Source organism: Balaenoptera borealis, assembly GCF_965194805.1.
Source record: "Balaenoptera borealis genome assembly, chromosome: 13".
NCBI classification, from domain to species: domain Eukaryota; kingdom Metazoa; phylum Chordata; class Mammalia; order Artiodactyla; family Balaenopteridae; genus Balaenoptera; species Balaenoptera borealis.
In genome coordinates, this window is record NC_138870.1 from 17,903,734 (window position 1) to 19,057,166 (window position 1,153,433).

The 1,153,433-nt window shown below is 37.4% G+C and overlaps 15 protein-coding genes, 5 long non-coding RNA genes and 2 pseudogenes across 47 annotated transcripts; 12 read left to right on the forward strand and 10 right to left on the reverse strand.

The window, feature by feature from the left end:
• Positions 1-7,962: 7,962 nt before the first annotated feature.
• Positions 7,963-70,407, forward strand: SLCO1C1 (solute carrier organic anion transporter family member 1C1). Of its 6 annotated transcripts, none has more exons than XM_082351976.1 (15): positions 7,963-12,761; positions 22,593-22,741; positions 23,870-24,011; positions 34,588-34,720; positions 39,315-39,439; positions 42,763-42,909; positions 44,461-44,559; positions 46,399-46,644; positions 47,659-47,823; positions 53,506-53,701; positions 56,698-56,863; positions 59,115-59,299; positions 60,867-60,931; positions 66,188-66,402; positions 67,834-70,407. In XM_082351976.1, exons 2-15 carry the CDS (start codon positions 22,613-22,615, stop codon positions 68,005-68,007), a joined length of 2,187 nt encoding a protein of 728 aa, XP_082208102.1. In that variant the 5' UTR covers positions 7,963-12,761; positions 22,593-22,612; the 3' UTR covers positions 68,008-70,407. The 6 variants fall into 6 exon arrangements, with proteins under 6 accessions (XP_082208102.1, XP_082208097.1, XP_082208098.1 ...); XM_082351971.1 differs by having other exon boundaries at positions 66,188-66,305; XM_082351972.1 differs by having other exon boundaries at positions 66,191-66,305.
• Positions 70,408-96,529: 26,122 nt separating this feature from the next.
• LOC309609876 (solute carrier organic anion transporter family member 1B3-like) lies at positions 96,530-167,405 on the forward strand. Its single transcript, XM_082351979.1, has 15 exons — positions 96,530-97,222; positions 101,374-101,525; positions 127,808-127,949; positions 130,999-131,131; positions 140,671-140,792; positions 141,844-141,990; positions 142,181-142,279; positions 144,635-144,871; positions 147,853-148,017; positions 149,355-149,550; positions 152,678-152,843; positions 155,028-155,212; positions 160,448-160,512; positions 164,501-164,618; positions 165,679-167,405. The coding sequence occupies exons 2-15, from the start codon at positions 101,436-101,438 to the stop codon at positions 165,872-165,874; spliced, it is 2,061 nt and encodes a 686-aa protein (XP_082208105.1). The 5' UTR covers positions 96,530-97,222; positions 101,374-101,435; the 3' UTR covers positions 165,875-167,405.
• A 3,449-nt stretch (positions 167,406-170,854) lies between these two features.
• On the reverse strand, positions 170,855-289,346 carry SLCO1A2 (solute carrier organic anion transporter family member 1A2). Of its 6 annotated transcripts, none has more exons than XM_082351981.1 (16): positions 287,028-289,339; positions 233,249-233,438; positions 232,773-232,894; positions 228,000-228,141; positions 225,943-226,075; positions 221,841-221,947; positions 218,983-219,129; positions 215,500-215,598; positions 214,711-214,929; positions 212,135-212,299; positions 210,602-210,797; positions 206,186-206,351; positions 198,391-198,563; positions 192,560-192,624; positions 191,871-191,988; positions 170,855-186,092 (listed from the first exon to the last, which is right to left on the reverse strand). In XM_082351981.1, exons 3-16 carry the CDS (start codon positions 232,830-232,832, stop codon positions 185,876-185,878), a joined length of 2,007 nt encoding a protein of 668 aa, XP_082208107.1. In that variant the 5' UTR covers positions 232,833-232,894; positions 233,249-233,438; positions 287,028-289,339; the 3' UTR covers positions 170,855-185,875. The 6 variants fall into 6 exon arrangements, with proteins under 6 accessions (XP_082208107.1, XP_082208106.1, XP_082208108.1 ...); XM_082351980.1 differs by having other exon boundaries at positions 171,105-186,092; positions 232,773-232,889; XM_082351982.1 differs by lacking the exon at positions 287,028-289,339 and adding an exon at positions 235,836-239,742 and having other exon boundaries at positions 171,105-186,092.
• LOC309609907 (SNRPN upstream reading frame protein pseudogene) lies at positions 256,577-261,350 on the forward strand (annotated as a pseudogene). The gene has a single exon. The product of its transcript is annotated as an SNRPN upstream reading frame protein pseudogene (transcript).
• On the forward strand, positions 261,399-262,209 carry LOC309609891 (small nuclear ribonucleoprotein-associated protein B' pseudogene; annotated as a pseudogene). Its single transcript has one exon. The product of its transcript is annotated as a small nuclear ribonucleoprotein-associated protein B' pseudogene (transcript).
• IAPP (islet amyloid polypeptide) lies at positions 265,585-282,612 on the forward strand. The gene is made up of 2 exons (XM_082352039.1): positions 265,585-265,677; positions 270,671-282,612. The coding sequence occupies exons 1-2, from the start codon at positions 265,594-265,596 to the stop codon at positions 270,926-270,928; spliced, it is 342 nt and encodes a 113-aa protein (XP_082208165.1). The 5' UTR covers positions 265,585-265,593; the 3' UTR covers positions 270,929-282,612.
• A 15,449-nt stretch (positions 289,347-304,795) lies between the features above and the next one.
• On the forward strand, positions 304,796-327,848 carry PYROXD1 (pyridine nucleotide-disulphide oxidoreductase domain 1). Of its 4 annotated transcripts, XM_082351993.1 has the most exons (13): positions 304,852-304,999; positions 305,145-305,436; positions 307,646-307,726; positions 312,948-313,067; positions 315,607-315,735; positions 317,720-317,793; positions 320,832-320,992; positions 321,761-321,861; positions 322,847-322,982; positions 323,887-323,999; positions 324,638-324,760; positions 326,515-326,652; positions 327,444-327,848. In XM_082351993.1, exons 4-13 carry the CDS (start codon positions 312,996-312,998, stop codon positions 327,690-327,692), a joined length of 1,296 nt encoding a protein of 431 aa, XP_082208119.1. In that variant the 5' UTR covers positions 304,852-304,999; positions 305,145-305,436; positions 307,646-307,726; positions 312,948-312,995; the 3' UTR covers positions 327,693-327,848. The 4 variants fall into 4 exon arrangements, with proteins under 4 accessions (XP_082208118.1, XP_082208119.1, XP_082208121.1 ...); XM_082351992.1 differs by lacking the exon at positions 305,145-305,436 and having other exon boundaries at positions 304,796-304,999; XM_082351995.1 differs by lacking the exons at positions 304,852-304,999; positions 305,145-305,436; positions 307,646-307,726 and adding an exon at positions 309,941-310,001.
• RECQL (RecQ like helicase) lies at positions 327,849-363,831 on the reverse strand. The gene is made up of 15 exons (XM_082351986.1): positions 363,722-363,831; positions 361,349-361,396; positions 352,709-352,906; positions 351,315-351,494; positions 347,908-348,014; positions 344,140-344,338; positions 337,802-337,968; positions 336,971-337,052; positions 335,774-335,922; positions 335,564-335,681; positions 334,650-334,788; positions 331,029-331,120; positions 329,731-329,950; positions 329,275-329,404; positions 327,849-328,695 (listed from the first exon to the last, which is right to left on the reverse strand). The coding sequence occupies exons 2-15, from the start codon at positions 361,362-361,364 to the stop codon at positions 328,543-328,545; spliced, it is 1,950 nt and encodes a 649-aa protein (XP_082208112.1). The 5' UTR covers positions 361,365-361,396; positions 363,722-363,831; the 3' UTR covers positions 327,849-328,542.
• Positions 363,832-363,917: 86 nt separating this feature from the next.
• On the forward strand, positions 363,918-376,527 carry GOLT1B (golgi transport 1B). Its single transcript, XM_082352020.1, has 5 exons — positions 363,918-364,104; positions 369,211-369,302; positions 370,694-370,872; positions 371,696-371,777; positions 373,996-376,527. Exons 1-5 carry the CDS (start codon positions 363,924-363,926, stop codon positions 374,032-374,034), a joined length of 573 nt encoding a protein of 190 aa, XP_082208146.1. The 5' UTR covers positions 363,918-363,923; the 3' UTR covers positions 374,035-376,527.
• Positions 374,518-384,871, reverse strand: LOC309609918. Its single transcript, XR_014233654.1, has 3 exons — positions 384,305-384,871; positions 380,724-380,997; positions 374,518-378,026 (listed from the first exon to the last, which is right to left on the reverse strand). It is a non-coding gene; the product is annotated as an uncharacterized lncRNA (long non-coding RNA).
• Positions 381,013-392,353, forward strand: SPX (spexin hormone). Its single transcript, XM_082352035.1, has 6 exons — positions 381,013-383,513; positions 383,926-384,006; positions 384,260-384,317; positions 384,812-384,874; positions 386,121-386,204; positions 391,005-392,353. Exons 1-6 carry the CDS (start codon positions 383,508-383,510, stop codon positions 391,061-391,063), a joined length of 351 nt encoding a protein of 116 aa, XP_082208161.1. The 5' UTR covers positions 381,013-383,507; the 3' UTR covers positions 391,064-392,353.
• Positions 392,354-395,273: 2,920 nt separating this feature from the next.
• On the reverse strand, positions 395,274-453,289 carry GYS2 (glycogen synthase 2). 2 transcript variants are annotated; one of them, XM_082351977.1, is made up of 16 exons: positions 452,426-453,289; positions 441,470-441,651; positions 440,413-440,604; positions 437,450-437,632; positions 434,052-434,196; positions 419,845-419,962; positions 419,542-419,662; positions 416,848-416,954; positions 416,126-416,185; positions 414,795-414,873; positions 413,909-414,022; positions 404,054-404,180; positions 400,558-400,653; positions 399,501-399,664; positions 398,330-398,410; positions 395,274-396,241 (listed from the first exon to the last, which is right to left on the reverse strand). In XM_082351977.1, the coding sequence occupies exons 1-16, from the start codon at positions 452,541-452,543 to the stop codon at positions 396,020-396,022; spliced, it is 2,109 nt and encodes a 702-aa protein (XP_082208103.1). In that variant the 5' UTR covers positions 452,544-453,289; the 3' UTR covers positions 395,274-396,019. The 2 variants fall into 2 exon arrangements, with proteins under 2 accessions (XP_082208103.1, XP_082208104.1); XM_082351978.1 differs by lacking the exon at positions 437,450-437,632.
• Positions 453,290-453,311: 22 nt separating this feature from the next.
• LOC309609923 lies at positions 453,312-931,254 on the forward strand. The gene is made up of 2 exons (XR_014233659.1): positions 453,312-466,663; positions 930,961-931,254. It is a non-coding gene; the product is annotated as an uncharacterized lncRNA (long non-coding RNA).
• On the reverse strand, positions 480,534-502,265 carry LDHB (lactate dehydrogenase B). The gene is made up of 8 exons (XM_082352012.1): positions 502,109-502,265; positions 496,385-496,519; positions 489,920-490,037; positions 488,526-488,699; positions 486,446-486,619; positions 484,302-484,419; positions 482,228-482,351; positions 480,534-480,901 (listed from the first exon to the last, which is right to left on the reverse strand). The coding sequence occupies exons 2-8, from the start codon at positions 496,511-496,513 to the stop codon at positions 480,734-480,736; spliced, it is 1,005 nt and encodes a 334-aa protein (XP_082208138.1). The 5' UTR covers positions 496,514-496,519; positions 502,109-502,265; the 3' UTR covers positions 480,534-480,733.
• LOC309609913 lies at positions 517,859-521,477 on the reverse strand. Its single transcript, XR_014233648.1, has 2 exons — positions 521,403-521,477; positions 517,859-520,139 (listed from the first exon to the last, which is right to left on the reverse strand). It is a non-coding gene; the product is annotated as an uncharacterized lncRNA (long non-coding RNA).
• LOC309609921 lies at positions 575,047-599,686 on the forward strand. The gene is made up of 2 exons (XR_014233657.1): positions 575,047-586,966; positions 587,295-599,686. It is a non-coding gene; the product is annotated as an uncharacterized lncRNA (long non-coding RNA).
• KCNJ8 (potassium inwardly rectifying channel subfamily J member 8) lies at positions 599,966-607,706 on the reverse strand. The gene is made up of 3 exons (XM_082352006.1): positions 607,355-607,706; positions 606,081-606,521; positions 599,966-601,036 (listed from the first exon to the last, which is right to left on the reverse strand). The coding sequence occupies exons 2-3, from the start codon at positions 606,452-606,454 to the stop codon at positions 600,136-600,138; spliced, it is 1,275 nt and encodes a 424-aa protein (XP_082208132.1). The 5' UTR covers positions 606,455-606,521; positions 607,355-607,706; the 3' UTR covers positions 599,966-600,135.
• ABCC9 (ATP binding cassette subfamily C member 9) lies at positions 614,197-766,093 on the reverse strand. 10 transcript variants are annotated; one of them, XM_082351870.1, is made up of 42 exons: positions 765,297-766,093; positions 764,832-764,946; positions 762,302-762,362; positions 760,796-760,957; positions 758,107-758,248; positions 753,147-753,268; positions 745,753-745,919; positions 744,166-744,381; positions 742,095-742,289; positions 739,937-740,089; positions 739,268-739,423; positions 737,960-738,094; positions 735,305-735,467; positions 730,478-730,518; positions 729,406-729,548; positions 721,602-721,710; positions 717,201-717,308; positions 705,462-705,534; positions 704,472-704,577; positions 695,057-695,095; positions 693,498-693,599; positions 691,243-691,327; positions 689,867-689,947; positions 681,665-681,802; positions 681,411-681,536; positions 677,301-677,397; positions 667,144-667,373; positions 666,143-666,291; positions 665,855-665,924; positions 663,333-663,490; positions 659,503-659,595; positions 649,216-649,318; positions 641,145-641,246; positions 640,435-640,555; positions 639,036-639,166; positions 638,209-638,287; positions 636,232-636,340; positions 634,767-634,870; positions 632,387-632,520; positions 630,294-630,356; positions 629,412-629,586; positions 625,726-625,862 (listed from the first exon to the last, which is right to left on the reverse strand). In XM_082351870.1, the coding sequence occupies exons 4-41, from the start codon at positions 760,935-760,937 to the stop codon at positions 629,449-629,451; spliced, it is 4,623 nt and encodes a 1,540-aa protein (XP_082207996.1). In that variant the 5' UTR covers positions 760,938-760,957; positions 762,302-762,362; positions 764,832-764,946; positions 765,297-766,093; the 3' UTR covers positions 625,726-625,862; positions 629,412-629,448. The 10 variants fall into 10 exon arrangements, with proteins under 10 accessions (XP_082208000.1, XP_082207991.1, XP_082207993.1 ...); XM_082351868.1 differs by having other exon boundaries at positions 744,166-744,408; XM_082351874.1 differs by lacking the exon at positions 629,412-629,586 and having other exon boundaries at positions 614,197-625,862.
• CMAS (cytidine monophosphate N-acetylneuraminic acid synthetase) lies at positions 854,876-871,087 on the forward strand. Of its 2 annotated transcripts, XM_082352004.1 has the most exons (8): positions 854,876-855,244; positions 861,948-862,090; positions 862,250-862,405; positions 864,155-864,288; positions 866,038-866,132; positions 866,514-866,685; positions 867,452-867,605; positions 870,478-871,087. In XM_082352004.1, the coding sequence occupies exons 1-8, from the start codon at positions 854,985-854,987 to the stop codon at positions 870,666-870,668; spliced, it is 1,305 nt and encodes a 434-aa protein (XP_082208130.1). In that variant the 5' UTR covers positions 854,876-854,984; the 3' UTR covers positions 870,669-871,087. The 2 variants fall into 2 exon arrangements, with proteins under 2 accessions (XP_082208130.1, XP_082208131.1); XM_082352005.1 differs by lacking the exon at positions 861,948-862,090 and having other exon boundaries at positions 855,107-855,244.
• Positions 855,270-858,025, forward strand: LOC309609924. Its single transcript, XR_014233660.1, has 2 exons — positions 855,270-855,772; positions 857,789-858,025. It is a non-coding gene; the product is annotated as an uncharacterized lncRNA (long non-coding RNA).
• Positions 871,223-921,974, reverse strand: LOC309609909 (sulfotransferase 6B1-like). Its single transcript, XM_082352038.1, is given in 8 exon segments — positions 871,223-891,123; positions 903,724-903,910; positions 904,114-904,208; positions 913,791-913,917; positions 917,584-917,647; positions 917,649-917,716; positions 917,718-917,767; positions 919,295-921,974. Coding segments are annotated over 8 exon segments (855 nt in total). The 5' UTR covers positions 919,440-921,974; the 3' UTR covers positions 871,223-891,004.
• A 23,888-nt stretch (positions 931,255-955,142) lies between the features above and the next one.
• ST8SIA1 (ST8 alpha-N-acetyl-neuraminide alpha-2,8-sialyltransferase 1) lies at positions 955,143-1,111,530 on the reverse strand. Of its 2 annotated transcripts, XM_082352008.1 has the most exons (5): positions 1,110,720-1,111,530; positions 1,058,519-1,058,663; positions 1,023,291-1,023,400; positions 1,017,191-1,017,283; positions 955,143-963,652 (listed from the first exon to the last, which is right to left on the reverse strand). In XM_082352008.1, the coding sequence occupies exons 1-5, from the start codon at positions 1,110,953-1,110,955 to the stop codon at positions 963,166-963,168; spliced, it is 1,071 nt and encodes a 356-aa protein (XP_082208134.1). In that variant the 5' UTR covers positions 1,110,956-1,111,530; the 3' UTR covers positions 955,143-963,165. The 2 variants fall into 2 exon arrangements, with proteins under 2 accessions (XP_082208134.1, XP_082208135.1); XM_082352009.1 differs by lacking the exon at positions 1,023,291-1,023,400 and having other exon boundaries at positions 1,110,720-1,110,853.
• Positions 1,111,531-1,153,433: the final 41,903 nt, after the last annotated feature.

Here is a 1,153,433-nt window from a genome sequence, read left to right on the forward strand (position 1 = left end):
GATTTAATGCAATTCTATTTTAAAAAACAATGACATTTTTCACAAAACTAGAACAAATCATCCTAAAATTCATACGGAACCACAAAAGATCCCGATTTGCCAAAGCAATCTTGAGAAAAAAGAATAAAACTGGAGAGATCACCCTCCCAGACATCAAAATATACTACAGAGTTACAATCAAATTAGCACGGTACTACCACAAGAAAAGACACATAGATCAATGGAACAGAATAGAGAGCATAAAAATAAACCCACATGCCTAAGATTAATTAATCTATGACAAAGGAGGCAAGAATATACAACGGAGGGAAAACAGTCTCTTCAAAACCTCGTGCTGGGAAAACTGGACAGCTACATGTGAAAAAGTGAGATTAGAACATTTCCCCACACCATACAAAAAAATAAACTCAAGATGAATTAAAGACTTAACCATAAGAACAGAAACCATAATACTCCTAGAAGAGAACATAGGCAGAACACGCTTTGACATAAATTGTAGCAATCTTTTTTTGGATCTGTCTCCTTAGGCAACGGAAACAAAAGAAAAGAAAAAAAAAGAAAAAGCAAGTGGGACTTAATTAAACTTAAAAACGTTTGTACAGCAAAGGAAACCATCAACAAAACGAAAAGACAACACCTACAGAATGGGAGAAACTATTTACAAGTGATATGGCTGACAAGGGGTTAATATCTGAAATGTATAAACAGCTCATACAACTCAATATCAAAAAAAAACCGCCAAACAACTCAATCAAAAAATAGGCAGAAGACCTGAATAGATATTTTCCCAAAGAAGACATACAGATGGCTAATAAGCACGTGAAAAGATGCTCAATATCACTATTTATTAGAGAAATGCAAAACAACAATGTGATATCACCTCACACTGATCAGAATGGCTATCATCAAAAAGTTTACAAATAGAGATTGGAGACTAGATGGTGAAGTAGAAGGACCTTGAGCTCACTTCCTTTTACAAGCACACCAAAATCACAACTAACTGCTGAACAGTCATTGATAAAAAAAAAATGGAACCTACCAAAAAAGATATTCTACATCCAAAGGCATAAAGAAGAAACCACAATGAGACCGTGGCGGGGGGTGGGGGGCACACTCATGATATAATCAAATCCATCCCCCCTCCCCAGGTGGGTGACCCACAAACTGGAGAATTATTATTGGGTGAGCCAAAAAGTGTCTTTGGTTTTTTTAAGTAAAAATAAAAGACACATTTTTTATTTTCACCAAGACCTTTATTGAACAATGTATTCACCTTTTTGTTCCACTACCTTCTGCCATTTTTCAGGCAACTTCATAATTCCATCTTCCCAAAACTTTTTATCTTTTTGAGAAAAGAACTGTTCCAGGTGCCTTTTACAGTCTTCCAGGGAATTGAAATTTTTTCCATTAAGAGAATTTTGTGAAGACTGAAATAAATGGAAATCCAAGGATGCAATGTCTGGTGAACACAGTGGATGAATCAGCACTTCCCAGCCAAGCTGGAACAGTTTTTGCCTGGTCATCAAAGAAACATGCGGTCTTGCATTATCCTGATGGAAGATTGTGCATTTCCTATTGACTATTTCTGGACGCTTTTTGTTAAGTACCACTTTCAGTTGGTCTAATTGGGACCAGTACTTGTTGGAATTAATTGTTTGGTTTTCCGGAAGTAGCTCATAATAGAGGACTCCCTTCCAATCCCACCATATACACAACATCAACTTCTTTGGATGAAGACTGGCCTTTGGTGTGGTTGGTCATGTTTCATTTTGCTTGCCGCATGATCTCTTCCATTCCCATTGTCGTACAGTATCCACTTTTCATAGCCCTTCACAATTTGGTTTAAAAACGGAGCATTTCATTATGTTTCAGTAGAGAATTGCATGCGGAAATACGGTCAAGAAGGTTTTTTTGGCTTAACTTATGTGGAACCCAAACATAAAAGCGATTCATATAACCACACTGGTGTAAATGATTTTCAATACTTGATTTGGATATTTTGATTATATTGGCTATCTCCCACGTGGTATAATGTTGATCGTTCTCAATTATTGCTTTGATTTGATCACTATCAACTTCAATTGGTCTACCAGATCATGGAGCAACATCCAGCAAGAAATCCCCGGCACGAAACTTCGCAAACCACTTTTGACAAGTTCGATCTTCTCCATACACTGCACATATCTTTTTGTGTGTTTCAGTTACGTTTTACCCTTCTTAAAATAATAAAGCATAGTATGCCAAAAATGTTGCTTTTTTTCTTCTATATTCAATATTAAAATGGCTACATAAAAATTCACCAATTTTGATAAGTCTTTTTTTAAATGCATGCTGGTATGACAGCTGTCACATACAATCTAAAAAAATTGTTTCAAATGAAGTTAAAGACAACTAAGTGCTACTAAATCCATCTTATGGAAAAGACTGAATGAACCTTTTGGCCTACACGATACATCCCAGAAGTTCTTCTACAGAGGTGAGAGTTCTGAGCCTTACATCAGGCTCCGTAGTCTGGGGATCTGGCATCGGGAGGAGGTACTCCCAGAGCATTTGGCTTTGAAGGCCAATGGGGCTTGATTGCAGGGACTCCACAGGACTCGGGGAAACAGAGACTCCACTCTTGGAGGGTGCACACAAGGTCTCACACACACTGAGACCTAGAGCAAAAGCAGTGACTTTACAGGAGCTGGGCCAGACCTACATGCTGGTCTTGGACAGTCTCTTGGGAAGGAGGGGGGCAGCTGTGACTCATCCTGGGGACATGGACACTGGTGGCAGAGGTATAGGGGAATGTTCATCTGCATGGACTCTCACTGGGGGCTGATATCTTACTTGGGTCATTAGCACCAAGACTTGGCCCCACGCAACAGCCTGTAGGCTCCAGTGTTGAGAGGCCAAACAACCATCAGTGTGGGAACATAGTACAACCCATCAGCACACAAGCTGCCTAAAGACTTCTTGAACCCACGGATGCCTCTAGACATGCCTCTTGACCCGGCCCTGCCCACCAGAGGGTCAAGACCCAGTTCCACACAATAGTGGGCAAACACAGGCCCCTCCCACCAGGAAGCTTGTGTATGGCTCTAGAACAGCCTTACCCACTAGGGCGGCAGAAACAGAAGCAAGAAAACTATGATCAAGCAGCCTGCAGAACTGAGTCTGCAAACACAGGTCAGAACCTACCCTGGGACCAGCTGGTCCCTGGCCCTTGAGTGATGAGAGGGGAGTGTAATTCTGTGGTATATAGGACATCCCCTACAGAGGACCACTTCTCCAAGGTCGAGAAAATGACTAACCTACCACATACATAAAAATACAAATAGAAATTTAGACAACATGAAATGGCAGAGGGTTAAGTTCCAGAAAAGGAACAAGATAAAACCCCAGAAGAACAACTAAATGAAGTGGAGATAGGCAGTATTCCCAAGAAAGAGTTCAGAGAGTAATGAACATAAAGAGGATTCAAGAACTCTGGAAAACAATGGATGCACAGAGCGAGAAATTACAAGAAATCTTTAACAAAGAGTTAGAAAATATAAAGAACAACCAAACAGAGTTGAACAATACAATAACTGAAATGAAAAATACACTAGAAGGAATAAATAGCAGAATAAATGAGGCAAAAGAATGTATCAGTGAGCTGGAAGATGGGTTGGTGGAAATCACTACTGCAGAACAGAAAAAAGAATGAAAAGAAATGTGGACAGTTTAAGAGACCTCTGGGACAACATCAAACACACTAACATTTGCATAATAGGGGTCCCAGAAGGAGAAGAGAGAGAAAAGGGCCTGAGAAAATATTTGAAGAGATAATAGCCCCAAATCTCCCTAACATGGGAAAGGGAAGAGTCACCCATATCAAGGAAGTGCAGAGTCCCATATAGGATTAACCCAAAGAGGAACATGTCAAGACAGAGAGTAATCAAGTTGACAAAAATTAAAGGTAAAGAGAAAATATTAAAAACAACAAGGGAAGAGCAACAAATAACATACACGGGAACTCCCATAAGGCTATCTGCTGATTTTTCAGCAGAAACTCTGCAGGCCAGGAGGGAGTGGCACAATATATTTAAAGTGATGAAAAGGAAAAACCTACAACCAAGAATGCTCTGCCCAGCAAGGCATGCATTCAGATTTGATGGAGAAATCAAAAGCTTTACAGATAAGCAAAAGCTTAAAGATTTCAACCACCAAACCAGCTTTACAAAAAATGCTAAAGGAACTTCTCTAGGAGGAAAAGAAAAGGCCACAACTAGAAACAAGAATATTACAAAATAGGAAAGCTCACCAGTAAAGGCAAACATACAGTAAAGGTAGGAAATCATCCACACAAAACTAATAAGAAGATTAAAAGACAAAAATAATGAAATCATCTGTATGCTCAATAAGCAGTTAAGGGATATGCAAAACAATTAGATGTAAAATATGATAGCAAAATCAGTTATTGTGAGAAGAGGAGAGTACTAATGCAAGATATTTAAAATGCATTTGAAATTAAAAGATCAGCAACTTCAAACAATAATGTGTGTGTAAACATATACATATACATATATATATGGACTGCTATACAAAAACCTCATGGTAACAGCAAACCAAAAATCTAAAATAGATATACACACAAAAAAGAAAAAGGAATACAAACACAACACGAAAGACAGTCATCAAATCACAAGAAATGAGAACAAAAGAGGAAAGGAAATAAAAGACCTACAGAAACAAATCCAAAACAATTTAAAAAATGGGAATAAAAACATACATATCGATAATAACCTTAAACAGATTAAATGCTCCAACCAAAAGACATAGATTGAATGGATAAACAAAAAAGTTCCTACTGTATAGGGAACTATAGTCAATATCCTGTGATAAAACATAATGGAAAAGAATATAAAAAATAATATATATATGTAACTGAATCACTTTGCTGTACAGCCAAAATTAACATAACACTGTAAATCAACTATACTTCAATTTTAAATTTTTTCTTAAATAAAATAAAATAAAAACCCCCCAAGGGAGAAAAAAAGACAGACTGGCTGAATGGATACAAAAACAATACCCATATATATGCTGTGAACAAGGACTCACTTCATATCTAGGGACATGTACAGACTGAAAGTGAGGGGATGGAAAAAGGTATTCCATGCAAATGGAAATCAAAAGAAAACTGGAGTAGCAATACTCATAGGACACACAATATAGACTTTAAAATAAAGACTGTGACAAGAGACAAAGAAGGACACTATATAATGATCAAGAGCTCAATCCAAGAAGAAGATATAACAATTGTAAATATATACGTACCCAACACAGGAGCACTTCAATATATAAGGCAAACGTTAATAGACATAAAAGGAGAAATTGACAGTAACACAATAATAGTGGGGAACTTTAACACCTCACTTTTGTCAATGGACAGATCATTCAGACAGAAAATCAATAAGGAAACACAGGCCTTAAATGACCATTAGACCAGATGTACTTAATTGATATTTATAGAGCATTCAATCTGAAAGCAGCAGAATACACATTCTTTTCATGTGCATGTGGAACATTCTCTAGGATAGATTACATGCTGGGCTGCAAAGTAAGCCCTGGCAAATTTAAGAAAACTGAAGTTCTATCAAGCATCTTTTCCTTCCAGAATGCTATGAGGCTAGAAATCAACTGCAAGAAAAAAAACTGCAAAAAAAATGAACACGTGGAGGCTAAACAATATATGCTACTAAACAAAGGATCACTGAAGAAACCAAACAGGAAATAAAAAAAATACCTAGAGACAAATGAAAATGAAAACACAATGATCCAAAACCTATGGGATGCAGCAAAAGCAGTTCTAAGAGGGAAGTTTATAGCAATACAAGATTGCCACAGGAAACAAAAAATCCAAATAAGCAACCTGATCTTACACCTAAAGCAACTAGAGAAAGAAGAACAAACCAAACCCAAAGTCAGCAGAAGGAAATAAATCATAAAGATGAGAGTAGAAATAAATGAAATAGAGACTAATAAAATAATAGAAAAGATCAATGAAACTAAAAGCTTGTTCTTTGAAAAGATAAATGAAATTGATAAACTTTTAGCCAGATTCACCAAGAAAAAAACGGAGAGGGCCCAAAACACTAAATTCAGAAATGAAAAATGAGAATTTAAAACCAACACCAAAGAAATACAAAGGACCATAATACATAGACCATAAGACTACTACAAGCAAATATACACCAATAAAATGGACAACCTAGAAGAAATGGAAAATTCTTAGAAAGGTATAATCTCCCAAGACTGAACCAGGAAGAAACACAAAATGTAAACAGACCAATTACAAGCACTGAAATTGAATCTGTGATTTAAAAACTCCCAAAAAACAAAAGTCTAGGATCAGAAGGTTTATAGGTAAATTCTACCAAACATGTATAGAAGAGTAACACTTACTATTCTGAAACTACTCCAAAAAACTGCAAAGGAAGGAAAACTTCTGAACTCATTCTATGAGGCCACCATCACCCTGATACCAAAACCATACAAAAAATACCACAAAAAAAGAAAATTACAGGCCAATATCACTGATGAAGTAGATGCAAAATTCCTCAAAAAAATACTAGCAAACCAAATCCAACAATACATTAAACAGATCATATGCCATGATCAAGTGGGATCATATGCCATGATAATATGCAAGGATTCTTCAATATCTGCAGATCAATCAATGTGATACACCACATTAACAAACTGAAGAATAAAAACCATATGATCATCTCAATGGATGAAGAAAAAGCGTTTCAAAAAATCAATATCCATTTATGATAAAACTCTTCAGAAAGTTGGCATAGAGGGAACATACCTCAAAAGGCCATAAATGACAAAAACACAGCCAACATCATACTCAACAGAGTAAAGCTGAAAGCATTTACTCTAAGATCAGGAACAAGACAGGGATGTCCACTCTCACCACTTTTATTCAACACTGTTTTGCAAGTCCTAGCCATAGCAATCACAGAAGAAGAAAGAAAAGGAATAGACATTGGAAAAGAACAAGTAAAACAGTCATCATTTGCAGATGACATAATACTCTACATAGAAAATCCTAAAGTCACCACAAGAAAACTACTAAAGCTCATCAATGAATTTGGTAAATTTGCAGGATACAAAATTAATGCCCAGAAATCTCTTGCATTCCTATACACTAACAACAAAAGATCAGAAAGAGAAATTAAGGAAACAATCCCATTTACCATCAAAATAAAAAGAATAAAATAACTAGGAATAAGCCTACCTAAGGAGGCAAAAGACCTGTACTCTGTAAACTGTAAGACACTGATGAAAGAAATTGAAGATGAAAAACAAATGCTTGAGAGGGTTTGGAGAAAAGGGAACCTTCCTACACTGTTGGTGGGAGTGTAAATTGGGGAAGCCACTATGGAAAACAGTATGTATGTCTCAAAAAACTAAAAATAGAGTTAGCATATGATACAGCAATCCCACTCCTGGGCATATATCCAGACAAAATTATAATTTGAAAAGATACATGCACCCTTATGTTCATAGCAACACTATTTACAATAGCCAAGACATGGAAACAACCTAAATGTCCATCGACATGAATGGATAAAAATGTGGTACATATATACAGTGGAATACTACTCAGCCATAAAAAAGAACAAAATAATGCCATTTGCAGCAGCATGGATGGACCCAGAGATTATCATACTAAGTGAAGTAAGTCAGAAAGAGAAAGACAAATACCGTATAATATCACTTACATGTGGAATCTAAAATATGACACAAATGCACTTATCTATGAAACTGACTCACAGACATAGAGAACAGACGTGTGGTTGCCAAAGGGAGGGGGGGACATGGGGGAGGGATGGAATGGGAGTTTGGGATTTGCAGATATAATCTATTATGCATAGAATGGATAAACAACAAAATCCTATATAGATCCTGTGTGTATAGCAATATCCTGTGATAAACCATAATGGAAAAGAATGTGAAAAAGAATATATATATATAAAACTGAATCATTTTGCTGTACAGCAGAAATTTTTTTGTTGTTAGAATTAATCTAATGATTGTTTATATGCCCATACAGTACCTGATACCTAGGTAAGCACTTGATGAATTTTAAATCTCTTCTCTCTTAGGGTTTCCAAAGGGGAAGGGAGCAGGGAGGGATAAATTCAGAGTTTGGGATTAACAGATACACACTACTACATATTAATATAAAATAGATAAACAACAGGATTTACTGTATAACACAGGGAACTATATTCAATATCTTATAATAACCTATAATGGAAAAGAATCTGAAAAAGAATATATATGCGTATACAAATAACTGACTCACTCTGCTGTACACCTGAAACCAATACAACACTGTAAGTCAACTGTACCCCAACGAAAAATGTCTTCTCTTTTTAAGTGGCAGTATGTGGTAATTACAGAAAGTGCTTAAGAAGGGAAAGGTTTGTGTGTAATGAAGTAGTGAGAAAAGATTTTGCAAAGATATGGGACTTTAAGAAGGGAAAGATGAGCTCAATATCAATGCACTTTTAAAATAGATCTTTAAAATAAGTGAGGACCCCAGTTGCTAGACATTGACACTCTCTCAATGTGTCAATGTAGCTTTGTGAAGGAAAAAGGCAGGTCTGGAGAGTGTAGTGTAGAGCCTAAAAGCCTGTGCTTTGAATCTACAGATTCATTTCAATCCCTACCAAATTACCAATGGTATTTTTTACAAAACTAGAACAAAAAATTTTAAATTTGTATGGAAACACAAAAGACCCCGAAGAGCCAAAGCAATCTTGATAAAAAGAAAAATGGAGCTGGAGGAATCAGGTGCCCTGACTTCAGACTATACTACAAAGCTACAGTCATCAGAACAGTATGGTACTGGCACAAAAACAGACATATAGATCAATGGAACAGGATAGGAAGTCCAGAAGTAAACTCATGCACCTATGGTCAATTAATCTATGATGAAGGAGACAAGAATATACAATGGAGAAAAGATAGTCTCTTCAACAGGTGGTGCTGGAAAACTGGACAGCTACATATAAAAGAATAAAGTTAGAACATTCTCTAAGACGATACACAAAAATAAACTCAAAATAGAATAAAGACTTAAGTGTAAGACCAGATACTATAAAACTCCTAGAGGAAAACAGGCAGAACACTCTTTGACATAAATCACAGCAATATCTTTTTGGATCCATCTTCTAGAGTAATGTCAATAAAAACAAAAATAAACAAATGGCACCTAATTAAACTTAAAATCTTTTGCACAGCAAAGGAAACCATAAACAAAATGAAAAGGCAACCCATAGAATGGGAGAAAATATTTGCAAACAATGAGACCAACGAGAGATTAATTTCCAAAATGTACAAAGAGCTCATACAGCTCAATATCAAAAAAAACAAACAACCCAATCAAAAAATGTGTAGAAGATGTAAACAGTCTCCAAAGAACACATACAGATGGACAACAGACACATGAAAGAATGCTCAACATCACTAATTATTAGAGAAATGCAATCAAGACTACAATGAGGTATCACCTCATACCAGTCAGAATGGTCATCTCCAAAAAGTCTACAAATAACAAATGCTGGAGAGGGTGTGGAGAAAAAGGAACCCTCCTACATCCTTGGTGGGAATGTAAATTCGTATAGCCACTGTGGAGAACAGTATGCGGGTTCCTTAAAAAACTAAAAATGGAGTTACCATATGATCCAGTGATCCCACTCCTGGGCATATATCCAGACAAAACTATAATTAGAGAAGATACGTGCACCCCTATGTTCATAGCAGCACTATTTACAATAGCCAAGACATGGAAACAACCTAAATGTCCATCAACAGATGAATGGATAAAGATGTAGTACATATGTACAATGGAATACTACTCAGCCATAAAAAAAAGAACAAAATAATGTCATTTGCAGCAACATGGGGGGACCTAGAGATTATACTAAGTGAAGTAAGTCAGACAGAGAAAGACAAATATTATATGATATCACTTATATGTGGAATCTAAAAAATAGTCCAAGTAAACTTACTTACAAAATGAAACAGACACACAGGCATAGGAAACAAACTTATGGTTACCAAAGGGGGAAGGGGGGAGGGATAAACTGGGAATATGGGATTAATAGATACACACTACCGTATATAAAATAGATAAACAATAAGGATTTACTGTACAGCACAGGGAACTATATTCAATATATTTTAATAAACTATAATGGAAAGAATCCAAAAAGTATGTGTCTGTGTATATGTATATATCTATATATCTATATATCTATATATATATAGATATATATATATACACACACACACATATAGTTATAGTTATTTGGTTATATATATAACCAAATAACTATACGTATAACCAAATAACTATGCTTCAATAAAACTAAATAAATAAATAAGGTGATTGTGTGATCCTTACCTCAGATAAGGAAGCAAATGAGAATGAGTGCTATGGGTTGAATTGTATCCCCCCAAAAGCATATACTGAAATCCTAGGCCCCTGTATCAATGGATGTGCCCTTATTTGGAACCAAAGACTTTGCAGTTGTAATCAAGTTAAGATGAGGTTCTTACAGTAGACCCTAATTCAATATGACTGGTTTCCTTTTAAAAACAGGAGAAGACAGAGACACACAAGGAGAAGATGACCATGTGGCAATGGAGGCAGAGACTGAAGTGATGAACCTATAAGCCAAGGAATGCCAACAATTGGCAGCAAACGCCAGAAGACAGAATAGCCAAGGAAGGATTCTCTGCAGGTTTCAGAGAGAGCACGGCTCTGCCCACACTTTGATTTTGGACTTCTCCCCTCCAGAACTGAGATAATAAAATTCTGTTGTTTTAAGCCAGCCAGTTTGTGGTACTTTGTTACACAACCCTAGAAAACTCATTCATTCATGGTTAACTCATTTACGGTTGATTTTACACCACAGTGGCAGAGTTGAGTGACTGTGACAGATATCGGCCTTCAAAACCTAAGCTATTTATTATTTGACCTTTTACGGGAAGTTTGCTGAACCCTGGTCTATAGTATGAAAGTAGGATATAATCCACTGCAAGGCTGTTTATGAGAAACTCTGAATATCATGTATAAAATAAGTATGATGTGCATTCAAAATAGAAACATGAGCCGTGGACTGAAGAGGTCAGAAAAGGAATCATGATAGAGAGTGAATTTGAGCAAGTTAGGAACAGACCAAATTACACTCTCGGGGTAAAATTGCATTTCGTGTTGAGAAAAAGTAGGCCTTTTGTGCTTTTTGGCTGGTAAACAGTGTCTCCCCTTCAATGCACCAATGGCCACCTGTCAGACACATTGAAAAGTCTAGACCTGTTATGATGTTTGCTCACTATTTCTGATGGCAAAGGTTGGCTGTTGGCTAAAATAAAGTATTTGGTCTTTTAGACTCCAGATACACAGTTGCTTCACTAAAAGATTTCTTATTTCTTTATTTTCCTTATATCTTTCTTTTTTCTTTTATAGTAAAATGTCTTATAATAATATTTGACTATTAATTAATGATCCTGACCATTATGTGAACTGAAATTATATGTGTAATGATGATAACTTTGTCATTTAGTACTTTGTTATTTGAAATGTATGTTTGAGTACATAATATAATTCTTAAACCACCTTGTGAATGTTTTTTTTTTTTTTTTAATAAAAATTCTGCTCACCAAGGAAGAAGTTGAGATTGTAAAGTGACCAGGCCATAGTCACAGCCATGTAAGAAAATGGTGGACCTTGGATGATTCTGGAAGCAAACTCATTTATTAGTATAAACCACATGCAAGCTAGTACTGCTCAAAATCCTCTCAAATGGCAGTCTCGAAAAAAGAATTTAATTGAATTGTAGAATGTCTTAGTGCAAGGAGTTCTCTTTTCTTAGAATTTATGTAGAATGAGCAACTGAATGCCAAAATTTCAATGTTTTTCTTTCTTTTTCTACTTTTAAGATTCACAGAAATTGTGGGTGTGAGCAACTGATCATGTCTCTTTGAGAATTAACCATTTCTGGAAAGAACTCTGCAGAGCCTTGGTCCTCACCAGATCTGTGGTCCCGGCAGATTCTAGAAAGAATCCCAACGGGAAAAGAAACCATACAGAGATTTTAGTCCATGAGCTTTTTTTTTTTTTTTTTTTTTTTTTTTTTAAAGAATTCCAGTGATGTCCTCAAGGAGCGGCTGGCTTAAAAACTTCTTGGAAGGAGAAGGAGAGATCTTTGTTACAAACTTCCGTCCCTCCTCCTGCTTCTGTTCCCTTACCCTCTGCCCCCTGCAGAGTTGTGTTTTCTGGGAATCAGCAAGTAAGATCACAAGTGGTCTTTTCTTTCTTCACTCTCTCCCATAAAGAAAGCTTTATCACGTGCGGCCTTAAACTTGCAGCAAATTGCAAAGAAATGGCTCAAAGGCATCAGCTCTTTCTGTGCCCTGGGAGCTGAGATGCACGTCAGTGGCTTTGCCAGCGTGGCCTGTTCCCTGCAGACTGCCAGAGAAAAGAGGCCAGGAGGAAAGAGAAAACAGAAGAGATTGGCCACGGGTGAGACCATGCCCTACATCTTTTCTTTCCGCTGATCTGCTCTGTGTCCAACCAGGCTCTCCCCACCTGACAAAACTGCTCAAAGCTGCTGTAGGATCCACCTGCTTCCTCTTTCAGTCTGTGGAGTGTGGTCCAGCCTCTTGCTGGGCACACTGAGAGGAACTGGCTGCGTGATCTCCACCTCCAGGTAAGATCTGGTTCTCTGCTTTCGTATTTTGTGATGATCACATCAGAGTCTCACAGGAGAGAAGTCAAAGAACCCTTATGTTCTGCACTGCACGTGTCTTATCCATAACACTTCTCATGAAACTTGTAGGGGCCCTTGTAAGGATGGTGGAAATGGGAGAGGATACTGGTTAAAGAAGTCAGATAAACTCAGATCTGGGTTCAAATTGTGATTCTGATGCTTGTTTGATGGGTTGTTTTGGACAAGTCACTTAACTGCTCTGAGTCATATGATTGTCTATAAAATGAGAATTATAATGCCAACCTTGTTGAGTTGTTTTAAGGATTAGCACAAAGTATATAAATCACCTGGTACATAAACAGTACTTACTAAATCTGCATCTGACACAATTACTTGCAGTGAGGCAATCAGCTTCCTACCAACACATACTCCTTAGAAAGGACCATGAGGTTATTTTCCCTCCTGAAGGGAGAGATCCTGGGATCCACAAGACAAGCTAGTGCAGAGGTTTTCCTCATGTGAGATGACCAAGACAAGACAGTGATGGGAGTCGCTGCCTTTCTGACTTTGTCTTTGGGGTCCGTGGAGGCTGAGTGCTGGATGGAGTCTGTTACAGGATCAGGGCATGGAGGTCATGCTATTTGCACGATCCAACGACAACCTTCCTAGTGCACCTGTACTCTTTAAAGACTGGAGGACTGCCTTCCAAACCCCTGTGAACAGAGAATTCCATTTTTTGGAACTGAAGTGAAGAGAAACTGGCTGATTTTTCTCTGGCCTCCAGAGTAAGTAAAACTCCAACCCAGGGTGTTGGAGGAAAACTTTGTGGAAATCTGTTCAAGTGGTGGGAGAACAAGTAAGGATTTGACAAATGCAAATCCTGCTAAATAACTGCGTTCACTCTACTTCTGCAATTGTTAATGGGGGGGGGGGGGAGAGAGAGAGAGCGCCCGCAAGCCCGGAGGCTCTCTCCATTCATGTCACTGAGCGTCGCCTTTCCCCTTCTTTTCACAGATGGATGAATAGCTCAGTGCTCAAAAACGTAGCCTAGCCTCCTTGAAACATACTATACTTGAGAGGATATGCAAATTAGCCATCAAGATGAAACTGTATTTTCAGTAAAACAATGTAGTGTCAGTATTTTAATCTGGATGTTATTTTGCCCTAACACAACATCAGCTAGGTGTTCTCTTGTTTTTATTATCACTTCTGGATTCGAGTTAGAGTGATTTTTGTGACAATACCTGTAAATATAAGAAGACATTGTGTTTTGATGTCCCAAGCTTTTAATATTATTTTCAACATTTTTTTCCCTCTTTAGCATTAGTATTCTAGATATGACCCTTTGAATTTTTAAAGATATTTTTAGTATAACTGATACTGTATTTTTTTAATAGTGTTGCATTTATTAAAGAACACTCATCAATATACACATATTTTTATTTTCTTTTTCAATTCAGAGAGGGTCCTTAAGGTACTCTGGATTATCTTAATCCATTCTTCCTACTGCAGCCAAAGAGAGATTTTTTTTTAAAAACCTATTTATTTTACTTAATTTTTTAAAACATCTTTATTGGAGTATAATTGCTTTACAATGGTGTGTTAGTTTCTGCTGTATAACAAAGTGAATCAGCTATATGTAATATATATATATATATCTCCATATCCACTTCCTCTTGCGTCTCCCTCCCACCCTCCCTATCCCACCCCTCTAGGTGGTCACAAAGCCCTGAGCTGATCTCCCTGTACTATGTGGCTGCTTCCCACTAGCTATCTATTTTACATTTGGTAGTGTATATATGTACATGCCACTCTCTCACTTCGTCCCAGCTTACCTAACCCCCTCCTCCTGTCCTCAAGTCCATTCTCTACATCTGCGAATTTGTTCCTGCCCTGCCCCTAGGTTCTTCAGAACAATTTTTTTTTTTTTTTTTTAGATTCCATATATATGAGTTAGCATACGGTATTTGTTTTTCTTTTTCTGACTTACTTCACTCTGTATGACAGTCTCCAGGTCCATCCTCCTTGCTACAAATGACTCAATTTCATTTCTTTTTATGGCTGAGTAATATTCCAATGTATATATGTGCCACATCTTCTTTATCCATTTATCTGTTGATGGACACTTAGGCTGCTTCCATGTCCTGGCTACTGTAAATAGAGCTGCAGTGAACACTGTGGTACATGACTCTTTTGGAATTACGGTTTTCTCAGGGTATATGCCCAGTAGTGGGATTACTGGGTCATATGGTAGTTCTATTTTTAGTTTTTTAAGGATCCTCCATACTGTTCTCCATAGTGGCTGTATCAATTTACATTCCCACCAACAGTGCAAGAGGGTTCTCTTTTCTCCACACCCTCTCCAACATTTATGGTTTGTAGATTTTTTGATGATGGCCATTCTGACTGGTGTGAGGTGATACCTCATTGTAGTTTTGATTTGCATTTCTCTAATGATTAGTGATGTTGAGCAACCTTTCATGTGTTTGTTGGCAATCCGTATATCTTCTTTGGAGAAATGTCTGTTTAGGTCTTCTGCTCAGCTTTGGATTGGGTTTTTTGTTTTTTTGATATTGAGCTGCAGGAGCTGCTTGTATATTTTGGAGATTAATCCTTTGTCAGTTGCTTCATTTGTAAATATTTTCTCCCATTCTGAGGGTGGTCTTTTCATCTTGTTTATGGTTTTCTTTGCTCTGCGGAAGCTTTTAAGTTTCATTAGGTCCCATTTGCTTATTTTTGTTTTTATTTCCATTTTTCAAGGAGGTGGGTCAAAAAGGATCTTGCTGTGATTTATGTCATAGAGTGTTCTGCCTACGTTTTCCTCTAAGAGTTTTATAGTGTCTGGCCTTACATTTAGGTGTTTAATCCATTTTGAGTTTTTGTGTATGGTGTTAGGGAGTGTTCTAATTTCATTCTTTTACATGTAGTTGCCCATTTTTCATAGCACCACTTATTGAAGAGGCTGTCTTTTCTCCATTGTATGTTCTTGCCTCCTTTATCAAAGATAAGATGGCCATATGTGCATGGTTTATCTCTGGGCTTTCTATCCTGTTCCATTGATTTATATTTCTGTTTCTGTGCCAGTACCATACTCTCTTGATTACAGTAACTTTGTAGTATAGTCTGAAGTCAGGGAGCCTGATTCCACCAGCTCCGTTTTTCTTCCTCAAGATTGCTTTGGCTATTCGGGGTCTTTTGTGTTTCCATAAAAATTGTGAAATGTTTTGTTCTAGTTCTGTGAAAAATGCCATTGGTAGTTTGATAGTGATTGAATTGAATCTGTAGATTGCTTTGGGTAGTACAGTCATTTTCACAATGTTGATTCTTCCACTCCACGAACATGGTATATCTCTCCATTTGTTTGTATCATCTTTAATTTCTTTCATCAGTGTCTTATAGTTTTCTGCATACAGGTATTTTCTCTCCTTAGGTGGGTTTATCCCTAGGTATTTTATTCTTTTTGTTGCAATGGTAAATGGGAGTGTTTCCTTAATTTCTCTTTCAGATTGTTCATCATTAGTATACAGGAATGCAAGAGATTTCTGTGCATTAATTTTGTATCCTGCTACTTTACCAAATTCATTGATTAGTCCTAGTAGTTTTCTGGTAGCATCCTTAGGATTCTCTATGTATAGCATCATGTCATCTGCAAACAGTGACAGCTTTACTTTTTCTTTTCCAGTGTGGACTCCTTTTATTTCTTTTTCTTCTTTGATTGCTGTGGCTAAAACTTCCAAAACTATGTTGAATAATAGTGGTGAGAGTGAGCAACCTTGTCTTATTCCTGAACTTAGTGGAAATGGTTTCAGTTTTTCACCACTGAGAATGATGTTGGCTGTGGGTTTGTCATATATGGCCTTTATTATGTTGAGGAAAGTTCCCTCTATGCCTACTTTCTGGAGGGTTTTTATCATAAATGGATGTTGAATTTTGTCAAAAGCTTTTTCTGCATCTATTGAGATTATCATATGGTTTTTATCCTTCAATTTGTTAATATGGTGTATCACATTGATTGATTTGCATATATTGAAGAGTCCTTGCATTCCTGGGATAAACCCCACTTGATCATGGTGTATGATCCTTTTAATGTGCTGTTGGATTCTATTTGCTAGTATTTTGTTGAGGATTTTTGCATCTATGTTCATCAGTGATATTGGCCTGTAGTTTTCTTTCTTTGTGACATCTTTGTCTGCTTTTGGTCTCAGGGTGATGGTAGCCTCTTAGAATGAGTTTGGGAGTGTTCCTCCCTCTGCTATATTTTGGAAGAGTTTGAGAAGGCTGAGAATGTCCTCAATTCTTTTCATTCTTTTTTCTTTATTCTGCTCTGCAGTAGTTACTTCCACTATTTTATCTTCCAGGTCACTTACCTGTTCTTCTGCCTCAGTTATTCTACTATTGATTCCTTCTAGAGAAGTTTTAATTTCATTTATTATGTTGTTCATCATTGTTTGCTCTTTAGTTCTTCTAGGTCCTTGTTAAATGTTTCTTGTATTTTCTCCATTCTATTTCCAAGATTTTGGATATCTTTACTATCATTACTCTGAATTCTTTTTCAGGTAGACTGCCTATTTCCTCTTCATTTGTTTGGTCTGGTGGGTTTCTACCTTGCTCCTTCATCTGCTGTGTGTTTCTCTGTCTTCTCATTTTGCTTAACTTACTGTCTTTGGGGTCTCCTTTTCGCAGGCTGCAGGTTCATATTTCCCATTGTTTTTGGTGTCTGCCCCCAGTGGCTAAGGTTGGTTCAGTGGGTTGTGTCGGCTTCTTGGTGGAGGGAACTGGTGCCTGTGTTCTGGTGGATGAGGCTGGATCTAGTCTTTCTAGTGGGCAGGACCACGTCCGGTGGTGTGTTTTGGGGTGTCTGTGAACTTATTATGATTTTAGGCAGCCTCTCTGCTAATGGGTGGGGTTGTGTTCCTGTCTTGCTAGTTTTTGGCATGGGGTGTCCAGCACTGGAGTTTGCTGGTTGTTGAGTGGAGCTGGGTCTTAGCATTGAGACGGAGATCTCTAGGAGAGATCTTGCTGATTGATATTACATGGGGCCAGGAGGTCTCTGGTGGACCAATGTCCTGAACTCAGCTCTCCCACCTCAGAGGCTCAGGCCTGACACCTGGCCAGAGCACCAAGACCCTGTCAGCCACATGGCTCAGAAGAAAAGGGAGAAAAAAGAAAAAGAAAGAAAGAAAAAAATAATAAAATATATAAAGTTATTAGAATAAAAAAGTAAAAAAGTAATTAAAAAGAGGAATAGAGCAACCAAATCAACAAACAAATCTACCAATGATAATAAGCTCTAAATACTAAACTAAGATAAACATAAAACCAGAAACAAATTAGATGCAGAAAGCAAATCCCAAGTCTACAGTTGCTCCCAAAGTCCACCGTCAATTTTGGGATGATTTGTTGTCTATTCAGATATTCCACAGATGCAGGGTACATCAAGTTGTTTGTGGAGCTTTAATCCGCTGCTTCTGAGGCTGCTGGGAGAGATTTCCCTTTCTCTTCTTTGTTTGCACAGCTCCTGGGGTTCAGCTTTGGATTTGGCCCCGCCTCCGCATGTAAGTCACCTGAGGGCGTGTGTTCTCCACCCAGACAGGACGGGGTTAAAGGAGCAGCTGCTTAGGGGGCTCTGGCTCACTCAGGCCGGGGTGGGGAGAGTGGGGAGGGGTACTGAATACGGGATGAGTCTGCGGCGGCAGAGGCCGGCGTGACGTTGCAACAGCATAAGGCGTGCCATGTGTTCTCCTGGGGAAGTTGTCCCTGGATCACGGGACCCTGGCAGTGGTGGGCTGCACAGGCTCCCGGGAGGGGCGGTGTGGAGAGTGACCTGTGCTTGCACACAGGCTTCTTGGTGGCTGCAGCAGCAGCCTTAGCCTCTCATGCCCGTCTCTGTGGTCCGTGCTGATAGCTGCGGCTCGTGCCCATCTCTGGAGCTCGTTTAGGCTGTGCTCTGAATCCCCTCTCCTCACGCACCCCGAAACAATGGTCTCTTGCCTCTTTGGCAGGTCCAGACATTTTCCCAGACTCCCTCCTGGCTAGCTGTGGCACACTAGCCCCCTTCAGGCTGTGTTCACGCAGCCAACCCCAGTCCTCTCCCTGGTGTCTGACCTCCGAAGCCCGAGCCTCAGCTCCCAGCCCCCACCAGCCTTCGTGGGTGAGCAGACAAGCCTCTCGGGCTGGTGAGCGCTGGTTGGCACTGATCCTCCATGTGGGAATCTCTCCGCTTTGCCCTCTGCACCCGTTGCTGCATTCTCCTTGGTGGCTCCAAAGCTTCCCCCCTCCCCCACCCCATCTCCACCAGTAAAGGGCCTTCCTAGTGTGTGGAAGCTTTTCCTCCTTCACAGCTCCCTACCACTGGTGCAGGTCCCGTCCCTATTCTTTTGTCTCTGTTTTTTCTTTTTTCTCCTTGTCCTACCCAGGTATGTGGGGAGTTTCTTGCCTTTTGGGAAGTCTGAGGTCTTCTGCAAGCATTCAGTAGGTGTTCTGTAGGAGTTGTTCCACATGTAGATGTACTTTTGATGTATTTGTAGGGAGGAAGGTGATCTCCACGTCTTACTCCTCTGCCATCTTGAAGGTCCCCTCCCCGATAGTGTATTTTATTATTAAACAATTTATTTGCATTTTCTGTTCACTGGGTTTAATATTATGACTGAACAGAAATAATATATCTGATTTCCTAAAACAGTAGGCCAGCTTGTATTACATAGTTTAATTTGTGGAAGAGAATTGCATTTTACACTATAAATTTGATGTTATTTATTTTGTATTTTAAAAATCTTTCTGGTATGTATTTCTTGCTTTGTGATATTTCTATATCTTTTATATTTAAAATATTTTTTCGTATAAGAAATGTACATTCATTATAGAAAAATTAGAAAATATGGATACACAAAACATTAAAAAAAAATCATCTGCAGTGTCACCAGCCAGAAATAATGTGTTAACCTATTCTTTATAAACTTTCTGAAGCTTTGCTTCTATGTATACACACCTGTGAATGTATGTGTGTTTCTATTATAAAATAGAGTGTTATATATATATTGCTTTGAAGTCTTGTATTTTTAAAATCAACTCTGTAATAAAAATAGTTCTATATGACTATATTTACTTCTTTACACTAATTTCTAATGGTTTCAAAGATTTCATTGTGTGAGTATACCATAATTTGTTGGACATTTAGGTCTTTTTGTTGTTTTGATTTTTTTTAAATTTTTTATAAGCAATGAGTCTCTACAGGATTTTAATTAAAGGTACTCAGTATTTTTGTAGTAAAGAGACCTATTCAATCCATTGCTTCCCAAATACCCTTTCACTGTTCTGGCAAAATATTTTTCTGAAAACCTAGTTTTAGTGATTCAGTGGATATAGGAAGTTGGCTGTTGGTATCAATATCTATATACTGAATTTCTTAGTTTTTTTTTTTTTTGAGTCATGAATGGCTGTTGACTTTTATCACCTGATGTATTGCATCTACTGAAATTTTATTATTTTTCATTTTGAATTTCTTCTAGCTTTATTGAAATGTGACTGACAATAAAAATTGTATATATTTAAGGTATACAATGTGATGTTTTGATATACATATGTAACATTTTGAATTTTTTTTGAATTTATTTATTTTATTTATTTATTTTTGGCTGCATTGGGTCCTCACTGCTGTGCACCGGCTCTCTCCAGTTGCAGCAAGCGGGGGCCACTCCTCGCCACAGTGCACGGGTCTCTCACCGCAGTGGCCTCTCCCGTTGCAGAGCACGGGCTCCAGAGCGCAGGCTCAGGAGCTGCGGCATATGGGCCCAGCCGCTCTGTGGCATGTGGGATCCTCCCGGACCAGGGCCTGAACCCACGTCCCCTGCATTGGCAGGCGGATTCCCAACCACTGCACCACCAGGGAAGCCCCAACATTTTGAATTTTTAATGTGATGATTTAGGTGAACAGACTTCCTAATTAATCAATTGTTATATTTTTTAAAAATCTTAATTATAGAATTTTAATTAATTTGTATTTGCTAGTATTTTATTTAGGATTTTAGCATCTTTAGGTTGGCTCTGCAGTTTTCCTTTTTGTGTTGTCTTAATGAGATTTTGTTATCAAGATAATTCTGGCTTGGTCAAATGAATGGAGACTATTAGCATCTGTTTCCATTATCTGCTATTTTTCCTTGAAGGGTATTCCTTGATAAAGCACTCCAGTTACATCATCTATCCTTACTATTTTTATTTAGGGAATAGTTTTAGAGTATTTTTGTTAATGTCTTCCCTAGCTATGTTTCTCTCCTGGTTTGTATCAATACAGGTAATTTATATTTGCTAGAAAGTTATCCATTTTGTCAAGACTTTATAGTTATTTCTATATATTTTGCATAATTTTTATTTTGTATTCTCCTAAACATCTGTGTTTAGATCTTACTAATACTGTATTCCTGTATCTTTGTCTTTTGCTCTTGTTTAGAATTCTTTGCTCTTTGTTTAGTTTTTTGGCTTTAAAATTTTTTCTGTTTTCCTCACTTTCCTTTGTCCATTTTTAAAAAGTAAATTTATGCATGTTTATGAAATTGAATAATCTAAAAGTCTAATAACAAGTTTAAAAACAAAAAACCAAAACAGGTCCTTGCCCTATGCTTCTCAACCCATTTCTCACTCCCTCCACTTTTAAATCTTTCAGGTCTTTCTTCTGATATTTAGCTCCATATTTCAAAATAAATTGTGTATACTGCTATTTCTTGATTTTTCAGTTTGAGACATTATCTATGAATTCAAACTATGAAAGACGAGGTTGAGTAAACACAGAACATGCATTATATAAAGTCAAGATAATAAACACACAGACAGAATAACTCTAAACTTCTACCACAGTACATTAAGTTTTACCCTGATGTTATTCTTTCAGTTAGTGTGATGGGAATACAGAAGATCTCTATAAATGTACAAATGCATCATCTGGTAAACATTAGGGTGATCCAGAAGTTATTTTACTTTTAAATCCCTTCACTTAGATTACTTTATCAGGAAGGCACTGAGCTATATGGAATCCTAAAGAAATGGGTGCATAGGATATGTAAATATTGATATGAACAAAAAGAAAATAGGTTCAGATTATGTGAACTTGTCCAGGGCTTGGTAAGGACAAGGGAAGGTGGGAAATTAAACATAGGAAGGAAGGCATCTTTCTTACTTTAAGGCAGGCCAAAGACTACTTTTGGCTGAATGAAATCTAAGCCTGAGGCATAAATCATGCTGCTTCCCTACTTGTCAAGCTAAAATGATACACAGATTGGTCTTTTTTTTTTTTTTTGCCTTATTTTAAGCCTTACTTTGGATGCTACAAACGTATAAGAATCACAGTGTGATATAGGCATCTACCAGGGGCATCAATCTTTTCTATTCATTCTGCTAAGATAATAGATTTAAAGGCTTTAAAGACTTAATTCTAATGAATCAATATTCAAATGGCTGAATTCCTCTTCTTCCTTTCCTGCTTGCTTCTAGTTTAAGCTGGCAAGACCACAAAGTTAGCAAAATTCTTCCTCGTTATTTATTCCAAAGGCAACATTTAAATTTATTCTTTGCTATAATGAGGCTTAAACTGGAGGGATTGAGAAAGAATGCTGGCTACAGAGTCCCAAGAGCAGGATTGCTTAATCAGATATCCTGGTCGATTTTAATTGAAAAACTTTGCCAACTTACTGTGGTAAAATGAGGGAACTTCACATCAAGTTATGTCTACAGAATTGTGATCTATTGTGAAATAAAAACATTATCTAATCAACTGCATGGGTTTGAATTAATTTTTTTTTTTTTTTTTTTTTACTTTAAAAATCAACTTTGACAGATCAGAGTCAAGGAATGTTTTCATAATGGACACTTCATCCAAAGAAAATATCCAGTTATTCAGCAAAAATTCAATGCAACCTGTTGGGAGGCCTTCCTTTAAAACAGAATATCCCTCCTCAGAGGAGAAACAACCCTGCTGTGGTGAACTAAAGGTAACAAACAATTAAATGATAAACAACCATAAGTGCTTAACTAAAGAGGTCAGAGAATTTGCTGGAGTCCATGCTCTCAGTTCTTGATCCAGTTATTTTCTACACACTATAGCTAGAAGGGAGAAATTTTTTCCACTTTAAAAAGTGATCTTAGATGCAATTTATGAAAACCACACTTTGCTGGGCAGTGAAAGCAATCTTTGCCTGACTATGTAGGTTAAATTACTAAATATTACTTTCCTGGCTCACTTGAATGCCCCTCCGAAACAGAAAGGAGAGAGGTAATGATATTTATTAAATATTTACCATGTACCAGATGTTATGCTATGCACAGTTGTAACATTTAATCTATGAAACATCCATATTATTCCCATCCTATAAATGAAAAATTTGACTTTCCTGGCCACACAGTAAGGGACAGGGTTCCCTTTTAAATGGTGCTCAACGTGACTCCAAGCTCCTATACTTTCCTTGCATCAAATATTCACTCAACAAATACATATGTGTTTTTTTTTTTTTTCATATAATCTGCCTTATGGATACTCCATCACAGACCCAGGTCTAGCAAAACACACAAGCCAGATATCAAAAAAAAATTTTTTTTCATTGAATAAGAATTTGAGTATGAATTTAACTTGAATATGAACTTAAACACAAAGAACAGTAGTTCTACTTTTTCAGTCTGTTATGTTCCCTGCTAGGACATTAACCATTGCTGTGAAATACACAATAATGAGTATTAGACTTGTGATAAGATGTTAAGTATTTGGTTTATGGTTTTTGTTTTATTTTCTTACCTTTCAATGGCTCCTTCCTCTCTCTGCTTCCCCATGCAATGAATCTTCTTTTCAAAGCCAAGACACCTTTGAATGTCCTTTGGGGGAGAGGGGGAGAAAAGGGGAAAAAAAGGAGTTCAACATACATTATGAATGAAAATCTATTTGAATTTTGAGAACTCTACAGGAGCTTGAGGTGGGAAGAAGCCTATTACTTTGCTTGAATGAAATCTTCAATGGTAACAGGCTTGTTACCTGGTTCGTGGTTTGTGTTTTTGTCTCTCTGTTTAGTAAATTTCCAGTCATGCGTCAGGCTGGAGTTAGACTAAGTGTGACCTGTCATATTTTTCAGGTGTTCTTGGGTGCCCTGTCTTTTGTTTACTTTGCCAAAGCACTGGCAGAAGGCTACCTGAAGAGTACCATCACTCAGATAGAGAGAAGGTTTGATATCTCTTCTTCACTGGTGGGAGTTATTGATGGTAGTTTTGAAATTGGTAGGTATTGCAGATGCCTGACTTTACTTTTAAGTACAAGGTGTCTAGGCATGACTAAATGACATCCTCACTGCATTCTGTTGTCTGCTAAGATCAGACTCTATCTGTAAAATCTTATTCGGACAGAATTTGCCATGGCCTTGTGCTACAGTACAGGCAATTTGTTCTCGCCCAGCAAACAGCAATTAACTGCCTGCCCCAGGTGTTCACTATTATATGACTCACACAAGTTTTCAGAGTGAGACTTTTCTAGGAGAGAGCATGAGATGCCGCTGGTATTTTGAGTTAAAAGTATGTAGGAAATGTCCTTACAAAAGAGTTATACATCCTGGAAGCTCTGTGATTCAAAATTTGGAAGAATCCAAAGAAGCTCTAGAAAAATATCCTGTAATGATTTAAGAAGAAGTTAAACTATAAAATGGGTTTTTCTGCCCAGTGGCCTAGAAAGAAGATAAAGGGATTCTACTAACAAGAACACTAGAGCAAAGCAGGCAATAAAAATTCTACTCTCCGAGGTCTTTGGTTAGCCATTGACTGTACACTTTGAACTTGAAAAGACCAAGTGATTTTCGTCACTGTTTTGGAAGTACTTTAAAGAGTGTAATCCCGCTTAGCTTCCTGAGTTGATAAACTAAGGGGCTTTGATTCCTTCTTGAAGTAAACAAAATTAATAGTCTCTGTGGTCCTTTCTGCCTGTTGAGACTCAAATATATGCTATAGTAAAATCTCTAATGGCTCCAGGTTCACCTTCACTTAAACCTTCAGAAGAGTGAAGGAATATATCTCAGCTCTTCAACAATTACTTTTTTAGCTCTGTTGGGCTGCACCCGCAGGCCAGCAAGCCCTGTGCTTGTCCAGCTTCAACACCGAAGAAAGAACTCAGAGTTAGCGACAGAAACATCAATGGTTTAACGGATAGGAGGAACTTACACGTCTGAAGCAAGGTCCTGGAGCAACACGCCACCGTGTACGGCTGAGGGCAGGCAGGACATGGCGGCAGTCTTCGCTCCCAGGGAGGAGGGGGAGATTACCAGTTATAGGGGGAATTGACTTCAGGTTGGCTCATTGGTTACCAGGGAAACCAGTAGGTGGCACGCCCCCTCACTGCCGCTTTGACAAGCTATCCTAGTGGAGATGTTCTGATCTAAATTTAGAACAATCACTAGCTGAAGGGGCAAGTATACAGGAAGGTCGGTAGTGTGAGTAGGGTGTAGATGAAGCAGGCACTGATTGAGCAGGGAATGTACAGAGAGCAAAAGAAGAGCCATCTTGGGTGGCCTGATGATACAAGTTCATACTGTATATATCAGTTCTTACCCTAAATATCAGAGAAAGAATTAAAAGAGTGAATAGGTAACCTTTTACCTTCAGGCTTTTGCTTCCCAAATCCATCTTTCATCACCCTACCAGAAAAAGATTTCTTGGTTCAGTGTTAGTCAAACATTAATGTTCACGCAAATGACTGGACAATTGTGTTAAAATGCATAGACTGATTCTGTAGGAAGGGAAATAAGATCCTGCATATCTAACAAGCGCCAATACCATGTTGATGCTATTCATCAATGGGCTGCACTTTGTGTAACAAGTTTCTAAAACACCTGATCATATCACTACCTTGTATAAAGTAATTAGAGAGGCCTGGAGAGTTGATTTATTCCTTGATGACTGCCCTGCCTACAACCCTAAATGGAATGAAAGTCCATGGAGAGTCAAGGTAAGGGTAACACTGCATCAGGAGAAGAAACAAGTATGAAGAGGAAGCTGGGTGCAGATCAAAAGAGTAAATCAGACTTACAGAAAGAAGAAGAAATGAGCAGATAGAAAATTACATATGAAGTGATTCATTGATTATTGCTCACTCTAGATTATAGTATAAAAACATTTTGTAGCTGAAGAGACTTGGGAAGAATCTGGTCCAAATTTTTCTTAGATTCCCAGACCCCAATGCAAAACTTGAGAGGATCTATATTTAATAGAGAGTACTAATGTTGCACAGGAAGTAAAAAAGGGCCCTGAGTCTAAATTCATATTAATTCTTCCAGACCATTCTAAGGATAGAAATTGTTTATTGGATTAGATGCAATAAAAGTCCTCTGACTTCCACTGCAAAACTTTACCCCAAACATCACAGGTTTGTTCTAGTTATTTGCAATCCCTAGTTTTCCAGAAAAGCGGGTTTCCTGACCATAATTTTAATTTACTCCTTTTGCCTCTCTTCACATTCCTTCCTTCCAAAGTTCTGGACCCATTCCCACCCTCTGTCTCTAGCTTTAAATTCTTCTATTTTTTTGCAGAACAATTTCATTTATCCTTTGACATCAATTGGCATTATCATCTAACATCTGCCTACTGGACACTCAATTTCTTCCCAAGTAAAGTATTTTCTTGTAACAAGGACTCCTTCTCCAAAAATGACAGAGTTTCCAAGAAAATAAAATGTTTTCTTATCAAGACCTACTAATATTTGCAGATATTAATTCTGTTTCAAATATTTTTCCATGTAATTTCTTCTAAATATTTAAAACTTTTGCTTTTTACATTTTAGCATTTAGTCAACTTGACATAGATGTTTTCAGATACACTTTGTTTTTTAAGGCAGTTTGGGGTTCACGGCAAAAGTGAGCAGAAGTACAAAGATTTCCCATAACCCCCCTGTCCCCACACATACACGGCCTCCCCCATTATCAACATCCCCCACCAGAGTGGTACATTCATTACAGTTGATGACTTACAGTGATACCTCATTATCATCCACAGTCCAGAGTTGACGTTAAGGCTCACTCTTGGTGTTGTATACTCTGTGGGATTGAACAAATGTATAATGACATGTATCCACTATTATAGTATCATACAGAGCACTTTTAATGCCCTAAAAATCCTCTGTGCTCTGCCTATTTATCCATCCCTACCCCCTACCCCTTGGCAACCACTGATCTTTTTACTGTCTCCATAGTTTTGCCTGCTTCAGAATGTTATATAATTGGAATCATACAGTATGTAGCCTTTTCAGATTGGCTTCTTTCACATGGCAATAAGCATTTAAGGTTCTTCCATGTCTTTTCATGACTGGATAACTCATTTCTTTTTAGCACTGAATAATAATCTATTTCTGAATGGACCTTAGTTTATTTATCTATTCATCGAGTGAAGAACTTCTTGATTGCTTCCAAGTTTTGGCAATTATAAAGAAAGCTACTATAAACATCTGTGTGTGCAGATTTTTGTGGGGACATAAATTTTCAAGTCTTTTGGGTAAATACCAAGGAGCATAGTTGCTGGGTCTTATGGGAAGAATATGTTTAGTTTTGTACGGTACCACCAAATTGTCTTCCAAAGTGGCTGTACCATTTGGAATGAGAGTTCAACAATAAATGAGAGTTCTTGTTTCTCCACACCCTCAGCAGCATTTAATGTTTTGGATTTTGACCATTCTAATAGATATGTAGTGGTGTTTCATTGTTTCTTAATTTGCAGTTTCCTGATGACATACGATGCTGAACATCTTTTTGTGTGTTTATTTGCCATCTGTGTATCTTCTTTGGTGATCTGTCCATCAAGGTATTTGGTCCATGTTTTAAACAGGTTGTTTGTATTCTTATTGTTGGGTTTTAAGAGTTCTTTGTGTATTTTGGATAACAGTCCTTTATCTGATATGGTTTTTGCAAATATTTTCTCTTGGTATGTGGTTTGTCTTTTAAGTCTCTTAACATCATCTTTCATAGAGCAGAAATTTTTAATTTTAATAAAGTCCAGCTTATCAATTTTTTCTTTCATGGATTCGGCTTTTGGTGTTGCATCTAAAACGTCATCACCAAACCCACGGTCTTCTAGGTTTTCTCTTATGTTATCTTCTGGAAGTTTTATAGTTTTGCATTTTACATTTAGGTCTGTGATCCCTTTTGAGTTTTTGTGAAGACTGTAAAGTCTGTGTCTAGATTCAGTTTTTTTGTTTTTTTGTTTTTTTTTTTGCATGTGGATGTCAAGTTCTTCCAGCACCATTTATTGAAAAGACTATCTTTGCTCTATTGTATTGCCTTTATTCCTTTCTCAAAGACCAGTTAACTGTATTTATGTAGTCTGTTTCTGGGCTATCTATTCTGTTCCATGTATCTATTTATCTATTCTTTCACCAGTGTCACACTGTCTTGATTACTGTGGCTTTAGAGTATGTCTTGAAATTGGGTAGTGTCAGTCTTCCAACTTTGTTTTTCTGCAATATCTTGTTGGTTATTCTGGGTATTTTATTTGTCCACAAAAACTTTAGAATCAGTTTGTCACTATCCACAAATAACTTGCTGTGATTTTGATTAAGATTGTATTGAATGCATAGATCAAGTAGGAAAGAAATGACATCTTGACAATACTGAGTCTTCCTATCCATGAACATAGGATATCTCTCCATTTATTGAGTTATTTGATTTCTTTAGTCAGAGTTTTACAGTTCTCTTCATACAGATCTTGTACATATTTTGTTAAATTTGTACTTATTTCATTTTAGGGGGTGCTAATGTAAATGGTATCATGTTTTTAAATTCCTGTTTTTCACTGCTGACATATAGGAAAGTGATTGACTTCTGTGTATTAACCCTGTATCTTGCAACCCTGCTATAATCATGTATTAGTTCCAGGAGTTCTTTTGTTAATTCTTTCAGATTTTCTACAAAGATGATCATGTCTTATGGGAACAAAGCTAGTTTTATTTCTTCCTTCCCAGTCTGTATACCTTTATTTCCTTTTCTTGTCCTATTGCATTAAGTAGGACTCCCTGTACAATATTGAAAAGCAATGGTGAGAGGAGATAGCCTTGCCATGTGCCTGATCTTAGTGGAAAAGCTTTGAATTTCTTACCATTAAGTATGATATTAGCTGTATTTTTTGGTAGTTTTTTTTTTTTTTTTTTTATCAAGTTGAGGACATTCCTCCCTCTTCCAAGTTTATGGAGGTTCTTTTTTTTTTTTTTTTTTTTAATCATGATTGGTTGTAGAGTTTTGTCAAATGCTTTTTCTGCATATATTGATATGATCATGTGATTTTTCTTCTTTAGCCTGTTGATATGATGGATTACATTAATTGATTTTCTAATGCTGAACCAGCCCTGCCAACCTGGGATAAATCCCGCTTGGTCTTAATGTACAATTATTTCTACATATTGTTGGATTTGATTTGCTAATATGTTGTTGAGGATTTTTGCACCTATGTTCAGGAGAGATATTAGTTTGTTGTTTTCTTTTCTTGTAATGCCTTTTCTGGTTTTTGTATTAGGGCGATGTTGCACTTGTAGAATTAGGAAGTGTTCCCTCTCTATCTTCTGAAAGAGACTGTAGAGAATTACTATAATTTCTTCATTAACTGTTTGGAAAAATTCACCAGTGAATCTACATGGACCTGGTACTTTCTGTTTTGGAAGGATATTAATTATTGGTTCAATTTCTTTAACAGATATAGGTACAGATTATCTATATCTCCCTATGTGAGTGTTGGCAGATTGTGTCTTTCAATTTGAATTCCTTCCTCCCATCCTTTGTATCACTGTTATTATTCATTTTATTTCACTAATACATAAGCAAACATACATACATAAGAATACATCATTGAACACATTTTTGATATTATTATTTTGAACAAACTGTTATCTGCTAGATCAATTAAGAAAAATAAGTTTTAAATTTACCATCACTTATTTCTTCTCTGATGCTCATCCTTTCTTTATGTGGATCTGAGTTTCTGAGTTTTATTATTATTTTTTTCTCTGAAGCGCTTCTTTTAACATTTCATGAAAGGCAGGTCTACTGGAAACACATTTCCTCAATATTTGTCTGTCTGAGAAAGTATTTCTTCCTTGCTTTTGAAGGATAACTTCACAGGGTACAGAACTTTAGGTTGGTGGGGTTTTTTTCTCTCAACATTTCAAAAATTTTTTCTACACTCTTTTCTTGTTTGCATGGTTTCTGAAGAGAAATAAGATGTAATTCTTATTTTCCTCCTCTATAAGTAAGGTGAGATTTTTTATAGAAATTATCTCTTATATTTGATTTTCTGTAGTTTGAAAATGATATGTCTAGTTTAGATTTTTTTGGCATTTATCCTGCTCATTGTTCTCTTAGGTTCCTGGATCTGTGGTTTGGTGTGTGTTATTAATTTGGTAGAAATTCTCAGTCGTTATTATTTTAAATATTTCTTCTATTCCTTTGACTCTTGCTTCTCTTTCTGGAATTCCCATTACCTGTATGTTACACCTTTTATAGTTCCACGTCCTTGGATATTCTGTTCTGTTTTTTTTTTTTTTTTCAGTCTTATTTTCTCTTTGCCTTTAAGTTTTGGTGTTTTCTATTGATATATCCTCAAGCTCAGAGATTCTTTCCTCAACTGTGTCCAGTCTACCAACAAGCCTATCAAAGGCATTCTTTATTTCTGTTACCATGTTTTTGTTCTCTAGCATTTTTTGGGGGGGGATCTTTCTCAGAATTTCCATCTCTCTGATTTACATTACCCATTTGTTCTTGCATGCTCTTTAGTTTTTCCATTAGAGCTCTTGGCATCTTAATCATAGTTGTCTTAAATTTCTAGTCAGACAACTCCAAAATCTCTGCCATGTCTGGTTCTGATTCTTGCTGTCTCTTCAAAAACTTTTTCTTTTTACTTTCAGTATGTCTTATAATTTTTTTCCTTCATAGCCAGAAATGATGTACTGGGTAAAAGGAACTGCTATAAATAGGCCTTTAGTAATATGATGGTATTGTGTGAGGGAGAGGAAGTATTCTATAGTCCTATGGGTCTCAGGCTCTTAGTGAGCCTATGCCTCTGGACTGTGAACTTCAGACGTGCTTCTCAGTCCCCCTATCCCTCATTGATGGGACAGGATAGCTAGAACAGCTGAAGTTGGGTATTTCCCTTCCCCCAGGTCAGTTGGGCTCTGATAATGCCCCAGCAGTTTAGACTCTGGTTACTAGTTTCCCCTTAAAGCAGACTTTCTTAAGAAAAACAGAGGGCTCTGGTGTATTTCAAAATGGTTCCCTTTCCCCTCCCCATGCTGCAAGCACAAGTTTTATTCTCCAATATTCACTGTGAGAACCTAATTGAGCTCCTGAAGTAAAACTCACAAGAGAGTGTGTGCCCTCAATCACTGGGTCCCTCTGGAGTTTTTATCTCTCAGAATTGCTGATGCTGAGCCTCCTGTCACTTATAGTTCAGGTTTTTCTTACCATAACACTTGTTCCCAAGGAGATTTATTGCTGTGGATTTCTATTCCAGCTGGCCACAATTCTCTGCATTTGCCTATTGGTCTCTCCAATTTTGGGGACAGCAGTCTGCCCTATGACCCCATCTTTCTGACAGATCTAAGAAGAGTTGTTGATTTTTCAACTTCTTACTTGGTGTTAGGATGAAGTGGATACTTCTAGCTTCTTACATGCTGGACCAGAAAAGGCATATCCTTAAAATACAATTTTTTAAAATACAAGGTCAGGTAGCAATCTCTTTATATTATTATAATGAATTGTCCAGTCAGCACTAATTCAATATATACTTAACCCAGTTATTTGTAATACCCTGTTTATCATATATTAACTTATCACTTAGGTGTAAATCTTTCCATAAGTCTGTTGATCCCTGACTCAATACAAGACTGTCTTCTTGATTATAGTTTTATAATTAGCTCTGTTACTAGGTAGGAAAATTTCCAACTTTTCCATCAAATTTTTTCTTGGCTCTACTTAGAATAGTTTCCTGAAACATCCAATTTTGGTTTGACTGAAATTGCATAGAATTTATATATCAAATCAGATAACTGAAATTTTGTTAGTGAGTCTTTCCATCCAAGAACATGGTATATATCTCAATTTAGTTAGGCCTCTTTTATATAGCTTTCAGTATTATATTTATAATCTATATATATACTACTTATCTTTTGTTAGACTTATTCCTAGATATTTAAAGTATTTGTTGCTATTGTGAAAAGAATTTTTGTTACATTTCTTATTTAGTAATTCCTGGAATACTGGAAGAGTATTAACATCTAATGTTATACATATACAGCAGTCTTGCTGAATTTATGTTAATTTTAATGGATTGTCTATAGATGCTGTAGAGTTTCCTGAATAATCATATTGTCTGAAACAGAAGACAACTGTATATCATTCTTTCCAATTATTAGATTTGTTATTTCTTGTTCTTGCCTTATTGCATTGGGCTCAGCACTATGTCCAATAGAAGTAGTGACAGGGGGCATCCTTCTCTTGTATCTTAACTTAATGAAAATACTTTTAAAATTTCACCATTAAACAATATCTGTGCTGTGCAGTTTTGATAGATACAGTTTAAAAGTTAATTTGCTCAGATTTTTTATTATAAATGATTAATTATATTAATGTTTTACATCTCTCAAGATAACCATGGAATTTTTCCTCTTCCATTATTTAATATAGAGCTTTAATGAACAGATTTGTTTCTTATTTGCTGGTACCCTTGCACTCCTAGAATAAACTGCATTTGGTCTCTTCTTTCATTGTCCTTGTCTAGTTTGAATTGCAAGGGTATATTGGTCTTATAGCATGAGTTGGGTAGCTTTCTTTTCTGTTATCTGAAGTACTGTGTGTGGGTGTGGGGAGAGAAAGAGAGAGAAAAAGAGGAAGAGAGAAAGAGAGAAAATCTAGTACTTGAAAATTTGATAAAATGTATTTGTAAACCTCTCTGGACCTGTTGTCTTTTTCAGAAGTTAGTGGTAGTAGATGTGAAAGAATATTGATATCCAACTTGATTTTTTAAAGATTATACATCACTATTTATTTTCTAAGTATATCTTCTGAGAACTCAGAAAAGATACTAAATAAAGGAAGCAAAAATTTCTATAGACATCACAGAAGCTCAAATGGTATTATGTAGTGTTTGGCATACCCACTAATGTAACATAGAAACAGCCTGTAAACATGAATCCTTTATTGTGACATGTTGGTGGTATGGGAGCTGGGGAGGGAGATAATGGTGGTGGTGGTGGGGACACATTACCTATAAACTGAAAGTCAACTTTCACTTTAGTTTGGTTTATTTACTGTGACACATTAGCAAAACTATAGACATAATTATCAATATGGTACAAAATTTCTTCTACTAAATACTTAAATGTCAAACGAGAAATTTCATACTCAAGTTTTTTTGATATGAAAATTCAAAAGAGCTTAATTCTTCCTGGAGCCATAAAGCCTGGAGCCACTGTAGACTAGAGCAAGCTTTTTTCACTATTGTTATTGCCCTCAAGGCTATAAAAATTGCTGCTCTTTTTGCACTTGACTAAAGCTGGCAATGTGAATAAACAGTAGTACATTAGATGATTGCTTACAGATGTAAGGAAACTACTCTTTCTGGAAAATTGAAAACATTGAGAACATCAAAGCAAGGCCACCCAACAGCCATCACAATCAATAGCTGGATAATTGCTAAGTTTTACTTTATCTAACACCACAGTCCTTAAAAACTAAATATTCCAAATGCAAATAGCTAAAACTTTAAAGCCCCTTGAAATCTAAGACCCTAAGCAATGTTTATCAAAGCGTGTTCCAGGAACCATCTCCATCAACACATTTGAACTAGTATTAAAAATGCAGATTTCTTGGCCTGCATCCCCCTCCCCCATCCATGAAATCAGAAACTGTTTAGAGCTGTCAAGATTCTGCATTTTTAACGTTTCTACTTCCCTCACCACTTCTTTCCAGTAATTTTTGTGCACAGCAAGGCATTAGAAAATCTTCCTTAAAGGATGTTTAATCAGTTAACACCATCATCAACTAAAAGTAATTTATCACATCCTTCACTAGAGATATTTTAGAAAGGCTTAAGTCCCACCTTCAAAAAATGTATTCTTTAATTATTTTTTTAAAAAAGAGATGGGTATAATTTATGGAGACTTTCTATTTTATAAAATTTGTATTATGAGCATACATTGAGTTTATCTAACTGATGTATTTCTGAAGTTATGTGGAGTAATTTTTATTTGTATTCTGAATCTTATATTTTTATAAAAATTATATAAATATGCGTTTCATAATTTGATTTCATTTAAAGTGAGGTACAGTTGTGTTTGTTTTTTATTTCGGGAATATCAGCTAAAGCAATACTATATGATGTATGTTTCAAGAGCGAATGGGAAACCAATAGAAGTTTTAATAGAAAATGTGAACAAATGAAGAAAGAATAATAAAGTTTACTTCAAAATCACCAAGGAAAATTTAAGAGAACAACTAAAGGAAGCCTTCTACAATTTGATTTATTGATAAAACACTTTAAATGGACAAATAATTAAGGTGGATGAAAACAAGGTAGAAGGGTTGTTTATAAAAATATCAATATTTTGATAAAAGGATGAGATGATTGAAATAATGAATCTGAAGATAGTTCAACAGTCATCTCAGATTAAAGGAAAGAAAGACAAATGATGGGGAAGATAGTGGGAGATGGTTTAGTCAAAACAAAACATTGCCAAACCTGCTATAGACATTCATTCATTTAGTTATAGTCATTTAGTTATGTTGATGACTTTTTCTAAGTTGTCTAACTTATGAACATTTTATTCTTTTCCCCAAAGGAAATCTCTTAGTTATAACATTTGTTAGCTACTTTGGAGCCAAACTTCACAGGCCAAAAATAATTGGAGCAGGGTGCCTAATCATGGGCGTTGGAACATTGCTCATTGCAATGCCTCAGTTCTTCATGGAGCAGTAAGTCTAAAGCAAACATCTTTTTCTTGCCTTAACAAACAACTGTATGATGATTACAATTAATTATTTAAATTTAAGAAAATAACTCCTGTCTTAAACCATGATAATTTATATCTTATTTTTATTACACCCACTTTGGGCAAAATTTCAAAATACTTACAATTTTACTTATGATTTAATAATCTGTAAAAAATTTTTTCAATATACTACTATGTATTTATGTCAACAAAACTTAAAGGGAAATTTTCACGATTATGCCTTCTTTCAAATGCTTTAACTTAGGTGTGGAGGCAAAATATATAAGTAAAGAGAAAGTAATAAATTATGTGGTAAATGTCAAATGAGTGTCAAAGGGGTAATAAATGAATGCTACAGACAGTATGCTGGATCATGGTACAATTGACTGGCAGATCATTGACTTAGGGATACATGACCAACTGAAATAACTATACGATGTTCAAATATTATCTCATAGAACTTTCTCAGTAGAAGTGGGGTGCTTATATTCTTTAACACTGAAGTTTACTGTTGATACTTTTGTTAGTAATTTGTTAGTTCTTGCATACAACTTTAGTATTTCCAAAGATTTTGTCGTATCATTTCACCTTTATAACAACCTGTGAGGCAGGAGAGCATATTTTATCTTTTTTTAATTTTAGAGCTAAGGACCATAACCTAGAGAGTCTGGTGACCTTCTCGGGGTTAGGTGTCTTCTAATTATAGAACTGGATTCTTAAAACCAGCATTATATATATCAAGTAATTCTTTGATGACTGTCCACTCTAGACCATCATACCATGACATTTTAGATCTGGAGAGACTTAGAAATGATCTGGTTCAAACTTTTTCTTGGATTCCCAGGTCACTTATATAAATATAATTTGATTTTGACTTCTGTGTCCAATCTGTAAAGATAGTTCACAGAATCCTCCGTGTGGGATCTTTCCTATCTATTTGGGTGGTTTCTCTGGCCCCTTTGTCTTTACATGAAGAGGGATCTGTGGCTTCAAGACTTCTGCCTACTCTTTGGACACCTATCTGGCTATCTTTCCACAGGGCAGAAATTTCCTTAGATCACTGAGGTTATGCAAAGGTGTTATATGTGGCCAGTGGGTAAGGAGGAGACAAAGGAGAAGGCTGAGGAAAAGGGTCTCCAATCCACCTAACTCCTGATTGATCCATAGCTGTGTTATCTGTTCTAATCATTGAACTTCCATGAAACAGTTCGCTCAGAGTGGGGGAAAAGAGTTCCACTACTAAAAATATTGAAATTTGAAGTAGGTTCAGAGGCTAGATAAAACCTTGATCCTTGACCTCACTCATTCTGCAGTGCATCAGTAGCTCTTCTACATGACCTTGGGCATGTCATCTAACCTTCCTAGGCCTCAGTTTATAATACCTTAAAATAGGTATTATAGGTATTAAAAATAATAGTTAGCTTGTAATGTTGCAAATATTAAATGGAATGACACAGGTAAAATGCTTACCAAGTTTCCTGACATAACTAGGAGCTGTGTCATTCTTGTTGTGTATTGTTTTCAACCCTCCTCAGATAATTAAGCCAGCTGGTTTTAACCAGAGATAGCAATGATTTGTCTCAAAGGTGTTGCATTGAGATTAATAATAGTGTTACTTCAAGTTGATGACAAATATAACATACTAATACAAGAAAACCAGAAGGAGAAGTATAGCTAAGAGAAGCCAGACAGGCTAGTGCTGACAAAGGGTGAAAAACACAGATTCGTATCAACCACCTTTTATATGTTGAAAGATATATTTGTTCAATTATTTAGTGTCTGCCATTTGCCTGGTACTGTGCCAGGTAATGGGGAAAACACAAAATGAAATAAAAATACCCCCATACACAGTTCTTTCCTTCATGAAGTTTGCTGTCTACTGAGGATTTCTACAATTACTTCTTTCCAAACTTTCACAGCATTAGTTACTAATTGGGTACTTGTCCAAAATGTAATTTTTGTTCTGTCAACGAGGAGTGTACTCTGTCTGCCTAGCAGATATACCCTCAGTGTGCAACTAAACATAATATTAATTATAGATATCAATTATTGAGGGACTACCCCCAACAGACTGTGTTCAGCCTTATGTGTGTTAGTTCATCTAACTCATGAATTTTTTTTAACATCTTTATTGGAGTATAATTGCTTTACAACGGTGTGTTAGTTTCTGCTTTATGACAAAGTGGATCAGTTATACATACACATATGTCCCCATATCTCTTCCCTCTTGCGTCTCCCTCCCTCCCACCCTCCCTATCCCACCCCTCTAGGTGGTCACAAAGCACTGAGCTGATCTCCCTGTGCTATGCGGCTGCTTCCCACTAGCTATCTATTTTACGCATCTAACTCATGAATTTAATAAATATGTATTGATCATTGTTCTAGGTAACGGGGATAGAATAGTGACAAAAATCTCTGCTCTCACGGATCTTACTAGGAAGAGATAGATAATAAATAAACAGACAAATAATGAGATATGCCAGAAATGTTAAGTGCTACAGAGAAAAATAACCCAGGGAGACACATAAGTGTGTGCAGAGTGTTGCAGTTTAAAGTAGGGTTTTCAGGGGATGGCTCACTGAGATGGTGACCTTTGTGAAGGGCTGAAAGAGATGAGGAGAGAGCCATACAGACATCTGGAAAAGAAGATTCCAGGCTAAATGAACAGTGAATGAGACATTCCTGCAGGAGGAGGGAGTCAGGCATGTGGTCTACTGCAGGGATGAGCAAGGGGAAAGTGAGAGGGGGTACAGAGGAGATGTCAAGGTTGTTTCTCAAACTCTGATGGACATTGGAATCACCGGAGGCTCTTGGTAAAATGTAGATTCTGATTCAGTAGCTCTGGGGTTGGGGTTGAGATTCAGCTGATGCTGCTGGTCTGCAGACCACACCTCGGGTAGTGAGGACACAGATCATTGCAAAGACTTCACCTCCTCAGAATGGGATGGGAAGACAGACGAGAGTTTTGAGCAGAATGGCACAATCTGACATATTTTTAAAGGGACACAGTGACTACAGATTGGGAAAATAACTCAGGAAGGGCAAATGTGAAAGCAGAGAGACTATTTAGGAGGCTACTGTAGAACTTCACGCGTCAAGATTGTGTCAGTCGGGGTTGGAAGCTAGGTCAGAACTAATATCCCTGATTTAAAATCATTTATAACATTGGTCCCCTGTTCAATCATTTGTCTCATCCAATAGAGCCTAAATAGGCACAGACCGTACCTATAGTCCCCATTTTACAACTAAGAAAACCGAAATTTGGAAAGGTTAATTGATTTTTCTCAGTGTCATATATAGTAATTAGTGACAAAGGCGGCACTTACATAAAATTCTATTTATTCAAAATCTAAATAATTATGTGTGCAGTGACTGCCTTTTGATAGATTAAACTGAAAGCTCAAGTAATTAAAAATTTTCAAAATACTACATAATTGCTATTGACAGTCATCTTAAAGAGTCTTTAGGCATTATAATAGTCTCTGGTATCTCTGGAATTATATTAAAGAAAGAAAATTACATTTACCATGATTTTAATACTAAATGCTCTCCTCTGTAGCTAGAAATTTAAAAAGTTATCCTCATTAAGTGGTTCTTAACCAATTTTGGTCAAGGACCCATTTTGATAAAAGTGACAAAAACTATGAACCTCTTCCCTTAAATACTCACATACATACAAAATGTTCTTACTTTTCCAGTGGGGTTCATAGACCCATTGAGGTGTATGTTATGCAACACTGATAATAAGGTAACCGATTTATCAATCTGAATATGTTAATAACTCAATACATCTTGTCCCTATCATGCTGAATAGGTTTTTACTATTGATATTTCAAACATCACTATGATTATTAGCCTTTAGTCACATAGTGCCTGAACAAAATGAGAATCAAGGTGATGTGATGTCCTTTTATCAGTTACCTCTACTCTGAAGGGTGCATGTAGAGCAAAGAAATTGGCCCCTAAAGGATAATTTGAGGGGGAGTATGGCACTGTGGGGCCGTAGATAGAATGATCGCAGCCCTACCATTCGGCACTGGCTCTTCAATCCAGCTGCTATGGTAACCTTATAACAGAGGAAAGGGTGAAATTACAAATAACTTAGAGCCAGATTAATAAACTGAAGAGGAAAAGGATACTGTCTGGAAAAATGGTTCAAAAAGCCCATGTATCATTATCAGTCCTCTAGAAACCACATTTCAGGTGTTCTACTAGATTTACAACTCTAAGTACAGTGTGCCAATGGCCATGGTTGTTAAATTATTGCTTTTAGAGATAATCATGATTTTACGGAGTGTTGGATATTTTTTCACCAATCGAGTAGGTGATTACAGTCATTATTTTATATTAAAATGAGCCTCTCTAAATAATTCTTTTATTTTCTTTCATGACACTGGGTAATTGGTTCAGATATGGTGTAATATCTGTGAACTAAATGCTGGTTTGGTTTAGTGATTCAGATTCTGCGAAAGCTGTAAACTCAACCAGGTCCCCTAATGGGTCAAGTAGTACACATATAATATTTTTAGCATGATGTTAAATGAGCTCGTAGTAAAGAAAATGCTTTTTTTATACAGGTACAGATATGAAAGGTATCCTCCTTTCTCCAATTCCACTTTCAGCATCTCTCCATGTTTCCTGGGGTCAAACAGTCCATTACCAATCTCAGTTATGGAAAAATCACAATCCAAAATAAATAATGGTAAGATGATTATTTTTTACTTGACTAAACAAGCTCTTTTTAAAGACGTTATAGGTGCTTTAATATGAACAAAAAGTATCTATGTGATTTTTTGCTGTCAGAAGCTTTACTACTTAAGTTGAGATATTATAGTGCCATAAAAATTCCTAGAATATAAAGCAGAGATGAGATCCTAAGAAAATATGCAGACAATCAAATATTATGGAAAGATGGGGCATTAATTGCTGGTGACTGAGCAAAGCTTCCAGTGGTTCCAAACAAGGCAAGCTGTGAAACAGGGTAAAACTAGTTTAGCATGTACAAATCTCAGCCCATTGCTCAGATATAAAAGAAATATATTTTTCCCCCAAACTCAACTTGATTTCTGTGTTCAGCCCTTTTTCATCAGAATGGCAAAAACATAATCTCAGTCAATTTGTCCCTAACCTCTATCCATGTTCCCAGGGGTTGCTTACATTCCAGGGAGCTTTACATTATAGTAAAGGAGAAAATTATGGGAGGGGATGTCTTAGTGTTATCAGTAGTCCTGTCAGCCTAAATATCTAAAATCCCTCTGGCCACAGTGTTTGTTCATACATGTCATCTTGGGGTCACCTTATGTCCATGTTCGTGTCCTTTTTAGCACAGTGGCTCTCTCTGATGCAAAAGTGACCGTCATGGAAACATGGAAATAATTCTACTTTCCACACAAGAGAGGATTTGGGGAATTTCGTTAGCAAATCCGGAGTTCCACATGGCTCACCCATACTGCAAAGCAAGGCTATGTGCGGGCCCCCCTTGGGAGCATGGGAACCATCTCTTCTGTGTTACTCTAGGCATTGGAAACCCTGTGAAGAGGCAGGGGCAGGGATACCTAGCTATACTGTGCAGCCATCTGATCTTCGGGATCTTGCTATCTCCCTGAGTTCTTCCTGGCCACAGTGGCACAGGTTCTCTTCACTCATGGAGTCCATGAATCTACCCACAGGTGTCTGCCATGTCTCTGGGATGCTGCACTGGCAGGTGGTCAAATCCTCTCTCCATAGCCTTTTAGCATAAATATGCTCAATACCTCCTCCCCGCCACCCTCATCTTACTCACTACCCCTAGGCTGGGGAATCCATTTCTACAGAGGCAGTGTGGAAGTCCTTCTTTATATACCTGCTCCTCATCTAAATCTTTTATCTACACCATAAAACCTTTTCACTCCCCTAACATCCTCATTAATGCTTTCTTCTGAGATGTCCTTTTTCTGAGAAGTCTGGCTGTTTGAATGAAGGGAAGGACCAAAAGATTAAAAGAAATATTGAAATATGAGGGGTGAAAATGGGGTGATCATAAACATGTCAACAGATTTACCCTGTCATGCTATATGAAAAGAAAGCATTCCAGAAGAAAAAGCAAATGTGAAAGAAGGTAATAGATAAACTCAGGAGGGCATATAAAAATCAATGGATGAGAACAGAGGGCTTGTTTATATAAGAACATAATGGATAGTAAGTTTAATTCAGGTCCATATAAAGAGGCAAGGAGATGAGCTAAAGAATTTGGACTTTCACCTGTACACAATGTACAGTCATTGAAGATATTTTATTTTGTTCTTGGTTTTGACAGTCAGGGGAGAGACATGGTATCAATGACAATACAACTAATTAGGAAATATTTAAGCCTTTAATGTTAAAAAGAGGGATATAGGGTTTAGGGTGGAGAATGAAAATTTTTTAATGTAAAGAGATCAGTTATTAGTCAGGTACAGAGTATAAGACTCACAACTCGATCCTGTTCTTTCCTTTAGATGAGATCCTGCTCCCTTAAAGTCATAGATTTATGCGGATGTTAGACATAGCGGACACAAGGCTTATCCTAAAGGGGTTAGTGGGGTAAATAGAGGACTCTTCTCAAAAATGCTTTGTGCACAAACCCCATTTCACCCAAATACTCTAGAGCAGAGCTCTCCACAGGAACTTCTGTGATGATGGAAATGTTCTGTATCTATACTGTCCAGTACAATAGCTATTAGTTGCACAAGACCATTGAGTACTTGAAATATAGCCAGTGTGACTGAGAAATGGAATTTTAATTTCATGTAATTTTTATTAATTTAAATTTCAATAGCCACATGTGGCTTGTAGCCGCTGTACTGGAAAGCACAAAGCTAAGGTGTCTACACTTATCTACAAGACTCCTCTACCAACAAGCAAAGAACCCCACAAATGTCAGGGCTGGAACTGACATTGGAATCAATTTCTAAAAAGGAGTCCCCATTATATTTTGGGAAGTAGAATAGAAATCCAGAGAAGATAAGTGAAAAATCCCTGGTCACTTGGCTACATTTCTAGAAGAGGCAGAATCAGAACTAAAAGCAACACGACTACATAGTAATCTTTTCTGTCACAGAGTCTGACTCATCTATACAAAAGCGTTCACCCCAGTTCTTCATAACCCATACTTTACCTTCAAAAATTACTTTCAAGGTTACTAGAGGAGAAGATATCTCCTGCCTCATAGGATTATTAGGAGAATTCAATTTGAAAATGTCTGCAAACCACTTAGCCCAGTGCCTTGCAGAAAGGGAGCATCCAGAAGTGGTGATTTTTAGAGATGGTTAATATTATTGCTTTTATTAAAGTCACCAAACTCTTCAAAGTATATTTAATTTATTACATGGGAGTAATTATTCTACTTCACATGTTCATATTAAGACATGACTTTTATGAAAGCATTTTAAAATTGTTTGCTTTGAATTTCCCTCTGAAAGTACTGTCAAAAGGTTCTTTTTGTTGGAATAGTTATACAACTAAGGCATATAAGGTTTTAAATTTTTATATGAATTTGTTTCTGAAACGTGAGCCCTTAACATGGCCATTCACTATCGAACAGTTATAACTGTAGGCAATGCTGTTCAAATTTGAAGTATCACCCATATAAAATTTTGAATTTCAGATAAAACTTGTTCAGCAATAAAATTACAAGTGACTTCTGTTGCAAAATAGAAAAGTTTGAAGATTAAGGTGAGAAAAGCCTTCTTCAAATTTTTGTATTTTGTCCCAGACAGGATATTGAATGTTATTGGAGTGTAGGAATTCAAAGAATTCATTCTAAATATGAAATAAAAAGAAAGAAAATAAGAAATAAGGGGACAGGAACAAGAAACAATAGATTTCCTTGGTCTCTGGGGGATTTACACTGCCTAAAATATCTTGCTCAAACTCCTATCAACTTAGGTTTATGGCAAATTTCACTTCTGCATTCTAATGCAACTTTAGGACAACTTGTAGACATGCAGAATAAATGTTTAACTTCGATAGCGATCGAATTTCAACCTCATTTGCTTTCCTTCCAAGAATGTGAAATTGATGCCAGCTCCTCCATGTGGGCTTATGTCTTCCTGGGGAACCTTCTTCGTGGCATTGGAGAAACTCCCATTCAGCCTCTGGGCATCGCCTACCTTGATGATTTTGCTAATGAGGACAATGCGGCTTTCTATATTGGTAATGCCCACCTCATTCATCTTCTTGGGATACAGGGTACCTGGTTTTCTCAGCTTCATTCTCAACTAAATAGAGTGTGGAAGGTTTTATACTTCATATCCAACTCCTTTATTCAGTTCACATTTTTCTGAAGTCCACACTGAGGATTTGGATAGCGAAGAAACTTCAGTTAGAAGGACCTATTGCATTAGGGAAAGAATATCAGATTAAAAGAAAATATCTGTGAGCTCAACTGCTGTGATATATGACTTGTGCAAGTATCTTCATGGATACAGAAGAAGGACAAGAGCAAGGCCTGAGCCAACCATATGTCTGGACAGACCCCAGCAGATAAACCAGCAGCTAAAATCACAAAACCCAAAAGATAGCAAACTCCAAAGGTAAACGAATGGAAGCAGCATTTATTGAGTGCCTCTTATGTCTCGGAAGTTAAGTTTGTTCTGTTTCATACATTAGTCTTGATTTTGGGGTTTCTGACCTTTTGAGAGTCTCACCCTCAGAGACAGAAGGACAAGATTTAAATTCATTGAGGGGGCTGTAGGTAGGTCCATGGAATAGTGCTGCCCTGACTACTCACACAGAACTCCAGAGGTCTCTGATGATATCCAAGCATGCTGTAGTTAAAAACAGGGCACCAGTTCTAATGGAAAACTGCAGCATAGATTAGGACCTAGAACTGGAACAGAAGCTCCATGGCACATGCTAGGCAATTACTCTGGGGACCAGAGGAAAGACTGCAGCCAATAAATGCACACAGGTGTCAGGGTGTCCCCGTCCGGTCCAGGAGCTCAGAGCTTGCTCACTCTCCTTTGCCCTCTCTTCTATTCTGAAAAGGATCTGGTAACTGCTATTTACTCCTCCAGTTAATTTAAATCACTCTCCCAGGGATATGTGCATAAGCTCAGTGATGAAATGAAAGGCAGATGGGAGATATTTTGCAAGGAAGACCAATCTTTCTGGTTACTAGAAATGGTGTCATTTGGGAGATCTGCTTCCCCTACCTGTGAAAGCTGCCCAGGTGCGCCGTGAGCGTTCCAGAGGACACCTCTCCTCTCTCCCAAGTCTAGCTCCTTTGCTGGCTGCATAGTTACTGCACTTGCTGATGGTCCCACCAGAAGCTCTGAATGCAAGCACATTTCATTAACGTGGAAGAAATCAATTTTAATGTCAAAACAAGTTTTATGCTTAACTGACCATAAAAGGTTTTTGAAAGATTGTCAAAATAGTATAATTCTGATTTTTATCACTAGGGGGAATCTAATCCTAGGGAGTAAAATTTGCTCCATTTGGGGAAATTAACTTCTTCAGAGTCTTAGTGTTATTTTCTTACTAAGACATAATTAATGCCTTAAAAAATGTTCATTCTTCTTCCAACACCGAGGAGGATTTATTTCCGATTCAATGAGGTTGAAAAATTGACAAATCAAGCACACTTAAGGGAAGAGCTGAGGAAACATTTTCAGTGACTAACTGGATCTTATGCACATTTCTTGTTTAAAAATTAATTTACAAGAGCAAAGAAATTGCTTTTTTTTTTTTTTTTTGGTGCAGGGTGTGTGCAGACGGTTGCAATTATAGGACCAATCTTTGGCTTCCTGTTAGGCTCATTATGTGCCAAACTGTATGTTGACGTTGGCTTTGTAAATCTAGGTAAGGGAGTTTATTTCTATTTATTCATTTACTTTGTTTAGTTACTGTAATTTTTTAATAGGAATAGTATAGAAAATACCAAATTGCCTTTTTATAAAATGACAGGATGGTAGTCTTTCATAAAATGGAAATAATCCATGGAAAACTTATTCCTGATACAATCATCACACGTGATTGTATGTGTATGGAATATGAAAAATAGGTGGTGATTAGAACCGGATGTCCCATAGTTTGTTATTTGGATGTATCAGTTTCCACTTCTGGTTTCCCAGTTCAAAGGCATTCCAGCTTAGTTAAGACTAACAGCTGTGGCTACTTGTTGGCTCTTGTTGGTTTCAGGTGAATCAACATTTACTCCATCACATCAATTGATAACATATTTCTGGACTTGTCAGAAAGGCCAAAGATTGAAAGTCTTCTGGCAACTAAAATTTCCTTAGTTAATGTACAAGTCTTTTTTAGTAGAAGGCATATTCTAGTGAGACTAACTTTCCTTCTGGGCGAATGCTTGTGGAGGGAATAAATGGAGGCCTCATCTTTCCATAGTTATTAATTTGTTTCTTTCCTTATATAAGATGTAGTCCCTTGACATAGATAAAATTCATCTGTTTTTTTTAAAGACACCCTAGAAAGCAGTTAAAAAACAAGAAAACAAGTTTCATTTTTATAAATTCTGGAATTGCATTGTCATTAGTGTGTATTATAAATGATTATTGTGTGTTAAAAAAGAATGCAAAACTCTTGGGCTAGTTGTCCTTTTTTAATCAAATAAACTGGAATATACATTCCAAAAATTTTATTTATTCGTTATTACTACCAAATTTATTTCACATCTACTCTATCTCAAGTGATATTCTACCACAGTGAACAAAATATTGGGCTGGCCAAAAAGTTCGCTCGGCTTTTTCTGTAAGATGTTATGGAAAAACCAGAGCGAACTTTTTGGCCAACCCAATAGTTGCGTTCCTTTACTTCATGAAGTTTAAAATCTGGTCGTGGAGACTGATATAGATAAGAAAGTGTTGGTGTGATGAGTGGTACAGAGAAATATTGTGAAAGGGAAGAAATGCACATGCAGTGGTAAACTAGTTAAGACACTGTAGTGAGTATAACGTAGTACCAATTGAGCCTAGTTGTCAAAGGATTCTCATAGAATATTGTAGAGTATAATAATATGTTTCATAGGTTCTTATATAGAAAAAAAAACTTGATTTGGTTAAAAAACTTTGTCAATGCTTACTTTTTAGCTAAATAAGAAATAGTATCAAAAATTTTATGATGATTAGATATTGATGTTTTAATTACATATACAAATCTTGCTTTGGACCTAGAATAGCTCTGAAGTATTCTCAATCATCATTTAATAAATAACATTCTGAGTGGCTCAGACTAGATTTGGGCCAGAGGGCATAGGGCATAACTTTTTCTTCCAGTAAAGTCTTAGACAAACATTCAATATGTAAATCAGATGAAAGTGGTACTCATGTGGGGTAGCTGGCAGAAGGTTTTAAGCCCTCATAATTCTTTCTCACATGTTGATTTTTTCCTGTCATGGGTCCAGACAGAAGCCCAGAGCAGAGTGAGACCCCTTCCAGTATGTAGACTCTATACTTTTAATCAAAGAAACAAAAGGAGAAATATTCATGCTCTGAAAACACCCTCTTTCCTTCAAAAAGCAAGATAACAATAATGTTCAGATTAGAAAAGGTTATGTATGAATTATTAGGTATTTTTATGATGTGATAGAGGTAACGTTTGGATTTTTTTTTTAAAAAAGAGGACTCTTCAACACACTAGCTTTGCTGTATATGCTCTTTGGCCACCCTCCCTCTTTTTCAGATCATATAACCATCACCCCAAAGGATCCACAGTGGGTGGGTGCCTGGTGGCTTGGTTATCTAATAGCAGGAAGCATAAGTCTTCTGGCAGCTGTGCCTTTCTGGTATTTACCAAAGAGTCTACCAAGACCCCGGCGCAGAGAGGATTCCAATTCCTCCTCTGAGAAATCTAAGTTTATTATGGATGATCACACGGACTACCAAACACCTCTTGGAGAAAAAGCAAAAATCATGGAAATGGCAAGAGGTGAGCCAGATTCTCCTTGATTTTGAAACACTTTCCATTTTCCTGTTGAAACTTTATAGGCGATCTATAAATAATACCCCTCTCTCCACTTCATGTGTTCAGAAAAAACAGAAACTGTACAGGAAGCAGAAATGAAGATTATTAAAAAGTCAGCTTTATTACTGGAAAACTGATTGAAGAACTTGACCCAAAGCCTTGGTAACCTTCTTTGCTGCTGTCCCCACCTTTACACCTCCTCAGTGTAGACGTTGCAACTGCCCCTCCCTGGGAGGGCTGTTTCACATTCACCTGGGTGGACGGAAAAGAGTGAATCTTCAGGGCTTGTGGCCTTTTAACAGATGACATCCACCCACTTGAAAATGTGCACCAGTGCATGTGTCCCACTAGTGATCAAAGGAGTGAGTGTAGCATGGGGCCAAAGGTCAGACGTGTTCTAGTGAATTCCCTCCACGTGGAAATGGGTGGCCATGAGAAAGATTGGTCCCCCTCAACTGGCCCAGCAATATTAACATTTATAGAAAATTTTCACATTTCTGTTTCGCTGCATAAAAGAAGAAGGGAGAATGCCAAAGCTCATTTCTAACAATAATTAACTGGAGATAACTTTCATATTCCCTTCTCTGCACCCATGACCCAAGTTGGAAGGAGAGAGACCAGAAAACTCAAGTTCTTAATATCCTGTCCATGACTCCCAGCTCAGTGGTGAGGGACTATTCTTATCCCTCGTGTCTTCTACCGACATCAGAGGAATCTGTTCCTGTCTGACACTCTAATTTATAATCTAGATTTTATGCCTGTAGAAGTGAGTGCCTATGTCTGGATCTGAGCCTGGCCGGAACTCAGCCTTGACTTGTGCCAATGTCTTAATATCTAGAGTGCATGTGTGTACAATGCTATAAATGCTCCTCAGAACCATGACAATGACACTCAGCCTCTAAGCCCTGATGCCATGGCTGTATCTTCTGCCAAGTGTGACACTGTCTTTAATTACTCCATGCTATTTTTGTCTCACAGATTTTCTGCCATCACTGAAGAGTCTTTTTGGAAATCCAGTGTACTTCTTATATTTGTGTGCAAGCACTGTTCAGTTCAATTCCTTATTTGGCATGGTGACTTATAAACCGAAGTACATTGAGCAACAGTATGGGCAGTCATCCTCTAAGGCCAACTTTGTTATCGGTATGCTTCTCTGTCCTTCCTGCTTTCCAATAGGCAATCTCAGCTGTGCCTTGTTAATCCTTAGTAACTTTAGAGAAATTGTTCCAATATTTAGATTGAAGGTAATTTATGGCATTTCAAAAAGTAAGCGAAAAAATCTAGCAGAGTAAAATATTTAGTCTGTGGTACGACTTTGTAGCAAAAATTGTTCAGAACTATGTATGAATGACCACGAGAATACCACATAGACCAAATATGCATCTTATTAGGAGATTGTTAGTACTGGATATTTGTCTTTCAAGTGTAGTTGAAACCTCATAACAGTGGCCATTTTACCTGAACAGTTTCTAGGATTACAAAAGGTAAGTATTCAGACAGGTTAAAAGGTGTGCATTGCAAAACAAAGTTTGTGTTTGCTCAGGGTTGAAAGACTTCTCTGATTCCTGGCATTTGGGTTATTTAAAAGGACTGTGTTTCTAGCACAGCAGGACAGCCAATAAGAGACATATTCAAGGGCAAAAAAAAAAAAAAAAAAAGAGAAGTTGAATGAAGAAGAACCAGAATCTCCAAATATAAAACCACCATCCTATAAGCAATTGGATACTTTAAAACCTGGATTAGCTCCTTTAGTCCACAAAGGTGTTATTTAATGCTACTGTTTCAAAGTATAAAACATATTCTATTCCTTTGGACATGTTCCTTTATGATAGGAGACTCCAATGGCTTAAAACCATTTCTTCTTCATAAAATATTTTAAAACTTGCTCTATTCATCTATCTCTGAAAGAGATCAGGGTGGGGGTGTGTGTGAGGAAACAGCTGAGCATATTTTGGGATGTATAAATTTCTTATAATAATCCTGGATAATGGGCACTTAGCAGATGCAATTCTAATTGACTCTGAACTGCTGTCCTTCCCCTAAATTCTAAATGTGAAGGCTATAATCATTGTTGAATTTTACTTTCAACATTAATTGGTTCAAATTAATTTAATTTTATTATTTAATGGTTGACCTGAAGAAATATTGATATTTTAGGGCTTTTTTTTTAACCCCACACCTCATCCATGCCAATCAAAGCTTTACATTGACATTAAGAAGACTAGGGCTTCCCTGGTGGCGCAGTGGTTGAGAATCTGCCTGCCAATGCAGGGAACACGGGTTCGAGCCCTGGTCTGGGAGGATCCCACATGCTGCGGAGCAACTAGGCCCGTGAGCCACAATTACTGAGCCTGCGCGTCTGGAGCCTGTGCTCCGCAACAAGAGAGGCCGCGATAGTGAGAGGCCCGCGCACCGCGATGAAGAGTGGCCCCCACTTGCCGCAACTAGAAAAAAAAGCCCTCGCACAGAAACAAAGACCCAACACAGCCATAAATAAATAAATTAATTAATTAATTAATTAATTAAAAAAAAAGAAGACTAGAAGAGGAATGAAATTTTGACATTCTTTTTATTTTAACATTTCTTTTGTGTTTAGAGACATAACTTATAAGCAACAGTTAGGTCTACGGACCTTAAATGTATAGCTCAGCTGGATAAATGTTTACATGTATATATCTGTGTGGTGATCATTATCCAGAACACGTAGCACAATTCAGTTCCCCAGAAGGCTCCCTCAAAACTTCTTCTACCCAATGTTCTTCTCCAAGTTAATAACTATTCTGAACTCCATCATTATCGATCAGTCTTGCCTGTTTTTGAACTTTATATAAATGGAATGTTATGTACTCTTTTGTATCTTTTTTCAATGGAAGTGAAATCTACAAGATTCATTCATGTTATTGTGTGTAGTGGTGGTTTGTTCTTCTCATTGCTGTGTAATATCCCATTACATAAATATACCACAGTTTGTTTTCTTTTTTTTTTTTTTTCTTTTTGTTTGTTTTCTTGTTGATGGACATTCGGGTTGTTTACTGCTTTGGGCTATCATAAGTTACACTGCGTGAACATTCCACACGTATTTTGGTAGGCAGATTCACTCATTTGTCTTGGCTATATCCTGGAGTAGAACTGCTGGATCATAGGGAATATGTTTCGATCTGGCAGATATTGCCAAAACATTTCATAAAAGAGTCGTGCAAATGTTTACTCCCATTAGAAGTGTAAGAATGCTCCAATTGCTCCATATCCTTCTAATGTTTGGTATTGTCAGTCTTTTTCATTGTAACCATTCTTATGGCGTGTGATGGTATCTTATTGTGGCTTAATTTGCATTTATCTGCTGACTAACTATGTTGAGCATTTTTTCCCAGGCTTTTCGGTCATTTCATTATCTTTTGCTAATTCTGTTTGAGTCATTTGCCCATTTTAATTGGATTGTCAATCTTTTTCTTATTGGTTTGTAGGCATACTGTATTTTTTCTTGATACAAGTTCTTTATTGAATATATGTTTTGCAAACATTTTCTCACAGACTTCAATTTGCCTTTTCACTCTTCTTAATTTTAATCATGTCCAATTTTAATCTTTTCCTCTTTCATCAGTGCTATTTTGAGCCTGTTTTAAGAAATCTTTGTCAAACCCTAAGGTTATGAAAATGTTTTCTTAATATTGCTCCTAGTAGATTGTTTTAACTTTCACATTTAGGTTATAATCCATTTCAAAGTATTTTTTTCAAAGTATTTTCACATAATACAAAGTATTTTTGTGTTATGTGAAGGAGGTCAAGATTCATTTATCAAAATGAAGAGACCATCTTCTCCCCATGAATTGTAGTGAAGAACATACCTTTAAGTATATGTTTATTTCTTATTATTCAACATGTACATAACACTTAGAGATTTGGGGGCCTTTGATTTTGCTCCCACTAGAATGATGGGAAATTTCTTTAAAATTTTCCAGTTGAAAAGTTCATTTCATAAAGGAAAATTAAGGGCCTTTTGGGGGGAAGTTACTTAGAAAAGAAATGAAGTTACATGTAATCTCATTCCTTTATTAAGTAGATAATAAATGAAATATGTTTTGCCTGTAAAATTATCTTTAAGAGTAATTAGCACAGATGAAAGAATGTGAGATTCTGAGAGATTCAATGGCCTGCCCAATATCATGCATATGTATCTTACATACATACATACATACATGATATAGCCAGGAATAAAATTATTTCCCCTGAGCTTCTGAGTTGTATTTCTTCACTGGGCATAATTATTTTTGGAAAACTGTCAGGAAGAATATGATTAATAATTATCTTTTGAATTGTGGCTGATTGATTTCTTTTAATCCATGACCCTACTCTGTATACTGAAATGGACTCTGAGATCCAAACAAACTCATCATCAGAATTTTTTGAGCCATCTATCAAAGGTTGCCTGGAATTCTAATTCCTCATAGTTTCTGGCATATCTGTAGATAATTCAAGTACTTTTGTGAGAGCTAAGTAAAAATGTTTAGTAATTCCACGTCATTATAACAGGATACTTTCCTGAGTGCATTGTAATTTTACATTTTTAAGTATGGGATACAGCAGAGTAAGGGAAGTGGGTAAATTATTCAACATCCCTAACACTTGTTTTGATTTTCTGTAGATGGTGAAAAGAAATGCATCACTGGGTTAAAATAAAGATGAAAAAAAGACATAAAATGGATTGTAAATGCACATAGCTCTCATTCAACAAATATGTTTTCTCCCTTTCTTTGCTTTTTCTTTCCTACCCTTCTCTCTTTTCTCCTTCAGCTTTTTTCTTTGGATTATGGGAGAATGACCCTTTCTGTAATAAAATATGGGAAAGGCACAAAAAAGACACATTTCCCTTCTACTCTCAGAGAAAGCATTTGATATGACATGGAGGAAAGAATAAACAGAAATTTCCCTAAAGTGTTCAAGGGCCGACCGATCCAATGAAAATTTATTTTACCGTACATGTTTTTATATGTTGGTCACATTCTTTCTAAAGTTTAGAAATAGCATTTTCTTGTGTTAATTTTGCAAATAAAACGAAAGAAAAATAAACAACAAAAAATTTTCAAAGTCAGGGACTAGAAAGTATGAGATGAAATGGTTTTTTTTTTTTTTTTAAGGGTATGGGCTTTTAAAATATTTCCATTCCAATTTCTACTGAAAGAAATTTGATTAGACAGATGAACCTTTCATTTAGGCTTTTCCTATCACTATGAAGTTACATGGACATTTAGGCTTTTCCTATCACTATGAAGTTACATGAACTTCTCTCATGAAGTTACATGGACATCTTTCTTTTTCCTTCTTAATACACAGATTGCAATTATTTATTTTTGCTTAATTTCTTGAAATTTTTTGATTAAATAAGATAGGAAGTAGACAAGATACATCAACACTATCATTGACAATGATTATCATTCTCAATTTTTGGAGATGTTACACAGACAAATAAGGAATAATTAAGAGAACTGTTTGAGAAAATATGATCATAAGAGAAAGCATTATTATTTTTGTGGCTAAGCTAGCATAGTAAATTTGGAATTGTATTATGATGTGTTATAGAATCAAGTAAAGTTACATTAAAAATCTGTGAGGTGATGGAAAACTATCTTAATTTGTGAGGGGAAAAAAACCCTCTTATTATGCCCAAGAAGGATGGCTAATTTTACTTCTTTGTCTGCATCCAACTGGTTATATGAATATGTAAATTTTTCTTGCATTTCTTTCTCTCTGTAAAATAAAAATCTTAATACTTATTTCTTCTAACATTAGAGTAATATTGTGAGGGTCCATGATATAACCAGGACTTTTACTTCACTGGGAAAAAAGCTTTAAAAACATCCTAAAGTACTATTATTACTATAACTCATTACTGTTTCATCCTAATGGCTAAGGCTTTCATGCACCTGTATGGGAATCAAAGTTTCCAGTTTATATCGTAATTCTGCTGAGCATCTCGAAACAGTTTACACATTCCTCATAACTCTTGTTTGGGATAGTAACAAAGAATAGGGTCTTTAACTTGAACAAGTGTGCTGAAATAATAATAGTAATTAATAATACTAAAATATATAATAATAAACTAGCTTGTAGCTTTCCTGATATTTGGATAAACATAAATATTAAATTCAAGAGAAATCATATAAAATAAACTGAAACAAATTGTAGTTGCTAGGATAAATTACAGCTAATGTTTCCAGTTGGAATATTTAGATGATAAACATTTTATTGGGTTGGCCAAAAAGTTTGTTCGGTTACTGAATATGTTGTTCAATAAAGTTCTTGGTGAAAATGAAAAATGTCTTATTTTTACTTTAAACTGAATGAACTTTTTGACCAACACAGTAAGAGCAACACATTTTATGGTGTGAGTGGAAAAAGTGTGCAATGAAGAAATCAATGTGATATTTCTACCTCATTAAATGACTCAAAAATACCTAAGATGAAAGAAAAGAAGCTTTGGGAGGCAAGAAGCACATCTCATATGCTGTTCAGGAACTTCGCCGTCACGCTGGCCCTTCATGGACAGCTTATAGATCCTAGGGAACTTGAAAGGGAGAATCACGTTGACAGTATATTTGAAATGTGCTACTAATCTTTTTTGAAATCATGTTATAATTTAGTCATCTTGAAATAGGAGAGTAACTATTAACTAATTATTAAATATTTCTATATTTCTATAACTTAAATTAACCAAGTAGTTAATAATAAGTCAGAAACTATTGTATAATTTTGTATAATCCCTTAGAAAGTTTGTGTGAGTGTACTCATATTTCTTTTAGAGATTCACAAAATTTTCTTTTTCCTCAGGGCTCATCAATATACCTGCAGTGGCCTTTGGAATATTCTCTGGGGGGATAGTCATGAAAAAATTCAGAATCAGTGTGTGTGGAGCCGCAAAGCTCTACTTGGGATCATCTGTCCTTGGGTACCTCCTATTCCTTTCCCTTTTTGCGTTGGGCTGTGAAAATTCTGATGTGGCAGGACTAACAGTCTCCTACCAAGGGTATGTTCACTCATTAAGTAATCTGAGGAGATTGCCTTGTTTAATCAAGTTATTGATAGAGTTTCAAAATAAGATAATTTAATTTTTAAGCATTGTAACTAAGAAAAGAAGTTAATGTTTTATTATGGGATAGTGGATATTATGGAATAGTGGACAATGCTTATGACATGTAAGCTGTTATTGTCACCAAAATCTGTCATTTCCTTTGAATCTGAATGTGTTAGAGAAATATAAAGAATGCTAAATCCACATCTTACTTTAGGGCAGCAACCTGATAGTGGAAAATACAGACCTTGAATTTTGCCTCTGCCCATTCTTAGTGAAGTGACATTGTATGAGTTATTTAACGTAGCCTCAATTTTTGCATTTTAAAAATAGAAATAATAACTGCCTTTTAAGGTTTTGTAAGGCGAGATGATATACATGAAAGTGATTAGTACTTACCTGGCACAAAATAGATGTGCCACTCATGGAAACAATTGTATTTTTTTTTCTTTGAACACCTAGATAGCTGGAATGGTCTCTGTGCCATGCTTTATAGTCTCTGCTACTCAAATCAAGGGAAATTTCAGGAGAAAATGGCTATCCCTCAACCCAGTGACCCACATTCCAGCTCTCTTTAGCTCTTTGCAGCTGATCATAAGAATATTTATTGATGTTTTCAGACTTATGCCATCCTGCCTGGGGTGGGTGATTAGTTTCCAGAGTCTAAAGGCTGGGTCTTAAAACTACTTCACCCTTCCCCTTCAAGAGTCCTTGCTATCACTCTACCCTGAACCTGAGTTCCCAGAGGCAGTTCTCTTCATCCTTCCACCTATCTATACATTATTTGTTTTAAAAAAAATTATTGAGCTGCTACTAGTTGCCAGGCCAGCCTCCCTGATTGTATCTGCCTGACTGCCTAAAATTCCGCCTGTGGTTCAAAGGCCAACACTCCTGACATTATGTTCTGTTTTCTGATGGTTCAGTTGCTTCTTGCTCACTGCTTGCTCTCCAGCTTCCTTCCACATTTATCTATCTGTCTTGTGTTCATGTTCCATCCTCTTCATTATCTTGGTTTCCCCTGCTGTTAAGTGAACATCAATTATACTTTTGCCATCTAAAATGTTCAGGAAAATTAATGAATGCAAAGTTCATATATCGTTGCTTCTAGGAGTTATCACAGCAACAGTTAGACTTAATGGAGTATAGTGTTGCCTTGGTAACAGTGAGCAATGTAGATTAAGAATGTTAGTTGTATCTGCAAGAAGATTCTGGAGCGAGTAGAAGCCCTGTGCCATCTTTTACTATCCCTAAGATCTTCATGGTGGATGGACAGTGGTAAAGTACTTTATATTTTGCAGTTTAGAAAACACCTTAGTTTTATTTTCTCACTTCTACCTTCAGATGCCCTTATGAAGTTTTTTTACCCTCGTTTAAAGGGAACTGAGATTAGAAAGGTCAAGTAACTTCCTCAAAGTATAATGTTCTTTCTATGACATTATGCTATCTTTAAGCCAAAGCAAATATGTAAGTAGACAACAACAGAAAAATTTTGAGACTTACATTAAAAGGATACTCAGATGATAATAAAAGATTAAATATTTTTAAACAAAACAAAATAATTATTCATTGAGTACTAGCCACTGAAAGCAATTCACCTCAAAAGACTATAACTATACTGCAATAATGCTATCATTGTTTAAAACTCCTCTTTTGAAATTGCTTTCCATGTCTTTTTAGAATATTCTCAACAGTGGCAAAGATTTAACCTTTAAGAGCAGCTTTGTTATTGGAAGGAGCCAAAGAAAAGGCAACATCACTGGGGAAATCTCTCCCCTCCCAACATGGCTATTTTGAAAGAAAAATCTCATTTGAGCATAAACATTCTGGCATATTTGATAAAACTCATAACTAAAAATTTAAATAACTCTACTGTCAACACATCTTACATAAAACATATACGCAATTAATTTCTGCTTCAAGATTGCCCTAAGTGATAAATTTAATGTACCTTCAGTAATATAAAAGAATTGGCTTTATAAAATAAACGTGCTCTCCAGGGGTTATCCAGAGTTTCTTTGTTCCACAAGGCTGTTTTGATTCTGGACATTACAGGAACACTATAGATAAGCTTTAGATATGATAGTGGGAGAAATTTTTCTTCTGCAATGATGAGAATAAGTCTGATGCAAAACAAAAATGCAGAATCCAGAGGCCTGGAAGGGTTCTAATTCTGGGTTTGTCATTAACAAACGTGAATTTGAGCAAATTATCTGCCTACTTTGGACCTGACTTTCCTGATTTGCCCAATGAGAAGTTGGCCTAGATCACACCCACAGTTCTTTCAGCTCTAACCTTCTAAAATCTCAGCCCTACAGTGTCCATAGTGGCCTGATTCTAGGCTTTCAAAGACACATTTATACTTTCAGATACTACAACACAGTCTCAGTTAAAGCTTAATGCCTTAGAGAAGAGAATAAGATGACATATTCCTGGATGACTTCTTAGGAGGCCTAGTTAAATACCCTTTCATTCTGCTAGAAGACATCTCAAAGGTCTTTTGCTTTTACATTTGAGGTGACAAAATCCATAGTAGTTCTATGAGATGGAATATTATATAAGTTTGTTATTATACTGATACACAATAAGAGCAATGTCATAAATTGCTCTTAAGGTTTACTTTACTTTTCTATCTTGTTAGTCATTTTCATACATCACTGCATAGAAAAATATTAGAAGATTCTAGAGTCAGTAGATGTTAGTAAAAGCCATCAGCCAAGAACTGGATATCATGTGAAGTTGTAAACCTAGAAAGATAACTTTCAAGAGAAAGCTATTTAATAGTGGATTCACATTTAATGATCAGAAGCTGGCATTTCTGATGACAATTGTGTTCCCCCAAAGCAAACGTTGTTGGCAGTGCCATTTATATCACCCAAGAACATTGATTTTTGAAAGTATTAGGGTGCTGCCTACTAAGAGGTAATATTTTATACCATTACATTTCTTTTCAGAACCAAACCTGTCTCTTATCATGAACGAGCTCTCTTTTCAGATTGCAACTCAAGATGCAAATGTTCAGAGACAAAATGGGAACCCATGTGTGGTGCAAATGGAATTACATATGCATCGGCTTGTCTTGCTGGTTGTCAAACCTCCACCGGGAGTGGAAAGACTACTGTAAGACATCTTCTCTAAAGTGTGTGCCCACAGGCCTGCGACAATGCTTAACTATACAATCCTATCAGGGCTCAGGGACCAACCTAGGAGCAGACCACACCGGTCAAATCCCTGGCTTTGACTCTGCCCTTGTTCTTTTGTGTGGAGACAGGAAATATAAGCATCGCTAGTAGAACTAGAGTTGTTGGAAGAATTAGCGTCAGAATTAGAATAATGAAATAGGCTGGAGGAACTTTGTAATTATATAATCTACTTCTCTCATTTTGCTTCTAAGGAATGTTAGCTTCAAATGAGAAAGTCTCAGTCACAAGATCATAAAATAACATCTGCATTGGGATCCATCTCTCCTGACCCTTGGTCCTTGCAGGATTTAGAGGACAGGGCAAATAGAGGCCAGTATTAGGAAGTCTAGTCCAAAAGGTCTAGACCCAGGGGTCAGGGATCCAATTGTGAGGAGGTTGATGGTTCTGGGACAGCTCTGCCCGAGATATCAAGCCAATGTGCGTAATGATTAAAAGAGTAGGTGGCTGGAATGGAGGGTTCCTGTAGGGTGTAAGAGGAAGATGAGGTTGGAACTATAGGTAGGAAACCAGTTGTGCAGAGTATTATGTACTTCAATCATTAATAGATTCATCCCTCTAATCACACCTTTACATCCCTGTCCCAAACAGAGACTCTTCCTTACACTCGTTGTGTATATGGCACAGTGATTGGATGGCTTTATACTTGTGGCTGATGAAATCTGCCTGTATTTGACAGCCCTAGAGGGCTGAAAATTAAACCACACATATATTTACGTATTTTTATCAACTAGATAAGAATGCTTAGGCAAACACTTCTGTAGACAAATTCATCCTTGTTGATTTTCTCTCTGTTTATTGTTACTTTTGACATTTTATTCAGAGCAGAAAGGATTGGTCTCTAGCAACAGTGATATAAGACCACCCACCCATCTGAAATCTGAGTTTTCACCTTCCCTTCCTTTTCTTCCTTCTTTCCTTTCCTCCCCCTAAGCCCGATCTTTGGCCACTACTCTTTGGCCCAAACTGCTTGAAGGTTTTTCTTTCCTTTTTCTCTTTTACTTTGGATTTACTTTTTTTTTTTTAATTGAAGTACAGTTATTTACAATGTTGTGTTCATTACTGCTGTATAGCAAGGTGATTCAGTTATACATATATATATTCTTTTTTAAAAAAATATTCTTTTCCTTTATTGTTTATCATAGAATATTGAATATAGTTCTCTGTGCTATACAGTAGGACCTTGTTGTTTATCCATTCTATATTATAATAGCTTATATATGCTAACCCCAACCTCCCACTCCATCCCTCCCCTAAACCCTTCCCCCTTGGCAACCACCAGTCTGTTCTCTACGTCCGTGATTCTGTTTCTGCTTCATAGATAGGTTCATTTGTGTCATATTTTGGTTCCACATATAAGTGATATCATATGGCATTTCTCTTTCTCTTTCTGACTTACTTCACTTAATATGATAATCTCTAGTTGTACTGGAAGATTTTTCTTAACCAGAGTTTCCATTTATTGAAAACACTGCATGCCAGAGACCTGAAGTGTGTGTGCTGGCCATGTAACTCCCTAGAAGAATTGCCCAGCAGAGAAAATAGGAAGGCCATGAGGCCTGGGTAGACTCACCATGTTTGAGGGTTGGCCAAGGCCCCATAGGCACCCATGTGTGTGGCTGAAGTAGAGGGAGAGGAGGAAGATCATTGGGCGATGAGATCAGAGTGGGATTCAGGAGCTGCATCATGGATAGTGTGGAAGCCACTATGAGGATTTGGGATTTTATCCAAGTACAATGAGAAGTCATTGGAAGGTTGAGAATAGTGATGCAATCTGACTGCTATTTTTAAAGGCTCACTTGGGTTATTGTGGAAAAGAGAGTAGAAACATGTTGAGCATTGAGAGACCACTGCGATAATCAAAGCAAGCAAAAATGATGGCTTAGACTTAGAAGTAGTAGAGAAGAACATAAGGTACTGTTGGATTTGGTGGGATTTGCTTGGAGATGGTTCTATAGGTTCAATAGTTTGTAGACCATCTGCTCTTTGGATAATGAAATGTTGTCTCTCTAGATTTTGCTTTGCTTGATATATTCTAACGCAGAAAAATAAAAATTTCCCCATTGTTTATGTAATAAATGTATACAATAAATTCTTTTAAAATAAATACTTGTCTTTAATTTTATATACAAGTTACCTCAATAATTGGATTTTTCCCTATTGTGTTACAGATATTTAATAACTGCACCTGTGTGGGAATTGCCGCCTCAAAATCAGGAAACTCCTCAGGCATGGTGGGCAGATGTCAAAAAGATAACGGATGTCCCAAAATGTTTCTGTATTTCCTTGTAATTTCAGTCATCACGTCCTATACTTTGTCTCTAGGCGGGATACCTGGATACATATTGCTTCTGAGGTGAACACTGATTCTCCCTGCCCCAATTTTAATATGACATACTGTGATCATCTACAGCAGTGATTTCAAACTCTGCTCTGTGGAATCATTATGATTCCTTACAGCTCTCTCAGGAAACTTGTTCTACTTTTATGCTTTTCCCACTTTAGGTTTTTATATAGATAATGTGGTTGAATAGAAGTTTTTCTATTATAATTTATGCTTGAACATTTTTTATTGGCTCTCCTATCCTAGATCTCGATAAAATATATAAGTAAATTCAAATTTTAAAATATTAGTTTTGTAACAAGTATTTTCAGTGATAAAATTTTCCTCCTCATTGAATTAGTGTTGCAAGTATTACTGTTAAACAACTGATCGAAATCACCTAAAGATATTACAAATTTCGATAAAATTGTTAAATATGAAAAGTCAAATTTTATTGTAAATCAATCTTTTATGAGATGGATTAGGTGATTTTGAAATTAGTTCATATATCAAAGGATGAATATTAAGTTTTTCTAAAATGAAACTAATCAAAATATTGTTTATAGCTTTAATTTCCCACAACTTATATTATAGAAATTGATTAGGAAAGATCTACAGAAGATAGGATCTAACATCCACAAATCTGTTTTTGTAAAAGGGTTTAAGGAGAACATGAGATACTGATGCTTTCAAATGGAAACATGGGTTTGATGGGAAAGCACTGCCCCCGAATTCTCAGACCAGGATCATTCTTCATGGGTACCTATTTCTCCAACATTTGCTTACCTTGTGCCAAGTAGTCACCTGGGCCAAGTGAATAAACAGGCCAATAGAGGAAGAATTTTCCTCACCACCAATCCCTCAAATGAACCACACTTTATTTTGATGTCAGAAGGAAATGTCATTTGCTTCAAGGAGAAGAGTTGTAATTTTTGACTCTTTTAAAGCAGAGACTAAATATTATACATATGAAGAACTTAACTACCATGGTTAACACTCAGTAGTTATTATATATCCTCATGATTATTACATTTAAAATCTATACGCCAATCCATCAGTTAAAGTTATACAGTCATATTAAGGATGGTCTTGTTATTTTAGGTACTCTTGTACTTGACTGGTAAATTCAGGCCCCCACTATTTAGCAAAAACACTAAGCATGTCACAATGATTCTGATTCAACTTGAGTCAATAGGGTCCTGTGCTTTTAGACCAAAACCCACAAAAACTAGTTATAGGTTATTAATCTTTTACTGTGCCTCAAATTCTTATAATTTCTTAGAATTTTTTTCCCTGTGAGTCCTTGTTATTTTACTGATTAAATTTGATTTTACTTTACCCAACGCCATTTGAATATGTCATGTAAGAGTGATTTACATTTTAGAAATATTAACTATAAATTCCTCGATACACTGCATATAATGGAACAAGGTTTTTATATAATTTGCTTTCCCTATGCTAGAATACTAGTGGGTTCTCCATAAATGCTACTTGAATCCTAACATCATTTCATGTGTGTTCAGTAGATTATCACTGACATTACTATTTGCTTTAATGTACTATTATATTATTTGTCATAATGCTTTTGTTGATTTTTTAGGTGCATTAAGCCACAACTTAAGTCTTTTGCCCTGGGTATCTACACCTTAGCAGTAAGAGTTCTTGGTAAGTATAATCTATGCTTTAATTATGGTAGCCATTACAAGTGTATTTTGAATAATTTTCTAAATATTTTACGGAATTATGACACATAACTAAATGATGTCGGTAGTAGATTCCTGTTCTTTTAATCTTCTTCTTTCCTTCATATCTTTCTTCCCTTCCTCTTTTCATTGACTACTCTCTTCCTTTTTTTCAGAAATATTGAGAACCAATGCTATACCCATGATAAAGTGATCTTATAAGAGTAATGACATTTTTAAACAATCTTGTCTCTTCTAGCATGGGTCTAGTGTCAAAAAATCCATTGCTGTTATAAAAGAGCCCTCTGAGAGGAAAGCAAAAATTGAATCAGTAAGAAAAACTGAAGTCTAAATATAATTTTTTAAGTTATTAGATGGAAGGAATTCTTTTGAGCTACTCTCAATGCTAGGATATATCATTGGTAGAAAGATCATTCAAACAATCAAAGCAGTGTGGATTTGAATTCACAATTTGTTAAATGTAATAGGAATGGTTTCTTCTGACTACCAGATTTTTCAATATTCATTAGTTAAAACCCATAAAAAACAGAGTGATTTAGATAGGTTTTTGTCCTTAAAGAGTTTATATTCTAAAGAAGATAGAAAAAACCATTGTAAATGTTCCTCTGTAACTTGACAGAGAGGCACTACCTGGAAGAAAAACAAATTCAGAGCTTTAGATAAATGTGGTTTACATAAATCTTGACATAAAAATGGATATATGTGAAGATAGAATATAATCCTGATAAAATTGGGAAAACAACAAAAATGGAGGTTTATGCCATCATGGCTGGCTCTAATTCTACAATATAAAAACAGAGGTTATCTAGAAAAAAGGCTATTGAGCCTGAAGTACATCCCTGGCTGTAATAAGTCTATCTACCTCCCGTTGAGAACATAGATATAACCTACAGTGTGAAAAAGATCTCAAGTAAAAGAAATAATTCATAAAGTTGATTCCATAAAAATGAAAATATAATCAACACTGTATGATACCATTTATATGTGGAATCTAAAAAATACAGCAACCTAGTGAATATAACCCAAAAAAAGCAGACTCACAGATATAGAGAACAAACTAGTGGTTACCAGTGGTCGTGGGGCAATATAGGGGTGCGGGAGTGGTAGATACAAACTACAGGGTATAAGATAGGCTCAAGGATATATTATACAACATGGGGAACATAGCCAATATTTTATAAATGGAAAGTAACCTTCAAAATTGTATAAAAAATAAAAAATATATATACTTGAAAATGGCAAAAATATAAAGCAAACGACAAACTACATACAATTTTTTTCAATTTATATAACAGACAGGTGGCTAATATCCCTATTATAAGGAGAACACCTAAGTCCTGAGAACAAAAAGATCAACACTCTAAGAGAAAATGGGGTAAAAGGTATAAACAACCATTTCATGGAAAAATAAGTATAAATACTTCTTAATATATAAAAAGATAGTCAAGGACCCTCATAATAAGAAGAGTACAAATTAAAACTACACTGATACTAATTCTTACTTATCAGATAGGCAAATTACCAAATGTTGTTTGTCCTGTATTACAGTACAAATAGAAAATCGATACATTTATACACTGCTGGTGTGAAAATTACACTATTTCTGGAGAGGGATATTTGGCAATAACTAACAAAATTACATATAGACTTATCTTTTGACCTAGCAATCCCACTTCTAGGAATTGATGTCAAAAATGTGCTCGCAAAAGTATGAAGTAAGTCTAATCTTATGGATGTTCAATCACTGTGGCATTAGTTATAATAGTAAAAGACTACAAGCAGTGTAAATGTACATCAGTATGAGACTGGTTAAATAAACTATAGTAAACCCACATAATGGAATACTATGCAGCTGTATGGACAAATGGGGAAAATCTCTCTCTAATGTTACCAAGTATATTAGTCAGTACTGGCTGTCATAACAAAACATCCTGGACTGAGGGGCTTAAACAACAGGAATTTATTTTCTCATAGTTCTGAAAGCTGTAAAGTCCAAGATCAATGTGCCAATAGGGTTGGTGTCTGGTGAGACCTCTCTTCCTGATTTGCAGATGGCCATTTTCCCACAGTTCATTCCCTGGATCTTTTCTCAGTGCACAGAGAGAGAGAGAGAGACTTTTGGTGTCTCTTCTTCTTCTTATAAGGACACCATTCCTATCAGATTGGGGCCCCACCCTTATGACCTCATTTAACCTTAATTATCTTCTTAATTACTTTTTCCACATACAATCACATTGTGGGTTAGGGCTACAACATATGAATTTTGGAGGGACACAATTCATATCAAGTGATCTCCAGGATATGCTTTTAAGCGAAAGAAAGCAAAATGTGGAACAACGTATATAGTATGATGCATTTGGTGTAAGTATAGAAAGGTGGAAATATTATACACACACACAGAGGTATTTGCTCTTGTTAACAAAAAGAAACAATGGAAGCATAAACTAAAAACTAATACTAATTTTTAAAAAACTTTACCTGTTAGGGAAGAAAGGAAAAAGGGGAGAGAGAACAGGATGGAAATGAGACTTTGTAAATGTAACTGTTGTATAATTTGAAAGCATGCAAAAATTTTATATAATTTAAAATAATTAAATTAACAGAACCAAAGAAATTCTTAAAACAAACCAAAACTAACTCTATATTATATGGGTGACATAACCATACAGAAAAAAACTTTAAACTACATGGAAAGTAGAATTATTACCAAATCCCCATTGCTTCAGTACATTTTATGGTCTTGTCAGTAATACTAACTTTGGCATTGTTATGTTAAAACTATTGTATATTTTAAGATTAAAGTAAATAAGATATTATGTTAATATCATTAGGAATCAATATTTTCAGCATAATAGAAAAGCGATAAAAGCATAAAATAAAAAATTTAAGTAAAACTCATTCTTAATTTAAACTTAAAATGTTAATATGAACTCATATAGCTTTATTTTAAAATAATGTGTATCTTATAACTCTGTCTCCTGAAAAATCTAGAATCTATTTAACCCAGGAGAAATGAGCACCCATAGCAATGAATCTGTGCTATCTAAATATCATTCCTCAATAAAGAAACCACAGCACCTTGGAGAACTGACCAAGGTCTAGGGTAGAAAATGCACAAGATGATTGTGGGACAACTTTTGTGCCAGAAAGTGAGAAAGCTATCAAAGGGATATGTCAAAAGGACACAGGACCAATTTGAGGAGCTTGGCCTAAGGTGAGATAATTTGAAAATAAAATATGTAATATAAACAATATTATATTAATTAATATATAACATAACTAATCATTATAATATCTGCCGTGTCTTGAAATACATTGAATATATAAAAAGACGTAAATCTGTAATGATACCTAAATAATTTTGGAGAATACTAGGGCACCAATTCATTATTTTTGAAACTGATAAATGGAAAGAACTGAGCATTTATCCTGCCTTCCTTCTATGAACTATATTTCGAAGTAATCAAATAAACAGTCATGAAGGAAAATTCTCTTTTATAGAAAAATCCTAAATAATTTTACACAAGGAATAATATAATTTTTAACAATCTGTTTTGCAACCTCCTCAATAGTTGCTGAAAGCTATAGGTGAAAATGGATGAAAAACTTCATAATGGAGGGCATAGCCTGAGTCTCAGATCCACTTTAACATTACAAAGAGTGGCAAGTAGACAGCATGTGACTTCTGCCAGAACACACAGAACCACCTGTGCCTTGTTCCTGCCTGAGTCTATGCAGGAGCTAACTACCAGGTTATTGGAAAAATGAAGGATAGGAGAACAAAGTAAACGACGCTGTGAAGAAGCAATCAGTCAAATCTGGACTGTGGCATATTCTATAGGACAAATGTCTTTCTTCAAAAATCATTAGTATGAAAAAAAAAAAGTTGGGGAAAAAGCTGATATAAAGAGCCACCAACTAAATTTTCTAAAAAAGATCTTTACTGGAGTATAATTGCTTCACAATACTGTGTTAGTTTCTGTTGCACAACAAAGCCAATCAGCCATATGCATACACATGGGCCCATATCCCCTCCCTTTTGAGCCTCCCTCCCGTCCTCCCTATCCCACCCCTCTAGGTCATCTCAAAGCACAGAGCTGATCTCCCTGTGCTATGCTGCTGCTTCCCACCAGCCAACTATTTTACATTCGGTAGTGTACATATGTCCATGCTACTCTCACTTCGCCCCAGCTTTTCCCTCCCACCCCATGTCAAGTCCATTCTTTATGTCTACCTCTTTATTCCTGCCTACCTGGTTTGAATCCTGATTAGAATGAGCCAACTCTAAAACACTGCTTTGAAGACATTCAGAAAAGTTTGAATATGGGTTTTTGATAGGATTAAAGAAATTATAAAATGTGTCATGTGTTAAATGGCAGAGTGATATATTTTTAAAAAATGTCAGAGATGTGTTCTGAAATACATATAAGGAGAATGATGTGATATCTGAGGTATCTCTTAAAATATTAAAAAAAAATAGTTTCTGGATGCACGTTGGGTTGTGGGACTGGAGAGAGATAACACAGGAGTGGCAAAATATTGATATTAATAATTGTTAAAGTTAGTGACGGTACATGAGATTGTATTACATCATCCTCTCTAATTCTGTGAATGTTTGAATTTGCCATTATGAAAATTTTAAAACATACAGAAGATGGCAAGCATTTGAATCTTGAGGAACATCTTCACGTTATTAAGAGCAATGTAAAGTTAGTTATCACCTAAATGTTTTTCAGTGGCAAATAATCTATTTAGATGGACAATGTATATAAAGAGAATTTTTATTTAAGATACCAAATAATCTAAACTGACTGTTAGATATCTTTATCTATGTGATCTTCTTGCTTACAGGATTTTATGCAAAATAGGGTCAGTTAGCTCTTTTTTGAATCTGGAATTCTTCTCATCCTGGTACAGAAAGGGAAAGACCCTTGCAAATATTTTCCCTTGTAAATGTACATTTTCCTTACAAAAAGGAAGCTTATGCTGTGTCTTTGGAGCTTCTCCTATGACTTCTGTTTCTCAAAATTGTCAGCTCAAAATAATCTTTATACCAGAGGCATATTTTGGGGTGACACATTCTGGTTTTCTACAGATGCCCTGTCATCTCCAAAGCAGTGAATTTTGGACTGACTGTGGTTTCTGAGAATCATTAATTATAGGCTAACCAAAAAGATATGCATATATTTTTAGCAGCAATTATTTGTTTTTCTCACAGCAGGAATCCCAGCTCCCGTATATTTTGGAGTTTTGATTGATACTTCATGCCTCAAATGGGGATTTAAAAGATGTGGAAGTAGAGGATCCTGCAGATTATATGATTCAAATGCTTTTAGGTACCGTATCAAACTCATTCCCACATCTCACGGCTACCACATCCCAGGTTTGCACAATGCAATTGGCACTAATAATCCTCATGTAGTTTCATTGCTTGTAAGGAAAAGGAGAGTCTAATCAAGAAGTTTGTTCTGTTTTATAGAATAATTCTATTATTATCTGATTATTTGGCTAGATCTTTCATTTTCCCCCCATTCTTAATCTTGACTCCCATTTTAAATGAGTAATCATTTTAAAAAAATATGACATAAGATTTCAGAATAGAGTAGAATTTTCAAAGTTTGTGCACACAAGTGAGTTAATTCCCTGAAACTCAGAAGCATTTAAATCTAGGTCACATTTGGGGTTTAATTCTATTCTTTTTCAAACTGAGCCAAACTGTCCCATTTACGTCAGATATAATCCCTCTGGGCAAGAGTTGGATTTGGCTGTAAATCTGTCCGGCTTTTATTGCCAAACTGATGTTCAATTATTCCAGTACTTGAAATGCATAAAAGTAAAAGGTTTTCTCTGTGTGTGTGAGTGTGTATGGGGTTGAGGGCATGGTTTTTTTCACTATGGTATCATTCAGTTCAATTCATCAAACATTTAGTTTCCTTATTGCTTAAAGCAATACTTCAATGGCTTAAAAGCAAGAAGGATTTTTTTTTTTTCAATTTACAAGCTGAGTATTCTCTAGAGAAATAAACTTGGTGCTGAACTGTGTAAGTTGGAAGCTGGATGTGAATTTAGCCGACCATCTCAAATAAATTTGCTTGACTTAATAGGCTTTGATGTTATGTGAGAAATTTATTTTGGTCTTTGAAAGGGACCTGATCTGTGAGGAGAATTGGCACTTTATTCACATTTACTAAGGCTGTATTTTAGTGCAAAGACAATGTAATTCAATCAGAGACTATGAATGTACATACAAGGTAACCAGCATGAATCATTTAACCTGTCCTTTCAAACCTTTGTGTCTTATAATCTAATGTAGAACTAAAGGCTACTCATGGAAGAAATGGATTGAAACCTCTGATTTGTTCTTAAGTCAGTCTATTCTACTGAGAGCTCTGATTTCCCCTTAATGTTCCTTCTTGCAGTTTTTCCGTAGAAGTGAATTTGGGCAAGCTTCGAGGGAAGGGTAACCACATAATTTATCATGCAAACCTGGGTACTTTTGAGAGTGAAAGGGGGCACTATTAAAAACTACACTGGGACAACACTAGCATAATCTGGGACTTTTCTGGGCAAACAGGGATATAGTTACCTGGTCTAAGGAAATAATTTACAGAGAGGATGGGACAGATTATATAATTATCAGTGACTGAAAATGATGGTACTACTAAAATTGCTTTATATTAGCTTACTGCCTTCAATAGTCTGTCAAATGTTCATAGAAAGGTCTTTTATAGCCACTGAATCTGCATTCTTAAAACCATCCTCATGATAGTTTTATTGATATTGATATTTTTGGATGATATTATTACATTTTATTTAAAGTTGGATAGTTGCAATAATTAAGATGGAAATTCTCTCTTCTTCTAGACACATGTATCTGGGACTAACCATGATTCTTGGCACCATGTCCATTTTCCTAAGTACTGCAGTACTTTTCACTTTAAAGAAAAAGTATGTTTCAAAACACAGAAGCTTCAGAACCAAGAGAGAAAGAACAATGGTGTCTACAAGAATCAGGAAGGAAAACTGTACGACGAGTGATCATTTGCTACAACCCAGCTATTGGCCAGGCAAAGAAACGCAGCTTTAGACAAATGATGACCTGAAGCCATGTTTTCCAATGTCTGGAAATTCTGCAAACAAATTTTAATCAAAAGGGTTTTAAATGTGTAAATTCTTTCTCCTTTCAAAAAGATGTCTACTTTGTTTTTGATCCTAAGTATTAGATAATGTACCTGATAATATAATTAATCATGTTACAGAAGGTGTAGATGGTAAAGTTAATCTTAAATATTTTAATTTATAAACAAATTCCTTATATTATTTACTCATTCTGCTTAATTTTGCCTGTGCCCATTGATATATTAGCTGTACTCCTAACAGAACAATTGTCGCTGTAGTTTAATGGCTATGTGTAAAGTAATTTCTAAACTGAGATACTTGCCTAGGATAAGAGAACACTTTAAAAAAATTAAACGACATCTTGGTCTCCTTCAAATACACCTTAATGATGATGTTAGGATGGAGTCAGAACACGTAGAGGAAGATTTCGTTTTAAGCTCCTTCTTTCTTTTGAAATACAATAATTGATATAGAAATGTATATTTGCAAATGATCTTGGAGGATTCAAATTTTGAATTACTAACTCTTCTACCATTACTAACTCTTCTGCATGTATTTTATGTGTGAGATTTTTAAGTGACCATAGTTGTAAAGTAATAAAATTAATATTAATATGCTTTCCTGTCTTTCTATGAATTCAATGGAGTAAAAAATATTGTTAAATACTGCCCATATTTTAATGTATATAAGCAGCTCCAGACTTATGATTGTGATGTGGTCCTAAAATATATTTGAAAGTGAATTTCTGAAAGTCAACAATAAACTTAGATGTTATAACAGGAACACAGAGTGATGGGGTGAGTGATGGTGTGGTCCCTTTTGGTGCTCTCCCTGGCATCTGTCACAAGGCTTCTGGGCAGGGTGGTGCCACTGGTACAGTCTGCCAGATAGCTCTCTGTTTCTCTGTAACTGAAAAAGCCATGCCAGGCATTTCCTGTTCACTGGCTTCCTGGTCCTGCTCTCACTGGAACTAGTAGATTCAGCAGTCCACCATCTTTAATCTTCAGCTCTACTGTGTGTTATGTCTTTCTTCCTCTACCACTGCTGCACCCTAGAAGGGGCCTGACCTTCCCAAGAAAAGCAAACTTAGGTAGATCCACCCCTCCCCTGCAGTGGAATCTTGGAATCATGCCACAATTCTTAGCAGCCTTTAGAACACACAAACAGGGCACTCCCAACAAGGAGTCTCTTTGAGGTATTTCTTGGGAGCCTGAGTCCAACAAAAAAGTCCAGTTCAGAAATGCAGTCACGGTACTTCCCTGGTGGTGCAGTGGTTGAGAATCCGCCTGCCAATGCAGGGGACACGGGTTCGAGCCCCTGAGGGAGGATCCCACATGCCGCAGAGCAACTAAGCCCATGTGTCACAACTACTGAGCCTGCGCTCTTAGCCCATGAGCCACAACTACTGAGCCTGCGTGCCACAACTACTGAAGCCTGTGTGCTGCAACTGCTGAAGCCTGTGCGCCTGGAGCCCGTGCTCCACAACAGGAGAGGCCACCGCAATGAGTAACCTGTGCACCACAGTGAAGAGTGGCCCCCACTTGCCGCAACTGGAGAAAGCCCGCGCACAGCAACGAAGACCCAATGCAGCCAAAAATGAATAAATAAATAAATAAATAAATAAGAAATGCAGTCGCCTTACTCACACAGTGGAAGGATCAAATAAATTTTCCCCTTACGTACCAGTCCTGAGAATATGATGAATGGAAAAAACTAGAGATGAAAAGTGTGGGGATGAAGAGCAGGGAAAATTTCCTTTAAATACATATTAATTTTGCCATTTTATTTGAATTGGTGGTGCCAGATTATTTCATATTTTACTATTTTTAAAAATGAAAATAGACTTGGTTTGTTTCCAGCAGGCCTACTTCAGACCTGCTGCTGCTGTACTAACTTGTGAGCAGGAATCCTTTTTGTCATCTCAGTATCAGTCTTACCCATAGCGGATATTTACTGAACGGGTGAGTGGGTACACTTGTCAAGAGTTTTCTTTGTAGAGATATAATTGAAATTCAAGTTCCTCATCCTGTCTCCCACATCCTCTTTATTTTTCAAAGCTTTTGTAGCAACATCCTGAAAAGTAACTTCTTTGCAAGTAAATTTCTAAACAGGATCCTATCCAATGTACTCTCGAATGACTTGAAAAGTAAAAATTAGCATAAAGCATATTTAAAATGATTTTTTTCATAAAAGCACCAACTGTTAATGAAAAGCATATTTTTATGCATAACTGTTAATTCAACAGTGGAATTATACATACTAAACTCATTTGTATGGCATATGAGGGTATCATCTAGTGGCAAAGTGAATTTACTAAAAGGAACCTTGACGTTTTAAATGAGTAAATTCAGCTGACAGCAGTAAGCAGGCTTTTCATGCCTCAGAAAGCACATGAGGTTTTTTTTTTTTTTGAGAAACCAAACCCCATTTCAGAGGTCAAAACATTCCCTCAGCCCCAAACATTAGAGGTAAGGCCTTGATGGACATGTGGGATCCCACAGTTGCACCACTTTATTCATTTATTATACAGTCATGACCCCTGGAGGTGACCAGCACCTCAAATGAACATATGATTCACTCTAACCTTCAGACAGGAAACACTCCAGCAATATCATTTTATAAGTGGAGTGACTTCAATTGGATTAAAAGACTTGCCCAAGGTGGAGGCAGTCAAACTAATGCTGGGTTCTTCCATTACATCATGATGCTTCTAAAGCAGGTAATAAAAACAAACAATCTGAAACCTCTAAAAACAGCTGGAAGAATTTTTGTGACCATGAGCAGTTAAGAAATCTCCACTTATTATAAATTCATAGACTCAGACATAAAAGATTGAAAGAATAAGTTGACTGTAACATGTACAGTTATAATTGTTATAATAACTATTAAATATAACAAATATTAAGCACTCTCTTTATGTGTGCTGAGTGCTTTAGACACATTATCTCAATTTCAAAGGTCAAAATAACCTTATGTATTAGGTATAAGTACTGGTATGTTCAGAGGAAGCTTACAGAGTTTTAGTTACTTGTGCAAAGCCAATATTTTCTCGCAGCTGGTAAAGCCAAGATTTAAACTGAGGTTTATCAAATTCAAACAGCAACGTTATCCCCATACTGATCTAGATCCTGAATTGTTGTCTTCCACTAACTTCGCTGAAAGTCAAATTTTGTACATAGACATTAGAGAAGTTTTAGCATGCTAAACCACGCACATGGTTAAAAAAAAAATCAAATGGTACAAAATGATTTAAAATGAGAAGTAACAGTCCTTCACACCACCTTCACTTCTATTCCTCAAAGGGAATTACTTCTAACCAGTTTGGTTTGTTGGTTTTTCTGATGGTCACTTCCAGTATCTTTAAATAATATGCACATACCACTTTCTTGATTTATTAACGTGGGCAATGTTTACTGACTCTCTATTCTGATAGATTAGAACTAATGTCACTTACTCATGCCCTGTTGTTCTTCCCCCTGTAATCTGTACATGCTGGGGTCACTATTCTGAGTTCCTCAAATGTCACACCAAAACCTCCATTTCTTGTTCAATAAACATCGAGTATCATATGTTTCCCCATTTCGCAAAATGAAGACCTTAGAGGTTCCCTCCCTTCCCTCCATGTCTCCAAACTCTGGCCCATCTCCCTCTTTCTGTTAGCTGTACCTTTACTTTTACATTGTTAAGAATGATGACAATTATAGTCAACTCTGCAACCATTAAATCTAGGAAAGACCTGAGTGGTTATTATGATCATGACCAATGCCATCTACTGTTGAAGTCATGAAACCTACCGTTAGAGAAAAATGAAAAAGACGGAAAAACATATTTAATGAGGCATTAGGGGCACATTAGCATATTTAAATATTAATAAGTGTGATGTTTAAAAGTGTTTTATGTTTGAATAATTTGGGAATATAATGAGTTAATGATAGCTCTCATATGATTGCCGAATCTCTCAGATTCTTTAATGTGATGCGGTACATTGCCAGTCTACTAAAGGGGATGTGTATCTCAAACTTATTTGGCATTGAATCCACTGTTTTATCAACAAGTCTTGGTCCTAACTAATTTTCAGTACAATATATTTGGAAAACACAAGTTTATCCTTCTCTTTGTAAAATCTTTTGCTATCTTTATCAGCTTCTGTCAAGATTATGCAGTTTTATAAAATTAACTAGAAAACTATTTTGTTTTTAAATGTCTGGAAAAGATTTTACAACAGGAATTTTGTGTTCCTTTTACATTTGAAAAAATGTTTTTAGCCTTTTTGAGAAATAATCCTTGAAAAGTTGTTGACTGGTTATTCTAGCTTTAAAAAAAAAAGCAGCTTACTGATTCAACTTTCAACATTTGTATTTTTTCTATAAAAATCTTCCAGATTTTTAAAAGACATTTTTAATACTATAAACTTAGAGCAATTAAGATAATTATTATACCCTTTTCCCATTCTTAATTTTGTGTATTTGGGTTTGTCTTTTTTGCATATTATGCTTGCCAGGAACTTATTCCATTGGACTTTTCAGAGAAATGGCATTTGTGATTTGCTATTTGTTTAACTTTTGTATTTTACTTTACTTTTTTTCCTTCTGCTTTCTTTAGGCATGCTTTTCAAAAAACTCTTTACCTAAATACTTAATTCGTAGTCTTACAACTGTATGCTCTAACTTAGTAATAAAAATTTTAATATGTCAATGTTCAGCTTTGTTCGTAACACAAAGGTTTGCCATGCTGTAGTACCAATGATGTTTTCCTGTTTACAAATACATTCTTGATTTTCTATTTGATTCAAAATTCCTATTTGCTCTAAAAGGAGAATGATTTAAAATTTCCCTGTGTTCAGATATTTCTGTTTAAACTTTTAATTTTTAGATTAATTACATTTATAATTAGGGAATGTAGCCTATTCAATTTATTATTTTGGAAATTTGAGGGTTTAAGCCAAATCATCATCAATTTGTGAAAATGTTCAGATTTTAAAAATAAAGTATGTTCATTGATTATAGATGATAATACTAGGTATATATTTACCAAACCAAACCAATTAAATTTTATACCATTCACATCTTTTGATAGTTATTTTCTTTCCTGTTTTCTCTTCAAGGCTTGAGAGTCAAGATCTTCCGATTACAATTGAATGATTTTTTGTGAATTGCTTCCACTTTTAAAAAAAGGTTTATTTGTAGAATTGAATGTTGTGTTTCATAAATATTGTATCCTTATAATGCATATATTTGATTTTTAAAACTTTGCCATAGTTAATAATTTTTCTTTGAATTGTATTTTAAATAAATTCTCTTAATTAATTAACATTGCCATTTCTGCTTTCTTTATTGATTGTGTTTACTTGATATATCTTTGGTCCTAGCTTTATTTTTAAAAATTTCCTGTGTTTTGTTTAAGGTTCAATATTTGTTAACAGTACAGAATTGAATTTTATTTTTACTTTATCAAAAATTTTGTCTATTAATAAGATACTTAATTATCACGTGTAATGTTTGGCTTTATTTTTGCTATATTGTTCATTAAATTTTTTCCCTTATGTTTTCCTTTCATTCTTCCATATGCTATATGTACTATATTTTTGCTTTTATTTCTCAGAATTATAGAAGTCATAGCCTCTTCTTCCGCACTCTGAAAAATATTCTGCCATTGGTTATCCCAAAATTATAAAAATATACTTTGATATTCTCTTTTAAAAATTCCAAGAATAAGGTAATAAATACTGTCTGTTGACTCTCTTTATGTAAGATTAGGCATTTAAAACGTTAAATTTAAAAGACTTAAATGTAAGACCTGAAACCATAAAGCTCCTAGAAGAAAACATTGGGATAAGCTCCTTGACATTAGTCATGGCATGGTTTTTTAGATTTGCACCCAAAGCAAGCACAACAATAGCAAAAATAAATAAGTGGGACTACATCAAACTAAAAAGCTTCTGCACAGGAAAGGAAACCCTCAACAAAATGAAAAGGCAACCTATGGCATGGAAGAAAATCATATAAGTGGTGAATATCCAAAATATATAAAGAACTCATACAACTCGATAGTAGAACACAAACAATATGATTAAAAAATGGGCACAGGATCTGAACAGACATTTTCCAAAGAAGATATACAAATAGCTAACAGATACATGAAAAGGTGCTCAACATTACTAACCATCAGGGAAACCATCAAATCAAAACCACAATGAGATACCACTTCACACCTGTTAAAATGGCTATCATCAAAAAAAGGCAAGACCTAACAAGTGTTGGTAAAGATGTGGAGAAAAGAGAACCCTTGTACACTGCTGGTAGGAATGTACAAATTTTTCAGCCACTATGGAAAACAGTATGGAGATTCCTCAAAAAATTAAAAATAGAACTACCATATGATCCAGGAATTTCATTTCTGGGAATATATCCAAAGGAAATGAAAACAGTATCTCAAAGAGATATCTACCCTCCCACGTTCATTGCAGGATTATTCACAATAGACAAGATATGAAAACAACTACGTGTCTGTCACACATGAATGGATATACATCAATTACAGATCGATAAAGCTAAACTTTTAAAAAAATTTTAACTAAAAAGAAGTTTTTACTTCCTATCTCATCTCTTACCCACAAGTCCAAGATTTTTTTTACTAATGTAATTAAGGATTTAAGACTTAAGTTATTAATAAATTATTTTTACTTTCTAAATCTTTTTGCTATATAGACAAATTTACAAGGAAAATTTCATGCATGCATCCTTTCCTTATCTTTATTTATTTATTTAAAATAGACTCCTAGGGATAGAATGTTTCAAACATATTAACCAACAGCATTCCAAAAGGCAAAGACAGTAGAGCCTTACACAAACAGCATTTGAAAGATTAGCTCTCCTCAAACTTCACTAATCTATCAATTTTATAAATTAAAAATGGCATCTCAGTGTTTTGATTTTCATGTCTTTGCCAGTGAGTTAAACCTTTTATATGTGTACTGGTCATATCTCTTCTTTTAGAGATTGTGTTCACAGCCTTGCTTATATGTTTGTTTTGGTAGTTATCTTATTAATGATAAGATAACACATTACTGTGTCCCATGTAAAATAATTATTTTTCTAATTTGGGAGCTGTATTAGTTTGCTATAGCTGCCATAACAAAATACCATACTGGGTGGCTCAAACAACAGAAATTTATTTTCTCACAGTCTGGAGGCTAGAAGCCCAAGGTCAAGGTTTGGCAGGGTTTGTTTCTTTTGAGGGCTCTGGGCTTGCAGACAGCTGCCTTCTCACTGTGCTCACAAGGTCTTTTCTCTGTGCATATGCATCCCTGATGTCTCTTTTTCTGTCCTAACCTCCTCGTTATAAGAACCAGACAAATTGTGTTCAGGCCTATTCTAATGGCCTCATTTTAACTTAACCACACCTTTAAAGACCCTATCACCAAATACACTCATGTTCTAAGGTACTGTTTCTGTCTAGGGTCACTCTATATAAGAATTATATCTGTAAAATGTAAAAATACATTTGAATTTCTGACAACTCATGTCTTCCTTCGTATGATTCTTTTCTAAAATTTCTTAAATATGTTCATTCTTTTTTCTGAATAAGTTTACGATTATTTTGTCAGGTTCCAAAAATATCCAATTGAGACTATTAATCTAAAAGAGAGAAAAAAACTACTTGTTTCTTCTCTGTACTATATACAACATTTAAACTAAAAGAAAAACCTCATTTTTCTCAAGCAGGGTTTTTTTTTTTTTTCCTGCACACCGACCAATTCTCCAGCACCAGCTGGATGTCCTACAATTTAACTCAATTTTATCTACCTGGAGTAATTGTCAGATCCCACAGATTAAGAGCTCATCCGACAAGACTGGGCCCCCCCTTCAGAGGACAATCACCTGTGCTTCTGACCATCTGGCTATAAATCAAAGCTGACCACAACCACCGCTTCAGGTTCAATACAGGCAAACCTCGGAGATATTGCATGTTCGGTTCCAGACCACAGCCATAAAGTGAATATAGTCTACTAAGTGTGCCATCGCAGTAGGTCTAAAAAAACAATGTACATACTTTAATTTAAAAATATTTTATATTGCTAGAAAAATGCTAACCAGCACCCTTCAGCAAGTCATGCATAGTAGTAACATCAACGATCATTGATCACAGCTGACCAAAACAAATAATGAAAACATTTGAAATATTTTAAGAATTACCAAAATGTGACACAGAGACATATGTGAGCAAATGCTGTTGGAAAAACAGAGCCAATAGACTTGACACAGGGTTGCCACAAACCCTCAATTTGTAAAAGACGCAATTATCTGTGAAGCATAAGTTGGGCTGCACCCCCGCAGGCCTCCAAGACCTGTACTTGCCCAGCTTCAAGACTGAAGAAAGAGCCCGAAGTCAGGGGCAGAGACATCAATGGTTTAACGGATGTGGGGGAGCTTACCTCTCTGAAGCAAGGTCCTGACACAACACCCCAACCAGTGAAACAGACGGAGGGCATGACATGGCGGCAGTCTTGTTTCCGGGGCGGGGAGGGGGAGGTCGCCAGTTATAGGGGGAATTGATGTCCGGTTGGCTCATCAGTTACCAGGGGAACTAGCAGAGGGGCACGCCCCTTACTGCCCCTTTGATAAGAACAATCACTGGCTGAAACCTGTGGCAAGTATATAGGAAAGTCAGTCAAGTGAGTAGGGTGTAGGTGAAGCAGGCGCTTACTGCTCGAGCCCAGGATGTACAGAGAGCAAGAGAACAGCCACCGTGAGTGGCCTGACCATACACACAATAAAACGAGGTATGCCCTAGACAGCTCACAGAACTCAGGAAGACTTACTAGATTACTGATTTATTATGAGAGGATACCACTCAAGAACAGCCAAATGGAAGAAATGCATGGGGCAAGGTATGTGGGAAGGAGTATATAGCTTTCATGTTCTTTCCAGGTACACCATCCTCCCAGCTCTTTCAAGGGTTTACCAACCTGGAAGTTCTCTGAAACCGCGCATCGTTTGGGGTTTTTTTTATGGAAGTTTCATAAGTAAGCAAGATTGATTAAGTCATTGACCATTAGTGATTAACTCAACCCCCTGCCTCTCTCCCATCCCTGGTGGTGGTGGGGAGGCAGGGCTGAAAGTTGCAGTGGTTCAAGTATTTGGTTCCCCTGGCAACCAGCCTCACTTCCTTAGGGACTTTCCTAAAATTACCTCATTAACATAAACTCAGGTGGTTGAAAGGGGCTTGTTATGAAGAACAAAAATGCCCCTTTCAACTTTATCACTTTTATCACTTAGGAAATTCCAAAGGTTTTAGGAGCTCTGTTCTTATTATAAATCACAGTGTCACATAATCTCGTAGCACCAACCCTAGAAACCGATATTTTTATAACATTGAGTCTGCCCATTAGCAACATAATTTATGTTTCTCAATAAAATTTTATACTTTAAAAAAATATATACACACCAAATATTTCTTACTAAGTTTACTTATAGTCTTCAATATTTATGTTGTTAATATAATTTGGAGTGTTTTATTCTCTTCTATTTTCTTTTTTTTATTTAACATCTTTATTACAGCATAATTGCTTTACAGTGTTGCCTATTTTATTTTCTAAAAGATTATTTAGGATCTTTTATTCTACTTTCTGTGTAACAGATTTAGCAAAGCTATTAGGAGCTTCATGTTAATATTTTAACTGGCCTTCTTTACCAAAGTCCATTATTTGTTTAGTTTGCTCAATTGATTCTCTAGGTGTTTCTTGGGAGGCGATCAGAGTATCTATGAAAGAGTGTTATTTTGACTCCTTTTCAAAGTCGATACTTCTTATGTCATTTTTTTCTTGTCTGATAGAAAAGCCATTGATATATATGTCATACATCTAAAATTTAAATCTGCTTATGATTTAAATCTGCTATTCAAAATCATCTGGTAAGGACTTCCCTGGTGGCGCAGTGGTTAAGAATCCGCCTGCCAATGCCGGGGACATGGGTTCCAGCCCTGGTCTGGGAAGATCCCACATGCTGCAGAGCAACAAAGCCCATGCGCCACAACTGCTGAGCCCGCGTGCCACAACTACTGAAGCCTGTGTGCCTAGAGTCCGTGCTCTGCAACGAGAAGCCACCGCCATGAGAAGCCCAAGCACTGCAACGAAGATTAGTCCCCGCTCGCTACAACTAGAGAAAGCCCGCGCACAGCAACGAAGACCCAATGCAGCCAAAACTAAAATACATTAATTAATTAATTTAAAAAAATCATCCGGTAGCCTTCCAACATTTTCAGGAAACCTCAGACATCCTTGGTAAAATGTGGCCTTTCAGGATCTGGTCCCTGACAACCTCTTCACTCCATCTCCCACAAAAAGCCTCACTCAAATTCTTCACTAGATCCCATGGCCCATTGTATTATACTACGTGTAGTTTCCTAAATGTGCTGTTCAGACCTGCTATTTTTTTTTTTGCCTAGAAAACACTTTCTCCTTTTTTTCACCTTTTCACCCAGCTCAGGGCTTCTCAAACTTTATTATGTCTATGAATCACCTGGAGATCTTGTTTGAAAAACAGATGTGATTCAGTGGTTCTGGGGTGAGGCCTGAGATTCTGCACTTCTAACTAGCCCCACAGACCAGCAGCATCACATCCTGAGCAAGGACCTTGTTCATTCCTCCTCCTCCTCCATGACGATTTAGTTCAGTCACCTCTAGTCAGCTTTCCCTGGCCCTCAGCCTCACTGCACCCCCAAAGTACCAGGTAGTGGCCCAGTACAGACTGATGGTAGAGATTCTTTTATTAATCTATACCGTCTTGTATATTACTGGACACACGTTACAAACTCAGTGTTAAATAAATGAATGAACTAATGATATAGGAAAAATAAACTTCCTTTAGGAATTGTGAACAAGATTAATAAAATCACACCTTACATAATTCTTCCTGAAATTTCTATATTCTTTATTGAATTCACTGCAGGAAGAATTTGGCAAGAATAGACTAGAATGAAATAGAATATGGAAATCGAAATAGGTTAAGTGCTCTAAAGTTTTTCTGGATCTTTGAAATTTTGACCACACTGAAAAAACATAACAAATAAGGAAACACTATTTTCTATTACCTAAGCAGCTAGATATTTTATGAACTCTACCAATCACTTTTCAAAAAAAACCTCAATTTTAATTTAGATATGTATTTTATCTTGCAGCATTTCTATCATTTCTATATAATTCTTTTTTTTTTTTTTTTTGGCTGCGCAGCGTGCGGGATCTTAGTTCCCCGACCAGGGAATGAACCTGTGCCCCCTGCAGTGGAAGCGCAGTGTCTTAACCACTGAACTGTCAGGAAGTCCCTCTATATAATTCTTTTTTTTGCCCATTTCTTTAAAGTCTATAAAACATTTTACCATATATTTTTTCTCTTAATTTCACATAAAGATTGATAATATTTTTTCCCATTATACATGAAAAGCCTGACTATAAGAGGATTACACAAGTTAACCTTACTTGCTAAGGTCGTAGAATCAGGTATTGGTAGAGCAAGAGCCAAACCCTGCATCTTCTGATGCCTAGTCCAGTGTTCTAGACACTTACCAAACCTGATTGAAACTTTTTTAAAGTCCCAAACCAGCAGAGACCATGATATGATGCCATATTCATGATATTCAATTTTGATTGTGATAAAATCAAATTTTACCTCCATTCCACAATTTTTTTCCTGTACTTAAATAACAAAATTAGTTTTCCTCTTCTGTTGTTTTCTTTTCTCCTTTTTCTTTCTAGCTGAGATTTCTGGGCTGGCTAAAACGGTTGATTTGTGGGTAAAGAAGAATGTTTGGTAGCTCACACCCTGCAAAAAACCCTGTAACAGCAGTAGGGCTGGCTAATGAACACAGAGCACCTATCACCATGGTAATTAGAGTATCAGCAATGGAGGGCATCTCAGAAATTGTTAGTGAACAGATAGGAGGATGAGGGCCCCGGTAGTGAAAGGTCTCATAGTCCAAAAACATCCAGTTACTTACTGACTGTGCTGAGCTCGCTGGCTGGGCACCTGACGTCCTGTAATCTCTCACCCAGGCCCGCCATTGATCAACCTGAGTTGAAAATCAAAGACTTTGAAATTCAAGGTGGACGAGGCTGGGATAAAAACTGAGAAACTCTGATAACTTTGTAAATAGAGCACTCACACTAATATAGCATATAATTGTTGATTCTATATATTTAATGTTTTCATGGGCCTTCCATCAACTAAGCACAGCTGCCTCTCAAATCTCATTTCCTCTCATTCTACCCATACTCTGTTCCACTTGGGCCCCCTCTCTGTTCCCTCAACACATCAAGCGGCCCCTAAGTCATGGGTCTTTGCACCTCCTGAGTCTTCTGCCTGCAATATTTTTTCCCCCTAGGACTTGATCCCTCACTCCTTCTTTGTTCCAACATCAGCTTTTTGGCGGCCTTCCCTGACCACCTTCTCTAAAATAGTATGCACTGGCCCTCTTTATCCCCTTAACCTTACTCATTTCTCTTTACAGCAGTTATCACTCCTCAATATAGATCTTTTTGATAATTTGTTTATTGTCTGCAAGCTCCACAAAGTGTCAAGGAATAGTTGTTATTCTCCACTGTAATGAACTTGGAACAGAGTAAGTACCCAAAGATTGAATGAATAAAACATCCCAGACTTGAAAGAGGTAGGAAGGACAATGCAGAAAAATCTAGAGATGTAGAAGACTTCTTCTCCATTAAAAAAGAATCAATTTGTCCCTGAAAAATATGTAAATAGATGTCACATACTGGAAGCTAACAAACATTTTACCCAAAGTTTTACATGAGTTACTCTTTACAGAAAGGCTTTATTAAGGTATAATTTACAATTAATTGGACTTTACAACTGAGGTTACTCAGGTGCATCTACACATAAGACCCTTTAATAGATTGCATGTTCTAGCATTCAGCCTCCAACATCAGTACAACTAAATCTTAGGTTATACAGTGCTTTAGGCCAGGTCTGGCTTGGGTTAAATCCACATTTAAAAAATCCAGGCATTGATTTATTTCATGCCTAAGGCCACTGTGATTGGAACATACTCCATGCTTCATAAGCAAAATCCAAAGTAGTGAAAGATTCCAATTCCAAGACAGAAAAGTATTCAGGAGGTGAACAAGTGCATCTGTTTTTGCCTTATTCAGAAACACATATTAAAAAAAAAAAAAAAAAAAAACACCCTGCCAGAACCCTGGCCGTTTTGAAAGTATATAGTTTACTGCAACTCTGAAATGGAGTCTTTGCCATTCTAAATCTGGGCCATGATCACCTAGGAGTTGGGCAAGTGCTGTATCGGTACTTAGACATCACCTACCCTCCTCCCCACTTCACTGTACCTCAGGGAATCCAGTCACCCTCAACACAGGGGCACTCATTCTTTGCCTTCATCAAAACGTTCTACAGTCCTCAGGAATTTCCCAAATAGCCAGGGACATCCATTGCTGTTAATGAGTCCCTGGACCTGTATTCTTCCTTTTTCCTGCTATTTCCATGTTTCCTGCTCCTCCAACTTGTAGACTGCTCAAGAAATTGACACAGGAAATTTATAAAAGCTCTGGGTGTGAAATAAAGTACTGCTCCAGCTTTCAGCTTTTCTCCTCCATTATATTCCCACTAGAAGGTAAGTTCCTTTCTCTCCAGCTATTAAATATTAAAAAAATAAATAAAGACAAGAGAAAGTAAAATAAGTCTCTAGTTCCGACAGCTCCCTTTAGTTTCTGTTTCATCCCTCTTCTTATACTGTAGCTAGGTTTCCAAAAATATTTCTGTAGAATATTAATGAGTATTTATTAATCACTATGAATAGGCATTGTGCTAACTGATGTAAATATAGCACCTCATTTACTGATCAGGACAGTCCAGATGTGTGTACAACTCTTATCCCTGTGTTCGAAATGAGGAGGACACTGAGGCCTAGTGAGGTTAACAGATTTCGACAAAGTTGCACAGAGAGTACACAGCAGACCTGGGATTCAAATCTACACTCTTGCTACAATGCTGACATGTTCTAACATGGCCAAGATATGCTCAAGCTCAATACGTAATCATCCTACCATACACTATAACCCAATTTCCAGATAACAAAGTTTCCAACTCAATATATGAATTTTAGCCATTTTTTCTTTCTTTTTTTTTTTAAGATTTATTTTTTATTTATTTTATTTATTGTTGGTTGCATCGGATCTTAGTTGTGGCACGTGGGATCTTCGTTGAGGCAGGCAGAATCTTTCGTTGTGGCATACAGACTCCTCTCTAGTTGTGGCATGTGGGTTTTCTCATCTCCAGTTGTGGTGCATGGGCTCCAGACCACGTGGGCTCTGTAGCTTGTGGCACGCAGGCTCTCTCGTTAAGGCATGCGAGCTCAGTAGTTGTGGCGTGTGGGCTTAGCTGCCCCACGGCATGTGGGATCTTAGTTCCTTGACCAGGGATCAAACCTACGGCCCCTGCATTGTAAGGCAGATTCTTTACTACTGGACCATGAGGGAAGTCCCTTAGCCATTTTTTCAATCTTTCTTCAGCACTCGATACCTTTAACTCGTTTTACTTGATGACGTCAGCTCTCTAGGCTTCCCTGACTACATTCTCTTTTGGACCCTCTCCTACTTCTCTGACTGCTTGCTCTCAGCTTCTCCTTCATTTCTATCTCTTCTGAATTTACGTTTTTTATACTCATACTTGCACCCTCCCCTAAGTGATTTCTTTTGTATTCAAAGATTTTTTTCTACCATGTCTCCTAAAAGTGACATCTCTAATCTAGAGCTGTCTGTTGGACACATTTCTATTTAACCATAGATGTCTCAAACTTAATTTGCCTGTGAGGAAATTACCCCGACATTACTATGTGTATGTGCCTTTTGCAAGTGGGAAGACCTATAAGGAAAATACTTCCATGCTTGTTATTATATTGGGTCATGGAAGGATAAGGTAGGTTTTAATGTCATTAACCTGGGAAAGACGGAGTCCTTAGACAGAAAATTTGACTAAGAGAGTGGAATGTAGGTCAGTCTCAGGCTCCACTCTGAGTCTAGTCACCAAATAATTGATGTTATAGGTTTTTACTCATTATAGGTTTTGATACAGAGCCCAACATAGAGAGTAACACCAATAGCTAGAAAGGGACAAAAATTCACAAAGGCGGGGGTTAGCAAACTTTTTCTAAAAAGAGGGCAGACAGTATATATTTGAGGTAGGCCACATGATCTCTGTTACAACCACTTAACTCTGCCATCGTAGCATGAAAGCAGCCAAAGACAATACATAAATGAATGAGCATGGCTGTGTTCCAATAAAACATTTTTTTGAGAAAACCATCAAGGGGTTATTTTGGTCCTCAGTATGTAATTTGCTGACTACTGATCTAGAGGAACAGAAAGTAATGATTAATAAGCTATTACTATAAGACCACCCCCAGCCCCTGCTATTCTTAATCCTCTAGCATTTAGTTTGAACGTTTTACTGACTCTTGAACTGCATTCAATGAAATCTAAGAATTTGATAGTTTGTCCATGCATGATCAAGAGTATTACTTAGGGAGCAGCACAACCCAAGGTCATTCATTTTATCTACCATCAGTCTGTGAGCTTCTTGAGGATGTCAATATAACTTATTTGTTTGTGTAGATGCCCAGCTCTGCGTACATTGGTTAGCACATTAGTACTACTCAATAAACTTGTGTCAGTTGAATGAGTTGAGTCTTCAGCACTAGTAGGTTGTATTCAGTCTCCAGTATTCAGCTACGTTCCATAATCCCAAGACTGATGTAAAAGTTCCTAACGTATAAAGATGACACAAATAATCAGAGATCAGCTCAAGCCTATATTTCTCAACATATAGAAATAAAGTTGACTTTCCCCAGCCTTTAAGTTACTAATGTATTTGTAATCGTGTTCCAAAATTTAGTTATGTGTTAAAGGACTCTACTCCTTTACCCTGAGGCTGACCTGGCTGGGACTCCAATATCAGAGTTTTTTCTCTGACATTGCCTATCCCACTGGCTGTGTCTTTCCTTCTAAGACAGATGATGTTGACTAGATGGCCTTGACTTCATATTCCATTGGTTATATCCAACCTTGGAGGCCAGCGGAGGAAGAGAGATGAGGGATGAAGATGACAGTTACCACCTGTATTATTTTCCTATTACTGCAATACAAAATATCACAAACTTAGTGGTTTAGCACAACACAAATGTATTCTCTTACAGCTCTGAAGTCACAAGTCTGAAATTAGTTTCACTGGGCTGATGTCAAGGTGTCAGCAGGGCTGGTTTCTTCTGGAATCTCAGAAGAGAGAGAATCTGTTTCCTTGCTTTTTCAGGTCCTAGTGACCTCTTGTATTCCTTGACTCGTGACCTTTTTCCTCCATGTTCAAATCTCCCTCTACCTGCCTCTTAAATGACACTTTTGATTACATTTAGGACCCATCCAGATTATCCAGGATACCCTCCTCACATTAAGATCCTTAATTATATTTGTAAAGTGACTTTTGCCATATAAGTTAACATTCACAGGGTCCAGGGATTAAGATGTGGATATCCTTTGGGATCATTCTTCAGCCTCCCACATCATCTTTCTCCATTGCCCTTCAACTTCTTATTACCTACATTTTACAAGGGATACTGCTGAGCTTATCAAATCCTGAGAAGAGACACCATTCAAACTTCTATTTAATTATTCACAATTTTATTAACAAATATTTAACTGGTATCCACTAGGTATCTGGAACTGTATCTTAGCCTTTGAAGCAAACATTGTAGATATATCCCTGCCCTCATGGAGCTCATAGGTCACACTGAGACAGGCTGGGACCTGGGACCTGGGACCCTTTGCTGCAGTGCTTCCACCTGGACAAAAGTCTCCTCAAACAACAGAATACAAAGAAACTATAAGGGACTAAAAACTGTGTGAATTCACAGTTGGGGTAAATTATGGACAGCAAGATACAAAAAGACCAAAAACAACCAACTGCCACTTCTGAAGAGCCAGGAGCAAAAGCAGGGTACTGCCCATGCCCCCTGCACAGAACACCACCTAAGGGGTGGGCAAACCACCTAAGCAACCCCTTCAACCTGACCCCTGGACACACCCCTACCCTCACCCCATGTAATGAACCAGCTCTCCCCTCTAGGGGAGAGAGCAAGGGAAACTGTTACTGGTTTTTTATTCACCCCTGCCACTGCAGGAGCCCCAATAAAGCCTTACCTGAATTTCTTGTCTGGCCTCTTATCAATATCTATTGCTTGGGGAAGGCCAAGAACCCTGATAGGTATCAGCATCATCCTCATTACTAAATCACATTTGCCCTCCCACTTACCTCCTTCTCTGTGGATTTGCCCTTCCTAGTCCAATCTTGCCTTCCAGACCCTAAGTCAAATAGCACTGTCTTTTTAGGAGAATGAAGTAAGGATAGAATTCATTTACCAGGTAAATGATTAACTTATTAACATTAAAAACCTACTCAGATGATGTTTTAGTCTTTTGTTATGTTTACTTCACCTAACCTGAAGTTGCATAGGAAATACTGTAATATCCTAGGCATGGGTTAAACTTGTGAAGGCTCCTAATCTCCTTTGAATAGGGATTAGTGGCTGCATAAATATTGCCCAAGAAAGAGCAGATTCCTGGAGAATGAAAGCTGCTTTTACTGCAAAGTGCTAAATAACTACTCAGATATGTGAGCTGTTTAATAGTTTCCCTCTTTACAGACAGGAGTCTGCTTCCACCTACTGGCTGAAGAATTTCACAATCATCAGTACTATACAGGTAATTTCCATTTGGGTCTTGGGATGTGCTTCTGATTTGTAGCCATAAAGTCAGCTCCCATCTACTTAGGACTTCTTTACTCCCAAACCTACCACCTCTTCTCGTCCTCACTTCTGGAATGATTGATTAAACTAGCCAGTGTGTTGTGTTATGAAAATTGTTAGGCAGCTACAGATATCCAAGAGAACATCTGAAGCCATGAAGTCCATGGGACACGACACACTTAGAGAAGCCTGAGGAAAATGGACAAGATGATTCAAGGAAGTCAGGTCATAACTGGAATTTCAGGGGCTTCTTGATTAGCAGTAGTTGAGAACAGGAGAATTCTGTAATTCTGTTGCTCCAAAGACAATGTTGGGGATTGTGACTGGTCTTTGTTATATCACGTGAGAGCAAATAACTTGAGAATTATCCAGTAAAGTTAGAATTTCCAGAAAAACAATGTTTATTGTGTGGCCTGTAGTATTAAGAATATACCAGAAAATAGGGCTAATCAGGATTCCTATTACAGAAAACCAAATGCTATACTGGTGCTGTTCAAGAGGACACACATTTTTGCCATTTGAGGATGATAAAACATTATTCTGAGTTTGAGCCAAAGAAAACTAGAAAGAGATGAAGGAAATAATACCTGGGTCATATGAAATATATTAGAGGACTTTATCATAAGGTCTTATGGAATTAGCATAAATATGTTCTATAATCAAATAAGTGAAAAATGAAACAACAGTGAGTTTCCATTTTGCAACTAATAATCTAAGATTGAAAAAAAGATATGACAGATATAAATTGAGAAGTGCAATATATGTGGAGGGACTGTTACTGATAGAACCCTTCTGGAAAGCTATTTAAAAAGTGAGTTTTTAAAAGCTTACACTCTTTGAATCAGTAATTTTGGTGCTAGAATAGTACACCATAGAAGTAATCATAGATGTTTTCAAATATTTACATTAAAAGATGTTCATTATGGTATTGTTTATAATTAGAAAAGTCTATTATAATAGCTACCACATATTGAGTGATTATAATATCTGACATTGTGCTTGATCCTTGATCCTGAGAGACAGCAGGAAATTGAAGGGAGAAAATAGAGGAGAAAGAAGGAAATCATATATGAAAATAGAAGTAATAGAGCATTTCCTATCCCCTCTGTGTCTTAACAGCCTAATGATTTGGTATTTTGGTCCTTGGAAAGAGTTAGGTTCAAGGTAAAAGGCTTAAGAATTGTTTAAGTGAGATTTTGTGACAGTCTTCGGAAAAGGCCATTCTTCACTCCACCAGGGTACAGATTGACACCCTGAAGTTATGCCATCCAATAAGGTAGCCACTAGATACATGTGGTGACTTAAATCTGAATTAAATAAAGTTAAAAATTCAGTTTCTAATAGCCATGTGTAGCTACTTGCTACTGCATTTGAGAATGCACTTATAGAACATTTTCATCATCACAGAAGGTGTATTTGTACAACACTGCCCTGAAGGCTCAACACAGACAGCCTCGAGTAGAATTTCTATGCCTCTTTGAGCAGTGGGAAAATGCACACCTCTATTCAACTAGAGTCACCCCATCCTGTAGCCATATTCTGGTATTTTTCATCACCTGGAACTGCTCCAAAATAATGTATTTAAATTTCCACTTTTTTCCTTCATCTCATTCCCTCAATTTCTCTCAAATACCCTTTCTCCTAACTCATTGGACTGCCAATTTATTGGACCCTCTATTTTCTCCCTATCCATCAATACCTTGATGTCCAATAAAAATATAATGAAGTATGATAATTATATAGGTATTCTGGTAGAAACTCTGTATTACCTTAAGGAAGTTCTAGTCATAGTTTGCTAAGTGTTTTTATCATAAGTGAATGAAGAATTTCATCAAATGCTTTTTCTTCATCTTTTGAGATGACATAAGTTTAAGGAATTTTTTCTCTTTATCCTACTGATGGAGTGAATTACCTTGATTGACTCTTGAATGTTAAGTCATTTGTTAATGATTTAAAAAAACTCAGAAAAAATAGAAATAGCAGGCAAGTTTTTTAACCTACATCTACAAAAACGTACAGGTAGCATCATGCTTAATTGTGAAATACTGAAAATTCTATCCCCTAACATTGGGAACAAAGCAAGGATGCCTGCTCTCACCACTTTTATTTTGTGATATGAGAGCCCAGAGAGGGCACTGGAAGTCCTAGTCAGTACACTAAGGCAGGGGTTGAAAACATCCAAATTGGAAAGGAAGAAAGAAGTACAAGTGTCTTTATTTGCACAGAACATGGTAACATATATTAAAAATCCTAAGAAACGTATTTTTAAAAATCCACTAGAACTACAAAGTGAGTTTAGCAGGATTGTAGGATATAAGTCCAATATACAGAAATCAATTTTATTTCTATATACTGGCACTGAACAGTCAGAAATTGAAATTAAAATAAAACAATAATAGTATAAAAATATGAAATGCTTAACAAATTTGACAAAAGATATGAAAGACTTGTACACTGAAAACTACAAACTGTGCTGAGAGAAATTAAACAAGACTTAAACAAAAGAGAGATATACCATGTTCGTGAATTATATGTTTCGATATTGCTAAGATGCCAATTATACCAAAACTGATCTATACAGTGACTGCAATCCTGAGCAAAATTCCAGCAGAGGTTTTTTTCAGAAATTGACAAGCAGATCAAAAAATTTACATGGAAGTGCCAAGGACCTAAAATAGCCACAACATCCTTGAAAAAGAAGAACAAATTAGGAAGACTTAACACTATCTCATTTCAAGACTTTTTTTGAAGCTATAATAATCAAAATACTATGGTATTGATGTATAGATAGACATATTGATCAATGGAATAGAATAAAGAGTCTGGAAATAGACCAACACATTTATGTTTCACTGATATTTTACAAAAATTCTAAGTCAAGTTAATAGGGAAAGAATAATCTTTTTAACAAACGATGCTAAATAAATTAGATAACAATGGACAAATTAATGACCCTTGACTTTGCCTCACACCTTATACTAAAATTAATTCAAAATAGAATATAGACCTAAATGTAATAGCTAAAAATATAAAATCTCTAGAACAAAATGTGAAAATCTCATTGACCTTGATTTTGGTAAAGATTTCTCACATAGAACACAAAAAGCACAAACTGTAAAGAAAAAATAAATTAGACTCTATCAAAATTTTAAACTTTTGCTCTTGAAAATGTTTGCAAACATTTATCCAAGAAAGGCCTTGTTTGAAGACATCTAAAGAACTCTTACTATTCAATAATGAGGACAAACATTCCAGTAAAAACTGGGCAAAGGATTTGAGCAGACATTTCACAAGGAAAAACAACTCAAAATGAAAATTATATTTAGAGAGATGGACAACAAATAAACACATGACAAAATGCTCAACATCATTTGTTATTAGGGAAATGCAAATTAAAACCACAATTAGATACCACTACACATCTACTAAAAGGACTAAAATTAAAAAGACTATTTATACCAATTGTTGGTGAGGATGTGGAGGAACTGAAACTCATACACTATTGATGGGAATGAAAAATGATACAACTGTGTTAGAAAACAGTTTAGCAATTTCTTAAAAACTTAAACACACACCTCCTGTGTAAGCCAGGCATTCCACTACCAGGTATTTTTTAAGGGAAATGAAAGCATATGTACACAAAAATACTTATAAACCAATGTTCACAAGACTTTTATTTGTAGTAGCCCAGAACTGAAAACAACTTAAATTTCTATAAACAGGTAAATAGATAGTGACATATTCATATTTGGAATACTAATCAGCATAGAAAGAAATGAAACTATCGATATACACAACATGATTGAATTTCAAAATAATTATTTTGAATTAAAGAAGTCAGACAAAAAGCAGTATGTACAATTTGATTACATTGGTATAAAATTCTATAAAATGTAAATTAATCCATAGTGCTGGAAGCAGATCAATGGCTTGGTCTAGGATGGGGAATAGTAGAGAAGGCAGGAGAAAACTTCTGGGAGTGACTTTTATTTCACTATTTTGGTCTCATCGGTGAATACATATGTCAAAACATTAAGTTGTGTTTGCATTAAATTGTATTGTAGTAAGTTAAGAGGAAAACCACAGAAGATGGTATCCTGAGGAGAAAGTAAGTAATCAGCTCTGAAAAAATGCTGCTAATAGGTCAAGTCAGCTGAAGACCATTACATGTAACGTTTAGGTAATTTATGACTTAGGCAAGAGTAGTTTGAGTGAGGAGTTGGGGGCAAAACTTGATTGAAGTGTCCGCAAGGGAGAATATGAGGAAAGGAATGGAAAACATTAATTATACATAAGCATTTTGAGAAGACTTTTTTTTAATGTAAAAAACACAGAAATAAAGTTAATACCAGGAAAGGGAATGGGATCAAAAGGGATTTTTGAAGATGGGAAAGTGATGGCATGATGATATGCTGAGGGGAACATTTCTCTAGAAAGGAAAAACTGCTATCCTTGGGAATGCCAGAGGAAGTAATCTGGTGCACAAGTGGAGGCTGGCCTTAGCTAAAGCATAGACAGTTCATCAAAGCAGAGTATGTGGTACTGATGCTATAGGTAGACAGATGTGGTGAAAGAAGATTTGGGAAATTTTGATCTTCATTTTTGTTAGTGAAATCATCATCAGCTGAAGGTGGAGATAGGAAAAGATATGTTAGAGTTTTGAGGAGAGAGATGAAGGCAAAAGATAGTCACTGAGAAAGCAAGACGACATGGATTGGGAAATGCAACACGATACCTAAGCCCAAGAAAGACCCATTTGAACTTCATGATCCTAAATTTAAAGTCAACACGGCTGAGGGTTTTTCTTCAATCACGTTCAGCAGCATGGATGAATTGACAGAGTAGTCTGAGAGTTGTATTTAATCCAGGTTGTGTTTTGTCAAGCAATTAAAATGATGCCAGGGTCACAAATGACTTGAAGATATATGGAAGAAAATGATTACCATGACCATTAAATTTAAAGATATGGAGGGAAATGACAACATGAAATAAGGCACAGTGAAACCTCTGGTAAAATCAATCAATGGTCAGATAGATCCTGGTCAGTGGAAGCATTCGGGGTACTACAGTGTGTGAGCTGGCAAGATAGATAGTGGCACTCCAATTCTTGAAACTTGTATTATGGAGAAGTTGCAGTTTTGATGTGACAAAGTCTAGGATATGTCCATTGGAGTGAGTAGAAGCAAGACTATTGAAGAAGAGAAAGTTGAAAAGCTAAGAAGTCAGGGAATTAGAAGGATTCTCTTCATGGTCATTAAAATTACCAATAATTATGACAGCAGGAATATTTTGAAAGATTGGCTTTGAACCAAGAGCTAAAACTCATGGAAGAAGTGGGAGTGACTCAAGGACTGGTAGATGATTCCACCAAGAAGAAGTGATAGAGTCTTTAGATATGAGATTCATAACGATGGATTCTGAGAGAAGAGGGTGTGAAAACAGAAAGGAAGTAGCACAGTAAGGGAAATTGGAGACCAAGGCATCTGGTATGGAGCAAAATGGAGAACAATGTAGCCCTCATTGATCACAGCAGCTTTGAAAGGCAATGTCATCAGAGAAGGGCCAGGTTTAAGTTAAAGCAAGAAGGTGAAGCAAAACGTGTCAGGGAAGAGGCTGAAGGTAGAGGGAATTCTACTTGTGATTAACCATGAGTTCCAAACATCTCAAGAGAAGTATCTCAGTTCAGGATTGGGAGAGGGATAGGAGATGAGGGCAAATACGGGAGGGCGCAGAGCCATATGGGGATTAGACAGGAGCTGAAGAGAGTGATCAGGGAATCCCTCCCTTCTCATTGTGGTGACCAACACAAGAGAAATGATGGCCACAATAAGATCAATCATGACAATGCCAGGGCTCTAGTGGGTAGAAAGATGTGAGGTTCTTTCCAGGAGTTGTCTGCAGCCTCCCAGAGCTGCCTCTTTTTTTAAAGTTAATTTTATCAGAGTATAGTTGATTTACAATGTTGTGTTACGGGGCTGCCTCTTGACCATTACTAAGAGAAGTATGGCAGGAAGCAGCAGCAGGTTGTCCTTGAGCCTGAAGTCTCCCCCTTCAAGAATGCCTGCGGACCCCTCTGAGTACTCTGGAAATAAAAACTGCTGGGTACATGTCATGGAGATTTTATTTTTACTCATTTCATATGAATTAATTGCTTTGAGTATTTATAATACACTAATGTCATACAATGAATCTTATTAGGTATCAAATCTGTAACTTGTCAGGTACTATGCAAAGCACTTTGCATACATTATTTAATCCTTACCCCAAGTATTGTCTTCCTACTTTACAGATACGGATATTCATGTTCAGAAAAGTTTAGATAACCTACTTAGGTTCATACTGCTAGCAAGTAGCGGAGACAAATTGGCATCAAAATCTATCAGATTTCAAAGACCATGATATATCATCAGAACTGGTATGATTATCTCTGAAGTAAATACCAATAAGATTATTTTTAGCAAATTTTGCAATTCTATTGACTCATGGATGTTAGCATAATATTGATCTTGAAAGAGCTGTTGCAACGTCTTTCCTGACCACTTTTATTCTTCCACAAGTCACACAAGAAGAACAGTTCAAGTACTTAAAACAGTCACGTAAGAAAAAGAGCAAATGCTCTTTGACCTCTGGAAACACTCCAGAGTTTCAACAGAAAACTTTAGTTTAGGGATTAAAAAAGGCCTACTAATTTGTACTGTTTTACCTTCATTCTTTCAACACAGCTGTCTCAAAACAAAGTGATATGACTTGGGTAGAACAGAAATTTAAAGAGAAAATCAATAGCATGGGAACCCCTAGACTATATCCCTACTCTGAATGAAAAGGAAGTTCACAAAATTAACTGAAAATGTTCTCTAGCTCTGCTACAGTGGTTCACAAAATCTGGCATAACATAAAAGTTCACTGAAGTGCTTATTAAAACATCATAATCTTTGGTCAACTGAATCAGAATCTCCTGAGTGTGGGCCCCAGTCTGCTATAGATGACTGGATCCTAATCTTCCCAGGCCCAGGTCTTCATTCCTCAGTTCCCTTTAATTGAGAAATTAACTATTTCCTAACCTTTCCCCTCCACAGTCTCTGATTCTTCCCATGATTCCAACATTTCCAAGGATTGAACCAATTTATCAAATAAATGAGATATAGGACTTAAATAAACATTGTTGGCAGCTGTATCAAGGATTGTCCTGCAGGAGTGATAAGGGGTAACTGTGTTTTCATATGCATCTTCACATTGCTATATATGTATGTACGTATATATATTCATATGTGTATGTGCATATCTATGTACATGTATATACATTCACATTGCTATCTATATATAATAGCCGTATATATATATACACACACATCTCTCTCTACATACATATATAGTATATATACTATATATAACTATAATGAATAAATAACATATATGTATAAAACATATATAATATACATTATTCATGTGAGAGAAGAAGAGTATGAATTTTATTTGCATTAGTACACCTCCAGAACAGAGCCCAATATCTGAAGTAGAGAGGTATGGCAGGGATTCAAAAATGTTTGAGTTACTGAATGAACAAATGAGGGCATGAGACTTCAAGAACCCCAAGAAAATGTTCAATTGTGTCAAGCTCTCCCCATCTCTAAAAACCAAGTGAATAGAAAGAAATAATGTGACCTACTTTCTGTATACCTTGATATAAGACATCTATTATGTAAAGTAGTCTTGACTTTCATCATCTTTAAAAGTGTTGTCACTTAGAAGACCTGTCTTGTAATGAATTGGCACTTTACTATTCCATATGGGACATCTGGTATCCAGACACATCATATTAGAATTGCACCCACATTTAGAGAAGAGCTAACACCTATCCTTCTCAAACTCTTCCAAAATATAAAAGAGGGAGGAACACTCCCAAACTCATTCTAAGAGGCCACCATCACCCTGATACCAAAACCAGACAAAGATGTCACAAAGAAAGAAAACTACAGGCCAATATCACTGATGAACATAGATGCAAAAATCCTCAACAAAATACTAGCAAACAGAATCCAACAGCACATTAAAAGGATCATACACCATGATCAAGTGGGGTTTATCCCAGGAATGCACGGATTCTTCAATATACGCAAATCAATCAATGTGATACACCATATTAACAAATTGAAGGAGAAAAACCATATGATCATCTCAATAGATGCAGAGAAAGCTTTCGACAAAATTCAACACCCATTTATGATAAAAGCCCTGCAGAAAGTAGGCATAGAGGGAACTTTCCTCAACATAATAAAGGCCATATATGACAAACCCACAGCCAACATTGTCCTCAATGGTGAAAAACTGAAACCATTTCCACTAAGATCAGGAACAAGACAAGGTTGCCCACTCTCACCACTATTATTCAACATAGTTTTGGAAGTGTTAGCCACAGCAATCAGAGAAGACAAAGAAATAAAAGGAATCCAAATCGGAAAAGAAGAAGTAAAGCTGTCACTATTTGCAGATGACATGATACTATACATAGAGAATCCTAAAGATGCTACCAGAAAACTCCTAGAGCTAATCAATGAATTTGGTACAGTAGCAGGATACAAAATTAATGCACAGAAATCTCTTGCATTTCTATACACTAATGACGAAAAATCTGAAAGTGAAATTAAGAAAACACTCCCGTTTACCATTGCAACAAAAAGAATAAAATATCTAGGAATAAACCTACCTAAGGAGACAAAAGACCTGTATGCAGAAAATTATAAGACACTGATGAAAGAAATTAAAGATGATACAAATAGATGGAGAGATATACCATGTTCCTGGATTGGAAGAATCAACATTGTGAAAATGACTCTACTACCCAAAGCAATCTACAGATTCAATGCAATCCCTATCAAACTACCACTGGCATTTTTCACAGAGCTAGAACAAAAAATTTCACAATTTGTATGGAAACACAAAAGACCCCGAATAGCCAAAGCAATCTTGAGAACGAAAAATGGAGCTGGGGGAATCATGCTCCCTGACTTCAGACTATATTACAAAGCTTCAGTAATCAAGACAGTTTGGTACTGGCACAAAAACAGAAATATAGATCAATGGAACAGGATAGAAAGCCCAGAGATAAACCCACACACATATGGTCACCTTATCTTTGATAAAGGAGGCAAGCATATACAGTGGAGAAAAGACAGCCTCTTCAATAAGTGGTGCTGGGAAAATTGGACAGGTACATGTAAAAGTATGAAATTAGAACACTCCCTGACACCATGCACAAAAATAAACTCAAAATGGATTAAAGACCTAAGTGTAAGGGCAGACACTATCAAACTCTTAGAGGAAAACATAGACAGAACACTCTATGACATACATCACAGCAAAATTCTTTTTGACCCAGCTCCCAGAGAAATGGAAATAAGAACACAAATAAACAAATGGGACCTAATGAAACTTAAAAGCTTTTGCACAGCAAAGGAAACCATAAACAAGACCAAAAGACAACCATCAGAATGGGAGAAAATATTTGCAAATGAAGCAACTGACAAAGGATTAATCTCCAAGACTTACAAGCAGCTCATGCAGCTCAATAACAAAAAAACGAACAACCCAATCCAAAAATGGGCAGAAGACCTAAATAGACATTTCTCCAAAGAAGATATACAGATGGCCTACAGACACATGAAAGAATGCTCAACATCATGAATCATTAGAGAAATGCAAATCAAAACTACAATGAGATATCATCTCACACCGGTCAGAATGGCCATCATCAAAAAATCTAGAAACAATAAATGCTGGAGAGGGTGTGGAGAAAAGGGAACCCTCTTGCACTGTTGGTGGGAATGTAAATTGATACAGCCACTATGGAGAACAGTATGGAGGTTCCTTAAAAAACTACAAATAGAACTACCATACGACCCAGCAATCCCACTACTGGGCATATACCCTGAGAAAACCATAGGTCAAAAAGAGTCATGTACCACAATGTTCATTGCAGCTCTATTTACAATAGCCAGGACATGGAAGCAACCTAAATGTCCATCAACAGATGAATGGATAAAGAAGATGTGGCACATATATACAATGGAATATTACTCAGCCATAAAAAGAAATGAAATGGAGGTATTTGTAATGAGGTGGATGGAGTTAGAGTCTGTCATACAGAGTGAAGTAAGTCAGAAAGAGAAAAACAAATACAGTATGCTAACACATATATACGGAATCTAAGGAAAAAAAAAAAAAAAGGCCATGAAGAACCTAGTGGCAAGACGGGAATAAAGACACAGACCTACTAGAGAATGGACTTGAGGATATGGGGAGGGGGTGGGGTGAGATGTGACAGGGTAAGAGAGTGTCATGGACATATATACACTACCAAATGTAAAATAGATAGCTAGTGGGAAGCAGCCGCATAGCACAGGAAGATCAGCTCGGTGCTTTGTGACCACCTAGAGGGGTGGGATGGAGAGGGTGGGAGGGAGGGAGATGCAAGAGGGAAGAGAAATGGGAACATATTGTATATGTATAACTGATTCACTTTGTTATAAAGCAGAAGCTAACACACCATTGTAAGGCAATTATACTTCAATAAAGATGTTTAAAAAAAAAAAAAAAAAAAAAAAGAATTGCACCCAAATATCAAACAAAAGAGTATATTTGACTTTTTTGAATGCTAAAGGAACCTGTAGACAGATTTTTATTTTTTAAATTTTTTCCCCATTTTTATTTTTTATTTTATTTATTTATTTTTAAACTTTTTATGTTATATTGGAGTATATCAATTAACCACGTTGTAACCGTTTCAGGAGCATAGCAAAGCCACTCAGCCACACATATACATGTATCCATTCTCCCCCAGACTCCCCTCCCAACCAGGCTGCCACATAACATTGAGCAGAGTTTCCTGTACTATACAGTAGGTCCTTGTGTAGACAAATTTTAAAAATTGCCTTGCAGTCTTTTCTATGTGGAATTGTTTTATCACTTTGGATAATCTGTTGTATTTGTATTTTTAAAGAAAAATATGCAAACAACTTAATTGAGTAAGCAAATGTAAATTATTCTCAGAAGTAAAGCTTAATTTTTGAACTTTTACATACAAGTAATTTGTAAATTCTGAGAAATTATTAACATAATCTTTAAACTACAGCATGCAGAGGAGATTCTTAGGATAAGTAGTTAATTTTCTTCTATTTGCCTGGGACAATGACCTAAGAAGGTAGTTAATCATCATTGGACTGTTAAAAAAAAGTAACCAGCTAACTATTTAACAAGAGACTATAACAACAGATAAAGGGATGGACCTGTGGCCATTGCTGTAGGATCCTAAGTCCAGGTAAGAACCTTTGAGATTCTCGAATTTCAATGTTTCCTATATGTGAGAAACTTCCAGAAATTTCAAGGGAAAAAATTGTTTTGATGGACATGATAAATATTACATATTTTATGTTATGTGTCTTCTACACCCTTATGTTCTAAACCTTTAAAACTTATTAACTATCCCTTCTAGAGGTAGCTCTAGAAGCTCTAGAGCCTCAGGTTGATGTTTTTAAAAATGAAAATCAGACATTTATAATTTAAAAATAAAGACTGAAATCCCGTTCCTATTACTTTCTATTCAAGTGGAACTGCAAGTCTGAAAAAATAATGTGGGTTGGAGAGTTAGTTGGCAAACATCAAGAAATGGGATGTGCCTCATAGCCACTTACCTCAATTTTCCTTGTTTCAACTCATGGGGAGGTCAAAAGAAGAGGTTTTCTAGATGATTTTATCTCTGATTAAATGAGAAAAAAATTCTGCTCAGCACAGTTTCTTGCACAAACTAAGGACTCAAAAATATTAGTTCCCTTCTCCAACTCAGGAAGGTGGCTACCCTTATAATTATTATTAATATTATTTAATTAAAAATTATTAAATTATTTACAGACCCATAAAAGGTTTAAGAAGTTGGTAAATACTGTTTTCCCTTTTTCCCTCCTTAGTACCACAGGTATTGTACATGGTAGAACCTGGGTCACTTGGATTGCACTGCTTTTCTATGATCACGCAAATAGAAAAAGCTTGCACAGATAAGCAGAGGCTGGTGAGATTCTTCCCTCTGCTCCACGCCAATCAAAAGGGAGCAGAACTGGACTGTACTATTATTCAAGGAAGAGTTGCAATACTACATCTGAATGCCTGTCTTACAGAGCATCGTGGTTTATGTTATAAACTTATTGCATCCCCAAAATTCATTTACATGTTAGCTGTTTAGAACTCTGAGAAAAAAAATATGTCCAGAGAAAAAATTGTTAAATGTCTTCAAGTCAGGCTTAAAATGCCATGGTGATGTGGAAAATATGGTGTTTAGAGTCAACCCTGAAATGATATTTCAACCTTTTAATTACTATGTAGTGATTTGTTATAATTTAATCTTTTTCAGCAATAAGGTAAAAGTGCCTACATTTCCAACTTTTTATCTGGATACTTTTCCCCAATATGTAGGAGAGAGGTGTGGTCTAGCAGTCTGTTTGGGAAAGTAGTAGAAATACAGGGAAAAGGAATGACTACATTACAAGGGATATTGTCCAATGCAGCAGCAGTGTGGGAAAGGTTATTTCAACTGGGAGTAACAACGGGAAAATATCTAAGAGGGGTGAGTTGGGGCAGAATTACAAACAAGAGATGAAGAACATTACAGGTTAAGAAGAAACATACAGGTGGGCAGAGACCTTTCTTCTGGGGACAGTGGTTCCATAGGGTGGAAAATGTTTATGGGTGTATTGAGACTAAAAACAAAGGCTGGTTTTAGTTTGGGAAGAATATCAAATACTATATGTGAGTTTTATTTTGTGTGGTACAAGAGACCTCTGAAAGATTCTAAGGATGGATGTGATATGCATAGGAAAGGGAGAAGACTGGGAGACAGGACAATAATTTCATCAATTGCAATCAACACAGATAGGAGTGGTGAGATCATAGCATTCAGGAATGTCTGTTGAGTAGCCAAACCAACCAAACAAACAAAAAACTAAAGCTAAGGGGTGAAAGGTATCCACCTTTCAAATAATTCAGAGGATTAAGTGGTAAAAATGATTTCCTAACATTTAAGTCCTGAACAAAGATACAGAAAGAGGTGTTCATGTAAAAATGACATAAAATTTATCAAAAGGCTGCCTGTGACTTTGGGACCAAACTACTGATTCCCTCCTCACTCCACTTCACTCAGTAACTGAACAGGTCCGGGTATATATGGACCACGTGCCAGAAGTATAGAATAACTAGGATTCACTTACATGTACATGGGTGTGGGTTTCTGCATTCATGTGTATGTTTATATACATTCATATACACACAAGTGATAATATCTTCAGATATTTATCATTTCTGTATTTGTACATTAGCCATTTAATATGCATTATGTATATTGATGGACTTTATATATAAATTCTTGTTGCATGAATTAATGAATAGAATATACAGTTGATCCTCATCATTTGTGGATTCTGTATTTGTGAATTTTCCTACTCACTAAAATGGATTTGTAACCCTCAAATCAATACTGCTGCTCTTTCATGGTCATTCACATACCTGCAGAGTGGTAAAAAATTTGAGTTCTCCCACATGAATGTTCCCAGCTGAGGTTGGACAAGATATAAGATATGGCTCTGCTTTCTTGTTTTTGCTCTCGTAATATAAACAAGTGACCTTTTCACAGTCTACTTAGAGCCATTTTTTGCATTTGTGTGCTTTTGCTATTAAAATGACTCTCAAGCATAATGCTGAAGTGCTGTCTAGTGTTCCTAAGTTCAAGAAAGCTGTGATGTGCCTGATGGAAAAGATACATGAATTACATAAGCTTCCTTCAGGCTTGAGCTGCAAAGTGCTATTGTCCACAGATTCAATGTTTGTGATCAATAATACAAATTAAATAAGGTGTCTAACAGGAAGGAGACATAAAACAAGGTTATGTATTGATTGGTTGACAAAAATGTTGTGACCACAGATAAACAGGAACCAAACCCTGTATTTCCCCTAGGAGCAATGTTTAGTAATTGCTAATTCAGCATTTGCAAGAACGTTATAGAACACAACTACTGCAAATAATGACAATCAACTGTATATAGAACATGTATTAAATATACTGTATAATTAGTGCCCTATTAGTAATCATATAGCTATGCTTATGCTTGTTTCTATACATAAATAGGTATTTTTGCTACATAAATATGTATTATGCACATATGAATAAATAAGAATACATTTTCTAAACCTCAGTGAAGAACACACTATTCTACAAAAAAGAGCAAATCTAAGAAATAAGTTGATTCATTTTACTAGTCTTTAAGACAGGGGCTTAATAACTCTCAAAATTTTAATCCCTCTTACATTTGACCTCAAAACTCCACTTGTAGGAATTTTATCCTACAGAAATGATCACACATAAATCAAAAGACATACTAAGAAATTTTTCTAATATGAAATAATTAGATCCTACCTAACCATAAAACTAGGTAGATAAACTATAGACAATGGAATACCCTACAACCATAAGAAAACTGAGTAAGCCATATTAATATAAAGTTAAGTATATAAAGCAGAGCAAAAAGGCAGATAACTGTAGTAATGGTATGCTGCTATTTGTGTTAAAAAAGGAAAATATTGTGTATTTAATTAAAAATGCATATCATATTTCTGGAGAAGATTCATTGAAAGCTAATAATACTCTTCCTCAGAAAGAGAAACTGGATGAGGGTTAGAGGAAGAGGTTTTCCTATATGTCATTTTTGATGTTTTGTGCTTTCAACTTCAAATATACTCTCTCTTCAAAAATAAATAAACAAAATTAAAATAAAGTGGAATCATGGTGATGGTAAGTTCAAGCACGGCCACAGTCCCTCTACCAGTTACTCAGAGTACACTAAGCTCTTTTTAACAAATCCAAACTTTCTCTGCTTTTTGAGCCCGGTTCCAGAGGTATTAATATTTTCTCTCTGAAACCTTTTTAGGCCACTCTAATTATAATTAATTACATTATTTTTCTATTCATTTTGACTATCTACTATATGCAAGGTACTGTTTGGCATTTTGTAAAACCAGAAAGATGAATTAAACACTTATTTGCCTTCCTAAATCTTATAATGTAGATATACAGAAAATATAACAAAATTTTATTTCTAATAGGTAATTTTTAATAATTTATTTAATCTAATCTAGTGTGTGATTCTATATTACCTTATTTATTTGTTGTTTCAAGTTCCCCTCCATAAATTTATCTTCCTAAATTACAATCTCGCTAAAGCTAGAAATTTGTATATGTGTGAGTGTGTGTGTGTGTCTGTGAGTGTGTGTGTGAGTGTGTGTTTCCTTTTGTGTCCCAGTGCTCAGGACATGGTAGGTCCTGAATGAATATTAGTGGAATTATTGATTGATTGATGTTGACCTTGAGGATTTTCTCATTTCTGAATTGTTAAAGTGAAATAAATTATACCTTTCCTCCCCAAAAAGGTGATCATTTTGAACGAAACATCGACAAAAATTGAAAACATTCACATGATATCTGCAGTTCAATGATGGACCAAAATCAACATTTGAGTAAGACAGCAGAGGCACAACATTCTGAGAAAAGGAAAACTAGAAACTACTGCAATGGATTCAAGGTGGAATGCGTTTCATGTTTTCAAACTAAAATAAGTAAAGGGAGAATTTTGATTTAAAGAAAAAGCAGCCAGCTTTTTAAAAGAACATTATATTTCAAATTAGAGTTTTCGACTGAAGCATACATTAAAATATTAACACAATGATATACATCTTAATATAAATCAATCTTTAAATCTGAAAAAAAGGTCTTTGGTGACATTTCTAGTTAAGAATTTATTAATGTTGAAAATTTAGAAAGATTTTGATATCTTCTCTTTGATTCTTGATGGACAAAAAGATACTTATAAATGTGACTAAAATAAAAGCAGTCTCTGTGTAATGGATAGTATGTAAAAAAAAAATATTCTTACATTTGACCTATAAACAGAGAAGATTTATCAGTCTTGTGAATCACTTTGTGGTCTTGACCTATTTAATTTTTTTTTTTTAAAGAACAGCATTTGTTATTCTATTAACTTAAATAATATAGTCTGAAGGGAACTAAAAGACCTGGCCCAAAGACCTAGTTGATGACTTAGGAAAGTCATTTAATTTTTCCATATGCAAGTGGGTAAAAGTGATAATCCTGTCTCTTGCTTTTGTCACAAAATGGTGAGACACTGAATGATATAGACTGTATTGCGATTTTCACGGACAGGAGAAAGCAATCCTTGAGCACAGAGTCAAGGAAACCAAGACTCAAGGAAGTTGAGAAGTTTGTGTGAAGTCATCTAGGTTGTAAATGGAAAACTCTTAAAACTAAATCAAAGCCTTTAAACCCCCATAGAGAAGACTAGAGGAAATTAAAAAATCAATCAGGGCTGACTTTGATCAATATTTAAAATGTTTTCCTCAAAGTTATAGTCTTATCTAGCTGAATAAAGACCAGAGATCAGATTCAATTGCAATCATGTTATATAAAGTCTGTTTTAACTTTGTCCAGGGAACATGAAGTCTGTTTGTTTTTCAGAGATTATTGGTAAAATCAGTTCTGATGAAATATTTAAGTAATATTTAAACAGAAAAGCAGTCACCAGGAGAAAGAACTGGCTAATGCAACTGGACCACATGCGATTGCCTAGGGGTAGTAGGTTGTGTTGGTTTATTTCGCTTTTAAACATGGAGGGTTACAGTGATTCATTTGCACATGCATTCAAGGTGACAACAAACTAGCTGAAGCAAATAAAATTGCCCGGGTAGTCACTTGCAGCATATTTGGAGAAAATCTTCGAGTTAGCAAGTTGTCAGTGTGTATAAAGTATGTTAATTGCAGCCCAATAATAAAGAACAGAGAAGCAATAACAGTAATAGTATATTGAGCACTTACTAAATGCAAGACACTGCTCTAGTATTTTAGTTCTACTAATGGATTTATTCCTTACCACAATTCAGTCAGCCATATGCTATTATCTCCCTTTTACACATGAAAAAAAAACTTAGAGGGTGAATGACTTTCTCTAGGTCCCTAGGCTGGAAAGTGGTAGAGCCAAGGTCTGAAATTAAGCAGTCTGATTGCAAGTCCCATGAGCTCAATTGTACTCCATGTTGCTAAGGTACCTGTGGGTTTCCATAATATTAGTACCCTCAAGATGTTCTGGTAAGCACAGATTTGTAAGTGGGCTATCTTCCTCATGCTGTACTTCTAAGAATTCCCCTTTATACTGAATAATTGAGTTTCAAGCAAGCATATTTGCCTGCACACACACAAATACACGTTGTTACTGATGTGGGTATACAGACTCAGCAGGTAAAAATGTGTAAAAGTGCAAATAGATAATAATTTAGAATAGCAACAGTGTAGTTTGATTATTTCTTACCCCTTTCCCTCAATTTTTGAACTGAATCAAGTAGGTTATATAAACCCTGCCAGTACATTGTTCATCTTTACACTTGTCATTTCTGTGCTTCAGATTTCTTGTACCACTGCATTGTAATGAAAATTCTTTAAAAACACAAAAGTAGTGCATCATTATCAAAAAACATAAATAATAGGGCAAAAGTAAAAGGTCTCCCATTCTACCTTCACTCCTACTCCCCTTCTGGAAATCATTAGGATAACCATCCCATTTGTAACCACCAACAGTATCCCTACCCCACAGTTTTCCTCTGGCTAACCTTCTTCTGGCCTATTAGACTTTTTGCTGTTTCTCAAGATGTGAAGTGCACTTCTGACTTGGAGAAGCTTGCACTTGCTCTTTCCTCATCTGAAATGTTTGACTCCCAGATATCTCGCTCTTTCATCTCATTCAAATCTCTATTTAAACATTACCTCATCCCTGACCACCCCATATAAAATAGCATTTCCTATCCATAACTCTTGAACCAAATTTTATTTTTCTTCATAGCATTTATCACCTCCTGACACTGACATTCAAATGCACACATATGTATAGGTGTGTATGTGTATGTATGTCTTTAATAAAATAAAACAAAACAAATTTATCACAGTCCTGTAATAATCATACAATTCTGAAGTTGAGAAGTCTGAAATAGGTCTCAGTGAGCTAAAATCAAGACCTTGGCTGAGCTGTGTCCTTTCTGGAGACTCTAAAAGACAATTCATTTCCTTGCCTTTTCCAACTTCTGGAAATTGCCCTAAGTTCTTGACTAATAATTCTCTTCCATATTCAAAGCTAGTGATGGTCAGTGATGGTCATTGACATTGACTTTTCTGCTCCCTTTTCCACATTTAAAGGACCCTTAGGATTACATTGAGTTAACCAGGATAATATAGGATAACCTCTTCAAGGTCATCTGATTAGCAGTCTTAACTCCATTTGCAACCTTAAGACCCCCTTGCCATGCTACCTAATATATTCATAGGTAGGCAGAGTAATGGCATGCAAAGATGTCCAGGTCCTAATCTCCAAAACCTGTAAATATATATTTTTCCTAGAGGAAGTCATTTGCCCTCTTTGTATCTAAGTTTTTTCATCTGTGAAAGGGAAATAATAGCATCTGGCTGATAGAATTATGGTAAGGAATAAATCCACTAACAGAAGTAAAACACGAGAACAATGTCTGGTATATAGTAAGTGCTCAATAAATGCTAGCTACTACTATTTTTATTGCTTCTCTGGTCTTTATTATTGGGCAGCAATTAACATACTTTATACACACTGCCAGCTTGTTAACTCGAAACTTCTCCACATATGCTGCAAGGGACCATGCAGGCAATCTTACTTGTTTTGGCCAGATTGTATTCATCTTGCTGTACATGTGAGAATGAAATCACTGTCCAGCACATTGAGATGTAAAGTTGGGTGGCTGATTTGAGATCGTTCTTCTTTTTTTATGTAGCTGTTTATCACTATGGAATTCCTTCTTAATACTGTATTTGTACATCCCATATGTTTTGGTATTTTGTGATTTCATTTTTGTTTGTCTTGAGATATTTTCTAAATTCCTTTTTGAGTTCTTGGACCTATTGTTATTCAAAAGGGTGTTGCCTAATTTTTACATATTTGTGAATTCTCCAGTTTTTCTTCTGCTATTGATTTCTAGTTTCATTCCATTGTGGGTAGAAAAGATACTTGGGATGATATCAATCTTCTTAGATTTGTTAAAACTTATTTTGTGGCCTAACACGTGATATATCTTGGAGAAAGGTATGTGTACATTTAAAAAGAATGTGTATTTCACTGTCATTGGGTGGAACGTTTTTTGCATGTCTTTTAGGTCAATTTGGTCTATAGTGGTGTTTGAGTTATCCATTTCCTTATTATTTCTATCCACTATTTAAAATAAGGTATTAAAATCTTCCACTATTATGGTATTGCTCTTTATTTCTCCCTTCTGTTGTGTCAATGTTTGCTTTATATATTTAGGTACTCTAATGTTGGGGATAGAAAGATAGGTAGATAGATACATAGACAGATAGGGATAGAGATACTTATTAAATCTTCCTGGTCAATGGACCCTTTTATCATTATATAATGTCCTTTTTGTTTCTTGTGACATTTTTTACTTAAAGTCTATTTTGTTTGATATAAATACAACCACCCCTGCTCTCTTTTGGTTACCAATTGAGTGGAATATCTTTTCCCATCACTTCACTTTCAGTCTTTGTGTGTCTTTAGATCTAAAGTGAGTTTCTTATACATAAGTCATAGTTGAGTCTTGTTTCTTTTCAATTTTTATTTTTTTAATTGAAGTATAGTTGACTTACAATACTATATTAGTTTTAGGTATATAGTCTCTATATATCTGAGACTCAGTAGTTTTACAGATTATACTATACTAGAACTTATTACAAGATAATAGCCGTAATTCTCTGCGTTATACCTTATATCTTTGGTGCCTATCTATTTTATGCATAGCAGTTTGTATCTCTTAATCCCATACCCCTAATGTGCCTCTCCTCCTTTCCCCCTCCCTACTGGTAACCACTAATTTGTTTTCTGTATCTGTAAGTCTGTTTCTGTTTTGCTATATACATTTGTTTGTATTATTTTTTAGATTCCACATATAAGTGATATCATATGGTATTTGTCTTTCTCTATCTGACTTGTTTCACTAAGCGTATTTTCTAGGTCCATCCACATTGCTCTAAATGGCAGATTTTCACTCTGTTTTATGGCTGAGTAATATTCGTATGTGTGTGTGTGTATACCCACTACATCTTCTTTATCTGTTCATCTGTTGATGGACTCTTGGGTGGCTTCAATATCTTGGCTATTGTAAATAGCACTACTATGAACATTGGGTGTATATATCTTTTCGAATTAGTGTTTTTGAGGTTTCCAGATATGTACTCAGGAGTGGAATTGCTGGATCATATGTTAGTTCTATTTTTAGTTTTTTGAGGAACCTCCATACTGTTTAGTTTTTGAGGAACCTCCATACTGCAAGTGGCTGCACCAATTTACATTCCCACTGACAGTGTACAGTGTTCCCTTTTCTCCACATCTTCATTGACATTTATTACTTGTAGACCTTTTGATGATGGCCATTCTGACAGGTGTGAGGTGATATCTCATTGTTGTTTGGATTTGCATTTATCTAATAGTTAGTGATGTTAAGTATCTTTTCATGTGTCTGTTGGCCATCTGTATGTCTTCTTTAGAAAAATGTCTATACAGGTCTTCTGCCAATTATTTAATTATTTTCTATATTGAGTTGCATGGGCTGTTTATATATTTTGGATATTAACCCCTTGCCAGTCATATTATTTGCAAATATTAACTCCAACTACAAAGGTTGTCTTTTTCTTTTAATCCATGGTTTCCTTTATGTACAGAAACATTTAAGTTTAATTAGGGCTCATTTGTTTATTTTTGCTTTAATTTTTTTGCCTTAGGAGACAGAAACAAACAAAAAAATGTTGCTACAATTTATAATTGTCAAACAGTGTTCTGCCTATGTTCTCTTCTGGGTGTTTTATGGTTTCAAGTCTTACACTCAGCTCTTTAATCCATTTTAATTTTTTTTGTGTATGGTGTGAGGAAGTGTTCTCATCTCATTGTTTTGCACGTAACTGTACATTTTTCCCAGCACCACTTGTTAAAGAGACTGTCTTTCCTCTATTGTGTATTCTTACCTCCTTTGTTGAAGATTAATTGACCATAGATGTGTGGGTTTATTTCTGGACTCTCCATTCTGTTTCATTGATATATATGTCTGTTTTTGTGCCAGAACCAGGTTGTTTTGGTTACTGTAGCTTTGTAGTATTGTCTAAAATCTGGGAGAGTGAAACCTTCAGCTTTGTTCTTTTTTCTCTAGATTGCTTTGGCAAATCAGGGTCTTTTGTGGTTCCATATGAATTTTAGGATTACCTGTTCTAGTTCTATAAAAGTGTCATGGGTATTTTGATAAAGATTACATTAAATCTGCAGATTCTTTGGGTAGTATGGAAATTTTAAGAATATCAGTTCTTCTAATCCAAGAGCACAAGATATCTTTTCATTTCTTTGTATCATCTTCAATTTTATCAGTGTTTTAAAGTTTTCAAAGTATAGTTGTTTCACCTCCTTGGTTAAGTTTATTCTTGGGTATTTTATTCTTTTTGATGGAATTTTTTAAACTTTCTCTTTCTGATAGTTCGTTATTAGATATAGAAAAACAACAGATTTCTGTATGTTAATCTTGTATCCTGACACTTTGCTGAATTCATTTATTAGTTCTAACAGTTTTTGGGTGAAGGCTTTAGGGTTTTCTATATAAAGAATCATGCAAATAGTGACAGTTTTAATTTTCCCTTCCAATTTGGATGGCTTTGGTTTCTTTTTCTTGTCTAATTGCTGTGGCTAGGACTTCCAATACTATGTTAAATAGAAGTGGCAAGAGTAGGCATCCTTGTCCTTCTCCCGAATTTAGAGGAAAAGCTTTCACCTTTTCACCATTAAGTATGATGTTAACTGTGGGTTTGTCATAGATGGACTTTATTATGTTGAGATATGGTCCCTTTATACCCATTTTAATGAGAGTTTTTATCATGAATGGATTTCAAATTAAACTGCAAGGGAAGAAACAAAAAGAAGAAAAAATGTATAGAGAAGAACTACAAAAACAACTGGAAAACAAGTAATAAAGTGGCAATAAGTACATACCTATCAATAATTACTTTAAATGTTCATGAACTAAATGTTCCAATCAAAAGACATAGGGTGGCTTACTGGATGAAAAAAAAAAAAGACCCTTCTATATGCTGCTTACAAGCAACTCACTTCAAAGCTAAAGACACACACAGACTGAAAAGTGAGGGGAAGGAAAAAGATATTTCATGCAAACAAAAACAACAAGAAAGCAGGGGTAGCAATACAAAATAGACTTTAAAAGAAAGACTATAACAAAGGCAAACAAGGGCATTATGTAATGATAAAGGGATCAATACAAGAAGAGGATTTTATACTCATTAACATATATGCACTCAATTCAGGAACATCTAAATATATAAAGCAAATATTAACAGACATAAAGGTAGAAATTGGCAATAATACAATAGTAATAGGGGATTTTAACACCCCACTTACATCAATGAACAGATCATTCAGACATAAAATCAATAAGGCAACAGTGGTCTTAAATGACACTATAGACCAGTTAGACTTTATAGATATTTATAGGACATTACATCTCAAAACAACAGGATTCACATTCTTTTCAAGTGCACATAGAATGTTCTCCAGAATAGATCACATGCTAGGACACAAAATAATTCTGAACAAATTTAAGAGGACAGAAATTATATGAAGCCTTTCTTCTGACCATAATGGTATGAAACTAGAAATCAATTACAGAAAGAAAAATGGGAAAGGAACAAACATGTGGAAACTAAATAACATGCTACTATAAAACCAATGGATCAATGAAGAAATCAAAGAGGAAATCAGAAAATACCTCAAGACAAATGAAAATGGAAACACAACACTCCCAAATCTATGGAATGTATTGATAGCAAAAGCAGTTCCAAGAGGGAAGTTCACAGCAATACAGGCTTTCCTTAAGAAACAAGGAAGATCTCAAATAAGCAACCTAACCTATCATCTAAAAAAATTAGAAAAAGAAAATCAAACAAATCCCAAAGTCAGCAGAAGGAAGGAAATAATAAAGATCAAGGAGGAAAAATGGGGATCAAAAAACAATAGAAAAGATCAATGAAACCAAGAGCTGTTTTTGTAGAAAAGATAAAATTGATAAACCTTTAGCCAGGATCATCAAGAAGAAGAGAGGGAGTACCCAAATAAACAAAACCAGAAATAAAAGAGGAGAAATAACAATCAATACAACAAAGATACAAGAAATCATAAGAGAATACTATGAATAGTTACATGCCAATGAATTGGATAACTTAGAAAAAATGGACAAATTACTAGAAACATACAACCTGCCAAGACTGAATCAAGAAGAAATAGACAATTTGAACAGACCAATCAGTAGTAGTGAAATTGAGTTTGTAATAATAATAATAATAATAAACTCCCAGCAAACAAAAGTCCAGAACCGAATGGCTTCATCAGGGAATTTTACCAAACATACAAACAAGATTTAGTAACTATCCTTCTCAGACTATTCCAAAAAACTGAAGGAATGGAACACTCTCAGATTCATTCTATGAGGCCCCTATTACTCTGATACCAAAACCGAAGACACTACAAAAAAAGAAAATTACTGGTCAATATCTTTGATGATTATAGGTGCAAAAATCCTAAACAAAATATAAGCAAACTGAATCCAACAGTATATAAAAAGGGTCATAACACCATGATCCAGTTGTATTTATTCCAGGGATGCAAGGATGATTCAATATTTGCAAATCGATCAATGTGATACATCATATTAACAAAGGAAGAATAAAAATCGCATGTTGATCTCAATAAACACAGAAAAAACATTTTTTTAAAAAACAACATACATTCAGCCCCTTTATAGTTTTTGACTGGGGGGGGGGGTTTGAACCATTTATATTTGAAGTAATTATTGATAAGAAAGGATTTAGTATTGCCACACTGTTAATTGTTTTCTGAGAGCCTTGTAGTTCTTTTGTCTTTTCCTCTCTTATTTCCTTCCCTTGTGTTTTGTTAATTTTTTTTTTTTTTTGTGCTGATACGTTTTGATTCCTTTTTTATTTTTCTTTTGTGTATATTTTGTAAATTTTTTGTGTGTAGTTACCTTGGGGCATATATAAAATATTTATAGTCATAACAGTCTTTTAAAGCTGATAACAACTTAAATTCAATAGCACATAAAAACTCTACATTTTAACTTCTCCCCCTCCACATATTTTACGTTATTGCTGTCATAGCTTACATCTACTTATCTATCTTTTAAAATATTTTCTTGTAGTTATTTAAAAAAATTTTTGTCTTTTAGTTTTATGCTAGAATTATAAGTGATTTACCCACTACTATTATAGTAATACAGTATTTTGTATTTGTCTCTATATATACCTTGCCAACAAGTTTTATGCTTTCTTATGGTATCATGTTGCTGTCTAGTATTCTTTTATTTCAACTTGGAGAACTCCCTTTAGCGTTTCTTGTAAGGGAGGTCTAGTGTTGAGGATCTCCCTCAGCTTTTGTTTGTCTGGGAAAGTCTTTATCTCTCTTTCACTTTCAAAGGTTTCTTTTGCTCAATGTAGTATTCTTGGCTGGTAGGGTTTTTTTTTTTTTTTTTTTTTTCTAATACTTTGAATATATCATCCCATTTCCCCTGGTCTGCAAGGTTTCTGCTGAAAAACTTGCTGATAGTCTTCTGGGGGTTCTTTTCTATGTGAAAAGTTGCTTTCCTCTTGATTCTTAAAAAATTCTCTCTTTGTCTTTGACTTTTAATAATTTAATTATAATATGCATTGGTGTGGCACATTCATATAGATATTCTTAAATTATCTATTTATCATTTTTCTCCCAGAATTCATATATATTTAAATGATTAAGGAAACATTTTATGCCAAAAGAAGTTAGTTTTTTATAAAGCACTTTAAAATTTGTAAGCACTAAAGCTAATCGCATAGGCAACTACCAGGATATCACCAAAAGCTAGGGATTATGTCAGTGAATACACAGAATTTGGCTGAAATGAATCAAATAAAAATGCATGGAAATAAACAGAAAATAAAAATGATAAACTCTGTAAAAATGCAAAAGGAATTAACCATAAGATGTTTATTTGCCCACAGTGAATTTTAAGGGAATATAATTGCCTGTAATTAGTAAATAATAGAAAAGAGAAGAAAGATATCAAATATCAAAAATTTTTAAAAAGTGGTTGTCTCAATGTATTAAAAGTATATAAAGCAAAATTAAATAAAAGAGATGTAGATTTACAAAGACAAGGAAATATTTTTAAGGTATAAGGTTAATATTTAATAAAAATTAAATCTTTGGGCTGGGTATTAGACAAGGGCTTTATAATTTTTTCACTCTATAATATACTTGCTTCTAACTCAGTTATGATATGTCTTATAGAGGTGGTAGGAAGGGCTTTGGCACTCAACACTCTTCCTGTTCTTCCACTAGTGCAAAGAACAATATAGTAATTGAAGAGTGTAAATGGAGCAAAGTTTCAGAAACAAGTCTTACATTAATAAGAAGAAAAAGAGAGGATAAATCTATAGTAGCCTTCCAAATTCCAAACATGTTTGGTACATTGACAGACATTCAAAACCATATCCATGAACTCATGAACATGATTTCCTTTGAACTTTACAGTGACCCTATTAAATAAATAAGGTAACTATTTATATATTATCTTGTAATGGATTAGGAACCTGAAGTTCAGTGAATTGTGTAACTTTTTCATCTTTGTTAGGTTAGTAAGTTAAGAAAAAGACAACTGGATCTAGACCTTCTGATTGCAAAATACATTATTTTTTCTTGCATCACATGCACACCAGATAATCCATGAATAATTTTCTACTTTTGCTAAGAAGAAAACAGTGCAGTGGGTGGGAGGTATCAGAAGAAAGAAGGGGAAAAATATGAGATATGAAATCCAGGTATGAAATAAAGCCAGGTTTAAAAAAAAGAGGTACAATGTATCTATAACCTAGTTTTTCTGAAACATACAATAAATTGTATTCCAATCTTGTTTGGAAGTAGTATAGTAACTCTATAATACTTACCTTCATTTCAAAATTAAACTAAACCTTATGGAAGTTGAGATCTAATAGTAATGACATTCACAAAGCATTCTAGCTAGGAATTCTTGTAAGCAATTTTACAATTTAAAGATGAGAAGAAAACAATCAATTTATCTCAGGAATGCAAATAGCACAGTAATTTTAGATTACAAATATTCTGAAATTAAGACTAATTAGTGGGTGACATCAGAATCATGGTAAAGTGAGATTCTCCCTTTTTCTGTCCCCTTCAATCTACAACCAGTAAAACATCCACAGCCTAACAAAGGTGACTCTGCCCAACACACCAGGACTCCAGAGAATTCCACACATCTGTACATCCAAAGTTGAGTGGACTGGAATACACAGAGGAGGTGGAATTGGGGCACAACAGAGGCGGCTCCTATGATCCCAGATCCCCATTCATGGCTGCCCAGCCTGCTGTCTCAGAGAACCTAACAGCATCAGGGGAGGCAGTACATACAGCTCCAGCCTCCCAGGCATAGCCGTGCCCACAGCCATAGGAAATAGGACAGCAGTGGCAACAGAACCTGCGATGCTTTCCTCTAGTCTGGGAGGTGCCCATAACTCTGGGACACACCTCCCAACCACAGCAGGTGCACCCATGAATCTGACAAATCTGGATACAGCAGAGGCACCTGGCTTCCAAGCCACCCTTTCCCTCCCTCTGTGGTGGAGGAGCCTGTGACTCATGAGATCTTGGAACGTGGAGGCATCGCCATTCCAGTGACCCAGGTGGTGACACTGGCAGCAGCAAGGCACCAACAACCCCAGAGTCACAAGCAGTGACAGTGAAAGTACCAGGCTACACCTCTGACAGAGGTGTTGGAGGGTGGAAAATGCTCATTCTCAAATATACCAGAGGCACCTCAGGTAAGAGTAACCAAAACTTGTGCTATACTGTCACCTACTGAAAAACAAAAGAAAGTCCTCTAATTTCTAACCTGTTAAATCATTAGAATCAAGTTTTTTATTAAAAAAAAAAAAAAAAGGTTTACCTAAAGAAGAAAGTTGTTCTCTGTTTCAAATGTGATCACAGAGGAAAACTCATTAAGCACCATGAAGAACCACAGTTACACTGAACCACAAAAAGGTAACAATTCTCCAGAAACCAAACTTAAAGTCATGGAGTATTGTGATCTGACTGATAGTGAATTCAAAATAGCTGTCATGAAGAAACTCAGTGAGCTACAAGAAAACTCAGAAAGGCAGTTCAATAGGCTCAGGAATAAAATTAATGAATGGAAGGAATACTTTACCAAAAATATTGAAACTCTAAAAAAAAAGAGAGAGAAATTCTGGAGGTGAAAAACTCAATAAACCAGATAAGGAATGCATTAGTAAGCATTGAAAATAGAGCAGACTATATGGAAGAGAGAATTAGTAAGCTCAAAGGTAGAAATCTAGAAATGATACAGGTAAAAGAGGAGAAAGAATTAAGATCTAAAATGAGGAAATTCTTTGAGAACTATCTGACTCTTTTATGAAGGGAAATATTAAGATAATGGATATCCCAGAAGAAGAAAAGAGGAAGAAGGGAACAGAGTTTATTTAAAGAAATAATACCTGAGAACTCCACAAACCTGGGCAGAAATTGGAAATGCAAGTTCATGAAGCTAAGAGAATACTTAATTACTTCAACACAAAAAGACCTTCTCCAAGACACATTATATTAAAACTATCAAAAGTCAGTGACAAAAAAGGCTTTTAAAGGCAGCCAGGGGAAAGTGGATGGTAACCTATAAAGGAACAAATATTTTCAGCAGAAACTCTACAGGCCAGGACAGAGTGGAATGACATTTTAAAAATACTGAAAGAAAAAACCTGTCAGCCTAAAATACCCTATCCAACGAAGTTATTCAGATATGAAGGAGAAATTAAGACTTTTCCAGACAAACAAAACTTGAGGGAGTTCATCAATACTAGACCTGCTTTATGAGAAATGTTGAAAGGAGGTATTTTACCAGAAACAAAAAGGCAAAAATACACAAAACTTTGAGTAAGGTGATAAATAGAATCAGAAAATTGCAACTACATATCAGAATAGGTTTTATAGCATAAAGGTTAAAGAAAAAAAAGTAATAAAAATAACTATAGCTACTTCAAGTTGGTAACAAACTCACAATATAAAAAGTGGTAATTTGAGACAACAAAAACATAAAAATTGAAGAGGAAAAGGACAGACTCTTACAGGCAAATGAAGATAAGGTGGTATCAGCAGAGAAAGGATTATTTTATCTATGAGATATGTTCAACGAACCTCATGGTAACCATGAAACATAAATCTAAAACAGAGATGCAAAACATAAAAAAGACGAAACAAAAAATGAATTCTCCCCAAAATTCAAAAAAGATATAATACCTATCCTCAAATTCTTCCAAAAATATGAAGAGGAGAGAACACTTCTTGACTAATTTTATGAGGCCAATATTACCCTGATACCAAAACCAGACAAGGATGACACAAAAAGGAACACAGACCAATATCCCATATGGTCACAGATGCAAAAACCCTCAACAAAATATTAGCAAACTGAATATAACAATACACTAAAAGGATCCTATACTCTGATCAAGTGGTTTTTATTCCAGGGATGCAAGGATGGTACAACCTCTGCAAATCAATCAATGTGATACACCACATTAAGAAAATGAAGGATAAAAATTTTATGACTATCTCAATAGATGCAGAAAAAGCATTTGACAGGATTCAACACCCATTTATGATAAAAAATAATCCTCAATAAAATGGGTATTGAAGGAATGTACTTCATCATAATAAAGGCCATAAGTGACAAACCCACAACTAACATCATAATCATCAGTAAAAAACTGAGAGTTATCCTTCTAAGGTCAGGAACAATACAAGAGTGACCACTTTTACCACTCTTATTTGACATAGTATTGAAAGTCCTAGCCAGAACAATTAGGCAAGAAAAAAGGGGTATCCAAACTGAAAAGGAAAAAGTGAAACTGCCACTATTTGTGGATGACATAATTTTTTATAGAGAAAACCCTAAAGACGCCTCCAAAATGCTATTATAAATAATAAATAAATATAGTAAAGTTGTAGGATACAAATCAATACACAAAAATCTGTTGTGTTTCGGGCTTCCCTGGTGGCGCAGTGGTTGAGAATCTGCCTGCCAATGCAGGGGACATGGGTTTGAGCCCTGGTCTGGGAGGATCCCACATGCCGTGGAGCAACTAGGCCTGTGAGCCACAACTACTGAGCCTGCACGTCTGGAGCCTGTGCTCCACAACAAGAGAGGCTGCAATAATGAGAGGCCCGCACACCGCGATGAAGAGTGGCCCCCGCTTGCCACAACTAGAGAAAGCCCTCACACAGAAACAAAGACCCAACACAGCCAAAAATAAATAAATAAGTAAATAAATAAATAAAGGAGTTCCTTTAAAAAAAAAAAACTGTTGTGTTTCTATATGCTAACAAATGAGCTAGCTGAAAGAGAAACAAGAAAACAATCCCATTTACAATGTCAACAAAAAGAAGAAAATACCTAGGAATAAATTTAAGCAAGGAGGCTAAAGACCTGTACATTGAAAACTCTAAAACATTGATGAATGGAATTGAAGACAACATACAAAAAAATGGAAAAATATTTTGTGCTGATGAATTGGAAGAATTAACATTGTTAAAATGTCCATATTACCTAAAACAATCTATAGATTCAATGCAATCCCTATCAAACTCCCAATGATATCTTTCACAGAAATAGAACCAAAAAAATCCTAAAGTTTGTATGGAACCACAAAAAACCCCAAATAGCTAAAGCAATCCTGAGAAAAAAGAACAAAGCTTGAGGTATCACACTCCCTGATTTCAAAGTATATTACAAAACTATAGTATGTAAAACAGTATGGTATTTTTTAAAAAAAACACATAGATCAATGTAACAGAATTGAGAGCCCAGAAATAAACCCACATATATACAAACAATTGACTTATAACAAAGGAGCAAAGAACATACTGAAGAAAGGATAGTCTCTTAAGTAAATGGTTTTGGAAAAACTGGAAAGCCACATGTAATGACACTAGACCACTACCTCACACTATACCCAAAAATCAACTCAAAATGGATCAGAATTAAATGTAAGAACGGAAATCATAAAACTCCTAGAAGAAAAGATAAGCAATACACTCTTTGGCATTGGCCTTAGCAATAACTTTCTGGATATGTCTCCTCAGGCAAGGGAAACAAAAGCAAAAATAAACAAATAGGACTATATCAAACTAAAGATCTGCACAACAAAGCACACCTTCAACAAAATGAAAAGGCAACCTACTGAATGGGAGAAGATATTTGCAACTCATATGTCTGATAAGGGGCTAATATCCAAAATATATAAAGAACTCATAGAACTTAACAACAACAACAACAACAAACCTGATTAAAAAATGGGCAGAGGAGCTGAATACACATTTATCCAAAGAAGACATACAGATGGCCAACAGGCACACTGAAAGATGGTCAACACCACTAATTATTTGGGAAATGCAAATCAAAAGCACAATGAGATATCACCTTACACCTGTCAGAATGTCTATTGTTAAAAAAAATAAAAAATAAAAAATGTTGGCAAAGATGTGGAGAAGAAGGAACCCTTGGGCACTGTTGGTGAGAATGTAATACTTGGAAAACAGGATGGAGCTTCTTTAAAAAGTTAAATATAAAACTATCGTATGATCCAGCAATTCCACTCCTGGGTATTTATCCAAAGAAAACAAAAACACTGGTTCAAAAAGATATATCACCCCTATGTTCATTGCAGCATTATTTATGATTGCCAAGATATGGAGCAACCTAAGTGCTCATGGATAGAGGAGTAGATAAAGAAGGTGTTGTATGAATATAGAATGGAATACTACTCAGCCATTAAAAAGATGAAATCTTGCCCTTTGCAACAACATAGATGGACCTTGAGGGTATTATACTAAGTGAAATAAGTCAGATGGAGAAAGACAAATACCATATAATTTCACTCATATGCTGACTATGAAATACAAATAAACTAAACACAAAATAAATGAACAAACCAAACAAAACAAAAGCAAACACTATGGATACAGAGAACAAAGTAGTGGTTACCAAAGGAAAATGGGTGCAAGGTGGTGCAAAATGGGTTAAAGGGGACACTAAATTTTTAGTGGTTGGCATGCTGTAGTATATAGTAGAAATATAATGTTGTACACATGAAACTTACATAATGTTATAAAATATAATATTATAAACCAGTTACCTCAAAAAGAAGATTAATTAAAAGACGGTAAAACTTATACTTGAAAGGCAGAAAAGATGTTAGAGGTAGTTTTCAACAGGTTGTTGAAAACAAAGAAAGATCAAATGCAATTTATAGTATTCAGTCAAAAAATAATTTTGCATCCCAGTTAAACAAGCTAAAAGAATGTCCTTATAACACCAAATTGACATGAAAAATAAACACGTTTTAAAAAGTAAGAGCTCTGAGAATAGTAATGTGAAAATAACGAAGGATTAAATAAATTTCCACACATTAATTAGTGTATACACTCATCCTATGTTTGCCTGACTTCTTACCATTCCTAAGAATACTAACTTATTAAAGATGTTTCAAATAGAAAATCAGTTAATCTATAATAGTTTGATTTTGTTTTTAACTCAATTCATAGAATCAAAGTAAAGTTTTTGAAAGGTCTTCCTTCAAAGGTGAAATTTCTAATATTATTGTAAGCACTATTATATATTTAATTTAAAATTTCAACATTAATAATAAAATATGTTTTCTTGTGGTGCTCATACAAATACAAATTTTACTGGACGATGAGAGTAACAATAAAAAACAATTTACTAAAACAAAAAAATAATGGAGCAGAATGTTTTTAGAACTGATTAAAATGAATTTATAATCCATAATTGTGTCCGGCCTGAGATATTCTACCAGTTGAATTGAAGCTGTCATCAACAGTTACATACATATGTGAGTAATTGAATATAAAAGTTTTGGGAAGAAACTGATCTTTGTTATAAAAATAAGTATCCTTCAATGACATTGGACATATTCATAAATGAATTCTGTAAATTATCATTGCACTTTCCTCAAAATAGATTTGAATTCTTTGATAAAAATATTTAATGAAGAGTCAAAAACTTCCATTTAAAAAATTTTTTGTATATTGCTATTATTGAAATCACAATTTTTGCAAACAGAATGTTAAGAGCTGAACAAATTAATTGGTTAGAGATCATATAATGTACAAAATGTAATTTTGTAATTCTAAAATTGTATTTTAGAATATCTTGACATGTGGAAAAATTATTTTAATACATGTACTATTTGAATTGGATAAACGTATATTCTTTATCTGAATAAAAAGTAGCTGAATATATCTATAATTTTCCAGTGACAAAAATTGGCAAATGTTAAAAAAAACATAAATTTTTCTTATTAAAATATTTTTCAAGAAAGATACACTAAAGAGAGGCAAAAATGATAGCACCTGTGATATTTAGAATAAAAAATGTACATAGGTAAATATTTTAAAAAAGGAATTGAGAATATTTCCACTTAGCACAATTTGCTGTGGGCTTATTAAGGGAATATTTTCTTCATTAAAAATATTATGATCTACAGAGAAGAGTCAATTGAAATGTTGACAATTTCAAATTCAGTAATCATAAAATGCAATTTTGATGAAGATTTCAGATAATTTTTTAATAAACTAAAATGTCTAATTTGAAAATTATCCTTCAGAAAAATAATAGTGACATAGTAATGGAGATACTCATAAGAAACTGAATAAAATACATGGATATACATGGATACATATTGGCATACATAAAAATATACTAATATATCCACCAAGAATAATTATACTGTGTATTATTTTTAAATATTAAAGTAAGCAATGAAAGGAAAAAAAATTTAATGTTTCCTTCAATTTACTTGGATATGTGTTTTTTATTTGAAAAATTTAGAACAATAGTAACAAGAAATTTATTCATCAATAAAATTTCAAAAACTGTTCTAAGCTTATTTATTTTTTACCACTCATTTTGCTCTAAAAATTATTCCAGTTTATATGATAAATTATATATTTACACTAGATATAAGAGAGATAAAAACCAAATTCCTATTAGTCAATATATAGCTTCACTAAAGAGGTGTCACTGAGGTGGGTATTAAAAAGTTGAATTCATGGAAACAGCATAGAATGGTGGTTGCTAGAACCAGAGGGTGTGGGAAATTGGGTGATGTTGGTCAAAGGGTATGAACTTTCTGTTATAAGATACATAAGTTCTGGGGATCTAGTGTACAGCATGATGCCTCTAGTTAACAATATTGTATTATATACTTGAAATTTCCTAAGAGAGTATATCTAAATGTTCTCACTACAAAAATAAAACATAGGTAACTATGTGAGGTGATGAATGTGCTAACTAATTTTATTGTTCTAATCGTTTCACAATTTATGCATATGTCAATTGCAATGTTATACACATTAAATTTATACAATTTTATTTGTCAATCATACTTCAATAAAGTTGGAAAAATAAAATTACATGCAGTATTCCCATTGCTGCAAATGAAGGAAAGCAGGCAGAATACTACAAATAAACCAAGTGAGACGTAACAAGGATCTGATTTAGGAAAATAAAGAGATGAAGGAAAAGTGCGTTAGTATATTAGATCCAAGAACTGTTTTGCTTTTCGTGTGTGAAATACTTGTGTTCAAATCACAGTTCTGCTACAGTTTTAGTCTTATTCCCCTAGTTAAATAACTTTGCATCTCTAAACTTTATTATTCTTACTTGTAAAATGAAGAGAGTAATGCATACCATGCAAGGATTTTGTGAGCATTAGAAATAATACTTCTAGAATACCTGGAACAGTCCTAGCAAATATTAGCTTCCACATAACAGAATTCACATTCATATCCTTCCTGTATTAATTGGAAAGAGAAATATCCAGTGGATGGGGAGACATTAAGTTTTCTGTAGGATGTCTGATGCAAACCTTCATCTTTATCTCTGCTATCACATATTTTTGAAAGCTATATTGACTATTGATAGTTTCTGTTTAGGAAAGTTTGGAGACTTACTAAGATCTACATCATAGGAAAGCATAGGTTACAAAGAGAGAACACACACAACACCTATCAGAAGATGTGGCATAAATTAACATCTTGATTATGCATATTATTTCAGATACTGTATCTTTTCTCATTCTTATAACTTCTTTTTACAGTTTTTTTGTGTGTGAAATTTTCTATTTTCATTCATTGTGAGATAACTTTCCTTTACATCAAAGAGCTCAGTTAGATTAGTTGCTCTAAAATTCTTGTCCAGTAACACTAACATATGTGTAATCTAAGGGTTAGTCTTGGTTGACTGTTATCTTTCTTGAGAAATGGTCACATTTTCTTGGCTCTTCATATGTTGGTAATTTTGAACATTGTTACATTCTTCCAAAGGATGTTGATATTTTTTGTTTGTTTTACAAGGCAATTAAATTTGTTGACCTGAAACTGCAAACTCTCTCTCTTAGGAAATAGTTCAAATTTCAATTAAATTACTTTATCTATAGGGCTAACTTGAGTTGCCCTGTTCATGAAGAGTTCAGAGGTCAAAAATTTGGACAGTTTATATGCAGAATTTGGGGCTCCCCATTCTCTGGATCTCTCCTTTATGAGATTCTCCCCTATATTTTAACCTAAACTTTTCTTCCTCATTCTTCAGGCCACAAGGACTGTGATTTTTCTAAAAGAATTTTAGCTTTTGTGAATAATGCTAACTGTGACCTTACCTTAAAGCCATAAGAATGAGAAATTAACCTTAGGCATTTCCTTCTTTTAAGGGTCAACCCCTGTCCAGAATCTGACTGCTTTTGTTTGCTCTCCCATGCCTTTGAGTGTCTTTTGTTTTCCCCTCAGACTTTACAATGGTTATTTGCTGCAGGATCAGTCCAGTGGGAACTTATTCAGCTACATTGGAAGTGGAAATAGTTATAAGTATTTAAAAATCATGCTGGGTGTGGTGTGAAAAAGAGTTGACAGTGAGGAAAGAGACACCAGTTAGAAACAGTAGTATTCTGGGTGAAAGATGATGGTCATTTGAGGTAGGAATATAAAGTGAAGCATATTAAAAAGAGAGATGTTTATAAGAGTAAATATTTAGCTTTGGGGGACTGATTGGATGTGATATATAAGAGAGTAGATTCTAAGTGGTGACACAGGAAAGGAGGTGAAAGGGGAGGAAGAAAAGGATGCAATCTGGACATTAAAACCAAAATGGAGCTCTAATGCAGGCATATTGGAACAGCAGCTTAAACCTCAGCAAAAGCAAGCTTGGCTTAAAATATACATTTGGCATCAGCAGCATTTAGGTGGCAATAAAAACAATGACAATTTATGAGTTTTTCCAGAAAGAGTATGTAGAATAAAAAGAGAAAAGAGTTTGAAACAAAACCCTGAAATAAAGTTTGGAATAGCCAAAGTATCCTAGGCCTGCTGAGGATAGTTTAAAAAATGATGCAAAAAATAAGATCTGATTCATGCAACCATAAACAACTCTCAGTTTTGACTGGAAAAAATGAGAGAGAGATGGAAAAGCGAGGATGCAGTGGGGCAGGAGGAGTTTTTTTAATGGAATAAGCCTGAATATGGATTAATTGTACAGTTATCCCCTGGTAAATCTCAAAACTACTTCCAGACAAAACTCTCTTGAACACAAACCTTGCCTTAGTTGTGTCTATTTGGTAGATGTTTATTTTTAGACATCTCAAATTTGAGTATTGAAGAGATGATTTCATTGTCTTTAACCCTAAGACTTCTCTTTTTCTCATCCCAAATAATAGTATTACTACATACAATTATACAAACTATAAAACAAAATCAGAATACTTACTTTCCATTATTCCCACGTCTTATTGGTTCTCCTCTTAAACTTCTTCCAAGTGTGTCTGTAACCTTTTAGTCCCCTCTTCCCATCTCTGCTCATCTTTTTTTCTGAAATCAGCTTTCTAATTAATTTATCTGCCATAAATTCATTTTCCTCATGGCTACCAGAATTAGCCCTCTAAAATTTAATCTTACATCACATTTAAAAATGCAGATTGATCTCCCAATGGTTGGCATACTTCTATCCTTATATTCCACCCACAGATATTCTTTCTGTTTTTCAAATGATCTGTGTTCTTTCACTACTCTGGGGCTTTTCATGTGTTTCCTATTTTGTTTTAAATGTTTATTTCTTCTTTGGTTTCTAAGCTTCTATTAACCCCTAAAGACTTAGTTTAAATGTTAGCAATCTATAGAACCTTTGACCTGTGTAGACAGAATTAATCACTTTTTTCTGTGTACTCATAAATTTAAAACTGTATAGCAATTACAGTACTCATTACATTATTATACTGGCATTAATTGTTTATTGGCCCAGGGAAATATTAGTTCTTTGGGGGCATTTATTATATCTTAATTGTTTTTACTTCCCTCCTTACTCTGTGCCTGTCTCAACTCCTAGGTTTAGTGGAGGAACTGCCATATTGTAGTTGCTCAATAAATGTTTGCTGAGTAAATTTGTTTGAGGTTCCTATGAGTTAACTGAGTTAATCATGGTTGTACATATGGCAATGCAGAAACTTGGAACTGTCTTCTGACCTTAATTCTAAGACTCTTGCCATCATAAACAAAGGACTGACCTGCCACGATTGCCGGTAAATATAGACTTTACCTCTTATCTCAATGCTAGCTGTGTCTTTCTGCCTGTGATATTTTAAAATCTATTTGATTGTGAACATTCGTATCTCTGTTTTGAAATCTCTCAATCTTAAATTTGCTATCCTTATGCTTTGGTCTTTTAATATTTTTCATTGCAGATTTCAGTTTTATTATTATTTAATTTTTTATGTTCTGAGAAAATCATCATATCACTCTTTCTCTGAACTTCAGCCTCACATTAGGAACATGGTTAAAAATGCCCATCTCTCAGGGTTATAGTTAGAGAAAAAGAAAGCACATTTATAAATCTGTCTATATTAACTCATTTCATATCCTTCTAAAATCCTAACTTATTGGAGGAATCCTACTGTAGCCATTGTGTTTGCATCTGTTACCCTTTTCTTCTTTGAAAAACCAATTTAGGATTATACTGTACGAATTTTGACTTTATTGAGTCTCTCTTTTGTCTTGAGCTAATCTTCCTTTTAAGATTGAAGACATGGACATTACAAAATCTTTCTCTGAACTTTTAGGAAGCTGCTCTTATATAGGACAGGTTTTACATCTGGTTATGCTTGTATCTGCTTACTGAGATGTTCTGTTACTTTATGAAACTCCCTCCTCTTTGATTTTACCAATTAGTGTTTTGATGATAAGGATTTAGATAAAAGTTTGCCTCAGTATTTCTTTAATAATCAATAAATCATTTTGCCAGTATGCTCATTACTGATTCTGCAGCACCTGAAATATTGCCTGACAAAAAATGTGTTTGGCTAAATGATCAGAGTCCTATTTTTATTTGACCGAACTTACAGCCAAAAGCTGAATGATGATAGCTCAGAGTGGTAATAAAAACAGACATTTCTCAATACTATGTGCCAAAAATTTTACGTATATTATTTTAATTAATCTTCATAACAATTTTACTGTAATTATCTCCATCTAAAAGCCGAGGAAACTAGGAAATGAGAGGTTTCACTACATGTAAGTTCTGTACCAGATTTATAACCTAAATTTGGGGAACAACAATTTATTCAACAACCAAAAAACATTTATTGAATACTTACTCATCACGTGTCAGGCATCTGAGTTTGATAGGGAGCCTTATAACATTTTTTTTCTATTTATTAGAGAAGGAAAGGCAGAACTTGACTTCTAGTTCAATACGGCAGACAGAATAAGGTTGAAGCCATCTCCTCCCCCCTCCAATTTTAATAAATAATGTAAAAGGTATCAAAGGCAACTTGTAGACGTGCTAGAAAACAAGAAGAGATACATTCTGTAAATCAGAAACTATGAGAGTTTTCTAAAAAGTAAGAAGTAGAAAGAATTAGGCTAAAGAAAGAAATCACAGCCCAAGACAAGTGCAGGAAAAGAAACCTGAAAAAAAATGGACATGGCTCCAAGCGTGTTTCAAAGGCAAAAGCCACTGATAATGGGATCAAGAGAGGTCCCAGGGACCACCGACAGGTTGTTGTATAGGGTATTCCACTCAATCAGAGAAAACAGGCTTCTTTCCTTGTTTAACATCTCCCTTGATCATCAAATTACCCTCCCCCACTTAGTCCAAGCAGCAAACTGCAGAGACATCTACCCTGGGCAGGAGGTAGTGAGCGTGGGCGGATGCCCTCCCGGGCATATGGCGCAGAACCGTGTCTCAAGTGGCTGGCAACACCCATGAAGAAGTGAGGTGCACATATGCAGATTAACTATTAACTACCCTACTGCTAAAGATTGCTGCCTCTCCATCCCAGATAGGCTTCACAAAGACTGAATATTCAGAGACAAGGAAACGGGAGCTTCCATATGTAAAACAAAGCAGACAGGCAAGAATCACCAGAAATTTTCATTCACCACTCTTGAAAGGAGGCAACAAACTCAATAAATTAAAAAATTCTCCCATGGCTGTACACACACACACACACACACACACACACACACACATATATATAATATATATGTTTATATATATATGATTTATTTATATATATATATATATTTATATAAAAGAACAGAACTTTAAAATAAGTAAAGGGTGGGGAGAGAAATGGAGGAGGGAAGGTTTACCAAGAAGTTCTACATCTGTATAAAACTTCACAGATCAGCGGACAACAGCACAGTGAAGTTATGAGAAAAAAATGAAATTATGTAGTAATGTACCATTATCCTTCAGCCAGTAACACTTTGAACATATCCAGTGGGACATGTTACTTCTCTCAGCAAAAGACCACCCACATTTTTTTCAATGGGAAAATGCATTTTTATTGTGGTAAAACATATAATATTAAATTTACCATCTTAACCAATTTTTGAAGGTACAGTTCAGTGGTATTAGGTATATTTATATTGTCGTACAACAGATCTCTAGACTTTTTCATCCTGCAACACTGAAATTCTATACTAACTAAATACTAATACTCTCTCTTGTCTTCTTCCAGTTTTGGGGAACTGAATTTTTATTTTCTGCTTCTATGATTTTGTCTCCTTTAAATACTTCATATGGGTGGAATCATACAATATTTGTCCTTTTGTGACTGGTTTATTTCACTAAGCATAATGTTTTTGAGGCTCAGCCATGTTGTAGCATGTGATAAGATTTCCTTCCTTTTAAGGCTGCATAATATTCCATTATATGTATATACCATATTTTCCTCATCCATTCATCTGTTGATGGACATTTGGATTGCTTCTACCTCCTGGATATTTTGAATAATGCTGTGATAAACATGGATGTGCAAACATCTCTTTGAGATCCTTTTTTAAAGTCTTTTGGATATATACCCAGAAGTGGGATTGCTAAATCTTACGATAATACTGTGACTCTGGGTAAAAGCTTTACATGCAGAAAGAAAAGCAAAAACAAAGGAACAATATAATAAGCATGGAATGCTTGAGGTACAGCAAGAAGACTAGGGTTGCTGTAGGGGAATGACCTAGGACTAGAGTCACAGAAAATGAGATTCAAAGGTAAAATGGAGCAGGGGAGAGGAAAGACCATTTTGTGCCTTGGAGGACTTTGGGAAGACTAGATAGATGAGTGAGATGAAGAACAGGGAATGCTGTCATGATCTACTTTTCACTTTGAAAGACCTTTCCTACCTAATGTGTTGAGAAGAGACTGTAGGGGACCAAGAGCGGAAGCAGAAAGGTCTATTAGGAAACTAATGCAATGACCCATTCTAAACATGATGGTGCCTAACACTTTGTAGAGTAGGAGGTAATGAGACGGGCCTGTCTTAACCAGCTTGGGCTGCTATAACAAAATACCACAGACTAGGTGGTTTAAAAAACAGAAATTTATTTCTCACAGTTCTGGGGGCTGGACATCTGAGATCAGGGTACCAGCATGGTTGGGGGTTCTGGCAAGAACCCTCTTCCTTGTTTTCAGATGGCTATCTTCTTGCTATGTTCGCACGGCGGCAGAGGGAGAGACAATAATCCTACCATGAGGACGCCACCCTCATGGCCTAATTATAGGTGTACCCTGCTTTCCAAAAGTTCGCTTTACATCATTCACATTTACTAAAGACCTACATTAGTACTTGTTTTTGCTAACTGAAAGAATTCCAAAGAGAAGTTTTGCTTTTACAAAAAAATGGTGAAAAGCAAAAGTAGCATTTAGCCTTTGTTTTGCAGCGGGCCATTAAAGAGGCAGTGGGCACCTCGAGCAATGACAGCAGCACCTCTAATCTCCTTCCCTGGGAACTGCATTCAGGATCTCAGCATCAAGCTGCCATAGATTTGAACTGTGTCTGTGAGCATCTCTGCTTTATCTCAGTTTATCTTGTGCATTTGTTAGCAAGGTGTGTCCTAAGGTAATTGCTTCTTCGCCATTTTGGCTTATGAAAATTTCAAAGGAACGCTCTACTTTTGGATAGTGGGGGAAACCTATACACCCAAAGGACCCATCTCCAAATATCATGACTTTGGGGATTAGAGTGTCAACATATGAATTTGGTGGAGACACTAATATGCAGTTCATAACAGGATGATATATATTTTTAAACTTTTTATCAATATTTTATATTGGAGTATTGGTGATTAACAATGTTGTGTTAGTTTCTGGTGTACAGCAAAGTGATTCATTTATGCGTATACATGTATCTATTCTTTTTCAAATTCTTTTCCCATTTAGGTTGTTACATAACATTGAGCAGATTTCCCTGTGCTATACAGTAGGTCCCTGTTGGTCATCCATTTCAAATATAGCAGTGTGTTTAATACTGGATGTAAAAGGAATTTACTTATGGATATAAATGTGGGCTGTAAGAAAGATGAATAAATAAATTTTGTTAAAATTAAATTGAAAATAAAACATCTATAACCAGTGGGCTTGAAAGTCTTCTATTTTTTTTAGAACACTGACTATATTGTTTTGTTGTCTTCATTTTAATTTGGTTTTCTCCAATATTAGCGAGGTTTTATAAATGAAAATTTTTTCAGCTGACTTCCTGGAAATACTACCTTTGAGAATGTCTAGCTACTCCCCTCACAGTTCTCCTTTGCTATTCATTTGGGACTAAAGAATAGCTTGTTACCATGGCCATCTCACATCATTATCTAGCTTCTTAGAAATCAGCTAATGACATTAATTAAAAAATAACAACTTTGACTGTCCTGCTCTAATAATCTGATGTTGTAACCAAGTTAGAAAATGAGGGACTTCCCTGGCAGTCCAGTGGTTAAGGCTCCGTGCTCCCAATGCAGAGGGTGCAGGTTCCATCCCTGGTTGAGGACTAAGATCCCACATACTGTGCAGCACGGTCGGAATAACTAACTAAATTGGCTTTAAAAAGAAAGGAAGAAAGAAAATGGTGCTTTACTGGTACAGTGATGTTAATGTTAAAAGGACTAGGAAGTACCAACTGGAATAGAAGAAAGGTGGGTATGCTTTTTACGATAAAAATATTACTAAGTAAAGAAGAAAAGCTATTTTAATTCTATGCAGATATAAACATTATGTGATCTTATGATTAATTATTTTTCCCTTTCCTTCTGCTTTCTCTTAGATGTTCTTGGCAGCCCTCTCACTCAGCTTTATTTCTAAGGCACTAAGTGCAATCATTATGAAAAGTTCCATCACTCAAATAGAAAGGAGATTTGACATATCATCTTCTACTGTTGGCTTAATTGATGGAAGCTTTGAAATGGGTAATTTTTGTTTCTGTTTTGATTATTACTTAGTAACGAGATTTGCAGAGGTAAAAAAAGTGTTCACATATGCTCTACACCACTGATCCTTAACCAGGGGTAAATTGCCCCCATCCCCACCCCCTGCCCAGGGGCAATTTGGCAATATCTGGTGATATTTTTGGTTGTCATCACTGAGGATTAGGGAATGCCACCGGCATCTAGTGGTAGAGGCCAGGGATGCCTTGAAACATCCCACAATGCACAAGACAGCCTCCAAAACAAAGAATTACCTAGTCCAGAATGTCAAAAGTATAGAGGTTAAAAAACTCTGATTTACACAAACTCATTGCCTGCAAACTAATATTTTGCAGGGCTAAAACTTCTCTTTCTCAAGATGCCCTAGTGCAAAAAAAAGTTGGCGAGAGGATTATGATTCTGATGATTTGAGGAGAGGATACCAATTTTGAAGCAATCTTTGTTAGGGTCTACTGTTGAACTGGGTATAAAATTTGGGGTTAAAAGTCTTTTTTTTTTTAGAACATTGAGTATATTGTTTTGTTGTCTTCATTTTAATTTGGATTTCTCTAATAGTAGTGAGGTTTTATATAATTATTTAACATTCTTTTCTCTTATTTTATGAAGTGGTCGCTGATTACCTCCGCCCATTTTCCTTTTCCCCCCACTTTTTAATGATTTGAAGGGATTCAAAAATTATGTCTGTTGTATAGATTACACATATTTTTTACAAGTTTGCTCTTTATCTTTTAACCTTTTAAAAATATACTTGTTTATTGAATATTTAAAAACTAATTGTATAAAGGAAGACCCATCTATCTTTTTGTCATGAATTCTGCCTTTTCATGATTCAGAGACTATTACACCATATATATCCTTCACTTTTCCACCTTCTAGGTTTAATGAAACCATCTAGAACTTTAGTATTAGACTGTGATTAGCTTTCAATTCTAATTCATTGTATATCTCTTTATATTGAGGAATTGATTCTTATTATCTTTGTTAAACTTTGTAGTTATTTAAAAGCAATTATTTGGACATGGTTATACTTTTTATTCGTTTCCTTCTTAACACTATTTCTTGAACCTTATGACTTCAAGTCTCATCTTTAGTTTTTCTGGAGTATATCTTCAAGTAGTTTTTTTTTTCCAGAAATAATTGAACATAAGACATACTTTCTGAGCTCTTGCATGTTGGAAAATGTATTTATTTTACTATCATAGTCAACTGATAATTTGAGTATGAAATTAAAACTTCAGAATCTTTCTTTCTCAGAACGTTTAAAACATTTATCTACTGTGTTATAACACAATATTATACATAAGAAATCATTACCAGTATCATTGTCATGCACTGATAGGACCTCTTCTTTATGCCTGAATTTCAGAAATTTTACCAACATATACCTAGGACAGTCTCTTTTACATTATTTATGCTGTAGAAATGTAGAAATTTTTATCTGATGCCTTAAGCCTTCCTTTAGCTCAGGAAATTTATTTTCTATATTTAAATTTGTTCCTTCCCCTCTATTTTCTTCTGAAACATATATGAATATTAAATCTTCTGGCTATTTTTTCACTTTAAGTTTTTCTTTCTAAAATTCGACCTTTTTTTTTTCTTGAAACTCCATCAGTCTTTGCTGATGCCATCTTTCATCTTATTGTATCAGGTCCCAATATGTACATTTCTGTATAGTATTTTAAATTTGCAACAATACTTTATTGTTCTCATTATTTTTAGTCTGCCAGTTCTTATTTTATGGATGCAACATACCTTTGTACCTCTAGAGATACTAACTGGATTTTTTCAAAATGTCTTCTCTTCTTAGTTTCCTCATTTAACTGTTTTCTTCATGGGTTACTTTATCTGCTGGTTCAGTTTGGTGCTTTTATTTCGTGTTATTTTTTTCCATCAAATGTTCAGTAATTCTTGGTTGTTGTCTGTTCGTTATTATACCTGTAGCTCCAGATGGACTGGAATTGGTCATGACCCCCTCCTCTTAGATTGCTCTTCTTCCTCTTCTTAATCTAAATAACTTATAGCTAACATTAAATCTCAAGTGACCTATCCTCCAGGAAACTTTCCTGAAACCTCTAATTAATTTAAGCTTCCCCTTTCTGTGGTCTAAGAGTACTTCTTTCCATTTATCTATTTTTGTCACTGGTAGGTAAGTTCTTTTAGAGCAGATACCATGCACTGTTTATTCTTTTCCTCTATTTCTGGCTTCTAACCCCATGACAGGTACTTAATAAGAATTTAAAGATTTCTAGGAGTGAATGAAAAATGCATGAATAAATACCTTCCCTCAGGTATTTTTGTCCATTTTTCTCCATTCCAGTACAACCCACTCAACTCCAAATTCTTCATAAAATTTTGCTTCACTAATATCGCCAAGTAATTCAAGTACTTTAGTTCTTATCTAAAGTCAATTCTGCTTATTATTAACACAATACAACTTTATAGTGAGTGGCTTAAGGTAAGTGAGTTTCATCTTAATTAAATTACCCAGGGACTTCCCTGGTGGTGCAGTGGTTAAGAATGCACCTGCCAATGCAGGGGACACGGGTTCAATCCCTGGTCTGGGAAGATCCCACATGACACAGAGCAACTAAGCCCATGAGCCAAAACTACTGAGCCCACGTGCCACAAGTACTGATCCCACGTGCCACACTACAGAGCTCGTGTGCTGCAACTACTGAAGCCCGCGTGCCTAGAGACCGTGCTCCACAACAAGAGAAGCCACCACAACGAGAGGCCTGCACATCACAACAGAGTAGCCCCAGCTCGCCACAACTAGAGAAAGCCCATGCACAGCAACAAAGACCCAACACAGCCAAAATAAATAAATAATAAATGAATGAATGAATAAATAAATAAATAAAAGGCAGAGTCTATTTAAAAAAAAAAATTACCCGATCTTTGAGGCATAGTACCATGTCTTATGCTCTATTTGTATCCATTCTGTGGCCTTCCATTCTACTGAACACAAAATTGGACTCAGTCACTGTTTGCTATAATCAATTATATCAAAATAATTTTGTTTTCTTTCTAGGAAATTTGCTTGTGATTGTATTTGTGAGTTACTTTGGAGCCAAATTACACAGACCAAAACTAATCGGAATTGGTTGCTTCACTATGGGAATTGGAAGTATTTTGACTGCTTTACCTCATTTCTTCATGGGATAGTAAGTGACTCTATGCCATCAATGATCATTTCCTTGTAAATTAAAGGTAGAATTTCATTTTTTTCCTTTTAAATAAGCAGTCCCCTTTTGAGAAGAATATCCACTAAGTGTGTGTAGAAATGGAGTATATTTTCTATGTAATAATTAAATTGTTTTATCTACCATGACTCTCATTCATATTAAAATATGAATAGCAATAAATGAGTAGTTTCACAGAAAATAAATAAGCTTTTTGTGACTTTTTAATATGATATGTATTTCACGTCTTTGCCTACAAGATTTTGATAATATTTAATAAGTCTTTGTTACCAAACTCAGGTCCAGCTGCTCACCACTCGAAAATCAATACCTGAGAGGCAATTGTTGGTAGAAAGGCAAGTTGCTTCTAATCAGAATGCCAACAATCTGGGGAGAAGGTGCACTCATGTCCCCCCAACCAACTCCCATGATTCTGTTTGGCTATAAAAGTTTTTAAAGGGAAAAGGGAAGTAATGTCAGTTAATCATTGAGATAGAGGGTCAAAGTTGTCACCATCCCCCACTGTGTGCAGGCTTGTTGACTTCCTGTGATGTTTTTTTAGATGTTATCTTGTTTACATAGTTTGTTCATGAGATTACTGAAGGGAAAGCTAGGGAAGAGATCTGGTCATCTGTTAATTACTCATTCTTCATTTCTACTTCTTTGATCTACAGAAAGAACCAACAGGTTAGGCAAGTTATTGTGTGATCAAAAGATTTGAAAGGTGTGCTTGGGTTGGTGATGAGTAGAGTATGGGGCGCCTGATTTAAATGTTAGTTACAATGTAGTTTTGCTAAAGTGACAAGACAAAGGGGCCTCCTGCAGAAACCTCTTTCCTGCCAAAAGCTGCTTACAACTTCACCACTCAACTCACTGCAGTATGGGTTTTCCCGCTACCATCTCCACTGAGACTTCTTTCTAAGTCACTGTGTAGTTTTAATTAGAGTCAGATACTAATGACAGAAAACCAAAAATAGTGATGGCTTAAATAAGATAAGAGCTTATTTTTTACACAAAAAAATGTAGCCAACCCAGCTTTGACTGGCCTTGACTTCACGGTCTAAATTGTGGCAATGTTGTTCCTTGCAACAGGATAGAAGGGAAGAAGAATAAGAAGAAACAGAATGCACACAGGCTGAGACTTAAGAAATATTTTCAGAAGCATTAACACTTCTACTGACTTCACATTAGCCAGAACTTTGCTACACCTCACATTCAGATTGAAAGTCATTGGGAAAAATAGACTTTACTTCAGGCATCCCCTTCCCAGCTAAAGATCCCAGGTTCTGTTACCATAGAAGGAGAGAAGAATGGATATTGAGAGCCAATGAGCAGTTTCTGCTAAAGATATCAATTACTTACTCATTATCAATGCCAACAGCCATGCCTTTTGGTTACTATATTAATTACTCTATTTGACCCTCATAAGTTCTTTCTTCTTCCTGGTGCTGTTCCTTCTTATTTTCATCATCTTACTCTCTCTTGATTTATTTTCTCCTTTTGGCTTCTCCATCATGCCCATCTTTTCCTTCTGCTACTGACACCATAAGGTCAGTATTGTCTAAGCTCCCTCTTCAATCTTCTTCACTTTTCATTCTACATGATTTGTGTGGAGTACATGCATTAAATGTAACTATCACTGTACACAGTGAGTTTATCTTATACTCAAGATCTATATAACCAACCACCTCGTGGGTATCTCCAACCTAACATCCTACAAACATTTTGCATCCATATATTCAGAACAGAATTCATCCCTGTGCCAAAACCAGCTCAGATTTTTCACATTCACTTTTTCAGCAATGATTCATTTAGCCACAGAGGAACTCAAACTAAAGTCAAGGGTCTCATCCTAGACTTATTTTTTACTTCAATACACATGACCAGTGCTCACCAAATCTTGCTTATTCTGCCTGCTATCTGTCATAGTTGTTGCCCTTAACCTGATAGAGGATTCTATCATCTCTGGCCTGGACTTTTTGCCTCCCAACTCAACTTCATTCTAACTCATATTCTATACTACAGTATTGATTTAAAAAATAAGAATCTAATTATTTTACTCCCACTTAAAACTCCCAATATCCTAGAGCAGTATTTTTCTTTATTTTTTGGTATTTATTTATTTATTTTGGCTGCACCGGGTCTTACTTGCGGCATGTGGACTTCTTAGCTGCAGCATGCAGGATCCAGTTCCCCAACCAGGGATCAAACCCGGGCTGTCTGCACTGGGAGTTCAGACTCTTACCCACTGGACCACCAGGGAAGTCCCATATCCTAGAGCAGGGGGAAGTCCCATATCCTAGAGCAGGATTTTTCAAACTTCAGATCCTGAACCACTCATGGACCAATAAATCAATTATGATTATTAAGACCAACAATTTTTTAATAGGATAGGATAGGATAGAATAGAATAGAATAGAAGAAAACGCAATGAGAGCGGGGATAAATATTATTCTGTGAAACTTTTGTTTTGGTTGTACATAAATTTGTGAGTGTGTCTGTGGATATCCATGTATTGTGATTGTGATGCAAAATGTATTTCTCATTGTTAGTAACAGTCAAAGTATTGAAAGCCTTTTGCCTATGAATTACTATCTAGGCTCATTTGCATATCTAAGCTCATTTGCATATACAGGTCACTCACTGATTTGGTCCTTGACTATCTTCCTAGCTTCATTTTACACTGCTTCCCATGACTGAGGACCACACTCTAGGCCTACAGTTTGCCAAATGTGCCATAATATGTCATAGCTTTGTTCATAGTGTTTCTACAGCTTTGAATGATTTTCCTTCTTTGTCTGTCTATTAAACCCCTATCCATCTTCAAGACACATCTCATATGGAATCCTCACTGTGAAGTCTTCTCTAATCCACACCTTTCCCAACCTGCAAGCCAAGCTGATAATCCCTTTTTCCTTTACGACAACTCAGGGTTTATCTCTGGGCTTTCTATCCTGTTCCTTTGATCTATATTTCTGATTTTGTGCCAGTACCATACCGTCTTGATTACTGTAGTTTGTAGTATAGTCTGAAGTATGGGAGCCTGATTCCTCCAGCTCCGTTTTTCTTTCTCAAGATTGCTTTGGCTATTCAGGGTCTTTTGTGTTTCCATACAAAGTGTGAAATTTTTTGTTCTAGTTCTGTGAAAAATGCCATTGGTAGTTTGATAGGGATTACATTGTATCTGTAGATTGCTTTGTGTAGTATACTCATTTTCACAATGTTGATTCTTCCAATCCAACAACAAGGTATATCTCTCCATCTGTATCATCTTTAATTTCTTTCATCAGTGTCTTATAGTTTTCTGCATGCACATCTTTTGTCTCCTTAGGTAGGTTTATTGCTAGGTATTTTATTCTTTTTGTTGCAATGGTAAATGGGAGTGTTTCCTTAATTTCTCTTTCTGATTTTTCATCATTAGTGTATAGGAATGCAAGAGATTTCTGTGCATTAATTTTGTATCCTGGTACTTTACCAAATTCATTGATTAGCTCTAGTAGTTTTCTGGTAGCATCTTTAGGATTCTCTATGTATAGTATCATGTCATCTGCAAGCAGTGACAACTTTACTTCTTCTTTTCTGATTTGGATTCCTTTTATTTGTTTTTCTTCTCTGATTGCCGTGGCTAAAACTTCCAAAATTATGCTGAATAATAGTGGTGAGGGTGGACAACCTTGTCTTGTTCCTGATCTTAGTGGAAATGGTTTCAATTTTTCACCATTGAGAACGATGTTGGCTGTGTGTTTGTCATACATGGCCTTTATTATGTTGAGGTAAGTTCCCTCTATGCCAACTTTCTGGAGGGTTTTTATCATAAATGGATGTTGAATTTTGTCAAAAGCTTTTTCTACATCTATTGAGTTGATCATATGGTTTTTCTCCTTCAGTTAGTTAATATGGTGTATCACATTGATTGATTTGCATATATTGAAGAGTCCTTGCATTCCTGGGATAAACCCCACTTGATCATGGTGTATGATCCTTTTAATGTGCTATTGAATTCTGTTTGCTAGTATTTTTGCATCTATGTTCATCAGTGATATTGGCCTGTAGTTTTCTTTCTTTGTGACATCTTTGTCTGGTTTTGGTATCATGGTGATGGTGGCCTCGTAGAATGAGTTTGGGAGTATTCCTCTCTCTGCTATATTTTGGAAGAGTTTGAGAAGGATAGGTGTTAGCTCTTTGCTAAATATTTGATAGAATTCGCATGTGAAGCCATCTGCACCTGGGCTTTTGTTTGTTGGAAGATTTTTAATCACAGTTTCAATTTCAGTGTTTGTGATTGGTCTGTTTATATTTTCTATTTCTTCCTGGTTCAGTCTCGGAAGGTTGTGCTTTCCTAAGAATTTGTCCATTTCTTCCAGGTTGTCCGTTTTATTGGCATGTAGTTGCTTGTAGTAATCTCTCATGATCCTTTGTATTTCTGCAGTGTCAGTTGTTACTTCTCCTTTTTCATTTCTAATTCTATTGATTTGAGTCTTCTCCCTGTTTTACTTGATGAGTCTTGCTAATGGTTTATCAATTTTGTTTATCTTCTCAAAGAACCAGCTTTTAGTTTTATTGATCTTTGCTATCGTTTCCTTCATTTCTTTTTCATTTATTTCTGATCTGATCTTTATGATTTCTTTCCTTCTGCTATCTTTGGGGTTTTTTTGTTCTTCTTTCTCTAATTGCTTTAGGTGTAGGGTTAGGTTGTTTATTTGAGATGTTTCTTGTTTCTTAAGGTAGGATTGTATTGCTATAAACTTCCCTCTTAGAACTGCTTTTGCTGCATCCCATGGGTTTTGGGTCGTTGTGTTTTCATTGTCATTTGTTTCTATGTATTTTTTGACTTCCACTTTGATTTCTTCAGTGATCTCTTGGTTATTAAGTAGTGTATTGTTTAGCCTCCATGTGTTTGTATTTTTTACAGATTTTTTCCTGTAATTGATATCTAGTCTCATTGCATTGTGGTCGGAAAAGATACTTGATACGATTTCAATTTTCTTAAATTTACCAAGGCTTGATTTGTGACCCAAGATATGATCTATCCTGGAGAATGTTCCATGAGCACTTGAAAAGAAAGTGTATTCTGTTGGTTTTGGATCGAATGTCCTATAAATATCAATTAAGTCCATCTTGTTTAATGTATCATGTAAAGCTGTGTTTCCTTATTTGTTTTCATTTTGGATGATCTGTCCATTGGTGAAAGTGGGGTGTTAAAGTCCTCTGCTATGTTTGTGTTACTTTGATTTCCCCTTTTATGACTGTTAGCATTTGCCTTATGTATTGAGGTGCTCCTATGTTGGGTGCATAAATATTTACAATTGTTACATCTTCTTCTTGTATTGATCCCTTGATCATTATGTAGTGTCGTTCTTTGTCTCTTGTAATAGTCTTTATTTTAAAGTCTATTTTGACTGATATGAGAATTGCTACTCCAGCTTTCTTTTGATTTCCATTTGCATGGAATATCTTTTAACATCCCTTCACTTTTAGTCTGTATGTGTCCCTAGGTCTGAAGTGGGTGTCTTTTAGACAGCATATATACAGGTCTTGTTTTTGTATCCATTCAGCCAGTCTGTGTCTTTTGGTTGGAGCATTTAATCCATTTACATTTAAGGTAATTATCGATATGTATGTTTCTATTACCATTTTCTTAATTGTTTTGGGTTTGTTATTGTAGGTCTTTTCATTCTCTTGTGTTTCCTACTTAGAGAAATTCCTTTAGCATTTGTTGTAAGCTGGTTTGGTGGTGCTGAATTCTCTTAGCTTTTCCTTCTCTGTAAATGTTTTAATTTCTCCATCAAATCTGAATGAAATCCTTGCTGGGTAGATTAATCTTGGTTGTAGGTTTTTCTCTTTCATCAGTTTAAAAATGTCTTGCCACTCCCTTCTGGCTTGCAGAGTTTCTGCTGAAAGATCAGCTGTTAACCTTATGGGGATTCCCTTGTATGTTATTTGTTGTTTTTCCCTCGCTTCTTTTAATATTTTTTCTTTGTATTTAATTTTTGATAGTTTGATTAATATGTGTCTTGGCATGTTTCTCCTTGGATTTATCCTGTATGGAACTCTGCACTTCCTGGACTTGATTGAGTATTTCCTTTCCCATATTAAGGAAGTTTTCAACTATAATCTCTTCAAATATTTTCTGAGTCACTTTCTTTTTCTCTTCTTCTTCCGGGACCCCTATTATTCAAATGCTGCTGCGTTTAATGTTGTCCCAGAAGTCTCTAAGACTGTCCTCAATTTTTTTTCATTCTTTTTTCTTTATTCTGCTCTGCAGCAGTTATTTCCACTTTTTTGTCTTCCAGGTCACTTATCCATTCTTCTGCCTCAGTTATTCTGCTATTGATCCCTTCTAGAGAATTTTTAATTCCATTTATTGTGTTGTTCATCTCTGTTTGTCTGCTCTTTAGTTCTTCTAGGTCCTTGCTAAACGTTTCTTGTATTTTCTCTATTCTATTTCTAAGATTTTGGATCAACTTTACTGTCATTATTTTGAATTCTTTTTCAGGTAGACTGCCTATTTCCTCTTCATTTGTTAGGTCTGGTGGGTTTTTGCCTTGCTCCTTCATCTGCTGTGTGTTTTTCTGTCTTCTCATTTTGCTTAACTTACTGTGTCTGGGGTCTCCTTTTCACAGGCTGCAGGTTCATAGTTCCCGTTGTTTTTGGTGTCTGTCCCCAGTGGCTAAGGTTGGTTCAGTGGGTTGTGTATGCTTCCTGATGAAGGGGACTAGTGCCTGTGTTCTGGTGGTGAGGCTGGATCTTGTCTTTCTGATGGGCAGGTCCACGTCTGGTGGTGTGTTTTGGGGTGTCTGTGACCTAATTATGATTTTAGGCAGCCTCTCTGCTAGTGGGTGGGGTTTTGTTCCTGTCTTGCTAGTTGTTTGGCATAAGGTGTCCAGCACTGTAGCTTGCTCGTCGTTGAGTGGAGCTGGGTCTTAGCATTGAGTTGGAGATCTCTGAGAGAGCCTTTGCCATTTGATATTATGTGCAGCCAGGAGGTCTCTGTGGACAAATTTCCTGAACTTGGCTCTCCCACCTCAGAAGCACAGGCCTGACACCCGGCTGGAGCACCAAACCCTGTCAGCCACACAGCCCAGAAGAAAAGAGAGTGAGAAAGAAAGAACGAACAAAAGAAAGAACGAAAGAAAGAAAGAAAGAAAGAAGTTAAAATAAACTTATTAAAATAAAAAATAATTATTAAAAATTAAAAAATTTAAAAGTAATTTTAAAATGAGAAAAAAAAAAGAAAGAGAAAGAAGAGAGCAACCAAACCAAAAAACAAATCCACCAGTTATAGCAAGCGCTAAAAACTATACTAAAAAAAAAAAAACACAAAATAAACAGACAGACAGAACTCAGGACAAATGGTAAAAGCAAAGCTATACAGACAAAATCATACAAAGCATACATATACACACTCACAAAAAGAGAAAAAGGAAAAAAATATATATATCTGTATATAAAAAAAAAAGGAGGAAGAGAGCAACCAGATCAATAAACAAAGCTACCAATGATAATAAACTCTAAATACTAAACTAAGATAAACATAAAACCAGGAACAAATTAGATGCAGAAAGCAACCCCAAGTCTACAGTTGATCCCAAAGTCCACCACCTCAATTTTGGGATGATTCATTGTCTAGTCCAGTATTCGACAGATGCAGGTACATCAAGTTGATTGTGGAGATTTAATCCGTTGCTCCTGAGGCTGCTGGGAGAGATTTCCCTTTCTCTTCTTTGTTCGCACAGCTCCTGGGGTTCAGCTTTGGATTTGGCCCCGCCTCTGTGTGTAGGTCGCCTGAGGGCGTTTGTTCCCTGCCCAGATAGGAGGGGGTTAAAGGAGAAGCTGATTAGGGGGCTCTGGCTACTCAGGCTGGGGGAGGATGGGTATGGAATGTAGGGCAAGCCTGCAGCGGCAGAGGCTAACGTAATGTTGCAACAGCGTGAGGCACCATGTGTTCTCCCAGGGAAGTTGTCCCTGGATCACGGGACCCTGGCAGTGGCGGGCTGTACAGGCTCCAGGAGGGGAGGTGTGGATAGTGACCTGTGCCTGCACACAGGCTTCTTGGTGGCTGCAGCAGCCTCAGTGCTTCATGCCCATCTCTGGTGTCTGCGCAGATAGCCGCAGCTCATGCCCATCTCTGGAGCTCGTTTAGGCTGTGCTCTGAATCCCCTCTCCTCACGCACCCCGAAACAATGGTCTCTTGCCTCTTAGGCAGGTCCAGACTTTTTCCCGGTCTCCCTCCCGGCTAGCCGTGGGGCACTAGCCCCCTTCAGGCTGTGTTCACACAGCCAAACCCAGGCCTCTCCCTGGGATCTGACCTCCAAAATCCGAGTCTCAGCTCCCAGCCCACGCCTGCCCCAGCGGGTGAGCAGACAAGCCTCTCGGGCTGGTGAGCGCTGGTCGGCACTGATCCTCTGCGCGGGAATCTCTCAGCTTTCCCTTCTGCACCCTTGTTGCTGCGCTCTCTTCCGTGGCTCCGAAGCCCCCTCCCACCCTCCGTCTCTGCCAGTGAAGGGGCTTGCTAGTGTGTGGAAACTTTTCCTCCCTCACAGCTCTTTCCCAGAGGTGCATGTCCTGTCCCTATTCTTTTGTCTCTGTTTTTTCTTTTTTCTTTTGCCCTACCCAGGTACTTGGGGAGTTTCTTGCCTTTTGGGAAGTCTGAGGTCTTCTGCCAGTGTTCAGTAGGTGTTCTGTAGGAGTTGTTCCACATGTAGTTATATTTCTGATGTATCTGTGGGGAGGAAGTTGATCTCCACATCTTACTCCTCCGCCATCTTGAAGGTCTCCTTCTTTATTTTATACCTAGTAGTCTGTACCTCTTAACTGCCCCTACCCTATATTCCCCCCTTCCCCCACTCCTCTTCCCACTGGTAACCACTAGTTTGTTCTCTGTACCTGTGAGTCTGTTTTTGTTTTGTTATATTTGTTTTTTTTTTTTTTTTTTTAGATTCCACATGTAAGTGAAAATATACAGTATTTGTGTTTCTCTGCCTGACTTATTTTATTAAGCATAATACCTTTCGGTCCATTCACGTATTTTTAAATATCAGCATTTGTCCCTATTCTAGGTCCATTCTATTGTTCCTATTAAGTGCTTCCTTATCAAATTGAGATGTATTAGAACTTTTTAAACTAAGTTTTGAAGAATCAGGCATATGACTGTGTGTGATTATAAATTGATTTTGAAATTTTAGATTGTAACCATCTTTGAAGATAATTCAAAAGATTGATAAATACAGTTAGCAGTTTTTTAAAAGCATGAAACCAAGATATTTCATATGTTGACCAGAATATAAGCACTCCTAGGATGAGAGCAACATGGTACTCCACCTTGCCTGGGGAGTATTGCATATTTCTTAGTGAACACTCCCATTTCACTGTTACCCATCACCACTCCTAGAATATAAGCTGAGAAACTGACAGAGTATCCTGATAATTTGGAGAAGAGAATGGTGCAAATAAAGGGGAAAATTCCTCTGTATTTCTGGGAAAAGTGAAAATGCTCAGTAAATATAGTGATGTTCTTACAGTTACAGGTATTCTAAAGACACCCCTATTAATCCATCAGAGAATTCAACATCAAGCTTATCAACTTGTTTGATTAATCAAAATTTGTCACTCAATAGAACATCACTGGAGATAGTGGGAAAAGGTAAGAATTGAACTGGCACTAGTGAATATTAGTGTCACTAATAAATATTATAAAATTTAACAATTTAATTACATCGTTAAAAAACGATTGTGATATCCATTAGCAAAATTGATTTAAAAGACAAATAGGAAAAACATTTGCATCTTATGTATGTAAGACAAAAATCATAGTGTTAATATATATTATATATAAAGACCTTCTAGAAGTAATAAGAAAAGAGGAATATTTTGATACAAAATTGGCAAAGAATATATGCAATTAATATAAAGAGAAGGAAGTGGTATAAATATGTTAAAACAACTTTACTCTTTAAGAAAAATTCAAATTATTACACCAATTAAAGATTTTTTACCTATTATAACACAAATCATGAGTTTTAATTATAAATTATAGTACTAGTTAAAGATTTTCCTACCTACTAGATAGGAAAGATTAAAAATAAAAAGAAATGAGGTAGAGGATAAAGACACATTTTATGTATTATGGGGAGTGTATAAATTTCTCTTTTGGAGGTTAATTTTCAATATGGTAAAGAACAAAAATATGCACATCTGCTTAAATCAGCAATTCTACTTTTATTGCTTTATCTTAAGGAAATAATCAGGAATGTGCAGAAGGATTTATTTACCGTTATAGCCATGGCATCCCTGTTTAACAGAATGAAAAATTAGAAATATTGTGTGAGTACATAGAAAAAATTGATTAAATAAATGATGAAACTTATTCAGCACACTATTATGCAGTCATTAAAATTCTGATATGAGAACATAAAGAATATTACGCATATTTTTATGTTCACTAAAAATGTGAAAGATATAAACAAACATTAGAAGTGGTACTCTGTGTGTGGAGGGATGGCAGATAATTTTTACTTGTTTTCTTTGTGATTTTCTGTATTGTCAAATTTTGTAACGTGACTATAAATCATTTTATAATTAGAAAAAAAGCAAAAAAAATCTTAAATGAAATAATTAAAGGGTTAAGTTAGTTGACTTTTCAACAGGAATGCTAAAATTAATGTTTAAGATAAAACACTCTCTTGTCTATGTAGGTTGGGAAAAGGAATCTGGGTCACATATGTGGATATATATTCTATTGGGTAATATGCTTCGTGGAATTGGGGAAACGCCCATAACACCCTTGGGGATTTCTTACATCGATGATTTTGCTAAAGAAGGACATTCTTCTTTTTATTTAGGTAATGTACAGAAAATATTAGATTTTATGGTTAATTTTCCTGGGTGTACCTTGAAATAACAGTGCTCCTAAACTCATTCTTTTACTTAAAAATTTATTTAGAGAAATATATTGTACTGTTTTACTGTAAAAAATTGAATAAGAACCATGTATTATTGTCATTTGATAAAAATGTTTTGTGATATTTTTAGGTAATTTGTTTGCAGTAACAATGATTGGTCCAATTGTTGGCTTTTTACTGGTATCTCTGTTTTCTAAAATGTATGTGGATATTGGATACGTAGATCTGAGTAAGTACAATCAGAACAAGGTAACATGATAATGCTTTTCAAGTACATGACACCATTCTTTCAAATAACTGAATTCACTCTTTCAGTGGCCCTTTGCTGACTAATTGTCAAAAGTTACAAATAGGTAATGTGTTAATAACTAGAATAAAAATAAAATTCAGCTCCTATCTGCATCAGGCTTTTACAACTAAGCACAAAATAAGAAAATTTAACAAACTTAAGATTACTTCACCCAAAATAATTGCAAACTAATTGCAGGTCTCTCAATGTGCCTACTAATGTCACTTCCCCACATTTACCCTTTCTCCCATCTCTATTTGCATAGTTCTTAAAGTCTTTTCCAATATGTGGCTCCTCTTCAGAGACGTCTTACTTCACCACCTCCTACTGGCCCCAAGTTAAGTGTCCCTATTAATCACCAAGAGCATGCCTTTATTGTAGCCCTTGTCACAATGAGCCATAAATATTTGTGCCACTTATCTTCCATCTCTTTTAGAACATAACTGTATGATGTCTGTCTTAACGTATGATAAGTAATTAGTGTTTAGAAATAAACAAATCTGATTTTCTATTTCACCAGGACTACATAGAGTAGACATCACAGCAGACCAACAATAACCACAATCTGAAAGTATTTTAATATAAAGCTAAAACGTGGACCTGATGGAATGTGTTATGTCTTCTATTTTGGATGTGTGAATTAGAGTAGGTTCACATTCCAAGTGTTTCTACTCGTTCATTTCCAGGTTCATCCTTGTTTTTATCACTAAGCACCCAGAAATAAATGGTTAAAGTCTTTAGAATGATAGATTTGTAACCTCTTTTCTATAGTCAGAAATCACTACTCACAGTATTTAGGTCCATGGTGATCCCATTTCTAGCACTGAACGTCTAGACCTTATTATATCTTCTCTTATTCAGTTATGGGTATGATGTAAACATATTGTGAAGTACATTTTGGCAAACTCCAATGCCAAAGGAGCCAACGAGATAACATAAGTGAATAAAGAGTGTTCGCTGTGGTGGTTAAACTTGGAAGAACTGGTGGTGGTGAACTGCCCTCTGCACACACCTGAAAGTGCATATACTGCTCAGCTTCAACCTATTCTTTTCATGAAGAAATTTGGATCCAGCATTGACAAAATCTTCTGATTGGTTTTCAAGAAAATCCTGGAATCCAGATTTTCATGTGGAAGTTTTCAATTTTTAAAACAATGTGTGAACAAAAGAAAACACTTTGGCAGGCTGTGTCTAGCCAGGTTATGACCTCTAGTTCTTATGTGTACACCAGGGATAGAACACACAAAAATGTTATCAAAATGACATTTCTGACGGATGATGAATAAGTACTTAGCATGTAGATGGAGTCACTGATTTTATCAATCATTTCTGCAGTCTGTCAGAGTTGCTGATTACGGAATAATATGAACATGTAAATCAATTTTAAACTCAGAGTTGTGCATATTTGAAAACCACTTCAGTACATATAATTAATAATTTATTTCTATATATCAAGTCAATGTTTTCTCACGTTAAAGAGTTTTCTTATAGATCAAAGAGTAACAACACCATTATTCTGCTTCAAACATCTATGGGGTGTGTGTGTGTGTGTGTGTGTGTGTGTGTGGTGCTTTCTTATTAGAATGTTTATATTTATAAATTTAAATATATACTGAAACTTTATATTTACTAAAACAGCTCATTTATACTTGTTTAGATATAGCACATACATGGCACTCACACAGTTTTAAAGGGAAATATTATTGAAATAAAATGGTTAAATTATCCCTAAAATTTCGAGTCTAAATTTTAAACTCAGATTTTCATTATACGTATATCTTCACCATTATCATCCTCTGTGCTGCCAAGGAGTTGGAAATGCAGGTTCTAGGGAGAAAAAACCCCACTATTGGCTCTGAGAATTTCTTGCAAAGTGCTGTAAATTTCATTGCTAGTGCTTTCTTGACCTCAGGAGATGGTGCCAATAGAAGTTTTCAGACAATGAGTATCATGCTTTCCATAAATGGCCCTTAAATAGTTTGCAGGCTTCAACTGTTCAATGGTGGCCTCTGTTGTCATGTCACCAGAAAAGCCACCAAGTTCACACAGGCTCAGGCAATGACAGCAATGTCATGACTGACTCCTGGACAAGAGCAATTGTAGGATGTCATTAAATGTTAGACTTACCCTTATTTCAAAGATAAATGTGTGAGAAAAAGAAAAGAGTGTCTCAGAATTGATGAAACATCATGTACTTTCTTCATCTATGGAGGACAGCAATTATTACAGTTATTACCAGAAATTCTTGCATTTCAAAATGATTTTTGACTGGCTTCTTCTAATTCTTTATTCTAGGCACTATCAGAATAACTCCTAAGGACTCTCGTTGGGTTGGTGCATGGTGGCTTGGTTTCCTTGTGGCTGGACTAATATCCATTATTTCTTCTATACCATTCTTTTTCTTGCCCAAAAATTTGGATAAACCAAAGAAAGAAAAAAAAGCTTCAGTATCTTTGCCTGTGCAAAATGAGGAAAAGAGTCAAATGGCTCATTTGACCAAGCAGGGGCAAAATGTTAGTGGAACTGTAGCTGGTAAGTATTTCACATTTACAGTCAATTTGGAATTGTTAATCCCAGTGAAAGGGAGGGGTGAATATTCCAAAATAATAAGTCATACTCAAGTCATCTAAATAAAGTTCGCTTTCTTCTTTACTAAATTTGGCTAAATTATTCTTCTAAGATTCCTACTAAAATTTGTAAATATTTTCTGAACACATATCAACTCTGAAGAGAAGGGGATTAGGCTTGTGGCAGGGAGAAACCAATCAAAGGCTAAAAATATCTGTTATTTGTAAACCAAAGAGTATATATTCATTTCCAAATTACATAGTACAAACTATGGGGATTAAAAGGTCTTTCTTTCTTTTTCTTTCTTTCTTCTCTTTCCTTTCACAAATAGTACCAGGAAGCATCCTATGCCCTGGTAATAGAATATTGCCTCTGTTTTCCAGGTATTTACAATATAATGGGGTTGTACTGAAAAATATGTAGACAATTGCCATATAGTGCCTATATAAACAACTATGAGTGCCTATAAATTGGGCAACTTAACTATTCCTAGGTGGAGACATGGAGTATGGAGAAGGAAATCAGAGGAAGTTTCTCTCTAGATAGAGTAAGATTATTTTCTTTGTAATTATATAGAAAAAAAATTGCTTACCTAAATATTAAAAAATGAAGTACAAGCAACAGTAGTAGTTAAGGTTATTGTAATCAGTCATGTGAATAAGAGCCCTCCACCATTTGATAGTGCCCTTCCTTTCAAACATAAGCCCCGAGGGCTAATGGAGAACAATTTAGGAGCAGTAATTTGGGGAACGATCCAGCAGCAGTCAGAGCAAGATAGTTGAAACAATGTTAATAGTGCAGTTTTCAGATTGCACAGAGATGGTGGAATAGTAAGAGTCAAAGCAAAGCAATGGCTGAACCTTGACAAACTTTTCAAGTTGAAGTGACATTAGAGCTTGTCAGGTGGAGCCCAATTTCTCCCTCTCATCAGTTCTTCCCCTCACTCCTTTTATTGTTACTTTCTCCTCTCCATCACTCTAATCCGAACGCAATGGTGTGACTTGTATTGACTCATGAGAGAAGACTTAAATTTTCAGTCACATTGGTAGCTTGAAATTGGCCATGATGGGAGAAGTTACCACCATTTATTACCGAACTTGGGAAATACTCAAATCAACGTTGTTTTCCCAAGAATCAGTTGTTAAACATTTACCAGCACACCACTGATTTAGGAGTCTTTGAAATTTAATATGCACACTAAAAATACCATTCCAATAAATTTTCATTTGGTCTATGCTATTTTCACACTGCAGCAAATTAAATCCATAAAAAGTAGCGGATTATCTAAAAATAAGGAACGTGGGTGACTGTGAGCCCCCCAAAATGGAGAGGATAATGAAGATGCAAAAATAGGGCGATTGTAAACATCATCTGTGTTATCAACTGTGTTTGTAAGATAGTGACCGAAATAAGATAGTAAAGAGGTTCTTAATTATGTGCTATTAGGAATGGATGAAATAACTAAGAACATTTCGTGAGAAAATAAAATATCTAATTTGAGTAGAAACAAGACTAGTTGGTTAGAAAGAAATAAAGATATCAGTTCATTACAAAACAATTTGTAAACAAGGAGAATTGTCCAAAAATGAGCAATTTCTTTCTGAGATAGTCAACTTAATGAGTTGTTTATTGATCCGATTATTGAGGATATATAGTGGATCATGATTGTGTAGAAGTTCAGATGACATCCAAGTTCTCACTCACCTCAAAAATTCAATGATTTGGTGAGCCCATATACCCCATTTCTTTTGATCAAACATCACAACTCACTTAGAATGCCTCACAAGTCAATCGTCCTTCCTGACTGGGGAGTCCCATGGAGAGAAGTTTAGCATTTTGACCTAACAATTTAAAATGTTATTTATTCCTGCTATACATTTCCCTACATCTTCTTTTTTCTCCTTCTATGCCCTTTGCTCTAATCTTTTTTCTTGTTATTATAAGCAGATGAAACTATTTCTTAGTTACCATTGGATAGAAGGTTTGGCTCTGATCATATCTAATGGAAACCTTTAGAGATCTACAGCACAAGATCTTTCAAAGTCCACACCATCCATATCTCAGTAACCATATCTGGTTCTGTCTTGCTAGACTCTGATACTTCCCACTGTTTTTCTAAGTGGTTTCTACCACTTTGAACTCTCATTACAGCTAGTTAACCTGGTGATCATAGACCCAGATCACATAATTCTTGCTAGGTACAGACGTTACGGATTTGTTACACACTTGTTTGTAGGCATGGGTTTTTTGCCCTACTGTTGTCATAATGTCACTTGAGACACAATATGTCTTTAAGAAAGCTGATGGATAATACTGCCAGATTTACTGAGGCAGGATTTTATGGTAGAAAAGCTATATACCAGGAAACAAGAGATCTGAATCCTGGTACTAAATTGAACTTTATGATTTTTGAACCTTAGTCTTCTTATTTCTGTGAGCTTTGGATTATACTATCTTTAAGATAAATTTCCAGTTAATAATTATATTATTAATATAATGATTATATTATTAAGTGCTAATAAAAAAGAGACATGGCATTTCATTCACTTTTGTTTCTTGAGTGCCTAGCATATTGCCTAGTACCCAATTAAAAACCAAACGTTTGCTAAATGAATGAATAAATGAACTAATGATGTATGCAGTTGTATGGTAGAATGCTAAGAATAACCAAATACGAGGTGAACAAAGCACTTACTAAAACAGCATGTATGTTTGATCCCATTTTGGAGTAAAATGAACTAACTAAATAAATATTAATGCACATATGGAAAAAATTGAAAGAATATTTTTTAAAAAAAACTGTTAGTAGGATTGCAGGGTATTCTGACTTTCTGTGCTATATATTTATGGAATTTTAAATCTTATATAAATTATATTTACAAGTAAGATATTAATATATATGTATGCTGCATTATAATATTTTCTTTCTTTTTATGTTTTTATAGGTTTTTTCCAGTCCTTGAAAAACATCCTTACCAATCCCCTGTATGTTATAACATTATTTTTGACACTGCTACAAGCCAGCAGCCATATTGGAATTATTACTTATGTCTTCAAATATGTAGAACAGCAGTATGGCCAGTCAGCATCTGAGACTAGCATTTTGTTTGGTAAGACCTGTTTATGTTTGCTTGATAAATGCTATGCTACTAAGTCACTGAGCTCCAAGTGACATTTTGTTGTGAAGGCAATTTCACATTTTATTAAATATAATTTTCATTTATTTTTTCAAATTTTATCAAATCGATGGGTCTTGTGATATCATCATTGCTCTGCATTTGAAGTTACAGCTCATGTTATTTTTGAAGAGATGAATTCCTGAAGGAAAAGTGACATGTGAATGGAACATGTAGATATGATATCTGCATAACTGGATCTTATAATCTAGTGCTGAGATTCTGAGGCAAATCCTTTTGTAATGTAATTATTATACTTCTATCCTTCATGGACTTTGAATCAGGACCCAGATACTTACAAAAAATAGGACATTGATGTTTCCAGGAGAAAAATCAATTTAAACACATCATTGGTATCTATATAATTCAATACAAATCTCGTATTTTAGAGAGGTTTTTTGCTGCAATATCTGTTTCCAATGACACATGGAGACTTCTTTATGAAGGAAAGGTTTTCTCATATTATTCTTTCCCTACCCCCTGTATAATATAAGATTCTTAAGAGCAGTAGAATACCCAGTACAGGGCCCAGCACATTGTAGAAACCCAATATTTGATAAGTTAAGCTGAATTTATCAAGTGATATATGAATAGGTCATAAGTAAACAAGAAAAAAATAATTCTGTAGGATGTGCTTGTTGAACTTAAGATAAATGTTAAAACTGTAAATTTAACTCCTAATAAAGTTCTCAGCCTAATTTTTTTGTTAGAGGGATCTTCATCTTTAATCAATCTTGGAAGACAATGAAATGGAAAAGTTATAACTATTTTTAACATCATGTATAGATCTGTTTATCATCTTAGGGTATGTGTGTGTTTAGATGAATAAAGAAGAGATATTAATTTAAGTGTTCAATTCTAAACTACTGGGCAAATTTGTAGTAAGTTTTTAAGGATGGGAACTCTTCATTTTAAGGAAATGTAAAGGATTTTAGATGGTGGGATAAAAGTCTCAGAGTCAGGAAGATGATATTTTGTTGTTGTTTTCCGGGAGGGGACAAAAAGCACCTTATAAAAACCATATGTTCAGACATACAGATATTCTCAGTCACTGACTTTTGCTACTGAGGAAACTAAACCTTCAGCATTGGCAGGAAGAAATTATTTTTATCTCCCCCACATGGTGCACTGACCCTCTACCTCCATCCTGGACTGCCAGCCTTCTATTTAAGAAATAATAAGATAGGATGATTTTGGTTGATATACAGCGTTTCATGTGTAAAGACATTCAGAATAACCATATTTATATAATTACATTTTTTCTCTTCTAGGATTCATAACCATACCAACTTTTGCATCTGGAATGTTTACAGGAGGATATATCATTAAAAAATTCAAATTTACCTTGGTTGGAATTGCGAAATTTTCATTTTGTAGCCATATGTTGTCCTTCCTATTTCACCTATTAAATTTTGCGCTAATCTGTGAAAACAAATCAGTTGCTGGACTAACCTTGACCTATGATGGGTTTGTATATATATCAATATACCAATTGCACAATATATAAACCATCCAATGTAAAAGAAAGTAAGGCAAACAAGGCAGTGGCAATTTAACTAAACTTTTAACTGAGAGAAATTTCAATTTTATAAATTCTTAAAACGTTCATTTCTTAAGATCTCAAAAAGTTCTTTTTTTTCCTTCCTTAAAGAAAAGCCATATAGTTTGTAATAGTAATAGTTATTATTTATGGGGTGCTTACAATGAGTGATGGGTACTTTTATCCCCATTTTATAGATAAGGAAAGCAAGGCTTAGAAAGATACACAGATTACATGGCTAACAATGTTAAGATTCTGACTCAGATTTGAAGGTTCTGACTCCAAAACTCTTAATCCTAACCACTATGATCTTGGATGAATCATGAGAGAAATACAAATGACATTTCCAAGAGTGACTGAACAATCTTTATCTGCAGTTAATTTTGATGTTTAACAATTATCTTTATAAGAAAACCAGTAAATTCTACTGAATTCTCCTTTTTTGCAAGCTAATTCTGTTTTTTCTGGTATTGTCTTCATTAGCAGTAGAATTGATAAATACTCTATACATAATGGTATATTAGACCTAGAAAACTGTTACTTTTCATTATTATCACGCATTGTGCAGTATACCTAGTACTACAGTCTCTACCCCAAATCAAGGGCAAGATCCCTGTGCAGATTTCTCATCATCTCCTGAATATAGCCAACAATTTAAGTTTAGGAAGGTTCACGTTCAAGCAACAAGCAAAGATCCTTGGATCACAGTTTAGTAACCATACTCCTTAGCACTGCTTATTGTTGGCTTTGAGCTTTTAAACTCTGGGTCTTACGAGGTGTCAACTTGAACCTGTCTAATCTTCCCACATTTGCTTACCTAAACATCATCCTATTCTTGGAGGCTTGCCAACTTAATCTTGAATTATCTCCCCACTCCCTCCTAATCCTGTTTGTTGTTGAATATTCCTATTGACCACCACTCACTCTGGTATATCAAAATACAGAGTACCTAGAACATTGAACTTTAGAGGGAAGAGAATCCTGGAGATTATGCAGCCCGACCCTCCTTTATCCTCTTCCTTTGTTAGTTGAGACCTGGAGAAACTGTGACTTGTTTGAAGTCATACAGTGAACGATTCTACTTCACAGCACAAGCATACAGGCTTTAACCTAAAGCCAGTTCCCTGAAACAAGCACAGTAACTGTGCTATCTATTCAAAAGAAAGCAGCTAGAGTTCTATGGGCTTTTTTCATTCAATAAAATTTCACTGAGTGCCTCCTTAAAGGTCAAAAAATGTATAGGATACCTCAGTGCCCTCATGGAACTCATAGTCTAAGTGATGGCTATTAACAGAATCAATATATTTAGCATTTATGAAATGCTGGTCACTGGGGTAAGTTTGTAGAGTATGAATTACTGTAGAGGTTGTCAGAATGTGGTCTGAGAATCTACAGGGGTCCCTGAGACTTTTGTAGATGGTCAACAAATTCTAAACTATTTTTATATTAATACCAAGATAGTATTTTTCTTTTTCATTCTCATTTTCTAATGAGTATATCGTGATATTTTCTTTTTTTTTCATTTTTATTTTATATTGGAGCATAGTTGAGTAACAATGTCATGTTAGTTTCAGGTGTACAGCAAAGTGATTTAGTTATACATATACATGTATTTATTCTTTTTTAAATTCTTTTCCCATTTAGGTTATTACAGGGTATTGAACAGACTTCCCTGTGCTTGTATAGAGATATTTTCTAAGGCTACAAGATATGTGATGATAATATCAGTCTGTTGGCTAAAGATATGTGTGCTTGTGCATTCTCATGTACTAAATTTTTCTTATTATTAATCTCTAGTAGAGTATGTATATCAATAAGTAGAACCCACTTGAACAAAAAACCTTTAGGGTCCTCAGTACTTTTCAAGAATGGACAGGCTGCTGGGAACAGAAAGTTTGAGAACAACTAAATTAACTTTTTTCCAAAAAAATTCTATGAGGATTTATGACTTACAAATGGCAAATCTAATTTTAGAAAGAGTAGTCACATTGCTGTTAAGTGGCAGACCTAATGTGAACACAGGACTGTCTGATTGCAATGTCTGGACTGAGTCATTAATCATTATGCTAAATCACTCCCTGTCCATCGTGTGTCCCCAAGCAGGATTAGGTATTAGATGCTTTTAGTAAAATCATTGATTATAGAATTTCTGAATCTACCTTCTTCTTTCTTCATGAAAATTACTTTCTCATTCAAAGATAATTTATCAAGATTTTTACCCAAAAACAAAAGAATAATTTTTAAAAATCTATAAGCAGAAAATTAATTACATGAATAATCCATTTAATAATTTTAGCCATATTATAAGATTATGTTTTATAAATACAACGATGTTTTACAGTAAATCATTATAAAATTTGTTATGGTTTCATTTTAAAAGCATATGAAGTTTTTCTAGTCTTTCTCAACTGATTCTATTATTCTTGATTTTTAAAAACTGATCCTTAAGGATTGTGCTTTGACCACGTTGAATTCTTTCCTTGTGTAGTTAAAATATAGATTTAAAAATTCAAACTAGTTAATTAACATTCACAGATTCATGAGACTTTACAGTGAGCTGGGAAGACCCTTAGTCTAACGGCATTACCCTACTGAACAGAAACCGATTCTCAGAAAAATGAAGTGATTTTTGAGTAATTTTTTGATAGAATCACAAAGACCTGTTGTCTATGTCTTACCTATCCTCTTTGGTTTCTTTTATATGTTTTACTTTTTCTACATCATAAATCTTGTCTGGGTAAAGATAAAGGGTGAAAAAGTTAATAAGCACTAAAAATAAACTTTGCTATTTTGGACAAGCAAAATATCTCTATTTAATTTAAAGACAACCCTTTCCCTTATTTCTCATCTCCTTTTCGTCTCTCCTCCTTCTTTTCCTTTCCCTTCCCTTCTCTTTTCTTCCTCCTCCTTCCTCCCCTTCCCCTTCCCCCTCCCTCCCCTCCTCCTCCTCCTCTTCTTCTCCTTCTTCTCCTTCTCCTTCTTCTCCTTTCTTCTTCTTTCTTTTTCTTCTTCTTTTCTCTCTCTTTCTGATATATGTCTATCATATATTTCCAGAAATAATCCAGTGGCATCTCATATAAATGTACCACTTTCTTACTGCAACTCTGACTGCAATTGTGATCAAAGTCAATGGGAACCACTCTGCGGGGACAATGGAATAACTTACATATCACCTTGTTTAGCAGGATGCAAATCTTCAAGTGGCAGTAAAAAGTCTGTTGTGAGTATTACTTTTTACTTTCTTCTCCTTAATCAAAACTGCAGATTTGATTTAACTTACTTAAACTTTGATAATTACTTGCCAAATGTTTCTACAACTAAGGTCACCAGTAAAAAGATAGAAAAATATTCCTATTATTGCCTGTCATTGTGATGGCTGTGGTGTGTAAACAAAGCCTCACATAAAATCCTGATTGAGACACAAACAGGTTTTTCTGTTGCTTGAATTCTCATGAGATTACTCCCACCTTTTCTTCTTGCATTTATAATACCATGACCTTTTGAAATTTAAAAACATTTATGATTTCTAGGAAGCACCTCATTTGACTAAAGGATATGATTTCCATTAGGTTGGAAGTACTTTACCCTTCAGATGCTAGGGGAAAATCCTGAGCCAACCCTTTGTTAATCTAGGTGCCTTTCCAGGACAACCATCTATATGCAATCTTGCATATAGATTCTGGAGAGTTTATCTTGAGGCTCAATACCCTTTTGACTTTTCAAGAAATTAATCAAGGCTTCATGCTCACTTGACTGTCCAATTTTTGGCTTCCAATTTTGATTTTTTTCAAGGTTGGCACTTCTCCTACACAGGATAACTTAATATTCTGCTTACCTATTGCTAAAATCTCCCATAGAAGTGCCACTGTCTTCTTCACTCAAAATATCCCCTTCCATGCAAATTATGAGTTCTCCCCAATCCCCCAAGTAACTTCCAATAGCTGGGCATCAGATATGGTGTTCTCTATTCTACTTCCAATCCACTGAATATCTCACAAAGTTGGGGACCCATTTCCTGGGCTCTTTTCCTATCACCAATATTAGCAATATTATCAGCTATGATCATTGCTCTCTACCACAACCTCCTGTCTTTGATTTTCAAACTTTACCACTATTTTCTTGCCCATAGTCCTACTAACTGCATTAATGAAGGTCACTGAGAACTTTGAAGAACCTAGATTCTTTGAAGCTGCGTCATAAATTTGCACAAAAATGGCCCAAAGACTATACTTAAAAACCCATATCTCATATGCATGGCTATAGTGCCTTTCATTGAGAGTGCCCCATTCAACCTATGGTCCCACCTTGTCCACGAGTGAAGGGCTGGAAGAGACATGACGTTAGAATCCTAAAGAGAGCTCTGTCTACTATGGAGACATCATCTTCTTAATACTTTACCATTTAGGGACCACTGCGGAGTTCTTTTACCAAATTCTTAGTAATAAGTCATCCCTTCTTAATCACTCAAAATAATGCCCTTTGTACTTAAGTTTGGTTTTATTGGCTGATAGGGTTGCTACATAAAGAATTTCTCCATACAATTCTTAGTAAAAAAAAAAGTAAAGCTTGGTCATCAGATAAGTATGAATTCAAATTCTTCCCCAGTTCCTCCTTCAGTAATTGGTCTTTAGCATTAATGGGTTCAAACTTCCCTTAAACCTTAGTTTAGCCTAGACTCAGAACAGAATTTATTAAAGCCATCTAGCTACATAAATTTCCTGCCAAATTAAATTTCTAAAATCATTTGTTCCTAAATTTTCTCTAGCTGTGTTCTAACCTTTAGGGTATTCTGTTGTGTTGAACCTCTCTGGTAATGGCATCATCTATCCTATAATCTGTCATTATGCAATCGGATGTTGTATTTGCTGGCCAAAGTGGAATTCTAGCATCCGTGCCTGGCCCATTTTGCCCTGGACTTTGCCCCCATTCGAATGGGTGGCTCTAGACCCAGGTTTGACCCCTCCAAATCGACTATATTTTCTGGATTCCCTAGGCAATCCTACCCAGGGAGTGTCACTAACACTCTGTAGAGATTGTTAAAGAGAGTAAGTAGGTGTGCTATAGAAAATAAAAGTGAGTGGTAGAGAAATATTTAAACATTTTATATTGATGAGAAAATAATTTACAGAGTTTCAGACATTACTTTTTTCTATTCTTTCCTAATTTTTAATTTAGGGATGTATGAAAAGTTAATAGTAAATTACATTATCTTGTCTAGAAAGGAATCCAGGAAACTATTTTGCCTTTCAATTCTTAAACAGCTGTATTGTTAGAATGTTTTCTTTAAAAACTGTAAATATTTTAGCTTAGAAGAGTGAGATGTCTTTAAATATAATAGAATATATTTATAGCCCAGTCATATTTTGTAAATATATTCTGTCATATTTCAAAAACTATTTTTCAGATGTTTCATAACTGTAGTTGTGTGGAAGTAAATGGTTTCCAGAGCAGAAATAACTCAATGAAGTTGGGTGAATGCCCCAAAAATGATCAATGTACAAGAAAATTTTACGTTTATATAGTAGTGCAAATATTTATCTTTTTTTCTTCTGCATTGGGAAGCACCTCAAATATCATGCTGGTTTTTAAGTGAGTATGACTTTTTAAAAGCAGTTTTACATATATTAGACTATAAACACACCTAATAATGTGCATATTTTTCCATAATATATTTGGAACCCAAATTCATATTTTGTTACATTTAAATTTTCTAAGAGTGCATTTTCTTAGGATTACTGTGATACTTCACTGCCATAATTAATAATAATTTTGCCTTGACCTTTGCCACTACAAAATCTAGATTCTGTACTTTCTCCTCTTAATGAGAATTTTAAGACAGAGACTGATCGACAACTGCCTCAATGTGAAAGAATCCCTGTTGTGATTCTAAAAGAACTTCTCATTTCGAGATGCCTTATACCCTGTTGGGCCTGTCAGAGTGAATCACCTATTGATTCCATGGAAGAAAAAAAATTGGGGAACCAGATCACATAATATAAACAGCCTGTGATATTCCAAACTTTTTAATCCTAGCTAAAAGAATGGCTTTTGACCTAGTCTCTCAAATACCCTCGTAGACAAAAGAAAAATGCATGAACAATATTCATTCTTTTCTTCACTGATTAGACAAATATTTAGACCACACTTGGTGAAGAATACTCCATGGTGAATAAAACAGATAAAGTACCTGTTCTCATACAGTTTAGAGTATAACAGGAAAGACCTATGTAAGACAAATAAACTTAAAAATAAACACGTAATTACAAACTGTCGTTAGTACTACTAAGAAAAAAAGAGTGCTATTAAAGGGAATAAAAAGGAAAAACAAATTTAGGATTGAGGTGAGGAGCTGTGAGGAAGAGGACTCAGAAAATACTTCTCAAAAAAAGTGACACAATCTAAAGGTCTAGAGGGTATGTTAAAGTTAGCAGTGAAGAACTTTACAGGGAGAGGGGTTATATGCCAATGTCTCAAGGCAGGAAAAAACTGATGTGTTTGAGGAGTGAACAGAAGCCAGTTGGTTGGAACATACTGAGTGAAACAGATGGCACAAGGTAAGACTGCAGGGTTAGGAAGGGAGTAGGTAATACAAGGCCTGTTGGTGAAGTTAATCTTTCAATCACCTAAAAGTGAAAGCATATAAAGACTTGCATTTAGGTATTAAAATATATATGTGTAAATATGGTGATCTGGCTTAACCTCTAGTTATACTTTTAAGACATAAGTAGTTAGCAACAGGTTCACGGTCAGCCAACAGCATGACATAGAAGGGAAAGAAAACAAATGTATTAATGTTTTTTAAAATAAGTATAAAGCTATAAACTGAGACTACAGTTGTTTAAATTCCACAGTGACCCTTAAAACTTGTCAAATTATTTATACTAATTTATTCCACAGATAAAACTCTACCTTAACATAAAATACTGTCTACTCAAAAGGAGAAGCTTTCCATATTTGCCAAATTACAGATTAATTAAATTACAGGAAGTTGTCTCAAAACTCCAAATTAGCTTGCATCTCAAAAAGTCTTGGCTTCTTAATTTAAATTTTTTTACGAGGAGAACGAGAATGTTAGAGATAACTGTTACAACATTGATGATAATTTTATCTTAATAAGAAAGTGATAAGATCAACATTACCATTTATCAAAAACATTTATTGATTTCTCACCAACCTTTGATTTTATTGAAAGAGAACTTTTGTGAGGTAGACTGTGGAATAAAAATATAAATTTCAGTCTATTAATGATTTCCCGATGCTTACATCATAAGGCTATTATTAAAACTAGACTAAGCAGGAGTGTTGATATTTACACATTCAGTATATATGTTAGGCATGGTTCTAGGGGCCAAGGATGGAACTCTGAACACAAGTGTTAAGGGCCCTCCTTCTATTAGATTTCAGTGGGGGTGAGGGATGGGAAAGTGGATGGGTGTAGGAGAAGAAACAATAAATAAATAAGCATGTAAATACGTAAAAAAAAAAGTGTTAAGCATTAGGAAGAAAAAATCAGAGTAAAAATATAGAAAAGGTAATAAAATTTTAATGCTTGGAAATACAGGTGACAGGAATGAGGAAGGAATTCTTTGTACTATTCTTACAACTTTTCTGTAAGAATAATTAATTTCAAAAACTTTTTTCAAAATAATTTCAAAAACATTTTTTTACAACACTGTTTTAAAGAGATGGTAGTTTCAGACTGTTCCCTCCCAAGAATTTGAAAGCTCAACCAACCCTGTGAATCTTTAAAAATTGGACAGGAGTTATAGAAGACGACTCATCATAAGAGCCCGTTTCCTCTTAGTAAAAGCTACCCTCCCTGCAAGAATAGTTAAGTTGTGAAGAAATCCACATATTATAGAATAATTGAGGCTAAAGCTTGTCAAAGCTTGTCGGATGTGCATGATAAACATCCTACTTCACTTCTACAAAGTGTGGTTAGTCTACCAAGTGCTTTTCTGGGGCTTTTATTCAATCACCTGTCTGAGCCTTTGAAAGAGATGGATCACCAAACTAGACCACAACATTCCATGAGCATCTGAACCTCCAGCCTCACCAGGTCAAGGGCCTGCATCTCCAGTAAAATGCAATTAGCTAATCACCATGCATCCAAAAAAATTAAACATTAAGAAGCCTAACAGCCAAGTCTTTAGTACATTGCTCAGGACCTCGACAGAGCCCTCCATCACTAACTTCTGGTGAGGAAGGAGGCGCACTTCATCTTCATTAACTAGGGTTTTAATTACCCTCTGTCTCTGTAAATTGCGATGGCAGGGTCTGCTTTAGGATCCCCATTCCACTGTCACAACCTGACTTGATGTGCTCCTAGTGTGGGAAAGGGGAGACCATAGATGAGAATAACCTGATGAGGAAAAAAAAAAGGAAAAAAGAAAAGCAAAGAAAGAAGAGGGGGTGGAGAAGCAGTACTAATTCAGATACCTTCCATTGGAAGTCATTTGATGAGACCTGAATAAAGATTGAGGGTACAAATCATGCAGAAATGAACAGGTGAAGAGCAATCCAGGGAAGGTAGCAGTGGAGGTAAAAGTCCTGAGGTGGAACATACTTGACATGTACAAGATCAGGAGGACTGTATGAAGAAGAAAGAGGTAACAAGTACAATGAGAGAGCAAGCACGGTCCAGATAACACAGACCCTGTGGATCACAGTAAAGACTTTGGAGTTTACTCTCATTGTATTAAGAAGCCAGCAGAGAGATTTGAGCAGTAGAATTATACAACTATCTTATCCAATTAGAAGATCACTCTGGCTGTTGTGTGGAAAATATGTCTTTGGGAGGCAAGAACAGAATCAGGGAAAACAGAAGGCTATGATAGGAGGTGCTTTTTGTGGAGAATCCATCCTGAGAAATGTTGATCAAAATACAGAGCTGATCAATATCAGATTGAGGTAGGACTCATGCTGCAGTGACCAATATTTTACATGATAAAAATGTGTGTGTGTGTGTGTGTGTGTGTGTGTTGAGAGTGTGCATGTAAGTATGAGCGTGAGGGTCTGTAAGTGTGCATGCATGTGAATGTAGGAGTGTGTGTGATTGTCATTGTATATGTGTGTATATGTGTGTATGTATGTATGTGTGTTGTGTGTCATTATATCACATAAGTCTATCATTTCCACTGAGTTGTCTAAGATTTCAAGTTCCCTTTCAGGAAGATATTATCACTATCCCCAAGTCCACTCAATTCTCCTACACACTAGCCCTCTCCCTGGGTAAAAATACAAGTTGATAACAAACACCTCAATTTTGCCTCTATTGCATCTGGCTTGTAAGCCAAATGCATCCTTTAAAAAATCAACTGCAATGAAAAGTGACACTTCAGGCACTTGTCACAGAGAATTCAACCAGGAACAAACTGCATTCTCTCTCGTCCCAAAAGCCCTTGTAAGAAATCTGATATTTGAGAGAGACAGCTAACTGGACTAGTTAACTGTCATGGCTGATTCCCTCATGACAATTTCCTCAGGGAAGAAACCACCTCTTTGAATAACATGACCTCATCTACTTACTGGCATGGCTTCACTGCCCTCAAGGATAGTGTTTTGTGTCCTCAGCTCGGCTAGTGCAAGTGTCCCTGTCTTTTGCAAAAGCAGAGAAAAAACCCTTTCCATTCATTTTCTCTCTTAATACATAACTCTGCTGTGTTTAATTTTTATTATGCTATGTTTAATTTAATTTTTTATCCTGTTTACTTTTATAAGCTTTCTTGAATACTTTTGAGAATCTCACTCAAGGGTAGCTCTCCTACAAGGGTTAAGGGGCAATTTTGTGTAAAGAAAATTGAGGTTTAGCAGGCTAGCTTATTACATTGTACCCTCACAACACACAAGATAAGACTACTTAGCAGATAAGGAAACTGAGGCTAAGAGAGGTTGAATGACTTATCTAAGGCATTTAGTTCCTATGAAACATGACTTATCTCTTTATATCAATAACAAAGACTAGCATAGAGTCTCCTAGGAGGCACATGGCAAATCTTTGTTGAATGACTAAATTTATTTATCTCTGAACACATACAGTCATTCAAGAAAAAAAATAAACCTTCGTATCAGTTAATTCAATATTTCGGTAAAAACAGAACTTCTGAGCCTCAGTCACCCTCCCCCATCTTGCCACTGCAGTCAGGTAATTTATTTTGCTTGATATGTATTAGGTTATTACAGAGTTGGTTGTATCATCAGCTCATTGAACATAGAAATATGGAATTGTGGAAATAACTTTCTAAATGCAAAAGTGAGTTAAATTTTAAGAGAGGATACAAGTGTATTTGCTACCTTTAAAATGACATTTAAATACACTAGACAGTAGAATACAGATACCTTTTTTGACCTTCCTGGTTATATTATGTAGTTTATGAATCATATTAGTCAACTTTTCTGTTAACAGCAATGATAGAAATAAAGTAGTAAAAAGAGTTCTGCTCAGACCAAGACCTACATAAAAGTATTTGCTCTCTCATATGGCAGGTGTCAACTAAACAGATCACACGAAATCACTGTCTTCATAGATATCATAAAGTCTATTCCAACCACTATCTCAGGATTTCCTAAGGATCAAATGGGGAAATGTTTGTAAAACTGTCTTGAAATTGTAACACATTGAATAAGTAAAGAAATAAGAACTGTTAATATCATTCAGATGTTTGCCTTCTAAGACAACTGAAAATATAACTTTAAATAATATCCGCTCTTCACTTGAGGATTTTCATTAGATCATGAAGAGCAACACTGAGAAATCCTTTAATATTTAGCTCAATCTGGTATTTTAGAGATGCTTAATGTTGCTTTGCGTTTATCTTATTTCAGAAATGTTGAACCTGAACTGAAATCACTTGCCATGGGTTTCCATTCACTAACTATTCGAACACTAGGTATGATAAATACGTAGATGATAAATTCCAGGTATAAATTTTCATGTCAAAGCTCAAAGACTGAATGTAATTGATTTCCAATTATCAGAAAGTTTCTTTAAATAGGTATAAGTAAAATATCATTTTTATGTTTGTGGTAAATGAAAAATAATGAGATAAAGGAGAACTAAATGACCTAAAAGAGAATTTCGTTGTCAGTTCTATTTAGAATCAATCTGTAAGAACAAGGCGTCATCATATTTGTATTATATCCTTTCTAAAACAAAGATCAGTGGTCTCCAAGAATTTAATTTAAGACTTAGGAATATTTCTTCCCATATGCAGAGTGCAGGACCTTCCTTCTATGCTGAGGTGGGTAATGCCCAAAACAGCTCAGGAGGCCTGGGAGATTGTGTAAAACAACAGATGAGGACTTTCACAGTCCCTCAGACTAGTTCTCTAAGGCTGGGGCAGATAACCTTTAATAGAAATTTAAAATGCAAAAGGGAATGGGTGTTACTGAACTCAGGTTTGGCTGTTCCCTGTTCAAAAGCCAATATTTGAGAGGCAAGTGTTGGTAGAAAGGAAAGTTGCTTTAATCAGAAAAGCCAGCAATCTAGGGAGAAGGCAGACTCATCCCAAAACCATCTCTGAAGATTCTGCTCAGCCATGATAATTTTTAAAGGGAAAAAGGGGAAATAATCTCAGTTAATTATTAAGGTAGGAGGTCAGATTCATCATTTTTTCACTTCATGCAGACCTGCTGACTACTCCTGATCTTCCTTTGGATGCTATCTTGCCCATGTGGTCTGCTTGCAAGTTTGCTAAGGGGGCACTGGGGATAGAGAGTCAATCATTTTTTAATTACTTAATTCTTCATTCCTACTTCTTTTAATCTAGGAAAAGAATCAACAGGTTAGGCAAGGCATGGTGTGCATTAAGTAGAGCACAAGTCAGGAGTTAGGTTAAATGTTACCTAGTGATCTGATTTTTATAATTAAGGTTTAAGGGGAACAGAAATAGACAAACAGAAAAGGAGCAAAAGAGCTGCTTGGCAGACATCATTCCATTCCATGGGATTAGGGATGAAAGTCCATCTTCTGTAATTTCATGCCGACATAGGGCACTGTATTCTTAAAGTGGAAGATGTCGACATGGATCTGAAGTATCTTTTTGCTGATAATTTTAGTTGCCCACTTACATATACAGGCAGAGTAAACTACAATTATTTTGATGCCCACAAAATATAGATTATCATGAGCAATAATGTTAATCCCATTATCTGAAGCCAGTTCTTAGAATTGTGCTAGCCATAGATGGAGCAGCTTATGGCATGGCTATAGTCTGGTCATTAGGCGGTTAGCTTTTTTTCTTTGGTGGCAGTTATAGTATCTGTAAAACAAATCAGGGATGTACATCAGACACTGGAAAGATTCTGTGACTCTGTTGTCCTAATCATTTACTGCTTGAGCTTGCTCTTTTGTGACTCAGGAAGGCCTGGGAGATTTCATCTTTTCTACAAACAAGAGGCAGGGGACATGGAGGGACCTTTGTACTTGCAGAGGCCCACAGGGTTCTGCTTGGTTTCATGGGAACTAAAATTCTAGAACTGAGCATCTTGGAATGGGGAGTGCTCTGAATGAAAGAAAGCTCAGGAAGTTGTGCTTTTTTTGTTGTTGCTGTCAAATAGTAATACTATAGAATCTAGAGGCTAAAGGCCTATTTCTAAATATTCAGATGAGGTGATTAGTACAAGATTTAGAAAATTATCCTTTTCCCCTTGTTGCCATTTGCCATTCATACCATACAGTTTCCTGTTGTTAGCTTAACAACTTCTAACCTAACCCCTGTGATACCTCTTTTTAAGACCTGTTAACATCATATGCTTATTCCTGGGAAGTAGGAAAAGGACATGATTGCTCTAGGAACTAGGGTAGGCAACTGATCATGGCATGGAGGCAACCACTGATGGCTGAAAGAAAAGGAAATGGGAGGGCGTCAACCCTTGGGACTCTTGCAAGCAAAAGAAAGAAGCATAACTATAGCCAAATTACAATGGAGCAGTTGTCCAAGAAGTATATTTGGGAGAAAATCACAGATCCTCAAAGGTAAAAGGAGAAAATATAAAAGGTATGGGTGAGAAGGAGAAGATGGAGGTACTGCAGCATGATAAGGGCTGTGAGTGAGCTACAAAGTGCTAAGAGTTCTAAAGAGGATAGTTATTTCCAGCTGGCAGGAATAGTGCAAACTTTATGCAAGAGGATCATATAGTTGCAATCATACAGTAAGTAGTTTTTCAGACTGCCTTCTTTCAGTTAGCTATGGGCATTAAAGTTTCTACCTTGTCTTTTGTAGTTCTCTGTCCAATCCTGGCAGTTCCTCTAGATCCAATGGAGATGCCTCACTCCTAGAATCTAAGCCATAGAAGTTAGCAGATAGAAAGAGAATTTGGGGAGCCAGTACTCCTTCTGATATGCTGAAATGAGATTGAGAATAGAAGAAGGTCCTCTAGAGACGTAAAATAGAAAAAAAGGAATTCTGCTATTCTGATTGTGAGCATCCTATTTTGATACGTCCAGTATGTGGCCCAATGGAATCTAACTCTTCTAGGGGAAAAATACACACTGAGGACCAAATGTCCAGTCACAAACAACTGTCTGAATACAATGTAAATTGTAGAAGGTATATTAAACTGAAATATGTATTTGGAAAACAAGTTATCTGAAGTTTTAAAATTTCAATAATATAAGACCAAGTTTGTTACCTGAAACATTTAATTCATTAAGTTTGATCAAACCAGTGCTATTTTTATATAAGAAAAATAAATTGTTGGCACATATTTTTCATTTTTCAAAGGAATGGCTTAGATTTGTAGAAACCTGTGAATTCCTAATCCAGTTTCTCTGTACCAGTTTTCCTCAGATATATTCATCTCAGACACCAGTTCCTTGACATTCTAACATTTCTCACTCTCAGAAAATTGAGACTGATTAAAAGTAAATGGAATTGGCAAAACTGTAAACTATGAACCATTATCATTTTTATGTAACAAAATAAAACTTGAAAATTAGCATATCTCTAAAATTTGGTCAAGTTACCAATGCTTAGAACTAGGAGTCAATGTCAGAGTTTATTAAAATAACAGTAAAAGCAGATGGGCACTTCTGCTCTAAGACAACATGTGTGTTCCTGAAAATCCTCAAATTCTACAAAATCATACACTACAAATAAACACTGGGTTAGGTACAGGCCACTGGAGAGACCTAGGCATCATTATGATCAGAACATCAACAGAAGCAAAATTCAGCACCACAGGCCCTTGGACAGCCCAGGCTGCTTCAGGAGGTATTAATAATGAACACAATCAATGGAGAGAAAATGTTTCAAGACTCCAAGAAGGTGGGAGTGGAGCCCTGAGGCAAAAAAAAAAAAAAAAAAAAAAAAGCACAGCCTACCAGGAGCCTAGCACTCAGTGAAGCTGGGCCTGTGCTTCTCTGAGGGGGAGGTCCTAGTGTTGGCATTCACCTTTTAATTTACTTAAAAATCGAGTTGAAAAATCTCTTGCCTTTGCAGCAATTGAGCTGAGAGATTTTCCCTTTCCCTGTGAAGTTATAACTCTACTCCTGCTATTCTAGCTGTCCTTGCCTAAGAAAAATTACATATGAACCAATATAACTTCTATGTTTTACTGACAACATTCTCCTTTTTACCAACCAGGCTTAAGTTAATTGGCATTATACAAAGAACAATGTACAGGCATATAATCTTCCTTCTTCCCTATGTGTGTTGGCATGGTGAGGGTAGATAAAAGATATCTATGCTATTGTATGTGATTTGAGCTTCGGAGATTCCTCATAATCTTGATTCTTGAGTAGAGTTAGACCAAATCAATGGACAAGTCCTCCAAAATTTTTAATTTCTACATAATCCAAAATGTATCAGTGTGGAATATCACTGTTTCCTTTGAAACATGTTCCTTGGGTTGACATCTTCTCATCTCATGTTTCAGGAGGAATTCCAGCTCCTATATATTTTGGGGCTCTGATTGATAGAGCTTGTATGAAGTGGTCTGTCAACAACTATGGGAAGCAAGGGTCTTGTCGGATATACAATTCCACATTATATGGGTAAGTTGTCATAAATACATTTCATTAATTGATTTTTTCCTTTGACTATGTTAATTACTAAAGAATGAGATATTTTCAGTGTAATAATAATATTAGGAATTATAGCTACCATTTAAAAAACTTTGTAAACAACTCAAAGTTATAGAATTAATTCCATTCAGTTAAACCTAATAATTGTTCAAAGTATCTTTTGCATAAAGCTTCTCAACATTTAGTTAATAATGTTATGAGGTGAGTGCTTCCCAACCTACCAGGTCAGTGGTCATCAATCTTTCCTGCTCATTATAATCACCTGAGGAGCTTTAAAAAATATTAATTTCTTTTTTCTTTCTTTTTTTTTTTTTTGGCTGTGCCATGCAGCTTGCAGGATCTTAGTTCCCCAACCAGGGATTGAACCCACACCCTTAGCAGTAAAAGCATGGAGTCCTAACCACTGGACCACCAGGGAATTCCCAAAAATTGCTAATTTCTATTTTGAAGTACTTATTTCAATTTTGATGTAATTGGTCAGGGGATGTGGCCTGGGGAATGGGAGTTTTAAGATCTCCTTAGGTGATTCTAATGTTCAATCAAAGTTGAGAATCCCTGGAATAGACCACGTGTACTAGGTAATTGTATGTGACTTTGTGAAAAATTTTCAGTAGACCACAGGGCAGGGCTTCGTAGACAGCAAGCCTATAAGGTAAACATTGGCTCCTGGTTCAATATAAATGGATTCAATCTGATTATCTCACAGGCAGTTCATTTCCTTTATAATCTGTTCTCATTACACATGAACTAACCTGTCTCTGAGAAAGTTGAACATTCCAAATATACGTTATTTTACGGATAGCACTTGCGCAGATCATGAACCATCCTTAGTTTCTGTGGGTTAATAGTCCTTTAAAAATAATCACAAACTTCTTATGCTCCAATCAAAAGAATCACTGAAATTGCTACTTCAATATTTTTATGTAAGATTTCAAACATTTTTTTAAAGCCTTCTGCATACTGAAGAACAACACTGTAAAGTGTTTTACCCAATTCCAAGTAAAAACTGACTTTTTTTCTCTTTTCACAGAAATACTTTCTTTGGCTTGACTACAAGCTTAAAACTCCCAGCCCTTGTTTTATATGTTGTATTAATTTCTGTTATGAAGAAAAAATATCAAGGAAAAGATATCAAGGCATCAGAAAATGAAAGAAAATCCGTGAACGAAGCGAACTTAGAACCGTTAAGTAGTGATGCCGGAGTGGACCGTGAAACACATATTTAAGGGGAGAAAAAAATTCTTCTGCCGCTGTGTTTTCAACTAACATTGTATTAATTGAGTAGGATGTTATTTTTGAGCAGTTCCTGGTCCTTTCACTGACAATTTTCACATTCTATACTAATGATGGAACAATGAATCACCTATGAATTTATGACAATGGAACAAACTATAAATGGGAAAAAAATGGGAGTACTCACTCACTGTTAAGGTGTGGCTATGCATTTGTGGTTAAGATTAGAATATATGATCCATACAAATTTAAAGTGAAAGGTATGGTTAATATGTAATAGAAGAAAAAGTATTTGCTCAGGTAATTGTAATGCAATAAAACCAGTGACTAGAAAATAGGTAGAGGTGAAAAAGGAAGAGAGAAATTAATAGTCTAAATAAGAAGAAAAGCTTAATACCTTTCTTTTTAAAACAAGAACCAAAACCAATTCGGACCATGTTACTCAAGCCTAAAGTCTAGTATGATGGAGAGCTTATGCTGTCATGACATCTGTCATTCATGTATTAAGTCATATATTTCCCAGACCTTATTAATTTCTAATTTGACTATCAGCACTTGATACATCTTCCAACCTCTCATTAAAATACTGCTGAAGAAATAGAACTAATCGAAAATTTCCAAGCTGCAATTGTCAGACAACATATTACAGAATGTGTTAAGTTTCTTTCAAGCCCATGGAAATGGATTAAGAAACGCTGACATTAACTTGAGAAAGCAAAGCCCATTTAAAAGATGTCTTCATTTTGTTTGCCTGCTCTCTGGCAGAAATGGAGTCTGCACCAAATTTACCAACTGTCTCTCAATTGCATGGCTTTTTGTGTGTTTGTGTTTGGTGCACAGAGATCTTTCACACCCTCACAAGTAGGACAAGAAGTAGAGTGAATGAGAACAAATATTTGAATACTGAATTCGCTAGTGATGGCAGCTTTATTATAGTGAATGCTAGAAGTTGTAGTTTTTATTCTGAATAGCAAAAAAAAAAAAAAAAAAAAAAAAAATGCGGGTCATCAGAATCACCTGTGAAACATTCTTTAAAAAGAAACCACAATCATACACCCACATGAGATTCTGATTCAAAACATTTGTGATACAGCCAGGACATCGCCTTTAAAAAAAAAAAATTCACATAGAGCCCTTGATAAAGAGATACAAAAAACAAGCCACGTGACAGGAGAAGATGTTCCTGAGTATACCAAAGTCACACAACATGAATGCTTGCTAGAATCTCGGAATTACACGGAATATATATTAACCTATTCTCAAACAGTAAACCTGAGAAAAGATTCATTAATCACAAAAGCAGAAATTTGAAAAATCACCCACAGCTGGTTACTATGTGACAGGTCTGATGGGATCTTGTATCATTAAAAAAAGAGACAGAAAATTACAGAGTTGTGTTTTAAAACATTGCAAAGAAAATAAAGGCACTATCTTGAATATTTATTTCTTTACCAATTATCGAATGTCAAAAATCTGACAGGTAAAATGAAATATAACAGTAAACAAAAACAAAGAATTACACTATTTCATGGAGCTTACACTTTTTTTTTTAAACATCTTTATTGCAGTATGATTGCTTTACAATGGTGTGTTAGTTTCTGTTTTATAACAAAGGGAATCAATTATACATATACGTATGTCCCCATATCTCTTCCCTCTTGCATCTCCCTCCCTCCCACCCTCCTTATCCCACCCCTCTAGACGGTCACAAAGCACTGAGCTGATCTCCCTGTGCTATGCGGCTGCTTCCCACTAGCTATCTATTTTACGTTTGGTAGTGTATATATGTCCATGCCACTCTCTCACTTTGTCCCAGCTTACCCTTCCCCCTCCCCCTATCCTCAAGTCCATTCTCTAGTAGGTCTGTGTCTTTATTCCCGTCTTACCCCTAGGTTCTTCAGGACCTTTTTTTTTTAGATTCCATATATATGTGTTAGCATACAGCATTTGTTTTTCTCTTTCTGACTTACTTCACTCTGTATGACAGACTCTAGGTCCATCAACCTCACTACAAATAACTCAATTTCATTTCTTTTTATGGCTGAGTAATATTCCATTGTACATATGTGCCACATCTTCTTTATCCATTCATCTGTTGATGGACACTTAGGTTGCTTCCATGTCCTGGTTATTGTAAATAGAGCTGCAATGAACATTGTGGTACATGACTCTTTTTGAATTATGGTTTTCTCAGGGTATATGCCCAGTAGTGGGATTGCTGGGTCATATGGTAGTTCTATTTTTAGTTTTTTGAGGAACCTCCATACTGTTCTCCATAGTGGCTGTATCAATTTACATTCCCACCAACAGTGCAAGAGGGTTCCCTTTCCTCCACCCTCTCCAGCATATATACGGGTCTTGTTTTTGTATGCATTCAGCCACTCTATGTCTTTTGGTTGGAGCATTTAATCCATTTACATTTAAGGTAATTATCGATATGTATGTTCCTACTCCCAGTTTCTTAATTGTTTTGGCTTTGTTATTGCAGGTCTTTTCCTTCTCTTGTGTTTCCTGCCTAGAGAAGTTCCTTTAGCATTTGTTGTAAAGCTGGTTTGGTGGTGCTGAATTCTCTTAGCCTTTGCTTGTCTGTAAAGGTTTTAATTTCTCCATGAAATCTGAATGAGATCCTTGCTGTGTAGAGTAATCTTGGTTGTAGGTTTTTCTCCTTCATCACTTTAAATATGTCCTGCCACTCCCTTCTGGCTTGCAGAGTGTCTGCTGAAAGATCAGATGTTAAGCTTATGGGGATTCCCTTGTGTGTTATTTGTTGTTTTTCCCTTGTTGCTTTTAATATTTTTTCTTTGTATTTAATTTTTGATAGTTTGATTAATATGTGTCTTGGCATTTTCTCCTTGGATTTATCCTGTATGGGACTCTCTGTGCCTCCTGGACTTGTTTGACTATTTCCTTTCCCATATTAGGGAAGTTTTCAACTATAATCTCTTCAAATATTTTCTCATCCCCTTTCTTTTTCTCTTCTTCTTCTGGGACCCCTATAATTCAAATGTTGGTGCGTTTAATGTTGTCCCAGAAGTCTCTGAGACTGTCCTCAATTCTTTTCACTCTTTTTTCTTTATTCTGCTCTGCAGTAGTTATTTCCACTATTTTATCTTCCAGGTCACTTATCCGTTCTTCTGCCTCAGTTATTCTCCTATTGATCCCTTCTAGAGAATTTTAAACTTCATTTATTGTGTTGTTCATCATTGTTTGTTTGCTCTTTAGTTCTAGATCCTTGTTAAACGTTTCTTATATTTTATCTATTCTATTTGCAAGATTTTGGATCATCTTTACTATCATTACTCTGAACTCTTTTTCAGGTAGACTGCCTATTTCCTCTTCATTTGTTAAGTCTGCTGGGTTTTTACCTTGCTCCTTCATCTGCTGTGTGTTTCACTGTCTTCTCATTTTGCTTAACTTACTGTCTTTGGGGTCTCCTTTTTGCAGACTGCAGGTTCGTGGTTCCCATTGTTTTTTGTGTCTGTCCCCAGCAGCTAAGGTTTGTTCAGTGGGTTGTGTAGGGTTCCTGGTGGAGGGGAATAGTGCCTGTGTTCCGGTGGATGAGGCTGGATCTTGTCTTTCTGATGGGCAGGACCACGTCTGGTGGTGTGTTTTGGGGTGTCTGTGGCCTTATATGATTTTAGGCAGCCTCTCTGCTAATGGATGGGGCTGTGTTCCTGTCTTGCTAGTTGTTTGGCATAGGGTGTCCAGCACTGTAGCTTGCTGGTTGTTGAGTGAAGCTGGGTCTTGGCATTGAGATGGAGATCTCTGGGAGATTTTCACCATTTGATATTACGTGGAGCTGGGAGGTCTCTTGTGGACCAGTGTCCTGAAGTTGGCTCTCCCACCTCAGAAGCACAGCCCTGATGCCTGGCTGGAGCACCAAGAGCCTGTCATCCACACGGCTCAGAATAAAAGGGAGAAAAAATAGAAAGAAAGAAAGAGGATAAAATAAAATAAAGTGAAATAAAATAAAATAAAGTTATTAAAATAAAAAATAAATATTAAGAAAAAAATTTTTAAAGTAAAAAAAAACAAAAAAATAACAGATGGACAGAATCCTAGGACAAATGATAAAAGCAAAGCTATATAGACAGAAGCATACACATACACACTCACAAAAAGAGGAAAAGGGGAAAAAATAATATATCTTGCTCCCAAAGTCCACCTCCTCAATTTGGGATGATTCGTTGTCTATTCAGGTATTCCACAGATGCAGGTACATCAAGTTGTTTGTGGAGCTTTAATCCGCTGCTTCTGAGGCTGCTGGGAGAAATTTCCCTTTCTCTTCTTTGTTCGCACAGCTCCCGGGGTTCAGCTTTGGATTTAGCCCCGCCTCTGCGTGTAGGTCGCCTGAGGGCGTCTGTTCCTGCCCAGACAGGACGGGGTTAAAGGAGCAGCTGCTTCGGGGGCTCTGGCTCACTCAGGCCGGGGGGAGGGAGGGGTACAGAGGAGGCGGGGCGAGCCTGCAGCAGCAGAGGCCGGCGTGACGTTGCACCAGCCTGAGGCGCACCGTGTGTTCTCCCGGGGAAGTTGTCCCCGGCTCACGGGAGGCTGGCAGTGGCGGGCTGCACGGGCTCCCGGGAGGGGCGGTGTGGAGAGTGACCTGTGCTCGCACACAGGCTTCTTGGTGGCGGCAGCAGCAGCCTTAGCGTCTCATGTCCGTCTCTGGGGTCCGCGCTGTTAGCCGCGGCTCGCGCCCATCTCTGGGGCTCCTTTAAGCGGCGCTCTGAATCCCCTCTCCTCGTGCACCAGGAAACAAAGAGGCAAGAGAAAGTCTCTTGTCTCTTCAGCAGCTCCAGACCTTTTCCCAGACTCCCTCCCAGCTAGCTGTGGTGCAATAACCCCTTCAGGCTGTGTTCAAGCCGCCAACCCCAGTCCTCTCCCTGCGATCCGACCGAAGCCCGAGCCTCAGCTCCCAGCCCCGCCCGCCCCGGCGGGTGAGCAGACAAGCCTCTCGGGCTGGTGAGTGCTGGTCGGCGCCGCTCCTCCGTGCGGGAACCTCTCCGCTTTGCCCTCCGCACCCCTGTGGCTGCGCTCTCCTCCGTGGCCCCGAAGCTTCCCACCTCCGCCACCCACAGTCTCTGCCCACGAAGGGGCTCCTAGTGTGTGGACACCTTTCCTCCTTCACAGCTCCCTCCCCGAGGTGCAGTCCCGTCCCTATTCTTTTGTCTCTGTTATTTCTTTTTTCTTTTGCCCTACCCAGGTATGTGGGGAGTTTCTTACCTTTTGGGAGGTCTGAGGTCTTCTGCCAGCGTTCAGTAGGTGTTTTGTAGGAGCTGTTCCACATGTAGATGTATTTCTAATGTATTTGTGGAGAGGAAGGTGATCTCAGCGTCTTACTCTTCCACCATCTTGAAGCTCCTCCCCGTTTGTAGATTTTTTGATGATGGCCATTCTGACAGGTGTGAGATGATATCTCATTGTAGTTTTGATTTGCATTTCTCTAATGATTAATGATGTTAAGCATTCTTTCATGTGTTTGTTGACAATCTGTATATCTTCTTTGGAGAAATGTCTATTTAGGTCTTCTGCCCATTTTTGATTTGGGTTGTTTGTTTCTTTGATATTGAGCTGCATGAGCTGCTTGTAAATTTTGGAGATTAATCCTTTGTCAGTTGCTTCATTTGCAAATATTTTCTCCCATTCTGAGGGTTGTCTTTTGTCTTGTTTATGGTTTCCTTTGCTGTGCTAAAGGTTTTAAATTTCATTAGGTCCCATTTGTTTATTTTGTTTTTATTTCCATTTCTGTAAGAGGTGGGTCAAAAAGGATCTTCCTGTGATTTATGTCATAGAGTGTTCTGCCTATGTTTTCCTCTAAGAGTTTTATAGTGTCTGGCCTTACATTTAGGTCTTTAATCCATTTTGAGTTTATTTTTGTGTATGGTGTTAGGGAGTGTTCTAATTTCATTCTTTTATATGTGGCTGTCCGGTTATCCCAGCACCACTTATTGAAGAGGCTGTCTTTCTCCATTGTATATTCTTGCCTCCTTTATCAAAGATAAGGTGACCATATGTGTGTGGGTTTATCTCTGGGCTTTCTATCCTGCTCCACTGATCTATATTTCTGTTTTTGTGCCAGTTCCATACTGTCTTGACTACTTTCGCTTTGTAGTATAGATTCCTCCAGCTCCCTTTTTCTTTCTCAAGATTGCTTTGGCTATTGGGGTCTTTTGTGTTTCCATACAAATTGTGAAATTTTTTGTTCTAGTTCTGTGAAAAATGCCATTGGTAGCTTGATAGGGATTGCATTGTATCTGTAGATTGTTTTGTGTAGTATAGTCATTTTCACAATGTAGATTCTTCCAATCCAAGAACATGGTATATCTCTCCATCTATTTGTATCATCTTTAATTTCTTTCTTCAGTGTCTTATAATTTTCTGCATACAGGTCTTTTGTCTCCTTAGGTAGGTTTATTCCTAGATTTTTTATTCTTTTTGTTGCAATGGTAAATGGGAGTGTTTTCTTAATTTCACTTGCAGATTTTTTGTCATTAGTGTATAGGAATGCAAGAGATTTCTGTGCATTAATTTTGTATCCTGCTACTGTACCAAATTCATTGATTAGCTCTAGTAGTTTTCTGGTAGCATCTTTAGGATTCTCTATGTATAGTATCATGTCATCTGCAAACAGTGACAGCTTTACTTCCTCTTTTCCGATTTGGATTCCTTTTATTTCTTTTTCTTCTCTGATTACTGTGGCTAAAACTTCCAAAACTATGTTGAATAATAGTGGTGAGAGTGGCAACCTTGTCTTGTTCTTGATCTTAGTGGAAATGATTTCAGTTTTTCACCATTGAGGATGATGTTGGCTGTGGGTTTGTCATATATGGCCTTTATTATGTTGAGGAAAGTTCCCTCTATGCCTACTTTCTGGAGGGTTTTTATCATAAATGAGTGTTGAATTTTGTCAAAAGCTTTCTCTGCATCTATTGAGATGACCATATGGTTTTTCTACTTCAGTTTGTTAATATGGTGTATCACATTGATTGATTTGCATATATTGAAGAGTCCTTGCATTCCTGGGATAAACCCCACTTGATCATGGTGTATGATCCTTTTAATGTGCTGTTGGATTCTGTTTGCTGGTATTTTGTTGAGGATTTTTGCATCTGTGTTCATCAGTGATATTGGCCTGTAGTTTTCTTTCTTTGTGACATCTTTGTCTGGTTTTGGTATCAGGGTGACGGTGGCCTCATAGAATGAGTTTGGGAGTGTTCCTCCCTCTGCTATATTTTGGAAGAGTTTGAGAAGAATAGGTGTTAACTTTTCTCTAAATGTGTGATAGAATTCGCCTGTGAAGCCATCTGGTCCTTGGCTTTTGTTTGTTGGAAGAATTTTAATCACAGTTTCAATTTCAGTGCTTGTGATTGGTCTGTTCATATTTCCAATTCTTCCTGGTTCAGTCTCAGAAGGTTGTGCATTTCTAAGAATTTGTCCATTTCTTCCAGATTGTCCATTTTATTGGCATAGAGTTGCTTGTAGTAATCTCTCATAATCATTTGTATTTCTGCAGTGTCAGTTGTTACTTCTCCTTTTTCATTTCTAATTCTATTGATTTGAGTCTTCTCCGTTTTTTTTCTTGATGAGCTTACACTTTAAAGGGGAAGAAGAACATTAACAAGATTAAAGTATAAAATGTTATAAAGTTATATAAATTAAAAGAATAAATTTATATTTATATTTGATATGTACAGTGAAGGAAAGGAACATTAACACATATACAGTAGATTATTTGATCTACTTCAGAACCAGCAATCCAGAATAAATATTAATATTTAATTCAATGGCATTTATTAAACATGAATACAGATCCTAGGGGAAAAAATTCAACAGAGATAAGAATATGATAAGTAAGATTTTCAAGGAAGCAAAATAATGCAAGAGTGTAGTTAAAATATGCATTGGATAAAATTGAAAGAAAACAATGGCCAAAAACCCAAATCCATGTTAAAGAAGATACTTTTGAAAAATCTATGAAAATGTGGAAGAAAAAGGTGAAGAAGCAATTTGTGAAAGAAAGGTAGGTGACCTAGAGGACAAACTAAAACATCAACCTAAGAAATCTATTTTTGAGGAAGAAATCAGAGTAGGAAGCATTAATCAGAGATTAATGCTTAATTAATCAGAGTTGGAAGCATTAGTCAGAGATTTAGTGGAAGAATGCCTTCCTGCTCTGAAGAAAGACTTGAGTATCCAGACTGAGGTCTCCTTATTTACACCATGTCTTCACACTCCCTTCCATTTTCATGAAATGGGGTCTTTGATCATGATGTTTCTCTCTCCTGAAATACTCTTTTTTTCCATGTAACTGCTTCTCAGCATTCAGATCTAAGCTTAATCACCATTCCTTCAATGTCTCAGACTTCTTCATTGGTGAGAATTTTTCCAATATATTTGTAGTAATGCAGCACTTATCAAAATGGTAATTTTACATTTATTATGATTATTTAATAACTGTCTGTCTCCCCCACTAGTCATAAGCTCTAGGAAGGTAGGAAGTGAACTCATTTTACCTACTTATTTTATTCCCAGGATCTAGCTTGGCGCCAGACAAATAGGTGCTTTATCAATTATTTTTGAAAGAATGAATGAATGAATGAATAAATGAACTCCAAAAATGCCAGTCACATGAATGTTATAAATAAGAACTAAAAACAATGTGCAAAAATAAAAATAGCTGTATTAAGTCATTGGATAGGGAGTGATGATTTCTGATGTTTTGAAGATTTTCTTTAATATCTTTCAACAAAAAAAAATTTTTGTAATGTCAAAAAAGTGGTTTTTGACTGCCATCTACATGCTAAGCACAGAGATAAAAACATTTATGAAATAGAATCTTGGCCCTTTGGGAGCCCACAACTGAGGTGGAGAATAGGCATATAAATGTAGGATAATATACACTGTAATCAATACTATAATAGAATAAAAAATGTTCATGTGTCTTATTCATAGGGACCATGCTAGTCTCTCTGTTTCAATTTCAACATATATATTTCTGGAGATTTTACCCCCTCCAAAAAAAAGTATTGAGAATTTATCACAACAAATTTGGCAGTGGCCATTGTCACTTTCCTCTTGTGTGCCTTCTACCCTTCCTAAGTAGACTTCCTCACCACCTGGAAACCAAGAACTAACCTGATGAGAAGATGATTAGACAAGCAGTGTGATTTCCCCAACACCAACTCCAAACCTGACTGCCATAGTTTATAAGACTAAAATGTTTTGTAAAAGGAGTGTCGGTAGAAGTAGTTGAAAGGTAGAAATTTAAAAATTATCACTAAAAAACAACAACAACAAAAACCCACAGACATACCTCTGACTCCCAACCAGTCTCCATTGTTAAGTTCGAGGCTGTTTCAAGTTCTATCCTTAGAAGCTTATACCTTTGAATTGAGACTTTGTTTAAATTGGAAGAGATCATATATTTATTAGGTGCTTCACAGTAGAAGTGAGATTCCAATCATTTTAAAGCAATAGGTTTTTGAAAGGAGTGGAAATGGAAAACAATGAACATATTCAGAAAGCAAAAGCAAAGGTAACAGAAAAGTGAGATGATTAGCACCAAAAATCTTTTGTCTATTCCCCATTTTGTTTAAGACTGATCTTACCAATAATGATTCTATACATTTAAACCCTCTGTAAAAATGTTCCTTTGAGTCACATTCATCTTTAAAAAGCCTTCATTTGTTTAATAATTCTAATAATATGTCTATACTCTGTTTTATATCTGAGTTTGGTTCGGATGATTGCTTTGCCTATTCAGATTGTGTTTTTTATTACCTTTTTATGTCATAATTTTTTGTTGAAGGTCATAAATGTAGTATAGGACAGGTGATACGGAGGTAAATATTTTTCCTACTTGGAGATGAGCACATCTTTCCTTCTACTAGGCCTGTAGCATGGGGCTTCTATCAGGAGTGGGGCTGGGTTTGAAGTTTGTTGTTGCTATGGTTACCCTCAATGCATCAAGGGCTTCAAATTCCTCTAGGGAAACCTTGTATTTAGGGTCTACTCCCCATGTGGATTTGGTTCTCCCTTTGCCCTGTTACCCACAAACAATCTGTCTCTTGCCACTCTCCCCAATATATACAACTTTTATTTTTACTGTATGCTTGGTTTTTTTTAATATATATATATATTTTAAATTTATTTATTTAGTTTTGGCTGTGTTGGGTCTTCATTGCTGCTCGCAGGCTTTCTCTAGTTGTGGCGAGCAGGGGCTACTCTTCATTGAGGTGCACCGGCTTCTCATTGAGGTGGTTTCTCGTTGCAGAGCACGGGCTCCAGGCGCGTGGGCTTCAGTAGTTGCTGTACGTGGGCTCAGTAGTTGTGGCGCACGGGCTTAGTTGCTCTGCGGCATGTGGGATCTTCCCGGACAAGGGCTCAAACCCGTGTCCCCTGCCTTGGCAGGCGGATTCTTAACCACTGTGCCACCAGGGAAGTCCCTGTATGCTTGTTACCATGGGTGGACGTGGGTATGGAGGAGGGAGACAGGCAGACTGGGTAAACCAGGGTCTAGGGGTGACGTGCCCCTCTCTCAGGAGTGGAGCTTTTCTTCCTGCTTCCATTCCCAGCTGTAGGAGTTTTCACCAGCACCCTCAAGCTACAGTTTTTGTTGACCATCCCCACTGAAGAGAAAAGCTTCCATTCCTTAGAGGAGAAAGGGGAGACTGGTCTGAGCAGAATGGGAAAAGGAGCTGCTGTTCTGCCCCAGCTGGCACCCCTGGTGTCCTCTCTAACCTCCCCCGAATGGCTGGTTGAGGTTCTGGAGGAATCAGCTGCAAGAGGTGTGACCCACCTTCTGTTGGCCACCTTCAGGGGCTTCACTTTCTCATGCCAACCTACACTTGGTCTTTAGCAACTCATTAAAAATTTCTATCTGAATCTTGTAGTGACTTATTTGGTATTAAGTGGTTTCTGCCCCAAGTCAGTAAATGTTCAAATCCTGCTTCTCCCTGCGGGATCCTGACTCTAGCTATCCAGTTAGCTGTTTATCCACTGACCTCAGCTCACTGATGGGTTCAAGAAAAGTTGTAATTTACATTTTTTCCAGCTTTCTCTTATTATAGGAGTATGGAGGCAATACTGCTTCCTGCTCTCTGAATGTCTGAGCTGAAACCAGAAGTCTCACTTTCATTCCCTTGATGTAAAGGAAAGTGTGTTTCAGTTAACTTTAGGAATTTTCAAGACCTATTTGAATTATATGAGAGTACCTCTCTTCCTTTCCCTCACCTGATGCTAGTCAATAGATTCTCCAATAACTAGGAAATTATCTATTTGGTAAACAATTCTAAGTACAGCTATCATTCTGAAATAGACCTTTCCTAAACTCACTCATTCCACAGGGCCAAGTCATCAGGCAAGACGGCTTTTATTTTGTTTCTATTGAGTTCCTTCTATCTTCTCAGTTGAATTTTTTTAAGACTGACTGGAAATTTTTTTAAAATAGTGAGTCTGGTTTTGTTACGCTGGATTTTTTACCCAAAGATTTATCCCTAGCACCTGTGCATAAAGAGTTCTAGCGATGTTCACCCAGCAATATCTCCCATATTCTTATGATCTGTCCATTAATATAAAGTCTCTAGACAACTGATAAGAAAATAACAAATAATGCCATTAAGAATAAAGGTGGAAGAAAAGGTATAATCTTGCAAATACATCTGGTATTTGGGATGACTACAAGAATATTTCCAATGTGGCGAATTTGCTAGACGTTATTAGGTGTATACTATGCTGGGTCTGCAAGGGATTTTTCTCCCAGGTCATAAGGAAACATGCAGAGTTATGAAAAGAATGAGGTTTTCCACACATATTAAAGCCACTTAAATATGTCTTCCCCCATACTAACCATTCTAAGAAACTCAGCACAGTATATCTTTACTGATGGGAAGAATCTCTCTCTCTTCCCCTCCTTTCATAATTTCTATTGCTGTCATTTCGTTTAGTTATCAGAAATGATATTGGTGAAGGATGTATTTTTTTATTGAAGTATAGTTGACTTACAATATTATATTACTTTCAGGTGTACAACATAGTGATTTGATATTTTTATAGATTACACACCATACAAAGTTATTATAAAATATTTATTATATTCCCTGTACTCTACATCCTCGTGACTTATTTATTTTATAACTGGCAGTTTGTACCTCTTAATCCCCTTCCCCTATTTTGCTCCTCCCCCCACCTCTCTCTCCTGTGGTAACCACCAGTTTGTTCTCTGTATCTGTGAGCTTGTTTCTGTTTTGTTATATTCATTCACTTGTTTTATTTTTAGATTCCTCACATAAGGAAAAACATACAATATTTATCTCTCTCTATCTGAGTTATTTCACTAAGCATAATATACCTTCCAGACCCATCCATGTTGTCACAAATGGCAAGATTTCATTCTTTTTTTATGGTCGAAAAATATTCCATTGTGTATATGTGTGTGTGTGTGTGTATATATATATATACCACCTCTTCTTTATTCATTCATAAACACTTAGGTTGTTTCCATATTCTGGCTATTGTGAATAATGCTGCTCTGGATGTTGGGGTGCATGTATCTTTCTGAATGCGTGAAGGATGTCTTTTGAATCTACCAAGCTTGATATATCATTAGGATATGTTAAGTTATTATTTTATTTAGAAATTGACTTCAACAGTGTTGGAGGATGGAAGGAATGAAAAATGCCCACTGAACTGAGAAGGCATCTTGAAACTGAAAAACAAGGCAGGCAGATCCATATAATCAATGGATCAGTTTATTATAGGGTGACATTCACACGATGGGATTGGGCAGACAATGATCCAGAAGCATTCACAGCTGCACTCACACTGCCAAGGGGCCACTGGGATGATTTTAGTTAATTAGGGAATGGGGTAGTTGCTTGGAAGAGGACGGGCGTTCCTAAGTCAAGATTTATGAATGGGTAACTAGTCTTGTGAATGCTGAGAATATGTCAGGGAAGGTTTTCATCACTGGGGACTAACAGAGCATACAGGCTACCTGTTCCTAATGATTATTAAACAGTATCTATTCACCGTGAATCCCCTCATGACAGAGAAGTGATTTACTGTACAGTCCACTCCTGGGTAGAGTCAGCAGAAGGACAGGAGAAACTATTAGTGCTCAAGATGGTATCAGTTATGCTAACAGCCATACAGATAGGAGTTACAGACATCTGAGGGCTTGAAGAGGCTTGTGATTTCCTTTTTATTTTATTCCATTTTATTTTAAAGTAACATTTGCTTGAATTTTTCTTAGGGCTGATTGCAAGAAAAGTTTCATATTTTGTTTTGCCAGGCTTTACTTCAATAGCTTTGTTTATAATAAAGCTCTGAGTACTGCTTGGGCCATTTCTATAATTTGTGTCCTGTATGAGTCACATATATAAGTCATATACATATATATCAGGCTATAAATTTGAGAACAGTTAAAAGGAAAGTAAGTGCTTTGTTTAAAAACATAAAAATAATCTACTCAGGCAGTTGTTTGTTGGATCCACAAATCTGTTGAGTAATAAATTTAAAAATTAGATACATCGTTCATAAATTTTAAAATCACTTCCAAGATTTCTTATGCCTGCTATGTGGTTGAACAAATGCAAAAGCATTTTAAATATACAATCAATAAAAGAAGCTCTTTGTTTCTATTCATCCTAGAGCAGGAGGTAATAGGAAATCAACATAAATTTCAAGGCTACAATGCTGTGTAATAGCACTTATTAATCTCGACCTAGACATAGGTGAGCTTAGTGTAAAATACACTTGGCAATATGCATCTACTCTCTGGATACATAACATCCAACATAATACTCACTTTCTAAAATTTATCAAATATTCAATTGTTTTCTTCCCCTTCATCCTTTCCTGGTCTTCTCTTTTCTTTCCCTTCCTTTCTCTTGTCCTTTTCCTTCCAGAATAATTCAATCCTGAGCCATTAGATGGGGCCAAGAAAGTAGGTATGTAGGTAGGTGCGGGTGGAGGAAAGCTGTTTAAGGGGAACTACAGGGACCTGAGTGGGTGTAAGAGCCCAAGAGTCCAAACAGTGTTAGGAGAGTGTCCATAAGAGGGATAGTCCAGCATAGGTGTCAGAATCCAAGGAAGGGTCTATTAGTCGGGTTTTCCAGAGAAACAAAACCAAGAGGAGATAGATGATAGATAGATAGATAGATAGGTAGTAGGGGGTAGCCTAGAGACCCAGGGAAGGGTTGATGATGCAGTTTGAGTCCAGAGGCAGTCTGCTGGGAGAATTTCTTCTTCCTCAGGGGAAGTCAGTCTTTTTTTATTAAGGCTTTCGACTGATTGGGTGAGGCCCACCCACACTATGGAAGGTAATCTGCTTTACTCAAAGTCTACTGATTTAAATGTTAATTTCATCTAAAAAAGACCTTCACAGAAACATCTAGAATAATGTTTGACCAAATATCTGGATACTGTGTCCCAGCCAAGTTGACACATAGCACCAACCATCACAGGAGTATAAGGGGGACATCACACATGGGGCACCCTGCCATGGGTGTCAGACCTGAATAGGGTGAAGAAGACATCACTGTGGGGGAGAGCAGAATGAAGGCCGGATGTGAGGTGTTGGGACCTGAATAGGGTGAGAAGGGTTTCCAGGTAGGAAAAAAGCAACCCAGCACCGCATGGTGTTGGACTCTGCGTGGGGTGAAGAAGGTCTCTGCAAGGAAGAGAGTGGCACCAGGGATGGGAGACTGGCGTCAATATCACACTGGCTTAATTCCTTTAGCTTTACAGGTCTTAATATCTGATGCTGGGCTTCTCCAACTTTAGCCTTCAAGATTGCTTTGATTTCTCCTTGGCCCTTTACATTTCCACGTAAAGGCCAAATTAATCTTGTCAATATCCACATTTCAGAAAGTACTGGGATTTTGTTTGAGATTTCACTGAACTTATAGATAAAATTTGGGAGAACCGACATCCTTAAAATATTAAATCTTTCAATAAATGAACATGATGTAGGTCTTAGTTTCTCTGAATACTGCTTTGTAGTATTGGGGATAGAGGTCTTAGACACCAGTTATAAGATTTATTGCTAGGATTTCAATGTGGTTTTATTTTTTGTTTTTTGTGTTTTTTTTGATGCTACACTAAATAATATGCTTTACTAATATCATTTCCTAATTGCTATTGATATATGAACAACTGCATTTGATTTTGTGGATTGCCCTTGTAACCAGTGAACTTTGTTAAAATTCACTTAATCACGTTCATAGCTCATCTATAGTAACTTGTGGATTTTCTGCAATACAAACATGTCAATGATAGTTTTATTTTTTGTTTCTTTTCTTATCCTTACAAATTTTCTTTTTCTTCCCATTTCCATGGCTAGGACATAATGTTGAATAGAAATGGCAACAGTAGCCATTTCCTTCTCACTCCCAACATCAGCAGGAAAGCTTTATGAAAATTAAATTTCCCATTAAACTCTAATGTTTGCAGTAGGGCTTTTTTTAAAAAAAAATCATGATCATGTCTGGAAGCATATCACATGGAACCTGTTGTGATTTTTTGTTCTCATTCTAAGTAAATTATCACTTTTAATTTTATTTTGTGTTCATCATTTTGAAATTTTTTATAGGCCTTCCTCTCAAATTTGGTAAACTTAAAAGCCCGCAAAACTCAGCCCTGCCCCTGCTGGTAGCCGGGCTCTCCCTGTCTTCCTGCAACACCATGTTTCATCATCTTTCATCCCTATGCTTTTGCCTCTTGGTGGCAAGATGGCTTCTTGCTCCTCCTTGAGGCCTAATATCTTCAGTTCCAGAAGGAAGAAGGAAAAAGGGCAAAATGTCTTCCTAGAAAGATTTGTCTTCTTCTTTTGGAAAGAAATCTCTTACCAATTAGCATGCTTCTGCAGTGTTTCCCAAAAACAGAATGGGAAGTTTTTGCAAAAAACTCTGATTACTTAGTGACTCACCATATGTCCATAGGGTTTGAAATTACCTTGTGCTGTTATTTGTCGTTCTGTCATTGTTTTCTGTGTATATTTATTCACCCTAATAAAATGACACCCACTTGAATTTTACAGCCTACAACTTAGCTCATCACCACCTTCCTTACATACACACACCAAGACACATATCCTCTAGAACCAAGGACAGAAATGAGAAAAAAATTGTTCAATAAACATCCATTGGACAAAGTGAGAGAGTGGCATGGACATATATACACTACCAAACGTAAAATAGATAGCTAGTGAGAAGCAGCCGCATAGCACAGGGAGATCAGCTCGGTGCTTTGTGACCACCTAGAGGGGTGGGATAGGGAGGGTGGGAGGGAGACTCAAGAGGGAGGAGATATGGAGATATATGTATACATGTAGCTGATTCACTTTGTGATACAGCAGCAACTAACACAACATTGTAAAGCAATTATACTCCCATAAAGATGTTTAAAAATAATAAACTAAAAAAATAAGTAAATAAATAAACACCCATTGGAGAACCTTTGAAAATCTCACAATTGGAGGACTCAGTTCTTCCCTTTCTGTAAAATGCCCTATATTGTTTCTTTTATTATTTATTGTTTTTGCTGATGTGTATTCTTTATGAAATTTTTTTCATTGTATTTTACATGCACAAGAGAAAAGAAATCAGAGTACAAAAGGGACAAAAATGAAAGGCAAATGCATTGTTCTTTGCTTCTCTTCCTGCTTCCAATGCTACAGAGATAACCACTTCTCAGCAGTTCTGATAAGATGTGTTTGCCAATTTTATCTGAATTTATTAAGCTTAAAATATATTTTAACTCCATGCTATAAAATATGAAGAATTCCTCTCCTTCCCTTTATGCTTTTTCCCAATTTCTGTGGTTTTTCTATGTACTTATTTTTAAAGTTCCCATAAATATCGGTTATATTTAGAATTATAAATAATATATTAAACCATTTCTAATTCCATAAACTTAGACTCCTCACAATATTAAATAAGACAATGAACGATCCTAGACTTCCCACTACCAGTTTTCCTGTTGTTTCTCTCCTCTACTTCCGTCTGCTATGCCTTTACTTCTACCCTATCCTGAGGGAGGACAAATGCTCAGAAAAATAACTGACTTCCCCAGGCCTCATGGACTTGAACAACAGAGGTCAGGAGAGGTCACAGAGCACTTCAATACTCACTTTCTCTGATTTTCTTTCCTCCACCAAGAAGTGTCAAAAGAGAACCCTAGAGTAAAATGCCATCATTCCCAGCAGGGGATAAGAGTGAGCCCAAGACACTGGGTCCAAAATCATGTCTCTCTGGGCCTACCCTGCTCCACTGAGGGTATTCAAGTGGTTGAACTGTGCACAGAGTTAAGACTCAGCTTTCTCTGATCAACTTAAACCCATCAATAGAAGTCAAGAAAGAGCCACAGGTACTCAGGTAAGATTTTGATTCTCCAGTTTGCCTCCATGACAAGGGGTCATGAGTCATGACACCTCCTAATTTTGACACTCACAGTGTCACCAACACTATCTGCCTTGAAATCTATCAGGACTAACCTCATTATGTCAGTTACCTAAAAAGTCCCAGAATTCCAGATGATCTCTCGTTCCCCTTCTTCTAATTTTCATTCTCTAATTTCCATATACCTCTAATTATCAACTTTTTCTCTCAGACTCCAATTTTGAAATCTGCCCCCTTTCAGTTTGTCCCCTGGAACTCCAAAACTGTCCATATTCTCAAACTCATAAACCAGCATTCTCTTCACGGCTGCAGCCTCACCAAAATCTGGGTTTCTCCTGAGGACAATGCTTCCCCCAAAAGCATCTCATGTGGTAGCTGTTGACTTTTTCTCACAACTCTCTGGATATAGGGTGAGTCCTTGCTCCTCTTTTAGCTTCCAGAGCATTCTCCCCATTTCCTCCCTTCCCAAATAAAGCAGCTCTGAGTTTCATGTCATCTGATCCTAACACGCAACTGTCCCTCATCTGCCACACTTCCCCTGAGTTGGAACTCCTCACTTCCAATGGTTTTAGCTCCTCTCTCCAGTGTCAACACTGTTCCTGTCTTGAATCACGGTCTTGATGAAGTCTCAGACTTTGTGAGCAGAGAACTTAACTCTTAAATCTTCCCCCTGAACCTGTTCTACCCAGTCCTCTCTGTTGCTTTCTTCTTAAATGATGCATCCAATTCTCAGGAAATCATACTGGTCTGCAAAGTATATGTAGACAGTCCTTCAATTAACTGGACTACTTCCTGTCTAGCTTGTGGTCTATTTTCTGTCTAACTTGTATTCTTTGAACTTTCAACTCAGAGGTTCCTACCTACATCCCAGGTTCCTTCTAAGTGCATCCTGAATGACAGCCCCTGCCACCCTGTTCTATCCCTGGAGACACTCCCATTCCCTTTATATGACACATAAATCATCAGAGTATATTGACACCCACTTCTCCAATCCTCCCTCTCCACATCCTCCTCACCCTTAAGGGAGTTCTATCATTACATCTATACTGACTGTCCTTTCAGTGGGAGGGAGAATAAGAAGTAGATAAACATGGCTGTTCATTCTATTCTCTTGAACCAGAAACTCCATATCATCCATAAGGCCTCTTGTGTCTCTAAAATCCTTTCATACTTTTACTGTATCCCTAAGCTACAAAATAATAATAAGGGTAGATTTACTTTTAAATGTACATCTTGAATTTTATTAACCTCAGTTCCATAACAGAAGCTACTTTTTAAACACTTCATTCTCTAAGAGGATGTAAAGAAAATTCGTGTTTGTGTTCTAACTTAGGACACCTTGGGTGACATAAACATTAGACTAAGGAGGCCTCCTGAATCTGGGAAACTGATTTTTTGGATAATATCTGGCAATACAAACAGCCTTTAAGGACTAGTGTTTTTCGGGACTTCCCTGGTGGCACAGTGGTTAAGAATCCGCCTGCCAATGCAAGGGATACGGGTTCGAGCCCTGGTCCCGGAAGATCCCACATGCCGCGGAGCAACTAAGCCCATGCACCACAGCTACTGAGCCTGCGCTTTAGAGCCCGCCAGCCATAATTACTGAGCCCACGTGCCACTGTTACTGAAGCCCACGCACCTAGAGCCCATGCTCTGCAGCAAGAGAAGCCACCACACTGAAAAGCCCGCGCACCGCAACCAAGAGTAGCCCCTGCTCGATGCAATTAGAGAAAGCCCATGCACAGCAACGAAGACCCAACGCAACCAAAAATTAATTAATTAATTAATTTAAAAATACTGGGGAAAAAAAGGACTAGTGTTTTTCTAATATTAACCTTTCATACTTTGACTTAGATATTTGTTTTTAAGAGAGAGTTCAGTTGCCAGGTTTGAATTGCTGAAAAAAAAAATCCAACAATCTTTGCTACATGACTTTTAATTACCTGATTAAGTTTGTCAGTACTCTGAACAAAATGAGCAAATATATGACATGAGTCAAAAAGCAGGGAATGAATTGAAATCAAGTGATGGCATATTAGTGAGTAATCTATTTTAAAAGAATCATGTCTGGAATGAATAGGAAGAGGTAAAGAACAATTCCAAAATAGATTAAAAAGATTTACTCTCCTTTCACATGAAGTGATAAATTTGAATAAAATACTTAAATATTCACATAAGAAGATAAGAATTTCAGTCTCTAAATAATCCTGATATCAAAGCAGAAATTCAATGGAATTAAATAGATTTTCCTAATAGGAAATTTTTAGAATCATTTGGAAAGGATGTGGGAAATATGCCCTTATTTTGCATGAGTGAAAAGAGAAATTGCTGTTTTAGCAATTTAACATAAAAATAAAGCTGGTTCTAATATCCTATTTTGAAGGTTGTTTATAAATGTCCCTCTGAGGAAGATCTCAAATGCCATTGTTGCCTCAGAAATACCATCAGTGAACATTTTTTTACCTTGAGTAAAGAAAAATGTTGAGGTTCTTAAAGACAAGGAAAAATTACCTGCAGTAAGTACCTCTATTGATTTTAAAAACAATTAAGTTGTAGTGTGTTCTCCAATTCTGCGAAGCATGATATAAAAGAGCATTATAGTTTAGTTTTCAATTCATCATCATTCAAAACTTTGGAATTTTGATCCATCTCTTTGCCCTCATTTTCCTTCCCTGTAAACTTGGCCTCAAGCATAGTTTCTGAAGAGGCATTTTTCTCTGGTAGACGATGCTTCCTCAAAATAAGGAGGATTAAAAAGGCTGGAATATAGCTTGATCCTCTTAGCGCTGCTGGCAATCCAAGGTAGATGTATCTATCAAAAAGAGTTAAAACATATTAAAACTTACAAAGATATTTTTGCATATTGTTAATTATTAATATTTTACTCTCATAAGGAGAGCAGCAGCTAATTGTTTTGCATGTCAACCTTATGAATGAACCTCATGAACTCACTTATGAATTCTAATGTTTGTTAAAATGAGTTTTGGGATTTTTTATCCAGAAGATCGAAAGTTATTTCCCTCTTCACTAACCTTTTGTTACTGTTTTTATTTTATCTTTTTACATTGAACAGACTCCTCAACTTAAATTTAATACTGACAGGGATAGCAGTTTTATTTCAATATTTAGTAAGAATGCTTCCAAAGAATCACCACTAATTATAATATTTACTCCTGTGTTTTCTTAGATGATCTTAATCGGGTTAAGGAAGTTTCTTTCTCCTCTTCTGAGTTTGCTCAGAGTTTTAGTTGTGAATTTGTAAAATATCACTAAATCATTTTTCTGTATGTAATTAGCAGAATATCCAAGATTATTATTATAATTCTATAACAAACTCTATTTGTTAGTTTTTATACCTTATTGGATTCAATTTGTTAATTTTTTGCATGTATATTTACAAGTAAAATCAGCTTATACTTTTTTCCTTATAGTGAACTTGTCTAATGTCAATATCGAGGTTGCACTAGCTTTGTAAAATGAATTGGGAAATTTTCCCTCTTTTTCCGTTTCTAGGAATAACTTGTATAATGCAGGAATCATCAGTTCATTGAAGGTTTGTAATACTTGCCTTAAAACTTCTGGACTTGATGCCTTTGGAAGATGAGAATTTTTGACTGATTCAAATATTTTAAATGGCTATGAAAATATTCATGTTTTCTATATATTTACAATAAAATTTGGTAATACATATTTACCTAGAAAACTCTTATTTAACATGTTTCCAAATTATTATGTATAAAATTCCTAAGTATCTGTACTTATATTTCCTTTGTAGTTCCTAATAGTGTTTATTTGTGCCTCTTCTCTTTCTTTATTTGCCTTTCCAGATTATTGTTATTATTATATTTCAATCTTTTAGAAAGCACAGCTTTTTGGGGGTTACCTCTATGGTGTGTAGCCTATTTATTAATTTCTGCTCCTTATATTCATTTTCTACTTCTAAAATTTTCTTTTATTAGGAAACATTTCAAGAATGCAGGAAAAAAAGAGTTAAGCATATTTGTACTCACCATCCAGGTTTTTTAAATGATTAAATTTTGCCACTTTTGTTTCAGACCAGGTTAAAGGAAAATATTTAATTCCTGTGATCCTACTACATTCTAACCTGTCCCAGGTGTAACACTATGTTGAATTTTATAGATTTTGTTCCTAGTTTATTTTTATAGCTTTACAAAGTATGCATGTATCCATTCGTAATTTATACAATTATTGTATATATTTTTACATTTTAAATAATTGGCATAATACTATTTTTTTATTTTGAAAGTTTTTCTATCAGCCCACCATTTTAAAACTAGGCTCATACATGTAGTTCTACATCATTTATTTTTAACTGTTGAACAACATTGTGATGTATGAACATGAAAGCAACTCTTCTGCCTCTTTCCTGTTTACCCATTTCTGTCTCCCTCTAACTTTAAAACCCTAATTATAGGAACGAAATCACTAAACAATTGAAACTAACTCTTGACCTAACGCTTTCTTTAACGCACACCATGCTTTGCCTAGCCTGTTGATTCTTTTCCTAGTTAAAAAGAAGTAAGAGTGAAGAATTAAATAGTTAAAGAATGTTTAGCTCTCTGCTCCCAACAGCTCCCTTAGCAATCCTGCAGGCAGATCATTCAGGCAAGATAACATCCGAAGAGAGAGTCAGCCAGTCTGCACTCGGAGGGAATGATGCAGAACCCAACCTCCTGCCTCCATGATTCACTGAGATTCTTCCCACCCTCCCCACCCACCCACCCCCCACATTTTTTCCTTTAAAAACTGTCATGGCTAAGCAGAATCTTCGGAGTTGGTCTCTGGACACGAGTCCACGTTCTCCCCCGATTGGCAGATTTTCTGACTAAAGCACCTTTCCTTTCTACTGACACTGCCTCTCAGTGTGTTGACTTTTGAGTGGTGAGCGGACGAACCTGAGTTCGGTAACAAACACACCACGGCTTATTATCCATTTTCCTGTGGGACGCTTTTGTTCAAATTTTTTTTAAATATCAACAAAACTGCAACATACCTTTGTTGCCATGTCTCCTTGTGCATGTGAGCAAGAGTTTCTTTAAAATATGTGTAAGCATCTTAGAGGATTCAGCTTGGTAAATATTGCCCAAATGTTCTTTTCAATAGTTTTTATTCACCACCAGCAGTGTATGAGAGCTCCAGATGCTTCCAATTTGTGTTCTATCATTCTTCACTGTCTATGGAGTTTTCTGTTGCAAAAACTTTTTAAAATTTTATATGTAGTCACATTTGCCAATTTTTTGCTCTCTGGTTTGTGTTTTTGTTTCAACCCAAACCCAAAGCAATAAGGATCATAAAGATATTAGGATCTACGGTTGTTGATAACCTATCTGCTATTGGTCTAATTGTTATTTCTTTATAAGCCACATGTTTATTTCTCTGGGTAGTGTTTATGTTTTTTCTTTCTCTTGAGCATTTGTAATTTCACTCTGACATGTCTATTTAATTTATTCCATTAGGCATTTGAAGTGCACTTTTGATCTGAAAATGTATGTCTCTATTAAATTCTAACGAATTCTAAGCCATTAATTCTTTAATTTATCTCTGCCATTTCCTCTATTCTCTGTTCTAGAAAATTTCTGAGATATAGCCTTTAATTGCTAATTGGTCTTTAACATTACTTATGTAGTTCATTTTCGTTTAATCAGTTCAAATCATTGATTTACATTCTAGATAAATTCTTCTGTACTCTCTTCCATTTCACCAATTCTTATGTTGACTTGAAATTTATTATGTATTTAGGATTCTTTTTATTTCAGTGCTATCCATTTAATCTCTAATATTTCCAAGAGTTCTTTTTGATATTCTTATTTCTGCTAGAATTTTTTCATAATTTCTTATTCATTTTTAACGGGTATTATGCCATCAATTTATTATTTTTAAACCTATCAAGCTGGTTAAACATACTTATTTTAAAGTCTTTGTCAGATACTTACATTAGATTAAATTTAATCTGGAATAAAGTAATGTTTCAATTGGTAGTTTATGTGCTTGTCTTTCTTACTGTTGGATTTATTTATGTATTTTAACATTTCAGTTTACAAGCTCTTCTTGAGTATTTTGTTGTTGTTCTTTGTTTATTTTGGTTTTCTTTGCTGTTCTGTTTCTCTGTATTTACTCCTCCAAATTTGATCATTTTCCCTTTGCTTTTCCCAGTCCCCCAGGTTCTTAGGCCTTTCCTAGTTCTTTTCATAGTGATACTGGGAATAATCACAGAGGGAACAGATCACTTGGTCTAGTTCTTGGGTGTATCTGTATCTTATTCCCTCCTTAGTATCACAGCAATAACGTGCAAAAGGGTTTCTTTTTAAATCTCTTTTCCAATGAGGTTTGCATCATTTTCCTATGGTTGCTGTTAGTTGGGTTAAAAAAAATCACTATATATCTACTAATAGATAATTTTTGCACAATTGGATGGTTCAATCTTCTATATTCTCACTAATTTTTCATCTGTATTTTATATTCACTTGTAGAAGTGTGTTGAAATTTTCCACTCTAATTGTAGATTTCTTCTTGTAATTTTGTGAATTTTTGTTTTATATATTTGAGTTTATGTTGACAGATTTATATGGGTTCATGATTGTTATATATTTTTGGTGAAGTGCTTTTTTTATTATTAAGTAATATCCTTCTTTAATTCTATTAATTCTTTTCACTTTAAATTCTACTTTGTCTTACAGTCATTAATATAACCACAGAAGGTTGATTTAATATTTGTCTGGTATACATTTTCTGACCTTTATCTTCAACCTTTCTTTGCATTATATTTTTAGGCTGTCTCTTGTAAACAACATGTAGCTGGAATTTGGAAAACGTCAATATGAAAGGCATTATCTTTTAAGAAGCAAGTTCAATTGGTTTACATTTACTGCGAAACCTGGTATATTTAGGCTTTATTTTCAATTATTTTTTGTGTTTTTATTTTCCTATGCCTTACTTCCATCAAATTTTCCTTAATCCTTTCCCCACTTTTCATTAGATGGTAATAAATGTAAGTGATCATCCTTACATTTTTGGCCAATTTTTAAGTTAATCAGTATTTCTGTTCTCAAGAACTGTAAAAGAGTCCTAGATCTTACCTGGATTTTAAGCTAACAAGTTAGCCTGCCACAGCTGCATGGAAACTGGCAGAAGATACAAGACTCCTTGGTCAGAGACAAAGGACTTTTACAGCAATCAGCACAAGCTTCGTGTTCAGGTTAGTTTTCACCCCCCAAGTCCCGAAGTGGGGACATAGGAGACCCAGGTTGTGCACACACTGGGTTCGGGTCACAGCTAAGCAATCCTGAGTTTAGGAAATCCCTATCATTTAAATGGGTTGCAAGCAAATCTGTCAACATTTGCCCCAGAGGGAGATGTTACCTTTATCATCCTGGACAGAAAACTCTGCTCCAGAGGGAAAGACCATTTTTATCTTCCAAGGTCACTTACTGTTCAAACATCTTTGAAAAGATAGTTCAGAACAAAAGCGTCTGCTGACAAGATATGCCAGAATTCAAGGAACCCATGAAGAATTGTCCATCAACATGTAACTCTTGTTTCTGCATTGTATTAGTTTCTGATGAATTTTCTCATGAGTACACTTCATTGGTCACTCTAATTCACCTGACTGACAGGGGATGGTACCAAATATAATAATTTTGTCTGAAATAGCATTTAATCAAAGCTACTATCAACAGGAATCAAAGCAGCAGGATGAGGCCAACCTACACTAGGGATTCTTGGCTTTCCTCAATTGTGATGCAAACCCACTGCATGCACAGTATGTATCTGTGCCCACCTCCATATTACCCCTGTGGAACTTTAGGGGAAAGGGGAACTGATGAAAACATGAATCTCATTCTGTCTGCTCTCTTCACAGTTCTTGACATACATCCTTTTACTGATCAAGAGAAGACCTTAGACTATTTTAGATAATGCTAAATCATTTTTAGAAAATGAGTTTTCTTACTGCCCCATAAGGAGAAATTAATATAAATTTAAACAAAATCCAGGTCTCCAAATGGAAAAGAATGTGAAAACAAAAAGAGAAAAATGGAAGAGTTTTGTTAAAAAACAGGTTAATGTTATCATACGAGGTTTGTTCAAAATCAGGTCTGTTATTAAAAAAATAAATAAAGCTTTAAGAGACATGAAGAATATTGTGTCAGTGAAATTTAATAAGGGAGAAAAAATACCATTTTAGAGATCAGAAGTGGATAGTGAAAGGAAGTAAGGATTTAACCTAGTAAGATGTTGAAATGATGTAGGATTAAATGGGGATACTTGAGAGTAATATAATTTAGATAGGTAGCTTCTGTACAGCCATGACCTTCAACAATATATTGATTGCTACCAATTTAAGGAACAAGCTTTTGAAAGCCACCTATGCTTATATTTATCAAGTACTTTGAAAATATTGAGGAAATAAAATTCTACTATATAAATAAGAATTGGAGACACAGTACCACTATCTATTCTGGAAACAAAGGCAAAAGTAATCTAGTCCCTTGACAAAGAAAATGTTAGATATGAATGGTACCGTTTTACACACTGTCTATGCTTAGAAAGCAATTAAAAAAATTATCTTTACCTGAAGTTGGTGGAATCATATATCCTACATGCCCCTGACTCACCACATTTCAAAGTACCCCAGTGTAAACATGTGGAGTCCACTAAAGCTCCAAAATATATAGGTGCGGGAATTCCAGCTACAATTAAAAGGGAGAAAGAAGAATCCATTAGCAAGGTAAGAGGATATATTGTTTTGTTTGGAAACATTTTAACTTTATTCGCAGAACAAATAAAGTTTAACAAAATATACATCTATTGCTTTAAATTTTACTTTTAGAAACTGGAAGTTACTTTTACTGTAAAGTTTTTAGATTATAAAAAATAAGTAATCTGAAGGATAAATGCAAAATAAATATCATCAGTAGAGAAAAACACTAAATTAATGATTCTTTACATTTTTTTTCTACAATGTTTTGGGCCAATCACATGCACATTATACTTTAACAAAGCATTTCCTGTTCCTTTGCTTTTCAAATTGCATTGATGAAAAGCAATTGATGAAAAGTAGAATTAAGGTCATGTAGGTCTTTTTCAAATAAAAAAGAGAAGTTCTCTATTTCTTTTTGTTCTTCATTCTCACACTAATTACAAAGTGCTGTTTACAAGCAGAAGGGATATTTGCCAGACTGTTACTCTGAGGGAGTGATTTCATCTACTTAGTATTTAATAGTGGTCTGATGTGATGTTGGGAAAAATAACTATTTTTACCTAATACCCTTGTGCAAAATGCATGTAATCCCACACCAAGAGACTTCTCTTCAGGCTTGATACACCTAAAAAATCAATGAATTCATAAATTTAAAAAATAGACATTTAAAATCTACCACAGTTTCTTAAAAGAACTGTTTGTGAGCTAGTAACACACTGAGCCTTAGAAAATTTTCCTGCCTGCTCAGGTCTTGGTTATTCAAGGCCTGATTATCCAGTTCATAACCTTCACAGGAGCCCCACCTCTGGTCCTTGGCATTTTATCCATCACTTTTTGTTCATTCATTTCTATCATAAAGTTATCAAGGAAGAAAATGTTTCATATCAGTTGATTTCAACCCCAGTATCCTCTTCTTGAATAGTATTTCTTGATTCTAATGGTTAAAACTTTAGCCTAAAACAAGAACAATGCAACCCTAGGTGTATTTAAATTATTTGTATTAACAAAATACAGAAAAGCCAAGAATTTTAAAAAATAAATGTAAGGAGAAAAGAAAGCCAGAATAAAAATTTTCAAAGGAAAGTGATGTAAAAAATCCAAAGCAAACATATTTTAAGTAACTTGGTATCTTTTCAAGAGTGGCACAGATTCCTCCATTCTCTCCAGAAATTCCCTGATGTTTTCACTGTTGCCTGAAATTCCTATGAGTAGAAATGAAGACTATAATTCCCCAATGGCACTTTTTGTGCTCCACTCACTTCAACATCAGCATGGCTACCTGCTCCAAGAATTCACTTGCAGAGTTCCTCTGTATTCCCTTCCCTTTTTGATTAACTCAAAGCTGAGAAAATGAAAGCAGCTTTCTTCACAAAAGCACGTAGTACATTTTTAGCAAAAACATCATATTATTGGCATTTTCTTGGCATAAGTATTTTACCAATTCAAGTAACTCTTCAGTGTCATAGACTGAGATACAGTTGATGTGGTCATTATCTATCTAACACGTAGGTTATTTAGACAGCATCAAAGATTTTACTGAGAAGGAAGTAAGAAAAGCCAGGAGACCTAGCATGACCCTCTTGCTCCCATAGTTACCATTTAATACAGAAAATAGGCATTTAAATTTTACTGAAGAATTTTTCTTTCTCCTCTATTTCTAATATACCACCTTATGATCTCACAAAAGCATGCAGTCCTTATAGCTAAGAAACTGTAAACAGTTTAAACTGTTCTCCAAATGCTGTCACTATTTGACATTGATAACAACATTAATTTCTAGAATCCAGAAATATGAAAGAAAAATTAAAATGCAAATTATGGGAAAATGCTGAGAGAAATTAAAATAGTTCTTAAAAACTGGCAGAGTAGCATAGCTGTTGCATCCCTCTACTATCATGGTAGGAGATCCATGAAGATTCCACAAAAATAGAGAAAAGCATAAGTATATCCATAAAAATCCAGGTGTTAAATTCAACAATGTGATCTTGGCAAGAGCTGGAGGAAGAGAGTAAAGATATGAAGAGAGCTGAGAGCATGATTAAGTATTCATCTTAATGGAAAGTAGATATTATTACTGAAAAGTTTTGAAATTGATAACTAAAACAGAAATGTAGCTAAGAATTTCAATAATCAGGTTAGCCATTGGAAAGATATGACTTTTAAAGCAGCAGAAGAAAATCCAATAAATACAATGGAAAGCAAAAAAAGAAGAAAAAATTCAAATAAATAGAATATATGAAATAAAGTGGCAAAAGAGCCCGATCACATTAATTACAATAAATATAAGTGGGTTAAACTCACCAATCTGAAATTACAAAATCAAATCTAGCATATTGTCTATAAAGTGAAATAGAAGATTGAAGATTGAAAAGAAAGGGAAGGAAAAAGGTGTAACAGGAAGCAGTGAACCAAAAGAAAGCCAGTACTGCAATTTTAATATGAAACAAAATAGAATTGCCTGAAAGAAATGACTAAAAGATAAAGAAGAAAATTAAGTGCTGCTAATAATAGAAGTATAATGATCAAAGACACATTTACATCCTACAATATAGCCTCCAAATATATAAATTAAAAAACTGACAGAATTATAGGAAGAAATACATCAGCAATTGTTAAAGATTTTAACATCCATCTCCAAAAAACTGTTGAATTAAGCAGACAAAAAACAAGCATAGATTTACAAAATTTAGATAACACAGTGATTAACTTCAATCCAAGAAATATGGAAACTGTATATCCAAAATGCAGAAGTTACACTTTCTTTTCAGAAACACATGAAACACTCAAAAATTGAACATGCATTATGCCCCAAAGAAAGCCTCAATATTTCCCCCCCAAACCCCACATCTGTCATTATATTCTCTGAACATGAAAATGAAATAACAATAATAAAGGATACCTATAGAAATTTCTCATAAATATGGAAATTATATAACACATAAATAAATTTTGGTTTGGTGGAGCAAACATAAAAGATATTACAAAAGATTTAGAAGTAAACTTCATGGAAAATACTAGTTCAGATATAACTAAAGCAATACTTGCAAGGAAATGTATGATTTTATTTACATTAATCAAAATGAGCAAATTATCTGAGTGTTAAACTCAAATAGTTGGATAAAGAAAAACAGAGCAAGCCCAAAAGGAAAAATATTTTAAAATAAATAAAATAAAGAGCAGAAATAGATGAAATAAAGATTATCAAAAGCAAAAACTGGTTCTTTAAAAAAGAAAAATAAAACAACCTCTGGCAACAATAATCAAGAAAAAAACTAAAGAAGATGCAATAAACAAAATACAGAAAAAAATGGAAAATCCTTCAGATATATCAGAGAATATCAGAATGATAAAAGAATATTATAAACACCATACACTAACAAGTATACAACTGGTGTAAGCAGATATGGAAAATGTGAATAGACACTAACATTAAATAAATGAAAATAATAACCAAGTATCACTGACAAAATAATCCCAAAGTACAAATAGTTTTACAGGTGAATTCATAAAACTTTCAACAAACAGATATTTAATGCAAGTTGTTCCAGAAGTTTTAAAATAGAAAATGTATGAATTCATTTTTGTGGACCTAGAAAGATTCAAAAAAACAAACAAAAAAGAATAGAAAATAAAAGGTATGTTTTACTTATCAACACAGATACAATAATTTTAAATAAATTATTATTTAAATCAAATCATATATAAAAATATATTGTGATTAAGTATGGTTTTTCTTATATATGCAAGCAATTCAATGTAGAAAAAAATCTATCACTTTTTTCCACTACACTAAAAGCACTGAGTTGGAAGATTATATGTAAATTTTTTCCTAGATGAAGAAAAATATATTTGATAGTTTAATACTGATTCTATTATTAAAAACTCAGAAACTAGATGAAAACTCATACTAAAAATCTATAGCAAGCATCATATTTAATGGAAAAATTTTACATGGTTTCCATTAAAATTAGAAAAGAACAAGAATACTCACTATCACCAAATAGTTTAACACAGTTTTGGAGGTCCAAGCTGATTCTGTAAGAAAATTTTTAAAACCTACGATGTGTAAGGTTTGGAAGTGAAGAGATAAAATTCTCCATATGTGCACATATTTCTACATAGAAAACCTAACAAAATCAACAAGTTATTAGAACAAATAAGAAAAGTTGCTGGATAAAAAGTAAACTTTAAAAGATCAACAGCATTCCTCTAAACCAACAATAACCAACTAGAAAATATAAAAGAAAATAACACCATGTTAAATTACAAATAAGTACATGTCCATATATGTATATTTGGATATATATGGGTACATATATATTTGCAATTGTACATGGTACCATTTTGTGTGTGTGTGTGTATATATATATATATATATATATATATATATATATATATAATATATATTATATGTGTGTGTGTGTAGTATCTATAAAGGAAATTTTAAATAAATGGAAAAATATTCCATGTTCACAAATATTTGATGTCAGAGTTTCTCCAATTAATATATAGAATCCATACAATCAAAATTCATATGTGAGTATAAAGATCCATGCATTGATAGCTAAATCAATTTTGGGAGAAAAGAATAAAGGAAGAGTGAAGGTGAAAGTGGTGGGTGGGTGAGGAAGAGCTACTGTATGAGACATTAACATATGCAATGTCACTGGTATGGGAACAAATAAACTGTGGAACAGAATAAGAATGAAAATGGCCCATGTTATATAAAAACTTTAAATATGATAAAGATGGCACCACAAATCAATGGAAAAAAGACCTCTTACTTGTGCTATGATGCTGGGAAAACTACTTTATTTTTTGGAGAAAAATAACACTGAATATCTCTCTCCCTTGAGCCACACATAAAGATAGACTTGTGATGACTTAAAGAACTAGCTGAAGCTGTATAGCTAGTAGGATAAAATTTAGGGGGATACTTTTATAAATTAGGAATATGGAAACCCTTTTGAAATGTGACTCCCCAGTACACAAACCCTAAAGCAAGAAAATTGTTAGATTTCAGTACAACAAAATTTAGGATTTAATTTCATAAAAAATACTATGAAAAAATTCAAAGGAAAGATGAGAGACCAGGAAAAGATAATTGTATCAAGTAAACAATATTACATTAATGTCTATAATTCACCAAGAAAAGTATAGGAATTATAATGAAAATGGGCAAAAATAATGAATAAGCATCTTGAAGCAGAAGCATTAATAGCTAGAAAAAAGTTTGAAGAAATTCTTAAACTCATTGAATTAGGAAATCACATATTAAAACATCAGTGAGCTACCATTTTACACCCATTGGAAGAGTCAAAGTCAGAAAGTTCAATAATTCTAAGTGTTGGTGAGGCTATAAGGAAGTAGAAATTCCCATGCATTGATGGTACGAGAATAACTCATAAGTACTAGCAGTACTTGGTGAATTTATGTATCTGTGTGCCTTTTGAACCAAAACAAATTTATGGCACAACACTATTTGTGTGAATATAAAACACAATACACAAAAAACTTAATATTTTACAAAGGAAAATACGTATTTAAGAACATATGTCTATAATATTTATATAGATGCCGGTGGTGATAGGAAGTGGGGAATGGAATGAAAAAAATTAAAATAAAGTGAAATAAAACAAGAGGGAAACCTTACCTCACCTAGGATAAACTATGAACTGAGAATTATGATCAACTTAACTCTGCTTCAAGATGAAGAAAAGAGAAAACAATGCACTTTGTTTACTAGGCATGTTTAGAATTGTTTGCAAGGCATGAAGCTGCTGTAATTGGAAAAATACATGTAATAAACCTAAGTCTGAATCCTAGCTCTGCAGTTTCCTAGTTTCAGTAAGCCCTTCAATGTTTGTGTCTCACAGTAGCCTTATAAGACAGTTGAGCATTCATTATATATCCATTTTTTAATTAAAGATAAAAGGAGCTCAGAAAGATCAATTGACCTGCCTTTTGCCCTGTGGGTAGTAATTGGTGAAACTGAGACTTCCGACAGCTTTAAACTCTGCTGTCCTATAGGTTGAACTGTAAGAAATGACAGCTAGGCAACCACTCTGTACCTAGGAAAATGATCATTTCATATGGTTTACCCTAGAATATAAATGTGTCTCTTCTTGTGTTAAACAATGAGAGGTTCGCTAATTTAACTCTAAGAAATAAGGTAGGAAAGATAGGGAGGCAAAAACCAACAGATGAACATTTTTATTGCTAACTTTAAAATTTGGTAAAATTCAACAATGTTTAATGGGAAAATCTTAATAAATGGTATATATAGAGTACCACATTCTTAGATACTGTGGACTTCAAGTGGCTTTCTTAGAAAAAGCTCCCTTACTAAATAACCAGAAATAAATCTAAATAAAGAAAATAATTCTTGTACCTCAGGAGAACCATATATCCAGGGATGGCAGATAAAGAATAGATGAAACTGCTGACCACCGACAAGATTAAAAAGTACTGGAGCATCATGGAACAGTCCTGTCCCTTGTCACATAGCCCAAGAACTGCAGATGAATTTCCTGGTGTTTGAATGCAGCTACAATTTTGGAACACCTGTCAAAAATAATATATTATCCTATTTAAGGAAGGAAACTTTTGAATACAAATCTCAAATATTTTCTGCATTCCTAATGAGGTCAAGATAGACAGTTTGTTCCCTTTGTTCTCATATCCTTTATAGTGTCTCAGGATTATCTCGTGAAACAAAACATAGAAGGGTGGTTTCCGAAAAAGCGTATTTCTTTCTAAATTTGAGTAAATTTGCAAAAGCTCTGTTGCCTTAAAGTCATGCTTTTTAGAAACACGTGCTGTTTTGCCACATGCTAAATATGACAAATAAAATTTGTTTCAGAATGCTCAGTTGAAATATTTACTTACCAATAAACAAAGTTTTGTTTCAAAAAATATAGTTTATTTCACAAACAGAACAAAGTCAACCCTTTTTGAAATCTTATGTTCCCAGGTTTCAATAAGAATCAAAATTTGGAAGGCGTAGCTTCAAAATGGCGGAAGAGTAAGACGCAGAGATCACCTTCCTCTCCACAAATACATCAGAAATACATCTACACGTGGAACTGCTCCTACAGAACACCCACTGAACGCTGGCAGAAGACCTCAGACCTCCCAAAAGGTAAGAAACTCCCCACATACCTGGGTAGGGCAAAAGAAAAAAGAAAAAACAGAGACAAAGAATAGGGATGGGACCTGCACCAGTGGGAGGGAGCTGTGAAGGAGGAAAGGTTTCCACACACTAGGAAGACCCTTCGTGGGCAGAGACTGCGGGTGGCAGAGGGGGGAAGCTTCGGAGCCACGGAGGAGAGCACAGCCACAGGGGTGCGGAGGGCAAAGCGGAGAGACTCCCGCATAGAGGAGCGGCGCCGAGCAGCACTCACCAGCCCGAGAGGCTTGTCTGCTCACCCGCCAGGGCGGGCGGGGCTAGGAGCTGAGGCTCGGGCTTCGGTCGGATAGCAGGGAGAGGACTGGGGTTGGCGGCGTGAACACAGCCTGAAGGGGCTAGTCGCCACAGCTAGCCGGAAGGGAGTCCGGGAAAAAGTCTGCAGCTGCCGAAGAGGCAAGAGACTTTTTCTTGCCTCTTTGTTTCCTGGTGCGCGAAGAGAGGGGGTTAAGACCGCCTCTTAAAGGAGCTCCAGAGACGGGCGCGAGCCACGGCTATCAGCGCAGACCCCAGAGACAGGCATGAGACACTAAGGCCACTGCTGCCGCCACCAAGAAGCCTGTGTGCGAGCACAGGTCACTCTCCACACCTCCCTTCCCAGGAGCCTATGCAGCCTGCCACTGCCAGTGTTCTGTGATCCAGGGACAACTTCGCTGGGAGAACGCACGGCGCGCCTCAGGCTGCTGCAACGTCACGCCGGCCTCTGCCGCCGCAGGCTGGCCCCACCTCCTCCGTACCGCTCCCTCCCCACTGCCTGAGTGAGCCAGAGCCCCCGAAGCAGCGGCTCCTTTAACCCCGTCCTGTCTGGGCAGGAACAGACGCCCTCAGGCGACCTACACGCAGAGGCGGGTCCAAATCCAAAGCTGAACCCCCGGAGCTGTGCGAACAAAGAAGAGAAAGGGAAATTTCTCCCAGCAGCCTCAGGAGTGGAGGATTAAATCTCCACAAACAACTTGACGTACCCTGCATCTGTGGAATACCTGAATAGACAACAAAACGTCCCAATATTGAGGAGGTGGACTTTGGGAGCAACGATATATATATATATTTTTTTTTTTTTCCCCTTTTTCTCTTTTTGTGAGTGTGTATGTGTATGCTTCTGTGTGTGATTTTGTCTGTAATCTTTGCTTTTACCATTTGTCCTAGGGTTCTGTCTGGCCTTTTTTTTTTTTTTAAGTATAGTTTTTGGCACTTGTTATCATTGGTGGATTTGTTCTTTGGTTTGGTTGCTCTCTTCTTTCTTTCTTTTTTTTTTACTTTTTATTTTTCTTTATGACTTAAAAATTTTTTTAATAATTATTTTTCATTTAAATTATTTTATTTTATATTACTTTATTTATTTTATCTTCTTCTTTCTTTCTTTCTATTTTTTCTCCCATTTATTCTGAGCCGTGTGGATGACAGGCTCTTGGTACTCCAGCCAGGGGTCAGGGCTGTGCCTCTGAGGTGGGAGTGCCAATTTCAGGACATTGGTCCACAAGAGACCTCCCAGCTCCACGTAATATCAAATGGCGAAAATCTCCCAGAGATCTCCATCTCAATGCCAAGACCCAGCTTCACTCAACGACCAGCAAGCTACAGTGCTGGACACTCTATGCCAAGCAACTAGCAGGACAGGAACACAACCTCATCCATTAGCAGCGAGGCTGCCTAAAATCATAATAAGGCCACAGACACCCCAAAACACACCACCAGACGTGTACCTGCCCATCAGAAAGACAAGATCCAGCCTCATCCACCAGAACACAGGCACTAGTCCCCTCCACCAGGAACCCTACACAACCCACTGAACAAACCTTAGCCGCTGGGGCCAGACACAAAAGACCTACAATAACAAACCCAAAACAATTAAGAAAATGGGAATAGGAACATACATATCGATAATTACCTTAAATGTAAATGGATTAAATGCTCCAACCAAAAGACATAGGCTGGCTGAATGGATACAAAAACCAGACCCGAATATATGCTGTCTACAAGAGACCCCTTCAGACCTACAGACACATACAGACTGAAAGTGAGGGGATGGGAAAAGATATTCCATGCAAATGGAAATCAAAAGAAAGCTGGAGTAGCAATTCTCATATCAGACAAAATAAACTTTAAAATAAAGACTATTACAAGAGACAAAGAAGGACACTACATAATGATCAAGGGATCAATCCAAGAAGAAAATATAACAATTGTAAATATCTATGCACCCAACATAAGAGCACCTCAATACAAAAGGCAAATACTAACAGCCATAAAAGGGGAAATCAACAGTAACACAATCATAGTAGACTTTAACACCCCACTTTCACCAATGGACAGATCATCCAAAATGAAAATAAATAAGGAAACACAAGCTTTACATGATACATTAAACAAGACGCAAATAATTGATATTTATAGGACATTCCATCCAAAAACAACAGAATACACATTCTTCCCAAGTGCTCATGGAACGCTCTCCAGGATAGATCATATCTTAGGTCACAAATCAAGCCTCGGTAAATTTAAGAAAATTGAAATCGTATCAAGTATCTTTTCTGACCACAACGCTATGAGACTAGATATCAATTACAAGAAAAAATCTGTAAAAACACAAACACATGGAGGCTAAACAATACACTACTTAATAACCAAGAGATCACTGAATAAATCAAAGAGGAAATCAAAAAATACCTAGAAACAAATGACAATGAAAACATTAATGACTCAAAACCTATGGGATGCAGCAAAAGCAGTTCTAAGAGGGAAGTTTATAGCAATACAATCCTACCTTAAGAAACAAGAAACATCTCAAATAAACAACCTAACCTTACACCTAAAGCAATTAGAGAAACAAGAACAAAAAAACCCCAAAGATAGCAGAAGGAACGAAATCATAAAGATCAGATCAGAAATAAATGAAAAAGAAATGAAGGAAATGATAGCAAAGATCAATAAAACGAAAAGCTGGTTCTTTGAGAAGATAAACAAAATTGATAAACCATTAGCAAGACTCATCAAGAAGAAAAGGAAGAAGGCTCAATAGAATTAGAAATGAAAAGGGAGAAGTAACAACTGACACTGCAGAAATACAAAGGATCATGAGAGATTACTACAAGCAACTATATGCCAATACAATGGACAACCTGGAAGAAATGGACAAATTCTTAGAAATGCACAACCTTCCGAGACTGAACCAGGAAGAAATAGAAAATATAAACAGACAAATCACAAGCACTGAAATTGAAACTGTGATTAAAATTCTTCCAACAAACAAAAGCCCACGATCAGATGGTTTCACAGGCGAATTCTATCAAACATTTAGAGAAGAGCTAACACCAATCCTTCTCAAACTCTTCCAAAATATAGCAGAGGGAGGAACACTCCCAAACTCATTCTACAAGGCCATCATCACCCTGATACCAAAACCAGACAAAGGTGTCACAAAGAAAGAAAACTATAGGCCAATATCACTGATGAACATAGATGCAAAAATCCTCAACAAAATACTAGCAAACAGAATCCAACAGTACATTAAAAGGATCATACACCATGATCAAGTGGGGTTTATCCCAGGAATGCAAGGATTCTTCAATATATGCAAATCAATCAATGTGATACACCATATTAAGAAATTGAAGGATAAAAACCATATGATGGGGCTTCCCTGGTGGCGCAGTGGTTGAGAATATGCCTGCCAATGCAGGCGACACGGGTTCGAGCCCTGGTCTGGGAAGATCCCACATGCCACGGAGCAACTAGGCCCGTGAGCCACAATTACTGAGCCTGCGCGTCTGGAGCCTGTGCTCCGCAACAAGAGAGGCCGCGATAGTGAGAGGCCCGCGCACCGCGATGAAGAGTGGTCCCCGCTTGCCGCAACTAGAGAAAGCCCTTGCACAGAAACGAAGACCCAACACAGCCATAAATAAATAAATAAATAAATAAATAAATAAATAAATAAATAAATAAATAAATAAATAAAAGAAAATAGTCACTTAAAGGACAAAATTAAAATTATAAAAAAAAAAAAACCATTTGATCATCTCTATAGATGCAGAAAAAGCTTTTGACAAAATTAGACACCCATTTATGATAAAAACTTTCCAGAAAGCAGGCATAGAGGAAACCTACCTCAACATAATAAAGGCCATATATGACAAACCCACAGCCAACATCATCCTCAATGGTGAAAAACTGAAACCATTTCCACTAAGATCAGGAGCAAGACAAGATTGCCCACTCTCACCACTATTATTCACATAGTTTTGGAAATTTTAGCCACAACAATCACAGAAGAAAAAGAAATAAAAGGAATCCAAATTGGAAAAGATGAAGTAAAGCTGTCACTGTTTGCAGATGACATGATACTATACATAGAGATTCCTAAAGATGCTACCGGAAAATTACTAGAGCTAATCAATGAATTTGGTAAAGTAGCAGGATACAAAATTAATGCACAGAAATCTCTTGCATTCCTATACACTAATGATGAGAAATCTGAAAATGAAATTAAGAAAACACTCCCATTTACCATTGCAACAAAAAGAATAAAATACCTAGCAATAAACCTACCTAAGGAGACAAAAGACCTGTATGCAGAAAATTATAAGACACTGGTGAAAGAAATTAAAGATGATACAAATAGATGGAGAGATATACCATGTTCTTGGATTGGAAGAATCTACATTGTGAAAATGACTATACTACACAAAGCAATCTACAGATTCAATGCAATCCCTATCAAACTACCACTGGCATTTTTCACAGAACTAGAACAAAAAATTACACAATTTGTATGGAAACACAAAAGACCCCAATAGCCAAAGCAATCTTGAGAAAGAAAAAGGGAGCTGGAGGAATCAGGCTCCCTGACTTCAGACTATACTACAAAGCAACAGTAATCAAGACAGTATGGTACCAGGACAAAAACAGAAATATAGATCAATAGAACAGGATAGAGAACCCAGAGATAAACCCACATACATATGGTCACCTTATCTTTGATAAAGGACGCAAGAATATACAATGGAGAAAAGACAGCCTCTTCAATAAGTGGTGCTGGGATAACTGGACAGCTACATATAAAAAATGAAATTAGAACACTCCCTAACACCATACACAAAAATAAACTCAAAATGCATTAAAGACCTAAATATAAGGCCAGACATTATCAAACTCTTAGAGGAAAACATAGAACACTCTATGACATAAATCACAGCAAGATCCTTTTTGACCCACCTCCTACAGAAATGGAAATAAAAACAAAAATTAAAAAATGAGACCTAATGAAACTTAAAAGCTTTACACAGCAAAGGAAACCATAAACAAGACTAAAAGACAACCCTCAGAATGGGAGAAAATATTTGCAAATGAAGCAACTGACAAAGGATTAAGCTCCAAAATTTACAAGCAGCCCATGCAGCTCAATTTCAAAAAAACAAACAACCCAATCCAAAAATGGGCAGAAGACCTAAATAGACATTTCTCCAAAGAAGATATACAGATTGCCACAAACACATGAAAGAATGCTCAATATCATTAATCATTAGAGAAATGCAAATCAAAACTACAATGAGATATCATCTCACACTGGTCAGAATGGCCATCATCAAAAAATCTACAAACAATAAATGCTGGAAAAGGTGTGGAGAAAAGGGAACCCTCTTGTACTGTTGGTGGGAATGTAAATTGATACAGCCACTATGGAGAACAGTATGGAGGTTCCTTTAAATACTAAAAATAGAACTACCAGACGACCCAGCAATCCCACTACTGGGCATATACCCTGAGAAAACCATAATTCAAAAAGAGTCATGTACCAAAATGTTCATTGCAGCTCTATTTACAATAGCCAGGACATGGAAGCAACCTAAGTGTCCATCAACAGATGAATGGATAAAGAAGATGTAGCACATATATACAATGGAATATTACTCAGCCATAAAAAGGAATGAAACTGAGTTACTTGCAGTGAGGTGGATGGACTTAGAGTCTGTCATACAAAGTGAATTAAGTCAGAAAGAGAAAAACAAATACCGTATGCTATCACATATATATGGAATCTAAGAGAAAAAAAAAGATTCTGAAGAACCTAGGGGCAAGACAGGAATAAAGACACAGACCTACTAGAGAATGGACTTGAGGATAGGGGTAGGGGGAAGGGTAAGCTGGAACAAAGTGAGAGAGTGGCCTGGACATATATACACTACCAAACACAAAATAGATAGCTAGTGAGAAGCAGCCGCATAGCACAGGGAGATCAGCTTGGTGCTTTGTGACCACCTAGAGGGGTGGGATAGGGAGGGTGGGAAGGAAGGAGACGCAAGAGGGAAGAGATATGGGGACATATGTATATGTATAACTGACTCACTTTGTTATAAAGCAGAAACTAACACACCATTGTAAAGCAATTATACTCCAATAAAGATGTTTTAAATAAATAAATAAATAACCATTAAAAACGTTAGAATTTTGTATATGTTTTGACCCAGCAATAAAAAAAAAGAAAAATTCAAAATTTGTATTTTATTTTGATTACCAACCAACATTATAAGTGACATTTTTGAGGCAAGAAAACATGCTCAATTCTATCTTCTTAAAAACCTGTCAGGATGTAAAAATACAGAAAGTGCATGTGTACATATACACAGGAAAAAAGGAAAAACACCCAGCAAAGAGATTGACTGGTTAACTGAGAGCACAACTGCCTACTTTATCTCAGTCTAGAGTGTTTTTTTTTTCAGTCTAGAGTATTTTTAAATGAAATTAAGTAATAATGTCAACTGTTATGAAATTAAAGATCAGGGCTCAGACATGCAGAAGATTTCAAATAAGATCTAGGAAGTAAAAGATAAGTTTAGTGAGCACATAGAAAGTAACTTATTTTTTCCATAAAAAATTTTAATTTGGTTTTGAGGAAAGACTTTAATTTTACTTTTGTCAAATATGGACCCGGTTCATCGTTGGAATGTGCCAATGCAGTGCATAAAATAAAAGTTCTGTATAAAAGGCCAATAAGATGTGTTACCATGTTTATTCCTGTTCCAGAGGATGTCTCACAACCTGCAAGACAAGCTGACATGTATGACAAACCATCGTTTCCACATACAGGGTCCCATATTTTAGTTGGACAGTTACAATCCATGTTGCAGTCAGCAAGGATGACATTTCCCACATGTAAATCTTGTTGCACTCTGAAATGATTTAAAATAATGCCATGGATATTGAAAGAATATTAGAGCATTTTCTTTTTCTTTTCATCTCAGTTCCCAATTATATTTCTTCTACTCCCCAAAATAGAAGCAGAAATCTGTCAACTGTCAATGTATGGCCTGGATACTATAACTCTGTAAGAAAATATACCTTACTTTGGTGACCACAGCCAGTTTTTCAATGATCTCTTTCAGGTAAACAAAAGCCAATAAACAAGCATTAACTGAGCACCTAATATACAGAAAGTATTTTTCCAGGTATTAATTAGAACTCAAAAATGAAGATGAACAAATCCCAGTGTTGGTCCACATGGTGGAAAATAACAAGAGAGATCATATTTTATAAAAACAATCTCAAGGGCTCAAAATCTGTAAGAGCAAAGTCTGTAAGTGCAATTTATAATGTATATAATACATTTAGCTCCAGAAACATAACTACTTGAGTAAACAAATACATTCTTCTAGTATAAAACGTGTTCAGTGATCATCAAGAAGACCAATTAGCAGCTATCTATAAACAAGACACCACTGTGAAAATCCCAGAACACAGTTGTGAGGCTGGAGCACCTCCTGAGCCCCAGAGACCAAGAAGGATGACCTTAGAAGGATAACAGGAGCAGTAACACTCTGAGCAGATTGCCCCTCCCCCAGGCTAGTACAACACCACATCAAGACAGCCCCCCTAAGCCTATGGTTTCTCCAGTGGGAAAAGAAAGCCCAGTGCCCCCAGGTTGTGGAATGCTTTCCAGGAGGCCCACTCAGATCTTTCTACAAGGGGATCACTGGGAGAATCTGTGGGGTTTGACCACTGGAGAAGGAGAGGGGGGCAGGACTTACAGCAACCAGCAGTCAGATCTTGGTAAACTGCATTCCTGCTTGCAGCAGTGCCCAAGCAGGGATCCCAGCTAGTGCCTCTGCCCATCTGCAGAGCTGAGTGGTGACCCCATCTGGCCAGAGAGCTCGGTTGGCAGTTCTGCCTGATTTGGGTTCCCAGTCAATGGGCCACCCTGGCCATGGAGCTCCACCCAACTGCTAAGTATAGCCTCCAGTCCTACCCATCCAGAAAGCCTGGCCAGAGAGCCTGGGCAGCCACAGAGCCCATCCTACAGCCACAAAGACCCTGAATAGTCAAAGGAATCTTGAGAAAGAAGCATAAAGGTGTAAATATCACACTTCCTGGTTTCAAACCATATTACAAAGCTATTGTAATTAAAACAGTATGGTATTGGCATAAAAACAGTCACATAGATCAATGGAACAGAATAGAAAGCCCAGAAAAAAACCTATGCATGTATGTCAATTAATTTACAACAAAGGAGCCAGGAATATATACAATAGGGTTGGGAAAGTCTTTTCATAAATGGTGGCAGGAAAACCAGACATCCACATGCAGAAGAATGAAACTGGATCCTTATCTTACACCATACACAAAAATCAACTCAAATTGATTAAGATTTAAATTTAAGATCAGAAACCATGAAACTCCTAGAAGAAAACATAAAGGGTAAGCTCTTTGACTCCAGTATTGGCAATGATTTTTTTGGATTTGACAACAAAAACACAAGTAACAAAAGGAAAAATAAACGAGGGGGATGACGTCAAACTAAAAAGCTGCTGCACAGAAAGTGAAACCATCAATGAAATGAAAAGGCAACCTATGAAATGGGAGAAAATAGTTGCAAATCATATATCTGATAAGAGGTTAATTTCCAAAATATAAAGAACTCCTACAACTCAATAACAAAAACCAAATGATCTAATTTAGAAATGGGCAGAGGAACTGAATAGACATTTTTTCCAAAGAAGACATACAAACAGCCAAACCGGTAAATGAAAAGATGCTCAACATCACTAATTATCAGGGAAATGCAGATCAAAACCACAATGAGATATCACCTCATACCTATTAGGATGTTTAAGGGGATGTCTATTATCAAAAGGAAAGAGGTAACAAATGCTGGTGAGAATGTAGAGAAAAGGGAAACCTTGTGCACTTTTGGTGGGAATGTAAATTGATAGACCCACTGTGGAAAACAGTATGGAGTGTCCTCAAGAAATTAAAAATAGAACTACCATATGATCCAGCAATTCCACTTCTGGGTATTTATCCGAAGGAATGAAAATAGACGATGGAAGAGATATCTCTATTCCCGTGTTCATTGAAGCATTATTCACAATAATAAGACATGGAAATAACCTATGTGTGCATTGACAGATGAATGGGTAAAGAAAATGTGGTATATGTATATATATATACACACACACACACACACACACACACACACAATGGAATATCAACCACCATAGAAAAGAAGGAAATCCTGACATTTGCGACAATATGGATGAGCCTTGAGGGCTTTATGCAAAGTGAAGTAAGTCAGAAAGAGAAAGAAAAATGCTATATGATCTCACTTATTTGTGGAATCTAAAAAAACTGAACTCACGGAAACAGTAGATTGGTGGTTGCTGGGAGGTAGGAAAAGGAATGGGGAAACATGGTCAAAGGGACAAGCTTGCAGAGACGGGGTGAATAAGTTCTGGGGATACGATGTACATCCTAGTGACTATGGTTAACAATGCTGTATGTTTTAAAGTTCCCAAGAGAGTAGATCTTAAAAGTTACCACACACACACACACACATGCAAAATTGTAAATATGTGAGGTGATGGATGTGTTAACTAACCTTATTGTGATAATCATTTTGCAATATATAATGTATCAAATCATCAGATTATACACCTTAAACCTAAATGATTTTTTTGTCAATTATATCTCAATAAAACCAGGGGAAAAAAGTTTTTTAAAAAGGGTCTAACTCAGAGAAAGACAAATATCATATGATATCACTTAGGTGGAATCTAAACAAAATGATACAAATGAACTTATTTACAAAACAGAAACAGGCTCACAGATGCAGAAAACAAATTTATGGTTACCAAAGTGGAAAGAAGGGAGGGATAAATTAGGAGTTTGAGATTAACAGATATACACTATAAAAAATAAATAGAATTATATAAAAAATGAATAGTTGATATAAAATAAACGACAAGAACTACTGTATAGCACAGGGAACTATATTCAATATCTTGTAATAACCTATAATGGAAAAGAATCTGAAAAGAATATATATATATTTATATATATGTGTGTGTGTAACTGAATCACTTTGCTGTACACCTGAAACTAACACATTGTAAATCAACTATACTTCAATTTAAAAACAGATCTAAAGGTCTAACAAGATTACTTTCCTTATGTTCAATGTAATATGATGAAAAGAACGCTAGCATGGGAGTCTAGAAACTGAATTAAAGTCCTGACTCATGACTAGATTATGCCTTTTTACATATTTGCTCTGGGAATCAGGATAATTGGAGATGGAGATAATCTTTAAGATTTTACTAATTTTAAATTCTATTCTTATATATTGATGGAGTTGAAGAGGTTTTCCATGACCTCCCTTTGTCATTTAATCTCTCTGAATCTAAATTCTTCATCTGTAAAATGAAAATAACAACAGCTATCTTAAATGGAATTTGCAAGACTCAAATAAGATAATATATAAAATTACTTTTATGATTATATATTTAATATTATTCCAATCGTATAGTCCTTGGTAATTTTAAAGGGACCATTTTAGGATGCTCTTCATTTCAACTCATCACTCCATTATCTAGATATGTCCTACAAATGACTTTTAGAAACTCATATCACTATGCAAAACCTTCCTGTGAACCCAGGTAACCCTCAAAATGCAATCTAAAACCATTCAACAACATAGATATACCTATACAAATAAAATATATAAATTTATATAAGCATCGATATATCACGTATTAGGATTCAGTTACGTTAAATTTAAGCCCATCCTGGAACCATATAAAGGTGATTGAGACTGTATAGTCAACTCTTAATTTTACCTGTTTATGGTTGTATAAAATATATGGATAACACATCCTAATACAACCTAAAACCATAACTAGTTTCTGTGATATTCATTTTACTATCTACTAGGATATCACAAAGACAAACACACACACACACACACACACACGCAATCATAAGCTCACTAACTCTGTGATATATTCCCAACCTCTTTAATAAGATGGAGAAAGACCACAAATTCCTGCCATTAACTCCAATTAGCAAATAATCTGGTCATGAGTAATCACTGTAGAAAATATATTATTAACTTTTGAAAGAGTATGACATTCATTAGAAAACAACATACCCTTCGTAAGAGGTGGTTATGCCAGCAACTGAAGAATTATCACAGATCATGAGAAAACACAAAAAATAGAGAAGATACTCAATTAAGGATAACCAACATCCTATGTGGGCAGCTTGTATGACAGTAATCTTGAACTTCTTCATAATTAAACCACCAACTATATATCCAATGCATATTGGAGGTAAGTTATAAATACCTATAAATACAAGTAAAATATTATGTACAAAGTGACTTAGCAAAGGAAAAAATATGATAACACATTTATCTAATATGTCTCACATAAAAAACCATTTAGGTCCCACTCATAGTGAAGAAGGCTAATTTAAATTTATCCCCACTTAGTTATGCATTACATACAGAGAGATTTTTAAATGCCCCACAACATCGAAATATATTTTAGAAGACTGTTATCATTGTCATTCATTTAATTAATAGCAGTAAGTTGTAAATTTCTTGTATGCAGGGATCATGATCTATATCTCTTTTCTTAGGATCAAGGTAGAAGTGAGAAGTCAAAGTCGACCAGTCATTTATTGCTTTCCGTTCTTTCGGGTGGGATTATATATATAATGATTTGTATATAACATATACAGTATTACATAATCATACAGAGAATGATTTGTATGATTCTGCAGCTTTTTATTCCCACTCTGATTGTTAAGAATTTGACTCAGCTCAAGGTATTTTAGAGGTACTTTGCTGAGCCTGTGATTGTCAAGTGTCTTTACATTTAATGTCTTGCTGCTACTGACTAGCACTCTCCCTCCCCCGATCCTCCCCCCAAAAAAGGAAAAAGAAAGGGAAAAGACAGCCCTAGGTTTCATCTTTACAGTGCCAGGGTCTGTTCACTGAATCACACTCTTGGGAGAGCTTGTTTAATATCCATTCTCAAGTCCCATTCCAGAGAGTCTAATTTAGTATATTTGAGATGGGTCCCAGGTATCTGAACTTTTAACAAACACTCTAGGTGATGTGGGTACATGTAATCTGGAACTTCTCTTTTCAAAACAGTAAGAAAGATCCCAGGAGAAACTCAGGGTGGAGTAGAACCACCGAGGTTAGTGTGGCTGCAGGAAAATCAGAATGTATGGGTGGCAGAGACATCCCAAAACACCAGCGGAGCCAGGGAACTAAGTTAGAAACCACAGAATTCATGAATTGGAGCCCAAAAAGTAAAACCTGGATGTGAAACAAAATTCCTGATGAGTTAACTCTGTCTTCCTTTTTACATAAATGAATTACCAATCTGAAAATTGGATCTAACTTGTACGTTCCCTAAACTTTCCACAAATATTTCAAATTTGCATTCTGACTACAAAAAGAGCCAAAGAAAGAAGAAAACCAGGATTTTCTGGCTTCTTCCCTTCCTTACCCTCTCTTGATTTCCCTGGAGAGCAGACGGGGGGAGATTACCAGAGGCAAAAAAATATCCTAACAGATTTCAACTGAGGAGTTTCCTAGACCCATCATCACACTGTTCACCATTTCATGGGAAAAAAAGTGGGCTACAATTGCAGAGAAGAACAAACATACCAATGAGAAAGATTGCATCTGAAGCTGATTTTCCATAGTGCTGTTCCAGATATTTAGGCATGAAGGAGATCATATTGACAAACGCATTGAATTGCAGCACACTTATTAGTATGAAAAGCATGTAAACTGGGTTGCACAAAAGGCTTTTCATGAATGGTAAAAAATCTGAAAGGAAAGGATGACAGCAGTGTCATACAAACTTGGCTTTGCATTTTATGACTGACTTTTTCTGAAACATCAACCTCCCCTCTAAAGTATGTTTTTCTGTTTTATAATGCACATGTGTTTCTTGATTCTTTTTGCCCCTTGAAAGCTAAAGTTGTATCGCTGTTTTGGTAGCTTCTGCAAGACAGTGAGGCAGCTGAGCGGGAAGGGATCAGAACACAGTCGTTTTGCCTTCACTAAGTTACTAACATGTCTTAAGGAAAAAGTATAACTATTGCATGACAAAAATATTGTCCGAGTTCACACCATTTCTTTCTTATCCTTCTCTTTTACTTGTACTAATATCCTCTCTTCTCTAGAGATCATCTAGAATGAAAGATTCTTGCTCTCCTGTTCTGTCCTCTAAAGTCAGGAAGGAAATCAATTTCATAAAGAAGTTCACACTCAAATATTGATTAATCATTCCTGAACATTTAAAATGTAGTTAGATGTGGAAATTCATGACATATAAATTTTCTCAAGTACTAGGCATTTCTTTGCTTCTAACGGTTCACAGTCTTTTAAAATACCAACCCCCAGGTCTCGCTCCCTGAAATCCTGATTCATTTGCTATATACTAAAGACCATGTAAATGAGTTAACTGAAATGTTTTCCTGTTTGTGTGGACAGACAAAGCTCAGAGCCAAATTTGCGGCCAGCTCTAGCACATGTTCTAGGTCACACTGTCTCCATTTTGGGTCAAAGTCTCACTTATAGTTTCTTTTCACTTTTCCTATCTTCATGTTCTCTGTCTTGATTTCCTTACTTATTGTGTATTATCCTGGTTTGCTTAATAAACAGCCTAAAATCCAATCTAGCAAAGTATCAATCAGTAAACAACTTGGAAGAGGAGGAAGCATAGTTTAATGCAAAGAAATGAATTCTAGTTGTAGAATTCATATGTATGAATAAAGTACATGGCAGAGAAGTGACTTGTGTTCACAGCTCTTTGGAGATTTTGAAGTCACGCATGTTTGTTGACATACTGTCCTAATAGATGAGTCTCAGTAGTTTCAATTTCTTTTCTAGATGTCATATACTGAGTTAAGCCCTTTCCTAGTTTATTTTGCAGACTATAAATGATATTCTGTGTTAAAATTCCCTACCGGTCCATACCGGCCCTTTGAGAAGAGTTGTGAATATAATCGTAAGGACTCTGAGAGTTTGTAAGATTCTGAATTGGCTCCTAATGATATGAGAAGTATTAAATCATGTTAAATTGTGGTTTAAGTGAATTTGTAACTGCTAAAAATTCTGTGCAAATTGATATTATAATTTACGGGTGGTGGTTGAAGTGGCAACATCAACAATAATAATAATACTAATACTAGTAAGCAGTAATAATAGTAATATGTGTCAGAACTCCTTTTACCTTCGCCCAACAACTTTATAATAATAAATACTATTTTATCCCCATCTTTGAGGTAAGGAAACTAAGCCCCCCACCACCTTCCAAATGGCCACTCTTTAAGAATTCCAAGGCCCAGGCCATACCTTATACTAATTAAATCAGACCTCTGGGTAATACTGCAAAATTTCCATGCATCAGTAATTTAAAAAATTCCCTAGGTGATTCCAATATATGGCCAAGTTTGAGAACGAGTATTCTTGAATACTATACATAGATTACCTTACTTAGTTTCCCATAGATACACCTTCTGTAAATTATGCTTTGAGATTTATTGAGGATCTATACCAAACAAAAACCTGTTACATGAAATATGCTCCTGAATTTGCTAGAAAACAACTATGTGACTCAATATTACTTGTATTGTAAATCATATAATTTTTTTCTTTTTTTTACAACTTGTTACTTGGGCAACAATTTCTCTTTAAGAATTGTTATCCTTTCCACTCTCAAATATAGATAATTATATGACCTATAATTGAGGTGCCTTTTTTCTTTTCTGCCTTAACTTCCAAGAAGCTCACAGCTCAGCTAATACTTTTGGTTTCAGACCTATATGGTACTTATTTGGATTAGCGTATATTTTTTCCTCCTTTTGTTCTTGGTTTGAGTTTCTTTTTTAATTAGGCCTATGCTCTCTGTAAAATAGATTTTTTAAGGCAGATGGGACCTAATTTATTTATTTATTTATTTATTTATTTATTGAGTACCCAGATTGACATAAAATTTCATATAAATGCTGATCTAAGTCAGGTTCTAAACTATATCATTCACTCCCATGTGGTAGCATGGGAAAACATTATTGTAGTAGCACAGCTAGACGTTACTGACTGCTGACTGCCAGTGACAAATTGTTTTAACTCAGCCTAGCATATTGTAGTAGACTAAGATACAGACACGACTACAGAAAATAAAAAGTAAATTGTAAAATATAAATTGTAAAACATAAAATGTTTATATTTGCCTTTAGTGATTCCAACCCTTTTCTTCCTGACTTTGCTTTGTTTCTCTTCTTTGTCATTTTTAACGGTCTCAGCAATATCCTCTAGTCCTTCCTTTGGAAGCGTTTTGGGCAAAACGAAAAAAGGAATGGCAGTAAGCACATTCACTCCTGCACAAACCAAAAAGCCAAACCACCATGCACCAACCCAACGAGTATCAGTGGGAGTTATGGTCAGATCATCTGTAAAGAGATATACACATTTTTTATTAGTTTGAGTCATTATTTCCTTTCTGAACTATAGAAAATTATTACAATTATAATTGTCAGGTTCTATCCAAGTACAGAATTTGCATATAATTCAGACATTGATAAAACTTGTCTGACAATATGTGGTGTTACAATACTATCTAGCAATAAGCTAGTTTGACTATCTGTCCTATCATGTAAGGAATTTATAAATAGGTACATATTAAAGAGCTACAAGTTCTATTTCATTATCCTCAAATGATTGCTTGATTTAAAAAAAAATTTAAACCTATATGCTTAAATCTTTTGAAAACAAGAAATATGATTAGTGCAGTAGAAAGAGCACTGGATTTTGAGTCAGAAGATCAGCACTGTATCTTGCTCTCCTGCTCACTGGTTTGAAATATTGAAAATTATTTAAACTCCTCAACTTCAATTTGGTCACCTGGAAAGTGGAGACTCTATCTAACTGAGGGTCAGGTAAAGCAACAATTAAATGTGATAACCTACCCAATGATGCTTTGTGTACTCTGGACACTGTATAAATAGATTTTATCGAGTTACCTGTGTTCACCGATCCAGTGTCAACATAAACATTTGCACAGAATGACGCTAACGAAAGTCCAATCAAAGGACCAATGATAGCTCCTGTTTCTATAAACCCTAAAAATAAAGGAAAATATAAAGTTATACACGCACATAAAGAGTTCTAATCCCATGAAGAGTCTGAAGATTGAATTGTTTTTACCTTAGATATTTTTGCCTTATGTGTTCAATCTGTAGGAAAATTAAACTTGGTGTACGTATAAGTAACAAGGGTGTTTGTTTAAATGTTGAAAAAGCCTCCAAATTCTCTTTCACACTCGGTTACAGATAAAGATCTGCAGTTAGAAGCAACTGGCTGCAGCAGGGTGACCATATTGTGTGCAAACGCCCTTCTCCAAGATGAAAATATTCCTTTTCTCTTATGAAAGACTAACTTACTTAAAATTATCAGTGTGTATGTATGACTTCATTCCTTAATAATAATTTTGAAATAAAACTAAGGAAATGGGAATCTTTAAATTCTATGACAGCATATCTCCACAATCTCAACTTGACCTGATAAATTGCTAAGACAAAGGTGAGATTAGTGGGACTGTCCCCATTATGATTCAAAGCCAGTTTCTCTTGTGGTATTAGAGACTGGTTAAAGTGATGGCCTTTTTTGGTGAGTTTTGTTGTGTCTTGTGAGTAAACTATTACTGTGTCTGATATTGGAATAGAATTATCACTACTGTATCATGGGTGGATATTTTGATTCTATGGTTCCTTCAGTATTACAGCTGGGATCTTTCTATTGAGAAAGTCACAGTATAGAGCAAAATTATTTTGTTGCCTTCCACAGTCATATTTTTGGAGGATTTTAAAAGAAATACTATGTTATGATAAATATCTTGTGGCATATTCTTCAGAAAAGCTTCACTCCCAAATCTACCACTTGAAACTTCCTTTGGCTCTGTCCTCACTTTTATTGATACTTCTCTTCCCCGTTACCGTCGTCTCCTTTCTTACCCTCCACCTTCTTATCTTGCATTTCCATCAGTCCCCTCCATCCTCACTTGACTTTTTACTCCTCTGGACCATTATCATCAGCTATCTCATGATTTGTCTACAATTCTGAGTCTATGCTGAGCCCTCCCTGCTTACTGAAAATCCAGGCTCGAGCTTCTTCAACTTTCTTCCTCTTTACTTCAAAATATGTCTTCACGGATTGCCTCTGCCTTCTCCACGGTTTATGGGCTAGTCCACCTTGTACACACCTGACTGCTTGACACTAATCCTTTCAAAACTTTTGTTTAATTTCATTGAAGTATAGTTGATTTACAATGTTGTGTTAATTTCTTCTGTACAGCAAAGTGTTATATATATATATATATATATATATATATATATATATATATATATTCTTTTCCACGATGGTTTGTCACAGGATATTGAATATGGTTCCCTGTGCTACACAGTAGGACCTTGTTGTTTATCCATTCTGTATAAATAGTTTGCCTCTGCTCATTTCAAACTCCCAATCCATCCCTCCCCTACACCTCCTCCCCCTTGGCCACCACGAGTCTGTTCTCTATGTCTGTGAGACACTAACCCTTTCTATTTTCTCTGAGGTCTTGCTCAACCAAACACTCCCTCTTGTGTATTTGTTCATTCTCCCCCACATCCAGTGATTGGTACAATTTCTCAAATTCACCCTGATTTCTTTCCTGTCATTATACTCTGCCTCTACTTTACTCAAATCCTTTCACGTTCTACTCAAAATACTCGCAGGTAGCCTCAGTGATCTCTTGGCCACTTACCAGTGTTCTTCATCTTCTTAATTGGTCAGCTTTCTTTGGACATTTTCCTCTGAAGACTTACAAAACTATACAGTCATTTATTGTCTTAGTCTTGTCCCTTATGACTACCCCTTCTTTGAGTTTTCTTCCTCTTACTCTATTCACTTAAGTAGAAGCATTCCCTAGTATTTTATCCTAGGGCCCCTCACTATGTAGCATCTGACCTCCTACGGCAACCTCATTTCTCCCTCTTGATTTTATTTTTTGTCTCTGTATAAGTGATTCTCAAATTTTATGTCTAGCTTTTATGTTCCCTCCTAAACTCCAGAGCCATACATGGAACTGTTTTCTTGATATATAGCTAATTTACTTATAATTATTTAATTATACATGGATTATTAATTATTAATAATTATTACTGCAATTTTCAAATTTAATTATACACATATTTATCAGATTTTATTGATTTATAATTATGTAGTTATTTACATACTAAACTTTATATGGACAATGTCTTATTCATCTTAATACATGTAGAGATTATCCATTGCTTCTGCGTTATACACCCTAATATTTGTTGAAAAAAGAAATACCTATTTTAACAAGGTGTTTGTTAATTTATTGCAGGTGAGCATTCTGTAATCTTTCAATATAAGTATGTGAATGGATTTCAAAGACTGAATAGAAAAACACTGAAAAAGATTATTGCAAAATCAGTGAGTCATCAAAATCACCCAAAGTTGCTTGGGATAATCGTTCCTAAATATTTTAATCTCCTCATTACATGTAGCTCTGTTACTATCTTCTCTCACCCACTTTGACTTTTCTGGTTTTAAAAAGATATTTCTACTTTAACAGAAAAAATGTCCCTGTACTCAAAGTTATGATTTTATAACCAACAACAGATGGAGTAACTAAGGAATATAAGCAAGTTATGCATAATAAATTAAGAATATTCAGGAGATTGTAAGACAATATACAAGGTGGATCTTAAGTTGCCTATTGTGGGAGATACTGATAGATGTTAGAAAATGAATTTTCAGGAAACATAACCAAAATTATGAAGACAGATATTTGCAAAAAATATGAAACAGCCTGGCTATTATAAAGAAATTGTGATAAAGAGAAACTATATAGGAAACTAAATAGATAAACTGAGTGCAGAGCTAGTAATAAGTGGAGAGCTCATATTTAATAGATAGTCAGTATGTTTCATCAACATGAAAGAGAAGACATTTAAAATAGTTAAGAAAAATTATACTGCAAGAATTTTTATAAGAAATTGATTATAAATACTACAGATAAAATGACCAATATAGAAGTTATAATAACCTATACATGAAGTGATGAAGACCTGAACAAAAATAGAAGTAATGAAAATAGTGAGAAAGGTTTTGAATATGAGACATTTTGGATAAAACATTGCTAAATCTCTTAACAGATTGGGTATAGAGTGGTGCCCAGCAAATGGAGGAGTCAAATAGAACTCCAGGGGCACTAGATTAATGGCATTTTCAATAGTAAAAAAGCAGATTTAGCAAAGTGGCTTATTTGGAGTTAGCCCATAATTGCTCCATTCATCAAACTTTAAATGATGGCCAGTTGTGCCAAAGCACTCTGCTCATCATTCTGGAAATCACTAAGCACCCAAATAAATAACTAATATCCATGCTCAAGGAGCTTACTGTCCTGAAAAGAGGCTAAGGCAGATTTTCCAACTCACCAATATATAAAGGAGAGTTTTCAGATTTGGCAAAATCCTCTATGTAGGAAATACCCAAAGGCATGATGGGAGTTTCACCAATTCCACGTATAATATTTCCAACTAGTACATACACCCACATTAATGATTTAACTTCCTTCACACACTCTGCATTAAAAGAAAAAAAGACATTACATTAGTGTTTTGGTAGTGAAATATTAGCAATACTTAATTCTAAGTTTTTGGTAAGTAAGCATTTCACAGTTCTTATGTGACCATGGCACCTTGCCAACAATTTACTATGCCAGCGATGACTCATGGGCCATCCCTCTTGCACTTTCTGACAGAGTGCTTAGGTATGGCCAACAATAAGTGGTACGCTGGAGCCAGTTCCTACTGGCTGGGGAGAGATGAGAATATACATCTCTTCCCAATTCAGTATTTAGTGATAACATGCCGGTAGTTTGATGAGAGTATTTACACCACAGAAATTGACAAACACTAAAAATCAAGGCTATTTTTTTCCCTCTAGAGAGTTAGTTTACCAGCAACTACTAAACTTAGTTAGCTGTTATAAGTGCTACCCAATATATATACTAACTTTGAGGAGAGGAAAAAACACAAATATCTCTCCCTAGAATTGAGACTATATTTATAAGATTTACGTAAGAGGCTCACTGAGTTTTGAATTCTCTACAGTTCTAATTACTTTATAGAAATGAAAAATATTTAACTGAGTAGTAATCACATTTTCTCTATAGAGCCCACTGTATACTGTGATCACCAAATAACTTCTTTTTAAATTGAAGTACAGTGACTTAACAATACTATATTAGTTTCAGGTGTACAACATAGTAATTTGATATTTTTATAGATTATACTCCATATAAAGTTATGATAAAACATTGGCAACATTCTCTGCGTTGTACATTACATCCTTTTACTTATTTTATACCTAGTAGTATGTACCTCTTAATCCCCTCCTCCTATTTTCCCCATCCTCCCACCCTTCTCCCCACTGGCAATTACTAGTTTGTTCTCTGCATGTATGAATCTGTGTCTGTTCTGTTATATTCATTCGTTTCATTTTTTAGATTCAGCATATAAGTCAAAACATACAGTATTTCTCTTTTTCTCACTTATTTCACTAAACATAATACCCTCCAGGTCCATCCATGTTGTTGCAAATGGCAAAATTTCATTCTTTTTTGTGGCTGAGTAGTATATTCCACTGTGTATGTATTCACCACGTCTTCTTTATCCATTCATCTGTTGATGCACACTTAGGTTGCTTCCATATCTTGGCTATTGTAGATAATGCTACTATGAACATTGGGGTGCATGTATCTTTTTGAATTAGTGTTTTTGTTTTTTTCAGATATGTATATATATATCCAGGAGGAGAATTGCTAGATCCTATGGTAGTTCTATTTTTAATCTTTTGAGGAGCCTCCATACTGCTTTTCATAGTGGCTGCACCAATTTAGATTCCCATCAGCAGCGTACAAGTGTTCCCTTTTCTCCACATCCTCACCAATATTTGTTATTTGTTACCTTTTTAAGGCCAGCCATTCTGGCAGGTGTAAGAAAATATCTCATTGTGGTTTTTGATTTGCATTTTCCCGATGATTAGTAAACTGTGCCACCCACAGATGTGAGGGTCCTGAACACAGCTGAGTCTCAAAATTTCTTGTGAGCCTATCTCTCAGTCATTCCCAGTCCAGAAAATCATAGTCTCCGTTGCTGGGTATTCATATTTTTATCTATGATGAGCACAATGTTTATGTCTATAGATCACAGGCAAACTCCAGGTTTCCTCTAGGGCAAAACTGAGAATATCAGGTGGTTGAGGAATCAACACACTTCCCTGGAGATACACCCAACTGGGAAGGTTTTGTTTATCTACTACAATGCACATTAGGAAAAATAGGAAACAGGACCTGAGTCATTCTTTGGCAAAAGCCAACTCAAGGAGAGAACGTGGGCTATTGCTGATGTCACTGTTTTCTTTTGTTTCCCCAGGGGGTTCCTTTGATTTAGAGTTTCTGAGACAACTATTCTTATACTCATTTGAACTGTTTTGATTCTCTCTTATTCCATGCTGGCAGTGAAATTCCCAGCCTAAGGAACCACTGTAACTTCCACTGATATGAATACAGCCTGAAAATGTGCCCATCACAGGGAAAGAAGTTCTGGTCTGAGGTAAATTAACAGGGTCACCTATAGACTAAGTATCACCAGATTACACAGGTCCTTTAGCACAGGAAGGGGCAGAGGCAGGTATGTTGGTGCCTGGGACTGCAAGAACCTGGAAGAAACACCATTATTGTACACTATCGCGCTGGATTAGGAAGTAGTCTCTGGAAAAGAGGGACAACTGGGCAAAAAAGACAAGTTCCTAGTTCAGTAGAAAGAGACTAGAGTATTCAGAACTATAGCATACTCGCCTGCTTTCTCTGCTATAGAATATCAATAATATAACACAAATCTTTTGAACTTTGTTTCTACCTCTGTTTCCTATTTAGATAATTGTATAGACCAAATCATCATTATAAACCCATCCTTCTAAGATATTTTCCTCTAAGGAATTAATTTTACAGTGGCCCTTGGGTGGATGTCTTTGACTGATTTTTAAATAACCATTTTAAAGAACAGACAAGGCAGTCTTAATAGGTCTATTCAAATATAAGAGGCATAACATTTTCTATTATTAGCCATTCCTATTCTCCTCCGTGATCCCCTCTAAAATCCTTTAGAGGGGAAAAAATATCTTTTTGTTCCTCTACCTTACTTAACCAAACCCAATAACTCATTCAAAGACTCTCCACAGAAAGTGTTCAGTTACAAATTAACTAAAGTAATAAAATGAAGCAGACAACCTGATGGATCTTCTGTTGGTTTGAAAATCTGGGTTCCGTTTTCCATACACAAGAAACTGTTTGAGGACAAATTACCAGACACTGAAACTGTAGATTCATATTCGTATCTGTATGAACGCAGGGAAAACACATTTGTGTTAAGGAGCCAATGAGGACAATGTGAGCATTGTGAAGATGCTCCTGCTTCACTTAAGATACAACATCCAAACCCAGGAAAGCAGATGTCTTTTCATCTTTGCCACCCAATCATCATAGATTGCTATCATCAAAAAGAACTTGCCACTCACAAAAATGTGCAATTCATTGACAGCCAGCTTTCAATTATCTGCATATGTATGGTCTATCCTTTAGATTACCTAACATCAATGTTTGTGGTTTTTAGGTGATCATTGCCTGGAAATAATTACTGTGGATAAGGAACAAAAAGGAAGAAAAATAATAGACTCTATGAAGTATAATAAAGAAGATAAAGCTTTGGGAGGAAAAACAACACAACAAACAAGTTTCCAACTTTGGATTCTCTGAGGTTTGCTCATAAAAAATATACCCCACTTTCTGAGAATCAAACAATAATCCCTTCATGCATTCATCAATCCCCAAGAAAAACAAAACATTTTCCCATCATAATGAGAGAACTTTGGAGATTCAAACACTGTGACAGTGCAATGTAATGAGTTTTTCTCTTCTCATAAGAACAAAAGGGTTAATACACTGTGACTATATTATCTTAGGCAAATTACCACAAGATCCCATGCCCTTTCTCAGAAAGTAAATTGTAAGCTGCAATAATGGAAGAAAATATGTCCAGCTAAGTCTCTCTTTGTTAGAAATTATGCTGGACTGGTTTCTATATTTCTAGTAGATAAGAGAAATCCAAAAACAAAATACACACACACACACACACACACACACACACACACAAACAACATTGCCCTTCTGAGTTCCAAATGAGCTAAAGAGTGCTATGCTTGGATGTCACTGATAGTTCTGATTTCTATGCTATAGAACATAATAAAAAGGGTCAAAATGCCTTCTCCTTTGAACAATTGTCCAGTCATGGTCACAGAGAGTCTGTGAACTGTGGACAAGGGCTTCTGTCTCCATACCAATGACCCCATGAGATTTGCCAGCTTCAGACAAAAAAAAATAACACCTTTGGCAGAGCGTGGAAAGAAATGTAAATAATAGCTGAATATTACTTGATGTTGTCTTGGACAGGATAGGAACTAAAAGGACGGTAAAAAACTCTTTGCCTGAAAACGTCTGATCCCTTCAGAAATACCTGAGAAGATAACATATCATTTTCATTTAATTTATCCACTAAAACCTAATAATTCATTCAAAGTTCATTCATCCCCAAAACTTCAGCAAAATGACAGTTGATGGATTATAAAATAGTAAAGGAAAAGGCATAATGCCGCAAGGATAAAGAAAATGGAAGATTTGACAAGGAGAAAGAGATTTTGGAAATTCGACAAGAAGATAAAGATTTTGAAAATGGGAAAGCAGATGAGTGGTCACTGAACTAGAAAATATGAGAAACACAAGCCTAAGTAAGTGCCTGCAGGGGAGCAACCAAACATGTGCCACATATCCCTGGAAAGTTTCAGGCAGGATACAAGATACTTCTAAAGGCAGGAGTGGGTATGATCCAAAAAATCAGAGGATTGGTTTAAAGTGTGTATAAGGAGCAGTTAAACCCTTATAATAGACACCCTCCACCATCCCAATGAACATGGCCTTAGACTGCAGAGAGTCAAAACAAGCACATTGAGGATAGGAGGCCATACTAAAAACTGGGGATATTAAGTAAAAGAAAAATCTACACACTGATAAAAGAGACTCCCATCTGGCTGGTAGCCAAGCTGCCATGTCTCAGGCAACAGATTGGAGCATCCCTGCCTGAGTTAACTGACAGGTTATGGACAGTTCTGAGCCATCTCTAAAACATCCAGTCCCTGTGCTGTGAAGAAGTCCTCCAACAACCAAGTCCTACACATGTACCACAGAACTTCTGGTTAGCTTGTTGTTGCTATTCCTCTCTCTCAAATATGAGTAGCTAACCAAGGACCACCAGATATATGAAGGAAGCCTATAACATAAAGACAAAGACAAAACAAATAAAAAACTGTACACTTGAAAGAGAGACATGAAGACAGATGAAGAAAATGTAGATGGAAAAGACATTGCATTCTTAAAACAAGAGCAAGATGTTCCTTAAAAAGATACATTCAAAGAACAAGAGTCCTTAAAACTTAAAAATATGATAGCAAAAGTTAGAAATCCATTCAAAGGTTTGGAAGATAAAGAAATCTCCCCCAGGGACTTTCCTAGCAGTCCAGTGGTTAAGACTTCGCCTTCCAATGCAGGGGGTGCGGGTTCGATTCCTGGTTGGGGAGCTAAGATCCCACATGCCCCACAGCCAAAGAAACAGAAAACTAAAACAGAAGCAATACTGTAACAACTTCAATAAAAGACTTTAAAAATGGTCCACATCAATAAAAAAAATCTTTAAAAATCTCCCCTAAAAGTAACAAGAAGGTAAAGAGATAGAAAATTGGAGAGGAAAGATGAGAAAACTATAAGCTTAACTCAGGATGTAACAATATTCAAGAACAAGTAGAAGTTCTAGAAAGAGAAAGTAGAGGGGTGGAAGAAGGGAGGATATTATCAAAGAAACAATACAAGCAACTTTTACAAATGTCCAGATTGAAGGCACCTAGCACGATAAAGGAAAATCATTTATACCAACATGATTATCATGAATTCAAATTCTGGAGTTTAAAGGAAAATCCCAACAGCTCCTAGAGAAAAGAAACTGGTCGCAGGGGTTAGAATGGTATAGGATTCTCAAGAGTTAACACTGGAAACTAGAAAGTATTGGAAATGATGTCTTCAAAATCCCTAGGGAAAAAACTTCAAACCAGAATTTTATACCAGCCAAACTGTCACCAAGTATGGGAGTAGAATAGGAATATTTCCCGATGTTTAAGGTCTTAAAATTATTACTTTCCTTGCACACTTTCTCAGAAACCTATTAGATGACATTTTCCACAAAAAGAGTAAGAATGAAAAGGAAAGGAGAAGATATTACTACCCTGGAAGTGAGTAACTGAATGGAAGAAAGAGGCAGGACAAATTCCCAAGGAGAATGGTGAGTGAAAATTTCAAGGAAGCAGCCATGCGGCTGGCCTGGAGAGTTCCCAGTTCAGATTGCAGATGGAAAATTGATGATGACAGGAGAGGTATCTCAAAGACAAAAATGAAACCCTCTGATATGTATGAATATATTGAGAAGACGTTGTCCTACCGGTAAAGAGTTTGGTGATGATTCGTGAGAAATAAAAAGAAAATGAATCAAACATAAAATGAGGCAATTATTAAATCCAGGGAAAATAAAAAGTGATATAAGAAAGGGAAAATAACAGCATGGTTCAGCTGAAATATGAAAAATATTTACATAGTCACACACATGGAATAGTGAGCATGATTTTATAGTAGGAAGTCAATATGTATATTACATAACATTAAAGTATCAAAAACTAAAAGGATAAACATTTACTTAGAAATATGGAAGCAAATAGAAGAAGAAAGAGCTAAAAGAGTTGGGAGTGGTTGCCTCTGGAGAGGAGTAACATGAGCAATGTTGAAGGGGTGGGGGACAATGCTTTTTTCAACATAATTTTACTTTTCACAATTTTGCATACATATTACTTTGGTAAAAATTTAAAATGAAAATCAACCTTCAGACTGGTCTATCCTTTGGTGACCCATAATTAAACAGAAACTCAACTGTAATTAGAAGTGTCTAAATAGTCCCTAGAAAAGAGTAATCCCAAATCTTGCCAGGTCCTAAGAATCTTTTCATCAGACTCAACTCCATAAAAGAGTTGTCCCAAATCTCTGTTTCATAAATGGACATGTAAGTGGAAGCCAGGCAGCCAAGAGCACAAAACAGGCGGGTGGAACAGAATCTGAACCTTGCAGTTTCTATTACAGTGCTCTGAGTCTTTAGGGGCATTGTTCCTAGAAAGAAATCCAAGCTTATTTCCTGCAGCTGAAAGTTGCCCCTGAAAAAGTCATCAGAGACTGCAGTACTTACCGGTCCATGAGGAAATGAGGTAGTGATTGTAAGAAACACCCTAGGCCCATAACCACACATCCGACACCAATCATTATAGGTCTGTGCAGTTTAGTTCCAAAATAACTCACAAATATAATCAACAAAAGATTTCCTAGAAAAAATTGATGTGAAAAATGAATATTTCAATTAGTATGAACAAAGTCTAAATTAACAGCCTCACCCAATCATTGACTATCCAGCATTTATTGTATAATAAATACCTGAAATACTGGGATTGGTGCTAGGGATGCATGAAATAATAAATGAATAAGACACAACCCCTGCCCTGAGGGAAGGCTCTGTTTCACAATGTCTTTTAACAGAGGTTCTTGACCTGCTGTCTATAAACCCCAAAGGAGTCCATGGATAGAAATCAGGTGTTCCATGAACTTGAGTGAGAAAAAAAATTACATCTTTATTTTCAGTAACTTAATATTAGTATTTCCTTTGACTGTGAAAGTAGACACAAACTACATTAGTATTAACACTATGTATGATTTTGTCATCAATTATCACCAACAGAAGTTACAGGTATTTGCATATGACATTACAGTTGTTGCAGATACTTCAAAATATTATTGACACCAATGATTGCTTCAAAATTAGTGTAGATTTGTTATTTAACGTGATGGTAAGAAGTACAAGTATTATTACATAAGCTGCTTTTAATATTTTGATAATTTTATTTCAGTATAGTTGACTTCCTTTGTACCCTTATGGTTTTTATTTTACACAATTACATTATTCTGAGATTATAGGGCATCAGATTGCCAAAGAGGTCCTTGACACAGAAATGTTAATAACCTCTGCCAATCTCTTAGTGACTCTCCATTACCTAGAGGATAAAAGGTAAGTTCCATAGCACACGCACACGAAGCTCTCCAATAGTCCATTTCTCACCCCTGCCCATTTCTCCAGACCTATATTCTAGGAATTGCCACCTGAAGCGTGGCCAGTCCATAACACTGGGCTGAACGTTGCTCCCTACACAAGCTACCATGCTCTTTCAACATTACACTGCTTCTTCTATTGGAATTCTCTTCACACTTATCTAACCCTGTTTCGTCACCCGGAAAACTTTTACTTCAAGAGCCTATCTTCCTTAAGTGAGGTTTTGTCTCTCCTCTGTGTTCCTATAGGACATTGCATATACCTATGTCACCAAACTTACTGCATTCAGTTAAATTATTTTGCACCTATGCCCTCCATTAGACTGTGAGCTGAGTTTACACAAGGACTGTACGAGGAGTGACTTCTGACTCCGTAGCCAGGATCTCCATAGCCAGCAAACGGGTAGCACAGAATGAGGTCTGAGAGAGCCGGGCACTAGGAGACAAGATCAAGCATCACCTGCTTCAGTTTTGCCTCTATCCCATCCTAATTTTTCTTTCAGATACTGATTAAAAATATTAAAGGCAACTTGCATCTTGAAGGAAGTAAAAGCCATTACAAAAGGAGTGACATTTGTATTTCTATGCGGGTTTGTTCACAGAAGAATTCTTTCCCTTCCTCATTCTTTCTCTCTGTCCTCACATCTTCCCAGTCAGCCACAAAAATCAGAGCCTAAGAATAGGCTCTGCACTTAGAAAGGAGAATTGTCAACCTCCCAGAAACAGTAGGAGAAGAAAAATATTTGCTTTTTTTTTTAAACAGATTCCTTTGTTTCCCATGATATCTTCTAAACATGAAAATAAAGCCCTAAGGGTTATCAAATAATAGATTAAATATTAGTACTCTAAACACTATGCTACTCATGCTAGCTAACCAAAGAACTATTAGAGTGAAAAAATTTTAACTATTAGAATAAAAAGTCCCATGATGGGATATGTGACAATGTTTAAGTGTTATTCAGGGATAATATTGAAATGAATTGTTTCTCAACATATTCGAAAGTGAGCTAGGCTATTTAAGTCATTTTAGAAAATACATTCAGTCAGCTAAATGGTACAAAGCGGAAAATAAGGAGAGTAAAATTCAGACTAGCTCCCTGGATAAAATAATGTATAAAAAGAAGTAATGGAAAAATAATTCATTACCAATCTCAAAGCTTCCATTAATAAATCCAACTAGAGACGTTGGGATGTTGAATTGTCTCTCTATTTGTGTGAGCATGGAATTCATATAAGATCCGGATAGTGTTTTGGATACATACGCACATGTTATTGCCAACAGAAACATCTAGGGAGAAAAAAAGTGCAAGAAAACATATGAAAAATTTATTTTTAAATTGTACATTTGCCACCCGTTGACAAAATATCTTCTACCAAAAGACTGATTGTCTCCACCTCAAGTAACTCTTGTATTTGGAAGAAGCTTTTAAAGTGATCTCTTCTTCTGGTCTTCCATACTATGTTCTCTCTTTGAAAATCCAAAGTGGGACTAATTGATTAGTGATACTGAATTGTGTAGGTCATTTGTAGCCTCATTATTTTATGGGCACGTCTTATACATACACAGAAGCAAGTAATCATTCTAAATAACATGTAGCAAATGATTTAAATTGATCTTCAGCATTGCAACACTCTCTGTAGTACAAAAGAATACGTGTATGTTAATTTTTAAAAAGGAATGTGACGTTACACAAAGACATTATTTCTGTAGCAAACTTGCTTAAGTTCTCTCTTGAACAAAGTAATATGCAATTTATACAACATTCTATTGCTACTCATTGCCAGTTAATTTATTTAAAGCAATATTTTAATTATAAACCGTACAAAACGTTTCTAAACTTGCTATGATAAACAGGTACTTCCTATGATAAACAAATATGAATACAGTACAATAAATTTCCACATATTGAATCACACTTCCTAGGTATTGATATAATTCCAGACAGCAGTCAGGCTGACACCATCTGTAACAAAAAACTCAAGGACAATTTAACAGATAGAACCATTGTGATCAGCAGAAACTAGTATGGTTTTACTAAAAAGTTAAATTTTTGATAGTTTTATTAAATTGGAAGTGAAAAGATTTAGGTCTTAGTAAGGGATTTGAAAAAGGAGCAAAGTCAGGTAGATTAATGCTTCAAAATCAACAAATTATAGATAAATATATTTATATCAACCTGAATGGTAGTCTCCAATCCTATGCCATAGGGCTTTTCCATTTCCTGATGCCACTTCCATCCTGAGAGACCATTCGATTTACTCTCCAGCCAGTACACTCATATCCCTAAAATCCTCACCCCTCCATCTTCCAATTTCTCAATCTTGAACCAACCCCACAATTTATACTGGACTTTGTACACTCCCTTCAAGATTATTTACAATCTTTTCTTTTTGTCAGTCTCCAACTCAGCCCCATGCTCTTCTCGACCAGCAAATGATCTCAGCAACTTCACCTTCAAATTTACCCCTCCCTACCCCTCCAATTTCCTTCCCATCTTAAAAGGATGTATCCTTCCTCCTGTATAAGAAACTCCCTCCAGCCATGCTCTGGAATCCATTCTTCCCATTGCTGAGATCCTGATTCATCAATTGTTGACCCCCTCCTCTATTTTCATCCCCATACACTTTACTGCCTCTCTCCCCACTAACTTATAACTATATCCAAGACATTTCTGTCCTAAAAATCTTCCCTCATCCCTGATGGTAGCTCCAGCTACCATCAAGCTGTTTGGAAGAATAGTCTAGATTCATTGCCTACACGAACCTTCCACTCACCCTTCGGTCTATTACAGTCTAGCCTCTCTTGAAGCTACTCTATAAAAGGTCATAAACAACTTCCTGATTTCCAAATCCAATAGGTACTTCTCAGTCCTCAGCTAAGTTGATATCTCGGAGTCATTTAAGATCATTAATCATTCATTTCTTCCTGAAATTCCCTCCCCTCCCCCCATGTATACCTGTATCTCCACCTATCTCTAGACTCTTTCTATCCAGTCTTCTCCTCTCAGGCTTTTGTCTCATACCCTCCACTTTTTGCTACATACGCTCTCTCTAGGAAATCTCACTTATTTCCATGGCTTTAACTACCACCCAGATGCTGAAATCTCTCAAATGTTTACACAGTTTATCTTAGACAACTGCAATCATTTTTTAGTCTCCTTTAGTCTTTCCCACCTCAATCTCCCTTCCACCTCCTGCCACCATTAATTTGGAGCTTAATAAATATTTGTCAAACAAATGAATAAAATGCATATTTAGCATGTGATTCCACTTCTTGAAACTTTTTAGTGGCTTCCCATAAACAAAAATCCCTACTTCTTAGATGGCAAATAAAACCTCGTATATACCTTGTTATGATCTCTTGCTGCATGTCCCTAAACATAATGTTCTATTTATAGTTCTTTTAATTCACCATGCCACTTTACATCTCTTTTACAGGTGGTCCTCCACTTGCAATGATTTTCTTCACCTTGTGAATCTGATAAATATATGCTCAATATTTAAAACTCAACTCTATCATTATTTCTATTGTGGAGTCTTCCTTGTCTTTCTACTTCCGAGGTAGCCTTGACCACTCACTCCCTATCTCCCCACCCTGCTGTGTGCCTGCCTCTATTACAGCCCTCAGCACAGCGCCCTTTATTTTTTTTAAAGGACTTTATTTATTTATCTGTTTGGCCGTGCCATGTGACATGCGGGATCTTAGTTCCCTGACCAGGGATTGAACCCTTGCCCCTGAAGTAGAAGCCCAGAGTCCTAATCACTGGACTGCCAGGGAATTCCCCACAGTGCACGTTATTTATGTGTTTGGATGCCTATAACCTCCTCCCTCACTATACTGTGAGCAAGTCAATGATAGGATCCATATATTATTTACCTTCGTATCTTCGGGGTCTAGTAAATGCCTCACAAACAGTAGGCATCCAGTACAAGTTTATTGAATGAATGACAGAATCAGTATTCAAAAACATCTTGAAGAAGTAGTCACTGCTGAAAGTAAGCTGAATATAAGATGAAATTCAATAGGATTAAATACACCTAAACCAAAAGTTATCTGCACCAATTAGTTTGGGGAAATCTGAATAGAAATGTATGTGAAAAAGACCTGGGAAATTTAAATATCAAGCTCAATATGAGTCAAAATTCATATCGTTATATAGCTGCCAAGATAGTATAGCTATATCTCTAGCTATTTATCCTTTTATATTAAATACCAGTTGTAGAAATTCTGTCTCTCATCACACTGTAAATCTTTTCAGAGCACATTGTTGAGAGTAAACAATTTTCACATGGTTTTATAATTCAGATTTTATATTTAAAAGCAAGCAAGGCCTATCAAATAAAGTACAAATCATGTTTGAGAGAATAATTTCTTTTATTTAACATTTTAAGAGAGGAAACTAGGTAAATCATGACCCCAGTGCTCTTCCTGAAACATTTAGATGGGCTTCCTAACCTGTATGGTTTTCTTCATAGAGTGAAAGCAACCAGTGGCCATTTTGACTCATGTCTAGCGCAAAATAACTTCTATATTTATAAAGCTAGTCCTACCAGCTTTTAATAATGCCCCAGAGTTTGAAGCAAATTTGTTGAAGACAGTCCTTTGATATCTTCTAAAAATGTTGCTTAATGAGCATATGTCTAAGGTCAGAGAAACAGAGAAACCCGGCTAATTATGAAGTGATTGTCTCTTACTTTTACCTGATAAACTTGTGCTTGCAGTATTTTGCTATCTCATTTCAGATCAATATCTAGTCCTGCCAAACTCCAGTCAGAAAAAATTAAGGACCAATTGTTTATAAATAATACTTGACCTTTATCCACAAATGCTATTAATAATAATAGCTAATATTTATTGAATGTTTACAATATTCCAGTCATTGTTTGAAGGATGTCAAAAGAAAAACATTCTATGAGATGAGTGCTGTTGTTACCCCTTTCAGATGAGAATACTGAGTCACAAGGACGTTAAGGAACCTCTCCGAGGTCACACAGCGAGTCAGTAGTTGAACTCGACATAAACCTAGATAGCCTGGGCCTCAGTCCTTATTTTTAACCCCTCAATGTTTGGAGATGGACATGAGAATTAGGAAAAATTTAAGGGGATTTTTAAAATATATAATTAACAGAGCATTTCAGGCAAAAGTAATTTTCTAGCTCTATATCATGATTCTCCCCTTTCCCGTACATGTGTAGATCTTTCCTACACATGTATAAAGAGAAAACAAACTTTTGATAGGAAGGAAACTGGTGGCAGTGTCATAGTTTGGAAATCACTTGCAGGCACTAGCTGTGGAATCAAGACAATTATCCAGATTCCTTGGTTTAAAATAAATTTAAATTTTGTTTGAAGGCAAAATAGCTTTGAGGCTATGCAAAAAGAATTTGCTCTGAAATAGTCAAGAATACCAGAAACAGCTAACAAAATGGGCATTTTTCTTATAGAGAATGATTGGTATGATGCCAAAGCTTGAAGTAAACATTTGTTTTAGTGGGTCATTGTGAGGGCATCACTGAATACAGATCAACAAAGCATTTCTGTGCAATGAACCATTTTCCAGGAGAGACCTCCATACTCCTCTGACTTAGAAGCCCCAGAAGGGTGAACATTAAATTGGCCTTTGATCCAGGAAATTAAATCCTACTGTAATATAATGTGTGCTTGAAAGTGTTTAAGATCCTGTCTTCCATTTAAATCCCTCAAAACTATTTCTGATTAAATTGCCTGAATCAATAATCCTATTTAGACACACCCTCAGTTACAAACCAACTTCATTAAAGCAAGAACTTATCAATATATCAGGTAGTATGACATTATTATTAGATTAATACACGAAGATATAAGCAACTTTACAAGGTCTCAGTTTAAAAATATATATATGGTACATATACATATATCCACACAAAGCAAGTCCATACCTTCAACTTGGAAAGACATCTTATTCTATGAGTTTCAATTCTTTTCTCAGTTTCTCCCATGTTGCTCTTCTGAGTGTTCCAAGGTATTTATGCTTTAAATCTTGATATTTCTTAGTTCTATTCTTTTAAGAAGACAAAAATCTATTAAATTGCTGACAAAGTCATAAAGCGTCATTCTTTTGAAGAAAGCACTGAATCTGAATAACAGAATCAGAATGCATTGTGTTACAAATGTTACAAAAATACCTAGGAAGCTTCTGATTCATGTCTAGAGAACAATGACGTTAGAAAAGATTTAGTTGTTAATTTTCCATTGAAAAAGTTACATCAAATCACTGTAGTAACTCTTTAGTGAAATTAAAGATTAGAACAATTTGTTATGATCCCCTTGCAAAATAATGCCCACGTGGTTAAAACAAAGCTTTTCATTTCTTTAGCCAAAGCAAATAAAACTAAAGTGAGCTCCTTGGACTTACATGAAAATGCTGCTTTTAGGAACACACAGACTTTGATTTTGTTTGTACTAATAATCTGCTTTAGCAAGCTTACAAAGGCTCAAAAATCTCTATTTGGCCAGGCTCCCTCTTCAAGTTCTTTGTGTTCCAAGACTTCCCTGGAGTCTCAGGAAGGGAAACGCTTTCTGGGGCACTGCTGATTCACAGAAACCTGGGGAGACATGGAATTTTAATCGTGGAAATCGCCTAAGTAAAAATAACAAATAATTCTATGATCTGGAAAAGAATCCCGCAAGTTAAGAAGTGAGGTTTCAGAGAAGATCAAAGATAGAAGTGGAAACCTATATGTATACATATATAATAAACACAGATATATGTGTGTCTATGTGTATATATAATATATAGGTACACAATTTTATATCTAAAATGTTTTATATGTAAAACAAAAGGATGATTTAAACTCTATTAAATTCTACTAACCGTTTGTCAAAGATTTTGTCTATTTCGTTTCTTGAAATTGGGGCAATATTTTGTACAAAAACCAAAACATTTCACTCTGACTATATTTAATCTAGTAAATCTACTTCAAGTTTCCAGATGCTATCTTAACAGTATCCCCAGGGTTAATTGATTAAAATCCTCTGAACAATATCCATTTAACAATATCCCAAATGGCACTAATTTTTAAAACCTGAATCCTACTCCCCTATACACATTAAGGCAATAGCCACTGAACAATTATGTATGAGCTTAATTCTCTTTACTCATTCTTTTATGAAGACAACAAATATCTATCAGAAGTCTACTATATGCCAGTCATTGTGCTAAGCCCAGGATTTCAGCGGTGAACAAGACAGACAAGTTGTCCTAAAGACAATATAAACTAGGTAGAGAAGTGTAAGGCTCTGTGAAAGGTACTTGGACCCAGATCCCAAGGAAATTATACTTTTATTGGGAAAGGTAAAACTTCTCAATAAAACACATTGGAATAGAACTGGACAGTGTATGATCAAATACAAATTGTTTGGTATGTAAGTGGTGAAAACATCCATAGGTCATAAGTGAAAATTATGAGAGACCACTCTTGGCAATTCTGAATGACAATACAAATGAACTCAAGCTGAAATCCCTCCCATAAAATTTCAAGTCACCTTAAGTGTAGTGCAAGTACATAACACTAGTTTTAGAAGAACCCATAGAATGGGATAATTTTTCAAAAGAGTGGAAACTGCTATTTTTTGGTCTTCATCTATAATACCTCTGGTTTTATCATAAACCTCTCAACTGCTCTCAGTTTTTCCTTCTCGTACATTTAGAACTCAATCTCTCTCCCTTATGTTTTTTCTTCCCCCGCTACAGCTTGCTTAAATTTCAATATATTAGAGCTCAATATAGCTACCCAGTCAAATGATAAGAGAGGGAGAGAATACATTCCTCTTGGTATCAAAGTTGTCTTCACTCATCTTAGTGGCTAAAAACATGCCTATTCTACATGCCTATTTTTCCTATATACCTGAGGAGGCATAGAAGTTGTAGTTGGTAACACAGAAAATCACCACATCAGGGAATTCTGTTTTTCCTTCTATGCATTGTGATATTGTGCCGGTTTTATCATCATGCCCCAAAGGTTTGTTTCAAAATGTGTTTCCAGCCCTGAAAGAAGTTTTTAAACAGTTGTCTTTTCACTGTAGTGTTTAAAGCTAAGCACTTGGAAAGAATTAAATGCGATTCAATTAACATTAAACTTTCCTTAATTTGCCAACTTATACAGTGAAAACATTTTAGCTTTTCAGATACTTTTGAAAAATTTTAGCGGAGGAAAATAAATAAATGAATGAATAAGATTTATTCTTTTTACTTAAAATTTGTAAATTCCAATAGTTAACGTCACAATCATTATTGAGCACTTTGGCCCCAAATCAGAGAATGCACACGTTGTTTCTTCATATTCTTAACGCCGCGCTAGTGTCAGCTTTGTGAACAGTCCCCTTTTGTCAGCACAGCTTTGTTTACACGGTGACTTCTGCTCCTGGGATCACAGCATCACCGACAATCTCCATCAGTCATCACTGCTAATGAAAACGCCTTGCTGCAGTTTTATGAAGTAAAGAATCAGTTTATTTCTCTAATTCCTTCTCGACATTCAAATGAGAGCAGGTAATTCTTCAACACAAATGTAGTTGGGTTTCTTCCATGTCTACTGGTCACGACTCTGCTTTTTGTGTTTGTTTTTATTGTTGTTTTAATTGTGGTAAAAGCACATTACAGAATTGTTCACTCCCTGCACACTTTGGTTAGTGGATTTCTAGAACTTTTTCATCTTGCATGACTGAAACTCTACACCCATGGAACAGCAACCTCTGGGGTTTTTAACACCCCTTGGTTTCCAGCCCTTAATGACATGTCTCAACGACAAGAGAATACAATGTTTTATCAAACAAATAAACGGTCTTACTGTGTTCTTTCCCCAGTATTAAATACATAGACATAGCTTTTATTATTATAAATCACCTGGGAAAATGCCTACATTTAATTTTATATTAATCTCTCCTATTGAATTAACAAAATAAAGGCTTTACTTTATCATGGCAAAACTAGTAGTACATACATGAAGAAGATTTAGGAGAACATCCTTTCCCTGGGAAAAAAGACAGGGTCACGCCAGCAAAGACCTTATGAAAATTGTTTATTTCCAGAATCTTCAAATGGCTCCTAGCTCTGCAAGAAGAGAACAGACTCTTGGTGGTATCCAGCTGAAATAATTTCAACCAATACCAAACCAAGCAAGTATGTGCCAAAGAAGCACGTGGAGAATTAACAATGACTCTTTGTATGACGCTTACCAAATTATTTTGCTTCTATTAGTTACTTTTCATCAGAAATCAAAGAATAAGACATGGATTCTGCAAATCAGCCTTACAAATATAGATATTATTTTAAGTCCAAGCTCAGAGGAGTTACTAGAAATGCATCACTCTGGTAAAACTAAGGGAGAAAATTAACTGGGCCATAGACTCATGCATATGATTTTACCATGCAAAGCAAAGTATGGAACACACAGAAACACAAGTGAAAACCATCATCAGCAATCCAGCAATAAAAATACCTACCCCGTTACTTTGGAAAACTTACTACCTTGTGCCGGATAATAAACCCAGACATGGAAAAGTAAAGCTAAAACCTGACTTCTAAGTCTTTAGGAGAGCTAGTTGTGAATATCATCAGGGTTACATCTCATGCCAAGTAACTCTAGAGAATGATTAGGTAATTATGGGAATAGCCAATGTTTTCCACATTGGCAATTTAAACCACTTCATATTTCAGATTATTATCCCAATTTCTCTTCCTTTTGCCTGCATAGGCATAGTTTGAGATACAAAAACTTGTTTCTTCATTTAATTATGGCAAGAAAATACTGAACTCCTCTTTTTTCTCATAGAGATAAGACTTCATCTGTTTATGAAGTTCCTCTAATAACTGGAAATCCAATAAGATGTTAGATTTTTTTTCCAACCCAATTATTTATATATTTGTTCCTTCATACTAATAGAAGCAGCTAGATATAGTCAAAAGGTCAGACTTTAAAGCCCTGTTAGCTAGGGTTTAATTCTAGTTTAGTTGTGAATTGTTTAAACTCTGAGCCTATTTTCCCTTACCTATGATGTTGGAATATTTATGCCTACCTTGCAAGATTGTTATGAAGACTGAGTTATAAATTTTACATAAGACCCCTAGCATGCTTGCTGGAATGAAATAGTCACTCTGTAAATGGCAGTGATTATTATTCATTCATTCCACAAATATTTATTAAGGCTCTACTACATTCCAAGCACAGTAGTTGGTGCTAGGAATACAAAGATGAATAACATATGTGCTTGCTCTCAAGCAGTCTCACAAGCTAATGGGAGAGATAGACAATTAAAGGATAATAATAGCTGCTTCGTGCCATCATGCAAACAATTTGAACTAAGTAATAAAAATAAGCAATTCATGAAAACTATTTATTTGGACAGTCACTTGGAATATCATTTTGATACAGCCTAGTAGTTTAAGGACTTGGGCTTCAAAAGGAGGCCCTACTGGTTTGAAAGCCTGTTTTTAAACTAGCTGTGTGATTCTGTACAAGTCACTTAATCTACCCATACAATGAAGATAATCTCTATCTTTACATAAGTCAAGGTTCAGACAAGAAGATAGAACCCATGACAGGTAGTTCAATAGAGGATTTAATTATGGGAAACTAGTTCTAAAGGCATCGGAAAAGTTAAAAAGCCAAACTGGGCAGACGGTGAGCAACCCAGAGCTTTATGTCAGTGGCAAGTCTCTCTCACTCCTGAGAATGTATCAGAAAGGGAAAAGGGCTGAGTTGCAGGACCTCGAGCCCTTAGGGACACACAGCCACTGCCAGAGGCACCACTTAATGCATGGAGCTGGAGAAATGACTTTTCCCCTCTACAACCCTAGTCTCACACCAATACCTCTCATTGACAACCTAACTGGAAATCAGATGCAAGGGAACCTGGACATTTTAATTTTCTGAAGTCAGTCCCATGGAGGACAGAAAGGATCAGAGGATGGGAGGGCCCAATACAAGTGACCACGACAACAACGAGGAGTTGCAATAAAATTAAATAAGATAATACATGAGAAGTATGTAATATGATGCTAGCACACAATCAACATTCAGTGAAGGGTACCTATTGATGTTATTGATATTATACCTTCAATCCTTAATGCTCTTTTTATTCTCAGTAATAGAAGATTCAGGAGATTTAACTAGTTTGCATAATTGGCCAGCTCTTGACATTACATATGCAGATCCTGCAATCTCTATGTGATACCAAATGAGATTTTGTCATCAAATCAACTGATTTTTAACTGGTCAGATATATTAACCAACTACTTTCGCATCAGGTAAATACAGCCATTGTCACCAAATCTTCACTTACCAAGGTATATCCAGCTTTCTTATTTAAGTTATATGTGGGGAAAATGTCCAACGAAATTCGAGATACATAGTCTCAATTACCACTAAGTGCTTTGTTAAAATGCTTCAACAAGCAGAGTAAAAACAGTACATTAAAATCAGAAGGAAAACTTTTCCATGGTGGAAGGAGAAAAAGGGAAAAGGATAATATTATTATTCCTCATTCTTATTATTTCCTTCTATATAGATGGAATTCCATGAGCATGACATGTCCTTCCTCTCCATACCCTCACTCACTCCATGTGGAGAAGGCTGACGTGGGGAGGTTGATCTATTTGGAGGTTAACTGTAAGAAAGCCTGCTTGCCAGCAGAAATAAGCCGCATGCCCTCACATCAGCTTGTCAGTGCTAGAAGTGATGTTATGGAATCTGTGTGTCATACGTGTCTCTTATTTTTCAATTGATTCACAGTTAGGATGGGGGGGCCACTGGTACTTATTGGTATTTATTGATTGGACACTCTCAAAGACTCCAACATACAAGAAGAGCAGGTAGAAGCAGATTGTCCTAAAGGGCTATGACCAGATTAGAAAAACACAAACCCTAATATATTACATTCAATGTGATACCATTTTTGTAAAACTATATATAATTGGAGATAATAATAAAACATACACACATTATATACTACTTGCTATAGTCCAGACACAGTTTTAGAAGCTTTAGAGTTGCCAATTCATTTAGTTATCATAAAACCTTATGACAACATTTCTCCAAAGAAGATATACAGATTGCCAACAAACACATGAAAGAATGCTCAACATCATTAATCATTAGAGAAATGCAAATCAAAACTACAATGAGATATCATCTCACACTGGTCAGAATGGCCATCATCAAAAAGTCTACAAACAATAAATGCTGGAGAGGGTGTGGAGAAAAGGGAACCCTCTTGCACTGTTGGTGGGAATGTAAATTGATACAGCCACTATGGAGAACAGTATGGAGGTTCCTTAAAAAACTAAAAATAGAACTACCAGACGACCCAGCAATCCCACTACTGGGCATATACCCTGAGAAAACCGTAATTCAAAAAGAGTCATGTAGCAAAATGTTCATTGCAGCTCTATTTACAATAGTCAGGACATGGAAGCAACCTAAGTGTCCATCAACAGATGAATGGATAAAGAAAATGTGGCACATATATACAATAGAATATTACTCAGCCATAAAAAGAAACGAAATTGAGTTATTTGTAGTGAGGTGGATGGATCTAGAGTCTGTCATACAGACTGAAGTAAGTCAGAAAGAGAAAAACAAATGCTGTATGCTAACACATGTATATGGAATCTAAAAAAAAAAAAAAAATGGTCATGAAGAACCTAGGGGCAAGACGGGAATAAAGACAGACTTACTAGAGAATGGACTTGAGGAAAACTTACGGGGAGGGGGGAGGGTAAGCTGGGACAAAGTGAGAGAGTGGCCTGGACATATATACACTACCAAACATAAAATAGATAGTTAGTGGGAAGCAGCCGCATAGCACAGGGAGATCAGCTCGGTGCTTTGTGACCACCTAGAGGGGTGGGATAGGGAGGGTGGGAGGGAGGGAGACGCAAGAGGGAAGAGAGATGCGGACATATATATATGTATAGCTGAATCACTTTGTTATAAAGCAGAAACTAACACACCATTGTGGGGCAATTGTACTCCAATAAAGATGTTAAAAAAAATAAATAAATAAAATAAAATAAAATAATAAAATGAAGAGAATGAATGGTAAAAAAAAAACCTTATGACCTAAATAATATTATCCCAACTTTGAAGATGTGGGCATTAAAGCACAGAGAGGTCAAGTAGCTTGTGCAAGGTCACACAGCTTGTATGTGTCAGAGCCAGGATTCAGATACAGGCAGTCTGGCCCTAGAGACTATTATCCAGTACCCTAAGCTGCCTCTCCACTGGTGTGGTGTGTATGTTCACTGTTGTATTCACTTAGATAAAATATTGAAGGACCAAAACTAGAATCTTAATAGTGGTTACCTCTGGGTAGGATTATGATTGATTTTGTCTTGTTTTTCCATTGGAAAGTTATGTACTGTTTTCCACAAGGATCATTACATATATTTTCAATTACAAAAATATAGGGGAAAAGAACAAACGTCACTGGAATTGATTCTTTAAAAACGTAATAAGAAGGTAGCACATTTCTAATCTATGTTAATGCTGTGTTCTTAACAACTTTCTTAACTTTTTTTTCCTTGGTTCTCGAATTATTTTGCTTTCCTTAAGAACCTTTGTCAGTCTCCTCTTTCTTTCCCTTCTCTTTGATTATTTGGACTTTAATTCAGCAGAACAGCCTGAGGCATCTGTAACTTTCCTGACCAGAGCCACTGACTGTTAGAGCCCAGAAGCATCCAGAGTTGCTACTCAGAACTTCCCCACTGGCTCCATGTGCTTCCAGCCATAAGGGTATCAATTCTCATTTCTACTTCGGTATTAGTAAATAAAACACTTGTTTAAATTATATAAAGGGAAGAGTTTGGAGCTCTGAATAAATATCAAGCGAGATGCTCAGGACTAGTGTTAATCAGATGAGTGTGAGCAGGACTAGCCTCTCCGCCGTTTACCACTCAGCTGAGTACCATTTGTCAGCATGTTGGTTTCGAATATTAGACAATTTTAAACTATATTTGTGGTCATACACGGTTTTATTTATACCTCTAATAGACCATTGGATAAAGACAGAAAGCATGAAAAGCACTGATGTTAAAATATAACCTAATGAGGAGCATAAAGAAAATATTTGGCCCCATGGCATGTAGGATCTTAGTTCCCCAAACAGGGATCAAACCCATGACCCCTGCATTGAGAGTGTGGAGTCTTAACCCCTGGACTGCCAGGGAAGTCCCTAAAATTTGCCTGTGTAAGGCTGTTAGAATAACTGACACCATCTTGAGCCCTCAGAGTTTCTTCTCTCTTTCCACTGACCCTACCCAGGACTGTACTGTTCTGTAAACCACTTCTCTGTGGTCAAGGGATTTGTTGTTAATAGATACTGTTTAATAATCATTAGGACCAGGTGGCCTCTATGCTCTGTTAGTCTCTCCAAAACGATGAAAACCTTCCCTGACGTATTCTCCAGCACCCATGAGACTAGTTACCCATTCACAAATCTTTTTTGTTTTTTAATGAATTTTTTTATTTATTTATTTTTGTCTGCACTGGGTCTTCATTGCTGCGCGCGGGCTTTCTCTAGTTGCAGCGAGCGGGAGCTACTCTTCCCTGCGGTGCACAGGCTTCTCATTGCAGTGGCTTCTCTTGTTGCGGAGCACGGGCTCTAGGCACATGGGCTTCATTAGTTGTGGTGCGTGGGCTCAGTAGTTGTGGCACACGGGTTCTAGAGCGCAGGCTCAGTAGTTATGGCGCACAGGCTTAGTTGGTTCACGGCATGTGGGATCTTCCTGGACCAGGTATTGAACCCGTGTCCCCTGCATTGGCAGGCGGATTCTTAACCACGGTGCCACCAGGGAAGTCCCCCCATTCACAAATCTTGACTTAGGAATGTACACCCTTTTTCCAAGCACTCACCCCATTCCCTTGGTTAACTATAAAACTGCCCCAACGGCTCCTCGGTGGTGCAGAGTGCAGGTGTGAATGCCTCGGGATTGTTGTCGCCTGATCCCAATAGATCCTGTCTTGTGAGTAAGTCGCCCTATAATAAATGGATCCGTTGATTATATGGAGCTGCCTGCCTTGTTTTTCGGTCTCAAGACGCCTTCTCAGTTCAGTGGGCACTTTTCGTCCCCTCCATCCTCCAACAGCATAGTACCTCATTTTATGATTCCATTGTATCAAAACCAATTCTTGGAAAGAAAGAATAAAATGAAGAATGGTATCTAGATGCTCTTTTTTCATCTAGTTAGAAATATCTGCAAATAGTGACATAAAATCTATTATCTTATTTCTTCAGTTCTAAAGAAAATACAAACAGTATAATACTAAGTTTATTGATTTTTAAGATTTTTTAAACTCCAAACATTTTTAAACTCCAAAGTGTAAAACTTCCAAACATTATATCAGCTTTTTTCTTATTTTAACACTTTAACACATACAATAATTAAACACCAATCTACATTTTAATGTATGACTCTCTGAAGCCAAATACAACAGAATGTCATCTTTGAATTTATTTTTTAACAGGTCATGCTTTTTTCTCAGTATTAATTTAAAATAAGGAGTGTATATCACATGACAAATAACATGATATATATGACAAAAATTTGCCTTCCTACTTAATACTACCAAATATAAAGTGTATAATTTGTCTACAAACATATTGATCTAAAATAAAACATTTTAGGTAGAATCATCTATTTTTAAATAAACTTTTTTAATTTATAAAACTTTTCAAACGAGATTGATAGCAGAGTAAGTGGACACTGGTCTCACCTCCCATCACAAGCACATCAAAACAACAACTACATACAGAGCAACTCTCACTCAAATCGACCTAGGGACTAACAGGACGGCTAAAACACCTATACACACTGTGAGAAACCCACATGCACGTGTGCACCCACGTGACCTACACCTGTCATCTCCAGAGAGTCAAATTGCCCTTGTCACCTTTTTTCTCCTTAATCAATATGAGAGATGACAGGATAAATCAAAGACTAACTTCTATGAAAACATATTTTTCAGCCCCTTTTTTCTCTTCTCCCTTTCTCCTAACTCTTTATATATGTTCCTTGACTGCTTCATTTTGCTGCTTTCCAGTGTAACACCTGCTTACCTAAGACACCATTCTGATTAGGAAGTAGCTTATCCTTTTCCTCTTTCCCAGAGTGGAAAAAAAATGCATATGTTTGTAAAATGCAGGAGAAAGATTTCACCTTGGTTATCTCATGCGTTGGAGAAATGTCGATAATGGACATTTCCATCGGCAGGGACATGGGATAGAATAGCACAAAATTTTGCAATACCTTTCAAATCACATCCATTTCCTGGCCACTTACTCTGTCTACACATAGGCAACTTCATACAGATAAGGTGTGAGAACTGACAGAAGAAAAAAAGCAAAGGGATAATATGGGTCAAACTTTTTTCTTTCACCAGCTGGGTAAATCTGATAAAAGGACCGCTGAGCAGTGAAAACTGGCATTTCCGTAACTGAATTTATGTATCTTCAAAAATCAGATAACTCTCACTTACTGAGTGACTATTTGTATGTAGCATTAATGTTAGGGGTTAAACAGTTCCATGTGCTGCCTTTCAGAACTCCTAGAATGAGAGAGCTGCACAGTTTTAGCATTATAGGAAGCCTGAGAGAAGATGTAATCCAAGGAATACCTCCCTCCCCTTACCCACCATACCATAAACCCACAGTGTACCCCATACTTGGCCTCACAGAAGTATGAATTATAGTGCTTCACCTGACTCACTTTCCACAGTGTTTTATGTCTTGGTTCTACTATTTTCTAGTTGCTATGAAACTAATCTAGTTAATACATTCATACTGATATATTACCACCTTTTAATTTTGAATTTAATATGCTCCTCCCAGGCAGATTCATATTTTAATAGGGGCCCTTTGTTAAGTTTTTTAATTAAAAGGACTAGCTCACATGTTAGGAATTTTAGTACACAAGAAACCGAAGAGGCAAATACATTTGGTGTGGAAAATGTTTTAAGATCCTTCCTACTATATAGTAACTTATCTGAATGAATGTTGCAGAAAATTATATGCCTAAGAGAAAGACAAGAGAAAATGAACAGATTAATTAAAGTCCTACTCAATGCAAAATTAACAATGCATTTGACTCAAGCTATATACAAATAAGGATTTTCTTTTTTAAAGGAAAGGTAACAGTTTGAGCTTTTAGATTTAGAGTGAGTCTTCTTGTATACTGAATTCAGACGTTAGTAAACGCTATTCCTTATTTCTTTAACAACTAACTGCAATATGACTTCCCCCTTTTCTTGGTAAAATCAGTGTTGACAATAAAGATTCTTTCTTCAAAATCCCTAGCTCATATGTGCAGAACAATTTTCCTAATCCATATTCATATAAACACAGAGTAATCACTCCATAGGAGACAGTGAGTAAATGAGCTAAATGGTACTTCTCATTACCCCAAAAAGTTATTGTAAAAACATTAACGGCACATTCAAAGAAGCAGGTTAATTTTTAACCTTCAGTTATTTGAAGCTGTTTTGGTTTTGATCTGTTTTGGTTTTGTGTTTGGTCTTGTTAAGTACAACCATAGAATTTTCTAGGAACGTGACTTTTCATGGTTCAAATTCAATTCATTCTTCACCTAAATCTCAGAAAATCCAGGCTAAATGTCTGTTGAAAGTAGCATATTTGTATGGAATCTACCTCCTCCTTGCAGTAGGAAAACTAAATTATTACAATTTGGTGGACCAATGCTTATGACGTAAACATATTGGTCTACAGACTGAGAACAGTCCAGCCTTTTCTAAAATTTTAGAACCAGAGAAGCAGTAACATCTTTGCAAGCAGGACCACAACATCTTTTTTTCCGTTGAGCACAGACAATAAAGAACTCTGCTCATTCATTTTAGGTAAACAGCTAATCCTGAACAATTCAGGATCATTATCACTTGTGAGAATGGGTTCATAGTATCCTGTTAAAAATTATAATTGATTTTAAATTAGTTTTCACTATATCATCCTAGAAGCCAAGTAAGCAAGACTGAATGAACAATATAAAGCTAAGATGTATTTTTCTATTCCAAGTCATGAAAGATAATCACAAATTATGCTTTCTTAAGTAAATGAACTGATAAGAGAATTAAACCTGAGGTCAGTCACAATGTCAATTTACCAAACACCAAACTTGTCAAATTTACTAAAACTTTTTATAAGGAATATTGTTTTTAAATATGCATATACTTTCATTAAATACATTTTAAGGAATGTTCAATTTGTCAAAAGCTGAGTCCTAGGCTTATTTGGTGATTTTATGACTATTTTCGAATAAATTTTCTAATAAATATTAATATAAATATATTAAGAATAAGTTCTAATAAGGTAGTATTTTTTTAACATCTTTATTGGCGTATAATTGCTTTACAATGGTGTGTTAGTTTCTGCTGTATAACAAAGCGAATCAGCTGTATGTATACATATATCCCCATATGCCCTCACTCTTGTGTCTCCCTCCCACCCTAAGTTAGTATTAAAAGCATAATAAAGATGAATAAATTCACTGAAAATATTCTTAGTTGTGAAAAATATATTCATGAAGAATATAATTAGGGAGAATGCATTTATGAAGAATATATTTATGTAAAATGTTTTTCATTGGGTACTTGAATGTATTCAAAAAGAAAATATTCATATTCACTTAATCTAGTCAATAAATTATGTTTATAGGAAAGCATATACAGAACCATTTAATATGCTTATGCTGATTAATCTTTAAAACAATATATCTGGTAAACTAGTAAATTTAGAAATAAGCTATTCCACAAATGAACTTCAGTGCCTTGATCTTTGAAGAATTCACCTACTTCCGTGAAATGATGGCGAGAGGGGAGTATGTATTGAAGGGCCATCAAACACGGACACATTTTTGCTGAGCACAGGATGTAGATCAAGGATGAATTATTATGTTTAAGAGAATTTGCATTGATAGTCCGTACGGTCAAATCAAATTGTAACTGCCAACTATGTGACTTTGTATTGAGAAGATATGACCCCCAAAGAAAACATATGTGGAACATATGTGACAATTTATTTAATTTATTTTATTGAAGTATAGTTGATTTAAAATGTTGTATTAATTTCTGCTGTACAGAAAAGTGATTCAAATTTGGTAATTTGAATTGGAAAGAAGTTGACTGCTAAAAGGGAAACGACTTTGAAGAAAACTTGTATATATCTATATTCTTCTTCATATTCTTTTCCTTTATGGTTTATTATAAGATATTGAATATAGTTCCCTGTGCTATACGGTAGGACCTTGTTGTTTATCCATTCTATATAATAGTTTGCATCTGCTAACCCCAAACTCTCAATCCATCCCTCCTCCACCGCACCCCTTCTTCTTGGCAACCACAAGTGTGTTCTCTATGTCTGTGAGTCTGTTCCTTTTTCGTAGATAAGTTCATTTGTGTCATATTTTAGATTCCACATATAAGTGATATCATATGGTATTTGCATATATGACTATTTTTTAACCCAGTTTCAGCAAAACCTTTGGTATTGACATCTTCCCAGCAGTGATAAATACCTAGTTATTTTAAAAAACAAAGCAAAAAACTAGTTATAGATTCCAAAGCAGTTTCCCTTTGCCTGGAATTTGGCCTGTTGTGTGACCCAAACTCCAGTATCATCAGATACTGTATATTCTGAATCTGCAAAGATATAACCAAGGCTGTCTGCTCCACTCCACTGGAAAAGAAACACCCACATTTTCCAATACACTTCATTTGGAAACAAGATGAGCTAGCAAGCCATACACATGCCATTGTGACATTAATAGTAGGTTCATTGTATTTTATGGTAATTGCAATGTAAATCCACCTACGTAAGGTAGAGCATTTCCTTCACTCCTTGTGGGAAGCTCTTAGTAATATGACTGATTCCAAGTTCAGACTTATTTTGAACTACAGGGGGAAAAGCCACTATTTATAGCCCATCTGTTAAGACTGTATCATTTTGAAAGGTGAAGAGTGTTTTAAGGTACAGAGGAATTGTCATTCTTTTGGTAATTTGAATTGGAAAAAAGTTGATTGTTAAAAAGGAAACAACTTTGAAGAAAACTTGCTTAAAACTTCATTGTTGGTACATAAGTTAGCCCAAATTGATCTGTTTCCTCAAGTGCAATTTATTTGGTACAAAGGGTGCAAAGCAGTGGGTTGGGTATTGAAGTGAATCAGTAACCTCAGACCATTTCATGAGCTTTTCTACCTGCATTTGCAATAATTGTCTGTACTTCACCATAAGAATGTAAGTACCATTCTTACTGATCAGAAACGTTTCTTGTTTCATGTCTCAGCTGTTGCCCAGCCTATGGTTTTACCATATTTTTATACCCACAATTCCCAGTTGGTGCTGAGTTTGGAACGTGTACTACCTACCTACTACTAGGCAGTTCAAAAATATGGATTCAAGAAATCTCAACCAAATCAAAGATGACTAAATGAATGGTTGGTCTCGCGTTAGTGTAACATGTCTTCAGACTGCCAGAATAAGTAGGAATTTACATATATCATTCCTTGTCCTCAGGCCCAATATTCACTGAGTCTTGTATCAAGCCACAAATGATCAAGCCATATGACTCTTTATCTCTTTATTTTTATTATCCATTCAACTCAATTATTTATTAGTGTTATTACTTTTATTTGAGATAGTTGATTACTATAAGAAAAAAATTAAATTCTCCCTTCATTCCATATCCCAAATGAAATGCACAAAGAACCTCTAGCAGGAATTTTTTATGACCATTTATAGGCTATGATGGAGAAAAAGTTATTTCTAAACATAAAACTCGAGGCAAAATACCTATATTTAAAAAATTAAAGTTTAGAGCAACAACCACAAACAAAAAAAAATAAAGGCTATTAATAGCAAACAAGAATCTGGGAAAAACTGAAACACATATGACATCACACTAAAATAACAAGGTGACTAAATGTGTCCGAGGCACTCTGCTAAGAGGCATTGGGTAATGAGAAGTTAGCAATCAGTACCCCTCACTTTGAAGCACCTTAGAAGCCAGTAGATAAGAGATGTAGACAATTACATGACACAGTGAACCGTGCTCCATCCATAACATGAGAGGTACAAGCCCGGAGGTCACAGAGTTCAGGGTGTGGTGACGATGAAAAGCAAGTTGTCTTGTTTCATTTGTGCAGTTTCTCAAAGTGTGGTCTCTAGTTCACTTACAACATATTCCTGGGCCTCAGACCTAAAGAAAACTCTCACCCAGCTCAGGAGAGTTCAAAGTGTCTCCACAAACAACACACATTTGGTGTCTTGCACCTTCTAAAATGCCTTACAATACTTATAAACATTACTGGAAAATGTTAAAAGCTTTGGAAGGAACCGTGAATCAAGGGACTATTTGAAATGCACCAACACCAGGCTTTCTTATGTCCCCAAATAACTGAGATCAGACAAATGCCCTGGAAGCCCACCAACATGCCCTTGGCCTTTGGGTCTTAGTTTGTACTGATTTGAACTTGGCCTTAGGAGCTTTTCTCCTGGGTTTCAAAGAAGTCTTGACAGTCTGTGACTTAAAATCTTGGGACAAAATCTGTAGGACAGATTGAGAGGGATTCAAGATGCCCTCAGATCCGTATATTGTTACGGAAAATGGCAGGTCTCCAATTGCCATCGGCCTCTTAATCGCTTGCTGGGGTTTTTGTTTGATTTGGTTTTATCTTGGTTTTAACAGTCCACATTTCATTTTTGTTTTATTTTATTTCTGTTTTGCTTTGTTTTGTTTTTATTGTGGTAAGAACAATTGACATGAGATCTACCCTCTTAAATGTCTAAGGACGCAATACAGTATTGTTAATATAAGCACAATGTTACACAACAGATCTCTAGAACTTATTCACCTTGTGTAACTGGAACTTTATACTTGTTGAATAGTAGCTCTCCATTTCCCCCTGCTCCCAGCCCCAGGAAACCACCATTCTGCTCTGTTTCTAGGAGTTAAACTATCTTAGGTACCCCATATAAGTAGAATCACACCTTATTTGTCCTTCCGTGACTGGTTGATTATTTCCTGTAGCATAACGTCCTCCATTGCATGCGGAGCTACCAGACTAAAGCTCCTTAGGGCTTTAATGACAAACCCCTTAGAATTTTGTCTAATTGGTATCATCCAGCCCTCCTGTCCTTTCCTCCCTTTGCATTTCAGGATAGTCTTTAAAAGGAAGGTTTGCTGTTTTATTTCAAAGATTGACAGCTTAGAATTGTACTTCACCAAGCACTTCAGTCTAGACCTACATCGCCAAAACTGAATTTATCTCTGGAAATGCAAAGAGAGGAAGGATTAGGAGGGGTGCATGGTAGCAATTAGATGAAATTCTAAGCCCTAAGGGGCTTTAGTCTGGTGGCTCCATTTCTGTAGTGTCAGTAAAATCCCAACTAATCCTATCCTATTTTCCCAGTAACTGGATCATTACCCTACATCTCTCCCTTCATCTGATTTCAATTAGGTCATCTGACTGAGGGCATCTCTAAATTGAACATTTTGAGTCTTCCTATTAAGGGTGATCTTATGGCTGAGTGTGTGTCCAAAAACATCACTCACTCTCAATGAGCCCTTCATGGCTGCCCACAGGTAAACACTCCTTTTTGTTTGTCATCTGCTGTTTACACATAACACTTTGTTGTGGTGGGACTCTGAAACTCACCGTATATTTTCAGAATACATAGATGTTGGCTTTTCCACCCACAGCCAAAAGTCTAGTGCAACAAATAGCTTCAATCCATTTATGCTGAAACACATTAAAATAAAAATACTCTTTCCCTGTTCCTCTACTATTTGGTTGGTTCATTGGTTGTTTGACTGTTTCCGTGGGAGTGGGGATGGGAGGAGTATGAGTGGATGTAGGTAAAAATATCTCAGTGAACTTGGCAATTTTGTCAACCAATCAATTTACACTTAGAGGGAAACCACTAATCTTTAAAGGAATTTTTGGCATAGGTTATTCAACGTTTTTAACAGTGAATATAAAATAGCTAGATTTCAACCTTAATCATATGCCACTTCTCTGAGCAGTGTTACAACTTAATCACAGGGTATCACTCAAATTATTATCAGATCTGCTTAAATAATCAAATCTAAACCAGAGTTCTTTTGACTATACACATTACCCCTTAAAACTCATCTCTATAATTATATCCAACCACAGTATTCACAACAGCAACAAAAAATGACTATTTGGAACCAGTTAATTACTATCACATATCAACTTAGTTTGGAAGTTACTTAGCTTTAGATCAAATTATAATAAAACTCAAATACAAACAACAAAAGTAATGTTATTTGTGAAGTGTCCTGAATATAAAACAAAACAAAAAATGTAAATAAGATTTCAAAGAGCTAATAATCTGCTGAACCAAGATAGACGGTAATATTGTACAGAGGGGGAAAAAAGTTAGTCCTAAGGCTTCTACACCATGGACAATTCCACAGCTTCTTTCTGTACTCACTGGGTGGTCTTAGGAAAAAATAAACTAACAACAAAAATAAAATCAAAGCTGGGTGGCTTTGGTAAGAAATAATACATGATCCCTCTGATGGTTCTTTTATGTTCTTTTTGTTCTCCCTTTTCATTTAGCTCATATTTGAAAATCTCCTGTGAACAACTTGGCTCTTTCCCAGAGGTTTGCGTCAATCCCAGCTTCCAATGCTGTCAGACCTGGAGGGGGGCAGGATGCAGGGCCCAGGGGCTGCAGGACTGTGTGACAGCCATCCAGGCATAAGGGACAGTGCTGACAAGTCAGTAGAGAGGAGTAGGCCAGGCTAATGGTCATTCTCAGTGGATCATTCTGCCGTTTTGTAAGCAGCCCTTTGCAGGAAGCAGCTCTTTGCAGGAGGCCCTTTTTGTTGTCACTTTAGCAAAAGCTGTATTTTAACTTAACCTTTATACCAGGTGCCTCCACACTTCACCAATCTCCCACCCAAGCACACCTCTCAAATCTTTTGATCACACCATGCCTTGTCTAACCTGTTGATTTTTTTCTTAGATTGAAGAAGTAGGAATGAAGAATAAGTAATTAATGGAGGACTAGATCTTTTCTCCAGCTTCCCCTTCAGTAACCCTGTGAGCTGACTGCATGAACAAGATAGCATCTAAAGAAAGATCACAAGAAGTTAACAAGCCTGCACACTATGGAAGATGGTAAAGAATCTGACCCCCTACTTCAGTGATTAACTGAGATTTTTTTCTCTTTAAAAACTTTCATGGCCAAGCAGAATCTTCGAAGCTGGTTCTGGGACACAAGTCCACCTTCTCCCCAGGTTGCTGGCCTTCTGAATAAAGCAAGCTTTCCTTTTCCCACCAACACTTGTCTCTCATTTATTGGCTTTCAAGCTGCGAACAGCTGAACCTGAGTTTGGTAACAGTTTGACAATGAAAATAGAGACTCACATTTCCCAAATTTCCCTCCCCTCCAAGTCCAATCTTAGCGATAGTAATTAATTCCTTAATTTCTGTCTTACTGTACCAAGTGTGGCAGTTTTGTTGTGTGACACATGGAGGTTAGACTCTTCTCCTTGCCACTTTCTAACATGAATTTGAAAAAGTTATGTAATCTCTCTAAACATTCAAATGCTCATCTGTAAAAGCTAACATTTCCTACTTCACAGGGTTGTTTAAAGATTAAGTGAGGTATTGTACAAACATGTTCTAACACAATGCCTGACACAAAGCAGTTTCTGAAAAACACACATTTCTAATGTCTGCTTCCCTCATCCCCATAAGACTATCCTCTCCACTATATTCACAATCCCATTGCCTCCCAGTTCTCTGGGGACACTATACCAACAATTATCTTTTCCCTCTCCCATCTTACCAAACTCTCCTATCCTACTGAAAAGTCAAAAAACATTTATTGAATATGTAGTTAGTAAGTGCCAGGCCTTTTTTGACCTGTTATCTTAACCTAACGCTAACCTCTCCTGAAGCTATTGGTCTGTCTTTCTTCTTGCCTTTATGATTAAAAGTCTGCCATGAGGCTACAGTAGAGGAATCTATATAAAGGAGGTTGTCAGAGGGAATATGAATTTCTAGATATTGTGCTCAAATTTTAAATTGCATGTTCAAATCCACATTTTCCAGAAAAACGGAACTCATTTTCCCCATCAGAGTCTTAAAAGGATGCTTGATTCTCAATATGTTAAGATCCAGTGATCTATATCAGTAACATTTCAGGACTGTCACGCTATGCCATTATACTGTGTCTGTCCATACCAAGCATTGAACGCACCCAAGTTATAGTCAGCAGTGAACTTTTACTGGCTGACCTCAAATTTCTATTTTTTAGTCTTCATCCTATGTTATTTATCTGCATAATGTGACATTCATACCAAGATTTTCCTTCTTGGACTTTCTCTTTCATTGATTTCTGACATCACTTTTTTCTCCCAATAAGTCATATTTGAGCACTCCCATCTCTTCCTCTGGCCCCTACTCCTCAAAATGTCTCATAAATATTGATGTTTCCTAAGATATACTTTGTCTTAATTTATTCTTGTTGTACATGCTCTCCTTGGATTATATAATCCATGTCTAAGACTTTCTATATCCAGATCAGACCTATCTTGATATCCAAATCCATATGTCTAAGTGATTAAAAAATAAATTGCATAAATGACCCTAAGAAACACTTAAATTTTTTTAAACTGCACTATTAATTTTTTTTAAATTAAGTTAATATAACCTGAAAAAGAATAGATATATGTATATGTATAATTAAATCACTTTGCTGTACACCTAAAACTAACACAACATTGTAAATCAACTATACTCCAATATAAAATTAAAAAAATTTTTAAGTTAATATAAAGATACTACTTTCCTTTTTTCTTGTGATTTATGGGTATTTTTTTTCTAAACAATTTCCTGTGTTAGCAAACTTAAGAATAAAGTGTATCCTAGTACACTGCTAATGGAGTGTACATTATTATAAGCTTTCTAGAGGGCAATTTGACTATATAGATTGGAAGTCCTTAAAATATGCATACACACTTCTGTTTTTGTAGTATGAAGTTATACTGAAGGGCCCTCCCACTAAAAGACAACTAGAACCTGGACAAATTAAGACAAACATTTTTAAGGCATGGCTAAGCTCACAAGAAGGAAAGGAAATCTGAGTGTGATGGGGGAGGCGATGAAATGAAATCTGAGAAGAGAGCCATGAGTAAACAGTAAGTGAAAGAAAGTCTCTCTGGGAACAAGTAATAATAGGAGTCCTGAGATCTTGAAGTCCTAAGCTTTGGGTCTGTCTCAACGTTGAAAGCTAATGTGAGTCTCCTTTACCACCTTGACCCTCCTTGGAGCTTAAGTGATCTCAGATGTCAGCAAATTCTGGACGGTGGCAAATAAACCATATCCTATCTAAGGGAATATCCCCAATATGGGCCCTTAGGATTCCCACAGATTTCGTTGAAGAACATATGATCTTGGACTTCCCTGGTGGCACAGTGGTTAAGAATCCACCTGCCAATGCAGGGGACACAGGTTTGAGCCCTGATCCAGGAAGATCCCACAAGCCGTGGAGCAACTAAGCCCATGCACCACAACTACTGAGCCCACATGCTGCAACTACTGAAGCCTGTGCACCTAGAGCCCATGCTCCACAACAATGAGAAGCCACTGCAATGAGAAGCCCACGTACCGCAACAAGAGTAGCCCCCGCTCACCACAGCTAGAAAAAGCCTGTGCGCAGCAACGAAGAACCAATGCAGCCAAAAATAAATAAATTAATCTAAAAAAAAGAATTAAAAAAAAAAACATATGCTCTTATAAACACAAATCAAGCCACTGCCACTGAGAGTCATCAGAAACAAAATACAGACCAAACTTCCAAGGAAAATATGTTGAGATAATCAGATAAACAATATTGACTGACCATCTATGAAATGATTAAAAACAAAATAAATGCACTGTTTTTAAATCAACCTAAAACGACTATTAAAAATGACCAAGAAGTATTTAAAACTAAAACAACTTAATCTTTGATATTAAAAACACACGGAATGGGTATCAGCATATCAGATACAGATGAAAGAGATAATTTGTGAATTGAAAAATCAATCTTAGGAAATTAATTACCCAGAGTTAGCATAAAAAGTACAAAATAAAGAGGCTATATAATGCAGTCAATAAAAGACAAGATTCAGGAACTAGACTAAATTTGAATCCCAGCTCTACCACTAACTCCCTCTGTAGCCTTGGGTGTGTTACTATCCTCTCTGTACCTCAGTTTCATCATATATTTAAAAATGAGGATTTGTGTAAGGATTAAATAATATATATAAAATGCTTGGATCAAAGTCTGATAAATTAAGCACTATAGAATAAATGTCATTATTAATATGACAAAACTAAGACCAAACATATCTATTATATCAAGAAATACATGAACTTAACTTACTTATTAAAAGAAAGATATTTTTTCAGATAACTCACAAAACAAATCCCCACTTTATGCTGTGTATAAAAGACACACTAAATACAAAGTTATTCAGAAAGACTAAAAGAATTGGCAATGATATCCAAAAAAGAAAAGAGAAAAAAAAGAAGAAATAGCAGAAGTCATGATCATAATATCTGACAAGGTAAAATTCAGAGCAAAAGGCATTAAAATTCAGAGCAAAAGGCATGTTAAAGGTACTAAAAAGAACAATTCACAGTGAAGATGTGTTATGTATTTCTATGCACCCAGTGGGAGTACGGCAATTTCATAAAGCAGGAAATTCAGGAGGTGCAAAGATAGATAGGCAGAGACATTCAGGGAGAGAAATAAACAATAGCAACTTATTTCTCCCCCCGAGTCCAAGGCATAGAAAAATGAAAAGCATAAGAAAGGATTCAGAAGACTTAAATAATGTTTTCAATAAAGGAGGTGATATGGATATATATTGAATTTTGTACCTGAATTAGAAAATACAGCTTTTTCCAAGTGCTTATGCAAGCTTTACTAAAACTAACCATGTATCTGATCACAAAAAAATTTAATAAAGTCTAAAATATAAATAACACAGAAAATATTGCTTGACCACAAAACAATAAAAGAAACTCCTCCACTGAGAAAGACTGAAAAAAAAAAAATGAAAGAAAATCTTTGAGTTAGAGGAGAGAATTTAAAACACACAAACAAAAATTTTTGCAGAATTTCTAGAAAACAACTGCTATGGGTTGAATTATTTCCCCACCCTCCAAATTTATAAGTTGAAGTTCTAATAGTACCTCAGAATGTAACCATATTTGGAAATGGGGTCACTGGAGTTGTAGTTTGTTAAGACAAAGTCATACTGGAGTAGTTTGGTTCCCTAATCCAATATAACTGGTGTCTTAATAAAAAAAAAAAAAAAAAGGAAATTTGGAAACACAGACATATACACACAGAGAATTCAAAGGAAATGAAGACTGTGATAAGAGTGACACTTCTACAAGCCAAGGAACACCAAAGATTTGCCAGCAAACTGCGAGAAGGTGGGGAAAGATACAGCACAGCCCTCAGAAGGAACCAATCCTGTCAACATCTTGATCTCAGACTTCCAGCCTCCAGAACAATGAGACAATAAATTTCTGTTGTTTAAGTCAGTTTGTGGTATTTTTTCCAGCATGTTGAAAACATCATTGCTAGTTTTTATTTAGTTGCCCAAATTCCAAACTAGACTATACTTAAGAGTTTATTACCCAATAGATGCTCCAAATATTATTGAATGAATAATTCAAGCATTAAAGGAGAGTAAATTAAATTCTCCTGACAGTCTCTTCTAACTCAGAGATTGTTGTTCATTTGTTTGTGTGCTTATTTTATTTTGATTTGGGGGGAACATCAGGCCTTTCAAAAGCTCCTAATCCATATGTCTGAATTAACAGGATCTTAGAAATCCTTAAAAATGCATCATTTTTCAAACTATTAAAACAGAACGGAAAGTATGTCTTTTATACAGAGCATACAGTTGGGATTTCTTTTGTGGGTTATCTGAAATATCCTTCTTTTAGTAAGTAAGGTAAGCCCATGTATTGCTTAATATAATAGATATGTTTGGGATTAGTTCTGTTATATTAATAATAACATTTATTCTATACTGCTTAATATTACCAAAATTTGGTCCAAGCATTCATTAAGATAGTTTCTTGAGACACTTTTAAAATATAAAGTTGAAAGCCATTAAACACTGAACTCACCACAAAAGCATAAAAATAAAACAAAGCTCTGAGTGAGAAGGCATTGTTCATACTCCCCTAAACTTCCGCAGGAATGGGGTTGGCTCCTGTCTCTTTTCAAAATACTGCTCATGAGGGGGCAGGATCAAGATGACAGAGTAGGAAGACCCTGAGCGCCCATCCCCCCATGAACATATTAAAGCTACAACTACATACAGAGCAACTCTTGCTGAGAACAACCTGAAGAACAGCTCTTTTACAACGAAGGCTGTAAAGAATAAACCACATGGAGTTTGGTAGGAAAGGAAGAGAAGAGATTTGGTCAGGACCTGTACCCCTAGCGGGGGACACAGAAGAGGAGGGGAACATCATAGGCTCAGGGATCCTCTCTGGGGAGCAGAGGGTTTGCACCACATGTTAGGCACCCAGTCCTGGGGACTGACACTGGGAAGACGAGCCCCTTCGCTGGTTTGAAAACCTTTGGGGCATACTGGAGGGCTATAGGAAATGAAATCTCCACTCTTGAAGAGTGCATAACAAACTTGCTTGCTCTCAGGCCCAGCACAGGGACATCAGATTGAAAACTGCCAGGAGCTTTGGCCAGCCTGCCAGAACTGCCCCAGTGTGCACTCCAGCCTGCACTGACCTCCTGCTCCGCCCTGGTCTGCTCCAGCACTTCTCCCACTAGGGCAAAGATCACCATTGCAAATGCGTGTGCACACACCAGGGAAGAGCAGAGCCAGCTCAGGGCCAGCGCTGCATATAGCCAAGCGTGGCTCAAATTCCTTGGGCCCTGACCCTGCCTCTGAGCAAGGCAGAGACCCAGAGACAGCTAAGAAGTGCAGCCTCAGTGCCTCAGGGCGCCGGACCCACCCACAATAGGGCAGTGACCACCACTGAACCTAGGTGAAGCCCTGGCTTGCACCTGCCTCCAGCTCTAGCCCCTCCGACTCCAACCTTACTTCCCACCAATGTCGTGGCTGCCAGCACAACCCAGGAGAAGTCACAGCCTGTGCTCACTTCAGACCCATCTCTCCCACCAAAGCCACTGGGCACAGATAGACTGCATAGGGACTCTCCCACACAAGGACACACCTTCAAGTCCAGGATAGGTAACAGTTTCACCTAATTTCATAGAGACAGAGAAATATGAGAAGACAGAGGAATATGTTTCCAATGAATGAACAAGAAAAAAAAAAAACGGAAAAAAAAACCCATATGACATGGATATAAATAATTTACCTGATAAAGAGTTCAAAGCAATAATAATAATGCTAATTGAACTTGGGAAAAGAATAGAAGAACACAATGAGAACTTCAACAAAGAACTGGAAGATATAAAAAAAGAACCAGTTAGAGTTGAAGAATACAATAACTGAAATGAAAAATACACTAGAAGAAATTAACAGCAGACTAGGTGATACAAAAGAATGCGTAAGTGACCTGGCAGATACAATAGTGGAAATCCAATCAGAACAGTAAAAAGAAAAACAAAATTTTTTAAAAATGAGAATAGTTCAGGAGACCTCTGGAACATCAAGCATACTAACATTTGCACTAGAGGGGTCTTGGAAGTAGAAGAGAGAGAAAAGAGGGCAGAAAATGGGTTTGATGAAATTATGGCTGAAAACATCCTGAACCTGAAGAGGAAAACAGATACCCATGTCTGGGAAGCAGAGAGTCCCAAACAAGATGAACCCAAAGAGACCCACACAAACATGTATCATAATTAAAATGGCAAAAGTCAAAGGTAACAAGAATTTTAAACGCAGTAAGAGAAAAACAAAGAGCCACATACAAGGGAATCCCCAGAAGGATGTCAGCTGATTTTTCAGCAGAAACTTTGAAGGCCAGAAGGGAGTGGCATGGTGTATTTAAAGTGCTGAAAAGAAAAAACCTACAACCTAAAATACTCTACCCAGCAAGGTTACCATTCAGAATTGAAATTGAAAAAGAGATAGTTCTCCAGACAAACTTTCTGCTAAAAGAGTTTATGACCACTAAATGGTTCTTATAAGAAATGTTAAAGGGTTTTCTTTAAGTGAAAAAGAAAATGTTATAGCAAATAAGAAAATATAGGAAGAGAAAAATCTCACTGGTAACAGCAAAGGTATAGTAAGGGCAGTGGATCAACCACTTAAATGAGCTAGAACAGAGGTTAAAAGACAAAAATTGTAAACTCAACTATCACTACAATAAACAGTTAAGAGACAGACATAGAAGATGCAAAATATGGCATCAAAAACACAAAATGTGGGGGGAACTGGAAGCAAAAAATATATCTTTTAGAATGTGTTTGAATTTAAATGACTATCAACTTAAAACAAGTAGATATAGTTAAATGTTGACATATATGAAATTCATGGTAACTGCAAATCAAAAACCTACAATAGAAATAAAAAGGGAGAGAAAAAGGAATCCAAACATAACGCTTAAGAAAATCATCAAACCACAAGGGAAGCAACTAAAAAAAGAAGAGAAGAGAGAAGAACTACAAAAACAACCAGAAAACAACTTACAAAAATGCAATAAGTACATACCTATCAATAATCACTTTAAATGTCAATGGATTAAATGCTCCAATCAAAAGTCATAGGGTGGCTGATCGGATTAAGAAAACACGACCCATCTATATTCTGTCTACAAGAGACTTATTTCAGATCTAAAGACACACACAGAGTGAAAGTGAGGGGATGGAAAGATATATTACAGGCAGATGGAAATCAAAAGAAAGCTGGGGTAGCAATACTTATATCAGACTACTTAGAGTTTAAAACAAAGTCTATTAAAAAAAAAAGCAGAGAAAGACATTATATAATGATAAAGGGGTCAATCCAAAAGAGGATATAACAGTCATAAACATATATGCACCTAATATAGGAGCACCTAAATATATAACGTAAATATTAACAGAGAAATTGACAGTAATACTATAATAGTAAGGGACTTTAATACCCCACTTACGTCAATGGATAGGTCATCCAAACAGAAAATCAATAAGGAGACAGTACCCTTAAATGACACATTAGGCCAAACGGATTTAATAGATATTCATACAACTTTCCATCCAAAAACAGCAGAATTTGCATTCTGTTCAGGTGCACATGGAACATACCCTAATATAGTCTATAAAAATATCGAATCACTATGTTGTAAACCTGAAACTATAAAATTGTAAGTCAACTATACTTTGATAAAAATAAAAATTAAATAAATTAACAAACAAACAAATATACTATTCATGCCTTTTGAATCTGGTAGGACATGTGAAGGGAATGTTGGAAAAGGCATTTTTCACTTTAGGGACTTAAAAATTCCTATGCTGCATTTTAAAGGATGGCAGGAAAGAATGACTACGTGTGGTGTGAAAACAATGGCAATTCTAAATTACTTTCCAGCAAAGTGATTCTGTGGTACAAAGAGGTGAGAGAGTGTGTGTCAGAAAATCACCCAGCTTGCTAATTTGTAGCTTTTTGCATAGAAAATAATCTTACTTATATCTTCATGGTGGAGTGGAATAATAGAAGAATTATTTGACACCATGTAACACAGATTTAAAACACATTTCTGAGAATGTTTAGAACACTGATACCATCTTCACACTATGTTTGGCAATCCATTAACGAGATAGTTTTAAAACTATGTAGCAACATAAAAAATGCTTAGAGAAATATCAGTCATAATCTGGAACTCTAACACAAAAACTGTTACTGTGTTCTATTTTCATATGTAAATGCTGTATATATTAACAATTTTGTTTTATTTATCACTAGTTCATATCTTTCAATTTTTTATTCCTTTTTAAATTTTTATAATTAATTGTTAAGTTTGAAGCCTATAAACAGGGAATGAACAATATTTTTTTAATGTAAAAAAATAAAAATAAAAAGTAAAGCTTGTTAGGAAAGAATTCTAAATATCTTCCCAAGCCGCGGAATACTTCTTGAAGGAATCAACATGCAATGTTAGACTTCATTTAATCACGCCAATCTTAAAATGCCAGCAAAGAGATAAAAAGAATATGAATCCACAAAGACAAAGAGAATGAGAGAGAAAAGTTATAGGCAGAAGATAGCTACACATCTATGCAAGATGGAAAAAAACCTGAGGAGATATAATGACTTATGTTTCAGTCTCCATAAGGCTAAGAGAGCAATGTTAACAAGAAGCAATACTCCTCAGCAATAAAAAGGAAAATTATTGATATAGAAGGCAGAGAAATCTCAAATTCATTATGCTGAGTGAAAAAAAAAAAAAAAAACCAGGCAAAGAGTACATTCTGTACTATTCCATTTATAGAAAGTTCTAGAAAATGCAAACAAGTATACAAGAACAAAAAGCACATCAGTGGTTGCCCAGCGAGGGGGTAAAGGAATAGAGGAGAATGAAGGAGTGGAACGAGGGATAAACTACAAAAGTGCACAAGACAACTTTTTGGAAGATGGAAACATCTGTACATCTGGTTGTGGTGATGGTTTGCAGTGATGGTTTCAGGGGTGTATAAATTTGTGAAAACCAATCAAATTGTCCACTTTACATATGTGCAGTTTATTTTATTTCTATAGTACCTAAATAAAGATGTAAAACAACAATATAAAAATAAATAAAGGGATAGCTAAGGATCATCAGATACTTAAAGAAAGCTCCAGTAAGAAATACAAAGACCAAAACAAACATTCAAAGGTAAACAAAAAGGAACTGAAGGAAATAGAGACCACAAAGGGACAAGAATTAAAAAAAAAAAAAAGAGAGAGAGAGAGAGAGAAAGCTGTAAATAGTATCCTCGTAGATAAGAATGGAGTTTACATCAATGAAACAAAACCGAGGTGCTATTCAAAAGGCAAGAGATCCTGAAAATTAAGAAAATATATGATTGCCAAAGTTGATTTTTAAATGGAAAAGTTAGTCTATCAAGTTTAGGATATTTCTAAGACGTTCAAAAAATTAAAGATATGGAAAACCAGTGAGAAAAAAATACATAAGATTAAACTAATAAATCTAATCCTCAAAAGACTTTTGGAGGAGCCGAGTGAAGCAGCCAGTGATGCCTAATGCTCTGTTTTGAAGAACAGCCAGCGGAGCGATGGAGCAGGCCAGGGACTGCTCACACCTGAAACGGACCACAGAACAGGCACGTACCGGAGGTGGCAGTTCAAGTCACACGTAGAAGGACAACCTCACCAGGCGATCAAGAGTGTCCACTGTGCCCGCAGAGATCTCAGCAGCAGCAAGTACCCGTGGTAGATTTTAAGGCAAAATTGACATGGACATTCTTGGCTGAGACACCAAGAGGTGGGTAAAGCTCTACTGGAATAGCCAGGTAGCTGACTGGAGCAAAAAAAAAACCCCATGCTCTATCTACTCTTTGAAGCTTCTGCCCCAGCTTGCCTTGTTTGTAGGAGATCCTGCGTCATAGCTCTAACTGTAGCCTTCCCTGAGGTCTCAAGGATCCTGAAACCTTCCAGGGGACATTATCTTTGGGGGAACATCAACCATGACTATGGAAAGAGCAGCAAGGTGCTGCAGTGCGTTAACTGTAGGTTGAGATGTATCTTGCAAGACGGCCAAATCGTCATTGGCATCTTTAAGGCTTTCGACAAACATGTGAACTTGATCCTCTGTGACAGGGATGAGATCAAGGAGATCAGGTTAAAGAATGCAAAGCAGCCAGAGCATGAAGAAAAGCAGGTTTGGAGTCTGGGGTTGCCACATAGAGAACTTGGTTTCTGTGACTGTGGAGGGTAAACCCCCAAATACACTGACATTGTTTGGGTACCACTTGCTGGAACTACAAGAGGCCCTGGGGTTGGCAAGGCAGCTGACTGAAGTGTACCAGCTAGTGTTCCAATTCCCCAGGCTCCTGCTGGATGAGCAGGTCCTGTCCGAGGAGTTGGGAGGCCATCCCAACAGGTAATGAGTCCAGGGAAGAGGCACTGTAGCCGCTGCCGCAGTAGCTGCTCCTGCCAGCACTGCTGGAGCCCCAACTCAGGACTCACCAAGGCATGGGACTCCACCCACACCTGTTGGCCCAGCAACCCCAGCTCCAGGCCTTATGGCTCCTCCACCTGGTATGAGACCACCCATGGGCCCACCAATTGGGCTTCCCCCCTGCTCAAAATTCAGAGGTAGGCAGAAGGAAGGCAGAGGACTGCTGTTTTGATTGTAATACCGTTTGGGTGTTTTAAACTGTGAACACACACACATTCGGTCAAACTAGAAATTATTTTTTAAAAGACATTTAAAAAATCTTTTACTTTTTAAAACTTTTATACGAAGACCATTCATTCATATTATGTATTATATCCTCACCGGGCACTCACCTGTATCCTCAATTCCCTCTCATTTGTTCCCCATACCTAATCCTTTCCACATCATGTCATGACCCCAGATATGATTTGAATCCGTTTACTTCTCTAAGTCTTCTGAAGTCCATGCCTTCATCATCTCTCACCTGGAATACTGCCTAGTCTCCCAACAGATGTCCTGTTTTCACTCTTGCCACCCTCTGATCCGTTCCACACACCACAGTCAGGCTGATGTTTTAAAGGTGCTGAGTACAACAAGTCACACCCCTGCTCGGCCCCCTTCAATAGCTTCGGATTGGCCTCTGAATAAATCCAAAGTCAGCTCAGCCTCTGAGCCCTGCATCTTCGGGCTCCTGCTTCTGTCTCCAGCATCATCTTTCTACCACTTTCTTGTTCCTCCACTCACATTTGCACATGCTGCTTCTCTGGCCTTGAACATTTCCCCAGCACTCTTTCCTTGGTTTTCTCTCATGCTTTAGGATTCAAGTTAAGTGCCACCATTTTTTCTTTCTCTCACCACCATGTCAATTCTCTCCACAGTATGTGCCATTTGTAATTGCGTATTTACTTATTCACTTGCTTATCTTTGTTTCCGCCACAGGCTCTAAGCTGCATGAGACCAGGAACTTTGCTTTGTTCACTGTTGTATCTCTAGTACCTAGAATATCCCCTGTCACAGAGTAGGTCCTTAATCACTCCTGACTGAATCGATCAGTGAATGGAATGTACAATAGGACAGTTTTTTCTCAAAAGTGTGCATATAACCACTGAGGAGATCTGTTTTTACATGCACATTCTGATTCAGAAGACGTGGGATGGGGTCTGAGATTAGGTGTTTCTGAAACGCTCCTGTGTGATGTCAAAGCTACCAGCACCTTATTTGCATTTTTGACTAGCAAGGCTAGAGGGAATATAAAAATGAGTGATAGTGATGTTTGTACTGTAGGGAGGAGCTTAGGATCTGATAATGGAGTTGCCTCATAAAGATGATCTAAATCATCACTACCAGCGTGACTTTCATTGCTATAGGAAGCATGTAAGACCTAAAATTGTTTGAGATTGGGGTCTATGTTGACCTTACCCAAACGTTATACAAGACCAACATAAGGCCATGTCTAGCTACAAGAAGCTCATTCAAAGAGTTATAATAAAATACAAAATTTACAAGAAGCAATTGGTAATTCAGTCTATGGGAATAGAGATCCTTTATAACAAAGCAATAAATGTCATGGGACAGACAGATGAGAATCTGAATTTCACTTTGTCCTTGGGTAGCTGTGCAACCTTAAGCAAGTAATTTATATTCTCTGAATCTCAATTTCATCATTTATCAATTGGGGCAAATGATACCCACCTTAGAGGTGTGCAGATGAAATGAGGTCTCACACATCAGTTAAATAACTGTGCCTGGCATTTGGTAGTCCTTAAAAATATCAGGTCCACCTGTTCCTTTCTTAGGTAGAACATTATATTCCTTATAACATTTATTTCCCAGGTAGTGAAAGAATTAATATTTGAATGTATGTTTGTCATTTTTAACATCTCAGAGGGAAAAAAATTAGGAAAATAAATAAATATGTAGGTTAAAAGCAGGCATTTTGGTCTAAATGAACACTAGACCATGGATCAGAAAAACTGAGTTCTGGTCCAGGATCCAACTCAAACTAAACGTGTGACATAGGACATATTATTTAACATCTCTGGGTCTCTGTATTATTTCTATATCATTATATACACTTTGTTAAATACATTAATTATCTTCTTACAGGAAATCATTATTCTTCGAAAACATGAGAGTTTATATTTCCCTTTGGAATATCAGTAATTTCCAAAGAAATACTAAAATTTCGGAATCATTGTTAATTAAAACTAGGATTGGAAAACAGTTTGTTTCTTTCCTCCTAAAATCTCTACTAAACACCCTCAAACTATATTACTCAGCTTTAAAGAAATATATGAAGTCAGAGAACTTAAAATTTTACTTGGAGAACTTCCTCCTTTTCTAGATTATACAGACATGCACATTTTCACTGACAGTTGGAATTTGTTTTAGCTGCTATATATGATCTTAAGCTGTCATAACTTAGAATATTAACTTAAATATGACTTAGAAATTCAGGGAAAAAAGAACAATTTGGAAAAAATAAAAAATAAATTTTTCCTTCAAAATAATTGTGATGTTTCTATGTGATAATAGAAAAAGTCAGTGAAAAAACTGCTTGGCTACAGTTGTGTCTCTATTTAAATGATGACAAATGAATTTACGGGTTGAAAATTGTTTTTATGCCTTTAACCCTCCTCTTCCCACTTCATTATAAATGGCTCCAGTTCTCTTCTGTGTCTTTTCTTTATGTACCTTGCCCTTATATCTCAATCTGCTACTGAATGTTCATGGAATTAAGCCTCTAGCATTATTTGAATTTAGGTAGACACTTCAATGTCCCTGGCTTCATTCTTTGCATATAAACATATTGTTGATATTCTTAATCACTTCTTTTTACCAATTCCTTACTGGAAACTTCTCTTTAATCCTTGAAAATCCACTCTGGTACTTTACAAAGATGGCAAATTCAAGTTTCTGCTGTGTGTGACACACCATTAATTCCACCAAGATACTCTGTATCTACTACGTTAACATTCACTGATGTGTTAATGTAATAATGACCCATCTGCTTCTGCTGTCTATGAGGTACTTTCTATCTATAGGGATGGAAATTAATGACAGAGTCTCTCTGAACTGCCTGATGTCAGAGCTGGGAAAGATGTGAAGGGTATATAAGAGCTGGATTACTGGTTAGCAAGTGGGGGGGTAAATGCTCCAGTGGATGCAAGCTTGGTGTTTTTCATGAAGCTTCCTTGCTAACAAAGGTATTTTCTGATATTGCTGACACTGAGACGTTAAAAGGTAAGGAATTTTCTGTTGCTGGGATAGTATTATTTATTTAGCATTAGAACAAATTTGGGATTAAATATATGGTTTATTTCAAAGAAAGGCTAAAGGGATAATGTTCTATAATATTAATTTTCCAGATTGTTTCAAGAAGGAAATTGGGTAAGGGAAAATTTTGAAAATATTTGAAAATTGTTAAGGGACTACATCAAAAGTATGATCCTTGGAAATTATGTTCTAAAAAAGATTTTTTTAAAGTAAGCTCTAGTTTAATATTCCATTAATCAGAACTATAATAAATTTCTTGATTTCAATTCTGAATTATTCTTTTCAGAAAATTTGAGAAGCAATGGGCATCTGGAAGCTGCCAGTAGTTCTCGCTGAGCTCTTTGTTGCATTAAACCATCTGGAAGGTACACCCATTGAAAGGTTAGTAACTTTAAAATCCTGGTTTCTTTGCAAAGTATGAGAAAATTAGAATTAAATACAGCTATGTAATTAACAACCCTTGTGCCATGTGATTTCTGACTAAATCATATTCAAGAATAGTACATTAAAAATAGATAACTAGTGGAAAGCAGCCACATAGCACAGGGAGATCAGCTTGGTGCTTTGTGACCACCAAGAGGGTGGGATAGGGAGGGTGGGAGGGAGACACAAGAGGGAGAGGATATGCGGATATATGTATATGTATAGCTGATTCACTTTGTTATACAGCAGAAACTAACACACCATTGTAAAGCGATTATACTCCAATAAAGATGTTAAAAAACAAATTAATTATTTTAAAAAGTAAATACAAAATAGAGAAAAAAAAGAATAGTACATTAAGCTGTTCAACTGTTCCTTAAATTCTGTGTTCTTTAAAGACTAACATCAGTCTGATAAATCTCTCTGATGAAACTTCTGACAGACAGGAATGGATAGTTTCAGTTTTGTCAGAAATATGCTGTTGAAACTTAGAGGAGCAAAGCCAAAACATGAAGCAAGAGAACCCAAAAGGTGGTAACTTCTGCTATACTAACCTGATTCGCAAACAAACTAGAGAAATTTAAAGCATATATGTTATATGAGGTGGAATTTTACTGTATGTTTATATAGATTTTTTTTCTCAGCTCTGGCAATATCCAAAACTTTTACATCTTTTTCTGGAAATTTAAATATATAGAAATAATAAAGAGGCAAATTAAATTTGCTAAGAAGTTAAATTTAGAAGCTCTAGTTAAAAAGCCATTTGTTCTTAGGGGGATTCTTTCTATATTGTTAACTGTTCTGTTAATGAAAGAGAATTATAATTAAAATATTATTTTTCATGAGACTACTTCCAAGATGCTCTAAATGTAAATTAATACCTCCGAAAATGTTTTCAATAGGTAGCATGTGCATCAGGATTTTTTTTTAAAAAGCTTATTTTGAAAGGTGTCATTTCATTCGAATGGTAATGTTAAGGAAGTCTAAAACCTATGTAGGGTGAAAACGTTTGCAGTATTTACAACTTTCAAATGAAAAGCCTTTAAAACTGTGATTCTCCATTCATTTAAAAGATCCTTAAGTCCAAATTCATGCATATGTCATAAATAATATAATGAGATTCATTTGTGCCTAAATTGGTTTTGATTCCATATAGTTTTGTAGAACTGAATTTATACTCTCTTAAAGACCAAGGAGAATAAGGTTATTTTTGAAGAGACTTTGCTTTAAGTCGTATTAGAACTCTTCTCATAGAATTATCAGCATCTTTTCTATTTTCCTTCCGAGTGTTTTTTGTTGAGATGGAGGTCTTTGGTGATATGGAAAGATTTCTAAAGCACCTATGTATAATAAATAATAAGAATCACCAAAAGATTTTTTTCTTTTCATTTCAGGGCTTATCTAGCTTACAGGATGTTCTTCTCAGAATTGACTGTAATTTTCAATTGGTTTTCTCCTGGATAAAAATAACTTTAAAACTGCCATGAAGTTTCTGGTATACTAGCAGAACAATTGAATGATGACAGGAAAATTAGCAATATTACCTAGTATTTCTGTCTATATCTTGATCTTCTCTTTCATTAGATATACTCATTTGCTAAGTATTTTTACCCAGTATGTTTTTAAGGATATTCGTTTATTATGAGGTGAACTTTGCTCAGAAATAGAATAGTATGTAACATTATTTATTAACAAATTATATATTCATGCTAGTCGTACAATCTCTTATTTTCAATTATTATTAGACGTACTTATAAAACATTCATAAATTTTTTTCAGGAAATTGAATTTCCTGGAATCAGTATGGTTTGGTCATTTTTTTTTTAAGGGGGAGGAAGAATTTTATATCTTGAGCTGTTCAACCATGTAATATTCTATAAAGCTCATAAAAAGCTGAGAAAGCCTATGTAGGAAACATCTCAAATTTTAAACACCTTTAAAAAAATAAAGCTGATGAAGATTTATTATTCAATGTCATTTTTTTCACAAAGTCAATCCTCTCACTCGAGATCTTTTTCAATTGAGAGGTAACAAACTTTACAAACCATATCAAAACATAGTTATGTTACTTTACACTCATGAGTGAGACAAAAGGATCCCACATTTGCCTACCAACTTTTTAAGACTCAGTAGTAACTATCTGCCTGGCAGATAATCAGAGGGTAACCAAAAGTATAATTACATGGGTTTCATTCTGGAGTTCCTAGGAGCCCCGTATAGGAACTCACACACCTCCACAGATAACTATTAAGACCTGGGATAAGGAATCCATTTAAAAACTCTTGAGGGACTTCCCTGGTGGCTTACTGGTTAGGATTCCAAGCTTTCACTGCCATGGCCAGGGCTCAATCCCTGGTGGGGAAACTGAGATCCTGCAAGCCACGCAGTGCGGTCAAAAAATTAAAAACTGAAAACCCTTGAAACTGAGATGTTTTTAAAGAGAGACAATTTAAGAGTTAACGTTTGGCCTATAGTCAACATCACTGTTTAAACTCTCTTAAAGCCAAGAATTTCCGTGTGTGTGTGCATGTGTGTAAGTGGTCAGTAGTTTTAAACTAGTATTTGTTAACTAGCTGGTGGGTAGGCTGGCAGGCCATGTCTGCCTGGTAGTCAATGAGGAAAAAACACATGAAAGTAGGAGTATGGTGCTTTTCACTAACCATTTCAGCCAACTTTTTCCATCTTAATGGGTGGAATCTTGCATATTCCTGACTACCATATTTACATGAAAAGTCCTGTTTGGGAAAGCAGGTCCGCAACTATGAAACCAACAAACATAAAAGCTCTTAGTTTTTCTTTACGGTAGAATGATGGCCCTCTTAGCTAACTCAAAGAAGGTAATATTTTAGTTAGAATAATTTTAAATCCTATTACAGACTTTGAGACCAATTATCAGACGTATCAATTATCAATTATCAGACATTTAACACATAGAGTATTTCACATTCTGCTCCAGGCATTTGCCAAACATATCCTGGAACAGAAATCCCTTCTTTTTTAAAAAATAGATTCACTATATATATATATCTATTTATTTATTTATTTGTTTGTTTGTTTATTTATTTATTTTTGGCTGCGTTGGTTCTTCATTGCTGCGCGCGGGCTTTCTCTAGTTGCGGCAAGTGGGGGCTACTCTTCGTTGCGGTGCACGGGCTTCTCATTGCAGTGACCTCTCTTGTTGCGGAGCACAGGCTCTAGGCACGTGGGCTTCAGTAGTTGCAGTGCGCGGGCTCAGTAGTTGTGGTGCATGGGCTTAGTCGCTCCGCGGCATGTGGGATCTTCCCCGACCAGGGCTTGAACCCGTGTCCCCTGAATTGGCAGGCAGATTCTTAACCACTGCACCACCAGGGAAGTCTCCAGAAATCCCTTTGAACCGTCTCAATTTGATCCATATTTCCTTTATTGCTTTAAATTTATCAGTTTGAAGTGTTTGGGTCAAATTCCAATTACTGCTGTTTTTCAGGAAAAGTTTATCATCTTTTAGAATTGAATGCTCAGTGTATGAGTTACTGGTTCAATCCTTTAAAGCATTAAATCATTCTTTGGACATGCACATTGGCCATGTGTACTATACATGCAAAAGAAATAATTAAATAGATAATATGAATAAAACTGATATACAAACCAGGTAATTCAGCCCCAAAGTGGGTTTCCTTTGCCTGAATAATTGGTTTGTCAACATACACTCACATGCAACAGACACCAGGTCATTTAATGCTGAAAGAAAAATTTTCTGTGTGGGAGAAGATCTGAGAGTAAAAACATAAAGTTTCACTTGCGTTTTTAAAATATTTACTCTTAGGCTATCTCTATACAAACTATTAATGAAGTACTCCCCATACAAAATAAACACATTGAGATCAAAACCATTGCAATTTTGCCTCAAATTATGTATATCCACTGGCTTCTGGATATTGAGATTTTAGCCTCATACCTGTATCTCTCTCCCACTCTACACTTAACGTAAGGTTAACCAATATTTTGATTTCTGTGGAGCTGAAAACTAAAATATTTCCCTAGTGCTCCTAACAACCAGCAAAAAGCAATGTTAAAATTGTGTCTATTTCCAGTACTGTTATGAGAGCACATTAAAACAAAAGATGGTATAAAAATATAGAGTTGATGTAAATTCTGTAAATAGAAACAGAAGTTAAAATTCAAACAAATTATATACAATTATCATTTCTGACTTATCCATAATATTATTATGCAGTTGTTCCAGGTTGCTGAAAGAATATGATGAATATTAATACCATTGACATAAAAAGACTTTCTGTTTTAACATTTAAACCAATTCTATCATTAAAATTGTTGAATGCATAGGAACCTAGTAGGTGGCAGGAACATGGTAATCTCCACTTATTTATGCTAATAGTAATAGAATTCCCACACTACAATAGTCAAAGTGCCTGAACAGGTGATAAAATTGATTCCCTTGAGACTTCATAATATCTGACATTTCTCTTAACACTACTAATTCAATGATCCCAGGAAACGCAACAAAAATTAACTAACACTACTTAATTATTATTGGAAAGATGCAGGAAGTGAATGTATATCTATTTTAAGTCTACATATTCCAGATTACATATATATTTTACTTTCTAAGTCCTTTTTTAAATTGGGCAATAGATTAATCAGTATTTAAAAGCATATAAGACAAAGACATTATTAATATTATCTTGAATATATTCTGAATTTCCAAAGAAAGGATCACACTGGGAAATTCAACACTGACTATAATGGAGGGTTTGCTATATGATTTCCAAGCTGCGTCTTCAAGGTGTCCAAAAGCTCTGTCAATCATCCAGATATTTGCAAATCAAAACATTGAATTATTAATGTGAAGAGGTCTCCTCTACGTTTCATCAATATGAGATATTTGGTGTCACATACATAGTAGCTGTACCCAATCCTGACTCCAGGTCTCTAACCTTTCATATTTGTTCGATGTCACCAGTAGTCAAATGGAAAAGCGGAAATGCAACACCGCCACTTGTGCAACTCAACGCCTGGAAAATTTTTTAGTTTGGTCCAGCAACAACCTTGGCACCATTTTCTCACCTACCAAGGTGGGATCCAATACATACGGCAAGAGGAATACAGTTGAGATTTTAAAGAGAGAACCACTGAATTACTTACTCCCTTTAGAGGTCAGTGCACCTCACAGTTCTTATTGTATAAATACTCTAGTGATTTGCTGTAGACTTTAACAGGGCTTCTTCATTTCTGGAGTGAATATATGAATGTCTGTGTCCCATGTTTGTCGCCAGGACGTATAAATTGCCATGTTAAGAATTGTTTTAAATTTAATACAAATTAAGATCCCATAATAAAAAGACAGTCTTTAAAAATGAAATATTTTGGCTGTAGATTTTTACTTTTAAAACATTTTTAAAAGTCATTACTTTGGCCTGTATCTTTATGACCTGAGTTTGAGAACAAAGGAGAAAATGGTTACTGGAAACTTGATAAATTGTAAACTAGTAATAGTAAAGTTCTAATTATAAACATTAGAAAACCAGCAATTGTTAAGTACACTTGTTAAGCAATCCCTTTTTGCATTAGATTTCTGAAATGAAATAAAATGCTGCTTAAAACAATAAATTAAAGCCTTCTCCTGATTCAGTCAAAATATTTTTGTTTAATTCTGTTTTTTGTTGTACTTGCTGGTACTAAGAGGTAACTTAAAAATTTAAAAAACAATGTCCCTGAGGGTTTCATTAGGAGTTATCCTCAGTGAGCTTTTATTAAATGTATATGCCCTTTATTCTAAGTGGCTTTCAGCAAATCTTAGTCATATTCTTATACAGGGTACTGAAAAAGCAATTTGTGTTCCTATTAACTATGTCTTCATTTAAAAGACTATAGACTTCTGGAAATTATGTACTCCATGGCAACTTATTTTCATAATTTAATTAACTGGACATTTCTGGCAGAGGTTCCGTATTTGATACCCTTTTCTTGGAAGGAAGCTGAAGTACTGAACATGAAGTGAAATGTTTTGCTTTAAGTCAGATTCTTATGTGGTATCTGCTTTTCCCTAACTCTGAGTTTCATATTTTCGGAAGTAGCATTAACTCATATAAACTGCTATCATGCTGCATTATGCATTTCTAAAGGCACTCAGCTTTTATTTAAAAAAGAAAACAGAAAAAGGAAGCATCTCAATCTTAGTGAGAATCCGACTCATTGACTTGATTGCTACATTAAAATTTCCCTTTATGAAGTATGCCTTAGATCACCAAATTATAGACTTTGTTGTTGTTTTGTTTGTTTGTTTGTTTGTTGGGGTTTTTTGGAGTGTATAGAGACAGAAGATGTTATTTAGAGTGATTTTATGTCATGAATTGCATACTGAAATAAATGAGTACATAAATTCCTATTTGTGGTGTTCAATTGTTAGCCTCTTTCAAAGTGGATGTGAGCACATTTTAAAGTAAGGTACAATTAAATTACAATCTCTTAAACTTACTTATTTAAAAATTTTCTCACAGTAGTCTACACTAACACTTTATTGCATCTCACATCTGTATCAACTCCCCAATCTATCTTTCAAGTGTTAATGAGATTTTAATGAGCGCATATGATATTCAAGGACATTGCATACAGCAGTACACAATTCCTAGATATAAAACAAGAAGAATTAATGTATAGTAACCTAATGACCTCTGGTGCTAAGGAGTTGGATAGAGTTAGGGTTACTATGTCACTTATTCCAACCAGGAGACTTTTGAGAAGGAAAGAGGCTATTACATTGATACAATAGACATTAAGAGTAGATGTTATTCTAAAGTTTACTCATTACATTTATTATCAAGGTGAAACATTTGAACAAATTCAGCATTATTTCCTTAGTTGGTATTCGTAGGCCAGTAGGAATCTAAATATACAAAGGTAGGGTTGCCTATGTACCAAATACTTCCCCTGGCTCCTCATAATTAAATACCTTGTGAAAATAATGATTTGTTTTTCTTTATTGATGTAACTGGAAATATCAACAGTAAGTTTTGGTGACTAAGTTTATCCCAACTCTTCTCATTGTGCCTGTGGTGCTTGAAATCATAAGTACTCTCGAGTAACCTTCCAAATATTTATGTCCATGCTACAAATTATATTTTATTGAAGATTTAGAAATAAAAGTGCTTCTTATATCAATCATGTTGCAATACAGAATCAGAACAAAGAATTTATTTATTAATACTGCATTTAGCACTTCTAGAAATTCTCTTTAAGCATTGTGAGAGGACATTCTGCAATAAGCCTCTTACTTTTCTGAAGCCTGAATATCATTACCTGGTAATATTATGCTGAGATGAAATAACACCTTCTGGTTAACAGTAGAAAAGCCTGTGAGTCTAAAGCTCCTTTGGCTGAGTGCAGGGAGAGCTTTTCATATAATGTAGGAGAAAGTATTCTTTTTCTACCCATTATTTTCCCTTTCACATACACACTACCCAAAACTATGGAAAAATCCATCTTCCTTACACTCAGTGCATCTGTAGTAGACATTATTAGTGCCCATCGACATCCTCTCCTTCCCGAGCATACAAGGGAGTGTAGTTCTCAGACCCTTGCATTCAGGTGGTGCTATGTGGCTCATTCTGGCCAACGAAATATTAGCAGAAATGATGTGTGTCACATCTAGGTTGACACAATAGGATAAAAAACCTATGTGAAAAATTTCAATCTTTCTCTACTCTGCTGCAGCCGTTGCTGGTGAGGCTTCCCTCTGGCTGGGGCCCTGAGTGACTTCATGGAGAAGAATCCTCCTACTGATCTGTCTTGGACATGGAGTGTCACCAAGAAGTAAACTTTTGTGACTTTTTATCTACAGCCTACCAAAACAAAATAACCAAAGTCAAATTTTCATCCTCCCTAATGAACCTACTTCTCCTCCTGACTCTACTATATCTAATAGCAGCATAACCATTCTTCCACAGTAATTCAGCCTTGATATCTTGAAATTATCACCGATCGCTCAAATTCCTTGCTCCCCACATTCTAATTAGTTACCAGGACATGTGTACTCTATGTCCTTGCTACTAGGATATGTCTCTTCTTCCTTCTCCCATTGCCAGTAAAGTAGCTCCAGCCTTCTTTGTGCAAGCCAGGATCCCTGCAACAGGCTGCTGAAATAGTTTTCCACCTCCAATATTTACTGCCATTCTATACATCGATACCAGAATAAGTTTCCAAATACACATTTCTTATTATATCAGTTGTTCTATGCAAAAATTTTCAAAGGCTTGTTATTATCTACAAAAATACATCAGTTTTTTTAGCCTATCATTCAAGTCCCTCCATTAAGTAACCCCTATCCTCTTTTCCAGCTTTACCCCACATCATTTCATTTCTTATACATACACTCTGCCAAAGTCTTTTTTTAGTTGTTTCTGTTTAACTGATATCATCACATTTTCTCTTATTTTCCAGGCTCTGACTCTTCCCTCCATTCCCTCCAAATTGAACGAATGTCCCCCAGTGCAGCCTTTTGAAATCTTTCAATGACAAAGTCAAGAATCTTTCATCATTGCCCTAGTGAATATGATTTCTCCACTCACTGAGCTCTAACCACACTTTGAAGGTATCTTTTAGATTCAAAAGAAATCTGATATTATAGTATCATATTATTACTATTTTATTCATATTAAAATACTCTATTATAATGTTATATTATTGCTGTATTATTTGTGTGACTGACACATTTCTCTTCAGCATTGCTAGATTCCTAACTAAGGGCAGAGACTGAAACTTAGTCATTCTCCATTTCACAAATTTCCTACTTCACAATCAAGAAGATTAAGCCTATCTACACATTCTGGAGAAAGTTAGGCTACTTGGGCATTTTCCATCTTCTGTCCTTGATATTGTGCTGGCATAGAGCTTAACTGCTCTTATCTTCTGAAAATAACTTGATATTTATTTACCACCAGCATCTTTTGGTTGACAATGGATTAAGCCAGCCATCCCCAACCTTTTTGCCACCAGGGACTGGTTTCGTGGAAGACAATTTTTCCATGGATTCGGTGGGTGGAACGGTTCAGGCGGTAATGTGAGTGATGGGGAGCAATGGGGAGCGGCAGATAAAGCTTTGCTCACTTGCCTGCCGCTCACTTCCTGCTGTGCGGCCCGGGTTGGGGGGTTTGGGGACCCCTGGATTACACAATTGTGCTTTCTAAGCATATCATACAACTTATGGAAGAAGCAAGTACTATCATTTTATCCCAGGGGAGTTTTACCACGTAACTAAAAATAATTGATAAATTGCTATGGAATGTATCTTCATCATACCAGAACATATTAATTATGGTTTTCTTGATTTGAGTTACTAAACCCTTTGGGAAATGAATTCCGCCTCCAAATAAACTAAACATAGTATTACACAATGAAATATTAAATTCCATAAAATAATTATTAAAATAAAAATTCTAAATTTTCATAACAAGTAAGATTGAGTAAATTCCATTAAAAATAGTTTTTCTGGTGAAGTGGGACAGGAGCAATTTATTATTTATTATTTATTAATAAATAAAAATTTATTATTTTTCTCAATTTATTGAAAGAAAAGTGCTCTTTCATTTGAAAAATTACATATGCTAGCATATGTTCCTTCCCCCTTATTATTGATTTATAACATACATTTCATTCATGACCAAATATCATAAACAAAATTCAAATCTCTGCCTATTGCTAAAACTTTGGAAATTTTAAATTTTTGATCATTTTTGTGAAAACATAGTAATATGCATTGGCCATTCATCTCCATGCTGCTCTTTAACCTACATTATTTGGACAATATTTCCACTGACTGAAAAGTCTCTGCTTTGAAACATTTATTAACAGTGCACATTGAGATATCGAAGAACACAGTGAGTCAGAGTTCTGTGGAATTTCCAACAGAAGAAATAAAGACACAGAACACATTAGAGATTTATCTATGATGCTCAGACATGACAATCAAACTTGAGAGTTCTGGGCAGTCAGGAGAGAAATGGATTAAGTATTCGTGCTGAGTAGGTTTATCAATTTAGGAGCCAAATAGGAGCTTAGAGTTTACATATTAACAGCCAGATGTTTTTCTGTAAGGCTACATGTGAATAAGTTAAAATAGCTATATCATTTGCCTTGCAATTAGTATCCTTAAGGTTATAAAAATTGTCACACTTTATATTGTCTGGAATTAGGACAACTCTCAGTAATTTCTTAGAAAATTAAATTATGCTGTGACAGCTAGTCATATAGCATATAGCAGCTAATGTTTTTCTTATTATACCTAGGGAGGAATCCTTTATAATAGAGTGACTTTTTTTTTTTTTTTTTTTTTTGGCTGCTAAAGAAATCACTGAGTAACAAGATCTGGTGGAAAATTTCATTGTGCTTCCAAGGCCCATTCTACTTCTGGGCATCTACTAATGACATGAAATACACCTGTGCTGGGTTGAAGTAAACAACGGTAGCTTCTTTAGAAATTGCAATCAAATTCTTCACCTCTTCTTCATTGTATAGGTGGTGTCAATAGCATCTCTGATAATTTCAAACCTCCTATTTCTTCGTGATGACAGTGTAGAAATGCTTATGAAGTGAAAAGAAATGAACAACAGTATGGACCAGAGATTTGAGTTTTGATGTATTATTATTGATCCAAAGTCTTTTTTATGCCTTAGAAAAGATAAGATATATACATTTCTCCTGGGACATGGGTAGAAAATCCTTCTCTTTCTCAGACGAGGGAACCACCATTTTACTGCTGTTCACCATGCAGCCGAAGATGGGAGATTTGCATTTGTTCCACAGCAAAGCCCCTCAGGGGAAGTACGGGACAGCTAATGAAGGTATATCCTCATTAGTGCCATGTGGTAGGAGGACCGTGTAGCCCGGAGTCACATAGACTTGGGTGACTACTCTGAACCTCTGTCTCTTCATGTGTGACATGAAAAGAATAATAACTCAGAGGTAGGCAGTGAGGATGAAATGAGATCGTGTCAGGGATGAAAATAGCTAAGACTTTGGCTGCAAATCTGCCCTGCAATAAATGCTGTTTCCTTCCTTTTTTCCTTGTAGAGGAAGCTTCCACTTTCTCCCTCTGACGTGGCATTGGATCACACTTTGTAAGGGGGCGGTACCTGCCCACTGTAGAGGTCAGAAAGGTGCTTGAGGGAGCAGTTAATATGTTTTTTTAATAACAGAGACTCTACCCTACCTCTGAATGTCCCTATCTGTTTATCTATCTCAGCTTGTACTTGGTATGATGTAATTGGTACCCATTAATTGCTAAGCCCCACTGCCTCCCCACTTACAGCTTCATTTATGGCAGGCTCACTATGTGCCAGATGCTATTTTAAACTCATTCACATGTATTTACTCCTCATAAAACCCTGTGAAATGAATACTGTTATTTCCAACTATAAAGCCTTGGGGATGTAATTAACTATAGTTAATAATAATGTATTGTATATTTGAAAGTTGATAAGAGAGTAGACTTTAAAATTTCTCATCACAAGTAAATAATTTGTAACCATGTATGGTGATGGATGTCAGCTAGACTTATGGTGGTCATCTTTCCTAATATACACATGTATCGAATCATTATGTTGTGAAACTTGAAACCAGTTTAATGTTGTATGCCAATTATAGCTCAGTAAAAATACTATTATTATTCTCTATCTTACAGATGAAGAAACTGAGGTTGTTTGACCTTGGGCAAATCACTTCACCTTCTTCTGCCTCAGTTTGTACCAAATACAAACCAAGTCCCATGGTGGAGCCAAGATATTAACCCAATTATTCACCATTCCATATGTTTGCTTAGCACCTAATATATGGCAGACACTCTGTAAAGTGCCTCAGTAAATCAGACAGACAAAATCCCCTGTCCTCATGGAGTTTACACACTAATTTTGGGGGTGTGGGTACCAGAACTGTGCTTTTAGCCACTATGTTATACCACTTCCCCCAATCCAAGGCATCTGTAAAATCTCTTATCTTCCTTTCACAACATTGTGAGGAAAACAAGAAATCAGGACAGAATTAGGATGGGGGAAAAGTCATTATTTTCTAAGTACCATCTACATGCGCTTTATATATATTGTATTGCTAATCATCACAAAACTCCATCAGGCAGGTATCGTTATACAAGTTACTGATAGAAACTAAGGAATAAAAAAATGAGCTGATACAAAACTTTCATTCTGTAAGAATAGATAAGAATGACAGGTGGTGGACCACCTGTGGTGGTCCAGTGGCTAAGACGCCATGCTCCCAATGCAGGGGGCCTGGGTTCGATCCCTGGTCAGGGAACTAGAGCCCACATGCCAAAACGAAGATCCCGCATGCTGCAACGAAGATCCTGCATGCCGCAGTTAGGACCCAGCACGGCCAAATAAATAAATAAATATTATAAATAAATATTTTTAAAAAAAGAATGACAGGAATTTCTTTGCCTTCTCCTAACAAGCCACATCTGTCAAAATAAACGATAGTATCTGGAAAAGAAAATGAGCTGACTTGTCCAAGATCACACAGTTAATAAGGGTCATTCCAAGACTGGAACCAAGGTTTATCAGACTCCAAAGCCCAGGCAATTTCTCTACTTCATGTCCAACAAAAAATCTTTTTTTCCTACTTCCACTGTGGCTTATTTTGTGTAGGACTCTGCCAAAGCAGTTTGCCTGAGAACTGGACAAACAGGTCAGGCAAAAGAATAATGGGGCAAGAAATATGTGTTCAGAATACAAAGAACTTGTTTGCTTTTGAGGATAACAATCTTTACCCAGTATCAGATAGCTTTGTCTTACTTTATTTTGTATTTTAAGGTTTCAACTGAAAGAAAGTTTGAAAAATCTAATACGCTTATTAAAAATTTCCAATACTGAAAGATTACTTGTAGCTTATCTTTATCCCCTCTCCCTAATCCAGCTGAGATTTTCATAATGACTTTTCTTTTTTTTTTTTAATTGAAGTATAGTTGATTTGCAATGTCGCGCTAGTTTCAGGTGTACAGCACAGTGATTCAATTTTTTTTTTTTTTTTTTTTTGGCTGCGTTGGGTCTTCGTTGCTGCGTGCAGGCTTTCTCTAGTTGCGGCGAGCGGGGGCTGCTCTTCCTTGTGGTGCGCGGGCTTCTCATTTCTGCGGCTTCTCTTGTTGCGGAGCACGGGCTCTAGGCACGCGGGGTTCAGTAGTTATGGCACGCGGGCTCTAGAGCACAGGCTCAGTAGTTGTGGTGCACGGGCATTCAATTTTGTATATATATATATTCTTTTTCAGATTTTTTTCTCTTACAGGTTATTATAAAATATTGAGTAGAGTTCCCTGTGCTATACAGTAGGTCCTTGTTGGTTATCTATTTTGTATATGGTAGTGTGTATCTGTTAATTCCAACCTCTTAACATATTGACTTTTCTATTGAGACTCATTTCTTTGTTCTGTATACAACTAAGAAAATTTTCTTTTATGGTTGAATGAAAATTCTGCCAAGTGAATAAGCCCAAATCTAGTAGCCAGTCCATGAAGGTCCTTCCCACGGAACTTCAGATTACAATTCACACCTCACACTCGCCCACCTCCACACCCTTGCTCACAGAATTTGCTCACCTTTCGATATTCTCCCCTCACCCTCTGGGAGTCTACACCCGGGTTCTGTTCAAATGCCACAGGCTCCAAGGAGCCTCTCCTCTGAATTTACATAGACTTTTATCTGTATTACTCTGCCGGTATCAGTTCATTGAAACATTCACTCAGTCACTCAACAAATGTCCATTGAGCTCACGTTGGTATATGATACTATTTTAGTGGCTGGGGTTTAGAGCATACCTTGAAGAAGTTTACAGGTTTACCTTGTATTTTGGTTATGTATGCACAGGTATTATTTCCTCATCTAGCCTGAAATCTAGGACAAGCGTATGTGAGTTACTTCTGTAATCCCCACAATATTTAAATCCAGTCCTTGCACATAACAGGTACTCAATAAATACTGGCTGAATGAGTGTGTTCCATGAATAATGAACAAGCAAATGAATGAGTAAACTTTAATATAAAGTTCTGATACCACACAGTGATGAAGTTGATAGAGTGTGACTTCTTACACTCCCTTTGTAAAACAAAGATAATAATTGTAAGGTTTTATTAAAGACTAGGAATGAAATACGCAAAGTATGTGGCACAATTTTGGGGTTCAGTCAGTGGTAACTATTATAGCCATGATAACTGCACACAAACAAAAGAATGATATGGTATCACAGTGGGTACTTTTGTTATTAATAGCAAACCAGAAGGATTTAAAAAGCGGGGGAGTGGGGTGGGAGATAAAGGTGGGTAATAAAAGTGGGCACAAAACGATGTAGGGAAAGGTTCAAAGAAACAAAAACAGAAATAGGATAATGAGAATAATCTACCTAAATCCTAAATAGGATTTGTATCACCGGTTACCTTTCCTGCTCCAATGACCAATGACGCAAGACACTTGTTCTGCACAATTGCATCTAGAATTACGAAAATTTGACAGAACCATACAAGATGCAGGTTCTAGAAATCCATCCTCTTTCTTCCCTGTGGGAACATTCCTTGCTATTTGGAACAACAGTTATGATCAGTAAGAAGTGGCACACAAATCCTAAAAAGGAAATAGCAGACAATATAGAAACAGCACATCTGGTAGAGTTTACGTGTGCTGCAAGTAGATTACAAGTGAGAGCAAATTCTAAAATTTCTAAAAGGATAGAATTTAAGTAGCTGGAAATGTTACCACCTATATAACAAACTCTATATTAATAAATTCAGTATTTTTTAAATTGAAATCATGGACAGGCATTATAAAAAGGAAAATTAAGTTTGTCAAAAAATTGTAGGGCTTCCCTGGTGGCGCAGTGGTTAAGAATCCGCCTGCCAATGCAGGGGACACGGTTTGAGCCCTGGTCCGGGAAGATCCCACATGCCGCGGAGCAACTAAGCCCGCAAGCCACAACTACTGAGCCTGCGCGCCACAACTATTGAAGCTCGTGCGCCTAGAGCCCGTGCTCTGCAACAAGAGAAGCCACTGCAATGAGAAGCCCGTGCACCACAACGAAGAGTAGCCCCCACTTGCCGCAACTAGAGAAAGCCCGCGCACAGCAATGAAGACACAACGCAGCCAAAAATAAAAATAAATAAAATAAACAAATTTTTAAAAAATTGTAGACTTAAACTTTTAAAAATCTCTTCTTAAGCACCAAGGATTTATGGTAGAGTACAGGGAAATATATTCCATATGTTGTAATCACCTATAATGGAAGATAATCTGAAAAAAATATATATATGTAACTATATAATAAATATATATATAAAACTGAATCACTTTGCCATACACCTGAAACTAACACAATATTGTAAATCAACCATATTTGAATTAACAAAGAAAAAACTATCACGACTGTTTTAACTTAATTAAAATTTGGAGATTTTTAGATGAAAAAAACTCTTCTTCATCTTCATAGGCATAATGCGCTGATTATCCTATAAACATGTGAACAGGGGGTCTATGTAACTGAAATGATGAAATAATTAGTGTGAGCTTACATGAAGGCTAGGAGGCTGTGGTCCCAACTACAACTGTAATAAAAGTGTATTCTGGTTTACAATAATTCACTTCCTTTATTGAATACATACTTCTACTTTCAAAATGTGAATTATTTAAACAAGCTACCAGTCTGGAGCAGAACTCCTATCCCAAATTAACCTCCCAAACTTTCTACAATTTGAAATTCATTCTTTTGCATTTTGAAAACTTTTTACTTCAAGAGTCCCTCATTAAAAGACAAATAAATCCCTCTTGACAGGGAAATCCTTAATCACTATCGCTATTTCCCTAGAAGAAGTTACTTAACAGCCAGCTGAGAACAAAGGCCTAGGAGAATGGGATAGGCAGCTGCAGACATGAAAAATGATAAGGGAAGAGGCAAGGTGAGCTGTAAGGAAAAGAAAAAGGAGAAGGAGCAGGGAGGGAAAAGGCATAAAGGAGTCTTGATTAGCTTACAATTTCTGTGTTTGGGCTTTGGGATCTACATACGTCTGCAACCATTTGCCTGCAAACAGCTAGCTAGGCCTGAGCAGGATTTAAAGCACCAATTCTACTTTGGTTATAAAAATCTTAAATGTTAACCTGGGTCGACAAGGTAGAGAATGCTAGCAGGACAAAACAGAGAAAAGAACAAGACAATGGAAACCATTTGTTTCTCTGAAATGTCCTCAGGCTTCCTCAGACAGTATTGGATCCTTAGGAACTCTCCTGTTCCAGAACCCCTGCTGCAGAAAGGACACGGAAAATAAAAGAAGCTATGAAACAGAACCAAACCCTTTGAGTTCCTAGAAATTCAAACTCAGTTTCTGGAGCTTTATTTGAATTTGAGTTTAGGATTAGTATCTGTCTGTACCAGGAGAGATTGTTTAAATGTGTTCAAATGTCATAATATTAAAGTAAAATTAAGCTTTTAAAAAATTCCCTATTGTGATGTTGAAGAGCAAAAAGTCAACAGGACGCTGAAAACTACTATGTAAGGCCACTGGTATAGTAGGAAGGGCAGGGTTTTTGGAATCAGGCTGACCGACCTTTGTTAGGATCACAGCTCTTTTTCAAAACACTGTATACATCTCTTAACTTCTTTTAGCCTCAATTCCCTCATTCTTGGCAGAGATATGAGGATAGATATAGTTCATGAAAAGCACTTAGAATATAATTATACCTGTCTCTACCACATTCAGCAAATATTAGCTGTGATTATTATTAATTAAATTCTAGGATATGGCATGACCAAAGCATGAGGCATTAAAAAAAAATTATACTACTTCACTACTTCACATTTGGCCTCACCTTGATTCTAAGACTTCTGAGTAAAAAATAAGATAAAAGTAAACCCAGGTCAAGACGTTAGGAAAGTCTAATAGCTACAACTGTTAAAATCTGCAAGTGTAGGATTGGTCTTCTAGAGTGTATTCACACGTAGAAAAGACCCTTTTGCACTTTATCATTGTAAACACCATAATACAACAATCTAACGTATGCTTAAATGTGGTTATCTTAAGACATGACGTGCTGAGGCTCCTTAAAATCTTTTAAATCTCATATATCTCTAGTATATGTTGTCCTTTTGGTATTTTTGAATTTAGGAGCTAAATCACCTGAAATGGATAATGCACTGCTTTACCACCAAAAATGAGCTTGGTCTCTGTGACCAGTCATCTGAGGTAAATTGTTTTCCCATCTATAATACAGGAAGGCATTCGGAGATAATGTTTCCCTGTATAAAAAATAGTTATAATCAATAGTTACATTTTACTATACGTTTTCATCTGGAAATTTGCCCCAGAAAAGCTTAGGTATTATTGCCACCTACACACATTTCTTTCTAGCCTTTTCTAGGAATATATATTTAAAACTTAATTTAACCTTAGAAAATCCACAAATGTGACCATAATTTCCGGATACAGTGAGACATTACCAGGCTAAGATCCAATCTAGCAAATGATCAGTGTCCCAACTGGAAAACAGACACTTCAAATCGAGTTTACCCTCTGCCCTCTTCCTTACATATATAAACAACTTATTCTGCCATGTAAATATGACAAAAGATAGAAGAGCAGGTTCAAAGATATACTCAAGTGTATATTTCTGACATTTCTGAATTTACTTATTCTGAATAAATATCGGAATTCATATAGGTAGTCCTACCAACTGGCCTCACCTAGCATGGGTTTTAACAACAAGATTTACAGCATAAAGAACAGGAACTTATGAACCAAGCCAATGTAGAATCCAGTCTACATTCTCCCATACTATTCCTGCACTGTCACTTACATTGTATATTTGGATGACAATTGAAACACCCAAGCTGCTACTGCCACATCTGAATTAATTCTAACATTGAAATCCAAGTGACCTAAATATCTCTGAAGCTTCAGAAACTGCCAAGGGACCATCTAGGTAAATCTCCTTAGGCTTCCTAGAACCAACTAAATAGGAGATATGTAAATCTCTCGCTGGGCCCTAAAAAGATTAGACTTCCACCTGGCATATAATAAAAAATGAGATAATTGATGTAAAGTGCCAGTCGGAGAGCCTGACATATTGTAAGTTGCAGTAATTGGTAGCTCCTGCTGCCTCTATTGCTTACAAAGTAACCGAACAACTCAAGTTGTCAAGCCTGAGTTTCATTTTGTCCTCATCCTGCCTCTAAGTATCTGTATTCAGTAATTCCTAAGACAATTTCTACTCTCTTCATTTCAAATACGGGACATGTAATCCTATTTATTTCCTGATTTATAAGGAAAAAAATGGCTATTTTGAAGATTTAAAATGCTATACACATGTCTGAAATTATGATCATCCTTACTGTCAATAATAAATTCTACTGAAAAAATCTCCTGTTACAGAGTGGCCCAAATTTGACTCCTGTGCTTTGACCGTCCTTACCAATTTTCATCCTATGGAATTGATGACATGCCTCTAAAGCTAAATCTGTTGGGTTAAAAGGCAAATACTAAGTATCTGTAGAAAATATTTAAGTAGAAAAGCTAGCAACAGTATCCGGGAGTCTTTCTAAGGAGAAGGCCATCGTTTCCTGAAAAGGAGGTGTTATCGAAAAAAGAGTTGAAAATTGAAATAAGCCACTGTTGTGCTCCCAAACAATATTTGTATTAGAAACAGATTGCAACTGCAAGTGCCTTGAACAAATGGGATTTACATGGTGATAGCAGAAAATAACCTTAGTCTTCTCCCCTCCACTGCCTATCAAATTTCATTTCACTGGGCCAGTTCTCTTCCTGACACTAAGTGAAATCTGAGACAGGTCATGCTACTTTCTGTTAACTTTCAAAGGAAAAAAAATTTAAAGCCCTCTGGGCATGTTCAGTCCCATAAAAAGGCTCAGTTCCGTATTACTATCTTGTTCACTTGGAACTTCACTTAAATTCAGGCTTCTTTCCTTCCACTACAACCTGTTCAAATGCTGCCGTTGGGAGAAAGGTCCAGGTTGTTTCTGTTTTCTATCGCCTTCTGCCGTCTTCTCCCCACGCCCACACACCCATCTCTTCCCCCACAGTAGAACAAGGCTGCTTCTGTCTCCTGCAGAGTTGAAACGTGTATGGGAGGAGTTAATGAGACCGGAAATGTCATCCTTGCCTCCTTTGGCCAGGACGGATATTTAAAACTGACACTCTGCGGGTCACTATCGCGGGTGTTGGGCGATCGATCCCACCCTCCATTCACCATCTCTCACCTGCAGTGTCCTTGGCAGGGTAAATGCACCTTCCCTGACTAGTCAGGCACAATTTCTCCTTCAAATTTTGATGTGCAGCCTACAAGTTTAGTCTCTTTCTACTGAGGTCTCATCAACGTTCCATATAATCCAATCAGTCCAGATCTAAGCCAGCCCCAAACAAGCTCTGGTTGACCCGCCTTTGACTGGGGCCTTTTTAAATGTAGCCCTCTCTTCTTTCCACCTCCTGGCAGGCGGATCCGCTCACAGCCTTTTGCCTTTTACACTTCTTAAGCAGGAGCCCGACACCAGTCCCCTGTGTCCTCCAAACTGCAGAGGACAAATATAAAACACTCGGAGCAAACTTCTTAAAGCCATGCTCTCTAGGCTTGAGGTTGAGAGAAAGACGGCCCCCGCCCTGCCCTGAAATTGAAAAGGATGGTAGGCACCTGCTACAGGAGATGCTAAAACCTTCTGTAACACTAGTCTGATTAAAACAGCACATCATAAGCCAAAAAAACAGGCAAACAGGTCACTGGTACAAAACTGAGTCCATTCCTAGAGCCAGTAAAAATGAAAAGGTAATATTCGATATATACTTTAATAATAGTATTTCAAGAAAAATAGCGTTTATTTACCAAATGATATTGATACCATAATTTACTCTCTACTGGAAAAGAAAATAGAGTGCTAACCCTGTCTAAATATCATGTTTAAAATTTAAAAAGCAATAGATTAAAGATTTTAATGTAAAAAAAATTTTTTTTAAAAAGTAGAAAGATGTTAGGATTGGGAAAAACTTCTTCAAAAATACAAAAAAAAAAAAAAACCTAAGAAACTATAATGGAAAAAAATTGCAAAGCTGACTTCATCAAAATACAAATTATACAAAGGCACAAAGGCGACTAATACCATAAATAAGGTTTAAAAGAGGGAGAGAGAGAGAGAAAGATGGAGGAAATGTTTGAAATATATATAAGAAGCAGGGGGTTATATCTTTAATGTAAAAAAAGAACTTCTACAGATTGATAAGAAAAGATAAACATGGGTAAAAAATTTTATAAAAAGCTTTTGTAAAAGATACTAAGTCTCACTAGTAGACAAGCAAATGCAATTCAGAACAACACAATACCTTCATTTTTTTCATATAATAAATTAACAAAATCTAAAAGATTTTAACATTCAATGGAATGGGGTAGAGAAATGGTAGGGTTGTGAATTGCAACACATATTGTTTCTGCAATTTCACTTTTGGAAATCTATTCTATAGAAATAGACATATTTCTAAGAAAAAATAGGCCAAGAATGATTGAGATACATGTGCTGACCCACAGGAATATCCAGAGTACACAGTTTAAATGAATACAGTAAAAAGTCAAGTCATGTATATAATGATGATCCTATTCATGTGAATAAGAGTAATGGGGAGCATATGTATATAAATACATACAATTATACACATTCTGTATATTTTTTACATGAGCATAGGAAGAAATGTAAAAGGATATGCACCAAGTTGATTTTGTCTTTTTACACTTTTCTGTTATTTGGCTTTAAAAAAAATAACTTTCTCATTTTTGAATTTTGAAAGAAAATGCCAGTGAAGTGTGTGTGTGTGTGTGTGTGTGTGTGTGTGTGTGTGTGTGTGGTATAGACCGCTAAAGCTCTAGGATTTCAGGGGAGGGAGAGAGGTATATAGAGAACATGGGGCTTGATCAAAACTTGAAGGATGGACTTGGAGGAACTGGATAAACAAAGGTGGAATTTTCAGACCTTGGAAAAAGCAGGAAGGAAACATTGTTTGGATCATTTAGACTCACTTCAAATATTCCAAACCACTGGTAACTACATATTAGAAAAAAATCTAAGTATATTTCCACATGCTTACCTGTGAACAAGTAATAGTGTTACTATTACACGATCCTGCATTAAATAGAATTGTCACTATCAGGAAATTATAAATAAGGTAATTAGAAAACCCAAGGAGCCTTATATTTCCCAATATTAAGCCTACCTTATATTTTTTCCAAGCAGAAGTGACTGAATTGCAACCTACAACAACCCAAATAAATGAACTCCTTTTACCTTAGCATTCACCATCATCTTCATTCATTGCTGCCTCTATACTGTAAGATCATCAGATTTTTAAAAATTACGTATTGAGTAACCAATATGAATAAAGCTCTGCACACATTTGAGCTGGAGCTTCTTGCTCTCCAGAGAATCAGAGTTGGAAATAAAAGGATCTCTGTTTTACATAAGTTTTAATCCTTCGGTAAAGTTTCTGCGGTTCTGAGGGTTGCATAAAACAGGTTAGAGAAAAGATTAGTCAGTTGGAACCAGAGGCTCCTCCTTACTCTCTTGTTTTCTTTTTTCTTAACAGTTAACCCTTATGTGGCCAGGGCTCTGACTATGACATCATGTTCAGAGACTACAGGAGAACTCAGTTAATGAGTTCATGTTTACTTAGCTAGCTGACCCTCAGTTTTTACTTTTGTGCTTTAACAAGTCTTTTGTAAATCAAAGAATTACTTACTGGTTTACTCATTCAGTAAAGTAAGAGGCTAATCCATTGAGCATGAGTTCAGTTTCCTGTGTGGCTGGAAAACGTAAGAAAAGATGATATCCAAACAGGAATAAACTTGGAAGCACAGAATTGCTGTAGACAGGAACATTCATTTCTACAGGGTGCCACCAACATTTTTCAACAGTAGACTGATGTGAGAAAACCAACATTTGCCAATTATTCTATCAGTAACTTGCTAGCTGAATTGGATGAGTGAAATATTAGGGACTGTGTCGGGTGCTGAGGTGGTCATATTCAGGTGGAATTTGAGATGAAGGGCAGAACATAGTTTGGATTGATATGTTAAACGGGGAGACATAATACAAACGCTTTGGGATGCTTAAAAGCACCAGCTGGACCCAGCTCCAGCACTGATGAGTTGCGATCTTGGACAAGTTCATTAGCCTCAGTCTTTTCATCTATGCTATGGGATAATTATAGCACTGACCACAAAGAATTGCTGAGATTTTAGTTCTTTCTTGCAACAAATATTTGTTGAGTGCCTATTCTAGGTTGAATGCTATTCTAGGTACTAAGGATATAAAAATAAGCAAAGTAGTTTAAATTTCTACTTTGTTAGCTCTGCTTAAAGGAAAGAAGAAAATAAGCAAGTCAACATAATAATATTAAGAGGAGCTCTTTTCCCTTTACTAGGCCTATTTAATAAGTATATTTTTAAAAGTGTAAATTGTGTATAGTGTGTGTGTATGTGAATATTTAGCAACCAAATCAGTTAGAACATTTTTTCCTACCCAAATAATATTTAGTAATTCTCAGATATTACTTGTACTGCTCCTCAGCCTCCGAAGGTGAGATTTCAGTCATTGTTTTCAGGTGTGTAAGTAGCCTGGGGAAAGGATGGACACAAAAATATTTGCCCATCCTGCAGCTCTGTGGACAAAATCTGGGAGCTGCTTCAAAAGTGGGAGGCAGTGGGGCAGGAAGTGCTCTGATCCCTCCGGTGACCTCATCCACAGTGGAAATGGAAATTCCAGTGTTTCATTTCTCTTAAGAAGCCCCAAGAGGCAGGGTTGTTTTCTATTGTCTGGTAATAATGATAGTTAACATTTACTGACTGTCCATTATGTGCTACAGGCCATTCTCCGAAGTGTATTAACTCATTTAATCCTCTCAACAAATTCGTCAGGTCGCTGGGGCACAGGCAGGCTTTAATGTCCTCCAGATCAGATGGCTGGGAGACAGAAGAGCAGGGGTTTAAACCCAGCAGCCAGGCCTCAGAACCCAGCACTCCACTGCCTCTCAAGAGCTGACATTAAGTTAGCAAACAGGTGGGAAAGAGCATTAAAATAACGTTGCAGAGAATTGCGTGTTCTTTTTCCTTCTTTTGTTGCAATCTGTATAAATTATCTCCTAGAGTGTTCAAAGCCTTGGAGAACTACACTTATGAAAAAATAAGAAGAGTTTATGTATCTTAACTTTTCTCAAAAGAAAACATAATCCCATTGCCAATGTCCCAAGACACCCCTTTCCCCTGCCTGAACCAACCCCTTATCCTCACCCCCGGCCTACCTCCCATCTCTACTCCTCCATCTCCTGGCAGGATCATCCAAAGGTTTTATGGAACGGTTTCCCAAGGTAATTTTTGGAGGGTATAAAAGCCATGAAGAGAAGCAAACAGAGGGATGGGGTTGAGAGTGTCCCGAGGCCTCTGTTTGGGGGAATTGTCTGGGAGAGCCCTTGAAGAAGTAATGCCTGAGCTTAAATTCAGAGATCCAGATGAGCAACTGGGTAAAGATGTAAGACAGAGCCCTCCAGGCACGCCAGAACAGCAAGCACAAAAGCCCTAGGGTGGAAGGCAGCGAGCAGGGTGCATTTGAAGGCTGGCAAGGAGACTGAGGTAGTGGGAGCAGGGTGAGCTCTGACCACGGGGGAAAGGAGTGGGTGGGAGGAGGCCAGGGCACTGAGCAGAGACAGGCCTCGCCCAGTGCTGTCTGCGCGGCCAGGAGATAGGACTGCCTCCTGTCGGAAATGGGAAACCATCGGAGGATGTGAGAAATGACTCGATCAAATTTGTGCCTCTAAAAGGTCGATTTGTCCACAGCCTAGAGAAAGGGCTACGCACAGGAAGCAAGAGTGGGGCCAGACGGCTGTTGTGGCACTCCAGGCCCGAGACCTTCAGTGTCTTGGATAAGGGCGGTGGTAGCAGCCATGCAGGGGTCTACACATCTTCAGAATGTTTGGGAGACAACCGGAAGGATTCCCTGATGGAGGTGTTGTAGGGAAATGTTTAGAAAATTCTGTGACAACTCCCTGTCAAGGACCCCCAGTAGCTAGGGCTTTATTTATTTATCAGGATTATTTTCTCCAGGACCTTAACTATTCTGGTAAGTTTTTTTTTAATTAATTAATTAATTAATTAATTTATGGCTGTGTTGGGTCTTCGTTTCTGTGCGAGGGCTTTCTCTAGTTGCGGCGAGCGGGGGCCACTCTTCATCGCGGTGCGCGGGCCTCTCACTATCACGGCCTCTCTTGTTGCAGAGCACAGGCTCCAGACGCACAGACTCAGTAGTTGTGGCTCACGGACCCAGCTGCTCCGCGGCATGTGGGATCCTCCCAGACCAGGGCTCGAACCCGTGTCCCCTGCATTGGCAGGCAGATTCTCAACCACTGCGCCACCAGGGAAGCCCCCCCTGGTAAGTTTTTAAGCAAAGTAATTTTCCCCTAACTTAGATGGTCTTGCCCAACATACTCAAAAATAACTGTGATTGTACAACAAATGGACTTAAATAACCATAGAGAAAGGGTTTTCAAAACACTAATAATTGCCCCTTGGTCATAAACATAGTCTTCTTTTGCTTGTCTCTATCAGCCACCTTTTTTTAAATTAAGAAACAATATCTCTTTTTTGAGTAAGTATCTACCCAAGGTCATTACCCCTCCTCAGCACTGGTGAAACAGAGTCCTTGATGCCGTTGCCATCACCCTGGCTCCGCTCCCAATACTGAATGTGATTTCTTAACTTTCAGTACAATCTTTCCACATGACATGTTGTACCCACACTTCCGGGGGGCGCGCGGCCTCCCCGGCCTCCTCAGCACTTTGCTGGGGAATCCACTAGAGAAGAACACTAGACCAATTCACTACATTGTTCACGAAGCAAGTCACCCGGTCCTTTCTCTGCGGATGAAAATCCAGTGTGGTCGGTATCATGTTGAAGACATTGGTCCCGTAAGTTGCCAAATAAAATCTCTAGGTGGGCAGACGAATTAGCAAAGCAGGCAATGAAGATATTTTGGCTACCCTTTTATTGTGGGATTTGTTTTCTTTTTTACAGATAAGACAGAGCTGCCTCACTGCAAAAAGTGATCTTGTTATGCACTCTAAAAAATAGGATGAAAAAAAAAAAAACGTCCAAAGAGCCTCAAAGCTCCACAAAGCTATCCTAAAACAGTGTCTGAATGGCTGGTAGAAGACAGCTTACTTTTGTTTTCAAACAGCTTCAAATGTATAAATACACTGGCAAAGAATGTGTATACAGAGTTTGTAGATCACCCCCAGAAAGTCACCTTGGATTCTGATAGCATTGATAAGTCCCACTCCCCAGAGAAAACTGAGAAACCTCCTTTCAACTCTGAAAAGTAGAGTTTGCTTTCCCTCAAATCCTCATCCCAAATTTGCAACAATGGAGATAGTGTTATTTGTTAATAAGTCCACTGTAAAGATTTCTGTAGTGTGGACCAGAGAGTTCTGTTTCTTCTCACATTGGAAGATGTGGCAACTGTTGGGAGATAACTCATTAAACCCTAAGGTCTGGCCTAAATACCATCTTACCATGCTGGTAAGCATTTTGTATGGCTATCCCTCTACTATAAGATGAAGAGACTCGTCATTGGATGGATAGTATAGAACAGGGGTTCAACAAACTATGCATGCCGGCCAAATGTGGCCTGCCACCTGTTTTTGTAATTTATTTTATTGGAACATAGCCATACTCAATCACTTAAATATTATCTATGGCTGCTTTCATAACTACAACCACGAGCCTGAATAGTTATAGCCAGCAGAGGCTAAAATATTTACTATTTAACCCTTTGCAGAAGAAAGTTTTCTGACCCCTGTTATAGGACAATGCTTCTGGTAGTAGTAATGCCAGTTTGGGTTAGCGTCAGCAGACATTCTGGTGAGAATTAGGACCTGCAGCTAAACAGAGAGCAGTGTGAAGTACTGGAATGGATTCATGTGTGGCCGGTCACCCACCACCATCCTTGCCTCTGAAAACAACCTTCGAGATCACAGTTATGTCTCTGAGTTGTACGGTACAGAAGCACCCCTCAGATTCTGTACATTCAGTTTATGTCTCTCTGAACATCAAACACATTGTGTGTGTTCTTTTCACACCGTTGCACAAGTTCTTTCCAGGCCATGAACACTGATAAGTCAGGCATGGTCCGCCATAATTGTTTTCTGCGCTCTATTTTTAAAATGTGGAAAACAACACTTTTAGGAAATCCTTCATTTGGAAAAAAATTTGATTTTGTGGACCTCTGAAACACAGAATTAGATTAATCATATACTCCCTGCTTCACAACTTGGTCTCAACATTGTCCGTGCATGGTAAGCTCTTATTTGTAAAACCTAGAACCTTGAAATAAACTACATCTAACCATGTGGTTTCCCCCACCAACCCACTTCCTGTCTCATCAAGTCCAAGATAACCGTCCACTTGAGTCTTGTGCTCATTGTGAATCTTTTGCTGATCGTTATCGTCTTTCATTTTTATATAGTTTTGCATTTATGTATAATTCTAAAGAGAGTGTGTGTGTGCATTCATACATGCATGTAGGTGTTTAATTATTTTAAATTTTGTAAAGAGAGCTTCAGGCTGTATGTAATTTGAGAGGACTCAATGCTTTCACTTATTGCTATGATTCTTCCATTTTGTTGCATACAGTATCATCAAAGTTAATTTGTTTTTATTGCTACATAAAACTCCATTGGGTGCATGTACCACAGTCAAGTAGTCATCTACTTTCCCTTTGATGAGCATGTGGGTTTGTGAGACAATAAGAAATATACATTGGTCCTGCCCCTGGTTCATGGCACAGAGCTCCCGAAACCCTTGTAAAGTCCTAAGTGTTAAGAACACCAGGAGCCTCTTTTGTTCTATTGAGACGACTCTGGGAGGGTTCTTGGATGGCTCCTGGACAGGGACTGATCATGGGAAATACCAAGCCATGTTGAGAAGCTCAGAATTTTCAGTCCTACCTCTCATCCTCCAGAGTGGGGAGATGGGCTGGAAATGGACTTAATAATTGATCATGCCTACCTGAGGAACCCTCCATAAAATCCCAAAAGCAGTGGTCCCAAGAGCTTCCAGGTTGGGGAACACACCACACCAGAAGAGTGATACCCAGCTTCATGGGGACAGAAGCCCCTATACTTGGTGACCCTCCCAGACCTCACCCTATGCATCTCTTGCTCTGGCTGTTCATCTGTGGCTTTTATCATATCCTTTAATGTACCAGTAAGAGTAAGTAAGTCCCTGAGTTCTATGAGCCATTCTAGAAAATTACTCAGTCCTCAGGAGAGGTCGTGGGAACCTCTGATTTGTAGCCAAATGGACAGAAGTTGTGGGTGACCTGGGGATCTACTATTTGTGATTGGCAGCTGAAGTAGGGAGGGAGAGTCTTGTGGGACTGAGCCCTGAGCCTGTGAGATCTGATGCTCTCTCCAGGCAAATAGTGTTAGATTTCAGTAAAATGTAGGGCTCCCAGCTGATGTCACAGAGAATTGCTGAGCGTAGGGAAAGGAACGCCACATACTATTTGCTCTCCAGGCAAATAGTGTTAGATTTCAGTAAAATGTAGGGCTCCCAGCTGATGTCACAGAGAATTGCTGAGTGTGGGGAAAAGAACGCCACATACTTGGTGACCAGAAGTGTTAGAAGTGAAGTACCCTGTGTGAGTGTGGCAGAAGTGTGAAAGTAAAGGGGACACACAGGAGAGAAACACAGAAGGAAAGAACTAGGTTTGACCCTATATGTTCTTATTTTAGGGCCTTCGCATTTATTGCCTGCCACCTTGTCCCTGCCCCATCGTCTAGATGCTCTTCTCTCAGACATCCTCGTAACTCTCTCACCTCCTTTGTGTCTTAGCTCAGATATCATCTTTTCAATGAGACCTACCTATGGACCTTAATTAACGTTGTAAACAGCACATATTATTGATCTCACTTTTCTTGTTCTAATTGTTTTCTATACAGTTAGTGCTTTTTAACATACAGCCCCATTATTTATTTATTCATTTTTAAAATGTATTTTATTATCTGTCTTTTCCTGGTGGGGCAGAAATTTTTGTCTGTTTTATTCACTGATATATCCCAAGTGCCTGGAACAATGTCTGACATGTAGCAGGTGCTCAGCAAATATTTGCTGAATGAATAAATGTAACAATTAAAAACTTGTGAATGGCACTAGAATGGTCATACTGATTTGCATTTGCATAACCTAAATGTACTTCTCTTAAGTCATTTGATTATAGTTTTCATTATAAAAGTAAAACATGCTTATCATGCATATTTGACTAATTTTGGTTAATACAAATTTATGAAACTGAAGAAATATATTCAGATTTAGGAATTGATCATGTTAAATCATTAAATTGAATCCATGATAATTGGGAAGAAAACAAAGCCACTGTCTTGGAAACAGTTATATTTATATAGCTATTTGATATCCCAATCAGATCTAGGCATAAATAGAAATATGCAGGTATAGATCTAAGAGTAGACACACAGGTAATATATATTATCAGGTGGCCATGCACAGTGGCCTACTTCCTGCTCACTGCTAATCAGCCTCAGTGTAGAAAGGGTAACAAATCAAAATCTATGTCTGATAAAATATGTCATGCCCTCTGCAGGAGTGATTAACACAAATTGACACCAGTGTGGTCAGGAATGGAGTATGGAAATCAAACTGTCAGCGAGGTCCCCAAATTATAAATTACACCATGCTTACAGCAAAATGTTGGAGATAAATCACAGTGAGAAATGTCACAATAAATCAGTGAACTCCTTTGAACTAAAAGCCATTTATTTGGCTTTGCAAATGATCCAGAATGGTGCCTTCAGTTTTGTATACTTTCAAGTAGCACATTGAAGGGAAATCAGAGATGAGTAATAGGAATAAATATGGCTTTAAAGATAGGATTTAATTGGAGTGAATCAAATGTTTCTGTCCTAAAGTAATTAAATAAAAGGGGGCTAGGTGAGGATTATATTCAGCGATAAGCACAGAAAACCAGTAGTGGCTTAAACATATAGAGATTTATTTGTCTCAAGTAACAAGAGGCCTGGAGGTAGGCAAGCCAGAGTTTAAAAAGTGGCTCAATAAAGCATTTAGAGAAGGATATTTCCATCTCTTCCTTCCATATCATTAGCAAATATATCTTCATCTTCATACTTCTGATCTTGTGGTTACAAGATGGCTGCTCTACCCCTAATCTCACATCCACCTTCCAGACAGGAAGAAGGAGGAAGGGAAAAGGAGAAACTAGCAGTACCTGTATCAGGAGAACAAAGGCTTTCCCCAAATCTTTGGATGACTCCCACTTACTCATGGTCCAGAACAGTATCATGTGGCCACCTCAGCTGCTAAAGAGTCTGGAAGGACAAATATTTTTAGGTAGCATATTGGCAATTCAAACAAAATTGGGTTTCTATTAGTAAGGAAGAAGGGAAGAATGTATATTCCAAAGGCAACCAGGAAGAGATGTGCTGATAAAGGCAGTATAGAAAGGGAAGAGAACTTCATGGAGGATGGAGCTTTCAGAAACAGTGCATTTAGGGTCAGGCGAAAGAAAATGTATCATCGCAGGAAAGAGAGGAAAAGGACTGAGAGATGTAAAAGGAAAATAGGAATATTGTTAAAAGAGTTATTGGTGTTTTGCAAAACTGTTAGGTTTGTAAAATGTTTTGACACATTTCTAAACTATCTTTGCATGTGAGGAAAGTAGTTACATTATGATTCCATGAGTCATGGCCATCTGATAATTGACTTTAACATTCCTTTTCAATGGAAGCATTGATAAATACAGAAAAAGATAGTGTAGGTTCCTGGGGCAGATGGCTAGAGTCAAAGAAAAGAGGGAACAAATGGGTGTCCAATTCTCTACAAACACCAGATGCTGTAACTATTCTATAACTGATAAAACTTTAGATTACTTCAAAGATGACAAAAATGAATCATAGCACAGCCAACTGATACGTCTCTTTAAACAAATGCTGCATCTTCCTGAGACAAATTTTTTCCCTCCATGACTACCTTTCACAGCCACAATAAGAACAAGATTTTTTGGTGTTATACAAAAATTTTTTTATACAACTGTTCTTCAAAAGGTCATTCATACAATAAGCGATCTGGCCTGAATCAAATCAAACATTGGTTAACTTGTATCTCCCAAGTCTACTGATGAGAATTTCTTTCCACTTTTAGCTTGATGTGTTTGGGCAAGCACGTTCAATGTGAATCATTGTTGTTAACGACGTATGAATTGTATTAAAGATCATTTTGACAGCTAAAATTCTAAAGTTTCATATAAACCTAAAAATAAGTTCAAGACTGGAGAAATTTACTTTAACGTCATATAAATCTGTCTTGGGTTAATGTAGTGAATGGATAATGCAGTATTTGCAGTATTATTTAAACAACAGAGGTTTATTTCTTTTCAAAACAGATAAAATTCACTGAGATACAACCTAATTTCTAATTTCAGTATTTAATATCAACTGAAGTAAATTAACCATATTCATTTGATAGCAGAATTTAACATTTTTTCTCATTTGGAGGGAAAAATATGCTTTACCTTCTTTATACCTTCATTTATTTTATGAGAAATATTAGTGATTTCAATAAACAAGTATAAATACAGTGTTGTTTGTTTCTATTCCCTTAATATAATAATTGGCTGTGGAAAGTATTTTATCTATTTTTGAGAAAACAATCAGAATTTCCCTATCTTCAATGTGGCTGATATTAAAATGTTGCCTTACATACTAAAATGGAAAGTAATTAATCATAAAAATAATTAAATAATAATTCCTTCAAGTGCTGTCACAGTAATTTTATATGTGAAAAGCATAGCAATTAACAAATGCTGTGGAACTTAAGCAGAAACATTTTATTCAAAAATAGCATGAAACCTGTAAGGCTGAAACCTAATATTTGTTATTTAGAGTATATGGAAAAGGACATGCAAGTTGTGTTATAATAACCTTTCACACTATGAAGGGCATCTTTTAGAAGTTTTAATTGTGACTCAAAAAGTTTGAAAGGCTAAAGAGAATTCCCAATTTTCTATAGTACAAAAGAGATGCGGATGATAAAAAAGAATTTATATTTGACTCTGGAATTGCCTTGTGTGCTTATAATTTAATAAGAGTGTCTTCTGGTGATAAGGATTGAAATTGAAATTGAAGTATGAAGCTCCGTTGTACAGCTTGAGAAGAGTTTGGAAATTTTATAAACCTATCGCACAGAGTTGGAAACCAAAAGAGGAAGGCTAGCTATTGTAATAAAGAGCCTGACTCCACTTGCAATGTTTGGCTGCTTTCAAGCCTCACCCTTTCCCCTTCTGCTCCACAGAGGGGCAAGCTGAGGGAATTGGGTGTGCCCACCTTTGGCACTGGCAAGAAATATAAACCACAACAAAACCTGGCCCACTTGTGCCGAACCTTCACCCAGATCCAATCCCCTAACTGTAATAAAAGCAAAGTTGGTCTCCTTTCCTTGCCTCTCAAGGAAAGATCAGCTTGAGAGCCTGCCCAGCTCTCTCCAGAAGGTTCAGGAAACCTCATTATGTGAGTAATAAACCTTTCCATTTACTCATGGTTTGTATATATATGTGTGTGTGATCATCAAATCTTGACATCCAAACCAAATTTTGAGCAGAGGTTCCATCCTGATACCATGGGGTGACCCTAACACCTAACTACCCAGAACACTCGATCTAGAAATATCACAGCAAACTAAGAAAGAACAGGAATATTTCATAAGGCAAATTCATACCTCACAGTGGTGGATCTAACCATACTATGAGAACTCAGTCTTTGTAAGATCAGGCCTATAGTGTTAATTCTGACACCTCCAGAAATGGTTATTGAATATATGCTGCTTAAGTCACTATGCTAAGTGCTGGGATTAGAGGCACAGGCAAGAAAAATCATACACTTTCAGGACTTCCCTGATGGTCCAGTGGTTAGGACTCCGTGCTTCCACTGCAGGGGGCATGGGTTCGATCCCTGGTTGGGAGTTGGGGAACAAAGATGCCACATGCTGTGCAGCCAAAAAAGAAAAGAAAAGAAATAAAGAAAAAGATACGCTTTCCTCAAAGAGGAGCCCAATAGGGGCACACTCAACTCTAACATGATAAACACTGTTAAAAGTAATAAACTACTATAGACATTATTTCTGCCTGAGAATAGTGGGGAAGGCGGCATCTGAGCCTGCCATTCACAGATTCACAGATTCTATAGGTGGGACAAGGCAAACCTGGAATAGAGAAAAGAAAATCTTTATGTGTTCAGGGAACTGGAAAAGTTCCAGAAGAAAAAGAGGTAGGAAGGGAGAGCAACCACGTTTCCCTTTTAGTAAGGTAACGCTTATGGCAGCGTGGAAGATCAATTAGAAGCAGACAATGGAGGAAGAAAGGCCTAAGACAGAGCAGTCACAATCAAAACTGAAATGAAGAAGCAGAGACACTTCCGAGTTGGTAGGACTTGGAATATTGAATTTGGGGGCCAGGGGGTAGAGTGTAAGAAATGCCTCCAGTTTTCTAAATGGCATGACTCTGATATTTATAAAACAAAAACAGTGTCTCATGGAGTTAAATGTGATTGGGGGGGTGGTGTTAATTCAGCTCCCAAAGCTAAGGACAATATAATAGGTACCAAACATCCCAATGCCTTTAAGGTACTAGACCATGTTAACGATTATAAAGTAGGGACCTGCTACAAAGAAAAATTTGCCGGCATTAGCCCATCATATTCCTTGAGGCTGTATACGAGAATGTAAAGAATTCTTTGATGATTAGAAGAAGGCTATAATAAGAATCCTTTTGAAGAGGGCGGTAAGTATGCTGTAGGAAACAGCCTCTGCCCTTAGCCCCACTAGCCCCAGCGCATTCACAGTGCACACAGTTAAGGAGAAGGGAAGGGGATCCACCTCACTTTCCAGTCCCTGTGCCTAGCATAAGTGAGGAAGACTTCTCTTTGGAGAGCTCTACAGGTATCCCCTGGAGTCTGGAGGACACAGGAGATGGCACTTCATTCAGCTGAAGGCATGCAGGTGTGACTACCTAGGTGGTCTGACCGCAGAGAGAAGAGAGATGCTATGGTGGGTTAGTGTGCAATTTCAGAGTTTGCTGGGAAAAAAAGGATAAGTGAGTTTCCCAAGGGCCCATTGTGAACCCTATGTCATCTCAAGAGGGACTGAGTCTGGAGAAGGGCTGACCCAGAAACTGCAGGTGAAAGATCCCCAGTGATGGGGGAACTCTGCATGCCCATTCGGAAAGTGAAAGAATCAGCATTTTGTTTCATTTTGTTTTATTGAAGTATAGTTGATTTACAATGTTGTGTTAATTACTGCTGTACAGTGATTCATTTATACATATGTATACATTCTTTTTTTAATATTCTTTTCCATTATGGTTTATCATAGGATATTGAATATAGTTCCCTGTGCTATACAGTAGGACCTTGTTGTTTATCCATGCTATATGTAACAGTTTGCCTCTGCTAACCCCAAACTCCCAATCCATCCTTCCCCCAACCCCCTCCCCCTTGGCAACCACCAGTCTGTTCTCAGTGTCCAAGAATCAGCATTTATCAGTCACACCAGCAAGGCATCAATGGCCAGTAGTGTGCTGGTAAATGTTTAACAACTGGCTCTCTGAAAAAAAAAATACACACACACATATAAATACATATCTGAAAAAGTACATATATATAAAGCAAATTTTACTGATATAAAGGTGTATAGCACTTATTTTAAATTTTAATAATAATAATAAATATGCAATACTCTCTATTGTAAATTCCATATAACCAATTGATTCTCTCAGAACACTTTCATAGATTTTGCAGAATTCTTGTTCCCAAGTCAAATTATAATACCAATTGACTAATGAGTATAATTTGAATGTTGGTTGATATTTCCATCTAAGGTAACTGGTAAGATGAAAATGAACAACAAAGACATAGGTCAAACTTCACTTGTTTATCTATGACAACTGTAATGTCTTTGCTGAACTGGATAGTAGCTTTTGAACGCTGAAATAATATTTCCTCGATTTTTTGTGCTATTCACAATGTGCCACAAAAACAACACACACAACACAATTTTCATTTAATTGCATTATTAATACTTTCTCCATCACTTTCTTAAGTCTAGGCAATACAACAAAACAATCCCTGATTTGCATCATTTGCCGTTTTCCGTGGTGTAAATACACCCATCATGACCAATTTCAAGCAATCAGCGTGACATCACTGAATGAGGCATTGGGAAGAAATGTGCAGTAGTACAACATTGTATGATATTTTCACCATATGGATAAAATAGATGTGAATAACCTCAAGAGTAGATAATGGTAAAATAATTAGGAAATGATGAGTTTTGAGTATTTATTACCTTTATTTTAATATAGTTTAGTTAATTATATGTTTATATAATTTAATATTTAACAATGGTTGTGTTAACAATCAGTTTATACAATTCCTGAAATTTTAACAATCAGCTCTCACAGGACAGTGGCTCTAGCACAGCACTGACTCATAGCCGTACAGTGAGGTAAGATCTTTCTTCCCATTACTCTTTGCCCACCTTCCAATTTTAAAGCAGCTTAAAACATCAGCTACTAGATGGGAGAAGAGCTGGGACAAGAAAGCAAAAAGAAAGCAACCTTGACTGCCTGCAGTTAGGTAAAACTTTAACTGGATGAGTCTGGAGTTTTGATACTAAGCAGCACTGGACTTTTTAATCACCCAAGAATGATTAGAAAAGCTCTGAGGCCAGACAAGGATTTAATTTAGAGGATAAGCAAAATATGTTCACAGGAAAAGTGGTGGGAAAGAAGACTTCGCTTGTTCCCTAGAAAGTTCAGCTTTTTCTATAAAACAAAAACAAAGAAGAGATCCTGAGAAGAAGATGAACCCAGTTTAGATTCATGCTGAATTTGAGGACACTGGGGTAACCTTGAGCAGATATCCAGGAGGCTTTAGAAATTTCAGGTTTGAAGATTCAGAGTAATGATATGAGAGATAGACATTTGAAAGTTAAAAGCATCTTAATCTCATTGAAGTTAAGAATGTCAATAAAATCTTTTGAGCAGAGATATAGACTGTTCAACCTCCCAAGGGCAGACAACTTAACCATTGATCCTACTGCGGCACCTACTGTGCTAGAAAGTTTAAATATGTTATCTCATCCGTACCTCAAAACAACTCTACAAAGTAGATCTTTTATCTATTTTTTTAAGTAAAGTATAGTTGATTTACAATATTGCTCCAATCTCTGCTGTACAGCAAAGTGACTCAATTTTATACATATGTACATTCTTTTTTTAATATTCTTTTCCATTATGGTTTACCCCAGAAGACTGGATATAGTTCCCTGTGCTATACAGTAGGACCTTGTTGTTTATCCATTCTAAATGTAATAGTTTGCATCTACCAACCCCAAATTCCAAGTCCATCCCTCTCCATCCTCCCCTCCCCCTTGGCAACCACAAGTCTATTCTCTATGGCTGTGAGTCTGTTTCTATTTTGTACACAGGTTCATTTGTGCCATATTTTAGATTCCACATATAAGTGATATCATATGGTATCTGTCTTTCTCTTTCTGACTTACTTCACTTAGTGTGATAATCTCTAGGTCCATCCATGTTGCTGCAAATGGCATTATTTTGTTCTTTCTTATGGCTGAGTAATAGTCCTTTGTATATATGTGCCACATCTTCTTTATCCATTCATCTATCGATGGACATTTAGGTTGTTTCCATGTCTTGGCTACTGTGAATAGTGCTGCTATGAACATAGGGGTGCATGTATCTTTTGAATTTAGTTTTGTCCAGGTATATGCCTAGGAGTGGGATTGCTGGATCATATGATAATTCTATTTTTAGTTTTCTGAGGAACCTCCATACTGTTCTCCATAGTGGCTGCACCAACTTACATTCCCACCAACAGTGTAGGAGGGTTCCCTTTTCTCCACACCTGCTACAAAGTAGATCTTACACCCACTTTGCCAACAAGGAAACTAAGGCTCAGGTGGAGAAGTAACTCACTAAAGATCCCATGATTAAGAAAATGCTAGAGCCATATTTGATCCTAGGTCATCTGATTCAAAAGCCGTTAATCATTAACTGTTGCATGAAATTTCATTGTTCTTTCCCAGTTTTCAATCAGTCAGCTCAATAAATTAATCTAAACCCTCTTATTTAAGACATTTTTTCGGAATCAGCATGGTGAAGAATGGGAAGCTAGGTTTTCACTTAATACTTTATAAGTTATAGATGACCTTTAAGAAAAGTTAAGGAGGGCTTCCCTGGTGGCGCAGTGGTTGAGAGTCTACCTGCCGGTGCAGGGGACGCGGGTTCGAGCCCTGGTCTGGGAGGATCCCGCATGCCGAGGAGCAGCTGGGCCCGCGAGGCTGAGCCTGCGCGTCTGGAGCCTGTGCTCCGCAAAGAGAGGCCGTGATGGTGAGAGGCCCACGCACCGCGATGAAGAGTGGCCCCCACTTGCCGCAGCTGGAGAAAGCCCTCGCACAGAAACGAAGACCCAACACAGCCATAAATAAATAGATAAATAAATGAATAAATAATTTTTTAAAAAAGTTAAGGAAGTAGATGTGAGATAAAGAGGGTTTTATCTCCTCCAGTTTTTCCAGATGAATCCTGCACTCCCCAACCACTGTTTTTCCCTTTCTTTTTACCATCTCCTATATTTCCCACGCTCACTTCAGCCATGAACCTTTTGGTACTTGAGATATTTCCGACTTGGGTTGCCAGATCGTTCCTTTCAACCTATCCAAATGCTTCTGGGCCTTTGAGGTTCGGTATAAACCCTACCTCCTCTGTGAAGTTGTCCTGGTCTACTCCAGGGCCCACTATTCTTTTCTACCTCTAAGTGTACACCAGAATATCTAGGAAGAAACTGGTCTTTCTTTCACTCCTCCAAAACAACCACTAAGTTGGTGTGCTGCTCACTCCTAAGCATCCCAAAAAGAGTTAAAAGGGAGCAGACGCTCTGGCTTCTCTGCTGCTCTCCTGCCCCTTGGCATGAAGCCTCCCTCATTTCTAGACCGGAGTTCTCTGCAGTCCCCTCTTCTCCAGCCCCTACCCATCCCTGCCCTCCCTGAGGAATCCACGTTCCAAAGGTACCTATATCTTACATTTAACCCATTCCACACCCAGAGTGCATTTTTATCTAAATCAATCAACACTATAAAGTGGGATGCATTGCTAGCTCTTTCTTAGTGCTCTTCCTTAACCATTAGAATCGCTAAAAGTTAAATATGCAAGCCAGTGAAGGAGGCAGCTAGGTCTTAACACTATCCTTCCCTGACATAGGCCAGCTTTCAAAAGGAGAAATGTAGGGTCACCATTCCTTCTCCTTCGAGAGAGAAGCACCCCCCTGCTTTGCTTCCTTTCCCAGGGCCACCCTCCCTCTCATCTACATCTGGTCTCTTTCCATTTCCTCTGGGAACTTGAGTTCCAGTCTGTTCTTCGCTTTGCCCTCCACAAAGAGGAAATAGCTGTCATAATATACCAGAGGATCTAATACATTTTTAAGGGACTTCAGGGCAGTCTGATGCTCCAACCACTTACTAATTCATTCAGCACATTTACATGGACACTCACGAATAATTGAAGATTCAAAGAGAGACAATCCCTGAGATGAAGGAGTTTGTGATTGGGGTGTGGCGAGGGGGAATCAGACCTGCAATAGGTAAAATAAAGTGTTTTAAGTCAAGAGGTACCCAGCTCAGTCTGGAGGACATTAGATAAAGCTTCTTAGGGGAGGTGATGGCTAGTTAAACCAAAGGTCAGTGAGGATTTAGCTAGGGAAAATTACTGGGAAAGAGCATTACAGAAAGAGTTATGTGCAAATGCTCAGAAACGAAAGAATATGCCATGTCCTGGAAGCTGCAAGTGTGGTTCAATCTAGCTAGAGCACAGTGAGATGAGGGAGATCGTGTGAAAATAAAGAAGCAAGAGAAGTAAACAAGACTAGATCTATATGGGTTTAAAGTCCAATTTCCTCTTGCTAGAAATGCTTTGTTTGCTTGCCTGAGAGAGTAATTGGACTTAGAGTCACTTATTAAAGTGCCTACTATTTAACTTAGTAAATCAAAACACAATAATTTTTAAAGCTATCAGTAAATATCTGTAATTAGATGTGTTAGGTTTTCTCATTTATATAGGCTGGTTATTTCCAGAGTTTTAAAGAATTAAAGGGGGATTGATAATTGCCAGTTTTTGAGTGAGCCATTTAGAGAAATAGTACCTTCTTAATTTTATAGTACAACCCCCCAGGGGAAATATTATATGAGACAGCAAAGGTAATAGTAAATAGTAAAACAATTAAATGGTGAATACTGTAATAATATGAATATGGTAAAAATAGTTTTTAAAAATTAGATTGGTAATATTTAATTCAGCCTTTACACGTGCTGCTATTTACTGAAAACTTGGGAAGAAAGTTCTTTTATTTTGACAAAATGGCGAGCAAGTCTATCTACTATGGGAAATTTTCGCTGAGGTCAAAATTGTAAATGGAAATAACTTCTTAGAAAACAATAGTAGTATTGCTTTCGTCTTGATTAATGTGTCAATGAAGAATGTGCTTCCAAAACATAAAATCTTAGCTTGCTAGGTTAAGGGTAGGGAAGGATTATGTTCCTTCTACCAGGAAGAGTTTAAGAGCTGAGGCTGTGTTTAATTTCCCGCAGGAACGAACAGTGAGAACTTCATTTATTCTAAGAACGCTCTGCCCCGTGAGAACACTGGTCTGTCTTTAGAAAACCTGCCAAGCCTCTTTTGACAACCCATCTACTTTACTTTGGTTTTTGTCTTATCTTTACCAAATTTTCGTGGAAAAACTACATTCAGCTGTGGCGATAGTAACGCAAAACTCCGCAATTGCCAAGCCGCCTCTGCGCTTTAGGCAACGCAGCCCCGGCCGATACGCGAAGAGACTAATTATGAGCTCCCGGGTACCCGTAGCTCGGAGAAGCGCGAAGAGACTAAGTGTGAGTTCCCGGGCACCCGTAGCTCGGATTCTCAGGAGCAGGCGCCGAAAGGGGTTTCTCCGCGCCACTCCCTCTCCCGGCCTGTAAACTTTCCCGGCTTCCGCACTGGAGTCCTAAAACCGCTGGAAGTCCGAGAGCATGGAGGCGGCGTGCTCGCCCCAGACGGCGGGGAAGTTCGTGGTGGTCGGGGGTGGCATCGCGGGTGTCACCTGTGCGGAGCAGGTAAGGGGGCGCGCAGGCGGCTCCGCCTCTCGTCCGTCCCGGAGGCGGTGGCGCTTGAGGCTCCTTCCCCGCCCGCCTTTCCTGGTTTTTTTCCAGGCCGCTCTTTAGCCGCTTCCTTTTTTCCCCTTTCACTCCTTGCTCCCAGATATTAGAGACTGTGTCGTGGCCCCAGATGATGTCCTTAGTACCTCGCAGGCTTCGCTTCCGGCGCAGGGAGGAGCGATGGCGAGCAAGTTGTTAGGGGAAACGCAAAGCGGACTAAACCCGGCTCTGGTCCTAGTAATGTCAAAGCCGATGGGGAGGAGAGGGGGGGTTACGACTAGTAAGTTCTTGGTCGGAAAACTCAGCCCCCTTTCTTAATTAGCTGATTGAATCCCGCTTCCGCACGCTACCCAAGTCCTGAGTGCATCATAACTGAATGATAAAGAAACGCTTACGTAAGTTTCCTATACTTTGGACTCCCAAGATAGAAGATATATCATCTCTAGTAATGTTTTTTAAAACAACTGGCAAGGGATTAAATGCAGTGAGGGTATGCTCTTCTGATTTATAGTGAATAATCAGACCACATATATACATGTACATGTATTCCAAGAGGGACTGGATTATTCTGTTGGTAAACGGTAAACAGATGTCTTATTCTTATGACATCACTGATGTCATAAGAAATTGAAGAGGTTTTTTTCCCCTTAACTTTTAATCTTTGGATGTGTAGTTTTCATTTATTTTCTGAGTAAACACCTATAATCCAGGCACTGTACTAAGGGCTGATCAGACTAATACAAACAGAGTATGGTACCTCCTTTTTAGAGACTCACAGCCTAGTGAGTCATGTAAATAAATAAATAAGTAAAAGTAAGTAAGTAAATAAGTCATTTCATCAATGTGTTCAGTACCTTAGGGGTACCTGTGGAGTTGGTAAGGAGTGGGTTAGGGAAGAAGTATCCTTTCTTAAGGGAAGTGTCCTTTTGTCTTAGTACAGGCATACCTCATTTTATTGCCCTTCGATTTATTGTACTTTGAATATATTGCATTGTTTACAAATTGAAGGTTTGCGGCAACCCTCTCTAGCAAGCCTTATTGGCACCATTTTTCCAACAGCATGTGTTCACTTCGTGTCTCTGTGTCCTATTTTGATAATTCTCGCAATATTTCAAACTTTTAAATTATTATTCTATGTGTTATGGTGATCTGTGATCAGTGATCTTTGATGTTACTATTGCAAAAAGATTACCACTCGCTGAAGGCTCAGAGGATGGTTAGCATTAAAGTATTTTTTAATTAAGGCATTACATTTTTTAAGAACACATTTTTTTGCACACTTAATATTGGCAACTATAGTGTAAACATAACTTTTATTTATTTATTTTTGGCTGCGTTGGGTCTTCGTTGCTGCGCGCAGGCTTTCCCTAGTTGTGGCGAGCGGGGGCTACTCTTTGTTGCAGTGCGTGGTCTTCTCATTGCAGTGGCTTGTCTTTGTTGCGGAGCACGGGCTCTAGGCACGCGGGCTCAGTAGTTGTGGCTCGCGGGCTCTAGAGCGCAGACTCAGTAGTTGTGTTGCACGTGCTTAGTTGCTCTGTGGCATGTGGGATCTTCCCGGACCAGGCCAACCCGTGTCCACTGCATTGGCAGGCGGATTCTTAACCACTGCACCACCAGGGAAGTCCCTAAACATAACTTTTATATGCACTTGGAAACCAGAAGTTTCATGCAACTTGCTTCATCGAGATATTCATTTTATTGCAGTGGTCTGGAACAGAACCCACAATATCTCTGAGTTATGCCTATATAGAGGAATCAGTAAAAAGTTTACCAAGTAGACAAGAAAAGACAGACTTTCCAAAGGGAGGCAACAGTGTAATCTCAGGTGGAAAAGCGTGGCACCATCTGGAAGCAGCAAAGCTTAAAGCATATGGTTTAAGCTTTGCTGCTTGGGGAAGATGACCAGAGATGAAGCCAGAAAGCTGGGAGACCTGATCATAAAGGATCTTATAAATCGTGCTAAGAATTTAACAAAGACTTACATAAGTAGTCACATGATTTTGAGCAGTGTAGTAATATGATCAAATGAAAAATTTTTAAAGGTGATTAGTTACAATGTGTTTGGGGCAGGGGAAGCTGGTTAACATGAGACTGGAAGGCTAACTTCAAGGTGATTTTAGTAGCATAATAGTGGAAACAGAAAGTGGGGAAATAAATTACAGAATATACAGAGGAAAGCAAGATGGAGAGAGTGATAATATTGTCAAATATTATAGAAGTACTTGGGAAAGGTGCTAAGCTTTTAAATGTTTTATTGAAGCTTTGCTTAATTTCATTCTACTAAAGGTAATTGAAATTATTATTTTATAATAAATAGAAGTTGGTTTAACTGTTAATTAAGAAGATAGTTTCTTCTCATCCTCTGCATGATAATTGTTGAGTTTAGTGTAAATGTATTTTTCATTTTAATCAATATGAGAGTGGAACATTACTCACCACTACCCCATAAATATGACCAAGACCTTTAGAGTAAGAACAGTGAGTTTTTAGTTCCTTAAGTTAACAACATTATTAAAATTGTGTTATCCCTGTCTCACCCCACCATGCCATATGTACTAATGCTTAGTTATTTATCATATTTTTCCTACTTGTTTTTTTAATTAGTTGGCGATTCACTTTCCATCAGAAGATATTCTCCTGATCACAGCTTCTCCTGTTATTAAAGCAGTTACAAATTTCAAGCTGGTAAGAACCTTTATATAACTTTCTTAGTATTACTCTTTAAAAACTACAATCACTCAAATAGCAGTTAGTGTAATTGTAGTATTTTAATTGTTTAAAATGACAAATGTTCTTTTGATACTCATTTTAAAATCATAGCTCAAAGTTTAAAATTGTTCAGATTGAATACCAAAAGCACCTGGAATGGTACTGAATTTCTAGTTTTCTCTTTTTCTCTCCCATCTTTTCTTCCCCACTCAGAATTACTTTTCAGAAAATTTATCTCTTGAGGAAAGGTGTTACACACATATACATGTGTATCTTTATGCAAATATACATGTGTATCTTTATTATAAATGTGTGTGTGTGTTTACGAGTCAGAAGAAAAGTGCTTTTGAGCCAGGTTTACACTTGCAGATAATTAATGTTTCAGATGTGTCATAAGCATCTCAGAACAGTTTGTAGTTCGTGAGTTTATTTTACACATGTTATAACATTATAATAGGAGTCTGAGAACATTTGGGTCATAGTATCAAAGAAAAGTGGTCTCCAAACATTTCTGATCCTGTACCTCACCTGTTAAAAACTTTTGAGCTCATATTTTAATATTATATTTATAAATTATATACATGTACTACAGTGCTACAGTTGTGAATATTATAATGCCTATGCAAAAAATAAATGAATAAAAAGATGAAAAACATAAATCTTTTCTTCCCACACTGCAGTGAAGACTATTGACATAGTCTTTGATTCATTAGAAGTTTTCCCTTATAATACTCTGATAATAGATTGTATCTTTTATTTCTTTCAGCATTTTGTCTAAGATTTATTATTTATTCATATAAAGGTTAAAGACTTGATGCTAAAGAGGAAAAGCAACCTTCTCCCTACCCATCTCCCACAAACACACCTTTCCAATCTTGAAGTATGTTTTATAAAAGTTCTGTATATATTGTCTCCCAGGGAAGAGATCAAAATACATTTAACCTACCCCATTCTCATATATAAACCCCTAAGATTTACATAAGCCCCTAAGACCAAGGGTAATTTAGTGCCATATGTTGCTCTTTATAACCTGCCTAGAGATAAGATATCTTAGAACCTTTGGTACAGCCAAAAGAACTATGGGATTGGGAGAACCAGAGAACAAATTATGGCTCTTAATTTCTAAAAGAAAAAAGTATATATTCAATTACGGCTAAGAGTACATACATAATAGAGAGATGTATAGCTGCGTCTTCTAATGTCTTTACAGAAGACTTAATTTGGTGTAATGATCCCAGAGTTGTAAGACCTCTGAGTTTAGTTTTTGCCAATCTTTTTTTTTTTAAGTGTTGTACAATAGAAGAAAAAGAACTTGGGTTCTAGGCCTAACTATTATTTACTGGCTGTGTAACCTTGGCAAATGTCTGTACCTGAGTTGCATCATTAGGATAATATCTTCCTTGCTTACTTAACAAGGTTGTGAGCTTAAGATGTACTAATCTATGTGAAAGTGAATTAAAATAAATATTGCAAGTGTCAGTTATTCTTAGTGTTTAGAAGTCAGAAATTGCATTCTTGTTATCATTTATTGAGCATCGAGATTCTTCACCAACCAGTGTGCTAGGCACCCAGGGTATAGAGATTAAAAGTATAGAACATACGTCAAAAAGTCACTGGTGGTTATCCCTGGGGTAAGGGGAAAGTGAGATTTAAAGAGCGGTAAAGAAGGATTTTAATACTTAATCTTTATTATGTATTGTTTATTTGTTTAGTGTTAAAAAGAGCACATATTCGTGACTTGCGTAATTTTTAAAGGAGAAAAAGGATTAATAATAATAATAATTCACATTTACGGAGTACTTATTATGCTGTACTTCTAAATGTTTTAAATATATTAATGTATTTAATTCTTAACCCTGTGAAGTAGGTTGTTATATTATCCCCATGTTACAGGTGAGGTAAATGGGTCACAGTGAGGTTAGGTAAATTTCTGAGGTGCATAAAGTCAGGTTTTGAAACTAGGCACTTTGGTTGTAGGGCCCTCATGGCCAGTTTCTCAGAATGATTACTTTCTGTTGGGACAACAGATATGCAAGAAATAGTTGTCATACAATATGATCATTATCCTGATAGAGGCAAAAAAATTGAGGTCATATTCCAATACATGCATATTTATTTTTATTCATAGAAAACATTGTGAAGGAGTGCCAAAGCCTGCCTTTTGCGAATCAAGGAAGGCTTTACATTGGAAGTTGCATTGAAACTGAGACTTGAAGAAGGTTTTACAGTGTTTGTAAGAGAGGGAGTGGAGGTAGGCATGTGCCAAGGTGCATGACAATGTGTAACTATGAAACATGCCCCAACAGGGACCAGTTCACCGCTGGCGTGTGGAGTGCGAGGCTGAGCCGGTAGGCAGGGGCCAGGTCGTGACGGGCTTGTGGGCCATGATACGAAATTGCACTTTATCTAAATTTAGATGATGCCAAGCTGCTGGGGCATTTAGAGCGAGTGGAAAGACTGAGCTGGAGACGGGAATTTAGTATTCACCGTTGTCTCAGTGTCAGCTGCAGCTACAGGCCTGGCTTGCACTTTCCCAGGAAGGACACATGCCGGGAGAAGAAGATGGGCCCAGTGGTGGTGTCCTTGGAACACTAAGCGGAGGTCAGAGAGAAAGGAGAACTTAAAAATGGCCGTCCTTCTTCTTAGTCTTAGATCTAAGAGGAAAACTGTGAAAGAGCAGTAACCCTAAAGCCAAGGAAGACAAAAGTTTCAACTAAGAGGAGTGGTCAGTTGTGTCAGATCCTGTGGAACGGTCAGGTAAGATGATGGCTCGAAAGTAGCTATTTCTAGTATAAATCATTGGTGACTTTGAGACAGTTTATGCTGTTTTGAGAAATGAATGGGAGGAAATTCTAAAGTGACGGTTAGCATAAACTTCTCTCTTGAAAAATTTGGCTGCAAAGGTAGAAAAGATAGAGTGGCAGCAAAAAGAGGACATAAGGTCTAGCGTTAAGTTGAGTTTTATTCTTTTATGGTGGGAAACACTTGAGCCTGTTCACCTGTTGAGATTAAGAAACCAGTGGGGAAGCCTGAAGATGAAGGAAAGCAAGGAATATGTAACAAGGAAGGAGTCCTGAGGAGATGAGAGGCGATGGGATATGGAGCACAGAGCAATGGATTGACTCTGAAACCGTGGGAATGGGTCAGGGAAGGTGGACACTAGCAAAGAAATGTCTAGATAGTGGGAAAGAAGTAGTCAGAGTTCTTAGTGGTCTCTTTGTGCCTAGAAGTTAGGTGATTTACTGAGAATAAAGAGGATAGAGTAAGTTCAGGGAATATTAGAATGGTGAGAGTTTGAAAAAGTCACTGACGGAATGGAATATGTTACCAAGATGTTACTGCTCTTCTCACTGTATTGACGTTTGCACTGATGGTATAAAAGCAGTGCTGGCTGCTTACATCGGTAGCCATTTTGTTCTTCACTGCCACACAGTTAGTGAAAAAAATAAAAGCCAGTAAAAAACATGTTAGCTTTATTAAATCTTGACTCCTGAGTACACATCTTTTTAATATTCTATATGATGCCATGCGATGTATGCATAAAGCTCTTCTGCATACGAGTACAACGTTGTCTCAAGGAAAAGCAGTTGTGCAATTGCTGAGTTGAAGATGAACTAGCTACTGTTTTCATGGAACATCAATTTTACTTGAAAGAACAGCTGACAAACTGGCTATTCATGTTTGGAAAATGAATGACGTGAGCCTGTCACTTTAAGAAAACAACAGCTGGTACTTGTTGCCAATATGACTAAATTAGAACTTTCAAGCAAAAATTAGATTTTTGGAAAACTCATTCTTCACTGTCAGCCTTATAGTACTTAGACTTTTCTCATGAAATTGTTGATAATAATGAATGTGTTTTTTTATATTTATTGATATGAAATGTGTCAGTACTTGGAAGATCTCTGTTAACTTAATGAACCAGTATTGTCCAAACGACTGATGTGTGATGTTCCAAGATCCGCTCGAAGTGCAGGATAAACTAACGGATTTCACAGTCACAGTATGAAAAGTTCTTGATATGGTTTCAAATTCTACATTTCATGTAATCTTTAAGAAACCATCACTTGTTGAGTTTTAGTGTGGCATCAAGAAGAATGTACAATTATCTGAAAGGGCTGCATATCTGTGTGAGGCTGAACTCTCTTCGTGTATTGATACTTCAACCAGAACAGCGTTGCAGTGGTTTAAAGGTAGAAGCAGTTTGAATGCAGAAGCAGATATGCAGCTATCTTCTCTTAAGACAGATATTAAAGAAATGTGCAAAAATGTAAAACAGGGCTGTTCTCCTCACTTAATTTGTTTTGTTTTAGAAAAAAATATTTTTCATTAAAGGTATGTTGTATCAGTGTAACATGTTTTTATTGTTGATACTTTTAAGTGAATTAAGAAATACTTAAAAATTTTTCTCAGTTTTAGTTCCTAATGCAGCAAATATTGCTAGGTGTAACTCAAAAAAACAAAAGCTCATCGGGGTCCTCAATCATTGGTAAGGGTGTGAAGGGGTCTTGAGACTAAAAGGTTTGAGAACTGCTATAGCCATGCAGTAGCATTTCAATGCAGTGTTTAAGGCCAAATACTGGTCTGAAAGGTGTGTGGTACTTCTATAGCAGACTGGGTATAGGACTAGAGAAAGCAAGAAAGCAAGTAATTTGGTCTGTGCTTGGGCGTTTTCAGGGTAATTAATGGTTAAGGATAAGAGAGCAAGGAAGTAAAGGATTTGGGGAAAGGGGGAAGTAAATGATCCACAATGGAGTCTTAGTGGGATAGGACGGAAAGTGAGTCCAAGAGGATGCCAGTGATTTTGGAGAAGAGGAAAGAAGAGTCCAAAGACTAGATCACAATAAGGTTAGCTAGTCAATGGAAAGAGAGAGCTACAAGGATAAAGAAATAGATAAGCTGTTTGATTACACTATACAGAAGTAAGTAGTGTTAGCCCTAATTTTCCAGGCCAGGAAACTGAGGCTCAGTGACTTTCTGAGTTGCCCAAGAGTGGTAGGACTAGTATTTGAATTTAGGTCTTAAAATGTGGAGTCTGGCCCTCTTTCCACTGTATATAGTGCAGTTGGCAGCTTTGTTTTATCAATATAAAATAAATAGTGTATAAAAAGAAATGAAAGTATTTTTTTATTATTTAAAATTCTTGAAAGGAAAAAATTTTTTAAGTATACATTTTTATTTCTTTTATCTAATGCAGGTTTCTAAAGTGTTGGAAGAATTTGATGTTGAAGAACAACCAAGTACCATGTTAGAAAATCGCTTTCCCAACATTAAGGTTATAGAATCTGGAGTAAAGCAACTGAACAGCAAAGAACATGTAAGAGGGTTTTTTTCTTAATGACATTTGCCATTGTTAAATCTTGGTGAGGTTTTGCCTGCCTTCCTTTGACCCCCACCTGCTCCACCACCGCCCAAGTCTCTAGCATGTAAATTTCAGTGACATTGATTTCCATTGGTATTAGAAAAACTTACACTTTTTGTGAGTTTATTGGGGTCATATAATTAGTTTAACCTGGCATTTTAGGTTTTACATTTTAAATTAGCATTAACATTTATATAGTGTTCACTGTGTTTTGGGCACTGCATTAAGTACCAAGATACAATAGCAGTAATAGCAGGAACCTACTCCCGGTAGCTCTCAGTGTCATAGGGAGTATAGCCGTGCATACGTGTAATGTATGCCCGTAGAAGAAAACAGTTGTTGAAATATTATCAAAGCTCTGATCGTAGGTATTGAGGAAGACCTCCCAGATTGAGTAATGTTTGAGCTATGTTTTAAAGATAGGTGAATTGAGTTCTCCAGGTGGAAAAGGACATTCCAGGAAGAAGAGATTACGTTACGGGTTCAGAGACCCAGAGAAAGGAAAGGGGCATGTGGAAGAGTGAGACTGTCAAAGGGGTTGGGGTGTGGATAAGTAAAGGAGATTGGCCGACTAGCCCAGAGAAATAATAAGATTGTAAAGAGCTTTTTATGTCATGCTAATAAATTGAGTTTATTTTATAATCAATGGAAAAAATAGTAAAGAGATTCTAAGTGGAGCCAGGGATGCTAAAATACTCTTTTAGGAAGATGTATCTGACAGCAGTGTCAAGGATGAACTGGGATAGAGCAAGTGGCCAGTAGCCAACAACCAAATTAGGAGGTGGTTGTAATAGTCCAAAATGATATAAGGCTCAAACTAAGACAGTCTCAGGAAAGGCAGTACCTCAGTCTCAGATGTCAGGAAGTCTCAGTGTCACATGATTAACAGTATCTTCAGATGAGCTTTAGGCAAGATAGGAAGTAGGGTTTGTAGTTGTTTCTCTAAAGCAGCTCACATTTGAGTTCTCCCTTAGGGAGAAAGCATACATGTCACATTTGAAACAAATAACTTGACAGGGAAAAAAAAAGTAAGAAAAAGTACTGAGTTTTATGAGAAAAATATTACAAATCTGAATCCAAACACCGCAGTTAGTTCCTAATACTTGTAATGGTAGTACTTGTTCCATAAGACACCCATGTCAGTGAATGTGCTCATTGAGGTAGGCTCAAAAGTATACTAATGAATTATGAGGGAACTTATATATTAGGGCATTTGAATGAATCAGAGTGCCACACATTTCATTTGAAAAGTGTCCTACATAACATACATGTCTGCATTTTGTCATCCATCCTTCGTATTCTTTAGTGAATTAGAAACAATGTGTTTTACCTTCGTCTCTACTTCCAAAAATTTAACAGTAGCCAATGAAAAGTTTTTGTGTTTCTTTTATAGTAGCTAAATGCAAATAATTTTTTAAATTTGGTCAGTGCCTATAACTAACTTCTATTAGTTAAAATTCTAACCAGATTATCTAAAGGAAGACTTGTGTAACATTTCTGTATGATTATACTGTGTTGGTTTATTGGTTTTATGTATTTGTTATGTAGCTGAAGAGTTAAAATGGGTAACAAATATTTCAGTGGGTATGTAAATGCTATTTGGCAAGTTTTATAAATCAGACATATGGCACAAAGGTTAACTCCCCGAAACCATTCCAGCAAAGTCTGACATCTCTCATAGTAGCACATGCTTATGTATACCTGCTTTCTAAATGCTTCTACTTTTGTGTAGATATTCATTCAATATTAAGGAACAAAAACAATGGATCTCTGATATGTATTTTTAGATTCATCTAAATTCATTAATTCAAAATGAATATAAATTAACTTTAAAGCCAGTACATGCTAGGATTTAAGGTTAACATGTTTTTCACTTACATAAAAATATAATCCCCAAACAGCATGAAGTTTGCTGGTAAAGTGATTGTTATTTGTACTTAGGAATATAAAATACTGTTTTTAGCACTTCTGATTTTTCAGATTAAGATGTATTGTGACCTCTTCTACCATTCACTACTCCCCGGTACCCATAACAGACATTAAGGTCTGATATGATTAGAATCACTAGATCTTCTTACAGTATCTTCTCACTGAGATCAGAATGTTCATCAAGGAAATGTTCATCAGAATGCTCAATTTGAAATTTTCTAAATGTTTCCTTTCTAATCTAAGGTCAACATACCTTTCCAAACATGAGATTCCCTTGGTCTTATCCAAAACTTTGTGGGAATGTACCTTTTTTTCCATGGGAGAAGGACTAATTTTCATCAGAGTTTTTAAATGGTTCATGGTTCTAAAGTGATTAGGAATCACTGGATTAGAGAATGCATTCCTATGCTCAGTTAGCTTTGTCATTGCTGCAACAAAGTATTGAGTGCCACCAAGAGGCAACCTTAATATATTTTTTGCTTTTGTCTTATTGAATGTTTAAAGTGCAGTTGTACCTATTTATAAATGTTTCCCCTCTCCTCTTCGTTGCTCTATGGTTTTACAGTGCATTTTAACTGAAGATGGCAATCAGCATATTTATAAGAAGCTCTGTTTGTGTGCTGGAGCTAAACCAAAGTTGATATGTGAAGCAAATCCTTACGTGTTAGGAATCCGTGATACAGACAGTGCTCAGGTAACATTTTGACATTGGTCATGGGAAAGAAACATGAAGATTTCTTAAGACTTTTTCTACATTTGAATCAAAGTGTTCCACTTATAATGTCAATTCCTAAACTGTAGCAGCAGAAGATAGGTTTCATGACTCATAAACCAGAAAGTAGTTACAATGTTTTATTACTGCCAATTTGAGTGTAGTTTTAGTGGATAATTTATCTTGTTTTTTATTTCATGTTCTTTCCATTATGTGATATCCCAGAAATAATGTCTATGCTGAAGGTTACAACTTACATTGCACACACATTCATTATTTTACTCTGATCGGGAGTATGTGACTTGCATCCTAAAGGACGTAATGATCTTTTTCTCAAAAGATAAAGCATGTCCAAAATTTACTTCTCAGCAAAGACATTAGTATTCAGAAGATCTTTGTCATACAGAATCATGACAGAATCCTAGAACTGAAAAAGACACTTGGTTTGTTGTTCTGCTCAAGAACAGTGATAAACTATCCCAATAAGATGAAATTCTATCTTCAGAATCTTATACAACTTCTTTTGGTAATTTATTTCAGGGTTCATTGACCCTTATTGCCAAAAACCTTCTTGTTTTCTAGTCACAATACTATTGTCTTACCTCAAGCTCGTTGTTGATTTTTCCCAACTTCATGTCCCATGAAGTGGTAATTGTACATTTACATGATAAGATTTTATAGTCTTGAAAATTGATAGTATTTTCTTCAGTTTATTCTTAAATAATTAGGAATTTAGACAATACTAGAAGAACTGGATTATGTTCTTGTAAACATTTTAGGTTCGTAGTATCAAAGATTGAGTTCATAACTGTGTTACAGCGAGGTCCTCTACATATATGAACTCACTGAATCCTCATGATAATCCTGTGTGACAGTCATTACTCCCACTCTGCAAAAAGGCAGCTGAGATGGAGAGACTAAGAAATTTAGCTATACTAAAGTAGTTATTAAGTTTATCAGAAGTATAATCTAAACTCATGACATTCATCTCCCTGCCCACTGCTCTTTACAGGTCTTTAATTACCTGCTGTGTTCAGTGAAGGATAACTAGAATTAACTTCAGGTTTTTTCTTGTAGAATTTAAGAAGTCAATTCAGTGGTTATGTATTGTACATTACAATAAGTTTTGGGGTCCATTAATAGAAATGGTGACCTGACATAGTGGGAGGTGGAATTTAGCTATTCAAATGTCATCTGGAAGCAATGGGACAATTCTCTACTTTAGAAAGTACCATAAGAATGACTCCTGCTATTTTTTTTTCTCTCCAAGTTCATTGTGATCTTTTTTTTGGTGGGGGGGGAGGGAGGGATGGGAGGTGGAGGCATCAATTAGCTGTCTTATAACGTAATAACATTTTAAAATAAATATTAGACATTATGTGCCTCCTACTCCCAACAGCTTTATCTCTATCATCTTAATACTTACAGAAACCTTGAGATATACTCACCTCTTATTTCCATTTATAGTTGGGGAACCTGAGGTGCAGAGAGGTTAAGCAGTTTGCCCAAGGTCACCTGGTTAGTAACTGCTAGAGCCAGGGACTCTAGATCTGTGCTCTGAACCACTGTGCTGCTGTGCTTCTCGTTCCTGCAAGTCCCAGGTGCTGAGTAACTGCAGGGAAAGTGTCAATTGAGGGACTAGAAGGAAAGGAAGAATCCTGTTTCCAGGGTCAAGATCAGTGTCATGTTGGTAATTGATTTGGTCAAATAGTTGGGAATGTGGCAAACTAAAGACAGAGGCTCTTGCTGCAATTCTGAATGTAGTGACATAAAAGGCAAGGAAAGTCAGGAAGAGGCCTTGCTATAAAGGCAGTTTGGGGTGAAACATGGAGGGAGCATTTATTATATTAATTGGGATGGTGCGTCCTGGCAGAATGGGAAAGTGAGGTTTATTATCAGTGAAGCCTCTTGCTTCAGGCATTGCCCACTATTACAAAACACTCTTTTCATTTTCTTTTTGATACAGGAATTTCAGAAACAGCTTACAAAAGCTAAGAGAATAATGATCATAGGGAACGGTGGTATTGCACTTGAATTAGTGTAAGTACATATATTTGAATATTATGTAAGAATTGCTCTGTGATTCATGTGATTATTGACAGACTAGAAGACATCTTGTTATCCTAAAATCAAAGATAAATATAATTGTTTTTCATACATTTTCAAGGGGAAAAATCCACTTTATTTTTTTAGCTTTCATGGAATTCATAGTTGCAAAATTGACCTTATAAAACACAGGAGTTTCGGGAATGCTTTAGGTCTCAAAGGGGCAGACACTGATGACTGTCTAGATTTGGCCCATACATGTGTTCTTAGAAGCATGTACTGTACTGGAGAACAGTTTAAATGTGTGCACCTTTAGAGAGTTCTGGAGATAGTCCCCACTGCTTTTTATTGCTTATACCCATCCTGCTTCACTCATGTATGGTACCTGTCTGGCTGATGAAACGCAAAGTGTCTGAGTTCTATTTCAGGGTATGTGGTACTCCTAGCTCTTGGGTTTTGGAAGTTGGGGATCATGAACACCTTAATGTGAAATACTATCATCTTAAGATGATATTTCAAGTTTGGAAAACATTGAGGACCTGCTGTGGTCTACAGAGTATTGATGCACTTTCTTTGTGATTTGTATCTTTCAGCAGATGGCTGACATGGAATAGTATAGATATTTTTCAGGCCAGAAAGTTGGGTCTGTCTGCAAAGAGGACAAATTTATATCAAAATAAGGAATCTGCCAAAGCCCTGTCTTTTCTCACTTCCATTCATTCCAACTGAGACTAGGTTTTTGCCCCTCCTTTTTAGAGGATGGTGAATCCCAGTGGAAACCTGTAAGAGTTGTTGGATTGCCTGAGTACTAGGTGTGGCAATCATTATTTTAATTATGAAGTTTGTGGCATTGTATGGAAAAATGCAGAGAAAAAACTAGGGAGTCAAGACCAAACTGGGCCAAGAGGAGGGAGGCATAGATTTATTGTAAGAGGGGCTTCAAATCCTTATGTACACATGACAGATTTTCTCCATCAGTTATCACCAAAAGTATAACTTAATACTATTATTATTATTATTACTATTATTCACATTGAAAAGCTTTCTCATTCAAAAATGTTCAGAGTCTCAACATTTAATCCTATTCCTCACTTTCTTTAGGTTGAAGATTAAAGACCATATACTTGGATATAAAACACGTAATTTTATATTCAGTAAACTCTGGTAGTTTAAGAAAGCTCCCATATAGTGCTATTCTCTCGGTTTAGGTTTACTGAATGATTAGGCCTTTGTCTTCTCTTGATGAAAAATGACATATCCAAACTCTTTCTGCTTTTTAATAGCCCCCGTGTCCCACTGAGGCTAATGTTGATTTTCTTCAGTATACTTTTATTTCAGTTATTATCTCTTTTCTTCTTTCCAAATGTAGGTTAATCCTTTCTTTTTCAAACAGACATAGTTTTTCATAATTTCACAAAATTTAATACTTCACTGTTGTCTGTTTTTTAAGAGTGGTTTTAAAAATGAAAGCAGTATTTCCCCTATGGGTGATGATACCTTCATGCTTATGCATCTTTCTGAGGACAAGTTCATAGGGTAAGAGGATTAGAGGGTGTCTTGTGAGGTACAGCACATCCAAGAGTTCCTTATGGTGACTACTTATAGTAAATATGGCTTGCTGGTCTAGCATCAGTATTTTAAGCTATTCTGATATGTGTTACGTTGCTGTACTACTTTAAAATACAAAAAGAAAATGGTAATTACAGAAATTTCTAATTTATAAAAATTAAGGAAATCATTTCATGGTAACTGTGTGCCTGTATGTAAATTGACATATAAAATTTATCACCAAATGTGTGCGTATTCTGCTCTCTGCTCATCAGCAATGCTGTATGACCTGAGCAGTGTTAAGATAAAACGTTCTCCAGATAATCTGACATCTAGTAACTATAAATCCTCTTTGCTGGCATAGGAGAGGAGGAAAAATAAAGGCCCACTGGAGAAAGCAAGGGACTCCTTTACCATATGCCAGAAAGCATGAATCAGGTGATCTGGAGTCAGATGTACTAAACCTTCTTTCTTTTATCACCTGCTTACTGATCAGCCTTGAAAAGTCATGTAACCTAACTTATATCAGTCTGAGATATAAAGATGGCAGTACTTTTTACCATAAATAAATGTTAAAAATTAATAACATCAATACACTCTTATTACCATTGCAATTTCAAATAAAATCCTAGTGTAGTTAGGATGACCATATATACTGTGTGTCCAGGATTGTCCCAATTCATTTGTACCAAAACAAGTAGTAGTAGCAGATAAATTATAATGAACTTCAGGGACTTTGTGGAATGAATATTAAGAAAATTACATTCTCCGTGTCCAAACCTAGAGATAAAACTGCAAGTGCTCAGGAGCTCTGGCTACCTCCTGAACGGTAATGGAAGGTGGCTTCCTTGGCCATTCCTTTCTTCCTCTAAGATCCTTCATTTTTCTGTGAACTGGATCTTTCTTTGGCTAGATGGCTTCGAAATTTCTGAGGTGAAGGGAATTCATTGCAGGGTAATTATTCTGTTATAACAAAGTTAAGATTTTAGTTTGTATCTCTCATTTGCTCCTTTTTCTGTGTCCTTCCATAATGTGCTTTGAATACATAAAGTATGTTAGCAAAGAAGTCAACTGTTCTCAATATTGTAGCTATATAACATATATAACATCTATCCGTTCATTACTGATTACTGTATAACTAGGTAATAAACAAGACACTGCTCACTCCTGGGAACCCTGGGGGACATTCATATAACTATCTTGTAGAAATTGAACACTTTGAAGTGAGATTCATTGTAATGAAATTTTACCTGATATTCAGTACATATATTTGTCACATATGTTTTTTCAGTAAACTGGTTAAATTTCTTGTATTATTTATTCTACTTAGCACTTATTATCCTGAAAAAGTGTTGCATTCCTCTTTATAATCATTCTTTCTCAGTTTGCCTTAAAATATTTTCTTTACATTTGCCTTAAGAGATAACTGTTATTTGTAGATACAAAGATTTTTTTCTTCCAAGTAACTTTCATATTTCTTTTAGGTATGAAATTGAAGGCTGTGAAGTAATTTGGGCCATTAAAGATAAAGCTATTGGGAATACTTTCTTCGATGCAGGAGCAGCTGAATTCTTGATTTCAAAGCTCATTGCTGAAAAACCAGAGGCTAAAATTGCACAAAAAAGAACCAGATATACAACTGAAGGTAAATATAGCATCTAGCTCATTCATTCACGGATGAAACTTTATTTTTTTAACCATATAGAAAAAGGCTATAAGAAAATTTAGCAAAAAGATTTTATTTGGGGATAGGAATATAGATATTTCTATTTCCTTATGTGATGTTTAAGGTTTTATTTATATATATGTATGAAATATTTATAAGATAAATATATTTATATATGTGTATATATATGTATGATGTATTTTATATGAAAAATATGTATAACTAAAACTGGCAATTTAAAGTAAATTAAATAAACCAGCCCATCTGCATCTTTGCGGACAGATGCTCCAGTTAGACAATACCTAAGGTAATTTTATTAAAAATGCAGTGAGTTTAAAAACAAATACAGTTTTTTAGTTTAAAAGAGCTTTTTTATTTTTTTAAACTTTTGGCTTATAAAATTGAGCAAGAATTTTGTAAGTTTTGGGGGTACTAAAAATTGACAAAATTTTCAATATTTGATGTCTAATTTTCTTACCTTTCATATTAACCAGTGTATATAACATCCATAAAACACTTTTGAGTGTTTATACACAACACTCGATTGAAAGATTACCCATTTTATAGCTCTATATCACAAAATATTAAAATTATGATTAAAATGATTAATATAGATAAGTTTAGTCCTGCTGTATGAATGTATGTGTGAAAATTATTACATTGCCTAAAAACTTCTGAACACAAATGTAATTCTCTGCCTGGCAGTTTTTATATCATTTGGATTTTGAATTGAGTTTATCCCTTCAGGAAGGAAAAAGGAAGCAGAAACCAAAGCTAATGCTGGTAATATAGGCAGTGCCTTGGGACCTGATTGGCATGAAGGGTTGGATCTTAAAGGAACAAAAGAGGTATGTTTTCATATACTGTTTAAACATATCTAAATGCAATTTTAAATTCTTGAACTGTTTGTTAAAGACTGGTTATAAGTATATAGTCAAAGAATTGCTAGGTTGCTTTCCTTAAAATCCATGGTGCTAGGAAAGGGCTTCAGTGCCACTTGGCCCATTTGAACTCTCCAGAGACAGAGATCTCCATACAGAGACTTTAGTGAATACACCTGTCATTTTAAATTAATCTTTTCTCAAAGGTCACTTTAGATGTGGTATAATATTTTAAAGGTTATTAGATAGATTCTAAATAAAATACACATTTAATATCCTAATTGCATAAGCAGATGACTTGCTTTTACTCATTTTATTTACTAGATATTTTAGTTTTTTAGTAGGTGTTAAAAGGCTATGATATTTAAATATTGTAAGAAACATGCAGGCCTTATTACTGTGTATGATACCTTTTCAGCCTTCAGTAGGTTGGAAGGGGGCTGGCTTCACAGTGTATCTAATTTTTGTGATGGGAATTACACAAAGTAATTTATTCCTGCACCTTCAGGTCCTAAGATTAATGGTATTCTTAACCAGGGAACTTCAGTTTAGTTCAGTGAACATTTATTGAGTATCTCCTACCTAACTGGCATTTTACTAAGATTCTGGAATATAACAATCTGGGATATATCAACTTTCTTTAGTCTGTAACAGTTGTAATTTAAAAGAAATATACGTGTAGTTATCAGGGAGGCTCATAGTAAAAAGTATGCCCTTGGTGCTACCTGCCAATTCAGCTACTAGATCTCTTTAAGTACTGACTGAGTTTCTGCTTATTTCTTTCAAACAGAAATTGAGAGGCATGCTTGTGGGCATTCAGTGTGTTTTCTTTTATAAGAATTATTTTTTCTATATGTTTTTATAAGTGTATTATAAATTTTTTCTTCATCATCAGTAACCCAGATCATTCTTTCTAGAAGTATTATGGTGACCAGTATTTCTTTTATTTTAGTTTTCTCATAAAATTCACATTGAAACTATGTGTGAAGTAAAGAAAATCTATCTTCAGGAAGAATTTAGAATTTCTAAGAAAAAGTCCTTGACTTTTCCAAGAGACCATCATAATCAGTTAGTTACAGCTGACACAGGTAAGTGATGAAATAAAAAAATAAACACTTATTTTAAAAGAAGACTTAATCTTGCTTTATTATTATATTTAGAAAACAGCTTCATATTTCCATATAAAACTTAAATGTGAAAAGTAAAAATAAAACCATAATTTAATAACATAAATCATTTTGTTTTCACTACCTACTCTTTACATTTTCTAATAAATTAAATTGTAGAAAGCTTAACATCTTATGTAGGGCTCATTATGTTTTGACCATTATAACGCTGTGAGTTAATCAGAATATCTTGTGAATCAAGGCAAAACATAAAAACTAAAAAAATCTGATACTCTGAAAGGTGAAGTGACATCCTCAAAATCAAACAGAATGAAATCTATAAATTTGAAACTAAGGCACAGATCTCTTAAAATTCCTATTCTACACTCCTATGAGAACTACTCAGAAATACACTCACCCAAACCTACTGTATGGGATATCCCACTGCTCTGAATTCTTTGAATTTTTTCATAGGAAAAGAGAGTGTTAGAGTTTGAATGTGAATAATAAGGGAAAACACTGAAAAGTGAGTAACCTACTTGGACTAAACTCTCAATGGAGTATAATCTATTTATAAATTATTTCTTTAAAAATCTTTATTAAGTATTATCAATTTAAATTTACTTTGTTAGAATTTCTGTGTCTAAATCTGAAGGAAAAATATTTAGAATGCCTGCCATGGTTTTGCGATTATACCCAAAATAAGAAGATGGCACTCATGACATTAAAAATTGTTTTAGCAAATGTACCTATAAATATTAAGAGGCGTTGTTTTAAAGTCATCTCCTGCCTTTTTCTTTCTTTCTTTCTTCTAGTCATTATACTCACATAATGTTATAGATGGTGGTGATTACACTTGAGAATAATTTTTTTATTTTATTTTAAGAGGTATGGCCTGTATATGTGGAATTGACCAATGAAAAGATATATGGCTGTGATTTCATTGTCAGTGCTACAGGAGTTACACCAAATACAGAACCTTTTCTTTGTGGCAACAATGTAAGGTGAAAATTTTGTCCCACTGTGAACATTTTTAAAGTATTATTTATGAAGATCTCTGATTCTCAAGCATGAATAATTGTTCATTGTTTTGGCACAGAACTGTAATTTAAGATGACTGAAAACAGTTTAGTTTATATTCATGTCTTGATTTGCAATATTGTTTTACTGCTTCAAGTCTTTAAGCAGTTAACATCCCAGCCTAAGTGTCATTATTAAGGGGACATAATGCACAATTTATCTAAATGTTGGTAAGAAACTGATACCTCCTATGAATTCTTAAAAGTGATTCTTTTAGAGAAGCCAGCTTGTACTTTTTGCTTTTTAGCATTTGAAGTTTACAAAAACTAAGGAATATTTTTCTAACTATGGGTGGGGTCATCATATGGTTATTGGCAATTTTTGATGTTCTAAGAATTTTAAGAATTTGAAGTTCTAAGAATTTTATGGGTTCGTCTTAGTAGGAATTTGAGTGCCTGGATATTCAGCTTAGTTGTCTAAACTTTGCAGTTTAGCCAGCTTTTCTCATTAAAGATCAGCTTATCAACGTGTAGAATTTGACTTGTTCTTTTACTTTAGAATGAAAAAGTCACGTTTCCTTTTTCTTACCCCATATGCTTATGAGGAACATTGTTTAGTTTGATGTAGGGAAAGACGGTGGCCTGAAGGTGGATGATCACATGCGCACGTCCCTTCCTGACATCTATGCTGCAGGTGACATCTGCACGGTCTCCTGGCAGCCCAGCCCAGTCTGGCAGCAGGTAAGCTGGCATAGGTGGTCACAGGTTTTTATCAGAGATTCCATCTGAAAATAAAGGAACTGCTACCAGCATATCCAGCCTTCTGGTTTTCCAACTTTTCTACTTTAAGTGGGAAGCTATCATAGAGTTTTTTTGTCACAAAAACAACAAACAAAAAGAACTCTAGAATTTTTCCCTTTGGTAAGTTATTATATAGTGATGGAATAGACTGGGATGTCTTTTAATTTTAAAAGAATTATGATTGTTACTTTGTTTTTCATGCTCAGATGCTTATCAGCGGTGTCCAGTGGAACTTTCTGTGATGACAGAAATGCTCTATGTTTCTGCAGTGTCCAGTCAGGTAGCCACTAGCGATGTGTGTACTAAGCATTGGAAATGTGGCTAATGTGACTGAGGAACTGAATTTTAATTTTACTTTTAATTAAATAGCCATGTGGCTAGTGACTATGATTTGGGACAGCACAGCTTTGGATTAAAAAGTAGCAAACTGAGATTATAAACCATACATTCTGCTTCTGATGATCCTATCCCCGTGGGAATCATTACTGAAAGAATGTTCCCATAGTAAGCAGAATTCCTCAGCCTAACAACCCCTTCTGAGTGGATCTAGACTTCCTCCTGCCCCGATAGTGTTGCCTGCCTTGTAATGGTGGAGCAGGAGTACTGGAGGAAGGTACTCAGCGGCCAGAGGTGGGGTGGTTTTAGTAGGAGTAGAGACAGAGGTAGATGTTAACAGATGAAAGAACCAGTCAACGCTTATCTTGGTGAAAGACCAGCTCCACAGGTAGGGATATTTATTCAGATTAACTGTGGAGTGTGAAGTAGTGGAAGAACCAGATGTATTCTAAGAAGCAGCTTTACTATTTAGTATGTTTTAACATACATCAGAGAGAGCATCAACAAGAGAGCGATTTCAGCCATAATTCTAAAATGCTTCAAACTAGCTTGTTTTTTAGTTTTCTCTACAGTGACATCCAATGTTGTTTTTATGGCATATCTGTCCCAAGCTCAATTCGGAATTGGAGTTCGTGGGATTTTTTTTTTTTTTTTTTTTTTTTTAACATCTCAGCCCTCTAAGGGTTGAATCTAGGGAATATGTATATTATTATATCCTTCATGTGCCTCATACTCTGATACAGGAAAGTCCAAAAATAAACAGGGGTTTCTTACTTTGAGTGAATCTAATAAATTTCATCTCTTAATTTGCAGAAGCAGTAAGTACACTAATTAGTTTGTTCTATATAGTCCGAGACACAAACTAAAGGGACTCGGAGGCTAGAATACATTAGGTAGCAGTGCAGCAGTGTAATACCGCAGGCCACTTCTGTTGGCCGTTCTCTGGTTGTTACCGTGCTCAGTTTACGCTGCTCCCTTACCGTAGGCTGCCTCTTACTTCATCAGACCCTTCCTTGTTTAGAGAGGAGACTGAATTTTTTTAAAAAAATCTATCACTTCTACCAGAAATGCTTAAAGCTCATATCCATGATTATGGTTATTATTTTTTGCACACAAAAAGACATTAGTTACCACACATGAGGTATAAGAATGATCAAACACCAGAATCAGTTGCTTAGTGTGGATGGCTGATTGCTTCTGTGGCAAAGATGATTCAATCAATTACCTAACTAGCTAGATCTGTTCTCAAGGACTGTCAAGCACTGAACCCCTTTAAGGAATTTTACTAGGTTAAGGTGATAACATTTTTCAAATAATGATAATAAAAAGTTAAATTGCGTAACCTTTTTTAATTTCAGATGAGGCTGTGGACCCAGGCTAGACAGATGGGATGGTATGCAGCCAAGTGCATGGCCGCAGCTAGTGTAGGCGAGTCTACTGACATGGATTTCAGCTTTGAACTTTTCGCTCATGTAACAAAATTTTTTAACTATAAGGTAAGATAGATAAGCAAATTAGTGCCTTTTCTGCTTGTTAGTTTTATAACTAATTATGGTCATCTGATTTTCTCACATGAATAAGAACTTATATGGCTTTAATCACTTTACAAAAAATGACAAATTTCCTCATTTCTTGCAAATCTATATCTGGTTATTATTGCTGGGCTTTAATCACTAATCATCTGATAATCATTACCTACCATCTCACTGTAGTATTTTATAGTTCGAGGGGTTGGGGCGGGGAATCTCTTCCAGATTTGTTCCCTGTTGGTGCATTTCTGAGTTTTAGTTGCAATTCACTCCTCCTTTGTGAAGGGAACTAACAGCTGTTCATACTCAAGAATGAGCAGGTACTTCCCCCTACGTATTATCTTACTTAATCCTCTTTACATCACTCTGAGGCAGGATTTTTCCTCCTAATTTACCGACAAGGAGAAACACATACAAATATATACATACGGTTCAGGGAGACTAAACAATTTGCCCATGAAAGATTAAATTCAGCTTCTTACTAAATCTTTAAATTGTGACTCAAGGCTAATGTAGTCTACATCCTACATATTTGTATGTTCGCTTGGTATTTTTAAAGTTCATACAGATTGTATGGTAGTGTCATCTGTAGAGTAAATGCATGCCATGCAAGTGTTTTCTTTGGGCTCCTCCGAATGGCACTTTTAGCTGTAAATTTTCGTGACTAGATTTGCCATTCTAGGAAAACACAAAATAACTGCATATTATGTTTCCTTTTCATACTCACTAAAATAACTGTTTTGTCTTTCTCTATATAGGTTGTATTGCTGGGGAAATACAATGCACAGGGCTTAGGTTTAGATCATGAATTACTACTGAGGTGTACCAAAGGACAAGAGTACATCAAAGCCGTCCTGCAGAATGGGCGAATGATGGGAGCGGTCTTAATTGGTGAAACTGATTTAGAAGAAACATTTGAAAACTTAATTTTAAACCAGATGAATCTTTCAGCATATGGAGAAGATCTACTAGATCCAAATATTGATATAGAAGATTATTTTGACTAAAAAGGGCATTTCAAGGGCTACATCGAGTTCCAAATAAGACAAAAAAGTCACATGCCAATAAAGTAAATTGACTGCACTGATTTAATGATGACCATCTGAAGTTAAAAATACAGAAATACGAAGATTTTAAAAATAAATAAAATTCTAAAGATGAAATCAGTTCAAATCATTTATTTATAGATATATTTTTTTCCTAACAAACACAAAACTGACCACTTAAGTCTTAAGTATTCATTTCTGTGTTTTAAACGTAGACACATTCATTTGTGATTTAGATTTGGAGCAAATTTAACTATGTTGTTATCTACTTAGTCAACAGTGTGGTCTGGTTAATATACCAGAGCCATTCTCTGTGAAATGTCAAAGCAGGGCTGTGGTTTCCAGAAGCTTACAGTTTTATTTTACTTCAATAGAGGTGTAGCATACTTGCTAATATTATTTGTATGGATACCTTATTCCTTTTTATTTAGTAAAATATTCAGTATAATAACATTGTTATCAAAAGACAGTTGTGTCAAAAGAAGAAAATACAACTAGTTATGGCAAGGCATAAAGAGCTTAAGATAGTTATATGAACTTATTTTCTTAAGTATTTTACATTTAAAGGGTTTTACATTAAAATGACTTATTTTTCCCTTGTTTTATACTGTAAGTTTATACAATTCATGATCTCAAAATTTCAAAAGGTCTCAAATTCTCAAGTCTTCAATACTTAAGAAATAAATTCTGAAAATATAGCTCCATATGAATAAAATATTAATGAAATTGTCTTAAAATTAAACTTCTGATTAACTACAAAACTAATGGTGTATACATGCATAAACTATTAGAAACTTCAGAAGCACTCATCTCACGCATTATCAATTTTTCTTTTCTTAGCCCCTGTAATCTTACAGTCAGGTTGCTGAAGCATGTTCACCGACTTCTTCTGGAAGTTACTTGGAGTTTTTTCTTCCCTCTTTTTATCAGCTCCTTCAGAATGACAACTTTGAGGTGATTCAGCCTACAAAACAACAGCAAGACAAACACTAGTAAAAATTCAGCTATTCCATTTTCTCAGGAGATTAATAATCTCAATAGTCCTATTATCACCTCTTTAATTAAGTGTCCAGTGGTCTTGTTTTTTATCTTCAAATTTCTTCCAGTATGCGCCCCATCTTAAATAGAAGGGGCTGTGCTGTCAAGTCCTTAGACACACTGGTGCCTGGTGTGCTTTTGCAGGCTTGAGAGCAGTTAGTCTGTGACAGTGCTTTTCAACCTCTGCTGCGCAGGCAGACTTCTCAGCCAATAGTGACCACAAGCAAGGGCAGGGTGCCTCATAACATCAGACATTAAATGGAGTCTTCACATCCCAGAAGGTTGGAAACCCCTAGTCTATTAAAAAGCTAGTCTAAATTCTACTTAATACCTCTACAGAACACAAAAGTAGGTTTTCTCTCTTCTATACCCAGATTCCAGGAAGAAAACTGACTTAATCTCTTACTATGCTCCACTGGACGCAGGAGAGTACTAGTTAAAGAAAAGCATCCCATAGGCTTTAATGTCTTTTTCAAATATATAAAAATTAAAAATTAATAACTACCCTGAAACAGCTCTGCATGGGCTTCTTTACTTGCATGGTAATAACATGTTCCTCATTGTTCAGAAGATTAGCTTTAGGTCCTATTTTCAGATATGAGATGGTAGCATAAGCTGTAAAACTGTAGTCTTCTCTGTAGAAGATAAAGGCCAACAATCAGGTTTTGACAAGTTGCAGACAACAAACTGAAGTTTATAAAAAAAAAAATAAAGTGCAATAATTTTAAGTAACGTTGATATGAAATATAAAACTTTTAGTATAAAAATGCAGTTTATAGAAAGTATTTTTTGTGCTTTTTTGACATACAGTAATCAAAGTTTGAATTTGTTTACTAGGTAAATTTTGCATAGGGTTTAAAAGTTCTTATGAAACAACCACAAAACCATTTGTTCTGCTGCAGTTATAAAAATGAGAATCATAAAGACAACATGAAAGGGCAAGATACGGGTTTGTATATACTTGAGATACTGCCGTATAAGAAAGTGCGCGATAATTTTCTCCAGGTCTTCACGAGGGAGTGCGGGAGGAGCAACACCTGCTACTCTCAATTTCGCTGCACCCTTTCCCATCCAAGAGTCGATCAGTTTCAGCGGCGTGAGCTTTTCTTTCAGTTCCTCTGCCTGCTTCAGGATCTTGATTAGATCCCTGCAGTACGCTGTTATATTCTTTCTTTCAAATGCTGTAATGAAAGAGGCATGGTTACAGGTGAATGGGATTTCAAAATTAGGGCAAGGATAGGCTGTCCTAAGTGGTTAGACTGGTTTAAAAAATGTCTTCACCCAGTGTGAGCCACCCTAAACACTGATTTGTTTCTATGTTCTGAACTAAGACTACTGCTCAAGTCTCTTATCACTAGATTAAGCTATAGTCTCTGTAAGACACTGAGATTTAAGTGATGTAAAGAAAATAATCTGGTTATCAGAAGGCCTTTGGGTATGCTCTAGGAACCAAAGAGTGTCAGCCAAACATGATTATGACAAATACTTGGTGTTCGTAGGCGAGTCAGTCTGTTCTTCATGTTACCTGATGCGTGCTCATTAAGCAATATTCTGACAACCGGTATGGCTTCCTAGGGACTCTAATTTCATGACAAGAATGTCGTGGACAGTTATTCCCAATTACTGATACTAGCACTCCGATGTATGTATCAGGCTCTTGTTAATTTGGTCAGTATAAAATAATCAAATAATCATAAATAATTTTCTCTAGCTGCAAAGTTAAAATTGTGACCTTCACCAACCAAGGCATCAGAACTCAGTGAGGAATGGGTTAGTCCAGCTCTTCCAATAATACACATACACACAGGATTTTAAAAAGTGAAAAGACAGCACCAACGCACTGCTAAATTAGTGTCTTATGAGTGGTTAGCCATTATCTGGATCAAAAATGATACGCTGTAGTCTCTTATTTTGCACTAAATTTCTCTTCCCAATCAGTAACTATAAAGCATTAGAGATTATCACAAGAGGTTAGCGTTCTCTTACTTAAAATAGTATTTCTATTCAGAAGGTTTTTAAACTTTTCCCTTCATTTCTTAAAAATTTAACATGTCCTCAGTGTAGCAACATAAAATAAATGCATACACATATGGCTTTTAATTTTGCCTCTGTTTCAAAACTTCATGTTGTCACTCTTGAATCTGGGAAATTCTATTCACACCTTGCTTATTCTTTTAAATCCATTTTGGGTGTCTAATATTGCCCTCATGTATTCCTACATATAAATATTAGCCTATAAGGATTTAAAAAACAACTCACAAATCTCTTTACAGCAATTATCACACATTTTGTTGCATGTTTCTGGGCTCCATACTTCATCAAAATGTTGAGCTATCAACACACGGCGACAGCTGCAAACACATCAGAGATACAAATCATCAAATAATTAATAGAGTTTTAAGAATCCCTATTTTAAAATACAGAGTTATATACTGTATTAATTTCCTATTGCTGCCATAACATTACCACAAACTTGGTGGCTTAAAACAACACAAATTTATTATCTTACATTTTTGTAGGTTAGAACGCTGACATGGGTCTCACTGGATTAACATCAAGGTGTCAGCAGGGCTGGATTTCTCCTGGAGGCTCCTGGGGAGAATCTGTTTCCTTGCCCTTTCCAGACTAAAGACTGCCTGCATTCCTGGGCTCATGGCCCCCTTTCCTCTATCTTCAAAGCCAACAACAATGGGTTAAGTCTTCACATCACTCTGACATCTTATGCCTCCTTCCACATTTAAGAACCCTTGTGATTACAGTGGGTCCACCTAAATAATTCAGGATTACCTCCCTCTTTTAAGATCAGCTGACTGCAACCTTAATTCCCTTTTGCCATGTAAAGTAGCACACTCACAGGTTCCAGGGATTCAGATGTGGACATCTTTGGGTGACCATTATTCTGTCCACCATGTACAATAATTTTTTCCATATGTTGTTAATAGACATTGCTTTTAAAAAATTGTCTGAGATTCAGTATTTCACAACTACAGGCATACCTTGTTTTACTGCAGTTTGCTTTACTGTGCTCTGCAGATACTGTGTTTTTTACAAACTGAAGGTTTGTGGCAATCCTGCACTGAGCAAGTCCATTGGCACCATTTTTCTAACAGCATTTGCTCGCTTCATGTCTCTGTGTCACAATTTCATAATACTCGCAATGTTTCAAACATTTCCAATATTATTATATTGTTATGGTGAGCTGTGATCAGTAGTCTGAATTACTACTACAATTTGCTGAAGGCACAGATGATGGCTGCCATTTATTAGTAATAAAGAATTTTTAAATTAAGGTATGTCCCTTATTTTTATAGACATAATCCTATCGCACACTTAGCAGATTACAGTATAGTGTAAAAATAACATATGTGCACTGGGAAACCAAAAGATTCATGTGACTTGCTTTACTGCAATATTCAGTTTATTGCAGTGGTCTCAAACTGAAACTGCAATATCTCCAAGGTATGCCTGTATTAAGAGACTCTTCCTGATAGCAGTTTCTTGTATTTTACAGTATCAGTTTGAGTCTAAACCCCAAAATATGCTTCATGGGGGCTACTGGATATTGGATATTTTAAGGAAATTTTCGTTTTCTCATTTTTTAAACTAGATTATTGTGGCATCCATAGGAAAGAAATGCCATTTTCTATCACGATCTAATTGCTGCTTATTTCAAAAATTTTGAGTCATTTTTATATGATAGGCAATAAGACTACAAAGATGACTGAGACTAAAAATAGTAATTGTTGGGGAGAGGAGTACAAATGCAGGATTGTTAAAATGCATTTGAAATTAAGAGACCAGCAACTTAAAACAATCATGTATATATAGAGAGAAACTGCCATATATAAACCTCATGGTACCCACAAACCAAAAATCTATTATAGATAAACACACAATAAAGAAAAAGGAATTCAAACATAACACTAAAGAGAGTCATCAAATCACAAGAGAGCAAAAGAAGGAACAAAAAAGACCTACAAAACCACCCCAAAACAATTAGCCAAATGGCAATAAGTACATACCTATCAATAATTCCATTAACTGTAAATGGACTAAATGTTCCAATCAAAAGACACAGAGTGGCTGAATGGATACAAAATCAAGACCTGCATATATATGCTACCCACAAGAGATTCACCTCAGCTCTAAAGGTACCCACAGAATGAAAGTGAGGGGATGGAAAAAGTTATTCCATGCAAATGGAAATCAAAAGAAAGTGGGGGTGACAATACTCATATAAGACAAAACAGACTTTAAAAGGAAGACTGTTACAAGACTCAAGAAGGACATTACATAATGATCAAGGAGTCAATCCAAGAAGATATAACAATTGTTAATATATATACACCCAACGTAGGACCACCTAAATACATAAAGCAAATATTAACAGACAAAAAGGGAGAAACTGACAGTAACACAGTAATAGTAAGGGACTGTAATACCCCACTTACATCAATGGACAGATGATCCAGACAGAAAATCAATAAGGAAACACTGGCCTTAAATGACACATTAGATCAGACTGATTCAATAGATACATATAGAACATTCTATCCAAAAGCAGCAGAATACATATTCTTTTCAAGTGCACATGGAACATTCTCCAGGACATCACATGCTAGGCCACAAAACAAGCCTTGGTAAATTTAAGAAAAGTAAATAATATCAATCATCTTTTCCAACCACAACACTATGAGACTAGAAATCAACTACAAGAAAAAAATGCAAAAAACACAAAACATGCAGGGGCTAAACAATATGCTACTAAACAACCAGTGAATCACTGAAGAATCAAAGAAGAAATGCAAAAATACCTGGAAACAAATGAAAACAAACACAATGATTTATAATCTATGGAATGGAGCAAAAGCTTTCTAAGAGGGAAATTTATAGTGATATAATCTCACCTCAGGAAACAAGAAAAATCTCAGATAAACACCCTAACCTTACACTTAAAGGAACTAGAAAAAGAAAGACAAACAAAACCCAAAGATAGTTAAAAGGAAAGAAATCATAAAGTTCAGAGCAGAAATAAATGAACTAGAGACTAAAAAAACAATGGAAAAGATCAATGAAACTAAGAGCTGGTTCTTTGAAAAGATAAACAGAATTGATAAACTTTTAGCCAGACTCATCAAGAAAAAAAGAGAGAGCTGAAATCAGTAAAATCAGAAATGAAAAAGAAGTTACAACCAATACTACAGAAATACAAAAGATCAAAGAGACTACTATGAACAACCATTTGCCAATAAAATGGACAACCTAGATGAAATGGACAAATTCCTAGAAATGTACAATCGCCCAAGACTGAACGAGGAAGTAATAAAAAATATGAACAGACCAATTACCAGTAATGAAATTGAATCAGTAATTTAAAAACTCCCAAGAAACAAAAGACCAGCACTAGATGGCTTCACAGGTGAATTCTACCAAACATTTAGAAAAAAGTTAACCGCTATCCTTCCCAAACAGAGAATGACTTTTTTCTTTTTTTTAGACTTAAGATACTATTTATTTATTTTTTTAACTTTTATACAGTTTTTAAAGGTTCCTTTCCATTAACAGTTATTACAAAATATTAGCTATATTCCCTGTGTTGCAGTACCTCCCACACCCCCACCCCTATACTGCTCCTCCCTGACCCTCCCCACTGGTAACCACTACTTTGTTCTCTGTATCTGAGAATATATTTTCTTAGATTCAGGCATCCTGCAGGTTCATGTACTGGTTCCCACCCTTCAGACATCTGCTTTTACTGGTTTGCACTTGATGTTTCACTAATGTATTTACTCACTTGAGTAAGGACTCAAAGTAATGTCATATGCTTTCATACTGTGCTTGTCTTTAATTGACAAAAGTGACAAAAAGGTGTGTGCTTACTTGCTTATGTTTTGGCAGTATGACACCATCTCATAGAGCTTCTGTTGTCCCACATTTTCCATCACCACCATTGAACTTATCCTGAATATATCTCCAAAGCCATAATACAAAACACAGTCTGCTTTCATGTCATCTCGACCTGCAGTGGGAAGAATCTTGAGATTGCATAATTACTTTAAAAAGTCAAACATGCAAAAATAATATATAAAATTTGCTGGCAATATTTCGTAGTCTAAATATATATCTAGAAATTTCAGACGGAGCTGTGAAGGTTAATTTGTAACAGCTGCCCTCAAATTTTTAAAAAAATGACTAAAGAGATCTATCAATAATCAGCCTTACTAGCTTAAAGATGTGTCCATAAGTAATCCAGTTATTTAAATTATAGACTTGAAACCACTAATTAAAAATTCAGGAGGCAAAGATGGACATCAAATTATTTTAGCAAAGATGAGAAGAAATAATTCATGACACTCCAATAGAACATAAATAAAATTTCTCCATAGGCAAATATAAAACTACAAAAAAGATTTCATTGTTTGTTATAAAAATACTAGCCAATAAAGAAGATTAAAAATACAGTATTATTAAACATCATTTATAGTGTTTTTAAAGCTCTTTAAAAATTATTTCTAGGGGACTTCCCTGGTGGTCCAGTGGTTAAGAACCCGCCTTCCAATGCAGGGGGCACGGGTTCAATCCCTGGTCAGGTAACTAAGATCCCACATGCTGTGGAGCAACTAAGCCCACAAGCTGCAACTACTGAGCCCGCGCACTCTGGAGCCCATGTGCCACAACTAGAGAGAAGCCTGCGCGCCACGAAAGAGCCCACACACTGCAACTAAGACCTGACGCAGCCAAATAAATAAATAAACATTAAAAAAAAATTATTTCTGGATGTGAATTACACATACCTGCACGTCCACTCTCTTGGTAATAGTTTTCCATGGATTTACTCATTGAATGATGAATAACAAACCTCACATCTGGTTTATCAATTCCCATACCAAATGCAACTGTTGCCACTACTACCTAAAATGTGTTAACATTTTATATATTAATGAAGTCAAGTTAAAATATATTCAAAGGTGAATTGGGCTTCTATTGAAGATCTATTACTTAACCTGAATTTCACTAGCTGACCATCTTCTGTGAACCTTGGTCTTGTCTTCTGGTTCCATATTGGCATGGTATGCCCCTGCAGGAATCCCCAGTTTCTGTAAACTCACTGTAACTTGCTCAGAGTCTTTCTGAGAAAAGCAATATATTATTCCTGTAGTAAAAGAAATGGTTAGATATATATAGTACATTCCTAGAAAAGTTTTAACTCACACACTGAAGAGGCTGATAATTACAATGCATGGGGGAAAATAAGAATTATGAAAAATTCCAAGGCCCTGAACACATACTGATTTTTCAGTGTAATTCAAGGTCTGATCACCAACTTGCTCCAGAGCAGTAACAAGCCTGGAGCCACCAGCTTGGGTTCCCATTATCTCAGTTCTCTCTCCAACTTTATCTCCCACTACATAGTCTTTCTCAAACTGATGCCCCACAGCTCCACAAGATATTAACAAGCATGCTATGAGAAAAGAGTTTCGTGTGCAAATAAGTTTGGGAAGGTTAACAAAGACAAACACGTGTGTCTCCTTGTTTGCAGGGCTGGTCAGAACTTCTAAGGTGCTGATACACCCTGTGACTCTTCAGGAGGAATAAACAGCTGCAGCCTTTCTCAAACTTATTTGACCCTGGAACTCCTTTTACCCATGGCCCCTATTAATATCTCCTGAAAATCTACAGAATAGTTTTGAAATGTTACTTTTACACCAACTCTTTGCTTTAGTAACACTTGTCTCTACATTAATCCTGGAACACATGTTATACGCACTCTCAACTCTATACTTAGCTCATTCAGTATGTACTGTTTATTTCTTTAATGTGTCCTTTACTATAAGGAACTATATTTTATATCCCTTTAGAAAATCACTGCTTAACCTTCAATCATATACAGTGGATACTTACTAAATATGTGCTGTTGATAATTAACATTATGTCAATATGTCCACTCTTTAATGCAATTAAGTGTAAATAAGCAAAAATAAATCAGTTTTATGACTCATAATCTGTGTAATTAGCAAATGCCACACCTGATTTCTAAGATCACCAAGCAAATTAATTTTATCATGATATTTTCAAGTATCTTCTGCCATGCATTAATATTTCTGGTGCTAATCTTTTTCTCAGTGTATTAGTGTAAATAATATTTGCTACTTTTGGAAAGTTCTCTCTCAGTCTTCAAACTTGGTTTGTTTCTATATTACCTGATTGCCCCTTGTATCTTCCATTAATGAGCTTTACAATATCCTCAATAAAATCTTCAGTGCTTGAGGGCTTCTGCCGAACCTAAAAAAAAAGTCAACTTACTAAAAAGTAAATTAATGAATACCATTCATGCGGTCGTTTACTTACAACTTTCAAGGCGCCACTCTTTCTTGGGCATGGTGTTTTTTTCTATTACTCTTTCACTCGCCCATCTGACCCTATCACCTCCCAGACTCTTCTTGATCCTTATTTTTGAATTTACCAGAGAGAGGAGGCACAAAAGCAGTAAATAACTTGTAAAGACAGAGACTTTTTAAATTTTCTGATGCTACTTTTGTAAAAACATAAACCATGGCAGAAACAACTAGTCAGTAAGAGCTCAGAAAAATATTAAGTCTGTCCTTAAACGGATTGGAAAGTAAAAACAGCTGTGAGGTTATTTACCTTTCAAGGTTGTATATCAGATAAAATCTAAATAGGGAGTAATAGCAAATCTTTAGTGGTATATTAATTTTTGCATTATTTCATAATTAATTTCTATAGAGATGTCATTAGGGTCCTCAGTATCGATACACGCTTTCTCTCCATCCTTGCATAAGAAAGCATGTATGCAAACTTAATGAGGCAGTGTTTTCTACTTAACCGAGCAAAGAATTAAATTGCACAGGAGCTATGCAAAGAAAGCATTCTTTAGTAAGTCTGCTTATACTCACTTGATTTTTTTAAACTTTTAAACATAATTAACTGTGACTCATGTAAATAGACATAATGAAAAAGTAACCTTTCTTCCGAAATCCTTCACAAAATAAACTGACATAAAAGTTACATACCTCATAATAGAGATTTGGCCGATTAAAAGAAGCTGTAAAAGTAAAACACTTTTCAACACACAGTATTTTCTGAGCATCCTTCAATACATGACTGGTCGCAGTTGCAGTCAGCCCAATTAGCGATGCACTGGGGAACTGCCGCTTCAAAATACCAAGGGCCTTATAATCTGGGGAAAAAAAAAAAAAATACAAAGTAGCCTCTTCCTATCCTTTAAGGAGTAAATTACACCTGCTAACATTCTGCAGATCATCAAGATGACTGCAATTTTACTTCCACAGCCATCTGTATCTAAGCTGTGGTTGCTCCCTAGCCTTGGTGATAGACAGGCTTTACTCTACTTTTAACTGGTTCTTCAGAAACACTGTTCTTGGCCATAGGTGTCTTCAGTAGGGAATACCACAACATTTCCAATCAGCTGAGCACTGGTCTATATCTGCTGAACAGTGGATTCGAGAGGCAGAGTGGGAGGAGCCATAGTGTTTGAATCTATGGCAACTGACGAGAGATAAAAAGACCATCAGTCAAAACCCTTCTACCACAGGTATCATCCAAGAGTGGCAAACTCAGAACAGAAAACGCTTGGTGAGGGCATTGGTTTTTATATAACCCACTTCAGGAAAGCCATTCTGGGCTCATATTTATCAGACACATCTAAGTCACTAGATAAGTTGTCTATGAGTACACCCTTAAGTACTTAAACTATTTGGAGAAAAGTGAAAAAGAAATGTGGGAGAAATGGCTCAGTGCTAAGGTAGAGGACTCCTATGAAAACAGGGAACAGAAAGTAACTGCTTGGGAAGTTGTGAAAGCTTCAAGGGACATAACATCTGAGTTGGGTCTGGAAGAATCCAGCAGAAGTTCGGGAGGAAGGGAAGAAGAAGAAAACATCAGGCAGAGGAAGCAGCATACACACACACGGCAAACACACTGGCATGAAATCACTCGGTAGGTTCAGGTATCAGCGAGCAGTTCAGAGGGGCTAGATCACAGGGTGCTGTGCTAGATGGACCTACTGTCAACCCCAGTCGGCTGGGAACTCTATTCTATTCCCTGGATGGTTCCAAGTTACAGCTGGACCAGAAGAGGAACCTGTGTAAGGCCTGGGAGGCAGGAGGGAAGCAGCTGCTACACTCTCTGAAGGGCCTTCCCGGCAGATAGGATGGTGGACAAGTGCCCAGCCAGTGCCAGCCTGTTCCAGTTCTTCCCCACTCCTCCTTCAGCTCTTCTTCCCAACTGTAGGCTTCGCTGATCAACACTGTCCCCCTAGAGGCCTGGCAGCAGACCCACGGAGGTGACGGCTACTGGGAGGAAACTAACCAGAGACCTGCCTGAGCTCCCCCTGTGCGGCCCCTTTGGCAGTGGCCACGCCAGTTGCAGATTCCCCTACAAGCTCCGGTTGGTGCTCCCACACCAGTGCTCCAGGGCTAGTCAGTGACTTTCCTCTGATCCTCCAACTCCCCCTCCAGACCTTCCCTTCCCCAGCTCCTCCCACAACTGTGCAAGGTCTGCTTCCTAGAATAAATCCCTTATCCCTTAACATTCATAATAGCTCAGCTTCCCTGCCCAAACCCTGACCGATACTGTTACTCCAAAGAGTATAAAAAGGCAGGTTTAAGTAAGACTATGAACTGAACAGTTGGTTGATTCTAAGGAGCCAGAACTTTGTCCTATAGGAAATGAGGAGTCGTGTGATTTTTCAAGCAGATAAAGGACACAGTCTATGTTTCAGGAATTGTCTTTTGGTGGAAGTGTGAAGGATGGGCTGGAGTAAAGCAAAAGGCTGAAGAAAGGGAGATGAGTTAAAAGGTGGCAATGACAGACTGGAAAACAAAAAACAGTGAATATGAAATAAGGCATGACACTGAGAATAAATCAGAAAGAAAAGACTGAAATACATGAACTGGAACCCCATAGGTCCTAGTGACTATTGGGATATGGTGGTGGGTGGGGGAGAGAGTCCAAGATTCATCTATTCATCAACTGGCATATGTTGAACACTTTTAATTATGTGCCAAGCACCTAGAGACCTAGGCACCAGAGATAAAGTGAGAACAAGACAAAGATGCTATGCAAACAGAACTACAATTCAAGCAAAGAAATCTGACAATGCAAGGAGTAAACCAATAAGTATCTGATTATCAGGGCATGGTAAGTGGTCATCATGATAACCTTATTGTAGCTGGAGTATAACATGTGAGGGGAAATTGGGCAGAGACAAACAGGGGACAGATCACATACGGTCTTAGGGACCCCAGTTAAGAATATAGATTTTATTCTAAGTACAAAGAGAATCTGCTGGGTAGTTTAGGGAGGGAAGTAACATGATTTGATTTGGTTGCTGGGTGGAGGATGAACTGTAAAAGGGTAAGACCGGAACACAGACCAGCCAGGGAGCTACTGTAGTAGACTGATGGAAAGGAGCCCAGCTGGACTTGAGAAATAGCAGTACATACACAGAGAAGTGGACAAGCTTGAGATTCAACTGAGAGGTGGAGGTGACAGGACTTGGTGGTGGGCCGGATCTGCAGAGGTAGGATAAGTCAAGGACAATGTACCACCATGAAGTCATTTGTTCTCAGCTCCAACTCCACCCTTCTAGACTCTGCTTTGTGGTGCTGGCGTGGGGAATCTCTGCTTTGCCGGCTGGCCCTACAAGTACAAAGTACAAGGCTGGGGGAGGAAGAAGACTGCTGCTCCTCCAGTCTGCTTCCTGTGCGTTTGCTGGTGTTCTCGAGAATGTCGCCCCAGCAAGGTTTAGCCACCACTTAGCAGCAGCTGAATACAGTTGGCAGTTTTCTAAGCTTTGGAGAACCGACTTCATCACAGGTCCACCCTATCTCTGCCTCCACAGACACCAGCACCAGGGAGCTGGGCCTCCCATGGGTCTGAGTGTCAGCTCCACAAGGCCCCTCCTCTAGGTTTCTAAATCTCATCAATCCCAACCTTTTCTTCCTGTTCCCCCAGCCCTAGGGATGGTAGTTGCTTCTTCTAGCTTTTACCTCCATGATACCTTGGAGTTTTCTTTTCCTTTTTTCAGTTAGCTGCCTATAATCACTTTTTACTTAGTTAACAATTCTTTACATAATGTAATGTAAATTCTCTGTGTTCAAATAACTGGTATAGCTTTTGCCTCCTGACTAGACCCTGACTAAACAGATCTGCTAAAACTTTGGCTTGAGTAAACGTGTGAGTGGTTAAGTGATTTTCTAAGATAGGGAAGACTGAAGGGGAAATTGCTTACGAGAACAGGGAGGAAGAGGGAAAGACACGGAGAAGGGAAGCAAATCAAAAGATTTTGATCAAGAAAAAAAAAAAAAGTTTTTGATCTAGCACAGCAACAGGGCAAATAGTGATTCCCAGTTACAAGACAGAAGGAAAAAGAACAGGCCTTTTGGGAGGCATTTAGTTGTAGTCATGCTAATTGAGATACACATGAAGAAAGAGAAATTTTACAATGTCTTGAGACAAGTGAAAGTGGAAATACAACATACCAAAACTTACAAGAAGCAGCAAGAGCAGTTCTAAGAGGGAAGTTCATAGCAAAAAACATCTACATTAAGAAACAAGAAAGATCTCAAATAAACAACCTAGCTTTACATCTCAAGGAACTAAAATAGGGAGAACAAACTAGGCCCAAAGTTAGCAGAAGGAAGAAAATAACAAAGATCAGAGTGGAAATAAAAGAAATAGAGACTAAAAAGACAATAGAAAAGATCAATGAAACTAAGAGCTGGTTTTTTGAAAAGATAAACAAAATAGACCAACTTGTTAGCCATACTCAACAAGAAAAAAGAGAGAAGACTCATATAAATAAAATCAGAAATGAAAAAGGAGACATAACAACTGATACTATGAAAATACAATTATCAGACAGTATTGTAAACAATTATATACCAACAAATTCGAAAACTCAGAAGAAACAGATAAACTCCTAGAAACCTAAAACCTATCAAAACTAAATCATTAAGAAATAGAAAATCTGAACAGACAAACCACTAGTAAGGAGATTGAATCAGTAATCAAAAACCTCCCAACTAAAGTCCAGGACCAGATGGCTACACTGGTGAATTCTACCAAAAATTTAAAGAAGAATTAACACTAGTCTTTTTCAAACTCTTACAAAACACAGAAGAGAAGGGAATACTTCCAAACTCATTCTACGAGGCTAGCATTATCCTGATACCAAAACCAGGAAAGAATACTACAAGAAAAGTTATGGGCCAATATCCACGACAAACATAGATACAAAAATCCTCAACAAAATATTAACAAACTGAATTCAGCAATACATTAAAAGGATCATACACCATGATGAAGTGAGATTTACTCCAGGATTGCAAGGATGGTTCAACATCTGCAAATCAATCAATGTGATATATACCACAGTAACAAAATGAAAGCTAAAAATCACATGATCATCCCAGTAGATGCAGAAAAAGCAAAATTCAACATGCATTCATGATAAAAACTCTCAACAAAGTAGGTTTAGAGGGGACAACTCTCACCATAATAAAGGCCACATGTGACAAGCCCACAGCTAACATCATACTCAATGGTGAACAGCTGAAAACTATTCCTCTAAGATCAGGAACAAGACAAGGATGTCCCCTCTCACCACTTTTATTCAACATAGATTGGAAGTCCTAGTCAATAATTAGGTAAGAAAACAAAATAAAAGGCATCCAAATCAGAATGAAAGAAATAAAACTCACTATTTGCAAATGACATAATATTATACATAGAAAACCCTGAAGACTCCACCAAAAACCTGTAGAACTTATAAACAAATTCAGCGAAGTTGCAGGATACAAAATCAAAATACAAAAATCAGTTGTGTTTCTATACACTAATAACAACTATCAGAAAGAGAAATTAAACTAGACCAAAAAAGAATAAAATCCCTAGGAATAAATTTAACCAAGAAGGTGAAATGCCTCTATACTGAAAACTAAAAGACACTGATGAATGAAACTGAAGAAGACACAAACAAATGGAAAGATATTCTGTGCTCATGAACTGGAAAAATTAATATTGTTAAAATGTCCAAACTACCCAGCGCAATCCACAGATTCAGTGCAATTCCTATCAAAAGTCCAATGGCATTTTTCACAGAAATAGGAAAAACCACCCTAAAGTTTGTATGGACCACAAAGACCCCAAATAGCCAAAGCAATCCTGAGAAAGAACAAAGCCGGAGGTATTACACTTTCTGATTTCAAACTATATTACAAAGCTACAGTAATAAAAATTTAAGAACATACAAATAAAAGCTATAGCTAAAGTGACGGGACAGAATAGAGAGCCCAGAAATAAACTCATGCATATACAGTCAATAAAGTTACTACAAAGGAGCCAAGAACATATAATGGGGAAATGATAGTTTCTTCAATAAATGGTGTTGGGAACACTGGACAGCCACATGCAAAAGAATAAAACTGGACCCTTATCTTACACCACATACAAAAATCAACTCAAGATGAATTAAAAACTCGAACGTAATATCTGGAACCATAAAACTCCAAGATGAAAACATATGAGATAAGCTCCTTGACATCAGTCTTGGCAATGATTTTTTGAATCTGAGGCCAAAAGCAATAGCACAAAAGCAAAAAAACTCACACACAAAAAAACAAGTGGGGTTGCCTCAAATTAAAAAGCTTCTGTATAGCAAAGGAAACCATTAACATAATGAAAGGCAACCTATGGAATGGGAGAAAATATTTGCAAATCATATACCTGGTAAGAGGTTGGTTAATATACAAAATATATAAAGAGCTCATACAGCTCAACAGCAAAAAAACCCAAACAGTTTAATTAATTTTCAGATATTTTTGCATAGAACACGTCTGAGTAATCTGATTCAGGCTACGACTGTAGGATTCTGTTGGAGAAGCAAAGAATAAGGTTACTAAAATATACCACAGAACTATAACACCGAGGAGTTAGCTGGGTGTAGATCCTGAAGTGGGTGCTAAAGACACCCAGAAGGATGACTAAAAGAGACAAATTTGAAGCAGATGCAAATTCCTCAACAGATGTGAAGGAGAATCTGGAGGTCAGTAAACCTTTATGGCTAAAGATGGCAAGGTATAATATTTGCTAATAAGCACACATTTCAAAAGATAAAGGCAATTAGACTAATAAACACTACCATGGGGGTGAGGGGTAAAGAGATCAAAGATTCTGCCTCTTGACTTCCCTTATGTTAAGGCAAGAAAAAATGAGTAATAACTACCTAAGAAGATAATTTTAATGGAAGCAGGGATTTCCATCATGCAAAGCTGAGTAAGAAAAGAGTCCCTAGCATCAGTGGGTTTTCTAGATACAACATACATACCAGGTCTGAAATCATGTCCCCATTGACTACAGCAATGAACTTCGTCTACAGCAATTCGGGTAAATCTCCTTGCTTCATAGGCTTTTTCTAGTCTTGACATAAACATTTTGCTTTTTGCAATTTTCTCTGGAGTCACATAAATTAGCTTTAACTTGGAGTTTTTATTTACCATTTCAGCATGAACCCATTTCACATGCTCCTATTGAAAGGAAAGACAGACACAATGATAGTAGAGCTAAGCTAGCAGACTGCAATACTCAGTGGTAAATGAAGACATTCATTACTCAGAAGCAACAGCCTTGGGGCTGTTTTAGCAACAGATGTTTACTGCATTAAAATCAAAATGATGTACCAGTACTAAACTTCATGGCAGCTGTGCAAACAGCATTTCAGTTATTTACTTACATCCAGACTGCTGATAAAAGAATAATCTCATTTGACAAAAAAGACAACAAAAAAATGAATGTGAAGACACTCCAATAAGCATTTACTCCATAAAGGCATAATTCTAAATTTTTCACAATAAATGCCAAAATGTAAGCTCAATGTAATAGCTATGGTGATAAAGGTGGGTTTTATTAATTTTTAACATTATATTTGAAATCATTTCATGCATGTGTGAACTAGCTACTTTAATGATGTTATCAAATCTACTCATAATCTATTTAGGTTTTATGAAGTACCTTATTCATTAAATTTTTATAATATGAAATACATATATTTATATATTATATATATCAGGGGTCCCCAACCCCCGGGCCACAGAACACTACCTGTCCGTGGCCTGTTAGGAACCGGGCCACACAGCAGGAGATGAGCGGCGAGCGAGCAAAGCTTCATCTGTATTTACAGCTGTTCTCCATCGCTCGCATCACTGCCTGAGCTCCGCCTCCTGTCAGCACTATGGTGAGCTGTATAATTAGTTCACTATATATTACAATGTAATAAAGTGCACAGTAAATGTAATGCACTTGAATCATCCTGAAACCACCAACCCCCCTAACCCCCATCCGTGGAAAAACTGTCTTCCACAAAACTGGTCCCTGGTGCCAAAAAGGTTGGGGACCGCTGACATATGTAACAAGAATAAATCTTAAGAACTAACAGCTATTAGGTTCTTAGTGTTGTTGTTATTTTCTATAATATTTAGAACACTGGATGTTGTATTTTTTCCTTCTAACCTAATTAGGACCAAAAGAAGTGGTGAATGTGATAGAAAGTCAAAATACTTTCAATCATCCCAGCAAAGCAGTTTGTTAACTCCTCAAGATATTCCTAGTTTTGTTAAGAAATGGCCAAAGTGTATTAAATATTTCAGCTGGTCCTAAATGTCCCAGAAATCTTAGAGGAGCAAACATAAGGCTATTTCCTCAGAAAAGGGCAGGTACCAAAAAATACTAGAACTTCTGACAGAATAAGTGGAGAAGCAAGGGGAAAAAAGGTTGTCCTCACATCCTATGAACGATCAGTGAAAGCAACCAGAAAACTGGACTTATACCTTTCTCTTTCTCCAACTCTTCAAGCAGTAGTGACATGGCCTGAACTTGTAATCATCGCACCTTTCTAACTACAGTCGACCCTGGAACAACTCAAATTTGAATTGCATGGGTCCATTTATATGCAGATTTTTTTCAGTAGTAAATACTACAGTACTACACGATCTGCAGTTGGTTGAATCCCTGAAATGAGGAGAGCTGACTACAAGTCACCTGCAGATTTCTGACTGTGTGTACGGTTAGGGGCTCCCAACCCTCACGCTGTTTAAAGGTCAACTGTACTTTCCATTATTATTACTCTCTTTTTCAGTTTTAAAGAAGTGCAATATGAGAAGGCAGTGTTCTCCACAGATTCATTTTGGTGAATGAGAAAGCAGTTATAATGACACAAGAGTTTAAATAAAACAAAATTATATGGGAAAGACTAGGAGAACCAGGGCTTCTTGAAGACATAGCTGACTTTAGGTCTGGGAGCAAATATACAAAATGAGCACAGAGTATCTTATAAAAGAAAGCAAAGACTCAAAAGCTATGAGTCAGATTTAGGAGACACCTTAGATAGACTCTCACTACTCAAAGATGGGACTATTTCACCATAAAAAAAGAATAATAACTATGGATCAAAAGACAGCAAACATGTTAAAAATCCATAAGTTTACAATGATACTTGGAAAAAAAAAGAAAAAAAAGAACTTATTGACCACCTTTGGAGAATGCTGGAAAACCAACTCTTTCTGAAAATTGGTAAAGAAAGGGAAAGAACTTTCAATCTGCAACGAGTTAATAAGGAAAAAGTTCTTTTTTACAGAAAAAGTCTCGCTAATATAAGAAAAAGTGAGAATTAGAAATCACCATCTTGTAACCTCCTAATTAAATAATGCTCTAAGGTAGGCAATAATCATCGGTGGCTGCTAAAACCATTAGATGAAAAGGTGATAGAGAACTTGATAATTATAGAGCAGGCAGACATAAGCTGAACCCACTGATCAAGCTGATGTCACAAAAATATAACTGGGTATTATATACCTCCTGAGTGATACCAGGGGAAAGTATACTCTTGCCAAAAAAAGAAAAGAAAAGAAAAGAAAGCCCAAATACAGTCAAGCTTTTAGATCTAACTAAAAGGAACAAGTGAAACAACATCACAAGAATACAGTCAGGAAGAGACAAAATATAGGAAAGTATAGGACAAAAAAACAAACAAAAAAACCAACCTAAACAATAATTTGCATGGGAAACAAACAAGAAATAAGGGAAACCTATGGATATATCAACCAGTACAACATAATGCATGAACCTTATCTGGACCATGATTAAAAAAAATAACATTTGATGAGACAGAAATCTGAATCTTTTTATTTGATGGTTTTAAGGAACTAATACTAAATTTTTTAGATGTGATAATGGCATTGTAGTTACCTTTTTAAAATGTTAGAGATACACACTGAAGAAGAAGCTACAACTGAAATGATATGATGTCTAGGACTTGTCTCAAATAAATAAACCAAGGGTGGGCAGGAAGGGAAAATGGGGGTATATAGACGAAAAAAATTGGTCATATGCTGATAACTGTTAAAGGTACTTAACAGATAAATGACAGTTTTTATACTATTCTCTCTACTTTTGTATATTTTTAAAATTTTCAGTAATATGCTTTTTAAAAAACAAACACCTTGGAAATGCTTTATTCTACAGATAAAGGTAAGAGAGTCCATTCCCAAACAGAAGAAATTCCACAAGGGTTGGGTATCTTGTTACTAATTCAATTTTGTATTTAATTAAAATGCATAAAAAGAAATTCTTGCTCACTATTTTAGAATGGATACTATAAAACAGTCAGCAAATATTTCCTGTAAAGTGCCAGATAGAAAATATTGGTGTTGTGGTCCATATCACAGCTACTCAACTCTGCTGTTACAGCATGAAAGCAGTCACAGACGACACATAAAAGAACCAGCATGATTCTGTTCCAATAGAACTTTATTTATGGCCACTGAAATTTGAATTTCATGTAACTTTCACACTTCACAAAATACTATTCTTCTTTTGATTTTTTTTTTAACCATTTAAAAATATAAAAACTAATCTTACTTCATGGACCACACACAATAGGCAGTGGGCTAGAACTGACCTATGAGCAGTAATTTTCGACTCCAATGTAAACAGTTATCAGTTTTTTAATTTTATAAGCAAATCAATTGTAGCTAAGGTTCCTACTTCAATGAAGAGTGTAAATTAAAAATAAGATACAATAAAAGCCACAAACGCATACCTTAGAACTAGAAGCATTTAACATGGTAGCTGAAATTCCTAATTGTTTCAAAACCATTAATTGGTCTTCCATAAGGGAGATCAATGGGCAAATCACGAGTGTAAAACCTAAAAGAGAAAGAAATCCACTTTAAATTTTACATCACCACCAGAATGAGTTTACCTTCTTTACTGTAACTTGTGGCCCTGCCCATCAATTCGGACTGATTTTCAATGCAGCCTCAGCAATAGACCATGTTATTTTTTACCCTCATTAATAAAGGAGGTAGATACGAATAAGCAATAGCCAAATAAGCAGATATAAGATAAACAGAAATCTCTCACCCTATCAGTCTTATAAAAATATAGATAGATGTTATCATTTTGAATTTACTATCATTTTTAACATTCAGTATTGGTAATCTCAGTAAAATGATATAAATCAAGTCAAATACTATCTAGTTAGCTTTCCAAAGAAAACATAGCAACTTGTATCATCTAGAATGATAGTTACATGAGTATCCATTCACTTACTGCACCAGATTAATTTAGTCGAGCAGAAATCAGTGAATGGTTTATTGACTGACTCAAGTTCTCATAATATATCCCCTTTCTCTGAGAACTGAAATTGTTTGCAGCAGCTACAAAAGCTATTCTACATTGTTAAAATCCTACGTTCTTATGTTTCTGTAGTTTGTTCCTTAAAAGAACCTAGGGCAGAAAGCAGACCAGTTTAAACAATATACTCAAGATTAAGACCTTATCAAGGATTTTACCCTCTCAATTAGTCCTCTCTCCTGTATTTTCACTTTCTCCCTCATTACTGGCACTTTATCATTACTATTTTATTTTATCTTATCATCTTATCTTATTTTATCTTATTTTTTGGCCACCCTATATGGCATGTAGGATCTTAGTTCCCCAACCAGGGATCAAACCCTTGCCCCCTGCAGTGGAAGTGCAGAGTCTTAACCACTGGACCACCAGGGAAGTCCCTCATTACGTTTAAACACGGTCAAGTCTCTCAAATTTGAAGAAACCCTGAACACCTAATTCAGGGCCCCCTGTCTTTTTCCCTACATAGCAATTCTTTCCCAGGAGTGTCCCTTTCACTGGTCCCACTTCCTCACTCCTACTCACTCCCAAACAATTGCTCTTTGGTTGCCACCCAACCATTTTACTGAAGCTGCTCTAGCCAAGGTCATATTTGAGTCCCTTGTCACCAAGGCCACTGAAACTTCCATGTCCTTATTTTATTTGACCTTTTCCCAACAGTCATCACTATTAACTACTCCCTGCTTGAAATACTCCCTTCTCCAGGCTTCTGATAATACCATACTCTCCTGACTACCCTCCTACACTTTGTTACTCTGTCTTAGCTTTCTCTGTAAGGCCCTCTTTCTCTGTTTATCCCTAAACTCTTGGTGTTCTGGTTTCTGTTCTGGGCGCTCTTCTCTTCTCACATTGCTCTGGATGATATAATTCGCTTCAATAGCCATCTGCATACTAACAGCCTCCAACCCAGCAACCACAGATCTCTCGGACCCAAGCTTTCCACTCAAACATCCTCCTACTCAGAGGACAATTCTACCTGGATATCTTGCAGGCATCATAAATTCAACAGGCCCCAAATTAAATTCATCACCTTCCCTCTCCATTCCCAAATAAGTTCTTTCTCCAATGTACCCTGTTTCAGTGAACAACTTCACCATCTGTCCCAGCCTCAAATCTGGGCAGCTAGACTATCTCTTCTCCTAGTCTTGTATCCAGTGAAAACCAAGTCCTACTGAACCTACCTCCTAAATATTTCTGGAATTCCTCCATCTGCTGGAATTATCCTTCTAAACCACAAATCTGACAAGTCTCTTACCTGTTTAAGACCCTTCAATAGCTTTCCACTCATCTAAGGAAAAGTTTTAAAAATATCTTTAAAGACTCTTTCCACATGTCTTGCCCCTCACTGCCTGCCACATTAAAATGCTTCCAGGTTACTGAATACCCCACACCATGCATGTTCTCTCACTTTTAGGCACACACACACACACACACACACACACACACACACACACACACACACAATGGAATATTACTCGGCCATAAAAAGAATGAAATAATGCCATTTGCAGCAACATGGATGGACCTAGAGATTATCATACTAAGTGAAGTAAGCCAGACAGAGAAAGACGAATATCATATACCACTTATATGTGGAATCTTAAAAAAAAAAAAAAAAGATACAAATGAACTTATTTACAAAACAGAAACAGACCCACAGACACAGAAAACAAACTTACAGTTACCAAAGGGGAAAGGGTAAGGGAGGGATAAATTAGGAGTTTGGGATTAACATATACACACTAGTACATATAAAATAGATAACCAACAAGGACCTGCTGTAGAGCACAGGAAACTCTACTCAATATTTTGTAATAACCTATAAGGGAAAAGAATCTGAAAAAATATATATACATATATATGTATAACTGAATCACTTTGCTGTACACCTGAAACACAACACTGTAAATCAACTATACTTCAATGAAAAAACAATTAAAAAAAAAAAAAATGCCACTTTCTCAGGCCTTCCCTAACAGCCCCTAGACCAGATCTTTGCACTGACTTAATTCCCTATTAAAACCTTTATCACAAAACCTTTAATGCAATTGCTTGCAATTAAGCTGTATTCTCTAGACCAGGGGTCAACAAACTAAGGGCCGGTTGCTTGTTTTTGTAAATAAGGTTTTCCTGGAACACAGCCACAGCCAGCCCTTTACCTATCGTCTGTGGCTGCTTTCCTGCTACACTGGCAGCTGAGCAGTCGGCAGAGACCTCACGGACCGCAGAGCCTGTCCCATTTACTGACTGGCTCTTCGAGGAGAAGTCCGCTGACCCTGCTCTATACCCCTGCTAGTCCCCAAACAGCAGCGTCAGTGTCATCGGAGGGCCTGTCAGAAATGCAAGCTCTTGGGTCTCACTCTAAATTAGAATCTGCATGTTGATCAGATTACCAGCTGATTCTTATGCACATTACAGTTTGAGAAAGCACTGCTGGCCACTGAGCTCTGTGAAAACGAGGACCACGTACATTTGCTGACTCCAGTATCTCCAGGGCCTAACTCCACAGCAGACACTCCACAAAGACCTGGGGCTCGACTCCAGGCCTACCGACTCCTTTTCTAGTGCTTTTTCTCCTACAACATGTTTTTTAATGATGTTTCAGGAACCAGATAAAAGAATGAATTACTCTCAGAGTCTTTAACATTCCCTCTCTAGGTGAATCCTTTAAATGTCTATTAGTGGAGAGATAAATCAAACAAAAATGCACTTGATTTTGGCAAATATAGGGCTAGACATTTTTTTTAAAGACTTAAAGATATATTCAGAGAAACGATGTTTCTTCACGTTAAATTAATGTTGATTAATACCCACCATCTGAACATAACGCTGGTAACTGGTAGCATAAGCTCTTTCCCCCACCTGTAGGCATAACGAGAAATACCTCCTTTCCAGACATTGTTACATTAATCGTTTCCAGCTGAAGTGACCTGAACTTCTGCAGTTTAAAGACATTTTGCAGAACATCTTTAACTTTATCAGACCATGGGAAATCTAGAAAGAGAAAAACAAACCAGATAGATTAGAACTATTCAGGATTATGAATGAGACACAAATGTGAATGGCTGTTTTTATAATAGAGAAGAATCAGATCAATATATAAGACTTTTAATACTATGGACAATTTAACTTTTATAATAATAATTTTGAGATCTGTTTAATTCAGGATGCTAAGCAAAATCAAATTTAATGATATATCCTAAGAAAAAGTACATCAGGGCTTCCCTGGTGGCGCAGTGGTTGAGAATCTGCCTGCCAATGCAGGGGACACGGGTTCGAGCCCTGGTCTGGGAAGATCCCACATGCCGCGGAGCAACTGGGCCCGTGAGCCACAATTACTGAGCCTGCGCGTCTGGAGCATGTGCTCCGCAACAAGAGAGGCCGCAATAGTGAGAGGCCCGCGCACCGCGATGAAGAGTGGCCCCCGCTTGCCACAACTAGAGAAAGCCCTCGCACAGAAACGAAGACCCAACACAGCCATAAATAAATAAATATATAAATTTAAAGTAGATTTCTTAAAAAAAAAAAAGTACATCAGAAAAAAATGACAACCTTTGCCAGTGATAAATAACTTACAGAGGAGAAAGGTGCTTGGTCAGGTATTTGAAAAACAGTCTGCATGTCCACCAGGAAATTCATAGCATCATAGAAAACTCAACTATCAAGAACAAAGTTAACGATTACCTGAAATTTTTGGTGTAAATATCTTGTTTAAAAATGAACACTGGAAAAAAAGGCCCACAAAAGCAATTCAATTCTTTCGAGAGTCATAGTATTCCACAATTAATGATAAACAAGATGCTTGGCAAGATCCTGAATCAAGAAAGGTTTGTTCACTAGGGCAGGAGAATGAACTACACTTTAACGAGGAGTTTGAATTTTTTTCTCAATTGTTTAATTTTTTTCTAGTTAAAACCTAGAAAATTGAGTTAAATAAATATCTTATTTTTCCAAGCACCGATTAATGTTGCTGAAACCATATTTGGACAAAATAATACATTCTGAATAATAAAGGCTTCACTTAAAAAGAACATGGGTAAAGAATGGTCTGCCTCCAAGTTCCCCTGCCACTTAAGGAATGGCCAGTTTCAACTCTTAAGCTACTAGAAAGCACTGGCCCAGGCACAATGATTTAATTCCAGTTCATAGAACTGAGAAGAAACAAAACTGGCAAAGATAAAAAGAAAAACAACAAAAAAAGAGCAAACCTTCTTTATTCCAAGAGGCAGGTGAAGAATCACATTCGCTGCTCTCCCCAGCATCAGAATTCTCTAAACACTGCTTTATCCTCTTTGTTAGGACATTTTTTTTCTGAATAAGCTCCTGTTGCCTTTCCAGAAGTTCTTGAATTTGAATGTCCACTGCGTGTAGCTCAGTGGTTATAGAATCCAGTTCCTCACTTAGAGCTACGAGGGAGGAAAAAAGATATAATGACCAGACAGAGTTAATCACAACTTTAGGTTTCCATATTATTGATTTTTGGGTATTCCTCACCATCAAAATTATAAACTTATCGTAGTATAGCAGAGTGGTTAAAAGCATGTGTTTTGGAGCCACACAGACCCGAGTTAAATCTTAGGTCTTCCTCTTACTGGCTGAGTGACCTCAGACGAAGTACCTTATACTTAACTGAGCCTCAATTTCCCTATCTGTAAAATGGGGGATAATATTAATACCTAGCTTTCATAGAACTGCTATAACAAATTAAATGAGATAGCATATTGAAAGTTCTTAACACAGTACCTGGCACACAGTTAAGCATTTAATCAATAATAATGTTTTTTTTATTATGTTCTAGGACAGTGGTCCAACCATCTCCTAAATCATTTCAGTAAAGTGACCAGACTTTGAAGCAAGAAGAAATTATTTAAAAGTCATACCCTAACTACCTAGCTATCATTTTACAAAAACATTCATATTTGGGTTCATACTGTGACATGGTAAGGAGTCGGTGATTATAAACACAATGATGTAACAGTAAAGAGAGAAATCAAGCGTGCTACTGGAATTGGCATTACAAGGCCAGCATGCTAACTTATAAAGAAGCCTTAACGTATGACTCTAATCAGTCCAAATGTTAAAGTCAAAGTGAGATTTCTTTTGACATCACATCAGTGGAAGCTAGAAAAATTTTATAGATTGGTGTTTTCTAAAACATCTGCCTGCATTAATCAGTGTCCAGTTTTTTGGGGTTTTTTTTGTTTTTTTTTAATTTTATTTATTTATGGCTGTGTTGGGTCTTCGTTTCTGTGCGAGGGCTTTCTCTAGTTGCGGCAAGCGGGGGCCACTCTTCATCGCGGTGCGCGGGCCTCTCACTATCGCGGCCTCTCTTGTTGCGGAGCACAGGCTCCAGACGCGCAGGCTCAGTAGTTGTGGCGCACGGGCCTAGTTGCTCCGCGGCATGTGGGATCTTCCCAGACCAGGGCTCGAACCCGTGTTCCCTGCATTGGCAGGCAGATTCTCAACCACTGCGCCACCAGGGAAGCCCCCAGTGTCCAGTTTTTGTTTTGTTTTTGTTTGTTTTTTTTCTTGGCCATGCTGCATGGCTCATGGGATCTCAGTTCCCCGACTAGGGACTGAACCCTGGCCCTCGGCAGTGAAAGCGCAGAGTCCTAACCACCAGACTGCCAGGGAATTCCCAATCAGTGTCCAGTCTTAATGCCTTTCATGAGATGAAATCTTACAGTTGTGATTTAAAATAGGATGCTCCAGTGGCTTTGTATTGTACCAACCGCCTGCGTGATTCTTGGTTAGGGCTGGCCACCAGGGAAGTCTGTGGAAATGAAACAGCAGCCAGGTTTACAGTCAGGAGGCTGGCATAAGGTCAGGTGTTGCTGCAGCTCACTCCCATTGTCGGTGATCTGCTGGCTCACCTTGTTGACAGGGGGCAGAAACAGGGGCAGGTTTACTCACAGCTTCTTCAGCTTCTTTGAATCCTTGGCCGGGTTCACATGCAACTTTCTGCGGCAAGTGCACCAGCTCTTCCGCAGGGCACCAGCAGCCTGGAGGTCAGAGCCTTGGGGACAGTGACACACCACATGAGTCCCAGTGACACACAGGTTCCACTTGGTCCTAGTGAGTTTCAGCTCTTCCTTATCCTCCCACATGCCACATCCATCTTCCTGTCCCTACTGCTGGCTCTTGTGACTTCCAGACTAGCAATGGACTTCTTCACCAGGTCCCATGATCACGTAGAGACTAATCCCTGGCATAAATCCCTTATATCACTCATAATGATTCAGCTTCTATGATGGAACCCTAACCAATGCCAAATGTTGTCCCAGAGGAACAGAACCTTAAAGATGGGTTCTCTGAATCGTTTCTGGGTCACCTGGAATTGAGTCTCTGATCTGATTAGATTTAAGGGCATTAACGACCCCTCTTTGCAGTGGCAGAAGCGATAATGGTATTCCACAGCATGCAGTAGACGGAGTTAAATTATCATCTATAGACACCAGTAATTAAGTATCTAGAGAAGGCAATGCTCTGGGTGACCCAGTGTTTGCTGTCACAGAAGATTTTTGTAAGAATAATGGGGTTGGTTGGTTGCTTCCGAGTATGCTGGAGCTACAGGGCTGAGATTACTGAATACTAACAAGTTTAAATTCTGCAGGTGGCTGAATTATGATACAAACTGAATCCCCAACCCCACAGGGACTCTTCTGTTAAAGTCAGGACATTGATTTGGAAGGAGTGAGACCCTGAAATCGGGATGGGAACATATGGAACATTCCAACGAAGCAGGGGACCTTGAGCCACTAATTCTGCCAAGTCTTTTTTACCCCCCCTCCCCTTTCTGAAACAGCCTCCTCCTGCCCGTTACGGTCTTTCCTGGGGTAGGTGCTCTGCAAGAGCATGCTAATCACCCGCAGGATCTGCCCCCGCCATCTCCCAGCGCTACAAGACCCACGAGGCCCCAGAGGATGAGGTATACAAATGTGAACCGTGAGAAAATATGAAACACACCAAAAGAGTTGCATTTGCCAATATCTATCACCAGAAACTATAGCGTATACGTGGGAATAGGTCCTAAGGCTACTAAATCAAGGTGGACAGCATACAATATTGAACGAAGCCAAATTTACTGGTGTGGACTCAATAAGAAATTCTGGATTTAGGGACTTGCCTGGTGGCGCAGTGGTAAAGAATCCGCCTGCCAATGCAGGGGACACGGGTTCGAGCCCCGGTCCGGGACGATCCCACAGGCCACAGAGCAACTAAGCCCGTGCGACACAACTACTGAGCGTGCGCTCTAGAGCCTGTGAGCCACAACTACTGAGCCCGCGTGCGACAATTACTGAAGCCTGCACGCCTAGAGCTAGAAGCCACCGCAACGAGAAGCCCGCGCACCGCAATGAAGAGTAGACCCCGCTCGCCGCAACTAGAGAAAACCCGGGCAGCAACGAAGACCCAACGCAGCCAAAAATAAATAAATAAATTTATTTAAAAAAAAAAAAAGACAGGACATAGTCCAACAACAAAATTTAAAAAAAAAAGAAAGAAAGAAAGAAATTCTAGATTTAGTGTGCTAAATATAGTGGCCAGGAGTGGCTCTAATAATTTACTTAGCTGGTCCCAAAGATGAATATCAGAAAGTTGGGGTGGAATGACACAGGTGGAGGTGCCAATGAAGTGGAAAGGCTAGGACCTCCTGGGTATGCTCTAAAGGAGGGAAACCTGAGGCTTAGGGAGATGGGAGTGCTAGAGTGGATTATCAGGTGGGTAGATCGTCCACTCTCCTGTGGTCCCGTCCCCCAACAGGACCCAGAGGATCCTCCCTTCACCAAGCCTGAAAGAAATGCATTCATGAGGGGAGCCCCAGCATCCGGGAAGAGGGCTGGAGTGGCTGTTCTCTGTAAGCCAGGAATGACCATGGGAAGTACTGCCTTTGAACTAGACTACCTGAATCAACGAGAATGATGGATTCTAAGACATGGGGGCTAAAGGCTGGCAATTCAGTTCACGACCAGAGGAAAGGTGGATGTGGCTGCCATACCGGGCAATAGAGTAGAACAGTCTGACCCACAGAGATCTCTGGCAGTAGCTAGCTGATCGTGATGTCTGAAATGGAAATAGAGGACTTGATCTGTCCAGGCAGAATACAAAGGCCTGACTCTGGTAAACACACGCCTGATCTGAATCACCGCAACGGAGTCCTAGTTCTTCAACCAGTTCCCGGAAATGGCCAGTTTATAGACCTAGAGTCCCTTGTATAAAGTGGAAGTGGGGCCCTTTGAAAAAGGGCTCTCCCACACAGCTAAAAATGTATGTGGTAAATCTTTCCACTATCCTTCTCCAGAGAAACTTATCAAGGTAATTGTGTATTGGGAAAAGGAAAATAACTTCTCAGAAACTACCAGACATCAACTCTAAACTGATAATTCCTGGAGAACTAAAATGCCATGGTGATCCACCAGTCAGAGTAGGGACTGGACTTAAGCAAAGCCGATGATCAATGCAGTTTTGCTTGGGTGCATCATACAGTGGGCTAGGAGGTCCTCCAAAATACTCTGTGGTTACTTCCCCAGTTCCAGCAGGCATAATTAGAACAGATACATTCAGCAACGGGCTGAGTTCACACATTGGTCTCCTGACCCAAGAGTAAGGACGATTATGGTAGGAAAGACCAAGTGGAAGGCAGATAAGTGTGTTTACCTATCACAACAGTGAACAGTGCTCTTCCCACTGCCAGGATCCACTAGCGAAATGTTTGCTTCCCATCCCTGAAACTTTGGACTCTGCTGGTCTAGAGGTCTTAGTTAGCAAGGAAGAACTCTACTACCAGGAGATAAAGCAACGGTTCCATTTAACTGGAAGTTGACTACCACTTGGCCAGTTTGCGTTCCTCATGACAGGAAATCAACAGGCCAAGAAGGGGGTTACTGGACTGGCTGGGGTGAGTGATCCTGACTATTAAAGGGAATTGGATTGCTGTGACACTGCAGAGGTGAGGAGAAGTGTGTCTGGAACGGAGGGGATCCTCTAGGCTGTCTTTTGGTATTCCCATCTCCTCTGATTAGAGTTAATGGAAAACTACCAAAACTCATTACAAGCAAACTGCTAAGGCAAATCCCACCAGGCAAGGCCCCATGACCAGGTGAGCTGCTTGCTGAGAACAAAAGGCTATGGAGGGGTTTCCCTGGTGGCGCAGTGGTTGAGAGTCTGCCTGCCAATGCGGGGGACACGGGTTCGAGGCCGGGTTTGGGAAGATCCCACATGCCGCGGAGCGACTAGGCCCGTGAGCCACAATTACTGAGCCTGCGCGTCTGGAGCCTGTGCTCCGCAACAAGAGAGGCCGCGATAGTGAGAGGCCCGTGCACCGCGATGAAGAGTGGCCCCCACTTGCCGCAACTAGAGAAAGCCCTCGCACAGAAACGAAGACCCAACACAGCCATGAATAAATAAATAAAATTTAAAAAAAAAAAGCTATGGAATGAGAAGTTGAAAAGGCAGTTATAAAATAATAGCTATGACTCCACGATCAGGTGAGAACCAAGAACTGTAGTAGCTATAAGCATTTCTCCCTTACTTTGATATTCCTATATAAGCCAAATTTGGGTTTTTCTTGTTGGTGGTTGGTTGGTTGGTTGGTTGATGGATGGATGGATGGATGGGTTGATTGATGTTCCTGCTCCCATTCCCCTAAACTCTAAAATAAAAAGTGTTAATAGTCGCTAACCTCATATCTCAGGATTTAAGTTAGAAGATTATCAAGAAGGATGTGATTCAGCAAGAAGAGGAATGAGCATCACCCAAAGATGAATAAAAAGAAAGCCTGTCCTCTTCAGAGGAGATGATCAGTGTATATTTGGTTGGACCAGGGACAGCTGTATCATGTTGGGGAGCCAGAGATGTAGGAGGTGGAAGTGAAGCCGTCGCCATATTTTCCATATTTAAGAAGGTCAGTGCAAGGTCAGGCCTGGTGACCTCACTGGCAAGGGGCAGCAGCTGGGTCCATGATTCCAGCTGCTGCTAGATATCCGTAGGGAAACAGCAGGGCCTGCAGCTCCTCTAGATCCTGTGGTTCTCCTCCCTTGGCTTCTCTGAACACCCAGCCAGGTCATATGCAACTCCATGGGGAAGGACACGAGCATTTTGACAGGTCCTGCATCACCTACACTGGAGGCTTTGAGGCAATAAGAGACTGATATAGGTTTCGGTAAGATTCATCTTCGTGGGGAGCAGGTTCTGTTGGCATTCCCCACTGCATATGCGTCTTCTCTTCCTAACTGTTGGCTCCGCCAACTTTGGGCCCAGCTCCAGACACACAGGCAACAGACAGAAAGAAAGAGCTTAACCACTTCCCATATTCACACCAAGTAGAATCCCTACAGTCAGTCCCTTATATCGCTCATAGTGGCTCTGCTTCCTGATCAAATCCTACGTAATGGAGATGTTAATGTCAAACTATGCTACAAAGTCAGTATCATCGTACCTTAGATAAAGTCCTGACTGACTAAGAGTATTAGAAAATAGAGCTAGTTGTAATAAATCAGGGTCCTTTAATGTTTTTGTTCAAAATTATATCACCTCTATTGCCAGCACGGACAACACATGACTTGTATTATTGGAGATGAGATTGAAAAGTGAAAGATTTCAATAATCCATAACAAAGAGGGCTTATTACTATACTATATCTCAAGAGCACATAGTATTGAGCAGGGATCACACTCCAGAGTTCCTAAGCTTACAGCTGATGCAAGGGAAGTACCAGTCTTCAGAAACAGCACATTTTCTAGCAATATCCCATACTGAAATGAACAACGAAAGGAAAGTGATTTGCCACAAGGGAAGCCATCAAATCCAAATCAACAAACTGTCTGAAGGCAACTTCAGAGGCATTTCAAATATAGTTCGACAAGTGGGTAGAACAATAGAAGGGGTGGGTTATTTGAAAGGGGCACAATATTGTAAAGGCAATGATTCAAAATAAGCATCTCCTCTTAAATAAAATTTATCTATGTCATTACTCAGTTATTTTAAAATCATAGCCTACTGAGAAAGCTTAAAGTCTTGTTAAGTTGAATAACTCATTTATGCATTCCAAAAATACCTATACCGAACTGAGGCAAGGTTCCGTAACATCTCTGAAACCCTCACCTTTGTCTCTTAGTAAAGAACATTTGGATTAGCATTTAATATAACTTAAATTGTTACCATTTATTATTAACCCTTAAGCTGTGAGAATGAGTCATGAGACAAAGCCAAAATCTATGTCACTATTTTTTTCATATTTATATTTAAATAAATTGTAAAGTTTTTAGGGGTGGATGGGAGGATGCCATACTTAGGAAAACCATTTCTTTAAAGTTTGAAAAGAACCTAATCTTGTTACCCCACTGTTAGTGCTAGTACGTAGCAAAGGTCATATTCACTATATCCTACAAAGCACAGGAAAATAACCATAGAATAAGTTCCTCACTCCTGCCATCCACTTCTTTACTGAATAGTCAGCAAGACCTCACTAATAAGCACAATAGAATCTAGCCAAGTTTATAAAAACAAGCAATGGATGGAAATATACCAAAATACCAAGAGTAGCTGCCTAGAAAAGGTGAAATGGAAGTTTTTCTTTTATACTTTAAAAACGTTTCAAATAGCTCCACTTATAGGAACTTATCTTAAGGAAATAATCGGAGATGCACACAAAGTTTTTGACTCAAAGATGTTCAACGCAACCTTTTTTACATTTTAAAAATGGAGACAGACTAAAAGTTCAACACCAACACTAAAAGTGTTAATTATTTAATGATACTTCAAAACAATAAAATACAGAACAGTATTAAAAATAGAATATTTACAATATAGAATTTACTTAACAATATGTCTATATTCTATATCTACGTTATATTTTTAAAAATCACATTACCAAACATTATGTACAAAATGTTAAAAATTTTGTTGAAAAACAATACATCTAAATGTTACAGTATTAACCTGACTAGTGACATTATAAATGATTTATATTGTCTACCTGATAATTTCTTAAGTTCCCAGAATGCTATCAAAAAACATATCATTCCTTGGAACTCTTATGTATTGCTTTTTGGGAACGTAAAATGATATAGCAACGATGGAAAACAGTACGGTCGTTCCTCAAAAAATTAAACACAGAAATACCATGTTAACCAGCAATTCCACTTGTAGGTATACACCCCCAAAAACTGGCAGCAGGGGCTCAAATGGATATTTGTACACAATGTTTGTAGCAGCATTATTCACAAAAGCCAAAAAGTGAAATAACCCAATGTCCACTGACAGACAAATGGATAAAGAGAAGGTGTATATACATACAATGGACTATTATTCAGCCTTAAAAAGATACATGTTACAAAACAGATGAACCTCAAAGACACGCTTAAGTGAAATAAGCCAGACACAAAAGGACAAATATTGTATGATTCCACTTAAATGAGGTACCTAGAATGGTCAAATTCACAGAGACAGAAAGCAGAATAGTGTTACCTGCAGGGAAGGGAGGAATGGGTTTAATTGGTACCGAGTTTCAGTTTGGAGTGATGAAAAAGTTCTGGAGATGGATAATGGTGATGACTGCACATCAAGTGCAAATGCACGTAATGCCACTGAACTGTATGCTTACAAGCAGTTAAAATGGTAAATTTCATTAAGTACATTTTCCCACAATGAAAACAAAATCTGAAAAGACATCACTTCTATGATCAGAATTTTTAAAACAAGTATTTTTAAAATTTATTTTTATTAATTTCTATTAAGACTTTTTTAGCGCAGTTTAAGGTTCACAGCAAAATTGAGGGGAAGGTACAGAGAAAAACATGCAATTAGAAAGAGAACAGAATGAACTACAAAATGTAATCATCTCCACTAACCTGAAACGGATGCCATTCTAAAGTTGAGTTGGAGAGCCAAATTTCTTTCTAAAAGTGAAAGAAAAATCAGAGCAACAACTTTTTAAAAACAGTACTGTTGATAACGCTCAATGATAATCTGTCATTACTAAGCACAAAAAATGTTAGAAAGTAAACTATATACTGCAGTGACCTTTCAATAAGGACTACATGCTTCTTCCCACTCTACTTTTTTATGGAAAATTCTCTAGATTTCAGAGAAGTGTCCAAAGTCACATAAACATATAATAACAAGTATGACGTCAAGAACACTGAACAAATATCCACCAGACACAAAACGATGTCACAAAAAAAGAGCAAAGCTTTGAGGTTAAACAGCTTTACCCCTAAATTACTGTGTGATCTTAGCAAAGCTAAACAACTTGTTCGTCTCAGCCCCTTTCCCTGTCTCTAAAATTGGGATGGTGGAAGCTATTTTACAAATAACAAGTTGGATAGATTCAAATACCCCAGATGAAGCAAAGCCCATCAACATAATATTCAAATTGATCATTTAACATTTTACTGAATATTTGCTTTAAAGGGTTACAATTTAGACTCAATCTTAAAAGAGGAATTGGTATTCTACACAGGTGTGAGATTTCAGAGGGAGAGAACATGAAAAGGTCAGAAGTGGGGAAAAAGCCTGGTTTGTATTAAGGAACTCAAAATATTTCTGAAAGACTAAAACTTAAGAGTACACACGAGCAAGTGGAAGGAGGTGAGGTTGGAGGGTAGGAACTTTGTTTAGATTGTCCATAATCTCCAGGAACACCTCCCCCAACTCTGATATGGAAAACCAATATTTTCCAAAACTAACTTAGAATGTTCTCCAAAGCTTCAGCATCACCCTACTCTTACTCAAACTGCTGACCTTATGCCCTTCCTCATGTAGAATTCTGTAGTCACCACTAGGCTGGAAAAATAAGTAGGGTCTTCTTTACCTTGCTAAGAAGTTTGGAAGGGCCACACCACTAAAAGATACTGAAGGAGGGGAGTAAACCAAGAACTTCTAATTCTTTATCGATACGAATATGTCTTCACCATTTTGTGGAAATACAATTCTCCTTCTCTAGACTGTAAGGTTCTCCAGGGGGGCAGGGATTGAGTCCCTTCACATCTGTATCCACATAGCCTAGCACAGTGCCTTGCATATAGTGCAGGCTCAGGTTTGCTGAGATTGAAAGCAGAGGCTTTTTCTATACTTATGAAAGGATGTAATCTACAACCATTTTGCCCCACTATTTTAAACGACTCCTTTGATTATACTGTTAAAAAACTGCTCATAAACTCCTTCCCCAAAGGATGTGATTTAATAGCAAAAGCTATCTGAACATAAAATAGGTTCAAAAATTAATGAGCTATCTATAGCATGTGTGTCAGAAGTATACCTAGGCACTGTTAAAATCCAAAACAAACGGACACCAGTCTTGAAAATTTCCTGGGCAGACAAAACCAGCACAGACATACAAACAAAGCTGAATTTAGCTTATTTTGAAAGACTAACTTGACCTGGGGCATTTTTTGTTTCTGCCTCTGGAAATCAGAAGCAAAACTCCAACTGTTTCCCAAGGTTGCTATGAGGTAACCACTAATCAATTCCCTATCCTTTAAGAAAATGTTACTATTATAACCAATCAGTGTGAAGAATAAACAGTCCTTACTAAACAAGCTGCTTTATAACAATATAGCCCTGAGCCTAATTCCATGTTTCGATTTGAGTGCTCCCAGTTGGCAAACTGTCTTTTTGGTGTGTACACAATGAACTTTTACTAATTACTACTTCCATGATTCAGTGGTTTTACTTGCTGTACCTGAACTTTTGCAAGCATCCTCAGGAAATATTTTACAGGGTCTCAGGCAGTCATGCATTCTTGACACCAAGTACCAGAGGCTAAATCACACACACACATCCCCCAACTCCTCGCCCCCTGTGTTTAGACGCAACAGCAATTGATAATACCCTCCCTTACGCTTAGGCGTTCCCAGGGGCGTTTCCCAATAAACAGTGGTTGCAAATAAACAGGCTGTGGTACCCAAGCCTCCTGCATGGAAAAGGCTGGTGATAAAAAAAGACCGGTCGGCAGTGGAACGTGCCCCTAAAGGACCGAGTTCCATTAGAGCTGAGCGATGATAGAGAGTTCCATTAGAAGGGCGAGGGCCCCTGTTTCTCCCCCGCCAATGTATTGGTGGAAGGAAGTGAGCCGGCCTCCCCATCAGCCAGGAAAAGGAATATTAGCTCTTTCAAAGCGGTAACGGGAGTTACCCCAGAACGTCTCCCCAGGGGGTTAAGGAACATCCTCCTCTCCTCGGTCTCCGACCCCAAAACGCCCCGGCCTCAGGTCCGCTACGCACCGCTTTCAGACGCGCTCCAACGAAAACTTCCCGCCACCAGGCTTTCCTTTCTTTCCAGCCAGGAGCATCCACCCTTCCGGGTCGGTCCTTTCAACCAATTGCAAGTAATATCCTTCTCTTATTGGTCAAGGGGTGTGGCCACCATTTGCGCCACTGAACAAAGCCATAGGTGATTGGTTGATGTTGGGAGCAGGCTTAGCCAATGGGAAACGGCTTTGAAATGGGGTGGGGGCGGCTGCGTGTTTCCGGAAGACGTGGCGGCTTTCGCCTGGGCTGTTTCCCGGCTTCGTTCTCTCGACTTTGCTTCACACCCTGGCCGCTCCGAGGTGCTGTCGACGCCGCCCTCACCCCTGCAGCCATGATCTCCTTAACGGACACCCAGAGTAAGTACCTGCTCCGAGGCCCCGCCGCGAGCCCCGGACACCCGTTCCTTGGGCTGGGTCTCGCCCGCCCGCCCCTCCGCCCGCCCGGGTCAATGAATGAAGCTCCGAAATGGGGGCGGCGGCCTGCGAGACATAGCTAGGGCTGCGGGCGTCTGGAGGGCTGCCTGGAGGGACCGAGGGCTGGACTCGCGGTGGCGGACCTGGCCTGGGGGGAGAGTCGGTGGGGTCTGGGGAGACGCCCTAGCTGGGGAGGGGGAGCTTTCGCCGAGCGTCTGTCTCGCACCGTGGTAGCGCAGCTCTCACTCCCAGGGAGATGGGCGCTTTGTTCCCGCGGGTGGCCACGAGAGAAAGTTTGATGCGCTGTGCCCGCGGCCCACTCTTGGGGACATTTCTGCACGTGACATGCTTGGGGTCCTCTACAAGTTACTGCTGGTTGTTTGGGAGGCCGAGTTTTAAATGTCACCTATGATAGGCTGTTTTTGAAAATGTGCTTACGCTTAAATACTTTATTTGCCTTTTGCCACTACTGGAAGCAACCTTTTAAAAGTCCCTTGAAACAACTTCACTTTTCTACCGGCTACTGTCTCCCCAATAGTAAACTCTGTGTTCAGTTAAACGATTTCTTTCGTTAATATTGTATATTGTGCTTTGGTGGCATGTTTTATTATTTTAGCATCTTTCTGCCTGCCACGGAGTTCTCCAGGCCTATCTTATCTCTAAGATTAACATTGCTGTCTGTTTTCATTTTCTATCAATGTAAAATTTACACTTTTCTATCCCTTTTTGTCAATCTTAATAATTTTGTATTTACATTTCTGCCAACCCTATGCTTCCTATCTTTTGATGGTCGTGATAGACTTTTTATCTCACTTTGTTTTATCTGCCACGCCTTTGTTTTTCTTATTCTGAATAACTTACTTGAATTTTAAAGATTTTAAGAACTAAACAGTCTGTTGAAATAAAAATAGAACTTCCTTTAAAAATGCCCTGTTTTAAAGTGGAGTCGTAAGGTTTGGATTCAAATCATGGCTAACTTGAACTTCACCGAGCTGCTAATAACTCCTGCCCACACTGCCACCCGACTCGAGCTCCTTCCCTTCCTCAAATTGGACTGGGTCTGCACCTTGGATGCCCATTTTGGTCTGCCTGTTCTGATCAGAGAAAATATAAGTATAGTCCTTTTTTGTTTGTTTTTTGTGGGATGTTTTGGTTTACTGTTATAATAAAATTAGCCATTTTATATAATTGTATAAAAGCATCTTATTTCAGTTTACCATGTGCTTTTATATAAATCGTTATCCTGAATTCTTTTAAGAGCCCTGTAGAGCAAAGAGGAATATGTCTCTTTTATAAATTAAAGGAGGCTCAAAAGAAATTCAATGTATAATCATGAGGGAAGTGACAGAAACAAGACTTGATCCCAAGTCTGCTGGCTCAAAAACCTTTGTTCTTTTCACGGTACCCTACTAGCATCTAAGAAGACTTGCTATAAAGCTTATGTGAAATCTGTCTTAGAATGGAGAAATTGTTCCATAGCAAAAATAGTTTCAACAGTAGATATTTATCCTTTAGAATTGTGCATTGATTTTTTTTTTTTTTGAGAGAGACTGTGTAGAATATTCAGAGCCTATTTTCTTTATGATGCAGTACTCTGTTCCTCTCAATTGAAACCCAGAATTTAGCAGAATTGTATACATAAATTGCTAGGATTTGTTTCTAATACTACTAATTACTCAGAGGAAGTACTTAATCTCTACATAGTTTTCCTATCTAACTTTCCTATCTTAGTCTGTGATTATTACATAGGTAAATATATGAACTATTTATCCTGTGTGTAGAGATTCTCTTCTACTGAAGTCTTATAGGGACAAGTGCCTGATTTACATCCTTCCAAAAACCGGAACAAGGGGGTTGGGTTAGAATGTGGGCAGAATAGGAAGCAGTCTCCTCACTTCATTAAATTGATGAGGAGGATGAAATTATACTCTTTACTGCTCATTTGTCAAGTGTTTTAGATAAGACAATGGATCAGAACACAAAATGATTAGTGAACCAAAAGCTGTTTGGATTTCAAATGGTGTTTGTGTGTGTGTTTAACTGTAGGGATCAGCCATCATTCAAGTGACTTGCCAAAATTATTCTGGGATCCTGATTCTGGAAGAGAAGTACCAGACCAAGTACTGATCATAGTAAATAGCAATTCATAATTGTTTTAGGGAATTCTATAGTAGCACACCCTACCTCACCCCACCCCAGAAAAAACCCACAAGATTTATTGAGGGGGCTGGAGTGGGGCAGTTCCTGTTGTGCCTCTAAATCTTTACTTCATTATGTCACATTGCCTGAAATTCTACCATGGTGTTCAGTTGAGTTCTTTATTGTGACATTTTTACTTTTTGAAAGGAATGGGCATAGTAAGAAAGACAATGCTGCCTTAAAATGTCTTAAATAAGATATCAAAATGCTAACAGTGATGGTCATTGGATTAAGAATATCTCTCCTTATCACATTTCTACAATAAGCTTTTGATTTTAGATACATTTGTCTTATTAGACTGCTTTTATCAGATTATGCTTTAAAAACACGCACGTGTGTGTGTGTGTGTGTGCGCTCGAGCGGGAATGAAGGTTTGATAGTGCACAGAGGAAGATAAGTTTATTTTACTGGGTATGATTCTGGTGGTGAACGAGCAGCTCCAAGTAGGGCTTTAATAACCAGAGGGCTTGTGAATACATAGGCATAGGCAAGAATGGAATTCTGGAGGGGAGAAAATAACACAGCGAGGTCAGTTTGAGACTTTTGACCCATTCAGATCAGGGACTATTGGGCAATAACATGCTAGTGTCCGTTTTGACAAAAATGTTACAGGCAACCCTCTCTTTCTGTACGACACTGGATAAAGTAGTGGGAATGTTTGGGTTTCCCCTGTGATAGTTGTAAGATGTGGAGCCTGAAGACTGGATTTGAATTCTAGCCGGACTCCACACCACACCCCCGTCCCTCCCTGCACCTGTCCCCCTCCACACGCACATTTGCTGATTCTATGATCAAGGGTGAATTATTAATCTGAGCCTTCAGTTGCCCACATGAAACATGGGGCTGGTGCTACTTTTTAACCCCCCAGTTTTGCTAAAGGAATTATGACATATTTGTATAAACATCTCATTAAGTGTAAAACCATGTACAGACATTGTCCTTTTTCACTGCAGTCAATTTTGTACTGACATCTCCTTAGTTATGTTAGTAACAAGCTAATTATATTAAACCTAAAGATGCTTCTCCCAGAAGTTCAGCCTACTCCAGTGCCCTTGAATTTCATTTAATCAAACATATTTAACCTGGCGAAAAAAACATCCCTAGAATAATGTAATGATGCCTACCTTGCAGTAGTATAGGGAGGATTAAGTTCTATAAGATACGAAAAGCACCTCGTAATGGGCAATTCATGGTAAATTCTCAATACATAGTAGGCATATTGCCATATAGTTTCCTTTCTGATGAACAAACATCTCAAAATGTGTACGTAATCATTAGGACAATTTGTGAAAAGATAGAAATGAGTTGTATTTAAATAATTCAGCTGCCAGTGACTAAATCCTAACTACTAAATAGTTCTTTAATGGAATTTTCCTTGCTCTTTTGTCCATATTTTCCTGTAGGAAATTATGTCTGACACCTAAACAGTTATTTGGTTAAATTCTCCTAAAGCATTTAAGCATGAAGGTATGAGCCTCCAATTTTCATGAGAATTTGTGTCCGTGGAATACACTTACCAGTGTATTTATGGACAGGTACCTGAATTCTTTTAGACTAACTTGCGGAGAACAAGGCAGCTGGAATGGGAGGCAGGAGTTAACTGTAAATTGATGTGAAGGATGTCAAAAAAGGCATAGGATATAAATTTTCAACTCATCATAACATTTTACATGCTTAAATTTTTAAGTAGCTGTGACTTAGATTTTAGCTCTCTGGAGCCGAGGCAAAAAAGTAACAGATCAGAAATCACTACTGTGTATTTAAAATTGTGTTTCCCAAAATATGGCAGTTTCGGTCTGATTTATTATTTTATGCAGATAGTGCTGCTAGGTAAAATAAGGATTGGTGACTGTTTCCTGAAAACAAAACTGAAATAATCAAGGAACTAATTTCGTGGATTGTGCTTTGTGACATTAACAGAGGAGTACAACTGTAACCTTAGAAAGTTAAGACTCTTCAGACATAAAGATAAGTCTAGGGAGTGTAAAGGTAATAAAATATTAGTTTTGTATAAAGAGTAACCATAGACTTAAAAGCTTATACTTTGTCCATCACTCTATACTCAGTACCTAGAACAGTTGCTGGCATTTAGGAGTTGATCAACAATTCTTTGTTTTTGAATGAAAAAGTAAAAACCCAGAATATTAATATTAGGTAAAACAGTCTTCTTTGAAATGTTGGAGAGGTGATTTTTGGACTCTTAGACTAAATATGTGAATGGATGCATAGTTAAGAGAGACTTGTAGAAGATGAATCCATAATAAGCCGTCAAGAAGTTAAAAGTCTGAAACTTAACATTGGAGGAGACGGCTTCTTGACTCTCAAAATCTCTCCTGTTGTCATTGTGAGAAGCAGTCTGTGCTGACCTCCCATAGCATTTCCAGTGGGTTAAGGAAGGAATTCGTTTTCAGAAGGGAAAGAAGGAACTGCAGATATTGTGCATACAAATACTAGTCATGGAATATGAAAGGAGAAAAGGAGACAAAAGTGAACCCACATACTTATGTCTGATGCCAGAAGGGCTCTTGGGAGAGAAAAAATAATATAACCAAAGGTTTAGAGTCCTGATTTGTCTTTCTCTATTATGGGTATGTTTGTGAGAAATGCTCTCTCTCATATAAGGATTAGAAATTCCCATTCATATTTTAAATTTTGGGAGTAATTTTCTGTTGTTAATTTAATTTGTTCTGGATCTTAATGAATGTCATTATAAGTCAACCTGCAATGTTGGGGTCCTATTTCCTTATATCAGTCAAAAGAAAAACTGAAAATTTTTTCTTGCTTAGTTTACGAGGATCTTAATGTAACTTTACTTTTGCTTTACCCTTAACCATATAACTTATATTGCAGAAATTGGAATGGGATTAACAGGATTTGGAGTGTTTTTCCTGTTCTTTGGAATGATTCTCTTTTTTGACAAAGCACTACTGGCTATTGGAAATGTGAGTTTTTCAATATATATTTTAACTAAATTCATAAGGAAATTTTAACTACTAATGAATTATTGCCTGCTATGAAATTGGGGGGAAATAATTCACTGTTACTCATGTGAAGACTCCTGTTACATTCTCTGATTTCATCAGGGGTGAAACCTGTCAGCTTTCTGTTTAAATAAAAGATAAATGCTTAATGAAGTTTTCTAATTCCATAACTGCTCTGTTAAGTGTTTGATATGTGATTTACAATAGATTAAATCAAGACTGCCTCAAATAGTTCAAAATAGATGACTTGATAGCCCCGTGTCTTGGTAAGTTTGTTAATGTTTTGACTTTACACATCTGAGATTTAACATTTGCTTAAATAGCATAAAATGAACAGAATTTTAAAAACTACTTAAACCTTTAAAAAATATATTAATAGTTGACCTGCTAAAAAAGGTGTGTATATTGTTTATTTGGAATGTGTACTCTGTTGTGCATGTGTGAAGGCTGTGCAAGAGTTCTAGAAATAAATAATAACCCTTCTAAGAGGGCAATAAAGTCACTGAATAGCGATAAAATATTTTTGAAGTGTATGTTAACATTGGGCTTTTAATTGGACATTGGAAAATATAAAGGGTAACAATTGTTCAAAATTAATGTTTTAAACAATAATATAAACAGCATTGGTATCTCAGAATGTGAAGCTTAACCAATAGGCTTAATAAACATTTTTGTGAAATATTTTTCACTGAAGAATGGTTATGAAGAAAGGCAAGTGTTTGGGAATAAAACCTGGGAAAACGCAGGCTTTTAGTCAATCACCATCTCTTGTCCATTGTCTGAAAACCTACAAACTATAAGTATATTTGAGAATGCATGGCTGTATTTCATTTCTGCTGCTCCCAGATTTCCGGAATTAATAAAACTAGGATCTTCTTGCTGGCTTTGCGTGGTTTCTTCTACTACCAACTGGGCCATGTCAGGTTTTCTCCCGTCCATAGGAACTCCTATCACCCCTGATCAAGTTTTCAGAACCAGGAGTACCTTCGGTTGACATATTTTCGGGCACCTTCCCTCTCTTGCCTTGCCGCTCATCTGCTTGACTAAGCCATCGCCATCTAGCTAAAGCTGGGGAAACCACTGCAGATGCAGATGCCGCTGGGTGACACCTAATCTTTCTTTGTTTCTCTTTTCTTCATATAATCAAGATAGAAGAGGACTGAACAGAGTGGGATACAACTACGGGTTTAACGTGGTTCTGCCTCTTGGTGTGCATTGTAGTTTTCTCTGGCCAGTTGCTCACATTAAAAGCCACATGTCTTTTTTATCATATTCAGCTTTGACCTTACCCCTTCAAACATATGCAGTGCATTTAACTGCTTTTTCTGTGTTACGTTTTCCTCCTCTTCTAGGTTTTATTTGTGGCTGGCTTGGCTTTTGTAATTGGTTTAGAAAGAACATTCAGATTCTTCTTCCAAAAACATAAAATGAAAGCTACAGGATTTTTCCTGGGTGGTGTATTTGTAGTCCTGATTGGTTGGCCTTTGATAGGCATGATCTTCGAAATTTATGGATTCTTTCTCTTGTTCAGGTAAGGCAACCATTTTATTTTATTGTTTCTCTTTCAGTAAACCTTTATGTTAAATAATTATTACAGAAACCCAGATGTGTTTATCAGATGCAGATGATTGCTTATGTCAGGGTATAAATTATTTTATAAAGTATTTTCAATGCAATAAAATTTATTTTGTTGGCATTTTACGGCACTCTCTTTATGTTTGGTATTTTCATCAACCAGACAGTGATTGATAGATAGATAGATAGACAGATAGGTAGGTAGATAGATCGATCGATCCAGCATTTTAATATGTAGACTTGATGCTGTACAGTTACTGTCACTTGATGACACTTTCTTTAGTGCATGTAGATATTAGAAAATTTTGGACCAAATACATTATGGGAGGTTTTGATCAGTTAATATTTTACAAATGCCACTTACCCAGTAAAGAATAGTATGCAATGTGAGAAAATACTTTCAAGTAAGTTGGTTTAATTATTTATTCAAGAAAAGTATATCATTTGTCTTCTATCTGCCAAGCACCATATTGCCCACAGGAAACAAACATTATTAAGTGCCAAATCTGCTTTAGAGAATCTCTCATTTCTAAAATGGGAAATAGACTGTAAAGATACCAGTAGGATGTAATAGTAATGCCATTATAGATGTTTATGCAGAATGTTATGAGCACAACTAAGGAAGGGATCAAATCCAGGGAGAGGTAAGAGATAACTGAATTTTGAAGTCTCTTAAAACATTCAAAACTTTAACAGGATCCTTTCTTTTTACATGGCTAACGGTTCATTTTGGTAATAGAGAACGTGTTCATCCTAAGAACTTTTTTCACCTCTCCCAGGGGCTTCTTTCCTGTGGTTGTTGGATTTATTAGAAGAGTGCCAGTCCTTGGATCACTCTTGAATTTACCTGGAATTAGATCAGTAAGTAATCATATATTTAACAATATGTTTTTCTAAACCATTAAAATAAATGCTCTCTGGGGGGAGGGACAGCTTGGGAGTTTGGGGTTAGCAGATGCAAACTATTATATATAGAATGAGTAAACAACAATGTCCTACTGTATAGCACAGGGAATTATATTCAATATCCTGTGATAAACCATAATGGAAAAGAATATAAAAAAGAATGTGTGTGTGTGTATATATATATGTATATATATATACACACACATACACACACACACACATATATATATGTATAACTGAATCACTTTGCTGTATAGCAGAAATTAATACAACATTGTAAATCAACTATACTTCAATAATTTTTAAAAGTTTTTTAAATAAAATAAAAATTTTAAAGATAAATGCTCTCTGATGCTCTTTTTAGAAATTTGAGGAATTGATACATGATTGATAAGTTTTTTATTATGATATAAATGGTTGCATCGCATAGATCGTGGTTACCATGAATACCAGAGAAAATAATCATTGCTAAACCTATAGAACCTGAAATTTGGTTTCACTGTATCCATTTTTAATGTTCTCTCTTTTTTCATGTAACTTGGATTGATATGCTATGCTGCCTTTCTCTTTGAGAGTTCAAGGCACTTTTCAATTAACTTTTATATGATCTCTAATTTTAGAAGCGATAATATAAAAGGACATCATTATTTCTTACAAATATTTTCTCTCTTAGACTGTATCACCAAATGGAGTGCTTTAAGACAAATAAAGCACTGTGATACTGGGAGTCAAATGATAAAATTCCATTCCTAGCTCTGTCCACAGTTAGAACAGTCTTGTCAAATCTTTTTCTCCAGGGTGGGCAATCAGCTTCTTAAAGTTGTTTGCAGACTTTTGTAGATGCTTCTAGAGAGGTAGTTCATAGCATTTATTGAATTCTCAAAGAGCTGAAGGATGGCTTACCCACTAAAAATAGGTACCACTATAAGCCTAATGTCATTTCCATCCTCAAATCAGAACCTTGCAGCCCAGATAACCTAGACATTTTTTGAAGTTACCTTTGGAGATACAATGTTGTGCTTTCTCTCCACCTAAATTTACCATAAAATTCTAATGAATCCATGAGTGCTTTGAGAGCAACTTTTAGTTTCAGTGTGCCAATCACCTATTTGCGATAATATAAGATGCTAGAACCTAGGCTTATAGGGGTATATCCTGATTTCATTTGCATTAATCCCCAAAACTCATACAGTAGTCAATGTTGTTTATACTTAGAATGTCTTTTGAATGTACTACAACTTCTAGTTATAGAGCTGTAATCATTAATCATGTCCTTAATTTAAGGATTCTTCAGTATTTGCATAAATGGACATCCAATACTATAAATGATGTTTCCTATTATTATTACTTCATTGTAATAAATGCTTAAGTAAAAATGTGAATAATGAAATGAAAGAAAGGGTTAGATGATTGCTAGATTTTGATAGTGTTATATAATCACTTGGGTTATGTAACTTTTAATATCTTCACTAATTACTTTGTTTCAACATCTGTTTGCATCACCATCTGGAATGCTGAAGAAAGCCCAATTGCTTTATATTTGGGGTGGAGTAACCAAAGTAAATAACCACTTACATTAATGTGTGTTAAAACTTATGTTCCATAATTATCGATTTATGCTTGCATCATTAAGTCTCTTTTTAATGTCATTGCCACTTTCAGTCTGAAGTCCAGAATACACATTTAAAGTATTTTTAGTCAGTAGCTGTTGTTAATTATTGAACTTAATGGAGCTAAATCTGTTTGTTCAAAGACTACATAGGCCCAGAAGAGATCCACAATAATGGTCAGTTGAAATATCTTATTGGGTTCATTAATGCATGGATGGCTGACATTTCAGCTTTTTATTTTTTTACTTTTTTTGTTGAGCTAGCAGCGTTAACTTCATCTTATCCAATTTTTTTATTCATTGCGTTGTGTTTCTTGTATTGCACCCTTAAAGTCATATGTGTAACATGTCATGCAGAAACAACTTATAGAAAAAAAAATTTTTTTATATACACTTTTGTGTCAGAAGATGGTGGTGAGTAGTACTGGATTAATCGTTGTCAGTCATACCTTAAATTTCCACAAATCTTATAAAGCTGGGTTTTTTAATCCACATTTGAAGTGTTGATGTAATATTTTATAGTGCTCTAGGCTTTCATTTAATTATCTGTTTTTCTTCTTGCAGTTTGTAGATAAAGTCGGAGAAAGCAACAATATGGTATAACAACAAGTGAATTGAAGACTCATTTAAAATATTGTATTATTTATAAATCCTTTGAAGAATATTCAGCACAAAATTAAATTACATGAAATAGCTTGTAATGTTCCTTACAGAAGTTTAAAACGTATAGCCTACAGAGTAGCAACAGCAGTTAACAAAGAAGCAGTGAAAACAGACTTCTAACCAAGTCATCTAAGAAGTCAGCAAGCAAACCGAAGGAGATGAAATCTATGTTACAATGCATATTGAAACTCTTGAAGGGGATTCTTACTGTTTTTCCACAATGTGTGAAACACAGCCATCCTTAGAGAACTATAGTGCCTGTTTCTTTTCTTTTTTTTTTTGAAGATGCAAGCACACCCATAGGCATTTGCTTTTTAGAACTGTAATGTCCTCTGCAACAGCGAAAATATTTCCAGTTGCACTGTGTCTCTGAAAGTGATGCATGAGTTAGATTGGATTATGTCATCGTAATATATTAAAACCAGGAAAACCCAGTGTCGATGTATGAATCACTTTTTTTCTTTTTTTTATTTTGGTAAACGTACGGTTAAAATAAAACTTTTGTGGTTCTTCTGAATCTTAATATTTTAAAGCCAGATGGAAATCTGAACTAGATATTCTTTGTTGGAATATGCAAAGGTCATTCTTTACTAGCTTGTAGCTTCTAAGCTATAGCTGACTCAGCACTTTTTCTTTCAGGAACACATTCTGGAAGTCCTCATACTTCTTGGGACTCTCACGTGAGCATCTTTATCTTTCATGACATGTAAGCATTTAACAAAAAAAGCATTCTTGGTGATGAAGGAGTCCGTTACATAGCTCATTGCATTGAATAGTTTGTTATTTAAGATACTACGTGATGCAACCCAAATGGATAGTCCCATGTTGTGATCCAGTTTTTCTTTTTCTTTTCTTTTTTAAATTTTAGCAGTGATTTATTATTTTGCTTTTCATAAAATAACTACTGGTAATATTTACTTTAGGATGTACCGTGTTAAAAGGTTAAACTTAACAGCTATTTTTTAAGGGCTATTTACATAAGCCAAGTTTTCCCTTATTTTCAGCTTTTTCATAACATAAAAATCAATATGCATAATGTGTGTTTCATATGATCACTCTTCATTTGAGTTCATGGAGAGAATATCTGAGTTCACATACTAAATTATTTTACTGTAATTAAACTGGCTATAGTTCTGAAAAACATGACACTACAAAAATGATGTGTTGTCTTCTCTACTGTTGCTGCTTGACAGGCAGTAGGAAACAGTAGTTGTTTCTTCATTAGTAGTTTTCCAAGGTGGCACCCTTTTGGTAGATGTAGGAAGACATTTCAAGAGTCATAGTACTATTTGTTTTACCACTAATGATTATACTATTTACTCTTTTTTTTTTTTAACAGTTGCAAAGCTTTTTAATGTATAAAATCATAATTGAAATTTGTGATTTTTATTGACAAATGTGTCTACAAAATATATTACAGCCTATGTTATTTTTAGTTAAATCTCTTGATGCACAGAGAAGTCCCAACCTTGCTCATCTAAAGAAGGAAGGACTTGGTAGATAGTCTAATGGTTCAGCCTTGTGGATTACTGTCTTTCTGGTACTGGCATTTGACTTATAATCTGTGAAAACAGATGATATTGACAAAATGAGACTCCTACCTCAATAGTTCATGGAATAATAAGAAACCTAGTGTTGTGTCTAATGTTCTTCAAAAAAGTAATATCCTCACTTGGAGAGTGTCAAATATATACATATTTTGGGGATTGACTTATACAAGTTGCCCTGTAGGACTCTGTTATACATATTTTTGACTGACCCATATTATTTACAGTGGTTAGATAATTCTACCTTTTTAAAGCAAGAACAGTATCTGTTAATGTATGGAACATCTGTATTATTTAGCTCCTTTGTAGACATGAATTTCTATCAAAATGTTCTTTGCACTGTAACAGAGATCTCTTTTTCAGCAATCTTATTTCAGAAAGCATTATTAGAAATGTGTAAAGGATGTGATAATCTCCCAGTCCTTAGTAAGAGTGAGAGGCTTGGAGCAGTTTTCAGTTTTAAATGAGTCCACAGTTTATCTCAAATGTGAGTTTGGGACTGCTTGGCAGCACTGTATGTTTCTTATTCAGAACCATTGATGAGGCTCTATTTTTAAACATACTTGTCTTCTGACAGAAAGGACTGTACATCATATTGTTTCTTCCTTTCCAATATTAGTCTTCTGTCTTTGTGACAAAAAACATACTCTGATTATTGCTATAAAGATGGAGGAGAAGGTCTAATACTACTTAGCCTTAAGTGTCTCTGGCATTGTTCAAATGTATTTTCTGTAACAGAAACCTATTTGGAATGTTTTCTTTTTCCCCTTATAAATTGTAATTCCTGGAATACTGCTGCTTTTAAAAGTCTCACAGATTATATGATCTAACAATTGAATATTGTAAATACACTTGTCTTCTCAATAAAAGGGTACTTTTCTATTAACTGGTGGTTGTCTCAACTTGGGCTGCTATAACAAAATTCCATAGACTGGCTTACACAACAGATGTTTATTTCTCATGGTTCTGCATCCTGGGAAGTCCAAAATGAAGGTGCTGGCAGATTCAGTTCCTGGAGCGGGCCCTCTTCCTGGCTTGCCGACAGCTGCCTTCTCACTGTGTCCTCACGTGGCAGAGAAAAAGAGAAGGAACAAGTTCTCATCTCTCTCCTCATAAGGACACTAATCCCTTAATGAGGAGCCCCATCTTGATAACCTCATCTAAACCTAATTACCTCCCAAAGGCCCACCCCCAAATACCATGACGTTGGGGGTTAGGGTTTCAACATATGAATTTGGAGGGAACACATTCAATCCATAACAATGGTCAGATGTATTTTTATTAAGAAATTCTAAAACTTTAGCATTGCACAATAACCCACCTCGTGTTTTGTGGGTTTTTCTAACATCTTTATTGGAGTATAATTGCTTTACAATGGTGTGTTTGTTTCTGCTTTATAACAAAGTGAATTAACTATACATATACATATATCCCCATATCGCCTCCCTCTTGCGTCTCCCTCCCATCCTCCCTATCCCACCCCTCTAGGTGATCACAAAGCACCGAGCTCGTCTCCCTGTGCTATGCAACTGCTTCCCACTAGCTATCTATTTTACGTTTGGTAGTGTGTATATGTCCATGCCACTCTCTCACTTCGTCCCAGCTTACCCTTCCCCCTCCCCGTGTCCTCAAGTCCATTCGCTACGTCTGCATCTTTATTCCTGTCCTGCCCCTAGGTTCTTCAGAACCATTTTTTTTTTTAGATTCCATATATATGTGTCAGCATATGGTATTTGTTTTTCTCTTTCTGACTTAGTTCACTCTGTTTGACAGTCTCTAAGTCCATCCATCTCACTACAGATAACTCAATTTCGTTTCTTTGTATGGCTGAGTAATACTCCATTGTATATATGTGCCACATCTTTATCCATTCATCTGTCGATGGACACTTAGGTTGCTTCCATGACCTGGCTATTGTAAATAGAGCTGCAATGAACATTGTGGTACATGACTCTTTGAATTATGGTTTTCTCAGGGTATATGCCCAGTAGTGGGATTGCTGGGTCATAACCTCGTGTCTTTTAAATTAGCCTTATATGCAGTTTTCTTTTTTTAAAATTTTATTTATTTATTTATTTATGGCTGTGTTGGGTCTTCGTTTCTGTGCGAGGGCTTTCTCTAGTTGCGGCAAGTGGGGGCCACTCTTCATCGCGGTGCACGGGCCTCTCACTATAGCGGCCTCTCTTGTTGCGGAGCACAGGCTCCAGACGCGCAGGCTCAGTAGTTGTGGCTCACAGGCCTAGTCGCTTCGCGGCATGTGGGATCTTCCCAGACCAGGGCTCGAACCCTTGTCCCCTGCATTGGCAGGCAGATTCTCAACCACTGCGCCACCAGGGAAGCCCCAGTTTTCTTTTTTATATAATGGTCACATCTTCCACGTCCAAACTGTTTAAATGTAATCATAAATAGAAATAGACTTCAGGTAAAAAAGTGAGCAGTGAATTTAGAAATTAGTGGAGAAATGCTTAATTTTTTTTTCTCTACATGGAAGGAATATATAATACTTAAGTATTTGTGACTTAAATAAAATCATTTAACGTCTGCAATGTTTTGATCTTATACTTTAGTAAGGCTGAAAACCACTGGCCAAATCTACCAGTTAAGGTACCCAATAAGTATTTGTTGAATCCAATTATTAAACTGCAAGTCTTGACTATTGTCTGGTGAATCTGTTATTAAATACAGTATCCAGCACATCTTTCTAACCTTGTCCTCTGGGCTGAAAGGTTCCAACTTCTGCTCTTCTGCTACTTGTATCCATATAGGAGGTTAGACATAGAAATGGCATCCCCAAATCCTTCATCGACTGACACTTTTTCATGGTCTTACCTTTACCAGGTCTAAGACCTATTAAAAGGTCACCTCTGTTTGACTGACTAAGCCAAAACAGCTGGCCCTTCCTTGTCCTCTCCTAGAACCTGCCAATTGTTTTGTGGTATTTACATGGTTTGCAAAAAGACATTCTTGAAGTTCAAAGCCTTAAGTAAAGGACGGTAAAGACACTGGCCAATGAGTGGGGAGTTTTATTTTAGATAGCAGGCCTTCTCAGTGTCCCTAAATCTCCTCCTAAAACCGGTAGCCCTTTGGGGAAATTACTTCTTCTACCCCTTTGTGAGACAGCTGGCCTATGGGGCTGACTGGCCTTCAGAGAATAAAGCCAAAGTAGGACTTGAACCCAATGACCTCATCATCCTGTACCAAAACCCTCTATTCTGTTATCAGAGAGTAATTTGGATACTTGAGTATCTCAATAGCCATATTGTCCAGGTAATCTTACCCAAGATAGTAGCTGTTTGAGAAAGACAAATATCACGTGATAGCACTTATGTGTGATTTCTAAAAAACTGATACAAACAAACTTAGAACAGAAATAGACTCACAGACGTTGAAAACAAACTTACGGTTACCAAAGCGGAAGGGGGGTGGGTAGGTAAATTAGGAATTTTGGATTAACAAATACACACTACTATGTATAAAATAGATAAACAACAAAGACCTACTGTATAGCATGGAACTATAGTCAATATCTTGAAATAACATATAATGGAAAAGAATCTGAAAAAAAGTTGTATATATATATATAACTGAAATACTTTGCTGTGTACCTGGAACTAACACAACATTGTAAATCAACTATACTTCGATTTAATAATGTATAAATAAAGTTTAAAAATAATTTTTTAAAAAGATAGCTGTTTTCTGTGTGAACACAATAATCACTGACCTTGTAAGAATGCAGTTTAAACTGTGACAGTATTTTTTAAATGGGGCCTGGGCACGCTCCAGTCAACTAGAAGAATTCAGATAACATCAGTGATGCAGGCAAAATGATCTCCATTAAATATGCCTTTAAAAAAAGGTTTTGGATCCAATTTGTCCAGTACCCACTGCCGGGTAATCATATCAGCAGAATAAAATTTACTGGTTTTATGCAACAACTGTTTTTTTCTCAAATAAGTAACTTTTCTTAGCCCATCTCTAGGTTTAGACCTGTAAAAATCTTAAAATATTGTGAATTTAACAAAAACATTTGATTGGGAGTCAATGCCCTTTTAGAACAAACACATTCTGGCATGTTGCTTTTGATAAGACTACAATATTGATAATATGTCAAAGCCATTCTGCTCACTTGTGCATATTATGCTGAAAATGGCAGCTTTGACGTAAAACATCTGTTTGTGAATTCATTAGCGGAACTGTTATAGACAAACCACATTAATTATTTTTTCCTTAAGATTGTAAATGCAAATCACAGTTTGATTGGCAATTTATTTTCCTGTCCCTCTTTCTAAAACCTTTGTGTGTTTTTGGTATGGAGAGGGGGAAAAGACATTTTAGTTGTTTGTTAGGGTAACCTAATAACTGGGTTTCACTTATAAATTCTTTTAAAATATAAACACATGCATAATCTTTCTTCTGTTGCTTTTTTTTTTGGAAGTTGTTACAATCTTTTGAAATTAAATTCTAAAATCCTAAAACCTAATATTTAAAGGAATATTGATTTTCTTTAGATATGGTGATAACCTTTTAGTCCTTAGTTTTTATCTTCCTCCTCTCCTAAAACAGTGGAAAACACTACATTCATGGTTCTGGCTCCTTCTTGCTCTACTTATTCTTTAAAGGGAGTAAATATTCCTCAAGTTTCTACTTACAAACTACTTTCTATATTTCATTCTCATTTACTAACCAGATCTCAGCTTTCTTGGCTGCACATGATCGTCAATTCCAAACATCAAATGCCCAAACCCCCATCTCTCTTAGACAAGTATTTACTGGTAGATAGCATCACCCCTCAAACTTCAGTCCCAAACTAAACTCATCTAGTCCCTCTCCATTATCCGTGATGTTTCTATTGTTAGCCATTCTCCCAGCCATGTAGACTCTAAGTGTTAGTTTTTCTTATCACTTTTTATATCCTGTAAGCTTTACTACTCATAATGTCCAAGGATTAGTAGACTAGCATCCATTAGCATCACTTGGGAGTTTACTACAAATGCAGACTCTCAGGTCCCACCCCAGCTATAATGAATCAGAATGTGCATTTTAACAAGATTCCCAGGTGATTCAAAAGCACATTAATACCTGCGGAGCACTGCTCTAACATTCCGAAGAAAGTGACCACCTCTGTCATCCATGGTACTTTAGCATATGGTGGCCACTCTGGTCCTTGTTCACTGTCTGCCTGTGTATAGAACTGTTTCAACTGGTTATTGACAAATTTGGGTCCTATTCTTCTTGCCTTCCACAAACTCCCTTTTTTGCAGTTCTCTTCCACATCATCAATTTCTCCTTCTCTGCTGATCATCCCCATCAGCATACATGTTCTGCAAATGGTCATCAAAAGAAACCAACACACCTGGTTGATTTAAGCAAAAGAGGACTTTATTAAAAGGACAGTGCAGTTAGTATCACTATTCCGCTAGCACTGGATGCTGGTGTCTGTCACTAGCATTGTAGCCAGTACTGCCCCCACAAACTCAGGCATCCTACAACCAGTGCTGCACCAGAAAGTATTTCTCCTGCTCCCCACTTTCTTCCCTCCCCAGCTCCAGAAGAGTGGGTACATCTGATTGGTGAAACCTGCCTCATGCCCACACTCTACCCGATAGGGAGGCTGGGAAAGAGCGTCTAGCATTTTCAGCTTCTACGATACAAGGAAGATGCTGCCTCCCACCAAGAATCATAATTTATAGTTTAGGGAATTTCCGAAGTTCCCTAAAATTAAAAGGATTCAGATTTGCTGAAAGGCTAAAAAGAAAAAAATAGCCCACTTCCACCACACTCACATATCTTTTCTAAAAATTCATTTTCCTTTCCCCCTTTTGGTGAAATTTCTAAAAAGGTTGTCCACACTTGTCCTTATTTCCTCATATCCTATTCAACCCACCCCAGTCTAGCTTCTATCCTCAAAAGCCATCGTATTCTCAAATCCAGCAGACACTTCTTAGCTCACATCAGTTTAACCTTTCAATGTTATTGGATAGTCTCCCAGCTCCCATGGCCTCATTCTCCTGGAATTTCTTTCTTTCCGACTGCTTCAGTTCAGCTTCCTTTGCTGACTTTCCCTCTGCTCAATCTCTGTAGGTTTGTTCTCAGAGCTCTATCTCTTCCTCTTCTTCTTTTTTTTTTTTTATAAATTTATTTATTTATTTTTGGCTGTGTTGGGTCTTCGTTTCTGTGCGAGGGCTTTCTCTAGTTGTGGTGAGTGGGGGCCACTCTTCATCGCGGTGCGTGGGCCGCTCACTGTCGCGGCCTCTCTTGTTGCGGAGCACATGCTCCAGACGCGCAGGCTCAGTAGTTGTGGCTCACGGGCCTAGTTGCTCCGTGGCATGTGGGATCTTCCCAGACCAGGGCTCGAACCTGTGTCCCCTGCATTGGCAGGCAGATTCTCAACCACTGCACCACCAGGGAAGCCCCTCTTCCTCTTCTTAACTCCATTCACTCCCTAAGTATTTTTTCAATCCCAATTTTTTCCATCCTTAAAATTCTCAAGATTCTTAAATCTGATAATTCCTGCCTTTAGAAAATAATCTATAGGCTGGTGACCTGTTTGCTGAGCTCTAGAGTTTTGCATCTGCAACTGCCTACTTCACATTTCTCCTTGGGATGTCTAGTATACATTTTAATTTTAATATGTCCAAAGACAACTCTTTATTTCCCTCTCTTAACTGCTTCTTTATGAAGTCTCTCCAATTTCAATAAAGAGTTTCATCATTCACCCAGTGATTAAACCAAAAATCTAAGAGTCATCCTTGACTTATTTTTCTTAAACTCTCATATACGGTTTATCCACAAGTCCATGTTTTCTGCCTCCCAAATTCATTACAGCTCTCCATTCCTTGCAAGGACTCCCCTAGTCTAAGCCATCATCATCTTTTGCTTATAACCAAGTTGCCATTTCTTACTCTCCAACCTCAATTTACAGTGTCCTCCCCTGACACCCACACAACTTTGGCTCCATTGGTCTCCTTCCTGTTCTTCAAACAAGCCAAGCTCCTTGCCATCCCAAGATTTTGTATTTTTCTTCTGCCTGAGAATGTCAGCAATATTGATTCCCACCCCAGTTTATCCCATGTCTGACTCCACCTTATCTTTCCAGACCCCCTCTTATTTTTACCTTCCCTAAAGTAGCCCACCACTTACCTTATCACATCATTTTGCTTACTTTTGCTTTATAAAGCATTTAAAAATTCTGTAATTACCTTATTTACCGGTTTGGAGTGTTTTCCCCCTGACTAGAAGATAAACATGATCAAAGCAGAGACTTCTCTTTTTAATACATGGCTGTGTCCCTTGAACTAAAAGGAAGGATGTCTGTTACATAGTAGGCATTCCATAAATATTTGTTAAATAATTGAGTGGATAATTAAGTGAATGAGTCAAATTCCATTGAGATTCCCTAACCTTTTCATTCCTACCCAAATGATTCATCTTTACTCACCGGTGTTAGCTTGATAGCTCGTTAGTTACCCAAGACAAGTTTTCTTACTTTGTTCATTTACTTTTGATTCTGCCTGGGGTTATTAATCATTTTCAATAATAATAATAATAATACTGCCTTGGGAAGCTAATAGGAAAATCAAAGGTCATGATGCTGATATTTTCAGAATATCTCCTGGCTGATGTGGACAGTAAATGATATTCACCCATCAATCATTCCTCTACTTCCTGCAACTGAATCTCCCTGGAGGAGTCATCAGATCCTCTCAATCTTGAAGACTGACAGGAAGTCCCTGTGGACACTAGCTCTATGCAAAATCAGGAGGGATCCTTAACACTAAGATTTAAAAGCCCCACCTTCAGAACAAAATTAGAAAACTCAGAGGTTAAGTTATAGTTATTGCAGCTTCTGGAAAGGTGTAGAGCATGAAGGTAAGTAAAGGTTTTATATACTTGAGATTTCTTAGCTATTTTATAAAAAAGCTGTATAGCTTTTTACCTCTTTTATGTTTAATAAGTGTTTTAGAGGCTAAAGGATAGTTAAACGTTACGCCTTTAAAATATCAGAATCATTTGATTTTACAAAGAAAAAGTTTCACTAATTCACCCAAATCCTCATTTGGGTTAAATAATAAAAATAATATATTTCTAATTAATTTTTTAAGAAAAGAACTCTTTGTGGATTAACTAGACGATAAACTGGGGAATCCCCTTCTGCCCCACCCTCTGAGCGCTAAAACAGAACATAGCAAAGAGTAAGGGATGTGTAATTGTCCAGGCGCCAGGGAAGGAAGCAGAAGATCCTATAGGCACAGAAAAGACTTTCTATGATCTTTTCATACAGGGATTCAGAAGTCTGGTGGTAACAACCTTGGCTCTTTTCCTGGTGTTTTCTTTCATGGGAAATTCCAACAGTGCTCCGCAGGTAATCAAACGCAAAAATTGGGACTCCTTCGTGCGCTGTGTGCCTGCCTGCCTGCCTTCCTTCCTTCCTTCCTTCCTCCCTCCCTCTCTCTTTCTATTTCTTCCCTTCTTTTCCTTCTTTCTTTCCTTCTATCTTCTCCCTCCTTCCTTCCCTTCCCTTTCTTTCTTTCCCTCCCCTCCCTTCTTTTTTTTCCTAATAGTGGGCTGGGCAGCAACGCCTTACTAACTGCTTTCTTCTTCTCGCCGGGTTATAGAGACTCTTTGAGAGAAGGAACTGGACTCCTCAAGCTATGCTCTACCTGAAGGGTGCACGTACGTTCCAAATACTTTGCTCTTCCGACAGCAATAGAGGGAGATCCGTAGGGGTGCATGAATCCGTGGGATAGATGAAGAGCTGTGGGGAGAGAATCCTATCGAGTTTGTTCCCATAAATAATCGAGGTCATCCTGGTCTCAGTTAATCAAGGAGAAAGGTCGGGGGCGCGGGGGGAGGATTATCAGAAATCCTCCACCCTAAACCGGAGGGTTGCTGGCTCCTGCCCAAAGGGAGACTGGGATTTCCGGGGACACACCGCCCCGCCCTGGCTGGTGGGCGAGATCGCCGCTCCCTCCGAAGCGCACTCGGCGGCCCGGGGGCGGGGGGCGTGCGGGCTTCACCCGTGGTTTCCTTCCTCATCCGCGCCGGCGCCCCGACCCCGGCAGTTCCGCGCGCCCCGGACCGGGAGCACCCGGCCCCGCCCGCTCCCGGCCCCGGAACCCCGATCAATCGGGCCGGGAGGGCGCTGAGCCCGTGTCTCGCCTTGGCAGAGGGGCGCCGCTTCATCTCCGACCAGAGCCGGAGGAAGGACCTCGCCGACCGGCCGCCGCCCGGTGAGTGCGCGGGGGTGAGGGGGCCGCGGGCTACAGAAGGCCGCGCAGGACCGGAGGGGCGCGCTCCGCCTCCGGAAAGGCTGGCCCGTGGGCCTTCCCGGGGGAGAGCCGGCCCCGCCCGGCCCCGCTGGCAGCGGCGGAGCGGGGGATCGCAACGCCCCGCCGGGATGGCGATGGGCGGCGGGGGCGGGGTTCCGCTCCCGGGCGTCAGGGTGGATACGAGAGCCGTGCGCCTGCCCCGCCCGAGAAATGGGCCTCCCGTTTAGGGCATGATCTTTACAAGATTTCTCTTAAACGCTGTTGTTGTTGCCAATGTTGTTTTCATCATCATCATCATTATTAAAATAGTGATTTGCCTAAAAACTTCAAACAGCTCTATTATATTACTAAAAACAACTATCAAAAGGTTCAAAACCAGAAATAGTGAAGAAGTGGGGGCCTTTAAGGACGGAGCCAGAGACTATGTTAAGTGATAAACCTTTCCATGCCATTCATTGGATTAAAAAATAACAATACCATTCATTTTGATAAACGTTCAAGACTGTTAAAAATACCAAGTAGACTCATTTTGAAAAATATCAAACACTGTGTTGAGCACATAGGTGCTTATCAAATTTTTGTTTACCTTCTTCAAGCCTGCAGTGTAATTAACCTTTTTTTTACCGTGGGAGGGTAAGTTTTGTTTTCCCACTTCAGCAGCTCCCAAATTAAAAATCATGGTTTGTGTTGAATCAGGATGGTTTGTCTTCTGTCAACTTAGATTTGAAATAGTTCTGAATATTTTGCAGATTCTCCTTCAGTCAAATAATTGACTTACATGTGGCCAAGAATGTAGATTATTTTCTCAAACTGCTTTGGAAGGAACAAGAGAGAAGATAGTCCAGGCTCCAGGCAGGGTCCCATCTAAACCTTTCCGCCCAGACATCCCATTTTAAGCTCTGAGGGGGAAATTTCTCATGGGTTCTTTATCTTAATCCTCCTTGCTTTCATGAAATTCTCTGTAGTATATAGTTTAAATTTTCTTCCATTCCCTGTAATACACCACATAACCAGTTGTAAGCAATGTCTAAGGGAAGTGTGAAATGTTTCAACTTGTAAAAATCATTCTGTGTAAGGGGCTCTTTGCTGAGGGATAACAGAGGTATTTCACAGAGATTTTCTAGTATTATAGCATACTGGAATAGGATTTATCTCTATGAATATTTAAATGCTAATAGAATCTGTATTTATTTTTTCGTTTCTCCAGAAAGACGAAGCCCAAATCCCCAACTACTAACTCTTCCAGAGGCAGTAGCTGTGCTATTGGCTTCCTTGCAGAAACCGCAAGAAGGTATAATTATAGTAACCTCTTTTAACTGCAGGACAGGGAAGCTTTGAGTGCTTTGGGCATTCTGTGTTGAGTACAACAAAGTTGCTTTTATTTATTCAGATTTAAAAAAATAATTAACGGTTGTCCACACCACCAGAAATTCACAGAGACGTTTATTATTTTAAGACTCCCATGTTGCTCATTAAAGTGTTTCCCAAGAATGTAAAAACATTTCCTTGATGAGACTGGGGGATTTCATGTTAATTCCATAATCCATAGCCTATTGGAGCTTTTATTTCTGTTAGAACTCCAGAAAGTCCAACTTCATTATTTTATATTTGAAAAAACTTAGGCCAAAAGAGGTTTAAATAATCGCAAATCCAGTTACTCACTATAAAAGTTTGAACCAAATGGAATAGCTGAAAATCACCATTTTTTACTTACAAACACAGCAGTTTCTTATGGTTCACCCTAAGAGATTGGGCTAGTTCTGATTCTAAGCCTGTGTGATTTGCACTATACTATATATCTTCTTCCATGCCAGGATTAGGTGTGTTCTTCAAATAGAGGCTCTCTATCCATGTAGCATTAAAACCACTAATTGCATTAAGGCATCTTGTACATTAGCCAGGGCTTTGGAGTATAACAGGACTGGGTTCAAATCTTGGCCTTGTTGCTTTACTAGCTGGGTGACCCTGAGCCTTAGTGTCATTACAGGTAAAATGGAATAATGACATCCATGGGCAGGTTGCTCTAAGAGCCAAATGAAACAAAGTACGTACTTTCTATTAGCATTAACAATAGAGGTCATCAAAGCATATTCAACAGATCTAGATTTTTCCCTCTCAAAAATTGTAATGATGCCATATTTATGACATAATTTAAGTGTTAAAATGTATTTAACAAAATACAGTGAGTAGTCTGCTGGTCAAAGCATAGCTGCTGGCCTTGGGCTCTGACACTTGTGCTAGCGGAGAAAGCCTGTGTGCTCCCTGCCTGTTATTGGACGGGCCCCGTCCAATAGGGAGGGGAAGAGAGCAGGGGGCTCTTTCTGGCTTCTAGCTTATGGTTTTGTTGTGAAAAAACAAAAACAAAACAAAACAAAAACCTATGAGAAGCAAATGGAAGAGAGTGGGATAAAGAGGTCTTTTGAAATCAGAGAAAGTCCGCGGCTGACTTGGTTGAGTGGAGGGGATTATAATACTGAATTCAGTAAATCTGCATTTATGCCTGCTAGGTGCCAGGCACTGTGGCAGGTAGAGAAGAAAATGGATTAAACAAAAGCAAGAATGAGAATGGCCTTTGCAGTGAAAAGGCAGGGTGAACAGTCAGTAGGACAGTAAACTGTGAGAATCATGGCCATACTATAGCTATGACTACAACTACTGTTACTACTCCCTCTAGCTAATAATTATTGAGGGTTTTACTATAATGCAGTGGGTCAGGCACTGTTCCAAGCACTTGATACGGATTAATACATTTATTAATAATTCATTAATCCATAACAAATGAATTACCTCCTAGGATTACCCACTGTCATTATCTATACTTTACAGATGAGGAAACAGAAGCACAGAAAGATTGAGTAGCTTGCCCACTATCACATAGCAGGTACATACTAGTACTGGGATGAAGAACAGGGGGTAACTTATTCTTTATCTGAGAATCAATCAGATGGTCCATGGATTTTTACCAGAAAGAGGACATGGTGAAGGAAGATGAAACTGGTTATTGCTTATAGGGTAACCATAAGAGCAGTTACCATAGCTACAATATGAGGCCATCTACTGTGTGTCAGATATTAAAGCTAATCTTTATAGCTCAGAAAACTGACCCTTCTGAGCTGTATATACTCTCCTAAGGTCCACATAGAGTGGAAGTGATATGGGGAGTTTACACAGCAAGAAGTGATACGGGGAGTTGAACTCAGGGCTGTGGGATGCTGTAGCTCTTTCAGCTATGCCCTGCCACCTCTCAGATGTATGGTGTTGAAGAGGAAAGGCCAGAGTGATGAGGTCAGTGAGAAACTAAGGCAGTCATTCAGGAGTGGAGTGATGAGGTCAGTGGGACTGGAGCCTCAACCCTGAGGCATACCGGAAGGAAGAGCAGATAAAAATCAAGGTCCTAGTGTATAGCACAGGGAACTATATTTAATACCGTGTAATAAATCATAATGGAAAAGGATATGAAAAAAATATATGTATAACTGAGTCACTTTGCTGTACAGAGGAAATTTACACAACATTGTAAATCAACTATACTTCAATAAAATTTTAAAACGAAAGAGAGAATCCAGAGTCAAGCACATTTTTAAAGTGTTTGTGTGAGTTTAAAATGGTGATACTGACAAATGAAAATTCCTGTGGATATAATTAAGGTTCAGTTTGAGGTGACGGAGCCATTCCAGTGGATAAACGTGTATAGGTCACTGGTTCTCTGCTCTCCATATGTGGACTGGTTCCATCAGAGTTCTCTGGAGAACCTGCTGAAAATACAGATTTCTTGGCCTTAGGTCCAGAGAGTCTGATTCCATACTACTTGAGTGAGGCCCCAGAATCTGTATCCTCAAGAAGTTCACTCACATTATTCTGATGATGTCAGGTTTGGGAACAACTGGAAATTCAGAGCCAGTTAATAAAGGTTGGAAGCATGAAAATGGAACTCTCTCCTAGGCCTCAGATGTAGTGGGAAAAGGGCAGATAATAAAGGATTTGCCCTGGAGAATACCCAGAGATCAAGGGATAGGGTGGAAATCATATCAGTGAAGGGACTTCAAAAGGAGCAGGCAGGAAGGTAAGAGGAGAGCCAGAATAACAGAGAATCCAAGAAGTCGAGGATGGAAAGTTTCAAGAAAGAAGTGATGAGAAGCATCAAATATAGCAGAATGCTTAGTAAGAGTACAGAAATCAAAGGAGAAGGAAGATTGTGTTGGGTAAGAAGGGTCATTAAATCACGGTTCACAAGTCTTCTCCTCGGCCCCTGCCCAGTGGTGTGATTTGCTGCTGCCTTGCCCGTTCTGAAACCTTGTTTCAAGGGAATTTAGGAAAAGAAGGTAAACTGCAGAGTTAAGAGAAGGTGGATGCTTGCTGGCACGGCTTTCAGAATTCTTGTGATGAAAAGGTGAGAAAGAGTTGAATCATGGGTAGAAGATGCTGCATCCAAGGTGATCTTTTCTAAATTCGGCATTTGGCACTCTTACTGTTTTTTTTTTTTTTCCGGCTGCGCAGCGAGGCATGCGGTATCTTAGCTCCCTGACCAGGGATGGAACCCGTGCCCCCTGCAGTGGAAGGGTAGAGTCTTAACCACTGGAATGCCAAGGAAGTCCCTCTTACTGATTTTTGAAGTCAGTAGGAGGACAGTGAGGGTGGAAATGGATTGTTAGTGAAGTCTGAGATTTAATTGCTGGGAAGATGTGAGCTGGAATGGAGAAGGTAGAGCTAATTTTAAAGAGGAGGGGAGGGCTCTTCATTAGAAGCTTTACAGAAGAATGTGACTATAGATATCCATTTCAAGTCTTTGTTGGAAAATAAATTCAAGTTTTTAATTATTGAAGTTTCCGAAGTGGCTTGTCTCTGATGATGAAATGAGGAAACAAAATTTTATTAGTCTAAATGGATGGGAAAGTTTTGGATTCCCATATGATAGATTAATCATTAGTCACCTTTAATATTTTTATTCTGAAGTCCCTAGGTATTATTTGGACTTATTTTATGTAGTGGATTATTATTTTAAGTAGTGGATTGTTATCTTAATGGAGGATATACAGGGATGATTCCTTTCTTTTTTTTTTTTTTCCTTTCCTTTAAATACTAGTATATTTAAAATAGATAACTAATAAGGAGCTACTGTATAGCACAGGGAACTCTACTCAGTACTCTGAAATGACCTATATGTGAAAAGAATCTAAGAAAGAGTGGATATTTGTATATGTATAACTGATTCACTTTGCTGTACAGTAGAAACTAACACAACATTGTAAATCAACTGTACTCCAATAAAAATTTTTAAAAATAGAAAAATTAAAAAAATTTTAAAAATAGAGTAGCTGAGTATCTGCAATATTTTGAAGTTTGCTACCAATTCAGGTTAAACTGTACCTCAGATATTCCAACCATATTGTAACTAACTAGGGGAAAGTGGTTTTCTCTAGAGATGACCTTACATAAAATGAGGAATGGAATTTTGCCTCTGGCAGCTTCCTCTCCCTTCCCCATCATCAGTTTCAGCCCTTCAACCCATTTTTAGTCCCAGGAATCTGCTGTCATCTCAGTCCGCTATCCCCACCCCAGAGGTGATTCCTCCTGCTCTGAAGTTTTGCAATCCTGCCCAACTAACAAGTGTCCTTTCTTTTTGTCTTACTTCCATCCACCCCAGATGTCTAGTTCAACTTGTAAGAGAATATGTGCAAATGTGTTCCTCTGTCATCTTTCCCAGCTAAAATGCATTTTAACAGGAAATACAGAAACAGTACCTTGATGCAAGTGAATGGTTCTACTGGTGGGTATTTTAGACACGAGGCATATTTAGAGCAAGACATGTGGCCTTTTCATATTTCTACCAAACACACCATGTAATAGTTAAATTCACTGTAGAGATTCACATGTCAGATGTGAATTCTTCAATGCATCCCAAGCTGACGGGGAAATTTTTGAAACAAAATCAATCAAAATCCAATTTGGGGGTGGTTTCCATAGCAGAGTGCCTGAGTTAACATAATGTAGAGGGGCAAATGTTTATCTCCTGAGGTTCTCTTCATCTTATATTTTCTTCTTATAAAACACAGGATACATGTTTATGTTATGTATTTTTTTTTCCTAACAGCTGGAGAAGAAAACTTTGATCAAACCAGATTCCTAGAAGACAGTCTGCTAAACTGGTGAAAATATACCAGATTCCATTCAATTTTATTTCTATTCTTGTTGAAAACATGACCCATGTGAATAAAGCCTGCGGACCCTTTTTATGTTCATTTGTAATCTTAGGAACATGTGCAGCCAGTTTTATTCTTCCAGAAGCTAAAGTGATGTTGAGTTCTTAGTGAGAACATCGTTGCTTTCTTCCATTGCTTCAGGTCCTGTTTAGATCACCTTGTGTCTTACTCTCGAATTTTTTAGCCCATTTATAATTATTAGGTTGAAGACTCTTTAGAGTGTTCTTTCGTTTTGTGACAACAGATACCCATCTTGATCTAATCATTCTTAATTGCTTTTTTTCATTCTGTTACCCACTTGCACTGTCTTATCACTCAGCAGAGAATCTCCTCTCCTTTTCCCCCTTTTCTCACCTCCAAGGAGGGTGAGGCAGGGAAGCATGGCAAGATGGGAAAGAGTAGAGTGTGATTCTTTTAGTATCCAGGAGAGGTAAGTTGTCAGGAAGGGAAGTGGGAAGGGGTGACTGGGAAGAAGCCCTGTGATCAGACACTGCAGTGTGGTTGCTGAGAGAGGAGACCCTTGGTGAGACTGGAGCCATTGGGAGGTTCTACAGCTGGAAGCTCCCCCTTGTGCTCCCTGGGGATCTCCCCGAATTCAGTTTAGAAACAAGGATCTAAAAGTTACTGGGAAATAAGCAGATGGAAACACACGCTGCTCTTGTACAAAAGAAACAAACCAGTTTTTTAGAGGTAACCCATTTTCCATGGCTAAACAGACTCAAACACTGCTTACTCTAATTGACTAGAACTCTAGGCTTTATTTGACATAAAAACATAACATAAAGGCACCCTGATACAAAATGCATGGTAATATGCCTAATTTATTCATTTTTTAAACTCAACTAGGGTTCAGTACTATCTGAAAAATAAAATACACACATACCTACAGCAAGCATATAGTATATTTATTTGAAATTACAATATGACCATCATGTTCATTATTTTTGACTTAATTACTTGAGAGTTGTTATTGATAAATGTCACAAGTGGAAAGTATTGTCCATTCTTATTGTCATCAGTATATAGCTATTAGTCAGTAGCTAAAGAATATCATTATGTGAATGTCTCTGTAACTTGGAATTACAATTTTACTGTGTTAAGTAATCAAAACCCTGCTTATAAGATTTGTCTGTATCTCATTTCATAACTGAATAATGAAACTGTATTCAAGTTAATGTAACATTGATGTCTGCCAAAAAAATAATATGCTAGCAATAAAATAATCTATGTGGCATTATAATAGGTGCCTGTCATTAATTATTGTTTGATTTTAAAGTGGATTTTCTAGACAGTGTATATATCCAGTTTATTGAGAATTATTTACTCATCTGACATAGACTTGTACATATGGACTGCTTAAATACTATGTCTAGTCCCAGAATACATTTAAAGTCTATCTTACAAAGTAATTCTTCCACAACTAGAACAATCTCAAGTATTTCCCACTAAAACAGAGTTTGTAAAAAGCTGTCTAAATGACCAACAGCTGTTACAATATCAGCTACAATATTACAAGTACTTGAATTTCCTGAACATTGTTCTGCCGTACAGATGTGCACATTAACCCAGTAGTTGCATATGCCCGGTTTGCTATAACTTTCTATCTCTCCAGGGGTGTCTTTGCAATTCTCTTTATTTCTATCTTGTTCAAAACTGAAATGAATAAGTGATCAGTGGTCAACACTTTTCACATTGTATGGCTTGTCTTTTAAAATTGGAAAATATCTGCCTCCTGTGCATGTCCATGTACTAGAATACCCCACCTCCAGATAGGACTTGCAGCCACTTTCACCCCGTTCCAATTGCTCTTCTCCTCTTTGCCTCTATAGCCTTCTTCCTCTGTGGCTACGTGGCCTCCAGGGTGGGCTCTCAATTACTCTGTTTCCCTGGTTTTCCCCAGAGGATGACTCCTCTCCCCCACCATAGTGATCCTAAGCAAGGAGAGAAGGTGAGAGGTTAAAATCAGCCTCCAACTAGCATTTCTTCTTTACCTGCTGATGAGAAATAAAGGTCTATATCCTACCAACCCTGAGTTACATTATTTTACCCTGGCCTCAGGAGAAAGAGGAGTTGGGAATGTAACCTGTTGGTCTCCTCCTACTGGACTATAAATCCCTTAAGGAAATGTTCACGTCTAATTTGATTTTATCCTTACAACCACAATGTGAAGTGGGCAGTTGTATCTCCCACATTACTTCATAGAAATTTAGGATCGTCCTAGGAAGTCGCTTTGAATCTCCTCAAGTACACTTAACCAATCCCTCTTCTGAGAACTCCTTGTGTCCTGGAAAGCTTCTAGTATAGCACTTGTAATATTTTATATTCCCATCTGTATATGTAAAGCCGGCTCTGTTCACTCTAGCCCTTACCATGGAAGGAAGGGGGGTACAATGCATAAAAAAAGTCTTGCTGTCAGCTGGTCAAGCACACACAATTTTCTGTAGTTCCTGTCCTCCAATTTATGGATACATACATTCTTTATTTATTATTTATTATTTTTTCTTTTTTTATACATACTTTAAGAGCATCAGTTTTTTGTATCTATGTTTCTCCCAATAAAACCATTCATTTATGCAACTACTGTGTATAAGGTGCTGTGCTAGACACACAGTCACCTAACAATCCTATTGGTTGTTCCTCACCGAGCTTTGTCAATATTGGGGAAAGAACAACTAGAACACCAGGGTTTGTCAGTCTTGAGGAAAGGACAACTAAGTGACTGGAGCAAGGGGTTGGAGTCAGGTGGCAGCAGCTGTCTGAATAGAGGACCAAGTGCAGGGTAGAAACTGATTCTTACACATGCCACTCGAAGCCAGGTGTTTACAAATCAGTCATTTCCATGTGTCCTATACCATTTGTACTCATTTCTGTTTTTTTTTTTTAACTTTGAGTTTATTTATTTATTTATTTATTTATTTATTTATTTATTTATTTTATGGCTGTGTTGGGTCTTCGTTTCTGTGCGAGGGCTCTCTCTAGTTGTGGCAAGTGGGGGCCCCTCTTCATCGCGGTGCGCGGGCCTCTCACTATCGCGGCCCCTCCCGTTGCGGAGCACAGGCTCCAGACGCGCAGGCTCAGTAGTTGTGGCTCACGGGCCCAGTTGCTCCGCGGCATGTGGGATCTTCCCAGACCAGGGCTCGAACTCGCGCCCCCCGCACTGGCAGGCAGACTCTCATCCAGTGTGCCACCAGGGAAGCCCTGTACTCATTTCTAATCAGAGAACTATTCTTTCATTTAAAAAAAAAAACTTGAATTTTAAAGTTTTGTATTAACAAGTTATAGCTTCTGTATAGCTCATGCTTTCAGTAGCCGTGGATCAACCAATTACCAATCAAGAGTATCACTTGAATACACACATTGCACCACTTTATTAGGGATATATTTTCATGGTTATTGCAAAAGTGAAACCCATTTTATCATGAGATCTTTCTGGCACTTCAGCAAATGAGTATTTGGATTGTAATACAAATCTATTTCATATTTTTTTCTGATCTCCTCTGCAGAGCTTGGAGAGTTGGGTTAATTGGTATCCATTGGGCATTTTTTAAGGATTAGGCTTTAGGTAATTTATTTTCCTTCCTTACAAACCTCTAAATTAGGGGAGTTTGCAACAATCTTCCATTTTGACCTTAGTTGTTGCTTGTATCCGCCATTCTCCTACTCTCCCCTAACAACGGGGTGATAGAGCTGGAGTGCAGTTTTCCACTGGTCTTGCACCATCTGACACACTGTCATTGTTACTCTTCCGTTATTGCCATCAACAACCCAACACTGAGAAGACCTAAACTTTTTTAGAGCCCCTACAAACCTGGGCCAACCAATATGCCAACCAAGGTGTTCACTGTGATCTAAATGTAACAACATTCAGTTGTGGAAAAAACAATACATGAGTGAATGTGGGGTTTGGGTTTTGTTTTTTTTGTTTTTTTGCTGATTTAGGTTTAACTACATTTAAAACATTAATATGTTTAACTACAATCATTCAACAATGTCTCAGAGACATTGTCCTTATTATAAGTAGACTCTATTTTCTTTTTGCTAATTTTTTTAAAAGACAGTTTTAAATGTTATCCTTCATAAGGCACTATTTTATAGTAGGTGTTTTTGCACATATTATCTTATTTAAATGTCTAAAAGAATTTTAAACATTATCAATGCAGTTAAATCTTTAAATATTGATATATTTATTCATATGGATTTAACAATTTATCACCTATGGAAGATTGACCAAGTTTTCAAAAAGGCTTTCCTTTTAAACAATAGAAAAAACTGTTACAGTCAGATGGTACAGTACAGATGGTAACATCTCCCGATCATTAATTTGAGAAGTGACCTTGTACATATACATTAATATGTATCAACATGTGGATTTAGGATAGCTACTGTCCTATGGATTTTGATTGTCTGCAAAGCTAGGTATAAATTCATGGTTCTGCCTCATGTGAAAAATAAAAATAATCACTAAAGACCAAATTACTTGAAATATAAAGGTAGAACACATTCATAGCTAAGATCAGGATCCTTTGTGGGGGAAATGGCAGATTGGTTTAGCAGGTATAGAAGCTGTATAAACACTAAGCCAAGGATTATGGTGATGCTAAGTAAAAAATCAGCATTAGGAAATGAAAATTCTTATTGCTTAAAATAACCACTTTAAAAACACTTCCGGTCTTCCTCCTTTAATTAACACTCTTCCTAGAGCCTGAACTGACTGGGGCAAAAGGAGTTGGATTTTATTATAAATTACAAAATTGCCATTCACTTAATCTCCTCCACTTTTTAGGCAGAGAATAAATCCCATTGTTATACTGAGAAGAAGATAATGAAACCTGTGGCATTTTCATTTCTTTCAGTAATCATTCTTTCTATGTTCTCACTAAATTAGCCTGTTCGACCAGAGTGGAATTCAGTTCTTGTATTCGCCGTGCAGCTTCTTCTTCCCGCGAGGAACATGATTCAGAGACAATGGTGACTTGATATTTAACCGATCCCTTTCAGCCTCCTCTTCTTCATCGTATCTTTCTTCCTCATTCTCATCCTCCACATCGCTGCTCTGAGGACTAGAGACCTGAGATCCCGAAGGAGAAGGTGGTACTGAGGAAGGCCTGGGATATTTAAACCCTTCTGTCTGCCAAAGACAAAAAAAAGACACAAAACATTAGAATGACTTTTTGATTTTTCAATGAGGTACACACTTGGCATGTGCATTTAATAAAAAACACAGTTGGATTTTTTAGTCTGTTCAGGGGCTATTAACTTTGATTTATTTTGATTCTGGTCCAACCAAGATCAAGAGAGACTCCTTAAATAAATAGCTTTCTTTTATCAAGCACTGAAATGTGCCAGGGGCTATATACCTGTGATCTTATTTAATCTCTGACCAATTTGTTCTTTCCACTGACAGAAGAAAATTGAGGGTCCAAGAGGCCAATGATTTGCCCAAGGTCATACTGCATGTAAGTGGTAGAGCAAAGAGTGGTTCCAGGGCTGTGATCATCCCAGAGCCTTTAATATCAACTGCCATGACACACTGTTGAGATTATCAGTCTCTATGTCATCCTTCAGATGTGCTCAATCAAATTCCAGAACATGAGCAGCCTGGATATTCCATGGACAACACCCACTAGAAAGATTCCTGGAAGTCAGGCCACTTCACTGACCATAAAATTCCACCAGTTCCTTTTATTTTCAGTTAATGAGCAAACATCACTAGGTTTTAATCAATTGCCCTTCTACCTAAGATGCTCTGAGATAATTCATTTGATAAACACATACTAAGCACCACCTATGGGGCAGGAGGAAACAAAGATGAAAAACATGATCCCTGCTCTCTAGGAGTGCAGATGCTTCATCAATCAGGAAGACAAATGTATAAAATTGTTACAGCACTTATCACTCTGAATTTCAACCATTTTTAGACATTATTATGTCATACATGTACAGTCATTTCAAGGCTCAGATACTTTACCTGAAAGCAATACCAGAAAAAAAAAAAAAAAAAAAAGAGCTGAGTCCTACACTTAGGGAGCATAGGAGCTCAATACTTATTATTTGAATTAGTTGAATAAATGAATGAATATAGCTGAATTATCATCAAGGGCAGTGACCACCTCTAAATAAGCTAAGCAAGTCACTCTGTTAGAATCATGGACATGGGAAGTGGAATTTGTATACTGAGGGATTTACAAAACTCTTTCACTTTCTCTATGAGCAAATTTTCCCTTGGGTTAACTTTCTAGATCTGGTCCCCAGACACCAAAGAGAGGTGGAATATAAGGTATTAGGTAAAATTGTTTATAGTGAAAGTGACTCCTGATTGGAAAATGACATCTGCTTTTGGAGAATCTATAAATACTTGATGAAGGTCTCTAGTATTTGGAAATCCTTGAATTTGATGACTCTTGTAATTGCTCACATTCTTTGTGGAGACCATAGAAGCTTATCTGTGAGGATTTACATGAGATGTTGGGTCCTGTGGGGTGTGGAACTACTAAGCTAAAATGGATCTCATAGTCAATGATATGGGTTTCATCTTTTGCACCTAAGTTTTCACCAGGTGGGTAGGGAACAGAGAAGCTTAACTCTTGGACCGCTGTGTAGACTGCTGTAAGGACTAATTCCACTGAAGAGAAATGCCTGATACTGCCCTACTTCAAGCTGTGTTTCCTTCTAAGCGAATGTGATGACAAGTAATCTGCTCTAGCCTCAAGAATATAAATGTCTAAGGGAATATTAGAGGAAGACGCCCTGGTGGGCACTGCTGAATTTCCATGCATAAATGCTCATCTAGTCCAATTTCTCCTGCGGTGCTCGAATTCACTATTACTCTTGCCAAGTCGTCACCCTACATTTAAACGTCTCCTTGGATAGCAAATTCACTTCCAATGAGAGCAGGCCAGTTTCTTTTTTGACAACCCTCAAAAGAATGGATGTCTAAGAGAGGTTTCAGGCACTAAGGCAAGGAGAGTTTTCATATGAAAGTGCTTCTCCAGTGACATGAATTAGCTGACTGCTCAGCCTGTGTATAAGCTAACTCTGAACTGAGGGCTTAGAGTTGGTCTGATTTGTCAGTTTCTCTATTTGGTTTGTAGCAACACTATGAAAAAGTACAATAGTTTGTGAATTTAGCTACTTCCAAATAAAAGGTATTGTTAGGACTTACCATACGTAAGACATTTAGCTTTCAAAACAAATAAACAATACATAAAATATTTACCATTGGTGGCGATGTGGTTTCCGTGTGGAATTTATCTGGAAAAGCTCTGCTTAATGTCAGGTGCCTGGCATGCTGGTAATACTATGATAGAAAACCAATCCATGGGTTACAAAAGATGTATATCTATATATTTATATCTCAATAACCAAGTTGTTATATAAAATCTTATTCTCCTACTTATAAATATATTTATATATATTTTTTAAAGTGGCAGATTTTATTCACCCTAAATTTAAGAATCAGAAAAAATATGACAGTTTATAGTTTTATCATTTTTCAAGGAATAAGTAAAGAAATACTATCAAAAATTGGAGGGGAAGGACATACTGGCTTTACTGAACTCTGAATTGAGCACTAAGGCAACTGAAAACACTGGTTTTACTCCATAGAGAAGCAGTGTGGCATGGAGAAAAAGATGGGGCCTGAATAATCAGACACACTGGCTTTAAATCCTGCTTCCGACCTTACGTAAGAAACATAGCTTCTAAGGGGCATATCATCCTGCTTTCATTAGAAAATGAAGACAGCAAAATTAATCTTCCTGGGTGGAAATGAGCATGACTACTGGCATTGGTGTGTGTAGATACTCAGCTGGTGGCCGTATCTGTCATTTGTCAGCCAGAGTTGAGCAGTATCTAAGCAGATACATTATGTGAAGGCAAAGTCAAATTAGTTTTTATTAAATCATCCACTGCTGAGATATATGAACGTCTGAGTATTTATAAACTAATGGCAGGATTGAAAGGAGGTATTTCCTGTACCTGTCATTTTGAGAAAAAAGATTATTTCCACTCCCCACTGTAGTTGAGGAATGTGATCATATTATCTCTTAGAGTGAAACAAAATAGGGACTTTTCTCTTGATTTCCTCATCTTCATAGAACCTGTGAAGCATCAAGTTAAGCCCTGGTGATAGAATAATTAGTAAGATCATGGCTAGATGCTGCTGGAGTGGCTGTTCTGGTCTCAAACTAAATATGAAAAATTGGGGTTGGGACTTTGCGAATTCATATCAAGCTCAAAGGTACTCATATTAAGTATGTGAAAACATCACTGAGATCTTAACAATGATGATACAGACTTGACCTTGCAGATTACAACTCGAATCAATTCTTTTATAGTCCAGTGGGATTTTTAAAGGAGTCCTCTGTGTGTATCATAAACTTGCTTACTCTGCCTAAGTATCTCCAATCCAGAAGGTCTGAAAGCCTCTCGGTTCGGTTCCTCTGAATAATCCTCTGGCGGCGTGACTGTTTGCAAAATCCATAGAGAAACTGAGTCAGCTGATTGCAAGAATCATCCAGTGAGCGAAATCGCCTGTCAACGATGTAAATACCTGAGGGGCACAAAAGCCAGAGCACAAGTCAAGATAAGGCTAACCTTAAAGCACTTCTACTCCTGTTCCTTAGGGTCTATCACGAACTGCGTGATTATCCACTCCCTGACTCCCCTCCTGCCTCTGCTTTATCTTTTCCCTTCTGAGACTGTATTTCTCCTGTAATTTCCTTCTAATGGCTCACAACTGTCACCAACACACAGCCAACAAAGCAGATCTTGCTAAAGAAAATCTGGCAGTACAGGGATACCTCGGGTCAGTGATCGTCCTCGGGGCTGCTCACTAACCAGAATCTCCGGGGTGAGACCTGGGTCTCAGTGCTTTTTAGGTTCCCCAGTGTCCCCACCGTGCAGCCACGGGTGAGGACCAGAGCTGTCAGCCAAGGAAAGACAACAGTAACAATGCAATTCTAAAAGACCAGAGAATGGGCAATGTCCAGGCAGAGCATCAGCCCATTCTAACTTTTCTTGCTGCTAGACAGCATGGGCATAGAGATGGTGATACCATCTGCCGTCTTAAATGTGAATTTTGATAACTTGGCATGGAACTTATAAAATAATTATGCTGATCAATACATGTACTCTAAAGCCATGGTTATTGTGATTATCACTTCTAGGTAATAGAGGACCAAATCAGTTCAGAAACATAAAAAGGTGAAAAGGCAATGTTTGTCCAAGTTTAACACTCCTTTTGTAGTTTGTCTTTTGAGCAATATGTTCAATATTAATATCATTCTAATCTTTTCTATGGACCATATAATGAAATCTACTTTTAATTAAACAAGAAGTATAGAAAGTTTAATCATCAGGATAGCGTTAGAGTCGGGCTCTGTAAAGACCCCGTGCTTTGTTTGGTGCTTCTCCCGCAGTTGGGTTCATGACGAAAAGCCTCACCGTATGCAGTGGGATCAGCCACATGCTCCTGCATGAAACAGCCAAAGCCGGAGAGGTTGGTGGTCACGCTGGGGATACCCATCACGGTGCATTCGGCTGCCAGGGGAAAGAGACAAAGGCTTGGCTTCAAACCAGCAACAATATCCTCTTACACATGCAGAGAAGGAAAAGCCCCAGTCCACCTAGTAATAGCAACATTTATTTTATGCCAGGCACGGTACTAAGCTCCTTACATGCATGAACTAATTTAATCTTCTCAACCACCCTATGAAGTGAGGCTACCATTATCCCCATCTTACAGACGAAGACACTGAGGCACAGAGAGGTTAAATAGCTTCCCCAACTTCACCAAGCCAGGCAACGTGGTAGAGCTGGGATTTGAAGCCAGGTGCCCAGCTCCAGAGCCCTTGCTCAGAACTGCTACCCTACACTGCCTCTCTCATTCCAGCTGGCTTTGTTTTTTGCTCTGTTCTAAGCTTGTGTCACTAAGTATTTGGCAAGTTTATGGGGTAAGTAAATATGTTTTGGAAAGAACCATCTCCTCCAATCATATTCACCTCTCTTGCCACCAACCCCTTCCACTTTCTTGGGTGCTCAGCGAACCCATGGTTTCTTTCAATCCTCTACCACCTTTTAGTCAAAACCTTTTTTTTTAGACAATATCAGATGTGTCTTAAGACATGTTAACACACTCAAGGATGTTTGAATTGTTAACATGAAATTTATATTTTATTACGGAATTTCTCTTGGTTGGCTAGTGGGGATGGGTGGATAAAAAGAGATTTCCTCGTGACCCATGTTCTCCTGTTCTGCAAGTATTTCCTCTTGGTTTAGCTCTAGAGAACAGTGGTTTCCGAATTTGGGTGAAGATGGTAGAGGAGAGGAAGGTGGGACGGGGATTACTGACCCATTTGAGAATTAGATGAAAACTCTGGAACTCCTCCCCAGAAAAATTTTGCCTACAATTCTGTGGAACTTCACAGGTCCTTATTTTTATTAAATACTCATTGACACCCATATAATAAAATGCCAGGGACCCATGTAAGCTCAGTATATGTTCATTGAGTGAATTTAATGAAGTCAGCGTTTATCTTCACTGGGTTTTCTCAAAACACAAAACACAGATTTTAACACTTTCTGGAGAGTTAGTACAACATAAAACAACTATGTAAAAAAAGTTAGAGAGGTATCTAATATGCTAATGCCAAATGTATTCCACCAGAGGTTTTGCTGTTTCTATAAAAAAGGAGGAGCCAACTTCTTTTGGTTAATTTATTATTTATTTATTTTGGCCACACCATGTGGCTTGTGGGATTTTAGTTCCCCAACCAGGGATCAAACCTGGGCCCTCGGCAGTGAGAGCGTGGAGCCTTAACCACTGGACCACCAGGGAATTCCCCTTGGGTTAATTTAAAACAGAGAATGACTCATTCACTATAGGGTACATATTTCTCACACCCCTTTTTCCATCTACTTATTTTTTACAACACATTTGCTGGCCTTTATCTTAACACACTAAATATATTTCCTCTATCATTTCATGTTAAGTTTAACTTTGTCCTGTAAAATGATATTCTGGCAGAAAGGCTGCTGTAAGTTAGATAACATTCTCTTTACCCAATATAAATGACTTCCCACATTCCCTTGGTCACTCATGCTTTGGTTTTGTACTTCTTTGCTCTCAATATTTCCAATCGTAAATTATGTTACTTCCTAGAAATAATAGGAATAAGAGCCTATAACAAAGCTTTAAGTTCATCAAGTGAATTGTTTTAATGTATCTCAAAAGACAGACACTCTATTATAAGCAATTTAAGATAACTATGTGGGCATTTCATAGGTAAGAAGACACTGCCTTCACAAAAGTGGAATTTGTGCCGAGAACAATTTTTAGAACTACAAGAGACGTAGCTGGAGGAGTTAGATCAATAACTTTTCTCTGTCATGTTTCAAGAATGGATAATTGTTTTTCAATCTTCCCCCAAAAGTTCTAATGGTTTTACAGCTGCTGGCAAATTATTCTTGGTGGAGCCTAGAACAATAGAATAGGACCTATGTCAAAAGATGAAGAGCCTTCATGTCACTCCTATTGTAAAGATTATAGTATCCTATTTATACAGAATTTTAAATTCTATACTAAAATTCTGGGATCAAAATGTAAAGATTAGAAAAAAATCTTCTTCATAATTCAGTCTATGACCTCTCTAACCCTGACTGCTGCTGCCCTTTACTTGGCCTATAATGACATTGAGATGCAGAAGGCAAAATGTATTCATTATAAATAAAAATGTTTTCTGAGCCTTTTCTTTTACAATTATAAATGGAATTATATCTATACTAGGAGGAAAATCGCTGTTTACCAAGAAGATGGAAAAGCCATCATTGTCTTCTTTGCATTGGCATATATTTAAAGTACTTGTTTCTTTTTTAATTAGGCATTTCAGTACAAGTACAAATTGATGTCTCTTAATACTAATGGCAACCATGCCAGTAGGGGCCAGAAAAGAAAAATAGATAGTGGATCTGAGAATCCACCATCCAAACAGAAAGGGAGGCAGGTGGAGGGTCTGAATTGAACTATGTCATTGGGCATAATACCTACCACTGAACCAGCATTCTATGTTAAAAGTACCTCGTTTTTGAAAGACAAGGGTGTGAAGATGACTCCTCACTGTACCTCTCTTTATACTATTTGTGTCTTCAACCACATGAATGTGTTATCTAATTAAAAGATACATATATCCTTTCATTTAAAAAAAGAATTCTGAAATAAATTTTAGAACAATTTTAGAAACAAAAATTGTTTCTCATATTAAACTCTTTGCAGTTAATTTCTCCTTCATATTAATGGATAGGACTGGTGAAGATATAATCTTTATAAAACATTCTTTTTCTTTGGAATGCAATGAGGCAACAATTCAGATACCCCTAAAATATGCCCAACCACAATCTCCTATACTTACATAAAAGATTATGTATTGGGCTTCCCTGGTGGCACAGTGGTTGAGAATCTGCCTGCCAATGCAGGGGACACGGGTTCGAGCCCTGGTCTGGGAGGATCCCACATGCCGCGGAGCAACTAGGCCCGTGAGCCACAACTACTGAGCCTGCGCATCTGGAGCTTGTGCTCCGCAACAAGAGAGGCCGCGACAGTGAGAGGCCCGCGCACCGCGATGAAGAGTGGCCCCCACTCGCCGCAACTAGAGAAAGCCCTCGCACAGAAACGAAGACCCAACACAGCTAAAAATAAATTAATAAATTAATTAATTAAAAAAAAAAGATTATGTATTATGTCCTTATTCTTAGGTCAGGAGCTACAAAACATAAAATGGATCCCTGGGATAGATCCAACCATTTCTACTAAGGTTTTGGTTTTGTAGTTTTAAATGACATATCATTTAGAAATGACATATCAATTTAGAATATTACATACATGTGCATAAAATAATCTACTAATAAAATCTAAAACACTTCCCAATCTATACATGTCACATACCTGGAGTATAACCCCAGGGTTCATAGTATGATGGAAATACTCCAAGATGACAACCTCGGACAAACTCTTCATAATCCATGGGTAACAAGGGGCTGGTAGAGGATAGGAACTCTGGGTGCAAAATCACCTGAAAAAGAAAAATTCTAATGAGAAAAAAGAGAAAAGAAAAAGAAATTAAAGCAAAAAATCTCCTACAGTTTTGTTATTTCAATATTTCAATACTATAGAATCCTTGTGTTCTAGATTCTGGGGAAAGAAAGAGAGAGATAAGAAAAAAGAGAAAGGAAAATGTCCGGGTGTTTTTTTCTCCTCTCTCCCTTCTCTGTAAATATCTATTCTGAGTACTAACTTTCCCTCAGGTTCCCAGGCCTAGATTAGAGGATAGGGAGTTATTGTATCCATTTTTGTTCTCATGCTAAACTCCTCCAACCCAGACTTTACTGACAATAAAGATTTTACTTGGTTCTCTGACTGCTAGCCCTTGTCTTGTTTCTCAATTTATTCCCACCTTGAGGAGGAAAAAGGGGAGCTACCCTTATATGCCCCAGGCATGAGTTAGCCAAGTGAAATGGAACTAAGGGCCAATTGCAAGCTACCAATGTGATGTCACTGAACTGGAGATGGGAAGAGCAGCAGTACCTCCTTATAGAATATTTCCACCATGTGAGTACAATAGTCATAAATAACCTCGAGAGCATAGGTAATAGGAAAATGCAGTAAACAACTAGGATGCAATGAGTTTTTAGCATTACCTTTCTTTTTAGCATAATTGATTTTTTTTAAGTTTATGTAATTTAATTTTACACAATGATTGTGTTTAAAACTGGCTTACAGCATTTCTGAAAATTCAGTAATTGGCTCTCGTGCACCGGTATGAGTCCTTTCTTGGACTGCAGAGCCTATAATTTTCTGCAAAGGTGGAGACCAGAGACAGCCAGCTATACTTGGAAAGTTGTGAATAGAATAGCTACTTAACTGGTCACCTAGATGAATGAGTTCTATTTCTCCTATTTATTAAAATGATGAATTATAAATTATAATATAATTATAATGTATAAATTATATTATTATCCCAGTACTTTAAAATCTGATTTTAAAAATTTATTAGAAATTATTTTTAATAACTTACTTAGCTATGGGGGGAGGCTGACAGATAACATATAACTGGTTTGGTGAGAACTTTCATAAAATGGGGAAATAGGAGAATTATATATATGTTTATGTATAAATTATATATTTTAAAAATTATATTAAAATTTAATTTTGTATGAATTATATATATAATTATATATAAATACATATATATATATATATATATATATATAATTTGAAAAAATCCCAAATTTACAGAAAAGTTGCAAGTACAATGTGAGGAGAATTAATATTTTTTCAAGAACCATTTGTGTGTAAATTGCTTACTGGATGCCCATCATCCACAAATACTTAACATGTATTTTCTACAAACAAGAACATTTCCCCTTAAAAAACTAAAAATAGAGTTTACTATATGATCATGCAATTCCACTCCTGGGCATATATCTGGAGAAAACTCTAATTTGAAAAGATAATTTGAAAAGCACCCCAATGTTCATTGCAGCACTATTTACAATAGACAAGACATGGAAGCAACCTAAATGTCCATCAACAGATGAATGGATAAAGAAGATATATATATATACATACCATATATATATTAATATATATATGTACATACACACTCACATATAATGGAATATTACTCAGCCATAAGAAAAAGAATGAAATAATGCCATTTGCAGCAACATGAATGGACCTAGAGATTATCATATTAAGTGAAGTAAATCCGATAAAGACAAACATGATATCACTTATGTGTAGAATCTAAAAAAATGATACAAATGACCTTATTTACAAAATAGAAATAGACTCATAGACATAGAAAGCAAACTTATGGGTACCAAAGGGGATAGTGGTGTGGGGAAGAATGATAAATTAGGAGTTTGGGATTAACATATACACACTACTATATAGAAAACAGATAAACAACAAGGACCTACTGTATAGCACAGGGAACTAGACTCAATATCTTATAATAACCTATAATGGAAAAGAATCCAAAAAGAATATATATATATAATATATGTATATATATATATATAACTGAATCACTTTGTTATATAGATGAAACTAACACAACATTGTAAATTAACTATACTTCAATTAAAAAAAGAACATTCTCTTACATAACCACACTATAAGCATCAAAATCAGAAAATTAACATTGATACATCACTACCATCTAATCCTTAAATCCCATTCAACTTTCTCCAGTGGTTTAAATACTGTCCTTTAAACCAAAGGACCCAGTTCACAGTCATATGTCACATTTAGTTGTCACTTCTCTCTAGTCTCCTTTAGTTTGGAAGAGTTCGAGGACTTTCTTGGGCTTTCGCTTTCATGACCTTAACACTTTTGAAGACTACAGTCTAGTTATTTTGAAATTTGATCTTCAGTTTGGGCTTGTCCTATGCTTCCTCATGGTTAGAGTAAGTTATGCATCTTTGGTAGATATAGCACAGAGGTGATACTCCGTTCTTCTCACTGCATTTCATCAGGTGGCAAGGGATTTACACTTTATTCATTACTTCTGATGTTTACTTTGATCTCTTGATTAAAGTCATGTCTTTTTGGCTTCTCCACTGTAAAATCTTCCTCTGTTTCTCCTTTGTTATTAGTAAGTATTTGGGGGGAGTTATTTTGAAACTATATAAATATTCCATTCCTCAATAAACTTATACTTGTATTGGATTCATGGTTCCTTGTTCAATGTATTCTAATTCATTGCTATCTATATTTATTTTGATACTTAAATTGTGCCTGATTTGGCCAGTGGGAGCCCCTTCAAACTGGTTTCTGTAAACTTTTGACAGATCTCCATCATTCTTTGAGCATTTCTTTGATTTTTTGACACAAGAAGAAATTCTAGGCTCATCTTTTACTTTTCCTGCCACAGCCCTAGAAGTAACAATTTCTTCAGTGAGTCCTGGTTCCTTTTAGTGTAGAATGATATAAAGACCTGGGTGTTAGATGTGCTCATTGTTATTGGGGTGTCACAGGCCCTCTCAGCAGTCAGAGAGACACAATATACAACACACATGCACATCTATACTTAGTTTCATTATCTTTAATTTAATACTTATTGGGTCAATCCCTGCTATGATCTGAATGTTGTGTTCCCTCCAAAATTCATATACTGAAATCCTAAACCCCCAAAGACAGATGGTATTTGGAGGTGGGGCCTTCAAGAGGTACTTAGGTCATGAGGATGGAGCCCTCATGAATGGGATTAGTGCTCTTATAAAAGAGGCTCCAGGAAATTCCCTGGCCCCTTCAACCATGTGAGGACATAGTGAGAAGCTGCCATCTATGAACCAGGAAGAGGGCCCTGACCAGAGCATGACCAGGCTGGCAACTTGATCTTGGACTTCCCAGCCCCTAGAACTGTGAGAAATAAATGTCTGTTGTTTAGAAGACACCCAGTCTGTGGTATTTTGCTACAGCAGCCTGAACAGACTCAGACAATCCCCCTCCACTTAACTAGTCTCTCCACGGCCTCTCCCTCACTCCACTCTGGCTCTGACACCTGCTGTGAGTGTCTCTCCCCACTGCGTGGACCTTCCCCACCTTGCCTGGGCTCTGACTCCTTCCTATGGACTACCCCAGCATGCCCCCCCCTTCCAGTGTAGATGCTTACCTGTGCTGCCCCGCCTAATGGCTTTAGAACTGAACTGTTTGGGAAGGAGAAAGAGAAAGAGGGAGAGGAAAAGGAAGAGGAAAAAGAAACTTTTTTTTTAACAGCAACAAAAAAAGTATTAGACAACAACAGTTGCCTAATACTTTATATAAGTCACGTTCACGCATATTACCTGATTTAATCTTAGCAACATTGTGTGATGAGGACTGTAGACATTCTCATTGTCCTAATTTTAGAAATAAGGAAGCTAAGACTTTAGAAGCATTGGTTATATCTCAGCAGATCCATAAATAGCAGACATGTTAAACTCAAGAAGGAACAAAATGGTAAAAATGTCCAAAACCAGTACCTACAAATGATGGTTTATTCAATCACAAGAATCACAAATTGGCAAAGCAAAAATGGATAAAATATTTTCCTCCACAAAACATAATTTTAATTCCTATTACATATAAAATATTGCACTAGGAAAAGAGACCAAAGACATAGACAGTTGACTGAGTCTGGGCAACCATCAAGTCAGAAGCCCATTGTACTCTGTTGGTAAATATCAGCAAAGGGGGATTTAAAAGACATTGTGCCTACTTTGGCATTTCCAAACTTAGGAAAATCTGTACTCTCCAAAGCCCATTTTGGAACATGAAAACATCATGGCTCATTCGTTTTGTTCCCAGCCAGAGAGACGACAGCACGACTAAAATAAGAAAACAGCTGCCCTGGGTCCTAGAACAGCCAATGGCAGAAGCTCAGGGCAGAGGAAAGGATATCAGAGGTCAGCCCAAGGTTACAGGGAGGATTAAATGAGATCCTGTATGCAAAGCCCCCCAGCAGAGCACCTGGTTCCCAGCAGTCCCTGGATCAGTGGGGATAAAACAGATAAACAAAAACTTGTCGGACTGTATTTATCCTGGGAGGGAAGTAAGGTCCCAGGAAGTTAGTTTACCTTCACAGCATGGCAGCACAGGGTCCAGACCTGAAATCTGCCGTCTAGACTTTTCTCACTATACCTTGCCACCAAGGCAGGATGGATGATAAATTCAAGTTTAAAATAATCTGCAATGCTTCCTGAATCAAATGGTCACATTCATATAAAAAACTTGTCAATCCAGTCGGAGAGTTAAGAACCACTCTATAGCCATCTATAAATATGCAGATGATCAAATAGGTACTTATATTAGCACAAGCCCTGAATTACTGTCAAGCTTTTAAAGGATGCTATTAATAAAATGAAATACCTAATTCTGAATCTACCAAAGTCTATCTCAGTGCTTTTGAGTGTATATTGTTAGAAAGGGGCTATTCTTTTATTTCTTTTGTGTGTGTTTGCTTTATGATATTAATCAGTGAATATCTGAAAATGTTCCTGAGTTTAACTGCATAAACACAATTTGGATGAAAGGGGCTATTCTTTTATTTCTTGTGTGTGTGTTTGCTTTATGATATTAATCAGTGAATATCTGAAAATGCTCCTGAGTTTAACTGCATAAACACAATTTGTATGAGACCAACTTTCTTCTCCATTCACTCTACATAAGTCATGGACTTTTTTATATTTCTGTGCCTTTTCATCTACTTCTTTGGCCTGGTGAGCCCACCCCTCTGTTATTTGCTGATGAACTTGTGCTCATCTATCAAGATGTAGCTAACATATCATCTCTTTTATAAAACATTTTATCAAATCCTGCAGGTACAGATCAATTCTCTGTCTTCTACGCTAATCAAACTCCATTCACACTTCTAAAAATATATGGAGTATGATGTGCCAGGGACTGGCCTAGTACTAATAAAAAAAAAGCTAACATTTATTATGCATTTACTCTGTGCCAAGGACTGTGTTAAACATGGTACCTATGGTTTATTTAATCCTCCCAACAATTCTATGAGTGGGGCTATATGATCACCGCTTTACAAATGAGAAGGCTGAGGTACAGGTAGATTAAGTAAACTTACACGTTGAATAAGTGTCCGAGATTTAAAGCCAGGCAGTGTGAGTACAGTCGTGAAGGACTTCACATACCTTTATAGATGTGTGTGGCAGCCCTGAACTTGCCACTGGGATTTCCTTCAAGAGATCCTGGCCTGGGGATCTTGACTGATGGCCCTAAGTGCCTCACCTGTGCATCTATCACAGTGGCTACTCCTAGCCTGTAAGACCAGCAGGGATGGGTACTAGCGCCAACCCATTTCTGCCCACTGGGTGATTCCTGTAATGGGCAACTTTTGCTTGGGGAATCCTCATCCCTATTAATGGAAATCCCTATTAAAACCATCGCATTGAATTGTTCATAGACTAAGGCACCCATCTGCCTGCCAACCTGAAACTTCTGGTAGGTGGAAAGGACACATGAAGATGAAACACGAAGAAAAGATTGTTCAATAAAGGAAAACGTATGTAAGAACACTAAGATACTTAAAGTAAGTCAACAGTAAACCAAAACACACACACACCCAAGTAAGAATCTTTAGTATTAAGAAAGGAAGCACTGTAGCGACTTCCCTGGCGGTCCAGTGGTTAAGACTTCGCCTTCCAATGCAGGCGGTGCAGGTTCAATCCCTGGTCAGGGGGAGCTACGATCCCACATGCCTCATGGCCAAAAAACCAAAACATAAAAAACAGAAGCAATATTGTAACAAATTCAATAAAGACTTTAAAAATGACCCACAGCAAAAAAAAAATCTTAAAAAAAAAAGAAAGGAAGTACTGTATAATAATTCTGAAATTGTGTTAGCTGTAGTTTGAGTGTACTGTTGAAAACTGTTTTTGTTTGTTTTTGTGGGTGCATAAGCATGCATGTGTGGGGTGTATGTGTGTGTGTGTTTCCTTCCATTAACTGACAAGCCGTATTGGGTGGTTTTGGACCATTGCTTTTCCCCTTTATGAGTCACTATATATAGTGTGGTTATGTGTGTACATTTTTTGTGTAGTTGCTAATTTTTATGAATTCTAGTGTTTGTTAATTACAGTTGACTTTTCTTTCTGCAAAAAAAAAAAGGATAATAAGGCTGAGACTTTTTAAAAACTGGGCTGCCATCTAAGGCTCTTCCTAGCTCATCCTTCCTTTTTGCTCTCTCTTCCTTGTGTCTGGCTGCACCTCCCTGCTTGCTCTTGCTTTGAACCTCTTTACCCTTCACAGGCATTTCTGCCAATAAGTGTTTTCATATCTACTCCTGTCTCGGTGTCTGCTTCTCAGAGGAAAAAAACTTAGAAAATAGGTGAGACATGATCACTGCCTCAAAGAACCCACAGTCTCTGGCGAAATGGACACATACATTAAAATATATAGAATTCAATGTGAAAATTCCTATAATTGCAGAAGATAGAAAGTGTCTTGAGAATACAGGTAAGGCAACGATTGTTCTGTCTGGAGTAGACAAATGTATATTGAGGAAAAGTGACAAATGTATATTGAGGAAAAGTGTAAGGAAGAGAGGACTTTTAGGTTGGATCCCAAAAGAATTGTTAAAATAACAGAGATAAGGTTATTTCAGAAGGAGAAAATAATATCAGCAAGTACACAGAGGTATGAAAGTGTTTAATATGTTTAGGAAATAAGTTACTCATCCATTCCTGGGAAATTGCCTCACTGTTATCACACTTTTTTAAACATCAATCTGTATTTATTGTACATTATAAGTTCCCAGGCACAGATAGATCGACAGAGGAAGGTTCACAAATTTAGATATGGATGTGACATGAAAGGTTCTGAGAAAAACAGAAATCGACAGGGAAATAAGAGGCTTTCTTGCTCCCACTATTTTCTTTCCAAGAGACAAAAAATTGAGAAGGACCAGTCTGGGGTAAACTACATGAGAATGAAGCCAAGTAAGTGTTGACACACTCTGTGGATCCAATCCTGCTGAAAAACATAAAGGGTGGTGCATCCTTGGCAGATACAGTCCTGCATTTCCAGGGGAAAATGTGCAGCCTGACTATTATAGGTGCACTAGGTGTTGAAAATTTGGAAATTCACAAACACAAATGAGAAACAAAAATCACCCATAATTCTATGGCACAGGGCAGTATATACAATATGTGGGTAGGTGGGTGTGTAGAATATGTTTGAAATAAAGGGTTAACACAATATGGAACATTTTACAAACAGCTTGTATCACTTAATGCTGTATTATGAGCTCTTCCTACTATTATGAAAATTTCTCCTGCCTTGATTTCTGAGATATTTTTCCCTTTCTTTCTTTTCCTGAACTTTCATTTTTTAATCCCCTCTTAACTCTTTTTTTAAAAATTTATTTATTTTTTATTTTATTTATTTTTGGCTGTGTTGGGTCTTCGTTGCTGCACGCGGACTTTCTCTAGTTGCAGCGAGCGGGAGCTACTCTTCGTTGCGGTGCACAGGCTCCTCCTTGTGGTAGCTTCTCTTGTTGTGGAGCATGGGCCCTAGGCGCACGGGCTTCAGTAGTTGTGGCACGCGGGCTCAGTAGTTGTGGCTCGCGGGCTCTAGAGAGCAGGCTCAGTAGTTGTGGCTTAGTTGCCCCGCAGCATGTAGGATCGAACTCGTGTCCCCTGCATTGGCAGGTGGATTCTTAACCACTGCACTACCAGGGAAGTCCCCCCTCTTAACTCTTGAGGTTTCCTTGGCTCAACACTTTCCTTCATTCATTCCACCTGGTCTTCCAGCATGGCAGGGTCGTCATTCCTTGGTCTCCACTACTGCCCACACGCCAATAGCTCCCCTCACAACTGTCCTTATAAACCCCAGACCCATGATTTCCAAGTACGTATTAAGCATCTCAACTTGAATATCTCACATGTAACTCAATCTATCAAAAACTGAACTCCATTCATGACATGACCCTCAAACCAACTTCTTTTGAAGCCTTTCCTTAGTTTTTAGAAAGTACGGGTTACATACTGAAGCCTTGCCTTCTCCCTCTTTCTCACTCTCAGCATCCACTGGTCACTGAAGTATGGTCCGTTCTGCAGGCAACCATTTCTCCCATTATTCCATTCTCTCCAGCACTTCTGATAAGGTCTCTGGAAGAGGCCCTCAGCATCCCTCACCTGTACTGTTGCAGTTGGTCCTTAATTTGTCTCCATTATATCCACTCATACCTACATTAACGAGTGAGTGCAGGATGAGAAATACATTTAAGAATAGACTATATTTTCCCAAGAAACTTTGCAGAGAAGAGTAGAAAAACATTTAGAATCATCAAGAGGCGACAGGCTTAAGGCAAAGTTTGTTTTTTCATGTGGAAAAATTTAAGAAATATTTGTAGACAGCAAGGGAAGGAGCTAGTAAGCCTACAATATGAAGAAGGGTAAACAGGGCACATTTCCTAAGAGTGTGGGAGGAAATAAGATCCCAGAAAAACCCTTAGAATCTGAAGGAAAAGAAGTAAGAATGGGTCAAAATCTATATTCGAGGCCAGTATGAAGGGACTCATAAGATCTGCTAAAGGTGAAAGAAAGAAGGGACGGTGAGACCTTTCCCTTCAAAAAGATTGGTAAAAGCTTGTGACAACTTGATCTTGAATGCTGGTGAATGGAAGTGAGTAAGGATAAGCAATTATCTGTTGACACGTTCACCCTTGTCTCCCATGCCTAGAACATTACATGCCCTCAGTAAACATCACAGAGATTAAGCTCCACGGTGGCAGAAACCAAGTCTTATTCATGTACCTAACCCTGTCCCTTGTCATCATAGAAACCCAAGAGTCAAAAGAATGAATTGGTCAGTAGAAAATTACATAAAACCATCATTAGCCACATTCTCTGAAACTGGAAGCTCCTCATACTCTGCTTTTAAGTTGAACTTTATCAAGAAGAAACAAAGACAGTTCATGTTAATCTCAGAGATTCATTAATAAAGCAATTCTTAGACTATATGTGTTTCATTAAAAATGAGACCATTTCCTGATGCTTACTGACAGTATTGTACAATGAAAATGAAAGCTAAATTACAACTCAAAGCCATAAATAGGCTTCAGTTTTTAAGAATGATACCAAAATAGTCATTCTTTAATTGCTCAAGACAGGAAACAAAATATTATTTACAATATTTCTGATAGACGTTACAACCAAAAAGGGATGCTTCTAATAAATTCTCAAAAAATCTATTCTGTATGATTTTGAAGTGCCCCACGCAAACAATTAGTTGTACCTTGACTCTGTCTGTACGGCTGTTGAAAAGCCCGATCCTTCTAATGGTGCTGAGGATGGGATCTGTGGAGTCATCAATCATGTTGTGAGTCGTCACCGGGGGCAAAGATCGCCGCTGAAGGAACAGAGAGAAGAAAATGTCAGTTTGTGAAAAGAATTAACAAGTGTGACTAATTTCAACAATACGTCATTGGCGACATGATATCCAACCTTTATGCCTTCTGGTCTGAAATACTACTAAGGTCTTTCATGCCACTAAGAGGAGGATAACAGGATAAAGAACTTCCTTCCCATACTGTGAACATACGGTACTTGTGTTTTTCACCTGCAGCCACTCTATGAAAAGCCTAGACTTCTTGAGCGCTCCTGGGACTTATTTGGAATAAATGTCCTGGAAGCTTGACTCCAGATGAGCTACTCTGCCGGTTCCCACTAGGGGGCAGTCCTCTGATGCCTCGCTGTTATTGACAAGATTCCCGTACAAGCCTAACACACTTATCTTTCCTTTTTTATAATAATTCCACTCGACTGAGAAACAGTCACCTTTTCTCTATAGTGACTCCGAATTCTATGCTTTTTGAAAACTTTAGGAGGTATTTTTAGTGTCATTGCAATATACATCGTTTTTCAATTGGACATATTGGTTCCAAATGAATTTTTTAAATAGATACAAAGACAAGTTCCATGAGATTTTTTTAAAGGAGTCCTGAAAATACACTGAAGAAAGAGAACTTACAAAGGCGTCATTTAGGTAAATACCTAAGAATGACTTTTCTAGCTCTCAGGTTTAAAAATTTCCCAAATCAGCCCACTCCAATACATTAAGATATTGATCTAAATGGACTTTAACAACTATGGGAAGTGATGGGCACTTTTTCCTTTATTACCTGAGTTGAAAAGATGGCTCTTTTCATAACTGTCAGATCGTCTCGATCCAAAATATTGTTCATGTCAGGAATTTCTCCTCTGTGGGGAAAACAGTTTTAATAATAAAAATAAAAACAGCTGGCACTAATTGAGTGCTTCCTATGTGTTAGATACCGTTTCAAGCAATTTAAAAATAAATGTAAAGCAAACAAAGGTTCCTGATGAAGCTCACAAATTCCTAAAGTTTGAGGAAGTTTGATAAAAGAACACCTTTGCTGGCATAAAAGAAAATTGAAATTAATTTTTAAAGCATTCATGTTGATGATCAGGAGGACATTCTCACTGTGTTTTGCCCACCCCTAAGTACTGTGTTCTACAGTGGCCATAACTTGTCCACCTATAAGTTGATATTTTTACCGGTAACAAGAAATGATGCCACCATGCATCAGGAGACAACACAGCTTTCTCTTCATATGGTAACAAAATCCATATAATTTGTACATATTATTATTTTATAATACATTTTAATTTGATTTTTTATTTAGATTTTATTTTACTTATACATTTTATATATTTTATTTATTATTTATTTAAATACTATATATTACTTATTAAGTAAATGTGTTAGCTAACATTAATTAATGTTAATTAATAAATACATGTTAATCTAATATATAAGTAAATATAGATTTAATATACATGAAGTCAATATATATTTTGACTTAAAATCTCATGAAGGACTTCCCTGGTGGCTTTGTGTTTAAGAATCTGCCTGCAAATGCAGGGGACACGGGTTCGAGCCCAGGTCTGGGAAGATCCCACATGCCGCGGAGCAACTAAGCCCGTGCACCACAACTACTGAGCCTGCGCTCTAGAGCCCGCGAGCCACAATTACTGAAGCCCAGGCGCCTAGAGCCCGAGCTCCGCAACAAGAGAAGCCACCGCAATGAGAAGCCCGCGCACCACAACAAAGAGTAGCCCCCGCTCGCTGCAACTAGAGAAAGGCCTGGCTCAGCAACGAAGACCCAATGCAGCCAAACATAAATAAATAAATTATAAAAAAAAAACCTCATGAAATCTCCCTCAGCTTCAGACTGACATATTAACACTTAATCAGATTTCCATTGAACTAGAACCTATCTGTATATATAAATATGTTCTCATTTGTGCAAACTGTTTACAAATATTTGTCAGATGAAGGATTAAACAAAATCTGCTCACACGATGTAAAACATCTTCAAAGGCTACTGATTCCTTTATAGTTGGAACAAAATAAATACAATGTCTAAATGGTTAAGTCTGAATAGTGAAGCCCTAAATGTTTGAAGTGTTCAGTGTTCCAAGCACCTACCTTAATAATGCATCATACAGTTTCTTCCCAAACTTTTCCTTCACAGAATGTGCAGTGTCCCTGTATGAGCAGAAAGATTCACAACTTAAACAATGTCACCGTTTTAAGTCTTTCTTTGCCACGACAGTGCTGTTGTTTTGTCAGTGCAGGCTTTGAAATTACAGGTCTCTTCTGTATCACCTCTTCTGTTCTTTTCCTATTTGCCAGTTTAGCCTGAGTTAAAACCTCCAGAGCTGAGGCAGCTGAACACCCTGACCAGTGCAGAGAATGTAACAATTTTTTGCTTGATGATAATCAGGAGAGGGTGAGGGGAAGGGAAGGGGAGTGGATGGAGGTATCGATGTAATATCGGGAATACGCTGATAATTGTTGAATCTGGGCTGTGGGCAGGTAGGGGAGCATTATACTAATCTCATTACTTTGGCATATGTTTTAACATTTCCATAATAAAATTTTGTTTTAAATTCAACCCATCTTTAAAAATAGCTATAGAGGCCTTATCCTTCCATGGTGGCTCACTCCAATGTTTCTATATTAACACAGTTTTATAGGCATGACATAATCTAACATTTAGTAGCCCAATGAGAAGAGAACCAAGTAGTATGTGTGCTATAATAATCTTAATGAAAAAAAACAGGTTAAGGAAATAGATCAGAAATCATGCACTTAAAAAAATCCCTTTAGGTCTATTGCTTGAGAACATGTACAAGATGTGAGGTTACCATAGCTGTTTTCGCACTGCCTGGCCTTTCAGGGTTTCCACGTTGAAATTATTTGTCTTGGCAGGCATAATGAAAAACACCACCACGGTGACGTCACTTTTATGCATCTAATGAAGGATTAGAAAACACAACAGAGTCAACTATCAAAGATAAAATAAACCATGTGACAGATGGACCTTAAACTGTGAAAAAGAGTGCTTTGAATATCTTGAGATAAAAAGAATACTTATTCATGATTGACAAAAAAATTACACCCACTGTCTTGAGGCTTTTTCAGAAATTTTAATTTAAATATGGCATTCAATCAAGATTTGTCAATTAACAATTTAAAAATCCACACATAGAATATTTTCATGACATCGATCATCTAAAATATAGAGCAATTGCTATTGATATCACTGTGCTTTTCTGTGGTTAAAAAAATAACATAAATGTGAGCTAATATTCTTTAAAATTTCAGGTTGGAAAGTTAATGAGGATTTCGTTTGGGTTTATTCTATTTCTTATAGCTAATTTACATGGATTTGCACAAATAGATTATTTACATTTTTCTGTTAAATGTCTTGATTCTCATGATGTTGCGTTTTGGTTTTTTTAGCCCTAAAGTAAGGGAACGAGCATGTGCCCAGAACTTTTGGTGTGGCAGGCACCGTGCTGGGTGCTTTAAACGCATAACTTAACCCAAGCCTGGTAGTAACTGCACAATCGCTATCACTCTCCTCATTAATTTCAAAAGAGAGGCACAAGAGTTTCAAAATTTTGTCTGAGCTCCTATCAGAGGTTATTGGCAAAACTGGGAGTCAACCGGTGTTTTTTTGACTCTACAATCTGCTTACTTTTCCTATTCCAATAAATACCATTGACCTGGAATTTCTCAGAAGGAAATGACATGCCAAACAGCTGTGGGAATGAAAGCATAAACTTAAAACTGTGAACAGATGAATGCTTTTGTATTCTGAAATGACTTACTCCTGAATGTGGGACACTTTACCATCTAATCTGTGGTCTCTGCCCTCTAGGACCTGAAATTCTATTTGAACATTTACAGGAGCCATAGAATAGGAAACTCACCCCACAAGTAGCCAATGTGCCATTAAAGAATAAATGTACTATATGGAAAGAGAATGCCTTCTTTTAATTTCTCCAAAGACTGTAATTGTCTTTGATGTCTAGAAAAATAGAAACTGGCTTTTACTTGACATCTAAGAATAAAGTGCATAATTAATAAAGGTATGGATAAATTGATTAATAATGTCTCTAAACACAATACATATTTGATATAGTTGTGAGTCCATCTGTAAAGCTTGTTGAATAGATACGTATCAGGAAATACTGTGAAATAAGGTTATTGTAGTTTATTCTTGAATAATCTTTCTGACCTTCAACCCTATTTTACAGGCTTGGGTTTTTATTAATGTGGTTTTAGTAAATCTTTTAGCATACTTGGTACAATGTCTGCTCTAAGGCAAGGCTAAATCTATGTCTAAGAAATAAAAACTGAACTGGAGAGCAGTACGGAGCTCAGGAAAGTTTAGATTGTCTCAGTATCTCAATAAGATTGGACTTCTACACTAGTCTCCCCTATTTTCCTGTTACTTATTCTATATTTTTATGTGATGGGATTCGAATATAAGCCAATAACTTTCATCAGTAGCTATGACATGGCACTTCTATTCGCACAGGTTTTATTGCTGTATTAGTTTGGAACCTATAAAGCCCCACCCTCCTGAGCAAAAAATGATTCCACCTTGTTGGGATGGGAATCTCCTTTCCCTCCTTCTTGTTTCTTTGTGGTGGGACCTCTCCTAGTTTCACAGTTCAAGGCTTTCAATCTCAAGGAAGAGGCATGGCAAGTGAGCTGGGATAGGAATAGATTTTGTGAGTGTCTTCCCCGTTCTACAGAGGAAAACTGCTTGGCTGTCAGACGTGTTGCACATGTTCTTCTGAAGACATGCTCTGGTTGGGGAGGATGGCAATGGCCAGAGCTGCCTGTGATTGGATGTCTAATACCAAGAAGTTTAATACCAAGGTCCAATATTAGGAAACCTATTGATGCCATACACCCAAGCCATATCTTCCATTATAGTTTTTATTGGTTTTAAAAAAAGTGAGGTTTTATACTCTTTGTTCTCTGTTTGCTTGATTTCTCTATATTTATCTTTCAATTGTTTACAAACTCTTTGGGGACAGGTGGGAAAAGGGGTGCTATATGGTCATCTTAAAAATAGCAAATATATAACCTATAATGGAAGAGAATGTAAAAAAAAAGAGTATATATATTTATATATGTGTATAACTGAATCACTTTGCTGTATACCTGAAACATTGTAAATCAACTATATTTCAATAAAAATTGAAAAAGTTAAAATTAACATAAAAATATTCTTTTAGAAGCATTTCCAATAAAATGTTGCTCCTATGATTCTTGAAAAAAAAATAGCACATATGTGGTAAGCTTGTGGCTCTCTTTAAAAAATACCTGACATCATAGACAAATACACACGCGAACAGTGTGGCAATCCTAATATGTTAATTGAAAGACCAAAGTCACTTTTAGAATAAGGCTGTCATTTTAAGTCTTCAAAATCGTATATTCTTTTGAAATCTATTTATGAAGCCAGAAGTTTCTTTACTTCCCACAGAAGAAAGTCCTCTTATAAAAAAATACTGTATGGCATTCTAGATCATTCTTACCCTCAGCAGGAAATTTAGCCTGGATAAGGATTCTAGGAAGATGTCAGCTCCTTTGTTTGAAAACTCATACCTCCCAGCAATGAAGAGGAACAACGTCTTTTCAAGATCAAAGTCCAGATGACTAAAACAAAACAAAACAGGTTCCAATGAAATAAAGCAACAGCAACAAAATGTACACATGAGTTCTGTTAAAGTACAAAGGGGACTAGGAAAGATAAACATTTACTTTAGTAACCCTGTTTTCTCTATACCCCAGATCCCTAACATCACACACTAATTTTTTTTCAGTGAAGGAAAGCATACCCATAGAAATGACCTCGAACAAAATCTTGGATCCTGGCCTTGTACATGGCATGGAGATTTTGAAACTCATGTACTGCTGAAAATTTCTTAACATTCAAGCCATTTGGAGTAATTACATCTGGAAAAGCAAAGTAAAATCATCACGAAAAAGCTCTTTTGAGAGAGGGTAGCATTGTAAAAAAGAAAAACGAAACAGTATTGTTAAATCTATCAAGTTAGGTGTCTATTAACATTTCTAGTCTCTGACTATCATAGAATTGAAAATTCATAAAAGTTTATAATAAATTGCTGACATAGAAAATCAAGACTATCTGACTGAAATAACATTGAGTGATGGGTATTATGAAATACACGAATAGCAAAAATAGTCATTGTTAGAGTTTTCATTTATTGATCACTTGCTGTGCACCAGGCACTGCTCTAAACACCTTGCAAGTAACTCATTTAATCCCTGCAACAGCCAATAAAGCCGGGGTGTCTATCTGCATTTTCAGAGGCAGAAACTGAGGCACAGAGTTGTCAATAGAATCTGTTCCAGAGCACACGTGTCAGGAGGACCAGCAGTGTCTGTGCGGTCTGCTTCCACCTGTTGTAGCTTTAACTGTGCTGTGCACTAAACTACCTCTTGTCATTTTATTTTGGTTAAATGTGTGGGAAGTGTTCTGTCCATACGGAACATTGGAAAAGTAGCCCTTTAGGTCTAATACGTAGCTGAGTCTTTCTACCTAGAAGATTTTGTTGCTTGGGCAGGGAGACATTTTTGGTTTTCCAGAATATTGTCTGTGATAAGAAAGAGAGGCACTGCTCAGAGTATATGGTGGAAATCACCTACTGAGTTGAATTCATGGGTTATTGTATATAGTAGCAGTAAAAACAAAAGGAATAAAAAAATTAGCACATGGCAATGAAGATTTTTGCAGTGGAGATTTGAGCTAGAAGTATAAGTATGCTATCATTTTGAAGGATATTTTACAGTTAACAGGCTATTCCCTTGAAATGCTTCCACAAAATCAACCCAGGCTTCTTGGTCATTTGTTGTGAAAAAAAATTTTAAAAAGAACTGCTGTTCTTATGATTTTTTACTAAGTAATTGGGCATTTGCTACTGATCAGGATAGCGGACAGACCCCTCTTACAATGTATCTCTTTCTATAACATTTCTCTCAGGCTTACTTTGAGCCAGACTTTATTGTAGACTCTATTAATTTAATTTTCATTAAACCATATGAAGTAAGTTCTTTTCACTGTCCCCATTTTGCAGATGAAGAAACTGGCCTGCGGAGAGGTTATCTGCTAAGGTCAGATAACCATAATTGTGGTTGCCAAGGGAGTGAAGGGTGGGGGAAGGATGGATTGGGAGTTTAAAGCCAAGGCGGCCTAGCTCAGGAGTCTACATCCTTATCCTCTATGTCAGGCAGCTGTACTGTCCACAAAGAGGGAGAAGGCAAGACTGTTTATGAATACCACATTATTATGACTTTAATTCCTCTGGAATTTTCTCACTGCTTCACAAACAATTAAAAATAAAAGATGTGTCTTGACAAATATTGTGTGATATCACTTATATGTGGAATGTAAAATATGACATAAATGAACTCATCCACGAAACAGAAACAGACTCACAGACATAGAGAACAGAATTGGATTGGGAGTTTGGGATAAGCAGACGCAAACTATTATATGTAGAATGGATAAACAACAAGGTCCTACTGTACAGCACAGGGAACTATATTCAATATCCTATAATACACCACAATGGAAAAGACTGTGAAAAAGAAGATATATATATATACATATCTGAATAACTTTGCCATACAGCAGAAACTAACAACTATACGTCAAGAAAATAAGTTAAAAAAAAGATGTCTTGAAATTAATTGTCTCAGTTTATTAGCCTAAAGAATTAGGTCAATGAGGTCTTTTAACATCTGTATTTCTAGTGCAGAATAACCTCCCACATAGAGGCCTACATGCAGTGGTAACCAGCACTCCAGGAAAAAAGAGAGAGAGAGAGAGAGAAAGATGTTTTATTAGAAGTATTTGCCCATCTCCATGGCGTAAATACTCCCACCATGACTGATTTCAAGCTACTAATGTGAATACAGAATTGGAAAGAGATACAAAGTAACACCGTTACATACTATTTCCACCGTACAAATGCAATAGACATAAACGAGAGTATTGATCACGGTAAAATGTAGTAAAATAATTAGGAATTGATGTCTTTTGAGTATTAATTTAGTTTTTAGTATAATATTTAATTGTAAGTTTACATAATTTAATTTTTTTCTTTTATTTATTTTTTTATACAGCAGGTTCTTGTTAGTCATCCATTTTATCCACATCAGCCGATACATGTCAATCCCAATCTCCCAATTCATCCCACCACCACCACCACCCCCTGCCACTTTCCCCCCTAGGTGTCCATACGTTTGTTCTCTACATCTGTGCCTCTATTTCTGCCCTGCAAACCGGTTCATCTGTACCATTTTTCTAGGTTCCACATATATGTGTTAATATACGATACTTGTTTTTCTCTTTCTGACTTACTTCACTCTGCATGACACTCTCTAGATCCACCCACGTATATACAAATGACCCAATTTCGTTCCTTTTTATGGCTGAGTAATATTCCATTGTATATATGTACCACATCTCCTTTATCCATTCGTCTGTCGATGGGCATTTAGGTTGCTTCTATGACCTGGCTATTGTAAATAGTGCTGCAATGAACATTGGGGTGCATGTGTCTTTTTGAATTATGGTTTTCTCTGGGTATATGCCCAGTAGTGGGATTGCTAGGTCATATGGTAATTCTATTTTTCGTTTTCTTAAGGAACCTCCATACTGTTCTCCACAGTGGCTGTATCAATTTACATTCCCACCAACAGTATAAGAAAGTTCCCTTTTCTCCACACCCTCTCCAGCATTTGTTGTTTGTAGATTTTCTGATGATGCCCATTCGGACTGGTGTGAGGTGATACCTCATTGTAGTTTTGATTTGTATTTCTCTAATAATTAGTGATGTTGAGCAGCTTTTCATGTGCTTCTTGGCCATCTGCATGTCTTCTTTGGAGAAAAGTCTATTTACGTCTTCTGCCCATTTTTGGATTAGGTTGTTTGTTTTTTTAATATTGAGCTGCATGGACTGTTTATATATTTTGGAGATTAATCTTTTGTCCGTTGATTTGTTTGCAAATATTTTCTCCCATTCTGAGGATTGTCTTTTCATCTTGTTTGTAGTTTCCTTTGCTTTGCAAAAGCTTTTAAGTTTCATTAGGTGCCATTTGTTTATTTTAGTTTTTATTTCCATTACTCTAGGAGTTGGATCAAAAAAGATCTTGCTGTGATTTATGTCAAAGAGTGTTCTTCCTATGTTTTCCTCTAAGAGTTTTATAGTGTCCAGTCTTACATTTAGGTCTCTAATCCATTTTGAGTTTATTTTTGTGTATGGTGTTAGGGAGTGTTCTAATTTCATTCTTTTACATGTAGCTGTCCAGTTTTCCCAGAACCACTTATTGAAGAGACTGTCTTTTCTCCATTGTATATCCTTGCATCCTTTGTCATAGATTAGTTGACCATAGGTGCGTGAGTTATCGCTGGGCTTTCTATCTTGTTCCACTGATCTATATTTCTGTTTTTGTGCCAGTACCATATTGTCTTGATTACTGTAGTATAGTCAGGGAGTCAGGGAGTCTGATTCCTCCAGCTCCGTTTTTTTCCCTCAAGACTGCTTTGGCTATTTGGGGTCTTTTGTGTCTCCATACAAATTTTAAGATTTTTTTGTTCTAGTTCTGTAAAAAATGCCTTTGGTAATTTGATAGGATTGCATTGAATCTGTAGATTGCTTTGGGTAGTATAGTCATTTTCACAATACTGATTATTCCAATCCAAGATCATAGTATATCTCTCCATCTGTTGGTATCATCTTTAATTTCTTTCATCAGTGTCTTATAGTTTTCTGCATACAGGTCTTTTGTCTCCCTAGGTAGGTTTATTCCTAGGTATTTTATTCTTTTTGTTGCAATGGTAAATGAGAGTGTTTCCTTAATTTCTCTTTCAGATTTTTCATCATTAGTGTATAGGAATGCAAGAGATTTCTGTGCATTAATTTTGTGTCCTGGTACTTTACCAAATTCATTGATTAGCTCTAGTAGTTTTCTGGTGGCATCTTTAGGATTCTCTATGTATAGTATCACGTCATCTGCAAAGAGCAACAGTTTTACTACTTCTTTTCCAATTTGTATTCCTTTTATTTCTTTTTCTTCTCTGATTGCTGTGGCTAGGACTTCCAAAACTATGTTGAATGAGAGTGGTGAGAGTGGACATCCTTGTCTTGTTCCTGATCTTAGAAGAAATGCTTTCAGTTTTTCACCATTGAGAATGACGTTTGTTGTGGGTTTGTCGTATACGGCCTTTATTATGTTGAGGTAGGTTCCCTCTATGCCCACTTTCTAGAGAGTTTTTATCATAAATGAGTGTTGAATTTTGTCAAAAGTTTTTTCTGCATCTACTGAGATGAACATATGGTTTTTATTCTTCAATTTGTTAATATGGGGTCTCACATTGATTGATTTCTGTATAGTGAAGAATCCTTGCATCCCTGGGATATGACCAGGGTCATATGACCCTGGTGTATGACCCTTTAAAGGTGTTGTTGGATTCTGTTTGCTAGTATTTTGTTGAGGATTTTTGCATCATATTCATCAGTGATACTGGTCTATAATTTTCTTTTTTTGTAGTATCGTTGTCTGGTTTTGGTATCAGGGTGATGGTGGCCTCATAGAATGAGATTGGGAGTGTTCCTTCCTCTGTAATTATTTGGAAGAGTTTGAGAAGGATGGGTGTTAGCTCTTCTCTAAATGTTTGATAGAATTCACCTGTGAAGCCATCTGGTCCTGGACTTTTGTTTGTTGGAAGATTTTTAATCACAGTTTCAATTTCATTACTTGTGATTGGTCTGTTCATATTTTCTATTTCTTCCTGGTTCAGTCTTGGAAGGTTATACCTTTCTAAGAATTTGTCCATTTCTTCCAGGTTGTCCAATTTATTGGCATAGTGTTCCTTGTAGTAGTCTCTTAGGGTGCTGTGTATTTCTGCGGTGTCTGTTGTAACTTCTCCGTTTTCATTTCTAATTTTATTGATTTGAGTTCTCTCCCTCTTTTTCTTGATGAGTCTGGCTAATGGTTTATCAATTTTGTTTATCTTCTCAAAGAACCAGCTTTTTGTTTTATTGATCTTTGCTCTTGTTTTCTTTGTTTCTATTTCATTTATTTCTGCTCTGATCTTTATGATTTCTTTCCTTCTGCTAACTTTGGGTTTTGTTTTTTCTTCTTTTTCTAGTTCCTTTAGGTGTAAGGTTAGATTGTTTATTTGAGATTTTTCTTGTTTCTTGAGGTAGGCTTGTATAGTTATAAACTTCCCTCTTAGAATGGCTTTTGCTGCATCCCACAGGTTTTGGATGGTTGTGTTTTCATTGTCATTTGTCTCTAGGTATTTTTTGATTTCCTCTTTGATTTCTTCAGTGATCTCTTGGTTATTTAGTAAGGTACTGTTTAGCCTCCATGTGTTTCTGTTTTTTACGGTTTTTTCCCTGTAATTGATTTCTAATCTCATAGTGTTTTGGTCAGAAAAGATGCTTGATATGATTTCAATTTTCTTAAATTTACTGAGGTTTGATTTGTGACCCAAGATGTGCTCTATCCTGGAGAATGTTCTGTGCGCACTTGAGAAGAAAGTGTAATCTGCTGTTTTTGGATGGAATGTCCTATAAATATCAATTAAATCTATCTGGTCTATTATTTCATTTAAAGCTTGTGTTTCCTTATTAATTTTCTGTTTGGATGATCGGTCCATTGGTGAAAGTGAGGTGTTAAAGTCCCCCACTATTATTGTGTTACTATCGATTTCCTCTTTTAGACCTGTTAGCAGCTGCCTTATGTATTGTGGTGCCCCTCTGTTGGGTGCATATATATTTATAATTGTTATATCTTCTTCTTGGATTGATCCCTTGATCATTATGTAGTGTCCTTCCTTGTCTCTTGTAACATTCTTTATTTTAAAGTCTATTTTATCTGATATGAGTATTGCTACTCCAACTTTCTTTTGATTTCCATTTGCATGTAATATCTTTTTCCATCCCCTCACTTTCAGCCTGTATGTGTCCCTAGGTCTGAAGTGGTCTCTTGTAGACAGCATATATACAGGTCTTGTTTTTGTAGCCATTCAGCAAGCCTGTGTCTTTTGGCTGGAGCATTTAATCCATTCATGTTTAAGGTAATTATCGATATGTATTGTTCCTCTTACCATTTTCTTAATTGTTTTGGGTTTGTTTTTGTAGGTCCTTTTCTTCTCTTGTGTTTCCCACATAGAGAAGTTCCTTTAGCATTTGTTGTAGAGCTGGTTTGGTGGTGCTGACTTCCCTTAGCTTTTGCTTGTCTGTAAAGCTTTTGATTTCTCCATCGAATCTGAATGAGATCCTTGATGAGTAGAATAATCTTGGTTGTAGGTTCTTCCCTTTCCTCATTTTAAGTATATCATGCCACTCCCTTCTGGCTTGTAGAGTTTCTGCTGAGAAATCAGCTGTTAACCTTATGGGAGTTCCCTTGTATGTTATTTGTCATTTTTCCCTTGTTGCTTTCAATAATTTTTCTTTGTCTTTAATTTTTGCCAATTTGATTACTATGTGTCTCAGCATGTTTCTCCTTTGGTTTATCCTGTATGGGACTCTCTCTGCTTCCTGGACTTGGGTGGCTATTTCCTTTCTCATGTTAGGGAGTTTTTCGACTATAATCTCTTCAAATATTTTCTCGGGTCCTTTCTCTCTCTCTTCTCCTTCTGGGACCCCTATAATGTGAATGTTGTTGTGTTTAATGTTGTCCCAGAGGTCTCTTAGGCTGTCTTCATTTCTTTTCATTCTTTTTTCTTTATTCTGTTCTGCAGCAGTGAATTCCACCATTCTGTCTTCCAGGTCACTTATCCATTCCTCTGCCTCAGTTATTCTGCTATTGATTCCTTCTAGTGTAGTTTTCCTTTCAGTTATTGTATTTTTCATCTCTGTTTGTTTGTTCTTTAATTCTACTAGATCTTTGTTAAACATTTCTTGCATCTTCTCAGTCTTTGCCTCTATTCTTTTTCCAAGGTCCTGGATCATCCTCACTATCATTATTCTGAATTTTTTTTCTGGAAGGTTGCCTATCTCCACTTCATTTAGTTATTTTTCTGGGGTTTTATCTTGTTCCTTCATCTGGTACATAGCCCTCTGCCTTTTCATCTTGTCTATCTTTTTGTGAATGCGGTTTTTGTTCCACATTTTGTGAATGTGGTTTTTGTTCTGCTGTCTGCCCTCTGGTGGATGAGGCTATCTAAGAGGCTTTTGCAAGTTTCCTGATGGGAGGGACTGGTGGTGGGTAGAGCTGGCTGTTGCTCTGGTCTACATAATTTAATTTTTAATAATGTCTGTGTTTAGCAATCAGCTCACAAATTTCCTGAAATTTAATAATTGGTTCTTGTGAGCCAGGATGAGCTGGTTCCAGCACCCCACTGCCTACGTGGCTTAAGACGTAAGTTTCAAAAAAAAAAAAAAAAATGTTTTTATGTTTCATTGATAGATATGGAATCATATGGACACACGTAATGACATAATTAAAATTGTAGCTTTGTTTCTAGAGTAAAAATATTTATCTGGAATCTAATTATTACAAATAATGTTTAAAATGATCCTTTCAATGTTTACTATATTAGTAAGGCTCTCTTCAGTTTGTGAGCAGTTCCACTCTAGAGTTGGTATTGCTCTGAACTCAGTGTTTTCATTAATTAAATTAGTTATAAAAACATGATTAATTTGTTTATATAAGCAATAAACTCGCATCATTCAAGTTTCAAGAATTCAAAATATATACTTTGAAAAATCTCCCTTGTACTTCTGTCCCCCAATTTTTCTCTCTCCCTCAGGAAGCAACATTGATTCCTAATTTCTCACTAGTGTCCCCAAGTAGAAGATAACGTCAGTGTCATCCATCTTTCTGAGGGTAGGTAATGCCAACACACAGGGAAAATATTGACCAAAAGATGGCAGTTAGAGTTCATGTTAAGGCATTAGCATGGACTCAAAAGTCAATAACTGCAACACTATTAATAACGATACTGAATCGCAGGTGACAAATTGAAACATGCGACATTTAAAGCATAGATGTGTGTGTGTATGCATGTGTACAATTCTTAAAAATCAGTAAGAAAAAAGAGACATCCTGATAGAAAAAAAAAACCTCATAGATAAATAGAAGATTAGATACCATTGTCAAACAAACTGGTAAAAAATGTTAAAACTCAGTATTCAAAGACAAATGGATATGCCATACCATTTTTTACATATCTAATTGGCGAAGACTAAAAAAGTAAGAAAGTCATTGTTGGTAAGAATGTGTGGAAACAGACACTTTCTTATTTTTGTGTTGGGTTTCTCCCTGCCACTGAAGAAAATGTATATTCTCCAACTGCCCTGGCCTCTTTGCACTATTTTCTCATTATTCAAAATCCTGGCAGAAGCATCTGACTGACTGATCCTGAATCTCTCGTTTGCTTCCTATCTGCTCAGAAACAGGGGGGAAAAAATCACATTTTGTCCTCCTTTGACTTTTGTGGTGGAAAGTAGGGTCTTACCTCCCACTAAGACCATACAATATTTTAAAAAAAAAAACAGAATAAATTCAGAATTTGGGTGGGCAAAAAATTTCTTACCACATGGATGCCTTTGAAATAAGGAAAAAGAAAAGAAATTTGATATTCTTAATTACATATAGCTAATCCAGCTCCCTGGATCGTCTCTTTTTTCTCTAGGTAGTAAAGCAACTGCGTAAACAAAAGATTTTGTAAATGAAAAACATTGTAGAAACTGAAGAACAACTGCATTGTGGAAACCAGAACTACTCTAGTCTGAAATCTCTTGCTTGGACTCACAGATGTAGAGAACAAATTAGTGGTTACCAGTGGGGAGGTGGGAGGGCAATATAGGGGTGGGGGATTGGGAGGTACAAACTCTTGGGTGTAAGAGAGGCTCAAGGATGTGTTGTACAATATGAGGAATATAGCTAATATTTTCTAATAACTGTAAGTGGAAAGTAACCTTTAAAAATTGTATAAAATTTTTTTTAAATATTAAAAGAATAAAAATAAATAAAATATCTTGCTTGGTTTTTGGAGCAGGCAAAATATTAGATTGCAAGAAACTTATCTTGGCTGTGCACAGAGCTCACAGAATTGTTGTAACAGTCCAAGAAAGTAACTTCTTATTTCATTCCTTTTTTGCCCTCTTGGGTATATAGGTATCTCCTGTATAGATGAAGACTAGAGTCTTATCTGTTGTTCCCTTAAATTTTACCTAATCAAAGAGGACTTCTCTGAAACGCTACATAAAGAAAAAAACAAAAACAAAACATGTCCACCACCTCCACCTCCACTCCCTATTCCCTTATCTGATTTACTTTTCTCCACGGCGCTCATTATCCCAAACATATTGTGCATTTATTTGATAATCTGGTCTATTGCCTGTCTCCTCCCTTCAGAATGTAAGCTCTATGAAGGTAGGTACTTGCGTTTATCCACTTACCCTTTCCTATTGCTTGAAGCAGTGTTTAATAACTAATTGTTGGATGAATGAATAATTTCCATATTACTTTATTGAAATGTTACTCCGTACTTAGAATTTTGGGAAATAGAATCTCCATACAGTTTGAAAGTTTAATTGCTCAGGAATTCTGAACCAAGAGTGAGTTATGATTCCTTGGGCATCTAAAATAGTACTATTGAAACAACAAGGTCCTACTGCATGACACAGGGAACTATATTCAATATTCTGTGATAAAACAAATGGAAAAGAATATGAAAAAAGAAAGTATATATATATGTGTGTATATATATATATATATATGTATAACTGAATCACTTGGCTGTATAGCAGAAATTAACACAACATTGTAAATCAACTATACTTCAATAAACTAAATTAAAAAAATAACAGGTCTGGCTGGGCTGCATCCAGATGGCAGCACTTACAAGCTGTTTGGCTTTGGAATAGTCACTTGACCTCTCTGTGCCTTGGGTTCCTCATTCATAGCAAGGAGGGATAATAATAGTTCTTATCTCATTAGGCTACTGTGATGATGAAATGAGATTATTCATGTGAACAAAATACTAGAATGGGGCCTGACACGTAACAAGCATTCAATAAATATTATTTATCATGAAAAAATAAATATAAAAAATAAAATAGTATTATTGGCTACCAGTTGTTGACAGCACAAAAACAAAACAAACAAACAAACAAAAAACAACAACAAAAAAAACCCTAAGAGCTTGCCACCAAAAAGGAATTGAATGCTGCCTCGGTGTCTTATTTAGAGTGCGTATGTTGTCATCACAGTACCGTATCCTGTTTTATCATCAGGTTTTAGTAGTGGCACAACATGTACACCTCACTACAGATGTGTAACTAGTTTAAGGAGTATTTGCTCATATTTTTCTTCCAATTTTTTTCCTTAGGAAGGGCTCAGGTCTTAGTTCTAAGCTGGAAGTATACTGCAGCAATGATTAAATCCAAAAGAGCTGACACTGATGCTTCTTTGTACTTTTTTAATTTCTGAGGGATCACCATGGGAAGTCTGTTTCTTGTTGCAAGTTTATTCTACTGGTTTGAGGGCTACTGGGACTCCTTACCAAGGGGATTTTGGATCATTCTTTGCTTTGATAAGTGGAAGTGACTTTGAGAGAAGCAATTCAGAATATAGCTTTCAGTGATATCACGTATGCGATGACTCACTATAATCATGAAGAAGGAATATGATTCTAACAACCTTGGCCAAGGGCCACCTGAAAAATGTGCTTATTATATCAAAACTGAACACTCCATACCTGTCTTGTCCATATGGTATTATACAGATGCACTGTCAAAATATTCTACAGAATTTTGAACCATTTTACTGAATGTTCTGAATGCAGTAGACACTCCTGGGATCCATTGTCTTGTGAATAATTCACATCATCACACATCACATAAGGGGACTGCTAGAAATTCCCTAAACTCCATATAATAGATTTTGAGAGTCATATCGGTTCAAGATGAATATTCTTGCAAAACACCCTCTCTGCAGCCTGGCATCTATACACTGGGTTGGGGTATAGAGCTGTGCTTAGTGTGTTTGAAAAAAGTCTACAGGAGCTTTGGACCCCAGTGACCTTTCTGGAAAAATGTCATGAAATCACTCACTGGCTAGAGTATTTTGTTTTGTTGACATTACAATGTCAAATTTAGTTCATTTATATGACACCTCTTTAAGATGACATCACAAACCCTACATCTTCTAAGAATTATCCAAATTGTGAAGTTCGGACAGATGGTACAGTTCTACAACAAAATCAAAAAATTCTTACAGGGACGTTGATTCTCTTTGTAAAATTTACATCTCTGAACAAAATCAGATGGTTTTGAATAGAACTGTGCCTTCGAGTTTTTCACAAATCCAAACTACCAAACGTTAGGTGAAAGGAGGACAATAAGTGATTTTATAGTAAATGTGGGAATGCATGCGCTGCCGGATGTATTGGCATTCTTCAACTGGAGATAATTCATTTGGGAGTTTTTCGCTTCAACAAAGAATAAAAACTTTTCAGTATATAATCCATGAGGGCAATCATTTTAATGTACATTATTTTCAAGTTTCAAAGCAGATGTATTTAATTGTATATTTGTAATTAGTAAATTTATAATGTTGCCCTCTCTCCAATATTTTAAAAAAAATCATCTTTTCAACATCAGAAATGATTTTGAGTGGAATTTATGGTCAAAGTATAATAATGCAGTAATAAATAAGGCTTTGCCAATTAGCATATGTTAATATTATTAAAAATATCTGGCCCTATATAAGCTTTTGATCCAGCCAACATTTCCCTCTTGCTCTGGAGCTATGCCCACACCTTTTAGCTGTGGTTATACTTTTAACTGGAGAAGACTTCAAGGAAAACTAAAAAATACAAAGTCATGATGTGCTATATGATGCTTTTTCTCAGAATGCTCTTGGGAAAAATTTTGTGTTTAATAATCCATTAAAAGTCTGTGGACCTTCTTGAACCACAAAGCATCAGGGATCTCACAATTTCAATCAGAGCCACCGCGTGATTCTTTTACTAGTCAGAAATGGAGTAGCTTATGGGGTTTATAGTTCTAATAGAACCTCCAAGTGAAGTTAGCAGAAACAGAGATGAGAGCTTGGGAAAATTCTGATCCATACAAAATAATAATCGTTGTCATTTTCTGAACCTTTACAGTGAACCAGGCACTGATCTGAGTTCTTCCCATGTAGTAACTTATTTAATCATTGCAACAATTCTAGATAAGAGATAGTATTATCATCTCCATTATGCAATTAGGGCAAAGAGAGCTTAAGCAACTTTCACAGTGTCATACAGCTAGTGACATATATTCAACACAAAGTCATTTTTGATACTGAATTCAGGCAGTTTGGCAACAAGTCCACAGTTTTCACCCCTATCCTACGGCAATCTCCTTAAGAAAACAGGAAGTTAAGAAAATAGTATATAGAGAAAGCAGGATCCAGAATCTGATCATGGAGAATGTCTGCTTTTAAAAGATGGAAGATAGTAGAGAAACTATTAGAGACACCAGAAAAGAATCATATTTGAGAAAACTTAGAATATGTAATGTCATGAAAAGTAAGGAATGACAGAGGTATCTGCCACCTTTAACTGCTAAAGAATGTCAAGGAACATAAAGAAAATTACAGAATTCTGAACTTGGTGACTTTTGAAAAAGCAATTTTAGACCAAGTGTTGGAGGTTGGAAATTAGAGTTGAAGGGGCTGTGACTAGGTGGAAGAACTATGGATTATTTTTCTAAAATATTTAACAAAAGGAGGGAGGATGAGATTGTGTAGACATCTGACAGAGTAGTGCCATCAAGAGAAATTTTTATTTTAGAATAGGAAAAAACAAAGCATTTTTGTAAGCACAGAAAAGGATACTGAAGATAGGGGAAAAAAGGAAGATCCAAGAAACAAGTGAGCATATTGATGTAGAAAACTCCTGTAAGAGACATAAGAGTGAGAACCCAAGTGAATCCAAGAGAACCCTTGGAAAGAAAAAAGAATAGCATAGGATCTTGAGGCTGCCACTATTCAAATTACTTGGATTCTTCTTTTTTCATTATCTAAAACTTTGAAATGCTTTCTCTGATATTCAACCGGTATCTGAAAGAAAGACAACTAGAGACAAGACCACAGCAATCAAGCAAGGAGGATGTATTAATTAGGACTGTTTGGTTGCAAGTAACAGAAACCTACTAACACTTAGTATAATAAGGAGGGATTTATTAATAAGATGCTGGAGTGTCTCATAGCAAAGACTTAGCTGGGCCTCAGGAATTAGTTTAAACCATGGTCTAAATCACTGTGGAAAGTATAGAGTTCTCTCTCTCTCAAACTGTTTCTGCTTCTTATTGTACTTCACTGTAGTTTAACTTTCTTTGCATCTCATGCAGCATAATGGGAAAATGGACACTGCTAACAGCTTCCAAGGTGACATTTCTGTCATACAAGACTGCATTCAAACAGACTCATCTGTTTAGACTCCTTCTTATGAGAGCATTCTGATTGGTCCAGCTTATGTCAGATGTCTACCTCTGGACCAATCAGCTGTGGTCAGGTGACAGTGTCATGTTTTATGAACATGCCTCTTGGCATTGCAACCTCTGGATGGGTCTGGGGATAGTTCTCAGAAAAACAAGAAAATCTTGGGAGAAGTAAAACAACAGGTTTCTACCAAATAGGACCAATGAGGCGATGTTCTAAGATGTAGGACTAGGGTAGTATCACTCACATTTCTGATATTTTCTGGACTTTCATTTTCTTAAAATAGAAAAATCAACTCAGCTTGCTTACACACAGGAAGTCATTATGACAATCCAGTTCAGAACTAGGGCATTTTAAGCATAGACTATTCGACAAGCACAGATTGTACACTAGTATGTTCCAGATATAGCTTAGTGTTCAACAAAGCTACTGAAAATGAGAATTAAAATATGTGTAAAGATTTGAGTGGTAATAGTGAATGCAATTTTTCCTCTTATTATTATTTTACGCATTTTTGTTTCAAACAAAATTCTCATAGATCGGTGACAAACTCAGGGATAATAATTACCAGGCTTTCTCTTCAGCATGTGTTCTGCCTCTATTGCTGTTATTTCAGAAACAGTGGTGAATACATGAGCACAATGGACTGAGGCACGCTCCATGCAATACCGGTGATAAATCTGCCTTTCCCCAGCCTCTTTGTCTAGGTTAAACTGTGAACACAAAACAAAACACACGCACATACACATTTGCTTACACCGATCCTTCTACACGAGCAAAACAAAATCACATATTTCTCATATTGTTTTTCCTCAAGGCTGTGTGAAATTTTATGACCACAAAAGAAATAATGATAAATTTCTATTAAACCCATTACTAAAGCACATAGCTACTTATGCTTACAAAAAGTGCTGTTTACTTCATCTGTGCTTCTAAACTGCCATTTAACCCCCTATGTAAATGATATTTCCCCTTTGCTATAATCATAGAGAACTCTTGATTTTTTTGGCATTTTAATTATCCTTTTACTTATTTTATAAATGTTGAGCTAATTCCATTCCCCAAGGTCTTTATCATATTTTTTTCCATAAGCAATGAAACAAAGCTGACATTAAACTTGATACTGAAAGTAAGGATAAGTATTATCCTTCCTATTCACTAAAGAAAACCTGACAAAGAGAAAAGACAAATGCTTTTCCATGCTATATAACTCCCAACACCGTGAAACTTCAAGGAGTGTACAGTTACTTTAATTAGATGGTGTGTTAGATAGTGTAATCATCCATTATTCTGGGTATCTTAACTTTAAAAAAAAAAAGCCAAACCCCCTTTTATCTAAAGCATTAGGTATTCAATCACTATCATTGAGGAGACGATTGACCAATGGCAGGACCAATAAGAATGAATTTTGAAACATCTTCATGGAGAGTCTCAGAAAATTCATATGCTGGCTGAAAATAGTTGCAATGCTATTTTAACTAATACATTTAAGTCAAAACATAAACAAACATCAAGGTCCCTATGAATCGGCTATTAACCAAAAATGTTTTCAGTTCATGTCTTTGAGTAAAATAGTTCTAATCTTTCTGCTTTTATAAAAGTTAAATGCTTTTATCCTTGTTCTCATTTCCCCCCGATGTCTACTTGCCTGAGTCAGAGCTCTCTGACACTGACTGTGGATCCTGTACCAAAGACTAATTTATGACTCATTTCTTATGTTGAACTTTTGAAAACTTTTCATATATATAATTTGGTGTTTTGCTGTTTCACTGAATTTCTAAACCTACTGTGAGCGTTGGAAGGTCTGCTGTAGAAATTGATATGGGGGCCTTTCCTGTGAATAATGATTATGAGTTTTTAACTTAAAACCTAGTTCTTAATTACTTGTTATTCATTTACTAGTCACTCTGCTGAGCAGGACTTTTTACTAGAGAGATGGGCTGGGGTCTGACTAAGCTTCCATATTTCAACAACTGAGGGATTTAAGCTAGGGAGATATATAATCATATTTGAAGATAGTGTGATATAAACACTGACCTTTTATTGAGCAGATAAAGTTATAATATATAACTATATATTATAATGGTTTTGTTCCTTAAAAACGATGAATAAAATCTGATGAATATTCTGAATTGTTTTTATTAATTGTTTCATACATTGCTCCTAAGTATTCTGCTGTGAAATATTTGATATGCCTGAAATATTTGATACACCTCTGTAATATTTTCTCTTTCACAAAAATCAAAGTCTGCTCTTCTCCAGGAAACACAGTGGTTGAGTTTATCACAGATCACTGGTTTGCCTTTATTAGTCTACCATTAGGAAATCTCCCTGATCTCCTGACTTTTTGAATTCCTTGGTGACTTTATTTTAAATATACATCTAATGTTTACAATTTGACCTTCAGGTTCAGCTGATCTTTTTATAGGCAAGCTCTCTTTAGGACCATTCATTGCTTTGCAAATGTTAAAGTTTGTCTGAAAGAACTTTCCTGTGCTCAAAATGTCTCCGAGATGGTAGTATAATTTTCTGCTCTCGTTATCTGAGTAGTATTATTCATATGTTACAAACACACACAAACATACACACACTCACACAAGCATGCATTCTGTTTCATAGAATTCTAGAACTTTTTTAAACTGGGGGAGTCTTTAGAAATCAACTTTCCAACTTCCTAATGTTCCTGATAGTGAAACAGAACCCTGAAATGCTAAATTGATTTAATTGGCAGCATAGATACCAAATCTGCAAAACTCCTGACTTTATGGTACTCAAATGCTTGATCACTATTACTGACAGGATGATATGAGAAACATACTTTTATTAATCTGATTGAACAGATGGAAAATAGAAGAAAGAAGTCAAAACTGAATGACTCTGGGTCATAGAATAAGGCAGTCTTCTAAGATAAGCAAAACCAACTGTTTAGTCACCAAAGATCCAAATCCCTGTTTTTTCTTTTTTTCAGAGATATATTTCTTACTCGTACATCCTTTCATTCATCTTTTTTTCATTATCTTGTACTAATTTCATCTTAATACTCTCCGAATTCATTTTGTTTCATTTTATTTTCTTTTTTTTTAATTTTTTAAAAATTAATTTGTTTATTTATTTTTGGCTGTGTTGGGTCTTAGTTGCTGCGCGCAGGCTTTCTCTAGTTGCGGCAAGCAGGGGCTACTCTTCGTTGTGGTGTGCGGGCTTCTCATTGAGGTGGTTTCTCTTGTTGCGGAGCACGGGCTCTAGGCCAGTGGGCTTCAGAAGTTGTAGCACACAGGCTCAGTAGTTGTGGCTCACGGGCTCTAGAGCGCAGGCTCAGTTGTTGTGGTGCACGGGCTTAGCTGCTCCGCGGCATGTGGGATCTTCCCGGACCAGGGCTCAAACCCATGTCCCCTGCATTGGCAGGTGGATTCTTAACCACGGCGCCACCAAGAAAGCCCCACATCCCTGTCTTTGATAACTCTGTTTTACTAGACCCCCATAAAGCTCCACCTATAACTCACTGCAGAGTCACAGCAGAAATCTGACCTTTGCTCACTTGAAGGGTGGAGGAAGTAAGGCTCATAGTACAAGTTGATGGCTAGATTCCCTGCCATGCACCTGCCACTCAGATCTGCATGCAGATCCAGGGTCCTCACAGCATTTGCCAAGCTTCAGAGTAGACAGCAGCCCGACCTCACATCCGCAGTGTCTGACTCCCACCAGATCCCTTTGGATCTTGGGTCTATTGCTCCAAAGTGGACAGCCATCTGGCCTCTCCCTGCTACACTCTACTGCACTCTGAACAAAGTTAAACTATATGAGCTCTCAGTCAGCTCAGGGGAGGCTTTGTCATGAATATTGATTGGTTAAAAGGGCATTTCTGCCATCTGGATGACAGATGAAAGACGAAGGTCAATACTTCCCATCCTTCAGCTTCAAGGACCGGAAAGAAAGGTGGTGAGGGGGGAAGGTGGAAGGACTAATTACCTTATCAAGATGGTTGTAGAAATCGATGTTTGCTGCACAGAGATACCTCCCAAGCAGTGTGGCGTGAGTGGTAAAGACTGTAGCGATCGGAAGTTTCCGAGCTCGAGAAAGAATCAGTCCAGTCCCAGCCTGCCATTCATGGAATTGGACAATGACGTGTTTCCCATCGGCATGATCTGTCACCTACACCAGAAAAGAAGTTTTTAGAAAAGTTAGTGGTGTAGTTTGATCTTGCTCATGGCCCACAGCGTAAGGAAAGTTATCATGCCTGTAAATTTTGGCACAATTTAAAGGGATCTAAAGATAAAGCAGGCAGATTTAGCAAATATAACGGTTTTATAGAATTTAGCTGCATGTTCATAAAGCCCATATATGTTTATGGCATAATCCTCTCTTTCAATATGGATCAAATTTATTTTTGTATCCACAGAGGGGACTCCTGAATAAATGCACAGTAGGCACTCAATAAATATTCATTAAATGGATGAATGAATAATAGCAATATTATCCTTGAAGATTCACTGAGCTGCTGAATCAGGTGGGACCACCCACTTACAAGCTTCTTTTTAATAAACAATAAATGACTTCATGTTTTAAGTCAGTCTCATTTGGACTTTCTGTTCCTTGAAGCCAAAAACATTTTAAATGATATATTATTATTTTAAGAATTTGGAATTAGGGAAAGAGATTAATAACTTGCTTAGAATCAAATAGAAATTTAATAACACACTGAGGACCCAGGTCTAATTCCAGGTCTAATTCTAACACTAGGCAGGACACCAGTTTCTTAACCTTAAAGTTACTTTGTTTCACTAAAAATATAGCTACCATATGATCCAGCAATCCCACTCCTGGGCATATATCCAGAGAAAACCATAATTCAAAAAGATACACGCACCCCAATGTTCATTGCAGCACTATTTACAGTAACCAAGACATGGAAGCAACCTAAACGTCCATCAGCAGAGGAATGGATAAAGAAGATGTGGTATACGTATACAATGGAATGTTACTCAGCTATAAAAAAGAATGAAATATTTCCATTTGCAGCAACATGGATGGACCTAGAGAATATCATACTAAGTAAGTAAGTCAAAGAGAGAAAGACAAATATTATATGATATCACTTACATGTGGAATCTGAAAAATAATACAAGTGAATTTATTTACAAAGCAGAAACAGACTCACAGACATAGAAAACAAATTTATGGTTACCAAAGGGTTGGAAGGAGGGATAAATTAGGAATATGGAATTAACAGATACACACTACCATATATAAAATAGATAAACAATAAGGATTTACTGTATAGCACAGGGAACTATATTAGGATCTTATAATAACCTATAATGGAAAAAAAATATATATATAAATAACTGAATCACTTTGCTGTACACCTGAAACTAACACAATATTTAAATCAACTGCATTTCAATTTAAAAAGTTACTTTGTTTCACCCTTTCAAAAAATTAATATTTACATTCCACTCCCCTTAATGACTGTTTCCCTAGTGGGGGAGTAGCATTGATAATGAAAAACGCCTGTGCTCAAGAAGCCTGCCCAGAGAATTGGGAAGTCTAGAGAGTTAACCTAAGACAGCTGTTCTCATACCTAGGGTACATCAGAATCACCTGGAAGGCTTGACATGCACGCATGTGTGGGTGCTCGTGGAGGCTGGCCTCAGCCCTGGGGCAGCTTGCAGAGGAAGAGTTGGTTTCAGCAACTGATGCTAAACAAGCCTGCATCTATCTGTCATTAGGCCAGATCCTGTCAGCACCCTCGCTCTTCTTCTCCTATGGTGTCACCAAGACAAAGCAATAGGACCACCCCTTCACTTCCCTTTCACCTCAAAGCAGCCCTTTATGGCTGTTGGACTGACTTCATCAGAAAGAAGTTATACTGGTCAAGGGGACACACTCCCAACATACAGTTCTGTGATTTATCCTTAGACCACAGTCCCACTTTGTTAGGGATGCTCTTCATTCTCCGATTTTTAAGTGAGGCATAATCATCTTGAGGTAATGAAAGGAATATGAAGAAATCCTACTGCCATGCTTTCAGGAATTGAGTACAGTCTTGGCTCATTTAACAAGGACTGCTTTCCAATGCCCTTGGTTTATTTTTACATCTATGGACTATTTCACTGCTGTGGACTCCTTAGCAACTGCTGAGATCACTTAAGCCTTTAGCAAATGATTAAAAGATCTGAGAGCCACTGAAGTCACACAAGCACTCACACATAAACAAAATCAAATATTTCAGGCCATTTTCTGCTCCCATGATGCTAGAACTCAAGTACATAGTGCATGATGTATACTGTTTTTTCTTGCATATATGTTGAATATTATCTATGTAACAGTGAATATAATTGGATGTTTTATCCACATCATTCTAGGTGAACCTGACATGATGTAAATATTAATAAGCATTATTGGGACTTCCCTGGTGGCACAGTGGTTGGGAGTCCGCCTGCCAATGCAGGGGGTACTGGTTCAAGCCCTGGTCTGGGAGGATCCCACGTGCCGTGGAGCAACTAAGCCTGTGCCCCACAACTACTGAGCCTGCACTCTGGAGCCCGTGAGCCACAACTGCTGAGCCCGCATGCCACACCTATTGAGGCCTGCGCACCTGGAGCCCGTGCGCTGCATTAAGAGAAGCCACCGCAATGAGAGGCCTGCGCACTGCAGCGAAGAGTGGCCTCCACTCGCCGCAACTAGAGAAAGCCCGTGTGCAGCAACGAAGACCCAATGCAGCCAAAAAAAAAAAGCATTATTATCACCCTGTTCCAAAAGCTGGTATTTAGTTACGGGAAGGTTGAATGTTTCTCAGATCCCTTTGAAATGTTCTAGGACAATTAATAATGGCATCATCTCAAAATTGGCTTAAAGTTTAGAGGATTGTTGCTGGGCACAGAGAGCAACTGTGCTTCTCCTCTGTTGTACGACTCTACAGTAAACAGTACCTCTTTCAAGAACCAGGCAGTTAACGATCCAAATATCAGCATTTCATTGGCTTCCTGGTCGTGATAAGGGATACCAACATTGCATGCTTCCCAGAGGTCACCTTTCCACGTGTCCAGGTTCCAAGCCGAATAGCCTATGTCAAAGAGCACCACGTAAGGACTCCCTTCTATCAGCCATCTTCCAAAGTACACCTGCCATATAAAGAACACACAGCCATGGAGTAATACTAGGCAACGCAAGGGAGAACAATGTATTTGGGTTTAGAAGCTATAAACTGTATTTAGAACTCAAAAGCAGATTACACAAGCCATATAGGGAACCATAGTGATAACACGGAGCATCTGATATGTGCGCCCAAAGAGGGAATGGGTTGGCACCCATTCATCTAGAATCTCCAAGTTCCTGCTCTTCATTAAATTTGCTTATTTTAAAATGAAGTATTTAGATCATGTAATCTCTGTTCTTCTGTCCCTCATTATCCTCCTGTGACCTTAAGCCCATGGTTTTAGGATTTAATCTTATGGTCTATGTTTTTATGATAGAGTCATAAGGTGAAGTGATCTGTATCTTTAACAGCCTGGAGTTGGATATGTCTACCATGTCACTTATTTTCCTTTATGCAACAGGACTTACAATATTTCCTGCCAGAAAAAAAGTTGTTTCTCTAGACAAATGTGTATAATTTCCCTTATTCCTCCTATCAAAGAAAATGTGACACCAAGTGTTTCCCAATATGGTTGCTGCCAGAGGTTGTAACTAAATGTATTGCCCAAGATGCATTTTCTCTTTAATCTAGCAGCTCACGGTCTAATTCTATTACATTCATCAAACTGATTCTTTTATTCCTGAATGTTTTACCTTGTGCAAGTTTGAATGCAGTAGCTATTTCAAATTTTTTCCGATTGTAATTATTTAGTCACTTGTATATCCAAGTTTTAACTTCCCCTTTGGTCTCTATTTTTCTATAGTAATTTACTCATGTTCTTTATTTTATGTTTACTCTCCTATTACATGCGAGGCAATTCCATAAATCACTTCAAACCAGGTATCCTTTACCCGGCAGCCATGTTTGTTCATCGCGTCCACTGCTCTTCTTACAGCATCATTTACAGGTTCACATTGTTCCACCTGAGTCTTCATATTATGCTCAAAATATGGACCAAGCAGAAAGTAATTGTCTCCCCACTCATCTGCTGTTGCTCTGGCCTTTGTCTGAATCACAGTGTAGATGCCACCAACTGTTAAAAAGAAAACGTCCCATTATCATTCAGGTTAGTAGTTCATTTTAAGTGATGAAGGGGTGGACATGAGTCTTCATTTTTTTCTATGTTACTTAAGCCAACATTTTTTTAACTGAAGTATAGTTGATATACAATATTGGGTTGGTACTCATTTTTAAGTTAGCATTTGGGATCCATCAAGCGCAAGGGTTTATTTAACTTTCTAAAAGAAAAATTTTAAGGGACACTATCAAAGAGTTACTATTTTGTTCAATTTCATGCTGGGTGCTTGTCAGAAAGCAGCAGGTTGGCAGCAGCAGAGAAGTACAAATATTTCAAGGAAACCTGAAGAGACAATCGGAATAAAGCAGTACTTGGCTTAAACCTCTATCCACATGGAAGTGTCAAAGGTGAGACAAACGGCTATTGTCACGACACATGCCCTCAGCAGCAGTAATCACCTTTTACCCCTTGTCCAACAGTGGTCCAAGGGGATAAAATATGACCAAGTAACAGCCACTGCTCAAATTATAAGTCTCCCAGGATAAAAAGCCTCTTCCCTTCTAGGGACCAAGCAAGTACCTTTTTTAAAAATATATTTATTTATTTATTTATTTTTGGCTGTGTTGGGTCTTCATTTCTGTGCGAGGGCTTTCTCTAGTTGCGGTGAGCGGGGGCCACTCTTCATCGTGGTGTGCGGGCCTCTCACTATCGTGGCCTCTCTTGTTGCGGAGCACAGGCTCCAGACGTGCAGGCTCAGTAGTTGTGGCTCACGGGCTGCAGACATGCAGGCTCAGTAGTTGTGACTCACGGGCTCCAGACACGCAGGCTCAGTAGTTGTGGCTCACGGGCCCAGTTGCTCCGCGGCATGTGGGATCTTCCCAGACCAGGGCTCGAACCCATGTCCCCTGCATTGGCAGGCAGATTCTCAACCACTGCACCACCAAGGGAGCCCCCAAGCAAGTACCTTTTGACAAGGATAAGCAGCTGATGGATTTTGAGGGGGGATGCTTGGCCCAATCCTCATGTCAAACCCAGTGACACAAATACAAGTTTTCATATGGTATTGCATTTTGCCTCTCTGGCATTGCTGCCACCACTATTAAAACACAAAGCCAAAAAATATGTATACTCCTGGAAAATATACATACTGTTATACCCAGCATGTTTACATCTGGAAAACTGTCCTGGGGGAAAAATAAGAAGATGTGTGTATAAGGATATTTATTAAAGAATTATGGTGGTGAAAAATTGTAACCAACTTAAGTTGAACTAGTTAACTCACGTAACCTGTCTAAGGCTCCATTAGCTCACCTGTTCAAGGGGGCTAAAACAGTACATCACTTGGGGAGGAAGGGCAGGTTGGAGCAGGAGTATTAAAAATTAGACCTCATTGAAAAGGTGATATTTGGAGTAAGTACTTAAAAGGGTAAGGAAATCAGGCAAGTGGATATCATGGGGAAGAATGTTTTAGGCAGAGAGAACAGTCAGAGCCAAGGCTCTATTTTGGGAGCAGAGGGTGCAAGTAGAGAGTCCTAGGCATTCAAAAGGAGGGGTTCAGTAAACAGGTAGGAGGAATAGAGAGGACCAAAGGGAAAAAGACCTTCAGTAAACTGGACAGGATACTTCCCGTGCCAGCTCAAAGCAATCACCTCGTATGAGAATATGAAAACAATCTGAATCAATGTCTTGAGCGATACTTTGTCCATGAACCACAGGCAAAGGAACGACTCAAGAAATCCTGTATAAAATTCCCAAGCCAGTACAGATTCTGGCACCAATCATCAACCCCACTTCCAAGAAAAATTTTGTTACTTGTATATTAAGAAGAAAAAGTCTTATTTTTCACCATGGTTTTTCATAAGGTATTTCAATTCTTCAGGATGTAAAGTCTGATACCTACTGCATCTCTTAAATTTCTTATTTCAGTAAATTAGACCTTAAATAATAAATCTTACCGATAGTCATAACTGAGAGCCAAAAGGTAGAATTGCCATTTGCAAATTTTTTTAAAAGTCTGAATCACTCAAAATACACATTTTGGTAAATTGCCTTTTGAGAGGTGAGACACAAAAGGCAAATGTTAGTACTATTACATGATACAACGGGGTTCATTAATTTATAAAAGAAAAGAGCTAATGTAACTACCAAAATGTAAATATTACATGTAATTTTCATATAAGCCTACATAAATTTATTGTCCTTAGAAACTTGATCTTTAAGAAAAAACTTTTTGACCACACCTAAAAGAAATTTAAACTGTCACTTGAGCAGCCTCTGATAATAAGGACACTATCAGTCTCAGCTCAGGTGGCTGATGAGGACAGCGTGGGACCAGGAAGAGGCTCTGCAAACCTGCAAGCAGAGCCTTTCAGACTGGACCAGAGCAGACAGGATTCACTTAACCATTCAACCACGAATCTGAGTCTACATAAACTGATGCCAACATCAAGGATGCCTAAATATTTCCCCAAATTCCAGAAAAATTTAGGAACTGTCAAAACCACTTGTTGAGGAAAAAACATTAGGGAAATAGTTTGCAAGAGCAACTAAAAAGAAGAACTTTTCTCTAAAGTCTTGGAGTCACATCTTAGCAACATATTTAAAAGTATATATATTTATATAAGCTTTATTCAACCCCACTGTCAATAAAAATGGAAAATCTCCAAATAATTCCTCCTCTTTGTAGACTATTTTCCTTCATCTTTATATTATCCAGGGGACTATGTTATCAGGTTCTGATGGCATACACTTATTAAATGTCTAATTCACATTTCTAGTCTTGAAAACTCTCTTTTATTTGCAGCTGTGTACCTTGCCCAGAGACCTTCGAACATCCTTGTTTGTTAGATTATGTGTTGCAAATTGAAATACACTCGGGTTAATGCAAACACATTTTTATTTGCTAAAGGATGTCAGGGAGAAGAGAAATTTTTTATTTCAAAAAAAAATAAATGGTTAGATTTGAGAATTGAAATGCAAAGATAAACACAATTAATTTGCTGCTTCTTTTTCCCATTTGAGGCCTTCAACCTTGAGATAAATAGTCCCCAAATAGCCTTAGAGTGTTTACAAATACTATGGCTATGTTTTTTTAGTCTATCAGGAATAAAAACATAAAATTTTTAAAAATTTCATCCCATATTGGTTGAGGCTTGATTGTAAATAAATCTTTCCCCACCCACCCCCAGGCTTCTCCCCGTACAGTCTTTCTGTGGGGAGGTCCTCTTACTGCTATTTCACATGTTCAAGCTCCATTTCAGGCCCTCTCTGTCCTTCCCAGATTTATATGCCAAAGACTTTCCTTAATTTTCACTCTATTTACCACCTTATACCTCAAACTCCTCTCTCGGCACACTCATTAAAGATGAGTATGATAGCTGAGAAATAGGGTCATTCCTATTTTCAAATCTGGAGTACAAACCAAAGGTTCACCAACACATATTTTTTAATGAATTATTGTTTTACCACAGTGTAGGTCATTGAATTTGGACTTACCCTTCACTTTCAAACATGTACTTTGTCTTTTATTGATCTATACTTTCCTGAAACAACATGGAAGCTGTCTTTAGTGTGAGGGCAAAGTATCAAGCCTTTCATCAGAAAGAAAAGATGAGCTATCATAGCATATATGTCAATGAAGTAGCTAAAACCTCAAGTTTTTATCTAGAAACACTGCTGATATTGTTAAAAGCAGAATTCCAAGGCAGTATGGAAGGTGGGCACCAGCCAGGAAAAGGAGATATATGTTATAATATATAAATATAAGTATATATAGAGAGAGACTCTTCACTATTTTTCAATGGTTGAAAGTCAGAGAATTTAGAAGTCTATGATTTCAGTGTGCATAGCTACTAATCCGACCCTCCTGTCCCAAGACATAGTTAAAGAAGCAGGGATAGTCATTACACAGTTGGACATCTTTCTCTGAGGCAGCAGGTCTTGGTAGGAAAGAGATTAAATGCTACTGGTGACGATGGCCACCAAATGTTTGTGTGCCTAGCAGTCAGCTGGGTGTGTGGTTCAAATCAAAGCAGCCGCAGTCCAGGGCAGTGGGAGATGATACACTAAGAGCATGCCCACAAGCACGCCCCACCCTGATTACATCCACAACGGCGGCTCTGAATATTTTATACAGGAAGGGCTTAGTCATGGCAATCTGGATGAAAGGGAAGTGGAGAGACCGGTGCTCATCTTGAAGGTATGTGTGTGACAAGCATGGTTCTTACAGAGACTGTGTGTTTCATGTGGTGTGGTTCAGGATGCTTTTGACATGACATGGCCACTGCATATCCACACCAGGCAAAGAAACCCCAACCTCTAACTACAGCGTTGCCCATGATTGTAGTAACTTTGATCCATGTATTTTCTTTCTCTTTCTTCTTTTGCATTTAAAAATAGAAACATGCAATTGCTCAAAGTGAGAGCTAGTGTGAAAATGAATGATTTAATGCCCCCACTGTATGAATAAACTTTGTAAGAAATAATAATAAGGTAACAGAGTGTTAATAGATGCTAAGTACAGTTCTAAGTGATTTACAGTTGGTATTTCTTTTAGTTTTCACAACACTATTAAGGAAGATGCTATTATTATCTTTATTTTTAGACAGGGAAACTGAGACACAGAGAGGCTATGAGATGGATCCAATATTACAAAGCTAATGATGGAGTTGGGATTACAATCCAGGCAGTCTGACTCCAGAGCCCACAAGCTTTAGATAGCAGGATCGTAAGTATAGTTGTCCCTTGGTACCCACAGCAGGTTGGTTTTGGGACGCCACTGCCCAACCACCACTGTGGATACCAAAACCCAAGGATGCTCAAGTCCCTTATATAAAATGGCATAGTATTTGCATATAACCTATGCATAGCCTCCTATATACTTTAAATCATCTCTAGGTTACTTATAACACCTAACACAATGTAAATGGGGGTGTAAATAATTTGCTGGTATGTGGTAAATTCAAGGTTTGCTTTTTTGGAGCTTTCTGGAATTTTATTTTGACTATTTTTGATCCAGAGTTGGTTGAATCCGCAGGTGTGGAACCGTGGATACGGACGGCCGATTGTAACTCTATGGAACAACATACTGATGAGTCTTTGAAAATGGTGGTGGGAGGGGCGGAGGGAGAAAGCGAGCTGTATCACGCAAAGATAAGCATGTTTAAGTCTTGGGGAGGGTGGAATCCTTTCTACTCTGCTCTAGAGAAAGGCCATTTGGAAAACAGCACTTAGGGGAAATCGCTTTTTTTTTTTTGGCTCTAAACATTCTGGGTTAATAAAAAGGAACCCAAGGTTAAGGGAACTTTAGAGCAGTGGTTCTCACATCAATCATAGGAGTTTGGGGCTTCCCTGGTGGCGCAGTGGTTGAGAATCTGCCTGCCAATGCAGGGGACACGGGTTCGAGCCCTGGTCTGGGAAGATCCCACATGCCGCGGAGCAACTAGGCCCGTGAGCCACAACTACTGAGCCTGCGCGTCTGGAGCCTGTGCTCCGCAACATGAGAGGCCACGATAGTGAGAGGCCCGCGCACCGCGATGAAGAGTGGGCCCCGCTTGCAGCAACTAGAGAAAGCCCTCGCACAGAAACGAAGACCCAACACAGCCAGAAATAAATAAATAAATAAATAAAATAAAATAAAAAAATGTGAGTCACAAACGTAACTTTAAATTAAAAAAAAAAAATCATAGGGGCCTTTGGAAATCTGATGAAATCATTCAGTCCTTTTCTCTGACAAAGCACGTACACGTATGAGCACACAATTTTCACATACAATTTTAGAAGGTTTGCAAACTCCTGGAAGTTCACTTTCATCAAGGTCCCCACCTTTAGAACTCCTGCCTCAGATTGCAGTAGTGGACTTGATCGCAATCAGTTTCTACCACATCTTTTCGACTGTAGTTTTCTGAATTATTCCGTGTGCCTTTTGTACCATGTAACCCAGAACTATGGTGTCCAGTTTGAGAAGGGAGCAGGGAGAAATATTCTGTCAGGCAATAAGCTGGTGTGGACAAAGAATGTCACCTGCCATTTCAGTAAACAAAGGATGTTTTGTGCATAAAGGCATCAGCCACTGCAGCTGCCCCGATGGTACACCCTGAGGGGAATTCAGGATGGAGAAAAACAGGATACTGGCCCTAGATAGTTAAGAAGCGTATCAAAGGAATGATTTCAATGAGCCCAGACTCTTGCATCTTTCCAAACATAGAAAATACTTAAAGTCATTAGCTTGAGATGTCTGTCTTTGTAATTAGCAGTAACCTTTTGATGTCTGACTACATGTTCATGTTTTGTTTTGTTTTTTTCAGCAAAAATTGCTATATATCCTGGCTCTTGCCTTACCTCTTTGGAACAGTCCCTCAGAGTGAACTGAGAGGCTATGGTCCTCAGAAAGTCTGCTGAATAAAACGCAGTTCTCAACTTTTAGGTTGTGCAATCTTTTTTTCAGTTGACACTGGCTTGGTGCTAAAACAAATTGTTTTTAGTCAACTTTTAGAGGGAAGCATCCATTTAGTGACTAAATTTCAGAAGTGTTCACGTTTATTAGAGTAGCATACATTATTTTTGACAACATTCATTAAACTCTTTTTAATGACCCTAAATATCCTCAACATGGTCATTGGTCCACAGTCTACAATGATCTGGGCAAGTTTGTATAGAAGAAATGATTGTAGCAAAGAAGTTGAAAGTAAAGCTTATTTCCAATATTGGGGCAAAACTCTCCATCCTAGACCATGGCACAGTTACTTTCCTGCTAGCCTGTCCCTCAACTAGTAATAGTGCTTTTTGTGGTGTGTATATACAATGGAATGCTACTCAACCATGAAAAAAGAATGAAATTTTGCCATTTGCAGCAACATGGATGGACTTGGAAGGCATTACGTTAAGTGAAATTCATCAGAGAGAGAAAGACAAATACTGTATGATATCACTTATGTGTGGAATCTAAAAAATACAACAAACTAGTGAATAAAACCAAAAAGAAGCAGACTCGCAGACATAGAGAACAAATTAGTGGTTACCAGTGGGGAGACGGAAGGGAGGAGGAGCAATATAGGGTAGGGGGAAAAAGTTATTATGGGATTATATGAAATCATGTGTGCGAAAGTTGCAAACACTAAAGCACTATAGGATTTAAAGAATTTTTCATTCAGTAAAAAAACTAAAAAATAAAAAAATAAAAGAAACCACATCTGACTCCTTAACACTTTCCATTATCTAGAACTTCAGTGGCTTCCCATCCTTTGTGGATTGGAAATGTAACTCCTTAAGGCTATTAACTCACCATACACTCCACAGTCCAGCCCTTGCTGGTCTCTCTTGTCTCCTCTCATGCTCCACTCCTTTTCTGCCTCTGAACTTCCCTCAGATCATTGAACAGAGTATACTTCCTCACCTCTGTACCTTGGCATGTACAGTTCCCACGCATAGAACATGTCCCCTCTTTATCACCGCCTCCTCATCTCTACCCAACAGCTATTCATCCTTCAGGTGTCAGCTCAAATGTCTTTTCGTCAAAGGTTCTTCCCAAGCCTCCAACTAGGTAAAAACCTCCCCCACCCTCACCAAATTACAGGCAGACCTCAGAGATAATTGTAGGCTGTGCTTCAGACCATCCCAATAAAGCGAGTATTGCAATAAAGCGAATCATGAATTTTTTGGTTTCCCAGTGCCTATAAAAGTTATGTTTACACTATACCACAATCTATTAAGCGTGCAATAGCATTTGCCTAAAAAAATAATGTACATACCTTAATTTAAAAATACATTATTGCTAAAAAAGGCTCCCCATCATCTGAGCCTTCAGCGAGTCATAATCTTTTTGCAGTAGTAACATCAAAGATCACTGATCACAGATCACCATAACAAATACATTAATAATGAAAAAGTTTGATATATTGTGAGGATTATTAGACTGTGACACAGAGACACGAAGTTTGATGCAGGGGTGCCACAAACCTTCAATTTGTAAAAAAAAAAATGCAACGTTGGCTAAGTACAATAAAGCGAAACAATAAAATGAGGTCTGCCTTTATAGTCCTAGAGCACCTTGTTCTCATTCTTACACTCATTACATTTGACTACAATTGCATGTTCAATGTCCATCTTCCTACAAGTTCGTAAATTCTGGAAGATTAGGAATCAATTCTGTATTGTTAAGTTCTAAGCCCCTTGTTTTCCAGTGTCTGATACCCAATAGACACTTGATGAATCTTTATTGAATAAGAGCAATAAATTTCAAGGTTAATGTGAACAAGTAGAAAAGGTTATTTTGACATCTGAGAATGAACACCCAATAATTTAACTATGACTCTCTTGTTTGTTATATTTTACACAGTTCCATTGTTCATGGGCAAAATTCTGGCAGTAAGGAGTTTTTTTTCCCCTAAGAAATCTTTTGTCTTCTTGGATATGAATACATTTTCTTGTTTCCACAAAACATTGTAAGATGGCTGGAGCATACTACATTCATTTTATCATGAAGAAACTGATATTCAGACAGTTTAAGAGATTTTTTTCTAAGTCTTAGAAAACCTTGACCGTTTTGACTAAAGTCCTGTGTCCATTCGCCTACAGGGCACTTCCTTAGAAACTGGACATTTTAATTTGTAATGCTTGTGTGGTAATAAAAAAGAGAAGTGGACTCGGAGGAGACCTAAACGCTAGTCCCAACCCTGCCATTTGCTTTGTCATTTAATGCCTTGTAGACATCCTTTTCATCTATGAAGTGGAGGACTTGGAGTCATGATCTCAGAGCTGCCTCCTATCACTGCTATGAACTGCAGGGAAGTAAAAGTTCAAAGTAAATTTTTTCAAAGAAACTGTAGTGTCAATGTCTTATCAGGGATGGACACAATCATTGTCCATTTATATAAAAATTTCTTAAAAATATGACCATGATAAATATTAAAGGTATGTTGGAAATGATACCAATTTGGGTAAATCACTCTGTGGGTCCCATCTTGACAAGAAAATTCCCTTCCTCTTGCATGGGAAATGAAAGAAAATAAGTATCGAAGGCAACTTAGAGGTTGAAAAATAAATGTATGCATTCCTTCATGCAAAAGAAAAAAAACCCATTGAGCATTTTCTATACACCAGGCACTGTTCTAGGCCCTGAGAGCTGCATGCATGTAGTCAGGATATAAGATCTGTGGGATAAACAGTTTCACTGGGGTGTGCCCAGCACCGGGAGACAATGCCCCAGCAATGTTTGCTAGAAGGAAAGAGAGGGGCTCTGCTCAGGAGAACCCACACAGAGGTCTTCTGAACTGATTCTTGGTGCAAAAGAGTGTCCCCCAGTTTTTTCCACCAATGAGCTATATCCTGGAGTTCCTGCCTACTCTGTAGAAAACAACCTCTATTTCAAGTCACAGTCTGGGATTTATATGTAGTAGAGATGGCTCTGTTCCCAGGAGCTTTGGGCATATTTAAAAACCTTGGACTGGAAAAAGAACATTAGGAACAGCTATAGGTATAATACTTCACGCTTCCATATTAAGATTTCTGTCGCCTTTCCTTCTTCCTCACTAAACTACAAAGAGGAAGACTGTGATTTGTTTTCTGACATTCATTCCATGCATTCCTAAATAGGAAGAATTTGTTTTTAATTTTTATTTTATGATTTTATGAATTTTATGAATGCATACACATGAGAGCTTTGAACACTGAGCATAAGGTAAAAATCAGATTCTAAATACAATTTCTCTGATTTTGAGGTTTTGCTGGCTCTGATTAGCTAAAAGGAAGAAGTAATGTATCACATTCATGTTTATTTCAGATCCTTTAGACTACTGCAATAAACATGTCATAAAAAATAAAAACAGAAAAATAAATTTCAAAAAAATGAACATGTAATAGATCACATCACATGTTATCATTTCAGATCCTTTAAATTCCACAAGTTATCACTGCCTTACCCATCAATCTTCTGGTCTGGTTTTTCATGACCTTGAAGAACTCAACCTTCAGAACGGTTCCTTTTTCTTTACCAATATTCCTTCAGTATTAGTGGTAATAGTCTTGACACTTTTAAAGTAGACAATATCAATCCATGAGGAATTGTTTTTTAATAATTTTACAGATAACTTTATCATAAAAATCATTTAGGTCACAGTTCTCTGCCTTGCCATCTCCAATCCAGCATAAGTGATACTATACCTTATTAGGAAATTGTTTTAGTTTTGGCAATTTGATTTCCTTTCTTATTTTATAATGTCTATGTTTACATAGTATTGAAGAAAAAATTACATGCATTCTTCTTAATAGGAGCTCAATATTATGCCTTCTGAACTGGTTCTAAGTTAAAACTTTAATTCCAAGCTAATCTTGAATTATTAGAAATGTTGTTAAATATTTCATATACTCGCTAACGGAGTGTGGAGTTAAAGTTTCTAATTGGTCCTGATCAGGCACAGTTCTCCCTAAAATAAAGTACAAAATTGTGCTTTTCTTTGCTGAGAAAAATCATAAGACCAGAAAGGTAAATATTAACTCTATATTCCTGTTTTGTCATAACACGGATTTCAAATTTTAATTTAAATGCACATTGTCTGGCCATGACTAATATTTTCAATTTTCTCTTCCTTCAACACATACACCAGTTTAAGTTTTCATTGCCTTTCATTTCAACCTTGTCGAAATAGACAAGGTTAAACGTAATCTAAACATATTCGGTTTGAATACTTTCCTCACTCACTGGCAAGTCATTCTTACTAGAGAGCATTCTGTGAAATCCTAATCTACATTCTTCAGCAATCTGGCAAATAACCACCTCAGGGGCAGTACAAACCTTTATTGGTCACTTCCCAAGCGACTTCAAACAGAAGTAAATCCTCCACAGGGAGTCTGGCTTCCCACCGAGGAAGCCCACCCAGGGATGTCACAGATAGCGATCGGCCTCGGAGCATTCTTCCTTCAGTTCTCTGGCACTTTTGAATCCCTCTTTCAATGAACTGTAATCCTAGGAGTGGTGCACGTTAGGGACTCAGAGGTTCAGAGCTGGTAGATCACAGGCTTTGGTAGCTTCTCACAGGAATAAACCAGCAGAAAGAAATCTCATGGCCTTCCCAGAGAATTTCCAATGGAAGGCAGAATTCTTGGCTCCTTTTACAGTCTTTCTGGGAAGGTCCAGTGAGGACACTATCTCCGATCAATATCTACCCAAACAACCCAGAACAATCACAAGTAAAACCCTCCAGTTTGGGGCTTAGGTAAGCACCCCCCGGGATAATGGAATCTTCACAGGCTGATCATGACGTGAGTCTGGACATTTAGCCCTTGTCCTCTTGACCAAACTCCTAGACTCACACAGTCACCAGTACTTATTTCATTACCTCCAAAGTGATCCAGGAGTAGCAGTTCCCCTTATAAATTTTGCAGACCGTTGTACGTTACACGTAGAATTGACTGGGGTGTATTTCTAAGCTCTAAATCCCTTTAGATTTCCTAAGTAGGTATTATTTTTTCTCTTGATTCCCATTTCTGGATCACTAAGAAAAATTATTTCTACTTATTTCATTCTACATTGACAAATCTAATTTTGATGATAGGCATCGATCTTGGTTCCCCTTTCCTTAATTACTTTTCTTAAAAATTTCCCTATGAAAATGCCAGGATGTCTTTGAGTATAACATACAAAGAATGTAATTTTGACTGACCCATGATCATCAGACCATCATTTTAATGAGGCTGTAGAAATTAATTTTAGTCGTATGTGTACAATTACCTCAAATATTATCAAATTGATAAAAAAATAATTCCATGGATGTAAAAGTGTTCAAATATGGGAAGAAAATTGCAAAAGACATTAGGTTCTGAAATATGATCAGGATCAGCCTGTCAATAAATGCTATAAATATATATCTTTCCCCATGTGTTTGTATGTATATAAACATGTATGTGCTAATTTATTTGCACACACAGCTACACTCTATATTGTTCCTAAAGGGAGTAAAGACATTCACAAAATGAATGTTTTGAAACCTCTTACTTTACAGTTTTAGCCTACAATCATTATGTTTACATTACTATTCCATATAGCAGCAGAATTGAAATTCACACAAAATATCCTTCACGTTAGAATTATGAGCAGAATTCTCATAGAATAGTGTGTTACTTGTTAGTACTTTTACTATTTTAATTTTTTACTATTTATTATAACTAATCTTATTTGTTACTTCTTAGTATTAAAACCTAGTGAAAGATTCTAACTTTTTAGAGTTAGAAAGGTTAAAATCTTTAATTAGGTCTTTAGCCATTTACTGTACAGGTGGCCTTACCTACTTAAGAATATTTTAATGACTCAAGATAGAGAAAACCATATTTCATTATCTGATATTAATAAATCAATGTGGATCAAGTAGATTAAAAATCTTTTCCATGATTCAGTGACGTATTTGATTCTTATCTTTGTCTGTAAATTTAAGTATATAGTTTATTATCCATTCATTCAAGTGGTGGGAAAAAAGTTAAACGGCTAATCAAAAAATTCAAGTACTAAAATAACAAAAAGAGGAGCCCAAATTATCGAAAATGACTTTCTGCTTCACAAAATGACTTGCTTGTGTTGACATAACCCCTGTGAGTCCTGCAAATAAAAATTCCAATAAAACCAAACAGAAGGACATGTTGACAAGAAGTGAGAACAGGGTGACAGGGTTGTGATAGAGCTTGAAGTTTGCAGTGTCTAGTCTCAGCAACCCTGAGATTGGTTCTTCCAGGATTGAACAAGCCCAAGGATAGCTGATCCACATTATCCAAATTACACTGTGAGACTTTATTCATTCACAGTATGTGCCAGGTATCACGTGCTTGGTTGTAAGTTCATCACTTGTGAGGGCAAGTCCAATCTGCCACTTATCAGCTATGTAACCTCAAGCCAATTGCTTAACTAAGTTTTGATTTTCTTACTAAAGCGAGGATGAGATCATCTGTGTAAGGGACTTAGTATAGTGCCTGGCACTATACTGACCTCTTTAATAACTTCCAGCCTTATTTATCAGACATATATTGGTCAACTAAAAGCTTCCCCTAATAGCAATGGTTACTACTGGAGAGAAGAGGAGTGAAAAGGAAGCTTACTTTTCTTGAATTTTTAAAATATTGTGCCACATGCATATATTATCTGTTCAAATAATTAATTACATAAAAATTTGGGGGGGATGAACTTAGATCAATGAAAATATTTCATGACATACTAAATAAAAATAAACTGTATGTAAACAGTATGACTAGTCATAAATAAAATAGTATGACTGATTCAATTTGTAAAAAAAAAGTATACATACACTTCTACTCATGAAGTGTATATAAACAGAAGACTGGAATAGATATAAACAAATTTCTTACAATGGTTTTCTTTAGGTCGTAGTGATTATGATTAATATTTATGTGATCTTTCTGTTTATTTGTGTTCTACAAATTTTCTGCTATAAATGTGTACATATAGTCATACCATACACAGGACAAGTAAACAGTTTTTTAAAGTGTCATCAGATCACCTCCTGATTGTTTCACTCATTCCCACTCTCATTACTTTGAATTTCTGAAATTCTTGGCTCTCACCTGGGGTTTTGCCTCAAGGACAAGCACTCTCAACAACACATCATCTCCTAATGACCCCTCAAAGTAGACTAATATAACTCTTGAACCTATTATTCCTGACATGAGAACACATTTTGCCAATTCTTTGCTTTTTAGCAGTGAATCCCTTTTTCAAAACTGCTCCCTGAGTCAGCAGAAGTGAAATAATGGAACCATATATCCATGGGATATATGTTTATCGATCCATGTTATCTGGATGAATCTGCTTCCTTCAGATATATGTGCAAAGAAGGACAGTCATTTATGCAATAAGATTTGGAGGGAAATCAGAGAAAGTTCTCTATTTCCTATATCCCTGAATACTGTCCTTTAAGATTTATGCTAAAAGCACAAATTGATTAGCTGGGAGAGGAAAGAGAACAGTTATCTAGACAGAATGGGATGTGGGGTTTCTCCAAGATGGAAGAAAGACTCTCAGAAGGTCCTGAGCTCTAATTTTACACTCACACCAACATTTTATCATTCAGTAAAAAGAAGTAACATATACCTTAATATCTAAAAAACAAACAACCCAATCAGAAAATGAGCAGAAGATCTAAATAGACATTTCTCCAAAGAAGATGTACAGATGGCCAACAGGCACATGAAAAGAATGTTCTGCCACTAATTATTAGAGAAATGTAAATCAAAACTACAATGAAGTATCACCTCACACCAGTCAGAATGGCCATCATTAAAAAGTCTACAAAGAACAAATGCTGGAGTGGGTGTGGAGAAAAAGGAACCCTCCTACACTGTTGGTGGGAATGTAAATTGGTGCAGCCACTGTGGAGAACAGTATGGAGGTTCCTTAAAAAACTAAAAATAGAGTTACCATAAGATTCTGTAATCCCTCTCCTGGGCATATATCCTGAGAAAACTCTAATTCAAAAAAGATACATGCACTCCCATGTTCATAGCAACACTATTTACAATAGCCAAGACATGGAAGCAACCTAAGTGTCCATTGATAGATGAATGGATAAAGAAGATGTAGGATATACACACAGTGGAATATTACTCAGCCCTAAAAAAGAATGAAATAATGCCATTTGCAGCAACATGGATGGACCTAAAGAATATAATATTAAGTGAAGTAAGTCAGACAAAGACAAATATCATATGATATCACTTATATGTGGGATCTAAAAAATGATATAAATGAACTTATTTACAAAAAAAAAAATAGACTCACAGACATGGAAAACAAACTTATGGTTACTGGAGGAGATAGCAGGGTGGAAGGGAGGGGAGATAAATTAGGAGTTTAGGATTAACATATACACACTGCTATCTATAAAATAGATAAACAACAAGGATCTATTGTATAGCACAGGGAACTATATTCTGTATCTTGTAGTAACCTATAATGGAAAAGAATCTGAAGAAGAATATATATATTCATATATATATATGTATATATATAAAACTGAATCACTTTGCCATTCACCTGAAACTAACACAACATTGTAAATTAACTATACTTTGATTTAAAAAATGTTTTAAAAAAAAATAAGAACTCTGAACCACAAAGTTCAGGTGGGCTTCCCTAGTGGCAATACTCCCTGTATTGTACACGGATCCCGGGAAAACAACACATACAAGACTCCGTGGGGAGAGGACAATGGGAGCTCTGTACTTAGTACTTTTCCTGGACTCTGCCTTATGCTCTTCTTTTTTTGGCTGATTTTAATCTCTATCTTTTCCCTGTAATAAACCATAACTGTGAGTATAACAAAAAAATAGTGAGAGGGCAATTAAGAAAAAACTTAGAATTCATATTTGGCTTCCTTGGTAAATATTCCAGCAGAGGTCACCAGATACATTTAGAAAACCACATATTTGCTTTGCTATTTGGCAATCTTCTTGGAGGTCTTTAGGATTTCAAAGGCTTGATTAGCCTGCACCTGCATATCCAGAAAGATGCTGTTAACATATATATGGAGCACCTACTGTGTACTACTATTACAGGAGCTGAAGTTATTTTCAATAATCAGTAGACAAGTTGCTGCCCTTGTGCGAACAGATAGACATTAACCATGTAAGCCAATAAACAAATTATATTATTTCCGGGGCAGCTAACTTTCTGAAGAAGAAAAACCACAGTGGTAGAGAATGCTACTTGATAGAAATGGATGCTTTAGCTGGGGAGGGCAAGAAAGATGACTCTGAGGAAGTATTGTTTGAATTGAGACAGAAATAATGAAAAAGAGGCAACACTTGAAGATCTGGGAGAAGAGAGAGAAATGCCTTTAACTCACACAGGAACAGAAAGACCAATGTGCTTAGGGCCCAGAGCAAAATGAGTAAGAAGTCTGGAGGGGAGAAAGTCAGAGACAAAAGCAGAGAACAAATCATAGAAAAGCTGGTTGAGAACTTGTATTTTATCCTGGTTACATTGGAAAGTCATTGAATGGTTTTATGCAGGGTAGTAATGTGATCTTATTTATGCTCTTCAAAGATTTCTCAGTTTGCTCTATGAAAAATGGAATATTGAGAAGGGCAAGAGAGGAGGAATGGAATCTGAGCTTTTGAAGCCTGCCTATCAGTCAAAAATTCTAGAATGTAAGACTTTATCCCTTCCATAGATAATCTCTGGTTTTCTTCTCAATGCTATAAGAGCAGCAATGAACATGTTATTAACATTTGATCTTTTTCTTCTTAAGGTAAAGAGAATGCCTTTCCCTATATAGTTCATTTCTATGCTCTCACTTGTCCATTGTCTGTAGTGTATTATGCATGGGTTGTTGTTGTGACTATAGAAACAAGATTAAAATGGAGAATTAAATGCTGTATGTCAGGTACTGTGATCAGAATTCTTGACTTCGTGAAGTTTACATTCTAGCAGGGAAAGTCACTATGAAACAAGTAATTAAAGGACTTTGAGAGTGATGAATTAAATACATGTAATGATAGAATTAATACAACTAGATATAGAGAATGATCTCCCAGGAAAAAGAGATAAGAGGAAATCAGAAAGGAAGAAGTAAAACTGTCACTCTTTGCAGATGACATGACATTATATATAGAAAATCCTAAAAACTCCACCAAAAAACTGTTAGAACTAATAAATGAATTCAGTAAAGCTAAAGGATAAAAAAATCAATATAAAGAATAAAATACTAGGAATCAATTTAACCAAGGAGGTAAGAGACATATACACTGAAAACTGTAAGATATTAATGAAAGAAATTGAAGAAGACACAAAGAAATAGAAAGATAGTCTGTGTTCATGGATTGGAAGAATTAATATTGTTAAAATGTCCATACTATCCAAAGCAATCTACAGATTCAATGTAATCCCTATCAAAACTCTAATGGCATTTTCACAGAAATAGAACAAACAATCCTAAAATTTGAATGGAACCACAAAAGACACCAAACAGCCAAAGAAATCTTGAGAAAGAGCAAAGCAGGAGGCTCACACGTTTTGATTTCAAACTATGTTACAAAGCTATAGTAATCAAAACGTGTGTTATTGGCATAAAAACAGACACATAGATCAATGGAACAGAATACAGAGCCCAGAAATAAATGCACACTGATATGGTCAATTAATGTATGACAAAGGAGCCAAGAATATACAATGGGGATAGGACAGTCTTGTTAATGAATTGTGTTGAGAAAACTGGACAGCCACATGCAAAAGAATGAAACGAAGCCACTCTCTCATATCATACACAAAAATTAACTCAAAATGGATTAAAGATTAAACATAAGACCTGAAACCATAAAACTCCTAGAAGAAAACATAGGAAACAAACTTCTTGACATCAGTCTTGGCAACGTCTTTTTTGGATTTAACAACAAAAGCAAAAGCAGCAAAAGCAAAAATAAACAAGTGGGACTACTTCAAACTAAAAAGCTCCTGCACAGAAAAGGAAACCATCAACAAAATAAAAAGGCAGCCTATGAATGGGAGAAAATATTTGCAAATCATATATGTGATAATATATAAGAAACATATAACTCAATAGCAAAAAAAAAAAAAAAACCAATCTGATTTAAAAATTGGCAGAGGATCGGAATAGACATTTTTCCAAAGAAGACATACAGGTGGCCAACAGGTACATGAAAAGGTGTTTAACATCACTAATCATCAGGGAAATGCAAATCAAAACCACCATGAGATATCACATCACACCTGTTAGAATGGCTATTATCAAAAAGACAAAAAATAACCAGTGTTAGTGAGGATGTGGAGAAAAGAGAATCTTTGTACACTAAATTGATGTAGTCACTATGGAAAACAATCCAAAAAATTAAAAATAAAACTACCATATGATTCAGCAATTGCACTTCTGGGTATTTATCTGAAGGAAATAGAAATGCTAACTGGAAAAGATAACTGTACCTCCGTGTTCATTGGAGCATTATTTACAATAGCCAAGTTGTGGAAACAACCTTAGTATCCACTGATGGATGAATAGATAAAGAAAATGTGGTATACATATGCCCAATGGAATATTACTCAACCATGAGAAAGAAGGGATGAGACTAAAGATGATGTGTTTACAGTTTTTGGATATGCGTCATATGAGCATTTAAGTTCTGAAAATTAAATTATATCTGCTAGACAAAGAGAAGCTAGAACAAGAGAGAAAAATTTAAATAGTTTGAGAGGATCCACTCAGTGAGAAGAGAGGATGCCTTAGAATGAGAAGGAACTAGAGGACTGCATTTCCTACATTTGGTCTTTCCATAGTCTGAGTATCTCTCTGTGAATGTGCCTGAGGGTTGACACATACATTTTGACCAAGATTTTCCACTTATATGCTGGCTATAAAACCCAACCTCAGTTTAAAAAAAAAAAGCGACTCATGTAATCTATGGAAGAGCTGGTGGCAATTTGCATTAGAGTGATAGCAATGGGATTAGAGAGAAGTGGGTAGTGAGATGTGTTTAAGAGTTGACAAAGAAGATGTGGTACATATATACAATGGAGTATTACTCAGCCATAAAAAAGAATGAAATAATGCCATTTACAGCAACATGGATAAACCTGGAGATTATCATACTAAATGAAGTAAGCCAGAGAGAGAAAGACAAATATCATATGTTATGGCTTATATATGGAATCTAAAAAATACATATATATATATACAAATGAACTTATTTACAAAACAGAAACAGACCCACAGACATAGAAAACAAATTTACCGTTACCAAAGGGAAAAGTGGGGGGAGGGATAAATTGGGAGTTTGGGATTAACATATACATACTACTATATATAAAATAGATAACCAACAAGGACCTGTTGTATTGTATACTTAATATTTTGTAATAATATATAGGGGAAAAGAATCTGGGAAAGAATATATACATATATATATAACTGAGTCACTGTGTTGTATACCAAAAACTAACACAACATTTCAAATCAACTATACTTCAATAAAAATAAATAAATAAATACAATTCGCAAAAAAAAAAAGACTTCACAGGACCTGGAGTTGATTGGGTGTGGAGAACTTGGAGTTGATTGGGTGTGGAGAAGAGTAGTTTGGTACCTAGTTTGGGCACCTAGGCAGATGGTCATGCAGTGTTCTAAAATCAGAAACACTGGGTGGCAGAATCGATTTACTTGAGAGATTAGGTAATAACTTCAATTTTAGACATGGTGAGTTTGAGATACCAGCCAGATGTCCAGTAGAAAGTTAGATATTCTCCCTACTCAGAACCTCAGAGGAGAGATCTGGGACATAGCTGGTAACTGAGGCCACAGGAGTAGTAAGATCCCAGAAAGAGGGAGTGCAGGGTGCAGAAACAGAGCTCCAGAAAATTCAGCTTTTATAGCAGAGGTCACAGTATGGTCACCTGAATTTTACTTGGTACGTATAGTGCTTCATATTTACAAAAGGTGCAATGATTTCTCAAAAAAGGGAGATTTCATATAAAACTTTGGGCTCTTATTTTCTCCTGAAAAATCTAGATCCTATTTGCATACCTTCACAATAGCAATCAGCCGGAGCTGGAGAAATCTGTCTTCTTAACAGTCACCATAGTTCCCTTAGTCTCTGCAGGGCTATTTTACTCATTTAGGTTAACTGTAAATGACTCCCTAAAAACACAGGAATCTTAAGCTTCTGATTTAATTTTTTACTGTGCACATTTGGAGTTGCTGATCAGGAAATGACCAAAGAAAGAAGTAGTTATTCTAAAATTAACCTTGTAATCTAAGTTGACAATTCCCACCCATTGCATTGATGATAATGAGAAAGATTTTTGACTTTGACCATTGAGATTATTTTAGTGGCAGCATAAATGGAGTCTTGCTCAGACACCCAGAACTTGTTTTTGGAATAGAGATTTTGTTTTGCTGTGCTCTCTTCCCTGGCTTTATTTTAAAAAGAGTAGCTTTAGCCCTTGTGGATGAAGAGCTGAAAGAATGGGATTTGGGGGAAGGGAGAAGGCAGAGAGATGATATCTCTCTGGGGAGAGAGTAAGTCACTCTGAGAAGTTCCATCAAATTTTATGATGCTTTTGTCAATGTATACCCCTCCTCCTTTTTCCCATTAAAACTTAAAGAGAATCAATATGACCACATTTTAAAAACGTATCAGTTAAAAAAAATCATCAGAATCCAGAGCAAAGGTGTGTGGAGTTGAGAACAAAATCTGCCAAGAGCAGAAGCCAAAGCCTGATGATACTGTGTGTTTACCAGACTGCTGGAGAGGTCGCATAGTGAAATTGTTTCAGAAAAGGGCTTTGGAGACAGGCTAGTCTCAGTTAGAACTGAACTACTCACTAGCCTGTGACATGGGGGTGATAACACTGACCTCTTGAGGTTGTTGCGAGGATTAGTTAAGAGAATGCATGCATGTCCCTGGTACAGTGTCTGCCAAATCCTGCTTTGGCTCAGACCCCAGGGATTGCAATCAGGGTGCATGAACTTGACTCATGGCAGGCCAGCTCGAGCTACGAATCTGCCTCTGCCCTGGTCTTCACTCAGGAAACCATTGGTTCGTTGCCACTGAGACTCCCTTTTCTCTGAGCTCTACTTGGATGAAAGGACACTGGTGTGGAGGTTAGAAATATCAAGTTACAGGCTGACTTTTCTGGCATTCTCCACCAAAATCAGGATGTAAAATGTGGCCAAATCTTTTTTACACAGTGATTTTATACTAAATATATATATGTATATTTATATATATATGCAGACACTTATAAAATACATATATATGACAAATATGACAAGGAGAACAAGTTACATATGTGATGTTAAACTAATTTTCTTCCAAAACAGTGTTATGAAAATAGTCGATGTAGTAATATTTATTTCTTTGTTGAATATAATGACATTAGTACGGCCGTTGTATTAAAGTGATTTCTGCCAGGGGAGTGGCTGTCGGTAATTGCCTATTTTACCTTCTAAGTCAATGTTCAGGGTAGTTAGGTGAACCAGGGAATCAGTCCTACCCAACCTTGGTGAGAGCAGCCACATATGGGACCCCAATTAACTCTAACACCAATAAGTTTCACCAAATGTCCCCTTGAGAACACATATTTTTGGGTTTACCTATTTTTATCAGCTTACTAAATCTCCATTTTTGTGTGCAGCAGGCATAAAAACAAGTTCTCATTAAACACAAATCCTGGATGCCATGGTCTCAGATCATAAGGAAAAGTCGTCACGGTCATAGACATCACTCAGCCCTATTATAAACACAATTTTGTAGGAAAATAGGATTTTAAAATTTAATGTTAGATTATATTCATATTGAAAGGTAATTTTTTCATCATATTTCTCACAAGATCAGTACCAGGCTATTTCTCAATCACTGCACTTGGAGGAGAAGTCATATTACTTTATGTGACTGGCAATTCCATGTGCACTTTGACTACAAAACAAGTTGTTCTTGTAACATGGAAATGGCTCCCAAGGAATACTGCGGAATCACTCTCTTGATATGATTATAATACTCTTTAGTGTTGATTTAGATTGGAAGGTTAAGAGGAAAGCAGTATTAGAAAATGCCAAGAGATTTTTTTTCTAAGTCCATGTGCTGGCCAATGCAAGGCAAATATGTCCTGTTATTTGTTTTCAGAGGTCTTTCTAACACAGTGCAATGAAGGTAAGTATTGTAGGAAGCAAATATAATATATACTTCAGTATATTGATATGAGCATGGGCTTAAGATTAAGCTCTAAATCTTAAGATTAAGTGATTAAGAGCATGGGCTTGACTCTTGGTGTTTTTCTTTTCTTGGATGTGTCATCCCAGGCAAGTGTTTTAAATGAAGTCAGTGTTTCACCAAACATGTGTATAGCTGCCTAGTTAAAACCACATATGAATAAATAAATCAAAGGTGAATAAGAAAGTGAATGATAAAGATAATGCTGCTCTCTGTACCATCCATAGGACATGTTAACATTATTATGATTTTTTTTAAAAAGTCTTTCCCTCTCTTTCTTTCTTTCTTTCTTTCTTTCTTTCTTTCTTTCTTTCTTTCTTTCTTCTTCCTATCTTTCTTTCTTTCTTTTTCTTTCTTTTTTTTTTTGAGACAATACCTAGAAACTTTAGCTTGGTTTGCAAAACCAAATGTTTATTTCTTGGATAAAAGAAAACTTTAAGAATGCTTACTTTTTAGATTGTGTACCAAACAGGTTTTCCCATTCATCTTGGGTATATGGCCACCTGGTTGAAACACATTTCCCAGTTTTCTGGAGACCAGGTGTAGACATGGAACTAACTTTCCACCAAAGGAATGTGAACAGAATTGATTTATGTCCCTGACTTCAGAAAATCCCATAATTCATGAAAATATTTATTCTTGGAAATATATCAAACATCATAATTAGCTAAATAGTACTTCTTTTGTAAGGGACAGCATACTTCTGAGGGTGAACCAGTCAGAGAAGATAAACTAACTGCAGTACAAGCAGATACTGCTCAGGTAGGTTCAGAAAATGAATAATCAGAATATAAGCATGCAATGTCTTCTAAAATAACCAAGGAAGAGTTAAAATTAAAAGCAATTTATTATCTCTTTGGCAATTAGCCTAGCAGTTCTTACCTTCAGGGGAGAGATGGGTAAATACATGGGGACACTAGGTTAGAGGTTTGCTATTAAAAACTGATGTTGAGTCCTTCAATCTTAGACCAAATCAACTTCTGGATGGAAGTTCAAAGATACTGTTTGCTCAGAAAGCATTTATTATCTCACCTTTGCACCTCCTTAAATTTAGGCCTTGACTCAGGAATACAGCATACAACTTTCACAAGGTCACTTGTGGAAAAATAGAAGAAGATCTTGAAAGCTGTTATTAAAGTTTGTTTTGTCTCAAATCATACAAATCTTAATTAGGAACTGTAAGATATCCAAATACTTCTAGAAGAGAACAAAATCTATGTTTGAAACTGAGTGAATTCTACAAATAACAAAGAATGGCTTTTTAAGTTTGTGTGAACTATTGGTTCATACCTGGCATAGTTCATCACCTCACAGGAGCTTTTGGGGCAGGCTGGGACATGTGTACCAGTCTGTGAGTATATATATGAAATTAAGAATTTTATCTTAATTGTGCAGAATTTTAGAAATTCACCTCTACCGAAATACATCATTTAAAATGAAAATTTTGTCTCTTTCAGTGAGGAGCAGAGCCGTTTGTGGAATAACAGGAAGAGAAAGTTATTATCTGTTCTAAGCATCAGTTTCTTTCTCCTTTGATTTTTTTTTTTTTTTTGAGAGATTCAGAAGATCGTTATGGGGATTTTACTCTTGTTAGTGATGGTAATTATTTGCCAAAATGATACTTTTGAAAAACATCCTCATGGAGAATTGACCTCCTTAAACCTGCCTGAGAAGTCAGGAGAAAGGGATTGATCCTCCTCTGGGGCAAATAATTCCTTCTCTGGGGTCAATACAGCGTACAGAAATTGGACCTGGTAAAATAAAGCTCTATGAGAAATACTGCTCACCTAGTTTCCTTACTCTGGATAGCAGAAGCTTAAGTTCAATTCAGGTAGCATTCACCTGGTTGAGATATTTAATGCATATCAGTTTCTGGAGGATTTCACTATTTAGGATTTTATGAAGACATAGGATTAGGTAAGCATGACTGAATTCACATTATGCCATGTGTAACAGGAACAATGTTTAAACACTTAAGTGTAATCTATGCAGCAAAATACAAATGAAAATTCCGATACTAACTTCTAGTTTCTTCTTTGCAGGGAGCTGCTGAAAGCTTTTAGCTAGATGTGCATGAGAGCAAAGTCTTTCTTCTCATCATTTCTGAATCTTCTTTTTGAGATGCCTGGGGTTTCTTGAAACTTTCCCTAATACTTCCTAGCAACCTGTCTGTTTCATGTCACTCCCTACTAGAAATCACTATCTCGTGTCAGGGTCCTTATTAATACTTCCAAATTTTTCATTCTGCATCTGGAAATGTTCATAGTTTAAGCCCTGAGTCCTATCACTTTTTTTTCTCTTAACTATACCTCAAAGGAGTCCATTTCTCTCCTCTGCCTCTGCCACCACCATGGTCCAGGTCGCCCTCAGCTGTAACCCTTTAAGTGCCACAGCCTCCTTACTCCTCCTAACTAGGCTCCCCACATTTCCTTAGCTCTCCTTCCTGCCACAGACACAAATAGTCCATTTTCCATGCAGCAGTTAGAGTGAGCATTTAAATATAAAACTATGACCATATTACTATCATGCTTTAAATATCTCATCTGATTCCATTGCACTTGGATAAATCCACCACCACCAAAACAGTCAAAAACAAAAGCATCAATTCATTCAGATTCTGCTTGGAATTCAAGTAATTTTATATTGGGAAGGATGTATCTTTATGATATTGTTTTCCCACCCAGAAATTAAAATATCTCTGTATATAAATGCTTTTGTTAGTAAATTTCATAATATATAAAATTATTTTATTATGATTTATCATTAGTAGTTTTGTAATTTTCTTCATGTAAGATTTTACTTCATTTTACTTTAATTTATTCAAGGTATTTTAAATCCTTTATCATTAGTGTGATATGTGAAATGAGATAGGTTTTCCATTTCAAGTTTAAATTTCTTCTAGTATAAAGGAAAGGGGTTAATGTTTACAGTTCTCTTGTATCTGCCGTATTACATTGTCTTATTAGCACTGATAGGTTTTTAATGGTGTTTCTTGAATTTTTTTTAGGTAGGCAATCATCTAAAGATAGTAGTTATTTCCTAATATTTATAGCACGTCTCATTTTTATTTGATTGGAAGAGCTAGAATATACTAAACATTGCCAAATAATAATGTGTCTATGAGTGACACTTATGAGACTGCTTTTAGTGTTAATATTTTAATAGAATGTTTGCTCTTGAACTCTGAAATATAGCCCTTATCATGTTTAGTAACTTTTCTTATTTTTCCTCATTTTTCCTTTATCAATTTTATTTCCTTTTTTAATTTGTTAATTTCAGATATAGAGTTTTATTTAAAATAATTTCTTGGGTTTGCTTAATGCTTCCACACTAATCTTTAGGCAGATAGGAACACTGTCTGTTGTGGTCACCTTTGTAACCTGCACCTAGCAAATTGCCTGACATGTTATACACACTCTGGAAGTATTTGCTGAAAGGGTGGATGATTGAGTGTGTCAATAGCTTCCTAAGGAAGTTGCTTCTAATTCCTTATTTCCTGAGGAACAACTTCTATTTCAGTTTAATACTAGTGTTCTGTGATATCTGGGCACCCACTTGTGATTTTTCTCTTTGGTGTTCAGCATTCCTCGGCAAAAATCGTGTTCTTTTGTTTTAAATCACTTTTAGAAGGGAGAGTAATTTCCTCTTTGGGATCTGACCTGAAAAAAAGATTCTCTCGTTGAGCAAAAGTACAATCATTTCTTACAGATTGTTACCAGTTCAGAGCTTAATAATTTCATGGTCCTATGTGATTCCTCTTAACCAATTGAAGTCATGTTTGAGTGCAATGAATGCATTTCTGACCATCCTCCTCAGCACCTCCTTCTTCTCCATCGACATTCTCCGTAACCAGGCTGAGAGCATCACACACTTCTAGAGCACTCATGCCAGGCAATGGACTAGGTGCTTTATGTCTATTAAGTATTTAGTTCTCACAACAACCCTGGGTGGGAAGGACCAATAGTTTGCCCATTTTACAGATATGGAAAATGAGGCTAAGGTTAAAGGATTGGTTCGATGTCACACAGCTAACACGTGTCAGAGCCATGATTACACCAGGAGGTCTGGCTCTAGAATCTGCTCTGCTAATGACTGTGGCATTGCCTCTGCTTGTTTCTTTTAAGCCCTTGTCAATGCAGCCTCATAGATATTTCCAGAATTCCCCAGCTTCTCTATTTCTCTGCCATTATCACCCTAGTCTAAGTTACATTCATCTCTTGTAATGGTTTCTAAGATTCACTCTTGCCACTTGAAAACTAAAGTGTGTGTTTTTTTTTATGAAAAATGCAAATTGGATCAAGTCATACTGAAATTCAGAACACTCAATTGCCTTCAAATTCTTAGGCTAAAGATTCAAATTCGAAACCTGGCTTACAAGATCTTGCAGAATCCAGTTCCTAATGCTCTCTTTTTTTTTTTTTTCCTCTGAGCCCTGACCCCACTGGCTTTCTTTCAGTTTCTTAAATAGGCCATGGTTCTTTCTGCCCCAGAGCCTTTGTACATGCTGTGCTCTCTGCCTAAAATTCTCCTCAAATCTTTCCCCTTCAGATCAAGTGTAAGTGTCCCAGAGGGAAGCCCTCTATGGTTCGCTGAAATAGGCACATTTTTCTCATAATACTTATTACAGTTTGTAATTATATATATCTAGTTGTGTAATTATTTGATGGGTGTCTTTTTCCCCACTAGGCTCACATCTGTGGCTTTCCACTCTTTCTTCCAGGCCTGTCACATTGGCTGGTACTCAGTCAAAATTCATGGCTAGATTCATGAATGTATAAATCTGTTTCTGGAGGCACAAGCAGATTTCCTCATATTTAGGCACTTTCTAAAAGCAAAATCAGGAAAGTTTCAGTTATCAAGTATGAGTAAAATGTTGAAATAGCACTGTTAAAAAAGTAATAGGGAAAAGATAGAAGATGTGGAATGGATTAAGGGAACAAGAAAAAGAGGGGGAAAACAGGACAATGCAGAGATACAGCCCAGCCTTTCTAGCCACAGCTAGCAGGCAAGGGAATTGGAAGTACTTGGTGAGGACCAGGAGCTCTGCCTTCCCAGGGAAAATCCTTCTTTGGAAATGGTGTGTTTCTTGCTTGAGTCTGGAGTCTCCATGCATACTAGCAATGCATGCTCAGATTAAGGAATGGAGGAAGAGGAGGAAAGAGATCATTTTTCTTCTATAAAATACCTGCAAATCAATGAATATCTTTGTTTAGTGTTTAACGAGTACATTATTCATAAACCCGATAACCCCGAAAGTCAACAATTATTCGAAGAGTCTAAATAGTGTCGGCACCACTGTTGATTCTGTGATACCCTGCGTTTTGTGGCCACTTTCTCTAGTGGAATCGCTGTGGAATAGGCCCCCCACCTGCCCCAGCCTCACCATCTAACACGCAGAACCGGGAATTTGATGCTCCAGGGCCATCAGGCTGCATTTCAAATCTCCCACCCAGTGCTGTGACCCGATTCTCTTCCTGGGCAGCCATTGTCCCCTTTGCCAGGAACAGTCTGCAGGCTGCTCATTCTGGACCCCGGGCCAGCTCCTCTAAGTGACACCTGGACCAGGGTGTTCTTAAGCTCCACACTCCCAAGGTTACCTTCGATATTCCTTCTTAAGGAAGGTTTCTTTAATGCCCTCTGTGTATCCCTGGCTACTTTTGTCATATTGTATTTCAGAGTAATTCTCTTCTTGCCTCTATTTCTTCTCTATAAGACTGTTGAAGGTGGAATTATGTTGTCTTCACCTTTGAATCTCAGCCCCTACCACAATGTCTGGAACATGACAGTCAATAAAAGTCTGACGATTTAGCTTGTTACTCTTCTTTGTATAGTTTCAGTTACTTAAAGTATACATTTTTTAGACAATATTTCACATGGCTTACAATGATCCATGTAATAGTGTGAAGGTAGCACAATCTTGAAGTAGGATTAAAAAAAAAAAAAAGCAAGAACGGGGATAAAAGATATTCAGGGATAAAGTTAAAACTTGACATCATCATAGGCAAAATTCCTTATAGTATAAATTAGCCTCAAATATGTCCACACAAAACACCATCTCTCTTATTCCATTCTTGATGCTCACAAAATAAAAAGCAAAATCAATTTCTCAGGAGATTTCGTTTTTAATCTTTAAATGGGCTTAGGAAACCGAATATATTTTTATTATCATTATTTTTTTTAAAATTTTTTTTGGCCACACCGCGCAGCATGTGGGATCTTAGTTCCTAACCAGGTATCAAACTCGTACCCCCTGTATTGGAAGCGTGGAGTCTTAACCACTGGACTGCCAGAGAAGTCCACACTTTTATTATTAAAATTCAAATGATCTTACTATTTAGTGTATGGGTTGAGGCATAGAGGAAAGTGTTTAAAAGGCACCTAATTTAAAAATGAGATGTAAATATATTATAGAGTTTACAAGGTGTTCGAAATTAACATACAGAAAAAACTTACATGCCTTTTTATGTATCTATATGGAACTTACATAGATATAATATCTATGTATAAAATAGGCCTTTTAACCTAAAAAGCTGTCCTGTTAATATACAAGTAAACTAACCTTCATTAAAAGCCTGCTTGTGTCAAGATTTTAGCACAAGCCTTTTTAGCACACTTTTCCTCTCTCACATCCCCCCCACACACAAACACACGCACATTATTATTAGGGATAGAAACCAAATGTAATAAATCTTTAAATGTTAAGTAAGCTTATGTTATTTCCTTGTAAAGCCCTTGGCTAATACATATGTTACTTTTGTCTACTGTTAAAAATATCCTGTGCATTGTTCTAGAATTGTGTAGTTGATTAGAAATGACCATTTACATCTTCGACATGAATTGAAAGCACCAGCTGCCTGGTATCAGGTGGGAATCATAATTTCCAGCCTCATGGAACATAATCTAGTTCTGCACGGCTAAGAGGACGTGCCCGGCAGGGTTGAGTGTTTCGTAATGCAGGCGGCCAAATACCATGCCAGTAGAACAAACAAGAGATAACCTGGGAATTGAGCTGTCATCACCTTCTGATTGCATTTTTTCCCTTGGGAGAAAAACTCCCTGTGTATTTAACCCTTTTAAACCTCAGGGTTTTCTATATTTCTTAGAAAGCTGTTTTCACTCCAAACCAGATTTAACTCAGAATAATCTCATCACATGGATTTGAAGTAGAAGAGCCACGGCTTTGGAAGTGTAATATTTGGACACATGTGTAGTGCTGTGTCTACTGGACTAAACGTATAAATGTCATATGACTACACATATATATGTTTTATTTCTCTGATTCCTAGTAGTAAAATGTCTTGGTTGTTTTAAATTAAGTTAAATCTCTCTTCTAAGGATGTTAGAATTCATTTTCCCTCCATATCACCCAGTTAAATCTATTGGCTTAACATGGTAAAGTTTGTTCTCTATTATCTGAGCACAGGTAAAGTAATACAGAATATTTAAAGAGAATGGTGTTTCTTCAACCATTTGCTTCTGTGGGGTTCAAGCTAATAATTTAGAAATAAGAAAATGCAGATCTCAAGTCCCTCCCATCAGGAAACTTGCACAAGCCTCTTAGATAGCCTCATCCACCAGAGGGCAGACAGCAGAAGCAAGAAAAACTACAATCCTGCAGCCTGTGGAACAAAAACCACAATCACAGAAAGATAGACAAGATGAAAAGGCAGAGGGCTATGTAGCAGATGAAGGAACAAGATAAAACCCCAGAAAAACAACTAAATGAAGTGAAGATAGGCAACCTTCCAGAAAAAGAATTCAGAATAATGATAGTGAAGATGATCCAGGACCTCGGAAAAAGAATGGAGGCAAAGATCAAGAAGTTGCAAGAAATGTTTAACAAAGATCTAGAAGAATTAAAGAACAAAAGCCAGAGATGAACAACACCATAAATGAAATGAAAAATACACTAGAAGGAATGAGTAGCAGAATAAATGAGGCAGAAGAACAGATAGGGGACCTGGAAGACAGAATGGTGGAATTCACTGATGCGGAACAGAATTTAAAAAAAGAATGAAAAGAAATGAAGACAGCCTAAGAGACCTCTGGGACAACATTAAACACAACAACATTCACATTATAGGGGTACCAGAAGGAGAAGAGAGAGAGAAAGGACTCGAGAAAATATTTGAAGAGATTATAGTCAAAAACTTCCCTAATGTGGGAAAGGAAATAGCCACCCAAGTCCAGGAAGCGCAGAGAGTCCCACGCAGGATAAACCCAAGGAGAAACACGCCAAGACACATAGTAATCAAATTGGCAAAAATTAAAGACAAAGAAAAATTATTGAAAGCAACAAGGGAAAAAGGACAAATAACATACAAGGGAACTTCCATAAGGTTAACAGCTGATTTCTCAGCAGAAACTCTGCAAGCCAGAAGGGAGTGGCATGATATACTTAAAGTGATGAAAGAGAAGAACCTACAACCAAGATTACTCTACCCGGCAAGGATCTCATTCAGATTTGATGGAGAAATCAAAAGCTTTACAGACAAGCAAAAGCTAAGAGAATTCAGCACCACCAAACCAGCTTTACAACAAATGCTAAAGGAACTTCTCTAACTTCTTGTGTTATAAGAAACACAAGAGAAGAAAAGGACCTACAAAAGGACCTACAAAAACAAACCCCAAACAATTAAGAAAATGGTAATAGGAACTTACATATCGATAATTACCTTAAACGTGAATGGATTAAATGCTCCAACCCAAAGACTCAGGATTGTTGAATGGAAACAAAAACAAGACCCATATATATGCTGTCTACAAGAGACCCACTTCAGACCTAGGGACACATTCAAAATGAGAGTGAGGGGATGGAAAAAGATATTCCATGCAAATGGAAATCTAAAGAAAGCCGGAGTAGCAATACTCATATCAGATAAAATAGACTTTAAAATAAAGAATGTTACAAGAGACAAGGAAGGACACTACATAATGATCAAGGGATCAATCCGAGAAGAAGATATAACAATTATAAATATATATGCAAACAACATAGGAGCACCTCCATACATGAGGCAACCGCTAACAGTTCTAAAAGAGGAAATCGACAGTAACACAATAATAGTGGGGGACTTAACACCTCACTTACACCAATGGACAGACCTTCCAAACAGAAAATTAATAAGGAGGGCTTCCCTGGTGGCGCAGTGGTTGAAAGTCCACCTGCTAATGCAGGGGACGCGGGTTCGCACCCGGGTCTGGGAAGATCCCACATGTCGTGGAGCAACTAGGCCCGTGAGCCACAACTACTGAGCCTGCGCGTCTGGAGCCTGTGCTCCACAACAAGAGAGGCCACGATAGTGAGAGGCCCGTGCACCGCGATGAAGAGTGGCCCCCGCTTGCTGCAACTAAAGAAAGCCCTAGCACAGAAATGAAGACCTAACATAGCAATCAATCAATCAATTAAAAATAAATAAATAAATAAACTTTAAAAAAAAAGAAAAAAGAAAATTAATAAGGAAACACAAGCTTTAAATGAAACAATAGACCAGATAGATTTAATTGATATTTATTGGACATTCCATCCAAAAACAGCAGATTAAACTTTCTTCTCAAGTGCTCATGGAACATTCTCCAGGATAGGTCACATCCTGGGTCACAAATCAAGCCTCAGTAAATTTAAGAAAATTGAAATCATATCAAGCATCTTTTCTGACCACAACCCTATGAGATTAGAAATCAATTACAGGGGAAAAAATGTAAAAAAAAGGAACACATGAAGGCTAAACAATACGTTATTAAATAACCAAGAGATCACTGAAGAAATCAAAGAGGAAATCAAAAAATACCTAGAGACAAATGACAATGAAAACACAACCATCCAGAACCTATGGGATGCAGCAAAAGCAGTTCTAAGAGGGAAGTCTATAGCTATACAAGCCTACCTCAAGAAACAAGAAAAATCTCAAATGAACAATCTAACGTTACACCTAAAGGAACTAGAGAAAGAAGAACAAACAAAACCCAAAGTTAGCAGAAGGAAAGATATCATAAACATCAGAGCAGAAATAAATGAAATAGAAATGAAGGAAACAATAGCAAAGATCAATAAAACTAAAAGCTGGTTCTTTGAGAAGATAAACAAAATTGATCAACCTTTAGCCAGAGTCATCAAGAAAAAGAGGGAGAGGACTCAAATTAATAAAATTAGAAATGAAAAAGGAGAAATCACAACTGACACCGCAGAAATACGAAGCATCATAAGAAACTACTGCAAGCAACTCTATGCCAATAAAATGGACACCCTGGAAGAAATGGACAAATTCTTTTTTTTTTTTTAATTTATTTATTTATTCATTTTTGGCTGTGTTGGGTCTTTGTTTTCTATGCAAGGGCTTCCTCTAGTTGCGGCGAGCAGGGGCCACTCTTCATCGCGGTGCATGGGCCTCTCACTGTCGTGGCCTCTCTTGTGGCGGAGCACAAGCTCCAGACGCGCAGGCTCAGTAGCTGTGGCTCATGGGCCTAGTTGCTCCGCGGCATGTGGGATCTTCCCAGACCAGGGCTCGAACCCGTGTCCCCTGCATTGGCAGGCGGACTCTCAACCACTGCACCACCAGGGAAGCCCAGAAATGGACAAATTCTTAGAAAAGTATAACCTTCCAAGCCTGAACCAGGAATAAATAGAAAATATGAACAGACCAATCCAAGTAATGAAATTGAAACTGCAATTAAAAATTTTCCAACAAACAAACGTCCAGGACCAGATGGCTTCACAGGTGAATTCCATCAAACATTTAGAGAAGAGCTAACACCCATCCTTCTCAAACTCTTCCAAATAATTACAGAGGAAGGAACACTCCCAATCTCATTCTATGAGGCCACCATCACCCTGATACCAAAACCAGACAAAGATACTACAAAAAAAGAAAATTATAGACCAATATCACTGATGAATATACATGCAAAAATCCTCAACAAAATACTAGCAAACAGAATCCAACAACACATTTAAAGGATCATACACCATGATCAAGTGGAATTTATCCCAGGGATGCAAGGATTCTTCAATATACGCAAATCAATCAATGTGATACACCATATTAACAAATTGAAGAATAAAGACCATATGATCATCTCAATAGATGCAGAAAAAGCTTTTGACAAAATTCAACACCCATTTATGATAAAAACTCTCCAGAAAATGTGCATAGAGGAAACCTACCTCCACATAATAAAGGCCATATATGACAAACCCACAGCAAACATCATTCTCAATGGCAAAAAACTGAAAGCATTTCCTCTAAGATCAGGAACAAGACAAGGATGTCCACTCTCACCACTCTCATTCAACATACTTTTGGAAGTCCTAACCACGGCAATCAGAGAAGAAAAAGAAATAAAAGTAATACAAATTGGAAAAGAAGAAGTAAAACTGTCACCGTTTGCAGACGACATAATACTATACATAGATAATCCTGAAGATGCCACCAGAAAACTACTAGAATTAATCAATGAATTTGATAAGGTTGCAGGATACAAAATTAATGCACAGAAATCTCTGGCATTCTTATACACTAACAATGAAAAATCAGAAAAAGAAATTAAGGAACTCCCATTTACCATTGCAACAAAAAGAATAAAATACCTAGGAATAAACCTACCTAAGGAGGTGAAAGACTTGTACTCAGAAAACTATAAAACACTGATGAAAGAAATCAAAGATGACATAAACAGATGGAGAAATATAGCATATTCTTGGATTAGAAGCATCAACATTGTGAAAATGACTATACTACCCAAAGCAATCTACAGATTCAATGCAATCCCTATCAAACTACCAATGGCATTCCTCACAGAATCAAAACAAAAAATTTTACAATTCGTATGGAAACACAAAAGACCCCGAATAGCCAAAGCAATCTTGTGAAAGAAAAACGCAGCTGGAGGAATCGGGGCCTGGACTAAAAACTATACTACAAAGCTACAGTAATCAAGACAGTATGGTACTGGCACAGAAACAGAAATATAGATCAATGGTACAGGATAGAAAGCCCAGAGATAGACCCACATACATATGGTCACCTAATTTATGACAAAGGAGGCAGAACATACAATGGAGAAAAGACAGCCTCTTCAATAAGTGGTGCTGGGAAAACTGGACTGCTACATGTAAAAGAATGAAATTAGAACACTCCCTTACACTATACACAAAAATAAACTCCAAATGGATTAAAGACCTAAATGTAAGACCAGACACTTACAAAACTCTTAGAGGAAAATATAGGAAAAACACACTTTGACTTAAACCACAGCAAGATCTTTTTTGACCCACCTCCTAGAGTAATGAAAATAAAAACAAAAATAAACAAACGGGATGTAATTAAACTTAAAAGCTTTTGCACAGCAAAGGAAACCATAAACAAGATGAAAAGACAACCCTCGGAATGGGAGAAAATATTTGCAAATGAAACAATGGACAAAGGATTAATCTCCAAAATATACAAACAGCTCATGGAGCTCAATATCAAAAAACCAAACAATCCAATTAAAAAATGGGCAGAAGACCTAAATAGACATTTCACCAAAGAAGACATACAGATGGCCAAGAGGCACATGAAAAGATGCTCAACGTCACTAATTATTAGAGAAATTCAAATCAAAACTACAATGAGGTATCACCTCACACAGGTCAGAATGGCCATTATCAGAAATCTAGAAACAAGAAATGCTGGAAAGGGTGTGGTGAAAAGGGAACCCTCCTGTACTGTTGGTGGGAATATAAATTGATACAGCCACTATGCAGAACAGTATGGAGGTTCCTTAAAAAACTAAAAATAGAACTACCATATGACCCAGCAATCCCACTACTGGGCATATACCCTGAGAAAACCATAATTCAAAAAGAGTCATGTACCACAATGTTCACTGCAGCTCTATTTACAATAGCCAGGACGTGGAAGCAACCTAAGTGTCCATCGACAGATGAATGGATAAAGAAGATGTGGCACATATACACAATGGAATATTACTCAGCCATTAAAAGAAACGAAATTGAGTTATTTGTAGTGAGGTGGATGGACCTAGAGTCTGTCATACAGAGTGAAGTAAGTCAGAAAGAGAAAAACAAATATCATATGCTAACATATATATATGGAAATCTAAAAAAAAAAAAAAGATTCTGAAGAACCTAGGGGCAGGACAGGAATAAAGACGCAGACGTAGAGAATGGACCTGAGGACACAGGGAGTGGGAAGGGTAAGCTGGGACGAAATGAGAGAGTGGCATGGACATATATACACTACCGAATGTAAAATAGATACCTAGCGGGAAGCCGCTGCATAGCACAGGGAGACCAGCTTGGTGCTCTGTGACCACCTAGAGGGGTGGGATAGGGAGGGTGGGAGGGACGCTCAAGAGGTAGGCGATATGGGGATATATGTATGCATATGGTTGATTCACTTTGTTGTACAACAGAAACTAACACAGTATTGTGAAGCAATTATACTCCAATAAAGATCTATTAAAAAAAAAAAAAACAACTGGATACAGGATTCCTACTTTTGTTTGATCTCTCAGTTTTCTAAAGTAATGACTAGTGTTTCTATGTGGGAGCTCCAATAATAACAGGAACCAAGGTGAGTCAGACATTGCAGTGGAAAATGTCATGGTTTCCCTTTATAAGGTCTGCATTTGACCTAAACAGAAACAAAAACAAAAAAACAAAACCTTCACTAAGGCAGAATCTAGATATAACTGAAAGCATTTATTACATTAGCTATTGGGGGACAGTAATACCAGGCAGTAAAATGGGGTGATGGAAAGGGTCACAGATTGGGTGTTGAGATTTGAGGACATCTATTGTTTTTATCTATCTTTTGTCTATCTTTCCCCAACATCTGGTAAGAATACCTTAGATTTCTTCTGAGACACATCCCTCTACCACTCTCAGTTCACGGGTTTTGGCTCCAGAAAAACCAAGTCGTTAGCCAATGTGAGCACAGCATCTCCCAGGCCATGGAGAGAGGTCCATGGATATGCCTTTGACTCAGTGAGAGCCCATAGGATGCAATGAGATATTTTCTGGAGTTTCTAGGAAAGCAGTAGGTAGTTTTCTACTAGACCTGAGTATGAGAGGATGTGAGACTGGAGTTTTACCACCACACAGAACCTGAAAATCAAATAAATATACTAAGGAGAGAAAAGGAGAGTTCAGAGGAGAGTTGGAGAAAATCTTGATAATTCTGGTAACATTTTTTTCTTCCTGAATACAATCTTGCTTAATGTCAGTTCCACTTCTAGGCTTTTCAGTTAGGTGCACCAGTAAATCCTCCCTCCTTTTTGTTTTGTTTTAGCTAGTTTGAAGGACTACTAACCAATAGATCAGCTCCATAAACTAGCTTGGTTGCGTTTAGGTAAATCAGCTTAGCGCTTAGGTCTTAGTGGCTCTTCTGTAGAATAGCTTGAGCCAAGGTCATTTCCAATGTTAAAATTATATGAGACAAAATTAGCTTTATGGATAAACTATCTATGTCAGTCCCAAACAGTCCATGAGTGTTGTATTTTGGATACTGATCTATGGAATATCTGAATCCATGTATTAACTAGTTAGGTGTTACTGGTCATCTCCTCTATTCCTAGGGAATCTTAGCAGTTCCATTTTTCATGTTTCCCCAGAGAACAAGAAGACAACCGAAGTGCTCCAACTGAATATGTGAAGACTCAGGGGTTTTTTTTCTTGATTTTACAGCACTTTATTTTGCGATTTATCGTTCATGTCTGTCTCCTTGATTAGATGAAAAGTTATTTGCTAACAGGTGTTTTGCCTTATGGTTGATTTTCCAAATAAAGTCTTACAGAATATGTTACTAAATTTGGCTGCTGAGACACATACCCATAATAACAGCAATAGGCGTTTATTTCCTCCTAATGCAAAAGCAGCTTGGACGTAGGCAGTCTGTAGCTGGTAGAGCGGCTCCATGAAAACCAAGGACCCAGACTTCTTCCAGAACAAGGGTTTTGCTTTTCTGCTCTTGGTCCAGGACAGCTGATAAATTTGAGATTATGGTGTTCTCCTTCTTTTGGCATTAAAATATCTGTTCTTCCATATAATGGTAAGAATATGTGTTCTTTTTTCACTCCATGTCTTTATTTGGCAAAATTAAAAGATGGCAAGGCTATGTTGAGGCCCCCTACCTCTTTCCACACAAGGACTCATTCCCTATCCCTGACAAAGTTTAAAGAATTTTAAACTGGTCCATGAAATTCAAGCTTGGAAATCACTGGCTTGTTGTAAATTCAGTATTCACAAATAAATTAGAACAATGAATTACATAAATTAAAATAACCTTTCTCCTTACTTCTGGCTAGATGTATGATTATCATCCCAAAAGATTGTCATTTTTTTAAATTGAAGTATAGTTGATTTACAATATTGTTAGTTTCATGTATTGGGTTGGCCAAAAACTTCGTTTGGGTTTTCCATAAGATCTTATGGAAAAACCCAAACAAACTTTTTGGCCAACCCAATATATAGCACAGTGATTCAGATATATATTCTTTTTCAGATTCTTTTCCTTATAGGATATTACAAAATATTGCATATAGCTCTCTGTGCTATGCCAGTAGGTAAGATTGAGTCATTTTGGAAATGTCACCTGAGAAACGTATTTAGTACCTCTGGTTTAGTCTCCCTTTCTGTAATACGATAATAATAATATCCTCATAATATGCTGGAGCATTAGAGAATGATTTTGATATTATTTTATAAATGCTAAAGATACAGAAACATAACGATGACTAATATTTACAGCAATAGTAGCACACTGTGCTTCAGAGCACAGGTTAAGGAGCTACAATGCTTGGGTTGAACCCCAAATCTGCTACTTAGTAGCTGTGTGACCTCTGTGTGTTTCAGTTTCATCTGTAAAGTGAGGATTCAAATACTTTAGAGCAGTAATCCTCAACCAGGGGTGATTTTGCTCCCCAGGATGCATTTTGGGGTTGACACAACTGGGGAGAGAGGTGTGTAACTGGCATCTAGTGGGTAGATGCTAGGGATGCTGCCAAACATCCCATAATGCACCACGCAGTCCCCACAGTACAGAATATTCCAGCCCCAAATAATAGTGCCTAGGTGGAGAAACACTACCTTATAGTTAGGCTGACTTAGATGAGTTAATATATACGTAAATCACTTAGAACAGTAAGCACTACTTGCTTATTGTTAGAACCAAGCATTGTGCTGTTTTACATTTTCTCATTTAATTCATACACCATACTGAAGAGGTACCATTATTACCACTACTTCATAGGTTAAGAAAATTGAAGTTTAGGAGTGGTTAAGTACATAACTTGCTCCAAATTGCAGTTAATCAATGAAATCTAGGTTTATGTGATAACAAAGTCCATGTTTTTAACACTACCTAAAACACTTGACCCTTAGATATTACATGGAAAGTAGAAACTCGTTGTTAAAGGAAGTCTGCTATAAGTCCCCCTCTTAACCCCCCTTTATGCTGTCTCCCAGTAGCCTGGATCTGGATAATTCAGTCCAAACTTTCATTTTTCTTCATTATCAAATAGAACCAACTCTAACAAAGTTAATCCCTATTTTAGAAAGCTGTTTTAGAGGTTCTTCCTTTTAGAGAAATAAAATGGACTTCCTTGTAAATGTCATCCACTGGTTCTAGTTCTTTCTTCAGTGATAACCTTAAAATGGTAACCTCAGGATTTTTAGGGCAGTGAAAATACCGTGATATTTTAACGATGGATACATGTCATAAAACATTTGTCCAAGCCCATAGAATGCACAACACCAAGAGTGAACTGTAAAGTAAACGACGGGCTTTGGATGATGTCGTGTCAATGTTGGTTCATTGACTGTAACAAACATACCACTCCAGTGAGCGATGTCGATAACGGGAGGCTATGCATGTATGGAAGCAAGCGTTTATGGGAAATCTCTGTATCTTTCTCTCAATTTGGCTGTGGAACTAAACCTGCTCCCAAAAAAATAAGTCCTTAAAAAAAATGGTTACCATATTCTCAGGACAACAACAACAAAATCATAGTACATGTTGTGACAAAGAATTGTAGTGCTGTTTCGCAAAAGAAGTAGAAGATGGGATGTAGATGATAGAATTTAGGGAAACTTATGATGTAGGGGGGGGGAAGAATTATTTGAAAAACAGACTGAAATCTTTCAGAAACCATTAAAGAAAGAATTCCAGAGACAGAAGCACACTACGATAGTTAATTTTATTTGTTCAAGGACTCATCTTGCAAGCATTAAACCAAGGTTGGGCTTTGATTCTGGGAGCCCAGATTCACATACTTAGGAAGATAAGAGCAGACTGTGCTCCACGTACAGGGATGAAAACTAAAGGCTCGTGGTTAATCACACTGTAGTTTTAAGTTTCTACAGCCTAGCAGCCAGAAGTCACAGGTCCTTTAGTTCCTTCTGGATGTCCCAGAGGGTGTCTGCACTTTTCTTGAGTTGTGCAACCTCATCATCCTTCAGCTTCTGGCTGATAACACTGGTTAACCCCCGAGCGTTCAGGATACATGGAAGGCTCAAGAAGACTTCATTCTCAATGCCATACATCCCCTGCCAGAACAAGAAAAGCACTGAGATGAGGAAATGAAACCACAGGTAAGAATGATCACAGGTCCCGAGTTTGAACAGGAAGAATTGCAGGAAATTTGATAAGCATAAACTCATTCTTTAGTTTTTATCACTTACAGGCCTATATACCCTAATACTTGTGTTTCTAATTAGATTTTATACATAGAATATACAAATACACACTATGATAAAACTAGAATTTTAGGTACTTTATTGAACTTATTGATACCTCTCTGCTTCAATACACTTTAATAAACTTTGATTATGTCTTCAAATTCAAATCACATTCAAATGTGGTTCTCACTGGGCTTCTTTTCATGAAATTTTAAGTTTCTTAAAATTCTTTAGTTAAGGAGAGAATTTCAGGTAGTAGCCGACCTACAAGGTCCAGGGAAGTAGTTGGATGCCACTCAAAGGCAAGATTCTTGCAACACCCAAGAGTTGCTGAAAAAAAATCATACAATTCCCAAAACACTTTACCGGTTTGTATGAAGTAAATTACTCAGATGGTCAATTTAACTACATAATTAATTAAATTATTTTAGTATATTAATCAAGTCAGTTTAATATTTTTTTAAATTAACTTCGAAAGTTTTTGTATATACACCAAAGTGTAGGGAATAAACAAACTCCTACATATATGCACTCTAAGACTCAGCAATTATCCAATTTTTGCCATACTTGCTTTTAATTTTTTTGCTATAGTATCAAAAAACCCCCCAAAACAACAGAAAACCCCCAAAACATCTGACACCGTGTTCTACCCCCCCAACACTTCTATATTTATCTCTTAGTTTCTTTGAATCTACTGCAGTCCCCCCCTTACTTTTTCACCCCTGCTGTTGACTTGTAGAAAATGAGTCCATTATCTTAGACAATGTTTTAATACAATTTTAGTTTTATTTAAAAATAATCAATTTCTACTTAACTGTTCCATAGCTTTTGAGTTAAACTAAATTTGTTTAAGTATCAAATGCTACATACATCAAAGCCAATCTATAATTTAATACACCAACTTGAAATGAAACTATTAAACTTATTCAAATGATCATCTGAGAATATGTCGAATAAGATTCAGAGTTAATATTTAATTTGCCACATCATACAAGGGAGAAATGTAAAAATGCTTCAATGTCTCTACAAATTTTTGCTCTTATTGTCCTAAACTTCTATTGGAAAGGAGAAAGGTTTCCATAAAACTTTGAGATGAAAAAATAACTGTGGACTGAGACATTATCTCATCCTTCTTAAAATGAATCTACATATTGAATACTCGACCAGAAATCATAATATTTTATAACAGTTTACCTTCACCATTGTTGACACTGGGTGAATCCTGGATAGATTTTTCAACACAGATTCAATAAGATCAGCCACACTTAATCCAATAGCCCAGTTGGTGTATCCTTTTAGCTTGATGACTTCATAGGCACTAAGGAAAAAAAAAAATTCATAAAAGAGATAATTGACACCAGACACTTTGGGTTTGACTCCTGCTGTCTCTTAACTCTGTAATCTTGAGCAAATTATTTAATCTACCTGTCTCAGTGTCCACTTCTGTAAAATAAGGATAACAGTGGTATCTACTTCATAAGTTTGTTAAATGAGTTAATATATATGTAAAATGTTTAAAATTTTAAAACTACATGGTAGGTGCTATGTAAATGCTTTGACAAATTTAAGTAGTTTATTGTATAAATGACTATTTATAAAGTCACAGAGGTAAAATGTACATTTTCCAACCAATCTTCTTATTCATAAACATCAATATATCCAAAGATATTAATGAAATCAGGGAACAGTGAAAGTAAAAGAACCTTCACATTCAAAGGACAAAATATACTTTGATTTTCAGGTCCATTTGAGGCCACTAACCATTGTCACCTAAAATACTATGACCAACTAACTTAAGAGAAAAGTGATGGCAATACCTTGCCCGGCAACTTTCTGAGCACAAATTATACCCTTTGAAACCCACAAAGGCACTTGTACTTGAGAATTAGGTAGCAGGAGTAACTGGGTATTAGAAAATTGGGATTTAATGCAATCTATCACCGATTAAAAGACCTAGGGCAAGTTATATTACCTGGGTGAGCCCTAGTTTTCTCATTTATAAAATAAAGGGTTGGACTTCCCTGGTGGCTCAGTGGTTAAGAATCCGCCTGCCAATGCAGGGGACATGGGTTCGAGCCCTGGTCCGGGAAGATCCCATATGCTGCGGAGCAACTAAGCCCATGTGCCACAACTACTGAGCCTGTGCTTTAGAGCCCATGAGCTACAACTACTGAAGCCCACGAGCCTAGAGCTCGAGCTTCACAACAAGAGAAGCCACCACAATGAGAAGCCCGCGCACCACAACGAAGAGTAGCCCCCGCTAGCCGCAACCAGAGAAAGCCCGCGCGCAGCAACGAAGACCCAACACAGCCGAAAATAAATAAATAAAGTTGAACTAAACAAAATGATTCCATATTTGAGACATCAGTTAGTCTTATAACAACAATTCTCTGAAAATAGAAGCTAACATTTCTTGAATGCTTATCAGTGATAAGTATGTGTGATTTAACTCAATTTTTACAATAATTTAAATACCTTATGACTTTACAGAGGAGAAAACTGAGATTCAGCTTAAGGGCTAAATGGCTTCCCAAGACTATACAGTTAGTTAGTGTCAGTGCTATAATTTCAATCTAAGCCCACATTCTTTACTCTGGTCCAAAATGACACCTTATTTTAGGATAAACATGAAGGTCATAGAAAGAGAAAACAGTAACAAAAGGCAGTTTCAAAGAGGGAGAGGAGGACATCCTTGGTTGGGTGTGGAAAGATAAATACAGCACAGCTTAAACAGTATCAGCAATCAATCAGTAAGTATTATTTAATGCAATTATGACACTAATAGTGTCTAGGTTTACTTTTCTAAATAAGCCAACCTTATGTGTCAACAGTAGGTATTTTGAAAGCCTTTCTCACTTGTTAATTCCATGTCCCACTCCTGTTACTCCTGCAATAGAATTTCTCTAGAAAAATATTTGCTTTCCCTAGGGGGACCAGCATAGCAAATTTGACCAGTATAAATTAGTCTTGCCTGTTTCAGAAGATAACAGCCGCATATTTACTATTATATATTGAGTTTATCTAAAAGATAAGAAAAAATAGAAAGAAAAATATAATAGAAAAAATAAAAAGAAAAAATAATAAAAAGAAAAAAACAACCCCCCCAAAACAAAGAGTAATTTAAAAAAAGAAAAAATGGGAAAAAAAGCAAGAACAAAAAACAAAAAAAAAAACTTTTAAGTTTATCTGAACAGGCAGCCATGGGAAGTGTTCACAATTTTGTCTAACATGATACTAATTGTCTTAAATCAAGCTCCCTCCTACGTACCTTTCAACCACTATCTTGTGCACTTCCTTCCAATTTTCACTATCATTGTCCGTTCCCATTTCTGGATTCAGTTCCTGGAGAGAAACACCTGCCACATTCACCCCACTCCACACAGCCACTGCAGGGGAAAAAATAAATACACAAACATTTTAGCTATCTCTGACCTTATTTTTAAAAAATCTTTTCTTCTCTTAGTTCAGATTTCACCCCTGTTGCAAGTTACCCACTTACTGCTCCAATGACAACTGACTCCAATATACTTCCCTGCAAAGGCTGACATTTGCCTTCAAATCTGACCTTTTAACTTTCAACCATTTTGGTGCAAACAGAATTGCTGGGTAAAGCTTACAGACATTATGAAATTCTTGCCTTTCCCTAGGTTTGTGAAATCCTAAGGGATTCTAGTTTGGGACTATTCGAAACTTTGGGTTTGAGGAATTCTTAACTTTTTGCCTGCTTATTTTTCAAATATAAGCCCCCTTTATTCCTAGAGTGAAGTAAAAAACAAAAGAATTCTTGGAAAAAACCCGAGTACCGTCTAATTTTCTCTTATCATGCTCTAAGTTCAGTCCATTTCTGGAAAGAAACTCCATGTAACCACAATGAATTGCTCTGGTCTTAACTGCATCAAATATTTCCTTCCAAGAATGCCCCCAAAGGCATAGCAGACAAAGGTGTTATCACTGACTATATCTTTTGGAGGCTTTGATGCACCAAAACACCCCCTTACCTATTCTGAACACCTCTTGCCCAGCCAAAACTATATTTTGAAGATCTAGGCATATAAAGATGGATTAAAATATGCTCTGTACCATGGACAAATTTAGAATTTACTAGGAGAAAACAGTTAGTAAAGGACACTAAAGCAATGGGATATGCTCTTACGGAGGGATGAAAAAAGTGTAATAAAACATAAATAAGGGTCTACTTAATGTAGGGGAAAATCAAATGTCAGAAAGCGCTACAAAAAATATGCGTTTGAACTGGACCTTGAAAAATAAGTTTGTGTTCCTTGGGGACCTTTGAAGGAAAACACTTAGATTCAGAAAATAAGAGCAGAGCCCTGGGGTAAAAGCTAGAACCAACTATGAAGGGCAAAGCTGCCCATGGCCAAACAAGACCATGTTTCAGTCCACAACTTTTGCTAATTCAGGGTAACTGTTGAGAAAACTAAAGCATTTTCCTGGTTTTTGTTGAAGACTATGAAATCTACATAATCATGCCTAAGTGAGCATAGTTTAATTCTCTTTCATTTTATGTACACAGTATAGATCAATACGGAAACGGGGTGGGGGGGAGATGTTTTGGAAAAAATGACACAGTAATGAGTAAATAAAACATTGGATAGGAATCAGAAGACATGATTCTAGCTGCAGTTATGCCACTAGCCAGCTAAAGGATCTTCAACATGTAAGGTCACTTCCAGATCTGTGGTTCTAGCAACTGTGATAACTAGCACTGAGTTTTTACTGTACACCAGACATTGTACTACTTTATATAGCATAGAAATTCAGGAAAATCCTTGGACACGAGAAACTCTTGAATGAAGTGGTACAATGTGTCAGAAAAAAAAAAAAGCCAGCATCATCATACAAGAAAGCACCAATGCAATAATTTTAAGACCAAATTCTTACAGTACCAAAGTAAACTCTACCAAAATCACATTACTAACTCTCACTAAATTCAAAGGAAAATTTACGTCTTAACCTTTTAGGGAGAAAATAGCCCCTTGCATATTGGGCAAAAGTGAATTTAGTAAAACAAAGATTATCATTATGTTTTGGATTATGACAGCTTTACACCATAAGCCTATTCAATGTATAAAATTCAATGTTTAAGACGAAATAATGGAACTAGAATATCATGTTTGACAACCATCATAATTTATTTAGGCAAGAATCGTAAGTGGATACTAAACTTAGCAGGCAAAAAGTTGAGGAGGGAAAAAAAAAAAAAAAAAGTTGAGGAGGAATCAGATATTTACCTAGTCAGTATCAAAGTAACCTCCCACAATACTTACTAGTAATGTGAAGTACGTGAAAATATAGAAAATATAATGTAAAAACAAAGAAAACAGTCAGAATGGCAAGAACACCACATAAGTACACAGTAAATACTGTCCTTTTTTTTTTTTTTCTTCTTACCACTTGAGTCGCCATGTTCTCCCAAAATCCATCCGTGGCAGCTGCTGGGATGAATGCCAAGCTTTTCAGCCATAAGATAGCGAAATCTAGCAGAATCCAGATTACATCCACTTCCAATCACACGGTGCTTGGGTAATCCACTTAGTTTCCAGGTAACATATGTGAGAATGTCCACTAAAAATTTAAAAAATAATATATGTAAGTACATCAAAACTGATTTCAACTGCTATGTCAATTAATGGGTTCCCTGGTTTACTCTTCTCACATTGCCCCATCCTCCAAATAAGATGTGGCCAGAAAGATGTAAATACTTGACTTTTCATAATGAGAGATAATGGGAGTTAGAAAGACAGGAAAAAAACTTAAGTTTTATAGGAAGAGAGATTGTAAAACATGGGAAATGCAATATTGAGGTTTTTATTTACATTATTACTTGAAACAAGAATACATGAGTCTTGCAGATTAATTTACTCTATATGGAAAGAAAGAGAAAAGGGGTTGAGTTAGTTCATCACTTAAGTTTCTTCCAATGCTAACATTCCATGATTTGAACAACTGTCATCAGAAACCAAAAGCTATCAGTTACTAAACTACCAAGGCATGCTGCTATAAATTTCCCTGGGAACAAGACACTATTCAGTAAACAACTGTGATAATACAGGGTATTAACATTTTCTACTACTTAATGAAAGGAATTCTATGACACAGCCTTTATTCTTGTGTGGCACAGAGACTGCAAAGCTAAAACCTGCTGCGCTAGAGAAGATCAAAGTACTTACAGGCTAAGCTGTAAAAAGCAGGAAAACGTGCACACAGGGAAGGCAAGTTTCCACCTCCACTCTCATATATAGACACTGGCTGAGATATTTTAAGGTCATTTTGGCCTGGATATTATAAAAGCTTCCTTGGCAACTTTGACTCAGTAGGAGTGACTCCCTGGAGGGTTAAGATTTTGAAGGTATACCTGGAAAAGCTGTATAACCAGTTAATACTGTCTGCTTTAAGCACAGGATGCGGCACAACTTCATATGTGCCTCCTGTTTGTCATTCATGTTCTACATCTATCTGCCACCCTCTATTTATGAGAAGTTTTAGATGCAAGGTTGAACTATTTAGGAAACTCTTAATCCAGGATTACAGAGAACACTACTAAAATAATATCTGGTCTTGCTGGCTTCCAACTCTCAATATCCCATAAATTAAGGAATTCCCTGGCGGTCCAATGGTTAGGACTCTGTGCTTTCATTGCTGAGGGCCGGGGTTCAATCCCTCGTCTGGGACTAAGATCCCACAAGCCACACGGTGCGGCTAAAACAAGCAAACAAACAAACAACAACAAAACCCCCATAAATTATAAGGATTTTCTTGGCTCTTATTCACAATCTTTCTCAATGTGAAGTGTCAGAGATAATTAGCTTTACCATTTTATCACTGTATCTACGGTGCTCACCAGTAAATAGTAAGCTTGGTGGCAAATTATAGGCAAAAGAAGTGTGAAATAGAGAGTGAATTTTGACTGTTTGGGTTGAAAAAAATGCAATTCTTTCTAACCAGAAGTTTTCAAGTTCCAACATTTGATGTTAAGCATGTATTTGTCCATCAATACAGTCTATTTCTATCTTTAAACCTAGACTAATTAATGGCTTTCTTAAACTTCAAATTCAATCAACTCAATTTTCAAGAATTTTAGAAATAGATAAGAAGACTAGAAAGCATTTTCTGGAAAACAGAAGGTCAAATATGCAAAAATATTTCATCCAAATTGGAATCACATTCAAACGCTTCATTATGCATCCCAGGATAATCTTGATAGAAAAGTTTAAAAGCTTTTAGACTTTACAACAAAGCCAGATAAAACAAGCAGATGAAATTGCTTTATATAAAACTCTTCTCAGATTCTTAAGCATGTGGCCTGGGATGGTGTCATTGGTTTTGCAAACACCACTCTTTTGTGGCCAAAAACAGAAGACATGAATTGCTCCTGCCAGCAGACACCAGAACAGACTTTTTTTAAGTTAAAAAAAAAAAATCCAAAATATTGAATTTAACAGAACTGAACCTTAAGGCATTATAGTAATACCTGGGTTAGAAACCACAATTATGATGCAGTCAGGACTGTACTTGACGATCTGAGGAATGCTGAACCTGAAGACACTAACATTCCTCTGCACCAGATTCAGACGACTTTCTCCCTCTTGTTGGCGAACTCCTGCAGTTACCACCACGATCTTGGAATTGGCGGTCACAGAGTAATCTTGAAGGAGAGGGGAAAAAAGTACTTTACATACAACTCTTCATCAAAACATGTTGTATAATATGCTCTAGAAATCTATACAGAAGCTCCCAGAACGTACGTGAGAATTACATTTTCTGTATAAGGTGTTGAGCTGCAACACCAATGTTCTGTGGCTTCTTCCTCCTTGAGTGATGTGGAAACATTCCAACCATAACACTGGCTCAGAAAATGGACCCAGGAAGTAAACATGGCCCTAAATTATGTTTCCGGCTAACAAATGCAAAATGCTATTGGCTTTAGAGAAGATTGGATTGTCAGGAATAATACAAAGCATAAACACAGTGAGTGCAAAGTTCAACAGGCAGCCCTCCAACAAAAAAGCAATTTAAAGGTAACTGCAGACTTGTAATGTTAATTCAATCTATGAAGGGAAGCAAGGCACTCCAGTGTTCTTGGCTAGAATTTAATTTCTAACACTCAATATTTTAAAGAACCTTATTAATTTTTAGCAGTGAGTTTCTCTAGAAAATATTTTATTTTTTCCTCAAGGAAGTGCACCCTTTCCCAAATTACAGACATTTTGATTTGATGTGGTCATTAGACTCAATAGCTATGGATGGTTCATATAATTAAACCATGTCCCTATGTGACTTTTCAGTTACTAATACTTTATCAGCTTCTTCCATAAAATGGAGGTAATAGTATCCATCTCTCATAGGGTTGCTGTGAAGATGAGATATGCAAAGTTTCACATTAGCATACCCAGAATGCTAATAATTCAATGTATAACAGCTATTATCAATAGTATTGTTAGGAATTATTTTGGGCCCACATTTCTACATCTGTAGGGCACAGCCGTGCTGTGGTGACAGTGTCACAGCATAAATCCATTAATCCAGGACAAAGATGGCTAGAATATGAATTTAGTTAGTTTCTTCAAGGCACTCAAATTACTTTGTGCAATATTTTTTTCAGATCTAAAACATCCCCGTTCTCAGGTAGGTGTAAACAAGCATTAGGATCCAATTTCCTAAAATGTTATGTACCACATGTGTGGAAGGCAGTGGGAGAGGGACTACAGAGGTAACAATTATGTTTGTTTTTGAGGATGAACTGGACCCAGAAGGAAAGGAGAAACTACCAGCACTAGATTCACCAGGATGGGAAAACCGATCTGCTATAAAGGAGTGAGGACATCAATTTACTATTTGATCACTTTGGGCGTGAAATGAGACTACCTTTGTCTGCCACAATTTTTGGTGTCTGAAGGAATAAGCTCCCATGCTGCAGGTCCATCATCTCTCCTTTGAGTTTATCTTCCAAAACATCCACAAGAGCGAGTTCATCGGTCAGAGACTACAAACACGAAAACAGCTGTTAGGACCCGAAGCCACTCTAGGATACCTCCGCTGTCAGTACAAGCCAGAGACTGTTGAAACGGCAAAGTACTCAATGTCTAAAAACCTAGAGGAGAATTTTACCATGGAGTTAGGTGTGCTCTTTAAACAATTTCATGATAAAATGTCTTAAATAACAAACTATTCATATTTAAGATACCAATTTTTCAGAATTTCACCTTCTGGTACCCAACTGGCATTCAGTGAGCATGATACAAGTTGCTTTAAGAATCTGCAGACATGAAACCAACGTGGCTCAACAGTGGCCTCAGGGTGTGCAAGTCTTCATATTCATGGGGGATGGCGGTGAAAAAGAGACGAAGACCTAGAAACAACCTTGGGGAGTGTGTCCATCCCGAAGGTCATCCTCCAGTTTGGAGGGGTTTTTGAGAGGGCAGATTCAGTTTAAAACCATCAACAGGTTGAGTTCACTTTAGAGCTGGCTTTGAAGCCCTGGTTGAAGCCAGGAAGCCTCAGGTTGGCTCTGACCAGCTCGAATATCCTGGTGGGGAAAGGAAGGAGTCATGGACACAGGGGTCCAGGGCTAGTGAATTCTCTATGCATGATCAACCCAAACTTGCCCAGAGTTCTCTTGTTTTCTATTCCAACTGTCACCTGTGCCATCCATCCCAAGAAAAACCGTAAATCAATAATCATGTCCATTCTTCAGCAAGTCAACTTTTTCTTCTCAGAAAAATGAAGGGGGGAGGGTGTCAATCTAATTGCATCTAAATAACTTTTCAGCTTTTAAAGTTGGTTGTCTTGTGAAAACTCATAATTTACAAACTCTTTAAAAAGTAGTTATCCTTCCCATTGAAATATCACCCGAATCCTGGCCTTTACTGGTTTTAGCAAAAAAACCGGGCTGTTAGCAAAATAATTAGCTTAATATGATATATCACACTTAACAATGCAAATACCTCTTTGAAGGATAGTGAGATCAGCTAGGTAAAGGGTAAAGGGTGTTGATGGGAAAAAAGCGTTAAGTAACTGGGGTTCAGGAAGCACTTTGGAGGCTACGATAGAATAATCCAGGGTGGAACTGGAGGGGTCAGGAAGGTACTGAGCGGCAGAGGGAGAAACAAAGAGAGGCGAGGCAGCCAATAAGAAAACGTGACCCAGTTAAGCTGCCAACAAAGCAGGTCCCGCTCCCCGTAGGAGCCAAGGAATGAACACTGTCCCGTTTCTAGAAGCCCAGGGGCGGCTGGCCTCAAGCAGTGAGCCGCAATAGGCCTGCTTGTGAGGGTTTCCCTGAGACTCAGGCCTCCCTGTGACTGAAAATGTTCTTAGTTCCAAGCAATTGATTCACTTGCAAGCTTCTGAAATGACCCTTTTATGAGCTGGGGGTTACTTGGTAAATATTTTCTCATTTCCATGTATGTCAAATACTGGCATTAATGTTCACCCGTTTTCACTTAGACTCATGTTTCAACACTTTAAAAATGGTTTCGTTCCTCTGCAGCCTCTGACAAGATCACACAAAACCCGCATTTGTGTTTCTGAAGCCCTAAAACCATACAAGAGAACGTTAATAACCGTTCCGTCAAGGTCCTGAGCGCCGGGAACGTCACTCTTATTTTGGGAACATCACATGGGTGCTGTCAAAGTCAACGGGGCACAACAGTTTGGGGCTTAAGTGGAAAAGGATGTCACAGGATCTCAGATCCTGTGTTTTGTTTCAGTGGGTAGAGAATTGTCTGCGAAGTGCATAGTCAGCTGGCAAGGAAGGAAGAGATCCAACACTTTGAGAAAATAATTGCAGCGCTGAATTTAGCTGCATCTGTGGGACTAAATATCCTCCCAGTGGGAGGCAGGCAAATAGAAGATGTGTGACTAAGTACTGACACTTTGGCTTAAAGAAATCTCCTTCTGCATTCACAGAGTGTATATTAGCCATATGTATATTCCAGTTAACGCTGTAAATATATTTTAAAATGTTTGATACATCAAGGGTTAGATTCATCACAAAAGCAGTAACTTATTAAGGAACAAGATCAGTTAGAAGCCAAGAACATCGCTGCTGAAACCTTGTTGAACATACTATAAAAATTGTCTCTTAATCTAAAGTTCCATGTGGATAAGACACAGCCATAATCTACCTCTTGGCCCTCTTAGCTAGTAAATTACTGCTGCCAGTGGCTTAATATTTGATGGCTGCATTTTTACATTCAAGTGTTTAGTTTGCATGACATTTTGTGGGAGGAAAAGGTATAACTTTTTCCAAATAATTAGCTAAATGGACAAGCACCATTTATTCAATAATTTGTTTTTCTTCTCCTCTGGAATGCCACTTTTCATTAAATACTCTTTGGTCCTGTTTCTGGGCTTTGAGTCTGTTCCATTAACCTGTCTATTCTTGTGCAGACACCAAATTCTAATTAAGTCTCACTTTTAGGCCAAGTCTTGCACTGCAAAAACTGCTCTGCAGTATGTAATTACATTGCTCCTTTTAAGAGACTCCTTATGCTGGGTTTGTACCACAAGAATGTGGCTACAGTTGACTCAATCAAGAACAGACACTCAAACTAAAAACAGCTGCACAGAGGCTAAGGGTGGAATAACTGCATGGAACCTGTGTATGACCTTGACAACATGATGGGATCTTGGCAGCCAAAACACAGAGCTTGTGATTGGTAGGGGTGGCAGGAGAAGCCATGAAAAAGGAAAAGCTGTGATCAAAATTTGACCAGATGTAAGTGCAGTTTCTTCGTAATAGCGGGAATATCCATTTATTTAATACATATTTACTACTGAAAGTGCCAGGCATTATTCTACTAATGAGGAATACAGTAATGAACAAATCTGGCAAAGTTCCTGCCCTCGTGGAATGTACCAGGAAGGGAACAGGAGTGAAGCAAACAGTTTAAGATGACTCTGATAATGGAAGTGCTATAAACAGTGCAAGGCAGGGTGAAGTTAAAGGGAAGGGAAGGACGCTTACTTGGTATTGGACAGTCAGGGAAGGCCTGCCCAAAAAAGCGTGACATGAATGATGGGAGGGAGTCAGCTCTGATGGTCTAGAGCAGTCATTCCAGGGGAAGGGAAATCAAGTACTAAAACGGTTTAAGCAGCCATGAGCTTGGTGTTTTGAAGAAAGGGGGCAGAAGGTAAGAGATGAAGTCAGAGACAGCACCACCACATTGCACTGGAAAGGCGCTCCTGACCCTCTGAATGGTGCCCCCTGGAGGTGTGCACCCCGCCTTGCTCTGAGAGACAGGCAGGGAAAAATCCTTGACGCCTCATTGCATATTATGTATGCGTGTAGTTGACGTGCACTGTTACCTATCAGAAAGTTCTAAGTAGGGAAGCTATTTTTATAAAAGCTCACTACGGTTTCCATGTTGGCAACGAGGCTGGGTAGAGTGGGCAAGAGAAGCAGAAAACACCGGTGTCTTTGCAATGGCGGACGTTGTACTCGGGAGGCTCAGCTGCCTCCACGGGCCCAGTTAAGACGTGGGCCTTCTCAACCTCTGTCTCTGGTGCCCCAGCTTTGTTCACTTTCTGGGCCAAAGCAGTGTGTGTCCTCTGAAAAGCACACTGGTGATGGACTCAGAGACTGGATCTGGCACTTAGGATCTCTGAGATCTTAATCAAGGGGCTTAATCTTTCTGAGTTTGTCCTTTTCCAACAGTAATATAGAGATGACAATATCCCCTAGAACTTTTCTAGAGGAATAAGGTAACATGCAGACACCTGACAAAAGAGCACTGTTAGTTCCCTTTCTTATTAAACCAGTGGGGTTTATAATCCTTACCAAAGAGTAATAACAACTTTGACTCTAATTCTTCCCCATTAAAAGAAGATTTAAACACTTTTGATTAATAAAATGGTCTTTCAGGAAGGCAGTCCTTCCTTCACAGCAGCTCAATTGGAAGATTCCTACTGTTAGGGGCCCAGTCTGTTCTCTCGAGCACTAGAATTGGGCCAAAGTATTATATAACTGCAGAGAGGAGTCTCAACTAAATTATTTACCCAAGAGGATTTTAAATTTACAGTTAAAACAATCAGCGAGGTACTCCTTATAGAATCATGACAGCTCAGATATAGTTTCCTGAAAATCCAAATTTTGAGATTAGCAGGAGGAATGAAAAATCTTTAGCTAGTGTTTTAGTAATATATTTATGTCTGGGGGGATGGGAGAGATAAAGTAGGAGCTTGGGATTAACATATACACACAACTACATATAAAATAGGTAAACAAGGACCTACTGTATTGTACAGGGAACTATACTCAATATTTTGTAATAACCTATAATGGAAAAGAATCTGAAAAAGATATAACTGAATCACTTTGCTGTACACTTGAAACTAACACAACACTGTAAATCAACTATACTTCAATTTAAAAAAATATATACTTATGTCTTTAATTGCCCCAGTACTAGCATAGAATGAATAGAAACTGCAGAGTCACTATAGTTAAGAGTTCAGAGTCCTGGGCTCAAAATACAGCTCTACCATTACCAGCTGTGTGACAATAGGCAGGCCACTTAATCTAATGAAGCCTCAGCTACCTCATCTGGAAACAGGATATGAACAGTTCCCATTTCTTGAGATTGTTGTTTAAAAGGAAGCATTTTAGTCAAACCACTTCAAACACAGTACATATTTTAAAAGAAAGGTAAGCTGGAATACTTTTCATTTTTACTGGTATGAAGGATGAACACTAAATTGTGATTATTTAAATTCCCTGTAATTTGGGAAGCAGCTCTCCTAAAGCAGGGGAACCTGGCCAATGAAAACTAGCAAGAAAAAATGCAAAAGAATAAAACTTTCATTGGTGCACACTACATATTTTAGTTGATTTCTTTGATGACTTTTTCCTCAGTGAAGATTCAGAATTTGTTGCTTTAGAATTTAAATTTTGTAAATAGAAATATGCTTGGCTAGGAGTTATTCAAGCAGCCTTCACATACAATACAAATGGACAGTGTGCTCTACTGAAGGCCAGGCAGCATTGAGGGGAGGGGTTCCCCTAAAAAACATTTAAGACAGCCTTCCGAAAGAACAAGGATCAATTCAATGAGGTAAGTAAGAATATAGGAAGCAAACTAAAAGTTTATGGAGGTATCTGGGGAAAATATAATCTGGAGGAGTAGAGGGTGCTAGTAGCATGTTGTCAGTGTTAAATCTGATGTTGATAACTGAACTATGTGAGAATATGTCCTATTTTGAGGAAATGTACTCTGACAGACAGAAGGAAAGGAAGGGCATGTTTGCATTTATTCTCTAATGGTTCAGAAAAAAGTCCATACACGTGCGTGCACCCACACACCCACACACACACAAATATGTTAAGAATTAGTAAACATAGGTGAAGTGAATATGGAAGTTTTATTTTTTTTTATATTCTTGCAAATTTTTCTGTAAATTTGAAATTATTTCAAAATAAAAGGACTGGGTGGGGGTTTGAGGGGAATAATAGGATATTTCCATGACCTCAAAAAGCGACTGTGCAGATTATTTATTAACTACAGAGGGTTAAGGGACCTTTGCAGTGGAGAAATCTGACAGTTACCACTTCAACCAGAGGACTCTTGGGCACCACCAGTCATGAGACAAAATTGTGATGCATTGTGAAGGACGTGCCACCACCCCACCCCCCAAATCTAACCTGAACCCAATTACAAGGAAACATCAGACCAACATAAATTGAGGGGCATCCTACAGAACCGATGGGGACTCTACAAACATATCAATGACATGAGAGACAAAGAAAGGCTCAGTTCCACATTAAAGAAGAAGAAAGAGACATGACAAGTATATAAAAACATGATCTTGGATTAGGGGAGAAAAGGCAGGATTTTAATAGTTGGAGAACTTTTAATCTGGGTACTGTGTATTAGATAATAGCATTTTATCAGTATTAAATTTCCTGAGTGCAGTAACTCTATTGTGTCAGATAGGAAGAATGTCATTCTCTCAGGAAATACATGCTAATGTGTTTAAAGGTGAAGTATCATGATGCCTACAACTTACTTCAAATTATTCAGGAAAAAAAAATCTTTTAAAGATACAATCAAATTCTCAGATACCTAAAGAGACTGTATACACATGCTGAAATTATCTATCATGTATGGTGTTTTTTTGTTTTTGTTTTTCAATTAATTTTTATTGGAGTATAGTTGCTTTACAATGTTGTGTTACTTTCTGCTGTACAGCAAAGTGAATCAGCTATACGTATACATATATCCCCTCTTTTTAGGATTTCCTTCCCATTTAGGTCACCACAGAGCACTGAGTAGAGTTCCCTATGCTATACAGTAGGTTCTCATTAGTATGTATGGTGTTCTTGAAAGTACGTACCTTTCCCAGAATGCTGATGGCACATGCCATACCAACTTGTCCAACACCCACTATAGTGATCTTATTGTTTGGGACCATTGTCTCTTCTTCTGCAACTGGTGCGATCAGTTTTTCCTTAAGAGTTGCCATTGTGCCCTGAAAGAAAATAATCAAAATATTATACATGTGTCCATATGAGAAACCTGCATGGGAATCTGTAATGTTACTGTTGCAAGTTTGAACTAAAATACATTTTAAAAGGAGCATAATGGTATTCTAGAGCACAGAATATATTTTAAAAAAACAGTGTGATAAACCATATTAACAAATTGAAGGAGAAATACCATATGATCATCTCAATAGATGCAGAAAAAGGTTTCAACAAAATTCAACACCCATTTATGATAAAAACCCTTAGAAAGTAGGCATGGAGAGAACTTACCTCAACATAATAAAGGCCATATAAGACAAACCCACAGCCAACATCATTCTCAATGGTGAAAAACTGAAACCACTTCCTCTAAGATCAGGAACAAGACAAGGTTGTCCACTCTCACCACTATTATTCAACATAGTTTTGGAAGTTTTAGCCACAGCAATCAGAGAAGAAAACAAAATAAAAGGAATCCAAAACAGAAAAGAAGAAGTAAAGCTGTCACTGTTTGCAGATGACATGACACAATATATATCGGGAATCCTAAAGATGCTACCAGAAAACTACTAGAGCTAATCAATGAATTTGGAAAAGTAGCAAGATACAAAATTAATGCACAGAAATTTCTTGCATACCTATACACTGATGATGAAAAATCTGAAAGAGAAATTAAGGAAACACTCCCATTTACCATTGCAACAAAAAGAATAAAATACCTAGGAATAAACCTACCTAGGGAGACAAAAGACCTGTATGCAGAAAACTACAAGACACTGATGAAAGAAATTAAAGATGATACAAACAGATGGAGAGATATACCATGTTCGTGGATTGGAAGAATCAACATTGTGAAAATGACTATACTACCCACAGCAATCTACAGATTCAATGCAATCCCTATCAAACTACCAATGGCATTTTTCACAGAACTAGAACAAAAAAATTCACAATTTGCATGGAAACACAAAAGACCCCAAATAGCCAAAGCAATCTTGAGAAAGAAAAACGGAGCTGGAGGAATCAGACTCCCTCACTTCAGACTATACTACAAAGCTACAGTAATCAACACAGTATGGTACTGGCACAAAAACAGAAATATAGATCAATGGAACAGGATAGAAAGCTCAGAGATAAACCCACGCACATATGGTCACCTTATCTTTGATAAAGGAGGCAAGAATATACAATGGAGAAAAGACAGCCTCTTCAATAAGTGGTTCTGGGAAAACTGGACAGCCACATGTAAAAGAATGAAATTAGAACACTCTGTAACAACATACACAAAAATAAACTCAAAATGGATTAAAGACCTAAATGTAAGGCCAGACACTATAAAACTCTTAGAGGAAAACATAGGCAGAACACTCTATGACATAAATCACAGCAAGATCCTTTTTGACCCACCTCCTAGAGAAATGGAAATAAAAACAAAAATAAACAAATGGGACCTAATGAACCTTAAAAGCTTTTGCACAGCAAAGGACACCACAAACAAGACGAAAAGACAACCCTCAGAATGGGAGAAAGTATTTGCAAATGAAGCAACTGACAAAGGATTAATCTCCAAAATTTACAAGCAGCTCAATATCAAAAATCAAACAACCCAATCCCAAAATGGGCAGAAGACCTTAATAGACATCTCTCCAAAGAAGATATACAGATTGCCAACAAACACATGAAAGGATGCTCAACATCACTAATCATTAGAGAAATGCAAATCAAAACTACAATGAGGTATCACCTCACACCAGTCAGAATGGCCATCATCCAAAAATCTACAAACAATAAATGCTGGAGAGGGTGTGGAGAAAAGGGAACCCTCTTACACTGTTGGTGGGAATGTAAATTCATACAGCCACTATGGGGAACAGTACGGAGGTTCCTTAAAAAACTAAAAATAGAACTACCATATGACCCAGCAATCCCACTACTGGGCATATACCCTGAGAAAACCATAATTCAAAAAGAGTCATGTACCACAATGTTCATTGCAGCTCTATTTACAATAGCCAGGACATGGAAGCAACCTAAGTGTCCATCGGCAGATGAATGGATAAAGATGTGGCACATATATATATATAATGGAATATTACTCAGCCATTAAAAGAAATGAAATTGAGTTATTTGTAGTGAGGTGGATGGACATAGAGACTGTCATACAGAGTGAAGTAAGTCAGAAAGAGAAAAACAAATACCGTATGCTAACATATATATATGGAAATTAAAAAAAAAAAAAAGACTCTGAAGAACCTAGGGGCAGGACAGGAATAAAGACGCAGACATAGGGGCTTCCCTGGTGGTGCAGTGGTTGAGAATCTGCCTGCCAACGCAGGGGACACGGGTTCGAGCCCTGGTCTGGGAAGATCCCACATGCCGCGGAGCAACTGGGCCCGTGAGCCACAACTACTGAGCCTGCGCGTCTGGAGCCTGTACTCGGAAACAAGAGAGGCCGCGATAGTGAGAGGCCCGCACACCACGATGACGAGTGGTCCCCGCTCGCCTCAACTAGAGAAAGCCCTTGCACAGAAACGAAGACCCAACACAGCCATAAATAAATAAATAAATAAATAATTAAAAAAAAAAAAAGACGCAGACGTAGAGAATGGACTTGAGGACACAGGGAGAGGGAAGGGTAAGCTGGGACGAAATGAGAGACTGGCATGGACATATATACACTACCAAATGTAAAATAGCTAGTGGGAAGCAGCCGCATAGCACAGGGAGATCAGCTTCGTGCTTTGTGACCACCTAGAGGGGTGGGATAGGGAGGGTGGGAGGGAGACACAAGAGGGAGGAGATATGGGGATATATGTATACGTATAGCCGATTCACTTTGTTATACAGCAGAAACTGACACAACATTGTAAAGCAATTATACTCCAATAAAGATGTTTTTTTTAAAAAAAAAAAACCATGTTAACCCATTAACAAAAAACAAGACAAAAACTTCCACGAAGCCTGTTAGAATTTGGGTTCGTCTCTTCAGCCTGTGCTTGCTTTTCTAATAGTATTTAACAAAGTTGTAACAATTTTGTCTTGTGGCCATTCATTTACTGGTTAAACAACATGAATATTTATATTTAGATTAGCGGATTTGTTTCTATGCCCACTATAAAGTATTTATGTGTAACTATTTAAGTTAGAGCCCAGTATTAGCCCATATTTAAGCTTGGGCTAAAAGAACGGCCAGTTATTAATATAATTTCTACTACCAATGGTTATTATCACTCTTAGAAGATAGGGACCAATTGGTTCTTCTATTTTCTTCTTCTATTGAAGTCTCACCTAAAATTTGTCACAGTGTACTGGACATACTATGTGTGCTTAAGTACACTGACAATAGTGATGAATAATGTTTATGCAAAATCTGCAGAAAATATCACTCTGAATTCCTTCTAGTGCACCTTGGAAGCTTATTGGAAGGCGGGTACTTATTAAATTTTTTTTCAGGGGGTCACATTAGGAGAATATCAGCCTTTGAGTGAGTTTCTTTCCAGCCATTAAAGAAAAAGCCAAAAAAGAAAAAATTAATAAGTTTAAAAAATGGAAACTGTTAGAAAACATTTATACAGTAACACCAATTTTATCTGCGCCATCAGATTATCAGCTGAGTGTTCTGGATAACTAAAACAAAAGGCAAAATTTATTGTATCAACCTGCTTTCTTAAACAAAGAGGGTACAGATCATAAAAAAAGCCCTTTCTTCGGAATTAAGTATCGTTTATAATTGTAACCCGTTATAATGTCTAGTATTTGTGTTTGCCTTTTACTTTTAATGCTAAACTGTTAACTTAGAGGACAATGCCCCCTGTTTCAAACTGTACCCCTGCTTCCCTCTCGTTTTTTGTTTCTCATCTGCAAAGGACTAAGTAACAAAACCTAGTTTAGTAATTGTATATGTTAAGTAAGAGTTGGTAAGGCTCCAAGTTGGAATAAAGTACTTGATTTGGAGATAACTGTTTAACAACTATTTCATTCTATAGCTATTTTTTTTCCCCAAAAACTATTTTCCCCCAAACATGAGGGACTAAACTCAAAGATTATTTTGCCTTTACAAAGCCTATTTGCAGTTTTCTCCTGGATGCTAGAGAAAAAAGAAATACACAATGGTGTACAACTGTCTCCACAAATAGATGACCGTAACAATGAAATTCACACATGTCCTGCATATTGCGCAGAATCAGAAGAATGCCGCCTCTCTTGGTGAACAGATACAAACGCACAGATTTTCTTTATTATGTTATTTTCACTAGTTGGTTTGTTTAAGATCCTTTAGGTACACAGAGGATCCAGTAAAGCAGTGGAAAACAAAAATCCAGAAAGACTGCTATAGAAATACAGATTAGTTGTCCAGATAAGACCTTTTAAACTATTTGGGGAATTTCAGAAATGACACTGTAGAAGCTTGAGGAAGTACAGATTTTCTCTCAGGTCTTTCTAGAGAAAAAGTGATTTAATTTTCTTTTTTCCCCCCTTAACAGGGGTTCTCTAACAGGTGTTGTAAGAAATTAGAAGAAAATGTTTTATATTATACACAGGCCTGCCTCAAGATCAGAGCGGTGGCTTGTAAGGGAAAAGAATGATAAACAGGGTAAAAATTACCTCCGATGTTTGGTCCTTTACATCCCCACACTCCTGCCCCTTCTGTGGATATAAATCGTTAGAAATGAACCCGGGCCTTAAGTTCAGGAACAAAGCTCCACTTTGCAGACTAACCTTTTAAAGAGCCCAGTTTTGCCGTGCAATACCTTCCCTAGTAAGTGGCGGTTCTTCCCCTCCTCCTACCCCTGCAGGCCCCAGCTGCAGCGGCTGTGCAGGCCGCCCACGGGCCAGCTCTTCCTCTTGTCACCCGCAGCGCAGAGCGCAGGTCACAAGGGGAGGCAGCAACCACGGATCTCCTCGGACAAGGTCTCTAGGGCGAAAAGTCTAGGCTTTCCTCACGCTCAACACCCAAAGCTGTCAAATAAACAAAGCACCCGAAGCACCAAGAAAAGAGGCCAGAAACGAGCCGACCCATCGCTCCGGGAAGGGCTGCGTGTGCCGCAGCCTGGGAGAGGCTGGAGGGCAGGGCCAAGATCATCCTTCACCCTTAACCCCGAAAAGCCGGGCATTTCTCCATTCCCGTGGTAATGGACGCCAATCCCCAGGCTCACGATCCGCCAGCCTCACGGGTCACCTGGCCCCTTCTCCCTCCCCCAGCTCCTCAAGCACGTGTCCGGGCTCCCGCCAGCAGGCACCGACGGTGATGCGGCCGCCATGAACCCATCAAGGACACGCAGGGCCCGGGATCACCTGCAAATGCAACAAGTCTGTCCCCCGGGGAAGCACGGGCTGGCGGCGAGCCCCGAAGCGTGGCGGACAAAGCCCGGGGGCTCGCTCGCAGCCCCTCCGCGCCGCCCTGCTCCCCAGCCCAGGGCACGGCCCCTGCCCCCAACCCGCCCCAACCCGAGTCCGGATGCTCAGGGCTACAGGCCCGGGAGCGCAGATGTCCTTCCTGGTCCTTCCCCGAGTCTTGCTACACAAGGATTCCCTTCCACATCCCACCCGGTCTGCTCGAGAGGGAGGATTCAGGGTCCCGAGCAGAAACCTACCGGGGAAGAGAAAGTTCTCGAGACGGCGGTAAGGGTCGCACGGAGAAGACAAAGTCGGCAGCGTGCGTCCCCTTCACCGCAGGATCCGCAAGGAGGGAGGAGGAGGCGGGGCCCGCCCCTCGGCCGCCTCTGAGCTTCCTCTATTGTGATTGGAAACCCGAGCCCCGCCCACCCCTCCCCTCGGCTCGCTCAATGCCCTTCAAGGACAAGGGCTCAAATGTGCCCACGCCCTCCCTCGGCCCAGTCGAGGGGGTCACCTTCTGGCGGCTAAGGCGGCCTCGCTCTCAGCCAGTCTCACGGCGGCTCACAGACTTTTCCACACAGAGGCTGCGTTATTTCTAAACCCTGACCACCTTTGACCCTTTTGGACTCTCACGCTCTTGTTTGGATAAGTTTAGTCCCAATAGAAGTAAATTTCTGTTTTGCATTCCGCGTCAACTTCAGGGGACCACTGTTCTGAGCTGAGATGCTGGTGGTGTATTCGTTCCCCTGGAATAAAACTGCTGCTTCTGAATTTTTTTTTTAATAAAATTAGATTTTCATTTCTCGTCATCTTCGATATAAAGTTTATTTGATGCAAGGGTTTTTCCCACCTTAACTCAGCAAATATACAACTACCTACTAGTTGCCCGCGAAACCAGTGAGGCCTAGGGCCTGCCTTCTGAAGTTCTCTACCAATCTGTACGGTCTCAGGGGCAGATAATGGGGCCACCAGTAAAATGCAGTTTCTCTTTTAGTCCCTGAGCGACTCCAAAGCTGCATGTTGCCATTCATCTCTGTGTCTCCAGCACCCAGCCCAGTGCCTTGTACCTCAATACGGTGTCAGTGAATGAGTGAATGAATAAATGAATGATGAATGAATGACTAAGCAGGTGAAGGTATCTTAAAGATTCGGCTTCAGTTGTGTGTGTCTTTATGAAAATGCTTTCAGGTACAGCAATCTCACAAACCCCCTGTATTTGAAAGGGATTTTTTTGCTAGTGTATTTATTTATTTATTTTTGGTAAATGGCCGTCAATCCTGTGCCTTAATTTCATCTCAGTGTCAAGCATGGAAGGTACAAAAATGGATATATCACTATGCCTATTGAGATGCTCCCAGTTCCTAGGAGATAGACAAGCAGGCAGACTCTTTCAATTACAACACAATGTGATGTGGTAACAGAGATTTGGCTAAAATACAATAAAAATTCAAAGAGAACAGCCACCGGACTTCCCTGGTGGTGCAGTGGTTAAGAATCCGCCTGCCAATGCAGGGGACATGGTTCGATCCCTGGTCCAGGAAGATCCCACATGCCGAAGAAACTAAGCCCGTGCGCCACAACTACTGAAGCCCGCACGCCTACAGCCTGTACTCTGCAACAAGAGAAGCCACTGCAATGAGAAGCCCGCACACTGCAACAAAGAGTAGCCCCAGCTCACCACAGCAAGAGAAAGCCCACGTGGAGCAAAGAAGACCCAACACAGCCAAAAAAAAGGGGGAGGGGGCAGCCACTGAGAAAAAGGGTGTCTAGAGGAATTGGTAAACCTCAAACTCCAGAATTACAGAGGCCAGTTAGTGGGGACTTCAATGACCCTAAAGGCACAGTCTAGTTACAAATTGAAGCATGATGATCAGGGGGAGGAAGGGCTTGATGGATAACCTCAAATGTATTATTACATTCGTCTTGAATCCAAGTTTGAAGCAAGATGAGCAAGTCACTCTAGCAAGAAATGTAGAAGCCACCCTAGATCATTCTCACCTGCTTTCCAAAACAGTCACTCTACATCTCCTGTAGACTTCTAAATATCTCTGCAGTTTTTCCTTCTTGCCACCCCTGCTACTGTGTATCTTTGGGAGGGAAAGGGGACAGGAAAAAAAAAGAAGAAAAAATATTTCTTTCCTCCACCCTCATTTCCATCCCCTCCACAATCAGTTACTAATCTGATTGATCGAACTGAGTTCTCCATCTGCAGCTCTGAATGCCAGGACAGCACGTACTACCTGCCTCAGAGATTTTTGAGAATTGTATAACCAGGGGAGTTATTTTTTTCAGTATGAAGTGTGAAAGACAATTTTATATACGATTCATACAATATACTCCCCTGATGGTGTTCATGACATGCTACCCCAAAATATGGTACCTTGGCATTTTGAATATCTTAAGCTGAAGGGGTTTGAGGAAACAGCAGGAGCAGGAAGCTTATTCTGATCTCCCCTCCCCCTACTTCACCCTTCTTCCCTGAGAGCAGGAGATAAATTTCCCATGTGAAATGTACCCTCCCTGTACCAGGAGGAAGGGAAGTCTGTATAAACAAACTTTGTTAAAACTAACCTTTATCTTTCCAGCTACTTCTTTACCATTTACTACCCCTAACCCAAACCCCCCTGTCTTGTCAAATTCTTCACAAATTTATTGTTTCTTTGTCTAAAAGATATAAAAGTTCCCTCCTCTGGTCACTTCTTTAGGGCTTCATTCTTTTGTGAGGGCTCCCATGTACATATAAAAGTTTAATAAAATTTGTACGCTTTTCTCTTGTTAATCTGTCTTTGTCAGTTTGCTTTTCAGACCCAGCCAGGGACCCTTAAAGGATGGAGAAAAAGTTTTTTCTCCCTTACACCCTATAGCATTCCATTCTTTAAGAAATCATTCTGGGTTGGTAAATATGCCTTGGAGGGTGGGACACCCCAGTTCCACTAGAACAGAAGCTCGTGTGCTCAGGACCCCTCCAAACCTCCCCCATTCATCTGTATTGTTCATAATATCCTTTATAATAAACTGGCAAATGTGTAAGTGTTTTCTCTGAGTTCTGTGAACTGCTCTAGCAAATTAATCCAACCCAAGGAGGGGGTTGTAGAAACCTCTGATCTATAGCCAGTCAGTCAGAAGCACAGTAGAAACCTGGGCTTGTGGGCTGGTGTCTGAAGTGTGGTAGTCTTGTGGGACTGAGCCCTTAACCCATGGGATCTGATGCCATCTCCAGGTAGACAGTCTGAGAACTGTGTTAAATTTGTGGGATGCCCAGTCACTGCGGCCTGAAAATTGAAGAACTGCTTGGTGTCATGGAAAAAGCCTTACAGGCAGTGAATGCTAAACCAGTCCATTTAGAGATACAGCTTAAAAATTGCCAGAAATCTGGATACAAAACTGAAAGTGAGTCAAAAATCATCAAAAGAGATTATCTCTTTCAAAAAATAATTATTGAAACATATATAATTCAAAAAATATGATTCTTTCTTTCCAAAAATGTTTATTGAAACATAAATATATGACAGGCATGGACAAGATCATAGATAATAAACAAGTTAATAAAAAATAATAGGATAAAGAATATAAGCCCATTAATATACAATTGCTTTATCTGGACTTTTCCTGCCTGTGGGTCTTTGTGAATGATTTATGTGCCATGAGAAAGCCTACTTCTGAGGGTAGAGTGCTTTGCTTCTATAGTAAATCACCCCAAACTGCTGTTTTGTTTTGTTTTGTTCACATCTTGTGCCTTAAAAAAAAAAAAAAAAACACTCCTGTTGTCAGACTATCAACTATTTTAAAAACCAAATTCATAGAATTTTAGAATGGAATAGGAGTTTTGACATAATCTAACTCAAATGAATACCCAGAGTTTGAGTGACTGGCCTCAAGTTACTCTGTGAGTTAAGAATAGGACCAGAAACAGCTTTGGTCTTGCTGCTATCTGTGCGTCTGCCTGTGGGAATTCTTTTAATTCTGTTTTTCTGCTTTTGTTCTTCTGTGTTCATGAAACCAGATTAATCTTATTAGAACTATAAATTCCTTTAGAGTATTTTATTCATCTTTTTATCTCCAAGTAACATAGTATCTGACAAGATACTTGTTAATCTTATTAGAACTATAAATTCCTTTAGAGTATTTTATTCATCTTTTTATCTCCAAGTAACATAGTATCTGACAAGATACTTGTGTTTCTCCCAGCTAGATATTTATTAACCTTGGGGCACTATATGAGCAAGGATTTAAGAAGCATCCCTGGATTCAGACTCTTTTACACACACACACAAACACACACACACAGGCATATATATATATATATATATATATATATATATATATATATATATATATGTATGTATTTACATGATTTTTGCCGTTTTTCTTTATTTCCCAATTCTTAGGCATGTTTCAGATAGGCTCCTTGAAGCTGAGTTTCTGCTTGGTGGGTTGTCACTCAAGTTGATACTATAATAGCAATATTTGCTTATAAAATGAAGAACCGATGTTGGTGGGTATCTCTAACTACAAGAAACAAATGTAGCCAGGGAGAGACATCGTGACAGTGGGGAAAGAAGAAAATTGAAGGTTTAATTGTCCAGCCATTCACTGGATAGTTGTAACTTGGAGTGCCTTTTCTGTGTACATATCAGCTGGTCCTTTTCAAAGGGAGGTAATGATATTCTGAGTTATACAAGTAGTTTTGAAATGACCTATGTTGGAATCTAGTTGGGTATGGACTAGTTTGTCCTAAGAAGCATGGGGCCCCTTAGTGTACCTGAATGATAGATGTTTAATTTTATTTTTATTACTTATTTTTGCCTGCGTTGGGTCTTCATTGTTGCGTGCAGGCTTTCTCTAGTTGCGGTGAGCAGGGGTTACTTTTCATTGTGGTGCGCGGGCTTCTCATTGCGGTGGCTTCTCTTGTTGTGGAGCACGGGCTCTAGGTGTGCGGGCTTCAGTAATTGTGGCATGCAGGCTCAGTAACTGTGATACACGGGCCCTAGAGCACAGGGGCTTCAGTAGTTGCGGCGCATGGGCTCAGTAGTTGTGGAGTGCAGGCTCTAGGGTGCGCAGGCTTCGGGGGTTGTGGTGCACGGGCTTAGTGGCTCTGCAGCATGTGGGATCTTCCGGGAACAGGGATCGAACCTGTGTCCCCTGCATTGGCAGGCGGATTGTTAACCACTGTGCCACCAGGGAAGTCCCGGAATGACAGATGTTTAGAAGTGATGTTGTTGGTAACAGACTCCTGGGTTCCAACCAAAGAGCATGCATGCATTTTTACTTCTCTTGTCCTTGGAGGTTGTTTTCTCTGGGTGTCTGAAAAACATCAGTGGATAACTCTTTGACTAACCATGTCCCACTCACGGAAAAATGCTCCTCTGCTGGGAGAGGGGATAAATCTTTGGAAAGCACCTCTGGTAACTCTTGCCTTGGTAAGAGTTTGCTCCAGTTAAGGTGATATTGAGAAGAAAATATTCACACAGAGTGAATTATACACCAGATAAGAGCTCACAATTTTTGCCTGAAGGTGACCTTTCAGGCTGGTCAGCTACAGCAGAGCCAATCAGAAAGCAGAACTTTCCTACTGCTTACAAGGAGGTGCCCTTGAGTTCCCTGGGTGATGCTTTCTGGGAAGAGTTCATCCTACTCCCCCTCAGGGCATTGCCAAGGTCTTCATTGTGTGAAGTCCTCCATCAACATTTCCCATTCCTGGAATCATGGCCTCTTACTCTTTGTGCTGCCAAGGGTTTTCTTCTACAGCTTCTTTTCTTATTTTAATACTTCTTTTCTTATTTTAGAGACCCTGAAGAAGATGAGTAGCTTTTCTGTGTTCTGGCCCTACACATTTCAAAATATATATTTTTTTATTTTTAGCAAATGAAAATAAAGAATTAAATGGAATGAAAATGCTTGTAATAAAATAAATGGCCCCCTGCCCCTTCCCTCTCACACCCTGTCTGGATGCAATTGCGTCTTCTTCCTCAATTCTTGAATTCTTCTGAAGCCTACCTGCTCTTTCCCTTCTTTCCTTGTACTCATTTAAACTATGAATGAGTATGTAGTCCTTTAAAGCATGTCTATTTGTAATGTGGAAAGTGTTATCACTGAGATTTTTAACTGGAAAATCCTGGGGTCTACTTCACTAAAGTTTTCTAAGAGTTCTATAAAGCAATACACACCAAAGAATTTGTTTTATATAATAAAAAAGCTTTCATTTATTGTGAAAACTAATACTATGTACCAGGCATATAATACATCAAAGAGCATGTAATATATGCAATTACATGAATTAACAACATGCAATATTTATTTTACTTGTAGTAACTCATTTAATCCTCATTTCAAGCCTATAAGTCACTCTTATTATCCTCATTCTACAGATGAGGAAACTGAGACACAGAAGGTTAAAATTCTGCCCAAGGTCACACAGCTAGTAAGAAAACTGTTTTAAAAATTGAGGATAATTCTTAAAATATAGATTTATACATATTTGTTTCCTTTTTTAAAATATTACTTTAAATATTACAAGAAATCTGGAAGTTTACAAATATTCAGTCATTCAGAAACACTGTGTTTATTCAATTATCCCCAAATTTTGAGACATTATGCTTTTCACTATGATAAAAAAAATTGCATAAATATCCCTGTACATAGTCATTATCTGTATTTTTAATTCTTTCCTTAGAATCACTGAAAGTGAAATTACTGGGCCAAAGGATATGAACAAATTGTTTTCTAGAAGGCTTGTACCCTTTTACGCTTCCCAGCCTCTGTATGTCTTACTTAATGTTTTAGTTTTTCCAGTTTGTCAGATGAAAACGGAACTTTGTTCTAAATTTATGTAATTTTGATTATTGGTAAAGATATATATCTTTTGAATATTTACGGAACACATGGTTTCTTTAAGGTTTTGTTTGTTTTTTGTTTTATTTTGTTTTTAAACTTTCCATATCTCTGCTCATCTGCTGCAGTGGAAATTTGTTTTGTTTTTTTCCACTTAGCAACTATTCACCTTGTGAAACCAGCCCAGAGTTTTCCATCCTGTTCTCATCTCTTCCTCCCCTACAATGCACTGGAGCTTCTTAAGAGAAGAGCGTGTCTGAAACTGGAACCAACTAAGAGAAATAAGAATTGGGGGACAGCAGACAAGAGAAAAACCAGGTGATGGCATCTGAACCCCTTCCCTGGAATTTTTCAGGTAAACAAATCACTGACCAAAGGCAGGGTTCTCACTGACACAGTCTTTTGTCCATTTTAAAATCACTCTGACCTTATTTGTTTCAACACCAAAATATTAAAAGTATAGGTGATTTTTAAAACCTTCTTATTTTGAAATTATTTTAGACTCACAGAAAGTTGCAAAATCATTTGGAAAGTTCCCATGTATCCATCACTCAGCTTCCTCCAATGTAACATCTTATTTAACCTTTGTATATTATTTAAACCGAGACGTTGAGATTGGTACACTACTATAAATTAAACTATGGACCTCATTCAGGTTTCTCCGGTTTTTATATGCATCTGAGTGCTTTTTTAAAATATACATTTATTTATATTGAACAATTTGTGCAATGTCCACAGATAATTTCTTTAACTAGAAAATAAACATAAATACTTTAAAATATATCAAGTATTACCCAGGTTTTTAGGCAGCGTAGATAGACTCAAGGAATATTCTTTCACTTTTAGAGTAGAAATGTTGCAAAGAACATATGCCCCAGGCATTTTGGCTGTAGACTGTGTATTTAAGTTAGGTATTATGTCTTGCTGATTATTTAAGGCAGGTTAAAATGCAACTTTCTGCAGTGCTCTTGTGCACCACAAAGGAATTTATTTCTACCACTCATCCATCCCTAGTGGCTGAAATCGGTTCACTTAATGGGTTTCTGAAAGCAATTTCCCTGCAGCTGTGTTTACCCTCCACTCCAAATGCTCATTGGTACTTCTTAAGCAAAAATAGGATAAGAAATACTTTTCTCATCTGCTTTTAAATTAAAAAGTCTTTTAAAAAATTGTTTCATTTTGTTTTCTCTGATCTTAGCGGATAGGGAAAAAAAGAAAGAAAAGAAGAAAAACAACAACAAACAAAACTCAACTGAAAAAAAAAAAGATTACAGAAGAACAGGTGCACCAAAAGCAATCTCTAAAATCCAGAATCTTGATGTTGCTCATTAAATGAAAAAAATGGGTGTGATTTGGGAGTGCAACATAAGGGAACTAGTATTTATTGAGACTTGCTATGTGTTAGAGGCAATACTGAGTGCTTTGAATGGCCCAATATAATCTTGGCAATATAGTCAATAGTGTACTGATGCTATTGAACTTGAGACAATTGTCTAATAGTATTTAATGAAGAAGGGTGACAATCTTAGGAGGCAACGGAATCATAGTAAAGCCAGAGGCAGAAGAAAACATCAGCCAATTTCTGGCTAATTGATAACATACTATCAGGTCATCTCATTTCAATTCTCCTAACTTTATTCTATAAATACTCCATGATTTTAAAAAGAATTGAAAATTTGTAAAAATATACAAAGTAGAAAGCAAAAGTCCTCAGTTTCCCCATCTCCCAATTCTTCTCCTTAGAAGTAATCACTGCTAACCATTTATTGTGCATCCTTTCTGTCTCCACATCTTAAAATTAAACAATAGTTAAAACTTTGTTAATATACAATAAGATTCCAATAAATCCTATTCCTTTTCAGAAGTAAATTATTTTTCTTTCATAATAATTGTTTTATTTTTGGCAAATTATATCTTCTAGTTTCAAATTTTGAAAATCTTAGATCACCATTTAGGAATAACGTCCCATGATCAATTTTTTTCTCTTCTTATTTTGGAATTTAATAAAAATTGTTAAAATTCATTGATCACTGTGTGATTACCTTACCTATATTAACATATACAAGCATGTTTAATCCTCATGAAAAGCCTTTAATCCAGGTGCTATTACTCTCCCTATTTGAAAGTTGGGGAATTTGGGGCACAGAGAGGTCAAATCAATTGGCCTCAAATGTACTAAGTGGTGATGGTAAGAATTAAGCCCAGGAGGTCATGAAATCATCTGTGTTAGTCAGCTTGATACAGTCCCACAAGTCAGCTTTTTTGTTCTCTTTATGCCTCAGTTTGTATAGTTGTATAGTTACTTTTTCCAGTTCACTGAAATTTTCTTCTGTAGTTTCTAATCTGCTTCAAGTCCATCCAGTATATTTTAAATTTTAGAAATTATATATTCATCTTTGGAAATTTCATTTGGTTCTTTTCATAGTTTCAATTGCTCTTTTATTTATATTCATATTTTCCTCTATGTCTTTGAGTATGTGCATGTGTGTGTATGTGTGTGTAAATTTCAACCATTTTGTCGTTTATGTTTTCTGTTTGTACTGACTGAGTTTCTCCCTGTTTCTTCCCATATCAAGCAATTTTTTGTTGGATGCTGGATGTTGTAATTGTGAATGCTACCATGTTAAAGTCTCTAGATTTTGCTGCATTCTACAAAGGGCGTTGAAGTCTGTTTAGAGGGCATTTAAGTTACTTGTGGATCAGCTTGATCCTACTGAGGCTTGTTTTAAGCTCTGTTAGAGCAGTTCTAGAGTAGTTTTACTCTATGGCTGGTTTACATGTCTTAACAAGGTGTTAGACTTCTAGGGTATGTATTGAGACCCTGGGTCTTCAACAAGATTTCTACACAATGGCCAATCAGAATTTGAATATCACCAAATCTCATTTGGGTTCTGGGAGTCACCCAGTTACATTTCTTGGCAGCTGTTCTTTGCTGACTTCATATCTTATGTGTGTCCCACCTATTCCAGCTGCCTTGACTTTCTGGAATACCAGTCCCTGTCTCTTCAACCCAGTGAGATGTTAGTGCCCTGCTTGGACTCCTTCTACTAACACTGTGACCCAAAAAATGCTTCCAGGAAGAAAGTCAGGTCAACTATAAGGCTCATCTTCTTTTCTTTTTTTTTCAGGGATCATGGTCTTGTCATGCCTGCCTTCCAATGTCTAAAAACTGTTGTTTCTCCTATTTTGGTTAGTTTCCAGTTGTTTACATTTGCAAGTCCTGCCAGTATCATTTACTCTACTGTGGCTTGAGATCCTCTCTTCATAAGCAAGCATTGAGGAAAATTCTCAATTTTCTACTATGTCAGAATAAAATAGGTGCTTTAAATGCTTAAGATCAAGGCTGACATTCCTGGCATCATACATTTAGAAGGATTTTGGAGGATTTTGAATTTTCCTTTAAAACTGTACCACATTCATAATTTTGGAATTATAGTAGTGGGATTTTTTAAAGCATTCCAGGGTCACACGTGAAGCCAATGTTTTTCAAACATCCCATACAGAAAAAATTCCATTTCAGTGGGTTAGGGGTAGAGTTCAAGAGTCTGTGTATTTCGTAAATATCCATGTGACTCTAATACAAGTTTCCAAAACACACACTTTGTGGAAAACTGTTCTAAACCTCTAAAGAGTCTAAACATTTACCTTTGACTCCCTAATCTCATCTCCTGTACCCCACTCCTGAAAGAAGGCATATATAGTTCAATGCCAAATGCCTGGATCAAGGTGATACGCAAATAAAGGAGGCACTGAGGGTGGTGATCACAAATGTACATTCTCAGCTAGACACTCTGGGCTTGAATCCAGGCTTTCCCACTGTTAGCTATGTCAAAGTGAGTCGGCAATGTAACCTTTCTGAACACTTATCTGTAAAATGGGCACAAGAATGGCATTGGCTTGTTGGTAAAGCTCAAATTAGATAAAATATGTGCAGGATATGCCCTAAAACTGCAACCAAGAGAGAACTAATAATTCCTGGTCTGAAATTCCTGGAATCTTTTCTTAACCCCAACAGGGGGGAAGCATCTCTCTTACTGCTTCCTTTGCACCTTGTACATATATCCATATGGCCGCAACACTGGTGTACCTGAGCCTGTGGAAAGGCTTTCCGAAAAGGTGTGATGCTCTATAGTGACTCACCAACATTCAGAGTCTGTTAATTTATCTGTGAACGCAAACTTCTAGAAGCCTATCTTCCATCTCTGCATTTTCAGTGCTAAAACAATGTAAGGCATATGGTAAAAAATCATTTAATGATTTATTTTTACTTTTAAATGGTTGGATGAATGAAGATTATATGAAAACATGGAAGCCTCAGACCCTTTTGCTGTTCTTGGTACTACTTTTTTTCTCCTCTACCTTGTCCTCCTTCATTTTCATCTTTGTCTTTTTCTTTCATGTGCTTTAACATTCCTCCCCTATTATAGTCCTAACTTCTCTTTCTAGGCACAGGTTTTGAGCAGGTTGGATGATGAATGTTTACAAGACTTTCAAAATCCTCTTAAACTCAAGTGGATGATTTATGTGTATCAGGGCAACATGAGACTAGTGTCTCTACTTTGAATATTCCACCAGCGTGAGGAGGGAAGGTTATCTTAGGGCATTCTCTTAGAGTTACAGTTGCACCAAGATATGAACCTGTAAGAGGACAGAACAAAAACCTGTATTGTTCGCTGTTGCATTCCCACATTCGTGGTGCATGGTAACCATTCAATAAATATTTGATGGATAAAATTTGTTCACATCTCTCCCTGTGCTATTACCACTTTCTTGACTCCCTGTTTTCAGTATCGTACAGCACTGACCTTTCAGTATCTGATAGTGCCTCTCAGTGTAATTTAAAGTGTCCAGAGTACAAAATTTGCTCTTACTTTAATGTTTCAAAAACTATCATTATTAATTCATCCCTGTCATAGACTGAATGTTTGAGTCCCTCCAAAATTCGTGTTGAAACTTAATCCCCAGTGTGTTGGTATTTGGAAGGAGGGCTATTGAAAGATGATGAGCCCGAGTGTGGAGCCCCTCATGAATGGGATTTGTGTCTTATAAAAGACACCCCGGAGAGCTCCCTGCCCCTTCTGCTGTGTGAGGACTCAGAGAGAAGATGGCAGCCATGTATTAACCAGGAAGTGGGCTCTCGCCAGGCATTGGATCGGCTGGCACTCTGATCTTGTACTTCCCAGACTCCAGAACTGTGAGAAATCAACTTTAGCCACCCGGTCTATGGCATTCTGTTGTAGCAGCGCAAACTAAGACAATCCTTATCTGATCCTGCCTGGGTTTGACTGTTAGCTCTTCTTGTATCTGTCCTCAGTATTGGACCTGTCCTTGATTCTGGTGTGATGCCAGGCTCTTACCTTCCTCTATGCTTCTTGGGATATTGCATCATCCCAATGGTATCAACAATTTCTTACTAATGATTTCTACCTCCTGCTGAGAACTCTCTCTAAGCCTCAGACCTCTATTTCTAGCTATTTCCTGGATAGATTTGTCTGGAACCCTTACAGCCTGTCCATGAGGAAGCACCTCTAGAGCATGCTGGTCCTTTGAACAGCTGTCCAAGATTGAGAATATTTGGGCCATAAGCAAATTCTTTCTCTTGAATGTACATCCAAAAATGTAATGAAAAATATTGTTATATGCCTAGACTATGAATACTGCTAATGGTGGTTGCTTTGGGGGAGGGAACTGAGGAACCGGGAGTGTGTTGGGAAGAAATTTACATTTCACTGTATATCTTTTGGTAGCTTTTTACATTTTATACCGTACACATGTATATCGATTTAAACAATAATAATGAAAAGTGTAAGAAAAGGAAATGGGAAATGTTTGCTGTAAAAATTTATTTATCAAACACTGATCACTCAGGAACTCGTCAGAAGGAGCTGCTTTGCTGACCTTGAGAGAGAAGATGGGATTATTTATTAATGAGTACATGCTCCTTTTAAGCAAGCCCATTCAAAGGTAGTGATATTGTTTCAAGTTCTCCTGAAAATAGGTTCAAAGGAGTCTGAACTTTCAGCCACCTGGATTCGAACACTGAGTGTATGTACCATCTGTATATATGCACTTATTCGTTCATTCAGAAACATTTCTAAGTTCCAGGCACTGTGTTAAGACCTGAGGACACAAATTTAAATCACTCACAGTTCCGGCACTCAAATTGCTTAGATTCTAGAGATGGTATGAAATGATGCGTTCACGAGCAGGGGATCCTTGGGGCATCTGGCTTAGCCTGTGAGCACAGAGGGCTTAGGCAAGTCAGGGAAGACTTCCTGGAAAATGGAGGTTCGTACTCACTCCTAAGATTGAGCTGAGTAAACTTCAGCTCAACCTTAGGAGAGGAGAAGAAGAGAGAGGAGAGGAGGAGGGGCAAGCAAGCGCAGAGGCACTGAGACACGGGGTAGACTGTAAGCTGGGGGGTGACCGGAGATTTTGAGTTGCCGGAGCATGGGAGCCGATGAAAACTCGAGACACATCTTCTTTAACCCAGAAACCCAGGCTGCGTGTGTGTTTAAACCAGGGAATGCCCTCTGTTCCTAAAGTTCCATATTTCCTGAAAAGTTTTAGTTCACCTTTTTACACTGCCTAAAATCATATCTATAGATGGAATTCTTCCTAACCTTTCAGTAAAAGCATCAGGGCTTTGAATTTTTATATAAAATTGTCTGTATAAGCACATGTGCGTATTTCTAAGGGAGACAATCAGATATCTTATCAGCAGTTTCCAAAAAGGTCTCTCTCTCTCTCTCTCAGTACTTAAAATGTGGATGGATACTTCTTTAGTTATAAACTTTTAAAATTTAGATAACTCTGAAAGGGTTAAAGGATCTCTCGGACATTTATTCCAGCAATTCCCAAACATTGGGAAACCCACTGTCAATGAGTGAAAACCACTTCACCCATCTGAAGTCTCCAGCCAAGTAAATTTCTGGCGGCTCCATATTGGGTGATTAGGACTTCCAGGGTGCACAGATTATACCATTTTTGTACCTAGCAGCCACTACACAAATCCATGTAAACTCTTAAATCTAAAGGTGTTTAGGGTGTAGAGCTATACCGTTCCATGGAACACCTCTTTCATTTTTACTGGCTCACAAGTCTTCCCAGCTGCCTGGGAGTTTCCTATGCAACTATTTCATGCCTCGTTATATGTGCGCTGTACACACTCAGCCTGTTAGCATGTATTTAAGAGTAAATAGATGATCTTGGGGAAAACTGTACTACGTGAATTAGGTTAGAAATGTATTTTTTCCTGCCTAGACCACACTCAGTTTCTTTCAATGATATTTTTTTAAAAGGTCTTTTTGTTTGTTTGAAAATACTTACTGACCCTTTCTAACAGAAGATTGGATTTTTCTGCCTGACATGGTGATGGTGCACCTAGAGGGAAGGACAAAGAAGAATGTGTATGAGATACAAATGCATTATGGGAGAGAAATAGTAAGCATGGTCACTTCCTAAATTAATTAATTCTTACTTTTTTTTCCCTTTACTCAGCTAATTAATCATGTCTGAGCACTTCAGGTTTACCATGACTCTACTTATCCTGCAATGAAATTGACAGAAAGAAAATAATACAACGGATGGGTTTAATTTTAAAAGATACCATAAATAAGGGAGAATATAATGGACTTTATCTTAATGAATCAACACTTTCTCTTTGGTAGAAACTTCTTTCCCTCCCTGCTTGCCTGTATTTATGACATGTACCTTATTATCAATTTATTTTTCTTTCCTCTTCTGAAACACTCCAAGAGTAAATGATCATTTCATTGATTATATTTGTTTTTGAAATGTATTTTCTTATACGTGGAAAGTAGAGCACAGTGATTAAGAATGGGATCTCTGGAGTAGGAAAAAGCACATTTTGAATCACAATTTTGCCATTAACTGGCTGGGTAACCTTAAGAAAATGCTGTTTTTGTTCTAATATTTAGTTTCTTTATCTGAAAATTACAAAAAAGGGAGGACATAACTCATAGGGTTATTGTGAGGATGACATAAATAAATGGAGATGAAGTACAACCACTAGTTAGTTATATTTATTCTACATATATTTATGTTTCCACCTATTACAAGTGTGCCAGATTATTTGTGCTTCTTAAAGTTGGATGTGAATTTATGGTGTTAGAAGTCAGGATAATGGTTAGAGAGAGTTGTGACTGCAAGATGCTGTCGACTGAAAAAAAAATGCACAACTTAAAAGTTGAAAATTATGCTTTATTTGGCGGACATACTGAGGACTTAAACCCAGGAGACAGCCACTCAGACAGCTCTGAGGGACTGTTTCAAAGAGGTAAGAGCGGAGCCAGGACATACAGGTGTTTTTGCAAAAAAGCCCAGGTACTCAAACATCAAAAAATTACTGTTAATTAAAGAAAATCAGACATCTCAAGTTAATGAATTTAGCCCTTTTCTATGTATAGGAAGGTGCAAGAGCCTGGACTCCTTGAAATCATTCGTTTGACGTGCACCTTAACTATCTAGGGCCAGTATCCTGCTTTTCTCCTTCCTGAGTCCCCTCAGGGCACACAGTCGAAATGTCTGCAGTGGCTGATGGCTTGATGGCTGCAACATTCTCTGTTTACTGATGCGGCAGGTGACATTTTTTGTCCACTAGACCTTGATGGAACTTCTGGTTCTGAGAATGTTCAGTCTCTAGATTTAAATTTTGCTCTGTAGGTATGTTTACTTTGAGAACTTATCATCTGTATGCCTGTGATTTACACACGTTTCTGTATGTATATTATACTGCAGTAATAACTTGCACAAAAAATAGCAAAGGAAGAAAAAAGGAAAATGTGAATATTATGCACATTTGATTCAAAGTGCCTTGCAAACATAAATTCCTCTCTTTGGAAGAAACCTCAACTCCGAAGGAATGTGTATTCTAAAAATATTTAATATGAGAAATCAAATTGGCCACAGATGACTCTTTGGAAGTACAAAAACCTCAGAACAGTTTTTAACATATATGGAATAAATGTTGACTTGAAAAATTGTAGGATAAACATATATGAAAATGTAAGTTATTATGGAAAATTGGTTTCATAAGTTCTGAGCAAAGATACAAAAGAGGAACATAAAATTAGTCAAGAAAACGCCTAGAGTATGTTTTTTGAAGAGACTTTTTTTTTTTAATTTTATTTTTTTTTAAAACTCATTTGCGTTTTTTTTTAAAAATTAATTAATTTATTTATTTTTGGCTGTGTTGGGTCTTCGTTTCTGTGCGAGGGCTTTCTCTAGTTGTGGCAAGCGGGGGCCACTCTTCATCGCGGTGCGCGGGCCTCTCACTATCGTGGCCTCTCTTGTTGCGGAGCACAGGCTCCAGACGCGCAGGCTCAGTAGTTGTGGCTCACAGGCCTACTTGCTCCGCGGCATGTGGGATCTTCCCAGACCAGGGCTCGAACCCGTGTCCCCTGCATTAGCAGGCAGATTCTCAACCACTGCGCCACCAGGGAAGCCCTGAAGAGACTTTTTGAAGCAAGGTAGTTTTGACTGAAGAAAAATGCACAACTTAAAAGTTGTGAGTTATGCTTTATTTGGGGACCTTCCTGAGGGCTATAACCTGGCTGACAGCCTCTCAGATAGCTCTGAGGAACTGTTCTGAAGAGGTAACAGAAGAGCCACGATGCATAGGAGTTTTTGCTGAAAAAACAAAACAAAACAAAAACATGTAGTTGAACCTCAAAAGATTACTGCTAATTGCAAAACCCAGAAATCTCAAATTAATGATCGTAGTGCTTTACTATGTATGGGAAGAGACAATAGTCTGGGCTCATTGAAATGATTCCTTAGATATGCATCTTAACTACCTAGGGCCAGTATCCTTCTTTTCTCCAAACTGAATTCCCCTCAGGGTGCACAGAGTCCGGTGGCTGCAGTGGCTGATGGCTTGATGGCAGGCAACGTTCTTTGTTTACTGATATGGCAGGCAACATTTTTTTTCCCCTCGGTGGGTACCTGGATTGAGAAAGAAAGAAGCAAGAAATCTTTGTTTTTTTTTGGCCATGCCACCCGGCTTGCAGGATCTTAGTTCCCTCACCAGGGATCAAACCTGTGCCCCCGGCAATGGAAGCATGGAGTCTTAACCACTGGACTGCCAGGGAAGTCCCAGCAAGGAATTTTTTTTAACAGGGAGAGTGTGTGTAAAGTATGGAGGTGGGAACAAGAGAGATGTACACAGGAAGGCAAATGGTTTGTTAGACTGGACTGAAGGTCCAGTGTTGCAAAGTGATGAGAAATGGCAAATGTAGAGTGGTTTGTAAAAGACGTTAACTGTTAGGGAAATATTACTCTTATTTCCAGGCAGAATTCTTACCGATTCCTATGCCATGTCAGCAGCTCCTGACCTTGTACTTCACACATGGCCCAGACATCTGAGACACGATAAAGATTAACAGCCATTTAAATACCACTCTGTAGCATAGCCCACAAAATTCCAGAGGTGGAAACGGTATTTGGAACAATTTCAAGGACCATACACAGAATTCCCAAAATAAGGTTAAACAAATTTACTGTCATTTATTAAAGCTGAAGTTCTGTATTAGCAAGTTGAAGGGTGACCCCAAATTAGACAGTTTTACTGGAGATGGTAAAGCTTTAGCTCCTGAACTTTTCCAAGGACAACGAAAACCAAAACAAAACAAAACGAAACAAAACTGGAAATGCAAGTGTGGGGCAAAGTTTAGAGACTCTTGTTTGACATCCAATCTCATTGCTGCAATTACCTGCAGTCATTGTGGCTTTCAGTAATATTCTTAAATACTGCCACCTAGTGGAAGATTGCTAGAACTGCTGTGTGAATGCCCAACATTTTGTATATTGCAGTCTGACCTCAGTCATCTCTTTCTGTCATTCTCATCAAGTCAATCATGACTAGAAGCTAAGGGAACAGGAAAATGCAGCAGTACTGCTGACAATTTGTATTTTTCTGTTAACTTATGTTTTCTTTATTATTGTTCTTAGTGAATTTAAAATTGGAAGAGTTGATAAGAGTTCTTGGACTGAGAGAGTTGTGGTTCAACCAGGACTCTACCACTTGCCAATTTTGTGGTTTTAGGTAAATTGCTTAATCTTTCTAAACTTCGGTTTACTCATCTATAAATTAGAACATTCTGAAGGTTAGAGCTAATACATTGAAAGGACAAGGTATCAATAGCTCTCTATATGAATGCATGTGGAAAATCACACATAAGTAAAATAAACAGAGCAATTGATACAACAGTGTGCTACATTTGTAAAACAAGGTTATACACGTACTGCACATGTTTCTACTCAGGGGGATGCTGACTGACCAATCAGAACAGGGGTTGGCCTTGAACAGCCAATAGAGCAGGAATATGAATACATACGCTGATATCAGAGCTACCGGTCCAGTACCTGTCCGTGCACTGCTTATTTCCCAACGACGCTCAAGCAGCTGGTTCCAGTGGTTTCCTCTGGGAGTGAGACCTAGGTGACAAGGAGTGGAAAGGAGACCCACTTTCTTACTGTTTACTGTTTTTTAACCAAACACATTTGTTACCTATTCAAGAAGGAATTAAAATTGTTATCTTATACAAGAAAGTGGTTTTATAACAGAATAATGAAAATGATATTTTAAGTCTCTTTTCTGTTTATTTTAGTATTTTAATTACTCATGAATTTTAAAAAAGATGAGTTTTATAAGTGTTCTGATATAATATTCCTAATCTGATCATTTTATGGCACCTGTATATGTTCCTTTTCTGTTAAGTGGGGCCATTTTGTCTAAGTTCCTTTCATCTTTTAAAATATTTATTTATTCATTTGGTTACACCAGGTCTTAGTTGCAGCAGGTGGGCTCCTTAGGTGCGGCTTGTGGACTCCTTAGTTGCAGCTCGCAGGCTCCTTAGTTGTGGCATGTGGGCTCCTTAGTTGTGGCATGTGAACTCGTAGTTGCAGCATACATGTGGGATCCAGTTCCCTGACCAGGGATCGAACCCGGGCCCCCTGCAGTGCGAGCAGGGATTCTTATCCACTGCACCACCAGGGAAGTCCCTAAGTTCCTTTAATTTTGATGCCAGTTTTGCACAGACCAAAGCTTTTCTGTTTCTATAAGCCAACTTACTTTAGATGCATTAATTTCTATGTATGTAATAAAGCAGACTTCATCCAATTCTTCTTCGATGCTGCCATTTGTCATAATATGAATTATCTTCTACACCAGACAAAATAGAAACAGACAAGGCCAACCTTGACTTGTCTATACAAAGTGCCTACAGTAGTGATGGTGAAGTGGGTGTAGTTTTATTGAGCTATTTTGTCCTTTTTAGACAACTACATTTTTGAGGATTTTGTTTTTTTCATTGCTGTACATCAAAAATTCTGCAAAGAGTTCTGGCCTCTGCAGGTCTTTGTCTCCTATCCTTTGTTCCATGTACTAATCTCTTATGGACTCTGTCAACTTTAAAATGGGGCTCACGGGGGTTTGAAGGGAAGGATTATTGGCAAAAGAAACCAAGAGAGGTGAGCCTAGGAAAGCCCTTTGCCTGGCTTCTCACTGAATGTCTCCGGACAACCAACTTCCTGATACACAAAGACGTGATACTCAATCTATCTTCAGACACCAGGCCTGCTTTGCTCAGCGTTGCATTCCCCAGGTCTAGCTCAGGGCTTGGCAAACAGCGTATGTTCAAAGAATGCCATCTGGGGGATAAAAGAGATGAATGGCATATGGTGTTAACAGCCTCCTACCTCTTTAAAAACAGCACAGTGGTGGCCATCGTTGGCTTCTGAATCGTCGAATCTCTTCTCTCTGAGGTTGCTGACCTAAGTCTATCAGGGAAAATGATTTCCTCACTCATCACTTTTCTGGGCGAGCTCTCCCCTTGCCATGCCAGGTACATCCTCGTTCCCAGTTAGTCTGAGATCACATGGGGAGCTATTCTTGGGTTTTGGAACAATCCGCTCTTGCCAAGGGGTGTGGAGCTGCTGCGAAATTACATAACCATCTGCATTCATCCATCTTCCTGCTGCAATATGCCCTTTGTCTTCTCCTGTTTATTTTATGACCAGATTTCTACAACTGGCCCTAAACACGAAAGCAGAATTTGTTTTGTGTCATTCTAAAGACATCCTCGGGGACAAACAACATGCCACATTTGCAGTTGCTTTCCCTGATTTATCTCAGATCTCTCACCGTTTAGTCCCTGTTTCTGAAGCCAGCCTCCTCCTTCAATCTACCTTAGATCAGTTTCCTTCCCCTAAAAACTGTCAGGGAAGACAGTGCTTTCAGAAGACCCCAAAAATTACGTTGATAGCATTCTATTCCCTTTTCATTTCTGCATCAAATTAAATGAGAAAGAGCTATTATTCTTCCTCCCTCCTGGTACACCTTGGCTTTAAAGGCATCGCATGGAATCTATAATCGCTGTAAACCTCAACCCCGAGGCTTGTTAATATTGGTATCTGGGTCATTCAGAGGATGCAGATATCAATAAGGATGGAACCTAGGAGATTTTCTCAGTTGAAACCCACCAAGGTGGTCAATGGTGGATTTGGGGTGCAAGATATGGCCTTGGGGTGCAAGATATCCATAGAATAGAAAGTCTGCTAACTGGCTAAGAATACTAGAGTTAGTAGAAAAAGGACAAGTAGATATAAACTTATTGCTTCCTTTAGCTTCTTGTGTGTATGTTTAATGTCTTTCGTAATTTGGGGGAAATTTGCTGTTGTTATCTCTTCAAATACTTCTCCATTCTCTGTAGACAAAGAGCTGGATGTAGTCACAGAAAAGAAATAAGGTCGGAGTCGCTGACACAAAATGAGCGAGAGGGGATTGGAGAGGTGGGCATGGAACAGGTTATGCAAGTCCTTGTTGGTTAATGGTAAGAATCCAGCTTTTATTTTTACTTTCTATTACGGACAATTTCAAGTATATACAAAACTAGAGAGAATTGTGTAACTATCTCCCATATGCTCATTGCTAGTTTCAAACAATTACCAATTCAAGCTCAAATGCTTTTTCTTTATGCCCCTACTTACCTCCCCTGACACACCAGATCATTTTATAGCAACATCGAGACACAGTTTTATTTATAAATATTTCTGTATCATTGAAAGATAGGAACTCTTTTGAGCATAACCACAGTACCATTGTCACAACAAAAATATTAACAATTATTCCTTAATATCATCAAGTATTCTGTCAGTCTTCAAATTTTCCCCATTGTCTCAATTTATTCCAAGTTCGTTTTTGTTTAAATCAGGTTCTAAATAAGACTCATGAACTGCAATTGGCTAATCTGTCTCTCAAATCTTTTTTAGTCCAGAGGGCCTCTCTCCATCATTTTATTTTTCCCACTTGTCATTTATTTGTTGAAGAAACTGGATTCTGTCGATTGCATCTGTGGTATCATTTTATATGTTTCTGTAATTTCAGTAAAATGGTAGTTAGATTTAGTCTTGGTGAAATTTAGGTTTAATTTTTTGGGCAAGAATAGTTGATAGCGAACTCATATCAAGAGACACCTATTGCCTAGCTGATTCTCTTTTTGTGATTTTAGAAGTTGTTAATGATCATTGTCTAAATCTATTAACTCATTAGAGTTTGCAAAAGAGCAATATGCATTAGAATATCACTATTCTACAATTCCCTTTTTTATTAGCTGGAATATTTCTACATAGAGAACTCTAGCCTCATTAACCACTGAATTACTCTGAAGTATAATTTATATAGAAAAAGCAGGATAAAGTTTGATTCTTTCCTTTTATTTACTAGTTTTCAAAATGACTATGTTCCCTATCATTTTCCAAGGATGGCCAATGAGTTTGCTTGTTTGCTTGCTTGAAATTATTACAAACCATGGGCTATACATATTTTATGTGATCGCATTTATTACTCTTATTGGTCTAATTGTCTAACTTTGGGATGGTGGGAATCTTTTGGGTTTGAACCATGAGTCCTTTGGAAATGATCTGGGCAGTGTTTCTTGCTTTTTGACCCAACAAGAAAGTTCAAGTTTATCCTGTAAATTTCTTGCTCCAGATCTGGAATCAGCCATTTCTTCAAAAAGTCCAGGTTCCATCTAAGTGGAAAATAAAAAATATTTAGAGACCACAATCTAGGCACTCAGGGTACTCTTACTACTGGACTAGTCATTATTTCTAGATCTTTTCAGAGGGCAGAGTTAGGCAATCCTTCAAATCCTTTTTTTTTTTTTTTAAAGATAAAATTCCTCATGAGTTCACACTGATATTTTCAATTAATACTCAAGAAGACAGACTTCAATTTCATTTCTTTAACCTTACCATTGTATTTTCCCTCTTTCACGCTAAAATTCCTGTTTGTCAGTGATACAGACATACTTATTCATTTACTTTAACCTACGTGACTCACTCAACAATATCAGAATGACAATAGCATCAACTATCACCAAAAATACAAATTACTGAAACAAAGTGTTTTTTTAAAGGTTTTTTTTTTGTCCTTAGACTATATGCCATTAAGGATGTGCAGAAAGATGACTGTTTGAGAGTTACTTGTATATAACTAATATAGAAACATTTTATGTATGATAACATATTCAAATTTAAAAATTCACACGGTTTCCAACTCAAATTTATAAAACAAGCTATATTTAAAGAAGACTAGCTTCTATCTCTTTTCTTCCACTCTATATTCCCTCTTAGCCTATCGGTAAGTATTTAAAAATTTCTGTGATTTGTCCTATTGATATTTTATATGTGTATATATAGATGTGTGTAATATATATGCACTACTATATATAAAATAGCTAACCAACAAGGGCCTACTGTACAGCACAGGGGACTATACTCAGTATTTTGTAATAACCTATAAGGAAAAGAATCTGAAGAAGAATACATATATATATGTATAACTGAATCATTTTACTGTACACCTGAAATTAACACAACATTGTAAATCAACTATACGTCAATAAAAAAAATTAAAAAGTATATATGTGTGTAAATAAACACAATAGCTCCTGTTTTTTGATAAATAACAGCATACTATAAAAGTTTTTCTCTACTTTGATTGTTCTTACTTAATAAAATATCCCTCATAATCCACAGAAATGCATGGAGCATGGAGATAGTTCCCATCTGTTTTTAAACTCTGCAGAGTACTTGATTGCATAAAGATGTATTATTTAACTAACTAGTCCCATTTCAATGGGCATCTGAGTTGTTTTTAGTCTTTTGATATGGTAAATAATGCTGCAATGAATAATCTTTTTTCTTTCTTTCTTTCTATTTATTTATTTTTATATTTATATTTTTGGCTGTGTTGGGTCTTAGTTGCAGCACGAGGGCTCTTCCTTGCGGCGCACCGGCTTCTCTCTCTAGTTGTGGCTGGCGAGCTCAGTAGTTGTGGCGTGAGGGCTTAGTTGACCCACAGCACGTGGGATCTTAGTCCCCCCACCAGGGATCGAACTCGAGTTCCCTGCGTTGGAAGGCAGATTCTTAACCACTGGGCCACCAAGGAAGTCCCTTTCTTTCATTTTTTGTTTGTTCTCTTTTTTGTTTTTGCAATGAATAATCTTGAGCAAATGTATTTTTTGATCTTGCTAGTGTATGGTTGGGATTGATTCTTAGAAGTAGGTTTGCTGGATAAAGGCTAAAGGATTTTGTACTATTTTTCTAATCTTAATGGATAGTCCCTGACGTGTGTAACACTTGCCATGATCATGGCAGAAATGGGGATTCTTAAGGCATCAGTGCCCATGGCAGTGGGACAGTGGTTTAAGAAATGATATCAACTTAGAATATAAATACATGATATATACATGTTCACACACACACACACACACACACACACACACACACACACGCCACTACATACAACTTTTATAGAACTACCACCCTTTAAACAGTAATTTGAAAAAATTCTTCTCATTTTCTAGGATGAGAGATGATTGCTCGTCTCCTTAAAAATAACACTTTAAATTATTTTCCCAGGAATATAAAAATTCTCTCCCAGTGATTGCTATTTTACTTCCCTTACAAAACTAGGAAGCAGAAAGTATAAAGTTTATTCCAAATATAATTGGGATTTACGTAGTTTAACAGTTTTTGTGCTGCAATTCCTTTTTGTGTTTGTATGTTAGGGAAAAGTCCTAGAAAAAGGCAAAATTTATAGGAGCTGTATTAGGTACTATGTTTTACTGGAGATGAACAGGGAGGATGGCAGTCTTTGGAATGCCTGTAGGAGAAAACTGACAAAGCTACCATTTTCACATTTAGAACTTTCCATACGGCCATTGCCAGGCTAGATAATTCAGGAGTCTGGTACCCTCTGCCTTTTCCAATATCTAAAGATGCTCTATCCAGACCTTACTGTATTTACAACCCGTACAAGGAGTCTTGTCTTGTTATTTTAGCGTTACCATTCAAGTCACCCAATACTGTATAAGAGCTCTTTTCTTTTTCTGCTGTGAAAGCCTGGCTGTCTCACTGAAAACAGTTAATCAACCATATGAATGGAATAGCCAGTGTGTAGAAGGGGCAGAAATAAAAACACCCTTCATACATGAGAGATATGTAACAAGCGTGATGTTAGTTAAACTCTTTTCCTGGATTATGTCATCTAATTTTCAAAAAGCCTTATGAATATTTCAAAGTTACCAAACTGAGTGTTTGATGTCAAGCACGCTTTTCTTTTTTTAAAAAAAATTTTATTGGAGTATAGTTGATTTACAATGTTGTGTTAGTTTCTGCTGTACAGTGAAGTGAATCAGTTACACATATACATATATCTGCTCTTTTTTAGATTCTTTCCCCATATAGGCCATTACAGAGTATTGAGTAGAGTTCCCTGAAAGCACGTTTTTCAATCCCATCCAGATGGTACAGATGGTGGTAGAATGTAGTCTGACTTCAGAATCCACGCTCTGAATCAAAAGACCATACGACTTGCTAATGTGGTCTCTCTGGAGCTGCTAAAAGGAAATGTCAGGTATTATTTCTAATTTCAAATCATTCAGACTCTGTTGAGGTAAATGGATGCAATTGCACAGGCAAGTGATAATGAGAATATATATGTACTGTTAGTATTATATGCAAATATATATTGTAGCAGTTATACCAAACTCTGTGTGCGTATGCCCATTTGTGTGCGTGTGTGTGTGCACATGTATGCGTGCTAAAGAGCTGATAGTGTGATTATGAAGGAAGGAATGAGTTTAATCTCTAACCTAGACTGAGCTTTGCTTCCAAACATGGTTTCTCTACTCTTTCTCTAACCCACTCCCTATGTAGGTGTGGGTCAGTTCTTGACTGCTCTGAGCCAAGATTTGTCAACTCTTAAATAGGGATAATAATTCCTCAAGTTTTTCTGACAATTTGTAAATAATATATGTATAAAGTGTTTAAAAGAGTGCCTAACCCATAGCAAGCAACCTCCCCAATGATAATTGTAGTAATCAGAACTAGGTGCAGATAATCCTTGAAGCATTTTTGATCTTTGGTCCATTTTGAAGTTTGGCCAAGACCCAGGTAGTTGTCTAGGAGAGCGTGGAAGGAAATAGAGGTGGAAAGAAAAGAAAGTGTGAAGACTTGAAGGCAGAAACAAACAAGTTGTGCAAGTGTGCAGTGAAAGAAGGCTTGGCTTCCTGTACAGAAATTACATGATGTGTAGTGGGGGATGATGGTATTGCTTAGCATATGATAGAGGCTTTGGCATAAAAGGACGTCTAGATATCATAGGAGTGGAATTCCCCTGCGCAGTCATAATCAGACACTTTACAAGTCTGCCCTGTTGAAGCAATGGTATCCTGAATTTTACCTGATTTTATCATGTTGACAACTGCCTAGGAAACATACCATAAGAACCTGATAGATGCAAACAAATGATGAGGTGTCCCCCTTTGAAAGCTGCACCCCCTTAGTAGAATGTCTATCAACTTTCGGATTTAGATTAAAAGCTTTGGAGGCTGAGTTCCACAGGAAGGTGAAATGGATGCAACGATCATTAAATCTCTTCTGTGGTCTTTAGGCCCGAAAACTCACAACACCTTTATGTTCTTAGATACTGAGGAAAAAAGTGAGTCAGAACAGTTGAAATTCCAACTGGTCTGGATCAAGTAAGTGAAACAAAACATCTGGTAATCATCTTGGAATTAAACATTTTCTTAACAGTTTGTAAAACAATGCGTTTCCCAAATGAATGAGTCATTCTGAACTCGCCAATGTATTGCCTGTAGTTTTGCATCCTTGCCACCAGATGGCAGTAATAACCCATCCATCCATTTCGACCCACCTCCTCCCTCGCCGCTCCCCCCCACCCCACCCCGGGGAACATTGTTACTGTTCTCGTGCTTGATATTATTCTACAAAGGAATCAATGGCTCTCAGTTAAAACTGATGGCTAAATATTCCCACTGGGTTTCCTATGACAAGTCAGCATGCTAGAGTCAGTTTTCCGGTGCAAAAAAAGAAGTGTGGAAAAATGTGCATTGAGGCAAGCGCAGGAAATAAGGTGACCTTATGTGGGAGTTGGAATGCCCTTAAGTAAGAAATGCCTTTAATAAACAATAAAAGATTATCTTGGATTCTATGCATAAAAGTGTATGTAAAACCACGTATTGGGCGTGGGGGAAGTCTCTTTTGCGTTTGTGGTTGCATATATGTGACTCAAGAATCACCTGTCAAGTGAAGTAAGTCAGAAAGAGAAAAACAAATACTGCATGCTAAGTCATATATATGGAATATAAAAAAACGGTACTGATGAACCCAGTGGCAGGGCAGAAATAAAGATGCAGACGTAAAGAACGGACTTGAGGACACAGTGGGAGAAGGGGAAGCTGGGATGTAGTGAGAGAGTAGCATGGACATATATACACTACCAAATGTAAAATAGATAGCTAGTGGGAAGCTGCTACTTAGCACAGGGAGATCAGCTCGGTGCTTTGTGATGACCTAGAGGGCTGGGATAGGGAGGGTGGGAGGGAGACACAAGAGGGAGGGGATATGGGGATATATGTATATGTATAACTGATTCACTTTGTTATACAGCAGAAACTAACACAACATTGTAAAGCAATTATACTCCAATAAAGATGTGAAAAAAAAAAAAAGAATTACCTGTCATAAGCAATCCTAGGCGCGACTCCCTTAAGGTTGAGAGAGTGAAGTTATCCAAAGGTGAAGTGGGACCTGACATGACCCTGGTCTCTATTACAGTTAATCATCACTTTCCTTACTCAGTTTGCCTTAATATGGCATATTTTCTTTCTCAGATATTTTCTCCAAGAATAATTTTCTTGTTCAACTATCCTGGATTCACAAGTCCATGTTTCAGCTTGGGAAGCAAACTTTTTGTGTGTAACTTGGTTTTTTTCCCATTTCTTAAAAATATCTATGAAAACCTTCTAAAGATTGAACAAAAACACCCTATAATTGTGCTGAACTGAAAGGCTGCTTGGACATTTTTCTTTAAACTTGGCTTGATGAGGTGTTTTTAAAACAAACGTTCACACTCAAAATTCAAGAGACATGGAAAAAGAGCTAGAAATCGATGGGATTTTTTGTCCGTTGTATTTTTATGTTGTGAGGTTTACCTGGACCATTTTCAATAGCTTGGGGTGATGAGTTGATCTGATTTTAGCTGCAGCAGAGAAGGGTAATTTTCAGGGCTTCTTCTGCTACCGAGGATGTGGCTACAGACCAGGGAACACAAGTTTTATCAGTCAGATACAATTATCTCTACAATTACAATCCATAGGTCTGGGTGTGATTTGTGCACTTTTGCATGCCAGATACACAGATGTGAGCATGTTTCTACCCTCGTATATAAAATCGGGATAACGATGCCCACATGGGGATTCACTGAGACACAGCCTAGGAAGTGCAGCCGGGCAGGCGATATTCAAACAAAGGGGAGTTCACTTTCTCTCTTTCTCAACCTACGCCCAGGAGAAAAGTAGGCCGATTCTAACTTAATTTACAAAGGAGCAAAGCTCTATCTTCCACACTGGTTGCACTCTATAAACATTCACTTCCTTGTCTCCCTTTGGTTTGGAATTTTCCTAAAGGCATCTACTGGGGAAAAGAATTTTTAGTTATTTTTTTAATATATACATCTTTATTTGAGTATAATTGCTTTACTTTAGTTTCTGCTGTACAACAAAGTGAATCAGCTATATGTATACACACATCCCCATATCCCCTCCCTCTTGCATCTCCCTCCCACCCTCCCTATCCCACCCCTCTAGGTGGTCACAAAGCACCGAGCTGATCTCCCTGTGCCATGCAGCAGCTTCCCACTAGCTATCTATTTTACATTTGGTAGTGTATATATGTCCATGTCACTCTCTCACTTCGTCCCAGCTTCCCCTCTCCCCCACCCCCCACCCCACCGCATGTCCTCAAGTCCGTTCTCTACGTCTGCCTCTTTTTTCCTGCCCTACCACTAGGTTCATCAGTACCAATTTTCTAGATTCCATATACATGTGTTAGCATACAGTATTTTTCTCTTTTTGACTTACTTCACTCCGTATGACAGACTCTAGGTCCATCCACCTCACTACAAATAACTCAATTTCGTTTCTTTTTATGGCTGAGTAATATTCCATTGTATATATGTGCCACATCTTCTTTATCCATTCATCTGTCGATGGACACTTAGGTTGCTTCCATGTCCTGGCTATTGTAAATAGAGATGCAGTGAGTACTGTGGTACATGACTCTTTTTGAATTATGGTTTTCTCAGGGTATATGCCCAGTAGTGGGATTGCTGGGTCGTATGGTAGTTCTATTTTTAGTTTTTTAAGGAACCTCCATACTGTTCTCCATAGTGGCTGTATCAATTTACATTCCCACCAACAGTGCAAGAGGGTTCCCCTTTCTCCACACCCTCCCCAGCATTTATTGTTTGTAGATTTTTTGACGATGGCCATTCTGACTGGTGTGAGGTGGTACCTCATTGTAGTTTTGATTTGCATTTCTTTAATGATTAGTGATGTTGAGCGTCCTTTCATGTGTTTGTTCGCAATCTGTATATCTTCTTTGGAGAAATGTCTATTTAGTTCTTCTGCCCATTTTTGGATTGGGTTGTTTGTTTTTTTGATATTGAGCTGCATGAGCTGCTTGTAAATTTTGGAGATTAATTCTTTGTCAGTTGTTTCACTTGCAAATATTTTCTCCCATCCTGAGGGTTGTCTTTTCATCTTGTTTATGGTTTCCTTTGCTGTGAAAAAGCTTTTAAGTTTCATTAGGGCCCATTTGTTTATTTTTGTTTTTATTTCCATTTCTCTAAGAGGTGGGTCAAAAAGGATCTTGCTGTGATTTATGTCATAGTGTGTTCTGCCTATGTTTTCCTAAGAGTTTTACAGTGTCTGGCATTATATTTAGGTCTTTAATCTATTTTGAGTTTATTTTTGTGTATGGTGTTAGAGAGTGTTCTACTTTCATTCTTTTACATGTAGCTGTCCAGTTTTCCCAGCACCACTTATTGAAGCGGCTATCTTTTCTCCATTGTATATTTTTGCCTCCTTCGTCAAAAATAAGGTGACCATATGTGCGTGGGTTTATCTCTGGGCTTTCTATCCTGTTCCATTGATCTATATTGCTGTTTTTGTGCCAATACCATAGTGTCTTGATTACTGTAGCTTCGCAGTATAGTCTGAAGTCTGGGAGCCTGATTCCTCCAGCTCCACTTTTCTTTCTTAAGATTGCTTTGGCTATTAGGGGTCTTTTGTGATTCCATACAAATTGTGAATTTTTTTGTTCTAGTTCTGTGAAGAATGACAGTGGTAGTTTGATAGGGATTGCATTGAATATGTAGATTGCTTTGTGTAGTATACTCATTTTCACAATGTTGATTCTTCCAATCCAAGAACATGGTATATCTCTCCATCTGTTGGTATCATCTTTAATTTCTTTCATCAGTGTCTTATAATTTTCTGCATACAGGTCTTTTGTCTCCTTAGGTAGGTTTATTCCCAGGTATTTTATTCTTTTTGTTGCAATGGTGAATGGGAATGTTTCCTTAATTTCTCTTTCAGATTTTTCATCATTAGTGTATAGGAATCCAAGAGATTTCTGTGTATTAGGTTTGTATCTAGTTACTTTACCAAATTCATTGATTAGCTCTCGTAGTTTTCTGGTAGCATCTTTAGGATTCTCTATGTATAGTATAATGTCATTTGCAAACAGTGACAGCTTTACTTCTTCTTTTCTGATTTGGATTCCTTTTATTTCTTTTTCTTCTCTGATTGCTGTGGTTAAAACTTCCAAAACTATGTTGAATAATAGTGGTGAGAGTGGACAACCTTGTCTTGTTCCTGATCTTACTGGAAATGGTTTCAGTTTTTCACCATTGAGAACGATGTTTGCTGTGGGTTTGTCATATATGGCTTGTATTATGTTGAGGTAAGTTCCCTCTATGCCTACTTTCTGGAACGTTTTTATCATAAATGGGTGTTGAATTTTGTCAAAAGCTTTTTCTGCATCTATTGAGATTATCATATGGTTTTTATCCTTCAGTTTGTTAATATGGTGTATCACATTGATTGATTTGAGTATATTGAAGAATCCTTGCATCCCTGGGATAAAACCCACTTGATCATGGTGTATGATCCTTTTAATGTGCTGTTGGATTCTGTTTGCTGGTATTTTGTTGAGGATTTTTGCATCTATGTTCATCAGTGATATTGGCCTGTAGTTTTCTTTCCTTGTGACATCTTTGCCTGGTTTTGGTATCAGGGTGATGGTGGCCTCGTAGAATGAGTTTGGGAGTGTTCCTCTCTCTGCTATGTTTTGGAAGAGTTTGAGAAGGATGGGTGTTAGCTCTTCTCTAAATGTTTGATAGAATTCGCCTGTGAAGCCATCTGGTCCTGGGCTTTTGTTTGTTGGAAGATTTTTAATCATAGTCTCAATTTCAGTGCTTGTGATTGGTCTGTTTATATTTTCTATATCTTCCTGGTTTAATCTCAGAACGTTATGCTTTTCTAAGCATTTGTCCATTTCTTCCAGGTTGTCCATTTTATTGGCATATAGTTGCTTGTAGTAATCTCTCATGATCCTTTGCATTTCTGCAGTGTCAGTTGTTACCTCTCCTTTTTCATTTCTAATTCTATTAATTTGAGTCTTCTCTCTTTTTTTCTTGATGAGTCTGGCTAATGGTTTATCAGTTTTGTTTATCTTCTCAAAGAACCAGCTTTTAATTTTATTAATCTTTGCTACTGTTTCCTTTGTTTCTTTTTCATTTATTTCTGATCCGATGTTTATGATTTCTTTCCTTCCGCTAACTTTGGGGATTTTTTGTTCTTCTTTCTCTAATTGCTTTAGGTGTAAGGTTAGGTTGTTTACTTGAGATATTTCTTGTTTCTTGAGGTAGGATTGTATGCTATAAACTTCCCTCTTAGAACTGCTTTTGCTGCATCCCATAGGGTTTGGGTCATCGTGTTTTCATCGTCATTTGTTTCTAGGTATTTTTTGATTTCCGCTTTGATTTCGTCAGTGATCTCTTGGTTATTAAGTAGTGTATTGTTTAGCCTCCATGTGTTTGTACTTTTTACAGATTTTTTCCTGTAATTGATATTTAGTCTCATAACGTTGTGGTCGGAAAAGATACTTGATATGATTTCAGTTTTCTTAAATTTACTAAAGCTTGATTTGTGACCCAAGATATGATCTATCCTGGAGAATGTTCCATGAGCACTTGAGAAGAATGTGTATTCTGTTGTTTTTGGATGGAATGTCCTATAAATATCAATTAAGCCCATCTTGTTTAATGTATCATTTAAAGCTTGTGTTTCCTTATTTATTTTCATTTTGGATGATCTGTCCATTGGTGAAAGTGGGGTGTTAAAGTCCCCTACTATGATTGTGTTACTGTCGATTTCCCCCTTTATGGCTGTTAGTACTTGCCTTATGTATTGAGGTGCTCCTATGTTGGGTGCATAAATAATTACAATTGTTATATCTTCTTCTTGGATTGATCCCTTGATCATTATGTAGTGTCCTTCTTTGTCTCTTGTAACAGTCTTTATTTTAAAGTCTATTTTGTCTGATATGAGAATTGCTACTACAGCTTTCTTTTGATTTCCATTTGCATGGAATATCTTTTTTCTTCCCCTCACTTTCAGTCTGTATGTGTCCCTAGGTCTGAAGTGGGTCTCTTGTAGACAGCATATATGTGGGTCTTATTTTTGCATCCATTCAGCCAATCTATGTCTTTTGGTTGGAGCATTTAATCCATTTACATTTAAGGTAATTATCGATATGTATGTTCCTATTACCATTTTCTTAATTGTTCTGGGTTTGTTATTGTAGGTCTTTTCCTCCTCTTGTGTTTCCTGCCTAGAGAAATTCCTTTAGCATTTGTTGTAAAGCTGGTTTGGTGGAGCTGAATTCTCTTAGTTTTTGCTTGTCTGTAAGGTTTTTAATTTCTCCGTCTAATCTGAATGAGACCCTTGTTGGGTAGAGTAATTTTGGTTGTAGGTTTTTCCCTTTCATCACTTTAAATATGTCCTGCCACTCCCTTCTGGCTTGCAGAGTTCCTGCTGAAAGATCAGCTGTTAAACTTATGGGGATTCCCTTGTATGTTATTTGTTGTTTTTCCCTTGCTGCTTTGAATATTTTTTCTTTGTATTTAATTATTTTTTAAATAATTAATTTATTTATTTATTTATTTTTGGCTGTATTGGGTCTTTGTTGCTGTGCATGAGCTTTCTCCAGTTGTGGTGAGTGGGGGCTACTCTTTGTATTGGTGCATGGGCTTCTCATTGTTGAGGCTTCTCTTGTTGTGGACCATGAGCTCTGGGTGCACAGGCTTCAGTTGTTGTGGCACACAGGCTCAGTAGTTGTGGCTTGTGGGCTCTAGAGCGCAGGCTCTGTAGTTGTGGCACACGGGCTTAGTTGCTCCTCGGCATGTGGGATCTTCCCAGGCCAGGTAAGTGTCCCTTGCACTGGCAGGCAGATTCTTAACCACTGCGCTACCAGGGAAGCCCTGTATTTAATTTTTGATAGTTTGATTAATATGTGTCTTGGCACGTTTCTCCTTGGATTTATCCTGTATGGGACTCTCTGCGCTTCCTGGACTTGATTGACTATTTCCTTTCCCATGTTAGGGAATTTTTCATCTATAGTCTCTTCAAATATATTCTCAGTCCCTTTCTTTTTCTCTTTTTCTTCTGGGACCCTTATAATTCGAATGTTGGTGCATTTAATGTTGTCCCAGATGTCTCTAAGACTGCCCTCAATTCTTTTCATTCTTTTTTCTTTATTCTGCTCTGTGGTAGTTATTTCCACTATTTTATCTTCCAGGTCACTTATCCATTCTTCTGCCTCAGTTATTCTGCTATTGATTCCTTCTAGGGAATTTTAAATTTCATTTATTGTGTTGTTCATCGTTGTTTGTTTGCTCTTTAGTTCTAGGTCCTTGTTAAACGTTTCTTGTATTTTCTCCCTTCTATTTCCAAGATTTTGGATCATCTTTACTATCATTACTCTGAATTCTTTTTCAGGTAGACTGCCTATTTCTCTTCATTTGTTTGGTCTGGTGGGTTTTTACTTTGCTCCTTCATCTGCTGTGTGTTTTTCTGTCTTCTTATTTTGCTTAACTTACTGTGTTTGGGGTCTCCTTTTTGTAGCCTGCAGGTTTGCAGTTCCCGTTTTTTTTGGTGTCTGCCCCCAGTGGCTAAGGTAGGTTCAGTGGGCTGTGTAGGCTTCCTGGTGGATGGGACTAGTGCCTGTGTTCTGGTGGATGAGCCTGGATCCTGTCTTTCTGGGGGGGCAGTACTGTGTCTGGTGGTGTGTTTTGGGTTGTCTGTGACCTTATTATGATTTTAGGCAGCCTCTCTGCTAATGGGTAGGTTTGTGTTCCTGTCTTGCTAGTTGTTTGGCATAGGGTGTCCAGCACTGTAGCTTGCTGGTCATTTAGTGGAGCTGGGTCTCAGCATTGAGATGGAGATCTCTGGGAGAGATTTCGCCGTTTGATATTACATGGAGACAGGAGGTCTCTGGTGGACCAGTGTCCTGAACTCAGCTCCCACCTCAGAGGAACAGGCCTGACACCCGGGTGGAGCACCAAGACACTGTCAGCCACATGGCTTCAGAGTGGAAGTGAAACAGCAGCTCTCCTCAGAACTCAGCCCCCGTGACTCTTTTTGAATTATGTTTTTTTCTGGGTATATGCCCAGTAGTGAGATTGCTGGGTCATATGGTAGTTTTATTTTTAGTTTTTTAAGGACTCTCCATACTGTTCTCCATAGCAGCTCTATCAATTTACATTCCCACCAACAGTGCAGGAAGGTTCCCTTTTCTCCACACCCTCTCCAGCATTAATTGTTTCTAGATTTTTTAATGATGGCCATTCTGACCAGTGTGAGGTGATACCTTATTGTGGTTTTGATTTGCAGTTCTCTAATGATTAGCAATGTTGAGCATCTTTTCATGTGTTTGTTGGCCATCTGTATGTTTTCTTTGGAGAAATGTCTATTTAAGTCTTCTACGCATTTTTGGATTGGGGTTTTTTTTTTTTTTGATATTAAGCTCATGAGCTGCTTGTATATTTTGGAGATTAATCCTTTGTCAGTTGCTTCATTTGCAAATGTTTTCTCTCATTCTGAAGGTTGTCTTTTCGTCTTGTTTATGGTTTCATTTGCTGTGCAAAAGATTTTAAGTTTCATTAGGTCTCATTTGTTCATTTTTGGTTTTTTTCATTACTCTAGGAGGTTGGTCATAAAGGATCTTGCTGTGATTTATGTCATAGAGTGTTCTGCCTATGTTTTCCTCTAAGAGTTTTACAGTGTCTGGCCTTACATTTAGGTCTTTAATCCATTTTGAGTTTATTTTTGTGTATCATACTAGGAAGTGTTTTAATTTCATTCTTTTACATGTAGCTGGAGGAATCAAGCGCCCTGACTTCAGACTATACTACAAAGCTAAAGTAATCAAGACAGTATGGTACTGGCACAAAAACAGAAATATAGATCAATGGAACAGGATAGAAAGCCCAGAAATAAACCCACGCACATATGGCCTCCTTATCTTTGAGAAAGGAGGCAAGAATATAGAATGGAGAAAAAACAGCCTCTTTAATAAGTGGTGCTGGGAAAACTGGACAGCTGCATGTAATTCTTATGCCTATCGCAGCATTTTGAAATACCTCCATGAGCACCAGAAATGGCCTGAATTTGTGAAGCAGGAGGAGGGAAAAGGAGAAGCAGACAGGACTAAAGAAATTATATTTTTTTCCTTTGAACAAAAATCAATGCTACTCAATGGAATAATTTAGTCATTACCCAACCAAACTTGGGTCCGCGGGCTGGAAGCAGTAAAGCCAATCTACTGACACCAGGTTGTGGTGAAAGAAAGTGCAGCGTTTATTGCAGGTGCCATACAAGGAGTAAGGGGCAGCTAATGCTCATAAAGCCCAAACTCTCTCTGACAGGTTTCAGGGTAGCATTTTTAAAGGCAAGGTGAGGGAGGGGAGTTGCAGGGTATGTGATCAGCTCGTGCACAATTCTTTGATTGGTTGATGGTGAGGTAACTGGACAGTGTCACAAGGGTTAACATTATTAATTCTCAGACTCCAGTAGGTCTGGGGGCTACGTGTCCATGGTCATCATGTAGTCAACTTCTTCTATTTGGTGGAAGCTTTAGTATCTGTAAAACAACTCAGGAATGTGCACCAGATACTGTTATCTATGTATTTCAGGGAGGAACTAAAGATTCTGTGACTGCCATATGGCTGATTTACTGTTTATATTGTTACTAGTTCTCCTGGCCCAACTCCTTTCTCTGTCATTACATGTTCACCTCCTTTTAATCATTAATTCTTGAGCCAGGCTTTTGTGACTCGGGGGAGGGCTGAGAGACTACAGCTTTTCTACAAACAAGAGGCAGACAGAGGACATGGGGGAAGGGGTCTGTCCATGAATGCCCCACAGTATCCTGCTTGGTTACAATTGGAACAATTTACTGATGATTAAATAAGGTAATTCAGTGCTTTGAAATGTTCTGTTCTGTTAAAAGGACAAAGAGACTTAAGAGCATGCTTTAATATAGAAGGTTTTCTAAAAGCCTATGTCTTCAAGGGGTCTCTAATATCTGTCTCCACTGAAGAGCTTCAAACTGTATCACATATTTCTGTGTGCTGTGAATCTGGCTACTCAGCATTGACTGATTAATACTTTATTTTCAAATAGCCTTAAACTTTATTTTTAAAACAGAGTATAATGTTCCCATGGAATCTTGGCATTTTGAAGGAATAACTTGTGTGTTTAAAAATTTGCTTGGGGACATTTGAGGTATTAGGAAATAAAAAACCACATGGCATTTTGGCAAACCTATGTGACCAAACTGTATTTGTTCGATAAAAGACTTTGTTGCCTTATTCTAAAATGTTGAGTGCTCGATAGCTTCTGGACCTCAACGCGGTGGTGGGAAAACTTTCCATTTGGGGAGTAGTGATTCTTGTTCATCTCCCAGTGGTGATGCAGGAATTTGCCTTTGTGGCAGCTCTTCTCCATGCAGATAAAGGATGATCGATCACCTACCTTTACTCTTAGAGAAGCACTGAAATCCAGTGAGGGAGCCAAAATGCAGTACCTTCAGATTGAGTCATTAAGTGTTTTCTTTAGTAATAGAAATTGTATGTATTGGCTGAATTCTGTCTTTGCAAAGTTAGAATTCTATTCTGTCTAAATTTAGATTTAGACTGCCTCAAGCTTGAGAAATACTGTTTTAAGGAGATGTATAGATGCTTTTGCCTCCAAGAATTTCCTTACAGGAGATGTGAAGCCAAGACTGTGTGATCACTGAGGGATGTAGAGCCTAATTGTCACTTCATATGAGGAGATAACTGAGCTTAGTGGAAAGGGACCTGAATATCTGTCCTTCACAAGGAATTATGTACAATTGACTCTTGTGATTGTCTTGACAGGACCATGTAGCCAGAAGACCTCTTGTGGAAAGGAGTGGAAAAGGGAGGAAATCTTTTTATATGAGTGTATATACACATATGCATATACACACATATATGCATATACACATGTGTGCATGCACACACACATATAATAGTTTGTAAGATCATATCAATATATTTCCAATTAAAATTCTAGTGTGGGGGGGTGTGAGGGTGTGCTGTTTTTGTTTTTGTTCCTGGAGGCTCAAAGAGAAGCGAGACCAGCTTTGCTGCAGTTTGATTTTTTACAAATTCTTGTACGAAACTGATCTAATTCTTCACTCCAAGGGTTGGCCTATTGGTGGGAAACTGGGATTTTCCCCTCTTCTTAGATTCCCCCAGATCTGTAACCAGCTTTCTCTTTTTTCTTTCCTCTGTTTTAAACCATACATTATATATATTTTTTGAGTTCTTGTCAAGGACCCTAGAAGTTCCTCCTGGTGACCACCTTTGTTCCCTCCCCTCCACAGCCAGCCTCATTGTGTATTCTGGGCAGGTATCTCAGACTTGAGGTGGAACTTCAGAAATTTGGCAGTCCACATGCCTGAAATGGATGCAAAGACTACTAGTCATCCCCAAACATTCATTTTCTCTCTCTCTCTCTCTTTTTTAAATAATAGAACTCCCAAGTTTTAGATGGGTATGGCTGCCCAGCTCGTTATGACCGTATAGCTACGTTCTAGGCAATAGGAAAACATCAGAAGTAATGTGTGCTTTTTCTAGATCAGGGACTCTTCAATGGAAGTGATTTTTGCCTATCCCCTCCCTTTAGAAATTTCTGGTTGTCAGAACTTGGGGGTACTACTGGCATCTAGTGGGTAGAGGCCAGGGATGCTGCTAAATATCCTACAATGCATGAAACAGCCCCTTGCCCCCAACAAAGAATTATCTGGTCCCAAATGTCAACAGTGTCAAGGTTGAGAAATTCTATTCTAGACCATGCCTTTAAAAAAATGTACATGCCCTCCTCTGGTCCTTTCCTTTCCTCCAGGCTAAGAGTTAAGGAAAACTGGAGCAATGTCCTTAGACCTAGAAACAGAAACCAGATGCTTGGGGATGGCAGAACCACTGCAACAGCCCTGGACTCCCTACCTCCACTATTACCATGAAAAAGAAATAACCTTCTCTCTTGTTTAGGACTTTGCATTTGGGGGTCTTTTTGTTATAGCAGCTTAGCCCATACACTAACTGACACAATGGATTTATTTATATTTACCTTTTAAATGTATTTTTATTGAGATATAATTGACATAATATTATATTAGTTTCAGGTATAAAATGTAATGATTCAATATTTGTATATATCGTGAAATGATCACTGTAATAAGTCTAGGGAGCGTCTTTTTTCGTAAATAGTTACCAAAAATTTTTTTTCCTGTGATGAAGACTTTTAAGATTTACTCTCTTATCAACTTTCAAATATACACTACAATATTATTAACTATAGTCACCATGCTGTATATTACATCCCCAGGACCTATTTATTTTATAACTGGAAGTTTGTACCTTTTGACCATCTTCACCCATTTCACACGCCCACCACACCCTTTCTCTGGCAACCACCAATCTGTTTTCAGTATCTGAGTTGAGTTTTTTTTGTTTGTTTATTTGGTTTTGTTTTTTAAATTCCAATGTAAGTGACATCATACAGTGTTTGTCTTTCTCTGATTTATTTCCCTTAGCATAATGTCCTCAGGTTCAAATCATATTGTTGCAAATGGCAGGATTTCCTTCTTTTTATATGGCTGAGTAACATTCCATTGTATGCATACACCACACTTAAAAAAAAAATCCATTCATTCAATGATAGACACTTGTCTATCCTTGTCTCCATGTCTTGGCTATTGTAAATTATGCTGCAGTGAACATGGGAATGCAGATATCTTTTCAAGTTAGTGTTTTCATTTCCTTCCAATACATACCCAAAAGTGTAATTGCTGGATCACATGTAGTTTTTATTTTTAATTTTTTGAGGAAACTCCATACTGTTTTCCATAGTGGCTGTACCTTACATTCCCACCAACAGTGTGCAAGGATTTTCTCCCTTTTCTCCACATCTTCGCCAGCACTGGTTATTTCTTGTCTTTTCTGATAACAGGTGTGAGGTGATTTATCATTGCTTTTTGCATTTCTCTGAAAAGTAGTGATTTTGAGCATACTTTCATGTACTTTTGTCCATCTGTATGTCTTCTTTGGGAAAATGTCTATTCAGATCCTCTGCTCATTTTTGAATTAGTTTTTTAATTTTTTCTATAGAGTTGTATGAGTTCTTTTGATGTTTTAGATATTAACCCCTTGTCAGATATGTGATTTGCAAATATTTTCTCCCGTTCTGTAAGTTCCCTTTCATGTTGATGGTTTTTTTGCTGTGCAGAAGCTTTTTAGCTTGATGTAGTCCCATTTGTCTATTTGTTCTTTTGTTACCTTTGTTTTTGGTATCAAAATCAGATTGAAAAAATTATTGCCAAGACCCATGTCAAAGAGCTTACCCACTACGTTTTCTTCTAGGAGTCTTATGATTACGGGTCTTATGTTCAAGTCTTTAATCCATTTTGAGTTGATTTTTGTGTATGGTGTAAGATAGTGATCTACTTTCATTGTTTTGCATGTGGATGTCCAGTTTTCCCAACACCATTTATTGAAGAGACTATTTTTCTCCATTGCATATTCTTGGCCCCTTTGTCATACATTGATTGACCGTATAAGTGCGGGTTATGTTTGTTTCTTCTTAACTGTAATCACTTTCTTCCACATCAAGAATCCCAGTTCTCATGAATACAGGAGAGAGTATAATTAGAATTTCCCATAATCGCTCTATTACTTTATCCCATGTTACAAACAAGATAGTCTTAAAATAATCATACTAAAACCACCACAATTAAAAATTTTTGAGGACTTTAAAACTATTTTTTGAATATGTTCTATACATTAAACCCAACTTTTATAACTTCACTACTTTGCTTAAAAATAAAGACATTATATATTTTACTGTCTTCCTTTATTCCTCATTTAGTGTCAGTTCTACAAGTAACTATATGTTTAATATTCATCTGTTCTCATACTGATAATTCTCTACTCATTTTGGTTGTCTAAAGTACATTCTGTAGTAGATTCCTAATGAAGAAAATAGAAACAACATTTCCTGAATTTGCCCGTGCCCTTTACATTTAAAAATGAGTTTTATTGCATATAAAATCAATGGCTCACATAATCTTTCTTTCAGTATCTAAAATGTTACTCTCTTTTTTTTACATAAAAAATTACTACAAAAAGTCTGACAATAATCTAATTTCTTTCCCTTTTATCATTTCCTGTTTTTTTATGTTGATGTTTTCTGTTAACATAAAATAAACTGCACATGTTTAAAGTATAGGTAGTAGGCAGCCCTCTCTGATGGCTTCAAGGTTTCCACCTCTTGTTGTACACACCCTATATAATCCCCTCCATTATGGCCTGAACATGTCCCCACAAAATTTATATGTTGAAGTTCTAACCCCTAAATTAGAGATGGGGCTTTGGGAGTAATTAAGATTCAATTAAGTCATAAGGATGGGGCACTCATGATGGGATTAGTGGCCTTATAAGAAAAGGAAGAGAGACAGAGAGACAGAGAGAGAGAGAGAGAGAGAGAGAGAGAGAGAAGGAAGGCTAAGTGAGGGCATAGTGAAAAAGCTATCAGCAAGCCAGGAAGAAAGCTTACCAGGAACCAAATCAGCCTTGATCTTGGACTCCCCAGCCTCTGGAACTGTGAGAAGATAAATTTCTGTGGTTTAAGCCATCCCATCCATGGCATTTAGTTATGGCAGCCCAGCTGACTAGGATACCCTCCCTTGAGTTTGGGTGGGACCTGTGAAAACCATGAGATCATAACTCTGTGATTAGGTTATGTTATGGAAGAAAACATCAGGACAGACTGGAGGGAGATTCTCCTGATTGCTTTGAAGAAGTGAGCTTCTATGTTGTGAAAGGGCCATATGACTAGAACTCTCAGCTTCTGGGAGCTAAGAGAATCCCTGGTTGGCATCTAGTAAGAAAACAGGGATCTTAATCCTACAACCACAAGGCACTGAATTCTGAGACCTCGATTTTCCAGTGAGATAACAGCTATGGCTGACAACTTGATTTCAGCCTGATGAGATCCTGACCCAGGTAACCCATAATTTGACTAGGACTCCTGACCCACGGAAATAGTGGTATAATAAATTTATGATTTTTTTTTAAGCCACTAAGTTTGTGATAATTTGTTATGCAACAATAGAAAACTAACACAGAGTACAATTTGATAAGTTTTAACATATGCACAAGTGGGAAATCATAAACAAAATCAAGATAATAAACATACTTAGAACCCCCTTAAATTCCCTTATGCCCTTTTTTTATTCTACCCCTCCCATCCCATCCCAACCTCCCCTATTCCTAGGCAAGCACTGAACTGCTTTCTGTCAGTGTAGATTAATTTGTATTTTCTAGGCTTTTATAAAGATGGAACCATACACCATATACTCTTTTATGTTTAGCTTGTTTCATTTAGCATAATTATTTTGAGATTTATCTATGTTATGGTGTATAACAAGTTCATTCCTTTCTTTGGCAGAGTAATATTCAATTGTATGTATTTACTACAATTTATTCATTCATTCAAAGATTGATGCACTTTTGAGTTGTTTCTAGTTTTTAGCTATTACATATAAAGATGCTATGAACATTTGTGTATACATTTTTGTTTGGATATATGCTTTTATTCTCTTGGATAAATACCTAGGAGTGGAATGCCTTGATCATATGATAGATATGTGTTTAACTTTTTTTTAAAAAAATGCTAAACTCTTTTCCTAAGTGGTTGTGTCACTTTACATTCACAGCAGTAGTATATGAGAGCTCCAGTTGCTCCACAACTTTGCCAACACTTGACACAGTCAGTTTTAAGATTTTTAAAATATTTTAATAGATATGTATTGGTATCGCTACATGTCTCTAATCTCCACGTCCCTAATGGACAGTAATGTTGATCATCCTTTAATGTGTCATCTGTATATCTTATTTCATAAAATGTCTGTTCAAATTTCTGTTCACATTTTTAATTGGGATATTTATATTCTTATTATCGAGTTTTGAGAATTGTAAATGTCTGGATACAAGTATTTTATGTGATTTGCAAATATTTTCTCTTAGTCCATGGCTTGTCTTTTCATTCTGTTAGGAGACTCTTTCAAAGAATAGGCATTTTTAATTTTGATGAAGTCCAATGTGTCATTTTGTCCTATGTACTGTGCATTTGGTGTCATAGCTAATAAATTATAGCCTAACCCAAGGTCACAAATGTTCTCTGCTACAATTTTTTTTCTAGAAGATTTATAGTTTTAAGTAGGTTTTAAATGTAGGTCTATTATCCATTTTGAGTTAATTTTTGTTTATGATGCAAAATTATGGATGGAAGTTCATCCTTTTTTTACATATAGAAATCCTATTGTTCCTGCACCCTTTGTTGAAAAGACCCTTTGTCCTTTCTCCATTAAATGCCTTTGCAGCTTTGTTATAAATCAATTGACCATAGATGTGTGTGCATCTATTTCTGGACTCCATTTTGTTCCATTGATTTATTTGTCTATCTCGACACCAATACAACACGCTCTTGATTACTGCAGCTTTAAGTAAGTCTTGAAGTCAGGTGGTTTAGTCCTCTAACTTTGTTCTTCTTTTACAAAGTAATTTTGTCTATCCTTTGGTTATCTGACTAGTAATGATACAAATTTATTGTCCTTACATCATTTATTGAAAGTCTACACTTTCTCCTCTGATATGCAGTCCCATTCTCTCATAATTCATTTGTATATGTGAGATCTTACTGTACTGTTCTACTGGCCTATTTATTTAGGACTGCACCAATATTCAGTATGAGTTACCATAGCTTTACATTAAGTTTTATTCCCAAATAGAATGAGTTTATCAACCTTGTAAGTTCAACATATATTTTTGACTTAGTCTTAATTAGACCTTATGAACCTGCCTTAGTAAGTACATACAAGTTTGCCAACATACATACATACCTAAAATCTTACTTATCTATTTTTTCTTTAGGACTTGTTAATAATAGGCTGTAACTTTAACTGACTTCTGCTATCTTTAGTAATTCATATTTATAAACATGCACATGTACACAATCATACAACACTTACAGGCATACCCAAGTTACTGTTTGCACAATTTTTCTCCCTCATCTATTCCATATTTTATAATAGCCTTGGCCAGAACAAATAGCAATTACATTCTGAGAAACCAATACTCATATTTTCAAATGCATCTCCTAAAGTTGTCTTTATAGTATTGAGCTAATTATGCGATGCTCATTTCTACACGTCTTGACACAACAAATTGTTGTTCTCTCAGCATTACTTTTCAATCCCAGCAATCAGACTATGTAATTTAAAAACTAGAGAAAAATATTTAAAAGGTAGGAGGGGCTAGGGATATGTACATAACTCTCTGGGGGAAAAATCAACTTTAGCCTTCAAACTACTTTTCTCTACCAAGAACAGCGTTTCTCAGAAGACATGATATTCTGCATTAATGGAATCCTTACCAACTGCTGGGATGGCCAGGGGTGGGGTCTTTCCCCCCCGGATCAGGATGAGTGTTTTGAAATTTGCTCTAGCAGAATTGCAGAGTGCTTCAACACATGGGGTCTGAGCCAGATGGCCTGGGTTTGAATCCCAGCTACATTGCCTGACCACTAGCATTGTAATCACTGTGCTTTTCTTTTTTCGTTTATAAAGTTGGGATAATAACAGGCTTATCTCATGGGGATGCTGGAAGGATTAAAAGTGTTTATACACATGAAGTGTTAGAAAAGTGCTTGGCTCAATACATATTGACCGTCATTAGTGAATAAACAAATTAAAACGTTGAATGAGTATTTATAACACAGTTCATCTTCTAGATCTCATTTTTGTCATTAGCTTGAAAGCTCAGTGTTTTAGAACTAAAAAGACCTTTAGGAATTTTCTTTTCCAACTGTCTTAGTTAAATATGAAGAAAGTAAGATTGAGAAAGGTCAAATTATTTGTGGTAAATTGTTCAGCTCGTTAGTAATAAAGTGAGGATAGAAGCAAAGTTTCCTAGTCTTATTGTCTAAGGGGAATTGACGAGTCTAATTACAATTGGAATGACAATCAAATGAAGATGCAAATTTAAATAAGCAGTCAAAAGACTTAAGGGTAATGTATGTTCCACTAAATCGAACTTTCCACTTTGTTCTCCATTTCCTGTCTTCTATACCACTAGGGCATTATATTAGTTATTCATTTTGGTGGTTATGGATGCTTTGAAATATTTAGTTTCTTTGTACGATTTTAAAATTTTTATTGATTGCTGCAAGTTCTCAGAGGAGCAATATCAGAACTTGGCTAAGGGAATGTGGGTTTCTTGGGTCGTCTGAGATGCCATCCAAGGAGTCCCTCAACTTCTTTTGCTTTTTTTCAGAAAAATAAATGTTAGTTAAAGACCTTTTAATCAGACAGGAGTCAAATATGTGTTTCATTTAATGTGATCAAAGTAGACAAAACAGCGACTTTAGACTTCAAAATATGAATTTCTCATTTGTACCCATTGAATCTATGGTTAAAATATTCACAACATAGCTTTAATGCTGTTCTACAAATACCACTGTTCCAGGAGAAGCGGTTATTCTCAAAAATGACCAAGAAAAAGAAAGAAAAGAACAGTAATGGTATGCTGCACTATACTTAAAAGAAAGTCTTGATTATGTGTGTGTGTGTGTGTGCGTGTGTGTCTGTGTGAGAGAGAGAGAGACAGAGAGAGAGAGACAGAGAGAGAGAGAGAGAGACCTAATTCCCATTTTCTGGAAAAAATGAATTAAATGCTAAAAATTCAAAAATCTTTATTACCAGTTTATTAGGTGTCAGCCTGTTTTCTAGGCATTCAGGATACAGCAATGACTAAGATAACTTGTAATAGACAGTAAGTCTTGGGATCAAGATTCAACTCAGCCCAGGTAACTGCAGAGTATGCTCTCAATCACAACCGCTTAAAATCTTCCTGTATGCAAAACATTTTTTTAATCGTTTTTTCATTAACAGGGAGCGAAGAAAATTGTGGCATTGTTTCCACACCAACATTTAGCATAAAACGAACAAACATTGATATCTCGAGGTTGTATCTTCAATTACACAAAACATCTCCATGGAATTCTAAAGTAATTTCAAAATGCGGATTTTTCTAATAAATTGTTACTTGGTTATGTCTCAGTTTCCATACTTTCTGAGAGGCAATTCAATGTACTTATTCTTTATTTTTATGACATTGGATAGATCTTTCCAGCACTTATTTGGAAGGTGCTTACCTGTTCTTTGTCCCAACTGGGTCCCAGCTCTTTCTGATAGGAGGAGGTGGGGCACGGCCTCCTAAGAGCAAGGCTTCAGCATGGGACAAGCCTCCCAGGTCTGACACGTAGATGTCTCATCTCTGACAAGCGACTTTTAGTTTCTCTTATGCCTCAAGTTTTTTCATCTGTAAAATATTATGTATCTCATAGAGATATCATTTACCTCAAATTATTATTTACCTTATAAATAAACTACTCTTTACCTCAAGCCTGATCTTAGATTGCATTCAATCCAAGGCTGCTATTGTTATTATAAAATAAAGGGAGCATGCCAGGAGGTTTCTATGACCCCAGAGACCATTAGGCTTTTCCTGGTGGTCTTTAGGGTATTTCCCACTCTCCAGATTTTTATGAATTCAACTGGAATCTCCTAGTTTTGAACATTCTGACTTATACTACTGAACAAGATCTTCACAGCCTGCTTAGGTCGGGTTGTGTTATTCTAATTTCAAACACTGTCTTCAAACTGCAGGTTCTGAAAGTGAAAACCCTGTGAGGTCAAGTATTCGACATCATTTCCCTATGATAAATATCAGGCCAGCTAGAGTTCTGGTCACCCACCATTTACTCAGCACTCTTCCTGGCATAATGCATCGCTTCTTTTTAAAAAGGTCTAGTGAGAACGAGTCATTTCTTTACTACAGTCAAAACATTTATGGAAGAGGCTCCCATAAATCTCCCTAGTGTGTAACAATGGGATAATAAAACTCAGGGATTTGGAACTCACTTTGGTTCTCATCTCTCCAGACCTTTGTGATTTAGAAAGTCCATATGTTAAAATCTCAGCGAGGCGGATTCAGAGAGACCTCCTTTAATTTGGAGGTTGCTGGTGACCTCTTATTTATTTGTTCCCTCTTATTTTTTTCCAAGCTAAGATTTTTCACAGGACTTCGTATAATTTTTCCAACTTTTCTGGTATAAACCATCTGTGGTCACTTTGCAGAGTCTCTTTAGGTCGTGGGAGAGTTCTCTCTTTCCTACACAGCACATATACGAGTCTTGCTCACCACAGCCACTTGTCAGTAATGGGTAGTTGCATGTGTCTCTAAGGAATTTAGATGGAGTCACAATGCCTAACTTGTTGCCTATCTGTAATTGTGAAAAAATTTTAGAATGCTCGTACATTTAAATATTTCATTTGCTGTTTTTTTTATTCTTTTTAATATTCTTTTCCATTATGGTTTATCACAGGATATTGAATATAGTTCTCTGTTCTATACAGTAGGACCTTGCTGTTTATCCATTCTATATACACCAGTTTGCATCTGCTAACCCCAAACTCCCAATCCATCCCTTCCAACACCCCCTTGGTAACCACAGTCTGTTCTCTATGTCTGTGAGTCTGTCTTCTGTCTCTGTAGATAAGTTCATTTGTGCCATATTTTGCATTCCACATATAAGTGATATCATACGGTATTTGTCTTCCTCTTTGTGTCATTGTCAATTTTTAACGTGAGTTTTTCCTCTTTCGCAGAAAAGACAGGCTACTCTAGAATCTCTGTTAAAAAATGAAAGTTTTCAAATGTTGTATTTGATATGTTAGTAGTATATTTACATTAGTTATCCAGATACCTTACAACTTTTAAATGACTGTGGAAAAGATAGAGAATATGAAGTACAGTATATTTTCAGGCATGTCCTAACATCGTCCCTTAGAAAAGTCACATCCTGTCCTGACTGAAGTCCCTTCTCAAGTCTTTATCACCTATCTTTTCTCATTCGACAAATTATTATCTTCCTTCAAGACCCAGCCCTGACACCCTTCCATGCCCACTGTAATCCACAAAGCCTCTGAATTTCTCCTATTTTGATATTTGAACATACCCTGTCATATATACTTGAATTTTCTTTTATGAATGAGCTTGTGTCGAGTGAAACTGTAAGCACCTTGAAGACAGGGACCATCTCATATAATTCAACTAAATTTCAGACAGATACCCGGTGGCTGCAAACACATGTTACTTTACATAATAATTTCTAAAAATAACAATACATACCCCTTTGGGGTATTCTGGGAAATATCAAGATAATAAGGCAAATCTGAAATGATCAAAAAATTGTAAGTAATATATTTATCTATTTTTCTGGGTTTTTTTCTGTGAAAATTTGTGTTAACAAATTGGGATCATATTATATATGATTTTGATACTTGTTTTTTTAATAACCCATCATGAATATTCTGTTATGAAATATTATTCAAATGCACAATCTTGCTAACCATTGTTTATTTAACCATTTACCTCTTGCTGGACATTTATTTCAGTTTTGTTTTTATTTTAAAAAATATTTTATCTGGGGCTTCCCTGGTGGCGCAGTGGTTGAGAATCTGCCTGCCAATGCAGGGGACAAGGGTTCGAGCCCTGGTCTGGGAAGATCCCACATGCCGCGGAGCAACTGGGCCCGTGAGCCACAACTACTGAGCCTGCGCGTCTGGAGCCTGTGCTCCGCAACAAGAGAGGCCACGATAGTGAGAGGCCCGCGCACCGCAATGAAGAGTGGCCCCCACTCGCCGCAACTGGAGAAAGCCCTCGCACAGAAGCGAAGACCCAACACAGCCAAAAATAAATAAATAAATAAAAATTAAAAAAAAAATTTTATCTGTGTATCCTTCTTTCAGAAAATATTTACCAACTTATAATTCCAACAACTTACCAGTGCTCTTTCACTACATTTTTGCAGCTCTGGGTATTGTCACGGAGTATACATACATATTTAAACATTTTTATAGGCAAAGGTCTTCTTAGTATTTTTAATTACATTCTTTGCTTATTAGAGAGAATATCGATTTCCTATGTTTAATAGACATTTAAATTCTTTCTTTTGTAAACTGCCCATTTGTGATTCTTCCCCAATTTAATTTGGTGTGTGATGTGTTGCTGTCAGGTTCATACGAACTCATTATATATTAAGGTCATTGCCTGAATCCATACTTGCAAATTTTTGATAGTATTGATACTTGTAAATAACTGAATTTAATAATTTTTTCTTTGTGAGCTTTTCCATATAAAGCATTAAAAATATTTATTCACATTTTCTCCTAACTTTGATTTTTATGCTTTGGATTTTTATTATTTAACTTTATAATGCACTTAGAATTTTTTTGTTTTTTTCTCTCAAATCATTGACCAATTTTCCAGAATCATTTATTGAATAATCTTTTTCCCTACTTGTCCTACGTTTTCTTATTTATTGCATTGTTTTTTACTGATCACATATTTTCTTACTCATCACACATATATCATACACCAATTTTTTATATAATTATGTGTATTCTTAGGCTCTCTATTGTATTTCACTGATCTGTCCATCCTTGTTCTAGCTCCACAGTTTTGATTGTATAGCTTTATAGTAAATTTTAACACTTGCTAAGATAAATTCCTCATGTTACTATTTTGTTCTTCACAAAAATTCATTGTTTTTTTTTTTTTTTTTTTGCCCATTTCAGCTTTACAGAAGTTTAGAATTATTTGCCAAGTTAAAAATATTTGTTTAGAATTTTGCATAGAATTGCACCAAGCTTTAACTTTATTTGAGATGCACCAACAAAATGTTTATAGCATTCGGTATGTTCTTTCTTTCAAGCTAGACTAACACTCCTCCCCTGCTGGACTGCCAGACTGCACCTTAGTCCAAGGGTGCAAGAAGTTGGGTGTCCAACTGGTGGTGACTTACATTTACAAAGAATACTTTAACAAGAGACTTTCCAAAGTAGCTCTCCCAGCCCCTATTTTATTCATCTGCTATCTTTCCTTAGAATACTTACATGAGTTTTTTCTCATCAATAAATCTCAAGCAAAACAAACAAACAAACAAAAAAACCTCAAGCAAATATTTTAATCCTGAGACTTTTTAACACATTGGTGACCCCCATTAAGCCAACATTTACTAAAATATTAAAGTAAATATCTTAAACAGCTTTCATATTTGAATAAGGTTTAAAAATTTATCACTGGAAAATTACCCCAGGATCTAGTTGTAACACTGTAATATAAACAACAAAAAATAGTTTTCACTCATCTAAACCTCCTTATCTGTCTATTGTTTTTGGGTTCCATTCAGCTTTTCGTTGTCTCAAATACATGTGTACTTGTTTCTGGTGGGAATTTTTGCTAAGTGATATGTGTCTTTCTCTTCCTTTGGGATTTGAATGATCCCAGGACCATCTTTTCTCTTTTCTTTTCCCATAAATTCTGCTCTTTGGATGACAGTGTCTGTGTTTGGTTTCACAAACATCTGAGTGAAATGTGTTTATTTTCCTTTAGAAATATGTATTTTAAACCGAGTGAGTGGACTTCTGTTTTTAGAAAAGTATAAGGTGATAATTCAAGGCCTAGATAGACAGAAAATTTTAATGTTCAGAGTCAGTGCAAGAGGAGTAGCCTTATCTTCCAAAACTGACTGTAGGGAACAGCATCTTGAGATGAGAAAGCAATTCAATTAGTTTGGATACGTCTATGTATTTATTTATTTCACTTTTGAGCAACAATTTTGAAGCAAAGATAGCTTATTATCAAAAAAGGATACTTTTTCTTAATTCTTATTTTATGTTCTTATCAGAATAATGATCTAGTAGCAAATCAAAAATATCTAACTGATAGCTGCGGATACTTGGAAAGTATTAAGTGCAGAAGCATTTTGTGTTTCGGGAACTCATAGTCTTTGCAAATTTCTCGCATTTTCTATGACAATTAGGAAGATAAGAAATCTTGACATTTTCTCATAACAGCTTCTGTCAGGAACACCAGGAGGATGCTTTTAAGACATAATTTAGGAACACATAGGAGATAAGATTAAATAACTTCAGGAAGAGAACATTTTGCTTTAGTTTCAGGCCAAGGTGCAAAATTGAAAATTTTTATGTTAGTGAAAAATTCAACTTGAGTAAATTATAGACACTGATACTTTAGTCTGAACATATCTTTGGAAGCAATCCTGACCATCAAACAGTTATCACAGAAACAAGCCAGTAGGATGGATTGCTGAGAATCATAAGCTTTTACTCTGTTTTTGAATTAACAACTTGGTATTTCATGGCAGTGGGATTCTGATGGTATTTGGAGCAATCTTCCATTGGAAACATCTATATAAGGATTGATGTGGATTTCCAGGCACAATGTATATTTGACAGTCTGAGCTTGTATGTCTTCTGCGGTTTGTGAAACTGAAAATAATGACCATTTTCCTTAGAGGGAAAACTTTTCTCAGAAAAAAAGATTCTATTGCAAATATTTAATTATAATTTTACATTATTTTAAAACATTAAACATAGATTTGGTCTTTATCCAATTTGATTCAGATTCAATGCAATTTTTGTTTTTTAAGAAAATGCAGTTCAAAGATGCCAAACAATAATAGTGTGCTTAACCACAGAACATGCAAAGAATTGATTTTATATTTTCATTAAAAAATCTACCAATTGCTTTGCGACCACCTAGAGGAGTGGGATAGGGAGGGTGGGAGGGAGGTGCAAGAAGGAGGGGATATGGGGATATATGTATACATATAGCTGATTCACCTTGTTACACAGCAGAAACTAATACAACATTGTAAAGCAATTTTACTCCAATGAAGATGTTAAAAAGAAAAATCTACCAATGACCACTAACTGGATTTTTCTTTTTTTAACAGTACATTTCCATGGTAGAAACTGTCAAAATTTCTGCCCAAACATACACAGTTACTTCTTGAATGATGAAAATATTGTCCTTTGATACTGATCAACCCATGGCAGAATATCACAGAAAGAGATGCAACAATTACAAAAAAAAAGTAGATTTATGCAACATTCGATATTTATTTAAAAATATTAATTGACCATCTACTATTAAATGGAGAAGTCTTTGCCAACAAAGAGTTTACATTCTAAAAGGTGAGTGTAGGTAAGAAACAGGTACTATATAAGGCAGGTGTGGACAAATTATGGCTCATAGACCAAATTTGGCCCACCACTTATTTGTGTAATTATCATTTCATTAGAATACAGCAATGCCCTTCCTTTGCATATTATCTATGGCTGCTTTTGCACTACAATAGCAAAGTAGTTATGGCAGACATGAGAACTTTGGTTCCCAAAGTCTAAAATATTTACAAGCTGGCTCTTACAGAAAAATTGGTTGATTTCTGGTGTAATGTGTTGGTGGCCATAAGTGATTTTAAAAAGACAGGGTAAATTTTAATGTAGAATAATCAGAGAAGTGTTTTCTGAGGAGGTAACATCTGAGTAGACCTGAAGACAGTGAGGAAGAAAGCCCTGCAGATTTGAGAGAAAAGAATCCAGACAAGGAGGAGAGGAAGTGAAACGAAGTGGGAGAGTACTTGTCACATCTGAGGAACAGCAAGGAGGCCAGGGAGGCTGGAGTGTATTGGGGGAGGGGGAGAGTAGTAAGAGGGGTGTCAGAGATCACAAAGGGGCAGATAATAGAGGGCCTGTCCATCCCTATAGTGACCTTGTTTTTTATTTTTTCATTTTTAAAAATTTTATTGAAGTATAGTTGATTCACAATGTTGTATCAATTTCTGCTGTACAGCAAAGTGAGTCAGCCATACACATATATATATATATATATATATATATATGTTCTTCTTCATATTCTTTTCCACCATGGCCCATCACAGGATAGTGAATATAGTTCCCTGTGCTATACAGCAGGACATTGTTGTCTATCCATCCTATATATCACATTTGCATCTGCTAATCCCAAACTCCCAATCCATCCATCCCCCAACCCCTACTCCCCCCTGGTAACCACAAGTCCACTCTCCATATCTGCAAGTCTGCCTCTGCTTCATAGATAAGTTCATTGTGCCATATCTTAGCTCACCCAGCATGATTCTAAGTGAGACTGAATCACTAGGTGATGCAGCGCTGAGGAGTGACATGATGTGTCTTCTATATTTAAAGGAGACCTCCATACACAGGAGGAGACTAAACTGGAAGGGAAAAGTGGTGGGAGCAGTAAGCTCAGTTAGGAGGCTAATGGCAGCACTCCATGGCAGCGTAGACCAGGCTGGGGGTGATAGAGGAAGTAATAAGTAGTTGGATTTAAAATACATGTTAAAAGAGTAGCCAACGGAACATGCTGATGGACTGTATGTGATGTGTGGGAGAAAAAGATAGCCAAGAATGACTCTAAGGTTTTGGTTCCAAGCAACCGAAAGAAATAAGATGCAAGTTACTGAGATGGGACTAGAGGAAGAGTAGGTGGTGTTGGAAGGAATCAAGATTGATTGATTGATTGATTGATTATCTTTTCATAGCTTTTATTTTTAGTTTAATAAATCAAGAATAGAGATTTACCAAAAAAAAAAAGAAAAAAAGAAAGAGGGAAAAAACCCTTTGAATAGGTGAAGACATCAGAAGCAATTCCTAGAGCAGAGGCTGACAATTAACTCATATCTCACTCCATGGTTTCTAGTCAGTTTTGAGACACTTTACTTGCATCTCTAGCTCATCCTTTTTCTCTTTCATTTTAGCCTAATGCATCCACTTCTTCTGTCCCTTCCCCTTCTGAGCCCAGGTGCAGCAATGTGGGCCTCATGGACATACACCCACAGCTGCCAAGAGTTTGTTTTTGAACACACCAATTCTGAGATGACTATTAGCATCCAACTGTGAGCATCCAAGTGATTGCATTGAATCAGCAGTGAGATATCTGAGATGAGTTCAGGGAAGTAGCCCAAGCTGGTGACAAAAATTTTGCAAATCATTTTGCCACAGAGATTATAAACCACGAGACTGATTGAAATGACCTGGGAAGAAGGGTATGAAGAGAAAGAAAAATAGTGTCAAAATCCAAGGATTCCAAAATTCCATGTGTAAGATGGTGATGAGGAAGCAATAATGATACTGAGAAGGTGCGACTGGAAAGGTAGGAAGGGAACCAAAAGAAAGAGGAGTTCTGGAAGCCGAGTGGAGAAGCTGGTTGAAGGTGGAAGGAGTGATGTATTGTCTCAAACACTGAAAGGTAGAGTGTGGTGGTTTGAAATTGAGCTTGGGGAATGATGCAATCATCAGTAAAGCATAAGGAGAGTATGATTGTGCCAGAGGTGACTTAGGCAGTGTTAAGGACAACCACAATTCAAGGAAGGAGGCAAGAATCTGAAAGGGCAAGATAGTGGAAGGATGGTCTACCTGGGTATGGAAACCACCAAAAATTATGGCAGTAATTGTTTTGGAGTGACCACTGCTAATATCTTTAAGGAATAAAGGGAGGGTCCTGGAGGTGCACAGATGACTGGAATACAGAGGGAGAGCGAGTAATATAGCTCAATGGCATTAGCTGGTAGTTTTGGCGATCCAGCCCGAGAAGACTAAAATAACTCAAAGAGCAAGGTTCTCAAATTTTGCTGCACATTATAATCACCTGGGGAGCTTTATTTTTTATGATTAAGCTGAATATTTTTAACATATTAGTTTGTAAACTTTGTTTGCTTTACAATAAATGGTGAAAATTCCCTATGCCATTTTTTTTTTCTTTTCCGTTACGGTTTACTACAGGATATTGAATGTAATTCCCTGTGCTATACAGTAGGACCTTGTTGTTTACCCGTTCTAAATATAATAGTTTGCATCTGCTAATCCCAAACTCCCAATCCATCCCTCCTCCACCCTCCTCCCTCTTGGCAACCACGAATCTGTTCTCTATGTCTTGAGTCTGTTTCTGTTTCGTAGATATGTTCATTTGTGTCGTATTTTAGATTCCACGTATAAGTGATATTGTATGATATTTGTCTTTCTCTTTCTGACTTACTTCACTTAGTATGGTAATCTCTAGGTCCATTCATGTTGTTGCAAAAGGCATTATTTCATTTCATTCTTTTTTATGGCTGAGTAATATCCCATTGTATATATGTAACACATCTTCTTTATCCATTCATCTTTTGATAGAGATTTAGGTTGCTTCCATGTCTTAAACTATCGTAAATAGCGCTGCTATGAGCATTGGGGTGCATGTATCTTTTCGAATTATAGTTTTGTCCGAATATATGCCCAAGAGTGGGATTGCTGGATCATATGGCAACTCTATTTTTAGTTATTTGAGGAAGCTCCATACTGTTTTCCATAGTGGCTGTACCAATTACATTGGGGAGCTTTAAAACAGGGGTCCCCAACCCCCGGGCCATGGACAGGTACCAGTCCACAGCCTGTTAGGAATCGGGCCGCACAGCAGGAGGTGAGCAGTGGGCAAGCAAACGAAGCTTCATCTGCCGCTCCCCATCGCTCCCCATCACTCGCATTACCGCCTGAACCATTCCCCCACCCCCCATTGGAAAAATTGTCTTCCACAAAACCAGTCCCTGCTGACAAAAAGGTTGGGAACCACTGCTTTAAAACACCCAGATTCCCCAATGACAAACCATACTAGTTAAATCAGAATGTCTGCAGATAGGCATACAATATGAGTGTGTCTTTCCAGATTCCTAGATGATTTCAATGTCAGCAAAGTTTGGCAACTGCTACAATAGAGTCAACCTTATATTACATCATTTGGTGAGAAGTAAAGTAGGACAAATTGATCTTGGCTGAAAGGCGGATTTATTCTGAAAATATCTCTACGAAAATGGGGAGCAGGAAATGAAAACAACATCGAGAACAATAACAAAAACAGCTGTTGGAAATCAGCCGGAAATGGTGAGGTTATTACGATAAGAAAGTTGACAATTTGAGAATTTGAGAGGGTGCTTTACTTTAGATGATTAACTTTAATATCCATGTGACCTTGTGCCACAAACTTTATCCTCAGGCGACTCATTTATAAAATGGAATCAAAATATATACCTTTCAACTATTGATAGAATATGAATGTCCTTGGCAGGGTTCCCTTAATAAATATAATTTCCTCCATTGAAGACATTTTTGTATCTTCTCCATAAATGTTTATGTAATGTTCGTTCATTATAGAATTTTTTGGTATACTTTTTCATATATACTTTATATGTTATACATAATTTGTAATATATGTGTGTATTTATTTATCTATCCGTCTAACTATCTATCAAATAAGATCAAAAGACAACAAGCAATATGCTTGATATGTGCAAGAATTTTGCCAGGGGCTGAAGTAAGTTTCATTACTCTTCACTCAAAGTCACTGTATGATAAAATATGACTGTATCAAGCTCCTATCTTCTCTTGCCTTGTGAGAGGATTGTAAATAGTATTTCTGGAGAAGGGAAATACTTTGTTTTCTAGCTTCACTTTGGAGACGCTGCACAGTTCAATGGTTTAGAATCACAATCTGGAGTGAGTCATATATGGGACTGAGTTTTATTGTATTGCTTTTTATCTAACCTCTTTAACTCTTCTTTGAGGGCTGTTGAGATTATGCGTGTGACAATTGCATAATTAGTACCTGGCCCATAGTGAGGATTAGTATGTGTTTAATAAACGGTCACTATCAATATTCATCATTTATAGCCACTTTAACCAGGACCCTTTACTGTTTTACAAGTCAATATTACTATTAGAAGAATTAAAAGTAATGTGTGACATAGAGAATAGATTTGTGGTTGCCAAGGGGGAGGGAGGATGGGAGAGGGATGGAGTGGGAGTTTGGGGTTAGCAGAGGCAAACTATTACATATAAACTGAATAAACAACAAGGTCCTATTGTATAGCACAGGGAACTATATTCAATATCCTGTGACAAACCATAATGGAAAAGAATATGAAAAAGGGTATAGGGCTTCCCTGGTGGTGCAGTGGTTAAGAATCTGCCTGCCAGTGCAGGAGACACGGGTTCAAGCCTTGGTCCGGGAAGATCCCACATTCTGCAGAACAACTAAGCCTGTGCACCACAGCTACTGAGCCTGCTCTCTAGAGCCCGTGAGCCACAACTACTGAGCCCACGTGTTGCAACTACTGAAGCCCACGGGCCTAGAGCCCGTGCTCCACAACAAGAGAAGCCATCGCAATGAGAAGCCCACGCACCGCAACGAAGAGTAGCCCCCGCTTGCGATAACTAGAGAAAGCCTGAGCGCAACAACGAAGACCCAACACAGCCAAAAATAAAATAAATTAAATAAATAAATAAATAAATAAGAGTATATATATATATATATATATATATATATATATATATATATATAACTGAGTCACTTTGCTGTACAGCAGAAATTAACACAACGTTGTAAAACAACAATACATTAATTAAAAAAAACCCTGAAATGCAAAAATAGTCATGTGTGAAAAAATATAAAAATTCCTAATATTAGAAAAATTGGTATTTCAGACAATTTTCCTGACAGTGTTTACTCAGGACATAAAGATTGCAAGGACAGGTATTTAATTTCTTCTGATAAAGAGCCTGGCAGGAAGTTGAAGAAAACTGACAAGATGGATTTTCCCTTAAGGGCTCAAAGTTATTTAAGACATGAACACCACTAGGTTAGAGACCTATCTAGGGAAATGGTAGTGTTTTTTTTCTTTTCAAGAGCCAGTGACCTATTGTCCCTTCTTACGATTTGCTGAATGTGATCTTCGCTCAAGAAGAATCACAGAGAGCCAGTTTTGGAGGATTCCAAGAGCAGCTTTCCAGCAGTGAGGAGCCAATGGCAACATTCTGCAATGCTCGCAGGAAATCCACTGCTTTATGGGTGAAACCGGCCCTCCCAAAGTATCTTTAACAGCATGCTGTTATTTCACACGCAGCTATTAAACTGTCTACATGAGAAAGAGACCTTCACTCCAGAGGTCTCTTTGGTCCCTTTCACTTTGATTTTTCTGGCCATTCTAAACATGCATAAATCCAGTTTGAAATTTTCAAGTCTTGCAAAAGGCCCAGAAAATTTCAGGTCAGTTAACAAAAACCCCCGTTAAGCAGTCTCTCGGCACAATTCTCTAATACTTAACACGTTTCTCTGGGCCGTAAAATAAACAGGCCCTCCCAGGAGTTTAAATAGCTCATTTGGGGGATGGTCTTTGACAAAAAAACCAGAGAAGGGAGATGTTGATCTGGGAGAAAGTATAATTTAATGCCTTTTATTTTCTTCTTAAATTCCCCAAACCTTGTATTTCACAAAAGTACTTGATATGTACCAACGTTAGCGTATTCTTGGTAGATTAATGTATTGCCATCATCAGAAAGTGATAATGCTTGATTGTAAAGCTCTTGTTCTGTTGAGTATATAGATGACAAAGAACAAGAAGGGTTCCTTTTCCTCTACATCTAACCAAGAGTTGGCGGAAGTTTCCAACGTGGCTTTGAAAGGCAAACTCAGCAACGTGGTATCCACTTTAATCAGAGTATAAATCTTTTTAAAACCATGTATTAAAGAGCCAGGCAGAAAGGAGACATCTAAGTTAGTGCCTCTTTTTTTTTTTTTTTAAGACAGTAAGACTTAGTCCCCAACCTGCAGTTTTCTTTTCTTTTTTTTTTTAAACTTTGGGTTTATTTATTTATTTATATTTAATTATTTATGGCTGTGTTGGGTCTTCGTTTCTGTGCGAGGGCTTTCTCTAGTTGCTGCGAGCGGGGGCCACTCTTCATCGCGGTGCGTGGGCCTATCATTATTGCGGCCTCTCTTGTTGTGGAGCACAGGCTCCAGACGCGCAGGCTCAGTAATTGTGGCTCACGGGCCCAGTTGCTCCGCGGCATGTGGGATCCTCCCAGACCAGGGCTCGAACCGGTGTTCCCTGCATTGGCAGGCAGATTCTCAACCACTGCGCCACCAGGGAAGCCCCGGTGACTCTTTTTTTAAGAGCTGAAAACTTATGTCCATTTATCTTTTGCAGTGTTCAAAGTCCTATTGTTTTTAACTAACTTATTAATGGTGTGATATCTGGCAAATTACCTTAACTCTTTGAGCATGTTAGTCTTTTTGGAGTAACCAGAAAGACTGAATGAACTAATGTGGGTAAAATGCCTAGAACTCAATAGTTTCTTACTGAAATGCAAATCACAACTACAGTGAGGTACCATTTCACATTGGTCAGAATGGCCATCATTAAAAAGTCTACAAATAACAAATGCTGGAGAGGGTGTGGAGAAAAGGGAACCTTCTTACACTGTTTGTGGGAATGTAAATTGGTACAGCCACTGTGGAAAACAGTGTGGAGGTTCCTCAGAAAACTAAAAATAGAATTACCGTATGATCCAGCAATCATATATCATGGGCCTATATCCAGACAAAACTATAATTCAAAAAGATACATGCACCCCTGTGTTCATAGTAGCACTATTTACAATAGCCAAGACATGGAAACAACCTAAATGTCCGTTGACAGATGAATGGATAAAGAAGATGTGGTGTATATACACAATGGAATATTACTCAGCCATAATAAAGAATGAAATAATGCCACTTGCAGCAACATGGATGCAACTAGAGATTATCATACTAAGTGAAGTAAGTCAGAAAGAGAAAGACAAATACCATATGATATCACTTACATGTGGAATCTGAAATATGACACAAATGAACCTATGTATGAAACAGAAACAGGATCACGGACATAGAGAACAAACTTGTGGTTGCCAAGGGGGAGGGTGTTAGGGGACGGATGGAGTGGGAGGTTGGGGTTAGCAGATGTAGCTTTTATATATAGAATGGATAAACAACAAGGTCCTACTGTATAGCACAAAAAACTATATTCAATATCCTATGATAAACCATAATGGAATAGAATATAAAAAATTGTATGTATAACTGTCACTTTGTTGTACAGCAGAAATTAACACATTGTAAATCAACTAAACTTCAATTAAAAATATTGATTAAAAACATCACAGAGAAACAATCATACAATTCTAGAATATGGGCACAATTCTATAAAGGATGAATAATCTGATTTCTCCAGCAAATTCAATAGCATGAGAAGGGAGGGGGAACTAAATAGACTAAAGTACTTAAGAGATCTTCTGCCCATTTTTGGATTGGGTTGTTTGTTTTCTTGATATTGAGCTGCATGAACTGCTTGTAAATTCTGGAGATTAATCCTTTGTCAGTTGTTTCATTTGCAAATATTTTCTCCCATTCTGAAGGTTGTCTTTTCACCTTGTTTATGGTTTCTTTTGCTGTGCAAAAGCTTTTAAGTTTCATTAGGCCCCATTTGCTTATTTTTGTTTTTATTTCCATTTCTCTGGGAGGTGGGTCAAAAAGGATCTTGCTATGATTTATGTCATAGAGTGTTCTGCCTATGTTTTCCTCTAAGAGTTTTATAGTGTCTGGCCTTATATTTAGGTCTTTAATCCATTCTGAGTTTATTTTTTGTGTATGGTGTTAGGGAGTTTTCTAATTTCATTCTTTTACATGTAGCTGTCCAGTTTTCCCATCACCACTTATTGAAGAGGCTGTCTTTTCTCCACTGTATATTCTTGCCTCCTTTATCAAAGATAAGGTGACCATATGTGCGTGGGTTTATCTCTGGGCTCTCTATCCTGTTCCATTGATCTATGTTTCTGTTTTTGTGCCAGTACCAAACTGTCTTGATTACTGTAGCTTTGTAATATAGTCTGAAGTCAGGGAGCCTGATTCCTCCAGCTCTGTTTTTCTTTCTCAAGATTCCTTTGGCTATTCAGAGTCTCTTGTGTTTCCATACAAATTGTGAAATTTTTTGTTCTAGTTCTGTGAAAAATGCCAGTGGTAGTTTGATAGGGATTGCATTGAATCTGTAGATTGCTTTGGGTAGTAAAGTCATTTTCACAATGTTGATTCTTCCAATCCAAGAGCATGGTATATCTCTCCATCTATTTGTATCATCTTTAATTTCTTTCATCAGTGTCTTATAATTTTCTTCATACAGGTCTTTTGTCTCCTTAGGTAGGTTTATTCCTAGATATTTTATTCTTTTTGTTGCAATGGTAAATGGGAGTGTTTTCTTAATTTCACTTTCAGATTTTTCATCATTAGTGTATAGGAATGCAAGAGATTTCTGTGCATTAATTTTGTATCCTGCTACTTTACCAAATTCATTGATTAGCTCTAGTAGACATTTCTCCAAAGAAGATACACAGATTGTCAACAAACACATGAAAGAATGCTCAACATCATTAATCATTAGAGAAATGCAAATCAGAATGAGATATCATCTCACACCGGTTAGAATGGTCATCATCAAAAAATCTACAAACAATAAATGCTGGAGAGGGTGCAGAGAAAAGGGAACCCTCTTGCCCTGTTGGTGGAATGTAAATTGATACGGCCACTATGGGGAACAGTATGGAGGTTCCTTAAAAAACTAAAATTAGAACTACCATATGACCCAGCAATCCCACTACTGGGCATATACCCTGAGAAAACCATAATTCAAAAAGAGTCATGTACCACAATGTTCATTTCAGCTCTATTTACAATAGCCAGGACATGGAAGCAACCTAAGTGTCCATCAACAGATGAATGGATAAAGAAGATGTGGCACATTTATACAATGGAATATTACTCAGCCATAAAAGGAAACAAAATTGAGTTATCTGTAGTGCGGTGAATGGACCTAGAGTCTGTCATACAGAGTGAAGTAAGTCAGAAAGAGAAAAACAAATATCATATGCTAACACACATATATGGAATAAAAAAAAAAAAAAGTTCTGAAGAACCTAGGGGCAAGACGGGAATAAAGACGCAGACCTATTAGAGAATGGACTTGAGGATAATGGGGAGGGGGACGGGTGAGCTGGGACAACATGAGAGAGTGGCATGGACATATATACACTACTGAATGTAAAATAGATAGCAGTGGGAAGCAGCCGCATAGCACAGGGAGATCAGCTCAGTGCTTTGTGACCAGCTAGAGGGGTGGGATAGGGAGGGTGGGAGGGAGACGCAAGAGGGAGGAGATATGGGTATATATGTATACGTATAGCTGATTCACTTTGTTATACAGCAGAAACTAACACACCATTGTAAAGCAGTTATACTCCAATAAAGATGTTTAATAAAAAAAAGCAATAAATAAATAAAGTAAAGAGATATTGCAACCATGCAATTAATGAACTTTATTGATTCTTATTATCTGAAAAGATCAACTGCAAAAGGAAAATTTCAGACAACTGGGGACATTTGAATATAGATTGGTATTAGAATATTTAAGATATTATTGTTATTTTGGGGGTATAACAATTTTCAGGTGGTTTTATATTTTTAAGTCTTACTACTTAAATGCATATAAAATACTTTATGAGGAAAAAAATAGTTTCTCACTAAACATTTACTTCTACTCACTAAACGTTTATTTCTATTCACTAAATTTAGGACTTATCATGACTTGAAAAGTACAGGCAGTTTGCTGAATCAGTTTATTTAACATATGGTCTCCACATCTCATTCTTTTTTAAAAAAGCTAAAATGAAGGTGGGAAACTGAGACCTTATCTGCTGTAGGTGGGCTCTCCCTCTAAATTCCTACTCCTCTAGGGGTGGGAAATTTTTCTCATCTATTATGTGTGTTGCAGATTGAGGTCCCTGAGAAATAAACTCTAACATGGAGATCAGGATGCAGGAGGGATTTTACAGAGGGCTCTTAGGATCAATGCTTGTGAAAGAGAAGGTAAGGAAGCAGAACGGGGTGGAGGACAAAGTCAAACTTCAAGGCAGTTTCAGCAGAAGCCTCAGCCAGCCCTATGGGAAGTTCTAAAGGACGCTTCACAGCAACCCTGAGTTGAGAGGAGAGAGATGGACTTTTCTAGTCCCAGGCCAAACAGTTGTTAGATATAGGCCATCTTCAAAGAGAAACTGACTTGGACAAAAATTGGACAGTTGAGGCAATATTGGAAGGGGGCTGACCCCTAGGGGCTGTCTGCAGGCAGCATTCCTGGGGTAGTAAGTTCTTCATTGCAGCTAGAGGATCTGAGCAGCATACCTCGGTGTTCACTAGTGCCTGGGCCCGGAGGATTCCCAAAGCCTGGAATGCCTTCAGCAATGTGACCCTGACCCCTGGTGCCATGACTATACTCCAGTGAGCAGATGTGGTTCCTTATTCACACAGCCTTATGCTGATGCAAGCTAGCACAGGCAGATACTTATCCATTTGAGCAATGAATGGCGGTGACATAGACAAGATTTCATATTCATGTGTGAAAGGACATCAAGCATTTGTGGGTAATGTACGGAGTACTCCCACTGAATAGGTGCTCGACGCGGTTGTTGGATGAGGAAGAGGGTGGAGTTGCTGAGGTCCTGCTGTCGTTGAAGGTGACACTGAGGAGTTAATTGGTCTTCCAGCCCAGGGAGGCTTTATGGAGGAAGCAGCGATCACAGGAACATGCGCTAACCTTGGGTATGTTTTCGGATACAGAAGTTCAAAATAAGAAACATAAAGGTTTTCAAGAGGACTAGATTGAATAGATCAAGGAAGGTCTTCTGTAAATTTAAATCACAAAAGAAGGGAAGCCGTGGGGAGAGACCTGGTGGAGTACTTTGATCACAAGATTTTAAGGAACATATCTGGGTATCATAGACCAAGTAAGGCACACAGAGGTGGTATGGGCCATTGTGTTCATTCTCCAAAAAGACGGTATGAGGTCGGGAGTTCTGGAGGGTGAGATTTGGGGAAGGTGTTGTTTCAATAATTATATGAAACGATTAAATTAGCTGTGGTAATAACAGTGAATGAAGCAGAAGTTATGGGCAGGAAGAATTTCAAGAATTTGTTGAGCAGCATAGTTGAATTTTTCTTAATTGGAAAATAATGGATATAGGGCTTCAAGTCATTTGGGGTTCTATCCAGCTAGGGCACAGCTATGAAGACTGAGTTTTGAAAAGAAACGTATTCTCTTTTTTTCTAAAGACATCAGGATAAAAATCTACAGATTTGGAAATGACGCTAGAGATCATTTACTGCAACTCGTCTATTTTATAAGTGAGAGGAGCAAAGTGCAGAGAAATTAATGACGTGCTCATGGCAGCCATATAGTAGTACAAGCGAGGACCTCTGATTCCCCAGATATTTCCTCCTTCATTTCTCTTGGATGCAAACACAAGGATGTGGGTCATCTACAATCCTGTACCGTGGCACTACATTTACAAAAGGATATTAAAAAAATCAAAGAGGTAAAAATATTTAATACCAACCCTGTACCACTATAATATATACTGGGGTTCCACCTTGGGTTCCAATCAGAACCAGCTGATGGGCTTTTAGAAGTTTAAAAAATTTTGAAATATAGATTTCAAAGTACATTTTTTCAGGTTTCATAAGTGATTTTGTTGCTGCAAAGAAGGTTTAAGATGTAAATATCCTAACAAATCAAAAAGCAAAAGTAATAAATCAAAGATATTATACCCACAGGAAAACTTGTATTATGCATGTGAAAACCAAATGGAATATCTTTTACATGTATATTTATGCATTCTCTGAAATCCTTTGCTTGCGCGAAGTTATTTGCAGGAATCCTGGCTCTGCTAGAGCATTTTACAGACAGATCCAGCTTGGCTCAGGGCCCCTCTGCCTGCCTCTACAGGAGACTAGAGGGGGCGTAAGTTTTCTAACTCCCTCAGTGTAAAATACTATACTTATGAAATATCTAAAATAGCATATTTATGCAGAAACAACATGTATTGAGAACAACCCAGTTGTTGGTGAATATTTAAAGATATGGAAGGTTTTCCAATATTTTTATATTTGACAGTTATATGAGTCAGTGTTCCAACAGTAAACAGATGGCTCATTCAGAACAGGATAATTTGCGGATGGTTTAATAATGAGTCTATTTACAGGGATGTGGGCAGGGTATAGAGGAACCACAAAAGCTAGTCAACCTGGTTAGGGTCAGGAGAGCTATTACCATCCTTTATCCCAAAGGAGTGACAGGAAGAAGTTACTAGAATGGGGAAGAAGAGCATGGAGAAGGCTACCTTGAAAGGAGCAGTGACCTTAGGTCAAGGGACAGAACCAATTCAAGGTGGCTCCACAGGGAAGGAGACAGCAGGGGAGTATATACTCTGACCTCACTCTCCTCTCTCCCTCCAATCTCCTGTCATGGCTCTCCACTGGCCAAAACCATCAAGGCATCAGAGTACAAGAGAGTGGAGGGGGTAGAAGGCAGGTATCCAGCACAGGAGTCCAGTGGGAAAAGCTGAGGCCTAGGAAAGTTTAGCATCTATTGATAACATCATTCGTTTATTCATCAAACATTTACTGAGTGCTCACTATGTGTCAGGCACTGTTACTAGTCATTGCGAACACAAAGATGAATAACACCAAGTCCCAGAAATAAAGGAGTTCACAGGCTAGATGCAGGGGGTCACAAATCAATGCAAGAGTGAAAATTACGTATAAGTGGAAGGTTAAAATTCCAAATAAATGACAAAACTTTCAAAGAAAGATTTCTGTAACTGTTTTTAAGGGGATATTTTCCTCCAAAGATTCCCTAAAGATAACAGGAAATCCACTTCCAGGAAGAACCTTGAATCCAATGAGTGAGCAGGGAGGAAAAACAATATCAGGATGTTACATCAAGATCTGATAGCAAGGAGTTGATAAAAGTGTCCAATTAAAAAAATGCTGAAGCAATATGATATTTTCCTAGCTCTAGGAAGGTCTGTGTGTTTATGTGTGTAGGGTGGTGGAGCACGTATGCAGGGGTGTCAGGATGGAAGAAGGACGGGAAGGGAAGTATTTGCAAAAAATGTAGATTCTGTGTCAAATGTCATCAGGAGAACTTCTTTAGGGAAATTCCATGTGTAATTCAGATGCCAGTGGGGCCTTCCCTGTCCCTTCTGTTTGATTGTGCAATTTCTCTTCTTCCCCCCATGTCAACCTATAACCGGAACTCAGCCTCCACCCTAACCAGTTTCTACATGTACGAACAAATTCAATCACATCAGTTTCCCAAGAAAGCCACCGTCATATGTTTTATAGATTTTACCAAAAAAATTTGTTAAGGTAGTATGGGGGATAATTATGAAAACGTGTCCCACAGCAGTCAGCCATCATGCTAACTTTTTTCTCTTTTGTTCTTCCTCACTTCTTTTTCTCCTTCCAAATTCTTCCCAGGCACTTCAATTATTTCCTTCTCTTATTATGAATCTAGAAAAAAAAAAAAGTAGTGGTTTTCAAACTGTAGCATTACCACAATCACCTAGAGGGCTTGTTAAAAGACAGATTTCTGGAGTTTGAGAATTTTAATTTCTAACAAGTTCCTAGATCATGTTGATGTTGCTGGTCTGGGGACCCCACTTTGAGTACCACGGTTTTAAGTTAGAACACAACTCACCTCTGAAGACCATTTTCACTTTCAGGAGATTTTATTTCTCTGTTGATGTCACAGAGCAGATGTAGATGAATTTCAGAAAGACAGCTCTAGTAACTTTGGGAAAGAATGTCTCTTTCACTAGATTGGATTTGTCCTCTACCCTGGCCATCCTGAAAATATTGCATCAGGGCATGGTCCTTCTTTGAGTTAAACCAAATAAATTCAAATAAAGCCAAATCACAACATATTCTTCAGTTCAGTTCATTACACAAAAATCAAAGGAAGACAGAGACTAGAGATCATTACATGCTTTTTAATATTAGTCTGCCACTTGATAACAGTGACTAGTATTTCACATAACTCTTATGTGTACTTTTTTTGCACAGAGAACAAAAGAGAGTGAACAAAAAAAGATGATAGAAAGGAAAAACATTACATCTATGTGGAATAAGGAAATAGCTGACCTCAAAGTACATAGCTCAACCTTGATTCTATAGCTTGTACAACATTTAAATCTTTGGTTGGTGGTATGTGTTTGGGATGGAAAGGTAACACGAAGAAGCACTGACCCAGGGTAACTCTGGTCTCTAACGGCCTGTGTCGGCTACCAGTGTCTACCTACAAGTAACAGAACACCCAGCCAATGATAGAGGAAATGAAGAATATCTTTTCCTTTTATAACAAGTTGTCTGGGAGGAGGTAGTCTGATGTAGGTTCCAATCTTCCAATTTCATTGCTAAGATCTCCATGAGTTTTTTGTCTTTGTTTTGTTTTGTTTTAGATTTTCCCTTATAGTTTTGAGATGGCAACTGCAAGCTCTACCAGCCTTCTGTTCACATTTGGGGCCAGAAGAAAGGAGGAGGGAAGATTCTGGTAAAGCTTGTTCTTTGTTTCCTTCTGGGAAAGGTTGGAAGCACAACCTTTTCCAGAACTGCCTAGCAGAATTTAATTTACATATTATTGGCCATGTGTCATGCGGCCAGCTCTAGTTGCAAGGAAAGATGAAAAAGTATTTAGCTACTTTTTTGCTTACTATTTCCCACCCCAGACAAAATCAGGCTTCCATGACCAAGGGGAAAAAGAGACAACTAACAATGTCGGCCTCAGGGAAGTATCTTGGGAAGACATTTATTACCGTCAGGAGGATACTGTCTTCTCTCTGCCTGATCCTGCTCTCCTATCAGGATTAACACTTGGGAGTGTGGAGAATACAGTTAAAATATCAAGCTCTAACATCCTCCAGCTCTCTGATTTAATCCAGGTTTAGGCTCTCATAAACTGTGTGACCTTGATCAAGTTACTTGCCTGATCTGAGCTTAAATTTTTTATACCTTCTTCCCCAGGGTACTGGTGATTTTAAAAGAGGCGCTGTATGTGGCCCCCTTCTGTCAGGGCCTGGCCCAGAGTGAATGCTCAATAAATCAGATACTTGGAGTTTTAGTTGCTGAGATCTGTCCCAGGGAAGCAAAAGAATGAATCTCTCCAGAATGGCTGCAGGAAAGGGTTATGGTGGGATGCAGGAAAGGGTTATGGTGGGATGCAGGAATAAATGAGAGGCTAAGACATAGCTCATTACAGTTTCTCAAATTATTATAGTTGGGTATATAAGCAAATTCTTTCCAGTCTACTTTTAGCCTGGCACTGGTCACACTGCTAACTTTTACAGACTTGAGTGTTTATATGAGCTAATGAAAATGAACTGTATAAGTCAGGAAATGTAAGTAGAAGAGATTTAGTGCATTATTGTAATGTGCATTGGATTTTTCTCTGAATTCTGTTCTATTCCTTGTGAGATACAGAAGGTGATTTTTAGATGATTATAAACAACTTTCTCCTCCTGATTCAATTCACATAACTGACAGTAGAGTCTACATTATGATTTTGCTTGGCATTATGAAAAACTAAATGCTGTGTTTGTCCTGGTAGTAGACTGGTAATGTAGATTGATCTGTGCCAATAATCACAGTAAGATAGCAGTGCCATTACTGTGGACTCTCCAGCTAGTCATGTGAAGTGACGTGAGCTGAGGCACCTGCAACAGATCGAAACTAAGTGGCTGGCAGGAGAGATGCTAAGAGTCAGGGAAGTAATGGAGTTCATTGCTGAGGCCCAGGGTTTGGTACCAAAGACAAGGACAAAATCGAAGCCATGCTAAGTGGGCAGGACAGGACTAAGGGGGAAGCCATCCCAAGTAAATGTCACAATGGTCTTGAGTGGCCATGGTGACACCAGGTGCCACGGAACCACGGAACCTCCACAGCAGAGGCCTCTGCTCTTTTGTCCTTTGTTGAGGGTCCCTGTTGCCAAAAGGAAAAAAAAATGGCTCTCCTTCCTGCATCACCGCCCCAAACTCATCTTGATGAGCCTAACCCACTTTTCCTTTTTATGGAATACATGTTGCTGAACCCCTGCTGTGCGCCAGGCACTGTTCTAGGAAATGTGGACTTGCTGTTCCAGGCAATGTGGACTTGCTGTTCCCTTGTCCTGGAAGGCCTGTTCCTCAGATCACCACACGGCTTGCTGCTTTTAGACTTTCCTCCTTCAAGTCTTTTACTCAAATATCACTTTCACAGGGAGCCTTTCCTGGCCTAGATCTTTCCAATCATACCTCTTCCCTCCCCAGCCCTCCTCGTCCTTCCCTACTTCATATTCCACAGCACACACCGCCTTCAAATACCCTATGAGATTTACTTTTTTGTGTTGTTTATCTTCTGTACACTCTGAATAGAAGGTAGGCATGGAAATGGATTTTTTTGCCCTATTTTTTAAAAGTCGGTTTTCTTACTGTTGCATCCCTGCCGCCTAGGAGAGTGCCTGGCACATAGTAAATCTCCCAAAAGGATTTGCTGAATGAAAGAATATACTCCAAACAAATCCCTTGGTCATCCACACAAACGTCAATGTTTAACAGCCTGCGTAGGGATTATTCTGTGTATCTGGACTATGTACCTCCTAGTTTGACCGTAGTTCTGACACTAGGTCCTTTGGTGGGTGGAACCAGGTGAATAGCACTTTTTACAGAATACGAGCTTAGCAAGACCTTATTCTAACCATGTGAGTGTATCCATGTTACACTCTCTGGATACAAAGATGGGCCTTCTTGGTTCCTGCACTGACCTAGGTAAATAAGATTTCATGGTCATTGGTTTCTACAGATTTCAAAGCACTAAACTTAATCCTATTTCTCATTTCTACCCTCTGGTATTGGAAGGATCTGAAGTTCACCTTATCTCACCCTGAGGGGCAGATCCACCAGGAAGCTAATAAAATTTAAGTTTCTGTGATCCTTATGTACATGGATCCCATCAAAACCACAATACTTGATTTTGTATTAAATATGTATATGACCTTAAAAAGGATCTCAAATTGTGTAAACTTCAAGACTCACAAAACCTGCATCCACCCCTACACAACAGCTAGGCCCTTCTTTTTGAATGGCTCCTAAATGGAAGAATTACCTGTCATGGAGTTCCCCCAATTCTCATGCTTTATCTCTCCAAAAACATAAAAAAGGCAAATACGTTCCTTTCCTTGGGGTTTCAGTGTAGATAATTCTAAAATATGTCATCTGTTAGCTCTTTTTTTTATTATATTTTTCTACCATGATAAACTTGGACGATGTAGAAACAATAATTATTTAAATAAATATGGTGTTAAATAATAATAATACTCACTGTTACTGAGTGTTACTAAGGGCTTCTGTTTTTTGCATGTTACCCCCATTGTACAGGTGAGGAAACAGAGGTCCACAGATATTCTATGTTAGTCAAAACCTAAATACCACCTAATTTCTACAGCAGGGTAAAGACAGAAAATTTGTGAATTGTACCGAGTATAGGTTTCTAACCTCAAAGCTGACTGTTTATCAAGACCTTTGGCACTCTTTGGAAAGGTGACAACAGGAAAAATATTTGAGGTTCTTGCTTTTCTGATGTCCTGAGCCAGAGTGACATTTATATACATATGATTGCATATACAAATATACCTTAAGAGGAAAAAAAGCAGGGAAAAATTACTCTTACTGGCTTACTATTCCTATTCATTATCCAATAAGACCAGTGATCACAAAGGCAAGAAAGACTGCAAAGTGGAAATTAGCGAATGTACACACAAGAAGAAGTTAAGGACATGATGTATAACTTGCTTTTCATAACATCATGCAATAAAATGTTTCACAAGTGCTGCTGCTAAAAATATGCATTTCCATGTTTGCTAAATGTCAAAAATCTGCTTTTAAAATTTAGTCAGGTAGCTAATTAGGGGACTGGATTAATAACATTATTGACAATATTTATGATGATTATTTCTGGTATCTCTTAATTTATTATTGCCAAGAAAGTAAATCAACACCAAAATTCACGCCTGTGAAATTTACACCATATTTTTTTTAGCTGTTGTGATTTATGATTTGGTTGTTTGTGTGTCTGGCTTAAATTGTGAGTCCAAAGGCTGGGGTCCTGCCCTCTGGCTGTCTTGTTTAATGCCAAGCATACTGTTGACTCTCAGCAAATAATAATTTATTTCAGTCATAACCCCCAACATTCTTGTCTAGACAGTCTTCCATGTGGTGTAGCTGTTCTTGTTTCCATATTTTCATCAATAATAACAGAATGAATTCTGAGATTTATATGCAGATTTTTAAACAAATCACAGCTTCTCAAACTAACCAAGTGAGAACCATTCTGGGAACCGTATTTTATAACAGAGAACATTTTGGAAATACTCTATTTGGTTTGAAGGGTTTCAAGAGTCAATTTCATACCAGCTACATTTTACCAACTACTGCTTATCTGGGGATAAGCATTTGTTATCTCTCCCTATTGATTCTGTTTAATGATTAATGCCTGGGATACCCCGAAGTAATGGAGCTTCTGTTGTTCAAATGAGAATCCAGTGTCGTTAAAGGTCATGCCGATCAGTTTTACACGATCTTTGGAATTCAGAATTATTGTATCCTATTCCCAAAGGTAGGACACTCTGCTGCTAATAACTTCTTTATTCTTCCTATATGTTGAAGGATATTGAAGAACTGTGAGATGTAAAGATATCAGCATTAAACAGAACTATCATTTATATCTGTGATTGTCAAACAAGACATGGCAACTTTCAACAGAACAGATGATGCGTGCCATATCAAGTATGCTGCCAACCACTTAAAGATGATCTAACACAGCAAAATACAGTTTATTAGACTTCAGCTGCTGCCCTCAGTCATCTTCTGGGTCCCTGTCTCTGTTTCTTGTCATTTTTCCTCGTCTTTTTAAAATGGATGATGTGGCTTTCAAAATAGGAATATATTAAAACTAATTTTGTGAAATATATTCTGATTAATTCAGCTCTTGAGAAAACCTGAATAACATTCCTTTGTAGAGCCCATTACTTTCAGCAGTGATTTTCAATCAAAATGTTGCTTGAATCCACTGCATATCAAATGGCACCATTTTACTCCGAGAGGTCTGGCCTGCAGCCCCATCTACTCGGTCTCCCCTTGGACCCCATCAGGGGAGTTTGGGGATCCACTGGTTTCTTTTAAAAGCAACTGGCCTGATGGTGGAAGTCTCAACTCCTTCATTACCTAGTCCCCGTCTATCTAAATTATCTCATTCCCTACTTCTCCCTTGTTGTTGTTGTTTTATGCTTCAGCATTTAAGGTAATTCACTTGCACAGACTATTCTTACAGACTAGAATGCTGCCCCCTTTTCCTCTCTCTCAACTTTTTGGCAGACCTCTCTGAAGCCTCTTTGGATTTCCCCAAGAATACTTAGAAACCCCTGTATCTATGGTTCCATAATATCTCACACGAACATTTTTTGCATCTAAGTTATTGAACAACTCTGCAATTGCGGATCGCGTGGCTGCCCACCTCTAGAGTACAACCTCCTTCAAATTAGCTCTATATCTTCTCATCTTTCTGCCTATGGTCCTTGTCTCTCTATCGTTGATCACTGAATACATATTTAGTGCACAAATTAATTCAAAATTTATTTGACTCCAATTAAAGTTTATTAATTTTCTGTAGTTATAGTTGTATGCTTTCCTGGTTGTTGTACTTCATCTTTGAAAATCTGGCCCCAACTGAAAACATTGTCATGAAATCTGATGTGGAAAGAAAAGTGTATCTTACTGTATTGAATAGAAGCTGTTATGACAGTGAAACTCTGGGCAGACTATTTTCTACTGGTTAAATAATTTCTTATTAAAGTACATGCATTTATGATTTTGAAAGTAAACATCCCAGAAAAAAACAAATGTTTGTGAAGCTTCCTTGTTCATTTGGCTCTGGAAGTCAGTTCCTTTAATTCACTCCATAAATTATCCTTCTGTTATAACATGAAAGTCTTGATTTGAACCTCAAGAGAGGACAAAAAAGATAAACAGCCAAGATAGGTCATGTGAGGATAGTAAACTTGGCTGAATGATCTCTCTTCTTCTGGAGTTTGATCAATATCTGTAGGTGAAAATAACTCTTATTAGGTCATTAAAATGTTTATTAGCTAGTTTCAAGTTTTCTGCTTTCCCAACTTCCTGGCATTATCAATGTTCAGTAATTATCTAATAGTGGCTTTTAAGAATTGGATATGGAGTTTTAAAAAAAACGTACTTGGGCATCACATAAACCCTGGAATTTTCATGATCTTTATCTTCACAAGCATATAAATAAATATTGATCCCATACCACAGTCATTGGAGGACTATTTAATTTCAGTTGTTGGTTTACTTTGCTGGTTTTCTTCCACGTTCCTTCCTTAATGCCAGAAAAACCCCACTTGGCTCTAGTACTTCCAAATCATTCCAGCAACTTTTTAAGACTGATAAATATTACATTTAAAAATTATAAAGGCTAAGAGGGAGAATACAGTAAGTCCCCTAGATACGAACGAGTTCCTGTCTGAGAGTGCTTTCGTAAGTCCAATTTGTTCGTAAGTCCAACAAAGTTAGCCTAGGTACCCAACTAACACAATCGGCTATATAGTACCGTACTGTAACAGGTTCATAATACTTTTCACCCGAATAATACATAAAAAACAAACAAATACAAAAAATAAAACATTTTTAATCTTACAGTACGGTACCTTGAAAAGTACAGTAGTACAGTACAACAGCTGGCATACAGGGGTTGGCATCGAGTGAACAGGCAAGAAGCGTTACTGACTGGAGGAGGGAGAGGAGGTGGGAGATGGTAGAACGGAAGGATCGTCAGCAATAGGAGACAGAGGGCAAGCTGCAATTTCACTCACGCCTGATGTTGATGGAACGCACGTTTGCACCTTTGAAAGTTCTCAACTTGAAGGTTCGTATGTAGGGGACTTACTGTAGTTAATGTTATAACTCACATATTGTAACAAGTGTTGTTACATGAGTCAAATCTATAAAGTATGTGGGTTTTTAACCTAATGTTTTCATGACTTGTATAAAATAAAAGTTTTTAGAGGATTTTAGCTCAGTAAATGAAAGAATTTAGAATTATCATTAAGATAAAATAGTTGAAATAACTATATATGTTACCACATTTGATCCTACAATAATCCTGTGAAGTGATATTACTTCAGTTCTACAGATAATATTTCCAAAAATATGTTTAAATTTCACAAATTTATCCTTGGAAAGTTGATATATTACTTCTCTTGTTGAATAGGTAAGGGATTCTAGAATCTGTGGTTTTATTAATTTTGAGATGCTCTCAGCCATTATCTCTTCAAACATTGCTTTTGACCATTTTCTTTTCTCTCTTCCTCTCTCTCTGGGACTCCAAACACAAGTGTTATTAATTGTTTTACTTTCTCTTTTAGGTTTTCCACCCATTTGTCTCTTCATGCTTCATTATGGATTTATGGATTTTTATCTTTCAGTTCAGTAATTATCTCCTCACTCTTTTTCACCTGCTCCTATACTCTTAGAGTTCTGCTCTATTTATATATATATATATATATATATATATATATATTCATTTCCAATTCACTGATAAAATTTTTAACCTCATCATTTCCTTGAACCTAATGAGTATTGTTGGTTTAAAACACCTCTGAGATAACTCCAATATCTGGAGTTTTTGTGGGTCTATTTCTACTGTATGTTGTTTCTGCTGGTTTATTCATGTTATCTTGTCTCCTGGTGTGTCATCACTTTATCTTCACCTGCATAGAATTTGCAAATTCCTGCAGGGGAAAAGTGGTCCTAAATTCTAGATCACCTTCTTAAGCCTTTATCTTTCTATGGATTTTTTTCTCATCATTCTTTACTACCTTATTAACTCTATGTTGCTTTCAAACAAAATTTTAAAAATACTTTCCAAATTTTCTTTTCTTCTCAGCAAGAAGGTAGTTCTGAACTATTTACTCTGTGATTACCCAGAAGCAGAAGAGTAGTTATTTCTCTGCATATATGTTTATCTGGTTTTGTTTATAAGACAATCTGAAAAAAAAAACCCTGTATTTTAATACATATTTAGTCTTAGGTGCATAACGGGCTTATTTCAAAAAATATGCGTGTGTGACTTTATTTGAATTTGAAATACATTTTCTATAAAAACCTATATTCTAATTAGGTTCTCAGGTCTATTTATAAAAAGTCTATTTTCCCCATGTCTTGGGTTTTGTTCCCTAGAAGCAGAGCCAGATCTTGGGATTCTTTTGAAGGTTGTTTATTAAGGGTGTGCTCTCAGAAGAAAAACCTGGGAAAAACTGAGGGAAGCAGGAGAGGACAAGAGAAAAAGCCAAGCGAAAATGGGCTTCAGCTAAAGTCTGGATTCACCTATCCTTTGGAGAACTCGAGAGTTAAAAATGTGTCATACTATTGTCCTAAATTTAGATAAGGGGACTAGGCTTTTCTACCCATGGATTAGTCAACCAGTGGCCACAGGCTACCCCTAAAGAGGGAGGTTATAACTTTCCAGGCACTTCCATACAAGGTAGTTCCTGTTTGGCAATTCTGAGAGAAAGGTGTAGTTGTGGGCTCTTGCCGGTCAGTTCACAGTACTTGCGGGATGGGTGCCCTCTCACATGGATCTGGGCAGGGCATCAGCAGGAATTTTCTACATCCCATAAGCTCCCTGAAGTGCAAGGGGTATTTTCAATACTATGAAATTTAATTTCTAAGAATAATAGTGTTTATTCAAGAATATGCATTCAGACTTCATACTTTGAATACCCGCCACAGTTATCTCTCTCCTGAGGCTGGAGCAACTTTCTCCACACTTCCCAACTGCTAGAGAGAGAAATAGGGACTCTTTAAGCTACAGGTCATGATGGTAGCTCCAGTATCTTGGCACAGAATGTCTGAGAAGGAAGATAACAGAAAGGTGAAAATCTTTGGGGAGCCAGATAATAGTGACTTTTGGGTGCTAGTGAGACGCTAGAGAATGACTTTCTAATTCCCTGGTTACCTTCTGTTATTTTTCCCCTCCTTGCTTGTCTTTCCTGCTTTTCTAACCATCTGTTGCTTCCTCACAGGACTTCTCCCTGGTTTTCTATGGACCAGAAGAGTGACATTCTTTCTTCCTTTTCCTTTTCCTTAAGTAAAAATACAAACCTTTTGAGGATTCTCTCAGACTTACATTCTCCTAACCAAGCTCCTTTTTTTCATTTGGACTGTGTATTAAGAAATCAAAACAAACTAAAAGCAAATAAAAAATTATTTTCACATAGTAAAGTGTACAAAAATTTGAAGTTATGCAAATCTAGGTTCTAATCTATCTTGGCTGTATTAATTGTTAATTGTATCACAAATAATGATTAGAACTATTATTATTACAGTATATAGATACAGGGATAAAGTTCTGGGAGGGGCTACAAAGAGAAATATACAAATCAAATTTTTTTTTAATCCCACTTAGTTAATTTTATGGTTTTGTCTTTTACTATGGTAAAAAACACATAACATAAAATTTACCATCTTAACCATTTTTCATTGTACAGTTCAGTAGAGTTATGTATATAGATATTTTTGTGAAACAGATCCCTAGAACTTTTTCCTGCAAAACTGAAAGTCTGTACCCGTTGAACAACAACTCTTTTTTTCCCCTCCCCCTAATGCTGGTAACCACCATTGTACTTTCTGTTTCTTATGAATCTGACTACTTTAGCTACCTCGTATAAAAGGAATCATATGGTATTTGTCTTTTTGTGACTGGTTTATTTCACTTAGCATAATGTCCTCAGTGTTCATCCATGTTGTAGCATGTGACAATATTTCCTTTCTTTTTAAGGCTGAATAATATTCCATTGTATGTATATACCACATTTTCTTTATCTACCTATCTGTCGATGGACATTTGTATTACTTCCACCTCTTGGCTATTGTGAACCATGCTGCTATAAACATGCATGTGGAAATATCTCTTCAGTTTTTTCAGTTCTTTTAGATATATAGCCAGAGTGGGATTGCTGGATCATATGGTAGTTTTATTTTTAATTTTCTTAGGAACTTCCATACTGTTTTCCATAGCAGTTGCACAATTTTACAATTGCAGCAACAGTGCACAATGGTTCCAATTCCTCCATATTCTCACCAACACTTTTTACTTTGTTAATTTATTTTTTTATATAGTAGCCATCCTAATGGGTGTGAGGTGACATCTAATTATGGTTTGGATTTGCATTTCTTTAGTGATTAGAGACATTGAGCAACTTTTAATGTATTTATTGGCCATTTGTATATCATCTTTGGAGAAATTTCTATTCAAGTCCTTTGCCCATTTTTTAATCAGGTTATTTTATTTTATTGTTGATGACTTGTAACAGTTCCTTATATATTCTGGATAGTCTCCCCATATCCAGATACATGATTTGCAAATATTTTCTACTGTTCCTTAGGTTGCCTTTTCACTCTGTTGATTGTGTCCTTTGGTATACAAATGTTTCAGGTTTGATGTAATCTCATTAGTCTGTTTTTGCTTTTGTTGCTGTGCTTTTGGTATCATACCCAAGAAAACATTACAAAATCCAAGATCATGAAGATTTTCCCCTATGTTTTCTTCTAGGAGCTTTATAGTCTTGGGTCTTCCATCTAGATTTTTCAACCATTTTGAGTTAATTTGTGTATATGGTGCAAGATAAGTTTCTAGCTTCATTTTTTTTTTTTTTTTTTTTGCATGTGGATATCCAGTTTCTCAGCACCATTTGTTGAAAAGACTGTCTTTTCCTCCATTGAGTGGACTTGGCACCCTTGTTGAAGATCATTTGTCTATATACATGAAGGTTTATTTCTGGGCTTGCTATTCTATTCTTTTTTTTTTTTTTCAAGTACAAGTCATAAATTTTATTAGAAGTTGAGTATCTGTTAATTAGCAGGCAGCTATATAACTTAACTACAAAGCCACTACAATTCAAACATTGTAGTATTACTACATGATTTTCTATTCTATTCTATTGGTCTATATGTTTTTCTTTATGCCAGTACCATACTATTTTGGTTATGGAAACTTTATAATATAGTTTCAGGAAGTGTAATGCCTCCAGCTTTGTTCTCCTTGCTCAAGATTGCTTTGGCTACTCAGGGTCTTTTGTAGTTTCATATGAATTTTAGGATTTTTTTTTCTATTTCAGTAAAAAAATATGCCATTGGGATTTTAATAGGGGTTGCATTGAATTATTACTGTGGGTAGTATGCGCATTTTAGCAATATTAATTCTTCCAGCCCATGAATACAAGATGTATTTTTATTTTTGTTTTCTTTAATTTCTTTCAGCAATGTTTTATAGTTTTCAGTGTACAAGTTTTTCAACTCCTTGGTTAGTTAGGTTTATTACTAAGTATTTTATTCTTTTGATGTTATTGTAAATGAAATTATTTTATTAATTTCCTTTTTGGATTGTTCATGTATGGAAATGTAACTGAGTTTTGTGTTGTTGATTTTGTATTCTGCAACTTTGCTGAATTTATTAGTTCTAACAGTTTGTTTTTGTAGAATCTTTAGGATTTTCTACATACAAGAATATGTCATCTGAGAACAGAGGTAATTTTGCTTCTTCCTTCCAGTTTGAATGCTTTTTTTTTTCTTTGTATTGCCTAATTCCTCTGTCTGGGACTTTCAATACTCTATTTAATAGAAGTAGTGAGAGCCAGCATCCTTACCTTGCTCCTGATCTTAGAGGAAAAGATTTCAGTCTTTCACTATTGAGTATAATGTTAACTGTAGGATTTTCATACACAGCCTTTATGTTGGGGTAGTTTCTTTTTCCATTCCTAGTTGTTGAGTGTTTTTACCCTGATAGGGTGTTGAATCCTGCCAAGTGCATTTTCAGCTTCAATTGAGATGATCACTTGGTTTTGTCCTCCGTTCTGTTAATATTGTGTATTCCATTGACTGATTTTCATTAGTTGAACCATCCTTGGATTCCAAAAATAAATTCCATTTAAACATGGTTTATAATCCTTTTAATGTTCTGTCAAATTCAGTTTTCTAGTATTTTGTTGAGGATTTTTACATCAATATTCATCAGGGATATTAGTCTGTAGTTTTCTCTTTTCTGTCTTTTTTATCAAGGTAATGCTGGCCTCATAGATGAATTTGAAAGTGTTCCTGCTTCTTCAGTTTTTGGAAAGAGTTTGAAAAGGATTGGTGTTAATTCTTTAAATATTTGGTAGAATTTTCCAGTGAAGCCATCTTGTCCAGAGATTTTTCTCTGTTGGAAGGTTTTTGATTACTGATTCAATCTTAGCAGTTGTTGGTCTGTTTAGATTTTCTATTTCTTCATGATTCAGTCTTGGTAAGATGTGTCCTTCTAGGAATCTATCCATTTCTTCTAGGCAATCCAATTAATTGGCATAGAATTGCTCATAGTATTCTCTTATAATCCTTTTTATTTCTATGGCATTGGTTGTAATGTCCCCTCTTTTGTTCCTGATTTTAATTGTTTAGTCTTTTTTTTTAATTGTTTAGTCTTTTCTCTCTCTCTCTCTCTCTCTTTCTCTCTTGCATTAATCTGAGGGTTTGTCAATCTAATAGACAGAAAATTTAATTAGCTTCATTGATTTTTTTCTATTGTTTTTCTATTCTCTACTTCATTTATCTCTGCTCTAATCTTTATTATTTCTATCCATCTTCTAGTTTGGGATATAGTATGTTTTTATTTCTCTTGCTTCTTGAGGTATAAAGTTAGGTTTTGATTTTAGATCTTCCTTGTTTTTTAATGTACCCATTTATAGCTATAGACTTCCCTCTTAGTACTTCTTTTCCTGCATATCATAAGTTTTGGTATACTTTTTAAAAAAATTTTTATTTGTCTCAAGGTATTTCTAATTTCTCTTCTTTTTTGACCTACTTGTTGTTTAAGATTGTGTTGTTCAATTTCCACCTATCTATCTATGAGTTTTCCAGTTTTCCTTCTGCTGTTGGGTTTCATTCCACTGTGACCAGAAAAAAATACTTTGTATGATTTCAATCTTAAATTTGTTAAGACTTATTTTTTGGTCTCGCATGTCTATCCTGGAGAATGTTCCATGTTCACTTGAGAAAAATATATATTCTGCTGTTGTTGGAGGGAGTCTTTTGTATATATCTGTTAGGTCCAATTGATCTATAGTGTTGTTCAAGTTCTTCATTTTCTTATTGATCTTCTGCCTGGTTTTTTAATCCATTATTGAAAGTGGGACAATTACATCTCCTGCAATTCTCATGTTGTTGTCTATTTCTCCCTTTAGTTCTGTCATAGTTTGCTTCACATACTTAGGAGCTCTGAGGTTTGAGCATAAATATTTATAATTATTATATCTTTTTGGTGAATTGACTCTTTGTTATTATATAATGTCCTTTTTTGTCTCTGGTAACAGTTTTACATGAAGTCTATTTTGTCTGGTATTAATATGGCCACCCTTTTTCTTTCTTGTTTACCATTTGTATGCAATATCTTTTTTCATCTTTTTACTTTCAGCCTATGTGTGTCCTTAGATCTAAAGTGGGTCTGTTGTAGATAGCATGTAATTGGATCATGTTTTTTTATCCATTCAGCCAATTTATGTCTTCTGATTTATATTTAAATATATTACTTTATAACATTAAAATATATTTATTTTATATTTAAAATAATTTATATTTAAATTAATTATGGATAGGGAAGAACTTACTATTACCATTTTGTTGTCTGTATGCCTTGTAGCTTTTTTGTCCTTCCTTTCTTCTCTTACTGTCTTCCTTTGTGTTTTATTATTCTTTTGTAGTAACATGCCTTGGTTTCCTGTCATATTCTGTTTTGTATATTCTATAGATATTTTCTCTGTTACCATTGCAATTACATAAAATGTCTTAAAGTTTTAGAATTCTATTTTAAATTAATAACAAATTAACTTCCATTGCATACAAAAACTCTTCTCCTTTACAGCTCCACCCCCTGACTTGATGTTATTGGTGTCACAAATAACATCTTTATATATTGTATACCAATTAACATAGTTAATTTTTTGTAGTTATAGTTACTTTTTGTGCTTTTGTCATTTAAATTCTATGCACCAAAATTGCTGAAATACAGATTCATGTGTTTGCTTTTACTAGAGAACTTTATATTTTCATGTGGCTTTAAGTTGCTCTCTACCAATCTTTTGTTTCAACTTGAAGGACTCCCTTTAGCTTTTATTGTAGAGCAGGTCTAGTAGTAAGGAACTCCTTCAGCTTTTGTTTACCTGGGAAACTCTTAGCTTCTCCTTTATTTTTGAAGTATAGTTTTTCTGGTTACAGTATTCTTGGTTGACAGATTTTTGTTGTTGTTATTCAACATTTTGAATATATTATCCTACTATCTCTGGCCTGCAAAGTTTCTTCTAACAAATCCACTGATAATTATACGGACATTCCCTTTTCTGTGACAAGTTGCTTATGTCTGCTGCTTTCAAGATCCTTTCTTTGTTTTTGATGTTAGGCAGTTTGATTATGTGCCTCGTTGTAGTTCTCTTTGGGTTTATCCTCATTGGAGATGTTTTGTTTGTTTGTTTTTAATATTTCCATTGGATACTTTTTAATAGTTTCTGTCTCTGTTGATATTCTCATTTTGTTCATATATAATTTTCCTGATTTCTTTTCATTGTCTATCTATATTCTCTTTTAGCTCATTGAACATCATTTTGACAATTATTTTAAATTCACTGTCAGCTCAAAGATCTGCATTTTTTTAGAGTTGGTTTCTGGAGTTTTATTTTGTTCCATTGATGGAGCCATGTTTCCCTGTTTCCTTTGTGCTCCTCAATCTTTTGCTGAGATTTGGGCATTTGAAGAAAACAACTACTTCTCCTAGTTTTTGCATACTGGCTTCCTACAGGAGAAGACCTTCAGCAATCAGGCTGGCTAGAGGTTCCAGGACCTTTCAAATATTTTCTGATCTTACTCTCCTTGGCGTTTGCATGTGGAACTGTAGCTCTAATGTGCCTGGTTGCTAGCCTATTTTCAGCAGCTTCCAAATTATGCCATCAGTCCAGTCAGTACTTGGAGTCAGGAGAGACAGAAACCAGTCTCTCAGGCAGCCCCCAGACAAGCTAGAACCTTGGCTGCATGGTCCACTCTTTTGTTTCTGTCCAGAGAGAGAAGTACCATTATGGGAGACTTCCTCTCTGTTGCACCACACCAGCATTATGCTACATTGGGGGAGGGGCGTGGACTGGCATGCAAAACTCAGAAGATTTCCTACCGACCCGTTTTCCTGAATCCCTTCTTGGCTTTACATTGGCCTGGATGATGTAGCTTCTCAGCTGGTCTCTAGAGTTCTCACAGAAGTATTCTGGTCTGTATATCATTGTTAACTCAGTGTCTCTGTGAAGGAAGGAGGGCCTGGAGCTTCTTTGTTTCCCATCTTGCTTATGTCATTGTATGGGATTGTCTTTTGTATAGTGAATGACCACCCCAAATTGATTTTTTTTAAATCCCTGTTGTTATAAGTTTATTTTTCTTAACACTGAATACGTTTTCATGGAAGTTGCATTGCCTCCTGCTCTTTGTGTCTCTCTGAGGAACCTAAACCTGTATTAATATTAGTGTCTTAGCATAGTGCCTTCCCAGCACATTTATCTGTTCGCTTTACATATTGGAAGCTACAAGGGAAGTAGCTAGCCAGTAACTTCTATGTCAAGCTATACTTTCCACCCATTTGGGAAAACCTCTCTTGCATTAAATTTACAACTGCAAAATATGTTTTTAAATGATTGCTTAAATGCAAACTTTTTTATTGAGCTATTTTTCAAGCATTATTACAGTCTGTCTCATTACTCTATAAATAGATACAGTCATGGGCAAGGTGATAGATTCCTGGTTAAGTCCTTGCCAAAACTTATTTGGTATCTCAGCTACCAGTTGGCAAATCATAGGTCATTAAGTGTTTTGCCCAGACCCTGAAAAAAATGTGGGTAGCTTACAGAAGAAGCTATTTTTACAACATACTGTTTTTTCTTAATGCCTTGAAATTAATAAACCCTGAATTCTGTGAATATAGAGCATAAAGTAAGACAACCCTTGCTTTTGAAAATCTTTTCTGTCAAGAAAACACCACCTCCCTTTCAGCCCGTCCCAGTGTAGTTGAAGCGGTGCTGCAATTTTTATATGGGAACTACTTTATTTTTCTTTTTGATCATGAGAAGAACGGACTTATACTTGTTTTTCCCTTTGATTATTATTCCAACCAAGATGCCTTGAGTAAATTTTCCAAGAGAATGGAGCACTAGAGGATTTTTTCCTATATAGATCTGGGGGTCTGTTTATTTGTTTAGAGTTTGTGTCTAGGGTGTCTGGAGAGTGATTAAGAAGGTTAGTCTAGGGCTTCCCTGGTGGCGCAGTGGTTGAGAATCTGCCTGCCAATGCAGGGGACATGGGTTCGAGCCCTGGTCTGGGAAGATCCCACATGCCGCGGAGCAACTGGGCCCGTGAACCACAATTACTGAGCCTGCGCGTCTGGAGCCTGTGCTCCGCAACAAGAGAGGCCGCGATAGTGAGAGGCCCGCGCACCGCGATGAAGAGTGGCCCCCACTCGCCGCAACTAGAGAAAGCCCTCGCACGGAAACGAAGACCCAACACAGCCAAAAATAAATAAATAAATAAATTAATTAAAAAAAAAAAAAAGGTTAGTCTATGAATCTGGACACAGAGCTTTATGGGGTCCCCTCTCATTCTCCTCTTCTGCTTCCGCCCTGTAACTGACACCAGCAGAAGCAGCAAGGCTGGCCTGGCATTCCCGACAGATTCCATCTTGCACAGGTTGCCATTCTCCAGCCTAGGCTGCTTCACCTGACACACTGAGTCACCTTGAAATTGTCACTAGGGAGCCTGTTCTCACCATGTTTCCAGACAAGGTGTCCAGTCTCAGTGTAAATATCTTTGGTAAGCATCCTGGTCAAAATGATTTTTTCATGACCTCAGATGGAGAACAAGACTGTATTTGCAGAGACTAGTGGAAGGCTGGCTCCAGAAATGGAGTGATTATTTACGAGGTGTAAACTCAATGGTCTGGTGAGTGTGTCCTAAGTGAGATAGTGACCTAGTCTAATTTTCTCCACTATTTTCTTATTTACTCTGTTCCTTTTTTCTTTTCTCACCTTGTCTTTCCCTTCCCCTCCCCCACTCTCCAGATGCAAGGATTTCTGAGGATGGTGAGATCATGGCTTACATCCATGTTTTTATCGCCTTCCTCTTCGGCCTTTTAAGAAGGTGAAGCCGGATGCTCCAAAGTTGTGCTTATGGTCTTTCCCTTCCAGCTACAAAGCTCCTTTTCTGCAGTTTTATTTCCTTAGCTGGGTGTCTAAGAAAAGTCAAAAAACTAACTAATGCAGAGAATTGTGTTAGTGACTGAGATAACATAAGGCGTTATCACTCAAGGGGTATTTACAACTTAGTTGTGTGTGCAAGAGAGACCTGGTTCCTAACAAAGGCAAGCACTGCAAATTCCTGCTGAGCTGTTAGTGTTTTGAAGAAGGAGATGAAGACGAAGAAGAAGGAGAAGGAGAAGAAGGAGAAGGAGAAGAGGGGGAGGGGGGAGGGAGAGGGAGAGGAGGAGGAGGAGTTCTAGAGTGACAACAGGGCCCACATTTACATACGATAACTCCAAACTCGTTTTCTTGCCCATTCCAGATGCCTTGTTGTTTGCAGTAAGTTTACCTATCACACTGCTTCACACCCACCCACAGTCCATAGAACCACCTGAGTTTCTTTTCACTTTATGGGTGTTGTTACCTCTGTCACCTCTGGGGTACTGAAAGTAAAGGTTTCCTTTGACTTTACCCATAAGAGGACTCTTAGAGCTGATCCAAGTCCCTCTGGGGCACTGAAAGTAAAGAGAATGCAGTAGTGTAGGTGGCATTGAGCAGTTCTCAACTCTGATTTCGACTAGTGGGGGTGGGGGGCAGGAGGTAAGAAGGGTTACAATGTATCAGTCTTCCTACTTTTATTTTTAAAAATAAAATATCTTTGTTAATGATGTGAATCATTTGATGCTAGCTGAGTATAAGCTGTAATTTTCATCTTTCCAGACACGTTCTAGAATAAGATTCCACAGTGTAAGACGTTTCCCTTGGGCCTGAGATGAAAATAAGGTCATTTTCCCAGGGGAGTAACCCATGGAGCAAGCGTTTTAAATAAACAAACTGCCTGATTCTGACTTGAAATGAGCAGTAGTTATTGAGATTTACTGCAACTGACTTTGGACCTCATACAAATGTTGAATTAAGACAGACTTCTTATTAACTAAAATGGAGTCTCCCTTTTGGCAGATGCAATAGAAAAGTTCCTTTTCCCAGATTCTGGGAGATTCAATTGCCCTCTCACCCCCAAGATGGGTCACTAAGCATCGTAACAGGAGAAGCAAGTACTTTCTGTAAGCGTTGTATAAGTGGTCTGATTTCAAAGCTCATAAAACAAAGTAGCACAATTCATTTATAATGTGCAAAATTGGGACAGCCTTTCAAGCCAGTTTAAAAATATAGCAACTCACAGTTAAAATCACTTCATATATATGACATGATTTAAATTGTGTAATATATATGATGTATGTAATTGTGATAAATATGGTGTGATTTTAATATTTCTGCCCATTTTCCCCCCCAACAACTATATTGTACAGTGGAAGGATACTGGGAGCCAAGTGAATTAATTTGACCCTCTTTTAAACAACTTCACCTTTAGGATGCTCACCCACAAAATGAAGAGGGTTGCTTTACATAACCTCAGAGTTTCCTTTTAATGTTAACGTTCTAAGAATCTATAACTCTTCATTCTTCTATGGCAGATGACAAATAGCTCAGTATTTTTAAGGAGGCTCAGCTCTCTTATGCCTGCCCTGCTAGAAAGCATTTAAATATAAGGATGTGAAAATGATATGATCCAGGCTCAAATTCCAGTCATAAAATAATTGAGGATTTGGAAGTGGATAAAGATTGCCTTGTTTTAGAGAAATGAACAGACACAGAATAGAGAGGGAATGACCAAGAGTGCAAGCCTGAATCTCACTAGGACCATGGCAAAGTGACCACTTTTTAAAAAAATGTGAGCTAAAGATGGAATACGGTAGGATGCAGATGAAGTGGAACCGGTACTTGGATCAACTACAGGAGTCCTGAATTATCAACCTAAGTTGATGGTGAGGGGAAGGCTTTAGAAAAACACCCATCTAACACTCTTCTCAGTCTTAGATGTGTAAGAGGATGCATAGAGGGACTTTCTCCTCGCCCAGAATTGGCAACTGGGGCTAACCCTGGGGTCAAAGAGTGCTACTTACCCCATGTATCCTGTTGATTGATGGGAAACCTATAGCCTCTTCACCCATCCTGTCCCTAGCATTTATAAGGGATGACAGAACTTGCCTCCCACAGTTAGCTACAGCCTCAAATCTTCCTGCATTTTCTGTGCCTGTATAAGAAGACTCTGGGAAGAAGGGTAATGGTCAAAGTCAGGTGTCATCATTTTTTTTTTTTTAATTGAATAGTACATTTATTTATTTATTTATTTATTCATTTTTGGCTGTGTTGGATCTTCGTTTCTGTGCGAGGGCTTTCTCCAGTTGCGGCAAGCGGGGGCCACTCCTCATCGCAGTGCGCGGGCCTCTCACTGTCGCGGCCTCTCTTCTTGTGGAGCACAGGCTCCAGACGCGCAGGCTCAGTAGTTGTGGCTCACGGGCCCAGCCGCTCCGCGGCATGTGGGATCCTCCCAGACCAGGGCTCGAACCCGTGTCTCCCGCACTGGCAGGCAGACTCTCAACCACTGCGCCACCAGGGAAGCCAGGTGTCATCATTTTAATGGGGAGTTCTGTGGCTTTTCCTCTCATTCCCTATGAGACAAGGCTCCAAGAGATTCACTCATAAAGTTAACAGATGCCTGAAAAAATATAAGGATGGCTCTTTCACTCTCTGGATGGATGTTTACTAAATTGTAGTTCTTACAGGTCCTCTCAGTATAGAGAGGGTAGCCAACTTTTTGATAAAGCTTTACTTGTGTCCCCTGGAGTTTGCAAGCCCTATATGAATATGAAGGCTAGTGTCTGCTTGTCATTTGGACAATTCTGAAAGTATGAGCCTTGCTAGAATTGATGGTGACAACAGAGTGAAGAGATTGTGGTATAATATCCCTGGGAAAATGAGGGAAACACCTCACCCCAGACAAGATACAGAAGAGGATCTCAGTTCTTTCTGAACCTCCAAGCGAAGGAGCAGGGATAAAGGGTAGGGCAGGAAGAAGGGGGTGTTCCAGTCTTACCCAAAGGGAACTAGGGCAGGTCGACTTTAAGATGGCATCCAATGATCTCAGCATCCTAGCATTCACAACCTTGACTCTCTTTTAAGCAACAGAATAAGGCAAAGGTGATGGAATGTCACTTCCAGGATTTTGTTACTAAGATTGTAATTTACATCTTGCTAGCTGACTCTCTTTATTGCCTTCTTGGCCTGCATGCTTTGATGAAGCATGCAGCCATGTTGGGAGGCCTATGTGGCAAGGAACTGAGGGCGGCCATGGGCTGACCATCAGCTAGGAACTGAGGCCCTCAATCCAACAGGTCACAAGGATCTGAATACTGCCCACAGCCACGTGAGCTCGGAAGCAGATTCTTTCCCAGTTAAGTGTTTAGATGAGATTTCTTTGAGCCTCATGAGAGACCTTGAAGCGGAGGACCTAGCTTAGGCACTGTGAGATAATAAATGTATGTTGTGTTTTAAGCCATTAAGTTTGTGGTAATTGTTACACAGCAATAGATATCCAATACAGAGACAGTGAAGGCATGGCCACTGGCAAAGGGTGAATGGAGGGCGGGAAGACCCTCACTGAGGGAAGCTAAAATCACCCCAAGAAAAATACATACACATATTCATGGAGACCATAACATTGGGAGAGGTTACTAGCAATACACAGAAACATACTGGGTACCAGTTACATAAGGTATTTTCTACCATCTCTCTTATTCCCACTTGTCTCCCTGATACTCATGATGTCAAAAAGGAAGAGGGAGGAAATGTCCCAAAGATAGGCCATTCCTTGAAGGTGAGGGAGGGGGAGGAGAATGAAAAGAAGGGGCCACATCCCCCCATTCATTTCAAGTCCCCTGGGCCACAGCCTTGCCAGTGGTAGGAGAGTAGAAGTTTATCTTCTAATACGTAATTAAAATTTTAAATGAACAAAGTTTTTGGAAGTTGCTCAAAAATTCATTAAGAGATTTTCTACCCAACCAGAAAGGGAAATTTGACAGAATCTACATAGGACAGTGCTTGGAAGATAATTAATCTGTTTCATGTATATACTATATACCTTCACCAAGTTTAGACTCTTCATTAAATGGGTAATGCATGACCACAGCCAAGGAGTCTGAGGCTCTGGAAATTGGAGGATGCCTTGGGAAAGGAGTTTTAGTCTCTGAACTGTAACAAAATGCATCAATACCTGAGAAGCACCAAGAACTATCTTTGTCCACTGATACGCAACCAATTGGTATAACATGGAAAATCCTAAATGTTTCACAGCAGTTTGTCAATACCTGTATGTAACCGCTGGTGAAACCTGACCAGGATATTTCTTGAGTCATATATACCTGAATCAAGTTAGGATATTAACTCGTCTTAAAATATGATTTGAAAAGGACCATAATGACTCAAAGAGACTTGTTTTTCTTTCTCTGTCACTTCAATACTATTGATCATTCTTATCCTTTGGAGAGTTCTCCTATTTTAGGGTTTCTGTGATAAATTTTCCAGGTTTTTCCCTTGCCTTTCTTACACTTCTTTTCTTTTTTTTTAAACAGACTTTTCCCTCTTCCTGTCTCTCTAAAGTTTAGCAAATTTTCTTCCTGGCTCTACTTAGTATTCTCTCTTCTCTCCTCTGGCAAGACTGGTCAAACTTGAGTTGTATATGCAGATGCCACCCAAACATACACACACACATTTATTCCTCATCTTCCATTTTTTGAATGATGAAAAAACCCAACACAAATGATACTTTCTTTGATCCTCTACTGCCCCTTGCTTTCTTCTTAGTAAATTTCAAAATTTCAGAGATTTTTCTCTCTCACAATGTCTTCTGCGTCTGTCTTTTTTTACATTCTTTTAACTCTAATCCTATTAGAAGCCCTCATTACCTGTTGCCTAGGCTGGTACAATTACCCCCAATCTGACCTTTATGCCTCTCTGTTCTCAGAGCAGTCCAATATATTGTTAATAAAACTGTTTTCATAAAGTGAAACCATGATCACATCCCTTGTTTAAACGTTCTCTTTCCTTCTAAATTAAATCCATACTCCTCACCCCAAAACCCAAAGCCTAATATGACCCAATAGGGTCATATTAGGGTCATAATAGGACCCTAATCTACTTTCTGAATTCATCTCTCTCCTCTTTCTCATTTATTTCCTCCATAGAGACTTCAACTTATCCCTTCTTGCTGTTCTCTAGCAAGCCACTTTCTTTTTTTTTTTTAAATTTTATTTTTGGCTGCATTGGGTCTTTGCTGCACGCAGGCTTTCTCTAGTTGTGGCAAGCGGGGGCTACTTTTCATTGCAGTGCGTGGGCTTCTCATTGTGGAGGCTTCTCTTGTTGTGGAGCATGGGCTCTAGGCGCGCGGGCTTCAGTGGTTGTGGCACGTGGGCTCAGTAGTTGCGGCGCTCGGGCTCTAGAGCACAGGCTCAGTAGTTGTGGCGCACGGGCTTAGCTGCTCCGCGGCATGTGGGATCTTCCCGGACCAGGGCTCGAACCCGTGTCCCCTGCTTTGGCAGGCGGATTCTTAACCATTGCGCCACCAGGGAAGTCCACAAGCCCCATCGTTTTCCACTTTGCTCACAGCTACCAGAATAAACTCTAAATATATATAAATTAGATGGTGACGATCCCTGCCTAAGTCCTTTCAGTGTCTGCCCATTCCTTCTAGAGTAAAAGTGGAGGCCTTTTGTGCTCTGACTCTTCAATCCCTCTTCCCTCCAGGCACAGGGCCTTTGTCTTATTACTCGTAACATGCCGTCTCAAGCTTTTGCCCTTCTCATTGCCTTTCCTCTGGCAACTTCTTGTCCTGCAGGTCTCAATTGAAATTGGAGCTTGGGATTGACATATACACACTACTATATATAAAATAGATAACCAACAAGGACCTACTATATAGCACAGGGAACTATACTCAATGTTCTGTAAGACTGAGTAATAACCTATATGGGTAAAGAATCTCCTAACACAACACTGTAAATCAACTATACTCCAATAAAATTTTTAAAAATAAAATAAATAAATAAAAATAAAGATTTCACCTTTTCAGAGAGGGTTTCCTACCTCATCCCACCTAAAGAATTGCCCATGGCCTACCCAGTCATTCACATCACTTTGTTTATTTTCTTCATTACTTTTTACCTCTAGCTGAAATTATCTTGTGGTTAAAAAAAACTTTTTTGGTTACTTTTTTGTTGCTTGTTCTCCTTCACAACACTGTAAACGCCACGAAGCCAGGGACCTTGTCTATCTTGCTCACAGCTGTGTTCCCAGCATTTAACAGTGTCATACCACCTTGCTTAGTAAATATATGTTGAATGAGTTAATGCCACTTATTCTGCATTGGTTGTACTCCTTGCTATCTCTGCCTGTTGAAATGGTGCCCATCATTTAAGCCCATCTCGAAGTCTTCCCTCTCTTTTGTCTTGATATCTGAATGTTATTCCCACCCTCAAGTTTTTACATAGTCTTTTGCTTGCACACCTCTTATGGCCCTGCCAGGTTCTGCCTTGTTATTTTAAACCTTCTACCATCTCTTCATTGGACTACAGTTTTCTTTAGCAATGAGGTTTTGTTATGTTCATGCTTACATCTAATTACTGTGCCAAAACAACTGTAGTTATATACATAGTTGATATGTTGAATTAAAAGGCAAGAAATACTGCAAGAAATAATGCTAAAGTTTCACAAATGATTTCCTAATTCTGTTGGTTTTAGGGCTTAGAGGACGTCTGTGTCTCTGGAGCTAACTATTGATAGAGGAATTTTTTTTATACTGATCAGTGGTACCAATTAATAGTTGTAAAGGCAGATAATGTAAGCCACATCATTTTAAGGAAAAATCAACTATAACATTTTTTCCCTTTTTGTTTTTATAGTAAAATAATTGCTTCCATGGATATGGACATCTAATGGGTCTAAAGGAACTGTAATGGGAAGTTGACTTGAATTTAAAAAGTAGGAGTGAGTAAATAGGATTTGACTACCCTACCAAAAATTAAAATATCAGAACTATATTCAAGTATAATTTGTTACAATTCCATTAGTGCCTGTTTCTAGAAGTGCCTCTCTTACGCTGATATAATTCATTTTATTTCTGCCATTTTTCACTCTCTCTTTTATTTTTTGTACTCTTGCCTTTAACTGGATTCACTGACTAGTCTTTACCTCTTGGTGGTCTGGACATTCTACACCCTGTTTTTATTCTAATCTCCTTGTTGTTACATTATAATTTTAACAAATATATATAAAATTTTCTATTCTATAAGTATTTCTAATTACCACTAAGGATGAGCATTACAATGGCTGTGGCAATAATAATTTTTGGAGCATACTGATAACATTAAGAGGTTGTTGGTAGTTTTGTTCTAGGTGTGATAATTTATTTTAAAGCTTCCTTACCTTTTAGATATGTAATAAAATATTTGCAGATAAAAGCATATAATGCTGGGAGTAATTCAAAACAAATAGAGAAAGAGAAAGGGAATTATAGGGGGGCAAAGGAGGAAAAACGATTGGTCATGAGTTGGTCATTGTTGAGGTGTGTGATAAATATATGGAGTTTATTATATTATTCTCTCCACTTCTGCATGTTTGAAATTTTCTCTAATAAAAGATTAAAAAGAGATACGAGTCACATTTTCCCCCAATAAAATACAATTGGTTTTTTTTTTTAATTTTAATTTTAATTAATTTATTTATTTATGGCGGAGTTGGGTCTTTGTTGCTGGGTGCGGGCTTTCTCTAGTTGCGGCAAGCGGGGGCTACTCTTCGTTGTGGTGTGCGGGCTTCTCATTGCGGTGGCTTCTCTTGTTGCGGAGCACGGGCTCTAGGCGTACGGGCTTCGGTAGTTGTGGCACGCAGGCTCTGTAGTTGTGGCTCGCAGGCTCTAGAGTGCAGGCTCAGTAGTTGCAGCACACAGGCTTAGTTGCTCCACAGCATGTGGTATCTTCCCGGACCAGGGATCAAACCCGTGTCCCCTGCAGTGGCAGGCAGATTCTTAACCACTGCACCACCAGGGAAGCCCACAATTGGTTTTGATGGTGGTTTGCAAATGGAAGTCAGGGACAGAATCATTTTATTTTGAATAAACACAGAGAAAATCTTTTATTCAAAGGCCAGAAATGTTATTTAAATTTGATAAATTCTGCATGTTTGCTGAACACTTGTTCTTTGTTATATTTGCCATAGTTGCCACTCCGAGCATTCCAGATTAAGCTCTCTGTACGTCTTCTTCTGTACGTGGCCTCCACGATGACGCACATTTCCACAGCCACTGCACATCCTGGACAACCAGCTCGCTCTTTCTCCCAAATCCAGGATAATACCATTCAAGTGCAAAGACTAAATGCATGCCAGGAATCCTTTCTGCCTAATGGTAGTTCCACCTAAAATGGGAATATCATAAGTTGAATTATGTTCCTGGGTGACTTTTTTTTTTTTTTTTGTAAGATTTAATGTCACTGTCAAATTTAGGCCCTTTAGAGAATGCCAAAATTGTGATCTGTTAAAAAGTGTGTCAACATGCATAATCTTTAAACATAAATTGTGACCCAATGTTAGGAAATTTCAAAGGGCATTGAATAAAACTTTAATTCAAATGCTACCCTCAACTGAGATCCTCTTCTTTTTCTATCACTTTGGTGGCCCAAGTCATCTGCAGGCCCAGAGCCCCCTTGGCCTCGCGAGACACCTGAGGTAGTAGATCCCCAGGTCCTCACAATGCCAAGCATTGTCCGCAGAGCAGCCCATGTCTCTATAGCCCTGCACGACCCCCATATCGCTGTCTGCTCCTGCTTCTGTTTCCAGATCGTACTGTCTCTGAACTTTGGGTATTTTCTGACCTCTGCTGCAGAACCTCTTGTTAAGCCACTCTGTTCCTTCTTTTGAGTGAATCTGGGTCATATGTCTCAGCTCTGGGTAGTTTTCCCAGCAAATCCATTCCATCTTCTTTATATTTTCCAGAAATTCCTCAGGGTTTCTTTCCCATTGATGAAAAGCTATCTTATTAATGGGACTGCACTAGATTAATTTTGATTTAAAGTCTTTGTGTTTTGTTATTTTAGTGATAAGGGGATGAGCCAAAGGCATAGCTTATCATTTTGAGTTAAAAATCCTGCTCACACTCATTCAGTTTTCTAATGATTCTAATAATTTGACTTACAGTGTTATATTAGTTTCATGTGTACAGCATAGTGATTCGGTATTTTTATAGATTATACTCCATTAAAAGTTATTACAAGATAATGGCTATAATTCCCTGTGCTATACAATATATCCTTGTTGCTTATCTATGTTATACTTAGTAGTTTGTATTTCTTTTCTTTTTGGCCAAGATGCATGGCATGCGGCATCTTAGTTCCCTGACCACGGATTGAACCCAGGCCCTGGCAGTGAAAGCACCAAATTCTAACCACTGGACCACCAGGGAATTCCAGTGTAGTCTGTATTTCTTAATCCCATACCCCTAACTTACCCTCCTCCCTTCCTCTCTACACTGGTAATCACTAGTTTATTTTCTATATCTGTGAGCCTTTTTCTGTTTTGCATATACATTCATTTGTATTGTTTTTTTAGATCCACATATAAGTGATATCATACAGTATTTGTCTTTCTCTATCTAATTTATTTCACTAAGCAGCGTAATATTCTCTAGGTCCATCCACTTTGCTCATTCTTTTCATTCCTTTTATGGCTGAGTAAAATTCCATTTTATACACACACACACACACACACACACACACACATACCACATCTTCTTACAGCATCAGCCTGGTCAAAGCTGGTCTCCACCACATATGTGTCCGGTCCATGGGAGGGGAAAGAAGGTATAGAAACATAAGCTCAGAGTTTTTAAAATCAAGAATGGGAAGTGGTCCATTGACTTCTGTTCATGGGCCACTGGCCCCAAATCAGGCACATGGCCACAGCTAACAGAGACAGGGGAATGTGTTAGCTCTAGCTGAACAACTCTGTTGCTATGAAAGAAAGGAAGAATGCACTTGGGGGAGATAGCTGTCAGGCTGCTTCACCATCTATTTTAGGCAAATACTATGATAAGCCACCTGGGGGAAAGACTTACAGTCTGAGGAGAGATGCATATGATATCCGAAAGTTACAGAGTGCCAGTTATTATGAAATAACCAGTAAACAGGATCCACACTGTGGAGTGAAAGAAGTAATTTAGATGGAGGATTTGAGAAGGCTTTGTAAAAGCAGTAATTTTGGTAGGTAGAGAAAGCACAGAGTTTCAAGCTCAGAGACTTGCAGACTTGTATGGGAGACTGAATATGAGTGAAGCAGTCAGTGAACTTGAAGCACTATGTTATACATTGTAGTATTTTACACATGGCACTATTCGAAGGGGTTAGGAAGCAAAGCTGTAAAAGGTGCGTTGGAATCAAACTGCAAAGAGCCTTGACTAGCATGCTTAAAAGAGTGTAGACTTTTTTCACCGGTCAATGGCGAGTAAGTGAAGACTCCTGAAAAATCTGTTAATATATCTGTTAATAAGTGAAAAGTATATTTTAACTTCAGTTTTACAGGTAACTATTTTATCCTCCACTTTTTCACTATTTATTCAATACAAGCTGAAGTAGTCCAATAATATGTGGAAATCCAGCCTTAATATTTTTGTTTTCTCAAGTGATTAAAATAAACACTGTGAAAAATAAGAGTTTCATTTAAATTATGCCAGAGAGTGTTGGAGCTGGGGGAGAGGTGTCATACAGTACAGCCAAGAAAATCTCCATGAGAACCGGAACAACGATTGAAAATGAGTACTAATGAAGATAGAAATACTCTAAAATGAAACTGGGCTCTGATGTGGTATTTTGATCTGAAGTTAAAGGCTGATTAAGCTTTTCGTGAACTTAAACTTGAATCTGTGCAGTAAATTATCAAGGGGGGTGTAATTAGGGTCACTTCCTTCCTAGATCTCTGGGGAATTCCCATCACCATTGATGAGAATTGTGCCTAAAGATCATGGGAAGAGCATGGCCCTTGGGTTTCCTCTTAAACAGCCTGTAGGATTTGTTATGGTTATTTTAATGCACTGGTCCTTGGAGACACTGATTTCAGTTCTGCCTCTACTTTGGACATGGTGAAAATGACAAAAGTTGTGGGTGGGAACCCCAAGAGATGCAGATATCTTTTCATTCTTTCTTCTTTATCTATAATTATTTTATTATCTGTGAGGAAATTTCTTTTCCGAAAATGCCAAATTTGTAAACAAGAGTAAAAAATAAATGATTCCAACCAATGGAGGGGAAAAAGTGCTGCCCCATGTTTACTAAGCGGCTAATAACTTCTCTGGGAGTTAGACTTTCTTTGGGAACTGAGGTCATCTCTTTAAGTCTCTGCTGGTTCTGAGACACCTGAGTGTTAAAACACTTGACCAGATAGTTAGAAATGTCTGAGGCCAGGGGACCAGCATTTTTACTCAGAGAAAGTCTTGAGCCAAGTGGCAAATGATGAGGAATTGTAGAATAAAACCGTGGGATTGGGATAATGTAAAGCAGGAAAAAAATGATAGTTCTAAAGATGAGCAGTGTTCGATTTTCTCACCCAGCTCTCCGCAAAACTATCTTGTGGCACAGCTCTGGATCTTCCGTTGCCTTCCCACGCCTGCCCAGTAACCAAGGGCAGGTCTCGATTTTGATCATGCAATTCTGGCACCTAAGCCAGTTTTCCTCTCCTGATACTTTCCCTCTCAAAGTATTTGGGTGCAGAATCAGCACCTAACCTGCTTATAAATTTCTGCTCCTCCATAAAGAGAAGAAACACACCTAGTTTTTTTTGCCAGATGGTGAATGTCAGACATGGTAGAAGTTCAATATATATTACTGGATAAATAAATTAATGACAGATACATGAAACCAGAAATATCCTCTGTAGGTAAAATGTTTCCCTTTACACTTTGTAGTATTCTACACATTATACTATTTGACAACAGGCAGGTGGCAGGTATCAAAGAATCAGGAAAAGCAACTGGGTATGGGTATAAGGTCTCTGCTGCAGAATTTTTAAGAGATCAGATTCATGTTGCAAAGATCTTTTTTCTCTGTTCTAGAGAACAAATATAATGCACTGAATGTCATTTATTAAGAATCCAATTAATTTCAAGGCAGTCCTTCATTTCTAGCTTTTGTCCTTTGTGAATGAATCAAACTATTTTAAGCCCTTTATATACATTAGCTACCTTAGTTCTTACAGTAACTTATGAGGTAAGTACTATAATCATTTTGATTTTATGTATGAGGAAAATGAGGCACAAATATTAATTTTGTCAAGACCTCACAGATGCTAAGTGTTAAAACTGAAATTTAAACCAAGAGAGTCTGACTGCGGAGTCTATTTTCTTAACCACTCTACTGCACTGTCTCATGAGATGGCACTGGAGCAGAAATCCTAAATAATCACAGGAGGAGAACCAGGAGGCCTTCTGGGGAAATGTTCCTGGTAGAAGCAAACTGATGATATGAAAGTATGTATGGCTCTGTTTCAGAGAACAGCAAGGCCAGAGTGGTAGAGTGGAAATGATTTAGGGGAAAAGATAGTAATAAGATGTAGTGGCTTGTGGGCCCTGGAAAAGGTTTTGATTTTCATTTTTAGAAAAATGGAAAGCCATAGGAGGGTATTAAGCAGAGGCGTGATGTAATGTGACCTAAAAGAATATTGTGGCTGCTGTATGATGACTAGGACGGAAGTGAAGAATCTAAGTATTTAATATAAAATAATATTTAAATTCAATACATAAGTCAAAATTATATACACACACACATATAAAGAATCTTATTTTCTAAAACTAAACTCAATAGTTCCAAAACTGCTTAGCCAGTTAAATATATTTTGGCAAAAATAGGTCCTGAAAACATTGTAATGTTCTAAAACACCTGTAGATTTTTAGAAATTGATGTGACCTTTTCTTTGGTGTGGCTGTCACCAGCTAAATGATGTCCTTTTCTGAGCCATGACTTGACATAGGGGCCCCATCAAGCTCGTCCACTGACTTCCCCATGAAATCCATGGCCATCAGGTCCTTGGCACCCAGCCTTTGGTTGCAGCTGGAAGGTGGCTGGTGGAACAGCTCTAACTCCATTGCTAGATTTGCCCCTGGCTGCCAAGCATCTCTGTATCACCTGGACTCAGAAATCCTGCATCTCAGCCCCACTGTGTCCAGACATTACCTGCCCCACATCCTGTGTCACCTTCACAGATGTTGAGCTGCCACTGCACGGAACAACAGGTAAGCACTGTGCATGTTCTCTTGCTGGTGTGGCAGTTGCCTTCTGCATCTGTCCGGTTTCCCTGGGATGGGAGAGGGGGACCCACGTCTATGCCAGAACTGCGAGGACGTCTGATATCCAACTCTGTAATCACTGGTGGGCTAAATCTGATCAAGGTAGATTTTTCTTTAGCAAACTGAAAACTGTACAGAAATGTTTCAATATACCAATGTCCATAGATGTAGTAAAATAGAGACCTCAAAAATCTGTGTAAAAGGCTACACAAGAGCTCAGCTTTCTGATGTTTAGCTATGTGAAATATGAGAATAAGCCTATAGCTTACTAGCTTTGTACTTCTCTCCCTGTGCCCTCATCCCTTCCTTGAAGAGGCAAGAGCTAAGGATGATTAAATCAAGGGTTGATAGAAAATCTCACTTTAGCAATTGAGATAATGCTAAATCTTTATATGCCAGGCCTGCGTTCAGATATTACTAAGAAGGAGGTGTAGTTTTAAGATGCGAGGTGGGAGACGCAAAGAAAAAAGGTTACGGGATTTCCATGATACATCAAGCTCAAATAGAAAAACCAAGAGAACATTCTAAAACTTTGAATGAAATGAAATCAACATGAAATTTTTAAAATGTAGTTCCCTTGGAACAACAGATCTCAAAGAGAGGGACCCTCAGAGGTGAATGTCATCATTGTGTGATCGCTGTGTCACATGCCTCTAAAAATGTGTTGTTTTTCCTTGAGCTTTCACTAGGGATAATTTTGTGAAAGAGAAATTGCAAAACTACAGTGAATACAAAGAAAATATTTTAATAAAATATTCACTATAGTGGAGGCTCTCAACAAGAACTGAGAAGGCAAAAGAAGTAGCTGTCCCTTTGGGGAATCCAGTCCTAAATGACACAGGAATGTTCTTAGCTTTTCTCCAAAAGCTCCTTGCCTAGTTCTGCCAACAGGTGACCATGAGGGGGACAAAGAAACCTCTGGAGGTCACTGTGAAGAACCAAGTGAATTAAGAGAATCCACTTAGAAGTAGATGAGAACTAAGCAGCTTTTAACATTTTTTTTTAATAAAAATATTTTTCCAACTCACAGGGAAATGGGTAAAACTTTTCAGGTTAAATGTTTCTTCTGTGAGTTGTTCTTAGTCAGTTGGTACCACCTATGGCTTGTCTTTAAGCAACTGGGAGCCCCAGCAGGACTGCAGACACCTGGCTGGGCATCGGGGAAAATGCAGAACTAAGCAGTTTTTCTGTGGGAAATCCAAAAATAGATTTGCAAGTTTCTATTCATGTTTTCAAGGCTCTGAATGAGAAGTTAACAGGAACTTTGCTTCATCAATCATATTGTGGGGTGATTTCTAGCTTTGAAACTTTGAGCCTTATACTACAATAGTTGATTTAATGGAATAGGAATTTTGATTTCTAGTTGGATTCAATTACATTCATGTAGAAACATGCTAGAATTGATCTCAGTTGTTGTTGTTTTCCAATTTCACAGATGTCCCTGCTTAAAATTTTAGTGTAATTTTCCTAATACTAGTTATGCTTATAATATCCAATTTGAGAAAAAATAAAATTCAATATTTAAAAAATAAACAAAAAATAAACAACAGAACAAAACAGAACAAAACAAAACTAAGCAGTTTTTGTCTCAGGTTTCTTACCCGGTGCAGTTACAAAAAAAAAAAAAGAGAGAGAGAGAGAGAGAGAAAGAGAGAAAGGAAAAACACAATTTTGGGGCCCCCTGCCCATTCTATCACATTTCCAGAGTGAACAATAGAAACAGAGACAACTGTGGTGTCACCCGCTAAGTATTTCATACAGCGTCATTCCTTGGTCCACTTTCATATTCAAGGTCTATTACTATTAATGTAATTCTTGGGTTTCAAATTGAGAGAAATGAGAGCATTTCCCCTCCATAACTTAAGCCTATCTCTGCGAATACTGCATGGATGAAACAAGTGAGCCAAGAACCCTCCACCTTGTGTGTTACTGTTTATTGACACAGAAAGTGCTGCTGTTGGAATATGCATATCATTTAGTGCATTAAGATAAAGAAGGACAAATTATTGTGTTCCATCTCTGTTTCAGTCTGTGCCCTGTAGAAACTCTTCAACATCTTATCAAAGACTTTCTGGGGGTTGTGCTGTTGTCAGGATTCCGACGTGTTCTGATTTCCTTCTGGAGTCATAAATTGCACCTTGGGCACCATGAGGGATGAATTGTTCCGGCGGATGGAATTATTCCTCCTCATGGAATTGTTTCTTCTCATGGAATTGCGCTTCCTCAGAGAATTCTGGTGGGACAGTTCACTCTTCTGGAGGGTTTGGATGAGAATGGAAGGCTTTTCGTCCAGCTCTCGGGCGCTGCACCTCGGAGCCGCTACTTTCACGGTGTTGCCAAATTTGGAGTAATCCACGGAATACACGCCTTCCTCCTCGGTTACGATGGACACGAAGCGATGGCCCCATTGGATCTCCTCAGCAATGTAAGAGGTTCTCGCTTGGGTGGTAATGCCAGTAGTTTCGACCACTCCTTCCAGAATCACGATGACCTCCAGGTCTTGGTTGGCGAGGTCGGTGGCGGAGATATCATACAAGGGGCTGCGCTTGTCAATCACGTGGCAGATGATCAAAGGGGCCACCAGAAAAATGTTATTACTTTCAAGGGGGTTATCAACGGGAATGTCTAGTTGGTGAATAGGCACCACCTCCCCTTCGGGTGTCGTGGTTTTCTTGACCACCTGGATGCGCACCGAGGCACTAATGATCATGCTTTTCCTTAGGTCGCCCACGCGGAACATGAAACACAGTTTGCCGTTTCGGACTGCGATCACCGCATGCCGGCTGAAAATCAAGGTTTCCGCCCTTCTGTGAGCCTGGGCTGTTTTCATGAATATGCAGCCCAACATGACTGCATTGATGATCAAACCCACAATGTTCTGGAGGATCAGGACTGTGATGGCCAGAGGACATTCCTCTGTCATCATTCTCCCGCCAAACCCAATTGTCACTTGAACTTCAATGGAGAAGAGGAAAGCAGAGGTGAAAGACCTGTAAGACATGAGACCAGAAAACAATGCCATTGGATCAGATTTTGAAACACGAAATAACAGGCTAAGTTAAATTTTGCGGTTTCTTCCTCCGAAGGCTATTTTTTAAAAAAAATTTTATTAAAGTATAGTTGCTTTACAGTGTTGTGTTAGTTGTTTCAGGTGTGCAGCAAAGTAAAAAATATATATATATATGTATATATATATACACACACACACACACACACACACACACACACACGCACACACATACATATTCTTTTTCAGATTCTTTCCATTACAGGTTATTATAAGATATTGAGTATAGTTCCCTGTGCTATACAGTAGGTCCTTGTTGGTTATCCATTTTGTATATAGTAGTGTGTATATGTTAATCCCAAACTCCTTATTTATCCCTCCCTCACCCTTTCCCCTTTGGTAACCATAAGTTTGTTTTCTATGTCTGTGACTCTATTTCTGTTTTGTAAATAAGTTGATTTCTATCATTTTTAAAGATTCCACATATAAGCGATATCATATATTTGTCTTCCTCTGTCTGATTTACTTCATTTAGTATGATAATCTCTAGGTCCATCCATGTTGCTGAAAATGGCATTATTTCATTCTTTTTATGGCCGAGTAATATTCCATTGTATGTATATATCTATGTATATATAGATATAGATATATACACACCACATCTTCTTTATCCATTCATCTGTCAATGTCCAAAGGCTATTTTTTAAAATTTATTTATTTATTTATTATCTTTGGCTGCATTTGGGTCTTCGTTTCTGCACGTGGGCTTTCTCTAATTGCGGCGAGCGGGGGCTACTCTTTGTTGTGGTGCGAGGGCTTCTCATTGCGGTGGCTTCTCTTGTTGCAGGGCACGGGCTCTAGAGCGCAGACTCAGTAGTTGTGGCACACAGGCTCTGTTGCTCCATGGCATGTGGCATCTTCCTGGACCAGGCGTCAAACCCATGTCCCCTGCATTGGCAGGCAGATTCTTAACCACTGCGCCACCAGGGAAGTCCCATGTCCAAAGGCTATAAAAGGCTTTTAGAAAGACTATCCAACTTAATGTATCAAATGTCCAGTTCTAAACACAAGCACTTGTTCATTCTCTCCCTCTCTCTCTCTCTCTGCATGCATCTACCTCCAGGCTTCTGGGATACACTTCTATTAATGTTTTCAAATCATGTAATGATGGGCCTGTTTATGTGAAAGCATTAAAATAATACCTGGACATATTTATATCTATGGGCTTATTTTACTTTGTGAAATTTTCTTCCAGGTTGATGTCTATTATTTATTGCCTATCTGTGTTTAAGTGACTTGAGTCATATGGGAAGTACTGAGTAATAAGTGAACTTTTTATTGTTTACAACCTTTAAAGTCATACTCCCTAACAAACACTGATTGTGTACCTTATATAGAGAAAGCACAGTGCTAAAGAGTGGTACAAAGCACATCATTCAAAAATACTAGTATTTTTAATTTTAAAAAAACATGTTGTGTCATTTGGAATGAAACATGTTTTCTTACTGATTGTCTCATTTTGTTCTCTAAGTGATCTAGAGAATACCGAAGTTATTAAAGGAAGGATGTGAGGTAGAGATAGATAAGTGACTGTGTCAAGATTACATAATTAATAAGAACATGAATTCTCTTAATTCTGGCCTAGTCTTCGAAAGAAGCACAGGGAAGGGGCCAACAAGTGTCAGGGTTTTCTTGGGAAGCTTTTTCAAACTGCATTTCTCTTCCTTACCTCAGTGTAAACCCTGATTTGGTAGTTTAGGGTGGACCTGGATAAAACTTTTGAAAAGCTTGCAGATAATTCTGATTTATCTCCCCTGGTTGAGAAGCACCACATTTGGTTATTCTTATCACTAATTTATTCATTTAACTACATATCCTACACTGCTGTGGCTTCTTAATAGAAAGAGTCTTAGTCTTGTGTTTGCCCTACACCCCAATTTCAAACTTTTCTAATTTTATAGACGAGAGACCATCTGTCAAAGTATTAGCTGTGTATTGATGCCACACACAATGAGAGACCAAATATTTAAATATTTGAATACTAAGTCAAGTACTGCACTTTGGCGGGACACTGTGAATGGTAGGCAAGCACATGCAGGTGCTTTTTTTCTATTCAGGTTCATAATCAGGGATTTTTATTTTTTATTTTTTTAATTGAAACATAGTTGATTCTTCTAATTAACTTTTAAATGGAGTGTGAAAATTGCCTTTCTTACCTCTTTTGTTGCTAAAAAGATTCATGAAAAGCAATGATTGCTTTTTGCACTAGCTACACATGAGCTAATACTGAATGATCCAAAAACATGGCAAAGAATAAGAAGAGACCCCAGAGAAGGGGCACGGATACAACATTGATTTCTAATTATACATGCTTCAGGGAGCAGCGTAATGATGAATATGCCCAGATGTTTCATTTTCACGGCTTAAGAGGTCATTCATGTGCCATATTGTGTATGTTGTTTATTTTATGAAAGAACTTACTTCCAAACACTATACTGTGCAAGACCCAGCCTTTTATGAACACCTGTCATGCTAAACAACCTCAAGAGATGAAAGTGTTTAACTGCTCATTAGTTCTGCTACAGAGGGAGTGAGGCTGAATTAGAAGAGGAAATATGTTGGTTTATTTTCTGACTCATGTTAGAAAGTCATCCACATGAAAGGGAAAGTGAGCCAGCCTGGAAGGAGAATGTTAAATGTTATTTGGATACACTGGAGAATATTCATTACAATCAGTTGGTTTTGGTTCTGATGACAAGGTGAGACACTGAACTTATGAAAGGAAAGGAAAGGAAATGCAAAGAATTAGACACATTATTAGTCATCTTTTAAATTCCCTTTGGGAGAGAACAGAGATTTTTCTGTTTCTATTTTTTTTTTTTTTTTTTTTTTTGGTGAAAAAGTATTATGTACGGTTGGTTAAGATTAAATTGTATGTTGCATTGAAGGATAAATAGTACCACAATGTTAAAATAAAACCAGTAAGATTTTAACCTTGCAAGATGTCCAATAATATTTTTTTAGGTAAGAAGTGCAATTTAAAATGCTAAGATTAAATCAACTATATTTTAATAAAAATTTTAAAAAAGGAAATATGCTTTAGAGAATCACCTAATGAAAAATAAATAAATAAAATGCTAAAACTGTCATACTGATAAAATCAAGTGTGTCTCCTTGTATCTGCGATGCCATTTCTCATAGTGAATTGAATGTTCAAACCAGCAGGAATCCATCAGGGGGATAAACATGCCTCAGAACACCTCCTGTTGAACAATAAAAGCTAGCAGTAAAATAGCTTTTAATAACCAGTGCACTCTGTCAAGTTCTTTTACAAACTCATTGAAGATATCTCACTTTTGATGACATATCTTTAATAAATTGCTTAATGACTTTTTTCCCACAGGAAAAGCCAGTATATCTGTCTTGTGAATAAAATCTGTCCTTTACTTTTCTAAGGTTTATCATTTCTGTTTCTTTTATCTCTTTTTATGTGTATCTACTTCATGTTTATTAAAAATGTACCTTGATACGAAAATGATTCACCATCAGTGCCAATAAATTTCTTAAAGAGAAATATTATAGATAATGATATCTGACCTACATATACCTGTTAAACACAGTATTTTGTTCCTTTATATTTGGTGTACTGATGATCACCTACATTCTTCACCTATATTTTCTTTGAGCCAAAAGTTTGTGACAAGTTTAAGACAAGAAAATAATATCTAACTCGATGGTAAAGGCAATGGATCGATTCAATTTAGTTTTTTCTCCTCAAAATCTGAGCTGAAATTTGTGGCATGTGATCTCTACGACAAATACTGCAACCTCCCTTGATAAGCTGGCCTTGCAACTATTCAGGGAATGGAAGGATGGACAAGTTTACAGTCTGAGTTTCCGCTTCTTGCAGTGGTATGTTAATTTCATAAGATTTCAGGGTCAGCAAAGGTCTTATTCTTTACAGTTTCCTGGAAGAATGGTGCTTGCTCAGTTTCTTTGCTTTATGAATTATGTGAATTTGGAATATTATTGAGAAAATGTCCTGGAAAAGTTGCTAGTATTACTACTAATGTTTCGCTGCAGAGTGCATATTTTTGCAATTGATATTATCTTTTTCCATCTTCCAACAAAACAAGAGACAAATCACTCCAAGTAAATGTTCTTAGGCCGTGTGAAACTATGAGCGGCAAATCACTGAAATCAAATTCACTTTACTTATCTTTGAAATATTTACGATATAAGAGAAAAAAGCAAAATCAGGGCAATCTGAGAACTGTCTTCCTATCCTACTAAAACTTTTAGAGAAAACCACAACATTAAGTCACTTCTACATAATCTCTTCCATTAAAAATTTGGACCAATCTCCATTAAAAAATAATTTTTTTCTAGTTCTGAATCTTAGCATAACTTTTAATTTTGGAATTCAATGCAAGCAATCAGCTATTTAAGATAATCTTGATAAAGAAGGGCTTATGTTTATTTCATTTCTGGTGGATTTTTATTTTTTATTTTTTTATCTAGAACACCTCTCCACCAGTGTTTTCCCATTTTTCTCATTATTTCTGAAAATGTCACTGGTAAGAGAAGTTGTGGAAAAACATTACTAGCATTTGCACAATATTTTTTGTTGATCAGAGATATTGCCTTGTGGATGCTGGAACTATGGACAGCAGCTTTTTCAGACTGAAAACTCAGTATGTGTTTTTTTTGAGGAAGGCACTCTTTGGAATCCTTTGAACCACAACCATTTTAAAATAACTGGTATAATATTTTCAAGGCCAGCTCAAAGGATTGAAGCGCTACATTTCCAAAGACTCGTCATCCATAAAGCTGCATCTGAAAAGAATTTTAATACGTTGGATTGGTTTTGTTGTTGTTGTTATGTTTTTACTTTTTTGCTTCCGAAGGTACTGAAACAAACTCTTTAGTTCACTTGCAACAAAATAACAGAGTAAAGAGAGAAAGGACAGTTTCATCTTTTTTTCTGTACTGTTTTCCACCCCTGCCTCATCCCGCTGCCTTCTTACCTGACATTAGTCACACACACGGTGGACTCCAAGCCACTTTTCTCCATCCCACTTTTCTCCATGTAAGCATAGATGTCCCCGTGGGCAAAGGCCACCAGCCACCACATGATGGCGAAGAGCAGCCAGCTGCAGAGGAACGACATGGTAAAGATGACCAGGGTGTGGCGCCATTTCAGGTCCACCAAGGTAGTGAAGATGTCCTGGAGGAACCGTCCTTGCTCCCGGATGTTCTTGTGCGCCAGGTTGCAGGCCCCGCTCTTGGCGATGAAGCGGGCCTTGGGCAGGCGGTCCCTGATGCGCGGTTTGCGCAAGTTCTCCGCGGCGATGCGCGCCAGCACATATTCCTCGGGGATGATACTCTTTCTGGCCAACATCGTGCCGTCACCATAGCCAGCCTGTACACCTGTCTCCGACCTGCCTCTCCTTCCCTCGGGACCCGTCCTGCAGCAGGGAAACGAAGATTAAAAACTTTCCCCCCCTATTTCCTCACCTCTTCAGTCCTTGCACGTAGGGGTGTGTCTATACATTCCAGGTGACGTGCAAAGCTAAAGGTATGATCTTATTAATCTAAACACGAGCCTAGTTAGTGCTTGAGTTCTTGGATCCCGGGAAAATCACTTGGTCTGAACCAGAACTGTTTTAATATTCCTTATCGTTTTGAACACATAAGAGCACAGCCTTAGTTCAGCAAAACCAGCAGCCTTCCTGTAAACAGCGGGCTCAGTGATAATTCTGAAATTACCCGCGTCTGTAGATTAGTGCAAGGATACCAGCACGCGACGTCTGTGAGGAAAAATAAGGATCTGTTTACTAAACTATTCACATGATGTAGCAATATTAAAAGTAAAGAGGGGAAATTCTTTTTCTGTTATTTTTAGAAATAGGCAAAGGCCGTGAGCTCCTGCGCAGTATGAATGTTTCTTGTAATTCGACAAAATAATAATAAGCAATGTGCTATGTAACCTGAAAATCACGTAGAGGTATTTTAAATTTGAAAGAAGTGTGAGTTGCATTCTTTTAAAAAAAAAAATCCCAGTGGAACTCATAATGTAATAGCTTGAAAACCTCTTGACGACGAAGGGATCAAACATACAAGCTGCAGGAAAAACCCTGGACAATAGCCTGCGGGCTGCGGAGAGAGTCAATTAAAAAAGAGTGTGCCCCGAAATTCCATCCGACGCTGTCAACCTCGCCCGTGGTCTGCATTTTCAATCATTTGCGGGGACGCGTTCAGCCTCCCCCTCCCCTCCGCTTAGAGGAGCGTTGAAACTTACAGACGCTGGGCAGCGGGCGCCGCGGCCGCACCTCCCCGCACACGCCGGCCGACCGCGAGCAGGTCCCTCGCTGTCCCATCTCCGGGCGCGGGAGCGGGGACCGCGACCGCCGGAGGGACAGATCCGGGGGCCGCGCGTCCTAGGGAGAAGAGTTAAAATAATAAAAGGTGCAGCTGAATCTGAACGCGGGGAGGGCTGGAGGAAGGGGGATGGGTGTCGCTCTTCCCCTCCCCCTGCTCGGCTCTATCCCTTGGCCGCTGCCGACGGCGGAGGAGAGGCTTGGGGAGAGGAACTGGGGGGGGGCGGTGATGCTCCACAAATCAGCCTCCCACTTCGGGCTTTGACGCGCGCCAGACCTCTGAGGCCGAAATTGCAGAGATGAGGGAGGGAGGGGGTGGGGGAGAGGCGAGTCCCGGGGAGGAGGGAGGGGCGACGGGGGGTGGAGGGCGGGGCCTGGAGAACCAGCCCTTTTCCCAGTAGCTGCGACCCCCTGCAGCCAGCGTGACACGCATGTCTTTAAAAGGCTCCCAGCTCCGGGGAGAGAACTTTCTGAATTCGAGTTCACTGACGTAAAGAGATTTTTTTTTTTTTTTTTAACCTGGGTAGATATCTGTGCTACTTCAGGTTACATAAAACCAGATATAGAGATCAGAAAATAGTCTTCTGACGCGTCTAGGCTGTGTGCACACATACTGATTTACATTAAATTTCCGTCTAGTAGGGATAAGTGGAAGAAGTGTTCTGAAACCCACTTCGTATTGACGTATTTCTTCACCAGCCAAAGCTGCTTCTCAGGGAATTAAATACACACACAGACACACAACTACGACAAAAAAAAAAAAAAAAAGTGGAAGAAGAAAACCGCTCGAAGTCTCTTCCAATAAAAAATTTTTTACCCCGAACAGGGACTGCAGTCAACACTTCAGAACTCAAACCGTCGTTCTTCAGTAATTGGTGGCTTTCTGAAATGTGGCAGCTTCTCGGTCTTGTCTAGATGGCCTCAATGATAAAACAGAGCAATTGCGCACAAGAAAGTTATACAGTAAATATCTTTCTGTAGCTTTTTGAAAAGGAGCCAGCAAAGACAAATGTGCTTTCTCCCACAGGTCAGACCTCTTGATTTGGCACTTGTGTTAATGGAAACTTTAATTCTTGGAAATTTCATGTATTTTCCAAGACTCAGGGCAGAAAGTGTATGGAGCATAAACAATATGTTCATTTAATTACCAAGAGACCTAAAATTAGTCTTTAATGAAGGCAAATGAAGAATCATTTTTCCCCCTTGCAGATAGAGTTGCTTAACCCCTTCAATTTGAGCCTGGGGATCCTCGTCTGTTAGTGGTAGCTCTCTCCTCTACTGTTGTGAATTTTTACAGTAATTTATGTGACAGTTTTACTACAAGTGTGTGGGGATCACATTGTACAGTTAATCCCCTCATCATTCCATTTTAGAATTGTTTGGTGTACAATTTATTCCCTATTATTTTAGCTGGGGAAACATTCATCGACACCTATTTGGGGAAGGGATATATATATATATATATATCACAGTTGCTGTTCTTAAGAGGTAGACAGTTGTAGTAAGAGACATGGATTTGATAATAAACTCTAATAGAAGCAAGTATGTGATTAGAATGAGAATGGAAATAGAACTAAACAAGACATATTAAGACTAGAAGACTAAGGAAAGAAATCTACGTGGATTATTTGGCATCTGATCTAGTCTTTGAAAGACCAGATGTATTTGGGTCTAGAGAAAAGCAGAGAAAAGACCTTCTTCCTACTGAGAAGGAAGATCATGAGGGAGGATTGACAAGAGGGGACCATGTTTTAGTAACAAACTAATTTAATCAGCACTGATGAAGCAAGGTCAACAAAAGAGCAGGATCGGATTCTTGAGTCCGGTGCTCCCTGAGCAGAGCCTCTGTCACCACCTCTCTGAACACATAATGGGTTATTCACGTACTTGTCCCATCCCCTTCCTCCTTCCCCACAACCCATGAAACTGAGGGCTCTAGAGGGCAGAACTGTGACTGTATCTTAAGCCTCTAGCATAGCTTCAATTACAGAGGGGCTCGAAGAATACTTTTGAGTCAATGAATGGGAAGGGTAAGGTTGACAATCACGTTGGTGCCTCGGAAAAAAAAAAAAAATACATAGACAGCCTTAAATGCTCAGAAAAGGGAGTCAGGACTGTCTTTAGGAGGTAGTCGTAAGCCATGGAAGGATTTTGATTAGAGAACACCGCAAGTGCCTGCTTTAAGAGGATTGACCAGGAAAAAGAGGCCAAGATGGCTTTGAAGGTGCACTGCTAAGTTGAGTCCCTTCAGGCTCCAAAATTCTATGATTGGCAGAAGGGGACCCTGGAAACTGTTGTGTTAATCAGAGAAGGAATGAGGTCTGGGGCTAATAAGCAATGTCAGTGGACAGTATACAAATGTACGCAAAAGGAATGCTACAAAGTCAGTATTGGGAGAGGGTAAAGTCACAGGCGACTGTGACATTTACTGTGATGACAGAGAAATAGGAGGAAAATTGAATAAGAAGAGGTGAAGTGTTGAGGAGAATTATGAGAAGATTGGCAACAAATAAATCCATGTCGGAATCCTTTGAAAATTCTGGTCTTTTGCTATAACACATATTTAGGATTCAGTTTTTTTCTAGTGAGATATATTCTTCCACATATGCAGTTTCAAGTCAAGTTTTGAATTGTTTTGAAGTGACGAACTCTATACCCTACTTTTTAGTAGTTAATGCTTTAAACTGATTAATTCAAAATAAGGGCACTAAGGATGCACATAACGAAAGTTAATTTTAAGAAGTTAATAAGTAAATTTTTGGCAATAATATGCCTAGAAAACAAATAGCAGCCATTTGGAAAAAAGATGGAGAATGTGTCCTATAGAAATATTACAGACTTTCTTTTTCTTTTCTCTTTCCATTCCCTTCCTGACATTTTTAAAAACCAACTCTTTATGTCTTTTTCCTTTAACTAGTTTTTCTGCACTGAATGGAAGCTGCATGAGGGCACACAGCTTGTGGTTAATACTACAGACCCAGTGTCTGGAATTGTTCCTAGCTCCTAGAAGTGGGTACTCAACAAATACTTGTCAAATGAAGGAAAGAAGGAATAGTGCTCTCAACATGGTGTTTCTCTCTTTCTTGCACTTACTCTACCTCTTGTCTTTCCTCCCTTTATGTGTTTACAGCCATTTCTCACAGCCCACGCAGGTAATCTGAAGCTTGGAGATCTCCTTGAAGTCTAGGGCCATATCTGTCTGCAAAGATTTCATCACTCATCACCTCTCCCTTCTCTCTTGACATTTTCTTTCTCCTCCCTTCAAACTATCCACTCCTTCCTTCCTCAGCAACTCTCCTAACCACTCCAGGTCCCCATTGCTTAAACTTGTTTAAATATTAAACTTGTCTAAACTTGGCATTTGCTAGTTATGTTTCTCTTGACAACTTTTGAGCCTAATGGAGACACATCTGTATCCCCAGACCTCTTTCTGGACACACAGTAGCTGCTCAATATATATTATTAATTGATCTCTAGTTCTTCCCCCTTTGATCGTCCTCTTTTCATATTATGGGCCAGATAATGAACATTTAAATTTACCTCTGAGAAATTTGTGAAGGAAATCAATTTTTCAAGAACACGTTTACTGCTTCAGGCTTATTTTATTGGTCTACTTATTTAATCACTATTTTGCTGTCATCCACTTAAGGTTTTCTTAACTGTTCTATAATTTCCTAATTGCTCTTTCAAGAGTGAGGACTAATTTGTGCATTACTCCTAGAGAAGACCTATAATGAGTTTAGAACAGAGCTAACCTTAAATTTTATGATTTTCTTGACTCTTCAGGAATCCTGTAAGAATCTGTCTGCTCATGTTACATCCTGGAGAAATTTATGCAGTAATTGGGAAGCAATTCAAGGATATCTATTCACTTATAAGTAAATATCTGTTAGATTCCTTTAGACCCTATGTGCATTTCATTTGCAGATAAAGAAGTTTCTGCATTTCTCACTTTCCTAAGAAAAAAGTTTGTCAGGTGCCTTCAAACAAGTGGAGAAAGGTTGATGATTTTCCTGTTTGTCTGCTGCTTTGATTACCAAATACAAATCAGTGAAATCCTTGAAAGTACTCTTGAGACTAAAGGGTGAAGTCCTAGCATTTGATGACCTTGCCTTTGACGTGACTTGTGAATTTAGAACTCTTGGTTTTCCTGAGCTGTATTAGACTTGAGAATTTGGAAAGTCTTCAAAATGACAATGGAAACGATTCATGTTAGCAGCCCAAATAACAGTTGGTCTATTTGCTTGGTATGCTGCTTTATTAGTGTCCTCATATAAACCACTTTGGAACATATTGCTTTGGAATCATCTTAATAAAACTGTTACATAAACTAGTAATCAAAACAGCATGTTATAAACTCACTTTTTTGGAGTTATCATGAAATGGGAATGACAATATAACTCTTCGTACTTATCTGTTCCAGTGAGTTGAGAGAACATTTCTTTTTGAGATACGTATCTATTTATGTGCAAAAGAGACTCCCTCTCCTTTAAATTAGGTACCCCCTTTCTTTAAGGATATCCATTAGAACATTCAATGAAAAAGATCTCCATCCAGTTTGCATGCTCAAGGCCTCAAACTTTTGCCAGCTCACAGGTGTGAATCTGCAAATCATGAAGGGGGCATTCATAACAATCACTACCTTTTAATATACAACCAGGTGAACAAAACAAAGTCCCTGCTCCAATGCATTCTTAGGGAGGAAGATGTTAGTGAACAAGTAGACAAATAATATAGTCTATAATTATCAATGGTTTTGAAACTTATAAAGAGAGTAAAGCAGGATAAGGATTGAGAGTAACTGGGGCCAGCGATTGGCAATTTTACATAGAGTTCAGAAAAGGCCTCTTTAAGAAGGTGAGATTTGAAAAAAGAATCAGCCAGGGGCTCAGGCAGCCTGAGAGCAAGTATAAAGGCTTTGAGGCGGGAAGAAGCTTGGTGTGTTTGAAGAATAGTAACAAGATCCATATATCAGATGGAAGTGAGGAAAAGCAGGAGATGAGATGGGAAAACTGGGAAGTGCATTCACTGATTTATCCATCTCTCCATTCACCCAATGAATAAAGATTCAGAGTCTGCACATTCTAGGTGATGAAAAATATTGAACTAATCTGAGGGCAGCTGTGTGAGAATTAGGTTATTTTCCTTATCTTACACAACAGTCGAATTGAATATAGCACAATGATGTGTAAAATCAAATACCTAGCGGGTGGAAAGCTACAACAAACTCAAAACATCTGACCCCTAATCCTAAACTCTTTTCACTGAATAATATCTCAACGGGATGATTGTTAATCCATGATCCAGCTACGTGGGAAACACCTGGTTACATTATTTTATGCTCCTCCAGGCTTTTATGGAGGAAGAACAGAATAAGATATAATATCTTGGGCCCCCAAATTAAAATATCTTCATGAGACGGTATAAACACCTCTAACAAAGCACATTTAAGAGTTCCCCTGGAGATTCTCTTGTTCACTTAGGTTTAAGAAACTCATAGAATTATTATGAGAACAATAATAATGGACACAATCCATATAAGGTGATGTGGATGTGACTGGTCTAAGTACTTAAAAATGTCAGTTCTTATTAATAAATTAGGCTTGTTTTGGTTTAGTGATGGTCAAAAAGACCTCAGAGCTGTATGGCAGTGGGAAGGGGGGAAGGATAGACCCCCAGGTTCCTTTAACTATTATTTAACTATCTTTCCTAATCTAAGACTAAGAAAAGAAGATACATGATAATATCATTTTATAGACTTGAGTATTCTTTTTGAGACCTCACCAACCTTCAGAATCCTAACTATCCAGTACTTGTACTGGCATCTCCTCAACTCCTGAGTTTAATCAAGACAGGGGACTGAAAGGGAGCCAGCTAAGATACTGGTAATAAAATAGAGACCCAGGAAATCAACATGTCTGGTTTACTGTAATAGTGTCTCCAAGAGAAAAGTGGTTCCTTCAATCAAGTAGAGAGTACCCATGGTAATTATTTTCTGCTGTTAGTGTACAAAATGCTAGTACTAAATAAAGCTGGTAGGGTCTCCTCCAAGAGAAGATGAAGAATAGTGGCTGTCACTATTGGTTTTTCCAGGCCTTGAAATTATGCCTTGATATTCTTGTGCAAAAGAAAGGCAAGTTTGCAGGATCCTCGGATCTATCTTGCTATAGGCTTTTCTGAAGCTCTTGGGGAAACAGCAATTCCCAACCATGTCTTGATCCATTGCTAAGCTTTCATATCACTATGTTTTGAAAAATCTGTGACTCATGCAGTGCTTGGAAAGAGAAACCTGACATTTTCCAGAACTTTCTCGGTAAGGTAACTCCTTATTGCCACCTTTCAAAAATGCCTCCTGCAGAGGGATTATAGAGGTTGAAAATTTTAAAGTGATATTTAGACTCATTGGCCCCAATGATCATTTGCCAGGATTTTTTTTCTGCTGTTAAATGACCTGAATTTTCCTTTAGGAGATGCAAGAGGGAAGAGATATGGGAACATACGTATATGTATAACTGATTCACTTTGTTTTGAAGCAGAAACTGACACACCATTGTAAAGCAATTATACTCCAATAAAAAAAAAAAAAAATTACCTGTGCCAGAAAAGTTTTTACAAGACCATTTTTCTAAACAGGTTCAAATTAGAATTAAATATTTGATATTTGTTACTAATCTAAAATGTCAAATTACCTCATTTATTGTTAGAATAAATAGGGTAATAAAATGATCTCCTCTCTGTAAATCTACAGAAATTTATTATGCAATTGAGTTTTTTTTTTGAAATTGAGGAATTGTGGAAGATGCATGAAGTATACCTTTTGTTTAAGTTCACATAGTTTTAGAGTCAGAAGGATGTGGGATCAATTACCAGTTCTGCCATTTCTTTGGTTGGTGGCTTTGAGCAACACACTAAATCGCTCTGAGCCTCCATTGCCTTTTCTGTACAATGGAGACTCTAACATCTACCTCTTCGAGTTGTATAGATTAAATGAGGTAAGTGTGTAAAGGATTTAGCATAGGCCAATGAAACTTAAAACATAATATTTTCTAAAATAATTATAACTTTAATGTAACTTCTTTAATTAGTATTTAATCAATTTATAATTTGTGTATATTTTTCTTAACCTGCATTTGTTGGTATTTTCAGATCAATAGTAAATAATAATGGTGATATCAGACATGCTTTTCTTCTTAGTGATTTTGAGAAAATGCTTCCAGAATATATAGTTTACATGGTTATCATTTTGAGGTAGTGTGCTTTTTCTACTTTTCAAAATCAATAATGGTTGATGAATTACATAAAAGACCTTTTTAGCATATACCAAAGTGACTTTTTTTTCCTTCCTTGGCCAGTTAATAGGGTGAATTATGTTACTAGGTTAAAAAAAAGTCAAATTGTTTTTACATTCCTGTGATAAACTCCACTTGGTCATGATAAATGATTATTTTAATATAATGCTGGATTGTCTTTCCTACTATTTATTTAGGAGTTTTGCATAGATATTTATAAGTGAGTTAGTCTGTATTATTCTTTCTGTCTTATTTCTGCCTGATTTTGGGTAAATGTTATGAGTCTTCGTAAAAAAATTGATGCATATTCCTTCTCTATGGACTGGAATAGTTTAAACAGAATAAGGATTAGCCGCTTTTTGAAATCATCTGAGTCCAAATTTTTTAGGAATAGTTCCTGGCTCTTTGAATCCTCTTCATTCTCTTTTTTTCCCTCTGGGATTCCTCCTTCAGACCTTCTAAATCTATCCTCCATAACTTTTTAAAAAAAATCAATTTATTTATTTATTTTTGGCTGCATTAGGTCTTCGTTGCTGCACGCAGGCTTTCTCTAGTTGCGGTGAGTGGGGGCTACTCTTCGTTGCGGTGCATGGGCTTCTCATTGTGGTGGCTTTTCTTGTTGCAGAGCACGGGTTCTAGACGCGTGGGCTTCAGTACTTGTTGCACGCAGGCCCAGTAGTTGTGGCTCGCAGGCTGTAGAGTGCAGGCTCAGTAGTTGTGGTGCACGGGCTTATTTGCTCTGCAACATGTGGGATCTTCCCGGACCAGGGCTCGAACTCATGTTCCCTGCATTGGCAGATGGATTCTTTTTTTTTTTTTCCAGGTTGCATTTTTGTCTTTTTAAAAAACAAAATATGCTGTTTTTCATATACTTTCTTATATGAAAAACAGCATATATTCACACTGATCAAATATTAGAACATATAAAAAATTATTCAGTGAGAAGTCTACCTCCCTTCCATGATGCTGATCTGTCCAGTTCCCACTATCACCTATTTCTGGCAACCGCTACTGCGAGTGTCTGTGTATCCTTTGAGGGTTTCTTCATGCATTTATGATTTTAGATTTTGATCCATGCTTTCTTTTTTTTTTTAATTTTTAAATTTTATTTATTTTTTTATACAGCAGGTTCTTATTAGTCATCAATTTTATACACATCAGTGTATACATGTCAATCCCAATCTCCCAGTTCATCACACCACCACCCCCATTCCCCGCTTTCCCCACTTGGGGTCCATACGTTTGTTCTCTACATCTGTGTCTCAAGTTCTGCCCTGCAAACCGGTTCACCTGTACCATTTTTCTAGGTTCCACATATATGCATTAATATATGATATTTGTTTTTCTCTTTCTGATTTATTTCACTCTGTATGGCAGTCTCTAGATCCATCCACATCTCAACAAATGACTCAGTTTCGTTCTTTTTTATGGCTGAGTAATATTCCATTGTATATATGTACCACATCTTCTTTATCTATCCATTCGTCTGTCAATGGGCATTTAGGTTGCTTCCATGACCTGGCTATTGTAAATAGTGCTGCAATGAACATTGGAGTGCATGTATCTTCTTGAATTATGGTTTTCTCTGGGTATATGCCCAGTAGTGGGATTGCTGGATCATATGGTAATTCTATTTTTAGTTTTTTAAGGAACCTCCATACTGTTCTCCATAGTGGCTGTATCAATTTACATTCCCACCAACAGTGCAAGAGGGTTCCCTTTTCTCCACACCCTCTCCAGCATTCGTTGTTTGTAGATTTTCTGATGGTGCCCATTCTAACTGGTGTGAGGTGATACCTCATTGTAGTTTTGATTTGCATTTCTCTAATCATTAGTGATGTTGAGCAGCTTTTCATGTACTTCTTGGCCATCTGTATGTCTTCTTTGGAGAAATGTCTATTTAGGTCTTCTGCCCATTTTTGGATTGGGTTTTTTTTTAATATTGAGCTGCATGAGCTGTTTATATATTTTGGAGATTAATCCTTTGTCTGTTGATTCATTTGCAAATATTCGTTTGCAAATATTCTGAGGGTTGGGCAGACGGATTCTTAATCACTGTGCCACCAAGGAAGTCCCTATCCTCCATATCTTTTCAGTGTCCTTTTTTTTTTTTTGAAGCATACTCACTGTACAATATTATATGTTACAGGTGTATAATATAGTGATTCACAATTTTTAAAGATTATACTTCATTTATAGTTATAAAATATTTGCAATATTCCTTGTGTTGTACGATATATACTTGTAGCTTATTTTATACATAATAGTTTGTACCTCTTCATCCCCTACCCTTATGTTGCCCCTCCCCCCTTCCCTCTTCCCACTGGTAACTAGTTTGTTTTCTACATTTCAGTGTTCTTCTTATTTTCTATCAGCTTGTTCTGTGTTGCATTCCAGGTGCGTTCTAGATCTGTTTCCAATGGAAGAAGTCTCTCATCATTTAAGCTTAATTGCTGTTTAATCTGTTCATTGAATTTTTAATTTTAATGGCTTTTTTCTTTTCTAGACATTCTATTTGGTTATTTTAAATTAGTTTGTTCTTTTTCCTACCTTTTAAAAAACCCATGTAAACAACTATGTAACTGCCATACAGATTACAGATCAAGAAATAAAGCATGTCTATCACCCTAGAAAATTTCCTTCTGCCTCTTTCCAGACTGTAATTGCTCCCCACCAGAGCTCAGTCTGTTATGACTTATTTTAATCATTGGCATGTTTTGCTTGTTGCTTAGCTTGGTATACATGGAATCATGTATAAAGATATTCTTTGGTATCTGCCTTCTTTCACTCAATATAATATTTGTGAGCTTTGGCTATGTTGTTTCATATACCAGGAATAGTATTTCCTTGTGGGGATAAGCCACCATTATTTATCCATCTTCCCATTGTTGGGCATTTGGGCTGTTTTTGTTTTTTTTGGTTTTTTCATTCTTATGAATTAAGCTGCTCTGAACATTTCTGTACAAGTCTTTTTGTGGACATAAGCACTCATTTCTCTTGGATAGGTGCCCAGGAGTGGAAATGTTGAGTCCTGGTAAAGGCACATATTTAGCCTTAGTAGAAACAGCCAGTTTTCGACCCTGGTTGTGCCATTTACACTCTCTCCAACAATGTGTGAGAGTCCCACCTTCACCAACACTTGGTATTGTTAGTCTTTGTGGTTTTAGTCATTTCAGTGGGTAGGTAGCTGTTTTTTTTTTTTTTAATTTTAATTTTTTATTTGCATTCCTGATGAAGAATGATATTGAGCATGTTTTCACATCCTTTTTGGCAAACATACATATTTTAAAATCTCTTATAGCTTGTTTTATTATTTCTCATTCTTGTGCTAATATCCCTATCTGTTGTGTCTCTTGATTCCCATCCTGGTGGTTTTAATTTTGAGTGTGAGTTCACTTAATTTTTTATGTCCTCCCCAGGACATCTAGGTTGTACCCCAGAAGACTGGTTTTGCATTTGCCCTTTCCAGAACCCCAAGGATATCGATATTCTGGAGCCATTTTTATATAATATTTCAGCTTGAATATATCATCTCACCATTGTAAAGTTAGAATCATATCAAGTTTTTTAAAAAGGGAAAAGCTTATTTTCTGACTTAAAAATCCCTATAATACTATTAAGATGTGGTATATGTAATGGGTTCTCAATGCTGATATTTCATACCAGAATGTGCTTTTCAAATCATAAAATTCTTTCACCATCATTTAATTTAAGATTCACAAAAACTCAATGAGGCCAGCAGGTGGTTGTTATCATGCCTTCTTGTTTTCCTTTTTGCAAATGAGGAGATGGAAACTCAGGCTTTCAATGATAAGTCCAAGGCCATACATTCAATATGTGATAGAATTGAAACTAGAATTCAGGTCTTCTAATTCCTGGTCCAGTTCCTTTTTCAATATATTCTACATAGACTGAAATAATTCTGTGTTATTATAGATCATATATCATATAAATAATTTATTCCCAAGAAAAGTTAAATGATTAATTTAATCATTAGTCTAGTATAGCACATGGCTATGAGTATGAGCCTGGAAATCAGATCGCCTGAGTTTGCATCTCATTTCCACTAAACCTTTGGCAAATTAGCCAATCTGTACCTCAATTCTAAAATGGGGATAATAATGCTTACCTTATAGAGCTTCTGTCAAGATTAAATGAGAGTATACTTATAAGGCTCATATCATATCTTCTCAAGATATGTTAGCTATTATTATCCTTTCATCAAATTTTTAATGAGATGGTTTATGCAATATGCACTCTACTGATATCTGCATTGATTTCACATTGCTCCTTTCTTCTTTGCCCCCGGGAATTTGCTTCTCTTATGTTGTTTGATATAAGATGGTACTAGACACTTCAGCGATTATATGATACTTAAATCATAAATCATTCTGTCATCTCTATGTTTTATTGGCACATGTAGCTAAGCTTTATTAAAATATTATTTAAGCCAAGAATTTCCCATGAAATACTAGGCTTGCTAATTTTTCCCCTACATTTTTGGCCAAAAGCCTAGATGCCTTGCGTTTCCAATATAATATTTTACTGCATTTAATATATGCTGGAAGTTGTCAAGTGGGAACAAAGAAAAGAAGCTCCTATTTTCAGGTGAAATTGTGTCACCCCCAAATCTGCCTTCTGCCACTTTCTCTTTCCTGTTTGCCAAGGACACAGCAAATTCAGTGCCTGGGCCAAGTGCTTGGCACTTAGAAATGGAAGTGATAGATCACTGGGAGAAATGGGTCCCTCTATCTAAAGTATGCTTGTGATTGTCATATGTGTTGGGGATCCTGAAATGAGCAGGATGGTGAAGTTCTAGGTGAGTGTTACTGCTCATTTTGAATGGGTGTCTGTGAGGAAATGTCTCACAGGCTGTGTGTTATGCAGTCATTGCCACAGGGAAATAAAACTTGGGCTTAAAAAGTCAATATTTGGAAGTTACTTATGGCAGGAGATTTTGTCTTGCTTTCTTATTTTAAAAGAAAACTATATCCTTCTTTGGACTTTCCTTCTCTCTGGAGCAAAGGTAGGGTATGCGAACATGTGAAGAATGCCCAAGAGTTTAGTCAACTACCTCATTTGAGTGCTCATGTGATTGAAGAATGGTTCTCCCTCCTTCCAATTTTCCTTTTTCTTCTGAAAATAATCAGTAGCCAGCCCAGTTTCATCGCTCTTTTCCTGGAACTACTGGTTGTGATTGGGGTTTGTATTCTTGCTTTCATGGCACTCTCCAGACTGTGTGAAATTCACCTCAGCAGAAGACATTACTTCCAATTGGCTCAGACCTTCTGGTCACAGCTATTTAGGCCAGAGATTGATTCTTGACCCAAAGTGAAGTGATGCAAATTTGTCCAGTCACACATAAGATCAAAAGATTAGCTGGACAAAGTAGATTCCTTGCTTGGTACTTGGAAATAGACAATCTGAGAAGTGAAGATAGTGAGTTGTGTGCTCAGGGGCTCCAAGATTTCATCTGAGATAGGAATGGTCAGAAAGGCTACATACAAGATGAGGAAGGGGTGGACAGAGGGATGGAAATGGCAGCTCAGAAGGGAAGAGGAAGCTGAGAAGACAGAGAGTATCAGAGAGTGGACGGTCTTGAGAACTGGCCCAGTCCTCACTCTTTCTGACACCCAATAATTCTGCATTTCCTAGATTCCAATACACAAATCTCCCTTCAATACCACCCCCATCTTTCTACTTCCATTCTCTGGTGTTTAAAAGTGCCATCTCTGGAGTCGGACAGAGATCAATGATTAAATCAGTGATTTGGGGGTAATTCATTTAAATCCTAACCTCTGTTTTCTCATCTGTAAAATAAATACAATAAAGATAGTTATTTCAGAAGATTTTATACTAATTTTAATATACTAGAAAGCTTTGTACTACCCTGGCAAATAATCTCCGTGAATCACACTCTGTTACTCAAAGGTGACACTTAGCAGATACTCAACAAATTATCAATCAAGACGAAGTAACCAAAGTTTATTTTCATGCAACCTTCCTTAGTAGGGAGACAACCATCTTTCAAAAATGCCTGGTTTACTAGCTTTCATGACAATTATTATTAGTATTGTTAATTAATTTATTTATTTAAAAAAATTTTTTCACTGTGCCATGTGGCATGCAGGATCTTAGTTCCCTGACCAGGGATCGAACTCATGCCCCCTGCAGTGGAAGCCCAGAGTCTTAACCACTGGACCACCAGGGAAGTCCCCATAACAATTATTATCATCCGTTTGTTGAACTAAAAAGAACCTGCCCACCATAACCCAGCAATGTGTTGCTACTGTTATCTTAAAAACTGGTAGAAAAGGTGGGTTGAACTTCCTATCACTGGAAATACAGTTTATTAGCGCTTCTCAGCCTTCTGGCTAAGACCAAGTGTGGAAATACATTTTATGATTTATCAAGAAGTGAAATTTCTTCCTAAGGTGATTTTTTTCTGTCTGGAAGAAACACTTAAAGAATATTATGATTGTAAGCATCTCTTTCTGCCATCCATTCTAAGCACTTGTATTTGACTTATCTATGCATTGTGTTAATGTGTGTTGTAAAAATTCATAGCAACTATACACTTCTTTAGGGCAGCAAGTTAAGATAGAAGTGAATCTATCTATGATATGTATGTGGGGGGGGCCCATGCATGCTGAGAGGTTGGGAGATAGATTGTAACCTGTGAAAGAGGGTTAAGAGTAAACTTCACTGGAGGATTCTGTTTATGCCTACTTCCAAAGGATTGATGAACATTTCGGGTCTCTGAAAGAAAGAGATTAGGAATTTTTAAAATTGCTCTTTACTTAACTAGTGTTGGAACAAAGCTCCAACTACTATGAGTCAAAGTGCAAATACTTAGATATGGAAGAGTTGGCCTAAATCCACTTAGCCCTGATAATATTAAAGGTCAACAGTCTTTCACTTAATAAAAACTGATAACGTGTATAAATAGCACATACTGTAGCCCTAAGAGAAAAATGGAAATGAAGCAGCATTAGCCAGTGTTGCACTGTTGCTGTTATATGAACAAGTTACTTATGCGAAGGGCAGATTAAGTGATAAAAAAATAATTGTCTGAAAACAACGCTCTTTGCAATTAATATGCAGTATATATTTGGAGATGGTCTCTGATGGTTGGTGGCACTAAAATCACAGAAGGCTTTCTTCTTTGAGCCTATTAACTTATTTAGCCAGGTATGGCTCCCTTGATCTTTGTCAATTTAGAAATAGGGCATTGGTGACCATGGTGTGAATGACAAGGGAAATTAGCTATAGTCCCTAGAAAAAGAAATAATTTAAATACCATGTAGTAGATATGTAGAATGAATACATCAACTTTCATATGTCAGCGATGATGATACCTACAGGAAAAATGTGAAGGTGGCAAGGGGAGTAATCATCACAGGTAATTTGTCTTCCTTCCATATTGTGAAATACCGTTAGTGAAACCTACCCACAATGATCACATTTACACACTATAAACATTTTGGAAATATGAATTCAAACTCAGCAGAATAACGTGCAAATGATTCAACAGAGAATTCAGATGTGGGTAAAAAAAGCTTTACATCTTTTTAAAAGCCCTTAGATCACATATTGCTGATTAAACCACAAAAGAAAATCACGTTCAGCGTCCTTGTTTATATATTCTCAGCTCAGATTCAGTTCATTTCACTATGTTTCCTTTATGACGGAACTAAGGCAGTTCATTCAATGACACCGAGACGCTCGTTTTGGCAATCCAGGATAGGTTAATGTCAGCAAAGATAGGAAGCGTGTGGAAATCACCTCCAGCATGTTATGTCTCCATGTTATGCACAAGAAAAAGAAATGAGAGCGGTGACTGAGGTAGATCAGCGATTCCCAAACTTGGCTAATTATGAATCTCATCTGAGAGCATTTGCTAGAAATACAGATATAAGCCCTTTCACTGGAGAGTTTGGGCTAGGTGAATCTTACTTATGCTTGAGCAAATCTTGTAAATGATGTATAGTTACTAAAGAAAAAATTAAACAAGTGACAGGATACAGCCTCTTGGCTACTGTTTCTTGTTCTAAAAGGCTAAGATTAGAAGATTGCATTTAACTTTGGATAATGGATTAATAAGGGAATTATTATAGTAGTATAAGTCACAGAACTCCAAAGAATGTAGTACAAAATGTCATAAAAGATATATTGGAAGGCAATCATAAGAACTAATCAATAAACCTTGGGGAAAAGTCCAGACATCCAGCTATTTAATTAGAGATGTAATAAAACTTATTGATATAGTTGTTCCACTTGATGGAAACTTCCCTAGAGCCTATATATAAAACTAATAAAGTGCATGACTGTGGCAGATGTGAAACAAAATTGTCAAAGCATGATCAGGTACTGTCTTGTCAACTTGTGTTAATTTATATCTATTGATCAGTCGTGGTTGATCCCCAATGGTATTGTAAGTGAAAGAATAATCATCCTTTTTAATTAAGCAAACAAAAAGAGTAATTTATTATATAATACCAAAGCGATATATTTTCACAGTAAACACAACACAGAAAGTGAAGAGTTATAGGCACATGGTGAAATTAATCAGTGGATCAATCAACTATACTTATTAGGGCCTGCTGTGGTCCAGGCACTTGTATTATATGCCAAGGGTACAAAGACAAACAAGACTTGGTCCCAGACCTCAAGTATCAGTTACTTAGAAGGGTCTTCTCTTATCTAGTCTAGAGCGAAGTTGACTTTTATATTGATCGTGTGGAGTTGCATAAAAGTAGAGGATGCACAATCCTTTAAGAGCAGTATTTTTTCTCTCTCAACAATATCAATAATCTATTTTCATATAAAGATTTATGTATTTACTGCTTTTAACAAATATTAAGGAATTAAAATTGGTAAAATCGATTTGGTTAATTAAACGTGAAATTTGTGAATGTGAAATTTGATTAGGTAAAGGCTGGTCTTCTTCTATAGATATGTACTTATTTAGTAAAATATTATTTCAAGATGAGTCATTTCTATATTCAATAGATCATACATATAACACAATAAATGATTAAACAATTTAAAAAATCATCCTTGACTTTTCAGTCAATTTAGTTTTGTAAACAATTAAACACTCAAGTGACTAAAAGTTATGAGGAAACCAGTGACCACTTAGGTGTAAAAACAGTAAACATGACTTTCTGTTTAGTGTAATTAGATATGCTTCTGCTGATGTTGCTTGGATAGCAGTAGAATTTACAAATATTGTGAGGGATTACATCAGTGGATAAATCCCAGTTTCTCTGTGAGATTGAGGTATAACTTGGTAACAAGCATCATGTAAATTCAGCCTTACAAAGTATTTGAATGCCAGAAATACTGTGAGGAGATTGGTGGAATGTTTAGAAAATATTTTCAAGATCAAATCAATAGTTACTGATTCTGTTCTGTTTAGCTTTTAGGAAACAATAAGAGGATTTTTCTCCCAATGAAGTTTTATATATACAATGAAAGGTGACAATTTGAGCTAAATATCATAGAACATTTTTGTCCATCCTCGTGAAACTTATTTTAGGTAAACATCAGGCAAGCGTGAATACACAATACAATAAATTGAACACAAGAACTATAGGGAGGGAGCATATATTCTCTTTTTTCATCAATCATAATTCTTCACAATCTTACAATGCCCATGGATCCTCACATGAAAATCAATGATATTTATACAAACAGGTACAGAATTGCAGTAGAAAGCTTTGGCTGCTAGCATGACAGTGAAGGTAACTTTTAATATTTTTTGAATCTATTAATTTACATTTAAGCAAGCATAACACTAATATGTCATAAATTTTAATGCACTGTGAACATGCACATTAAAATTAGAATAACATTTTTGATACACTTTTTACATGTACATTAAAATTAGAGCAGGAGGAAATGTATACATGTGTGACACCATTGGGCATAAATGTCTAAAAGAAGTACACTCTTCCACCTAGAAATAGATACTTGCTTTACATATATATGTACACCTACAGATGTATACGTATGTATGTATGTATACATATATCCTGTGAAAATAAGGCCACTTGCCTGTGCTCCCTAATTTTGAATAATGTGGAATTTTAGGGCTTGAGGAAATTTAGGGCTTGATGATTAACCACATCTAATGATTAAATAAACCATAAAAAGCTGTAGCTGACCTGCCGCTGAAAGGTTGAGCCTAATTACTCTTTGAACTTCAGTCTGGAAAGGGCACAATATGCCTGATATCTTAAGAACTCTCCTCTTACTAGACAGGGAAAAATGGAACCTTGGGTATAATTTGTCAAATTTTCAAACTCTTTTCATGATCTTTCTAGTGAAGGTTTTGGCTTTACAGCATTATTATAAATGTGATGACTTCTTGGTGACAGGAAACAATTTAGATGAAAAAAAGAGACTGCTAAAAGAAACATCAGTATTACTAATGTTAATGAATACAGAAAATATTCTCAGACCCCAGATAATGAATTTGAGTGTTTCACTTTCTAACTGACTAGAAAAGCTGTCTACCTTTTATTTTCTTCCAGTAACATCTGGAGACAAAAAGGAAAATATATTCTTATAAATCAGAGTACAATAATACTGAACACTCATTGTAACTTCTACGCCTGAGAGATATTTACCAGACTTAAACATAGCCGTTGATTTACCACTTAAAGTAGCTTACATGTTTTAATACAACCTGTTATTCTTAAAGGTGATGTGGCTTAATCTTTAGAAAAAAGCATCAGTAATAAACATATTAAGCAGTAATAGCTTGGAAAGCAAAACAAAACAAAAAACCAGGAAGAATAAATGTCAACATAGAAAACACAATATTCACTGGTAAAGTGATATTGTTACTAACTACAAAATTCCACAACATAACAAGTAAGCTTCACCAAAGCATATAAAAGTTTAAGATGCCACTTTCCAAAGGCCAAGCTGATGATCCTTTAAGTAGGTTATGACAGCATTATTTTAAATACACGTATGGTTTTAAGACATTCCTTCACATGTCTGCGCGAACAAAAGAAGCAAATACTCCATCTTCCTGGGCCAAGAGGCTTTCTGGAGTGTCATACTCTAAAATATTTCCTCGCTTCATCACAATAACTAGGTCTGCCGTCAGAATAGTGTGAACCCGATGCTGTGAGTGAAAAAAGAATAAATGTATTCGTTATAAATTTCAGGACACCAGCCAAAGCAATGGAAAATGCATATTTCACTGATTATTCAAGGACATTTCTTTATCTTGGGAAGCCAGGAGGTGCAAGAAGCACAGCCCCTCTTTTTCTTTCTTATTTAAAGTATGATTGATTTACATACTTTTAAACACCGGCCAGTATGGTCTTATATAGGCTGTATTAAATTGGGTGTAGCTAGTATAGTAGTTTCATCATTTTCATGGAAATGCGAGTAGGCTAACAAATGTTTGTCAAGTAATTAAATGATAAGAAGAGTCATCGTGAACCAGTTGGGTTATAGTTTAATCTAGACTAAAATTATCTCTTGAGTAGAGTCAATAATTCCGTGGGCTAACACACAATTTGAAGAACTCTGGAAGGTGGTTCAATTCTAGGAAGACCATGTGGGGAAGTCCATTCTGGCATGCAGTGTTAAAATGAATTATCCAGGACTTTAGGTAGGCATGCTGTCTCTTTGCCTTTAGAGATCACTGCCACTCATTCATCCTCTCTTCCCACATGGTACCCTCTGGAGAGAAGCTTTGGTGTTAGTAATTCATCATTATAAAAGCTACCACCTACTGAGCATATATTATACATTAGGTACTCCACACACATACTTGTTAATCATCAGAACATTCCTCGAATGTGGGTGTTATCTCTCTCCACTTTATAGGGGAGACCGTTGGGGTTCATAGAGATAAAGCAAAAGCGTATCACACAGATAATAAGTAGCAGAACCAGCAACCACACCAGACTTATTAACTTCAAAGTGTGAGCTATTTCCACTCTGCCATCAGACCATTTTGTTGGGAGGATCTGGTACTTAGAGGATTGTTCACTTGTCATTCTTAGCATCATGGCTAAGAATGCAGGCTCTGAAGTTAGAATGGACTCATGTTTTGGTTGTGCAATCTCGAGCAACAAACAGCTTTTGTATGCTTCACCTTTCACATCAGTGAAATGATGGTCGTCATAGTACCTGCCTTGGAGAACGGTGGTGAGGATCAAATGAGATAATCCATGTAAAAAAAAATTCAGGACTTTGTCTGATACATATGAGCAAATAATAAATGTCAGCTACTATAATTTTTTTATCGTTAGGATTTACAAGGGAAAAGTCTTTGCAGTGGACCTTTTCACTACTCTTGCTAAGATAAGTGCTGTCCAATAGAAATATAATGTGAGTCATAAATGTGAGGCACATGTAATTTTAAATCTCTTAGAAGCCACATTTTATAAGCACAAATAAACAGGTGGAATTTATTTTAGTAATGTATTTTACCAATATACCCCAAATGTTATTTCAACATGTAACCAATATAAAAATTATTAATGAGGTCTTTTACTTTCTTTTATTAGTATTAAGTCTTTGAAATCCAGTATGTATTTCACACTTACAACACCCCTCAATAGGACCAGCCACATTTCAAGTGCTCAGTAGCCACATGTGGCCAGGGCCCACCATATAGGACCTGGACTGAACAGGTCAAAACATCAGCATGAAGATGGGACTGCCGAACCTAGAAATATCATTTGTTTAGCTGATGCATAGTCTTCCAAAGTGTCTTCTCCTAACAACCCCAAGTCCAACCTAAAGCCATCCCCAGAAGCAAAGGCTTATCACTTGCCCTGGGCCATGCAGATGGGGTAGTCTCAATGCTCATGCTTTCAGAAAAACAAGCAATCCTGGCTGGCACTCACAACTAGAGGGGGAAAGCAACATGACTATGGAATGTGATAAAGATGACAGCTTAGAACATTCACCACTATTTTCAACATCTATAGACAAACCTACATCATTCACTAAATACAGGTAATGAATGGTATATATTTAGGAATTATCACACTTTGAAGGATAATGTTTATCTATCTTTGAGAATGGACCAGAGCCACTTGCATCCCCATGCATTTAGAAAAAAAATAAACATAATGAGCTATTTAATAGCTGCTATGCATTTCCTTCAAAAAAATTAGTTCTTCAATAACCATATCATAGATATTTTAAAAACCTGGCTTCTAAATCCATAAACAGTGTATTATAAACATTGCCTTGATATTCTAAAATAATGTTTACTTTTAAAAATATTGAAAAACTTGGCCTATAGAAATAAATATATCAAGTGTTTATTCTATTACTCCAAAGTATTTTTCACTTGACGAAGTGTGGTATCAATTGTCATAGCAATGATGAAATTTTCAAAATGCTCCAGAGAAATTAATTTCATCAAGAGTGAAGAATAGATCATCTTCCTTAAAAAAATGCCATGCACTATTTTGGGGTATGAGCGCTGCTTTTTAGAAGCCTGAGAAAGTTATCTTTAAAGTTATTCCACAATTTTCAGTGGCAGTTACCAAAAGTAACAGAACAACTTTTATCAGGGAAGGAAAAATAGTTACTCTTAATAGAGCTGAGGATTGTTGTACAAGGGGTCTACCACAAATTGGTGGAGCTCTCCTTCCTATAAGCCTGGGAAAAGGAGTTGATCCCACAGTAATCTGTTCTCCTCCACAGCTTTCTGTGTGTCCAGGGGAAAGAACTCTAGGTATCCTGGTGGCCACCTCCACACTGGTGGTCTTGAAATGAAGAATGGGTGAAAGATATACAAGTACACAGAAAAGTATCAGTGAATGTAGGAGAACAGAAATCGGGTAAGAGAACATAATTTTTTGATGAAAAAATACAAATTATGCTCAAGTATCCTTCAGGTATTGACTAAATGGGACCACCCAACAATACCATGCTTCATGCAGAGTAAAGAAAACTAGTTCTTTGAGTAAACAAAGGTCTGTTTTTCCTCTTTTAACCTGCCTTTTTCAGGGGAGCAGGATCCTCCCCATCTCTTCAGTGAGAAAATTCTGGAAAATATTATAGGAACATTTTTCAAGTTAGCCAATTCTCTCACTCCTTAAGTCATTCACACTTTAGTGTGAATGAGTTAATCAAGTGACTCCAGGGCAGAAAGAATCACAGAGTTCGCTGGGAAAGTGAGAGAAAGTGGATTTCTTTTTACTTAGGCCCAGTTTACAGAAGGTGGGCCCGGATGGGGAATCATTTCCAGCCCCCTTGAAAAAGCTGCACTTCAAAGGGTACCCTTTCTCCCATGCATCATTCACAAAACTGGAAGCGCAAGCAAGCACTCCATACATAACGCCTATGACTCAACTGTTAAACTTAAGTAATTATTAAGTTAAACAATGCATTCTTCAGGACAGGTAAGGAACATCACGTGTACGGTACTTTAAGGACGCTTACAGAACATCCTCAAGGAAGAGAGAAATTGTTCCTTAAGATAGAGGTAAATCTGGGTCCAGGTTTTCCGACTCTCTCTCGTGCATGTATACATTTGAAAACATATTCAAGTGCCTTGTTTGTATTGAGCACGACGGAAGCACCCTGGTTGAACCGATTTGTATAATAATACCCTGGAGTTGGTTCCCTCAACACCTCCCTCCCCTCTAATCTCTGCCTTTGCTCGGCCTTACTGGGGGGAGGTCGCTAAGATAACTACCAGAGAATGGGCTACTTGGCAGAGTAGCTCAGGATGTCTACTTGTTGGTCATCACCAAAGTGGAAAAGAGGCCATTCTTGAGAGCGAGCAAGTTTGGAGCTGTATCGCACTCCACTAATATACCCTCAGATAAGACTAAAACAATGCCTGCATCCAAGATTGAAGAGACACGGTGCTGGAGAGAAAAGAAAAATGGAAAGAAGAGAAAAGAATCAGCAAGAGGGAAAATGTCTAAGCAATTCATTTAAAAAGTAGTTCTGTTAAATTTAAGCCTGAATGTCAGTAAGAATCCATCCATCTGCAAAGAGGAAGAGACAAAACCATGGCCTCTTTGAAGTAAGCTATAATGGGCATTACAAAGATTTAAGCAGTTTTTCAATTTGATTGTCTGCTCTTGCGGACAAAGGCCCTGGCAAGGCAGAACAGCTGTCTCATTGTCTTTTTGCAAGCAGCTAAGTAAATAGGAACATAGAAATTAAGTGCAAATAGTAGCAGACTAGGGAGTCAAACCAATGAATTTTGCTTCTGAAACTGATCATCAGACAATTCGATTATTAAAAAAAAGAATAATCCCATATGAACTGCCATCTGTATCTGGTGAAAAAGTACAGGCCATGACCTGCTGGAATCCCGAGACTGAGAATGTTCTTTCATTGTAACCTAGCAGAGGAAGGTAGAGCAGACAGCTTGGGAAAAAACAGTGTAAAGACTTTCAAAGCATAGCTGTTTTTTGTTTTTGTTTTTTCTTTTTTTTGTACGGATACAGAAATATTAGCAGAGAAATACATGATTCAACATATTTTAATTGCTCAAAAATAAAGAATATTGAATCTTGGAAGAAAAACCAAAGAGCAGTAAATCAACTCTGTCGCCCATACTTACAGCTATTGTAACAACGGTGCGGTCTGCAAAAGCTGTCATTACCACTTTCTGCAAAATGTTTTCCTGCCAAAAAATAAATAGAGTCTGAATTTTCTCTGGACTACTTTCTCTTGCCATAATATTGATATTGTGTCCCCAAGAACAATGCTTCAACATGCCCACTCTCTTCTGAGAACTCTCACTGCTAAGTCTTCTGCAGAAGGCCTAACAGCGAGCAGTGCCCAGCAGTAAGCTCCAGCTGGCTTCTGCAGTGTCTTCAAAATGCAAATAAAACTCAGTTTATCAACTAGGAATGACTGATAGATTTATTGCCAGGAAACTGAATGAGGAAAATGAAACCAAATGGGTGTGGAAATGCTCACTTGAGTTATGCCACTAAAAAGGATGTATTCAAAACTAATAAAACCCTAAAATAGTGTTAAGTTTTGTGTCAGGAAAGGAAAAAAATCAAGTACATGCTAAAAATTTGGATTTTGACCCATAAAAGTACATTCCAGGCAGGAACTATTTTTATTCCCACCACAAACCATTGTTATCATTATATTTTAAAAGATGTCCTGGGTAAAGATTCTACCTCTCTCTTAGAAAAAAAGCTCGATTACCTAAGTCTTAAAGTGAAGGAGCTATTTCTTCCAATCACATGGTTTATTGCCAATGAATTCATTCTTATTCTCCCTCTTTCTCTCTCTCTCATCTTTACTGAGGCAGTACTATCCTTACAATAAGCCACAATATTGTCAGAACTTAGTAATTAATACTAATTTTGATGTAGTTATGTTTACTTAGTGAAATGGCTTCATTAGAAACTACTTCATTGCTTTAAATTATCTTAACTCCGAGAAGGATATATAAACTTTGAATAGGTACTTTAACTGATTAGTCTTACTTAATACAAATAAATGATGTCAAATTAGCATCTCCATATATATGGCTCTTAATAATCTTGAAACTGTTTCACCTTTTTGGGTAGTTTTATTCAATCTAAAGTGTACAGTAAGAAAAGAAATAAGATTTTTATTTTTGTCCTTTCTGATACCAAATTTTTAATATCAAGTTAACTTTTATAAGAACAACATTAATTGATAGCAGTTCAATGTGATATTTTCCCCACTCAATCACAGCCTTCCAGACAGATCCTTCTTGGACATATTTGACACTTTTTTTAAATTTAATTTTTATTTTATATTGGAGTATAGTTGACTTATAATGTTGTGTTAGTTTCAGGTGTACAGCTAAGTGATTCAGTTATACATATACATATATCCATTCTTTTTCAGATTCTTTTCCCATATAGGTTATTACAGAATATTGAATAGAGTTCCCTGTGCTATACAGTAGGTCCTTGTTGATTATCTATTTTATATACAGTAGTGTGTATATGTTAATCCCAAACTCCTAATTTATCCCTCCCCCTATTTGACACTTTTAAATGATTTCTTTCAAAAGGCAAAGTTTCTGCCTCGTTACCATGAATACATTGAGAAGGCCATTATTAATTCTAGCCAACATTAATTATAATGACTCCATCTTCAAATTGCATTAGAAAATGATTGGTTTCGATTATCAATAGATTCTATTAAATAGAGATTTGCATACTTCATCTTAGAACTTCCATGACACAACACTTGAATACTTGAATACAGTACAGTACTCTCATCAACTGAGCCCTGGAATTTTACTGTTCTGAGGATTTATCAAAAAGTGATGGCACTGAAAAAAACAGATATATGTGTATGTATAACTGAATCACTTTAATGTACACCTGAAACTAACACACATTGTAAATCAACTATACTTCAATAAAAAGAGGTAGAATGGAGAAAAATAAAGTAAAATAAAATAAAACTAGAAAAAAAAGTGATGACAAATTTATATGATGTTTATTGACAACAGGAGGTCCTTTACAAGAAGAGTCAAGTCTCCTTTATTGAAATTCTATTGTGCTGTATCATTGGTTGATCAAGGAGGTGGTTGAGAAGATACTCAGAACAATAGTACAGAGGATTCAGAATCCAATCAGGAAAAATAAATTGTAATTTTCACATGCATTTCTTCAACTCATTAATTTAAAGAAGCTTAGATAATGCACTCACTGTGGCCATGTCGATGGAAGCTGTCGCTTCGTCCATGATGAGAATACTGCTCTTGCGGACAAAGGCCCTGGCAAGGCAGAACAGCTGTCTCTGTCCAACGCTAAAATTCTCCCCACCTTCAGTGACAACTGCATCTAAATCAAAAAAAGAAGCAAGGACTTCATTAAAGAAATGATACTAACATTTTCCTTGGGCAAAGTAGTAGAAAACACATTATGTCCTACAGGAACATGCTGCATATCACTTTGTACTGGTGCAAGGATTTCATATTGGAAAAGCAAAGAGGAACTTCAATTGGGGAAAATGAAGATGATCCTGGGTCACCCTGTGTTTGAAAACAGGTGGTAAATTCCCCCTTATAGTTGGATATAAAATACTGTTAAATATTTTAAAGACTGGAAGACCTTGGAGATTATTTAATTATTTAATATAATCATCCAAGGCCCAGAGAGATGATGTGGCTTGCCCAAGATCACCTAGTTAACTGGTAGTAGAGCTTGATAAGAAACAGAATATTCTCAACTCCAGTACCTGTTCTCCTTCCATTATATCATCCCCCTGGACTTTAAGCTCCTAGTGGGTAAGGACTGGGTTTGTTTTTGTTTATCAATGTATCCCCAGTACTTACCACTTGGCATCTGACATGGTAGCTGAATGAAACTTTATTGCATGGATAAATGAGTTATGTCCTCATTATAGTTTCTTTTTTTTTTTTTTTGGTTTCAACCACATTTTATAAAGTACTACTGTGAGTTTAGCTTAAGTTCTATTTCCAAAATAATCTATATTATTAGGATTCAAACACTTTTTAGTAGGGCTCTGAGAGGAAATTTCTATTGATTATTGCCTCACTGCATCAAATTCTTATAATTTCTCATGCTTGGAGGCTATGCATCTATTCTCCAAATTTTAATGTATATAATAAATAAAAAGGAAGCGGGGCATGATGAATGTTCTTCACTAGAGTTGACATGAACCAGATCATTATCAAACCACTGATGTAATCTTTATTAAGACAATGAGCATAAACAATATTCAATTACATAGTGTAAATGCAATTCCCTGTTGCTTACACTGTACCATAACCCCCAAACACTATGCCCATGATTCAAAACACGTACATGCAGGTCTCATGTTAGTGAAGAGAACTATAAAGATGTAATTGTCTGCCTTTCCAGTTATTAATGGGGGGAGGGCAGAGTCTCTAAATACCAAGGAAAAAAGGTCTGTAAGCATTATCGCAAGTAGACTTTTCAATTTCAAGTACATTAGCTGGGCTTTCTAGAGCAGACATCAAAAATTATTATGGGAAATTTCACCCAGACCTCTGAAATTACTCCCACAGTGACACAGGCAAAGTCAGTAAAACTATCCTTAAAGACACGCTGCCCCAATTTCGTTTGTGGGATGCCTTTACCTTGGGACTAAATTATAATCATAAAAGGTATTGTTTTTGAGTCCCCTTTCCCAAATAAACTAACAAATAAACATCATTTTATTTTGTGGGTTAATTAAAAAAAAAACACAAAAACTAGATGTCAAACAACACAATCAATTTGGCAACTACATATTATGTATTAAAATTAGAATATCAACCAACTATTAATCTTTCCGATGCTTTCTTAAATGTGTTCAGGTTTTAAGGAAACAGAAGTCCCAAACTACAGATGTTCGCTTTTATGAATAAAGACTATATCGTGAACTCTCTCTTGTTTCATTAATCATGTTGTTCTTTCATTATTCACATTGCTCTTTTGTTTTTATCATCGGTTATTTGCCAGAAATTATACTACATCTGGGACTGAATTTAACTCAGGGATCGTTTGAGTACATGTTTCATATCTTACACAAGTACCCAAACTGATCCTGCAGCTAGGTAATAGAAAATAATGTCTTCCAAAAAATTATGTTATGTAAGTAAAAGGAATATGCCCTCCTGGCAGCAAAGAAAATGGTTGCTACTGTGGAGAAAATACCTGCTTCTAAATGGCACCAAGTACTCTTTGGACCTAACAGCCTTTTCAGTCCTCTTATCTACCTACTGAGGGTTAAGCGATCACGTAAATCATGTGAGTAGAATGACCACAAGGAAACATTCTAATTAAAGTGATCTATATCCATCAATGGTGGAAAGACCGAAGAGATAAATGTATTAATTGGAATATTTTGGCCTACTTGCATAGAACAGAAGGTTGTAAGATTTCATCCTCTTGCACCCCCTGCAAAAACGCTAGATTTTCAAGTGTCCTAATGACCTTTAGGAGATTATTTTAAATATAAGGATATTTAACACTAGAATTATGTGATTCCAGCAAAAAATGTAGATATGTAGAATTCATTGCATATGTAAAAAAATAAATGTATCATTTAGAAAATATACCTAGACCTCCTGGTAGGGATTTGACCATATTCTTCAACTGAGCAATTTCTAGAGCTTCCCAAAGTCTGTCATCCGTGCATTTGCACTCCGGATCTAAATTAAATCTGTAGGAAAAAAATCAGTTAATTAGTGAATAAATTTTAAAAATGATTTTTAATGTACATTTGCTTACTGCTGTTCTTTCCTTAAAGTGTAAATCCTATTTGTTTTGGTTACTGCTGTATGCCCAGGATCTACAACAGTGCTTAGGATAGAACAGGCATTCAATTCATGCTTGATGGGTGAATGAATGACCTGAATGGTATGGGCAATGGTTTTCGATGATATAATTAGTAAGTTTAAATGCATGATAAGATTTGATAAAATTCATTAAATTGGATACATCTACTTTCATATTATATTTAATATAACTTGAATAGTGTCTAGCAAATTATTCCTACAGAACTGACATTAAATACAGAAATCTATATGGGAACATGCAATGCTATTTCAGATGAGCTATGCTGCACCAATCACAATAACAATATTCATAATAAATATATTCAGAGATATAGATTTACTATGATATTGCTAAATAATCTGATACGCCCAGAACTTTTAATTAAAGTAATTTTACAATTGAATATGGAGCAATCTTACATACATCTTCTCTTCAAGACAAGGAATATTTAGTAAAAGGTGGCAAATACTTTGCAGTTAAGTAGATAGAGGAGGGGCACAAGAGAGAACAGAGGGTGGATGGAATAAGAGCCATGATCTGGTGGACGATGACACAGTGGACTTTGGCACTGGACAAACTTTATTTGGAACGGCAGTGTTACCACTTACTAGGTATATGAACTTGGCCAAGCTACAGCTTCTCTGAGGTTCAAAATCCTCATCTGTAAAATGGGGACAATAATATGAACACTAGAGCAGTGCCCTGAGGATTTGATGAGATGATATATCAATATTTAAAGGACCTAGCAAAGAGTAGATACCTCCATTCTTTTTTTTTTTTTTTCATGAGAAACCACAAACCAGGCATGGAGAAGGCTGTAGCAGCTTCTTCAGAGCAATTTCGGCAGAAGGAGAAGTTGTGGGTGATGGGAGGGAATCAAGGTATAAACCAAACTCAATATCTGCTGAGGCCAGACCAGACACACAAGAGATAGGCAGGGTGCCTGTAGGGTGGACACCTCAGAAATGTCTGCCAAGAATCACTGTCCCCAAGTACAGAGGAAAAAGTGATGTTTGTAGGGTCGGATAGAAGAGATGAACTGCTGGAGGCACAAAGGATGGGCTTCTATAGGTTAATTTAGCCACTGTAGGTGCCCCAATCCAAACTGTGGGACAGAACATTTGACCTCATCATCTTGGTGACAAACTTTCACACCTACCTGAAAAGCAATTCTGAGTAAAACCCTCCTATGAACCAAAGGGTAAGTCCTGAGGCACATGAGTTTCTGCTGAATACGTCACCTACCGAATAGAACCGCTGAATAGTATTGGATCCTGCAGAATGATTGAAAGTCTAGAACGTAGTGTGTGCAGCGGCAGTTTTGAAATGTCTATCCCATCAATGACAATCTTTCCTGTTAAAGAAAAACAAAAATGGCGGCATGTAGTAAAATCACGAGTAAAGTGATATTTGTTTACAAATTGGAAGTACTTTCCTAGTTCAGAACTGAAATTCAGAAGAGGAAGCTTTCCATTTAGGTATTAAAAACATCATGATATGTCTCTATGAAAAATATACATTTCGGTGATACTTGCTCTTATGTATTTTCTCCTAAAGGGATTTCCACTTTTTATGCAGTTTATGTGGTTCATACAAACCAAAAGTACTTTTTTCCCTCAGTGCTCCTCTTCCTTCCAATATTCCTTTATCCTGTTCTTGGCTTTATTTTCCTTCATAGGACATTCTATATACATTTACTGATCTTTTTTATTGTCTCTCTCCCCCAACTAGAATACAAGATCATTGAAGATGGGCATTTTTGTCTGTCTTATTCACTTGTTTATTGATTGAACAGTACAGTGCATTACAAGTAAATTCTATGACATAGGTATCACATTTTAGTGAATTTTTCCACACTGTACATAGACTTGCACAATCTTGATGTCCTTGCCTTTCCCTGATAGATTTATTTTATCATATCGCTTTGTGCAAAGACAATATTGCTCTATGAGATGAGAGTGCCCAGAGAAGAATGGCAACTGGAGTCCCTTTTCCAGCTGGATTTAGACCCAAAAGCAGGCAAGATGTTAGCTTAAACTTTCTTTCAAGAATAATATATTATCTATTAAAATCTCACTCACCTAACAGTATTAAAAAGACAGTCATCATAGTCCTCATGGGGCCTGAAATGATGTTTCTGGACTCATGAGAATATGGCTAATCTAATATGTTTCATCATAACCACAGTTTTTTAATGAAAAGTTTCAATCAATTGTCTTTGGATCATGTAATTGGCTTATAATGCAAATCCCACAGAAAATCCTTAAAGTATCTATGTCTTATTATCAGCCATGGAAAGAGCAAGCTGCTCACCTAGAGGCAGATACTTACCCTGTCACTGAATCTAAACCCCAAAGAACCTGCAATGACCACAGTTCAACTTTGTTGTTCATAAACTGACCTCTTTATCTCACAGAGCCGTTGTGTAGATTAAATTAAATAATATAAACTGTCAAAGATGATAAAAATGTGAGGTACTATCACCATTATCACAGTCATTACAGATAATAATAGTTAAGTACTTCTTGAGCTGATGGATCTCCTTTCATTCAAGATGGCATATGTGTTGGCCTATTTATAGGTCACTTGATAGACTAAATAATGACATATTTTTTCTAAAGCAAAGATTAGATTACTTCCATGTTCAATATTATTAATAATTTTGTGGATGACTAAATATTTTTGTATATTGTCAACATGTGCTTGGCACTTTACAGCAATGGTTGCCTCCTAACAAAATGTTCAACATAATTAAACCATGTTATTAAGAAGATGATGGTAAAAGTCATGCACCAAAATTAAAATGCAGATTACTTATCTTCTTTTTATTCCTTTGATGGAAAGATATATATATATATATATTTAGTTTTCAGGAAGCGAGACAGTCTTTTTCTCTCTTCCTTCCTCTTGAAATGCCACCTCCATCTGTTGCTATTCAAAATGGATGGTCTTGTTTTCATTTTACCAATTTAATAGAATGGTCTAATAATAATATCTAGAGCTGAGTTTAGGGCTAATAACTTTATTTCCCCAATTCTATGTTTTTTCTTTACTCCTATACTGTTTATCTGGGATACCTGTCTCAAATCATGGGTTTCAGGACACAGAGTACTTATAAATATTTACTTTTTATTTCTGCAGGATTAGGTAAGTCGATGTTGCATTTTTTTTTTTAAGGAAGAGCATCACACAGCTAATGAAAAAGTTTAGTTAGTAACTCACCATCAAATATATCAACCATTCTGAAGAAAGCCAGAGATAACGATGACTTTCCACTGCCAGTGCGACCACATATGCCCACCTAAGAAATCAACTGTCACTCAGAGAGAAGAGGACTCAGACAAAAGATAGAAAATAGGCAGAAGTATTTTTACCTTAGGTAAGACACCATGATGAAACTGCAACTCTATGTAAACAGTTACATTAAAATAATCATTTTCTTCTCAGATCTCCCTTAGGAATTATCATTATTAAGCTAAAAACATGGGGTCTTCAACAAATCTTCAATGATTCCACTCTAACTCTTTTGATTTCTATGTGGGTGTGTTGTTTAACCTTTGTGACTTCATTTTTGCATTTAGTATATTGTTGACCTAGCAAACAAGTGTTCCACTTTATCTTAGAAGTGATGATTTTATAACAAAATGTAAAATGAGTCCATTTTTCTGCACACTTGCTCTTTTTACAATAACTAAAATAAATCATTTTGGGACTAGAGCTAGTATAAACACAAAAGTTCTCAAGGGGATATCTGGAATGGTCATGAGCCAAAAGCTAGAAATTTTGAAAAACATGCCTATTGTTCACTTTCTTGATCTTCATGGGAGAAGAATGAATGGCAATACAACTTAGAGAATGTGTATTTTATCTGGATCCACTCTCTCCCTTTTCTCTTTTGTGCAAATGACCTGACCTATAAAGTGTAGGGAATATAATGGGAGCCCAGTGAGGCTGTGGTTGGCTGGGATGTCTAAAGAGCTCAGGTGGCAATGGAGTGGTTCCATCTGAGGGTTTGTATGAAATAAATCAAATGGCAGTGAATTCCATACCTTTTGCCCAGGTTTGATGTAAGCCTTGACGTGTTTAAGAACAGGCTTCAGATTATTTTCATATCTGACACACAGATCATGAATCTTGATCTCCCCTTCCTGAGGCCAGTGTTCTGGAACTTGAGAAGGATCTGGGGGGTGGAGATGGGGTAAGGGAAGAGAGAGAGAGACAGAGACAGAGACAGAGACAGAGAGGTAGAAAGAAACACACACATACTTATATACATTTATACATACACACATAATTTTTTTCTAAACTGAAAGTAGTACTGAAACAAGTTCTGAGTTTTTTTAATTAAAATTTCATTTAGAGTAAAACCCTCTTGATTAAGAACTTCAAGAATAGCTTTTGTGTGTCTGTTTTGGAGCATTAATGGGCATCATGTCTCCCAGCATTCCATCACTCAATTCTATTCATGGTGGTTCATCTGTGAATGGATTCATTTGTTCACTCAGTTGGTCATCAAATATGTGAGTGCTTCAAATGTGAAAGGTGTTGTGCAGGATGCTGGGAGTATGGAGATGGAAGACATGCCTCAAGGTGCTCATTGTGCCCGGGGGACGCATGCAAGTGAGTTAGCCCCTACAGGACTGCATGGAGAGTCACGTGATGGAGGCCAATCCGAGGTGTTCTGAGAGCAGAGATGGTGGTAACCCAAGAGTTCCAGGAGGGTTTCAAGTGGAGACGGTGCCTGAGATGAATCTTAAAGGATAAGAGGTAGGGAAGTTTGTTTCAAATATATAGAGGGAGAAGAACAAAGATATAAAGAAAGCATAGCATGTTGGTATGGCCCGAGTAAAAGGTGTATAGGTGGATGATGAGAAATGAGAGTAGATAGGTGGGTAAGGGTTGACTAACAAAGGGTCTAGCAGACTGAGCTAAGTTAGCTGGATTTTGTCCTTGAAGACCTGGAGAGCTATTGAAGGATTTAGGCAAAAGAGTGCATCTGAAGCATGAGATTTACATTTAAGGAAGATTAGTCTGTCCTCAGTATTGAATTTTCTGCCGGTTTTATTCTAGCAAGGCTAAGAATCTCAGTTAGTATTTTAAGATCCAAGTTTCTTGCCATCTAAGTTAATATGGTCTGGAGAAAGAGAATAGAATAGTTCATAATTTAGGTTGGTAATTAATACAATAAAGTCCAAACATATCATTCTCTTTAAGTATTACTAAATAATATCAATTTGGACTCTGGTTGTATCCAAGGCTTTTCAGGCCTAAATAATCACATCTTTTCCAGGTTCAGGTGTACCTTATCAAGCAAAGTCAAGATGAGAGGGGATTCTCTGGCTACTGAAGTGGAAAACAAAAGCAAAAATGACAGTGTGCCTGACACACAACGAATCTTTTTTTTAAAATAACTATTTAAGTGAAACAAAATGATATTCAGCACAATACCCATGGTGCCTTCATAGTTCTCAGACTCCATAGTCAAGAAACTGTTCACTTTCTTCACTGCCCCCATCTGGACCTCCACATCGGCCAAGTTCCTCACAACCCAATTCAAATAATTGGTTATCTGTGTCAGGCGACAAAAACAACGAACACATATAAAATGAAGTCACGATTTTTGTAAGCACTGGATATTAGGGGATAGGATGACTTGGACAGTTCATATAGGTCAATTCATAAGTGCTGCAGGATATCAGAGACCAGAGAGGATGTCATGGGATAAAGTTGGCAAAGAAAGTGTCTGCTCTTCTTCAAGGGTCCTCAGATGTCACTGTTCTGTGAACTGTCCTGACTTCCCTGCACAGCGGATAGTTGTATGGACCTCTGTTTCCATTTACCTCATTTATAGTCATATTCAAGTTAGTGTCCCTAAACGTGTGGTGAGCAACTCAGGATAAGAATTCCAAACAGCCTTGGGAGAACTCTGACCATAGTGTTTGAGGACTTTCTAAACATTGGTTTGCAATATCAGAAATGAATTCATGCCATCCTAAAATGCTGGGTTTGGGCCCAAATCTACTACTCTTTGCAGGCTGTCATCTTGTTATGAACTTCTAACTCCTCTCTAACATCCACGAATAAGAGTTGATAATAACCACATACAGAAAGTACCTCCAGCACTGCGCAAAAAGAGAGAGATTTTCATCCATACGTACCGTAAGTGCATACAGAAGACCTAAGCCCACCAATCCAGAATTGGAAGACCCACTAATGGATGCAATTGATGCAGTGAGAACAATGCAAGCTCCCAGATAATCCTAAAAAGGAGTGAGAAATAAATATTAAAAGATTTTCCCCAAGTTCTTAAACCAAAGATCTCAGTCAACCCAGGTGATCACTAAGAGAATAAACGCTACTCCTTGTGTATCCTGTTAAGTTTCAGAAGAATGTTACAGAAGGTAGGGAAGAATAACAACTCACATTATTAGGACTGGAAGGGAAATGATGCAAGGCTCTGATTATATTCATGCAGATATGCTTTCAGAGACGTTAAACACCTGGTCAGAAATTAAGCTGCGATTTTTGGCATGACCAGGATCAGACACAGGGTTTTCTTTCTTTCTTTCTTTCTTTCTTTCTTTCTTTCTTTTTCTTATCTACTGCATTGTGTTGCCAGACAAGCAATTATTTTTGAACTTAACTTTCTACCTTAAATTTATGTGTGCTTATACCAGGGTTGGGATTAGCTCTCTTGTATGCTAAGTCAAGGCCTTTGCAGAAGTTTGCCTCTATTTAGCTTATTGGGATTTGTATCTGAACTATTGTCGACTATCTGGTCTCAGAGTCTGGGATATTAAATCTACAGATTTCATGGAAATAGGAATAAGTGTAATTTTTCTTCCTAAATTAGAAATATGGGCATGTCTTAGAGTATCTGAATTGTCTATGACTCAATGATAAACTCTTCTGAGAAATTTAAAAAATTCATTAAGGCCAGCCTTAAACTCAAAGGAGAGATAAGGGACATCTGTCCATTTTCTAACACACTCTTTCTTCCCCATTTCCCAGCATTCTTAGGCACTGTTATGTCTTATCTTTTGAAAAAGAAATCTTTAAAACTTGTCATGCTGATGTGTCACACATGCCAGAAGCAGAGAGAAGTTCAGGCATGAACACTTTCTAGAATTATCTCAAGTCTCATCTCACTGGTGATGACCTTCTCTAGAAAGATAACCTCTGCTACCTCAAAAAAATAACTAGTAACTAGGTGATAAGACCTTAATGACAGTAATAGAGTGTTTAACATGCTTAAGTCAAGAATGCGGTTTCTCGGGGCTTCTCTGGTGGCACAGTGGTTGAGAATCCACCTGCCAAGGCAGGGGACATGGGTTTGAGCCCTGGTCCGGGAAGATCTCACATGCTGCTGAGCAACTAAGCCCATGGGCCACAGCTGCGGAGCCTGCGCCCTAGAGCCCGTGAGCCACAACTACTGAGCCCGTGTGCCACAGCTACTGAAGTCCACGTGCCTAGAGCCCATGCTCTGCAACGGGAGAAGCCACCGCAATGAGAAGCCCACGCATGGCAACGAAGAGTAGCCCCGCTCGACGCAAGAGAGCCAGCGCACAGCAACTAAGACCCAACGCAGCCAAAAATAAATAAATAAAACAAAATAAAACTATAAAACTTCTTTTATATATATATATATATATAAAGAATGCAGTTTCTCAAATCAGCTCGCATGTGCGCATCCTTGCCTCTTTTTAAATAGCACCAAAGATCAAACTGTTGGGGAGCAATCAATGATCCCAGCCTTGGAATCAGAGATCTGGGTTCAGATGATGCCTTTGTCAATTACCAGCTAGTAAGCTTAGATGAGTCATTTAAACCCCTTTGAGACTCAGCTTCTCCTTCGGAAAATAGAAATGATACTTAATTTACGGGGATTTTGAAAGGAATAAAAAAGATTAAATATCAGTTAGATTTACCCTCCTCCATGTAACAGGATGTCTTTTTCTCCCCCTGGATGATTTTCAAAGGTTTGAAGCAAGCTTAAAAGTTTGTGTGCATCATAAAACATCAAAGGTTAAAACAGGCACTAAAATTTAATTCTGTAATGACTCCCATTATCTTTACAAAAAATAAAGAAAGAAATCATGAGAGTTAATCCCTTGAGGGAGTAAATTCCATAGAGGTAGTAAATACTACTTTGATCGCTTCTTCCGATGTATCCATTTGTTAACAACTTGTCACATCCCAATCAGACAGTTCTTCCTTTTCCCCCTTTATTTGAAGCAACAACTACATGAATGCAGAATCTAACCAGCCTGGGCTGCTCTTTTATATTTCATAAATGCCGACGTGTTCCCAAAATACTTCCAAAATATTTACAGCAATATGAATTTTTCCTTCCCACTCTCTTGTGAAAGGTAATACTTTTAATGTTATGTTATAAATTTGTTATTTCCATATTATCTTTTCTAAAAAGACTCATAAAGTGTTTGTGTGATAAGTTTCAGAAAGTAAGTTAGCACCAGGAGATATTTCCAGCAAGATGCTCCCAGCTTGATATAAAGAAATACGCCAGTCGGCGTCTGAGAAATTTCTGTAGGCAACATACACTTTAAGGGTTTGAAGCAGGGTATGTTTTTACTAATTTCTGTTCTCCGCTTCCTCTCAGCTGACCTCATTGGAAAGAAGAGCCTCATTCACTCATCCATCTATCCATTCATTCATATATTCTTTTAAAAGTATATATAACTTCCCTATTTAGAATTATCAATGCCTTCCTATCGCACTTATAATAAATTCAGACTCTGATGAATTACAAAGCCTTATATGATGTAAAGTCTGGATTCTAGACCCTGCCTCCTCTGACCTTATTTGAGATTCCTTTCCTGCTCCTTCACCCTGCTCCAACTATGTTGGTCTTCCTGTCCTTGGTGAGATAAGCTGGGACCTGGGACCTAGGACCCTTTACTGCAGTGCTTGCACCTGAACAAATGAATCTCCCAAAGGGGTGGGCAGACCACGTAAGCCACGCCTCCTCCCCAGCCCACCGATCCTCCCTCACCCTCATCCCATTTAAGGAATCAGCTTGTCACTTCCTCGGGAAGTGAGCAAGCACAGCTGTTACTTATTTTCACTCCCTTGTGCTGTAGGACGAGTCCCAGTAAAACCTTGACTAAATTTCTCCTCTGGCTTCTTATCAATTTCTATTAATTAAAGATTCCAAGGACCTGGGTCAGTAACATTGGGAACATACCAACTTTGTTTCTGCCACTGACTCTGCCTGAAATGCTTCCCAGAGGTCCCAGACACCAGGCTACTGCTCATCATTTAGGAGTCAATTCTTAAATACACCTCTTTGGAGAGACCTTCCCTTCCTGATCCCACCCCCAGCCCTGGAGTGTTCTCTATCCCACTGTCCTGCTTTGTTTTCCTCCTCACACTTCGAGCTATCTGAAATGATCTTATTTGCTTATTTGTTCTCATGTTCATAGCGCATTTACTCTTTAGCCCATCAGAATTTTACCTCAATCTGCATAAGAGAGGAAGCTCCTTTGCGCATAACGTTTATCAAGAAATCTCATAGCAAAACCACTAAATTCCAATCACTTCCTTTCAAATACAACAAGAGTAACAGACGTGTGAAATTGATAGAGCTTATGTTAGCTCCCAGTTTTCCACTTCCTTTACCATTAAACAACAAGTTTAATGAATTATAAAGTGACTCTACCTTTCCACACCTTCTTTCCTTTCCATTGCAAACATGTGAACAACAAAATGGCTTAAAGGCAATAAGTTAAGAAAGGAGAAGCAGATGGTCTGAATAACTCACACACAGGAGAGTAAACACTTAGGGATCACTAGAAGCACAAATTCTTCTGCTAAGGCCTTCTACATCCTACCCAATCAATTCAATGAAAAACACCTTCAGTCAAAATGCTACAATGGAATGAGAGATTCTACTTAGGAAATAGAAGCTACTACATATGTGAATGACCATTCTCAGAGAGGGCCCAACAGCAGGATATTTTTATAAGTATAGTGATAAATTATAATTTCCATTGAGTTTGTGAGTTCAACACTCCCCTCCAGAAGGGAAGCCTTTGATTCCTATGTCAAAAGAGAAGCCTCTTGTCAGATTTTTAGTGATTCAATAATTTCTCTGTCTATATGTGGGATTATAGTAAAAACTGTAATTTTCCATACGACACCCTTGTAAATAGTTATCAGCAACACTATCTTTCTCCTTCACATAGCCCTCAGAAGTCCACGTCTATGGTTCCACTGAGTGTCTGGGTCTTCACATAACAAGATCAACGCACACCTGTCTATAATGGAGTTATGAACATACAAAAAAGCTCTGTGCTGTTTCACAAAAGAGACTCTCATGCAAGCTCACCCTGAAGACTACTTTCACTTTAGCCTGTTGATTCTAAAGACTTTTTTTTGGCTTCTTGATGTGAGTTTTCTTTTATCCTTTCACCATACACAGCAAGACAAAGCCTTGGAAAGACACCCTTTAGATAGAGTTACACAATTTTCGCAAATGGAAACACCGATGCCAAAGAACTGGAATTGTTTAGTTCAGAGGGATGAAGAGAAAACGCTGTGCTGAACAAAAGAACATAAGCAGCATTCAAAGGTTAGGCTGTCGTGACACACTGCACGTGACTGTGGCCCACTTCACTTGGCACCCAGAGGAGAAACACTGCCCTGCACTGCCAAAGTAACCTGGGTGGTCACAGTCTGTCTACTTTCTACCAGCCAAACTATTTTATTCTTTTAGATTCTTGTCCTTTTTAATTGGAGTGTGTTGTGAACTTTATTTTTTTCCCAATTCAGAATAAGTATGAAATGAACATGGTGGGCAGGGCTACATCATCCATAGGGAACACTGTTCAGCCAGAGAAAGGGAATAACTTGTAATTGTCTTAACACTTGCCTAACATGACCAGGAAAAGAAACAAGAGCCATATGTAAATATATATATATATATATATATATTTTTTTTTTTTTTTTTTAATAGGTAATAAAAAAAATTGGATGGGGCTCAGGGATTTTCCTGAATTTAAAAAAGGTGCTTTTACTCTAGTTTCCCTTCCTTCTCCTGGAGATTGTCCACAGAATTCAGTGACATTGCTCCGGAAAGCTAAAATTGAGAATGAAGAGAAAGGGAAGAGAAAAACAGCCACAGAAAACTATGATAAGTTTTCTCCTCTTTCTCTCCACTTGGGTCATGAGTCCATGAATTAGAGTTGGTGAACTCCCCAGATCTGCATCAGGAAATCTGCTGGCGTCTTCTGAGTTATGCCCAATGCTGCCCCCCTCCTGGTACGGTTTAACTGTGCTTCTGCTATGGGAGCTCCAAGAATATTTGCTACAGCAGATATTTTTGTTAATTTGCTGAGTAATATATCAGAGAATAGGGAATGGAGGGGGCTGTGTTGATACTGTAGATAAGGTCCATGCACACAGAGTCACTGGGCCAAATAGAAGTTTTCATTACTTATTTTTTGTAAATGACTTACAAGGCAGAGTATGTCCAGCTGTGGGGTTCGGAGAACATTTCACACCCCAGTCTCCAAGGTCCTGTTTCTCAATGTTCATATGTCTCATATTTTTGACACAAGATCCATTTCATTCAAATGGAAATTTTATCTCCAGTGATGCAGACACATCCACAGAAGCATAGTAGTAATGAGGTCATTTACATGTATATGATTGGGAGAAAGGTTATTTCCTTATTGGAGTTTACTCATTTTTAAAATTTTTTATTCATTATTTTTATTCATTTTATTTTACTTTATTCATTCAGCACCCCTACTGTGGAATATGTTCTTGGATTATAGCATTTATATTCAAGTAAATATTCTAATATTCTAAATATTCTGATTCTAATAAAAACTTTCGGTATACCCAAAGAACAGAAAGAGAATAAATCTGACTGGTTTTAAGTTGGATCTCTGGGATTGTCTAGAAGCATGTGTGTATGTGTGTGTGTGTGTGTGTGTGTGTGTGTGTGTGTGTGTGTGTGTTGTGTGTATACCCACATAAACTTACCGATACATAAATACAATAGATGAAAGAGACAAATCATCCACAAAGGACTTTGGACCTTGACTTCTATCAGCAGATATGCCTGGAATGTTGCAGTAAATCAACAAGTTTCTTACCAAATTTCATATTTACTAATCAGAAATAGAAGCAAAGGATTCTTTAATTTTTTTGTGTTGGTTTTTAAGGGAGCGATCTGGTAAGGCTAGATAGCAAATCGTGGAAAGAGTATAATACACAGAAAACAAAGGAAAGACAAAAAACAAATGTGTTATAAGGTAACAGAATGAATGGCAGATTCCACCCTTCCTTTTTCACATATCAGTATTTTTTTTAGACTTCTGCAGGTGGAACTAGAATTCTTTTATATTCAAGTAAGTCCAGCTGCCTTTAATGGGGGGGGGGGCGTTTAAGTAGCTGGGTGTGAGTCAAGCTAAACTAACGCATTCTGAATCTGGCTGCTGTTCCTCACTGAATTTTTCCTGACCTTCCCTTTCTTGGCAGTCTGAAGGCTCTAATATCTTGTCTTCTGGCTATGAGAGCAGAACATATGGTTTGCTTGAAGATTCTTGTTAAACATTTGTCCATTAACCTGACAGTAGGAAGTGCTAAAGAGTAGAAGCTGGAGTCAGGTCAGACACTCACCTCAAGTCCAAAGCAAACACACTTGCCCCTAAAAGACATACTTGATCTTCAACTTCAGGAAAATCAAATACAAAGGTAACTACTGATATTTTCTCCCTGTGATTTTAGGACATTCTTTGATGAAGCTATTTCATCATTAGTTCTGTTATCAGATATGATTTCTTTTCCTTGGAGAAAACAGATTTAAACAAACAAACAGAAGCTTAAAGCAAGGAATTAGGGTCTGGGTAAGATCTAGGAATAATATTTTGGTTCTAAGTCCTAAACACTTCACCTGCCTTTATGCTAGTTATAGATAATTCAGGAGAATCTGCCCTGCCCCCTCCCAATCCCCACAGCAACCCATAAGAAATTTCCTACCTAAAATTTGCGAAATATAATTGTGTTATGTTGCTGGATAATTTTTACACAATAACTAATACAGTGGTAGAGAATCTCTGTAAACTAGTGAGAAATCATGGCAACTACAGCTCACAGGGGGATCCAAGATTCCCTACCAATCTGTATCCATCCGTCAACAACTCAGATTTTAATATGGGCTCCTTCATTTCAACTTTATCAAATTCCCATTACCATCTGCCCTCTCTGGTCCATTGAGTTTTGAAAGAAAGCGTGCATATGGTAGGGGTGATTAATCAGTGGAAGTGAGGTTGTTACAATAGCATGGGTAAACCTCCTTTTCCTTTTCACAAACTGATGGATAATTATTTTTGTAAAAAAGATGATGGTCAACTCATCATTACTGCCGAAGTGTCCTATTCATACTGCAGATTATGCAGACCAGTCTGCAAACAACATCCCCTTCCCTCTGGAACTTGGGTCTCACCTGTGTCCTACTTCATTCATACCCCAACTGTTGGCTTATTAACCACTTACCAGGGCAGGTACTGTTTCAATTCATTTATTCATCCATCCATCCACCCATTCAAAAGACATTTGTTGAGAGCACTTGCCAATCAGTGAGCTAGGGGATTTATATTATTATTTTTAATCCTAACACTCCCATGAGGTAACATTCTTACTCCTATTTTACAAATGACAAACTGGGACTTGGATAAATTCATTAACTTGCTAGACCAAGTCTGTACGATGCCAAAGCTTGTGCCCATTCTTCTACTTTATATAGGGCAGAAGAAGGCAACAGATGATTAATCGCAATTTTTTACATTTTGGGCTAACAAGATCTTCCAGGGGCTTAAAAGAGAGAAAGTCGCCATCTCTTCCAGGTTGGTCCAGCTCAGTGGAGTAAATGAGTACATCTGTTCACTTGTCAAATGTGCTCTTTTGAAAAAAAAAAACTGAAGTTATACAAATATTTGCTATTCCATTAACTTATATAATCTAGCGACTAATGAACACAAAATGAATTTTTGCATTTGGGGCTGTTTGTCTTGCCATTAGCTAAAAACATTATGACAAATTTCATCCGTAACATAAACAAACCTGAGCTATTTTAAAGTTCAGAAAATGCAAAGCGCGTGCTGAATCTCAGTGGAAGCCTAATTTTTACAACTGTCTTCCTCTTTGCATCAGGCCTCTTTTCTGTGTGGTTTCCATTTCAAAATCATGAAATGAACGTACCGTTCTGACCTCTAGCCATCTGTTGGCAGCTGAGAGAAATAAGTAGGCAATGTTGTTCGTGTCTGTCAGTTCCAGCATTCGTTGCTTAAATCTGGTTTCATGCCTGCAGAAAACAAAAATATTATGATGTTAGCTACACAACAGGAGAAATAATAAAAAACAGTCACACTTCCTACTACACTATTTACTCAACACGGTGACAAACTGATGGGATGGAATGACTCGTAAATGGACTCCTACTTGCAAATAAAGGCCAGCTGCTACTGCTCTCCTGCACCCTTACTGAGAGACGGTGTGGTGCAGTGTTTCCTTCCTTTCTCAACCCCTGCTATGGAAAGGAATCTTTCCAATGACAAAGTCCTATTAAAGATTGTTTCATAAATTTCCACATAATGATGGTAGCCATGAAAACAAGGCATGGTCTATGTCGCAAGTGCCCTACAAAAACCAGAAGAAGTTGTACAGATATGCAATATACTCCACCTACTTTTTATTGCATGTATTTTACTTTTCAACATGGCATGGTTGGAGTTGGGTGGAAGGTACTAGAAGGGACTCAGGGAAGACAGGAAAATATGCATTTGTAACAGGCAAATATATACTTTAAAATTTTTCTTTTTGCTCAGTGTTTCTGGGACTCAAAGAAGGAAAATGAAGCGGCAAGAAGTGGAGGATGGGGGTCCTTGGAAATGACAGATGTCCTTGTTAAGCAAGATATCACATACTCTCAAAGTTCCAAACTATTTGTAAGAATGGTCATTACATGAAAGAAACTCTTGGTGTGTGGTGCTTACAAGGGTCTATGACACATACAGTTTAGATACTGATTCTTGGCCAAATTAAGTTCATTCTAGGGGATTAACGTAATCAGACCAAATTCTGTGTAACCTGTGTTATAAAGGAAACTTCTAATAAAAACTTCATCCATTCGAACATGTGAGCTACTTCTCCAAGAAACTCATGTTACATGGTGATAAATCTTTTCTACGTCGCAAAAATAGCCTCTTTTTATTTTTCAATTATTTTCCCTCAGTAACAGAAACAATGGAAAGCTGGATCAGATAACCAAAATAACTAGTTTGAAGGCTGGAGGAAATGCCAAAGGTTTGTTCAATTTTCTGTGGTCATGGCTTATCTTACACAGACCTCCTGTCTATGTATTATGTTTGCAAGGAGCAGCCAAATTTCATCTGACAGCCCGGTGGTAATTCCTATTTGATAAGAGACTGCTCCAAGTCCCCCCACATCTTCAAATCAATTTGCAAAAGTTTATAATAAACAATCACTATGTCAAAAATGAAGAAGTCCAGGGTGGGGTGTTCACTTGGCCCGTGAAGCCGTCCATACAGGCCAATATAAAGCAGATACTTGATGTTTATCCAATCAATCTGATCATTCCAATATGCCAAAGCAGAAAAATCAGATAATTGAGTCAGACAGCAACATCTGAGCTACACTAATCAAAGGATACAGCAATCAGAGCCAAATAATTACCTCACTTTGAGTTATGTAGCCTTGACCCAAATGCCATGCACAGGAGGACCTGCGCTGAATAGCAACGCACTGAGGCGGGACTAAGCAGACAGAGAAACAGGACTACCCTGGTGATGACCCTTTTAGAGATGGACAGAGTGAATAATTAAGGTAGGATGACTCATAGGGTTATAGGATTTACTGAGATAGTGGATTTCAACTGTAAACAGATATATCCAATTCTGTATTTGCATTGTTAGGTGGATTTTCACCCACTCATTCAGAAACATTCATCAAGCACGAGCACTAAGTGAGAGAGACATTAGAATATATATGTCCGAATAAGACACGACCTCTGCCCTAGAGGAGCCCATTGTTTAGTGAAGGAGGGAAGCATGGTATGAACAAGTAAGGAAGGCACAACACAGAAGCCAATCATAACGGCCCTATGCGCAAAATGCTACATGAACATAAAGGAAGGCGATGATTTGGACTGATCAGAGGATCAGAATGGCAGGGGAATGGGGTGGAGGGTGGGGAAAGATGGATTAAGTAAGTTTCACAAAGGACTAGGAAGATGGTCTGAGTGAGGTTTTAAGAAATGGGCTGAATTTTTCAGGTGAACAAGGGGGGACAAAGCACTGGAGGTACCAGGAACAACACGAGCAAAGGAACAGAAATGAGAAAACTCAACATGTTCAGGGGCTGTAGGAGACAGGGTCTTCTCCCTAGAGGGCTGTGGTGATGGAGAGATTGGGGGTGGGGGGTGGGGGGGCGTTTGGACCAAAGCCTGTGGACTCCATTTGAGATGAACATCAAACACTTCACTGTGACAAAGTGCTTTGTCTGGGGCTCTTCTCACTCTTCCTTTAGTTTGGGGATATTGCTGCAGATATACTCTTAAAGAGTTTGTAAATGGAGTTGGCAACAATCTGAAGCAGCAGTGAAAGGGGAGGGGTGGAAATGCAGCGAACATTCTTTCTGTGTGTTTCTATTTGGCAAGAACCCTTCTGTTTTCCTAATGGAAACTTTGACACACTCAGTCTGTATCTTTTCATCCACATCCAGCTCATCTTTTGAACATTCTTAGACCTTTATTCTGTCAGACCAAAAAAAAAAATCAGGAAAGGTCACTGAAATCTCAGTCTAATTTAACTGTGATCCTTTGGTGGTAAACTACTTGAGGGAGTTCACGGCTGCCTGTGAGTACACCACGAACCCTGAACGCAGGGGAGGAAAGCAGCCTAATCAGTAAATACGAACTTTCCAAAGCACTGAGGACTCTGGGGACTCTTACTAGCCTGAAAGTAAGGAAGAAATAATGGAAAAGAATGTATTTGATTCTTAACCACAAGTTACCAAATGTAAAGATTCTATAATTTTTTTCATGGTAGCAAAATCTTCCCCACATTGTAAAACTTCCTTTGGTTTAAAAGTGCTGATATTGGTGGTACGTTATATTTACTTTAAAAATGAACCCTGGAAGATCTAAATCTGGATGAGTCTGATGCATGTACTGCTACATAAAAGTTGGGTTGTCTTTCGTGTCTTCCAATCATCATTCACGTCTTAGGTGTCATGTAATAGTTTGTCTTTCTTATAGCTCTCTAGAATTTTCCTGATGTAAAATTAGAAATAGTCAAGCCAAATTCTGCTCATGTGTCTGGTGAAGAAGGTAAGTGAAAAAACTAAACCTTGACTTTTGATCAAGTTTCTCTTTCATGCTAAATCATCATTTCCTTCAAGATGCTTTACGTGATTCCAGTCCTCAGCACTCTCGGAAAATGACCTGACCTTGTTCTTCACGAAGAAAATAGAGGTTGTTTTCTGTTGAACCCATCAACTCTTCCACCAACCAGCTTGCCTGAATCCGGTCACTGATTGTCCCCCACCTGCCATGTTATCCCATCCATTTTCTCTGTGGTATTTATCTTGGTTAGAAACAAAAGGCCATGTCTTTGGAGTCTTTCTATATCCGCAGCAAGAGTAGCACCTAGCATGTGTTCAAAACTCAAATAAATTAACTTGAAAGGACTTGTTTGGTGAAAAATGTAATTTTTAATATGGTGTACTTATGAGTACCACTGGGCATTGCTGGCTACTATTAGAACATAAATCTTATCTTAATATCTACATTCAAAGTCAATAAATGGTTTTACTATCTCCAATAAGAGGCACTGCACATTCTGATGGGAAAACACACCACTGTGGAAAGTATAAATGCTTCACAATGAAACCTAGGTAGATTTATGTAGAAATTCTGTGATGCATGTTGTAGATGGTGGCTGTATCTTTATATTCTACTTTTTGCCTCAGTTATATGTATATATATACATATGTGTAATACAAATATTTCTTAGGTTAGAAAAATCTCTAATTGAAATCAATACAGATCACAACTAACTGCTGAACAATCATCTAAAGGAAGACACTGGAACTCACCGAAAGAGATACCTCATATCCAAAGACAAAGGAGAAGCTGCAATGAGATGGTAGGAGGGGTGCAATCACAATAAAATCAAGTGCCATAACCGCTGGGTGGGTGACTCACAAACTGGAGAACACTTATACCACAGAAGTCCACCCACTGGAGTGAAGGTTCTGAGCCCCACATCAGGCCTCCCAACCTGGGGGTCCAGCAACGGGAGGAAGAATTCCCAGAGAATCAGACTTTGAAGGCTAGCAGGATTTGACTGCAGGACTTTGACAGGACTGGGGGAAACAGCGACTCCAATCTTGGAGGGCACACACAAAGTAGGGTGCGCATCAGGACCCGGGGGGAAGGAGCAGTGATCCCATAGAAGACTGAACCAGACCTACCAGTTAGTGTTGGAGGGTCTCCTGCAGAGGCGGGGGGTGGCTGTGGCTCACCATGGGGACAGGGACACTGGCAGCATAAGTTCTGGGAAGTACTCCTTGGCATGAGCCCTCCCAGAGTCCGCCATTAGCCCCACCAAAGAGCCTGTAGCCTCCATTGCTGGGTTGCCTCAGGCCAAACAACGAACAGGGAGGGAACTCAGCCCCACCCATCAGCAGACAAGCAGATTAAAGTTTTACTGAGCTCTGCCCACCAGAGCAACACCCAGCTCTACCCACCACCAGTCCCTTCCATCAGGAAGCTTGCACAAGCCTCTCAGATAGCCTCATCCACCAGAGGGCAGACAATAGAAGCAAGAAGAACTACAATCCTGCAGCCTGTGGAATGAAAATCACATTCACAGAAAGATAGACAAAATGAAAAGGCAGAGGACTATGTACCAGATGAAGGAACAAGATAAAAACCCAGAGAAACAACTAAATGAAGTGGAGGTAGGCAACCTTCCAGAAAAAGAATTCAGAATAATGATAGTGAAGGTGATCCAGGACCTCGGAAAAGAATGGAGGCAAAGATCGAGAAGATGCAAGAAATGTTTAACAAACACCTAGAAGAATTAAAGAACAAACAAACAGAGATGAACAATACAATAACTGAAATGAAAAATACACTAGAAGGAATCAATAGCAGAATAACTGAGGCAGAAGAACGGATAAGTGACCTGAAAGACAGACTGGTGGAATTCACTGCTGTGGAACAAAGAATGAAAAGAAATGAAGACAGCCTAGGAGACCTCTGGGACAATATTAAATGCACCAACATTTGCATTATAGAGGTCCCAGAAGGAGAAGAGAGAGAGAAAGGACCCGAGAAAATATTTGAAGAGATTATAGTTGAAAACTACTCTAACATGGGAAAGGAAATAGCCACTCAAGCTCAGGAAGCACAGAGAGTCCCAGGCAGAATAAACCCAAGGAGAAACACGCCGAGACACACAGTAATCAAACTGACAAAAATTAAAGACAAAGAAAAATTATTAAAAGCAACAAAGGAAAAATGACAAATAACATACAAGGGAACTCCCATAAGGTTAACAGCTGATTTTTCTGAAGAAATTCTACAAGCCAGAAGGGAGTGGCACAAGATTTTTAAAGTGATGAAAGGGAAGTACCCACAACCAAGATTACTCTATCTGGCAAGGATCTCATTCAGATTCAACAGAGAAATCAAAAGCTTTACAGACAGGCAAAAGCTAACAGAATTCAGCACCACCAAACCAGCTCTACAACAAATGCTAAAGGAACTTCTCTAAGTGGGAAACACAAGAGAAGAAAAGGACCTACAAAAACAAACCCAAAACAATTAAGAAAATGGTACTAGGAACATACATATTGATAATTACCTTAAATGTGAATGGATTAAATGTTCCAACCAAAAGACACAGGCTCGCTGAATGCATACAAAAACAAGATCCATCTATATGCTGTCTACAAGAGACCCACTTCAGACCTAGGGACACATACAGACTGAAAGTGAGGGGATGGAAAAACATATTCCATGCAAATGGAAATCAAAAGAAAGCTGGAATAGCATTAATCATATCAGATAAAATTGACTTTAAAATAAAGAATGTTACAAGAGACAAGAAAGGACACTACATAATGATCAAGGGATAAATCCAAGAAGAAGATATAACAATTGTAAATATATATGCACCTAACAGAGGAGCACCTCAATACATAAGGCAAATGCTAACTGCTATAAAAGAGGAAATCTAGAGTAACACAATAATAGTGGGGGACTTTAACACCTCACTTACACCAATGGACAGATCATCCAAACAGAAAATTAATAAGGAAACAGAAGCTTTAAATGATACAACAGACCAGATAGATTTAACTGATATTTAGAGGACATTCCATTGGAAAACAGCAGATTACACTTCCTTCTCAAGTGCACATGGAACATTCTCCAGGGTAGATCACATCTTGGGTCACAAATTAAGCCTCGGTAAATTTAAGAAAATTGAAAACATATCAAGCATCTTTTCCAACCACAGCGCTATGAGATTAGAAATAAATTACAGGGGAAAAAAAGTAAAAAACACAAACACATGGAGGCTAAACAATGCGCTACTCAATGACCAAAAGTAAAAAACACAAACACATGGAGGCTAAACAATGCGCTACTCAATGACCAAGAAATCATTGAAGAAATCAAAGAGGAAATCAAAAAATACCTAGAGACAAATGACAATGAAAACACGATGATGTGAAACCTATGGGATGCAGCAAAAGCAGTTCTAAGCAGGAAGTTTATAGCAATACAATCCTACCTTAAGAAACAACTCAAATGAACAATCTAACCTTAAACCTAAAGGAATTAAAGAAAGAAGAACAAACAAAACCCAAAGTTAGCAGAAGGAAAGAAATCATAAAGATCAGACCAGAAATAAATGAAAAACAAATGAAGGAAACAATAGCAAAGATCAATAAAACAAAAAGCTGGTTCTTTGAGAAGATAAACAAAACTGATAAACCTTTATTTAGCCAGACTCATCAAGAAAAAGAGTGAGAGGACTCAAATCAAAAAAATTACAAAAGAAAAAGGAGAAGTTATAATGGACACTGCAGAAATACAAAGCATCATAAGAGACTACTACAAGTAACTCTATCTATGCCAATAAAATGAACAACCTGGAAGAAATGGACAAATTCGTAGAAAGGTATAACCTTCTAAGACTGAACCAGGAAGAAATGGAAAATATGAACAGACAGATCACAAGTAATGAAATTGAAACTGCGATTAAATTTGCCAACAAACAAACGTCCAGGACCAGATGGCTTCACAGGTGAATTCAATCAAACATTTAGAGAAGAGGTAACACCCATCCTTCTCAAGCTCTTCCAAAAAAGAAAATTACAGACCAATATCACTGATGAATATAGATGCAAAAATCCTCAACAAAATATTAGCAAACAGAGTCCAACAACACATTAAAAGGATCATACACCACGATCAAGTGGGATTTATTCCAGGGATGCAAGGATTCTTCAATATATGCAAATCAGTCAATGTGATACACCATATTAACAACTGAAGAAGAAAAACCATATGATCATCTCAGTAGATGCAGAAAAAGCTTTCGACAAAATTCGACACTCATCTATGATAAAAACTCTCCAGAAAGTGGGCAGAGAGGGAACCTATCTCAACATATAAAGGCCATATACCACAAACACACAGCAAACATCACCCTCAATGGTGAAAAACTGAAAGCATTTCCTCTAAGATCAGGAACAAGACAAGGATGTCCACTCTTGCCACTATTATTCAACATAGTTTTGGAAGTCCTAGCCATGGCATTCAGAGAAGAAAAAGAAATAAAAGGAATACAAATTGGAAAAGAAGAAGTAAAACTGTAACTGTTTGCATATGACATGATACTATACATAGAGAATGCTAAAGATGCCACGAGAAAACTACTAGAGCTAATCAATGAAATTGGTAAAGTTGCAGGATACAATATTAATGCACAGAAATCTCTTTCATTCTTATACACCAACAATGAAAGATTAGAAAGAGAAATTAAGGAAGCATTCCCATTCACCACTGCAACAAAAAGAATAAAATACCTAGGAATAAACCTACCCAAGGAGGTAAAAGACCTGTACTCCGAAAACTATAAGTCACTGATGAAAGAAATCAAAGATGACACAAACAGATGGAGAGCTACACCATGTTCTTGATGAAAATGACTATACTACCCAAAGCAATCTACAGATTCAATGCAATCCCTATCAAATTACCAATGGCATTTTTTACAGAACTAGAACAAAAAATCTTAAAATTTGTATGGAGACATAAGAGACCCTGAAGAGCCAAAGCTATCTTGAGGGAAAACAACAGTGTTGGAGGAATCAGACTGCCTGACTTCAGACTATACTACAAAGCTATAGTAATCAAGACAATATGGTGCTGGCACTAAAACAGAAACATGGATCAATGGAACAGGATAGAAAACCCAGAGATAAACCTATGCACCTATGGTCAACTAATCTATGACGAAGGAGGCAAGGATATACAATAGAGAAAAGACAGTCTCTTCAATAAGTGGTGCTGAGAAAACTGGACAGCTACATGTAGAAGAATGAAATTAGAACTCTCCCTAACACTATACACAGAAATAAACTCAAAATGGATTAAAGACCTAAATGTAAGACCAGACACTATAAAACCGTTAGAGGAAAACATAGGAAGAACACTCTGACATAAATCACAGTAATATCTTTTTTGACTCACCTCCTAGAGTAATGGAAATAAAAACAAAAATAAACAAATGGGACCTAATGGAACTTAAAAGCTTTTGCACAGGAAAGGAAACCATAAACAAGACGAAAAGACAACCCTCAGAATAGGAGAAAATATTTGCAAATGAATCAATGGACAAAGGATTAATCTGCAAATATATGAACAACTCATGTAGCTCAACATGAAAAAAACAAACAACCCAATCAAAAAACAGGCAGAAGACCTATATAGACATTTCTCTAAAGAAGACATACAGATGGCCAAGAGGCACATGAAGAGATGCTCAACATCACTTATCATTAGAGAAATGCAAATCAAAACTACAATGAGGTATCCCCTCACATTGGTTAGAATGGGCATCATCAGAAAATCTACAAACAACAAATGCTGGAGAGGGTGTGAAGAAAAGGGAACCCTCTTGCATTGTTGGTGGGAATGTAAATTGATACAGCCACTATGGAGAACAGTACGGAGCTTCCTTAAAAAACTAAAAATAGAACTACCATACGACCCAGCAATCCCACTACTGGGCATATACTCAGAGGAAACCATAATTCAAAAAGACACATGCACCCCAATGTTCACTGCAGCACTATTTACAATAGCCAGGTCATGGAAGTAACCTAAATGCCCATCAACAGACAAATGGATAAAGGAGATGAGGTACATATATACAATGGAATACTACTCAGACATAAAAAAGAATGCAATTGGGTCATTTGTAGATACGTGGATGGATCTAGAGACTGTCATACAGAGTGAAGTAAGTCAGAAAGAGAAAAACAAATATCGTATACTAACGCATATATGTGGAATCTAGAAAAATGATACAGATGAACTGGTTTGCAAGGCAGAAATAGAGACACAGATGTAGAGAACAAATGTATGGACACCAAGGGGGGAAAGCGGGGTGGGGGGTGGTGGTGGGATGAACTGGGAGATTGGGATTGACATACATACACTAATATGTATAAAATGGATAACTAATAAGAACCTGCTGTATAAAAAAGTTAATTATTTTTAAAAAAGAAATCAATACATGTTTGCATTTAGCACTGCAGAAAGATATAATACTTTAAGATGCTGATTTTCTAGAGTAAATGAAACATTCAATGATGCCACCTTCTCTTCTGATTTTACCTGAACAGGGAAAACAGGGTCAGGTAATTCTTTGTGTATTAAGCAAACACTCTTGATGAAAAGCTTGGGATATTACTCTGTTTACCAACATTCAAGAAAACTGATTAAATCCTAAAATAACTTTGGTGTAATAATATTTCTTTTAGTATTATTATTAATACATTTATTTTAACTTCTATGTTGGGTGCTTTTCTGCTAACCACTGTGGTTAATGTTTACACGCATTATATCAATTAGTCCAACAAGCCTAAGAAGCGAAACTGATTTCCCCATTTCAGAGATGGGGCTAAGGAATTTAAAAGCCTGGTCTAAATCCCACAGCTAGTATCGTTCCAACATGGCGCTTAATTCTTTCTTTATTCTTACTAAAATTTCAAAAGATTAAACTCTGTGATCATTTACTGCCACGTTTTTCTTACTACTAGTTTAGAACACGGCCACGCACACAGCAGGCATCCAAAAACGGGAGCAATGATCAGTTATATGTAGGTAAATATTTGTTGATGATGTAACTGCCTAATCAACAAAAGGAAAACATGTTTACTCACCTAAATGCCCGAATAGTGGTGAGTCCTTCAGCGGTTTCTGAGAAGTGGCAAAGCAGAGGGAGCTGGGTAGTATCATCAAGTTCCTGGAGATCCCTAGGACAGAGACAAGTGCAAAAATAAACCTCGCACTTCTTCAGACTCAAAGACTACTGCATTCATTCTAAATTAAGGTTATTATTTGTCATCGCAACGATTTTCCTCTAGCACTCAATTAACAAGAACTTCAACAGCTTACAATCTAAAGAGGAAGAGAAAGATAAGTACGTATAATAAATACGGGTCCAGGCTGAATATTATGTGTTGTACAAAAATATCAGCTTTGTATCGCAGCTAAAGTAAACTGTTATGGGGACACAGAGGAATGAGCAATTAATTTATATGTAGGAAATGGGAAATATTTTCTTTGAGCAGGTGGAGATTTAGGCCAAATCTTAAGCATGCGGAGGGCTTCAACCAAACAGACAAGAAGAAGTGCATTCCAGCTGAGGGAACAAACAAGAGCAAGCACAGAAGACTAAATAACTGGCAAGTTCAATCTGGCTGGTGCCAGAATCCTTTGTGTTGTAGTGGGAAAAGGCTGGAAAAACAATGCGCAGGGCTAGAATGTAGAAGATCCTGGATGGTCTGGGAAAAAACACTGAGGACTAGAAATAAAATGATCAGAGCTGGGTTAAAGCAAAATAACTTGGGAGACAGTGTAAAGGATGGAAGAGAATCAGTGAGTAAAGGTAGTCTATGTAAGAAAAATTTTTAAAAGTTCTTAATTATTGTGATGTGGGTGAAATTTAAAATAAGGGGAGATTGTGAGATAGCCTACTAGAAGTAGCCTTCTAAACTGCTACAATCAACTCGTAGCAGAGTGAATAAGAGAAGAGAGCCGCACAGATATAGAAAACAAACTTACGGTTTCCAAAGGGGATAGGGGGAGAGATAAATTAGGAGTTTGGGATTAACATATGCCCACTACCATATATAACGTAGGTAAAGAACAAGAACCTACTGTATAGCACAGGGAACTATACTTAATATCTGGTAATAACCTATAATGGAAAAGAATCTGAAAAAGAATATAAATATATGTGTGTGTGTGTATAACTGAATCACTTTGCTGTACACCTGAAACTAATACAACATTGTAAATTAACTATCCTTCAATTAAAAAATAAACTAAAATGAAAAAAGAGGAGAGTCAAATATGACTTGGTAATTACTCAGCAGCCTTGGAAAATGACAGTATTATTTACCAGGATGGGGGACAGAGAATAAAGATATTTGAAGAAACAGGTAACGAGTTTGGCTTCTGCCACAATGAAATTGAATCCCTGCCTAAATGGAACTTGTATTCACTGGTCCTCTGAGTGTAAATATATATTTACAGGTATATAAAGCACTCAATGAATGTCTGGTGGACAAATGCCTGAATAGGACCCTTTCCATAAAGATGCACACTCATGACAACTTTTTAAATCACATAAGCTAGACTTTCTAGAAAATAGGCTAAGATTTATACACACATTTCAAAACATGCCTCTTTTTTCTTTTCAGTCTTTTTTCTGTCTTTCTCGGGGTCTTTGGGGTCGAGGGAATGAGAGTAGCAGTGCTAACATTCACCTGCCAGAGTCAAGGGAACTGAGTACATTGTTAACGTAATCTTCAACTGTTACATAATCTTAGGCCATCCTGGGTTGCCTGGGTCATCCCACAACCAAACGCAAAGTCTTCTTTTTTTAAGTTTCTAAAATGGATTTACTCACTTCAGAAACTGCAGTGAGGGGAGGGAAAGAGAGAGGGGAGGAGGAGGATGAATATGAAGGAATGTAAAGAGTCTGCTATTTTTAAACAGAAAAGTTGCTATTTATAAATTTGACGCAAGTAACAGTTGGTCACTACATTGAGGTTTGTCATGAAGGGGAAAAAATGAGGAAGGAGGAAACTCTGCTTATAGGACTGTACTTTATGGATCCAAAAAGGTGAGGGTACCGCTTGATCTTGTATTCTTGTAAGCAGGAAATGCTTACTTACAGAGCTAACCACACATGAGGTCTTTGACTTTAGATATTCAAAATTTCATGGCATTTCCTGTAGCTAGTGCCCCACCTTCATTCCCTTTGGTGTTTACAAAATAGTCTGTTAAACTGCCTGAGCTTTCCAGCATGGCTGAGTCCTGCAGAACCTCAACACCTAGAAGGGTCTTTTTGTCTGTGAGATTTAGTATCATGTGGTCCTATTTGCAAACTTTCAGAGAATTTCAAATAAGAATGGCTTATGATCCATTATCAATGTTCATCCTTTAAAAATAATTCATCCCCTGCATATTTTAACTATCAATGTTAACGGATTATTCTTACTTATAATGAACAGAATTCACAATTCAAATTTGTAATGAACTAAGAATATTTGCCTGGCTTTTGCACTCAATTTGTAATGCCCAGGAGTGAAAACAGGCCCAAATTAGTATGAGATTGAAGTAAAACATGACTGTTGAATATCAGTGGTGAGAAGGCAAAGTGAGATTTGGAAACAGCCAGCAGAAATGAAGTATCTGAACTTTTCTGCCCCTCCAGCAAGCAGCATCAACAATAATACCAGAAAACAAAACAAAACAATAATACCAGAAGAAATGAAAGAGCGAATTTAATGGCTAGCCTCTTCCTTTTGGTCTGAATTTGCTACAAGCAAAGGGAAGAGACTAGGGATGAAAACGCATACCTAGATTTAACATAGCATTTGATTTAACATAACATTTGAAGGATCCTAATTCATAGCCCTGAGGGAGAAACAACTATATATATATTTTTTAATTAAGAAATGTTGCAGATATATCCAGAGGTTCCCAACTATAATCTTGCCTTTTCTTGTTACCTGATTTTTTTCATTTTCCCTGCACTCAAGTCCTATTAAATCTTTTCATTTTACTGAATAAACTCAATATCTGCTTTCCTATTCCAGCACTTGATCCACATATAAGGGTTACCTTACTTATTTTTTATCTTCCCAAGAGACTGTAAGTTTCTTGAGAATCGTTCCTTGCCATGTTGATCTCTTCCTCTGCCACATGGCTTACACAGTTATTTACAACACACAACGCTTGATAAGTGTTTGCTGAAATAAAGTGATTACTGCGATAATATAAAATTTACTGTATTATTTAAAGCATGGACTTCAAAGTTAAATTGGAAATTTCAAAACAACTGGTACTATATTTCACTTAATTATTCAACATCTCAGCAAATGACAAATCTTATATTAACAGAAGAATTTACAATCCATGGCTATCTTTTATTTATTTGGCTGGATATTCAAGGGCGTGTTAAATGATGCAATCTAAAAATTTCCAACCTCTTAAAGTTACAGCACTCCTACCAGACATTCAAGATTCTCTACTTTTATAGTTATCACTCTGATTTATCTCTTTAACCTCTTTTTACTTCTACTAATCTTTTATGGAGTGCATTTTACTCATTTGAAAATATTTCACTTTTTTTCCCCCCACTTGTGGAATATAACAATATTAAATCACTTATCCTTTGGGACTATATTTGATTTCATAAATTTTCTGTCAATGCCATGTTCAGAAAAAGGACAATGGAATGAAAAATTGGGCTCAATCCACTTGTTAATATAAGTCCAGAACAATGTAAGGCTCAGATAACCAATTACAGAAAGAAAATATCTCTTCAAATGAAACATAATATCAGGATATGTTTCAACAAGTTAAATTAGATTTCATTTCCAAATTCCATACCTTATCTTGAAAAATGTTACAGCCAATCTGGATCACAATCAAATACATGGGCTTTTGAAGATGAATAGTGCATTGTTTTACTTACTTAGAGGCCACTCGGAAGTATTTCTGGATAAAATAAAAGGCGACCCCAAGAGGCACAAGTGCAACCAGGAACACAGGGGTAGCATAAGAAATCATGCCAATGGCAGACACGCAGAGCAGTGTTGAGCGAGTTAGAGATTCCAAAGTTGGAGGGATATGCTGTTAAAAAGGTGGTTTGAAAGGAAAATGTTTTAGCTCAGATAAAACATCGGTTATAAGGCAACAAATCATTAATTTAATTTACTTTTAGTTTTTATAAATTTATTTATGTTATTTATTTATTTTTGGCTGCGTTGGGTCTTTGCTGCCGCACTCGGGCCCTCTCTTGTTGCGGCAAGCGGGGGCCACTCTTTGTTGCGGTGCGTGGGTTTGCAGTGGCTTCTCTTGCTGAGGAGCATGGGCTCCAGGCACGCGGGTTCAGTAGTTGTGGCACACGGGCCTAGTTGCTCTGCAGCATGTGGGATCCTCCCGGACCAGGGTTCAAACTCGTGTCCCCTGCATTGGCAGGTGGATTCCTAACCACTGTGCCACCAGGGAAGCCCCCAAATCATTAATTTTATATTAACATAGTTATATAATTAGTTCCAAAAGTAGTATACAAACATTTTCATTATAAGCAATTCATCACTCCTTCAACTTCACTCACTTCCCATTGTTTATCCATCTACCTATCTACTTATCTTTGGTCAGTTATTTACCTATCTACCTATTTATCTTGTGGGATTTTAAACAAATAGCACTATACTCTAAACCTTATTTGTCCATTTGCTTGTTTTGTTTTACTGAACAAGATGGATTGTAAACCTTCCCATGCCACTATATACAAATCTATTTCTTTTTAACAGCTGCATAGCATTAAAAAACGTATTTAGCTATTCCTCTATTAATTTAATTTAATTGCTTGCTCATATTATTTGCACATTTTTCATTGGATTGTTTATCTTCCTTATTGATTTTTAGATGCCCTTTATGTATCATGGATGTTTATCCTCTTTCTTTACATATGTTGCCAGTTTTTCTCCCAATGAATCTATTACATTTTAAATATGTCTCTGATGCTTTTGGCTCAATAGAAGTTTAAAATTTTAGAGTCATTTCTGTTGGCCTTTTCTCTTATTGTTTCTGAGTTTTGTGTCTTACTTATAAAGACCTTTCCCACCCAAAATTCTAAAACTACTCTCCTACATTTTATTTTATAGTTTTATGTTTTTAGATGGCTCTCTTTACTACATGTGAATTTGCTTTGTATTTTATAGGTAGTTAACTGTCCCAACACCCTTTACTGAAAAAATATTCCTTTTCTTACTGATTCAAGATATGCTGGTGTTTCTGAGTTCTCCACTTTGTTCTTTTGATCTGCTTGCTTTCTGTGATCATCAGAGTGTTTTAATTTTATAGTATTTTTTAAGTATCTGATAGGGAAATTTTATATATATATATATATATATATATATGATTTTTATGATTTCCAGGATTGTTGGATCACTTTTCTTCATATTATGTTTATTTTTCTTTTCATAGTTTTTGTTGTTATTATAAGTGAAATTTATTTTTCACATAATTTTTAATTGGTGTAGAGAAAGTTACTGACTTTTATATCGTACGTCTTATGTAGATATTCTGCTTAACTTTCTAGTTGGTTCTTTATTGTACTGACTGTTTTGGACTCTCTAGGTAGCAATAGTATCATCTTCCAAATAAGGAGTGTTCTGTCTCTTCTTTTCCAATATGTATTTCTTAGGAAGTGTTTTAGGTGTAGCATGACCTGACACCAATTTTGTGAAAACATCAAAATTTTTCAGCATACATTTTAGACAGCTGCATGCACCATTCTTTTACTAAATTGATGGTAATTTAGGTGTTCTTAAGGTCACTCTGGAAAATCAGAAAAGGAAAGGGCTGGATTTGCCAAGTCTTTGCTCAATCACCCTAAGGAGTCAGTTCATGGAGTGATCCAATTTCAGAGTTTGAGGTCTTTAACTTCAGGACAAACTTCTAGAGGCCTAAGGACCTAAGACTAAACTGGGCATCCTTGAAATATTCCCTAAGATATCACACCATCTAAAGTTTCTCTCATTAAAGAGCCAATCTAACAAAAGTAAAGGACATCTAAGATAGCTTGGTATTCCATTCTTTACTTCTGGGAGACACTCTGCATTAATACTAAGCTTTAAGAACTTTACAACACCTCCACTGTGAATGGAAATACAACATTGATCAAAATCACTTCTTTTTACATAAAAAATTTTAACGTTCATTCTTTGCGATTTCTCTTTATTTCATGCTGATTCTCTAAGTATCCTCTTCCACATGCATAAATGTTTTTGAATTAAGGTTTTCCTTTAAGATTTTATTCCAGAAATAATTTATGCATATATGTAATATTGATTTGAATGCAAACAGGCTTTCATTTAAGTTTTAGAAATCCTCTATTGTTAACAGGAATCATGATTTATCTTAAAATGTTATTTAGCTTACACTGAGAAATTTATTTTTGAACTTGGAAGTAACTTGGGCACTCACCTGATCAATGATATTTGTATCAGCTGAAAAGCGATTGAGAATCAGTCCCAGTGGTGTGGTATCAAAGAATCTAGGGAATGAACAGATTGGAATGTATGATAATACTAAATTATCTGGAACCTAAACACTGCTAACAGTCATTTTGGGGTCAAAAAGGTGAGAAGATCCCTATTGATCTGCTGAAAGACTGAATAAATTCTTTAAAATTTCACATTTCACTTCTGTTTAAAAATGTATGTTTTTATGATTTTTCTGTGTGGGAGTAAAGTAAATAACTACTTTTTTTACCTTATTGGTCCAAGAATGATCTTATTGAGGAGATTGTGGTGAAGATTTTTGGCAGCTGTGACACCCATCCATTCCACAGTGAGAGATGTAACAAGGCAGAGGAAAATACCTGCTCCACAGAGTATGCTAAATCCAGCCACATAGTAGGTCTAAAAAGCAGCCAACACAAGAAAGCTCATAAGAAATTATCAACTGAGTTTTTTCTTACTAGAACACCCAACATCAAAGTCTGGCAATATCAACTTCATTATCTTGCATCAATTTAGACAGTGGAAGGAGTGTAGTTCTTGGAGACTCCTTCACCTTCCTTTAAGGTTTGCCTAAGGGCAGATGAAGCCTTAGAGTCTGTTTTCTGGTTTGAAATATTCTTGACTTTTTACATCACAAAGCTCATTCTTGCTATCCCTAATCTCAGAATGACCAGCTAATTCACTGGTTAAAATCAAATACCATCAGAACAACAACAAAAGTCCGGTGTGTATATTACACATAAACAAATATATCATGTGTATAACTCCCTTGAATCCAAATCCAAGCATTATCTTTAAATGCTTCTTATGCTATATTTCAGGTCCTGCTCTAATTAACTTATTGAATCATTACAAAAGTCCTGTGACAGACATAGAGAACAGACCTCTGGTTGCCAAGGGGGAGGAGGGTGGGGTAGGTATGGATTGGGATTTGGGGATTAGCAGCTGCAAACTATTATATTTAGAATGGATAAACAACAAGGTCCTACTGTATAGCACAGGGAACTATATTTATTATCCTGTGATAAACCATAATGGAAAAGAATATGAAAAAGAATATACATATATATATATATACAACTGAATCACTTTGATGTACAGCAGAAATGAACACATTGTAACTCAACTATACTTCAATAAAATAAGTTAAAAACAAAAGAAAAAAACACCACAAAATTCCTGTGACATATAGAGTATTTGTATCTAACTAGATAAAAGGGTATCGCTGTTAATCTCAACATTTCACTGTACCTGATCAGCTTTTCCAGTATTGTTTATACTGTACTCTGAGGTCCATGTGGCCAGCCAGTAGTCTATAGCTACAATGACGGAATGCTTCAAAAGCTTAGAGAAAATCATCAGGAAGAGCAAGAAGAATCCTCCAGAAGTGAGGTACCGCCAACAGGTCTTCCATGGCATTTTAGTCCTCAGCCTCATTACAGTGGACATGTTATCATCCTCATCTTCCTCTTCCTCTTCCTCTGCATACAAAACACTTTTTAAATCTTCTGACAGGCAACGGGATGATAGAATTTGTATTATCCACCCTCTACACACAAACCTCCATCAAATTTATAGGAATACAAATATTAGTCTTAGAAATTTAAAATGCTTTTAGCAGGGAAAAACTTCATTTAAAAAATAGATGAGTGCCCATCAACTGATGAATGGATAAAGAAGATGTGGTATATATACAATGGAATAATTCTCAGCCATGAAAAAGATGAAATGTCGCCATATGTGACAACATGGATGGATCTTGATGAGGGTATTATGCTAAGTGAAACAAGTCAGACAGATAAAGACAAATACTGTACAATTTCACTCATATGTATAATTTAAAAAACAACCAAAAAAACCAAAATAAATGAACAACTCAAACCACACAAAAACACCCATGGATACAGAGAACAGAGTAGTGGTTACCAGAAGAGAAAGGGGTGGGGGAGGGGGATGAAATGGGTAAAGGGGATCAACTGTTTTGGTGGTGAGCATGCTGTAGGGTCTACAGAAGTAGAAATATAATGTACACATGAAACTTACATAATGTTATAAACCAATGTTACCTCAATAAAAAATAAGTTAAAAAATATGTGAAAATGAATAAATAAAAGAAAGAATGAGTGAATGAAAAAATAAACATAAAATCTATGTCTGGATGACTTAATTTGCTGATGTATTACACATCAAACTAACTAGAAATATAGACTAGAAGTTCACTAAGTTATTGAAGGAATGGTGTTGCCAATAACACTACATGACAGGCCTGCAAACATTTATAATTTTTTGAACTCTACATTTCTGAATTTGTAAAACTGCACCAGGAGGAGACAGTCTCTGAAATTTGTGCATAGCTCAAGAGGGAATAATCCATAATCTCTACGGCTAGTTTTAAATGTGGTCATGGAGGAGCATGGGCTAAAAGAAACCTTCCAGAAGGCAAAGCCAGGGAACAGAGGACAATGTGCAGGGATGTCCTCTCAGCTCTTTAAGCCACCTAGAAACTTCTAGATGGTTATCTTAAGAACATACTCCATTACAAGGACAGGGAATTTTGGTATTTCCTGAGCAGCAAAATTTGATCAATCGTATGGTCTAGTGACTGTTGTGGATTTCCCATTCTTTCTTTTCCCAAAGGCAGTTTTCATTGCAGTCATCCTGTATGCACTCCACTACTGTATAGTGAGCAGGTTGTGGGTAGGAAAGATAGATAATTTGGTTTACAGGTTATCAGACAACAGAGATCTAAGTGTGGATATGATGGGAAGACTGAGCATCACCAAGGATCCTAATATTTAAGCTGGATACAAAAAATGAACAGGTCTCAGATAATCTACCCTTTGGTAAGGGTGGGTCCAATGTGTGAGAACAGGATTCGAAATTTGCATGATCAAAGGGGTAGAAACTTGCAGACTGTGTTTCCTCAATATCTATTCTCTGTTTCCATATTAAATGAAATTTCAGCTTGCCTATGGCTGCCCAGTTAAGACAGCATTTCTTCACTTACCCAGAACCTAATCTGTCCAGATGATGAACTGGCCAATGGTTAGCAGTAGAAAAAAATATGGGCAACTACTTTCTTTTTTCCCTTCCTGGCGGCTTGAACAGACATACTGACAGCACCAGGAGGAGCAATCTACTAGGTAATACGTACCATACTGGACTCTTTGATATAAATTATTTCCTTCAACTCTGTAAGAAAAGTATTATTATCTTACTTTATACCTGAGAAAATGGATTAACACAGCAAGCCCAGGGCAGAGTCAGCCTCTCAAATGCTATATTCACTACTGAAATACTGGAGAGAGTAACTGCAATTCTAGAGGCTGTCTGTTTACAGCACCAGACATTCTTTTTGTTTGTTTGTTTGTTTTTGCTTTTGCTTTTGTGGCCATGGCATGTGGCTTGCTGGATCTTAGCTCCCTGACCAGGGATTGAATTCCAGGGCCATGGCAGTGAAAGCGCTGAGTCCTAACCACCGGACCGCCAGAGAAGTCCCCAAACATTCTTTTAAAACTTTCTTAGGGGAGACCTTCAAGATGGTGGAGGACTAAGACGTGGAGATCACCTTCCTCCTCACAAATACATCAGAAATACATCTACATGTGGAACAACTCCTACAGAACACCTACTGAACGCTGGCAGAAGACCTCAGACTTCCCAAAAGGCAAGAAAATCCCCACGTACCTGGGTAGGGCAAAAGAAAAAAGAAAAAACAGAGACAAAAGTATAGGGACGGGACCTGCACCTCTGGGAGGACGCTGTGAAGGAGGAAACGTTTCCACACACTAGGAAGCCCCTTCACTGGCGGAGACGGGGTGTGCAGAGGAGAAGCTTCGGAGCCATGGAGGAGAGCGCAGCAACAGGGGTGCAGAGGGCAAACAGAGATTCCCACACAGAGGATTGGCGCCAACCAGCGCTCACCAGCCTGAGAGGATTCTCTGCTCACCCACCAGGGCGGGTGGGGGCTGGGAGCTGAGGCTCGGGCTTTGGAGGTCGGATCCCAGGGAGAGGACTGGGGTTGGCTGCATGAACAGAGCATGAAGGGGGCTAGTGCACCACAGCTAGCTGGGAGGAAGTCCGGGAAAAAGCCTGGACCTGCCTAAGAGGCAAGAGACCATTGTTTCGGGGTGCACGAGGAGAGGGGATTCAGAGCACCGCCTAAATGAGCTCCAGAGATGGGCGTGAGCCACGGCTATCAGCTTGGACCCCAGAGATTGGCATGAAATGCTAACGCTGCTGCTGCAGCCACCAAGAATCCTGTGTGCGAGCACAGGTCACTCTCCACACCGCCCCTCCCACCGGAAGCCTGCACAGCCCGCCACTGCCAGGGTCCCATGATCCAGGGACAACTTCCCTGGGAGAACACACGGCAAGCCTCAGGCTGCTGCAAAGTCACGCTGGCCTCTGCTGCCGCTGGCTCAGCCCCGCATTCCAATTATAACTACTGTACCCTTCCCTTCCCCCGGCCTGAGTGAGCCAGAGCTCCCTAATCAGCCACCGGTTTAACCCCGTCCTGTCTGGGTGGGGAACAGATGCCTGAGCTTGATCTACATGCAGAGGTGGGGCCAAAACCAAAGCTGAACCCTGGGAGCTGTGCAAACAAAGAAGAGAAAGGGAAATCTCTCCCAGCAGCCTCAGGAACAGCGGATTAAATCTCCACAATCAACTTGATGTACCCTGTGTCTGTGGAATACCTGAATAGACAACAAAGCATCCCAAAATTGAGGCAGTGGACATTGGAACAACTGTAGACTTGGGGTTTGCTGTCTGCGGCTGACTAGTTACTGATCTTTATGTTTATCTTAGTATCGTTTTTAGCACTTATTATCATTGGTGGATTTGTTTATTGGTTTGGTTGCCCTCTTCTTTTTTTTAATTACTTTTTAATTTTAATATTTTTTTTAATTTTTAAAAATTTTAATTGTTTTATATTATAATTTTTCTTTCTCTTTTTCTCCCTTTTCTTCTGAGCTGTGTGGCTGACAGGGTCTTCATGCTCTGGCCTGATGTCAGGCCTGAGTCTCTGAGGTGGGAGAGCCGAAATCAGAACATTGGACCACCAGAGACCTCTAGGCCCCACGTAATATCAATCAGTGAGAGCTCTCCAAGAGGTCTCTGTCTCAACGCTGAGACCCAGCTCCACCCAACGGCCAGCAAGCTCCAGTGCTGGACGTCCCATGCCAAACAACTAGCAAGACAGGAACACAACCCCACCCATTAGTAGAGAAGCTCCCTAAAATCATACTAAGTAGACAGACACCCCAAAACACAACACTGGACATAGCCCTGCCCACCAGAAAGACAAGATCCAGCCCCACCCACCAGAACACAGGCACCAGTCCCCTCCACCAGGAAGCCTACACAAACCACTGAATCAACCTTACCCACTGGGGGCAGACACCAAAAACAACAGGAACTACAAACCTGCAGCCTGTGTTAACCCTAAACACAGTAAGTTAAGCAAAATGGGAAGACAGAGAAATATGCAGCAGATGAAGGAACAAGGTAAAAACCCACCAGACCAAACAAATGAAGAGGAAATAGGCAGTCTACCCGAAAAAGAATTCAGAGTAATGACAGTAAAGATGATCCAAAATCTTGGAAAAAGAACAAAGAAAATACAAGAAACATTTAACAAGGACCTAGAAGAACTAAAGAGCAAACAAACAATGATGAACAACACAATAAATGAAATTAGAAATTCTCTAGAAGGAATCAATAGCAGAATAACTGAGGCAGAAGAATGGATAAATGACATGGAAGATAAAACAGTGGAAATAACTATCACAGAGCAGAATAAAGAAAAAAGAATGAAAAGAATTGAGGACAGTCTCAAAGACCTCTGGGGCAACAGTAAATAAACCAACATTCGAATTATAGGGGTCCCAGAAGAAGAAGAGAAAAAGAAAGGGTCTGAGAAAATATTTGAAGAGATTATAGTTGAAAACTTCCCTAATATGGGAAAGGAAATAGTCAATCAAGTCCAGGAAGCGCAGAGTCCCATACAGGATAAATCTAAGGAGAAACACACCAACAATTATTAATCAAACTATCAAAAATTAAATACAAAGAAAAAACATTAAAAGCAGCAAGGGAAAAACAACAAATAACATACAAGGGAATCCCCATAAGGTTAACAGTTGATCTTTCAGCAGAAACTCTGCAAGCCAGAAGGGAGTGGCAAGACATATTTAAAGTGATGAAAGGGAAAAAACTACAACCAAGATTACTCTACCCAGCAAGGATCTCATTCAGATTCAACAGAGAAATTAAAACCTTTACAGACTAGCAAAAGTTAAGAGAATTCAGCACCACCAAACCAGCTTTACAACAAATGCTAAAGGAACTTCTCTAGGCAGGAAACACAAGAGAAGGAAAGGACCTACAAAAACCAACCCAAAACAATTAGGAAAATAGTAATAGGAACATACATATCGATAATTACCTTAAATGTAAATGGATTAAATGCTCCAACCAAAAGACATAGACTGGCTGAGTGGATACAAAAACAAGACCCATATATATGCTGTCTACAAGAGACCCACTTCAGACCTAGGGACACAACAGACTGAAAGTGAGGGGATGGAAAAAGATATTCCCTGCAAATGGAAATCAAAAGAAAGCTGGAGTAGCAATTCTGATAAAATACAAAATAGACTTTAAAATAAAGACTATTACAAGAGACAAAGAAGGACACTACATAATGATCAAGGGATCAATCCAAGAAGAAGATATAACAATTGTAAATATTTATGCACCCAACATAGGAGCACCTCAATACATAAAGCAAATGCTAACAGCCATAAAAGGGGAAATCGACAGTAACACTATGATAGTAGGGGACTTTAACACCCCACTTTCACCAATGGACAGATCATCCAAAATGAAAGTAAATAAGGAAACACAAGCTTTAAATGATTTTAAACAAGATGGACTTAACATATTTATAGGATATTCCATCCAAAAACAACAGAATACACTTTCTTCTCAAGTGCTCATGGAACATTCTCCAGGATTGATCATACCTTGGGTCACAAATCAAGCCTTGGTAAACTTAAGAAAATTGAAATCGTATCAAGTATCTTTTCTGACCACACTGCTATGAGACTAGATATCAATTACAGGAAAAACACTGTAAAAAATACAAACAAATGGAGGTTAAACAATACACTACTAAATAACCAAGAGATCACTGAAGAAATCAAAGAGGAAATAAAAAAATACCTAGAAACAAATGAAAATGAAAACACTACAACCCCAAACATTCGGGATGCAGCAAAAGCAGTTCTAAAAGGGAAGTTTATAGCAATACCATCCTACCTTAAGAAACAAGAAAAATCTCAAATAAACAACCTAACCTTATATCTAAAGCAATTAGAGAAAGAAGAACAAAAAACCCCCGAAGTTAGCAGAAGGAAAGAAATCATAAAGATCAGAGCAGAAAAAATGAAAAAGAAATGAAGGAAACAATAGCAAAGATCAATAAAACTAAAAGCTGGTTCTTTGAGAAGATGAACAAACTTGATAAACCACTAGCCAGACTCATCAGGAAAAAAAGGGAGAAGACTCAAATCAACAGAATTAGAAATGAAAAAGGAGAAGTAACAACTGACACTGCAGAAATACAAAGAATCATGTGGGATTACTACAAGCAACTATAGGCCAATAAAATGGACAACCTGGAAGAAATGGACAAATTCTTAGGAAAGCACAACCTTCTGAGACTGAACCAGGAAGAAATAGAAAATATAAACAGACCAATCACAAGCACTGAAATTGAAACTATGATTAAAAATCTTCCAAGAAACAAAAGCCCAGGACCAGATGCCTTCGCAGGTGAATTCTATCAAACATTTAGAGAAGAGCTAACACCTATCCTTCTCAAACTCTTCCAAAATACAGCAGAAAGAGGAACACTCCCAAACTCATTCACCTGGTCACCATCACCCTGATACCAAAACCAGGCAAAGATGTCACAAAAAAGAAAACTACAGACCAATATCACTGATGAACATAGATGCAAAAATCCTCAACAAAATGCTAGCAAACAGAGTCCAACAGCACATTAAAAGGATCATACACCATGATCAATTGAGGTTCATCCCAGGAATGCAAGGATTCTTCAATATACGCAAATCAATCAATGTGATACACCATATTAACAACCTGAAGGATAAAAACCATATGATAATCTCAATAGATGCAGAAAAAGCTTTTGACAAAATTCAACACCCAACTATAGTAGAAACTCTCCAGAAAGTATGCATCGAGGAAACTTACATCAACATAATAAAGGCCATATATGACAAACCCACAGCCAACATCATTTTCAATGGTGAAAAACTGAAACCATTTCCACTAAGATCAGGAACAAGACAAGGTTGACCACTCTCAGCACTATTATTTAACATAGTGTTGGAAGTTTTAGCTACAGCAATCACAGAAGAAAAAGAAATAAAAGGAATCCAAATCGGAAAAGAAGAAGTAAAATTGTCATTGTTTGCAGATGACATGATACTATACATACAGAATCCTAAAGATGCTACCATAAAACTACTAGAGCTAATCAATGAATTTGGTAAAGTGGCAGGATACAAAATTAATGCACAGAAATCTCTTGCTTTTCTATACACTAATGATGAAAAATCTGAAAGAGAAATTAAGGAAACACTCCCATTTACCATTGCAACAAAAAGAATAAAATACCTAGGAATAAACCTACCAAGGGAGACAAAAGACCTGTATGCAGAAAACTATAAGACACTGATGAAAGAAATCAAAGTTGATACAAACAGATAGAGAGATATACCATGTTCTTGGATTGGAAGAATGAACATTGTGAAAACGACTATACTTCCTAAAGCAATCTACAGATTCAATGCAACCCCTATCAAACTACCAATGTAATTTCTCACAGAACTAGAACAAAAAACTTCACAATTTGTATGGAAACACAAAAGATCCCGAGCAGTCAAAGCAAACTTGAGAAAGAAAAATGGAGCTGGAGGAATCAGGCTCCCGGACTTCAGACTATACTACAAAGCTACAGTAATCAAGACAGTATGGTACTGGCAAAAAACCAGAAATATAGATCAATGGAACAGGATAGAAAGCCCAGAGATAAACCCACACACATATGGTCACCTTATCTTTGATAAAGGAGGCAAGAATATACAATGGAGAAAAGACAGCCTCTTCAATGAGTGGTGCTGGGAAAACTGGACAGTTACATGTAAAAGAATGAAATTAGAACACTCCCTAACACCATACACAAAAATAAACTCAAAATGGATTAAAGACCTAAATGAAAGGCCAGACACTATCAGACTCTTAGAGGAAAACATAGGCAGAACACTCTGACATAAAACAGCAAGATCCTTTTTGACCCACCTCCTAGAGAAATGGAAATAAAAACAAAAATAAACAAATGGGACCTAATGAAACTTAAAACCTTTTGCACAGCAAAGGAAACCATAAACAAGATGAAAAGACAACCCTCAGAATGGGAGAAAGTATTTGTAAATGAAGCAACTGACAAAGGATTAATCTCCAAAATATACAAGCACCTCATGCAGTTCAATATCAAAAAAACAAACAACCCAATCTAAAAATGGGCAGAAGACCTAAATAGACATTTCTCCAAAGAAGATATACAGTTTGCCAACAAACACATGAAAGGATGCTCAACATCACTAATCATTAGAGAAATGCAAATCAAAACTACAATGAGGTATCACCTCACACCGGTCAGAATGGCCATCATCAAAAAATCTACAAACAATAAATGCTGGAGAGGGTGTGGAGAAAAGGAAACCCTCTTGCACTGTTGGTGGGAATGTAAATTGATACAGCCACTATGGAGAACAGTATGGAGGGGGCTTAAAAAACTAAAAATAGAACTACCATATGACCCAGCAATCCCACTACTGGGCATATACCCTGAGAAAACCATAATTCAAAAAGAGTCATGTACCACTATATTCATTGCAGCACTATTTGCAATAGCCAGGACATGGAAGCAACCTAAGTGTCCATCAATAGATGAATAGATTAAGAAGATGTGGCACAAATATACAATGGAATATTACTCAGCCATAAAAAGAAACGAAATTGAGTTATTTGTAGTGAGGTGGATGGACCTAGAGTCTGTCATACAGAGTGAAGTAAGTCAGAAAGAAAAAAACAAATACCATATGCTAACACATATATATGGAATCTAAAAAAAAGAAAAGGAAAAAATGGTTCTGATGAACCATTCTCTATGCAGACTTAGAGAATGGACTTGAGGACACGGGGAGGGGGAAGGGTAAGCTGGGATGAATTGAGAGAGTATCATTGAAATATATACACTACCAAATATAAAATAGATAGCTAGTGGGAAGCAGCTGAATCACATGGGGAGATCAGCTCCGTGCTTTGTGACCACCTAGATGGGTGGGATAGGGAGGGTAGGAGGGAGATGCAAGAGGGAGGGGATATGGGGATATATGTACACATATAGCTGATTCACTTTGTTATACAGCAGAAACTAACACAACATTGTAAAGCAATTATACTCCAATAAAAATGTTAAAAAAAATTCTTAAATCTAGGAAACTGGAGTACAAAATTCATTTCTTCATTCATTTATTTATTTACTTAATGAGTATTTTTTGAAACACAATATTTATCATATGATGAGTAAAGATAACATATTTTGGTGTCCTTCAGTTTGAAATTATAATTTTCTCTTTCTTAATTGGCTTGTAGAAATGTGTTCTTAAGCAAAAACCATGTAGGAAAAATGAAGTATAGTGCATTTACTGTACGGACTTAAGTGTGGTTTATCTTACAAACTTCTCAGTAACAAATGTCAAAGTCATGTAACTATTTCATCTTATTCCTCAAATTTCCCATAAACCTTTTTTCCCTGCTATACCTTACTAGATCCAGAAAACTGAAACATAACAAACAGCTTTCTCATTCCCTTAGTCTTCATTGCTGTGTTATCATGAAAACCCCATAAGAACTTACTGACTCAAGTATAAGTCTTTCAAAGCAGTATTTTCTCCATATTCCCCATTTATTGTTTATTTCCAAAGGACAGACATTTTATTATACTACACCTTTCCAATTTATCTGAACAACGGTCTAGACCTGTTGTCCTGTCAGCTCTCTCTCACGCACAACACAAAAATACTAAGACACACTGTGGGAAGTCCCTGAAGATGCTTGTTGGTTGATTGCATACACCTTTCCTTCACTCGTATTCTTTCCATTTCAGTTTTATGTATTTGATTTGGCCTTTCCCCCTGCTGCAAAGTGGCTAGTCGTTCCTCACTGACATATTCACACATCATTTGCCAAAGAAAGACCCTCACATCCTATTACCCGTTTGAATGTGTCAGATATATGAAAAGGTCTACCTTCATCTTCATCCTCCAGTTGGGCTTTTGCCTCTCTTGAATACATGGCTCTTCGAAGTGTTTTCCTCTCTAAAGTTGTTTGGTCAGCTTCCATATCCTACAGAAAACACTGTGCTATCATTCAAGGAGTTCACAGCCACAGTCAAGTTCTACTTATCAATCAGTGACCCACACGTGCCAAGAACCAATTCTTAGTTACCTTTCCGGATCTTGGGCTCTTTGTTCACGCTAGAGATGGATGGGCAACTCCTGTCACAGGAGTAATGCCTGAGGTTTGTGGAAAATGTCTCAGAGCTCAGAGGTGTAGGGCAGTAAGAAGCCAGGAAAAGTAGTAAAAAAAGTGATGGAGCTGACCCCAGGGGCAGGGGGACGCCTCCCCTAGCCTTAAAGCCTGGATCCACCATTGCTCTTTTATGTCACTTTCACGTACTCCTGTAATTTTTCTAACTAAAGTCATCTATGTTAACAAATATCTTCCTTGAAAAATGCATGTGTTTCTGGATCGGTTAAAGCACTATCAGTCATCCACTAATATTACGAATTATTAAATCGAGATGAATTTCTGACTGATTATCTCACTAAGGGAACGGCACAAAACAAAGGGACTTCAATAGAAATTGAAGAAAGGTGGGTAATTTTGAAGCAAATGGGAAAGGAGGGTATTCAGCTGCCTAGCAGTTTAGGAGAAAGCCCTGGGAAGGGAAGATAAGCAGAAAGAAGAGAAAAATGGCAAAAACAAACTTTGCAAATTTTTAAGGGTTGCTCCTGACTTGTCCTGTGCTGAGAAAGGGAAAAGCATTTTGTTTTCTCCAGTTCTCTGCTTCCAACACTCCGCCCCCTTGGCTTCGTAACTGGACGAGTAGCATCAGTTCAGTTATGCTGTGGGTTAAATCAGCTTCTGCAGGACAGTCTGGGAAACTAACCATGTCCCTGTTTCTGTGGGGAAACGCATTCTGAGTTCCAAATAACTGACCCACAGACTTTTCAAATCTATGGTAATTTGAGAGCTTCCTGTACATGCTGACATAAAAAAAAAAAAAATCACAGTTGTGACACTGATAAACCAATAATCTTTGGTGATCAGTCTCTAGATAGTGGTCCTGTTTTGTTTTTGTTTGTTTGGCCTCATACAACATGTGTGATTTAGGAGACTTGCTATTCTAGAAGGCTCTGTCGCTTCCAAGTTCTTGAATTAAAAAAAAAGTAAAAGCGAAAGTGTCTCTTGAATAGTATTTTTTCAGAGACAATTTTACATTAGCTTTTTTTTTTGAATTTCTGAATTATATTTTATTTATTTTTTTATACATCAGGTTCTTATTAGTTATCTATTTTATACATATTAGTGTATATATGTCAATCCCAATCTCCCAATTCATCACATTTACATTAGCTTTTAATTGTGCCTAATGATATGAAAACCAACACTTGTACATGAGAGTAAATAAAACCCCAAATTAAAAAGGACCTGATCCTTTGTGCATAGCGTAACAAAATGAAATAAACCTGTACATGGAAAAACAGAAGATCTGGTTCTTGTTCAACTCACCAATCTGTGTGAACAAAAGATTTAACGTCTTGGGGACTTTAATCTTTAGTCATTTTTCTTATGAGTAAATACTCATATTAAGCTCATTTGAGGTTAAATATTTTAAATTGTGTTGATATCTGGATTAAGTAAATACAAATTTAGTTTCATTCATCCAATTAATATTTACTGAATGCCTGTGAAGGGTCAGGTCAAGGTGAGGGTTGGAGGCTGGGGGAAGAAATGTCCAAAGATGCTACTTTATTTTGCTTAATAACATTATGAAGACAATGGGTGATGCCATCCAAGATAGAATTTTTAATAACATTTAAATCAGCTAAAAGTGTTATAAACTTCTCCTTTTCATAGCTGCCATTTCTATCCTTTTAACATATTCTTTCCCCCTTAGCCCTTAACCCTTAAACTGACAGATCTGTCTAAAGCCCTGAGATGGGATGTTTTGTGAGTTCTTTAGTTTCACTCCCTTGTCCACTTGGTTGATCTGCTCTGGCTCTAAGCCAGCCTTTCTCAACCTACTGACGTTTTGGGTCAGAAAATTCTTTGTCATGGGGGCTGCCCTGTGCACTGTAGAATGTTTAACAGCACCCCTGTCCTCTACCCACTAGATGCCAGTAGCACCTGCTCCCCAACTGTGACAACTAAACATGTCTCTAGATGTTGCCAAATGTCCCCAAGAAGACAAAAGTGACCCTGGTTGAGAACCAGTGTTCTAGGCAAACACCCCATCCTGCCACAGAACATATTCAGAAGCTGTTTCTATGAAAACTTCCCCAAGGTGTTGCGGTCTTACTCCCCACAGTGTGACTCTCCCTGGCTTCAGATGAATTTCAGGCGCCTGCCCTTCTCTGGGTGGCAGTAACCTCCCTCCAGCCCCAGGTGAGGATTCTGGGCAGGTGCATGGCTCATGCTGGCTTCTACTGGCCACTGGTTCACCCCGCAACTGGATTTGCCCTTTCCGCACCTTAACTTGCTCCATATCTCTCTCAGCTGATTTATAACCCTGTGATCTGTCTTTAATTACAGAGTTAGGCTATCTTGAGTGATCACTTCATTTCTAAACACAATGTAATGGACTTTCTTCCTGGCTTGCTCAATAATCAGTATTACTATAAAATCAAACCAAGAGCGTCCTCTCTCTCTCTCTCTGTCTTTTTCCAGATCTTCTTTCCAAAGTAAACCATAAATGGTCCACTCCTTAAGCTTACATCATTTTCTTTTGTCCCTGGCATCTAGACCACTGAAAAAATGTCATTTGGAGCCATCCCAGTAAGTTTACAATCAAGCACTCCACCGCATAATTCTTAAGTGGGCTCTTGCCAATTGTACATTGTCATATTTTGATGAATATCCTCATTTCAAAGGTTCTGTGATTTGTCCTAGTCTACTTAAAGACTTTCACATATATCTTTTCTTACATATTTTGAGAAGTTTGTAGTTTACTTTTGAGATCTTTGGCAAAGCTGCAGAAGACAGAGCAATCCCATGGTTTGTCTGACTTTTTATCTTCCTTTTGCTATTGAAACATAGATCATTTTTTCCTTTATGAAATAATACATTTTAATTTCTTGATATTTTCAGAAATTTGCTGATATAAGCATTTTCATTTTATAATGCTCATTCCTAGCCAGGACTACTGAATTCTAGACACTTCCTAGTCCCAACTCAAGAGAAAACATTTTGAAAATTTACCAATTCAATTTATAATTCACCTATCAACCATGAGTTGTTCTTCTTTTATCATACTCAATCTGGTTTCCAACTCTGTTATCATTTCATTCAATGTTATATTTACATTATACTGGAATTACATTGGGTATAGACCTGGGTTCAAATTCAATTGGTACCACTTATTATATGTACTGTACAACTTTAGGCAAATTACTTAGCCTCTCTTAGCCTCAGTGTTCTCATTTGTAAGAATGAGATCATATTTTCTTTACTTATTTCTCATATTTTTTGCTTATTTTGTGAGAATTAACAGAGATCATGTAAAAAGGCTTTGTGGACTTTAAAAACTATGCAAATATAAAGTTTTATTGTTATTTCCTTCTGATTACCTTCCTTCACCCCCCAACTCTATCCCAGACATGCTTTACCACTATACCCACAGCTCATAGCTCTTCCTTCTTTCAAAATCATCTAAGATTTTGTTTTGCCCACAACCCTCCATTTGTAAATGGTGAATGAAAATACTCTCATATTACAGGTGAGGAAAATAAGACATACATAAGGAAAAATAAGATAAAATGAGGAAATAGCATGCTTGAGCAAGTAGTTTAAGTTTTAAACACATATGATTGTAATATGCCTCCAATTCAAATAAAATTCCTCTAAAAGGCTGACAATACATCATCCGAAAGATATCACTAGAATTTTTTAGTTTCAAAGTAGTCTATCAATTAATGATATAGAAATATACAATTATTTCAGATTTCAGGTGAGGACTATTATATTATCAAACATTAAATGGTAATATTTCTCTAAAAGTTTTTTTAGTAATTATGCACTATATTTCTGACTCTTCTGAACTCAACTCTGAATGCTTCTGAACTCTGAGCAATTACCTTTTCTAGTTCTTGATCTTGCCGATTCATAAGTGTTTTCCAGTGTTCATAAAGCTCAACATCTTTGGTTTGAATGTCCTTCAAAGTTCCTTCTCTTAGAACACTTCCATCTTTCATGGCTATGATCTAAGGAAAGCACATATTAGAAGAATTGTGACAAAAATCCTTAATTGGCCAAGAGAATTATCTTTATCTCAGAAAGCATTTATATAACTGTAATATAAAAATTAATGAAATTTCTTTTAAACTCTTACCCAGTCAGCATGTGTTAGATATTGTAATTTGTGAGTCACAAGAACGAGTGTCCTCTTGTCATCTTGGAGAAATTTCAAGATCCCTTCCTGCATTAAGTGATCACTCAAGTGAATGTCCAAGGCAGAAAATGGATCATCCTACAACAAGTAAAATGGAGAGATGATGAAACATTTTTATATTCTCTTTGTAACTAAATCTTCCAGAAAGCAGAAATACAAATAACTAAAGGCAAATTATCTCACAAATCCTATTTATAATAAACAGACTCTGGATAACTTTAAATTACAAAAACGGTACTAAATTAAAAATGAAGCTTTTATTTTCTCTTTCACTTAAAAACTAATTTAAAAAGTAAATAACAGTATTCGAAGTAGTTTGAATTCTTATGTATAGAATACCCCAGTTCAAAAACCAACATTACTCAACAACCTATAACAAAAAACCAAAACAAAGAATGAAATGATAATTGGAGTTTATCAATTGAATGAAATGATAATTGGAGTTTATCAATAGAGTTTAAATAATAAAAATAGGTGTAGACTCTAGACCAAGAGGGCAACATAGGAGGCTCCTGAATTTCTCTCCTACCATGGACACACCAAATATACAGCTACACATGGAGCAATTCCCTCTGAAAGAAATCCAGAAATTAGTTGAGTGATTCTGACACATTAAGCAACTGAGAAAATACATCAAAATAAGTAGGAAAGGCTGAGACACACTCTCACCATAAACCCCACCCCTGGAAATTTCACAAATATGTGGAGATGAAACAACATGCTCCTGAACAACTAATGGGTCAAAGAAGAAATCAAAAGAGGAAATCAAAAACTATCTTGAGACAAATGAAAATGAAACACAACATATCAAAACTTATGGGATGCAGCAAAAGCAGTTCTAAAAGAATTTTATAGCAATAAATGCCTATATTAAGAAAAAAAGAAATACCTCAAATAAACAACTTAACTTTACACCTCAAAAAACTAGAAAAAAAGAACAAACTAAGCCCAAAGTTAGTAGAAGGAAGGAAATAACAAAGATCAGAGTGGAAATATATAAAATCCAGACTAACAAGACAACAGAAAAGATCAATGAAACTAGGAGCTGATTTTTTGCAAAGATAAACAAAATGGATAAACCTTTAGCTAGGTTCACCAAGAAAAAATGAGAGGATTCAAATAAAATTACAAATGAAAAAGGCAACGTTACAATTCATACCACACAAATACAAGGTATCATAAGACTCCTATGAAAAATTATATACCTACAGACTGGACACCTAAATGACATGGATAAATTCCTAGAAACAAACACCTACAGAAGCTGAATCGTGAAGAATTAGAAAATCTGAACAGACCAATTACTGGTAAGGGAATTGAATCAGTAACCAAAAAACACCACCCAACAAACAAAAGTCCAGGAACAGATGGCTTCAGTGGTGAATTCAACAAAACATTTAAAGAAGAACTAATACCAATCCTTCTCAAACTTTTCCAAAAAACAGAAGAGGAAAGAACACTTCCAAACTTATTTTACAAAGCTAGCATAAAGACACCACAAGAAAAGAAAATTACAGATCAATGTCTCTGATGAACATAGATGCAAAAATTCTCAACAAAATATTAACAAACTGAATTCAACAGTCAATAAAATATTCAAACACCATGATCAAGTTGGATTTATTCCAGGGATGCAAGGATGGTTCAACATTTGCAAATCAATGTGATACACCGCAATAACAAAATGAAGGATAAAAATCATATGATAAACTCAATAGATGCAGAAGAAGCATTTGACAAAGTTCAACATTCAATCAGGATAAAAATTCTGAATGAAGTAGGTATTGAGGGAACATACCTCAACATAATAAAGGTCATATATGACAAGCCCACAGCTAACATCATACTTAATGGTAAAAAGCTGAAAACTGTCCCTCTAAGATCAAGAACAATGCCAACTCTCACTACTTTTATTCAACATAGTACTGGAAGTCCTAGCCAGAGCAATTAGTCAAGAAAAAAGAAATAAAAGACATCCAAACGGGAAAGGAAGAAGTAAAACTATCTCTATTTGCAGATGACATTTTTCTATAGAAGACCCTAAAGATTTCACCAAAAAACTAACAGAACTAATGAACGAAGTCAATAAAGTTGCAGGATACAAAATCAATATACAAAAATCAGTTGCATTTCTATACACTAATAACAAGCTATCAGAAAGAGAAATTAGGAAAACAACCCCATTTGTAATTGCATCAAAAAGAATAAAATGTCTAAGGAATAAACTTAACCAAGGAGGTAAAAGACCTGTGCACTGAAAACTCTAAGACACTGATGAAAGAAACTGAAGAAAATACAAATAAATGGAAAGATATCTTGTGCTCATGGATTAGAAAAATTAATATTGTTAAAATGTCCATACTATCGAAAATGTTCTAGAGGTTCAATGCAATCCCTATCAAAATTCCAATGACATTTTTCACAGAAATGAATCAAACAATTCCAAACTTTGTATAGAACCACAAAAGACCCCTAATATCCAAAGAAATCTTGAGAAAGAATAACAAAGCTGGAGGTATCATACTTCCTGATTTCAAGCTGTATTACAAAGCTATCATAAACAAAACAGTATCTTATTGGCATAAAAACAGACACATAGATCAATGGAACAGCACAGAGAGCCCAGAAATAAACTCATGCACATATGGTCAATTAATTTGTAACAAAGGGGCCAAGAATATACAATGGGGGAAGGATAGTCTCTTTGATAAATGGTGCTGGGAAAACTGGACAGCCACATGTAAAATAAATGAACCTGGACTACTGTCTTACATCACACATAAAAATCAGCTCAAAATGAATCAAAGACATGAACATAAGACCTGAAACCATAAAACTCCTAGAAGAAAACATAGTGGATAAGCTCCCTGACATTGGTCTTGGTAATGCTTTTTTAAGATTCTGATACCAAAAACAAAAGGAACAAATGCAAAAATAAACAAGTGAGACTACATCAAACTAAAAAGTTTTTGTACAGTAAAGGAAACCATCAACGAAATGAAAAGGCAACTTATGAAATGGGGTAAAATATTTGCAAATCATATATATGATAAGTGGTTAATATCCAAAATATATACAGAACTCATACAACTCAATAGCAAAAAGACCCCAACAATCCAATTTAAAAATGGTCAGAGCATCTGAATAGATATTTTTCCAAAGAAGACATACAAATGGCCAACAAGTACATGAAAAGATGCTCAATATCATTAATTATCTGGGAAATACAAATCAAACTATGAGATATCACCTCTCATCTGTTAGATAGGCTGTTATCAAAAAGACAAGAAATAACCAATGTTGGTGAGAATGTGGAGAAAAGGGAACTCTTGTGCATTGTTGTTGGAAATGTAAATTGGTGCAGCCACCATGGAAAAAAAGTATGGAGGTTCCTCAAATTTTTAAAAATAGAACTACCATATGATCCAGCAATTCCACTTCTGGGTATTTATTTAAAGGAAATGAAATCATTATCTCAATATTCATTAAGAACTTCCATGTTCATTATAGCATTATGTACAATAGCCAAGATATGGAAACAACCTAAATGTCCATCAATGGATGAATGGGTAAAGAAAATGTGAAATATTATTCATCCATAAAAAGGTAGGAAATTCTGCCATTTGTGATGGCATTATGCCAAGTAAAATAAATCAAACAGAGAAAAACAGATACTATATGCTCTCACTTATACGTGGAATCCAAAAAAAAAAAAAAAAAGTGAACTCATAAATTCAGAAAACAAATTGGTGTTTGCCAGAGGTGGGGGTGTGAGGTTAGGGAAAATGGGTGAAAGTGGTCAAAAGGTACAAACTTCCAGTTGTAAGATAAACATGTCCTCGGGATAGAATGTACAGCACTACGACTATAGTTAATAATACTGTGTTGCATATTTGAAAGTAGTTAACAGAGTAGATCTCTGACACTGGGCAATTTTTCAAACTCAGTCACTTCATCTGTAAAATGGGGATAATAAAGAGACCTGTTAGAGAGCACATAGGTTTGCTGCAAAGATCAAATAATGTTGTAAAAGTCTCTGTAAAATATTTAAAAAGCGTTATTTTATTATTATTTTCTTATAAATAAAGCTGTGGTGATTAACACTGTGCTAAACCCTTTAAAGCACCACAGTGAGAATTTAGTGACTTCCAGGAATCTCTTAACGAGGAAGAGTGCAGTGGTTAAGGACACAGGCTATGGAATTAGATCACCTGGGTTTGTATCCTTGCTTCACTATTACTATCTGTGTGACCTTGGATAAATTATCCCCCAAAGCCTCAACATTATCATTGTGTAAATAAAGGTAACATTAATAATAACAATGTCAAACCTAATAGGGTTACTGTGAGGATGAAGTGAGTTCGTGTACATAAAGTATTTAGAATCATGACTAGGTCATAAAAAGCCCTTAATAATGATTGCTATCATGTATATGCCATGGCTTCATTATGTGGCATCTTGGTGTTGCAGTAAAATGTAACCTTTTATATAACCTAATAATAATCTAGATTTGATGGATTGCTAATCATTTCTCAAGATTCAGTTTGTGTATTAACATTCTGTGGAGATACTTTCTTTAAAGAGTGCAAGACAATTTGACAAATAGCCAAATCAATGAATGGTCAATTCTTCATTTTCAGTAATATATTATTTATTTTTATATACATATATACAGTTCTCACTAATATAGTCTTTCCTGTATTCAATGAATATGTTTTAGTAGTATAGTCTTTATGGACACATTTTTGGAAGTAACCTCTTAAAAATATGTTCACTGATACAGCACATTTATAGATGCTACAAAGCTTTAAAAATAACTAATATGTTTGATATATAATTAAGACGTTTCACATGGCTTTGATACAGTGTAAAGGCTAATTTGATAAAGGTTAACTAGAGATCAGAGCAAAATGTAAAACCTTAACTAATTATTTGTACAAGTGAGATCCTTAAAGATAGGAATAACAAAGGAGAAAACTGTTTCCTTTACCCAGCACATAAGATGGCACTGATGACATTCACTAAACATTGATGGATGGAAAGGAAGAAGGATGGAAGGAAGGAAGGAAGAAAGGAAGGAAGGAAGGAAGGAAGGAGAGAGGGAGGGAGGGAGGTAGGGAAAGGAAAGAAAAAGACAACACAGGTAGTAACTTAAAAAATACCAGAGCATCTTAGCTGATCAGAAAAACAGTACTCAAAAGACATGGAGTTCTAGCCCAGACTGTATCACTCACTAGTCATTAGTCCTTGAGTAAGGCACTTCACCTTTCTATCTATAAGTTTCCTCACTTCACATGAGGATACCATCTACCCTAGCAGCACAGTCATAAGAATCAAATGAGATAATACTGCGATTCAAAGTGCTCTGTGAATTTTTGAACAATGGGAAGTGTAAGATATTTTCATTTGGGGCAAATTGTTAAAACACATCAACAGTATTCTGTTGCTGCTAAAACGTTATTCAGTTTTAGGCTACAATGAAGAAACTATAATATTTAGATCATAAGATCTATTAGTTTTAAGATTATCTGAGTTGAGCAGAGTGCATCTGGAACATGCTTTTTCAAAGGGACCCTGACAAACTCTATTACATCCAGAATTAAGAAAAGGTAAAAAAAAGTTATAAAAATTATATTATTGTCAAAGAATTAAAAATATTAAGCTTGCTTAGTCTAGAAAAAAGTAAATTAAGGCAAGTTATGACAATAATATTAAAATATTGAACTATGGCTATATAAAAGAAATACATTTGCTGCTGCAGAAGCAGAATGGGAACCAATAAACGGAAAATACACAGAAGCAGATTTCAATCACATAATAACTTTCCAATAATGAAAGTTATCCGCAGCAGGCAGAATAATGGTCCCCAAAGATGTCCATGTTCTAATTCCCAGAACTTGTGACTATGTTACCTTAATAGCAAATGGGACTTTGCAGATACACGCATACCTCGTTTTATTGCACTTCACTTTATTGTGCTTCACAGAGTTGCATATTTTTACAAATTGAAGATTTGTGGCAACCCTGTGTCCAGCAAGTCTATCGGCGCTATTTCTCCTACAGCATTTGCTCACTTCATGTCTTTGTGTCACATTTTGGTAATTCTCACAATACTTTCAAACTTTTTCATTATTATTATATTACAGTGATCTATGATCAAGGATCTTTGATGTTACTATTGCAAGAAGATTATCACTTACTGAAGGCTCAGATAATGGGTAGCATGTTTTATCAATGATGTATTTTTTAATTAATGTATGTATATTGTTTTTTTAGACATAATGCTATTGCACACTTAAGAGATTACAGTGTAGTAAACATAACTTTTGTATGCACTGGGAAACCCAAAAATTCACGTGACTCACACTTTACTGTGATGCTCGCTTTATTATGATGATCTGGAATCAAACCTGCAATATCTCCAAGGTATGTCTATATGATTTAGATTAAAGACCTTGAGATGGGAAGATTATCCTGATGGGTCTAAACTAATTACATGAATCCTTGAAAGCAGAGAACTTCCCCGGATGTGGAGAGGGAGAAGTGAGTAGTAAAAATGGTCAGAGATGCTGGCTTTGCAGATGTTGCTGGCTTTGAAGATGAAGGAAGGCAGCTGTGAGCCAAGGAATGTGGGCAGCCTCTAGAAGCTGGCAAAGGCAAGGAAGCCTTTTCTACCCGGTAGCCTCCAGAAGGGAACATAGCCCTGCAGACATTCTGATCTCAGCTGTGTGAGACCCATGTCGGATATCTAACCTACAGAACTATAGGATAATAAATTTGTATTGTGTAAACCACCAATTATGGCAATTTGTTATAGCAGCCCATACACGGACCAACAAGGAAAGACTGCCTCAAAGATAAGCAATCTGTCTTCAGAGAGAGTCATCAAGAAGCTGTTAGAGATGATACGATAAGCAATTCTATAATGAATGGCTGGGAATCCACAGTGCTAGCACTATGACTCCTTTGAATCTCATGATTCTACAACTGAAGTAAGGGTCATTAAATTGAAGGCAGTGGAATGAAATGGAGTAGAATACTACATTCAAAGAACCTCTGTCTCTCAGATTTCCAAGTCACTTAGTCCTCAGGTGCTTCAATCATTACTTGATCCCAAAGTTCAAGAAGTCATTTCTAGTTGTGGGTTCACCCATTATGAAAAGGATTTATAATTACGTAGGTTACTGCTAGATACTGGTATAGCTTTTATGGTGGTGTTTTCTGGAACATTTTAGGGACAGGTATTCTTAGGGACATTAACCTGAAGTGCACTTCCACCACTATGTCCAAATTCTACTCCCATCCCCAGTAATGGATCCAAATTTAGTGGAAAACTCCACTAAATTTGAAGATGTTCGATTTTAGATGGAGTGAAAACTCTAAAGGAGGTTGGAGAACCAGATTTATAAATGGTTAATAACTGCACAGAAGGAGAAAGCAGGGGAAGGATATATTTACATAGCCTGCTGGTCTCTAATATACACTGTCTATCTGTAAGCTAAGTTATTTTGGCTACATCCTTCTGGAGAAACCAAACTAGAGCAAATTCATAATCAACATAATCATCGAATTTTATTTGCGGATCCATAGGTAGAAGCGAGTTATCCATCCAGGATATATAAATACAAGACAATCATCTATGGAGCTTTTTAAGATACAGATTCTAAACTCTGCCTTTATAGATTATGATTCAGTAGGTCTAGGCTAGTATCAAGATTTCTAAGAAGAATTTCAGGAAGCTTCACAGATAAATCTTATCCACAGCCTGAGTTGCATACTTACCAACCCCTGTGTCCACCAAGAGTATATTTTCCAGCCCCTCCTTTTTTGCCAGCAAATATAAATGAGAAGACCTATGATCCTGTCCAGTTCATCCAGCACCATCCATACTCTTTCATTAATGATCCTCATGATTTAAAAACTCATATAAGTAAACATTTGGGCACCTCAGTCCCTCTGGATCTCCCAGCTCTCATCTTGATGTTGATTTGATTTGTACTCTGAGGATTTGTCTCCCCTTAATTCTCTGTAATTTCACAAGTTAAACCATCTTTCCTTGAGTTACTTGACTTGTCTCTTTAAGGACTCATTTGTCCAGAGGGAAAAATGAAATAGAAAGAAACAAAAAGGCCGTATTCTTACCAAGAAGACAATGTTGGTATTTTGATAGAGAGCTCGGGCCACACAGATTCTTTGCCTCTGACCCCCACTCAAGTTGATGCCCTAGAGAAGAAATATCCATAAACATCCACCTTTTATATTAGTAGATGATCTGATGATAAAAAAATTCCCTTTAAAATACAAACTTCTCTAAAAGAATCTTAAATTAATGGTAATTTATTAATTAAATTGTGATAACATTAGTAAGATAAAATGCAAGTTGTTTAGTGGTCAATACTTGAATTATATTAAGGTAATTTCTGACTGATAACATTAATCCTCTTTTCACTCTGATAGAGAACTCTGCTGTACCAAAGCATTAATAACCATAAACCAAGGTGAGTGCTGAAGATGCAAGTAATCCCCAAATTGTTTCCAGTTTCATGAATTGTGTCTGTAGTATACTGAACACATGCCTCTTAAATTCGATATTACAAGTTTTGTTCAACAGAACTACACAGCAATATGCTTTTATAATCAAGTACTGATTATAAAAATTTGAAAAACTAGTATTTATTGAGCACTTAGTATGCACCAGGCTGGTGTGAATGGCTTTCCATTCCTTATTTCTATTATTCGTCAGAGCAATTTCAACATGTAGGCATTTTTCCCCACGTGGAAATGAAGACTCAGAGAAGTCCAGGTCATGTCTTAAGCACTCTACTAGGTTGCAATAAAGAACAGCCATGAATAACGCAGACTACAGAGTTGGACCAATCCCACCTGCACCAATGACTCTGACTGGGCAAGTTCCTTAACCTTTCTCAGCCTTGGTCTTCTTGGCTGCAATACACTGATAACAAAACACCCATATAACAGCTTTGTTGTAAAAGTAAATAATGCACGTAAAGCCTTTTGCCCAGTACTTGCCACCTATAAGAGTCAAAAATTTCAGCCAATATTGTTATAAATGATTACATACAGGTATAAATATTTTTCAGCTAGTCATAGAACAGTATGATGCCAATGTAAAACCTGTTTACACAAAGAAAAAAGAACCCTTTAACAGGAATAAATGGATGTTGACAAGAGTGGAAGAAGTTGTCGGAAGTAATCTCAGTTTCCAAACCAATTTACAGTAAACTCCAAGTAAGTAAAAATACATTTGATCAAAGTCAGGGACTGCTTCCCTTCCCTTGAGAACTCTCAAGCAGCTAGCGAAATGTGAAGTGCATGCTGGTTACTCAACAAATACTTAAGAGACGTGGCATCAAGAACTCCTGTTTCTAGAACTTGTCACTAGGAAAGCACATAATTCAGAGCTCTCAGATTTTCTTATGCTCCATGAAAGGTTAAAGACAACCAGAAAACTTTTCTAGATTTGTGTTCATTGTTTAATTAAACTACACATAGCTCACCCTCTCTCCAATTTCAGTTTGGTCTCCGAATGGTAGTAAGTCAATATCCGGCTGAAGAGAACAGGCATCTGTGACAGCTTTGTACCTTTGGGAGAAAGTATTTTGAGTTTTTAGATCACTATTAATATACTGCCCATAAACTAAGTCCCAGGTCCAATGTCTTGGAAGCTGAAATAAAACATTTATTGAACTATTTAGTATATACTAGCCTCTACACTAGGCTTGTAGATACAAAGATAAATAGATATTGGTTCCCACTTTTATAAAACTATTAACAAGGATCTACTGTATAGCAGAGGGAACTATATTCAATGTCTTGTAATAACCTATAATGGAAAAGAATCTGAAAAAGAATAGATATAAATAAGTACAACTAAATCACTTTGCTGTACACCTGAAACTAACACAACATTGTAAATTATACTTCAGTGAAAAAAGTGGTTAAAATTTTTTTTAAGAAACTATTAAATGAAGCAGAAGATTGACATAGAAACATATAATAAAAATGTACCTTGTTAGGTACTGAATATTATAGATGGGTAGGTATAAAGTGCTCCTAGAATACACAGGAAGAAATGACCGACTGCTCTGAGAAATTAGTGACGTCTTTGAGAGCGGGCGAGTTGTAAGGTGTATCCAGAAAGATGAGCTGTAATTTGCCAGGAATGAAAATGAGGGAAGGGAGGCTTAAGGAACTGCAGGAAGGTGAACAAGTTCACGGTGCATGTGAGGGATAAGAGGAGGCTCACTGGGGCTAAAGCATGGGTTACAGGTGGGGAATCTGTGTCCACAATCATGATGCTGAAGGGAGGAGAAAACGGAAGACGATGAGGACTGATGTACTCAAGCTGACCTAAGGCTGGATCTGGAAATTGGACAGACTGGAAATACCGGGAAGCACGGGCACTGGGAGTGCTAGGGAAAATATCAATGGTTTCATTTTCTCAATCACCTGGTCTTAAAATATTCAAGTCATTCTTGATTCTTCCCTTTTCTTCCCCCTGCTCTTATTTTGTCCATTCTTATTCTAGAATGCTTTTCTGTCAACCATCTCTTCTTCTTCCATTTCTACAGTCACTGCCAAGTGCAGGCAACAAACACAGCATGCCTGGATCATTATCCCAACAAACTTCTAAATGTCTTTTTGTTCCTAATACAGATTCATCCCACATAAATCTCTTATGACACTGCCAGATCACATTTACTTTGTTAGTCCCCTTTTAACACTTGCTGTGCCTCCCGAGAATGTCAGATTTATATCTGGCTGGCTTTTAAGGCACCTGACTGTCTCATCTCAGCCTTCCTTTACAATCTAGTTTGCTGCCATCAGTACACACAGGTCCCTTTCTGTCTGGTTTGTTCCCAGGCCCCAAACAATCCCACATAATTTGAGTTTTTCCTCCCACACTTTCCTCTCCCTTCCCCCTTCCTCATGCCTCTCCCCAGACCTAATTTTCCTTAACTTTCAGAACCCAGCTCAGAGTCTTAGGACACTCCCTACCCCTCATGCACGTGGCTTAAGGAAAGGGTCTTGCCTTTGTACACTCCAGCGGGTGTTTAAAAGATGATTGAAAGAGGACATATTCTGGCTGCTCCGAGTAACCAGACCCCTCAGATCCCATATTCCTTTTCTTCTGTCCACGGTTAACCCTCTTTCTGCTCCTTACTGGGATTTTTCTTCTGTTTACCAACAACCTCAGCACCATGTCCACCCTCTCCCCACACATACACACACACTTCGGTTACGGCTGTTTATTTTTGGTGTACAAATTCTTCTCAATAGTTGTATAGGATGGGCTGAAACTTCCAACGAGGCTTCTCTTACAAGAGTTGACTTAATAGACCAGGTGATGAGGATGGACGCAGGGCAAACAGAGAAGAAAGGAAGTCCCAATACAAAGACTCCAGAACCAGCGGATAAGGTGGGGGGGGGGGGATAAATTGGGAAACTGGGACTGACATATACACTCTACTATATGTAAAATAGATAACTAATAAGAACTTGCTCTATAGCACAGGGAACTCTACTCAATACTCTGTAATGGCCTATGTGGGAAAAGAATCTAAAAAAGAGTGGATATATGTATATGTATAACTGGTTCACTTTGCTGTACACCTGAAACTAACACAACATTGTAAATCAACTATAATCCAATAAAAATTTAAAACAAAAAGACTCCAGAAACCGTGAACCAAACATAGGGATTAGAAATAGTTGCTCATTTGAGTTCTAAATTTTATACATTCAAAATTACCTCTGTTTGTTGAAAGGACTTCCAAAGGTAATATTTTCTTCCACTGTAGCATTTAATAGCCAAGGCTTTTGAGCTGCGTAAGCCACAGAATACCTGTTCCTACTAGAAAATGGAAAAGAAAAACAAAACACAGCAAGGGTGCTGTGCTGAATCTGTATTTTAGTATAACAAAGAAAAATGAAAGTTGATAAAATATCTCAAAGACAGAAATGGGGAACTTCTAAAAGAGAACATTTTAACAACCATCAACCTTATTAATTAATGGTTAAATATTCCACTAAATTAAAGGGATGAAAACTTAATTAAAACAACACACAAGGTGCAAATTTTATTTTGCTATGCTAAAGAAGTATTTTACGATATGAACTATTAATTAAAATGTTGTTTTTTAAAATGACTATAATTTTAAAAATAATTTGAAGATAAATAGCAATTAACTCTCTAATAGCCACGGATATTTTACTTTATATTAAAAGCATTTTACATAACTCTGAATTTTATATGAATATCTTTAAAAAGATGTGAATTAATACTGTAATTATAGTATGTGTTTGTGGCTTAATTGAATGAACATATTTTAAAGTAATAGATAATATTAATAGATAATATAAATATTTCAAAACAAAGAGTGATCTTGAGGAGTCCATTTCAATAATGAAACTACGCATTTAAAAACCACATATTTCAATACATATTGAAATAGTTTATTTTTAAAAAATGATAGCCTCCTCCCTGTCCCCCATTTTTTTGGCTTGCAAATTCTACCAGATGTCTATACATCAGATTTTAATTTGCAATAATTAGGAAAATGCATGTGAGCTGAAGATACAGAAGATGATGAGATTGGGGTAGGGAAGGGGTCAGCTTAAAATTCACACTTCCACAGTTAGTTTATGGTCTGTAAGTACTAATTAAGGAATTAAGGTTAAAAGAGAATAAAGTTAAGAAAAAAAGTACTTAGAAATGATCAGTGATCATCCTGAAACATTATGTCTTAGGAGTTTAGAAGGCATGATAATATACAGTATGCTAGTAGTCTCTTAGAAAACCATCTGTGTGGTAAAACAGTGGTTCCCAACCTCTGGCATGTCTGTTTCCCTCTCCCCGCCCCAGGTCCTTTAAGGTTTTTTTTTTTGTTTTTTGTTTTTTGTTTTTAATGGATGAAGCACTTGGCTCTCCAGCTCCAGCTTAGAAGCAGATCCCATCACAGTTTAATTCATAAACAATATACATATTAATTCTTATGCAATTTTATTTTATGAAATCCCAAATCCAATTCGCTAAGAACATTTGAGTTTCAGCCAAAGTTGAGACCCATGTGACTCATGGAGAAGATAACAGTTGACACAATGGGCCATTTTGTTTGGCAAATTAATTCTTTTAGCAGCCTCCAAATGTTGGGAACTACTGCTACTGGAAATATTGCTAGCGCATTTTAATAAATGACTTTGTACATTATCAGAATGAATAAAATGACTAGGAGTAAGAGATGGAGTTATCAGGTAAAGTCTGAGGAAGGAAGTTACTCTTATTAAACGCAATTAAAATAGAAATAATACCTTCTGGTTGCTTCAAAAGAAGGTTCAGATTCATTTACACTGCAAGTGTGGCAAACAATGTTCATTAATTATGAAATATAAATATAGAATGAATGAGTGTACATATCAGGTAAAAGATAAACATTGAACATATAAAATAGCTACATTTCCCAAATAGTTTTTGATATTAGTCCCAAAGGCAAACCAGATAAATGACCGTCTTCTTTTACATCTTCATCAGTGAGGAAATAATTACTTAGTAAGCTTCCAAAAGAAGGACAGCACTGTTCTCCTTCATATATAATTTGGGTTCATACAATGGACATGTTCTAGCCCCAACTCTGCTCCAACTACCTGTGTAGATTTAGGTAAACTTTGCAGAACAGTTTCTTAGTTTATACAAGAATTTGATGTTTCCAAGCGCTCCCTACCTTTAATATTTGAATTTAATCTATCTAAATTCCTAATTAGTTACCCTAAGGCATAACAAGAAATACTTTTTGCTCTCTAAACTTGAAGGGTTTAGACACAGCCTGGCCCTTAAGGAACTGGTAAGAAAGACGGACATGCACAATGCATGGTCACACTGCAACATTTGGGTATAATTAATTACTGATTGATATTATTTACGTAAAACAAGGTGTTTGGCTAATTAAATTTAGTTATATCTATTTCATTGGGGAAAAAACACCCGAGGACCTATTTTTTTATTATTCTAAATTTTAATATTTTAGTTGAACTCCATCATTCTGAATTCAAAAACCACACACATAATTAAAGTCTACAAGAACTCCAAGAACAGATCCTATTTCACTTTGGAAAGCATCATATGCTTTTGTGGAGAAAATGTACCTAAGTACAGTACTTGGTGATGTTTGGCTTAGTGTTTCTAATGATAGGATTTTCACAACTGCACATTTCTGATGACATCATGGGGTGGTTAATAGAGGTATGGAAAAACAATCTCAGACTAAACCTCCCCTCTCAATAATGATTATTCTCTGATTTAAGTTGCTCATAAAAATAATGAAATGCACAATTTCCCAAGTGATATTTTCCACACAATATTCTTTAGATGCCAAAAAATTTGGATTTTATTTTATTTTTTTAGTGGTAAAAAAACCAATAAATGAACTCAATGGTTTTATTTAATCTGAGGAAGAGAGAAAACAGATGAGGAAGAGCAGGTGTATGGCAGAAATTAATGAATTAATTTTCCTATTGGCCATCCAGGTGGAAATGCCCATCAGATACTTGAAAATGTCAGCCCGAAATGGAGATATGAATTTGGAAGTCACCAATATTTTTCAATTACTATTGATTAACTCCAACTATATGTATTTAATATCAATTGAAAAATATTTATTGATCACCCCCTAGTGCCAAAATACCAGAGGTACAGTAAACAAAGAAAAGTCATTCCTTCTTTCATGTTGTTTTCTGTTTGGTGGGAATGTGACAAGGGAATAAACACCATGATAGGTGAAGGAAAAGGTGATATTAGAGCACAGATGAAGGACACCCAATCCACCTTTGGCAAACCAGGGTAAATAGAGGAATTGATGCCAGAGGGATAAGAGTGGGTTAGATGGAGAAAAGGTGAAGAATATTTCAGACCAAATAAAATACATATTGGATGACCTTAAAGTATCCTGGTCATACAAGGAGCTGATATAAATTTACCATTTCTAAAAAAAAAAAAAATTTACCATTTCTGAAATGTGGGTGTCAATGGTGAGAGAAGAAAAGTATGAATTTTAAGAACAAGTGGTGAACAGCCATAGTGAAGGAGCTCATAAACCGTTCTACAGAGTTTGAACTTTTCCACAGAGCCACAGAAAACACTAAAAGGATTTAAACAAGAAAGAGATAACAGGTTCAGTTTAGAAATATCACTCTGGTTGCAGAAAGTAACAAATAAATTGGAGGGAGCAAGATGGGAGGTAATACAGAGAGCCTTGAAGGCTGTCAGATACTGGAGATGAGAAGGCAGTGCCCTGACTTTGGGTGATGGTGAATGAATGAAGAGAAGTGGACATGTTCAAAGATACCTAGGATTGTGTGATTGACAAGATGGGAAGGGATGGAAGGGAGGAAGGAGTGACAGACAGGGGACACAGATGAGGAAATGCATATGGTGGGGGAAGATATAAATTCAGAATCAGACACATTCAGTTTGAGATACCTAAGGGATGTCAGAATGACCATGGCCAGAAAGCAGAATTTGAAGCTCAGGAGACAGATCTGGTAAACAAATGAAGCCTTTGGGATGATTTTCCCTCATAATATATGCCTTAGATCCCAAGGACTTTGGATTCCTTCCTTTGCTAGTGAAAAGCCAATAAATGACTTCAACAATGCTAGCTTATCACAACGAAGTGAACAAAGGAGCAGGAGCAGATAGAGGAAACTAAAATCATGGGAAGCTGTGTGATTGCCCAGCAAGTATATATAGAGGCAGAAAAGAAGGGGACAAAGACGGAACCTTGAAAGACATCACTATTTAACAAATGGCCAAGGAAGAGACATCTGCAGAAGGGATTGAGAGGAGCAGGCAAAAGTTCTAAGAGGAAAACTTGACTGTGAGTTTCACTGGAAACTAAGCAAGGAAACCTTTTGAAGAAGAAAGGTATGGGCAACAACGTCAAGTGGGCAGGAGGTCAAAGGGCGAAGGGGAGGGTGGGACGAACTGGGAGATTAGGAATGACATGCATACACTACCGTGCATAAAACAGAGAGCTAGTGGGAAATTGGTGCTCTGTGACGACCTAGATGGGTGGGATGGGGGGCTGGGAGGGAGGTCCAAGAGGGAGGGGATATAGGTGTACATGTAGCTGATTCACTTTGTTGTACAGCAGAAACTAACACAACCTTGTAAAGCAATTATACTCCAATAAAAAAAAATAAATTTTTTAAAAAAGTGCACAGTGAATTTAATAACTAGGATGGCACTGATGGACTGGATAAGAATAGTTTCAGTGGAGTGGCAGAGGTAGACATGAGACTGCAGTAGACTGAGGCGAAAGGAGAATAAAAGGAACTGGAGGGAAAGAGGAAAGACCTTTATTAATTTATTTAAAATATTTACTTATTTTGGCTGCACCAGGTCCTAGTTGGGGCATGCAGATTCTAAGTTGCGGCATGTGTGCGGGATCTAGTTCCCCAACCAGGGATCGAACCCGGGCCCCCTGCATTGGGAGGGCGGAGTCTTATCCACTGGACCAGCAGGGAAGTCCCAGGAAAGCCCTTTTTATCTACAAAAAGAAGGTGAGACAGTGGTAGTTGAAAGGGGCTGTGGGCTGAGATTAGAAAGATAATAGGGATGGAGATGGAAAGAGAGAGAGAGAGAGAGAAAGAGAGAGAGAAAGAGAGAGGGAGAGGAGAGTCCTGTGTGTCTACAAAGAGAAATGGAAAGAGCCCAGGTCTGGGTTAGATGTGAAGTAGATGAAAAGCAAAAAACAACATGCTTGGCTTGAGGGTGTCTCAGTCTAGGAAGGAGACCAGCCCACATTTACTTATTTGAACAAAGTGCAGAGGGACCAGAAGAGAAGGTACATTTCAGTCCACCTGGGAAAATTAGAGATTTTGTCAAAGATACAACATCAGAGTTGACACCAGAAAAAACAGTGAGGCCACCAACCTGGGAGAGGGCATTACAGAGGAGGTATGTGTATTTGAAAACGACCTGCAGCCCAGTGTTACTGGAACACAATGGAAAGGGTGGGTGGAATGACAGGATATGAATTTAAGAAGTTAGATAGGGACCACATCGGGAAAGGCCCTTTTATGCAAAGGTGTCTAGAATATTTCTTCTACATTTTGGCCAGTCAAGAAAAGAATTATAAGCAAGAAGAAAGTAATTAGATTTTCATGTCAAAAGGTAAATCTCACAACAGTGTAAAGAAAGGTGAGGGAGTAAGTAGTTCACAGTGAGTAGTTCACAAATGCGATTAAGTACCTGAACCAGGAAAATTAAAATAGATACAAAAATGGAAGAACAGACATAAGAAAAGTGATTGGTTGGATTTTGCAGGCGATAGAGAAAGAAGAATCTAGGTTGAATCCTTGAGCTCTGACTTGGGCTCCTACCAATTGATTTCAGAGGGTGAGAACACAACCCTTCGAGGATACAGGCAGAGAAGGAGGTTTTGGAAACATGAGCTCAGTTTGGATGTGTTCAATTTGCAGCTTGTATAAGACTTTTTGGAGGAGCTATTAGGTTTTCAGAAGAAGGTTCTTGGCCAGAAATGTACACTGGTGTGTCATTAGTACTTAGAGAGAAAACTGAAGTCAAAGATATAAATAAAGGAAGGGGATCCTACAGTAGACTGTATATTCTTCCACTTGTATTGCAGCTCCTTACTGTTTAACTCATTAATTTTGGCTTATTCTTAAAATGTAAGTTCAAGGATCATTCATGTATGCCTCCCCCCCTAAAAAAACCTTGTTGATCTCACAAACTCAACTCAGGTCACCTATGATTTGTTCTTATAAAACCCTGTACTTTTTCTTCCTGATATTTAAAAAATTTAACCAAATAATTATGAAAATACTTTCTTACTTCCTCGTGGCCTTTCCTGCTGAACACTACGCTTCATGAGAATAGGGGGCTGGTTTCCCTTATTCAGTTATTTACCCCCAACAATGAGTACAATGATATGCATGTTACAGGTGTCCAATACACATTTTAAACAAATGAATAAGTAAAAGTATCATGGAAACCAAGAAAGGAGTTGGTTTCAAGGAGTCATCCGTGGTGAACAGTTTCAAAAGCTATGGAGAAGTTAAGCACGATTGAGAACAAATTATGACAATTGAGCATCTAGGCAGTCATGACGAGAACTCTTCATCCAGACTGCATTGCGCTGAGAGGAAGGAGAACAAGGAGGTTAAGTGTGGGTAGATTCTTCTTTTAAAAGGAGAAATGCTCCCGTTGTTTATGAGATAGGAAAGACCTTTTTTTAAAATGGAGGATCATGGGAATTCCCTGGTGGTCCAGTAGTTAAAACTTCACCTTCCAATGCAGTGGGTGAGGGTTCGATCCCTGGTCGGGGAGCTAAGATCCCACATGCCTTGTGGCCAAAACACCAAAACATAAAACAGAAGCAATACTGTAACAAATTCAATAAAGACTTTAAAAATGGTCCACATCAAAAAAATCTTTAAAAATAAAATAAAATAAAATAGAGGATCATGAAATGAGGAGGGCAAGAAATTAAAGACTTCTATCAGAAAGAAGGGTTCATTCATGTAGTAATGTCATGCAAAAGGCAAAACAGCGTATGGAGGATCTTCACTTCTGAAGTCCTCCCCTTACAGAATTTAGATATATTTTCCTTTAAGAGTGAAAGTTAAATCACATATACTAGTTTCAGAGGAAGAAAGAAAAGGTAGATATAGATCCATTTGTAGGTAGTCATTTCCCATGAACAAATTAAAAAATTATTCTCTTTCATTTTCCATGAGTAATGTAGCCCTTAACTTCTAGAGACCACCTCTCCAAACTTTTCACTTAACAATATGTTTAATCAAATTCAATTGAGGAAGGTTATTTTCTTCTCTTCCTAAATAAATAAATAAATAGAGTTAGCTCCGAATTCCAACATCAGATCTTATCTGATTACATGAAAATCACCAGTTCCATGTCTATAGACTCATCGTCCACTATTCGATGTGGCAGTGAACAGTGATGAAGGCAAGCGAGAAAGTGAGGAGGTCAAATGGAAAATCCCCTTCTGGAAAATGGCATCCAATTTCACTTCCACATGCAGGATTTTGTGTGTATCTTCCTTCAAGAGTAAAAGTTAAACTTGGTATTCTAGCAACTTCCAAGTTCATGGTTGGTACCTTATGGAATGGGAAAGAGTGACTTTTGCAACCTTAAATCAGGAACAATATTTGGAAGAAGGGGAGCTAGATGTGTGCGCAAATATGCTATATCATGTCTGATCCAGGAAAGCTGACTCATGTTATCACCCCTTCATGCCAGGCAACATCACATGAAAAGGAGTAACTCCTCAATTCGCCAGTCCTAGAGTAACTCAGCCACTGTTATAAAGCCAATTAGCAAATTAGCACCAAGACATTAGCAAATAGAACATCATGACAGATGGGGTCTGACAGGATGGCTGATGGCATGGGCAAGGTGGAAGAAAAAGAAAGGGAAACCAAAGATAAATGATGGCTATGTCTCACATGATTACCACAATTATTACACATTCTGGACTCCCTCATTGGAACCGTCCATCAGGTAAAGAGTTTTATTTAGTCTTAGTTCCTAAGATGTCAGTAGGAATTATTATTTATCATGACAACTAGGAAAGGACAACTTCAGTCAGGCAGAACATTTGCTTTTCAACAAATACAGAGCACACCCAGATGCAGGGGCAAGAACCCTGGCATTCTGACAAGTTTGGAGAATTTTTCAGTCCCTCCCTCATCTCTCTCTCCTTTCTCTTCTGGGGCTACTGCATGTCAGACTAGGTCAAAGGTAGCAATTGCCAAGGAGGCATCCTATGTATAAATGTCTTTGTGTACCAAGTTCTACCCATGTAGGTCTATCCTGGATGAGCAACAGTGCCTTCTCTCCCGCCCAAAGTAAATATTTCTTGCTGCAACAGGGCAGAGTACTTTATAGGACTTTGGTCCTGCCATCTATGAGGACACATTTAAAAATAAAATTCACGCAACCAGAGATACGTGCAATGATGAAAGAATGACAGCAAGGCACTTGGTGCTTTACCATAACATTTAGTTTATTGTTTTGCTTTATTTTGTTTTGAGCTTTAAAAATTCGGCAAACAATTCAGTCTGCTGCGGTAAAGTACTTCCCATTTACACACCATCAACCTACCAATATTGATAATTTCTAAATTAGCTTTATTCTAATAACATTTATATGCCTATCCTTATTGGACTAGGCACAAGTTTTTTGTTTTTTGTTTTTTTCCAGGATGAAAAGTCATTGCAAATAATTCTTTTAAAAAGGTCAGTATTCTCTGAACATTCCTGATTTGAAAATACGTTTTATCAGATATTAAGGATACCATGGAAAAAAATTAAGTAGTTCTCATAAATAAAGAAAAATAAAACTTGTGTTAGCTTATCTAATCTCTTAGGGGGTTAGTTTTTAATTTGTGTGTGTGTCAGACAAACCCAAATATTTTTTGAAGAAAATTTCAGTCCTTTCTGCCATGAAGAGATGGGATTATTGTCTATTAAGGCAAGTATTCATAAAGAGATGATTTTTAAATTATAGTGATTCTATAAATACTTAGAATTTTCTTAAATCCTTTCTCACATCTTCATTCTATTGGCTCTGACTTTAAGATATAACCTTTTCTTAGCTTTTTAAAAATTAGGATCCATGGGAGATATTTCTTTCTTATTTCTTTAAAAAAAAACCTTAAACTTTATTAAGTATATGTGTGTTTTTTATCTCTTGTTTCCCTCTTTGACTAGCTTTCATGAAGCTCAGAGTGGAATTTGGGACCCATGCGTTATAAACATGCAAGACTCCAATGCATGCATTTCTACCCTATTAATTGCTCAGATTATTATCTAAACCTTATTTTCCTTCTTGATATCTTTATTTTTCAAGCTTTATTATAGTATGTTATACAAAATAATTCACAACTTTTATGAAATGAGATAGGATATAAATTTGCTTAAGATATATATATATATATGTATCTTGCTTAGAAACTCAATAAATAAGTAGACTGTGTAAAATACTTTCCTAATTGCCATATCATTTATTTATCCACTAACAAAATGATAATGATTATTAGTGATAATATTGGGAGTCAGTTTGGCCCAAGTGGAGCTAATCTTAAGTAATACTAGAGAAGACTAGATTTTAAGAACATTCTAGAGATATGAAAATAAAATCTCATGCTTTTTCTGTCCCAGTCTCTCATTCTTTCTCTCTGTTTTAATGCTAGTGAAACAAGGTAAAAACAAAAGCCAAATAACTTCATTATGGCCGTACATGTCATACAATATAATTTAATCCAGTAAAACCTGCTTCTCAAAACCTGTGTCCATCCAAGCTGGCAGGTGATGGTGGCAGTGTACACACCACCTAGCATCTGACCTTAGGGATCAACAGGGACCCATCATGAAGCAAACTGCAGGGAGCAGTTATTACCAAGCTCTCTACTGGATAAGCACTAAACAGTTTCATGTCTACTACTCCAACAGGAATAAACTGTACCCTCAACATTTCTCAGCCTCCTTCTTTCACCAAGGATACCAAAAATAGGATTTATAGTTCTGCTGTTTCCAGCTCAAATTTCACATCCAAGCATCTCCATCTCTTAATTGGAGTTTAAAATAGAGTCTATTCTAAAAATTCCTGTAAATAGTTTTTACACATTCGTAAGAGATGCCTGTGTATGTAAACAGTAGATTAAGCCACAATGGAACTTACAATGATAAGAACTAAATGATATTAAAGGACATGTGTAGGTCTAGGGCAAGGTTTCCTCAGCACAACTGACATTTGGAGCCAGATAATTCTTTGTTGTGGGGAGGCGGTCCTGTGCGTTGTAGGATGTGTAGTAGCATTTCTGGCCTCCACTAACTAGATCAGTAGCAGCCCAATTCCCCTAGAACGACAACCAAAATTGTCTCCAGACATTGCCCAATGTCCACTAGGGACAAAATCACACCTGGTTGGGAACCACTGGTCTACAATCCAATATCTTAGATAAACTGTAAACAATTTCTCCATAAACTGCTAATGGGGGAGGGGGGTCTACCAGGTAGATCAAAGTAAAGAAATATGATTCATTCTTTATTACACAATTATATAATATTATGGTTCTGAGTCACTTTATTACTACAATGTGCTCTGAAGAACCCAAAACAACCATTCAAATATACAGGAGAAGTACCACGTCTTTGGGTTTGCACAACACGCTAGTCTGACCCAGTCATGTCCCTAACTAACACTTCTAGTGTCTAGTTTAAGTTGGATGTGAAGAGAAAAGGCTGATTTCTCAGCCCCTTATGAAGAGTTTGGAAAATATTATTCGATATTTCTTCTCTGAACATTGGACCACTAAAGCTCTCTGTGCACATATGCTTTATAAATAATGCAAGTTTTCCATAACTTCTTTGACTATGGGATGAATTTTTAAGTTGTGTTTCTTTGAGTGTTACCCATATAACTTTCAAAATCTATCTTTACAATACCAATCTTACTTAAAAGCAACATACAGGTTTCTCTCTGATAAACCTCTGTAATAAATTGTTTTATAATTTTTAATTTACAACATTTAAAGTTTCCACTAATTTGATTTTTTTTAAAGCTATGCTTATTTCTGAGGGGTCCTCAGACTCCTAACATGGAAATCTATTGCTCTAATTTCTTCCCTTGAGAGATCATCAGATGTATGACAGAGCAACAGAAACCAATTAAAAATACACATACTTGCTCCAGTGAACTTTTCCTTCCAATGTCTGCATCTCACCGAGGATGGCAAGGAGAAGAGAGGACTTCCCACATCCCACCTGGCCCACAATCATGGTTAACTGACCTACAGAAAAGAAACAAAGGATAATAACAGGATAACATGGAATTCACTTGGTAAAATAAAATCAAAACACATTTAGAAAAGGCTGATGTTTCACAATCAATGGGCTAGTTTTGGTCTCCAGCAATAAAGTATTCTAAACAGCTCCCTTCCCTGATACATAAGTTTTTTGGAAAATAGAAGAAAAATTAAAATCTATAGATCTTGATGTATTATTTTTAAAACTATGAGAATAACTGACACTAGTAAAGAAAACAGTGAAATACTTGCCTAAATCATCTAGATTAGTGTTACCTTTATTGTTCAATTCATTCAGGAGAAAAAGGCAATTTTAACTAAAATAGATAATTGGGCTTAAAATGATTTGGGGGCTGTTCTTAAAATACTTTGATTTGCATGTATAATAGAAAAATCCCAACTACTGACCATGAGGTCAAGTCAAAAAAATAATTCTATTCAATTATCTAGACATTTTAAATAAAAATATTGGGTATTTATGTCTTAAATATCTTGAAAACTTCATCAGGTTTCCTCAGGGATAGAAAACTACTTTCTCATACATCCTTTCTTTAAATTCTTCCTTCAAAAAACTGAGAAATGAACTACTCCATTATTTAAATGCCACAAATCAGCAAATAAACTGAAAGCAATTCATTTGGATGGTAAATAACTTGTCCAAAGGTCCACACTCTGCGGTGTAAGGCAGGTCTTATAATTCCCAGTCACCTCACAGTGATACAGGGGTTCATGAGCTTCATGGTACAAATAAATATTAGTAATGTTTGTCTTGAAAAAGTCTTTCTCTCCTTTTGTTAGGCTCGGTTATGTCGGAAAACCATGGTCATGATAGTTAACAATTACAAACCCGAGTAACAAATGATTCTTACCTGTTGGAATTCGAATATTTATATTAGATAAGGTAGCTAAACCACTGCCCCATGAAAAGTACCCATTTGTGACCTAGAAAATAAGAATACAGAAATTAAATTATAAAATTATGTAAATATGTGGTGTTAGAGAATTATTCCAATTAAAATAGATTTCTTTTTAAAGCACTGTAAGACTTTCAACACAGTAGAAAACACAGTGCTGAAATTCTAATTTAGAGTTATAACTGCTTAGAGGTATAAATGAAACACAAAAAGAATGGACGTGAGAGGAGGGTCTTTGAATTAATGATATTATGAAGAATGCTAAAAATTGCAACAATTTTCCCTGAAAATTTGGGATCATTTATATGTGAACATTCTTAAAAATCAATCACCCAAATATTTGCCAGTGTAACTGCTACACTGATTATTTTCTCACTGCTGCAATTCCCAGAATCCTGTGATGCAAAGTAAAGAACAGAAATAACTACAAATTATTCCAACAAAATGATTCCACTAGCTAAGAAGGAAGGTTTTGTAATGAATAAGTTTCCTGAACTATGTGGATTTATCACTCTCCCTTGATCTTAAAAGAAAAAGTAAAGGGGAGGAAGAAACAGCACATAAATGAGGCAACATTGCTTGGTGGTATAAACCTCAACAACCAGCAAACAAACAAACAAAAAGACCTTAGAGTCATCCAAAGCAATCTATTGTTTTAATATGTGTCAAGAAAACTTGATAGTTTTAACAGTTACAAAAATGGGAAACGAAAGAGGTATAACAGAACCCAAGGGTTGGAAGGGTGAACAGAGACAGATGAGGGGAGAGAAAGTGCCTGAAAAATTAGAGGAAACTAAAGTAAGGCTACACTTTGCTCATAAATTAATATTTTGTTTCCAAACCCCAAGTGATGAAATTTCTAAGCACATTTTTGTTCAGGAATTTTGCAGAATAGATTGGTAATATCTAAATTATAACTAAAAATATCCTTAAAAAGCTCTTAAAATGAACAACTAGAGTGCAAAAGTTACCTGAAAAGGCTAGATTATGTTTTTCCATGTAAGTTTTCTCTAGCTTGGCATTTAATAATATCCATCACATAGATATGCATGAAATTAGTCCTGGAAGGAGGGTGGCCTGGAAGGGCTCAATAAGTGATCACTTTACAGATACCTGCTGAGCACCCAGTCTATGTGAAGTCCTGCGTTAGGACTGATGTGGGCTACAAAGAAGGTATAATGCATCCTCCCTGCTTCCCTGCTCAATTGAGCTTACAGTCAATTGAGTAGTAAACCAAGGCAAGAGAGTATGGGCTAAGTAACAAATAGAGGGGCAGACAGACGAAAGTGCAACAGCAGTTCATAAGGAAAATCATTTACATCTGAGATGAGTCAAAAAAAGAAAATATTTTGAAAAAGGAGGGCCTTTTAGCTGGTTTTGGAAAATATGCTGAATTTCAGCAAAGGTATTTCTGAGTAAAGAACTACAGTGAGAACAGGTTCAGGATCAGAAAACCATGAAACATGCTATGAGAAATAATGAATAAAGCTGGCTGGGGCAGAGGTTTAAGATACAGTGGCTAAGTGACAAAGGATGCTCAAAGAAAATCTACAGTCTTCAAGGCTGAGAATCCCTCTTTCTCGGAGAAAGTGGAGAGCAGGCTAAACGAGGTGCACATACAGATGGGCTGGGGAGAGGGTCAGCATGGAACTGAGAGGCCCTCCATAACAACCTTTACGTTTTCAATGAATTGAGAGGGAAGGTTATCTGTAGAAACAGGAGGTGGCCAAAGGAGAGAGAGAACGAGGTGGGAGGAGATTAGTGACAGATGAAGAGCTACTGTAGGTGATGGAGAATCATGCTGAAGGGAGGCATGGGAAAGGATTGCCAAGGACCATGGAGAGTCAGCCGAGGGTGGAGGTAATGAAGCTCTGGCCATGCCAACTTGTACCATTAAGTCGTTTTCTCCACAGAACTTAGCACCCTGGGGACAGCAGCCCAGAAGGCATGGGGTTGAACGGCTACAGAAGGATGTGAAAGGGCTGGGAGAAAAGAAGGGGCTCAAGTTACCGCAGGTTGCAATGAGGTTAAAAGCCAATGGTGGTGTGATGAATTGGGAGATTGGGATTGACATATATACACTAATATGTATAAAATGGATAACTAATAAGAACCTGCTGTATAAAAAAATAAATAAAAAATAATGCGGGGAAAAAAAAAGCCAATGCCAGTGAAGGTGAAGCCCTAAGGGAGCTGGAGGGTAGGGCTGTGATGTCGGTGGCTGGCTGGTATAACAGAGGCTAAGATCTCAGAGGGGTTGTGCGTCTAAGTGGTGGCCGAGTGTGAATGCAGGTGAGTTTGTGGAAATGGAGGGGTGGTCGATTAAGGGGCTTGGGGGCTGGGATACTAGATGGGCTGTGAACCTGGAAGTTTAAATCACATCCAGGTGTGGCACTTACTAAGGTAGAAAGCTGGACTCGGAAACAGGCACCTAAATCTTCAGTGAAGGTGGGTGAGTGATTATGAGGTCCTCTGATCATAGACATGAGAAAGGTACAACACGCTATAGCTTCACAAGAGTGTGAGAGAGGAAAGATGTGGTTGGAAAGCAGCAGGGAAGAACCAGAAGAATACAGTGTCACCTCCTGATTTGGTCCTACACAGAAGTATAAGAGGGAACAGAGCTCACTTGAGAGGGATGGAGGAGAGTCAAAGTGAATTCCTCCCGCTGTGATTTGCCCTTCCATTCCCTCCTCCCTTTTACAAAATTGTCTCACTTCTCCACCATAAGCATTAAAATCCTGGCTTCCCAAACTAGCTGTTTGACCTTGGAAAATCAGCTAATATATAAATCTCCACAAAGGTTCATAAAAGGATAGGTACAAAGATGGTTATCACAGCATGGTTTGTGATGGAGGAAGGATGGAGGCCAACCCAGCAGCCATCACTAGGGGACAAGTAAAAGGCAGGGATGTTACAGAATGCAGTGGTGCAGCTAGAAGGAGCAAACAATTTCAGGAAATTGAAAATATAAATGCTCATGACAATACTACATATTTCACAGGGATATGAGTGTGTTGAAGTGCATATATTGAGCATATTATTGCTGACACCGTAATGTTGGGAGGATGAGGGGATATAGGCATAAGGATCAGGGATAAAGGGAAAGGATGAATTAAAATGTAAAGGCAGGAACGAGACAATGCAAAAAGCCACCTACTGTATGATTCCATTTATATGAAATATCCAGCATAGGTAAATCCGTAGAGACAGAAAGCAGATTGGTGTTGGCAGGGGCAAGAGAAAGGGGGAAATGGGGAGTGACAGCTTAATGGGTACGGGGTTTCCTTTTGGGGTGATAAAAATATTTTGCGACTAGTAGATGGGATGGTTGTACAACTTTGGGAATCTAAATGCCACTGAATTGTTCACTTGAAAATGGTTAATTTTATGCTATGTGAATTTCACCTCAATTGAAATAATTTTTTGAAAATCTAAAGGCAGGACCTTCCACACACCTTTGTCCATTCTCTCCTGCCAAAAATAAATAAAAATGCTGAGTAAAATACAGTTTGTAAAACACCTCATTAAAGCAAGGAATAAGGAAATGTCTAGTGAAAGTATAAGGAAAAGTACAAAAAGATATATACACTCCGGAGCACCTAAGCTTCTTTCCTTCCAAAAGGGCCAAGAATAGCTAAGATATTTTAGAAGAAAAAAAATAAGGTGTAAGAACTTGTCCTAAAAAATGTCAGGGTTTATTAGAAAGCTATAATAATCACAACAGTGGAATACTGGACAGACAAATCAGAGAAAAATAAAGAAAGAAATCTGTGTGACAAGACGGCACTAAAAGTCAGTGGGTACGGTGACTGATACACAGTGCCTGGACAACCCGACATCATATAAAAAATTAAATCCGACCTTACTGACTTACTACTAAATGCAGTAAAATGACTACCACTAAATTTACTACTGCTAAACTTACAGCTAAAATTATTTATTACTGATTTCCCTACTAAATCACAACCTTACTTCATACCAACCACAAAAATAGATTTTAGGTCAATTAAAGTACTAAAAGCAAAAGGTGTAGCTCCAGGAATTTTAAGAACCAATACAGAATATCTTTATACCTTTTGGTAGAAGAAGATTTCTTTTTTTTTTTTTTTTTTTAAATTTTTGGCCACGCCATGTGGCAAGTGGGGTCTTAGTCCCCCAACCAGGGATCAAACACATGCCCCCAACATTGGAAGTGATGTCTTAACCAATGGACCACCAGGAAAGTCCCCAAAAATGTTTTCATAAAGGAGGCAAAAAGCAAAGCATTAGCCATAAAGGAAAAGTTCTATAAACTAGATTACATTAAAATTAAGAATTTCTGATACCATAAAGAAAGTAAAAAGCCAAGCTATGGAGTGGGAAAAGAATTCTGTAACATATATAAGTGCCAAAGTAGTACCCAGAATTTTTTTAAACAGGGGGAACAAATAACCTGGCAATTCACAAGAGGAGCTCCAAACCCAAATGGTCAATATATATAGGAAAAGGTGCTCAACCTCATTAGAAATCAGAAAATTACAAATAAAAACCACAGCAAGATACAACTGCACCTCCTCCCAACAAACAACACACATTTTGGCAAAATATTGGAAGCACTGATGAAGAGGGAGACCAACTGGAATTCTCGATCACTGTTTTTCTTCTTTATAAATTTATGTATTTTATTTATTTTTTAATTTTTGGCTGCATTGGATCTTTGTTGCTGCACGCGGGCTTTCTCTAGTTGCGGTGGGCGGGGGCTACTATTCACTGTGGTGCGTGGGCTTCTCATTGCGGTGGCTTCTCTTGTTGCGGAGCACAGGTTCTAGGCGAGCAGGCTTCAGTAGTTGTGGCATGCAGGCTCAGTAGCTGTGGCTTGCAGGTTTAGCTGCTCCATGGCATGTGGGATCTTCCAGGACCAGGGATCGAACACTGTGTCCCCTGCATTGGCAGGTGGATTCTCAACCACTGTGCCACTAGGGAAGTCCCTCACTCACTATTAATGGAAGTGTAAAATGGCACAACCACTTTAGAGAAAAGTTGGCCATTGTGAAGAAAAGTTGAGGATGTACAGCCCTATGACTCAGCAATTGTTCACAACAGCCTCAAAAAAAATAACCAAAAGTCCATCAAAAGTATAACAGATCAATAAGTTCTGGTATATTTATACAATGAAACGATACACAGTGATGAGAATGAATGAATTACAGCTTCACATAGCAACATGGATGAATTATATCCACATAATGTCGAGCAGAAGAAGCAACACACATACACGTACATGCACATATTCAAACTTAAAAAAACTAAAGCACATTTTTAGGGAGGCATACATAGCAAGGATGATCAAGGAAATGATGACCACAAAAGTCAGGGTGGCGATTATATCTTGGGGGAGAGATAGAGAGAGTGCAGCTAAAGTGTGTGCTGGGGGGACCTTCAGAGGAAGCTCATGATGTTCTTCATTTGGTAGTGGTTGCACAGATATTTACTTTTTCATTTAACAGTGCATACATGTTGTATGTACTTTTCTGTAGGTATGTTGTATTTCACAATAAAAAAGATTTCAAAAATACAAATGAGTAATAACCAATTTGGGAATTTCCACTATGAATAAATGGTGAATTCGAGCTTGAAGGGGTATCTAAAACTGCAGTGGCCATTCAGTGGAATAGCAGACTCCAGGACATTGATGAGCAGGGGTTTGTTGTTTTTTTGTGGGTTTTTTGGTGCATGAAGGGTCAATTCTGGGAAAAAAATCATGATAACCTTCCTTTTTTCCATGAAAAATGAAAATAAATTGAATAAGGCACACGGAAAAGATGTATTTTTAGGTTCCCACTACACTGAAGAGAAAATGTCGATTAAAAAACACTCTTTTTTTAGTCACTAATACATTGTTATTTTCTGGGCATATTTGAGAATTGGCAGCATAGAGGACCCTTTCTAGTCTCTCATTACTTACTTTATCATAGCTTAGTTCACACCCTACTTGTACATTATAATTGTCTAGGGAACTACTAGAGATGTTTTCAAAAATGATGCCCAGGTTTATATATATATATACACACACACACACACATACATATGCATATACATATATATATATATATATATATATGTGATTCTAATGTACAGCCAAGACTAAGAATCACTACAGGACTTGCCTGGAGGCACAGTGGTTAAGAATCCACCTGCCAACGCAGGGGACATGGGTTTGATCTCTGGTCCGGGAAGATCCCACATGCCACGGAACAACTAATAAGCACACGAGCCACAACTTCTGAGCCTGCACTCTAGAGCCCGAGAGTCACAATTACTGAGCCCACACGCTGCAACTACTGAAGCCTGTGTGCCTACAGCCTGTGCTCTGCCACAAGAAAAGCCACCACAATGAGAAGCCCGTGCACCGCAACAAAGAGTAGCCCCCGCTCGCCGCAACTAGAGAAAAGCCCGCACGCAACAACGAAGGCCCAATGCAGCCAAAAATAAATAAATAAATAAATAAATTATTAAAAAATGAGTCACTACAGCTCTTTGAAATTCACAGGTGATATACCTTATCCTCAAAACAACCATACTAAAATGGCATCCCCACCTCAAGAGGGGCAGACCATGGCTTAGAGAAGCAATTTGCCCAAATCACACATCAAATTAATGGCAAAGGGAAGGCTAGCATTAGCTTATTCCATCCAGTAACGCATTTGTTCCAGTTGCTAAAAGCCTGTCGTGGGACAGGTATGGTGTCGGGCAATAAGGAGAGAGAGAGGAGAATTAAATGTGGTTCTTGGTTTTACTGTACCACTCACTGAGCATCCCTCACTCTGACTGGGCAGGGCAGGGAGTGGGACAGCCCCAGCAGCCAATGTGGCTAGTCTTCTAAACAGCTAGTTTCCAGACTCCGTTGGCTCTGATGTCCAGAGGCCCTTGACTGCTGCAGGCATCTGTTCTGGTTCCTGCATAACCCTGACCCCTTCCAGGGGCTGATCCCAACACTCAGTCCTCAGCCTGTGTTCCTGTGGTGGCCTGTCCTATGAAGCACTCATGCTTGGGAAGAGTACAAATGGCTGAGTGTCAATGACAAAAAACAAACAACCCTTTTGCATGTAGCTGTCCAGTTTTCCCAGCACCGCTTACTGAAGAGCCTGCCTTTTCTCCATCGTATTCTCTTGCTTCCTTTGTCAAAGATAAGGTGACCAAATGTGCGTGGGTTTATCTCTGGGCTTTCTATCCTGTTCCATTGATCTATTATTTCTGTTTTTGTGCCAGTACCATACTGTCTTGATTACTGTAGCTTTGTAGTATAGTCTGAAGTCAGGGAGCCTGAGTCCTCCAGCTTTGTTTTTCTTTCTCAACATTGCTTGGGCTATTCGGGGTCTTTTGTGTTTCCATACAAATTGTGAAATTTTTTGTTCTAGTTCTGTGAAAAATGCCATTGGTAGTTTGATAGGGATTGCATTGAATCTGTAGATTGCTTTGGGTAGTATAGTCATTTTCACAATGTTGATTCTTCCAATCCAAGAACATGGTATATCTATCCATCTGTTTGTATCATCTTTAATTTCTTTCATCAGTGTCATATAGTTTTCTGCATACAGGTCTTTTGTCTCCTTAGGTAGGTTTATTCCTAGGTATTTTATTCTTTTTGTTGCAATAGTAAATGGGAGTGTTTCCTTAATTTCTTTTTCAGATTTTTCATCATTAGTGTATAGGAATGCAAGAGATTTCTGTGCATTAATTTTGTATCCTGCTACTCTAACAAATTCGTTGATTAGCTCTAGTAGTTTTCTGGTAGTATCTTTAGGATTCTCTATACATAGTATCATGTCATCGGCAAAAAGTGACAGTTTTACTTCTTTTCTGATTTGGATTCTTTTATTTCTTTTTTTTTGGCTAAAGCTTCCAAAACTATGTTGAATAATAATGGTGAGAGTGGGCAACATAGTCTTTTTCCTGATCTTAGTGGAAATGGTTTCAGTTTTTCACCACTGAGAATGATGTTGGCTATGGGTTTGTCATATATGGCCTTTATTATGTTGACATAGGTTCCCTCTATGCCTACTTTCTGGAGAGTTTTTATCATAAATCGCTGTTGAATTTTGTCAAAAGCTTTTTCTGCATCTATTGAGATTATCATATGGTTTTTATCCTTCAGTTTGTTAATGTGGTGTATCACATTGGTTGATCTGCGTATATTGAAGAATCTTTGCATTCCTGGAATAAACCCCACTTGATCATGGCACATGATCCTTTTATTGTGCTGTTGGATTCTGTTTGCTAGTATTTTGTTGAGGATTTTTGCATCTGTGTTCATCAGTGATATTGCTCTGTAGTTTTCTTTTTTTGTGACATCTTTGTCTGGTTTTGGTATCAGGGTGATGGTGTCCTCGTAGAATGAGTTTGGGAGTGTTCCTCCCTCTGCTACATTTTGGAAGAGTTTGAGAAGGACAGGTGTTAGCTCTTCTCTAAATGTTTGATAGAATTCACCTGTGAAGCCATCTGGTCCTGGGCTTTTGTTTGTTGGAAGATTTTTAATCACAGTTTCAATTTCAGTGCTTGTGATTGGTCTGTTTATATTTTCTATTTCTTCCTGGTTCAGTCTCAGAAGGTTGTGCTTTTCTAAGAATTTGTCCATTTCTTCCAGGTTGTCCATTTTATTGGCATATAGTTGCTTGTAGTAATCTCTCACGATCCTTTGTATTTCTGCAGTGTCAGTTGTTACTTCTCCTTTTTCATTTCTAATTCTGTTGATTTGAGTCCTCTCCCTTTTTTTCTTGATGAGTCTGGCTAATGGTTTATCAATTTTGTTTATCTTCTCAAAGAACCAGCTTTTAGTTTTATTGACCTTTGCTATTGTTTCTTTCATTTCTTTTTCATTTATTTCTGCTCTGATCTTTATGATTTCTTTCCTTCTGCTAACTTTGGGGTCTTTTTGTTCTTCTTTCCCTAATTGCTTTAGGTGTAAGGTTAGGTTGTTTATTTGAGTTTTTCTTGTTTCTTGAGATAGGATTGTATTGCTATAAACTTCCATCTTAGAACTGCTTTTGCTGCATCCCATAGGTTTGGTGTCATAGTGTTTTCATTGTCATTTGTTTCTAGGTATTTTTTGTTAATTTCCTCAGGAAGACCTAAATAGACATTTCTCCAAAGACATAGAGATGGCTGACAGGCACACGAAACAATGCTCAACATCACTAATTATTAGAGAAATACAAATCAAAACTATGAGGTATCACTGCACACCAGTCAGACTGGCCATCATTAAAAAGTCTACAAATAACAAATGTTGGAGAGGGTGTGGAGAAAAGTGAACCCTCCTACACTATTGGTGGGAATGTAAATTGGTGCAGCCACTGTGGAAAACAGTATGGAGGTTCCTCTAAAAACTAAAAATAGAGTTGCCATATGATCCTGCAATCCCATTCCTCAGCATATATCCAGACAAAACTATAATTCGAAAAGATACCTTCACCCAATGTTCACTGTGGCACGATTCACAATAGCCAAGGCATGGAAACAACCTAAATGTCCATCGACAGATGAATGGATAAAGAAGATGTGGTACATATATACAATGAAATACTACTCAGCCGTAAAAAAGAATGAAATAATACCATTTGCAGGAACATGGCTGGACCTAGAGATTATCATACTAAGTAAAGTAAGTCAGAAAGAGAAAGACAAATATCATATGATATCACTTATATGTGGAATCTACGATACGACACAAATGAACTTATCTATGAGACAGAAACAGACTCACACACATAGAGAACAGACTTGTAATTGCCAAGGGGGAGAGGGGTGGGGGAGGGATCGATTGGGAGTTTCGGATTAGCCGATGCAAACTATTATATATAGAATGGATAAACAAGATCCTACTGTATAGAAGAGGGAACTATATTCAATATCTGCTGATAAACCATAATGAAAAAGAATATGAAAAAGAATGTATATATATGTATAACTGAGTCACTTTGCTATACAGCAGAAATTAACACAGCATTATAAATCAACTATACTTCAATAATAAAACATTTTTTTGAAAAAAGGCTGTTTGACAATGCAATCCAAAAATGGGCAGAAGACCTAAATACAAATTTCTCCAAAGAAGATATACAGAATGCCAACAGACACATGAAAGGATGCTCAACATCACTAATCATTAGGGAAATGCAAATCAAAACTACAATAAGGTATCACCTCACACCAGTCAGAATGGTCATCATCAAAAAATCTACAAACAATAAATGCTGGAGAGGGTGTGGAGAGAAGGGAACCCTCTTGCACTGTTGGTGGGAATGTAAATTGATACAGCCCCTATGGAGAACAGTATGGAGGTTCCTTAAAAACCTAAAATAGAATTACCATATGACCCAGCAATCATACTACTGGGCATATACCCAGAGAAAACCATAATTCAAAAAGACACATGCACCCCAATGTTCATTGCAGCACTATTTCCAATAGCCAGGTCATGGAAGCAACCTAAATGCCCATCGACAGACAAATTGATAAAGAAGATGTGGTACATATATACAATGGAATATTACTCAGCCATAAAAAGGAACGAAATTGGGTCATTTGTAGATACGTGGATGGATCTAGAGACTGTCATATGGAGTGAAGTAAGTCAGAAAAACAAATATCATATATTAACGCATATATGTGGAACCTAGAAACATGGTACACATGAACCGGTTTGCAGGGCAGAAATAGAGACACAGATGTAGAGAACAAACGTATGGATACCAAGGGGGGAAAGTGGGGGTGGTGGTGGTGGTGTGATAAATTGGGAGATTGCGATTGAATGTACACTAATATGTATAAAATGGATAAGTATTAAGAACCTGCTGTATTTTAAAAAAAAACCGTATGCTATCACATATATATGGAATCTAAAAAAAAAAAAATGGTTCTGATGAACCTATGGGCAGGACAGGAATAAAGACACAGATGTAGAGAATGGACTTGAAGACACGGGGAGGGGGAAGGGTAAACTGGGACGAAGTGAGAAAGTAACATTGACATATATACACTACCAAATGTAAAATAGATAGCCAGTGGGAAGCAGCGGCATGACACAGGGAGATCAGCTCAGTGGTTTGTGACCACCTAGAGGGGTGGGATAGGGAGCAGGGGAGGGAGATGCAAAAAGGAGGGGATATGGGGATATATGTATACATATAGCTGATTGTTATACAGCAGAAACTAACACAGCATTGTAAAGCAATTATACTCCAATAAAAATGTTAAGGAAAAAAAAAAAAGGCCGTTTGAGACGAGTCAAAGGCAGTATTGGGAAGCTGGGTGGAAGCACACAACCCAGGTCTAAGCCTTTCCTGGTTGTAGATAATTGTTATCTAATCTACTTCCTCAAAAACTGGACCTGTAATATTGGCGTTCTCTAGAAATGAATCTACTTGGTAAATAAACATAAGAGTATGAGCGGAAATACGTTGGATACTAGCTTCTAACGCAGATTCAGAAGAAAGATTCATCCTCCAGTTATTTAAACAACTGCTGGAGCAAAGCTGTGGTTGGGAGGCAAGGCAGCACTGAGAATTATAAACTTATCGGAATATTTTTGAGAATGAGTGACCATGCTAAAGAGACTTTAAAGACATGAGGTAGGACCCTTTTGCAGAACTTCACCATAAAATAGTAACATCAATGTTTCTATTCATGTAAGAATTCAGGAAATAAAATAACCTTTATTGCGATATCCTCCGTCTCCACGGGACGCAGACGTCGTGTTGATTGCTCGTAGCTGTCCAGGTGATACCTTCCAGGCTGCTTCCTGTTTATAGTTTTTGGCTGCTGCATTCCACATGGAAAAGAGCACAAGTTGAAGGTCTATGGAAAAAACTTGAGTTTTTACTGAACATTAACTCACATTGCTACTTCTCCACTTCAATTCTAAGAAAAAGAAATGAGTAAAGTGAATGTCATATTTTAATTATTTCTATGGTGTCCCCCTGCCGCCAAAAAAAAGCAAATGATAATGAAAAAGTGTTACACGATAATTTTAAACCTGATTCACAAACTTTTTAAGAAAAACAAAAATATGAAGATGTGATACTTGCAAATGATAGAAGTTAAAGTGCTGAGCACCAAACTAGGCTTTGGATATTCTTTCTCCAGCTTTCTGGATGAACAGGCCCAGGCGGTAAAAAGCTGTGTGTCATGGCCAAAGGCAAGCAGGCTAACTCAGGGTAAACTAGAATCTAATTCTTAGGCCGTCGGGCTTGTAAATGTTCCAACAGTGCATTTTTGGTCACCCTCTGAATCATGAGGATTTTGAATCCGATACACTCACATAAATCAGTCTGGGCTATATGTCACCTGAAGATCCCTGGTGGAATGAGAAAAAGCATCGAGGACTTTTTTGCCTATAATATGCATATTATTTCATAAGGAGACCCATAAGCACTGTAGAGTGATCTAGTTTTTCGCAAATGTTATAGCATTGCTCTGAGCCAAAGGACTAAAGAAAGTCTCCATAAAACGGAGGTTGCCAGCTAAAGCTAGGCAATCTTCACATACTTAAAATGAGCTCAAATTAGGTCATAACTAGAAACTTGTCATTCTCTAATTTTGAGTTTAATTTCACATAGAGACAAATGACTAAAGAGAAGGTAGAAACTTCAGTTCTGTAAACCTCTAATTTAGAAAAATATATAAGCTCAAAATTTGTCCCAGAGATCTAGTAAGCAAGTATTTCGACATAAATGATTATCTCTCTTACTTAAATACCTTATAGAGATGATGAAAGCTAAATAGTAAAACACTTTAAAACTGTTAAATTACCTTTAAAAGCAAAGGATTCTAGAATTGTGAAACTTTTTTTTTCCTTGGGCTTGGAACAGCAGGTTTAGCTTTTGATAAATCCGTTGAGTTCTATTATGGGAATCAGGAATGTCCTTGAATAATCAGTAATTTAATCTGAACGAGATATTGCCCTCCAATTTATATCCATCAGCGTATCAACAGAATATCAAACTACCAAATAGCACATTGCTAAGCTACACGCCATTCAATACTGAGATTAAAAAGTCACTGAGTACTACCAGTGTTCTGTTGCACAGAAACTACTGAATGCATTTTAAATTTTAAAAAGAGAGAGAGAGAAAGAGTGCTCATGACATTTTTAGTTTTGTTTTTCTTCCCACAGTCCTCACAGATAACCTTACATGAGAGATGTAGAAAGCCACTATCCTTTAAGCTGAGTATATTTCCCACACAAGACAGGTCTATATCTGTACATATATTCTCTGTCTTCTAGAGTCGTAACTTCTATAGTAGTATTGCGCCCAGAGTTCCAAAAGGAATGACTTCATGTTCTTCACAAAACTAAGGAGAGGGTGGGAGGAGGAGACGTGTTGACAGAGATTTGAGTCGGAGTCTCACAGATGTAATTTGAAGAAACTCTGGCTCTAGACTGTCACTAATTCTCCGTGGAGATTCTGCAGCCAAAACCACTTAACTCTAAGCTTTTACAGAATACATAGCATCTTAAGCGCTCTCAAGTAGGAGTTTCCATTAGTGTTCTTTTCAAACACACAGCTTTTTTCTCTTCATTTTTAAAAGTTTGTCATTTGTGGTTTGGCCCATCAGCAGTGATGAATGGCCCCGAAAGACATCAGAAGTCCAGTCTGGTTTCAATAACTCTGAAGATACTGGAGGCAACTGAAGGGGATTCTTTTTTCCTTCCAACCTTTGCTCAGTTTAATATTTCTTCTATCCCTCATCTCATACAAACCACTCTTCAGAATTCCCTCACTCCACTCCCTCAAACTTGACCTCCTCTGTTCCCTTTCCTGAGGTCATCTCCCTCTGCTCATCCCTACATCTCTGAAAGACGATCTAATAAGTTCTTTGCGAATCTCCTATCATCTAAAGTGAGACAAGTCAGGTTCTAATCAAATGCTTGACTTTCCTGCTGCCTCAAAGTGTACACAGTCTATGATGTATTCCTGTCTTGGTGTCCATGTCCACACAAGAGTACACAAGCATTTTCAGGCTTTGTTACTGCAGCGTCTACAAGCATGGGTGGTGGTTCCTACTCAGACAAAATCACACCTGCTCAACAAAATAACTCAACAGAGAGTAAAAAAATAACTCCAGAAAAGCAGAAGAAATCAGCAAGTCTAAAGACAGCCAAGTGCTTGTCTTAACTATTTTTAGCATGATGTGAATAAAAATTTAATATAGACTGACTTCCTGGTGAAGGTTTTCCAAGCCTCAGTCAATTCCTGTCAGGAGACTGCACATGCATTTTTGTTTGGTTACATAAATGGTAAATATATTAACATTTTTCTCTAATAGTAAATGAATAACTAATTATTAACTTATTTTAGAAGAACTTCTTTCTACTTTACTGTTATGAAATAGACATATTAATTTTAAAGACTTTCTTCAGAATTTTTCAGACATGGCTTTCAAGAAAGTGGTTTAATCCAGTCCCATTAAATATCATCTAATGGCCAGTGGCTCTTAAATTTACATCTCCAAGGGGGACTTCTCTTCTTAGATGTCAATAAATATCTCAAAATTATCATGTGCAAAATATACCTCTTGATTCCACCTCAACAGCAACCTACTCATTTCTCAGCTTCCCTATTTCAGTTATTGGCTCCCCCGTCTACCCAGTAGTCAAGCCAATAAACTAGGATTCATCCTTGAGACTTCTTTCTCCCTCATTCCCTCCATTCAACCTATCAGCCAGTGTTTATCAGCTCAGCCTAAAAAGTGTGCGCTGAACTTGATAGCTTCTTCTCAAGGTCCAGTGCAACTGCAACAAAAACAAATTCTAACCATCATCATTTCTTGTCTATGTTATTATAATGACCTCTTTACTGATCTATCTGTTCTACTCTTGTCCCCCATGACAACTCTTCACCCAGCAACCAGAGTGATCCTTTAAAAATATACACAAAATTATATGAGTCCCTTCTTTAAAACCCTCCAGTGGTTTCCTATTGCATGCCAATAAAATCCAAACTCTTTCCCTGGTTTACAGGACTCTCAATCCTTGTTCTTACCTCGTCTTGTCCTCCCTTCTTTACTAGGCTTCAGCCATAGTGCCCCTCTGTTCCTTGAACACACCAAATTAATTCCCACCTCAGGGTCTTTGCATCTGCTAGTTCTCTGCCTGAAATGATCTGGCCCCTTTTCTAGGTCTTTGCAGAAGAGGTACCTACTCTTCATTCAGGTCTCAGATCAAATGCCAGCTCTTCAGAGGGGCCTCCTGAGAAATGACCACCCTGCTGAGAGGACCCCAGTCACTCTCTAATATCTTCTTTTATTTTCTTCCCACAGGGAATTGATCTCACTTGTTTACTTGTTTATCATCTGACTCCTGCCTCAAGAAAGCAAACTCTGTGACAAGAAAGATCTTGCCTGCCTTGTTCAGAGCTACATCGCTAGGTCTTGGCACAAAGCACAGGATAGCTGATAAGTCTGGAAATACAGGCAAATATATAATACACGTTATGGTCCAGGTAAAACATGACAAAATAATATTGACTGTGTTTCCAGGCTTTATGTAGATATGAGTAAATATTTGTGCAATGGATGAATAAACTGGTTCAGGAGGTACAAGACTCAGGTTTTAATTCTGGCTCTCCCACTAAAATCTTGTGACTATTCAAACCATTCAACATGCAAATAAATATATGCATCTAGAAAACAAAATAGGTAATGTAGTGTAATATATTAAATGAGTCAAAAGACATAATGTATCAAAAAAGCACTTTTTAAACTAAAAAGTATAACATAGTTAAAGGTATTATAAGAATATGGTACAAGAGTTGTAAGTTTATTTTGTATGATTTTTATACAAAGCTTGGGGTAGACAACCTCTCTATTTCCTGTTGAATTGAACATGAGGTGTCCCTCGGGATAATCCTTTGATGACTTATAAAGACAAGCTTTATACATTTCCTTATTGATTTTAGACTTGTAAGGTTTTTTGCAGAAGCAGGTGGCAATTTTTTCTTCATATAGGTTAAAAGTAAAGCATACGATTTCTTCTAATTGCACCCATTTTCAATCATCCATCCTCAGGACTGTCCCTTATTTTCAGCTCCCGTAACAAAGAAAAGCACTTACGGCTCCAGTGTGTTTCTTACAGGATTCAAATGGAAGAGAACCTTCCCCAGTCAGCCAGCTGTCCTCACCAATCTCATCACTCAAGAGAAACTCATTCAGCTTTTGAACACTGCAAAAGGCAAACAAGCAAGCACACAATAAGGGATAAAAATAAAACCACCACCAAGGAAGTTCTACCTAAATAAACAAACTTTTCCCCCACTGTTACCATGGTAAGCAAGCCAGCTCTGAGAGTCATTTCTCAGGACCAACTGGGAATTAAGCTAGGATGCTGGGGACTGACGGGCTCCCAGGACCTGGGGCTTTCAGCGCTTCAAATGGAAAAATCTCAGAAAAACCAGAACCAACTGGTCACCCTAAATTCAACCAACTCTCCTTTGCACTTTTTTTTTTTTTTTTTTGCAATTGTATTTCTTGTCAAAGACAATAGAATTGGAGAGGGACTTGAAACAAGGTGGTTAAAAAAAATAACACCAACGAAGGAAGTATCATTATTCTCATTTTACAAATGAAGGGAAATAAGGTACAGGGCAGTTAAGTAAAAGCATACAGCATATAACACACAGATCATGCGTCCCTGCCCACTATGCTATTTTGCTTAAGCACTACTGTATATATTGGACATATCACAACCTGGCAAGGAGAGGGCCCGCTAGAATATTACTATGCAAAATGTTGGCCAAGATCAGTGGCATCATCACCTGGGAGCTTACTCAAAACTTAGAATCTCAGGCCCCACCCAAGACCTCCTGAGTCAAAATCTACATTTTAAGAAGATCCAGAGATGCTTCATAAGCACAGTACAGTTGGAGAAGCCCTGTTCTAGAAGAGTAATTTACAAACATTCTTTACTGTGGTCTCCAGAGGCTGGACACAAGACCCCTTGGCCCCCTTACCCTACCCATTCTAATTTTCTCAAACCAGTGTCATAGGATCAAGAGTAAAACGAATTGAAGAAAACAAGAACACAATTTGAAAACATCCTCCTATAAATAAAATGATTCACTACAGAAAAGTCTGTGAAGTTGAAAAGACAAGAAATGCTCCTTCTAGCACGCTAAGATGTTAACAGTGGGCAGACTGGCCTGGCACCTGCAGCATCACTTACAGGGGAAAGATTGCCGTTGGTAGGAAACTAGAAAATACACGTTTGAAACAAAAGATTTTTTTATTGTTCATTTCAGCTTGTAGTCAAGTTAAGTGCCTCCAGACAAGTCTGCAGAGTTTGTTTTTGTGACAGACTAATAAAATGAAGAAAAGTAAATTCAATTCAGTCTGTTGTCCATGAACTTTAAGCTCTTTAGCCTTGCATGTCATAGAAACCGCTTCCTTTCTTTGGAAACATAAAGGTAGATAAAATCCACTAGGGCAGTCTAACTATTAACTTCTAAATTTCATTTACAGGAAACTAAAAGAAATAATTTTTCCATTCTTTTTTTTATTGAAGTATAGTTGACTTACAATATCATGTTAGTTCCAGGTGTACAGCACAGCGATTCAGATATATATATCTACAGATATATATATATCTACATATATACATTCCTTTACAGATTCTTTTCCCTTATAGGTTATTAAAAAATATTGAGTATAGTTCCCTGTGCTATACAGTAGGTCCTTGTTGGTTATCTATTTTATATATAGCAGTGTGTATATCTTAATCCATAAAAGTAATTTTTTAATTGAAGTACAGTTGATACAATATTATATAAGTTACAGGTGTACAATATAGTGAGTCACAGTTTTTAAAGGTTATACCCCATTTATATTAATAGTCATAAAACACTGGCTATATTCCCTATGTTGTACAATACATCTTTGTAGCTTATTTTATACATAATAATTTGTACCTCTTAATGCCCTACCCCCTTTGTTGCCCCTTCCCCCTTCCCTCTCCCCACTGGTAACTACTAAAATGAACCACTAGTTCTCTATATCTATGAGTCTGTTTCTTTTTTGTTATATTCATGAGTTTGTTGTATTTTTTAGATTCCACTAAAAAAAATAATTGTTTAAGGAAAGCTTTGGCTGAATAATACTCCATTTTATGTGTATGCTGCATTTTGTTTTTTCATCAATTGAGAGACATTTGGGTTGTTTCACTTTTTGGCTATTGTGAATAATGCTGCTATGAAGATGAATGTACAAATATCTATTCAAGTCCCTGCTTTCGATTCTTTTGGGTATACACTCAAAAGTAGAATTGCTGAATCATATGGTAATTCTATGTTTAATTTTTTGAGCATCTGCCATACTTTTTTTCATGGTTCTGGAATTCCTGACTTATTTAAATATATTCAAGTTATGACAACATGGCTGAACCTTGAAAACATTATGCTAAAAAAGATAAGCCAGGCACACAAAAAACAAAAATTGCATAATTCCACTTATATGAGGTAGAGAGATAGTCAAATTCATACAGACAGAAAGTCAATGGTGGTCACCAGGGTCTGGGAGGAGAGGTAGGTACAAGGGGAGTTATCATTTAGTGAGTATAGAATTTAATTTGAGAAACTGAAAAAGTTCTGCAGATGGATTGTGGTGACGTTTGCACAACAATGTGAATGTACTTAATGCCACTCAACTGTACACTTAAAATGATTTAAATGATAAATTTTATGTTATGTATATTTTACTGCAATTTTAAAAAGAATTTCAGAACCAAAAAATGAAAGAAGAGCTTTGGGTTTTGTACTCTCTTTGAGTCTTTGACAGCAAAGCCTGATCACATAGGTTTGAAAGATGGTGTTAGAAATGCCTTAGAAATAGCATTTTATTCATCTTAAATGGCAGTATCCTTTCTTCACTTTTACAGACTTTAATTGTCATTCTGTTCCAATGTTTAGAAGAGATTGGATTTTAAGGAGCACAGCTTTGTCAATCAAAGGAATACCTTTTAGACAACCTCACACTGTGTCTCTGCACACAAAGGAAAGTATGGGGCCAGGCTCGTGTGCCTTTGTAACTCTAAGTCCAGCAGCTCCTGGTACACATTACTCAATGAATGTTTGCTGAATCAATCAAAGAAGGAATAAACCAATGATTCAGACATTTAAGTAAGGTCAGTTGATTCAATTCTCCATTTCACTTTCTAGCACACACAAATCTTACTGAAGCTTTTATGAAATTAATGAGACCGATTCTTGCTGAATATCAGGAAGCAATGGTCCCTGAGCATGACTGGAGCATGGGGAGAACTTCTTTCCTCTTCATAAGATCCCACTTTGGAACTCCAATTACAATAAACATCGGAGGACCCAATACTAGCACTTTTCTGAATCTCCCCCTCCATTTCCCCTCCCCATCCCCATTATTCCAGGCTCTCTGACTTAGGGTCCCTTGCACTATTTTGTTTGTTTTATTACTGTCTATCTCTCCCACTAGACTCTGAACTCTTTAAAAGCGAAAATTTTCATCTTCAGAATCTAGCCCAGTGCCAAAAATATAACATAGCAATTCCTCAAGAAATGTCTGGTGAATGAATAGGTAATACAAAAAACATTTCCTGTTCATATGAGGGCCTTTCAGAACTCACAGAGGCAAAACAACTATGGAAAATGCATGAATCCTGACCAAGGGTGAAGTAATTTCCACCATGCTGCCAGGGTTATATTTTTAAAATGCAAATATGCTCATACAACAGTCCTCTCCTTAAAATAACAAATGGCCACCCTGCAGCTTTCAGCATCCTTGGCATCATCTACAGGCTGATTGGGATTTTACTCTCCAGCTTCATCTCCCAGTGCTTTCCTCATCAGGACCTTTCTCCAACTACATGCAATTACCTTTAGCCCCCAGAAGGTACCAAGATCTCTCACCTCTCTGCTCACCCCTTCCCCTTGCATACATCGCTCCCTCACACAGAATGTGTTTTCCCTTTTTATTCAACTGGGCAAGTCCTACCTATTCTTTAAGATCCCATGAAGGAGCTGTCACCGCCTTTAAACCTTTACTGACCGGACTGTCTCCCTTCTCCCTTGATAAGCTTCAATGAGCCTCATATATGGCCCATGGTATTCTGTGTAGTGCTCTATCACAGCATAACATGTGTGTTGTAATTCCCTTCCCTTCCCAGTCTCTCCAGCTAGACTGTGGACTCCTGTGGATTTCACTCCATCTTTCATCTTTGCCATCCCCAGTGCCTAGCAAGGTACCTGAACTGCTTAGTAAATGAATGTGGATCCACAGAAAGATATATCTCTGAAGCACGAAACAGAGTTCAATAAAATGGTGTTAAATTAGTAAAATGGAGATTTGTTAAATATCTAAAATATGTAGGCAATGTGCTGGGCATCTTTCATGTATTATCTCATTTAATTCTCCCAACCACCATAAGCAGGAACCATTATGATGCTCATTTGATAAGTGAGGAAGCTGAGCCATAGAGGCACCAAATAATATGCTTGTGGTTGAACAGTGAGTATTCCATGGCTGTGCAGGTATTGAAAGCAGGTAAACTTGATACCAAACAACTCCCTATCCTGCCTCCATCACCTTTTAGTTCAGCGTTTTACTAATTTCTCATTTGTTTAGGTAATTCGTCAAAGTATTTAAGGTTTTGTTACCGATGATATTTTTTTCACTTTTCAAGTTTGGGTGTTTACATACAGCTTGAGTACCTTGGACAGGTGTTATGTTTTGGGGGAATAACTGATTTTGTTGCTGGCAGTTATGTGTTTTCTTGTGGAAACCATGAAATTTTTGTAAATGTGGACCAGGTCAACCTGTGAGCATGTTCTATGATAAATATAGTAACAATTTATTTGGTTGAAGGTAATCACAGTAGACTAGCCAAGCGTACTTTCCTTTGGGAGGGAAATGAGAGAAAGGACACAAGAGTTATCTTCCACCAAAGCAAGGGATTAGTTTTACACATTTCTTTCCTTGGTAAATAACATCTCTGGATATAGATACTGCATTGTACGTCAAGTACCAGAAACCTAAACTCAAATTATTTATAAAGGATACAATATAGCAACTTAACCTTTTCCTCCAGAAAAGCAAAACACATAAACTATTTTCTTACAAATAAAGCAAAGAGGACAAGTACAACAGGCATCATGAAAAAAATCACTAATTCAAGTATTTTAGCATTTTAGAAACTAGTGACTTTCCTACTTCTCTTCATTTCTTCCCTCCGTTTTGCAAATGTAGACTGGAACACATCACCATAAAAGGTCCAGAAAACTCAAATGATGTGGGGTGCTGGGGTTACTGGGAGATAACCTGAATCTTAACGGCCTCCTTCTTCCATTTTATTATGTATACATAAGGTCCCACCCGGTGAGCACCACAAAGACAATTTTGTCTAACAAGCTAAACATTTTTAAAAGAAAGCATAGAATTTTCTCGAAGCAACGAATTTTACATGGCATGGAATCTTCCTCCAGCAGAGAAGTTTACACATCTCTTACAGGCACCCGTAACACAAGTTGCGGAGTATGCTGCACCCTCTTCTAACCCACCAAATTTCTGCATGCATCTCAGAGTGTAGCAAAGAACTTATGACTTCCACAGTCCTGAAAAGGAGGTTTCAAAATCAGCTAACCAAAGTCTCCGATTATAAACAGGCTGCTCAACTCGCTGTGGGCCAACTGGCATTAAAGCCTGGTCACGGGTTCCCAGGCAGAGAAGGAAATGCCAAGCCCAGTTCACACTGGGAAAGACGCTCATCTGGGTTCCGAGAACCAGCACACAGCGGGAAAAAGGACTGGCCTCCTCTGTTGACTGGTCATCTCCCGAGGACCCACAAATCAACCACTGAAATTCATTTTAGAGAAGCAAGTTTTTATAAGCTGATTCTATTTGGCCTATGGCTTGGGAAATCTGGAGCTGAGCCCTGAAAACAGACTGGTCTTTATCAAACTGGCAAATGCCTTTTCCCTGGAACGTACAGAAGAGAGAGTGTTATGCAGAAATATACAGGGATTATGATCCACCCTCAGCTTTACTAGGATTCACTACAGCAGGATTGTATACTATGGACTTGGGGAAACCCACACGCCTAGATTTATTAATTTTTTTTCACAGCAACTCTTAAAGTCCTTTCGGTGCTTGGTAACCTCCTGATTTCAGAGGACTGATCTATTATTAGTGATCAACTGCTTTCTTATTGACTTGTAGCACAAAGTCAAATTCAATTAAAAAGGCAACCGTGAGAGGGATAGCTATTAAGTGGAGAAAATGAAAATAAGAACCAAAATAGCAGACTCTGGCCATTTATCAGTTTTATTGTTTGAAGTCGCTTCCCTTCCAGAGCACTGCCTAATTTGGAAGTGGTGCTACAGAAATCAGTCAGTGATCCGTACAAGTGTTTCAGAAGTCAGAACAATAAGAAAATGAGGGCAGATGAGGTCAGAGGGCCTGAGCTTTAAACTCTTAACAGCTCCAGAATCTGTTACTAACAGCATATCTTACAGAATAGGATGGAAATCTTGTTACGGTATTAGTGTAAACAATCAGAACTTGGTTTATAGTAAGATAAGGTATATGAATTTTAATGATATTTGGTATTAAGCCTTTGTAAGCCAATATAAACTATTGCCTAAAACTAGAGGTTCTGGTATCTTAAATATTAAAAAATAGTTTGCTTAACAATACATAGACATTGGGAAAGTATTTCATTTTAAAGGACCTTACAATAGATGCTCTACATTGCTGTTAATGACAACACTATGCTTAGTATATTTAAGGCCTCAATTTTCCATTTTTCCTTCTGTATTGAAACATCTTGGCATTTCTTTCAAAGGCCAGATATAAATATGATAATGACTGCTTATGAAACATGCTGAGGTTTTATAAGGTTTATAAGACCTTATAGCAAAAAGCAAAATACTACTTTAAGACTACCTTGTTTATAATATAGACTGAAACATAGCTATGGCACTATGGCACATACAGGGTAGTATAATATAGTTTGGTAACATATTTATTATATAATACAAGTAAAAATGGTGGGGAAATGGTCATTATCAGACCACAACTATTTTTATGAGAAATTGTGAGTCTGAGATAAAGTCTACACTGCTTAGAAACCTATAGAAGTCTACTTAAAATTAACAGAACACCGCACTCAGTTTTGCAAAGTTTTTCCATTTTCAGAGACTGTGAGCCTGGATTTTTTTTTTTTTTTTTTTTTGCCAAATTAAACTAAAATTAAAACAGAAAATATGTGTTGATATGAACATTCTCCATCACTGCTGGTAAAAACATAAACTGGCCCAGCTTTGCTGGAAAACATTATGGCCATATTCATTAAAAAAAAACTTAAAAATCTGTACACATTTTAACCTACGTCTCCTTCAATGGAAAACAACATGGCCATACTCATCAAAGGCATTAAGAAGATGCATACTATTAGAACAAGTAAGACCACTTCTAGAAATCTGACTTTAGAAAATAATCAGAGAAAAGTTTAAAGATAAAAAGATGCTTCTCTCAAATGTAATTTACATTATTTATGTTACATGGGTGAAAACAGAAACATTCTAAATGTCTAAGAAAGAGGTAACCATTAAATAAATTAGAATACTTCCAAACAATGGAATATCATGTAGCCAATAAACGTCATGCATTATGGTTTTAATGAGGGGGAAAATAACCCCCCAAAGTTCAAAATTTTTATTTTAGAATAATTATTTTTATATGAAATAGATAAAAGACTGAAAGGTAGCATACCAAAATTTTAACAAGTTGTCTCTGGGCAGTGATTTGGATGTTCTTTTTATACTTTTTCTAACTTACTACCATGAGCAGATAGTATTTCTATAATCAAGCAAAGAACTCCAGACATTCCAGCACATACCTGATGATGGCTTTGACGGCAAATCTGACCACAGTGGAGAGCAGGAAGAGAGGGGTGACCAGGATGTGGAAGAGAGACAGTGAAGCAAAGGCTTCTGCAGGTTTGAGATTGTTCCCGCTGGCATACGCATGGGTCACAAATGTCTGTGCAAAGAAAGGATTTTAGAGAAAGCTGGAGAAAGGTTCACAAATACTTGCATTCAATTTTACAAGCCTAACAAATTCTACTATGCCAATATGTCCATTGCAACTCTGAAAAATATAATACAATTGCTTCATCCAAATCCCTCCCTAAGAAAAATAACACTTGCTATTGGTAGAGTACTTAATGGTTTACATTCATTCTAGCAGTAAACTTGTGAAAGGGGCAAAACAGATTCTATTGACAGATTAGAAAATTAACTTCTGTCAAATTACTGAGATGGGGGAATAACCATGAGAGAATCCAGAGTTCTTCACACCTACTCAGGCTCTTTCCAACCAATACTAAATTTTCTGAGAGAAGAAAGGAAACATTCCATTGTTTTAGGGTCCCTATTGTGGATCTTTCCTAAAATCGCCAACAAGGGTATCCAAGGCAGACTTATTTACAAATATTTCTAAGTATAATACTAGTTCCTGGGTTTGTCCTTTTTGTTTGAAATATAATGTAATCATTTAACATTTTCCAGTTGTTGATCTAGCACTATCTTGTAAGAATGTCCAGGAACCAGGTCATGGAGATTAGGACAGTAAGTTCTCAACCTCCGTTAATTTTGCTCCCCAGGACACATTTGGCAGTGTCTGGGGATATTTTTGATGGTACTAATGGCATCTAATAAGTAGAAGCCAGGGATGCTGCTAGACATCCTAATGCAGAGGACAGGTTCTCACAACAAAGAATTAATTATCGGGACCAAAAAGGTCCACAGCGCCACGGTTGAGAAACCCCGGATTAAAACTATCACAATGGAGACAGCGAAGAGAAAACTGAAGGTGAGGTAATATAGGTTACCACCCACCCATTCTTGTTCCTAAGTCATTTCTGAACACTGACTTAAGTCCATTTCTTAAGGTAAGAAAAAGTGTCTTACAGCAAGAACAGCTGCTATGGGAATTGCCGCGTTCATGAAGACTGTGGAAAGAAACCAAATACATTAGTTTCAGTGAACTGTGAGACATTTCAGTAACTTTAATTAATCATCGATTATTACTCTAACTTTCCTTGAAGGACCAAGTACATTAAGGAAGGAAGGAATTAAGTACAGGAAGGACCAAGTACATTAAGTAACATTTTTGTCTTGAGTCCACAAACATTTCCCAGTTGGTATTTCCTGGTTCACAGTTGTGAACTCCCATAGGTGAGGCTTAACCAGAAAATGTGAAAAATTATTTTTTTTATGACATGTTACAAAGAGCAAAATTTAGATAAAGTTATTAGAATTTAACACATAGGCATTCTTCAGAGTATTCACGGTCTGTATTTTGTTTGGTCCACTAAACTAACTTAAAAATATAAAAATTGGGATATTATACAGATAAAAAGAATTTGACATCACGTGAAAAATCTCCTTCCAGCAGTGATATTAATTTTCACTTATAGACCTTTTGTTTAATAAAATAGCTCCATATCTTGGGCCCTCTGCTTGTTTAAATATCTCTCCAGGAATATATTGCACTATCATTTGATAAGCATAATATGCAGAACTGAAATAAGAAAAACTCATATTTAGGCTAGAATACTAGCATTTGGAAGTAATAGGAAAAATAAAAAGCCAAGTTGATGATTTGTAGTTATTTTGTCATAAACCATAGAGTTTTAGGAACGGAGGACCAAAAAGTAACTGCATAGTTGGTAACAGGGCCAGGCAATGGCAGAGCAAGAACTATAATCTAGTTTTCTCATGATCCGCTCTCATGAACTGTCCTTACCACCGTGTACAGACTCAGCCTGTGCTTCTGAAGGTCCACAGGTGGCTTAGCTATCAAATCCGAATTCTTGTACGGTAGCAGCAATCCAAACACGGCTCTGAGACTCATAACAGTACAGATGAAGAATCATGTTTCTGTCTTCATCTTTCTCTAGCTATTATGACCTTTTTTTTCTAAGTGTATTTCATTCTTTTCCTCCACATCATTATTTATAACTCATTCTAAATATCTTTAAATAAGTAATCTCCTCTTGATGAGGAAGAGTGAGAGCAGCTGCTATTTTACTAAAAACTATTTGGCACTCTGCACCCAGTGCAGGTTATCGGGGACCCTTCCTACCTCATTATAAAGATGAGGATGGGATGCACGAGGTCACACAGCTGGGCTCCTCAGACCGTACTCACCACCACTTCACTCTGCCACTACTCAACAACTCACAATTACTGAGGTATGACGGGAGTGCCTTCTCCTATTTAATGATTACAACTACCCTGCGCAATAATGAGGAAAGCACTTAGGAAAGATGAGTCACAGGCAAGATTCCAAGCTAGGAGATGACAGAGCTTGGATAAAACCCAGACCTTTCTGGTCAAAAGCTTCATGTTCTTCCCACTTCTCCGCATAAAACTCTATCAAAGTGAAGAGAGAAAAAATAAAATCGTGCCTTTGTCTTTGGCCAAAAAATGAAATCCATAAACAGCACATGACCATTTGGCAGTGGAGATTAGGAAATGATTTAACAGAATCTCTTTTGCCCCCCAGATATGATCTCCAGTGGCAAGAACACTGATTCAGAGATGGATCTTCAGTTTTATTAGTATTTATCCTGTTTAATTTTGCTTTTCAACATTTTCCGATACCACAGATTGAGCGCTTTTATGTTTCAGGTGCTTTTCTATACACATTACATACATTATCTTATTTTAATTACCCCAGGTATGCTGAATACAGCCCAACTTCCTGATGAGGAAACCAAGACGCCACCAAATGCTGACCAAGGATGTATAGCAGACAAGTTGCTGAGGCAGGATTTCATTCCAGGTCAGCCTGCACTCTAAGACCCAACAGTAACCACCATGTTATACAGTTGACATTTTTCTTTCTTTCTTCTGTTTGTTTTTTTTTTTTTGGTCTAAACTTACGGTACTCTGCAAATACTATTTACAAAATATTTTTAACAGTTACAGGACAGTGCCACGTCCACTGCCTCATTTGACTCTCACAATATACCTGTGAGAAAGGTATTATTCTTATTACACCAATTTTTAGAGGAGGAAACTGAGGGAGGTTATTGAACACTAGCCCACTTGCCAGGTGCGTTATACAAAACAATGAGTAGGAAGCCCTTGATGTAGTGCCTGGAATAGAGTCAATCAACAAGTCAATCAACATTTGCAGCATTCCTTAATCTATTCTAATCTTTACTACAATCCTACATGGTAGAGATTGTTATTTTCCACTGTTACACATGAAAAAATTGAGGCTTGGAGGATAGAAGTAGTAATTTGGTAAAAGCCATACTGCTATGAAGTGGCAGAATTCAGATTTAGAGTCAGGTCCATTCAACTCAGATAATGGAAGCTCTTCACCACCACCAACACCATACGTAACCAAATCGGAAAACTTGGAAGTGGTGTAAGTGGAACTTTGCACCACTGATATAAGAATTCCTGCTGCCTATAATCATAAAAACAAATATTCATTGCAGCTCTGTTTACAATAGCCAGGACATGGAAGCAACCTAGGTGTCCAATATCGGATGAATGGATAAAGAAGATGTGGCACATATGTACAATGGAATATTACTCAGCCATAAAAAGAAATGAAATGGAGGTATTTGTAATGAGGTGGATGGAGTTAGAGTCTGTCATACAGAGTGAAGTAAGTCAGAAAGAGAAAAACAAATACAGTATGCTAAGACATATATATGGAATCTAAGGGAAAAAAAAAAAAAAAGGTCATGAAGAACCTAGTGGCAAGACAGGAATAAAGACACAGACCTACTAGAGAATGGACTTGAGGATATGGGGAGGGGGAGGGGTGAGATGTGACAGGGTGAGAGAGTGTCATGGACATATATACACTACCAAATGTAAAATAGATAGCTAGTGGGAAGCAGCCGCATAGCACAGGGAGATCAGCTCGATGCTTTGTGACCACCTAGAAGGGTGGGATAGGGAGGGTGGGAGGGAGGGAGATGCAAGAGGGTAGAGATGTGGGAACATATGTATATGTATAACTGATTCACTTTGTTATAAAGCAGAAACTAACACACCATTGTAAAGCAATTATACTTCAATAAAGATGTTTAAAAAAAAAAACATGATTATGCATTTTCACCATCATGATTTCTTGTTTTTCTTTTCAGTATGGCCTCCTCTGTCCTCTTCTCTTTTGTCTCTGACTTTCAAAAACCAACCCAAATCTTACATAACTGGGTTAAGGTGAGTTGACAACCCACCTCTGCCATTTAGTAGCTGGATGATTTGGGGGAAATTCAAGTTACTTAAGCTCTCTCCACCTTAATCTTTTAATTTGCAAAACGAAGGTAATAACAGAATCAAAATCTTTGGGGAATTCCCTGATGGTCCAGTGGTTAGGACTCTGCACTTTCAATGCTGGGGCCTGAGTTCGATCCTGGTCCTGGTCAGGGAACTAAGATCCTGCAAGCCATGTGGCATGGCCAAAAAAAAAAAGAAAAAAAAAAGAATCAAAATCATTGGGCTGTTGTGAGGATTAAATAGGATGACATATGTAAAGCTACTTATGGCAATAATTGGCTGAGTATCTCAATATATTTTTGTTATTATTATTATTATCATCATTATTTCTGGCTGTATCCATCCTCGCCATGAGAACTTCAGTCCACTGCAGAGAGAAATATATTGTAGGAGCCAGCAGCTTAGAGTACTATCATATAAGCAAGTGGATATCGATCATTCCATCTTCTAGCATTTTGACACCATATTAGCAGTGGTGCGGAGCTGGAAGATAAATCTCCTTCCCATTTCATTTCTAATGTATCCAGCATTAGGGCTAGAATAAATGAGCTATATAAACCAAATATTTTCCTTAAATCCATTTCACAAAAGTAGTGTTTATAATCTCTAAGGACTCAAGTAGTTTAGAATTCAAAGGAAACAATCTATAAACCTCCAAAACTTTAAGTTGTTGAAGGTCTGGGGACCAATAGAAATGAGCAAAACTGACACACAAACTAAATCAAATATTAGTGAGAGTAGTTTGGCTAAGTTCAGAAGAATTGTACTAACACAAACTCATTATTCTTGAGAGTACTCAGTGTCACTCTTTGAGAAAAAAAACAATAATATTTTTGTAGCAATTGCTTTTTAAAAATTAGAGTTGTGGAGGAAATGCTTTGTATTTAAAAAGTCTTGAAAGTGTATTGGAAAAGAGGGTTTTATGTGAATGCAGTCTGGCTTCTTTCATCTGGAAATGCTGACACTGTTTTCTCCTCAATTTTCAAAACTGGCATTTCACATGCAATCTTCGAGGAAATATAATAAAATAAGCTCCCAAAGAGACAGGGAAGACAACCTCACATAATTTTTAAGGATGTCTGGGGACAAGAAGATCAATAGTATTACAGTCAAATCAATTTAAATAAACAAATTTTTACTGAAAACCCATGATGCATCCCAACTGTAACTGATAAGAGGGTTTCAATTATCAGTACTACTAATCATCACCATCCCCATTTTACAGATGAAGAAACCAAGGATTTCGGATGTCAAGTAACATGGCAAAGACACACATTTGTAAAGAACTGAATTCAGGTCTACTTGACTCTAAGCTTGTCTAACTCTGCTCTTTAAATTTAAATAACCTCGCGTGGCTAGCGGCTACTGGACCACACAAATGGAGAAAATAAATGGGCTTCCTCTGATGCCTAGAATGTCTCAATGATCACAAGTTAAAGTGAACAGACCACATGTTTTTTGGTGGTCCTCAGAGCAACAGCAACTTACTGGAGAGTGATGTATAAAGAGCAAAGGTTTTGAGACTGGATAGTTCTTTCATTCTTGTTTCTTCCACACTCTTGCAAAAGATGTGCTCCCAGGCGTACAACTTTAGAAGTTTGATGCCTTTCAGTATTTCATTTGTTTTCTTCAGTCTCTCAGTGGAATAATCCTATAAAAGAAAGGAATAAAAAAACAATGCAAGCTGCATCCAAGTGAATCAGAGAGGCAAGACCACGTACTAGATAGGGATTGAGGAGAGTGTGATTTCTGCCCGGCTCTGAGTCTAATGATGGCTGTGAGATTCCCGGGAGAAGCAGTGAAACTCTCTGTACTGCTGCCTCCAGTGTGAAAATGAAGAGTTGAATGAGACGGCCTCAAATTTCTTTCCACCTAAAAAACTGTTTATGCCTCTGTTGCTTTGGTTTAAACAAAAGCAGTTTCTTAAGTTTCACATGATTTCCTTGAATAATGTCTGCAGACAACACACACAGACATGTAGGGAAATGATAAAGAGGCTTCCAATGGCTCCTTCTAATATGTAAATCATTTCTTTCTCCCCTCAGAACTATCACTCATACTTAGGAAAAGAGAAACAATGAATATAAGAAAAGTCAGTTTGCTTCTGATTTGGGAATGTGAGGGTACAGTATTGTGTGTGTTCACATTGAGTCTTCATAAGACACTTACTGAAACCAAGCCTATTATTTTTAACTTCAAGAAATCTCCACCTCCTTCTTCATAAGCTCTTGTGTAAGGCCTAAATTAGATGTACTGATTGCCAACCACTTGGATTAACTGTAAAGAGATGTGTAGCAGATCCAAAAGCCTCTCTTTCATCAACTGTTTCAGTTTCCTCCAAATATTACATTAGAATTACTAGGAAAGTACAATATCACCTGTGAACTCTCAAAAGGATCTGCAGAGTGGCAAAAGGCAGATAGGAGGAAGCAAAAGCAGCAAATGATCTGATTTTTTTTGAAGTATAGTTGATTTACAATGTTGTGTTAATTACTGCTGTACAGAAAAGTGATTCAGTTATACATATATTATACACATTCTTTTTTTATATTCTTTTCCCTTATGGTTTCTCATAGGATATTGAATATACCTCCCTGCACTATACAGTAGGACCTTGTTGTTTATCCATTCTATGTATAAATGCTACATCTGCTAACCCCAAACTCCCACTCCATCCCTCCCCCAACCCCTCCCCCTTGGCAACCATCAGTCTGTTCTCTATGTCCCTGATTCTGTTTCATAGATAGGTTCATTTGTGTCATCTTTTAGATTCCACATATAAGTGATATCATATGGTATCTGTCTTTCTCTTTCTGACTTACTTCACTTAGTATGATAATCTCTAGTTGCATCCATGTTGCTGCAAATGGCATTAGCAAATGATCTGATTTTATTCACCTTTTTGTCTCTTGAGGGTCTTAAGTGCCTATCAATGACTGCTTTGGTGAGTGAACGAATCAGTATGAATGGCTAAATGAAAGTCAGATGTTGGTTTGTCATGTTCCCTCTTCCACACCTTTCTGTATCGTGTCCTGGAGTAAAGAGGGTAGATGGCTCAGACAGAAATAATGAGTAACCTCGTCAGAAGCGGCAGAAAAACAAGTGATAAAAACCACTTGTGTAGGACTCAGAGGCAAAGAATATACAAATCAATTTTCACTGCAAAGTAAAGGAGCTGTTACAGTGGAGGATTACTGGACTGAATGTCAATATTATAACATAGTATGAGTGTGTTTCATGTTTGGTAATTGCAATCATTGTTGCTTTTGTTGTGGTCATCCATGTACAATGCTTGGTGTCAGTCTATTTATCTCTTGTAAAAATAAAATACAGTGTGTGTGTGCGAAAAAAAAAAAAAACCACTTGTGTGACATGGGACTTGCTTGTCACGGTGGAAATACCAACTTGGGAAACAGTCCACCAGTGGCAGCATCCCTACATTTCACGCCTGATTTACAGACAGCCTTGCTCGTATTTAATCAAACTTTATTTCTAAACATGCTGTCAACAATTTTATTATTTGCAAATATTTCTTTAAAAGAAGCCAATTCTTGCTCAAATAAAATGATTTCATGGCAAATTGAAGCCAGAAAGGGTCAATAATCAAACTTTTTCTTGCTTGCCAAGTTGACCACGAACATACTCAGGCAGAGCAGCTGCCACTGAAACATTTCAGTGTAACTCCATAGCTCATCACATGGTCTGATTCAACCCTAGGGACATTTAATTTCAGAAGCACCAAATCTGACCCTTTATTTGTTCCTCGATCCATTTCTCCCACGTCAGTAATTGACATCCAATGTACGTGTAATCAAAAGTACCCATAAGTGGGTTCTCTAGTACCCGTAAGTATAGGTAAGTGATCTACAAGAAGATTCAAAGCCTCAGCACATCATGACTCGTGAAAACATCAGGCATTGGGATTCTTGTGTTTAGAGTCTAAGATCATTCCGTCTTAGATGTCAAATCCACTTTTAAAAATTGTTGAGCAACCCAGAAATTTCCCATTTGCTGCCTAAGAACTGAAATGGAATATAATGATTTCCAAATAATCCTGAGTGGTATGTATTAATTTCCTATATTTTAAAAATAAAACCGCACGACTAGATTTTCCTAATAAAGTTTCCAAAAGATGTTACTTACAAGAGTGCTCTTCTGAGCCTCCGCCAACTTTGTAGCAATGAAGTACTGAATTGGCGCAAGGAGCACAATGACAGCAGCACCAACCAACGCGCTGGACCCAAGCAAATTGTAGAGCAGAATCACGCCCATTATGATCTAGCAAGGAAAACACAAGGCAAGGGGAAAAAGAATAGGGGTGTGGGGACCACTGCATGAAAGGAAGGATTTTTTTAGTGAAATGACAGTGTTTCTTAATTATTATATTAAGTGTATTTGGAAGTCAACTCAACTGTGACAGTTGAGTTTTACTATGATTTATTTGGCGAAGGTTAAATAGCTGGAGTTTATTTTTAGTGTCATGATGTGTACAACTGGTGCCGAACCAATTTACTGCATGAAGTTGCAGAGTGGTCCCAAGGATGCTTTCAACCTGAAACAGGCTTCAAATTTTTAAAAGAACACAAAATTTTTCTTGAAAATGTTGTCACCGGCCATAAATTTAACATCCCATATTCTCTTGGAATTGTATTAGCTTATCAAGGCAAGGGGGATAGAAAGTAAGAACCAGCATCATCATGTAAGAGAACAAGAGAGTTGTTCGTGGACTAAATGATCTGAGCTCGTCAGCTCCTCAATGACCCCAGAAGTCACTTAATGACAAAAAGGGTAGGTCTAACTAAAACCGTGGAGAAGGTAATGTTGGTGCCCCATCTTACCTTACTTCCCTTTTTAAATTTATTTCCCAAACTGAAGACTGAACCACTTAGGCCTAGCCTCTCTGGTTTGTCACTTTCTTCTTTTTTTAAAACTCAGGTTTTAACCCTGTTATCTTCTCTTGCTGTTTTTTTTTTTCAATTTCCCAATAGCTCAGTTTATCATAGCTCAAGATGTCAACTAATGAATTGTATCCATACAGTTAAAGCCTTTAACCCATGCCTATATGCCAATGATAACAGCTTATTAGTGACCTTCTGGAGGCAACGGCACATGTTTAGTGACTAATCAATTTGGCTCTTTGGGAATTCCAATCAAAATGAAAATTTCCTTCAGGTCACCTCTGATGCAGTCATTTAGAGGCAGCCTGGAATTTTTGATGCACTTTAAATTACACCATGTAGGCAGCTACCTAGTTGATCTGTGTATAAACACATTTTGATAAAATAAAACAAAGCATATTCTAAATCTTTACTTTGTGCCAAGCACTGTGAATGACATACACATGGATTTGGATTTCCATTACAAATGAAAAAACAAACAATAAATTTTAAAACTGGTATCTTCTTGTTCTTATTTCCTCTGCAAATAAGAATCTTACTTATATTGATCTACCTGAACAGGCATAGCCCATAGATTGGGACACAGGAACAAAAACCACATGAGTTGATTGGTTTCAATGGCAACCAAGTTATTGATCTGACCCAGGGTCATCTCACCCATGGATAAATTAGATGTAGAAAGCCGCAGGATTTTATTGTATATCATGGCCTGAAAAAAAAAAAAAAAAAAGAAATGTACTTGAAGCTCTAAACTTAATAATCAACATTATGCTTATTTATTTTCATTGAAAAAAGTAACTTTTTAAAAATTTTTGAAATAAAGGAGAAAAACCCTATAATGCCATCTTCTTAAGTCAACCATTATTTTCATTTCAGTATTGTTACTTTCAGTCCTCAACTAAATAGAAACATTTTTTCTGGTGATATAATCTAAACATATATTCAAATTGAAACATAATCTCTGGAAAAAATAGTAACAGAAATAAATAAATGCAAGATTTCAAAATATTTTAATATATTATTATAAGTATTATTTTTAATTCAGTGGGTTTATTAATTAGCTCTGTGGTTCTTTTATATTAAGTAGATCCTAGAAGTGTTGATGTCATAATATCACAGTGAAAATGAAAGGAAAAAACTAAACTGAAGCCTCTACCATTCCTATCACTGGATGGTATGTGGCATTTGCAAGAGGCCAAGATCATTCAAAGCTTGTACGTACCAGCAGGGCTCCACGGAGATTAATGCCAGTCTCTATGGTTACATAGTAGGAAGCCTGCAAAAATGTCCTTTGCAGAATAAGAGCCAAGAACAGAAGAACTGCTAGAACATAGGCATTTTCAAGAAATTCCTTTGATGAGAGGGTTTCTGAAGTCTTATCCCAAAAGAAAAAAAGATATAAATTAAAACTGTTCATATACTGGTATACAGTTTGCATGTATTAAACAATACATGGTTGTTAAATATAAAAACTCAATGTCTTTATAGTACAGCAATGGAATGAGCCACAGCAAGGCAATTTTGGTTTTTCCTCATAATATCCACAGATACAAATACAAACCAGTTCAATGTAAAAAATCCCAAATTGATCATTAAGATGGCTGGAAATGCCTGAAGGCATTTGTAGGAAAAAAGGTACATCTAAAATTTTTAAGTTGAATACATTTTCTACAAAGATATAGTCTACCTTAGTTAACTGGAAAATAGTAAACCAAGATAGAAGTTAGTTTAGACTGTAATTTAGAAGTAGAAGCTACAAAGCTGATAGTCAGCAAGACCAATGGGACAAAAATAAAATTTCCAAGAGCAATGAAACAAAAATACAATTTCCATAGCCTTATTAATTTAAAATAATTCTACAGAGTTGACTTTTTCTGATCTTCATCTATCTGAATTCATATAATGAAATAAATTATAAATTATAAAATACATAATTTGGCTATTTATTTCACCCACATGACATTTTCAGTGACAAAACACAACTTATGAAAAACTGTTTTAGTCAGATTATGACTGAAGTCATCATAAGAATATACAGATTGATTGCTTTTTGTTTGTAACTAGCATATGGTAACTTGTTTGTTAGAAGTAAGGGAAAAGCAACACTCAAATCAACACATCATGTCAATTTGGGCACTCTTCAGTTTTTATGGTTTAGATCCATTAAATTCTACTTCTGGTCCCTTCCTCTCCTTTCCTGGGGATACATACAAATGTGTAAGTGTCTTCCTTCTCAGAAAAATACGTGGTTAATACGTGTAAGGGAGAGGGATGATGGAATTCTATGTGGAATTCCGACATCTGTATGTAAATCAGGCTACTAGGGACAAAACATCACAAACGTGTATTCAATGGTAAAATATCTGGTTCACCTCTATTACAATTGAGCACTAATATATGCAAGGAACTGGGCTAAGCATTGTGCGCATAAATGGGAACTGTTCCTAGTTGCTCTGTTTAAAAGAGCTCACAACCTAGAAAGGTAAGTATATCCATAAATAACCTGCTTCATTATAAATAGTATTTATGGTAAGTGCCAATGCAAAGTGAACAATGTATTAGAATGGTACCAAGGAGAGTCAAATTCCAACGAGGACAAGCAGAAAAAATTTCACCGAAGACGCAGCATTTACTGCAGGCTTTGAAAATGTGTACAATTTTAAAAGGCAAAGAAAAGAGGACAAGAAATTAGATTGAGAGAATAGAAAAGGAAAACTGATTCATCTGGACTAGAGTTTCTATATGTGAAACTAGGGAAATCAACTCTTATTTTAGAAAGAAACTAGGTAGGAAGTTCATGATGCAGACTTTCTTAAGAACAGGAAATATGATATAAATTTATAACAGCAAATAATTTATACTATATAGTCCCCAACAGTAACATAATATCTAATAAAAGTATAATGTGACTTGCCCTGATCATTGTGAAACAGGGTGATGGCTTTTACTATATAGGAAAAGATAAAAGTACATACTAAAAATCACATTGCCAGTATCATTGGTCATAGGCCTCTAAAAAAGTGACCCAGCCACCCTCATGTACTCATGCATGAAAATTCTTTACAGAATTGCTATAAAGATCTAATAAAATAATCAATATGAAATTTCTGAGCATCATTTCCGGTACACAGTAAACGCTTACTAAATGTTTATAGCCTCTGAATCTGAGAAATAATTTTGTTGGCCACATCCATTCATTGAATACATACACTCATGTTTTTCTCTACAAGGAAAACTATTGTTTTCTTTCTTTTAAAAAGCATTCAATTCTCTGTAAATAAGCCTGTTTGAACTGCTCATAAAACTGCATTTTTAAAAAGTAGCAATTATAAAGAAATTTGCCAATAATATGTTTCCTTTCAAGAGCACCACAAACTTACTCCTGTTGTGTTATTTGTCCCATTCTGGGTTTCATTCACACGTTGAACTATTCCAGAAATACAGAGAGGTCCAGCAAAACCCAGTAAGTCAGCAAGATAACGAAATGTGCTACTAAGTAGAATTGGTCTCCCAAAAGCTGTGTACATCGCTAGCCATATAGATGGAGTCCGATTTGGATGATCGGCCACTTTTTTCTGAAAGAAAAAAAGAAAACTCGATGAACCATAATAAAACAGTAGAGCGGCAATTAATCTTAGGAACTATGGAAATCTCTTCCAATATTTCTGATATTTTAAAAGATTAAAAATAAATGTTACTGAATCCCTTTCAATACAGTACATATAGTCTGGTATCCTTGCATCCTTTGTAAACAATAACTACTGAATGTGTTTTAATGAAATAGAGAGAATGAAGAGTAACCAGACCAGTTTTTCAAACATTTTGTATCATTTTTAGTTGTCAAAAGATGACCCCAAATTCTTAAGACCAAACTAATTTTAATTCCCTTTGATTTAGAAAATGAATAAATCTGTCATGAATATTACCAAATAACACTGTATGGAAAAGAAAATAGTAAAGTACAAAGGTCCAGGTTATTGACAGTCTAGTTAAGATTTCTGAAGTCACCAGATTACAAGAGATTCACCTATCAAGTTACAAGCTAAACAAAAGAGATCATCCAACTTCAAATTGTTTCTTCTCCAGGTATTTCCCATCTCCATAAACGGGGGTCAATAATTTTTTAAAAGTTATGTTAGACTTGTGTTTCCTAGTTATTCCTTAAAGAAATGCAGAATGAAGAATGGCATATTTGCTTAAGCCAACTCATGGCTTCACACTTCTACAATCATGTGTTGAAAAGATTTTAAGACCTGAACAATCATAATTACATCTTGGAGAGGAAGTAGATAGAGTTTCTTCATCGTGGCAAAGAAGCTAACTCAATGCATTACAGTTCAATCGTGTTTCATATTCAACTCCCTGTGAGATGAATAATTCAGTTATTTTTTAAAGTTTATTGATAAAAGACATTAACACACCAAGTTCAATGACCCTGTATTATAAAGAGCACTCAGAAAACTTAAACTATGCTTAGGCTATAGCGTTCATCTTTACTTTAGAAAAGACGTTTTTAAAATATTATGCAATACTTTTCCCAGAGGTGAAACCAGAGAGATGACTCAGGTTCATTTGTAGTAACCATTTCCTGCAATATTAATTTCATAACACACATTTTTGACACAAAACAGAGGTCATTTTCATCATTTACCATAAATGCTTTGTTGATCTTGATTTAGAACAGCCAAAAACTCTTTAATTGATCCATCATACCCAATTCCCTTCCAATGTTGGTGTAAATACTCCTATTTTTAATTACAATAATATCTGTAGGTGATAGCAATATAAAATACATCTACCACGGTGGCTATCGCACAGAACTACTCAGAATGATAACAAGACAAATTGAAACTATCCAAAGATTCTGATATTTAAATTTTTAAAAGCAATTATAAATACCCAAAGAAAGTACAAGAAGAAACCAATTTTGCCAGACATATAGGATGATACATGGAGTAGGTAGATGATGCCCCTTTATTTAATTTAGCTCCCCAATTTTGAAATACAGAATCCCAATTTTAATTAATAATTAATTTAAGGGTTTTAGTTTCTCAAAAGTTATTCATGGATATTTTCCCTTTAAATAACAAAATTATTGACAAGCTACTTGAAAAAAGACAATAAAAATTCCATGAATTATTAATATAGGGTGACAAGGATTAGACATACACAATTACTGAACTTAATTCTTACTTTCCATTTGGTCCTAGAGAAAAGACAGTCTTCTCTCTGTCCCTCCTCATGTAGTGACTGGGCAACTAACACACCATATTTCATAGGCTCTTCTGGTACATTCTCAGCAGTCCAGTTAACATGACTCAAAACTACTGGGAAAGACAGATCGAGAAAATCTGCTCTTCCTTAACTGTAGGTATTATTTAAGCTTAGCGCCTTTATATTAATAGGCCCATCCTCTACAATCACGGACATGAAAAACAGATACTCACTTACCTTTTGTTCTTCATACGCATCTTTCAAACAAACATAATTTGTTACCGCCCTCATTGCTATTGGTAATTTTCCAATCGCCTTCAGATCAATAGGCTTTTTATGAGCGGATATGATGAGCGTGTTCATCCACCAGTAGGTCGCTTTTGACAGTAAATTCACGAAAGGCTGAAGAAATCTCACACCCAGATCCTGGAGGTCTTCAGGAGGCTTCACTTTCTGGGGATTCATGAAGAACACATATCTCTGTGGCAAGAAAAATTCCACAGGATAACAACCTAATTCTTTTTCCACATATTACAAATAAAATTTTGGGCTTCCCTGGTGGCGCAGTGGTTGAGAATCTGCCTGCCAATGCAGGGGACACGGGTTCGAGCCCTGGTCTGGGAAGATCCCACATGCCGCGGAGCAACTAGGCCCGTGAGCCACAATTGCTGAGCCTGCGCGTCTGGAGCTTGTGCTCCGCAACAAGAGAGGCCGCGGTAGTGAGAGGCCCGCGCACCGCGATGAAGAGTGGCCCCCGCTCGCCGCAACTAGAGAAAGCCCTCGCACAGAAACGAAGACCCAACGCAGCCATAAATAAATAAATAAATAATAAAATTTTAACCTTTTCTACATTTTCATTTCATGAGGCCAAAATTTATATTTTCATACTTCTTTCCATCCCTTTCTGAAATATTCTTTTGAGGAAAAAAAAATTCCCTTTCATTGTGACTAGATTCTAATTAAATTCCAGAATTTCACACTTAATACACTGGGGCCAATGTTAAAAATCAATTACCCCTTTAAAAGAGAGTTATCGCTAAAAATCAATCTTTCCTGATATCCTTTCACGATATTTCATGATACTTAGTGGTAGATTCAACTAAATGAATATTTTTACATCATGCAGATTGATTAAATGTGTTATCAACACCACTGTTGAGTCACTCTCTGTTAATTTGTGGTCTGGCTGATGTTCGCTGTTTCCACTATCCATTGCAACATGTATCATGTCATTCACAGCAAACTCAGAGTGCTGTGATGGAAAATGAACATTGAAAAATCAGTCACTAGTATGTCACACTATATAACGGGCAGCGTTATGTGGCGGGAAGTACAATAGGTTTGTAATCACAGACCAGGTGTGAGACTTGACCATGTTACTTTGGCTATAAAGCTAGAGTTATGTCTACAGAAGTTTCTTCATCAATGAAATGAGCAAACTGGATTAGGTTATCTTCTTTTCCATTCAAAATTTCTGCGAATACACTAGTTTGATTAAGCCAGGTTTGCTTTGGACTAATCATGGATGATGGAACTACCTGATGAAAACAGTTTCATCGATAATATAGACTAAGCATAATGTCTGGCACATCATAGGCACTCGACCAATATTTATGAATGAATACAGTAAATAGATTCCAGGGTCATATTGAGATTTCGGGAACATTAATGGTCTGAAACTTAGTAATTAGTTCAATTTTATATTTATACACGTAGATGATATTCCACTGTTTATCCTCTTAAATACTGATTCTTAACTGACAATGATCTTTAATATTCGGGTCTTGAACTCCAGTAACTATACAAAAATCACTAGATACCTACTCTGACACGAATGACATTGATCTCCACGGCCATCAGGAGTCCATTCAAAATGACCATTATGCCTGTGATGCAGAAACGCAGGTCTGATACTCCCCAACCAGACTGCCAGTATTTGACCAACTTTATGGTTTTCGTGATAAAGGCCATTACCCAATACAGGAATAAGGCTGGAAAAATAAAAAGTAAAAAGAAAAGATACAATCTTTCACTGCTATTTTTTAAAGCTTCACTGAAATTTCAATATAAATACAATGTTGACAAAGACAATTTAAGATATTCTATTTCCAGATAATTTTATTTGTTAAGAAAACAACAGATATGCTTTAGTGCACTTTTGGAGTTTTGAATTGCAAGTATGATAATGACTTTAAAATATTAGTGCTTCCACTCTGATTATGTAGGATAGATGTGCAGATATAAGGAGACATGTAAATAAGGACAGACTATACTCTACAGAACTTAACGTGTAATTAATTCTATAGACTTTAAAGTTGATTTTATCTTTTGGTCTTGTTTTTTAAGAAGCCCTGATTATATGAAGAGTTAACAAACTGTTATCTGTGTAACCTATCCATTAGTAAGTATGTTGCAATTTCCAGGGGTGTTATCCTGGAATTATTATGGAATCTATGTAGCAATGTAATAGGGTTTCTGCTTTACTGATCAGAATTCAGGTAGTAAGTGACTCTTCTCACTCAAATGGTTTAAAACGCCACAGGCATCCACAGTACACAGAGAAGAACACTGATCCTACAGAGCAAATGAGACCACAAGTAGGTCAGAAAAGTAGGGATCTATATCATCTCATAACCACAGCCAGCATTTTGCAGAAATATGAGATGAAAGCACAAACTTTCCTAGAAATCTGTTGTCAAGGATCCAGTATACTTTGAACTTTGAATAAAGCTCAGTACAAATGAATATGAGATGAGGAAGAAGAAATCTAAAATACACATAAGACAATCCCGCTTGGACAACACTTATCAAAACCAGAAAGTTTAAGGGTGATCACAACTTCCTTAGAGAAAAATAACTGAACATTGGCATAGAAACTTATATCTTTTTTTTTAGCTTAAAATACAGGGATTGTCAGAATGGATTTAGAACAAATAAGCGGACCAAATTATGTGCTATCTAAAGAGATTCACCTTTAATATAAAGAAAGAGTAGATTGAAAATAAGTGGGTGGAAAAAGCTATACAATGAAAACAAGAAGCATTAGAAACTCAGAGTGGTTATATTAGTATCAGATAAAATAGACTTCAAGACAGAGTATTATCAGAAAATTTTTAAACTTTTAATAATGATAAATGTGTCATTTTTCATAAAGACAATGAAAAGTACACATATGCCTAATGAAGATTTAGAAAGTCTGAACATTATCAACCACCTTGAACTACTTTATATGTATAAGATTGATATTTAATATTATAAAAATACACCACCTCTTCAAAATCTATATTATTGTTAAATTCACATGGTACTAGTACACACTATATATTCAGAAAACAAGAAGCAATAAATTGAAAATAATGGAAATCATATAAAGAATGTTCTCTGATCACGATGAAGTTAAATTAAAAATCAAGAACAGTAAGCATATTGACTTTTCTATTGCTGTTAAGCAAATTATGATAGGTTCAGAAATTTAAAACAACACACATTTATTATCTCACAGTTTCTGTGAATCAAAGGTCCTGGTGTGGGTCAACTGGGTTCTCTGCTTCAGGTTCTCATGAAGCTGCAATCCAGGTGTGGACTAGGGCTACAGTCTCAACAGATTTGGTATCTTCATCTTTGCCAAACCTTATTGGCTGGAAGCAAGTCACAGGTCCACTCATACTCAAGTCACTCAAGGTCCACTCACACTCAACTCACAGGTCCACTCACACTCAAAGTATACAGAGTGTGAACACTAGGCAGAGATAATGGAGGTAACCTTTGGGTTTTTCCACACACTAAGATATCTAGACATCTCCAAATATTTGGAAATTAAACAATATGCAAGAGGGAGGAGATATGGGGATATATGTATATGTATAGCTGATTCACTTTGTTATAAAGCAGAAACTAACACACCATTGTAAAGCAATTATACTCCAATAAAGGTGTTAAAAAAATACATTTCTAATTAACCACGTTAAAAAAGAAATCACTAGGGAAATTAGAAAATATTTCAACTAAGTTATAAGGAAAATACTACAGATTAAAAAATTAAGAATTGCAACTAAAATACTTAGAGGAAAATTTGTGGCTTTAGATATTTACTTTAGAAAAAATTAGGTCCAAAATCAATGACCTAAGTTTCCACATTAAAAGCTAAGGAAATAACAATGAACAAAATAAAAAGATGAGAGATAACTGTGAAAGGCAATACAATAGAAAGTGAATAACTGAGAAAATGAACAAATCCAACAAGGTTGATTTTTTTGAAAAGATCAAGAAAATTGATAAGTCCCCAGCTAGACTGATCAGGAAAACAACACAGATTTACCAATTTTAGGAATAAAAGAAGAGTTATCCCTACGTATCCTATGTACTTAAAAAATATGATCAGGGAATATCTTGAACAACTTTTATGACAATAAATCAAAAAACTTAGATGAAATAGAAATTTTCTCTATATGTGGAATCTAAAAGGAAAAGATACAAATGAACTTATTTACAAAACAGAAACAGACTCATAGACTTAGAGAATGAACTTATGGTTACCGGGGGGAAGGATGAGGGGGAGGGATAGTTAGGGAGTTTGGGATTGACATGTACACAGTGCTATATTTAAAATGGATAACCAACAAGGACCTACTGTAAAGCACAGGGAACTCTGCTCAATATTATCTAACAACCTAAATGGGAAAAGAACTTGAAAAAGAATAGATACATGTATATGTATAACTGAATCACTTTGCTGTACACCTGAACTATCAACTATCACAACACTGTTAATCAACTATACTCCAATATAAAATAAAAAGTTAAGGAAATAAAGATAACTTCCCTTGAATCTAAAAAAAAAAGTAAAATAAAAATAAGCTTATGTAATTTCAAAAAAACAAAGGAAATTTTCTCAAAAACTATAAATGCCAAAACTGCCATAAGAAGAAACAGATACTCTGAAGAGTCTATAATAAAGAAATAAATTTATCATTTAAAATCCCTCCTTAGTTAAAACTCCAGGCCCAGATGATTTCACTGGTGAATTCTACTGAACATTTAAGGAAGAAATGAAATTAATCTCACACAATGTCCTTCAGAAAACAGAGAAATAGAGAACATTTTCCAATTCATCTGTGTATCCCAGCATATAAAAGCCTGACAAAGCTATTGTGAGAAAAAAAAAAACAAAACCCAGACCAATATCCCTCACAATAAATGTAAAAAACCCTAACAAACTCTAGCAATATGTAGCATGGATAACGAATCATGACAATGTACGGCTTAGCCCAGTATGCTCGGTTACTTTATCATTTGAAAAACCAATCAGTGTACATCAGCAGAAACAACAGAAATATAATTGCTACAACTGATGCAGAAAAAAAGTCTTTCAATAAAATTCAACATTTATCATGACTAAAAAAAAGAAACCCTTGAGAAAGCAAAGCTTTGCATAGAAGAAAAACTTACTTGATAAGGTCTTATATAAAAAGCCTATAATCAATTTTATAATTAAGTATGAAAGATTATTTTCCCCCAAAATCAGGAGCTAGATAAGGATTTCACTCTCACCATGTCTATTCTGCATCTTACTGGAGGTTCTACGTAGTGCAGTATAGCAAGAAAAAGAAAAAAAAAAAAAAAGCATAAAGTTCGAAAAGAAACAAGTATAACTGTCTCTACTTTCAGATGGTATGTTTGTTTATATAGAAAATCCCAAAAAACTTACAGAGCAATAATTAAAAGTGATGAGTGAATTTCCAAGGTAGCAAGATATAAGGTCAATATAAAAAACCCATTGTATGTTACACACTGGCAGAAACAATTGGAAAATAAAATTTTAAATACACTTCCATTTATAACAGCAGTGGTAAAACAAAAAAGCTAATAATAATTTTAACAAGACATGAAAGATCTCCACATCTCTATAAAATATTGCTACAGGAAATGAAAGGAGACCTAAAAAAAGTAAAGAATGGATTGTGAGACTCAACATTTTTAAGATGTCAGTTCTCCCCCAAATTGTTCTGTACATTCAGTGCGATCCCTATCATAAGCCCCCCAAGGAATTTTTTTTTAAAGTAGGAACTGACGACCTGATTCTAACCCGTATATGGTAATAAAAAAGAACTAAAATATCCAAAACAGTCTTGGGAGAAAAACAAAGAAAACAAGCTGTATGATCGTAATACATGACTTCAAGACCTCCAAAGCTACAGTAATCAAGACAGAATAGTGATGGCATAAAAATCCATGAATGCATCAAAGGAATGGAAAATATAGAGCCAAGAAATAGATCATACTTAAAGTCATTTGCTTTAATTTTTTCAAAGGTCCCAAAGCAATCCAATGAGAAACGGAAAGTCTATTCCACAAATGGTGCTCAAACACAGCTATACATTTGGAAAAAAAGAGAACCTTGACACCAACCTCATATACCATACACACAACTAATTTTAAATGGATCACAGTCCTAAAAATAAAAACTGAAAGTATAAAGCTTCTTAAAAAACCCAGGAGAATATGAGAGAAACATATTTTGAGGGAAGGCAAAGATTTAAGACAAAGAGAGCAATATACATGAAAAAATAATAAGTTATACTACATTAAAATTAAAATCTGTTCATCAAAAGACCCTGTTAAGTAAATGAGTTTGCAAGCCACAGACTGGGAGGGAAATATTCTCAAAACATGTGTCTGATGACATGCTAGTGTCTAGTATATACAAAATACTCCTACAACTCAATAATAAAAATGCAGTCCAATAAAAAGTGGGCAGGAGATATGAATATGCACTTCACAAAAATAACAAATGGCCAATAAACTCATCAAAAGTGTTCAACATCATTAGTCATCAGGGAAATGCAAATTAAAACCACAATGTGTTATTAGTACACACCCACCAGCATGGCTAAATTAGAAAATCAAGATCACCAAACGGATGTGAAACAACTGGAATTCCCACACACTGTTAGTGAGCATGTAAAATAAACCACTTTGAGAAAAAATCTGGTGGTTTCTTACAAATATAAACATTTATGTACCTACCCTATGACCCAGCGATTTCATTCCTAGATATTTACCCAAGAGAAATAAAAACATACATTCACAAAAAACTTGTACATGCATGTTTATAGCAGCTTTTTTTCATGATAGCCAAAATCCAGAGACAGTCCAGGGGTCTACTGACAAGAGAATGGAAAAACTGTGGTGTATTTACACAGTGGAATACAACCCAACAATCACAAGAACAAAATACTGATTGATACTACATGATGGATGACCCTCCAAAAGTCATGCTGAGAGAAAGAAGTCTTACAAAGAAGAGTTTACACTGTATAATTCAATTTATGTGAAGTTCTAGAACAGGCAACTCTAATCCATGGTGAGAAAAAAATCGGTTAAATGTGCCTCTACAGAGATGAAAATGAGGATTGATTAGTAAGGGGCACAAGAAAATTTTCACGGATGATTACGGTGTTCTAGATCATGATAGGGTTATACAGGTGTATGCATTTAACAAATTAAGATTTCTGTACTTTGGTATGTAAATTTTATCTCACAAAAAGAACTGCAAACAAATATTTAACTTTAGCTAATAATATGCATGCTGAAATAATCAGGGAGTGACGAATAGCAATGCCTGCGACTTACTTAAAAATGCATCAAAAAATTAAGATGAATTGATGGATGAATAGGGGAGTGGAAGGATGTAGATATTTGATAAAATAAATAGAAGAAAATGTACACTGAAGAATCTAGGTGGTAGAAAAATAAGTATTCATCTAATGCTTTCAACTTTCTGTATGTTTGGTGATGTTCATAACATAATGCTGGGACAAAATTACTAGTTCTGGGTTCTTAAAATGTGTGATTCTTCTAGGTCCAAATATTTCTTTCCTAAAATAAGGAGAAAGTTAGACTAGCTTTTAACTCTATAAGTCCTTCCAGAAATATGATCAAATTGTGCCCTCTGTCTTGTATCTACATAAAAATTTAGAGCCGGATTCTGACTGCATTTCCTTCAAAATATTATTAAATTGCACATTTCCTTTCTAATTACACCTTATAACTCTTATATTCGCATCAGTTTTTCAGAAACTTAATGTCAAGAGTATTGAATTCCCAATGTTATATATATTTTTGCTGTTGCCTTTTTTGGGCACCTACATAAGATTTCCGTAATAATATCTGCCTACAATTTTGTACCAAACAGCTTTCTATTAAGATAATTCTGACTTGGACAAGCCTTTTAAATTAATATTGAACTCTGACTACTTGTTTTTATTTGATTACCTTTGCTGAATCATATAATGTGACGCAACACAGAATTAAATAATCAGCACTTATCACTTATTCATTTCAAATTTTAATGTCCTCTGGATAAACAAATAAAATAATATTTGTGTGGTTTAATCATTCCTTTTCCTAACTGCTATATTCAGTAGTCAATGTCATTTTCATCAAATAACAATCAAACGAAATCCATGAACCTTAGAAAACTGTAAACATTTATTCACACAAAAACATACAACTCTGCCTACCACTTTAGAGGACACACAGGCCCCTGCAGCCCGTGCATAATCCATGTTCTGTATCTTCACCTCAGCTTTCTATATGAAAGTGTACACCAAGGAATGCAAGGATGGATCACAGTATTACATGTAACTATTTGGGATGAGTTCTTTATTTCAGCATAAAGCAAAAAATAAAATTAGGAAAACTTTAGACAGTCTCTGATTTCCACAGGACAAGAAGGCAAGAGAGGCTTATAAAAAGTAATGTTAGGCAGGATGTAGATGTGAGGGGCTATGGTTTGGGGGCAGCTGCTTCTCAGGAGAGTATAGTTTTCAGCATGCAATGAACCACACTCCTCTGCAGAGAGGCCCCCGATGCCTCAACAGCAATTCTAGGAAGAGTGTGACATGCCCACGGCATCCATGAAAGACTTGGATCTTCAGAAAATGCCTCAGGCCTCCAAACCAGAGGCAGAAACATGCAGAACTAGCTGGGGTGACTTGCTCATCAGATGTCCTGAGGGGATAGAGTTTTCACAGCCTATAATAACTCAACTTACTTCATCTCCACATTTAATGGGAGACTAAAGGAGAATTAATTATTATGGTTTTCTCATGCCTTCCAATCCCTACCCTTGCTGAGAGCATTTACTATGAGGAAAAAGAAAAACAAATAGCTCTTTGGGGAAAAAATAACAATTACAACACTTGGATCATACTTACCTAAAAGTAATTTAGGAAAATTTGATGTTTCAATATTATGATAATATACTATTGATGTTGTAGTGGCAACAAATCCCATCACGGCCGGCATGAAGAGATGGAGATGCCGAGACTCTCGCCGCCTACAGAGAGCGGGACAGTATCAGTGTCTACAGCTGATGGTTCCAGAGAGCATCACATTTTGTTCCCAACTTTTTCATTAAAACGTTCTCTTAGCAATTTTAAAATACAAAATGAGGTATTTTATATACAGAATGCTACAAGAACATACAAGGAAGATTACATTGGGAGACATAATTCTGCTGAAAAGACTTACCCTCACATGGAGGGTTGGGTAACTACAGCTAAACAAGATGTTACAATGCTTACAACAAAAGCAAATGTATAACAATTCCTATATTGAAGGGCAGAACTGCTGAAATAATTTAACACCTGAAGCAAGGAAAAACAATCAGCTGAATATGAACTCTACTGTAGGTTAAAGTACATTTATTCTTTTGATAGTTTTCCCAAACTTTATGGCCTTCAGTGACTTCTCCATTTTCATTAATTCATTCAACACATATGTGTTTGCTGGTCCAGACACTATTAGATTGTGGGATGCAACAGTGAACAAGACAAGATATAGTGTCTGTGGTCACAAAGTCTAGAGTCTATTGAGAAGAACAATAGGAAATAGGGAATTATAACACAGGTGAAGGGACTGGGAATGCATGCAAGGCTAGTGCCTGAGACAGAGAAAGCCTTGAGAAAGAAGTGACTTCTAAACTGAAACCTTAAGAAGAGGAATTGCTCCTCAGAGGAAGGAGAGGAAGACTGCTCCAGGCAGAGGGTCCAGATACGTCCAAGGGTACCACTACAAGCAATTCAGTGTGACTGCAAGGACACGAGACTTCATTCTGAGGGCAATAAAGAGCTTCAGGTGGATTGGAAATATGCCAGGACAGATGTGCATGGTAGACAGCCCTCAAGTCCATTTGTATTAATAATGCCATACAGTTAAACATTTACATTTTCTCAAATTATTGAAATATATTGGTACACAAACGGTATAGAGAAGGAAGTAAATAGTTCAAGAGTGAAGGAAAGAGGAAGATTTGGGAAGGTCGTTTCAGAAAAGGTATAGTTGACAATGAGAACTGAAATATAAAAAGGAAGCCACTAGTCAGGAAAGTGGTGGAAGAGCACTTAAAAAACAGGGAACAGAATGTGCAAAATTCCAAGTAGCTTAATGTTCTTTAAATAGTAAGTTTGAGATCAGTTTTATTATGAAAGGCATTGTATGCCATGGTAAGGAGCTAAAATCTAATCTTGCAGAAAACAGAAATACTTTAACAGGACAGTGGTAGAATAAGATTAGGGTTTTAGAGACAGATCAATCTGGTAGTAGTGTGGATGATGGAGTTGGTAGGTACTGTGTGTGTCTGAGGTGAGGGGAGAGACACAGAAGAAGGAAAGTAGTTAGTAAACTATGGGGAGAGGCCAGGTGAGAGATGGTGAAAGCCTGAGTTGAGCTTTGGCAGCAGTAACATGAAGGAGATAATACAGTTTTTGGACAGTCTTTTTCTTCCTCCTCTTTGGACCACAGTAAGCCTTAGAGTAGTCACTTCTGGAGCAGGGTAACTTAGAGGTTAGAGTGATGAGACCTTTACTTGGAGAAGTAATTTGCATGTATGAGTTAGGAAGGTGTTTTGCAGGTATGTTACAGGCTTACTTTAAACCATTTAACTTATGCTCCAAAGTAACTGTAATTTAATGTTGGTAGAACAGCAAATTATGAATAGCTTTAATTGTATGTTTAAAGTCATATGTTCACTTGGGAAAGACTGTCAAAATGAACAGGGCTTAGCATTAGGGTATGAGTGTGACGGTGATGGAGATGTAGAGAACAATTCCCAGGGTGCTTGGGCAGATGGCCATAAGAGTTTAAGAGGAAGAGCCCATTGGAGAGAGGAATGTGTGGATTGTGAAGGTGTCTAATAAACATGCAAAAGAAGATGCCTAAAAGGCAAGTGTATGTGGAGATCTGCAACATAATCAGGGACACTTGGAGTTATTAATACAAAGAGGGTAATGAAAATGTGATAGTACTATGATAGCGTAAGAGCTGGCTTAAAAACCACCCACCTCCTCCCAGAAACAGTTCAAATAATCAAAGAGAAAAAGTAGGAAATAAACAGTTCATCGTTATGGAAATTAAGAAATGCTTCTAATACTCTTTAATTATTGAAGCAAAGAAAGAATCAAAAGGCCACTTAATATTTAGAAAATTAAAAAATGAGCACACTACCCATCAAGGCCTATGAAATGTGGTCAAAACCATACCCAGAAGAAAATTATAATCTTAAACACATTCAATAAGAAATTATTATAATAAATAAATTAAGTAGTCAATTCAAGAAGTTAGAAAAAGAATAACAAACAGTAAGGGAGGCAACAATAAAGGATTAATAAAGATAGCAGAAGCTACAGTAAGGGTCATATTTACTTTATTTCTTTATTAGGAATTTAATATGTTTCTTAACCATACTAGTATTTTCATTAAGATTTCTATCACATTGTAACTGCTCTACTTACAATGTAGTATAGTTTTTGAGTGTCCCAAAACCCTATTCTTTCCTTTAACCTCTATTATTTTTAGAGGAAGATTTGCAGACTTAAGTGTTTTGGTAGAAGCATAAATATCCCATTATAGCAGAAAATCTTTAGTCAGAAAGTTAGAGAGAAAACCAAAAACTATATAGCACAGAAAACAAAAGAACAATTTCAAAAAAAGAGAAAATGATAGAAATGAAAACCTAAATGAAAACACAATAATAGTGAAGATTTTAATTTACACTTTTCGAATTTGATGGATTAAATAATATAAAAATAATGAACATACAAGACTGTAGCAATCCAATGAGTAAACTCAATAAAATTTTGTCTCCTATAAAGAATACATATTATTTCTTAATACTCATTAATTACTTATAAAATGATGAAATATTTGACTATAATGAAGATGTTAATGTCCCAGAAGGTATTCATTTAATAAATTACATGCTCTAATAATAAACCAATCAAATCAGATTAAAGAGCAAACTGAAAATGATTCCTAGACCTAGGAGAGTATCTCCACCAGAATCACAAATTACTTAGATAGAAATAAAAAAGAGAATACTTCTTAGGAAAACCGGTGCAAAACAAGATGTTTCAAAAGAAAAATTAATAGCTTTAATATTTGTATTACTAAAAAAGAAAATCAAATATTCAATCAGGAAAGTCTGTGCATTGTTTCACTAATTATAATGGGCATTTGTGATATTTTAGGTAAAAAACAGTTCTTAAAATTTTGTTAAAAAAAAAAAGAAAGAAAGAAGGCATGATCAGCAGTGTCAAATATAATAAGTATGTTAAAGAGGAAAAGATGTCCATGAAGCCATCATTAATGTTCTCTGGGATACTTGCAGAAGCAGTTTCCAGAATAGGACAAGGCATGAGAGAAAGCAAACAAAATCTTTGGGTTCAGAAGTAACTGGAAGATGTCTTTTGGAGAGTCCTGGATGAAAAGGGGAAGGAGAAGAGTCTGCAGCAAAAGAATGGGAGAGGGTAGCACAAGATCAAAGGTGTATTTCTGCTTGTTTTTAGCATGGGTCTCTTATATCACTACGGCTATAAAAAAAGGTTCTGTCATTAGCACATGTCCTCATTATTAGCTCAGCCTCTGTCCTAAGTCTGACTGAATCTACACATCAACCATGAGGCTGGAAAGGAGGACTCATCCTTGCCCACACGATGTCAAGCTTTTAGGACACATGGGACTTCCACTATATACAAGTACATAAAAACATGGAGAGTTAGCCTATATGTTAAGGGAATTAAAAAATGAAGACTAGAATTGGATATGCTAATACAATATAATACAAAAATGCCAAAGAGCTGTAAGCAATTCTCAATAAGATAACAGCCAACAAGCTTCTAAATGCTTGGAGAGGCGACATATCTTAGGGTCTCTGATTTTCCTTTTAATCAGAAACTAAGATGTGCATATATATGCAAAGAACTGTCATAAAACATTACAAAATAGATGGTTCCATGACAAAACTCTTGAAGTTTCATTCCTTGTTAACTGCGACAGAAAAACATAAAACTCAGGAGAGGTTCTTATTCGATAAGAGGAAAATGATTTTCGAAACTTTCTTTTTTAGACTTTAAAGACCTTTTCATATCAATTCTTCAGTGAAAGATATACCATTTAGTGTAATTTCATAATCGAAATTTTCCTATTACTTGAGTTTATTTTCTGTTACTATGTGATAAAAATATTTCTCCCACATTATGTTCAAGTTCAATAGAATTCATTACATTCTAACTGCCTAATACAAACTTCTTCTTTTATAAGAATGACAAAATTCCTTCAAAAATAGGGGTTTCATGACAAATTCTGATTTTGAAATAGTTATGTGCTTTGCCTCAATTTGTAGCCGTATCCTCACTGGTTCTCAGACTCCTTTAATGCCTGCCTCATCTATCTTTGCTATTTTACAAAGTAAATTGAAATATCTGAGAACTGGGTATATATATTTATACATAAATATATAACCATTGGCGCTATATGTTAAAATAGACAATCCTTCCTGCTATTTATATCTATTTTGAAAGATAAGGTAAACGTCAAAGTGTTTAAAAAGAGAAAACTTTCTGCCAGGGCTTTGTAGACAAAGGCGCAAAGAAACAAAGCACAGCAATGAACAGAAGCCCCAGAGATCTGAACTTGTATTATCAGAGAAAGGATGCAGCACCACAAAAATACAGAGAACATGCATGTTTATCGTATAAAGTGGGTGACAGCTGTGGCGCCTAATAAGTTATAACCAAACAGTTAAGGCTGACTTGGTACGTTACACTCTCAACTACTATCCATAGCAACGTACCCACTAGGATTACGTAATCCCATTAACTAAGTGGAGTCACTTACGAATCTGAAACGATGCCTTCTGCTATTTCACACACATGCACAAATAGGAGGGCAAATGTAAGAATCCATCTCAGGTTGTGTCCAGGAAAATGAAGCCATGTATTGTGATGAATTTGTACTTTTGAGCTTTGACTCCCCCACCCTGAAAAAGGTAAAGAGATAAACAAAGGATCAATTAGAATCATGGAAATAATTTACATTGTGATATGCTGGGTGGCAGGGGGATCCTGAAACCTTATTCCTTTCTAGGATAGCAATAGAAATCCTGGGCTATTTTCATTATGTTAAAAAAAAAAAAGAACAACTTCAATTAATTTTTCCAAGACTGCCTAGGTTAACACGTTAACATTTGTTGCCTTGCTCAGGAATAACACAAACTCTGGTTATTTCATGCTCATTAGGCTCTTACTGACAGGTCTCTGATTCACTCAAAAGAAAAATAAATCAATGATGATATTAACAAAAGCAATTTGGAGTTTCAAATCTTTCAAAAGATGAGGTCTGTGGGAGGATTGACCGAAAAAAAACCCCATACTTGGGGATGAAATATAGGACCCATTGGTTGAGTCAACTCTTAATCATATGCATATCATGCAAGAAAAATGATAACCTATGACTCGGCCAGCACTATTCAGCAGTGCTAGTGGTATTTTCTCAAAGAAAGCTAAAGCGTTGTTGATTGACAAGCTTTTAAGGAGGCTCAAGAACATTATAGGTTCACCCTTAGCTCCTCACTGAAGAAAAGAATTAGCTACCAGATTACGTTTTAGTAAAATTTCGATGGTTTCCCCTCAAAAACACAGAGTAATGTCAACTCATATATGAGGTGCTAAGAAAGGACCCCGCTCTTGTCTCTTTTGTCACTGTTATTTTCTCAATTTTTTGACTATAGAGAAACCCCACATACTTCAAGAATGAATGGGGGTGTGTGCTAAAAGTACTGAAGGAAGAAATTTCTGTATTTCTGGACAAAAGGGACCCCTGAAGCATTCTTTGAAAAGAATACTGATTCATATCTTAGTTGTTCATTATTTGAAAATTAGTTACATTTCGCATATTCTACTAGAATTTATGCTGTAAACTCCTGCAGGCAAGCTCTGTCTTTTTTCGCAACATTGCCATTTTCCTTATACCTGACACTTCTTTGAGATTTATTTATGATCTCTCACTAACTCAAGTAGCCAATGTTATGGATCAGTAGGCTGCATCTTTCTCCACCACTTCCCTTTGACAATGTTAATTCCAATTCCACTTGATTCAAATACCCTTTTGCCAGCCTCTGTGTTCCCTGCTAGAGATGCAAACAGGACTGTAATAATAATTGCTCTCAATAAGTTAACTGGATGTCAAAAAGGAATTATTAACTGTACAATTGCAATAAAAAACAATGTTCTACTTTTGGCCAAAGGGCATTCTTAATGTCCTACAAATGCCACCACACATACAACAAGAAGTCCTGGTCCCAATATATTTAATGTCTATGCATTTGTTTGACATGAATAACTATGTACCAAGAGTTATGCTGGCCTCTGCATAATACATGTCATATAACAGAATTCCTTTGGTCACTGTTAGAATGCTAGGTACATAGTAATCTCTCAATTAAGACTTGGTCAATGAAGAAATAAAAACTTACAGATTATTTTTAAACACTTCTTTAAAGCAGATCCTTAAATTATGCTTGCTTGCTTAAGAAAGCAGTCTGATTGTTTTTTCATTTATTTTTATGAGCAAAATCATGCATGGGAATATTAAGCACCAAATGCAAAATAGTGGTTACCTCTTTTGAAAGGACAGTAACATAGGATGCAGGAAGAGTAAGAGGATCAGGAAATGGCATGCATCCTTTTAGATTCCTTAAAGTGAGTGTGGTAAAGTCAATAAATGTTTATTGCATTAGCCTCTGTCATTTTTATATATGAAAAATATTTTATAATTTTAAAATGCTAAAAGCTCTATTTTGGTTGTTTTGGAAAAGTTATACAAATTATACATAAGCGCCCTAAATAACTGTATTTTGTGTGGATATATATATGTAAACTGCAAAATAATAGGGAAAACTATATTTTTACCTTCTTCCTAAATAGTTTGCACATGTACTCTTTCTACCTGAAACACACCCTAGTTTTTACTTGCACGCTCTGTATCTTTCAAGTCCCCAAACATGTCACGCTATGCATTGTCCCCACCAGCCCCAAAGCGAGTTAGTTGCTCTGGCAGGCAAACGCCCAGGATAATTTGTTCCTGTATCTGTAAATGCGCTTACAAGGTGGTGTTGGCATTTCTCTTCACTTTCTGACACACTTGTTTCACTGGAAAATTCCTGTGAATATTCCAGGCAAGTACTGTGTTTTACCCACTTTTCATTCTCTTCACCTAGCACAAAGCAAGCACTCACCGAATACTTTTGATCTATCTCATATAATTCTCTTTCCCTCTTTTTAAAAAACTGCTGCTACTTGAAGTCCATTTCTAAGAAGGCACGTGACTTCTACTTTATCTATAGAATATCAGACGCCAAAAACATAAGTAATTGGAAAACAAAATACTTGCTTGTTCTTTTCCCACAGACTTACATGCTAGTTCCCATGCTGGAGAAATTACATCAACATTATACCAAATCTCAGCCATTAACAAGACTCTTCTTATAAACACTAGGTGATGAACTGTAGGACAGTAGGGTACTTACCAATAAACAATATTGGAAAAGTGATAAACAACAGGAAGACGTGAGGGACCAGGTTGAGGGCATCCACAAAACAGGGATTTTGCAACACACCATCATAGATATTATATGAAGAAATATTGTTACCACAGAATGAAAGGCTCATTTCTTCTTATATAGTTTACTCTAAAAGGGAGAGAGAGGAGGAAAAGCCTCTTATTATGAAATTCTCCTTCATTAAATTATAGCCTTAAAGAGGTGTTATATCACAAAATTAACCCCCTTTACCTTTGCAGTTGAGGAAGTAGAAAACTCTATGCCAAAGTTATTCAAGATTTACTTATCTTTAAAGGCCTTATACCTTCCATAAGGTCCACTTTTCAATAGGTATTTTTTCCAGATTAAAATATTCCATTTTAATTTGGAAAATACATAATAATTGATATCTACCAATAGTGGTAGCTCAAAGGAGTGTTTGTCTAAATAAATAATCAAAAACCAAAAATGGTTGTTTATCAAGAAAAAGGAGGGGGGAAAATGAAACTGACTGAAGAGTAAAAATGGTGTAATATCAAATCCTTTCCCATGGTCATTCATTGAAAATGCTTTCACAAACAACTTCAGCGGGACACAATTTACTGCAACATTTCATTCATTGCAGGAAATAGTAATACAACGAGACCAACGCGGAGGCAGCCAGCATACAGCCTTTTTCTGAACAATAGAAAAATCAAGTGTTTAAGACTAATTAAATATAATTCAAGTGACAAGTTAATGAAACTACTGAGGTCCCAGGGTCACAGCCTATTCTTACATGAAATGCACCCTACTCAAGTTTTGAAACAAAGGATGCCTTTTTATTGGAAAGCTCTATTGCATTAGAGGAGAAGTGGACAAGCTTAGAGAAGAAACAGAGGTCAAGATTACACACGGTTTTCTTAGCCATTGTTGGGACTCTGGCTTCTACTCTGAATGAAATGGAGCCCCTGAGAGGGTGGAGGTCAGAGGAGTGACAAGCTCTGACTTACAACATTTTCAGTGAATTCTTACTGCTGTGCTGAAATATGGTCTAAGAGCCAGGGTCTATTTCATCAAATGTGAAATGCCAGCAAGAGTTTTAGCATTCGGAAAACTTCTTTTATAATGTCTACTATTTATTTAGCACCTACTAAATTCTGGGAACTTTGCATACATTATTTAAGCCCTCAGAACAATGAAGCAATGTTTGTGGCGCTCTTCATATTTTACAGAAGATGCTATTGATGTTCAGAGAGGTTCAATAACTTGCCAACCAGCAGAGTAGCCAGAATCCACATACACGTGTCTGACTATAAACTATCTTCATCCCACTCCATCACATAGCTTCCAACCTGTTTTTTTAAAGCAATCTCTTATCTATTCATATTAAAATAAGCAGCAGTTTAAGCTTTCAACCTCACTGGACTTTGTTTCTTTTCCATACTTATGTCACCTTGGATTCTGAGTTAGGTTATTCAAGCTTGGCAAAGGTTTAGATAACTAAAATAGTACCTTTTCTCTCTTCCCTTTCATTGATAATTGATTTACTAATGGTCACGAATCATATTTTTTCCTAGAAAAGAACAAAATGTGTTATACAGAAAAGACTGGCAACAGTAGGCAAACTATTGGAGAAATCAAATTTTAAACAAAAATTTTATAAAACATATGAATAGAACAACTAGTTAGAAAGTCTGTGTATTAACAGTCTGTAAGTGGTCATATGGAATTCCTCTCATATTATTTCTGGTAACACTTTTTTTTCTTATGTTCTCTAGTCAAGACCTTTTTTCATCTTTTTAAAAAAAAAATGTTACATTTTTTTAAAACTCAAGATGAGGTTATATACTTGCCAAATCCTTACCAACTGTTAAGGTTCTAAGCTAGATAAGGGAATTTTTAAAAGGACTTGAGATTTTTAAACTAGCAGTAAAATGGAAGTTCTGAGTTTATAATTGTATGTTAGATGTATTTCTGGTAAAAATGAAGAAAACAGAAACTGAAAAATCATAGCTTGTAATGGAATTTTTAAGACTACATCCTTTACTTAATAGAAGTGATACAAGGAAACTTTAAGTTCACTCTTAATTGAAAGACATGTATAAACTGTTTCCTAGAACAAACCGGAAAATAATTTTTACTTTAGCTAGTTTTATAATCTTATCAAAAGTTATAGTATTCCAATTGGCTACATTTATAAACCTTGATATTTCATCATGATCACTGAGCCAGATGCTAAAATATAATCTGAATTTGCAAAACATATATATACTTCATTAACGATAAGCACTGCCTGCCAGGTATTTAATCAATCCTGAAACCTACCAATTAAGTAACCTTTGGATACGTAACTGTGGAAAGAAAATATCAGAAAAGTACAACAACCTGAAAAAGTCAAAGAATATTTTTAGCCATGCACTTGATGTCTGGGACTTTAGGCCATTAATCGATTAAGTGTAAAAACACTTCTTGATACTGACCATGCACTGGGCACTAGGAGTTCAGCACTGCACAAAACAGAAACAGTCCCTGTGGTCTTAGGCTATATAAATCAGACTAGATTAATCCCAAACATTCTTGGTATAATGTAAAGGTTATGATCCAAAAGACAGGGAAATATACAATGACATAATGCCACTAAAGTGCATACTTCATACTGGTGAAGTAAAAACTTTAGAATGATGTTTTTCTACCTTAATCTTAACTTCACATTTCCCCTTGGCTCCCAGCCTGTTCACTGTCTCTCTCTGCATCCCTCCTTTTGCTTTTTCTTCTGCCTCTTCCTCTATCCTTTTCCCCTTACCCTTCTCCTCCCCAACACCCAGGCTGTATGCGGCACATTCTAATAACCAGCCCTTACTACAACCCAACACGGACAAAAAGAGGGAAAAAGTAAACTTATTGCAGATCTGTTGACATTGTTTGTGTTCACCTGAGGCGTTTTATTCAATCAGGATTTTTCAACTAATTCTTAAATCTCCAATTGTCATTCAGGGTTTCCCTCCCAGAACCCAGGTTAAGTTGGGAATGCTTTGGAAAGGGTATAAATTGCTGCTCTTGCTGGATAAATGCTGTCACATGACACCTACAGCCCCACCCCTTCTGGAGCTGTCTAGTTCAGCCAACACTGACAGAGGCTCCAGCATCCAGGGGGAGGGAGAGGGAAGGAGGCCTGATAGGAAGTTATGACATTTTTCTCCCCACAAGCATAAACCCATAGAAAGATGTTCAACTGTTTATGATAGCTGATAGGGTTGGAGAATTTGCCAATGAACTTTAAAGACAGACACCAAAAGTGAAACTTCGATTCTAGGGATGGTCTGTAGAGTAGAAAACGTAAAACAAAAATACTCCTTGATGACCAAACTTATGATTTCATGGCAAGAATACTACCCTCAGTATTCTTATGCCTTGAAATGTATTGGGTGAAGTTCCACACCCTCAGGACTTATAACATTTGGATTCAGTTGATGAATATAAAGTAAATAAGTGAAAACTAGTGCTCTTTTCTGGTCACCCAGCAGACAGATGGAACAGCAATCCCAGAGAATTTAACATGCTGGAAACACCTGAAGAAAACATGCTAAATGCAATATAAAAAGCTGGCATTCTCACACACAATATAACTCATTCTTCAGTTATTCAGAGATTAACTAACTTATGTTGTGAGATACAAACACAACATTTTAAAGAACTTACTCAAGCCTTTATCATCATCTAGGGTATGTACAGGATCAGATCACTTAGGAAAACAAATGTAATTAAGCTATTTGAAGTTATTCAGTCCATGGTTCATAAAATACGAAGTAAAAGACATCTGTCTATCTATGTATGAATGACAGATCCAAGTAGGAAATCACAAGCAAAAAAGTCCCGACTTCTGATTTAGTGCCTGATCTGAAGCACCCATCGAAGTTCTACTGCATACCAAAGGCAACGTTGGAACAACTCAGCAGATAAGATTCCTTACACAGACACTCCAGCGATTCCTTTTTTTTTTTTTTTAATCCCACACTGGACAAATAAAGCAACAAATAAATACCTTGGGCAATCGCTTGACGCTGCTTCAAACCCCTACTGGTGCACTTGCACTACCTTCGAAACACCGGCTTCCTACACTGTCTTAAGTGTAAAATTCAAAGCAGGACGCAGAACTCCTATAAATCAAAGAGGAACACAAGCAGATGGAAAGTTACCTCGTGAACAAGACGGAAATGTCTGAGAGGGAAAAAAAAAAAATGTAATAACTCCTTTCACTACATCCAGTTGGTTTAAGCAGGAGCCGACCAGAGTTTTCTAAGTAAAGCTGGAAACCTGATCTCCACGCCCTCTCTTCCCCGGCTGGGGCCCGGTCCCTTCATCCTAGAAATAGCGACGGCGACGGCGAAGCGCCGCGAGAGTGCGCGGGAGCCTTCTGGTTGCCGAAAGATTAGATCAAAATCGACAGCTGAGAGTTTTCTGTAAAATTCTGAAACGCTATTTATGTAGAAGACACGGACTCACTTACTCCGAAGGCAGCGTTTTCCTCCCCTGGCCGAAGCACGCCAGGCGCCGAGCGGATTATTTTTAGGGTGGTGGGAGATCAGCTGCTGCCTCCTATCGAGTTTCTCAATTGCACAAACTGCTCTGGGCTGAGGCGGACGCGGCGACTCCGAGGCAGGAAACTGGGAAGAAGCCCCGAGCGAACGCCGCGCCTGGGACTGGAGACCCTCCCCACCCCCGCTCGGCCCAGCTTTCCGCCGCGGAGCGGCAAACTTGGGGCGCGCGAGACAAGGATTTTACAAGTAATGTGCGTCTCCCCAATTCATTAGACGCCGAAACTTCACAATCTACGATTCCTTTATCCCCAGAGTCGAGTTTCCCAACGTTAAAACACGCAAGGTCACTTGCACTTGTAATTTTTTTTTACCCCAGGCTCTGTATGCGCCCTTGTATTAACCACATAAAGAAGCGGATTTGGGGGTTTCACCATTTTCCCCCTGAGCGGACCGGGGAAAGGAAGGGCTCATTCCACACGGAGGAAACGGCTGCCAGGCTGTATCCTTGCGTGGGAATGTCTCGCTTGAGCAACGCAAGCTCAAGTCGAATAATCGCCCCAGTGCCCCGGGAAACCTGGTGACTCCTCTGGACCAGTCGCCGCGCTCCCGAAGGGCGACCTTTAACCCTTGCCCCCCGAAAGTGGGGCTTTGGCTTCCCATGGGTTTACAATCAGTTCCCCTCACGCTTGGTCCCGACCAGAGAAATCATAAAGTCTCAAGGAGATAAAGTGTTTAAAATACACTCACCCCACAGGAACTCCCCAACCCGGACAACCCTCTGTAATTAACACTCGTTTTTAGCAGGGGCCAGTCAACGTGAAATGACCATTGTTTTCGTCAACTGTCCTGATCTGAGAAAGGACGGTCAGCCCAGAAGGCTGGTGCCTCCGAGGCTCTGTGCGCGACCCCCGAGGAGCACCACTCCAGGCCCGCGGGCAGCCGGAGCTGCTCCCCAGACCCCAACCCCAAACCCCAAACCCCAAACCCCGGCGGCCGCTCCGACTCTGGGTCAGAGCCGCCCCTCGCCCTGCCAGCCCCGGGCTTTCCCCGCGGGCGCCTCCCTCTCGGAAGGACGCTGCTTTCCCGGGTGAGGCCCGGCCTCCTCGGCCAGCGACTGAAGCCGGGAGTCGCGGCCGCTAGGGGTCTGCGGGGCCTCGTGGGGCGACACCGGGAGGCTCCAGGAGACTCTGGGCCCGCGTACTTTGAAAACGTGGCTACTGCACCCTGGAGCTGTTTGCCGCGACGCAGGCGCAGGGAGAAAGCGCGCTTCCAGGATGGGGATCCCGGGACTGTGGCCTGAACCGTGGGGACCCCGTGAACAAGCCAGAAGGGAGACCAGAGGCTCCCAGCGCGTCTAGGAAGAGAGAACAGGAAATAAGGGGTGCAGATAATCCCCAGATACAGACTCTGAGTGTGACCACACAAAATCAAGTTGACTTTGAGATTTCATATCTATATATATATATATAGATATATAAGATATATATATCTAACAAATATATATATATTTATATTTGTTAGATATATATATATCTAACAGAGATATATATATATATAACAAGGTCATTTGTTACGATTAAAAGTCATGCTTTAAAAAAAATATTTTTAAGTCAAACTTTGGAAAGTATGGAAAAGTATAAGGGTGACCAATAAGCCCTCAAACTTATAAAACTACTGAAAACATTTAGTTATATTTTAACAAAAACAAAACAAGTGTAGTGTTAAAAAGCATGGATCCAGGAGCCAGCCTGCTATCAAATCCTGCTACCCTACTAGTTAGCTCAGAGACTTGGGACAAATTGCTTAATCCCTCTGTCTGTCAATTTCTTCACATATTCAATGGGACGAATAAAAAAATGCATGCTTCATAGGCTTTATGTGATGATAAATGAGGTAATCCCTTTAAAGCTCTGAGAGAGTGCCTGCCCCTTCAATAAAAGCTAAAACATGCTATTGTGATTATTTTTTCTATGCATATTTTATGTTGTTGGCAGCTGCAAAATAATTTGTCTCCTCACAGTATCTTTTAAAACAATTATTTTCTGATGGCATTTTAAAATCTTTGTAGAAATACTTTTAAATGGCTGCATCATGTTTCATTTTGTGGCTATACCATAATTTTAAATCCATTTTCTTATTGTTGGTCAGAAATTTGCCAGATTTTCACTACCATGGTTAATCCTATGATGAACTTATTAATAAAAGTTTTTTTTTTTTTTTTTTTGTAGCAGATAGTTTCTTTAAGATACATTCTCAGAAAAGTAATTACAGGATCAAAAGTAGTAAATATTTTTAAGGCTGTAGATACAGAATGCATAACTACCTTTAGTTTGTGTAAACTTTCTCCAAACTCTACGAGATGACTTATTACACTTGCACCCAAACCAGCAATGAATCTCTTAACGTTTTTAAAAATCTTGTAATTTCACACATAACATGTTATTAACATCCAACGTTTTTCAAATGTTCATAAACTTTTGTATTCCCTCTATTAGGATCAGCTTGTTCACATACTTGTTCATCTAATGGGCTTTAACGAAGTTCCTATCATTTGCATGAACTTATAATAAGAGAGGGATATTAATCCTGTTTCATATATAGGACAAATATTTTTCCAATTTGTCATTTAAAAATGATGGTGGTTCTACCTTTAAAAAAAATAAAAATAATTCTTTTTATACACTCTATACAGATTTATTAGAGCACACACCATGTGCTAGATCATGTGCACACGGAGGTCCGTGATGAGTCCAACCTGCAGGGTCTTTGCCTTCCTGGTGCTTCTTCCTAAAGGAAAGTTTACTTTGGCAAATTTGGTGCTTTTTACCACTGCATTGTATTCCAGTGATTTAGTTAATAAATATTGACCTTCATTTATATTTTTTCAAGGTTTTTTAAAATTTGATTCCAGAATATTTTTTGGCATATGCCATGGGAGAAGAACCTAAATTCATATTTTATTTGTTACACCAACACCATTTACTGAATAATCTTTTTCCTTTGCCCTGTTATGTTATGCCACCTTTGTCATATATATATAATTATTTTATGATAAGATCTGTTTCTGAGCTACTTGTTCTGTTCAATTAACCTGTTTTTCAGTTTTTTCTATTACTATGATCAGGTGGATATGATTATTATAGCTTTAAAGTATATTTTAACTGTGGTAGTGCCAGTCCTCTGTTTACTCTTTTCAAAATTTTCTTAGCTACTCTCTTTTGGAGATTTTATTGGAGTTCGTTAAATCTAGGAATTAATTTATAAAGAAATGTCATGTTTTTAGTGTTCTGTCTTTTCCACTTAACTCTTCTTTTTATCTTGATATTAAATTTATATAGTTCTGTACATTTCTTGTAATGACTGGTCACACAAATTCTACATATTTGTTTTCATATTTTGTACTGTTACTAAGAATACACTATTTTTTATGTTTTCAAGCTGATTATATATTTATCTTGTATCCAGCCACTTTATTAAGCTTTCTCAATAATCCCAGTATTGTTTTGCCATATCACCTTGACTTTCCAGAAAATATGATTTTTATCTACAGATAGTGGTATACTTGTGTTATGCACTGCATGTTTGTGTCCCCCCACCCCCATCTTACATGTTGAAACTCTAACCCTCAATGGCATTAGGAAGTGGGGCCTTTGGGAGGTAATTTGATTTAGACGATGTCATGAAGGTGGAGCTCCATGATGGTACTCATGTCCTTATAAGAAGAGAAAGAGATAGAGCTTGCTTTCTCTGCTCCCCACCATGTGAGGACACATCAAAAAGGCAGATAGCTGCAAACCAGAGAGCGAGCCCTCACCAAGAACCAAATCTGCCGGTGCCTTGATGTTGGACTTCTTAGCCTCCACAACGGTAAGAAATAAGTGTTTGTTGTTTAAGCCTCCCAATCCATGGTAATTTGTTACAGCAGCCCAAACTGACTAAGCCAACTTGTTTCCCTCTCTCAAATACTTAGAGCTTAATGGTATTTTGTCTCTAATTTTATCGATTCTTAATTCCAGAACAGTGTTAACAATAAAAGAAGACAAAACATTTTTGTTTTCATTAGAAATATATACAATATATTTTAAAATCAACTTTGTTAAATATAATTTTCATAAAATAAAAACCATCCATTATACATGTAAAATCTGAAATGCTTTGGCATAACCATGATCCCAAAAAGATATAGAATATTTTCATTTCTCTGGAAAGTTCTCTTGTGCCTCTGACTAGTCAGTCTCACCATCACCCACCTAGAGTAACCACTAATCTAAGGTCTATCACAAGAGATTAGTTTTGCCTATTTAGAAATGTCATATAAATGTAGTCATACAGTATAATTCTTTTGTGTCTGGCTTCTTTGGTTAAGCATAATATTTCTGAGATTCATACATGCTATTGCATGCATCAGTAATTTATTCCTTTTTATTTCTGAGAACTCCATTGTAGGAATATACCACAATTTTTTTATCCATTCACCTATAGATATACATTTGGGTTATTTCCAGTTTTTGACAATGATGAATAAAGCTTCAATGAAATTCTGTAAATATGTTTTCATCTCTTTCAGGAAAATACCAAGCACTGGATTTGCAGGTTCATATAGTAATTGTACATTTAACTTTACAGAAATTGCCAAAATGTTCTCCAAAGTGATTAAAACATTCCTTCCAGAAAAGCATGAGAGTTCCAGTTGCTCCTCAGTCTTGGCAATATTTAGTATTGTTGGTGCTTTTTTATTGTTTTTGTTTTTTTTTTTAATTTTAAACCTCATATGGGGTGTGGACAGTTTCCTGACTGTGGTTTTACACACAATTCACGGAATCTATCCCAAACTATTTATGATTTTGATGCTACTATAAATAGTATTTTAAAATATCATTTTCCAGTGCTCATTACTAGAATATAGAAATGACTTTGTATCCTGCAATATTGCTAAATCCATTTATGAGTTCTAGTATTTTTACAGATCATTTAAGATTTTCTACATTCATGATTATGTCATCTATAAGTAAAGTTTTACTTCTTTCTTCCCTATCTGTATCCTGTTTCCTTTTTCTTGCCTATTGCCCTAGCTAGCACCTCCTATATGATGTTGAATAGAAATAATGAAAGTTGATATCATTGGCTTGTTCTTAATATGAGTGGTAAAAGGATTCAGTCTTTCACTATTAAGATGTTATCTTCAGGTTATCTATAGATCTCTTTCATCAGGCTGGGGATATTTACTGCTCTTCATAGTTTGCTGAAAGAGTTTATCATAAATGGATGTTGAATTCTGTCAATTTTTTTCTGGATCTATTATGCCGATCATATGCTTTTCTCATTTATTCCATGAATAAGCCAAAATTAATTGTTTGATTATTTTTTTTTTAGTATTAAACCAACCTTACCTTCCAGGGATAAATTTCCCTTGGTGATGATATTATCTTATTTTTATATATTCCTAGATTCAATTTACTAATACCTTATTTAGAAATTTTACCTCTATCTTAATGAGGGACATTAGTCTATAGCTTTCTTTTTCTTTCTTTGTGTTTTGACTTTTGGTTTTGGGTTTGGGGGGAGTTTTTGTTATTTGTTTGTTTTGGTAATGTTTTTATTCAGTTTTGACATCAGGATTTTGCTGGCCTCATAAAATGAATTTGAAAACGCTCCTTCCGCCTTTGTTTTCTGAAAGAATTTTGTAAGATTATTTTTTCCTCAAGTTTTTTATAGAATTTAAAATTGAAGTCATGTGGGCCTGGCGTTTTCCTTGTACAATAGCATTTATTTAAGAACTTAATTTCTTTACTAGATATGGTAGTATCAGATCTTCTGCTTCTTTTTGTATCAGTTTATATACTCTGTGCTTTTTAAGGAATTTGTACATTTAATCTAATTTCTGAATGTCTTCGCACACTGTCATTCATAATATTTCCTTAGTATCCCTTTGATGTCTGTAGGATTTTTGTTGATATCCCTTTTTATTCCTGGTATTGGTAGTTTTCATTTTCTCGTTTTTTATTGATCAGTTTAGTTAGAGATATCTATTTATTTATTTATTTATTTATTTAGCTTAAAAATAATTTTGGTGCTATTGACTTTATATTTTTAAAATTTTTTTGAAATTTCTTCTTTGACTCATTGATTATTTAGAAACGTTTTAATTGCCAAATATTTAGGGACTCTCCAGATTCCTTTAAGTAGCGTTTATTTAGGTAAAATTTACATATGGTCAAATCTAATCTTTTAGGTTTACAGTTCTATGAGTTTTGACTAATATATACTGCGATGTGACTAGCACTACAACCAAGGTATAGAACCTTTCCATTACCAGCCTAATTTGGGAAAAAAGAAGGCTTAAAGTCTCCCAAGCAATAAGAACAGCATGTGCAGATGCTCAGAATCTCCTAAGACCTTGCATGCTTGAACTGTAAGTACCTTAAAGTAGCATAAATAAAAATACAGTGAGCTGGAGCTGAAAAGATTGCTAGAGACTGGCTTATGATGGGATATATTTCAAACTAAGCAATGTGGAGCTTCTTCCCAGGTTTTCTAAGCAAGCATGAGATGCTGTGGTCCCTGATTTTAAAAGGTCTCTCTGAATGCAATGTGGAAGTTAGATTGGTGAGGATGAGAATGGAGACAGGGATGCAAAACAGGAAGCTTTTACAGTAGTCCTGGGGAGGACTAAGAGATTGTGAGGGCCTAAACTATCAGTCACAATCGGACAGGGAACAGAAGATCCTCATGAGGTGTAATTGCCAAATGCTGCAGCTTCTTTTAGCCTTAGTTCTGTTTGGCTTCTCTCTGCCACTTTGACACTCTTGACTTAGTCTTCCTTTTTGAAAACTTGCTTCCTTTAGTTTTAACACATCAAACTCTTCTTCTCTTTAATATCTTGCCTTTCCTCAGTCCCCTTCAATGAATCCTCTTTGGCTGCTCACTCCCTAAAAGTGGGTTCCACTGTACACTCTCTTCCTTTATCACCTTCGACTCCCTCTAGGAGAGATCTCATTCATCCTCATGGCTTTAGCTAATATGGTTGTGATAATCAAAAAGCATAGACTTTCCTGAAAGTTTTGTTACTACCTGCTGTATGACCTCAGGCAAAGTTATCTTACTTCTCTGAAACTCAATTTCTTCAGTTGAAAACGGGTATGATAATGTTGTATTTACTACAGTGGACTGTTGGGAATGACTTAATGAAATATGTACCGAGCAAAATCTTTGCCATGCAGAAGGCGCCAACAAATTCCCTTAGTTATTATTTCAAGTGTGACTTCTCCAAATGGATGTCCCACAGGCATCTTTGGTAAATCCTACAATATTATCTGCCCAGCATCTTTGTCCAAGGAATTCTCCCTTCTCTTGATCTACCTGGTTACTATAGGAGCTGCAATGTTAGTTTGTGACCCCAGTTTCCTAACCACGTCTCATTTGACATTTAATGGGTACATGGTCAAAGCTAGACCAATCAAGACCTTTCCCAAATATTTTGAAATTGGAACTGAAAAGAAGAGAGTTCAGTCTCTCCCCCAGTGACTGACTCTGATAGAAATAGAGAAAGAAGGGATGAGGATCTGCAGAGAGCAAAGACTAGAGACAGGAGAGAGTCTGGATGGTATTTGTGTCCCTTAATCTAAGCCAACAGCCTACTTCTTCTCAGATTCCTTAAGGTGTCCCAGGATTCCTGTGAGTTCCTCATTTTGCTTAAGATAACCAGCGAAGGACTCCGCTACCTGTGATGGGAGAAAAAAGTCCTAATAGTGCACCTCAAACTCACTATGTCAATAATTGAACTTACTGTTCCACAACCCCACACTCCTCTGATTCCCAATCTCTGTTCATGCTGCCACATCCCCTATACCATACAATTTTGACTGAATCAGCTCTCCAACACACATTCAATTGATTATGAATGTCTCTCAGATTTACTTCATAAGTTACCTATCATATCTCTCTTCCCCGTCCCCCTGCTGCTGCCTTAATTCATGCTCTTCTTGTCTCTCACTGAGACTATTTTGTTACCTGCAAACTGGTGTTTCCGTGGCTGAATTGTCCTCCTCCCCCTCTTCTACCACAGTTTCCAGACTTATCTTTGTAAACACGGATCTAGTCACTCCTCCCCAGTCCCTCAAAGTATGGTCTGCCAATGACCTGCACCAGAATGGCTGTTAAAAATGCTAATTCCTGGGCCTAATTCTGGCAAGACCTACTGGATCAGGGGAAGGGGTCTTCCAACAAGAAACCAATATACTTTTATAAGCATCCTAGGTGATTCTCAACACTATGAAACTTGGGGAAAGAGTGATCGACTCAATAAAAGCCGAATGCTTTAGTTTGCACTCTAACTTTCCCAGTCATATTTTTAAATATCATCCAAACACCTTATGCTCTAGGCATATGGCACACCCACTATCCATAAAGAAATCATTTTTTTTATGTCTTCTAGGTCTTTGCCCTTGATTTTGCTCCACTTGTCTGAAATGCTGTTCTCTCCCTCACGCAGCTATTAAACATGGCTTCTTAATTACATTCTTTGCTCGTGGTTATATCTTTTATTGAACTATTCTGTATTCGACTTATTTATATGTCTCTCTTCCCATGAGGTTTTGAACTCAAAAAGTTCAAAGCTAGGACTGTGTCTTCAACTCTGTAGCTTCAGTATCTATTGCATTATCTGGGAAACAATAGACAATCAATGAAAATGTGTTAAAGGAATCTGAGTTTTCCAGATAATTGTCCTTTTTTTACTCTTTATTTTTCTGTTGTTACTACAGGCCAAGTGAGGCAGAAAAGAATAGAATGTAGAAGTAGGCTTCTGTGATACAAGGAACTACCTTGCATGGCTCTAAGTAGCCCTCTCTGAGCCTAAGGCACCTCCAAACTGGAGAGTTCCTCATTCTAGGTGGGCTGTAGTGACCACCCAAGTTCAGTGCATGACTATGAACTATCAGGAAGCAATAGTATCCACTTGCCCATTAGGATTCATATTTGGAGCATAACGAAAACACTGCCTTTACAATGGTTTGGTAGAAAATCTCAGCGATGTTAATTTCATGACTATTGGTTTCTTTGAGTTGTGCCAGGCAAATCTAGATATGCTGTTTATTAATATTGGCTTGGTGAAACAGAAGAAAATTAAAAGAAAAAATTATATAAGTAATATCAAGGACGAATTAAAAATAATGTAGACAGAGAATGGGAAAGGGACCTCAAATCTTGATTTGTAAATTAAAAGTGTACTGGGATGGCTCCAACATTCTTCAGATTTAGTAAAGACATGATTGTTGTCAAATATAAATATCTCCACAATTAATAGAGAAAATTCATACTTTTGTCATTAGTTAAATGAACTACTTCAGGAAACTATACATTTTTATTTATTCAAGCTGAAAATAGTAAAACTATTTTTACTTCTAATATATAATAAAAATAAATGAATTTGCATCTTGCTAATTTGGGTATTGTAATAAATTTGATTAAATTATTTACATCTGGAGTATTTCTGACAATAGCTCATTAAATTAATATTGCAAACATTTCAAAGGTATTAATTATATGACTTGAAAAAGTAAACTGCTTGACATATTTAAAAGGCAACCTGTTAATACTTAATATGGTAGTTATAAGTATTTCCTATATAATCCTTTAAATAGACATCCAGAGATCTTATACTAAACTAATTAACATTAGTTAAAGGTCATGTAATTGCTTTCCCTTTGTGAATTCTACAATTACTTATTTTCATTAAAACTCACTTTCTCTTAATATGTTTAAATTTTTAAGAATTTAGTAGGCAAAATTCTAGAGGCAATTTTATACAGTATGTCAGATCTGCCCAAATCTTAGAGTATATTTCAATATGTCTAATTATTATACTTTTCTGTATTCATGTAGGTATATATAAAACTCCAGATGTGTATTGTATGTGTGTGCTTATCTACATCATACATGTTACTTGGAGTTTACAAAATTAAACACATGCTGTTTTAAAGCTATTATTATTCTGTGTACGTCTAACGAAGCACTCTTTTCAGGGTATAGGAGGATGAAAATATATTTCTCCAGCCCCTTTCAAATTTTCACTTGAATAATAAGAGAGAAAGAAAGTCATGCTTGTTCTACAGTGATCAGAAGCCACAAGCAAAGTGGATTCTTCGGGCCAGGGACTGATGACTAGTTTCAATGAAGACAATATCTATTCCCTAAAGGCTGCCAACCTCTCACAGTTTTGGCAGTTTATAGGCAGAGTAGGGACCTTATACTACTGTGTCTGTTCCAATAAAACACATTAGGGCTTGTTTCTCTCATGCTTCTACAGCTTTCCTTACTTACCTCCCAAGCTTTTCCTTAGAGTCACCCTCAGTATTTGAGGGGAGTGAACGTATACCTTCATGAACTTGGCAGTTTAATCCAAAGTCCCCCTCAAGACCAAAATTTCTTGTCATCTTAATTTTCAACTTCAAAATGCAAACAAATTTTACATTATACCCTGTAACCCCAGCACCGCCACCAAAAAGCCATATCCATTTTCTAAATCAGTTTTTCCCAGAATCTGACATTCTGCCAGAATGCAATAAATATTTGTTGAATGACTAAGTAATATATCCAAGTTGATGTTAATAGGGAAAAAAGTATATCTTTGAGTAAAATCCATGCCTTAGGAATATGCTCCATGATTACTCTGTGGTGTCAAGCGTCCAATGCACATATCCCAGCTTGAGAAACATGGTGATATAATGGCCTCACAACTGATTGTTTACCAGGATAACTTCCAGAAAATACTTCTAAATACAGTTAATGCTGCTGAGTCATCGTGCCAAATACAACTCTTGGGCTACAGGAATTACAAGTTAACTTTAATCTTCATTTCCTTATTCAGTTAGCCATGAGATAACGAAATCACTATTCAAGCAATCAAATCCAAACTTTCCATTGCCCAGGTGGTTAGTGCCTCTCTTCTTTCTGCAGATTGTGTCAGCTCTTTCTCTGACCAGTCTCTGCGGAGCAGAAAGCAGAAGCAATCAATCATCTCCATAACTTAGGTAAGAACAGAAAGTGTTGGGAAATAATAATGCAGATCATTTGGCCAGAGAAGGAGTCTGAAGGGGAGAATAGAAAATCTTTTCTTTATGAGCTTGCCTGGAAGGTACAAAAATTCACTCCTTTTTTTCATGAAAAGTCACAACTGTGACAGGTAATTTGAGCAACTGCTCTGTGCCAGGCAGTAGGCCAAGCATCTTATTCAACCTCACTGTTGAATCAGCTGAGTATTTCACAATCTCTCTTTTTTTTTTTTAATTGGAGTATAGTGGCTTTACAATGCTGTGTTAGTTTCTGCTGTTCAACGAAGTGAATCAGCTACATGTATACATTTATCCCCTCCCTCTTGGACCTCCCTCCCCGCCCCCATTGGTGAAGAAACTAGTGAAAAGTTAATAAATGTATTTCTCCCCATGCCCACCAGAAACCTATTGGTACTGGGAATATAACCAGGATTTGACGAGCATGGAGAACACTGCAGAGGAGCAATAAGTAAACAAGCAAATGCAATATGTTTGCTCCACAATTACATAAGGGTTAGACATGATTTTGGAGGGTAGTAGGGAAAACCCAGAATATCGTTATTGGACAGGAAACGTTTCTCCATATATTTAGGACTTCAGTAAAAATCTAAACTTTTTTTCTGAAACATATATTATTAGAGTGCACTGTAGGCATAATCAAAATATAAACTATCCATAGTATATTCCTTCTCTTTCCCTCTTTCTCGTTCCTGCACTCCTGAACTAGCCTCAGCTCCCAATTCTCTCTTTAATTGTTCAGATAACTCAGATTTAAAGTCTTGGAGGGATCTTGAACTCAATGCTCACTTTCTCTTACTCTTCCTCCCTCCAGCCTCATACAGTTATTAAATCATCCATGTTATTCTTAGCAATGACTTCCCTCCACCTCTTTCCTTTCTTTCTGTCTCCCTTGTCTCTGAGAGTCTCATTGGTTACTATATCAACCACTTAAGACTTAAAATTTAATCATGGTCTCTCTCACCCGAAAGCATTTTACACGTACATATTGTATTAATCCTCCTAAAGTGCATCTTCGTCACACTCACAAATCTCTCATGACTCACTCTGTCACTTAAGGTCCTCACAAAGCTTGCCTGATCCTGACCTCTTATATTCCAACCAAACTCTACTACTCACAGCTCCAGTACACCCCCTGCTCTAACCACCTCAATACCCTTGCTTTTGCTCATCCAACTGCCAAATGATTTCTTTTATGCTTTTCCCTCTCCAAATCCCGGACTGTTTCCCAAATACCTCATTTTTTGCATCGTTCTACTGTGGATCTCGCACAGTGTCTACCACATAGTAGATGTGAAACTGATCGCTACAGCCCTTTCTTTCTGTAACTGCAGTCATGGCACCCCCTTCAATGTGGCTTTACAGTGTTTCTCCCCCGTAGCATGGACTCCGGTTCCAGCCAACACAGTCCTCCCCAGATCAAGCTAGCCTAGAAGGCAGCAGTCTTCGTGTCCACTACTATGTCTCTTCTCCCTTCAGGTGCAAAGCATAGATAACCCAGAAGACAAATGAGAAAAGGCCAAACAAGTAGTCTTCTATCATCTCCTTTTTTCTTTTTTTACAGGCAAACCTTGTTTTATTGTGCTTTGCCTTATCACGCTTTGCAGATGTGTTTTTTTACAAACTGATGGTTTGTGGCAACCCTGCATTGTCAGATGATGGTTAACACTTTTTAGCAATAAAGTATCTTTTTAATTTTATTGAAGTATAGTTGATTTACAATGTCATGTTAGTTTAAGGTGTACAGCACAGTGATTCAGATATATAGATATAGATATAGATATAGATATAGATATAGATATAGATATAGATATATTCTTTCTCAGATTCTTTTCCCTTATAGGTTATTACAAAATATTGAGTAGAGTTCCCTGCACTATACAGTAGGTCCTTGTTGGTTATCTATCTTATATATAATAGTGTGTATATGTTAATTCCAACCTCCTAATTTATCCTTCCCCTTTCCTTTCCCGTTTGGTAACCATAAATTTGTTTTCTATGTCTGTGGGTCTATTTCTGTTTTGTAAATAAGTTCATTTGTGTGTGTGTATATATATATTTATTTATTTATATATTTATTTATTTTTTCTCCCTCTAGCCCATAGCGAGCTTCATGGAGATCTTGATATTCTCCTGTCCTTAAGTCTTTTTAAAATGAGAGCAGAGATTCAAGAGGGAAGAACTGCAGAGGTGAAGAGCAGAGAGCTGTGTTCTTGGAGAAATATCAGTGAGGACACTTGCAGGTATGAGCCCAATAGGATTTTGAACCCAGTGTGTTGTTTATAAAACAATGAGCTTTGTTCTGAATCATGCTATAGTTACATGAGTTGAGCAGTAGAAACCAGAGTGCAGTTTCCCCAAAGATGGTTTGTAGGAATGAAGGCTACTCATAATGTTTATACAAAAGTAAAAGCATGAGTAAGATCTATATCTCCATAACTATGTGTCTTATAAATCTGGAAATACAGACTCAGACACATGAATATAATACTGAATATTTACAAGTTCCTGTTGAGGATGTGAATACGGATGAACTTCCTTAGGAAATACTATAAAAGGATATAAGGTTAGAGTCAAAAAAAAAAAAAAAAAAAGAACCCGATGTTGTTCCTGGAATAGCAGATCACAGAGGCTAATCTGGGAAACAGATCCTGAGGGCATTTAACAAAGTCAGATAAGCACTAAGATTACATTGGCCCAGTCACGTAATAATGATTTTTTATTCTTTTGCAAATGTGAACCATTTCAAGAGTTCATTTCCCTTTTTTCATGATTCATTGGTGTGGGGGGGGGGGCGGGAAACAATATCTGTCTTAAGCAAGAGAAAGCCCAGTTCATTAGAACTTGATGAAAATGAAGTCCTGAAAATCCACAGGTTGATGTTCTTGGTTCCACAAGCCTCACAGAGCATTTGTTTCTTGAAACAAAGAGAATTAAGACTTGGATTGATTTATTCTGTCAATAAATATTTATTGATGGTCTACTGTGTGTCTCACATGTGGTAGGAAAAAACAGCATTAAAAAAGAGACATGTCTTCTGTTTTTCTAGAACTTTAAGTCTAGCAATGAAGAAAGCTGTTAAATAAATGAAAAGAAACACTGTTAAAAATAAAATCGTGATAAGTGCTATAAAGGGAAAGAACAAAGTATGATGAGAGCATATTATCGCCAGATCAGATCTAGCCAGGGAAGTTTCCCCATGGAAATTACATTTCAGCTGTAGCTTGGAAGATGAGAAGTAAGTCAGGTGAAGGGTAAGAGAGGTCAGGGAAATTAATCATGGTGTAAGTCAAGAGAATATGTACAAAGGCCCTGTGGTGGAAGGGCCTTTGAGGCATTAATAGAAGGCCGGTGGCTGAAGTGTTTTAAGGGCAAAGAAGGGTCGGATGAGACAGGTTGGCAAAGCCTGGGAAGGTCATAAGAGAGATCTTGAATTTTATCCTAATATCAATAGGAAATCAGCTAACAGGTGAACATTTAGGTGATTTCTTCTTTTTTTCTATTTTATATAAACCCATATAGAGATCTTCTGTGCTCACCTACTTTCCTGTGTTGAATTATTTTTTGGATACATTGCGAAGAATAGGCTTTCTGATTTCGGTGGTAGAAATATCTTCATTTCTTACATTATATTTTAATATATTTTATATATACATATTTCTTCGGGGGAGGACTGTCCCGTGTGTGCCTGGAATCTCTGGGCTCTGTGGTCTTAAGGTCTTAAGCAAAACTTTCATTTTAACGTTCTATTACACACTTTCAGTATTCTTAGTTAGTGTTGTATAAAGAAGACTCTGGAAAGTCCAGAAGGAACAGTTCAGGCTTTTGGGTATTTTTTACACAAGAATAAAATAAGATAAAGTGAAAATCCTTGGCAAACTGTAAAACACATAAAATCATAAGATGCTCTTATTTGGTTTTTATTTATTATAAATACTCATTACATCGAAAAGATCCCTTCTCAAAACATAATATAGGAATATGTAACCATACTTAAGCCAGGTTCAGTTTATTTGGGGCTTTTTTGTATTTAGTCTCTAGTCAAGATTTCATGGTTTTAAACTTGGCAGGAAAAGTGAAAAGCAAAAAAAAAAAAAAAAAAGCTAATTTCACTTAAAATATTTTCCATAATTCTCCTCCTTCCATCTCTCTCCCAATTTTTGTTTCTATGGAAAAACTCCAGGGAAAATGTCTCAAGTAATTATTTTAAAAGACAGAGAGGAAGCTAAATGGAGTGAAACCTCTCTTTTGAAATGCAGTAAATAACCAAATGGACATAATTCACCTCTGAAATCCTACCTATTAATTATAAAGACTGAGAGCTAATACCTCTCCTCATTGGAAAACAAAACAATGATGATAACTTAGTCAACGGACAGGAAAATATACAAAACTTTAAGGAAAAGATTTACTTAAGGAGAGGCAGGAGATGAGATATAAAAATAGGAATTTTTATTGAAGGGAAAGGGAAAAAAATGTGCAAGAAAATTTTACAGAGAAGGGAATTTCTTTTCAATAGGAAGAAGGAGAAAAAATAATGTTTCATTTGTTTTACACGTTAGTGGTAAATTCTTCTTATAAAGGAAAGGAAAAAACTTAAGAGTAAATATAACTACATCCATATAGCCCACAGTGAACATAAAATGACACCTCTGTCTTCGGAACTGTTAAGAGGATGTTTAATTGTTTTGCACAGCAATTATACGCATCCATGTTTCCATTCAATGTGGGATCTCTTTCTAGCTCAGGCCTAGACTGGAAGGATAAGAAAATAGAGGTCATGGAAGTTAACAACTTGGTCAAGTTCACACTGCTAAGTATAATAAGGCAGAGTTGAGATTCAAATCCAGAATAATCTGAATCCAAACTTGGTCTCTTTTAACAGCATCAACTTGACTTTTTGCATAAGAAAAAATTAATAATGGAGGTCCTAGGGCAGAAGGATATTTTGTTGCACAGAATATCATAACATAACTGTATAGAGCAAGGACAGTGTGAGCTACCCTTCCTGTTGGACCCTCTAGAAAGCAGATACTGAGATGAGTTGTGTGTGCAGATGGTTTATTAATGAGTATAACACCTTCAAAGGAAACAGGAGGAGGTAGGATTGGGCGGGGGGGCTGTCAGACCATGACACACACATGACAAAAGCTGTGCCAGCCCATCAGGGATCTCTGGAGCAACGATTGTCCAAAGCTAAGCCCTTGTACCACCTTGCAGCATCACTTTGCTCCATCACTGGCTGGGGGGCATGCCGAGAACTTGACCTCTGTTCAAAAGCTGAGGCACATGCCAAGGGAGCCAAATGCTGGAGACTGTCAGGTCCTGCACTCCTCGTGTCTGGGTGGCAGACCATTTGGAAGGGAGATTTGAGCAGCACACCTCAGCGTCTACACAGATACTCAGAAGAGCAGCAGAGCTTGGAAGACTCGGGAAGAGAAAGCAGAGATCATTCTTCTGATCATCACCTACGTTTCCTGAATCACAGCAGTTTGGATCCAAGAAAAAGATTACAAAAACAACGTTTTTCTTTTCTTTTTTTAAAGCTATCTGCGATCCTACTTACTCCTCAAGAAATCTATCCCTCGGAAGATCTTCCCAAATAAATTTAAGAATATCCAGTGGGTGTCTTACATGGACCCTAATAACATTCTGTTGACTGCCATGGGGGAACCTACTGTTTGTTTGGAATTTTTTTAACTCTCGGTCCAGATCCCAGAGAAAATGTGTCGAATTACACCTAAGAGGAGCAGCTATGCCACTGTTACCCATTGACAGTATCACTGTCCAGACACTGTCCCACAGGAAGTACTAATGATGATGCCACGTTGCCCAGGACCAAGGATTCTGATCTCTAGGCAGGGGTTCTGATGCCTTATATGCAGGAATAGAATGCACTGAAACCAGCCCTTTACCATCATCCGTATCACCATTGCAGCTGTTGTCAACACTGCTTACATTCTGTCCCTGTGTCACCAGTGCCACCAGGACTCAATGTCTCATGGAGGCTGTAGAATGACAGCTTTTTGAGGTTTTGCTTCCTTTTTCATTGCAGCTCCCTGCTCTCAGGCTGAGGATGACTGAGCTGATTGATAATTAAGTGACAAATGCAAACACACTCTCTTCTGACAATAACATTGGATTTGACCAAACTCTGTACTCATATTCACTCTTACCTTAGGAAGAATATTTTCTTGGTAGGAAAACAGTTATGTTGTCCATGCCTAATGTTCCAGACTTACAAAGATATTCTTACATGCCAGGATGCAAGCTGAGATACCCGGTACATTTGCTTAAGAGTTTCCTCCAGTTCCTGAAGAATGAAAATTGCTATCAGAAAGGAACTGAATAGCTGATAATGGTTATAGCATAATCTCAGTAAGAAACTGAATACAACTATCACCTACAGTGTAAACAGAGTTATTCTCAATGAATCCTTTTACCGTCTTTATAAAAAGTCAAAAAACTGTTCCAGACAGAATGGCAGGCTCCACAAAGTCATGACTGCTGCAAGTCTGTTGACCATACTGGGCAGAATCGTGTATAACACTCCTCATCAATAGTCTTGAACTTCTATTTGACTTTTCTGTGTGTTACACTAATACCAACCTGGAATGCTTTCAGCCCAGCTACTTGCATTTGAGAAAATCAGAATAATGCTTAATACTTTGGAACCAAAGCTGAAAGTTCAGGTGCATTTGAATCATTTGTGAAAATATTTTCTTGCTGGAAACCTAAATGCTTCTCACATATCTTTATTTGGGCTGTTACTTTATAAGACAACGTTAGGAGGGGAAAGACTAGAAGGGGCAATATTGCATCAGTACTTTTAGGAAAGTACTAAAGAAAAAAAAAAATCAGAATTCAAGACTTCAGTCCCATTTCCTGTCATACAGTCAGCAAATGGGGATTTTTCATTTTCTTTGGGATAAAATGAAAACTGAGAAAAGTTGCATTTCAGTTGTTTCTCCAGCTAGCTCAGAAACATTATTTTTTAAAGAAAAAGAGTATAAAAGGGAGACTTTTTTAAACCAATTATTTTCATGCTACAGAAAAAAAATACATCTGTAGGCATAGAGCACACAACTACATTCATCTCCTCTTCTGGTTATAATAGTGACGTGTTCTTCCTGTTTATCCTTCTCGAGGATATCAACTTCTCAACATTTCAGTTCCTGGAACTCTTTGATCTCTATATCCTCCCTCTAGCTTTTCTCCATCACTGAACTTAACAGTAAGGACCCATTTAGGGTCCACACAAGACGCCTAGGGTCCAAACTGAGACTAGCAGGGCAAGAATCTTACTGCCTGTTTGAATTTGAAGTTCTTTCCACGTAAAACTCATCTTGAAAGAGAAGAGATAGACGATCCAAAATTGAAGAATTAAATAAGCTGAAAACCAAAAGAAAAGTAAAAAAAGCCCTTTCACAGACACAGCCAAAATCTCTATCCAGACTAGAGTGCAAACGTCTAAGGCCATTGACACCTAATTCCCTGCACTCGACAGGGTGAAGGAGAGGAGTTCATTATTTTGGTGCTAATGGCATTTAACATTCTTTGGTTACAGTGACTCCTGCTGAATGTAGAAAAAGCCTTGAAACTCCAGTGACATCCACTATCATTTAAATGCAGGGCCAGTTGACTGAAGGATCATACGCAGTTCAGGACTTGCACTTAATTCAAAAAACAGTTAATGCCACAAGTATTTATTCAATTCCCACCATTAAAAAGCTGAGTGTAACTGAGACTTTTAGTTAAGCCAAGCACAGTCGAGGTAAAAGAACTAAGATCAGCAAAGGGAAAGGTTCATAATAGAATCAAAACTGTAACAGATTCAGTTTGACCAGAGTGCCAGTGGGGGAGGGGAGGGGGCGGGGAGGATATAAAGGAGAAGTAGAAAAGATGAAAAGGAAATAAGTTAGATCCAAATCCAGGGGAACTTTCAATGGCGGATTAGAAAATTTATTATTTCATTAGGAAATAGGAAACAGAGATTCTTAAACGAGAAAAACATATGATTAAAACTGTGTTTTAGGTAAATTAAACTGATAGTATCTGTAGGTTGGACAATGGGAAAGAGACCTGCTAGAGGCAGAGACATCTACCAGCTGTCAGATTGGCCTGATTTTCCTGGACCAGAACGAAGACTAGAGATGTGAGGCTGAGGGGGGAGGACTCAGGGAGGTAGAATTGACATACTTGGGAGCTAAGTGACATGAAAGACCAGGAGAAAGAAGCAAAAGCTGTCTCAGGTTTTAGACCTAAATTTCTGAGATGGGGGCTATTCACAGAACAATGTATGTCTTGAAGAATCCAATTACTCCACGTGGCTATTTAGAAGACATGCTGCTGATAGAGGAGTTAAAGAGAAAGTGAAGCTATTTAGTAACATGTAGAGAGGAAGTACCAAGGCACTTTTATCTTCAAGTCATTTTTAAACTAGTGACTGAAAAATAAAAGTACTGAGTTCTTTTTCTGTAAAAGGATCTATGCCATTACTACTAATATATACCTGGGGCTATCCTTTCTCAGGTATATATTTAAACATTTTTTGTGGTCTCAAATATGGACTATTAACAAAATAGAGTTTGTTTCCTCAAGGTAGATATTTTCTGGGCCTCTTAGTCATTTTTTGGAAAAACATTTATCAAAGGCTTACAATTTACTTGGCCCAGGTTATAGAGATCAAAAAATACAGTATCTATCCTCAGGGAGGGTATATTATATTCTTTTATTTATTTGTTTGTTTATTTAAATTGAAGAATAGTTGATGTGAGATGTTGTGTTAGTTTCTGGTGTACAGCAAAGTGATTCAATTTTATATATATATATATATTATATATATATAATTTTTCAGATTCTTTTCCCTTATAGGTTTTTACAAAATATCAAGTATAGTTTCCTATATTATTTATATTTTTATAATGATAACAGGCAAAAGTTACAGTGGGACCTCCCATTTCTGTAAGATGGTAGACAAACTTATGTGAAAAATCTTCTACACCACAGTCTCCTAGAGAATCTAGATTTAAAATAAGAAAAGATTGATGCATAGCTAAGCTCTCCCAAAAGAAAAGGAAATATGTAAATGTCAGAGTCAAAGAGCTGTAAGTGCAGGACTTTACAGTTTATACTGAGCAGCCCTAAGGAGTGGTATGGGAGGGAATGGTTAGACAAGCTAGTACCTGGATTGAATTGTAATCCTTGCATAGGGCAGGAGATTAGCGTTTGGAACTGAAACCTTGCTTAAAAGCCTTCATGGAGATGTACCCTTAATGTAAAGAGGATCTAGGAAGGAAAACAGTGGCTCAGCTGCCCAGGGAGCTGACATGCAAGCTCAGCTTGGCTTGTACTTTGGGTGAAAACAAGTCTTAAATGAGAAGTCAGCTCCCTGAGCCTTCACTTTTTAGAATGGAAGCCCACATGGTATCAGAGAATCCCCAAGCTAGAAGCAAACGTAAATATTCGTCCTCAGCTAGCCGTGCTGTTAAGTGCCTGGCAGAATCCAATGCAAAAGCACCCACGGAGACACTGTAATGGGTAATGACAATGCTTCACCCAGATCCCCTGGACCCATTTTTTACTGTTTCTTGGGCGGGGGACTCCCTCTTTGGTGTGCTTTTGCATCCAGCACCTACTGGGTCTCCTTTTTCAGAGAATGCCCTCCAAGACACAACCACCGCCCCATGCTTTTCTCAGCTCCTCGCCTCAGCTGGAACAAGTCCGTGGCACGACCAACTCCAGAGTCCCTTGCAGGATCAGGCTGAGATCACTTTCTGTGGGACTTTGCCTGAGATCATGCCTTTGTTCGGAGTCCTCCTCTTCGCTGTCCTGTTTGTCCGCCACTGCCTTGCCTGTTTCCTGGAACACTTCCTTAAGAAGCACGGCCACTGAATCCTCATCTCAAGTGTCTGGTTTGAAGGAACATGACCCAACCCACTCCCATGGAATTCTGTTGAGATACTAAACAAGCACCTCTAAAGACAAGCTCTCCAGAAAAAAATGACAAAACATATGGGGAAAAATCCATCTGAGACAGTCTGCAAAAGCAATAGCAGAAGTATTAGTGCTACTAAGGACTAATAACAGAAAAAACAACTTGACAGAATATATAAATTATCCAGGATACAGATGGCGAGAACTAAAAGTGGAAAAGATGACAGAGTCTAAGAGATACAGGGGAAGGATGAGAATGTTTGCCATAGAGCAGCAGCAGTTCCTCGGAGGAGAGAGAGTGGTGGAAAGGCAAGATATAAAACAATATGGGCTGAGCGGGTTACAGAAGTCATGGAAGAGAGGAAACAGCGCAGTTCCTATGTAGGATGAATTAAAAAGTAAATGCACCTTAAAGAGACATTATACAATGCAAAAGCAGAGAGAACATCTTAAAAGTAACCAGAGGGGGAAGACAGATTATCAATAAATAAACAATAATTAGACTACCAGGAGCGTGTAATCCACAGCAGCAAGAGAGGCCAGAAGACAGCAACAGAATGTCTTCAAAGTGAAAAATAACTGTCAACATAAACTAAACTGAAATATCATTAAAGAAGGAGGAGAAAATAAAGACATTTCAGACAGTGACTGTGAGGTTTTATAAGTAGTAAATTTTCACTAGAGAAAAAAGTTAACCTCAGGAGGAAGTTCTGAGGTGCAAGAAATAGTGGAACAAAAAAAGAAAGAAAATAGGTAAACATTATGGACCCAGCTAAACTAGCATTGACTCTAAAGACTACCATCCATGCAACAAAAATGCTTATTTGGGGAGATGCTGGCTTAAAAGCAAGATGAATTTTAACAATGATGTGTGAACAGACAGCAGAGGAGATCAGAGTTAATGCATTCTGCCAATTTGATATTGTCTAAGAGGAAAGATACTGGTTATCTCTATACTTTCTATGTTAAATATGAACATTGCTAATTCATCTACTTAAAGCATAGAAAGTGAATACATTCTTGCCACATAATAATAAAAAGAGAATAAAAGAAAATTTTGAAAAAACGTGATTTATCCAATAGGAAAAGAAAAGAAAGGACACAAGTGTAATATAGAAAGTAGAAAACCAGAATGATATGGTGGTTCCAGCTAATATGGCCATATCAGTATCAGACAAAATAGACATTTGGATGGAAGGGAGCACTGTTATATTTTAAAAGCATTGTAATAAAAGGAGCAATTCGGCAGGAAGACACATCAATTCTGAACTTGTTCATGCACCTAACAATATATGTGAATTATGATAATATGAAAAACAAAAACCAACATGATTACAAGGAGAAGGCGACAAGACTACAATAGTGATCCTAAACTTTAGAACAAACAGAAGAACAATTCCTAAAGACATGGGTGATTTGAACAACACAGTTAACATACTTGATATAATATATATAGACAGAGACTTGCATCTAATAATTAGAAAAAAAATCATTTTGTAGCACATGTGGGACATTTACAAAATTTGACTTCATATTAGGCTACAAAGCAAGTCTCAACAAATACCACAGAATTGACATCATACAGACTCATATTTTCTTACCATAACAAAATTTAAAACAAGATAACCAAGAGCCCACATATTTAGGGATTTAAAAATACTCATTTTAGTAATTAACTTGTCAAAGAAAACATCCAAATTGAGATAAAACAGTTTATGTGTTATGAAAACACTGCATATCAAAACTACTGGGATAGAGTTAAAGCAATACTTAGATAAATTTTATAGTGTTATGTTCATACATTAGTAAAATGAGTAAAAATAAAATGAGTAAACTAAGCATCAGAATCAAGAAGTGAAAAAAAAAAGAGTAAACCCAAAGAAAGTAGAATAAAAGAAATAATAAAGATAGGAGCAGAAGACAATGACAAAGGGAAAAAAAACCCAGTAGGGTGGATCACGAAATTATAAAGCATTATGATAATTTATGATGAAAGTATGTCTTCCTCAAACATGCTAAGCTCATTCCTCCTGGAACACTTTGCCCTTGCATTCCAAAGAATCCATTACATTCATGTTTGCATCAAAAACAGATGTTTATGGAAGATCAATTACATTCCTGGCACTGTCCTAGGCACCCAGGGATACAGCAGTGGACAGAAGAGGCAAAAAGTCTCTGCTACTATTGAGTTTATGTCCTAGCAGCTGGCATCTTTTATCACTCAGGAAGTCTTTTCTGATCACCGATCTAAATTCCAATGTTATTCATTTTTTTGTCTTCCTATTCTATCTCTTCCCACTAGTGTGCCATTTCTTTGAGATGAGGGACATTGTCTGTTTTGTTCATCGCTCTAATCCAAAGGCATGGAATGATACTTGAAAAAATTATTTGTTTAGGAAATAGTTGTTGAAAGAATGAAAGTTAAAATGAATGTTGATATAAATGAAAAATGAATGATGAAAGAATGAATTCATGGATAGTTACAATTATATTTGAAGAAAATAGAAGACATTGTCTACAGCAAAAGGGTGTGTGTGTGTGTGTGTATGTCTGTGTGTGTGTCTATGATCAGGAAAAAAAAAAAAAAAACTCGTGTAAAGGCAAGAGAATGGATATTATGACAGAAGAGTAAGTGTTTAGACGGGCAGGCAGGGACCAGAACTAGTCTGTGTGCCACCCAAAGGAATTAACATCTCATCTTACAAAAAGTAGTGTGTGTGATAGCCATTTGTTTTCAAAACCAGATGGTAATTTTAAATCCATGCTTCAAGATTTGATTTTAAAAAGTAAAGGATGTTTCTATTTTGTTTAAATAAAACAACCTCTTCGGTTATAATTTATTTTTATGATCTCAACTTTAATTAACATGTAATATTTTATGACTGCATAAGCTATAAGAACTTTTCATTAACAACAAGTTTTAGAATTGCTAAAAGAACATTTTATTTACAACAACTTTAAATCATGCTTTATTTAAACATACACATTGAAAGAGGTGTACATCAAGCATTGGCACTCAGTTATATAAAAACTTAGAATGTATTTTCTCCTGACTGGGGTCAAGTTTCTGAGCCCACTTGTGTCTGAGTGGCGAACTTGTCATCACCATTGTCGTTACATCTGACATGTATTGAGTGTTTCTTATGTTCAAGACACTGTTCTAACTCATTTAAGTTTCTCAAAAAACCCTGGTGCAGGGACAATTAATTGTTCTAGGTCGCGTAGCTAGTAAATGGAGTAGTCAGGCTTCAAACATGGTAGTTTGGATTGGAGCCCACGAACCACTGCTCCAACCTGACTCAGTCCTTCCTGATGAATTCAATCCTGCCCATTGAGTTTTGTCCTCTGATCTGAAAACGTGTCCTGTATGTCATCTTGTCATGATGTCCTCCTCCACCTGCCTGATTTTCTCTCCAATCCTGTTTCTCCTCGCGGGCTTCTGCTGTTGATGTCATGCTCTGGTTTGGCCCCGGGAATTGGAGCTCCTGGCCAAAGACAAAGTCACAGCCAGGTGCTTTCAGAGGGAGGAGAGAGGGTCCCTGTGCTCAATCAGATTCAGCCAGATGTCAGTTGTCTCCACTGATGTGGGTGTCTCCATGTAAATGGCAGATGGGCGTTTTCTCAGCCAATGTGCATCTCTCCAAGACCCTCACCAGTGATGCACAAGCCCTTCTGCTGAACAACGATATAAGTGGCTCCTGTCCCTCTGCTCTACTGTGGGCTCTCTCCTTGAGCACTGGCTTCCATTCCATCCAGGAACAGGGATATGGTGACCCTCACGCCTCCCCTTCAGGGTATCCTATGACACTCTCCTGCTCTGCTGGCCTCCTGCTTCAGTGAACCCCCTCATCAGTGTGTTTCCTTCCTTCAGAAATCTCCAGATGAAAAGTTAACAATATTCCCCAATTTTTAGAACCCCCCAAATTTCAGAATATGCAAGTCTAGTGCCTCTTCCAATTTGGGGGTTGGGGACTGGTTAAATGCTTCAGGAACTATACTCTCCAGGGGGTGATCACTTTTCTCTTTCCTCCCAGGGTTCTATGGGAACCCACCACTTTGTAAACCCAATGGTAGGGCGTCCCATAATTTAGGGAGCAGGGGACATTCTTTGTGCTCAAAATATGAGCTCATAGTGTCTTTTGATCTCCGCTATGAGTTAGCAAATCTGACATACCCGTCAGTAACGCCACGGGATTACTGGAAAGGATCTGAGTCGGTACATCATACCATGTTGACACATTCATAGTACGAAACCACCAAAAGAAAGTGGCATCAACACCACCTGAATCTGCATAAGGAATTACAGGGACTTTATAGGGTATTAGTGCCTTCTGATACTAAACACACCCTATTACACGCTCAGCTCAAATGAGTTAAAATTAAAACCACCACTTTTAAAAGTCAAGAACAATGTGAGCTGAGCTTTCTCTTTTGGTAATAAGATGTATAATTTACTTTTGAAGGATTAATTTTTCCACTAAATGTCAAACGCCAAAAATTACCTTTTCTTAGACAATGTACATTTTCAGTGTTTGCATGAAATTTCAAAATAAAGTTAACCATGTTTTGTATCGATTCTGATTATATTTATTATGTAAATATATTACAGTGTGATGATCAAGTAATTAAGTATTAGTATAATGCTTGGTTCAGATGAAGCCTATTTTCTAATTTGAAAAATGTGGTTGGCACTGCCTACCTCATTAGGGTCATAGAGAAACTTAAAGAATAACTTATGTAAAGCACAAGGACAGACACTTAGGACATGTTATTTTTTTATCCTCAGTATTGCAACATTTTTCCCCTAATTCTTTGTCCTTGATTCAAATTTTCTTGAATTGTTTTTTAATGTTTTTAACCAAGGACAACATAGTATGTTCTCTGCATAATATAATTATCATTCAAAGTCCTTTGTTTTCAGGGGTCTCCTTATTATGATAAGGTCATAACTGTATTGCTCTCAGCCAAAAACTCTTCTCTACCTAATTATTCTTACCTTATCCCAGTGAATTAGCAAAACTTGGTAGCAGTGTCCTTAAGAGTGATATGTCCTCGTTTCCTGGATACTGTTTAATGTATGGACTTTAAAAGTCCCACTTTGGAAAAAAATTCCCTGGAAAAGATTTTAGCTATCCAAAGCAGCTTCCTCAACTTCCACTTTCTAACCTCACTTAGAAGGTGCTTTCCTGTCTGGTTATAGAAGTTGCTCACCATACAGATTGTTAGACATTCTATTATTTCTCAGCCATTCGTTTCTGAAGTTTGGTAATTTTCAATAGTCCTATAGTGACTGGGAAGCTCAAAGGTTCACAGCTTTTCTTCTGCAGTGTTGCGCCCCCTAGTGCTGAGTTAAGGGACTGAATATTCGTAAAACAATGTCAGCATGTTGCTAATTTACTGTAGAAAAGGTAACTGCAGAAAGAATAATAGCATTGACACATTGAAAGCATTTCTGCAAGGCAGGGATAAGGTCCTATTCTTCACCGTATCTCCAGCAATGAGTGTAACATGGACTCCTAACAAATATCCTTTGAACAAAACTGCCAAGAGAATATATTCACGGAACGGAAAAAACATGAAGACTGTCTCTATCTTAAATGTTTATTTTTTTCGATCTTTAATTTTTTAATGTAAGATGTGTCTTTTATGGTGGCACTCAAATTTTTAGAAACATCTTACCATAAAATGGCATTATCTAACTAGCTATGAAAAAAAGAATAATTAATTCTTCCAAAATTGTTTTACATTTTTCAAAGGATGAGAAACATGACTCAAATACACTTGCAAAGAAGCAATGCAGCAGTTTCTAACTTAGAAGTGACCCTGACCATTGGATATTGTGCCCACAGACTTTTGAGGTATCCGTTTGCCTGTCATAGCCTAGAGTCATGGAACAGCCAGGAATCCCATGATCCTTTAGGGTTGGTGGTAGCTTCTGGCAAAGCTTACTTAACCCAGTGAGACCTGCCCTGTGAGAGCTCTCCTGCACTCTGTACTCAACAGTCTGCCATTTGCTTCCAAGTCTTTTATTTTTTACTTTTCACTTCTCCTTCCCAGCTCCCCTACATCTATGTAGCTCCATCCTCCAGTTGACCATACTTTGCTTTTTGACTTTTGGGTTGTTGGCCTGGATCTATGCAACTTTCACTTCAGATCTGGAGCAAGGACTTTCCATTGAAGTAACAGTGATAGTAAGGGACATATCCAATTTTTGGCATGAAAGGTCATATACCACTCAATATATTATAAGATATCTATATTCTTGAAAAAGCATTCTATTGCTTTCATAATTCAGTATACAGAAAGTAAAGCTTGACAAGATTGCCTTGGTCGATGACCCAGTGACTTTCAACTATGCCCTAGAGGGCTATGTCAGCATCCCTGGAAGTAGGGTAGTCATGACAGTTTTATGTGTATCTAAAAAAACGTGGTTTTCAATAGCTGAGAAATATGGGTCTAGTTTAGGGTAGCCCTCTCTCAAGAGTTATGAGGGTTTAAGTCCATGAACTTATTAAAGTCTCAGAGCAATAGCTCAAAATTACACAATCCATATACAAAAATAGTAATCTCAAAATAACTCAATGTTTTTGCTTTTTTTTTTCCCACAAACATCATGGAGATTATACATGGCCCCTCTCTTTTTTCCATTTTTGCTTAATTCTACAATCTTTCATAGTATTTGTCCTGCTCCTATCACTTTCGTCCTGATTTCTTAGGAGAACCCAGCTGGGAAAGGTAGAACTGTCCTCCGAGGCTGGAGGAGGAGAGGACACGGGGCAGACAGAGTTAGTACCACTTAAGTGGGCAAAAGTAAAAGGGAGGTTAAGAACATACATGTATTAAAGGGTTTTAACCCATTTCATAAATGTGTTTATTATGGTTGGAGAAGGAAAAATAATTTAAAAAAGCATTTTAGTCTCTTACAACCCTGAGGGAACAAAATATCTCTGGTAATTTCTATTCTGGTCATTCTCTGAATGTTTACATAAGGTTTAAAACACTCTTAATGCCTCTTTAAATTACAGAAGCAAATAGCTAATTCTTAGCTTTCCCTTCAATATTTACAAAGCCTCCTTTGAGAGCAAGTCTCGGCGTTGGCAGCAGTTGGCTTGCATGGGCTACTGGTGTAAAGTCAGGGAATATCATATCAGGTTAGTCACAAGCGTATACAAAAAGATAAAGCAAGATGGGAAGGCAATAAGGGTTTCTACCTTTCAGGTTAGTAGTCAATCTAAAAGAATTGGATAAGATTATTCCTTGTGTCAATGAACAAAAATTCAAAAATATCGCAGAGGTGCAAACATATAGGAATGGCATACTTCTCTGTGCCTGGACATTATATAGACAATTTATGCTTCATCAAACATGCTTTCTGACCTGCAAGTTTAATTTTGATTAATTAATATTAGTTAATCCCAGAGAATTTTTGTTTACTAACATTCCATTGTTTATTTTTAAGTACAAAATCTTGTCTCCATATTGCTAATATAAGGAGCTCTTAGGCTTTTGCAGGATGGAAGAGACTGCTTTGGAAGGGATAATTTTTCTATTTGTAAGAATATACCAGTAAAATATAATGTATGTGTGTCTTAGAGGATGTCTTTTCAAATGCACAGGAAAAAGACTCTTTTCCGTCACTATCTTCAAGATCCTGCTTCAGAATGTAGATTCTCTTTAGCATTCTGCTGCTGGCTTCCCATGGCTTCTGATTCTTAAAATTGCTTGGCATATAACCAATAGAAGGAAATTACATCAGTTAGGATTGGATTCAGTTGCATATAACAGAGACCCTACTAATGAAACTGAAAAGCATGTGTTCATGCTCTAGTGTGTGAGGAAGATCGGAGAGTGCAGCCCAAGCCTGGTATAGGGGCTCTCACAGGGACCCCAGAGATCCACGGAGCTCTCCCATCCACTATGCTCACAAATGCATCATTTCAGCATTTTAGGCAGCAGGACGGAAGAAATGGTAGAAGGGCCAAAAGGGGCACACCAGCTGTCTTTTGAGAAAATGTCCTAGTAGTTACATACTTTCACTTCCACACCACTAGTGGCTCTGAATAAGATCAAGGCAGAAATTGAAGATGGATATTGGGCTAAGTATCCAACAGTTGTTGCAGAAGGTGATAATGACACAGCATAAAAAGGCACCTTGAAATCCTTAGATGAGTCATGGGAAAACGTAGTAGGATGAGCACAGCAAGGATCACCTTTCTTTGGTGCAGAAAGATGAACGATGAATCCCTTTCCATTACTCCCAATAAAATACGTAAAGGGCTTCCCTGGTGGCGCAGTGGTTGAGAATCTGCCTGCTAATGCAGGGGACACGGGTTCGAGCCCTGGTCTGGGAAGATCCCACATGCCGCGGAGCAAGTAGGCCCGTGAGCCACAACTACTGAGCCTTCGTGTCTGGAGCCTGTGCTCCGCAACAAGAGAGGCGACGGTAGTGAGAGGCCCACGCACCGCGATGAAGAGTGGCCCCCGCTTGCCGCAACTAGAGAAAGCCCTCGCACAGAAACGAAGACCCAACACAGCCAAAAATTAATTAATTAATTAATTAATTTTTTAAAAAAAGGATGTCACCCATGAATCTATGACAGTGTGGGCTTATGACTAGATCCTAGAACTTAGGATCTAGTTCTTCCTTCCAAGAGGCCAAGTGCTTAGTTAAAATAATGTGTTAGGAGTTTTAAAAATTTGACAGTGCACATTTTTTTCTTTATTCTCCTTTTCCCATTTTTTCTTGGCTTTCCCATCCATTTATTTTTCCATATGCATTTTAGAGTTATTTTTGAATTTAAAAAATTAGGATTTAAAAATTGCACCTTTTTGTGAAATGGATGAATAACAAAATATTGGCTCATGATACACTCTTATTGTTTGCTCACATGGGGTCTGCTTCTATTTATTGTTAGCTAGTAATTTTTAGTAATGAAATAAGCTCCTGCAAACGCCACCCCAAACAAAAGCTAGAAACTTGACAACAATCCATTCCATCCTCAGGTCTCTCCCACCCAAGGCCACCATTGCATTCTAATTACTTTCAGGTATTTTTCAACTTTGCTAAAACTTAAGTTTATTCAAATCTTATTTTATGTGCCCAAGAACAGATCTTCAATAGTTCTAAACAGTATGCATTTTTAAATGCTATTTATGGCAGAGATTGCTACTTGCCAACACTAATATCCATTCTCCTTTTCTCCTTTAATAAAATTATCTTGGCTTGATTCAAGGTGGCAAAGTGCTCAGTTAAAAGACTACATTTCTCAGTCTCCCTTGTAGCTAGGTGTGGCCTGTGGCTAATTTCTGGCCAATGGGACATAAGTGAAAGTTCTTTAGATGACACTCCTAGAAAGGTTTATTAAAGTGAGAACAGACAGCTAGGATACATGAACCATTTGACCTTCACTTTCCTGCTGTTAGGACTATGAATGTGATGGCTGGAGGTCCAGCAGCCATTATAAACATGGGGCAAACTTAATGATAGAAAAGCCATTTTCCAAGGATGACAAAGGAGAAAGAGATAAGAAGCTTGATAATTGTAGAGCCATACTAGCCCTGGACTGTCTATCTCTAGACTTCTTTTTAGTGAAAGATAAAGAGACTTCTATTTTGTTTATATAGCTTTTATTTTTGATCCCTGTTACAAGCAGCAAAATGCATTTCATAACTGATACACTATTGTAAATGGAATATCTTAAAGTTGTATATTATAGCTTGTGATATTTTATGTAGAAAAATTATTTTATTTATTATTTAAAAACTAGACATCTTACCAAACTCTGTGATTAGCAACAAAATGCAACACAAGTACATAACTGATATACTGGTATGAATAGAACATCTTAAAGTTGTATTTTATAACTTCTGCTTTTTAAATTTGGGAAATTAGTGGTTTCATTTGTTTTGAATTAATGTTTACTTGTATTGAAGCTGGAGAATTTACTGAGATTCTTTTGTTGTTCTAATAGTTTTGCTGTTGAATCATAGGACTTTTTAAAGTTAGCCATCTTATCATCTGTAAATAAAATTAAAGTTGTCTCTTCTTTCTAATTACTGTGCCTCATTCATTCTCAGGGTTTTAAAAATTCTTCACTGGCTCAATTTTCTATAAAGCCAATTCTGGTTTTTATTGATTTTTGGTACTATCTTTGATTCTGCTTTGTCTACTCGATTTACATTATGAACTCTCACTTTTTGTGGATGACAGGAAAAAATAAATTCTGCATTTAAGGTAATGACATTATTTCTGATTTTTAAAGTGAGCAATTCACTACTTAAAACCAATTGCTCAAAATTTTCCTTCTTACCTTTCTTCGTCTTCTTCCCTTTCCTTAGAGTAAACTTAAATTTCTAGAGAACACATTACATACTACATATATATTACTTACATAATTATTACTTACATGATACTTACACATTACTCAGTAACGAAAAAAGGGTCTTTGGCCTTTGCTATATCACATCTAGACTTTTTGTTGCCATCGTGAAACCAATAATTACTGCCCAAATCTACATACACTAATCTTCCTCATTCCAACCTTGGGTCTCTTTAGGTCCTCCAGATTCCTGCTATTTGGAACCTCGAGAACTTTTATCTACTTACCCATTGATAGGATAGGAGAGGCTATGCAGAAGAAAGAAGGAAAGAAAGAAAGAAGAAAAGAAAGAAAGAGAAAGAAAAAAAGAAAGAAAGAAAGAAAGAAAGAAAGAAAGAAAGAAAGAAAGAAAGAAAGAAAGAAAGAAAGGGAGGGAAGGAGGGAGGAAGGAAGAGGGGAGGGAAGGATAGAGAAGGAAAGAAGGAAGGAAGGAAGGAAGAGAGAGGAAGAAAACTAACCCCAAATCTCAGCGATTGAACCTGCAAAAGTTTGTTTCTAACTCATGCTGCCTGTCCAGTGAGGTTTTCTGGACGGTTCTGCTCCATATAGTGACTCAGGGACCATGCTGAAGAAGATTTCGTTAACCATGTTGTAGCCATATTATCCAGACTGCGTGGTTCTCTGTCACCGTGGTGGGGAAGAGAGAACCTAGAGAATCAACTTGGGATTTTTCACTACTTCAGCCCCCAACTTAACACAACTTCACTTCCAATCACATTTTATCGGCCAAATTAGGAACGTGGTCCCACCTAACTGTAAGAGGACTGGGAAAAGTTTCTTTCATATGTCAGGGGGTGGGGGGAGAAAGGAGAAAGGGTATTGGATGGAATTGTAATGTCTGTCCCTTGAGCTGATTGTGGCTCTTTAAGGCCACACCCAGGCCCATCAGCCTAGTCACCTCCCTCAGTCATTGCTCATCTACCTCTAAGGTACAGTAAAGTTACACATGGAACTTCTCTATGAGGTTTGTGGTCTCATATATCACTCTCAGGAGTCCAGAGAATGGGGACCATATGTTCTCCAATACTTCCAAACCTATCTAGAATTTCAGTTCTCCTAGCCAGAAAGCAGGTAGGGAAGAACTTTTCTTAGAAACCAACTTGTTCTAAGCTCTCAATAATACTCACCTCTACTTCCTTCTTTCATCTCATCAGGCTCTTATATCTTTCCTGGAGGTAGTATAATTTAGACTTTGGTGTCATATCCTGTATCCTTTGAATCTGCTTCAAGTTATACTGGCTCAGGTAAGTCAGAATTCGCTTATCCTTTTTTCTTTCAATAGAGTCTTGCTGTTTCAAATTATAACTTTGTTTTCAAGATTATTTGCTTCTGCTATAGATTTCCAAATCCTGTTAAGCATTTTAATTGGCTTATTTGCTGTACACTGTATCAGCCCAACTCTTCAGGACAGTGCATATAAAAAATTGTCTCTACCACTTGAATAGAGTCTAGCAATGGATACAAAAACAGGGATGGGAGGCAAATAATTTTTAAATTTTAAATATATTATGCCAATATATATGTAAAGTTTGGGACATGGCTATATAACAACTAGAGTATTTGGAAAACTTTAAACACAACTATATTCATTTCAATTAAACTCTGATTCTTTATGACTCTCCATCCTTTGAAACAATGACTTTCAGGAGAACCATACATTCCCTAGTCAGCTTTGATTGCCAAATTAGATTTTTTTTTTTTAACTTTTTACTCTGTAGAGAGTTTACTTTGAGAGCCAGAACTGCTAAAGAGAAAAGGAATTCCTAAATTCCAAAGTTCCATTTATAAATCACAAGACAAGTCTGGTGGACTTAGACAACGGAACAATATTTACTGTATATCTATAACTCACAGTAAAAATTAATTAGAGAATGCAGCATAAGGAATGCTATAAACTAGAAAAGAAGCCAAGAGAGGGGGAAAAGAGAAAGAGGTTGGATTCAAAGATTCCTACTTCCTTTCTCAGTACTAAAAAAAAAATTTTAAGTGTTCTTAAGATGGTAGAAAGCCCAGGTAGGTCAATAAGGGGAATAAAACAAGTCCTCTTTGATACTGTGAAAGGAGACTATTTCATGGATACAGATGCACTTTTGTATCATGGGCAGTTAGTGCAGAGGAGAGTGGTGATGAAGCATATTTAAACAGAAAATATAAGAGATGGCCCAACCACTGCACATGCATTTCCCCATATTCTGGTTGAAATGGGCCATGACCGGAAGTTTCCTCATGTTCTCAGTAATCGATATGATACACCACCCATACATCCTTCATAAATTAAGGATTTATTTCCCCAACTGCTGGAAGAACGCTCACCAGACAGCCTCAGCTGTCTCTTTGGTGAATGTCTCTGCTAAATAGTCCCATCTCTCCCAAGGTCATGCTGCCTTCCCAGGGTGATCTGTATTCACTGACTCAGGAGCATAAAAGTCTAGCTGCCTTGCCCCAAGTTGAGACAACCCTAAAGGACATCCCATTTTCAGAACTTCCCTTGGGGTCAGTTGAGGCCTTTGTTGAGACTATGGCAAAGGCCAACATGTCCTTTGTACAGTCCTGTCTCCTTTCTTTCTCTTCCATTTCATAGATGTTGATCTCAAGAGCACTCCCTAATAAACTTCCTTCTCTCTAATTTCTACAACAATCAGTACCAGAAATGGAGTCCAAGAAAGCAGACACTAAGATGGGATTTGGGGGTTGGATTATGTGTCACTCAACTGCTAATGAGGATTCTAGTACTGGTAGAAGCTGAAACACAGATATTTCCTGCATAAGGTTGCCATGCTACTGTTAAAACTTTCATTGGTGGTGACCTGTAATGGAATTCTGGTGAAAGAAAGTACACAAGCACATGTGATGTTTTTGGCATTTGAGAAGTAGAGGGTAAGCAACAACTACAAGGACAGAAGAATTGAGTGTTAAGCTCAGTTGACAAGTTGGAAAAAATCAAAGGCTGAACGTTATTAATTGGCAATTAAAAGTTAAGATTGTAAGCCCAAGGGAATCTTTTGTAGCGTGCAAAAGATTTTAGTATTCTATAGCTAGTGGGCAGTGAAAGCTGAGGACCAAGCCCAACACTTAATAAGAGTAGCAGAACTCAAGGTTCTGCTCTGCCTGTTGTGCCAAGATCAGGCCTTATATGGGAAAAAGTGAGACCCTGACATATTGATGGAGTCATCCAAAATTCTCAAATCTCTAAATTCCCCTGCCGTTAGAGCCCAGAAAATGGCCTATTCCTCCCCATTAAGGGATAGAACTGCCCCCTTAATGGAAGATTATACAGAAGCCCTCCCTTGAAGCACAGTCTGAACCACAGTCAGAATCCATCCCCACTTTTCCTCCTGGCCACTAGGGCAACAATAACCCAGTTGAAATGTGTTGGACCTGATAAGGAAGAAAAGGGACTCAACCCCAACAGAGCTGTAGCATCCAGCCAACACATATTAGCAGAAGATGGGAGAATTCCCATGGAGCTGGATTCTGAGCTTGCTGGATCAAGAAGGATGGGACATAAACTTGACTAAGAAAGAGCACTTCCTGACATACAGGATTTAAAACCCTGGCAAAGACTGGAGGAGATGACGCAAACAAGATGTTAGGATGGTTCCTCGAAGCATATGAAAAGTGATGGCCCGCACTGCATGAGATAGAAATAGATTTAGAAGAACTTTCTCATAGCCTGCACTGTATAAGTAGGATAGCTACCTATAAAAATAATAGATTCCATGCAACTGGAGCAATTGAAACATCAAATTGGGATTATAGAGTTATTTGCATGATAATTTTTTTTGTCTTTCCCAGTAGATGTGAAACTCCATGAGGTCAGAGACGATGTGTTTTGCTCAGCCCTCTACACCCAGTGCCTAGAAGAGATTAATAGGCTCCCAATAAATACCTGTAGAACAGATAAATGAAGGAAGGTTATTAAGAAAAATTACATATCAAACAAGAATATACTACAGAGAGAGAGAAACTAGATACCTTGGAGGTTTTTTCCAGCTCTAAGATTCTAATGTTTTTAATTTTGATTCCACAAAGAATTTTCTGGAATGTTAGTCAACCTCGCAGGGCACTTATGTAGAATGCTTTTACTAAACCAATTCTTCCCTTTGTCTTTTTTGAAGCAAGTTTGTTTTGGGTACAATACTAAAGTATGGTGTTTAAAAGGAGCCATGATCCTTATAATAAATTTTGATAAGCATGCAGAGACTCTTGTTTGTGGAAAGTAATCAAGAGCCTGTTCTAAAAAGAACATGTTGACAAAGTTAGTTTGGTGGTACCTGCCCTCTTTCAGTACTTCTCTCGGTGATAGGAATGGGTAAAAAGGTAAAAGTTTATACCAGTGGAGATGGGAGATACATAGAGTTTTAGCCCTTGGATGGCTATAATAACAAAGACAAGTGCCCCCCTAGTTATTCAACAGTTTTTTGTTTTTGTTTTTTGTTTTTGTTTTTATTGTGGGATCTTAGTTCACTGACCAGAGATCAAACCCAGTGCAGGTTGAAAGTGCGGAGTCCTAACTACTGGACGGCCAGGGAATTCCCTCATCCAACAGTTTTTGACACCTAGGTTTTCCCTGTACTATTAAGGAAAAGGTTTTTGTCTTGCCACATTCCTCACAACAATAAAGACCCACTAATAGCAATGAAGACTAAGTCTTAAAGGCTCCTTTAATCTTGGGAAAGTCTCCAGGAAGGGCAATAAGACAGAAGAGTTAGTTGAGGCTTGTCTCAGGATAACCAAAGTGCTGCTACTACTGGTTGGTCCTCTGCAAACTTTTTGCCAAGAAGAATCTGCTGTGACTAGTGTGTCCTTCTCACAATCCTCCCCACAGAATAAAGTTTATATTCATTGATCAAAGTTTTTTTTCCCTTAATCCCAAGATTTTTCAAGTTGTTGGTTTGTTTTCCTCAATTCACATATTTTCATTACATTCTCCATATGAAAAAATCATCATAGTTTTGCTACCGTGGGAAAGTCTTGTTGCCTGAAACAGATGTTAATGACAATTTGATTAAAAGGAAACGTCAGAAAAGTCAAATGACTGTGGGAAAGTGTGTTAATACACTTTGGGATTAGAAAAATAAAACTATGTGGTATTGACACACTTGGAGAACTAATATCAAAATTCTTCCCTTGGTTATTTATCCACGTGAAAAAGACTTGTAAGCCAATCCCAGAACTTTCTGCACTCGAAAGACATATTTGTAAATGACTGGTTTTGAAATTTTTCTGGGGAGGGAATAGTAAAAATATTCTTCCTGGTTATTCCAGACTATTCCCTTTCCCCCCTTATATTTTACACTTAAAGTACCCAATAGTACTGTACAGTACACTGGCTATAGTCTTGGTGTGTGGAGAAAGGAAGGGGGAAAACCCAGATGGGGCTGAATGAAATACTTGCTAAGGACCTAGATTTTGCTTAATCTTCTAAGATCCCCCTTAATTATTCTATATCAGAGACCCTTCTATCCACTCAGGGGGTGACCCCTTTGGTCTGTGACTCATTTCCTCCATCTCAACTCAGTGACATGGAGCCGCAACTGAGGTCTTCTGATAGGGTGCAAGGGTCACTACTCTTGAGAGATTTTGCTTGAGCTATTCATGGGTTCTTGCCTTGCACTGTCTTCTCAGCCCCTTAACCAGCTTCTTTTCAAGTTGAAGAATCTAATTGTTTTTCTCAGGATCTTGTCTGTTCCCTTTTGCTTCTTGGATGAGGCTGCTGGGAAAGAAGTTTGACCACCTCAGATTCTTTGGATTCTATTATTGAAAAATAAAATTTTTGAAAATTTGAAAGTATGCCCAATTTTGTTCTATAATTGGTTTCTCCTGGTGAAGCCTTAGCTTTGCTTATCATTATTATTTTTGCCTACTTTCAATTGGGTATTGGTCTCTGCATCACTACACTATGCTAACCTGCAAATGTTCTCACTTTACCCTTCGCATGCAGGAAACCTCAAAGGAGAGTTTAGGCTTTGGGGGAACAGCTTAAGTAGAGTATACAGGAGAGAAACATGAGCCAGTGATACCCTGCCTGGACCATAGTTCTTCTTGAATATGATGATAAATTGAGGTATCTAATTCAGCCTCGGTCTCTATCATCATTACTTCTTACACAGCAGGGGAAGAGTAAAAGCAACTTCGGATGCTAGAAGGGGTAGAATTCTCCCCATCAGCAACATATTTTTGTACACTTGGGTCAAATCTACATTATGTAAACAAAGGGAAATTAAGTTATGAGCAATTATCAGTTGAATTTAGGCAATGAATGAACTATGGGCTAAATATCAGCCTTAGCTATTTCCTTTGACTAAATTCATTGGAAATTGCCCAACACAGTCATCAACTTAGCTTGTCATGGATTTCTAAAGAATCAGAGTGTATTTATAACTTAAAAGTCTGAGGTTACACACACACACACACACATGCACAGAAAGACAGAGCCTGGAACTAGGAAGAAAAGTGAACCTTTATACAATACTTTTACTTCTTTAGAAGATAAATTTTGTCCTAATTCCTTGCTTAATGACATGCAAAATATAATATAGAAATAACTCAACCCGATGGTCTTCAAGATGGCAGAGGAGTGAGATGTGGAGATCACCTTCCTCCCCACAAATACATCAAAAATACATCTACATGTAGAACAACTCCTACAGAACTCCTACTGGACGCTGGCAGAAGACCACAGACTTCCAAAAAGGCAAGAAAATCCCCAAGTACCTGGGGAGGGCAAAAAAGAAAAGAAAAAACAGAGACAAAAGAATAAGGATGGGACCTGCACATCAGGGAGGGAGCTGTGAAGGAGGAAAAGTTTCCACACACTAGGAAGCCCCTTCACTGGTGGGGATGTGGGGCAGGGGAGCTTTGGAGCCACAGAGGAGAGCGCAGCAACAGGGGTGCAGAGGGCAAAGTGGAGAGATCCCCGCACAGAGGATCAGTGCCGACCAGCACTCACCAGCCTGAGAAGCTTGTCTGCTCACCCACCAGGGCAGGTGGGGCTGGGAGTTAAGGCTCGGGCTTCAGAGGTCAGACCCAAGGGAGAGGACTGGGGTTGTCTGCACGAAGACAGCCTGAAGGGGTCTAGTGTGCCACAGCTAGCCAGGAGGGAGTACTGGAAAAAGTCTGGACCTGCCGGAGAGGCAAGTGACCATTGTCTCAGGGCGCACGAGGAGAGGGGCTTCCTGCTCCGTGTGCCCACAGATGACAGAGCTCCACCTAAGTGAGCTGCAGAGATGGGTGTGAGCCACGGCTATCATATCGGACCACAGAGGCAGGCATGAACTGCTACCGCTGCTGCTGCTGCCACCAAGGATCCTGTGTGCAAGCACAGGTTACTACCCACACCCTCCCAGGAGCCTGTGCAGCATGCTACTGCCAGGGTCCCGTGATCCAGAGCCAACTTCCCTGGGAGAACACACTGCACGTCTCAGGCTGCTGCAATGTCACGCCAGCCTCTGCCGCAGCAGGCACGCACTGCACTCCAGTTGTGACTACCGTACCCCTCACTCTCTCTGGCCTGAGTGAGCACGAGAGCCCTAATCAGTGGCTGCTTTAACCCCCTCCTGTATGGGCAGGGAACAGACGCCTGAGGGCGGCCTACACACAGAGGCAGGGTCAAAACCAAAGCTGAACTCCAGGAGCTGTATGAACAAAGAAGAAGAAGGGAAATTTCCCCATGCAGCCTCAAGAGCAGCGGACTAAATCCCCGCAATCGGGTTAGTAAGCCCTGTCCATGTGAATAGCAGAATAGACAAGTGTTCCCAAAATTGAGGTGGTGGACTTTTGAGGGCAACTGTGGACTTGGAGTTTGCTTTCTGTATTTGATTTCTTTTTGGTTTTATATTTATCTTAGTTAACTTTTTAGTGATTATTTTTAGTTGTGGGTATGTTTATTGGCTTGGTTGCTCTCTTCCTTTCTTTTTTTCTCTTTTTGTGAGTGTGTGTGTGTGTATGTTTCTTTGTGTGATTTCATCTGTTTAGTTGTGCTTTTACCACTTGTTTGGGGTTCTGTCTGTTTGTTTTTGTTTTTTCTTTTTGTGAGTGTGTATGTGTATGTTTCTTTGTGTGATTTTGTCTGTTTAGTTTTGCTTTTACCATTTGTTTTGGGGTTCTGTCTGTTTAGTTTTTTTTTTTTTTTTTCCTTTTCTTCTGAGCCGTGCAGCTGGCAGGGCCTTGGTGCTCCGGCCGGGTGTTGGGCCTGAGCCTCCAAGATGGGAGAGCCAAGTCCAGGACGATGGACCACCAGAGAGCTACCAGCCTCAGGTAATATTAATCGGCAAGAGCTCTCCCAGAGATCTCCGTCTCAACACTAAGACACAGCTCCACCAAACGGCCAGGAAGCTCCAGTGCTGAACACCACATGCCAAAGAATTAGCAAGACAGGAACACAACCCCACCCATTAGCAGAGAGGCTGCCTAAAGTCATACTAAGTTCACATACCCCAAAACACACCACTGGATGTGGCCTTACCCACCAGAAAGACAAGATCCAGCCCCACCCACCAGAACACAGGCACCAGTCCCCACCAGGAAGCCTACACAAGACACTAAACCAACCTCACAGACTGGGGGCAGACACCAGAAATAAGAGGAAATATAAACCTGAAACCTACGAAAAGGAGACCCCAAACACAGTAAGTTAAACAAAATGAGAAGACAAAGAAATATGCAGCAGATGAAGGAGCAAGGTAAAAACACACCAGAACAAACAAATGAAGAGGAAATAAGCAGTCTATGTGAAAAAGGATTCAGAGTAATGATAGTAAAGATGATCCAAAATCTAGGAAATAGAATGGAAATAATACAAGAAATATTTAACAAGGACATACAAGAACTAAAGAGCAAACAAACAATGATGAACAACAAAATTAATGAAATTTAAAATACTCTAGAAGGAATTAATAGCAGAATAACTGAGGCAGAAGAACAGATAAGTGGCCTGGAAGATAAAATAGTGGAAATAACTACCACAGAGAAGCATAAAGAAAAAAGATTGAAAAGCATTGAGGACAGTCTCAGAGACCTCTGGGACAACATTAAACACACCAACATTCGAATTATAGGGGTTCCAGAAGAAGATGAGAAAAAGAAAGGGACTGAGAAAACATTTGAAGAGATTATAGTTGAAAACTTCCTTAATATGGGTAAGGAAAGAGTCAATCAAGTCCAGGAAGCACAGAGAGTCCAATACAGGATAAATCCAAGGAGAAACATGTCAAGACACATATTAATCAAACTATCAAAAATTAAATACAAAGAAAAAATATTAAAAGCAGCAAGGGAAAAGCAACAACTAACATACAAGGGAATCCCCATTACATTAAGCTGATCTTTCAGCAGAAACTCTGCAAGCCAGAAGGGAGTGGCAGGACATATTTAAAGTGATGAAAGGGAAAAACCTACAACCAAGATTACTCTACCCAGCAAGGATCTCATTCAGATTCGATGGAGAAATTAAAACCTTTACAGACAAGCAAAAGCTAAGAGAATTCAGCACCACCAAACCAGCTTTACAACAAATGCTAAAGGAAATTCTCTAGGCAGGAAACATGAGAAAAGGAAAAGACCTACAAAAACAAACCCAAAACAATTAAAAAATGGTAATAGGAACATACATATAGATAATTACCTTAAATGTAAATGGTTTAAATGCTCCAACCAAAAGACGTAGACTGGCTGAATGGATACAAAAACAAGACCCATATATGTGCTGTCTACAAGAAACCCACTTCAGACCTAGGGACACATACAGACTGAAAGCGAGGGGATGGAAAAAGATATTCCATGCAAATGGAAATCAAAAGAAAGCTGGAGTAGCAATTCTCATATCAGACAAAATAGACTTTAAAACAAAGACTATTACAAGAGACAAAGAAGGACACTACATAATGATCAAGGGATCAATCCAAGAAGAAGATATAACGATTGTAAATACTTATGCACCCAACATAGACCACCTCAATACATAAGGCAAATGCTAACAGCCATAAAAGGGGAAATTGACAGTAACACAATCATAGTAGGGGACATTAACACCCCACATTCACCAATGGACAGATCATCCAAAATGAAAATAAGCAAGGAAACACAAGCTTTAAATGACACATTAAACAGATGGACTTAATCGATATTTATAGGACATTCCATCCAAAAACAACAGAATACACTTTCTTCTCAAGTACTCATGGAACATTCTCCAGGATAGATCATATCTTGGGTCATAAATCAAGCCTTGATAAATTTAAGAAAGTTGAAATCATATCAAGTATCATTTCTGACCACACCATTATAAGACTAGATATCAATTATAGGAAAAATACTGTAAAAAGTACAAATACATGGAGGCTAAATATTACACTACTAAATAAGCAAGAGATCCCTAAAGAAATCAAAGTGGAAATCAAAAAATACCAAGAAACAAATGACAATGAAAACACAATGATCCAAAACCTATGGGATACAGCAAAAGCAGTTCTAAGAGGCAAGTTTATAACAATACAATCCTACCTCAAGGAACAAGAATAATAACAAATGAACAACCTAACCATACACCTAACACAATTAGAGAAAGAAGAACAAAAAAACCCCACAGTTAGCAGAAGGAAAGAAATCATAAAGATCAGATCAGAAATAAATGAAAAAGAAATGAAGGAAACAATAGCAAAGATCAATAAAACTAAAAGCTGGTTCTTTGAGAAGACAAACAAAATTGATAAACCATTAGCCAGACTCATCAAGAGAAAAAGGGAGAAGACAAATCAATAGAATTAGAAATGAAAAAGGAAAAGTAACAATTGACACTGAAGAAATACACAGGGTCATGAGAGATTACTACAAGCAAGTATATGTCAATAAAGTAGACATCCTGGAAGAAATGGACAAATCCTTAGAAAAGCACAACATTTTGAGACTGAAACAGGAAGAAATAGAAATACAAACAGACCAATCACAAGCACTGAAATTGAAACTGTGATTAAAAAGCTTCCAACAAACAAAAGCCCAGGACCAGATGGCTTCACAGGCGAATTCTGTCAAACATTTAGAGAAGAGCCAACACCTATCCTTCTCAAACTCTTCCAAAATATAGCAGAGGGAAGAACACTCCCAAACGCATTCTATGAGGCCACCATCACCCTGATACCAAAACGAGACAATGATGTCACAAGAAAAGAAAACTACAGGCCAATATCACTGATGAACATAGATGCAAAAATCCTCAACAAAATACTAGCAAACAGAATCCAACAGCACATTAAAAGGATCATGCACCATGGTCAAGTGGGGTTTATCCCAGGAATGCAAGGATTCTTCAATATATGAAAAGCAATCATTGTGATACACCATATTAACAAATTGAAGGAGAAAAACCAAATGATCATCTCAATAGATGTAGAAAAAGCTTTTGACAAAATTCAACACCCATTTATGATAAAAACCCTCCAGAAAGAAGGCATAGAGGGAACTTACCTGAACATAATAAAGGCCACATATGACAAACCCACAGCCAACATTGTTCTCAATGGTGAAAACTGAAACCATTTCCACTAAGATCAGTAACACGACAAGGTTGCCCACTCTCACCACTATTATTCAACATAGTTTTGGAAGTTTTAGCCACAGCAATCAGAGAAGAAAATGAAATAAAACGAAATAAAAGGATTGCAAATTGGAAACGAAGAAGTAAAACTGTCACTGTTTGCAGATGACATAATATTATACATAGAAAATCCTAAAGATGCTCCCAGAAAACTGCTAGAACTAATCAGTGAATTTGGTAAAGTAGCAGGATACAAAACTAATGCACAGAAATCTCTTGCATTCCTATATACACCAATGATAAAAAAGCTGAAATAGAAATTAAGGAAACACTCCTGTTTACCATTGCAATGAAAAGAATAAAATACCTTACCTACCTGAGGAGACAAAAGACCTGTATGCAGAAAACTATAAGACACTGATGAAAGAAATCAAAGATGATAGAAACAGATGGAGAGATATAACATGTTCTTGGATTGGAAGAATCAACATTGTGAAAATGATTATACTACCTAAACCAATCTACAGGTTCCATGCAATCCCTATCAAATTACCAATGGCATTTTTCACAGAACTAGAACAAGAAATTTTACAATTTGTATGGAAACACAAAAGACACTGAATAGCCAAAGCAATCTTGAGAAAGAAAAAAGGAGCTGGAGGAATCAGGCTCCCTGACTTCAGAGTATACTACAAAGCTACAGTAATCAATACAGTATGGTACTGGAACAAAAACAGAAATATAGATCAATGGAACAGGATAGAAAGCCCGGAGATAAACCCACGCACATATGGTCACCTTTTCTTTGACAAAGGAGGCAAAAATGTACAAAGGAGAAAAGACAGTCTCTTCAATAAGTGGTGCTGGGAAAACTGGACAGCTACATGTAAAAGAATGAAATTGGAACGCTCCCTAACACCATACACAAAAATAAACTCAAAATGGATTAAAGACCTAAGTGTAAGGCCAGACACAGTAAAACTCTGAAAGGAAAACATAGGCAGAACACTCTATGCTATAAATCACAGCAAGATCCTTTTTGAGTAATGGAAATAAAAACAAAAATAAACAAATGGGACCTAATGAAATTTAAAAGCTTTTGCATAGCAAAGGAAACCATAAACAAGATGAATAGACAACACTCAGAATTTGAGAAAATATTTGCAATGAAGCAACTGACAAAAGATTAATCTCCAAAATATACAAGCAGCTCATGCAGCTCTACATCAAAAAAAGGAAACAACCCAATTCAAAAATGGGCAGGAGACCTAAACAGACATTTCTCCAAAGAAGATATACAGATTGCCAACAAACACATGAAAGAATGCTCAACATCACTAATCATTAGAGAAATGCAAATCAAAACCACAATGAGGTATCACCTCACACCAGTCAGAATGGCAATCATCAAAATATCTACAAACAATAAATGCTGGAGAGGGTGTGGAGAAAAGGGAACCCTCTTGCACTGTTGGTGGGAAAGTAAACTGATACAGTCACTATGCAGAACAGTATAGAGGTTCATTAAAAAACTAAAAACAGAACTACCATATCACCCAGCAATCCCACTACTGAGCATATACCCTGAGAAAACCATAATTCAAAAAGAGACATGTACCACAATGTTCATTTCAACACTATTTACAATAGCCAGGACAAGGGAGCAACCTAAGTGTCCATCAAAAGATGAATGGATAAAGAACGTATGGCACATATATACAATGGAATATTACTCAGCCATAAAACGAAACGAAATTGAGTTATTTGTAGTGAGGTGGATGGCCCTAGAGTCTGTCATACAGAGTGAAGTAAATCAGAAGGAGAGAAACAAATACCTTATGCTAACGAATATATATGGAAACTAAAAAAAAAAAAAAAAAAAAAAAGGTTCTCATGAACCTAGGGGCAGGACAGTAATAAAGACGCAGATATAGAGAATGGACTTGAGGATACAGGGGTTAGGGGAGTGGAAGGTGGGACGAAGTGAGAGAGTAGCATTGACATACATACACTACCAAAAAGTAAAATAGCTAGTGGGAAGCTGCTGCATAGCACGGGTATATCAGCGCGGTGCTTTGTGACCACCTAGAGGGGTGAGATAGGGAGGGTGAGAGGGAGGTTCAAGAGGGAGGGGATATGGGGATATAAGTATACATACAGCTGATTCACTTTGTTGTACAGTAGAGACTAACACAACATTGTAAAGGAATTATACTCCAATAAAGATGTAAAAAAAATAAAATTTAATTTAAAAAAATAAAGAAAAATGAATAACTCAGTGCATAAAGCTATTAAATTAGGAAATTATTAGCATGATAAAAGCCTTGTTGAATTTCTATAAGAATTCTAAAGATCTTTTCAGCATGTAATTTATTTGCAGGTCAATAATAGGAGAGAATTGACAGAGAAAGTTCAAAGAATTAGCATTGTATTTTAAAGACCTATTAAAAAGTTAGATTTTTAGCTAATTCTTTGAGAAATCTGGTAAAGTGAAATATAGTCATAATTATGGGCAAAATACCACCCAGGAATCTCTTGAAATGGTAGCCCCATACAGAAAACGATTCCTAAATTTAACCAAGAGTTTGGCCAACTGCTGTGTGTTATTCTTTTTAACTTGCCAGTAGCCATTGCAAAATTATCTGTATCAGCAAAAGAAACTGCTGCAGTTATATCTAGGATCTAGGTAGTGAAACCTCTTAGCTTGCAGGTATTAATGACTCCAACATTATTTGCTGCACAAGTTGATGAAAGGACTGGCAATCTTTGAAATTGGTAAGTAGAGTGCAATGCCCTTTGAAAGATATTGAACATCTATCTAGTGACCTGTGGAAACCTGCCCTATTTGGTCCACAAGTATTTACTAAACACCTATTACATAACAGGTACTTAAGATTTGGCCTCTCCAATGATACCTCCATTTACTTATCTTATATGAATATTCTGTTCTGTTCTGAATTGTCCAACAAATAATTCATTTCACTAAAAAATATAGTTTTTAGTACCTACTCTCTTTTTTCCAACATGCACAACCAAACTTGGAAACTGATAACATGACAAAACATTAATGAAGAAAAGTTATTTGACCTAAGTGAGTGATATACAATACACATATTACAGTTGACTTTATAAAATGGTTGTCTTCAGGCACATTTTTCTTAAATTAAGTCAGATTTGAGGTAACTGTTGATTCCCCTTCAGTGGGATTGTGTCTTTTGGTTTTCATATAGTCAGTGATGGTAAATGCCAACAAACATTTTCTGCAAATTACATATTCTTCATGAATTTTTCTTGATAATTAGAAATTAAGTATTTAACACTTCAGTGAATATGAACTTTTGTCTTTTGGAGCTCACCATTGTCTAGAGAGTTATTGCAAAATACTAAAGGGCTACCAAACAATAAAATATAAATAAGTAGCTGCAGATTTCCATCATACAATAAATGACAAAACCACTGGAGGAAGGGTTCAGACTGTACTCTTTGTGACCTATGTGAGGACTGCTCTGCCTATAGTTGCCTGCCTGTATTTCATGTAAATCTAACCTACAATTTCTTCCAGTTCACTCTAACTCTGGTACCCTAACCTGTGGTCTGGCAGCTTCCTGCCTCTTACAGGCAATGGCATGGCCCAGGACATAACTGTCAGGTCCTTTAAGTGGTTGGTGAGGGCAGTAAGTTTGAACATTTCTCAACCACCCACAGAGACTGGAAATAGTTTGCTGTTTCAGATGCACCTTTAATCATTCTGCATTCTGCCATTTCAAGAGAAGTGTGAGTCACACTGCATGTGGGTCGGGTTAGGAAAAGAGAGACAGGCTGTTGCTGGATGTCTTTCATTCTCATCATATGTGAAAAAGAATCTTCTCGGCACACAAGTCTCACACACTACCTGATAAGCCAGGTACTGCAGAAGCTAAAAATGAAAAGTGGTACTCTACCAAACCAGTGCTGGATGATTTTAATGCAACAATCAATAACAATGTTGAATTTAGAAAATAAATCTCTGAGACAAATGTTAAACCAGACAGGAGACCAAGACAATTGGTATAAACTTGGACTTTCCAGGAAAACCACTTTACCTCCTATTTAGCACTATTATCATGGACCTTATTCAGCACAATTACCATGGACTCTTCCAAACCTTTTGATGTTCAGCCCCTGAAGACTTTTTCATTGGCTGGGGCAATAGCCAGTGTGATCCTTTGCTTCTTGGTCACAGAACCTCTGGGAGTTCAGATTATACCTCAGCCCGTGTGATGAAAATATTCCTCTATGTATCAGGACTTTTGGTTGCAGATGAGAGAAACTCAAGCTAAACTAGCTTAAGCAAGAATAACAATAAAAACAGCAGCAGCAATAACAACAATGAATGATATTTACTGGAAAGCTATTGGTGCTGTTTGCAGAAATAAAGCTGTAAAGCCAAGCATAAGGAAACCACGAGTCAGAGTAGCTTCAGGGCTGTCAGGGATTGGAACCAGGAATCTAGTGCCACCAGGAGTGTGTGTGTTTGTGTCTCTCTCACCTTCCCATTTTTGCATCTTTCTGTGTGTTGGGTTCATTTCCCCCAATGTGAACCAGCTCCTTACACATGGCTGGGGTTCTGGCCTGTGACAGCTGCAGGTTGACATCTTCCCAGCATTACTACCAAAGGAAAGAACCTTCTTAATTTAAATATCACAACTAAATCTCCTTTAAAGATAAAACACCTCATTATATTAAAAGTCAATGTTACCATTATCACTAAAATGACAATAAACATCCACTGTTCCAGTATCTTGGAAATCACAGATGCTCATCATTATAGAACCTCAGAGATTCAATTTCCTTCAAGTGTTATGGAAGGAGTGAAATGAGATAATAAACTAAGTGAGGTACAACTAAACAGATCTCCAGAACCAGCGTTCAGAGACTGAGCTGGTTTCTAGCCATTCTCATTGAACTTTAGTAGGTATTTTTTTTAACTTTTTATTTTACATTGGAGTATAGTTGATTAACAATGCTGTGCTAGCCTCAGGTATACAGCAAAGTGATTCAGCCACACACATACATACATCCATTCTTTCTCCAACTCCCCTTTCATCTAGGCTGCCATATAATATTGAGCAGAGTTCCCTGTGCTACAGAGTAAGTTCCTGTTGGCCATCCATTCCAAATATAGCAGTGCGTACATGTCAATCTCAAACTCCCCAACTGTCCCCCCAACTCTTTGTCCTGGTAACTATAAGTTCATTCTCTAAGTCTGTGAGTCTGTTTCTGTTTTGTAAATAAGTTCATTTGAATCATTTTTTTAGATTCTGCATATAAGCAATATCATACAACATTTCTCTTTCTCTGAATTACTTCACTCAGTATGACAGTCTCTAGGTCCATCCATGTTGCTGGTAATGGCATTATTTCATTCTTTTTAATGGCTGAGTAATATTCCATTGTATATATGTGCCACATCTTCTTTATCTATTCCTATGTCGATGGAAATTTAGGTTGCTTCCACGTCTTGGCTATTGTAAACAGTGCTGCAATGAACATTGGGGTGCATGTATCCTTTCGAACCATGTTTTTCTCTGGATATATGCCCAGGAGTGGGATTGCTGGATCATTTGGTAGCTCTATTTTTAGTTTTTTAAGGAACCTCCATACTGTTCTCCACAGTGGCTATACCAATTTACATTCCCACCAACAGTGTAGGAGGGTTCCCTTCTCTCCACATCCTCTCCAGCATTTATTGTTTGGGCATTTTTTTGATGACAGCCATTCTGATTGGTGTGAGGTGATATCGCATTGTAGTTTTGATTTGTATTTCTCTAATAATTAGCAATGTTGAACATCTTTTCATTTGTCTCATGGCCATCTGTATGTCTTCTCTGGAGAAATGTCTGCTTAGGTTTTCTGCCCATTTTTTGATTGGGTTGTTTGTTTTGATGACATTAAGCCACATGTGTTGTTTGTAAATTTTGGAGACTAATGCCTTGTCGGTCGCTTCATTTGCAAATATTTTCTCCCATTCTGTGGGTTGTCTTTTCATTTTGTTTATGGTTTCCTTTGCTATGCAAAAGTTTTTAAGTTTGGTTAGGTCCTATTTTTTTATTTTTGTTTTTATTTCCATTACTCTAGGAGACTCAAAAATGATATTGCTCAAAAATGATATTGCTGCGGTTTATGTCAGACGGTGTTCTGCCTATGCTTTCCTCTAAGACTTTTACACTGTCTGGCCTTACATTTAGGTCTTTAATCCATTTTGAGTTTATTTTTGTGTATGGTGTTAAAGAATGTTCTAATTTCATTTTTTTAAATGTAGCTGTCCAGTTTTCCCAGCACTATTTATTGAAGAGAGTGTCTTTCCTCCATTGTATAGTCTTGCCTCCTTTGTCATAGATTAATTGACCATAGGTGCATGGGTTTATTTCTGGGCTTTCTCTCCTGTTCCATTGATCTATATTTCTATTTTTGTGCCAGTACCATACTGATTTCATGACTATAGCTTTGTAGTATAGTCTGAAGTCTGAGAGCCTGATTCCTCAAGCTCCATTATTCTTTCTCAAGATTGCTTTGGCTATTTGGGGTACTTTGTGTCTTCATACAAATTTAAAACTTTTTCTGTTCTAGTTCTGTGACAAATGCTGTTGGTAATTTGATAGGGATTGCATTGAATCTGTGCACTGCTTTGGGTAGTATAGTCATTTTGACAATATTAATTCTTCCAATCCAAGAACATGGTATATTTATCCATTTGTTTGTGTCATCTTTGATTTCTTTCACCAGTGTCTTATAGTTTTCGAAATACAGGTCTTTTGTCTCCTTAGGTAGGTTTATTCCTAGGTATTTTATTCTTTTTGATGCAATGGTAAATGGGATTGTTTCTTTAATTTCTCTTTCTGATCTTTCATTGTTAGTGTATAGAAATGCGATAGATTTCTATGCATTAATTTTGTAACCTGCAACTTTACCAAATTTACTGATGAGCTCTAGTGGTTTTCTGGTAGCATTTTTAGAATTTTTGTGTATAATATGATGTCATCTGCAAACAGTGACAGTTTAACTTTTTCTTCTCCAATTTGGATTCCTTTTATTTATTTTTCTTCTGTGATTTCTGTGGCTAGGACTTCCAAAACTATGTTGAATAAAAGTGGCAAGAGTGGACATCTTCTTGTTCCTGATCTTAGAGAAAATGCTTTCAGCGTTTCACCACTGAGTATGATGTTAGCTGTAAGTTTGTCATATATGGCCTTTACTATGTTGAGGTACGGTCCTTCTATGCCCACTTTGTGGAGAGTTTTTATCATAAATGGGTGTTGAAATTTGTCAAAAGCTTTTTCTGCATCTATTGAGGTAATCATATGGTTTTTATTCTTCACTTTGTTGATGTGGTGTATCACACTGATTGATTTGCGGATATTGAAAAATCCTTGCATCCCTGGGATAAATCCCACTTGATCATGGTGTATGACCCTTTTCATATATTGTTGGATTCAGAGTGCTAGTATTTTGTTGAGGATTTTTGCGTCTATGTTCATCAGTGATATTGGCCTGTAATTTTGTGTGTGTGTGTGTGCTGTCTTTGTTTGATTTTGGTAACACAGTGATGGTGGCCTCATAGAATGAGTTTGGGAGTTTTCCTTCTTCTTCAATTTTTTGTAACAGTTTTGGAAGGATATGTGATAGCTCTTCTCTAAATGTTTGATAGAATTCACCTGTGAAGCCATCTGGTCCTGGACTTTTGTTTGTTGGAAGGTTTTAAATCACAGTTTCAATTTCAGTACTTGTGATGATTGGTCTGTTCATATTTTCTATTTCTTCCTGGTTCAGTCTTGGGAGATTGAATCTTTCTAAAAATTTGTCCATTTCTTCTAGGTTATCCATTTTATTGGCTTATAGCTGCTTGTAGTAGTCTCTTGTGATCCTGTGTATTTCTGTGGTGTCAGTTGTAACTTCTTTTTCATTTCTAATTTTATTAATTTCAGTCTTCTCCTTTTTTGTCTTGAGGAGTCTGGCTAAGGATTTATCAGTTTTGTTTATCTTTTCAAAGAACCAGCTTTTAGTTTCATTGATCTTTGTTATTGTTTTCTTTGTCTCTATTTCATTTATTTCTGCTCTGATCTTTATAATTTCTTTCCTTCTACCAACTTTGGGTTTTGTTTGGTCTTCTTTCTCTAGTTGCTTTAGGTGTAAGGTTAGGTTGTTTATTTGAGATTTTCTTGTTTCCTGAAGTAAGATTTTATTGCTATAAACTTCCATCTTAGAACTGCTTTTGCTGCATCCCATAGGTTTTGGTTCATTGTGTTTTCATTTTCATTTTTCTCTAGTTATTTTTTTATTTCCTCTTTGATTTTTTCAGTGATCCATTGGTTGTTTAGTAGCATATTCTTTGTGTTTGTGTTTTTTATAGTTTTTTTTTCTTGTAATTTATTTCTAATCTCATAGCATTGTGGTCAGAAAAGATGCTTGATATGATTTCAATTTTCTTAAATTTACTGAGGCTCACTTTGTGGCCCAGCATGTGGTCCATCCTGGAGAATGTTCTATGTGCACATGGGAAAAATGTGTATTCTGCAGCTTTTGGATAGACTGCTCTATAAATATCAATTAAGTCCATCTGGTCTAATGTGTCATTTAAGGCCTGTGTTTCCTTATTAATTTTCTGTCTGGATGATCTGTCCATTGATGAAAGTGGGGTGTTAAAGTCCCCTACTATTATTGTGTTACTGTCGATTTCTCCTTTTATGGCTGTTAGTATTTGCCTTATATATTGAGGCGTTCCTATGTTGGGTGCATATATATTTACAGTTGTTGTATCTTCTTCTTGGATTTATCCCTTGATCATTATGTAGCGTCCTTCTTTGTCTCTTATAACAGTCTTTATTTTAAAGTCTATTTTGTCTGATAGGAGTATTGTGACTCCAACTTTCTTTTGATTTCCATTTGCATGGAATACGTTTCTTCATCACCTCACTTTCAGTCTGTATGTGTGCCTGGGTCTGAAGTGGGTCTCTTGTAGACAGCATATATATGGGTCTTGTTTTTGTATCCATTCATCCATTCTATATTTTCTGGTTGGAGCATTTAATCCATTTACATTGAAGGTAATTATCAATATGTATGTTCTTATTGTCATTTTCTTAATTGTTTTGGGTTTGTTTTTGTAGGACTTTTTTCTTCCCTTCCTCTCTTGTTCTCTTCTCTTGTGGTTTGATGACCATCTTTAGTGTTGTGTTTGGGTTGCTTTTTCTTTTTTGTGTGTGTATCTATTGTAGCTTTTGGGTTTGCTATTCCCATGAGGTTTTGATATAGCAGTCTATATATTACAAGGTTGTTTTAGGTTTCTGGTTTTAGGTTTCTGGTCTCTTTCTTGTCTAGAGAAGTTCCTTTAGCATTTGTTGCAAAGCTGGTCTGGTAGTGCTGAATTCTCTTAGATTTTGCTTGTCTGTAAAGCTTTTGATTTCTCTGGCAAATCTAAATGAGAACCTTGCTGGATAGAGTATTTTTGGTTGTAGGTTCTTCCCTTTCATCACTTTGAATATATCCTGCCACTTCCTTCTGGCCTGCAGAAGTTTCTGCTGAGACATCAGGTGATAACCTTATGGGAGTTCCCTTGTATGTTATTTGTTGTTTTTCCCTTTTTGCTTTTAATATTTTTTCTTTGTCTTTAATTTTTATCAATTTGATTACTATGTGTCTCAGTGTGTTCCTCCCTGGGTTTATCTTGCCTGGGATTCTCTGTGCTCCCTGGACTTAGGTGACTGTTTCATTTCCCATGTTAGGGAATTTTTCAGCAATTATCTCTTTGAATATTTTCTCAGGTCCTTTCTCTCTCTATTCTCTTTCTGGGAGCCCTATAATGAGGATGTTGGTGCATTAAATGTTGTCCCAGAGGTCTCTTAGGCTGTCTTCATTTCTTTTCATTCTTTTTTCTTTAGTCTGTTCCGCAGCAGTGAATTCCACCATTCTGTCTTTCCAGGTCACTTATCCATTCTTCTGCCTCAGTTATTCTGCTATTGATTCCTTCTAGTGTATTTTTCATTTCAGTTATTGTATTGTTCAGCTCTGTTTGTTTGTTCTTTAGTTTTTCTAGGTCTTTGTTAAACATTTCTTGCATCTTCTTGATCCTTACCTCCATCTCCATCCTTACCTTCTTTCTCCAAGATCCTGAATCATCTTCGCTATTATTATTCTGAATTCTTTTTCTGGAAAGTTGCGTATCTTCACTTCACTTAGTTGTTTTTTCTGGGATTTTATCTTGTTCCTTCATCTGGGACATATTCCTCTCTGTTTAATTTTATCTAACTTTCTGTGACTGTGGTTTCCATTCCACATGCTGCAGGATTGTAATTCTTCTTGCTTCTGCTCTCTGCCCTCTGGTGGATGAGGCTATCTAAGAGGCTTGGGCAAGCTTCCTAATGGGTGGGACTTGTGGTGGGTGGAGCTGGGTCTTGTCCCTCTGGGGGGTAGGGCTGTACTCAGTAAAACTTTAATTCACTTGTCTGCTGATGGGTGGGGCTGTGTTCCCACCCTATTGGTTGTTTGGCCTGAGGCAACCCAGCACTGGAGCCTACAGGCTGTTTGGTGGGGCTAATGGTGGCCTCTGGGAGGGCTCATGCCAATGAATACTTCCCAGAACTGCTGTCAGTGTCTTTGAGCCACAGCTGCCACCCCCCCCCCCACCTCTGCAGGAGACACTCAAATAATACGAGGTAGGTCTGGCCTAGTCTCTCATGGGGTCACTGCTTTTTTTCCCCATGGTCCTGGTGCACACAAGAGTTTGTGTGAGCCCACCAAGAGTGGAGTTTCTGTTTCCCCCAGTCCCGTGGAAGTCCTGTGATCAAACACTGCTGGCTTTCAAAGTCAGATTCTCTGGGGACTCCTCCCATTGCTGGACCTCCAGGCTGAGAAGCCTGAAGTGGGCTCAGAACTTTCACTCCTGTATAATTGTTTTCCAGTTTGTGGGTTGCCCACCCAGTGAGTATGGGATTTGATTTTATTGTGATTGAGCCCCTCCTACAATCTCATTGTGGCTTCTTCTTTGTCTTTGGGTGTAGGGTATCTTTTTTTTGGTGGGTTCCAGTGGTTTTTTTTGTTGATGGTTGTTCAACAGTTAGTTGTGATTTTGGTGTTTTCATAAGAAGGGGGTGAGCTCACGTCCTTCTACTCCACCATCTTGAGTTACGTCAATCCCCAACTTAGGTAGGTATTAAAAGCAGAAAAGATAATGATGATCCAGGACAGGCATAAAGCTGATTTGTTTTTATATTCTCTGTCTTTCTAAGAAATGTATATATATATATGCATATGTGTGTATATTTTTTAATGAATTTTGTGCTCTGTAGGATTTTATTGCTGTATTAAAAATTAATTCTCACCTACACTTTTACTAAACAAATACTTTCTTCATAGGGCAAAAGCAATTTATGCACTGGAAAAAGAATAAAGAAGGCTATTAAGACAGCAAAAGAAAAAGCATGTTTTAGGCTTTGAGGCCAATTGAATCATATAATCTAACTCTATTTTTAAGCCTAGTTTCCTGTTTCCCATTCAAACAACACTACTAAATTACTCCCTTTCCCTATCTGTTCTATAAAGCATATATATTCCAGATATATGGTACTTTTAATGATCTAGGCAGAAATTATGTCAACAGGAAAGCACTGGCTGATTTCATAGTAAAGATTAAAACACACACAGAGATTTTTCTTAAATTTGCAGTTTTCTTCCCCAAATAATTCGTTTGTTTGAGAAAAGTATGTGACCTTAATTAGTTATATTGATAAAACTTTGTTCTTTCAAGTTGGATTAAAGCTCTGTGAAGTTCAAGGCTACTCTGGAAAATGCACAGATATTCTCAAGGAGCAATTACATATAAAGCAACAGTGGTTTTTAATAATAAATTATAATTGTAGTGAATTTTTTTTAAAAATCTGAGCACAATTTCTTTATTTCGTCATATTCACAAATACAGTGTCACTATTTATGACACCTTGGCTCTGAATCCTGCTGCTACCATTTAATAGGTGAGTAACCTTGGGCAAGTTAGTTAATCTCTAACAATTTCCTTCTCTGAATAAAAGGAGTAATATTAGCTTCTTTAGAGAGTTTTTACAAAGAGGAAATAGATGATATATGGACAAGCAATTAACATAGAGCCTGGCATGAAGTAATATTCAATAAATTGCTTTGTTTTTAGGTTTTGTTGTAGGTGGAAGTCTGTAGCTCAAAAGGAAGTTATCAAGATTTTATGTAAAGTAAGTCCTTATAGCATAAGAGGAATCAGCTCTTCCTCATTCTTAGAGATAAGAGGGTTGTGGGACCCTAAAGGGCTATGATGGTATAATGATTAAAAGAACAGCAACAAAGTTTTTCAAAGAAACAGAATAACTCCCTAAACCTTTTCAATTTTATCCATACTTCAAATATTTTTCTGTTTAGAAGGGAGCATAATTTGAGTTTCATAAGAATATGATAGGGTTACATAAAAATATAAATTATCTCCTGGAACTACATAAACTGCTTCTCTATTTCAATTTGCTTTGGATGGTTCACTCATCTAGCTAGTTCATTAGCTGAAACTGCTAATTATTTTCATCCCTGTGATGGACAGTGGCCCACAGGAGTCCATCAGTGATACAGTGGTATCATTGTGTTGAAAGGGATTGTAAGGTAATTAATCATATCTACCTGCTCTATGGTTCCTGCTTTTGGTTTGTAGGTACTATATATAAATTCTAGCTCTTTCTTTCTGCTTGGATGGTAAACTCATGGCAAGGACTGAATGTAACTCACCTTTGACTCTTCAACAAGTAGACCAGTTCCTAGAATATGGATTTAGGTATGTGGTTGTTGATCTAACCTTATAGCATGTCTGAGTTCTCCTTTTCTTTTTTCTTGTGTCACCAGGCTTTTGTGTTGGTGTAGTCAAACATGGCATGAAGACAACGCTAAACCCGATACTATGGAGGACAATTTTTAATCAGCTTACAGAGATTTGGCATTTATCATTCTTCCCTTCTTTCCCCCCACTTAATGGCATATAAGGACTTCAATGGTTAAGATATAGCCTTAAGTTGGCCCCTCAGCCACCAGAGAATTGGATTGTATCTCTTATAAGCAAGGAAGCTGTCCATGTGGGAAGCATCACTCCCATGGGATATTTGTATGACTGTTCAAATTTAAACAATATATCTGGGGAAAAGAAAGAATGCAAGAAAAATATAATAAAATTTTCTTATGTGTTTGTATAATTTCTACTTTTTGGCCAAAAGGAGTAATACATAACAATGGTTTCACGTTTTTCAGCACTTGGTCCCAAGCCAAGTTGAAAAATATCTCCTCTCCCTCTGAGGATCATCTGAGGCTTTAGTGTCTCCTTTTTGTTGTGAGAACCACATCCCAGGATGTTTCCCTTGTTTTGAAATGAGAGAGTGGACGTGCAGACCTGAGCGCAGTGGCCTGGTCATTAACACTCACCAGCTGTCTCAAGACATGGGATCCCAAAATAAAAGTGACGTGAAACATCCCAGGCCTAAAAGTCACTCTACTAACACCAGGGCATGAGAGAGGAAAGAACTCTCTGTGACTCCAAACTATAGCTTACGTGCCAGGGGAAGAACACTTTTCCTGGTGGTATTGCTACAAAACAGGTGTGGGGAGAACACGGGCTCTGCCTGACCATCAGCAGTCTCCAGAGACCCAGGTGTGGGGAGCAGATGGGGGAGCTGGGTGATTTCATTGCACTTCTAAACAGCATGTGATCTTTGCATGCACTTTGTCTGTGTTTTGCCCTTTGACTCATTATCAGCCAGAGTCTGGGACCGGAAGGAGAATCTACTTCAGACAAAAGTATTTTGTTCTATTATTATTTTCCCATCCAAATTTAGGTCAAGAGCTAGGTTAATGTTCTATGGGAATCAAAACAAATCTAGATTGGTTGTTAGAGTGGTTGAGGTAAACAGACTAACTGTATCCTTGTCAGGATAACTTTATTGTGTGTATTAAAATGCTTTCTTCTTTACGAAAAGACTAAAGCATTCAATGTGCAACAAGATTTGAAATATTCTACCTCCACTTGTCCAAATCTAGGGTATATATATATAAATAGGGACCTAATACCAGTGGGTTTTTTTTTATCGATTCTTATCTAAATTAAAATCGAATAAAATCAAGTTCGTTCTGGACCAGGTTGGAATTAGAGGTGAGTCTAGAAGCTGAGGCATCGCTGAGATATAAAATTTCAAATATCATTGGATTATTTGTTTGTTAACATGCCTGGTCTTGGTATAATACATATGTAAGTATATTTCCACTTTAAAAATTAAGGGAGGCAGGGTAGTGAGTGCCATGAAAAGATCATGAGCTTAGGAATCAAAAGTGGGTTTGAATCCCAGCTGTGCTACCAGCTATAGTATATGACGTTAGTCAAGTAATTTTATTTTCCCCAAGCCAAAACCTCTGAGTCGGCAAAATTAGGGCAATACCTACTTCGCGGAGTTGCAGAAAGTAAATGATAATGTATATATGAAAGGCCTATTGTGTCATATATATATATATATATATATATATATATATATATATATATGAAATACATATCATGTTATATATTATATTCATATATATTATATATATATGTTATATATTATGTATATACATACATATGTTAGCAGTCTGATTAATGTCCATTTCCTTCCTTACTAGGACATCTAGATATTCAAGATATTAAACATTCCTCAAATATTAGCGCCTACTTTCTACACCTTAAATTGTGTGAATTATAGTTTTCATTAGGCCAGCTGTCTAATATTTTGGAATTTCATTCTAGTGAGTCCACCATTGGTTCACTCAGACTTAAAAGAAAAAAATCGACAATATTACAGCAGGAAGTTATCCTTCGAAATGAGTGATACTTTCTAAGTGAAAACTAAGTGATATTTAGAGACCCTAAATATTGCAAAGATTATGGTGTCCCATCCTCCTTATCATTTATTCATTTGTTCATTTGTCATTTAACACATACTTATTGATTACCTACAATTGTCAGGCACTGACAGAAAAGTGATCCCAAATGATAATAACCTCTGCTTATAAGAAGTTTATATATTAGTGCAGGAGATAATATAATAAATATTATATCAAAGGTGATGTGTGCTTTGGAGAAAAATAGAGAGTAGAGTAATAGAGATGGGATGCTGGGACAAGGGAAAAGGTTCAAAATTGTAAACAGGACCCTCCATATACTTGTCAATGTGAGCGGTGCAGAAAGCAAGGAGGTGAGAGAGTAAGCCAAGTAAACACTGAGGGGAGAGTCTTTCAGGCAAAGGGAATGGCCAATGCAAAGGCCCTGAGGTAGGGGTGGACCAGCTGTGTTTGAGGAAAAAAAGGAGGTCAGTATGGCTAGAGTGGAGTGAGAGAGAAAAAGAGCAGTAAGAGATGAACTCAAGGATGTGATAAGGACCAGATCTTATTTGACCTTGTAGTTCATTGTAAGGACTTGGATTTTATTGTGAGTGAAATGTGGAGCCATTGCAGAGTTTTGAGCAGAAGAGTAACATAAACAGGACCACTCTGGCTGCTGTGCTAAAAATAGACTGTAAAGCAGTCAAAGTGGAGGCTGAGAGATGGGTTGGAAAGCTGTTGCTGTAATTCATATGAGAGATGATAATGGATTGAACCAGGGCAGGAACTGTAGAGCAATGAGAGAGGGTTGGGTTCTGGGCATATGTTGAAGTTACAGGAGCCAACAGGATTTCATGACAGGTTGGAAATGACAAGTCAGGAATACTTTCAATGTTTTTAGCCCTGTCAACTGAAAAGGTATGGAGCTGCCATCAACAGATAAATAAGACTATGGCAGAGGAGATTTGGAGGTGGGAAAAAAATTGGGGCAACTTTGAGATTTTTATTAGACATCCAAGTAGAATTGCCAGATAAGCAGTTGAATACAGGTCTGGAATTCAGAGAGGAGGTCCAGGCTAGAGATATAAATTTGAGCATTGTCACCAAAGAGATGGTCACTGAACTCAGATGGTCCACAACAACACATCTCATGATTTTGTGGAATTTAAATATAACTTGATTAGCAACCACTACTCTGTCGCATCAGGTTAGCCTTAAAATGATGCAGCAATTCTTTTTACACAATGGAATCTTTTGGACTCTACTTAAAATGTGGACATTTTACTTGTATTTAAAACTGTAAACCTAGATGATATCAATAAGGAAGTGAGTGTAGATAAGATAAAGGATTGACCAATGTTGGGGCACTCCAACATTAAAAGATTAGAAGATTCGGGAGAAGTGGGAAGAGCTAAGAGAGGCAAACAGCCAGCTAGGGGGAAGGAAAACCAAGAGAATGTGGTGTCCTGAAAGCCAAGCACAAAAGATGGTTTCAAAAGAAAAGAGTGATCTGCTGTGTGAAATGCTGTTCACAGGGCAAACAAAACAAGGCCTGAGAATAAGAACTGGATTTAGCAACATGGAGACCATTGGCAACTTTTCAAAAGCACCATAAAAATTTCAAAGTAAAAAAAAAAATCATAATATAAGTTAAGGAAGACCCACAAAATTCTGATTTCAATATTAAGATTACTTTGATTTCTTTTTTAAAGTATCAGAGTCTTTTAAAAATGGGCAATGTGTAGTCCATTTTTTAGTAGCTAAGGAATATATATATATACTCAGTCTGTGTTTTACATAATCTAGCACTGGAATGATTAACCCAATAAAATTACTCATCAAACCGAATTAAAATGTGAAGTGTAAACTTTACATCAGTCTTATCTATATCAACTTTATCTACACAAAAGCCCTTAGTAGTTACAACTAATGGTAATTTCAAATACATTTTTAATAAAAATTCTGAATATATGAGGAATATATTTCCAGACCTCGGGCGATGGTCCATTCCTTTTTGAACACTGGGTACAACAACCTCAAATATTAAAATATAAATTACGTGTTGCAGTTTAGTAGAAATCAATTTGGCCTCTAATGAGTACATACTTATAGTGCCATCTACTGTTTGGTAGTAAGATCATAACATACTAGTGAATTAGGATAAAGAAATAAAATACAGGTATCTTCTTATTATCAGCAACTCCTTTCTGGAAATCAGACATCTTGTGCCATAACTCTAACCTGAAGAAAACATCCTATTATTTCCATGAGGAAAAATTACAACTAACACATTACACATCAAGGCAAAATCCTTACCAATTTTATAAAATGTAACAAAAGCTCACCAAAGCAAATATGTGTGTGTGTGTGTGTGTGTGTGTGTGTGTGTATATATATATATATATATATATATATGAATGCGTACATATGTATGAAACAAACTATGTTGGGATGTAAATGCTTAAAACATTACTTTCTGATTATCAAACAATTGATATGGTTATTTCATAAACAACTGTTTTATATCCAGTAGAATTAGTTGCCCATTGACATATTTTTCAAAAGTCTACAAGTAATTTCAATTTTCTTTGAAATGTAACTCAATTTTTCTTCTAATCATTTGTTTAGCATGTTATATTTACCATAGAATTATCTCTAGGGTATATTGTTAAATGGAAAAGTAGAGAAAATTTTGTAAAATCTGTCATTTATCTAAGAAAGGGGAGAGGTTATTATATATTATAAACAATGCTTAAAATCTATATATAAACGTATATATATAACATATATGTATATAACACATGTGTTATTTTTAAAACAGGCAGATAAATGATTAAAAAATTAAAAGCAGTATCCTGTATAAGGAGGAAGAGATTAGATCAAGGGAACAGGAATAGAAGCAAAGCTTCCTTAAATATACTTTGTTTAGTAGATTCAACCACATAATTATAAAGCACTATTAAATATGAAAAGGAATTCCAATAAATAAGGTGAAAGGAATGAAAAGTTATATTGAGTTTTAGTAGTGTGAATAAAAAATATTCTTATAAAAACATTCTAATGAGGGATAAATACATTCCATGAAGTTGAAATATAAAAAACCAAAAGTCATTTTTAAAGGGAAAACATTAAAAAGGGGAGAGTTTGCGGCGGAGGGAGGGGTCTGTCTGTACACTCTGGCACACTGAAAAGACTAAGGACCACATTTCTGTAGCTAATGTGTGTTACACAGACTCTTCTCATCTTTAACAGACCTGAGTTCAAGTATTATCATTTAATTGCAAATATTCATGGGCCTTAACAAAATTTTATACTCAACATCTTCTCTCCTTATTTTTACTCCCTTTGGAATCAACACAGAAGTATTTTATTCGTTTGATAAGATTAATTTATAGACTCCACTAGGATGTAGGTCTTTGTGTTTTTATGATGGTGGAAGGTCATTGTTTACTGTCTTGTTTTCTTTTCTCTGTGCTTGAAGCACTCTGCATCTATAAGGAAATCAAGTTGTCATCTTCACCTGTCAACACTTTAATTATTCTACAGAATAATTTATAGAATGGTAAATAGTAAAATTTAAAGGTAAGGTTAGTAAAATCAAATGAAGAAATTACAGTGCTTCCTCCCTTCCTTCCCTCTATCTTTCTATTTGTTCAGTCACTCAGCAAATATTTACTGAATTCCTGCTACCTGCAGGCTCTGGGTATACAGTGGTAAGCAAACGTTGGCCTCACGAAGCTGAGGGTGAATCATAGGAACAGGAACAGCAAGGAGGAAACAGAGACAAAAGTATAAGGGGAAGGTCCTGGCATTTTTATTTCATTTTTACTTCAGCCAGCTCTTCTTCAGCCCACATTAATACTCTATTGTGTTAAAGAAATTTGAGCTCTCAACTCACCTGTGTCCTCTTAGTAGGGAAAGAGAAAGAGGACTGGGAGGAGGACCAGGGGAAGAGAAAGGTAGTGATGACAGTGAAATGAGAACACGTGTTGCATCTGATTGCTGGACTGTCCCATCCCGTCCCTCTGTAGGGCTCATTCCAAGAGGCCACGTCCTCCTTGAAGTCTTTCCTGATGCTCTGAACTGGAGGTAATTTGTTTCCCCTTTAAATACCAAGCTCTATTATTTATCATTCGGTACTCACATTTCTCCACCCACCTTCTGTTAACTCTACTTGTGTAGCACCCTTTAATAATTCCTTAAGGACAAAAGCTGTCTCTTAATCATTCTAGTGTCTTCTACATAATAAGAACTTAATAAATGTTGATCAGATTAAACCTTAAAAAGTCGTAATGAATCTGCCTACAACCAAATGTTACACAGATCAAACTGACTTTTTTTTTTTACCACCTATTGCCTTTTTTTTTTTTTAGGCTGCAAGCAAAGCAATCCTTTAATGCAGAGGGTGACATTATTATCATTATACTGGATATTTGCTTCTGTTTCAGAGGGAGACACTATCTTCCAATTCCAAGCCTGTTTACTATACAAACATTCTTTTTTTTTTTTTTAATCAGTCATCAATTTTATACACATCACTGTATACATGTCAATCCCAATCGCCCAATCACCTATTGCCTTTTAAAAGCTTGGAATATAAATGCACTCAATTCAAAATTCTGTGTGCGTGTGCACACATACACATAATACAATCATTTACATTTTATACAACTATATACATTTCATACGATGAAATGTAGTCTATAAACTATTCTATCATAGTACCCAAGGGATCACTTTAAATTTAAAAAGTCACTTCTTGAGTGCTCTCAAACAGATCCCATTGAATGAAATAAAATCCTTTTCCAGGTTGCTAAGCCATCTTTCATCTTCAATTCATAAACTTTTATGAGAAGAATAAAAATTGTGATAAAAATTCTTTGGCTAGCTGAAACCTAGTAGGAGATAACCACACCCCCACCTTCCCAAATGGTGTGAGGCATACAAAAGAGTACCTGTATTTGAAAGATCAAATCAAAAGCAGACAAAAAAGATAGAAAACTGAACAATATTAGAAAATCTGTCATACCATCCAGAAGTTTAATATATGCAATAGTCACATTTTGTAGTCATCTCTGAGAAAAGCTTCTTAGCAAATATTTTGCCAACAATGTCTGTGGATTAAGGTTAGCAAAAACTCAAAGGAAAGTGGCAGGTTGCCATGTAGGTAGTCAGAGAAATAGTCCAGACTATTAGAACTGCCATAAAAGTGCTTAGTGCTTGAACCCAATGGGTTCAAAATGGATTTAGAATTTCAATCACAGTGACTCAGATACTGGCCATGTAGAACAGGACCCAAAATAAATGCTTCCTATAGGTGCTCCCTTGACTTACATCTGTAGTGAAGCAGTAAATATCTAGTCAAGCAGTACTTCTGGTTAGGATTTTAAATTTTCATTAAAAGATTGCAACAAATAACTTATAACTGCGGTTTAGGATTTAGGTAATAAACTAAAGGCAAAATAGGAGTTTATTTCATTCAGAGAGAAGGAATGATGAAGACATCCAAGAGTATGTGAGATGAGATTTGTAATATTTTCTGAGTACTGCAGGAGGAAAAATCCTGGGTTAAGATTTTCAGGACTTTATTCTTAGGTAAACTAATTGACTTTTTTCTCTCATTTCACTCAATTCTGTCTTCTTTATGCAAGAATGAATGTTATTGCTGTTTCTTAGGAATTCAAGGCATTCTACTAAACAGTTTTTAAATGTAGAATCCTTGGTTGTCTTTGTATCACTTGAGTTTCTTCTGTATTAATCTGACCCTCTAGTAGCAAATAAAAGTAAGTCACTAGTAAACAACCTCCCATGGTGGTGGTAGGATATGACATAATAAAATATAACTTCTATATATATAAGTACCTTTACATATAATTTATAAATATAAATAGCTTAGTAATTTGATTTAGGTAACATGTAAATTAAAATGACTTTTTCTATCAGCTTGTTAATCAGACTCTAAGAACTTTCTCATCTTTATACTGCTTAGATATCTTATATATGTCCTAAGTACACATTGAATTAAACTGTTTTCTATTTAAACTTTAAGCAAACAAGACTCCTAATTTGTCACCCTTTCTTATATTTGATAATCAGATAATTCACGCATATTTTTGGCAGGGGTTGTAAGAAAGGTATGATCTGGCTATGGGATTAAGTTCTATATTCCTCCAAGTTTATATTATTCTATGAATAATATAGGGAATGAATCAATTTTGCTCAATTTACTTTTTATTGTGTATCCCATAAAAGTGTTATAGCCAACCACATGAGAATTTTATGATATTCAAGATCTTGAGACTATGTGTCATAAAAAAAGAATATACAGACATGGTCATTAAACCCCAATCTTTGGAGTTTTGACCTTTATCCTGGAATTTTATAAAGACAACACAAAATACCTTTTGAAAACACAAATGTGATACTAAAATATATTAACATTAAAAAATAGGCAATAAAGATTGATTTTGATGCATCTTACTGGTATAATGATGAGCAATTATTGAAGTTATTAGCATTATTCATTATTTGCATATTCAATTAAAGAGGATATTTCATTATCATGGATCTAAGTAAGTCAAGATTAAATAGATCAGGCAGAATAAACTTTTTCAAGTAATTCAATGCTTTTCTATGCCCCACCAACTTTGGAGAGCCTTAAAACTTTGGAACAAGCAGTTATTTTATATCTACCCAAACACATGAGGCAACTTGTATTCAAATAGATTAAGAGACAACCAAGTTATCAACACTGGGTAAGTTAAGAGCCATAACAAAGTATTGAATTGATGTTAAAGTGATGAAGCTAAAAATAAGGGCCAAAAGACCTAGATATTATGCCTCTCACTAATATCTTGGAAAATTCTAGAGAAATTAAAAATCTAAAAATTATAATAGGAGCAAAACATGTCATTTAATAGCTAATTGCTGCAATATGAGCTGACGAGCCTAAGAAGAAGGCAGAATTCCTCACAAAACAAAATAAGCAACAAAAACCTGGACTTCTTTTTAGAGAAGATACCTCAAAATGTTGATGTGATCATAAAGGTGAGTTTACCCCATCAACCTTTTTAGATGGAAAAAATGTAAAGAAAACATGTTAAATTGTAATGCATAATAGAGTACTCAAGCACTATTTGTCACTTATACAAAGTTAATTCCCTACTTCTTTCCTACAGACAAAATCCTGATTATTCAAATCTCTACCTCCATGCCAGGGTGGGCATATTCCTAACTCAGGGGTAAATCTTGACCATCCAAGCCAGTAATGGCCGAGAGATATGTGAGGGGTTCTGCTTGAAGGCTTCTGGGAGAGGTTTCTTTGCTCTTAAAAAGAAGAAACGGGTCGAGGCAATTTCTCTGTACTTCTGGATGTTGGGTTTTAATTATGATGCCTAGGGGACTCCCTGGTGGTCCACTGGGCAATACTCCACGCTCCCAATGCAGGGGGCCTAGGTAGATCCCTGGTTGGGGAACTAGATCCCACATGCATGACGCAACTAAGAGTCCACATGCTGCAACTAAAAGATCCCGCATGCCACAACTAAAGATCCCACATGCCACAACAAAGATCCCACATGTTGCAACTAAGACCTGGCACAGCCGAAGTAAATAAATAAATAAATAAATAAATAAATAAATAAATAAATATTTAATTATGATGCCTAGAACTGTTGCCATGTTTTATGAAGAGAGGTCGTCTGAGAAAGAAGGCAACATACTAAGAACTGCAGAGAAGAAAACCAAACCAGAAAGAAACAGGGTACCTGATGGCATCATTGAACCTTTAACAGTGTCTGGAGCCTCCCTACCTCTGGACTTCAGGTGTGAGATAATAAACATCCTTATGGGACTTCCTTGGTGGCACAGTGATTAAGAATCCACCTGCCAATGCAGGGGACATGGGTTCGAGCCCTGGTCTAGGAAGATCCCACATGTCGCAGATCAACTAAGCCTGTGTGCCACAACTACTGAGCCTACGCTCTAGAGCCTGTGAGCCACAACTACTGAGCCCATGTGCCACAACTATTGAAGCCCACGCACCTAGAGCCTGTACTCCACAACAAGAGAAGCCACCGCAATGAGAAGTCCATGCACCGCAACGACAAGTAGCCCCCACTCACCGCAACTAGAGAAAGCCCTCACGCGGCAACAAAGACCCAACACAGCCAAAATAAAAAAACAACAAACAAATAAATAAATAAAAATAAATTTAAAAAAATAAACATCTTTATGATCTAAGCCACTTTGAATGGGGTTTTTCATACTCACCAGAAGCATCCTGATACATAAAGCCACAAGAATTTGGGATCTTTCCCTGGCAGGTAGAATAAACAACCATTTTGGGAGTGATGGAATTATGGAGAAGGGTCTTGTGAAATAGTTGGGGGTTGGGGAAGGACAGATGAGCAAAGGAATCAGCAAGCAGGACCCTAAGGAAGACGTCCAGTGATGACTTCCACATGGCAGCAGTGGCTGGGAAATTTTGTGCTGAGTGCTCTAACAACTCTGTACTGTGCCAAATAGTCAGTGAAACTCAGCAAATCTACAACAACCTTGTGTTATTGCTGCTTTGGGAAATAAAGGGAGAGAGTACCTAACAAGTAATACTATGTCGTAGAGAAAGTACAGGATACCACCCCAACAAGTTAAGAATTTTAAAATCTGCTGATAGCCTGATCACCAGTAGAAATATACCCTACCACGCACATTTTTCAAGAAACTTGAATGGTAGATCTAGGAGCTTAAAAAAATTATTGTAAAATGAAAGTAGGAGAAATACTAAAAGATATTACATTAGTACCTCAAAATATGTGTTTAAATATGTATACTATGTATTATATAATATTATTATAATATAATATTTATAAATAAATAATAATGTGTAATATATTGTGTGTCATATAATATTTAATACATTATTTAACATTATTACCCAAGAGATGGGATCCCCTTTCCCAAACCCCTCCCAAAGGCTTTGCTCCCCCTGCCCTGCTTCCCCTCCACCACCATTGTCTTCTCAGCCATGGAAACCTTTTCCTAAGCCAGCTGCCCCAGAAGCCACAGTCCACCCCTGTGGAAATGGGGATTTCTTAGAACTAAAACCAGTTTACTGGAGACTTGGGAATGGGCTGAAGGTGCAACATTTTCTCCCTGGATTTTTACCAGTTTCACATGATTCCAACCATCACCTTGGCCACCAAGCCTTGATTGGTGTTGTCAATTGTCCTCCTTTCAGAGAGGGACTTTGCAGCTCTTTGGCTCAGTGGAAGCCTGAATGGAAGCTGTTCGTGTGTGTGTGTGTGTGTGTGTGTGTGTGTGTGTGTGTGTGTGTGTGAGAGAGAGAGAGACAGAGACAGAGAAAGAGAGAGAGAAAGAGAGATCTCCATCCATTAGAATATACTACAAATGTCTATTAGCATACCTTATTTAAATTCAAATCAAGGAACAATGTCCACTATGCAGGGAGAGAAGCCAGGGATAAAGATGAAAATTTAATTGTAATTCATTCAGATGAAACTGTGAGCACAGATCAACTACAAAAAAAGAATAATGTAAAGTGAAGAAGGGGGAAAAAAAAGGCAAGTATAAAAAAGTGTCCAAATTTAAGATAGAAATATCTTGTTTCCAAAGCTGGCACTTCTGCCTTTTCTTTCTGGAAATCATCCAAAAACAATGAGGAAAAAGAGAAACACAAACATTGAAGTTGTTTTTGGCAAAACTAGAAGACAGTTGAAACTCCAAAACAGAAAATAGGTGGAAGGGCTTTCAAAAGCAATGAGAATCAAGCAGGCAAATGCACCCCCTCCCAAAAAAAAACCCAGAGGGGAAAAAAAAATGCTGCAGCTGTAGAGCCTCGAAAGATCCAGAAAAAAAGTACAAACAGAGGTGCACATCCTAAGGTACAAAATCTTATATCCCTGGTCTACAACAGTAGGAAGAAGGAGCATGCTTCAACTGTTGGAATTCAGTTTGGTTCCAAATATTGGTGCAGGCAAAGCCAAATAAGGAATCACACAAAGGCGCCATTTTTAATGAAGCGGTTTGTCTCTGTAATAGTGGAAGAGAGACTTTCCCTTGTTAAACAAACAAACTTTGTGTTTGTCTATCCAACTATTCTGCCCCAAAACCTTGGTCCTTCCTCACTCTCCCAAATTTCTGTAAATAGCTAGAGGAAATGACCTGTTTCACTGATAAATTTTAAAAAGGAAATCTGTTTAGGAACCACATAAAGATACTAGAAGGAGAGGGAGAGGAAGGAGAAGAAGAAAGAAATGGGAAAAAATCAGCTGACAAGTGAGGGACACTCACTAGAATAATATTACCCAGGAATAAATTTAAATTATCACCAGATATTTAATATAAATAAGAAAATCTTAAGTAAGCAGTGGCCTCATGAAACAAGAATAAGGAGCAGAGATCTAGCAGCTCAACAAAGATTTTGTGAGGAAATGGAAAGAGAAAACAAGCAGGGAGAAATCGGAAGGGAAAACATAAAATCAGTCACAGAACAAAAGCGAGCTGGAGGAAGTGCAAGGGAAAATAGGTACTGATGAAAATACAGTAAGGAGCATAGAAGATAAAAGTAAGGTGAGCCCACAAAATGAAATAAAATGAAGAGTTAAAATGATGGGAGAACAATCATGGAAATGGACAGTAGTCAGACAGGCAACATACATACCATTGAAATTCCCATCTAAAACAGAACTTTGAGAACATAATATATAACTGAAGCTATATTATTCAAGAAAAATGTCCTGAAATAACAGACATGAATCTTTTCAGGGAAATTTGATCCACAGCAGTCAACATCATGAAATAGCCAGATAAAGTTTGCAGATTTCAAATAATCTTTAGGAATGCAGATATATATAAAAGAAGAATGAATACCAGTCCTGCAAAAATATTTCAAAAAAGTAGTATAGGAGGGAACACTTCCCAACTCATTCCATGTAGCCAGTTTTACTCTTATACCAAAGCCAGATAAAGATATCACAAGAAAAGAAAACTAAAGACCGATATACCTTATGAATATAGAGTCACAACAGTCTTCAACAAAATACTAGTATGTTGGTTTTCTCTGGCTACTATAACAAATGACCCAAATTTGGTGCCTTAAAACAATAGAAATTTATTCTTTCAGAGTTCTGAAAGCCAAGGAATGTGGTCATTGTCACTCCAATCTCTTTCTCCATGGTCACATTGCTTTCTTTTATTCTGTCTTTAATTTCCTTCTGCCACCCTCTTAAAGGACACTTGTGATTGCATGTAGGGCCCGCTTAGATAACCCAAGATAATTTCCCCATCTCAAGATCCTTAACTTAATCTCATCTACAAAGTCTTTGCCATATAAGGTAACAATCACAGGTTCCATCCAGGAATTATGACAAGTGTATCTTTTGGAAAGCCATTATTTAGCCTACCACAACTAGGACCACAAGTCTAGCAACATGTAAAAAGGATTATACACCACAACCTAGTGAGATTTATCTTAGAAATGCAAGGTTGGTTTGACATTCCCCCCCAAAATCAATCAACATAATATGCCATATTTATAGTATAAGGGACAAAAAACACATGATCATCTCTATAGATGCAGAAAAGGTATTTGAGGAAAATCCAGCACACTTTCATGATAAAAACACACAACAAACTAGGAACAGAAGGGGTCTTCCTTAACCTGATAATGGACATCTATGAAAAAGACACAGCTAACATCATACTTAATAATGAAAGAGTGAAATCGGGCTTCCCTGGTGGTGCAGTGGTTAAGAATCCATCTGCCAATGCAGGGGATGTGGGTTCAAGCCCTGGTCTGGGAAGATCCCACATGTCGCAGAGCAACTAAGCCCATGTGTCACAGCTACTGTGCCTGCACTCTAGAGCCCATGAGCCACAACTACTCAGCCCGCATGCCTAGAGACTGTGCTCTGCAACAAGAGAAGCCACTGCAATGAGAAGCCTGCACACTACAATGAAGAGTAGCCCCCACTCGCCACAACTAGAGAAGGCCCGCATGCAGCAACGAAGACCCAACACAGCCAAAAACAAAATAAATAAAATAAATAAATAAATTTATAAAAGAAAAAAAAAAAGAGAGAAAGAGCGAAATCTTTCCCACTAAGGTCAGAGAAGAATATTCACTCTCACCACTTCTATTCACTCTGGAAGTTCTAGCCAGGACAATTAGTCAAGTAAAGAAAAGAAAAGTCACCAGATTGGAAAGGAAGTAGTAAAGCAGATGACATCTGCTAAGATATTAGCAGATGACAGAATCATGTATTTAGAAAATCCAAAGGAATCCACTAAAAAACTATTAGAGCTAATAAATAAGTTCAATAAGTTTGCTTGAGGGTAAAAACTATGACTTTACTCTGAAGTTTCGATGTAATTCTTCTTTCAGGTGCTATAATCCTGTGCTGCTCTTCAAAAGGGAGAGCTCAGATGCAATTCAAGGACATTTTCTTCTACTTGTTCCATCACACATGTTTTCATCACTGCTCACCAACCATCTCCTGCAGCTACAAAGTATAAAGAAGAAAATCTCAGTCCATTGCATGGCCTACTCCACCCCTGCAGTAAATGTCAACATTCTGGAGTGCTTATGCAATGTCAAAAAATAAGAGTGAAACATCTGGTCTTGGCCATTATTGTCAGTCTATTTTAGCAGCTGCTGCCATGATCTGCATTTCAATCGGTCTTTGGTGGTGCATCTATGCAGGTCACCACTTTATTCTCTTTGTCATGACTATAAGAACAATGGGCTGGAAGCCTGTCTAAGTCTGATACATACAAACTCTCTCTTTGCTACTTCTGTTCTTCCTCTCTAGAGACACAAAAGTCTTGGTGACCTCAAAGTCCTTCCTCTCCAGGTTACTGTCCAGTACACAGAAGATCACTTAGCTGTGCCCCCTATTATGCTGGGAGTAAAACTCTATGTTGGTCTCTCAGGGTCCTCTGCCTAAACATACATCCTGTAGATGTTGTCTGTCCCTCCTATACCATGCAATGGCAGGGGCCAGCTTTTTACCAGTCTCCGCCTAGGAAGAGGGCACTGGTCCTTTCTGTTTTATTTTATTTATTTATTTTTAAATTATTTTTAATTGAGATGTAATGGACGTAAAACATTATGTAAGCTTAAGGCATAAAACATGTTGACTTGATACATTTATATATCACAATATGATCACCACCATAGCTTAGCCAGCACCTCTATCATGTCGCATGATTATAATTTCTTTTTTATGGTTAGAATATTTAAGATCCAGTCCCTTAGCAATTTAAGCATATTATAGAGTATTATTAATTATAATCACTGTCCTGGGCATTAGATCTCCAGAACTTACTCATTTTCTAGTTGCAAGTTTGTACCGTTTCATAGCATCTCCCCAATTCCCCCACCCAATCCTATCTGCTTTTAGAGTCTTCAAGCTTAGCTGGTGTTTTTGCTTCCCTCTCTGTTCTGGTAGAGCCATTCTGGATGAAATTAAGTAGGTGAAAAAAAGAAGAAATTCTTGGATGCAACTAGAGATTATCATACTAAGTGAAGTAAGTCAGAAAGAGAAAGACAAATACTGTATGATATCACTTATATGTGGAATCTAAAATATGACACAAATGAAACAGAAACAGAAACAGAATCAGGGACATAGAGAATACGCTGGTGGTTGCCAAGGGATGGGGGGTAGGAGAGGGATGGATTGGGAGTTTGGGATTAGCAGATGCAAACTAGTATATATAGAATGGATAAACAACAAGGTCCTACTGTATAGCACAGGGAACTATATTCAATATCCTGTGATACACCAAAATGGAAAAGAATATGAAAAAGAATGTATATATATGTATAGCTGAGTCACTTTGCTGTACAGCAGTGATTAACGCAACATTGTAATTCAACTATACATCAATAAAAAATAAATTTAATAAAAAGAAGAAACTCTTTCACATAGCACATTTAAAATACATACACACAGGGCGGAGTCAAGTTGGCAGACTAGGAGGATGCAGAATTCACATCTCCGCACAACGAAGGCACATACCAGGCACCGGTGGGGGACCACTGACACCGAAGGGGATGGGAGGAACCCCCAGTGACTGGATAGGATGTGGGGTGTTGGGGGGAGTGAAGGGGGAGGAGAAGTGGAGGCGGGATGGTACTGGCATCCCTGAGGGGTGGCTGGGGGAGGGGAAGGGATCCCACGCCTGAAGGGGGAAATTGGGGGACCATTGGGAAGGCTGAGGATTAAAAGGGAGCATGGCCAGGTTTCCTCTGCCCAATAGGGCCCCCAGGAGCCTGCTGAGATCCCTGGCCTGATCTTCTGCCCACTGAGACCCCGTCCAGTGACACAGGTCCTGAGGGAGAGGGAGGGAGGGAAGGTGGAGCAAAAGTAAAGGCCGGACCTACAGGACTGGCACCCCTGAGGGGTGGCTGGGGGAGGGGAGGAGTTCCTACACCCAGCAGGACCCACCCACGGTTAGGGGTCCAGCAGGGACCAGGGAGACCCTGGCGGAGACCAGGGTGGGTGAGGAAGAACAGAAGGGATCGAAGCCAGTGCTTTCCCTGTCCACTTAGGCACCAGGGAGCCTGTTGGTCGCTGGGACCTAATCCTCTGCCCTCAGAGCCTCCCTCCTGCCACGCAGAGCCCAAGCCCCACCCCTACACCCCCAGCCAGGGCTCTACCTCTACACTTGGAGGACCCCTCTGAGATCCGCTCCAACCTTGCTGGGCCTAAATCCCACCCACACACCCTCACCCAGAGCCTTATCTCCAGACTCTGGAACTCCACACTCCAGAGGCCCCCCTTTGGACGTGCTGCCTCTCCCCGTCTGTGCAAGTCCTAAGCAGAGGCCCCACCCCATGCTTGAATGTCACCCAGCCTAGGCTCTGCCCCCAGGCCTTTTCTGGCTGTGGGGGTCCTGAGCCTGGGCCCTGTCCCACACTCAAACATCACCCCCCACCTGCCAAGGTCCTGCCCCACCCTAAACTCCACCCCTGCCTAAGTTCCACCCCCACATAAACTCCACCCCCCCATAGCCAAAGCTTTTTCTTTTTTTCCTGTTTTAGATTGGCACTCTGTTTTACCTTGGTGGTTCATTGTTGTTGATTCATTTATATTTTTCTTTTTTCTAATAAATCTTTTATTTTTCTAATTTTATTTTATTCTTTATACTTTGTTATTGTTCTGTTCCTTTTGGCTTGTTCTCCTTTTCTTTTTCCTGTTGTGGTTTTATTTTATCTTGTTGCAGTTGTTTCAATTATATTTTTATTTTTCCTAATATATTTTTTATCTTTCTAACTTTATTTTGTTTTTTATTCTTTGTTATTGTACTGCTCCTTTTATTCTTTTTTTTTTTTTTTTTGCCATGCCACATGACTTGCGGGATCTTGGTTCTGAGGCCAGAGGTCGAGCCCAAGCTCCTGTGGTGGGAGCTCCAAGTCCAAACCGCTGGACTAACAGAGAACATCAGACCCCAGGGAATATTAATCAGAGTGAGGCCTCCTGGAGGTTCTCATCTTGGCACCAAGACTTGGCACTATCCAACTGCCTGAAAACTCCAGTGCTGGTTGCCTCAGGCCAAACAACCAGTAAGACAGGAATACAGCCCCACCCATCAAAAAAAAGAAATGAAACAACAAAAAAATATGTTGCAGACAAAGGAGCAAGGTAAAAACCTGCAACACCAAATAAATGAAGATGAAATAGGAAAGCTACCTGAAAAAGAATTCAGAATAATGATAGTAAAGATGATCCAAAATCTCGGAAACAGAATGGAGAAAAGACAAAAAACATTTAACAAGGATCTAGAAGAACTAAAGAGCAAACAAACAGTGATGAACAACATAATAACTGAAATTAAAAATACTCTAGAAGGAATCAATAGCAGAATAACTGAGGCAGAAAAACAGATAAGTGAGCTGGAAGATAAAAAGTTGGAAATAACTGCCAGGGAGCAGAATAAAGAAAAAAGAATGAAAAGAATTGAGGACAGTCTCAGAGACTACTGGGACAACATTAAACACACCAACATGCAAATTATAGGGGTCCCAGAAGAGCAGAAAAAGAAAGAGGATGAGAAAATATTTGAAGAGATTATAGCCAAAAACTTCCCTAACATGGGAAAGGAAATAGTCAGTCAATACCAGAAGTGCAGAGAGTACCATACAGGATAAACCCAAAGAGAAACAGGCTGAGACACATATTAATCAAACTGTCAAAAATTAAATACAAAGAAAAAATATTAAAAGCAGCAAGGGAAAAGCAACAAATAGCATACAAGGGAATCGCCATATGGTTAACAGCTGATATTTCAGCAGAAACTTTGCAAGCCAGAAGGGAGTGGCACGATATACTTAAAGTGATGAAAGGGAAAAACCTACAACTAAGATTACTCTACCCAGCAAGGATCTCCTTCAGATTCAATGGAGAAATCAAAAGCTTTATAGACACCCAAAAGCTACAAGAATTCAGCACCACCAAACCAGCTTTACAACAAATGCTAAAGGAACTTCTCTAAGCGGGAAGCACAAGAGAAGAAAAAGACCCACAAGAACAAACCCAAATCAATTAAGAAAATGGTAATAGAAACATACATATTGATAATCACCTTGAATGTAAATGGATTAAATGCTCCAACCAAAAGACACAGACTGGCTGAATGGATACAAAAACAAGACCCTTATATACGCTGTCTACAAGAAACCCACTTCAGACCTAGGGACACATACAGACTGAAAGTGAGGGGATGGAAAAAGATATTCCATGCAAATGGAAATCACAAGAAAGCTGGAGTAGCAGTACTCATATCAGATAAAGTAGACTTTAAAATAAAGACTGTTACAAGAGATAAGGAAGGACACTATATAATGATCAAGGGATCAATCCAAGAAGAAAACATAACAATTATAATTATTTATGCACCCAACATAGGAGCACCTCAATACATAAGGCAAATGCTAACAGCCACAAAAGTAGAAATAGACAGTAACACATTAATAGTAGGGGACTTTAACACCCCACTTACACAAATAGACAGATCATCCAGACAGAAAATAAATAAGGAAACACAAGCTTTAAAAGACACAATAGACCAGATAGACTTAATTGATATTTTTAGGACATTCCACCCGAAAGTGGAAGAATACACTACACCTTCTTCTCAAGTGCACACAGAACGTTCTCCAGAATAGATCACATCTTGGGTCAAAAATCAAACCTTGCAAAATTTAAGAAAATTGAAATCATCTCAAGCATCTTTTCCAACCACAACGCTATGAGATTAGAAATCAATTACAGGAAAAAAATAGTAAAAAACACAAATACATGGAGGCTAAACAGTGCACTGCTAAATACCAAGGGATCAGTGAAGAAATCAAAGATGAAATCAAAAACTACCTAGAAAAAAATGACAATGAAAACACAACGTTCCAAAACCTATGGGATGCAGCAAAAGCAGTTCTAAGAGGGAAGTCCATAACAATTCAAGCTCACCTCAAGAAACAAGAAAAATTTCAAATAAACAATCTAACCTTACAACTAAAGCAACTAGAAAAAGAACAGAGAAAACCCAAAATTAGTAGAAGGAAAAATATCATAAACACCAGAGCAGAAATAAATGAAATAGAAACAAATAAAACAATAGCAAAGATCAATAAAACTAAAAGATGGTTCTTTGAGAAGACAAACAAAATTGATAAACATTTAACCAGACTCATCAAGAAAAGGAGGGAGAGGACTCAATTCAATAAAATTAGAAATGAAAGAGGAGAAATTACAACTGACACCGCAGAAATACAAAAGATCATAAGAGACTACTACAAGCAACTATATGCCAATAAAATGGACAACCTGGAAGAAATGGATAAATTATTAGAAAAGCACAACCTTCCGAGAGTGAACCAGGAAGAAATAGAAAATATAAACAGACCAATCACAGGTAATGAAATTAAAACTGTAATTAAAAATCTGCCAACAAACAAAAGTCCAGGACCAGATGGCTTCACAGGTGAATTCTGTCAAACATTTAGAGAAGAGTTAAGACCTATCCTTCTCAAACTCTTCCAAAAAATTGCAGAGGGAGGAACACTCCCAAACTCGTTCTACAAGGCCACCATCACCCTGATACCAAAACCAGACAAAGATATCACAAAAAAGAAAATTATAGACCAATATCACTGATGAACATAGATGCAAAAGTCCTCAACAAAATACTAGCAAACAGAATCCAACAACACATTGAAAGGATCATACACCATGATCAAGTGGCATTTATCCCAGGGATGCAAGGATTCTACAATATACACAAAACAATCAATGTGATACACCATATTAAGAAATTGAAGAAGAAAAACCATATGATCATCTGAATAGATGTAGAAAAAGCTTTTGACAAAATTCAATACCCATTTATGGTAAAACTCTCCAGAAAGTGGGCATAGAGGGAACCTACCTCAACATAATAAAAGTCATATATGACAAACCCACAGCAAACATCATTCTTAATGGTGAAAAACTGAAAGCATTTCCTCTAAGATCAGGAACGAGACAAGGATGTCCACTTTTGCCACTATTATTCATCATAGTATTGGAAGTCCTAGCCATGGCAATCAGAGAAAAAAAAGAAATGAAAGGAATACAAATTGGAAAAGAAGAAGTAAAACTGTCACTGTTTGCAGAAGACATGCTACTATACATAGAAAATCCTAAAGATGCCACCAGAAAACTACTAGAACTAATCAAGGAATTTGGTAAGGTTGCAGGTTACAAAATTAATGCACAGAAATCTCTTGCATTCCTATACACTAACAACGAAAGATCAGGAAGAGAAATTAAGGAAACAATCCCATTCACCACTGCAACAAAAAGAATAAAATACCTAGGAATAAACCTACCTGAGGAGACAAAAGACCTGTACTCAGAAAACTATAAAACACTGATTAAAGAAATCAAAGGTAACATAAACAGATGGAGAGATATACCATGCTCCTGGATTGGAAGAATCAATATTGTGAAAATGAGTATACTACCTAAAGCAATCTACAAGTTCAAAGCATCCCTATCAAACTACCAATGGCATTTTTCACAGAACTAGAGCAAAAATTTTCACAATTTGTATGGAAACACAAGAGACCCCGAATAGACAAATAAATCTTGAGAAAGAAAAACAGAGCTGGAGGAATCAGATTCCCTGACTTCAGACTATACTACAAAGCTACAGTAATCAAAAACAGAAATATAGATCAATGGAACAGGATAGAAAGCCCAGAGATAAACCCATGCACATATGGTCAACTTATCTTTGACAAAGGAAGCAAGAGAATACAATGGAGAAAAGACAGCCTCTTCAATAAATGGTGCTAGGAAAACTGGACAGCTACATGTAAAAGAATGAAATTAGAACACTCCCTAACACCATACACAAAAATAAACTCAAAATGGATTAAAGACCTAAATATAAGGCCAGATACTATAAAACTCTTAGAGGAAAACATAGGCAGAACACTCTATGACATAAAACAGCAAGATCCTTTTTGACCTACCTCCTAGAGAAATGGAAATAAAAACAAAAATAAACAAATGGGACCTAATGAAACTTAAAAGCTTTTGCGCAGCAAAGGAAACCATAAACAAGATAAAAAGACAACCCTCAGAATGGGAGAAAATATTTGCAAATGAAGCAACTGACAAAGGATTAATCTCCAAAATATACAAGTAGCTCATGCAGGTCAATATCAAAAAAACAAACAACCTAATCCAAAAATGGGCAGAAGACCTAAATAGACATTTCTCCAAAGAAGACACACAGATGCCCAACAAGTGCATGAAAAGATGCTCAACATCACTAATCATTAGAGAAATGCAAATCAAAACCACAGTGAGGTATCACCTCCCACCAGTCAGAATGGCCATCAACAAAAAATCTACAAACAATAAATGCTGGCAAGGGTGTGGTGAAAAGGGAACCCTCTTGCACTGCTGGTGGGAGTGTAAATTGATACAGCCACTATGGAGAACAGTATGGAGCTTCCTTAAAAAACTAAAAACAGAGCTACCATATGACCCAGCAATCCCACTACTGGTCATATACCCTGAGAGAACCATAATTCAAAAAGAGACATGTACCACAATGTTCACTGCAGCACTATTTACGATAGCCAGGACATGGAAGCAACCTAAACGTCCATCAACAGATGAATGGATAAAGAAGATGTGGCACATATATACAAAGGAATATTACTCAGCCATAAAAAGTGCCGAAATTGAGTTATTTGTAGTGAGGTGGGTGGAACTAGAGTCTGTCATACAGAGTGAAATAAGTCAGAAAGAGAAAAACAAATATCATATGCTAACGCATATATATGGAATTTTAAAAAGTGGTACTGATGAACCTAGTGACAGGGCAGGAATAAAGACACAGATGTAGAGAACGGACTTGAGGGCCCGGAAGGGGAAGGGGAAGCTGGGATGAAGTGAGAGGGTAGCATTGACGTATATACACTGCCAAATGTAAAATGGATGTCTAGTGGGAAGCTGCTGCATAGCACAGGGAGATCAGCTCTGTGCTTTGTGACCACCTAGAGGGATGTTATAGGGAGTGTGGGAGGGAAGCTCAAGAGGGAGGGGATATGAGGATACATGTATACATTTAGCTGATTCACTTTGTTGTATAGCAGAAACTAACACAACATTGTAAAGCAATTATACTCCAATAAAGATGTGAAAAATAAAATAAAATACATACGCAAAGGAAAGCTACATTTACACTTGCATACATAGCCAAGGACATGTATGAAACATATTAGAATAAGTGTCTGTGAGAAGGAGGAAGAGAGTGAATGGGGAAAAAATGAGAGAGAGGCATCACATAGACCAACCATAATAGAAAATAATGAATAGAAGACATCTCAAATATCAACACCTGAATTTAGGAAACAAAATATCCTCTGCCCAAACGTGGTAAGGACAATCAACTAAAACACATCAGTGTTTTTCAAATATTTCCAGTATTTTTAAAATAGTATCTTGCTCCAGAAATTTTAATTTATTTCCACATATTTTTTGTTGGGCTTTAAGAGAACACTGTAAAATTTTCTGTTTTCCCCATTTCCTGGACTTTCCAATGTATTTCAGATCAATCTTATAGATACTTGTCATTCCTCTTTATGTTTGAAAATATGAATGCTGAGTTTAAAATGGCTGTGTTTCAAGATTTCATTTTTCTTCAGCTGTTAGAACTCAAACACATTTTCCTAGTATAATAATATTATAAATACTGGTGAAAGGAAGTGGCAAGGTATTACGTGTGAAAATAAATGCACGAACATGATGACTGAATGCGTGAAGATAGACGATACTTTATATTATATACTTTATTCCCCATATGTGATATTTAATAATTTACCTCTCTGTTCTCCTCCATAAAATGTTAAGGTTTTCTACAATTGGAGCCTTGTGGGTTTTTTAAGGTTATATAACCCACTGTGATGCTTAGGAAATTGATTCTGCTCAGAATACGCCCTCAGCAAATGTTTGTTGGGTGCAGAGATGGATGGCTCATGAATGTTGTGCTGCCCACAACATATAAAGTGAATAACTGAGTTAAGTCCTTGTATAGTCTGTCCTCCCATCAAAAGGAAAAAGAAGCTAAATCTTCAAAAAAAAATGAATTTCAGTGCCATTCCCCTTTTCTTGTCCACATCTCAAGTCTACTGGGTAACACAGAAGTATTTGACTTCATAGGTAAGGAGACCGTGTTCGTTGGTGCAGGTGACAGAACATTTGTAAGTAAAAAAGGAGAGCGAAAAAAGAAGCTTCTGTATTAATATAACTCTGTAAGCCAAAAAAAAAAAAAAAAAAAAAAATAGTACCCAGAGTCTGTAGTACCCAAGTTACTGCACAGGCAAATCATTTTAATGTGTTTCAAGCCCTTGGGGTCAGAGGTCACTAAACAAATTCTCCAGTCCATGGAAATGGGGCCACCTAGTGGTCAGCGACCTTTAATTGTGTGGTGTCTGAAAGCATTTCACCGCCTGAAGCACAAGCCTTGCTTTCATCCCTGGGAGCAGTATAGATAAATCCTGGAAAGCAACTGGACTATATGTATTAGGGTTCCTAAAACTGCTGTCGTCCAAGTTTCTCCGGGCCGTATAGGTGAAGTAACAGAAATGACAGTAATTCAAACTGTCTGGCTTTCCCTGCTGATGTAACAGATCATCCTTCCATCAGTGTTCCCTCAAGTCTTTTGAGGAGTCATCAGGGATATCTAATATTTCTCCAAACAAGTCCTAACCCATCAGTGACACTGCTGGTTCTCCTGGCACCGTCTCACCCAGCCCCTATACCGCCTCCCATCATGGATTCTGAAGCTTCTCTCTTCTCTGCCCAGAATAGCCCCTAACAAATCCACTGGAAGCCTCTCCGCCTAAGAACGGTGCTAGCCCACACTTTCCCTGCTCTGTGTCATACTGTCTCACCCAGAGCCCTAAGCATTGCTGCTTCTGCCCTCATCCCTCAAACTCTCCACGAGGACAGCTCCTTCATTTTCTACCTATAACTCTTCCTTTTGTAGGACCCAGATGCCAACCCAGAGGGCCTGGCAGAGGACAGACCACTACACTGTCCTCTACTTTTCCACTCTTGCCCAAATAGTCAAATTTCCTCCTCTATATTAGTTTCCTTTGGGTACTGCAATAAATTACTTCAAATTTAGTGCCTGAAAACAATTGAATGTATTATCTTACAGTTCTAGAGGTCAGAAGTCCAAAATCAGTTTCACTGGGATAAAGTCAAGGCATCTGGAGGTCCTCAGTCCTTCTGGAGGCTCTAGGGGAGAACTCTTGTCTTGCCTTTTCCAGGTTCAAGAGGCTGTCTGCTTTCCTTGGCTCACGGACCCTTGGTCTTCAAAGACAGCAATGAAGCATCTTTTCTCCTCTCTGACTTTGGCTTCTGTTCTTACATCTTCTCACTCTGACTCTGACATGCCTGTCTTCCTCTTGTAAGGACTCTCCTGGTTGCATTGGCACCACCTGAATAATCCAAGATAATCTCCTCATTTCAAAATTCTTCACTTAATTGCACCTGCAAGTCCCCTTTTACCATGTAGCATGTTCACAGGATCTGGGGATTAGGATTTGGACATCTTTGCAGAGCAGCCACCTTTACCCTCCTTCAAAAAACATAAAAGATAATTGAGCCCTTTAAGACTCATCACCATTTTTGCCAACCATTCACCTAGATGATTAAGTGTGGAATCAAACTAGTAATAATTGTAACACAACTATCACTGTTGCTTCTTGGCCTTTTGGCTGAGATCAAGTGAAGTATCACTTGTTTACAAGTCTCAAATTCCTTGTACTTCAAGAGTTCAATAAAATTTGCTCATACTCCCATACTACATATAGCTGGATATCAATTATCCCTCTGTGTTTCTCTGTCTTCTTTTTTTTTGAAGTATAGTTGATTTGCAATGTTATGTTAGTTTCAGGTGTACAGCACAGTGATTCAGATATATATATATATATATATATATATATATATATATATATATATATATATATATATATATATATATACTTTTTCAGATTCTTTTCTCTTATAGGTTATTACAAAATATTGAGTATAGTTCCCTGTGCTATACAGTAGGCCCTTGCTGGTTTTCTATTTTATATATAGTAGTGTGTATATGTTAATCCCAACCTCCTAATTTATCCCTCCCCCAGTCCTTTCCCCTTTGGTAACCATAAGTTTGTTTTCTATGTCTGTGGGTCTATTTCTGTTTTGTAAATAATTTCATTTGTATCTTCTCATCCCTACTTCTGATTTCTTGCTTTTGCTGCATTCTCAATCCCACTCTACATCTCATCTCTTGGGCATTCTCCCCTGCTTTAAGGACTGCACTCCCCTAACCTTTACCCTGAGCCTTGACAGAGGCTGTGTGGGAAGCCAACCCCAGCTGAAGACAGGAAGGCACAAAATGTGTTTACAGCACAGCATAGCACAGACAACATCTTTAGAATGCTCTAAATCCAGCATATCCAGGTCATGCTCTCCACTCTTCCACCCCAAATTTTACCTTTTCTACCCAAAGAGCCTCTCAAGGCATTAAAAAATAAAAGGCTCAGTTATCTTCTGATAAAATATGAAACATTGTGCCCACTCATAAACTAACATTTCTTTCTCTAATATATAAATATTTCAATAACTCCATTTATTGGACCCTTATACCATATGATATTCACTGTACTAAATCTGAATATGTGGTCATTATGAGACAGATGAGAAAATTTAGACTCATAGAGGCTAAGTTATTTTTCAAGGTAAATCAACTAAAATGTGATAAAAGGAAAATCTGAACACGTAGACAGTTGAGTACAAGGCATGCGTAGGAGACAAACTTTGTCCTCTTTCAACCCCATGCAAAGATCTTCTTTGCATCACATTGTGGCAGTTGGATAAGTGGGCAGCATGTTAACTGGGGTACTCTGGTACTTCTGGCTTCCTGCCTGGGTCACAGACTCCCATATGCTTAAAAGGAGCAGTGCATGTGATCAGGACACTGGGCAACTTTGTGACATCCTCTGTAGATTACTCACCTCCATCCACAGCCTCCTTTTCCCCATCACAGACTCCTTCAAGAATGGGGCTGGAGCTTCACGCTGGGCCCTGTTTATTTGGCACTGTGTGACCTGGGTCTAGGAACTGTCTTCTGCTCAAGACAATATCTGGGGACAAAGATCTGATCAGATGGTCCACCCTTCTTATCCTCTGATCAAGGTGACGCCCTTGTGTCTCTACTTGCTAAGTGGCTCTTTTTTGGGATACCTCCTTCCTACCCTTTAACAGCCTTTAAGGCCTCTGTACAAGTGAACAGTGGGATTCTCTATTTGCCCCCTTTTGGGGAAGTAGTTTATGAGGGCACCTGATGTTATCAGCACTGCTCGCTCCTAAGGTCTCACGGTTTCCATAGCTCTTCCACCATCTTGGCCAAGAACTCCATTTGTACCAGAGGACTGAGCACACTACAGAAACATGTTACCAGATCCTATTTATTCTGAATCTGGGTGTTCTCTCTGTTCTTTCTTCTCCTCATCAGATCAAAATATAACTACTAAATCATTCAAGACGGGTTCTCATAGCCTAAGGGCTCAGAACCCAGATTCTAGAGTTGGAGACTTTGCATTTGAATCTCACCTTGATCACTTGCCAGCTGTGGGATTTTGAACAGGAGTTAAAGTTCCTTAAAGAGCCAGGTGGGACTCAGTCTTCTTATCTACCATTGGGGATGGTGTTAAGGGTTAGGGTTGTCATGAAAATGAAATGAGATAATACATGTGAAGACTCAGCAGTCTGCATGGCACCAAGTTCTCAGGAAAGGTTAGCTGCAATTATGAATACATCCTTCTAGAAAGTGATCATTCTCCATTAACATCAACATAGTGGTGGGCATTTTTCATTCACCACATTGCAGAGTATTGTTCCAGAAACATTCTTCTTTGAGGGCTAGGCAGAATCTTCTCTGATTTTGTTGGCCTTAAATCTTGTCTTTGAGGGGTTGCTTCCATAGTTTTATGGAACACGAAGTCTTGGTGTCTTCCTGACTCTTCCTTGGCATCCTCAGTAACAGAGGATGGCTCTCTGTTTTACCATTTACCTGCTTCCCTCCACCTTTCAGCCTCCCAAACCTGTCACAGAACAATGGTTGTGTTTGCCTTAAAGACCTGATATTTTGCCCAGAAGTTCTCTAATTGCAGACAGTCCTTATCAGATGTTTTTAATACCAGGAGCAACTCCCCCACCTTCAGGCCTGGCTCTTATCAACATCTCCCATGGAGTTCAAAGTCTGAAATAGCTGGAGGCCGGACTGGCTCTGAGCTCAGTGGTTCTAAGGCACGTCTCTTTCCTCCTCCTTCTAAATAAGGATCCAGGGAGTCCTTCAAGTCTTCCAAATAATCTGAGCTTCCACAGTACCATTTCTCTGCAGGTTAACCCTTCCTTCATTTGCTCCATGCAAGTTTTCAAGTTTATTTTCTATAGATTCTTTCCAACGTGCTTTTTGGAATAATTTCCCTAGCATTAATATATCCATGTTTTAAAAAACTCATTTATCTTGATAGAGATTGAAAAATTCATCTGTTCATCCCAGGTATATTAAATGCCAATTCAAATCATAATAAATATAAGGTCACAAACACCAAACCATTAGCAACTTTGTGGCAGTGGAAGTCCTCTTAATCAGGAATTACTTCTGCTTGAGGAATGTGCATCTTGTGTTACGCCCCAGTAATAGCGTCTGGCCACATTTGAAATTTCTCCCTCACAGGTGCTGTCATCACACCTTCTGGGAATACCTATGATTTGGCAGCCATGTGGGCTCTGTCATGGGCTGTAAAAAAAAAAAAAAATTCTACCTATCTAATGCCCATTTGGGATTATTAATCTAGTCTCCTGGGGATACTTCCCAGGAATCTGGGGTCAGGGTAGACCTCCTCCTTCCTTCTAAAGCTGATAAAAAAAGAAAGGAAGGGAAGGGAGGAAAGAGGAGGCCCAACTCCTAGGTTAGGGTGATTTTAAAAATATGTCCATAAATTCTTTGACACTCTCCCCTTCAAAAGTAGAGCCAATTTCCCTTCCCTTGAGAGTGGGCTGGACTTAGTGACTCACCTGAAACAAATAGAATGAAACAAAAGCGACAGTGTGTGACTTTGGAGACTGGGCCTTTATATTTTGTGTGTTTTGGGGATTTGGGTTTTTTTAAACTTATTTTTAATTTTTAAAAAATTTTAAATTAAAAAATTTTTTTTAGAGACTGGGTCTTTAAAAGATACTGTGGCTTCCATCTTGGTTGCTCTGTCTTTCACTCTTTCTTGAATCACTTGCTCGGGGGATGCAGCTTGCTATACTGTGAGCTGCCTCGTGGAAAGGCCCATGTGGCAAGGAGCTGAGGGAAGCTTCTGGACACACAAACAGCCAGCAAGGAACTGAGACCTGCCAACAGCCAGGTGGATGAGCCACCTTAGAAGTGGATTCTCTAGCTTGGTCAGGCCCTGAGGTGATCATGGCCCCTACTTGAGAGCCTGACTGAAACCACATGAGAAACCCTGAGCCAGAATCACTCCTCTAAATGCCTCTCTGCCCCTCAGAAACTGTGAGATGGAAATGTCTGTTGGTTTAAGTTGCTAAGTTTTAGGGTAATTTATTATGTGGCAAGAGATAACTTATACATGACTAGTAACCGTTGCCAACATACCCAGATAGCACTGAATCTTAATTTGGATTCAAAGGAAGATAATCATTACATTTTAATCGGGTAATTTCATTTATAGAAATCTGTTTCAGGAACCATCACCTACATCATTACAAATTTATACACAAAGTTATTAGGGATTATTACCTTACATAAAAATGTTCAGCAATAAGGAATTGCTGAATATAGTATGGTCTGTCCATTGAAAGTAATTTTAAACAACTTTTACCAGTAAGTTTAAAGACTTTATAATGACACAAACAACAAAAAAAAGAATATAAAATTGTGTGTGTGTGTATATGTATATATATACATACAATATACATATGTATATACATATATATAGTACTTCAACTCAGTAAATATGTATATACATATATATAGTACTTACAAATCAGTAAAAAATACATACATATATATACACATATATGTAGTACTTACAACTCAGTAAAAATCTATGTGTTAAAAAACCAATAAGAAAGTCTTAGCTTAGCTCCAGAGAGAGAAATAGGTCTGTGGTGCTCTAGCAACTGCAGCCACTATAAGTCACAGCCAGGACGTTCATTTTCATGGGCACATGTAAGACACCCTTGAGAACTCGCAGAAATACTCAAGGAAAGGGGGCTTTCTCCAGAGCTGGGATTCTTGCATCACCAGAGACTGACTGATCCTTAGATTCAGATGTTGGTGTGGCTTCATTCCTACCCACTTGTTGGTGAGAGTCACCAACATTAAAAAATTATAATGGTCAGGCCAAAGATCCTGCCACCACTCTTATCTCCCTCTTTCTCTCACACCCCTCATCTGGCTTGTCAGCAAATCCTATTAGCTATACTTCTAAGATACATCCAGAAATTGAGCACTTTCTAGCACCTTCAATGTATTTCCAGGGGCCAGCAAAGTACCTAACACACAGTAGTCATGCAATAATGATTTGCTGAAAGAATGAAGTGAATTGTGTCCTATCCCTGCTCTTCATAACTTCCTTGACAAGGCTTGGCTCCTAATACCTTTATGTGCTGTAACCTGGCCCACATGTTCCCCTCTATTCTCATCTTTTGCCACGAACCCACAAGTATCATATGCTCCGATTATAGTGACCTACTTCAAGTTTCCCAGTTTCTCTTTGGAAAGCTATTTCATTCTTCTGTGCCTTCCCCAATGTTGTTCCCTCAGCAGAGAAGATTCTCATACTTGAACAGTATTGCAAGAGTCATCTCAGCCAATAAAAATCTCACTCTAACCTAAATACTTCTCCCCCATTCTTGCCCACCCCAGAACACACATTTCTATCAAAGCACAAACAACACTCTACTGAGGTTTACCTGTCTCCTCATCAGGATGCTAAGCTCTGGGTCTAGGCCATCTTGCTTTGGCATTCCTGAAGTGTCACACAAGGCCTGGCTTGTGGAATGCAATAAATGTGAGCAAATCAATGAATGAAAGGACTCCTCTGTGTATTGAATGTGTTCATATACAGAATCATAAAATAAGAGGTCCTACAAAGATATATTCGCTCACTATGAATACAAATGAATTACTCTTTGGCAGCAATACTTCACACGCATCTTTAAAGAAAGGATGAGTCCGAATATTTGTTTTGAGAGCAGTTTATTTTTAACTCCTTCAGAGTAACCCAAAGACAGGCTAACATTTCCTCTTCCTGGCACGGTTATCGTCTCTCTCTTTTTTTCAAAATTTTATTTACTGTGATATGAACATGTAACATGAGATCTGCCATCTCAAATTTTAAGTGTGCAATACATTATTGTTGACGATAGGTACAATGTTGTACAGCAAATCTCTAGAGTTTATCCATCTTGTTTACTGGAAACTTTATGCCCATTGACCACACATAAGAATAATCTATTAAATGATTATATTCTAATTTCACTGAAAAAAAAATTATCAAACTTCCATGTGTCATATATTGAATTAGATGAATCACCTTCCACTTTTTCTAACCTTTCCCCCACCTCTCTCTCTTTCTTTCTCAGGACTGGAATCAGCCAGTTGTCAAGTCTAACCAAAACTGTACTGTAAAAATACAAAGAATACAAGACGCTTTATTATTGTAAGACTGCAACCATATAAAAAAGTATGTGTGGCAGTATACCACTTTGTGGTTGGTTTGGGGGAGAGAGTTTTCATCAGCTAAAAGTATGATTCTTGGTTTGTTTGTTTTGTTTTTGTGTTCTTATAGTTGCTTTGTATGGAGTTGGTTTAATTTTGTGCTATTCCTGGGCATTTAACACATCATATGAATGCCCAATTCAGCCAGGATATGGACGTACAGTTTCTTTTAAATAAATGAGTTTATGGTAATGTTGGAGAGTGAAAAAAAAAAAAAGAAAAAAGTATGTGTGGGCAGAGACTGGAAAAGTAACATCAGACGTAGTTCACTGCCGTTTACTAAGCAGATGCTGTGACCCACATATTGCTCTGAATGTGATTACAAAGAAGGAACAGTCCCTCTCCTGGAGGAGTCCATAGTCTCACAGCTTTTACGCAAATTGCTATAATCTCCTTTGATAAGAAACAGTGGTGCCACTTGCTGTGTCCCCAGCTTGGAGGACACCAATGCCAGAGAAGTTAAACTACTCAGATGTCAGTGGCCCACTAGGGTTTGTGGGTCCCTAGGGAATTACTGTGGAGAATGGTAACTATCTTATTAGTGGGAACTAAGATTGTTATTGGGGTGGAAAGGAGAAAAGAGGTTTTGGTGTGTGAGAAGCAGTAGATGTCCTCCTCACATGGTTGCCAAAAAATCAGTGCTGCTCTCTGTCAAGCAAAATAACTGTGAAGGTGCCAGTCAAAGAGCCAGTACGTTGGGGGCAAAGTGGTCACTTGGTCTGGAGTGCTGGATGGTTCTTGGGGGCCTGGCCCCCTTCTTCAGGCACTGCACTGATGTCTGTTTACAGCCACACTGCCCCACATCCAGCACCTTCTCCCAGAACCAGTCCCAGTAAGGGCTGAGCTACTTCACAGGCAAACAGATGAGACGTGAAGTTTCCAGTGCCTCTCCAGGACCCAAAACACTAAAGGCTTACTCTGTCTCCTTCAGAAAGAGCCAAGACCTGAGAAGCACAAAGGCTTTCTGTCACTTCTTGAGAAGAAGAGGCAGTACTACTATCTTTCATCCGTTCTGGATGTACTAGCCTTTACCCAAGACAGACAAGGACACTCTCTACTTCCAGATACAGGCTTGCAAAAGTGGTAAAAAACAAAATGCGTGCTAGGTAGGAGATTCCTTCCTAAAAAACCACCCCAAAAAAGACATATATGTATGCATGTGTGTGCCTGTGTGTGTGTGCGCGCGTGCACCTTTGAACCTCTTGGCTGGATCAAGAGGTTTAAATGACACCATCGGGGCTCTTTCTCTCTTCTCCCTGCATGTCTTGGCCCTGTTTTCTTCTATGTGAACATCAGCCTCCCAGCCAATGTCAGAACAGAAACTCCCACCACACCCCTTCCCTCATCCTGCCCTCAGGATTCAGGTTTACAGGGTCCTTAGCACCCAAATATTCAGCAAGAAAAAGATCCTTTCTTTCCCAGAGTCTCTGGAAAGGACGCCAAGAGGCTCTGCTTGGTCATACGCCTGTCCCTAGACCACAGCTGTGTTCAGGAAGATGAGGTACTTAGATTGATCAGCTTGGGTCACACACCCACCGCTACACTGTTGAGGGTGGCGTGAAACGCCCACCAGGTAAGAGAGGTAACAATTCCTGAAAGGGAAAGGTTTTCAGTAGTCCAAAAACAAAAAACAAGAAAACTAACAGGTGTCTACTACACTTAGAAGGGAGTAGACAAGGTTGACTTCCAAGTTTTTCCACCAGACGGATGGTGATATTTGATAGAAAATGCAGACAGATATGTTGAAAGGTTAACTAAACCTATTGTGGTGATCATTTCCCAATACATACAAATATCGAATAGTTACATTGTACACCTGAAACTAACATGTTATATGTCAGTTACACCGCAATTAAAAAAAAGAAAAGAAAGAAAAAGAAAATGCAGAGGTAGAAGCAGTTTGAGCTTCTCCTCACATGGTTACCAAAAATATAGGGTTGCTCTGGGAGAGTTGTTTTTAAAACGTTGAATTTAAGGTGCTTGGAGGACATTCGAATGAGGTCATCTCTTGGAAACAATGAGTCAGAAGCATAGCAGAAAGACGTTTAAAATATAAATTTTAAAATATAAAGTTGATTAGTGTTCGGGTGCACCAGGGTGTGCCGTGGAAAACCCACAATTCCTAAATGGGGAAGTTCTTCAGCCAAAGATCGGTAACCTGTGTTGCCTACTTTATTAATCTCCATACAATATCAAGCCCCCCAGAAGCTACACTTCCTTCCAGGCATTTCTGGCCTTTCCGTGCCGGGCTTGGACTTGGGGGTCGCCTGGACAGAACCTACTGGGCCTCCGGGACCCTGCGAGCGACCCGTGGACTACAATTCCCGGCGTGCCCCGCGAGGGCGCGGGGACGTGGCGGTGGGCGGGGTCGGGAACAGCCACCCCCGCGAGCGGTCGGGCGGGGAGATCGGGCGGCGCCGAGCTGAGGTGGCGAGACAAGAGCTCCCGGATGTGGAGAAGCTGGGGAGAAGGCGTGGGAGGAAGATGGACTCGGTGGAGAAGGGGGCAGCCACCTCCGTCTCCAACCCGCGGGGGCGGCCCTCCCGGGGTCGGCCGCCAAAGCTGCAGCGCAACTCCCGCGGCGGCCAGGGCCGAGGTGTGGAGAAGCCCCCGCACCTGGCGGCCCTAATCCTGGCCCGCGGCGGCAGCAAGGGCATCCCCCTGAAGAACATTAAGCACCTGGCGGGGGTCCCGCTCATTGGCTGGGTCCTGCGTGCGGCCCTGGACTCGGGGGTCTTCCAGAGGTGCGCATGTGCGAGAGTGGGCGGTGCGGCCTGGGCGGGGGTCTTGAGGGGGAGCGGGGCCGCCGGAGGGGCAGGGGCTCCGGGGGGCAATCGCCCCCGGAAGGGGTGTGCAAGATCCGGGGTGTCTGGGCCCCGGCTGGCAGCCGGGGGAGGAGGGGCTCCAGCTTCTTCCTTGTTCCGTAGCTGCTAATAGCCATGAACTTGGGACCGTTCCTGTCTCCGCCCTTGAGAATAACATCCGTAAAGGGGGAGATTTCCTCTTCTCTACCGTCTGCGCTGCCCGGGTTGACGTCGCAGGGTAAAGGAAAGGAGTCCACCCTTGTGAAACGTCTGCGATAATCTGTGAACTCCTTTAGGCAGTGGCCGTTGGCTTTCCCCTGTTGCCCGGCGTCTGACACCCACCTGGTGCTGAACGATTAAGGAGGCATCGGGTTCATGAATGGAGTGGGCTGTCAAGGCTTTTCTCATTTCAAGTTCAGCTTGGAGATCCTTTCCTGACCTTTGGAAAATACTCTAAGCTATCTGCCTGTGAGTCAGCACAATCTAGAAAGCTCCCCACGTTTGTATCTAGGTGCGAGAGAGTGGAAAACCGCACCGCTGGACTGTTTGATGAAATGCTTATAAATGGTTTGATCATACCTTTGGAACCTCGTTTGTCCTAAGGACAGTTTTAATTGTGCATCATTTAGAGACATGGCCATATGCCGTATTGGTCGGGAGTTACAAGCTTATGTCGTTCATAAAAGAAGGGAGGTAGAATTCTGTGTCAAGAATGCATTTACACATGGTAATTTCAACCTAATTATGCTTGAATTTGTTACCGTGGAAAGTAAATTATTTTCACCTTTTGATGTTTGGGTTTTGGTTTTTAAAGAGATGGCTGGTTTTGGAGCATAGTAATTACCTACACTAATATATGGATAAATGATTTTCATTTAACTGTTCTTGTTTACAAAGGAGGTACCAAAAAAGTATAAATTTACTAATTTTCTTAATGTTTTAATCTAAAGGAAGTCCTGGGTGGTGCAAGGTAAATAAGAGCTGGCGCACAGAATATAACAGTAATGTAACAGGAAGTGTGCAAAGGAGTGATAAAGAAAGACTGGGGGAATTGGTTCAGTTCAGTAAACACTGAGCCCTAATTTCTGCCATACACATCCAAGGGAACAGCAAGATGTGTGTGACATGGTTCTTTCCGTGTTAAGCTCACAGACTTTTGGACATTTTTACCTCCTTACAAAGGGTACACACTGGGGAAAAAAAAGGACCGAGAGAAGGTGCATCCAGTTAGTAGTGATGTAGTAAAATCCTATTTTTGTAACATAAACCAGAGAGGAAAATCACATTCATAATAGATTGAGAACAGAACCCATTTACAACTCCAGTTGCATATGTCAAGAAACCCCTTTCAAACTGGCTAAACAAAAAAAGGTAGGGCTTGTTTGAGATACAGATTCAAGGGCAAAAATGATTCATTCATTCAGCAAACATTTATTGACTACCTACTATGTGACAGGCACTGTTATGTGTCCTTAACCAAGGGTTATAGCAGTAGGGTCCATCCCTAGGCTGGTGGAGCTTGCATTATAATAGGGAGAAGACAGTTAATATATAAACAGTGTATACTGTATCAGGTGATAATACATATTTTTAAGAAAAGGAAAGTAAGGGGATAGGGCACTTGGTCACCATAATCCTCTATTTCTTGGTTCCTCTAGATAGGCTCTCCCTTTATGGTATGGGGGTAGTTTTGCTGAGAACTGCAAAACTTTCCACACATAACAAACAACTCCATCCAAACCTCTGTGTTCAACCAAACTCTGTCATGGTTTCTAGCAGCTTAAGGCCTTGTTCTTAGGATGATCCCAGCCCCCGAAAATGCGTGCTCAATGCTGCCGGGAGAATTTACCTGTGTTCTGGCAGATAGCCCCTGATGCCCTCTTAAAACAGTTAATTTAGAAAGCTTGCAATTATACATCCCTCTCTGCCCTTTGAGTTCTAATCTACCACCCAAAAGGGGTAGATTTGAATTTAATTGACTTATTCTGAAGCTGCAGTCAGTTTGGAGCAGCCTTCCTGCTTCTCCCCTTCTGCCTCCTTCAACAAATATGTACCCTATGAAGGAACTGGGGAAGACTGTAGCTTGCCTGATGTGTGTTTTTCAGGCCTGGAGATTATTCTGTTCAAAATCATTTTGACTTAATTGAGTTTCTGGCCTGCTTAGAATCAAAGCTAACGACACTTTCAAGGTTGCTAACTTCGCACACCAACTTGAAGAGTTAACAGTCAAGAAAAATGCTGAGATAATATTTTCATTTAGTAAAAAGCTATTGTTTGAGCTGAGTTTTTAAGAGCTTGGTTTCAACAGTGGTTGAGTGCTGTGTAAGTGAATCTCAGAGTAAATTGATTTTTTAAAATGTTGCCTAACGTGAAAAATAAACATAAGTTTTGGTTTCATTTCTAGGGTGTGGATTTATGATTAATGAAAGGCCATGCTATGTTGTCCTTGAAATGGCAGTTTATGATTTGAAGTTTCTGTCGTAGGGATCGTGGTTGATACTCCTGTTCATCCTGTTAGATGTGGTATGACTTCATCTGAGGCTAAAGCCATTGGCGTTGAACTTGGACATTTACTTTATACTTGATTTAAAATTTTATTAGCCCTGTTTGTTCATTTGCTCATTCTTTCTCTTTTGCCCTCCCTCATCTGATGCCCCTAAACCAAGGTAGAATGATTGACTGACTTAGTCCTTCTAATAAATGATGATCATTGTATTTTAAGTGTGCCTATAAGATGCTATTTTCATATTCATGATGCCATTGCCTTACATAATACATACAAATTAGACATTTGGACCTTTGAAGGTCTAAACTTCAGTTTTCCTTGCAACAAACTCTGTGTGAGGATTAAATGAGACTGTGTAGCTGTTCCTTTATTACCATTGCTATTTTATTATTTTCAATAGCTAACACTTATTAAACGTTTATTCTGTATTGTGGTTTATGTTGAATTCTCATAACAATCATATTAGGTAATTACTACTATTATTACCTCCGTTTTACTGACAATTGAGGCTTAGGGAGATTTGACCTAGAGTCATATAGCTAGCTTGTGGTAGAGCCGGGATTTGAAGCCCTTCCTTCAGAGCCCATGCTCTTAACCATCTACTGTTTCATTCATTCAACAAACTGAGCACCTGTTATGTAGCAGGCACTGTAAAAATACCTTGTAAAAAGTAAAGCATTGTAGAAAGGTTAGTTATTGCTTCCTGACCTCTCGACCAATCGGCTGAGAGTTTCTCAAGAAAATGGATTATATATCCCGGTGTCCAGAGTAGGGCCTGAAACAGAATAGGCAGTCAGGAATCATTTCATGAATGAAGGAATGAATGAATAATAAAAGGGAGGAAAGAAGAAACACAGGCAAACCTCTTCCCAACCTCTATTATTTCTTATTTACTGTTTACCATTTCCAAAAGATCACTGAATCCTGAGGTGTTGAATATTTATTACAGTAAAGATCAGGCTAATAAAGTAAATGGCTTCAGTAATTTATTTCAATTAGTGATGGAAAACAGATGTCAAAAGACTCATCTCTTTCTTTTACTGTTTACTTTTTACTGTGTTACTATCACCACCCTCCTTTTATCCTCTCTTTAAAAAGTTCACTACATTTTTGTTGATACTTCACTTTGTTGTATAACTTTGTGACATTTTCCCGTGAAAAACTTATCCCAAAATTATTTCAGATTTTGAGATGGAGGAAAATGAGGGCTCCTATGTTCTGCCGTACGCAGAATGACATGAGTAGATATGACACACTTGACTCCTAGCCAATGGCTCATCTTGTTTACTAGGTTTTCTCTGAAAAAAAAATTGGGGGCACTATGGGGGTTTATTGACTTTATCTCTAAATTAAATCATCTGCCAATAGTAAAGGCAATAAATGAAATTAAATTCATAAATGAAAGCCAGAGATGTTAGAAATTTTTCTTTAGTTTCTCTCTTTTCACTCTTGACAATTGAGCATAGACGTTTGAAACATGCAGGTTCTCATTCGTTCAGTAGATATTGAATGAAAGGGGTAAAAGAAATACAGTTGACCCTTGAACAATGTGGGGTCAGGGGTGTTGACTCCCCTCCCCACCCTGGGCAGTCAAAAATCCCAGATTAGCTTTTGATCCACCAAAACTTAACTACTAATAAGCCTACTGTTGACTAAAGCCTTACCAGTAACATAAACACATTATGTTGTTGTTTGTTTGTTTTTAATTATTTAATTATTTATTTATTTATGGCTGTGTTGGGTCTTCGTTTCTGTGCGAGGGCTTTCTCTAGTTGTAGCAAGCGGGGGCCACTCTTCATCACGGTGCGCGGGCCTCTCACTATCGCAGCCTCTCTTGTTGCGGAGCACAGGCTCCAGATGCGCAGGCTCAGTAGTTGTGGCTCACGGGTCTAGTTGCTCCGCGGCCTGTGGGATCCTCCCAGACCAGGGCTCGAACCCGTGTCCCCTGCATTGGCAGGCAGATTCTCAACCACTGCGCCACCAAGGAAGCCCCTAAACACATTATGTTTTTAAAATTTAATTGATTATTTTAATTGAAGGAAAGATTCTTTAAATTCTGTAGTGCTTTACAATTTTCAGAAGTTTCACACATGATTTTATGTAATCCCATAATAACCCTTTTTTTTCCCCTACCCCTAATTGGCCCTCCCCCTTTCCCTCTCCCCACGGGTAACCGTGAGTTTTCTATATCTGAAACACATTATGTTTTATTTAGTTTTATGTTTTATTTTATGTTTTATTTATTTTTTATTATTGATTAACACATTTGATAATATATATGTATTGTATAGTATATTACAATAAAGTAAGCTAGAGAAAAGAAAATCATAAGACAAAATACATTTACAGTACTGCACTATATCAATATCATAAGTTTACTTTGTTTACAAGGTGAATCACCTGTCAGTATCAATATTGTCTTATATGATACAAAACACTGTAGATGTTACACATATTACTAACACTGAACATCAAAAATGAAAAGATAATGTGAAAAAGAAATTCATATTTATTTACAGGTATAATGATTCAGGCATTGGTAACAAAGAAGCAACAGTATGACTGCTTTATGGTAGCCTATTGTAATCAGTATGATTGCTTCACGATAGCCTAGCCTATACACTAATGAATGAATCATTACAAAATTTTTATGGCATACAGTATTACAGTCATATTCATAATACAGTGTCAGAAACATTGTTCCATTTTTTTAAAAAACCACTTACCTGTGATGATGGGCAGAGTTAAAAAACAGAAAAGTGTAAAACATTATTAACTTTATATTAAATATCACTCATGTCTGTGTAAGGATAGACTATTATCTACATATGTTGTATGTGTTCATGGCATACCTTTTTTTTTTTTTTGCGTTTTTGTGGTATTATACTTAGTCATCTTGGCTGGTTTAATCACATTGTTGTTGTTTATTTTTTGGCCATGCCTCACAGCATGTGTGATCTTAGTTCCCCAACCAGGGATCGAACCCACACCCCCTGCATTGGAAGCACGGAGTCGTAACCACTGGACCGCGAGGGAAGTCCCACCTAACTTTTTCTTATTTTTTCCAATATTACTAGGCTACACAGTTGGCAATTTTTTTCAAATTGTAGCAGACCTTCTAAAGTTTTTCCAGTGCATTTATTGAAAAACATTCACACAGTTCAAACCAGTGCTGTTCAAGGGTCAACTGTATATGCATATACCAAAGAAGTCATTCAGATTTCTTTGTGTAATGTCACTATAAAAACATTGTGGCTAGAGTAATATTCACATCTTCTGTTTCTAGCAGTGGGGATTTGTAAAGGTCAAGGAAACAATTCAGTACAGACTAGTACACACCCCCAAAATAATGTTTTATATTTTACTCTTAGTTGTCGTCTTATAAAGTCCAAATGGTCAGCTCTGTAAGCTGTGGTTAATAGAGCTGTTCAACTAAGCTCTCCTGAGCCAATCAAGTCATGTTCTCCACATCTTTAATTGTTATCGGTGGCTTTACCCACTTGATTCTGTGTTCAGATATTTATGTACCCATTGTTAGTTGGCAAAAAAAAAAAAAAAAAAAGAGTTGGCTTGTCTGATTGTTTTGGGCATTTAATCTCTACTAAGCTTGAAACTCTTTCAGTGTTGTGGTTTGGTTAAGCCAAATCCATTTTTTTCTTAGCAAGTATATTAAATACACAATATTTTGGATTTTGATGGGGAATGAGAAGCAGTATCTTCTTTATTTCCTTTAGATTTGAACTTCTAGTGTTACTAGTGTCTTTAACATACCAGTAGCTTTAAAAATACCAATTATCATTTTTTTCTAATTTTATAAAACTATATCTAGGGCTATGTAAATAATATGTATATAAATAATATGTTATATATAATATAAATATATATGTAAATATAAATATTACATCTAGGACCACATTTTTGATTCAGACATTTTAAAATGTGGTTTACATAGAAAATACTTTATTTTTCTTTAAATTTCATATTACTTTCTATCTGTAACATTATTTTGCTGGTACAAAAACTATTCTAACATTATGTAAGCTGTATTTTTGGGGTTGCAGAGCTCCTTTTTATCTTTAATGATTTTTTTTTTAGTGATTTGGCTTTTTATTTTTTTATTTTTTAATATCTGTACAGTGTTTGGGTTTCAACAGACCATGATGAAATTGAGAATGTGGCCAAACAATTTGGTGCACAAGTTCATCGAAGAAGTTCTGAAGCTTCAAAAGACAGTTCTACCTCACTAGATGCCATCATAGAATTTCTTAATTATCACAATGGTATGAGTTTGACTAATAGTTTATTCAAAATTTTACATAATTTCCAACTTGCCTATCATTTCACAAGACTTGTTTTAACATTTGAATTTAGATCTTAGTATTACTTGCTTGCAAAGAACTTTATTTTGATGTTCTTTTCATTTGTTTTGTCTTTTTAAGAGGTTGACATTGTAGGAAATATTCAAGCTACTTCTCCGTGTTTACATCCTACTGATCTTCAAAAAGTTGCAGAAATGATTCGAGAAGAAGGATATGATTCTGTTTTCTCTGTTGTGAGACGCCATCAGTTTCGATGGGGTGAAATTCAGAAAGGAGGTAATCTGTTGTATCAATCTTTATTTTAGCTCATTTTATGGAGAATTAATTTTTCATATGTAAATATTCTTTAGGAGTGGGGAGAGTAAAAAGGGAGCAGTAAAATAGAACATGGGATTCTTAACTCTAGTAGGTAATAACATAATGTGTTCTAAATCTTGTGATTATTGAGGCAAAACAATGAGACCAAATTAATTCTCTACCAAATTACTTTTTACAAAGGATTATTTTAACCCTCTATTTGTATTTTGAGGAAGACATGTCATTTTTCTAGAGCAAATACTTTTATGTTGTTCTAGACTTGTTTGATAAACTCCCTATAAATCATAGAATTGTGGGACTAGAAATCTTCTACCAAAAAGTTTTGGAGAACCTCAAGAATGAATTTGTGGAATTGCTTCCCAAAATTTGTAACTTCTTGTGCAAAAAGAGTTCCATAATGTTTAGCTAGAGCCTGATTTCTAGCCAGATAAAGTAGCAAAATCTGTAATAAAGAATAGAATTACCAACAAATAGGTAAATGTAACATACGTGAAGAAAGGCAGTGTGATTACTCTTCAGTGCCCTGACATTTGTTGAATGTAGGAAAGCTGGCCCATTTGTCTCTAACCTATGTTTGACTTAAAGGAGAGGGGAAGATGCAGTGAAAATGGAGAAGGTCCACAAAAGAGCAATTAAGATAAGAAGATAAAGTTATAGACAGAAAATGATGATTTTTCAGCCTCTAAATATGAATGCTATCAAAATCAATGCAGTATATCAATGACTACATTTATTGATTTCATTCAGTAAGCACTTATTGTCTTCTCTGTAGCAAGTTCTATGTTAAGTTTTATATATATAATATTTTGAACTTATTCACTAAATATCAGAAATAAGATATAGGAAGGATTAAAGCTTGAAAAACACATTTTTGAACAAATCAAGGAAGCCCAGTGTTAAACTGAATATTGAGCTTTATATGATATATGATTAAGTTAAAAAAGTTCAAAAAGTATCTATACACATCCACAAACACAAATTTGGCAAAAATTTAGTGGAAAGCCAAGGGAATTCCTATATACCAATACTGAAGGCTTCATTTATTATATCATGTTATAATCATTAATGTTGGTATTGCTCAGCCTTCATTATTACCAACAATAATAATAAGTAAACATTATTTATTTATTGTTATGTATATTTTATATTAGTATTTTTTTTAACTACTGGTAAGAATGTATCATACATTATATAAGCAGTTCTATCAATATGAAAGTTTCAATAATTTAATGGGGAACTATTCATTTTTCTGTAATAATTCCATGAAAGTAATTTCTCAACCACATTAGATAAATAACACATACATTGTATTTCTATAGAAGCACATAGTGAGCAGTAGATTTAAAGGGCTCAAATATTGAATTATGGGTACTTTATAACAAATTCAGTTCTTTTTGAAACTATTTTAAGGTTGCCTTTATGTCCTCCCAAAGCATCATATTTGTATAAATAGCTTAAAACTTTAATTACTCAGAATTTCTCTATAAGATACTTTATTTTTCTCTTATTATTGTTATTGAAAAACAAAGATAAATCATCAGAATTATTAGAGGTTTTGTTTCTTTAAAAAATCTTTTAAATTGTTTATTTAGATACAGAAATATTCTACCTTCTGAGTTCATTTTTATTTGCTTTTTAAAAAAATTACTGAATGAACATTTTCAGTGTTGAAAGCACCTGGGACTTACTGTAGCTTTTTGCTTTTAGTTCGTGAAATGACTGAGCCTCTGAATTTGAATCCAGCTAAACGACCTCGTCGACAAGACTGGGATGGAGAATTATATGAAAATGGCTCGTTTTATTTTGCTAAAAGACATTTGATAGAGATGGGTTACTTACAGGTTTGTGCCCTCATTTTGCAAAAACCTTTCAAACCCTTTTATCTATATACTTTGAGTTCTAAGAAAGAAGTATGGCACGTAAAGGAAAGTATTAACCCCTAGGGGAAAAGCAGTAACTGACAAGATTTACCATCTGAGGCATTTATCCTGCACACTTACCCCAAAATGATCTTTGGGGTTCATTCAGTGAGTATGGGAAGGATTCTGCTACAATTGTAACATTAAGATAAGAAATGAAACAAGTATTGAATGTTCTATATGTGTCCTGGTATTCATATTATTTCATTCAAAACTCTGTTTTTAATCCATAGTTGTTATTACTGTCAAGTTGTGGTTGTACAGTTGAATAACCTTTATTACTTTGAAGAGAGACAAAAAAACACAACAGGATAGTAGAGGTGAAAGAGCACCAACCTGGGCATCAGGAAAACCGGAATATATTGTAGTAAAATCTCTATCTATAACTATTTAACCTTGAATATATCATTTTATCTGTTCTGAGTCTTAATGCTCTCATTTTACAATAAGGGAGTTGGATGTCTCTCTCATCTTTAGAGCCTGTGTGGTTACATCATATACTATTTGTTCATTTTGGTTATAGCTATTCTTTATTCAGCACTTACTATGGACCCAGGACTATATGAAATACTACATAGGTTATCTTATATAACGGAATAAAATGGATGTTCCTAGTTCTGTTTCAGAGGAGGAAACGGCAGCTCTGAAAAATGAAGCAATTGGCTCAAAGCAAAAACAAGTTGTAAATGGCACTGTTAGGATTTGGATTCAAGTCCTTATGTTACTCAAAAAATAGCATTTAAGAACCCCTGAACTCCACTCTTTATAGTAAAAATTCTAATGTGACTCATTCTCTAAGGGGAAGGAATTTTTCCAATCTTCTGGTCAGTAGGCAAACTGTAGGCTGGCTGTTCAGTTAAGTTTGAGTATTCAGGAAAATTAGATTTGACATCTACAGATACCACCCTCCATAAGCTCTTTGCTAAGGGGAACTGTGATTTGACCCTTTCCTAAAGTGCGGAGAAAAATAGCTTTCTCCTTGTAACAAGATTTGTAAAGAGACTGACAATTTTGAAAAATGAAAATTTCTAGTGATTGATATTGACCTTCAAATGATTACAATCAGGAAAGGCCTCACTCCTCTTGCGCCATACCCCAGGATCATGACACTGTTCCTACCTTTGCCCACGTATGACCCAGACAATTATTGTCCACTCCCATCTGTAGCTCAGGGATCTAAGACAATTCTGTACTGTAGATACTACAGTTCCTTTTCCTCCCCAATCTTACCCCTATTGCAAATAGGAACAGAAGTTCCAAAAACATTTATACTACTGCTTTTGGATGATGATGGGAGAGACTACCAGAACAAAGGGGATACAATTAGGGATTCCCAGAAAATTCCTTGTGGTCAGAATACTGGAGGATGCGTATTATTTCTACTCTGTTTCAATCTTAAAAATCTATTTAAAGAAAGAAAGATGGGAACTTGCACTGTGTAGATAGAATTTGGAAAATGTCAAGGTTATTTGTTTTATGTGGTTTGAATATATGGAAAACAATAAGCTCTCCCCTCCAAAAAAAATTATTTGTTGTATGTCTGGTATTACTGGCTTATTCATTTTTCTTAGTACTGTAGAAGTGGATTCATTGTTCTGTATTGTAATAAACTTTTTGATACGTGTGAATGCATGTTGACAACAGTCCTCATGGCACCTGTGCTATCTTTAGGGTGGGAAAATGGCGTACTACGAGATGCGAGCCGAGCACAGTGTGGACATAGATGTGGACATTGACTGGCCTATTGCAGAACAAAGAGTATTAAGGTAAAAACAAGATTGTATAGCCTTTGCACTACACCATAATGAATGATTTTTAGTAGATACATTTAAATTCACTTGTGGACAACTGATTTTTGATCCTCCAATCTTAGGATCTTTTGTAATTATTTTGCTTATGTGAGGAAGACATATACATAAAATATGCCTATAGATGGCTTATTCAATAACTTGAGAAGCACATAATCTGGTTAGACCACACTTAAAATCCTTGCATTGTAAGCTGAAGTGTATATGTGAGGTTACTTGGAAAGGTAATGTTTGAGTAATTAAATGGAAACGGGTTATCAAGTTTACTGGTGTTAGCTAGATGAGAGGGAGTGATTAGTATCACACTTGGATTCAAAAGTCTATTTTGGTTTCTTTTAGATTTGGCTATTTTGGCAAAGAGAAGCTGAAGGAGATAAAACTTTTGGTTTGCAATATTGATGGATGTCTAACCAATGGCCACATTTATGTATCAGGAGACCAAAAAGAAATAATATCTTATGATGTAAAAGATGCTATTGGGATAAGTTTATTAAAGAAAAGTGGTATTGAGGTATGTGCCCCCTGAACATAGCAATGCTTTTTAAGATTGTGATTTAAGGTCAAGGAACATGTGAGGGAAATAAGAGATATACATTTTTAGTATTATCAATTAAAATATCTGAAATTTGGCTTTCACATGCCTAGAAAATTGTGCTGTTTACTTCTGGATGAGTAGAATTAGTAATTTGTCTATCAATAAATAATATTTCTTATTTATTTAATGAGTATGGTAGTAGGTGCTATCTAGTATTTCCGATAGGATCTTGCAACCCGAAAGATTTCACAGAAAATAGGTGTCAGCATTTGGAAAAAAGCAAATCTCAGGTGGATTTTTTAAATGTAGCTTATTCTTATGATTGAAAATTTTAATTCAAAATAACAATACTTATGTGTATTTTCAAAAATGAAGTTTAAGATGATTTCTTAGAATTCACTAGAAATCTTAAATACGTGTTTCTGAGCAGCATGAGAGACAAGTTAGACTTTCCTCTGAATAAATTGAATTATTGGAGAATCTTAGATTGTTATCAGACAATGTATATTTTATTTTTTACCTGTAGATAGACTCCTTTCCACTGTAGAAAACAGTCTTTCGCCTTTATTGGACTACTAGCAATCAAATGTGTTAAAGCTTCATCATTTTAAAATAAATTAGTTGATTTTACTTAATTAGTCCTTCAGACTACTCACTTGTGATTTGTATTATTTAAAAGGTGTTATTTTATTATGAGAGATTTCTGTTTTCTCATTTTGCCCTTTGTTTTTTGTTTCTTAAGGTGAGGTTAATCTCAGAAAGGGCCTGTTCAAAGCAGACTCTCTCTTCCTTAAAACTGGATTGCAAAATGGAAGTCAGTGTACCAGACAAGCTTGCAGTTGTAGATGAATGGAGAAAAGAAATGGGCCTGTGCTGGAAAGAAGTGGCATATCTTGGTTGGTATCCTTCTATTCAGCCATAATAATGGATTAAAGATGTCTGATATATAGGAAGTACATTCTGAATATTTTTTGCTATTATTAAAATGTACATAGATTTGACTCTCCAGATTCCATTTCCAGGAAAGAAATTGAACAAATATGCCAATAATGGAGGGATAAAAAGAACCCACCTAAATATCCTGCAAAAATATATTTATGCAATCATTAAAAACAATGCTGTAATATGTATTCCTTGACATGGTCACATGTCATAAGTTTTTCACTTTAGCATTAAGCAAGTATATTTATCAGGTGTCTCCTCTATGCATACTTGGAACTGGTTGCTGGGACTTATTGCTTACAGAGTTTACAGTCTAATGATGTCAACATTTTTGAATATCAGTAATGAAAAGTTATTAAAATACATAATAACTATAAACCGTGTATGAGATAAATATTTACAAGGACAATATGGGCCTCAAAAGAAGAAGCACAGGGATGCTTTGGGAGCACGTGATCTGGGGACTTCAGGAATAGCCTTTGAATCACATGTGAAGATTCAGTGGAGAAAAATACTATAGAACCTTTGATAGAAAATGATCCAATTTTTGTAAGAAGAAAACAATTTTAATGGAACATATAACAAATCCCAGCTGTACTTATTATTACCTGTGCAACCTTAAGCAGCTTCTCTAAGCCTTAGTTTTCCTATTTATAGTATAACCACAAATCAAACTTCATAAGGCTATTGGGAAAGAAATTGAAGATAATATAAGATCCTTAAAATAGTGTATGCATTTAGTAATAAGTGTATATCATTTATATAAGTAAAACTGTAAAATATATATGCCAGAGTGTAGTGATTATCCATAAATAATGATAATTAGGTTAATTTTGATTTTTTTTTGCCTTCGTTTATTTTTTTAAAAAGTTTCTACCAAGAGTATGCATTACTTATATCACATAAGGAAAAAAATATAAAAAGTAGAGGTTAGAAAAGCAAGAAAATAGAGAATAAACTCCAAATTTTTATTTTAAAAATCAGAGCAGTATTTTGTATCAGCCACATAAATGTATAAAAGTGCATTCCTTTAAAATGTTGACACTATTTTTTTCTTCCAATTTTATTGAGATATAACTGACTTACAGAACTGTATAAGTTTAAGGTCTACAGCACAGTGATTTAACTTACATACATCATGCAGTGATTATCACAGTAAATTTAGTGAATATCCATCATCTCATATAGATACATATGAGATAATAAAAATATGTTTTCCCTGCGATGAGAACTCTTAAGGTTAATCTCTTAACATACTGCTTTAATGAGTATAGCTTTTGAAAACAGGGAACATGATTCCTTCAGCTCTGTTCTTCTTTCTCAAGATTGTTTTGGCTACTTGGGGTCTTTTGTTTCCATACACATTTTAGATTTATTCTAGTTCTGTGAAAAATGCCTTTGGTATTTTGGTAGGGATTGCATTGACTCTGCAGATTGCCTTTGGTGTAGTTATGATCATTTTAACAACATTAATTCTTCTAATCCATGAGCACAGTATATCTTTCCATCTGTTTGTGTCATCTTCAGTTTCTTTTGTCAGTGTCTTAAAGAGTTTTCTGAGTACAGGTCTTTTACCTCCTTAGATTTATTCCTAGGTATTTTATTCTTTTTGATGAAATAGTAAATGGGATTGTTTTCTTAATTTCTCATTCTGAGAGTTCATTATTAATATGTATAGAAATGCAATAGACTTCTATGTATTAATTTTGTATCCTGCAACTTTACTGAATTCATTTATTCTAATAAACACTTTTATAAATAAAATTGAATAAAGTTTAGTTTCAGGGGTGGGTTATACAAAGAAATACTTTAATTTTTATCATCTTTCATTGAAAACAATTCAAATTTCAATACCTTTAATAATAAAAGAAAAATTTCAGTAGATAAATGTAGAACAGATTTAAAACAAACACTCTTAACCAACATTTATTAGTAGTATTTGGTCTATATTATAGTAATAGTTATATGCAGAATGGTGAATGTTAGATCCTGGGAGCTTCTGAAATTCATCCTACCAAAAAAAAGAAAAAAATAAGAGGGGGAGGTGGAGAAACTGATAAGCAAGGCAGGGAGAGAAAGGATGTAGTTATGTCAGTGTGATGGTAATTTTTCAACAAGCAGCATACAAATCAGAACTGTTAGAGACTTAAGATGTATAGCAACAAAATGCAGTATGTGGACCTTTTTTGGTTTCTGATTCAAATGAATCAACTATAAAAAGACAATTTTGAGACAGCTGAGGATATTTGAGCATGCACTAGGTTATTAGATGATATTAAGGAATTAGTGTTGATTTTGTTGGTTGGGTGATATTGTGTCAGTTTCTTAAAAATATATGTATTATAGACAGATGGCAAAGAGTTTATGGGTAAAGTATGTTGTCTGGGAATTCCTTCTTCTCCCTTTCCTCCAAAAAACTTGAGGGCAGGGAATGGACAAAAATATTGATAAATAATGCAGAACATTAATAATTACTTTACATAAATTTGGGATTCTTGCATGTTTGAAATTTTCCTTAATAAAAAGTTTAAATAATTATAGTTTATATTAGATTTCTAGTAATTGTAATATGCATGGCAAGCAGAAAGTACACTCCATTCTCCTCTAATTGATAAGCGTTTATTATTAATTACTTAGGAGAAACCCTAGACCTTAAGTATTTATTATACTTGGAAATACTTTTATTTTTGTTCCATCTAATCTGTAGTATTCTAATATACAGTGTCTGAAGTTGCCAGAATTACTTACTGATTGCTGTTTGCATTATTTAGGAAGAAAATTCCTTCTCTCTTTAAATATTCAACCAGTGTTTCTTTAACTTGATAGGAAATGAAGTGTCTGATGAGGAATGCTTGAAGAAAGTGGGCCTCAGTGGCGTTCCTGCTGATGCCTGTGCCGCTGCCCGGAAGGCTGTTGGATATATTTGCAAAAGCAATGGTGGCCGTGGTGCCCTCCGAGAGTTTGCAGAGCACGTTTTCCTACTAATGGAAAAGGTTATTAATTCATGCCAAAAATAGAAATTAGTGTTATGTTGGAAAAGAAAGTATACAGCCTTCTTCAGCCACTTTACTTTTATTTTTGATTAAGTACAATTCCATGCTGTAATGTTAACAGAGAGTGTGATTGGATTTGTGATATATCTTAATATCTTTTAAAGCAGAGTCTTCTCAAACTGTCACTCCAAAACCTTCTATGAAATAACTGTGCTGTATTTTTCTCTTTATGCAGGATCATTATTTAGAGATTGATTACAGTCTCTCTCAGATTTTTAGTAAATGCAAGTAAGAGCGCCATCAAAATTGACTTTGTATTTTACCCTGTAAAATTGTGTGTTTGTGTGCTTTTAATGATGCTGAAACTTTATTTATTTTGGGACAGTTTGTCTGGTAAGACATGCCCTTCTATTAATTAATAAAATTACATTTCACAAACTTGATGCAAACTGTCTTGTTGCTGTAGAAGAGATGTACCGAACATTGCCTGATTTCAACACTGACCACGCGGTCAGCGTGAGAAACAAGCCACTAAATACCAGCTGTGGAGCATCCACTTGTACTCCATATATGGATACATACAGCACATTAATACAAATACAGATGTCTGAAGAAATTCATGTATTGTGAAGGTTGTATATTGGTTTGTAGTAAATCGTTTGCAGTTACCTCGGAGATCATGGTAATTTTGTGTACTAAATTTGGGTATTATCACAATTTTACAGCCAGCACAAATCTCTCTCCTACCTGGTTAGATTCCAAGAATGGGACATTAGCTCCTAAATGTGGATGCTTACCTAATAAAAACACTAACCATTTCTTGTGGAACATTTTCATCTATTTCCACTATAAAAAGAGTTCATGTAAAACTCTAGCAAGAAGCAAGCCATTCACGCCGTGCTATATAGGAAGCTGTTTTCCAGTCAAGACTGGGTGGATCTGTACAGTTCAGAGTCTGCCCCTATAGGCCAGACATAAGTTGGAAGAAAAAAGGATCATCTACCTTAATTTCCTTTACATCTTGTCCTGGTTTTACTCCCATCTTTCTTGCTTTTCCACTGCTAACTCTATGTTCTCCCATCCCCTTAAATTTACACATTCCCAAAGGTTCTAAACGCAGCTCTTGTTCTTCCCGAAGACCACATCTCTATTCAGTATTTCAGCTCTAACCTCCATGCGGATGACTCCAAAATCTAATGACTCCAAAATCTAATCTCTGTTGTGAGATCTGGTTGCATTTCAAGTTCTTTGTATTATAGGCCAGACTCCTGTACCTCATCTCTCAAATGTCTGATTTTATCATTGGGACATCACAGCCTTCCTCAGTTTCTCCTTTTCATTTCTAGTCAGACACTAAATCTTGAGCTTGACACTACTAGCCCAGTGTCCCTTCAGTTTATCTAATACTATTGCTAGATTAATTATGTATTTGCTGTTATCCTTTACAAAATCTGTAGTGACTCCATGCTGACCACAGAATGTAATCAAACATTTCCCAGTCTAAATGTACTCTGGACACAATACTTCCAGCTTCGGTTCCTACTGATTCTTGTGCGGTTCTCCACCCCAATCAAGCTATTCTGTGTAATTCTCCAACCATGACTCTATTAGCCTATTCTCAAGTCTTATATTTAATCAGCACATGAGTCACTCATTCCTAAAAAACGTCCTGACAAAATACCTCCCGTAATTACCATGCATAAGTATAGATTATACTGGAGTCCTTGTTTCATTCCCCTCACCCAAAGCCAAATACAAAGAGATGGTTCAGACCGCCTTGTGACTCCTAGTTCCTGTGTGCCCCATAGTAGGGAAACTTAGCCAAGAAAATATATGTTCAGCTCTGACATGTAAAGAACTTAGAAGTTGCCAACCCCTTCCTTACAAGACAAACTGGCCAAAATCAATGACAATCACATCCAGAGATATAGCACCTGATATTGGTTTGCCTAGAGCAAAACCTGCTGGATGCCATAAACTGACGGGAACATTTAGTAATTTTGCAAATTGCCAGCAGTTGTGTGGAACTAATGTGAGAGTGAGAAACTCCTAGAAACTGCAGTCATGGGAGGTGGGAGTGGGACACACTTTCCCTCCAGAAATGCCAGCAGGTTATCACAGAACGGGTCTAAGGATTCAAGAAAAATCCCCTTATGGTCCTGATAGGAGAAACCCTATCTCCCTAAGAAAGGACTACTCCAGTAGGAAGGACATCTCCCCAGAGGACAATACAGAAGACTTACCCCAACAGGGAGAAGGGAACTCTGCTCCACTCCAACCTCTCTGTCTCACCTAAGGTGGGGAAATTCCCCCTTATTCAACAGGGGAGATGACATCAAGGAAATAGAGAATGCTGCAGGCAGGAAAAACAGTAGCAGCAAGAGGAAGAAAGCGATATGTTGTAGGAGAGACAGAAACACTTGTGAAGGCATATTCCCAAGACAAGCCCACTAAGAGACCAAGTCTTAGAAGATTTTAGAATGTTCCCCGTGTTCTACACCCTATGCTACACCAATATGTTGCTAGTATGATAACAGTGGATTACAGCTTAAAAGACTACAAGACACAGACTTTCTCTGAGGAGAAATAAAAAAGGAAGTCCCAAAATCAAAAACAAGGACATTGGAGGAATTTGAGGTCTCTGGTCCCTATAGCTACAGGAAACAGTAAATACAGCCCAACTCCTAGCAAGATTAACATAAATCTTCATACTAGAGACTTTGTGTCTTGGTACCCATTACCCAATAACATACATGGCTTTCAACCACAAAATTACAAAGTATACAAAAGGCAAGAAAAAGCAGAATCTGAAGAGAAAAAGCAATCATCAGATCCAGACTCAGATATGACACACTTGTTAGTATTATCAAATAGGCAATTTAAATAGCTATGATTAATATCTAAAAGGATGTAATGAGAAAAGTACCCAACATGAAAGACCAGATAGGTAACATCAGTAGAGAGATGGAAACTATAAGAAAGAATCAGAAGGAAATGCTAGAAATCAGACACAGGAACAGAAATGAAGAATGCCTTTGAGAGTGGGTGAGTAGATTTGAAACAGCTGAGGAAAGAATGGGTGAACTTAAATATTAGCCGATTTTATTTTGTTTTTCTCTATACATCTGAGTTACATGTTTATTTTATTACATTTCTTTTTTTCCAGCTTTATTGAGCTATACTTGACATATAACATTTTGTAAGTTTAAGGTATACAACGTGATGATTTGAAATATGTATACATTGCAAATGATTATCACAATAATGTTAGCCAGCACATCCATTACCTCACACAGCTACCATTCCGTGTGTGTGTGTGTGTGTGTGTGTGTGGTGAGAACATTTAAGATCTACTCTCTTAGCAGCTTTCAAGTGTACAACACAGTATTGTTAACTACAATCACCATGCTGGACATTAGTTCCCAGAAACTTACATATCTTACAACTGGAACTTTGGACCCTTTGACCAACATCATCTGTTTCCCTTACTCCCCAGCCCCTGGCAACCACCAGTACACTCTCTATTAATTCGTTTGGTTTTTTGTTTGCTTTTTTTTAGATTCCGCATATAAGTGAAATCACGTGGCATTTGTCTTTCTCTGTCTGGCTTATTTCACTTAGCATAAGTGCCCTAAGTTTCATTAATGTTGGGCAAATAGCAGGATTTCCTCCTTTTTATGGCTGAATAATATTCCACTGTATATATCTATATACTACATTTTCTTCATTCATCATTGACGGACACTTAGGTTGTTTCCATGCGTTATGAACTTGTCAAGTTAACACTTAATAAGTGGATCACATAGATATGTGGTCAACCAAGGTGGTGACACAGGAGACTCCTGAACTCCTCACACCAACACAACAAATGTACAGCTACATACAGAGCAATTTCCTTTAAAAGAAATCCAGAAATTAGCTGAATGATTCCTAAACATCAGACAAATGAGAAAATACACACATTGATACTGGTAAAAAAAGGCTGAGACACACTCTTGCTATAAACCCTACTCCCAGCACAGTAGGGGACAATCAGGAGGGAAATCCAACTACCAGCTTCTCCTCGAAGAGTGAAGAGTTTGGACATTACGTTTAGCACCCAAACTTTTAAGACTCCCACCCAATAGATGGAACCCCAAAACACCTAACTCTGAGAGCCAATGAGGCTTGCATACGAGACCCAAAAGACTATCGCAAAAGAAGAAGCAATAGTTAATGGGCATATGAGCACTTGCCAAAGCTATCCCACCAGGGCTCAGTGCAGAGGAAGCAGGCAAAAACACCCATCTCACACTTTTTCCCTGGAAGCACCTTAACTACATTCTTTACCAGCTGCTGCCTGAGAGTCCAGTCTTGGTAAGATATATGTTTCTAGGAATTTACCCACTTCTTCTAGGTTATCCAATTTGTTGGAATATGATTTTTCACAGTAACCTTTATAATCCTTTGTATTTCTGTAATGTCAGTTGTAATGTTTCCTCTTCCATTTATAATTTTATTTGAGTCCTCTCTTTTTTTTTTTGGTTAGCTAAAAGTTTGTCAGTTTTGTTTATGTTTTAAAAAAACCAACTCTTAAAGTTTCATTGATTTTTTTCCTATTGTCTTTCTAGTTTCTATTTCACTTATTTCTAATCCTTATTATTTCGTTCTTTCTGTTAACTTAAGGCTTAGTTTGTTCTTTTTCTAATTCCTTGAAATTAGGTGGTTTATTTGAGATCTTTCTCTTAATGTATGTGTTTATCACTATAAACTTCTCTCTCAGAACTGCTTTTGCTGCATTCCATAAGTTTTGGTATCTTGTATTTCCATTTTCATTTGTCTTGACATATTCTTTTATTTCCCTTTTGACTTCTTTTTTGACCCACTGGTTGATGAGGAGTGTGTTAATTTCCACATATTTGTGAGTTTTCCAACTTTCCTCCTGTTATTGACTTCTAGTTTTATACCATTGTGGACAGAACAAATGCTTGACATAATCTCAATATTCTTAACTTTGTTAAGGCTTGCTTTATGACCCAATATATGATCTCTCCTGGAGAATGTTCCATGTGTGCTTGAGAAGAATGTTTATTTTGGTGGTATTGGGTGGAATATTCTATATATTTTGTTAGGTGCATTTGGTCTACAGTGTTATTCAGGTCTGCTGTTTTCTTATTGATTTTCTGTCGGGTTGATCTATCCAGGGGGATTATAACATATGGATAAATGAAATGATTGACAGCAGTGTCTCGAGGGATGGGAAGGATGACTTGGGTATACACTCATAAACTGGATCAGTATAGTGTTATTTGAAGGTGGACTTAGAATATTTTAAAATGTATATTGTAAACCCTAGGGCAACAACTGAAAATTTTTTTTAAATGTTGAAAGGAAGTAAAATGGAATAATACAAAATTCTCAATTAAACACATGGAAGTCAGAAAAAGAGGGGTGGGAGAAAAATGAACAAATGTAATGAATAGAAAACAGTTACAAAGATGGTAAATTTTAATCCAACTATATCAATAATCACTTTAAATGTGAATGGTCTAAACACACTAGTTAAAAGACAGAGATCTTCAGATCGGAGTAAAAAAACTAGACCCAACTTTATGCTGTCTACCACAAACCTACTTTAAATATAATGACTCCGAAAAAATTAAAAGTAATGAGATGGAAAAAGAAACACCATGCTAACACTAATCAAATGATAATATTATACACTGTACCAGTTATCTATTGCTATATAATGAACTACTTCAAAATATGTTTGCTTAAAACAACCACCATTTAATTTTTCACAGTTCTTTGGGTCAGCAACTTGAGTAGAGCACAGTAGTGTTGTCCTTCTGGTCTCACCTGGGTTTACTCTTGTGGTCGCAGTCACCTAGTGGCTAGAATGACTGAATGATCTGAATTTTACTCACATGCTAGTTGTTGTCTGGGTCTTTCTCTTCTTGTAATCTTTCAACTTTAAGGAGAGCAGCCTAGGCTTCTTAACATGGCAATCTCAGAGCAGCTAGGAGGTGAGATTGGAAGCTGCAACACCTCTTGAGGGCTTCCTTTGAAGTCACCCAATGTCACTTCAGTCCCATTTCTACTGGTCAAAGTTAGGCAAGTTGCTGACTATCCAGCCCAGATCAAGAAGTCAGGAGATAGAGCCTATTTCCTAATGGAAGGAGTTTTATTTTTAATCCACTATCTATGTTGATATGTTCAGCTTTGGGAATTAAAGAAGCTGGGAAAAGAGATATGTTTAAGGGCTTTTATTGGAATTATTATGCATCATGCACTTTGGGCAAGTTAGTCAACTTCTCTGTGCCTTACCTTCCTTACTCTAATTGAAGCTAATAATATTACAGTATCACCTCAGAGGATTGTGAAGATTAAATGAGATAATATATAAGTAGCATCTTTAGAGGAGTACCTGGCTCATGTAGGTCCTCTAAGCATTGATGGTGATGATGATGATGATGATGATGATGAGTGATGAATTGATTTAGCAATTACTACTTCTAGATTCTAGCTTCAACTTTGTCACTAATTAGCTAGGGGGCATTTTTCAAATCATTTAACACCCTCAAGTTAGTTTATTTGACTATGAACTGAGGGGCTTATATAATAGACTACCTCTACGATCCCTTCTCATTCTACAGTTGCAACTGTACTAATGTTTAACTGAGAAGAAATATTTCACATAGAAGAAATATATGCCAAATTTATGGTAAATATAGGTATTTAGGGCACTGGAGATGCCTGGCCACAGAATTACAGTGCAGAAGTCTTTTAAATTTCTTATTACAAAAATAAACTTGAAAAGGAAATAATCTTGATTAGATTCTGTGGTTCTTTGAGGGAGAGCAGCTATCAACAAAATAATTTGTGAGGACTATTTACTTTTCTTCAATTCAGCAATAAAGCATTTAGCATGTTAAAGGTATTGTAATAGTCCCTGAAGACAAAAAGATAAATAAGACACCAGTTCACCACCTAGGCTGGCCAACAAATATAGAGGAATGGGATGAGAGATGAGTCTGGAGTGGTAAACAAACAAAGCCAAATCATACAGGGTCTTGTGAGTTATACTAAGGAATTTTTATTTTATTCTAAGACCAAGGGTAGAGAGAGGCCCTTAAAAATCTTGAAGCAGGTAAAGCTTTTCAGGTGAAGGTGCAATTCGAGGTGGCCTTAAAGATGACAGAAAATTTACTACCAGCTAGATTGTCTACTTAGTGCTTGCTGTTCTCTTTGTAAAACCTTACAGTGACTCCAAACTGCCCACAGAATAAGGTAAGTCCAAGTGTTATAGTTCTTTGTATCCTTCCTGCCCTTCTACTCTGATGCAGAAATCAGCAGAGACAAAATTAGCCTTCCTCTCCTTACCTCACCCGTGCCCATTATTCTCTTAAAGTTCACTGTTCCTTCATAGCCTGGAGTATTTATATGGGTGTTCACTTGTTTAAGTTCCAAAAGGTCAGAAGGCCGGTCTGTCTTATTGGCATCGTATGGCTTCAGTGTGGTGATTCAGAGGATGTTGAGATGGGCTAGGCCGATCACCCTTGATACTGGAGGACTTACTCTTCCAACTGCTGCGAGTATTGTCAGCAGATGAGCCTCAGCTGTCAGCCCTCTTCAGCGCTGCTTCAGCTAAAAGAGAGCTACTTCACCAAAAGTCACCCCTTCCTGGGGGTAGCCAACATCCAATGACTGGATGGACCCAGAGGATAAAAGTTCTCCCCACTTTCCCCAATAAGAGGCAACACTAAGGGGTCATGCTAGCTTCAGAGCTCCCTGTGGGGTCAGCTGAAGCCGTTGTTGAGACTGCATAGTAGCCCATCTTCTCCCTCTGCCCAATCCTCCCAAGATCACTTCCCTATAAACCTCCTGGACATTAATCTCCCTCTCAGAGTCTGCTTCTCAAATAGGACATTTGGAAATATTTCCTGAATGAGCAAAAGAATGAATATACCGAAGGATAGATCCTATACCAATTTGGGAGGGGAACTAGATAGAGGAATCACTGTTACCCGAATTGTTAATTATTTCCTCATCATTTAAAGGGCCATATGTGAAGTCTTAAGTCTCTGTTACAATTCTCCTGTGTCTGCTCTTTTGTTTGTTTTCTACATACTGATACAAATTGCTGTCTCCAAGTGGAAAAGTTTTTATTATGAATGTCACCTTTGATGACCTTGTGCTCTTGTCTGCCTGAACTGGCTGGGAAAGTTTTACTACTAAAAATATACTAAAGAATGTTGGTTTGTCCACATTTCATTGATGATATTCTTTTTTTATACTGGGTAAAATTTTATTTTTTAAAAATTCTTATTGGAGTAGAGTTGATTTGCAATGTTGTGTTAGTTTCAGGTGTACTGTAAAGTGAATCAGTTATACATATACATATATCCGCTCTTTTTTAGATTCTTTTCCCAAATAGGCCATTACAGAGTATTAAGTAGAGTTCCCTGTGCTATACCATAGGTCCCTATTAGTTATCTATTTTATATATAGTAGTGTGTGTATGTCAGTCCCAATCTCCCAATTTATGCCGCCTCACCCCCTGCCCCCCTGGTAACCATAAGATTATTGTCTACATCTGTAACTCTATTTCTGTTTTGTAAATAAGTTCATTTGTACCATTTTTTTAGATTCCACATATAAGTGATGCCATTGCTGATATTCTTAATGCAGGACTGTTTCATACTTTATTATTAAATTGGTCTCAAAATATAAAGATAAAATAGATGCAATATTAAGTATCTGTATGCCGAGGAAAATATATGTATTTTAAAAATCTCAGTGGTTAACATTTTGGCCACTGGGTGTCACCACAGTTCTAGCGTTTCTTTTTGTTTTTTTGTTTTATATTGGAGCATAGTTGATTAAAAACACTGTGTTAGTTTCAAGTGTACAGCAAAGTGATTCAGTTATACATATACATGTATCTATTCTTTTTCAAATTCTTTTCCTATTTAGGTTATTACAGAATACTAAGCAGAATTCCCTGTGCTATACAGTAGGTCCTTGTTGGTTATCTGTTTTAAATATAGTAGTGTGTATATGTCAATCCCAACCTCCCACTCTCTCCCTCCCCCTTCCCCCCCCCCCCCCGTAACCATAAGTTCGTTCTCTAAGTCTGTGAATCGGTTTCTCTTTTGTAAATAAGTTCATTTGTATCATTTTTTTTTTTTTTAGATTCTGCATATAAGCGATACCATATGATATTTGTCTTTCTCTGTCTGACTTACTTCACTTAGTATGATAATCTCCAGGTCCATCCATGTTGCTGTAAATGGCATTATTTCATTCTTTTTAATAGCTGAGTAATATTCCATTGTATATATATGTACCACATCTTCTTTATCCATTCATCTGTTGATGGACATTTAGGTTGCTTCCATGTCTTGGCTATTGTAAACAGCACTGCAATGAACATTGGGACACATATGTCCTTTCGAACCATGTTTTTCTCTGGATATATGCCCTATTTTTAGTTTTTTAAGGACCCTCCATAATGTTCCCCATAGTGGCTATAACAATTTACATTCCCACCAACAGTGTAGCAGGGTTCCCTTTTCTCCACACCCTCTTCAGCATTAATTGTTTGTAGATTTTTTGATGATGGTCATTCTGATGGGTGTGAGGTGATATCTCATTGTAGTTTTGATTTGCATTTCTCTAATAATTAGCGATGTTGAGCATCTTTTCATGTGTTTGTTGGCCATCTGTACGCCTTCTTTGGAGAAATGTCTATTTAAGTCTTCTACCCATTTTTTGATTGGGTTGTTTGTTTTTCTGATATTGAGACACATGAGCTCTTTGTAAATTTTGGAGACTAATGCCTTGTCGGTTTCTTCATTTGTAAATATTTTCTCCCAGTCTGTGGGTTGTCTTTTCATTTTGTCTGTAGTTTCCTTTGCTGTGCAAAAGCTGTTGAGTTTAATTAGGTCTCATTTGTTTATTTTTGTTTTCATTTCCATTACTCTAAGAGACAGCTCAAAAAAGATATTGCTGTGATTTATGTCAAAGAGTGTTCTATGTTTTCCTCTAAGAGTTTTATAGTATCCAGTCTTACATTTAGGTCTTTAATCTATTTTGAGTTTATTTTTGTGTATAGTGTTAAAGAATGTTCTAATTTTATTTTTTTAAATGTAACTGTCCAGTTTTCCCAGCACTATTTATTGAAGAGAGTGTCTTTTCTCCATTGTATAGTCTTCCCTCCTTTGTCATAGATTAATTGACCATAGGTGCATGGGTTTATTTCTGGGCTTTCTATCCTGTTCCATTGATCTATATTTCTGTTACTGTGCCAGTACCATACTGATTTAATGACTGTAGCTTTGTAGCATAGTCTGAAGACAGGGAGCCTGATTCCTCCAGCTCCGTTTTTCTTTCTCAAAATTGTTTTGGCTATTTGGGGTCTTTTGTGTTTCCATGCAAATTTTAAGATTTTTTGTTCTAGTTCCATGAAAAATGCCATTGGTAATTTGATAGGGAAGGCATTGAATCTGTAGATTGCCTTGGGTAGTACAGTCATCTTGACAATATTGATTCTTCCTATCCAAGAACATGGTATATCTTTCCATCTGTGTCAATTTTGATTTCTTTCATCAGTATCTTATAGTATTCCATGTACAGGTCTTTTGCTGCCTGGGTAGGTTTATTTCTAGGTATTTTATTCTTTTTGAAGCAATGATAATGGAATTGTTTCCTTAATTTCTCTTTCTGATGTTTCATTTTTAGCATATAGAAATGCAAGAGATTTACCTGTATTAATTATGTAACCTGCAACTTTATCAGATTCATTGATGAGCTCTAGTAGTTTTCTGGTAGCATCTTTAGGATTTTCTATGTATAGTATCATGTCATCTGCAAACAGTGACAGTTTTACTTCTTTTTTTCCAATTTGGATTCCTTTTATTTATGTTTCTTCTCTGATTGCTGTGGCTAGGACTTCCAAAACTGTGTTGAATAAAAGTGGCAAGAGTAGACATACTGTCTTATTCCTGATCTTAGAGGAAATGCTTTCAGCTTTTCACAGTTGAGTATGATGTTAGCTGTAGGTTTGTCATATATGGTCTTAGTATGGTTGAGGTAGGTTCCCTCTATGCCCACTTTCTGGAGAGTTTTTCATTTTTTCAAATGAATGTTGAATTTCGTCAAAAGCTTTTTCTGCATCTATTGGGATGATCATATGGTTTTTATTCTTCAATTTGTTGATGCAGTGTATCACACTGATTGATTTGTGGATACTGAAAAATCCTTGCATCCCTGGGATAAATCTCACTTGATCATGGTGTATGATCTTTTTCATGTTTTTTTTTAATTTTTTTAATTTTTATTTTTGGCTGTGTTGCATCTTCATTGCTGTGCGTGGGCTTTCTCTAGTTGTGGTGAGTGGAATCTACTCTTCGTTGCAGTGCACGGGCTTCTAATTGCGGTGGCTTCTCTTGTTGTGGAGCACGGGCTCTAGGCATGCAGGCTTCAGTAGTTGCAGCACATAGGTTCAGTAGTTGCGGCACGTGGGCCCTAGAGCACACCGGCTTCAGTAGTTGTGGCACACAGGCTCAGTAGCTGTGGCTCACAAGCTCTAGAGCACAGGGTCAGTAGTTGTGGCACATGGGCTTAGTTGCTCCGTAGCATGTGGAATCTTTCCAGACCAGGGATTGAACCTGTGTCCCCTGCATTGGCAGGTGGGTTCTTAACCACTGTGCCACCAGGGAAGCCCCCCTTTTCATGTATTGTTGGATTCAGAGTGCTAGTATTTTGTTGAGGATTTTTGTGTCTATGTTCATCAGTGATATTGGCCTGTAATTTCTGTGGTATCTTTGTCGAGTTTTGGTAGCAGGATGATGGTGGCCTCATAGAATGAGTTTGGGAGTATTCCTTTATATGAAATTCTTTGGAATAGTTTCAGAAGGATGGGTGCTAACTCTTCTCTAAATGTTTGATAGAATTTGCCTTTGAAGTCTTCTGGTCCTGGACTTCTGTTTGTTGGGAGTTTTTTAATCACAGTTTCAATTTCAGTACTTTGGATTGTTCTGTTCATATTTTCTATTTCTTCCTGGTTTAGTCTTAGGAGATTGTACCTTTCTAAGAATTTGTCCATTTTTTCTAGGTTGTCCATTTTATTGGCATATAGTTGCTTGTAGTAGTCTCTTATGATCCTTTGTATTTCTGTGGTGTCCATTGTAACTTCTCCTTTTTCATTTCTAATTTTACTGATTTGAGCCCTCTCCCTTTTTTCCTTGATGAGTCTGGCTAAAGGTTTATCAATTTTATCTTTTCAAAGATATACTGGGTATCATCACAGTTCTAGCTTTTAAAAAAAATAAAGTTTTAATCAATTGATTGGAAGTAACTAATAAATTATTTATTAATTAATAAGAAATTACTTAATGTTATTAAATCTCATGATTATTAATCTCATTAGAGATTTAATAACATATTTTCATTGTTCAACCATTAAACATTGAACATTAATATCCACAAGAGGAAATTCTTTGTAAAATACAATTTTAGCATGTTTTGTTTTTCTTCACAGCAAATCACATAGAGAGAAAATTTCTTCTAACCATGATTGGAGTATCTCGTGTGAGTGGGCAAGTGGAATGGGAAGGCTGAGGCTGAAGGAGGACACGGAAACAGTTGAATTACTGCCTTATCAGAGAACCAGAGCCAACTAAATAGAGAGAGAGAGATTCCCAAAATAAAAATGACCTCTTTCTGTCTTAACTTCTTTTAATCCTTACAACCTCTGTAAAGTAAGTACTTTTATTTCCTCCATTTTACAGATGGAGAAACTGAAGCACAGAGAGGTTAATAACTACCCAAGATCAGACACAAGTTGGTGGAACCAGAATTCAAGACAGAGAACATTCCTAAGGGTAGCAGATTATACCCTTGGTGAAGGCCTAGACAGTGTTTTCAAAATGTCATGGTACCTCAACCACCCTCATCAAAGTTGAATATAAACATTGGTAAAGGGCTTCCCTGGTGGCGCAGTGGGTAAGAATCTGCCTGCCAATGCAGGGGAAACGGGTTTGAGCCCTGGTCCGGGAAGATCCCACATGCCGTGGAGCAACTAAGCCCGTGTGCCACAACTACTGAGCCTGCACTCTAGAGCTTGCGAGCCACAACTACTGAGCCCACGCACAACAACTACTGAAGCCCGCGCACCTAGAGCCCGTGCTCCACAACAAAGAGAATCCACCGCAATGAGAAGCCCGCGCACCACAACAAAGAGTAGCCTCTACTAGCCGCACCTAGAGAAAGCCCATGTGCAGCAACAAAGACCCAACACAGCCAAAAATAAATAAAATAAAAATAAATTTTAAAAAAATCATTGATAAGTATAATAATTGTTAACATATATATTCCAGTTGCATCCCTGACTACTGAATCAGAACTAACCCAGACCAATCAAATGAGAAGCTCTGGGTATGGGGCCCAGAGAATTGGTATTTTAAAAAGGTTTTTTTCCAGGTGATTCTTTTGTGCAGCCAGAGTTGATGTCATGTTTTTGAGCAATAGTTCTCAAATGAAATCTTGAACAAGTACCTTAGAGGTGATTCTCATGCAAATTCTGCAAAATACACTTTGAGAAACTGTCATAAAGAACAAAAAGACAGGGACTTCCCTGGAGGTCCAGTGATTAAGACTCCACTTCCACTGCAGGGGGCACGGGTTCGATCCCTGGTCGGGGAACTAAGATCCCACGTGTCTCATGACCAAAAAAAAAAAAAAAAAGAATAAAAAGACGGGTCAGAGAAAAGAATGCCAAAGGGGAGAGAAGTGTTAGACTAAGACTCTTCCATGTGGTATTAAACTATGGCTGATTTTCCAGATCCAGAGACCAGGCTGTCTGGAAGCTCACATCACAGACTGAGCAAGAGGAGTCTGTCAAGGGGCCAGCAAGTCCACCCGTAGTCTCTCCTCATGCCTGACCCACTTGGCTAGGGGGTTGTGTTTTGCAAAATGTGAGACCTGGTTGGCCATGTGGGCATTCCGGGTCCCCCAGCACAGCTGCACCTTAGGGGTCCATCATGAGTGGGGGACCACTGCCTGCCAATGGCAGTCCATGGGACTCCTTTAAGGACCCCATTCCTGAGCCCACACACAGTGATTCAGGCCTGCAGAGCTCTGTCACTGGACTTTTTAGTCATCACCCTCCACTTCTGGCTGTAAGGGCTAAAGAAATAACATCTTCTGGCTTAATCACCAGTATTTTCACAGTCTAGTACAGCACCTGGAGTCCATTCTAAGGGATTCCAGATCCTTCTTCCATCACCTGTAAAAATAGCAAAGCCTGAAGTACTGGCAGGAAAAGAGCAACACAGACAGAAATAGGAGTCAAGACAGGACCACTGGATGTGGCTGGGGAAATGACAACATGTTGCTGTCCTCTTCCTTCCATCCTCTACCCGCACCTGGTACCTACATTCTTCATCATTCTCGCTTCTCGGGGAGAAGAGTCCCTGAGGGAGGCAATTCAGGGCATGGGAAAGGTGCTGAGCTGGATGGGCCCTCAGGGGTCTCTTTGTACAGTCTCCTCATTTTACAGAAATAAATATCACTGCCCAAGTTCTCTTTCTTTGAATTTCAGATCTCTCATTTCATAGCAGAGACCCAGGCCTGGGTCAGACTTTAAGAGCCAACAGCTCTGACTGAAGACAGGACCTTACTTGAACCATCAGATAACTGTCCTCAATAGTCTAGGTATCAAACCAGCCCTGGCCAGGGCACTTATTAGCTGTCCTTCCTGCGACCCAGGGCCCTTTTGTTTAATTGGCATCATAGAAAGAGTACCGTGAGGAGTCCTGTCACTGCAGCCTCATCCCCCTCGGGTCTTAGCTCTGTTTGCACTCTACAGAGGGCTCAAGGAATTCCTACTTAGGCTTTATGACCCTCAGGGCGGAAATGTTACTTCACCCCTGGCTACAGAAGCCTTATAACCTTAGTTATAAATCAGAAACCGAACTCTCACAAAACAGGATATAGTTGACCTTTACTATGCGAGCAAAAGAAGAATGAAATGAGATATTTATTGGACTGGCTAGAACTACCTTTTGGAGCAAATGTAATATTAACATTATTAATTTGTATATTTACCTGATGACTTTTAAATATTTCTGTCAGGATTGAATAAGCTTCTCTGTCATTTTCCAACTCAGTTGTCTACTACCTGGCAGGATTTCGTTGGCCACATTTATTTTAATTAAAATTTCCTTTGTGTCAATTACTTAGAAATATACCCTCTCTCCCTAAGCAGGCTGCTTATCACAAGGATGCTCTCTCCCTCCGTGCCTGCCCGTATCTCCCTCAGGTGTCCTTTGCACAGATCCTGGTAGACTATGAAACTTTCACAAAATGAAGGCATAATCCAAATAACTGAGAGCATCCAAAGACCTATATTTTCTCATTTCTATTAAAGCAAATTTGATAATGTAAATTAATATAAGCCATTGAAATAAATAGCAAATTTGAATTGACCAAAGTCATACTTTTAGAAATATATATATATAAATTCAAAGACATAGACTGGCTCAGATTTCTACTCCTATTATTAACTGTAGTTTGAGATTTTCCTTTTCATCCCAGGGATAATGATCACACAGCCAGTTAACAATTAAAGATTAGTAAACCCTCACAGTTATATACCAATTGTCGTGAAGATTTTAAACTACTAAATGATTATATTGCAAATAACCTGAAAAAAAATGCCCTAATTTATTTACCCAAATCTGTTAGAGTTTGAGATTACAAGTGTGAGATTACCTCACACTTCAGATGGGTAATAATCCAAACTGTCCTTATCCAAATGGGACACACACCCCCATGTAACCCTGCAGTCTCTAATTAGTTTCCCTGTAATTGATTGGCAGCTGGTGGGAGGAGGGGTGGCTAGGTGGACTGACGACACCTTAGTTACTCATGTTTTGTGTAGCTTTTCATCCAAAGTAACCACAGGGTCATTCCTATTTCCTCCTCTGCTAAGTCCTTAGAAAATTCCATTTAGGTCTGTAGCTGTACATTCAGAAAAAGAATCAAAAATTCTTTTATTAGAGTAAACATTAACAAAATCACTGTGAATGTTATTTAAAGGCTACAGGATTCCTCTTTGACACTGATTTTCAATTACCTGACTTTAATTGATATTTTATTAATGCGTGAAAGAGCTGCTTAAAGACAAAAAGTATTTCTATTTTATAGTCTTACACATGACAAGGAGAAATTGCAAAAAACCAAGAAAAGGCTAAAAGCACACACACATTGTGCGAATCACCACAAACTTCTCTACGAGACTTAGTTACCCTGTAGGTGGTAGGCTGTTCTTATCATTTATAACTGATCTTGGCTTACTTTATGTTTGAAGGAAGATTGACAAAGTCTTTCATTACACACAGAATGGATTAAGAGAGATTGAAAAGCAAGAATCGATAGTATTCGATGACTGGTTTGAATTGGAAAGTGGAGGAAAAGCAAAGAATTAAATATGACTCTAAGCATTCATGCCTACAGCTGAGCAGGTAGATAGATGGGAATGTGTTTTCATTCCTTAAATCATTCATTCACGAATTCATTCTTCCAGTCAACCCACCCTTATTGAATAATTTCTGAGGGCAACACGCTGCATGTGTCACTGAAGAAGCTTCTGACAAGCTCTTTGTAAGTCTACAATAAAATTGGGAAGAAAAGACTTGCCTCATGTGAAATAGTTAAGTAATAATAGAAGGGAATATACGATTAAATTAAAAAAACCTGACTAATGCAAGCATGAAGTAATAGGAGAATACAAAAATAGAACCAAAGTGGATAACAGTATTGGAACTGAGTCTCCTGGAAGACGTAAAATTAAACTGGTCCATGAACTCAATTGACAACCAACATTAGTTACACATCTATGATGAGTGCTGTCGCCAGCTAGGTATGGTGGAGGATACAAAAATGAACATGCCATGGACTCTCACCGGTAAGAACCTTACACACTAGAATAGGAGGCAGACATTTACCTAGTAATACAAAGCCCGTATGGTTAAGTGTGGGAAATAAAATATAAGCGAAGGGTCACTGAAGAACCAATGAGGGAGAAATGAAAAACAATGGGGCAGGGAAAGGGGGGTACCAGAGAAGGTTTTCTTAGAGCTGGTGTTAAACCAATAATGGGGTGAAATGCCTGTAAGGCACAAACAAATACGTGGAAGTGAGACAGTGCCTCCTAATGAAACCTGAGAAGACTCATTAGGATCTGGCAGTGATGTATTAACTACAATAGAGGAGGGCGTAGGGCAGAGAAATGATGGAAAAAGAGCGAAAATTTTAAAAACAAGACAGGGGAATCGATAGGGGAGTAGTAGGAAGCCACTTGGATGAGGAAATGGATATAAGTTGTTTGGTCAGATCCAAGGAAGTGAAAAAGCAGTGTGGTGGGTCAGAGTTCATAGGGAGAGATTCAGAACTTACCTTTGAAAAGGTGAACCCCTCGTGGACGTGGGTATCAGGGCAATTAGTCTGCAGCCCGTCCCCAGCAATAGCCATCATCATGCAGACTCTCGTTTCCGAGGTGCTCTATGACTCTTCTAAACTGGCCCAGCTTCCCAAGTCTCCCCACCTTCTTCAACCTCCCCCTTGGCCCCAGGGGACAGCACCACCGTCATCAGAGAGACTCTCCTATCCTACCAATTACCTGGTGTCTAAATGACGTTTCAAACAGCATGGCCAAAGCAGGTCTTCTTTTTTTTCTTTTCTTTTTTTTTAAATTGGAGTATAGTCGCTTTACAATGTTGTGTTAGTTTCTGATCTACAGCAAAGTGAATCAGCTATACGTATGCATATATCCCCTCTTTTTTGGATTTCCTTCCCATTTAGGTCACCACAGAGCACTGAGTAGAGTTCCCTGTGCTATACAGCAGGTTCTCATTAGCTATCTATATTATACATAGTATCAGTAGCGTATACATGTCAATCCCAATCTCCCAATTCGTCCCAACGCCCCCTCCCCACCTTGGTAACCGTAAGTTTGTTCTCTATGTCTGTGTCTCTACTTCTCAAAGCAGAGGTCTTGATCCATAGCCCCTCCCCCCCGCCCCTCCACCACCAAATCATGCTGCTAACAAGCCTTCATATCTAACTAGATGGTACCTCAGCTACTCAGTTGATTAGCTAAAAATCTAGGCTTCATCTTCTACTCCTTTCTGTCTTTCATTCCTATAATAGGTGAGCTAGCTCGATATCCATGTTATATCCTGAAACTGGCCATTTCTCACCGTTCCCACTCCTATATTATTCCCTCACCTACACGGTACTAGCCGTTTGTCCATGCCTCTTCTCCTTGACCCTACGTCCCTCCTCCGTCTCGTCATCAGAGTGATCTTGTGAAAGTGTCCAGCAGAATGTCTCACTCCCCCGTGGGAAATCCCCCACCTAGCATGAAATCCAAACTCCTTGCCACGCCCCCAAGCCAGGGAGCCCCATTCATCATTCGCATTGGATCTCCTACGTCCCTTCCTCAGGGTCCTCAGCCCAACACCCAGCTGAGGCAGCTCTGCCATCACTGCCACATGACCTCATTTTATCTCCTTTAGAGCACCTATTGGTACCTGGTGTATCTCAAATGTTTACTTCGTAAAAAATTATATATTTATCCCTACTAGGATGTAAGCGTCTTGAGAACTTTGTCAAGTTCATCATGTGTCCCTATGGTCTACAGTAAGGCCTGGCATATAGAAGATGCTCAAAAAATTATTTTTTGCCTGATGATAATGATGTGGGAATTAAGGCTCTTAGTTGTAAATACCTTTGGACTATTGACCTTAAGTAATTTCCTATCAAAATTGGATTACAATGATCCCCAACGTACCTTACAGATTTAAAATACTATCATGTCATCAAATAAAGTCCTACGTCAGTTCATTCCACCTCAATGATCATCTTAATGTGAGAAGATGATATAGCCTCATGGAATTTGGTAACTCGAACACCACGGTCAATGTCTTCTCCCCTCGCCTGTCTCATCAGACTCCCTTTGCCATATTCCAACAGCTTAGTCATTCTCTGCACATCAGCATCAGGGGAAGTTAACTATGATTTTAGCTCCAAAATGAAGATAAGGACTTGACCAAAATCACACCTGATTGCCTCTCTCATTCACTAACCTCATTTATTTGGGAAAGGGAGATGTCGAAGTAGATCTCTGTGAGTGTTAATTCTGAAGAAAAAACAAAACCCTGAATTGCATGAAGTCCACAGGAATATGTTTTATTCAAAACAAATATGTATATATAGAAGATTGATCAAAATCTAATACTTCCTGAATTGTGATAAACTTGATACAAAATGCTCCAACAGATTTGTTACTAAAAATTACATTCCTAATACTTTGAGGTACAGAATCAAAGTGTTTGGCTGAATTAACTAACTCAACCCACTGCTTTGGGTTTATAGCTCAGAGTCATATACAATATACAATCTTGATTTTCCATTTAGCCTTGAATAAGATATTATGGCCAAGATGTAAACAATATGACATAGATGCTCATAACTTGTGTATTGTCATTTAGGCAATAATCCTAAAATAAGTTCACTGAAATTTCATTACAATGTCCTCTAGGCTAAAGCTACAGAATCATATTCATTACAGGAGAGAGAGAATTATAGAGATTGGATTAATGTTAGAAATGCTTCTGGGAGAAAGCATACATATTCAAAATACTGTAAAAAATCATATGTAATTCAAGGACACTTATACCTTTAAAATTGTAATTTGACTATATTAATGATAAAGAAAATACTGGAATGCCAAGCCACTGTCAATTTATAGGTAAAGAGTATTTTTTTCATTCTTCATTCTCACTAATACACCAGACTGTGATCATTTAATATAATCTATCTATTACATGTTCCCACCTTAGCAAAATGATATCTGTCATTGTACTGCACTGGAGAACATTTCTACACAGACACTGGGGAATGTTGAAATAAAATGTTTGTTTAGAAGTCATGATTGTCCAAATAGGCAGAAAATAATTTCTTCTCAGACATTTGTTATTTTAGATAATCCCTCACCTCTTTTGTTGTACATTAATGCAGCTTATAGAACACCCAGTAATATGCTGTCTCTGAATAGAAGTAATCTCCTTGCCTTACAAATATTCTGAAAGTAGATATATAACTCAGCCATTCAAAAATTGTATACTTCCTTTTATTAGTAATTATCTATCACCAAACATGCTAATAATAGTCTCTCACACATGACACTTTTTCATAAGGTGTCTGTTTCTCACTGCAGGAAATATCTGCTTTCCACATTTGTGAAAAATATTTATGTATTCCCCAAGCACTGCACTGTATAAAATGGAAATTGGTTTCATTTGCCATTTATATTAAGAGTAATCTCCAAAGTGTTTTGCTAGTTCACTATGTTTCATTTTCTCTGTGAATAGTTCATCAAATACTCTCTTCTGCTTTGAAGTAAAGTAGTTTGTCCAATCACCCATTGCACCTGAAAAAAAACTGGAAAGAAATCAGACAAGAACCAATTTAAATGTACAGTATGCACAAAAGAAATCTGCTAGATTTATAAGAAAATGTGAATAATTTTATCTCTTGATGGTAAGATGATGGGGAATTATTCTTTTCTTCATTTGCTTATCTGTTGCTTCTAATTTCTTCAGTAGTTGCATATTAATTTGTATAGTTTAAAAAGTTATTTCTTAAAAAGAAAGGAAGATGAAAAATATATAAATATCCTAGGTCTTACCATAGGAGGCAAAGAAGGACCTCACCTAAACGTAATATAAACATAAAACAGACAAAGTGGATGCAATGATGCTTCATTTATTTTCCTGCCTCTGCACCTCTGCAGCCATAGCTGTGCTGATAACATACCATAGGAGTGGGTCATTGGTCTCATTTAAGGAAATTTCTTTTACAAAATCGATAACGGAGAGTTGAAAACATAAACACCAAGTTACTTGTATGACATCCTCACCTTCAATATAAGGCGTTCGGAAATTGAAATAAGACGTACACTTCACACGGTCCATTGGCTTCTCCTGATTGTTAGAGTCACACTCTCGGCCTTGGCCACTGCATCAACCCTGCAGGTCTGCCCTTCTCACCTCCATAATGCACACTATGTCAAACCCCAATCCTTGACCTGGCCCGCCATGGTCCTTTACCACTTCTGGCCCCAGGCTTCATCCCTGGGGTCTAGTCTAGTGGAACTGGAGTCGATAATATTGGGCTGTAATATCAATACACCATTTTATCCCTCCATACAGACTGTCTTACCTTGTTCTCTATTATCTTTTCTTTCCAATTAGCTATAAACTCTTTCAAGTTAAGGACACTGATGTATTGTTCATGTGTAATCCAGTAGTACTGAATCAGGTACTGACCATATAGTGGGTGCTCAAAACCCATGACAATGTCACCTACAGCAAAGAAGTAGGCTACAACCTAAGAAATTTTGGTGTTGTTGATTCCTGATTCAAAAGATTGAGTTTAAGAAGTAAAGTGGAGGAGCTTCAAGATGGAGGAAGAGTAAGAAGTGGAGATCACCTTCCTCCCCACAAATACAGCAGGAGTACATCTACATGTGGAACAACTCCTACAGAACACCTACTGAATGCTGGCAGAAGATCTCAAACCTCCCAAAAGGCAAGAAACTCCCCACGTACCTGGGTAGGGCAAAAGAAAAAAGAAAAAACAGAGACAAAAGAATAGGGAGGGGACCTGCACCAGTGGGAGGGAGCTGTAAAGGAGGAAAGGTGTCCACACACTAGGAAGCCCCTTCGCGGGCGGAGACTGCGGGTGGCAGAGGTGGGGAGCTTCGGAGCCACGGAGGAGAGCGCAGTAACAGGGGTGTGGAGGGCAAAGCAGAGAGATTCCCACACAGAGGAGTGGTGCCGACCAGCACTCACCAGCCCGAGAGGCTTGTCTGCTCACCCGCTGGGGCGGGCGGGGGCTGGGAGCTGAGGCTCGGGCTTCGGAGGTCAGACCCCAGGGAGAGGACTGGGGTTGGCTGCGTGAACACAGCCTGAAGGGGTTAGCGCACCACAGCTAGCCGGGAGGGAGTCCTGGAAAAAGTCTGGAACTGCCGAAGAAGCAAGAGACTTTCTCTTGCCTCTTTGTTTCCTGGTGCGCGAGGAGAAGGGATTAAGAGCGCCGCTTAAAGGAGCTCCAGAGATGGGCGCAAGCCGCGGCTATCAGAGCGGGCCCCAGAGACGGGCATGAGACGCTAAGGCTGCTGCTGCCGCCACCAAGAAGCCTGCGTGCAAGCACAGGTCACTAGCCACACCGCCCCTCCCGGTAGCCTGTGCAGCCCGCCACTGCCAGGGTCCTGTGATCCAGGGACAACTTCTCCGGGAGAACGCACGGCGCGCCTCAGGCTGGTGCAATGTCACGCTGGCCTCTGCCGCCGCAGGCTCGCCCCGCATCCGTACCCCTCCCTTCCCCCGGCCTGAGTGAGCCAGAGCCCCCAAATCAGCTGCTCCTTTAACCCCATCCTGTCTGGGCAGAGACAGACGCCCTCAGGTGACCTACATGCAGAGGCAGGTCCAAATCCAAAGCTGAACCCCGGGAGCTGTGCGAACAAAAAAGAGAAAGGGAAATCTCTCCCAGCAGCCTCAGGAGCTGCGGATTAAATCTCCACAATCAACTTGATGTGCCTGCATCTGTGGAATACCTGAATAGACAATGAATCATCCCAAATTGAGGCAGTGGACTTTGGGAGCAATGATATATATATATTTTTTCCTTTTTCTCTTTTTGTGAGTGTGTATGTGTATGCTTCTGTGTGTGATTTTGTCTGTATAGCTTTGCTTTTACCATTTGCCCTAGGGTTCAGTCTGTCCGTTTTTCTGTTTTTTTTTTTGTTTTTTGTTTTTAGTATAGTTTTTAGTGCTTGTTATCATTGGTGGATTTGTTTTTTGGTTTGGTTGCTCTCTTCTTTCTTTCTTTTTTTTTTTATTAACTTAAAAAGTTTTTTTTATTTTTAATAATTATTTTTTATTCTCTTAACTTTATTTTATTTTTTCTTTCGTTCTTTCTTTTTTTCTCCCTTTTATTCTGAGCTGTGTGGATGACAGGGTCTTGGTGCTCCAGCCGGGTGTCAGGCCTGTGCCTCTGAGGTGGGAGAACCGAGTTCAGGACATTGGTCCGCCAGAGATCTCCCAGATCCACGTAATATCAAATGGCGAAAATCTCCCAGAGATCTCCATCTCAACACCAAGACCCAACTCCACCCAATGACCAGCAAGCTACAGGGCTGGAAACCCTATGCTAAACAACTGGCAAGACAGGAACACAACCCCACCCATTAGCAGAGAGGCTGCCTAAAATCATAATAAGGTCACAGACACCCCAGAAAATACCACTGGACGCGGACCTGCCCACCAGAAAGACAAGATTCAGCTTCATCCACCAGAATACAGGCACTAGTCCACTCCACCAGGAAGCCTACACAACCCACTGAACCAACCTAAGTCACTGGGGGCAGACACCAAGACAACGGGAACTATGAACCTGCAGCCTGTAAAAAGGAGACCCCAAACACTGTAAGTTAAGCAAAATGAGAAGACAGAGAAACACACAGCAGATGAAGGAGCAAGGTAAAAACCCACTAGACCAAACAAATGAAGAGGAAATAGGCAGTCTACCTGAAAAAGAATTCAGAATAATGATAGTAAAGATGATCGAAAATCTTGGAAATAGAATGGAGAAAATACAAGAAACGTTTAACAAGGACCTAGAACTAATGAGCAAACAAACAATGATGAACAACACAATAAATGAAATTAAAAATTCTCTAGAAGGAATCAATAGCAGAATAACTGAGGCAGAAGAACGGATAAGTGATGAGGAAGATAAAATACTGGAAATAACTACTGCAGAGCAGAATAAAGAAAAAAGAATGAAAAGAATTGATGACAGTCTCAGAGACCTTTGGGAGAACATTAAACACACCAACATTCGAATTATAGGGGTCCCAGAAGAAGAAGAGAAAAAGAAAGGGACTGAGAAAATTTTTGAAGAGATTATAGTTGAAAATTTCCCTAATATGGGAAACGAAATAGTCAAGTCCAGGAAGCGCAGAGAGTTCCATACAGGATAAATCCAAAGAGAAACACGCCAAAACACATACTAATCAAACTATCTAAAATTAAATACAAAGAAAACATATTAAAAGCAGCAAGGGAAAAACAATAAATAACACACAAGGGAATCCCCATAAGGTTAACAGCTGATCTTTCAGCAGAAACTCTGCAAGCTAGAAGGGAGTGCCAGGACATATTTAAAGTGATGAAAAGGAAAAACCTACAACCAAGATTCTTTATCCAGCAAGGATCTCATTCTGATTTGATGGAGAAATTAAAACCTTTACAGGCAAGCAAAAGCTAAGAGAATTCAGCACCACCACCCAGCTTTACAACAAATGCTAAAGGAACTTCCCTAGGCAGAAAACACAAGAGAAGGAAAAGACCTACAATAACAAACCCAAAACAATTAAGAAAATGGGAATAGGAACATACGTATCGATAACTACCATAAATGTAAATGGATTAAATGCTCCAACTAGAAGACATAGACTGGCTGAATAGATATAAAAACAAGACCTGTATATATGCAGTCTACAAGAGACCCACTTCAGACCTAGGGACACATACAGATTGAAAGTGAGGGGATAGAAAAGATATTCCATGCAAATGGAAATCAAAAGAAAGCTGGAGTAGCAATTCTCATATCAGACAAAATAGACTTTAAAACAAAGACTATTACAAGAGACAAAGAAGGACACTACATAATGATCAAGGGATCAATCCAAGAAGAAGATATAACGACTGTAAATATTTATGCACCCAACATAGAAGCACCTCAATACATAAGGCAAATACTAACAGCCATAAAAGGGGAAATTGACAGTAACACAATCATAGTAGGGGACTTTCACACCCCACTTTCACCAAAGGACAGATCATCCAAAATGAAAATAAATAAGGAAACACAAGCTTTAAATGATACATTAAACAAGATGGACTTAATTGATATTTATAAGACATTCCATCCAAAATCAACAAAATTCACTTTTTCTCAAGTGCTCATGGAACATTCTCCAGGATAGACCATATCTTGGGTCACAAATCGAGCCCTGGTAAAGTTAAGAAAATTGAAATCATATCAAGTATCTTTTCTGACTACAACGCTATGAGACTAGATATCAATTACAGGGAAAAATCTGTAAAAAATACAAACACATGGAAGTTAAACAATACACTACTTAATAACCAAGAGATCACTGAAGAGATCAAAGAGGAAATCAAAAAATACCTAAAAACAAATGACAATGAAAACACGATGACCCAAAACCTATGGGATGCAGCAAAAGCAGTTCTAAGAGGAAAGTTTATAGCAATAAAATCCTACCTCAAGAAACAAGAATCATCTCAAATAAACAACCTAACCTTACATCTAAAGCAATGAGAGAAAGAAGAACAAAAAAACCCCAAAGTTAGCAGAAGGAAAGAAATCATAAACATCCGATCAGAAATAAATGAAAAAGAAATGAAGGAAACAATAGCAAAGATCAGTAAAGGTAAAAGCTGGTATTCTGAGAAGATAAACAAAATTGATAAACCATTAGCCAGACTTATCAAGAAAGAAAGGGAGAAGACTCAAATTAATAGAACTAGAAATGAAAAAGGAGAAGTAACAACTGGCACTGCAGAAATACAAAGGATCATGAGAGATTACTACAAGCAACTATATGCCAATACAATAGACAACCTGGAAGAAATGGACAAATTCTTAGAAAAGCACAACCTTCCGAGACTGAACCAGGAAGAAACAGACAATATAAACAGACCAATCACAAGCACTGAAATTTAAACTGTGATTAAAAACCTTCCAACAAACAAAAGCCCAGGACCAGATGGCTTCACAGGCTAATTCTATCAAACATTTAAGGAAGACATCTATCCTTCTCAAACTCTTCCAAAATATGGCAGAGGGAGGAAAACTCCCAAACTCATTTTACAAGGCCACCATCACCCTGATACCAAAACCAGACAAAGATGTCACAAAGAAAGAAAACTACAGGCCAGTATCACTGATGAACATAGATGCAAAAATCCTCAACGAAATACTAGCAAACAGAATCCAACAGCACATTAAAAGGATCATACATCATGATCAAGTGGGGTTTATCCCAGGAAAGCAAGGATTCTTCAATAGACGCAAATCAATCAATGTGATACACCATATTAAGAAATTGAAAAATGAAATCCATATGATCATCTCAATAGATGCAGAAAAAGCTTTCGACAAAATTCAACACCCATTTATGATAAAAACCCTCCAAATTAGGCACAGAGGGAACTCACCTCAACATAATAAAGGCCATATATGACAAACCCACAGCCAACATCATCCTCAATGGTGAAAAACTGAAACCATTTCCATTAAGATCAGGAACAAGACAAGGTTGCCCACTCTCACCACTATTATTCAACATTGTTTTGGAAGTTTTAGCCACAGCAATCAGAGAAGAAAAAGAAATAAAAGGAATCCAAATCAGAAAAGAAGAAGTAAAAACTGTCACTGTTTGCAGATGACATGATACAATGTATAGAGAATCCTAAAGATGCTACCAGGAAACTACTAGGGCTAATCAATGAATTTGGTAAAGTTGCAGGATACAAAACTAATGCACAGAAATCTCTTGCATCCCTATACACTAATGATGAAAAATCTGAAACAGAAATTAAGGAAACACTCCCATTTACCACTGCAACAAAAAGAATAAAATACATAGGCATAAACCTACCTAAGGAGAAAAAACACCTGTATGCAGAAAACTCTAAGACACTGATGAAAGAAATTAAAAATGATACAAACAGATGGAGAGATATACCATGTTCTTGGATTGGAAGAATCAACATTGTGAAAATGACTCTACTACCCAAAGCAATCTACAGATTCAATGCAATCCCTATCAAATTACCATTGGCATTTTTCACAGAACTACAACAAAAAATTTCACAATTTGTATGGAAACACAAAAGACCCCGAATAGCCAAAGCAATCTTGAGAAAGAAAAACGGAACTGGAGGAATCAGGCTCCCTGACTTCAGACTATGGTACAAAGCTACAGTAATCAAGATAGTATGGTACTGGCACAAAAACAGAAATATAGATCAATGGAACAGGATAGAAAGCCCAGAGATAAGCCCATGCATGTACGGTCACCTTATTTTTGATAAAGGAGGCAAGAATATACAATGGAGAAAAGACAGCCTGTTCAATAAGTGGTGCTGGGAAAACTGGACAGCTACATGTAAAAGAATGAAATTAGAACACTCCCTAACACCATACACAAAAATAAACTCAAAATGGATTAAAGACCTAAATGTAAGGCCAGACACTATCAAACTCTTAGAGGAAAACATAGGCAGAGCACTCTATGACATAAGTCACAGCAAGATCCCTATTGACCCATGACCTAGAGAAATGGAAATAAAAAGAAAAATAAACAAATGGGACCTAATGAAACTTAAAAGCTTTTGCACAGCAAAGGAAACCATAAACAAGACGGCAAGACCACCCTCAGAATGGGAGAAAATATTTGCAAATGAAGCAACTGACAATGGATTAAGCTCCAAAATTTACAAGCAGCCCATGCAGCTCAATTTCAAAAAAACAAACAACCCAATCCAAAAATGGGCAGATGACCTAAACAGACATTTCTCCAAAGAAGATATACAGATTGCCACAAACACATGAAAGAATGCTCAATATCATTAATCATTACAGAAATGCAAATCAAAACTACAATGAGATATCATCTCACACCGGTCAGAATGGCCATCATCAAAAAATCTAGAAACAATAAATGCTGGAAAAGGTGTGGAGAAAAGGGAACCTTCTTGCACTGTTGGTGGGAATGTAAATTGATACAGCCACTATGGAGAACAGTATGGAAGTTCCTTAAAAAACTAAAAATAGAACTACCATGTGACCCAGCAATCCCACTACTGGGCATATACCCTGAGAAAACCATACTTCAAAAAGAGTCATTTACCACAATGTTCATTGCAGCTCTATTTACAGTAGCCAGGACATGGAAGCAACCTAAGTGTCCATCGACAGATGAATGGATAAAGAAGATGTGGCACATATATACAGTGGAATATTACCCAGCCATAAAAGGAAATGAAATTGAGTTATTTGTAGTGAGGTGGATGGACCTAGAGTCTGTCATACAGAGTGAAGTGAGTCAGAAAGAGAAAAACTAATACCATATGCTAACACATATATATGGAATCTAAAAAAAAAAAAAAAAAGGTCATGAAGAACCTAGGGGCAGGATGGGAATAAAGATGCAGACCTACTAGAGAATGGACTTGAGGACACGGGGAGTTTTTTTGTTTTTGTTTTTTACAAAGTAAACTGTGATTTTATTGTGAAATTCTCATAGATAGAAAATTAAATTGAATATTTATTCTGTCCATTTCATTTTACAATAATCTTACCACTTTTTTTTGTACCGTGCATTTCAATTGCCTGTTTAGTGAAAATAAAAAAACCTATAGTTTTTGGCTTGTTTTAGCTTAAATTTTACCATTGAATTAAAGACCCCACCATGAAATGCACTGCCAACAGCCACATCCCAAGCCCCTAAGTAAAGAATGTTTTGGTTGCTAGTTCAACCCCAAGGAAACGATCTTTGTCTTCTATCACCTTAAAATGCCAGTGTTATTAGCAAAAGATTTTTGTTCCCCACAATAAAAACCAACCCTAGGATCTTTAAGGTCCTAGTTAACAAAATTTTCACGTGTGCAAAGCTCGACTGAAATAAATATATTTCTCTCATTTATCATTCCCACCCAGCATTCCTGTTTTCAGCTAATTTTAAGGGATATAATTTCTAAAATTAGGGCAAAGAGTAAATTTCCTGCTTTCTACTTCAATGCTTTAACTCTCCTCCAACCTACACAGTTGTGGAGGATAAAAGAGCTGACATCTGACTCCAAGCATGGAAGAAACAACATTAGCACACGTTAGTCTAACCATCTGCCAATTAGGGAAGCGTAAGCTGGGACAAAGTGAGAGAGTGGCATGGACATATTTACACTACCAAATGTAAAACGGATAGCTAGTGGGAAGCAGCCGCATAGCACAGGGAGATCAGCTCGGTGCTTTGTGACCACCTAGAGGGGTGGGAGGGAGGGAGATGCAAGAGGGAAGAGATATGGGGATATATGTATATGTATAGCTGATTCACTTTGTTATAAAGCAGAAACCTACATACCATTGTAAAGCAATTATCCTCCAATAAAGATGTTTAATAAATAAATAAATAAAAAGAAGAAGTAAAGTGGAATTCTTCCACTTGGGGGAGAAGAAAAAGGAAAGAAAATAGTATCAGAGGGAAGATCCCAGAATCAGGAAATGGCATTGCTTCTAAAACACACCAACTGGGGCACAAGGTCAATTTCATGAGGTCAAAATGCCTGGCCCTTAGAAGGGCAATGTTAATGTTATTAATTTACTTAATATTTTTCCATCCTTCTTAGTTCTCCCTTCCGGCCTCTTATATCAATTCGCCTGAACCACTGTTGTCTTCTTCCATTTGACCTGACTTTTGTTTGCTTGGCTTCTGATTTATTCTTTCACTCTAACTTTCTTTTACTTTTTTTAAGAAAAAAATATTTTAAAAATTATAGAGTATTTATATATGTAGGTTACAGAAAATACATACATAGATGCAAAAGAAGATAAAAATCAAGGAAATGTACCCAGCTCACATGGCTAATAAACTGGTTAGCATGCATTCTTCTAGACGTTCTTCTTTGTAAACATATATAAGCATATAAACTGCATTTAAAAGTCACACAATTATAACCTACTTTTTTCACTTTTTATACTTTGATCATCTTTCCATATTACTATTTATACATCTACAATGAAAATTACACTGAGTAAGATTGTTTGGATTCAAATCTTGACTGTACCAGCTACTAGCTGTGTGATATTAGACAAGTTATTGCTTGGTGTCTCAGTAAAACCACATAAATAGCATCCTCAAAAGTCTGTTGCCAAGTTTTAGATAAATCAAGTAATGTGCCTGGCACAGAGTAAGCACTCAGTAAATGCTAGCTATTCTTCATCTATAGTTTTCATGACTCCATAGTAAACCCCTGTATGGATGTAACTTAATATGTTTAAATTTCTGATTAGTAGCCATTTAAGTGCATCTGAGGTTTTCATTGTTATAAGCAGTATTGCAACATGCATCTTGCCCATACATCTTTCCATACTCCTGTAATATTCCCCATAAATTTTAGCTTGTATGGGCCCTTGGACTTCTGACACGTACGTGGACTACTCTGTATCCTCCCTTGTCACCTTATCTCCATGGCCACCATAGTCACTTTCTAGAATATCAGCTCCATTTATGACTTTAAAGTAAGGACAACTGCAGGCACAAATTCTCTGAAAAGTGAGGAATAGCTCCGTGTGCCAAGGAGTCTGAATCACCAACTTCAGTCGTTTATTTGAAATGATTATTTTCAGAGGATGGATTCCCCACTCCCACTCCATCCAGCCAATGGAAGGAATGAAGTAAGTGGTCTCTATTGACCCTCCTTGTGTATAATTCCTCATACAGTCCTAATTTACCAACTGGCACTCATGGGAACTAGTATCAGAGAGGCTATTTCCACTGTTAACCTGTGTTTTGTTAGATCTAATATAAGGAAATCACTTTTAGGTAGAATTTAAATGCATTAGAATTAAGGTTGGTGGCTACAATTATGTTGACATGATTTCACCTGGTGCTATTTGCTAGGGCCACTAGTTGGCAGGTCAGAGATTAACTCTTCTCATTAGAGTGAAATTTCTCAAGTTTGTAGAATAAGCTGTATGAATACTGAGTATTGCTAATCATAACTCAAAGAGAGGTGGTAAAAGACATCAACAGAAGTATGGGACTCCACTAAGGATTAGAACTTCCTCATTTCTCAGCATCCTTTTTACCATGGTCCCTCCCAATATCTTCCTGTTTCTCTCCTCTTTGCTCATTTCTTTTCTTCATGCATCCTTTTCCACATTCTGTCTTCCCTTTATCATCCCTCCCCCACCCCTTCTAACCTTTCTCTTCACCCTGCCTTTCTCTAGCTCCCATACTGTTTCAATACTGCCCTCCATTCTCATGCTTCTTAAGAGTGGTCCTTCATTTCTACTCCTCTCCTTAACCTCTTATCTCTTTAACCCCCTCCTGCATGTGGCTTCCATCCCCAATACTATAGAAACTGCATTCCCAGAATTCACAAATGGTAAATAAATGGTCGTGTTTGACCCTAGTTTTCTTCCTAATTCTGGCTGATTTCTTTTCTTGGCTTGTCTTGGGCTGTTGATGTCAGGGTCCCGAGGGCTCTCCCTTCTATCCCTTTCTTCACTAGCCCTTCCCACTCACCCTGAACAATTTCACCTAATTCCACAGTCTGCTGATGCCTCCTAAGCTGACCTCTCAGCCGAGCTGCACCCAACAGTGGCTTGCTGCCCCTGCCCGAATTATGACCCTCAGTGTTCTTTACTTGTACTATTACAGCAACATTTTAACTGCACTTTTTGCCTCTGTTTTCACCCTCTTCTAATCAGTTTTCCACTCTGCCCCTATTATTTTCTAGCACACAGGTCTGACCATGTCAGGTCCCGTCTTAAAACAGCAAACAGACCTCATGCTGTCCATCAAAGCTTTTGCTCTCTGTCCACAGTCTTTCTCTCTCTCATTCTGCTTCACATATCATATGAGATGACCTGCTCCTTCTAGAAAATACCTCCTAATTCCATGGTGGTTCTGAGATTTTCTCCTTGCTGTAACATATTTCTTCCTTGTCATTTTCCTAGTAAAATGCTGCTCAGGTTTCCAGTCCCAGATCTGATCTCCTCACCTACTTTGCTCCGCAAATATTTTCTCTCCCTTATTCATGCTGCTATTCACATTTGCTCATCCTATTAGTATAGTTGTTATGACCTTGTATTACCATCTAGATTATGATCTTCTGAATGACAGGTCTGTATTTTATTCAATTTTTGAAACTTAGTTTTTAGAAAATAGTTTATTAGTAAACATTTGGTAAATTGAATTCTCTCCTCTCTCTTAGCCCTGGGTTTCCAACTATAAGGAAATAAAAAATGAACCACAAAATAGGACAAAAGTAATTGGCAAAGTTAAGATAATATCTGATTTACATGAGTTGGCCAGTATTTGCTTTGGGAGTAATTATATTCAGTTGAGGCAAAGAACGGAAATAAATGTGTGTTTTTAGTAAGAAACCTCAGTACATAAGTACAAAGAATTTTGTCTTTGTAAGTTACAAAAAATTTGAAAAATGTTAAAACATTTTCTCCCTAGACGTGGATTAAAATTCACATGGATTTCAAAACAATTCTATATCCAGATGAACCCAACCTGCTTCTAAGTAAAACGTCAGGAATTAGTGGAGAAGATTTATTTTCTTCTCTCTGTGTTTCCATGCAGAGGAACATCCTTAGATAACAATCCCAGGTCCTCTCTCCACCCCTTCCTTACTTCTGCAGGGTGAGTTATTTGATTGGTGAGGTTAGGAAAATGCACTGGTCACACTCATCAGCTCTTTTCTCTCTCCTGGAGAACACATGAGTCATGGACCACTCTGTGCCATGCTCTAAGTGTCCTGCCCCAGCGGGGGTCAGGACTGCATTTGAGCGGCTGTGACTAAATGAGTATGTTTGTAAAATTCAGGGTTAGTTATGAGCAATCACACTAGGCTGCAGACCTGAGGCACATTCTTCACGTAGCTTTATCATTTCCATCTGTTTGACACCTGTGTCTATCTTTCAGTTGGTTCCTAACTGGGCCTGGGAATGTCAATGTCTGGAAAGAATGTAATTCAAAAATTTCACTTAATAAACTTCATAAACATTCACTGAGGGATGCCAATGTGCAATCCACTGTGCAAGGTATGGGGTGTACAAAGGTGAAGTGAGAGATTAAAAATGGTGAAATGCAACTACTTCCAGATGTAAGCCCAGACAAAGCATCACATCTCTCACTTACCTTTCCTAAATACCAGGTTCCTATTAGATGTGAGGGCACAGATGGTATGATTTGGATCACAGTTTTCTTTGGCTGTATTATTTTTCATTTCAGTGAATGATGTTTTCCAAGAAATCTGATTAATTTCACCATCACTCACGCTTAAACTAAGGAAAGCGGTTATTTTCTTTATGGTTTTAGAAGGATCCTGAGCAAAAAGCAAATATATATAAATAAATATATATATATATATATATATATATATATATATATATATATATATAAAAAGTATATCTCATCAAAACACTAAAGTCATTCTCTGAAACCTGAAAATGGAATTCATTGATTGATTTCCTGTTTTAACTTAATTCTACTTAAATTTTCATTGTTGAAATGGTAGAAAGGACTTACTTTCTTCATTTCTTCATAGGATATAATTAGAATGTTCTTAGCATTTTTGTGTTCTTCCCAGCTTAAAACGTGATCAAACCATGATCCATATACAACTAGAAGAAAAGTGAATTGTTGTGCTAATATTAAATGTTATAAAAAAGCTTTCATTAAACATTATCGCTTTGCATCCTTGGGTTCTTCCTACTTCAGTGAAGTAGTCAAAGTAAGGCACACACGCATTAGACTCTGGAGGGAAAGAGTTTTCCTTCAGAGAGCTCAATTTCACTATTTCAAGTAAATATAATATTGTGAAATGAAGCTGGATGGCCCCCTCTTTTAATTAGGCTGAGGTGTTTTTTCTTATTTTTAGTAAATATTCTTTTATCATCAGAAGTGACAGCAGAGGGGCTTCCCTGGTGGTCCGGTGGTTAGAACTCTGTGCTTCCACTGCAGGGGCATGGGTTCCATCTCTGGTCAGGGAACAAAGATCCCGCAAGACACGAGGCCAAAAAAAAAAAAAAAAAAAAAATGGCAGAACTACAAAGATACATATTTTCCCAAGAATTGTGTTTTGATATCTACCTTGGATCTTGGGAGAAATAGGGCAACAATAAGAATTTATCATTTTCTTCCTGTAAAAGGACATGCTTTTCATAATGATAAGTTCTTAGTACAAAAAGTTTATAAACATCCTCAAAACAAATTCTGTTCACTCATCTTAGTTCAAGGCTGAAAAATACAGTCTTAGAGATTTCTCTGTAGTTGATATTATCCCTTTATTGTTTCATTAAATTGACAGCCTTAAAAATCTCCAGGGTTTAAAAGTAAAATATTAAAAACGGGACTTCCCTGGTGGTGCATTGGTTAGGAATCCACCTGCCAATGCAGGGGACACGGGTTCAATACCTGGTCCGGGAAGATCCCACATGCTGCAGAGCAACTAAGCCCGTGTGCCACAACTACTGAGGCTGCACTCTAGAGCCCACGAGCCACAACCACTGACCCCACGCACTGCAACTAGTGAAGCCCAAGCGCCTACAGTCCGTGCTCCACAAGAGAAGCCACCACAGTGAGAAGCCCGCGCGTCACAACAAAGAGTAGTCCCAGCTCGCCACAACTAGAGAAAGCCCACTCACAGCAACGAAGACCCAACACAGCCAAAAAAAAAAAAAAAAATGTTGCATGCCACAGCAATAACCAAGTTTCTTTGTCAATTGCATTGTAATCAGATCTTTAACCATGGCTTCTTAAATCTTTTGTCATTTACAGACAGTTATTGTTTGTACTCTGATGCTTTTGCAAAAATGCTTCATCTTCAAGATTCATAGGAGGAACTTTTTGACAAGTACAGGTCTCTGATAGCTTTCAGATTATACTGCTGAACTGGAGAAATTAAAGAAATCTAATGGAAAATCTGATAGCTTAATAAAACTGTTAACAGAAGATTAAGATCAAGGATTAGTCACATAGGACTGAACAAATTGATGAATACGGTTATAATTTTTTAGTTTTTGTCTGAAATATTACTGGTTTTTAATCTGTGTTTTGAGCTATAAGGAAACCCTTCCCTTCAAGCTAATTATGACTTACAGCAATTTGGTAAGTTGTACCTTTGTAAGTAGAATTGAAGTATTTATCTTTTCTCTCTACATGACCCCTCCAGAAATTGGAAACTCTTAGGTTCCCAGCAGCTTTATCAGGTGAATGTGAAAGGCTGCCTCCTGGCAGGTGCAGGAATCTTGGGATATTTGGGGGACTTAGAGAAGAGAGGAGTCCATCCAAATCTATAGATATCATAGGTGGAATCTGATGTCAAGCCCTTGGTGTGGCTTTCCTGGCCTTGAGAGGCCTTTTGAAAGTTCAATTTGAGATTCTTTATAAAAAGTTCCAGCAGAGCCACCTTAAAAGAACCTGTATGATCAATTACACTTATGTAAATAATCAAGCTGAGTTTATTAAAACCAGACTTATTTTGCAAATAAATTAGTCTTAATTTGGCTACATTTGGTAGAAATGAGGGCAATTTTAGTAGACATAAAAAAAAATCATGTTGGGTTTCCCTGGTGGCACAGTGGTTAAGAATCTGCCTGCCAATGCAGGGGACACAGTTTCGAGGCCTGGTCCGGGAAGATCCCACATGCCGCGGAGCAACTAAGCCCGTGCGCTACAACTACTGAGCCTGCGCTCTAGAGATTGTGAGCCACAAGTACTGAAGCCCGCATGCCTAGGGCCTGTGCTCCGCAACAAGAGAAGCCACCACAGTGAGAAGCCCACTCTCTGCAACTAGAGAAAGACCGCTTGCAACAAACAAGACACAACACAGCCAAAAATAAAATAAAATAAAATAAATTTATTAAAAAAAAAAAATCATGTTTTAGTGGACCATTAAGTTCTACGGTTGTTGTCGTTGAGGTTTTTTGTATTTACCACCTAAGACTCACTTCTCAGATGGCTCCTTCTTGCTATGTTACATTACCAGAAAGATTTTTTTCTGAAACTTACTATCACAGTAATCTATCTTTGGAAGAAGAATAGATGCCCCATGACCTGCAACCAGGACATTGTGCACACTGGAAAAGATGTCAGTTAAAGGAATCTTTACAGCCACGTTGGAAAGAACCCTATCAGGCCTCCTCTCCTGAATGAACTGCAAATCCTGTTTCTAACACCTGACTAAGACCATCACTACCAGACCAGGATGAGAAGACAACATCTGAAGTAGACAGCTGACACAAGATGCTGGACAAGGCTCATATAGCAATTACTTTGATAGCTATTCATACTTTTACTTATGAACCAAATGTATTTCTTCCCTGGACTCAATTTTTTCCAGTTTGAAAAAGTCAATCCAATTGCTGTGTTTGTGGCCAACTGCCTATGTCCAATACTGCTAGTTTACCTTGGTAGATTTCTCTTCTCCAGCATTCTAACTGGATGGCTCTTAGAAATTTTATTTTAGAAGAAAGAAATTCTAGTATCATGCAAGCTAATGCTACCACCAGTATCAATAAGTGAGACCCTCTTACCTGACCAACTAATGAAACTTGTTCTGAACCTGGCAATAAATACTCCTTTACACTAAATGTTAAATATTGGGTAGCAGTGGACTTATGGAACAAGTTTATGGCCTTGGATTTCCCCAGGTTGGTTAGGAAGATGCACAGTTGATTTCCTTTGGGCTCAAGGTCACTTACAGGAAGGCTTGGAAACAGCCCCTGCCAATCTGCCTTTAATGCGAGCATGCTGGGTTTCGATGAGTTTTCCAATGGTATGACCATTTGCCATTTGGCCATTATGACCATTTGGCTGTGACACTCTTTCCTTCACTAGGGATAGAAGATATCATTAATCCCATGTAGGCTTTAAATTTACTCAGCAAGCTTTGAAGGATAATAATCAAGCCATTAGCTTGCTCAATTTGGAAGTCTCCATGATGAGAAAAGTGGTCCTACAGGATTGCATGGCCCTGGATATTCTAACGGCTTCTTGGGGGGGAACTTGTGCTATAATACATATTGAATGTTGGGTTTTTATACCTGATGGGTCTTCTAATGTGATCTGTATTATGACACATGAAGAATCAAATTTCCCCTATGAAAGATCCTCTTCCCAATCTAAGGGAAATACTAGGAAAATTGTTTGGTTTAGGAAGATCTTGGCTTCAGTCTTTACTAATGACATTGTTACTCCTATTGGCAATTTTGACTACAGTTTGTGTAATTTATAAAGTGATAGTTTCTTGCCTCTCAAGCTGTGCATCAACTTCTACTAAGATAATGATATCTAAACTTGAAACTATTTATCATATCTATAGTTCTCTATAAATTAATGAATGTGCACAATGCACATGCAAGGTAAAATTGGCATCAGTCCTACTGGACAACTTGGAATTGACTGTTAGTCTTTGCCATATATCTTACTAGTACAACCCCCTAAAAGGAAAGAAAGAACCGGGCTATTAAGACCTGACATCAAGGGACATGGTGGACTCAGGCTAGGTAAGCAACCACCCTGGCATCAAGGGACCAAATATATGATCACCTAATGCTTTCTATTAAAAGATTAATGATCAAAAGCAGGAAATTGATGAATTAAAATTCATATTTTATGGCAAGATGAGAAAAATTTAAACATAAAAGTTTTCTCTGCCTGTTTGGACCTCCTCCCTCCCCTTTAGAGTGTCTGCATTAACCAGACATCCTTAGGAGAAAACATTCCTTCTTAATCTTGTAAGAAGTCATGATGACTCATGACTCACTTTGTACATGTAGATCTGGATCGTGTAAACTATCAAATAATACGTCATTTGACATATAACCCCTTGTCTCAAAACTTATATAACTGTGCTTTGACCTCTAATGGATGGAACTGTCCTCAGAGCTTTCTGAAAGACTGTCTCCTGGGTTTTAATCCTCAGATTGGCTTAAACAAAATTTTCCATTTTTTCTTAGGCTATTGATTAATTTTTTGTAGACATCTCCTTATCATCCAAAGATTTAATACTAGCTAATGCTCACTCATAAAAGAGCTACTCTACTAGTGATTTCCTGAAGATCTGCTGACTGCTAATTCATTTTAATAAACATTTATTAAGCCATTAGTGTCTGCCAGACATTGTGCTATACATTTAGGACATTAAATCTTTGAATAAATTGAAGTATAATTAACTCCAAACTAACGGCAGTTTTTCATGACTTCAGCTCCTGAGGAAGCAAAGGGCAAAAAAATAATGTATTTTTTTGGGCCGTATCATATGGTATGCAGGATCTTACTTCCCTGACCAGGGATTGAACATGTGTCCCTTGCACTTGGAGCACAGAGTCTTAACCACTGGACCACCAGGGAAGTCCCATAATGTATTTTTAAAACAAGAGTTTCCAGGACTACAGTGGTATCATTATAGTGTTAACCCAATTTTCTGCTCCATGGGCCCAGAAGACTATGGAATAAGAATAGGTGCCAAGAAGAGCTGCCCTGATACAATCTTCAGTTACTAGCAACCTCACTGCTATTTCAATGACTTACATAATACTTTATCTTAGAATTACCCAAATTACCATATCAGTGATAAGAAGTTTATCTTCTAAGAATGGCCAACCTTTTCCAAGGCACAAAACACATGGTAGGAGGAAGATTGATTTTCTCTCAAATGTAGGAAGTCTCTAGAACCCCAGACTATGCTCATAGTCTCAACCCGCCTCTCCACCTCCCCTCAGCAGCTACAGCCCAGCCCTGGTGATTAATGTCACTGCCTAGAGTTGGTGATGCTATGGAAGCTCCCAGTACTGTCAGGGGAGCCCATGCTTCTATAGCCAGGAGGCTGAGGAGGGATAGAGACCCAGTGCCATACCCAGTGATTAGATGTAATTGACCTTGTCCATTATGGTTTTTCAGTAGGAAATATATTCCAACATACCCGAAATAGATTGAAGAATAAACTTTGCATAATAGCCTGATCATAATTTGAGACCCAGCTATTCTATTATTGACTAATTAATTCATTCTCCACCTTGTTCCAAAAGGACTTAAGCCAGCCAAAAGAATCTAAAGAAATTCGCTGCCTGTGGCTTCCTTACTAATATAGGAAATTACAGTTTTGGTTCATTTTTTAATCAGAATCCTCATTGTCTAGGTCATGAGTAGACCTATGGCTTTAAAGAAAATACAGTTTCCAAAACAGATTTGAAATATTCCTTTAATGGAAAATGTTTTTCTGTACATTCTTCACGAAATTATAGAATTATTCCACCACCTCCTGGCCTTAACATATGCCTGGATGGCCCTTCTTCTGCTATCCAAAATTACTCATTCCTCTGAAATGCCCCTAAATAGAAGTTGCTCTTTCTCAACCAACCCGTGTGTCTTAGGGTCTGGAGAGTGAGTCAGAGATCTCACTGCTTCCTACCCACTTCTAGAACGCCTCCCTCCTACAGAGTCCAGGCTCCTTTGGGAGTCATGTTTTTGAATATACTACTCTTTCCATCCTTGTCTCAGTCAGAAATCAACCTTGGGATCTCTCTCCCACAGTCACTGAAGATTCTGATTTTCGACCAAAATCTTAATGGGTAGCTTCTACAATCTCCTATTCTGACCATTTTTTTCACTTTCTTCCTTTTATTCATCCCCTCAACAACTGACTTGCCAATACCTTCTTTTTTGCCCTCTAATTGTTTATTTCAATCACCAAAAAGCACCCAGTGTTAAACTAAAGCATTTCCTCTTCTCTTCCTCTCTCTCCTTGCTGCTGAGTTCTGCTGAAGAAATTTACACAACTCTATGTATTTATACCACTGTAAATTCATTTTTCCAACTTTAAGGGCTCCAGAGCTGCCTGGCAAACCTATTTGTCCTGCATGAACACATTCTCTTATTCTTCACATCAGCTATTTCAAACCTCTCACATTTCCTGCAAACCCTGTGCCCTATTCTTATATCCAGTTATAATGAGAATCTTAGTTTTTAGTTTCTAGAAAGTACTCTGATGATAGATAATTGTGCAGAAAACAAAACTCGCTGGGATGAAGTGGCCTAGGAAATATAAAGTTCTAAAGTTGTCTCCAGTTCTAATATAAAACTGGACAGGGGGCTGTAGGGAAAAAAGTAAAATGCTAATATTGCACTGAGAGATTAATCTGTCAGGATATTTCCAGAACACAATTTATAGTTATTATGTAATTTGAAAACCTAAAGCGTATTTGTAAACTGAAAGAGAAAATTAAATGATTAGACAAATGTGTAGCTATGTATATCTTTACTGTCCTGCCTTGTCATATCATGTGTATTTATGTTTATGGTTTGGAATTGGGTATAGGGTATCATGATGCCTCAGCCATAAATTAATCTTTCTGGATAAATATCTACTTGTAACATTTCCACCCTAATGTGAAACTATGTAAGTCTGTGTGTGTTTAAATGTCTATGTTTAATAGAATAAGTGAGTAGATTTCTACAGGAAACTTTAGCCATCACGTAATTATAACCTCTAAATAATTCTACAAAATAGATAGTTTTGTTAGTCCTATTCTACATTAGGAATCTGAACCTCAGAACAGCTAAGCTTCTTGTCCAAAGCCATACAGGGAATAAAGTAGAGTCAGGACTTCATTCCAGTTCTTCTGTCTCCGTAGCCTGTTCTTTCTAATAAATCATGTCATTTGCACATAACCTTCCCCTCAAAAGTCACTGAAGAACATGCCTGACACGCAGTCACATACATACAAACATCCCCTACCCCGCACACACAGGAAAACAAATACCCTACCTTATAAATAGTAAAAAGGGAAGCTGCCACTCAAATAAATTTAACTAAAGCTTTAGCAGTTCAGTGACTATTCATCTTGTGACACAGTTTGCCTAGGCTGGATTACTCGACTGTAGAATACTTACAAGTCAAATCCCTATGAACTCAGCTAAGAAGGTGTGAAAGAATCATCTGAAATATTTTTTCTGACTACACTCTGCCCTTCCCAGATATTCTGCCAGGACTCCTGACAATGGTAGCAAAGGTAGACGCTCCACGGTAGCTAGTGTGCTTCCCTGCCTGTGACCTGGGTTGTGGCTGCCCTCATAGACAAACAGTCTCTAGAACAGGAGCAGGCCCTAGTCAGACCATACCCAGAGGAAGCTTTGCCTTCCGGCACCACAAAATAATAGAGATATCTCCAAAGGACAGCTCATGCAGTGCTGAGAGAGGGGTGGTGAACCACAGTCTGTAATAGTTGGAGATGAACACAGCTTTTCTTTTTTTGAGGAAAAGCAGACTCAAGATCTGTTTTTTAAAAAATAATTTATGTATTTAAACTCTGCTTATTCCAAAAATGGAATTGAGGCAGAGTGAGGCATGCTAACTAACTTCAAATATTTAGAAGGCGATCAGGTGGAAGATGAATTAATGATCAGGGGACAGTTTTTTTTGCTGGATGAGTTAAGGCACAGTGGTCAGAGCAAAGATTTTGGAGCTCACACTTGAATTAAATCTTGGCTCTCCTCCTTATTAGTTATGCATCTGTGGATAAGATATTTGGCCTCCCAAGGCCTGCATTCCCCTCACCTGTAAAGTGAGAATAATAAGATCTACCTCATTTGTTCTAGTGAGGATGAAATGAGATCGTGTTTGCAGAGCTCTTAGCTGAATGGCTGTATCACATGGTACGTGCACAATCTATATCACATGGTAAGATTTTTAAAAACATCTTAGCAGTACTAATATTGAATGTGTTGCTTTGGGGCAGGAGGGAGGGGTGTGAACTTGTTGTTAAGGTTAAGAAGTTCAAGCTTAGCCTCTACAATTCCTGGGGATGTTGTAAAGGTGATTCAAACATCAGGTGGGTGTTTTAACCAGATGATCTTTAATATACCTGTCATTTCTGAAATTTGATGATTCTACCAAATATGTGCCATTAGATAGAGAGCAAAATACAAAGAGGAGTTGAAACAGTGTGAGCATAGTATATTCTTCCTTAGGGATTACAGCAAAATAAAATATTAAACCCTGTTGCTGGGACTGCCCTGGTGGCGCAGTGGTTAAGAATCCGCCTGCCAATGTAGGGGACACGGGTTTGAGCCCTGGTCTGGGAAGATCCCACCTGCCACGGAGCAACTAAGCCCGTGTGCCACAACTACTGAGCCCGCATGCTGCAACTACTGATGCCCATGCACCTGGAGCTTGTGCTCCGCAACAAGAGAAGCCACTGCAATGAGAAGCCCGCGCACGGCAATGAAGAGTAGCCCCCGCTCACCACAACTAAAGAAAGCCTGCGCAACAACAAAGACCCAACGCAGCCAAAAATAAAAGCAAACAACAACAATAACAAAAAACCCTGTTGCTGGTGAGTTTCCAATGTCCTCATGTTAAGGTTACGCTTGCTGTGGCCTCTCTTAAATTAACAAGTAAAAGCTTAACAATTTGCAAGTAAAATAGTGAAAGTAGCAATTAAGTCCAGTGAGAGAGAAGATCCTCAGGGAACACACCATTTCTAAATCATGTCTCTTCTAGATTCTGCATCACCTTGGTATATTATTTTTGTTTAATGAAAGCCTTGGGAATTCAGAAGAGTTTTTGTTTTGTTTTGTTTTCTTTAAGTGCTCCAGACACCACTGAGTCAGGGAAAAAAGAATAAATCCAAAGGTCACACATGGTGGCAGGCCCAGCATGTGCTGTGCAGCTCAATAAATGATGTGTCATTGTGGTGTTTTCAGAATAAAGTACTTTCTGCCAAGTGTCAAGATGGCAAATTCTTTGTTATAATTGGGGAATTGGGGGTTTGTGTGTCTGTTTGTGTGTGTGTGTGTGTGTGTGTGTGTACTGTTTGACTTGTTTTATTTTCTGTGCAGGTATATATAAGGCATGTTTCAAGCTAGCTGTATCTCACTGTACTCTAATCAGTGAATAATTACTTCACTGAAAAGACTGATGGTATATGAAAAAAAGAAATGCTTGATCAGAATTAATCTGTTCTGAAGACATTAAAACCAGTTAATAAGTCATTGCTCTTATGTACTACCCATTGGTGATAAGAAAAACTGTGAGGAAGCAAAGTGAGAAAGAATTTGCTTAGAAGAAGCAAAAGAATAATCTATTCAAATGTATTTCTGAAAGTAGGCAGTTAGGATTCATTTGGACTTTTGGAAGATGCTTTCATTTTGAGCAGAAATATTCCCCGTATATTATGAATAAAAATCATTGCTGTATTTAGCATCTCCTCTTAGGAACAGCTCAAACAATTCATGCCAGGTTTCAATGCCAGGGAGATCAGGGTTCTCTCTGCAGTAGTGGAAGAGTGAAACAGCTGTATCTTTTGGATTCCTAATGATGTAGATAATCTGTTAAAAAAAATATCCATTTATTTTTGGAGGGAAGTAGCCCCAACACAAAACATTTCCTAAAAGAAAGTAGCAGCCAAACTTACCTGTGCAAGTCACAACTTTTTGGTAGCTTCAGCTGATTATTAAACACAGACTTAGACCAGCGTTTCTCAAAACTTAAGGTGCATAAGGTGCATAAAAATCATCAGGGGATCTTGTTAAAATGCAGATTCTCATTCAGAAGTTCCAGGATGAGGCCTGGCATTGTGCATTTCTAACAAGCTCCCAGGCGATGTTGATGCTGCCAGCCCACTGACCACACTTTTTGAATTTATGTGATAAAATTTGTTCGTAATATTTTAGGGGCAGACTTGAGAGACCCTACTCATTTGAAGGACAAGATTAATTTTTTAATATCCATGTATTATAAAACATGATTTACATACAAGACGATTTCTTACAAATTGTTCATACTTATAGGAAGAAGAATGCTTTGGAATTCCTTTTTGTACAATTTGATCCTCCAAAGAGCAGGGAATCTGAGATACCCTCCCACTTTATACAAATACTGCAACTGCAATTTAATTTGATTCAATAAATATTAATTTAGTACCTATTGTATACCAGGTAGTGTGCAATGTTCCAGAGCCAAGGAATAGAATAATGAGCAAGACAGAAATGATTCCAGCCCTCTCAAAACTTGCAGTCAAGTGAGGGAAGCAGACAATTAAACACACACTTGACAGTGCAGTGTTACGAAGGTTATAACAGCGAAGTACAGAGAGCTTTAGGAGCGTGTAAGAAACCTCTGGAAACCAGTGTGAGAAGTCTGGATGTAACAGGACTGTCCTCAATCATGGTCAGCATTGCTTGAGTACCAGATACTCTTCTTGCTTTTTAATTGAAAATCAAGGTGGACACATGTTACTTAGATAAGGAAGTTTTTACTGAGTCATTTTTAATACAGAACTCTTTCCCTACTGTGTTCATGGCCCAGGTTGTGACCCTCATGCACAGCACCTGCTGCGCTTTACTTGAAAGATACACAAAGACCATGACACGCAGGAATGAAGAGCCACCTTTGCCCCCACCATTATCTTCTCTTCATCCCAGGAGATAATTGTGGAGTAACCCAGCACCTCAGGCTTCCTCTAAAGGCCCTAGGCTTCCTGAGCAGATTCACAAAACCCCAAGGCCCAGAGATGACAGTTTAAAAATCCACTGCCTTAACAAAAAAGGAATAAATGGCCAAATTTTAAACCTTAGACATCCAGATGGAGACTTTTTTTTTTTTGGTAGAGAGAAGAATTTTTTAGGGCCTTTGGAGAACCCTCCCTCAAAGCTGCATGTCAGTATGATCTAGTGGGAAGGGCAGTGCAACCCATTGACACATATTTTACCAAAAGAGGCTAAAAGAATGTGTTCTGTAACTATGCATGGTGACGAATGTTAAGTAGACAGTGTGGTGATACTTTCGCAATACACACGAATATGGAATCACTATGTCATACATCTGAAACTAATATACTGTTATATGTCAATTACACTCAATAAACACACACAGATGTAGAGAACAACGTATGGACACCAAGGGATGGGGGGAAAGCGGTGGGGGGGGGGTGATGGGATGAATTGGGAGATTGGGATTGACATATATACACTAATATGTATAAAATAGATAACTAATAAGAACCTGCTGTATAAAAAAATAAATAAAATTAAATTAAAAAAAACACCACACACACACATTAAGGATGTATTCTAAGAAACTATAAGAAACATTAGGGGGAGGTTGAGGGATATGAAGGGAAGGCAGAATAGTACTTTGGAGAAAAAATAAATATTAACTAAATATTTAAAAAATTAAATTTTTTAAAAATTAAAATGCTATTTAAAAAATTAAATATTAACTAAATATCATGAAATGAGCTGAAAACATAAATTTCACGTAAGAAAGTTGGGAAACATTATAAAAGGAGAGACAAAGGTTAGGAATAAAATATAGGAGGCCAAGTAGGGTGGAGAGCTGATAGGGAAAGATCAGAAGAGGAACTTAACTCTCTTGACTGGCCCTCCTGGGGCATTTAAGGCTTGTCCATCCCCCGAGCTCTCAGGGCTCGGCCATCAGCAAGAGGGGACAGGTCATCCTCCAGGGAGACCACGGGCAACCAGACAGTCTCAGTCCCCATTAAGAGTCACACTGAAATGATTGTACCTTCAGGCTGTACTGTTAGTGTGGTGGTTTTAAGACGCACCCTAACCTATCCGAGTTTCAGTTTCTTTACTTATAAGAGGAAAAATACCTACTCTTGTCATTGTTGTAATGTTTATAAAGCACAGCTTAATCTCTGGTAGCATTTGTTATCAGTTTCACTGTATTGCCCTGAGTAAGGGTTATTGAGCTTACCAGACTCCTTTCCTCCCCAAATCTCTCTCTCCCTGTCTTACAGACAGTCTGTTTCAAATGAAGATGCTCGGTTGAGTCAAAATGTACTCAGGTTAGTATACTTTCACCTGTTCTGATAGATTTGCTTGGGATAAAAACAAAACTTCATGGCATTTGCCTCTCGTTGTGTTTACTTTTATTTGGGTGGAAGAGTAGATGATGTACGTGGAAACACTGTGGTCGCAGAGTTACAATCATTGGAATATCTGCTTCGATTTATGCACATTTGGTAGGTTTTTTAAGAATATGGCTGACATTGTTTAAAGAGGCTTCATTACTGGGAAGTTGTTTACAGTGGACACATGTATCTTGCCTTTGCTTTACAAATATTATTCTTTTTTCTGATTATGCATTTCTCCATGAAAACAAATTTGAATAAGAAGTATATGAAGATAGAAGATATTCTTTAAAATTAGAAGTAACTTCTTTTTTTTTTTTTTTTTGGCTCTGTTGGGTCTTCGTTGCTGCACACAGGCTTTCTCTAGTTGCGGTGAGCGGGGGCTACTCTTCCTTGTGGTGCCTGGGCTTCTCATTGCAGTGGCTTCTCTTGTTGTGGAGCACAGGCTCTAGGCGCACGGGCTTCAGTAGTTGTAACACGTGGGCTCAGTAGTTGTGGTGCACTGGCTTAGCTGCTCCACGGCATGTGGGATCTTCCCGGACCAGGGATCGAACCCGTGTCCCCTGCAATGGCAGGCAGATTCTTAACCTCTGCACCACCAGGGAAGTCCCAGAAGTAACTTAAAATAATAATGTGGGGACTTTAAAAATGGCTTGAGGTAAATATTCTTCAGTGTTTTATATCATAGTTTATTTTTAATTTTCCTATATAATCTTTTGCAAAAATTATAGATAAAATAATTAAAATAAAATTATTAAGGCAGTTTTTCTTTCTCTAGACATCAATATTTAAAGTAAAAAGACTCAAACCAGATTCAAAATAGAATAAGACATTGCCTAGCATAATTACAGCTGACATACTGATTCAGATTTCTTTCATTACTGAAAGATAATAATTTTTATGAGCCAGATACTGTGGTAACACCTATAAACTTATTATCTTGTTTCATCTTCATCACACTATATGAGATGAATATTATTATCCCTGTATTAAATGAGGAAACCAAAGCTCAGAGAGCATCAGCAATTTTCAAAGGTCACATAGCTTGAAAGCGACACAGCAAGAATCCAAGTCCAGGTTTGTGTACCTCCGAGCCCCTGCCCTTAACCATTGAACTTACCTTGCATTGTTTTTGTTTAATATTCATTGGTAGCATGTTGTAGTTCAAATGCGTTGGGATAACTCCTCTCACAGTACATTTTTAGCTCTTCAAATTTAGAAATGTCTCCCAATTCAATAGAGGTGTTAGGGTAAAATTCTAGCATTGGGAATGTTCTCAATGATTTTTGCAATCCAGTGAGTGTCTTCATAAGAAAATAAAATGAAATGCATTTTATAATTAAGTGATACTTGAAATGAATATAGAAAATTAGTATGAGGTTATAAAAGCAATGAATGCATTAATTTTATTATAAATAGGGATCACCTCTTGACACCAACTGAAACCTGTTGAAACCTTTGAGATGTTAATTCACTTTACAGGAGGAATCACATTTTAAAGAGCGTGAAGAGTTATGAAAATTGTATATGCTGTTTCCTCAGCTTGAAATACTCTTCTATGTTACCACTCACTTCTAGTACCTTCTCTAATTCACAAACACACAGATCTTTTCATTCACGATTCCTACTGGTCCTGCAAGCTCATGCATCTTGCTGTATTAAAAACTGTCTTCTGAGTCCCCACTCCCCTCTCATAATTGCTCTCTCTTTCTGTCCCTCGGAAGCAGCACACACCAGAATAGAGTTGCCACTGCTTGCATTCATGTCTGTCTCCCTATTTCCCCCTTGAATATAGACACAGAATCTTATTTTTGTTTGTATGCAAATACAGAGTAGTTGTGCAAACAAAGCATTTGAACAATGAACGAATGCCATATTCAAATGTCATGGAGATGCAAACCTACTACCGTGAAGTCTGGAAGAAATACCACTTTATGTTTACCTAAAGCAAGTGAAGATATGCTCCAGTGCTGTAGACTACAGTAAACTGGAGCAAAGAGGTAGAAGTTTGGGTGCGGAGGGTGTTTCCCTAATTTGAAAGCAATGCCCATAAAGGGTTTAAATGAGGTCTAGTTTCCATTTATCTCATTGTAATTCCAATTAGATACAATATCAACAAATTTACAATTGACTAAATATTTAAACAGTGCTCTCGTTAACACTATATGTTTTAAATTTAAGACAATTTTAGATTATAATGTTAATAAGTCTTAAATATGTATAATTATAATAGTCATATAAATGTGACTCGTATAGTAGTGATATCTGCATTATTTTAATTAAACATACTGATTTATTCTGATGAAGAAGAGAGAATACACAGCTTTGTGTTGCTGAAAGGGACCTCCTGGCAACTAGTGGAAGATGTCAATTTATAGGCACCAATACGTCCAGTGGAAGCCTTAAATATGGTTGTTTGTATATGGTATAAATTAGCCACCTGTTCTTATCAGCCCAGAAGAAAACAATTTTTTATTTATAAATCAATCATTAACTACAAATTGAACAAAAACTATTCATTTATCACTATGCCTGGCTCAAAGTATGAAGGGAATTCATAATGTTATAGATATTATGCTTATTATATATATTAACATCTGTATGCCTTCATGAATAAAATAGAAACGAAATTTCTAATTTCTCCAGTTGAATTTTCTCAAAGCACATCTTTTGGCTTTCTAAGGTCAAGCTTTTTCATTAAAATAAGCATTTAAGGTACTCTAATTTCCTGTGGAAAAATTCTGAAAAATAAATGTTTGATAAAATTTACTATTATATGTATTATTATTATTGTATTTCTACATTATAAAATACATTAAAATAAACTTTACTAGATTTTAGATAGGAAACCAGAAACACATCATCTTCTCTTGCCTCAGAAGAATCCAGGGAATTTAAAAGTTCTTCTGAAGACTTAGTAGAAAAGAGGATTCCCTTGAATTTATGAAGAACACTCGATTGGCTCTTGGATGACATGTTTCATCAAATCAATCAAAAAGTATTTACTAAACACTAACTTTAAACAAGGCACAGAGCAAGTGTTGTCCTTGATTTTAATCCTAGCTCACTGGCAATGTAATCACTGAGCTGACATTCCAATCAGAGGAACATATATATACCTTTTGCAATTCTTCACAACAGTAATTTTTAAATGATAACTGAGCCAAAGCCTACTGTGAAAATGATGTTATCTGAATTTTGCTGACAGCACATGTTACAAAATATTCCCTCCAACTTGACTCAGATAGTTTACATACACAGCTATCAAGTTATCAGAGTGTAATCATTATATTAAGGGACTAAGGTTCCTTAAATCCTTTGTCCTAAATACGGAGTGACTTTTAGTGGCTATAATGGATTATATCATTGTGGAAGTGACTGGAAAAACTGAGCTTCTTCTGGTTAATATTAACACACAGTAGAGGAAGCAGCTAGTATTGCATTTCAGGAAGAAAAGAGGAATGGAGTAAGAAAATATAAATTTTTCTAGGAATTGGCAGATAAATCTGTGACTAAACATAAACCCCACAGGAAATACTTTAAATAAAAAGTACAAAAGATAACATGGGAATCAGGAAACCCAAGCAAAAAAAAAAAAAACAAATCTTGAGCTTTGATGTACACAGGAAGTTTTTTGGTTGAACTAATAAACTCTTGTTTGAGTCATTCTTAGCTTCTGTCACCAATATTGTTATATTCTGGATTGAATTAGATATGGCAATGAAGTGCCCAGTTACTTCAATGAACCACATTTGAATCTTTTTTGTTTGCTCGTCTAAACATTAAAAAGAAATGTACACCAACAAGGAAATAATCAGCATTTTAGTTGAGCACAAAAAAGTAGAGGTCAATTGTCGAAGAACTAATTGAAGACGATACAAATGGTGGTAGCAGAAATAAAATTTTAAACGATTATACACCAAAAAACCCCTCAAAGAATCTACAATTAAAATGAATATGTAAATTGATCATGGTTGCTGGATTATGAGGGCAATACATGGAAGTAAATTGTATTTATGTATTCTAGCAACAACCAATTGAAAATTAAAATTTGAAAAACAATACTATTTATAAAAATATGAAAAAATTAAATCTCTAGAAATAAATCTAATAAAATATGTGAAAGACACTGAAAACTACAAAGCATGAATGAGATGGGTTAAAGAAGACCTAAGTAAATAAAGAACAATATCATGTCCATGGACTGGATGACTCAATATTATTAAAATGTCAAGGGACTTCCATGGCAGCCCAGTGGTTAAAGCTCTGTGCTTCCAATACAAGGGGCACCAAACAGTTCAATCCCTGGCCAGGGAACTAAGATCCCACATGCCGTGGGATGAAGCCAAATAAAAACCCCCAAAAAACCAAAAAATAATCAAACAAAAAAATAAAATTTCAAAATTCTCCTTATTGGTCTATGAAGTCCATTTAGTTAGGTCAAAATCCTAACAGGCGTGTGTATGTGTGTTTATGTCTGTGTGTGTATGCATGTGTATAAATTGACAAGCATTTGTATGGAAGTGCAAAGGTCCCAGAATGGTCTCTTAAAGAAGAACAAAGCTATAAGACTTAGATGATCGGATTTCAAGATTTACCATAAAACAGCACTAATTAAGATACTGTGGTCTGAGCCCAATGCTGCACATGTAGATCAATGGAACAAAGTAAAGAGTAAAGAAAAAGATCCACACATAAATGTTCACTTGATTCATGACAAAGGTGCAATTCAGTAAGGGGAAAAAAAACATGGTCTTTTTTAGTGAATGGTGCTTATTCAATGGGATCCATATTGGGCAAAAGAACGAATCTTAGCTCTTATTATACACAAAGAAAAATTCAAGATGGATCATAGAATTAAACTAAAAAAAAAGTTTCTAGAAGAAAATGTAGGAGAATATCTTCATGATCTTTGGGAAGGCAAAGATTTCTTAAATATGATTCACAAAAGAACTATCCATTAAAGAAAAAAATTATACCGTGACTTCATTAAATTAAGAACCTTTGTTGATTAAAAGTCGCCATTAAGTGAGTAAAAAAGGCAAGCCACAGACGGGAAGAAAGTGTTGTGATACATATATTCAACACTGTACTCAGTTTTAGACACTTTAAAGAACTCCTACTAATCAATTTTTTAAAAAATCAAACAACTCAACAACAAAACAAAGAGCAAAAGACCTGAATAAGCCTTTGAAAAATTTTCAACATCATTAGTTGTTGAGGAAATGCTAATTAAAATGAACCTCGTGGGACTTCCCTGGTGGTCCAATGGTTAAGAATCCGCCTTCCAACGCAGGGGACATGGGTTCAATCCCTAGTCGGGGAACTAAGATCCCACATGCTGTGGGGCAAACTAAGCCCAGGCACCGCAACTACTGAGCCCGTGCACTCTAGAGCCCGCACACCACAGCTAGAGAGAAGCCCGCACGCTGCAATAAAAGATGCTGCATGCTGCAGTGAAGATCCTGTGTGCCAAAACTAAGACTCAACGCAGCCAAATAAATAAATAAATAAATAAGTAAATAAATAAATAAATAAACATTTTTTAAAAAAATGAACCTCGTAAGGGGATCCACTTCCAGAATGTTGGCATGAGGAGCTCTGTGGATCCACTCCCTGAAAAAACAACCATGAATGGTGACAGTTATTTTTAAAATAAAATAAATAGGGACTTCCCTGGCGGTCCAGTGGTTAAGGCTCCGAGCTTCCAATGCAGGGGGCGTCAGTTCGATCCCCGGTCCGGTAACTAAGACCCCACATGCCATGCAATGTGGCCAAAAAATAAATAAATAAATAAATAAATATTTAAAATCTCTAGAAATTGTCCTAAAAGCACACAGCAAATGAAGAAAGAGTTATTCAAGAAAAATGCACTGAATATTTATAAGAACAGCCAGACTCTATCGCACTTGAGCAACAATTGGTTCCCTACCTCCATTGCCCCTGCCAGCTAAGCATCAAAGCTCCACTCCAAGAAATTATGGTCAAGAAGATGGGGCTTCTTCTTCCCCTGGCTTCCGGGCAATAATCTGAAAAAAATAAAATCCCTAAAAATACCTCCCCAGTACTTCCCTGGGAGGAGCAAGCCACCAACATTTCTCATCCCTTCCCACTCTGTCTAAATTCCAGGTGACTGCAGGCAAGAGGTTTAGGGCTTCCTTCCTCCATCCAGTTCCCACTCATAGGGTGGAGGCCCTACTGCTGGTGTGTCAGGCTGAAAACACTGGGGACCTGATTGCCTTTGGCCCAGCTTGCTTATAGGTCAGAGGTTCCATATCAGGAGAGGAAAGCCAAGAAGACCAGGGGCTTTCATCATTTACCAAATCCCTGCACAAAAAAAAGGTGTGTCACTCCAAGAGAAATGGACCACTGTCCTCACACCCAACTCCACAGTAAATGGTTCAGAGATTTTTTTTCCCCAGAGCATGAAGCTGAGCATAAGAACAAAGAGCTCTGAAGCTCTTCCTAAAGAAACTGACTTTATTTAGAAAAGAATGAGGGGGAATTCAAGGATAAAAATGCTCTAGAAAACAATGGAGATTTTTGTAGTAAGCAATTAGCTCCACGAAAGCAATAAAATAAATTGTACACTAACTTGTTTATCATAGAGAACCGTGGAAAGAGGTTAAAAAAAAAAAAATCTCCTGGGATAGAAAAACTACCTCCACAAGTGGCCCAAATTTAATTGGGTTAGACTGTGGATCAATTTATATACTGAGGCATTGCTGAAAACAATAGAGCAATCAGCCAGCAGTTATTGGAGTCAAATAGCTGGGTGTGATGCCAACAGAGGTAGACAGCTGAACAGAAAGATCAAGGAAAGAGAGAGTCAAAAAGAGCCCTGCTAAAACCATTGTCATCCCAGAGTGACTGTGTACATGCCCAAGGATGCACCCTCTGAGGAGTGACATCATAGAAGGTTTGAACAACACTATATACCAACTAGACTTAATGCACATCTATACAACACTTTACCCAATAACAGCAGAATACACATTCTTCTCAAGTACACCTGGAACATTCTTCAGTATAGACCATATGCTATGCTATACAACAAGTATTGTTGTAAAATAAATTTTTAAATTTTCAAGTATTAAATTCATACATAAATTTTCAAGTATTAAAATCATACAAAGTATGTTCTCTGACCACAGTGGTATTAAATTAAAAATCAGTAATAGTAGGAAAGCTGGAAAATTAACACATATTGGAAATTAAACAACACACTCCTAAATAAGCAATGGAGCAAAGAAAGTTGGGTCAAAAAAGAAATTAAAAGAACATTAGAAAATAATTTTTTTAAATACCAAATTTATGGGACTCAGTTAAGGCAGTGCTTACAGGGAAATTTATTGCTATAAATTCATATTGATAAAAGAAATAAGATCTCAAATCAGTAGTCTAAACTTCTACCTTAAGGTGCTAAATAAAAGAAGGCAAACTAAACCTAAAAGAAGCAGAAGGAAAAAATTGTAAAGATTAGAGTGAAAATTAATGAAATAGAGAATAACAAAAAAATGCAGAAAATCAATAAAAACAAAACTTGCATCTTTTAGCTGAACTGATGGGGGGAGGGGTGGGCAATGGCAGGAACAGAACATTACAACTGACTTTAAAGGAATACAAAGGATTCTAGGGAAATACTATGAAATTGTTTTCAATCAAATTAGTTAACTTAGATAAAATGGACCAATTCCTAGACAGACATAAACTACCAAAACTGACTCAAGAAGAAATAGAAAATCTGAGTAGACTATAAGTTTATAGATTGAATTTGTTTTCAAAAATTTTCTACCAATAAAATTCCAGATGGCTGCAGTAATAAACTCTACCAAACATTTAAAGAAGACTTAACACCAATTCTTCACAAACTCTTCCAAAGAATAGAAGAGGAGGGAATACTTCCCAACTATTCTATGAGACCAGTATCACCCTGATACCAAAATCAGATAAAGATCACAAGAAAACTACATACCAATGCCCCTTAGTAAAAGTTCTCAATGGAATATTATCAAATCAAATCCAGCAAAAGAATTGTGCACTGTGACAAAATTCTTGGTAGCTATCCCAAGAATGCAAAATTGATTTAACAACTGAAAATCAATTAGCTTAATACCCCATTTAAATAGAATAAAAACAAAAACTACACGATCCTCTCAACAGATGCAGAGATACATTTGACAAAATCCAACATCCCTTTATGATAAAAAAAGAAAAAAAAAAAACCTAGGAATAGAAGGGAACTTAATCTGGCAAAGGTCATCTACAAGAAAATGAGCAGCTAACATCATGTATAGTAGTGAAAGACTTAATGCTTTCCCACAGAAACAAGAAAAAGATGTCTGCTCTTATCACTTCTATTCAATATTGTACTGAGGTTTTTGCCAGGGCAATTAGGCAAGAAAATTGAAAAAAACAAAAAAACAAAAAAAAAACTTTCCAGATGGAAAGGAAAGAAATAAAACTATCTCTATTTAGAGATGGCATGATCCTGTATCTAGAAAATCCTAAGGATGTGAGAGCCAATGCAATCTGGAAATACTGATCATGTCCTAAGATTCTCGAGTGTTGCTAGTGAGTCTGTGTCCAAGGACTATAGATTAAGTATAAATATTGAACATATTTATACATTTAATATAGATGAATATTAAAATAGCCCTGCTGGTTTCAGCTTAGAGAGGCAGTTCATCAGCTGAGTGGGAATAGATCTCTTCAGAGTTTTGGTAATTGGGTTCTAAGAATGAAATCCCAGGGAAAACTACAGTGATTAGATATCATTAGAGCTATGCAAAGTTTTCCTTATTGTAATGACAACAAAGCAGAGTTTTCAAGTGGTCTTTTACATTTGGCGGTAGACTGGGTAAATGACTATTGAAGAAAATCTAGATGGTAGAACAGTTTGTAATTCTGATGGTTTTTTGTTGTTTTCTCTCTGGACTGATGGGATATATCTGAGACCAGAATTTCTTTGTGCACTTGAGTTTAGATTTCAGTTTTATATTTGTTGGGACTATTATGCTTTGAAAATATGAAGAATTTGGGAACCTAGTTATACACAGAGGGCAAATTTTTAATTACTTAGAGAAATATTTTTAAAGAAAGCTAACATAGGAAAAATCTATTTTTAATTTTATAATGCATCCTACATGTTTAAAAACACAGAATATGCTTGAAAGAAAAACAACCCTTTTCTTTTCTAAATACAAGTAATATGTGTTTATCAGAGATATTAAAAAATGCTAAAAAAAAAAACCCAGAAAATTATCTCATAATTTTATCATCCAAAGGTAACAGCTAGAAGTTGATATACACCTTTGAGACTTTTTTCCCTATGGATATTTGTAATATGTGTGTGTTTACAAAAATGTTACCATTCTTTTTTGCAACTTGTTTGACAAAACTATAAATATAATTATATCACTATAAATATGGAAATACAAGTAACACACTATAAATATGGTAAGCACAATCTTTAGTGGAGCCTTAGTATTCTGTTGTATTTAATTAACGTATTTAATCAATTCTCACTGTAGAAACTTTGTTTCTAATTTTTTGTCATAATAAATTAAAAAAATCTGAATAGACATTTCACCAAAGATATACAGATGAATAATAACTACGTGAAAATTTGCTCAACATCATTAACCATCAGTGAAATACAAATCAAAACTACAGTAAGATGACTACACACCACCAGGATGGCTATAATAAACAAGGCAGATAATAACAAATGTTGACAATTTTGGAGAGCATGAAACCCTCAGACACTGCTGGCGGGAATATAAAATGCTACAAAGCTTCGGGCAACAGTCTGGCAGTTTCTTAAAATGGTAAACACAGAGTTATCATATAATGCAACAATTCCACTCCTAACTACATACCCCCAAATGAAAACATGTCCAAACAAAAATTTGTAAACAAATGTTCACAGCAGCATTATTCACAGTAGCCATAAAGTGAAAACTACTCAGATGTCCATCAACTAATGAATATATATATATATATGAATATAAACATGTGTGTATAGAGATAGATGTATACATGCACATATATGTATGATGTTGTATATCTGTATGTATTAGTTTCCTGTTGCTGCTGTAACACTGTAAACTTAGTGTCTTAAAGCAACACAAGTTTATTATATTTTAATTCTGGAGGTCAGAGGTCCTAAAATGATGTTCGCAAGGCTGTACTCCTTTTCGGGGCTGTGGGGAGGAATTCCATTTCCTTGTCTTTCCAACTTCTAAAGACTTCCCTTGTTCCTTAGCTCATGGCCTTGCATCTCAAACCTTTTCGCCCTCTGCTTCTATAGTCACATCACTTACTCTCTAACTTTGACCCTGTAGCCTCCCTCTTACAATGTCCCTGTGATTCTAGCGGGTGCACCCGGATACTTCAGGATAATTTCCTCATCTCAAGATCCATAACTTAATTATTTCTTCAAACTCTCTTGTGCCACATAAGGCAACATATGCATAGGTTCTGGGGATTAGGATATGGACATGTTTTGGGGGCCATTATTCCATCTATCACACTATAAAATTGAATATTATTCAGCAATGAAAGGGAATTAAATACTGACACATGCTTCACCGTGGGTAAATGTTGAAAACATGTTAACTGAAAGAAAGCATTTGCAAAAGACTACATATTTTATGATTCCATTTATATGAAATGCCCAGAACATGCAAATCTACAAAGACAAAAGTAGGTTAGTGGTTGCCTTCAGCTGGAGAAGCTGGAGGGAAATGGGGCGTGACTACTAATACATATGGGATTTCTTTTTTTGAAATGATAAAAATGTTCCAAATTTGACTGTGATATGCTTGCACAACTCTGTGAATGTACTATAAACCACTGAATTGTGCACTTTAAATGGGTGGATTCTGGGGTATGTGATTTTATATAAATAAATCTGTCATATTACGAAAAACAACTAGGACTATACATCCCCTAGAATCTCTTGCCAGCAAAATATAAGAATCCTAGTTGATTCATATCCTTGCCAGCATGTGATATTGTCACACTTTATTGGCAGGAGTATATAAATTGGCTACAAACATATTGGAAAAGTGTTTGGTAGTATTCTATTTGCCTATTTCTGGTAACAAACCACTATGAATTGTAATGAGTTAAAAGCAACAATTTGTTCTTTACTAGTTTTGTTGGTTGACCATGTTCAGCTGGGTAGTTCTTGCTTCAGGCCTCTGGTGTAGTCGCTGTCAGATGGTAGTAAGCACTGGATTTTTCTGAAGACTTAACGGGGCTTGACATAGAAGACAGCTTGCTCGCATGGCTGGCAGTTGATTCTGGCTGTTTGCTGTAGTTTAGCTGGGGCTCTCTATCAGAGTGCTTATATGTGCTTTTCGATGTGGTTCAGGCTTTTTACAGCATGGCAGCTGGATTATAAGAGAGAGCATTCCAAGAATGAGTGTTCCAAGAGACCAAAGCAGAAACTACAAGGCTTCTTATGACAGACTCTTGGGGGTCACGTGGCATCACTTCAACTACATTCTATGAGCTACATAGGGCCAGCCCAGATTCAGTGGGGAGAGAACTACACAGAACTTGAATACTGGGAAGTGTAGTTCACGGGGGCCGTCATGGGAAACTGGTTCTTACCGTCTTCCTCTAACCTCCATGATTCATTTCCCATCTAGCAACAAAATGCTCTCACAACCTTCCTAAGACCTCCAAATCCTCACTCTATTAAGTCATCAGGGTGAGGCTTGAAGTCTGTGATCTCATTACCTAAATCAGGTCTAAATATAAATGGAGCTCCTTGGGGACAGCTCCCTCTACTGAAGGTCCTCGGGTGCAGCTCCTAGAGCATGATTCTCTTAATCTGAAGACCCGTGAATTAAAGAGACAGGTTATCTTCTGATACACACCCAGTGTACAATGCTAAGACAGGGAGAAGATAACTGTAGGAGACATTTCTATGTGAAAAGGAGAAGAATAGGAAGCACATAAGTGTTAGCGAGCTAGAGAAATTTTGTTGTGTCCAATCTTCCTCCTCCCTATAAGTGATTCTCTGAAGTTCTAGGCTCTGCCTTCTGGGCTCTCGGTTCTGCACTCTGAGTCATCTTTCCTCCCTAAGAAATAGCACTCTTCACAGCTGAGCATATTTCTCAGACTGACTCGTGCCTGTAGAAGGTCAGGGGTTATAAGGGCTCTTTTACTTTTGAACTGTCTCTGTCCCTGAAGTCTGAGTAGGTGGTTGTTTTTGTTTGGTTTTGATTTTTTTTTTTTGCCAACGTAATGCTCTTAAAAAATGGTGTAAGCTTTCTGTGATTATTATTGTTGCTCCGTCTATGTGACAAAAAGCCACACCCGCAAATATCTCCGGGATAGGCCCCATTCTTCTTTGGAATGAGGAACAGGGTGCTTTGAGATGATGTCTTTGAGATTCTTAGAAGCCTTTTTGTCTAGCAGATAAGAGAGTCATGCCCTTAAGATTCTTAAAAGCGTATTGTCTACCTATGAGGTCTATGGGGCACATACACATTTTATCTTCCTGAGGTATCAAGAAAAGATCTTACAACTAAGTCCTTGACTTCATCTTTACCCTGAGACCGTGTTTTGTTCGTAGTGCCAAGGATGTGATCTTGTTGTGAGGTCATTTCTTACTGCGAGAACCTTTTGATAGCTAGAAACATTGTCATGGATCTTATTTCATACATTCTAGTAAAAAACTGGACTGTTTCTTCTTTAATTCAACTTTCTCTTCTTATGCTTTTATTACAGGCACTAGAAGAACCCAGTTATCGCTTTCAACGTTCTGCCTGAAAGTCTCCTGAGCAAAGTCACAAGTTTGTTAAGACTCAGGGGATAGTGTTGCTAATTGTTCTGCCATAATCCTCTCTCATCCAGACTCCAATAATAACTTCCTCACGGTCCTTCAAAAGTTTGGTAACAGTTTCCTCATGCCCTGTCAAGCTTCTTCTCACTAGCTAGTCCCAAAATCAATGTTACATGTTTTAGGTTTTTGTTACAAAAACACCTCATATGCAAGTATCAATCTCTGTTTCCTTATATATTTGCTGAATAACAAACAATTCCCCAAATGTAGCATTTTAAAGTAACAGTATATTATCTCTCATGGTTTTATGATTTTTCTGGGCTCAGCTGGGCAATTTTGATCTGGAGTCTTTCACAGCAGCTGGGACTAGAGTTATGTGAAGACTGAGCTGGTCATCCAAGATGGCTCCCTTACATGGATAAGAATTGATGCTGGCTGTTGGCTGGGAACTAGTCTCGGGCTGTCTACCAGATAAATTTTCATCCTCTCCCCCTTTGCCTTCCTGCCTACTCTTGCCTCTCTTTTTTTTTTCTTCTCTCCCTTTCTTTCTCTCTTTCCTTCCTTCTCCTGCCTCTCTTTTCTTTCTCTCTCTCCTTCTTCTTTTAAATTTAATTTTATTTATTTATTTTTTATACAGCAGATTCTTATTAGTTATCCATTTTATCCACATCAGTGTATACATGTCAATCCCAATCTCCCAATTCATCCCACCACCACCCCCCACCCCTCACCCCCGCTTTCCCCCCTTGGTGTCCATATATTTATTCTCTACATCTGTGTCTCTATTTCTGCCTTGCAAACCAGTTCATCTGTACCATTTTTCTAGATTCCATATATATGTGTTAATATACAATATTTGTTTTTCTCTTTCTGACTTACTTCACTCTGTATGACAGTCTCTACGTCCATCCACGTCGCTACAAATGACCCAATTTCGTTCCTTTTTATAGCTGAGTAATATTCCATTGTATATATGTGCCACATCTTCTTTATCCATTTGTCTGTTGATGGGCATTTAGGTTGCTTCCGTGACCTGGCTATTGTAAATAGTGCTGCAATGAACATTGGGGTTCATGTGTCTTTTTGAATTATGGTTTTCTCTGGGTATATACTCAGTAGTGGGATTGCTGGGTTTGCCTTCCTTTCATTTCTTTCTTTCTTCCTCCTTCCCTCCCTCCCTCCTTCCTTCCTTTCTCTTCCTTTCCTTTCTTTCTTTCCTTCTTTCTTCTCTTTCTTTCTTTCTTTCCTTCCTTCCTTCCTTTTCTCCCTTCCACCTTCTTTCCTTTCTTTCTCTTTCTTGATACTTTGAGACTTTAGTCTTTGCAGTGAGGAAACTTGGGAGGAGAGAAGCCTCATCCTGGTGTCTTGATCAGATGTTGACAATTTGTCAGCAGGTGTGTTTCTGGCCCACAGGAGCAGAGCATACTGCATCTCCCACCACTGGTAGGTTTATGCCACATGGGGTCCCTAAAGCTTGGTTTGAGCCCTAAGGCTGTAAAACCATGAATAAGTGATGGATAGTTACAATCCATCAGCCAGCAGCCAGAAAGAAGAATAACAAACAGAACTCCCAGACTTGGAAGAATTTCATTGATTAGAATTGCTGGTAGAGGTAAGTGACAACTTAAATTTAGAAAATAAATAATAAGAGCATTTAGGAAGATTCTATTAAAACCTTTTTAAAAAGACCTTTAGGGGCTTCCCTGGTGGCGCAGTGGCTGAGAGTCTGCCTGCCAATGCAGGGGACACGGGTTCGAGCCCTGGTCTGGGAAGATCCCACATGCCGCGGAGCGACTGGGCCCGTGAGCCACAATTACTGAGCCTGCGCGTCTGGAGCCTGTGCTCCCAACAAGAGAGGCCGCGATAGTGAGAGGCCCGTGCACCGCGATGAAGAGTGGCCCCCGCTCGCCACAACTGGAGAGGGCCCTCGCACAGAAACGAAGACCCAACACAGCCAAAAATAAATAAATAAATAAATAAATAAATAAATAAATTTTTTTTTAAAAAAAAAGACCTTTAAAAATGATTTACAATTACAAAGTCAGCAAGTGAATCAAAGGAGAGATTGGTTCCTGATGAATACCCAATAGGTGACCTATAAGAGCCACTCACAGAAAAATCACAAAATGCAGAACAAAAATTAAAAGAAATAAAACATTAATAATAAAAATGGAGGGCAGATCCAGGAGGCTTAATAGTTTACTACAAGATGTAAAAGAAAAAGTAGACATATTTGACTAGATAGAAATTGTTTAATGGGAAAAGACATTATAAATTACAAGATAAATTAAGATAGTGAAAAATATTTCCAAACACTATGGCAGATAGCATTTTTATCTATAATAAAAAGATTTTTAAATTGATTTTAAAAAAAGAAAAATTGACAGAAAGCATGAGACAAACTACAGATCCAAATCAAAGTAAATATATAATAGAAGCCTTACTTCCATCAAAAAGGAAATGGTTGTATAAATTTGGATACAGTCATACTGTGAAATATGATGTTACCTTAAAAAGATACATTAAAGGCATAAGCAGCATAAAAAGAAATGTACATATTATGATCCCATTTTTATAAAGCAAGCAGTTTCCCCAAAGCTTTACATTTCTACACATGTATGTATGGGTACACATATGTATTTGTCTGTATTTGATAATATGAGCCAGAGACAGATATGAAAATGTATGACACATGGATGTTATGACTGCATAAGAAGAAAGAGGGAGGAAGAAGTAATTAAAAAAAAACAAGAAGATTGTTTCTGAGAAAAACAGCAAACATGACATGATATAAATTATGTAAAATTATATAGACATATAATATATGTGTGTCTATATGCAGAAAGAGATATATGAAAGGAGAAGCATTAAATTTCAATTGTAGTTATCTCAGTCTGGAGGAATTTCAAGTATCAGTTTCTTACTTACATACATGTTAATGATTGCTTGAATTTTCTTTTTTTTTACAGACAACATCCTCATATCCTCAAAATTGAGGAGATGAAGGCTAAATTTTGAATGAACACATCTTGAGATAGAAAAGGTCTGAAAGGTTGCCTGGTTGACCATCAGCAAGAAATGTGCTTGGATGCAGTACTGAGTGGTCCTGCAAGAGAGCCTTGATAGCTCAAGAACTGGAAGTTGGCCAAAATAGCTCTAATTGTATGGGAAGGAAAACCCCTTCCAGCATTGTACTACAGGAATGCTTTCCTCTTGCCTGAGAGAGGGTTGGGAACCCTTGTGGGTGTGATGGCTGAGTCAATAGCAGTATTGGAATGAGGGGAGGGAGAGTATCAGTGTGTGTGACAGTGATGACTGAGAAATGACAACTGCCAACAGCAACACATGTCAAACCCTGAACTCCTCCCTCACTCCCTCTCCTTCCTCCCATAACCCCTTGGGGCCAGAAAGGGGCAGACCCTCTTCCTTAGTCTTCTTGTCTAGATCCCCTTAAGGAAGACCCTAACCTGGAAGGCTTGGTTAGGAAGATAAAGAAGCTAGCCTTGGGAATTCCCTGGCGGTCCAGTGGTTAGGACTCTGCGCTTTCACTGCCGAGGGCATGGGGTTCGATCCCTGGTTGGGGAACTGAGACACCACAAGCTGCATGGCACAGCTGAAAAAAAGTGGGGAGGGAAGAATATTAAGGAAACGTTTAAGCCTTCTTTCAAAATGATAATCTGGTTCCCTAGGTTATGTCTTAATGCATAATTCTATTTTCAATGTCGAATGTGGAAAATGATCTTTTATTTGCTTTCTTTTGTAACATAGCATAATTCTCTTTTCCTACCTCTGAGAGTACTGCGGTAAAGTTCATGTGTGTGGAAAGTCAAAAGAGGAAAGTATAGAAATTATTTTTTAAAATGTCACCCCTGTCACAACAAGTACCATTTACAGTGTACTTATTACATGCCAGGCACAGTACTGCGTTCTATGTGCACACCCTTACAACAACACTATAAAAGAACTATTATTAAATTCATTTATTTTAGTGAAAAGAAACAGACTCAATGGGATTAAGTAAGAATACACTTAGTTAGAATAGCACAGTCAGTGGTAAATATGATTAACTTGAAAGCACATGCTCTGAATCATTGTGTGATAGTCCTCCTAGTCGTATCCATGGAAGAGAGAGAGAGAGAGTGTGTGTGTGTGTGTGTGTGTGCATGTGTGTGCTCACGTATGAGTAAAATGTCCTCATTAGTCTGTAAATATCAGAATTTTGGTCTGCTATTTAATGTACTAAGAAGTAAATTCTCTTCATTCACTCCATTTCTAAAAGCAAGATTTGCATCTTTGGGGCCTTCCAGAAGCCTAGACATAATCCCCAGTGGGGAACTAAAACCAAGAGCGGATCCAGGCTCCAGAAGTGAGGGAGAAACACGGTGCTCTGTCAGCTGAGTTAAGGGAGGGCACATCTGAGGAACAGTCAGTAATGGCTCCTGGAGAGGTTGGCCTTTGACCAGGGACTCGAAGATTTTCATAGACAAAGGGTAGGTGGACCAGGATTTTGGAAAGGAGGTGGGGTGGGGGGTACCAGGGACCATAAGAGGGAGATTTAGGCCTAGAGGACAGCGGCTGAGAAGTGCAGCTACAACAACTTGGGCTGGAGATAGAATAGGAGCAGCAGAAGATGAGGTTAAAAGTCAGACTGTCCAGGTCTCTGCCCTGGACAGTCCTGGATGCCCAAGTGAGCAGTCTGTTCTCAATCTGAAATATAACAGGAAAGGGTCACAAGTTCTCACCCTCACAGAGGCCAGGTAAGTAAAGTATGTGGGCAAAGAGGGCCAAGTATAAGACACAGACATATGCTTAATTTATATTAAACACTTAGAAATTATCTTCACTTCCCTAAGCAAATACGTTGCCTTTCAATTATAATTTAAACATGTAGCTTCTCAGATTATCTTTCATTTTCTTATGTTTGAAATAGAGATGAGGAAAGAGAAATATTTCTCCACTCTAAGAAAAACAACAGCACAAACACAACCATACATAACAAACTACACTTGGTCCCAGCATCAGGAATAGACAGGGAGAGCTGAGGACTCAGACAAACTGGAGTGGATTTGCTTTGTCTCTGGAGGTACTCAACACTCAGCTCTTTATTGCCTCGTGAGAGACTGGGCCCAGTACTTGCGGATCTTTTAGGTTTTCATGAAAAATTAGAAATTCTGATTTTGATATAAAATCCTTTGATTATTTAACAATGGCTAAAAGATGTGTTTTAAAAACTGAGTAAGCCAAACAAACAAAACATACATCCCATCTAAATCAGAACCGTAAGCTCCTAATTTGCACCCTTGCTTAGGAAATAATGTTTTTTGAATAGAAGGATAACACATTTAGAATTTACTTTAGGAACATTATCTGGGGGTCATATATGAAATGAACTAAAGCAAAAGGAGAACTGGAAGCAGATAGACCAATTAAGGCATCTTTCAAAAAGCTTGGCTTGAACTGAGCAGGAAGCTGAGGAAATGGAAAGGTGTTTTCAGGTATAGGACTGTGAAAGAGAGAAGGTCTGGAATTTGGTAGCAGGATATGGGGGAGTAAAAAAAACAAAAAACAAAAAACACAACATGAAGTGCAGTGGTTGTTTACAGTAATAAAAAACTCAAGGAAAAAGATTTCTTTTTCTTTCTCCCATGATGTTGATACCAAGGGAGGGTATGACAGTGACTTTAAGTGCCAGGATAAAACAAACCCCAGAACAGGAAATGTGAAGCAACAGGAAGAGTAACAGACAGAAAGATATCAGATAAGAAGGAGATTTCAGGAAAGGTTCACAGGTAACACAAACAATGAAGTCACAAGGAACGGTGGAAGTCAATGAATACAGAGCTGCCCTGTGATATTAATTTTTTTAATGTTTCCTTTTCTTTTCGAACACTTTCTTTTAAAGCAACAGTTGCTCCAAGGTCAGAGTCAGAAAATACTCCTCTGACATATTTTATCAAGCACTTCTAATGCACCAGATATTATTCTGGCTACAGGAAATAGAATCTGAATATGATTGTAAAGTATATACTTTCATGGAGAGAATTCTAGTTCAGAAGACAGATAATTTCTTAAAAAACAGACAATGAGAAAATATCAAATTATGATAAGTAAAATACAAATAACAAAACCACAGTGATGCAATATAGAATAACTAGGGGGTTATTTTAATTTGGGTGGTCAGGAAAGGTTTCTCTATGAGGGGCCAGTTTCCATTTTCCACATTCAAGAGGAGGTCCTCATCTAGAGTCTAAACCCATACTGTTGTCTAAGTGAAAAGAAAATTACCTTGGGCCGAGGAGTACAGATACTGAGGAATTTGCTGAGAGAGTTCTGACACTGTTAAACTGTCCTCACTGGTAGGGCAAATTCTCAGCTGATCTCAGATTATTACAGTGCAGTATTAGCACGTGAATATTTGTTTTTATTTGTTTACTTCATTGTTTTATTTTTCTCTCATGGAGAATTTTCTTGCCTTTAATATAAGTTGAAGGAGGCTTCTGGCAAAGATGGAGTTAATGGGAGCTGGCTTACTTTCCAACTTGAAACAAAAGAACAAAATATGACTTCCCTGGCAGTGGTTAAGAATCTGCCTGCCAATGCAGGGGTCACAGGTTCAATCCCTGGTCCGGGAAGATCCCACATGCTGCAGAGCAACTTAGCCCATGCATCACAACTACTGAGCCTGCACTCTAGAGCCTGTGAGCCACAACTACTGAAGCCCGTTTGCACTAGAGCTTGCGCACCGCAACTACTGAGCCCATGTGCCACAACTACTGAGCCCACGTGCTGCAACTACTGAAGCCCGTGCACCCTAGGGCCAGTGTTCTGCAACAAGAGAAGCCACCACAATGAGAAGCCCGTGCACTACAACGAAGAGTAGCCCCTGTGCACCGCAACTAGAGAAAGCTCGCACGCAGCAGTGAAGACCCAACACAGCCATAAATAAATAAATAAACAAATAAATATTCTTTTCCATTATGAAAAAAAAAAAGAACAAAATAGAAGAAGATCTAAGAAGCAATGGGGATGTAAAACAGTTTGGTAGTTTCTTAAAAAGTTGAACATATTCCTGCTGCATGACCCAGACATTCCACATGTAGGTATGAGAAATGAAAACAAACATCCATACAGACATATACATAAAGCTCATAGCGATTTGATTTGTAATAGCCGAAACTGAAAAACAAAACAAAACAAAACAACACATGTGCATCAGGAGTCAAATGGATAAACTATGATATAGCCATATGACAGACTATTATTCACCAATAAAAAGGAACAATTGATACATGCAACTACATGGATGAATCTCAAAATAGTTTTGCTAGATAAAAAGTCAGAAAACAAAGGGTATATACTGTGTGATTTTATTTATAGAAAATTTTAAAAAATGTAAATTTGTCTATAATGACAGAATATAGATCAGTGTTTGCCTGGGGTTGGGAAGGAGGTGGGGAGAGGCAGGAAGCAGAGATAGAAAGGGGTACAAGGAAACTTTTGGGTGTGATTAATATGCTTGTTATGTTGATTATGGTGATGTTTTTCACAGGTGTGTACATATGCCAACTGTATGCTTTAAATATGTGCAATTTACTGTATACCAATTGTACCTCAATGAAGCTGTTAAAATTATCGAGGAAAATATTTCAATATCCAGAATCTGACAATCAAAGATTACTGCAAACTCTTTCCTATTTAATGTGAGTGTGTGTTCAATATGAAGTGGGTCTTGACCCAATGCTACTGAAATTATTTGATAAATCACTTATCTTTATAAATTGTTTAAAAGTTTTTTTTTATTTAGAAATTTAATTAGCAGTTTTAAAATTAATAAGGCCATACTATTGGAATATCATGTAATTATGTTGGTGTCTTTCTTGCTAAAGTTATTATTATTATTTGCACAGTTAAAAGCTTTTTAAATAAATGATGAACATGCAGTACAGTATTTATGGGGGATGAAAGTGCATCTGAAAATAAAATACAACAAATTGTTCACAGTGGTTCTCTCTGGGGTAGAATTACAAGCTCCATGGCTGATTTAATACATGACCCTACTGTTTTGATTTTTAAAAATTAACATGCTTTATAATCACCAAAAACAGATCTTTCCATTTTAAGAGAAAACAAAGATCTTCAGGTAAAGTTCCTGACACAGTGACTGGCACAAGACACTCATTGAACTGTAGCTATTACCTAAACCTCAGGTAACTGGCAGCCTTCCTGGGAACGCTGGAGCATCTTCAAAGAAACCCTATTCTAGTTCTCTACACAGACGCAGAGGCAAGACAACATGGAGAGTCTATTTATTCAACAGCCGCTTTGAAGACAAATGTATTTCCCCTATTTCTACTTCAGTCCTTTTCCACAAATTTCTGTCCTTTGCAGGCTAGAGCCTCATGCAAAAAAAGGCAGTTGTCCTAGATATACACAATCTTTGAGGGCACAGTTTGGAGATGTACAGGACACTTGTAAAAGTGGGACAGCAGAGTCTCACCGTAGCCCACAAGGACGGAGAACCTGTGCGCAGGCATCTGCCTCAGGACCAGGGCACAGATCCCCACCTGGTTAGCCTGGCGCTTTAGAATAAGCTGGTCGGGAGCCTCCCTGGTGGCGCAGTGATTGAGAATCTGCCTGCCAATGCAGGGGACACGGGTTCGAGCCCTGGTCTGGGAAGATCCCACATGCCGCGGAGCAGCTGGGCCCGTGAGCCACAACTACTGAGCCTGCGCGTCTGGAGCCTGTGCTCCGCAACAAGAGAGGCCGCAATAGTGAGGGGCCCGCGCACCGCGATGAAGAGTGGCCCCCGCTTGCCGCAACCAGAGAAAGCCCTCGCACAGAAACGAAGACCCAACATAGCAATCAATCAATAAATCTTTAAAAAAAAAAAAAAAAAAGAATAAGCTGGTCGGGGAGGCAGCCGGGGAAGATGCCCAACAGACACTGGCGAAGGAAAACATCTTCCACCGCTCGCTCTGTAGCCTGGTCCTCCCCATCCAGGTTACCTGTGTGCAGTGACAGCCAGTCCTTGCGGTGGGTGATGTGGTGAGGCGCGTGCGCCTCCTCGCAGGTCACTAGCCTGTCCCCCTTGCCCAGTCGGACTCGGGCCGCCCGGTTCTTGGCGCCGACCTCGCGAGATGTGGGAGAGGGAGGAGAGGTGTTAAGGCTCGCGAGACTCCCGGCAGCTTCGGGTTCTTGAGTGCATGTGGGCGCCGCCACCTTGGGCCCTAAAGTTATCGATTATTTAATGTTTGTCTTTTCAGGGGCTAAATATGCCCTTATTTTCCCCACCTTCCCGGCCTGCCACTCTCCTCTCCTCCCCGTGTCCTTTCCGTGTGTCATTTTCTATCAACCAAAAAAAAAAAAAAAGTACCATCTAAAAAGCAAACTGAACCAAAGCATCACTGACTTTAAATATCAGGCCTTTATTTCCTCATTTAGCTATTGAATCAGAGATAACACTTTATGCAGATGAGGTTCAGTTTTGGAAAGTGTTTTATACCGGAACAGTGAATATTTCTCTCTAGTACTGACGATTAATTGCTGTTCTTCTTTTGAATCTCTCACATGTATTGATTCATAGCAACCAAGAAGCTTAGCTTTGAATACAAGTATGGTAGGGATTGATTTGTGCGAGGGTTATTAGATGTTTCAATCAAGTGGATCTTCCTTTATTTCATCAGCTCAGTTTGTACACCGGGCTCACACACAGAGTCTCAAAGTTTGCTAAAAGCAGCCCTAACACAGAGTGAAATCAGTGCTAAATTAAGTATCAAAGATGCAGTTACTTTTTTTTCTCCTAAACCTTGGAAGAGACACCTATGACACAGTGAAAAGTTAAGACGGTATGGGATCAACTCTTTAATAAAATCATTGGCGCGATGTGCCCCCTGACAAATCAAGAACCCAGAGAGAAAAGACAATTTAATAAATGACAGCATTTATACCCTTCCCCTATATAACATTTACAACACTTGTTCAGAATACGTTTATTTGGAAAGGTAGAGTTAAACGTTGTACTCAGAGTTCTTTTCTTTTTAAGAACTAACCACTGATCACAATATAGATTCCCAAGGGAGAAAGAAGCTTACTCTAAAATGGAGAGTAATTTCTTTGGAAGGTACAGAATCCTTGTCACAGAAGGTTTACAAAAAGTTATTTGGCAGTAAGGATAGAACTTATAAAAATGATGTCTTGAGATTCCTACAGATGCTATAATTCTGCCATTCTTTGGGAATTAGTACATTGGCATAGTAAGAAGACCAATTTTAAAAGTCAGACTAGAAATTGCATTTTATTTAAAATTAGAGGAATTCAGTTTTACTTATAATCTATATATATTCAGGCCATTTAGCCTAAATTGGATCATATTAAAAATGAGAAATCTCTAATCTACCATAGGGATACTACCAGTATTTTCTTCCTTCCAGACACAAATGTGTACATACCATATGATTCCATTTGTGTGAAATTCTAGAGTACAAAAACCTAACCTATAGTGTCAGAAAGCAAACAGTGGTTTTCTGGGGCCAGGATTGGGGGAATTTACTGAGAAGGAGAACAAGAAACTTTTTAGAGTGATGGACATAGTCTATACCTTACATCATGTGTCAAAAACTCATCACACTGTGCACTTAAAAGGTATTCATGTTATTGCTTTTAAATTCTACTTCAATAAAGATTTTTAAAACTATATTAAGATACCATTTTTTACCTATCACACTGGCAATAAATTCAAAAGTTTGACAACACACTTTTTTGTTGAGTTTGTGGGGTAATGAACACTCTCACATTGCTTAGGGAAGAAAAAAAACGTTTCAAGCCCTAAGGAGGGGAATCATATGCCTCTTGATACAATAGTCACAGAATTTGTAGCATTCCTGCCAAAAAATGCATTAACAGAATCTAATCATGTGAGGCTATCAGACAAACCCAAATTCAGAGACATTCAATTGATCTGAACTCTTAAAATTTTTCAATGTTAAAGACAGAAGAATAGTTCCAGATTGAAGGAGACTAAAGAGTTATGACAACTAAATGCACTATGTGTCCTAGACTGGATCTTAAAACAGAAAAAAAAAAAAGTTATAAAGGACACAAATGGGACAATTGATAAAATACGACTAGAAACTTATGTAAGATAATACTGTTATATCAACATTAAATTTCTGAAATTATCTTTATACTATGGTTATGCAGGAAAATGTCTTTGTTGTTAGGAGATATACACTGAAGAATTTGGGATTAAAGGATCATTGTGTCTGCAATTTACTCTCAAATATTTCATCAATAATAATAGTGGCAATGATTAGAGAGATAAATAAAGCAGATACGGGCGAAACATTAATGACTGTTGTCTCTGAGTAAAGGTTATATGGGAGTAGGATTTTTACAACTTTTTAAGTTCGATAGTTCTTTTAAATTTGGATTTTTAAATAAATAATTAAAATGAATCTTCAAATAGCAGTTTCTCAATTGAGAAGGAAAGCCAAAAGAGAAAGGAGAGAATTTTTTTTGGCCTTGGGCTCTTAGAATTGAGTAGACCTCTTGGATTCTCGGGAAAGACTTCAAAATGTCCCAAAGACTATAGCTTTGGGGTGTGTCTAGGAGCTCAGAAAGTAAGGCCAGAAAATAGCCTGGGTAGAAAGTGGGCAAAAATGCATATGCATGATGGTAATGGAAGGAGGTCAGTATTTCTGCAGGCTTATTTCTGCTCCTGCTCTGCCAGTTTGCTTCTCTAATTCAGGGGGCTTTGAACATTTCACTGCAATTTTGGCAACACTGGAAAATGCCCATACAGTAATATTAGTAAGAGGCCAACACCATTATTGTGGCCAACACCACAATAATGGTCACAATAATTCCCTGGGAAGGCCAGGCAATTGATGGCCACAATAATTCCCTGGGAAAAAAAACATGTTCCAGAATTTACCTTGAAACTGGGGTGGACAACTTCTTTAGTCCACAATGCAACCCTTAAGATTAAGACTGTATATTAGAGTCACTGCCAGGTCATTATGGTTTGGAATATCCCAAGAAAGAAGACAAAGATAGAAGGGAATTCTGTGAAAAACAGGGAAGAAGGGAGAGAAAGACAAGAATAAGCATGTGCTGCCAGCACTACCTCAGCTGCCCCTCAAAGGCACTAGCAAGAGGTGGTTGCTTCTGCTCTTACCCCTCCCACAAACCTCAGAGAGGACGATTGCCTGAAACACAGGGGCTGGCCACTGCATTAGGGAGATGACACTTTTTTCAAGTCAAAGAAATTTAAACTGGGCAAGGGCTCCCTACTCTTTTGAATTTTTATAATTCTTTGTTCTAGTTTGCCAATACTTGTTTCATGCCTCCCTTTATTTTAACTTTTATACATGTTTTATCTCCCTTACCAAATTGTAGATCTCCTATAGGCTGAGTACAGAACATAGTAATTTTTATGCTCCTCAAAAAGTTCAGTATAATGCCTAACAACTCATACTCAATAAATATTTATTGAGGGAACATGACATTAAAAAAACAAAAACAAAAAACAAAAAAAACTAGGCTATCAATATTTCACTTGATGTGTTGTTGTGTGTGAGAGCCCCCTAGTGTGCAAAAAGAGCTGTGTGAAGGAGCCCAGATTAACAGGAATTTAAGCAAGTTTTCAAGGGAATGATCTTGGACTCACTTCTTTAATTCAAGATGCTTTTCTTTTCTCATCTCTCTGATTTATTCTTCTGAGGGGAAAGATCAGTTTTAGAATATTAAAACTCATTAATTCTCCAAGACAGCAGCACCGACTATGCTTCAGCCTCCTTCCCAAAGGCCTTTTCATTCAACCCATTAATGGAAGATAAAGTGTGTCATTGATTCTAAGATACATCTTTTCACATTTTAACATTTCTGACAAACAGCTGCCAAACAGCATCTTATCGATGCCTTTCAAGGTCACTCTTTGCTAAGCAGTAATCATGGCATTGTTGCCATTGCCTACATTTGTGCACACGTGGTTATGGCACTTCTCACATCAGTTACGAGCATTGTTTCTATCAAGTTTGTTAAATTTAACTGTCGTTTGAATATATTTTAAAAGATATATACTAAGATACACTAACTGCATATCTATATCTATATTTATACATGCACACACATACACATACACATAGAGAGACAGAGCCATACTTGGCTTTAAAACATAAAGCTATTGTGTATGCAAAAAAGGCAAGAAAATTATGCAGTGGGATATAAATCAATTAGTGTAAATTGATTATTTTTTGAAAAAATTCCAGATTGTGCTGCAAAACAACAAGTTTCCTACAAGGCCTAAGAGGGGAAGAGACCCAGAAATCGATAGAGCTGTGTTGCATTCTATTACTGAGATGCATGCAAAAAGATTGCTTATTATGTGCCAAGCAATGCAGCCAGAAGTGGGAAAATTTGCAACTCTCCCTCTGAATAGATAAAAGAAACTTCAAAGTAATGAGTGACTGATGTGACCTATTTGTGCATTGCACAGACTATCAGTAAGATGTTAACTTGTCAGCACCTTCCTGATTTTTTGGAACAGAAGTGGTTTACTTGTAATGATACAGGATTCATTTGAGGTAAAACTGGAAACAGTAATAATGGTAAATTGAAAATCCTGGTGAATCTCAAGGTAGAAACACTTCTCAAAATCATATTGACAATGTTAGAAGTATTAAAGAGATCAAGACAGTGAACACAAGTAATAAAAATCAGCATATCTACAGCCACTATGGAAAACAGTGTGGAGGATCCTCAAAGAATTAAAAATAGAACTACCATATGATCCAGCAATTCGGCTTCTGGGAATATACCCAGAGGTGACAAAAGCACTAACTGGAAAAGATATTTGCACCCCTGTGTTCATAGCAGCATTATTTACAATAGCCAAGACATGGAAACAACCTAAATGTCCATCAATGGATGAATGTATAAAGAAGTTGTGAGATATATATATATATATATATATATATATATATATATATATATATGATTGACTGTTATATATATAATGTTATATATATGTAATGTTATATATATACATATATATATGATGGAATGTTATTCAGTCATAAAAACAACAACAAAAACGAGGAAACCTACCATTTGCAAGAACATGGATGGACCTTGAAGGCATTATGCTAAGTGAAATAAGTCAGATAGAGAAAAACAAATACTATATGATCTCACTTACATGTGGAATCTAAAAAACCCCCATAAAAACCTAGAAAACTAAACTCTTAGAAAAAGAGATCAGATTTGTGGTTACCAAAGGTGGAGGGGAGGGGGAGGGGGAATTGGAGCAAGGTGGTCAAAAGCTACAAACTTCCAGTTATAAGATAAATAAGTACTAAGTATGTAACATACAACATATGACTATAGCTAACACCATTGTATGATATATAGGAAAATTAAGAGAGTAAATCCTAAGAGTTCTCATCACAAGGAGAAAAATTATATTCCTTTCTTTTCTTTTTATTGTGTCTATATAAGAAGATGGATGTTAGCTGAACTTATTTTAATTATCTCACAATATATGCAAATCAAACCATCATGCTGTATGCTATACACTTACACAGTGATGTATATCAATTATTTCTCAATAAACTGAAAAAATCAACATGTCACTATGATAATATGCATAATTACTGACGACTGAACAATTATCTCCATATATTTAAGCCACAACGTGAAATCTAACAATGAGATCTTCTCCAAAAGTGCATTATGTATAAATGGCAAAATAATTGGATGGATAATGGTTGAGTTAATGGTGGGCTATCTAAAGTTACTTGGAATTGGTGTCAACAGCTACCTACACAGTAGTTTGATTTCTGATGCATTTCATGCCCATGTATCTTAATGGTTAAAGGAGAAGCTCATTGAAAACTAACTTGAGTTGCCTTGGCTATTCTTGATTCTTTCTTTTTCCATATAAATTACAAGTTAAGTTACACAACAAACTCTCTAGGTCTAGATCAATTTTAGGAGCAATGACATCTTTAAGATACTGAATCTTTTTGTTCATGAATATAGTGCATCTCTCAATTAATGTAGATTTTCTTTACTGTCAATAAATTTTATAATTACTTTGTAAAAGACCTCTGAAATTTTTGTTGTATTTGTCATGGATTGACATTTCATTATTTTTGTTGTTATGAAAAAGTAATTTTATTTTTCAAATTGCATTTTCTAGCTGTTAGAAAGTAGTAGTGATAAAAAAATAAAATTGACTTTCATATGTTGATCTTATATCTGGTAACCTTGCTAGATTTCTGCATTAATTTTTAAATTTGTCAAATATTGGTAGATGAATTTGGTAATTTTGTGTTTCCTGTCATTTTTTAAAAGAAGAGTTTTGTTTTTCCTTTCAAATTATTTTATTTGTATTTATTTATTTATCTATTTATTTATTTTAAACTAATTTTTATTGGAGTATAGTTGATTTACATGTTGTGTTAGTTTCTGCTGTACAGCAAAGTGAATCAGTTATATATATATCCACTGTTTTTTAGATTCTTTTTCCATATAGGTCATTACAGAATATGGAGTAGGGCTCCTTATTAGTTATTAAGTTCTTAATAGTTATCTATTTTATATATAGCAGTGTGTATATGTCAATCCCAATCTCCCAATTTATCCCTCCTCATCCCTTTCCCCCTTGGTAACCATAAGTTTGTTTTCTACATTTGTGACTCTATTTCTCTTTTGTAAATAAGTTCATTTGTACCATTTTTTTAGATTCCACATATAAGTGATATCATATATTTGTCATTCTCTGTCTGATGTATACATCACTCAGTCTGACAGTCTCTAGGTCCATCCACGTCACTGAAAATGGCATTATTTCTTTCTTTTTTTTTTTTTTTTTATGGCTGAGTAACATTCCATTGTATATATGTACCACATCTTCTATATCCATTCATCTGTCAATGGACATTTAGGTTGCTTCCATGTCCTGGCTCTTGTAAATAGTGCTGCAATGAACATTGGGGTGCATGTATCTTTTCGAATTATGGTTTTCTCCAGATATATGCCCAGGAGTGGGATTGCTGGATCATATGGTAGCTCTATTTTTAGTTTTTTAAAGAACCTCCGTACTGTTTTCCATAGTTGCTGTACCACTCTGCTTTCAGAAAGCAGAGGTAGAAACACATCCTAACTTATTTTATGAAGTCAGTTTTACCCTAATATCAAAGCCAGACAAAGATATCACAAGGAAGAAAACATCCCAATGAACGCGTTCCTCATGAACATGGAAACAAAATTCTTACTAAAATATTAGCAAACCAAATCCTGAAACACATAAAAACTTTAAACGACATGAGAAAGTGGAGTTTATCACAGTTATGCAAGGTTGGTTTAATATCTTAAACTTGATTAATTTAATACACCACATTAATAAAATAAAGATGTTCATCTCAATAGGTACACAATAATGCATCTGTAAGTAGCAATAGTCATCCATGGTAACAACTCTCAAAAAACTAGGAATAGAATTCAAATTTTTCATTCTGATAAGTAGCATATACAAAAAAAACTAGAGCTAGTATTGTATTAATGCTGAAAGATGAAATATTTTTATTTAAGATCAGGAATAAGGCAAAGATGTCTATTCTCAGCATTTCTATTCAACATTGTGCTTGTTGTTCTAGCCAGTTCAGTAAGGCAAGAATAAAATTAAAGACATACTTATTGAAAAAAAGAAATACATGTGTCTTCACTTGCAGATGACATCAAAAGCACTATCTTTAAGGAAAAACATAAAATCAACTTCGTAAAAATGAAATATTTTTAATTTTCAAGAGACAGCATTAATAAAATGAAGAAATAATTCAAACAAGGAAAAATATTTCCAAATATTATATCTGAAAAAAGATGTGCATACAAAATACATTTTTTAAATCTAAGAACTCAATAATAAGAGGAAACACTCCCCCCTCCAGATGTGCAATGCAAAGGATTTTAATAGACAGTTCACCAAAGAAGATATATAAGTGACTAATAAGCACTGAAAACATACTCAATTAGTCATTAGGGAAAAGAAAATTAAAACGCCATAGAGATACCATTACACTCTAAGAAGGATATTTTTATTTATTTTATTTTTTATCGTTATAATTTTTTACTATGGTAAGAACCATATAACATGATATATACCCTCTTCACAGAGGTTTAAGTATGCAGTATAATATTATGAACTATAGGCACAATGTCATACAGAAGTTCTCTAGAACTTTTTCACTCTATACCCATTGAGAAGAGGGATATTTTTAAAAAGACTAACAATACCAACTGTTATTGAGTATGTGAAGAAACAATCATACATTTATGTTGGGTGTGTAAAATGTGTATAGCTACTTTGCAAAACAGTTTTAGTAGTTTCTTAAAAGGAAAATCTTACCATGTGGATCAGCAATATGCACACAAATGTTTATAGCAGCATTATTCAAAATAGCCAAGGGCCTAAACTGGCCCAAATGTACATCAACTGTTGAATTAATAAGCAAAATGTGTTAAATGAATGCAATGGAATGCTATTCAGCAATAAAAAGGAACAAACTATTGATACATGCAATGACAGGGATGAATCTCAAAAACATTCTAGTAAATGAAAGAAGCCAGACATAAATGACTGAATACTGTATTATTCCATTTATATAAAGTTTCCAGAAAAGGCAAAACTATAGAGGCTGAAAGCAGATCCACAGTTGTCTGGGGTTAGGGCTGAGAGCCAGGGTTGACTACTGGAATTAGGAAACTTTGGGGGATGATAGAAGGGTTATAAAATTGGACTCTGATAATGGTTTCACAACTATAAATTTTACTAAAAATCATCAAACTGTACATTTACAATGGGTTAATTGTGTGGTACATAAAATACCCCAAAATAAAATTGTTTTTATTAGCAACCTAATTTTGTTTTAACTAAAGTGTAATGTTCATGTCCCACACAGATATTGGGTAGCTTGTCTATTAAATAATAATAATGATAACAACAATAATAATAAACCTGTCAAGCTATTAGCAAGCGGAGCAGAGGGGACTGGAAAAATCCTCAGGTGCAACAATAATTTACTTGGCCTGACATCTCTCTGCTTACTAAACCACCATAAGAACCATTTTGATGTGAAAAGGTTAGTTAAGCTGGGCCTGAAAAACACAAGAACTTACATAGTTTTGCACATTCTGGTGATGCCTAGAACTGGAGACTGCTGCTGCTAAATCCAAAGGTAAAACCTCTGTCAAAGTGCTGAAACTCAAAGATAAAAAAATTCTAAAAGAACTAGAAGGTGAAAAAGAAGCTGAAATCACATATATGACAATAATTTTAGCAAAATCCTCATCAAACACAAGGCAAACCACAAGACAATGGAATGACATAGTTTAAATGTTAAAATAAAAACTGTCAAGCTATATTTCTATACCCAGTAAAACATCTTTCAAAAATGAAAATGAACTATAGACATTTTCAGATAAACAAAAGCTGTGAGAGATTTTACTGCCAGCACTACTAGAAAAGCTAAAGGAATTTCATCAAGCTGTTGAGAAATGATACCAGTTCTACAGAAAGGATGATAAAGCATGAAATTAGTACATGGGGGTAAATAAGCAAAGTATATTTTAATATCCCAATTTCTTTGAAAGACTAAGCAAAACAACAATACTGTATTACAGGGTTTATAAAATACATGGTAATAATACACATGTTGTCTTCATGTCAGTTTGAGCTGCTATAACAAAGTACCATAGACTGGGTGGCTTATAAACAACAAAAAAATTACTTCTCACATTTCTGTAGGCTGGAAGTCTGAGATCAGTGTGCCACCATGGTCAAGTTCTGGTGAGGCCTCTCTTCCAGGTTTCAGATTTCTGATTTCTTGTTGTGTCTTCATATGATAGCAGAGAGAGGAAGCAAACCCTCTGGTGGCTCTTATAAGTGCACTAATCCCATTCATGAGGGCTCCACCCTCATGACCTCATTGAATCCTAATGACTATCAAAAGCCCCACGTCCTAATACCATCACATTGTAGGTAGAGTTTCAATGTATGATTTTTGGGGGAATGTAAACATTTACTTCACAACACACAACAATAGGGAAAAAAGGACAGGAGAGACAGAGTAAAGTGACTTATACTATTGCAAACTTCTAATATTATATATAAGGTAGTATATTAATTCAAGTTATACTGTGATTAAAGGTACGTATTATAATTCCTAGAGCAACAACTAAAATAAAAGCATAGATTGAAATCCAATAAGGGAGATAAATAAGACACTAAGAAAACACATGATTAATCTAAAAGAAAACAAGAAAACAACATGGAAGGAAAAAAGGAACAGAGCAAGCCAATAGAAAACAAATAGCAAGATGGCAAACTTAAACCCAGCCATATCAACAATTACGTTAAATATAAAGGGGTTAAACATTCCAATTAAAGGATAGAATTGTCAAAATAGATACAAAGCTAAACAAGACCCAACTATAAGTTGTTTACAAGTGATGCATTTTAAAAATAAATATAACAATAGGGAAAGTAAAAAAAATGGAAAAAGATAGACCATGAAAATAGTAATCATAAGGAATCTTGTGAGTCTTTATTAATGTCAGACAGAGTAGACTTCAAAACAAGGTTTATAAAAAAAAAAAAAAACAAGGTTTATGACCAGAAGTATAGAAAAACATTTTATTTATATATTTATCTTGATATTTATTTAGAGCATAATATTTATATTGTTATAAATGTTAATACAGGTATCCCCCACTTTTCAAAAATTTGCTTTACACCATTTTGCTTCTATGAAAGACATACATTAGTACCTGTTTTTGCTAATGGAAGGAATTCTGAAGAGAATTTTTGCTTTTACAAAAAAAAAAGGCAAAAATTAACTTTCAGCTTTTGTCTTTTTTTTTTTAACATCTTTATTGGAGTATAATTGCTTTACAGTGTTGTGTTAGTTTCTGCTGTATAACAAAGTGAATCAGCTACATGCATACGTATATCCCCATATCCCCTGCCTCTTGTGTCTCCCTCCCACCCTCCTTATCCCACCCTTCTAGGTGGTCGCAAAGCACCCAGCTGATCTCCTTGTGCCATGCAGCTGCTTCCTTTTGTTTTGCAGTGAACCGCTATAGAGGCTGCCCACACCCCGGGCACTGACAGTGGCACCTCCAAGATCCTTCTCCAGGAACTACACTCAACATCTCAGCATCAAGCTGCCATAGCTTTGAACTGTGTCTGTGAGCATCTGAGCTTTATCTCAAATTATTTTGTGCATCTGTTTTCAAGATGTGTCCTAAGAGAATTGCTTCTTCACTTCATGCCATTTCTGGTTACAAAAGGTTTCGTAAGAATGCTCTGCTTTTGGATAGCAGGGGAAACCTGTAACAAAGGGTCAATTCATGAAGAAAATATAACAGTCTTAAAAACTATTTCTCAAGCAATCAGCCACCAAGGTGATCAATTAGGACAGTGAACCAACTTGAAAGTAGCAAGCAAGCCTTTATTCACTTATTGTGTCATCGCAAACAAGACGCAAAAACAAGTGCCAGTTCCTAAGGGTTTCATTTTTCCTCATGGGATGGCACTGAGAGAGTCAGATGGACGCAGTGCAGATGGGGGAGTCATCTCACTACCAAGGAGCCCTAAACAAAAGGCTTCTGCCTCTTTATGTACCTATGGGCCAGGAGGAGGGAGAGAGAGAAGGGCTAGGAGTAGAAAGGCACTGAGTTAAAGTGGAGAAAAGTGCCTTAACCCAGACCCCTGATTAGGAGGATATGTATTGGGCTAGGAATGCAGACATGCATCTGAGAATGGTTGTCCCAGGAGGTCCTGAGCCCCTGACTGCAATTCACTCCAGAAAATCAATGCATCAGCTCTGTACAAACCTGGTGTGGCCGGGACAGCTTTCTCCCCACGAGGCCTGCCGGGCAAAGCCTTGGAATGACCTGTGGTCAGGGCATGAAGGATCAGACAGTCGTTTGACCTGGAGTCAGACTCCTCAGTGTATGTAGTTTACAAGAGAATTGCAAAGTACGTAAAGCTAAAATGCACAGAACTGAAAAAGGAATGGTCATACACTTGGAGACTTTAACATTTCTTTTTTCTGTAATTGAAAGAGCAAACGGAAAAAACTGTCAGTAAGGATACACTTGACCTAGTAAACATTTTTAGCACACTCCTGCCAACAACTGTGCTCATGGAAGCTGGGCCATAAAACAAGGCTCAATAAATTTCAAAACATTTAAATCATATGTAGTATATTTTCTGATCATGACAGAATTAAGTCAGAAAGAGATACCAAAAAGATACTAGTAAACACTACACATATTTGGAAATTAAAATATACACTTCTAAAAACCCATGGGTTAAAGAAGAATCACAAGGGAATTAGAAAATATTTTGAATTAAACAGTAATACAAGCACTACATATCACAATTTGCAGGGGCCACTTCTACTTCCATTCCTTGGTTCCCCAGATCCAAATATTCTAAATACGATCCAAATATCTAAATATAAGAGAAACTTGTTACTGTGCAAAACATACACCACGTCTCGTAAGATGGTACCACAACTTCCTAAGATACTGTCTCTCAGATGGTCCTTAAAGTGAATCTCTATTAGGCGCTGCCAGCTTTCTGTAAGACAACTGCTTTTAGGTCAGTGTTTCTCAAACGTTTTTCATTATCCCCCCCTCCACCCTTATTCCAAGGAAATTTAAAAAATTTTTGCCCCTAATCATTGGAATATCTAAGATTTTTTTGCCCCTTAAAACAATCTTTTGGGCTTCCCTGGTGACACAGTGGTTGAGAATCTGCCTGCTAATGCAGGGGACACGGGTTCGAGCCCTGGTCTGGGAAGATCCCACATACCGCGGAGCAACTGGGCCCGTGAGCCACAACTACTGAGCCTGCGCGTCTGGAGCCTGTGCTCCGCAACAAGAGAGGCCGCAATAGTGAGAGGCCCGCGCACCGCGGTGAAGAGTGGCCCCCGCTTGCCACAACTGGAGAAAGCCCTCGCACAGAAACGAAGACCCAACACAGCCATAAATAAATAAATAAATAAAGTAGCTATTAATTTAAAAAAACAAACAAACAATCTTTTGCCTTTTGTGGAGGCAATATCACTCCCATTGAAAATGAATGTTCTCCATGGTATGGTAAAGAGCAATACTTGTTAATTCCATAGGCAAAAGCTCCTTTCTATACTTCTTTTGCTGTGAAATGTGTCCTTGGTCAAAAGGATGCTGCGTGTTGTATATGCCAATATGGTACATAAGTCCTTCTGTAGATGGTGGTGTACATAAGCCATGGTGGTGATGGCAGAAGCATTGAGGACAAGAAAGACAAATCCAGAATAAATGTCTATTTCAGTGAGAACAAATTGCTGCATCTCCATGATGGAAAGCACTGATAACCACTCTTGACCTCTCAAGGCATTAACCGTCCTATCTCAGTCTTAACCTTTATAAGAGATCGAGGCAAAACAGTATGTTGAATAGATACCAGTTAATCTCTTTTCTCAGTTACCCCACTACTTTCTCTATAGGCTTCTATACAGAGTAGTTTTGCTAGCAGGTATGGAGGTTATGCATGGAATCAATAATCTGGCTTCCACCACTGCTGAGTGCCCAAGCAGTAATAGCATGGACCAATATAAAGATATACAGATTGCCAACAAAAACATGAAAGGATGCTCAACAACACTAATCATTAGAGAAATGCAAATCAAAACTACAATGAGGTATCATCTCACACCGGTCAGAATGGCCATCATCAAAAAATCTACAAACAATAAATGCTGGAGAGGGTGTGGAGGAAAGGGAACACTCTTGCACTGTTGGTGGGAATGTAAATTGATACAGCCACTATGGAGAACAGTATGGAGGTTCCTTAAAAAACTAAAAATAGAACTACCATATGACCCAGCAATCCCACTACTGGGCATATACCCTGAGAAAACCATAATTCAAAAAGAGTCATGTACCAAAATGTTCATTGCAGCTCTATTTACAATAGCCAGGACATGGAAGCAACCTAAGTGTCCATCATCGGATGAATGGATAAAGAAGCTGTGGCACATATATACAATGGAATATTACTCAGCCATAAAAAGAAATGAAGTGGAGGTATTTGTAATGAGGTGGATGGAGTTAGAGTCTGTCATACAGAGTGAAGTAAGTCAGAAAGAGAAAAGCAAATACAGTATGCTAACACATATATATGGAATCTAAGGAAAAAAAAAAAAAAGGTCATAAAGAACCTAGTGGCAAGACGGGAATAAAGACACAGACCTACTAGAGAATGGACTTGAGGATATGGGGAGGGGGAGGGGTGAGATGTGACAGGGTGAGAGAGTGTCATGGACATATATACACTACCAAATGTAAAATAGATAGCTAGTGGGAAGCAGCCGCATAGCACAGGGAGATCAGCTCGGTGCTTTGTGACCACCTAGAGGGGTGGGATAGAGAGGGTGGGAGGGAGGGAGACGCAAGAGGGAAGAGATATGGGAACATATGTATATGTATAACTGATTCACTTTGTTATAAAGCAGAAACTAACACACCATTGTAAAGCAATTATACTCCAATAAAGATGTTTAAAAAAAAAAAAAAAAAAAGAGTCATGTACCACAATGTTCATTGCAGCTCTATAGCTAGGACATGGAAGCAACCTAAGTGTCCATCAACAGATGAATGGATAAAGAAGATGTGGCACATATATACAATGGAATATTACTCAGCCATAAAAAGAAACGAAACTGAGTTATTTGTAGTGAGATGGATAGACCTAGAGTCTGTCATACAGAGTGAAGTAAGTCAGAAAGAGAAAAACAAATACTGTATGCTAACACATATATATGGAATCTTAAAAAAAAAAAAAAAAAGGTCCTGAAGAACCTAGGGGCAGGACAGGAATAAAGAAGCAGATGTAGAGAATGGACTTGAGGACACAGGGAGGGGGAAGGGTAAGCTGGGATGAAGTGAGAGAGTGGCACTGACATATATACACTACCAAATGTAAAATAGATAGCTAGTGGGAAGCAGCCGCATAGCACAGAGAGATCAGCTCGGTGCTTTGTGACCACCTAGAGGGGTGGGATAGGGAGGGTGGGAGGGAGACGCAAGAGGGAGGGGATATGGGGATGTGTGTATATGTATATTGATTCACTTCGCTATAAAGCAGAAACTAACACACCATTGTAAAGCAATTATACTCCAATAAAGATGTTCAAAAAAAAAAAAAGACTGTTTGGGGTTACTCTGAAATACATTTTGTATGAGAGACTACAAGTAAACTTACACTGTTATGTTCTTGATAAAAGATAATGAGTTTGAATCAGAATAAGAGGAATTGTGTTAAAAATAAACAAATAAATAAATAAAACCATTTCTGAATAGATCAGTAATCCACCTGGTGGCGTGTTGATTACAGCTGACCAACCAAATGAACTCTCATGCTCCATTCTTACTGTCCCCTTTTCCTCTACACACAAAGGTTAGAATCTTCTTAATCGAAGTGTATCTTGAGATCAATAAACTCTTGATTGTTTTGTAATGTAACTTTTGATTGCATTGTTTATGATGAAAAAGTTCCCAAATATTGAGGTTGATTTTTGAATTCATGCCTGGAAACCATGACTCTTGTGGAGGAAAGAAATAATTTTCTATCCATATAAAAGAAGTAAAGGATTTGTTTTCCTGTACTTTCAAAATTCTAGAAACTAGTTAGTATGTCTCAGAATTACACATGTCAAGCATAAACAGATATGGCCCCAGTTTCATCCCATGGTTTCCTGATCACTCACAATAAACTTCACAAGATTCAATTCAATCATCCTACATCTTTAGTCCTTCATACCATCAAGAATCTAACTGTATGTCCAAATAATAAGTTTTCAAGCAAAAATATAGACTGTGACTCGTAATTACACTTTTTAGGTTTAGGAATTCTTGAGTAATTAATGCCTTTGGATTCTTAATATCTGTTTTTGAATGCTTAAACCAAAATAAAGTAGAACAGCAGGACTCAGTAATATCTAGATTTTTTTACTTAATGATAGTTGGTGAAAACAAGTGAGATCTGTTTTCCTCATGTGATCTGAGAATAGACTAGAGCAACCCACATTTATGCTGGAGCTCTGCCCTTTTCCCCCAAATGATTCAGCTAAACCTCATGAAGATTTAACATTAGGTAATAGAATGTCCTTTCCTAAAATAGCTTTAGTCCAAAAAAGCTGTTATATGAGAATGAAGTCAGAGAATTAATAAGGAGATCTGCACAAAGCACCTTGACCAATTTCTGAGGAGAAATGTATGGTAAAGGATGGACCAAGGTGACTTTTTCTGGTATCTCTCCCTCTTGAGAAAGTGGCAGAATGGGGCCACGAGAGTTCAAGGTAAATGGGAGTTTGAAGCAATTATCTAAATAATTCAGACAAGAAGGCACACTTAGGCTTGTCAAAGTCACTGAACCTAAATATTTTGAATCCTGTTAGAAATTTATTAAAGTATCTCTAGGGCACGCATACCGATAATGACTCATTGTGTGAAGGAAAAATGTTATCCCTGGAAAAAGTAGGCTCATGTCCATATACCGTGTTAAATAAATGTTCAATATTCTTTCTACTTTACTTTGCCCAGTAGATAGTGCCTTTCACCTGCATAAAAAGTACAAATAATGTCCTTATATCCTATTCATAGCATTTATAATTCTGTATTTCTAAAATAATTTTCTAAGTAGCATGAGTTTTCACCCAGAAGAAAAAATCAGTGTAGCTGATATGAATACAAAATAAAGGAAGAAAAGAAAAGGAAATAGAATTACCCACACGCTTCTGGGAAATAAAAAGACTTCACAAGCTATAAAAAAAATCATTTTATTCACAGGGTACATTTCCAAAATTTCTCCAAGTAAGGGAGGTAGAGAAATTGAGACTTACTGAACCTTCCCAGTACCAGCCATAATTACAATGAACACAGCAAAGAAAAAGGCATGTTTTTACAGCAAACCTCCTCCTATGACATTGCATTTAAATTCTGTGGAAAGAACAACTCAGCAGAACCAACAGAGATACTGTTTTTCTCAAGTCATACTATAAAAAGTACCAATTAAAGTTTTTTCTTACCTGCTACATATTCTATGAAACTAAAAAGAGAAGAAATGAAGAGCACAGATTTTCCCCACACCTACTGCCAGTGGAGCTTGGTTTTATTAGGAAGAAGTAATTCCAGGTACACTTCAAAAGTTATTTCAATTTTATGGTCTAATCTAACATCTTTTCCAGAATTACTGCATCTATGGACTTTTAGACTACTGTACATGGAAGAACATTTGAATTTTTCTATTTTTTTCTTAGCCCCAGTCTCTGCAAATTTGCTCTTGAAAAACAGCTTGCATACATGTGGAATACTATATAATGTGCAACCATTGAGTTAAAGAGAAACTTTCTTTTTCAAAGCTTTTCAGACTAACTATGTTGTATGGTTAACTGGAGTTCTAATCATGTTCCAGACTTTTAAAAATTTAGGCAAGTTTTTAATGGAGCTCTCCTTGTCTGTTCTCGCCCCCTTCCTTCTAGTGTCTCTGACTTTGATGTACCCCAGAGGCCATCAATCATCACAAATTGTGAATCCTATATATTATGAAAGAGTTGTCTCTAGCAACCTACCAACAAGAAAGCCCAAAGGATTGGTGCTAAAGAATGAATGAGAAACAGAAAAAAAAATTGTTTCCTTGATTCCACGAATGCTACAATTTGCTGGAAAAACAAACATTTTTAGTCTATGTGTCCTCCTGTGGCTATCACCTAAGGCGTTCCCTATGAGAAGGTTCTACTACTTCAACAAAGGATATTTACATACTATTATCAGACGTCTCCAAGGCCTATATACTATTGTGCATTTATATAAAATAGTCACATTCACTACACTTATAAGAGTTCTTGCTGATGATAAAGATACAACTTGGAACAAACATGGTTACACCTCTAGAGTGATGGGGTACATGAAGGAAATACACAAGGAAGTGGGAGCCAAGCCAGAAAAAGTTAAGGCACCCTCTGCCACCCCCCACAAGGTCAGCCATCTTTTTCTTTTCAATGGGCATAACTAATGCAAGGGGTGTGTGTGTGTGTGTTTACACTAGAACACAGGGGAGAAAATACATCTATGTCTGCCTAAATAATCATGAATATAAAAGCCTTTTACTGAGGTAAAATTTTGGGAGCAGTGGACTAAAGCTAACTCTGCAGAGCATAGGGTGATCATGTTTCAAAGGGTCAAGTTCAAGGTAACACTTCCTACTATCACTGCTGCATCATGATAAAAGATCTAAATAATCTTATTTTGGGAGTACGCATCAAAGTGGAGATGGAAGAGGGGTGTGAGAATGGGAGTGTTTACATATTCAGGCTCAGACACCAAGGAAAGCCCAACTTGGAGAGGGCAGAAAGGGGGGTAGCATTTAGACCGTGAGGGTCCAAGTAGGTAAATAAGTGCCACTTCTGCTTTTCTCCCTAAGCATCTCACAGTCTCACGTGCTTTCTCTACTGTCTTTCCATCATTAGCCATAACAACTGCATGACAATGTATTTCCTTTAAAATGTTTTGAAAAGGTTCTTGAGGCTGACACAAGGACAGCAGCCTCTGTGCTCTCTCTTTGTTGCACACTAAGATCCTTCCCAGTGGTCCCTCTCCATTAAAGCCCTGATTTTTATCTGTATCTTTTTCATTTTGGTTAAACCTCTTTTTTAAGATTACAATTCTCCATTTCTCTTACTATGTAGAGAAAAACAGACATACCTATCTCCTGACTTTCTCTGCCCTGGATAAAAATCACATCTCTTAGATGTTTATTGGTATCATGTGAAACATAAGCTTTTAAAATGACAAATAACTGGAGAAAATCTAATTACATAGAAGCAGAAAGAGACATGATCAATATATTTAGATACTATTCTATAAAACTCCCAGATAGCTTCGCATCATTGATTCTATCCCACAGCTTCAATAGGAAAGCAAGTCAGAAAGAATTTTAGCACAATGTAGAGATCAATACAAACACAGGAGGTAGGTAAATTAGTGACCATAACCAAAATATAATTCCTCTTTTGTGCTTTAAAAAGTTATAGTTATGGGCTTTGGCTATCATACAAATGCTCACAGGTATTGTAAGTCAATTTATAGTAAGTTATTTACTCCTTATTAGTTAGAGATGGAAGAAATCAGAAATGCTGGCACCAGAAAATCAGAAGGAGACAGAAGCGTATATTTTTCTTTATTGCAATGACAAGCAGAATTTTTGTGTTATGTTTGAATGAATTTTCCATTTATGTATTTATTTCAATCTCTCACCCCTAGGATGTAGGTAAAAACTTCAGAGAAGCCTAGGCTGGGGGTAAAGCCAGTAGTATCCATTTTCTTATGCTAAGAAGAAAAAAGGTTATAGCAATTGCAGACTCACACAAATCTCCTTTCACTTACAAAATAGGAATTTTATGGTGCTCAACCTAAACACTGCGGCTTCATATTTAGGATTTTATAAACAGACAGTCTAGGCTTCAGGATGCCTTTGGATGAGTCTCCAGGGTTTTCAAAGAGGCTATAGAACTTTCTCTAGGCTACTAGAGAACTAGTAGAATATGTGCTATCTTCCCAGCTTCAAGAACTCAGAAAATGCATCAGAGTAGAGAAAAAAAGCTCTGTTTTTAATAAACACTGGCAAGGCCATAATCAGGTCAGGATGACCAGAAATCTGTCACAAGACACCCAAATTTAGAGAGCACAAGTTTAAGCATCTCAGCAAATTTCCACACCAACTCTCTAGTCACAAGGCTACTAGCTTGACCCCGGAGCCAGGCCAGCTTCCTTGATAGTGGACAGAGATAGAGAGTGCTGGAAAGCCAAGGCCAAGGGCAGAGACTTCTCTGACCCTTTGTATCCGGAGAGCACAGGGATTGCATTTTTCCTCCTTTCGACTTGCCTCTTCCTTGTCCCAGCACTCAATTCACGGAAGTTGCCAAAATTGCTACTTGTATTTAGTTGTTGTTACTGCTCACTTTGTAAGAGGCTTGACCTGTGTTGCAGGTGCCTCGGAGTTGTCTGCACACTTCCATCCCTGCTGTGTGCCCACTAAAATCAGATCATCTCAGAGGAGACCTCTACACTGGGAAGATGAAGAAATAAAAAGCACAGTATTGTTCTCAAGACATTCCTCCACATGCTCATCCTCAAGTTCCCACAAACGTCCTTATAGCTCTTGATCTTTGAAACTCTACAGAGAGCAGTTATTACCTGGTTCTGGTGGGAAAGTTTTTATACAACACAGTAAGCATTTCCTGAAGTTTTCAGGGGACTGTGACATTTTTTTCCTCTTAGGCCCCTCCTAACAAGGATTTATCAGTTAAAAATTTCACAAAGTCAGTATTTTTAAACATAGAAATGAAAACTCTAGGTGGCTGATTTTCAAAACAGAGAAATAGGAGGTGGTATATAATAAAATCACAACCTACCGTAGTTGCCGACAAGAAGAAATGTTATTGATATCATTTCTATTTGAAATTATCTGTAACATTCCTGTAAATCTTTTGACTAATCTCAGAATATTTTTGGAAAATTCAGAGTCCTAGGATTTTCCCAGTTATTTTCCAGGTAGATTTTTAAGCCATGTTGCCCATTGCTTCAGGTACAAGTTATATTTAACCTAAACAAGGTTTTTACCCCAGAAAAGGGCATAAAACATCACAAAGCTAAACACAGAGTACTGTTTGAACATGTCACTTTGGATCATTGGATCATTTTGGATCATTTGCCCTTGTTAAAATAGCTAAAAGTGAATTATACAGAAACAAAATCCAGGAAACACTCCTTAACTTCCTGTGTTACTTACAGTTTAGATGCACAATGTTGTATAAACTTGGTCAAATACTCTATATAAAGCATATGTGTCCAGTGTCCTCTTCCATATAGAAATCTTTCATATAAAAAATTACTTTTCTTTGTTATGGAGTGACTTAATCCTTTAGGCATCTTCATTTGACCAAAGTCTAATTAAAATCAAACAGAGGTTATCCTTAACATCAGTGCAATTCTCCAGTTGGAGCTAATAAAAATAAAAATTCACATCAGGTACTCATTTTCAGTCTCTTCAACCCCTCTTTTATCCCCATGGACATTTAGTGACATTTTTGTCACTAAAAAGCAATTTAAAAATTACACTGATGTCAGAGGGTGACATCTTCTCTTGGCAGATACATCAAAAATGATGAAATACTTTTGTATTAAATGTGTCTGCCATAACTTGAATCTCTTCTGAGCTGCATCTTAAGGGTCAGTAATATTAAAATGTAATCAACCAAATTTGACAAAGAGGTCCAATTCTGAAGGTCTCAATTTCAAATAAACAAAATAAAATAATGGGAGTTTAGAATTCAACTTCTTGATGTGGCACATATATACAATGGAATATTACTCAGCCATCAAAAGGGACGAAATTGAGTTATTTGTAGTGAGGTGGATGGAGTTAGAGTCTGTCATACAGAGTGAAGTAAGTCAGAGAGAGAAAAACAAATACAGTATGCTAATGCATATATATGGAATCTAAAAAAATGGTACTAATGAACCTAGTGGCAGGGCAGGAATAAAGACGCAGACATAGAGAACAGACCTGAGGACACGAAGGTGGGGGGTGGGAGGGGAAGCTGGGACGAAGTGAGAGAGTAGCATTGACATATATACACTACCAAATGTAAAATGGATAGCTAGTGGGAAGCAGCTGCATAGCACAGGGAGATCAGCTCGGTGCTTTGTGATGACCTAGAGGGGTGGGATAGGGAGGATGGGAGGGAGACGCAAGAGGGAGGAGATATGGGGATATATGTATACGTATAGCTGATTCATTTTGTACAGCAGAAACTAACACAACATTGTAAAGCAATTATACTCCAATAAAGATGAAAAAAATAAAAAAGAATTCAACTTCTTAAGAGTAATAGAGTATGCCAGAGTACTCTGAAAGATAATTCTAGAAAGATCCTCACTTAGGAAAACACATATTTCAATAAGGATGGATATATATAACTTTATGCTACACACACGTACACACACACAGACACTCAAAACTCCTAGGTTTAGACACATCTATCTAACCACAGAAAAGGGAATATGTATGGCATACTTAAGAATTACCACTATAAAATAATGCCAAACTGTAACCTACTCTAAGAAAACATTCTCATTAAATTGCAGTCCTACTTTGAATGATGAGAGCATGTATGTGTATCCTTAACTGAAGACAATATGGAACAATCAAAATATCACTTTGGTCTAATCCAGGGTTTCTCAACCTTGGCACTACTGGCATTTTCAAGTGGGGAATTCTTTGTTGGGGGGGCAGGGGGCGCTGCTCTGTGCATTGTAGGATGTTTAGCAGGATCCTGGGCCTCTATCCACTAGATGCTGGCAGCACCCTCCAAATCATGACAATCAAAAATGTCTCCAGACATTGCCAAGTGTCACCAGATGGGGGAGGGGAATCACCCCGTTAAGAAGCCCTGATCTAATTACACTTTATCGATTTGGGCCATTTCTGTTTTGCCTTTCAGAAACCCCAAATGTATAGACTAACCACTGTACAAATCTATTGCATAAACCTAGCCCAGGAATCATAAGATGTAAAATTTCCAGAAGGCATCTCCAGTGGAACTGTGACACATGGGTGCTATGGAGCTCATTAGTTACATCTGAACAATTTTAATAATTAAAGCACTAATCTGAGTGATACATATTTTATTAACTTTTATGTATGTTTTTTGTTAGGCCTTTTATATTTTGATGAAACATATAGCTAAAAATATATTCCTTTTTAAGGTAGTTATTAAGTAATAACAATAGCTCAAAAGAGGAAATATATTCAGGGTTGTACACATAGCGAATATTTAATGCAACTCCCTCACAGTACATTCTCATTACATTTTTGTTGCCAAATAGGATCAAAAGAGCAAATGAGATCTGCAGAGAATCAATACTCTCAAATTCTTAACTTTCTAAATATCAACAGAATCTGTGTTATGTCAACCAGCCGTATTTTAACTGTTGATCTCTATAATAACCTCAATATTCAATCATATTTAGAAATTGGCTATTCCAATGATGTAGAATTTTTCCAAGGGCTTTTTTTATCTTGGTATCTCTTAAATTAACCCACCAAAAACTGCCACCTGTTTAACTGTTTTAGTCTATATTGTATACTAAGTTTCTACCATTAAAAATGAAGCAGAACTTTTGGGTACAGTTTACCTACATTTTGGTGACACTTAAAAATAAGTTAGTGATTTCTACTGTCTCCTTTTAGATTAAGGCATCCCAAAGCACAAAGACCATGTGAGGTTTCTTTTACCTTTCTCTTATATGTAAACACATTTGGCTTGTAATCTGTCAACGGAGTTTGTGTGCAGTTGTGTCGAAGCTGAGGTAACAAGCCTTCTAAGCAGTCCTACCTGTTACTAAGGAAATAAACAGCTACTAATTCACATCCCTTTACTGGTGTGAACCATGCTTGATGACCATGCTTAACACAGGACTTACTCATGAGATGTTGGGAAGAGTCACATGACTAAACCAATTCTGCTCATTTGGAGTGATTTGGGGGTAAGGCTTGCATCTCATACTGGTTTGAGCATTACAGCAGCATGCATTAAGCTGGCTTCTCTCATATCAAGGTGTAGTAGGTAGTACATAATGCATTTGTAGCTCTCCAACACCAGTTACAGATTTTTGCCATCCCAGGTCATGTGGGTTCGGCTTTCATAATCACACAGGAATGAGCTTTGTTTAACAGTGTGTGTGTGAGAGTCTATGTAAGAGGGTACACAAATATATGCATTCTTTTATGTGTGCATGCATATTCTTTATCTTGCAGGGAACATACCATGGTAGATAGAAAAGGATATGCCTTCCAATCTATCTTCCAGAGACTAAGCTTTACGTCATTGTGCTTTACTTCATCTCCAAACATTAAATTATGAAGACAATTCTGCCAATTTGCAAATAAATAATGCACTCACATTTGCAGTTTTTTGCACTAAAATAATAATAATGCAAACAGGTTACATAATGCACACCTAAAATTGAGTTTATGCCCTAAATTCTGAGGAGGGAAAGTGGCTCTTCATCCTGACAATGAATCAACCCAGACTAAATTCAACAATGCTTCACATTGTCTAAGTAGACCTGACAAAAGGGGAGGAGGTCATTCTTATTTAACATTTTTTAAATGGAAGGGAAGGGAACTCTAGTTAACATAGACTTGGTTCAACAAATCACAATAATCAGCTGTAGCATTTTGGATCCATATTATTCAGTAAGGGATTTTTAAAATCTACCCCATCACCTACTCACTGCCTTTAAATAAGGCAAAAATAAATAATAATTTTTTAAAAACCTATAGAGTTCTAATGTTAGTCTTAATAAGATAGTTTTTTTTTTTTTTAAATTAAGCCAGTTCATGTTGATAATCACTAACACTTTTACCCTGGCATTTCATTTACTATACCTTGATTAATTCCTCAGCTTCAACAACTAGAGTTTTGTCTTGTTTGTGAACTGTACCATCGCTATTTGAACCATGAAAATGTGGTTTACCAACATCATTTCATCAGCATGTTACTAGTTGCACATCCACCATGTGCTATAAAAGATTTCATAGGACATTTCACTTCTTTTTTTGTCCTTCCAGCCAGCAGTAAAAGTAGAGTTCTCCTTGAGTTTTTGTTGTCGTTTTTTCCAAGTGGCCCACGCAAATCCATGAAACGACCTGACCATTCCCTTTTGGAATCACGTAGAAAACCTAACAAAAATACCCTGGCTCAGTCCTTTCTTTTTCCACAGTCCCTAGGAAGTGGGTGGGAGTGAGGTGTCCTCACATGGGTCTAACTGCATTCTCAGTGCACCAATTTTATGAAGATACCAGAGTTGGAGAAATTCCTCCGGCATGGCATGGAAGCCAGAAAAGGGCAGGACATTGTCATAGTAGTGGTGGCTGATGGGTTGTTCATGCATATTCACAGAGAAGGGCCAGAAGCCGTAGATGGCCACCTCTTCACAGAGGCCCAGGGCCGCGCTCACCAGAAACAGTCCTGTGGACAGGCGCTTGGCATGAATTCCCCTACTTTTCCAGAACTTCCCAATGCTACGCAGAAAGTTGGGGTTGGCAAAGAGCACTGTTTGATTGGCACCAACATCTGACAGTGTGTAATAAACCCGGAGGGATGGCTCTGTTCCCGTCTTCATAGAAAAGGCAGGCATGTAGATGTAACTGTGGTTATACACTTTCATGTGGTCCACAAACGTCTTTCTGGACCACAGCAGGTTCTGAAACCTATCAAAAAGAAGAAGCTCAATTAAACCTGGAGAAAAGAAACTCATCAATACCCACTCTACCATTCTTCTGATGGCCCTGATAGCTCATATCATCTCAGCAAAAAACAAGAAAAACACTTCTCTTGTATTTAAAATCCACCTTTGAACTTACCAGTTATCTCTCATCAAGTAGCCTGACTTTTCCCCACCGCAACATCTTAAACTCCAGTTAAGATTCTTTAATGAGATGCCCTCTGAACTAAAATGCATTGTACATTTTGTTCTCTTTTAGAATTTACTTGCCTGGAATGTAAAAATGATTTAATACTCATGAATTCACAAAGATTGTTGGTTGTTGGATAGGCTTTTGATAAAAGCTACTTATGTGGTAGACATAAGCACAGGACTGGTTTTCTCATCTGCAAATCAAAGGAATCACTTCTAAGATACTTCTTACCATTGAAATTCTATAAGTATGCAGCTTAATCAGTGAATGCTATATTATAATATTACATGGAAAAAGAAAGACTTGTCTCTATTATAAAATGCCACTAAGAGTTGCCCATATTGCTTGCTCCAAAGAACTCCACTTTCCTATGTTCTTTCAGTTTGGATTACATAGAAAGAGGATCTCTGATTCAAATGTATTCAGCTAAAATTAATGGTACACATCCTATGCATCAGGCATTGGGGAAGTAAAATTTTAATGACCCGATTTTTAATCTCAGGAAATTCCAGTGCAATTGTGAAACAAAAATATAAGTGAGCACAATATAATGTTCTAAGTGCGACCGTTGATATTTGTCTAAATTACTATGGAATACAGATGAAAAAATAATTCTGCCTTGGGAGAGATAGAGTGGGTTCCAAGAAAGCTACAGAGAGGGGATGACATTTAAATACATCTCCTTAGGGGAACAACAGGAAGAACAACCACTAAACTATAAAGGACACTTTGGTCATAGGCAAGGGTGCAGTGTCCTGAAGCAATGATGAGGATTCTGTGTCCCTGGAACGAGCGAGACAGGGATTGTGGAGGCAGTGATGGGAGATGAGGTGTGTTGCCAAAACCCTTGCATCTCTAATTTGTTTGGGCTGCACTCTGTGATGACTGAGAACCTTCACAGCAGTGAGTACTTAGAGCACTTACTATCTGGATTACAAATATTTCATCATTTGTTTAGTTGTCAATCATCTGTGTCAAAAAAAGTGACTCTGGTGATCTGGGGAAGGAAGAGGCTGGTGGCCTGGAGACCAGTTAAGAGGTTGCTGATGTAGGTCAAGTGAAAAAAGACAAAAAGACAGTGAGTGCCTTGTAACTTCTTGTTCTTTCACAAACGGAAGTCACCTATCTTGGGTTACGTGCAGGTGAAGAAGCAGCATTTGAGAATGGAATTGAGCCACTACCAGCAGAGGGAAGTCTGGCCTGACAGGTTGGCAGGGCTCATCAGAAATATGTGAAACTGAAATTCTGAATACACAAATCCACAGGATTTTATGTCGCAATCAATGTTATGAACTCTGCCTGCCAAGAAAGATGTGCTTCTAAAGCCCAAAGGAAGGGAAATTGCTCAAGTTTTCTTCATGTCCTTGATTCAGCAGCCTGTCTTAGCAATTTTCCCTGGGCTCTGACAGAGAAGTGACAACAGGGTTTTTAGGTGCAATAACTTTACCCTAAAAGAAGGCATGGAAGACACTGATCCATACTCTGGAGCTGGGCCAGCCTCTCCAACACAAACTCCTGCTTCCCAACTTCAATAGGCTCTGCTTAATAATTCTTTTATTCTCTCCATTGCCCGCCCATATTTGCTGCTCGCTAACACTTTCCTAATCGTGTAGATACACCCTGCAGATAACTTCCTACTTCATTTGAACTATGGTTCTCAAACTTTAGTTAGAATAACCTGTATCACAGATTCCTAGATTCTGATGAGAGTGATACAGGGAGTTGAATTTTTACCCAGCATTCCCTGCTGATTCTGATGCAGGTGTCCGGGGGCTATACTTATTTAGAAGATAGACACCATCAATGTAAGCTATCTAACTCTCTGCATCTTTCCCTCACCATCTCTTTCTTTACATCTTCTAATTTTTCAATTGTGATTAATAAAATGTTAAAATGTTCAGCTTCAGGTTGCCAGTCAAGATGCAAACTGAATAGAATCAGGGAAGGTAAGGGCCCAGCTCTCCCTCCTAGAGCAAATCTCTAGAAATAAGAGAAAAGATGTTTTTTTAAAAAAAAAATCTACATTTATCCTAAAAAAAGAAAAGAAGGAAAACCTTCAGTCAATCCCCACATCTGGAATACTTCTGAAAACAGAAAGCTTATAGAAGGAAAGCAAAACATAAACTAATTTACCAAGCATTGCTCTAAAAGGTAGTTGTGCCCTATTCCTTAAGGCAGGAGATACTGGAGAAGGTGGGTGTCTTGGAACAATCAACAAGGTTATTGTTCAGATTATAGGGCAGCAGGAACATGCAGGTGGGTTGAACTCTAAAATCCTGCACTGGCCAATTATCGCTGTGTATAGTGGAGAGGGAGTGTCAGCCTCTAGGGAGGAACAGTGGTTGTGTGCCCAGATGATACCTGGCCCAACCCACAGGAAACTGGGGATTCTTTTCAACTCATACAGTATTGGCAGCCAGGCCAATGGAGGGCCAAGAGAGAGACCTGTAGATTATGACACTTGGGAGTCACCCAAGAGAAAGCCAGCTTGCTACCTTCTCTTCAACTGAGAGTGAAGCTCACCTGTCAACAGGTCCAGTCTCTGCACAGAGCTTCCAGTCTCCAAACAAGAACAGATAGTCAAGATCAGAAGACATTGAAGGAAAGCCTCCAACACAAAAGTCAGAGAACAGCATGGAAGAACGAAAGAACTCGGAAAAAACCAAGATCATTAAAGAGGCAGAAGAAAACTCTTAAAAGTCTATAATTAGTTTGTTTAGAAATATTAATTATTAATTAATATTTGCACCCATGAACTAAGACTTAGATGCTATAAAATGAAAAAAAATAATTTAGGTAATAAGAAAGAGCTGTTAGTAATTAGAACATATAACAACAGATGGATTCAGGTAAAGGAAATCTCCAGGAAGACAGTTTACACAGCAGGCTGAGAAAGCCATCAATCAGATTCTATGAGAGAAAAAGATAGTTTCTAAAAGGATGTCTATACATAGAGAATCCTAAAGATGCTACCAGAAAACTACTAGAGCTAATCAATGAATTTGGTAAAGTAGCAGGATATAAAATTAATGCACAGAAATCTCTTGCATTCCTACACACTAATAATGAAAATCTGAAACAGAAATTAAGGAAACACTCCCATTTACCACTGCAACAAAAAGAATAAAATACCTAGGAATAAACCTACCCAAGGAGACAAAAGACCTGTATGCAGAAAACTATAAGACACTGATGAAAGAAATTAAAGATGATACCAACAGATGGAGAGATATACCATGTTCTTGGATTGGAAGAATCAACATTGTGAAAATGACTCTAATACCCAAAGCAATCTACAGATTCAATGCAATCCCTATCAAACTACCACTGGCATTTTTCACAGAACTAGAACAAAAAATTTCACAATTTATATGGAAACACAAAAGACCCTGAACAGCCAAAGCAATCTTGAGAAAGAAAAATGGAGCTGTAGGAATCAGGCTTCTGGACTTCAGACTATACTACAAAGCTACAGTAATCAAGACAGTATGGTACTGGCACAAAAACAGAAATGTAGATCAATGGAACAGGATAGAAAGCCCAGAGATAAACCCAGGCACATATGGTCACCTTATTTTGATAAAGGAGGCAAGAACATACAATGGAGAAAAGACAGCCTCTTCAATAAGTGGTGCTGGGAAAACTGGACAGCTACATGTAAAAGAATGAAATTAGAACACTCCCTGACACCATACAAAAAAAGAAACTCAAAATGGATTAAAGACCTAAATGTAAGGCTAGACACTATAAAACTCTTAGAGGAAAACATAGGCAGAGCACTCTATGACATAAATCACAGCAAGATCCTTTTTGACCCACCTCCTAGAGAAATGGAAATAAAAACAAAAATAAACAAATGGGACCTAATGAAACTTAAAAGCTTTTGCACAGCAAAGGAAACCATGAACAAGATGAAAAGACAACCCTCAGAATGGGAGAAAATATTTGCAATTGAAGCAACTGACAAAGGATTAATCTCCAAAATTTACAAACAGCTCATGCAGCTCAATATTAAAAATACAAACAACCCAATCCCCAAATGGGCAGAAGACCTAAATAGACATTTCTCCAAAGAAGATATACAGATTGCGAGCAAACACATGAAAGGATGCTCAACATCACTAATCATTAGAGAAATGCAAATAAAAACTACAATGAGGTATCACCTCACACCAGTCAGAACGGCCATCATCAAAAAATCTACAAACAATAAATGCTGGAGAGGGTGTGGAGAAAAGGGAACCCTCTTGCACTGTTGGTGGGAATGTAACTTGATACAGCCACTATGGAGAACAGTATGGGGGTTCCTTTAAAAACTAAAAATAGAACTACCAAATGACCCAGCAATCCCACTACTGGTCGTATACCCTGAGAAAACCATAACTGAAAAAGAGTCATGTACCACAATGTTCAGTGCAGCTCTATTTACAATAGCCAGGACATGGAAGCAACCTAAGTGTCCATCGACAGATGAATGGATAAAGAAGATGTGGCACATGTATACAATGGAATATTACTCAGCCATAAAAAGAAATTGAGTTATTTGTAGTGAGGTGGATGGATCTAGAGTCTGTCATACATAGTGAAGTAAGTCAGAAAGAGAAAAACAAATACCACATGCTAACAAAAAAATAAATGAATAAATAAAAGGATGTCTCAATAACAAAAAAGTGACCCTGACAGACTAGCATGTTGGGAGTAATGAAAGAAGATTTGCAGCTCTAAACTCTAATGGGAGTCTGGAGATGAATTAGTGACTGTTGCATGGAAAGTCTTTATTTACTCTGGGGAAAAATTAAAAGTTGAACTGAATATTAAATACTTGTAATAGACTTTTTGTCTCAGATGTGAACAGTACTTAGATAGACACTAAGGTAAGCACTGACTATTGATTTGATTGTGATATATCTGTATTGAGAGATCAAGAAAGTGTAAGTGTGTATGGGGGAGTGGTGCTGTGAGGAGCACTTTAAGAGAGAAAAATCTTAATTTTTCCATAAGAAATCTATAGATAAATGGAAAAAAATTTTAATTGCAATTAAGCATGCTGCTTTAAAATGTAACTAGAGAAAAATCAGCTAGAGAAGTTGAAGGCCTTGGAACATTTCTTGGGGGAGTGTATGACAGGAGATTGCTGCTTTCTATTTGAAAGCAGTTGTATTATTTGATCTTGAAAACTATGTATTATACACATAATATTCTGGTAAAATAGATATTAAATTTTTTAAATCATAAAAATAGAAAATAAAGAATATATATGTATAACTGAATCACTTTGCTGTACAGCAAAAATTAACAAAACATTGTAAATCAACTATACTTCAATAAAATAAATTAAAAATATAAACTAATGTATATTGATCCAATGAACAATACCACCCAAAAGTGTAACAGTCAAGAAACTTTATGCACCTAACAAGATAGTTTCAAAATATATTTAGCAAAACGGATTAAAATTCAGATGGATAGGTATTCACAAACCCACAATCATAATTAAGTCTTTAATTTTAAAATGTCTATTGTTTTAAAACATGATTGAAAGTTTCTAAAATGACCACATGTTATGTCACAAAAGAAAATATATAGTATGATATATATACATAAATATATTAAAACAATTATTATCATAAAGTCCAGATCATCAACCACATAAAAATATACATACTGCACTGGAAAACATATTTCAAGTATGTTTACAAGGGGAAATCAATATTTACAGATGATATAATTACCTATCTGAATATATAAGAGAACCAACTGAAAAATTATTTATTAAAACCAATAAAGTCTAGATCAACTTCTAAAAATCCATAGTTAAACTAGGAGAGAACTTCCTCAGTTTGATAAAAATATCTATAAAAAACCTACACCTAACATAATACTTTATGGTGAGAAACTTGAAGCTCTCCCACTAACACTGGGAACAAGTCAAGGATGTCTCCAAGTCAAGGATCTCACCACTACTTTCAACATTATACTGGAAGTCATTGTTAATACAATTAGATATGAAAAGGAAGTGAAAGGTATACAGATTGAGAAGGAATAAATAAAACTGTCTTTTCAGATGACACGTAGAAAATCTGAAAGAATTGAAAATGCTCCTGGAACTAATAAGGTTGCAGGATACAGGGTTAATATACAAAAGTCAGTTGCTTTCGTATATATCAGTAATAACAAGTGGAATTTGAAATTAAAAACACAATACAATTTATACTAGCAACCCCCAAAATGAAATACTTAGGCATAAATCTAACAAAATATGTACAAGATCTATGTGAGGAAAACTACAAAACTCTAATGAACTAAATAAAAATCGAGGAACTAAATAAATGGAGAGACATCACATGTTTACAAATAAGAAGACTCAATATTCTCAAGATGTCAGTTCTTCCCAACTTGATTTATAGATTCAGTACAACCCCAATCAAAATCCCAGCAAGTTCTTTTGTGGATATCAACAAATTGATTCTAAAATTTATATGGAGAGGCAAAAGACTGAGTAGCCAATACAATATTGAAGGAGAAGAATGAAGTTGGAGGACTGACACTACCCAACTTCAACACTTACTATAAAGGTACAGAAATCAAGACAGTATGGAATTGGTAAAAGAATAAATAGATCAATGTAACAGAATGGGGAGCCCAGAAATAGACCCACATAAATACAGTGGGTCTTTGACAAAGGAGCAAAGTGATCTTTGGCAAAGGAGCAAAGGCAATACAGTGGAACAAAGACAGTCATTTTAACAAATGGTGCTGGAGCAAGTGGACATCCACATGCCAAAAAATGAATCTAGACACAGACTTTACACCCTTCACAAAAATTAACTCAAAATGGAACATAAACCTAAATGTAAAATGCAAAACTATAAAACTCCTAGAAGACAATGCAAGAGAAAATCTAGACGACCTTGAGTATGGCGATAACTTTTTAGATAAAACACCAAAGGCACAATCCATGAAAGAAATAATTGATAAGCTGGACTTCATTAAAATTAAGAACTTCTGCTCTGTGAAAAACAATGTCAGGAGAATGAGAAGACAAGCCACAGCCTGGGAGAAAATATATGCAAAAGATGCAGCTGATAAAGAGCTGTTATCTAAAATATACAAAGAACTGCTAAAACTCAACAATAAGAAAACAAACAACTCAATTAAAAAATGGGCCAAAGACTCTGACATCTCACCAGATGGCAAATAAGCATATGAAAAGATGTTCCACATCATACATTATCAGCGATATTCAAATGAAAGCAACGATGAGATACCACTACCCATCTATGAGGATGGCCAAAATCCAGAACACTGACAACACCAAATACTTGTGAGGATGTGAAGTAACAGGGATTCTCATTCACTGCTGTTGGGAATACAAAATGGTACAGACACTTTGGAAGACAGTTTGGTGGTTTCTTACAAAATTAAGCATACTCTTACCACACCATCCAGCAATCATGCTCCTTCAACTCAAAGATGTTGAAAACTTATGTCCACATAAAAACTTGTACACGTGTACGTATAGCAGCTTTATTCATAATTGTCAAAACTTGGAAGCAACCAAGATGTCCTTCAGTAGGTGAATGGATAAAGAAACTGTATTATTTCAATCCAACAGAATATGATCAACACTAAAATGAAATGAGCTATGAAGCCAGTAAAAGACAGGGAGAACACTTAAAGGCAGATTATTAAGTGAAATAAGCCAATCTGAAAAGGCTACACACTGTATGATTGCAACTATATGACATTTTGGAAAAGGCAAAGCTACAGATATAGTATAACTTAAAAATCAGTGGTTGCCAAGGGTTGGAGGGGGAGAGAGGGATGAATAGGTAGAGCACAGAGAATTTTTAGGGCACTGAAAATATTCTGTATGAAACTGTGATGATGGATACATGTCACTATACATTTGTCCAAACCCATAGAATGTACAATATCAAGACTGAACCGCAATGCAAACTATGGACTTTGGGTGATTATAATGTGTTAATGTAGGTTCATCAATGGTAACAAAAGTACCTCTAGTGGGAGATGTTGATAATGGGGGAGGCTAGGCATGTGTGGGGTTGGGGACATATGGGAAATCTTTGTACTTTCCTCTCAATTTTGCTGCAAACCTAAAACTGCTCTGAAAAAATAAAGTCTTTTAAAAATCCATGGTTTCCCTACACAAGAGCAAGCACATATTAAAAAAAAATAGTATCAAAGGTTTTATTTGTAATAAAATAGCAACATGTCCTCAAACACCTTGAAAGAAACCTAAAAATAAATATATAACATTTTTATGGAGACAATAATGAATACTGAAAGATGTCTCCCCAAATAAATTTATAGGTTCAATGCAATCTCAACCAAAATTCCAATATTATTTTAAAATAAAATTTTATATGATGAATCTAAAATTCACATGAAAGGTAAATCAAGTATACATACTCAAGGCAATTTTAGATAAAAGAAGAATACAGGAAGGACTTAACTTACCAAATATCAAAATGATTATAAAACTATAGTAATAAAAACACAACAGAATCCATGAAAAAGCAGACAATCTATAGAGTCTAAAAATGGAACTAGGCATATTTAGGGATTTCCTACACGATGAAAGTGACATTTCAAACCAATTCATAAAAACTGACTTCCATAAGTTGTACTGGGACAACTGGCAAGCCAAATAATAGAAAGTAAGATAAATTCCTCCCTCATAGTGTTCAGAAAATTAAGTTCCAGATGGAATAAAAATATATTCTAAAATTAGAAGAAAATATAAGAAAATGCTTTTAAGACCTTGGGATACAAACGGCCTTGTTAAATAAGGCACTAAAAGCAAAATCCATAAAGGAAAAGATGGATAAACATGACTGCTTCAAAATTAAATATTTCTATAAGATAAAGGTTATGTAATTAATAAGACAAGCAACAGATTGAGAGAAAATGTTTACAACATGCATAACAAAGGATTAACCACATGCTAACACATATTTATGGAATCTAAAAAAAAAAAATTGTTCTGAAGAACATAGAGGCAGGACAAGAATAAAGACGCAGACGTAGAGAATGGACTTGAGAACACGGGGAGGGGGAAGCGTAAGCTGGGACGAAGTGAGAGAGTGGCATGGACATATATACACTACCAAATGCAAAATAGATAGCTAGTGGGAAGCAGCCACATAGCACAGGGAGATCAGCTTGGTGCTTTGTGACCACCTAGAGGGGTGGGATAGGGAGGGTGGGAGGGAGACGCAAGAGGGAGGAGATATGGGGATATATGTATATGTATAGCTGATTCATTTTGTTATACAGCAGAAACTAACACACCATTGTAAAGCAATTATACTCCAATAAAGATGTTAAAAAAAAAGCAAAAAAAAAAAAAAACCCAAAGGATTAGTATCCAGGATACAAAAAATAAAAATCAATAATATACAAATAACACAATAGACAAATGGACAATGAGCTGTCGAGTCTGAGATGAGGAAAGTCAAAGGGTCAACATACATATTAACATATGCACAACCTCACTAGCATTCAAATTATACATTTATATCAATTTTTAAAAATTGTAACAATTAAAACTACAGTGAAATAACAGTTTTCTATATATCCAATCGGTAAAAGGAACATGATAATAACAAGTATTAGAAAGAGTATGAAAAAGGGGTACTTTATGCTTCAAATGGAAGTATGAATTGTTACAGTTTGAAAGGTGATTTGGCATCTTCAACATGTACACCTACTGACCCAGCACTTCCGTTTCTCTGATGGTGCTTCTGATATTTATAGAACCTCCCTCATTTCTCTTTTAAGTCTTGGCTCAAATGAAAGCACATCAAATAAATCTTTCCTGACCACCCCCATCTCTCTCACATTTGTTGCATTTGTTCATTATACCTATCACTACATGACATTTTACTACATATATATAGTAAACAAAGTTATATATATCTTTGTTTATTGTTTGTATCCTCTTGAATGTATATAAAGAGGACTTTATTTTGTTTACCCCTAAATCTAGAGCACTAAGAAGGGTGCCTGGAACATGGAACCAAGTTAATATTCATGAATGTTTGCTGAAGTATGCAGAAAATCAGAAACAACCTAAGTGTCCATCACTCAGGGAATGGCAAAACAGTGGTATGTCCATTCTATGAATACAAGGCAATTCTTTAATAACACAACTCTATTTGTAAGGAAGCAGAAATATTTCCAAGACAAAATGTTACATGAAAAAGATGAAGCTGCAGAATTACTACAGCAATTTGTATAGTGGATTATCATACAGGATAAAGATATATATTTTCACATATGTATATAAATGCATGGGAAAACATTGGAAGGATATACAATAAACTCAAAACAATGGTTACCTCTGGGGAGAGCAGTGGGTATAGGGCAGTAAAAGAGGGTCCAGCCTTATCTGGAATGCTTCTGTTCTTTAGAAGCTGAATATATTTATGTGTTACTTGTGTTATTAGATATTTCCTTTTGAAAGGTCAGGCAGCTTAATATTCATATAAATGTAAAGTAAGACAATTGTGAGTTTTTAGACTACTCTTTTCAACACACCAATAAATTAGGCCTAGTGTGTTATTTTATTCTTTTTAAGTTTTTAATATTATTATAATGTTATCTGTACCATATAAACCACATTTACAAAAAGAGTCACAAGTTTTCAAGTTAATTTATCTTTTAAGCATATTTCATTTTAAAAGTTCACTTCTTTTACACAGAATATTTGTTCTAATTTTCTTCTCTATAACTTTTATTTGAACACTTTTCTTATTAGTTACTTCCTGTTCAAATGTTTCAGCAATTTTCCAGTAGGTTAACTCATTTCCTCCTGTTATTTACTTGCTTTTTTAATATTTTGGACTATCTGCCATGTTCATGGTTGCTGTCATTTTTCTGTCTCTTTGTGCAGCTGTTTGTTTACCCAGCTGTTGCTTCCTTTTCCTCTGTCAATGAACATTGATTTTTGCGTTGATTTACAATACTTTCCTCCTCTGGACCTTCTCATCCTACGGGGGTGCCTCTTCCACAAGAAAATATTTTACCAGATTGCAAACAACACTTCATACCAAGCTATTGTCTTCATACATAGTACATATTAAAACATGCCTTAAGAATGCAAACTTTAAAACATATTTGCAAGGTGAAGCTTCCAAACCTAAACTGGGGATGTGGCTAAGAGGAGAGAGATTTAGGACAGGCCTTTCAGAGATGGATATATCTGAACTGAATTTTGAAGACTGAGCAGAAGTTGGCTGTGTACATGGAACTGAGGAGAATGAGCATTCCTGCCTGAGAGAGAGGCGTGGGCAAAAGCACAGAGGGGAGAGAGGGGGACTTCTGGAAAATGCAAATAATTTAATATGGTAGAGCTTTAGCACCTTGGGAGTAGCTAGCGATGAGGTTAGCTTGGTGCACAGGGCAGTATAAAAGATTGACCTACTGCCAATCAAGGTTGAGATTTTACTCATAAGGAAAAATGGAGAGCATTTTTCCTCGGTGAGGGAGATGACGAGGGTGTCCCCCCAGGGGCTGTAGGAGAGGAGAGAGAAGCTGACTTTGGTGACTGGGAGGGGCAGGGCTTAACGTCACTAGAAAGCAGTGGTGAGGTCTAGGCACAGCGTCCGTGCTGATTTAGTATGAATGCTGCACCAGTTGTTAGATCTGTGTCCCTCCTAGGTGTGAGGGTGTTTTCAGTTCCGGTGGTTCCTCTCACCATGATACACAACACAAGAGAAGGTGGTTTGAGGGGAAAGATTATTACTCAATTTTGGACCTTCTGAGCTCTGGACGTAAGATCACCCAGAAGAGCAATGGGCCAACATATAAAACGCTGACAAATTACAGCACTTAAATGGTGGGCAAAGGGGATAGAATTCTAGCAAAAGGTAGAAGGGCAGCGAGGTGAGGGGACACCAGGAGAGTGCTCAATAACAGAAGAGAAAAGAGTTTCAGAAGTTTGTCAACAGTGCTAGATGCTGAGAAGAGATCTAGTGAAACAAAGATAGAAAATGCTACCTGGAGATTCAGTAACACACCTGTTTTCAGTGGCATCAGCTATTTTAGTAGAAATCAATCTAGATCATGGGTTGAAAACTCAAGTGTGTCCAGGAGCTAAGCTGATTAGGAAAATATATGCAGGGGCCAAGGACAGAACAAGTGGGAGTGGATCTAGAAATGGAATGTACGTGTCCCATCTAAAGGATTTCAAATTGAAAAGAAAAAGAAAAAGAATGGCTAAGTAAAACACTCAGGCAGACCAGGTCTGGCCCGATGGCAACAAGTCAACCCTCAAAACTTAATCAAAATTCCAAATGACAATGAGACCATGAAACCACAAAATCCCTTTGAAGCAGATGAAAAAACAAATGTAGTAGATTTGGTCTCTTGTTTATGAAATTAGTGATAGTCTCAGATGAGAAATTGGGAGACCTATAATCAAATTACAGAAATAATCAACAAATTCTATTATAATGTTCTTGCTTAACACATGTTATCTTACTTAAGCCTTGTAGTAACTCTATGAAGAGGGCATTATCTCTTTTCTGCTGTGGAGGAAATTGAGGAACAGAGCAGTTAAGTATTCTAGAGAAGCTTCATAGCTGGAATGCATATAGTAGACTCCAGATTCCAACTCAGCTCAATCTGACTGGTGATTCAACGCTCTTTATATCACACTGTGTAGCTTTTCCTTAAGGGGAAGATGTATGCCTCCTGCCCTGTATGAATTCATTCACCTGTGATCTGGGATACACTCCTTCTCACCTTCTCAAAGATCCGGTCCATGTTACCCTCTTTATTGCCTTTATCTTCATCCATTCCCTTCCACTGGCCCATTTCCCCCATGTGAGCTCTTGGCCAAGTCTCCCTCACTGAAAACAAACTAACAACAAACAAAAATTTTCTCAAAAGTACATCTTTCTCTAGCTGCTTCCTGATCTCTTCCTTTCCATCCATAGCTGATTTCTTCTTATCTCAAGTCACCCATACTCTCTGGGAGATTTCATTCACTTTCATTTCCCAAACTAGGACCCAAACTGGTAATGGGTAGAAAACACTATTTTAACAACTGATGCCAGAGTCCTTTTTGGAAACAGAATTCCCTTTGTTTAAGTGTAGAGGGTGCTTTGGGTGTTGAAGGTGAAATTCTAAGAGTATGTCCCGGGAGTAGAAAGGGAAATAAGTGATAACTAACCTCTTCTGCATACGTAATTAATGGGAATTTGGGGGCGGGGAGAGCCAAAGGGTGAGATGAAGGGAGAAAGAAAAGAAATGAGGAGTAACAACATCCCAGGAGACCAGAGAGTAGCTGTAACACACCAAGTGAGACCTTCCCAGTGACAGGGTGGTCAAATACTTTTAAGCACAGAAATGTCAGATGTTCCATCTTTATATTCTTTGCTTGATAGTTTTCCAGTGTCTCTGCTCTCTTACCTCAAACCTTCTATAAATTTTGCTACATATGCATAATGCCTTTGGGAACAGTATTCTGGAAAAGTTAAGGAAAGAAAGCTTTAATCCATGTGTCCATTGATGTGGAGCAGGAAGAGACCAGTCACAGGAGATGAGATGAGGAGACAAGTAAACTGAAGGTAATTGAAGGAAACAGGTAATTGGAATAAACAACGATCACGTAAATTTAAGCTTATGGAAATTCCCAAAATATTGGGGAGAGCATTGAACTCTCTGGCTGATACAGGATAGGAGTTGCAGGTGAGTCTGAAAAAAATCTCAAGGGATAGGTTGACCTCTACTCACATCTAAATTCATGTTGATGATTTCCTGATCTCTGGCTCCAGCCCAGTTCTCAAATATTCCAAAATTATGTGGCAGAATAGCAAATGGTTAAGAGCGTAAACTCTGAAGCCCTAACACCTACATTTGAATCTCCTCTCTAACTAACATTGTGAGAATGGTTAAGTTTCTTCAGCTGTATGCACTTCAGTTTCTTCATCTGTAAAACAGAGATATTAGTTGTATCTAGCTTATAGGGATGCTTTATTACATGAATTAATACTTGCAAAGTATTTAGAACCGTATCTGTCCCTTTGTCAACACTCAATAAATATTAGCATTTATTATTACAACCAATAGACTGCTGGTCGTTTCCACTTTGATTCATTTACACACTCAACAATTATTTATTGAGTACCTGTTATGTGCCAGGCATTGTTCTATGTAATATAGGATAGAGCAGTGAACAACATAAAGTCTCTGCTCCCTAGGAGCCTTCATTAGAGTGATGAGAAGAGATACCCAATAAACAAAAATGAACACGATGTGGGGAGTTCCATGAAGAAAATAAAGTAGGATGATAGGAAAGAGAGGGTGAGGTGTTGCTATTTTATTTAGAGTGACATTTTAGCAGAGGTCTAAAGAAAATGAGGCAGCAAGTCCTGTGGAGATCTGCAGGAAGCATCTCAAACTCAGCATCTTCCCTCCATTATCTTTTGCAACAACCATATTCCTTAACTGAACAAATGGTACAACCATCCACCAGTGACTGAACCCAGCCTTAAAACATGTATTCTTCCCCTTCTCACAGCTTCTGTACCCAACTGGTCACTAAGTTTCCTTTTTATAACATCTTTTGAGTGTACTTTCTTGTCTCTCTCTATTACTTACAGGTTGAGCCACATGAAACGGACATTCTACAGATCAAAAACAGTTGAACAGAGGGGCATGTGCTCACCAAACCCATCTTGTTTTCCTCCAGAGCATGCAAAAGGACTACTTACCAGAATTCCTTGCGGCTGGGCAAAGCCATGTGATGCGTTCTGGACAGAACTGCTGTATGACACTTCAGCCTGGACCCTAAAATCTCTCTCCCCAATATCCGCCTGCCCTAGTCCTTCCTCTGTCAGTAACACAGAATAAAGCAGACACAGTCAAGGATTCTATGGCCCCAGGGGAATGGTGGAACCACTGGATAGAAGTTTAGGTTCATAAATGACAGCATGGAGCAGAACCTTTCCTCTTCCTCAGGTGCCCTCAAATTATATGTGAGTGAGAAAGGATACGTTATTGTATTAAGCCATGAAGATTTGCAGTAGGTTTTTATAGCAATTAGCCCACCCTAACTAATGCATATCCTCAATGCCACAGTTTTATTTCAGATCACCATCAATCTTCCTCCGTATCATAGCAACAACATCCAAATTCATCTCTCAGTCTCCAACACATCCTTCTCAAGGCTCCCCAAGTCATTGTCCCAAACCCCAACTTGACCAAGTCAATCCCCCGTCAAGGAGGAGCTCTTCAATGGTTTGCCCTCAACTTGTCCAGGCAATTCTGGATAATCCCTGCCTACCTCTGCAGCCTCTCTTTTTTGCTATCGCTCATCAGCACTCTCTGCCTTTGCCCGGCCTGGCCCAATTACCTGCTGTTCCTCAAATGGGCCATGCCCAGTCACGCCTCCAAGCCATTGTACATGTTATACCTTCTGTCTGAAGTGAACACCCCCATTGCCCTGTTAATTCTTAGTAATCTTTCAGGAATCAACTCATGGCATCTGCTAGAGAGTTTTCCATGACCCCAAGCCTGGATTAGGTAGCTAACTTTGTGCCTTTTAGTACTTTAGTTTTATCAAGGTACTTACTACCTTGTCATGTAAATTTCTCTTTATGGCTCCTTTACTGATTTCTTCAAAAAAGGCTAATTCCTTTATCTTTGTATTCCCTAAGCCAAATACTGTGCCTGACACAGTGTAGGCACTCATTGTGTATAAATGCATACAGGAATGAGTGAATTTTTAAGCATTTTTGCATCTTTGTCACAAAATGCATTTAATTCATTCCAAAATATGCTACAGGACAAAACACAAAATTTTTCCCAGGAAAATTTTTTTTTCCCAGGAATACTAAGAAAATACAAGAGATACTTTTGATTGCCTTCACATTTGTCAAGCAACATTGTCTTTCACTGGTTTTTACGCAAACCATTCCTTCCCCCTCCCCCACCCCGCCCCCGTCTTAAACCGGAAAATGGGTAATTAGAGACTGAATAGCACTCTTAAATACAAATCTCTCATTAGAAGCTAGTTCATTTTCTTGTAAACAGAATATGATCATTTTTGACAAACATCAAACCCTCTAAGAATCATATAATCATTTTTCAATCTCACGAAGCATTTAGAAAAATTTCATTTTTTTCCGAGACAAATAAAACTGTGCTTGTTTTTCTGACCATAGGTGTTCTTCTTTTGTGGTTTATCCCTTTTGTAGTTCTCAGAATAGCAATTATATTTATTTCTTTAAAATTCCATATGAAATTAAAGCCACAGTAAACTTTAAAAACAGATATAGAGGGCTTCCCTGGTGGCGCAGTGGTTGAGAATCTGCCTGCCAATGCAGGGGACACGGGTTCGAGCCCTGGTCTGGGAAGATCCCACATGCCACGGAGCAACTGGGCCCGTGAGCCACAATTACTGAGCCTGCGCATCTGGAGCCTGTGCTCTGCAACAAGAGAGGCCGCGATGGTGAGAGGCCCGCGCACCGTGATGAAGAGTGGTCCCCACTTGCCGCAACTAGAGAAAGCCCTCGCACAGAAACGAAGACTCAACACAGTCATAAATAAATAAATAAATAAATAAAAAGAAAATGAATTTCTAAAAAAAAAAAAAAAAATAAGTATGTCCCATGCAGTATTTGAGACATACTTATAAAAAAAAAATATATATATATATAGATAGATTTATTTTAAGACGTATAAAATTAGGTGAGGTATATTCTAATCTGTGGAATGTCACCTTTTAGGTAAAAAAAATATGGCAATGTTGGCACAAAGCAATAATCTTATATTTTAAAAAACAGATCCCATTTTAGAAGTCAATAGATATTGCCATATTTGTATCTCACAAAAAATTTTAATATAGATGGTTGTCTCAAATGTGGCTTCCAATGGTAGAGAGGGTACTTGGAGAAGACTGAACATTCAGCCTCTTCCACAGGCAAACTACGCAACCTTAAGCAAGTTACTTCATCTCTTTATGCCTCAATTTTTCTCCTCTGGAAAAAATGGAGATAACAAGAGCACCTAGTTATATGGTTGCTGTGAGATCTAGGTGAGTTCATACGTGTGATGCACTTTGAATAGTGCCCGGCACATAAGAATTCTTATAATTTTTGCTTTATCATCATCATCACCACCATCATCGCCATGATCGCCATCACCATCATCATCATAATCACCATTATCATCATCATCACTATCAACACCATCATCATCATCACCATCATCATCGTTCTTCCTCTCCTCTCTGCAAGAACAAGCAATGAGAACCCGATTCTTACAGAACTCTAGAGAAGTAAACATTACTGCCAGGAAACAAGTTATAAATGAACAGAAAAGCCATTTCCTAGGCAGGATATGGCTAGCACGTGTTTATCCAGGCATTGCTAGAATACTGAAATGAGTATAACTGTACATTTGTCATTTTTCTTTATTTTGTGAAAAAAAAAATTAAATATGTGACTGATATTCCAAACTATCAGTGAACACTTAGAAATAACAAGGAAAGAATAAGTATAAGGGGCAGTGAAAATGGTCAATTTCATGTAGTTTGCCAGAGATTTATTGAGAGCAGAAAGGGAATATCAATGAATCGTTTCTATAATCAAAAAGAAAAAAGCTAAATATAATCAAAGTTTTATAAGAGAATGACATCTCTCCAAAATACTGTAAAATTATTTTATCACAAAGAATTTATCTGTGCCCTCCATAATGTAATTTAAAACAATTAATGGAATCATTTGCATTTGCATGACCATTTTTAATGTACTGCACATTTATTCTAGGTATCACATTTATTTAATGATATATTCCATTATTCAATTATTATTCAGTTTAAAATTTTGCCAATAAAATCATTATCATACATCTAAATTATATGTTTTAATGTTATTAGAGTCTCTATTTCTTTGATTACTTCATAATTGAAAAGCTAGAAAATAACTTGCATTTCTCTTCTGTGGCATAAACTCAACTCAAACTGAAAATCTGGGAAGGGTGTGAAGGAAGGGATCCTTTTCCCGTAGGTTCTGGGAAGGGGGTGGTGAGAGGGATGATCAGTTGCACTTAAGAGCCAGGAAAGAGCTGAGGGCAAGGGCACTTGCTATCACTGTGCAGCCCACTGACTGATCTGAGGAAATGGAAGAATAAATGTTCCACCTGCCTTTGGCTGGATGACTAGGCAGGTTGAATGCTTGATATTGCCTCAAAAATATGACTAATTTGGGGAGACTTCTTGATGAGAATTTTTAAAAATGAAATCATTATTAACTAATCATTTACAAATCCCAAAAGCCACTAGAGAGTGTATTTGATAATCATGGGAAAGCAAATGGAAATATCTCACTAGATGTGCCACCTGTAACTTGCAAAGGCTACTTTTGCAGGCTGCCACAAGACATGTCAGGGTGTCCATGACTCATCTGCAAAGAACACCCATTGCATTTGGTGTGGTCATTACATAGAGAGGTCATTATCTTAAAAATGTAATCAACTATCAGATTTGACTTTCACTGAACCTTTCTAATCCATTTTTGGGTACGATCATTTCAGCATGCTACTTGGCAAACTTGCTCTGCTTCTGAAGATCAAGACAGAACGCTAGATTGTATATAATTGCAACATGGTAGGTCTTAAATTGTAAATGAAAAGGTCTGCTTGAGAATTAAGCTCTATATAAACTCTACAAAATGATTCCTGAGAAGCTTGGAATTTACAACTAACCAACCTCAAAAGCATATACTTAAGGAACAGAAGAATCAACTCCAAGGCCTTATTTACAACTCACATGGTGGGACATGGATCATTCAAATACCGCAATGAGTAAACCGGACAGACTTATTTTTAAATAGCATTGAATTATGGTTTCCTCTTTACAAAACCAATACATAGTCATTGTATAATTGTAGAGAAATTAAGAAATGAAGATAAGCACAAAGAAGTGTGTTTGGCATATAGTAAATGTTCAGTAAATATACGCTGAATGATAGAGAGAAGGAAAAATAAAATAATAATCACACAATTCCACCAGAGTTGACCTCTATTAACATACTGATTTCCACCTTTCAACACACACATACACACACATCCCTAAGAGCAGGATTGAAATTTACACACAGCTCAGAAGTCTCCCTTTTTTTTCCCTCTACACTTGCCTTCATCTTGTTCTGGTGTTCCCATTCTTACTAATGGCCGGAGAAAACCTTCCATTTGTCAGTTTAAAGTCATTCAGTGTCTTTTGAAGTAAAACAGTCTTTGGACTAAATGTTTCATCCATTTAAAATGCAAAACTCCTTCAGAGCTGTTTTTCCTCTTTCAGGAGGTCTCTCCTCCTACTCTCCCCTCTGGATCCTCATAAAATTGGTGGATCCTTTGGCCATCTCTTTGGTTTATCTTGTCTGGTCCTTGGGGTCTAGCTCTGGTGTCTCTGAGATGTGGTCAGTATCTCTGGTTTTTTTGGACACCAAGCTGGCCACTAGTACTCAAGTCTGTGGTCCCCTCTGCTGTCCCGGTAATCCATGGTTGTTGCCCTTCCCCAACCTTGGGCCTCTTCTTCTCTATTGGTACTCTTTTCTTTTTTCTTTTTTGGCTGGGTCACACGGCATGCGGGATCTTAGTTCCCCAACCAGGGATCGAACCCATGCCCCCCTGCAGTGGAAGCGTGGAGTCCTAACCACTGGACTGCCAGGGAATTCCCCCTCCATCGGTGCTTTTAATGTTTTTGTATCTTCCTACTGGAAATATGGAAATGTCGTGATTCTGAAAATATCACATGCAGGCTATGGAGAACTGGAGACATCATCTCAAGCCCACCCCTGGGCACTCTCTTTTAGCCATTTTTTATTTACCTCCCAGCAACAAGATGGACTCCACTTGGGCTCCCAGTCTCCTTGGAGAGACACATAGTCCTTTGAGACACACACCCTGCTCATCCACACTATTAATACCCTAACTCTCTAATTTATACCATCACCTGGAATAAAGAAGAGGAGGTGTGAGGACAGATGGGGAAGAAAGGAAAAAGAGAGAGAAAACAGAAGAATAGGAAACAAAGGGCCACGAGGAAGAGGAGGTAAATAAAAAATACTGCCAAAAACAAATGGAAAGATAAAATCAGGGGATCAAAAACTTGTGTGGTACAGAGTTAGAGAAACAAATAGAGAAAAGGAACAAAAATCACTTCACTTCTTTCCCTGTCACTGACTCCATTCTCCATCTGCCACAGTGAACCAAGTTGCAGAGGGAAATAGCAAAGTGAAGAAAGTAACTAAGAAGAGGAGGTGAGGTGTGTCTCACTTGCTCTGTTCAACTTCAAGGACTAATTATACACCCATTTCCTCTCACCTCCAATTCTTTCAAATCATGAACTGCAAACAGCCCCAGACAAACCTTGGTAGGCTGCAAAACAGTTGATTCTGTGGCTAGATAAAAACAGAGGCTAAGAGTTAATTATATTACAGTTGTTGAAAACAGAACATCTATTTTCATTTCATGTTGTGATTCAAGTGTTAGTGGATTACATCAGTTTTTAAAGTAAACCGTCTTCCCCACTTACACTTATATTAGATGTGCGGGCAAATAGCGACTCCTTCCACTTCTATCTGTCCTCAGTCACTGCCTGTCTGCACTAGAAAGTATTTGGATAACAAATTTTATATGTTATATATACCCAGCAGCCATTCTCCTATCTCTCTAGAACATGGTTAATACCAACCTTCTTCTCCCACTGTTCAAAAATGGAAAAGAAAGTTTAAAAAAACCAGAACAGCACATATATTGGAATCTTTTTTTTTAATAATAATTCTTTTTTATAAATTTATTTATTTATTTTTGGCTGTGTTGGGTCCTCGTTTCTGTGCAAGGGCTTTCTCTAGTTGCGGCGAGCGGGGGCCACTCTTCATGGCGGTGCACGGGCCTCTCACTATCGCGGCCTCTTCCGTTGCGGAGCACAGGCTCCAGACGCGCAGGCTCAGTAGCTGTGGCTCACGGGCCCAGTTGCTCCACGGCATGTGGGATCTTCCCAGACCAGGGCTCGAACCCGTGTTCCCTGCATTGGCAGGCAGATTCTCAACCACTGCACCACCAGGGAAGCCCTGGAATCTTCTTAGTACCATGCTCTATAATCACAGTGTGTTAGGATAACAGACCAAATAAATTTATAGGAAGGCTGAATTTGGGAAAAAAGTTCATTGATTTATTATATCTTTTATTGGATTAATTTATTTTTAACATGAGAGTCTGTCTTCCAGCATCATCCTGTAGGGGTTTCCTGTAACTAGGTGGGGCAGTTAAGTTGCTCCTTAGAATCTCTGAGAAAAGCCTTCTGCTAGGTCATATGCTAAGTTGGAAAAGCATGGTCCAGACAGATGTTCAGCAAAAGAAGGTGCCTCTCAAGAAGGAACTGTAGGAAAAAAGAAAACAAAACTTTTTGCTCTTCTTGAGTAGTTTTATTTCAGGAATCGATTTACATGAGAAAATCCTTAATTTTCCAAAAAGAAAATCTCTAATACTTAAGGAAGAGAGAAATGATACCGAAGAGTTTATGTTTTTGTCACAGTAGGTAAAAATTATTCATTCAAAATACCAAAGGAATTTTAATTAAAAGTAGAGCACTCTGTGTGAAAGAAAAGTAAGTAATATTATTGCTAGTTAACTAGGAAAAGACTATATACATACTGTCTTTCTGGGTTTTATTTTTCTTTGCAAGCAATTATTACAGCTCATTGATTTATTTAAGACTGAGAAATAAAATTAGCTTCTTTATATATTAATAGTAAATAAGTCTATATAGTAGTGATGGTTCATTTTATGTGTCAACCTGATTGGGTCACGGGGTGCCCAGATGTCTGGTTAAATATTATTTCTGGGTGTGTCCGAGAGGGTGCTTCCAAAGGAGATAAGGATTTGAATCCATCTGAATAAAGCAGGTAGCTTTCACCATCATCCAAGCCATTGAGGGCACGAATAGAACAAAAAGTCAGAGGATGGGAGAATTCATTCTCTCTGCCTGATTACTTTAGCTGGACATTGGTCTTCTGCTTTTGGATTGGGACTTAACACCATTGGTTTTGAGGCCTTTGGACAGGACTAGAACCTAACTATGTATTCTTGGTTCTCAGTCCTTCAAACTTGCACTGGAACTAAACCACCAGTTTTCCAGTCTCCAAGCTTGCAGACAGCAGAGGATGGGACTTCTCAGCCTCCACAGTTGCATGAATCAATTCCCTTTAATAAGTCTCTTCATCTATCTATCTATCATCTATCTATCTATCTATCTATCTATCTATCTATCTATCTATCTATCTATCTATCATCTATCTATCTATCTATCTATCCTATTGGTTCTGTTTCTCTGTAGAATCTTAACTAATACAATAGTCATATACTTTAATATAAATAACGCTAAGACAAAGACATGCACACGTACCTAAATTTATATCTAAATGGCTAAACTGTGCTACCCACACTATTGTATCAGCAGCCAGAACTCACGGCTGCTCTGAAAAAGCCAAGTTTTGAGGGAAATTAACAAGCCCTTTCTTATTTCTTTAAATCCTAGAAGAGCAAAACAAATAGTCTGTTCATTCATGTCACTCATTCCAGCATTTATTTAACAAATGTTTGTTGACTTGTTGTGATGGGGAATGAGGATTATAAAATTAATTTATGGTCATTATAGAAAAGGTAAAAGGTATACTTAAGAAAAAGAAATCCCTCATAGACTCATGCAAGTGCTGAATGCATTGGCATATTTCTCCAGAGTGCTTTGTCCCCTATATATTTTTCACAAGTTGAGATCTTACATATATCTTCTATGCCATGTTTTTTAAAAAAATGTTAAAGCAAAAGTATTTCCAAAATCACTTAAAGCCACTGAATGGGGACTTCCCTGGTGGCTCAGTGGTTAAGAATCCGCCTGCCAACGCAGGGGACACGGGTTCGAGCCCTGGTCCAGGAAGATCTCACATGCCGCAGAGCAACTAAGCCCGCGCTCTAGAGCCTGCGAGCCACAACTACTGAGCCTGAGTGCCACAACTACTGAAGCCCGTGCGCCTAGAACCCGTGCTCCGCAACAAGAGAAGCCACCGCAATGAGAAACCCGTGCACTGCAACGAAGAGTAGCCCCTGCTCACCACAACTAGAGAAAGCCCGCACGCAGCAACGAAGACCCAACGCAGCCAAAAATAAATAAATAAAATAAATAAATTTATTTTTAAAAAGCTACTGAATGCATTTCTTACATTTTGGATGTTTAGGGCGTGGCAATTATATCAACGTCCTCACATAGTATCCATTCCAACCTCTTTCTGTGCCTTCTGATCAGAAGCTGGGATACTAAAAACTGCATTTCCCAGACTTCTTTACAGCTAGGGTTCCAGCTGCGATGTAGGTTCAGCCAGTGAAATTCACCTGTGTGTCTTGAATTCTGAACTGGGTTGAATGAATTTTTTTTGAAATTTTTGTTATAAAACATTTAATATTAACCTACAATACAATGTAAACTTTTATGAAAAAAATTTAAAGTACACTAGATTTCTTCAGTAAATGATCACATAACTATCCAGGTGCGGTACAAGTTGGGGCATTGCATCCTTTGTGGATGGATTTCCTGTGTCTGCATCCCTCACAGGTCTTAAAAAATAAACTGCTGTTAAGTGGAGCTCCTTGTTCGAGCACCAGATAACACTCCTCTGATTTTGCATTCTGGGGGTGATCACTCCTTCCCACACTCATTTTCTGTGACTTTTTCCTTGGCCTTGGCACCATTAGCAATTTTCATAATGACTGTTCAGTTGAAGATTCTAGGTTCTTTTTAGCTTGTTTAGTTTTTGTTTTTGTTTTTCTTTTAAGAGACAAATATTCTCCACTGGTCATCTCTTATGCAAACATCATAGTGGAGGCAAGCAAGGAGGAAGAAGTATTTGCTGCAGGAAATTCTGCAGAAGTGGAAGAAAAGACTGGAAGGGCCCCCACTGAGGCTGCAGAAACTCAACTGACTCCAATTGGGTGTCTTTGCTTGATCATTTCCTGTGGAAATGCAGCCAAATCTATAACTTCAGTCTTCAGAGTGTAGAATGAAACCGGAAACAAGTGTTTTTGTTTTAAAGTCAGATTCTGACTCAAGTAGCATGAGTCTGGAGCTAGCAGCTGATGTGTAGTTTCTCATTGTGGCTCCCTGCTCTGCCCTCTACTGATCACAGTAAGTTCTGCAGTGCGGCCTTTGGAGTCGTTCTCCGTTTCTTCAATGTTTCATCAGCCTCCCAACGATTTTAAAATCCATTTAAATCAATCCCTTTATGCTTAAACTACCTAGTATGGATTACATTCTCTACAATAAATCTTCAACAATAGTGTTTGTAATTGTTCAAGATAATACTTAATTCTTTGATACCCCCCCTTTTTTTTTTCCTTTCTACTTTATGCTATACAGATTTCAAGATTACCACTGTAAGATTGACTTCCAGAAGTGTTATTCCTAATTCAAAAGGTAGGAACATTTTTAAGGTTCTTGATACATGTCAATTCTTTGGTTTTTCTAGAAGAAAAGATTGCACTAATTTAGTCCCCCATTATTCTCCCATGAGAATGTACATAGTCATTGTTATCTTTTCTCTTTATTTTTGCTACTTCGATGGCTAAAAATAGCTTGCTATTTTAATGTAATTGTATTTAATTATTAATATTGTTGAATACTTACTCATTTCATGAGCCATCTGCATTTACTTCTTTGTGACTTTTCCACCTTTATATCCAATTATCTCCTGGGCTGTAATATTTTTCACATCTATTTACATACTATCTTTATATATGAAAGAGATTTATCATTTTTCTTTTCATAGCTGATGTAATTTTCCCCTAAATTATTGTCGGATTTTCAACTTTATTCATGTTTTGGGCAAGAAGAAATTAAAAATTTTTGGAGTCAAATAATCATCCTCCTGTGATTTCTACCAGCACAAAGTATTCTATCCTCAGAACAAATAGGTATTCACATCAATGTTATTTTTTGTGTGGTTTGTTTCTTATGTTTTGTGTTCATTCTTATACTGGGTTGAATAGTGTTCCTCCCAAAATCCTTGTCCACCCAGAAACTCAGAATGCAACCTTATTTGGAAATAGGGTCTTTGTGATGCAATTAGTTACTCTGAAATTAGGTCATAGCAGATTAGGATGGGCCCTAATCCAATGACTGATATCCTTGTAAGAAGAGAAAACAGACATGACCACACAGAAACACACAGGGAGAATGCCATGTGATGATGAAGGAAGAGATTGGAATGACGAGTCTACCAGCCAAAGATTGCTGGCGCCACCAGAAGCTAGGAAGAGGCATGGAAGGATCCTCCCCTAGAGACATAAAGAGAGCATGACCTTGCCAATACCTGGATTTCAGATTGCCAGCCTCCAGAGCTGTGAGACGGTAAACCTCTGTTGGTTTAGGCCACCCAGTTTATGGTCATTTGTTACTGCAGCCCAAAGAAACTAATACGAGGAGTATACAGTTGGTTTTGGTATATGGTCTCAGATAAAATGTTTATTTTTTTCTCAAATTGCAAATAATTGGTCCAGCTGAAGCCAGCTCCTAAAGGCATGTGAGAGTCAATTGCACTTCTCAATTCCACACTGACATCACACTGGTAGCTTGAAATTGGACACAGTAGCCATTCTTACACCATGAAAGTTGGCAAACTCTACAAATCAGGTTGTTCTTCCACACCCCTACAGGTGGCTTTAAAACACTGACCAGCATACCACTGTTCAGTCCCTACATTTTTAACAGCTTTTGGATTTTACTATTAGTATCTTATACTGCAAATTTCCTTGAGTATTTGGCACTTAGCTCTGGTATGTGTGTGTGTATATATATATATATATATATATATATATATATATATATACACACACACACACACACACACACACAGAACATATTATATAATCACGTAATTCAAGAAAGATATTTGAGAAATATATTTTCTGAGCCCTTGTATTTTATATGAATAGACAACTTGGCTGGAGAAGGAATTCTGCTGTTCAAATCTCTGTACCTACTGTGACACTGCTTCTGAAATTCAGTGATATGGAGAAGTCTGAAGCCACACTGATTCTTACTCCTTTGTAAGTAAACCATGTTTCTCTGACTCGGTGCTTGTATAATTTTTCTCTTTATTCTTGAAATGTAAAAATGTTGTCAGAATATGTCAGTGGGGGTCTTTTCCCATTAATGTGACCTTGGAATGTGACAAGTGCCTTTAATCCATGGACCAGGTCCTGTTTCAGAAAAGATTTTTTAACATTTTTTTTCTGATTGGGTCTAATGATTACTTATTTTTTGTTCTCTCTTGATTCTTCTTCAGAAAACCTGTAACTTACATGGCTCTCCTGTCTTTTTCCTCCATCTTGTTTCTTTTTTAAAATTTCTTTTAATTTTTAAATTTTTTTATTGAAGTATATATATATTATTTTCAGATCCCTTTCCATTAAGTTTATTACAAGATATTGAATATAGTTCCCTGTACTATACAGTAGGACCTTGTTGTTTATCTATTTTATACATAGTAGTTTGTATCTGCTAATCCCAAACTCCTGATTTTTCCCTTCCCCCCTCCATTTCCCCTTTGGTAACCATAAGTTTGTTTTCTATGTCTGTGAGTCTGTTTCTGTTTTATAAATAAGTTCATTTGTATCATTTTTTAGATTCCACATATGTGTTATCATATAATTGTCTTTGTCTGACTTACTTCACTTAGTATGATAATCTCTAGGTCCAACCATGTTGCTGCAAATGACATTATTTCACTCTTTTTTATGGCTGAGTAGTATTCCACTGTATATTTGTACCACATCTTCTTTATCCATTCACCTGTCAATGGACATTTAGGTTGTGTCCATGTCTTGGCTATTGTAAATAGTGCTGCTATAAACATTGGGTTGTCCTCAGTCTTATTACTTGTCACATACATCTCTTTTTTTCCCCTCTACATTCAAGTTTAAATATTACAGACTTTACTGTCTGCACTCTAACTCTGCTCTTTGCTGCATCCAATGTGAAATGTATTGCTTTCTTTGCAATTCCACCTGCTCTTAGCCATCTCCATTTTCATCTGTACTTTCAGCTCATTCTCTGTTCTCCTAAATACCCCCTTGTACCCAGTGGGTCAATTCCTATTAAGTACATCAAGCTAAGCCTTTGAAAGTTTTTTTCTTATTTCCTCTGGAAAAATTTTTTTCTGTTTTTTTTCTTCTGAGCCTTTAAGTCACTTTTCTTTGTGCTGCAGAATATTTGGGGGGATCTACACCAAATATTTTAAAATTATTTTCCATAAACAGTAAACACACATGCACGTACGCATGCACACAACCACTAACCTGATCCAGAACAATATTTGGCTGCAGAATGGGTGCATGATGTCCTCTTACCCTCTTACTGGTCATTTAGGTGTTTGTACATTGTCTTTTTTGGATCTATTCCTAGAGAGAACGCTGGAGTGCTGAACCCTGGGCCTGGTTTCCACTGTCTTGTAAACATTCATCTCTTGTTTCTACTGGACTGAGGGAGGATGTTCTACTCCAACTGGCCAGTTGACTGACTGCTAGGAAGTCATATGCAAGCTTTAGTTCTCCTTCAGTCAATGACAGAAGTAAAAATTGTACTTCTAGCTGCACTATTCTTAAGGCTCTTCCTCTCTTCTTCATCTTCCCTCTGTAAACATTTTCCTGAAGCGTTTACACATCTCAGCCTGCAAAGTGCTACTGTCTCTACCCATGGCAGCAAATGTATTGTGAAGTATGGTTTCCAAGTGGACGAAAAAGAGAACTGACAGGGAGAAGGAAGGGCATGACAATATCAGTCTAAAAAGAGTTCACATGGTTTTGGAATTTTTCTGTTTCTTGGCTAGTGGATAGAATGGAGTTGAGTCATAGTGTTTTCCCATCTTCTTCCCAGATTTCTGTGCTCTTCTGGTTCAGTAGGCTTAGTTTAGGATTATGACTCTCAACTCAACGTTCTCCTCGCTACAGTTAGTGGAAATTCCATAAAGATGTTAGCATTTGATTTCCTCTTATCCTTATTTTTCAGTTATCTTGTAGATTTTTTGGTTCATTTATTTATTTATGGTGATTTAATTTAAAATTTGGAATAAAGTATTTCACCAGAATGGCACATATTAACCCAGTTACTTGCTGAAGATTCACTCTCTGTGTGTCAAACACTCTGTTTATAAAAAGATGAAAGAGACAGTGCCCAACCTTTGGAGAGCTAAGCCTTGTAAGGGACAATGAGGAGAAGGACCATCTAGGCAGAGGGCGCTCCATGAGTGCAGTGGTACTGGTGAGCGCAGCCTTTGGAGAGTGATGAATGATGCTGGAGTTTGAGGCAAATGGGAGAGGTGGTGAGGGATGGATGATGAGCTGAGACTTCCTTGAGAAAGTGATGGGGAGCCAGTCAAGAATTTTCGTTTTGGATTTCAGAAGATGTATCTGTACTGTAGGGGAAAACAGATTGAAGGAAGATCTTAGGACACTATTTGAGCTCTGACAAGGGATGTTATCCTTTGAACAAGGGCAATGGCATGAGAAATAATGAGACGGTACAAAGTTAATGAATAATGTGAAAGTAATATTGTCAGGGCTTTGCAGGTAGATGATGAAGCCAGGAGGTGCAAGGAAGACTTAAAGGTTAGTCACCTCAGTGACTGGCTGGATGGGGCTAATAACTGTAATAGGGATACAGGGACAAGGAAGATGTGACGGAAAGATCATTACTTCACCTTGGGGATATACTAAATGTGAGATACCTATAGGACTTCTCAATGGAGGCAAGGTTTTGAACTGAACAACTGGAAAAATAGAGTTTCCATTTTTTTCAGATGGAGAAGATGGCAGCCAGTAGACACATAGCTGTCTGAAGCCAAGAAGAGAATCACGGTCTGGGACGGATCTACACTAGTGGTGGTTATGGCTGACGGTGAAGGCTGTGGATGTTTTCCCCAAGAGAAGGCAAATCCAGTGAGGAAAAAAAAAGAGAGAGAGCTAAGAGGTAACACTGGGAAGCACCAACATCAAGGGGGGAGGGTAGATGAAAGAAAAGCCAGCAAAGGAAGCTAACAAGAAACAGGAAGAAGAGATGTGTTGGGACTCAAGGGAGCAAAGAATTTCAAGGGTGGGGAGAGGGATAAATTAGGAGTTTGGGATTAACATATACACACTACTATATATAAAATAGATAACCAACAAGGACCTACTGTGTAGCACAAGGAGCTATACCCAACATTTTGTAATAACCTATAAGGGAAAAGAATCTGAAATATATATATATATATATATATACACATATATTTATATATTCATATATAACTGAGTCACTGTGCTGTACACCTGAAAGTAACACATTGCAACACTGTAAATCAATTATACTTCAATTCTTTAAAAAAAAGAAAAAAATTTCAAGGAAGCAGAAAAACAAATGTTCAAACAAATAATAACTGAAAGCGCTTGTACAATAACACAAGTGCTTCTAATCAGAAAACTTTTCCATCTAATGAGAATTTGTATTAGGAAGCCTCTGCCTTCTGGGTTTCTTAGCTATATCAGACACAGGTTATTATCTAGCAAAGATTTGAGAAATGTAGCCTTTTTGTTTCACAGAATTTGTTGCAGTGATGAGCTGAGAGGTAACCCAAGAAGGATACAACTTTCCAAGAGCCTCTGGTCTTAGAAGACAGCAGTAGAGTTTGAATCCTGCCCTCTACGGGGCTTTGTGATACAGGAAAGTACAGTCTGTTTCCCATTAGTTCTCCGAACGCCATCATTAATCTTGTGGGCAGCAGGGTCAGCTCTAAGAATAACTAGCCATATACATGGTGTGACATAAACAATACTAAAGATTCCTTTCCAATCAATCACTGAAAATACCTCTCCAGTCCCTACCCCTAAGACAGCCAAGGTGTCTGCAATTTCTCTAGTTAGAGAATTATTCTAATTTGCTAAAACACTTAGATTCCTCTGGTGGTTCCATAAAAACACTGAGAGGAGTAAAACATTAACTCATTATCAGCCATTAATATGTCAACAGAGAAACCTGTTCATCAAATGACTTGTTACTGTCTTAGGAAAAAAAGAGTTGCGACAGGGCATTGAGAAGATTTGAGTCATAGGGCCCTGCCTCTAGGACAGGGCTCTTGTAAAGAAGGAATACCATGTCACTGGGAATGGGAGACAGGATGTTGAAATGAGGGAAAGGGACAATGTAAAGCAGAGTTTCTCAGACTTCTTTTAACGCAAATTTCTCTTTAATAAATATTAAGATCTCTTATGTCGCTGTCCCTCCCGAACCCAAATTTCTCTTTAATAAATGTTAAGATCTCTTATCTTGTCGCTGTTCCTCCAGATTCTGATGTACTTCCCACGGTGGCTGTGACCTCCCCTAAGAATCACAAATCTGTAAATCCCAAACAACCAAAAGAAAATGTTGCTGAACATGATTTCCTGTAATTTGTGAAAACTATAAGAAAATTTCTTAGAATTTTCAAATATAAATATTTCAATATATAATTATATTATAATATTGCATATGTTTTTCCAAAGACCCATGTCCTGCCGGAGATCCTAACTTAACGTACCATCTGCGCTACCACCACTACCCCTGTCACTAACACGTGCACTCCAAGACAGGCAAGAGGCAAGCAATTGGTCAAATTAACTAATATTGGCCATATTTCCTCCCTGAGCTGAAAAGCATCATAGAAAATAATTGTTATAGGCTGAAGCAAAAATTTAAACCAGAAAAGCCAGCCCATGTGGTAAGAAAATGCCTGAAAAGAGAATAAGGAAACAAGAATTTGGGATGGCCAAATACAGACTAATTCTTCTATTTTATGTTAATATTTACAACAGGCTTTATTGCTTAGATTGGGTTGTTGTGGTTTTACAAATGCCAAATTACTAGAAGACAAGAATAAGAATTTCTCATCTGTGTGTTGACTGTTTTAAATGTGTTGGAAAAAACTGCCAGTTGGATTGAGCTACTGCTATGGAAAGGGACTGCTGCTAGGGTGATGCCGTACCATAAAGAGACAGGAAACCCACAGGATGTAGACAGGAAATCCACAGGATGCCAATAGGAAGCAGAAAGGCTCCCTTCCTCTTCCACCAGTCTCTGTCTAATGCCCCCTATTGGAAAGCCTCACAGGGAACCAGGTGGCAAAGGAAAAATGTGATTTGTAGAGTCCTGGTTCCAACATCACAAAACACTGTAAAGGAAAGTATGTTTGTAGCTGAGAGACAACAACCTACTAAATGGCACAAGTGGTAAGAGCGGAAGCATAAAAATTTGTTGGAAGACTATTGCAGTAATTCAGGAGAGAGATGATGATAGCTTGGACCAGGGTAGTGGCTGTGGAGAAGGTGAGAAATGGTTATAATGTTTGAGCGAAGGTTCATCAGAATTGGCAGTGGATTTAATCAAATATGAGGTATGAAAGAAAAAGATAAGCCAAGGTGGACTCCAAGGTTTTTGAACTGAACAACTGGAAAAACAGAGTTTCCATTTTTTCACATGAAGATGGCAGAACCCATGGGTTTTAAAGGGGAAAAAAATAGGAGTTCTGTACAGATTATTTTAAGTTTGAAATTCATATTTGATATCCTAATAGATTAGCCAAGCTGAGAGTTGGGTATATGAGCATGGACATAAAGAATTATGTCCTGGCTGCAGTACAAATTTAGGAGTCATCAGAGTATACATAGTATTTAAAGCCATGAGACTGCAAGAAATCCTGTAGGGAATGAACAAATAGAGAAAAAGAAAAGATAGAGGGTAGATTCCTGGACCACTCCAACGCTCATGGGTTTAGGAGTTGAGACGCCAGGAAAAGCTACTAAGAAGTAGTGGCTTCTGAAACAGCAAGAGAATCAAGAGTGTGAATTTGGAAGCTAATGGAGAAATGCATTAAGAGGGAGAAGGATCAAATGTGTCACATGGTACTAATAGGTCAACTAAGATAAGAACTGACAATTAACAATGTGGAGTTAAAGAAATAACCCAAGAAAATTTCCCAAAGTGGGAGGACATGCGCTTGCAGATTAAAAAGGTCCACTGAGTTCTAACATGATAAATGAAAGTAGGCCAATAATAAGGAACATCATTGTGAAATTTCAAAATACTGTGGGTGCAGGAAGAGAAGGAGGTAAAGATAAGACCAGTTTGGAATGCTGGGAGAAACAGAAATCCAGGTCACATACAAAGATCAGGAATCAGAATGACATCACTTTTCTCAAAAGCAACTTTGGAATCTAGAAAACACTGGAGAAATGTCTTCAAAATGCTAAAAGAAAAGGATTTCCAAACAAGAAGTAAACTCCTACCAAAAACATCAATCAAGTTTGAGGGTAGAATAAAGATAATTTCAGACACACAAGATCTCAAAACTTTTAATTCCCTTGTATCTTTTCTTGGGAAGCTATTGGAGGATATGCACCAGTAAAATGAAAAAAAAAAAAAAATCCAAGAAAGAAGATGATACAGGTTATGTGAATTCAGAGATCAATACAGGTGAAAGGGGAAGGGAATCTCTAGGATGATGGTGAGGGAAGATTCCAGGACACCAGTCTTGCACCTAGTAGGTATTAGAACGCGTGAGAAGATTCCGAGACTCATTCTTTAAAAAGCTGAAATTGACTGTTTATACAGCTGAGTGTCGTTTAAACAACTGGTTAAGATTTGGGAAGTTGTATTACAAACAGGTACATTAAAAAAAAAAAGAAGGAATAAGACATGAATTAACTCCAGGCAGGAGGGATTGGGGTTGTGGAGTGAGAGCAGGGATGTTTCCTTGTCCTCACTTCTATTTTCTCTGGAAAGTGGAAAGCAAGGTTATCACCTCAGAGAAGAGGGATGAGAAGGCGATGCTGGAAGTTTGAGAGAGGAGAAGAGAATAAATGGACTTGAAAAATGCTGTGCAACTGTCTACCAGTTCTTAGTGGCACATGAGAGAGCTGGTTTCTTTGGACTGATAAACTCAGCTAATGGAAGGTGAGAGCAGCCAGAAAGAACAGAAACTACTCCAATAGGAGAAAAAAAGACACCAAGCAGAGAGGGTGGCTCACAAGCCTGAGTGGTCATGAAGAAGAGCAGAGGTCAACTCCAGCGGAGAATTGGCAGGAGTGGTCTAGAGCAGGCGGCGCCCAGTGTAAGGGTATTCCCAAAACGCACACTGCAGAAGTGGCTTGAAATAGAAGGTGACGATGCCGCCTCATTTGAAGGAAAGCAATTTGAAGAACTGAAAGAAGGTGTCACAGTTAAAATATCACATGGTAATTTGGCTGTGAGAATTGATCGTAAAAAGGTGGAAGATAATAGAAGCAGAGAACGCGGTAAGGGGTAATCACAATTTATCCTGAAAATGAGTAATCAATTACCTTTTACCCAGATGGGAAATATTATACTAAGGGGTGAGTTTAAAGCTACTACCACAAGCAAGTATTTAGTGATGGGATGCTTCTCTTTTAAACAGCTCCAAAAAAACAACTGGAAATAGGAGCGATGGTAAATTCAACTTTAATAAAAAGCTTTTCTGTATTAACTTGCAGTGGCCTGGGTCTTTTTCCTGCTGACTCTTCGTGTTTCAGTAGAATCTTGTGGCTTCCTCTGTTTTTTGGTTTTGTTTTGTTTTTGTTTCTCTCTTCCATTTCCTCCTGCTGTCAGAATCTTGGTAATATAGTATTACAAAGTCATAAATCACTTTTTTTTGTCTCCGCAGGAGTTTCACCCAATTGTCTCTTCATCAAAAATTCTCCCTTTCCCTTTTAAATGGTAAACTCATTATTGGCCTCTTGGAGTTTTCTCTTCTCTTCTCTCCCAGAGATAACAACTAAATATAAGCTGTGATAGCAACTATAAACCCCTAGTTGATAGTTCTCCAACTACTTCCCAGGAAAAGAAAAGAGAGTCTAAAGTCCTAGGTTCAAGCCAATTCTGACACAATATCTGATTGAAGCAAATGACTTAACTTGTCACAAAGACTGTCACAGAAAAATCAGGATAATACTAATACCTGCATTACTAGCCTCTCCATGTGTCGTTCCTGTGTACATAATGGTTACACAATGCTTAGTGTTTCTTTCTTTTATGTGTCACACTGCCTCCAAACATTCACTCATTTTTTCTACCTAATTATTTTTATTTCTGGGTAATTGGCAGGTATTATTTATTTAAAAGAAATTATATTCCATCAGATCTAAGATGCTATCATACAATTTATCAATAATACAGAAAAAAAGAATACTGCCAATGAAACTATGACTCAATGATTTTACAGTAGTGCTATGGACAGTCCTGCACTAGCCTCTTCTTGCTTTGACATTTCTTTCATCCATTCCAAGGAACTGATCAATTTTTCCTACTTTCACATGCACTGTTTGACTTTTGATATGGAGACGATCATTCTGCACACATTTCAGAAACTATTTATAATACTGCTTCATCTACTTGTGGGTATTTTCTTCCTTCATATTCATTTTGCTGCCTTACAAGAAAATATAGAGTTGCTTCCATCATTTCTCTGATATAATTTGTTTATAAATCAAATTGGCACCCCATTGCTGTTTCCGTGCCTTTCTTTATACACAATAGATATTCCATCATTATGGTTATATTTTAAATGTCAATCAAATTTAACATGTGCAGTACCCACAATGCACAAACCCTGCTCAGGCAGTGTCAACTATGCCTCAGCTTCTAACTGGTCACCAGAGGCTGTAAAAGGCAGCTCAGTCTCATAAATGCTATAATATGAAACTATTCCCTTGATCAAAAGAATATGTTATTTTTATCTTGTAAGCATCTCTTCCTTCTGCCTTTCCCATCATTAGTACTTGCAATTGTATTTATCAAATATGTTATCTGACCCACCAATTTATATTCTTCCCATGCCAATAATTTACATCCTGACCCTGATCATTAAGATGCCTGTCCTCCTGGGTTGTTGTTGTGTGGGCAGGTGTGTGTCATATAGAGATCTAGATATGAGAGCATATCCAGATATGCATTTAAGTTAAAATGCATATCACGATTTATACATCCAATCAAACAGTAGAGCTCTTATTTTTTTAAAAAAAGTTCTAGTAAACAAATTAAAGCAATTTAGTAATAGAAACTTAATAGAGACATGTTCTTATTGTTTTTTTAACATCTTTATTGGAGTATAATTGCTTTACAATGGTGTGTTAGTTTCTGCTTTATAACAAAGTGAATCAGTTATACATATACATATGTTCCCATATCTCTTCCCTCTTGCGTCTCTCTCCCTCCCACCCTCCCTATCCCACCCCTCTAGATGGTCACAAAGCCCCAAGCTGATCTCCTTGTGCTATGTGGCTGCTTCCCACTAGCTATCTATTTTACGTTTGGTAGTGTATATGTGTCCATGCCACTCTCTCACTTTGTCACAGTTTACCCTTCCCCCTCCCCCTATCCTCAAGTCCATTCTCTAGTAGGTCTGTGTCTTTATTACTGTCTTGTCCCTAGGTTCTTCAGGACCTTTTTTTTTTTTTTTCCTAGGTTCCACATATATGTGTTAGCATACGGTATTTGTTTTTCTCTTTCTGACTTACTTCACTCTGTATGACAGACTCTAGGTCCATCCACCTCATTACAAATAACTCAATTTCGCTTCTTTTTATGGCTGAGTAATATTCCATTGTATATATGTACCACATCTTCTTTATCCATTCATCTGTTGATGGACACATGGGTTGCTTTCATGTCCTGGCTATTATACATACAGCTGCAATGAACAATTTACTACATGACTCTTTTTGAATTATGGTTTTCTCAGGGTATATGCCCAATAGTGGGATTGCTGGGTCATATGGTAGTTCTATTTTTAGTTTTTTAAGGAACCGCCATACTGTTCTCCATAGTGGCTGTATCAATTTACATTCCCACCAACAGAGCAAGAGGGTTCCCTTTTCTCCACACCCTCTCCAGCATTTATTGTTTGTAGATTTTTTGATGATGGCCGTTCTGACCGGTGTGAGGTGATATCTCATTGTAGTTTTGATCTGCATTTCTCTAATGATTAATGACGTTGAGCATTCTTTCATGTGTTTGTTGGCAATCTGTATATCTTCTTTGGAGAAATGTCTATTTAGGTCTTCTGCCCATTTTGGGATTGGGTTGTTTGTTTTTTTGATATTGAGCTGCATGAGCTGCTTGTAAATTTTGGAGATTAATCCTTTGTCAGTTGCTTCATTTGTAAACATTTTCTCCCATTCTGAGGGTTGTCTATTTCTCTAGGAGGTGGGTCAAAAGGATCTTGCTGTGATTTATGTCATAGAGTGTTCTGCCTATGTTTTCCTCTAAGAGTTTGACAGTGTCTGGCCTTACATTTAGGTCTTTAATCCACTTTGAGTTTATTTTTGTGTATGGTGTTAGGGAGTGTTCTAATTTCATACTTTTACATGTACCTGTCCAGTTTTCCCAGCACCACATATTGAAGAGGCTGTCTTTTCTTCACTGTATATTCTTGCCTCCTTTATCAAAGATAAGGTGACCATATGTGCGTGGGTTTATCTCTGGGCTTTCTATCCTGTTCCATTGATCTATATTTCTGTTTTTGTGCCAGTACCATACTGTCTTGATGACTGTAGCTTTGTAGTATAATCTGAAGTCAGGGAGCCTGATTCCTCCAGCTCCATTTTTCTTTCTCAAGATTGCTTTGGCTGCTCAGGGTCTTTTGTGTTTCCATACAAATTGTGAAATTTTTTGTTCTAGTTCTGTGAAAAATGCCAGTGGTAGTTTGATAGGGATTGCATTGAATCTGTAGATTGCTTTGGATAGTATAGTCATTTTCACAATGTTGATTCTTCCAATCCAAGAACATGGTATATCTCTCCATCTATTTGTATCATCTTTAAGTTCTTTCATCAGTGTCTTATAGTTTTCTGCATACAGGTCTTTTGTCTCCTTCGGTAGGTTTATTCCTAGATATTTTATTCTTTTTGTTGCAGTGGTAAATGGGAGTGTTTTCTTAATTTCACTTTCAGATTTTTCATCATTAGTGTATAGGAATGCTAGAGATTTCTGTGCATTAATTTTGTATCCTGCTACTTTACCAAATTCATTGATTAGCTCTAGTAGTTTTATGGTAGCATCTTCAGGATTCTCTATGTATAGTATCATGTCATCTGCAAACAGTGACAGCTTTACTTCTTCCTTTCCGATTTGGATTCCTTTTATTTCTTTTTCTTCTCTGATTGTTGTGGCTAAAACTTCCAAAACTATGTTGAATTATAGTGGTGAGAGTGGGCAACCTTGTCTTGTTCCTGATCTTAGTGGAAAGGGTTTCAGTTTTTCACCATTGAGGACGATGTTAGCTGTGGGTTTGTCATATATGGCCTTTATTATGTTGACATAGGTTCCCTCTATGCCTACTTCCTGCAGGGTTTTTATCATAAATGGGTGTTGAATTTTGTTGAAAGCTTTCTCTGCATCTATTGAGATGATCATATGGTTTTTCTCCTTCAGTTTGTTAATATGGTGTATCATATTGATTGATTTGCGTATATTGAAGAATCCTTGCATTCCGGGGATAAACCCCACTTGATCATGGTGTATGATCCTTTTAATGTGCTGTTGGAGTCTGTTTGCTAGTATTCTGTTGAGAATTTTTGCATCTATGTTCATCAGTGATATTGGCCTGTAGTTTTCTTTCTTTGTGACATCTGTGTCTGGTTTTGGTATCAGGGTGATGGTGGCCTCGTAGAATGAGTTTAGGAGTGTTCCTCCCTCTGCTATATTTTGGAAGAGTTTGAGAAGGATAGGTGTTAGCTCTTCTCTAAATGTTTGATAGAATTCGCCTGTGAAGCCTTCTGGTCCTGGGCTTTTGTTTGTTGGAAGATTTTTAATCACAGTTTTAATTTCAGTGCTTGTGATTGGTCTGTTCATATTTTCTATTTCTTCCTGGTTCAGTCTCGGAAGGTTGTGCATTTCTAAGAATTTGTCCATTTCTTCCAGGTTGTCCATTTTATTGGCATAGAGTTGCTTGCAGTAATCTCTCATGATCCTTTGTATTTGTGCAGTGTCAGTTTTTACTTCTCGTTTTTCATTTCTAATTCTATTGATTTGAGTCTTCCCCCTGTTTTTCTTGATGAGTCTGGCTAATGGTTTATCAACTTTGTTTATTTTCTCAAAGAACCAGCTTTTAGTTTTATTGATCTTTGCTATAATTTCCTTCATTTCTCTTTGATTTATTTCTGATCTGATCTTTATGATTTCTTTCCTTCTGCTAACTTTGGGGTTATTTTGTTCTTCTTTTTCTAATTGCTTTAGGTGTAAGGTGTACAGATTTTTTCCTGTAATTGATATCTAGTCTCATAGCATTGTGGTTGGAAAAGATACTTGATATGATTTCAATTTTCTTAAATTTACCAAGGCTTGATTTGTGACCCAAGATGTGATCTATCCTGGAGAATGTTCCATGAGCACGTGAGAAGAATGTGTATTCTGTTGTTTTTGGATGGAATGTCCTATAAATATCAATTAAGTCCATCTTGTTTAATGTATCATTTAAAGATTGTGTTTCCTTATTTATTTTCATTTTGGATGATCTGTCCATTGGTGAAAGTGGGGTGTTAAAGTCCCCTACTATGATTGTGTTACTGTTGATCTCTCCTTTTATGGCTGTTAGTATTTGCCTTATGTATTGAGGTGCTCCTATGTTGGATGCATTAATATTTACAATTGTTATATCTTCTTCTTGGATCAATCCCTTGATCATTATGTAGTGTCCTTCTTTGTCTCTTGTAATAGTCTTTATTTTGAAGTCTGTTTTGTCTTTTATGAGAATTGCTACTCCAGTTTTCTTTTGATTTCCATTTGCATGGAATAAAAAGAACTGAGGACAGTCTCAGAGACCTCTGGGATAACATGAAATGCACCAACATTCAAATTATATGGGTCCCAGAAGAAGAGAAAAAGAAAGGGACTGAGAAAATATTTGAAGAGATTATGGTTGAAAACTTACCCAATATGGGAAAGGAAATAGTTAATCAAGTCCAGGAAGCACAGAGAGTCCCATACAGGATAAATTCAAGGAGAAACACACCAAGACACATATTAATCAAACTATCAAAAATTAGATACAAAGAAAAAATATTAAAAGCAGCAAGGGAAAAACAACAAATAACACAGAAGCGAATCCCCATAAGGTTAACAGCTGATCTTTCAGCAGAAACTCTGCAAGCTAGAAGGGAGTGGCAAGACATATTTAAAGTGATGAAGGAGAAAAACCTAAAACCGAGACTACTCTACCCAGCACGGATCTCATTCAGATTTGATGGAGAAATTAAAACCTTTACAGACAAGCAAAAGCTAAGAGAATTCAGCACCACAAAACCAGCTTTACAGCAAATGCTAAAGGAATTTCTCTAGGCAGGAAACACAAGAGAAGGAACAGACCTACAATAACAAACCCAAAACAATTAAGAGAATGGGAATAGGAACATACATATTGATAATTACCTTAAACATAAATGGATTAAATGCTCCAACCAAAAGACATAGACTAGCTGAATGGATACAAAAACAGGACCCATATATAAGCTGTCTACAAGAGACCCACTTCAGACCTAGGGACACATACAGACTAAAAGTGAGGGAATGGAAAAAGAGACATGTTCTTATAATTCAACGTGTTGAAAGTCAATATAAATCCTGTGTAAAAATTCTTAACCTGGTACTCCTTCTGGGTCAACCGCTTAATGTTTTATCCCTGGAGTGCAACCTATTCTCAATGGATCTGCATGAAAGTATCATGAGAAATTAGGCTATTCCAATATTTATTTACTAATTATGTACTAATTATTCTTTTAAAGTAACATTTGATCTGACCTGCTACTTCATGCTGAGGATTAGAACTTCAGAGAGGGAAAGAGAAAGGGAAGAAACAAATGGACATTGATGTGATAACTACTCCATGTCAGGAGGTGGGTCCTTGTTGCCAGGCTCACTTCCACTGCTCCCAGGACAATGTTCCTGAAAAGATGCACAGAATGTTCTGACTTTCTGAATTCAGTACATAAAATGTGGGTTCCAAGCCAATCTTACTTAGATCTGGAAAGGCAGGAACACACACACACAAAATCATGGCTTCATTCTATTGTCTGCTCTTCTAACTCATAGGGCTACTGTATCATCAAAAGGAGTTAATATTAGGAGAAAATGTAAAATAACAAGGCTTGCTTTTAATGATTTTTTTCCTATTATAAAACTTTGCAGCCAATTTGGAAAATGTTGATTTATTTCCTTAGGGATTTTCTATGCATATAGTTTTACATAGTTGAGGCATATGCATTTATATACTTATTTTTTCACTTACTATGTGGGCATTTTACCATTTGTTAAAATTATTCATGAATACTATTCCATAATATCATTGCATAATATTCCATCAATATGGACACTAGTTACAAAACCACTGATATATTTTTGTATGTCTAAAGAGTGCAAATGTTTTCAAATTATTTACAACGTGATATGTGTGCTTGTACACACTAGGGTTTTTTTCCCTTTATTTTTAGGATAGATTTGTAGGAAAATTATAAAAGGTCTATTTTAAGTAATTTTTATTTATCAACTTTTCAAAGAATCAACTTTAGCTTTTTAGATCCCCTCTGCTGTACTTTTGTTTTCAGGTTATTCTTTTCTGGGTTTCTGTTGTTGTTGCTGTTCCTTCTTTCAATTCTTTGGAGATCCTGGGACTTGAAGTTGATGCTGTGATGGAGTAAGTCTTGAGGGTCTTCAGGGAAAGACTAATGTTATTTTGAATGGGCAAGGGATATGAATTGTTGTGACCCAAGGCAGATTATATTTTCCAAAGATGACCACAATAACATCTATCATACATATTCTTTTAACAATGTGACTTTGACACTTCTCCTAACAACAGGCAGATCTGTGCTAGGACTCTTTCCTCTCGAAGCTGGGTGGGCCTTTGTGATTGCCTCAACCTATAGAATGTGATGGAACTGACCTATATGTCATTTCCATTGTGAGGTTATACAAATGTCACGACTTCTGCCATGTTCTCTTTGGACACTAGCTTTGGTGGAAGCCAGCTACCATACAAACAATCCAACTGTACTGAGGCTGGCATGCTGTGAGGGAGCCCAAACAAGCTCACAAGGAGAGACCACATGGAGATCCCTGAGACTAGATGGAGAAAGAGAGATGCCCAGCCAACCCCAGCTGCTCCAATCCTTTACCATTTCAACTCCAGTCACTGGATGAGAGATCATAAGCCAGATCTTCTGAGCCTGGTCCTTCCTGAATTCCTGACCCACAGAAACTGTGAAAGACACTAAAATGACTGTTGTTGCTTAAGGCATGGCGAATGATTTGCTATTGAGCAATAAATAACTGAAACAAGAGCTTTAAAACACTTCAATCTCTCCCTCCCAATTTAAGTGATGTTATTTTCCAGTACAGTCATCCCTTGGTATCTGCAGGGAATTGGTTCCAGGACCCAGTGCCTGGATACTCACATCCCTTAAAGCAGGCTCTCCGTATCTGTGGCTTCTACAAATCATACGTAAAGATAATGTATAATTATTATTTCATATGGGTGACATTCGTTTAGATTTGTTTATATGTTTACCAATTTCTTTGTTCCTGAAATACATTCTTTAGAATTTCTTTCTGTGAAGGTCTGCTGATGGTAAATAACCTGTCTGTTTATACAGAAAATGTTTTTCTTACTTGAAAGACAATTTGTACACACTCCTATGTGAATAGTTTCTTCTCTCAGCATTTTGAAGATATTTTCCCACTGATTTCTTTTTTTTTTTTTTTAATTTTTATTGGAGTATAGTTGATTTACAATGTTGTGTTAGCTTCAGGCATACAGCAAAGTCAATCAGTTATACATATACATATATCCACTCTTTTTTTTTTTTTTAGATTATTTTCCCATATAGGCCATTACAGAGTATTGAGTAGAGTTCCCTGTGCTATACAGCAGGTTCTTACTGGTTACATGTTTTATATATAGTAGTATGTATATGTCAATCCCAATCTCCCAATTTATCCTCCCCCCCAATCCCCTGCTAACCATAAGTTTTAACATCTGTGACTCTACTTCTGTTTTGTAAATAAATTCATTTGTACCCTTTTTTCTTAGATTACACATATAAGTGATATCATATGATATTTGTCTTTCTGTGTCTGACTTACTTCACTATGACAATCTCTAGGTCCATCCATGTTACTGCAAATGGCATTATTTTGTTCTTTTTTATGGCTGAGTAATATTCCATTGTATATATGTACCACATCTTCTTTATCCATTCCTCTGTTGATGGACATTTAGGTTGCTTCCACGTCCTGGCTATTGTAAATAGTGCTGCAATGAACACTGGGGTGCATGTATCTTTTTGAATTATGGTTTTCTCCAGGTATATGCCCAGGCGTGGGATTGCTGGGTCATATGGTGGTTCTATTTTTAGTTTTTTAAGGACCTTCCATACTGTTCTCTATGGTGGCTGCACCAATTGACATTCCCACCAAAAGTGTAGGAGGGTACTCTTTTCTCCACACCCTCTCCAACATTTATTGTTTGTAGATTTTTTGATGATCGCCATTCTGACTGGTGTGAGGCGATACCTAGTTGTAGTTTTGATTTGCATTTCTCTAATAATTAGTGAAGTTGAGCATCTTTTCATGTGCTATTTGGCAATCTGTATATCTTCTTTGGAGAAATGTCTGTTTAGGTCTTCTGCCCATTTTGGGATTGGGTTGTTTGTTTTTTTGATATTGAGCTGAATGAGCTGTTTGTATATTTTGGAGATTAATCCCTTGTCAGTTGCTTCATTTGCAAATATTTTCTCCCATTCTGAGGGCTGTCTTTTCGTTTTGTTTATGGTTTCCTTTGCTGTGCAAAAGCTTTTAAGTTTAATTAGATTCCATTTGTTTTTTCCCATGATTTCTGACTTCCATTTTTACTGTTGGAAGAAGTCTGCTTTTAGTGTAATGATCATTCTTTTGCAGGTAATGTCTTTTTTCTCCAGCTGCTTTTAAAAGCTTCTTATTATCTTTAGTTCAATTTTACTAAAATGGTCTAGGTTTGCATTTTTTAAAAATTTAATTCATGTTTGATACTTTGTTTTTTGTATTTATGGATTACATTAGTCTTTAACTCTGAAGAAGTCTCAACTTTTACCTCTATTTTATAATTCCACAATTCCATTTAAAGAAAGACTGGACTGGTAGTCATTCTTATTCCAGTCTCCAAGTTTCTTTGTCTTGTCTTCATATTTTCTACATCTTTGTATCTAAAAAATTATTTGCTCTATTTTCCAGTTCACTGATTCTCTCTTCAGTTATGTCTAATCTGATGTCTGTCCATTTCAACAATTATATTTTCATTTCTAAATTTCTTATTTGGGGGACTTCCCTGGTGGTCCAGTGGTTAAGAATCTGCCTTCCAATACAGGGGAGGCAGGTTCAATCCCTGGTCGGGGAACTAAGATCCCACATGCCACGGGGCAACTAAGCCCACATGCTCTAGAGCCCTCACGCCACAACTAGAGAGTCCCCATGCCACAAAGAAAGATTCCGCATGCTGCAACTAAGACCCAATGCAGCCAAATAAATAAATAAATAAATATTTTTTAAAAAATAAAATAAAATTCCTATTTGGTTCTTTTTTTAAAGCTATCTAGGTAATTTTGATATTTTCTTGCTGACTTTTGATTCATATTTATTTTTTCTATAAGAATTTCATACTTAGTAATATATTGATTCTGACAATTTCAGTAAATTCTCAGGCATGTCTATCCACAATTTTTGTTTACTTTTTATCTCTGAGGACTTTCAATATTGTGAATTTCAGTGTTTCCTTATGAGCTTATATCTGTTTGAAAGTGGTATTCTGAGAGCTTTCCTCTAGAAGAAATTTGTGTTTGCTTCTATTAGAAGCCATAGACTGCTAATATGACTTGGGACCACATTGTCCTTTATCAAGGCTTAATATGGGGCATACATTAACATGGTAAATACAGGGCTTGGTCTCCTGTTCTCAGCTTTGGTATCAGAATTTTATAGTTCACAACACTTGGTCTGGTTTTAGGTTCATGATTTCCTGTTTTGTGTTTTGGGGTTTTTTGTTTGTTTGGGGGAGAAGTATGCAGATACTCTTGGAGATTCCCTAAATTTGATGAGCCCAATAATGCGTTAAAAATATGTTTTAACCAAGAACAAAATGTATTCCAACAGGACAGTCCTCCTGAGTAGCTATTCTGGGTATTAATCAGAATAGCTTCTACTGGCCACAGCTACATTATTTCATTTCCATCTCTCAACAGTCATAAAGGTAAATAATTTTATTCTCAACTCACGGGGGAGGCGGGGGTAGGTTAAGTAACTAACTTTACATAGCTAGCAAGTATGAAGCACTTACTAGTAGTGGCACTAGAATTTGAACACAAAGTCTGTTTAAAGCCAAAACTTGGATAACTATTTCATCCAGACACAAACTCCATACAGATCTACACCCTTTTAGAGGCATCTCTTCTCTGTCTTCTCCTTGCTCTCTCTAGTTCCAGTTTTAGCATCTGCCTTTTAATTCCCTTATATCACAGCAGATGTTAGACAGAATGGCTATCAGTGACTGCCAAACCTTGGTGCAAACACCACTGATAAACTGCTCTAAGTTTGGAGAGAAAAGAAAAGAAAAAAGAAGTCAGCGGGCAGAAGAGATGGAGATGTTTAGGAACACAGTCTGAGGCATGAGTCATGTAGAATGTTAAAAAGAAGTTGTTATAAACCCTCTTTGGATTCAAGTCATTCTCCTCAAAGCTCAAATTATTTTTTAAAAAGTACATCAATAAAATAAGCAATTGTTCTCCCAGATAATACCTCTACACTCCCAAGTGCCTTTAGTAAAATTAGAGGTGATAAACATTGGATAGTCTCTTTCACTTGTATGAAAAGAGGTTACCCAGTTTCTACCTGATATTAGAAACCTCAAAATAAATATTTGGGTCTTATATCAAGTCCTTCCAGTCAACTAAAAGCTACACACTTACAAATTTTAAAAGGTTAACTCCACCATGATTTGTACTCTATTTGTTCTGATAGCTTTTTTGTTCCTTAATTTATGTCAACTTTTTTAAAAAAGAGGAACCAAGTCTTCCCTGCTAAGCATTTCATTAATACTGCTTTGAAATATCCGTTACTAAAAAATTTATCTCCTTAGTTTAAGAGCATAGAAACATTTTAACTGACACCAAAAAATTCATTAAATTTCCTTTGTAAAGACAGTTTAAACCAGAAATTCAGGTTGAAGGATATTTAAAATATATTTATTCACTTATTCACTCACTCCCTAAACATTTACTGTGCATGTCTTGTATGCCAAAAAACATGCTGGGGTCTCAAGAGCACAGATAAAAGATTCTTGACCCCAAGCTGTTCACACTGATACTACTGCCTCTAATATGCCCACATGGAAGCACACACTCAGAACACTGATGCTTTTTTTTGTGGCTGCAAATAATAATCACTGCCCAAGCTGGAGCCTCAAAGCTCAAAAGTAATATCATAACAGGACAATCAATTAAGTTCCAGTTTTTATTTTTTAACCGTCATTTGCCCAAATATGTACTGAACTCCTGATATGGGCAAAATGGCTAATTGAGTTTTCAATTCTATTGAAAAATTAAGAAACAAGCTTTGAGAACTGTAATCTCTAATTTTACTTGATAGAATGACTCAGTTTGGGCCAGTGAATTTTAAACCTATTGTGAGTAATGGAAGCCTTGGAAAATCGGATTTAAAAAATACATAATACACATACATAAAATTTTAAAAATAAATTTCAGAAGGGATTCAGGGGTCCCCCGGACCCCCTTTATGGATTCCAAGACCACAGAATGTCTGTTGACTAGGAGCAACTTCAGGGTACGAGCTGTATTTTCTTCAACTTTGTATTCTCTGTCTCAGAGTAGATTTCAAAATATATTTGTTGAATGAGCACCTCTGCAACTTTGTTCTTGTGAAGCTCCCATTTTAATCTCCCTCTTCCCCCATTAATTTCCAAATCCTCAAATTCCACATATGCACTTTTCTAAAATATTTACTCAAGACTAATCTGATAGCCTAAACAACTATTTTCCAACCTCTACTTTCATAATTTTCCCTTTTCCACTTCACAAAAGGCATACCTCCTATTATCCCAAATATTATAATGATGCAGTGCCCCAGAGTGTAATAGCCACCAGGCAACCAAACAAACAAACATTTGTAAGGTATATAGTTTCTGAAGACGTGTCCCCTGAGAAAAGGCAAAAAGATCTTTATAAGAAATAGATGGAGGCTGTGCCTTATTTTATCCAGGGGACAAACTCTTGGCAACTCCTATACCTTACTTATATGTTGAATAATTAGAACTCAGAAGTGAGATGATTATATGGGGTTACATTTTAGCACTTAAGTGAATAAAATGTAGTCTGCCTTTTTCTGACAGAAAGTCAACTCAACTTAATGAACTAATTTGACAAAGCGCACTGGCTTTGCTATGAGGACATGGAACATCCAAAAGGCTAAATCTGCACTTCTGAGACTTTGACAATATGTATTTAAATATGCACAATGTAGAAAGCTCTGAAAGTGCATGCTTGGCAACAATTTAACTTCATGCCAAAAAAAATTAGGTAACTTTTAAAAGATCAAGGAAATAATGACGGATTTTAAAAATTCTTTTAAAGGGTATTTGAACAAAAATGTTTTTGGACCAATGGGTTAGAGCTGGTGTATGTTAATGAAGGGCAACCCTGTGAAGGGATCCTTGTTGCCATCCACCTACAAAACCCAGCAAAGGAAGGAAGAGGACAACAGCAGTGGGTCTGAAGATCCAACAGACTCTGCTGTCACATTAGAATAACTTCTCTTCTCTAACCCATAAAAATGCAATCAGAAGTTGAATGCGATTGCAAAGCCCTTTCTCATCTGTGTCCCGGGCACCCTAACTAATCCTTTTGTTCTAGGTGCTGTCAAAAAGAGTTCACTGTATACCCATTGAACAACAATCTGTTAAGAGAATAGAACTCATCTTAAGTGTTCTTATTATCACACACTCAAAAAAACAGGGGCACAAGGAAACTTTTGGTGGCGATGGTTATGTTTATTACCTTGATGATGGTGATAGTATCATGGGTGTATGCGTATGCCCAGACTCATCAAACTGTACACATTAAACATGTGCAGTTTTTTTTGTATATCAATTATACCTCAATAAAGCTGTTTTTAAAAACTGAGAATGTACTCTAGACAAGATATCCTAACAAAAGCTATAGCAGAGCCCCTTCTTACTGAGAATTTCTACTAACTACATCAACGGATATTACCTTCTCTAACCTTATTTTTGCTACAGGCAGAATAATGTGTACATTATAAATATATATACATTAATTATACATATATAATGTGTGAATCATCATCATGGGTGCCTCTCGTATATACTGAATTTTCTCACGCCTGTTTTATCTTGATACCGATATCTTTTCTACAAGAATTTTGTAGTGAAAACTCATAGTGCTTGTAACTCTCAGTGGAATATTTTTATAAGAATCAAGGATCTGGAGGACAGCCATGAAAATTAGTGGTACTTAGGCATTTCCACTGCACATCTTTGCCCAATGAATTTGATTTTTAGTCACATGAAAGTGCAAGACACCGCCAGCATCTTGGGTGTGCAAAGCTTTGGAAGGAGACTACAAGATCTGAATTAAAAACTTCCTGAATCCAACACTCTCCTCCCCTGAGAAGGAACCACTTGTCGGTCCTCAGAATTGTTATGGACGTGTCCCTAAACCATCCTGTTAATTAGTTTTATTTTTACCTTTATATGGACATCCTACTGTATTTTTTATGACTCCCTTCTTTTTGTCAATATCAGGTTTTTGAAGTTCACCCACTTTATTGTGGGTAGTCATAGTTCGTGGCGGTAAAGCATTCCACTATGTGAACATACCTGAATTCATTGATTCATTCCACCATGAATTCACAATCAATTATTTTAATTTTTAGCTACTATAAACATTATTATACATTTCTCTCTTATAAATACTGTTTTTCTCTATGGTATATACCTAGGAGTGGAACTGCTAGGGCATGGAGCATGTGTATCTTCAACCCTACTACATAACGTCAAAACACACTCCAGAGTGGTTGGAACCATATTCCCTCCAAATAGCATATATGGTACTTTCGGGTCCACATCCTCACTAACAGTTGGAATAAGTTCTGCCAACCTGATGGACGTGTAATGATATCTCCTAGGGATTTTTATTTGCATTTTTTCTGATTACTAATGCAGTAGAGCATCTATTCATTCATTTATTGGCTATTTGGAGTTGTTCTATGAAGTCTGGTTCAACTCTTTGACTTATTTTCCTACTGGTTTTCTGTTTTTCATATTCAATTAATTTATTTCTAAATTACACGTAAAAGTTATTTGTATACTCTGGATCCAAGTCCTTTGTTAGTTGTCTTCCTCTAAAATGTGGTTGTATTTGCCCTACCTCTACCATGTCTTTTTATGAATAAAAGTTCCCAATTTTAATAAATCAAACTTATCAGTCTTTTCCCTTCTATTTAGTGCTATGTGATTCTTATATAAGAAATCACAAGACCTATGTTATTTTCTACAAGCTTTCTTGTTTTGCTTTTCAAAGTTAGGTCTTAACCATCTGGAAATGATATTTGGTATAAGGTATGAGGTAGAGGTATAATTTCATAGACACCTAACTGTCTTCACATCATTTTGAAAAATTTGTCCTTTTCTCTCTGATCTACAATATTACCTCTGTCATATATTAAGGGTCTATATATATGTGAATCTGATAACTACAGAAGGAGAAAGGAAAGGGTCAAAAATTAAATGTTTACGAGGCAAAGTAAACCTGTTGGTTAAGATTAAGTTCAATATAAAGAATTAACACAAGGTTAAGCAAGAATCATTAGGATTAATATTATTTGACATTTAGGTTGTCCAAAATGTCCCTCAATAAAATTCCGTAATTTTTCTATAGAGGGTTTGCTTTTTTGTCTAATTTTTGTTTGCTTCTTTGGCCGAGCCACGTGGCTTGCGGGATCTTAGTTCCCTGACCATGGATTGAACCTAGGCCAGAACAGTGAAAGCGCTGAGTCCTAACCACTGGACCACCAGGGAATTCCCGTTGTCTAACTGTTAAGTATATAAAAGTATCTGATGTTACTGGGATATACTTTTCCATATTTCACAAAATGGAACTGCTATATGCATTTTGATTTTGTATTAAAAAACCTTGCATCATTGAATATACTTTGTTAAGTGAAAAAACTTTCACTCCCTTTTCCAAAATGACTTATCACTTGTGGAAACTCAATTGTCTCCTTGTGCAACATATGGATCACCTGGAAAGATGGGGTGTGCGATGGTCACTGGTTAAGAGTACGGGTTTTGGATTGAGACAAGTCTGGGTGAAGTCCCAGACTGATGACCAGCAGCTGTGAATATGAGCAGATGACAAAACTTATGTCACGTTTGTTTTTCTGTAAAAACACACATTAAAATACTTCCTTATTAGGATTATTTTGAGATTAAATGAGGCAATGCATATAAAGAGCACAGAAGCTGGCACATAGAAACACTGACTAAATGTTGACCCAGCATTAATCATAATGACTCTTGCTTGCCTTGCATTAATTCTTTATATTGAACTTTTTTTCCCTTCAAACAATTATTGATCCTTTCCTTTCTCCTTCTGTAGTTATAATTTTTCTCAAAATCACAATCTCACTTTCTCTTTCATCTTGCTCTGTCTTGTTCTAAATAAATACTCATTTTCACGAGCTTTTTAAAATCTTACCACCAATTCCACATATTCAGGTAGAAAAATAGACTCTTTTGTCCTTCAGTGTAATGTACTGAATGTTTCATTCCCCTCCAGGCACGGAAAAGTATTATACTATGGTTATGCAAGACATTACCATTGGGGTAAACTGGATGAAGAGTACAAAGGACCTTCCTGTACTTTTTTTTGTTTTGCAACTTCTTGTGAATCTGAAATTATCTAAAAAAATTTAAATAATCAAAGAAAAATATTTCTGTAAGTGTTCTCTTGACCTTTTGCTCATTCTCTTGAATCTGATATGAACCCTTCCCAATTTTAAAAATTGCACATATTTATGATTTCCAGAACACTAATCCACTTAATTGAATTAAAGAGAAATCATAATCATTGTTGATTTTCTGACATCTTCCTGATCAGATCCCCAAGCCCTCTCACAAAAACCCACAAAAAACCCAAGACTGAGTGTGAGTCAATAACTAAACTGTAAAAGAGAAAGGTCTTGTTTTCTTATTCTTCCCAACTCCTTGACATTAGTTTATGTCAGCAAACAAATCACACTAAAAATTAAATATAGAGCACTGAGTTTTGGTCATTCATTTAAGTTATTCAACACTAACTCACAAATTTGACTGGCATTTTTGGTTTTCAGTGACATTTTTTAAACTAACTGTTTATTATGAAAGTATATACCTATAAAGCTATATTCACTGACAGCAAAAAGGCTTACCATACAAAATTGAACAGAAAACTATAGTACAAATTTTGGAAAATGTCAAATCATATATGTAGCATTAAGTCCAAAAAATAGGAAGAATAATCTGAATATAGAAAGAACAAAAACACAAAACTTCTAAGTCCATTTATACAGTCTTGATGAAACCTAAGAGGACATTATATCCATAAAAAATATGCTGCTTTGAGAAAAATAATTTAGCTCACAAAAAATAAAAATACAATTAAAAAGTGGAAATGGTAGACTACATAGCCGAATGAACACAACTAAAATACGATTTACTGAGCTGAAAGGGGTTATTCTTGGGACACAACACACACATATACACACACAAAGCTACATGGTACAAGGAAAGAGTTAGAAATCATGGTTAATATATCTAGAAGTTCTAATATCCACTTAATAGGAGGACTAGAAAGAGAGAGCAAATATAATGAAGAAGAGAAAATAATCATGCATATAAGAGAGAGAATGTTCACAAAGATGAAAAGCAATACTAATGATAGCTAACATTTATATAGTGCTTACAATATACCAGGCACTGTTCTAAGCATATATATAATTACAATATACATATATACACACACATATTTACACATATATACATCTACATATATATGTAGTTTAATTCATTGTAAGTATGAATTAAACTAAGTATTATTATTCCTTTTTTATAGATGAGGAAACTGAAGGAGGAAGTGTTAAGTAACTCAGTCAAGCTCACACAGCTGTGAGTGGGTGAGCAGGAAGCGAAACCCAAGTCATCTTGCTTTAGAGGACAGACTCATAACCACTACACCTCCACATCTTCCAACTCAAAAGACCTCTCATTAATGTGCCAAGCAACATTAATGAAAAAATAGACCCACTCTGAGATATATCTTGGTAAACTTTCTGAATTTAAATGGTAAAAAGAAATGTATACGTTTTAGTGGAGGAAGGAAAGAAAGATTTCCCTCAAACAAAAAAATGAATAAATTTCCATTAGATTTTTGGTTGGCAACTCTGGGTGCCAGAAGATAATGAAACAATATCTTCAAAGTTCTGAAGAATATATGAAATATCTGAAAAAAGTGTACCTCGTGTTAGTTATAGTTATTTACAAATGGTGAGGTTTGGGGTGATTCTTTTTGTTACCATCTTCTTTGTATTTTTCTCTCTTAATTTCTTATAACGAACATATATTTTTGTGGAAAAACATTAAGATCAGTGTTATAAAAATAAAGATAGTCACATGGATTAAATTTCTTAAGTATAAAAAATGAAACTATAAATGCACTAAAAAAATACAGGATAATATTTTCTCATTGGAGGGAATGTGGGTAAGGAAGACTGTCTAAAGACTGTCTAGTTTTTTTAAAAAAAAGGAAAAGACTAACAAGTTTCATTGTATAAAAAATGTTGAATTCTGATAGGACAGAAGTTAAACAGATTAGAAGAAAATATTTGCTCCATATATAGCAAACAAAGACTTAATATCTATACAGTTCTTATAAATCAACAGGAAAATAGTTTGTAAAAAGAAAAAAAGTACGAAACGGGCAAAAAATGCAAACAGGCAATTCACAGAAGAAAAAATACTAATAGTCAATACCCACTCAGCCCTTCTCATATTCAAAAAAAAAACACATATTAAGTAAAAAAATAATGTATCATTTTTAACTCAGCAAACTGACAAAAATTTAAAAGATGAACAGCACATAATGTTTTCAGTACTGGAAAACAGGCAGTCTGATCCATGACCAAAGAGGAAGTAAATGGTACATTTTGGAAGTGTAATTTCACAGTATCTGTCAAATTAAAAATCGGTTGTGTTTCCCAACATCTATTTTATGGGAATACTTACTTATGAACCAAAACAAGTAGCGTAGCATTGTTTATCAAGTGACACACAAGTGCTATTCACTTGGATAAGACTTCCTTAGGTGGCAAATGCCTGAGCTTAGACTATCTGGGTATTTCACTATTAACTGCTAGTGTACATGGGAGAGCATAAAGGCGATGTTCGACTCTTCTTTTCACAGAGATTGAGTCATTCTCTACGATGAACAGTCCTTGGATAAACAGCTCACAGCTTACCGCTGGGCTTCATCAACTAGAGACCGACGACCCCCAGAAGCTCCCACAGCAGCTGCCAAGATTTCTGGAATCGATACTAGAGTAAGAATTTTCCATCTGCTTTCCCAAATCTGACTGAATATCATGTGATGTACTATATTGTAACATCATATAATCACACATTCCTGTACATTCCCACAATATTGCTACTTTCATGCATTCATATGCAGTAAAGTGGCCACTACTCTGTTTTTACTCTTTAATAAAGTTGATATGACTTCAGTTCACCAATCAGTGCCAATCAATGAGTTGGGACTGAAGGCAACAAATTGGAAAGTAGTAGTAATGAGTAAGCACGATATTATATTACTTCTTTGAGCAAAACGATGGATTGACATGTTATTTTTACCATCTCTAAAGGCAAGAAACGGAACCCCAGAGGAAGCATGAAATAGTGTTTGGATTCCCACAATCCTGTCTAGTTTATTTACAATTCCCTCCTTCATCCTTCCTGCCTATCCAGATGGTTTTCTTCTTTGTTTCCCAAACTGAATTATGTTCACTGCCTTTAAGATGTTAAATACTTCGAAAGCCTTCCTTTTAATTCCTCACAAACAGAAGTCATAAACTCTTACCTTTGCCGAATTATGCTGGGGTTAGCCGTCACTAAATGACTTTTGGATCCAACATCCTTAGTGTATTCACTTGACAAAGGAGGAAGATTGCATCTAGAGAAACAAGAACAAGCACTTCAGAATGATTTACATACTTTTAAATCAGGTCAATTATCATGGCAAATAGGAATTTTACTAAGTCTAGCTCAATTCACAAATAACTGTTTTTATCACCTCTCCCTTTTAATAGACATTAGATGACTAACTCTTAGCATCTTCAAAACGCTGTCATAAAAACTATTTCTGTTTTAGAAGAAAGAAAATGTCAGCTAGAGAGGTAAAGGATTTACTAAAGGAAAGAGATATAACTAAAATGAATTTATTCCATTCAAAATATTTTTGAGGTGATAAGTCAGGGTATATTAGACTTGAAATTAGTGTTCAGGAGGGTGTAGTCCCCTAGAAGACACAGGACCTACAGTGTTCTCTGTGGATACCAACAAACTTCAAGAGAAAAGGAAGAATTGTATTTGCTTGTGTTTTTCATTCTTTTCCCAAATTCTAAATTATAATAGTACATTCAAGGCAAACTCTGCCACCTAAATCGATGCATGTGCGACTTTGGGATACATGACCAACGTATGGTTGCCTACTGGTGAAGACAAAATAATCTGTCATTTAAAGAAATGCAATGATTCTCCACCATCCTAGTCTAGGCAAGGGAAGAGCACAGGTGACAGAAATAGCTCCTCCTCCCTCATACACACACACACACACACACACACACACACACACACAACACAGCCCTGGGTGCTCTCCTCGACCGCAACGTCTTATGAATGCTTACAACGGAAAATATTGCAACTGCAAATCCAAATCCCATGGCTTTCTGCCAGTGAGACATTAACCAAGTTGTCAACTGCCTCAGTTTCCCCATTACACAAAATGAGGATAACAACTTTTCCTCTCCAATAAGGTGGCTGCAAGGATTAAAGTAAGAAATGTATAAAAAGTCCCTACCTTGATGCCTCATAGTAAAAGCTCAAATATATCACATATCAGAAATATCATATAAATATAACTAAATATATATCTATTACTTCTGACCATCCCAAATGAGTCTATAGCTTCCATTAGATTTTCTTTTATTACTGAGTCCTAAGTGCTCCTCTCCACCCATGTCTCTAAGTTGACTCCACAGCAGGGCACCTCTTAACTTTTTCTTACTTCAGCAAACCAAAGCATCGTTTATTTGCCGGTAGACATCTTACAAATATTAAGGTCTTGGCCATTCCCCAACTATTAAAATTTCCCTACAAATTTCCCCCAGGACATGGACTTGTCTGAGCACCGACTCAGCTGATCAGCACAAGTTCCTTGATGTTGTCTCGTATTTACCCTGTATTTGACTCCTACCACATCAGGGTATCCCAGGCAGAAACTTGTCTCAGTTGATTTGGAATCTTCCTTTCACCTGCTCTTTGGTAACAAGATCCTGGTTCTTCTGGCAGCTCCCCACAGATTAATGTCAGCCAGTTGAGTGCCCACTGAGAACAAACACAACAGGCATGGTGGGAAGCCTGGGGGAAGCCAAGTCACAGAGCCTACTTAAGGCATCTCTAGTCTAGTGGTTGCATCATATCCCAAGAGGTTTCTGAAGACCATGTCGGGGAGTGAGTTTATTCACCGCCAGGCTCATCCGGCCATGGTGCTGACTGTGGTCTTGTGATTTAACTGATCTTTGCAAAGATGAAAAGGACTCCCAGGATAAAACACAGCCTAGAATTTGGGCATTTGTCTCTCTTTTCTTTTGATGAATGTAATTTTTTTTTTTTTTTTTAGTTTTTATCGGAGTCTAGTTGATTTACAATGTTGTGTTAGTTTCAGGTGTACAGCAAAGTGAATCAGTTATACACACACACACACACACACATATATATATCCATATATATATCCATTCTTTTTCAGATTCTTTTCCCATATAGGTTATTACAGAATATTGAGTAGAGTTCCCTGTGCTATACAGTAGGTCCTTGTTAGTTATCTATTTTATATATAGTAGTGTGTATATGTTAATCCCAATCTCCTAATTTATCACTTCCCCTTTGATCTTGATGGCCCTTCATAACATTTGAGAATCAACCACATTATATTAAACCTGTAAACTCTGAATATTGCTGGAAAGTGCGGTTAACCTGTTTTGTCATCATTAAATGAAACTAGTTGGTATTCCTGAAAAAATACTTTGTTTTTCTGTGCGTTCCTCATAGATTGATCCATGGCTCATATGTCTGGGTCCACTTCACGCCTCCTATCACAAAGCAAAAGCTCAGAAAAACACTTCCAGACACTAACTGCCAAATCCTGCAATAGAGGGAAATGCTGAACACAATAAAGATAATATCTTATACATTCACTTCTGGAAAATAATGACATTGTGTTCTGGTGTAAATATCTGTTCTTCTGGGTAAACTTTCTCTTCAAGTACAAATTTCTATGATACTTCCCTGTAGCTCTTCTCTTAGAAAAAAAGCACACTATAATTTTAGCTCCTCAACTCCTAAATTGATAATTACATAGACTTACATAAAAGGCACATTTAATACAGTCAAATTGTTTCTAATAAGGCATAATTGTGTAAAAGTGTTTCAAACTCTGCATTATTGCTTGTTGGCTCAATGAACGGATATTAATGGCTGAAGTGTCTTAGTAACTGTACTCGTGGTCCTAGAAGATATGATCACAGAGTTGATGAGGAATGAATATTCTTTGAAGTGGAGAGTGGAGATGGGTGGGTGATGGGTCTGGAGAGGAATCTTTAAATAGAATAAATTCTAAAACTCCTTTTTAAGTTGCATGTACACTTAAATATGTCAAACACATATAATTGAGCATAATTCAAAGGCACCAAAATTATGTTGTCCTCACTCATATTCCTGAGCCACCCAATTCCTCTCCAGGACACAATCACTGTTATCTCTGTCTTGCACAACTTCCAGATACATTTTATTCAACAATTTTACTTTTTAAAGTATTGCTTTTGGTTACAGAGCAAATGTTTACTTTGAAAAATGGGGAGTTGACTTCTAGCATTAGAAGACGTATTTGAAAATGTCCAAGCAAAGGAAATTATGGCATTGTTATATCGTAATTCTGGAAAACATCTTGAACTGTCACTGGGTATACCACTGTGTACAGGTAAGGCTGTTTTTGGATCTCATCTTTCAATGTAACTGTCCATGTACCCTATAGTCCAGGAACGTACTATGTGCTTTCTAATCACACATTTACTCACTAAATGCTTAATTTTGAACATATGATATTACCTCAATTTCCTCAGGGTGCCACCAAAATGTGTATTAAGCAACCGTGCATAAATAGATACATAAATGGTCAAATAAGAATACTTTATAAACAATTTATCAACATTTAATTACTCCCACATTGTAAACTATTAATAAGGCTTTTTAAAAATTCAAAGGTGTTATGATAATGGCGCCATTCTTGAAACTGAATCAAAGGCACGTGCACATCTAGTTTTGATGCTACCTTCTTTGAATTTTTTTCAATCCTCACCTCCCTCATCATTCCATGAACATCTGTTTAATCCTGTGCTGTGCACCCTAATCACAAGCACTCATTAATTCTGAACTTGAATATATCAATATTGATGTATACAACGCAAATGTAGTCTTGCTTATTTGTAATAAATAATATAGGTAATCCCCTAAGATGCTTAGGCCTGATCTTGTGCACGTTAAGTTTAAAAATCCATCTTCCTAAATGTAGTGACAAACACATGCCCACTCAGGAATACTAAAAAAATACATTTATTGTACTAATGCCTCCTTCCACATTGCACTCAGACCTCTCGAAATCACTTAACTTTCCTGAATCTGTGAGTATAATATTTCCACTCTTTCTTCCTTACACAGTTTCTGGAAAAAGCAAATCAACTTATACTCGAGAGCAATATGAAAATGGAAACTAGACTACGTGAATGTGATACAGTGGTGTGATAGCCACATCATCACAGAATCAGAGTTTCCACAATGGAAAGGCTTGGGGTATCGTCTGCAGCCACCTCCTCACGTAGATTAGAAAGCTGAGCTGCAGCAAAGGTACAGTGGTGCACTGCGGGTCACAGAGTGAGTTTGCAGCAAGGGCTGGTCCTCCAACCCCTCTGTTTTCTTTGCTGGCCCTTCAGCCTCCACCTAACACCAATGTATTAGCGGGGGTACCTCTGCTCTTCAGGTAACTGTCCCCACTTCTACAGCTTAAATCCCATCTCACCACACTCTCCCCATGGTTCACAACCCTGTGGCAGCACTTGGCGTCCTTCCTACCTTAGAGCTTGGACACGGTGGCCTGTGTCCAGAGTGGAATGGAGAGAGGGCTCTGCCCAGATGCCACTTCCCCTCAGAGGGTCCCCACTCACTCATCATCTGCTTCTGAATCACCCCAGTCACAGCACTGGCACATCTCCAGGTTTTAAGTCTATGAGGGAATTGTTCAACATACCATTCCCAACCCCAGTGAAGACCCAATACAAAGTAGGTGCTCAGCAAACTGACGTCGACTTGAATTTAGAGAACTACATTTTTATTGTCTCCATGTTTCCATGGTTTGTATGTATCACAAAAAATAAGAATGGCAATGGAAAGGAAAACAGAGTCTTACACTGGAAAAACTAGGGCAGGGCACCTCCATAAAGGAGAGAGAGATAGAAGAGGACCCCACTCCCACTCTACAGCAGGCTTCACCAGCAAGATAAAGTCTTTCAAGGAGCCCAATCCTTGCTGTCTGAGAGGGAACTTTACCCTCCCCTGAGTACACAGCTTCCTTGAAACATTCTCAGACAGGCTTTACTCTCCCCTACTCCACTTAGCTCAGAGCCCAGGGGTGGTTCAGTGTTCTCTCAGCTAACTTTTGTTACTTCTAGACCATTATCTATTTATCCTTAAAAATGAACACAAAACACAACCGCCACCCCCCTTCAGCTTTCTGCCCTCCGTGTTGCTGGAGACCTCAGCCTTCCTGGCCCCGGAGCTTTTTGGCCCCTGGTTCACAGTCATTTCCACTTCACTGAGACTTCGGGGTCCACCTGAAAGACCCTCCCCAGAATAGCCTCCAGGTACCTACACTTCTTCAGTAACAAATGTCCTTTTTTTCTACAACACGTCTGCACATCCCCCAGAGAAGGTGAAGTCACATTCTCCAGTGGGCCATTCTTTGACATTAGCTCTCTTTTTTCCACCTTCTCTCATCTTTCCCACCACCGCCCCCTCCAGCTCTGAAGAACCCCATCATTTGGTCCCATTGGCCCCCTTCCTTTCTCCTTCATGCCTCTCAGGGCCCACTTCCCATCCAGCCGAGACTTCAAAGTGTGTCACTTCATGCTGTCTCTAGCCAAGACCCTCCATGCTGTCCCTTCCCACCCTTCTCTCCTCTCCACCAGACAATCCCAAGCCTGTGTCCATCCAATCACTCGCTACCTTCCCTTCTGGTCAAAATTACCCAACGGCGCAGGTTGGTGCCATTTCAGTGTCATGGTCTCTACTCTTGGCTGGATGTGTCCTAGCATTTCCTTTACACACCCCTGCAGGATCGTGTCACCACTCTGCTCAGTCCCCTTACCAAGCTTCCTCTTTGCTCGAAATGTAATCCCCCTCCTTCCTTCCAGTTTTCCTTAGTCCTGCCCAGATCCAACCCCTCTTCGAATCCTACTCACTACTTCCAAATGCTTTTGTGAAAAACAAAGCAGCAGAGTGTGTAGAATGAAATGAATTAATGAAAATGTTTATTCATAGAGAGTTTGGCTTAAGAACAAGTCTTAAAGTTGGAGTCACCCAACTGTATCGTCTAAAATTAAATGAGTGTTTCCACTCTGGGGGTCTCCCCACGACCTCTGAAGCTCTCTCAGCTTTGCACTTTCTTGGGGCCCGTTCCCTGGCTCCCCTGGCCTGTCTCCTCAACTCACTTATATGGGAACTTGAAGGGACGCTGAAGAGCAGCTACCGCTGATTAATCACCAGCGACTGGTTTCCAAAGGCCCCGGGGCTGGCAGGAGGGGTGGGGGAGAAGAGAGGAGGCAGAAGCCGCGCTGTGGGAGCTCTCTTACCGCATGACAAAATTTGCTTCATCTATTTGACGGCCACAGTCACTCTTCTTCAGAATCCCACCATTTCCCACCACCGCGCATTTCTTCAAGGGCAGCTGGAATGGGGTTGCCTAGCAACAGAAAACAAGGCGGGTTTTCACTGCAGAGAACACACAACCACTCACAAAATCATTGTTTACAGCAGACCCGGCCAGAGAATTTGGCTGAAGACTGGGCAGAGGGAAAAGAGCATGTAGAAAGAAAGATGCCAGGAAGTTTGCAAGGAACAAACGAGCCTATTCCTTTGAAATAAAAGGGTTTTTTTTTAACTCCCTGAAGTGTATTTCAATATAACATTTTTTGGTATCAAACTGGCCATGCACATAGTAGGGAGTGACTGCTAAAGAAAATGGAAAAATCCCCACTAAACATTCTTAGGATTCTTTTTAAAGGCATTAAGCTGGGAACAAACTCAGATGAATTCTATTCCCCTATTTGGAGACAATTCCATTCATTCATACAATCAGTCATTCAATCAACGTTGCTGGTGTTTCCTATGCTAACTGTTGGGGATAAACGCGAAGACAGGGAAATCACAGGTCTCAGAATTCACAGTTTGGGATGTGAGGAGAGTGTGAACACAGAAACTTATGTAACAGACCCTATTGTAATGCTGAACTTGCTGTAGAAGAGGTATGTTTCACATGCTGTGGAGAATCCAGAGAGGGGCAAGAAGGCACGTCTGTCAAGCTGATTCAGGGAATGCTTTCTCACTCGAGATGAATCTTTAAGGATGAGTAAGATTTTGCCAGGCAGAGACAGCAGCATAAACAGAGGCACAGAAGTATGCTGAGAGCAAACGCTGTGTTTATGAGCACATGAACACTCTGGGTGGGTCTGTCTAGAACTTAGGAGGCACTAAGGCACAAGTGACTTGTGTCCATCCAGACAGCATATAACTTTCTGCAGACATTGAACTGGACTGCAAAGAAAATGTTCCGTGTACCTGAATGTTCCCTGGGGTGCTATTTATAGTACCAGGGAATATCAAAGCCCAGCACTAGCCCCTGGAAGTGAAATGTGACATTCGGTCTCTTTTAGCTGGGTCAGCAAGAACCACGAGGCACAGCATTTCCTGCTTGCTGAAACCAGGCACAGTAGTTGGTGTTCTCTGGGGGAACACCTTACATCTGCATAATTGGGACATAAAATAACCATGCCGATATTAAGTCAGCCATCCTTGATGAATCTGAAGGGCATAATATGGATTACACCAAAAGAATAAATGAATACCCGAATATATGCACATAAAGTAATTAAAGCAGAAAAATGAAATTCCAGGGGTGTGAGTGATCACTGGTAGGTGAGGGGCACTGACTGTAGCACAAGAAGGGGATTTCACTTCCTTGATTTCTATTTTGTAAAAGGAATAGCCAGAGCTATGACAATATAGCTGATGAAGATACAGTACTGAAACTGTAGCGTCTAAGCATTTGCAGATGGTAAAGACTTCCCTTCATAACACTACAGCAGAGACTGTCCAGTGACCTCCAGATCAGGATACAGAGAGGAGTGTCAAGCAAAGGCCAGCACTCCAACATGCCCAGGATAAGCCAGGATGGCACGTGGTATTTTTCTCAGTCACTCCTGGGAGGAAGGTTTGAAATCAACAAACACATGGGCTAGATCTGTAATTTTTTAGACGTAGATTTAAGTCTTTATGCTCAAATTAACTGTTTTTTTATTCCACGAGTATTTATTAAACACCTACTATGTCCCAGGCACTGTCCTGGGTGACAGGGACATAATAATCCCTGTTCACAAGGAGCTTACATCCTAGCGGGGAAATGGATGATAAATAAGACAAATGAGTAAATAAACAGAATATCAGATGGTGACATGGGCTGTGGAGAGAAAGAAAATCATTGGCATGAGAAGATGAGGAAATACTTTTGAAGAGGACTTGCCATTGAAATAGGGTGGTCAGGAGACATGGAAGCAAATCCCTGAAGGACAGGGGGTAGTGAACCTTACAGGTACCTGTGGGAACCACTGGGAGGGGACACTCCTGGGGTGTGAAATGAAGAGGAAAGAGCCCACTGTGTCTGGAGATGAGTAAGCAAGGGACAGAGAAGGAGGAGAGATTAGAGACTTATCTGGTAGGAAGGTTGGGGAACAAATTCTGTAGAGCTTTGGAGGGTACTGTAAAGACTTTGGGCTTTATTATGAGATGAGAATCAAGTCAAAGTAAGGGTGAGCAAAGGAGTGACGCTATAACATATTTTGGAACAATCACTCTGCTGCTGTGTGAATAGGCTGTAAGATGTCATGCACAGAAAGAAAGAGACCAGTCTCCTGAAACAGCAGACTAGAGATTTTGGTGGCCTGGGCTAGAGTGAGAGCAGTGGGGGTAGTCAGAAGTAACCAGATTCTGGAGATGTTTTGGAGGAAGAGCTGACCGGATTTGCTGATGCAATGGAAATAGGATAAGAGAAAAAGAGAGGAATCAAGAACGATGCCACAGTCTGGGGCTTGGACAACTGTGAAGACAGACTTGCCATTTACTGAGACATGGAAGATGATAGAGAAGCAGGTTTTGGAGGGGGGATAATTTGGAGTTCAATTTTAAATATGTCAAGTGTGAGATCCCCATTAGACATTTAAGTGGCAATGTCAAGTAGGCAGTTGAATATATGAGAATACAGTCGGGGAACTGGTCTCTCCTGGAGATAGAAAGATGGAGGTGATCAGCATATAGGGGATATTTAAAATCGGGGGACAAGCTGGTGAATGAGTGTAGACAGGAAAGAGAGGAGGTCTAAGAACTGAATCCTGGGAGGCTCCAACAAGAAGTCAGGAGACTGAGGAGAAATCGGTAAAGGAGACAGAAGGAGTGGCCAATGGAATGGGAGAGAAAAACAGGAAAGTAGGGTGTCTTGCAAGCTAAGTTTAAAAAAAAATATCTCAAGATACTCAAGAAGGATGGGGAAAAATTGCAGCAAATGATACTGATAGATTGCGTAAGATAAGTGCGGAAAATTGCCACGGGATTTTGCAACATGGAGGTCACTGGTAACCTTCCTCAGGACAGACCTGTTTCAGGAGTGAGGATGGAAGCCTGATCTGAGTTCAGTGAGTTATACAACTATCTGTATATAGTTTATGTCAAAAGTGTGGGCTCACTCATGCTCTACTAATATTTAGTTTGCTTTGTGAAAGCCAACTTAACCCCCGCTCATTGTTGTTAAAGGAAAGTCCCTGGACCAGATCGACCGACAATCCCAGTTTTCCAAGCAAGAATCGGGGCACAGAACAAGCAGAGCTGGGAAGCGGCAGCAGGAGTAGCAGCGTAAACCTGGGTACAAATACTACCTCCTAACTTCCAGATTGTGGGACCCGTGAGCGTTCCACTTCCGGTCTCTAAAGAGGGATAATGCTGCACAGGACTGACTATATGAGCTTATATGAGATGATGTACATAAAGCATCTCACTGAGCCACTAGCATGGTGGTCCTCCCATTATCCTTCCCCTCTTCTTTCATCTCTTTCCTCCTTCTAGCAGAGTTCACTGACTTGTTCAAGCCACAAAATACTTAGATTCCATGGGTTTGGAAGAAACATGGTAAAATAGTGATTTATCACACTCTATATTAACAACTGGAATAATTTTATTAGCAGAAAATTTACCTACTTTATATGGTGTTTACCTGTTCTTACATTATATATACGTATATGTCATATACAGCATATATGTATATATATGTTTTATACACACACACACACACACCATTACACTTTTTTAAGCCTTTGAACAAAAGCCCAGTTGAGGAGGAAGCCAATTCTGACTTTGTGCTGGTAATATTTGCTTACTTCCTCTTCATTTGGTCAATGCTAGCCCTCACACAAGCAATTTCATTTCAATAACTGTTTCTCTGGTATCTGGGTGCATTCTTCTGGGCATTGGTAATATGCCAGTGAACAAAGGAGCTCACCAAAGTTTTACAGAGAAAAAACTTAATTGAGAAAATACTGCGGAATTTTGTTTTTAACTAATTGAGATAATACTATCATTATTCTATTTTACACACAAAATATTTTAACTTGGCAATGGTCGATGTTTACCAGAATGATCCGTGAACAAGGTGTCCTCCTTTTGGTGTATATTACATAGAAAGAATTTTGGTCATCCATTTCCACAAAAATATTATGATTCTGTCAAGGACTATTTTTATTAAGGCGCTAACTGCATCCTTTCTTTTCAAAGGTATCTCCTTGCACCCATGTAAGAAAATATCTACTGGGTCTGAGAACATAGTACTATACTATAACACTCTTCCTGCTAACCTTAAAAAATACTACTCTAAATGAAAGGATGGATTAGGCAGACTGACTACAGCAATGGTCTCAAAATATTGCTTGACCACCGATTCACCTTATAAATCTTTGGCCAAGTTTTTTCACCTATCACTGTTCCATCTATTAATGGCCATCTTCTTAATGACTCTATTATATTAACCATCTGGATTCAGATTATGGTTTACCAGGCCCTGCAAACTCTCAGTGCCTCACTGGAAGTCAGGCATGATAATAACTATCCCATCTGTCTCCCAGTATGATTATGAGAATTAAAATCAGCTGAGGTGTTGAACATCATCAGAAAACTCTGAAGTCCCATATAAAATATATGAGACTAGTACATTATTAAATACTAAAAGAATTAAATTATCTGGGGAAAAATTATCATTACATTGCTAAAGCACTACTATTACATATAGTTTACCTTTGTGTGAGATACTTGCAATTTCAAAGGTTTACATAGATTTTGAACAAAATATTTTCTAATTATTGGCCCTTGGAGGGTATATCTACTACTCTGATCAATCAATGAGTTTTTAAATGCACATTTTTGTATGAATCAATCCAAGTATCATATCTTTTTTGCTCACTGTTCTATATGCAAACTAAGAACAGATCAGATGATCAACAATTTGTTCAAGAATTACTTAATTTGCAGATTTCTACTGAGCATACAATCTATTTTAAGCAGTGTCTGACCTAAAGGCATTTTCTTAATGTCATAATGGATATATTATTCGTTTATTTATTTTTAAAATTTATTGACATATAGTTGATTTACAATGTTGTGTTAATTTCTGCTGTACAGCAAAGTGATTCAGTTATACACATATATACATTCTTTTTTTATATTCATTTCCATTATGGTTTACCATGGGATACTGAATATAGTTCCCTATGCTATACAGTAGGGCTTTGTTCTTTATCCATTCTGTATATAATAGTTTGCATCTGCTACTCTCAAACTCCCAATCCATCTTTTCCCCACCCCCCTCCCCCTTGGCAACCACAAGTCTGTTCTCTATGTCTGTGAGTCTGTTTCTGCTTTTGTTTTGAATTTTATTTTTTTATAAGCAGGCTCCTATTAGTTATCCATTTTATACATATTAGTGTATGTATGTCAATCCCAATCTCCCAATTCATCACACCACCATCCCCCGCCCCGCTTTCCCCCCTTGGTGTCCATACGTTTGTTCTCTACATCTGTGTCTCTATTTCTGCCCTGCAAACTGGTTCATCTGTACCAGTTTTCTAGATTCCACATATATGTGTTAATATGTTATTTGCTTTTCTCTTTGACTTACTTCACTCTGTATGACAGTCTCTAGATCCATCCACGTCTCTACAAATGACCCATTCATTCCTTCTTATGGCTGAGCAATATTCCATTGTATATATGTACCACATCTTCTTTATCCATTTATCTGTCGATGGGCATTTAGGTTGCTTCCATCACCTGGCTGTTGTCAACAGTGCTGCAATGAACATTCGGGTGCATGTGTCTTTTTGAATTATGGTTTTCTCTGGGTATATGCCCAGTAGTGGGACTGCTGGGTCATATGGTAATTCTATTTTTAGTTTTTTAAGGAACCTCCATACTGTTCTCCATAGTGGCTGTATCAATTTACATTCCCACCAGTAGTGCCAGAAGGTTTTCTTTTCTCCACACCCTCTCCAGCATTTGTTGTTTGTAGATTTTCTGATGATGCCCATGAGTCTGTTTCTGTTTTGTAGATAAGTTCATTTGTGTCATATTTTAGATTCCACATAAAGTGATATCATATATTTGTCTTTGTCTGACTTACTTCACTCAGTATGATAATCTCTAGGTCCATCCATGTTGCTGCAAATGGCATTATTTCCTTCTTTTTTTATGGCTGAGTGGTATTCCATTGTATATATACACCACATCTTCTTTACCCATTCATCTGTTAATGGACATTTAGGTTGTTTCCATATCTTGGCTATTGTGAATAGTGCTGCTGTGAATATAGGGCTGCATGTATCTTTTTTAAGTTTTGTCCAGATATATGCCCAAGAGTGGGATTGCTGGATCATATGGCAACTCTATTTTTAGTTTTTTGAGGAACGTCCATACTGTTTTCCATAGTGGCTGCACCAATTTACATTCCCACCAACAGTGTAGGAGGGTTCCCTTTTCTCCACACCCTCTCCAGCATTTGTTATTTGTAGACTTTTTTATGATGGCCATTCTGACTGGTGTGAGGTGATACCTCACTGTAGTTGTGATTTGCCTTTCTCTAATACAGTAAGTCCCCTACATACGAACCTTCAAGTTGCGAACTTTCAAAGATGTGAACATGCATTCGCACGTCCAATCACATAAGTTAGTTCACGTGTCTGGTGTACATTGTCACATATGTGCATCCTTTACAAGTGGTTGTGCTTTTGTGTACTTTACTGTACTGTACTGTATAGAGTACAATAGTACAGTATCTTTATTTCAAGCCCAGGATGCTGGCAGCAAGCGTAAAAGCAGCGGTGATGTAGTTGGTGCTGCTAAGAAGCACCAAAAGATAACGATGGAAACAAAAGTGAAAATAATTGAGAGAGTGGAGTGACAAGAGGAAGAAGAAGTAACTGAAGAACTGAAGAGATTCACAACGCAGGAGATGGCAAGGGGATTTTCTTTATTTGAGGAGGCACTGTTAGTATTTGAAGCACAGGACTGGAAGGTAGAATGGTACACGAAGGTTGCAGCAGCCATTCAGAATGCAATCCAGTGCTACTGTGTCATCCATGATGAGAAAAAAACAGCTACTACCCAGACATCACTAGATCGTTTTTTCAAGAGGGTAGATAGAATTGAATAAAGCAAGGAACCAGAACCTCTGTCATCAACGTCAGGCGTGAGTGAAATTGCAGCTTGCCCTATGTCTCTTGTTGCTGACGATCCTTCAGCTCTACCATCTCCCACCTCCTCCCCCTCCTCCAGTCAGTAACTCTTCTTGCCTGTTCACTCGATGCCAGCCCCTGTATGCCAGCTGTTGTACTGAACTACTGTACTTTTCAAGGTATGGTACTGTAAGATTAAAAATGTTTTCTTTATTTTTCGTGTTTGTTTATGTATTATTTGTGTGAAAAGTATTATAAACCTATTATAGTACAGTACTACATAGCCGATTGTGTTAGTTGGGTACCTAGGCTAACTTTATTGGACTTACGAACAAGCTCTCAGAATGGAACTCGTTCGTAGGGGACTTACTGTAATTAGCGAAACATCTTTCATGTGCCTCTTGGCCATCTGTATGTCTTCTCTGGAGAAATGTCTATTTAGGTCTTCTGCCATAATGGATATATAATCTCCAAACTTCAAGAACAAACATGAGACCCACCACTCTCTAAACATAAGCTGATTAATGAAGCCATTCAGAATCTTGCTTCTGAGACACCCTTACCCTTATTACGGTCCACAGCCTGCACTGCCTGTGCCTCTTCTTAAATAGCCCTGATGCCTGACTTCCCTTTTCATTCAACAATTATTTGTTGAGCACTAAGATGCGCCAGGAGCTGTTATGGATGCTGGAAACGTACTGGTGAACAAAATAGACACATACCCTGCTCCTGGAAACAGGAAAAACAGAATTTAACAAATAGGAAAGTACAGAATGCTATAAGGTTAGGGAAAATCTCTCTGAGGAACTGACACTGGGACCTGAGATCTGAAGTTTTCAGGCATAAGAAAGGTAGTTGAGATTTCGGCCTATTAGATCATCTTAGGAAGATTGGGGAAAAAAAGACAAAAATTAGAGTCTTTGATGTTTTATGGCATGAATGAAAGTGAAAAGACTTGTTACAGGTTGGAAGACTTTTTCAGAAACAAACTACAAACGCCAACTGTGAAAATATTCCTGGCTGAGAATATGCCTTGAAGAAAGCTATTAAAAACTGAAGAACTTAAACCCTGTTCTTTGTGCCTTATGTAAATAGCTCCAAAGTGTCCCAGAAAGACTTTTATAATTAAGTGAATAAAGCCTTATTTACCAAGTCATTTCCAAAGCCAAACACGTCACTTCCTCTTCCTCTTCATGGGCAATCCACACAAGACAACAAAGTAGTAAGACCCAGTGACCTTGATCACCTACTCATCTTCCATCACATAGACATAACTAGATGTCCTCAATGATAATTACACTACCTCTATGAGCGACTGAGTTAACCACCATCAATCTCTAATTCTTAGAGTTTGGGCTGGATTTGCAGGGAGGGGAGGAAGGACAGGTGTGGGAAAAAAGAAACGTGCAAACCATTTAGTAAATAAAGAACTGGATTAAACAAAGTTGTGGTAACTATATTCACAGGAATACACAACATTTTAGTAACAGCGCCTCTGATCACAAATTAGAAGTGCAGAAGTCAGCAAGGGACTGCTACACCTCTGGCCAGGGTCTGCGGCCCCTGTCCAGCAGGAGGAAGTTTCAGAAGAAGAGACCTTCGGCCCTTTACCCCTTAAGAATAAGGGTGTAGAGTCTCTCAGGGGGGAATGAGACAGGCTGGGACCTGGGACCCTTTGCTGCAGTGCTGCAGAGCTTGTACCTGGACACACCTCTCCTCCAGCAACAAAATACAAAGAAACTGTATGGGACTAAAAATAACTGTGTACATGCCCAGCTGGGGCAAAATTATGGACAAAAAAGAGACCAAAAAACCCAACTGCCACTCCTGAAGAACCTGGAGCAAAAGCAGGGTAGTGTGCATGCGCCCTGAACAAAACACCACAAAGGGGTGGGCAAACCACTGAAGCCACCCCTCCGGCCCTAGCCCTGGACACACCCCTACCCTCACCCCCATATAAGGAACAAGCTCGCCCCCCCTTGGGGAAGCAAGCAAGCAAGGGAACCTGTTGTTTGTTCTCACTCCCCACCCCTGCTGCAGCAGGGGCCCCAATAAAGCCTTGCCTGAAAAAAAAAAGTTACAATATTCTTGGAGAGAGAGGGTATCTTTTAGGCATGTCTAACAATGTAAAAAATTAGCATCAGAATCAAAGAATAAAAAATGTTCTGCAGAATCACTGTAGGACAAAACTGGAGATTAGGGAGAAGGCTGTAATGTCCCTACATCCAGGTCATAAAAATAACTAACCTTAAATCTAGGCTTCTTGGGAGCACCAGGAAGCCAAAAAGTTTGAAATCCTGGAAGCGACCCACTTGGATTCTATCCACGGTGAAGCTCGACCAGATACAACCTAAGCCCTAAACAGATGAGAGGAGGCTCTAAGGTGTCCAGAATTAGGAGAACTGAGTAACAGACTGAATCAGATTAAGCAGACTAGTGGCCAGTGAAATAACTTTAATACCAAGAATTTCTGTAAGCAATGAATTTGTATTTTAAAATGCTCTCTTGCTTTTGAAGATGGTAACAAAAGACTCCACTGTTTTAAATTTAATACAGGATATATCAGATTATTATAACTCTCACCATACTTCACTAATTCAATATAAGTTTCTCAGATGCACTGGGTGATTTTTGGACCTAACTTGTTCTAGATTCTTCTTCCTCTAGCTTCTTTCTATCATTCTGTTTCTATTGTACCCGTAACCTACATTCCTCGCCTTCCTAATTTTATACTTGGGAGGAAGGGGATAAATGCCATTAATATTGCTGAATAAACATGGTTTCATAAACTAAAAAACAAATGAGGCTGTCAAGCTAAATTTTGCTGGTTTTGTTACACATGTAACTTTATGCTGATACTTTAAGCTGGAAGAGTTGGCACTTCTATTTTCACGCTTCACAATCCAAAGGAAAAATCTTTGTTTTGCTCTGCTACTCCCTCCAGATTTCTCTTTTATAGGAAGGAGGAGTAAGTCTTCCTTGTCATGCAGTTTTCAAGCTAGAAAAATTACCAAGCCTTTCAGTACTTAGAACACCACCAAGTACCATGATTAAGAAGAGGAATCAATGTCAATGTTAGATGTGGGTCTCAAGTCCTAATAGAAAAGCAGGGATTTTGATTTGCAACCCTTTAGATAGGCCTGAAAGGCTGTCACTATATGCCAGCTGCTATTAGTGATTAAGTCAAAACATATGCTTGCCCCTATTGATGAAAATATCAAGTTTTTGTCCATAAGAACATGAGCTCACACATCTAATTGCATCTAACCCATTCATTTCTATGTACCCTCACCCATGTATCCACATGGACTCCCACACATAATTATGCTTCACCCACACACATAATTTAATTTCTCGCCCATATGTTAATTATATCCTCAACCTAGGCATCTAAATACACCCCCCCCCGCCTCACATCTAATTACAGCCCCCCTCTTCTGAATGTAATTACACCATTCAGCCACCCATCTAATTATGCCCTCCTAGACTATTTAATTGCACTGCCCTGCTCAAGGACCTAATTACATTCTAACCAGTGCATCAATGAAGCCCCCAGCCCTCCAACCATATTCTTCAGATGCACATCTCTTTACCTCTGTATCCCACTTTATTATTTCAACTAAAGACTGGCAAGTTCCCACAAGCAAATTCCTAGTAAGTATGGCGCCCAACAAAACAGGCAAAATAATGACAAGATGCAGCTGAATCAAAAGCAGCTTTGGTCCTTTCCAGTAAATAAGCTTTTTCCAATATTTGCTTTTTTGGTTATTTAACCAGCCCCCTTGGAAGTCCAAATTAAAATTTCAGATGTTTTCTTATTTCACATGTTTAAGCATTTTTATGATGAAAATATCTAGCAATTAATTTATTTCAGAGACAAATGCTTCTCATTACAGATATTTAATTATTGAACCCTTTAAAAAGATATTACCCAAAACTTCACCTGGGGATATATATTTATAAATACTAATTACAGAATATTTGTACATCCCTACCACTCAAAAAAGGTTAACTGTTCTTCAGTTATACAAAATGAATTTCCAGAAAGTTGTTGTTAAGATCTGTATTCCCCATTCCACTAATAAAATTATGATTTTTAAAAAGATTAGCTCAGTATTAATAGTCTTTCTACATAGGCGGCATCTCTGGAAATTGAATGATGTGAATATTTATATATTGGGTACTGTTTCCCTATTAAACTTTCTGACTCAATCCATTATAAAAAAAAATAACACTTAAGTATTCCAAGGAATATTATGTATTTTTCACATATCTATTATTCTGGACATAACTTTTGGAAGCCAAAAATAAAACATCAGTTCAGATTGTAAGAACAAATCTGACTCCTTATTAGATCTGTTCCTTTTACTTTGCCTAGTCATGCTGACTCTGCACCTTTTGTAAAAGAATGTTGCCTATAGCCTGAAATATATAGGATGGCCTATTCTCAGGGCTCTGACCTTTAAGAGTCCATTCATATAGAGATAAAAAAGATGCAGAACAGAAAATAATTTTTGTCTTGTTGGAAGTTGGCAAGAACATCATGACCTACATGGACAGCTGCAAGAACAAAGGATTCCGACCCCAAGAAGTCTGCAACAACTAACCAAGCCTCTCACTCACCTCAGCCATAAAAAGAAACGAAATGGAGTTATCTGTAGTGAGGTGGATGGACCTAGAGTCTGTCATACAGAGTGAAGTAAGTCAGAAAGAGGAAAACAAATACGGTATGCTAACACATATATATGGAATCTAAAAAAAAAAAAAAAAAGGTCATGAAGAACCTAGGACGAGAATAAAGACGCAGACCTACTAGAGAATGGAGTTGAGGACACGGGGAGGGGGAAGGGTAAACTGGGACAAAGTGAGAAAGTGGCATGGACATATATACACTATCAAATGTAAAATAGATAGCTAGTGGGAAGCAGCTGCATAGCACAGGGAGATCAGCTCGGTGCTTTGTGACACCTAGAGGGGTGGGATAGGGAGGGTGGGAGGGAGGGAGACACAAGAGGGAAGAGATATGGGGATATATGTATATGTATAGCTGATTCACTTTGTTATACAGCAGAAACTAACACATCATTGTAAAGCAATTATACTCCAATAGAGATGTTAAACAAAAAAAAAGTGCTCTGTTGAAACCCTTTGAGGAGTTCACGTTTTTTGGGCACGAGCCACCCGACCCCTTGCATGGCCCTGCAATAAACATTTTTCTGCTCCAAACGCCAGTTTCAGTTTGTTTGGCCTCACTGTGTGTCAGGCACACAAACTTGCTGTCAGTAACAAGATGACCATTCATCAGATTTATTGAACATTTCATATTCAATTCCTGGTTAACTGAAGTTTGTTACTGATCTTGTTTCTGACCCATGGACGCTAAAGCCGTAAGGGGGACTGACTGACTTCCCTGGTGGTCCAGTGGGTAAGACTCCGAGCTCCCAATGCAGGGGGCCTGGGGTCGATCCCTGGTCGGGGAGCTAGATCCTGCATGCTGCAACTAAGACCTGGCACAGCCTAAATAAATAAATAATAAATAAAATATTTTTATTAAATAAATAAAGCCATAGGAAGGCTGCGCCTGTGCTTTAAGCCAGAGGTTGGCCACATTTCAAAAATTCTCAAAACTGGGAGGCTTTTTATGGTGGAAAAGAAAGGAAATATGAAGGGCATGCACATTGCAAAGGTAGTGACCAGTGATTCTTAGTAGTGAAGCAGAAAGTGGCAGCCGCAGCAGCAGAAACTATACCTCATGTCATGGCGAGACTTTGTCTTCTCAGCTCCCAAGGTGGAAACACCACTGAAGGATTCTTTTTCTGCAAATATGCTCAGTTCCTCTTCCTGCTGATGAGCCTTACCCTAGAGCCTGCCTGCCTGCACCCAAGTCCTGGCTTAACGTTTCTTCTGTAACCGCTGGCAAGTTACTTAACCTCAGTGCCTTACTCTTCTCATTCGTAATAATGGTATCCACCTTGTACAGTTGTTGTGAGGATTAAATGAGTTCTGTCTGGCACAAGGTAAGTGATCAATAACTGTTATTTTTATTTTTAATGGACCCAGATTTTCTCAGCAACAAGCCTAGAAACCTTGGAGTCATGTTCGCTCATCCCTCAATATCACCCTCACACCTACCTCTTCAAAAGCTCTTCTATGCTTTTTCTCTTTCCACTTTCATTGGAAATATTTTTACAACAGCTGGTTACTATTAGTTGGCTTCTAGTTCTTATCCCCCATCCCCCCTTCACTCTCATATACTAGTTATTCTTCTAAGACAAAGGTGATGGTATCACAGGTGTTTGCAGTATGTCCAAATGCATCAAATAATGCTCATTAAATACATGTATCAATTATCCCTCAATAAATCATTAAATAAACAAACAAAGGTTAATGCAAATCACTCCCCTACCAAAAAAGTACAAAATGTACTATGTTGTCTGCCGACAAAAACGTTTGAGATCTTCACAGAGGCACTCAGGACGCACCAACACCCCAAACTCCCTGCTCATCCTTTTCTCAAACCACATCATCTATGCTCACAGCCAATATTCTCTCCACACCATTTTATTTACGACAGTTGGCCTCCAATACAGCCCAAATTTCTTGTCTCCCTATATTTTTGTTGAGGCTGCTACAGTGACTCTTCCCCTCCCCCCTTCCCTACTCTATTATCCACCAACCAAATTATTTTTCACCCTTAAGATTTATGAAGTGTCTGCAGGTATTGTGTCCAATAAGATCCTGTACAAATTCAAGGAAATGTTCAAAAACTGAAGCAGATCAGAGGAACGTTAGGATTCATTTATGCTCAATGAGTCATGAGAATTAGGTATTAAAGCTGTGCACGGTGGCTTGTAAGTATATGTGGAATTGAATCAAATCATTTCTTCAGTACGTCAGAGACTTTTAAACTTATTACTGTTGATGTCATTATTCTGTTTGCTTGGAAATGGAAGTCTCTTGTTTTTTGAACAAGGCTGTAGGCAGAAAAACCCCGTCAACAGAAACAAAAATAGAAAAACAAAAGAGAAGATGTTGTTTGAGGTCAAGGTGGGCGCCCTCCCCTCCCCGACCTCTTGGTCTCTCTCATTTCTGAAAGTGACACTGAGACACCCCAAGGAATTTGATGGTGCAGAAAACTGCTAACCTAATCAAATTCCTTTTTTTTTTTTCCCAGAAATGAAGAACCACAAACATCAAACACATTTCAGCTAAGGACATTTGGCAAGTATTTACTGAGTGACAACCAATCATATACCAGTCACTACACAACATATTGGGGCAAAAAACCTGACCCCCCGGCTCTATGTTTATTCCACTAAAATGTGGTGGGAATTAAGGCATCTGTTTTGTTTTCAATTATAAATAGTGTGCAATTACTCAGTAATGGAGCAGATTGTTAAACTGTTAATCCAATTTAACTGACTAAGTATCTGAACTAGCAGAACCGGATCAATTGCCTGCTAATTAACTATTAAATTAATTATTAGGTTTAAAAAAAGCAAACCCAGTACTGTCCCATATATAACTATTCCATTAAAAAGTGAAGAAATCATGCGGGAGGGATAAATTGGGAGATTGGGATTGACATATACACACTACTATATATAAAATAGATAACTAAAAAGAACCTACTGTATAGCACAGGGAACTCTACTCAGTACTGTGTAATGACCTATATGGGGACAGAATCTAAAAAAGAGTGGATGTATGTATATGTATAACAGATTCACTCTGCTGTACAGCAGAAACTAACACAACATTGTAAATCAACTATACTCCAATTTAAAAAATTAATAAAATTTTTTTTTAAAATGCAGAAATCAGACAGAGAATATTCTCTTCAAGAATAACTGGCTCCTGAGGCTTCCCACCTCCCCCCAACTTTATAAAAAATTATCTGTCATCCTTTCTTGTGAGAAAAAAAAGGAAAAGAAGTTGTTTCCAGAGCATCCCTTTCTTCCCAGCATTGCTCCCTTAATCATCTCCCAGGGCACCGCCATACAAACCTCCAATCAGCTAAATTTTATAGGCTCTAAAGTCCCCACTCACACTCCTACCTCTACTTATTTCACCCTACCATCTTCTCCCCTTTTTTCAGTGTGACCCACGTATATCAGAATCACCCTGATATGCATATTAAAGATGAGTATTCTTGGTCCCACTTCTGCCCTCTTGAATCACAATCTCTGAGTAGAGCATGAAAAGCTAAAGTTCTCCTATACAATTCATGTGCACAATAAAGTTTGTGACCCACCAGATCCTACCAACCCTCAAACACAACCTAAGGTCTTCCTTCCTTAGAACTTTCCCTGACCAATCTCATCTTCTGGGATCGTCATCCACAATCCTGCCCACTGCCACCAAAGAGCTACAGTGCCGACTGTCACTCCTTCTAACCAAACACTCTAGACACTTAGCGTTTGGCACCAATTGCTAGTCCATTTTGTGTATATACCCATCCTCCACAAATAGAAAATACGCTGCCCAAGAGTATAAAGCATGTCTTGTAACTTCTAATGTCCTCAGACATTATATACTGACCACAATAAGTATGTAAAAGTTCTCATTCATTCATTGATTGACTTACCCAGAGATGCTAGGAATATAAGCAAATAAAGCAAATCTGTTAACTTTTCCAGACTACTGGTATAGAGGTTAAGGATACACAGCTGAGCTAAAAGAGTCTAGCACACAAGAGTTACAAAATCAAATGTCTACAGAATCCAGGCAGGAAGCACAAGCAGAGTGGAGGGAAGACAATAGGGAGTGCTAAGAACTATGGTAAACAAAAGACACCTGACCAAACCAAAAAGAGCAGGAAGCGATCCCTACCCTGTTATGGTACCCAGTGCTGCCAGATATACTGATTTTTTTTCTAAGCAATACTAAAAATCCAGATTTTTATATGAGATCTAGTTTTTAATGTTGGCAATATAGTACAGATGACTTTTTTATTTAAACAGTAAAAGCCAAACAAAAGACATTTGAGGGCCAGGTTTGGCTTGCTGATAGCATTTTCTCCTCTAGAACCCAGGCAGGGCCCTAGCAGACTTATATTAATTCAAAGGGTAGGAGGTTAGGGACTTCCTTGGTGGTGCAGTGGTTGGGAATCCGCCTGCCAATGCAGGGGACACGGGTTCGAGCCCTGGTCTGGGAGGATCCCACATGCCGCGGAGCAAGTAAGCCCGTGTGCCACAACTACTGAGCCCGCGTGCCGCAACTACTGAGTCTGCGGGCTGCAACTACTGAAGCCCATGCACCTAGAGCCCGTGCTCTGCAACAAGAGAAGCCACTACAATGAGAAGCCCACGCACTGCAATGAAGAGTAGACCCCGTTTGCCGCAACTAGAGAAAGCCCGTGCGCAGTAACAAAGACCCATCGCAGCCAAAATTAATAAATACATAAATTTTAAAAATATATTTATATAATCTTAAAAAAAACCCAAAGAGTAGGAGTTAAGAGATGAGTGTGAATCTTCAATTATTCAGAAAGATATAGGAAAATGCATGTTTTAGGGAAGTTTTAGCCAAAGACTGGGGAAGACTCTCTTCCCCTTTCCAGGACCCAAAGAAGGAGGTCCTTTTAGAAGGCAGTTTGTGAAAAATTCAGGATTCAAAGAGACAAAGAACAGATCAAAGGTTTTTTGAAAAGTCTCCCTAATATCAGTTTAAAATAATATTAAGTCATATTCAGATAGTCTCATCCTAAACAGTCGTTTGTTTTCTAACCAAAATGGGATCATCTTATCCTTGCTGTTGCAACATGCATGTTTATTTAACAAGATATGATGCACATCTTTCCACCATTGTTTTAATACCCTCATTCTATTTGACGGGATAGGTGGCTCATAATTTAACCGATTCCTTACTGTGAATATTTTAGGTGGTTCGCAATTCTTCACTATGATAAACAACACTGCTATAAACATCTTTGGATTGTGGCAAATCCAGGAAGGTGGATGGGGAGGGAGGGATGAGCTCACTCTATTTTCTCCTTTGGTATAAACAATCAGGTTGGCTTAATTTTATGTAAAGTTCCATGCAAGAGCCTCTTCAAGACCGCTTTTCAGCAAGATTGCCATCCCTAATCCATTCCACGCAGATTTCCTCATGCTGTTACTGACCTGATACATACAACCTTGAGAACTTGATCAGTTATTTTAAGGTAAATCCTTAGATGTGGAATCGCTGGGTCAGATAAGAAGCACATATTTAAGGCTTTTGATATGCACTGCGAAATTTCTCACCAGAAAAACTGTACCAGGTTCACTGACCCCAGTGCGCCCTAACAACTTGGGTCATATCAATAAAAGTTCGCAACTGAGTAAGTATTCATCCATTTCCATAAGAAAAACAGAGTGGAAATCTCCTTATGTACTCTCACAGCTATTTCAGACATACCAAGGGAGAGACTTTATTGTGTTATAATCATTCTGTGGCGGATTACTTAATCTGAGAGGAAAGGCAGTTCAGTTTAACTGGTTATATTCACACAGTTTGGCATCAGTGGGCCTGAGTTCGAATCTGGGCTCAGCTTGGACTCACATCTTGGAACCAGTTTCTAGCTGGGAGATCCGGGCAAGTCACGTAACATCTCTCAGCCTCAATTTCTACAAGTAAAATGGAGACAGTAAACCAGCTGTATATGCTGGAATTATCAGACGATATGTGCAAAACATTTAGCAAAAAGTCTAGCACATACTAAGTTCTCAGCCAACTACAGCTCTAGAGTATATCCACAAAACCTAATCAAATTACAAAAATATAATTAACCCACTCTTTAGTAGATTTTATTTAATATATTTGATTTTCATGAATATTTCTTAGACGTTTTACTTAAAGTGTAACAGTTTTAGAAATTGAGTTTATTTAAATAAATGTATCTATTATTTCTGCTTTAAAATAAGAACACTGAATTAAAACAAAAATATGTTCAATATAATTTTTCTTCTAAATAGAAATATTTCAATTAAGGAACTTATAGAGGAGTTATAAGCAGTTTATACTCATTGCTTTATTTGCATAGGTGCTTGTTGTAGAGTCATAATTAATAACTTGAAACATATTTGAAACTCCATTAAAATATGTCTTTTTCCTATTTATTTGGCCATCTTCACTTGCATCCACTCTTCACTGCTACCGTGTCTCTCCTGAAATATGACAGCCTTTCATGTGCTGTACGGTAGTTCCATGATGTCTTTCATTTCCCATAGATACATAGATTTCCTTTTTCTTCTTTCAATTCCCAATAAGATTCTCAAGTAAATGAAGCTTTCGTTGTTTTGTCAGCAGCGGCCTTGATGGACCATTTGGCTCACATAACACTTAGCTGACTCAGTGAGAAAAAATGTGCATTGACAGCGTGATTTTCAAGGCTAGAATGATTTCCTTTCAAGTGTACTAAACCTAATGCCAACCCTAAAGCAGCACTGGCAACAGAAAGTTCGGGGTTGGCCAATTTAACCCTCAGCACTTCTCAAACACATCTTAACTGAAGAAAACTTTGCAGACAGATAGAACGATAACATATACAGACTCTATATTTATACACGTAATATAATATACCTAAATTATTTGTCAGTCATCGTCTAAGTGTCCAGGTCATGGAAAGGACTCAAAAGTCATGGAGACTATAACAGTTAAACACACAAATGACAGAGTCAGGGATTCTTGCCACTTACTAACCATGTTACCTTGAGATGACTACTGAACCCCTCTAAGCCTCAGCTTTCTCTTCTATAAAATGGGGGAACATAAAAGAAACTACCTTCCTAGAGATATTGCGAATTAAATAAGGTGATTATTATAAAAAGTGCCAAGCCTGGCACTTAGAAATCACTCAGGAAATATTAGCAATTACTAACCTTAATTAACCAGTAACTTAAGAAACCAATAACCACATTGCTTTGATCTCCTCCCTGTTTTCGATCATTTTTCCAATGCCCACTTTCCCACACCTTCCCTGCCTGTCCCCATATGCCACATTCCACACATCCCTCCACTGTTCTGCTTAAAACTTCTCTCAACTATCTGGAAAACGTGATTCACCAAGATCCCAGTGGTTTTTACAAACTAAAACATAAAATCTGTGTTGCCTCCAGGCACTCTCTTTTAAAAGCCATGACATTATCTATAACATTTTATTGCCAGTATTTTTATTAATATGATAACAGTTTGCCTTTTCCCCCCAAGTTTTCCTAGCCCTCACTTCATCCACCCCACATCTTATAAATCCTCACCACGATTTATTTCCCTGAACCTAAATCTTCATGTTCGAAATCCTTCCTTGCCACTATCTGTTCATTATGGAAACGAACAAATGAATGATAAATGATAAAATGCAATGAAATGATAATATGCACTGAGAACTTAATGCCGATCATTGACTTTTAAATTTCGACCTGTTCTATATTCTTCCTTCTGAATATTACAGAGCACTCCGCTACTTCTGTTATAAGGCCTTTTCCATGAAAGGTGATCATAATCTGAAAAAGAAGTCTTAGAGGATTACTTAATTTATGGCCTTTACTAATTTCCAGAAAAGTCACCAAGTTTTCAAGTCAAAGATGATTGTTCTAACTGCCCAGACTACACATTGGTGTAGTGTCTATAATTTGGCTGAAATCTTTTTCCTTGTTAGAGTTCCAAGGGGTTAAAAAATTATTACTGTCTCTGGCCAGTGGCTGTTTGGGAGCTATATTGATTGGTTTGTTTCCTAAACATATTGGCTCCGCAGTACTACAAAGACTAAAAAATGTTTCCCTCCAGCAGCTGAGCCAAGATAACTTAAAAACAAGCAGGGAAGCAGTATGTTAATTGAAAAGATGGTGGTATTATAAGAGCAGTCCTTTCAAAATGCAAATCCCACACATTCATTTTGTAGGAAAATTGGTTCAGGGATATCTGACGGCTGGAAGATTGAAGAAAAGAGGGAGCACGATGGCCTCAACACAAGAGCCCAGAGCCTGGGGATGCCAGCTCATGGCAAGGAGGAGACCCAGGAGTCACCCTTCTTCTGGCTGCATCACTGCTTCTGCCCTTTAGTTCTGCTTGGACAGAGGGCAGAGACTGGCTAAGCTGACATCTCTGACAATGATTTTAAATCTTCAGAAATAGCAGCAATTTCTCCATTGTGGTGACTCATAAGATTGATTTCACTGCAACACCTGAGACCCTGTATTGATAAATAACCACAAAAGGGCAAAAATACAGTAACAGAAAGGGTTCACTGTCACCCTATTTGACCATCACCACAGGTTTCTCTTACAGGCTTCCATCTGAGGCAGTCATTCTGGGGTTTCCCAAGTGACTGCTTCTGATGTGGGGCTTTTCCACTCTGGTTTGTGATAATGAACTCCAAGTTTCTTTATATATATATATATGTGTATATATATATATATATATATATATACACACATATATATATACATACACACACATATACATACACATATACACACACCAAACCTAGGCTGTGCAGTCTACTGGTATTACAGCTGGTGATTTTATACAGCAAAACCAAGCAGCTTCATTCATTCATTCATTCATTCTTTCATTCCACTAAAATTTACTGAACCTCTACCATGTCCCAGGCATTAAGCTAATATCTGAGACACTATAACACAGAAGAACAAACCTGAAATATACATGATAGCCCTTTCTCAAGGCCCTGCCTCCCAGGCTTGACCTTTAAAGCTATAACACTCTTCATTCATATAGAGGATAAAAAGTTGCAGAACAGAGAATAACATCTGTCTTCTTGGAGGTTTACAGGAAGTCATGACCTGACCTACAGAGACAGCTGCAGGAACAAAGGATTCCGGCACCAAGAAGCCTGCAACAGCCAGCCACACCTCTTCCCCTTTTAGTATAAAAGAAGCCTGAATTCTAACTCGGGTAAGATGGTTCTTTGGCACACTAGTCTGCCATCGCCTCGGTCTGCAGGCTTTCCAAATAAAGTCGCTATTCCTTGTCCCAACAACTCGTCTCTCCATTGACTGGCCTGTCGTGTGGCGAGCAGTACAAGCTTGGACTCAGTAACAATACTATGGCTCCCTGTCCCCCCAAATTAAATACTGTCTCTGGGAGCTTCCAGGAACAGTGGAAGCTGTCTCTAGTGAGAAAGAGAACCTTGAATCAAATACTTAAACAACTGAATTTAAAGTGACAAATGAGAGGTACCTGGAGGAAGGTCCCTCTGAGGAAATGACACTCAAACAGGATCCAAGGAATTAACATAAGTGAACTAGAAAAGAGGAGACAAGAGTCTCCCGGGGAAAGGGAGAGAGGGTCAAGAAGCTCTATAGAAAGACAGAACTTAGTGTTTATGAGGAGCTGAAAGCAGGCCAAGAAGGTGAAGTGTAAAGGGTGAGAGGGAACACTATGGAAACTGATGCTGGAGCCCCAGGCAGGGACCAGACCAGGCAGAGCCTTGTGGGCCTAAGAAGGCTGTCTTATCCTGAAATCAATGGGAAGCTAATCAAGGATTTTAAGCAATGCGATGGCATAATCTGATCTGCATTCTAAAACAATAACTCAGGCTGCAATGTGGAAACAGACCAGTGAGGAGGCCAGATTAGATACAAGAAGGCCAATAAGAGACTACTACCGTAAAATTCTAGGCAAGAGGCCACTGTCATCTGGAATAGGATGGTAGAGGCAATGGTGGAAAATAAGGAATAGAGATAAAGAGAGAGAAACGATCTTCACAAACATCAAAATGTCCTTCAGCACTACCCGGTAACAATTTCTCAAGAATAATGTGTTTGAAAAGTGATTAACAATAATAGCAAAACAAACAAAACCAAAATAACAACTACATACATGTCCGGCACCAATACTGTGGCTCATTTTAAAAACTGTATGATCATTTCATCTCAAGACTAGGATGAAATTCTGAACACTAAGAAGGTGATCTCAGACACACCATCCCACACCCTTTCCTTCTCCCAGGGCTGTTGCCTTCGTGGGAATGATCTTGGGTCCTTCTACCACAGGCAGCATCTCCTTCCAAAAGAGTGAGGCTGCTGTCATGTGGCTGCAAAGGCTTTGGAAGAATAGCTATCCATTCTATTGTTCATTCAGCTCGTTTTCATTTACCACCTGCTATGCTACGTGCCAGGCCCTGTCTAGGTGCTGCCTTCAAGGAGCTCACAGTCTGGCGCGCAGAAAGCACGTGAACAAATCACTGCTATTCGATAGTATAGTAACAGATATATACACAAATTTGGGTGGGGTTGGGGGGGCGGAGGACAGATTTTTAATTGATATGGCAGGCAATGGAGATTTGGGAGAGGGAACTGGGAAGGTTATACAGACATGAAGATGCTTTAGCTGGATCTTGAAAAATAAGAATTCATCAGACAAGGAAAGGAAGAATATTCTGGGCAGACGGAATAAAAAAGCACAACTTTTTGGGGGAAATGCAAGTCATGTGGTAATTACAGAGTACCGCTGACCCTTGAACAGTGGGGGGATGAGGGACCCCGACTCTCCGCACAGTCAAAAATTCTCATGTTAACTTATAATCAGCCCTTCTTATACTCGTTCCTCTGTATTCATGGTTCTGAACCCGTGATTCAACCCATGGCAGATGGGACAGTACTTTAGTATTTACCTTTGGAAAAAATCTGCGTATAAGTGGACCCAGCCTTAAACCCGTGTTGTTTAAGGATCAACTGTATAAAGTAATGAGAAGCAGGGGAAAGAAGGTGGACGGCTATTACTAAGCTTATATTACTTTATATCCTCCGAGAGTTCAGATATTGAAGGCCTGTGTGCCCCCGTATGAAGTTTGAACTTTATCCTGTAGGTGGTAATCAGGCAGGGTTAACTTGACCAAGACTCATCCCCCACGGTCCAGAAAAGGAAGTGGCCTCTGATAAAGTTCCATGGAGACCAGCCATGGTCAGGCGCTGAAGGCCCTCAATCCTGACCAAGAGCAAGACAGGGATCCCAGCCCTCCCATCATGCCAGGGAAGAGGCTGGCTCTTGCCGAACCATGAGCTGATTGATAAATCCTTTTCTGGCAAGCTATGTCATTCACCTGTGTCTGTAAGGCTTGTCCTCTAGCTGCCAATCATGACTGCAGAGGGCTTTCCATCACCCACAAGCACTGAGCTGATAAACCAGACCAAAGCCAAGGCTCTGCCGTATCTTAATACTTCAATATCACTGTCTTTGAATCACACACACCTAATTAGACGACTAATATGTCAGCCTAGTTTAAGGGTCCCTCTCCTGGAGTCCAGAAAGTCTAGGATCTCATCATCTGTAATTATGAAAAGGCAGCAGAGTATCTGCCAGCTGCTACTTGGCCTTCTCTGTGAGATTCCTTCACTGACACTGCTCCAGCAGACTTGGTGAGGGTGCCGTTTGGCCACTTGCTCTTGCGTGCACGGCGGGCAGAGAGGAGCGACCTAAGAGAAGTTACACACACAGATTTACATTTTATAATGACAGCCGTTGGCAGCAGGGTGGAGGGCGTTGCAGGGAGGCAAGTTCATAAGAGTGAAACCTGTCAGAAAGTTCTTGAATGAGCCCATATAACAGACGATAAACCCTGAACTACCACAGCGGCAGAGAGGTCAGGGAAGAGGGGATGGAGTCAAGAGATATTTACAAAATAAAACTGCGTTGGGAAAGTGGTTAGTACAGAGGACAGATTCAAACATAAGACCCAGGTGTCAGCTCTAGTGATTCGTGGGCTATAGTATCATTACCTGAGGCAGGGAACAGAGAAGAGAAGGCGGATGGGGAGGGAGGGCATTTAATTCTGAACATGTGGAAGGTAAAGAACGTCTGGGGCACTGAAGACAGTACCCGGTGGGGGAAGAGAATGGGTCTGTCTTTACTCACCACTACCTCCCCAGAACTAGCACTGTCCCTAGTACACAGCACAAAGTGCTTAACAAATGCTTGATGAACGAATGGGTGAACTCATTTTATACAGAGTCACCAAAATTTTAGGAAAGCATAGTTTTGCAGGCTGCAGGGCATATTCATTTTGGCGGCAAGTCCAACACATGTGAAAGGGAATTTCTGGTGCATCAGAGCCTTATTTTAAATTTTAACTCAACTCTGACTATATTTTGTTGATTCTTGATTTGTACTAAATTTTATGGATCATATAGAAGTACTATATTTTTTAGATAACCAACAAGGACCTACTGTATAGCAAAAGGAACTATACTCAATGTTTTGTAATAAGGGAAAAGAATCTGAAAAAGAATATGTGTATGTATATATATGTATGTATAACTGAATCTCTGTGCTATATACCTGTAACTAACATGATATGGTAAGTCAACTATACCTCAATTTAAAAAATCACATTTGAACAGGACCAATAGATACTTGTAAATAAACAAGTAAATACAAATAAAATTAAGATTACAGCTTATTTTATAAAAATAAAAAGAAGTACTATATTTTTTCCTGAGTCCATACATATCACTGGCCTTCGGGTTTGAAGAAGTCCTCCAATAATCCCCATCTCATCTGGAAGCGCCTGCCAACCGTAGTTACTTCAGTTCTTAATGACCTTGTGCGTTACAGTCAAAGTCTATGTCAGGCTTTAACAAGAAAAAGCAATTAGGAAATGTATACGTTTTATGGCTCCAAAATTAACAATACTTTGTGAATGTGCTATCATCTGAATAATAGATAAGACCCAAAATGTATATAAAAGCAGAGTAGACCAAACCCTAGGGAGAGAAAAATTTAAGCAAAATAATCATATACTTATAAGGAGCTGCTAGCCAGTGCTTTATTAACAGCAGACCACCTCAAGTAAAGACACTACTGAATGAATTTAGTTTGCTATTGTCTTTTTCTCAGCACCTTTTTTTTTTCTCAGTAAAGAGTTAAAACTCTGAGTCTCGGTAGACAGGAAAAATAAAATTCGGCAAGAAAAATTTTATGAAACATAGTTTTCAGAGTATAAAACGTTGGTTATCCTCAAAAAGCACTTCTGTTTCCATTACAGACAGCACACCCACACCCTATCCTGAATTTATCCACCACACTTATCCCCTCACCTATTTTTCTGACAAGCTGCTAACATATTGCCTTAATTAACAATTTTCCCAGATTCCCTCCTTCACTTAGCTTCTGCGCCCTCTGTCCTGTCAGCCTCCATAGAGGTGACACAGGAAAGGATAAGAACCTAACATTTTTGTCTTAAAAATTCTTCTTTATCAGGCCTAATTCTCAGCCTGAACCCACATCGGGGCCACTGCCGATTCGACCTGAGCCCTGGGAAATGTGGATCAGCTCTGGCTTCGGGGGGATGATTTGAGGGAGCGGCCACCCAAAGCTGTGGGAATCACCATCAAGTTACACCAGCAGTCTTCTGACCCTGGCCTTCGGGTATGGCTCTGGTAACTTGGCTTCTGTCTTATTTTCAAAACACAGCCCCAGGTTGCCCTTCCAGGTTCCTGGTGCCCAGCTCAGACTCAGTTCCAGAAAGGTGCTTCCACCTTGTTCTCAAAAATGGTGCCTAATTTTGACCCCCAGGATGGAAACTTCCACCTTGTTCCCTTGAGTCCCTGCCTGGATTAAATGATCAGCTTTCCAAGCCTCTAGAAGGATGGAACCCTGCCTTCCTCTGGCCAGTACCTCCCCAAAGCTGCCAGTTGCCAAAACCTCCAGCCTAGTGGCTGGGAACTTGAAATCAATGACTGTTTAATCTGGCTCTCTGGGTATAGCTCCACCCTCCCCCAATCTCCATGTCTGAGTTTTGCACACTATTGGCACATCGGTTTTTTTTTCTTTTTTTTAATTGAAGGAGTTGATTTACAGTGTTTTGTTACTTTCAGGTGTACAGCAAATTGATGCAGTTATATACATACATATATATCTATTCTTTGTCAGATTCTTTTCATTATAGGTTATCATAAGATATTAAATATACTTCCCTATGCTATAGAATAGGTCCTTGTTGTTTATCTATTTTATATATAGTAGTGTGTATACGTTAATCCGAAACTCCTAACTTATCCCTCCCTCCCCCCTTTCCCCTTTGGTAACCATAAGTTTGTTTTCTTTTCTTTTTAATTTATTTTATTGAAGTATAGTTGATTTACAACGTTGTGTTAATCTCTACTGTAGAGCAAAGTGATTCAGTTATACGTATATATACATTCTTTTTCATATTATTTTCCATTATGGTTTATCACAGGATATTGTATATAGTTCCCTGTGCTATCCATTAGCATCTTGTTGTTTATCTATCCTATATATAATAATAGTTTGCATCTTCTAATCCCAAACTCCCACTCCATCCCTCCCCCACTCCCCCCGCCTTTGACAACCACAAGTCTGTTCTCTATGTCTGTGAGTCTGTTTCTGTTTCGTAGATACGTTCATTTGTGTCATATTTTGGATTCCACACGTAAGTGATACCATATGGTAGTTATCTTTCTTTTACTCCCTATTATCTTCTGGTTACTGGAAACAGTTACCTAGGGTGAGAATCTTAATAACCCTTTCTGGCTACTAGCTGGACCGCCTTTTACTCTCCACAGCCAAATTAACTTCCCTATTCTATCCCCACCCCAACCCTTCCTCACCCAGAAGTTCTGACCCTGCAGATAAGAGGATATGTCAGGCCATGAGGGATGACAAGAATATTGTGCCAGCTCCCATGGGATCTAAAGATTACAGGCCAATTAGCAGAAGAAGGAGAGTAAATTGATTTGAACAAATACAAACATTAAGAAAATGTTCTCTGTACTCATTTTGTATCTTTTTATTCCCTGACCAAATTAATTAAGCCAGAGAAAATTCAGTGTTGATATGATCTAAGTTAATCAAATGTATCTCTTTTTTTTTGTAATTTATTTTTATAATGAGGTTTAGCTGATTTTCACTGCTGTGTTTATGCCACTTTACACCCACTTGATTCACTTAGAGAGAGATACCAATACATAGGTTTTAAGATTCTTACTAGTCAGATATATTCTTCTGCGGTGAACAGGGGGTGTTGAGTCCAGTTCATTGAGCAAGGAGTAGCTCTTGTCTATTACACATTTGGTTTATGGAACGGTATCTGTGCTAATTTCAAACCCTTGTTTTATGCATCACCCCACCTCACCTTTTCCCCTTAAGCAGCCATAGTGTGTTTTCTAAATGTGTGACTCTGTTCTGTTTTGTAATTCAGTTCATGTGTAGCGATTTTTTTTCCAATTTTAGAACATTTTCATCAACACAAGAGATAATCCCACCCCCCCACAAGCAGTCATTCCTCATTCCTGTCGCCCCAGTTCCTGGTCACCACTGCTCATCAAATGTATCTTTATGCAGTTAAGCGATCTCTAATAGACCTGAGGAGTGCAAATGAGCATATCAAGAGCAGAGGCCTCCTGGTATGAAAACAAAAGCTCAAAACGAAGTCAAAATCAGAGAGAAATGCCTGTCTACACTTGGACATTTGCCAGTAAGAAAGACCAAGATGAAGAAACCAGCTGAGGAAAAACAAAGATATACCAGCTTTTTCTGCAGGAAAACACCCCGTCAAGTCAACCGAATCTAAGAAGAAAACGTTCTGTGGGACATTAACACCTCCTGAAAAGAGTTATCACTCCCATCAGACCTATGGGATGAGATTTGACTCAGTGGTAATTGGTGTCATGCAACCTTTTCAGTTGTTCCCAGGAAGCTTTAAGCCTGAGCCACAATCAGTCTTTGTACTAAATTTTACACACTGTCACCTACTTTAGAAAGGTCCACACCGTGGCGAGGCACACCATTCCTTACAACTCATTTTCATTTTGTTCTCAACCATAGACAACCTGTGATAATTTTCATTAGAGAAAGGTCTTAATTTGTAATTATTTCTAAGTTTGAAAGACAAAGGCGTCTTATAGTTTACTTTCAACTACTCCGTGGGGCAACTAACTTCTAATCGTGTGCTTTCCTCTGAGGATAACAGGTATTTGGAAGTCCTGTGATGACCCACTCTCCTCATCTGCTCAGTTACAGGACAATGAGAGGAACAGAGGCTACTAATCCATTGTTAAGATACACAATCTTAATTCACTAGAAATTAATAATGTATCTTACATTGCACTTTCAGTGTATCATAATTATTATCCAACTATAATGATACAAATGTCCAATTGGCACAGCCTGAGGCATCCTCCATAATTAATTTATATTTCCCTAAATCCCAGACTCAACAGATTTATCTCTTCTCGCCACTCATCAGAATGGAAAATTGATTTGACCACTTTTCTAGAGTTTTCCCCCCCATTGGTTCCCAAAATGCCTAAGAAATGCTTACATGCCATAAATGCTTAAGCAGATAATAAAAGTAACATTATTATGTGTTTGCACAGTGCATTCATTACAAAGCACTTTTACACCCCTAATCTCATTTTAACTTGGTGTCTCATAATAACACTGAAATACAAACACCAGGTATTATTAGTCCCGAACTGAAAATTATAAATTCAGGCTGAGAATAGTTACATGACTTGCCTGGGATCACAAATGTCATCATAGAAAGCCAGGTCTAAAACCCAGATCTGTAGACTCCATTCCCTACATATTTCTCTAACGTTGCCATTTAACCAAGGATGATAGGAGTAAATGCTCTGAATTATTTAATGGTAGTGGGATCATGTTCTGGATTTCTATAATATAGAAGCAGTGTGCAAAGAACAATTTGCTTTCCTTTGAGAACCTGGATTTCTCTATCACAGATGCGATGCTGTGATTTACAAGGAACATTCAGATGACAAAAATATGTTTCCCAAATATATTTGGTCTTCATGCCCAGTTCCTGACTTACAGCTCCCAAAACCCTTGGAATTTCCTGAACAATAAGAGCAAAGGGAACATCTTTTATAATATTTGGTCTCTTGTCCTCAGTTCCTGAAAATCCTTCAGAGCCATAAAGGTGAAAATGGTGTCTTGTTATGGATAACAAGCCCCTTCACACCACATCTGGGTTGATGTTAATGAAAGTGACTTTTGGAAACCATCTAAGGATGGGGGCTGGTTGTCAGGGGAACCAATCATGAACAGAGGGTTGGACCTTTCAGTCCCACCCCCCTGATCTCCGGGGAGGGGAGAGGGGTTACAGGTTGAATCAAGCACCAATGGTCAAGGAGTTAATCAATCATGCTGACATAATGAAGCCTCCATAAAACACCCAAAGGATGGGGTTCAGAGAGCTTCCAGGTTGGGGAAACAGGGCGCTTCCACTTGCCATGAAGCAAGGCCCCAAGGTCCAGGAGAACAGAAGCTCCTTTGTTGGCGGCCTCGCCCTATGTGTCTCTTCATCAGGCTGTTGATCTGTATCCTTTAATATCCTTTGTAATAAATCAGTCATCTAGTGAGTAAACGAGTTTCCTGAGTTCTATAAGCCATTCTAGCAAATTAATAGAACCCAAGAAGGACGTCGTGGGAACCTCTGATTTATAGCCAGTCGGTCAGAAGTACAGGTAACAACTTGGATTTGCAATTGGCGTCCTGAGTTGGGGGGAGTCACTGGAACTTCCCATTTGTAGCCGGTCGGTCAGAAGTACAAGTAATAACCTGGGCTCATGACGGATGTCTGAAGTGGAGCGTGGTCTTGTGGGACTGAGTCCTTTACCTGTGGCATCTGATGCTAACTCCGGGTAGGTAGTGTCAGAATTGAGTTGAATGGTAAGACTCCCAGCTAGTGTCTGAGAATTGCTTGGTGGTATGGGAGAGTCTCTACATAGTCTCCACACACACACATTGGATTTGGGTCCAGGAACCCATTTAATAGAAGCCAAAATAGAAACCAGTTGGAACTGGTCTTATTTCTCCATCCAAAGTGGGCCACTAGGGCACTCAAAGTCAAAGGGCAACTACAGTGCTGTACAGGATCCTAGAGCCTGCATATCTGTACTCTATTTTTTTTCCTCTCAGATAGCTACGAAAGAATTTCTCCATTTCCTCTAAGAGTATTTATATAAGTGAAGCAAAAACCTTAAAATGGTTTCAAGGTGATTGCGTGATAAAAATTAACAATGAATCCACCAGAACCCATGACTTTTTAAGAAAAATATAGAAACAAGATAATAAACAATAACACTTTGGGGGACTTCCCTTGTGGCGCAGTGGTTAAGAATCCACCTGCCATTGCAGGGGACGCAGGTTCGAGCCCTGGTCCAGGAAGATCCCACATGTCGTGGAGCAACTAAGCCCGTGCACCACAACTACTGAGCCCACGTGCCACAACTACTGAAGCCCACACGCTTAGAGCCCGTGCTCCGCAACAAAAGAAGCTACCACAATGAGAAGCCCGCACACTGCAACGAAGAGTAGCTCTCGCTCGCCACAACTAGAGAAAGCCCGCACGCAGCAACAAAGACCCAACGCAGCCAAAAATAAATTAATTAATTAATTTAAAATAATAATAATACTTTGGAAATCAGACAGGCCAGGTTTTACATGCCAGCCCTCCACTTGCGAGCTCTAGAACCTTGAATAAGATATTTAACCCTCCTCAGTCTCAGTTTTACCCATGAAATGAAGACCAGAGTAACAACCACACAGAGTTGCTATAAGGACAGAGTGAGCTAACCTGTGAAGAAACTAAGGCAGGCAGTTGTCCAGTGGAGTGCATTTGCCTTACAGCTGAAATACTGAAATTTCCCAGCCTCTCTTGCAGCTAGACACACCCATGAGATTCAGTCCTGGCCACTGACACATCAGCAGGAGTCTGTCCAGATTTCCTCTTCTGTTTCCCCTCTGTCTTAATGGGATCCTGGATCAAAACTAGAAGGTTCCTTGGCCATCAGCTAAAGATGTTCAGGCAGGAGCCTGGGAACTTGATGGCGCTGTGTAGTCACCATCTAGCTCTAACCTACTCACCTCCTAATCCCTAACTATTGCTTGAGATAAATAAATACCTATTTGGTTAAGCTCCTGTGTCAGGTCTCAGCCAAACACAAGTCTGACAACATGAACCAACACAGGCTTGGCAAAGATCTATGCCCACCAAACAGTCCCCTCAGTTTCCTTCTAGTTGAAAAGGTATATGTTTGGAAAATGATTACAATCATATTGGTAAGTAAAAAAGCAAGCTACCAAATGATGTAGATTATATAGTAGAATCTAAATTTCGTTAGAGAAAAAAATTGCTCTGAGACTCGGGAATACCCAGGAGCTCAGAGGATTCTATTAAGCACATTGCTGTGAAAAAAAAAAATGTGTATTTTCATTCTAACAAAGTCATTTTGACAAAAGTACTTCAAAATATCCTGCTGGGTTTCCCCTGGGCCAATGGCATTGTGGGTCCAGGCCAAGTGGAAGATGTCAGGGAGTTTATGGTGATCAGAAGAGCTGGAAATGTCTGTCTGAGGTGCATTAATGATGTTTTGTGATTCTGTACATATGGCCTTGGGTGGATATTTTGAGGAAAATTGACTCGTCTAGTTTGTGATATATTTCATGTGACTATCCAGCACAATGTAAGAGAATGGTGGGCCGACCACATATTTATTACACCAAAGAAAATATTTATCAAATTATATCAACACAGTTGTGGTTTCTAACATTCCTGCTACTCCCTCACTCATTGCCAAGGAAATTTATGCTCTTTCTGGGTAAAAATATGTCTTAGGCCAAAATAGCATTTATTCGGTATTATCTACAAATGTGGGACCATGTAGGCTTCAAAGGGAGAGGCAGAGCAGGAAAGAGCTGATCCCAGCCTAGGGAATGGAGGTATCCTCAAGTAGTCTCAAAGTGGGAACACTACCATCACACTGTCCCCTCCAAACACACACACACACGCACTGCATATTCTAGAAAACCTACATGAGGATTAAAATTCGGCTCTTCGTGCCTAGTAATATTCAACAAATATTTCACCAAAATACATTTATAGAGCCATTTGAAAACAGCTGCATCAAACTGTCCTGCTTGGTTTCCTATAGTTCAAGCCAGGGCACAGCAGTGGTACAGCCCAGGTGGGACACACATAGGCAGGGAGAGCAGCTGGAAATGAGCATCTATATTAAGTGCGAAGCTTCACTGCACGAGGCACAAAAATGAGTTTCCTCAAAAGCTCACAAGATGGTATTGAGATCAGCAGATAAAGACTTTTAGAAAACTGTGATAAGTGATTAGGCAAATAACCGCATTGGAGGCAGAATTGAATAAATTTGATAATAAAGCCATGGGAAGTCATAGGAGGTCCAAATAAGAAGCAACTAACTGTAATTACAAAGTATACAGCATCTCACTAGGGCCCTTGTGGACCCTCCAGCCTTGATTCAGGACCTGTTAACTTTCCACATCACACAGAGAATCTTGGATTGCAGCTTGGCAACAACAACAAAAGCAGTGATTAAAATAGGCAAAGGAGTAATACCAATAATAATGACAGCTGACATATATGGAGCATTTAGGGGAGAAGTGTAATATATAATTAAACTAAATACATTAAAATATATAATTAAAAGTGTGATATAAATTAAATAAAAAATAAATTTTTTTAAAAAGCTGAAATTAAAAAAAAAGTGTGATATAAAGTTATACATCTGAGTTAGCAAAGGAGTGATTTAGCATTATCTTGCTGAAACAGGGAGAGGAGGGATGCTTTGTTCAACTGACCACACGGAGCCCAGCTCACTCACCTGCATTTCTGCCTAATCAGCACACACCACTTTCTTCCCACAGGGAGCATGAATGAAGCCTAACAATTAACTGACAACTTAGCTTCCTGATAACAAACTAGAAATCTTTCACTGAGAAATAAGAGGGCCCGGCGATAGACACCCTTTGTGTTGATGCAAACTGATTCTCCAGGATTTCTATAAATTAATTTAGTCATTTCAGAATCTCTGCAGAAGAATACACACGTGACCTTTTTTCAAGTCTACCCATTGAACTGGTTCAGCCCTTTGTAATGCCTGTGCACACACACAGTGATGTGATGACTTTCACTTTCTAAGAAAAAAGCATTTTTCCTTTATTATTCAGGGATGGTTCCTTGGTCTTGCAGCTGGCATACAGAGACACAAAATTCATGTGCACACACTTGAAAAAGAAAATGTTTCCTGCTATCTTACTGCTGCAACTTAACAGATAAGATGGGAAGTTAGTTTGTATTTCTTTAATCATTTCCTCTCTTCAAATCTATTTTCTAGCACAAAGTCAGTTAGTATGACTGAAGGCCCTCATCTATAAAATCCTATTTTGGGTTTCTTTAAAATCTTTTCTATTTGATGAGCTATTAAAGGAGATTGCTTCCTTATCTCTTCTTCATTTCATAGCGAGTTGATATCAGTGTTTGTACAAAGAAGATGCTGTGAATTGGCTTACTCAACCTCAATTCCACCCTTTTTCTAGCTTCCTGCTAAAGCTTGATTGCTTTAAAAACTGCCCCTCCTGGACTTCTTTGCAACTAGTGTTCTGGATGCAAATTAATCTTACCCACTAGATGCACTTGAAGGAGATTTGGAGGGAGGAGGTGAGTTGAAACCCAAATTCCTGGCCCTGTTTCTGCTAATGGCAGTGGCCACTGCGGTTTTCTAATCCCTAAACCACAGTTATGGCAGTAAAGTTCTTGGACTAAGTAATTCCAGGAGCCACCTCTTGACTCCCACTCCTCTATTCGCCTAACGATTTTTTTAGTGCCTAATGCCCAACATGAAATATCTTTCTGCTAAAAACACCTAGGAAGATTTCTGACTAATGCAATTATATTCTTCGTTCCTCAGTCTAAAGATGCGGTATATGAACCAGGACATTAATAAACCTCACATTTACATAATGCTTTGTAGTTTACAGAGCACCTGGACATGCATTGTATGACATGTCCATGTCAACTCAACTCTGTGAGGTGGCTGGACAGGTACTGCTCTCGCCACTGTACAAGTGAGAAAGCTGAACCTCAGAAGAGTTAGGTGACTTAGCAAGGCATTTAGTTAGGAAGAGGTGGAGACAAAATTCAATCCTACATTTTATGACTGTTAATCATTTCCTTTGACATAAGGAAGGCTCCCAAGGGCAAATGAAGAAGAGAGAAAAAGCACAAGGATGCTGGCCATGAATTGAACCTTCTATTTCCTATTTTAAAATAAAATATTTTAACTGTATCATTATACATACTCTAAAACCGTTAAATTGGATGAAAACACCTAAGAATGAACTAGCAAATGGGAGCTATTTCATAGAGCATGTGACTTTGGATCTGGTACTGCATGTGCCTCAAACTTTATAAGATGCCTCCTCTGAAGAATCTTTGCTATTAATACAGATATATGTTTTCCACCTCTGACCATGAATTCTCTTTCTGCACAATCATCTGGCCAAACCAAGAGTAGTGTGAAGACTGGGGGAAGGCGAGATTCATTTCTTAATTTCTCCCTAATGGCAATTTCACCTAAGATCCACTTCCCATCTCCAACTAGGGCTCCCTAGAAACAAAGACTTCCTTTCCCCCCCCACTAGCTACATAGATATATTTTAGTAAAACATTTGATTTCAATGCTTAGGAAACCACAAAGAAAAACATTAAGGAAGCAAAGCTTGATTTAGACCACTTCAAAAGTGGTCAAATACTTTCTCTCCATCTCCACCACTCCTCCACTTCATAGCAGTAATCTAACCACAGGGTTAAGATTCACAAGCTCTAAGAAGCAACTTCTGACCATATGGTCCCCACTCCCTGAGAGCAGTCTCAGCCCTAAGAAAACATTCCAGAATTGCAAATCTTCAAGATCATGCCACAGCCAACCTCAAAACACTGGAACTCCACAATTCCCTGACCTTGCTTCCTTCTCTGCTTGCTTTCTTCAGTCTCATATGACTCAAATCAGAAGGGCTAGGAAATCTGTTACTCTATAATATCCTACTGCTGCCCCTGCATCACAACATTATTTGATTTCTTCACGAAAAAACGACAGTATAAAGAGAAGCATTTATAATTCAGAAAAGTAAGAAGATGAAAAGAAGTAGATCTGATTAGTTAGGCAAAATCAATTATCCCTTTCCTATGATATCAAGACATATAAGAGACGACATTGAAAGGCAACAAACTCTGTACTAACCTGAGGGAAGAGAGAATAAGTTGAATTGTCAATAGTGAATGAGTATAAAAACTCCCCATCGTACCACATGCTCTTCCCCATGGGGGAATTCATTTTAGTCATAGCAAAGAGATGGGCAGGGTCACAGCAGTCTTCCATCTGTTTCCTAGGAGAGAAAACAAGAGAGAGAAAAGAACAGCAGGTTAAGTGAGCAGCAGACTCATTCACTTGTCATTCCCACAGAGATGTGCAGCCTTACCTCAGCGCCAGCTCACAAAAGCATCTGTGTCTCCAGGGTGATTAGACTACTATTAATTCATTCTTCCAGCCATCAGAATGCATGACTGGAACATTTCATAATTTTAAAAAAGTTAAAAAAAAATACATCAGCTGGTAGGACTGTAAATTGGTGCAGCCACTATGGAAAACAGTATGGAGACCCCCCAAAAAATTAAGACTAGAACTACCATGTGACCCAGCTATTCCACTTCTGGGTATTTATCACAAGAACGCAAAAACACTAATTTGAAAAGGTATATGCACCTCTATGTTCACTGCAGCATTACAGTTGTCCCTGGGTATCTGCAGGGAATTGGTTCCAGGACCTGCCTCAGATACCAAAATCCACAGATGCTCAAGTCCCATAGTCGACCCTCTGTATCTGAAGTTCTGCCTCCATGGATTCAACCAACCTCAGATTGTGCAGTACTGTATGTATTTATTGAAAAAGTCCATGTATAAGTGAACCTGTGCAGTTCAAGCCCATGTTGTTCAAAGGTCAACTGTATTTACACTAGCCAAGATATAAAATCAACCTAAGTGTCCATTTATGAATGAATGGTAAAGAAGATGTGGTATATATACACCACGGAATACTACTCAGGCATAAAAAAAGAATGAAATCCTGCCATTTTCGACAACATGGATGACCCTTGAAGGTATTATGCTAAGTGACATAAATCAGATAGAGAAAGACTGTCTGATTTCACTCATATGTGGAATCTAAGAAAAAAAACAAAAAAACAAAATAAAAATAACAAAACAAAAACAAACTCATAGTTGCAGAGACCAGATTAGTGGTTACCAGAAGGGAAGGAGGTTGGGGTGTGGGAGAAATTGGGTGAAGGGGTCATCTGTCTGGTGATGGATGGTAAGTAGACACATGGTGGTGATCAATCTGTAGTGTATGCAGATGTTAAATTATAATGCTGTACTCCTGAAATTGATATAACTAAACAAAAAGAAAGAAAAACATCAGCTCTCACATGCAGTTGAAATACGTCCAAAGGCGAAAATAATCATTATAATTACAGACTGATGGATTTAAACATCCAGGTGCAGAAAAGGCTTGGATGGCTAATGCATCTTCATGGTGATTTAACAATCAGATGGTTACATTTGGGGACCAGGGACTTTACGTGACCTGTACAGAGTAGGGAATACACAGAGCAGCCCCAAAGAGGGTGCACATCCCCCCAAACTGAGGGCATGATCAAAGAACCACCCCTGGGAAATCCTTTTAAATAGAAACAGAATGAGATGAAGGATGTGATTTCAGGCACCGGTGAAGCAACCTGCCTTTCAACTGGTAAATTGTGGGCCTTTCCTGTTCTCGTTTTGTCTGACTCTCAGTGGTGTGAGACACAGCTGAGCGCCGGGACTTGGTGAAGGTCTCCTCACTCTCTTTGTGTCTGAAACACCAGGGTCTCCTCCCCTTGTCCTGGGCTGGCTCGCTGGCGCTCCTCTGCTTGCCCCTCACATGGTGGCCATATTACTATTCTACAGGCTAAGCTTCACATTCTCCTCGAATTCAAAGCCTGTCAGAAACCAATTCCATTTCCTCACTGAGCCTTCAGGAGTAAAAGAACTCATTCCCCAGTCCCACTTCTAGAAGGACCAATAAAACAAATCGCTGACATAAACCACTTCTGAATGGTGCCCCTAAAGAGACCTGCTTGCTCAGATATCTTTGGCCACGAGTGGTACCCAAGCTTAGGGCTGATGGGGATGGGGAACTAGGGTACAGTCATCCTTGGTCTCCTCGAAGTTGGTTTCAGGACCCACCCCCCCCATACCAAACCCCATGGATGCTCAAGTGCCTTATATAAAATGGCACAGTGTTTGCAGATAACCTACACAATTTCTCCCGTGTACCTTAAATCACCTCTAGATTACTTATTAGTGCACTACCTAATGCAGTGTGTTATGTAAATAGCTATAAATACAATGTAAATGCCATGTAAATAGTGGCCAGTGTGAGGCAAATTCAAGTTTTGCTTTTTAGAAATTTCCGGAAGTTTTAATTTTTCCAAGTACTTTCCATCTACTCATTGGTTGAATCCTCAGAGGCAGAATCTGAGGATGAGGATTTGGGGGCAACTGTACCTGGGTTCAAATATTGGCTCTGACACTTACTGACTCCATAACCCAGGAATGTTACTGGGCTTCAGAAACGGCCTCAGAGACTGTTCTTGAGAATTCCCTGAGAATGCACAGGTGAAGCATGTAGTACAAGTTTGACCTCATTGCAGAGATGAATAAATCGAGTTAGTGCCTGGAACTCTTCCCAACACCTGGTGCTTTCTCTGGGGCTTTCTGGTTGGCTTCCCCTTCACAAAGGTTTCAACAGAAAGGACAGGGGAGAGGGGCTCGGGAAAATGGCCTTCATCTTTCAAAGTTGCTAGAATGTGCGTCACTCTTGCTTCTACATCATCATTCCATCAGCTGCTCTTTCCTTGCCTCCTCCATCTTTGGTAATTTTTATTGTGTTTCATTACCCAAAAGGCAGCCTGAACAGAGGCAGGAAAGTTTTATAGTGAATTGCCTACATTTTCTCAAAAAAGCATTCTAGGTACTATAGTCAGTCAACATAGAACTAGACATGGCTTAAGACTGTCTTTAAAAATGAGGAGAATTATCTTAAGCATGACTCTCAACTTTTTGGGGTAAATTTTTGAGCCCCTATTCCATTTCTGGTGATATCTTACCACTTTTAGTCCTTTACAGTAACCCTAAGAGATAATTAAGGGAATTCTTATCATTATTATTCCTAATTCACATCTGAGGAAATGTATCAGGGCCATCACGGGACATGCTTTTTCCTCTCTGCATGTTGCCTGTTCAGGACCATTGTGACTCACTCTTACCTTTCTCTTTCCTGAAGGAATGCTTTCCAAACACCAGCCAAACACCTGCAACACACCAGGTGCCTTCCTAGATTTTTTCCCACTTAATTCTCACAGTGAGTGACCCTGGAGCTACATAGCTTTAGGATTCTTTTTTTCAGTAATTTAACTTGGGGCACATCACTAGTGAAGTGGTGGGGCATGATTTTGCTCCCAGGTCTTTTTACATCATATCTGGTGCTTACTTCCAGCCAGACCACAGCTCTCGCCTCTAAACCAAACTAAACTTGCTATTGAGCACGAAGTGCTACAGGAAATTCAGAAGAAAAATTTGTCCCAGCCATATAATAACACCCCATTTAATCTTATTAAGCTAGCAGCTTACATATCACTTTACACTGGCTTCCTCTATTCATCCCCCAAAAAACTAAGATAGAGCTGATTACATTACCTTAAACTTACAGACAATGAAACTGAAGCTCAGAGCAAGAGACTTGTTCAAGTCAAGTTCATGAGGTTCCTGCACTGTTGGTGGGAATGTAAACTGATACAGCCTCTATGTAGAACAATACGGAGGTCCCTTAAAAAACTAAAAATAGAATTACCATATGATCCAGCAATCCCACTACTGGGCATATACCCTGAGAAAACAATAATTAAAAAAGAGATATGTACCACAATGTTCATTGCAGCACTATTTACAATAGCCAGGACATGGAAGCAACCTAAATATCCATCGACAGATGAATGGATAAAGAAGATGTGGCACATATATACAATGGAATATTACTCAGCCATAAAAAGGAACGAAATTGAGTTACTTGTAGTGAGGTGGATGGACCTAGAGTCTGTCACACAGAGTGAAGTAAGTCAGAAAGAGAAAAACAAATATCGTATGCTAATGCATATATATGGAATCTAAAAAAAACAGTACTGATGAACCTAGTGGCGGGGCAGGAATAAAGACACAGACGTAGAGAACAGACTTGAGGACACAGCGGGGGAAGGGGAAGCTGGGACGAAGTGAGAGAGTAGCACTGACATATATATACTACCAAATGTGAAATGGATGGCTAGTGGGAAGCAGCCCCATAGCACAGGAAGATCAACTCGATGCTTTGTGATGACGTATAGGGATGGGATGGGAGGGTGGGAGGGAGGCTCAAGAGGAAGGGGATATGGGGATATACGTATACATATAGCTGACTCACTTTGTTGTACAGCAGAAACTAATACAACATTGTAAAGCAATTATACTGCAATAAAGATGTGGAGAAAAAAGTTCATGAGGTTAATAAATGTTTGCTTAATTATTGATTAAATGTGTGTTAGATGGACTCAAATTCACATGTTTTCCTACAGCATCATCATGCTCAGGGCAATCATACCCTGAGTGGGAAAACCAAATACTCGACAGAAAATAGAAAGTGTCACATGTGTACAAATACTTTTAAAAATCTAAGAGTTATAGCAAATTCAAAATAATCATAGCACCATTTGCAATATGGGAGTGCTTTTCTTATAAACGTTTGAACTTTTCCCTCCATCCAGAGTGCCTTCCCATCTTCCTTCTGCCATGCGCATGTCTGGAGTGTGGCCTAAAAGGGACCACAACGTAGAAGTATGTTCACCCTCCATGCCTGAGAAGGGCCCACACGAGCTCACCAGCTATACGGGCTACAACCACAGAAGCAAAAGCAGTAGTGGAAATAGCACTCACAGCAGTAGGAGTGGTAATCATGGTAGTAGTAGTAGTAATGGTTTTTATAGAGTGCTTGCCTAACACTGTGCTAGGTTTGGGGGATATAAAATTGAATTTCACCTCCATCCAACTTGCAGGTGACCCTGGAGAGAAGACACATACCAGCTTTTAGAATGTTTAGAAAATTTGGTTCCCACCCCCTTTCTCATGCTTTGCATTAATACTGCCTATTATTTGTGGCAGGCAATAAAATCACAGAGTTAAAAAAGCAAAAGTAAACCCATTTTTATATTCAAGTTTAAATCTGCAGATTATTACATTTCAGTTAAGTGTGAGTTGAGTATTGGAGTTAAAATGTAAATGCTTTTTATTATTTGAATTTAAGCTGCAGCAGAGCTCCTGCTAAATGATGCTATAATTGCATCATGAAGGTAAGTATTTAGGAAGCCTGGGAGCCACTTGCTAAAAACTCACTCAGGTTCCCATCCTCTCCCAGTGAAAGCCATGCATATCAACTAAGCCAAGAAGACCTCACTGGCTTATTGTGCCAGGAAGACTGAGGTTCTGGTGAAACTAAACAGACAAATAAGGGTGAAAACCCAACGACTCAGTTAATAATGCCCAGTATCAGCGCGAACCTTGCTTAAACTCTCTTGGATGTCATGTTCATCACTTTGGTCACCAGACATGAAGGAGGTTGGGAGGCTGTCACTCCAATGACTGACACTATCGTGCCCCTTCTGAGGAAGAACTGAATTTGAGAAAGCAGAGGTGAAGGAGAGGTTCACTTTGGTCTCAGTATTTGCCAAACTCTGCTGTTACACTCCAGCTTCAGACTCAGCTAAACATCCAATTCAATGCCATTTCTGGCCTCCTTGTACACGTATGTGACAAACGCTTGTGTGATCATTTCCTTCACCATCGTATCTAAATAGGGTGTTGATGTTAGTAACATAAACAGGGAATGTGAATAAAGTTTGCTGTTTACAACTGAATGTGCAATTTAAAATTCTGATAAGCAGCCTAGAAGTAGATGGAGTGAAAAATCTCCTTATATGCTTTCTATGTTGAATTTCTATCCATCAGGTGAAGTATAAATGTATCTTGAATACTTCAAAAGGAAAATGCTGCAATAATAAATTTATTGTGAAAGCTATTAATTTTACGTATAAAAATTATGAAGGATCATCAACTACAGAGGAGAATAAATTGTCAGTTAAAGGAAATATTAAGTGTGCTTAGCATAAAACCTTAGGAAAAATACTGCATCATTTTTTTACCAACAAATATTTATAAAATTTTAAGCAATAATACAAGGAAGAATAACAGAGTTGAGATTACATGAAAATTCTAATCTTTGTAGAATTAGTTGATATACTAGCATTCAAAATATTAAACAAATATTAAACACATAACCCTTAAGAACTTTATTTAATTTTCAGTTATTTAATTCCATTTAGACAATGAGTTGTTCAGGGGAAAAAAAAGTCCTAGTTGGGAACCCTTCATATGTGGGATTAATAGTTAAATACCAAATCTGCTCCTAAAAATTTCATGAGAATAAAAAACCCTATAAACAACACCATGAAAAATCATCATGACCTGCCCAGTCATAATAGAAATTTCCTCATATCTGTAACTGCTTTGTTCTTCTTAACAGCACTTATGCTATTTATATGCTATATGTTTTATCTATACTTTTGTTTATTGTCTGCCTCCCCAAGTCCCAGAATTTAAACTCCATGAGGGCAAAGACTTTTGTCTTCTGTTCACTGCTCTGTCCCCATCCCCTTAAATGGTGGCTAAGACACTGAATTGGTGCTTAATAAATGTTGATCAACTGGATGAACAAATTACAAGTTGGAAGAAAGGAAGAAAATGTTACAGAACCTCAATGCACATTTTGTCCTCACTCATCAAAATTCAAATTGAAGAAGTTAATTCCTTACACTTGCAGTCTATGGAGACCAAAAGACAAAAGCTTGTCAAAATAACTGCTATAGGTGGGTAAACATTTTCAGTAGTAGCAGATCCAGGATTTTTAAGATTTGCTGAGTGTTGAATCCCAAGTTCCTTACACTGTGCGCTAAACATTAGTCTGATTAAAGCGAGCATCCCTTTTGGATTGCAGGCCTGCAGCACAGGCACCACAGGAGTGGCCCATCAGCGGATGGCACTGATAAATTCTGTTTCCTTCACCAGTGTCAAACTTTCAAAATTTGACTTCTAAAATTTTAGACAAGTTTTCAGATTTAATCTTGCCTCCAAAAAATTCTTTCTACTCTAGCGATGTCTGACTTCAGTCAACTACTGATTTTAATATTTGGCTTTTGGCCAAAATGTGTATCTAATGCATTTCCTCCAGACAGTTCAATCGATAGCTCTTGTTGTAAACTGTCCTGAGTTGAGTTCCTAAAATTCCTGTTAGACTAGTATATGTTAACTCCTTGGTTAATGTAACTCCAGATTCACTGTTAAAAATGTGCCCACATACCACATCAGAGGATAATATATATAAAGTCCTTAGCACATTATATGGTTTCAATAAGTATTCATTTCATTCTCCTTCATATTCAGGCACCATTCGATTCTGCTTGCTTCCCACAATCCTAGGTTATGACTGCTTCCCAGATACAACTATTAGTAGTTACCTCCCCACTTCCATTCCCAAACATGTCCCTATTTGGATGATAAATTATATGTTCACTCCATTAAGAGTAGAATATAAACAGCAGCATCCAATAAAAGAGGGCTCTTCTTTAAGTGAAGAATCTGGTGGCCTACAGAGAAATTTCTTATTCTAAATATGGAAACGGCAGATTTCACAGAGATTATGGCAGGTAGGGTTTGGACCATCCTGAAGTTGGTTTTCACCCTAACTTAAAGGAATCTTTGTCTTAAATTACCCATTTTGAAGCAAGTATAAAAGTCAAGAGTCACAGTTGACTGAGTGCCCAGGATCTAGAACAAGCATCAGCAGAAGCTGCTCCGAAGTGAATGAACAGCAGGGCCCTGCCTGTAGGAGACTTGGGAGCAGGTGGTGACAATACCATCTCTGTGGCAAAGGCCACACCTTCTGTCCACAGTATTGTCCCCTCAATGGCTTACATCCCTGACCTAAGAGATTCAAAATACACACTCGATACAGGGTAGAGATTTGTATTCATCTTATTTCTCTGTAAAACTCTCTTGAATGGTATGGAGGAAAATTAGTTTCATGAGATTATCACTTAAAATAATGTTTTCTACAGATATAATAAAAAAGGCTTTTCAAAGATTAATCTCTGGATAATTTGCCAGGACTACAAAAACAGAGAAAAACAACTCTTGCATACTACTTAAGACAGCAAGTAATCTTTTATTTAGCGGCATTTTATTCTTCACATTTGAAATGACTGTATTATAAGGAAAATGTATCCCAAAGAGAGGTCGATCTGTGCCCTGTGTAATCTGCATTTCTCTACCACAGGCAGAGCAGACTTAAAGGAGAAACTTTTGGAAAACAAGTATTTCAAAGATGATCTGGTTTTCCCTAACACATATTTGTTTTGTAGTGTACTTAACAAGTACACACGATTATTTGAATTGAAGAACGTAAATTTTTCCAGGAAGGATCTCAATAAGCACTTACCTGCAGTCTTCCTACTTATGCTTATCTGTCTATACAACTAGAAAAGCTCTAGTGTTATCCTTTGAGAATCACCGGTTTGCTTTTTTGGTAACTGAAACTGACTAGGCTCCTTTGAACAGGGCTCATTATTTGATTCACTCAATAAACATTTATTGAGAACTTTCTATGTGCCCAGTGCTGTTCCAGGCACTAGGGACAGAACGGGGGCCAGGAGAAGGAGAGCTTGGAATACTTTGCCCTCTTAAATTCTAATGGAGAAGACAGACAAAAGATGAAGTATGTGAGTAAGGGGTGGGAGTATAATTTTCAACAGGAGGCTGGGTAAGTCCTCACAGGGTAGGTGATGTTTGAGCTTACTCAGAAGGAGGTAAGGAAGTAAGCAATATAGATATCCAGGATATCCCAGAGAAAAGCATTCAGGGAGAACAAACAAGTACAAAAGCCTTAAGGCAGGAGTGACCCTGGTATGTTCAAAGAACGTGGAGGAAACCAGCGAAGCTAGAGTAAGGAGAGTGTGGCATGGTGGGGGGCAGGCAGGTCGCAGGGAGAGGATCATGCAGGGCTGTGCACATGTGGTTTTTACTCCAGTGAAAAGAGTAGAATCTGCCCTCACCATCAAACTTCTTGTGGCATCATCCATAGACCCTCAAGGATAAATCCAACTCCAAAATCACACAAAGACATTTGGATTTTCCTGAAATTGTAATGGAGGGGGTTGGGTCACCACACCACAAAAACTTCTTAAAGTCTCCGAGTGAATATCTGTCTTTTCCCTGGATACAATTCTATCATTTCCTCTAACCATCCCCAAAGCCAGCCTTTTCTCCATCATCTCTCTCTCTTATCCAGAGACACTTCACTTGATTAAGCCCTCTAATTTTGACTCCCTTTCTAATCATTTAACAACAAACTTAGGTATGAAAAGACCTATTATACATACTCTTTTTGGATTTTTTTCCCCTCTTTTGGAGAATGGAAGGATTTGAAAGACAAAGAAAATTCTCCTGTTGTATATGTTTAATTTTATGAATAAAGATATTTCTCTCTTGGTCTCTTACCAGGATCATGACAAAGCAGCTAAATGGATATACACCAAATTTGGATAATATATTTTTAGTGGTATGAAACTTAAAAACATGGGTTTGGAGGAATGCAACAAATTCACTTTTGGAGGCTTGGGTAGGAGCATAGGGAAGGGGCAAGTGCATCCCCTCAGAGAAATAAGTGGGCAGTCATCCATGAGAACATGAGGTTTTGAAAATGAGGTCTAGATCAGAAGCACCAGTATCCACATAAACCACCATACTCTACTGAGTTTTAAACTTGTGCCCAAGTGGCAGATGCTTCAAATCATGAGTTACACTGATTTACAATTGAGCTGTTTCTCCAATGCACAAGTTTACACAGTAAAGGGGGATGCAGCAGGAATTTCTTTATGTAATCATGGTTAATGGTGTTCCTGAATAGCACTAGGAGAAATTATGTTTTAAATATGGGAACTCTATTCAGCTGAACCACACATTAGGCCAGATGACCTTAACAGATATACATAGAACATTCCACCCAAAAGCAGCAGAATAAACATCGTTTTCAAGTGCAAATGGAACATTCTCCAGGATAGATCACATGCTATGCCACAAAACAAGTCTTAGTAAATTTAAGAAGATTGGGATTATATCATGTATCTTTCCCAACAACTATGAAACTAGAAATCAACTACAAGAAAAGCACTGCAAAAAACACAAACACTTGGAGGCTAAACAATATACTATTAAACAAGCAATTGGTCACTGAAAAAATCAAAGAGGAAATAACAAAGTGCCTGGAGACAAATGAAAACAAAAAAACAATGATTTTCAAAATCTATGGGACACAGAAAAAGCAGTTTTAAGAGGAAGTTTATAGCAATAAAGCCTACGTGAGAAAATGAGATAAACCTCAAATAAACAACTTACTCTTACACCTAAGGGAACAAGAAAAAGAAGAATAAACAAAATGCAAAGTTAGGAGAAGGAAATAAGTCATAAAGATCACAGCAGAAATAAATGAACTAGGGACTAAAAAATAAAAACAACAGAAAAGGTCAATGAAACTAAGAGCTGACTCTTGGAAAGATAAACAAAATTGATAAATATTTAGCCAGACTCATCAAGAAAAAAAGAAGGACCAAACAAATAAAATTAGAAATGAAAAAGGAGAAGTTACAACTGACACCACAGAAACGCAAAGGATCATAAGAGATTACTATGAACAATTATAGGCCAGTAAAATGGACAACCTAGAAGAAATAGAAAAATGCCTAGAAATGTACAATCTCCCAAGACTAAACCTGGAAGAAATAGAAAATATGAACAGACCAATTAACAGTACTGAAACTGAGTCAGTAATTTTAAAACCCCCAACAAACAAAAGTCCAGGACCAGATGGTTTGTTGAATTCTACCAAACATTTAGAGAAGAGTTAACACCTATTCTTCTTAAACTATTCCCAAAAAATTACAGAAGAACACTTTCAAACTCATCCTATGAGGCGAGCATCACCCTGATACTGAAACCAAAGATATCACAAATAAAGAAATTGCAGATTTTTAATATCACTGATGAATGTAGGTGCAAAAATCTTCAACAAAATATTAGCAAACTGAATCCAACAATACATTAAAAGGATCATACCCCTTTTAATGTATCAATTGGGATTTATCCCAGGGATGCAAGGATGGTTCAATATCTACAAATCAATCAATGTGATACACCACACTAACAAACTGAAGAATAAAAATCATATGATCATCTCAATAGATGCTTTTGACAAAATTCAACAATTATTTATAATAAAAACTCTCCACAAAGTGGGTATGGAGGGAACATATCTCAAAATAATAAAGGCCATATATGACAAAACCACTGTTAACATCACACTCAATGGTGAACAGCTGAAAGCATTTCCTCTAAGATCAGGAACAAGACAAGAATGTCCACTCTTGCCACCTTTATTCAACACAGTATTGGAAGTCCTAGCCACAGCAATCAGACAAGAAAAAAAGAAAATCAAAGGAATCCAAGTTGAAAAGGAAGAAGTAAAACTGTCACTGTTTGCAGATGACATGATACTATACATAGAAAATCCTAAAGACATCACCAAAAAACTAATAGAACTCATCAAAGAATTCGGCAAAGCTGCAGGATACAAAAGTAATATACAAAAATCTGTTGGGTTTCTAAAAACCAACAATAAATTATCAGAAAGAGAACTTAAGAAAAAAATCCCATTTATAATCATATCAAAAAAGAATAAAATACCTGAGAATAAATCTAGCTAAGGAGATAAAAGACCTGTACTTGGAAAACTATAAGACACTGATGAAAGAAGTTGAAGATGACACAAATTAAGAGATATACCATGTTCATGGATTGGAAGAATTAATAATGTTAAAATGACCATACTCCCCAAGGCAATCTACAGACTCAATGTAACCCCTATCAAAACACCAATGGCATTTTTCACAGAACTAGAACAAATACCTCTAAAATTTGTATGGAAATACAAAAAATCCTGAACAGCCAATGCAATCTTGAGAAAAGAGAACAAAGCTGGAGGCATCACATGCCCTCATTTCAAACTATACTACAAAGCTGCAGTAATCAAAACTGTATTGCACTGACACAAAAACAGGCACATAGATCTATGGAACAGAACAGACAGCTCAAACATTAACCCACACTTATATCATCAATTAGTCATGACAAAGGAGGCAAGAATATACAATGGGGAAAAGACAGCCTCTTCATTAAATGGCGTTGGGAAAACTGGACAGTTACATGCAAAAGAATCAAACTGGACTATTTTCTCACACCATATATAAAAATAAAGTACAAATGGATTAAAGACTTAAATGTAAGACCCAAAATCGAAAAACAACTAGAAGAAAACAGGCAGTAAACACTTTGATACCAGTCTTAAGCAGTATTTCCTCACACAAGGGAAACAAAAGCCAAAATAAGCAAATGGAACTACAGCACACTAAAAAAAAAAAGCTTTGCACAGCAAAGGAACCTATCAGTGAAACAAAAAGTCAGCCTATTGAATGGTAGAATATATTTGCAAACAATATATTTAATAAGGGGTTGATATCCAAAGTACACAAAGAACACATACAACTCAACATCAAAAAAAAAAAAAAACAATTAAAAAATGGGCAAAGGACCCAAATAGACATTTTTCCAAAGAAGACAAAGAAGACATACAGATGGCCAACAGGCACATGTAAAGATGCTCAACATCACTAATTGTCAGGGAAATGCAAATCAAAACCACAATGAGATATCACCTCACACCCGTCAGGATGGCTATCATCAAAGAGACAACAAATAACAAGTGTTGGCAAGGATATGAAGAAAATGGAACCCTCGTGCACTGTTGATGGGGATATAAATTGGTGCAGCCACTATGGAAAACAGTATGGAGATTCCTCAAAAAATTAAAAATAGAACTACCATATGATCCAGCAATTCCACTCTTGGGCATTTATCTGAAAAAAATGAAAACACTAATTCTAAAAGATATATGCACCCCTATGTTCACTGCAGCCTTATTTACAGTAGCCAAGATATGGAAGCAACTAAGTGCCCATTGATGGATAAATGGATGAAGAAGATATGCTGTATTTATACAATGGAATATTACTCGGCCATAAAAAAGAATGATATCTTGCCATTAGTGAGAACATGGATGAACCTAGAGGGTATTATGCTAAGTGAAACCAGTCAGACAGAGAAAGACAAATACTGTATTATTTCAATTATATATGGAATATAAAAAACAAAACAAATGAACAAACATAACTAAACAGAAACAGACTCATAGATATGGAGAACAAACCGGTGGTTGCCAGAGGGGAAAGGGGGTCAGCAGAAGAGAGAAATAGGTGAGGGAGATTAAGATATACACACTTTCAGTTACAAAATAAATGTCACAGGCATGAAATGTACAGTGTGGGGCTACTATACATAAAATAGATAACCAACAAGGACCTACTGTACAGCACAGGGAACTATACTCAATATTTTATAATAACCTATGAGGGAAAAGAATTTGAAAAAGAATATAAATATATATCTGAATCAGTTTGCTGTACACCTGAAACTAAAACATTGTGAATCAACTATACTTCAATTTTAAAAATTTAAAAAATAATGTACAGTGTGGAGAATATAGTCAATAATTATGTAATATCTTTGTATAGTGACAGATGGTAGCAAGACTTACCATGGTGATCATTTTTAAATGTATAGAAATATCACATCACTATGCTGTGTAACAGGAACTAACATAGCATTGTAGGTCAATTATACTTCAAAAACAAGCAAACAAACAAATTCATAGAAGAAGAGATAAGATTTGTAGTTTCCACAGGTGACAGAGTAAGGGGAAGGGGAACTGGATGAAGGTTGTCAAAATTTACAAAGCTCCAGTTATAAGATAAATAAGTACTAGGGATGTAATGTACAACATGATAAAGATAATTAACACTGATGTATGTTATATATAAAAGCTATTAAGAGAGTAAATCCTGAGTTCTCATCACAAGGAAAAATATTTTTTCTGTTTCTTTCATGTTGTGTCTCTATGAGATGATGGATGCTCACTAAACTTCTTGTGATAATCATTTCATGATGTATGTAAGTCACTATGCTGAAAAAAATTAAGAAAAAAGAACTCTATTTAGAAGGATTTTTTCTTTTCTTGTTCTAATAACACCTAGGTCTGAGATTATTTCTGTGAAAGATGAGAAGTTAGTGGAAAGCAAAACAAACAAAAAGGAGACAAATGTGATAGAAACCACATGGGTTTTCCAAACTATACAGATTTCTCTAAACTAGGAAACTGAACCAACAAACATAAGATGACCTAAGTGGTAAATTTTAGAGGTTCAAACCCAGGAGTCAAGTTTGCTGGATTCAACTCAGCTCTACTGCCCACTCAATGCAGGACTGGAGCATTAGTCCTGAAATTTTTTGTCTCTTCCATGATGTATGGCACACACTTCTGGTATTTATGTGAGTAACCATTGCAGTATTTGAACATACTCAAAATTATTTTCTGAGAAAAATTTTGGCTTTTCGTTATGACCCATTTTCACAGGATAGAATTCTGTGCAACAAAACAAACCAGGGATTCTCAATTTTCTTACCAGAATATTAACTGTGCCACCTGCTTGTCTAAAACATATGGGTCTCTCTTTACTCAGCACAGAGTATCAGCCATTCAGGTTGTCAACAACCTTTAATTTACTGTCATCTAGTTCCCATTAAATGTGTGGTTAAAGGAACGGGTATTTGGGAGAGAAAAAGGGATGTCTTAGCAGATTTTCTCCTAGGAGTTCGACTCTTTATTTTCTTTCTCTACATCAAATCAAACAACGAACAAGTCAGCTATTTGCATAACTAGTAGCTATTTTTAAATGTCCATCCTATAAACTTCCATAGATGAGGACACAGCTTATTCTCCAGGTCAAATGTGTCAACTCAGTGTACCCCCAACATGTTGTGAAAACAATCAGGCAGGTATTTTCAGTTCATCCATCTATCATCCCTCATCTTGTTTGCTATGTTCGCTACATTTGTACTTAATTTTGAATTGTTTTGTGAATATCATTGACCCCATCGAGATAGAAAAGTGTTGAGACAGTTGACAGCAACAGTTAAGGAGAAGAGTAGGCTTAAAAAGGAAACAAAAGTGGAGATGAATTTTCAAAACTGAAAGCATTGAGAAAATAAAGGATATTACAAGTGTAGATGGAATAAGTCATTTGACAAAGAGTGAATAAAGAAACAACAATTGAAAAAAGAGAAGAAAATAATAGATGAAAGGGATTTTTTTTGTTTTTAGTTTGTCAATAAAGGATAAACAAAAGCTGAAAACTAGAGACCGGATAAGCCTACTATGATGTCTTCAGTGCTTAGACATAAACAAGACTGCATTCAACTGGGGGAAATACAAAAATGTACATTTCCTTATGTTCAAGGCCACTCTGAATCTGGCCATTAAAGGGGACAAAGGCAAGTGTTTATGGGTTACCTGCTAAGGAATCCCTCACAACATCAGAAGAGATCAAGGAAAATGCTTAGTTACCTCCAAACCCTTCAATGCAGACAAAACTTAACCATTTGGGGAAACTGTAACTTAATTGGCTATAAAACCAAAAAGCAGAATAACATACTTTCAAAGGACAGAGTCACACTCTACTTGGTAGAAATGTATTGGGGAATGCAAGGTCAAAAATTCTCTTGGTCATTTTGGACTTGAAAACAACTTTTGGAACAGTAACCTGTGAAAAGTAGAGAGGTCTCTGAATAAACTAACCATCCTGTAGAAACACCTTCAACCAAGTTACATTACAAAGCTATGCTTTTATTGAGGGTCAGTATAAGAATTTTAAAATATAGTACATTTTAAAAAACAACCATTAATATTTCAAAAACAACCACCAATAAAGAGAGCAGTTCATAGGCTTTTAGTCTTTGAATGTTGAAAACACTCTCACTTAGTTTGGCTGGGTATAAAATTCTAATTTAAAAATAATTTTTCTCAAAAAAAGATAAATTTTCTCAGATTTTGAAGGCATTATCCATTGTTTTCTAGCTGTCAGTATTTTGTTGAGAAATCTGGCATCACTCTTATTTCTAATCATTTGGTTTTAATCATTTTTCATCTTCAAAGGTTTTTAAGATCTTAAATTAAGGATTCTGAAATTTCATAATGATATGGTTTGAATAGGTCTTTTGCATTCACTGTGCTAGACACTTGGTGGTCCCTTGCAACCAGGAAACAGGTCCTTCGGTTCTGGAAACCACCTTCTATTTTTTCTTTAATAACTTCCTTTTCTTCTATATTTCTCTTTCTGAAATTCTTATTATCCAAACTTCTCACCTTTTTTTCCATTTTTTCACTGTTTTATTTTTCTTTTCTACTTTGGGGGGAATGATTTCCTAAACATTATTTTACAAATCCACCTATTGAACTTTTAATTTCCACTACCATATTTTTAATATCAAAAAGTTCTTTCTGATCTTCAAAAAAAAATTTTTTTTAATTAATTTTTATTGGAGTATAGTTGCTTTACAATTTTGTGTTAGTTTTTACTGCACAGCAGAGTGAGTCAGCTATACGTATACATATATCCCCTCTTTTTTTGGATTTCCTTCCCATTTGCCTGATTGTTTTCACAACATGTTGGGGGTAAACTGAGTTGACACATTTGACCTGGAGAATAAGCTGCATTCTCGTCTATGGAAGTTTATAGGATGGGCATTTAAAAATAGCTACTAGTTATGTGAATATCTGACTTGTTCGTGGTTTGATTTGATATAGAGAAAGAAAATAAAGAGTCCCATTTAGGTCACCACAGAGCACTGAGTAGAGTTCCCTGAGCTATACAGTAGGTTCTCATTAGTTATCTATTTTATACATAGTATCAATAGTGTATATATGTCGAGCCCAATCTCCCAATTCATCCCACTCCCCCCTTCCCCCTTTGGTGTCCATACGTTTGTTCTCTACGTCTGTGTCTCTATTTCTGATGATCTTATTTTCAAAAAGTTTTATGTTCATAGCTTCCTAACCTTTGTGAATGCAATATAATTTTTTGTGAGAATCGTAGCCATATAATTTGTTATATATTTTTCTGCTTCCTTATTGTCCATTTCATGTGTGTTTTTTCTATTGGTTTACTTTGGTCTCTGTCTTTCATGTTTGAGGCTTTCTAAAAATAGTTTAGAAATATTTTTATTTCTAAATAAAGATCTATAGCTCTCTGTTTACGTTTAAGAATGAGGTACTAAACAGATGAATAAAAGCTCTATGCTTGGGTAGTAATTACCAACTGCTGGGCCTCATCAGAGTGTAATCCAACAGCCATTTCATGCGAGGATCCCCAAATGTCAGTATCCACATCTTTTTCTCTTGTACTAGTCAGTTTTCCCATTGAGGAATCTTCCAATTTCTTGATAAGGTATAAGCCTGGTTGATAACGCTCTGGGAGCTAAGTGAAAAGAGAAGGCTGAGGTCTCACTCTTCAGAATATAACCTTTCTCTTAATTTCCCTGTTTTCAGCTGATGTCCCAAGTCCAGAGTCACTCCATGTCGTCTCCAGTCTTTTAACACATGGACAAAGGCAACTCCTGTGTCTGTGGGTAAGGGGAGATGGGGAACACTTCCAACCAATCTTCCTGCTTTTAGTGTCATCAGCACTCACCTCTAATTGCTGAGTCTTTCAGGAATTCTGCAACATAAACTGGCTTCCTTCTTGCTGGCTTACCCTGTTGCAAACACTCAAGTTTCCAACTTCTGTACTCTACATGTTGTCAGATGTGACTGAGCCATCTGCTTTTCATCTCCTAAAATTTTGTTGATGTCTTTTGTCTGCTATTGTCGCCTCTTCCATTTTCTTCATTCTTACAAGTTCATTCTTATTTATATTCCTCTATTATTATTAGTCTTTCAAGAGGGGTCAGAAAACCAGAAGCTGGGTGGTATTATCCTTTTCCAGTTTAACTTCTTTAGTGGTGATTTTCAATAATGTGTTCTGATTTGAAAACATATGTGTGTAAAACTAAAAGGCTGCCAGGAAAAACCATTCTGATGATGGCTGCTTTAAAGAAATGGAAATGGGGTATTAGGATATGTAGGGATTTAAATATTCATCTTATATGTTTCTAAACCTTTTTAGTGCTGTGAAAGTTATCATTTTTATTATTTTATCAGTTTATCACTTATTTGTCATATATATTTTTATTCATTCATTCATATTATGTATTTATATTTACCATTACTTTATCATATTAAATTTGATTAATTTTTTAGAACTATTAAAAATTTAAAGTAATAAATGCTTGTTATAGAAAATCTGGTAAATATTTAAAAGGACAGAGAAGAAATTAAAAGTTAAAAAGCAATACAAAACTTTAGCCAGACTCCTCTGAACCCTCTTCTCAACTAGACTTTGACCTTGGACTTCTGTGCCTATCTTTGCAGAGTGCAGTTTTAGCAAGAATCCTAAGTCATGGACTTGAGGACATGGGGAGGGGGAAGGGTAAGATGGGACGAAGTGAGAGAGTGGCATGGACATATATACACTGCCAAATGTAAAATAGATAGCTAGTGGGAAGCAGCCGCATAGCACAGGGAGATCAGCTCCATGCTTTGTGACCACCTGGTGGTGGTGGGGATAGGGAGGGTGGGAGGGAGACACAAGAGGGAGGGGGATATGGGGATATGTGTATACATACAACTGATTCACTTTGTTATACAGCAGAAACTAACACAACAATATAAAGCAATTATACTCCAATAAAGATGTTTAAAAAGAGAGAAAAAAAAAAAAAGCAATACAACCACACTGAGAAAAGTGCAATTAATATTTTTTTCTCCCTGTGATCTTAATGCCATATTCTCGGGCTTTCTTTAAAATTAATTTACACTTACTAAACGCCCCTTCTCTCCAGCATCCTGAAAGTCTCCTTTTTATCTAAATCCTTAATTTCTGACCATAAAAATATTTATATTTATCCTAAGCTAAAGAAAAATTTCTTCAAAAATGCCACCTTCTTTAAGATATGCTAAAATCTCTCTGAGGACTTTTACAAACAAAACATCTCAAAGCACTTATTGCTTCTATTTCCTCATTAACTCTTTCACTTGCCTCCAGTCCATCACCTTCACTGAAACAGCCCTCTCCAAGGGCTTCAAATACATCCAAATGACCAAATCAAATCAAATGGCCTTTCCTCATTTCTTACTCATCCAAATGACCACTCTGGCCTTTGGCATTGTTGACCAACTGTTTGCTTCTTATAAGCTTCTCTGCCCTGGATATCCATGGCAGTGTATCAACCCACCTAACCACCTCCTCTCTATTTGCTTTTTCTCTCTATCCTGACAAAATAGCAGTTCTTCCTCCCATTACCTAAATGTGGTTATGTCCCGAGGCTCAACTTTGGTTCCCAGTACTTTTTTCTTATGTTAATAATAATGAAAGATTGAGTCACAGTCACATTCCTTACGCTCAACCAAAAAAACTAATAATATCTCGTATAGAAATACAAAAGAGAAAAAACCTAGAACAGACCATCAGGAGATATCTAAAACTGAGTGGGCAGGGTTGGGTTAATGGAAAAAGGAGGGTACAGAGAAAAAAGAAGGAATTAAGAAAAGCACTCAATTCTTACAATGCACAAGACACTATGCCAGGTCCTTTCAAATATATGCTACCCCATTTAGTTCTTGACAAAATCCCGTGAGTCAGGTACTTTATTTCTCTTTACAAGAATTAAGCAGGGGCACAAAAACCACATAGCTATGATCCAGGTCATCTGATGAGGAAAGAAGCACAGTGTAATGTAAAGAACAGAGACTCTGGGGTCACACGGCTTTAACTCCACCACTTACTGCCATGTGGTTCTACCCAAACCACTTAACACTCTTGGCTTTCAGGTTTCTCATTTACAAAATGGGGACAAACTTAGTTGATGACTAATGAAAGGATTGTGAATAAGATGTATAAAGTACTTAGTACATAGGAAGTGCTCATAAGTAGCTGTGGTTACTATTATTCTGACTCTATTATAAAGACGGGATTTTTTATAACAAAAGAGAATGCGATGGGAAGCAAAGGAAGAAAGTTTCAAGAAGAGGAGGTAATGTTTTTTCTAAAGCATAGACCCAAGCCCCGACGGAACTCTAGGTTTCTCGTGGCTGCACAGCTTTAGAGAAGAGATCTCAGCAATTCACCATCAACAGAGAGCGTCTCTGTGAGCAGCGCCAAGAAGTGGGTCCCACTGTGACTGAGCAAGAGTCAGTGAAATAACACGAGTCAAAGTCATTTTGTGAGCTGGAAAAATGCTCGACCCAGGAGCTCCTACTGACTAGAGATCATATGTCCCCAAAAGAGAGTGCTTGCATCACTAATGAATCTTACGACAAGCTGTGGCTATCCTTTCTGGATAAATCGTTTTGACAAAATTTTTAAAAGGCAAAAAAAGGTATGTATTTTTTAAAGGAACAATAACAAAAAGGAAAAGCGTCATAAGCCCCTGCGGATTTAGAAAGATCAGACTACAATAAATGCTGAATATTCTCCACACCTCCTTTATAGCATGCCTTAACATTCCTTTGCCATAAAAATACATAAAAATGTGATGATCAACCTGGTAAACCAAAAGTGAACAGACTACAAGAAAAAGACAAACTGACCAGAAAAGCTGAGAGAAGCATTATAACCCATGGAAGTATTTCAGACAGCAGCTGCAGACTGTTCCCAGACACTCTGATAATGGAGAACATAATTAGTTTTCCTTGACAAAGAAAAATAGAAGAACCAATGAGGTCAAAAATCCATAAATTAATTCAATTCAATGAGCGCTTGTGTTTGTTTGAATAAATCCTCTGTGCTTGAAACTGCAGGTCACAGAAGATGAACAAGACACAAGCCAAGGTCATGAGGGGTACCCAGATATTTATTCATTCATACATTCATTCATCGATTAAATGCTTATTACACACCGTGCAAAAGACTATATGCTAAACCTTAGGAATGCGGGTGAATAAGATGGGTCTCTGTCTTCTAAAATCTCATGGTCTTGTGGTAAGAGAGAGCAGCAAATAAACAACCTCGGCACCATTTATCAGTGTCTGGAGGAAGACGCACAGAACGCCACCGAGGGGAGATAATTGGAGGGCTGGCTCGGGTGGGAGAGAACAGGTGGAGGGAGATGGGAAAAGATTTTCTAAAGTCAACATGTAAACTGAGAATGGAAGGACTAAGAGGGTTTAGCCAGACAGGCCAAAAGCTAGAGGCATGAGAAAAATAAAGAATTCCTGACCAAGAAAACAGCGTGTACAAAGGCACCAAGTTCCCAAATCCCACAGGCCAGGGCCAGTCCAGAACAATTTTTTTCAACCATCTCTGGTAAAATGAGGAGAATGCAGGCAATGAGTGAGGCTTTCAAATTTTATTTTAATTAGCAGCCTTTTTTCCTGAGATTATGTCCTTTCCACATTTTGATGGTAACGTGTAAAGTCTTTAATGAAATGGTGGTATCTTATAATTTCCTTTCTTGCCACAACACAAAATTATCCATTTATTAATGTCCATTTCTTAATTTCTTTGGTAATTTTCTAGCCCGTTAAATCCTAACTTTGGGAAAGCCGGAACACGATGAACAGAGCCACAAGTACTTGGCATGATGAGGAGGCAAAACATACATGGCAAATAAGCATGCATTTGTTTACAGAGGAGATTTGAATTCAAAAAGTAGGCGAGGACCAGATTATGAAGGGCTTTATACAGCTGGTTAATAAGTTCAGACTTTATCCCATAGGCAAAAAGGAGGGGAGTGACATTCAAAAGGGAAAGGAATTAGCAAGTGTGATGCTGGACAAGTCGCTTACTCTCTTTCTCTGTTGCTTATTTGGAAAATGCTGATGCTGGTAACCACACCACACCTACCAGATTCATGGGTGCTTAAATCAAAATAAGACAAGTTGATGAAATACTCCATAAATTCTAGGGTATATTCCAAAGGTAAAGGGTTAATATTAATAAGATCCTCCCTCTTCTCTAAATAAATATTTAAACTAACCAGTTTTAAACTCCCACCCCTACCCCCATCACTTTTGGCCAAGATTTTGGACCAACAGGTCTTACTGATAGGACATGAAGTGCCAAAAACAGTAAGACACTTCTTGAGTTCTAATTGATGAATGACACGTCTCTGCACAGACTCTGATTTTTATGTGTGACAAAGGACCACCTCCTAACAATCTACCAAGTTAATTTTTAAGAGTTATGAAAAATTTAGTATTCAAATACTAGAATTACAACATTTTTAGAGTTTACCAAGAATTCCCACTCAACATTCTACAAAGAAGCCTGACTGCTGTGTCATACTTGGCTACAGGACAATGCTTCCTTTGTGCCTGACACATGCAGTTTTGAAATTCCCACAATTGTTAGAAAAGACGTGTTGTATCAGCGCATCATCAGTGTTACGGGGAACTGGTTGTGACTTTAAACCGCTACTGCTCTTGTTTGTAAATATAAATTACTTTAGTCATTGCTGGATTCACCAAAAGGCAGATATGTTTGTATACGGTGTGCCAACCAAGTAAGGGCATCACAGAAATGGAAAAAGAAATTTTTTAAATAACTTGATACTTGAATTCCTATAAAGCATTGAAATACTCATCATGGGCAAATTCACAAAACTTTGCTAAACCAAGCATCTCATATTCTTTTCAATGGTTACAGCCTCTAAAAGTTTTAAGCAGAACATTTGACTAATTTCACAAACAATCTTAGTTTCTTATGCATTATTAGACTAACTCTTTGGCAGGTAAGAGAAGAGTATTTACACTGAGAGTGTTGTATGTTATAATTTTCGAGTAACTTTAATTTGAGACATATCTGTATTATTTATAGTTCAAATATGAATCATCCATAAATGTGCTGGTATAGGCATAGCTCGTGGTTAGTAAGCTTTGGAAGCAAGCTAACCTGAATTTGAATTCTGGTCCTACCTCTTAATACATATGAGACCTTGGCTATAGTCCGTAAACTCTCTCAGCTTCATTTTTCTCAACTAGAAATAGGAGTAAAACAGTATCTACCTCATAGGTTAGTAGAGAAAATGAAATAAGATCAATCATGGAAATTCCTTTGCATGGAACCTATCACATTGCTCAAAGTTAGCCATTATTATTATTACTTTTTAAATTCATTTTTCAACATAAAGTAAAACTAAGTTACAAAGAGGGACAAGAAGACTTCATGCATTAAAGCCACCAAATAAACACACTTGAGTTTTGCCAACAAAGAAAACAGGAAAAATGCAGAACAAATGATGGAGGAGTTATTTCCACACAGAAACCATCAGGAACAGAAAATGGGATAATATCCAAGGGAGGAGAAAATGAGAAGCAAGAGAATTCCAGCCTGTGCCAAAGGGCTTGGGTAAACACTTGTCCACAAATGTCACCCTATTCCAGTGAATATAGACAACTAAGCCAGATACCCCTGATGATCAAAAACAAAATAGAATTATTGAAATGTACACTAAATTGTACCAAAATTGATGAATGTATATCTAAGTTCAATTTCCCAATTTTTATGGAAAATACTTTAAACTTCTCACACAGGTGCTTTTATATCCCGAATATGCTAGGAATGTCCATGAAGCCAAGGGCATGTGTTGCCAGCAGGAAGGTCCTAGGCCATATGGGCTGACCAATTAGTGGTCAGATACCTGGCACCAGCAGACATGCTCTATTTATGCCTTGGTATTTGCTCACAATGCAAATGTAGAGATTTTCATTTTTATCAAATGTTTGTCTAGTGAAAAGATATTTTTGCTGTATTTGCTTCAGTGTGTACACAACCGCCTATGTTTGGGTATGCTGCAAGGCAAGGGGTGCATTTGGAATTAAGTGCTTTGTGATCCTTCAAGCACTGAGTTGGTTTATCTGAAGATAGATAAAAGAAGGGAATAAGTATGTCAGGATGTCTGCCTCTGCCATCCATCCAGACCCCTGCTAGCTCGGTCCCACCTGGTGCACAAACATCCACTGCACACGGACCAGAAGCAAGCAACTGACCAAGTGACTAATGTGGAACTGGTCTAGCCTTACACTCTTCCCTTCCCTCCTCCGTGATCACTGAGGTATCAGCATTCATTGTAGATTTTCAGTCACCAAAGAGCTCTCAAATGCAGTTACCCCATAGTATCAAAGAAGAAAAGGGAAAAAAAAAAAAAAAAAAGAAGAAAAGGAAACCAGCCCGTGTGTCTCCTAATAGAAGTTCCTAACTCCCCCTCTGTTATGCCATCATGGTGAGAGCTTTGACTTTTCACTCCCTGGGGCATCTTCTGGAGGATCACTTGAGGACAAGTCAACACATAACCCATGAAAGAGCTATGGGAATGCATTGAGAATACCATCGAACAATGAATGGGGCGAAGATTTAAAGAAGAAAAATGAAATGATAACTGGCTCAACAGGCAGAAGAAAACTCGATTCCAGCACAGACTCCATGACTCAGGACGAGAGTGTGTAGCTAATGTCAAATTGGCCTATTGGTCCAGTTTTAAACAGCAGCACCTGAGGCTCCAACTTGATTTATCGTGTATCTTCCCCCTCTTCCATTAGCTCTACTAAATCATTTTTTCACTGGGGGATTTTCTGCTAGGTATCTTAGATCTGCCTCTTCTATGCCGGCCCCATCCTCTGCACTCGACGTTGAGCTCTTGGCACGGCTGTCTCTTAACTCACATTCCCACCTCTGACAATCCGCCCCCACCCCTCCACCAGACGTCGGCTCCTAGTCACACTTACCGAGTTACTTCCACACCCAGGAGCTTACAGTGGCCCTCAAACTCCTACTGAACCTCCTCCGAACTGCTTGAGATTTTCTTTCATTCTCACACTCACATAATTCTGCTGAAACCAACCATTCAGCACTAGCTCACAACCAGAAACCATTTCTCAGCCTCAGAATGTGCCATTACTATTTCTCTGCCACTTCAAATCCCACTCATCCTTCAGGCATAAGTTCAGCACTCTTCTCTTCTCCTAAATATCATTACTTAGTTGTCTGACCCATTGCCTACAAGCACCTGGAGGTCTGGGACTATGCCATTCCCTTTCTCTGTATCTCACCTCAAAGCCATCATTATAGTAAGAGCTCAACAATGATTTGATGGATAAAAGAAGATGTACTAAGCAGAGCTGAAATTCTCTCACTTGCAAGCAAGAAGTATCTATTTTTGCCATTTTTCTTACTCCAGCCCCATCCTAACCACCCATGATAGACCTGTGCTCCATTAACAAAAAACTTGGTTTAGAGCAGCCAATCTGTCTCTGAAGTAAGATACAGGCAGAGAAAATATAGCAAAATTAACACACACCAATTTTTAAAGCCTATCATCAATTTCCTCTCTCCTGAACAGAACTTCTGTTTTGGCTCTTGCTTTCCATTTCCCCACAAAAATCTAAACTATTTTCCTGCCCTCCCTCCTATGTGCCCTCCTAAAATAATGACATTTCCAGAAACCAGATTCATTTAAGCCTCTCACAGTGAGCTGTGTTTCCCTCTCAAACTGAGGACCTTACTGTAGTGAAGGCTAAGAGGAGAATATGCAGCAAGAGTCCTTGAAGGAGTGAAGAAATAAGGACTTCGAATAATCTGGAAAAGATGAAAGTGGTTATGGCAAACAAACAAACCAACTCAGAACCCCCCTCCAAAAAGACCTTCACAGAGAGGCAATGTTATATGATGAAATCTTCTGTTTCTTCAAGTCAGAGGTCCATCTTACCTTGTTTCCAGTCACCATAATGGTTTACCAAATGCAGATTTATTATATCAAATGCAGATTTCCACCACAATTATTCCAACAGAATGCAATCTGGGATGAGGTTTGGTGACTATACTTAGAGGATCTATAAGCAAAGAAGCAGGGGGGAGGGAGGGACAGTGGAAGAGAGAGAGGGAGAAAGGGAGAGAGAGAGAGGAAGAGAGAGGGAGGAATGAGAGGAGGAGAAGGATGAGGAGGAAGGAAGGAAGGAGGAGGAGGAGAGGAAAAAAGAAGGAAGAAGGAGGATGACAAGGAGGAGGGGGAGGGGTGCGGTGGGGGAGGGGAGAGGGAAGGGGAAAGGAGGGAGGGAGGGAGGGAAGAGGGAAGGAAAGGGAAGAGAAGAGACAGACAGGCAGCAAACAAGCTTCCAAAATCATTTTTGAGGCCATGTATAGGGATAGTCTTAGATAGTAGTCCTGAAGTCAGAGATTCCTAAGTCTGCATCCTGGCTCAGGCACTCACTACCCCTCTGAGCCCCACTGTCTTCACACATCAGAAACTTGCCCAAGGTCACAGAGCTCGAAACTGATGAGGCGTAAGATTGAAATGAAGAGAGAGAGAGAGACAGAGAGAGAGAGAGGAACGATAAAGAAGTCCAGCCCTGAACTCATTAAATAAACACCGAAAGCAGGCCCATTAAAGAACACCAATCACAAGAAGTAAATATTAAAAATGAGAGCAAAATTATCATTATTTATAAAACATATAAAAATGCAAGAGCATATGTGGAAAACCCAAGAGGATAAACCAAAAAAAAAAAAAAAAAACACACTAAGAAACTTAAACTTGGATTGTTATAAATAAAAATTAATAACTTTCCTATATATGAACAATAATCACAGAAATAATTTTGAAAAGAAAATACTACTGGGTATAAAATAGAAGCATCAAAAACATAAAATAACTAGGAGCAATCTCAGTAAGAAATGTATAGAATCTAAGAGAAAACAACTAAATACTCTGTTTTGGGAAATAAAATAAAGACTGAATATATAAGTAAATATATCTTATTCTTGGATAGAAAATGTCAGTTTTGTAACAATATATCAATTAATGAAATTCAAATGAAAATATCAACAGGAATCACTTGAATGTGAAAAGCAATCTCAATTGCACCTAAGAGAAAAATATGAAAGAACCGCAAAGAAAATTCTGACAAAGAAATGGTGACTAGCTTTTCGAGATACTAAAATTTACTAAAAAGCTACAGTATTTGAGACAGTATGGCTGTAGAACAGAGCTACTGAGACAAAGCTATGCAAGGAAAGTAGAACTTCCAAAATAGACCTGACCATACAGAATTACCTAGCACGGATAAACTTGACATTTCAAATCAGTGCAGTGAGGTAAGTTTTTTGTTTTGTTTTTAAGAAATGATGCTAGAACATATGGGGAAAATACAGGCTCTCTACCTCATTATACTAAAATAAGTCACAGACAGATCTAAAATTTAAATGCAAAAAGTTAAATCACAAAATACCAGATGAGGAGGAGGAACCAAGATGGTGGAGTAGAAGGATGTGCTCTCACTCCCTCTTGCGAGAACACCAGAATCACAACTAGCTGCTGGACAAACATCAACAGGAAGACACTGGAACTCACCAAAAAATAACCCACATCCAAAGACAAAGGAGAAGCCACAGTGAGACGGTAGGAGGGGCGCAATCACAGTAAAATCAAATCTCATCACCGGTGGGTGGGTGACTCACAGACTGGCGAACACTTATACCACAGAAGTCCACCCACTAGAGTGAAGGTTCTGAGCCCCACGTCAGGCTTCCCAACCTGGGGGTCCGGCAACGGGAGGAGTCTCTCTTCCTAGAGAATCAGACTTTGAAGCCTAGTGGGATTTGACTGCAGGACTTTGACAGGACTGGGGGAAACGGAGACTCCACTCTTGGAAGGCACACACAAAGTAGTGTGCGCATCGGGACCCAGGGGAAGGAGGGGTGACCCCAAAGGAGACTGAACCAGACCTATCTGCTAGTGTTGGAGGGTCTCCTGCAGAGGTGGGGGGGTGGCTGTGTCTCACCATGAAGACAAGGACACTGGCAGCAGAAGTTCTGGGACGTACGCCTTGGCGTGAGCCCTCCCAGAGTCCGCCATTAAAGAGTCCCCACCAAAGAGCCCGGGTAGGCTCCAGTGTTGGGTCGCCTCAGGCCAAACAACCAACAGGGATGGAACTCAGTCCCACCCATCAGCAGACAAGCGGATTAAAGTTTTACTGAGCTCTGCCCACCAGAGCAACACCCAGCATTACCCACCACCAGTCCCTCCCATCAGGAAACTTGCACAAGCCTCTTAGATAGCCTCATCCACCAGAGGGCAGACAGCAGAAGCAAGAAGAACTACAGTCCTGCAGCCTGTGGAACAGAAACTACATTCACAGAAAGATAGAAAATAGGAAATGGCAGAGGGCTATGTACCAGATGAAGGAACAAGATAAAACTGCAGAAAAACAACTAAATGAAGTGGAGATAGGCAACCTTCCAGAAAAAGAATTCAGAATAATGATAGTGAAGATGATCCAGGACCTCAGAAAAAGAATGGAGGCAAAAATCGAGAAGATGCAAGAAATGTTTAACAAAGACCTAGAAGAATTAAAGGACAAACAAACAGAGATGAACAATACAATAATTGAAATGAAAACTACACTAGAAGGAATCAATAGCAGAATAACTGAGGCAGAAGAAAGGATAAGTGACCTGGAAGACAGAATGGTGGAATTCACTGCTGTGGAACAGACTAAAGAAAAAAGAATGAAAAGAAATGAAGACAGCCTAAGAGACCTCTGGGACAACATTAAACGCAACAACATTCGCATTATAGGGGTCCCAGAAGGAGAAGAGAGTGAGAACGGACCAGAGAAAATATTTGAAGAGATTATAGTCGAAAACTTCCCTAACATGGGAAAGGAAATAGCCACCCAAGTCCAGGAAGCACAGCGAGTCCCATACAGGATAAACCCAAGGAGAAACATGCCAAGACACAGAGTAATCAAATTGGTAAAAATTAAACACAAAGAAAAATTATTGAAAGCAGCAAGGGAAAGACGACAAATAACATACAAGGGAACTCCCATAAGGTTAACAGCTGATTTCTCAGCAGAAACTCTACAAGCCAAAAGGGAGTGGCATGATATACTTAAAGTGATGAAAGGGAAGAACCTACAACCAAGATTACTCCACGCGGCAAGGATCTCATTTAGATTTGATGGAGAAATCAAAAGCTTTACAGACAAGCAAAAGCTAAGAGAATTCAGAACCACCAAACCAGCTCTACAAAAAATGCTAAAGGAACTTCTCTAAGTGGGAAACACAAGAGAAGAAAAGCACCTACAAAAACCAACCCAAAACAATTAAGAAAATGGTAATAGGAACATACATATCGATTATTACCTTAAAGGTGAATGGATTAAATGCTCCAACCAAAAGACACAGGCTTGCAAAATGGATACAAAAACAAGACCCATATATATGCTGTCTACAAGAGACCCACTTCAGACCTAGGGACACATACAGACTGAGAGTGAGGGGATGGAAAAAGATATTCCATGCAAATGGAAATCAAAAGAAAGCTGGAGTAGCTATACTCATATCAGATAAAATAGACTTTAAAATAAAGAATGTAACAAGAGACAAGGAAGGACACTACATAATGATCAAGGGATCAATCCAAGAAGAAGACATACCAATTATAAATATATATGCACCCAACATAGGAGCACCTCAATACATAAGGCAACTGCTAACAGCTCTAAAAGAGGAAATCGACAGTAACACAATAATAGTGGGGGACTTTAACACCTCACTTACGCCAATGGACAGATCATCCAAAATGAAAATAAATAAGGAAACAGAAGCTTTAAATGACACAAGAGACCAGATAGATTTAATTGATATTTATAGGACATTCCATCCAAAACCAGCAGATTACACTTTCTTCTCAAGTGCGCACGGAACATTCTCCAGGATGGATGACAGCTTCGATCATAAATCAAGCCTCAGTAAATTTAAGAAAATTGAAATCATCTCAAGCATCTTTTCTGACCACAACGCTATGAGATTAGAAATGAATAACAGGGAAAAAAACGTAAAAAACACAAACACATGGAGGCTAAACAATACGTTATTAAATAACCAAGAGATCACTGAAGAAATCAAAGAGGAAATCAAAAAATACCTAGAGACAAATGACAATGAAAACACGACGATCCAAAACCTATGGGATGCAGCAAAAGCAGTTCTAAGAGGGAAGTTTATAGCTATACAATCCTACCTCAAGAAACAAGAAAAACCTCAAGTAAACAATCTAACCTTACACCTAAAGGAACTGGAGAAAGAAGAACAAAATAACCCCAAAGTTAGCAGAAGGAAACAAAACATAAAGATCAGAGGAGAAATAAATGAAATAGAAACAAAGAAAACAATAGCAAAGATCAATAAAACTAAAAGCTGGTTCTTTGAGAAGATAAACAAAATTGATAAACCATTAGCCAGACTCATCAAGAGACAGAGGGACAGGACTCGAATCAATAAAATTAGAAATGAAGAAGGAGAAGTTATAACAGACACGCAGAAATACAGAGCATCCTAAGAGACTACTACAAGCAACTCTATGCCAATAAAATGGACAACCTGGAAGAAATGGACAAATTCTTACAAAGGTATAACCTTCCAAGACTGAACCAGGAAGAAAAGAAAATATGAGCAGACCAATCACAAGTAATGAAATTGAAACTGTGATTAAAAATTATCCAGCAAACAAAACTCCAGGACCAGATGGTTTCACAGGTGAATGCTATCAAACACTTAGAGAAGAGCTAACACCCATCCCTCTCAAACTCTTCCAAAACATTGTAGACGAAGGAACACTCCCAAACTCATTCTATGAGGCCACCATCACCCTGATACCAAAACCAGACAAAGATACTACAAAAAAAGAAAATTATAGACCAATATCACTGATGAATATACATGCAAAAATCCTCAACAAAATACTAGCAAACAGAATCCAACAACACATTAAAAGGATCATACACCATGATCAAGTGGGATTTATCCCAGGGATGCAAGGATTCTTCAATATATGCAAATCAATCAATGTGATACACCATATTAACAAATTGAAGAATAAAAACCATATGATCATCTCAATAGATGCAGAAAAAACTTGTGAAAAATTCAACACCCATTTATGATAAAAACTCTCCATAAAGTGGGCATAGAGGGAACCTACCTCAACATAATAAAGGCCATGTATGACAAACCCACAGCAAACATCATTCTCAATGGTGAAAAACTGAAAGCATTTCCTCTAAGATCAGGAGCGAGACAAGGATGTCCACTCTCACCGCTATTATTCAACATAGTTTTGGAAGTCCTAGCCACGGCAATCAGAGAAGAAAAAGAAATAAAAGGAATCCAAATCGGAAAAGAAGAAGTAAAACTGTCACTGTTTGCAGATGACATGATACTATACATAGAGAATCCTAAAAATGCCACCAGAAAACTACTAGAGCTAATGAATGAATTTGGTAAAGTTGCAGGGTACAAAATTAATGCACAGAAATCTCTTGCATTCCTATACACCAATGATGAAAAATCTGAAAGAGAAATTATGGAAACACTCCCATGTTCCATTGCAACAAAAAGAATAAAATACCTAGGAATAAACCTACCTAGGGAGACAAAAGACCTGTATGCAGAAAACTTTAAGACACTGATGAAAGAAATTAAAGATGATACCAACAGGTGGAGAGATACACCATGTTCTTGGATTGGAAGAATCAATATTGTGAAAATGACTATACTAGCCAAAGCAATCTACAGATTCAATGCAATCCCTATCAAACTACCAATGGCATTTTTTTACAGAACTAGAACAAATCATCTTAAAATTTGTATGGAGACACAAAAGACCCCGAATAGCCAAAGCAGTCTTGAGGGAAAAAAACGGAGCTGGAGGAATCAGACTCCCTGACTTCAGACTATACTACAAAGCTACAGTAATCAAGACAATATGGTACTGGCACAAAAACAGACACATAGATCAATGGAAAAAGATAGAAAGCCCAGAGATAAACCCACGCACCTATGGTCAACTAATCTATGACAAAGGAGGCAAAGATATACAATGGAGAAAAGACATTCTCTTCAATAAGTGGTGCTGGGAAAACTGGACAGCTACATGTAAAAGAATGAAATTAGAACACTCCCTAACACCATACAAAAAAAGAAACTCAAAATGTATTCGAGACCTAAATGTAAGACTGGACACTATAAAACTCTTAGAGGAAAACATAGGAAGAACACTCTTTGACATAAATCACAGCAAGATCTTTTTTGATCCACCTCCTAGAGTAATGGAAATAAAAACAAAAGTGAACAAATGGGACCTAATGAAACTTCAAAGCTTTTGCACAGCAAAGGAAACCATAAACAAGACGAAAAGACAACCCTCAGAATGGGAGAAAATATTTGCAAACGAATCAATGGACAAAGGATTAATCTCCAAAATATATAAACAGCTCATGCAGCTCAATATTAAACAAACAAACAACCCAATCCAAAAATGGGCAGAAGACCTAAATAGACATTTCTCCAGAGAAGACATACAGATGTCCAAGAAGCACATGAAAAGCTGCTCAACATCACTAATTATTAGAGAAATGCAAATCAAAACTACAATGAGGTATCACCTCACACCAGTTAGAATGGGCATCATCAGAAAATCTACAAACAACAAATGCTGGAGAGGGTGTGGAGAAAAGGGAACCCTCTTGCACTGTTGGTGGGAATGTAAATTGATACAGCCACTATGGAGAACAGTATGGAGGTTCCTTAAAAAACTAAAAATAGAATTACCATATGATCCAGCAATCCCACTACTGGGCATATACCCTGAGAAAACCATAATTCAAAAACATACATGTACCACAATGTTCATTGCAGCACTGTTTACAATAGCCAGGTCATGGAAGCAACCTAAATGCCCATCGACAGACAAATGGATAAAGAAGTAGTGGTACATATATACAATGGAATATTACTCAGCCATAAAAAGGAATGAAACTGAGTCATTTGTTGAGATGTGGATGGATCTAGAGACTGTCATACAGAGTGTAGTAAGTCAGAAAGAGAAAAACAAATATCGTTTATTAACACATGTATGTGGAACCTAGAAAAATGGTACAGATGAACTGGTTTGCAGGGCAGAAGTTGAGACACAGATGTAGAGAACAAACGTAGGGACACCAAGGGGGGAAAACCGCGGTGGGGTGGGTATGGTGGTGTGCTGAATTAGGCAATTGGCATTGACATGTATACACTGATGTGTATAAAATTGATGACTAATAAGAACTTGCAGTATAAAAAAAAAAACAAACAAACAAAAAAAACAACTAATACTAAACTTTCCTTGGGTTATTTATATGGAAATATGTTAATATAAATGTTTCAGACATTACATGAAATTTCTAAAAATCTTATATGTTCTGGTATAATGTTATAAATCATAATTCTAGTTATTACTTTAAAATATATATCTCAGAAATAACTAAAGAAAAAAAAAAAGAAAATACCAAATGAAAATATCTTGGGCTGCAGGAATCATGACACAAAGGTTCAAAAGCCATAAAAGAAAAAACTGATGAAGTTGATTGCCTGATTATTCTTTAAGTCTTTACATAAAAAAAAAACTTTTTCCTATTTCCTTTTTTGCAAAAAATAGACTTTTATTACAGCAGACTTTAAAAACTTTTTAAAACATTAACATAAGCAAAGTCAAAAGACAAATTGGGAAAAATATTTGCCATAGATATGACAAAGTCAAAAAAGAAAAAAATGGCCACCTCAAGAATAAAGTAGGCAAAATACATGAAGTACCCTTCCCTGGAAAAGAAATCCTCAGGAATCAATTTTAAAATTTTTTTAAAAAACAGTAAAATGAAGCTCAGTCTCACTAGTCATTAAAATTATAATTTTTCACCTACATATTGCAAAATGTTTTAAAGTTAATACTATTCAGTTTTGGACAGACCAATAGTCTCCTTTTAGTCACAAAACAGATGACTTCCATTGGAAGATAATTTGTAAATATCAATCTATCTCAAATCAAATGTGTTGCTTCATGACCCTGAAATTTTCAGTTTAAGAAGCTATCCTGTGGAGATAATTGCAGAAGCAGAAACATCTATTTCCAGGATGTTTGTTAAGCCAGTTTTGGTTTAAAAAACAAAGGAAAAAACTCACCATGGTCAATTCTAAAATGCAATTTTATATTCTCTCCGTCTTTTTTTATTTAATGAGATAGTATTGCTTTGTGCTACACACACTAAATGAGGTATCTACTGACAGATATGTTGTGAGTGGGAAAAGACATGTTGTTAAGAATACTTTTTATGTGATTTGATAATTACTTGATAAATGTTAGCTATTTATTACTACATTAACAAATTACTCCAAAACTCAGCAGCTTCAAACGACAAAGACATACTTCTCACACAGTTTCTGAGGGTCAGGAGTGTCTGAACTGGATGGGTCTGGCTCAGGGTCTCGGATGAACTTGCAGTCAAGCTGTCGGCTACTGTCACCTAAAGCTGGAGGATCCACTTCCCAGCTCACTTCCATGGTTGTCAGGGGCCTTAGTTCCTCACTGGCTGTTGACAAGTCACCTCGGTTCCTTGCCATGTGTCCTTTACCACTTTCTTACCTCAGTTCCATGAACTGCCCAAGTTCCTTACAACATGGCATGTGGTTTCTCCCAGAGCAAGTGACCCAGTGGAGAGAGAAAAAGAACACCCAAAATGGAAGCCATGGTCTTTATAACTTAATCTCTGAAATGATATACCATCACTCCTGCAGTAATCGCTTCTATTCTAGAAGTGAGTCACTAAACCCAGCCTACACTCAAATGGAGGGGATGGCACATGAATACCAGGAGGTGGGGATCACTGGGAGCCATCTTAGAAGCCATCGTTATACTATATATATATATATATATATATATATATATGGAGTATATCTAGATGTTTATATAGATATGGATAAAAACACTTATATAAAGTAGGGGGATTGTATCAGTACATCCCAGTTTGTTTGAAATAGTCCTATTTTATTGCTGCTGCCTTGGAGTAATGATAGTATTTTACCTCAAGTAACCCAGTTTGAATACTAAATTATACTCTGAATAGAAGAAACATCTGAAAGGATACATATCAAAACATTAACACTGTTTACCTCTTAGAGGGAATGAAATTGAGAAGACTTCTATGTTTGCTTAATACACACTTGTAAGTTTTAACTTTTACACTAAAAATGCATTACCTTGATGAAGAATTTTCAAGAAACAGAAATTACACATTAGATCTCTATATTATCGTTTGGAATAACTCAAAATATTATCACATGGCTTCCATTTCAGGCACAGAGACTGACGCCAAAAGAAAAGCCTCTGGGGATTTCAGCTATGGAGAGAAGAGAGAGAATAACTTCCCTTTTCAGGTGACACAGGAAAGGTCACCACGCAGTTAGCTGTTCCACTCTGGTTTCTCGCAGTTTTACAGACTTCAGTCCCCTGATACCCCATAGTTGGTATCATTTCTTAGCATCCATCTCGCAGGTATAAATGAGAATTAAGAAAGTGTGCTAAGACAGCTAGATAGGAGAGGAAAAAAAAAACAAACAACCCTAAAGCTAAGCCCCTGGGATGAATAAGAGATGTAAGGCAGAGACAGGAAGGATGGAGACACCTTCCCACTGACCTGAACCTAAGACCTTTGCTTGATTTGCAGGATCCTTGAGGAGTGGGTGGTAAAAACAACCTTGGATACTTGGATAACTAAAAATACAACAAGTGTTAATTCACCTTCACAGACTGAAATTTTACCATTTGAGATTCTTTCCTTTGTGTTAAAAAAGGTAGCAGGCTTTAACTTGAAGCCCTGAAAGTCAATGTTGGTCCTACAGCAAAGGGAGCAGTCCACCATAATAAGGAGGCTTAGAGTCCTAGATCGCATGAACCCTAGAGCCAGACAGATTTTTTACTAACTGCATAAGCCTGAGCGAGGTCCTTAAGCTCTCTTTGTTTCAGTTTCTCCATCAGTAAAACTGGACTATCTTAGTCTTTTCAACAAATGGTGCTGAAACAACTGGACAATACACCTGCAAAAAAATTAATCTAGACACAAACCTTATACCTTTCACAAAATATAACTCAAAATGGATCACAAACCTAAATGTAAAACGCGAAACTATAAAACTCCTAGAAGATAGCACAGGAGAAAACATAGATGACCCTGGATATGGCAATGATGTTTTACATACACCACCAAAGGCACAATCCATGAAAGAAATAACTGATAAATATTATCAACTAATTGACTGGACTCCATTAAAATTAAAAATTTCTGCTCTGTGAAAGACAATGTCAAGAGAATGAGAAGATAAGCCACAGACTGGGAGAAAATATCTGCAAAGACACAGTTGATAAAGGACTATTATCCAAAATATACCAAGAACTCTTAAAACTCAACAATAAGAAAATAATAACCCAATTTTTAAATGAAAAAAATAAAAAATAAAAATCAACTCATAGATACAGAGAACTGATTGGTGTTTGCCAAAGGCTGGGGGGTGGAGGTGGGTAAAATGGGTGAATGTGGTCAAAAGGTACAAACGCCCAGTTTTAAAATAAATAAGGACTGGGGATGTAAGGTACAGCATGGTGACTACAGTTATTAATACTGTATTGTACATCTGAAAGTTGCTAAGAGAGTAGAGCTTAAAAGTTCTCATCACAAGAAAAAAACGTTGTAACTATGTATGGTGATGGGTGTTAACTAGACTTACTGTGGTGATCATTTCACAATAAACACAAATATTGAATCATTATTTTATATACCTAAAACTAATATAATGTTATATGTCAATTAGATTACACATTAAAAAAAATGGGCCAAAGACCTTAACAGACACCTCAGCAGATGGCAAGTAAGCATATGAAAAGATGCTCTACGTCATGTGTCATAGGGGAAATGCAAATCAAAACGACAATGAGATATCATTACACACCTATTAGAATGGCCAAAATCTGGAACACTGACAACACCAAATGCTGACGAGGATGTGGAGCAACAGGAACTCTCATTCATTGCTGATGGGAATGCAAAACGGTACAGCCTCCTTGTAAGGTAATGTGGCAGTTTCTTACAAAACTAAACATACTCTTACCATACAATCCAGCAATCAAACTCCTTAGTATTTAATCCCTGAAAGTTTAAAAACTATGTCCACATAAAAAACCTGCATGCAGGGCTTCCCTGGTGGCGCAGTGGTTGAGAATCTGCCTGCCAATGCAGGGCACACCGGTTCGAGCCCTGGTCTGGGAAGATCCCACATGCCGCGGAGCAACTGGGCCCGTGAGGCACAATTACTGAGCCTGCGCGTCTGGAGCCTGTGCTCCGCAACAAGAGAGGCCGCGATAGTGAGAGGCCCGCGCACCGCGATGAAGAGTGGCCCCCGCTTGCCGCAACTGGAGAAAGCCCTCGCACAGAAACGAAGACCCAACACAGCCATAAATAAATAAATAAATAAAATTTAAAAAAAAAAATCAACGCAACTGAGCTAAGTACCAAGATAAGACTATCCCAATAATCAAGGTGGATGTAAATCGATAAAAATCTGACCAAGTTGGTCACAGACCCATTAGTGTCAATAAAGGGGAGTAAGGGGTGAGGGTCAGGAGGTAGATTTGACAAGGTGTAGCTGGAGCAGTTACCAGGAAAAAATAAAATGACTGTATTTTTACCCCAAAATTGAGGCTCCCCAATCCCCGGTGGATGCGTCCTATTTCCCGCCTCCCTGTTTCCTGTTGAGCTCCCTCTCACTATGGCAGCCTGGCTGGGGGAGGGCAGAGCAGTAGCTCACCAAGTGAGAGATCCCCCTCCAAACCGGGCTGGCTTCTCCGTCTCTTTTATTCCACTGGTAATTGAGTTTTGCTTTCGCCCAAGGACTCATGTATCTTTTAGCAATGCTTCAAAGGGCTTTTTCTCTCTGATATCTCACATATTGCACAGGTTACCCGGAGTCGAGAGATAATATACCACTGAGGTGCGTGGAGTCCCCGGGCAGGCCAAAACCTCAATGGACCAAAGGAGGGACTTGGGCCCTCTCTGGACTCCGCCAAATACAGACACACACAGCTCAGTTCTGAAAGTGAAGGTCAACCTGTGCTTGGTTTTCCTCCATAAAAAGGAGCTGAGAGGCTTTTTGGAGAACATAACTGTTCCTATAAATACTGTGTGCTTCTAAGTTCTCTGCAGGAAGGTCCGTGTCCTCCTGGCTACCCGCTTTATTCCCAGGGCCTAGCAACAGTGTCTGGCACATAGAAGGCACTGAAGAGATATTTGCTGAATGAAGGAATGAGTGGAGAAGTGAATGAATGAATTGGGAGTGAATATTTATGGCATGGAGTCCTAATATTAGGCAACAAAAGAAACTACCCCTCAAAGGTATTCCAACAGCTGTGGACAGGCCTTTCAGATAATCCAGTGTCTATTCAGACAACAAATACTTCTTAGACACTTAGTAATAAGACTGTGATGAGGGATCTAAAACAGACAAAAACAAGACTGAATCTTTGACCCTAAAGCACCAAAGCAACAGTATGTATAAGCTGCTTCAAACAGGTGCAAGGAGAGAAGGACATGAGCAGAAATGACATAGGCCAATGTCAACACAATCACCAACACTCAACCTCCAAAAACTCAACCCAACAAAATATCATCATGGGATTTTTGTGCCTTGTTACTGCACCTTCACCCTCCACTCAGTGGGTACGATCTGTTCCAGAGTCAAGCTCAAGAGTTTTAATTTCAGTAAACAGGAAAAAGACTCTTAACAGAGTCAGAAAACACAATTTTTAAATTTAAGACAGTTGTATTTTTCCTTGAAATCTCTACCTTATAGTGAAGCAAAGTTCATTTTCCCTTTTAAATTACAGTTTTATTTAATTGCTTAAGTCTTGGGAAAATGATGCAAATGGTTCCATAAAGGCACTGATTTTTTTAAAAACTGAAGTATAGTTGATTTATGATCTTGTGTTAGTTTCAGGTGTACAGCAAAGTGATTCAGATATATAGAGATATATAGATATATTCTTTTTCAGATTCTTTTCCATTATAGGTTATTACAAGATATTGAATATAGTTCCCTGTGCTGTACAGTAAGTTCTTGTTGGTTATCTATTTTACACACAGTAGCATGTATCTGTTAATCCCATACTCCTAATTTATCCCTCCTCCCACCTTCCCACTTTGGTAACCATAAGTTTGTTTTCTATGTCTGTGAGTCCATTTGCTTGAAAATACGAAAACTCTAATTGAAAAAGATACATGAACCCCAATGTTCACAGTAGCACTATTTACACTACCCAAGATGTGGAAGCAAAGTAAGGGCCCATCGACAGATGAACGGATAAAGAAGATGTGGCATATATATACAGGAATATTACTTAGCCATAAAAAGGATGAAATATTGCCATTTTCAGCAACATGGATGGACCCAGAGATTATCATACTAAGTGAAGTCACACAGAGAAAGACAAATATTATATTATATCACTTATCTAGGGAATCTGAAAAAAAAACACAAATGAACTTATTTACAAAATAAGGCACTGCCTTTTAAATGTAGATGACAGACCAAGCTAATGGAGAGGATAACCGTGACAGATAAAGGTACATGTTACATAGCACTAAGTAAATCCCTCATAGCTAGGTCTCTGCAATTGAGGGGAGACTGCCACTGTACATATCCAGTTTTATGGGAATCTTAGTTGTTTTGGCTTCTTGACCAATTTCATCATTTAATGCTAACAATCATTGTATGTCTGACTATTTATGCAATCGCTATCCACACTGAAATGGAGGAAACCTCAAATCTGCCCTCAGCCAAAGTCAAAGATTTTCTATGAACAGCCAAAGAAACCAGTTATAAAGAACTGATGGTGCAGGGGGAAAAAAACCATCAAGAAACTACTTTTGGAAATTTATACTAAGAAAATAAACGGACAAATGCTTAAGATGTATACACAAGTATGTTCATAAAAGCATTATTTCTAAAGGTAAGAAACTGCAACGTGAATATCCAATTACAGTGGATTACTTAAATAAATTATTAACTATCCTGTAAAAGGCAAATCTTATAGCCGTTAAAAAGCGATGATGTACAGCAAGATCCTTTTTGACCCACCTCCTAGAGAAATGGAAATAAAAACAAAAATAAACAAATGGGACCTAATGAAACTTAAAAGCTTTTGCACAGCAAAGGAAACCATAAACAAGATGAAAGGACAAGCCTCAGAATGGGAGAAAATATTTGCAAATGAAGCCACTGACAAAGGATTAATCTCCAAAATGTACAAACAGCTCATGCAGCTCAATATCAAAAAACAAACAACCCAATCCCAAAATGGGCAGAAGACCTAAATAGACATTTCTCCAAAGAAGATATACAGATTGCCAACAAACACATGAAAGGATGCTCAACATCACTAATCATTAGAGAAATGCAAATCAAAACTACAATGAGGTATCACCTCACACCAGTCAGAATGGCCATCATCAAAAAACCTGCAAACAATAAATGCTGGAGAGGGTGTGGAGAAAAGGGAACCCTCTTGCACTGTTGGTGGGAATGTAACTTGATATAGCCACTATGGAAAACAGTATGGAGGTTCCTTAAAAAACTAAAAATAGAACTACCATACGACCCAGCAATCCCACTACTGGGCATATACCCTGAGAAAACCATAATTCAAAAAGAGACATGTACCACAATGTTCATTGCAGCTCTATTTACAATAGCCAGGACATGGAAGCAACCTAAATGTCCATCGACAGATGAATGGATAAAGAAGATGTGGCACATATGTACAATGGAATATTACTCAGCCATAAAAAGAAAGGAAATTGAGTTATTTGTAGTGAGGTGGATGGACCTAGAGTCTGTCATACAGAGTGAAGTAAGAGAAGAGAAAAACATATACCGTATGCTAACACATATATATGGAATCTAAAAAAAAAAAAAAAAGTTATGAAGAACCTAGGGGCAGGACAGGAATAAAGACGCAGACGCAGAGAATGGACATGAGGACACAGGGAGGGGGAAGGGTAAGCTGGGACGAAGTGAGAGAGTGGCATGGACTTATATTTGGACTTATATATACTACCAAATGTAAAATAGCTAGTGGGAAGCAGCCGCATGGCACAGGGAGATCATCTCGGTGCTTTGTGACCACCTAGAGGGGTGGGATAGGGAGGGTGGGAGGGAGATGCAAGAGGGAAGAGACATGGGGCTATATGTATAGGTATAGCTGATTCACTTTGTTTTAAAGCAGAAACTAACACACCATTGTAAAGCAATTATATTCCAATAAAGATGTTAAAAAACAAAAGCGATGATGCAGATCTACATATATTGTTACTACAAAAATATTCACGACATACTGTCAAATTCATTATATATACACATAGAGGCATTGAATGGTCTGGAAGAATATATACCAAAATATTAGCAATGTTTCTCTCTGGGTGAATAAATGTCAGTCACTTTTACAAATGAAAACAGTATTGGTCTTATATTAAATGCCAACTTTGAGAAAGAAGAACTTTTTAAAGAAGCTCTTTGATTTCTCATATTCAGTATTTGCCAAATATTGGGTTGGCCAAAAAGTGCCTTCGGTTTTTAAGTAAAACTAAAAGACACATTTTTCATTTTCACCAAGAACTTTATTGAACAACGTATTCACCCTTTTGTTCCACTACCTTCTGCCATTTTTTAGGCAACTTCATAATTCCATCTTCCCAAAACTTTTTATCTTTTTGAGCAAAGAACTGTCCCAGGTGCCTTTTACAATCTTCCAGGGAATTGAAATTTGTTCCATTAAGGGAATTTTGTAAAGACTGAAATAAATGGAAATCCGAAGGTGCAATGTCTGGTGAATACAGTGGGTAAATCAGCACTTCCCAGCCAAGCTGTAACATTTTTTGCCTGGTCATCAAAGAAACATGCAGTCTTGCATTATCCTGATGGAAGATTATGCGTTTTCTGTTGACTAATTCTGGACGCTTTTCATTGAGTGCTGCTTTCAGTTGGTCTAATTGGAAGCAGTACTTGTTGGAATGAATCGTTTGGTTTTCCAGAAGGAGCTCATAATAGAGGACTCCCTTCCAATCCTACCATATACACATCACCACCTTCTTTGGATGAAGACCGGCCTTCGGTGTGGTTGGTGGTGGTTCATATCGCTTGCCCCACGATCTCTTCCCTTTCAGATTATTGTACGGTATCCATTTTTCATTGCCCGTCACAATATGTTTTAAAAACGGAATGTATTCATTGCATTTAAGTAGAGAATCGCAGGCAGAAATACGGTCAAGAAGGTTTCTTTTGCTTAACTTATGTGGAACCCAAACATCAAAGCAATGAACATAACCAAGCTGGTGCAAATGATTTTCAACGCTTGATCTGGATATTTTGAGTATGCCAGCTATCTCCCATGTGGTATAACGTTGACTGTTCTCAATTAATGTCTCGATTTGATCACTATCAACTTCAACTGGTCTACCCGATCGTGGAGCACTGTCCAGTGAGAAATCTCCAGCACGAAACCTCGCAAACCACTTTCGACACATTCATTCAGTCACAGCACCTTGTCCATACACTGCACAAATCTGTTTTTGCGTTTCGGTTGGATTTTTACCTTTCTTGAAATAATAAAGCATAATATGCCGAAAATGTTGCTTTTTTCTTCCATCTTCAATATTAAAATGGCTACACAAAAATTCACCAATTTTTATGTCTTTTTTTAAATGCACGCTGATATGACAGCTGTCATATACAATCTAACAAAATTGTTTTGAATGAAGTTAAAGACAACTAAGTGCTACTAGAGCCATCTTATGGAAAAAAACGAATGAACCTTTTGGCCAACATATCTTTTCAATATCCTTTTTAAGGATCCTTTTGAAGAAAGTAATTTGTTCCAATGTGGTAACATATTTTTTAAGAAGAAACTCATGGTAAATAATTTTTTTCCAAAATGAAAATCATAAATCTATTTTATCACAAGCTTGTAAGTTAAAAATTATATGAGAAAATGTTAGCTATAATGTTGAATGATTAAAAAGGATATAGGGCTTCCCTGGTGGCGCAGTGGTTGAGAGTCTGCCTGCCAATGCAGGGGACACGGGTTCGAGCCCTGGTCTGGGAGGATCCCACATGCCGCGGAGCAACTAGGCCCATGAGCCACAATTACTGAGCCTGCGCGTCTGGAGCCTGTGCTCCGCAACAAGAGAGGCCACTAAAAAATAAATAAATAAATAAATAAATAAATAAATAAATAAATAAATAAATAAAAAGGATATAAAACTAAAAATACATAAAATTTAGTAATAATACACATGCAAACAAATATACAAAAAAGAAACAGTTATGGGCTTCCCTGGTGGCGCAGTGGTTGAGAGTCTGCCTGCCAATGCAGGGGACACGGGTTCGAGCCCTGGTCTGGGAAGATCCCACATGCCGCGGAGCAACTAGGCCCGTGAGCCACAACTACTGAGCCTGCGTGTCTGGAGCCTGTGCTCCGCAACAAGAGAGGCCCTGATAGTGAGAGGCCCGCACACCGCGATGAAGAGTGGCCCCTGCTTGCCACAACTAGAGAAAGCCCTCGCACAGAAACGAAGACCCAACACAGCCAAAAATAAATAAATAAATAAATTTATTTTAAAAAAAACAAAAAAACTCAGCATGATTATCTAAAACAAACTCTCACCCTTGGAACACAGCACTCAGTTTCTTACTGACTTAACTAATGACACTAGACTCGACAATAAATTCTATAAAATCATGAACCATGTCTAACTTTCATCACTGTATCCCAGTACCTAACTGGCACACAAGAGGCATTTACTAAATGTAGATAAATGAATGATTGAATGAATGAATGAATGGGTGATTTATGACTGGGGTCTGCTCTCTTCCTTAAAATTCTGCTGGCCATTTTACAGCAACCTTAGTACTAACACTATGGAGGAAGAAGTGTGTCATAAGGTCACATTTCATCGTCATACATTCCATTACTAAAAGTGCAATAATAGGCATAGGATGTGTCCCAGGAAGCAGCCTTTCTCATCATTATGGCTTAATAATTAGCAATTATTCAGCACCTAATCCTCCCAAGGTAAGAAGTGCCACCCACAGCTAAGGCTCAGAAAAGCCAGGTAAATTTTTCAAGGTCGCAAAGTTAATAAATGACAGAACCAGTATTAAAACCTGATTCTGTGGGACCCTGAAGTCCAGGCCCTTCCTAGATGGGAACAATCATCTTATCATCTCACCAAACCGGCTTGAGAATGACTATGGCTTGCACACAACTGCACACGATTATCTCCCTTAATTATCCTCATAAACCTAGGAAGTGAGTTGGCGTATTACACCATGTTTCAGATGACAGAACAAAGGAACAGAGAGGTCAAGCAGCTTGCCCAAGGTCACAGAGATCCCAAAAGAGCCAAAATACAGTGAAAAGCTAGAAAGTATTTGACTAGAAATCTATCAACTTCATCATAAGGGACTGCAATAATGACACACAGCCAGCATCACTTCCGAAACGATTCACAACTATGATGAGAAAAACAAGCTTTGAGAAAAAAGCTTGTTTTACTGAGTTGCTGCCTAGGCATTTTACAGTATGACCCTGCTCACACGCAGAGTCTGGACATTTTGAAGAGGACTCGCGTTTAGGATGCCCGCCATACGTTCCCTCTTTGCTTTTCCCCAGGCACCTTTTAAAATAACCACTGAAGAGTTAAGCCGACAAAATGTTCCAGACCTCTGCCCCAACCACCTTATAAGTAATAGGTGCTTGTTACCTTGCTTTCTGTCTCCCACTCTTGAGCTCCTGGCCTGGGATGGGGGGCTGTCCCTCCCCAAGCTCACTGTGCCCCCTTGCTTCTGGGATCTGTAAGTAACAAATCCTGGACTCCACTTCCTTTGTATGAGTGTATTAAAACCGTGTCTTCAGTCAATACGACCATGGGTTTCACCTCCCCAAGGTGGACGCTGGACGCTGAGGGAGGAACCTATCCCCACAGTGGGGAGCTTGTGTCTCCTGATTCAGCATGTTTTTAGTTTGATATAACAGCTCTGGCTTCCTTACAGAACTTTGTCAAAAGACAAACTGGCCATACTCTACAGTAACATCTATAATTATTCAGTTGATCCAACTAGCTGCCTAAACACTCCTCTACAAAATGAAGACAAATAGGCTCCCACATTGCAAAAAAAAAAAAAAAATACCCCTACTTGCAAGGCAGAAGACAAAAGTGAAAATTAACAAACAGATAAAATATATGTTCTCTCCTCCTATCCTTTTCCCTGGACAAATATACCTGTATAACAATCTGGAATGCCAGATTCAAACTGAGGCTTCTCAAACGCCAGCAAGTTTGGTACTGGAACATGGCAACACAGAAAGAGCCACCCCCTTCCCATGTGTACACGTGAAATCCCCCCAACCCCATATCCAATTTCCTCTCACAGCCTCCCATTCTCGCAAAGAGCTGTTCCTTGGCCAACCCTTGGGCCTAGGAGTGCACACAGCAGTGGGACAAGCCACCCCCAGGATGAGGAATGGGGGAAACACTACATAAAGGCAGGCACGCTACGGAGTGGGCTTGAGTCATCTGGGCTGGGAATTCCAGGGTCTACAAAGGCCCCATTGAGCCTTGCCTGATTGAGAAGGGGTGAGACCAGAGGAGAAGCGAAGTGAGCTCCCCCCTAAAACACAGGACACGAAGCATGGGTTCCTCTTGCCAAGGTCTAAGGCGGGGCACTGATCAGCTCACACACAAGCTTTCAATAGAAACTTATCATAAATCTCCCCAAATGCATCCCCTCTCCCTACCCTTCCCTAACCAAGACCTGGCCATCTATCAAAGTAAATTCATTCACTCCTCCTCCAGTCATCAAAGCATTTACAGCTTGTCGTTTCCAAATGCAGCTGTTAATTGCATGATATTTTCTAGGTGTTTTAAATCCTGTCAATTGGATTGATTTTGTTTCTCTAAAGCAGTGATTCTCAACCAGCAGCCACTTTGCCCCCCGGGAGACATATCTGGGGACATATATGGTTGTTTCATTCCGTGGATGGTCAGTGGACAGAGGCCATGGGTATTGCTGAATATTCTACAATGTACAGGACAACCCTCCGCAACAAAGAATTATCCAGCCCAGGATGTCAGTGGTGCTGAGGTGAGGAAACTCTGTTCTAGAGTAGGAACTCTTTGACAGGATACCATGTACTCCTTCGGTCCCCAAACAGCCAAGCAGAGTGCTGGACCTCGATAAATCCTTGTTGGCTGACTGGCTAACTGGTCCCACTCCATTCTAAAACGTTCAGTCACGCAGTAACTCAACAAAAATGAGCGTGCCAGGAACCACCTCTCAGCTCCGGGGATGCAAATATGGATGAGTCGGCATAAAAGGCAGACAAGTAAACCGGTACTTTTAACACAGCTTGAGAAATGCACCTGTCATTACCAGCTATTTCTATATTTACCTGTTTATTATGTCTCCCCTCGTTAGCCTATAAATTTCAAGAAAGTAAGGGTTTTGTTAAGTTCACCGTTATGGTTCCAGCCCCTTTTATGATAATAGTGGTAGATACAGTAGTAGATATTTTGGATCAATGAAAAAATGCAAATATGCACAAGGCTTTTTTTTTTTTTTTTTTTTCTCTCTCTCTGAAGGAGGAGATTCTAACACATCCTGGGGAGGGAGGAAGGAAGGAAAGCTGCCTTGAGGAAAGCTAATGCGGATTAAGCACTAATTACACTGGGCCCTCGGTATCTGTGAGGGAACGGTTGCAGGACTCCGCCCCATCTCCCCACCCTCCCACCCCGCACAGATACCAAAATGCCCGGATGCTCAAGTCCCTTATATAAAATGGCTAGTGCAGGATGCCCTCCATATCCGTGGGTTCTGCCTCCGAGGAGTCAACCAACTGCGGGTCTCGAATTTCCATCCTAAGCTAGTTGAATCCGCGGATGTGGAAACCACGGATTCGGAGGGCCGACTCTATGGGCCAGAAACAGTTCTCAGCACTTTCAACGTATTACCTATTCTAACGCTCACAACACTCCTATAAGAAGCCACGTTTTATTATATGAGGAAATGAAGTCTGATTTGCTCCAGAGCACAACAAATAGTGGCAGCAGGGTTTGAGGACAGCTAACTTTGGAACCTTTGTTCTTAACCACTGCAACGCACTGTGGAGAGATGAGTAAGAACTGACCCCGTGAAGGGCGGGCCCTGTGGCCTTGAAGGAAAAGCATTCCAGGCAGAGGGAATGGCACAAGCAAAGCCAACACAGCCTGGCTTATTTCAGGGGCTATAACTTTTACCAGTATTACTAAAGCGTAAGGAGGAACACTGATGAAAGATGATGGTGGAAAAGTAATCATGGCCAGATCGTAAGAGACATCAGCAGTGCCTCATTTCCCCGAGATTATCAGAGAATGAGCATAAGGCTTAGAGTCTAATAGCTGTGGGTGGAAACTCAACCCAATCACGTTGCTAGTGGTTCTCTCTGAAACTCCATTTCCTCAACTGTAAGACAAAGAACATACAAATATCTACTTTATAAAATAGCAATGGGAACAAACATAACTAATACAAGCACTAAGAACTGGACCTGGTACATGTCATTGAGTCCAAGCAATGTTAATGACTTACTTTTGTCATTGCATTATTGCTGATGGAGTTTTTTCACATGTGTAAATCTGCAGCATAATGGCAGCTTATTTTCATAAGCACCACATTAAACCAGCTTTCTCCTAAACTACTTTTACAGTGAATTCCACAAATTCCCCACTTAACAAACATAAAACTTACATCCCATATACACAGATGGCTGCACCCCCCTCCCATCCCGTCACTTCCCCCCCCCCCCCCAGTGCCCTTCTGCAGCCACCAGGGCAGCTGTGGAAACACCCGAAGCTTCTGGTAACCGTAGATTTAAAATAGGGACAGAAAGGAAGCTACATAAAGCTAGAACTGCTTACAGGAGTGTTTTTCGTTCAGAATTTAGAAAGGGAAAGAGGAACAGGACTACTTAGACTGATGGCCCCCAGCCAGTGAACAGACAGGATGCTCGCAGCACTCAGGTGTCATCCCCTTTCCCCAGATCCACCAGGGACAGTGACGTGCCTCCTCTGCTGATGTCGGCACACGGCCAGTGCCCTTGGATACCTGATGTCTGTTCATTCCTCACGAGCCGCGCCTTAAGCCCATTCAGAGCTTGGGACCTGGCTCCCACCTGCCTCCCAGTCTGCTTACTACTGTGCTCGCTGTGGGTGACTTAAGAACTTTCCACACAGGAAGCACATCAGACACTTGCCCACCTCCCCGTCTTGGCGGTTGCTGTCCTGTCTGCTCAGAACATCCTTTGCCCTCCCCTCTCACTACTCCCCCATCTCACCATCCTTCAAGGCTGAGTACAAATCCCACCTCCTCTCCAACTCCCCTCCTTCCCTGGAATCAAGTGCCACGTTCTGTGAATCTCCCCAGCCCTTTGCTTGTGGTTCAATTGTTTAAGGGCCACGTATTAAACAGAGGTACGAAGCAAGCATCCTTTTAAATGCTATCTGTATGCTACCGTATGATTTTCACTATAAACCTGTAAAAAATGATTACAAACCCCATTTTACAAATGGGGAAGGTGAAGCTCTGAGAGTCGACCTTGCCAATGATCATACAACCAGAAAGGGAGCTCCAACCATGTACTGACAGTTCCCCAATTCCTAACTTTTTCACTCTGTTATGCTGCCTCTCTTTAATGGCCCTATTGCCAGGTGGTTAGTTGATTACATACATATACACCTGTCACAGGGACGAGGGCATAGTCATCTTTGTAAACGCGGATAACAAGGTACCCATACAATGTTCTTAGAAGAATTAAATCAGACAGTACATTTAAAACACTTAGCATAGTGCCACACACATAACAAGAGCCTAATAATTTGTTGGTTTTGTTGTTGTTGCTACCATGTCAGGTGCCTTGCACATAAACCGTGAACAGGAGTTTATTTCTGAGAAACAACCAAAATGGGGAAGGACCTGATGAATGAGACAAATGCTACTTTGGTTTGGCATTTCCTTGCACTACTTGATTACTCAGTCAGAAGCAGCAAGAGTTGTATAATAACTTTAAGTTTCTATGATAGGGTGAATTGACTTCTTTATCTTCCTTAGACTACGTGGGTGATAGGGAAACTTCCTATTTAGCAAAACTCTTGCAGCTTTGTCACTTTCGTGCTGCCCACCCCCCCCCCCCAAACAATCTGTCAAAACTCCCCTCTGAGAAGTCAGCACTTAAGTTCTAAGCTTGGAGAAGAAGAAAATCACAAAAGTAAATGGAAGCACAGAGGGCAAAATGGAATCTGAAACTCTGATGCTTATAAACCTAGTGAAGCACTTTCTTTTGTCCTCACAGGATTTTACAAGACTTTAAACCATCACATTTCCTTACTCATAGGTTTTTGTCAGTCGCGCCCTAGGAGGAGGTAAGCTGTCTCAGAGGAAGCAATTCATGCATCCTGTTTACTGCTATCCCCCAGGGCCTAACTCGTACCTGGTGCATTGTAGTCACTCATTAAATATGGGTTGACTGACTGGCTGAAATTATTTGTATGTATGTATATATGAATATACATATATTTATACATATACATACATCATTCCGTGGTTTATGGATAAATGTGTATACATCCCCACACGTAAGTGCATATTGTACATTTATGTATGTGTGTTTGTATTTGTGCAGAAGATATTTCAGACTGGCAAACACAGATAACTGTTTGCCAAAGTTGTGTCTCCTTAACACAATAAAGGCCTCTGGCTGACCTAATAGTTAACAATCATACTCTGTTACCCACATACTAACAATCCAGATGTTAAAAAACAATTAAACACGCAGAGTAAAAAAAAATTTTTGACTTAACAAACCATGATACTTTGACTATCTTTTAAAATCCTCGTCCCTGTTCATTAGCTTCAGTGGGGAGGCGTGCGGACGGGCGAATTTGAACCACTAATGATTCTCTGCAAATTTGGTAAGTGAAACATTCCAAATTCCTATGGCCTGGCCAAATGTCCTTATTAAAGTTGTAACGTATATAACTTACCATTTACGCTTTCTAACAATTAGAATGACATCACTGACTAGTTATATGTGCCAGACACTTGGCATCAGTTTTTTTATTTAAACTTTACACCAACCCTGCAAGGTAGATGCTATTATCTCCATTTATACATAAGGAAACTCGGACTCAAACAGATAGAGTAACTTGCCAAAGGTCCTCTGCTGTTTCCCTAGTCATGGCACGATCAGTCTAAAAATTCAGGATTCTCCTCCAAAGCCCAAACTCTTTTCCATGTGCAATGGTGCCGCTTACACAGTCTTACAGACACTAACTTTGACGGGTATGTGTTTAGGCAGTTTTGGGATTTTCATAAGTATTTCTCTGCACAGAGAGACTAGACCAAATGCCAGCCAAGCACACTGAAGACTACCCCGAGGCTATAGACAGCAAGAGGCAAGTGTGTCTGAGAAACAACGAGCCTGGGCTTCTCAGAATGTGAAGCGTTTTCCACTCAATTATGTCCTCCAAAAGAAATCTATTCTCTAAAAGAGCTTCATTATTGCTCCGCCTATTAAAAAAAAAAAAAAATGGACTCTTTCATTGCAAACCAATGGGAAGCTCTTAACTCATTTCCTTACATTACTTGAAATGAAAGTGCCTTCTGTCTCTAGAGAAAAGAATGGCTGCATGCTATGCCTTTTGAGTAGAACAATCAATACCATGAAGGCAAGAGAAAATCAGCTCTTATATACTTTTAAGGGGAGTGGGGTTATTTTTAAACTTAATGATAGCAGAATTCTAAACAGAGAGACAGAAGGAACGTCTTCCCTCGCAGTTTAAAGGCAAATTCAGCTGCCTTTCCCTGCAAGGTTTGGCTATTATCTCTTTGACCTTTCCAGGAGCAGGCCTGAGAAAGGGAAGGAAACCATAAGTTTTAAAAGTTTGTTTTTTTAATTTACAGATATTTCTGAACATTTGTAACTAACAGTAGTGAAGTTGGCTCTCACCTGGCCATATACGGCTTGGAAAGATCCTATGCAGAGCAAAGGAAAGCACTCTGTACCCCCTCTGCACCTCCAGACCACAACCATCACAGGAAGAGCCAACTGCAGCACCTTCAGCTGAAGGGACTGAAGGTGAGAGGGGCTCCTGACAGTGGGAGAAGCACCAGGGTGCCCCTTCAGCACGATCAGGAAAGCAGAGAAGAAGCGGAAGCAGCTTCGCCTCACCTCCAATCTTACCGCACGACCCCTGCTGCCAAGAACTCATCTTTAGACCCTTAAACTGAAATTCCCAGGAAAGAAGGGAAACTACAACCTCTGAGTGATGCTCTGAGGTTGATTTCCAACCTGGTTTTGGTTTTTTTTTGTTTGTTTTCTGATTTCAAGTCCCCACCTAAAGTACATCTCCCAGCCTCCAGAAGGCATCCACAGTAAGCCAAGCAAAAGAGCTGGGAGCTTTAGAGCTTTATGTGACCAAAATCCCAGCTCCGACCCTGCAAAGGTGCATGACCTTGGGGAAGTAACTTCTCCTCTGAAGATTCAGTTTGTGGTTGGTAAGATGGGGATATAATATCTGTTATTAGAAAGTCGGTGAAACTCCAATAAAAATCACTCAGTCCCCGGCTCTTTAGTAGGGCATCAGTAAGTGCCTTGTGTTCGTTATGGGCATACTGCACAGAGCAGCGGGAGCCAGGCTGGATGCCCATGTTTTCACTGCCCATGACTCCCTCATTAGTGACTTACGTTACCAACCATGCACCAAACCCCAGGAAGACGCCTGGTACCTGCATCTAGTTCTCTACAGCTTCGAATGTCTGCAGAGCCTGAGATAAATTCTCATTAAGTTCAAGGGACAAAGTTAGCCTAGATTCTTCTTCCCACCGGTTATCGGCAAATCGCTGAATACAACTCAGGCTTGGGAAAAAACGCGTACAGACTTTCCAGGGCCAAAGCAGGTGTCTGCACATCTCCCGGGGTAAGGGCTGGGGAAGGGCCCCTGACTAATGTCTCCAGGTTGGGAACGACAAAGAAAGGGAATAGGACAAGAAGGACGGGATGAAAGGGCCTCTGCAAGGCGGTCCTCGCCGGTGACCCTGTCCTCAGCGTCCCGGGAGGAAAGGACACGAGCAGGGTGGAGCCGCGAAAGCAGGAGTACCTGAAGACTCTGGCCGCCGTCTGGTTCCTCCTCCACGCCGTGCCCTGTTGCAGCACCCCCTGCACAATCTCCTTCTCGTTGGGCAGTCGGTAGACGGGGAAGATGTAGAGCCAACAGAGGACCACGACGCAGAGGGCACTGGCTCCCACGGGCAGCCGGGTCCGCGGGAACTTCCACGCCAGGACGGCCATGGCCCCTCTGGACGTGTGTCGCCGGGCCTGCCCGCAGGGGCTCATCGCAGCCCCCGGGTCCCAGGGTGGCGGTCGAGGGCCGGAGCCTCAGCACTAGGCTAGGCGCAGTGGCAGCGGAGGATCCCCCCACCGCCGGCCCCCCATGCACACACACCTTTCGCTTTCGTGCTCGCACTCGCACGCACGGTCGTTCGGCGCCCACAGCCCCAAAGGTCAGCGCAAGGATTTTTTCCAATGCAACTTTTTCGAGGATTTCTTCCTAGGGGAAGTGCCCCGGGAGCAAGTCACGAGCTACGGCCATGGTCGCTCCCCCTGCAGAAGGCGGGCGCCGGGGTCTCCGAGAGCGCGGGGAGCGGCGGCGGCGAGTCGCTCCCGCCGGTTCTGCAGCGTTACCGTCGCCCTCGGCGTGGGGCCGGGGAGAGTCTCGGCTCCCTCGCAGACATCTGGTCCGCGGCGTCCGCTTCTGAGCGATGCTCCTGCGCCCTTCGCCGCCTCTCCCCGCCTCCCGCGCTACTGCGCTGCCAGGCACCCCCCAGACGCGCTCCCCGCGCCGCGCCAAGTCCTTGGAAATTTCCACCGCGGCCCGGGACCGCTAGCCCGCCCCGGGCTTCTCCGCCTGCCCCGCCAGGACCCCTGCTTCCCACCCCTCCCGGAGAAGAAAAGAACTCGCTTTCATCAGTTAATTCAGCGGCGCGCCGCAGCCTTCCGCGGCGCCCGGGACTTCGCAGACAAACGCCCGGGGATTGGTGGAAATCAAGGTCTCCCCTCCCTCCCCCACCCGCGAAATTGCCTCCTTCGACCCGTTCAGATGCGCGACGCTCGGCTGGAGAGCGCGCCCCTCTCTCCCGCCCTGGTCCCCCGGAGACAGAGGCAAACAATACAATAATGATAATAACCCTGCCCCAAAATGTGTATACACAAATCCCTGAGTGTGGCCGAGACTGGCTGAAAGCCTGACCCTCCGACACGCAGCCGGCGCGCCGGGGCTGTCACCCTGCCGCCGTCACCCTCGGCTCTCTCTAACTGGTTGGTTATTAACCCGCAGTGAGGCGCGAGGAGGCCGGCGGAGATTGATTCCTTCCTGGGCCCCCACCCCCATTCCCCGGTCCCGGAGCCGCAGCTCCAGCGACACCCGTGCGCGCGCGCGCTCGCGGGCACACACGCTCGCGGGCCCGCACGCGCGCGCACGAGGAGGTGCGTGCACACCGGGGTCCTCCGCCTCGCCTCCGCCCTGCAGGGAAAGGCGCTGCTGCATCCAGATGTGCAGGCAGCTGGTGGCCCAGCAAACAGACCTCGGGACGTGACAATGCCTTGGAGGCGCTGTCGCCTCCTCTGCCTTTTAGATGCAAGGGCCGTTTGTTCTTCGACGTCCTTCTCTCTCCACCGACCAGCTTATCGCAACCCCGACCTTGGAAAAGCGCCACCCGCCTGGACCGGCAGAGCCCAGGGACACACAGCCATTTCTGCTACCCCGGCGGCCGGCGAATAGCTCGGCTACCTCCTAGCGGTTGCCTACTCTATTTGCTTAAGCGTCTCGTCAAGCATGATGTGTGCAGGGACAAAGAAATCCAGCAGCTTACTAACCAGGTCGCCTTCGTCGTCACGAAACCAAAATTTAGGGCCATAACTTCAGTTGCTCAGCCGACCAAGCTGCAGCGTCCCTCGGACCTACACTGAGTTTTACGTGGCCTGGTGCATCTTTCTCCACTGAGAGATGGGACTTGAGAAGTTGATGGAAAGTTATTTACCAAAAAAGACCACCAAAGTCTCATTCCTCCCTCTTAGGAGAATGGCCCACTGCCCTCCGGCCTGCAAGCATGCCCCAGGAATCCCTCCTACTTAGGTGGATCAGGAGAGATGAGAAAGCGTAAAATCCCAAAGTTACATCCTACACAGTGGAGCTTAATCGAGATTCTTTGAAATCATGATTACCTGCAAAGTAGTCCTGCAAAGTACTCAGCCCACCTTCTTCTGTTCTGGGAAGAGGATTGTTGGGGGCGGGGAGGGGAGGGGTGCAAGGGGCCAGGGAAATAGTTTCCCATAGTTGCCAGGCTGTGGATAAATCATCTGCCTCCTTTGTTCCAGTCATTTAAATAGAACACAAACGATCCAATTTCTCTTTTCTTCCCCTAGTCCAAGGGGTACTCCTGTCCCAGTCCAAGGGATACAAATAAATAAGACAACAACCAAAAATATTGCAGGTAGGAAGGGGTTATATAAATGTTTCCCCATTTAACTTCATAAAAAAAAGCAGCAAAGTTGTGCCTTAAACCGAGGGATTTCTGTGATGCAATGTGCTGTTTTTCCTTCTTCTGAAAACTAAGATTCTCTTACCCTTGTTGACTCCTGCCCTACCCTACAATCCGACTTCATTCCCTGCTTCTCTGGAGCATGAACACCGAATCCAGTCAGACCATTGCCCTTCCCCTTCCAAGTCACACAGGCATCACTTTTGTCACTGTGTTTTGTGGTCCATGTTCTTCTTTCATGAGATACCTTTTTTCTCCCTCCATACAAATCCAGCACATGATTCAAGGCCAAACCAAGTGGCTAGGAATTTCTCCCTCCATGTGTTCCCAGACCACCTAAAACATAGACTTCGTAGGTAGGAACTCAGTAAATGTTTCTGGTTTCTGCTTCTATTCCCTTTGACCTCCTGATCTGAATGTCTATAGTATTTGCTGGCTCTGACAGATGGTTAAACGTTTAGATGTGTAGTGTTATGTTGCTAGCATTTTTCATATGTAGCTTTGCCTCAGCAACGGGACAGTAAGAGTATTTGGTCTCATATGTCAAATGACAAGCCTGTGCTTTTGATCCAAAGGAGGATTCCACATGACATGCCTCCATGTCTGGGGAAAGAGCAGGAACAATATTTTATGTTTTTTTCATATTCCTCCAGGTACAATCTCAGGCTTGAGTACATATGTACTCAACAAACAATTGTTGCTTGGTTGTTTGCTTGAGAATTTGAGCTTCTCAAATTTATTTGGGCTGTTGCTCAGGCAGCACTGCTAAGGAAATGTATAAACCCCCATGTTTAATGTTTTAAATAAAATATTTTACCTGATATTTAGCTCTCTGGTTTATACGACTTTTAGTAGGTAGTTTAGGTATTGTTTTATAGTTCTGCATCTGAGTACACAAGCAGGGTTTGCTCTATAAATGTCTTTTACTGGACCAGTCAACATGATGTGCAAAACTACTGGATACCATAAGTAAATTCGATGGGCAGCGCTTTTGTGACATCAGAGTTGTAGTGAAAGCTCATCTAAGAGATGAAGCCACCACAGACCTGAAGCTTTGGAGAAGAAAGGAAAAGGAGCCCCTCACACTGAAAAGTTGAGAGAGACCAAGATGCAGGAAGATGATCAGAGTGAATGGGTCACACACAACTTACAAGCTAGCTTGGATGCTAACAGCGTGTAGACAAATATTAACAGTCACGTAGAAGTTTCTCATTAGAAGACTAAAGAGAATTGTCAATGAGTTGAGATTACAAAATTCAAAAATGTCATCCTTTCTTCAGTCTCCTCTCAAGTTCTTGTTGTCAGAATGATTTGGAATTGAGAGACGAAAGCAAAAACCATGCCCTTTTCACAAACAGTTACAATACTAAAGCAAAAAACATGCCCTTTTCACAAGCAGTTACAATACTAAAGCACATATGGGTGTAAAATGAGAAAGTCTCTGAATATAGATTATCTGAATAAATGCATTTGCTTATCTCCACTCCCTCTTATGACCCCACTTAAAGGACAGTAAAGGAAAAAAAGAGGCATAAACTCAAAAGAACAAGAGAAAAGGAAAGCATGCATAAGAAGGCAAATTATGTCAAAAATTTCACAAGCAGGTAAGTAATTGAAGAGTGATAACTGATTTATCAGAATGGAGAAACCCCTGGGCCTTCAAGTGATATTGTGTGTTTGTACGTGTGTGTGTGTGTGTGCGCGCATTCGAACAGGATGGGGGAGTATAAATTGAAGCCAACAAGAATCAAGCTAATTTGCATTATGGAGCTCTCGAAAGGCTCAGAATTTAGAAGCATCTGGTACCTCTGAAGATGGAGGTGATGGATGAAAGAAAATAAGAGGTTTGTTTGAAAGTCTTTAGAAGGAACAGTGATATCTCTAGGAACAGTGTTATCCTCTAGCCTGGCTTAGCATATGAGATTACCTCTCTAGAGAGACTGACCAGCACAAAGGAGAAAACCTACAGATTGTGATATATACAAGAGGTATCCATCCAAACAGCCATATCCCTGCTTCACACACTATGATGAAGCCCATCAGTGATAAGTTCTACTCACACAGACCCACTGGCCTCTTTTTTAGGCCTCAATCTTAAATGAGAGTGGGGAGTCAAGGATCACAGACATTTGAAGAGTCTTCAACACGAAAGCAAAGAAAAAACAAGCCAACAAAAAACTGCAAAAAAAATAAACCCAGACAGGGAAAGAATAATGCAGAAAACATAAGGTATCTTCAATAAAAATTATAATGAGGAGATTGGTTCAACATGGCAGAGTAGAAGGACGGGCTCTCACTCCCTCTTGCAAGAGCACCACAATCACAACTAACTGCTGAACAATCATTGACAGGAAGACACTGCAACTCACCATAGAAAATATCCCACATCCAAAGACAAAGGAGAAGCCACAGTGAGATGGTAGGAGGGGCACAATCACAATAAAATCAAATCCCATAACTGCTGGGTGGGTGACTCACAAACTGGAGAACACTTATACCACAGAAGTCCACCCACTGCAGTGAAGGTTCTGAGCCCCACGTCAGGCTTCCCAACCTGGGAGTCCGGCAATGGGAGGAGGAAATCCTAGAGAATCAGACTTTGAAGGCTAGTGGGATTTGACTGCAGGACTTCGACAGGACTGGGGGAAACAGAGACTCCACTCTTGGAGGGCACACACAAAGTAGTGTGTGCATCGGAACCCAGGGGAAGGAACGGTGACCCCAAAGGAGACTGAACCAGACCTACCAGCTAGTGTTGGAGGGTCTCCTGCAGAGATGGGGGGGGCTGTGTCTCACCATGAGGACAAGGACACTGGCAGCAGAAGTTCTGGGAAGTACTCCTTGGCGTCAGCCCTCCCAGGGTCCGCCATTAAAGAGTCCCCGCCAAAGAGCCCGGGTAGGCTCCAGTGTTGGGTCGCCTCAGGCCAAACAACCAACAGGGATGGAACTCAGCCCCACCCATCAGCAGACAAGCGGATTAAAGTTTTACTGAGCTCTGCCCACCAGAGCAACACCCAGCATTACCCACCACCAGTCCCTCCCATCAGGAAACTTGCACAAACCTCTTAGATAGCCTCATCCACCAGAAGGCAGACAGCAGAAGCAAGAAGAACTACAATCCTGCAGCCTGTGGAACAAAAACTACATTCACAGAAAGATAGAGAAGATGAAATGGCAGAGGGCTATGTACCAGATGAAGGAACAAGATAAAACTGCACAAAAACAACTAAATGAAGTGGAGATAGGCAACCTTCCAGAAAAAGAATTCAGAATAATGATAGTGAAGATGATCCAGGACCTCGGAAAAAGAATGGAGGCAAATATCGAGAAGATGCAAAAAATGTTTAACAAAGACCTAGAAGAATTAAAGAACAGACAAACAGAGATGAACAATACAATAACTGAAATGAAAAATACACTAGAAGCAATCAATAGCAGAATAACTGAGACAGAAGAACGGATAAGTGACCTTGAAGACAGAACGGTAGAATTCACTGTTGCAGAACAGAAAAAAGAAAAAAGAATGAAAAGAAATGAAGACAGCCTAAGAGACCTCTGGGACAACATTAAATGCAACAACGTTTGCATTATAGGGGTCCCAGAAGGAGAAGAGAGAGAGAAAGGACCCGAGAAAATATATGAAGAGATTATAGCTGAAAACTTCCCTAGCATAGGAAAGGAAATAGCCACCCAAATCCAGGAACGGCAGAGAGCCCCACACAGGATAAACCCAAGGAGGAACACACTGAGACACATAGTAATCAAACTGGCAAAAATTAAAGACAAAGAAAAATTATTGAAAGCAGCAAGGGAAAAACGACAAATAACATACAAGGGAACTCCCATAAGGTTAACAGCTGATTTCTCAGTAGAAACTCTACAAGCCAGAAGGGAGTGGCATGACATATTTAAAGTGATGAAAGGGAAGAACCTACAACCAAGATTACTCTACCCGGCAAGGATCTCATTTAGATTTGATGGAGAAATCAAAAGCTTTACAGACAAGCAAAAGCTAAGAGAATTCAGCACCACCAAACCAGCTCTACAACAAATGCTAAAGGAACTTCTCTAAGTGGGAAACACAAGAGAAGAAAAGCACCTACAAAACAATTAAGAAAATGGTCATAGGAACATACATATCGATAATTACCTTAAACGTGAATGTATTAAATGCTCCAACCAAAAGACACAGGTTCACTGAATAGATACAAAAACAAGACCCATATATATGCTGTCTACGAGAGATCCACTTGAGACCTAGGGAAAAATAAAGACTGAATATGAGGGGATGGAAAAAGATATTCCATGCAAATGGAACTCAAAAGACAGCTGGAGTAACAATACCCATATCAGATAAAATAAACTTTAAAATAAAGAATGCTACAAGAGACGAGGAAGGACACTACATAATGATCAAGGGATCAATCCAAGAAGAAGATATAATAATTGTAAATATATATGCACCCAACATAGGAGCACCTCAGTACATGAGGCAACGGCTAACAGCTCTAAAAGAGGAAATCGACAGTAACACAATAATAGTGGGGGACTTTAACACCTCACTTACACCAGTGGACAGATCATCCAAACAGAAAATTAATAAGGAAACACAAGCTTTAAATGACACAATAGACCAGATAGATTTAATTGATATTTACAGGATATTCCATCCAAACACAGCAGACTACAATTTCTTCTCAAGTGTGCACAGAACATTCTACAGGATAGATCATATCTTGGGTCACAAATCACGCCTCAGTAAATTTAAGAAAATTGAAATCATATCAAGCACTTTTTCTGACCACAACGCTAAGAGATTAGAAATCAATTACAGGGGAAAAAATGTAAAAAATACAAACACATGGAGGTTAAACATTACATTACTAAATAACCAAGAAATCACTGAAGGAATCAAAGAGGAAATCAAAAAAACCTAAAGAAAAATGACAACGAAAACACAATGATCCAAAACCTATGGAATGCAGCAAAAGCAGTTCCAAGAGGGAAGTTTATAGCAATACAAGCCTACCTCAAGAAACAAGAAAAATCTCAAATAAACAATCTAACCTTACACCTAAAGGAACTAGAGAAAGAAGAACAAACAAAACCCAAAGTTAGCAGAAGGAAAGAAATCATAAAGATCAGAGCAGAAATAAATGAAATAGAAACAAAGAAAACAAGAGCAAAGATCAATAAAACTAAAAGCCGGTTCTTTGAGAAGATAAACAAAATTGATAAACAATTAGCCAGACTCATCAAGAAAAAGAGGGAGAGGACTCAAATCAATAAAATTAGAAATGAAAACAGGAGAAGTTACAACAGACATCGCAGATACAAAGCATCCTAAGAGACTACTACAAGCCAATACTACTATGCCAATAAAATGGACAACCTGGAAGTTATGGACAAATTCTTAGAAAGGTATAACCTTCCAAGACTGAACCAGGAAGAAATAGAAAATATGAGCAGACAAACCACAAGTAATGAAATTGAAACTATGATTGAAAATCTTCCAACAAACAAAAGTCCAGGACCAGATGACTTCACAGGTGAATTATATCAAGCATTTAGAGAAGAGCTAACACCCATCCTTCTCAAACTCTTCCAAAAAAGTACAGAGGAAGGAACACTCCTAAACTCATTCTATGAGGCCACCATCACCCTGATACCAAAACCAGACAAAGATACTACAAAAAAAAGAAAATTAAAGACCAATGTCACTGATGAATATAGATGCAAAAATCCTCAACAAAATACTAGCAAACAGAATCCAACAACACATTAAAAGGATCATACACCATGATCAAGTGGCATTTATCCCAGGGATGCAAGGATTCTTCAATATACACAAATCAATCAATGTGATACACCATATTAACAAATTGAAGAAGAAAAACCATATGATCATCTCAATAAATGCAGAAAAACTTTTGACAAACTTCAACACCCATTTATGATAAAAATTCTCCAGAAAGTGGGCATAGAGGGAACCTACCTCAACAAAATAAAGTCCATATACAACAAACCCACAGCAAACATCATTTTCAAATAGTGAAAAACTGAAAGCAATTTCTCTAAGATCAGGAACAAGAGAAGGTTACCCACTCTCACCACTATTATTCAACCTAGGTTTGGAAGTCCTAGCCTCGGCAATCAGAGAAGAAAAAGAAAGAAAAGGAATACAAATTGGAAAAGAAGAAGTAAAGCTGTCACTGTTTGCAGATGACATGATACTATATAGAGAGAATCCTAAAGATGCCACCAGAAAACTACTAGAGCTAATCAATGAATTTGGTTAAGTTGCAGGATACAAAATTAATGCACAGAAATCTCTTGCATTCCTATACACTAATGATGAAAAATCTGAAAGAGAAATTAAGGAAACACTCCCATTTACCATTGCAACAAAAAGAATAAAATACCTAGGAATAAACCTACCTAAGGAGACAAAAGACCTGTATGCAGAAAACTATAAGACACTGATGAAAGAAATTAAAGATGATACCAACAGATGGAGAAATATACCATGTTCTTGGATTGGAAGAATCAATATTGTGAAAATGACTATACTACCCAAAGCAATCTACAGATTCAATGCAATCCCTATCAAATTACCAATGGCATTTTTTATGGAACTAGAACAAAAAATCTTAAAATTTGTATGGAGACACAAAAGACCCCGAATAGCCAAAGTAATCTTGAGGGAAAAAAACGAAGCTGGAGGAATCAGACTCCCTGACTTCAGACTATACTACAAAGCTACAGTAATCAAGACAGTATGGTACTGGCACAAAAATGGAAATATAGATCAATGGAACAGGATAGAAAGCCCAGAGATAAACCCATGCACCTGTGGTCAACTAATCTATGACAAAAGAGGCAAGGATATACAATGGAGAAAAGACAGTCTCTTCACTAAGTGGTGCTGGGACATCTGGACAGCTATATGTTAAAGAATGAAGTTAGAACACTCCCTGACACCATACACAAAAATAAACTCAAAATGGATTAGAGACCTAAATGTAAGACTGGACACTATAAAACTCTTAGAGGAAAACATAGGAAGAACACTCTTTGACATAAATCACAGCAAGATCTTTATTGATCCACCTCCTACACTAATGGAAATAAAAACAAAAATGAACAAATGAGACCTAATGAAACTTCAAAGCTTTTGCACAGCAAAGGAAAGCATAAACAAGACGAAAAGACAACCCTCAGAATGGGAGAAAATATTTGCAAACGAATCAATGGACAAAAGATTAATCTCCAAAATATATAAACAGCTCATGCAGCTCAATATTAAAAAAACAAACAACCCAATCCAAAAATGGGCAGAAGACCTAAATAGACATTTCTCCAAAGAAGTTATACAGATTGCCAACAAACACATGAAAGGATGCTCAACATCACTAATCATTAGAGAAACGCAAATCAGAACTACAATGAGGTATCACCTCACACCTGTCAGAACAGCCATCATCAAAAAATCTACAAACAATAAATGCTGGAGAGGATGTGGAGAAGAGGGAACCCTCTTGCACTGTTGGTGGGAATGTAACTTGATACAGCCACTATGGAGAACAGTATGGAGGTTCCTTAAAAAACTAAAAATAGAACTACCATACGACCCAGCAATCCCACTACTGGGCATATACCCTGAGAAAACCATAATTCAAAAAGAGTCATGTACCACAATGATCATTGCAACTCTATTTACAATAGCCAGGACATGGAAGCAACCTAAGTTTCCATCAACAGATGAATGGATAAAGAAGATGTGGCACATATATACAATGGAATATTACTCAGCCATAAAAAGAAATGAAATTGAGTTATTTGTAGTGAGGTGGATGGACCTAGAGGCTGTCATACAGAGTGAAGTAAGTCAGAAAGAGAAAAACAAATACCATATGCTAACACATGTATATGGAATCTTAAAAAGAAAAGAAAAAAGATTATGAAGAACCTAGGGGCAGGACAGGAATAAAGACAGACGTAGAAATGGACTTGAGGACACAAGGAGGGGGAAGGGTAAGCTGGGATGAAGTGAGAGAGTGGCATGGACTTATATATACTACCAAATGTAAAATAGATAGCTAGTGGGAAGGAGCTGCATAGCACAGGGAGATCAGCTATGTGCTTTGTGACCACCTAGAGGGGTGGGATAAGAACGGTGGGAGGGAGATACAAGAGGGAGAAGATATGGGGATATATGTATATGTATAGCTAATTCACTTTGTTATAAAGCAGAAACTAACATACCATTGTAAAGCAATTATACTCCAATAAAGACGTTAAAAAAAAAAATTCTATGTCCAGTCAAAACATGACTGAAAACTTAAAGTAGAATAGGTATTTCAAAAGCAAAGTCTTAAAAACTTTACTCCCATGCACTTTTTCCTGGGAAAATACTGGAAAGACCTCACTAAAATAAGAAGTTTACCAAGAAAAAATGAATTAAGGATGCAGAAATCCAAGGCTCTCATGCAGGAGAGGGGCAAAGGGAATTCCTAGAGAAACAGCTTAGACTCAGATCAAAAGAATAATCAGTAACTTCTGGTTTTAGCTCAAAAGTAATTGGAAATCGTAACTCCCATCCTTCCAAGAAAACTGAGCAAGCTGTAAATCAACAACTTTTTTTGCACCATCAGAGAACTGAGGTCACAAGGTAAACCACCAATCTTGAAACATAGGCCGATCCAGAGCCAGAGCTGAGATCTGTTTATTTGGAGCAGAAGATGTGGAGCCATAAACTGGTAGGAACAGTTCAGAGTAATTTGGAATCCCACCAGGTACTCAGGGTGAAAAACTGAGAAAGATCCTCTTAGGGCTCTGGTTAGGGTAGAGAAGAGTAGTCATTGTAAAATACGCTCAGAAGATTCTCCATAGCAAAGTCCTACTTTCTAAGGAAAAAGACCTTATAATAGCCTTATTCCATCTGGAGGAAGGGCATTTCTCCTATTTTAACCCACAGGTGTCTTCCTGCCTCAATTAATTTGAGAAAATAAAACTATGAAACACTTATGAAGTTCACAGCCCAGGGACACAGGCCTTCTAAAAGACTGAAATTTAATCATAGTATCATGGAACAATTCCCTTCTTACGCACATTACCTCCAGGCTAATAAGTTTCCAATGTAATAACAGAGGATTACAGCTGAAAAGTTACAAGATGCATATTCTCTCTGAGGAAAGCTTTTAGGAAGCCCAAAGTCAATAGATGAGTCAAAATAAGTGATATTAGAGAAATTTGAAGCCTATGGAACTTTGGAGCTACTACGAGCACTAAACACAGGTAAACACCCAGCCAAATTAACATAAAACTTTACACTGAAGGCCTAATTACCTTTATTTCTATTACTCAATACATCATGTCTGGCTTTCAACAAAAAATTGTAAGGCATCCTACAAGACAAGAAAAAAAAAAATCTGTGTGAATTGACAAAGCAAGGATCAGAACCAGACACAGCAAAGAACATATGACCCAAGTGTAGGAATTATCAGACAGAATTTAAAATCACTGTGATTAATATGTTAAAGGCTTTAATGAAAAAGGTGGACAGCACGCAAGAACAGATCGCTAATGTAAGAAGAGCAATAGAAACTCTAATAAAGAATCAAATGGAAATGTTGGAAAACAGAAACCATAATGAAAATAAAGAATGTATTTGATGAGCTCATTAGTACTGCATATGGCTGAGGAGAGAATCAGCAAGCTGGAAGACAGGTCAATAGAAAATTCCCAAACTAAAATGTGGGGCAGTAAATAGTTAATTCAAAAGGTGTTAAAGGAGCTTGCTGGAGGATGGCCAAGACAGGAGTAGGAAGACTGAGCTCGCCTCCTCCCATAGGCATAATAAATTTACAACTATATACAATATTATATACATATATATATACATATATTAAAACTATACACAATATTCTATTGATAATAAAGACTAGAAGACAAGCAGAAAAGATCTTCTATAACTAAAGGTATAATGAGGGAATCACAACAAGATGGGTAGAAGGAGTAGAGACACGATATAGTCAAGACACATACTGCAGATGGGTGACCCACAAACAGGAGGATGATTACAATTGCAGAGGTTCTTCCCAAGGAAAGAGGAGCCCAAGCCCCACATCAGGCTCCCTAGCCTGTGGGTCGTGCACTGGGAAGATGAGCCACCAGCACATTTGGCTTTGAAAGTTAGTAGTTCTTACTCCTGGGAGGGGAGACCCAGAGGGCTGTGGGAAATACAGACTCCACTCTTAAAAAGCACACACAAAATCTCACATGGTCCAGGACCCAAGTCAGAAGTAGTCATTTGAAAGAAGCCTGGGTCAGACCCACATGCTGATTTTGGAGAGCCTCCCAGAGAGGCAAGAAGATACTGAAGCTCACCCTGGGGACAAGGACACTGGTGACAGCAATTTTGGGAAGTTTGTTCTGCCATGAGAAAAATGTTGCTGGAAACCACCATTTTGGAATCTTCCCTCTAGCTTTTTTCTGCCAAGACATGGTCCCACCCACTGGACCTCCTATGGCCGAGCAACTAGGTAGGTGGGGACATAGCCCCACCACCAACAGGCAGACATCAGCCCCAGGACTATGGCAGCCCTGCAGCCTGCCATGTTAGGATCCAGCCCACCTACTAATAGGCCAACACCAGCTCTGGGATACCTTGGGCCCCTCAACCACCCACCTTGGGATCTGACCCCAACCACCAGGAGAGGAACACAAGCTTTGGGACACCCCAGACGCCACATATATATATTTTTATATATCATGAGCTTGACCCATCCACCAGCAGGACAAAATTAAATCCAGAACCCCTAACCCCACAGCTACCTACCGCAGAACCTGGCTCCAACCACCAGTGGGCCAGCACTAGCCCTGAGATGCTATAGGGCTCTGCAGCAAGCCACCTTGTGACCCAGCACCACCCACCAGAGTCCAGCAGCCTCTGCACAAGATGGGGCCTGGCAATCAACTGAACCAGAGCCAGCCACACCTATCAGACAGCCCATGGTAGTCAGCCCACCACAAAAGAGGGACACACACACAGACCACACAGAGAGCACCTCTAGAGCATATATTTTTGATGACCAGAGGGGAGTACACTGCTGGGATGCATAGGATGTCTCCCACAAAAAGCCACTTCTCCAAGGTCGGGAAACATAGCCAACCTACCAGATACATAAAAATAAAAACAGCAAATTAGGCAAAATGAGGCAACAGAAGAATATATTCCAAAATAAGGAACAAGATAAAATCCCAGAAGAACTAAGTGAAGTGGAGATAAGCAATCTACCCGATAAAGAGTTCAAGGTAATTATCATAAAGATGTTCAAAGAACTCAGAAGAAGATTAGATGAACAGAGTGAGAAGTTAAAAGTTTTTAACAAAGAGTTAGAAAATATAAAGAGGAAACAAAAAGAGATAAAGTATATAATAACTGAAATAAAAAGTACACTAGAAGGAATCAACAGTAGATTAGATGATACAGAGGAATGGATCAACAAAATGGAAGAGAGAATAGTGGAAATTACTGAAGCTGAACAGAAAAAAGAAAAAAGAAATGAGGATAGTTTAATAGATCTCAAAGACAACATCAAGCAGGATAACATTCATATTATAGGAGTACCAGAAGGAAAAGATGGGAGAAAGGGGCTGAGAATATATTTGAAGAAGTAGTAACTGAAAATTTCCTTAACCTGGGAAAGAAATATCCAGGTCCAATAAGCACAGAGAGTCCCAAACAGGATCAACCCAAAGAGGACTGCACCAAGACACAATGTAATTAAAATGGCAAATGTTAAAGATAAGAGAGAATATTAAAAGCAACCAGGTAAAAACAATAAGTTATATACAAAGGAACTCCCATAAGGCTATCAGCGGACTTCTCAGCAGAACCCTGCAGGCAAGAAGGGAGTGGCAGGATATATCTTAAATGATGAAAGGGGAAAGCCTACAACTAAGAATACTTGGCAAGGCTTTCATTCAGATTTGATGGAGAAATCACAAGTTTTACAGACAGGCAAAAGTTAAAAGAGGTCAGCACCACCAAACCAGCTTTACAAGAAATGTTAAAAGGGACTTCTCTAAGCAAAAAAAAAAGAAAAGGCCAAAATTAGAAATATGAATATTACAAGAAGAAAAATTCACTGGTAAAGGCAAATATACAGAAAAGGTAGTAAGTCAACCACCTATATAGCTGGTAGGAAGGTCAAAAGACAAAAGTAGTAAAAGCATCTATATCCACAACAAGTAGGTAAGGAATACACAAAACAACAGGATGTAAAATATGATGTCAAAAACAGTAAACGTGGGGGAGGAAGTAAAAATACAGAATTTTAAAAATGCATTTGAACTTAAAAGATCAAGAACTTAAAATAATCACGCATATGTAGAGATTGCTATATATAAACCTCATGGTAACCACAAACCAAAAATCTATATTAGATAACACACAAAAAAAGAGAACAGAAATTGAACATAACTCTAAGGATAGTCATCAAGTCACAAAGGAAGAGAGCAAAAGAACAATAAAGGAATAAAAAAGAGCTACAAAAACAAGCCAAAAACAATTAACAAAAATGGCAATAAGTACATACCTTTCAATAATTACTCTAAGTTTAAATAGATTAGATGTTCCAATCAAAAGACATAGAATGGCTGAATGGATACCAAGACAAGACCCATAAAAGAGACTCTCTTCAGATCTAAAGACACAGCACAGACTGAAAGTGAGGGGATGGGAAAAGTTTCCATGCAAGTGGAAATCAAAGGAAACTTAGGGTAGCTATACTTACATAAGACAAAATAGACTATAAAACAAAGACTGTAATAAGAGACAAAGAAGGACATTGTGTAATGATCAAAGGATCAATCCAAGAAGATATAAGAATTATAAATATATAGGCAACCAACATAGGAGTACCTAAATATATAAAGCAAATATTAACAAGTATAAAAGGAGAAATTAACAGTAACACAACAATAATAGGGGACTTTAACATCCCATTAATGGACAGATCATTCAAACAGAAAATCAACAAGGAAACATTGGCCTTAAATGACACATTAGACCAGAAGAACTTTATATATATATAATTTATATGATATATATCATTTTATATATATATATGATATATATATCACATATATATATGATTCCATCCCAAAGTAGCAGAATACACAACATTTTCAAGGGCACATGGAACATTCTCCAGGATAGATCACATGCTAGGACACTGAACAAGTCTCAGTAAATTTAAGGAAATTTAAATCATATCAAGAATCTTGGGACTTCCCTAGTGGTCCAGTGGTTAAGATTCCATGCTTCCAATGCAGGGGGCACAGGTTCGATCCCTGGTCAGGGAACTAAGATCCCACGTGCCACATGGCCAAAAAAAAAAAGAAGAATCTTTTCTGACAACGTTATGGCACAAGAAATCACCTACAAGAAAAAAACTGTAAAAACCACAAGCATGTGGAGGCTAAACAGTACACAACTAAACAACAAATGGATCACTGAAGAAATCAAAGAAGAAATTTAAAAATTCCTGGAAGCAAATGAAAACAAAAACATAATGATACAAAATCTAAGGGATGCAGCAAAAGCAGTTCTAACAGGGAAGTTTATAGCAATACAAGCTTACCTCAGGAAACAAGAAAAATCTCAAATAAAAACCTAATCATATACCTAGAGGAACTAGAAAAGGAGGAACAAACAAAACCCAAAGTTAGTAAAGGGAAAGAAAGCATAAAGATCAGAGAAGAAATAAGTGAAACAGAGACAAAAAAATAGAAAAGATCAATGAAACTAAGAGCTCTTCTTTGAAAAGGTAAACAAAATTGATAAACTTTTAGCCAGACTCATCAAGAAAAAGAGAGAGAAGGCCTGAATCAATAAAATCAGAAATGAAAGAAGTTACAACCAACACCACAGAAATACAAAGGATCATAAGAGATTACTACAAACAATTATATGCCAATAAAATGGACAACCTAGAAGAAATGGACAAACAGATGGAAAGATATACTGTGTTTTTGGATTGGAAGAATTAATTTTGTTAAAATGATCATACTCCCTAAGGCAATCTACAGATTCAATGCAATCCCTATCAAAATACCAATGACATTTTTCACAGAACTAGAAGAAATAATTCTAAAATTTGTATGGAAGCACAAAGACCCCAAACAGTCAAAACAATCTTCAGAAAGCTGGAGGTATCGTGCTCCCTGATTTCAAACAGTCCTACAAAGCTACAGTACTCAAAACAGTATAATACTGGCACAAAACACACACACATAGACCAATGGAACAGAATAGAAAGCCCAGAAATGAACCTACACTTATATGGGCAACTAATCTGCGGCTAAGGAGGCAAAGACTATAAAATGAGGAAAAGACAGTATCTTCAATAAGTGGGACTAGGAAAACTGGACCACTACATGCAAAAGAATCAGACTGCACTACCTTCTCACACCATATACAAAAGTAAACTCAAAATGTATTAAAGACTTAAAATGTAAGACACAAACATAAAACTTCTAGAATAAAACATAAGCAGTACAGTCTTTGACATCAGTCTTAAGCAATATATTTTGGATATGTTTCCTCATGCGAGGGAAACAAAAGCAAAAATAAGCAAATGGACTAAATCAAACTAAAAAGCTTTACAGAGCAAAGGAAACTATCAACAAAATGAAAAGGCAGTCTACTGAATGGGAGAAGATGTTTGCAAACAATGTATCTGACAATGGGTTAATATCCAAAATATACAAAGGACTCATACAACCCAACACCAAAAAAATAAACAACTCAGTTAAAAAATGGGCAGAGGATCTGAATAGACTTTCTTCCAAAGAAGACATAGAGATGGCCCACAAGTATATGAAAAGATGCTCAGCATCACTAATCATCAGGGAAATGCAAACCAAAACCACAATGAGATATCAACTCACACCTGTCAAAATGGCTATTATCAAAAAGTCTACAAATAACAAGTGTTGGCAAGGATGTGGAGAAAAGAGAACCCTCGTGCACCATTGGTGGAACTGTAAATTGATGCAGTCACAATGGAAAACACTATGGAGAGTCCTCAAAATATTAAAAATGTAACTACCATGTGATCCAGCAAATCCACATCTGGGTATATATCCAAAGAAAACCAAAACAGTAATTAGATAAGTTATATGCTTACCTATGTTCATTGCAACATTATTTACAAGAGCTAAGATATGGAAGCAACCGAAGTGTCTACTGATAGATGAATGGATAAAGAAGATGTCATATATATATATATATATATGCATATACACAATGGAATACCACTTAGCCATAAAAAAGAAGGAAATCTTGCCATTTACAACAACATGGATGGACCTAGAGAGTATTATGCTAAGTGAAAACAATCAGAAAAGAAATACAAATACTGTATTATTTCACTTACATGTGGAATCTAAAAAACAAAACAAATAAACAAATGTAACAAAACAGAAACAGACTTATAGATAAGGAGAGCAAACAGGTCGTTGTCAGAGGGGAGGTGGGTGGGGGAGGAAAGAAATAGGTGAGGGAGATTAAGAGGTATAAACTTCCAGTTGCAAAATATATGAGTCACCAGTATGAAATGTACAGTGTGGCAATTATAGTCAATAATTATGTTATCTTCGTTTGGAGACATATTGTAACTAGATTTATCAAGGTGATCATTTTGTATAGAAATGTATAGAAATATCAAACCACTATGTTGTATAACAGGAACTAACATAGTGTTGTAGGTCAACTATACCTCAAAAACAAACAAACTCATAGAAAAAGAGATCAGATTTGTGGTTACCAGATGCGGGGGTAGGGGGGAGAAAAATTAGATGAAGGTGGTCAAAACTGTACAAACTTCTAGTTATAAGATGAGTAAGTATACTAGGGATATAATGTACAACATGATAAATATAGTTAACACTTCTGTAAGTTATATATGAAAGTTGTTTAAAGAGTAAATCCTGAGTTCTTATCACAAGGAAAAAATTTTTTTCTATATCTTTAATTTTGTTTCTGTACAAGATGATGGATGTTCGCTAAGCTTACTGTGATAATCATTTCATGATGCATGTAAGTCAAATCATTATGCTGTACACCTTAAACTTATACAGTGCTGTATGTCAATTATATCTCAATAAAAACAGAAGAAAAAACAAACAACCAAAAACAACTTTTAAAAAGATGTTAAATATGTTTAATTGGAATACCAAAAAAAAAATTAAGAGAGAAAGGAACAGGAGAAATATTTGCAGTAATAATAGCTTAGAATTTTCCAAAGTAATAATAGACACCAAACCACAGATCCAGAAAGCTCAGCGAACACCAAGCAAGATAAATACAAAAAAAAACTACACATAAGCTTATCATAATCAAACTACAGAAATCAAAGACATTTTCTTGTAAAATCTTGAAAGAAGCCAGTGAGGGGAAAAATCACCTTATCCAAAGAGGAAAAAGGATAAGAATTACAACCAATTCCTCATCAGAAACTATGCAAGCAAGAAGATAATGTAGTGAAATATTTAAAGTGTTGAGAGGGAAAAAAAATCACTCACCTAGGATTGCATATCCAGTGAAAGTATTCTTGAAAAGTAAAAAAAAAAAAAAAAAAAAAGAGATTTTCCCAGACAAAATCTGAGGAAATTCATAATATTTTTTGCAGATCTACCCTGCAAAAATTATTAAAAGGAGTTCTTTGAGAGAAGGACATGGTACAGGTCAGAAACTCAGAGCTACATAAAGAAAGGAAGAGCATCAGAGAAGGAATAAATGAAGGTACAGTAAAAATCTTTTATTTTTCTTATTCTTAATTTATCTAAAAGATAATGGTAAAAGTAAGACCAGTAACAATACATAAGGTAATTATAGCCAATAGATATGCAAAATGAATGACAGCAATGTCATAAGAAGGATCAGGAGGGAGGAATTGGAAATACTCTGGTATAGGGTACCTGCACTACACATGAAGCATCATAGCATTATTTAAAGGTGGACTGAGACTAACCAAACACGTATATTGTGTCTCTGGGGTAACAACTAAAGAAATTTTAGAAAGAAATATAACTGACGTGCTAAGAGAGGAGAGAAAATGCTCAATTATAACCACAGAGGGCTGGAAAACAGAAGGAAAGAGAGCAGTCAATCTATACTGGAGTAGGAAGACAGAGGGCCTGAGAAAGGAGTTCTCAAAAAAAAAAAAAAAGAAAGAAAGAAAAAAAGAAACTGAGAGACCTCCTGTTATGTTTGAATGTGTTGAGATTAGACACTTGTGTTAACTAGTTTGGGGCTGAAATACTAATAGGTATGTAAAAAACTAAATCAATGTGAAAACAAGGCAATAACTAACTCCTGATCAAAACAAAAAGTTACACAGGAAAAGAAACATTTTGATACATTCAATCCATAATCTTAATAAAATAAATACTAATTTAACCCAAAAAGTGGTACAATGATATTAAGGTTGAGGTAAAATGGGGGATGTAAGATAACAAAATCCTCATCTTTCTTAGAGAGAATACAATATATACCATTTTTTTTCAGATCAAGAAAAGGCAACATAAGTATGTTATTTAGAATTATGGAGTAACTATCTAAAGAAACAACCAAAAAAAGTTGAAAGTGATTTACTCTGTGGAGTAAGGAATAACAGATGGAGCACGGAGCACTATTTATTTATTTGCTTGTTTATTTGTTTTTTTAATTTATTTACTGTTTTAAGCTACTACCTGATGTTTTAAAGTACGTTTTTCTTCACTTTGTAAAGTGGAAAATAAATTTTTAAAAGAATGAAGATAAATAGCAGGGGAGCCAAAGGATGTTCAAGGAGATCATTGAGTCTGGGATGCATGCAGCAGAGATTAAGAAAAGAGAACTGATTAGAGAAACATGTAGGAGATAAAATTGATGGCAGTTGGCGATGAATTTGAAAACAGACATGAAAGCGATGTAAGTGTTGAGGGCAGCTCATAGGTTTCTGGCTAAATAATAAAAGGTGCTATTTTTAAAGACAGCAGATACTAGAAGAGGAGCAAGTTGAGTCTGAGGACATGTTTTGTTTTGGACATGTGGATTTGTGGTGCCTTTGAGAAATCCAAGGAGAAATATCATCTAGGCAGGGACCCATTTGTATCTGGAACTCAGAGGAGAGGTTTGGGCATGATATATACTTGGGAATCATGGACCTGTAGACATTGACATAGATGAAACTGTTTAGTGAAGGAAAACACATGAAGGAGAGAACTGTGTCCAGGATTGAGTGATGAATACTCTGCATTCAGGCGGCCAGATAGAAGAGAGTGAGTGTGTAAAAGAGTTAGAAAAGGGTTGGCCAGAGAGGTGGAATGAAACCCCAGAGAGTCTGGTATAGGAGAATAAAGTACGCGAATAGAGGAAGACCTGATCAGTAGTGTATAAAAAAAAGAATACATTTTCCTTCACGTGGTAAATCCTTTCGAGGTGGTCCAAGGAATCTGGTCATGGAATATCAATATTTTGTGTATTGATAGTTAATCCTTTTGAAACTATACAATTTTAGCAAATTATATTTGGGAGGAAATGGTCACTTTGGTGTACAGCAACAGTTGTGTGGTTTCAAAAATGGCTGTTTCAGATGCATTAAACATAAGAAGGAGGAAGAGCATGGGAGGGGAGCTAAGACTTCCTGAGACACTTTGTGTGACACTTCGCATGTTTTAACTCATTTAATACTCGACAGCCCCTGTGTGTTGTTATCCCCATTTTTCAAAGGAGCAATCTGACGCATGTAGAGGGTCAACGATTTACAACATTTTATTCTTTTTCAAGGTCTGCCTAGAAATATCTTTAGAAAAACTTTTAAAGAATGGGTCGTTCCCATGGTCAACTAATCTATGACAAAGGAGGCAAAGATATACAATAGAGAAAAGACAGTCTCTTCAATAAGTGGTGCTGGGAAAACTGGACAGCTATATGTAAAAGAATGAAATTAGATTACTCCCTAACACCATACACAAAAATAAACTCAAAATGGATTAGAGACCTAAACATAAGACTGGACACTATAAAACTCTTAGAGGAAAACATAGGAAGAACACTCTTTGACATAAATCACAGCAAGATCTTTTTTGATCCACCTCCTAGAGTAATGGAAATAAAAACAAAAATAAACAAATGGGACCTAATGAAACTTCAAAGCTTTTGCACAGCAAAGGAAACCATAAACAAGACGAAAAGACAACCCTCAGAATGGGAGAAAATATTTGCAAACGAATCAACGGACAAAGGATTAATCTCCAAAATATATAAACAGCTCATTCAGCTCAATATTAAAGAAACAAACACCCCAATCCAAAAATGGGCAGAAGACCTAAATAGACATTTCTCCAAAGAAGACATACAGACGGCCACGAAGCACATGAAAAGCTGCTCAACATCACTAATTATTAGAGAAATGCAAATCAAAACTACAATGAGGTATCACCTCACTCCTGTTAGAATGGGCATCATCAGAAAATCTACAATCAACAAATGCTGGAGAGGGTGCAGAGAAAAGGGAACCCTCTTGCACTGTTGGTGGGAATGTAAATTGATACAGCCACTATGGAGAACAATATGGAGGTTCCTTAAAAAACTAAAAATAGAATTACCATATGACCCAGCAATCCCACTACTGGGCATATACCCAGAGAAAACCGTAATTCAAAAAGACACATGCATCCAAATGTTCATTGCAGCACTATTTACAATAGCCAGGTCATGGAAGCAACCTAAATGCCCATCAACAGACGAATGGATAAAGAAGTTGTGGTACATATATACAATGGAATATTACTCAGCCATAAAAAGGAACGAAATTGAGTCATTTGTTGAGAAGTGGATGGATCTAGAGACTGTCATACAGAGTGAAGTAAGTCAGAAAGAGAAAAACAAATATCATATATTAACGCATGTATGTGGAACCTAGAAAAATGGTACAGATGAACTGGTTTGCAGGGCAGAAGTTGAGACACAGATGTAGAGAATGGACATATGGACACCAAAGGGGGAAAACCGCGGTGGGGTGGGGATGGTGGTGTGCTGAATTGGGCGATTGGGATTGACATGTATACACTGGTGTGTATAAAATTGATGCCTAATAAGAACCTGCAGTATAAAACAAACAAACAAAACAACTAATACTAAACTTTCATTGGGTTATTTGTATGGAAATATGTTAATATAAATGTTTCAGACATTACATGAAATTTCTAAAAATCTTATATTTGTATTTGTATGGAAATATGTATGGAAATATGTTAATATAAATGTTTCAGACATTAAAAAAAAAAAAAAAAAAAAGAATGGGTCGTTCCCTCATGGAGTAACCCTAAGCAGCAGAACTGAAGGGTCTTGGGGTATTATTCTTCCTACATATATTCAGAGATTGCTTAATAAAACGTGTTAATCTGTTCACACTGAAAAGACTATATTATTGTTTGACTTTATGTATGGTAAATATCCATCTTTACTTTAAATTAAGAAAATCCTAAGTCCATAGGTTATGGGTAGAAAGCATGAAGCATTAGTGAATGTATCCCATCTAATGAGTGCTAAGTTCAGCCAATTCTTTGTGTGCCTTTAGAATGCAATCTTCCTGTGTTGTTACCATCTCAAGTCTGCTCCTGATTTTCTTTTATCTCCGAACATACTCCTTGCCTGCAATCCTTTTGCTCATCCATTTTGTGTACCACTAACATATTTACCTTTCTAAGAAACTCTTTTAATTGCATCATCTTGCAGTTAAACAAGGACTCCCAGTTTCCCACATATGTGTGATTAAATCCATAGTCTATCAGGCAGGATGTACCACAGTCTCACCAATCCTTCTCAAGCTTATATCCCCATACAAGCCATGCTTCCAACCAAGTCATTCTAGTTCATGGCCCTACCTTTCTTGTGCTTGCTTCATTTATATAAGCCTTCGCTTGACATTCTGCCTGTACTGATCTCACCCATCTTCAAATCCCATCCTTTTCATGAATGCTTATTTTTCCCCACAACATTCCAAGCCATGGTCATATCTCCCCTGGTTGATTTTATGCCAGTATCTATAGACCTCTTTTAGCAGAGCTTATAGAATGATTGCAACAGGGTTTGAACTTTTACTTTGTTTTCCTCTCTGTATATTGAATTTACATGATTTGTCTTCTAAGTTAGATTTTAAACTACTTAGAGCAGGCACCAACAAATACAACTAAAAGGCCATCTTTTAAAGCCAAACTTCTATGTAGTTATAAAAACACAACTATGAGCAAGACAGACACAGTCCCAGCTCACACATTGCTTAAAGCCCATCCTTTTTTGCACTAATCGTCTTTTGTGTATTAATGGAGATAAAACTGTATTTAATAACTATGCCTACCCATAATGCCTCTAGCGTGTCACAAAACAGACTTTTATGTTGTACAAAGTGCCCATGGAACATGAAAAAAAAAGCTTATCAAGACAAGTCTGTATTCCCAAGTTCACAGCCTAGAGCAAAGAAATTTCCTGTCTTTCACAGTCAAATACCTTACAGCGTTGGTGGTATAGTAGTGAGCATAGCTGCCTTCCACAGTCAAACATCTTTGCTCCTGTCAATAAAAATATCCAGAAGCAAGCAAACTTGTATTGAATCCTGTTTCCGTGGCCCAGGGTGATTTTTATCATAGAGCCATGTTCAAATAAATTCTTTGTGTACTTTGTAAGATAATCTATTTTATGAGACCCAGTGGAGACTAAATGCCCACTCCATCTAGCATAATATATTTATTTTTCCCAAATGTCAATATGTATACTGTACAAAATTCCACCCACAGTAGACTACAAAGTCACTTAATTTTTCTAGGCCACATATTTCTCTCTCCTAAAATTAGAGAGTTATGCTTGATAATCTTGAAGTTCCCTCCAATTATAAAATTCTACAATTATTCTTACATACACACCACCTAGAGTTAGAATCAGAGTGATGAACATAAAAAAGGATGGGAAACAAAAAAATTTCTTTAGTTGTGTGATGGTTAATTTTCCTTGTCAACCTGACTGTTGCCAACAAGGTGCCCAGGTTAAACTTTATTTCTGAGTGTGTCTGTGAGGGGTTTTCTCCATGAGATTAGCATTTGAATCAGTGGACTCAGTAAAGTGTATATATTGCCCTCCCCAGTATGGGTAAGCATCGTGCAATCCACTGAGGGCCTGAATAGAACAAGAAGCAGAAAAAAGAGGAATTTGTCCCTTTTTTCTTCCTGCCTACTTGCTCGAACTGAAACATTCGTCTTCTCCTGCCCTTGCAGTGGTATTTATACCATCAACTCCTCTGGTTCTCAAGCCTTCAGACTTGAACTGGAATTACACCACCAACTTTCCTGGATCCCCACCTTGCAGATGGCAGATCGCGGGACGTCTCGGCTTCCATAATCATGTGAGCCAATTCCTCATTTTATATATGTTTATATATGTATGCATGTATTTCCTACTGGTTCCGTGTCTCTGGAGAACTCTGACTAATACAAGTTGTAAAATGAAAATGAGATGGGGGAAGATGAGGTCAAAGGGACCAAGAGGGGGATTTAGATGTAGCTCCTATTATCCTTACTAGAGCTGCCCCTGGCCACCTACTGATAGAAATGTTTGGGTGCAAATGAAGCAACAAAAACTTAACCTGGGGGTTGTGGGTAAACATTTGGCATTTGACAAATGTATTTTATGCAAGATAATATATTTGTAAATATCAAAACCAGGCGAAGTCCCTAGTTATTCTTTCAGATCTACTGACAGAAATAGAGGCAATCCTGCATCATGAGAAGGATAAAGAAATCCTATTCCAGTGTTTCCCAAACTTTAATGTACATACGACTCACTTGGCAATCTTGTTAAAATGCAGATTCTGATTCAGAAGATTTGAAGTCGGGGCCTGCTGTTCTGTATGGCAAGCAATGATCCTTAACTTGTCAAAACCTAACCAATTTGTGCCATAGGGAATATAAATACCTTTTTAATTTATGGCACTGTGGGTGTTATGGAACCAAAACAAAGAACCCACTTACCAGTGACATTTTGCCATAGTCTGGCTTCAGCCACATTTTAGGCTGGCTTCAGTTTTTCCACAAATGCACCCTCTTAGCCTGAGCCTACTGCCTTTAAGTATATCAGATTCTGTTGCAAGCAATATGTCAAGGCTCATGCCTTTCCCCAGAGATGTTAGCAAGCCCAATCCTCTATCAGTTTAGTAATAGGTGAAGTCCATTCTCCTATTGCTTCATCATCTTTCCAGACACACCAACAAGTGTGCAGCTATCTCACTAGTTGTCCTTTTCTGGCTTAACAGGTCTTTTCCACCATGATGGTGAGACTCCAAAAAAGCTATCTATCTCTGCTTGTCTTCATATACCAAGTCCAACTCCCCAAACGCGCAAGTCCCTCTCAGTATATTGTGGCCAATATTGATCAAGGCACAACAGATGTTCTCACTGTGTATTTGTGGTTTGAGTGAAATTCAGAAGTTGTGCTAGTTGAGCCTATGAAACTCCTAAATGCAGTTCATTTTGAGTAAGCCATAAAACTTCCCATAATTTTTCTTTTTGAAGTTCCAGACATGAATTACCAATCATATATGATAATCATATCAAACGAGTATTCAACCTCTGGAGCACCATCCTGATTCCATCAAGATGGGCTTGTAAAGCACTTTATCTGCATTCACATCTGGCATTGTCAAAAGAGCAAAGTAGATCCTGACATCCAAGGCAGGCAGCATTGCAGCAAATCATCTCCCATCATACCCAGTTGCCTTAGCAGGCTGTCATCTTGGTTCACAGCAAGGCACGGTATCAGCTACAGATGCCAAATCTGCAACCTCTCCTCCAGTTCAAAGATAGGATTCTTCTAGAAACTGCAAAAGAATCAATACGATAAACACAACCAACAAAACATGACCCAAATGGCAATTGCAACCTGCTCTTATTCAAGCGAGTCATCATGAAATGCTGTTGATTAATATCTTTTCTCTAAGTTTCCCAAGTACATTCCTCAGATGAATCTTATAGTAGGGCTTCAATCCAGTTCTCCTTCTCAGGGGAAAACAAATCTGGGGGCTTTGCCTAGCATTGGCCATAACTCAACATCACATCTGAAACAGCTAAAAGTATTGATTCTCTTGTTCTGAGATGTTCTCTCAGGAAAATGTGATGGTGCCCTTTCCTAGCGTCATCACCCACTTACATACTCCCTTCCCATCTCCTACAGTTTCCACTTACTTCCATTTATTACCTTGTTTCAGACTTCCAGGCTGAGAGTCTCTGCCTAACCACAGAGCAATCTTCAGGCCCAGCTTTGCCAGAGTTTCCTCTTCTGTCCCTGCCCAGGAGACAAGACTCGCATTTTGAAAGGTTAAGGACAATGAGACTGTTTCCACCACGAGGCAGTGAGACAGCCCTGACCGTCAAACCTAGTTCAGGCACATGACATGCCATCCAACTCACTGTTCCCTTAAGAATACACTGAGTCAAGTTCAGAAGAATTAAAATAGTGTTCTGAACACTATTTTCCTCTTCCGGACACACAAGGGCAGCCCCAGAACCAGCACATCTGAATGTGGGAAAACAAAAGAAAAATTTTGGGAGATAGGAAGAATACAGAATTGCTGTGATTGCATCGAACCCCACTCCTTTCTTCGCAATCCCCATTCCAGAAACCTGTCCAAAGATGTGTCCCCTTTACTACTTATATAATCAGATGAAACATACATTCACCCAAGTGAGTCAGCCATCATCTCCTGCCTTATCATCCCCCAGGTTTATTGCTAGGTGCTTTAATTGCTCATTGTAGCTAGCAACCAAACTTCTACTCTGCATGTGGTCAGGGATATTTGTCCGTATGTTATTACTCTCTTTAGTCCAGTTTTGTACATAACCAGCAGCTAAATGCATACCTTGGTCCAGTGAAATCTGGGGGACCAATTAATGCACAACTGGTGCCCCATACCTTAAATGATCTTCTCAGCCATTGTTGAGGTCACTGGGGAAGCACGGACCAAAGTAAATTACATGTCTATTCCAGGCAGGACTCACTGGAAGCCAGCTAGAGCTACTCAGGAGTCCTATTATCCACTTGCCAGCTAAATACTGGCCCTTAAACTTGAAGACTCTTATCCAAAGCCATCTTTAGGTGATTCTTTTCTTCTTGACATTTTCTACAGTCTTTTACCTCATTAGCAGCTTCAGCAGGAGGCAAAGGAATCTGTCATTTTTTCACCAGCGTTTCGTAACTTGAGTATCTTCGTGCAGCTCAGTTCATGTACCTGGGTAGCTATTTCCAGTGGCTGGACAAGGACAGTCTCTACATTCCCAGTCCCCTTCTGAGCCACCCACTGGGCTTTTCTGGTTGGCATTACATAGCTCACTCCAATTCATCCTTGGAATTCCTACAGGTTTTTCCATAATTGCATTCTCTGTGAAGCATTGCCTGACTATGCATTAAGATCTTAGTAAGGTCAAGTTCTTGCTGTACTATAGATACACTGCCCTCAATATTGACCATTGTTCAAACTCACCCTTGCTTCTTCAGCCAAGGTTTTATGACCCACTGATCAAATGGGGTAAACTTCTAGACTGCAAAGCATTCTCAGTTTGGGAACTTCTATCAGTAAACCAGGAAACTCACTTTGCTTTAATAAGGAGAGAAATCTATGATTCAAACCATTTAGCACTAAGAGCTGCCAGTTTGGGGGGTTCCTGTGGTTGGCCCTAAGGGCAAGGTGGTGCTATAACTATGGATACAATATACATCTCCAGGGCCACAGCCTGTGGTATATTCATATATATATATAATTTCCACTTTTACACTGAGGTCTTCTGAGCTACTCCTTCCTTATGGGAATGAATCTGACATTGCCCAAGACATAAAGGTATTATGGATCTCAGAATTATTTTAAATCCCTGAGCGGTGGGAGCAGTATCTACTAAAGCCCAGTAAAAGGCCAGTAATTGTCTTTCAAAGGGGTCATATCTCTTCTCAACATCAGGGAACTTTGAATCCAATATTCCAACAGCTGCTGCTTGGGGAGGGAAGAATAGTGTTAAACACTTCTGCAAGAGATTCCAGTCTGTGTGTCCAGATAGTAAAAGCCTTCACAATAATTTGTGCATTAGGCCAACCCAAATGGTACTATTTGAAGCTACAGCCCTCTGCAAGTCTCTCAAAGCCCGTTTTTGTTTTGGATCTCATTCAAATTCAGATTTTCTTCTTGTCATTCAATATATTAGTGCTTGCAAGATGCCTGGGAACAGTGTATGGTGTCCCCTAAACCCAAAATGCCCCACAAGTTGTATCTCTCTTATTAACAGGGCATGGCAAATACATCAGTTTATTCCCTGCCTTGGGTGGCCTGTCTCTCATGGTCTCCAACCCAAGTAATTCCCAAGCATTTAGCTGACTGAACTCAGTTCTTTATCTTAGCCATACATATAAACCATCTTCAACTAGTCATACGGACCAGTGCTGTTTTCAAATCTTGGGGGCTTCCTCCTCTGAGAGGGAAACTTTCATACTATCATTAATGCATATGTGAACTTTGCATTTGACTGTGATCCGGTCTAAACCTCACCAGGTTGTCAAAAGACACTGGAAAATTCAACTACCCTTAGGAGAGGATGGTGAATGTTTATCAGTCATTCCTACGAAAAAGGAAAACTTTGCCTGACTTGCTTCTAAGATTGGGACAGTAAACAAAGTATTAGCCAAGACTCTCACAGAATCCCAGTCATCTTAGCTTACTGGATTTTCTGAACAGCTTTCCCCATGTGTGACATGGTAGGAGTGATCAGTGGAACTACTTGATTTAAGCACAAGAAATAGCATTTCATTTCCACGAATCACCTACTTTCCCCCCACAGGCCAGAGAGGACGGTTGCAGAGCAAGCTGCTGGGAATTAGTATCCTTTTAAATATTTAAATTATATTTTAAAACTTGAAAAATTAAAACTAAAATTTCTTGTTATTTTCTTGGGACTTGGTACTGTTTAGTATTCGGTAGGGAGGAGGGTGCAGGCAATTCTAAAAATTCCTAATTAATATGACCAATTAAAATCAAGCAAAAGGTATTGCCCACAATGGCAAAGCGCTCCATTCACAATCACATTTATTCCAACTACGCACTCAGGTATATAGGTAATGCCACTACAAGTTTTTTTGCATTTGGGAGGCTTTATTGGGGTTTTTTGGATATTGTTATTTACTTTCTCACTTTCCAAATAATGGTTTTGCCATAACGCTAGTACTTCACATCATAACATCACCATACCCCTAAAGATTTGCTTTTGGTCTCCTGATTTTTCCTACCACTATATAGCAGGTGTTGCAGTACATTGTTCAACAGTATGCTATAACTCCATCACCCCAAGGCTATTCAGTTTAGACATAGCATATAGCCTTCAATCCCCCCACCCGTGGGATTCAAGTCAATCATCTTTTCTTTCACCACCTTAACAGATGGAGTAAACTCAGCACCCTCCTCACACACCCTTCTTCTACTCCCCATCAGGACTACTGGATTTAAATTCATCCAAGCTGGAATAAAAAAGTAAAATTTGACAAGACCGTTTAGGCAAGGTGGTCACCTGTACTGAAGAAGTTTTTCTTCCTCCCAGCTAGCAATAATGTGCAATCTGGTAATGTGCAAAGTCGACACATTTTTCTTTTGTTTCCAAATACCTACTTTAACTTTATGTAGTCTGATATTATTTTTCCTTAGCCTCATCAGTGATTTAATTTTTACGAAAGCAGTTTGCTGTAACCAGAGGATTGCATTTCTGGCCACATCTTCCTCATTTTACCTCCCTTCTCAATGCATTTTGCCAATTCCTCAAAAGTCAAAGTTTTAGCATCCAAATTCCATTGATAACATTTGTCCCTGGTAATTTGTCACAGATCTTTCACAACTTCAAACCTAGGGTGGGTTGACTAACACCCTAGCTTCAAAATGTTGTTAGATTTCCATTCTGGCCAGGATGGTATAAGTCTACTTTAGCCTAATCACAACTCTGGACAAGATACAAAAGCACCTGAGAGCTTTGAAAATTAAAAAGTAGCAGGGAGATTGGGAAGAGAAATCAAATAATCAGTATGGCAGTGAATTTTCTGATTTTTTCCTCTCCTTTATCACCATACTTTGACCCAAGGTTGGCCCACAGCACAGCAGGGAAGATAACAGAAACTCAAAGAGAAATCCTCTTTTTCTTGCCAGAAGAGCAGAAAAATAGACCTTTACTTATACCACCTATTTCTTTCTCAGACTTTCTGTTTTTTCATTTATTTCAAACATGTTTGTAATTGTTTGTTGAAGACTTTGTATGATGGCTGCTTCAAGTTCCTTGTCAGATAATCCCAATATCTGTATCAGATCAGTATTGGCATTGGTTAATTGTCTTTTCTCATTCAAGTTAAGATTTTCCTGATTCTCAGGATGATGGGTGATTCTGATAGTATCCTGGACATTTTGAGTATTGTCATGAGACTCTTATTTAAATCTGATTTAGCAGACGTTACCTGACACCATGTCAGTTGGAGAGAGGAGGAACTTTCCCATTACTCCCAGGTGGGCATTGAAGTCCACGTTCCCCATGTTCTTTACTGATACCACTGGGAGTGGAGGGAAGAGGGGGTGTCATTACATCTGGGTAAGGGTGAAGACTAGCCTCCTCAGCCTTTGAGGAAGGGGATACGGCCACTATTTATTATGAGTTCTAGTGGTTGCATTAGGGTGGTTAGTGTCTAAAAGACTTCTTTCTTGCTAGTCTTCCACTTTCCTGGTCCTTTAGCTAGAGAAAGTCAGTTTTTCTTGGAACGTTTTTGGCTATGCCAATTGATGCTTCCAGGTTGCCTCTTTCAGCACCCAGTCCAGGGTGTATAAATCAACAATGACAATAACAATAACAAAAGGGGACTCTGCCAACTCCCTAGTTTTTCTTCTTTCTCTCTATCTTTCAAAGTCTTCTACGTTTGATTTAGCTATACTGTCTAGGATTTTTAGCTGTACTTATTAGAAAGACTAGGATAAAGTTTGTCTACTCCATATTATCTTACAACCAGAGGAAACCTAGTTGTCTTTTAAAACAAAACAATCAAGTTTTTCTGGAGAATTTTAACAGGACTCAGGATTCCATAACATAATTTTCAAAATGTCCAGGGTACAATCTATAATTACTCAAAGTACCAAAATCCAGGAAAATGTGCCTAATTACTGGGGGGAGAGACAATCAACATATGACAACCCTGAGATAACTTAGATATTGGAATTATCAGAAAAATACATTAATGTAACCATTATAACTATGCTCTATGAGGTAAAGGTAAAAATTCTTGAAATAAATGGGAAGACAGAAGTTTTCAGCAGAGAAATAGAAACTATAAGAACAAACCAAATAAAAATTGTGTAACCAAAAACCACAATATTGGGAATAAAAATATCAGTGGATGTGCTCAATAGCAGAATGGAGATGAAAGAATGAAGACTGAATTAGAAGATAAATTTAGGGAAATTATCTAATTTGAAGAAAACAGAGGGAAAAAGAGATGGAAAGTACATTAACAGAGTCTTAGGGACTTGTGAAACAGTATTAAATGGTCTAATATTCATATCATTGGTGTCACAGAGGAAGACAAGAAACAATTATTAAAGGAAAAAATATCTAAATAAATTACACTGAAAACTTCCCAAATTTGAAGGCCTGAATCTGTATATTTAAGTACCTCAGCAAACAACACACAAGTAAACTCAAAGAAAAACCAAGCCCACCCAAATGCATCGTAATAAAACTGCTGAAAACCAAAAATTAAGAAAAGCTTTAAAAGGAGCCATTAAAAAAATGACACATTGCATATAAGGAAACAACAATTTGAATGACTATGGATTTCTCATCAGAAACTACAGAGGCCAGAAGACAGTGGAACAATATCTTTAAAGTTCTGAAAGAAAAGAACTGTCAATCCACAATTCGATGTCCAGTGAAAATATCCTCCAGAAATGATGGCAAAATAAATCTATTCTCAAATGAAGGAAAACTAAGAGAATCTGTTGTTAGCAGACTTGCTTAAAATAAATAGTAAAAGATGTTCTTCTGGATGAAGGAAAATAATACCAGAGAAATATTTGGAACTACTGGAATAAAGGAAGAGAAACATAAATGGGTGTATATCTAGATAACTATTTTAAAAATATTTTCTCATCCTAAGTTTTAAAAATATATATAACCATTGAAAGCAAAAAAAAAAAATTGTTACATTTTCTAGTGGTGGGCTTTCACTTAATTAAATGTAAAACATATGACAACTATAACATAAAAGGAAGAGAGAGTTTCTTTGTTTGAAGTGTTAAAATATTAACTCTAAGTAGACTGTGAAAGGGTAGGTAGGTATACTGTAATCCCTAGAGTGCACGCACACACACACACACACACACACACACACACACACACGATAAATATCCAATAACAATATGGTATCCAAGATATATATCAAATAATAATATAAAATTAATGGAATGTTAAAAAAATGAAACAATCCAAAAGAAGGCAGAAAATGGGAAACAGAGGAACAACAAATAAAACCCCAAGCATACTAATATTTACATCAAATGTAAATAATATAAGCATATCAGTTAAAATACAAAAAAATTTCATATTGGATTAAGAAAATGAGGCCCAACTATAATGTTGTTTACAAGAAATTCACTTTAACCATAATGATATAGATACATTAAAAGTGAAAGGATGAAAAATTATATACCATGCAAATATTAATCAACAGAAAACTGGAATTATTATATTAATATGAGACAAAGTATATTTCATATAAAGAAGGAAATTGTGGATAAAGAGGGCCATTACATAAAGATAAAAGGTCAGTTCTTCAAAAATATATAACAATCCTAAATTGTTTTGCACCTATTAATAGAGCTTCAAAATATATGAACACTTATAAAGCTTAGAAGTAAACAAATCCACAATTATACTTGGAGACTTTAAAAGTCCTCTTTTAGTAATTGACATAACAAGAAGACAGACAAACAGCAAGAATATAGAAGACTTAAACAAACTACCAACCAACTTGACCTAATTTACATTTATAGACATTTATTGACTATAGAATACTCTGCCCAACAAAAGAATATAGGATATTCTACACAACACATTCATTTCAAGTTTACATGAGCAATCACCAAGAAAGACCATATATCTGGTCATAAAACAAACCTTAACATACTTGAAAGAAGTTACATTATACAAAATATGTTCTCGGACATAATGGAATTAAATTGTGAGTCAATAATAGAAAGATATATGGAAAATTCCCTCATATATTTGAAAATTAAATAACTTGCTTCTAAATGCCATATGGGTCAAACAAGAAGTTGTGGGAAAGTTTAAAAGTCATTTAAACTGAATAAAAATGAAAATGCAACATATGAAAATCTGTAGCGGGCTGCTAAATCAGGGATAAGGGGAAAATATATACATACACAATTTGCTTAGATTATTTACATTTGATGTATATATAATTAATTAATGAATTTAAAGTTTGTATTAGAAAAGAAGAAAGGACTCAAATCAGTCATTTAAGATTCCACTTTAGGAAACTAAAAAAAGAAGAGCAAACTGAATTCAAAACAAAGAAAATAACAGCAACAACAACAAAAAGCAGAAATCGATGACATAGTTGTTTTGTTTTGTTTTAAGAGAAAATAAATGAAACCAAAGCCAGTTACTTGAATAGAATAATAAAATTGATAGGCTTCTCACTAGTCTGGTCAGGAAAAAAAGAGAGAAGATACACATTGCTAACATAAGGAAAGAAAAAGGGATATCACTACAGACCATGTAGACACTAAAAAGGTAATAAGAAAACACTACCAAGGAGACCTTCAAGATGGCAGAGGAGGAAGACATGGAGATCACCTTCCTCCCCACAAATATGTCAGAAATACATCTACATGTGGAACAACTCTCAGAACATCTACTGAACGCTGGCAGAAGACCTCAGATTTCCCAAAAGGCAAGAAACTCCCCACGTACCTGGGTAGGGCAAAAGAACAAGGAAAAAACAGGGGCAAAAGAACAAGGAAAAAACAGAGGCAAAAGAACAGGGGCAGGACCTGCACCTCTGGGAGGGAGCTATGAAGGAGGAAAAGTTTCCACACACTAAGAAACCACTTCACTGGTGGAGACAGGGGGTGGGCGGAGGGGAAGCTTTGGAGCCACGGAGGAGAACACAGCCACAGGGGTGCAGAAGGCAAAGTGAAGAGATTCCCGCACAGAGGATTGGTGCCGACCAGCACTCACCAGCCTGAGAGGCTTGTCTGCTCACCTGCTGGGGCGAGTGGGGGCTGGGAGCTGAGGCTCGGGCTTCTGGAGGTCAGATCCCAGGGAGAGGACTGGGGTTGGCTGCGTGAACACAGCCTGAAGGGGCTAGTGCGCCACAGTTAGCCGGGAAGGAGTCCGGGAAAAACTCTGGAACTGCCTAAGAGGCAGGAGACCACTGTTTTGGGGTGCACAGGAGAGGGGATTTAGAGCACCGCCTAAACGAGCTGAAGAGACGGGCGCGAGCCACGGCTATCAGCGCAGACACCAGAGATGGGCATGAAATGCTAAGGTTACTGCTGCAGAGACCAAGAAGCCTGTGTGCAAGCACAGGTCACTATCCACACCTCCCCTCCAGGGAGCCTGTGCAGCCCGCCACTGCCAGGGTCCCGTGATCCAGCGCCAACTTCCCCAGGAGAACACACAGTGCGCCTCAGGCTGTTGCAACGTCATGCCAACCTCTGCCGCCACAGACTCGCCCCACATTCCGTACCCCTCCCTCCCCCCAGCCTGAGTAAGCCAGAGCCCCCAATCAGCTGCTACTTTAACCCCGTCCTGTCTGGGTGGGGAACAGATGCCTACAGGCGACCTACACACAGAGGCAGGGCCAAATCCAAAGCTGAAACCCAGGAGATTTGCGAACAAAGAAGAGAAAGGGAAATTTCTCCCAGCAGCCTCAGGAGCAGCGGATTAAATCTCCACAGTCAACTTGATGTACCCTGCATCTCTTGAATACCTGAACAGACAACGAATCATCCCAAAATTGAGGCGGTGGACTTTGGGAGCAACTGTAGACTTGGGGTTTGCTTTCTACATCTAATTTTTTTCTGGTTTTATGTTTATCTTAGTTTAGTATTTAGAGTTTATTATCATTGGTAGATTTGTTCATTGATTTGGTTGCTCTCTTCTTTTTTTTATATATATAGATATATATAGTTTTTTCTTTTTCTCTTTTTGTGAGCGTGTATGTGTATGCTTCTTTGTGTGATTTTGTCTGTATAGCTTTGCTTTTACCATTTGTCCCAGGGTCCTGTCTTTTTTTTTTTTTTTTTTAGTAGAGATTTAGCACTTGTTCTCATTGGTGGATTTGTTTTTTGGTTTGGTTGCTCTCTTCTTTCTTTCTTTCTTTTATTACTTTTTAATTTTTTAATTTTTAATCATTTTTTCAATTTTTAATTTTAATAATGTTATTTTATTCTTTCTTTCAGTCTTTTTCTCTCCCTTTTCTTCTGAGCCATGTGGCTGACAGGGTCTTGGTGCTCCAGCCGGGTGTCAGCCCTGTACCTCTGAGGTGGGAGAGCCGAGTTCAGGACATTGGTTCACCAGAGACCTCCCGACTCCACGTAATATCAAAAGGCGAAAGCTCTCCAGGAGATAGATCTCCATCTCAACGCTAAGACCCAGCTCCACTCAATGACCAGCAAGCTACAGTCCTGGACACCCTATGCCAAACAACTAGCAAGACAGGAACATAGCCCCACCCATTAGCAGAGAGGCTGCCTAAAATCATAATGAGGTCACAGACACCCCAAAACTAACCCCCGGACACGGTCCTACCCACCAGAAAGACAAGATACAGCCTCAACCACCATAACACAGGCACTAGTCCACTCCACCAGGAAGCCTTACACAACCCACTGAACCAACCTTAGCCACTGGGGGCAGACACCAAAAACAATGGGAACAATGAACCTGCAGCCTGCAAAAAGGAGACCCCAAACACAGTAAGTTAAGCAAAATGAGAAGACAGAGAAACACACAGCACATGAAGGAGCAAGGCAAAAACCCACCAGACCAAACAAATGAAGAGGAAATAGGCAGTCTACCTGAAAAAGAATTCATAATAATGATAGTAAAGATGATCCAAAATCTTGGAAATAGAATGGAGAAAATACAAGAAACGTTTAATAAGGACCTAGAAGAACTAAAGAGCAAACAAACAATGATGAACAACACCATAAATGAAATGAAAAATTCTCTAGGAGGAATCAATAGCAGAATAACTGAGGCAGAAGAACGGATAAGTGATCTGGAAGATAAAATACTGGAAATAACTGCCACAGAGCATAATAAAGAAAAAAAGAATGAAAGAATTGAGGACATTGTCAGAGACCTCTGGGACAACATTAAATGCACCGACATTCGAATTATAGGGGTCCCAGAAGAAGTAGACAAAAAGAAAGTGACTGAGAAAATATTTGAAGAGATTATACTTGAAAACTTCCCTAACATGGGAAAGGAAATAGTCAATCAAGTCAAGGAAGTGAAGAGAGTCCCATACAGGATAACTCCAAGGGGAAGCACGTCAAGACACATATTAATCAAACTATCAAAAATTAAATACAAAGAAAAAATATTAAAAGCAGCAAGGGAAAAACAACAAATAACATACAAGTGAATCCCCATAAGGTTAACAGCTTATCCTTCAGCAGAAACTCTGCAAGCCAGAAGGCAGTGGCAGGACATATTTAAAGTGATGAAAGGGAAAAAACTTCAACCAAGATTACTCTACCCAGCAAGGATCTCATTCATATTCAACGGAGAAATTAAAAACTTTACAGACAAGCAAAAGCTAAGAGAATTCAGCACCACCAAACCACCTTCACAACAAATGCTAAAGGAAATTCTCTAGGCAGGAAATATAAAAGAAGGAAAAGACCTACAATAACAAACCCAAAACAATTAAGAAAAAGGTAATAGGAACATACATATGGATAAATACCTCAAACATAAATGGATTAAATGCTCCAACCAAAAGATAGACTGGTTGAATGGATACAAAAACAAGACCTGTATATATGCTGTCTACAAGAGACCCACTTCAGACCTAGGGACACATACAGACTGAAAGTGAGGAGAAGAAAAAAGGTATTCCATGCAAATGGAAATCAAAAGAAAGCTGAAGTAGCAATTCTCATATCAGACAAAATAGACTTTAAAATAAAGACTATTACAAGAGACAAAGAAGGACACTACGTAATGATCCAGGGATCAATCCAAGAAGAAGATATAATAATTCTAAATAATTATGTACCCAGCATAGGAACACCTCAATACATAAGGCAAATGCTAACAGTCATAAAAGGGGAAATTGACAGTAACACAATAATAGTAGGGGACTTTAACACCCTGCTTTCACCAATGGACAGATCATCCAAAATGAAAATAAATAAGGAAACACAAGCTTTAAATGACACGTTAAACAAGATGGATTTAATTGATATTTATAGGACATTCCAACCAAAAACAACAGAATACACTTTCTTCTCAAGTGCTCATGGAACATTCTCCAGTATGGAGCATAGCTTGGGTCACAAGTCAAGCCTTGGTAAATTTAAGAAAATTGAAGTCATATCAAGCATCTTCTCCAACCACAACACTATGAGACTAGATATCAATTACAGGAAAAAAAACTGTAAAAAATACAATCACATGGAGGTTAAACAATACAATACTTAATAACCAAGACATCACTGAATAAATCAAAGGGGAAATAAAAATATACCTAGAAACAAATGACAATGAAAACATGATGACCCAAAATCTATGGGATGCAACAAAAGCAGTTCTAAGAGGGAAGTTTATAGCAATACAATCCTACCTCAGGAAACAAGAAAAATCTCAAATTAACAACCTAACCTTACACCTAAAGCAATTAGAGAAAGAAGAACAAAAAAGGCCCAAAGTTAGCAGAAGGAAAGAAATCATAAAGATCAGGTCAGAAATAAATGAAAGAGAAATGAAGGAAACGATAGCAAAGATCAATAAAACTAAAAGCTGGTTCTTTGAGAAGATGAACAAAATTGATAAACCATTAGCCAGACTCATCAAGAAAAAAAGGGAGAAGACTCAAATCAATAGAGTTAGAAATGAAAAAGGAGAAGTAACAACGGACACTGCAGAAATACAAAGGATCATGAGAGATTACTACAAGCAATTATATGCCAATAAAATGTACAACCTGGAAGAAATGGACAAATTCTTAGAAAAGCACAACTTTCCTAGACTGAACCAGGAAGAAATATAAAATATGAACAGACCAATCACAAGCACTAAAATTGACACTGTGATTTAAAATCCTCCAACAAACAAAAGCTCAGGACCAGATGGCTTCACAGGCGAATTCTATCAAACATTTAGAGAAAAGCTAACACCTATCCTTCTCAAACTCTTCCAAAATATAGCAGAGGAAGGAACACCCCCAAACTCATTCTATGAGGCCACCATCACCCTGATACCAAAACCAGACAAAGACGTCACAAAGAAAGAAAACTACAGGCCAATATCTCTGATGAACATAGATGCAAAAATCCTCAACAAAATACTAGCAAACAGAATCCAACAGCAGATTAAAAGGATCATACACCATGATCAAGTGGGGTTTATCCCAGGAATGCAAGGATTCTTCAATATACGCAAATCAATCAATGTGATAAACCATATCAACAAGTTGAAGGAGAAAAACCATATGATCATCTCAATAGATGCAGAAAAAGCTTTTGACAAGATTCAACACCTATTTATGACAAAAAAAAACTCTCCAGAAAGTAAGCATAGAGGGAACCTACCTCAACATAATAAAGGCCACATATGAGAAACCCACAGCCAACTTCGTTCTCAATGGTGAAAAACTGAAACCATTTCCCCTAAGATCAGGAACAAGACAAGGTTATCCACTCTCACCACTATTATTCAAAACAGTTCTGGAAGTTTTAGCCATGGCAATCAGGGAAGAAAAAGAAATAAATGGAATCCAAATCAGAAAAGAAGAAGTAAAGCTGTCACTGTTTGCAGATGACATGATACTATACATAGAGAACCCTAAAGATGCTACCAGAAAACTACTAGAGCTAATCAATGAATCTGATAAAGTAGCAGGATACAAAATTAATGCACAGAAATCTCTTGCCTTCCTATACGCTAATGATGAAAAATCTGAAAGAGAAATTAAGGCAACAGTCTCATTTACCATTGCAACAAAAAAGAATAAAACACCTAGGAATACACCTACCTAAGGAGACAAAAGACCTGTATGCAGAAAACTTTAAGACATTGATGAAACAAATTAAAGATGATACAAACAGATGGAGAGATATACCATGTTCTTGGATTGGAAGAATCAACATTGTGAAAATGACTATACTACCCAAAGCAATCTACAGATTCAACACAATCCTTATCAAACTACCACTGGCATTTTTCACAGAACTAGAACAAAAAATTTCACAATTTGTATGGAAACACAAAGGACCCTGAATAGCCAAAGCAATCTTGAGAAAGAAAAACGGAGCTAGAGGAATCAGGTTCCTGTATTTCAGGCTATACTACGAAGCTACAGTAATCAAGACAGTATGGCACTGGCACAAAAACAGAAATATAGATCAATGGAACAGGATAGAAAGCCCAAAGATAAACCCATGCATCTATGGTCACCTTATCTTTGGTAAAGGAGGCAAGAATATACAATGGAGAAAAGACAGCCTCTTCAATAAGGGGTACTGGGAAAACTGGACAGCTACATGTAAAAGAATGAAATTAGAACACTTCCTAACACCATACACAAAAATAAATTCAAAATGGATTAAAGACCTAAATGTAAGGCCAGACACTATCAAACTCTTAGAGGAAAACATAGGCAGAACACTCTATGACATAAGTCACAGCAAGATCCTTTTTGACCCACGACCTAGAGAAATGGAAATAAAAACAAAAATAAACAAAAGGGACCTAATGAAACTTAAAAGTTTTTGCGCAGAAAAGGAAACCATAAACAAGACGAAAAGACAATCCTCAGAATGGGAGAAAATACTTGCAAGCGAAGCAACGGAGAAAGGATTAATCTCCAAAATATACACGCAGCTCATACAGCACAATATGAAAAAAACAAACAACCCAATCCATAAATGAGCAGAAGACCTAAACAGACATTTCTCCAAAGAAGATATACAGATTGCCAACAAACACATGAAAAGATGCTCAACATCACTAATCATTAGAGAAGTGCAAATCAAAACCACAATGAGGTATCACCTCACACCAGTCAGAATGGCCATCATCAAAAAACCTGCAAACAATAAATGCTGGAGAGGGTTTGGAGAAAAAGGAACCCTCCTGCACTGTTGGTGGGATGTAAATTAATACAGCCACTATGGAGGACATTATGGAGGTTCCTTAAAAAACTAAAAATAGAACTACCATATGACCCAGCAATCCCACTACTGGGCATATAGCCTAAGAAAACCATAATTCTAAAAGAGACATGTACCACCACAATGTTCATTGCAGCACTATTTACAATAGCCGGGACATGGAAGCAACCTAAGTGTCCATCGACAGATGAATGGATAAAGAAGATGTGGCACATATATACAATGGAATACTACTCAGCCATGAAAAGAAATGAAATTGAGTTATTTGTAGTGAGGCCAATGGACCTAGAGTCTGTCATACAGAGTGAAGTAAGTCAGAAAGAGAAAAACAAATACTGTATGCTAACACATATATATGGAATCTAAAAAAAAAAAAAAAAAGCTTCTAACAAACCTAGGTTCAGGACAGGAATAAAGACGCAGACGTAGAGAATGGACTTGAGGACATGGGGAGGGTGAAGGGTAAGCTGGGACGAAGTGAGAGAGTGGCATGGACATATATACACTTCCAAATGTAAAATAGCTAGTGGGAAGCAGCTGCCTGGCATAGGGAGATCAGCTCGGTGCTTTGTGACCACCTAGTGGGGTGGGATAGGGAGGGTGGGAAGGAGACGCAAGAGAGAGGGGATATGGTGATATGTGTATACATATAGCTGATTCATTTTGTTATACAGCAGAAGTTAACACAATATTGTAAAGCAATTATACTCCAGTAAAATGTTAAGAAGAAAAATAAATATACAAATGGACAATAAACACGTCAATAGATATGTCTGTCATCTATTATGAATAATGAGTAATTATTTAAAACTATTGTAAATGTCACTACACATCTATTAAAATATGTTAATTGATTAATTAACTAATAAAATTTAATTAAAAGCCATTAACAATTCTAAATGCTTTTGAGGATGCACAGCAATGAAAAGTTTCATACATGACTGATGGGAATGCAAAATGATACTGTTACTTGGGAAAACAGCTTGCAGTTTCTTATAATGCTAAATATATACTTACCATATGATTCAGCAATCCCATTCCTAGATATTTATCCAAGAAATATAAAAACTTATGTTCACTCAAAATCTGTACAGTATGTTTATAGCAGTTTAATTTATAACTGCCAAAAGCTGGAAAGAATCCAGAAGTCCTTTAACTGGTGAGTGATAAACTCTGTTACATCTATAAAAAGGAATATTACTCAGCAATTTTTTTAAAAGGGCTATTGATACACAAAAACAGGAGTGAATCTCAAATGCATCATGCTAGGTTTAAAAAAACATACTCAAGAGGGTGCACAGGGGCTTCCCTTCCCTGGTGGTGCAGTGGTTGAGAATCTGCCTGCCAATGCGGGGGACAAGGGTTCGAGCCCTGGTCTGGGAAGATCCCACATGCCGTGGAGCAACTAGGCCCGTGAGCCACAACTACTGAGCCTGCGCGTCTGGAGCTTGTGCTCCGCAACAAGAGAGGCCGTGACAGTGAGAGGCCCGCGCACCGTGATGAAGAGCAGCCCCCACTCGCCGCAACTAGAGAAAGCCCTCGCACAGAAACCCAACTCGCACAGAAGACCCAACACAGCCAAAAATAAATAAATATTTTAAAAAAAAAGGCTGCACACTGTACAATGCCAAATATATGATATTGTAGGAAAGACAGAGCCATAGGGGTAGAGAACAAATCAGTGGTTGCAGGTTTGGGGACTGAAGAGTGCTTGATTACAAAGGGGTAGCATGAGAAACC

What these genes read in the sequence shown, in the direction of transcription:
- SLCO1C1 (XM_082351976.1), top strand. Translation starts at nt 22,613, where the DNA reads ATGGACACTTCATCCAAAGAAAATATCCAGTTATTCAGCAAAAATTCA. An exon ending in TAAGGCCAACTTTGTTATCG is followed by an intron (nt 47,824 to 53,505) that starts GTATGCTTCTCT and finishes CTTTTTCCTCAG; the next exon opens with GGCTCATCAATATACCTGCA. An exon ending in GGATACATATTGCTTCTGAG is followed by an intron (nt 59,300 to 60,866) that starts GTGAACACTGAT and finishes TTGATTTTTTAG; the next exon opens with GTGCATTAAGCCACAACTTA.
- LOC309609876 (XM_082351979.1), top strand. Translation starts at nt 101,436, where the DNA reads ATGATGGACCAAAATCAACATTTGAGTAAGACAGCAGAGGCACAACAT. An exon ending in TGATGGAAGCTTTGAAATGG is followed by an intron (nt 127,950 to 130,998) that starts GTAATTTTTGTT and finishes TTTTCTTTCTAG; the next exon opens with GAAATTTGCTTGTGATTGTA. An exon ending in TGTTAGTGGAACTGTAGCTG is followed by an intron (nt 144,872 to 147,852) that starts GTAAGTATTTCA and finishes ATGTTTTTATAG; the next exon opens with GTTTTTTCCAGTCCTTGAAA.
- SLCO1A2 (XM_082351981.1), bottom strand. Translation starts at nt 232,832, where the DNA reads ATGGGAGAAACTGAGAAAAGAATTGAAACTCATAGAATAAGATGTCTT. An exon ending in CACTGGATCGGTGAACACAG is followed by an intron (nt 214,930 to 215,499) that starts GTAACTCGATAA and finishes ATCTCTTTACAG; the next exon opens with ATGATCTGACCATAACTCCC. An exon ending in ATAACCACCTCTTACGAAGG is followed by an intron (nt 206,352 to 210,601) that starts GTATGTTGTTTT and finishes AAATCATTTCAG; the next exon opens with AGTGCAACAAGATTTACATG.
- IAPP (XM_082352039.1), top strand. Translation starts at nt 265,594, where the DNA reads ATGGGCATCTGGAAGCTGCCAGTAGTTCTCGCTGAGCTCTTTGTTGCA. An exon ending in GTACACCCATTGAAAGGTTA is followed by an intron (nt 265,678 to 270,670) that starts GTAACTTTAAAA and finishes TTGTTCGATGTC; the next exon opens with ACCAGTAGTCAAATGGAAAA.
- PYROXD1 (XM_082351992.1), top strand. Translation starts at nt 304,916, where the DNA reads ATGGAGGCGGCGTGCTCGCCCCAGACGGCGGGGAAGTTCGTGGTGGTC. An exon ending in GTGTCACCTGTGCGGAGCAG is followed by an intron (nt 305,000 to 307,645) that starts GTAAGGGGGCGC and finishes TTTTTTAATTAG; the next exon opens with TTGGCGATTCACTTTCCATC. An exon ending in GGTATTGCACTTGAATTAGT is followed by an intron (nt 317,794 to 320,831) that starts GTAAGTACATAT and finishes TATTTCTTTTAG; the next exon opens with GTATGAAATTGAAGGCTGTG.
- RECQL (XM_082351986.1), bottom strand. An exon ending in ACCAGCGTTATGTTCAGATG is followed by an intron (nt 348,015 to 351,314) that starts GTGGGTATTAAT and finishes TTTCTCTTTTAG; the next exon opens with GTTTTACACTCGTGATTTGC. An exon ending in TAATTGCTGTAAAGAGATTT is followed by an intron (nt 329,951 to 331,028) that starts GTGAGTTGTTTT and finishes CTTTCATTACAG; the next exon opens with CATTTGAAAGAAAGAATATA.
- GOLT1B (XM_082352020.1), top strand. Translation starts at nt 363,924, where the DNA reads ATGGGAAACGGCTTTGAAATGGGGTGGGGGCGGCTGCGTGTTTCCGGA. An exon ending in GGATTCTTTCTCTTGTTCAG is followed by an intron (nt 370,873 to 371,695) that starts GTAAGGCAACCA and finishes CACCTCTCCCAG; the next exon opens with GGGCTTCTTTCCTGTGGTTG. An exon ending in ATTTACCTGGAATTAGATCA is followed by an intron (nt 371,778 to 373,995) that starts GTAAGTAATCAT and finishes TTCTTCTTGCAG; the next exon opens with TTTGTAGATAAAGTCGGAGA.
- SPX (XM_082352035.1), top strand. An exon ending in GCTCTACCTGAAGGGTGCAC is followed by an intron (nt 384,318 to 384,811) that starts GTACGTTCCAAA and finishes TCGCCTTGGCAG; the next exon opens with AGGGGCGCCGCTTCATCTCC. An exon ending in CTTGCAGAAACCGCAAGAAG is followed by an intron (nt 386,205 to 391,004) that starts GTATAATTATAG and finishes TTTTCCTAACAG; the next exon opens with CTGGAGAAGAAAACTTTGAT.
- GYS2 (XM_082351977.1), bottom strand. Translation starts at nt 452,543, where the DNA reads ATGCTCCGAGGCCGATCGCTATCTGTGACATCCCTGGGTGGGCTTCCT. An exon ending in TTGGGAAGTGACCAATAAAG is followed by an intron (nt 441,652 to 452,425) that starts GTTTGTACTGCC and finishes TCTTTTTAACAG; the next exon opens with TTGGTGGCATCTACACTGTG. An exon ending in GTTCGAGGTCATTTCTATGG is followed by an intron (nt 419,663 to 419,844) that starts GTATGCTTTCCT and finishes GTTTTGTTTTAG; the next exon opens with TCATCTGGACTTTGATCTTG.
- LDHB (XM_082352012.1), bottom strand. Translation starts at nt 496,513, where the DNA reads ATGGCAACTCTTAAGGAAAAACTGATCGCACCAGTTGCAGAAGAAGAG. An exon ending in AGAACATGGCGACTCAAGTG is followed by an intron (nt 484,420 to 486,445) that starts GTAAGAAGAAAA and finishes TTTCCCCTGCAG; the next exon opens with TGGCTGTGTGGAGTGGGGTG. An exon ending in CACAAGATAGTGGTTGAAAG is followed by an intron (nt 482,352 to 484,301) that starts GTACGTAGGAGG and finishes TTTTTTCCTTAG; the next exon opens with TGCCTATGAAGTCATCAAGC.
- KCNJ8 (XM_082352006.1), bottom strand. Translation starts at nt 606,454, where the DNA reads ATGTTGGCCAGAAAGAGTATCATCCCCGAGGAATATGTGCTGGCGCGC. An exon ending in GTGTGTGTGACTAATGTCAG is followed by an intron (nt 601,037 to 606,080) that starts GTAAGAAGGCAG and finishes CATGTCTTACAG; the next exon opens with GTCTTTCACCTCTGCTTTCC.
- ABCC9 (XM_082351869.1), bottom strand. Translation starts at nt 760,937, where the DNA reads ATGAGCCTTTCATTCTGTGGTAACAATATTTCTTCATATAATATCTAT. An exon ending in GTAAGAAACACACTGGAGCC is followed by an intron (nt 717,309 to 721,601) that starts GTAAGTGCTTTT and finishes TGTGGAATGCAG; the next exon opens with CAGCCAAAAACTATAAACAG. An exon ending in AAATATTCGAATTCCAACAG is followed by an intron (nt 704,578 to 705,461) that starts GTAAGAATCATT and finishes TCTTTTCTGTAG; the next exon opens with GTCAGTTAACCATGATTGTG.
- CMAS (XM_082352004.1), top strand. Translation starts at nt 854,985, where the DNA reads ATGGACTCGGTGGAGAAGGGGGCAGCCACCTCCGTCTCCAACCCGCGG. An exon ending in ATTTCTTAATTATCACAATG is followed by an intron (nt 862,091 to 862,249) that starts GTATGAGTTTGA and finishes TGTCTTTTTAAG; the next exon opens with AGGTTGACATTGTAGGAAAT. An exon ending in TAGAGATGGGTTACTTACAG is followed by an intron (nt 864,289 to 866,037) that starts GTTTGTGCCCTC and finishes TGCTATCTTTAG; the next exon opens with GGTGGGAAAATGGCGTACTA.
- ST8SIA1 (XM_082352008.1), bottom strand. Translation starts at nt 1,110,955, where the DNA reads ATGAGCCCCTGCGGGCAGGCCCGGCGACACACGTCCAGAGGGGCCATG. An exon ending in GAAGCAAATTTTGTCATGCG is followed by an intron (nt 1,017,284 to 1,023,290) that starts GTAAGAGAGCTC and finishes TTGTTTCTCTAG; the next exon opens with ATGCAATCTTCCTCCTTTGT. An exon ending in CCCAGCATAATTCGGCAAAG is followed by an intron (nt 963,653 to 1,017,190) that starts GTAAGAGTTTAT and finishes TCTTTTTGATAG; the next exon opens with GTTTCAGAACCTGCTGTGGT.